The 1,153,433-nt window shown below is 38.0% G+C and overlaps 1 protein-coding gene, 1 non-coding gene and 1 pseudogene across 3 annotated transcripts; 1 reads left to right on the top strand and 2 right to left on the bottom strand.

Moving 5' to 3' along the window:
• Positions 1-271,124: 271,124 nt before the first annotated feature.
• UNC13C (unc-13 homolog C) lies at positions 271,125-937,885 on the bottom strand. Of its 2 annotated transcripts, XM_068963824.1 has the most exons (32): positions 934,891-937,885; positions 788,508-788,530; positions 787,867-787,931; positions 690,212-690,290; positions 689,177-689,182; positions 687,956-688,027; positions 672,489-672,708; positions 650,207-650,434; positions 649,091-649,232; positions 615,577-615,746; positions 612,765-612,880; positions 610,504-610,667; positions 587,509-587,665; positions 576,160-576,228; positions 574,459-574,548; positions 563,823-563,951; positions 513,813-513,946; positions 484,635-484,720; positions 411,697-411,823; positions 402,654-402,750; positions 401,726-401,869; positions 392,936-393,013; positions 388,853-388,930; positions 374,258-374,346; positions 359,180-359,329; positions 353,789-353,912; positions 351,958-352,014; positions 346,272-346,352; positions 330,936-331,083; positions 275,626-275,718; positions 273,970-274,129; positions 271,125-271,410 (listed from the first exon to the last, which is right to left on the bottom strand). In XM_068963824.1, the coding sequence occupies exons 1-32, from the start codon at positions 937,880-937,882 to the stop codon at positions 271,125-271,127; spliced, it is 6,654 nt and encodes a 2,217-aa protein (XP_068819925.1). In that variant the 5' UTR covers positions 937,883-937,885. The 2 variants fall into 2 exon arrangements, with proteins under 2 accessions (XP_068819925.1, XP_068819924.1); XM_068963823.1 differs by lacking the exon at positions 689,177-689,182 and having other exon boundaries at positions 934,891-937,882.
• On the top strand, positions 640,367-640,439 carry TRNAC-ACA (transfer RNA cysteine (anticodon ACA)). Its single transcript has one exon. It is a non-coding gene; the product is annotated as a tRNA-Cys (tRNA).
• On the bottom strand, positions 678,675-679,344 carry LOC138074160 (olfactory receptor 5H15-like; annotated as a pseudogene).
• Positions 937,886-1,153,433: the final 215,548 nt, after the last annotated feature.

The raw sequence follows: 1,153,433 nt of genomic DNA, 5'->3' as shown, positions 1-1,153,433 counted from the left end.
GGAGCCAGTGTTTGTTTCCACAAAGTTCTCCTGCTGAATTCCATCTTTCTGTGGTGTGTAGTTGCAGTTTCTTGCCAGTTGAGAGTAAGGTTCTTCAGAGTCAAAGAAACATGGTCAGTTATGAGGATGGTGGACACCTACCCCCAAACTCCCAGGGTGAAGGCTCTTTGCCATAAGCCAAGGAGTGTGATGTAGTGAGAAGGGTATAGGTCTCAAAGCTACATTCCTAGTACCACCACTTCCTAGGTGTGTCATTGAATGGGTTTTTTAATCCAAAACTCTAATTCTTTATGTGTAAAATGAGCTGATGTTAGCTTTCTTATAGGTGATTTTTTAGATGAAATGAATATAAGTAGAAACATGTCATAAATATAAATTAACATCTCTACCCCTTCCCCCTATAATCTTCAGCCATTGATTGAATGTGTGGTTCTGCTGAAGGTCTGTACTCCCCAGAGGCTCCTTGGGAGCCCGGTTGGTGGCAATGAGGAGTGTGGTTCTGCAGAGAGGACTTGGGAGTATTTCAGCATCAAAATTATTTCTTCAGTGGCTTAAGTTCCCTTTGGGTCTGGGATAGTTTGTGAAGAGGATCCTTGGGAATGAAATGCAATGGTCTCACTGGATTATTGTTTATAGAACCTTTTACTTTGCTTCCAGAATCTGTAACAAGATGCTCTCCATTAACTGTTTTCCTCAGTTGCCTCTGAGATATGGGAGTTCACCCCTGTGGCTCATTTCTCTATCAGCGTACCCTTGTCATGTAACAAATTCATTTGCAATCTGTTCTCTTTGATGTGTTAATTTGTTGGGGCTTAATTTTCTCAAGCTTTCTATGTTTCTGATGCTTTTCCAAACAGAACTGTAATGCTCTAGAGGAAACACAAGGCATCTTGTATATTTTAATTAGAAATATTCTCTATATAGCACCTAGTATAAGAGTATATGGTACTGTGGGTGCTAAGAAATGTCAAGAGAGTTCCTAGCTGTTCATTTAGAGTCATATTTGAGCTTTGGGCTAGGCTAGGTTTCTTTGAACACATTCATGGTGGAAATTTTCTGGGTGAAGAAATGAAAAGATGGCCATTGCAAAATGAGCAAGTCTTTTTAGTTTCTGTAACCACATAGTACAAATATATTGCCCAGACATGAGGAATACTCAATTTTGGCTTTTGGGTTTTTCATTATCTCAGTTACTTGTTCATTTTTCAAGTTTAATGACAACTTAGTGCCTTTATATTGAAAATACCTTTGTAGATCCTCTGGAAAACAAGGAGAAGTTAATTGTAAATACTGAGTGTGTTCTCATGATGTTGACAGTCTGATGAGTCCTGTATTTTTGTTGTATAAAAAATTAATAAATTGTACTTTTTCTTCAGAGTACTGTTTCCATACAGATCCACTAGGAAGAGAAGAGTATGTTTACTTGACAAAATGCAATCTTATCCCATTATGAAGTGACACATTATAGATATAGATTAAACAAACAATGATATTTTCTGGCCTTCCACTGTCAACTTGTATAAGGTACAGTGCTGAAGTTTGTTCTGATACAGTGGTCACAAGACATTGGTTTGGTTCATGTACAAGCTGTAGTTCCATTGGCAAGAAGAGCAGGGAGATAATACAGACAGAGGGAAGGGGTGTAAGAGTTTACTATCAATTTCTTAAAATGAGAGTATTTCAATTTTTGATGATGGTGATTTATAAAATGACCTAGTTTACAAGACTATAGGGAAAAATGTAAAGTAGGCAAACCAAAATAAAATAAGTTATTTAATTCATAGTCTAGAGATGAGTAAAAGTAATGGTTGATATAGCCTTTATAAAATTGTGTATGTACTCTACATATATCTATGTTCATAAATATGCAGAATCATTCTTTAAAATGATGACAGTTGACTCTTGAAAAGCAAAGGGTTAAACTGCCTGAGTTCCCTTACATGCAGAACTTTTTCACTAAACATGTCTGGGATCTGCAATTGGTTGAATCTGCAGATACATAATTGTGGATATGGAGGGTCAACCATAAACTTACATATAGATTTTCGCCTGTATAGGGTCTTGGTGCCCCTCACCTTTGTGTTGTTCAAGGGCTAGCTGTGTAAAAATAATCTAAATTCATGATAAAACAGTATTTAATGATAAATAAAAAGTGTTTTACCCAGTACCACCTCTTCATCAGTCTTACTATATGCAGGAGTATTTTTTTAAAAAATATTCATTTATTTATTTGGTTACACTGGGTCTTAGTTGTACCACGTGGGATCTGTAGTTGCAGTATATGGGATCTAGTTCCTGGACCAGGGATCAAACTCCAGCTTCCTCCATTGGGAGCAGAGAGTCTTAGGCAATGGATCACCAGGGAAGTCCCCATGTAGAAGTTTTTGACCAATTCTCTTCTTTATTCTTGTGAGATAGCTACTTTCATAACTCCAAATAATAACCAATAACTCTGTTATAGATTTATCAGTGGATCCCAACACTAGAAAATAAACTTAGCTCAAAGACAGTAAAGGCCATCTCTCCTCCAATTTACAAATTTTGGTAAAAAAGATATTGGCTTCTTTCACTTGCTTAATAGCTATAAATAGTAAACTGAAGTATAGTTTTATTGATCCAATAAACTTAAATATGTGTCTTGACTCGCTTGTAGGTAAAATATATAAATGTGCATTTCTAACAATCTTCCCTTTTTGGCTTTTACTCTCTGAATTGTGTTAATTTATCCAGGGCCACAGTTGATAGTTTTGTGGACAGTTCTGAGGGGCACTGTCTCTTTATCATGTTTCACATACTTTGTGCAGTAAAGTGTCTTACAGAGGGGATACTATTTTGTAATTCATATAAATACACCGTTTGGCCAAGAAAAGACAAGATACATTTTGTCCTTAACATTTTGCAACTATAATGAAGTGTTTGTCCATATGTTTATTCTAAAACCTGAAGATCAATAAACATAATATCTCTGTATAGTTATTCACTCTGAAGTTATACAAGTGTGATATGAGCCTTCTGAAAATATACTCTGAGGTGACTAAAGGTCTGCTGCTTATAGAAGAATCCTAAGCATACAGGTAGAAGAGTGATTTTGTTTTACATGCCTTTGCTCGATCTAAAGATCTTGTTACATTTCAGTTTGCTTTATAAGTTGACCACCATAAATTTTTTGTTTGGCTTTTTGTCCCCATTGAGGGTTTTTTTTTTAAGATTTATTTTATTTATTTTTTTTGGACTGTGAGTTTTCATTGCTATGTGTGGGATTTCTCTATTTGCAGTGAGTGGGGGCTACTCTTCATTGCTGTGCATGGACTTCTCATTGAGGTAGCTTCTCTTGTGAAGCACAGGCTCTAGACACACGGGCTTCAGTAGTTGCGGTGTGTGGGCTCAGTAGTGCGACTTCAGGGCTCTAGAGTACAGGCTCAATAGTTGTGGTACACACGCTTATTTGCTCCTGGGCATGTGGGATCTCCCTGGAACAGGGACTGAACCAGTGTCCCTTGCATTGCATGGCAGAGTCCTAACCACTGGACCACCAGGGAAGCCCCAACTTCAGTTTTTCATTTCAATTTTTGTGCCTTTTGAAAGGCTATTGTTAAATATTAAGTGAGATATTTGTTAAAGCTACTTTCTTAAAGACTTGATTTTAAGAGTGTTTTGACTTCTTCTAGGTCTGCAGTTCAGTTTTTTTCCTAAGATCTGTGATGTTTTCAGCCTTCTCCCTGCTTTTGGTTTGGTTCACAGCTTTTTGAATACCATGGTTTCCTTTGTTCTAAAATTCTCACTGTGTTGGCTGGAATGCATCCTCAAGTGATTTTGTTAGAAAATGTACATGGTAGATAACTTTGAGTCTTTGAATGTCTGAATTTCTTCCACTCCTATTCCAGAATAAGTAAAATTATACTCTGGAGTATGACCATCCATGCTGAGAGTCTGATTTTTCCCAGTTGGTCAATATACTTTTAAAGAGCACATCTTCCTTTATTGCTTTGATATGAACACCATGATGCCAGGCTTTCTTAAAGTGATATGGTTCTGCTTCTTCATTTTTAAGGATTTCTCAGTAGTATGCTATTGATTTAACTAATTGATAATCAATGGGAATCTAAATTGTTTTTAAAGAAATTTTGCTCTCAAATAATGATTTGAAGAATGTGTTATTAAAAAATAAATGTGTTATTAAAGAATAAATGTTAAAGAATAATGATTTGAAGAATGCAGTTATTAAATAACTGCACGCTCTTATCTACAGCATATTTGCCAATATCTGTCTACGTACTTTATATATACTAAATTATTAATTCCTATTGTAAATCTAGGAGGTAGTTATTACTATCATCTCCATTTTACTGATGCATAGAGAAGTTAAGTAAGTTATACAAAATCAAACATTTTGTAAATGACAAAGTTAAGATTTGAGGTCAAGTAGTTTGGCTTGAGCCCCTACTCTTAATCCATCTGCTCTTTCCCTTGTGTACATCCCTGGAGGTGGAATTGAGGGGTGACAAAGAGGGTACCATTCCATTTTTAATAAAGAGGAAAGCACTCCTGGCAATTATTTACTAGACACATAAGCAGTAGAATGTTAGGAGTGATGTCATCTGAAGTTTTGAGTTTCATAATGAAAGTTTCAAAGACTGGCTCAGGAGTAGCTCAGAGGGATTCTCAGTACTCCAGGAGCCGGCTGAGAGTTGAAGGAATCCTATTAATTTATAATGCTCTGGTGGAAAATTGCATTCTGAGCTAGCAAAAGTTGCTCGTATCAGCTTTGCCCTTTAGGGAGCTTTATGTTGTCCCATTTATTCCCTAGAAAGGGAGAAAAAAATAACTTGAATAGAAAATGAGGCTAGTTATGCCCTAACAATTGCACCATGATGTAAGTAGCATTTGAAACACCTTTTCAGAGCTCCTGCTTGTGTATGATGCTTTAAAAGTGTAATCCACAGTTTATATGGCTTTATTAAAATAAAGGGCTAATGTGTTTAGGGAAATAGAACCCAAGGCAGGGGAAGGGACATTAATGTATAAAAGCCAGAGGGCTGTCAAAATAACCTTGCAGTGATCTGATAGTTACTGAGATTGTACTGTCATTCAAGGAAAGTTTATTGTTGAACAGTGGCTGAATTTGCCCCTCACTTCACCTTTTCTAAAAGGGGAATAAAGGTTTTGAATGCCTGTAATTAATTCATCAGCTTCTGCTGCCAGACTTCTGCATGCCAAGAGAGGAGACTTTCAGAAGCTGATGCTACGAAGAATGTGGCAATTATTACAGCAATTTTTGTGTCTTTTTATTTCCTCTCAGGCAGTGGCATAGCATTGGAAGATTACTAGTGGTGAAGGATAAAAGAGTAGTTGGTGTAGTTTAATGAAAAAAACCTTTTGGAAGGGTTAGGTTTTTTTGTTGTTGTTGTTGTTTTGTTTTTAAATGGGCAACTTAGATGCTTGAGAGTGTATGTCTAAGGAAACAGTCACAATCTAGAATTCCTTCCCTAGCTCTAGTCTTCTCCTGAGTTGCTGAGTTTCAGTGATACATATTAAAGCCTTTTTCTTTCTTTATTTCTTTCTCTCTCTCTTTTTTTTAATTTTTTTGAGAGAATCTTTCCAAAAATGTGCACAGAAATACAGAAAAGAAAGAATTAGGTGTGCACTGAGCATGGAAAGATGGGAATATGCTGAAGGGCCTGGATCAGACTTGTTCAGTCAAGGGTCAGACTTGTCAATGTGTTGGTGTAGATGAGACGGACCATGGACATTCTCAGTATTTTTTCCTATTGTTCCACTCCTGTCCTCCATCACACTTGTACACATAGGACATTGTTCTCTACCAAAATAATTTTTGATAGAATTAAGTTCTCCAAAGTAGTGAAATAAATCTCAATGTGCTCTTGAAGTATTTTAAAGATAAGAACAAAGTAATCATCTAAAACACAGTTGAAGGCAAGAAAATTGGGAAGGGAAGGGAAGCTGGGAGCATTGACCTATGAGATATCAAGATTCATTTCAGCTTAAACCTTGTGATAAGTTTAAACCTTGGTGTAGGTAGAGAAAAATAGATTGATGGGGTTTAATAAATCAGTGAATAAACCTGCATGTGTGCTAAGTCGCTTTAGTTGTGTCCTACTCTTTGTGACCCTATGGACTGTTAGCCCATCAGGCTCCTCTGCTAGGGGATTCTCCAGGCAAGAATACTGGAGTGGGTTGCCATGCCCTTCTCCAGGGGATCTTCCTGACCCAAGGATTGAACCTGCAACTCTTGTCTCCTGCATTGGCAGGCTGGTTCTTTACCTCTAGCGCCACTGGAAATTTGTTCATTAACAAGTGGTATTCCAAAGGCATATATACCAGACATAATCAGTAGGTGATCTAAATTTGGAAAGCAGAATTTAGAGTAAAATAGATCATTTTTTATGACTTGAGGATAGGAGAGGGTGTCTTAACACACAAAAATAAAGTTCAGAGGGGAAAATATTGGATAACTTTAGCTATTAATTGGGCTTCCCTGATAGCTCAGTTGGTAAAGAATTCACCTGCAATGAAGGAGACCCCGGTTTAATTCCTGGGTTGAGAAGATCCACTGGAGAAGGGATAGGCTATCCACTCCAGTATTCTTGGGCTTCCCTTGTGGCTTAGCTGGTAAAGAATCTGCCTGTAATGTAGGAGATCTGGGTTCAATCCATGGGTTGGGAAGATCCCCTGGGGAAGAGAAAGGCACCCACTCCAGTATTCTGGCCTGGAGAATTCCATAGACTGTATAGTCCATGGGGTCACAAAGAGTCGGACATAACTGACCTTCACTTCACTTCACTTCAGCTATTACTACATCAAAATTGAAAACTACTTTTTATCAAAAGATTCTGTAAAGAAAATCAAAGGAGAAACCACAAGCTGAGAGATATGTAATATGCATAAACAGATTAAAGAATAGCATCCAGAATATATAAAGAACTCTTACAAATAATTAATACTAGCAGTTCAAGAAATAAAAGATTAATGGCACAAAATAAGAGCAGGCAATCCTCAGTCAGAAACTGAAGGGCTGGTAAACTCTGACCAAGACAGCTGTGATGTTTTCTTAGCTTGACTAAACTTAGGGTTCTGAAACTTCTCATTGTAAATTCTACCTCTGTGCCTTTGAGAAGTAAGTGTTCTTAAAAAGCCTCTTGGTGGTTTTGTAAGCTAAAGGTGTCTTTTCTTAAGGCCCTGGGGGGTCAGCCTTTGAAACAGAAGGATTAAGAGAGACAGTGTCCCTATCCCTCATCTCTGTGGAAGGGAAGCTCAGAATGGGCCAGTCATAGAGAAGACAATTGGAAACTCAGAGATAACTGAAAGTGTTGGACACATCCCATTGGTTGACCTCCTTCCTGATGTCCTCTGGTATTCTTCTGCTGGCTCACCTCAGGATTTAAAAACCTTCCTGCCCTTTGTTTCAGCAGGCTTGAGTTCACACTGCATTATTTCTATCATTGATATAGCCTTGAATGAAGTCTCCTTACCTGTTTAAGTTTGATCATGCAACTTCTGCTTTGATACCTCTGCTAAGTAGCTTCAGTCGTGTCTGACTCTGCGTGACCCCATAGACAGCAGCCCACCAGGCTCCCCCGTCCTTGGGATTCTCCAGGCAAGAACACTGGAGTGAGTTGCCATTTCCTTCTCCAATGCATAAAAGTGAAAGTGAAGCCACTCAGTCGTGTCTGACTCAGCGACCCCATGGACTGCAGCCTACCAGGCTCCTTTGATACCTCTAATCAGGAAAATTATGAAACTATGCATGCATACCATTTCATAGCCATCAGAATGGCAAATGTTAGACTAGAGAGCAATAGGAACTCTTCTGCAATCTTGGTATAAATATAAAATGGCAGAATCCTTTTGGGGTACAGTCTGATAATCTTGATAGGTTTAAAGTGTTTATCCTCTGATTCAGCAGCCCCGTTTTTAGATACTGTAGGAGAGGGAACATTTACCTCTCTCCTTTTAGGTTGTTTTGGCTGGTGTGATAATTGACATAAGACAAAGTATCAAGAGAAAGACAGTTTAATTTTGTATGTATGGGCACCCACATGGACAAAAGAGTGGCTCCTAGACAGTGAGACAGTTGAGACTTATATGCCATCCTGAGCTAAGGAGAGGAGGGTAGGTGTCTGGAACCACAAAGGGGAGGAAGATGGGAAGAGCAAACATTAGGTGAACAAATATTTTCCATGCCTTACAGGAACAATGGGGCACAGAAAGGACTTTGAACAAAGAAGTCCTATTGAGCTCCCCTACCTTACCATGGGGTTTCCCAAGTGACTCATTGGTAAAGAACCGCCCGCCAATGCAAGAGATGCTAGTTTGATCACTGGGCTGGGAAGATCCCCTGGAGAAGGAAATGGCAACCTACTCCAGTATTCTTGCCAGGATAATCCCATGGACAGAAGGAGCTTGGTGAGCGGTAGTCCATGGGGTCATGAAGAGTTGACATGACTGAGCAACTGAGCATGCATGCACAGCTTACCACACTATCCCATACTCTTTGTAGTTACCTCTGGTGGGAATTCTTTTCCTGAACCAGGCTCCTCATCTAAATTTTTAAAAGGGGGAGGTAAAGAGCTTTTCTTGAGTCCACTGGGTCTTGATTGATGTTAGCACAAAATAAGCCACATGCCAAAGTGGCACATTCTGGGATGGCTTTCCCTGGACTCCATCAATACATACCCTAAACAGACTCTTCCTCAGATATACAAGGAGATATGTAGAATAGGACTTACAGCAGCTATGTTTGTAATTAAAAAACAAAACTGGAAAGAACCTAGTTGTCTATCAGTAGGAGAATGAGTACAAAATTATGGTATAACCATAAAAGAGAATACTGTGTATAAGTCAGAAACTGGCCAAAGAATGAAGTTGGAGAAGACTATACACAGCATCACATCAAGAATGTAAAATTAAAAAACATACCAAACATACTGCCTAGTGATCCATACATATCACCATGCATTTCTTAATTTTTTTGCACTATGATAAACTTAAACTCTAAGAGTAATTATCTTTAAACTGCAGAAGATAGTGAAGGACATGACCAAAGAATGTGAAGAACAAAGAGTCAGACACAACTGAGTGCCTGAACAACAACAAACCTTTAAAGATAGGGGTGGGGAGGGGGAGAAGTCGATGGATCAGCGAGGAACACAGGGGAGATTTCAAATGGATAGATCGTGTTTTATTTTTTGAATTCAATGGTAGAAACACAGGAGATAAAATGTTCTTTGTACATTTAATTCCTAAAATTTTCTTTTACAATAAACCACAAAAAGTGATTTTGTAGTGAAGAATGGGGTACTTCTGTTTCATTATGTCAACCATCCAGGCATCACTTGAATTTTCTCTGTGTCCTTGAGGGAGAGCAGTCTTTGATCTGTAAATGGGATTCAGCCAAGTTTTGGCTGGTGATTGGATAGAACTCCCTTTCCACCTCTGGCTCTGAAATTCAGTGTGATCTGTGACTCATCAAAGTACTTTCTAGACACACAGGCCTCCTCAGGGAGAGAGGATAATGCCAATATTTGGCATGCAAGTCTTGGGAACAGTACTTGACTCTGTGATCCCATTAGGCCTCTTTCACCTCAAAGGCAGGATGGTGAGAGACAATCACACTGAAAATCTCAAGTAAGTATAATTGAGCTAAGGTGAATAGGGACCTGGGGTTGGAGATGGATTCCCTTTAAGATTTCTACCCTTGTTATTCCTCCTTACCTGGCTCAGTTTTCATGATGGGGGAATGCTTTTCCTGCAAGTTGGGAAGTTCCTAGGAACACTGAACTTAGGTAGCATTTCTACTGAAGTCCCTGGCTAGGCGTAAGGAGCCAGGATGGATGCTTGTGGTAAAGCATACCAGTGGAGGTTGGGGTGGTGGTGCTGAGGGATGCCACTGCTTAAATTATTTTCTAGTCACTGCTGCAAAATTTAGACAAACCATGTAGAGGAATTTCAGATGACGAGTGAGGTATTGCATCATTACCTCATTGGGAAACCTGTTAGAAAATGCTTTCAGTTTCATCCACCTCATTAGAACTAATTCAGATGTATTCTTTTTAATGGCTGAGTAATACTCCCTGGAGCTGATTATACAGAGTGAAGTAAGCCAGAAAGAAAAACACCAATACAGTATACTAACACATATATATGGAATTTAGAAAGATGGTAATAATAACCCTGTATGTGAGACAGCAAAAGAGACAGAGATGTATAGAACAGGATTTTGGACTCTGTGGGAGAGGTAGAGGGTGGGATGATTTGGGAGAATGGCATTGAAACATGTATAGTATCATGTAAGAAATGAATCACCAGTCTAGGTTTGATGCAGGATACAGGATGCTTGGGGCTGGTGCACTGGGATGACCCAGAGAGATGGTATGGGGAGGGAGGTGGGAGGGGGATTCAGGATTGGGAACTCATGTACACCCGTGGCAGATTCATGTTGATGTATGGCAAAACCAATACAGTATTGTAAAGTAAAATAAAGTAAAAAAAAGAAAGAAAATGCTTTTATATATGTAAGAAGACCTAATATAAGGGTCCTCATTTCAGGACAGCCATTTAAGTTCCCAAAGAAAAAGAAGCAATGTCTTCTAAGTGCTAAACAACAACAACCAAAATAGCTGTTACAAAATAGATTTTAATTACCAACAGAGATTAAAGAATGGCTTTTCCAGGTCTTCCATGGCCCAGTCATAACCTTTTAGACTGATTAGAGCAAAACAGCAAGCATTAAATGAGAGGAAAGAGTGCTACTTGGGGGTTCTGTGGATAATGTAGGTGAATGTAAAGTGGTGCCGACTCCCCTTCTTATCATTTTGTCACTGGCCTCGTGGGCCCAAGGCAGAACATGGATGTGTGTGGTGGTGATGTGTCTTCTTGCACCATGCCTTGGGTGATTGTTGTGGGAGAAATGATAGAAATACATTTGTTTTTAAAGATCATCCAAGCAAGTTAAGTTGTGCCCTCCAGGATTCCCATCCTCTGATTGGCCCTCTCCTAGAAGAACCAAAGAAGAGTTACAACACTTAGTGCTGGCAACATTGGGGAATGACTGAAAAAGTCTTGCAGGTTGCTGGTGGGCGTGCAAAATGGTGCAGCGACTCTAGAAAACTTTGGTAGTTTCTTGTGAAGTTAAATATACTTTTACCAAATGGCCCAGCAGTTTCACAACTAAAGGAATTAAAAACATATGTGCACATCAAGAATTATGTGAAAGTGTTATTAGCAGCTTTTTTTTTTTTTTTTCCTTTTTTTGGTGTTGGAGCATGTAGGATCTTATTTCCTCAGTCCAGGAATGGAAGCTGTGTCTCCTGCAGTAGAAGCAGAGTCTTAATTGCTGGACTGTTAGGGAAGTCTAGTTACTAGCTGATTTATTCATCATGACTATTCCACTCTTATGTGTTTACCCAAGAGAAATGAAAATGTGTGTGTATGTACACATACTGCTTCAGAGGATGGCAATGGGGCTGGCAATGCCAGTGATAAAAGAACTTACTGAACCAGAAGTGTGGGTAGAAAGTGAGATTTGTTGAGTTTGCTGCAAAGGAGCAGTGGGCAAAATCAAGAGGGGATCTGCCCCAGGGGAGAGAACCTGGGCTCCTTTTATGGTCTCTTCTGGTCATCCTTGGGTTAATGTTCTACCCATATGGTGATTAGGGTTTGGTGTGCCAAAGCTCAATTGTCGTGGAATGTCACTGCTTGTGACTGCTGGTTATTTCCATTGGGGGAGGGTGTCTTATCTTGAAAGGACCTTCCCAGCATAAGATGACTGTTCTGTTGTTAAGCTCCACACATGCTAACATGTGTTAGCAGATGTTAATGGCAGCTTTACTGGTGCTGTTAACCAAAACTGGAAACAACAAAAATGACCACTTATTAGTGAGTAATCACTTACGTGTGTATTCATAAAATGGAATATACTCTTCAGCAATAAAAAAGAATATTGATACATTCAACAACAGGTTAGCATCAGAAACTTTATCCTACAGGGAAAAGACAGATACAAAAAGCAATGTACTGCAGGTTTCCATTAAGCTAAAAAATATTGTGGCAGTGTGATGCAATTTATAATAAGAAACATACAGTTGATCTTTGAATAATGCAGTGACTAGGGTCACAAACCCCTGAACAGGTGATAATCCACACATGACTTTGTAGTCAGCCCTTCTTATCTGCAAGTCTGCATCTGTGGATTCAACCAACTGTGAGTTGTGTAGAACTGTAGTACATATTTACTGGTGGGGGGGCGGGGAGGGGGGAACCAAACTGTGTATAAATTGACTTTCACAGATCAAAACTGATTGTTCAAAGTTCAGCTGTACATCCCTTTGATATTCGTGGAGAATTTGTTCCAGGACCCCTGTGGGTACCAAAATGCAAGGATGCTTACATTTCTTACATGTAATGGCAAGGATTTGCCCACAAACTACACATATCCTCTATAGACCTTCTCTTGATTACCTATAATACTTAATATGATATAAACGTAACTGGTTGCTGGCGTGTGACAAATTAAAGTTTTGCTCTTTAGACTCCTGGAGTTTTTTTTCTGAATATTTTCCTTCTGAGATTAGTTGAATCCTCTATGTGGAACCCATGGATACAGAGCCAACTATATTCGATCTTTGTCTCCTTTCTGGCACAGAGCTCTCCAAACTCGAAATTTCCCCTATGAAGAGAGCAATTGAAGGTGTCTCTTGTTATGTTAGAGAAAGTAAAAGTGAAATCCTTCAATCATGTCCGACTCTTTGCGACCCTATGGACTGTGGCTATCAGACTCCTCCGTCCATGGGATTTTGCAACCAAGAGTACTGGAGGGGATTGCTATTTCCTTTCCCAGGGCATCTTTTGACACAGGGATCAAACCCAGGATTCCCACATTTCTGGCAGATGCTTTACCCTCTGATGGAATTCCAGTTGAGCTATTTCAAATCCTAAAAGATGGTGCTGTGAAAGTGCTGCACTCAATATGCCAGCAAATCTGGAAAACTCAGCAGTGGCCACAGGACTGGAAAAGGTCAATTTTCATTCTAATCCCAAAGAAATGCAATGCTAAAGGATGTTCAAACTACCACACAACTGCACACATCTCACATGCTAGCAAAGTAATGCTCAAAATTCTCTGAGCCAGGCTTCAACAGTACATGAATCATGGACTTCCAGATGTTCAAGCTGGATTTAGAAAAGGCAGAGGAACCAGAGATCAAATTGCCAACATTTGCTGGATCATTGAAAAAGCAAGAGAGTTCCAGAAAAATGTCTACTTTTTTAAATTGACTATGTCAAAGCCTTTGACTGTGTGGATCACAAGAAACTGTGGAAAATTCTTAGAGAGATAGGCATCCCAGACCTCCTGACCTGCCTTCTGAAAAATCTGTATGCAGGTCAAGAAGCAACAGTTAGAACTGGACATGGAACAACAGACTGGTTCCAAATAGGTAAAGGAGTATGTCAAGGCTGTATATTGTCACCCTGCTTATTTAACTGATATGCAGAGTACATCATGAGAAACGCTGGACTGGATGAAGCACAAGCTGGAATCAAGATTGCTGGGAGAAATATCAATAATCTTATATATGCAGATGACACTACCCTAATGGCAGAAAGTGAAGAAGAACTAAAGAGCCTCTTGATGAAAGTGAAAGAGGGGAGTGAAGAAGTAGGCTTAAAACTCAGCATTCAGAAAACTAAGATCATGGCATCTGGTCCCATCACTTCATGGCAAATAGATGGGGAAACAATGGAAACAGTGAGAGACTTTATTTTCTTGGTCTCCAAAATCACTGCGATGGTGACTGTAGCCATGAAATAAAAAGACTCTTACTCCTTGGAAGGAAAGTTATGACCAACCTTGATAGTATATTAACAAGCAGAGACATTACTTTGTCAACAAAGGTCCATCCACTCAAGGCTATGATTTTTCCAGTGGTCATGTGTGGAAGTGAGAGTTGGACTATAAAGAAAGCTGAAGGCCAAAGAATTGATGCTTTTGAACTGTGGTGTTGGAGAAGACTCTTGAGAGTCCCCTGGACTGCAAGGAGATCCAACCAGTCCATCCTAAAGGAAATCAGTGCTGAATATTCATTGGAAGGACTGATGAGGAAGCTGAAACTCTAATACTTTGGTCACCCGATGAGAAGAACCTACTCATTGGAAAAGACCCTGATGCTGGGAAAGATTGAAGGCAGGAGAAGAAGGGGACGACAGAGGATGAGATGGTTGGATGGCATCATTGACTCAATGGACATGAGTTTGGGTGGACTCCAGGAGTTGGTGATGGACAGGGAGGCCTGGCATGCTGTGGTTCATGGGGTCACAAAGAGTGGGACCTGACTGAAAGATGAACTGAACTTACCCTGTGAGCCACCAAGAAAGCCCTTTGTTATGTTAAGGAGGTAACCTTTAGAAAGCACCTGAGGATAGGACCTGTTGCCTGGTAAAAACCTTGTAATTAAAGGATTTACAACCCCACCTCCTGATGTCTGAGGAGGGGAAGGGGGCTGAAGGTTGCATAATCACCAACACTTAATGACTTAATCAATCATGCCTATATAATGAAGCTTCCGTTAAGCCTCCAAAGGGCAGGATTTGGATACTTTCCAGACTAGTTACCGCTGGTGAGTTGGGAAGGCTGTGCTCCCAGTGGACAAGGAAGCTTCACACCCCTTCTCACAGAATTTGCCCTGTGTATCTCTTGCATCCTTCCGTCTGGCTGTTCATCTCTCTTTTTATAATAAACTAGTGATCTAGTAAGTAAAATGTTTCTATGAGTCCTGTGAGCCACTCTAGCAAATTAATTGAACCCACAGAGGGGGTTGTAGGAACATTTGACTTGTAGCCAGTCAGTCAGTAGTACAGGAAACAGGCTGTTTCCAAGCAGGACCCTTGGGGCCTCCTGGGGGCTGGAGAGCGGAGGGGTGGGGTGTTGACAGGCCTTCCCCCATCCTCTGTTTTAGCTCCTCTCTGAAGTACCTAGATGACAGTATTTGATGCATATTTCCTGAGTTGTTTTGCAGATGTAAAAAACCTCTTCCTCTCTCCAACAAATGGAAGATATTAACTACTTGACAACCACGAGCACATAGCCCTAGGCCTGCAGAACCCTAAGGACTTATAATGTTAACCCCTCTGATACCACCCTGCTATCCCACCATCAGCCAATCAGGGAATTGTGCACAAGCTGATGGTATACCCTCTGATCCACCTGCCTCACCTGGCTTTTAAAAGTGCTTTGCAGAAACCCTTTCGGGAGTTTGGGGCTTTTCAGGGCATGAGCCACCTGTCTCCTTGCATGGCCTTGAGTAAACTTTTCTCTGCTCCAAATTCTGACATTTCAGTTTGCTTGACCTCACTGTGTATTGGGCACATGAATTTGCAGCTAGTGTCTGAAATCCAAGGAGGGGATTATAGAATTCTAATCAGAACAACTGAACAGCTTACTCATCTCACATAAATGATCACTTTCTACTCAGTGATCAGGAGCTCCCTGTTTCTCTTGTTGTCCAGTCCCTGGCAAGCCATAATCTAGTCTCTTCCTATGGGATTGACTAATTTAGGTAACTTATGTCAGCCGAATCATGTAATATTTGTCCATCTGTAACTGGCTTAATTTGCTTAGCACAGTGTCTTTTAGGTAACTGCTAACTTCCTGGAAAAAAAAAAATAGAGAGTTTTCCCATTGTCTCAATATATGCCTAAATAAATTGGAAAAATAAGTTTGGTATGAATAGAAAATACTCATTAAAAGCTATTAGAAAAACCAAGGTCCTGAGTAATTTGGGAAATGTAATGCTGTTTTGGTTTTAAAAAAGTCAGGAAATATCTAATAAGTTTTACAAATATGTGAACTTTTGAGTAAGGAGGAAAGTGCGGAGGGACACACTAGATCGTCTCTCTGGATTATCTCAGAACGTAGGACAGCTGGGTGGGGTGGAGTGTTTGTAGGATTGGACTTTTCTTTGTATGTGTTTCTAATGTTTCACATAATACTGATTTGTTGAAAATCATAAAGTAAAAAGTCTTACAATATTTAAAAATATAACGTATGTGAAGCTTTTGGTACTCCGCTTCATAGATTGTTTACCTTCATTCTCTATTCTTTGTTCTTCGGTGAAATTTCCAACTCTTTCCTTGCATTGTTGTGTTCCCTACCAGGGCTCTGCCAACTAGAAGGATATAATTAGCTGTTTGTTATATGGGGATTAGGGCTTCTCAGGTGGCTCAGTTGTAAGGAATCTGCCTACCAAAGCAGGAGACACAGAAGATGTGGGTTTAGTCCCTGGGCCAAGAAGATCCCCTGGAGAAGGAAATGACAACCCACTGCAGTATTCTTGCCTGGAGAACCCCATGGACAGAGGAGCCTGGTGGACTACAGTCCGTGGGGTTGCAAAGAGTCGGACCCAACTGAGCCAACACACACATACGGGTATTAGGGATTTTTAAATAGCTCCAGCCCAAGGCTTGAGATTTCATTCTTATTTATAATACAAATGTATATAATTTCCACTCAAGAAATCATTCCACTACACATTCTCATTCAAATATAGTGATTACTATATTCTAGATACTCTGCTAGGCCTTTGTGACAAAATAAGGGAATAAGGTTGGCACAATTCCTGCCCTTGAGGAGGTTACATTCTGGTGGATGTACCCAGAAGGGACAGGACTAGTTATAAGCAGAGATGTTCAAGTTATTATCTGAAAGGAAAACTGGGCTTAACTTGGACATTCTGAAAATATAAAAAAAAAACCAAAAACAAAAACAAAAACACTAGTCATTTAACAAAAGGCTTTATGCCAAAAAGAAAAAGATTTCCTAACTTAGAAACCTCTCTCATCCTAACTGATAATTAGGCAAAGCTCCATTCAGTAGTACCAAGGAGCTTTTTTTTTCTTTTAACAGAATAAATCAACCTTTTATTAGGTCCCATTATTTCCCTTTAAGAGATATTAATTGACTGAGATCAGTTGTCTAAGTACTAAAATATGTATATGTTGAAAATAGAAACCACACATACAAGATGTGATATTCAACTCCTATTTCCTATTCTTCACAAATATTTGAAATATATTAAAACATTTAATATACAATGACAATATAAAAAAGTTTTCTTTTTTTCTTCTTTTTTTCTTAGGAGTTTACTGCTTGGATTTAATTTTGTGAGAGTGAAGTTAGTATTTTATCACGAGTAACAAATGGCAGCCATCATTATTCCACTTGAGCGCTTTATTGTAGCTTGAAACACCCAGAGCTACGCATATGGGATTTCTGCTTCAGCTGAGCAGTAGGCAATACAGCATATGCAGTCTCCCCGGGATTCCCAAAACTGGCAAAAGAAGTGACAGTTGCTTTGTGAGATTTCTCCCATCTTTTCAAGTGTGTTCCACAGCAAGGACTTCATCTGCATCATGTTAGACCTTCTTCTGCTTCAGCAGATGTCTATAGCCCTAAAATTAAAAACAAAAACAAAAACAAAAAAACTCTATGTAATGCTTCTATTAAAAGTCCTTTGTGGCCACACACAGTAGTGATCTCCACATGACTGGGAACACTTCAGGGGAATCTGGTACCATTTGCAAATTTGGAACATGTTGAGATGTTCATCTCAAGTATCTGAAGTTACCCCGCTATCTCAGAGGATTTGGGGAAATAGTCATTTGGGGAGAAAAAGTTAAACTGCAGCCCTGAGCAAAGAGATTTGAATGAGTTGTACTATGTGGTCTATTTAAGAAGGCAGCGTGGAAATCCTATCTGCATCAGGGAAGTAAGCCATTCAGAAACTGTGGACGCTCGCTGCTTGGATGGTAGGACTTGAGGATGATCAGGACCCTGTATTTAAATCTTCTTTATTGCCTATGTGTGTTTCCTTGTTTTTGGTTTCTAGAAGTTATACATTAAAAATAAAATACTTGTCAGAAACTGTGAAAGATGTTGAAAAGATCAAAGGGAGATTCGTAGGTGTCTTGCCTAACTCTTTTACCCTGGGATATAGTTGTCTTTTCATGTTTTATTTTATGACCCTTAGAATTGTGGCAAACTGGGGATCATACAAATGATTATTGCCCATGGAAGTGGAAAGTACTAGTGTCCAGTGAAATGCAGTTATTTGTTGCCACATAGGATGCCCATTTTATATTATTTTAAAATTCATTTCAGAGTTCCTTCTTGTTTTGTGTGTCTACTCCCTTTGGATTTATTGTAACATCTTATTCACTCCCTTACTAATAAGTTAAATATAATATGTGATATATATATTTTGTATTTGTATGGAAGGCATGATTTAGTCTTAAAAACATCCTTTAACATACTTCTGGGGAAAAGGAATCATTATTACCTAAAGAATATTTCCTAAAGCATTTCCTAAAGAATGTTCTACAAAATGCTAGTTCCACTGAATGCTAACATGGATTTTTGTATGAGAATGGGTGACCAGTTCTATGATCAACTATATTTGGGAAGTATAGGATTAAAAAAAATCTTTACTATGGCTTTTCTGTCTTACATATGCCAAGGTTCAGTATTAATCTACAGGTAGAGTATGTAATTTTCTGAGTTTTGCCAAACCTGTTGGTCAAAGAATTCTCTGGGAAAGAAATGCTTTTGAGAAATCCTATTTCAGAAAAAAATGCTGAGGTAGAGTTGCACCCATATTAGTGCTGATTGGGAGATGTAGATAAAGTAGAAAATTCATAAGAAACTAAAGGAAAGGTGAGCAGGGGCCTAAATAAGCTTTACCTTTATGGAGTTTTCCATAGGATTGGCATTACTGAGTGATTGGCCACAAATGATGTACCTAGATCTTTGATACCATAGTGTTCAGGGAGATGTTGTGTGCCCTTTAGCACATCTCTTAGTACAGGGATTATAACCACACACAGAAAGTATCATGGTAGGTTTTCCTAGAGCCTCCCAGGACTACTGAAGCCATGCCCGAAGTTTGGGTTGATTTAGGATAGGTCTACATAGCTTGCAAGCAACCAGTTTGGGTAGATGAGGGTATTTGGAGGTATGGGAACGTCAGGTATGGTTAATGGAAAGAAGAGTTGTATCTTCCATATCTGGTCATTTCTAAATATCTGGAAGGTTCCTGGGTTCATCAGGTCATCATGCCTCAGTTCAGTTCAGTTGCTCAGTCATGTCCGACTCTGCAACCCCATGGACTGTAGCACACCAGGCCTCCCTGTCCATCGCCAACTCCAGGAGCTTGCTCAGACTCATGTCCATTGAGTTGGTGATGCCATCCAACCATCTCATCCTCTGTCGTCCCCTTCTCCTCCTGCCTTCAATCTTTCCCAGCATCAGGGTCTTTTCCAATGAGTAGGTTCTTCACATCAGGTGAACAAAGTATTGGAGTTTCACCTTCAGCATCAGTCCTTCCAATGAATATTCAGCACTGATTTCCTTTAGGATGGACTGGTTGGATCTCCTTACAGTCCAAGGGACTCTCAAGAGTCTTCTTCAGCACCACAGTTCAAAAGCATCAATTTCTCAGCGTTCAGCTTTCTTTATAGTCCAACTCTCACATCCATGACTACTGAAAAACCATAACTTTGGCTAGATGGACTTCTGTTGGCAGAGTAATGTCTCTGCTTTTTAATATGTTGTCTAGGTTGGTCATAACTTTTCTTCCAAGGAGCAAGCATCTTTTAATTTCATGGCTGCAGTCACCATTTGCAGTGATTTTGTACCTACCATTGCTGGAGTGGTGCTGGGGGGCTAGGTAATAAGGAACATGAGCTTGGAGAGTGTTTTCAACAGCACATGAAGGGAATTCTACTGGCTCTGATTTCATGGGCATGCCAGGAGTCTTCAGCACCAGCCTAGGTCTAGTGCAGACAGACATCCTAGTCTGATATGGATTTGTCCTTCTAAGCTTCCCAACACTTCTCTCTGGTCCTAGGGTTGGGCTAAGAACCCAGAAATCTAACTGGACAGCTATAATGTTGTTATGACAGGCAACTGAAAAATATCTTTGGAGCCAGAAGTGTATCTTGTGGTAGATGACTATCTTCTTGACACTCTCTTTGACTGTGTGAATGGAAAACTTGTATATCACCACTGAAGTCTGTTTCTATGTATATGCAATCTTGGATTTTCCTACAAAAGACAATTGCATTGCAATGATTAATGCTGTAATCTTAGCAGAAGTCTCCAGAAGAATTCTTGAATTCTGTTAAACTCCGAATGCATAGGCACTGGACCCAAGGCATTGGTGATGGAAGAAGAGCAGCATCTGCAGAGAGCAGGTGAAGGCTTGCCTGGGTAGTACTTGAAGAACCCACCCATCCTTTGCCCTGGCTTCTAGGTTTCCCCTTTGAATTTGGGAGGGTACTGCATCTAGCTCCAAATATACAAATCTTGTGGAGAAAGCATGACATTTTGGTCTCTGAATTTTTTCTGTTTTGAGAGTCATTTCTTATCCCTATTTAAAAACTATTTTCATTAAACAAACAATGAAAAAATAACGTGATAGTCATTAGTCATATTCATTTAAAATAGATTGGAAAATTCTGAAAAAATATTAATAGACACAAATCAATGATTAATTCTGTTATACAGAAGGTCCCAATACTAAATATTTTGTGTATGTGTTTATAGTCTTTTCCTTATGCACAAATGTATTTGAAATATGTATTTCTGAAAGAATTGAACTGTATTGAATTTTTGCTTCTGAGTTTTTTTGCTTGAATTATGAACATTTTCCCATGTGTTAACTATAGTTCAGAAGTATTTTAGTATTTTTTATGCTTAGTAATACTTAATTTTGTTGATTGTGTACAATTTTTTAAATCACTATTTTGTTTTCAAGTCTTTGCTCTCATAAATAACAATTTAATTAGCACTCTTTACATAGAGCTTCCATCAAATCTCCAATAATTGCCTTAGGGTAAGTTTTCTAGGACTTTTCTGGTGGCTCAGATGGTAAAGCGACTGCCTACAATGTGGGAGACCCAGGTTCAGTCCCTGGGTTGGAAAGATCTCCTGGAGAAGGAACTGGCAACTCACTCCAGTATTCTTGCCTGGAAAATCCCATGGACGGAGGAGCCTGGTAGGCTACAGTCCATGGGGTCACAAAGAGTCAGACATGACTGAGCAACTTCACTTTCACTTAAGTTTTTTAACATGAAATTAATATGTCAGCATGTATGCATCTCTTTCACCCTGAAAGATTGAGTCAAATTAAAATCTTACCAGCACACTATGAAAAAGCCTATTTCAGTGATAGTAGTTGTTGGACACGACTGAGCGACTAACACACAGTGTTTTTATGGCTTGCCTATAAGATATGAGATCACAGCTTTGGGAAAACTTTGAGTGAGAAGGCAGAGAGGACTTGATGAGTGGATTACCCTTTTCCCCCCTGTTGTATCTCCAGTCTCTGGGAGGGAATGTGATTGGAAAACTCAACTGTGGAGCCCTGTTCTCAGTAGCTGGTCCCCTGGGTCACAGTCAGCTGATTCTGGAGGATCTGGTGGGAGTCTGTGGGCTAAGAGACATCCTGCCCACGGATGCCTGAAACTGCTCATTCACTGGCCAAACTACTGGGATTTAGATCAGTACCAGTCTGTCCTTTGTTGTTGCTGTTCAGTTGCTAAGTTGTGTCTGACTGTTATGACCACATGGACTGTAGCCTGGCAGGCTCCTTTGCCCATGGGATTTCCCAGGCACTCCTGCTAAAGTGTGACTGAGGCCAGATTCCCACTGGCAGCTGTTCTGGTATTCAGACTAGTTGCAGACCATCACTGTCACACATCTTAATTTGTGCTGAGCCTTCAGGAATGTAGAAGAACCCATACTGGGAAACAGAGCAAAGTTAGCCAGTGGTTACTGATTTTAGTTTTCACATGTGCAGCATAGGCTATGCATTTGTCACCTCTGCTTTGATTCTGATGCTTTGGGCAGTGAAAATTCATAGCTTGTTCCTCTGTGTATTCAAGTATTGGTATTTGGTGTCACTTCTGCTTTATATTTATTTGGAGCAAATGCCTAAGTAAGCATAAAACCTGTACAGTATTAAGCAGTCAGTCAGCAGAAACCCATGAGAATCTTGTTCGGCAGATTTGATATAATGTGTTTTTCTGCATTATTTTATAAGGAATAATTATTTTATAAGGAACTCGCATCTCTTATGTGTCCTGCATTGGCATGCAGGTTCTTTACAATTAGCGCCACCTGTAAAAAAGTAAACCAAAGAGGACAAAACATGTATTGCCATCATTAAAAAAGACAAAAAAAAACAAAGAAAAACTTTAGTGGCATTGTATAATGACATTATAAACAAAAACTAAAATTGATAAAGTTAGCTTTATGTTTTGTCTCTAAGAACAGTTGAATTTATTTCTAATTCCCAAACAAGAAAATCAGAGGTAAAGAATAGTGCATAAACAATTATAGAACCAAAGAATATTTGGGGAGCCTTAGGAGCAACCTAGTTTAAACATTCATATTTTATAGCTATGTTTTTATTATGTATATGATCAAAGATTGTTTTCTAGATCACAGAACAAATATCTCAGATTCATTTTCACTCTCAAATTCTCTATGAAGCACTTTCAGGGTTTGCATTCAAACATTCTGTGTGTTTCACTAAGTGTTTTGGGGCTGTCAGTAGGAAGCTCAGTTTTATGCATTTAAAGCCAAGCATTTGTTTTGCAATTTTTCTTGGGCTGGAATACAGTGATGTTTGTTTTAAAGAATCTATAATTTTAAATATGTATATAGCCTGGCTTTCCAGGTGGCCATTTACAAAATAAAGACTTATTCCTCACTTAACACAAAAATCATATCAGGCCCTTAAGTTCTTACACCAGATTTTAGAGTATGGGCAGTAATATATCAAAGTGGCTCTTTGAAATAGTGGGTTTGTAGGTGGATTTTCTATGACAGATGCTAGAAATTGATTTTTCCTCCTTTACTCCAGGTCTAGCAGAGAAAATCATGGATCAGTTTTGAAGAAGCACATAAACAAAATAGTTGGAGCTTTTATTAACTAAGTACAGGTACATAAATCTACTTTATTGCACCTTTTGCAATATTGCAAAAATTGCACTCGTACAAACCTGAGTTTTGTGTGGAAAGGAAGTTGCATTCTTAATAGACATATGTTTTATTTCCTATAATTGTGGTTTTAGAAAAATAATTATCAGTTAATTATGTAGCCATTTTTATAAAGTATTATTTTGTGAAAAGGGGTTCTATGACCTTGTAATACATTATATATAAAGTCATTGATGAGTTTGTAAATTGTTAAAGAAAGCCTGTTTTCAAAATAACTGATCATTAAGTAAATAGAGAAGCAATCAGTTGAACTAAATATTAGAGTGTGAGAGTGAGAAAGTTTTGGGAGCCACATTCCAGTGCTAAGGAAAGTAGATGTTGGATTTATGAATTCTCTTTGTAAGACATGTATGTGAGTCTAATAATCACATACATGTGATTCCCTGGTGGCTCAGGAGTAGAGAATCCAGCTGCTAATGCAGGAGACACAGGTTTGATCCCTGGGTCAGGAAGATCCCGTGGAGAAGGAAATGGCAACCCACTCCAATGTTCTTGCCTGGGAATTCCCATGGACAGAGGAGACTGGCGGGCTACAGTCCATGGGGTAGCAGAAGAGTTGTGCAACTTAGCAACTAAACAAGAACAACAAGAATATCTGCCTCTGTACCTTCTAGTCAGCTTCCTCTTTTTCTGCCAGGCAATGGATGGAAAGATGCACAACTTTTTAGAATTCAAGAATCTAGAAAAAAACAAAACCAAACTCCCCAAATATTGCTCATTAAAAGCAATAAAGTAATGTATATATATTCAGGCTTTAATATTTTAATCTTTTTCTACATATGTATCAGCTGTGGCAGGGTGGCAAGGAAAATTCATGCTGATTGGTCAGTTAATCTCACTTGATTGTTCAGACACAACAGCCCTTATCTTAGGCAATTGTCCTGATGGCTTTCCCTCTTTCCAGCTTGTTTCTTCCTCCCTATCCTTTCGATGACACTTCCTCCCTTCCCTGTTCTGGTCATTTCAATCATAGTAAACTTGTAACTCCCTCCTCCTTAGACTGTGAGCTCTTAGAATATAACCTCAGAGCAGGCAGCAGCTATGTTCTCTGTCTGAGTGAAGGAGACCACTACTCAGAGGGAAGCTGAGCAGGAGATGAAGTCCTAGTACTCTTTGAGTCTATAAACCCAGCTGATCTGGAAGCAAACATTACCTGTGTTCTTAGGATTTGATTACTTGAACTGTTGTGCTTAAGCTAGTGGTCCTCTGCAAAAGAATACTGGTTAATACTCACTGACAGCTTACCCTATCTGCAACAGTTAGCACTTTAGAAAAAATACCAAGTGTAAACTGAAGGCAAAATTTTGAGAGAAAACATAACAAACTCTGCATAAAACTTTCAGTCTTAAAAGATGGCACTTATTTTAAGCAAGCTCAGTTGTTTCTATAAACTCTTTGTATACACAGATAGGTTTTGGGAAATGTGTTTTGACCAAACATATGTTTTAATCTATGCAATAAATGGTCTATATTTTAAGTGAGTTGGTGGGCTGGCCAGGGGAATAGAAGTCAATAAGAGACATGTGTTTTCAAGTGTATGAGAACTGTTTATCTGAGGAAGTAGAGCAGCTGTTTTCACCTTTTGCTCTTGATTTGTTCTTTTAGTCAGTGGCTTAGACAACCAGCTGGGAAGGCTCTGCTTCACTTTATTTCTTTTTGTCCTTAGAGTAAGAAAAGTTCCTTGTAAGGCTAAGATTGTTCAGGTGAACAAAAGAAAGGGATATATTAGATCAATGGCAGAAAATATAGAATCTCCAAAGATATAATATATGAGAGAGATTTCCAATATTTCAAAAATTGTAAGCCTAATACATATCAAAATCATTATATTTAGTAGGACAAAAACCTAGAGTATGTTCAGTTCGGTTCAGTCACTCAGTTGTGTCCCTCTCTTTGTGACCCCATGAATCGCAGCACACCAGGCCTCCCTATCCATCACCAACTCCTGGAGTTTACTCAAACTCATGTCCATAGAGCTGGTGATGCCATCCAGCCATCTCATCCTCTGTTGTCCCCTTCTCCTCCTGCCCCCAATCCCTCCCAGCATCAGGGTCTTTTAAAATGAGTCAACTCTGCATGAAGTGGCCAAAGTATCAGCATTTCAGCTTTAGTATCAGTCCTTCCAATAAACACCCAGGGCTGATCTCCTTTAGAATGGACTGGTTGGATCTCCTTGCAGTTCAAGGGACTCTCAAGAGTCTTCTCCAACACCACAGTTCAAAAGCATCAATTCTTCAGCTCTCAGCTTTCTTCACAGTCCAACTCTTACTTCCATACATGACCACAGGAAAAACCATAGCCTTGACTAGATGGACCTTAGTCAGCAAAATAATGTCTCTGCTTTTGAATATGCTATCTAGGTTGGTCACAACTTGTCAGCTTTATTGTTTTGTGCCTTCCAAGAATTGTTACCTTTTTTATCTATGTTAGTGAGTTTATTTGCATGAAAAATTTAGTGACCTTCTGCTAATATCTTTTAAATATCTGAATAATATGTAGTGGTGCCCTTTTAAATTCTTTATATTTGTAATTTGTTTTCTCTTCTTAGTTTAGCTGAAGTGTGTTTTCTCTTCTTAATTTAGCTTAGTTTAGCTGAAGTATGAAAGTGTTAGTCCCAGTCATGTCCAACTCTTTGTGACTCCATCGACTATATCCCACCAAGCTCCTCTGTCCAGACAAGAATACTGGAGTGGGTTGCCATGCCCTTCTCCAGAAGATCATCCTGATTTAGGGATTGAACCTGGGTCTCCTGTCTTGCAGGCAGATCTTTTACCATCTGAACCACTAAGGAAGCTCAAAGTTTTATCATTTTGGTCAATCTTTCCTAAAAAGCCGGCTTTTGATTTTGTTAATTTATATAATTTTTGTTTTCCATTTCATTGATTTCTGCTCTTTATTTTTTTTTTTTTATTAAATTTTAAAATCTTTAATTCTTACATGTGTTCCCAAACATGAAACCCCCTCCCACCTCCCTCCCCATAACATCTCTGTGGGTCATCCCCATGCACCAGCCCCAATCATGCTGTATCCTGTGTCAGACATAGACTGGCGATTCAATTCTTACATGATAGTATACATGATAGAATGCCATTCTCCCAAATCATCCCGCCCTCTCCCTCTCTCTCTGAGTCCAAAAGTCCGTTATACACAGCTGTGTCTTTTTTCCTGTCTTGCATACAGGGTCGTCATTGCCATCTTTCTAAATTCCATATATATGTGTTAGTATACTGTATTGGTGTTTTTCTTTCTGGCTTACTTCACTCTGTATAATCGGCTCCAGTTTCATCCATCTCATCAGAACTGATTCAAATGAATTCTTTTTAACGGCTGAGTAATACTCCATTGTGTACATGTACCAAAGCTTTCTTATCCATTCATCTGCTGATGGACATCTAGGTTGTTTCCATGTCCTGGCTATTATAAACAGTGCTGCGATGAACATTGGGGTACATGTGTCTCTTTCACTTCTGGTTTCCTCGGTGTGTATACCCAGCAGTGGGATTGCTGGGTCATAAGGTAGTTCTATTTGCAATTTTTTAAGGAATCTCCACACTGTTCTCCATAGTGGCTGTACTAGTTTGCATTCCCACCAACAGTGTAGGAGGGTTCCCTTTTCTCCACACCCTCTCCAGCATTTGTTGCTTGCAGATTTTTGGATCGCTGCCATTCTGACTGGTGTGAAGTGGTACCTCATTGTGGTTTTGATTTGCATTTCTCTGATAATGAGTGATGTTGAGCATCTTTTCATGTGTTTGTTAGCCATCCGTATGTCTTCTTTGGAGAAATGTCTATTTAGTTCTTTGGCCCATTTTTTGATTGGGTCGTTTATTTTTCTGGAATTGAGCTGCATAAGTTGCTTGTATATTTTTGAGATTAGTTGTTTGTCAGTTGCTTCATTTGCTATTATTTTCTCCCATTCAGAAGGCTGTCTTTTCACCTTGCTTATAGTTTCCTTTGTTGTGCAGAAGCTTTTAATTTTAATTAGATCCCATTTGTTTATTTTTGCTTTTATTTCCAGAATTCTGGGAGGTGGATCATAGAGGATCCTGCTGTGATTTATGTCTGAGAGTGTTTTGCCTATATTCTCCTCTAGGAGTTTTATAGTTTCTGGTCTTACATTTAGATCTTTAATCCATTTTGAGTTTATTTTTGTGTGCGGTGTTAGAAAGTGATCTAGTTTCATTCTTTTACAAGTGGTTGACCAGTTTTCCCAGCACCACTTGTTAAAGAGATTGTCTTTACTCCATTGTATATTCTTGCCTCCTTTGTCAAAGATAAGGTGTCCATATGTGTGTGGATTTATCTCTGGGCTTTCTATTTTGTTCCATTGATCAATATGTCTGTCTTTGTGCCAGTACCATACTGTTTTGATGACTGTGGCTTTGTAGTAGAGCCTGAAGTCAGGCAAGTTGATTCCTCCAGTTCCATTCTTCTTTCTCAAGATTGCTTTGGCTATTCGAGGTTTTTTGTATTTCCATACAAATCTTGAAATTATTTGTTCTAGTTCTGTGAAAAATATGGCTGGTAGCTTGATAGGGATTGCGTTGAATTTGTAAATTGCTTTGGGTAGTATACTCATTTTCACTATATTGATTCTTCCAATCCATGAACATGGTATATTTCTCCATCTATTAGTGTCCTCTTTGATTTCTTTCGTCAGTGTTTTATAGTTTTCTATATATAGGTCTTTAGTTTCTTTGGGTAGATATATTCCTAAGTATTTTATTCTTTTTGTTGCAATGGTGAATGGAATTGTTTCCTTAATTTCTTTTTCTACTTTCTCATTATTAGTGTATAGGAATGCAAGGGATTTCTGTGTGTTGATTTTATATCCTGCAACTTTACTATATTCATTGATGAGCTCTAGTAATTTTCTGGTGGAGTCTTTAGGGTTTTCCATGTAGAGGATCATGTCATCTGCAAACAGTGAGAGTTTTACTTCTTCTTTTCCAATTTGGATTCCTTTTATTTCTTTTTCTGCTCTGATTGCTGTGGCCAAAACTTCCAGAACTATGTTGAATAGTAGCGGTGAAAGTGGACACCCTTGTCTTGTTCCTGACTTTAGGGGAAATGCTTTCAATTTTTCACCATTAAGGATAATGTTTGCTGTGGGTTTGTCATATATAGCTTTTATTATGTTGAGGTATGTTCCTTCTATTCCTGCTTTCTGGAGAGTTTTTATCATAAATGGATGTTGAATTTTGTCAAAGGCCTTCTCTGCATCTATTGAGATAATCATATGGTTTTTATTTTTCAATTTGTTAATGTGGTGAATTACATTGATTGATTTGCGGATATTGAAGAATCCTTGCATCCCTGGGATAAAGCCCACTTGGTCATGGTGTATGATCTTTTTAATATGTTGTTGGATTCTGATTGCTAGAATTTTGTTGAGGATTTTTGCATCTATGTTCATCAGTGATATTGGCCTGTAGTTTTCTTTTTTTGTGACATCTTTGTCAGGTTTTGGTATTAGGGTGATGGTGGCCTCATAGAATGAGTTTGGAAGTTTACCTTCCTCTGCAATTTTCTGGAAGAGTTTGAGTAGGATAGGTGTTAGCTCTTCTCGAAATTTTTGGTAGAATTCAGCTGTGAATCCGTCTGGACCTGGGCTTTTGTTTGCTGGAAGATTTCTGATTACAGTTTCAATTTCCGTGCTGGTGATGGGTCTGTTAAGATTTTCTATTTCTTCCTGGTTCAGTTTTGGAAAATTGTACTTTTCTAAGAATTTGTCCATTTCTTCCACGTTGTCCATTTTATTGGCATACAACTGCTGATAGTAGTCTCTTATGATCTTTTGTATTTCTGTGTCGTCTGTTGTGATCTCTCCATTTTCATTTCTAATTTTATTGATTTGATTTTTCTCTCTTTGCTTCTTGATGAGTCTGGCTAGTGGTTTGTCAGTTTTATTTATCCTTTCAAAGAACCAGCTTTTGGCCTTGTTGATTTTTGCTATGGTCTCTTTTGTTTCTTTAGCATTTATTTCTGCCCTAATTTTTAAGATTTCTTTCCTTCTACTAACTCTGGGGTTCTCCAATTCTTCCTTTTCTAGTTGCTTTAGTTGTAGAGTTAGGTTATTTATTTGACTTTTTTCTTGTTGATTTCTGCTCTTTAATTTCTTCTACTTCTTTGGAATACAATTTGCTCTTGTGTTTCTATCTTATTAAGGCAGGAACTTAAAATTTTGACTTTAGAACTTTTATAAGTTATCTAAGTGTTTAAAGCTACAAATTTCTTTATAAACACTGATTTAACTGTGTTTCATGAATTTTGATACATTGTATTTTCATTTGAATTTGGTTGAAACTATTTCCTATTTCTCTTTTGAATTATTCTTTAGTTCATGTGTTATTTAATACTTTCTAAATAATTTTGAATTTTTCTATTTTAATGATTTCTGATTCAATGTTATTGTGAACAGAGAATATCTTCACAATTTTATTCCCTTTAAATTTCTTCATGCTTGTTTCATGTCCCAGAATATTTTATGTTCTGGTGTATGTTTCACGTACATCCCATTGTTGTTGGAGGGAGTGTCCTGTAAATGCCATTTAGGTCACAATTCATAATACTGTTCGTGTCTTATTTTTCTATGCTGACTTTCTGTTCATTTGATCTATTGGTTACTAAGAAGATGGTTGAATTTACAAAAATTTCTCTTTTAAGTTCTGTTAGTTTTGATTTATTGTGAAGCTCTGTTATTGAGTGCATGTATTTTAAGATTATTATGTCTTATGGATGAAATATTCTACTTTTTTTCTCTCAATATTTCTTGACCTGAAATCTAACTTTTATGATATACTCACTCCAGCTTTTTTATGATTAATTTTTGCAGAAAGCATATTTTCCCATCCTTTTACTTTTAAACTCTGTGTCTTTAAATTTGGTTTAGTGTAGATAGTTTATGATTGGGTCTTGCCTTTTCATCAAGTCTGACAATCTCTGCCTTCCAAATGGAGTGTTAAGCATGTTTATATTTTGTATATACTTACCTAAATGGTTAGGTTTAAATCTACTGTTAGTTTCTACCTTCTCATTTGTTCTGTGTCCTCCTTTCCCTCTTTGTCTATCATCATTTAGACTAGCTGAGCATTTTTTAGAATTCCACTTAAACTCCACTATTGAATTATTAATCATATCTCTTTGTTTAAAAGTATTTCAGTGGTTGCCATAGGTTTAGAATATTCAACTGTAACTTTTCAGTCTACCCTCAAATATTAAAATGTTTTCTGACTTCATGTATAAAAAACTTATAAAAGTATCCTTCCATTTCCTCTTTTTATTTTTTTTTCTACTTTTTGTCATACATTTTACTGCTACATGTTTTATAAACCTCACAATGTAATTTTTTCTCTAAACAGTCAATTCTCTCTCAAAGATATTAAACAATGTGATAATATTGTTTGTATTTAATTAATGGAACTATCATTCATTATTTCAGGTTCTGTTCTTTCTTTTCTGTCCATCTGTTTTAACTTTCTCTTTCATGGAGAAATTTTTGTACTATTTCTTGTACTGAATGTACACTTGTGAAAGAGTTTCTCAGAGATTATTTGTATAAAAGTGTTTTGCCTTTATTGTAAGAGAGTATCTTGTGTTAAGTGTGAAAGTCTAGGTGTATGGTTGTTTTTTATTTTAGAACCGTAGCATTGTTTCATTAGCTTCCTGCTGGAATAGCTTCTGTGTTGAAATATGTGATGTTTCTTTTTTACATATATCATAATGTGTTCAACCTTATCTGCTTTTATGGTTTTCCCTTTATTACTGGTTTTCATCAATTTGATTATGATATGCTTTGATATTGTGTGTGTGTGTGTGTGTGTTTATTCTGCTTGAGTTTCACTGAGCTACTTGGCTGTGTGATTTTATGGTTTTAATCCTATTTGGGGGAAAAAAAAAAAACTTGGCTGTTGAAAAATTGTTTTTCCCTCCTTTCCTTCTGGGACTTTAATCACATATATATTGCATTGCTTGAAATGTCACAGAAGTTACTGAGTGAACCTCCATTATTTTTCTCTTTTCCAGTTTTATTAAGATATTGACATGTATCATGTGTAAGTTTAAGGTTGCAATGTGATTTGATATGTGCATATACTGCAAATGATTACCACAACAAGGTTAGTTAATACCTGCATTCTCTAATATAGTTAGAGGATGTGTGTGTGTGTGTGTGTGTGTGTGTGTGTGTGTGTGTGTGTGTGTGTGTGTAACATTTAGGAGCTATTCTCCTAACTGTCAATTATACAATATAGTTTTGGTAACAACAGTCACCATGCTGTATACTAAATTCCCAGATCTTTTTCATCTTATCATGAGATTCCATTATTTTTTCAGTCTTTCTTTTCTCTGTGGCATGTTTTGGATGATTTCTACTGCTATATTTCCAAGTTTACTAATACTTTCTTCTGTAATCTTTAACCTGTTATCTGAACCTAATAACGCATTTAGGTATTGTAATTTTTATCTATTCATTTTGTGTCTTTCATAAATCTCCCATTTCTTTTCTTTCTGTGTTTGTTTTCTTTTCAATTCATGACCATCTTTTTGTCATATACACCCATGGTATTCTTTTCTTCCTTTTCTATGGTATCCACCACACTTTAAATGATTCTAATTAAAAACTTTGTATTTATCAATAGCTTTAGCCCTCTGAGGACAGTGGCAAAGTCTGTCTTACTCACCAAGATAGCCTCAGAATTTATTAGTGTCTGGAACCAAGAAAATTCAGTAAATATTCATTGAAAGGATTAATTAGCTAATGAATGACTTCAAAGAAGTTTCAATTTCTATTCCTTAAATCCTAACCATACTGTCAAATTGAAATTTTGATGATGGCATAAAGCTGCCAGAAGGTCTGAGAATAAGGGCCAAGGATGGATAAATGATTCATTCTAATGACGGTGAAAAAATTATTAACAGCTGGAGTGGAAATTGCTACTTTTGGAGAACAGGTTAGCAAGAGACAGGGCTATAAAGGAGAGAAAAATTTTTCTATTTAGAAATTAACTGGAGTCCAGGATTCTGAGAGCATAAAGGAGACGAAAGAGAGAAGACAAAGAAGCAACACTTCTGTTTGTTGAAGCCTGAACTGCAAAACAGGCCAAGGGACATTTTAAGCACAAAGATGGCTAATGCAGATTTTTAAAGTTCTATTTGCTACAGTATAAATCCAATCTGTTACTCACAGTAAAAAGACTTGTCTAAGTGATGGGTTCAGTGGCTCTGTGTGTGTGTGAAAAGAGATATAGAATGTAAAAAAAAAAAAAGATTGCTAATCAATTGCAAGAACTAGTCCCATGCCTGCATGCCTACTAAGTCACCTCAGTCATGTCTGACTCTTTGCGACCTATGGACCGTAGCCCGTCAGGCTCCTCTGTCCATGGGATTCTCCAGGCAAGAATACTGGAGTGGGTGGCTATGCCCTCCTCCAGGGGATCTTCCTGACCCAGGGATCGAACCCACATCTCTTAAGTCTCCTGCCTTGGCAGATGTGTTCTTCACCACTAGCACCACCTTGGGAAGCCCATGCCTAGTAGTTGAAATTGGGAATAGTCATAAAATGCCTGGGACACAAAACAACTCACAAACTGAGCTAGCTTGATAAGAATTTGGCAGACTTTCCTTGCCCTCCTAAGAGTCTGAAAAAATAATAGGAGGTCATGAGACTTGAGTAGGAAATCCCATAGGACAGAGGAGCCTGACAAGCCAACGTCCATGGGGTTGCAGAAGAGTCAGGCATGACTTAGCGACTAAACAACAACAATGTGAGACTTCTGCTATGAAAGGGTGAGTTTTTGTGAATCATACCTAGATTTTAAGAGACCTAGCAATTCCAGGCAACATTTGAGTAACAAGTAAGTTATTATTCTTTGGGAATGTATTATATGCTGATGAAATGTTTTACAAATATGTTATTATGTAACAGCCTTAAAACTTCTGTGAGGAAAATGCTGTTAGAATCCAATGTTAGTGATGAAGAGATGCAGTTTGGGAAGCCTGTCAACTTATTTAAGGTCACGCAGCTTGAAAAGAGAATGTTTTTACGAAATCTTCTGGCAAGTGGCTCAAGGACAGGTGGTTATATTTAAAAAAGAAAAAAAGGTAAAATGGAAAACTATAATTCCTTTTTCAGAGGAAAGACCCACTGAAGGGGACAATTTTATAAACCAGTTTTTCTACTTTAAAAATGTATGCACAGAAGAGTCCTAAGTTGCCATTGTTATTGTTTCTTTTGCACCTGCTTTGACGCGGATGAAGTTATCTTAGTGAGGCTGATGGTATGATTACTAAGAGTAAGGCCCTGAAGTTAAAGTCCTAGATCTGGATCTTGACTCCAAGGATAGGTATGCAACTTCATACTAACTACTTCTCTTCTGAGCCTGAGTTGCTTCATCTGTAAAAGACAGGACATTAATACTGCTGTTGGCTGATCTTGTGATGATTAAACAAAATCTTGAGTATAAAAGCTTAGCACTGTGACTAGCATGTAGTCAACAATTAACTTACAGCGTTGTTACATCTTCCCTATTACATTCCATCTTGATTGAGGGATTTAAAAAGATTGGGAAGAGAACAACACTTCCCCAGGACCTACAGTGGGTCCGGCGTTCTTTTAGATACTTCGTGTCCATCATTTGATACTCACAGAAGCCCTGTGCCATGCTCCCTGTAAACTGCAGTTGGCAGTGGAGAGAGCTTCAGACTCAAAGAGGTAAAGTGACTTATCCAAAATGAGTTGCCCATGTGAGGTTGCCTATTAATCCATTTTTTTAGATGAGAAAAGTAAGGCTGAGAGAGGTGAAATACTTTTGTATATTCATATGCTAATTCACCTAAGATGTGTTGACTGCATGTTTGTGCCAAAAGTTGTCTCATTCCAAAGCTTATCAAATCCCACCGTTGCATACTGGTTTCCCTAGGGGAAACGTCTGGGGCTAGGTAAGTCTGAGTACTTTTCAGAAATGAATAGGAAGCTGGTAAGAAATCTATTTGCATGAGATACTCTACACAAAGGCTTTGTATATGATGGAGCAAGAAGTTCAAACATAACTTTTTAGGAGACATGTTGAAGGAGGACAATATATTGTGTGTCCCCAAGTCTAGCCCAGATTGAATCCCCTGGGAGAGACCACCTTTGGGGATAAAAGTACTTCAGTTCCCAGTCTCAGCCCAGGGTTAAGGATATGCACCTGTTTGTTAATCCTATGTGTGGAATGTAGGAAATTTAGATGTAAAGATGACTGAAGAGGATACAAGCATTAACACCTACTTTAACAGAACCTGTTCTTCTGGAGACTATTGGTAGCTTTAGAATTAGTGCTGTACTCTACTACAGGGCTTTGTGGGCTATGAGCTTCAAGAGGAGAAAGGCAAGAACCTGGTGAGATTGAGGAAATCTTGTTCACCAAAGCTACAAGGGGTAGCTCCAGGCAGAATGCCTAAGTGTGTGAGAGAGTCGTTTGGTTGGTGTAATGGTCACTGTGTTTGAAAAATTGACAGCATTTCCATTTCATCCTAATGTGCTTTGGAAAATGGTCCTCAGCTCTAGTGGTGGACTTGACTCAAAAGTATTTTCATCCCTCTTGTCAATGACTGTCTCAGAAAAGGATATGTAATGTAATGATGCAAGGAAGAGTATACTGAGTCTTCTGGGAAAGTTTTCTTCAGAGAGTCTTGTGGGAAATTGGTCTTTCTTTTCCTTATACATAAATGCGGAACCTATAGCCCCAACTTGTTACTCACTATACCAGACCACCTGATCTGCCTCTTGAGAAACCTATATGCAGGTCAGGAAGCAACAGTTAGAACTGGACATGGAACAACAGACTGGTTCCAAATAGGAAACGGAGTATGTCAAGGCTGTATATTCTCCCCCTGCTTATTTAACTTATATGCAGAATACATCATGAGAAACGCTGGGCTGAAAGAAGCACAAGCTGGAATCAAGATTGCCAGGAGAAATATCAAAAACCTCAGATATGCAGATGACACCATCCTTATGGCAGGAAGTGAAGAGGAACTGAAAGGCCTCTTGATGGAAGTGAAAGAGGAGAGTGAAAAAGTTGGCTTAAAGCTCAACATTCAGAAAATGAAGATCATGGCATCCAGTTCTATCATCTCATGGCAAATAGATGGGGAAACAGTGGAAACAGTGGCTGACTTTATTTTCTTGGGCTCCAAAATCTCTGCAGATGGTGATTGCAGCCATGAAATTAAAAGACACTTATTCCTTTGAAGGAAAGTTATGACCAACCTAGATAGCATATTGAAAAGCAGAGACATTACTTTGCCAACAAAGGTCTGTCTAGTCAAGGCTATGGTTTTTCCTGTGGTCATGTATGGATGTGGGAGTTGGACTGGGAAGAAGGCTGAGTGCTGAAGAATTGATGCTTTTGAACTGTGGTGTTCGAGAAGACTCTTGAGAGTCCCTTGGACTGCAAGGAGATCCAACCAGTCCATTCTGAAGGAGATCAACCCTGGGATTTCTTTGGAAGGAATGGTGCTAAAGCTGAAACTCCAGTACTTTGGCCACCTCCTATGAAGAGTTGACTCATTGGAAAAGACTCTACTGCTGGGAGGGATTGGGGGCAGGAGAAGGGGATGGCAGAGGATGAGATGGCTGGATGGCATCACTGACTAGATGGACATGAGTTTGAGTGAACTCCGGGAGTTGGTAATGGACAGGGAGGCCTGGCGTGCTGTGATTCATGGGGTCGCAGAGTTGGACATGGCTGAGTGACTGAACTGAACTGAACTGAAGACTCTTGACAGTCCCTTGGACTGCAAGGAGATCCAACCAGTCCATCCTAAGGGAAATCAGTCCTAAATATTGGAAGGGCTGATGCTGAAGCTCCAATACTTTGGCCACCTGATTACCTGATTCGAAGAACTGACTCATTGGAAAAACCCTGATGCTGGGAAAGATTGAAGACAGGAGGAGAAGGGGATGACAGAGGATAAGATGGTTGAATGGCATCACCAACTCGATGGACATGAGTTTGAGCAAGCTCCAGGAGTTGGTGATGAACAGGGAAGCTGGCGTGCTGCAATCCTTGGGGTCATAAAGAGTCAGTCACAGTTGAGCAACTGAACTCACTGACTATTAAAAAGGAACTGACTAAATTTGACTAGATGTAGGTATTAAGAGAGGGAGGAGTTTGGTATGACCTGGAGTTATGAGATGAATTGCAGTGCTTACAGGTCAGGTTATGGGAAAAAATTTGGCAGCTGATAAGTATTTGCCCACTCCCTTCATGATACTCCACTTGATACCTTAAAGGCATCTTCATAGTGTGGCTATCCCCAGAGAAGCTACACTGATGATGTAATTAAAACTGGAGGAAAGAATCAGCTTTCATAAAGCCTGATATTATAAATGAAGATATATTAGTGCATGCAAGATTTTCAGTCCCTTTCAAAGTCAGCTTGGGACTTTTGAGAATTCCCTCATAACATCCTGTCAGCCATAATACCATGGAGACTTTTTTATTCTTGCTTTAGCATCCTGTGTCTCCTACCCTCAAATCCTCTGGAAAGGGTTTCAGTGTTGTTTGAGCTGGAACAAAAGGATGCTGTTTTCTGTGCTCAGGGTGCCTTCTCCTGGTATCCTCTGAGCCCTTGTTTTCTGTGGGTGGTGGAAGATAGGCTCTCCATGAAGTAGCTATGCTTGATCTTAGCCGAAAGGCTGAGAAACAGTCCATGATGTAGCTATATTCTCTGCTCTATGTGTCACTTTGTTATCTGGCCCCTCAACAGCAACAGAGCTAGTGCCAGCAACTCAAACAGTTCTTTATTCTATAGCCCTAAGCCTTGATATTGAACACCAACGTCAAGGGCTAGTTGGGAGAACATCTCCCTTTTTCTGGCCCACCCTAATTCTCCAAATTAGATAGCTTCCCCGGACTAAGCATCTCATCTCATGTAAAGAAATCCAATGAGGTCTTTAAGTCTCCATTAGTTTTATGAAAACTCAAGTTGTGTTTGGTTCCACGGATACATCCTGGTATATTTCACTTTCCTTTTTCATCTCCAACCAGCACCCGTTCGTGTTTGTTTCCACCTATCCACACTCTTCTGCTTCTGTCTTCTCCCCTTTAGAATCTACTTTTTTGTACTGAGAGCTGTTATTCCCTCAGGGGACATGCCTTCTCCACTGCAGATTCCTGGAAATGAGAGGATGTCCTTTGTAGGAGCCTCTGATTATTCAACATACATATCTTTTGCCTCCTGGGCAGTTGGTAAGAAGCTAGTTTTTCTAGCATATCCCTTTGCAGATTTGCTGTATTATTGTATGTCCAACTCATTTGTAATCCATACAGTACTCATGCTATAAGGAACCCTAGAGAGAGTACCCTATCCACTGCTTCTCTCCTTCCTTCCTCAGTTTATAGATAAGTGTCCCAGAGAGTTTTCTTGGCGTCAGAATCATGACTGGTGTGGACTCTCCTGATCCCCCTGCCAATAACTTCCAAGATATGAGAAGTAGATCAACTTAGATAATCAAAAATAGCACCCAAGTTAAGGTGCTTGTGAAATTCATTTCAAAAGTGAATAAAGGGAAACTCAGAGACTTAAATTCTACAAATTCATACTTCCAGCTAGCAGTGGAGCCATTTTGGATCTATATATTTCTTTTTTACAGTGGTTCCTTCTGACTCTGTGAAATTTGAGAAATTGTGTAACTTTAAATTAAACTTGTAACCTGAGATCCATTACTCTCCAGATGTGTTAAGGCAAATACACAATATATAACCACATTTTTCAGATCCATGTATTTCCTGAAATCTGGAGCTGTTCCTCTGAATTTGTTGAAAGAGAAATGAATGATTAATTTATCTTCAGCCTTAAAAATGCCACTGGAGAAAAACCTTAATAAAAATCCATCAACTTGGCAGGAAGATATTTTATTTCTGAGAGCTCACCTGTCTGTACTGGATGAGGCTTGAGACAGTATATTTCAAGTGTATCATTTACATTTTCTTGCCAAAACTGGAAAGTTGTCTCTGATTTGGGCTGGTTATATCTTCTATGATGGGCTGATTGACATGCCTACCTATAAGTAAGAATTTTTTATAGCTTTTCGTTTATGAGGAAAATTAGATCTGTTCCTCATAAGATGGGAATGTGTGAACATTTCTATCAGCCTCCCATGTAGTAAGGAAATACTGAGAAGTAGGTAGCTAGGTTGCTACTTGGAAATCCTAGTTTGAATTTTTCATTTTTGAAAAGTTTTGAGTGTCAGGCTTAGCACAATTTTGGAAATTAGTACAATTTATGGTAATTTAGTACAATTTATGGTAATTTATACTTGAACTTTTAATAATTTTGTCTTTTCTTTCTTCCTTTATGTAGGTAGAGTAAATATAAATAGAATTCAGATTGGAAATTAAACTTGAAAATTCAGACTAACAGGGACAGAGAACAAGAAAAGGGACTCAAGAGTTGTGGGAGAAAGGGAGATTGGGAATAGAAGGAGCAGGAGGAAAGCATGGAAGGAGGATGGCTTGCTGACTCACTGTGCCCCTTACCTGTCCTCCTCTGGTTTCAGCACTTAGGGCTGTGTTCCCGTATGATCTGACATTGCTTTCTCCCTTGATTTCTACTCCCTTTATTCAGAGCTCGGCTCTACTTTCATGCAGATGAAGTCCTGCTGGAAATTTGCCTATGAACTTAATTTGCCTAGTGCCTTATGGTACTCTATGGATAGAGTACCCTTTTGCTAAGACAGCCTCTGGAAATTCCAGATATATATTGTTTGTATCTTTCCATGTGCCTTGGTGGCACTTTAGGATGGGAATTGCTGCTTAGTCCTTGGAGTCCTCTTACTCTCCACTGAATTCTATAGTTGTAGCTTTGCTTCAACATACTTGTGCTTAGTCGCTCAGTCATGTCCTATTCTTTGCAACCCCATGGACTATAGCCCACCAGGCTCCACTGTCCATGGGGATTCTCCTGGCAAGAATACTGGTGTGAGTTGCCATGCCCTCCTCCAGGGGATTTTCCCAACCCAGGGATCGAACCCAGGTCTCCTGCATTGCAGGCAGATTCTTTACCGTCTGAACCACCAGGGAAGCCCAAGAATACTGGAGTGGGTAGCCTATCCCTTTTCCAAGGGATTTTCCCAGCCCAGGAATCGAACCAGGGTCTCCTGCATTGCAGGTAGATTCTTTATCAGCTGAGCTATCAGGGAAGACTGAACTGCCAGGGATGGCAATTTGACTACCCATTTTTAGGCTGTTCACCTTCATCTCAACATTATTTCATTTGTGTGAACTTGTTAATGAGTAATGGGTTCTTATGAGTGAACCTACTGAAGCTACTGCTCTGTGCGAGCAGTTATGATGAATATAGAGAAGAATTATGTACAGTTTATACCTGCAGAATTAGTATAAGATTTAAAGCATGCTCAGGCTTCCCTTGGTGGTTCAGATGGTAAAGAATCCGCCTGTAGTGTGGGAGACCTGGGTTCAATCCCTGGGTTGGGAAGACCCCCTGGAAGAGGGAACAGCTACCCACACCAGTATTCTTGCCAGGAAAATCCCCGTGGACAGAGGAGCCTGGTGGGTTACAGTCCATGGGGTTGCAAAGAGTTGGACATGTCTGAGTGACTTTCACTCACTTTAAAGCATACATGTTAAAAAAAAAATACAGTACAAAGCAGAAAGTACAGAAGAAAGGCTTTAATATTCTTTCCTCTTTAAATTTTTATGTCAAATTTATGGAAGGGAAGGATGGAGATTAGAGATGGTTTTGGGGAAGGAGACATCATCATTCCCATCTCTCCTTAGTCTTCTTTCTCTAGAAGATTCTCTTCCCTGACTCTAATCTGACTATTGCCTGACTGTGTCTTTGTTCTTTAAGTATTTCAGGTTTCTCTTACCCAAAACACTGAATGTTCCTGAATCATTCAAGCCTTTAATTCCCCATTTAACTCCCTTTGCTTCATTTGGCTGTCTGTACCTATTCTTTCAGAGAAGGCAATGGCAACCCACTTCAGTATTCTTGCCTGGAGAATCCCAGGGGCAGAGGAGCCTGATGGGCTGCCATCTATGGGGTCGCACAGAGACGGACACAACTGCAGTGACTTAGCAGCAACAGCAGCAGCAGCAGCAGCAGCAACAGCAGCACCAGCAGCAGCACCAGCAGCTATTCTTTATTCATGTTAGGAGGTGGAGGTGGAACTCTCAGCTCTGAGCAGGATATTTAACAAGCTGCTGGCCCTTCTGGGTTGTAAACCAATGGAGAGAAACTGAAGGAGCCTCATAAGACAAAAGGGTATTTCCCTTTGTGTCATTAAAAAAAAACCACATTTCTTATGGAAGGCTTCTTACAGAGTCTAAGGTGAGATCTTTTTTGCTCCTAAGTTTAGATATTAGGATCAGTCTTGGAGAAGGTCAGACATGAAAAGTAAGCTCCAAACACTTTCTCCTAGCCATGTAAAAACAGAGGTTTGAAGTCAGCTTTATTCCTCTTGAAGGACAAGAGAAAATAGATGGGACATTACTTTTCAGTGCTGTAGTCCTTGCTACTTAGATGGTGAGGCCCAGAGTGCCTTGGTTTGTTGCCATCCCCTCAGCCTGCATTGTTGTTTCCAGTGCTGCCTTGGTTGGGGAGTGGAATATGGAAAGAAGGAACCACATGGAAGCGTGAGGCTAGTGGGATACAGCTCTCAGCCTCGTGGAGCTCATCTAACTGTCTTCCATGCCCATGCCAAGTGCTGCCTCTGCGTCTCTGTCAGACAAGCATAGGTATGAAACCATACCTGTTAACCTTTCATCCTGGGCCAATATGCAACTTTAACTTTTATTCTCCATAATTCAGATATTAACTCTTTTCAGTGGTTTACCTAACCTGCCTCTTGAGAAATCTGTATGCAGGCCAGGAAGCAACAGTTAGAACTGGACATGGAACAACAGACTGGTTCCAAATAGGAAAAGGAGTACGTCAAGGCTGTATATTGTCACCCTGCTTATTTAACTGATATGCAGAGTATATTATGAGAAACGCTGGGCTGGAAGAAGCACAAGCTGGAATCAAGATTGCTGGGAGAAATATCAATAACCTCAGATATGCAGATGACACCACCCTTATGGCAGAAAGTGAAGAGGAACTAAAAAGCCTCTTGATGAAAGTGAAAGAGGAGAGTGCAAAAGTCGGCTTAAAGCTCAACATTCAGAAAACGAAGATCATGGCATCCGGTCCCATCACTCCATGGGAAATAGACGGGGAAACAGTGTCAGACTTTATTTCTTTGGGCTCCAGAATCACTGCAGATGGTGATTGCAGCCATGAAATTAAAAGACGCTTACTCCTTGGAAAAAAAGTTATGACCAACCTAGATAGCATATTCAAAAGCAGAGACATTACTTTGCCGACTAAGGTCCGTCTAGTCAAGGCTATGGTTTTTCCAGTAGTCATGTATGAATGTGAGAGTTGGACTGTGAAGAAGGCTGAGCGCCAAAGAATTGATGCTTTTGAAATGTGGTGTTGGAGAAGACTCTTGAGAGTCCCTTGGACTACAAGGAGATCCAACCAGTCCACTCTAAATGAGATCAACCCGGGGATTTATTTGGAAAGAATGATGCTGAAGCTGAAACTCCAGTACTTTGGTCCCCTCATGCGAAGAGTTGACTCATTGGGGAAGACTCTGATGCTGGGAGGGATTGGGGGCAGGAGAAGAAGGGGACGACCAAGGATGAGATGGCTGGATGGCATCACTCACTTGATGGATTCAACTCTGAGTGAACTCCGGGAGATGGTGATGGACAGGGAGGCCTGGTGTGCTGCGATTCATGGGGTCTCAAAGAGTTGGACACAGCAGCAACTGAACTGAACTGAACTGAACTGAACCTGGAAATTATTTATGGACCAGAACTTGACTAGCTTAATTATGAAACTGACATGTGTGTATGAGAATTTTTCCCTCGTAGTGGTTTGGAATGTAACAGAGCTTCAGAGAGGAAGCAACTGACAACATACTTACTTTAAAGATAACATTATCTCTGGAGATATCTTATGGAACTTGATGGAACTGTGTCAAGTCCCGTCCACTGGGTCTCATACCCTGATATCCTATGGAGTGAAGAGTCAGGGAGAATGGTCATCATTTCTCAGGCCTGTAGGGCCATTTCTGCACTACAGTCTTTGTCTCTCAGCCCACAAATTGCTGAGGCTAATAGGTGCCCAGTGTAAACGTTTACTTCTTTCTAACACTATCTCTAATTCTATCCACATTTCACTTTTCTCTGTTCTCCTGATTTTGTTATCTTTCCTGTAAAACATCTTCAGTGACCTTAGTCTTCACTTTCTGAATTACTTTTCTTTCTTTGTTCTTGGTTCTGTAAACTTTTCTTCTTTACACTTAAGGATGAGATCCATTCTTCTGCCACTTCTAGTACATTTGTCTTTAGCTAAGTGTTGAAAAGGGCTTTCCTCTGCCTTTCTTTCTTTCTTTTTTTTTAAATAAAATATCAAGGTATATAAACCTTGCTATAATGAGCATTAGTGTTTTTCCAGGGTACAGTATGTATGAGCAATGTATGTTTCTTTAGTTAATATGTCTCTGTGTGTGTGTGTATTAGTCACTCAGTTGTGTCCAACTCTTTGCAATCCCATGGACTATAGCCTAGCAGGCTCCTCTGTCTGTGGAATTCTCCAGGCAAGAATACTGGAGTGAATAGCAATTCCCTTCTCCAGGGGATCTTCCTAACCCAGGGATTGAACCCAGGTTTCCCACATTGCTGGCAGATTCTTTACCATCTGACACACCAGAGAAACCCTTAATTAATGTTTTCAGTAGTAGTAGTTACAAACTGGGATGACCACCCAAGCCTAAACATGCAGGCATCTTTAAATAAGGAAGAAATTTCAGGAACTAAATCTGTTGGGGGGCTGTGTTTAGGCTTGGGTAGTCATCCCAGTTTGTAAACCACTACTGCTGCTGCTGCTGCTAAGTCGCTTCAGTCGTGTCTGACTCTGTGTGACCCCATAGATGGCAGCCCACAAGACTCCCCCATCCCTGGGATTCTCCAGGCAAGAACACTGGAGTAGGTTGCCATTTCCTTCTCCAATGCATGAAAGTGAAAAGTGAAAGTGAAGTTGCCCAGTCGTGTCCGACTCCCAGCAACCCCATGGACTGCAGCCTACCAGGCTCCTCCATCCATGGGATTTGCCAGGCAAGAGTACTGGAGTGGGTTGCCATTGCCTTCTCCGAAACCACTACTACTAAGAACATATTACCCACATGAAGTTTGAATTACAAGGAAAAAGAGAAATTCTTAATCTTTGGAAACCCCTATAGTTTTGATAGAATGTTGATACCCACCAAGCATCCAGTAAACTCTACTTGATGGTGATTATCATGACTTGAAAGAATTGATTATTCATGTAAAACAAAGTAACTATAAAACATGCTATATAAATTATCTAGGAAAGCAGTGTTGCTAAGGACTGAGACATATTCTTAGATAATTTTCCTGGAAACTATTACACTCCATTGTTAAAGATATTTGTGCAGTGTGCAATCTTTTCACTAGAAATTTTGAAATATAAGGCATTAAGAGACTTGAAATAATATATTGGATACCTAGCTTATAGAGCACAAATTTCTGACTCATTTGGGAACAGTTTGAGTGATGGTGAAGCATTTAAACAGCTTTCAATGTATGATTAATTCTATCCCTCTATGCAAATAAAGATAATAAAAATGTTTCATAAGATGTATATGAGGTAAAAGGAACTTATTCTTACTCCTCATTGACAAACAAAGCAATGTTACATTGCTAGTAATGCAAATAGATATCTTGAATCCTAACTCTCAGTGCAAGAAGCTGTCATACATTTTATACCAAATATAGTTTTATAATGTCTGTGAAAGTTAACTTGGCAGGATATATTTCTTCCCTATTGAAAGTCTGAAAGATTTATGGTTCTTGCTTATTAGTCAGAATTAAGTAAAGTAAGAAAAAAAGAGTTTTCTGATGGAATCTTTCAATAAGCTTGTCAGGGAAACAGTAGTGTGCATGAGCAAGCAAGAAGTAGTTTGGCAATATGAACTTATTTAGTGAGGAGCCAAAAAAGACCCAGAAACAAATGGAAATGCAAACAGAAAGCACATTCAGCCTTTATAAAAGTCTTCACTGTTAGTACTACCACATAAAAAAGTCAGCATGATATAGTAGAAAAAACCCTGAATTGGTCACAGATCTTACAGGAATATCTAACCTTTCTGGGTCGATCTCACAAAAGATCGACCAACTCAGTGGTTCCAAAACATGTTTCTTAGTTAAGTACTAATTGATGACAACATTTTTGTGGATAGAAGGAGAAAAAAAATTAAGGACATTAGAAAAATATTTCATTCTAGGGACTTTTTCTTAATTTGATACTTTATTCTTTCTCTTTGGGAATTAAAATGTGATAGCTAATGGTTATGTTGAAATCCTAACTTGAAAAGTGTTGACAACTATGATAATAGCAAAGGCAATTGTTTTCTTTTAAACTCCATATTGTTTTCATAAATGAATAAAGTTTAGAAAACTCGATTGTGGGATTTCTATGTGGTTTCCTTTAACTTCTAACTTTTTATGTACTGTGAAATCTTATGACAGCAATTGCTATAAGCAATATCACCTACAATTTAAGCAATATTTTGGGCAATAATTCCCAGAAGTCATTGTAGGTAATGGAAATTATTGAAATCTGAAGTTCTCCCTAGCTGCCCACAATTAAATGGATCAATAAGAAGATAAGGGAAAACCACACAGCTCCAATAACTTCAGAGTACCTGGAATCCAAATACACTATAACTTCAGGTTACCTGTAAACAGAAAAATAAATGCTAATTTTCAATAGAATGGTGTCTTAAGTTTTTGCCCCAAGCCTTTGTAAAAAGCTCTCTGAGAAAACTGTGTGGAAGAAAGAAAGATAGTGCTATGAAATCCCTTCTAGAAAGATAATGTCCCATATTTTCATATGTAAAGTTGACAGTAATGAAAAGGAGTTACAGGAGATGAGTGCATTGACCTAGGGAAGGGACTCAAGCCAGTGCTCTGTGACAACCGAGAGGTGTGGGATGGGGTGGGAGACAGGAGTGGGGGGGTTCAGGAGGGAGGGACACACAGAGACCTGTGGCTGATTGATGTTGATGTATGGCAGAGGCCAGTAAATTTTGTAAAGCAATCATCGTCCAATTAAAAAAAAAAAAAAAAAAGAAACCAAAAATGTGTGAGCTGGGATTTAGAAATGTCTTTTTAAACTATTTTTTAATTTTTTAAATTGGAGGATAATTGCTTTACCATGTTGTGTTAGTTTCTGTTGTACAACAATGTGAATCACCTGTAAGTATATACATATACCCCTCCTTCCTTTTGAGCCTCCCCACCCCATTATACCCCACTAGGAAGCAGAAATTAAAAAGAGAAATACTTTAGGAGAAAAAGAGAATAAAAACGAGGAAATCATCCTTTGGGAACTGGCTAGAAAAAGAAAAAAGGGAAATTTCAAACCCTGCCGGACAACACTGAAAAATGGAATGACAAAATTGTTATTCTCCATGACCCCTGCAAAAAGGCCACATATTAAAGTGCTACACCAACTGAGGGAGAGCATTCTTGAGCTAGACATCTTGTAAACCATCCCAAATGCTCTGCCCATGCAATGCAGAGATGCAAGGCATCTTATCTATACAAAGCTATTTAAGAAAAAATAAAAAATGAGAATAAAAATGTTAACAATGGATAATTTTGGTAAAGGGTAAATAGAAATTCTGAGTTCTTAGAACTTTTATTCAAGTTATTTAAAAATACTTGAATAAAAGATATCCTAGTCATTTTCTATAAGCTCTTATGGAAAAACCTGAACAAACCTTTTGGGCTACCCAATAAAAAGTTTTAAAAAAAGAAACAGAAAAAAACTTTGCAGCAAAACGTCAGTGCATATATCTTTAGTACTTATGCTTACAAATTGCAATGTGTTTTACCATTTTAAGCTGCAATAGCCTTAAATAATTAGAAAATACCATATTAGTTATATACAAAATTATATATATATACACACACACACACACACACACACACACACACACGTATACATTATATGTGGGCTTCTCTGGTGGCTCAGTAGTAAAGAATCCTCCTGCCAATGCAGGAGACATGGGTTTAATCCTTTAGTCGAGAAGATCTCCAGGAGAAGGAAATGGCAAACCACTCCAGCGTTCTTGCCTGGGAAATCCCATGAACACAAGAGCCTAGTGGGCTACAGTTCTGTGGGGTTGCAAAGACTCAAATATGACTTAGAGACTAAACGACAACAATCTGTATTACACACCTACTGTCTTGCTCTTTTCTCCTACCTTATTTGATTATTGACCACTTTCCAATGGCTGTTAAAAAAATTTACAAAATAAAGTAATAATTTCATCTATTTACTTATGTGCCATCAAGTGCCAAAAGAGAACTCCAAACTTTATACTTCCAATTGAGAGAAATAAGATTCTGTGCATGTTATTTTTGGCTCATATTTTAATTTGTTTTCCTTTCTTGTCCAAGTTATGAAATTATTTTAAAATAAAGTTATTTACCTACAATCCATTTTTGTATGTTTATGACATTTTTGCTCATTATTTCTTATCCCATTTCAGTTCTTATTTTGGAGTTTAATAATTTTTTATTGAAATATATATTTAGCAATTCCCTTAAAATCTGCTACTAAACTCTTAAATTTTGTTTGTCTGAAAAATGTTAATTTTGCTCTCCTTCATTACTTATTAAGTAGTTATAGAATTTGTGGTAAACAGTAATTTTCTCTCAACTTTGAAAATATCCTTTTCTCTGTTTTACAAATAATATCTAGTATCTTCCTGTATTTTACTTAGTGCAATTACAGATTTTCTGTAGATTTACCATCTTTGTCTCTGCTTGCTTTTATGATACCTCTTTGTCTTTGGTGGTCTGCATTTTCAGTATGAGAGGTATAGCACGACGTAGATTTCTTGTTCATTTTGCTTGCGATTTGTGATTCGTATCAGAAAATTTGCAAGTTTCACTAAATGATAAACATTTCTCAGGTAGTCTCTCTTCAGATATTCTCTTTTCACTGTATTCTCTCTTGCAGGAGCTCTAACTAATGGTAATGTTTCTCATTCTGTCCACCATTGATTGTCTCCTATTTTTTTTTTTTTTCAAGATTTCAATCTCTATCTCATTATCCCTGTGCTAAATTCTAGGCAGTTTCTTCAACTATGTGTTAGTATAAGCCAGGTAATCAAAGTATGGTCTGTAGACCAATGCTGGATTATGGATTGTTTGTCCATCAGATAAGTGGAGAAAACAAGATTAAGCAACTGGAAAATTTTATAGCTATTTGACATTGTTGTGACATTGCTGTTGTTGTTATTTACTTTAAATAGGTATATCAGCCTGAAACAGTTTGCAAATTTAAAAAGTGCTCCTTTACTACAGTTTGAAATGCATACCTGCTTATATATATACACATATTTGTGTATATGCATTTTTTCCTGAACTGTCATTAGGATTATCTCCTTCAGAAAAAAGGATTTAGGTATTAAAACTTCTTTGTATTCATATCCAGTATTTTATCTATTTTTAGCTCTTTGTCACTTCATTTTGCTTATTTTTCTCGCCTCTCTCATCCTGTTTTTAATAGTCTCTGCTCTGCTTTATGTTCATTTCAATGTGATATTCATTTCTATAATGGTTTTGAGTTTTCCCTTCAGTCTGATTTCTGACCTTAGCATATGATTTTTACTTTTTTTTCTCTTTCTATGGTCTTTATTGCTTACTTCCATAGCTGTTATGCATCTGTTGAGCTATTTTTAAGGAGGTAGTTATTTCAGCACTTCTCATTAAGTTGGTCTCTTTGATTTTTTTTTCCTCTGTGGCAGTTTCTTTTTCTTTAATTTTCTTTTACTCATTTTTCTTATTCTTTGCCCCCAACATTAAAATAAAATTGTGACATTCTTGCATAGCTCTAGTGCTGGTTCTTTTTCACTTTTCTTTCTGTACTACCTATTTGCAAGAGATTCATATTGTGAAAGAACCATCTTGATGTTTTAGGCTGGCCCCCAGAAGTTTACTGGATTGTAATAGGAGTTTCTTATAATACGCAGTGCATGTAAGTGGGATTTTTTGGCCTTCACTTCTCTCTGATCATCAAGAATTGGAAGCTTTGGGATCTGACAGGCATGAAACAGATCAAAGCACTGCTGTTAAACTCCAGATACTATTGGTTTTGCCTTTTGGGTGTTCCATCTATTTGAACACTTGATCTCTGCCACCACTCTTTGAGATCACAGCCTGAACTGTTCTCTCCTAATTGTTTTTCATGGTTGCTTGACTTCAGGGCATTTGGAAGGTCTTTGATATATTTTGTCTTTGAGGTTATAGATGGGGAAACAGTGGAAACAGTGTCAGACTATATTTTTTTTAGGCTCCCAAATCACTGCAGATGATGACTGCAGCCATGAAATTAAAAGACGCTTACTCCTTGGAAGAAAAGTTATGACCAACCTAGATAGCATACTGAACAGCAGAGACATTACTTTGCAAACAAAGGTCTGTCCAGTCAAGGCTATGGTTTTTCCTGTGGTCATGTATGGATGTGAGAGTTGGACTATGAAGAAAGCTGAGCACCGAAGAATTGATGCTTTTGAACTGTGGTGTTGGAGAAGACTCTTGAGAGTCCCTTGGACTGCAAGGAGATCCAACCAGTCCATTCTGAAGATCAGCCCTGGGATTTCTTTGGAGGGAATGATGCTAAAGCTGAAACTCCAGTACTTTGGCCACTTCATGCGAAGAGTTGACTCATTGGAAAAGACTCTGATGGTGGGAGGGACTGGGGGCAGGAGGAGAAGGGGACAACAGAGGATGAGATGGCTGGATGGCATCACTGACTCAATGGATGTGAGTCTGAGTGAACTCTGGGAGTTGGTGATGGACAGGGAGGACTGGTGTGCTGCGATTCATGGGGTCACAAAGAGTCAGACACGACTGAGCAACTGAACTGACTGAGCCTAGCTTCATTAATAATTGTTTCCATTTATGTTTCTTGTTATACTTGTTTTGGGGTGATGTCTAAAAGGAAATCACCATTTTGCAAGTAGAAATAGTTTTTATTTTCTTTTAAATATGATTTTTATGATAACCTCAGATAAATAGAAAAGGATTTGTTTTGTAAAATTGTAGAGTGCATCATATTTGTTAAGACCTCAGTTGTATAATACAACATACCTACTGCTTTTTTTTTTTTAATGACTCCTTCTAAGTAGAAGTGTTATCTCTATTACATTTTTATGGATGTCTCATTTCCTAGTCATCTAGAAAATTATGCTTTTTACATTAAATTAGATTTGCCAGCAAAATCATACCTAAGAGGCAAATGATTTTGTTGGCTTGAATAGCTCATCACTTGTTAGCTCATTGTTTTGAGTAACAGAGTTCTGCAAGTTATCCCTTAAATACATTCATTCATTTCCTACATATATCACAAGTCTGTGCTCCAAGCATTGTGCTAACTAGGGCCTGTGAAAATTACAAAGAAATGAAGACTGATTGTCACCTAGTTTGGCAACTGGCATAATTATGGCAAAGACCTGAGAGGCTTTTCATTTTTTTCCCATATTTTAAAAAATATAAATGTATTTATTTTAATTGGAAGCTAATTACTTTACAATATTATATTGGTTTTGCCATACATTGACATGAACCCGCCATGGGTGTACATGTGTTCCCCATCCTGAACCGCCCTCCCACCTCCCTCCCCATGCCATCCCTCTGAGTCATCCTAGTGCACCAGCCCCGAGCATCCTATATCACGCATCAAACCAGGACTGGCAATTCATTTCACATATGATAATATACATGTTTCAAAGCCATTCTCCCAAATCATCCTGCCCTCGCCCTCTCTCACAGAGTTCAAAAGACTGTTCTATACATCTGTGTCTCTTTTGTCTCACATACAGGGTTATCATTACCCTCTTTCTAAATTCCATATATATGCATTATTATACTGTATTGGTGTTTTTCTTTCTGGCTTGCTTCACTCTGTATAATAGGCTCCAGTTTCATCCACCTCATTAGAACTGATTCAAATGTATTCTTTTTAATGGCCGAGTAATACTCCATTGTGTATATGTAAACACAGCTTTCTTATCCATTTGTCTGCTGATGGACATCTAGGTTGCTTCCATGTCCTGGCTATTATAAACAGTGCTGTGATGAACATTGGGGTACACGTGTCTCTTTCAATTCTGGTTTCCTTGGTGTGTATGCCCAGCAGTGGGATTGCTGGGTCATAAGGCAGTTCTATTACCAGTTTTTTAAGGAATCTCCACACTGTTCTCCATAGTGGCTGACTAGTTTGCATTCCCACCAACAGTGTAAGAGGGTTCCCTTTTCTCCACACCCTCTCCAGCATTTATTGCTTGTGGACTTTTGGATCGCAGCCATTCTCACTGGCATGAAATGGTACCTCATCGTGGTTTTGATTTGCATTTCTCTGATAATGAGTGATGTTGAGCATCATTTCACGTGTTTGTTAGCCACCTGTATGTCTTCTTTGGATAAATGTTTAGTTCTTTGGCCCATTTTTTGATTGGGTTGTTTATTTTTCTGGAATTGAGCTGCGGGAGTTGCTTGTATATTTCTGAGATTAGTTGTTTGTTAGTTGCTTCACTTGCTATTAGTTTCTCCCATTCAGAAGGCTGTCTTTTCACTTTGCTTATAGTTTCCTTTGTTGTGCAGATGCTTTTAATTTTAATTAGGTCCCATTTGTTTATTTTTGCTTTTATTTCAAATATTTTGGAAGGTGGATCATAGAGGATCCTGCTGTGATGTATGTCAGAGAGTGTTTTGCCTATGTTCTCCTCTAGGAGTTTTATAGTTTCTGGTCTTATGCTTAGATCTTTAATCCATTTTGAGTTTATTTTTGTGTATGGTGTTAGAAAGTGTTCCAGTTTCATTCTTTTACAAGTTTTTACTGGTTGACCAGTTTTCCCAGCACCACTTGTTAAAAAGATTGTCTTTTCTCCATTGTATATTCTTGCCTTCTTTGTCAAAGGTAAGGTGACCATAGGTGCATGGATTTATCTCTTGGGCTTTCCATTTTGTTCCATTGATCTATATTTCTGTCTTTGTGCCAGTACCATACTGTCTTGATGACTGTGGCTTTGTAGTAGAGCCTGAAGTCAGGCAGGTTGATTCCTCCAGTTCCTTTCTTCTTTCTCAAGATTGCTTTGGCTATTCGAGGTTTTTTGTATTTCCATACAAATTGTGAAATTATTTGTTCTAGCTCTGTGAAGAATACCGCTGGTAGCTTGATAGGGATTGCATTGAATCTATAGATTGCTTTGGGTAGTATACTCATGTTCCCTATATTGATTCTTCCGATCCACGAACATGGTATATTTTCTATCCATTCAGTTCAGTTCAGTCGCTCAGTCGTGTCTGACTCTTTGGGACCCCATGAATCACAGCGTGCCAGGCCTCCCTGTCCATCACCAACTCCCAGAGTTCACTCAAACTCATGTCCATAGAGTTGGTGATGCCATCCAGCCATCTCATCCTCTGCTGGCCCCTTCTCCTCCTGTCCCCAATCCCTCCCAGCATCAGAGTCTTTTCCAATGAGTCAACTCTTCACATGAGGTGGCCAAAGTACTGGAGTTTCAGCTTTAGTATCAGTTCTTACAAAGAACACCCAGGACCGATGTCCTTGAGAATGGACTGGTTGGATCTCCTTGCAGTCCAAGGAACTCTCAGGAGTCTTCTCCAACACCACAGTTCAAAAGCATCAATTTTTCAGTACTCAGCTTTTTTCACAGTCCAACTCTCACATCCATACATGACAATGTCCTCTTTGATTTCTTTCACCAATGTTTTATAGTTTTCTATATATAGGTCTTTTGTTTCTTTAGGTAGATATATTCCCCAGTATTTTATTCTTTTTGTTGCAATGGTGAATGGAATTGTTTCCTTAATTTCTCTTTCTGTTTTCTCATTGTGAGTGTATAGGAATGCAAGGGATTTCTGTGTGTTGATTTTATATCCTGCAACTTTACTATATTCACTGTTTAGCTCTAGTAATTTTCTGGTGGAGTCTTTAGGGTTTTCTATTTAGAGGATCTGTCATCTGTAAACAGTGAGAGTTTTACTTCTTCTTTTCCAATTTGGATTCCTTTTATTTCTTTTTCTGCTCTGATTGCTGTGACCAAAACTTCCAAAACTATGTTGAATAGTAGTAGTGAAAGTGGGCACCCTTGTCTTGTTCCTGACTTTAGGGGAAATGCCTCAGTTTTTCACCATTGAGGATGATGTTTGCTGTGGGTTTGTTATATATAGCTTTTATTATGTTGAGGTATGTTCCTTCTATTCCTGCTTTCTGGAGAGTTTTTATCATAAACAGATGTTGAATTTTGTCAAACACTTTCTCTGCATCTATTGAGATAATTATATGGCTTTTATTTTTTAATTTGTTAATGTGGTGTATTACATTAATTCCACCAAAAATTTAGAAAAGAGCTAACACCTCTCTTACTCAAACTCTTCCAGAAAATTGCAGAGGAAGGTAAACTTCCAATCTCATTCTATGAGACCACCATCACCCTAATACCAAAACCTGACAAAGATGCCACAAAAAAGAAAACTACAGGCCAATATCACTGATGAACATAGATGCAAAAATCCTTAACAAAGCTCTAGCAATCAGAATCGAACAACACATTAAAAAATCATAAATCATGACCAAGTGGGCTTTATCCCAAGGATACAACGATTCTTCAATATCTGCAAATCAATCAATGTAATACACCACATTAACAAATTGAGGCTTTTCAGATTAGCTAAGTGTGGTACAGGGTTTGAAAGATTCTCTAGGGTATGTGTGATACCTTTCTATGATACAAGATTCTGGTACCACAAAACTGGATAACAGAGGATTTAACCCTTAATTGAATAATTGGTGCATCATAGAAAAGGTATATCTAGATCCCAGGTATTTATTGGGTGTTTATCACATACTGAGGTTTTCACATCAGTAACCTTATTTAATATAGTAACCCTCAAGGTAAATGTTGTTACTCTGACTTCATGAATAAGAAAAAATGAAAGGCAAGGAAGTCATATGGTTTTTACAAAGTTACACTGGCCAGTGCTTGGAAGAGCTTGGTTTTTACCTAAAGTTTTAAACTTCTACTCCAGAGTTCCTTCCATTCTCTAATTCTGCTTCTAGGTGCATGGTTTTCTGCTATACAGTTTTTTCCTTTCTTTTTTTTTTAAATTTAAATTTATTTATTTTATTTGGAGGCTAATTACTTTACAATATTGTATTGGTTTTGCCATACATCAACATGAATCCGCCACGGCTGTACACATGTTTCCCAGCCTGAAACCCCCTCCCACCACCCTCCCTGTACCCTGGGTCATCCCAGTGCACCAGCCCCGAGCATCCTGTATCCTGCATCAAACCTAGACTGGCAATTCATTTCTTATACGATATTATACATGTTTCAATGCCACTTTTAATTGGATAAATTTGGTGTGTCACATTGTGTAAGTTTAAGGTATATAGCATTTCACTTTGATTCATTTATACCCACTCCAGTATTCTTGCCTGGAGAATCCCAGGGACGGCGGAGCCTGGTGGGCTGCTGTCTATGGGGTTGTGCAGAGTTGGACACGACTGAAGTGACTTAGCAGCAGCAGTGATTGCCAATATATGGGTATTATATTCTATTATAATATACTGTTCCATATTCATTGTACTGTGCGTTAGATCTCTATGGCTAATTTCCTACTATTACAAGTTTGTACCCTTGAACACCATCTCTCTTATCCCTCCTTGCCCCCAATAACTATTATCTTCCTTTGGTTTTGTCAAAGGAAGTTGACAGTAGATGCTAAAACTTAATTATGGGTTCTCAGCTGTGTACCATTGGTCTATATATTTACTTTTGTTGCCAGTACCATACCATATTGATTTGTATGGCTTTGTAGCATAGTTTGAAATCTGGAGGTGTGATATCTCTGGCTTTGTTCTTTCTTCTTAGTGTGGCTTTGGCTATCCAGCATCTTCTGTGATTTCACACAAATTTTAGAATTGTTTCTTTTACTTATGTGAAGAATGCCTTTGGTATTTTGATGCCAGTTGCATTGAATCTATAGATGACTTTGGTCGTATGACCATTTTGTGGTTAGTTGCTCAGTTGTGTCCAGTTCTCTGTGACGCCATGGACTTCAGCCCACCAAGCTCTCCTGTCCATGGGGATTCTCTGGGAAAGAATACTGGAGTGGGTTGCCATGTCTTCCACCAGGGGATCTTCCCAACCCAAGGACTGAACCCAGGTGTCCTTCATTGCAGGTAGATTCTTTATTGACTTAGCCACCAGAGAAGCCAAAGAATACTGGGGTGGGTAGCTTGTCCCTTCTCCAGAGGATCTTCCCAACCCAGAAATCAAGCCAGGGTCTCCTGCATTGCAGGTGGATTCTTTACCAGCTGAGCTAATAATATTAATTATTTTGATTATTCATGAAAGTGGTGTATCTTTCCATTTGTTTGTATCTTTTTCAATTTCTTTCAGCAAAGTTCTGTAGCTTTTAATCGTACAGATCTCTAATGCTTTCGTCTTACCCAATTGCTCTAGATAATACTTCTAGTACTATGTTGAATAGGAGTGGTGAGAGTGAACATTCTTGTGGTGTTCCTGATTGTTCTGTTAGGAACAGAATGATCTTTCTGTAATCAACGTTCTCTCTGTTGATTATAATGTTAGGTATGGATTTTTCATATATGGCCTTTATTATTTGAGGTATGTTCCTTCTATATCCAGTTTGTTAAGGACTTTTATCATGAGAAAAGGATTTTGTTTTTTCTCAGTTGCTTTTTCTGTATCTATTGAAATGATCATGTGCTTTAATAATTTATTTTATTGATTTGCTAAATTACATTTATTGTGCTTGTTATAGTCTGTTTAGATTTTCTATTTCTTCCTGATTCAGTCTTGGTAGGCTGTATAATTCTAGAAATGTATCCACTTCTTCTAGGCTATGTAATTTGTCAGCATATAATTTTTCTTCTTTTTTTTAGCATTTAATTTTTCATGTTAATCTCATAATTCTTTGTATCTTTGTAATTTTAGTTGTAGTGTCTCCTGTTCCTAATATTACTTCTTTGAGTCTTCCCTCTTTTTATCTCATTAAGCTAAAAGTTTGTCAATTTTTTTTTCTCTTTGAAGAACTATTTCTTAGCTTTGTTGATCCTTTCTATTGGTTTTCTGATCTTGATTTCATTTATTTCCATTCTGAATTTTACTGTTTAACTTCCTTCTGCTAACTGTGGGCTTAACTTGTTCATCTTTTTCTAGTTTCTTGAGGTGTAAAGTTAGGTTTTTTATTTGAGATGTTTCCAATTTCTTTTTTTATCTTATTTCTTAGCATAGGCATTTTATTACTGTAAACTTTCCTCTCTGAACTGCTTTTGCTGCATCCCACAATATTTGATAGTTGTGTTTTCATTTTCATCTGTTTTGAGATACTTTTTAATTTCCCTTCTGATTTATTCTTTGAGCCAGTGTGTTCTTTAGTTTCTAAATATTTATGTATTTTCTCACTTTCTTCTTGTTGATTTCTAGTTTCATACAGTTGTGGTTGGAAAAGATAGTTGCTATGCTTTCGGTCTTTTAAAATTAGCTATGGATTGTTTTGTGGCTTATATGTCCTGTACAATGTTCCATGTGAACTTGAATGTGTATTCTGCTACTGATAGATGAAATATTTTGTATATGTCTATTAAGATTATTTGTTCTTCAGTGTAGCTTGATTCTAACATTTTCTTGTTAATTTTGTCTGGATGAGTTATCAATAGATGATAATGAGATATTAAATTGTCCTATAATTATTATATTGTCTATTTCTCTTATGATCTGTTATTGATTCATATATTTCAGCACTCATGTATTAAAAGCATATATGTTTACGATTGTTATATCTTCTTAATATATCTACCCCTTTGTGTAGTGACCTTTTTTGTGTCATGTTATTCTTTTTGACTTGATGCCTGTGTCCGATACAAGTATGACTATACCTATTGCCTTTTCACTTCAATTTACTTGAAATGTCATCTTCCATCCTTTCGCTTGGAGCCTATGTGTGTCTTCAGAGCTTAATTGAATCTCCTGTGACAGCACATTGTTGGGTCTTATTTATTCATCTGTCCAGCCACTCTTTACCTTTTGATTGGTGCATTCAATTCATTTGCATTTTTGGTGATTATTGATACATAAAGGTTTGCTATTGCTATTTTGCCTTCTGGTTATTTTGTGTCTCCCTTTTCCCCCCTTAGTTGCCTACCTTTGTCAGTTGGTGGTTTTCATGGTGATCTGCTTAGTCTTTCCCTTTTTAATGTTTTGTTTTTGCTTTAGATTTTTGCTTGCATCAGGTTTACATAAAACTTTTCAGCTAAAAATAGTCTTTTTTCTGCTATTAGAAATATATTTTCATTTGCTTATGAAGGCTCAACCTTTTTATTCTTCTCTTTTTATATTTTTGATGTCACAGATTGTTATGTTGTGATTTTTCTTATCAAGTTATAGAATTATAGTTAATGATCTTTAAAAAAAGCTTTTATGCCATAATTAAGAGTTTAATATGCTATTTTTAAAAAGTTAAGAGTATTCTGAATGTTTTCCACCTCAGTCAGAATTTTGTGTACTTTCATCTTTCTGTTTCAACTTAACTCCCTTCAACACTTTTTGTAAGGCAGGTCTAGCAGTGGCAAACTTCCTCAGGTTTTGTCTTTCTGAGAAAGCCTGTGTTTCTCTTTTTGGCTGGCATTTGTTACCTTTCAATAGTTTGAATATGTCAATCCGTTCTCTCCTGGCTTATGGAAATTCTGCTGAGAAATGTGCTGATAGTTGAATGTGTGGTAACTTTGTAAGTTACTGTTTTGTTTTTCCCTCACTGCCCTTAAGAGTCTTTATCATTGACTTTTGGAAGTTTTAATATGTATCTTGGAGAAGATCTTTTTGTTGAAATAGAAAGGTCTTCTACTAGCTTTGTGGATGTATATACCCAGTTTAGTTCCTTAGGTTTTGGAAGTTCTCAGCTATTATTTCTTTGAGTATGCTGTTTGACCCATTCTCCTTCTCTTCTGAAATACCCATTATTCTTAAGCTGGCACTTATAATTGGCACAGATAGTTCTTAAAAGATTTCTTCACTTAAAAAAATAAAAGTGCAGTTCTCTCTTCTTCCACCTGAATCATTTCTATATGACTATCCTTGAGCTCACTAATTCTCTTTTCCACATAATCTGCTCTATTTCTAATGCATTCTTCATCTCATTTATTGAGTTCTTCAATTCCAGAACTTCTGTTAGGTTCTGTTTTAGAATTTCATTCTCTTTGGCAAAATATTCTTTTTGTTAACTTTATTTCTGAGATCTTTGTATTGACATACTGAGTTTTTTTGTAGGTTGTTGAATTTCTTCATGACAGCTATTTTAAGTTCTTTTTCACGTAGATCTCAATATTCCGTGAATTTGGGTTTGAGAAACTGTCATTTTGTTGGTGGTACTGTATTATCATGATTTTTTATTAATTTTTAATTGGAGGATAATTACTTTACCTATTGTGATGGTTTTTGCCATCCATTGACATGAATCAGCCTCAGGTCCACATGTGTCCCCCCATCTTGAACCCCCCCACCTCCCTCCCCATCCCATCCCTCAGGGTTCATGGTGTTTGATATAAGTGTCTCTGCCACCATGTTTGAAGTCTGCTGTTTGATTCTTATACCAAATGCACTTTTTGACTTAGTTCAGTTTCCATTCAGTTCAGTTCAGTCGCTCAGTCCTGTCTGACTCTTTGCGACCCCATGAATCGCAGCACGCCAGGCCTCCCTGTCCATCACCAACTCCCAGAGTTCACTCAGACTCACATCCATCGAGTCAGTGATGCCATCCAGCCATCTCATCCTCTGTCATCCCCTTCTCCTTCTGCCCCTAGTCCCTTGACTCCTGGCTTTGTCTGATCCCCAATGATGGCAGAGACCTCAACAGTGTGTTGAATTTAACTAATTGAACCTCTTCCAAGGAGGCTGTATAGGGTTAGGGAATGAGAATTTTTCCCTATTTAAAGTTGATGTGCCTGGGGCTGTCTAGATTATTGTTCTTTTATTCAGTCCCTTAATATCTTTTAAAAATTGTGTGCATGAACAAATAAACGTTTGAGGCACTCAGGACATTTTTTTTTTTTTTAACAAATAAAAACAATGTGAGGCTATCACAGCTTGAACATACAGGTATCACACAGGACCAAAAGATTGATAACTCAGGAGAGGGGCAGATAGGACAATTGTATGGTTTTCAGTAATAAAGTCCAGGGAAAAAAGATCCTGTTGAAGAAGGAAAAACACAAGTGATGGACCTTTGTGCTTTTTGTATCCTCTAGTTCTGGAATCTCAGAGGTTACTGTTAATTTTCATTGCCCTTACATAAGGAAGACTAATTAACAGGGAGAAAGTAATTTAAAAAAAAACAAAACCTCTTTTTTGACATAATAGATTGGAAGGACAAAGTAGGGATGTTAAGTGTATAGTGACAGAACTCTGTTTTTCCTCCTTCAGGCTCTTCCAGAAGGGTCACTGCCTCACCATGTTTGCCTCACATGGGTCATCAGCATTTAGAGAGTATGCTTGAGGATGTGAGAGGGAGGTAGTTGGTATAGGGAAGAAAAGCACATTGCTTGGTTGATTATATTGCACTATACCCTCTTCAGAGAAGGACAGGGCAACCCACTCCAGTACTCTTGCCTGGAAAATCCCATGGACAGAGGAGCCTGGTAGGCTACAGTCCATGGGGTTGTGAAGAGTCAAACACAACTGAGCTACTTCACTTTTCACTGTAATGCATTGGAGCAGTAAGTGGCAACCCACTCCAGTATTCTTGGCTGGAGAATCCCAGGGACAGAGGAGCCTGGTGGGCTGCCATCTATGGGGCCGCACAGAGTCAGACACGACTGAAGCGACTTGGCAGCAGCAGCAGCATACCCTCTTCATCCCAGAGGAAACCAAACTATTCTTCCACTTCATTTTGAGGAAACTTTCTAGGAGCTTGAAGTTCTCTCAATATGTTTTTAATTTTTGAGATGTAAGAGTTACCAACGAGGACACGTGTTTATAAACATAAGGCCAAGACTTTGATATAGTCTCTCTAGCTCAAGGAGAAAGTTATGGGAGAAAACAGAGAGACTTTGGGAATTGACTTGACTACAGCAAAGTTTTCTGGGTAGCATGGATGATATTTGTCAGATCCAGTTTTTGTCTTTAACAGGATACCCGATGTGTTCTGTTCTTTGATTTCCCTCTTACATTACACAGAGAGCCTTTAACTTGGGATTTTTGAAGCCACTAAAGTGATTTTAGGGCTATCTTTTTATGAGACCAAAGTCACCTATAGATTTTTTTATTGAACTTTGAATTATTTATTTACTTGCCCACATCACCCATCATGGATTATTGTGGATGAACTGCCATAGCCTTTTTATTGAACTTTGAATTATTTATTTACTTGCCCACATAACCAATCATGGATTATTGTGGATGAACTGCCAAAATTATGAGTGGCTATATCTTTTCCTGGTGGCTCAGACAGTAAAGCGTCTGCCTGCAATGTGGGAGACCTGGGTTCGATTCCTGGGTTGGGAAGATCCCCTGGAGAAGGAAATGGCAACCCACACCAGTACTTTTGCCTGGAAAATACCGTGGACAGAGGAGCCTGATAGGCTACAGTCCATGGGGTTGCAAAGAGTCGGATACGACTGAGTGACTTCACTTTCACTTCGCATCTTTTCAGGAATCCATAATACTGTTGAGTGACTATGACATCCTCTGGAGAACATCAGTTTCTGGTCATAGTTTAAGAGCTCCACCAGTCCACTTGGAAATGGGCATCATTTATAGTATTTAATTGACACCTACTTAAGACTATTGATACAAACATTGAATTCTCTTGCCAGATGCTGATAAGGTAGAGGTGACAAGGCATCTATTTCCTGAAACCCCAGTAGGCAGATTTTTTACCACAGAGCCACCAGGGCAGCCCTTTCCTTACAACACCACCTATCTATCTATCATCATGCTGTCATGTGTGACTAACCTTTAATGAAACTTTGGGAATGGAATCACTGATGAATGTACCATACTGATGAATGCATAATCATATAATAAGCTTGTCATCTGATTAACAGACATCAGATTAATATTAGACACTGTCCTAAACTTCATCTATCACTCCTCTTAGGAAGGGAGCCCTTGCAGGGGTTGGGGCTGGGTGTGGGTGGGAGGGGAGAAATACACATGTCTTCTAGATGTTTCTCTGTTTCTCTTGAGACATTCTTCCTCTTCTGATAAGCTTCCAGCCCACTCACTCCCTTGAGTTGTTGCTTTTCTCTGGTTTAGAGAAATTTAGAAAATTTAGAAATTTATTTCTTTTTCCCTAAACCATGTTCCAAGTTTGCTTCTGAATATTCAAAAATTGCTTTTATTGCCCTGTTTACCAAGTGATGTTTTCTATGGTGGCAGTATAAAACTTGGATATTAAAACTTTAACACATCCCTGAAGAAGTTCTTGGAGCACAAGCACTCTCAACCATGCAGAGAAAATCAGATAAATTTTGGGATATAGCTGTCATTTTTTGGATGTCATCATATTGTACATGTTATTGTACTTAACCTTCTTTTTTCTCTTTCATTATGAAATAAAACTTACTGAAAAGTGCAGAAACAGTGAGATGCACAGTCTAATGAAGTATTATAAAGCACACACCTATATAATCACTGCTCAGTTCAAAAAATAAAAGTGTCATTTCCCCCTGCCCCTAAACCTGCCGTCTGACAATTTGTGATTACTTTCTAATTCCCTTCTTCATTATCCTGATCTGTACAACCTTAACTACCACATATTAATGTTGACTGTTTTTGAACTTCATATAAGTGAAATCATACAGACCATATTCTGTGTAGAGTCTTTTTTTCTCAGCATTAATTTTTGTGAGACTCATCCATGTTGGTGCATGTAGCTACATCTTGTATATTTTCTGACTGTATAGTGTTCCTATTAATCCAAGCTCATGTTTCCAATGCATAGTGAGGTCAAACAAACTCCCTGAATGATTTCAGCAAACCATTTTTAAAGGTCAAGAGAGGGAGGGGGTTTGCAGAGTCTGTGTTTAACTTGTGCATGATTCTCTTATTGGCTGATGGAGGTAGCAGGGTAGTGTCACTGGGTTTAACATTATCAGTCATTAGTCTCCAGGAGGCCTGGGGCCATGTGATCATGGTTGTCAAGTAGTTAACATCTTCCATTTGTTGGGAAGGGGAGGTGTTTTACATTTATGAAACAACTCAGGAAATGTGCATCAAATACTATTATCTAGGCACTGCAGAGAGGAGCCAAAACAAAGTATTTGGGGGAAGGCCTGTCCTGGTAAGGCCCCATGGGGTCCTGCTGTGTTATATTCCAATGTGTAAGTATACCACAATTTATTCATTCTATTGTTAATTTATATATAATAATTAATAAGACTGGGGGAATTCTTATTTCCTGGAATGTATAATTCATTTTATTTTTATATATACTTAAGAGTAAAATTGCTCTTTATCCAATTTAGCCTTCTCAATAGCTTTCTGAGTTGAGTAGGAATTAAGAGAGAGATTATTAAAATGCAGGTTCTAACCTGCATTAGTAGGTCTGGGATAGGCCTGAGACTCTGTATTTGTATGAAGACTGTAGGTCATGCTGATGCTACCTGACAGTGGATTATGCCTTGAGTAGGAATGATTGTTGTTGTTCAGTCGATAAGTTGTGTCTGATTCTTTGTGACTCCATGGACTGCAGCATGCCAGTTCTCCACTCTCTCCCAGAATATGTTCAAATTCACATCTACTGAGTTGGTGATGCTATCTAACCATCTCATCCTCTGCTGCCCCATTCTCCTTTTGCCTTCAGTCTTTCCCAGCATCAAGGTCTTTTCCAATGAGTTGCTCTGTGTATTAGGTGACCAGAGTATTGGAGGTTCAGCTTCAGCATCAGTCCTTCCAATGAATGTTCAAGGTTGATTTCCTTTGAGATTGACTGGTTTGATCTGCTTGCAGTCCAGGGAACTCTCAAGAGTCTCTTCTGGCACCTCAATTCAATCATTCCTTTGGCACTCAGGCTTCTTTATGGTCCACCTCTCACTTCTGTATATGACTACCATAAAAACCATACCTTTGGCTATATGTGTCTGTGCTAAGATTGTCATAGCTTTCCTTCCAAGGAGCAAGCCTCTCTGAATTACATGGCTACTGTCACTATCCACAGTGATTTGGAGCCCAAGAAAATAAAATCTGCCACTGCTTCCACTTTTTCCCCATCTATTTTCCATGAAATGTTGGGACCAGAGGCCATGATCTTAGTTTTTTGAATGTTGAGTTTTAAGTCAGCTTTTTCATTCTCCTTTCACCCTCAAGAAGCTCTTTAGTTCCTTTTCACTATCTGCCATTAGAGTGTTGTCATCTGCATATCTGAGATTGTTGATACTTCTCCCTGCAATCTTGATTCCAACTTGTGATTCATCCAGTCAGGCATTTCACATGATATACTCTGCGTATAAGTTAAATAAGCTGGGTGACAAATAACAATCTTGATGTACTTCTTTCCCAATTTTGAACCAGTCAGTTGTTCCCTGTTCAGTTCTAACTGTTGTTTCTTGACTTATAATAGGTTTCTCAGGAGATAGATAAGGTGGTCTGGTATTCCCATCTCTTGAAGAATTTTCCACAGTTTGTTGTGATCCACACAGTCAAAAGCTTTAGCATATTCAATGAAGCAGAAGTAGATATTTTTCCAGAATGCCCTTGCTTTCTCCAGGATCCAGCAAATGTTGACAATTTGATCTCTGGTTCCTCTGCCTTTTCTAAATCCAGATTGTGTATCTGGAAGCTCTCAGTTCACATACCATGGAAGCCTATCTTGAAGAATTTTGAGCATAGCCTTGTTAGCATGTGCAATGAGTGCGATTTTTTTTTTTTTTTATAGTCTGGAAATTCTTTGGCATTGCCCCTCTTTGGGATTGGACATTTTCCAGTCCTGTGGCCTTTGCTGAGTTTTTCAAATTTGCTGACATATTGAGTGCAGCACTTTAACGACATCATCTTTTAGGATTTGAAATAGCTCAGCTAGAATTCCATCATCTCCACTAGCTTTGTTGTTAGCAATGCTTCCTAAGGCCCAACTGACTTCTCACTCCAGGATGTCTGGCTTTAGGTAAGTGACCACACTACCATGGTTATCTGGGTCATTAGGCCTTTTTTTGTACAGTTCTGTGTATTGTTGCCACCTCTTCTTAATCTCTTCTGCTTCTGTTATGAATGATTAACACAGTATTATTTATATAAATCTAAAATGTGTAATAGCAGCACACACTTTTTTGGAATCCATATGTCATAGTCTATTTTCTGTCACCTTGGCTATTGTACCTGATTGTTTGGTCAAATACTAGTCTAGATGTCTGTGTGAAGGTATTTGTGAATGTGATTAATGCTTAAGACCAGTTGACTGGAGGTAAATCAGATTCTCCTCTACAATGTGGGCAGGGCTCATCCAGTCTTGAAGATTTTAAGAGGAAAGACAGATTTCCTAAACAGGCAGTTCTTCCTTAGGCTTGGAATAGAAACTGTGCCTGACCTTTTAGTCTGTAGATTTTGGACTCAAGATTACAACATTGGCTGTTATCAGAGTTTCCAGCCTGTAGACTTGCCTACAGATTTCAGCTTTACCTGCTTCCACAGCTGTGTGAGCCGGTTCTATAAAATCTCAGCCTGTCAGACCTCCCCAGCAGTCCAGTGGTTAAGACTCAGTCTCCCTATGCAGGCGGCTAGGGTTTGATTTCTGCAGCCAAAAATCTAAAAACAAAAGGAAAGGAAACAAGCCTACAAAAGGCTTAAAAAACAGACTCAGCCTGCCCTTCATTGAGCGCGCGCACACTCTCTCTCTCTCTCTCTCTCTCTCTCTCTCTCTCTTTCTCTCTTTCTCTCCCCTCCTATTTGATTGTGTTTTCCTGAGGAAACTTGACTAATACACATATTGGCTGCTGGTAGTTTGGGGTGGGGAGGAGATGGAAACGTGAATGTGGTGAGAGAACACAAATAAATAGGAACTTAGCATGGATCAGTGACGAAAATGTGCCATAAAGGGAATCATTAACACGACTTCTAAAACTGAGGTTTAAGGAAAGAGAATCAATAGTGAACAGATCGTCAGAAGCAAAGGGGGACCTAATGCATAGGCAGAAGGCTTGTTTCAGGGGAAAGGGGCTGCTTATCTACTCTAATAGCTGAAAGAACAGGATGGATGATGCCCCATTTTGCTCCTGTGGCTCCCGTTTTCATAGTTTCTGTAGGTTGGAAGTTGGAAGCCTATTATTGTCTGGAGACCTGAACTACATAAAGAGGGGGAAGAAAGTCATTACTGGCATCTGTGCAGTCCTCGAAGCAGGAAATAGCAAACAGAAGCAAAGGAGGCTGGATACAGAAGGCGACTGAGGTTTTATGAGCTGAGATGCAACACTGGCCAAGAAAATATAAAGTGATGCAGGAGGAAAGGCTAAGCAACAAGTACTAAAGGAGTGGGGTCAGGAAGAACACTAATTTAGAAAGTGATTTTGTGTGGTGGTCCTGTATCCAAACCAAATACCTCTGTTATTGGAACAAAGTGATGTTGGCGAGGCTGCAGTGAGCAGTGGTGCCGAGCAAGATCTTAATTCCCTGACCAGGTTCTGAACCTAGGTAGCTTGGATGAAAACTAGGAATCCTAAACCACCAGACCAACAAGGATTAGGGGCTAGAGGCTCTTTTTCCCTGGATCTTTGCTCCCAGTGAAAAATGCATTTATCATGGAAGCAAAAACTATAAATGCAGGTACAAGGTTTGTTATTAGAGACAAAGCACAACAACAAGTAGGAGAGCACACAGGGTCATTTAGCTGTGATAGAAGCAAAGAAGAGACGCATACCCAGAGAAGGAGGGTGTGGGCATCCTCCCTAGTTAGGAGGAGAACAGTAAAGAGCGGTTAGGTCATTTATATAGGTCAGTTCTTCTGGGTCTTTGTTTATCTTTAGCCAATTATCTGGTTTCTTTTTCCACACCTGACCTACCCTGAGCCCCTCCCCTGGGTGTGCATACACCCCTCAGGCAAGATGGATTTCAAAGAGAAAGCTTCTGGAAGGAGAAAGACTCATTCAGTTCGGTAAAGTTCAGTGGAACAGTCGTGTCTGACTCTTTGCAGCTTACCAGGCCTTCCGATCCATCACCAACTGCCCGGAGTCTACCAAAACCCATGTCCATTGAGTTGGTGATGCCATCCAACCATCTCATCCTCTGTCAACCCCTTCTCCTCCTGTCCTCAATCTTTCCCAGGATCAGGGTCTTTTCGAATGAGTCAGCTCTTCGCATCAGAAGGCCAAAGTATTGGAGTTTCAGCTTCAACATCAGTCCTTCCACTGAACACCCAGGACTGATCTTTAGGATAGACTGTTTGGATCTCCTTGCAGTCCAAGGGACTCTCAAGAGTCTTCTCCAACACCACAATTTAAAAGCATCAATTCTTTGGTGCTCAGCTTTTTTTATAGTCCAACTCTCACATCCATCCATACATGACCACTGGAAAAGCCATAGCCTTGACTAGACAGACCTTTGTTGACAAAGTAATGTCTCTGCTTTTTAATAACCATCTAGGTTGGTCATAACTTTCCTTCCAAGGAGTAAATTGTCTTTTAACTTCATGGCTGCAATCACTATCTGCAGTGATTTTGGAGCCCCCAAAAATAAAGTCTGACACTGTTTCCCCATCTATTTCCCATGAGGAGATGGGACTAGATGCCATGATCCCAGTTTTCGGAATATTGAGCTTTAAGCCAACTTTTTCCCTCTCCTCTTTCACTTTCATCCAGAGGCTCTTTAGTTCTTCTTCACTTTCTGTCATAAGGGTGGTATCATCTGCACATCTCAGGTTACTGATATATCTCCTGGCAATCTTGATTCCAGCTTGTGCTTCCTCCAGCCCAGTGTTTCTCATGATGTACTCTGCATATAAGTTAAATAAGCAGGGTGACAATAAACAGCCTTGATGTACTCCTTTTCCTATTTGGAACCAGTCTGTTGTTCCATGTCCGGATCCAACTGTTGGTTCTTGACCTGCATACTGGTTTCTCAAGAGGCAGGTCAGGTGGTCTGGTAATCCCATCTCCTTCAGAATTTTCCAGTTGATTGTGATCCACACAGTCAAAGGCTTTGGCATAGTCAATAAAGCAGAAATAGATGTTTTTCTGAAACTTTCTTGCTTTTTCAATGATCCAGCAGATGTCAGCAGTTTGATCTCTGGTTCCTCTGCCTTTTCTAAAACCAGCTTGAACATCAGGAAGTTCACGGTTCACATATTGCTGAAGCCTGGCTTGGAGAATTTTGAGCATTACTTTACTAGCGAGTGAGATGAGTGCAATTGTGTGGTAGTTTGAGCATTCCTTGGCATTGCCTTTCTTTGGGATTGGAATGAAAACTGACCTTTTCCAGTCCTGTGACCCCTGCTGAGTTTTCCAAATTTGCTGGCATATTGAGTGTAGCACTTTCACAGCATCATCTTTCAGGATTTGAAACAGCTCAACTGGGATTCCATCACTTCCACTAGCTTTGTTCATAGTGATGCTTCCTAAGGCCCACTTGACTTCACATTCCAGGATGTCTGGCTCTAGGTGAGTGTGAGTGGTCACACCATCATGATTATCTGGGCCATGAAGGTCTTTTTTGTACAGTGCTTCTGTGTATTCTTGCCACCTCTTCTTAATATCTTCTGCTTCTGTTAGGTCCATACCATTTCTGTCCTTTATTGAGCCCATCTTTGCATGAAATGTTCCCTTGGTATCTCTGATTTTCTTGGAGAGATCTCTAGTCTTTCCCATTCTATTGTTTTCTTCTATTTATTTGCATTGATTACTGAGGAAGGCTTTCTTATCTCTCCTTGCTATTCTTTTGAACTCTGCATTCAGATGCATATGTTTTTCCTTTTCTCCTTTGCTTTTCACTTCTCTTCTTTTCACAGCTATTTGTAAGGCCTCCTCAGACAGCCATTTTGCTTTTTTTCCATTTCTTTTTTAGGGGGGTGATCTTGATTCCTGTCTCCTGTACAGTGTCATGAACCTCCATCCATAGTTCATCAGGCACTCTGTCTATCAGATCTAGTCCCTTAAATCTATTTCTCACTTCCACTGTATAATCATAAGGGATTTGATTTAGGTCATACCTGAATGGTCTAGTGGTTTTCCCCACTTTCTTCAATTTAAGTCTGAATTTGGCAATAAGGAGTTCATGATCTGAGCCACAGTCAGCTCCCAGTCTTGTTTTGCTGACTAGAAGGCAGTGGCACCCCACTCCAGCACTCTTGCCTGGAAAATCCCATAGACAGAGGAGCCTGGTTTGCAGTCCATGGGGTCGCTAAGAGTCGGGCACGACTGAGCGACTTCACTTTTGCTTTTTACTTTCGTGCATTGGAGAAGGAAATGGCAACCCACTCCAGTATTCTTGCCTGGAGAATCCCAGAGACAGAGGAGACTAGTAGGCTGCTGTCTATGGGGTTGCACAGAGTCGGACACGGCTGAAGCGACTTAGCAGCAGCATAGAGCTTCTTCATCTTTGGCTGCAAAGAATATTATCAGTCTAATTTTGGTTTCGACCATCTGGTGATCTCCATGTGTAGAGTCTTCTCTTGTGTTGTTGGAAGAGGGTGTTTACTATGACTAGTGTTTTCTCTTGGCAGAACTCTATTAGCCTTTGCCCTGCTTCATTCTGTACTCCAAGGCCAAATTTGACTGTTACTCCAGGTGTTTCTTGACTTCCTACTTTTGCATTCCAGTCCCCTATAATGAAAAGGACATCTTTTTTGGGTGTTAGTTCTAAAAGGTCTTGTAGGTTTTCATAGAACTGTTCAGCTTTAGCTTCTTCAGCATTACTGGTCAGGGCATAGACTTGGATTACCATGATATCAAATGGTTTGCCTTGGAAACAAACAGAGCTCATTCTGTCGTTTTTGAGATTGCATCCAAGTACTGTATTTTGGACTCTTTTGTTGACCATGATGGTTACTCCATTTCTTCTGAGGGCTTCCTGCCCACAGTAGTAGATATAATGGTCATCTGAGTTAAATTCACCCATTCTAGTCCATCTTAGCTCACTGATTCCTGGAATGTTGATGTTCACTTTTGCCATCTCCTGTTTGGCCACTTCCAATTTGCCTTGATTCATGGACCTAACATTCCAGGTTGCTATGCGATATTGTTCTTTACAGCATCGAACCTTGCTTCTATCACCAATCCCATCTACAACTGGGTGTTGTTTTTACTTTGGCTCCATCCCTTCATTCTTTCTGGAGTTATTTCTCCACTGATCTCCAGTAGCATATTGGACATCTACTGACCTAGGGAGTTCATCTTTCAGTGTTCTATCTTTTTGTCTTTTCATACTGTTCATGGGGTTCTCAAGGCAAGAAGACTGAAGTAGTTTGCCATTCCCTTCTCCAGTGGACCACATTCTGTCAGACCTCTCCACCATGACCCGTCTCATTAGGGCCTGGCATTATCCCCTGACTTTTGACCCACAAGGAGCCTTTTTGCACATGTGTTGGGTCTCCCTTGTCCCAAAAAGAGGGTTGAGGGGGAGCAGAGATCCCTTAATCCTTTACTCAAACAGGGTTTTACCCCTCTTTATCCTTGCCATGGTTATTACCTTAACTACTGCCACAACTGTTACCTTAAGGGGTTTACAAGAGATAGTCTGGCTCTTTACCCTGTTTCTGTTGTTAATTCCATTTCAAATGGGAAAGAGGAGGCTGACTGTAAAAGCCTTAATTGAAGCCCACCTATCTCTTGTCTCAGCTTCCTGGTGGCTCAGAGGTTAAAGCATCTGCCTGTGCCTGCCCACAATGTGGGAGACCTGGGTTTGATTCCTGGGTCCAGAAGATCCCCTGGAGAAGGAAATGGCAACCCACTCCCATATTCTTGCCTGGAAAATCCCATGGACAAAGGAGCCAGTGGGCTGAAGTCCACAGGGTTGCAAAGAGTCGGGCACAACTGAGCGACTTCACTCACTCACTTATCTCTTGTCTCAGGAAATGCAAACAGGAGCCTAGTTGTAGCTATCCAACCTGAAGCCCACTTCCTGCCGCATGAAATGCAAATATGAGGCCAGTTGTAAATGTCTGACTTGGAGCTCATCTATCTCCTGTCTCAAAGGACATATGTTTTTGATTCAAAGATGAGATGTCTAAGGGAAAATGTCAACTTTCCCATGATTGAGCTGGACAGTTTTATCCGTACTTTACAGATGAAGATTTCCTACCTTTATAAAACTAGTGACAAGACTAGTATCTGACATTTAGTCTGTTTCTCTGTTAAGTGTGTGAGTTCTGAAATTAAGCAGTTCAGTTCAGTCGCTCAGTTGTGTCTGACTCTTTGCGACCCCATGAATCGCAGCACGCCAGGCCTCCCTGTCCATCACCAACTCCCAGAGTTCACTCAGACTCACGTCCATCGAGTCCGTGATGCCATCCAGCCATCTCATCCTCTGTCATCCCCTTCTCCTGCCCCCAATCCCTCCCAGCATCAGAGTCTTTTCCAATGAGTCAACTCTTCGCATGAAGTGGCCAAAGTACTGGAGCTTCAGCTTTAGCATCAGTACTTCCAAAGAACACCCAGGACCGATCTCCTTCAGAATGGACTGCCTGGATCTCCTTGCAGTCCAAGAGACTCTCAAGAGTCTTCTCCAACCCCACACTTCAAAAGCATCAATTATTCAGCACTCAGCCTTCTTCACAGTCCAACTCTCACATCCATACATGACCAGTGGAAAAACCATAGCCTTGACTAGACAGACCTTAGTCGGCAAAGTAATGTCTCTGCTTTTGAATATACTATCTAGGTTGGTCATAACTTTTCTTCCAAGGAGTAAGCGTCTTTTAATTTCATGGCCGCAGTCACCATCTGCAGTGATTTTGGAGCCCCCAAAAATAAAGTCTGCCACTGTTTCCACTGTTTCCCCATCTATTTCCCATGAAGTGATGGTACTGGATGCCATGATCTTCGTTTTCTGAATGTTGATCTTTAAGCCAGCTTTTTCACTCTCCTCTTTCACTTTCATCAAAAGGCTTTTGAGTTCCTCTTCACTTTCTGCCATAAGGGTGGTGTCATCTGCATATCTGAGGTTATTGATAGTTCTCCCGGCAATCTTGATTCCAGCTTGTGTTTCTTCCAGTCCAGTGTTTCTCTTGATGTACTCTGCATAGAAGTTAAATAAGTAGGGTGACAATATACAGCCTTGACGTACTCCTTTTCCTATTTGGAACCAGTCTGTTGTTCCATGTCCAGTTCTAACTGTTGCTTCCTGACCTGCATACAGATTTCTCAAGAGGCAGGTCAGGTGGTCTGGTATTCCCATCTCTTTCAGAATTTTCCACAGTTTAATGTGATCCACATAGTCAAAGGCTTTGGCATAGTCAATGAAGCAGAAGTAGATGTTTTTCTGGAACTCTCTTGCTTTTTCCATGATCCAGTGGATGTTGGCAATTTGATCTCTGGTTCCTCTGCCTTTTCTAAAACCAGCTTGAACATTTGGAAGTTCACGGTTCGCGTATTGCTGAAGCCTGGCTTGGAGAATTTTGAGCATTACTTAACTAGCATGTGAGATGAGTGCAATTGTGTGGTAGTTTGAGCATTCTTTGGCATTGCCTTTCTTTGAGTTTGGAATGAAAACCGACCTTTTCCAGTCCTGTGGCCACTGCTGAGTTTTCCAAATTTGCTGGCATATTGAGTGCAGCACTTTCACAGCATCATCTTTCAGGATTTGAAACAGCTCCACTGGAATTCCATCACCTCCACTAGCTTTGTTCATAGTGTCACGCAAGTGTATGTTCCTCAGTTCTTTGTCTCATCACAACAAAGATTTGGAGTGATGCACATTAAAGTCCTTGGCACGTCACAGCTCTTGTGTCTTGGACAAACTGTGTTATAGCTCTTAGGCAAATCAGTGTTATAGCTCTATTTTATTTAGAAGATAGTGGGAGAATCCATCCTCAAAGCGTGAGGGCATGCCAACCCAAAGATCTGAAGGGAAGAGAGTGGAGGAGCACGTGGGAGAAGGGGAGAGAGAGAGTGGGAGAGAGAGAGAAAGAGTGCAGGCATGCAGGAGAGGAAGAGAGAGAGAGCGCGCACGCAACGCACGTGGGAGAGAAAGAGAGAGAGAGCGCTCTGGCTCCTCCTTTTATATGTTTTCCTCCCCCGGGCCTGCCCTGTGCAAATTGGGCTTAGCCAGGAGTGCTCTTTGTTCTACCTGAAGTCTTCACTCTGGTCCTTGGACCTTCTTTTGTTCTATTTTCGTGGGCTTTCCCCTTCCTTGTCTTTTAGCCACCGTCATTTTGGACGCCTTTTCCCTATTCTACCTACCTAACAATAGGGATGCTTTCCAAGGCCCACTTGACTTCACATTCCAGGATGTCTGGCTTTAGATTAGTGATCACACCATCATGATTATCTGGGTCGTGAAGGTCTTTTTTGTACAGTTCTCCACCTGGGTTCAAACCTTTGGCTTTGCCACTTACAAGGGATGGTCTTCAACAGTCTTTCTATGCTTTAGCCACTTTATCTACAGCAAGGGTATGGAAAAAGGGTATATGAAGGTATCCTCATAAAATGGTTTTTTGAGAAAAAAATAAATGCACCCTTGCAGAGTGTGTTGCTTTGCTTAGCCAGGTACATAACACACAGCGACTGCTTAATTCATGCTGCTTGTTATTATCAGCAGCTGTTAGAAACAGTGACCTCAAAATCCAAAAACATTAATTGTTTTTTCCAAGTGTGACCCTTTGAGTTCTTGCCTTGTCTGCTGGTGATGACAAGCTTTAGTTTGGTGAGATAAGTGACCCATGATAACAGTTAAGAACAAAAGCTCTTGTCCTTAATAGACTAAAATTTCGAAACCTTAAATACTTTAAATACTTGACCTCTTAGAAAATAAGGAAGATAAGACCTGGTCCACTTTTATTTCCCCTAAGGGTTTCAGCTAAAAGTACTTCCATAAGGCGAAACATTATTAGATTATGAATAATGCATTATCCCTTTTCAGAGGCAAGAAGCAATGGACCAAAAAGCCCACTTTTTGCCTCTCAAAGTCGTTATTATATGTTAAGGGAATATTTACTCTTGAGCTCAGTTAATCTATTGAGATATATATATATATTTTCCCCCCTGTGTTATGTTTGTGGATGTTTTTTTGTCTGAGCATTTTAAAATTCTCTATCAGCTGGATAAATAGAAAGATGTCATCCTCTCTCTTATTTTCTGCTAAGATTTTTGGTTTTCATTTAATATGGTTTCCACCTATGTTGTTATGGATTGAATTGTCACCCTCTCAAGTTGATTTGTTGAGATCCTAACACATAGTTCTTTACCAACCAAATTTGTGTCTGCTTGCCCGTGTGCAGTGAAGCCAATCTCCTGACACTGGGTTGTGGTGAAGCAAAGTGCAGTGTTTATTGTAAAGTGCCAGACAAGGAATCTGGGACAGCTAATTCTCAAAAAGCCTAAACTAGAGTTGGGTTTCAGGAAAGCACTTTCAAAAGCTAGGCTAGGTGAAGGCGGGGAGTTGCAGGGTATGTGGTCAGCTTATGTGCAGTTCTTTGATGGGCTGACGGTGAAGTAACAGGGTGGTGTCACAGGAGTTAGTATTATCCATCCACCAGCTCTAGTAGGTCTGGAGGCCAAGTGCTCATGGTCATCAAGTAGTTAACTTCTTCCAGTTGAAGGACTTTTAGCATCTGTTAAAGTAACATAGGAAATGTGTATTGGATTCTGTTCTCTAGGTACTTCAGAGAGGAGCTAAAGATGAATGACTGCCAAATGGCCTTTTTGAAGGTGATGGATATCTTTATTGCTTTGATTGTGGTGATATCACAGGTGTATGCATGTGTTAAACTGATCACATTGTATGCATTAAATGTGTGCAATTTTTATGTGTATATCAATTATATTTTGAAACTTAAAGTCAGTATAAATAGAGAATCAAAATAAAATGTCAGGGGAGAACTTACTTAAGTATTCTATAGGAGTTACAATCAAGTTTTCAATAGTTCAGTCTTTAACATAAAGGACTGTGGGGTATGTCTTAACCATACCAAGGCTGTGGTTTATTATTATTTGAAAGATTTTTCTTTTGGAAGGACATTAAGCAGTGCCCAGTGACATTTCATGAGATTTCTCAGCATGCCATGAAACCAGATATGGAGATGAGAATCACTTTGTGTGTATGTGTGTTTAAAAAGAAATGATGTAAGAATTTAAATGCATAATCAGTCTCCAGAAAGATATACAATACATAGGCACCTGATACCAACAATTCTTCAGGGGCTGGTAACTAGGTGACTGAGGGTAGTAGAGGATAAGTTTTCATTTGTGAAATTTACAGCTATATGACACAGGAGAGAGGGTCTTTATAAGGTAATCAAGTTAAAATGACATCATTAGGGTAGACTGTCATCTGATATGACTGACATTCTTACATCAAGGGGACCTTTAGAGACAGATACAGATGAGATCACTATATCAAGATGAAGTCAGGAATAAAAGGGATATTTCTACAAGCTACGGAATGCTAAGGGTTTCCAGCAAACCACCAGAAGCTAAGGGAGTGGCATGAAACAGGTTCTTCCTCAGAGCCCTCAGAAGAAACAGTCTGCTGATGTCTTGACCTTGGATGTCTAGCCTCCAAAACTGTGAAGCAGTCATCTTCTGTTGGCTTCGGTTCCTCCCCATATGTGATGCTTTGTCACGGTAGCCCTGGAAAGGCAGCGGTCTGTGTGCTGTGATCTGGGAGACGGCATCCCCAGCAGAAGGTCCAGGCTTGTTATGTTCCAGCTCTGCCAGAGACTGGCTGGGTGACCTTAAGCAACATAACAACTTTGAAAATTAGTTTCTGTACTTTGTTGCTGGCCTCACCAACAGTCATCTTCACTTTCGTAGCTTTTGTGCTGGCAGAAATTACACTAGAGTCTGGGAATACTGGCACTTGTTTTCACAGCCTCCGCTGTGGTCTGAGGAATAAAAGGACAAGTTGTCTGGGGATGGCTTTCTTCCTTCTTAAAATGAGAAGCAAGAGAGGAAACAGCTTTCTTCTTCCTTTGTTGTCAGAGGTTATTGTTATTTCTGCATGTGATGCCTGACACTGTGGCTGCCATCTTGTCCCATGAGGTTAAAAGCACAGTGAAAAAGACGGGACAGAAAAACAGGCAACTCTTCCTTCTCAGTGACCCCAACCCGGACTTACCTCACCTCAGACTTCCTGTATTTTCCAGGCTGTGTTCTAAGTGCTTGGCGTGCATTGTCCCTTTTTAACCTTGCAGCAAGCCTAGGGTGAAGATACCAGTATTCTCCCATCTTAAAACTGAGAAAGATGAAGCCTAAAATGCTTTAAGTAAATTACCCAAAGTTGCCCACACAGCTGACAATAGAGCAAGGATTTGAAAACCAGCATTCTGTCTCCAGAGCCTGCCCTTTTAACCAACAACACAATTATGTAAACCACTCTCATTGGAAATTCTTTAATGCAGGGCTGAAGGCATCTTGACCAACAGCCTTGCCTTTAATATGAGCACAAGAGCTCTACTCTGATTTACTGTGGGGCTTTAATGAGCTAATAGGCTAACTGCCTGGCAAAGTATTAATAACTTATCCACAGGAAGTGCTCAGTAAGTATTTAAATAGCCTTCCATACCAGGAGCAAGTGAAGTTGCGTAGACTGGAGGAACTCCCCATGCTCTCCTACCTCAGTGGCCAGGGCTGGAGCCTGGTCTTGGGTGGGACTTGTGCCTTTGAGAGGAAGTGGCTACTGGTGTAGAATTTGGGCAGCAACAGCATCTGCTCCTTGCAGGTGTGGCCCATTGAAAAGCCTCTGGTTACTTCATGCCCAGGAAAATAACTCAACGTCTGGAGTCACAGTATCAGTGACGGATGATTGCAAAGTGACCATTGGGGACAGAGGCAAAGGTGGCTGGGACATGGTGACTCAGAGACTTGGCTTTTGACTCCAACCCCCGCCGCCCTGCAACTCCCAATATGTGAACCCCAGAGCAGGCTGGAAACAAAGTGGTCTGGAGTAGCTTTAAGGTGGTTTCTGGAGAGAAGCTTTAGAATAGGTAAAGGCACCCTGTTCCCATATGTGGAATCCATTATCCTAAGAACTGGCTTGGAGGCCTTATGTACTGCTGAATTCCACAGTCAGCATAAAAGAGAATGCATGGAGAGGTCTTGATCTTCACATAACTTAGAAAACACAGAACCCTTACTGGGACTTCCCTGTGGTTAAGAATCCCGCTGCCAGTGCAGGGGACATGAATTCCATCCCTGGTCTGGGACGATTCCACAAGCCATGAGGCAACAAAGCCGCTGTGCCACAACTTCTGAGCCTGCACTCTGGAGCCCGTCCTCCACAGCAAGAGAAGACACCACAGCGAGAAGCCCACGCCCCACAATTAGAGTGTAGTCCCAGCTCAGTGCAGCGGCAGAAAGCCTGTATGCAGCAACGAAGACCCAGCAGAGCCAAAAATAAATAAATTAACAAAACAAAACATAGGACCCTTAACATGTACACAGCTCTGGTCCTAGTATGAGGTAGGATGTGGAACAAAGTCAGGTCTTATAAAGACTAAAAGGAACATTACACCCAGCAACTGCTACTCCGACCTAATGGGAACCTTCTCAGAAGAAGAAATTAATGTCTTAATTACTAGGCACTCACAGGATAGGAATTTTTCTTGTATATGTGATTTAACTCTTATGTGCCAACATGTTTTGAGAGGGATTTGAACAGTTTTACGGATACAGATCTACCGCACCTCTGTCACACATGGTATCTCAAATCATGTATTTGGAGAGTGACTTCCTGTTTGTTGAATTTAGTTGAAAGGTTAGTCCCACTCCTCTGTCCCTGCCTGGAGAATTCCATGGACAGAGGAGCCTGGCGGGCTACAGTTCATGGGGTCACAAAGAGTCGGACATGGCCGAGCGACTCTCACTCACTAAGGTTCATCTTCCAGTTTCAGAACTTGAAGCCTTTACCAGTTTCCAGAAGACATTCAGCTGCAGAACATGTCTGAATTTTCTGGACTTTACTGAATACTGAGACAGTCTCAGGAGAAGCTCCTCTCTGGTCCACCATCCTGTTCACTATTCTGTTTTCTTGCTCCTGTCACCAGCTGTCATCCCACTCACATCCTGATCCCAGCCAGGAGCAGCTTTCTCATTCTGTCATGGAGAGGAGGCTTGTTTGATTTGCTATTACTCTGGGGACCAGCTGAAACCCACGACCTATAGCAACTAAGCTACCTCTATTAGAATGATTTAAACATTTCCTCAGCAAACGGAAGTTTCTTCCTAAGGGATATTATTAACATAGTCACTCAAATACATATTTTAAAACTACTGTCATGCACACTTCCCTCTCTTTTCAAATAGTGTAAGCAGAATCCTAGATGTTCTGTCTTGTGCATTAATGAGGGCAGTAGTGTATACGCTGGTTGTAATTTTCTCAGCACTTCTAGGACTATGGATGAATGTGGATCTATACAGGACCACAATAAATAGGCTTTATGATGCTAGAAATTTCTTTTCTTTCCTTAGTGTTTGATTTATCTTACATATTTAGTCTTCTTCTGATATTCTGTTTTTGTTCTGCTGTGAGACAGAAAACCAGGAAACAATAGGAACAATAATAGTTGGTCTCATTGAAAAAGGTGTGAGGTTACCTATTCTAGGTACTTTGTCTACAGAATTGCCTAGCAGCCCTTGAGATAGATGCTCTGATTCTCATTTTTTTTCCCCCCACAGATGATTTAAAAAAGGGCAGAGCGAGTAAGTAGCTCCCTCCAAATAAGATGACCCAGTCAGTGGAGAAGCCAGGATTCAAAGTCAAATATTTGACTCTCGAACTCATCACTTTAGCTACTATACTGTACTGCTTACATTGTAAATAATATAAAATGAAACTTTTCAGAGTCTAGGTGGGGGTTCCGTTTTACTACGTGTCCCTAAAAGTACATTTATTATAGTCCATGAAATGTGTAATTTTTATATTATCCATAGAGGAATTCTTAGTTCATTCATAGGATCTCATTTTTGGGGTATTGGTGTGGATTGGGGATCAGGGAACACTTTTTTGAGAATCTGAGGCCTGTGGTGACTTTGTGGCTATAGTTAATTGGGCGTCATTATTGTAATTTACAATCATTCATTCACTAAGCACATACTACATGAGAGACACTGTCATAGATGTGGGAGATTTAGAGTCACATGGCTTGGTGATGGTCTTTAAGGATTATCTCACTCTCTTGACCACATTATACAATATTCTGTCTTAATTCAGTAAGATCAAGTAGGAGAGTGAAGGTAGAATGTGATCAAAAAATCAGGTAAGAATGGGAAATAAACCTTTATACCCCCAGTTTTGATTAGAAACTTAAGTGAGTTTGATAAAGAAGAGAAGGATGACTTGAGTTAAATCTTGTTAGGAGTTTAGAAAGATGAGGGCTGCTTCTAGTTACATTTCAGCAAAGAAGAAATCTAAACACTGACTTCATTTATTCTTTTTTTCCTGGACCAGACAGACCTCATGTTAGAGACCATGGATTCAGATTCCTTACCCTTGAAAAGCTCACGGTTTGGGGAAAAATGAAGGAGTGAATTGATTGTTATATAATGCAACGGGTTAAATGCCATATTAGAGAAATGAACATGGATTTGAGAGCTGAATATCTCTGATTAGAGATCTGTCAAAAAAGGCTTTGTAAATGAAATTACACATAAGCTGGGCTATTAAATAGGAAATTGCTGGGCACTAAGGGGGTAGAATTAGAGAATCAGATAAATGTTTCTGTTTGGTGAGTGTAGAAATGTTAATGTTTGTTCTTTTATTTTCTTTTTGATAATTTGTAGAAATTATTTTTAATTACAAAAGTAATACATGACTCCTGTGTCCTTGTGAAAATTTCGACTGGAACAGATAAAAAGGAATATTCCCTGTTACCAACCCTCCCTCCCTCCCAGATCCCTTTGACCTGAGTTATTTTGTCTGTCAAAAATCAGTGTCATCTTTGTCATTTCTCTATCTTTTTTAAAAAGCATAGAAAACCAAGTGCTATTTTCCACATTTAAATACAAAAGGCATCATGTCATATGGATTGTTCACAATTTTTTGAAGAACTCAACTTTGTCTCCTAGATCTAATTCCTTTTTCATCCTGTATACTGTTGGTTATGTATTTATTTAACCATTCCCCTGCTGAGGGGTATTTGTTACTGTTTTCTTTAGCTGTTACAAAGAATACTGAAATGAAGTCTCCTTGCAAATGTGTAAAGTATGTAAATAACAGTGCAATTCCTGGTCAGAATGAGTATACAATTAAAATATTAACAGATACTGACAAATCACATACAATTAAAATATTAATAGACACTGGCAAATTGCCTTTCAGAATGTTCTCATTTATACTGCCTCAACCAAAAAAAAAAAAAACCAACTTATTTTTCTACATCTATAGTAGGCCTCTGTATTGTGTATTTTTATATTTTTTCCCAAACTGGATGAAATTTGAATTACTTATTTTACATCTCCCTACATCAGAATATTGAGCACGTTTTCACATGTTTATTGGTCCTTTGGGCTTTTCTGTGAGTTTCCTGTGTTCTTGTTTTGCCCCTTTTTAATATTTTGTTATCATTTTTTAATTTGTAGTAATTAAAAATTGAACTCATGATAGTAAGTGTTTGTTATCTATGTTGTGAACATTTTCTCCCAATCTGCCACTTCTTTTTAAACTTTGTTTATACTGGGGTTTTGAAATATTCAATTATGATGTGTTAAGATGTATTGATATCTTTCATGATGACGGTCTTGTTCTAGGGTATGAAACTTTTCTTCTCTCAGATGTGTTTAGTGATATGATCATATGCTTTATTCCAACAGTTAAACTGGGGACAAATATGGAGAGACCAACCCATCTTGAAAGCTGTAGAATTCCTATTAGCACATACAAAAATAAAATAGAATGTGAGGGGAGAGGACATTAAAGAGAGTTAACAACTGTGTATTCTCCATCTGTTTCTAAGGACTAATTAAATGCCTTTGTATTAGTGAGTTGAATTGATGAATCTCAATGATGATTTGACCTACTTTTAAAAACTGTTAAAGTTGGTTGAGTAAACTATTGAATAAAAGAGAATTTCAGCGATCTGCAGAAGCAATTCATATTACTTTCAATATGAGTGGCTGTGAGCTTCCTTTCTTAGGTACTAATTTTTAACTGCTTGGCTTTCTGTTTGTATATTGATCAGTAAAGAAGATATATCATTTCCAGATTTTTCTAGAAGAGCTTTGGCTCACAGCTTTAGGTGTCAGTGCTGAACTGACTGTCAGTTCCTCTTGAAAGCTGCCTAGCCATAGGATATAAAATAAATAGCATTTCCCATCCCATCCTTTCACTATGAATGGGAACAGAACCTAACTAGACTCTGGCTAAAATTTTTAAAAATGAATTTTAAAAACTGTATCATCCAAGAAAAAGTCCTCATTCCTAGATTCATTATATATAAGGCAATTGTACAATTCTTAAAACAAACCAACAAAAAAAAATCATCCTTTAGTACTGATACAAGGAACATTCCAGCCAGGGTGTAGATTTTGTTACTCTGGCTTCCTGACTTCTTGATTCTTTTGGCTAAGCCATCAACACACAAACCAACCAACAAATAGCTAGAATAACATAAGGTGGGTTTATGCCCACCGTTGTTTCTTGGCCTTGAACACACCATGCCTTCTCCCTTTATGGTCTCTCCTCTGTCATAGTGTTCCAACTATGATATGTAGTTCAAGCCTGAGAACTACACTTGCTAGCATGGTAAAGACAGTTCCTATGTGATGTTTGGAAGAAAGAGATGTAAGCATTCTTCTCTGGCTGTGGTGGACGCTGGCCAGTGTGGGTACATGCAGTGGTCTTGGCAGTGGCTTTGCTGGGCTCCATAACCTGCTGTCCATCTCAGTTTGGGAGCTGCAGGCATCTGTGCTTTAGCTGCAGTTTCCTGACTTCTGGGTAGAGTGACTTTACCTCCCTGACTTAGGTTCCCCCAGCACGTGTAACAATTTACCACTGACTTATTTCAGTGTGTTGAAGCCTGCTCCGTTTGAAGTGTGACTGAGTTCTCACTGACTCAGAGGTTTCTGCTGCCTCTCCCTGCAGCCTGGCAAAGACTCCAACATTTTCATTCCCTTCCTCTGATCTCAACTGTGGATCTGCTTTAGTCTCCAAAGAGAAATGATCTGCAATGGAAGACAACTTCTACCCAAAATGAGGAGGAGGGAAGGAAAGGAAGTGATGCGAGGAAGCCTAGCTGTGGGCAAGCAGAGGGAGGTGAGAGAAAAGCAGTGAGAGACTGCAGAAATGGGAGGGAAAGGGAAAGCAGCCAACCTTTCCAAACTCGCCATAATTCTTAAACCCCTAGACGCTTGGCATCCTCAAAGCTTGTGATTCCAGAGTGGAAGGAAGAAAGAGTAGTCTCCTTTATCTATGGCTGTAATTTATTTTCTTTTGAACTCTCCCTGGCTCAGTGTTTTCTCATCCTTCTTCAGCCTGTTAAGATTTTTTGTTTGTTTGTTTTGTTTTGTCTTTTTTTTTTTTTTTTTCACAAGGGGTTGGGAGGAGGAGAGGATCAGGGACAACATACTGTATATGTATAAGAATAAACTTTTGTTTTCTCTTTTTAAAAATGTATTAAAATCATTGTAAATAGCATGAAAGGAAAATATTTAAAAAGTCTTATCTGTATATGTTAATACATATAATTGTCACAAGTACTAGGTTTTACTTTGTTTTCTATTTAACATAAAGAAAGCTCTATTAAAGAAAAATAGGGTTGAGGAAAGCTGAAGAACTTGTTTGGATTCACACAGGTAATAAAACCTAATGGAATGATTATGGTATAAAGATGATGGACCTAAGATCTGAGCCCAGATCACCATAACCCAAGACCAGGCTTCTTTCTATCAAGGCGGAGCTGCTTTATTGGCAGAAAGATAGATTTGGAATCAGGGCCAGCAGTGAATTGGGAGGAGTTTCTAGTATATTTTCTTACATTTTGTGCCTCAAGAAGAATAGCATAAATAATGTTCCAGAGGTGCCCTGGTAAAAGTCTTTGTCTGTAGAATTAAATTTAAAAAATCTAAAACCCCAAAAGATTAAAAGCCATATTGCATTAGTTAACATTCAGAAAGGTTGGCTTCAACATCTGTCTAAGTCTAGCCATGCCCTATGAACTGCAAGGAGATCCAACCAATCCATTCTGAAGGAGATCAGCCCTGGGATCTCTTTGGAAGGAATGATGCTAAAGCTGAAGCTCCAGTACTTTGGCCACTTCATGCGAAGAGTTGACTCATTGGAAAAGACTGATGCTGGGAGGGATTGGGGACAGGAGAAGGGGACGACAGAGGATGAGATTGCTGGATGGCATCACTGACTCAATGGATGTGAGTCTGAGTGAACTCTGGGAGATGGTGATGGACAGGGAGGCCTGGTGTGCTGTGATGCATGGGGTCGCAAAGAGGCGGACACGACTGAGTGACTGAACTGAACTGATTCATGAGTGTTGTTTTAAAAACCCTATTTTATTAGGAGATTGATGGTTAAAAATCTGTAGGAATTATGGACAAAATAAGATCAGGCACAAGTAATGAATAAACTTATGAAAACCATTATCAATATGGTTTCATGTGTTTACTAACCTAGAATACTTAGGACAGCAAACTAAACGAAATATTGTTTCACGTGTCTTAATTTAGTGATAATGGTTAATGTACAATTAAATTCTTCCTACTCTCCTTTACTTACTAGACTTTTTGAGGATTTCAGTAGGGTATTTATCAATTCATTTAGTTTTGCTGCAAATAATATGCCCCTTGGTGTTTTTCAAGTGTAGTCTGCTTTGTTTAATTGTTCAGACTATTATTTTGTGACAGTGTTGATCTGTCCCGTAGGTCCCACCCTAACCACAGAAACAAAAGCATTTTTGATGTTTGAGATGGAAAAAGCTTTGGAGACTCTTAATTTACTGATTTTAGTTATTTCTAAAGTTTTTTTGGTTTTGTTTTTAACAAGCCTAAATGCTTTGGGCATTTATTTTACTTACTGTGTACCAGGCACTGTTCTAAGCATTTTACCTGGACAGACTCATTCAGTCCTAGTAACAACCCTTTGACGTAGATGTAGTCATGAGCCCCATTTTACCAGTGAGGAAACAGGCATGAAGATATTAAGTGACTCAGCCAAGGTCAGACATCCAGTAAGGAGCAGACCCAGGGTTCGCTTCTCTGGAGCCTGACTGTGGCTCAGAGAACCTCTGTATGTTTGGGGGTGTGCGGGCCATAGTGCTGCCCAGAGACCTTCACGCACGACTCTAGGCCTCTCACTCGCACCCTTCTTGCCAAACTGGAGGGTCATCTGGGTCTGATGTGATAGTCTCTTAGCTTTCTGTCCTTCTCTTAAAGTTTCCTTGCAAAAGTTCTACTTTTGTCCTCTTTGCTCTTCCTGATTTCTGATTTGTACTTTCTCTCCCATCTCTCTCATCCCTGTCTACCTTTTTATATTGTCTCTTACAGATCCGATTTTAGGGTACTCTACCCTGTGAACGGAATTTTATTTCATGAAAAGTCTTAGAGGTAAAATGTCTGTGTTAAAAAAAACTTGATACAAGGGGTACTAAACTGAGAGAGAGGGGTTATTGTCCCTATAATCTTTCTAACTCAGACTTAACACTAAGAGAGTGCTTTATCCTCAAAATACTTAATTTTTAAACAAACTAAAATGAGTTTTTATCATAACAAAAATAACATAAGATTGTACAAATTCAGGCAATGCATAAAAGTATAAAGAATCACCCCATATGCCTACCCCCTGCTGATGAAGTCACAGGAAGTACTAATGATGACTAACCCAGCAGCTTCCCTTAGACATGTACTTCAGTGATGGGGAAATTAAGTCCATACTTTTGAATAGCTTCAGAAGTTAGAATTCTCCCTATGGAAAAAAGATGGAAATACTTGAGATGCATGCATCTATTTTTCTTTCTACACCTTGGCAGACATCACTATTGATCATGTTGCTTTATCACTGAACTGCTAGGCAGCCACTAACAAGCCTTGGAGATGGCATTCAAGATGAAATCTCTTTACCATCCATGCTTCAGGCTGACACTGAGCCATTTATCTGCTTTGAGGAATTTTATTGAATTTTCTGCTGATACCCAAGAGTTCAGGGAAAGCACTTTCAGGTGTACAGTGTGGTGCCTTGTATTTTCTTTTCTTTCTTTTTTTTCCCCCATAAGAACAGAGTCTTTAAAGATCTTTTTTATATAGCAAGATTCGTCACCTAGATTTGCATCTTTCTTTGGCTTTTGATAACACTGGAAACCAACAATTAACAAGACATCTTTGTATGACAAAGGGCTGTTTCCTGCTCGTCAGTGACTGATCCAGTGCTCGCAGGTGTGTACCTCTATTATACGTGGTTTTGATCGGTATGGCGGGGGGAGGCAGGGCCCTGCCCTGGAAGCTGCCAGTCAAGTCCTGTGTGTGTATAGAGTTCTGCAATGGAGACTGCCCATTGCAATGAAACTGAATCCCTTTCTAAGGTGGCAGCTGGTGTGACTACCCCTTTGTTACATGCCTAGTCGACTCTTTCTCACACTCACAAAGAACTGATTGCTTTCTCTCTTGTGAGTGTATCACCCCAAATAAGTGTTTGCACAAATAAGTGTTTGCAGGTTGGAGAAGACTGAGTCATTTCTTTATCCCACTCCCCATATCTAATCCCAGAGTAAGTCCTGTTAAAACTTTCTGCAAAATGTACCCTGCTTTTGAGCTCTTCTTACCTTGTGGCTCAGGTGGTAAAGAATCTGCCTGCAATATGGGAGACCTGGGTTCGATCCCTGGGTTAGGAAAATCCCCTGAAGAAGGGAAAGGCTACTCACCTCAGTATTCTGGCCTGGAAAATTCCCTGGACTGTATAGTCCATGGGGTTGCAAAGAGTTGAACACAACTGAGCGACTTTCACTTTCACTTTACCAGCCTTAGGCTGCCCCGTTCCATTGGCTCTTGCCTCCTCTACTCACTTGCAGTGTAACCTCGATCAAATTCCTTAATCTTTCTTCCTTGTTCATCTGTTAATTAAGTACCAACCTCACAGGGTTGTATGAGGATTAGATGAGTTAAGACAAGTACTAAAAGAGTGGCTGGCATATAAACTTATCATTTCTGTGCTTCTAGTTCAAACTACTGTCATTTCTTGCCTGTACTAGTAGCCTCCTAACTCCTCCCTCCACTTTTTTGCTCTTTGCACCAGCCACACCAGGCTAGAATATTCCAACTCGTCTTGTATGTTAGTTTTTGGCCACGTGATTCTTTCTCTCTTCTCAGAATTACCTTCCTTAAATGTTTGCATAGTTTGCTCCCTCACTTTATTCACATTTCTGCTAAAATGTTACCTTTCAAAGTGGCCTTCTTTGGCTGTTGAAACAAAAATAACCTATACCTTTCCCTGTTTTTTTATTTTTCTTCCTGGTATTTGTCACTACCTGGCATTACACTGTATATGTACTTATTCGTGTTTTTTTTTTTTGGAATAAAGGCTCCATGAGAGTAGGACCTTTGCCTGTTTGAACCATGGCTGTATCACCTGTGCCAGATTTCCAGGGCAGATTCTCAGAATATATTACTGACATCACTTTTCATGCTCTCACAAATATATGTATCAAGCACAGACCATAGGGTATCCCTGTTAGAAGGGACCTCAGGGATCAACAAGACTAGTATTCTTGTACAGATAAGCAACCTGAGGTCCAAAGGGGTGAGATGTTTTTGAGTTCATACAATGGCTTGGGGTGAGTTTGGGGTAGGATAAAGGTCTCATGATGTATTGGGAAGGACACTGAGAATCCCAAGTCCTCTCTCTGTATAAACTGTGCTGATTCTATGATCACCAGTTTGGGGTTTTGGCTTATGCAGTGAGCTTTTTGACTTTCAGTCATTAGTAAAGACATTTTGAGGATTGGCTAGTTCAGTTCCATAAGAGCTTGCTATTTTCCCCTTAGCCATTGAATTCCTTGGGGCTTACTGGCACACATTTTATGCTCATAAGTAAACTCCTGATCAGATGAACTCAATCCATACATTGTACCTCCCTTTCTCTATTTCTTTGATGACTGACCGTATTACCACCTCTCTATCACTGACAGCTGACGAGGCACAGCCCCTGAAGCCTCCCCTCACCTTCAGACAGCTGGGACTCTAGCCCTTAATGTGGTGTTTCTGGCCAACTTAACCCAAATTTGCATGTGGTATTCAGGCAGCCCCCTAAGTGTGCCCAGCACACTTAGATGCTGGCAGAGGCAAAAGTCCCAGGAAACCTCATCATAGCCTTTGATCAGCTGCCCTCAGAACAACACCAAATATTTTTCCATGGTTAAGATGAGCATGTCATGGTATTCCTTGAACAAATTCCTGTGGCTGCAAGTCCAGCACCACGGATGACATCACACTGTAGTCTTTCCCCTTTCGATACTTACATCTCCCTCTTCCAACAGTAAGAAAGTTCAGTTCAGTTGCTCAGTCATGTCCAACTCTTTGCGACCACATGAGTCATAGTATGCCAGGCCTCCCTGTCCATCACCAACTCCCAGAGTTCACTCAAACTCATGTCCATCGAGTTGGTGATGGCATCCAGCCATCTCATCCTCTGTCGTCCTCTTCTTCTCCTGCCCCCAATCCCTCCCAGCATCAGGGTCTTTTCCAATGAGTCAACTTTTCACAAGAGGTGGCCAAAGTATTGGAGTTTCAGCTTTAACATTAGTCCTTCCAATGAACACCCAGGACTGATCTCAGGATGGGCTGGTTGGACCTCCTTGCAGTCCAAGGGACTCTCAAGAGGCTTCTCCAAGACCACACTTCAAAAGCATCAATTCTTTGGCACTCAGCTTTCTTTACACTCCAACTCTCACATCCATACATGACCACTGGAAAAACCATAGCCTTGACTAGACAGACCTTTGTTGGCAAAGTAATGTCTCTGCTTTTTAATATGCTATCTAGGCTCCCTTAATTTTTGACATAATTTTAGACATACAGAAAAGTGGCACAGAGAGAACTGAGAGTTGCTATATACTTCTCATCCAGTTTCCCCTAACACTGTTGTCTTGAATAACAATGGTATGTTTGTGAGAAGTGAAAAATTAACTATAGTAGTCAGACTCCAGACTTTCTTCGTATTTTACTGCTTTTTCCATTGAGCCCTTTTTCTGTTCTAATATCCAATCTAGGATACTGCCTGGCATTTAGCCCTCAAGAAAATTTTAAACATACCGTTCAAATAGTCCTGGATCTGCAGCATGAATGTGAGGTATTAAAGCCCCCTTTGATGTAAAATTCCAACCTATGGCCTTTCTAAATGAAACTGAATTTTTGTCTCAGTTTGGAGGAGAAAGGTTTAGAGACATAAAGACATACTACTAGGAAAAGTCATTGTGAAGTAGTCATTTTCTTTCCCACAAGTAATAAAATTTCAGGATCACAACAGTTCTTTACAAGAATATGAACAACGTGGATGGTGATTTTATTATCACTGAGTGGGGTGGGCTGAGATGGACCAGGAGGACTTAACTCCCAGTAGATGGTAGTTTACTCTTCTTCCTGAAAGGAGACAGGCTGGGTATTGAAAACTTCTAAGTGTATTATTGTCATTGATGGACAGGGAAGCCTGCCATGCTGCAGTCCATGGGGTCACAAAGTTGGACATCACTGAGTGACTGCACTGAATTGTACAAAACTTGGTGCAGTCATTGTTCTCTTCATTTTGGAGTTGAGAAGAAAATGTAGTCATGAAATATTTTTAAAAGTTTTCAATGTTACATAGCAGTCAGCATCAAGGAGAAGAAGCATCAAACCTAACTTCCTGATTCCAAAGCTGTGCCCTGCAGCTGTGTCCCATGGCCACTGCCCCCCATGGGATCAGTCCGAATAGATGCGTGTATGTGGAAGTACTTGTAACTTTCAAAGTGGAATAAAAAATGAGGATTACAACCACTGCAATTTTTAATAATGTCCTAATTTGTTCTGTAGTCTTTTTTGATTCCTGCATGGGTGAATTTAAATACAGGTAAACCATATTTAGGTACCACATTTTGAAGGTAATTTGAGCGTATGCTTCATCCTAAAACATAAACTTCATTGTTTTATGTGTTAGGAGAGTAGAAAGTCTTTATTTTTACCTATTGTGGATCTCTAGAAACTTATGTAACTGCTAAAAATTGGACAGCAGACTTAATATTATAAGAGGATTTCTGCTCACAGAATGCCAGAAATATACTACAGAATCCCTAATTGCATTTTGACTTTTAGACGTCATGTTAGAGACTGTTAAAATAATTTTGCTTAATATCTTTAATTTGTGTGTGTGTGTGTGTGTGTGTGTGTGTGTGTGTGTGTGTAGAAAGAGACTTGACCTCTCTGGTTCCAGTTTACGTACCAGAGGTACACAACTAATGGTACAGTCTACTGAGCCTCTGGTTGAGGATAAAGATGCTTGCTTCTAACACATCTAGAAATAAACATTTTATCTAACTTGTATACCACCTATTACCTTCAGAAAGATACTTGACCTCTTTGGTCCAATGTACTCATCATTATAATGGAATCTAATAATCACACCTACCTGATAGGGTTGCTCTGATGATGCTTGTCAAGCATATTGTCAAGCCTGTTGAACAGTACTTGGCACGTATTAATAAATAGTAAGTGCTACATAAACTTTGTTAAATAAATAAGGCTAGAGCTTCATTACAGCAGCAATGTAATGATAATAAACCTTCATTGATTTCTTTCTATATTGCCATGCTTTACCTCAGTACAGTGGAGGAAAGTAACTTGTCTTATTTAAATGAATAGTAAGAGCCAGGGTCATATCACAACCCTGAATCTGAAGCCTACTCTCCTTCCCACTAAGCCTTCCACTCACCTAAGAAGATGAAGAGTTTAACCTTCCTCCAACTTCCCTCCTCCCTGTTGTGCCCTTTTTCTTCTCTCTCATCTCAGAGGTGTCGAACCCCCTCTCTTTTCCCGTGTTCACCTTGTAGATGATACCCTCCTCTGAGACTCTGCCTTTTCCAACTCTTTTTCTATCTCTAGTCTTTCTTTTCACCTGTGGCTTCGCCTCTTCTTCCACATTTAGTCTGCATCCTCAGCTTTGAGGTCAGCCTGGCATAGGAGTCACATTCTAACCCCAGGTCTGCCCCAGTTGTGTTCATTTAGATACAAGGGTCCAAAGGTTCTTAAGTCCTTCACATTGACAGCAAAAGACAACTCTGAGTTTCCAATTCATTTATCATGTCGAACAACTGAATGCATTGTCTGGACCTCTAGCATCTGAGCATTGCCTGAAAGTGGAGCCTCAGCATCCATAACCAGGCAGTTAGCTTTGTCAGTAGGCATTCTCTCCCTGAGTGCTATGACATCCTCTTTTCCCCAGCTGATTTAAACTTCCCCAGCTGGTTACAACCAGCTTATCATTGAAATGTTTTTCTTCCTCCACTTTTTGAGGGCACAAAGTAGCATGACTTAATGCTTTAGGGTGTACACAAGAATGTTATTAGATTTTAGAAGACTCACTATTCAAAACTGTGTTTTTTCTTGTTCACAGTAGCATTACCTGAAAGCATTTGTCAGCTGAATCTTTTTTTGCATTAAACTAAGATCATGGCATCTGGTCCCATCACTTAATCAGAAATAGATGGGGAAATGGTGGAAACAGTGTCAGACTCTATTTTTTGGGGCTCCAAAATCAGATGGTGATTGCAGCCATGAAATTAAAAGATGCTTACTCCTTGGAAGAAAAGTTATGACCAACATAGATAACATATTGAAAAGCAGAGACATTACTTTGCCAACTAAGGTCAGTCTAGTCAAGGCTATGGTTTTTCCAGTGGTCATGTATGGATGTGAGAGTTGGACTGTGAAGAAAGCTGAACACCGAAGAACTGATGCTTTTGAACTGTGGTGTTGGGGAAGGCTCTTGAGAGTCCCTTGGACTGCAAGGAGATCCAATCAGTCCATTCTAAAGGGGACCAGTCCTGGGTGTTCTTTGGAAGGACTGATGCTAAAGCTGAAACTCCAGTACTTTGCCCACTTCATGAGAAGAGTTGACTCATTGGAAAAGACTCTGATGCTGGGAGGGATTAGGGGCAGGAGGAGAAGGGGACAACAGAGGATGAGATGGCTGGATGGCATCACCGACTCTATGGACATGAGTTTGAGTGAACTCTGGGAGTTGGTGATGGACAGGGAGGCCTGGCATGTTGCAATTCATGGGGTTGCAAAGAGTTGGACACAACTGAGCAACTGAACTGAATACATAGTTCTCTGAGAAATGAAACCATTATGGTAAGAGGAGCAAAGAGAGAGACAGAGATTGTTTGATTTATTAAGGGATAATTTGACAACATTGTGGAGGCTGGAAAGTTCAAAATATATGAGGGAGGCTGGCAGGCTGTAGACCCAGGTAAGAGCTGCTGTATTGGAGCTTGAGATCAAAGGCAGTTTGCTGGCAGATTTTTTTTTTTTTTTTTTACTCTGGAAGGTCATTCTTATTCTCCTAAGGACTTCAACTGATGAAATGAGAACCACCAACATTATAGAGGATGGTCTGCTTTGCTCAAAGTCTGATTTAAATGTTAATACTTATTTTAAAAATACCTTCATAGAAAAATCCACAATCATGTTTGAACAAATATCTGGGTAACATGACCTAGCCAAAGTGACACATAAAATTAACTATGACAACTAATTAACCAAAAAATTGTATTTTATGGACAATATATTTTTAGAAATACAAGCCAACAGTGATTTAATGCTTGGCCAAGGTAATTTGGACTTTATACTGTAGCTAAGAGAATAATTCTAAGTTTCAAGTGTTATGCCCAAGTTGCAAAATCTCCCAGTGACCACCAGGGAGCCAATATCCGATGCGAAAGCAAGAGAGTTTTTATTACCAAGCTCAAGCTGGGGCTCCCACCGTTACCGACACAGCGGCTATAGGGAGGAGCCTCAGGTATGGGGTTACATTGCTTATATAGGGAGTGTTCATGAAAAACAGAATTTCTAGGTAGGGGGACGTCTAATTGGTCACTTTCTTTTGAAGGGTTATGTGTTGGTTTTTGATTGGTCCCTATTTCCTAGGTAGACCACAAGTTCCTGAACGTTAAGTCAGGAGATTCTGGTCTGGGGTCCGACTGGCTCATGGGTGGTGGGGTGAGGTCAGGGGATTTCCAAAGGCTCTTTTCCAGGAACCTTACAAAATGGAGTTTTTCTGTTAACAAAAGGGGGTAGCTTAGATTCTTCACAAGTAGAGCTGTGACAGGAAGTTCAAGAAGATTATTTCAAAGGAATATGGATCATGGAAAGGAGAGACTAAGTAGGGAGGGAAAAACACGCCTGGTCTAGACCAGGCGAAGTATAGGATGAACAGAAAAGTTAGCAGGAGTAGGGAAGATGGAGTGAATTCGAAAACATTTCAGACATATGACGGAGAGACTGGGTCAACTGACTAAATTTGGGGGTCAGAGAAGGGAAAGTTCAGTAATGGCGCTGAAGCTTTCAGCTTTTATAACTAAGGATATCAGTAGTCCTGGAAGAAACAGAAATACTGGGGGAGGAGCAGTCTGTCTTTATAGGTCCTGGGTGGGACCTCATGTTTGGATAATAACATGTCTGGCTTATTAATAAGTTAACATTTATTTGATATGTCAACTACAGATTGACACTTGCCTAAGAGCATTTGCCAGTGACAGGACAACAACAAGAAGGGCATTTGCCATCTGCCTGGGATGCTGCAGCTGCTGATCTTTGATACTCCCTGAGGGGAATTCAGGGTGGAGAGTGAGGCACTCTCTGCTCCAGGGAAACTGGCAGAACAGGTCTTTAGATAGCTAGATATTTTTAGGAACTGATCCCAATCCTTGCATGCCTCATATCAAGAAAAGCAATAAATCCCTTCATGGTGACATCAGTTCCTCATGACTAGCAGAAAACCTTTTGTAAAGTAAGTGCTTGAGTGCATTGAACTCACCCTCACCAAAATCTTGTATATTGACCTTCCCCAACTGCCTTTTTGGAGCAGTCTCTCAGAGCTATCTGAGGTGCTGTCTCCTGAGCTACAGTCCTCATTTTTCCCCAAATGAAGCTTAACTCACACCTCTCACACTGGGCGTCTTTTTTTAGTCAACAGATAGCTTATAAAGAAAAAGGAAAGCTGGGATTAATAACTTCTTGGGAGCTCCATGAGGGAGTACAGCCATTCATATCACTTGATTATTGTGTAAGGCCATTTTGTTTTTCCTTTTCTTTCTAAAGATGAGGAACAAAAGAGGTTGGCAAGAAAACTGAATGCTTTGAAGCCACTAGCTCTTTGCTTGAAAGTGGTGATAACTGACTAGTGAATATTCACAAAACCAAGCCAGGCTCACGGTTAACACATTTTGCTGCTGAGTTCAGCACAGGCAGCAAGGCTGCAGCAGGGAGAGTGAAGGTCAGGAGGCTTGTCAGGATTTGATACAGCCAGTGGCCCATGGTGATAGCAGGTTTTCTTTTTTTGTTGTTTTTTCTTTTCAATTGTTTCGCCTTCATTTACTCTCATACTCTGTTGCAATGAACAATTCCCCAAGCTTGGCTTAACCCACTGGCTTTGACAAGGGTATTATTCTCATTTTCTACACTGTTTACAGTTATTTTACTTTTGTAAGATATCTTTGACTGACTGTGAAGCCTACCGGCAGGCAGACTTACAAAAAGGAGCTCTGTCAACCCTGGAGTTTTAAGGAGAGGGTCAGGACATGATTTACAGAAGCCTATTACTATCATCCAGCATGGGTTGAAGGATCTCAGGAGAGTTCCAACAAGGTAGAGTTGGAAGAGGTCATCTAGGCCATTGCCCTCATGTCACAGATGAGCAGGTAGAGGTCGAGAGAAGTTATGATAAAAGACTGTATTAAGGTAAAGGCAGGGCTTGGAGCAAGAAGTGTGTGGTCTGACTTACAGTCCAGGATTCTCCCACTCAGCCATGATCTAAGCACTTGGGCTTATGATAGACCCTCTGCAGGATACAAGAGAAATCCAGGCATGAGTTCTGTGTTTGAACAACAACAACAAAAATTCTCCTAGAAGATAAAAGGCACTGGCTCATTATGCACTGGGAAAGCTTTAGGTTCATTTTGCCAGATCATCTCATTTGAGTTTTTCCATTAGACTTAAAAAACATTGGGGCAATTTAAAAATCTTTTCTTATTAAATCTCTAGATTAGGACCAAGGATAGTGACTATGATGACTTGGCTAGCAAAAAAAAGAATTGCTACATTGTCATGTGCTTTTTCCAATTTACCACATATATACTAATGGATCTTTTGACTGCTGTACTGGTTGGGATATATCTGGTCAAGAAGAATCACTTCAGTTAAGACAACATGTGTTGATGTCCCTCGTGCAGGTTGTTCCTGAATTGTGCATTTTTTGAGTGTAGGGGATGTTTACAGTTGTTGACTTGTTTCAATACACGCTTTTAAACTGAGGACTCATCTATAAAATACAGGTTGTCAAATGTGTTTGTGGGCTGCTGGGAGTCACTATGATCAGTTATGTGTGTGAGAGACCTAGAAACAAAGAAAGAAAATGCCATCCATCTAAGTGGGAAGAATAGACATAAGCATTTTTGTTAGTTCTGAATATATGTATATATAAAGAATGTGGAAAATGTGAAAATGAAAGCATACTGGATTCTCTACAAAGTATAGCACTTAGGGCTTTAGACAACATGGAAAGTCAAGGTCAGATGTGAGAGGGAAGGGACCAGGTTTGATGTCACTTGAAAAAGACATAAAACAGGTACTCAGGAGCATGTTGATGTCAAAGCGCAGATGGGATAGGCAGTGAAGGCTCTGTAGCTGGGGTTAGCAAGATCAGGAGGAGCAAGAACAACTTGATGGGCTGTCAGAAAGCACAGCTGCAGAGATGGTTGTTGTTGTTCAGTCACTAAATCATGTCCAACTTTTTGCAACCCCATGGACTACAGCACTCCAGGCTCCTGTCTTCCACTATCTCCCCAGATTTGCTCAATTTCATGTCCGTTAAGTCAGTGATGCTATCTAACCATGTCATCCTCTGCCACTCCCTTCTCCTTTTGCCTTTAGTCTTTCCCAGTATCAGGGCATCATGTGGCCAAAGTATTGGAGCCTCAGCAGCAGTCCTTCCAATGAATGTTCAGGGTTGATTTCCTTTAGGATTGACTGGTTGGATCTCCTTGCAGTCCAACAGACTCTCAAGAGTCTTCTCCAACACCACATTTCAAAAGTATCCATTCTCTGGCTCTCAGCCTTCTTTATGGTCCAATTCTCACATCCATACATGAGTACTGGAAAATAGCTTTGACTATATGGATCATTGTTGGCAAAGTGATGGCTCTGCTTTTTTTTTTTTTAAATTTTTTAATTTTAACTGAAGCAAAGATGAATATTTTTAATGATAAAAGCCACAATTCACAAAGACAGACATCATAAACCACTGGACACTATAACAACAAAGAAAGATACATAAAGCAAAAATCAGAAGAAATATAGGGAAAAGAAAAAATCTATAATCATAGTGAGACATATTCACATTTCTCTGAGAATTTTTTCAAGTGCAAAAAAAATAAGAATAGGAGCATCTTGAAATTAATGATGTAATTAGTAATTTAAGTATAATAGATTTATATTTAATTAATTTATATTAATACTATCCTACATAAAATATTTAAAATTTTGTGTCTCAATTGCTGTTATTAGATGTCCATAGTACATTTAGTAAAACTGGCAAAAAGATAAATATTACTAAATTTCAAAAAGTAGAATTTCTTTTTGTGTGTGTGTGATTCAGTTATACATATACACATATATTAGTCCTCGGATCATTTTCCATTATAGGTTATTATAAGATATTGACTATAGTTCCCAGTTCTATATAGTAAACCTTTGTTGCTTGTTGTATATCTATTGTTTTTAAAATTAGAAATCTAGCATTCTATACATACTAAGTCAAACAAGTGGAATCAAAATGTCATAAATTTTTTAGTTAGGCAGAAATTTATAAGTTTTCTAAAATATATATTCTATATATTATTTATATATATGTATACAATAACTTCTCTGCTACACTTTATAAAGACCTGAGAAAGAAACTAAAAAAAAAAAAAAGAGATGGAGAAATTGGAAAACATAAACTAAATGAAATGAGAGCACTGAATATGAACTAGAAAAAATGAAACAAACTAGATAAAAATAAAAGCTCCTCATATAGTCCAGTTGTTTTTAAACATGGCTGCTCATTAGAAACATATCTGCTGCTCTGCAAAAAAATAAAAATTGAAACAGTAACTGGGTATTCGTATTTTGAAAAACTTCCAAGATAATTCTGATATCCATCTGGATTAAAAAAAAATGATTATAGGTTTTTCTAATAAATGGTAATTTTGGTAATACTAAATTCTGTAATTTTTATGTTGACGAATCATGATACAATGGTATTAAGTATGTAATACTTAATCACAGTAGTAAAAGATGTTTATCTGTTTTCACAATCAATAACCAGACAAAAAATAAAAGACAATTATAGTTGCAGGCCATAATGGAAACATGATTAATCTACCAGTATAAAATAATTACATACAATTTGGGGGGTCAAGCAGAGTGATGTAAGTGAAAGTGCACACATGCACATGTTTACATCTGCTCAGCCACCCTATTCTGCCTCCATTCTTTTTCTGAGATCCTGAATCTTCTTTACTATCATTATTTGGAAATCTTTCTCTGGAAGTTTGCCTATCTCCACTTCATTTATATGTTTTTCTGGGGTTTTATCTTGTCCCTTCATCTGGAAGGGACATTTCTGCTTTTTCATGCTGATTAACTTTCTGTAATGTGGTTTTGTTTTAGTCTCTGTGGGGCTGTGGGATTGTAGTTCTTCTTGCCTCTTCTGTCTGTGCTCTGATGGAGTAGGCCTCTTGAGAAATCTGTATGCAGGTCAGGAAGCAACAGTTAGAACTGGACATGGAACAACAGACTGGTTCCAAATAGGAAAAGGAGTACATCAAGGCTATATATTGTCACCTTGCTTATTTAACTTCTATGCAGAGTACATCATGAGAAACGCTGGACTGGAAGAAACATAAGCTGGAATCAAGATTACCGGGAGAAATATCAATAACCTCAGATATGCAGATGATACCACCCTTATGGCAGAAAGTGAAGAGGAACTAAAAAGCCTCTTGATGAAAGTGAAAGAGGAGAGTGAAAAAGTTGGCTTAAAGCTCAACATTCAGAAAACGAAGATCATGGCATCCAGTCCCATCACTTCATGGGAAATAGATGGGGAAAAAGTGGAAACAGTGTCAGACTTTATTTTTTGGGGGGCTCCAAAATCATTGCAGATGGTGACTGCAGCCATGAAATTAAAAGACGCTTACTCCTTGGAAGAAAAGTTATGACCTAGATAGTATATTTAAAAGCAGAGACATTACTTTGCCGACTAAGGTCCATCTAGTCAAGGCTATGGTTTTTCCAGTGGTCATGTATGGATGTGAGAGTTGGACTGTGAAGAAGGCTGAGCGCTGAAGAATTGATGCTTTTGAACTATGGTGTTGGAGAAGACTCTTGAGAGTCCCTTGGACTGCAAAGAGATCCAACCAGTCCATTCTGAAGATCAGCCCTGGGATTTCTTTGGAGGGAATGATGCTAAAGCTGAAATTCCAGTACTTTGGCAACCTCATGCAAAGAGTTGACTCATTGGAAAAGACTCTGATGCTGGGAAGGATTGGGGGCAGGAGAAGGGGATGACAGAGGATGAGATGGCTGGATGGCATCACGGACTCAAACGTGAGTCTGAGTGAACTCTGAGAGCTGGTGATGGACAGGGAGGCCTGGTGTGCTGCGATTCATGGGGTCGCAAAGAGTCAGACATGACTGAGCGACTGAACTGAAAGAGGCTTGTGTAAGCTTCCTGATGGGATGGACTGGTGATGGGAAAAACTGGGTTTTACTCTGGGGGGCAGGGCCTTGCTCAGTAAAACTTTAGTCCAATTATCTGCTGATAGGTGGGGTTGCTCTCCCTCCCTGGTAGTTTTTTGGCCTGAGGTGACCCAGCCCTTGGGTCTACATGCTCTATGGTGGAGTTAATCAGTATTAGTATCAGTTCAGTCTTTGCAACCCCATAGACTGCAGCACACCAAGCTTCCCTATCCATCACCAACTGCCAGAGCTTGCTCAAACTCATGTCCACCTAATCAGTGATGCCATTCAACCATCTCATCCTCTGTCATGCCCTTCTCCTCCTGCCTTCAATCTTTTCCAACATCAGAGTCTTTTCACATGAGTCAGTTCTTTGCATCAGGTGGCCGAAGTACTGGAGTTTCAGCTCCTGCATCAGTCCTTCCAGTGAATATTCAGGACTAGTTTCCTTTAGGATTGACTGTTTTGATCTCCTTGCAGTCCAAGGGACTCTCAAGAGTCTTCTCCAGCACCACAGTTCAAAAGCATCAATACTTCAGCTCTCAGCTTTCTTTCTGGTCTAATTCTCACATCCATACATGACTACTGGAAAAAAATAACTTTGTCTAGATGGACCTTTGTGGGTAGAGTAATGTCTCTGCTTTTTAATATGCTGTCTGCTGCTGCTGCTCAGTCGCTTCAGTTGTGTCTGACTCTGTGTGACCCCATAGACAGCAGCCCACCAGGCTCCTCTGCCCACAGGATTCTCTAGGGAAGAATACTGGAGTGGGTTGCCATTTCCTTCTCCAAGTATGCTGTCTAGGTTGGTCATAACTTTCCTTCCAAGGAGCAAGCAAGTGACTTTTAATTTCATGGCTGCAGTCACCATCTGCATTGGTTTTGGAACCCCCCAAAATAGTCCCTCACTGTTTCCATTGTTTCCCCATCTGTTTGCCATGAAGTGATAGGACTAGATACCATGATCTTAGTTTTCTGAATGTTGAGCTTTAAGCCAACTTTTTCACTCTCCTCTTTCACTTTCATCAAGAGGCTTTTTAGTTCTTTGCTTTCTGCCATAAGCATGATATCATCTGCATATCTGAGGTTATTGATATTTCTCCTGGCAATTTTGATTCCAGCTTATGCTTCATCCAGCCCAGCATTTCTCATGATGTACTCTGCATGTAAGTTAAATAAGCAGGGTGATGATATACAGCCTTGACGTACTCCTTTTCCTATTTGGAACCAGTCTTTTGTTCCATGTCCAGTTCTAACTGTTGTTTCTTGATCTGCATACAGGTAGGGTTAATGGTGATCTCCAAGAGTGTTTAGGCAAAAAGGGACCTTCCCAGACAGCTGCTGCCAGTCCTCCCATCCCTATGTGGAGGCACTGTTCCTTTCTTCTGGGTCTTGGTGCATGCAAGGTTTTGTTTGTGCCCTCCAAGCCTGGAGTGTCTGTTTCCCCTATTCCTGTGGAAGTCTTGTGATCAAATCCAACTGTGCTTCAAGATCAGATTTCCTGGGGATTCCCAGTCCCTTTGCTGGGTCCCCAGGCTGGGAAGCCTGACATGGGGTTCCAAACCTTCACAACAGTGCGATAACTTTTTTTTATATTATTGTTCTCCAGTTTGTGGATCACCCATCTGGCGGGTATGGAATTTGATTTTATCATGATTGTGCCCCTCCTACAGTCTCACTGCAGCTTCTTCTTTGTCTTTGGACGTGGGGTATCTTTTTTTTTTTGGTAGGTTCCAGCATCCTCCTGTCAATGGCTGTTCAACAGCTAGCTGTGATTTTGGTGCTCTCACAGGAGGAGATAAGTGCATGTCCTTCTACTATGCCATCTTGAACCAGAAGCATCTCTTTTTAATATGCTGTCTTAGTTTGTCATGGGGCTTCCCAAGTGGCGCAAGCAGTCAAGAAAGGAAAGATAGTGCTAAGTCATGTCTGACTCTTGCAGTCCCATGAACTTTAGCCTGCCAGGCTCCTTTGTCCATGGGATTCTCCAGGCAAGAATGCTGGAATGGGTTACCATTTCCTTCTCTAAGAAAGAAAAGAACCTGCTTGACGAAGCAGGAGACTTAAGAGATGCTGGTTTGATCCCTGTGTTGGGAAGATCCCCTGGAGGAGGGCATGGAAATCCACTGAAGTATTCTTGCCTGGGTAAGCCCATGGACAATGGAGCCTGGTGGGCTACAGTCCATAGGGTTGCACAGAGTTGGACATGTTTGAAAAGACAGCATGCAGTGTACACTAGGTTTGTCATAACTTTCCTTCCAAGGAGCAAGCATAGAAACCGAGTGCAATGACACTGAGTTGTTAATAGAATTAAATGAGGTTATGTAGGTCAAAGCCCCAGCTAATAACAGCCTATATGAGAAGATACATTTTATTTACAACAGAGGAAAGGTGAATGATAGCTTTAGGATATATGTGGTCATTCCTTTGCCATAAAACTATTATAAAACAGTTGTAAATTGTACGCATTCCGTTAGAAGGCAAAAGTGGCTGTAAGAGGCTAGTTTCTTAACCGAAGGTTTCTTAATCAGAGAATAGTTTCTAAATTTGAAGAACAGCATTTCTCTCATAATATATTCATCTTACTCCCTAAATCAAGAGAATATAGGTATATGATGACAATTTAAAAGGCAGAATTTATGTGTTTCTTTAGTACAGAAATCATCATACACTCAGAGCATCAGGAGAATCTATCATCTATGTATTTTTTATAGACTCATTTGGGAAATGTCACAGTTTATCAGAGCCACATAAATCAGAGTTTGCTGGATTTAATTCAATCTTTAAATGTCACCTGGAGATGAGGGAATAATATCCAGTCAATTTTTTGTGTGTGTGAGATTAAATAAAAGCAGGTAGAGAAATCACTGAAAATTTGAAAAAAAATTACTTGAGCTAGTAATAGATATCACTGGGTAGAACTTGCAAATATTCTTAAAATGTAGATTCAAACACAGCAGGCTTCACTTTCTTCTTATAAGCCTTAAAGCTGTAGCACTTTTGAACTGTTGCTCTTCTTCATAAATGTTTTCAGAATTATCTTCATTTATCTGCCATGTCTCTCCTGCCACATATTCGAATCTTGCTAGATAAGCCAGGGTATAATAAATTATGCTGCAGTCATCAGTGCACTCCAAGTCTTAGTGACAACAAAGGACTTTTTTCTGTCCTGGTAGGACAGGTCTACCCATTGTTCTTTTCCAGTGGGCAGGGAACCCTCTTGGTGGCAGGTTGGGTTTGGAGTCAGCATATCACCTAAATCTGGCAAGTCTAGTCCTGAAAAAATGAAAATGTTGGCAAGTGAGTTAGCAAACATGGGGTGCTAGTGAGGAGGGAAAAATGACTATCTGTGGCCTTGGGAAATTTTCTCTACTTGGGCTGATGATCTTGGCAGTGGCTGAGAGGAGCCAGAGGGGAAAAGGAGAGGTTTTGAACAATACCTGGATTATTCAAAAAGATGCATGCATTCTAATGTGTAATCCTTTTGAACAATACCTGGATTATTTAAAAAGATGCATGCATTCTAATAGCAGCAATATTTACAATAGCTAAGACATGGAAGCAACCTAAGTGTCCGTTGACAGGAATGGATCAAGAACATGTGGTACATACACATAATGAAGTAAAACTTAGCCATAAAAAAGAATGAAGTAATGCCAGTTGCAGCAACATGCCTGGACCTAGAGATGATCAAACTAAGTGAAGTAAGCCAGGCAGGGAAGGGCGAATATCATACGATATTGCCTATACGTGGAATCTAAAAAAATGATACAAATGAACTTATTTACAGAACAAATAGACTTACAGATATAGAAAACAAACTTATGGTTATCAAAGGAAAAAGGGGGCAGGGATAAATTAGGAGTTTGGGATTAAAATATATACTACTATATACAAAATAGGTAACCAATAAGGATCTACTCATAGCACAGGGAAATATACTCAATATCTTATAATAACCTGCAATGGAAAAGTCTCTAACATATATATATATACATATATATATATATTAATCTGAGTCACTTTGCTCTACACATGAAACTAATACAGCATTGTGAATCAACAGTATTTCGGCAACAACAAAGGGCAAGGGTATATAATTCTCCCTCAACGTAGAAAACAGAAAATTGTGGACAATATCTGGATCTATCCTTCAAGTATTTTCTCAAAGGTTATTATATTCATGAAGTAGTTTCTGGCCCTCAGTGGAAGTTTCCCCTCTGTTCTCTAGACACCTGTGACATTTTTTCCCTTCTTCCATGCCACGTACCATTTTCATCTTTAATTATGGTTGTCTGTGAATGCCTTCTGTTTTGCCTGATAGGTGGTGGGTGAATTTTTTTGGGTATAGATCATACCTTACTCATTAACCTATATCTAGGAATAGACATTGTACTTAGAGCAGTGTTCAATTTTATGCTCAATTAATGAATCTGAGTAAGAAAATACTATTTTGCATTTCTACAAATGTATCAGAAAAGGCTTGATAGATAAGTCACTGCCAGGTATTCTGATTTGGGTAAGAGGGCAGTTTTTAACAAATATGCAACATAATCTCCCCCTCAGTTCATTTGCTCCACTTCCCAGCTTTATGACGATATAACTGAGAAACAAAATGGTAATACTTCAATGTACAACATGATTATTTGATAAACGTAAACACTGTGAAATGATTCCTACCATCCAGTTAATTAGCATATGTATTACTTCACATAGCTATTCTTGTGTGTGTGAAAATGCTTAAGATCTATCCTCTTAGCAAATTATAGTTATATAATATAGTATTATCAACTGAAGTCACCATGCTGTACATTCCTATGAAAAATTCTGTTGGCATTTTGATAAAAATTGCATTGACTTTGTAGATCTTTGGGTAGTATGGACATTTAAAAATATTTGTCCTTCTGACTCATGAATCCAGAAGTTATTTCCATTTATTTATGAGTTCTTCAATTTCTTTCATCCTTCTCTTACAGTTTTCAGTGTATAGATTTTTTTACTTCCTTGGTTAAATTTATTCCTATAATATTTTATTGTTTTCATTACTATTATAAATGCAGTTGTTTCTTTAATTTATCTTTCAGATAGTTGTTGGTATATAAAAATAAAACTGACTTTTGAATTCTTTATCTTGGAACTTATTAGTTATTTGATGGAGTCTTTAGCATTTTTTATATAAGATCCATCTGCAAAGAGAAACAGTTTTACTCCTTCCATTCCAGTTTGGGTGCTGTTTATTTCTTTTTCTTGCTTGATTTCGCTGGCTAGAACTTCTGGTACTATGCTGAATAGAGGTATGATGTTAGTTTTGAATTTGTCATATATGGCATTTACTGTGTTGAGGTACATTTCTTTTCTTCCTAACTTGTTGAGAGTTTTTACTATGGAAGGAGGACTGAATTTTGCTAATGCTTTTTCTATATATAGAGAGATGATCATATGATCTTCATCCTTCATTTTGTTAATGCTATGTATCACATTGCTTGATATGTGTATGCTGAATTATCTGATATCCCAGGAAAAAAAAATCCCATTTAATATAGCATATAATCCTTTTAATGAGATTTGAATTTGGTTTGCTAATATTCTGTTGAAAATTTTGTCTGAGTCTTCATCAGGGATATTGGCCAGTAATTTTCTTTTCATGTGGTGTCCTCATCTGGCTTTGTAATACTGTCCTTGTAAAGTGAATTTGGAAGTATTCTCTGCTTTCCAATTTTTTGGAAGAGTATGAGAAAGACTGGGGTTTGTTCTTCTTTAAATATTTAATAGAATTCACCAGTGAAGCCATCTCGGCCTTTCTATGTTGAAAGCCTTTGATTGCTGTTTAAATCTCTTTATTCATGGTTGGTCTGTTCAGATTTTCTATTTCTTCATGATTTAGTCTTGGTACATTGGTGTGTTTCTAGGAACTTGGCCATTTTTTCTAGGTTGTCTGATTTGTTGGCCTTCTATTGTTCATATTCATTTCTTATGATTCTTAGTATTTCTTTGTTATTGCTTTTAATGACTTTCATGTCTGATTTTGAGTACTCTATCTTGCTAGCCTTGCTAAAGTTTTGTCAATATCATTAGCTTTCAGTTTCATTGATCTTTTCTATTCTTATTTCTAGTCTCTATTTCATTTATTTCTGCTCTGATATTTCTTTCATTCCTTCTTTCTAGCTTCAAGCTTAGTTTGTTTTTCTTTTTCTTGTTACCTGAGGCTTAAAGTTAAATTAGCTATTTGAGACCTTTCCTTTATCATAACATAGGTGTTACCACTATAAACTTCCCTCTAGGAGTGCTTTTGCTGAATTCTATAAAATTTCGGTATGTTGTATTTCCATTCTCATTTGTCTTGAGGAACTTTTGGTTTCCATTTGGAATTTTTTTCTAACCCATTGATCAGAATTACCCCATATTGTTGCCTTTGTGTGTTAAATGGAAACTTAACTGAAATGGGTGGTAAATAGCAAATGAAGAATCAGTGGGGAGAGGAGATGTGCTATATTTTATTGTGTTTTCTTTGGCTTTAAGTTGTGCAAAATATGTAGGATCTGTACTTACAGCCAGTTAAGTATTTTCATGATCACAAATAGCAAAAAAAATATTCTATTAACTCAGGCATGAGCAAGCAAAGTTCTCCTTTACTTTCAGAATTGCTGCTATTTTGAGTGCTATCAATTTTTTTAATAGACAATTTTTTTAGAGTAGTTTTAGATTCACTGCAATATTGAGTAGAAAGTACTGAGAGTTCCCATATATTTTCTTTCCCAGTCTTATTGATTTTTACTCTCAGGCTTCTTCATACCTTTTCAATGAACAGTTGATCCCTTGGCAGCAGGCTGGGTCTGAGATTGGATGACCTTTTTACCCAGCTGGCCAAGCCTTGACAGGAAAGGACAAGAAAGCTTTTGTTAGCAAACATTGTTTGCTTATGAAGCAATAAAAAGAATAGGCAATATGGCTAGAGAGAGATAGGGGAAATTAGTAAGAAGAGTCTTGGGGAATTGCTGTCTGACTTTGGCAGTGGGTTTAAGGAGGTGAGGATGTAAGGGCTGAGTGACCTGGAGAGAAGGCTTAATTAACTTCAAAAAGACCAGAGATTTTTAAGCACACAATCTCATAACCTTCTTTTCTCCATATGTCATATTTGTCTTCATCCTAATCCTTTCTTTATACCTAGCTTTCTTGCCTTTTGTTTTGTTTTGTTTTTCCTCTTGGAAGCCAAAATCCCTCCCCACTAAATGGACACAAAAACTGCATTTGCCACTTTGAGGCTCTGGTGTTCTTCAGCAGGCTGTCTCTGTGCTCAAGCTCCATTAGCAGTCTAATACTGTCTTAAATGCCAAGTCCTCCAGTACAGAGACTGGAGTTGGTATTTAAATAACATTGTGCACATTTCTTTTGAGTTAATATGATTACAGGTGTGAAGGCTCAGAATAGTTCATTGAAAGTTGACTTAAATTGCATCATTAAAAGATTTCCTAATTATATCCTAACTCTTACCATTCTGTCATTAGTACTTCCAGGAATTATATGTTTATATTTTGAAACAGTATTTCCAGTTTTCAAAGTGCAAATAATTTTTCTGTTTTCACTTATCTACCAGCTCATTAGGAGTCAGTATCCAGTGTGCTTAACACAGAAAGAAGTATTTCATACAGGTTGAGAGCATTTGAAATAATTAAAATAATTGCTGACTTGATAACATATATGTATATAATATTAAATTTGGGAATAGTTAACAATAGTCAGAAGGCACAGTCAAAATCAGTTTCTTTGAATACAGTTGTTCAAAATGTTGTTTTAAGGGTTAAGAAACATCAAAAGACCATTCTGGATGAGCATGTGTGAAATTATTAATCAGCTGTCACATGTGGCTAGTTACATGTTGCTGCTGCTGCTAAGTCGCTTCAGTCATGTCTGATTCTGTGCAATTCCATAGATGGCAGCCCACCAGGCTCCCCTGTCCCTGGGATTCTCCAGGCAAGAACACTGGAGTGGATTACCATTTCCCTCTCCAATGCAGTTCAGTTTAGTTCAGTCGCTAAGTCATGTCTGACTCTTTGCAACCCCATGAACCACAGCACACCAGGTCTCCCTGTCCATCACCAACTCCCGGAGTCCACCCAAACCCATGTCCATTGAGTCGGTGATGCCATCAAACCATCTCATCCTCTGTCATGCCCTTCTCCTCCTGCCCTCAATTTCCCCCAGCATCAGGGTCTTTTCCAGTGAGTCAGCTCTTTGCATCAGGTGGCCAAAGTATTGGAGTTTCACCTTCAACATCAGTCCTTTCAATGAACACCCAGGACTGATCTCCTTTAGGGTGGACTGGTTGGATCTCCTTGCAGTCCAAGGGACTCTCAAGAGTCTTCTCCAACACCACAGTTCAAAAGCATCAATTCTTGGACACTCAGCTTTCTTTATAGTTCAACTCTCATAACATTGTTAAAGATTGTTTTAAGTAGATTGATTTCCATGGTTGTTTCCTCTCTCCTTTTGGTTTCACTTTAGGCTTTAGAATGTAGTTAAGAAATTCTCACTACACAGACTGCAGAACTTTGAAGTATAACAATGGGCTCTTCCTTTTCCCCTTGTCTTTTCCAGTAGTAGTTGCATCTAAGACAGGAATAGGTACGGATCTATCTTGGTTACTTGCAAGGAAATCTTTCTTGTTATTTTCTCAGTTTTATAAAATTTAACAACTGGGATAATCTCAGATCTGATTAATTACCTTGTAATTTTTCAATTTGTGAGGATTCATAGACTATGAAATTCTAAGTCCAAGTGGAGAATGATATATCAGGACCACGGTAGCCCTGAAGTGTTTAAATCATGCATTTCAGTGTATATGAACATTGGGATAGAAGGTAAACCAGGAGAGTGAAGATGAGGAAATAGATTGCTCTAGAAAAGGACAAGGGAAAATACTGCTGAGTGAGCCTTTGTGTAAGGCACTGTACTGTATGCTTTATCAGTAGTATCATATTTGCTCCTCCTACAACCTTTTGACATGGATGTGAGAGTTGGACTGTGAAGAAGGCTGAGCGCCGAAGAATTGATGCTTTTGAACTGTGGTGTTGGAGAAGACTCTTGAGAGTCCCTTGGACTGCAAGGAGATCCAACCAGTTCATTCTGAAGGAGATCAGCCCTGGGATTTCTTTGGAGGGAATCATGCTGAAGCTGAAACTCTAGTACTTTGGGCACCTCATGTGAAGAGTTGACTCTTTGGAAAAGACTGTGATGCTGGGAGGGATTGGGGGCAGGAGGAGAAGGGGACGACCGAGGATGAGATGGCTGGATGGCATCACTGCCTCAATGGTATGTTTGAGTGAACTCTGGGAGTTGGTGATGAACAGGGAGGCCTGGTGTGCTGCAATTCATGGGGTCGCAAAGAGTCGGACACAACTGAGTGACTGAACTGAACCGAACTGAACCATCATTCTTAAGAGAAGAGAAAGCTGAAGGAGGTTGGGTAAGATTAGGAAATGTGGCATGTGTTCAAACAGATCCAAGATTCAAAAGTTTTTCTGCCAGGACTCCAGAACTTACTCTTTTAATCCGTTTTGCTCTCTGTGGGGAAGATCTGAGATGAAGCAGAAGGATGCTGAGCCAGCACTTTAGAGTTTTAGGGTTTGGGCAAAGGGATTCCTGCATAAGCATCAAATCCTTGGACTTTGTTTTCAGGCACTCCTGAATTAGTCTTCTAGACTGGTCTATGTCTTAACCTATGAATCACAGTCAGTTAACCTACCTTTTACCCAGCATTTTACTAGGATCTTCAGAAGACATAGTACTCTCTAGAAGATCTCTAGAGGATTTTATTCTGAATCTGAGAATTATAATGGACCAAAAGGAAATGGTGTATTCACTGGCTGAATTGCATTACAAGCACTTTAGTTCCTGTCTTGTGGGCTATGGGCATGTGATGCAGAAAAGGGCATGTTCTTGTGCCTGGCAGGTTGTTTGTTTTTTATGGAATGCTGAGTGTGCTACTGCTCCAATGCAGAGTGAGATTGTGTTAATTCTGATGTTAAGTGGGGCTAGGGAAACATTAATTAGTATAGACAGGAACACATTTTATGGACAGAAAGGGCAGTAAGAGATTTGAAAGGCAAGAAGATAAATATAGTAAGCTTGGAGTCATGGGGGAATAGCTTCATAGAAGAAATGCTATTTATATTAGGTATGGAGGCTTAAGTAGGATTCAACAATGAGAGGGGTGAAAAGACTTATTAGAGGCATAACTTGAATTGCACTCATTTCACTCATAATATTTTCTATCTTACCCAATTTCCAAAAGAATTGAAACTGATTTAAAAAATCTACTAGTACAACTTAAAATAATGTTAAGCAGTCAAAGAGCAGTGAGGAATTGCATTTAAATTTAGCTCCGAGTTTCCTGGCAATGAAAAAATAAAACATGAGAGTAATTTGTACCTGAGTTTATGATTCACACCAAGTTTTCATCACATTTGCACAAACTTCATTTTTTAATGTGGATAAATGGAAGTATACTAATACTTTAGAAGAGGCATGCCTTCATCTTCTAAATTCTAAGTTGTCATGTGAAACATTGAGCAGAGGAACACATAATGTAATATTAGGTAATAATGTTAGGAAGGAATAAAATTCACCTTATGACCGTGTTTTCTGCTGATATGTGACCTCCTCTCCATTCAGCCAGTGGTGGAGAGGGAAACAGAGTTTGTAGCAGAGTTTATGGTTCACACCAAGTTTTCATCACATTTGCACAAACTTCATTTTTTAGTGTGGATTTACATGACTTGGGAGAGGCTCACAAATGTAAGTTACCTGTGAGTCTAGTGGGAAAGGAGAAGGTTTTGTGCGTTTTATAGAAATTAAGCTATAGTTAGCATAAGAGAAAGGTTTTTGATTTATTACAGACATTTTGTGCTAATATTTGAAGCAAGGTCTAGATAATTTTAATGTCAGTTATTTTCATGAAAATTAAGGAACTTGGTTTGTATTCCTTCCCCACAGAGAGCCATTCCACTTCTCTCTCATGGTGATATTGAGACAGTGGCATGGAAAGATAGGATGGATGCCTTCATTCCCTGTTAGCTCAGAGGGTAAAGCATCTGCCTGCAATGCAGGAGACCTGGGTTTGATCCCTGGGTCAGGAAGATCCCCAGAGAAGGAAATGTCAACCCAGTCCAGTACTCTTTCCTGGAAAATCCCATGGACAGAGAAACCTGGTAGACTACAGTCCATGGGATCACAGAGTCAGACACGACTGAGTGACTTCACTTCACTTGACTTTTTGTGTAATATACTGTCGTCTAGGCTGTAGTTCGATTCAGTTGGGAAATATTGCTAAAATGATAGTTTTCAATAGAAAGATTTGGAATGTCATATACCAGGAACTCTCGTATTAATATCTATTAAATGAGTAAAGACATCTTGGTTAATTGACCCCCAGAAGAGGGCAGCAGAGAGGAGATGGTTAGATGGCATCATTGACACAATGGACATGAGTCTGACTGAAGGACAGGGAAGCCTGGTGTGCTGTTGTCCGAGGGGTCACAAAACACTGGACATGACACATTCAGTCCATCCATCCATCCAGTTACCAGTTAGAGTCTAAGCATCATTAACCGAATGTCCTCACTGGCAAACACTCAGTTCAGTTCAATTTAGTTGCTCAGTCATGTCCAACTCTTTGTGACCACATGAATCACAGCAAGCCAGACCTCCCTGTCCATCACCAACTTCCAGAGTTCACCCAAACTCATGGGCATCGAGTCGGTGATGCCATTCAGCCATATCGTCCTCCATCGTCCCCTTTTCCTCCTGCCCGCAATCCCTCCCAGCATCAGAGTCTTTTCTAGTGAGTCAACTCTTCACATGAGGTGCCCAAAGTATTGTAGTTTCAGCCTCAGCATCAGTCCTTCCAATGAACACCCAGGACTGGTCTCCTTTAGGATGGACTGGTTGGATCTCCTTGCAGTCCAAGGGACTCTCAAGAGTCTTCTCCAGCACCTCAGTTCAAAAGCATCAATTCATCAGTGCTCAGCTTTCTTCTCAGTCCAACTCTCACATCCATACATGACCACAGGAAAAACCATAGCCTTGACTAGACGGAGCTTTGTTGGCAAAGTAATGTCTCTGCTTTTCAATATGCTATCTACGTTGGTCATAACTTTTCTTCCAAGGAGTAAGTGTCTTTTAATTTCATGGCTGCAGTCACCATCTGCAGTGATTTTGGAGCCCCAAAAAATAAAGTCTGACATTGTGTCCACTGTTTCCCCATCTATTTCCCATGAAGTGATGGGACTGGATGCCATGATCTTCGTTTTCTAAATGTTGAGCTTCAAGCCAACTTTTCCACTCTCCTCTTTCACTTTCATCAAGAGGCTCTTTAGTTCCTCTTCACTTTCTGCCATAAGGGCGGTGTCATCTGCATATCTGAGGTTATTGATATTTCTCCCGGCAATCTTGATTCCAGCTTGTGCTTCTTCCAGCCCAGCATTTCTCATGATGTACTCTGCATATAACTTAAATAAGCAAGGTGACAATATACAGCCTTGACGTACTCCTTTTCCTATTTGGAATCAGTCTGTTGTTCCATGTCCAGTTCTAACTGTTTCTTCCTGACCTGCATATAGGTTTCTCAAGAGGCAGGTCAGGTGGTCTGGTAATCCCATCTCTTTCAGAATTTTCCACAGTTTCTTGTGATCCACACAGTCAAAGGCTTTGGCATAGTCAATAAAGCAGAAATAGATGTTATCTGGAACTCTCTTGCTTTTTCGATGATCCAGCAGATGTTGGCAATTTGATCTCTGGTTCCTCTGCCTTTTCTAAAACCAGTTTGAACATCTGGAAGTTCATGGTTCATGTATTGCTGAAGCCTGGCTTGGAGAATTTTGAGCATTACTTTACTAGCATGTGAGATGAGTGCAATTGTGTGGTAGTTTGAGCATTCTTTGGCATTGCCTTTCTTTGGAATTGGAATGAAAACTGACCTTTTCCAGTCCTATGGCCACTGCTGAGTTTTCCAAATTTGCTGGCATATTGAGTGCAGCACTTTCACAGCATCATCTTTCAGGAGTTGAAATAGCTCCACTGGAATTCCATCACCTCCACTAGCTTTGTTCGTATGATGCTTTCTAAGGCCCACTTGAGTTCACATTCCAGGATATCTGGCTCTAGGTGAGTGATCACACCATCGTGATTATCTGGGTTGTGAAGATCTTTATTGTACAATTCTCCTGTGTATTCTCGCCACCTCTTCTTAATAGCCTCTGCTTCTGTTAGGTCCATACCATTTCTGTCCTTTATTGAGCCCATCTTTGCATGAAATGTTCCCTTGGTATCTCTAATTTTCTTGAAGAGATCTCCAGTCTTTCCCATTCTGTTGTTTTCCTCTGTTTCTTTGCACTGATCACTGAGCCAGGCTTTCCTATCTCTCCTTGCTATTCTTTGGAACTCTGCATTCAAATGGGAATATCTTTCCTTTTCCCCTTTGCTTTTCGCTTCTCTTCTTTTCACAGCTATGTGTAAGGCCTTCTCAGACAGCCATTTTGCTTTTTTTTTTCATTTCTTTTTCTTGGGGATGATCTTGATCCCTGTTTCTTGTACAGTGTCATGGACCTCTGTCCATATTTCATCAGGTACTCTGTCTATCAGATCTAGTCCCTTAAATCTGTTTCTCACTTTCACTGTAATCATAATGGATTTGATTTAGGTCATACCTGAATAGTCTAGTGGTTTTCCCTACTTTCTTCAACTTAAGTCTGAATTTGGCAATAAGGAGTTCATGATCTCAGCCACAGTCAGCTCCTGGTCTTGTTTTTGCTGACTGTATAGAGCTTCTCCATCTTTGGCTGCAAAGAATATAATCAGTCTGATTTCAGTGTTGACCATCTGGTAATGTCCATGTGTAGAGTCTTCTCTTGTGTTGTTGGAAGAGGGTTATTTGCTATGACCAGTGTGTTCTCTTGGCAAAACTCTATTAGCCTTTGCCCTGCTTCATTCCGTATTCCAAGGCCAAATTTGCCTGTTAATCCAGGTGTTTCTTGACTTCCTACTTCTGCATTCCAGTCCCCTATAATGAAAAGGACATCTTTTTTGGGTGTTAGTTTTAAAGAGTCTTGTAAGTCTTCATAGAACTGTTCAGCTTCAGCCTCTTCATTGTTACTGGTCAGGGCATAGGCTTGGATCACTGTGATATTGAATGGTTTGCCTTGGAAATGAACAGAGATCATTCTGTCATTTTTGAGATTGTATCCAAGTACTGTATTTTGGAGTCTTTTGTTGACCATGATGGCTACTCCATTTCTTCTAAGGGATTCCTGCCCACAGTAGTAGATATAATGGTCATCTGAGTTAAATTCACCCATTCCAGTCCATTTGAGTTCACTGATTCCTAAAATGTCAACATTTACTCTTGCCATCTCCTGTTTAACCACTTCCAATTTGCCTTGATTCATGGACCTAACATTCCAGTTTGCTATGCAATATTGCTCTTTACAGCATTAGACCTTGCTTCTATCACCAGTCTCTTCCACAACTGGGTATTGTTTTAGCTTTGGCTCCATCCCTTCATTCTTTCTGGAGTTATTTCTCCACTGATCTCCTGTAGCATGTTAGGCACCTACTGTCCTGGGGAGTTCCTCTTTCAATATCCTATCATTTTGTCTTTTCATACTGTTCATGGGGTTCTCAAGGCAAGAATACTGAAGCGGTTTGCCATTCCCTTCTCCAATGGACCACATTCTGTCAGACCTCTCCACTATGACCTGTTCTTCGGTGGCCCCACATGGCATGGCTTAGCTTCATTGAGTTAGACAAGGCTGTGGTCCATATGATCAGATTTGGCTAATTTTCTGTGATTATGGTTTCAGTGTGTCTGCCCTCTGATGCCCTCTCTCAACACCTACTATCTCACTTGGGTTTCTCGTACCTTGGACGGGGGGTATCACTTCACGGCTGCTCCAGTAAAGTGCAGCCAGTGCTCCTTACCTTGGGTGAGGTCGCCCCTTCTGCCCTTGAATGTGGAGCAGCTCCTCTCAGTCCTCCTGAGCCCAGGCAGCCACTGCTCCTTGGATGTGGGGTAGCTCCTCTCGGCCACTGCCCCTGACCTCACGCATGGGGTCGCTCCTCTCCGTAGTGCTTCTGCACGGTCTGTCACAGCTGGCACCCTTCTAGATCCTTTTAAAATTATTGATATCAAAAATAAGAAAATATTTTTATTTTCTCATCTAATTTCTTTCTTACCAGAAAGCAAATTGTATAATACTGACTTTGCTAGTCCTTGCTTTATAGTCTGCTAAATGATCTATATTTATAAATATTCTATGTGAATTTTTACTTGTGCCAACAAATCAAAAATGCTAAGTGTGTTGCTTAGGTGTTTTATTTATTCTTTAAATATTTGCCTGATTGATCTATCAGTTATGGAGAGATGTTGAATCTCATGCATTGAGGGTAGACTTATCCATCTCATCTCTAGTTATTAAGAACGCTTTAGTTTCATCAATTTTTTTTTTGACTCTAGATTCCTGACCACTTTTCTCTTAGCATACATTTTAGAAAACTACTGATAATTGTAAATCCTTTCTCTATCCCTTTGAAATGTAAATCTCTTAAAAATCTTCTTGCCAATTTAAAAAACCAGGGTGTCTTTCTCAAGTACCATCCTTTTGAAATGCCATCATCAAGGATGCTGGTCCACATGAAAGGGGAACTCTAACTCCTGGGACTGCCTTACTGCAAGTTGTGAAACTGCTTCCTGTCCTAAAGATACCAGAAAGTTTAGTTTTCCTCTGGGTAAACCCAATTAGCCAATCCAGATTGCCTACAATCCTCCCACCCCAGTTCCTAAAAACTTGCCCACCTTATGTTTCAACAGAGTTGAATTTGATCTGCATTCTGGTCTGTGTCCCTCAATTTAACCCTTCTGAACATAGTCATCCTTATTTATTTAACTTCACGGTTTTTGTTCTTATGAAATTTGCAGTCAAATTGTATTTCCTTGTACATTATCTGATGTTTCTTTCTAACACCTTCTGAGAGCTTTTAAGGATGACTTTATTGTTTGAATCAGACATTTTTCTACTGTGACGAAGTTACAGATTTTGATTTTGTATCCATGTGATGGTAGGCCCATGTTAACAATTTTGGGCAGCGGGGGAGGCTATTTTTATTGTTGTTACTTTTGATACAGCATTAGCAGAGATGAACAGGTTTCCATTACTGCAGGCAGGTAAGTTCTTTCCTACCATTCCTTGACGATATTGTCCTTTCTGGGTCTTGACTTTAGGTCTCAGATTCAGCTTTCCCTCACATATGCATATACTTTGGCAAACCCATGCCTACTATTCTTTTAAGCCCTAAGTCCCTAGAGCTCTGATTTCTAACAATATTGTTCCAAGATAGTCCTAGTTTCTGAGATCATGTATCATTCTTATTTCAAGTCTCTGCTTTTCTGTCTTCGTTATTTTTGTGTTTGGGGAAATTTCCTTTTTATTTTTAGGGACTCAGCAATGCATTTAAAGTATATTTGATATGATTTATATATTACCTAGGTGCTGAGCACAAATAGTAATGTACAGAAACTGGGCATGATGAATGAAAAGTTCAAATTCAATTCAGTAGATAATAGGAATAGTGTAATCATTTGAATGATTTTCTATTCAGAATGCCTTTCTGATAAATTACCATAAATGGTGTCAGATTCATGATCTTGAAGAAGATTTAACTTTGGGACCAGGGACCAGGCTTGGTCACTCAAGAGCTTTAGTATAGCAGTTTTATTAAAGTAAGAAAAGGGACAGAGAAAACTTCTGACATAGACATCAGAAAGGGGACGGAGAGTGCCCCTCTGCTAGTCTTTAGCGAGATGTTTTATGTCTATTAGAAAGCTATTAATCAGGCAGAGAGACATGTCAAGGCTGACAGTTTCACCAGGCCCTTCTCCCACAGTATGCACTTTTGAGATAGGATAGCATGAGGTGTGTCATCCCCCAACCATAAAACAATTGATATGAATACTGGTTCATTGAGCTATTTATCACCCCAAAGTTTGAGAAAAGAAAAAAAGTTAGTCTTAGGCAGAACCATTTTGAAGAAAGGCAAATTCCAAGGCAAATACATAGTTTCATTAACACAGCTTAAGAAACACATTTCCATAAGAAAAATGCATTGGTTAGCTCAAGGTTTGAGAAAAGTTACATTCTGGTGGAACCAGGTATTGTCATGGCAACACAGAATTTGAAGACACTTGCAGCCTGTTTCCTCCATTTGGAAACCCCTGACCTTCCTGCCTGTTACCCTCTCAATATTTTTGACAAGACTGTGGCCTGGATAGAGGTTTATGGAAATTGGAGGTAATGCATTTTGTAGTGGTAGGACTTGCCTGTGACTAGAAAAGAAACCATACAGGATGAAGGTGGCATGAGGTATTCGTTTTCCAAAGGACAGGAAAATGTATTGGTGGTATCCTTTCAGGGTCAGTAGGGACAGTTGGTGCCATTACTGTTTGATATTTAGCACACAAGTATAAGCTTTATATTTACTTTTCATTTTATTAGCATTAGATTCCAACTCAAAACCATGCCTATTGTTTCTATGGTTTAATTGCTGCCAAAACACAAAGGAAAACACTAAGCCTTTGGGCTATTTTGCCCCATTTCATGCACAGATCATCTCTGGGATTTGAATGGGCCTCTTCATGATGTGTCTTCTCCAATGGGGGCTGTTAATAGTAATAATTTTGTAGTTTCCAGGGACAGGACATGAGCCTCAGTTAACTAATTGGTAAATGGTTGACTATGCTGAAGGGATGTGTCTTCTTCAGTCTAAACACTGCTCCAGAAAATTATATGTCTATGGGAATAGCATTTTAGTATTGCTTCAGTCAGTCAGTCAATTCAGTCGCTCAGTCGTGTCTGACTCTTTGCGACCCCATGAATCGCAGCACGCCAGGCCTCCCTGTCCATCACCAGCTCCCGGAGTTCACTCAGACTCACGTCCATTGAGTCCGTGATGCCATCCAGCCATCTCATCCTCTGTCGTCCCCTTCTCCTCCTGCTCCCAATCCCTCCCAGCATCAGAGTCTTTTCCAATGAGTCAACTCTTAGCATGAGGTGGCCAGAGTACTGGAGTTTCAGCTTTAGCATCATTCCTTCCAAAGAAATCCCAGGACTGATATCCTTTAGAATGGACTGGTTGGATCTCTCTGCAGTCCAAGGGACTCTCAAGAGTCTTCTCCAGCACCGCAGTTCAAAAGTATCAATTCTTCAGCGCTCAGCTTTCTTCACAGTCCAACTCTCACATCCATATATGACTACTGGAAAAACCATAGCCTAGACTAGATGGAACTTTGTTGGCAAAGTAATGTCTCTGCTTTTCAATATGCTATCTAGGTTGGTCATAACTTTTCTTCCAAGGAGTAAGCGTCTTTTAATTTCATGGCTGCAGTCACCATCTGCAGTGATTTTGGAGCCCCCAAAATAAAGTCAGCCACTGTTTCCACTGTTTCCCCATCTATTTCCCATGAAGTGATGGGATCATGGGGTCCCAAAGAGTTGGACACTACTGAGCAACATTCACTTTCACTTTATAGGCAAGAAAGGTAGTGAATTTTTGTCAGAGAAAACGCTTACAAAGACTTGGAGGGACAGCATAGAATGACGCATTAATGAAAGTCCAAGTTCTTTGAAATTGTTAGAAATTTAAGTAATGGGGGAAATGAAAGGAGGTCATGTCACAGATGGCTCAGCTTGTCTTCTGTCTGGTGAAAGGATAATGTTTGTCACATCCTACTAGCCTTTTTCTTCAGGGTCCATGGAAGGAAAGGATATTACATCATCTGTGCCCTGAACATAATACACTTTCATAAAGATTTGCATTTCGGAACATTTGAAAGTTTTGACCAAATTAGGGAGCTAGTATTTACTAAGCACTTACTATGTGCCAAAATTATATAACTAATATGGAATATGTCATTTAGTACTTACGGTGAGTTTCACAGGTATCATGTTCACTTTACAGATGGGAACGTTAAAGCCTAGAAACAAAGTAATTTATCAAACATTATTTAGCAAGTAACAGAACTGAGATTCAAGTCTCTCTGTTTCCAGAGGTGAAGCTCTTCCCTGTTAAACAATTTAATTCACTTGTCTGACTGTCCATCTGTCTACATTTATCATCTCTCTATAAATCATCTCTCCATTTCAATAAAAGGGTATCATTTATTTGAATATCAGACCAATACGGGTGATTCTGCTGACAGTAAATTTATTATAAGAAATTCAAATATTTCAAAAGTAGATGAATGACCATCATTAATATATATAATATATACGCGCGTGTGTGTATGTGTCTATTATCTAATCACAGAAACCTGGACTTAGAAGGAACTTTAGAAAGGATTTTAGTAACTTTCTCAAACTTTAGAAAAATAATTAAGTGTTCCAAGGCTCTTTGACTTTCTGAATTTTTGACTCCTTGGAAACTGGCTTGCTATTAATAAATACCCAAGGAGAATTTCCCAGTTACAGACATGATTTATTGATTTATTGATGAAGGTAACTCAGAGCCATTTGAAATAGGAGGAAGCATTTATAAAGTCATAAATAATGCAGTCTAGTGAGCATGCCAACTGGATAATGACAATTGTTCCAAGCAATGAAAATGCACTGCTCATAAAAGGGTGTTTTGGCCTTGTCAGGAGACTTAGCTCCTAAACAGGTTCCCTGGGAATTTTGGACAGGCTGATTCTGGAATATGTTAGAATCATTTTGCAAAGGAGATGGGTCTATAATAAATAGGTGTGCGTGCGTGCATGCTCAGTTGTGTCTGATTTCGTGACCCCATGGGCTATAGCCCACCAGGCTCCTCTGTCCATGGGATTTTCCAGGCAGGAATACTGGAGTGTGTTGCCATTTCCTCCTTCAGGGCAGGGAATTTTCCTGACTCTGATCTAACCCATGTCTCCTACATTGTAGGTGGATTCTTTCCCACTGAGCCACCTGGCAAGCCCCATAATAAAAAGGTAGATGACTAAAACTATGAATCTGCTACAGAATTCTAGGTCTGACCCCTGTAATTTTGCATTTATATTGTTGAAGTGTAGTGCTCCTTTTTGCACTGTTTCCTAGTCTTCTCTAGGTAGTCTCTTGTGAATCTTATAATGCCTAAGGGATAATAACTTCTTTGAGGGCATTGATTGTACTTTTGCTTTGTTCTGTCTTTTTTTTTTTTTAATGTGTCCTCTTGCTGAGCTGAGCTAAGTATTAGTCAAATATTTTTTATTTAACTCCAACAACCCCATATACCCTCTCGAAAAAGAATTTACAGGAAAAGATTAAGGAAAATTGATTCTCTGTTTTCATACATTTAATCCACAAATATATAACGAAAACCTGATATGTAAAAAATACACTGCATTAAGCCCTGAGAGAGAGTCAGATAGCCTTTACTTAGGAACTATGAGGTCTAGTAGTAGAAATAAATCATATACATAAAAACTCCAGTACCACATAAAGAGAAGAAAGTGCTATGACAGGGCCTAGATAGGGTACTCAGGTTGGGGTGTACTGGTTTCAAAATAGTAATTTCTGTTCCTCTGTTTTCTTGAAAATTATTTTAAGTGAGCTGAATAAGAAACAGAAGTAAAATATCTGTTCCAATAAAAAAACAAGCTGGTATCTGTAAGCTTGCATTATGAAAACAGAGATGAGGAAAGTCAAATGTAAATTCCTGTAGGGTAGATGTCAATGAACATTCTGACCAGAAGCAAGACAGTATACACTCAGGATTGTGGAGAGAAACCATGGAGATCATGGAAAATCCGTGTAGGATGTGGTTAGGACCGCACCCTCCAATCCACACGGTTGTCTATCCCTCCTCCCACTCCCAGAAGAAACCGAAAAGCAGAGCCAGAAAGACTCTAAACACTAGAGACAGAGGAAAGGTTGCTAGATGCCTGGCTGAACATGGGCATTCAGTCTGCAAACCGAGTGAAAAAAATCCCGAGGCCATTTCTTTTGTCCATCTCCAGACTTTCAGCATCAAGTTTATTTACAGTCTCTTCCCTGTAAATTCTCCCCTGTATTCACCTAAGGTACAAGGGTGAGGCCTTACTGCTCTCATCTTGCTAACATGATCATTTTCCTGACCCTAGCAGCTAAAAAGATAATATGTGCACAGCAGTGGTCTGCTCAGACCTCTTGGCTGGTGGGTGTTTTGATTTGTTGCTTCCCAAATTGCGGTGGTAGTTAAATATTTTGAATATCTCCCTTCCTTCTTCATCCTTACTTCTTTACATGGGACTGGAAGGATTTTTCTCTGGAGATTCTTTTTTGCAGAAAATATTTATAGAACTTGATATTTGTTCATAATATTTCCAGTAAGAAGACTAGATGACAACATCATCACTCTTTAATTATGACTAGTCTAAAAGCTCCACCCACCCTAAATCAGAACTTTCAATTAGCTTTTCACTCCATGGCTTATTGGACAAACCTTTAATCTGAAAGAAAGAAATCAAATAAAAGGTGGGAAAGAACAGTGGAGGAAAAAGAAAAGAACCAGAAAAGTAATTAATGTAAAACTATAGAATTAGTATTTACTGAACTAGAATAGGATTTGTTCATTCACTGAGATGAATAGTATTCTACATAAAAGGAACAAGAAGGGACTCCTGGAAATTAAAAATATAGACTCTAAACCATAAAAATTCAGTAGACATTTTAGAAAATAGTATGTCTACTAGCTAAATGTTCATAAAAAATGTGATTAATAGGTTTTTAAACATAACTTTTTTTTGATAGACAATCAAATTTCCACCTAATGAAAGTTTCAGAAAGGGAGATCAGAAGAAATTCTAGAAAGGAAGTTGTCAAAGGAATATTGCTAGATGTTTTCTGGAATAAAAAGACATGAATTTTTACATTGCCGAGGCCCAGCAAATTCCCAGCCCAGTGACTGCTCTCATGTGTGAAATTTGAAATACCAAGAATAAAGACATAATTTTTTCTTGAGTTTTATTGAGATATAATTGGCACATGGCATTGTGTAAGTTTAGGTTTTACAGTAAAATGGTTTGTCTTACATGTATCGTGAAAGGTTATCACAATAAGCTTAGTTAACATCTGTCATCTCACCAAAACATTACACGTGTATATATTTATTTCTGATGATAAGAACACTTAGCACCAACTCTCAACAACTTTTATACACAGACATACCTTGTTCTGTAGCACTATATTGTGCTTTGTAGATGCTGCATTTTTTACAAATTGAGGGTTTGTGGCAATCCCTCATTGAGCAAGTCTATCATCACTTTTGTAAAAACATGAGTTCACTTTGTGTTTCTCTGTCATATTTTGGCTATTTTGGCAATATTTCAAAATTTATATTGTTTCTTATGGTCAACTTTGATGTTACTATTATTGTTTTAGGGTACCATAACCACGCCCATGTAAGACAGTGAACTTAATCCATTGTTGAAATGACAACAAAATATTTGGAATATTGCATAAACTTAGTTGATAAAGCAACAGCAGGTTTTACAAAGATTGACTCCAATTTTGAAAGTTCTACTATGTGTAAAATGCTAGCAAACAACATTGCATGCTACAGAGAAATTTTTCTGTACGGATGACTCAATCAGTGTGGCAAACTTCATTGTCATCTTATTTTATGAAATTGTCACAACATTTCCCAGCATCAGCAACCATTACCCTGATTGGTCAGCAGCCATCAACACTGAGGCAGTGTCTTCCACCAGCAAAAAGATGACAATTAGCTGAAGGCTCAGATGATAATTAACATTTTTAATAATAAAATATTTTAAAATTAAAGTATATACATTGTTAGACATAATGCTACTGCACATTTAATAGACTACAGTTTATTATAAACATAACTTTATATGCCCTGGGAAACCAGTAAACCTTGGTTAAATTTACTATTAAGTAGTTTATGGGTTTTATGCTATAGTGATGTGACTATTTTCCTTATTCTTTTCAGATAATGTTAGTGGACAGAAACACTACTAATTTGGAAATGTTAATTTTACTTAATTCTTTGATTACATCTAACAGCTTTTATTTTGTGGAGTCTTTGCTGCTGCTGCTTAGATGCTTCAGCCGTGTCCGACTCTGTGCGACCCCATAGACGGCAGCCCACCAGGCTCCCCTGTCCCTGGGATTCTCCAGGCAAGAACACTGGAGTGGGTTGCCATTTCCTTCTCCAATGCGTGAAAGTGAAGTAGCTCAGTCGTGTCCGACTTGTGGAGTCTTTAGGATATTCTATATACAAAATCACATATTCTGAGAGTAGATAATTTTACTTCTTCTTTTCCAATTCTGCCTTTTATTTCTTTTTCTTGACTGGCTTCTCTGAGTATAACTCTAAGTATTATTTTGAATAGGAGTGGTGAAAGTAGTCACCCTTTTCTTATTTCTGATCTTAGAGAAAAAGTTTTCAACCTTTCATTGTTGAATTTGATTTTAGCTGTGGTCTTCTCACATATAGCTTTTATTATGTTGAAATATGTTCCTTCTATGCCTAATTTGATTAGAATTCTTATTATAGATGAATATTGTGTTTTGTCAGGTGACTTTTCTGTGTTTATAGAAATGATCATATGATTTTTTATTTCATTATGTTACTGTGATATATTATATTGATTGATATGCATATGCTGAACTATTCTCGCTTCCTAGGGAAAAATCCCACTAGGTCATAGTGAGTAATCCTTTTAATATGCTACTAAATTTGGTTTACTAGTATTTTATTGAGAACTTTTGCATCTATGCTTATTAGAGATACTGACCTTAGTTTTATTTTCTGGTAGTGTACTTTTCTGGCATTGGTTATCAAGGTTATGTTGGGCTTATAAAGTGACTTTGGGAGTGTTTTCCTCTCCAGTTTTTTTTTTGGAAAACTTTGAGAAGGACTGACATTAATTTTTCTTTAAACGTTTGATAAAATGTACCCATGAAGCTGTCTGGTCCTGGACTTTTCTTCCTTGGAAGATTTCTGATTATTGATTTAATCTATGTCTGAGTGATTGGTCTGTTCATATATTCTATTTCTTTCTAATTCTGTTTTGGTAGCTGGTATGTGTCTCAGAAGTTTTCCAGTTTGTTCCAGTTTCCTAGTATATGGTTGTTCATAGTAGAGTTTTATGACCCTTTGAATTTTTGTGGTATCAATTTTAATGTCTCCTTTTGCACTTATAATTTTGTCAGTTTGGGTCTTCTCTTTTCTCCTGGGGTCGTCTAATTAAAGTTTTGTCAATTTCGTTTATCTTTTAAAAACCAGCTCTTTGATTGATTAGTCTTTTCTATTGCTTTGCTGTTCTCTATTTCGTTTATTTCTGTTTTACTCTTTATTATTTCCTTCTTTCTTCTAACTTTGGTCTCAGTTCTTTTTTGAGTTCCTGAAGGCAAACAGTTAGGTTGTTTATTTGAGTTCTTTCTTGCTTCTTAAGGTAAGCATTTATTGCTATGAACTTTCCTCTTAAAAATGCTTCTGAAGGATCACATAAGTTTTGGTACGTTGTATTTTCATCATTTGTCTCAAGATTTCTAATTTCTCTTCTGATTTATTGATTGTTTAGGAGCATGTTGTTTAATTTTCATGTATTCATGAATTTTCCAGCTTTTCTTCTATTACTGATTTCTAGTTTCATACCATAGTAGTTAAAGAAGATATTTGGTATGATTTCAATCTTCTTGAATTTTCTAGGGCTTTTTTTGTAGTCTAATGTGTAGTCTATCCTAGAAATTATTTCTTGTACATCTGAGAAGAATGTGTAATCTGCTATTGTCAGAATATTCCAGATATGTCTTTTATGTCCATTTGGTCTATAGTATTGTTCAGATCAACTTATTAGGACATGACACTATACTCAGCAGTAAGTAGGGTCTATGAATTAGCTTTCCTGCCTTGGTAGGGCAGGAGAAGGGGGTGCAGTGCCTGCACAGTTGTTTGCAGACTCAAATCAGTCAAGAGTGTTTACTGAATTCCCTGGCCAGGTAAGGCCACCAGTTTTGCTTTGGAGATGGGGATCGCCATAAAGGCTGTACTCTGTATTCAAGTGTCACTGTAAACAGGGCTATTGGATGGTCTATGCAGCTTCCCATGTACTTTGGTTAGGTTCCCTGGTTAGAATGGCTGAAGGTATTTTTTAGGCAATGAGTGTGGTTATGAATTTGTTCCCCTGCCCAGCACAAGCCAGGGAGCCAATAAGGCTTTTTGTGTCTTGTGATTCAAGCTAATCCAAGCCAACTTCCCTGGCTGAACAAGACTACTTGCTTTGCTCTGCATATCTGTATGCCATCCTCTCTGCTTGAGGATTTTGTGGCCTATGCAATTTCCAAATGCTCTTGTTAGCCTTTCTGGACAGAAGGGGCCTGGAGCTACCTTCAACAGTAGGAGGGGCTATTAATTAACTACCCTTCATGGGTATGGCAGGGGAATCTGTGGGCTCTGTGGGCAGTCAGCTCCATCTGTTGGTCTCTCTAATCTAGTGGACTTATGAGGCTTTCAGGTGCTCTTGGAAGTCTAACTGGTCAGATGCAAATAGGGGCCACACTGAGCAGTGATCCTGGCTATAGTTCTCTGGTCACAGTGCACCGTGAATTTGGTTCTGCAGATAAGCAAAGCTTGTGGTTGGGGTTTTTACTTGGGTTCTGCAGGTAGATCTGGGTCTGTCTAGATCTGAGTGCTGGCTGTTGCTAGCCCCTTCCTGCTTCCTCATTATGATCAGATTCCCAATGGTTAAGCCCTGCAGATTTCCCTTCAAACCCTATGGGATGAGACTCGAGCTTCCAAGAAGTGACCCAAAGTGATAGTGGAGCAGGGTGTCTCCCCAGGGCTCTCTTTTCTCAGTGGAGGAACTGTAGGCTTGGGGGAGATTTCTCTGTATGGTTCTGTGCCAACTTGGGGGGAGTGGCAATGCAATCAGCATGTAGCCATTTTTACTCTTCTAATGCAGTCTGTCTTGGTTACTATGGTGGTGGCAGGGTACTTCTGCCTCACTCTCCTGCTCTAGGATTCTCTCAGTGGTACCTTATTCTTGCATAGTTGCTAATGGTTCTCGTGAGATGATAGTGAAATCATAAATGATCTATTGAGTTGGCCAAAAGGTTCATTTGGGTTTTGCCACAACATCCTATGAAAAAATTGAATGATATTTTTGGCCAACCCAATATGTCACCATCTTGGTGACATTCCTTGCTGAAATACAATTCTTGAAGAATTCAGAGAAAGAAACTAGGACACATGAAAATAAATGACATTAAATTTGCCAGTAGCAACACTGTAATCCATGCCTTTAAAAATTCTGAATGAAAATATTTTCAACCTATGATTCTATATCCAGCTATCATTCAAGCATGACAGTAAAAGAAAGTCACTTTCAAACATAAAGTACTCAGAAAATATATTTCCCAAATATCCTTCTTAAGAAGCCACTGCAAAATGTGCCTCATTGAAGTCTGAGTACAGATCCCAGCTTTATGGCTTACTTGTACAAATTAAGACAATTTGCTTAATCTCCTAGTGTCTTGGCTTCTTCATCTATAAAATGGGTATAATAGCAGTTGTTGCCTCTTTGGGTTAGGTCAGGGTTAAATGAAAACTATATGTGAAGTGCTTAGAATAGCGTGTGGCATGTAGGTAGTTCAGTTCATTTCAGTCGCTCAGTCATGTCCAACTCTTTGTGACCCATGAACCGCAGCATGCCAGGCCTCCCTGTCCATCACCAATGCCCAGAGTTCACTCAAACTCATGTCCATCAAGTCGGTGATGCCATCCAGCCATCTCATCCTCTATTATCCCTTTCTCCTCCTGCACTCAATCTTTCCCAGCATACGGGTCTTTTCCAATGAGTTAGCTTTTCACATCATGTGGCCAAAGTATTGGAGTTTCGCTTTGACATCAGTCCTTCCACTGAACACCCAGGACTGATCTTTAGGATGGACTGGTTGGATCTCCTTGCAGTCCAAGGGCTCTCAAGAGTCTTCTCCAACACCACAGTTCAAAAGCATCATTCTTCAGTGCTCAGCTTTCTTTATAGCTCAACTCTTACATCCATACATGACTACTGGAAAAACCATAGCCTTGACTAGATGGAACTTTGTTGGCAAAGTAATGCCTCTGCTTTTCAATATGCTATCCAGGTTGGTCATAACTTTCCTTCCAAGGAGTAAGCATCTTTTAATTTCATGGCTGCAATCACCATCTGCAGTGATTTTGGAGCCCCCCAGAATAAAGTCTGACACTGTTTCCACTGTTTCCCCATCTATTTCCCATGAAGTGATGGGACTGGATGCCATGATCTTAGTTTTCTGAATGTTGAGCTTTAAACCAAGTTTTTTACTTTCTTCTTTCACTTGCATCAAGAGGCTCTTTAGTTCTTCTTCACTTTCTGCCATAAGGGTAGTGTCATCTGCATATCTGAGGTTATGATATTTCTCCTGGCAGTCCTGATTCCAGCTTGTGGTTCTTCCACCCCAATATTTCCCATGATGTACTCGGCATAGAAGTTAAATAAGCAGGGTGACAATATACAGCCTTGACATACTCCTTTCCCAATTTTGAACCAGTCTGTTGTTCCATGTCCAGTTCTAACTGTTGCTTCCTGACTTGCATACAGGTTTTTCAAGAGGCAGGTCAGGTGGTCTGGTATTCCCATCTCTTTCAGAATTTTCCACAGTTTATTGTGATCCATACAGTCAAAGGCTTTGGCAGAGTCAATAAAACAGAAATAGATGGTTTTCTGGAACTCTCTTGCTTTTTGCATAATCAAATGGATGTTGGCAATTTGATCTCTGGTTCCTCTGCCTTTTATAAAACCAGCTTGAACATCTGGAAGTTCACGGTTCACATATTGCTGAAGCCTGGCTTGGAGAATTTTAAGCATCACTTTACTAGTGTGTGAGATGAGTACAATTGTGCAGTAGTTTGAGCATTGTTTGGCATTGCCTTTCTTTGGGATTGGAATGAAAACTGACCTCTTCTAGTCCTGTGGCCACTGCTGAGTTTACCAAATTTGCTGGCATATTGAGTGCAACACTTTCACAGCATCATCTTTCAGGATTTGAAATAGCTCTACTGGAATTCCATCACCGCCACTAGCTTTGTTCATAGTGATGCTTTCTAAGGCCCACTTGACTTCACATTCCAGGATGTTTGGCTCTAGGTGAATGATCACACCATCGTGATTATCTGGGTCATGAAGATCTATTTTGTACAGTTCTCCTGTGTAATCTTGACACCTCTTCTTAATAGCCCCGGCTTCTGTTAGGTCCCTACCATTTCTGTCCTTTATTGAGCCCATCTTTGCATGAAATATTCCCTTGGCATATCTAATTTTCTTGGAGAGATCTTTAGTCTTTCCTGTTCTATTATTTTCCTCTATTTCTTTGCATTGATAGCTAAGGAAAGCTTTCTTATCTCTTCTTGCTATTCTTTGGAACTCTGCATTCAGATGCATGTATATTTCTGTTTTTCCTTTGCTTTTCACTTCTCTTCTTTTCACAGCTATGTGTAAGTCCTCCTCAGACAGCCATTTTGCCTTTTTGCATTTATTTTTCTTGGGGATGGTATTGATCCCTGTCTCCTGTACAATGTCACGAACCTCCATTCATAGTTCATCAGGCACCCTGTCTATCAGATCTAGTCCCTTAAATCTATTTCTCACTTCCACTGTATAATCATAAGGGATTTGATTTAGGTCATACCTGAATGGTCTAGTGGTTTTCCCCACTTTCTTCAATTTAAGTCTGAATCTGACAATAAGGAGTTCACGATCTCAGCCAGAGTCAGCTCCCGTCTTGTTTTTGTTGACTGTACAGAGCTTCTCCATCTCTATACAGTCATCATGTAGGTAAGCATTTAGTACTCTACCATAATAGGAAACCAATAATAACTGATAAAAATCTGTGGAGTATAGAAATAGCAATTTTTATACTATTTTAAATAGACATTTTTATGAAATTAAAATACAAATTTAAATATTAGAAGAAGTAGATAAATGATTTGAAGATGGTTGTTCTGTTGGACAAGTTTGGTGGACTATATATAAATGAAAAACAAAATCCTTCTCAAATTGTGTAAAAACTGTTTTCAAAAGGAAAAAGACTTATATTTTAATCTAAAACCCCAACGTGTAGCTCTACTTATCCAGTAAGAAATGATTCTGTCCATCATTATATATTATTTGCCTGAGTGTAAATTATTTGGTCATTTGAGTAGTATTGTCTTTTCACTCATCTTTAGAGAAAGATACAAGTTTACAAGGGGAGAAAGCGCAGATCCTCTTCTTTCTTTAGGATAAGTAAATGGTTTATTGGAAGAGAAACATGAGCTCATTTGTTATGTTTAAAATTTTGTGTGGCAACTGCTGTGGCATCCTTCTTTGTGATAGAAGAACAAACCCCTCTTAAACTGCCAAAAGCTACACCTTATTCTTCTCAGATATCAGACGTAGGTGATAGATGAAATTAAGAAATAGAATCTTACAATGTTAGGTCACTGAGTTAGCCTAGTGAAGAGGTGGTTTGAGAGTGTTGTATGTTTTATAAAATGTGCTGTTTATTTTTGTTGATAAACTTTACAGAAGTGTGATATTAATTCAGAACTTATTGTCCCTATTTCATTAACTTCCTTCTGCTTATACATATAAATTTACTCCATTTTGAGAACTCTTAGACTAGTATTAATATACTATAATTTGAACTATGAAAAAGTGGTTACATTTGAAATATAAGGTATATGGCTCATCTTTGTCACCTAGAGGAATGCATCTTTCACCCATCGCAATTCTAAAATAAATTATGAAAGTACATCTGTTCCTCCTGATCTCAGAACTTTAAAATTGCATTGCAAATTCCACTGATTACATTTTTATCTCTGCTAATTTTCTTTAACAAGTTTAGAGAATTGACTCAGGAGAAAAAGTATTTATACTACTCATAATATGAAAACTCCAGTAAATATCACTGCTTGGTATAATAATTTCCATAATGGCTATGGGCTGTGGACAATGGTAGATATGGACACTCTTGTTCATCCAACAATGTCATCTTTGAAGTTTCATGGAATTTCTAAAGTAAAGCATTTTAAGTTTCTGGTGTTTAGTTAATAGTTCTATATTTGCTTTATACATATAATGTCTTTTTCAACACATTACAGACAAATATCTGAGACTGAGAGGACCCCCAAACAACTTCCCCCAGGTTATCTAGTAGTAAAGAGTCAGTTTATTGATTTAAAACAACTTCTTTCCCTAATAAACAGCAGTAGCCTCCATTAAGGATCTTGTCACATTGTGCGTGGAGTTCTTGTTCTTAGGGTTTCACAAGACTGTCCACCTCCTCTAAGGGCAGGGGCATGTCATTATCTTCTTTGTATCTTTCTCTAGTATTGTGCATGACATGACAAGTTGCTTGGCATCAGAAAAGCACATGGTATGTTTCTATTGAAAGGATGAAAGAATGAGTAAACACATTTGTATATTTGACTCACAAAACACTTACTTGACCAATATTTGTTTTCGTTAAGTACATACTGTGTGTGCACACCAACGACTCCAGATTCCAGAGATTCAAAAATCTTCAGTTCTTGATCCCTGACTTACAGATACTTATAGTCCAAGTTGGAGGCATAAAAACAGATAAATGTGACAATACCTGGACATCTTCAAAGAAGATGCACTATTTGAGTTGGACCAAGATACCCAAACTGTGATTTGTTTATGTAGAGGAAAGAAAGACAGTGAGTTTAGGCAAAAGAAATGGTGAGAAAAGTATGTGTGAAAAAGGTGAGGAATTGAGTGTTACTGGTCCCATCACTTCATGGGAAATAGATGGGGAAACTATAGAAACAGTGGCTGATTTTATTTTATTAAAAGAAACTTACTTCTTGGAAAGAAAGTTATGACCAACCTAGACAACATATTAAAAAGAAGAGATATTACTTTGCCAACAAAGATCCGTCTAGTCAAGGATATGTTTTTTTCAGTGGTCATTTATGGATGTGAGAGTTGGACTGTGAAGAAAGCTGAGTACTGAAGAATTGATGCTTTTGAACTGTGGTGTTGGAGAAGACTCCTGAGAGTCCCTTGGACTGCAAGGAGATCCAACCAGTCCATCCTAAAGGAGATCAGCCCTGGGTGTTCTTTGGAAGGAATGATGCTGAAGTTGAAACTCCAGTACTTTGGCCACCTCATGTGAAGAGTTGACTCATTGGAAAGACTCTGATGCTGGGAGAGATTGAGGGCAGGAGGAAAAGGGGACGACCGAGGATGAGGTGGCTGGATGGCATCACCGACTCAATGGACGATAGTCTGAGTGAACTCCAGGAGTTGGTGATGGACAGGGAGGCCTGGTGTCCTGTGGTTCATGGGGTTGCAAAGAGTTGGACACAACTAAGCAACTGAACTGAACTGAACTGAATGTAGAATGACTGTTCAGTCACTAAGTCATGTCCAGTTCTTTGTGACCCCAAGGACTGCAGCACAGCAGGCTTCCCTGTCATTCACTATCTCCTAGAGTTTGCTCAAGTTCATGTCCATCGAGTCAGTGATGTCATTCAACCATCTCATTATTGCCCGCTTCTCCTCTGCCCTCCATCTTTCTTAGCATCAGGGTCTTTTCTAATAGCTCTTCGCTTCAGGTGGCCAAAGTATTGGAGTTTCAGCTTCCAATGAATATTCAGAGTTGATTTCCCTTAGGACTGAGTAGTTTGATCTCCTTACTGTCCTAGGGACTCTCAAGAGTCTTCTCGATCACCACAGTTCAAAAACATCAATTCTTCAGCACTTAGCCTTCTCTATGGTCCAACTCTCACATCCATACATGACTACTGGAAAAACCATAGATTGAACTATAAAGACCTTTGTTGGCAACATGATGTCTCTGCTTTTTAATATGCTCTCCAGGGTTGTCATAGCTTTTCTTCCAAAGAGAAAGCATCTTTTAATTTCTTGGCTGCAATCACTGTCCACAGTGATATTGGAGTCCAAGAAAAGAAAATCTGTCACTGTCTCCACTTTTTCCCCACCTATTTGCCATGAAGTAATGAGACCGGATGCTATTACCTTTTTTGAATGTTGAGTTTTAAGCCAGATTTTCACTCTCCTCCTTCAGTCTCATCAAGAGGCTCTTAGTTCTTCTTTGCTTTCTACCACTAGGTTGGTATCATCTGTATATCCAAGGTTGGTATCATCTGTATATCCAAGGTTGTCACTATTTCTCCTGACAATCTTGATTCCAGCTTGTGATTCATGCAGCTCAGCATTTTGCATGATGTACTATTCTGCATATAAGTTAAATAAGCAGGGTGACAATATGGAAATATACAGTCTTGATATATTCCTTTTCCAGTTTTGAACCAGTCTGTTGTTTGATGTTTGATTCCATCGTTGCTTTTTGGCCTGCATACGGGTTTCTCAGGAGATAGTTAAGGTGGTCTGGTATCCCATGTCTTTAAGAATTTTCCACAGTTTGTTGTGATCCACACAGTCAAAGGCTTTAGCATAGTCAATGAAGCAAAAAGTAGATGTTTTTCTAGAATTCCCTTGCTTTCTCTATGATCCAACAAATATTGGCAATTTGATTTCTGGTTCCTCTTCCTTTTCTAAACCCAATTTGCACATCTGTAAGTTCTTGGTTCATGAGAAAAATAGGGAATGATTAGGAGGGAGAATATTGGCAGAAAAATTTTGAAGGAAAGCACCCTTTTCGATAGTTAATGTTTGTATCTTGTCTTCACTCTAAGTGAGGTGGCAGACTTTTAAGTTGATTGTTTGTGTGTGTACATATACATAACTATCTCATCTTTAATTTTTTGATAAAAATGGCTTCAAGTTCATAATATAGTATATTAGAAATACCAAAGTCAAATGACAGCAGTATGAGAGCATTAAAAGAGCTTTTACAATTGGTATAATTTGAATGCATACCAATAAAATTATGTATTCATTTTCCATTCTATCCAGTTTCCATTTTAATATCTAAGTCTGAAGTAATAAAAATAATTTTGCCTGAAAGAATTCTTCGCTATGCCAGTTAACACCTTAAATTGTGATAAAACATTTACAAATTAAGTGTCTTTACAGGGAGTCTTACGTCTGGGGGACATATCTCTTCCATGGACATCTGTTACCATCTAAACATAACTCATTATTCAAATGCAAGGTGTTTTTTATAAAAGCATTCTCAAAAAGAAAAGAAACAGGGTTTAAAGAAGTCTCTTGCCTTTTAATTTTAATATGTTTTTCACCTGAGCTGAAAAGTATAACAATATTTGATTTAATTCTGCTGTCACAATAAATAATATCAAAGATTTATCTTAGCATCACTACATAAATCTGAAAAAAAATCAACTGCTCTTAAGCAAAACATGACAGCGGGAAATTAATTACAGTAATTGTCATCATGTTGATAGTTGGGCTAAATAGGTTAACATACATGAATGTTTAAAATAGTAGTAGTGAATAGTAAGTGTTTAATGAATTTTAGTTATTGTTCTTAAGTATGAGTTATTTTTAGCTGTATCACATATTTTATATAGTACATTTTCATTCATACTGCAAAGGTCAGAGATTTTAGATTCACTAGAGAGGAACTGAGACAGTAATGTAGATACAAAGTAATTTGCAAACTCAAGTGGTATATAAATCACATTAATACTTTTAGTGAGTAAGATGTAATGTAGAGAGGAAAAACTTCAGCCTTGGAGTCAGGTCAGGGAAAAGACTGAGTGATCTTGGACAACTTACCTTTAGCTTTACTTACCCCTTCTTAAAAATAGGAAAATTCAAAAAAAAAAAAAAAAAAAGGAAAATTCACATCAAATTCACAAGGTATTTGTGAGAATTAAATGAAATGATATGTGAAACATTGTGCTGCTGCTGCTGCTAAGTCACGTCAGTCATGTCTGAGTCTGTGCAACCCCATAGATGGCAGCCCACCAGGCTCCCCCATGCCTGGGATTTTCCAGGCAAGAACACTGGAGTGGGTTGCCATTTCCTTCTCCAATGCATGAAAGTGAAAAGTGAAAGTGAAGTCACTCAGTCATGTCTGACTCTTAGCGACCACATGGACTGCAGCCTACCAGGCTCCTCCATCCATGGGATTTTCCTGGCAAGAGTACTGGAGTGGGCTGCCATTGCCTTCTCCAATGTAAAACATTGTAGGTTTCCAATATTCCAGCACAGATCAGAATTATTTCTTTTTCTTTTATTCCTTATTATTGAGTATCTGCTAGGGGCCTGTGTATTAGTTTCCTACCACTGTCATGACAAAGTACCACAAACTTGGTGGCTTCAAACCACAGAAACCTCACTTATAGTCCTGGAGGTCAGAAGTCTGCTATAGTCTTGATGACTAAAATCAAGATGTCAGCTGGCTGTTTTTCTTTCTGATGGCTTCAGGGAAACTCCAGTTTCTGCTTATTAAAATTGTTGAGAGAATTATTTCCTTGAAGTCACTGGATTGAGAGAGCATTTCCTTGCTAGGTATCATGTGGAGGCTGTCCCCTTCCTTCTAGTGGTCACCTACTTTCCTTGGCTCATGGCCCCTTCTTTTATCTTCAAAGCCAGCAATGGCAGGTTGGATTGCTCTCATGCTCTCTCTTCCTTCCTACATTTGATTTCTTTAATCTATTCCCTCTGCCTTTAATGTCTCATGTGATTAGGCTGTCAGTCAGTTCAGTCACTCAGTTGTGCCTGGCTCTTTGTGACCCCATGAATCGCAGCACACCAGGCCTCCCTGTCCATCACCAACTCCCCAAGTTCACTCAGACTCATGTCCATCGAGTCAGTGATGGCATCCAGCCATCTCATCCTCTGTCATCCCCTTCTCCTGCCCCCAATCCTTCCCAGCATCAGAGTCTTTTCCAATGAGTTAACTCTTAGCATGAGGTAGCCAAAGTACTGGAGTTTCAGCTTCAACATCATTCCCTCCAAAGAAATCCCAGGGCTGATCTCCTTCAGAATGGACTGGTTAGGTCTCCTTGCAGTCCAAGGGACTCTCAAGAGTCTTCTCCAACACCCCAGTTCAAAAGCATCAATTCTTCAGCGCTCAGCCTTCTTCACAGTCCAACTCTCACATCCATACATGACCACTGGAAAAACCATAGCCTTGACTAGATGGACCTTTGTTGGCAAAGTAATGTCTCTGCTTTTCAATATGCTATCTATGTTGGTTATAACTTTTCTTCCAAGGAGTAAGCATCTTTTAATTTCATGGCTGCAATCACCATCTGCAGTGATTTTGGAGCCCCCCAAAATACTTGTATAATCTAACTTTTCTCCATTTGAAAGCCCATAATCTTAATCATATGTTCAAAGTCCTTTCTGTCATTTAAGGTAACATATTTACACGTTCCTAGAATTAGGGGCCAGTATTCTGTTTACCACAAATAGGTATTATGCCAAGCAATATGCAAAATAACAGTACTACTACTACTAGTAGTACTACTTATAATGCAGCCCCATGGACTGCAGCCTACCAGGCTCCTCTGCCCATGGGATTTTCCAGGCAAGAGTACTGGAGTGGGGTGCCATTGCCTTCTCCGATAATAAGACAAGCCCTGTGCTAAGCACTCTACATGTGAATTTAATAAACTAATGCAATTAGATAGATACGAGTATGGACCTTAGGCTTCCCAGATGCCACAAGTTTTAAAGACTATTACCACTCCACCTACCGATGCAGGAAATGCAAGAGACATGGGTTTGAACGCAGGCAGGCTGATCTTGGAGACCAAAAGTAACATGCCATTCTTAGGGAGTTCATTGTGAAACGGTCATTGGGAAGATGGCAGAAACAACTATGAAGTCACACATATAGATGCAGTGATGTGATTGCGACCAGTTCCGGAAAGCCTGAAGGTGAGAGATTTGACCTACTAGAGAAACGCTGGGACTTGGCTGTTGCCTGAGCTATGACAAACGCATAGGAAGTAACTGGGTAAAGTCAGGGTGGAAGAGCAGAGGGCTCAGCACCTGCAAATAGCCTTGACAGGAGGGTATTAGTCAGTGCGGAAACGCTGAAAGAAGGCTTTTATGGCCAGATGAGAGGGAATACAGGGGAATATAAGTCTAAAATGAGGCTGGAAAGGGAGCAGCTGTGTTAAAGATTTGTGTTGATCCTGAAAGCCTGAGTGACATGATAAGACTGGTGTTTCAAACAATAAGTTTGGCTCTAATGAGAAGAGGTTGGAGGAAGATGAGAAGCCAGATATTCCATGGGAAGATTTTGCCGTACCACTGAGGCTTAATATTAGGAGCTTGGACTCTAGGCAGTGGGGGGTGACGGAGATAAGTTGAGGTATTTCAAAGATATTTCTGTGTGTGTGTTAGTCGCTCAGTCATGTTTGACTGTAACCTCCTCTGTCCATGGAATTCTCCCAGCAGGAATACTGGGGTGATGAAGATAAGTTGAGATATTCCAAAGATATTTACCAGATGATTTCTTTCTTTCTTTTTTTAAAAGGTGATACTTTGGAAGTGGAAATGATGAGGTAGAAGATCATTTCCACTTCCAATGTATCACCTTTTAAAACAAGAAAGAAAGAAAGAAATCATCTGGTAAATAATTTATTATTAATAAATTTAGACATCTTAATTTACTTTTTCCTTTTTCTTTCTTAACCTTTTTGAGATTCATCATGATGTCACTGGCATCTTGTGAAACAGTGTTTCTCATTCTGGGCCTATTGATCCTCCTTCTTCCTTCCCTGAAACTCCTGATTCTGGAGGTCTGGTTTGAGGCTCTGGTATTCTGGAATTGAATTAAAAATACTTCATTTTTTGGGGTAGTTTCAGGTTGCCAGCAAAGAGTGGGAAGTACAGATATTTTACAGATTTTATCTCCTGTTTCAGTACACAAACAGGCACCCATGCACCCACCCATCCACCCTTCCACACCCACACACAAGCACCCACCCATCCAAACACAAACACACACAGCTTCTCATATTATCAACACTCTTCACTAGAGTGGTACATTTGTTATAATTGATGAACCTGCACTGATACATCATAATGATCCAAAGTTCATAGCTTACATTATGGTTTCATTCTGGGTATTGCACATTCTATGGATTTAGACAAATAATGACATGTCATCATATTATGTAGAGTAGTTGCACTGCCCTAAAATTCTTCTGTCCTCCACATTTTTACTTCTCTCTCCCCTGCCTAACTGTTGGCAACCACTGAGCTTCTTACTGTTCTCATAATTTTGCCTTTGCCAGAATGTCATATAGTTGGAATCATACAATATGTAGCCTTTTTACATTGGCTTCTTGCACTAGTAATTCATTTTCAAGATTCCTCCATGTCTCTTCATGGTTTCTTATCTCATTTCTCTTCAATGCCAAGTAATATTTAATCATCTAGATGTACTACAGTTTATTTACCTACTAAAGGACATCTTTGTTGCTTACAAGTTGTGCCTGTTATGAATAAAGATGCTGTATTTACACACATTACATACATAGTTACAGATATTCATGTGCAACTTCTTGTATAGATGTAAGTTTTTTTAGCTCTTTGGGATAAATATTGACTAATGTGTCCACTGTATCATATGATAAAGATTGTTTAGTTTTGTTAGAAACTTCCAAATGGTCTTTTAAAGTGGTTGTGCCATTTTGCATTTTCATCAACAGTGAATGCAAGTTTTCGTTGCTCCACATCCTCACCAGTGTTTGGTGTTGGCAGAATTCTTGATTTTTGCTCCTGTAATAGATGCTTGGTAATGTCTTGGTGTTGTAATTTGCATTTCCCTGATGACATATGATGTGGAGCATCTTTTCATATGCTTATTTGCCATCTGTGTATCTTCTTGGTGAGACGTCTGTTAAGGTCTTTGGTTTACTTTTCAATTGGGTTGTTTATTTTCTTATGACTGAATTTTAAGTGTTCTTTTTATATTTTAGATAACTATTCCTTATCAGATGTACACTTTGCAAATATTTTCTCCCAGTCGGTGCTCATCTTCTCATTCTTTTGAAAGTACATTTTTCTGTTTTTTTTCTTTTTTTTAATACCACGTTGGACATTCTTATGTTCAAACAAGTTTGAGAAACACTGACAGAGAATGTTAAGTCGGTGGTTCTTAGTAGTGGCTGCACATCAGAATCACCTGCTGCTGCTAAGTGGCTTCAGTCGTGTCCGACTCTGTGCGACCCCATAGACGCCAGCCCTCCAGGCTCCCCTGTCCCTGGGATTCTCCAGGCAAGAACACTGGAGTGGGGTGCCATTTCCTTCTCCAATGCATGAAAGTGGAAAGTGAAAGTGAAGTCGTTCAGTGATGTCCAACCCTTAGCGACCCCATGGACTGCAGGTTACCAGGCTCCTCCAGGCGATCACCTAAGGTGTTTTAAAAATATATACTTGTACTGGGATCTTGCCTGAGCCAGTTAAGTCATAGTCTCTGTGAGCTAGGTCTTGGAATTGGTGTATTAACAGGTGATTGTGATATGCAGCTGGTATTAACGCAGAAGGCAATGGCAACCCACTCCAGCGCTCTTGCCTGGAGAATCCCAGGGTCGGCAGAGCCTGGTGGGCTGCCGTCTATGGGTTCACACAGAGTTGGACACGACTGAAGCGACTTAGCAACAGCTGGTATTAAACTATGAATTAAATTGTGATCCTAGAGAGCATATAAAAAATAAACCTGGGGTAATGTGAAAATGCTGATATACTAAGCAATATGTTAAAGATGATTTATAAATCCAAGCAAAGATAAATTATTTAAAATAAAAGTGATAAAGTAGTAAAGGAACTGAATTATGCTGCATCTACTGGGATGTTTTCAACCTTTTCCTAAAGAATTTATAAAAATTATCTTCTTCTAGTAGCAGTGATTCACTAGTGTAACAAATACCACATACCTATATTTTCTTTCAATCAGATGTAAAACATAAATTTTAAGTACTTTTTCAAAAGAGGAATCACGGCATTCAAATGAAAGTAAAACACCTTTGGTCATAATCATTAGCATGCTATGGAGTTACCTATGTTGTAAAGTAAGGCAAAACCATTTCTGGATTTGTAAATTTTATATGTTGATTTCTCAAAGTTAATTTTAAAAAGCATTAAAAAATTGCAGTTCATTTTTGGATACAGTTGTCCACTGTTGTTGCAGTTTTACATTCAAGATGAAGCATGCAACAAATAATAGAATTTAAAAAAAAGATTTCTATGATAATTAAATTTAAAAATAATGCCAAAGACCTAAAAACCATCACATCATTCACTAAAAGAGGACAACCTTAGTCTGTAATAATTTGTAATAAATACTGCTCCAGATTTTAAAGACATGAAGGTCTAGGAGTATATCTGGCTTTCCACTCATTCTTAATTTTTATTTGAGCTATAATTATTATTTATTTGCATTATACTTGATATACCATAAGCTGTGTATGCTTAAAATGTATGATAAATGTATGCCTTTAAAATACACAAGTTAATGTTGCAATGTGCTCAAACAATGGTAACATCCGCATAACAAAGATAGTGAACATAAACATCACCTCGCAAGCTTCCTTATGCCCCTCTGCAATCTTTGCTCCTACCCCTCCCCACCGTTCTCCACCTCTGCACATACACTATGTGCTCCTTTTTTGTGTAGCTTTTTTGCACCTGACATAATTCTTTTATTTTTAATATACATTGCAGTTTAAAAAAATTTTTTTTTTAATTTTTCTTTTTACTTTATTTTACTTTACAATACTGTGTTGGTTTTGCCATGCATTGCAATTCATCTATGTTGTTGTATATACCAATAGTGCATTTCTGATCGCTGCTGAGTAGTAGTTTATCATATAGATCTGTCAGTTTATTTACTTCTGGATGGACATTCTGAGTGTTTACAGTTTTTGTCTATTACAGAGAAAGCTGTTATGAGCATAATGTACAAGTCTTTGAACAGATACATGCAGCTCCTAGGGGAGCAAAATGGCTATATCAAAAGATGAGTGTGTATTTGTCTTTTAAAAAAACTGTCAAATTATTTCACAAAGTGTTTGTATCATTTTATATTCCCACCAACATTTTCTCCAGAGATGAACCCTTCCAAAGGCCTGTCTGTGAATACGTCAGAATTTGGATGAGGGAAGGGGACTTGGATACAATACTTTCAACTGAATCTTCCTGTTTCTAATATGGCACTGCATCTGAACTTTTACTGTGCTTCACTGATCCTGAATTCTGAGATGCTTGGATTCAATTTCTCCAGAAAACAAGTTACCTCCTGGGGGAATTGAAGAAAGGGAGAATCACTTGGTTGTAAGAGACATAGGCTCTTGTACGTAGTGCCTCGTAAGCTCTCACTTTCCAGAGATACCAAACATCTGCAATATTTGAAATTTTTCATGGTTGTAAATGGGGCTTCCCAGGTGTTGCAGTGGTGAAGAACCCACCTGCCAATGCAAGAGACACAAGAGATGAGGGTTTGATCCCTGGGTCAAAAAAATCCCCTGGAGAAGGAAATAGCCACCCATTCTAGTATTGTTACCTGGGAAATCCCATGGGTGGAGGAGCCTGGCAGGCTACAGTCCATGGGGTTGCAAAAGAGTCAGACTGAGCCACTGAACGTACATATATGGTTGTAAAAGATGAACTAGGCTATTTCTCATTGGTATCTTCTTTAATTTCCACTTAGGCTACAATTATTTCTACAAAGTCAGCTATCACTTTAATCATAACTTGACAGTTGTAAAATTTAAAAAGAAACATAGAGCACCCTGTAGGACTTTAGAAAGAAGTAAAGTGAAGGCAGGCCTGATACTCAGCCAGAATGCATTGTTACGCTAGCCAAGTTAAAATACCAAAATATTCTCATATGGATTAGTTGTTGGTTGCTATCCCAAACCTCCTGTCCCTTCTGTGTACTTGGGGCTATCTCTCGTGGTTTAGTGACTGGGGAGGTCATGTCTTATATAGCAGGGGAAGCTTCTAGGACTGTCCTCTAGCACTCACTCTTGTCTGTTCTGATTGGTTGGCATGTATTCTGATTCATTTGTATCTTTTTTCTTTAGTTGGCACCTGGTTCTGATTGGTTCAGTTCAGTCACTCAGTCGTGTCTGACTCTTTGCGACCCCATGAATCGCAGCACGCCAGGCCTCCCTGTCCATCACCACTCTGATTGGTTAGTGTCCACAATATGCTGTGTTAAATGATTGTAATATTAACCCTGAGCAAAGAAACTCTAACCTATATTATCTAAGGAGGAGCTGAAAGAAATGAAGTATTAGTTTGAAGAGCAGATTCAGGAAGGATATTTTAATTATTTCTAAATACAGTAGGGCTTATTGATTTGTTTGAGATAAACTACAGATTGAGGTCTAGGATAGCTATAATCTCAATAAACATGAAACTTCTGAAGTGTAAACCTTTCAAAATTTGAAGTGAACTATTTATTTTGTAACCTTGGACATAGTATATATTTAAATTTAATATCTGTCTATAATGTTTTTATAACATAGATACATGACTTGTAAATATAAAAAAACACCCCTGTTGGGATAATTATTATCAAAACGATGAAGGATAACAAGCAGTTGTTAAGACTGCATAGAAAGGGAACCCTTGTATGTTATTTGTGGGAATATATATTGGTACAGCCATTATGGATAACACTATACCTCAGTACCTCAAAGAAATACCAGCATTCCCAAACTCATTGCATTATTCATATAGAAACAGCCTAAATGTATATTGATGGATCAATGGATAAAGAAATAGTGTTATATATACACAGCCTTTAAAAAGGAGATGCTGCCACTGGTGACAATATGAATGAATCTGGAGACATTATATTAAGTGAAATAAGCCAGACTCAGAAAGAGAAATACTACATAATCTCACTTATGTGTGGGATCTAAAGTTGAATGCATAGAAGCAGAGAGTAAAAAGATGGGTTACCAGGGGCAGGAGGGTGGGGGAAATGGGAGATGCTTATCAAATCATGCAAAGTTGAAGTTATGTAGGATGAGTAAGTATAGCGGTCTAATGTACAACATAGTGACTAGAGTCAATAATATTGTGTTGTATACTAGAAATTTGCTGACAGAGTAGATTTCCAGTGCTCACACCACACACATATCATCATTTTAGTTCGTATATGTGTATCAAAACATCATGATATACACCTTGAATGTATACAGTTTTAAAAGCAAATGAACACTTTACAACTATAAGAGCAATATATACTTTCATAGATACTAATGCTGGAACACTTGGAAAACAGCAAAGTATGAATAAAAAAAATAAACTCTATTTCACAATCCAGATGGAATCATAATTAATACTTTGGTATCAGTTCTGTGCTGTTTTTTCCCTAGTAAAGGAAGTAGATTTCTCTCTCCAGCCCTTCTTGTGTTGTAACTTTAATATTTGATCACTTTTAAAAAATGTGTAGCAATGGTTTCAGACCCTGTTTTGGATCACAAGAGGACATCCATTACTCTGTCCAAGAAATTTCCAAATGTTCCCCAAACATATGTGTAGAATATGTTCTGCAGATCTATCCTCTTGGTATAGTTGGGATTTTTTTGTTGCTGTTTTGAGTCTTGCTTTTGCTTTAAGTAATTAAAGGTTTAATTAAAGTGACCAGAGTTCTTAGGTCACTGCACACTATCTCCGGGGCATTCTCTGGGCTATATTGCTCTTCTTCCAGTTCATTCATTCACGTGATGAACAAAAGTCCTTTGCTTAATTTCCCCATGTCATAGCTATGATGAAGCTGTGGTGTTATAAAACTTTAATGAATGCAGGTACCTACCTACAACCCAGGAGGGGGAATATATTACTCCACTCATAGCACTAGTTTCTCTGAGTTACTCATGTGCAAACCCAACCTTAGGGTTTTTGCCAACCTCCTGGTCAGAAAAATCTCCATCAATGAGGAATATCTATGACCCAGATGATCACGATGGTGTGATCACTCATCTAGAGCCAGACATCCTGGAATGTGAAGTCAAGTGGGCCTTAGAAAGCATCACTATGAACAAAGCTAGTGGAGGTGGTGAAATTCCAGTTGAGCTATTGCAAATCCTGAAAGATGATGCTGTGAAAGTGCTGCACTTGGTATGCCAGCAAATTTGGAAAACTCAGCAGTGGCCACAGGACTGGAAGAGGTCAGTTTTCATTCCAATCCCACAGAAAGGCCATGCCAAAAAATGCTCAAACTACTGCACAATTGCACTCATCTCACACACTAGTAAAGTAATGCTCAAAATTCTCCAAGCCAGGCTTCAGCAATACATGAACCATGATCTCCTGGGATTTCTTTGGAAGGAATGATGCTAAAGCTGAAACTCCAGTACTTTGGCCACCTCATGTGAAGAGTTGACTCATTGGAAAAGACTTTAATGGTGGGAGGGATTGGGGGCAGGAGAAGAAGGCAACAACAGAGGATGAGATGGCTGGATGGCATCTCCGACTCGATGGACGTGAGTTTGAGTGAACTCCAGGAGATGGTGATAGACAGGGAGGCCTGGGGTGCTGCAATTCATGGGGTCACAAAGAGTTGGACATGACTGAGTGACTGAACTGAACTGAACTGAACTGACCACCTTATATCGTGGATACCAAGAAGCAAACTTTCTGGATGCTAAAGAGGAAAGCAGGTGCCCTCTCCTCTAGTCTAAGGGGGCTTTGCTCATTTCACGGTCTTAAACGTTTGACTATGGTAACATCCATTCCTTCTTGGAAACCCACAGTGGCATGGCTAGGTTTTCCAGGCACAAGAGACACACTAGTGATGTTGTCAGTATGTTTCTCAAAAGTTGACCTATTTAGTCCTAAATAACTTATTGTGGAATACCAACAGCTCAGGCTAAATATATATTCATATGGGGAAAAATAGGATCTAAGTTTGCAGATGGTGACTGCAGCCATGAAATTAAAAGACGCTTACTCCTTGGAAGAAAAGTTATGACCAACCTAGATAGCATATTCAAAAGCAGAGACATTACTCTGCCAACTAACGTCTGTCTAGTCAAGGCTATGGTTTTTCCTGTGGTCATGTATGGATGTGAGAGTTGGACTGTGAAGAAGGCTGAGCGCCGAAGAATTGATGCTTTTGAACTGTGGTGTTGGAGAAGACTCTTGAGAGTCCCTTGGACTGCAAGGAGATCCAACCAGTCCATTCTGAAGGAGATCAGCCCTGGGATTTCTTTGGAGGGAATGAGGCTAAAGCTGAAACTCCAGTACTTTGGCCACCTCATGCGAAGAGTTGACTCATTGGAAAAAACTCTGATGCTGGGGGGATATTGGGGGCAGGACGAGAAGGGGACAACTGAGGATGAGATGGCTAGATGGCATCATGGACTCGATGGATGTGAGTCTGAGTGAACTCCAGGAGATGGTGATGGACAGGGAGGCCTGGCGTGCTGCGATTCATGGGGTTGCAAAGAGTCGGACACGACTGAGCAACTGAACTGAACTGAAGTTCTAAGGGCAAGTGCTACTCAAATAAATCTACACACTTTACAGTCACACAGAAAACATATTTCTGTTTGCAATCTCTGTATTGAGATTTGTTAAGATCCCATAATTTTCCTAAAACAGAAGGCATGAACTTTATATTGGTGTCAGTAAATACCTAGTCTTGTTGTTTCCCCCACAGATACTGTTTCAGAGGTAAATTAAAGTTGTAAACAAAGGAAGCAAGACAAGTACCATTTTCTACCTCTTTTAAAAATAGCTTTATTGATACATAATTTATGTACCATGCATGTCAGCTGTGTAAAGCACACACTATTGGTTTTTAGTACATTCAGTAACATGTCGCAACCATCCCCACCAGCGATTTTAGTTTTCATTGCCTCAGAAAGAACCCATACCCTTGATCTATAGCTATCCCTAAGCTTTCATCTCTTCCAGTATATTTTGTCTATATAGATTTACCAATCCGAATTTAATATTATTATGGTCTTTCTGACTGGCTTATTTCACTTGGCATATTTTCAAGGTTTATTCCTGTTGTGGCATGTATCAGGACTTTTCCTTTTTATGACCCAATCATATTCCACTGGGATGAATGCCACACTTTGTTTATTCATTCTTCAGATGGACATGTGGGTTGTTTCTCCGTTTTGGCTATCATGAATAATAATGCCGTTATGATAATTTCTGTACTTAGTTTTTGTGTGGATACTTGTTTTTATTTCTCTTGGCTACAGACCTAAGAGTGGGAGTGGTGGGTCATATGTAAATAGTAATATGGTTCTATTTTTCTTACTTTAAAAGTAAAGTTATGGTGAGTACTCTGGTATAAATTATGTGTGTGTGTAGACCTATGTGTACATATGTGTATATGTATTTATAAATGTATACATGGTGTGTATATACATGCATATTTGTACATGTATCTCACATAAAGGATAAAAAGAGGAAGATAAAAAATAAAAAATCTATAAGCCTATCATGCAGTGATAGACACTTTTAGCCTTTTTGTAGCTTCCCAGGTGGCTCTAGGGGTAAAGAACCTGCCTGCTAATGCAGAAGACATAAGAGAAGTGGGTTTGATCCCTGGGTCAGGAAGAGCACCTGGAGGAGGAAATGGCAACCCACTCCATTATTCTTGCCTGGAAAATCCCATGGACAGAGGAGCGTGGTGGGCTACAGTCCATTGGGTTGAACATGACTGAAGCAACTGAGTAGTACATATCCACATACAAACATATCCAAGTTTATAAAAAAGTATATAATTTTTTATGTACTTCCTTTGGTCACTAACGTTGTTATAAGCATTGGATACATTACTCCATCAATAGAAAATAAGTCTACTCCTTCAGTTTATGGATAAAACACAGGAAAAGATATACTTAGGTACCAAGTAAATTGATGAGGAAGTTAAATAGTGATAATTTTTTTGCAAAGATGTGATACAAAACAAGAAGAAAATACTCATGTGAAAGAATTTAAAAGCAAGCTAGCACTGGTTCATATTTCTTTTAAAATAAACAAAATGTAATATTTGGAGAACAGAACTTAGGAGATACCAATATTATTGTAACACTTTCTATAGTTCTGAAGAAGGTGAATCTTGAGAAGGGAATATAATGAGAAAAATATTAAAATTAGTTGGATCTTTTTTATTTTGAAATTGGATAGTCTTCAGAATTTGTGTTTACATATCCATGTATCTATCATCTATCTGTCTTAACATGTGATTGTGTATATTCAATGTCTTTTAAATTTTTTTCCCTAACTACTGTTTATGATAAAATGAATTTGTCCAATCATGGTTTTCTTGCTTCTAAGAAATACAATCTGTGTTTGAAGGAGTATGTAGGAGAGATCATCCCAGAGAAGGGGAAGATTTATCTGGCCTTAAATAATGCATTTGCTTCCTCAGATTAAAATCCAACAGTATGTAAAACAAACCACAATTCTTTCTTAGATTTGGAACATAGTGCTTCCAAGGCAGTTATTTGGCAACTTGGGCAAGTATAAATAAGCAAAAATTACAAGTATCATGTGGAAGAAATTCTTAGTCACTGGTCAAAAAGCAGAAGGGGAAAGATGATCTGATGTAATTGATGACTGAGAAAGTACAGAGTCAGGGAAGGGGCTTGTGTGTCACCTGTGGGCAGTGACCTAAGAGATCGGTCAGGTGCTCTGTGCTCCTTTCCCAGAAAGCTCTGTGATAATACTTTGAAAGCCACAGAATGTCAACTAGCCCATATGGATGAGTAGAGGCCTTCTGGGTATCTTGGGGGCACATACATTTCCTGGGAGCATATGTCATGTTTTCTTGGGCTAGCACCACTTATATTTATTGCCTTCTCACTCAAAGTATGCATTTAGAAAAATCCTGCCAAAAGGATAGGGACATATTTTCTTTGAAAGATCACCAATTCATGGGGAACAAAATATCATTAACAGTGATAAAAAGGATCGTGTTCAGAAAGCAGCTTCTAGTTATTTCTCAGCCATGTGTAAAATGTTACCCTATCTTGATTTTTAAATTAATCCCAGAGGCAGATAGTGGGGTCCTTATTTCATATCCCAGTGTTTAATTCCTAAATTGAAGGTGTTTAACCAAGTGATTGATAACAGTCATTTTAGCTGTAACTTTTAATGGCCTGTGTGATTTCTTTGCCTAAAACAAGCAGAGGACTGTCCAAACAAGGATTGAATTCTGTGATCAGAAATGTTCAATGGCTTCGAATTGCCCCAGTTTTCAGCTTGCTTTTCAGATACCTTTGCTTAATATGTCCCCGGTCTACTGTCTTCAGCTTGCCTCTTAGCATCTCTCTGTAACATCCTCCACTGTTGCTGTTGCTCTCTTGTATTTCAAATATGACTTTTCTTTTTTCTGTTATGTTCTTTCCGCTTCCTTCTGTAACTTACTTTCCCTTAACCAAATGCTACTCAACATTCTCATTTCAAGGCCACTCAGATCTCTTCTCTGATTTATGCTAGCTTAGCAGTCTTGGACCAGTTACTTAATTTTCTTTTCTAAGCCTTAGTTTCTTCATCTGTGAAATGGAGTTCATGACAGTACCTGGCTCATACAAGTTTTGTGAGGATGCATCACTGTAACTATTGTTGGTACAGTGATGCATCCTCCAATACTTCAGTCACCTGATGTGAAGAGCCAACTCATTGGAAAAAGAGCCTGATGCTTGGAAAGATTGAGGGCAAGAGAAAAGGGGGAGACCATGAGATGGTTGGATGGCATCACCGACTCAATGGACATGAATTTGAGCAAACTCTGCAAGATAGTGAAGAACAAGAAAGCCTGGCGTGCTGCAGTCCATGGGGTTGCAAATAGTCTGACACAACTGAGCAGCTGAACAACAAATGTTCAGTATATGATGATATTGATAAGCATTCGTTATTATTGCTTATTTGTTGTTAGTCATGATGGGCCTGTCTTAAGGTTCTAATTTCACATCAGTTTGAAAAACATTTTTTTCCCTATCAGTGGTTTATATTTAAAAATATTTTACAAATGTCATTTGTTGCTAAAGTGATTCAAATAGTACAAAAGAGAAAAAGTCAAGATGAAAATCCTGTCATTTTCACCTTTGGCTCCCTCAGTCCTCCTCTGCAAAAACATTATTGTCTATACAACCTTCCAGACATATTTTGTATCAGGAAATATAACTATATACCTGTGCACTTTAATTTACATAAATCAGATCACATTACATAAACTGTTCTGCAGTTTGCTCTCCTTTCATCTAATGATATGTTTGTACACATTCCATATATGTTTATATCCTGTTTCTTTTTAAAATTTATTTTTTATTAAAGCATAATTGCTTCACAGAATTTTGTTATTTTCTGTCAAACTTCAACATGAATCAGCCATAGGTATACACATATCCCCTCCATTTTGAACCTCCCTCCCATCTCTTGCTCCATCCCACCCCTATAGATTAATACAGAGCCCCTGTTTGAGTTTCTTGAGCCATACAGCAAATTACCATTGGCTAGCTATTTTACATAGTGTCAGACTTTCCTTTTTTGGGCTCCAAAATCACTGCAGATGGTGATTGTAGCCATGAAATTAAAAGATGCTTACTCCTTGGAAGAAAAGTTATGACCAACCTAGATAGTATATTCAAAAGCAGAAACATTACTTTGCCGACTAAGGTCCATCTAGTCAAGGCTATGGTTTTTCCTGTGATCATGTATGGATGTAAGAGCTGGACTGTGAAGAAGGCTGAGTGCCGAAGAATTGATGGTTTTGAACTGTGGTGTTGGAGAAGACTCTTGAGAGTCCCTTGGACTGCAGGGAGATCCAACCAGTCCATTCTGAAGGAGATCAACCCTGGGATTTCTTTGGAAGGAATGAGGCTAAAGCTGAAACTCCAGTACTTTGGCCACCTCATGCGAAGAGTTGACTCATTGGAAAAGACTCTGATGCTGGGAAGAATTGGGGGCAGGAGGAGAAGGGGACGATCGAGGATGAGATGGCTGGATGGCATCACGGACTTGATGGACGTGAGTCTGAGTGAACTCCGGGAGATGGTAATGAATAGGGAGGCCTGGCGTGCTGTGATTCATGGGGTCGCAAATAGGTGGACACGACTGAGTGACTGAACTGAACTGAACTGTTTCCGTGTTACTCTTTCCATACATCTCACCCTCTATTCCCCTTTCCCCATGTCCATAAGTCTGTTTTCTATGTCTGTTTCTACATTGCTGCCCTATAAATAAATTCTTCAGTACCATTTTTCTAGATTCTGTATACTTTGTGACTCACTTCACTCTGTATAATACGCTCTCGGTTCATCTACCTCATCAGAACTGACTCAAATGCATTCCTTTTCTATGGCTGAGTAATATTCCATTGTACATATATACCACAACTTGTTTATCCATTCATCTGCCTGTGGACATCTAGGTTGCTTCCATGTTCTAGCTATTGTAAATAGTGCTACAGTGAACAATGGGATACATGCGTCTTTTTCAATTTTGGTTGAAGGGTATATGCCTAGGAGTGGGATTGCTGGGTCATATGATGATTTTATTCCTAGTTTTTAAAGGAATCTCCATACTGTCTTGCATAGTGGCTGTATCAATTTACATTCCCACCAACAGTACAAGAGTGTTCCCCTTTTCTACACCCTCCTCAGCATTTATTTTTTGTAGACATTTTAATGATGGCCTTCTGACTGGTGTGAGGTGATGTCTCATTGTAATTTTGATTTGCATTTCTCAAATAATGAGCAATATTGAGCATCTTTTCATGTGTTTGTTAGCCATCTTTATGTCTTCTTTGGCAAAATGTCTGTTTAGGTATTTTTCCCAATTTTTGATTGAGTTGTTTGTTTTTTGGGTATTGAGTTGTATGAGCTGCTTGTATATTTTGGAAATTAATTCATTGTCAGTTGTTTCATTTGCTATTATTTTCTCCCATTCTGAGGGTTGTCTTTTCACTTTGCTTATAGTTTCCTTTGCTGTGCAAAAGTTTTTGAGTTTAATCATTTCCCACTTGTTTACTTCTGTTTTTATTTCCATTACTCTAGGAGGTGGGTCATAGAGAATCTTGCTTTGCTTTATGTCATCAAGTGTTCTGCCTATGTTTTCCTCTAAGAGTTTTATAGTTTCTGGTCTTACATTTAGATCTTTAATCCATTTTGAATTTATCTTTGTGTACGGTGTTAGGAAGTGTTCTAATTTCATTTTTTTACATGCAGCTGTCCCATTTTCCCAGCACTATTTATTGAAAAGGCTGTCTTTGCCCCATTGTATATTCTTGCCTCCTTTGTCAAAAATAAAGTAGCCATAGGTGCATGGGTTTATTTCTGGGCTTTCTATCTTGTTCCATTCGTCTATATTTCTGTTTTTGTGCCAGTACCATACTGTCTTGATGACTATAGCTTTGTAGCATAATCTGAAATCAGGAAAGTTGATTCCTCCAGCTCCTCTCTTATTTCTCAAGACTGCTTTGGTTATTCAGGGTCTTTTTTGTTTCCATACGAATTGAGAAATTTTTTGTTCCAGTTCTGTGAAAAGTGCCATTGGTAATTTGATAGGGATTGCATTGAATCTGTAGATTGCATTTGGTGGTATAGTCATTTTTGTAATATTGATGCTTCCTACCCGGGAGCATGGAATATCTTTCCATCTATTTAATGTCATCTTTGATTTCTTTCATTAGTGTCTTATAATTTTCTGTGTACAGTTCCTTTGTCTCCTTGCTGCTGCTGCTGCGTCGCTTGTCATGTCCGACTCTGTGTGACCCCACAGATGGCAGCCCACCAGGCTCCTCTGTCCCTGGGATTCTCCAGGCAAGAATATTGGAGTGGGTTGCCATTTCCTTCTCCAATGCATTCATGCATGCTAAGTCACTTCAGTTGTATCTGACTCTGTGCGACCTTATGGACAGCAGCCCTTCAGGCTCCACTGTCCACAGGATTTTCCAGGCAAGAATATTGGAGTAGGTTGCCATTTCCTTCTCCCTTTGTCTCCTTAGGTAAGTTTATTCCTAGATATTTAATTCTTTTTGTTGCAATGGTGAATGAGATTGATTCCTTAATTTCTCTTTCTGATTTTTCATTGTTAGTATATAGAAATGTAAGTGATTTCTGGGTATTGATTTTGTATCCTACAACTTTGCTAAATTCACTGATTAGTGCTAATAATTTTTCTGATACTATCTTTAGGGTTTTCTATGTACAGTATCATGTCATCTGCAAACAGTGAGAGCTTTACTTCTTTTCCAATCTGGATTCCTTTTATTTCTTTTTCTTCTCTGATTGCTGTAGCTAGGACTTCCAGAACTTGTTGAATAGTAGTGGTGAAAGTTGACACCCTTGTCTTGTTCCTGACCTTCAGGGGGAATGTTTTCAGTTTTTCACCATTGGGAATAATGTTTGCTATAGGTTTATCATATATGGCCTTTACTATGATGAGGTAGGTTACTTCTATGCCAATTTTTTGAAGAGTTTTCATCATAAATGGGTGCTGAATTTTGTCAAAGGCTTTTTCTGCATCTATTAAGATTATTATATGGATTTTATCTTTCAATTTGTTAATATGGTGTTTCAAATGGATTGATTTGCATATATTGAAGAATCCTTGCATCCCAGGAATAAATCCAACTTGATCATAGTGTATGAGCTTTTTAATGTGTTGCTGAATTCTGTTTGCTAAAATTTTGTTGAGGATTTTAGCATCTATGTTCATCACTGATATTGGCCTATAGTTTTCTTTTTTGTGTGTTGTTTTTGTCTGGTCTTTGTGTCTGTCTGATAGTGGCCTCGTAGAATGAGTTTGGAAGTTTTCCCTCCCCTCCAAATTTTTGAAAGAGTTTTAGAAGGACAGGCATTAGCTCTTCTCTAAATGTTTGATAGAATTTTCATGTGTAGCCATCTTTTCCTGGGCTTTTATTTTCTGTGAGATTTTTTTAAATCACAGCTTCAATTTGAGTGCTTGTAATTGGATTGTTCATAATTTCTATTTCTTCCTGGTTCAGTCTTGGAAGATTGAACTTTTCTAAGAATCTGTCCATTTCTTCCAGGTTATCCATTTTATTGCCGTATAGTTGCTCATAATAGTCCCTTATAATCCTTTATATTTCTGCATTGTCTGTTGTAATCTCTCCTTTTCCATTTCTAATTTTGTTGATTTGATTCTTCTCTTTTTCTTGATGAATCTGGCTAAAGGCTTGTCAATTTTATCATCTCAAAGAACCAGCTTTTAGTTTTATTAATCTTTACTATTGTTTCTTTCATTTCTTTTTCATTTATTTCTTCTTGTATCTTTATGGTTTCTTTCCTTCTATTATTTTGGTGTTTTTTTGTTCTTTTTCCAGTTGTTTTAGGTGTAAAGTTAGGTTGTCTATTTGATGTTTTTCGTGTTTCTTGGGGTAGGATTGTATTGCTATAAACTTGCCTCTTAGAACTGCTTTTGCTGCATCCCATAGGTTTTGAGTTGTGTTTTCATTGTCATTTGTTTCTAGAAATTTTGTAATTTCCCTTCTGATTTTTTTCAGTAACCTGTTGGTTATTTAGAAATGTGTTGTTTAATCTCCATGTGTTTGTATTTCTTACAGTTTTTTTCTTATAATTGATATCTAGTCTCATAGTGTTGTGGTTGGAAAAGATGCTTGATATGATCTCAATTTTCTTAAATTTACTGAAGTTTGATTTGTGACTCAAGATGTGGTCTATCCTGGAGAATGTTGAATGTGCACTTGAGAGGATGGTGTATTCTTCTGCATTTGGGTGGAATGTCCTGAATATATCAATGAGATATATCTCATCTAATGTATCATTTAAGACTTGTGTTTCCTTATTAATTTTCTGTTTTGATGATCTGTCCATTGGTGTGATTGGGATGTTAAAGTCTCCTACTATTATTGTGTTACTGTCAGTTTCTCCTTTTATGTCTGTTAGTGTTTGTCTTAGGTATTGAGGTGCTTCTATGTTGGGTGCATAGATATTTAAAATTGTTATGTCTTCCTCTTGGATTGATCCCTTGATCATTATATAGTGTCCTTCCTTATCTCTTGTAATTTTCTTTATTTTAAGGTCTATTTTGTCTGATAGGATTGCTACTCCAGCTTTCTTTTGCTTCCAATTTGCATGGAATATATTTTTCCATCCTCTCACTTTTAGTCTATATGTGTCTATAGGTCTGAAGTGGGTTTCTTGTAGACAGCATATATATGGGTCTTGTTTTTGTATCCATTCAGCCAGTCTGTGTCTTTTGGTTGAAGCATTTAATCCAATTACATTTAAAGTAATTATTGATATATATGTTCCTATTATCATTTTCATAATATTTTGGGTTGATTTTGTAGATCTTTTTTCTTCTGTTGTATTTCTTGACTATATAATTCTGTTTAACATTTGTTGTAAAGATGATTTGGTGGTACTTAATTCTGTTAACTTTTGCTTGTCTGAAAAGCTTTTTATTTCTCCATCAATTTTGAATGAGATCCTTGCCATCTTGCATGTAGATTTTTCCCTTTCAGTACTTTAACTATATCCTCCCATTTGCTTCTGGCCTGAAGAGTTTCTGCTGAAATAGCAACCATTAAGCATATGAGGTTTCCCTTGTATGTTACTTGTTGCTTCTCCCTTGCTGCTTTTAATATTATTTCTTTGTGTTTAGTCTTTGTTAGTTTGATTAGTATATATGTTGGTGTGTTTCTCGTTGGGTTTATCCTGTATGGGACTCTTTGTGCCTCTTGGACTTGACTATTTCCTTTTCTATGTTGGGGAAATTTTCAACTATAACATCTTCAAAATTTTTCTCATACCCTTTCTTTTTCTCTTCTCCTGGGACCCCTGTAATTCAAGTGTTGGTTCGTTTGATATGCTCCCAGAGGACCCTGAGACTATCCTCAGTTCTTTTCATTCCTTTTACTTTATTCTGTTCTTCAGATGTTATTTCCACCATTTTATCATCCAGATCACTGATTCATTCCTCTGTTTCAGATATTCTGCTATTGATTCCTTCTAGAGTATTTTTAATTTCAACAATTGTGTTGTTTGTCTCTGTATGTTTATTCTTTAATTCTTTTAGGTCTTTGTTAATTGATTCTTGCATTTTCTCCATTTTGTTTTCAAGGTTTTTTTGTAATCATCTTTACTATCATTATTCTGAATTCTTTTTCAGGTAGTTTGCCTATTTCCTCTTCACTTATTTGGACTTCTGTGTTTCTAATTTGTTCCTTCCTTTGTGTAGTATTTCTCTGCCTTTGCATTTTATTTTAACTTATTGTGTTTGAAGTCTCCTTTTCCAAGCTTCAAAGCTGAATTCTTTTTTCCTTTTGGTTTCTGCTCTCCTAAGGTTGGTCCAGTAGTACATGTAAGCTTTGTATAGGGTGAGATTTGTGCGAATTTTTGTTTGTTTGTTTTTCTCCTGGTGGGCAAGGATGAGTGAGGTGGTAATCCTGTCTGCTGATGATTGGGTTTGCACTTTCATTTTGTTTGTTTTTTAGATGAGGTGTCAGGCACAGGGTGCTACTGGTGGCTGGGTGATGCTGGATCTTGTATTCAAGTGGTTTCCTTTGTGTGAGTTCTCACTATCTGATACTCCCTTTGGTTAGTTCCCTAGTAGTCTAGGGTCTTAGAGTCAGTGCTCCCACTCAAAGGCTCAGGGCTTCATCTTTGGTCAGGAATGAGGATTTCACAGGTGGTTTGTTATGGCTTTAAGTAAAATTAAAACAAATATCCAAAACTGAGAAGCCAAAGATGAACCCCAGACAAATGGCAGTTACAAAACCAGGCAAATATTAATTAAAATAATGGAATATACATATATACATCTACACAAACAAGTCCAATAAAAATAGAGTAGATTGACCTGGTGAACAAAGGAAATCAAAATTTATATTTCCAGTTAAGAACAAAACTAACTAAAGCACACATGGGAAAACAAAACTGAAACAAGGTGCCAACTGGGGAACAAAGCAATGAAAATAAAGCTAACAAAATGTTGAGAAGAAAAAAAGAAAAGAAAGAAAGAATAGATATGCAAAGTTAAATAGAGGTAGATGAAGATTTATATACATTAAAGATTAACTGCAAGGCAAAAAGAATAGTAGGAAAGGCAAACAAAGAATAAATGTAGAAAAATATGATAGGTTAAAAAAATTAAAAATTAAAATTATAAAAAAGAGAAAAGAAAAAAATGGAAGAAGAAAGAATAAAGGAAAATTCCACAGAACTGCAAAAGCCCAGTGTAGAGATAGAGTTTTATAACAACAATAAAAATTGTGACTGAATATACACATATACATATACACTCATAAGCAAAATCAAAACAGACCAACAAAAATAAAGTTCAATAGATTGATCTGGGGAACAAAGGAAACCAAAAATTATATCTACCAGAACACAGCTAACTAATGCACAAACTGGAAAACAAAACTAAAGCAAGGTGCCAATTGGGGAATAAAGCAATGAAAATAAAACTAACAAATATGTTGAGAGGAAAGGAAAGAGAGGAAAGAAAGAATAGATATGCAAAGTTAAATAGAGGTAGATAACAAAGATTTACCTACATTAGAGATTAACTGCAAGAAAAGAAAGTAGAAAAAAAGAAAGTAGAAAAAGCAAGCAAAGGAATAAATGTAGAAAAAATAATAATGGGTTTAAAAAATTAAAGAAAAAAGAAAAAAGGATAACTCCACAGAATTGCAGAAGCCCAATGTAGATGCAGAGGTTTATAACAACAATAAAAAATTTGACTGAGGGAAAAACAAGCTCAAAAGCTTAATTGGATTTCGTAGTGCCAATAAAAACAACAACTACAACAAAGGGGGGAAAAAGGAAAAAAAAAAATCAAAAAGAATCTACAGGACAAGTCAAAACATAAGAATAATAAATGTTTTTCTTGAGTCACTGCTGTCAGAGTCCTTTCCCTCATTGGGAGTCACAGTCCACCTTACCTCCCTAGGATGCCCTCCAACACTGTGCTGATCTCTGGACATGCTGTGGGGCAGCTCACATTCTCATATGGTCTTACTTCTGTGTGTTCTTGCCTATGATGTCCACAGCTATCAGAACTAGTGCATTTTATTTTGCAGGAGCTCTTAATGACCTTTTATATATTCCATCAATGGAGTCTGTCTAGTTGATCGTGTGGATTTAATCTGCAGCTTTTACAGCTGGTGAGAAGGTTTTGGGTCCTCTTCCTTAGCCACGCTGCCCCTGGGTTTCAATTATGGTTTTATTTCCACCTCTGAATGTGGGTGTCCACTGGGGTTTGCTTCCGAGGCTTTCCTGGAGGACTTGGGTCTCCTCCTGTGAGGGCCAGATGTGGAGGTGGTGCAGCTGCTTGGGTCTCAGGGGTTCTGGCAGCACCAGGTACTTGGGGGGTGGTGGGGTGGTGGTGGCTAGGGCAGTAGGAAACATAGTGCTCTAGAAGGGTATGGCAACCAGTATTAGCCAGTGTGCTCCAGTATTCTTGCCTGGAGAACCCCCCATCCCCCTTGCCCACCGCTCCCTGACAGGGAAGGCTGGCAGGCCATAGTCTACAGGGTCGCAGAGCTGGACACTACTGAAGCGACCCTGTGGGCATAGATGCAAGACTGTTTTTGCCTGTGGCAGCTCTTCCCCAGTTAGAGTTGAGCGTGAAGGTGGCGCAGCTGCTTGGCTTGCGAGTACCCTGGCAGCGCCAAGTGTGCAGGGACATGGACTGCTTCTGCCTCAGGAGTTATGGCCCTATCAGAGTCTTTTTTCAAGCCTCTTGTAGCTGTCAATCAGAAAGCCTGTTTTCCAGTCTTCCTCCGCAGCTCCACCTGTTCAGGAATTTAGAGGGCTCCCTTGCCTAGGGTTCTTCTTTGTTGTTCAGTGCATCAGGCACATACAGGGCCTGCCCCACCCCCAGCTGGGGTCCTACTCTGTAGATCGGTGCATCAGACACTTAAAGGGGCACCCTGGATGGAGTCCTACTCAGTAGTTCAGTGCATCAGGCTTTTGATAGGCCAGCCTCTCTATTGTTCAGCTGCCAGTGCTGGCCTGTGTGGAGAGAGGCTACCTCCTATGCATGACTCAGCAGTATTGCCTTGGCTCCATGGCTGCTGGGCTTTCCTCCACAGGCATTTTTCACTATAATCTCTTTCCTCACATCCCCTCCATCCATCCATCTCTCTGTAGTCAACAGCAGCCGTTGCCCTGGGATTGCGCTGCAATCCCTAAAATCCAGCTCCCAGCTGCTGTGCTTTCCAGGGGACCTGCATCCCTGTCTGGGGTATGTATGGCTGTGGCAAGGACTGTCTGATTCTCATTCCATTTAGGCTGCCACTGATCAGCTGTTTCACTCTCAGCCTTAAATGTTTCTCCTCTGACTCAGACAGTTGCCCCAGTGTGGGGATTGGACCCCTGCTTCATTTCCCCCACCCACCAATGGCAGGTCCCGTCCTACTAACACTCCTGTTTTCCCCCCTAGTTCCTTCATCCTATCGAGTTTTGTGTGGTCCTGTATATCCTTTTCCTCTGGTCAGGTACTCCTGTCTGCTCTCAGCTGGTGTTCTGCGTACACTTTTGTGTATGCAGGTGTATTCCTGATGTATCCATGGAGAGAGATGTACTCCACGTCCACGTACTGCTTTGCCATCTTCAACAAAAGCTTTTAAATTAGAACTTATTCTTTCTATACTAATCAGCACATGATTTTATCTCCAAATTCCCTCTTTCACCTCTGAAAGGAAAGTTGGCTGATATTTATAAGAAAGAAAGGATCTTAGTACCTAAAAAGAAAAGAAAAAGCAATTTGACAGCCTCACCTCTTCTGGCTATCTGCTGTAGCTGTGCCTTTTTTCTTGAGAGTTTTTAGCCCATCACACTTTCTCTCATCTCTTCCCTGACTCACAGTGGTAAACTAGAGTACATGGTGTAGAAGTGAGCAGGAATAACTCTACTATCCTCCTGATCCACACGCAGAGGAGTTCTGGCACATGTCATCAGGATACCTTTGACGGGTAGGCAATGGGTAGGCACTTGGCAGTCTTCTCACTCTGCCTTCTTAGATGGCATTTAAATAATCTCTTTCAGATAAGTCAGATGGAGAAAGATAAGGACCATATGATTTCACTCACATGTGGAATATAACAAACAAACAAAGGCAAAATAAATGAACCAACCAAACTAAATGAAAGCACATAGATACAGAGAATAGAGTAGTGGTCACCAGAGAGGAAAGAGGAAGAGTGAGTAGGAGGGTGAAATGATAAAGGGGATCAACTGCGTGGTAATGAATGGAAAATAAACTTTTGGTGGGAAGCAATTTGGTTGTAGTGTATATAGATGGAGAAATATAATGTTGTACACATGAAACATATAATCTTATAAATGAATGTCAACAATTAAAAAAATTCACTCAAATTCACATCACTGGAGAAGAGTATTTCTAGTGAGTTATTGAGTACTTACTTTACATTCTAATTTAATAATTAGATGGGCAGAAAAATTTTGAAACATTTTAATAAGACATACTAATGAATGTACTTTATGAGCACATAGAAATCATCGTTGTTTCTAAAAATTCCCGAACTTACTAGTGAACAAAAATACATTTGAGCGGATAAAATTTCAATTCCATTCCAAGTTTGCATTGGCATATTTTTAGAAATGCTGGTGACACAGAAATTGTTGACTCATTCAGTTCAGTTCAGTCACTCAGTCGTGTCTGACTCTTTGCGACCCCATGTACTGCAAAATGCCAGGACTACCTGTCCATCACCAACTCCCGGAGTCCACCCAAACCCATGTACATTGAGTCAGTGATGCTATCCAACCATCTCATCCTCTGTCGTCCCCTTCTCCTCCTGCCCTCAATCTTTTCCAGCATCAGGCAGGGTCTTTTCAAATGAGTCAGCTCTTCGCATCAGGTAGCCAAAGTATTGGAATTTCAGCTTCAACATCAGTCCTTCCAATGAACACCCAGGACTGATCTCCTTTAGGATGGACTGGTTGGATCTCCTTGCAGTCCTAGGGACTCTCAAGAGTCTTCTCCAATACCACACTTCAAAAGCATCAATTCTTTGGCGCTCAGTTTTCTTTATAGTTCAACTCTCATATCCATACGTGACCACTGGAAAAAAGATAACCTTGACTAGACAGACCTTTGTTGGCAAAGTAATGTCTCTGCTTTTTAATATGCTGTCTAAGTTGGTCATAACTTTCCTTCCAAGGAGTAAGTGTCTTTTAATTTCATGACTGTGATCACCATCTGCAGTGATTTTAGAGCCAGAAAAATAAAGTCAGCCACTGTTTCCACTGTTTCCCCATCTATTTGCCATGAAGTGATGGGACCGGATGCCATGATCCTAGTTTTCTAAAAGAAAGCTTTAAGAGCTTTAAGCCAACTTTTTCACTCTCCTCTTTCAATTTCATCAAGGGGCTCTTTAGTTTTTCTTCACTTTCTGGTGGTATCATCTGCATATCTGAGGTTATTGGTATTTCTCCCGGCAGTCTTGATTCCAGCTTGTGCTTTCTCCAGCCCAGTGTTTCTCATGATGTACTCTAGCATATCAGTTAAATAAGCGGGGGACAATATACAGCCTTGACATACTCCTTTTTGTATTTGGAACCAGTCTGTTGTTCCATGTCCAGTTCTGACTGTAGCTTCTTGACCTGCATATACTTTCTCAAGAGGCAGGTCAGGTGGTCTGGTATTCCCATCTGTTTCAGAATTTTCTACAGTTTATTGTGATCCACACAGTCAAAGGCTTTGGCATAGTCAATAAAGCAGAAATAGATGTTTTTCTGGAACTCTCTTGCTTTTTCCATGATCCAGCAGAAGTTGCAATTTGATCTCTGGTACCTCTGCCTTTTCTGAAACTAGCTTGAACATCTGGATGTTCATGGTTCACATATTACTGAAGCCTGGCTTGGAGAATTTTAAGCATCACTTTACTAGCGTGTGAGATGAGTGCAATTGTGTAGTAGTTTGAGCATTCTTTGGCATTGTCCTTCTTTGGGATTGAAATGAAAACAGACCTTTTCCAGTCCTGTGGCCACTGCTGAGTTTTCCAAATTTGCTGGCATATTGAGTGCAGCACTTTCACAGCATCATCCTTCAGGAGCTGAAATAGCTCCACTGGAATTCCATCACCTCCACTAGCTTTGTTCATAGTGATGCTTTCTTAGGCCCACTTGACTTCACATTCCAGGATGTCTGGCTCTAGGTGAGTGATCACCCCATCGTGATTATCTGATTCATGAAGATCTTTTTTGTTCAGTTCTGTGTATTCTTGCCACCTCTTCTTAATAGCCTCTGCATCTGTTAGGTCCCTACCATTTCTGTCCTTTTTTCAGCCCATCTTTGCATGAAATGTTCCCTTGGTATCTCTAATTTTCTTGGAGAGATCTTTAGTCTTTCCCATTTTATTTTTTCCCTCTATTTCTTTGCATTGATCACTGAAGAAGGCTCTCTTATCTCTTCTTGCTATTCTTTGGAACTCTGCATTCAGATGCTTATATCTCTCCTTTCCTCCTTTGCTTTTCACAGCTATTTGTAAAGCCTCCTCAGACAGCCATTTTTCTTTGTTGCATTTCTTTTCCATGGGGATGGTCTTGATCCCTGTCTCCTGTACAATGTCACAAACCTCCATCCATAGTTTTCAGGCACTCTGTCTATCAGATCTAGTCTCTTAAATCTATTTCTTACTTCCACTGTATAGTCATAAGGGATTTGATTTAGGTTATACCTGAATGGTCTAGTGGTTTTCTCCACTTTCTTCAATTTCACTGTGAATTTGGCAATAAGGAGTTCATAATCTGAGCTACAGTCAGATCCCAGTCTTGTTTTTGCTGACTGTATAGAGCTTCTCCATCTTTGGCTGCAAAGAATATAATCAATCTGATTTCGGTGTCAATCATCTGGTGATGTCCATGTGTAGAGTCTCTCTTGTGTTGTTGGAAGACAGTGTTTGCTATGACCAGTGCGTTCTCTTGGCAGAACTCTATTAGCCTTTGCCCTGCTTCATTCTGTACTCCAAGGCCAAATTTGCCTGTTACTCCAGGTGTTTCTTGACTTCCTACTTTTGCATTCCAGTCCCCTATAATGAAAAGGACATCTTTTTGGATGTTAGTTCTAGAATTTCTTGTAGGTTTTCATAGAGCTGTTCAACTTCAGCTTCTTCAGCGTTACTGGTTGGGGCATAGACTTGGATTACTGTGATATTGCATTGTTTGGCTTGGAAATGAACAGTGATCATTCTGTCATTTTTGAGGTTGTATCCAAATACTGCATTCAGACTATTTTGTTGACTATGATGGCTACTCCATTTTCTAAGGGATTCCTGCCCACAGTAGTAGATATAATGGTCATCTGAGTTAAATTCACCCATTCCAGTCCGTCTTAGTTCACTGATTCCTAGAATGTCGATGTTTACTCTTGTCATCTCCTGTTTGACCACTTCCAATTTGCTTTGATTCATGGACCTAACATTCCAGGTTCCTATGCAATATTGCTCTTTACGGCATTGGGCCTTGCTTTATCAGCAGTCCCCTTCACAACTGGGTGTTGTTGTTGACTCATAGGCAGATTATTTTTTACTTGATAATTATGTCAAGCCAAATCATAGTTTTTCTTCTCTGAATTTTTCCTGGATCACTAGGATAGGTTCCCTGAAGTCTTTTCAGTAAAATAGGAATGGCATTTTTAAATGGCCTTACAATTTGGTCCTTAGGTGTTCATGTTTTAGGAATCACATAAAGCTGATGAGCATACTAGAGTGCTGAGTGCCACTGCAATGAGGTGAAAGCAAACATTTCTTGCCAAAGAGCAGCCATGCCATCTTTCATTCTGTAGAACCCAGCAATCACTTAGGCACCTGGCCATTTCTCCAATCATTCGCCAACCATATGGTAAAATGCTGGGTGTCCAGCACTGTTCTATGACTTAGTGACACAAATTTAGAACAAGCTTGTTCTCTTCACTCCAGCATAGCAAAAGTGCTGTTATAAAAGCTGAAGAGAACACTGGAAGGTTTTCAGCATCATAACTGTCTGACCTTGGGCAAGTCTAAACCTCTCTAATATTTATTTCCTCAAATATAAAATTGGGAAAATAATATCTAGTAGCTAAATGGATCTGAGCCTCCTTTGCAGGGAGGTGGCTAATGCTTATCTAGAACAGAAAAGTTAAAAGCAAGATATAGGCTGAAGTAGAATTGGAATGGGTGGAATTATGTACCTTATATACACAGGTGGAGATTAGTGGGTAAGATACATAAGCTGAAATAATCTGGAAGAATTGAAACAGTCACATGAAAGAGGCTCAGGAATAAGGTTTCAGCAAGATGCTGGATTTGCACCAATGAGAGTCTGACAGCTGCTAGGGGAGTTCATCTCCTGGGTATTCTATCCATGTCAGATCTACTGATGTTTGCATTTCATTTACAAGAATTCAAGTATATATAAAATCATCAAAAATGATCCAAGAAATTTGCTGTATGACTCAGGGAACTCAACTTGGGGCTCTGTAACAACCTAGAGGGATGGGATGGGGAGGGATTGGGAAGGAGGTTCAAGAGGGAGGGGACATATGTATACCTATGGCTGATTCATGTTTGGCAGAAACAAACACAATTCTGTAAAGTAAGTATCATTCAGTTAAAAAACAAAAAATGAACCAAGAAAGAAAAATATATCAAAGAAAAATAACTATTTACATTGTGTGGTTGAGTACATGAGTTATTTCCCTCAATGAGCCAAAATGGCCTTTCAGTCAGTGAACCTTAGGTTTCTTATGCCTTTTAGAGTCTTAAGTTTCTTATGCCTTTAAGCTAACTGGAACTTTAGTGTTTAATCATGGTGTTGTTTTAAGGGGACAAAGTGTTTCCTTAAATGAATGCCCAACACTTCAGGATTATTGACTAGAATGTGGGAAGGAAAAACAATAGTGATACATTTGTTGAGATATTTTCCCCTCTGATTTCATGGGATTTTTGAGGGTAATAATAGCATATTTTCTACCTTACAGATGGATATTAGAACCTAACTTGGAGGAAACTATGACTCTTCTGTATTACAATAAGGAATAAAAATACTTGGCCAGGACAAAGTGTACAGTTAAGGCAGTTACTGGACACTGCTGGATACTGCATGTCTGAACAGCAGATACTTCAGGTCAACATATAGTGAATGCAGAAGTCTGGCAAGTCCAGAATGGTAATCAGTTTTCAGTAATAAAGAATGACAGGTAGGAGAGCAGAGTTACTAGGACTGCAGACTTGAAACAGATTCTAAAGATGGAAGATGAGCAAAAACAGGAGAAAACAAGAAAGGAGGTATATTAAAATTGCTGCCAGCATAAAATTCATTAGATTTCTGATATGTTGGATAAATTTAAGGTTATGTGCCAGTGATGCATCATAAACATTCCAGCAAATTCTTTGACACAAAATTCAAAACATTTTATTTTATCATCATTTAAAAAAAAATTCTATTTGTCTTCATTCTTTAGCCCCCTTAAGTATATGACTATATTGGTAGAATCAAGGGTTATTTAAAAAATAATTTTGTATAGTTCAGCTCTTTTTAGACTATAAATACACTTGAGGGGCAAGTTTTCTTTGCTCTTTAGAAGACCTTAAGAGAAGAAAGAAAAAATACTGCATGGATACAGGGGAAAAAAAAAAAAAAAGGCCTAAGTAAAATATTGAGATCTTTTTTTTTCCTCCTTTAAATCTGGCAAGTGTATATAACAGCTTCCTAAGGAAAAGGTTATTATTATAGATGGTTTACCCAAGGAAGCAGACTCTAAGATGGAAATAAGGGCACAGGAAGTTTATTAGGGAAGAGTCGTGGAGTCAACACCAGTTGAGGAAAGAAAGGAAGCAGGGACTAGGAAGATTTGGGCTGTGATGCAGTCACAACAAGGACTCAAGTCTGAATCCAAGAAAGCCCCTTTCAGTGCTGTTTCTTTCTGGGGAGAAGTGCTGGCCCTTATGTCCCTACGTCAACCGGTTCTCGGGTAGGGACTGACTAGGGAAGCAGGAAATCTCATTCTTTGAGGCCAGTGGGAGGAATAAATCTCTCAGTTATAAAGTGGGTGGGGGAAGTGTTGCATTCACAACAGTCCATGTCTTGCCCTTGGATTCAGTGTCTCCCATAAGTTTTGGGAACAGTCCTTCTCCTTCCGAACTCTGGTGGACCACTGTATTGGTGGAAACTTGTAAAGCAAAGATAATGGGAGAGATGGCACCTTTTGCTATAGTTGGGCTTGAAGTTAAACTGGCAGGATCTGTGCTAGACCCCTTACCCTTGGTTAGTCGCTTGGCTAGTTGAGGGGATTTCCTTGCAGGTGACCTTCGTTCCCAAGGGGACCCAATCCCTCAGCCATACCGTTCTAAGGTTTTGGCTGTGGTAGTGGATTTATGATCAAAACTAGATGGGGGAATGCTGTGATACAGCCTTCACCCGAGGGCTACATGCTTCTTCCTGTTGCAGTGCATAATAGCAGCTCTACCTCTTCTCTCTTCTTTTTTAATTGGAGAATAGTTGCTTTACAGTGTTGCGTTAGTTTCTGGTGGAAAGCAGTGAGATTCAGCCACAAGTATATTTCCCCTCTTTTTTCGGATTTCCTTCCCATTTAGGTCATCACAGAGCACTGTTTCCTTGGCTATACAGTCTGTTCTCACTTGTTACCTATTTTATACATAGTAGTGTAGCTGGAATCAAGATTGCTGGGAGAAATCTCAATAACCTCAGATATGCAGATGACACCACCCTTATGGCAGAAAGTGAAGAGGAACTCAAAAGCCTCTTGATGAGAGTGAAAGAGGAGAGTGAAAAAGTTGGCTTAAAGCTCAACATTCAGAAAACGAAGATCATGGCATCCGGTCCCATCACTTCATGGCAAATAGATGGGGAAACAGTGGAAACAGTGTCAGACTTTATTTTTTGGGGCTCCAAAATCACTGCAGATGGTGACTGCAGCCATGAAATTAAAAGATGCTTACTCCTTGGAAGAAAAGTTATGACCAACCTAGATAGCATATTGAAAATCTGAGACATTACTTTGCCCACAAAGGTCCATCTAATCAAGGCTATGGTTTTTCCTGTGGTCATGTGTGGATGTGAGAGTTGAACTGTGAAGAAGGCTGAGTGCCAAAGAATTGATGCTTTTGAACTGTGGTGTTGGAGAAGACTCTTGAGAGTCCCTTGGACTGCAAGGAGATCCAACCAGTCCATCCTAAAGGAGATCAGTCCTGGGAGTTCTTTGGAAGGAATGATGCTGAAGCTGAAACTCCAGTACTTTGGCCACCTCATGTGAAGAGATGACTCATTGGAAAAGACTCTGATGCTGGGAGGGATTGGGGGCAGGAGGAGAAGGGGACGACAGAGGATGAGATGGCTAGATGGCATCACCGACTCGATGGATGTGAGTCTGGGTGAACTCCAGGAGTTGGTGATGGACAGGAAAGCCTGGCATGCTGCAATTCATGGGGTCGCAAAGAGTAGGACACGACTGAGTGACTGAACTGAACTGAGTGTATGTATGTTAGTCCACGTCTCCAATCCATCCCATCCTCCATTCCCCCTTGGTCCATACGTTTGTTCTCCACATCTGTGTGTCTATTTCTGTTTTGCAAATAAATTCATCTATCTATGGTTATACCACTCTGTACGCACCCAATCTTGTACGTACCTCTTCTTAATAACTAAGTCAATAATCCTTGCCCCTCTGTTGGTGGTGGTGGTTTAGTCAGTAAGTCATGTCCAACTTTTGGGACCACATGGACTGTAGCCTGCCAGGCTCCTTTGTCCATAGGATTCTCCCGGCAACAATATTGGAGTGGGTTGCCATTTCCTTCTCCAGGGGATCTTCCCAACCCAGGAATCAAACCCAAGTCTCCTGCACTGCAGGCAGATTCTTTACTGACTGAGCTACAAGGGAAGCCAGGGTCAATTACCAAAAAAGATGGTAACTGCCTCTTTTGTTTTGTTGCTGGTGCTCACACATGGAACCCAAAGTGCCAGAGTGGCAGCCATATTTTATGACCACTGGGAGTTCTGTTATATCTACTGATGGAAGGTTCTTCCTCTAAATTTGCAGAACGCAGAGTTTGGGGAATGGTGAGCACACATTCCCCACGTGGGCCACGGGTGGAGATGGTGGAGGGGGCCATCACTGTTTTGGTGCCTTTATTCTGAAACATATAAGTTCTTTCTTATGGTGACAATGTACCATGTTATGGTCACTGATTTAGCATACTGGAGGATTTGGTTCCCCTTGCTGGCAGGATATAGTCCCTCCACAGGGCCTTGCAGCACCTTCAGTAGGCCATCCCATCATACTATTATGTCAGCAATTTCTGGGGAGTGAAGTAAGTACCCGAGGATTTCATGGCTGTGTACCTGCCCGCTGCATTATTTTCTTTGGTGTAAAGTGAGTTTTTTGCTCTCATGTGAGGGTGTGTAGTGTGCTCTGGGCAGTATATATGATGCTCTTTCCATAAGGTCTTGGGTAGCAGTGCATATTGAAGCTCTATCTGGGATGTGTGGTGATTCCTGTCAGTATTAATGACTATGCTGTGTGGGGGCAGAAGGAGTCCTGGGTGGACAGTTGGTTTCCAAGAGATAATGCTGTAGCAGGGCTCATTATTGAACTTCATTACCTCATTTGGCTGTGGAAGTAGTTAGATAACCCTTGTTGAGTGATATTTTATGCTACATTAGTTCCTCTTTTTCCACAGGGAATATGTTCCAAGACCCCCAGTAAATGCCTGAAACTGTAGGTAATACTGAACCCTATGTATACTGTGTATTTCTCCTATGCCAGTGGGTGGCAGTGTATGTAGTGTAGACATACTGTCATGTCCCAGGAGGGAAAGACCTGGGGGCTCAAGATGTCATCATGCTACTCAGCACATGATTTAAAACCTATGAGTTGTATATTTCTGAAATTTTCCACTTGATATTTTTGAACCTTGGTTGACAGTGAATAACTGAAACTGTGGAAAGGGAAAGCACACAGAAGGGGAGATCAGGACTACTGTACTTGGCTCACGCATGCCTCCTCTCTCCATAACAGGGTGTATCTTGAGCATAACCTTGAAAATTTTGATCTGCTTTCCTGCCTTAAGAACTGTGATCCGTGATCACCATGGATAGTGCTTCTGTGAGTCATCCCAGGACATGTACTCTGCTCTTGCCAGTTGGCTGTTCACATGCCATTTTCATTTTTTTTAAACAAAGAATTTGGGCAAGTTGGTATCTTACTTTCAAGAAAAGACTCAAACTCAGATACTAATTAAGAATCAAAATTTATTCTCAAACTGATAATTTTATATGCTTAGTTTAATTTGTTTCTCAAACCAGAAATTAATGTTGTTGCCATTGAAAATTTGTGGACACTGATCTATGAACAAATAATCCAGTGGCAGAATGCAAAGAAATGCTCCCAGGAGCATAAACATCTTAAAACTTGCTATTGTGTTTTAAAAACTCTGTTTATGAATAATTACCCAGCACAAATGGTATACTTTTCACCCTAAAATTTTCAGTGTAGGCTTGTTTCACAGTAGAATTAGAATTTGAAACACTGTGACTGCAAACTCAAGGAAGTTCAATTGTAAGTAGAATTTCTGCTTCCAAATTCTTAAGAGTTTAAAAACTGAACTGTCAGTTATAGGCTTCAGGAACTTTCTTGAAAATACATGAGCAAAGAGATGTTGCTCTAATTTCTCTGTTGAAAGAGTGCAGTCTTGGGAACTGAAACTAATCAAAAGCCTCAACTAACAAATTTTTATTTTTATTTTTTGGCCACATGTGTATTTCATGAAAAGGAGGCAAAGAGTAAGAAAATAGTTCATATTCAGGATTTATCTCCCTCCAGAAATGCATCTTCCAGGGATGCATGAGCCCAGATGGATTCAGCCCAGTGTTGGCACATCCATATCTTTAGTCCCTATGCAGAGCAATGATGTTGAAAATAATGACCTGGAGGGATTGAAGGATCTAAAAAGATCAAAGGAAGATTCAGTAATGTTCAACACTGTTCTTAATTAAGAAAGAAGAAACTTGCCTTTGCATTTTAAAAAAGTAAATAGTGAAGAGTTGAGAGACTGACAAGTTTTTGAAATTATTTAATCAGATAATCTATTTCCCAAGCATTCTGCTCAGCTATGGTCTTAACTGTGTTTGCCTTAACTAGCACCTCACTGAGGAGACAATATATCCTCAAAAGTTCAGGCAAAGTTTTCTTAAAACTCCAGTGTTTTTTTTTTCCCCCGACTTCACCTCTTCAGCATTACTGTTTTCCTCTTTGTGGGGTTTTGTGGAGGCCTTTTAAATTTTTGTTTCACTACGTTTTTTCAAAATATTGTTTCTTCCTAGAATTAATAATAAAAACATTTAACCACATCAAATTTACAAGGAGTTTTTGTGGCTCTGGATAAGAGATCATATTAAACAGTAGTCAGGCTGCCTTGCTGACTCAACCTAATTTCCAACCTTCATCTGGAGTTGTTCCTTGCCCAGAACTTTGACAGGGTGGTCTTTTGGCCAAGTGGTCCTCCCTGGAGAGTACAGCCTGTAGTCAAGAAGAGAGTGACTCCCTGAGGCTCAACAGTTTTATGGATATCCTGGCCTCCTCCTTTCTCTGCCTCATTGGGCCCTAAGGAATAATATCTACTTCAGACTGAGTTTTTATTTCTTAAAAAATGGTGACTTAAACTTGGCTCCTCACCACCTAGTCCTTGAAGAATAAATGGCCCTTGATTCTACAGTTTTAACCATCTTAATTCAGTTCAAGTGTCTCATTTTAAGAGGACACTGAAGCTCGGAGAAGGAAAGTGATTTACCTGCCAATATTGATCTATTTAGAAGCAGAGATAAAGCCATAACCTTGATTTTTCTGCCCCTTTCTACATGTGTCATTTTAGTTCCATTTGAGACTTGGGTGATTGTAATCATGAGGACTGATTTTATACCTTGTATAAGCTGTCTGTTAGACTTATCAACCCGAATATATGTTTCCTACAAAACTTAATCATGCAATAGAAGGAAATAATGTGCTCTCCTGTCTGTCTGGTAAATTATGAAAAAATACCTCCTGTATCTTCTTTTATTAATGTTTGACATATTGTTACTCTTAGAGTATAAAAAACTTGCCACAGTGTAATTGGGCATATATTCTGCCTGTTTGTCTTTCCCTTTTATTAGATGCTGACACAAAGCAATAAATGGTTACATTGTATTAGGAGAATAACAATTTATAAGAATATAACTTGCCAATAAGTTTAATGATGGTGATTTTTTTCCTACTCAGTGGCAAAGCTTTTTTGGCTTTTGTGTCATGTGAATAGCTTATTTTTCTTTAGTGGCTGAGTTTATTTTAGTCATATAGCAACCAGGTGGTATAAGAATGCAAAAAACTGCAGAAAATAAAAATTTAGCAGAAGAATTGAATTTGAAGGACATGTTCACTTAGCAAGCAAATGCCTTTAAAATTTTTCCAACTTTTAATAAAACTTGAATAGACAGAAAAGTTGAAAAAGTAGCACAATAAAGAGATATACTCTTTACCTATGTTCAGTAATTGTTAGCATTTTCTAGCTTTTGTTTTCTACTCTCTTTTCCTGGCCACACACACATGTTTTGGGGGGTCTGCACTACTTGAAAATAAATTGCAGACATCAATACACTTCACCCTGAAGGTCTTCAGATCTTTTTCCTAAGAACAAAGACATTTTCCTATGTACCTACAACAGCAATCACAGAAAAGACATTTGCCACTGATAATTGGTATTCTGCAATGTACATTTAAATTAAATGTCTCTTCCAAAATATTTATTCTTTATATCAATTGAGGATCCCTGTAGGACATTTGGTCTTGTCCCAAACATCTGATGAGACATTTGGTCCATACCAAATGGTCATTTGTATTTTGTCTTTCCAAAATGTTCTTTATTATATCTGTTGATGGGGTTTAGGGCAGGCCACCTCAAAATATGTAAAGATGGCATATTGAGCCACCTCAAAATATGGAAAGATGGCATATTGATTATTTTAAACTAAAGTTATTTGAGAAACAGCTGGTACAAAAAGAATACCCTGAGCCTCTCTTGTTTCCCTGGAAGTGGAAAATACAGCTCCTATGGGAAGGGATCCTTCCTGTGCCAGGAGGATGGAAGACTGGAGGTAGGGAACTTGACACTGAGAAACCTCTATAAATAAACAGACTTTGTTACTCTTCATTAATTTGCTGCTCCAAACAGAAACACCTTTGGTTTGCCAAATCTTCACAAATGATTCTTTATCTAAAAAGGTAGGTGAAGAGCATGCCTCAGTCACTTCTTAGGTCCCGTAGCTAAGGGGCCTCTTTATGTACAAAATTAGATTTGATTTTCTCTTATTAATCCATTTTATGTCAATTTGATTATTAGACCAAGCAAAAGAGTCTATGGGGATAGAATAAATTTTCCTCTTCTACATTGTTAACAGATTTGGTTATACTAATTTTTTCGTCAGTATTGTCCTGAGATTGATGGCCGTTTTTCAGTGTGATCATTAAAGACCCAGTGATAACTTATTCATTGCTTTGCTGCTCATACTTTAACACTTCAATAAATCTTCAAGGATGCTGCACTATCATCAGCTTTTGAAATTTCCCGTACCAGCCTTCCACTGTTAGTCCTGCGTTTGCTATCCAGTTCTACTTGACAGACATTGCAAGGTTCTGGTGGAAATCTTGTAGCCACTGGTTGTCTTCCATTTCTGCCCTGCATTCTACGAATATACACTCTCTTAACATAATCTGTTGTCATATAAATTTTATTCTCCCTTCTCCATAATACACTCAAAAGCTTCATGCAAATCTCCCAAATGACACAAATTAAAGTCCCTAAAACATGAATGCACGTTTATAGGTATTTTCCATCATCATATCAGTTCACTTCAGTTGCTCTGTTATATACGACTCTGCGATTCCGTGGACTGTGGCATGCCAGACTTCCCTGTCCATCACCAACCCCCAGAGCTTGCTCAAACTCATGTCCATTGAGTCAGTGATGCCAACCAACCATTTCATCCTCTGTTATCCCCCTTTCCTCCTGCCTTCAATCTTTCCCAGCATCAGGGTCTTTTCCAGTGACTCAGTTCTTTGCAACAGGTGGCCAAAGGATTGGAGCTTCAGCATTAGTCCTTCCAGTGAATATTCATGACTGATTTCCTTTATGATTCAGTAGTTTGATTTCCTTGCAGTTCAAGAGACTCTCAAGAGTCTTTTCCAACACCACAGTTCAAAAGTATCAATTCTTCGACTCTCAGCTCTCTTTATAGTCCAACTCTCACATCCATACATGACCAATGGAAAAATCATAGCTTTGACTAGATGGACCTTTGTTGGAGAAGTAATGTCTCTACTTTTCAATATACTGTCTAGGTTGGTCATAGCTTTTCTTCTGAGGAGAAAGCATCTTTTAATTTCATGGCTGCAGTCACCATCTGCAGTGATTTTGGAGGCCAAGAAAATAAAGTCTGTCACTGTTTCCATTGTTTCCCCATCTATTTGCCATGTAGTGATGGGTCAGATGCCATGATCTTAGTTTTCTGAATGTTGAGTTTTAAGCCATTTTTTTCGCTCTCCTCTTTCACTTTCATCAAGAGGCTCTTTAGTTCCTCTTTCTGCCATAGGGTGGTATCATCTGTATTTCTAAGGTTATTGATATTTCTTTGGCAATCTTGATACCAGCTTGTGCTTCATCCAGCCAGGCATCTCATGATGTACTCTGCATATAAATTAAATATGTAGGGTGACAATATACAGCCTTGATGCACTCCTTTCCCAATTTGGAACCAGTCTGTGTTCCATGTCTGGTTCTAACTGTTGCTTCTTGACCTGCATACAGATTTCTCAGGAGACAGGAAAGGTGGTCTGGTATTCCCATCTCTTTAAGAATTTCCCACAGTTTGTTGTGATCCACACAGTCAAAGGCTTTGGCATAGTCAACAAAGCAGAAATAGATGTTTTTCTGAAACTCTCTTACTTTTTCGATGATCCAGTGGATGTTGGCAATTTGATCTCTGGTTCTTCTTTTTGTAAATCTAGTTTGACCATCTGGAAGTTCTTGATTTATGTACTGTTGGAGCCTGGCTTGGAGAATTTTGAACATGGCTTTGCTTGCATGTGAGATGAGTGTAATTATGCGGTAGTTTGAACACTCTTTGGCATTGCCTTTTTTGGGGATTGAAATGAAAACTGACCTTTTCCAGTCCTGTGGTCACTGCTGAGATTTCCAAATTTGCTGGCATGTTGAGTGCAGCACTTTTACAGCATCATCCAGGTTACCCCACAGTCAGTCTCTCCCATCAGGAAGCTTCCATGAGCCTCTTATCCTTATCCATCAGGGGGCAGATAGAATGAAAACCACAGTCACAGAAAACTAACCAAATTGATCACATGGATCACAGCCTCGTCTAACTCAGTGAAACCATGAGCCGTGCCATGTAGGACCACCCAAGATGGATGGGTCATGGTAGAGAGTTTTGACAAATCGTGGTCCACTAGAGAAGGGAATGGCAAACCACTTCAGTAGTCTTGCCTCGAGAACCCCATGAACAGTATTGTCATACACTCACCTGTTAGACTCAAAGGAGACTGTTGCACCACAGTGACTGTGAAAAGTGAAACAAGCATCCTTTACTTCTGCATATGGCATTCACATTAGCAATCTCAAAATCCATCATGTGCAATAAAGAGTTAATGTAGAGATTTCATTCCCATGCGAATGCAAGTACTTTCTTCTATATGTAACTATATGTGTCTTCTAGCCTTTTCATACTTAATGTATAAATCAGTGGCATAGTATAAACCAATACTGTACAGTAAGTAGCTGAGTGAACTGTGTTGGTGTTGTCATTAAGGTACCATCACTGAATAATGTGTTGAGGTCAATGTGTTCATTGTCCATTTTATACACAGACTTGACCAAGCTCCTCCTTTCAAACTTCAGCTTTGTTGAATGTCTCAGCCACATCCCATTACATACCCAATCACATATTAATGCATCATGAGTTTCCATTTTTGACTTGTCTTCTGTCCCTTTCTCTAACTGTAGGACTCTTGCTTGGTATGTATAGGTATGTATAGTTAATATAAGTTCTATTCTTTTACTTTTTTTCCAGGAACTAATGTTTTGATGTATTATACTTTTTTTTTTAATTTTTATATCACATTTTCATTTCCTTATGCTTTCCTTTGATTGACTTTTTTTCTTCCTTTACCAGTTATTAGGTTGGCTGAAAATTTCATTCAGGTTTTTACTTAAGATGTTATTTTGAGTTGAGAATTTAACTTATTTTCATTTGAAATGTTTATTTAAGTGTATGAGATAATGCATTTTTCTTTGATTAGTTCTCATGTTTTGTCCCACATGTACTGATGCAAAGGGCTTTCATCATCATTAATCTTAGAAATTGTCTCTCTTGGTGTGCCTTTTCCTAGTCAACAAATTGTTTAACAGAGAGCTATTCAATTTTGAGATAGAACATTTAAAAATTTCCTACCAATTCCTAGTCTTACTGCATTTTGATGAGATAATGTTTCTATTATTTCTATTTTGTGGACCTATTTGAGACATATTGGGCATTCAGTTCAGTTCAGTTCAGTCACTCAGTTGTGTCCAACTCTTTGCGACGCCATGATTCGCAACACGCCAGGCCTCCCTGTCCATCACCATCTCCCGGAGTTCACTGAGACTCATGTCCATCGAGTCAGTGATGCCATCCAGCCATCTCATCCTCGGTCGTCCCCTTCTCCTCCTGGCCACAATCCCTCCTTGCATCAGAGTCTTTCCCAATGAGTCAACTCTTCGCATGAGGTGGACAAAGTACTGGAGCTTCAGCTTTAGCATTATTCCTTCCAAACAAATCCCAGGGTTGATCTCCTTCAGAATGGACTGGTTGGATCTCCCTGCGGTCCAAGGGACTCTCAAGAGTCTCCTCCAACACCACAGTTCAAAAGCATCAATTCTTTGGTGCTCAGCCTTCTTCACAGTCCAACTCTCACATCCATACATGACCACTGGAAAAACTATAGCCTTGACTAGACGGACCTTTGTTGGCAAAGTAATGTCTCTGCTTTTGAATATACTATCTAGGTTGGTCATAACTTTTCTTCCAAGGAGTAAGCGTCTTTTAATTTCATGGCTGCAGTCACCATCTGCAGTGATTTTGGAGCCCCCCAAAATAAAGTCTGACACTGTTTCCACTGTTTCCCCATCTATTTCTCATGAAGTGATGCCATGATTTTCGTTTTCTGAATGTTGAGCTTTAAGCCAACTTTTTCACTTTCCTCTTTCACTTTCATCAAGAGGCTTTTTAGTTCCTCTTCACTTTCTGCCATAGGGTGGTGTCATCTGCATATCTGAGGTTATTGATATTTCTCCAGGCAATCTTGATTCCAGCTTGTGTTTTTTCCAGTTCAGCGTTTCTCATGATGTACTCTGCATAGAAGTTAAATAAGCAGGGTGACAATATACCGCCTTGACATACTCCTTTTCCTATTTGGAACCAGTCTGTTGTTCCATGTCCAGTTCTAACTGTTGCTTCCTGACCTGCATACAGATTTCTCAAGAGGCAGGTTAGGTGGTCTGGTATTCCCATCTTTTGAAGAATTTTCCACAGTTTATTGTGATCCACACAGTCAAAGGATTTGGCCTAGTCAATAAAGCAGAAATAGATGTTTTTCTGGAACTCTCTTGCTTTTTCGATGATCCAGCGGATGTTGGCAATTTGATCTCTGGTTCCTCTGCCTTTTCTAAAACCAGCTTGAACATCAGGAAGTTCACGTTCACGTATTGCTGAAGTCTGGCTTGGAGAATTTTGAGCATTACTTTACTAGCATGTGAGATGAGTGCAATACTGGGGATTAGATTTTCATAAATGTTTCATGTATACTTCAGAAGATATACTTTTTTAAGGTTATAAAATTTGATATGTATATCCATGAGGTCTAACTTAACAGTAATTATTTACGTCTTTGATGTTTTCTCTGGGGTTCCCAGGTGGTGCTAGTGGTAAAGTGCCAGTGCCAGTGCAGGAGACATGAGACACAGGTTCGATCCCTGAGTGGGGAAGATGCCCTGGAGAAGGCATGGCAACCCACTCCAGTATTCTTGCCTGGAGAGGATCCTGGCAGGCTCTAGTCCATGGGGTTGCAAAGAGTTGGACATGCGAACAACTGAAGTGGCTTAACATACATATTTCTCTACTTAACCTACATTGGGCTAAGTATAGTCTATTAAAGTCTATGATGAGTGTGTTTCTGTTAGCTCTTTTTTGCATGGTTGTAGTTTCTATTTATAAATGCTATTGCTGTAGATTATTCTATTTATTAATTTTTGGTGTAGAGATTCATAACTATTATACATTTATTATAAATTATAGCTTTTTTATTATGAAATTTTATTTTTTGTTTCACTTGTCTGATATCAACAATGGCCCTATGTACGTTTGCCCATTTATTGCCCTTTATTCTCAGTATCTGTGTATCATTTTTGTAGTTATGTCTGTTGCTTAACATAGAACTTCATTTTGCTTTGAGAATCAACTTGAAATCCTTCTTTTAAAAAAATTAGGTGAGTTGAGTGTATTTACCATTACTGTGTTGGCTTAGAAATGTGATCCTGACTTTGTAATTTTTTTACCGTTTGTATTGATTTATACTATTTTATAATATTTCTTCTCCAAGACATATGCTTTTTAAAAAGTTCCTTCAAAAATTCTGTTTTGTATTGGCAAATTTGCATTTTTGCTCTTGTTCCTTTACACTAACATTTTTAATGGTCGCTTCGGTACTCTTTTCTTTATTTGATCTTTGGTTTGGGTTTGGTTTCTTTGTTTTGTCAACTTCAGAGGACTATATTCTGATTCCTGCTTCATACCTGTTGATGGGGATTGGGGGAAAGCACAACCTAAAGGTTGTGAGTTATGCTTCATTCAGGGATCTTACAAAGGACTATGGCATGAGAGACAGCATCTCAGATAGCTCTGGGGAGAGGCGGTAAAGGAGGAAGTTTTTTGCCAAAAACAAAGAACAAAAATAAAACCATTTGATCAAATACCAAAAGATTAATGCTAATCACAACCCCATCCCCAACATTTCAGGTTAATGATTTTACTGTTTTTCTATGCGTGGCAAGATACAAAAGTCTGGACTCATTGAAATTAATCCTTAGATATGCATCGTAACTATGTCCAGTATCCTGTTCATCTCCATCCTGATTTCCTTTGGAGCACATCGTCAGGGCAGCTGTAATGGGTGATAGCTTGATGGTGGGCAACATTTGTTGTATACTGGAATGGCAGGTGATGTTTTTTGTCCACATTCCTGTGGGCAGTCATTGTATTTATGTAACTTTCCTTTTTTTCTTTTCTGTCTCCTCTCCTGTGTGAATTATGATATTTGCATGTGTTTTCCAGCCATGTCTCTACTATTATTTTACATTTACTTTAAATATATTGAATACAATCCATCCTTTTCTCAATCATCTCTTGATGGCATGAGGCTTGTTTTACAGTAGATTTTACAGGGGTGTTTTATGAATACAGTATTCCACGAGGTCCTCAGTATTTAAACTGTTTCCTAAATCTTGATGCTTGATGGACAGCTTGGTTAGATTAAAAAGTCTTCAGCTTACCCTTTCTTTCCATGAGTTGCTTCAAAGCACTGCTGCACCATGATCTTGCTCTTTGTTGTCATTTGAATGTTTGATGGCAATTTTATTTTTTTTTCCCTTTTTAAATCACCTAATCCTTATGCCTGGAGGCTCAAAGGATTATATGTTTCATCTTTAAAGGTCATTTTGGCATGTAGATTTAAATTTCCTATTATTTCTGTAAAGATTCTTGAATTATGTTCTTAACTATTCTATTTCATTATGTTTTCTTCAGTGATTCCAATATTTTTAAGAAATTTGCTTATTTACCACATTTATCAGCATCTCTGTAATCTTTTTTAACTCCTCCCTTAATGTTATTTTAATTTTCTTGGATATTCTATTTCTTCTCAATTTTCCTTATTTATATTTCAGTTGTGCTTATTCTCTTGTAGAAGGCTTAGATTTTGTCTTTTTAAAGAGATAGTTTTGTGTTTTTCTTCTCTTTCTCTTCTGAGTTTAACTAATTATCATTCCATAGCTTCCCTGTTTTGTCTATTTACATTCAGAGATTTAAATGTTTAATTCAAAACTTTAAATATCTATGCAGATACTTCTTTTAAGATATTTAATTCAGCTTGGGATACTGTGTTTCAACCTTTTGGTGCTTTGTGTTTATGTATTTGTTGGAAATTTTTATCAGCTAAAATATTTTTTGCTTTTTCCTTAGAATAACTTTGTAGTGAGGACTTCTGCCATTTTTCATTTATTTTAAAGGTTTTACATTTTCCTCCATTAGCAATAAGAGATGATTCTCTCTGTTGCTTTTAAGTTTTGGTGGTTTCCTAGATGTGTTAGTTAAGGGCACTCTCTTCTTTTGATGTTGTAAAATCTTTAGTAGATATTTTGTTTCCAAGGGGAAGGGTGAGGAAGGAAGGGGAGGACGTGTCTTTTAATTTCATAGTTGTATTTTATTTCTATAAGAGTCATATTTCCATAGCTTGCTTCTTTACAAGCCTTAAAAAATATGTTTCCCCAAGATTGCTGCCATTAGTCCCATATGATGCAACTAGCATTCTGATCCTCAAAGTCTCAGCTTTGTTCTTAGTTTCCCTCATTCAATATGTGACTTCCTCTAGGGTTGATTGTATCTGTATTCCACCAGGGTTAGGGCCCCACTACTCTCTTCTCTATTCTGTTCAGTCTCTATCTGACTGAGTTCAAAACTGAGCACTAGTTTCAGATATTTGTCTTACTTACATGTATATTGAATTATATTATATTCTTCGTCTCCCAATTTCTGCCTTGACATGGCTTATGGACAATTTTATTCACTTTATTTCTCTCTGTGATAGTTGTATGATAGGTAATGACATTATATTTAGGAAGGTGCCATTATTCTATAGGTACCCTGTATTCTTTCAAATGAGTATGTTCACTGCCTTTACTTAAAGTACTGATAAGTAGTGTTTTTGTACAATTTCAGTGCCTGCATTTGTATTTTAGTATGCAAATGCTCTGGTGTCAGGAGAAGATCAAATGACCTGGGAGCACAGTATTTGGAATTGAGAATTTGTCAGTGAAATAAATCATTCATTCACTAAACTGTACCTGCACTCAGGTAGTCAGAGCCATATCTAAAAATAGTAAACCTATATCACCTTTATAAATATTATCTGAAAGTTGTTGTTAGTTGTTAGCATAGTAAGTACACAATGAAGTTCAGTTCAGTTCAGTTGCTCATTGTGTCTGACTCTTTGTGACCCCATGGACTGCAGCATGCCAGGCATCCCTGTCCATCGCCGACTCCTAGAGTTTACTCAAACTCATGTCCATTGAGTCAGTGATGCCATCCAACTATCTCATCCTCTATCGCCCACTTTTCCTCCCTCTTTCAATCTTTCCTGCATCAGGGTCTTTTCAAATGAGTCAGTTCTTTGCATCAGGTGGCCAAAGTATTGGAGTTTCACCCAAACTCCAATGAAGACACAATGAAGACAATTTTTTTCATATGATGAAGACATTTTCATTGATTATTTTCAGTATTGTATTTTTAAGTGTATTAGCGAAGAATTCAGTATTAAAAGTAATAATTGATTGTTAGAAATAAGTCCATCATGAGAAAGGAAAAATAATCATAATGATGGCAATTAAGTGGAGCATCGGAAGAGCAAGAGAGTTCCAGAAAAACATCTATTTCTGCTTTATTGACTATGCCAAAGCCTTTGACTGTGTGGATCACAAGAAACTGTGGGAAATTCTGAAAGAGATGGGAATACCAGACCACCTGACCTGCCTCTTGAGAAACCAAATGCAGGTGAGGAAGCAACAGTTAGAACTGGACATAGAACAACAGACTGGTTCCAAATAGGAAAAGGAGTATGTCAAGGCTGTGTATTGTCACCCTGCTTATTTAACTTCTATGCAGAGTACATCATGAGAAACCCTGGACTGGAAGAAACACAAGCTGGAATCAAGATTGCCTGGAGAAATATCAATAACCTCAGATATACAGATGACACCACCCTTATGGCAGAAAGTGAAGAGGAAATAAAAAGCTTCTTGATGAAAATGAAAGAGGAGAGTGAAAAAGTAGGCTTAAAGCTCAACATTCAGAAAACTAAGATCATGGCATCTGGTCCCATCACTTCATGTGAAATAGATGGGGAAACAGTGGAAACAGTGTCAGACTTTATTTTTGGGGGCTCCAAATCACTGCAGATGGTGACTGCAGCCATGAAATTAAAAGATGCTTACTCCTTGGAAGGAAAGTTAAGAACAACCCAGATAGCATATTCAAAAGCAGAGACATTACTTTGCCCACAAAGGTCCATCTAGTCAAGGCTATGGTTTTTCCTGTGGTCATGTATGGATGTTAGAGTTGAACTGTGAAGAAGGCTGAGCACCGAAGAATTGATGCTTTGAACTGTGGTGTTGGAGAAGACTCTCGTGAGTCCCTTGGACTGCAAGGAGATCCAACCAGTCCATTCTAAGGGAGATCAGTCCTGGATGTTCTTTGGAAGGAGTGATGCTAAAGCTGAAACTCCACTATTTTGGCCACCTCATGAGAAGAGTCGACTCATTGGAAAATATTCTGATGCAGGGAGGGATTGGGGGCAGGAGGAGAAGGGGATGACAGAGGATGAGATGGCTGGATGGCACCACCAACTCGATGGATGTGAGTCTGAGTGAACTCTGGGAGTTGGTGATGGACAGGGAGGCCTCGCGTGCTGCAATTCAATGGGTCGCAAAGAATTGGACACGACTGAGTGACTGAACTGAACTGAACTGAAGTGATAGTCTGTTGTGTTCAAAATATAAAGATTTATAAAAATTAAACATTGCATAAAACATTATTACTTTAACAGCCACTATGGAGAACAGTGTGGAGATTTCTTAAAAATACTGGAAATAGAACTGCCTTATGACCCAGCAATCCCACTGCTGGGCATACACACCGAGGAAACCAGAACTGAAAGAGACACATGTACCCCAGTGTTCATTGCAGCACTGTTTATAATAGCCAGGACATGGAAGCAACCTTGATGTCCATCAGCAGACGAATGGATAAGAAAGCTGTGGTACATATACACAATGGAGTATTACTCAGCCATTAAAAAGAATACATTTGAATCAGTTCTAATGAGGTGGATGAAACTGGAGCCGATTATACAGAGTGAAGTAAGCCAGAAAGAAAAACACCAATACAGTATACTAACACATATAAATTTAGAAAGATGGTAATGATAACTCTGTATGCAAGACAGCAAAAGATACACAGATGTATAGAAACAGTCTTTTGGACTGTGTGGGAGAGGGAGAGGGTGGGATGATTTGGGAGAATGGCATTGAAACATGTATAATATCATATATGAAATGAAATCACCAGTTAGGTTCGATGCATGATACTGGATGCTTGAGGCTGGTGCAGTGGGACAACCCAGAGGGATGGTATGGGGAGGGAAGCATGAGGGGGGTTCAGGATGGGGAACACGTGTATACCTGTGGTGGATTCATGTTGATGTATGGCAAAACCAATACAATATTGTAAAGTAATTAACCTCCAATGAAAATAAATAAATTTACATTAAAAATATTATTACTTTATGATATTTATAATAAATGAATCATTTTTTATAAGTATCACTTAATATACTGTTGATACTGAAATTTTATTGGTCTTACAGTTCTTGTTGGTAATTTATAAATTTTATATGACTTTCTAGTTATATAAGAATTATAAGTATAGCACCTGTTCTCATTTCTATGTTTATGCATATTTATTTATTTACTTTAAAATTTTTATTGGAGTATAGTTGACTTACAATGTTGTGTTAGTTTCAGGTGTACAGCAAAGTGAGTCAGTTATACATCTACATATATCTGCTCGTTTTTAGATTCTTTTCCCATATAGGTCATTACAGAGTATTGAATAGAGTTTCTTGTGCTATTTAGCAGTTCTTCATTAGTTATCTATTTTAAATATAGTAGTGTTTGTGTGACATTCTCAATGTCCCAGTTTTCTCTCTCCTGTTCCCCTTTCCCCTCAGTCACCATAGGTTTGTTTGCTACATATGCCACTCTATTTCTGTTTTGTAAATAAGGTCATTTGTACCATTTTTAGATCCTACATATAAGTAATATCATATGCTATTTGTCTTTCTCTCTCTGACTTATTTCACTCAGTATGGCAATCTCTAGGTCCATCCACGTTGTTGCAAATGGCATTATATCTTTCTTTTTAAAATAAAATAATTTAAGTAAGTGCTAGGAGTCTGGAGAATTGTTTCCCTTTATATTATATCTGCACTATTCAAGTCTGAGAAACACTGTTATGGTGTGATATAATTTACATTAAATAGAGCTGAATTCAGTTCACTTTCCTGTCATTTATAAGCTTTCTAAGCTTCAAATTCCTTACATCTGAAATATGGAAAATGATTTGAACATCACTAAGTTACTTAAAGTTTAAATGGAAAGAAATAATACCTGTGAATTGATAGTAGATGTTTACAAAATTGTAGCAGTTATTGTTATAGTTGTAATTTATAGGCAATTAAGGACTGAACTTCCAGATGTTCAAGCTGGTTTTAGAAAAGGCAGAGGAACCAGATATCGAATTGCCAACATCCGCTGGATCATGGAAAAAGCAAGAGAGTTCCAGAAAAACATCTATTTCTGCTTTATTGACTATGCCAAAGCATTTGACTATGTGGATCACAAGAAACTGTGGAAAATTCTGAAACAGATGGGAATACCAGACCACCTGACCTGCCTCTTGAGAAACCTATATGCAGGTCAGGAAGCAACAGTTAGAACTGGACATGGAACAACAGACTGGTTTCAAACAGGAAAAGGAGTACATCAAGGCTGTATATTGTCACCCTGCTTATTTAACTTCTATGCAGAGTATATCATGAGAAATGCTGGGCTGGAAGAAGCACAAGCTGGAATCAAGATTGCTGGGAGAAATATTAATAAGCTCAGATATGCAGATGACACCACCCTTATGGCAGAAAGTGAAGAGGAACTCAAAAGCCTCTTGATGAAAGTGAAAGAGGAGAGTGAAAAAGTTGGCTTAAAGCTCAACATTCAGAAAACGAAGATCATGGCATCCGGTCCCATCACTTCATGGGAAATAGATGGGGAAACAGTGGAAACAGTGTCAGACTTTATTTTTTTGGGCTCCAAAATCACTGCAGATGTTGACTGCAGCCATGAAATTAAAAGACGCTTACTCCTTGGAAGAAAAGTTATGACCAACCTAGATAGCATATTGAAAATCTGAGACATTACTTTGCTCACAAAGGTCCATCTAGTCAAGGCTATGGTTTTTCCTGTGGTCATGTATGGATGTGAGAGTTGGACTGTGAAGAAGGCTGAGCGCTGAAGAACTGATGCTTTTGAACTGTGGTGTTGGAGAAGACTCTTGAGAGTCCCTTGGACTGCAAGGAGATCCAACCAGTCCATCCTGAAGGGGATCAGTTCTGGGATTTCTTTGGAAGGAATGATGGTAAGGCTGAAACTCCAGTACTTTGGCCACCTCATGCGAAGAGTTGACTCATTGGAAAAAACTCTGATGCTGGGAGGGATTCTGTGCAGGAGGAGAAGGGGATGACAGAGGATGAGATGGCTGGATGGCATCACCAACTTGATGGATGTGAGTCTGAGTGAATTCCGGGAGTTGGTGATGGACAGGGAGGCCTGGCATGCTGCGATTCATGGGGTCGCAAAGAGTCGGACACAACTGAGCAACTGAACTGACTGAAGGACTGATTTAATTGAGAATCACTATTGAGATTTTACCATAACTTTCAAATGGGTTCTCTCTTCACTCTTCACGTGAACTCTTATATTACCCCTTTCTCCTCAAGCTCCTACTCTGAGTCATTACTGTTTGCCTCAACTTCAGTGGGGAAATAGGAATCATGAGAAAAGAATCTTCTCTTCCTCCTTATATCATCTAGAAAATTCCAGGATCCGCTCTTACTTTGAAAAAAATTTCTTCCTGTTACAAGGGTGATGAATTTCTGCTTTTTTTTCAAAGACCATTTTTTCCCCAAAAGTACTCTATTCCACCCAAGAAAGGACTTCTCTTTCTTAAAGATACCTTCTTTCTATTATATCATCAAGCTTACCCCTGTTAAACTATTTCTACCAGAATTTAGACAAGTTCCTTCCCTTAATTCTAGATTGCTGTCTAGTAACCTATTTTTCTGTTCCCCCTTTTCAGTAAAACTCTGAGGACCTTACATCTTCACACCCTTATGTATCACTTACTCTTCAGTTCACTTCAGTTGATTGCAGGCCTATTACTCCCTTTAACCTGTTTTTGCTGTATTAACCAATGATTTCCATATTACTTACTGCAGCTGGGTAATTTTTTTTTTTGATGAATAAAATCATGTATATTTAAGGCATACAACTTGCTGGGTTGATACACTGTGAAATAATTCCCACAGTCATGCTAATTAATTTATCTATCACCTCATATAGTTACCCTTTTTTTCTTTCTAGTGAGAATATCTAAGATCTACCTTTTTATCATATTTCAAACATACAGTGTGCAACATTGTTAACTGTAGGCAGACTATTGTACATTAGATCTCTAGAACTTAATCTTTTTGCATAACTAAAACTTTGTATTCCTTTCCCATTATCTCTGTTTTCTCCTACCCCACGCCCTGGAAACTACCAAGTTTGTAATACATATGGACTGTGTGTTGACTACTGTTTTATATTCCCTATATGAAATAAGGATTATTATTTTATTCATCACTGAGTCTATGTCCTACCACTGTTTTACATACAGTAGGGCTGTATGTAAATATCAAAGGAAAAAGCAATTTAGGTCAAATGTTTGGCAGTTTTTACATTTTTGTAAATATTTTTAGTGACAGCTTAATAGAGGAAAACTGAATTTTCCTGATTCTGCATTCAGTCTGTTGCCACCTCATACACCATATATCATATAGCCTGTAGAACACTACAGTATCTACTCAGGAGTGGATGAAACTGAAAAAGGCTAATACCATACTGGTGTTTGCCCTCATGGGCCCACTGAAAGGGTGACCGTGAACTGTTTAAGAATTATCATCTAGATCATCAACAGTTTGTTAGGTGGGAGTGGCATGTACTCTTCCTAGACATGTTCAGAAGTTTAGGTGATGAAAATGGGCCAGAATCAGAGAAGTAACAATCAGCAGAACTGGTTTCTAACCCAAGTCTTAAACACAGCATTATAGCATTAGATATGCCTATTTGTTTAACTTCTAATGGGAACTGGTTTCTTCCTCTATAAAATAAAGGTAATTGTACCTTTATCAATTCCTCTGTAACAAAGGTTCATGTGATATGGCAGACGTAAAGGGGCTAAAGGAAAAATTAGCGGAGGCAGACAAATGCACGAAGTTGCTGGCTCTCACCAGCCCTGCTTCAGAAAATGGAACACAGATGCAGGATTTTCTCTTCATGAGGTTTCTTTCCTGGTGGACTTAGTTTTTCATTGTGCCCTCAATACAAAAGAAAGTTTTGGAGTGAATATCGATAAAGAAAGCTGAGCACTGAAGAATTGATTCTTTCAAACTGTAGTGCTGGAGAAGACTCTTGAGAATCCCTTGAACAGTGAGGAGATCAAACCAGTCAATCCTAAAGGAAATCAGTCCTGGATATTCACTGGAAGGGCTGGTGCTGAAGGTGAAGCTCCAATACTTTGACCACCTGATGCGAAGAGCCAACTTGTTAGAAAAGACCCTGATGCTAAGAAAGACTGAAGGCAAGAGGAGAACGGGGTAATGGAGGATGAGATGGTTGGATGACATCACTGACTCAATGGACATGAGTTTGAGCAAACTCTGGGAGATGGGGAAGGACAGGGAAGCCTGGTATGTTGCAGTTCATGGTGTCACAACGAGTTGGACATGACTTAGTGACTGAACAACAATTGATTTTGTGATAGTCTCTATTTTGAGTGGAAGGTATGGAACTAGATGAGCAGAATCTTGCTGTGATTTTGTGAAAATTTATTATCTATGAAATTCATTTATTTATGTAATGCAAAAAAGTCAATTTTGCTCTATTTCATGTCGATTCTCTATTCATTGAAAGAGATTAAGTGGCTGTCTCAGCGGTTTAGCTGCCCCTAGCAACAGCTCTGTGGCAGCAAGAACATCTTTTCTAAGAAGGTGTTCTGCCTCTACAGAATCAGAGATGAATGTCTTGACAGTTTTCTTGTCTTAAACCCCACAATGTAACTGCCCTGTTTTGCAAAATCTTGCTTCTGGTAAAATCGAGAGGCTTATAATATGCAACACATCTTTAAAAGTCATCAGAGTTTTGTAGTGAGAATGAGAATTTAATGTGTCAAAGAGTAAGTTATTGTTTCTTCATCTGTTTAATAGACTAGAAAATAAGGACAACAGTTGTGCTAATGTTCAAATCCTCAAAATGTCCAAATGGTAAACTAGATGTGTTTCCAAATTGTTGGATTGTCACAGCCGTCTTCAATCAATTCTGAAGCTAAAGATAATCCTGAAGATTTTATGAAGGAGGGAGGTTAGCTAGTACTACAGCCCTATCCCAGCTCATCACACTCAGTGACACACACCACTACACAGACACACACACCACTACACACACAACACCCCACCAATACACATACACACACCACACACAATCACACACACCACCACCACACACACACACACACACACACCCCCCATCAATACACATACACACATCCCACCAGCACTACATACACACATCACACAATCACACACACCACCACCACACACACACACACACACACAGCCCTGTGAGAGAGTTTAAAGTATCTTAAATGACAGTAGTTATCCTGCACTTGATCATGCTCTCAATGATCTGATACTTAATTTCTACCTACTTTAGAACAGGGGTTCTCAAACGTCCATGTGCATCAAAATCACCTGGAACCGTTACTAAAATACAGCTGCCTGGACACCACCTCCTGCATTTCTGATTCGTAGGTTGGGGGTGGGTCCTCGAATTTGCACTTCTTACAGATTCACAGGCCTAGGGACTGCACTTTGAGAAATACTACAGAAGCCTATCACAGGTCTTGTTTTCAGATAGTATTCTCAGCTCAGACACTCCATCCTTCAATATTTGCTCACTGTGTGACCAAGGACAGCTTTTATTTCTCTATGCCTGAATTTCTTCCTCTGAAAAGTGGGTGTAACACATCTATTGCAAATGTCATATGAGATAAAGAGCTTAAGCCTAGTGTCTGGATTGGTGAGGGTTCTATAGTTCTTAATGTTTTTTAAGAATTAGCTTCAATTCAAAGTTGATTCTCTGTGTGTTTGCAGTGTGGATGTTTTATGCTGATGATTGAAAAAGCATTTGTTATATTTAGGTAACCAACCTGCAGGTGGAGAGTCTGACAATGAAATAAACATTGAAACTGTCTTATTTTCTTGATGGCAGGGAGGGCAAAATACCTTTTGTAATTTTTTTTTTTTTAACCAAAATCTTAATACTAGATTTTCCACAGTCCCTATGATATTTTGGCCTAAACTGAACTGTATAAGCGCCTTAACCCTTATTGGATAGACCATATTTTTTCTGTACATGCGTATTAGATTGTCTCATTGAATGTGATTTCTTCTCTGACTTTCACACTGTTATGTTAGGAATGAAGTGGGGATCCCAAGTCTTCAAATAGTCTTGCTAAGAACCATCCCCTCCCTTCTCACTGACACTCACTGTCTCTTTGTTGCATCCTGCTCAAGGATTTAGAACTAATCAGATTGTGCCCTTCTTTCTTGCTTATATCAGTTACTGTGAACCCCAACGTTTCCAAACCACCCCCCCCATCATCCATGCTCATCTCTTATTCCAATAAATCTCTTTACTTTTTATGAATCTCTCTCCTTTCTTATTCCCCTACCTATGCGTGGTAAGTCGCTTCAGTTGTGTCCGATTCTTTGCAACCCTATTTACTGTAGCCCACCAGGCTTCTCTATCCATGGGACTCTCCAGGCAAGAATACTGGAGTGGGTTGCCATTTCCATCTCCAGGGGATATTCCCAACCCAAGGACTGAAGCTGAGTGTCTTATGTCTCCTGCACTGGCAGGTGGGTTCTTTACCACTAGTACTTATTCCCCAAACCTTCCAATAAATAACTCTGGGACTCTATTATCAATAAACCCTCTGAATTTTTAACCTATTCACCTTGCTCTTTGGTTCTTGTCACTCTCTGAAGAACTCCTTCCCATGAAGCCTCTGAAGGAGGAGTTTTTTCCCTCTGTTCTTTTCTGCCACAAGGCCTGGAGATGGTTACATATTCTCTTGGTGCCTTTCAGACCATTCGCACTAAAAATACTCAGATTTGAGGTTCAAGCTATCAGATTATGCTGTTAATTACTATACTCTGCTGCAAGTTTCTATAGCACTCCATGTCTCTTTCTCTTCCATATATCTTCGAACTCCTACTGTTTAACAGATTTATTCTTTTTCATTCTCTTTCTCCCTCTCTCCTGTATGTATTTATGAACACACATAAATGTGTGGAATGTGTATGCATGTAATTATATACTGTACACACACACACATGCACACATTTGTATGTATAAAGACAGAGAGAGAATGAATTTGCTAGCTACTAAGTGGTTTCATTATCCACATGGCTACCATCGAAGTTCCTTGACTGTGATCTGGTGATCACGTTCTTAACCCTGTCTCAGGCCCTCAGGCGTTCACTTCTGTGGTCATAATGTAGACGTTGGCATTACCAGTGATTGCACTCCTCCATAATCTTAAGCATTATACTCTCCAGACACTGTTCCTCTTTTTCCAACCCACTCTCTCTCGTGCTCTGACCCCCCTAATTTTAAGCCTTGCTGGGATTTGTAGTCCATTGATTTTAGTACTTCTTCAATATTTCTACCCACTACTTCTCCTCACTTCCACTTCCACATAGAATTTATATTCATTAACATAATCACCATTTTGCAAATGCCTTCGTGGACTCTACCTTGTATGTTTCTTGAAAATTCTGAAAACTGGCTAAATCCAATTCTTTTCCTACTTTTCAGAGCTAAAACAATGTTGACTGCTTTTGTATACACATATGTTGCTTTTTATCTGTAATTGGTCAGTGTGTGTGCCTCTATTGAAAGCCAACTCTTTTTTTAAAAAATTGAGTTATAGTTGATTTACAATGTTGTGTTAATATCTGCTGTATAGCACAGTGACTTGTTATTTTTCATATTCTTTTCCATTATGATTTATCACAGGATGTTGAATATTGTTCCCTGTGCTATATAGTTGGACCTTGTTGTTTATCCATCCTGTATGTAATAGTTTGCATCTACCAAACCCAGACTCCCAATTCTTCTCTCCCCTGACCTTAGCAACCAAAAGTGTGTTCTCTATATATGTGAGTCTGTTTCTATTTCATGATATGTTCATTTGTATTGTATTTGAGATTTCACATATAAGTGATATCATGATAAAATATGGAGAAAAAGCTTATCTGTTAGAAGATTTATTCTCAGGAATTCCCTGGTGATCCTGTAGCCAGGACTTGGCATTCTCTCTGCTGAGGGCATGGGTTCAGTTCCTAGTCAGGGAACCAAGATCTCACAAACTGCACAGTGCAGTCAAAAAAAGAGAAAAATTTAATGTCTTTTGTAATAGTCATCACATATCTATATCTATATCTATCTCCCTGTATCTGTGTCTACTGGGGTCAACTCTTTACTTCTACACTGGTTCCCATCCCCTCTCAAGGATGTGACTCAAGTGATCATCCTGGCTGTCTCTTTGGCATCATTGATTTCTCCCCTTTACTGCTTTATTCAAATAAGCAATAATATTCTCAGTCTAAAGTATGTTTAGTCTCACATTCCTCCTCCATTCTTGTTCTATTTCTCTACGCTTCTTACAGAAAAATACTTAAAATAGTAGCCTGTACTTGTTGCTTCAATATGTATAGTCTCGTTTTCCTCATTATTTCTTGAACTCATTTTAATTAGGCCATATATACCACTCTGTAGAAGGTTTGAAAGTTACTACTATATTGTTAGACACAATGGTCAATTCCTAGTCTTTGTCTTCCTAATTCATCAGCATTATTTCATTATTTGATCACTTTATTTTCCTTTAAAAATATTTTTCACTTAGCTTTCTGGATACTTGACTGGTGGTTAAGCTTCAGTTTGATTTTCCTCATTTCCAAGACCTCTTCCAATATTCAGTTATGAGACCTCTACTATTTTCTTTTTGTACTCCCTAATGAGGTGATCTTATCCAACTGTAAAGACTTTACATCAGCTGGTGACTTCCAAATTTATATCTCAACCTCTCCTAGAATACAGATACATATATTTTATGACGTGCTCTGCATCACCCTACTGATAGCTCATAGCTAGTAAAATTTATCATTTCTAGAAATGAGCCAAGCTACACCATGCCTTGTCTTTAACATCTCAGTTGATAACACGTTCATCCTTCTTTCTCGCCTTAGCTGAAAACTGTGAATTCATCTATCATTACATTTGTCAGCAAAAGCTGTCAGCTATATCTTCAGAAAGCATTTAGAATCTGACCATGTCTCACCATTATTTTGTCAGCATTCCAATTCATCATCATCATTTCTTAGCTGGGCTATTGCAGTAGCCTCAAAGTTGATCTCTTGAGGCTTTCTTCTGCCTCACATCCTGCCTTTTACTTTCAACATGGAAATCTGAGTCGTCTTTTAACAGTGTAAGTCAGATCATGTCACTTACCTGCTGAAAACTTCTCCATGGCTTCCTATATTTCAGTCCAAAGTCCAAGTCTTTATAATAACCTCTAAAGCCCTAAACATTCTAACCTCAGTTAGAGCAAATGTGTTCTGGCTTCCATGCAGTTCCCTGAACAGACTAGGCATCCTTCCAACTCCGGAAACTCTTCCACCTTTGCACTTGCTCTTTCTCTGCCTTGAGTGCTCTTTCCTTGGATATTCGCATTGTTCACTTTCTCCATCCCTTCTGGTCGTTTTTACAATGTCACTCTATCATCTGGACAATAACATAGCACCCCTCCTCGCCCATTCCTCTGATTTCCTTTTACTTTAATTTTCGCCATAGCCTTAGTCATCTTCTCATAAAATGTGTCTGTACTTATCTTTGTGTTTTATTTGTTGTGTCTCAACAAGAATGTAAATTCTGTGAGGGCTGAAACTTTGAGTTTACCACTATGTACTCAGTACTGAACTGTCATTGCCACATGGTAAGTGCCTAATAAGTATTTGTTGAATGAATTGAATGGAATAGGTTGACTTCATATTAGCACTCAAAGACAGTGACTTGCATGCTAACTTAAATAGACCAGGTAAGCTGCAATTACTTTTTATTTTTGTCTGATTTTTAAAATAGGTTTTGCTTACAGAATCTTAATTTCCAGACTGTGGTTATATATTTAAAATTCTTTGTGTCAATAGTGATGATGAATATAATTATGATAATGCTTTAAGCAATGATAACAATAAAATCCCTTCCCTTTAAAGATTTTAGTTCAGTTAAATAGAAAAAAACACGAGAAAATTAAGTAGAACTTTTCTGTGTCCTTAATGATTTATTTCTCTGTTTCAGTGAAAAGAAGTTTAAAACCTTTGAATTATGAATCTGAAATTTCAGATAAAATGTAATATTTAAAATAAATTTTCGTATTGCTAACTGGATTATTCTCATCTAGTACATTGTAGTGAAAAAACTTCAGAATTTTACTGATCACACTTCTTATGAATAGTAGACTCATAATCTCCTATTTTCTGTGACATGCAAAGTAAATTTTAAGAAATATTGGATTTCCATATAACTATTCCATATAGATATTTTCTTTAGGGAGTAGAGGTTGGATATTGCTTGGACATAGAGGTTATTTGATAAATGTGTTCCTAGTGGGGGCCAGAAGTGATTTATTACCTTTTTTGAGAAAAAAATCAGCATATGATAGAGAAGACATGGTGGCAATAAGACTCAGAGAGGAAACATTATTAGTTTAGGGACTGACAAGGAGTGGTCTCTGGCAAATATCCCAGACTCCTAGGATTTCAGAATGTTATAGCATGGGAATAATAGTGAACAAGTAATAGCTCAGTCTACACCAGACTGAAACCTAGCTTTACATTCTTTCAATTTGTAATTAAATTAATATCATTTTGGATTATGCTGTCTCTAACAAAACTAAGGCCTCTCTGTAAGGAAGCAACTTACAGCATGTAGCATCTTAAATTATCTTTCCTGATCTTCATTTATAATGTGTAGGACTCAATAAAGAATGGATAGAACACAAGATTTTTTGAAATCCTTAAAGAGTTGGACACGACTGAGTAACTGAACTGAACTGAACTGAAGACATAATAGGTAACTGAAACAGACTCCATATAATGGAGTTATCAGACACAAATTTGAATATGATTTTGATTAATATGTTCAAGAAACAAAATATTTAATGAAGAGTTTAGTTGGATTATTTGTACAAAAGTGAAATACATGGCAAAGACTGACAGTCTAGAACTGAAAATATAACTGAAAGTAATAAGTCTATCAATGGGTTGCTCTGTAGATTAGGTACAGTTTATCTTATTTAAAAGATAAATCAACATTTAAAAATCCATAGATGGTTTTATCCAACTATAAAAATGCAAACAATTATGACATACATAATATAGTTAGAAGGTATAATATATATATATAAAATTGAAGTTATCAGAAATAGCAAAGAATTGGCAGAAGTAATTAATATATGAAGAAAAATATGATAGAATTGGGTAAAACTAAGTAAAGACACAAGAACATAGACTCAAGCCCCAAGTACATCACATAAGTATAAAATGTAGTTGTGGTTCAGTTCAGTCACTTAGTCGTGTCTCTTTGTGACCCTATGGACTGCAGCATGCCAGGCCTCCCTTTCCATCACCAACTCCTGGAGCTTGCTCAAACTTATGTCCGTCAAGTCAGTGATGCCATCCAACCATTTCATTTTCTGTCATCCCCTTCTCCTCCTGCCTTCAATCTTTTCCAGCATCAGGGTCTTTTCTAAGGAGTCAGTTTTTTGCATCAGGTACCTTATAGTAATATCTCTTTTCTGAAAAAGATAAAATATCTCTAAAGTTGCTAGAGAAACAGATGAAATAACAACAAAGGAGTAGCCGTAAGAATTATAGTAGATTTATGAACAGATAAAAGCCAGAGGAAAATAAAATCTTGAAATTACTGAGTTAGAATAACTTCCAAACTAGAGTTCTCAATTCAGTGCTCATTTCATTTTCAAAAATGACAAAAAGTAAACATATTATTAGACAAAAACTGAGAGCCATGTTTAATACAGCCACATTAAACTATATACTAATGGATTGTTATTCAGGCAGAAGAAATATGAGAACAGATTAAAGTTCCAAGATACAAGAAATAATAAAGGGAAATGATAAAAAGTAAATATGCTTGTTAATTTAATGTAAAGATGACTAAATATATGTAAGAATTATATTAAATGCTTAACATATTAAAAATTAAAATACATGACAACAATCACTAATAACACAGGAAGGAATATATAGGGTTAAAGAGTAATTAAACCAAGTATATTATATGCAAGGAGATCCAACCAGTCCATTCTGAAGGAGATCAACCCTGCAATTACTTTGGAAGGAATGATGCTAAAGCTGAAACTCCAGTACTTTGGCCACCTCATGCGAAGAGTTGACTTATTGGAAAAGACTCTGATGCTGGAAAGGATTGGGGGCAGGAGGAAAAGGGGATGACAGAGAATGAGATGGCTGGATGGCATCACTGACTCAATGGACGTGAGTCTGAGTGAACTCTGGGAGTTGGTGATGGACAGGGAGGCCTGGCATGCTGTGATTCATGGGGTTGCAAAGAGTTGGACACAACTGAGCGACTGAACTGAACTGAACTGAGGATGTTCTTCAAAGATCAAGACTACAGAAATTTAATTTTGACTGTTCCAGAACTCAAGAAATACTGTGCACATATGCCTTCTAGAAAAATATACTGGAGAGCTAGCTTCATCCAAACAGAAAAACTTTGGCAAAAAGACATAGTATTTCATATATTTAGTTGTAGAGCTAAAGTAGTGTGTGGATACATTAACATTTGCATAAACATAAACATGCATGTTACATAAACATTGCATGTTACGGGAAAATGAGGAAACAGTGAGCAAATAAGTGAGGAAATAAGAATAGGGTCACTGAATGTTTTATAGATGACAGATCAAGTCGTATGATACTGTCTGTAACTGACATACCAGATAGCAAAAGGGTAAGGAAAAACAGGTATTAAATAAGGTAACCAGAATAATAAAAATAGAATCTTTTCTGGGTAACACGTAAGTTTTTAAAAAGTAGAGAGCACAACAAATAGAGACAAAGCTCAGTAAACCGTACACAATACTCACAGTAATTACAACATATGATCTCATAGAACTGACACTAGCTATAAAAGTTAGAATTAACGGGTTTAACTTGCCTTTAACTTTCAAATTGGTTCATTAGGAAGAACTTAACTCTTTATCAGACATGAGCTATACCCAAGGAGCAGTGATTCATAAAGGCAATACAATTTTATGAGTGGACAAATATTTACCAGGTAAATGGAAAAAATGAGAAAACTGTTATTGTAATCCTGATCTGAGATAAGTGAGAAACAAGTCAAAACATTTAACGTGACAATATGAAAATAAAATTTAATCGCTATGAATATCTATGCATAAAATAATGCATGAACACCTGCATAAAACAGTCACATAAGATCCAAGGGGAAATAAATAGAAATATAGTAATAGTAGATACTAACATCACTTTGAGTAAGAGGCTAAACAGACAAATATGTAAGGATATAAAACATCTCAGTAACATAAGGTCTACTGAGTATGAATTGAACCCAATACTAAAAAATATTATTTCTTTTCTAACATATAGAACTTTAACAGAAATTATTCATACTAAAGCACAAAGAAACATTACTGGATTACATAAAATAGAAATATGTATTAAGTATAAATACTGCTAGTAACAGTTCAAAATACAGTGAAAGCAGAAATGAAAAATAGATCTCCAAACCAAAAGCCCTTTTTATATAGAGATAACAATTATTTACCTTTTTTAAATAAAAAGTAACAAACCAAAAATCTAAGAGAAAAATGGATAAAGACAATTCTCAACAAGAGAAAAATTAACCCATAAGCATATAAAAAGATAGTCAATTTCACTTACAGTAAAAGAAATGATAAACCTATGGAGGACTTTTGATGGGAGACAGCAAGTTTGTTTACTCTTTAATGTCCCCCACTAAGAGTGCTTATTGGTTCTAAGAGGAAAATAGTGATTTTACCAGGGTGAATCTGGCCAACCCCTTGATCAGGTGATCTAAAATTACTTATCACTAATAAAGGGCAGATGGACATGCTGAGTCCTCAGCTGTAAAACTTTCAGGACACACCACCTATATAATGTTCTGAGTTAGAATGCCTAATCTGAATGTAATCTTGGAGAAATATCAGCCAAACCAATAGTGAGAAACTTTCCATTAAAAGAAGGTGCTATATTACTTTAAAATGTTAATATTGTAAAAGACAAAATAACAAGAAAAGGCTGTGGAAATATTTCAGATTAATGGAGATTAATTGAGACGAAAAAGTATATTCAATACCTAACCCTAGACTCTATCCTTTCCTGGAGGGGAGAAAGAGGAGTCAGTGGACAAAATTGGAGTTTGAATGGTGAATTATCCTACCAGTATTAACGTTGATAACTGTACTGTAGCCATTTAATGTCTTTACTCTTAGGAAATGAATTTTAAGTTATTTGTGGATAAAAAGCCATAAAACATGTAACTTACCAACAAATGGTTCAAAAAATGCATATCTAGAGCACAGATGCACAAATAGTCAAATTGATGGAATAAACATTATCAATAGATAATCTGATAAATCTGAGTAAACAATTTACAGGAGTTTTTTTTTTTTGCAACTTTTTTCTATTTTGAAGCTATTTCCAAATAATAGATTAAAAACATAAAATAATTTGAGTTTAATTGTCAGGATATTATAAGAAAGGACTTTTGCCCATGTTTTTATTTATTCATCCATTCATTTCTAAATATTTATTGAGTGCTCACTGGAGACTGGTACTGAGCTTAGGCAGTAGAGATACTGTAATGAAAAGAAGGAATAATGTCATTATCCTATGGGAAAATGCATGGTAGGAAGCAGACATTAAACGAGTAATAACAGTAAAAACTGTATACATCAAATGGGGTAACTGCTATAAAGGATTGATAGATATATACTGCTACTGCTAAGCACTTCAGTTGTGTCCGACTCTGTGCGACCCCATAGACAGCAGCCCACCAGGCTCCCCCGTCCCTGGGATTCTCCAGGCAAGAACACTGGAGTGGGTTGCCAATTCCTTCTCCAATGCATGAAATATTAAACTGATGAACAAAGACCCACTGTACAGCACAGGAAACTATATTCAGTATCTATTCTGAATATAATAATAATCTATTATGGAAAAGAGTCTGAAAAGTGTGCATATATGTATAATGTATATATAACTGAATCACTTTGATGTACATCTGAAACTAACAAATCATTGTAAATCAACTGTACTTCAATTAAAAAAAAAAGTGCAGGTTGTTAGCACTCTTGAGTCACTCTTCAGTGATTTAACCTCTTGGTCAGAACTGTTGAATGAAAAGAAAGAAATCCACAGCAGCTAGATCAGTTAGAGTGTATACTGCTCATTTTTCTTTTGCCTCTTTCCCATCTCTTATCTTCCTACCCACAATTCTGTTCTTTTTTTTTTTTTTTTACTCTTTCTCTGGCCCACTCTATGCCCTTGGGGCTGGCCACTATAAACTAGTAGGATCCCTTCCAGTGGGTCTGGAGTATGGAGCACAGAGGTCTGGATGTTACCTGGCTCTCTTTCTGCCTCGTCGGTGGTTTCTACAGTGGATGAGTCTGTGTTTACAGCTCTTTTTGGGAAACCTGGTTCTCCAGTGCTCTCCTTCTTCTTGCTCCCTCAGACCTGGTGGTGATAAAATCCTCCTTCTGTTGCTAGATATCGGGTACCTTAACCTCCATTATTGGTCCTTTTAATTTTTCCTCAATCACTCTGAATATGCCCTTAATTAATTTCTGCTGAAAAATAACAGCCGAGTAAGCCTTCTGTTTTCTGTTGGGACTCTGGCTGATATAGAGCACTTCTCTATTAACTCCGAGTAGAACTAAGATTCAAACCTCAGTTCCTGACTTGGTTTCTTAAAATAGAGGTAATGAGAAAATGTCATTGTTAAGAAGTCACCTTACACTATGTGAATGAACCTAGAAGGAGAAAAAGTTGGTGTGTGTAATAGAGAAATAAAGCAGATGTGCAGAAACTAGAGATTGCAAGTGAAAGTCACATGGGTTCTGAGGGCCCTGTACTTTTTTATTTTTAATTGAAGTACAATTGATTTACAATGTTGTGTTGGTTTCAGATGTACATCAAAGCAATTCAGTTATATATACACTATATATATATAGAATTTCAGAATCTTTTCCATAAGATTATTATTATATTCAGTATAGACACTGAATATAGTCACCTGTGCCATACAGTAGGTCCTTATTTGTCTATCTTATATTTAGCAGCATATATCTGTTAATCTTTATAGCAGTTATCCCATTTGATGTATATGGTTCTTACTGTTATTGCTTGTTTAATGTCTGTTTCCCACCATTTTCCCATATATTAATGACCATATTCCTTCTTTTCATTACAGAAAAGGGTTCATTCCTGAATTTGTGTCCAGTGAAACACAGTATTATTGTCATAAATTACCCCATTATTTTCTGAGAACAGACCAAACCAGTATTATTTATACTGCTGTGAAATTTTCCTTTGTGCTTGAGTTTTTGCTTCCTCTTCATAACTTGTCAAAATTGTGTTGATAGAGTTCTCAATGTTTTTCTACTAGAATAGAAAACTAAAATCAAATAAAGTAACTTAAAAATACTCTGGGAGGGTATATAACATTTTTTTTCCTTTTTTCTACTGTGTATAAGGACTATGACAGGATTTATTTTTCTCTGCATTGTCTTAATTTATTGATAAGTACATCACAAAGTAGCACATAGAAAATATATTTTCACTTTAAAAGTTATTCAGATAATCTAAAACTGTATGTAAAGGTACTTTCAGTATTTTTCTTGAGTGATGATTGAGAAGGTGATATTAGACATAATTTTATTCTATCCATTCCATTTATAGTTGAGAAAACAATGAGCAGATTTAAGATCATGGCATCTGGTCCCATCACTTCATGGGAAATAGATGGGGAAACAGTGGAAACAGTGTCAGACTTTATTTTTGGGGGCTCCAAAATCACTGCAGATGGTGATTGCAGCCATGAAATTAAAAGACGCTTACTCCTTGGAAGAAAAGTTATGACCAACCCAAATAGCATATTGAAAAGCAGAGACATTACTTTGCCAACAAAGGTCTGTCTAGTCAAGGCTATAGTTTTTCCTGCGGTCATGTATGGATGTGAAAGTTGGACTGTGAAGAAAGCTGAACACTGAAGAATTGATGCTTTTGAACTGTGGTGTTGGAGAAGACTCTTGTGAGTCCCTTGGACTGCAGGGAGATCCAACCAGTCCATTCTAAAGGAGATCGGTCCAGGGTGTTCATTGGAAGGACTGATGCTAAAGCTGAAACTCCAATACCTTGGCCACCTCATGCGAAGAGTTGACTCATTGGAAAAGACTCTGATGCAGGGAGGTATTGGGGGCAGAAGGAGAAGGGGATGACAGAGGATGAGATGGCTGGATGGCATCACTGACTCAGTGAACGTGAATCTGAGTGAACTCTGGGAGTTGGTGATGGACAGGGAGGCCTGGAGTGCTGCAATTCATGGGGCCGCAAAGAGTCAGACATGACTGAGCAACTAATCTGAACTGAATTGAACAGAATCAATATTTTATATATAAAATGAATAAAAATATATAATAATCCATTATGCTGTTCAGTTCAGTTCACTGAAAAACCATAGCCTTGACTAGACGGACCTTTGTTGGCAAAGTAATGTCTCTGCTTTTCAATATGCTATCTAGGTTTGTCATAACTCTCCTTCCAAGGAGTATGTGTCTTTTAATTTCGTGGCTGCAGTTACTATCTGCAGTGATTTTGGAGCCCCCCAAAATAAAGTCTGACATTGTGTCCACTGTTTCCCCATCTATTTCCCATGAAGTGATGGGACCGGATGCCATGATCTTTGTTTTCTGAATGTTGAGCTTTAAGCCAACTTTTTCACTCTTCTCTTTCACTCTCATCAAGAGGCTTTTTTAGTTCCTCTTCACTTTCTGCCATAAGGGTGGTGTCATCTGCATATCTGAGGTTATTGATATTTCTCCCAGCAATCTTGATTCCAGCTGGTGCTTCTTCCAGCCCAGCATTTCGCATGATGTACTCTGCATAGAAGTTAAATAAGCAGGGTGACAATACACAGCCTTGACATACTCCTTTTCCTACTTGGAACCAGTCTGTTGTTCCATGTCCAGTTCTAACTGTTGCTTCCTGACCTGCATATAGGTTTCTCAAGAGGCAAGTCAGGTGGTCTGGTATTCCCATCTCTTTCAGAGTTTTCCACAGTTTCTTGTGATCCACACAGTCTATGGCTTTGACATAGTCAATAAAGCAGAAATAGATGTTTTTCTGGAACTCTTTTGCTTTTTCGATGATCCAGCAGATGTTGGCAATTTGATCTCTGGTTCCTCTGCCTTTTTCTAAAACCAGCTTGAACATCTGGAAGTTCACGGTTTATGTATTGCTGAAGCCTGGCTTGGAGAATGTTGAGCTTTACTTTACTAGCGTGTGCGATGTGTGCAATTGTGCGGTAGTTTGAGTATTCTTTGGCATTGCCTTTCTTTGGGATTGGAATGAAAACTGACCTTTTCCCATCCTGTGGCCACTGCTGAGTTTTCCAAATTTGCTGGCATATTGAGTGCAGCACTTTCACAGCATCATCTTTCAGGGTTTGAAATAGCTCAACTGGAATTCCATCACCTCCACTAGCTTTGTTCTTAGGGATGCTTCCTAAGGGCCACTTGACTTCACATTCCGGGATGTCTGGCTCTAGGTGAGTGATTATACCATTTTGATTATCAATATTGCATAGAGACCTGGAATCTTAGGTCCATGATTCAAGGCAAATTGGAAGTGGTCAAACAAGAGATGGCAAGAGTGAACGTTAACATTCTAGGAATCATCAAACTAAAATGGACTGGAATGGGTGAATTTAACTCAGATGACCATTATATCTACTACTGTGGGCAGGAATCCCTTAGAAAAAATGGAGTAAGCCATCACGGTCAACTAAATAGTCTGAAATGCAGTACTTGGATGCAATCTAAAAAATGACAGAATGATCTCTGTTTATTTCCAAGGCAAACCAATATCACTGTAATCTAAGTATATGCCCCAACCAGTAACACTGAAGAAGCTGAAGTTGAACGGTTCTGTGAAGACCTACAAGACCTTAAAGAACACTGAAGAAAGATGTCCTTTTCACTATAGAGGATGCAAAAGTAGGATGTCAGGAAACACCTGGAGTAACAGGCAAATTTGGCCTTGGAACACGGAATGAAGCAGGGCAAAGGTTCATACAGTTTTGCCCAGAGAACACATTGGTCATGGCAAACACCCTCTTCCAACAACACAAGAGAAGACTCTACACATGGACATCACCAGATGGTCAACACCAAAATCAGATTGATTATATTCTTTGCGGCCAAAGATGGAGAAGCTCTATACAGTCAGCACAAACAAGACCGGGAGCTGACTGTGGCTCAGATCATGAGCTCCTTATTGCCAAATTCAGACTTAAATTGAAGAAAGTAGGGAAAACCACTAGACCATTCAGGTATGACCTAAATCAAATCCCTTATGATTATACAGTGGAACTGAGAAATAGATTTAAGGGACTAGATCTGATAATTAGAGTGTCTGATGAACTATCGACTTAGGTTCATGACATTGTACAGGAGACAGGGATCAAGACCATCCCCATGGAAAGAAATGCAAAAAAAGCAAAATGGCTGTCTGGGGAGGCCTTACAAATATGCTGTAGTACGATATGTAAAATACTGTAATCACTCTCAGTTGAAATTTTCCCATGGATTCAGTATTGATGGGGATTTCTTATTGTTTTTGATGTGCTTTCAAGCCTTTTCTACCTAACTGGTCAACCCATAACAAGCATCATGAATCATAACTTAAAGAGCCAGGAGAAGAGTTTTCATCTATAATTATGGGGAGAGAATTAAGCAAATGTATTTTTAAAATTATGCATGCTTATAGAAAATTAGAAAATCTTAATGGGCTGTTATAATTCTGCCAGTGAGTGCCTGTAAATACTTTGTGGAAGTAAGTGTGGTGAAGGGAGATTGCGCTAAAATCAGAGAACTGGCTTTTCTTTGTGCATTTTGCTGTTGGTTGTGGCTTTAGTTTCTCTGTCAATGTATGTGGGAAAATGATTCCATTTATAAATCCCCTGCCTGTCTCATCCAGTGATTGTGAGACTTTTTGTGGTTAGGGGATGTGTGAGTACATTAACGTGTAAAGGTTCTTGCAGCCAAGTTGTAATTGTTATGTTTAGATTACAACACAAAAGGGATCATTTCCTCCCCCCTTTTTTAATATGGTGAAGCTGAGGTTCAGGGGTTTTTTGATTACTGCAGTAATGATACAAATTGATAGTGTTTTTGAGTATTTACCAGGTGCTAGTCATCGAAGAGTTGATTCATTGGAAAAGACCCTGATGCTGGGAGGGATTGGGGGCAGGAGGAGAAGGGGATGACAGAGGATGAGATGGCTAGATGGCATCACTGATCTGATGGACATGAGTTTGGGTGAACTCTGGGAGTTGGTGATGGACAGGGAGGCCTGGCGTGCTGTGATTCCTGGGGTCGCAAAGAGTCGAACATGGCTGAGTAACTGAACTGAACTGAACTGAGGCATTGTAGTGTGGTTAGATAATGTGCCAACAATTGGGTAGTCATCCAGAGGTGATGAGTGGATGTGTTAACAGCATCTTATGACAAGTTTCCTGTATTTTCCACTATTAATTGTGGGTTTCAGATTTATACTCTGATTATTTGCTAAATATATTTTATCTAAGTACGTTCAGATTCATATTTGAGTGCAATATGAGTTTTTTTCTTAAGCCTGTTGAAGAAGCAACAGTCATTTCTGGTGACGAGTGTGAAAGGAAGACTTGGAGAAATTGATCTCAGGACGGCAGATGTATGATGGGGAGGGTGTTGCTCCTTTGATGTGCTTAGTCAGGCTGTGAATGACATGGTTCCCTCAATGTAAGAGAACTGCAAAACTTGCATTATCCTTACCTACTTCTGTGATAACTTTTTTGATCAAGGGAAATTAATAATAACTTAATTCCTGGGAATAAATAGTTGTTTCCCAGACTTTCAGAAGAAAAGGAGTAGATACAAAATTTTGGGGTGCTTCAGGGTTTTGGGACACACAGTAAACACAGTTTAAGATAAATAGAGAAACTATTAATAGCTCATATTTGTGTCAGACTTGATAACATGCACAGTCATTTCATGTATGTGTGTGTATGAGTGTATGCGTGTGTGTGTATGTGTGCATGTGTGTATACATGTGTGTCTGTGTATATTTAATTGTGAGAGTTCTGAGATGTCAGTATGGTGAAAATCATTCTTTTCCATATGGTGGAAATGAAGTGTAGATGTTATTACTGTATCAGTAGTAATGCTAATAACTACTATAAATTCTACTGCTTTTTAATGAAATGAAAGGACAAAGTGGGATGGCAAAGTAAACGGAGTTGACTGGATCATTCCTGAGGAATGAAGAGGTAGGAGAGGTTATAACCGTTTGGCTCCAATTGCTTGCTCATGCAATAAAAGGGTATAATATTACCTTGGAATAAGTGAGTAGATCAATAACTGAATGAATTTGTATTACCTATCTAATCTATCATTTAAAGAGTCTAGTTAAAGTACAATTCTATCAGCGGTTCTACTGTGTTTTTTCATAAGGCCCTGTTTATTTTTAAATTAAAGAATATATTTACTGTTGAGAATGTGTGCATATATGTGTAGTTTTTCATTTAGTGTGTCACAAAAAAATAGCTCTTAATGCATTATTGAACAGAATCTAGCAAATATCATATGCTGAGATGTTAGAAACATCTGTTCTTTCATCCAACTGTATAATAAACCTCCCATGCTTATGAAATTTATTCTAATACTTGTGTCTTCAGAATTTCAGTGATGTATCTATGTATTCTCTGAAAACATCATAGCCTGAAATGCATTTTAGTCACTATCCCTTATTCAGTGAGTAATTTCAGCCATGTGTTTACTGCTTCAGGTAGATCAAGTGCTGACTGCGAAGTCATGACCATTTTTGGGCTTGCATTGGGGAATAAGGAATCCCAAAAGAGATTTTTCATTTTTTAAATTACATTTTATGAAATTTGTTGTATCTAGGATAAAGAATTACATGGCTCACTGTAACATTGTAGAGATTTGTTTTTAGATTATAGATGGTGACATTTTCAGGGTACTGACAACTATATAATTGATAGCTATTATCTCAAGTTATAGTGTATACTAGGACAATGTTCTTTGGTAAAAGTAGTGAATATAGATGTAGATCTATATTTAAAATCTTGACAAATCCACGTTTTTGGAGCCTGCTCTTGTTGGATGTGGACTGTTGTAAGTTTAATCTCAAAGCTGACAGAGAGCTTATACTTAGAATGGAAAGAATATTGGCTCTGCTTCTGTTTGCTGCCTACTTGTGTTTTCATATTAGTATTATATGTAAACTGATTTTTTTTTGCAGAAAATATTAAAGTATTTATTTAAAGTAAGTGTTAATTTGGTCAAATACAGGCAACACAACCAATTTTGGACATGCCTGGTCTAGACAAGTTGATAGAGGAAAAACCAGTGGCAAACACATTGAATTTCAATGAATCTGCTTCTGAATCTTGAGGTTCTAAGGCTGTTTGGTTTTTACTTTTTAGGTAAAAAAAATTTTTTCCCAGCTTTACTGAGATATAAATGTCAACATAAATGTAAGAGGTACAACACAATGATACAATACATGTATGTATACATTGTGAAATGGTTACAAGGCTTTACACTTCTCACTCTGCTTTAATTAAATGAATTTAGTTAGCAGGCTTCTGCTCACATATTTACACATTTTTTTCCCTTATGATGAGAACTTCTAGGATTTATTCTCTTGGTGGTGGTTTAGTCGCCAAGTTGTGTCTGACTTCTGCAACCCCAAGGGCTGTAGCCTGCCAGGCTCCTCTGTCCATGGGATTTCTCCAGGCAAGAATACTGGAATGGGTTGCCACTTCCTTCTCCATTTATTTTCTTAGCAGGTTTCAGATATACAATACAGTATGGCTAACTATGGTCACCACGCTGCACATTACACTCCTGGAATGTATTTATGTTATAGTTGTTAAGTTTGTACATTTTGACCATCTTTACCCCATTCCCTGCTTCTCGCCTTCTACCTGTGGTAACTATCATTCTGGTCTCTGCTCCTATGAGTTCTTTTTTCTTTTTTAAGATTCCACATATAAGTGATATCATATATTCTTATAATATACACCAACATATTCCTCAAAGCGCAGAGATTTTAGAAAACAGATAATATGCTTGTTACCAGTTATTAGTATTCTCTGATGGGGCTGGTGGGAAGATATGTGATTTACAGGAAATCCTTTGCCCCCAAATCTGTCATTCTGGCTTCAGTTTTATACTAGATTCACTCTTTTGCATCAGCAGGAGGCATGTATTGAATCATCCCTTACTCAAAACTACATTACTTTACTAACTCTATTATTGATATTCATGTATGGATATTTTCTATATCTTTTGTTTTCTATGTCAGATAGGATATAAAAATGAAGCTATCTATAACTAATATAAAACCATGTACTTCTTGGTTGAGTTTACCTAATCAGTATTAGATTGATTTTTCTTTCAAAAAATTCTGATCGTCTTCAGAAAATAAAACGTCACAACTACTTCTTAACCATAGTCATATTTGTTACTTCCTGGTTTCTTAGCTTTAATGATGACTATTCTTCCATGACACTGATGCCCTTCAAAGGCACTGCTATCAAAGCCTAAAGGTAGTTGCTTCTATCTGCCTGTCAAGGTTGTCTGTGTTCATGGTTCAGAGAGCTGGTATCTGAAATGAGGGCACTGAAGCTGCACATAACTCACTGCAAAGGGCATGACTTTGTGGCTGTTTCCACCTATTGGTGTCATCACTGAGGCTACAAAAGATTAGTGAAGGCAGGATGGTGATATCTCTTGTGAAGTCATTTTGTATTTCACTCAGCCCGAGGACTGGAGTAGCCCTGTGTTGAACCCAAGTAGGTGCTAATATTTATTGAGGAAATAATGAATCTTACAGCATGAAATTACATATTAATGACCCCATGCTACTATTTGTAGAACTTATCAAAATTGTAACTAATTGGGTTTTCTATGTAATTGTTTATTTACCCCCTAGTTTTAAAACTATCTCCCTACCAAGTAAGCATCATGAATTGAGAGCTCAAAGCATGTTTAATAGCATCATTCTATTTGCATCTTGGAAGATCATGGTTAAAACTGTAGGATAACCTGAATCTTTCTTCTCAGTCTGGTCTATTGTACTCAATCAAACATTTGTGCTTTAGCTTCTATTTCTTAGGATGGAATTTGCCTCCGTGATGCTCCTTTGTCCTTTAGGAACATAAACTCTTAACGTGCTTCTCTCAAATCTCTGCATATTTGCCTAGGCACCCTACATCCATGGCCTGGATATGAACTATAAATGTGAAAGCACAGACTTCTGTTATTACTGATGAGACTGGAAGAAGACAGGAGACAATGTGTCTTGTACCACTCTGAATAAAGCAGAGTGAGAAGTGCAAAGCCTTGTTCTGAGTGCTGGGTGACACATTAGAGCTGGGAGATTTGAGAAATTGTGGGTTTGACCTTTTTTTAAATAAATGATTACTAGTAATGATAATGCACTTTTTGTTACCCTTTGCATTTTCACATTTATTGCTTGGAGTAGATCTAGGCAGTTCTGCAAGAACTGCAAGAAAGGGACAAGACAAATGTGCCTTGTGAGCAGAAAAGTGACAAAACATCAATGGCCTAAATGAGAATATATGGGAGATCCAAGGGCAAAATTAATGGAAAAATACAGAATACTCATGATTCATGCTCCTAATTTTAATCTCTGAAATTTGAAATGTGTGGTACAGCTTTCTAATTTATACCAATTACTGGCTTCTACTGGCGTATTGGAAGTATCTGCTGAAGTCACATGAATTGAATTTGACCAACAGGACTTTATTCCAAAGTAAAAAGGTGGTGAATAAATTCAATTTGGGTTGGATTGGGTAAGTGAGAAGCTTAGTCATGGAGTAGCAGAGAAAGACATGATCAACAGCAACAGGAACTTAGATACAGGAAACAACTGGCTTGCAAAAAAAAGTGTCCATCACTCACTGCATGAAAATTGAGGTAGCCTCAGTTAGTGAGAATGAATGATCCAAGGTACAATGAAATTTTAAAGTGCCTCAGAATTGCCCCAAACAAGACCCCATGTCTCTCAATGTATCAGTTTCTGTGTGTGCTTTGAATGCATATTCAACAGATGGTGGAAACCTTTGGACTCTTTGGGAGAGATGACCAATCTCACAGTAGGGAAGGGGAGGATATCTTCTTTAGGCCCAAGAGGAAAGGACTGAGCTACTTTCTAAGCAGGCATCAGTCTATTCGGGAGATGTCTGCAGGACCTGAGTTACACTCTCCTTGTAACAGCTGTGTCTTGCCACAGTATCACTGATCAGAAGGGAGCTCCTCTAAGTGGTAAATACTATGCCATTTCTTTCAGAAATCATAACATCATGCCACAACTGGTGCATTTAAACAAGGTCTAAGAGAAGTGAAATGTGGATATATAATAAGACATTAGTGATTCCCAGACCTGAATTCAAAGAACCAGGGTAGGATCTGAAACTAAGAACTATGACTCAAAAGAAGGTATAATAGTTGAGGAACAGGAAGCTCTTTATTTCTTTATTAATTAGTAGTCTTTTGGGTTAGTTTAGTTGCTTAAGGTAAGTGTAAGCTTACTCTCTTGCAACATCTCAGTGAATGACTTTCACTCAGGCCACCAGGCTATCTGGGGCTTGCCAGTGTTGCTATAGGTAAAGAAGCTGCCTGCCAATGCAGAAGACTTAAGAGACGCAGTTCAATCCGTGGGTTGGAAAGATCGCCTGGAGAAGGAAATGGCAGCCCACTCCAGTGTTCTTGCCAGGAGAATCCCATAGGCAGAGGAGCCTGGTGGGCTCTGGTCCACTGGGTCACAGAGTCAGACATGACTGAAGTGACTTCACACGCACACGAGGCTATGTAGAAGATGGATCAAGCCAGAAGATATATGACCTCTTTGAAAGATGTGTGTTTCTTGTTTTTTGTTTTTGTTTTTTTTTTAGATTTATTTGTTCATTTATTGACTGTGGTGAGTCTTCCTTGCACAGAGGCTTTTCTATAGTTGGGGTGCACCAACTTCTCATTGTGTTGACTTCTCTTTTAGGGGATCATGGGCTCCAGGCACATGGGCTTCAGTAGTTGCAGCATACAGATCCAGTAGTTGGGGCTCTTGGACTCGAGAGCATTAGCTTAGTAGTTGCAGAACATGGGCTTAGTTGCCTGCAGCATGTGGGAAATTCCCAGATCAGGGATTGAGCTGGCATCCCCTGCACTGCCAGGTGGACTCTCAACCACCTGACCTCCAAAGAAGCCCCAAACCAGCTTATTTCTTAAGACTATAAAATCTGTAGCAAAAAGATTAACTTTTAAGTGAAAGCATTTTTTGTTGTGTGTTGTGTCAGCTATGTGTCAGTGTGGGCTGTAAGAAACATAAAAATTTGTTGGTACTGGTTGTAGGGGATCCAAGGGGACAGTTTTCATTCAGGGTCTGCCAGTGATCTAAAACAGATGGTTGACTTTTAGCTAGTAAAAGTTAGAGATTAAAAACAAATACAAATACAAATACTTAGGAGTATATCTACCTAAAGAAACTAAAGACCTATATATAGAAAACTATAAAACACTGATGAAAGAAATCAAAGAGGACACTAATAGATGGAGAAATATACCATGTTCATGGATCGGAAGAATCAATATAGTGAAAATGAGTATACTACCCAGAGCAATTTACAAATTCAATGCAATCCCTATCAAGCTACCAGCCATATTTTTCACAGAACTAGAACAAATAATTTCAAGATTTGTATGGAAATACAAAAAACATCGAATTGCCAAAGCAATCTTGAGAAAGAAGAATGGAACTGGAGGAATCAACTTGCCTGACTTCAGGCTCTACTACAAAGCCACAGTCATCAAAACAGTATGGTACTGGCACAAAGACAGACATATTGATCAATGGAACAAAATAGAAAGCCCAGAGATAAATCCACACACATATGGACACCTTATCTTTGACAAAGGAGGCAAGAATATACAATGGAGTAAAGACAATCTCTTTAACAAGTGGTGCTGGGAAAACTGGTCAACCACTTGTAAAAGAATGAAACTAGATCACTTTCTAACACCGCACACAAAAATAAACTCAAAATGGATTAAAGATCTAAATGTAAGACCAGAAACTATAAAACTCCTAGAGGAGAACATAGGCAAAACACTCTCAGACATAAATCACAGCAGGATCCTCTATGATCCACCTCCCAGAATTCTGGAAATAAAAGCAAAAATAAACAAATGGGATCTAATTAAAATTAAAAGCTTCTGCACAACAAAGGAAAATATAAGCAAGGTGAAAAGACAGCCTTCTGAATGGGAGAAAATAATAGCAAATGAAGCAACTGACAGACAACTAATCTCAAAAATATACAAGCAACTTATGCAGCTCAATTCCAGAAAAATAAATGACCCAATCAAAAAATGGGCCAAAGAACTAAATAGACATTTCTCCAAAGAAGACATACGGATGGGTAACAAACACATGAAAAGATGCTCAACATCACTCATTATCAGAGAAATGCAAATCAAAACCACCATGAGGTACCACTTCACACCAGTCAGAATGGCTGCGATCCAAAAATCTGCAAGCAATAAATGCTGGAGAGGGTGTGGAGAAAAGGGAACCCTCCTACACTGTTGGTGGGAATGCAAACTAGTACAGCCACTATGGAGAACAGTGTGGAGATTCCTTAAAAAATTGCAAATAGAACTGCCTTATGACCCAGCAATCCCACTGCTGGGCATACACACCGAGGAAACCAGAATTGAAAGAGACACATGTACCCCAATGTTCATTGCAGCACTGTTTATAATAGCCAGGACATGGAAACAACCTAGATGTCCATCAGCAGATGAATGGATAAGAAAGCTTTGGTACATGTACACAATGGAGTATTACTCAGCCGTTAAAAAGAATTCATTTGAATCAGTTCTGATGAGATGGATGAAACTGGAGCCGATTATACAGAGTGAAGTAAGCCAGAAAGAAAAACACCAATACAGTATACTAACACATATATATGGAATTTAGAAAGATGGCAATGACGACCCTGTATGCAAGACAGGAAAAAAGACACAGCAGTGTATAACGGACTTTTGGACTCAGAGGGAGAGGGAGAGGGTGGGATGATTTGGGAGAATGGCATTCTATCATGTATACTATCATGTAAGAATTGAATCGCCAGTCTATGTCTGATGCAGGATACAGCATGCTTGGGGCTGGTGCATGGGGATGACCCACAGAGATGTTATGGGGAGGGAGGTGGGAGGGGGGTTCATGTTTGGGAACACATGTAAGAATTAAAGATTTTAAAATTAAAAAAAAAAGGAAAAAAAATAAAAAAATAAAAACAAATACAAAATAATAGGAGAATAGAAGAAGAAAGGGGAAAAAGGGAAGGATGGAAGGAAGAGAACACAGAGAAAAATGACAAAGAAAAAGGCAGTAGGGGAAGAAAATATCACATATTCCCTTTGATCCTCATTTCCCTGTCTAGATATTTTCCAGATGTCTCAAAATTTTTAATTCATTTTTTTTTTTACTATCAGGGACAATCTTTAGTGTTTCTCATTGTATAGGTCTACAGTAAGAAAGTTCATATCTACTGAATATATAGTATAATTTATGTGATACTCCTTCTGTTATAGATTTTGAATTACTGAACATAGATCGATTACTCTCATTTCCAATGTCAGAAACTCTAGATTGAGGCAATTACTTTTGACTTCTCTGATCATTTCAGGATATTAATCCTCTTAACTCTGGAACCATAGGATATAGAACTGCTCAAGAGTTTTCTGGATCTGCCAGAGTTGGCTTTTGGCCACTGGGCACTGCCTCCCCCTGTTGCTCATCTGCATTTCTGGTTTGTCCTGTGCCAGTAGCCTCCAGTACCCTTCCTCAAGAAGTTCTCAGGGCACGATTTTTTGTGCTTTCTTCCCTTTGATTCCCTGAGAGTCTAAATATACTGTCTCTGGCTCTCAGATGTTCTTTCCTTAGCATTCAGCTTTGTGAAAGTAGGAATAAAGCAACTTAAAATAAAACAATTGTTGCGACATTATGCTATTTTAAGTACTTTTCGTAAGCCATCAAAAAAATATGGTATTTGACTCTTACTATATTTTTAAAATTTATAGTCTCTGGAAAACATGACTTCTTCTAATTTATGTATTTTATCATTGGGTCTATGAGATTATTCAGAATACTGATAAGATCCTGCATGAGGTATGAATTGGATGCTACTGCATTTTATCATAGGTCTCATAAACTAAGAGGAGAATGGCCTGAAATAAATTTTCTTCTGTAAAACTTTAAACCTCTCCTCACTTTCAACTTGTTTGATTTTATTAATTTCTGGGAATGTATTCTTTCCTTCTAGGTTGTCCAATTTGTTGGCATGTAATTGCTCAAAGTAGTATCTTATGATACTGATATCAGTTGGAACTTTCTGTGATATCAGTTGGAACTTCTTTCTTTTTTAAAAAATATTTATTAATCTGGCTGTCTCAGGTCTCAGTTGCAGCATGCAGGATATTTAGCTGAGGCGTGTGGAATCTAGTTCTCTGACCAGGGATCAAACCTGAGCCCCTTGCATTAGGAGCATTGAGTCTTAGCCACTGGACCACCAGGGAAGTCCTGAAACTTCTCTTTCATTTCTGAGTTTTGTCTTGGTGAGTCTAGCTAAAGGCTTGTCAGTTTTGTTTATCATTTTAAAGAACCAGTTCTTAGTTTTTATATTTATATATAGACATAAAATCTTAGTTCTTAAATATATATATAAGTATACATTTATAAATTTATACATGTTAGTAGAGTGTAAAAATCCCCTACCATTACTGTATTGCTGTCAATTTCTCCCTTTTTATGTCTATTAATACTTGCTTTAGATACTTATAGTCTCTTTATTGTATGCATATGTATTTATAAATGTTTTATCTTGTTGCTGAATTGGCCCCTATTTTATTATAATATCCTTCTTTGTCTTTTATTACACTTTCTGTTTTGGAATCTAATTTTTCTGATATGTGTAGTTGTACCAGTTTTATTTTCATTTCCATTTGCATGGAGTATCTTTTTTCATGTCTTTAATTTCAGATGCAGTCTATAGATGTGTCTTGTTTTTTTATCTATTCTCTGTCATTTGTATAATTTAGCCCATTTACATTTAAAGTAATTATTGGTAGGTATATATTTTGTTATTGCTTGCTATTTTTGTTTTCCTTTCTGTTCCTTTCTTCTTTCTCCTTTGCCTTGTATTTTGACACCTTTCTTTAGCTCTGTGTTTAGATTCCTTTCTTGTTTTCTTTTGTGTATTTACTGTAAGTTTTTGCTTTGTGATTACTGTGTGGTTCACATACCTTTTACTATGTATATAACAGTCTAAGCTGATAGCAACTTAAATTTGAACACATTCCAAAGCTACATTTTTATTGCCCCCTACATCTTACAGTTTTGCTACTTTACACACTTAAAAGTTTTATATATCTTTTAACTAATTATTGTAGCCTTAGTTAATTTTACTACTTCTGTCTTTTGGCCTTCTTAGTCACTTTATAAGTAATTAATCTACAGTGTTTGCTATAAACTTACCTTTTCCAGTGAGATTTTTACCTTTATGTTTTCTTGTTATTGTGCCATTTCTTTTCAGCTTTCCTTGTAAAATTTCTTATTAGACTGATTTAGTAGTGATAAATTACTTTAGTTTTTGTTTGTTTGAAAAGCTCTTTATCTTTTCTTCAAATCTAAATGGTAACTTTGCTGAATAGAGTATTTTTGGTTGGAGTTTTTTTCTTTCCCTTTATCATTTTAAATATGTCATGCTGCTTCCTTCTATCCTGCAAAGTTCCTGCTGAGAAATCTGCTGATAACTTTATAGAGTTTCCTTATAAATAGTAATTTGTTTTTCTCTTGCTGTTTTTAGAAATTTCTTTTTAACTTTAAAAATTTTAATTACAGTTTGTCTTGCTATGGAGATCCTTGGTTTCATCTTATTTGGAATCTTTGGCTCTTCCTGGACCTAGATGTCTCTTTTCTTCCCTAAGTTAGGTAAATTTTCAGGCATTTTTTTCGTTTCCTTTTTTCCTTTCTTTTCTGTTCTATCCCTCCTTCCCTTTGCTTTTTTTTTTTTAAACCGTATTTCTTCAAATAAGATTTCTGCCCTCTTTCCTCTTCTTCTTCTAGGACCTCTATAATGTGAATGTTATTCTGCTTGACATTGTCCAAGAGGTTCCTTAAGTTATCTTCATGTGTTAAATTCTTTTTTTCCCCCCTTTTGCTGCTTTGTGTGGGTGAGTTCCACTGCGCTATTCTGAAGCTTGCTGAACCATTCTTCTGCTTTATTTAGTCTGCTCTTGAGCCCCTCCAGTGCATTTATCTGTAGTATTCACCTCTGTGACTTCTGTTTGATACTTTCTTACGTTTTCTATCTCTTTGTAGAAGTTCTCGTTGTGTTCACCCATTCTTCTTAGTTCAGTGGGCATCTTGAGGATCTTTATTTCAAATTATTTTTTAAATCACTCTCTGTTACCTCATTTTGCTTGAGTCTCTGTGTCTGTTTCTCTGTATTTGATGAAACAGCTACCTCTTTGTCTTGAAGAAGTCACTTTGTGTATGATAATTCTCCTTGTTTAATCTTACCCTTGGTTGTCTCCAGACCTTTGAGATTGTATATACTGCCTGATTTATTCTTAAGAGGCTCCATTTGTTGACGGTATCCCAAGAGCTGTCAGCGTTCAACTGGAAGAATCTCATTTAGCACCTAGGCTTCCTAGGTGGTGGTGCAATTGGTAGAGAATCTGCCACAATGCAGGAGACCTGGGTTTGATCCCTGGGTCAAAAAGATCCCCGGGAGAAGGGAATCTTCCCCAGGTAAGAGTAGGTAATCATTGACTACAAGTAGGTAGTTATTCCTAGTCTAATATTCTTGCTGGAAAATTCCACGGATAGAGGAGCCTGGTGGGCTACAGTCCATGGGGTTGCAGAGTCTAACATGACTGAGTGACTATCACTTTCACTATAGTATCAGGCTGATTGGCCAGAACCCCAGGCAGCAGCTTTTAAACAACTTTTATACTGTATAAATACATGCTGTTCTGTGAGGCCTTCAGGTGTCAGGTCAAAATCTGGAGGTGTCTTCTGGGAGACAGTTGTGAAAATTGAGGTTCTAGAAGAGTATGTAAGCTCTTTTCTGGGAGATTTCATTGAGCCATAGTGAGACCTGGATATTTTTGAGGTTGATGTCTCCTTATGTTACCTGAGAGTGCTTCCTTAGTCTCTCGATGTGTGGGAAACTCAAAGTCTGTGCTTCTAGCAAAGAGACTATTTTCACAGGAAGAATGAGTTTGTGTTTTAGTCTGTTCTCTATGCAGTGCCCTGGGGGTGGTGGCTTGGCAAGAACAGTCTTTCCAGTTATTACTCCTGTGGAGTTCAGGAACGTCAGCTCCCTTGACCACCAGAGCGAGATGATGGAGTCATGTCCCTTGTAGGGACTGTACACACCTGCTGGCTTTAGCAAGGCAGTTGGAGAGGTGAAGGAACAAGATATGCTGTCTGCTTATGTTGTTTCATTAATTGTGACAAATATATTGTAGTTTGTTAATAATAGGGGAAACAGGTATATATAAGAACACTGTGTGCTATCTTCACATTGATTCTGTAATTATAATTTTTTCTAAAATTAAAACTTTATTTAAAAAAGAAAGGCAGTATGAAAATGTCTCGACTGTACACGTCTACAGGCTTCAGCAATGAAGGATAGAGTGCCTTGCTATGCACTTGTACTAGCCTCAGGTTGGAAACAGGAGAAAGCCTGATTTGTTGGTGTTCTCCAACCCCAGCCAGGGGGCAGGGGAGTTCCACAATCACTTCTGCTCACAGACTCTAGCCAGGAGGTTGTATAACACAGGAATAATCTTCCTGTGTTGTCATCTTGGACTTCTCGTCAAGTTACTTGATCTTGAAATGAATATTTTTTAATGCCTTTTTCCACACTTCAAACTAGTTTGTTGTATTTTAAATGTTCTTCAGTTCAGTTCAGTCACTCAGTTGTGTCTGACCCTTTGCAACCCCATGGACTGCAGGCACGACAGGCCTCCCAGACCATTACCAACTCCTGGGGCTTACTGAAACTCATGTCCATTGAGTCAGTGATGCCAAACAATCATCTCATCCTCTGTTGTCCCCTTCTCCTCCCACCTTCAATCTTTCCCAGCATCAGGGTCTTTCCCAAGGAGTCAGTTCTTCACATCAGTTGGCCAAAGTATTGGAGTTTCAGCTTCAGCATCAGTCCTTCCAATGAATATTCAGGACTGATTTCCTTTACGATGGACTGGTTGGATCTCCTTGCAGTTTAAGGGACTCTCAAGAGTCTTTGCCAACATAACAGTTCAAAAGCACCAATTCTTTGGTGCTCAGCTTTCTTTATAGTCCAACTCTCACATCCATCCATGACTACTAGAAAAACCATAGTTTGACTAGATGAACCTTTGTTGGTAAAGTAATGTCTCTGGTTTACAATATGCTGTCTAGGTTGGTCATAGCTTTTCTTGCAAGCAGTGAGTGTCTTTTATATTCCTGGCTGCAGTCACAATCTGCAGTGATTTTGGAGCCCCCCAAAATAAAGTCTCTCACTGTTTCCATTGTTTCCCCATCTATTGGCCATGAAGTGATGGGACCGGATGCCATGATCTTAGTTTTCTGAATGTTGAGCTTTAAGCCACCTTTTCCACTCTCTTCTTTCATGTTCATCAAGAGGCTCTTTAGTTCTTCTTTGCTTCTGCCATAAGGGTGGTATCATCTGCACATCTCAGGTTATTGATATTTCTCCTGGCAATCTTGATTCCAGCCTGTGCTTCATCCAGCCCAGCATTTCTCATATGTACTCTGCATTTCAGTTAAATAAGCAGGGTGACAATATACAGCCTTGATGTACTCCTTTCCCGATCTGGAACCAGTCTGTTGTTCCATGTCCAGTTCTAACTGTTGCTTCCTGACCTGAATAAGAAGCAGGTCTGCTGGTCTGGTATTCCTATCTCTTTAAGAATTTTCCACTCTTTATTGTGATCCACACAGTCAAAGGCTTTGGCATAGTCAATAAAGCAGAAGTAGATGTTTTTCTAGAACTCTCTTGCTTTTTCGATGATCCAACGGATGTTGGCAATTTGATCTCTGGTTCCTCTGCCTTTTCTAAAACCAGCTTGAACATCTGGAAGTTCATGGTTCACTTACTGTTGAAGGCTGGCTTGGCGGATTTTGAGCATTACTTTGCTAGTGTGTGAGATGAGTGCAATTGTGCAGTAGTTTGAGCACTCTTTGGCATTGCCTTTCTTTGGGACTGGAATGAAAACTGACCTTTTCCAGTCCTGTGGCCACTGCTGAGTTTCCAGATTTGCTGGCATATTGAGTGCAGCACTTTCACAGCTTCATCTTTTAGGATTTGAAATAGCTCAACTGGAATTCCATCACCTCCACTAGCTTTGTTCATAGCGATGCTTCCTAAGGCCCACTTTACTTCACATTCCAGGATGTCTGGCTCTAGGTGAGTGATCACACCATTGTGATTATCTAGGTCGTGAAGATCTTTTTTGTATAGTTCTTTTGTGTATTCTTGCTACCTCTTCTTAATATCTTTGCTTCTGTTAGGTCCATAACATTTCTATCCTTTATTGTGCCCATCTTTGCATGAAATATTCCCTTGATATCTCTAATTTTCTTGAAGAGATAAGGCTTTCTTATCTCTCCTTGCTATTCTTTGGAACTCTGCATTCAAGTAAGTATATCTTTCTTTTTCGCCTTTGCCTTTTGCTTCTCATCTTTTCACAGCTATTTGTAAGGCCTCCTCAGAAAACTATTTTGCATTTTTGCATTTCTTTTCCTTGGGGATGGTCTTGATCCTTGCCTCTTGTAGTGTCACAAACCTCTGTCCATAGTTCTTCAGGCACTCTATCAGATCTAGTCCGTTGAATCTACTTGTCATTTCCACTGTATAATTGTAAGGGATTTGATTTAGGTCATAACTGAATGGTCAAATGGTTTCCCCCACTTTCTTCAATTTAAGTCTGAATTTGGCAATAAGGAGTTCATAATCTGAGCTACAGTCAGCTCCTGGTCTTGTTTTTGCTGACTGTATAGAGCTTCTCCCTCTTTGGGTTCAAAGAATATAATTAATCTGATTTCGGTATTGACCATCTGGTGATGTCTATGTGTAGTCTTCTGTTGTGTTTTTGGAAGAGGGTGTTTGCTGTTACCAGTGTATTCTCTTGGCAAAGCTCTATTAGCCTTTTCCCTGCTTCATCTGTACTCCAGGGACAAATCTGACTATTACTCCAGGTGTTTCTTGACTTACTACTTTTGCATTCCAATCCCCTATAATGAAAAGGACGCCTTTTTTGGGTGTTAGTTCTAGAAGGTCTTGGAAGTCTTCATAGAACTGTTCAACTTCAGTTGCTTCAGCATTACTGGTTGGGGCATAGACTTGGATTACTGTGATATTGAACAGTTTGCCTTGGAAATGAACAGAGGTCATTCTGTTGTTTTCGAGATTACATCCAATTACTGCATTTTGGACTCTTTTGTTGACTATGGTGGCTATTCCATTTCTTCTTTCCCACAGTAGTAGATATAATGGTCATATGAGTTAAATTCACCCATTCCAATCCATTTTAGTTCACTAATTCCTAAAATGTCAATGTTCACTCTTGCTATCTCCTATTTGACCACTTCCAATTTGCCTTGATTCATGGAACTAACATTCCAGGTTCCTATACAATATTGCTCTTTATAGCATCAGACCTTTCTTCCATCACCAGTCCCATCCACAACTGGGTGTTGTTTTTCCTTTGGCTCCATCTCTTCATTTTTTCTGGAGTTATTTCCCAACTAATCTTCAGTAGCATATTGGGCACCTATTGACCTGGGGATTTCATCTTTCAGTGTCCTATCTTTTTGCCTTTTCATACTGTTCATGGGGTATCAAGGCAATAATACTGAAGTGGTTTGCCATTCATTTCTCCAGTGGACCACGTTTTGTCAGAACTCTCCGCCATGTGTCGTCCTTCTTGGGTGGCCCTACACGGCATGGCTCATAGTTTCATTGAGTAGACAAGGCTGTGGTCCATGTGATCAGATTGGTTAGTTTTCTATGATTGTGGTTTTCAGTCTGTCTGCCCTCTGATGGAGAAGGACAAGAGGCTTATGGAAGCTTCCTGATGGGAGAGACTCACTGAGGGCAAAAGTGTTGCTAGTGCTTATAATTTTCCTGGAGTTAGAGGCAGTTTTATCTCCTTGTTTTAATATCAAATTGTTTTCCCTGGTGGAATTGAGCTTACATGACATTTGAGTGAAATACAAACATTTTAGCTAAAACTAAGTTATTTCCAAATATTTTAATGTTGATCTTACAGAAAAGTCTGTGTGATATAAATGACTTAACCTTTCTTATAAAGTTACCTTTTCTGTAATTATTTGGAAATCCAGAGTGGCACTAGTCCAAAGTCTTTTGGTAGCCATAATGGTGAAGTTTTAAAAACTAAATATTCTGATACCACCCTTCTTTGGAATATCTTGCTTGTAATAATTTCAAACCCAGCGAGCCTTCTTGATGGCAACAACAAATGTTTTGTGTTAATCTATCATGTGATGTATATTAGTTTCATTAATGTTTCCACCTGTAGTTCAAGAATAAAGCCAGATGATGAAAAAATATTTTGTTCAAAGTATAAAAGTAAACAAAGTTTTACAGATGAAAATCTTTAGTGGAAATTCAGGGATATGCTAGGTGGTGATTGGTTAATGATCATGGTTCTTTGTTGAAGATCAAAATAAAAATTCACATCAGAAAAATAACACAGAATAAACTGAGATAGAACTCTGAGTGTGAAAGATAAAAGACAAGATAATATAGCTACCTGCTATGTGATAAAAATGAATGTATGTGAACACTAGATGCTTGCATAGGTGTATCATTTTTTCACTCATTCATCTGTAGATAGATACCAGATTTTAGCTTATCTCCTATAGATATCTCCTTTACATTGTATATTAACTCATGGTAGGAATAGTAAAGATTTTATCTGACTTACAAAGAGAAAGAGAACTCCTGCTGCTGCTGCTGCTAAGTCGCTTCAGTCGTGTCCGACTCTGTGCGACCCCATACACGGCAGCCCACCAGGCTCTGCCGTCCCTGGGACTCCTATATCTTATGAAAAATCGTGATTTAAGGATTTCCATGGGCTTGGAATTGTAGCATTTTAGAATTTGAAGAGATCTTGGAGATTTTTTGGCTCAGTCATTTTACATTTGAGGAAACTAGGGACCAGAAACCCAGTGTGATTCTTTTGATTATGTTGCCATGAATCCAGGGGAATTTAACTCTTATACTCATGACAGCGGCTTCCCAGATAGCTCAGTGGTAAAGAATCCACCTGCCAATGCAGGAGATGCAATAGACCCAGTTTCAATTCCTAGATCCAGAAGATCCCATGGAGTGGGGTTGCCATCCCTGGAGCAGGAACCTGGAGTGTTACAGTCCACGGGGTCACAAAGAGTCAGAAACGACTGAGTTACTGAGCATGCACACACTCATGACAAACATCCCTTGCTTCAGTTACAGATGATTATATGCTCTATAGACACCAGCTGAACTTTCCCCCCATATTCAAGTACAAGAACTACTGTAAACACAAGCACGAAGTTATAGTAATCATAGCTACCATTTATTGGGGGTTTTCTATATAAAATCCTTTGGACAATATTGTTTATTATTCTGACAACTTGTGAGCTGATAGTTATCTTTAATTATGCTGATAGGAAATTAAAACACAAAGGCAAATTACCATTTTCAAATCCATATACATAGTATGTAGCTGAGCTGAGACTTCATCTCTTTTTAACAGTTTCAGGAGAAGGAGCTAGGGGGAAGAGGAGACACAGATTATCTCATAACTGTGTAAAATATTCCCAGGGTGAGAATTCACATAATGGGAGATTTGGAGGGGCTTGCATGGGGTTGCGAAGAGTTGGAAACAACTGAGCAACTTCACTTTCACTTTTCACTTTTATGCATTGGAGAAGGAAATGGCAACCCACTCCAGTGTTCTTGCCTGGAGAATCCCAGGGACGGGGGAGCCTGGTGGGCTGCCATCTATGGCGTCGCACAGAGTCAGACACGACTGAAGTGACTTAGCAGCAGCAGCAGCAACATTTCTGGTGGTGACTGAGATACACAGCAATATCAGACACAAATTTTTGATTTTTAAGAGTTGGTTAAGTCTGAATGTAGGAAATGACATTTATTCTATATAAAGATATATAAAAACCAAGGTATACATATATGCCATTAAACTTTTCTACTAGCTAAAGAAAATTTAAAAGTGATGTATACTATAGGTATAATCTATTTACATTTCCAGCATTCCATTTTATTCTTTTTTCAAAGGTTTTATCTCTTCGATGAGATTTTTCATTTGTTCATGCATATTGCCAACTGTTTCTACTATATCATTTAGCATATTAATTATAGATATTTTAAAGTAGTTGTTGGAAACTTCCAACATCTGGGTCATCTCGATGTCTAGTACTAGTGACTGCTTGTTCACTTGACAATGGGTGATTTTTATTTTAACTTTTTTGTATGCCATACTTTCAATTAAATGCCAAGTGTTGTATAGCAGAAGGGTATAAACTGAAATAAATAATATTTATGCCTGGAAATGGGTTTTCCTTGTGACTCAGCTGGTAAAGAATCTTTCTGCAATGTGGGAGATCTGGGTTTGATCCCTAGATTGGAGATCCCCTGGAGAAGGGAATAGCTAGCTAGTCACTCCAGTATTCTGGTTTGGAGAATTCCATGGGCTATATAGCCCACGGGGTCACAAAGAGTTGGACACAACTGATGGAGGTGATGGAATTCCAGTTGAACTGTTTCAAATCCTAAAAGATGAAGCTGTGAAAGTGCTGCAGTCAATATGCCGGCAAATCTGGAAAACTCAGCAGTGGCCTGGACTGGAAAAGGTCAGTTTTCATTCCAATCCCAAAGAAAGGCAATGCCAAAGAATGTTCAAATTACTGCACAATTGCACTCATCTCACACACTAGCAAAGTAATGCTCAAAATCCGCCAAACCAGGCTTCAACAGTATGTGAACCATGAAATTCCAGATGTTCAAGCTGGATTTAGAAAAGGCAGAGGAACCAGGGATCAAATTGCCACTGGATCATCAAAAAAGGAAGAAAGTTCCAGAAAAACATCTACTTCTGCTTTATTGACTATGCCAAAGCCTTTGACTGTGTGGATCACAACAAACTGTGGAAAATGCTTCAAGAGACAGAAATACCAGAGCACCTGACCTGCCTCCTGAGAAATCTGTATGCAGGTCAAGAAGCAACATTTAGAACTGGACATGGAACAACAGACTGGTTTCAAATCAGGAAAGGAATATGTCAAGGCTGTATATTGTCACCCTGCTTATTTAACTTATATGCAGAATACATCATGAGAAATGCTGGGCTGGATGAAGCACAAGCTGGAATCAAGATTGCTGGGAGAAATATCGGTAACCTCAGATGTGCAGATGACACCACCCTTATGGCACAAAGGGAAGAAGAACTAAAGATCTTCTAGACGAAAGGAAAGAGGAGGGTGAAAAAATTGGCTTAAAGCTCAACATTCAGAAAATGAAGATCATGGCATCCAGTCTCATCATTTCATGGCAAATAGATGGGGAAACAATGGAAACAATAAGAGAATTTATTTTTTTGGGCTCCAAAATCACTGCAGCCATGAAATATAAAGATGCTTGCTCCTTGAAAGAAAAGCTATGACGAACCTAGACAGCATATTAAAAGGCAGAGACATTGCTTTGCCAACAAATGTTCATCTAGTCAAAGCTATGGTTTTTCCAGTAGTCATGTATGGATGTGAGAGTTGGACAACAAAGAAAGCTGAGCACTGAAGAATTGATGCTTTTGAACTGTGGTGTTGGGGAAGACTCTTGAGAGTCCCTTGGACTGCAAGGAGATTCAACCAGTCCATCCTAAAGGAAATCAGTCCTGAATATTCATTGGAAGGACTGATGCTGAAGCTGAAACTTCAATACTTTGGCCACCTAATGAGAAAAACTGATTCCTAGGAAAAGACCCTGATGCTGAGAAAGACTGAAGGTGGGAGGAGAAGGGGACAACAGAGGATAAGATGGTTGGATGGCATCACTGATGCGATAAACATGAGTTTGAGTAGGCTCCAGGAGTTGGTGTGAACAGGGAAGCCTGGTGTGCTGCAGTCAATGGGGTTGCAGAGTGGACATGACTGAGTGACTGGACTGAACTGAACTGATGGCTGGAAATGGGCTTGCTTCTTCCTCTGCCAGATCAAATCTGGGAAGTTGAGTGAATCTAGTCAGTAGTTGCACTGGGTTTGAGTTTTTGTTGTGATCGTTGCATTCAGTATACATTAGCTATTAAATACTTCTAACAGTGGGCTGCTACTGCCTTGGGTTTGGGGTGCCATGACGTTTTTCTCAGTGTTCGTGTTCCAATTTCATGAACACTTTGCATGTACGGGCCACATTAAGGATTTCTGTCTACACTCAGCTGCAGGCAACTTTTGTTCCTATCTTCCCTTGCTGCTAGGGACAGTAGGATTTCCTAAACCTGTTGCATTGCTGCATGCTTGTGTTTCACATAATGGTTCAGAGAATGGGCATATTTTGTGTCTGTGCTCCAGCAAGGTGGCTCATTTGGACATCCTGCTCTGACCCCCGTCTTCTTTTGTAAGCTTCTAGTGGAGGCTTATGAAAAAGAGCTTGTGAATGAGTACATTACTGATGGTAGAAGGTACCCCTTGTATCTGTGCTTCTAGGGATTATAAATTGTCACAGTAATCCACAGTCAGCCTTAAAGGGTTGTTTATTTTGCTGATTTCTTCTTTTCTTTCAGGCAGGTTGTTTTTTCTCTTGTGTTTAGTCAATGTGAATCAGTTCTTGTGTCCCATCTTTCCTTTGGAACTCAGCACACTCAATGTTTCTGAAATCTTAGCTTTAGGTAAGCTTAAGAAAATATATGATTCTGTGGATTTCCCAGCTTTTTTCTTGTTAGGATGGGACTTATACATCTCTTGAAATTTTCCATTAGTGACAGTAGTAGTCTCTGTCCCATTCATGGTTTAAAAAAAAAAAGGTGAGTATGCCTATCTACTTTTTCTTATGCTTAGCTCTAGATATTCATGCAATAATAGCTAGCTGAACAGTCTCAATTTGAGTACTTTTTAGCATTTTTCTTTGTCATGTAGAAAATGTGAGTCAGGCTTGCAATGAGACTGGGTGTTTCAGTGAACCTAGAAGCTTGTGCTTATGGCCAGACAGTGCTAGATGGAAATCACTTAAGTGCCGCTTTGAACACTAGTTTATTGTGTCTGTGCTTTGTAACATTATAAAAATGGCATCATTTTTTCATACTATTGTTTGAAAATTAGAATATAGTTTTTCATTCAACATACCTTTTTCAAGCATCTATTTTGTACTAGACACCATTGAAAGTGCTAGGAACACAGGAATTACAAGAGAGAAGCAATACTTTGCCCTTCCAAAGCTTGTATTCAACTGGGAGGAGATAGAGTCTAAACACACACAAAAAAGTTTATGTAGTGCTTCCCTAGTGGCTCAGACAGTAAAGAATCTGCCTGCAATGTAGAAGACCAGGGTTTGATCCCTGGATTAGGAAGATCTCCTGGAGGAGGGCATGGCAACCCACTCCAGTATTCTTGCCTAGAGAATCCCATGGACAGAGGAGCCTGGAGGGCTACCATCCATGATTTCACAAAGAGTCAGACACAACTGAGTGACTTAGCACAGCAAAAGTGCCTTGAAGAAGAAATCAAGTAGGGCAAAGTTTAGAGGGTGAAGGGGCCAGGTGGGAGCTGTGGATATTCGGTGGTCAACATAAATGAGTAGGTGGCTTTTGACTAGAAACTTAATGAACGGAAAGAAAAATCAAACTGGTAAAGTCAGGAAGCAGCAAGTGTGAGGCCCAGCCCTGAAGTGGAACAAGCTTAGTGTACTTGAGCAACAGGAAAGCCATTTGACTGCCGCAGAGTAAAAGAAAGGGCAAGTGAAATAGGGTCGTTTGGAAAGAGGCAGAGTTCAGATTATGAAGGCTTTGTCAGTCCAGATTAGAAAAATTGTATGTCTGCCTGATTCTAACTGCCAGATTGACAGATTTTGTTGTTGTTCAGTCACTAAGTCATGTCCAACTCTTTGGTAACCCCATGGACTGCAGCATGCCAGGCTTCCCTGTCCTTCACTATCTCCCAGAGTTTGCTTAAGTTCAGTTTCATTGAGTCACTGATATATCTAACCATCTGCTGCCCTCTTCTACTTTGCCTTCAATCTTTCCCAGCATCAGGGGCTTTTCCAAGGAGTCAGTTCTTCGCATCAGGTGGCCAAAGTATTGGAGCATCAGCTTCAGCATCAGTCCTTCCAAGGAATATTCAGGGTTGATTTCCTTTAGGATTGACTGGTTGGATCTCCTTGCAGTCCAAGGGACTCTCAAGAGTCTTCATTAGCACCAAAGTTCAAAAGGACCACAATTCTTTGACACTAGGTTTTTCAGTGGTTCCACTCTCACATATGTACATGACTACTGGAAAAAACGTGGCTTTAACTATGCAGACATTTGTTGGCAAAATGATGTCTCCGCTTTTTAATATACTGTCTAGGTTTGTCATAGCTTTCTTGCCAAGAAACAAGTGTCTTTAATCTCACAGCTGCAGTCTCCATCTGCAGTGATTTTTGAGCCCAAGAAAATAAAATTTGTCACTGCTTCTGCTTTTTCCCCTTCTCTTTGCCATGAGATGAGGGGACTGGATGCCATGATCTTAGTTTTTGAATGTTGAATTTTAAGCCAGCTTTTTCACTCTCCTTTTTAACCCTCATCAAGAAGGTTTTTAGTTCCTCTTCACTTTGTGCCATTAGGGTGTAATCATCTGCATATCTGAGGTTATTGATATTTCTTCTGACAGTCTTGATTCCAGCTTGTGAGTCATCCAGTCAAGCATTTCACATGATGTACTCTGCATATAAGGTAAATAAACAAGGTGACAATTTACAGCCTTGTCATACTCTTCTCCCAATTTTGAACAAGTCATTTGTTTCATGTAAGATTCTAACTGTTGCTTCATGACCCACAAAATAGTGCAATAGTGTGTATTTTAAAAAGTGTTAATTCCTTTATCATTTTTGGTCGCTCATCTCCATGGATGATTGTATTAATCCCACCCCAAGTGAGTGATAGGCAAAAAAGGGGTGTTAATACACTGCTTTAGAATTGTGAATTTTATTAAGACTAACACTAACATATATATAAAATAGTTAAACAAGCACCTACTGTGTAGTACAGTGAATTATATTCAATATTTTGTAATAACCTATAATGGAAAGAATTTGAAAAAGGATATATACATAGGAATCGCTGTTTATCTGAAATGAACACAGCCTTGCAAATCAGTTATATTTTAATTAAAAAAAAGAAGAAATAGATAAATATGTCTAAACTGAGACGACTGTGTGGAAATTAGGAAACTAGAAATTTTGTCCTCCAAACTGTATCAATATTCCACTGTGTGCTGACTGTAACTAGAATTCTAGGGAAAATCTCAGAGTGGTCAGAGTTTGTATTTTGATGTTCTAACTCCCTTAATTACTACATTTCTTCAAATGCTCTTCTGTCCTACAGATAGTGAGGATCTTTCTATCACCCTGTGAAAGCTCTTATTCCTAAAGCCAATATGCAAATTAGGGATTGAAATAAAATTTAGAGGTGAATGACTAATAGACTTTTAAACTCCTAAGCCCTGTCTGTATAAATGCATTCCTGCAGGGATATCTACATTTCAGACGAAAGTGGCTGATAAATGTGAGAAAAAGTATTTTTGAACAAAGACATCTTGCATATTCAGACTTACTATCTTCAATCCATGTGACTCTGGAACCACAATGCATTCACTACTGTCTATTAATAACCAGATACCTTATCGACTCTTCTCTCATTTTCACTGAAAAATCTGTGCATTAAAAGAATAGGCAAACTATGACTTTTATATCAAAATTGGCTCACCCTCCACAGAGACAGGATTCAAATCTACTTTCTCATATAATCCTTTTGTTCTTTGTTTTAACAGAGAAAAGCATAATACTTGGATTTAAGAACAGAGACAGAGCCGAGGCTGAAAGGTGGCATAGAGGTACTTTGTTCTACCACCCTCCGAAGTTTCTCTTCCTCCTACAGCCCTGCCACAACATCTCATGAGTTCATCATTGGCTGGACAAGTTCCTCTGGTCACTGGAGAATCCAGTGTCTCAAGACAAAAAAGATTCTCTTAAATCTTACGTTATTTATTTTACATTCTTCATTTAGCAGCTAGTCATAGACACATCTCTCATAATTCTCTTATCCTAAAGTATTCATAAATATTGCATGTTGGATTCTGATAAACTCAAAGCTCTCAAAATGCTGATGTTTTTCCTTTAATTTTATTTTATCTTCCTCTTTTGGGTATTGCCTCTTACCCTCATGATTTCTTCTCTGGTGTGTGCATGTGCCTGCGTGTTGAGTTGCTTCAGTTGTGTCTGACTCTTTACGACCCTATGGACTGTAGCCCACCTGACTCCTCTGTCCATGGGATTCTCCAGGCAAGAATGCTGGAGTGGGTTGCTATGCCCTCCTTCAGGGGATCTTCCCGACCCAGGGATTGAACATGCATCTCTTACGTCTCCTGCATTGGCAAGCAGATTCTTTACCATTAGTGCCACCTGGGAAGTCCTTCCTTTTATATTTATATTCTTCTGCATTTCTTTTGTGAACTTGTCAACTTTTTTTTTTGGTGATAAAAAAGCTTGACTTTTTTCTATTGCTAGGATTGTTATAAGAAAAGATAAGTTTACTTGTTCATTCATTCATTAAATAGTTATTCAGAGTGAGGCATTTATTTAGTACATTCACTGAAAGCACAGTAGTGAACAAAATGAAATTTTTTGATTTAGATGTTGTGACACCTAACCACACATGTTATCTATTTACTTTTCTATTCCCTGAAACTTGACACAGGTCCTCTATGTACATATGCATAACATATACATGTGTAATTCCTTTGGATGTCAAGAATGAGAAATTCTGGAGGTTCTCTAATTTATGGGATTTTAATTCTTGTAAAATCATAAATATCAGTGAGACTAAAGTAAGAGCTGCTCCACAGGCCCTTTGTTATTGCTGAGAATTGGGTACTTTCTCCTCTCCTTTAGTCTCTGGATTCATCCTGCTCTCTGGCGTCTTCAGAGTCTCAGCACTTTGGGACTCTGCCTTCTCAGTGGAGTTGTCTTGATGGTGCTCTCATTTCCTGTCCTCTCTGAAACACAGGACTTTGTTCTGGTTTGAAGTAGACTTTTCAAAGCAGTATACTCTAGGTGACAGTCCTGCTCTGAACTACCACTTAAACTTCCCTTAGTTCCTGAGAACATTACAATCTCTTTAGTTAGTTCTTTAGTTCAGTAACGCAGTTGTGTCCAGCTCTTTGTGACTGCATGGACTGTAGCACACCAGGCTTTCTTGTCCATCATCAACTCCTGGAGCTTACTCAAACTCAGTTCATCCCGTCAGTGATGCCATCCAGCCATCTCATCCTCTGTTGTCCATTCTCCTCCCACCTTCAATCTTTCCCAGCATCAGGGTCTTTTCCAAGAACTCAGTTTTTCACATCAGGTGGCCAAAATATGGGAGTTTCATCTTCAGCATCAGTTCTTGCAATGAATATTCAGGACTGATGTCCTTTAGGATGGACTGGTTGGATCCCCTTGCAGTCCAAGGGACTCTCTTCCCCAACACCACAGTTCAAAAGCATCAGTTCTTCGGCGCTCAGCTTTCTTTACAGTCCAACCCTCACATCCATACACGACTACTGGAAACACCATAGCTTTGACTAGATGGACCTTTGTTGGCAAGATAATGTCTCTGCCTTTTAATATGCTGTCTAGGTTGGTTATAGCTTTTCTTTCAAGGAGCAAGTGTCTTTTAACTTCATGGCTGCAATCACCATCTGCAGTGATTTTGGAGTCCCCCAAAATAAAGTTCCTCACTGTTTCCATTGTTTCCCCTTCTATTTGCCATGAAGTGATGGGATCAGATGCCATGATCTTAGTTTTCTGAATGTTGAGTTTTAAGCCAACTTCTTCACTCTTCTTTCACTTTCATCAAAGAGGCTCTTTAGTTCTTCTTCGCTTTGGGCCATAAGGGTGGTGTTATCTGCACATCTGAGGTTATTGATATTTCTCCCGGCAATCTTGATTTCAGCTTGTGCTTCATCCAGTCTGATATTTCTCATGATGTACTCTGCATGTAAGTTAAGTAAGTGGGGTGACAATATATAGCCTTGATGTACTCCTTTCCCAGTTTGGAACCAGTCTGTTGTTCCATGTCCAGTTCTAACTGTTGCTTCTTGACCTGCATACAGATTTCTCAAGAGGCAGATCAGGTAGTCTGATATTCCCAACTCTTGAAGAATTTTCCGCAGTTTGTTGTGATCCACATAGTCAAAGGCTTTGGAATAGTCAATAAAGCAAAGTAGATGTTTTTCTGGAACTCTCTTGCCTTTTCAATGATCCAGCGGATGTTGGCAATTTGATCTCTGGTTCCTCTGCCTTTTCTAAATCCAGCTTGAACATCTGGAATTTTGTGGTTCACTTATTGTTGAAGCCTGGCTTGGAGGATTTTGAGCATTACTTTGCTTGCCTGTGAGACGAGTGCAGTTGTGTGGTAGTTTGAACATTCTTTTGCATTGCCTTCAGTATCTCTTGAATGAGTTGAAAATCTTATATTGAAAACCTCCTTTGAGATTTCCTTGTATACTTTTGCTCTAAATTGCTCTAAAATTGCTCTCTCTAAATTCTCAGGCGGTATCTTCAACCATGTCGCCTTTTTTTACTTTTCTGTGTTGCCTTGTTTTTATGTGTAAAATGTTTCCTTTTAGTGAAAATTCTTTTTGCTGATCGTTCAAAACTGGCAAGTAGACTCTGACTATGAATCAGAATCTACAGTTGTTATCTTCTGGGTTTATTTATTTATTTTTTATCATGAAGAAACTCTGAGCTCCTCCATAGTGGTTTTGCTCAGCCTGCCATTCGCTATCCACCTTTCATCACATGTTTTGCCACCTAGCTCTTTTTCCCATAGTCAGATAAGCAGTCCTATTGGTAGGAGCTGTCCACAACTAGTATACATGAATGAAAGGGGCACTAGGGCCATGTTATCATTTTCTATCAGTTAGCAAATTCCCTATGAATAGATTTCTCTTGCTACTTCATGTACTTCTGTTTCTTTTCCACTATGAAAACAGCAAATTTTCTTTTTTAGCTCCTCCATCAATTTTGTTTCTTCAAGTCAATTGTTTGTAGTTCTGATTTTTGCCCCTTTATCCCTGTCTCTCTGACAGGCTTTTTATATCTTCTGGTTATTTCTTGAGAGAACCAACCACTGCATAAGCCATGGTTGGATTGGTGGGGCCTAGTTGCCTCCATTTATTATGCATATTTATGCTGTTTTCAGTTCTGATAAATATTTTTTCTGGAATGACCTTGAAGTTCCACAAATGTCCATACACTTCAAGGAGCTACTGTTCACTCTGACTTTAATTTTTTTCCCATATTCAACCTTGATATGTACAGAAGCTGACCTATTACATAAACACATCAACAGCCTTTTTGGTGAAGGTTATTTTGCAGGATCTTGAATAGGATACCACTTATTAGATCGATAGACATTCTCTTCACACTTCCCTCCTCTGTAACATTCTGCGATTTGTCTCAAGTTCAAACAGTCTAATGTATCTCCTCTAATTTTATACCTTGATTTATTCTTTATGTGCCACCTCTTAAATGGGTAGAAACTTAAAAATTTTCTTTTTAATCATAATATAGTTGCTTTTATAATGTGGTGTTAGTTTCTGCTGTATAGCAAATTGAATCAGCTACACACTCTCTCTCTTTCTCTCTCTCTCTCTCTCTCTCTCTCCCTGTGTTTTGGATTTCCTTCCCATTTAGACCACCACAGCCCTAAGTAGTGTTCCCTATGCTATACAGTAGATTCTCATTAGTTGTGTATTTTATACATAGTAGTGTATATATGTCAATCCCTATCTCCCAATTTATTCCACCCCTCTGTTTCTCCCTTCGTATTCAGATGTTTGTTCTCTATGTCTGTGTCTCTGTTTTGCAAATTAGATAGTCTATACCATTTTTTTGCAGATACAACATATATGCATTAATACCTGGTATTTGTTTTCCTCTTTCTGATTTAATTCATTCACTCTGTATGACAGTCTCTAGATCCTTCCACATCTCTACATATCACCCAATTTCATTCCTTTATATGGCTGACTGATATTCCATTGTATATATGTATGGCATCACTGACTCAATGGACGTGAGTTTGAGTAAGCTCCAGGAGTTGGTGATGGACAGGGAAGCCTGGCATGCTACAGTCCATGTGGTCACAAAGAGTTACACAACCAAGTGACTGAACTGACTGACTGACTACATCTTCTTTATCCATTCCTCTGTTGATGAACATTTAGGTTATGTCTATCTCCTGGCTAATGTAAGTAGTGCCTTATTGAACATTGGGGTGCATGTGTCTTTTTGAATTATGCTTCTCTCTGGGTATATGCCCAGTAGTAGTGCTTCTGGGTCACATGGTAGTTCTATTTTTATTTTTGGGTAGAAACCTATTTTTGTTCCTAAAGCCTTTGGATTTTATCCTTTAATTCAGTTTTCATAGATTTTTTGTTCTTCATGGTTTAAATTGTTCTCAAACCATAGAAATTTGTTTACTCTGTATACTATATATATCATCTTTTGGGAAGGGGAAAAAGAAAAGTCATTGCCACTGCAAGGTCAGCAAAGCAGTATTTTTCTCACTGTCTATTTTTCTCCAATTCATGCTTAGTATTACTGGGTCACTTTGCTTTTGAGTAAATATGTTCCGTTTCTTTGAGTTGATATAAACATTTGTATTATTTGGATCCCCATATAGCTACTTCTGTATTTTTTTCCCCTCCTGTTTTGAATTCTCCTCTCCCCCAACTACAGTATTTCTTATACTAGGTAGGAGCATGTTATATCCTTGAATCATTTTTCTTTTTCTTTCTCTTTTTTGAGAAATTAGACACATGATAAACTTCTAACCTAGGTATTGCTTATCTGTTGAAAATCCACAATGTGTGAAAAATAAAAAGTGCACCCTAGCCTGTCTTTCTGTGGGTCCCAGTGTGAAGTGCACCCAGTGGCCTGGTGTGTCTGCCAGTTGATAGGTACACGCCCATGTATTAGGATGACATGATGTTTTTGGTAGAAAGGAAAATCACTCTGCTTGGTTGTTTTTCTGCTTTATAATGGTTTTTAGTCCTTCAAGATTTTCTACAGATCCTCTCTTCTCCTTCCACCTGTGCTCGCCTCATGTTCTGTCTTTTGATTTCTTCCTGGAAGACGTCCTTCCTTTAAATCTTGCAGTACCACAGCTGCCTGTTCTTTACATGCGTTTGTCTCTATCTGAATACTTTGTGTCCACTTTCTTTCATTCCTAATTGATTTTAAAGTCAACCTTCTAGAGGTGTAATTTTCAGATACTAAAATTGTTCAATTTTAAGTGGAAAATTTGATGTTTTAAAATATACAGTTATATAGCTACAGCAAACATGAAAAAAAGAAAAGCATTTCCATCATTCTGAGAAAGCTGTCCAATTCTGCTAATCGACCAGTATATACATATTTATATACATTCTTTTTTTTCTAAAGGGATTACTGATTTCTCTTTTTCTCTTTATCAAATGGTCTTTATCTTCCTAGAGAAACTGCCTGTGTTCCTTCGTCTCTCCATCTCAGTGTTATAAACACATCTTCATTTTCAATTATTCCATCTGAGTTCCCTTGAGATTCTCTTTTCCCGCATGAGACTCTCCTGAGTTGATTGGGGTATATTTTACCTGTTCTGATTCTGCTTTCCTCTGCAGTGTTCTGAGCCCTGAACACATGTGCTTGCCTGTTCTAATCATTTCGCCGTCTTCAGGAGCTTGGTCTTCAACAGTTTTATGGTCTTTAGTAGTTTCTTAAAACACAAATTATACAAAATTTTGCTCCTTTTCCCTCTCAATAAGATCAGTGATTAACTTGTTTTATTTTTTTTCAGTTTTATTTATTTATTTTTTTACTTTATAATATTGTATTGGTTTTGCCATACATTGGCGTGAATCCGCCATGGGTGTACATGTGTTCCCCATCCTGAACCCCCCTCCCTCCTTCCACCCCATCCCATCCCTCTGCGTCATCTCAGTGCACCAGCCCCGAGTACCCTGTATCATGCATCAAACCTGGACTGGAATTTCGTTTCACATATGATAATATACATGTTTCAATGCCATTCTCCCATATCATCCTGCCCTGCCCTCTCCCACCGAGTCCAAAAGACTATTCTATACATCTGTGTCTTTAAAAAGAGGTTTTTTAAAAAAAATTTACTACATATTATATTCCTTTTATTTCCGTATCAATTTCCATTATGCACGGTTTTTGTAAATATTACCTGCCCCTGAGTGAAAAGTATCTGGCAGTAGTTAATCTCTGCCTCCCTCGTCAGAATTTTACTCCAACTTTGTATTTCTGGGTCCAGATCTTAAAATTTTACTCATTTTTTTTCTAAAATAATATTTTTATTTTTCTTACAGCGAGCTTTTTATTTTTAAAGAGAATTTAAAAAATCTTGAGTTCTTTTCTTCCTATTGTTGCAGTTCCCAAAGTATACATATTTATGTGTTTACCACTGACTCAATGTTGTGTCAAATGCTTTAATTCCTAAGCGTGATGAAGTGCTGAGGAAAGACAGTAGACACTGGGGCAAACAAATTCAAAATGTGGCAATTCAAATAACTTCCACCCTGAGTTCTGATCGTGAAGCCTTGATGTCTAATTTCCTTCAGTTCCAATTTCTTCTTTTATAAAATGCAAATGATACCTTTTAGGACATTGAAATAATAAAAACTAGAGCTAGTATATGTAAATGTTGATTATAAATAAATTTACCTATAAAAGATAAACTATATAAAACATTGAACAGCATATCTGGCCCATAGAAGGTGTTTGTTAAATGGTCACTTTTAATTATTTCAGCAAATTAGTTCTTTGGATTTAAGTTTATTTTCCAGTGAAAAATAACAATGATCATATACATAGTCTCTTGTACCTAGTGTCACAGCTGATTTTTGTCTAGATTTTCTTTATATTTATTTCTCGGGTTCATTTTTCACCAGAAATTCTAGGCTTCTAGAATGCAAAACAGCTTCACCAAATCTTTGCTTCAGATTTTCTCTTTCCTGCCTCCCTTGACTTCCATTTTTTCTTTCCTTTTGAAGGTTTCCAGCTTTGCACTGCCTTTTCTCTTTACCAAGTGGCCTTGATCCTTTGCCTTTCACTGGTGGAGGTCTGAGAGAATGCGAGGGAGAAACAGATAAACATGAAGTCTCAGCATATGCAGTCCTCCCCACTTTATGACTTTTCTTGTCACACTCAAGTTTTTCTGTCTTTGTATGAAAGCAAAATCACTAGGCTCTTTTCTCACACTGTTGCCTCCAAATCTTCCTCCTATCATTGACCATTTTGCCTTTTTCCCAGTTAAATTTCTTAGTTTAGAAAACCCACAGCAAACCGTGAGTGTTATCATTACTGTCTTATATTGAATAAACAAGACAATTAGGATTTGAAAGTGGCAAATAAAATGAACAAGCATATCTGGGTTTCACATGAGTCCTATTATAGGACTCATGCTTTTCCTACCTGGCCAGTAGGTGTATCTAATTCAGTTTTTCTCAAATCTGGCTAAGCATGATAATCACCGAGGGAGATTTTAAGCAGTAGTTAATGTCCAAGATAAGTCATATTAAGTGATTCAGAATCACTGAGACTCTGGCCCAGGTCTCAGTGCTTTTAAAGCCTCCCTCAGTGATTCTATTGTACAGACCAGGTTAAGAAACATTGCTGTATTGAACCAACTAGTCCTAAATTGCTTTTATTTTAAAATTCAATTTCTTGGTTTGAAACCAAAGAAATAGTTTTCAAAATTATATATATATATATATATATATATATATATATATATTCTGCAATGGAATTGTTTCTTTAACAGGACAAAAAACAAGTAAAAACATTGTTCCAGGTTGAGAGTATGGAGATCTACCTAGCCAGGATGGAGATCTACCTAAGCACTATCCTTTGGACTGTATATCAGCCCACAAGGCCATCATTTGAAAACCCTTAGCCTAGGAGTAGTAGACAGCAGTGCATGGTGTGCAGTGAACACATTACAGCAATGTTTGGACACTTATTTATCCCTACAGGTCACGGGTCATCTGGGCAGGATGCAGACAATAGCATTTCCTGGCCAATCGTCTCAATAATCTAGTACTGTATAAACATTTCCATTTTCAGTGTATGAATTCTTGTGAAAAATGTTGAGAAACATTGGACTAAGAATAAGAATTTAAGTTGGTTTTTCACCGTAGACATGACTACAGATTGTGCACACACACACACACACTGCAGTTGATAATCCACTGAACAATTTGCAGCACCTTTAAAATGTTTTTGCACGTTTATCCATTCATTGTTTTTGCATTCTTTTATTTCCCTTTCTTCCCAGTGTTTATTTGGTAATTCTTTCTGAAAAGGTATGTAATTAAAAATTAATCCACAACTGGTTGTAACAGGAGATACTAAACCAAGGAATCGTTTCTATCACTGTTACTCGGATTTCTCCTGTTTCTCGTGGGGTACTAGCCTTGCTGATATATACTTTGTACAATAGAAGCCTTTCTACCCAGAGTGGAATACATTTTCACATTCAGCTTGCCACCTGCTTGTAGCAGATTCCCAGGAGGAATGTGCACACCCGGGGTCAATAATTCTCACCTCATTTCATGCGTATAATGAATTGCTGTTGGGTGTAGTTTTGGGGTATGAGTGAATTTCAGCTGTGTTCTCTAGGGAAACTTACCTAGAACTAAATCCTGCCATTTCAAATGATATTTGTCTTCGTTAATCTTCACTCTTGCCCCATTTGTCCTAAACAGTTAACATGACCAGAATAGCTTAATGGTGCTTATTTGCTGGCAGGCTGGGTAAGACTGAAACGCACATATATTCTTCAGACAATTTTACCTATAAATCTAAGTAATATTAAATCTTTTCTCTTTGTAGATTTTTTTTTCTTTGCTTTTCTTTTATTATTATCTTTTTGGTAATTTGGTACCAAGACTGCTGCTGTCTTCCTGTTTTATTTTTATAAGACAAGAAAAGCATGTGTGAAAAAGAGCCATCAGACAGTCTCTTGAAATCTAAACCAGTCTGAAAATTTCTATTTTATTCAAGGAGGATTTAATGAGCTCCAGCTACCTTCTAGGTAGTTGTTTTACTAGATTAAAAGTTCTTGGGGTCAGGGAGAATGTGTTAATCACCTTCATAGTTCACCTCTAAAACAGTGCTTGAGATATAGTAGGCCTTAGAGTAGGTAGTTTAATGATAAACTGAAGAACTGGAGAATACAAAAGAAGTACATTAAGGTTAATTGTCCTTAAGGAGTACAGCAATCTCTTTGTAGAGAAGGTAACTCCCTGAACAGGAAACATTGCATACATTGTATATTTTAATGTTCTTAACTGTCACTGTGAGGTAAGTGGTATTATCTTCATCTAGAGACAAATAACAAGGTTCAGAGAGGTGAAGAAACTTATACAGGTCACAGGATACATTAGTGGAAGAGCATTTTAAAATTTCAACTACAGTTCATAGAGAAAGGCAGTATCAACATTTGATTTTTTTCCTTTAACTTCCCAGTTTTCAGATTAATAGGGTGATGTCCTGGCAACCTCCAATGGGAACCAATAGTTTGTTCGTAAAATAACACTGTTAATTCATTAATCCTAACAAATACATTTCTGTTTCAATCAGTCGTTGTTCTGTTGCTATGTCATGTCTGACTCTTGGCAACTCTATGAACTGCAGCACGCCAGAGTTCCCTGTCCTTAGCGATCTCCCAGAGTTTGCTTGAACTCACATCCATTGAGTTAGTGTTGTCATTCAACCATCCCATCCTCTGTCGCCTCCTTCTCCTATTGCCCTGACACTTTCCCAGCATCAGGGTCTTTTCCAATGAACCAGCTATTCATGTCAGGTGGCCGAAGTAATAGAGCTTCAGTATCAGTCCTTTCAATGAATATTCAGGATTGATTTGTTTTAGGATTGATTGGTTTGATCTCCTTGCTGTCCAAGGGACTCTCAAAGTCTTCATCAGCACCACAATTTGAAAGCATCAATTCTTCAGCACTCAGCCTTCTTTCTGGTCCAACTCTCATATCTGTAAATGACTACAGGAAAAACCACAGCTTTGACTATACAGACTTTGGTTGGCAATGCAGTGTCTCTGCTTTTTAATATACTTTCTAGGTTTATCATTGCTTTCCTTCCAAGGAGCAAGCATCTTTTAATTTCATAGCTGCAGTCACCATGCCCAGTGCTTTTGGAGCCCAAGAAAATAAAATGTCACTGGTCCTAATTTTTCCCCTTCTATTTGCCATGAAGTGATAGGACCAGATGCCATGATCTTAGTTTTGAGAATGTTGAGTTTTAAGCCAGCTTTTTCACTCTTCTCTTTCACCTTCATCAAGAGGCTCTTTAATTCCTCTTCTCTTTCTGCCATTAGCATGGTATCCTCTGCACATCTGAGGTTATTGATATTTCTCTGGGCAATCTTAATTCCAGCTTGTGCTTCATCCAGTCCAGCATTTCACATAATGTACGCTGCATAAAAATTAAATAAGCAGGGTGACAATATACAGCCTTGTCAGTCTCCTTTTCCAATTTTTAACCAGTCAGTTGTTCCATGTCCAGTTCTAACTGTTGCTTCTTGACCTGCATACAGGTTTCTCAGGACACAGGTAATGTGGTTTGATATTCACATCTCATTAAGAATTTTCCACAGTTTGTTGTGATTCACACAGTCAAAGCATTCTCATAGTCAATGAAGCAGAAATAGATTTTTTTTTTTCCTGGAACTCCCTTGCTTTCTCTATGATCCAACAGATGTTGGCAATTTGATCTCTGATATCTCTGCCTTTTCTAAACCCAGCTTGAACATCTGGAAGTTCTTGGTTCACATACTGTTGAAGTCTAACTTGGAGGATTTTGAGCATAACCTTGCTAGTATGTGAAGTGAGCAGTGTTGCACAGCAGTTTGAGCATTCTTTGGCATTGCCTTTCTTTGGGATTGGAGTGAAAACTGATCTTTTCCAGTCCTGTGGCCACTGCTAAGTTTTCCTGAGTGCAGCTCTTTAGCCACATCATCTTTTAGGATTTTAAATAGCTCAGCTAGAATTACATCACCTCCACTAACTTTGTTAATAATAATGTTTCCTAAGGGCCACACACTCCAGGATGAGTGTGAAGATCATTTCATCTAGATGAGTGACCATACCATCATGGTTGTCTGGGTCAATTGCAGATAACAATATAATCCCTGACCATAAAGCACACCATTCTTGCCCTTTACTTTTCACTGATATATATCCTGGAGATCTCCTGTACATAGAAATATTCCTCATTACTTTTTTCATAATTTTTTGAAAATCTTTTCAAACTTATGTTGAAGTTGTAATAACAGTAAAAGAAAAACAAGACAGAAAACCTCCGATATTCCCATATTTTCTTCACCCAAATGCCCCAATTATTACTTTAGCTCATATGCTTCAGCAACCATAGTGTCCATCATATCTTCCTTCCCTCCTCCTTTCCTTCCTTCCTTCTTTCCTTTCTCATTGAAGTATAGTTGCTGAACAATAGTATATGTTACAGGTATACAGTGTAATGATTCATAATTTTAAAGGTTATAGTACATTTATGGTTATTATAAAATGTTGACTATATCCTCTGTGTTGCACAATATATCCTTGTAGTTTATTTTATACCTAATAGTTTGTACCTCTAACTCCCCTACCCATTTACATTCCTCTCTGTTACCTTTTCCCTACTGGTAACCACTAGTTTGTTCTCTGTATCTATCTCCTTCTTATTTGTTACGTTCACTAACTTGCTGTATTTTTAAAATTCCACATATAAGTGATATCATATAGTAATTTGTCTTTCTTCGGCTGGCTTATTTCACTTAGCATAGTGCCCTCCAAGTCTATGTGAGGCATATTTTGCTCTAATGTTCGTCTTGAGGGAGACTTTTACAAGTCTTGGCATCTTTAGTGGTATCTGAGTGCTGACCATATAACTTTTTTTTTTTTTTTTGGAGATTCTAACTAATCAAGAAGTGTGTCCATGGCAGAGAAAGTAAGCATGGTATGAAGGATGCTTTCCTAGAGGAGTTTCTGAAGCAGTGGAAGTTAGTTTGCCTTTTTGAGTGTGTAATGGTGGACTTGTCATTCTCCCCTCTGTCTGCCTCTTGATCCACTCAGCCCTGGATCTGACATGAATTCTAGAGCTTTCGAACTTGGAGATTTCTGGAACGCTTTTGGCTTCCAGGATATTTCTGCAACATTCAAATGTCACATAAAATAATACAAATTCATTCCATACCTTAAGCTCTTCTTTAGAAATTAACCCAATACAATATTCTTCTACGTATGTAGTGTGATACCAATACAGCCTATAAATTTATACAACCTCTGTTGTCAGTGTCTGTTTTTGTTAGTTTTGTCATTTGGGCCACAGAGCCCTGAGGATCCCAGTGCTAATTAATAGTGTCTGAAACCAGTAGATCTTCTTCTTATCACTGTAACAGCCTTGCTCTTTAAAAAAATATTTTTTTTGGAGTATAGTTGCTTTCCAATGTTATGTTATTTTCTGCGGTATAGCAAAGTGGATCAGGCATACATATGTCCCCTCTTTTTTGGATTGCCCTTCCATTTAGGTCACCACAGAGCACTGAGTAGCATTCCCTGTGTTATATAGGAGGTTCTCACTAGTTATATGTTTTATACATGGTAGTGTGTATATGTCAATCCCAGTTTCCCAATTTATCCCACCCACCCTTCCCCACTTGGTGTCCATATGTTTTTCTCTGTGTTTGTGTCTCTCTCTCTCTGCTTTGCAAACAGGTTCATCTGTAACATTTTTCTAGAGTCCATCAGTTCAGTTCAGTCACTCAGTCATGTCCGACTCTTTGCACACCAGGCCTTCCTGTCTATCACCAACTCCTGGAGTCCACCCAAACCCATGTTCATTGAATCAGTGATGCCATCCAACCATCTCATCCTCTGTTGTCCCCTTCTCTTCCTGCCCTTAATCTTTCCCAGCATCAGGGTCTTTGTACATTTACATGCATTAATATACATTTTTTTTCTCCTTTTTGACTTCAGTCACTCAGTCGTGTCTGACTCTTTGTGACCCCATGAGCCACAGCATACCAGGCCTCCCTGTCCATCACCACCTCACAGAGTCCACCCAAACCCATGTCCATTGAGTCGGCGATGCCATCCAACCACCTCATCCTCTATCATCCCCTTCTCCTCCTGCCCTCAATCTTTCCCAGCATCAGGGTCTTTTCAAATGAGTCAGCTCTTCGCATCAGTTGGTCAAAGTATTGGAACTGCAGCTTCAAAATCAGTCCTACCAATGAACACCCAGGGCTGATCTCCTTTAGGATGGACTGGTTGGATCTCCTTGTAGTCCAAGGGACTCTCAAGAGTCTTCTCCAACACCACAGTTCAAAAGCATCAATTCTTTGGCGCTCAGCTTTCTTCACAGTCCAACTCTCACATCCATACATGACTACTGGAAAAACCATAGCCTTGACTAGATGGACCTTTGCTGGCAAAGTAATGTCTCTGTTTTTTAATATGCTGTCTAGGTTGCTAATAACTTTCCTTACAAGGAGAAAGCATCTTTTAATTTCATGGCTGCAATCACCATCTGCAGTGATTTTGGAGCCCAGAAAAATAAAGTCAGCCACTGTTTCCACTGTTTCCCCATCTATTTGCCATGAAGTGATGGGACTAGATGCCATGATCTTAGTTTTCTGAATGTTGAGCTTTCAGCCAACTTTTTCACCCTCCTCTTTCACTTTCATCAAGAGGCTCCTTGATTCTTTTTCACTTTCTGCCCTAAGCATGGCATTATCTGCATATCTGAGGTTATTGAGATTTCTCCTGGCAATCTTGATTCCAGCTTGTGTTTCATCCAGCCCAGCATTTCTCATGATGTACTCTGCATGTTGCTCTTAAATAATAATTTCAGTTTGACTCCATTCAGAACCTCCATACTTATTTTGGAAGGTTTGGTTAGCCACCTAGAAGTTGACTCTTCGTTTATGCCAGTATTTTTTCTAAAAGGAAATATATTGAGAGAAACATCATCTCTCTGCACCACTAGCAACCCCCTCCTGTCCTTCTCTAGCTAAGTGCCTGTCAATACTTGGGACATCCATAGTGAGGATGCATTATCCCCAAACTGGCCAAAGAAAACCCAAGGGATACCTCAAACAGACATGAAAAATTCAAATCCCACTATGAGCTCACAACTCTTTTGGAATTCAGGGTCACAAAAGGCTAATTAGGCTTTGTGGTAAAGAGAGAGTAACAACACCTAATGTGTGACTGGTGGGTTACTGTCTGCAAACAGTTAAATTCCCAGCGCACAATGAATCTGTTACCCAGTGCAAACTTCCTCTGCTCGCCGCATGATAGGCCAGTGAATCTGAGAGACCAGGTGTTGTGGCAAGGAAGAGACTTTAACTGCGGAGCTGGCAGCCCAATAAAATGGCAGGGCTCAAAAAATTACCATCTTATTGGGGTCTGGATGCCAGCTTCTTTTATAGATTAGAGATGAGGGGGTCTTGAGGAAAGCAAAGTAAAAAGCCCATTAATCTTGCAAACATCTCCTAGAATGGGAAGCCTCAGGCAAGGGATTTGTTAATTTCTTCCTTCCTGCCATCCACAGGTGGACAGGGTTCTGAACCAGGCACTTTAGTTTAACAGTCACGCAGAGGGGCAGGATTCTCTGAGGCAAACCGTTCTGTGTGATTATAATAACAGAAGCAATGAAAAACAAGTCAAAGAAACAGTTCCAACATGGAGGCAGAACTGGCTTCCACCCTGCAACAAATCCAGTCCTGAGAGGCTAATAAATTGGCACTCTGTTTTGTTAGGTGGACAAATAAACATGGCAGATAGGAATATGGGTGTCAGAACCAGACCAACTTGTGTTCATAGGCCTCTCGCATTGACTGAGTGTGTGACTTTACACAGTTTTACTAGATCTCAGATCCTCACCTGATGGAGTGGTCCATATGCAAGATCTTAGCCCCCTTCTCAGGAATCAAACCAGGTGACCTGGATGAAAACCAGGAATCCTAGTTGCTAGTCCACCAAGCACTAAGCCTAGCAGCAAAGCACTTTCCCCCACTTGAAAGCAAAGAATGCTTCAAGGAGGCAGAAACTGTAAAAATGGGTACAAATTTTATTTGGAAAGACATAGCACAATGAATGTGAGAGCACACAGGGAAAGAGTTTATTTATTCAAGTCAGATGCTAGGTAGGAATACACACCCAAGCATATGGAGGAAAGCATAGGGGCATCCTCTCTAGTGAAGAGAGCAGTAAAGAGGTGATTTTTAAGTCACTTATGTAGGACTGTCCTTCCAGATCTTTGTTTACATTTGGGCAATATCTTGGTGTTTTGTGCTTTTTTCCTTACATCTGACTGTTCCTAGGACCCTCCCCAACATGCCCCATGTGCAACTTTTTGCTAAGACGGATCCCACCGCAGAGGCCTGTGGGTGCGTATCCATGCTTATTATATGGTGGCACCCCTCCTTTTCTGACCCCCTAAGATGGTTGGATGGCATCACCGACTCAATGGACATGAGTTTAAGTAAACTCTGGGAGTTGGTGATGGACAGGAAGCCTGGTGTGCTGCAGTCCATGTGGTCACAAAGAGTCGAACGTGACTGAGCAATTGAACTGAACTGAACTGAAGAGCCTTCATGTACGTGTGCAGACAGGGAAGATTTCCGTGACCTTAGGAGTGGTCATCATATTTCTTATCTCTTAACTTCAGCAGAGCTCAGCTTTCCTCATTAGCTTTGTCCTTGGAGTGTCTGGGTGAGAACAAAGCTTCAATTTTACTCAACAGACACCAAGCGTCCAGTCCAAGGGCCTGTCTGTCTTTTACCTCAATAATGCTATTTATTCATGAGAATTAAAAATATAAAATACTTAATTACTTAGCCCAGTTTCTGGCATATGGTATGTGCTTTTTAAACAAGAGCAATTATTATTAGGAAAGAAAAAAGCTCAGTGGTCTAAAAGATTTCCCAGTTTCTGTGTTTACAGTAACCTGCAGATTAATCACACACTATCATCCACCACAGCAAATAACTTATGGCTTGTTTGTAGCTTATGGCTACAAAAAAAATATTTTCTTAATTCCAAGTGTACACTGCTGAGTCACTTCAGTCATGTCCAACTCTGTGTGACCCCAGAGACAGCGGCCTACCAGGCTCCGCCATCCCTGGGGTTCTCCAGGCAAGAACACTGGAGTGGGTTGCCATTGCCTTCTCCTCCAAGTGTGTGTGTGTATATGTGTGTGTGTGCATATATATATATATATATATATATATATATATATATATATATATATATATATATATAAAACAAACTACTAAGGCCAAAGGGAATAGTTAAATCTTGGAAAAGGGATGACCTCAAAGATAGAGATGGGTACTTTTGGTGGTCAATTATTACCTATTCATATTAAAGAGAAGTCAGAGTTGAGCAATACCCATTACTGGAAAAACTTGACTTTAGCAGTTACAAATAGACCTCTTCTAATTGCACAGGTACCCAGTGTCCCCAGAAAGGAATCTACTTGTCAGTAACTGGATTGGATTAGACCTAATACTAGACCAAACACTGCTCAGAAGATTTGATCCTAAAAGAAGTGCCAGGCCAGACCTCGAGCAAGTTTGTGCTGGGTGTGTGTGCTGGCATCTGCCTGATAATTCTAATTCATTTGAGGGATAAAAAAGCTATAGTAAAAGCCAAACGCCCACTGACATATTCAATCAAGGATTCCCTGTGTCCTGAAAAACACCCGGATATTAGTTATCCAACTGTTTCTAGGAGTTCAGGCATCATTGGCTTTTTTTTTCCCCCCCTGTGGTAAATGCAGGATGAACTAATAGCCCTGCAGACTGGTGCTAAGCAGCTTTTAAAGGGAGAGTAAATGTCACTTAGGATTACATTTCCAATCCTTGTGTCAATCAGCCAGACTTAACAGGACCCTGAGAGCAGGCAGGAAAAAATAGATGTCATTAGTGCTAGGGGAAACTCAGTATCTTTTGTTTGTATGTTTCATCTGTGGAAGCCATCTCATAATCTCATCTGTTCTTTCAGTGCTGGTGATTTCAATAATAAAGGTTGAAACTTGATGCATAGAAATTCATAGCATGATGTACTTGCTGAATATTCTTAATCTGCCCCTCAGTCTGCACTCTCAGCTTTACCTTATTCCTGTGTCCAGGTGGCTGACCTCCATGGATTATATAAACCAGGCTCTCTTGCCTTTCAGCTATTGATTGAAATGGCCCATGGGAGGAACCAAAAGGAGTTTGCTGCATGAGAAGAAAGAGAGGAGTGTTCATTTCTTTAGTCCAGTCTCTGTGTCTCTCTGCTTGAGGCCCCAACTCCTGTTGGATGGTCCTTGAAACTTTGAGTAACATCAAGTGACCATTCCCCATACTTGCTTCCTGGTATTGTCCCAGGATGCCTCAACATCCTTTTTGTTTTCTCTTAACTCTGGCTTTTGTGACTCTTTCTCTTATTGACTCTGTGCCATCATCCCCATTGAATGGGTTATTTCCTGCTGTGACACTATTTCCGAATGAGCCTAAAGGAGAAAGGATGGTTCAGTGTCCCCATGGATTTCTACTGGTTTTTGCTACATGCCTGTTAGGAATTAGAAAGTTTAGCAAACTTGGGTTCTCTATATTCCTGACTGTTGGCTCACAGCCTGAGGGGAATTGAGTACTTGGCAGTGTGGTGAAGTGAGCACAAAGCAGACTTGAGAAAAATAAGACATATGTGGAAATTAATATTTTTAAATAACCCATGGGGCAATAAAGATTCCATGAGGGAAATTGAAACTATTTTGAACTGAATTAAAATGAAAACAAAACATAAAATGTATGACATGAAACTTTTGTCAGGATGCGCATCTAACTTGTGCGTGAGCATGCTCAGTTGTGTCCAACTCTGAGACCCTGTGGATTGTAGCTCCTCTGTGCATGAGATTATCCTGGCCAGAATATTGGAGTGGTTTGCCATTTCCTCTTCCAGGGGATCTTCCTGACCAGGGAATGAACCTGTGTCTCCTGTATCGGTAGGTGGATTCTTTTACCACTGAGCCATCTGGGAAGCCTCTAAGTCTAACATATAAAAACAATTATTTAATATACTTATATAGTCTAGAAAAGAATAATTGGGAAATAAAAAATTTTAAATTGCCATTTAAAGTGGCATCAGAGAACAGGAAATCATCAGGGATTGTTAGCTGAAAAAACATGCACAGCCTGAGAGCTGTGAGTTAAGTTGGGGCAGAATGAAGCCCAGGACACAGCATTTCAGATAGCTCTGAGAAACTGCTCCAAAGAGGTAGGGGGATGGTCAGTATATATGTGATTTTGGTAAAGGGGGAGTACATGCAATTAAGCATATATTTTTTGCAGAAGGTTTCTGGAGCAGACATCACCATGAAGGATTTCAGTATCTTGCTATGTGTGAGGAGATACAAGAATTAGGCTCATAAAATTGTCCCCTGAAAATATCTAATTAATCTGAAGACCTGTTCTTCCAGTTTTTTTCCAGAGCACAGAGTGCTTCATCTGTGCTCTTTACCCTGGGAACTCCTTTCAGGGGGAACTGAAGATCAGCAGCTACAGCAGCTCATAACTTAATTCTTGTAGAGGTTAGATGGCAAGTGCCAATTTGTAGGTGACAGGATACATTTAACAAAATATGTGCTTGACCTATATCCTGAAAACTACAAAATACTGCTGAAAGAAATGAACACAAATATTCATGGATTGGAAGATGTCAGCTCCCCTCAAAATGCTGTGGCAGATTCACAGGAGTGCCATTTGGGATACTTGTAGTTTTTTGTTTTTTTTTTTAAGAAATTGAGCTGCTTCTAAAATTTACATGAGTATGTAAGAAAAGAGAGAAGATACAAGGGAATTAGAATATCCTAAATAATTTCTAAAAAGAGTAGGATGACATACTGATTTAAAGGATTTCTATAGTTATAACAATCAAGATAGTGTGGTATTAGTATAAGAAAAAATATAGATCAAGGGAACACAACAGAAACAGAATAGAAAATCCAGAAACAGACACATATTGTGTATGTATTTGTGCATAAGTTGAGAATGTATGTATTTTATTTTTATTTTATTATAATTTTTTAAAAGTACTGCAATCTTTATGCTATAAGCAAACATGACTTCAAAATGTGTCAAAGATGTAAAAGTTAAAACTAAAACAACTTATCAAAGAAACAGTAGGATAAAAGGATAAAATCTTCTTGACCTTGGTATAGAAGATCTGTTAGGACAGAAAATAAGCTTCACGAATGAAAAAAGTTGATAAATGGACTAAACTAAAATTTAGAACATATGCTCACCAAAAAATACCCTTGAAATGAATAGGCAAGAAGCAGAAGACAAAGATGCACGTATGTGTATGAATGTATGTGTGTATGTACCTGTATATGTGTGTGTATTCGACCTATTTACAAGACAAACATTAAAAATGAGCAAAAGATTTCAGCTCATCTTGCATTTATAGGAGCATACAAATATGCTTTTTTATCATTTACTATTAGGGAACTGCAAAGTAAATCTTCAATAAGATGTGAAGATTGCCCACCAATGGAATGACTTAAATTTAAAATGCTGATGATAATGTGTTGGCAAGGATATAGAGCAATTGGAACTTCATATATTGTTTTTAAAAATGTCAAATCATAACAACCACTTTGAGAAACATTGTAGAAATTTTTATACTATTAAAGAAATGTATGCTTAGAATAAACACAGGTGGCACAGTGCTAAAGAATTTGCCAGCCAATGTAGGAGACACAAGAGATGCGGGTTTGATTCTTGGGTTGAGAAGGAAATGGCAACCCACTCCAGTATTCTTGCCTGGGAAATCCCATAGTCAGAGATGCCTGCTGGACTGTAGTCCATGTGGTCACCAGAGTCTGACACAACTTAGTGACTAAATCACCACCAACATACTATATCTTAACAAAGCTGATTAAAAATATAATTAAGAATATATACATGTAGTTTTATGATTTGTTATGATAAAAATGTTGCTACAGAAGAATTTCTTTCTCCTTAAAATTTGACTAAGATAATTCTAAAAACTACAGATTCCCATTATCCTCAGAAATCCCTCTGCGTCTACAAACACACACTCAGAGTTTGATTTATAATAGCAAACAACTTTTGTGTAGTGCTCTGAGACATTTTTTACATTCTACAAAGCTATTGAGATGAGTTAATGAAGGATTCTTTGGTAAAGAAAGGGTAGAATGATCTATATAAACCTTCCATTAAAAAAATACAGTGTATCATGTTGGTGTCATTGAACTTTCACTGCTTTTAATTAGTTTGTCTTATCAATAGGTTGAATACATACACAGATACATACACACATACATACAATTTCATCTTCATCTTCTGTTTCTTGCCTATTCGCTTTCTCAAGGGTAGTTTTTGGTGAGCAGAAGTTTTAAATTTTAATTTAGTCCAATTATCAACTTTTTTCTTTTGTGAATCATGTTTCTGTGTCCTAACAGATATTCTCTACCAAAATCAATAAGATTTTATCCTTTTTATCCTTTCTTTGATAAGTTGTTTATCTTTAACTTTTACATCTTTGGTATATTTTGAAGTCATGTTTGCTTGTAGCATAAGGTAAAGATTGACATTATTTTTGTCTGGGCTGTTAAAACTTCCCCTACCACTATTAACAAAGGAAAATTAGTCCAAGAAGTATGCAAAGGTTTGCAAAGTTTTAGGTTTACTAGGTTATGATGGAGAACTTCATCTTTGCATCCATATTAACTTACTGTTTAGTTGGGCATTTAACTCTACACTCTAGGAGCTTCCTTGTGAAACAGTACTCTGTATAGTCATTCATTCAAGTTGTGAATACAATTGCATTGCTGGAAAATTGCTGGGATGATGAGTTCCCCAAATAGGAAGTTATAATTCAGCCTTAAGAATCTTCAGTTCAGTTCAGTTGCTCAGTCGTGTCTGATTCTCTGCAACCCCATGAATCGCAGCACGCCAGGCCTCCCTATCCATCACCAACTCTCAGAGCTTGCTCAAACTCATGTCCATCGAGTTGGTGATGCCATCCAACCATCTCATCATCTGCTGTCCCCTTCCCCTCCTGCCTTCAATCTTTTCCAGCATCAGAGTCTTTTCCAATGAGTCAGTTCTTCACATCAGGTGGCCAAAGTATTGGAGTTTCAGCTTCAGCATCAGTCCTTCCAATGAATATTCAGGACTGATTTCCTTTAGGATGGACTTGTTGAATTTCCTTGCAGTCCAAGGGACTCTCAAGAGTCTTCTCCAACACCACAGGTCAAAAGCATCAGTTCTTCACCATTGACTTTCTTTAGAGTCCAACTCTCACATCTATACATGACTACTGGAAAAACCACAGCTTTGACTAGATGGACCTTTGTTGGCAAAGTAATGTCTCTTCTTTAAGGGCTTTAGAGACAAACTCAACATAGAATTTCAGTGCACCAAATAGGTAGTATTGTACTGAAAGAGTAAAATAAACTAAGGCATTTTTCTTTGATTGTGGGGAAGTCAAGTTAATAAGTATGCTTTATCATAAAAAAGAAAGATAGCACTTTCAAAATATTAGCTCCTTCTAATAAAAAATTAGACAGAGGATTTTTTTTCATATTAACATGTTAAGGTTATGTTGTTACACTGAGTCAAAGTGGAATATTAAGGAATATCTTGATTAGGCAATTTTTATTTTCTCAGTCATTCTGAGTAATTGCGAGAATCTTTGGGAAGTTAAATATAGGTAGATTCCATCATGACTTATGTTTGGTTGTGATTTCATAGAACTGATGTGGGTTAATATAACAATCTAAGAAAAAAAGGAACAGCATTTTGCCCCTAAGGGGAATGTTCCCCATTACCACGTTTTTAATCTCAGAGTTGAAAGTAAAACTGATGCAGAGAGAAGGTTAATAACTTGCTCAAGGTATATAGCCACCTATAAGCAGAATCAGAACAAAGAGTGTCATTGATACAATAAAGAACTAAAATCCTGAAATTTCTGACTCTTATTACATTTAAAAATTGAAGTAGTTGCCAAATAATCTTCTAGCGTTTCTTTGGTGGAGAACATTACATTAGTCAGCTGCATGTTGTTTCCTATACACATTTCCGTGAGGAAGGTGAGCACATCTGGGCTCTATCTGACTCCTTAGATGTGTGTACATGTGCAGTCACTCAGGCATAGCTCACTCTTTGCACCTCCATGATCTGTAGCCTGCCAGGCTCCTCTGTCTGTGGGATTATCCTGGCAATAATACTGGAGAGGGTTGCCGTTTCCTTCTCCAGGGGATCTTCCTGACCCGGGGACTGAACCTGTGTCTCCCCTGATTTCCACAATGGCAGGTGGATTCTTACCACTGAGCTGCCTGGGAAGCAACCCTATAGATGTGATGGCCAGTTCATACACACAGGGCTGCCTCACATGTTTGTGGTACCCAACTGCCTGACCCACACTACCTCTTCTGAAACCTGATTTTATCAGGCTAAGTTTCTAGATTTGTATTTGTTTCAGACATTGAGTATTTTGCTCTTTGGCTGAAACTGTGAATGTTAGCAGTTTCCAACTCTTTATTATAATTTCACCAATGTGAGAAAATTTGACTTCTTGATTCAGATGCTAAAATGAATTCCCAAACCCATGATAGGCAAGCCTAGCAGTGTTCTTTGTGCAAACAGAATGTCCTCTGGGTCCTTTTGCAGTTTCTCAGAATGTTCTTACTTCTGGTTACCACTGCTGTGGTGTCTGTCTACTCAGTTTGAAAGTGGTTGGAGAAGATTGAGCCAAGTGGGTGGAAACTTGATCCAGATAAATGGATCATCTACCAGGATTAGATGGTGTTTGGTATAACCATCTGACAGGACACTTTGAACAAAGACTCAGAGGTGGAACTCAGTGTCATATGAGTGGTGGGAAATGAGTGAAGAATACAATGAGGAGATCAGCAACACTAAATGTATGGAAATTGGACTTATGCCCAATGTGGTGCCAAATTTCTGCCTGCATCGAATTCTAGATGAGAATTGTAGGTAGTTCCTTAGGATGGATTCAAAATAAAACAGAACAAATGGAGAACAATGTAGTAATCTTGTCAGGTTCTAGGCTAGGAGCAGAAAATGAGGCTTCAGAGGAAAAAGCAAATATCAAAGCCATTATTAACAAAAATAATAAGAGTTAGTAGTTCATATAACACCAAACTCATAATTAGTATTTATCATGTACCTTATTATACTTGTGGGAGCAAATTTGCCCATCAGTAAGATAGTTCTTATTGTAATTTGGAGATTAAAAATTAACTTGATAAATAAGCTGTTACTAGAGAAGTAGCTAGTCCATGGAGGATGTATTATTATGCCTAATGTAGAACAGACAGGACGGCCTACCTGGAACTTTGAAAAAAGAAAGGGAGGCAGGCAAGTTTTCCTTTCTCTTCCAACTCACTCCTTCACCCCAGCTGAACTTCAGATATTCCTAAAATCTTAGGCTTCTCTTGCTGGTGAGAGAGTCATCCTGAAGGACTATAGGTCACACAATTGGAATCAAAATGTTACTGCATTGGCAGCTGAGAATTTGAATAAACTAACTTGTCCAAAGAACCATGGAAATAAGAGATAAAACTCTTGAAACGTATAACTCGTATCAGAGATTTATAGCCCCTGCTGCTAAATAGTGAGCCTTAGGAGAGCTCTCAGAGGACATTTGTCAGCTCATCTTTGGATACTGTACTTAGATATGGGAAAGTGGGACTCTCTGGGGCTCTTTTAGTCCCGTCCTCTGTGCTGCTGTATCTAAGCGGAGCTTCTGATTTCTTCGTTTGATATGTATTTGCTCATACATTCAAGAAACTTTGAGCTTCCAATCCCTAAGGATACAGAAGTCAAGGTTTAATAATGGAAATAGATAAGTAAACATGGGCATAGGATAGGAAAGGGCCATTTGAGTGTGTTTGTGTTGGGGAGGATACTGAAGTTTCCTACAAAAATATGGACCTGAGTTAAAGGCAGGCTGCTGGGAGCTAACTAGATGAGAAAGGATGAGGACAAGGGCATTCTAGACTGAGGACAGAGCTGGAAGTCAGCTCCCACTTGGACATTTTGTTTAATCAGTTTGAGAAGATGTTTACAATTTCATGAGTACATTTGAAAGACGTTTATTCTCTAAAAGCTTTCTTTTCCCCTCATTCAAAAATAAGTAAGTTGTGCTTTGTATAGAGGCTGAGCATGGCAGAAAGTCTGAAGAAGAACTCCTTGAAACACTTTGTGTGACAGGTCTTAGGAAACTGAAGGAATTGGTGAATCTGAAGAGTGGATGGGTTTATTAATAGTGAAGGAAGGCTTTCGTGAAGGAGGTGGGGAGGGGCTTAAAGAGTGCCTTCTGTGGATTTCTTAAATCAGACTGGTTTTATCTGTTTCAAAGGAGACAGAGTTTATTTGATAAGAATATGTGGAATTCCTCATCCAGCAAGGAGGCTTGAGAATGTGGATAGGGAGCTGGCTGTCCAGTGGGAAATACATGCAGTTTTATGTTCAAAATTATGTGTTCACTGAACAACCATAGTGTCCAGAAAAAAAAGTGTTAAAAAAACAAAAAAAGACATTCATCTCCAGACCTCAAATTCTCTCCCTTGCATGGTGGCAGATTTCAGGACAACATCTTCTGTAAGTTATAAATATATATGAAAGTTTCTCAGAGCCACACAATGATAGAATGTACTAGGAGCCATTAAAAAATAAAAAACAGAACTTAATACTTACAGGATGAGGAAATAGGTATGTTTGTATTTGTTCAATGAGTAATTTAATTAGCTGTTAAAAGTCTTGTTAAATATTTATTTATCCTGTTTGTCCATGATTCTTCAGCAGTAAAACTCCAACTATCTGAGTGATATAAATGAAAAGCTAGCCTCAAAATGCTGGATGATATTTTTCTCCGAGATGACCTTTAGCAAGTGCCAGGCTCTGTTCTTTAGGAGTTGCAACACTCGTTACATACTTCACATACCCTCTGCCTCAAGCTTCTTATGTTATTTGAGACCTGTCTCAAATAGGAGACAAAATTAAATTAAAGAATGTTCTTTAAACAAGGTGCTGAAAATTTCTATTTTGCCATCTCTCTTTAGAGTTTGATTCAAACATTTTTTCATAAAACAAAAGACAAACTTATTTGCATCTCTATTTAAAAATCTCATCAAATCTTTTGTTTAAATGCTATTAAGAAAATGTAGTTTTCTGGGAAAGGGGGAAAGGAACTAATATTTGAGTGCCTAGATTGTACCAAGGACATGATGTATTTTTTCCTGATCCTCAAACTCAGGAGGTGGGTAGCAGGCTCTATTTACAAAGGAGGAAATGGAAAGTCAATGGTAAAAATGACTGTTCAAGGTCACATAGATAACGCTAAGTAAGGATTTGAACTTGAGTTTGCATAACATCAAACTTCTTCTTCCTTCTCTTAAACACTCTGTCAGAGGGAATCCCCAAACTTTAAGCTGCCATGGATTCTAGAACTGCAAAGAGAAGTGTTAACATATACTTATGTTTCAGGAAACAATTTAGCATCTAGCATCTCAAAACCGCTGAAATCTAGCAACAAAACAAAACAAACACCACCACCAACTTCAGTTTAAGATAAATCTTTGTACCTTCTGCCAAAGTATGAGAGTTGAGATGTTTTGTTCAGTTTGAAAATACCAACAAGAAGTGAAATGACCATCTAAATTCAGAAAAAGAAATTTTTTTAGACAAATAATATTCACTCTCATAACAATACCCAAAGAAAGAGATATATTTGAATAATTTAGTTTTCTCTACCAGGATTCTAAAATTATATAGCCTTTGATAACATTTTCAGTAACTTATATCCTGTTTAATAATAACAGTCACACATGCTGAAAATCCTTGAAGTAACTGTGGGCACATAAGAATAATAAGGGCTCTTATGGGATTTTTTTTTTCTTGAGTAGATGATATTAAATATTGTGCTAATGAGAGTGCAAAAAGCTTTTACTGAGTATCTGAGTTAGATGGTTTTTATGTCAAGAACACACTATACTTAATAAGAGGGAAAAGGATCAGGAGAGAAAAGCAAAGGTCAAAATCAGCAATAAAGTCTTAGCACAAAACCCCATATATGAAAAACAGAACAAGCTATAATATTTGAAATTAAATGCAAAGGAAAATGTAATGTAAAACAAGCAAATTCCCTGGGGAAGGGTTAATTAAAGGGGTATTTTAAACTGTGTGTATTCAGACAGGATCTCAGTCTCACTAAGCACTTTTTGAAGATTTACATGGTTCTTTTATTCTAGGAGTCCTTTTATTTTTTAATTTTTATAATGATTTTGGATAAAGATACATTTGTGGAACATGTACGAATACTGGAGGCTTTGCTTGAGAATACTTGAGTGGCTCAGAGGTTAAAGTGTCTGCCTGGAATGTGGGAGACCCAGGTTCAATCCCTGGGTCAGGAAGATCCCCTGGAGAAGGAAATAGCAACCCACTCCAGTACTCTTGCCTGGAGAATCCCATGGAGGGAGGAGCCAAGTTTCAGAATCAAGTTCAAGACTAGGCTAACAGATATTTATTTTCTCATGAAATTTAAGTTTTTGTGGACTTTTATGGCCATTCAATTTTTCTATAAATGCTTTAGCCTTTGCGAAGGCTACTGCTATCAAGAAATAAGAGATAGTGTTATTGGTTCAATTAAAACCTCTTACCTACCTGACAGAATTCAGTTGTCTGGTTTTCAAGATTTAAAAAGTATTTTTGAAAATTCTTATTAATTCTTATTAATCTCTATAGAGATTGAATTAGGGTCATGTTCCTAGGGTCATGATACACTGCTATTGTTAAGTCTTTGCTCTTATTCAGCTTTACCTGTTCATTTCTTCCAGTTCCTTTCCTGTTCTTCCCAAAGTAGCCAATTTAATGAAATAGATCTATGCAAATATGTGTATGTGCATATTTTAATGCAAGGGAAATATTTTCTCAAACAGATAACTTTGGGTCATGTTTTTTGGAATTTGAAATATTTACTGCATTTTAAAACTTGTCCAAATTTGTGAAATAAGCTTATTTAATTAAAAAAATATAAAAATTGTTATTAATGCTAATTGTGTGAAATATGAAATGCAGAACAGTGAAATAAGGAAAGTGTAATCCATGCTTCTATCACTTATTAATATTTTAGGATATTATATACTTGTTTGTTTATTATAGTTATTTAATCTGTCTCTACATATCACCTATATTAAGACCCCCTTTTTTAAAGAACAGCATAGGAATGAAATAATGAGCATAATATATAAAATTCATGCTCTTAGAGCATCTAGTGTGTGTTTTGGGAGAGGGTACAGGTAAATAACCAAATAACCACCCAAGTAGGTAACCACTGTGATTTGGTGCTATGAGGAAAAATATATGACACAAAGAGATATTAAGAGGAAATATCAGATGACTAGAAAGAGACAAGAATATATGATAATGAGATACTGAGGCAACTGGATCTTTATCAGATAAATTCCTTGATAAAAAAACATTTGAGATGCTTAAGAATGCTGAGACCAAATGATAAGTGTGGAATAAAGAGAAAAGGGAGGAAAAGGACTTCAGGGAAAAGGAACAGTCTCTTCCAAGACTCCAGAGGAAATGCAGAAGGTGCAATTGATGAGCACAAAGAAAGAGAATCTGGAGCACAGAATACAATGATGAAGAGGCACCAGACAACAGCTTTTCTTTTAGGTTGTTATCTATTTTGATCTTTATCATAAAAACAAAGGAAAATCATTAAACTGTTTTAAGCAAAGGAATTGTATGATGATACTGACTTTTTAAAATGTCGCACTGCCTGCAAAGCTACAGTGTAGCTTGAAGGAGAGGCCAAAATGGATTCGGGGAGAAAGGTTTGTAGGTTTTGATAGTAGTACATAAGGGCTGTGACAGTTGTATAGACCTTGCTGGTACTGGAGAGAAAAAAGGGATGGGAAAATTTTAGAGATACCCAGAAGCTTAAATAGATAATACTTGGTCATGGATTGGATGTAGGAGATTAGGGAGATTGCTTTATTTTGACCCCCAAGTTGTTGGCTGACCTATGTCAAAAGAAGATAAATACCGTGACAGAAAAGAGTTAAGGTTGTTGAGTTGGAAGGGGAGTTTCTAAATTTAGCTTTGGTCATAGCAAAGAGTCAGACATGACTGAGGAACTGAACTGAACTGAACTGATGCTGAGTTTAGTGCTTCAGACTTTTAGGAGGTTCAGTGCAGTTCAGTTCAGTTCAGTCGCTCAGTCATGTCTAACTCTGTGACTCCATGGACTCCAGCATGCCAGGCCTCCCTGTCCATCACCAACTCCCGGAGCTTGCTCAAACTCATGTCCATTGAGCTGGTGATGCCATCCAATCATCTCATCTTCTGTCATCCCCTTCTCCCACCTTCAATCTTTCCCAGCATCAGGGTCTTTTCCAGTGAGTCAACTCTTCGTATAAGGTGGCCAAAGTATTGGCGTTTCAGCTTCAGCATCAGTCCTTCCAATGAATATTCAGGACTGATATCCTATAGGATGGACTGGTTGGGTCTCCTTGCTGTCCAAGGGACTCAAGAGTCTTCTCCAACACCACAGTTCAAAAGCATTAATTCTTTGATGCTTAGTATCAATAAGCAATTGGATATGGATATTTAGGGTTCACAGAGTAGTCTATGCTGGTAAAATGTATTTGGGTGTCCTGGGCAAGATGGTAACCGACGTTATAGTTATGGCTGGCTGTGCACAGCTGAGATTTTCTTTCTTCCTGTCTTCCTTCCTCTTTCCCCTCTCCCTTTCTTTTTGCCTCTCCTTTTCTTCCTTCCTTTTGTCCATCTGTTTGTCTTGTCAGTTCCTCACTGAAAGTGATAGTGCCAAAAGAAGAATGTTTAATCAGACTGTGATCAAATGCAACTTTATTTTTTTCCATAGGAGCTATAACTCTTTCTCATGCACTAAAGGTTGGGTACAGGATGAAAGGAATTAGGTTGTTTTAAATATTTTTGTTACACTAACATTTATTACTTCTATTTATTACATATATGCTGTAGAGGAAATAGCATATAACCAGCTAGGATTTGGTTTCATTCAATATTGACTTGAGCACATAGGAAGTTATTTTTATTCATGTAAATGGAATCTAGAAATTGCTCTCTGGGGTCAGGGTATTGGTTCCACCATCTAAGGGTTCCAGGCTTAGAATATGGACCTTAAAGTTGTCTTATGGTCCAAAATGGCTGCTATACCTCCAGCCATCACACCTGTAATCCTAGAAGCAAATATAAAGCAGAAGAGGAGGGCACTGTTGACCCACAGCTACAAGGGAAGCTGGGAAATATCATCTTTTAAAAGGGCACTTTGCTATTTGAAATAATGTCTATTCTCCTTCTGTTAGTGAGGAAGAAGAGGACAGGGATAGACAGCTAGATCTCTTTGCCACTGAATATGTGAAGATTGGGTTTAATTCCAGATGCTTCTGTGAATGGGCTTTATTACCTTTTAAAAGCCCTCTGTGAAGAATAAATGACATAAAATATGTGAAAATGTTGTTTAGTAGGTGATCCATTGCAATATTAGCCACTGTTGTTATTTCCAAATTGACTAGCTCTATAGGCTTCCCTGGTAGCTCAGAGATTACAGCATCTCCCTGCAATGAGGGAGACCTGGGTTCGATCCCTGGGTTGGGAAGTTTCCCCTGGAGAAGGAAATGGCAACCCACTCCAGTATTCTTGCCTAGAGAATCCCATAGATAGAGGAGTCTGGTGGGCTACAGTCCACAGGCTCGCAAAGAGTCCGACACGACTGAGTGACTTCACTTTCACTTTCATTGTTATAGGTATTTGAAAAGTCATTCAGTTTTTGTTATAAATATTGAAAGACTACTTGGATTTCAAAACGAATGCTCTAGAAATAAAAGTTATTCATCTAAATGTGTATGTGTTCCATAGTTATACTAAATATAATTTTATATCTTGCTTTCCTGTTTAATATTACATTCTAGGCATTGTCTCATGTTTTTGCATAATGCCCATAGCCATCAACTTTAGTGGCTGTATAAAACAACAAAACCGTTATTTTTAAAATTTACTGCTACTTCAGTAATTTTTATGAATGAAGCAGAGAACCACACTTCCTTTTTCCTTTGATTCATGTATTATTGCAGTCTTTTAATATTCCAGAAAAGAAACTTTCATGGAGTATATTAACATTTTGAATCACTATGTTGTACACCTGAAACTAATATAATATTGAAAATTAACTATACCTCAATAAATCAATAGAAGAGCAAACAGGGAAAAAAAAATCCCAGAAAATTATTAAATACTGCAGATATTAAAAAAAATTAGTCTTTTCCCTCATTTTAAAGGGATAATTTCTTGTGGTAAGAGTGGTTTACTCCTATTTTCTCTAAACTTTTATCTAGTATATTTATTAAATTTCACAGTTTGTACCATTTAATGAGAGAATCATTTAAATTTTATGTATCAATGTGATGCATTTTATTAATGGATTTCCTGAATGTTGATCTTCAGTTTCTGAGGAGAAATCTATTCCATATATATATATATTTTTTTGCAATGATATTGAATAGTTTGAAATAATTTTAATTATTAAAATTAGATTACTAGTCTGTTACTTGTGACATGTAATAATTATAGGAACATATATATATATATATTTGCCGTGTGCTACTACTTCCATGACTGCCTTAAAATGCTCCATGTGACATCCATGATTATCTTCTGTTTTGTCTAGTTGACTGCAAGTGGAGGAAGTGTTCTAACATCACTGCTGAATAAGAAGTTGCCCAGGAGTCAAACAACTTGCATACAGTTTACAGTAAGAAATAAACCTTTATTGTTTTCACATTGCTTGCTACAGAAGCTAATGCTATTTATCCTAATATAGTAAAATCTTGCCAGAAAAGTGGACATTTCATCCATGCTTTCACGTTGAATACTATGGATTTATAAATTTCTTATAATTTTAAGCCTTTGTGCTGTTATTTTTCTTTCTTAAAAAGTTGTACCTTTTGCATTCATAATTTTGTTTATTATTTTGCCTATCTTTTCACTTTTCTAAAGAGTGAACATTGCAGTTTTATTTTATTAGCTTTTAGTGTAAGGCTACCATGGCCTATATATATTACCTCTTTGCTCCCTTCCTCCCTACCTAGTTAATGATATTTCCTTTTTGGTAGAATATTTGATTCATATTTTTTAAATATCCCATATAGGCTTGAGAGAATATATGTACTGTTTCTAATATTTTCAGGTTTCAAGAGTGACTTATCAATTCTTTCTAGTCTAAGTGTATTATTCAAATGTTATGTTTTTTTTTTTTTTTTACTCTTTTTAATTTCAAGCAACGTTTGATTTTAGTTCTTACTCTTGTGTCCTGGACTTGCTCAATTTCTTTCTTTTATTGTTAATTGAAACACTTGACATACAACACTGTGTAAGTTTAAGGTGTGCAGCATATTGATTTGATGCATTTGTGCCTTGCAGTATGATTGCAGTGTAGCTATCACCTTTATCACAGCATATAAGTATCATTTCTTTATTGTGGTGGGATAATTAAGATTTATTATAATACAATATTGTTGTCTATAATCACTAACTATGCATTAGATCTTTGGAACTTATTCAACTGCTAGTTGCTACTGTGTACCCTCCTACATCTTTCTTATCCCCCAGCACTTGGTAATCACCATTTTACTCTCTGTTTATGTTTGACTTTTTCAAGATTTCACATATAGTGGTATCATACAGTATTGGTTTTTCTGTCTGACTTACCTCAGTTAGCATAATTTCCTCAAGGTCCATCCTTGGCAGAAAGTCCTTCTCATGGTTGAATGATATATTATTGTGTCTGTGCTTATCGCATCTTATCCAGTCATCCTTTGAGAAACAGGTAAGTTGTTTCCATATCTCAGTTGTTGTGAATAATGTTTACACATGGAAATGTATATGTATTTTTGGTATCCTCTTTTTGTTTCCTTTGGGCATAAACCCAAAAGTGGGTTTGCTGAATCATATTGTAGTTCTATTACTTTTTTAAGGAAACTTCATATTGTTTTCCACGCGGCTGTATGAATTTACATTCCCACCAACAAGGCTTTCCGTTTCTCTACATCCTTGTCAACATTTGTTAACTCTTGTCGTCTTGATAAAAGTCATTTCACCAGTATGATGTCGTACCTCATTGTGATTTTGATTTGCATTTTCCTGATGATTAGTGATATTGAGCACCTTTTTATGTAATTGCTGGCCATTTGGACGTCTCATTTGAAAAATGTATACTTAGTTTCTCTGTAATTTTTCTTATTTACAATATTGTATTAGTTTCAGGTATACAGCATAGTGATTCAATATTTTTATAGCTTATACTCCATTTAAAGTTAATAAATAATAGCTGCATTTCCCTGTACTGTACAGTATATTCATGATACTTATTTAGTTTATGCATAGCATTTTATGTCTCATAATCCCATACTCCTATCCCCCCACAATTGGTAATCATTTGTTTTCTCTCTGTATCTGTGAGTCTGTTTCTGTTTTGTTACTTTATGTATTTGTTTAATGTTTTAGATTCTGCATAGAAGTGATTACATGCAATATTTGCTTTCCTCAGTTTGACTTATTTCACTAAGCATACTACCCTCTAGGTCCAACCATATTGTTGCATATGGCAGAATTTAATTTATTTAATGGCTGAGTAGTATTCCAGGGTGTGTGTGTGTGTGTACATGCGCAAGCATCATACCACATTTTCATCCATTCATTTGTTGATGGGCACTTAGTGTGCTTACTTCAGTTCAGTCAGTTCAGTTCAGTCACTCAGTCGTGTCCGACTCTTTGTTACCCCATGGACTGCAGCACGCCAGGCCTCCCTGTCCATCACCAACTCCTGGAGTTTACTCAAACTCAAGTCCATTGAGTTGGTGATGCCATCCAACCATCTCATCCTCTGTTATCCCCTCTCCTCCCTCCTTCAGTCCTTCCCAGCATCAGGGTCTTTTCTACGTCTTGGCTCTTATACATAATGCTGCTGCCAATATTCGTGTGCATGTATCTTTTAGTAGTTTTGTCTGGGTGTTTAACCAGGAGTGGAATTGCTGGATCACATGATATAATAGTTTTATTTTTAGCTTTTTGAGGAACCTCCATAGTGTTTTCCATGGTAGCTAAAACCAATTTACAATCCTGTCAACAAAATATTATTCTCTATATCCTTGCCAACATTTGTTATTTGAGACTTTTCAATGATAGCCATTTTGATGGGTGTGAGTGGATATCTCATTGTGGTTTTAATTTGCATTTCTCTGATGATTAGCAATATTAAGCATCATTTCATTGTACCCATTGGCTACCTGTATGTCTTGTATGTCTATTCAGGACTTCTGCCCATTTTTAATCTTTTTGAATTGATACTGAGTTGTATGAAATGTTTATATATTTTGAACATTAACCTCTTATCAGATACATGATTTGTAAATATTTTCTCCCATTAAGTAGGTTGGTTTTCCATTTTGTTTATTGTTTCTTTTGCAATGGAGAAGTTTTTTTTGTTCAATGTAGCCCCATTTGCTGATTTTTACTTTTTGTTGTTTTGTACTCTTGGTGGTATATCCAAAATATCATCACTGAGACCAGTATTAAGGGGCTGCTTCCCTATATTTTCATGTAAGACTTTTAAAGTACCATGTCTTATGTTTGAGACTTTGATCCATTTCAAGTTAATTTAGGGAAGTAGTGTAAGATAGAGATTCAATTTCATTTATTTTTTTGCATGTGTTTATCTAGTTTTTCCAGTACCATTTGTGAAGAGACCATCCTCTTCCCATTGAGTATTCTTGGCTTCATTTTCAGATATTAATTGTCCGTATATGTGGGTTTTTCATCCTAAGCGCTCTCTCCTGGTCCACTGATCTATGTGTCTATATTGATATCAGTCCCATACTGTTTTAATTACTTTGGCTTTGTAATATAGTTTGAAATCAGTAACTGTTGCTTCTAGTTTTGTACTTGTTTCTTATGGTTTCTTTGGCTAAACCCAAAGTTGGCAGAAGGAATTAATTAATGTTCAGGGTGGAAATTAATAGAGGACAGAAAAACAATAAAAACGATCAATTAAACTGAGTTTGAAAAACAGTTTTTCAAAAAAATAAACAAAATTGACAAATCAGTAGCTAGATTAAGAAAAAAATAGAAGACAAATAAATAAAATCAGAAATGAAAGATAATATGATTAATGATACAGAAATATATTGGATGCAATTCATATTACTCATATTACTTATATGTAGGATATAAAATTCTCTTCTTTATATGTGTTTAATATCTTGGATTTACTAATTGCATTGTTGAGATCATTAATGTCAATGACTATTCTGAAGGAATTTATAAATTTCTGAGATGGGTATAACATTAAATTCTCCAAGTTTATTTTCTGGTCTCAGTCTTTTTAATGATCTAGTTTATAGGCTGTTGCTTAAATATATTTTAATATAGTCTGTATTGTTAAGTGAATATTTGTTTATAATAGTTATATCATTGCCCCTCTTTTTTTCCCCTTAAACTTAAAATTGGAATCAAACAATCCTAGTTTAGATCTTGGTTTTCTTAATAGCTTCATGACATTAGGAAATTTACTTAAGCATTCCAAGCCATAATCTTCTTATCAAGAAAGCCATAACCTTTCTTTCAAAGGTTATTACACTATCAACCTCATAATGGTATTGTGAATATTAAATAAGTTGATGCATTTAAAGCATTTAGAATAGTGACTGGCATATTCTAGCTCTCAGTTAATGCCAGTAATTAGTTATTAAGCATTGAGACCAATAAAACTCAAAGGTCAACTGACTAAAAGAACTAACCACTCAAGGCAGAAATATTGATGAGGTAAACATAAATAATTTATTATATTAAAGAATGATTATAATAACAAATATGAAGTGAAAACAGCTTGATCTTAAAAATATTCATATTTTAAATAATAGAGTTAATTTCTCCAAAAAAAATGGAAGACTGCAAAAAGCCAGGAAACTGAAAAGTAGAACAAAACAAAAAAATCCAAATCCCCCAGAAATAAGTGTGTTAAATTTCTTGACTGGTAATTATGAGTTAAAAGTTATTTTGTGCATGTATGATAATAATGACTATAAATGACTATTTTGTTGTTCAGTTGCTAAGTCATGTTCGATTTTTGTGACCTCATGGACTGCAGCATGCCAGGCTTCCCTGTCCTTCACTATCTCTCTGAGCTTGCTCAAACTCATGTCGAGTCGGTGATGCCATCCAACCATCTCATCCTCTGTTGTCCCCTTCTGCTTTCAATTTTTCCCAGCATCAGGGTCTTTCCCAGAGAACTGGCTCTTTAAATCAGGTGGCCAAAGTATTGGAGCTTCAGGTTCAGCATCAGTTCTCCCAATTAATATTCAGGGTTGATTTCCTTTAGAATTGACTGGTTTGGTCTCCTTGTAGTCCAGGGGACTCTAAAGAGTCTTTCTCAGAATCACAATTCTTTTTTTTTTTTTTTTTAGTTTTTTATTTTTTTAATTTTAAAATCTTTAATTCTTACATGTGTTCCCAAACATGAACATCAATTCTTTGGTGCTCAGCCTTCTTTATGGTCCAACTCTCACATCTGTTCACAATTGGTGGAAAGCCCACAGCTTTGACTGTACAGACCTTTGTCATTAAAGTGATGTCTCTGCTTTTTAATACACTGTCTAGGTTTGTCATAGCTTTTCTTCCAAGAGGCAAGTGTCTTTTAATTTTGTGGCTGCAGTCACCATTCACAGTGATTTTGGAGCCCAAGAATATAAAATCTGTCTGTTTCCACTTTTTCCACATCTATTTGCCATGAAGCAATGGGACCAGATGCCATGATCTCAGTTTTTCAAATATTGAGTATTTAAGCCAGCTTTTTAACTCTCCTCTTTCATTCTCATCAAGAGGCTCTTTAGTTCCTCTTCACTTTCTGCCATTAGAGTGGTATCATCTGCATCTCTGAGGTTGTTGATATTTCTCCCAGCAATCTTATTATTAAAAAGCTATGTCATTCACATAATTTTAAATGGAGTATCTTTCTTACAAATTATCTCAGAAGAAAAACTTTAGTAAAACATAGTCAATTTCCCCCCCGACCCCCGACCCCCAATATGTTGAAGAATGGAGAGATGGAGCCCCAGGACAGAGTTTTTGGTACTAAAGGGCCACTATTACCAACTTTTATTTGGTGCTGCACCACCGGGAAACATCTAGTTGTCCGAAGGTTTTCTCTGAACTCTCAAAGAGAAGCAACACTGGATGGACACTATCTCTTTAAGCTGTAAAGTTTTAGCCTTGGGAGTTTAGAAGGGAGAGGAACAAAGGAGAGGATCATCAGGAATATGTTTACACCTACTTTCACGGTGTTTTCATAGTGCTGGGCCAGTTCAGTTCAGTTGTTCAGTCGTGTCTGACTCTTTGCAACCCCATAGACTGCAGCATGCCAGGCTTCCCTGTCCATGGGATTCTCCAGGCAAGAATACTGGAGTGGGTTGCCATTTCCTCCTCCAGGGGATCTTCCCAACCCAGGAATCAAACCTGAGTCCCCTGTGTCTCCTGCATTGCAGGTGGATTCTTTACCCACTGAGCCATCAGGGAAGCCATGGATGCAGTGTCTTCTTAGATCTTGTTAACGACATGGATGAGGGATTGTTTAAACTATCATGTTAATTCTCGATCAACTTTTTCATATTTTTTTTCCAGTCAGAAAGATGTTTTGCCTTTAAAAAAAAAATTATTTCTATTGAGAGAAAACATCTCTAAATATATTTATTGTCACTGGTGTTTCTCTTTTATGGATTGCTGAGTGAGAATTTCCTAACAGATTTCCTGCATTTTTCTAACAGATTTTAAGTAATTTTAAAAAATTTGTGCCATAATATAGTTGAGTTGATTAAGCTTAAAATATTTTTTATTTGACTTTCACCCAACTTTGTTCCTTTAGTCATTAAAACGTTTTAAATTTTAGTTATGTGTAAATTTATCTTTTCTTTTATGCTTGAAAGTTTGTTTTAAAAATTGTTCCTAATTTCTCTGTGGTGAAGTTAATATTTTTCTTCTAAAATATTAGTTTGACTATTAATTAATTACGAGGTGTGCAATTCATCTGGATTTCATTTTTAGTTTGGCATTGAGATCTAATCTATTTCTTTACAGATACAGAATATATACATTTGTTAAATATATATAATATATATATTTTAAAAAGTCTATACTATGCAACATGATATCAAGTTCCAGATATTCATAGATCTGTTTCTAGGGAATCTATTCTATTTCTTTGTCTATTTATCTACCTTTATGTAACTGCTGCTACTGCTAAGTCACTTCAGTCGTGTCCAGCTCTGTGCGACCCCACAGACGGCAGCCTACCAGGCTCCCTCGTCCTTGGGATTCTCCAGGTAAGAACACTGGAGTGGGTTGCCATTTCCTTCTCCAATGCATGAAAGAGAAAAGTGAAAGTGAAGTCGCTCAGTCTTGTCCGACTCTGTGCGACCCCATGGACTGCAGCCCACCAGGCTCCGCCGTCCATGGGATTTTCCAGGCAAGAATACTGGAGTGGGGTGCCATTGCCTTCTAAAAAACGTACATTATTTACTACAGCATTATGACAAATCATGAAACCTGTTAGACGTGCACAACTGGGTGGGTACTTGATCATTCTTCAAAATTGCCTTGGCTATTCTTTTGCTTTCATATGAATTTTTAAATTAGTTTGTAGTCAATTAGAAAAATATATTGGTTTTTTTAAGTTAAAATGTAATGATACTCATTGATAGATTAATTTAGAAGCAATACTATCTTTATAATATCGAGCCTTGTCTTTCATAAAGGAACCTATGTTTTCTTTTGTTTTCTGTTGTCATCTATGCCCTTTAATAGAGTTTGAATTTTCTTACACAAGTCTTTATACATGGTCAGATTTCTTCCTAAGCACCTTAAACTTTCTGTTGCTGCTGTGAATGGAACGTTTTTCTTTTTTAATACATTTTATAATTGCCTTGAATGTGTCCATATATTTATGTGAGCATAAACAGGTAAGCATGTATATGAATCTTGCCAAGTGATTTAAATTCTCCAACATTTAGTTTCCTCATATATAAAATTGAAATTAAAACCATGTTCACAGTATATGATTCATTAAAATTAAATCAAATCATCTAGGTATATATAAAAGTGAAAGATGATTAGTGTTTATCAATTATTTTAACCTCCCTTTTCTATAATGCTACATTTACAAGAGAGAATACCCAACCATCTAATGTTGCTGTTAAGTTGCTAAGTCGTGTCCAACTCTTTGCAACTCCATGAACTGCAGCACTCCAGGCTTCTCTGTCCATCACTGTCTCCCTGAGTTTGCTCAAGCTCATGTCCATTGAGTCAGTGATGCCATCCAAGCATCTCACCCTCTGTCATCCTCTTCTCCTTTTGCCTTTGTTTTTTCCCAGCATCAGGGTCTTTTCCAGTGAGTCAGCTCTTCACATCAGGTGGCCAAAGTATTGAAGCTTCGGCATCAGTCTTTCTAATGAATACTCAGGGCTGATTTCCTTTAGGACTGACCAGTTTGATCTCTGCCTAATATCATTGCTTTAAAAAATGTGAGAATTAACTGGCTAATTTAAATACCACTTTCGGGATAAAGTCACAGTTTGGCTGAACTTCATCCCTTTGCTTTCTGGAGGCAGCCCTGGAGGACTGATTTTAGAGTAAGCAGAAGTGCCCCAGACAAGGTATTGAGGTGAGGCACAGAAGATAAGTTTAGGAAAATTAGCTTAGAGGATTCCAGTATCATATTATGTTATTAACTAGTTGATAACTCTGGGTCTCAGTTTCTTAAGTGAATAATTTTGATTAAGCTATCTGCATGATTATTCTCTGCTCTTACATTTTATGATTCTATCAAATCTTTTTCAAGAAATACAAGTGTAGATGCTTAAAACTTGAGTCTGTAGAACCTTTCAAACTTGTAGCTTAAATGACTTTTAATTTTAAAAAGTAATTTTTATTGTAGTATAGTTGATTTACAATGTTGCATTTGTTTCTGCTGTACAGAAAAGTGAATCACTTATAGTACATATATCTACTCTTTTTTAGATTATTTTCCCATATAGGTCATTACAGAGTTTTGAGTAGAGTTCCCTGTTTTAGACAGTGGGTCATTATTATTTATTTATTTTCTATATAATAGTAAGTGTATGTCAACCCTAATCTTTCAATTTATCCCTCCCTGCCTTTCTCCCTTGGTAACCATAGTTTGTTTTCTATATCTGTGACTCTATTTCTGTTTTATAGATAAGTTTGTATCATTTTTTAAAAAAGATTTCACATATCAGCAATATCATACTTGTCTTTGTCTGATTTACTTCACTCTGTCTGACAATCTAAAGAAATCAAAAGACCAATACATTATGAGTCTTTTTATTTCAGCTATCTCATATCAGAGTTTTGGCAATTTAAAAAATCTAATTAATTAGCTTTGTTAAATGGTCAAAGTATACCACATAAAGACTGTCAAATTAGATTTTTTTAAAAAGACCCATGTATGTCATATAGGTGCTAGCTACTATTATCACACTTTCAATGTAGTGATACAGATAGTTTAAAGCAAAACAATGGAAGATGGTATACCACTCAAACCCTAAAGAAGACTATATATACTACTATCAGTTATTGCAGGCTTTAGAACAAGGAAAGTTACCAGCACAAAAGAGCAACATTACATAACCCAATGAGAAAAACATCATAATCCTAAATATATATGTACCTGAATGTATATATTCTCTTGCCTGGGGAATTCTATGGACAGAGGAACCTGGTGGGCTACTGTCCATGGTGTCCCATAGAGTTGGATGACTGAGGTACTAAACACACACACATACATGCACCTAACAACTGACCTTCAAAATAAAGCAGATAGGAATGAAAAGATAAATACATTCATAATTATATTTGGAGATTTCAACATTCTTCTCAAAGTGAAACAAAATCAGTAAAATATTGATGATCAGAAGAATACTTCCTATCAACTTGACTTTGTTAGATTTCTTCATGGATGCCTTAAAATTATAACTCTAAACTAAAATTATGATTATAAATTATAATAATAAAGTAGATTCTTTTCTGCATATGATATTCACCATGCATATCTTGGATCATAAAAGAAATCTTATCAAATTTAAAGAATTGATATCATATAAAGTATATTCTCCAAGTATAATGAAATCAAGCTAGAAATAAGTAAGAGAAAATATTTGTAAAATTCCCAAAATATTTGGAAATTTAACAAGACACAAAATTTGTAACCTATGGGTCAAAGAAGTCACAATGAAAATTGATAAATATTTTTAACTGAATAAAGACAAAATATAGCTTATCAAAATTTATGAGATGAAGCTAAAGCAGTGTTTAGAAGATTTGTGCCATTAAGTGCTTACATTTTAAAAGACAAAGGTAGATCAATAATCTAAGGTCCCACTTTAATAAATTGGATGAAAAAATTAAACCTATATCAAACAAATGGAAGAAAATAAAGATATAACAGAAGACAATGAAATTTAAAGCAGAAAAGAGAAAATCAATGAAATCAAAGTTAGTTCTTTTTAAAGATTAATAAAATAAATAAAAATGGAGGAAACAGTTTCCAACTTTTTAAGAGGCCAAAAATATCCTGATATCAAAATAAGACAAAAACATTACTAGAAAATAAAACTATAGAGCAATAGAATCCATGAATATAAATGTTAAATATTCAATAAAATATTACCAGATTGAATTCAGCAATATGCAGAAAGATAATACATCATGACCAAATGGGGTTCATCTTAGACATGCAAAGCTGTTTCAACAATTAAAATATCAGTCTAGGTAGTTTACCATATTCACAATCTATAGAACACAAATTATATGATTATCTGAATTGATGCAGAAAATCATTAGACAGAATTCAAAAATCATTTTTGATTAAAAACTCTCAGCAAAGTAGGACTAGGAAGGAACTTCATATTTGGGGTTTCCCTGGTAGGTCAGACAGTTAAGAATCTGCCAGCAATGAGGGAGACCTGGGTTCAGTCCCTGGGTCAGGAAGATACCCTGGATAAGGGAATGGCTACCCACTCCAGTTTTCTTGCCTGGAGAATTCCATGGATAGAAGAGCCTGGTGGACTACAGTTCATGGGGTCACAAAGAGTCAGACACGACTGAGTGATAAACACTTACTTACTAACATCATATTTAATGGTGAAGGGCTGAATGGTTTCTCCCTGAGATTGAGAAAAAGTCAAGCCCATCTTCTTCAACTCTAGCTATAATATTGTATGCTATGAGAACAGGTTAGAATAGGAAGCTAATGTATTAACAAATGGATAAAACTAATGTAAAAGATAAAAATTGTGCCTCTTCCTTATATATTGTGGTGTGAATACATTATAGAGGGATTTCAGTTATTATAAATAGTTTGAGACCACTGAAGTTTAATTCTTTCTAGGGTCATTAGCAGTGTTACAAGTTTGTATTGTATATGATATGATTAAATCTGCATAAACACTTCCTCCTTGTTCTAAAAAAAAAAAAGACCGTACTAGAAGCTATAGCCAGTGCATTAAAGAAAGAAAAGCAATAATATGTGTGCAAATGGGAAGAAACAAAAATGCCTCTCTGACATGATTGTCAATGTAGAAACTTCCAAGGAATCTACCAAACAGATCTTGCAAATAAGAAGGAAGATTAGTGAGGTTATGGGAACTGTGCTAATATATAAGAATCAATTTCTATACAAAAAATGAAGAATTGAAAATTGAATTTTATTCTCAAGTTCTTGTGTACACTATTATACATGCACACACAGAAGAAATACTTGGTAGCATCTTTATGCTGAAAACTAACACTGATGAAAGAAATCAATGAAGATCTAAATAAATGGAAACAAGTATTGTATTCATTAGATTGATGACAGTTCTCAGTTAAGATGTCAGCTGTCTTCAAAATGATTTGTGGGTTCAGTAAAGTCCCAATCAAAATTATAGTAGTGTTTTAATTTTTTAAAGAATGCAAAATTACTAGAACAGCTGACAATAATTAAAAAAAACAATACACACAACATGGAAAACTCATGGTTTAGTTTAAGACAATACAAAGCTAAAATAATTAAAACAGTGTCAAACTGGTGAAGAGGTAGGAATTTCTCTAGGGAAGGAAATAGAGATTTTAAAAATAGACCCACACACATTTGGTTAATTGATTTATGACAAAAGTACAAAGATAATTCACAGGAAAAAGTATAGTCTTTTCAATTAATGGTGTCTTGTGGTATTGGAACAATTTTATTTCCTATGCAAATTAACTAGTAAATTAGAAATAATCAAATAGATAAACCTCAACCTAAACCTCACATCCTATAATTGAACTAAATAACTAATTTCAAAATGGATCATGGATCATAGACCAAATAGTAAAATCTAAAACTATAAAACTTCTTTGATAAAACAGTGGAGAAAATGTTTGTGACTGAGTGAGGCAAAGAGTTTTTAAACAGCAAAGCCATGATCCATAAAAGAAAAACTATAAATGACTTTTTCAAAATTTGATACTTTTGCTCTCTGAGAGACACTGCTATGAGAATGGAATGAGTAGCCACAGACTGGGGTGAAATAGTTGTGAGTCTCATATCTGAAAAAGGACTTATATATCCAATACACAAAGATGTCTCCAAAGTCAACAATAATAAAACAAAATACCAGTTGAATAAATGGACAGAAGGTTTGCAGACACTCACCAAAGATGACATATGGATGAGAAATAAACAAATGTACTTTGCTTATACTCAACAGTGTTGATCATCAACAGACTGCAAACTAAAATAGAAACAACAACAAAAACCTGACAATATCAAGTGCTTCAGGGATTTGGAGCAACTGGAACTCTTACCCATTGCTGCTGGGAATATAAAATGATACAATCATTTGACACTTTTTCATAAAGTTAGCTGTATATGACCCAGAAATTCCATTACTATGTATTCCTTTAAGAGAAATAAACACCTACAAGTCATATAAAATCCTGTATAGAAATGTTTATAACAGCTTTTGTACATAATCACCCAAAAACCGAAAACAACCCAGATGTGTTTGAACTGGTAACTGAACAGATATTCTTGTATATCTATGTAATTGGGTACTACTCAGCAGTGAAAACAGTTGATAGATGCCATAACATAGATGACTCAAATGAATAATGCCTAATGAAAGAAATGAGGCTCAGAAGGATATCTACTATGATTCCATTTCTAAGACATTCTGGAGAACATAAAACCAGGGGGACTGAAAATAGATCAGGGCTGTCAGGAGCTAAACGTAGAGGGAGAGTTTGTTTAAAAAGCAGTTGGATAATGGAATTTTGGAGGATGATTGAGCTGTCCTGTATACTGCTGGCTGTGCTTGATACACGATTCTATGAAATGTCAAAACAGCAATGTATACCAACAGAGTTGTTTAGTTCATCACCAACTCCCAGAGCTTGCTCAAACTCATGTCTATGGAGTCAGTGATGCCATCCAACTATCTTATCCTCCGTTGTCCCCATTTCCTCCTGCCTTCAGTCATTCCCAGCATCCCACAGAGTCTTTTCTAAAGAGTTAGTTCTTTGCATCAGGTGGCCAAAGTATTGGAGTTTCAGCATTAGTCCTTCCAATGAATATTCAGGGTTGATTTCCTTTAGGATTGACTGGTTGGATCTCCTTGCAGTCCAAGGGACTCTCATGAGTCTTCTCCAACACCACAGTTCAAAAGCATCAGTTCTTCGGCCCTCAGCTTTCTTTTGGCTTCCCTGGTAGCTCAGTTGGTAAAGAATCTGTCTGCAATGCAGGGGACCCAGGGTTGATTCCTGGGTCTGGAAGATCCCTTGGAGAAGGGATAGGCTACCCCCTCCAGTATATTTGGGCTTCTCTTGTGGATCAGCAGGTAAAGAATCTGCACGCAATGTGGGAGACCTGGGTTTGATCCCTGGCTTGGGAAGATCCCCTGGAGAAGGGAAAGGCTACCCACTCCAATATCCTAGCCTAGAGAATTCCATGGACTATACAGTCCATGGGGTTGCAAAGAGTCAGACACAACTAAGCAACTTTCACTTTCAGTTCTCTTTATGGTCCAGCTCTCACATCCATACCTGACTAATGGAAAAACCATAGCTTTGACTAGATGGACCTTTGTCTGCAAAGTAATGTCAGTTCAGTTCAGTTCAGTCGCTCAGTCGTGTCTGACTCTTTGCGACCCCATGATTCGTAGCACGCCAGGCCTCCCTGTCCATCACCATCTCCCGGAGTTCACTGACTCACGTCCATCGAGTCCGTGATGCCATCCAGCCATCTCATCCTCGGTCGTCCCCTTCTCCTCCTGCCCCCAATCCCTCCCAGAATCAGAGTCTTTTCCAATGAGTCAACTCTCCGCATGAGGTGGTCAAAGTACTGGAGCTTCAGCTTTAGCATCATTCCTTCCGAAGAAATCCCAGGGTTGATCTCCTTCAGAGCGGACTGGTTGGATCTCCTTGCAGTCCAAGGGACTCTCAGGAGTCTTCTCCAACCCCACACTTCAAAAGCATCAATTCTTCCGCGCTCAGCCTTCTTCACAGTCCAACTCTCACATCCATACATGACCACTGGAAAAACCATAGCCTTGACTAGACGGACCTTAGTCGGCAAAGTAATGTCTCTGCTTTTGAATATACTATCTAGGTTGGTCATAACTTTTCTTCCAAGGAGTACGCGTCTTTTAATTTCATGGCTACAGTCACCATCTGCAGTGATTTTGGAGCCCCCCCAAATAAAGTCTGACACTGTTTCCACTGTTTCTCCATCTATTTCTCATGAAGTGATGGGACCAGATGCTATGATCTTTGTTTTCTGAACGTTGAGCTTTACGCCAACTTTTTCACTCTCCTCTTTCACTTTCATCAAGAGGCTTTTTAGCTCCTCTTCACTTTCTGCCATAAGGGTGGTGTCATCTGCATATCTGAGGTTATTGATATTTCTCCCAGCAATCTTAATTCCAGCTTGTGTTTCTTCCAGTCCAGCATTTCTCATGATGTACTCTGCATGTAAGTTAACTAAGCAGGGTAACAATATACAGCCTTGACATACTCCTTTTCCTATTTGGAACCAGTCTGTTCTTCCATGTCCAGTTCTAACTGTTGCTTCCTGACCTGCATACAGATTTCTCAAGAGGCAGGTCAGGTGGTCTGGTATTCCCATCTCTTTCAGAATTTTCCACAGTTTCTTGTGATCCACACAGTCAAAGGCTTTGGCATAGTCAATAAAGCAGAAATTGATGTTTTTTTGGAACTCTATTGCTTTTAACATGATCCAGCAGATGTTGGCAATTTGATCTCTGGTTCCTCTGCCTTTTCTAAAACCAGCTTGAACATCAGGGAGTTCACGGTTCACGTACTGCTGAAGCCTGGCTTGGAAAATTTTGAGCATTACTAGCATGTGAGATGAGTGCAACTGTGCAGTAGTTTGAGCATTGTTTGGCATTGCCTTTCTTAGGGACTGGAATGAAAACTGACCTTTTCCAGTCCTGTGGCCACTGCTGAGTTTTCCAAATTTGCTGTCATATTGAGTGCAGCACTTTCACAGCATCATCTTTCAGGATTTGAAACAGCTCAACTGGAATTCCATCACCTCCATTAGCTTTGTTCGTAGTGATGCTTTCTAAGGCCCACTTGAGTTCACATTCCAAGATGTTTGGCTCTAGATTAGTGATCACATCATCATGATTATCTGAGTCGTGAAGATCCTTTTTGTACAGTTCTTCCATGTATTCTTGCCACCTCTTCTTAATATCTTCTGCTTCTGTTTGCTTTTTAATATGCTGTCTAGGTTTGTCATAGCTTTTCTTCCAGGGAGCAAGCATTTATTAATTTCATGGCTGCAGTCACCATCTGCAATGATTTTGGAGCCCAAGAAAGTAAAGTCTGTCACTGTTTCCATTGTTTACCCATCTATTTGCCATCAAGTGATGGGACTAGATGCCATGATCTTAGTTTTCTGAATGTTCAGTTTTAAGCCAACTTTTTACGCTCCTCTTCACTGTCATCAATAGGCTCTTTAGTTCCTCTTCACTTTCAGTCATAAGGGTGGTGTCATCTGCATATCTGAGGTTATTCATATTTCTCTCGGCAATCTTGATTCCAGCATGTGCTTCATCCAAGCCTGGCATTTTGCATGATGTACTCTGCATAAAAGTTTAATAAGCAGGTGACAATATACAGCCTTGATGTGCTCCTTTCCCAATTTGGAACCAGTTCTTTGTTCCATGTCCGGTTCTAATTGTTGCTTCTTGACATAATAATTTTAGTGTATGCAGATTATAATATATATATGTTTTGTTAAAAAGATGAATACTACTATTTCTACATTTGCTTATAAGAAGTTTTTCATTGCAATATGAACCATTATTTACTATTTAAAAAGGGGGAAAAGCATTCATTAATGTATAGCATGACAATGACTATAAAATGTATCCTGATTTCAAAATTGTTATGTGAAAAATATATATTTTAAAATAAGTATCATATGATATTCACAAATTGGAGCTTAGTCTCCATCAAGTCATGTACCCTAGTTTTTTTATTTTGAAAAACAAATACCAGATACCTGAACAAGAGAGATCACCCATTTGTGGAGGTCTGGGACTGAGCGAGCAAGGAACCAGCTGTTTCAAACAAGGGACTGGAGTGCTTTTAACCACAGCAAACGCCAGGAAAGGCAGTCCCTTCCCTCTGCATCCCCATATTCTGCCAAGTGGTAACAGGGGAATCAGACTTCTATCCAGGGTTATTCTCTGAGTCCTGCATAAATATGATTACCTTTCATTGAGTATGAGATTGAAGCTATGTTAGTCCTTAAAAGTGCTTAGTGTAGCCATATCTTTATATAAGAGAAATTAAAAGGTGAAAATAAATCTCATTTCAAAATTTTTTTAAAAGACCAAATGCAAAATGTTAAGCTAGGATTGTCTTTTATAAATGTGCCTCCTTTAAGGGAAATTCAATATATGAATTATCCTAGAAGAAGATGAATTAGAGCAGGCTGTTATAAGGACATCTGATTGCTTACCTTAAATAATAATTCATGAAAACCCCTTTAAATAATAAATGTTTCATTGTGGTTTTAAATGCTTCCTTTTAGCAAAATTTGACTTTCACGTGTTTCTTTGAGAACTTCTACGTAATTTTCATCTGTAGATGAAAAGTCAAACTTTGTGCATTTTATCTAAAATAAATAAATAGCTTCACACTTTAATGGAGCCTATAGTTGGTGGAGGTTGCTGTGAACTTCAGAGTGATGACTAATTTGGTTATGTAAACACAACAGGCTTTATGCCAGAGACAACAAGTACTTATATCTTGGGAGAAACAACAAAGACTGTAGAATTTATAACTATCTCAAAATTAGTACTGGTACTTTATGATATTAATAAATAGACACAATTCACACCATCACCATTAGTGTTTGATAGATATTGTACACACACACAAAAACAGAATGAATAGATCCAATTAAACAAATACTGTAAATATACTTAGGTCATAATTTTTTGTGTGATCAATGCACACCCAAACTGCTATTTATTCAGTGGTGTTGTGCTTTATGACATTAATGTACTCCTCAAGTCAATGTTCTGTAAAGTCGTTTTAAATCTTGAATGAATCCTTCAATAAAATAATGAAACCTTTTGTTATGTACAATTTTATTAATGGGGTTGCTTGTTTATATCTTGAATGTTGAATTTTTTCATAGCTTAGCAGTATTCAGAGACATGCAGACAGGTAGATACATCAGTTTTTTTTTTCCTATTTTCAGGCTTATTATTTTGTAATATGCAACTTTTTCCAGGAACAGAATTGGTTTCTTTTTTCTTCAAATTCTAATGAGATACTAGAACCAAACATTGTGAAGAGTGTTCTATCCAGTAAAAAGGATCTGGATTTCTTATTCCTAAATAATGAAATGATGTTGCATATATGAAATAAAAAGGCAGAAGATACAATGAAGTATTACATGTGCTTAATATATATTCATTTATTAATGCATATGCCAGAGGATTGCATTGAACTATGCATTTGAAGACGTTATTAACAAAGCACTTGCCTATCAATTTAACATAAATTAGTGGATCTTGCTGTCTGTGGTTTCACACCCAGTAACAGCATGGTTCTGGGAGTCATGATACTTTTCACTTGTTCTTAACATATTGGACCAGCTTGTTCACAGAGCAGTCATTGTTAACAGGGTCTTTTTTCTGCACGTATATGTTGCCCACTAACAGTTATGACCATAAGTTACAAAGTACTGTTCTACAGCCAACTATTTAGGTACAGACTCTAAAAAGTCAAACCATAAAAATAGAGAAAGTGCAAATATTTATAAACTATTTCATATTCAAAATCCAACCTAGTTATATTTTTATCTACTGAGCTGTAATAAGTTGTTTTTCTATTGCATTGTATGCATCTTGGGCTTATAAATAACATAAATTACAAAATTGTAAGCAATTTGTTCAGACTTCATTTTACATTTTTCACTAAATAGCTGAAGACATGACTTTTTTCTCCAGTGCAATATATAATAATGCTGCATTCAGTACAAATTGTTGAATATTTCTAAAAAGGAAACATTTCACTGATTATAGCACTCAGTAAAGAAGGAGTTAGTCATAACTGTCAGAAGGAAAACACTAACAGTACAGTTAATTATCATAGGTAATTTTAAGAAACAATCCTTCCATTGTACTTCTAAACCAATAATCCTATGACTTTCTAAAGAATGAAATTTGGTAAAGCTAAGACATAATGCTAGATGGCAAATGCTTCAACTTACCTCTTTTTTTTTTTTTTTTTACAAATGTGATGTGACCTTGGCAGTTTTAAGGAACAAAATTTTGTTGATATATCAAACATGTTAACAAACTATTTAGCATTGCTTTGCATAAGTTTGCTTTAAGAGCATTTCTTCACAGTGATATTTCAGAAAGGTTGGAAACTGGTCAGCATAAAATATTTCCCACCTTTTCTATTTTATTTTGTATGCAAAAGTCATCACAATATATCTGCAACTATAAAATTACAAATGCTTTCTAGAAGTAACTGCATTTCTAGTCATGGTAGAAAAGGGTATTTGTAAGACATCTATTATGAGGTAAGTCTAAATAAAACAATTTGAGTAACAAATGCTTTCATATCTACCAGATATATAAACCAATGTAACAAGGATAACTAATGGACAAACTCAAAAGACTGTGTTTTAGTATGTTTAATGGATGAGAAATTGGTAATGAAATAAACATTTTAAAAGATAACTCTGGATATTTCACTTAACATCATGATTTTGGCACTTCATGGCACACTGATTTCTCAAAGACCAGAATTGGTATAAAAGTTCTGCAGTTTTCCCACATACCTTGGAGACACTGTACTGGAGCACTGGCAAACACTGAAATGTAGTAAAATAAACATTCCCCTGTATTTGCATATGCATGCAGTAGTCAAACAGAGTTGGTGAATTCTCAGAGATGCTGTCTTGGGGTATGGTATTGTTTCAAGCACTCTCTTCAGCAGATCTTGTTTCAGATTTAAGTCTTACAAATTCTTTAGCCACATCATCACTGGTCCTCTGAGAGAGGATTCTAAGGATAGTCAGACCGGTTGCATCCATAGAGACATTTTTCAAAAGGGGATACCACGCCCCGTGGCTCCCCTTTTCGGCTATATTCTGGAGCTGAATTACTGTCATTCCGATAATTCGATCTTCTCTGGCAAAGCAGTAATCTTTAACCGAAAGGTGAAGTTCATAGGCTCCTGGGCGGTTTTCTTTACTCAGAGTGCTGCGTGGATTAAAAACAGGGATTTTGAGCATTTTCAAATAGGGATCGATACGGTTCTAATAGACTGTGAAAAATTTTATACATTGTTTAGAATGTTGTATTGGCAAATAAAGTATCATGGCATTTTAACTCTGCAAATATTCTTTAAATTTTCCTTAGAATGTATTTACATTGCTATTACTCAGCAATCTAACTTAAAACTCCTTCTTTTCCTAGATAGAAAAAGGACATTAATTTAAAAATGCTTGACTGCCCCCTGATGTTAAGGATATTACTAGAAACTGGAATTAAAATACTATGTTGTCATTAATCATTGGAGGCAAGGTCTCCCCAGTGATATAGGGGTAGGAGGGGTTACTAAGGGTCATGGAAGCTAGGCTGGGGGGAAGGGTACCTTTTGGAAGAATTTCTGTGCCATTGTTTCAACATCCATTATTACCAATTCCTTTCTCTACCTCAGACTCCTGGATTAGCTATTATATGTAGGAGCCTTTTCTCAGGGAAATACACTGCTCAGACTATCAAGCACTATTCATAAGATGCTAAATGGGATACAAATCGCCAGAGTAAATCAGTTCCAGCAGTGCCTGGTGCTTCAATGCCAGTTCTTTCGTATGGCAACTGTTAGACATGTCAAGATTGGGGCTGAGGCTAGCCTCTTCTAATAACGACCCTAGACACCCTGTCAATGCAGAACTGAACCTAATGAAGACGGCTGAGCAGTGAAATGCTGAGGATAATACCCCTTGTCCCTTATTTTAATTCCTCCTCAGATAGTCCTGACTTTCTAATGAATGCGCTTCTATTCCTCAGTGGTACAAGCTTCTAGATTCCTTCCTTTTCTAAGTGACTTTTTTCTGATCAAATATTTTGCCAGGTGAGACTTGTTTCCAGGAGACAAACAACTGTGTACTTATTTTAGAGACAGCCTGAAATGACACTCAGGAAAATGGAATCCTGGAGGGGCGGTAAAGAATAGAATGGCAAAATATGACAGGCTCTGGGACTTCTTGTGAATTAAAATGAGTCAAATGCTGCCTTTTCCCCAGAATCATGGTCTTGGTAGCTCACCGCATTATATCTGAATTTTGCATTATTCAGGTATTCCTAGAACCTTTTGGAAGACTTTTTAATTGGATCAAAATTTTCTGTGTAAATTGGAGGAGTAGATAGGTGGACTCTTGTGAGCTGATTTGTTAGCAGGCATTATTAGAACCTTTTTAATAGATATAGTAGGATAGTTAAGTTTTAATGAGTGGTAAGAGTTAATTATTCAGAAAACAGCGCTGAAAGTTCTCTGGGAAACCAAGAATGTGAAATAACAAAGAATCAAAGCAGTAAGGGAAGCTTGTTAAGTGTGCGCATGTGCTTGTGTGTGTGTGTGTGTGTGTGTGTGTGTGTGTGTGTGTGTGTGTGTATGAAAGGCCCTAGGGCCTTGTCTTATGTTCCCTCACCCTTGGCTTCCTATCTGTCCCTAGGTCAGCTCATTTAGATTTGTAGAGTTAATTACATCTATATACAGAGAATTCTCAATTTATGTCTAACCATATATTTGATATGAGAAGGAAATGGCAACCCACTGCAGTGTTCTTGCCTTGAGAATCCCAAGGATGGGGGAGCCTGATGGGGTGCCGTGTATGGGGTCGCACAGAGTCGGATACGACTGAAGCAACTTAGCCTAGCCTAGCCTTGGATGTACAATACCTATCTCCAGATTAATAGATTTAAAAGAAAATCTTTGCTTTCCTCATGGCCTGTCCTTACTTTCCCATCTCAGCAAGTGAACATCTACCCAACTGTTTACGCCAAAAACTAGGAGTCATCCTTGACTTCATTTGGTGCCAGATAACTTCCATTTGCTCCACAGCATTCTTCTCCTTGTGCTTTGCAGGAGGATGCTGACCTGTAAGGACTGCACCCACTGAGTTTCTCTGTGCTCTGGCTTCCAGTGGGGTTTAGCCAAAAGAGAGCATCATTGGAAAGTCAGAGATAATGATGCAAGTGAGGGGAGACTTTATTTCTTTGGATTCTTGCCTGTGAGGCTCCTCAAGTAAGCTGTTTGTCTCCACAGACGGTCACTTTCCTAGGAAGTGAGTGACTACATATGAAGTTTTCACAGTCCCGATTTTAGTAACAGCTCTTCTCATTTAGGTGCAGTGGTGTAATAACCTGGCTACAAATAGCCCCATTATTTTCTCAGGTTCCTATTTAAAAGTCAGAGAGGCTTCCCTGAACACCTCATCTTAGCAGCCAACGGACCACCCTATCATGCTGTTTTGATACTATGCTTAGTATTCACTATCATATGACAGCTTTTTGTTTATGATTTTGTTTATCAAATTTTCTTAATATCTAGAGTGTGACTTCCATGAGAACAAAGCCCTCCTATTACAGTTTTCTTCATTTGCCCTGGATCCGTGGTGAACAGGAATCCTTAAACCTACAGGTTTTACTCTCCTTAGCAAAGCCCAGTGCCATTCCTACTCTATGAGTCCCTCGTAAGTGTAGCTGTACAAGGCCTATTGCCTGGTTGGAAAATGGAGCTGGGTTGTAACTTACAACTGAAATGTTTCATTATACTTGGGTGACCATGTGTTGCTTTTTGTTTTTGTGCCTTGTTTTCTCTTCTTGTCTCCGAGGTTGGGTCCCAGCATACAGACTTCCACAAAGGGGCGGAACATTGCCGTGGTCTGCCAGTTTAAGTCATTAATAGCAATCACTAAAAAATAGAAGGAAAACGAAAGGAATATAAAGTGTGAGCAAACCCATGTGTGGAATACTAGGCTTTCCCTTTGATCTTTAAAGTGGATATTTATTTTTTAAAATGATGTATGAAGCTGTAACTTGCGTTTAATAACACCCTAACCCCACTGACTAGGACTAGGAAAAACAATTTTCTCTCTGGACTGCATGCTTGAGAGGGCTTCCAGCTCTAAGCCACGTGGCGTTGGGATGGCGAAAAGCTGTAATTAAAATGACAATTGTTACTACTGAAAAGTTATGATTCTTGTTTAGGTGAAAACATGATGCTTTTCATATTAAAATTATGACATGTTCATGAAATATTTAGAAAATATACAGAAAGTAGATTAAAAGAAAAATTTATAATTTTATCACTCAGAATAAATGACTGTTAATATTTTGGTGTGATGCTTTCAATCCTTATATACAGAATAGGATCATAATGTGTTGCAGTCTTAAAAATATTTTCACTTTTTTAAGTCCATCATGGATAGCATTATAATTCATTATATATTTTCCAATTGCAAATATTTAATTGTGTGTAGATTTCATTCAATATTCAACAAATCACTTGTTGCATATTATGGCAGTTTCCTAATTTCAGGCATCATAAATAATACTTAAGTGAACATTCTTATACATACATCTTTGCTCATTCTTTGATGATGGTGATGGTATCCTTAAGGAGGTGTCTTATAATTAAACTTGTTAATTCAGAAGGTTCATAAAACTTCTAGCATTTGGTATACATTAGCAAAATATTTTTGAAAAATGTTTAACAACACTGGCATATATAGTCATGCCCACTTATCTGTATGCTTACCAATACTGTATATAATCTATTATATACCATAACAGTGTTAGTTTAGGTAGTGAAACTTTGAAATATATTAGAAGGCCATGCTTTTGACTAAAATAGATACTATTTAAAGTGGCTGTCCATGATAATATAAAAATAGAACATGGTTCTATTGAGAAAAGTATTAATCATTAAATTACATCTTCAAAATGACCCCTGAATTCAGATTTAATTTTTATAATATAAAGGCAATTGATTCAACCACCCATTTAAAAAAAAATCAAACCAGTGGTTGGAAATCACATAGAAAAAGTATGTAGATTATGTGGATAGCAAGAATGTACTGAGTTAATATCTAAAATGTCATTGGTAAGTTGGAGGCAACCACAGCCTCAACCATAGAGAACACAGTCGTACAGTTCTGAAATGTAATTATCAATGTATTTTAACCATTTAGACTTTTCAAGTAATATAGGTTAAATATCTATGCTATTAATTTGTTTTGTTTTAAATCAAAAGTTTTGGATTCATGAAGGTATTCTAAGCATGCCCTAAAATAATTTAATATAGATTTTAAAAAACAGGGTTTCCAGAAAAAACATTTTGGATATAATTATTTTTTTGAGAGGTTAAAGTCTTATAGGCTGTTTGATCTACCTGAACCCAAAATATACCTTTTACAGTGACTTTATGCTCTCCGGTTCCTGGAGTGGCGGTGATGTCCACGTGAACAGATATCTGACCCACTGAATCTTTGGAGGGGCGACCTGCAAATCAGCAAAAGTTTACTGGCCTGACCTTTCAGACCACTTAATAAGGGACATTGATATTCTGTGCATCAGGGACTTTAAAGTGTGATCGTGGAAACAAATGGTTCTCTTTGTTAACAGCACAAAATAGACACTGATACATGTTCACTAAGTTAGATTTTCTATGCAGGTTTCAGTCTTGGGTATAATCATATTTAGCCCATTTAGCTAAACTTTCACACAGTCCTCAGATACCGTAAGGCATCCTGTTAGTATTACTATTGTTAAAAAAAAAAAAAAAAAAAAACAACTTGAAGTTTCCTTATTCTAGGCACTTACTAAAGCCCTTCTTGTCACTTACGTATGAAGATGTATCACTGCCCTTCATTCCTTCCTGAAGTGCTCTTCCTGAGTGTGCCACACCAGAGATGGCTCTACAGAGCACCTATTCTCATGAGGCCCACACTCAGACCAGAGGAGAACAACACACACACACTGCTGCATATTGTGTGATATATTCTAAACAGGTACATTTATAATTTGATGATATAAAAAGGATTAATCAATTCCACCCTGATAAAGGTTAGTCAAGGGTTAAGAATGTTGTATTGAAAGGTGCCTGTGATTTGGGCACTTGGAATTTAAATCATAGTCATGCTACATCTGGTTCTGTGATCAGAATTTGCGATGTTCTCAAGTCTTGGTTTTCTTATTTGTAAAATAGGGATCACTGCATCAACCTCATATACACACATACACACACCTATTAACATATCATCTATAAACATATACATTTTTTTCTCAAATAGAAACACACACTCTAATTATCCTTTACCTTACCTTTGTCTTTTTACCTAAAAATGTATTAGGATCATTCCATTTCCACATATACAAAGCTATATCCCACTCTTTAATATGGTCTGGAATATCACAGCATTAACTGCAAAGTCAAGGTTTCCTGAATACTTGCTTAAAAAACAAATAATCTGCTTACAAATAAAGAAAACATTAAAATATTTAAAATAATATTTAGCCCTTATTCCATTATATGGACATACCATTATTTATTTAAGCACACTTTGGTGGTTTCTAGTCTCTTGCTCTTATGAACAAATAATAAGTTATTTTATTAATATTAATAATTAATAAAATAAATAACAAATAATTACTTTTACTGTTTACAAGTTTATAGTATAATTTCTAGAAATGGTATTTATCAAAGGTAGATAGAACCTCATTTTGCCCAATAGACATTTTAATCATTTGCAATATATATGAGATTAATAAGAATCTTATTTTCATGAAATAAATGGCTAATGACTAAGCTGAAAAGAAGAGATTCTAAGAGACTTCCAGTTTCTAACTTGAGAAAAAAATCACTGCATTTCAGCCAGAACCTCTTACCAGGATCTGCTGAGAAAACCTGGTTCACCACAAGCTCCACTCCCACCCCGACCCTGCCCCAACCATTTGTTAATAAAAGGACTGAAAGACAAAGTGATCACTTCGGGCATTAGCCAAGGAGCTGCTCATTGCTCTGTGAGAAGTGTTTCCTTTCCCTGAGGTGAAGGTGAAAGGTAAAGTTGCTCAGTCGTGTCCGACTCTCTGCGACCCCGTGGACTGTAACCTACTAGGCTTCTCCATCCATGGGATTCTCCAGGCAAGAATACTGGAGTGGGTTGCCATTTCCTTCTCCAGGGAATCTTCCTCACCCAGGGATCAAACCCGGGTCTCCCGCATTGGAGGCAGACGCTTTAACCTCTGAGCCACCAGGGAAGCCCTCCTTTCTCTGAAGTGAAGAAAATTCCAAGAGAAGTAGTCCAAGTACTTGCTGAAAGTGCCAGCTAGATGAGCATTTCATTTTTTTTTTTTTTTGGCTGCCTACTTAGCAGACAGTATGACCTGAGCATGGCCAAGTGTGTGCCGGGATCTCCTTCTCTGCTTAAGGTCACAGTTGCTGACAAATATGGGAGATGGTTCCTGAATGGGCTTGAAGTGCCAGCGATTGGGGACAAGAGAGGGTAAATGTGACCATAGGCTCTGGTTTTATCAGGGATTGTCAGCAACATGGTGAAGAGGCAAGCATCTGAAAGGAATGTATGTGCCCATACACCCAGGTGGGGTGCAGCAGGAAAAAGTGGCCAGCTCTTGAGTCTTGGAAGAGTTCATCAATGCCCTGGGGAACTATTTGAAAATCCATTTCACACCAGCCAGTTCTACCAAACTTGCACTTCCCCTAAGAGAAGGATCTGGAAAAGTTCTACTACTAACTGAGTAGACAGTGACCCTTAGATAGATAATGACTACTAATGGTCACCATTGCAGTTTTTTTTTTTTTTTTTACTTATTTTTAATTGAAGGATAATTGCCTTACAATATTGTATTGGCTTAGATAAAGATTCATCCGTCTCTTTTCTCTTTCTCTCTTCCTCAATATCATGGAAATTGCCTCCAGGAGAAAGAGGAATGGTGCAAATCAGAGAAGCCACGGCTTCCTCCTACTCCTTTCCTCCTTCTGCTACAGTCAGTATTTACCCCTGTTTGTAGAGAGAGAAAGAGAGCTTTTAATTCAATAACTAATTAAAACTTTAATGTGGGCAGAACAAGGTCTTAAAAACGTGAATAACCGTCTAACAGTGCAAGTAACTAACATGGTGGTACCCGGATGTTGATATCAGCAAGGGAGGTGTCTATGCAGCAGAAAGTAGGACACATAAGAGGCACTGATAATACTTTTTGGGAAAATAAAATAGTTTGACACCTAAACTGGTGACATCCTTGTGATTTGAAGAACAGAACATATCTATTCTTGCCATGATTTAAGTCTCCTTTTGTGTACTCTAATTATGCTCTACATTTTTCTTCATGTGAATCTTGAATGGTTAAAAAGCTTATTCCTAGTTATTACATCTCATTCTATTTTAAATGGGACCCCTTTTCCATTATATTGGATAACAGGAAGGCTAGTGATTTTTGTATATTTTTTTATTCAGCCAACTGAATTTTTAATGAAATATTTTCATTACTCATTTTGAGTTTTGTAAGTACACACATGAATTATTTTCAATGAATTACACTTCACCTTTCCAGTTTTTATACCTCTTGATATTTGCCTTGGCTAATTTTATTGGCTTATATTTGTAATACTACATGCCGTGACAGTGTTAAAAGTGGATATGCTGCTATCCTTCACTTGGCTCTCCAGATTCATTCTTCACCCTGCTCCACTCCGTCCTCTGCCCCTAGATGGACAAGTCAGTGGTCCCTATGCTCTATGGATGATAAGAAGTCCTGGCAAAATATGGGAAAGAGGGAGTAGACTCAGGTCAGATATTTCTTTAGTTTCCTTCCAATGGTGTCACCATTTTGCTGGAAGAATCCTGCAACCAAAAAGCCAACATTGCCCTCACCATCCCTCAGCAGGTGACAGTCTCATTCCTGGTTCTAGGAGCTTTTTCCTCCCTTGTTATCTGTTTCAGTGCAGTTAGTTTACTATTCTTTCTGGTCTCTTTTTATCCTGCCCATCTGTTGTCCATAGTTTCTCCACTGAATCTTTTTCAAATAATCTTAATTTGGGTGTGCCATCTGATTCCTTCTGTGATCTTGGCTAATAGAGTTAACATCTTTGATTTGCTCAGAACTTTAATGAAAGTGTCCCTAGTATTTTTGCAATATTCTTAGGTCTTGAATATTGAGACAATCTTTGTGGGGGATAAGATGTAAAATATGGACATTCACTGTTTAACGACTATTATCATGATGGATTTTTTTCAGGGGAGAAAATGCTTTAAGAGGTTCTTGAAGATTTAGTTGAAATTCCCCCCTTTTTTTTTAGACAGAGAAGCAAGAAATAGCATGTGCCCATATGCAGATGCGTAAAACAGAATGGTGTGTCCTGGAAACTGTGAGGAGTTCAGGATGTATGGAGCATAGATGAAGTAACAATAGGGAATGTTAGAGAAAATGTTGGTACTTTGAATGTCATTTAAAAATTGTTAGACTTTATCTTGGAGCTACTGAGAAATCTTTTAAGATTTTGGCTATGGGTGGCATAGTCAAATTTAGGTTTTGAAAGAATTTGTCTCATCTATGTAAAAGATCATTTTTTATCACTGCAATCCCTTTTGGAAAACCTCCTACTTGCATCCTATTATGAAAGTGAAAGTGAAAGTGAAGTCACTCAGTCCTGTCCAACTCTTTGGACCTCCTACTTGTATCCTATTATGAAAGTGAAAGTGAAAGTGAAGTCGCTTAGTTGTGTCCAACTCTTTGCGACCCCGTGGACTGTAGCCCATCAGGTTCCTCCGTCCATGGGATTCTCCAGGCAAGAATACTGGAGTGGGTTGCCATTTCCTTCTCCAGGGTAATTTTCCCGACCCAGGGATCGAACCCAGGTCTCCTGCATTGTGGGCAGACGCTTTAACCACTGAGCCACCAGGGAAGCCTATTATACCTTGAGTCAAATCCCAAAACCCAGCCCTTTGCTAGGATGCTTCTGATAACCTCTGTTCATCAGCACTTCTGGTCCATGCTGTCTTTGGCTTAATTTTTTCAAACCTTTCTTTATGTTTTCATCAACTCAAAACAAATGTTTAGAATATCCTTCCTCCATTATCCAATGAAGCTCTGTCCAAACACCTCTACACTAAAATATTTTCTTTCTTTCTTTCTTTTTTTTACTATTCTAGAAATAACCTGTGGTTATATTTTTGATCTCCTCAAACACTATTATACATAGACCATGATGTTTATGGTGCCCCTTGATTTATAAGACATGTGTAACAAAGTATAAAATCCCTGGGCAATGGAAACCAGACTTCCCTGATCATGAATCTGTCTGTCATACATTAACAGTTTAAAAATGTGAATTTGCATGTCCTTATCTGTAAAGTATTGATAATCCCATCTACCTGGCAATATTATAACGAGGCTAAAAAAGGACAATTTTGAAAAATATGTAAGATATTATGTGCCTTGCACATAAGAGCTGCTGGTAAATGGATCCAGGTTTATGATAATAATCATTCTTAAGAGTGTTCCAAAGTTATTAAATACCTTGAAGATTCATAGAAAATTAGAGAGAAAAATCCACTGCACTATAGTTATCTAAATCAAATACTGCTGTAAGACAAAAACAGAGTGACTAGAGTTTTCTTCAACAACTTTGGAATTCTTAGTTTCTTCAGTAAAATTTTCTGGGTTGAGTACACTAGAGATGGAAGATTTTTAAGAGCCCTCATGTTGAATGTCCATTAGGGAGTATTCTTTCCCACTATGATGTAAAACCTTCGTTAACCAAGAATTCCATGAAATAAGTTTTCTTGATTGCTAAAGGTTATATTGTTTGTTTAACTATTGTTGAAATCACAGTCAATGAGAGGCAGTGCAAATGCATTCAGGTTGCGTGTGCGTCTCTGTTGTTATCCTAAAGATCAGAGCCTGCTCAGTATGTGGGTTTGTGATCAAGACTCTTATGGGTGGTCATGTCAGTATTACCATGAGCAGTCATGTAGCAATGGCTGGTTTGTTTCCAGAGTAAACATCTAGAAGTGATGGTCAAGAAAGTTATTGATTCAGCAAGTTTGTAAATGAGAAAAGCTTTCCATCAAAGCGCTCACCAGGAGGTGCCATTTCTTCATCTGAGTTCCTAATCAGAAACTTTACCAAGGTAATTCAAAGGCTTTGTGTTGTTATAGAATCTGATCTTTATTAGCAAATATATAAAACTTGAATTTGGAAAATATGTGCTCTTAGTTATGGAGGAGACATTTTATGCTGTTTGAAAACAACTAACAGCTATAGAAATGTGCCTAAAACTTTTTAAAAGGTACTCTAAATGCACAGGTATGATTTTCCCTTTCCCAAATTGCTGCTCTCTCATCTTCCACTTGCATATCCTAACTCTGTGCCTGTGTGTGTTTTCTAAAAAACTTGAAGGATTCCACTGGTGGGAAAAAAAAAAAAAAAACATGTTGAAAACCAAACTTATATACTCAGCAATCCCCAAACAATTTTGAGGAAACCCTTGGGTGTAAAGATTTAGCAGAAAACACACATTTCCTTTTTTTAACAGAAAATGTGAAATTTACTGCTCAATCACGTCAAGCATAGTCTTGAGAGTTGCTTGTTTAATGTGGTACACCCCTAAGAAGTGGAATTAAAAATGTGACCGTTTTCTGACAGTTCTCAGTAGAAGCAACTAGTTTAAAAGGTTTTATTATTTTGCAAGTATTATTTAATAGGCTATTCCTAATTGTCACCTGAGAATTCCGGGTTTGTGCTTCCATGGCCTGCTGTTTATACCACTCCACAGCACCCATGTTATGCCTAGTATTGTAGGTAGTTAGGCAGATTTTTTCTTTCTAACTATATTCCATAATGGCAGGAAACCTCTATTAATATTAATAATCCATACTACTGATCTCTAATTCATATAATAAATAACATACTTTTGATATTTATTAAATGCCCAATTTATATTTATTCACTGATCAAATATGGGAGCAATCCTCATTTTGCACAATTTTATATTCTATGATATGTTCTTATAGTTTTCAGTTCTTATAGTTTAGTTAAATAACACCCATTTCCCAATGACACATTCAAATTTCAGTTATCATGGCCTGTTAAACACCTGTCATTGCCTAAAGTACAAACTTTGTTGCTAGTAGTTTAGTCCACACATCACCATATAAGTAAATGATAGGTATTATCATCACTGACCAATCACATCACTTCTTTTAAAGTCTGGGTATTGGTCACTGTGCCTCTGTTCAGTTCACACACAACAAAGTACGTAGTTGTGTAGCTGCCTTGTTTCCTAAACCCATGTGACATTTTAAAAACCTGGATAATCAAAAGAGGGAACCGCCAGCCAAGAAAAAAGTGGAACGAAGGAACAAAAAGTAATAACACTGGAGTGAAATTTGTATAGAATGTAAATGGATTAATAAAAAATAATTACTGACCTTGGGAATATTGACATTACTGCCAATGGAGGGACCCTAGAGAGGCAGACAAGAAACTTAATGAAAGTGACCTTATTGACATAAATGAGAAAGATGATGAAGATGTCCTGGTTGGAGGTGACGTTGAAGAAAAACTTCACATTAAAGGAACTCTGAGATATGTCGGTTACAGCATGGAAAGCAGGAAGGATAAATTGTCAGTGATTGATCCAAACTTTGGAACGATAAGTTGCCAAGGCACAGAAAAGAGGATTGTTCCTTATATTTATATGATGAGAAGAAAAGAGCAAGCACTGTTCACAATACTCTTGATAAGATTTTAAAAAGAAACGAAAAGCTTTAATTCTCAGTGTTTCTAATGTTTCCAATTACAGCATATTAAGTGAATGTTTTACTATTTTTTTTTCATTTCCTTATACATTTCATTTCCTTATTCCTATATTTATAGCTGACAGCAAAAGGTTTTGTTTCTTTTGATGAAATATTTTAAAAAATCTTCATACGATTATAATTTTCTCTATTATTAAGCAAGATTGCTTTGAACAGTTTCAGTTTACACAGTTATTCTTATGGCCCTACGTTACTGTGCAAGATTGTACATATCTGAGTTGATTCATTTAATATGCTTGCAGTTGCTAAAACTATGGAAGCTGCTTAACTCAGTCAGATGTGTTACATCTGTGTTGTACTGTGCAGTAGATATTTTTTCCCATTTGGTGGGGTTGGTTTGCTATTGCCTTGATCTGATCCATCTGACATCTGTGCATGGCAAGATCTGTTGGTTGCCCATCCCAGAATAAAAATGGAATTGAACAAAGCATCTTCAAACTGAAGAAAGCATATATCAATGAAGCAGTTATTTTCCAAAAAGAGAAAAAAAGGCTACATAAGAGATTTCCAATTTCGATGGGATGAAATATGAAAATAATCTAATATGGGGCATTTTATTCAGCTATTTAACAATTTTATGAGCAGTTAATGAAAATTTAATCAGAGGTTATGCCTGTTACATAATCTTGTCTACTCTGAACCCATAGAAATTAAACTATTGTGCCTCAAATCAATCAATGGGCTCCTAGAATGTGTCCTTTGTCACCAACATTATTGGATCATGAATACCAACCTCTATCTGGGAATGAGTCATGCTCTATGAGTAAACATTGGTAAAGGGAAGGAGAATGAAAGAACTAATTGCTTTATTTGAAGTTCTTAGAAGAGCAGCTTTTGATAAAAAACTTTTTGATTAGAGATCCTGATTACCATAAGATTATGATATAGTATTATATAATCTCCCTAATAAGATGAATCTCTCACTTAACGTAAGTTTAGTACATTCTGTGGAGGAGTGAATAATTTTAAAAGCAATTAGTAATTATTATGCCTGTAATGTTTTAAGTCGATAATTACCTCCAAGTCTAATATCCTGTAGGATATTAGATCGGAGAAGGCAATGGCAACCCACTCCAGTACTCTTGCCTGGAAACTCCCGTGGACGGAGGAGCCTGGTGGGCTGCAGTCCATGCAGTCACGAAGAGTCAGACACGAATGAGCGACTTCACTTTCACTTTTCACTTTCATGCATTGGAGAAGGAAATGGCAACCCACTCCAGCGTTCTTGCCTGGAGAATCCCAGTTACTGAGGAGCCTGGTAGGCTGCTGTCTCTGGGGTTGCACAGAGTCGGACACAACTGGAGCGACTTAGCAGCAGCAGCAGCAGCAGGATATTAGATGAAAAATATTGCAGCTGCTCCAGTCATTTAACTGCTTAAGCCCCTGACAAAGGGGTTTGAATCTGTCCTCATGGGACTCTGCTGGGAGCCTCATAAAAGGTGTGGAGAATTAAGGAGGAATGACCACTCTGGCAGTGTAGAATCAGTTTAGAATCAGCTGACCTGCTCCTCCCACCTTCAAGTCTAGGACTCCAGGTGGGACTAACTCACCTCTGTTCAGGCTTCTAGGTTGTTAGACATCATCCGAGGTGGTGGAAGTAGAAGAAACCAGGAAGTGGCTTGACTTAAACCCTGTTCCTCCTTGTATCCCTTCTTGTGCTTTCCTTCTCTGTTCTTTGCTCATTATCTCAATGTTATTTAACATTTATATTTGAAGTAATTTATAGTACTGATCGGAGAAGGCACTGGCGACCCACTCCAGTACTCTTGCCTGGAAAGTCCTGTGGACAGAGGAGCCTGGTAGGCTGCAGTCCATGGGGTCGCTAAGAGTCGGACACGACTGAGCAACTTCACTTTCACTTTTCACTTTCATCCATTGGAGAAGGAAATGGCAACCCACTCCAGTGTTCTTGCCAGGAGAATCCCAGGGACTGGGGAGCCTGGTGGGCTGCCATCTATGGGGTCGCACAGAGTCAGACACGACTGAAGCGACTTAGCAGTAGCAGCAACATAGTACTGATAACAATAACGGGTGCAATTTTTGACTACTTGTGTGTGCCAGGCATCGTGCTGAATACTTTAAGGATAAGATCTTGCTCTGATATCAGATAAACGTAGTGTGTACATTTTACACAATGGGTGAAACTGGGCACAGATGTTAGTTGCCTGTCAAAGTCAGTAAATGGAAAACTGAGATTTGACCTCAAATCTCTGACATGCTGTGATGTTCATGAAATAGCTTCTCTTCTACTCGTTCCCCTTCCCCCTTTCCTTTTTCACATCAAAGAGGAGAAAGTAAATTCTGTCTTGTTGTTATTATTATGTTGTTATTATTAATGGCATTTAAAGTCTTGCTGAACTAAAAGGCAGAAAGGCAGAAATTGAAGACAAGGAACATACAGAATATGTTCTGTAAACGTTCCTTTCAGGAACATACAGAAAATATCTATATATCTTAAGATTATGCTTTTTCTGTGATAATACTTGGCTTTCATTTGCAACTGTTTATATTAAATCCCACAGTAATCATTCAAATGTATGTTTGAATTAATACTGCCTTCAGGGACTCTTATGGTTTCATAGTTTTCTGTGTTTTATCCTTAAATTTACTATTGATTGAAACATTTTTATAGTGTTACTTTATATCAGTGAGTTTCCATGGCTATAGCATCCTTCAGTTCAGTTTAGTTCAGTCGCTCAGTCATGTCCAACTCTTTGTGACCCCATGAATCGCAGCATGCCAGGCCTCCCTGTCCATCACCATCTCCCAGAGTTCACTGAAACTCACATTCATCGAGTCGGTGATGCCATCCAGCCATCTCATCCTCGGTCGTCCCCTTCTCCTCCCTGCCCCCAATCCCTCCCAGCATCAGAGTCTTTACCAATGAGTCAACTCTTCTCATGAGGTGGCCAAAGTACTGGAGTTTCAGCTTTAGCATCATTTCTTCCAAAGAACACTCAGGACTGATCTCCTTCAGAATGGACTGGTTGGATCTCCCTGCAGTCCAAGGGACTCTCAAGAGTCTTCTCCAACACCACAGTTCAAAAGCATCAATTCTTTGGCGCTCAGCTTTCTTCACAGTCCAACTCTCACATCCATATATGACCACTGGAAAAACCATAGCCTTGACTAAATGGACCTTTGTTGGCAAGCATCAGTCTCTGCTTTTCAATATGCTATCTAGGTTGATCATAACTTTTCTTCCAAGGAATAAGCATCTTTTAATTTCATGGCTGCAGTCACCATCTGCAATGATTTTGGAGCCCCCAAAATTAAAGTCTGACACTGTTTCCACAGTTTCCCCATCTATTTCCCATGAAGTGATGGGACCAGATGCCATGATCTTCGTTTACTGAATGTTGAGCTTTAAGCCATCTTTTTCACTCTCCTCTTTCATTTCATCAAGAGGCTTTTGAGTTCCTCTTCACTTTCTGCCATAAGGGTGGTGTCATCTGCATAACTGAGGTTATTGAGATTTCTCCTGGCAATCTTGATTCCAGCTTGTGCTTCTTCCAACCCAGCGTTTCTCATGATGTACTCTGCATATAAGTTAAATAGGCAGGGTGACAATATACAGCCTTGACATACTCCTTTTTTGATTTGGAACCAGTCTGTTGTTCCATGTCCAGTTCTAACTGTTGCTTCCTGACCTGCATCCTTAAAGTGTTGCTAAAAAAATTAATCAGTGATTACTAAAATTTGAAATGTGTCAAATCATAGAAGTAGTTACTGAAAGTTTAGTTATCCTAAACTGAAATATTTTCGTATTGAAAAATATGTAGTTTTAATGTTAGAAACAATGTTGGTCTTGAAACTATTTGAGCCAATATCTTTGTTTCAGAGGTGAGGGAGTTGAGGCTAAGTGTCTCATACAAATTTCCATAGCTGGGCAGCATCGGTGGTTGGTCTCGTTATTTTCATTGAAGTTCTCTTTCCACTGACAAACGAGCTTGTCTCTAAAAAGGTCTTTTGGAATTCACACAGTGGGACAGACTGTCAATGAATAGTAAAATCTGGCAAGTAGGTAGGATATGTATATGACAATCAGTGCTTTTTTTTCTAAGTGGAAACTTAGAAGAGGCAAAAATCAGAAAACCAAACTTTCAGTTCTGACTAGTGACTAAGAATTATTACTAATCATTAAATGTGTCACTTGACCTGTTAGCATCTCTCTTTTAAGATCTATTCATTAGCACCATGACTGCTAGCAAACACTACTACCTGGGGAAGAATTGGATGAGAAAGCTTACTCCCATACAATAGTAGGCAGTGTGTATTCACACTATGGAAATCACTGTTGGTAAAAGAGTTGAAAATAAGATCCATTTTGAGGGGTGAGAGCTTCAGGCATATCTTTTCTTCTTGATAGTCACTGACAGCAATAAACATAATAGTAGAAACAGCTAGGTTAGATAAGGCTAGGGACTGGGCACTGCACCCCCAGGCCCCAGCTTCAAATGCTTGGATCTATCTGTAACCAAAGATTTTTGAAAAGTGGCCAAGGGTAATGCAGTTTACCTGAAATGTATGACCTGAATGGGTCTTCTTATTCGAAAATAAGCTGAAGAATTGATGCTTTTGAACTGTGGTGCTGGAGAAGACTCTTGAGATATTCTTGGATTGCAAGGAGATCAAACCAGTCACTCCTAAAGGAAATCAGTGCCGAATATTCATTGGAAGGACTGATATTGAAGCTGAAACTCCAATACTTTGGCCACCTGATATGAAGAGCTGACTCATTGGAAAAGACCCTGATGCTGGGAAAGATTGAAGGCAGGAGGAGAAGGGGACGACAGAGGATGGGATGGGTGGATGGCATCACCGACTCAATGGACATGAGTTTGAGCAAGCTTCTGGAGTTGGTGATGGACAGGGAAGCCTGGTGTGCAGCAGTCCATGGGGTTGCAAAGAGCTGGATACGACTGAGTGACTGAACTGAACTAGAACGAATAAAAGATTTCCCTGGTGGCTCAGATGGAAAGAATCTGTCTGCAATGCAGGGGACCCAGGCTTGACCCCTGGGTTGGAGAGATCCACTGGAAGAGGGTATGGCACCCACTCCAGTATTCTTGACTAGAGAATTCCATGGACTTAGGAGCCTGATGGGGTACCGTCCATGGGGTTGCAAAGAGTCAGACACATGCTAAGGGACTTCAGGAAAATAATTTCCACAACATGAGGTAACAATATCTCAAGGATTCAGGTGAAAGCATATTGCTGGAAATGATGCTCCTGAAGAAACAATGGATAATCAAATATTTCAGTTCAGTCACTCAGAGGTGTCCGACTCTTTGCTACCCCATGAATCGCAGCACGCCAGCCTCCCTGTCCATCACCAACTCCCGGAGAATCAAATATATAAGAAAAGCAAATTTCTTGAATTTAAAAACAGCTCTGAACTTTTAAAGAATTTGTTTTAGGAAAATTGAAAAGCACAGACTCTACACATATATATCCAGGTAGAAAGAGAAGAAATTGAGGAGGAGAGAAGGAGAAAAGAGGAGGAGCAGGAGGAGAAAAGAAGGAATCAGAGAAAGAAGAAATGTATCCAAGAAGAAAAATGCAAAGAATTTTGGCTGGCCTATATTTTTCCTCACAAAATAAACATCAGAAGGACAAAGGCAATGGCAATAAAGTTATGAGAGAGTGTGTCTATGCTTACAGAATTTTAAATCTAGGAGAGTTGTTTCTCATGTAAGAATGAAACAAAAAGTAATTTTCAAAACTTCAAGAGCTAAGAAAATTTATTTTACACACACACACAGTTTCCTCACAGAATATGACTTGGAGACATATTTCAGCCAAAAGAACCTCAGACTGGGGAAGCTGTGTTGTAGAAAGCATGTCACTGAGCAATAGCACCATTTAAGCTATCAGGTGGATATCAGATAGATACACCTCCTTTATTAGATTTGAATTTATTAGAATAAGCATAGTCTTAATTTTATATTCCCAGTGTCTAGCTCTGTGTGTGCATAGTGAAGGAGCTTCATGAGAGACTAAACAGGAATTTGGATAATGTGTGTATTGAACAGGAAGGTAAGTGTTAGGAAGGGATGAACTGTTTAATGGGAAAGTAATTTTGTTTTCTAGGTTTTAGTGTTGTGTAAGTGAATCAATGACAAAGTAATAAAATTATAGGCATACTTAATGTATTGGGTTGCAAAAAAAAATGTTTGTTCAGGTTTTCCATAACATCTTACGGAAAAGTCTGAGCAAACTTTGTAGTCAACCCAATAGATTTTCTTTATCCAATAAACGGGTATTGATCTATGTCTGGCTTCCGTTACACAGAAGTATTCTCTTTTGTAATATAGTAGCTACAGAGGCAAGTTACTCTCTTTGCAGGAAAAATGTGCAAATAGCTGAAAATAATTTATGTGAATAGATGACTGCTGCTGCTGCTGCTTTAGTCGCTTCAGCTGTGCCTGACTCTGTGCGACCCTATGGACTGTAGCCTGCCTGGCTCCTCTGTCCATGGAATTCTCCAGGCAGGAGTAGTGGAATGCGTTGCCATGCTCTCCTTCAGGCTTGGGAAGATCGAACCCAGGTCTCCTGCATTGCTGGCAGATTCTTTACCACTGAGTCACCAGGGAAGCCTGAATGGATGACTATGGAATTTAAATTTGCTTTGTAGCAGCTCATGGCAATCCCTTAATTATAGAGGTTCTAGGAGTTTGGGGTTGTGGGTCTTCAGCTCAGTTCAGTCGCTCAGTCGTGTCTGACTGTTTGCGATCCCATGGACTGCAGCATGCCAGGCTTCCCTGTCCATCACCAACTCCCGGAGCTTACTCAAACTCATGTCCATCGAGTCGGTGATACCATCCAAACATCTTATTGTCTGTAATCCCCTTCTCCTCACAAATATTACCTTGAGTAAAATTTAAAATACTTTTAGAGATTTTATACATATTTTGCAAAATTTACTTATAAGTATTCTACTGTTCTATTCCTATTTTAAATGGATTTCTATTTTATTTCATATTCTAGTTAGCTATTAATTGTGTAAAGTTATGCAGCTGACTTTGTATACTAATTTTATAGTGAACAATCTAATGGAAAATTCTTATTAGTTCCAGTAGTTTCTCTGTAGATTTCCCTATGCTTTCTATGGAAGTAATTGTGTTGTCTACATACAAGGACTTTGGTTTTTCAATTCTATTGCTTTTGAATAGAGCACAAGATAATAATCTCCATAGTTAGTTTTATATGTAACATTGAGACAAAACATGGATAGTATAAAAACAAAACCTAACTAAACCAATTTATACTTATAATTACAAAAATTCTCAAAGAAATATTGATAAAAATATAACCCTATCACAGAGAAGGGTTTATCTTAACCAGAAATGGTGTTTTAAGTATTCTAATAAATATCACTAATATCTAATAAATATCTAATATCTCATAAATTCTGAAAAAGCATTTGATAAACTTCAGTGCCCATTCATGATAAAATCTCTTATTCAGATTTGAAGGATGGTTCCTAGCTGTGATAAAGAACACATTAGAATCATTAGAAATGATTCATTAGAAATTCCCTTTCAAAACTGAAAACAGAATATGACTATACAAAATAAGAATAAACACAAGGTCTGAAAGTTTATACAAAGGCAATGATTAAAAACAGAAAATACAGTACAGTTTCTGGAAATGGTGACATTAATTTTTTTGGTAATAACTAAATTAACACTTGACAAATTGAAAAGAATGTTCTTTGCAAGATTAAAACATAATAGACAAAATTACATGATTTTGGATGGCAATAAATCATTCTCAAGGCAGCCAGATAAAACAAGAAAAAGGTATATACTGAAATAAAGTTAATTAAAATGTGATAAAACAATGAAATGTGATTTACGCACAAAACAATGAATAAAGTTTAAAGTTAAGATAAAATGCCTTAAGGATATCACTTATTTGGATATTTAGTTATAGATTTACTGCAATTTTCATCAGAAAAAGCTATACAACCAAAAGCTAAATCAAGAAGTAATGACAATAGAAACTAAGGACTTACTGAAAACAGAACTTATTAAAAGTTACTAAGAACTTTTAAAAATACTGAATAACTAAGGACTTATTTAAAAAGAGAAATGAAAATGTATTATTCTCATAAATATTAAAATACTTTATTAAGCAACAATAAATAAATTAGTCTAATCCTGGACTATAAATGGTCAGACAGAATAGGAGAAAAGGTCCAGAAACAGAATTCCAATAAATTTAAGATATAATGGCAAAAGAATTATCAGTGGGACAGGGCAGAATTATCTAATAATTGGTGGGAGAATCAGTTACTATTTGGAGAAAAGCTTTATAGCATTATATATCATATACTGAAAACAAATATTGATAAATTAAGTTTAAATTGAAAAATACAACTGAAAAAAGAAAATATAGATGAGTTTTATTTGATATTTACATGTGGAAGTCTCCACAGGCTTAAAATTAAGGATATAAATCACAAAGGCAAACATCTGAAAATATTTTTAGGTTAAAAAACATCCTATACATGTAATCAGTTGAGTGAAAAATATTTGCAATAAATGATATAGAGGGTTACTATCTTTACTATATAAACAAATTGATAAACTCAAAAGTGCCATTAAAAATGAATAAAGGTTATAGACAATTCACAAAAAGAGAAATTCAGCTAGTTAATAACTATTAGAAATATTTGTTTTTGTAATCAAATTAATTATATTACCTAATATATTAACAAACATTTTAAACAAAAACAACCACCTTGTACTAGAGATTTTGTGGAAAAGTCTAATATTCTAATCAACTTTTCATTGGAACAAATTTATAGTTGGAAAGCTACTTGGGTATTACATGCCTTCTAGATATTCAGAACTTTGGATTTAATAATTCTGTCTCTGGAATTCTAGTCTAAACATAATTCTAAATACAAAAGAAGTTTACCTGGAAATTTTTAGTAAATTTTTAGTATTTTAAATTTACTTAAAATATTGGCTTAAAATGAGAAATAAACAAGTATTTTGTCATTTTGAAATATATAAATTATGAATTATATGACTGGATATAAGCATGACATACTGACAAGAAGTTATATAAAATACTTATGTAGGAATGTGATATGAAAGGGATACATATTTCATATAAAGCTTCTGAAGTATTTAAAATAAGGATACAATGAAGTTGCAGGAAAATATATCAAAAGTTTAGTAAATTATAAATTTTTTCCTTTTTCATGTTCTATATTTTCTATTCTCCAATATGTATCTATTATTTTTATAATCAAAACAGAAAAAAACTAGTTAAAACGTTTTAAAACTTATATCAATAAATTTTTATTTCATATTGGCTAAAATACAAAATTTATCAATAAATAGGAATTTTTCACTTCTGATTATAGAGGTTGAAACAGTATATCCATATATTTTTGCAGAAGAGTTTGATAATGAGATTTAAAATAACTTAATCTTTCAGGATCCTACAAGTTCCCCCAGAGATTAACTCAGAAATACTTAAAAAAAAAACTTCAACCAGCCTATGCATCGACCTTCTGACGTCTTTAGATGCTATCTTATTCCTCATATTTAACTATGAAATTTCTTGAATGTACCATTCATATTTAATCACTTATTGCCAATCAAGTTTTAAATTGTCTCTTGTCATCTTACAGCAAACTTTACTGGAAATTTTGAGAGTCCCCAGTGATCTCTCTTTAAACTATATAAATATATATACTTTTCCAGTTCTGTGCCATTTTTCCACGTCTTTAGCTTTGACATGGTTGATTACCTCCTTGTAGTCTTATCCCCCTTGGCTTCCTTCATTGTCTACTTTCTGGATTCACTGTTTCCTTCTCTGGTTCAGTCCTTTTCTGCCATCTTTGTAGCCACCTTCTTCTTTCAGTTTTTTGTTATGTGCCATTCCCCAGTATCAACCCGTGGCTCTCTGCTCTCTTTTCTTATTACCCTTTCTATAGTTTTACAGTTTCAGCTTTCATCTTTATTAAACTTTAAATTATTTCTAGTCCTTATCCTCATCTTCCAAATGAACTCCATTTCTAATTGTCTAGATGAGATGGCTGAATGGCATCACGGACTCGATGGACATGAGTCTGAGTGAACTCCGGGAGATGGTGATGGACAGGGAGGCCTGGCGTGCTGCGATTCATGGGGTCGCAAAGAGTCGGACACGACTGAGCAACTGAACTGAACTGAACTGAACTGAACAGAACAGATATCTTCTCTAGATGTTTTCCCTTTTGTTTAATCTCATCAACTCTAAAAACTAAGATATTGTGTTCTCAACCTACTCCAGTTCTCAGCATCCCCATTTCCAGCCAGATGACACTATTCTTTCTGCTATCCAAGTTCAAATCATTGAAAACCTCATGGAACTTACCCTTTCTGCTTTGTTTGCTGATCCTAACCAATAAGTTCATCTTGTTCATCATTCATAACAGAGTTTATTTGATTCAATCTGTACTTCAGTATTCCAGTCCCTTATTCTGGAACCTCTTCACCAAATCTAGATATATCTGTCACCTTCCAAAAAACATTGTGCTTTCATACACTTCCATTATATTTTATATCACTTAGCAGGACTAAATTTTCCAGCATACAGATTTCATCTTACTACTCGTCTCCTAGAACCAAGGGTTCCTGTTGTTTTGATGGGAAATTCCAAATTCCCTAAGTAACTCTTGGCTTTAGAAATATTGCCTCCATCAATTATGATCAAATTCACCCCACACTAACTCAACAATATCCCTTTCTGCAAGCCTTCCATATACTTAAGTACTACCCTCCATCCAAGTTCCTACCCTCCATCCAAGCTCTGCCATCTCTCTATGGCTTTCCCAGGCATTCCAGCCTATGCTGTTGACTCTCACTTGCAGCCACTTCTCTGTTCTTATCCATACCACCCTTTTTGGCACTTAATATTCTGCCTCATTTTGTACCCTTGTGTTTATTCTACTGACTGAACTTTATTGCATTGTGAAATTACACCAAGATTTAGATAGTTTCAATGTTAAATTAAAAAAATCTGTAATTATCTAAAAATTTTAATAATATCCACACTTGGCAAAGCTGGCAGGATAACTAATATAAATATTAATTATAAATTAAAATTAAATTATAAAATTATAATTTATATAATAATAAAATATTAAATAATTAAAATATAAATATTAAATAATTAAAATTATTTAATATTAAAATATTGAATAATTAAAATTTATATTATAAATTAAAATATAAAAATTAAGTTCTGGAGATGATGTGCATAGAAAGAATCCAGGCCACATTCCTTGGATTTGATTTCAGGATCTACCACATATCAGCTGGGGACCTTGGTTAAGCTACTGAACCTCTTTGTGCTTCAGTTCCCTCATCTGGAAAACAAGAATAACAGTAGTACCTGCCTCACTCAATTGCTGTAAAGATTAAATGTTATTGCCTGTAAAGAATGTACAGAAGCACTTGGCATATAGAAAGCCCTCTGTATTATCATTGTGGTTGTTTATTAGAATATTAAATCACTTCTTTTGACCTAGCAATTTCTTTCCTATGAACCTATCACACAGAAATATTTGCATAAAGATACAAAGAAGTGCATGACAAAGATTCCATGGAAACATTTTTATAATGGCTAAAAAAATTAGAAGCAACCTATATGTTTATAAGTAATAAAATAGTACACCATCATATATCTTGTGGGATATTATTAATCCATTCTAAAGGAGGGAAATCTGTATATGAGACACGAAAAGATGTGTATGAAAAATCAAATAGCACAATAGTATGCACATCACCTAGTTTGGAGGGGGAGAAAGAAGAAGGTAAGTTTCACATGTGCATGATTAAAAGGTCTGGGAGAACAGACATAAAAGTGCACACAGGAGGGGTGAGGGTGGCTGAGTGTATATTCTCAATGAGAATCTATCACTTGCTAATTAAAGTGTTTAAATATATAAATAATAATCAGAAGAGTAGAACAGGAAAGTACAGATGGTGAGTTCAAGTCACTGATTTAAAACCCTGTGCTCTCCCTAAGTACTTCACTGATGTGGCTGCCATTTTGATCAGGATGTTATCCACCCCACCAAGCAGATATCATGAACAAATGGCTGAAGACAGCATGTGAGCAGGTAACGAAAGTGTTGAGAGGGAGACTGGTAATGTGCAATTGATGGGTAGATGGAGTGGTGTCCACAGTAATCTGCAAATAGGTACCTAGATGACAGCAGAAGACAGAACTGACTTATTTCAGGGTAATCAGTCAAGAATGCTCACCCAGCAGAATATTCTCAAGAAGCAGCAGTAAACAGCATTAAAAAAATATCAGTTTTGTTATGGACAAGGATGAAAACAGATCCAAGAGATAACCACAGTAGTAGCTCCTAGGTTCAGAGTATATAGCTGAGAGATCGTTTAATATAATAGACTTCATTGCTGGTCCAAAGGTTAAAGAACTGGAGGCCAGTGTTCTAATAGGGAAACATAACTCTCCCCATTACTTTGAGGAGGCTACTCTGCAGGGGGTGGGCATACACAAATCAGCTCCTCTGCAGAAAAGGCACCAGCGCTCAGTAATCTATTGCTCTGACCTTTTCTTCAAGAACTGGTCTAATCTAATGCAATGCAATGAGACAGTAAAAAAGATGGACAGAATTGTAATGGGCAGAATGAATAACATTTCGGAAAAGAAATAGAGAATAGATATGGTTCTACTTCCTAGCAAGTACAGTAAACGTAGAGTTCTTAAATTCAGGAAACCCTCTGCGTTTTATTTTTTCCTTTTATTTATTTATTTTAGTCTGTTTTGCTTACTAATCATTTTACAGTACTGAATAAGACTTTGAAATCTGGATATATAAATACTGAGTTACTGTATAGAATTTAAAAACAAATGAATTAAACAGGCTTCCCTGGTGGCTCAGAGGTTAAAGCGTCTGCCTCCAATGCGGGAGACCTGGGTTCAATCCCTGGGTTGGGAAGATCCCCTGGAGAAGGAAATGGCAATCCACTCCAGTATTCTTGCCTGGAGAATCCCATGGATGGAGAAGCCTAGTAGGTTACGGTCCACGGGGCTGCAAAGAGTCGGACACGACTGAGCAACTTCACGTTCACATTCACGTTCTTCATTTGGTCGGTAATTTATCAAACCTGCCTCTTTGCTAGGTGTTGGTGGGAGCAAAACCCAAGAAATAAGTGCATTGCATTTTCTAGTTGTAGAGAAGTGGAAAAAAATAGTTACCTAAAAAGTCTACTTGAAGATTCCTGTAATTTTTATTCTGAATTAGTAATTAGAAAGATTTAGATTTGACTTTGGGCTCCACTGTTTATTAGCTTTGGCACTGGGTGATCACTTTCGCATCTCTGAGACTTAGTTTCTTTATCTGTGGAGCTAAAATAATCACATCTCATTCGCCAGATAAAATGGACAAATGAGGTAACACTGGCCAAACTTACTGTCTAACACAAGTTAGGTGCTTATGAATGTTAATTTCTTTCTTTACATTTTTTCTATTTTAATTTGAGTAAGATCTACTTTATCTTTTTAAATCCATTTTATATTTATAGCAAATATCAATATATCTTGTTTTAAAGGAAATTATCTTGACTATATTAATTTGATTTTAGTTTTGACTAACCTAAGCCTTAGATTTAATTAAGAATAATTTACATATCTACTCTGTTAATGCTTATTTTCTTGGTAAACCCTGAACTGATTAATTTGACAACTGAAGAGATATTGGCATTTTTCCCCCTAGAGAATAAATGCTTTTGAGGAGATTTTATGTTTTGAAGTAAACATACATAAAAATACAAAATCAACTATTTGTCTGAAACCATCAGGAAAAAAGCAAAGGGGCTCAGAAGAAATTCCATGACTGTATTCTTTATAACTGCCACCACTCTAACAACTTCATAAGTTCCAACAATGCTGAGAAACTCCATGGTAGGGTAGAGCATGGCAAATTACTTTTCTTTTTAAAGGAAAGGTTGGATCCTGCTCTGAAAAGGGGCAAACATGCATCGAGAAACAGAGAAGAGACAGAGTTCTGAAGGAATTTAAATACTAGCTTCCAGTAATTTCCTTGGTCTGATACCTCCCTGAACTGTGTGACTCGGTTCTCACCAAAGAGCTGCCAGCATTTTTACAATTCATTTCCCTCTTTGTTTAAATTATTCAAAATTAGTCCTCTGTCAGCACTGAATTGAACTGAATTCACAGTGCAAAATTTGCCACAGAACTGAATACCACTGCCCTACAAAAAGTCAAGTTCCATGTATTATACTTCCAAGTTTAAAAAAAAAAAGGTAAATGCAGGATTTGAAGCTGAGGTCAAATGCCATTTCCTACAGGAAGCCCTCCACCAGCAAATAATCTCTCCTTTGATATAACTGTTTATAATCTACTTAAAGCTTTTAGTATTTTCTATTCTGATTACAGTTATTTGTATACAAAATGCATGTACTTCCAATTAAGTGAACTATAAACTTCTTTAGGATGGGGATTTTGATAGATTACTGAGTGTGACCACCATGCCTACCCCAGCACTGCAAACTACATGGGGCTTTAGTAATGGAGCACACGGAGGGCATGGGAATAGACTCTGGAGTATCTTATATAACCTAAAGTGGAAAATAATTTGAAATATATACACACACACACATATATAAACATATAACAGGGGTTGAACCCAAATCTCTTATGGGAATCAGGCATCTGTGTGCTGAGGGATCAAAGGACCTGTGAATATGTGGGAAAGAACACTTGGACTTTGGTAATAAAGACAGTCAGAACACGGTATTTAGGAAGTCAGGTAGAAAATAAAACCATGCTCAGGAGTGAGCTTTCAACAAAGTCTATTTAGACAGAGAATTTCTTTGTGTCATTACCATTTATGTGTGAAGGAGATTGGGGGTGAGAATGGTTATAGATCTGGACTGAAATATTAGCAAAAGTGACTTTGTGTGTATGGCTAAGAATGAGGTCAGAGCTACAAATAGGGTTCTGGCGGCAATTTAATTGTGGAATGACCAAAAAACAAACAAACAAAAAAAAACAGATAAAAATCTCTCAACATACAGAATAAGAATGTTTTCCCAAAGTTGCTAGTAAAGTGATTTTATGAATATCAAGTAGTATTCTAATTAAAACACAAGGATCTATTGTTTCAAAGATACATTCCATATGATACAAAATCATACTAGAATTCTGGAAAGATGGCTCAGAATAGTCAGCCTAATTTTTGAATCTTCCTATGTCCACAAAAGGACTTACAGAGAAACCATTTGGTGAAACCAGAAGATGAAGGAAAACATTTGCCACATAACCAGTGCTGAGGGAGCCCTGAACCCCTAACCATGAGTATGCGGGAGTGACCACCAACAGCCACCAGGCTTTTGTGTGATTGATGCCTGTTTGGAAGGGAAGCAGGGGGACATCTGACAGATTTGAGAACCAGAGAGCTCCAGAATACCCAGTCGGTACTCACTGGACAGTCTCAAGGGCCAATTTGAGATAGCAGCTGGAACTTGGGGTGGGCGAGTGCCCCAATCCAAGGACAGGGGAGTACACAGAGAACAGAGTGAGGACTGAAAGGGCAGGGGCGCCCCAACCTCTATGCAAAGACAGTCTACACTCATTCTATCTACTGCTTTGCCCAGGGTGTGGGACTTGAGTCCAGTTAAGCCTCGGGACCTAGTGGCTGATATACAGGAACACAGGAGAATATGCTGAATCACACTGTGCATCTTCAACTGGGAAAATCCAAACGGTGGGAGAATATAATCGAGCAACCCATGATCTTCAAAAGATAAATTGTAAAGAAACAAGATGGAGGAGCAATTTACAAATCAAAGGGACTTAAAAGTCATCCAAATTGAAAAGAATGGAGGAGATGAAACTCTCATGTCTAATGAAACATTCTTGGGTATAAAACTAGAAAGAGATGCTAACAACTAATTACTATAAAAGTCAAGATAGTGGTTACTTTTGGAGGAGGGGTCAGGGTGTGACTCGGGCAGGGAGTAAGGAGAAGCTTCTACGGGGGCTGGCGAAGTTGTCTTTGTTGACCTTTGTGGTTCTTACATGCATTTAATGTTGTTCTTTTCATTTATTTTACTAAAAATGTAACAAAAAACCCTTAAAAACATATTCTCAAAGTAAAAATACAGTTTCAAAACATGCTACCTACTTGATGGTGTAACAACAGGAGATACTTAAAAGCTATTCCTGGGTCTCATTTCTATGAGGTTGGCTGCAAGGGGGAGCATGCTCTTGCTACTCTCATCTGGCTTTAACCCCAACTCACTTGCAGCCCAGTGAAATTAATCTATTGTTTTCAGCGAAAGGTAGAAACAATTGTGTTCATTATTCTGAGTGGTGTGTTAAAGAGCTATTATGGTAATTAAGGTGTTTCCAGAAGTGAAGTTGTCCCCTCTACCTCCAGGCTGTAAAGCTCCATGGAAACCACCTCTGGCTTAGCTGCCTTTGGATGCTTCCTTGGTCCTCAGAGGCCAATAAGGAGCTAATCTCTTCTCAGTAGCTGTTAGCTGATGGAGAAAGAACGGCCTGTTGAGTGTGAACTCGGCTGAACCCGCCAAGAAAAGGGCTAGTGAGGAGAGCAGGCATAGCACCAGGGAGCCAGCTGTGGGATCATAGGAGAAGTAGGGTGGCAATGCAGGTCAGCCCTCTCACTGATGGCGGTGGGGAGGACTGGAAATCACGGCACTAGACTGCAAAGACCAGGCACTTCTCATCTACACTTTGTCTTATCTTTTGCTTCCATGTCTCCACTGTGAGGGGGAATGGTCTTAAATGGATGGTGGTAGCCCTGGAATGGCACCTGGGTGACTTTATTTCCTTCTGCCTGAGGTTATAATTGAACAGCACTGACAGAACTCTTTTAAGGTGGAGGTTGGGAGGAAGGGAGGTGTTTGGACTGTTCCACTGTATCCTCAAAATGAAAGGGCATAGTGATAATGATCAGGAAGTCTTATACTCTCTGTCATTACCAAAACTTTTACCATTGTTTTCTGCTGACAGTCAGTGAAAGCCAATTAATTTTTATTAGCTGTCTGTAGAAGACAGGGATACAAATAAGGCAATTGCTATACCACTTTGCTCAAGGTTTATGGTTTTTCTTTGATTCTCTGCTTGTTGGTGACTGTACAGTTCCTACCCATCCGTCAATGTCAAGCTAGGTCTTTGTTCCTCCAGTGTCTCCTCAGCTCATTCCTACCCTTAAGTGCTCTCTCCCTGCTCTAAACCCACAGCATTGTCCTGTGATGCTGATAGACCTGGTTTGGATTATTAAGTGATTTTGTTAGTGGCCTACTCCCCTAGGAGGTTTTCTTCTTAATTTTAGAAACCCTGTTACATTGCCCTCTGGATTCTCTGTAGCATCTAGCAGAGTTCCTGACATATAAACAACACAAATAAACTGTATTGTTTATTTGACTTATTTAACTCATATGCATTATATGACATGCCAAGCATTTCTTGAAACTAACGAATTAATTGCTAGGAGGAATGCAGTAGTTCACGCTAACCTTACCTAATCAGTTTAGATGACAGATGACCTGAGAGCAGGATTGACGTGTTCAGTGTTATGTTCCCAACATTTAGAATAGTGTTTGGTCCATGATAAACATTTAGCTAACATTAGCCACACGAATGAATAAATGATCAATCTATGGAGTTTAATTAACATATAAAAGAGGTGAAGTGTATTTTCTCAAGGAGAGAAAAAAAAAACACTTGTATAAGAAAAAAATTATTAAATGAGAAGGATGTTCCAGATTCTGAGCTGTTGTTTATCCAGAAACACTTGAAAAAATAAGGCACAGAAAAGTAAACTGCAGTGAGTACTGCAGTGTTACAGTTATTATGTATTTAGAAATATGAAAGTTCTCTATGGATGAAGAAATCTAAGAGTCATTTTACAATCGAATCTGCCTGAGCTCATCCTGTTCTCAAACTAGACTTTATGTTTCTGACCCTTTGGCCTGCTCTCCCCGTAACCTGAACACAGCCTAACTCTTTGCCTTCAGTGATACGATACTGTGATCATAGAAAGTCCCTGCCTCTCTGAAGCATATGTCTCTGTTGAGATCCATCTCTAGACTTCTCTTTTTCACACAGTTCTTAGATAACAACATTGTTCCTCTGGGATTTATGGAGGCCTGGCTCTAATGAGGTCAAGAAGCGGTCCAGACCATCTACATCTCCACACTAAGATGTGCTGCTTTGAAATGACCCTCTAATGGCCCCATGCTTACCTGTTATACTCTGGTGAATTAGACCAACACTTACTCTGGTAGGAATAGTGTCCATTATTCTCCTTGGCTCAAAGCATTTAATAGAACAAGGGGTTAGACAATGATTACACATCTGATAAGTTACACCTATGAAATCTCTCCCTAAAAACAAAAGTAATCAAAACACTCAATTGCTTTAAAAGCAAGAGAAGAAATTAATCATTTTAAAGTCTCTGATTTAAATAGTATATATATTTAATGTTCTCTTCAAGTTTATTTGCAATGGTTAAAGAGGGGTAGGAGAGAAAAAAGAGAGGTCCATTTATTCTTTAGGTTATAAGTAATATACAGGAAGGAAAAAAAAAAAACACAACAGATGTCCTTCATTTCCACTTGGAATAGAAACAGACAAAATAGGCTTAACACATATCCAGAGAAAAATGTGTCTAGATACGGGGAAGGATTTTTCACTGTACAAGAGATTAAACACTGATGTAGGCCACCTAAAGGAGATTCTTAAAAACAGTGTAGACAAAAATGTGTTTTGGTGATTTAACATTTGATTACTATAGGAATAATTGCTCCCTTGAAATTCTTCCAGGGCCCTGGATCCATAACGGTCTAATATTGTAGAAGAATCTAATTTTTCAAAACTTGGACTGTCTTACTAGGGTTAGAGTGTTGGTTTGTACCTGTTATACTACTGAAGATAAAAATAGTAACAATGGCTGAAAGAAGATACTAAAGAAATAGACATTACATGGGGAGTTTATAAAACATACAATGTCAAAGTAGAAGTAGGGAAAGGAGAAGGAGTCCAGTGCAGAGGAAATTGCTCAGCTTTGTCTCTTCCTAATCTGACCTCTGAAGCTGGCATAAATGGTGATGGATAGTAGAGAACTGACTGGCTATGGAAACCTGAAACAGGGATTTTTGTCCTAATAATTAGTGATGAGGCTTTGTGTGAGTTTTTCACCTCTTGGAACCTCAATTTTCTCCATTGATAAGATAAGAACAATAAGATATCTTTATCTGTGTTTTTGTGAGGATCAAGTAAGGCCATGAAAACTCTAAAATCTGCTAATACACTAGGGTCTTATTATTCTGAGAGGGGTTAAGTGGGAAGAAGAGAAATGGTGAGAAGAATAATAGAAGGGATTGTTTGGGGTTTTTTTTTTTTTGTATTAGCAAAAAAATTGCTTTTTTTTTTTTCATTCAGTAAATATTGAGCACCAGGCACCAGGGGTAAAAGAATGAACAGAAAAAATACCCATGCCATCATTTCTGAAAGAAAACAAACTCTAAAAATTCATGAGTATATGTGTATGCATATGTTTTAATCAATATTTATAAATGGCATTTTGATTCATCTATACCAAATGGGCTTTGTAAATAAGAGATTTCTATGAACAAATATATGTGGAAATATTGTACACTATGTCCTCTTCATAATGCATACTGAGAAATTTAAAATGAGGGAAAACTGCTTAATTTTTTAAAGTCAGAGGTTACAAAACTAAATTGATCACATAACCTATTTTTTGTTGCTGGATTTTTCCCCCTTGTATCTTCTATCATTATCCTAAGAAACAATTAGAAAACACTGAAATGGTCTTTATCTGGTAGCTCTTAAATAGAATGGTTCAAATAGCCATTCTTTGTAGTCTATCAGCCTGAGGAGGACCCATGTGTCCTCTCAAAGGCTAACCTCACTATGACACAGTGAACTTCTACTGTATGTCAGCTCAGCAATAAACGTCATAGATGTTTTGATGTAAACTTTAGAAGATGAATCTTTATGCTTAATGCTGTATGCTTCATGTCTTATAGAGAAGCAGCCAAGTCTTTCTAAAAATGGAAGGGACAATTTTGGAATCTAGTAAAAATTATAAGACCAAATTGAATTTTTACAATACTTGAGCTAAATCAGGATATATTAACTAAATTATTTTAGGAAAAAATTAATAAGTGTTTTCTAGGGCTGCTTCTTTGGCATGATTTAACAGAACTTCAATCCACCCAAATCACACATACAGTGCATGGAAATGTCTCTGGAGAATATAAAGCTGTATTTAGATAGCTTTTTACTCTGAATGTCTAAAATCCTGAAACAGTCTTACAGAATCTTAGAATTAAAAAAGGACCTTAGAGGTTAAAATCTTTCATTCATTACAGGAGTCCTTCCTATAACATGCCTGGAAAGTCTTGCCTGGTCTTAACTTGGTTATTTTCTGTCATGTAGACATTACTAAGAAGGCATCCCATTCTTTTACAGGCTAGTTTCAGTGGTTAGTAATTGTTTTTTAATGTTAAGCCAAATTCTACTTTGTGGGAATACACTGGATAACTCTATTCTAAAAAAATCATTATTTTGTTCCATAAAAATTAGATAAAATTGGAAAATGGCTTACATTATTGGCCAGACAACACTGTGTTGGCCAGCAAAGTTAGTCTGGATTTTTCCATAACATCTTACAGAGAAACCTGAAGAAACTTTTTGGCCAACTCAAGAGTATTTTTTGTACAGTCCGAATAAAATTTTTACATAATGTACTTGCTTTTCTAACACTTAGAATCATCATTAATGTAGGCAATTTCCTGTGATATTTCTGATATAATGTATTAACATGTCATTTTGTAATTTAGTTACTCAAATAACATTGAGGTTTTTCTATGTGTTAGGCAATAGATTGCAGTTTGGATTTTTCCATAACATCTTATAGAGAAACCCGAAGAAACTTTTTGGCCAACTCAAGAGTATTTTTTTGTACAGTCAGAATAAAATTTTTACATGATGTATTTGCTTTTCTAACACTTAGAATCATCATTAATGTAGGCAATTTCCTGTGATATTTCTGATACAATGTATTAACATGTCATTCTGTAATTTATTTACTTAAATAACACTGAGGTTTTTTTATGTGTTAGGCAACAGATTGCCAGTTCATCAGATCAAAATCCAATTCTCAAAAAAACAAATTATTACCTTTCACGTGGTCTAGGCTCTTTTGCCCCCTTCAGCAATTCCTTGGAGATACAATGATTCTCCCTGCCTCACAATTCTCCCTGCCTCACAATTCTGTCTCCTTCCATACGTCTTCCCCAGACAGATATGTGAGGTTCATAAACTGAGGGGCCCAAACCTTGGACTAGATGAACTCCTGGTGTGTAGATGGTCTGAAGCAGCAGGAACTCCAGCCTGGAGGTGTTATGTATGCTTTTCTACCAGAGGATACTGGTTTTAAAGGGTTTGTCCTCCAGTCTTTATCTCCTAGTGAACCTGGTAGGATTGCTCTAGCTCTTGCCTTTCTCTGAGCAACCAGTTCTGTCCAGTGCCTCATACATGATCATACCACATGTCACTAGAGACCTTTCTTGTTTGGCCTCTTGAGTTTCTATTGTGTATGTGTATGCATACATGCATAATAGCAGGCAGCTCCTCAGAGTAAGTGTGAACCCAAAGTCATTTGACATATTTTTTATTTAAACTCTAGGAAATATATGAAAAAAAACCCCAAAAAAGTAAAAACGTTATATTGGTTGGCCTCTGTAGTCAGCTGTTATATGGAGGCAAATTTTCTAAAAATAATAAGGAAGCATTGTTGCCATGTGTTAAGGGAAATATTCTTTTTAATATAGCATTTATAGGGGAAAGAATGCCCACAGTTGGAATTAGCACTATTTATATGCCATTAAAAGAAGCATTAAAAGAAGTAAAGTGGGTCTTAGGAAGCATCACTATGAACAAAGCTAGTGGAGGTGATGGAATTCTAGTGGAGCTATTTCAAAGCCTAAAGGATTATGCTGTGAAAGTGCTGCACTCAATATGCCAGCAAATTTGGAAAAATCAGCAGTGGCCACAGGATTGGAAAGGGTCAGTTTTCATTCCAATCCCAAAGAAAGACAATGCCAAAAAATGTTAAAACTACTGTACAATTGCACTCATCTCACATACTAGCAAAGTAATGCTCAAAATTCTCCAAGCCAGGCTTCAACAGTATGTGAATCGTGAACTTCCAGATGTTCAAGTTGGATTTAAAAAGGCAGAGGAACGAGAGATCAAATTGCCAACACTGGCTGGATCATCAAAAAAACAAGAGAGTTCCAGGAAAACATCTACTTCTGCTTTATTGTCTATGCCAAAGCCTTTGACTGTGTGGATCACAACACACTGTGGAAAATTCTTCAAGAGATGGGAATAACAGATCACCTGACCTGCCTCTTGAGAAATCTGTATGCAGGTCAGGATGCAACAGTTAGAACTGGACATGGAACAACAGACTGGTTCCAAATCAGGAAAGGAGTATGTCAAAGCTGTATATTGTCACCCTGCTTATTAAACTTATATGTAGAGTACATCATGAGAAATGCTGGACTGGAAGAAGCACAAGTTGGAATCAAGATTTCCAGAAGAAATATCAATAACCTCAGATATGTAGATGACACCAGCCTTATGGCAGAAAGTGAAGAAGAACTAAAGAGCCTCTTGATGAAAGTGAAAGAGGAGAGTGAAAATGTTGGCTTAAAACTGAACAGATAACTAGGATTATGGCATCAGTCCCATCACTTCATGGCAAATAGATGGGGAAACAATGGAAACAGTGACAGACTTTATTTTCTTGGGCTCCAAAATCACTGCAGATGGTGTCTACAGCCATGAAATTAAAAGATACTTGCTCCTTGGAAGAAAAGCTATGACCAACATAGAGAGCATATTAAAAAGCAGAGACTTGACTTTGCCAAGAAAGAAAGGTCCATCTAGTCAAGGCTATGGTTTTTCTAGTAGTCAGTACAGATGTGAGAAGTAAGACTATAAAGAAAGCTGAGCGCCAAAGAATTGATGCTTTTGAACTGTGGTGTTAGAGAATACTCTTGCAAGGAGATCCAACCAATCAATCCTAAAGGAAATCAGTCCTGAATATTCATTGGAAGGACTGATGCTGAAGCTGAAACTCCAATACGTTGGCCACCTGATGTGAAGAACTGACTCACTGGAAAAGACTCTGATGCTGGGAAAGATTGAAGGTGGGAGGAAAAGGGGATGACAGAGTATGAGATGGTTGGATGGCATCACTGACTCAATGGACATGAGTTTGAGTAACCTCTGGGAGTTGGTGATGGACAGGGAGGCCTGATGTGCTGCAGTCCATGGCCTTGTAAAGAGTTAGACACGACTGAGTAACTGAACTGAAAAGAAGCACTCTGGTAAATATAATCTCTTAAATGGAATTCATATTTCTGGTTTGAACTTTCACACTAAGTTATCTCAAACCCAGTCCAATTCAGCAAGACTCAGTCATATTGGATGTTTGACCAAAACTACCAGTTAGTTTAGTCAAAACACTAAAACACTCAATAGACAACTATCACTGCCAATGAAGACATTTTTTTCATGGAAAAAATGTTCTTAAATCCATTTTTATATTTAATATCTGTTCAGTCAGTTCAGTTCAGTTCAGTCGCTCAGTCATGTCCGACTCTGCGACCCCATGAATCACAGTACACCAGGCCTCCCTGTCCATCACCAACTCCCGGAGTTCACTCAGACTCATGTCCATAGAGTCAGTGATGCCATCCAGCCATCTCATCCTCTGTCGTCCCCTTCTCCTCCTGCCCCCAATCCCTCCCAGCATCAGAGTCTTTTCCAATGAGTCAACTCTTTGCATGAGGTGGCCAAAGTACTGGAGTTTCAGCTTTAGCATCATTCCTTCCAAAGAACACCCAGGGCTGATCTCCTTCAGAGCGGACTGGTTGGATCTCCTTGCAGTCCAAGGAACTCTAGAGTCTTTTCCAACACCGCAGTTCAAAAGCATCAATTCTTCAGCACTCAGCTTTCTTCACAGTCCAACTCTCACATCCATACATGACCACTGGAAAAACCATAGCCTTGACTAGACGGACCTTAGTCGGCAAAGTAATGTCTCTGCTTTTGAATATGCTATCTAGGTTGGTCATAACTTTTCTTCCAAGGAGTAAGCGTCTTTTAATTTCATGGCTGCAGTCACCATCTGCAGTGATTTTGGAGCCCCCCAAAATAAAGTCTGACACTGTTTCCACTGTTTCCCCATCTATTTCCCATCAAGTGATGCTGTAAGAAAAAAACTGTTAGCACTCTAACTGTTTTTTCATGAGATCAAGTGAATAATAAAATAGATGATTATTTTTCAATTTTTTTTGCTACATTTCTATACTATATCAAGTACAAGTCATTTGAAAATTGAGTCTGATTAAATGAACCAACAAATATAATGCTGTCCAAGAATTTTAAATATTTCTGGAGAAAAATGTTATACACTTAAGTGACGCACTTGCATCACTAAAACCAGTCTTAACATGAATGCTAGGAAGTGTATTTCCAGATAGTTTTCTTCGCAAAATAAAAGATGAAAACACAACTGAATTATTTTAAACAAAGCAATAAAATATCACTAGTTCTGTAATTAAGAATACAGTTATAAAATACTTATTAGGTATTAGGTATTGTTCTAAGAACTTTACATATATTAATCTTAATCTTCTCACCAACCGCAGCCCTTGGTACTATTCTTATCCTCATTTTATAGGTGACAGAATTGAGGCAAAGATAAATGAATGAAGTGCCCAATGTCATTAGATAGTTACGAAGTGACAGGGCCAGGATTTGAAGAAATTGATAATATGATCATACTTGCAGAGAAAAGTTCAATTTAGTTCAGAAAAAAAAACAAACAAACAGATTTTAAATATTAGTGTTTCCTTTGTATTTGAGCAGATAATGCTTTGGGTTCTAGGACTCTTCACTGCACCATCTTATCTAGGAAACTTCAGTCTTTGCCTTTTGATTCAGCCTGATCCAGGAATTAGACAAAATCCAACTTCCTGAGGCTAAAGTGTTTCACCTGTGGTCAGTGCCCAGGACCAATTTTATTATCTTCTGAAAGATAGTATAATACACACACAACTAATATCATCTCTGTTTTTTCTCCCCCATCTCTCTTTTTTAAGATGCCTCTCTTAGTCATTAAACAATGTCCAGTTAGATTCTCCTTCATGATTTTGTTGGGCTTCCCTGGTGGCTCAGATGGTAAAAAATCTGCCTGCAGTGCATGAGATCTGGATTTGATCCCTGGGTTGGGAAGATCCCCTGAAGAACGGAATGGCTACCCCCTCCAGTGTTCTTGCCTGGAGAATTCCATGGACAGAGGAGCTTGGGTGGACTACAGTCCATTGAGTTGGCAGTGACTGAACGACTAACACTTTCACTTTTGTTTTTCATGATTTTGTTATTGAATGTATCAATAATTTACATGAAGAGGTCTTTTTTTAACCTGACTAGAGTAAAAAGGTACTTCCTATCTGCATATACAGGGGATGTGCAGGGTGGAGAAACAGAAAGTGGGGAACTGGAAGGAGGAGGCTCAGAATCATCTTACCCTCCTTCAACCTCCCTGGAAGCTTGGTTGCCTGGGGAAAGGGACAGGGTACATCTGCCTCTAAGGTTGAACCCCATCCTAACAGAAATGCCTATACATCGAGAAACAACGGGAAGGTAGAGTGGCCTTAAAACCAATGCCAAACTTCTTTGTTGTCAGTTAAGTGTGGAAGTTATAAAACTACATGATCTTTTAAAATATTGCAAAGCCGTGTTCTGTTCAGATTGCCTTTTACAACTGCCATTTTGCATAAGTTGCATTAATTGCTAGCTGGTTTTAAGAACTGTAAAGAAATGTAGTTTCGCACAGTAGACTCTAAACACATAAAATCTCAGGCCATATAAACATTTCGTGGGTTTTCTGAATGGCGCTAGTAGGAGGTTCTGCCATCTGATAGCTGGACATGTCACTTCATGGCTATTGTATCAAATCAGAATGACACAAAAGTCAGAGACTGAAACCTAAGTTTGAACCCCAGTCAATAGACTTATACCATTTATAATCGTAGTAAATGATGGCTGGAAGGAAATAAATTATCTGGGTAGCGTTCAGCCATACGGTGTGTAAAGTGAATCTATGAATGATTATGTTGATTAAATGAATAAGTGAACTGATAAATAAGTGCCTTGCTGACAGTAAATTATTATTGATTGATGACTTTAACAATCTGCCCAACCTAGTTATATCCCTGAGTCAATAGTTGAGTCTTCTGTATATTTACCTTCCTAGTTCCTGTCTTCCCAAAGATTGAGAGGAAACACTGTTTTTAACTATAGCTCCCAAAGACTCCCCATGACCAGGGAAAATATTTAGGCAGACGTTGAATTAATGTCTATAGTTAACTATCTCTGTTCCCATTTATCCACACAAATAAAAAGAGGTTCTATTAGACTTTATTACATCTTAGTTCTGTTGCTTGTATAAGTAACTAACGGTCGGCTAATGACAAACAGAAATGACTATGGACCAAAATTAGTTTTACTCATTTGTCCAGAGCATTATTCTAAATGTTTGAAAAATCAACTTTTCAGTGAAAGCTTTGGTTAGTGAGTGGGGCAGTGGAAAATACCTTGTGTTTATATTTTGAAGAATCTGGATTTGAGACCATTTCTATACTTCATATCGATGTAACTCTTACAAATCACTCAATCTCAGCCCTGTCTTCTCCTCTGAGAATGGGTATAAGTCTCATGTTGCTTATAGGGTCACTGAGAGGATATTCAGGCGTGCTTTAAGTGATGGACATTTGGACCATGCTTTTCTAGGATTCGCTAGCCTTGCCATCTAAGTAACTGTAACATCTACCTGCTAATTTCCAAACTGTCTTACTCTAAAGGAAAAGAAAAACTGATCCTCATTTGTATTTCCAGTACATCTGTCTATTCTTCCATTCTTTTGAATTTCTTCATAGTGGCTTTCCTGCCTTTCAAGTCCATGTTCTTTCCTTTCTCAAATGATGTAGGACATGCTGTCTATAGTTTTGCTCTGTTTAGTTTGATCTACCTTGAGAGTTATTATTGCTAAGGCGGATGCTCTATCAAGTTACCTCATCTTTTCAGTTAAAGAGAATTCAAGGTTTTTGTAATCCAAAGGAATGAAATGACTTCAAGTGGAAAATGAAACGAGGTGTAACTGTATACTACAAGACAGCAAGGCAATTTAGAGCTAGAAGGATCTAATGTACTCTAAATCTATCACAGAAGTTTGTACCATAAACATATAGGTAAACAGAAGTTTTCCCACAAAAATTGGCTTTTAAGTCACATAACATTGTTCATAAACAAAACCAAACTGAAAATAATTGAAAATAACCCTTTTTATTTGGAATCACAGGCAGTAATCAAGTTTCTAGGTTCTCCTATTACACTAAAAAGGCAATGCCATTTAAACTGAAAGCTGAAATATGAGGAGAATGTAAGGAAAATATGCAGGGCTGAATGTCAACTCTGGCAAAGAGGAAAATATTTTTTCTGTATTTTACATTTTTGGGCCTGTGTGTGTGTGTAGTGTCTACCTGAGGATCTTCCTTTGAGGCTGTAAAACACATACTTTCATTTGGAAAAATAACATTTTTATTGACTCTATGCTTTCTTTCAATGCTTCTCATGTTCCTTTTATCTAGAGGTTTCACCCTGAAAACATTTAAAAAAAATTGCCTGCAGTTAAAGTTTGTAGTCAATGCCTTAAATGAGCTATAGGTGGCCTCATCATAGGGTTTGTTTCTGAGCAAGGCTTCAGAATGGTTCTCAAAGTGTGGTTCCTGGACCAGTAGCATCAGCAGCTCCTGGGAACCTGTTACAAATGCAAATTCTCAGACTTCACCTGGGACCTAATGAGTCAGAAATTCTAAGAGTGAGGTCCATCAGTCTGTGTTTTAACAAGCCCTGCAGGTAATTTTCATGTACACTAAAATGTGAGAACCACACATTTATTTTAAGAAAACCCAAAGTGAGGTAACACATTTCTTAAGTACATATAAATGGCCAACACCCTTATGTTCTTCCAATGGTACTGAAGGCCATTACACAGTTTAACACTAGGTAGGCTACACATTACTTTGCCAACAAAGGTCTGTCTAGTTAAGGCTATGGTTTTTCCAGTAGTCACGTATGGATGTGAGAGTTGGACTGTGAAGAAAGCTAAGCGCTCAAGAATTGATGCGTTTGAACTGTGGTGTTTGTTGGAGAAGACTCTTGAGAGTCCCTTGGACTGCAAGGAGATCCAACCTGCCCATTCTGAAGGAGATCAGCCCTGGGATTTCTTTGGAAGGAATGATGCTAAAGCTGAAACTCCAGTACTTTGGCCACCTCATGCGAAGAGTTGACTCATTGGAAAAGACTCTGATGCTGGGAGGGATTGGGGGCAGGAGGAAAAGAGGGCAACAGAGGATGAGATGGCTGGATAGTATCACCGACTTGATGGACCTGAGTTTGAGTGAACTCTGGGAGTTGGTGATGGACAGGGAGGCCTGGTGTGCTGCACTTCATGGGGTTGCAAAGAGCTGGACACGACTGAGCAACTGAGCTGAACTGAACTGAGGCTAATAGCAGTGATGGTCATAAAGAGTATTTTTTCCTAGTCGGCCTTCATCATAAGCATGATGATTTACCCACAGGACTCACAGAGCTACATACTTTTTCCTTCTCAAGTGCACGGACTCAATTAGAGACTTTAAGGCACTGGTAGCAAAAGTGGTGAAATGGCACTGCTATTCACCCTGCGCTGATCTCTATCTTGTTTCTGGCCACGCCTTTCCGCAAAGTGGCAGTTTCTCCATGATTTCAACTATCCTCCCTTCCTGTGTGACCCTTCTCAGTGCTTCCACCCCACTCCCGCTCCCCAAGATTCAGCCATCACCTCCTGAACGGAGCTGCAGGACTGACTGGTCTCACCATACTTCTTCCATCTCTCCAGTGGACATAGTTCCCTGTATGCTCCACTAGTAACACTGACAGAAATAAGTAAAATTGAGTTTATCACAGCTCCCTATCAATACTTGTACACTTTGCTCAGTGGTAGGTGTCACCAATCTACAAGTTGCCGAAATTTACCACTTTTTATCCTTTGCTTGCTCTGGTTTGTACTGACCTGTAGGATCTTATTCCTCCCTTCTTGTCTATTCCTGCTATTACTGTACTTAGACTGTAAACATTTAAAACTGTAAAATGTTTCTCTAAAAGTTTTCTCATATCTCCTCCCTCCCTCCCTCCTTCCTTCCCCTCTTCCCTCCTCTGCAAAAGCAGATGGCACACCATGAGTACTTTAGATTGATCTGTTGATCACCCCTTTCTTTGGGGCCTCACATTGACTACAAATCAATCTCTACACCCTTGAGCCTAACATTCAAAGCTCTTTAAGGCCTGATCAAAACCTACTTCTTGTGTCTCCCCTCCATTCACTCCTCCCTAAAGACTCTTTGGTGGTTCTCAAACTCAGTGGCCTGGAGGGCTGGTGATTTTTCCCTTTCATGCAGCTGTTTTTAGTTTCACTGTAAGCTTCCTGGAGCAGGAAATTTTCCACATGTGTCTCCCACCCAGCGTAGTGCTCTGTGCCTATAGCAAGGATTCAAAAAATATACAATTATTGGGAACCATGGCATATATGGAGGAGAAGTTCTTAGAAACTGCAGGTGTGACTCCTTCAGGTGGCAGTGTGGCAGGCTTCTCATCACTCAGACAGCATCTTGGTAACTTGGAGGTACAGCTCACAGAGGAGCACTTGACTGATCACTGGCTTCCCTGCTCAGATAGCTGCCTCCTAAGAGAGCTGAACAAGATAAACTTCAGACAGTGCATCCAACAATAACGATGCAGTAAGAATAGACATTCACTGAGAGACTGTGTGTCATGTGCATCACCACTGTGAGCCTCCCAGCAACCCAAAGACTGTGGAATGAATTATGTTATCCATTCTACAGATGGGAAAATTGAGGCTTAAGGAAGTTGAGTGACTTGTCTCAAGGTCATATAGCCAAGCAGATGTAGGACAAATGCCTGGGCCATGACCACTGTTCCCTACCCCTGGTGTCATCTAACACACTGACTTCTTGCCCCTTCTTCTCCATAAATAAGCAGTGACCTTTATGCCAGAGGTTTATACAAGCTTGACTTTAAACCTTTAAAGACTGAGATTTACTATTTCCATGCCACTTAACACAGTTGTTATTTCTTTTTCTAAGTTAAATCACACACTGAATAGTAAGGGTTAACTTCTGGTGCTAAGGAATAACTAAAGGAGGAAATATCCCATATCTTTTCTTGGAAGTTAGTTATAAAGGGCACATAGAGGTTGGGAAGCAATAGCCTACAATTTTCAATTAATGCCACTGACCCCATTGGTCACAAAAACTTGATCTTAGTGAATGAAAACAGAGGAATTGTACTGCATTTTGCTTTCTGAAATCTCAGTTTGTCAGTGTTTCCATAAAATTCCCAACATTCTAACCTATTTCACTTTCTAATCAGTCTTAAAAATAACAGCAGTAACAAAATCACTGAAGAATATCACAATTACCCATAATAAAAAAGTGTTAGATATTTTTAAGAATACCTGTTTTAACACTGACATAGCACTTGCTTAATTTTAATCAATGTATTACACATTTACTCTGCTTGATTTCTTCATAAAATAAGATTTACAAATCATTAAACTACATGTATACATATAATGTATATATGTTTGTAAATATAACATATATATTTACATGTTGCATTTTCCCTATAATTCTACCTTCAGAACAATTTTGAGAGCTTTAGAATCCTAAGGCAAAGGTTTAACTGGGCTGTTTATTTTAGCTCACAGATTTATAATCCAAGGCCCTGAAAGACATCAGAACCTACCACTTTGAACTGATTATACCTTGGTAGTCAAGGAAACTAATGTACTTTGCATATCAACATGTATTCTTCATGTATTTCTTTTTAAATTATGATTTAAAAAATCTGGACATTTTTGGATAATTTTAAAAGTACAGAAAATTATAAGCAGGCAGAAAATAACCATAATTTCACCACAGAGAATTAAAAGTTGCTTTACTTTGGTATCTTATAAATTTATTATCCTAAATTTTTATTAATTTGACAAGATTTATTTCACCAGATCATGCCTCTTATAGTGCTGAACTGCACCTGAAACCTACTCACATGTCTCCATCGCTATTCCCACCAGCCTAGCCTCCTCCAACCTGTCCGCCTGCTTTTGCCTTGTCTCCCTTCAGTTATTTTCTCCATGCCATATTCTTGCTCACATCACTTCAATGGCATCTATTGCTCTTGGGTGAAATGACCATCTCAAAAGAGCATCCAGTAACCGCAGGGCTGTTTTCAGACTCAAGTAAGAAAAAGTTATTTGAAGATGCCTATAAACTATAGTAAGGGCTTCCCAGGTGGTGCAGTTGGTAAAGAATCTGCCTGCCAATGTAGGAGATGCAAGAGATACAGCTTCAATCTCTGGGTCAGGAAGATCCCCGGAGAAGGAAATTGCAACCAACCCACTCCAGTAATCTTGCCTGGAGAACCATGAACAGAGGAACCCGGTGGGCTCCATGGGGTTGACGGAGCATGCACACACACACACACACATAAACTATAGTAAACTGCAGGTATGAGTGGTTATTAGCTAGATCTTTGACTGCAAGGCCAAATGTCAAGTGTTTTGTCGTTTTGTTTTAGAAAGAAAATAATTTTGATTTTGTGTAATTTTAGAAAAGTCTATATGTTACTATCAGAATTATTTAAATACAACTTAGCCTTTAAGAAACAACTAACAGAGAGTACTTTAAGTGAGAAAGCAGTGGTCTGATACCTCTGATATTCTGCATAGTCTTGGAATGAGATCTGGTTTTCACCGAATTGAGAAATGAAAAGATGCCCCTCCCCTACACACAGTTGTGTGGGTAGTGTTATAGCAAAATTAATCTTCCAACTATTTATGTAAAAAATGAATGCAGTAACAATGAAAGAACTCTTTTTCAGACCTAGAAATATATGTGTGTGTGTATATATATACACACACACATACATATGCACTTAGATGAATACACAAAGAATGATAATTTCCCCATTACATGACATATAACAAACACCTGCTTTGTGCTGTGAGGATGGTTAGATTTTGCAAATGATTTCACCAGAGGCTCCCAGCTGTCTCAATCTGATTTCTGGTTTTCAGAGATGAAACCCTGGGTCAGATAAACTGAGCTATGAGAAAGTGGGAGCTGGGATTTTGATGACTTGGCCACAGTATAATGGAAATATCCTTGTGAGTGAAAAGCTCTTTTATTCATTCTGGACAGCTCAGTCATCAAAATGCAATGTTTTTTTTTTTTTTCCTCAGTCCAAAGATGATTATTCTGATGCTTGACTTTTTATTTTAAAATGTTTATCTTTGATGATCTGAGTGAAAGACTTGGCATGGAAGAAAAACCTAGCAAAGCCATGAATTACCTTTGTTTCCATTGGGGTATCATTAGCAAACATATGGAAACTCAAATTAGGGTCATTTTGGAAGGTTTAAGAAAGAGGCTGTTTATGAAGGTTTAGGTGGGGGTTAAGGAAAACACAAGGAACAGCGGGGCTGTTAATACCGGTAGTCCCTGAAGCCTGAGGGGCAGAAGTAGTTGCTGGGATCCAAAGGGAGAGTTTTCTAGGGAAGGCAACTTCTAGAGACTTAGAGTCAAAGGACAAAGTCAGTCTGAATGAATGGATCATGCCCCGAGGAAGCAGAGAGAAGGAGTACCTGACCTCAGTCTTTCTTCCCAGGGAGCTTTGCATGGGCTCCCTACCGACTGAACCCAGTGGGAACCAAACAGTAAGAGAATGCATAGTTGTAATCCATACAGCCCAGCCTCCTAGGGAGAAAGGAGGGTAGCAAATGAAAGATATTCAGCACAGTCTTTCATTGGAGTTTAACTAGCATTTAGCACAAAGCCTGGCACATAGAAAATGCTCCTAAGGATGAGTTAGTTGTGACCTTAAGTCTCTCCATCTAACTTTATATAGCCCTTTGAGTTTCTCCAGGAGCACTTACTATCTTCTGCCTGTACAGAAACTACTGAACAGCATCAGCCATCAAACTGTGAGCTCCTCTCTTTCACCCTTTCTCTTTCTCTCCTTTTCTCTCCCTCTTCCTCTCTTTTTGGCTGTAAATACACTTGCTTTCAAGGACAATCTCAGAGACCTCCAGGACAACATGAAACGCTCCAACATTCGAATTATAGGAGTCCCAGAAGAAGAAGACAGAAAGAAAGATCGTGAGAAAATCCTTGAGGAGATAATAGTTGAAAACTTCCCTAAAATGGGGAAGGAAATAATCTCCCAAGTCCAAGAAACACAGAGAGTTCCAAACAGGATAAACCCAAGGCGAAACACCCCAAGACACATATTAATCAAATTAACAAAGATCAAACACAAAGAACAAATATTAAAAGCAGCAAGGGAAAAACAACATATAACACACAAGGGGATTCCCATAAGGATAACAGCTGATCTTTCAATAGAAACTCTTCAGGCCAGGAGGGAATGGCAAGACATACTTAAAGTGATGAAAGACAATAACCTACAGCCCAGATTACTGTACCCAGCAAGGATCTCATTCAAATATGAAGGAGAAATCAAAAGCTTTACAGACAAGCAAAAGCTGAGAGAATTCAGCAACACCAAACCAGCTCTCCAACAAATTCTAAAGGATATTCTCTAGACAGGAAACACGAAAAGGGTGTATAAACCCGAACCCAAAACAATAAAGTAAATGGTAACTGGATCATACTTATCAATAATTACCTTAAACGTAAATGGGTTGAACGCCCCAACCAAAAGGCAAAGACTGGCCGAATGGATACAAAAACAAGACCCCTCTATATGCTGCTTACAAGAGACCCACCTCAAAACAAGGGACACATACAGACTGAAAGTGAAGGGCTGGAAAAAGATATACCACGCAAATAGAGACCAAAAGAAAGCAGGAGTGGCAATACTCATATCCGATAAAATAGACTTTAAAACAAAGGCTGTGAAAAGAGACAAAGAAGGCCACTACATAATGATCAAAGGATCAATCCAAGAAGAAGATATAACAATTATAAATATATATGCACCCAATATAGGAGCACCGCAATATGTAAGACAAATGCTAACAAGTATGAAAGGGGAAATCAACAATAACACAATAATAGTGGGAGACTTTAATACCCCACTCACACCTATGGACAGATCAACTAAACAGAAAATTAACAAAGAAACGCAAACTTTAAATGATACATTAGATCAGTTAGACCTAATTGATATCTATAGGACATTTCACCCCAAAACAACGAATTTCACCTTTTTTTCAAGTGCTCATGGAACCTTCTCCAGGATAGATCACATCCTGGGCCACAAATCTAAACTTGATAAATTCAAAAAAATCGAAATCATTCCAAGCATCTTTTCTGACCATAATGCATTAAGATTAGATCTCAATTACAGGAGAAAAACTACTAAAAATTCCAACATATGGAGGTTGAACAACACACTTCTGAATAACCAACAAATCACAGAAGAAATCAAAAAAGAAATCAAAATATGCATAGAAACTAATGAAAATGAAAACACAACAACCCAAAACCTGTGGGACACTATAAAAGCAGTGCTAAGAGGAAAGTTCATAGCAATACAGGCATACCTCAAGAAACAAGAAAAAAGTCAAATAAATAACCTAACTCTACAACTAAAGCAACTAGAAAAGGAAGAATTGGAGAACCCCAGAGTTAGTAGAAGGAAAGAAATCTTAAAAATTAGGGCAGAAATAAATGCTAAAGAAACAAAAGAGACCATAGCAAAAATCAACAAAGCCAAAAGCTGGTTCTTTGAAAGGATAAATAAAATTGACAAACCACTAGCCAGACTCATCAAGAAGCAAAGAGAGAAAAATCAAATCAATAAAATTACAAATGAAAATGGAGAGATCACAACAGACAACACAGAAATACAAAGGATCATAAGAGACTACTATCAGCAGTTGTATGCCAATAAAATGGACAATGTGGAAGAAATGGACAAATTCTTAGAAAAGTACAATTTTCCAAAACTGAACCAGGAAGAAATAGAAAATCTTAACAGACCCATCACAAGCACGGAAATTGAAACTGTAATCAGAAATCTTCCAGCAAACAAAAGCCCAGGTCCAGACGGCTTCACAGCTGAATTCTACCAAAAATTTCGAGAAGAGCTAACACCTATCCTACTCAAACTCTTCCAGAAAATTGCAGAGGAAGGTAAACTTCCAAACTCATTCTATGAGGCCACCATCACCCTAATACCAAAACCTGACAAAGATGTCACAAAAAAAGAAAACTACAGGCCAATATCACTGATGAACATAGATGCAAAAATCCTCAACAAAATTCTAGCAATCAGAATCCAACAACACATTAAAAAGATCATACACCATGACCAAGTGGGCTTTATCCCAGGGATGCAAGGATTCTTCAATATCCGCAAATCAATCAATGTAATTCACCACATTAACAAATTGAAAAATAAAAACCACATGATTATCTCAATAGATGCAGAGAAGGCCTTTGACAAAATTCAACATCCATTTATGATAAAAACTCTCCAGAAAGCAGGAATAGAAGGAACATACCTCAACATAATAAAAGCTATATATGACAAACCCACAGCAAACATTATCCTCAATGGTGAAAAATTGAAAGCATTTCCCCTAAAGTCAGGAACAAGACAAGGGTGTCCACTTTCACCGCTACTATTCAACATAGTTCTGGAAGTTTTGGCCACAGCAATCAGAGCAGAAAAAGAAATCAAAGGAATCCAAATTGGAAAAGAAGAAGTAAAACTCTCACTGTTTGCAGACGACATGATCCTCTACATGGAAAACCCTAAAGACTCCACCAGAAAATTACTAGAGCTCATCAATGAATATAGTAAAGTTGCAGGATATAAAATCAACACACAGAAATCCCTTGCATTCCTATACACTAATAATGAGAAAGTAGAAAAAGAAATTAAGGAAACAATTCCATTCACCATTGCAATGAAAAGAATAAAATACTTAGGAATATATCTACCCAAAGAAACTAAAGACCTATATATAGAAAACTATAAAACACTGATGAAAGAAATCAAAGAGGACACTAATAGATGGAGAAATATACCATGCTCATGGATTGGAAGAATCAATATAGTGAAAATGAGTATACTACCCAAAGCAATTTACAAATTCAATGCAATCCCTATCAAGCTACCAGCCATATTTTTCACAGAACTAGAACAAATAATTTCAAGATTTGTATGGAAATACAAAAAACATCGAATTGCCAAAGCAATCTTGAGAAAGAAGAATGGAACTGGAGGAATCAACTTGCCTGACTTCAGGCTCTACTACAAAGCCACAGTCATCAAAACAGTATGGTACTGGCATAAAGACAGACATATAGATCAATGGAACAAAATAGAAAGCCCAGAGATAAATCCACACACATATGGACACCTTATCTTTGACAAAGGAGGCAAGAATATACAATGGAGTAAAGACAATCTCTTTAACAAGTGGTGCTGGGAAAACTGGTCAACCACTTGTAAAAGAATGAAACTAGATCACTTTCTAACACCGCACACAAAAATAAACTCAAAATGGATTAAAGATCTAAATGTAAGACCAGAAACTATAAAACTCCTAGAGGAGAACATAGGCAAAACACTCTCAGACATACATCACAGCAGGATCCTCTATGATCCACCTCCCAGAATTCTGGAAATAAAAGCAAAGATAAACAAATGGGATCTAATTAAAATTAAAAGCTTCTGCACAACAAAGGAAACTATAAGCAAGGTGAAAAGACAGCCTTCTGAATGGGAGAAAATAATAGCAAATGAAGCAACTGACAAACAACTAATCTCAAAAATATACAAGCAACTTATGCAGCTCAATTCCAGAAAAATAAACGACCCAATCAAAAAATGGGCCAAAGAACTAAATAGACATTTCTCCAAAGAAGACATACAGATGGCTAATAAACACATGAAAAGATGCTCAACATCACTCATTATCAGAGAAATGCAAATCAAAACCACAATGAGGTACCACTTCACACCAGTCAGAATGGCTGCGATCCAAAAATCTGCAAGCAACAAATGCTGGAGAGGGTGTGGAGAAAAGGGAACCCTCCTACACTGTTGGTGGGAATGCAAACTAGTACAGCCACTATGGAGAACAGTGTGGAGATTCCTTAAAAAATTGCAAATAGAACTACCTTATGACCCAGCAATCCCACTGCTGGGCATACACACCGAGGAAACCAGAATTGAAAGAGACACATGTACCCCAATGTTCATCGCAGCACTGTTTATAATAGCCAGGACATGGAAACAACCTAGATGTCCATCAGCAGATGAATGGATAAGAAAGCTTTGGTACATATACACAATGGAGTATTACTCAGCCATTAAAAAGAATACATTTGAATCAGTTCTGTTGAGATGGATGAAACTGGAGCCGATTATACAGAGTGAAGTAAGCCAGAAAGAAAAACACCAATACAGTATACTAACACATATATATGGAATTTAGAAAGATGGCAATGACGACCCTGTATGCAAGACAGGAAAAAAGACACAGCTGTGTATAACGGACTTTTGGACTCAGAGGGAGAGGGAGAGGGTGGGATGATTTTGGAGAATGGCATTCTATCATGTATACTATCATGTAAGAATTGAATTGCCAGTCTATGTCTGACGCAGGATACAGCATGCTTGGGGTTGGTGCATGGGGATGACTCACTGAGATGTTATGGGGAGGGAGGTGGGAGGGGGGTTCATGTTTGGGAACACATGTAAAAATTAAAGATTTTAAAATTAAAAAAAAAAGAAAAAAAAAAAAGATTTGTAATTGCATCAGTTCAAATATGAGGACTATGTCCTATCACATAATTCTAAATTTTCTGCATTTAACTTCCCAGCTTTTTTTTTTTTCTAAAATTCACTAAATTCACCTACTTTGTATCTAGCACTGTTCTGAGCATTTAGATTTGAAGGATGAGTAGGCAAGGTCCCATCTTCACAAGGTTTACATTGGGAGAGCAAAGAAATGTAGATAAGCAATCATGATATGACTCTATCTGCATGGGGAATGTTACAAAATGGCATTTTTGCTGGTGGGCCCAAGGGTGAGAAGAGTAGAAAAGAGAAGACCAAAGTAGCAACAGCTTTGTGCTTACACACACGCATGTGTACATGCACACATACACACACACAGAGTGGACTCTAGAGGTGAGAAATCAGGCTATATATTAATAGAAATGGCTTTCTGAAAGAAGAATGCATTTTCTTAATTTCAACCTAGATTCCTATAGTATAATTACTTCCAATTAACATTCAAAAGATTCTCTGGCCACTAAGTATGCCCAGTCCTGGGGGTCAGAATGAGAAGAAACTGGGGAAGTAAGGAAGATGTTCTTGGGGAGAGAGTTTCTTGCTGATATGAAAACAATAGCAACTGAACGATCATCTCCTGGGCAGCAGGGAGCTTTAGTCATAACAGAATAAGAAGTAAGGAGGATGAAGTAACTTCAATTATTCAAAACTATAGAAAAGAGAGCTTGAGTTGTAGAAAGTCATAATGACAGATTCTGCTTTCTTTGCTGATTAAGTGTGATATAGTGGGAAGGGCGTTGCCTCTGCCACTCACCTTCATGACTTCAGCAAGTTTCTTAATATATTTGTGATTCATTGCTTACCCTGACAAGTGTGGATGAAGTTACTCACCCAAGGACTGTTGGGAAGACTAGCACAGTGGTGGCCAACTTGCTTTTGGTGCCCAGGATTGCTCAGCATTACTGTCACCTTATCTAACACATTTCTACCCTGGGAAAAGATTTGGTGTTCTCAGAACCATATCATATCACCACTCCTGTTAAAGTTTTTTATGTACAGCTTTTTGATTGCACTGAAGAGCCTCATCTAGAGCTGAATGTCTTTAGACCAACTGCAGTGTTTGAAGAGCCAAATCACACAAACCAGCCTCTGTTTTTTCAACTGTATCCCCCAAGAAATGCTAACCCCTTATCTTGGAAGGCAGTACTAGCTAATGGAATCCCACTGTTCCAGGGGTAAGACGATGGCATAGGTCTGTTGGAGGGGATTCTGGTTAGCCGGTGATCTCTGACAGCCTGATTAACTAAAATGAGAAACCAGGTCTGACTATGGTTTCAAATCAGTATTAAATTGAAGATGGATGAATGGATTTTAATATTATTTCTCCACATACCCTGAAGACATTCTTCAGCATTTTCCATAGGTGGGATCAAGGTAAAATTCCAGCAGTGGCCCTTGACCTTAAAACTAATCTCTTTATTTCAATGCCAGCTCTTCTGCCAACTAAATACCGTTAATGTTAAGTTCTACATTTCTGATAAGAGGTCTTTTCTACAGTAAACCACAAAGAGTTTCTTTTCTTCTTATGAATGTATCTTTTATAATTTGAACATGATTAGAGATAATTAATCCTTATATATAATGAATATTGAAGCATTTTCAAAGATTCAAAATGTAGCTATCTGATGTACATTTTAGATGAAAATGTACTATACTTTAGCAGAAAACAGGTTATTATAATGACCAAGATGGTATTTAAATTTTAAGAAATTTCAAGTAAGCAAGGACTCAAAGATATTGCTCATAAAGAGTTAAGAGGATAGAGCATAGAATAAAAACATTTCATTTCATATATTTTAATTTATACCGTCATTTCTTTTTGCTTTATGAGCCAGTTGTAACTTAGACATAAAAAAATTCCCTTAGGAAATATTTTTAGATTTAAGTTCCTCAAACTGTGACAAATGCTCAGGTAAGGAAACAGAATATGACCTGGGATAGCCCAGAAATTAATCATTCTGTGCCTCATTCCAAATTGTTATCCACCGGAAAAAATTCTACTTAATATGTTAAAGTTTTGTACATTTTTCACTGTCTTCTACTGTATGAAATGTTCGAAGAGCCCTTGGTATAATGAAATAGCAGTTAGAGAAGCTTTTTTGTTAATGATGATGAATAATGTAATTAAGATGCAAGAAATGAATTCTGTACCAGCTTCTAAAACTGTAAGTAGCATATCTTTGAGAAACAACAAGGAGAAAGTATAAATTTTCAAGGAAACTACCCAATTTAAACCATAGGGTCAACTTCAAGAGGAAGAGTTTGGTAATTATTACAAATATTAATGTAAGTTCTACTAATGTTACACAAAATAGTGTTTAAAAGTGCCTTAGAGTTCCTTACATTATCATAAGTGTCAAACATAAGTAGTGATATGGTGAATTTTGCTTTAAAAACAAACATTGTTTCCTCATAAAAATATACTGAGGATATGCTTGACATACTGGGATTTTAAAATTAAGAATGCAAGTATATTCTTTCCTGGACAGTTTCTGCATCCAAAATACCTTTCTCTTTCTATTTTCAAGACTCAGTTTTTCCACTGGCTGTTCTACTTTTATTTGTCTTCCTGAGTCAAACTGTTCCCTCTTCTAACACGATTTATGTTACTTCACTTCTTACACTGTTTCAGACTAGTATTAGTGCAGGGTGTCCCAGCCTCAGCACTACTGCCATCTGGAGACTTAAAGATAACTTCCTATTGTAGGAAGCTGTCCGGTACCCTGTACAATGTTCAGCAACCTCCCTGGTCTCCATCCACTAGATACCAGTAACAAATGCCACTCCCAGATGGAAGGATCAAAGCTCCTCAGACATTGACAGATGCCCCAGGGGGACAAAATCACCTCTGCTCGAGAACCTCCATAGTAGAGCGCCTGGTGTACAGAGCACTAGGTTCAGCTTTGAATATATACCCTATGGTACGTGATCTCAGAGGTGATACTCAGTAAATATTTCTTAAGTGAATGCAGGGTATTTGTTGTCGTTCAGAGTGAATGCAGGGTATTTGTTGTTGCTCAGTCATGTCTGACGTTTTGCAACCCCATGGACTGCAGCATGCCAGGCTTCCCTGTCCTTCACCATGTCCCAGAGCTTGCTCAAATTCATGTACATTGTATCAGTGATGCCATCCAACCATCTCATCCTCTATCATCCCCTTCTCCTCCTGCCTTCAATCTTTGCCAGCATCAGGGCCCTTTCTAGTGAGTTGACTCTTTGCATCAGGTGGCCAAAGTATTGGAGCTTCAGCTTCAGCATCAGTCCTTCCAATGAATATTCAGGATTGATCTCCTTTAGGATTGACTGGTTTGATCTCCTTGCAGTTCAAGGGATTCTCAAGAGTCTTCTCCAATACCACAGCTCAAAAGCATCGGTTCTCAGCATTTAGCCTTCAGCCTTCTTTATGGTCCAACTCTCACATCCATACATGGCAACTGGAAAAACCATAGCTTTGACTAGACAGACTTCTGTCAGCAAAGTAATGTCTCTGCTTTTGAATATGCTATCTAGGTTTGTCATAGTTTTTTTCCCAAACAGCAAGCATCTTTTAATTTTGTGGCTGCAGTCCCCATCTGTAGTGATTTTGGAGCCCAAGAAAATGAAGTCTGTCGCTGTTTCCCCATCTATTTGCTATGAAGTGATGAGACTGAATGCCATGATCTTAGTTTTTTGAGTATTGAGTTTTAAGCCAGCTTTTTGACTCTCCTGTTTCACTTTCATCAAGAGGCTCTTTAGTTCCTCTTCACTTTCTGACAGGTGGTGTCATCTGCATATGTGAGGTTATTGATATTTCTCCTGGCGATCTTGATTCTATATAGCCTTGATGTATTCCTTTTCCAATTTCCAGTCCATTGTTTCATGTCTGGTTCTAACTGTTGCTTCTTGACCTGCATACAGGTTTCTCAAGAGGCAGGTCAGATGGTCTGGTATTCCCATCTCTAAGAATTTTCCATAGTTTATTGTGATCCACACAGTCAAAGGCTTTGGAGTAGTCAATGATGTAGAAGTTGATATTTTTCTGGAATTCTCTTGCTTTTTTGATGGCCCAATGGATGTTGGCAATTTGATCTTTGGTTCCTTTGCTTTTTCTAAATTCAGCTTGAACATCTGGATGGTCTTGATTCACATACTGTTGAAGCTTGGCTTGGAGAATTTTGAGCATTACTTTGCTGGCAAGTGAGATGAGTGTAATTGTGCAGTAGCTTGAATATTCTTTGGCATTGCCTTTCTTTGGGATTGGAATGAAAACTGACCTTTTCCAGTTCTTCCACTGCTGAGTTTTCCAAATTTGCTGACATATTGAGTGCAGCACTTTAACAGAGTATAGTGGTATTTCATTGCCGCAGTACATTGCTAGACTAATAAACGTGTTACTCTTATAAACTGATCTGTCAGCTTCACTTGAGGACTTAAGAATACTTATCTCTCCATTTTGAATTTCTTTATTTTCCAGTATTTGGAACAGAAAGAAGAGTGTTTTTCCAATTTGCCTCATAAATGTCTAATGAAACTATACCCCTTGTCATTTTTTCTTATTATTATTACTGGAAAAAGAGGACATCTAAATCTATTCTAAAAAGAGATCAAAGAAAGAGGAAGAGAAGGTGAAAACCGAGAGAATTGAAAAAGAAAAAATAAAGAATAAGTGAGCAAGATATAGAGTGTTTTTCTGTGCCATAAACCCATTTATGTAAAAGCTGAATTAAAAATATTTTCAAAGGAAAGTATATCTTCAGTTTAAAGACAGTGAAAAATATAACCCAATTAATTATTCATTTTTCCTTATATTTAATGTTACAATTAATTTTCTAACACAGACAAAGATAATGCAGAAAGGAGAAAGAGATGCAAAAGAACATTTTAACAAAAGAAAAGGAAAGAAGAAAATGGACTAAGGGAAGAGTTTATGAGAATATGAGAACAAAATATGGATACTTTAAAAAGCACAGTTACATTTCTAAAGGATTCCAATTTCTTTTACACAGCATGTTGATTAACACTTGAATGATAGTTCATTAATACTTGCACATGTATGAGTTAGAAATTAAGGAGACAAAAAATCAGTTTGCATTTTATCAATCATAGTGTAAAATATTTTTCAAATAATGTTCACTGGGTTATAAGTTGTTTCTCTAATTAGTTCTGTATTCCTAACTTGCGAATTTGTAAGAGAAAAAGTTCAAGTAAAGGGGAAAAATTCATTCAGGGTATTTGACCTTTATAATTTAATTATTATCAAGAAGTTGCAGGCATGGGGGTTAAGAGCACAGGCTATAGATCTAGAGTAGCTGAACTGGAACCTGGCTCCCTACTTCCTAGTAGTGTGACCCTGGATCTGGGTTTCCCTGGGAGTGAAAGCGGAGACAAGCATTCCACGGTAAAGGATCCACCTGGGAAGGCGAACTCTCAGAGAGGATGGAGCTTCACATCACAGGGGAGTTTTGGAGTTTGTGTAGAACTCATGTTAGAGTTTTCCCAACTGAGGAAGCTAAAGTTTTATTTGTTTTCTTATCTGCCAACTTCCTATCTTCCATTGGCCGAGGGCTGCTTCCTGGGATATTAACTGTCTGACACCCTAGCTTACCCTGGATGGGGAGCCTTGGGCAGAGGGTAGAAGGAGTTCTCAATGTGTAGCATTAGCTCCCATTTCATATCTTATATTTGAAAAACACCATAGCACCAGCATGGTCTTTCTAAACTGTATTAACAAAATATAAGATTGGCAAAAATTAAATGTAATAAATCTTCATGGGTATTTGATACTGTGCCAAATCCTAGAAAATTATCTGGATAATTGCAATAGTATTTAAACTGGAAACTGAGACCTCATCTGATCATTTTGGACTCTTCCTTGTACTAGGATAAGAAATACAAAAAGGGGGAGAATTGATCCTACTATAATTGTAAATATTCATCTGCAGGGATATAAGAGTGGCACCCAAGTTCCTCTCTTTTAGTACAGCCCAGGTCAAGCATCCATAGAACAGCAGACCAGTCCATTTAAATAGGACTCTTGAGAAGTCAACTTTTCCATGTTTGTCATTTAAAGAACCTGAGGAAGCTGAGGTTCTTTAGAAGACAAAGAGAACACGGACTGGCCCCAGGCATTTGGAAGTCATTTAGGGTCTGTTACAGAAAATGGAGACTGTGTCCTTTAATATGTTCTATTTTTGGTTGTGTTATAAATAATTCTAATATCCAGTGACTTTTCCTCTTATCTCTCCTTTCCATATTTTATGAAGGATATGGATTGTTGCTCACTTTATTATTCAGTCTGTGGCAATGAGTATTGAGATAGGATTGTGATAGAATTAGAGTAAAAGATGAATAGAGACTCAGAAACACTGCATCCATTAATTGGTGAGACTGGCTTGCCTCATTTTTGATTGAACAAGGGTTGAGCTATATTAGGCAGCAGTATTTCTTCCTTCCCCTTCTCCTCCAATTTAAAAGTATAAACAACTATCTGAGCAGGTAGAGAGGAGAGCTATGGAGAGATGGCAGGTGACAGTGAGGAAGTCCTCATGATCATCTAAAACGTGGAAAGAATATATGAGCTCCACTGGGCGCCATGGGCAGAAGCTGGTCATCAGTCTTCTTGCTGGGACCTCATTACAGAGGGCTGGACACTAGAAGAAGATATTCAAGGGGCAAGAAGCCATGGCATGTGCTGCAGGAGGCAGCAACTGAGGGGTCCCTATAGGGACCCGGGGCAGACTGCATTCATCATGGAAGTTCAGCGGACAGGAGGTTCCCTAGCATTGGGCCCCTGGGAAAGTCAGCATATGGACACAACTGTAGGGGGACTTTAAAGATATCTCCCCCTCCCCTTCAATTTCTGCCCCCAATACCCTGAAGCAGAGAGGTATCTAGAAGATGATGGGGAAGGGGAGCAGAGTGCACATCGAACTCCCCCCACACCTCAGGTCCTGTGGACCTGGTCATGGTGGGCTGGGACCAGCTGGAGGGATGCCAAGGGAGGGACGGAGGGGGAGATGGGAATAGTTTCCACGGAGCATGCTTGAAGGTACTATCAGAGAAAAGGCAAAGCCACTTCATATCTAAAGCTTGCCAATTTCAATTATGCAGAAAAAATTGTGTTACTTAGAAAAAGCCAGAAAAGGCAAGTAAAAAAGAAACCAAGACTAAAATAATTAATATAGTTAGGGAGTATTGGGATAATGAATCCTCTTATTCCCCCACTCCCCATATATTTTTAATGTTGTCATTCAATTCATACAAAACAAACACGTGTACCAAATTGCATACACCAAAGTGGAAATTCATATGTAGCTTTTTGGTTTGACATCTATGCTGAAACATGGGTTGCCGGGGTCCAGCCCCAGTGGATCCAGGGAATTTGAAGGGTGGACGGAGTTGGCGAGGAAAAAACTTATTTATTTATTAATATAAGATTAGATTAGGAAGAAATAGTGTAGTAGGAAAAATAAGTGGAGAAAGAAGGCTGAATAACTTGGCTTACGGGGAAGGCCAATAAAGTTCCAGACAAGGAGCTTGCACTATCTACGTTGGGCCACCGGTGCCCACTTGAATATCTAAGCGTGCCCCTCCTTAGGCTCCCTTTTGCGTGGATCTTAAAAGCCGGGACAAGTAAGTAGACTTAGTGAGCCGCCCTGCTCCAGATGGGAATTCAGCCTGAAATTAGAGTAAAGAGGAGACACAGGGGAAACCAGTCCAGCGACTGGCTCCAGCCTCTATTGTTCAGAAGGCCTTTTATACTTCTGATAAAACATGGAGATCAATGGGTAACACAAAGTTATGCAGCGTTAGCAGTCCAGACTCTTGTCAAAACCAGGCTTTTCTCTCCGCATACCTAATTGTATACACAAGTCTTAGGTAATTCATATCATCTTCCAGCCAAAAGGGCCAATTAACATTTTACAGCCTTTTTTTCTGATAAGGGTTTGTCAACCAGAAGACTTATTTGTGTTGATCTTCCCAAAGTCTGGTGCCATTCTCAGAAAGCACTAAATAAAGTTACATTCTTACATAGCAAGGACACAAGAGGAGTGCAGTGATATATAACAAAGAGAAAAGTAATTAACTCAAAAGTCTAGTGTTGCTAACATCAAAACTACTATATATCTTTTTCCATATCCCGTTTACATTGACTAACATCCGCCCAGGTGCCTAAAAGATAAAGAATATGGAGGTCTGGCGGCAATCATTGAGTCAACAGTGAAAACCCGTCACCAATATGATTTTTAACTCTTTAGAAAAGGCTCTGTATCTTTAAGATGCTTTAAGCTTTGTGCCTCTTGAGGCTGGGAGGCTGTAAGCAATTGGCAAGCTGCAAGAGGTCTGGGGGACCTGTTAGGCAAGCTAGAGAGCTATCAGAGCGGTTTAACTGAAACATCCCTTTCAAATGCAGAAGACTAAAGCCTTGAGTTGACTTTTTCCAGAGAATATCAGAAGAGTGGAAAAGCAGGCAGATTCTTATTTTTGCGCGGGGTGGATGCTCAAGAAATTCCAGGGGGAAAGCCTGAGGTCTGATTAGCCTTGCCATCAGAGCTCTGCCGCATGACCTTGTCATGGGTGGAATTCCTCACGCTGGCTCCCGGCATCGGGTTGTATGTATATACACATAATGTATACCTACGAAAGCAAAGCTAAGTTTTTAAACACTCACATTTTCTTGAGAATAAAGCAACAACACTATTATGATGAGTTGTGTTAGAATTGCATTCATATTTATAGTTTAGAAAACCTTGAGAGAGATCATGATTCAAGGAGTAATGTACCTCTTGACAAGGCCTTACACTCAACTCTCTTCTTTTTGGAACCATCCTAAGATGTAATCTAGGTTTGAAGATTGCATTAAAAGCAGTGTTTGTAGCAGTTATTGGACACTGTAAGAAAGCACAAAGTATTAGGTCAAGCAGCTACCTAGTACCTACCTTGGTATTATCTTCAAATGTAGTTAGAAAAGTGAAAATATCCATGATGAAACATAGATAAGTCTGAAGGATTTTTATCAAGAAAAAAAATTCTGTGTGTTTCCTTTGGAAGGATCTCTCATGAAAGAATTTGTGTCCTCCTCCTTATTTTGATTATAGTGGGTGCAATATATTATGTTCTAGAATTTGAGCCTGCATTTGATTTTTTTTTTTTTTACTTAGAGTGACATTTTCAGTAATCACTCAGAAATGCCAGATTTTAAGTGCATGTAATTACCAAAATATAATAAATCACAAAGCAACTTGAAGGAAAGGTTGTTTAACAGTAATATCCTAGAAGCTTATGAGGTGGGAACTTTGACATATGAAATAGACCTGAGTTTCCACTAACATACTTGGCTCTTTTCAAAGACTCAGAATTTTCTCCTATAAAATTAAGATTAAATGAGATTTCCCTCCTGAAAACCCAAGAGCAGGAGATTATTTTCATTTGAAGTTAGGATCTGAGGAATTATTATTGTACTTTAGAAGTTACTGAGACCAATAAACACTGATTACTTTGTACTAATCTGAGAATATCAGTTATGGTTATTCACAACTAGAGTTTACTAAATTTTATGAAATTAAAATCAATAGCAAAGGTTAACTATTCCAAACAATTTTAGTATCAAGCATATCTCAGTATTATTGAAATTATTTATAAAACAAGTTTCCAAAAATTGAATAATTTTTTTTACAAATCATAATCATCCATTCTTATTGATGCTTTATTACAGTCAAATTACAGATATTATTTATAGTGATTTCTGTGTTGAAGTTGAGTTGTATTCAGTTTACCTCTGTTCATGTCCAGTGTGTTACTTACTCTGTGAGGTTTGGGTGTCTATGAATTTCTTTATCAAGGCATCAGTCGTTTGGGTATAAAGACTGAGAGCATATCTCAGAGACTGAAGATCTGGGCTTTTCTCCAAGAAATTCTTCTTCAGGCCATTTCCTCCTGCATGAAAGTATTGCTAAAAAGAAAAGAAAAACAATGTAAGCAGAGGCATTTAGAAAAAAGTATTAGATGAGGGATTTTATGGCCATAGTCATGAGGTTCAGATGGAATAATACAGTATGATTAACATAAGATAGATACAAAGACATAGTACCATGTGGCCATTACCAAGTCATCGCCATGCAGTTCAGGTTACCTTAGTATCTCAAGTGTTGCTCTCATTTAAAACTTTAGTTAAATGGGATCATGAAGATGCAGAGGCTGAACGCTTACAGAATGCTAGGTTTAAGATAATGTGTTAACTCGATTGTTGACTTCTGTTTCCAGAGCATGAGAAAAATATCCAGGGTTGTCAGATTTCACAAATAAAGTATCTTCTGGTCACATGTTTTCCAGATACTGATTTGCAATTCTAGGCCAAGTGCCCACTGCTCCCACTTTCGCTGTGATCTAACCACACAGTGGTACACACACATAGGCCACCCTGAGGATGCAGAGTGGTCCTTAGAAACCCAACATCCCCTAAACTGTGTCTGAGAAATGTAATAAAGCAGTTTCTTTCTTCTTATTTTTCTTTGCTACAGTCATCCAACAACTCAAAACATCACCGTATTTATAGGTTAAATAATAGAGAAGATAGATATTTGACAATAAAAATGGTCATTGAGGGATGTTAGAGTTTCTAATGTTGCAAGTATTAAGCACAGACTTCACTTCAGAGGGCAGACTATCTATCTCAAGATATGTGATAGAGCTAAGGATGTTATTTCCCAGCAATTTATAGATGACATGTTCATTGTATTCTGTTAAGGTTAGATAAATGGGTCTGTCTTTCTCTTCCTGTACCAATGCTAAACTTCACCCGCACTGCAACCCAGCTCACTAGGATCTAGGATTCTCACAGGATGGCATGTTTTGAAAAAGCTCAACAAATGATTCTGATACACTCTCCTGTGTGTCATTGGTCTAGCCTACTTAAAGGTTTCCAAGGTAAAACATGTCAACTGAAAATTCAAAATTACTTCAGTTTTCTTTCCTCTGCAGAAACATATTCTGAGCATTCGTAGGCATTTGGTTGTAATTTTAGAGACTATACTATAGAGAAAATTCAAGGCACAGGCCTGAGAAAGTAGGCAATGGGGATATAAATTGAAGAGAGTGTGCTACAATCTCAAACTCCTTCCTCAAAAAGAAAAACCCACGGTCACTTACAATCCCATTCCATTGTAGCCGAGTGCACTGTGAAAACAAATTGCACCTAAATCCACCAATGTTTATGAAGAGAGAGCAGAGAAAAATGGGGAAAGCCCTTTCTTATTTTTGAAGGGATGACAAAGATATAATATTTAAACATTTTCTATACCTTGATCTTATATAAATATTAGATACTGTGACATATAGAAAGCATTTATTGTGGAGTTAAGAGTCCAGAATTGTTTCAGGTGCCTTGGGGGATGAAAAGATATCAGAATTCCTTTCTTCAGGAAATGTGATATGATACTTAAGTGGAAAAGTATTAATGAATGTATTGAGAGGGGAGTTTTGCCTGGAATTGACTGGGTGGGGTGAGCTCCGGAGCTCTGTTTACGTAATGAACCAGGGAAGCATCAGATGAAATAACACACCCTACTTGCAAAGAGATGCGGGATAGACTGAACCAGGACTTGGTGGCTTCTCAGGAGGGGAAAGCATTCTACCATTCATTGTTTCCCAGACAAGCTCCAATCTTATCATACCTGAGCATAAGTGCTGAAGGCTTAAGTTAGTAAAGTACAGGAAGAGTAATGAGCAGCAACTAAGATGATGTTTCATGATCTCTTGGGACTATATGTAGTTGTCAGAAAAAACTGAAACTTTGAAATGGGCAAAAGCGTTTAATGAGTGCTCATGAGACCTATCTGAGTTATCTTCACTCGGAGCTATGTGTGTGTACTCAGTTGTGTCTGACTCTCTGCACCCCCATGGACTGGAGCCTGCCAGGCTCCTCTGCCCATGGAATTTTCCAGGCAAGAGTACTGGAGTGGATTGCCATTTCCTCCTCCAGGGGATCTTCCTGACCGAGGGATTGCACCCGAGTCTCTGTATCTCTTGCCTTGCTGATGGACTCTTCACCGCTAGGGTCACCTGGGCTATGTAAAACTCTGTAAATTGTAGAAAATGGATAATAATGCCTATGACTCCTGTCCAAAGAGATGCAAATTATTTATTTCTGGTGGGATGCAACTGATCATTGTTTTGTGGCCAGATCTGTTTTGCCTCTATTCACATTTATTTCAGCTTTCCTCATTGCTTGTCTTTATGTGAAGTTCTTGGAATTCTTCTTTTAGCCAATTGTAAGATCTTACTGGTTGTCTCATTAGTTGATGAGTTAAATAATATTATTTGACAAGTTTTATAACTGCATGAATGTCACAGTTATACTCTTATTTTTTAAATTAATTTTTATTGGAGTATAGCTGATCTACAATGTTGCTAGTTTCTGCTGTATAGCAAAGTAAATCAATTATACATATATGCATATCCACTCTTTTATATTCTATTCCCATATAGGTCATTAATGAGTACTGAGTAGAGTTCTCTGTGCTATACAGTAGATTTTTATTAGTTATTTTATATATAGTAGTGTTTATATTGTCAATCCTGAACTCCCAATTTATCCCTTCCTCCCTTCTTCCTTTGTAACCATGTTTGTTTTCTACATCTGTGACTCTATTTCTCTATTTCTGTTTTGTAAATAGGTTCACTTTTACCATTTTCTTAGATTTCACATACAAGCAATATCATATGATATTTGTCTTTCTCTATCTAACTTACTTGACTCAGTATGACAATCTCCTAGGCCAGCTGTGTTGCTGCAAATGGCATTTTTCATTCTTTTTATGGCTGAGTATGATTTCATAGTGTGCATGTGTGTGTGTGTCTGTGTATATATATGTGTATATATATACATATACATATAACATCTTCTTTATTCATTCCTCTGTTGATGGACATTTAGGTTGCTTCCATGTCTTGGCTATTGTAAATAATGCTGCATTGAACACTGGGGTACATGTGTCTTTCCAAATTATGATTTTCTTCAGATATATGCCCAGGAATGGGATTTCTAGATCATATGGAAGATACATTTGTAGTTTTTTAAGGAACGTCCATACAATTCTCCAATTTACATTCCCAACAATTGTGTGTGGGGATTCCTTTTCTGTATTTTTTTTTAAAATCTCAGTTTCAATTTCATAACTTGTGTTTGGTCTGTTCATATTTTTTAATTTTATTCTTGGTTCAGTCTTGGAAGGTTGTGCCTTTCTAAGGATTTGTTCATTTTTTTTTCTAGGTTGTCCATTTTATTGGTTTATAGTTGTTTGTAGTATTTCATATTTCTGTGATGTCAGCTGTAACAGCTTCTCCTTTTTCATTTCTAACTTTATTGATCTGAGTCCTCTCTCTCTCTTCTTGGTGAGTCTGGCTAAAGGTTTATGCATTTTGTTTTTCTTTTCAAAGAACCAACTGTTAGGTTCATTGATTTTTGCCATTGTTTTCTTTGTCTCTATTTCACTTATATCTGCTCCAATCTTTATGATTTCTTCCTTTCTCCTAACTTTAGGTTTTATTCTTTTTTTTCTCTAGTTGCTGTAGGTGTAAGATTAGGTTTACTTGAGAGTTTTCTTTTTTCCTGAGGTAGAATTGTATTTCTATAAACTTCCCCCTTGAAACTGCTTTTGCTATCCCATAGGTTTTGGGTTATCATATTTTCACTGTCATTTTTTCTCTAGGCATTTAAAAAAAATTTCCCTTTCATTTCTTCAGTGATCATATACTCTTTTAAAACAAATGATCTTTCACAGTGTATGTAAAGTAGCATGGTGACAACCTTAATTTAGATTGGTCTAATTTTTGAGGAAGGGCCATCGCCTATGGCTTACCCTAAAGAGCATCAGTGATGGGGTGCCCTTCCTGGCCATTCTCTCTTCCTCTTCTCCCTTAACAAATATTTACTAAATCTGTGTTGAGAACCAGAACTTACACCAAGGATATGAAGCAAAAGAGGCCTAGAGATTGTTCCCAAAGGGACTGTGATCAAGTAGGAAATGTTATAGTCAGTGAATGACTCCAGTGATATGTTGGAGGCGTAATAAAAAGAATTTAAAAAGACAGACAACAGGACTGGGAAATAATGCTGTTGCTGAAGGAATCAATAAAGACTTTCAAAGAGGTGACACCTATGGTGTCTTGTTTATTAGCACTGCCATTTTCCACTTCAGCAGCCACCAGATAATTTACCACGATGGACTAAAGAAAGGGGAAAATCCCACAAGGTAACTGAGAGGAACTGCTTGAGAAGAAGTACATGTATTCCCCATTTGAAAATTGGCTTTATGCTACTTCACTTTTGTAGATGACCTACATTAGCACTGTTTTCGCTAACCAAAAAAGACATGAAAATGATTTTCACTTTTGTGAAAAAACAGATGTTAAAACAGCAGTGAGCTCTTACAGAGGCAGTGTATACCTTGAGTAGCAAGAGTGGTACCACCCAGCGCCTAACCCAGGAATTACACCCAGCATCTGAGCATCAAGCTGCCATGATTTTGGACTGTATTTGTGCTTGATCTCAATTTATTTTGTGCATCCCTGAGCAGAATGAGTCCTAAGGTAATTGCTTCTTGCCTATGTCATTTCAGCTAATAAAGGGTTTCATAGGAATGCTCTCCTTTCCTATAGTGGAGGAAACCTGCAGTTGTAGTTCTCATATTTCTTTGGTATAGTTTAAAATATACTGTTTTACTACTGTCACTACATTGTCATTACTAACCTTGTGCTTCCTGAAAGTTACAAGTTGCCTTTAGGAAGTAGAGAGCCTAGAGAAGTTAAGAGATTTCATATGCTCTTAAAGATTCACAATGCTTTTTAATACATTAAAGGCTGTGCAATTCACGGTGGTAGGGAAAACTGTTTGACCTTTCACTAACATACCTGTTCTTAAAATTATTAGGCTATAGGACACCTATCACACAGGACATCTACTAACTCTCAGGGACACACAAGTGTTCCATGGAATATTGTTTAGGAAACTCTAAAATAGAAGAATGCAACTGGACTTAATATAATTGAGGTAGCTGCAGTCCATGGGATCTCGAAGAGTCGGACACGACTGAGCGACTTCACTTTCACTTTTCATTTTCATGCATTGGAGAAGGAAATGGCAACCCACTCCAGTGTTCTTGCCTGGAGAATCCCAGGGATGGGGGAGCCTGGTTGGCTGCCGTCTATGGGGTCGCACGGAGTCAGACACGACTGAAGCGACTTAGTAGCAGCAGTAGCAGCAGACTTTATGTAAATGCTGAACTAGAGTTAGGCTATAAGAGCATAAACTATGTACAGTATTTGTCTTGAAACTCTCTAATAACTTTATAGGAAGACATGTTTTCATTAAAAAGGCATTATTTTGTAGGCTTTCGGTACATGGGGAACTAATCATATAGTGAAAACATAAATAAGGTATGAGCTTGTTCCTGAATAAAGTCTGAGGGTCTCTGTAGAGTTTCAGGTTATGATCCAGAGCGGACTTGTTCCTTTTGAGCCATGGAGCATTTTGAGTCATTTGGTAAAAGCTCTAGCAGGACAGTAAGTGAACAGTAGAAGATTTGTAAAGGCAGAAACTGTGCCTTTGTCTTTTAAGAGCATTGTATAATAGAAGATGTTGTAAGACAAACTCAGGCCAGAAGGTAGCAATGTTAGGAGAGAAAACAAGTTGCAGGAAGCTAAGCACCAAAGCCTCTGTTCAGTGGTTCAGTGAACACAGATAAATAACACATGCCATGGGCTCCTCATTCACAGAGAAAAGGAAATGATTTCTATGGTTATGCAAATGCCAACCTGACGACAAGGAGAAAAGGAAAAGGTCTGTATTCGCAATAAAATTTTTATTGCAAAGTAAAGAATGGGGGTGACATGGCTTAACATCAGTAAAATTAAAATTTTAGAGTCTTGAAGCTTTACTCATGCTCAAGTTTAACATGATTTAGCAAATGATAAGGCAGTGATCAAAGCTAATGAAATCTAATCATGTATTAATATCATAGATAGGTCAAGGCAAAGGGTGTGATAGAGCAACAGCATTTTCTGCTGATTTGAACATATCTGGAATATGAGGGTGGTTCCTTGGCATCACCATTTTATAAGAAATATAAAATGTAAATCACCTCAAGGTATATGACCAGAACTTTGTAAGCTCCAGAAGGCATGTTATTCAATAAACAGCTGCAGATAACTTGGGGCAGCATGATAGTTTTAATGTCTGAAAGGCACTGAAAAGGGGAAGACATAGAAAAGGAAACGGAACTATTTTATAGTAGTTTTAAAGGGTAGAAGGAGAACCAGTTTATAATTAGAAGCACTGGGAAAGCAGATACTAGTTTGATAAAAAGAAAATATTTTATAATAAGTGTACCTTAAAACCTGAAGCTGCTACATGTGAATTAGTAAGGTCCCATTACTAGCCATCATTAAGGGACGATCAGTTGACCAGAGGGCTACCCTGGTAGCTCAGGTGGTAAAGAATCAGCCTGCAACGCAGGAGACTCTGGTTTGATTCCTGGGTTGGGAAGATCCTCTGGAGAAAGGATATGATACCCACTCCAGTACTCTTGGGCTTCCCTGGTGGCTCAGATGGTATAGAATCTGCCTATAATGTGGCAGACCTGGGTTCAATCCCTGGTTTGGGAAGATCTCCTGGAGGAGTGCATGGCAACCCACTCCAGCATTCTTGCCTGGAGGATCCCATGCACAGAGGAGCCTGGCAGGTTTCCGCCCATAGGGTCACAAGAGTTGGACACAACTGAGGGGCTAAGCACAGTGCAGAGTAGCACAGCTGACCAACAACACCGGAGGTAACATGTTTCTGTGTCAGCAGGACATGTCAGTTTCTGTTTTCAGTTTCAAGATGTTAGAATCCTTTCACTTCTTTGACCTGTTCTTTAAAATGTGCTAGAAAACACTTTGTCTTTCCTCTATGCAGTGTGATTTGCACAGGTTATTTAACCTCACAGAGCATTGTTTAATTCCTCTGCAGAATGGGAACAGAAACAGCCATCTTGCCTGACTATGGTGTCGTAAAGAAGAAATTAATTACTCTGTCTGGAAGATTTTTGTGAACTATAGAGTTCTTTCTACTTATAAGATAAGCTTTATTGTGAGAATAATTCCCCAGATTCTAGGTGGAAAGAGGAAAATGACACTCCTGACTGATTTGCCATTTTTCTCTGTGGGACCAAGCTTCTCAACCACTTGGCTGAAACGCTGAGTCACCCCAGGCTCCTCCATCACTGCTGCCCCATTTTTTAGTTGCCAGGTTCCAGTGACTGGGCCTTTCTGTGTCACTCTTACCCATTTTTTCACTTTATACTCCTAAGATTACCCTCTTTGTGATAGTCCTTGTCATCTTATGCATTAAATAACCATAACTGATGTCTGTGACTAGTCTTGAACTAGTCAATCCATTCTGCACATTCCTATAAGATTTCCATTGCTGAAATGGTACTTTTAGCATGCCAGGTATTAATATTTTCAATATCATCTACTTGCAACCCCAACATTACCTGTAACCTCAATGTTACACTGCTTCACTATGCAAATTCCCAGTTAAATCCAGTCCAGTCCATTGAATGGTCTAATCATTGACTCCCAGCCTTCTGGTCTTGTGCTTTTTCATGGTCAAATTCTTTCTCCCTGAGTATGTTCAAGTCTTCCTCCAAAGAAAATGATTATCCTTCCTTTCCAGCCAGTGAGCTGTTATCTGTCCTTTGTGATCACTCTTCCATATTTCCCTGATTTCTGAAGTTCATGGTAGTTGCTAACTCCCCTAAATCCTTCCCACTTTTATATGTGTCCCCTCCTTAAGCCCAGTTGCATCTGTATCACCCTATTCCATCTCTGACATGATTGTTTTTTGTAAGTTAACACATATCATTACTTAATTTTCAACAAGACCTCCCTGCCTTTTAATCTAGAAACTCCTACAGAAAGAGAACAGCACTGCTTCCTAGAGGGGAGTCTCAGAAAGCACCAGAAATCTTAGGGGTTTTGTGCCCTTGTAGTGTGAAAATGCTGTGCACAGGGAACCAAAAGGATGGAGGACAGGACTTGGACTGTTACTTCGGGCAAAGAGTCAGATTTAACAGCGTCATTGAGAGAGAATGAGTGGTTTATTAGGAAAGGAGGAAAGCAAAAAAAAATCTAATTGTACTAGAATATGTAGGGTCTTGGGTTTACCAGTGGAAAGAAGTTCCTTCAAAATAACCAATTCTCAGGCAAAAGGAGATGCAAATTCGATTCCTGGGTGAGAAAGATCCCCTGGAGGAGGAAATGGCAACCCACCCCATTATTCCTGCCTGGAGAATCCCTGGACAGAGGAGCCTGGCAGGCTACAGGATCGCAAAGAGTCAGACATGACAGAGTACCCGTGCACACAGGTAGTATGCTGGTTACATTTATGAAGAGTTTTCTATATGGTAGGAACTGTTTTCTTTGTTTTATATGTGATAACTCATTTTGGTTTTTGACAATACATTCTTAAGTCCTAATTTTACTCCCACAAGAGAGGACAGTAACTTGTATACTGTAGTCTTTCTCTCTTCAGTTCAGTTCAGTCGCTCAGTCGTGTCTGACTCTTTGCGACCCCATGAATCACAGCACACCAGGCCTCCCTGTCCATCACCAACCCACGGAGTCCACCCAAACCCATGTCCATTGAGTTGGTGAGGCCATCCAACTATCTCATCCTGCCCTCAATCTTTGCCAGCATCAGGGTCTTTTCAAATGAGTCAGCTCTTCGCATCTGGTGGCCAAAGTATTAGAGTTTCAGCTTCAACATCAGTCCTTCCAATGAACACCCAGGACTGATCTCCTTTAGGATGGACTGGTTGGATCTTGCATACCAAGGGGCTCTCAAGAGTCTTCTCCAACACCACGCTCAAAAGCATCAATTCTTTGGTGCTCAGCTTTCTTCAAAGTCCAACTCTCACATCCATACATGACCACTGGGAAAACCATAGCCTTGACTAGATGGAACTTTGTTGAGAAAGTAATGTCTCTGCTTTTTAATATGCTGTCTAGGTTGGTCATAACTTTCCTTCCAAGGAGTAAGCATCTTTTAATTTCATGGCTGCAATCACCATCCGCAGTGATTCTGGGGCCCAGAAAAATAAAGTCAGCCACTGTTTCCCCATCTATTTCCCATGAAGTGATGGAACCAGATGCCATGATCTTAGTTTTCTGAATATTGAGCTTTAAGCCAACTTTTTCACTCTCCTCTTTCACACTCATCAAGAGGCTCTTTAGTTCTTCTTCACTTTCTGACATAAGGGTGGTGTCATCTGCATATCTGAGGTTATTGATATTTCTCCCGGCAATCTTGATTCCAGCTTATGCTTCCTCCAGGCCAGGGTTTCTCATGATGTACTCTGCATGAAAGTTAAATAAGCAGGGTGACAATATACAGCTTTGACGTACTCCTTTTCCTATTTGGAACCAGTCTGTTGTTCCATGTCCAGTTCTAACTGTTGCTTCCTGACCTGCATACAGGTTTCTCAAGAGGCAGGTCAGGTGGTCTGGTATTCCCGCCTCTTTCAGAATTTTCCAGTTTGTTGTGATCCACAGAGTCAAAGGCTTTGGCATTGTCAATAAAGCAGAAATAGATGTCACTCACTATTCTGATACTCTATTGGTGGTATTCCTCATGTAGTTTCAAATTTTTTTTTACATTTATATCCTCCTTCTGATGTTTGTAAAGATTTCCCACCCTCATACATACATTGCTTCACTAATATATGTGTGAGTGATGTGAGTGATGAGGGGCTCAAAAGAGCTTTGTATGAGGTATCATTTTCTTTATCTTAAAAAATAACCAGAGATATTTGTGTTTCTTATATTCTTCATGAGAGTGCAAAAAAAAAAAAAAAAAAACATTTCAGACCTTAATGTGATTTGTGATAAAAAAAAAAAAATAGAACTACTAACTAAAAAATCAGGATACTGTCTGCATGGTTAACAAGCCATCCCTTTTATAATTCCCATAAAAATGCTAAATTCTTCTAATTCTTCACATTTGCCAGATATTTGAAGATCTTTCACACTCTATTTTTACTGGCTCATGGAAATATGCTAATATTTCTTTACAAGTCTGCTGGGAGATTTTACTTCTTTCGTTACATGTACCATTTTGGTAGAAATTTCCCATCATCACTCTCTTTCCTTCCAATACCAGTATCAGACTTCTGGAAAATTCATGCTGATGATCTGTTTTGCAAATTTAGAAATAATCATCACTTGTTTTTAACAACTGAGGTTACTTTAAAGACTTACTTGATAGTTATTTAAGAAATTATTTTTTAAAACAGTAGGAGTCCTCTTTAATACACTGGATCATAATATGCTGCTGCTAAGTCACTTCAGTCGTGTCCGACTCTGTGCGACCCCATAGACAGCAGCCCACCAGGCTCCCCCGTCCCTGGGACTCTCCAGGCAAGAACACTGGAGTGGGTTGCCATTTCCTTCTCCAATGCATGAAAGTGAAAAGTGAAAGTGAAGCCACTCAGTCGTGTCCGACCCTCAGCGACCCCGTGGACTGCAGCCTTCCAGGCTCCTCTGTCCATAGGAGTTTCCAGGCAAGAGTACTGGAGTGGGGTGCCATTGCCTTCTCTGCATAATATGCTGCTTCCTCCCTTTTGCCAACAAACTCAAGTTCAGATTCTTGGTGTTTATGCCTCATCACTTTGGGTCCAAGTCAATGTGTCTCTTCTATTCTATATATTCCTTTTAATTCTCAACCAATCTTGATCTCCTTCTACATTAGCCTATTTGAAGTTTTTAGGCTACCCCATTCCTCAATCACATTTCACTCAAGCTTTTCTCTAAGCCTGTGCTGACTTTCCCGCTTGCTTTCCCATTTAATGATCTGAAACCTCCTTCACCAGGAAGCTTTCCCCTAGCCACTCACAGAGAATCTACTTCCCTCTCACTTCCCAGTACTTTGTCAGTAACTCTCATATTTTATGGATTGTAGATGTTTCTGTTCCTAAGTTAAAAGCAAGATATCTTTAATTTTCAGTCTCCTCTTTAGTGCTTATCATCTTTGTTACATATGGTAAGCTCTCAAATAATGACTTCTGAATTGCAGTACTCCAAACTAGATAGGTTGTTTTGTTCTTCCCATGAGCACCTGAAGTTTAAATAATGCAAAAACTATACTTACAAATGATAAAATACAACATGCTAAGTAAGAAACAGCTACCAAAACTGACTCTTGAATAATGGATATCAGCATTGTGTAGGACTTGGTCAAGGTGAGAGCCTGAGAGGCATAATATCCCATGTCCTGTTATTTGTCTGGAATCCTGAGTATCAGAAATGGTGTTATCTAGGATTTTTCAAGGCTGTATTTGAATAGATATTCATAGTTAGTCCACATTCTCCCCTGAACACCAAGAAATGCATATTTCTGGAGGGCCCTAATCCATGTGTTTATTTTCATTTTTTATTGGAGTGCTTTACAATGTTGTGTAAGTTTCTACTGTCCACCAAAGTGGACATATACATATATACCCCCTCTTTATTGGATTTCCTTCCCATTTAGGTCACCACATAGCACTGAGTAGAATTCCCTGTGCTATTTAGTAGGTTTTCAGTTATCTATTTTATACATATTATCAATAGTGCCAGTAAATATATATATATATATGTCAATCCCAATCTCCTAATTCATCCCACCCTCTCTTTCCCCCTTGGGATCCATATGTTGATTCTCTACCTCTGTGTCTCTACTGATTTTTCTAGAGTCCATACATTTGTGTTAATAAATGATACTTACTTTCTCTTAGTGACTTACTTCACTCTGTATGATAGTCTCCAGGTCCATCTACATCTCTACAAATGACCCAATTTTGTTCCTTTATGACTAAGTAATTATATATTATTTGTACTACATCTTCTTTATCCTTTCCTCTGCTGAGGACATTTAGGTTTCCATTATTTTTAGTCAAACCTCCGTGTTCCGTGGCATGATGTCAGACATTTGCCACATACATTTCAGAGTGTCATGTTTAGGTACAAATAACAAGTGTTCCAGGGTAATTTAGAATGTTGGGAAAAATACAACCAGCCAGGTTTTTTTCCCCTATGTTTTTTGAACTTCATCAAAAAATAACTAGAGGATAGTTCAAAGTTAAAAAAAAAATAATTCTTGAGATTCAAGATACAGTCAAGAGTACATGCTGTCAGGAAAAGCTCTTCTTTTTTTCTTGGAAAGAAACCCACATTTCAGGGACTCTCTTGTAAGTCCTGAATCTTCCTGAGCTATGAGTTTGAGACTCCAAAGCTCAGCTTTAAATAGGGTTTCTGCATGGGCCTCTGTAGCAGCTTTCACATGCTGATTAAGTTGTTGGCTGTTTCAGAGCTGTTGACTTGGCTCCGTGTTGGCAGGTAAATGTAATGCCTCCAAGGCCAACCGTGCGAGCTGCAGCAGATCACGGTAACTATTTCTTGTGCCATGTTCTATACTTTTGACTTATAGTTGAGCCTACCTGTGACTGGTATGACAAAATAACCCAGTCTAATTAGAATTTTAGTATTTAAGTTAATATTTTAATCAGTACCTGTATAGAGGTTGAATGAGTTCATATTATTTTAAATCATTAGAAAATAATCTAAGTAACTGAAACATGGTATTTTAATTTAGAACTAATCTATCTTTAGGAATATTACCCATTTTGGCTTGTGCCTTTTCCTACACCTTGTTAACAGTGAAATAAGATGTAGAAGCAAGGGCACTGATTTTAGAGTTTGGCATCTTTTCTCAACTCTGCCAATTACAAGTGACTCTGGACTTAGGCAAACAATTTAAACCTCCTTAGCCTCTGCTTTTCCGTCTGTAAAATGTGAATGATCATTCCTGGTGTCAACACCCAGGATGTTTATACGGATCAGGTGAGAGGATGTATGTATATGAAAGATGACTGAAAGAACGCACACTATTTCAGCTACAGTCTACAAACTCCATAGCATCCTCTTCCTTCAATTTTCACTTTCTCATGTTCAGCTTATTTGCTTAAATTCACCTAAAGAAGAATTAAGGATCATGTTGTTGGCAGCCTTTGGGAATTAGCCTGGATAGTGTCTACCACTTCAGTATAAGAATATCTTTCCCAGGAAGTCTCCACCTGACAGTATTCCCTTTGCTGAGCACCCAGCAGATTCTGAATCACTAGCTCTTGAGACTACAATTCTTTTAAGTAGTATTCCTCTTTCTCTTGAATTCCGTTGTAGTCACCATTAGAAGCAGTGCCTTGTAGTATAATCAGGGTAAATCTCAGAATCGGAAAAGATGAAAGGGAGTCCCAGCTTTGGCAAACTGACTTCAGGGCCATTGGAAGAAATATTAGGTGACTCTCCTTGGCAGAGGGGCAGAGGACAGGAATAAAAGGCTCTCAAAGCAGGTAAAGTGGGTGTAGCATGGAGACCCCAGAGGAGAAGCTGGGGAGTAGGGAGACTGAAGACCTGACCTCAGGTTCTGAGGTTCTGAAGGACCAAGGTCAGACTCCAGTCCTGGGAAACAAGATAATGACATGGACCCACTTACTGGATCTTAGATACCAGGCAGTAGTCTTTTTTTAAAAGGGCAAGGCAAGTGTCTGGTTACTGAGGCTGAACTAAAGTATTATCACCAATGACCTGGGCAGGAAGACAGTATAGTTGAGAGGTCAACATGTAGACCAGAGGGATTTGCTTGGGGATCGGGATTATCCCAGAGTTTGGGCAGAACTAATCTTGTAGGAAGTGGTCATCTGTCCCCATCAAGAAGAACTAGAGAAAAGCTGGAGTTAGGGGACATGGGCCAGGTCTGTCAGTACAATGAAGGTAATTATCTATTTTCACAAAACACATTTTTCTTACTCTCTTAGAGTGATCCACTGACCTAATAAAATCCATTAAGGGCTGAATTCTGATTCTATAACCATATTTTTCTAACTGTTTGTTTAGTGTGTGCCCCAGGGTTATTTTTTTTCTAGCACTTTCCTCTATAGCCATGAGTGCTGGTATAATTCCAAAGGGCAGTCATTTCTTACACATATTTTTGAAAATTATTCTTAAAAAGAGCTGGTTTTGTATTTTTCCTTTCATGTTTTCCATTTTAAAAAATAATTTTGCACAATATTTATATACTTCCAGCCCATACTCTAGCTGCATCTTTAGAAACTCCATCTCTGTCATCTCAATGCCAAAATTTACACACTCCATTTTCTACCAAGTGTCACAGAACTGTCACCTCACAACTTTTATTTTGCAGTTTTTGCCACTGAAGTAGCAAAAGATGTTCTCTTATTAAACGCTGAAACTGCAAAAATCATGAGGTAATAGCTTTGTGGAGTGTCATATAGAACTCTGTTTAATGACTCCTGTTGTAATATCTGTTTCTATCCAGTGAGATTATTCTGTGCTTGGAAAATGGCGTGTGGTAGCTCACAGGTCTCTGCCACGCTCTTTACACTTCCTTGATAATAGGTGCTTCCCCCTGTGAAGCGTTCAGACATTGGACACAGTCCAAATTTAGGAGATGGATTCATATTTCACTCTCTAATAAGCTTTCACATATAAAAATGTATGCATATACATCTGTAAGGGATCATATGAAAACAATTCCGACATTATGTTTTGAGATCTACCTATATTTAACCCTCACTACAGTAACTTTTAGGCTAAAATTTAGCTATGAACCATTCATGCACACAATGCAATGCCTTTGGATTTTCAGCAGAAAACTGAATTATTATCTTTACTAAAAGAAAAGAGAAAATTGATTTTCCAAAATCATTTCAACAAGCATTGAAAACACAAACAGAAATTCTATTAACCCTAAGTCCCCTGAAGCATCTATTGATATTTAACTGGACTTTGGAGGTACCTGTCTTTCTTTGAAAACATCTGTTACAACATAAGATTTCTTACCCATTTTCTAAAGGTAGACAAAGAAAGCAACTCTAAGGGTAAAGTAATATGGATATAATAATGACATAGTATGGGCTAAGTCTAACACACTCCCAGAATGTCTGTATACAACTGTCTACCATGTCTATGGATGTACAGCTCTACAGACATGCATCTGGGGTACACTTCTCTGAGGGTACACATCCAGGGACTCTAGAATCTTACCTTGATGGTAGCCAGGACCACCTCCATTATACCACACTGTCTTGGCGTCAGACCCTTGGCATCCTCTCGAATCATGTGCTCCTGGAAAAGAGGTGAACAATTTCTTATAAAATTACCAGTTCATTTGTTTAAAAACTGTTTTCAAACAAAATTTGTATAATCCTTGTACGCAGATATTTCCCATTTGAGACAACTTTTTCATATGAACACATTTAGTTGATGATAATGACAATTTTGTCAGATATTTAATAAAAATTCATCTTGTCCAAAGAAGAAATACTACATGTTAACTTAAAAAGCAGTGCTTTGATTCATATATGGCTTTATTTTTCACCTGCAAACTAATGTTATGGGGGGGAAAGGGAAGAGATAATCCTGGAAAATGTGTGTCCAAGATTTTCCACATTAATTTCCGCTTTCTGTTCTGTCACACTAAAGAAGGTCAACCTTAGAAAGGACTTAAGAGGTAAATTTTAGCCTCATTCAATTATTACTGATAAAATCTATTTTAAGTACAATGCTCCCACTTTACTCACTTTCTAGGATCTCCTTAATGCTCAGTCATTAACAGGGAAATTCCCAAAGAATTAACTGAATTCAGTTCTGGAGGTTTTTAATATTTTTATTTATTTATTTTTGTTGGTTTTTAATATTTTAAATTCAGTTATCAATATTTTAGAACTGATTTCCATAATAACAATGCATTTTCCTCATTGTTCACTATGAACTCTGTCTTCATCTAAAGTTATTTAGGGAAATGATGGTAGAAAGTTGAGGACAACAGTAAGGAAAACTTGTCTGGAGAAAAATTTTAAAATTCCTAACCCACAGACTGATACAATCTTCCCAGGGCATCCACTATTCTAGTCAACAGCATTCAACAAATATTTCCTGAGTGCTTACTATGTGCCAGTACTGTTCTAGGTGACTGAGAGAGATTGTTTCATAAAAGAAAGACTTTTGTCCTCCGGAGCTTAATTTCTAACTTAGATAAGTGTGTCTTTGTGAATCAGAAGGAAAGTCAATATGGGTGGACATAGCTCTGAGAATGCATGGCTTGGTCAAGGGATCAGTGTCTTTGTTCAGTAATGAAAAGTACCTCTTTTTCTATGGGGCACAGCAAGTGGATCATGGACCCCAATTCAGCTGTCATTCACTACCTTTGTGGGATACTTTGTGAAATGTACAAATTATACAGTCACACCCAGTGGCTCATCTTTCTATTCTAGTCCTTATGTTACTCTGTCATTTAGCAGGTGCCATGACTTTCTGAGGATAATCCCTATGTTTTACTCACTTCTGCGACTTTCAGTGCCTGTCTTAGCAATTATCACCTGCTAGGCACTCAATATGTTTTTGGTAAGTGAGTTGTACTTCTTCAGAATATCTTAAATGATTCCATATGCTTGAATGGAATCACAGTCCCTTGAATACTGTTCAAAACTTGGTATAATGCTAGATTCATGGTATATACTTCTACATCTCATTGCATCTTTCTCTGACGCGGGGATTGCACCACAAACATGAGTCCATTTAATATTTTAAAAATAAAGATATTAAATACCCATTGAGACTCAAAGAATAATGGAAAATTTTTGCCAATTATAGAGAGAAATGCTTGAAGGCAAGTAAATAAATCTCTGGCTTTGTCAATCTTGACTGGCTTTTCGGTGTGGTCATATTTTTTAATAAATGCTAATAAATAATAAATGTTGGTACTACAGAAAAATACAATTCTTATAAGAAATGATTAACAATAACTTATTCAAATCAGGTAGCCTCTGAAAAAGGCTGTCAATGTGTTACTGCTTGCTTTCAGGAAATTCATTGTCCCAGATGTATTTTTACTAACTGGTTTTGATATTGTATCACCTGTCCATAAAAATGTTATGCCAGATAAATCTGATCCCATAAAATAGTAATAAGTTGCACACACTTATAATAACTTACTTCATCCTCTGGAACTTTATAATGTAATATAGAATATATAAAAATCTAAATAAATCCTTGCTTAATTAATTCTAAATCATAGTCACATGCAGAAAAGAAATTAGTTTCCTTCATTGTTCTATGTTCCTTGATTCTATGTTCTTTTAAGTCATTTGTTAATATTTCTGTACAGGATTGCTGAATTTACTCATTAATACTATTATTTCATATGACACTTTACCTGTGGATCCAATCTGGTTTCAAACTAATACATGAAAAATGAAAAGACCCAGGATTTGAAATGAAAGCAAAACATTGGAAGCAACATTCTTATAAAACTTGCAGTTCTGCCTAGAAGAGAACATGGCCAATATTCTTTCACATAGACTGGACCAATGTTTTCTTAGGTCATTCTCCCGAGATAATAGAAATGAAAGCAAAATTCAACAAATGGGACCTAATCAAATGTACAAGCTTTTGGAAATCATAAACAAGACAAAAAGCCTACAGAGTGGGAGAAAATATTTGCAAGTGATGCAGCTGAGAAGAGTTTAATTTCGAAAATATACAAACAGCTCATACAACTCAACAACAAAAATTCCCAAACAACCCAATTGAAAAATGGGCAGAAGAAGCAGACTTTTATGGTTAGCAAAGGGGAAAGATGACAGGGATGGATAAACTGAGTCTGGGATTTTCATATGCACATTACTAAGATAACTGATAGGGACCTACCATATACCACAGGTAACTCTACTCAATAATCTAAATGGGAAAATAATTGGAAAAATATGGATATATGTATAACTGAATCACTTTGCTGTACACCTGAAACTAACACAACATTGTAAATCAACTATATTCCAGTATACTTTTTTTAATTTTAAAAAGATGTAGTACATGTACATAATGCAGCAACAGGGATAAACTTAGATATTATCTACTAAGTGAATAATCTGAGAGACAAAGACCATAACGTGTCCCTTATATGTAGAATTTAAAGTGTGGCATAAATGAACCTATCTACCAAAGAAACAGACTCACAGACACAGAGAACAGACTTGTGGTTGTCAAGGGGAAAGTGGGTAGAGGACAGATGGACAGAGGACAGAGAGTTTGGGGTTAGCACATTCAAACCATTACATATAGAATGGATAAATAAGGTCCTACTGTATATCACAAGGAACTCTGTTCAATATCTTTTGGTAAACACGAATGGTGAAGAATTTTAAAAACAATGTGTATATATATGTAAAAGGGAACCACTTTACTATACAGCAGAAATTAGCACAACATAGTAAACCAACTATACTTCAACTGAAAAATGGTAGTTCTCTATTTTGGCTACAATTTTAATCTTTTACATAACAATACAGAAGACTTATTGCTCAGTAATTCAAATAATAAGAACTAAATGGACCAATAACTTTAAAAACTCAAGGAACAATAATAGGAAAAATATGTTTTAAAACTAAGTTGTTTTTCTATCACCTATGAACAACAGGATTCTATTTTTAGTCCATGGGGTTGCAAAGAGTCGGGACATGACTGAGCGACTGAACTGAACTGAATGAATGAATGTTTTTAGAATATTTTTTTCATAATATGCTTTTAGTTTATTATAATCAAGATAATTCACTGAATTGAAGAAATTTTGAGGCCACTAAAGGGATATAAGTGCTGTGGTTTCTGTGGACTCTGATGTTTCCCAGGTAGCATACATATGCCCACTGAGGATCCAGTCTCTCTCTCACTTAGTGTTCATAAGATTTGAACGGGGTTGACAGCACTCCTCAGCTCAGGTGTGGGAATGTGAATTAAGTCCAGTGGCATATGTCATCCCCTAGGCCATGGTGGTTGGCTTGGGAATGGTGATAATATTGCATTAGCACTGATGATGTGCCTGTGGACTTTGCTAGAATTTCCTGCATCAAGGTGGGTGTTCTTTTCTATAAAATTTCAAGTTCAAAAATGTTAGATATAAGCAGAGAACTGTCTTACAAACAGGAAAGGAGGATTGTTAAGGCAGTAAGTCAAGGGAAGAACAGAATTGAAAGAGAGTAACTGGCTTCTGTAACATTGTTTGACTTCCTAATCAAGCAGTGATGGAAACCAGAGTTAGCCCAGAACTGTAAAATTTCATGGAGCTATAAATTCCTTCCTTGCTTTTGTTAGTCTGGCTTTCCATCACTTGAAACTGCAACAGTTATAGCTGATAAAGCATTCAACTCAGGAAGCTGAAGCTGGAGGAGATGCAGTATCTGTTTCCTGATGTCACACAGACCTACACACACTGCCAAGGCCATTTCTTTTGTAATAAGGGACTGTGATGTTTCACTTTTCCAGGTTTTCTATGAGAAACTTTCAAAAGAGGGGATAGAAATCTCAGGGAGGTAATAAGAGGGGTCAAGAAAATGATAGAGATCCAAGATCCAAAACAATAGTTTGACAATGGCATCTACTTTCTACTTTCCCTCTGAACCACCAACATCCCTGAATACTTGTGAGAAACAATCTCATGTGATGGTTCTGTCTTCTAAATGGATTATTGGCTTTTAACTGTTTTTCTGAAAATGGGACAAAGTAGGTGATATAACAAGGTACTGCCATTATAGGGCATCTATTTCAACTCAGTAAGCAAATATGCAGTCACATGGATGCTCTTTCCCCTGTTGTGTACACACAAAACAGCCCCGATGATATGTAACCCTGAGCTGCCAGCCTGGGAAGAGACAAGAGAATGCCCTCTGTGAGTGGAAAGAGGCATATTCTTTGCAGTTACCATGCAAAGATAATGACTACATTATCATCACAACAATCCTCTGGGCCAAGGGTTAACACTGTCGTGATTTTACAAATGGCAAATCTGAAAATTAGACATGTTCAGTTCTTTGGCCAGTGTCACATATTTGGAGGCAGCTGAGGTAGAACGTGGTCAGTATCTGGAACCTACCCCCATGCTACACCATATTCTCATGGGTAGAAATAGAGCAAGAACATACATTTCAACTACAGGTACAAGTTTGGCCTATATGTGGTCCATTGATAAATGAATGTATAATAAGAAGTGGTATGTACTTACAATATTATTCAGCCTCTAAAAGGAAGGAACTCTTGTTATATGTGACAATACTGAGGAAACTGCAGGACATTGTGCTAAGTGCAAAAAGTCCATTACAGAACAACAATATATATTTTAACCAGTCAAATTTCTACTCCAGAGGGGAAAAAAATATCTGAGGTTCTCTAAACAACTGCAAAGTCCTGTGACTCTCAAGCAATAATAAAGGGTAGGATTGTTTATACAGCAAATCCTTGTTATAGTGGGGTTGATTATCTTGACAAACTCAATGTCTGCTTTGATAAGTTTATTTTCCTGCATTAGGTTTCCTGCCTGAAGAGTTCTCTAGACTTTACTGGGTTTCTGTGGAGCACTCTTTGCCTTTCTTCATATAAAGCCAGTTCATGATAAAAATGAAAATATGCTAATTTATTTCAAAAGCAGTAATCCTGAATGCTTCAACACAGTCAAAAATTCCCAGCTGCCCTACGAATTGGAAAATAAAAAAAATTTATAGGGTGTGGGGAGAAGAAAGCACAATTCAGTCCCTCCATTTTACTCTAATTACTTCTTAGATTGTGAGATCTCAGACACACATCCTTAGTCCTTCTGTGTTGGATATCACTACTAATAGGAGGCTGGTTTCTCACAGAACTGTAGTCAGTGCACTACCTTTTACAGACATATTCTTATTACCTTCAGTTTGGAGAGTTGTCCCAGATCTTTAGCTGCAATGAAAATCATCTGGGGTCCCTAGGAACACACACATAGAAAAGGAGAAAGACAACTTGTAAGATCTTCAGTAACAAAGTAGAAATGTAGTCAACAGACAGTGTTCTCTATTTTACTGATTATGTTTGTGACTTTTATTTTATAGGCCCTAAATTGGTCTATTTTACAAATTGGATCTGGATACCTAGCAGATAGCTAGGGTTGTATCTGGCAATACAACTGTCCTCACAAGCATCCTACTTCTGGAAGTTTCAGTCTGAGTTACTGCTCTGGCAGCCAGTTTAGGGTACACTGCGGATTACATCAGTGAGCTTACCTTTTATTTATTTATTTGTAGCAGAGGCAACTCCTTCCCTCCACTCCCTACCCCTTAAAATAAATTACGTAAAATTTCAAGATCCAGAGCTGAAGAAGGTGGAGCTGGTCCTCCTGACATGCCATCCAAACTGTCAGAGCCCTGCCTTCTAACTCCTTCCTCAGCCAGAGGTTTTTCCCTAGCACCTCAAGGCCCTGGGGAAAGCTGAAAAAACATCAGAATAAACGTTGGAAGCACTACTAGAATACTCATTAGTAGCCTAGAATGTAAATAAAGTGTGTAAGTAAAGCGACCCAACTTGCAGGTTGCCCTGACAGCCTCCCCTATTGGCCAATTAAGTGAAAGCTAGCCGATGTTAAAGAAATGCATTATGTATTATAGGAGAATAAGAGACATAAGTGTGTATGTTTCTATGTGTGATTTGGCTACCCAGATGATTATACCACATACTCATGGCATGAAGTAAAACTCAAAGTCATTTATATTTAACACTCCCTGTCTGGTGGTAAATCAACAAACACATGAATCTTTGCACCTTGGAACAATTTGCAAGAAAATATTTTCTATATAATTTCACTGGCTAAATTTCACTGAGTGTGCATGATTAATGGTGTCAATATTTATTTTAATTTATAATTACTCATTATTTATATCAACTGGTCTTTCTCAGTCACCAGAGCAAGTGCTTGTTAGGGTTATTTCTTTCTTTGTTTGGCTCAGGATATGTGAACTGAGTTAGCTGGGGTATGCAGTTGATCACTGTCTGACTTTGCTGTCATTGATCTTTTTGGTTCCTTTTTATTTCACTGTGTCTGATACAATCATGTCCATCAAATCTACTAAAAGATATCACCTATATTTACATCCAAGTGCAAAGGTGATTGATAAAAGCAAAAGGTTAAAAAAGAGAGTCCAGAGAGCAGGGTTAGATTTATCTTTTTAAACTGTAAAATTGCAGGAAGAAACACAGCAAGCATATTCTAGCATATATCTGTTCTTCTGGGGTGAGGTTTCATAATAAAATTAAAGAAAAAATGATTTGTGTAGACGAGATAGCCCTATAAATTGGGCTTTGATACATTTTTTTAAGAGATAAAGTTTGAAATATCAAGCAAGTGTGAAGTTTGACTACTATTCCCACTATTTAAAAATGATTTGTAGTGGGGGTGGTGGAGAGTTGGATTGAGAGTTTGGGACTAGCAGATACAAACTACTATATATAGAATCGATTAACAAGGTCCTGTTGTATGAGACAGGGAAACTATATTCAACATCCTATAATAAGCCATAATGGAAAATAAAATTGATTCATATAAGGAAATGTCATTGGAATGATCCTTGCTAAGCCATTGTATACCAAACCCTTTTCCCCCAAATGAATTTAATTACTATTTCATATGGATCAAAACCATTCATTGAAACAAAAACCAATTAGATGGGTTATTGGAAGTATAATCAAACATGAGTTTGAATACTTACTGTTTGATCTGTCAGAGGAGGGAGAACGATTTGTTTTTCTATTTTGTTAAGAACTAGCTTCCATAACTCTTTTAATACTCGCTTCAGGACTGTTCTCTCACAGATCTTTGCTGAGAGACTTAATCTGAAATAAAATACATAATTGCTTAGGAGTCTCTCATTGAGGCATCACCTTATTTTACTGATCACGCATTCACATTTTTCAGGGCTAAGATTCAGATACCTCAATAGGCCTTTATAATTTTCAGATGCTAAATTTCATTTACTGAAAACAAAACACATAATGTAAAAAATCTGTTTCATCATATTTTATAAAATTCATTGTTTGGTAGAAAATGAATTCAGAGTATTTCTTTTCTTAAATTGCTTCCCAAATTGACATCAAGGCTCCCAAAGTACATGACTTTTCCTGCATTCCAGGGTTGCATGCCCATGTTCATGGTATAGGCCAAATACCAAAGAAACACATTTTCATCACTAACTGGCATTGGATCTGCACAACGACATGGCAAACATGCATATGATTCACTCAAAAGCAAAACTCATTGCTATTTTTCCCCAATTTTCTTGAGATACTGATATTTAACACTGTAAGTTTAAGGAGCACAAGACAATCACTTGATAAATGTACATGTTGTGAAATGGTCACTACAGTAAGTTTAGCTAACATCTATCACCTCACAGAGTTATATTGTTTGGCTTATAGTAAGAACTTTTAACATCTACCCTTAGCAATTTTCAAATACATGATACAGTATAGTATCCTATAAATACTATTCTCTCTCTCTCTCTCTCTCATATATATATATATATATATATATGCTATCCTATAAATACTATACTATATATATATGCTATCCTCAGTACTTATCTTACTGGAAGTTTGTATCCTTAGACTTTACTCATTCCCAACAGACACAAATTTGTTCTCTGAGTTCAGATTTTCTAGATTCCCAATTCACCAACTGTGATAGGCTTAAAGTATTTACCAATTCTTCTCATGGTGAGATAATGATGATAATGTCATTGAGCATTTTATATAACACTTTAGTTTAGAAACCTCTTCTGCAGATATTTCTGGGATTAGTATATCCATTTCAGAAATCAAACACCAGCTCAGAGAGGTTGGAGGGACTCATCTAAGGAAGTGAAGCTAGTGAGTGAGGGATGAGATTCAGTAGGTTGTCCAACAGCCCATGCTACCCTTGGTAAACGCACTTGTGCATGAAGGCCCAGCAGTATCTGAAGGCACAGTTCTGCACAAAGATTTATGGAAAGTGCCATAACTTCCATTACTTGACACTGAACTCTGAGACTCTTTTAATAAAAGTTTATCAAACCTGTTGTACAGAGTGATTTCAGGGTAGCCTAATGAACTTTCTATAGAGGCTACTAAGTACTTTGAATGGTTGGATGCAGAAATTACAAACTGGGATCTGATAGAGACAGAACTGACTTTTAAATATTTAAATATAAAATTAATACTAACACTTAAGGAGTTAATATCTAAAGGCATGTGATGTTTGAGAGTGAAAGAGGAGAGTGAAAAAGTTGGCTTAAAGCTCAACATTCAGAAAACGAAGATCATGGCATCTGGTCCCATCACTTCTTGAGAAATAGATGGGGAAACAGTGGAAACAGTGTCAGACTTTATTTTTTTCGGCTCCAAAATCATTGCAGATGGTGACTGCAGCCATGAAATTAAAAGACGCTTACTCCTTGGAAGGAAAGTTATGACCAACCTAGATAGCATATTCAAAAGCAGAGACATTACTTTGCCAACAAAGGTCCATCTAGTCAAGGCTATGGTTTTTCCAGTGGTCATGTATGGATGTGAGAGTTGGACTGTGAAGAAAGCTGAGCGCTGAAGAATTGATGCTTTTGAACTGTGGTCCTGGAGAAGACTCTTGGACTGCAAGAAGATCCAACTGGTCCATCCTAAAGGAGATCAGTCCTGGGTGTTCACTGGAAGGACTGATGTTGAAGCTGAAACTTCAATACTTTGGCCACCTCATGTGAAGAGTTGACTCATTGGAAAAGACTCTGATGCTGAGAGGGATTTGGGGGGGAGGAGGAGAAGGGGATGACAGAGGATGAGATGGCTAGATGGCATCACCAACTCAATGGACATGAGTTTGACTTGACTCTGGGAGTTGGTAATGGATAGGGAGGCCTGGCGTGCTGTGATTCATGGGGTTGCAAAGAGTTGGACACGACTGAGCAACTGAACTGGTGTTTGAAAAGCAAAGGAAGAAATTTCCCAAACTCATTTTCACATAGAAGTATCTCTTCTACACACAGCAGTGTTAGGACCTAGTATATAAAAATACATGACAGTGACCTACTCTGGAAGAAGGGGAGAGCTGGGGGGCCCTGGAGGCATAGCTGTGGAACTCTGTAGCCCCACAAGTTTGGAACCCATTGTTCAGAGGCAGTAGTTCTAGCTTGCTAGTAGATGGATATTCACTATATGGACACGGGGTAGAAACCAGATGATATGTCATGAAAAAAATAACAGAACCTATCCTCAGAGAAATTCTTTGGATGATTTGAGACACAACAAATCTGCCAATTTTGCAACAGCTGTGTCATTTCCATTTGCTAAAGGTCTGAGTTTAAAAACTGATCTTGTTTTTATGGTCAGCTCATGTACTTGGTGTGCTGTCTAACTCTGTTTAAACTGGACTTGAACCAATAGGAATAAAATTGCTGATATGTTTGCAGCTCTGCATGAGATTTCTATTAGCTGGAAATGGCCTTTATAGTTTGTTTTATAGAGTAGTGAGGTCTTGGTGGGGAAAATGAAGCATAAAGAAATAAAGTGTTGTATAATATTTAGGGAGGTTACACAAAGAGCCTGTACATTTATAATATAACACAGTTTTTAAGGGGATCATCTCAAAACCACCTTGAAGACTTTTGGCCTTAATAATTCATTTTAAATAACAAAAAACAGAGGGGAAATCTAGCAATTGCTTCCTTAATTTAGTCAGAGTTAACCAACTTGGTAATGTAAGCTGAACACATATATTTTGGAACCTGAATTGTCTGTTTTGACTGATCACAGAACCAATTAACCAGACAATTTTCAAAAGTTATATATACTTGCTGACAGGAGAGATATCTTGCCATACAGTTGACCACATTCTTATAAAAAGGTATCCACCTGTTTTTTCCTCCCTCTGGAATTCCCATCTCCCATTTTCATATATACAAACCCTATCCACCTTTAAAGAAGACTTAACACAAATGATAATTATGCTGATCATCTGAATAGGAGACTACTGTATTATCCCTTATTGCATTTATCTGCTATACTTTCCTTTTTTTTCTTTCTAAACTGTTAGTTCCTTGAGAACAGAATTGATATCTGACTTTTTAAAAGGTCCCCTAATAAGTATATTTATGGTTATACATTTTGTATTAGCCCCCAAATTTCCAAGCTCTCCATGCCTATCTCTTCCTCAAATTTTAAAATCTTACAGATTTTTAAAGTTCACTGATGTTTTTCTATTTTTATAATCTCTTTCTACTAAGAATGTGAGGAAGTTACATATGATGATATAATAAAGTATAATTAGATATAGAAGAGACTATTTTAAGACTGACTAAAACAATAATTGAAATATATTGAAAAGAAGGGCCAACCTAGTTTATGTATTAGCTCTGTTTTATGGATGCTTAAATGGAGTCAGAGTCCCTTAACTAGTAGAATACTGGAGTGGGTTGCCATTTCCTTCTCCAGGGGATCTTCCCTACTGAGGGATCAAAGCTGCAACTCTTGTGTCTCCTGTATGGACAGGCAGATTCCTCACCACTACAGCACCTAGGAAGCCCTAGCAGGTAACAGTACTGGGATAATTTAAAACTTTCTGTATGTTTCACAACTCTTGGTTACAGCATGTGCAAAAATAAATAGTTCTGCCAGTGATAAATGTGTACCTCTGAGCTGCTGACTGGAAATCTCTAAACAGAAGGCATTCTGGTAGGAGTTTTAAGAGGTTCAGGATTGTTTTATCCTGCTCTCCACTCACCATCACAGTCACAACTAAATGGTAGTTTCTGTGAATCAGTTGTCTCATCCATAGAAAAGAGTCATGACAAAAACGTCAAGGGGTTGTTAGGAAACTAGGTGATAAGAGCAAAAGTGTCTATTAAGAACCTAAAGATATGAAGATGGCTTTTCCTCTTTCTTCCTCTTCTCTCCCTCCTTTCTTCTAATTTTTTCTTCTACACCACCTGCCTATTTCTTGCTAAGCTACCTAATTACCTATTCACCTCTCTTCTATATATTTCTTCATAGCAAACAGAAAATAAGAATTTTTATAACAAATGCTAAAATTAAAGTGATAAGAACATTAGCATTACTTATGCAGTAAGGTTATAAGCAAAGGGAAATGAAATTAAAGGAGAAGTTATTAATATATAGGGAAGGTTCTTACTAATTCCTTCTTTGCTGTTCTTATCTTTAACAAAAGGTAATGTATCCTTCTTATTTATCTTGGTCTCATTGGTATTAATTAATTTGTCACAACAATATTAAATGAGGTAATATAAGTAAAGTAGTAGATATTACGCTGGTCCCTTCGTAGGCATTCAAAATTATGTTCTCCTTTTCTACTTTCAGTTCTGGTTTCAAGTATCACCGTTGAAGAAATCATACCTCTTGTTGTTTTGGATCAATGGTTTCCAATTTTGGACACATTTAAAAGTATAGGTGCCTACTCCAAACTTACAAAACTAGAACTTCTAAGAGGAAGGGACCAAATAGAAAGGGAAACAAGCCAAACTTTTTAGTTAAGAACACTATCTTGTTGGTCATGAAGGCCTCCTTTCCCACCCATTCCACCACTACTGAACTGAAATCTCAATGGAGTCAAGTACTTTGACTCTCCATCATCACTGTCCAGTGTCTAGATTATAGCATTTGATGCAAATGGACACTAAGTAAATAGCTGATGAAGGTGGGACAAGGCAGCAATTTACTTGTCTCTGGGCTGAATTGATTCTAGTCATATTTGTGCTATTAGCTTCTTCAGCAGGTTTCTGGCATGAACTTGGATATTCTGGACTCACTCCTATCTATCTCCACATCCAAATGTTATCTGAGAAGCATGAAAATCCTAATCTCTCTGTGCCTCAGAATAGCAGCCTCCTTAGTTACCAATACTTATTTCCTCTCCATTTTTCCTTTTCTGTCCATAGTCATTCCTTCTATTTTCCCATCTAGTAATGAATTAAGAGTTTTGTTTTTTTGTTAATGAACTGATCTATTTCTGTAAAAGCCCTTTAAAACTGTCCTACATAGAGGAAAACTATTTTTCCCCCCTCAAATGCCTATCTGCTGAACTTAAGGCAGTGTATAAAGAGAAAATTGAGCAGAATACTTACGTTTTGTCCAAGAAGTCCATGAGAGGTCTTAATACAATCTCTGCATCCATTGCTGCACTGTTCTTATTAGATGCAGTATTTCCATTTGCTCTCATTTGATTTAGTTCGAAACTCATTTGTTTTATACACCCTTCAATGATAAGCTGGAAACTGAAAATAGAGAATATAAATTATGGAATAAAGCAAATAATTATGGTTTCCTTTGCCTGTGTCTGTTAAATTCACCCCAGGGAGTTTGATTTGTTTCCAATGGCATGATTTCCTTTGCTCATTAGTTTTCAAACTTATTGTTCAGCTGCAAAATTTTTTGTTGCAATGAAAACTTACTTGGAACCCTTTTATGTAAAGAAGATAAGAAAGATGCTTTTTGGGTTGAATTAATTTGAGTGGGGGACCATTCGGTCCCCATCTCTCCCAGTAACAGCTGAATTTCTCAAAGCACTGTTTTAAATGACATTTTCTTACTGGTTTTTAACAGTTGGTCACTCCTTCTTCAGTTAGCCCCTGGGACTCAACACCTTCTTGGCTTTCCTCCAGCCTCACTGGCTGCTCCTCTTCCATTGTCTGGCCTCTACCTCTAGCCTGGCTTAGCATATTAAAACACAGAATGCCTGGGTAGTTTTAATTTCAGAAAGTGAATTTTTTTTTTTAGTGTAAGTATGCCCCATGTAATATTTGGGGCATATTTATACTAAAGATTGCCTATTTTTATATGGAGTTCAAATTTAATTTGACATATGCTATATTTTATCTGGCAACCCTATATTGGCAAGCCAACTTCTAGGCTCAGTCCAGTATTAACAAACACTAACTGTATGAGAGGAGACAAGTTGTAAAGGTAAGCACACTGGAAAGTGGGCTTGGATAAATCAAGGCATAGCTTAAATAAAACCACTTAGTTTACACCTAGGATATTTCATAATCTATGAACACTTTGAAGTAAAACTAGACAAAATCATCCCTTAAATTTTACTACCACAAGCAAATTAATAATTTGCTTAACATTTAAAGTATAGGAGATAGAAAATTAAAATTAAAAAATTAAAATTTTAATTACAATTTAAAAATTAAATTAATTAAAATTTCTCTTTAGCTCTATAGAGAAAGTACTGTACAGGAATGATGAAAGAAGCATTAAAAGTAATAAAAAGCAAAGTTTACCCCTTTTACCATTTGTATAATGATTTAACTAAACATTTAATGAAGAGAACTTAATCTAAATATACTGAAACCAGAAAAGCTCCTTATGAACAGTTTGTAGGACAAACTCATCTTTGTACCAAAATAAAAAATGTATAAGTAGAGGTGACAAGCCTAACAAGGCTGGTGGTAGCAGGTTGTCCAAGAAAAGAATGTTAGTTCAACTTTAAAAATTACATTAAAAGTTATAACTTTTGGGTATTTTTAAATGTTAATCTAAAAAGTTACAGCTTTTTAGAAACCTTATCAAAAGAGTAAATAAACACCTTGCTGCTAAATCACTTCAGTCGTGTCCGACTCTGTGTGACCCCATAGACGGCAGCCCACCAGGCTCCCCCGTCCCTGGGATTCTCCAGGCAAGAACGCTGGAGTGGGTTTCCATTTCCTTCTCCAAAATAAACACCTTAGTTAGCTTAAAAGCAGCCACTAAGTACAGGGAGCATAGAGAGTCTCAAACTCAAGGAGAAATATGCCAAGACACATACTAATCAAACTAACAAACATTATATTCAAAGAAAAAATATTAAAAGCAGCAAATGAAAAGCAAAAAATAATATACAAGCGAACCCCCATAAGGTTACCAACTTATTTTTCAGCAGAAACTCTACAGGCCTTAGGGAGTGGCAGAATATATTTGAACTGATGAAAGGGAAAAACCTACAACCTAGATTACTCTACCCAGAAAGTATCTCATTCAGATTCGATGGAGAAATTAGAAGCTTTAAAGAGAAGCAAGAGCTTAAAAGAATGCAATATCACCAAAACAGCCTTACAACAAATGTTGAAGGAACTTCTCTAGGTGGGAAACATAAGAGAAGAAAAGACCTACAAAAACAGACCCAAAACAATTAAGAAAATGGTAATAGGAACATATATATATAGCACATCCCTGGCAGCTCAGACAGTAAAGAATCTGCCTGCAATGAAGGAGACCTGAGTTCAATCCATGGGTTGGGAAGATCCCTTGGGAGGAGGGCATGAACCCACTCCATTCTACTTGCCTGGAGAATCCCCATGGACAGAGGAGCCTGGCAGGCTGCATCCATGCGGTTTCAAAGAGTTGGACACGACTAAGCATGCATATGAATAATTACCTGATATAAACCGATTAAATGTTCTAATCAAAAGACACAGACAGGCTGGATGGGTTAAAAAAACAAGACCTATATATAAATGCTGTCTATAAGACATCCACTTCAGACCTAGAGATACATAAAGACTGAAAGTGAGGGGTTGGAAAAAGATATTTCATATAAATGGAAATAAAAAGAAAGCAGAGTAGTAATACTTATATCAGACAAAATAGACCTTAAAATAAAGACTGTTATAAGGGACAAGGAAGGACACTACATAGTGGTCAAGGGATCAATCCAAGAAGAAGATATAACAATGATAAATATTTATGTACCTAACATAGGAGCACCGCAATACATTAAAAGAAATGCTAACAGCCATAAAAGGGGGACTCAACAGCAAACCAATAATAGTGGGGAAATTTAACACCCCACTTATACCAATGGGGACAGATCATCCAGACAGAAAATTAATAAGTAAACACAAGCTTTAAATGACACACTAGATCAGACAGACTCAACTGAAATATATAGGACACTCCACCTGAAAGCAGCAGAATACACTTTATTCTCAAGTGTACGTGGAACATTCTCCAGGATACATCACATCCTGAGTCACAAATCAAGTCTTGATAAATGTAAGAAATTTGAAGTCATAACAAGCATCTTTTCCAACCACAATGCTATGAGATTAGACATCGATTACAAGAAAAAAAGCTGTAAAAAGTACAAACACATGGAGGCTAAGTAATATGCTAATAAATAACCAAGAGCACTGAGGAAATCAAAAGATACATAGAAACAAATGACAATGAAAACATGGTGACTCAAAACCTATGGGATGCAGCAAATGCTTTTCTAAGAGGGAAGTTTATAGCAATATAATCCTACCTTAAGAAATGAGAAAAATCTCAAACAACCTAACCTTACACCTAAAGCAACTAGAAAAAGAACAAGCAGCAAAATGCTAAGTTAGCAGAAGGAAAGAATCATAAAATTTAGAACAGAAGTAAACTAGAAATGAAAACAATAGCAAAGATCAATAAAACTAAAAGCTGGTTCTTTGATAAACAAAATTGATAAAGCTTTAGCCAGACTATCAAAAAAAAGGAAGAGGCTTCAAAGCCATAAAATTATTGGGCTGGCCAAGAAGTTTGTTCCAGTTTTTCCATTACATCTTACAGAAAAAAACCCAAACAAATATTTTGGCCGACCCAATAGAAATGAAAAAGGAGAAATTACAAATTGATACCACAGAAATACAGAGGATAGTAAGACTATTACAAGCAATTGTATGCCAATAAAATGGAAGACATGGACCGATTTTTAGAAAGGCACAGCCTTCCAAGACTAAACCAGGAAGAAATAGAAAATGTGAACAGACCAATCACCAGTAATGAAATTGAAACTGATTAAAAATCTTCCAGCAAATAAAAGTTCAGGAACAGATAGCTTCACAGGTAAACTTTATCAAACATTTAGAGAAAAGCTAACAACCATCCTTCTCAAACTCTTCCAAAAAAAAACAAAAAACTTTTGAGGCAGGAACACTCCTAAGCTCATTCTATAAGGCCACCATCACCCTGATACCAAAACCAGACAAAGATATCACACATACACATCCACAAAAATGACAGACCAGTATCACTGATGAACACAGAAGCAAAAATCCCCAACAAAGTACTAGCAAATAGAATCCAACAACATATAAAAGTGTCATACACCATGATCAAGTGGGATTTATCCCAGGGATGCAAGGATTCTGCAACATACACAAACCAATCAGTGTAATACACCACACTAACCAACAGAGGAATAAAAACTCTATGATCATCTCAATAGATGCAGGAAAAGCTTTTGACAAAATTCAACACCCATTTACAATTAAAAAGCTCTTCAGAATGTAGGCATAGAGGGAACTTACCTTAATTAATAAAGGTCATATTTGACAAACCCACAGCTATTAATAACAATATGCCCAATGGTGAAAAACTGAAAGCATTTCCTCTAAGATCAGGAATAACACAAGGATGTCCATTCTTGCCACTATTATTCAACATAATTTTGGAAGTCCTAGCCATGGCAATCAGAGAGGAAAAAGAATCCAAACTGAAAGAGAAGTAAAACTGTCACTGTTTACACATGACATAATACTATATATAAGGAATGCTAAAGAGGCCACCAGAAATCTACTGGTACTAATCAATGAATTTGATTAAGTTGTATGATACAAAATTAAAACACAGAAATCTCTTGCATTCCTATACACTAGCAAAAAAGATCAGGGAAAGAAAATAAGGAAACAATCCAATTTACCATTGAAACAACAACAACAAAAAATACCTAGGAATAAACCTACCTAAGGAGGCAAAAGATCTGTACTGAGAAAACTATAAGATACTGATGAAAGAAAGAAAGACCACACAGACAGATGGAGAGATATACCATATTCTTGGATCAGAAGAATCAATATTGTGAAAACAACTATATTATCCAAAGCAATCTACAGATTCAAAGCAATCTCTATCAAGTTACCAATAACATTTTTCACAGAATTAGAACAAAAAATTTTACAGTTTGTATGGAAACACAGAAGACCCCAAATAGCCAAAAGTAATCGTAAGAAAGAAAAAAATGGAGTTGGAGGAATCAGGCTCCCTGACTTCAGACTGTACTACAAAGCTACAGTAATCAAGACAGTATGGACACACACGCACGCACGCGTGCACACACACACACACACACACACACACACACACACAAATACAGATCAATGGAACAGGACAGAAAGCCCAGAGATAAACCCTCCCACCTATGGTCACCTAATCTATGACAAAGTAGCCAAGAATATAAAATGGAGAAAAGTCTGTCTCTTCAATAAGTGGTACTAGGAAAACTGGAGAGCTAAAGCTAAAAGAATGAAATTAAAACACTCCCTAACACCATACACAAAAATAACCTCAAGTACATTAAAGACCTAAATGTAAAGCCAGACACTATAAGTCTCTAACAGGAAAACATAGGCAGAATACTCTTTGACATAAGTCACAACAAAATCTTTTTTGACCCACTTCTTAGAGTAATGAAAATAAAAACAAAAATAAACAAGTGGCATCTAAGTAAACTTAAAAGCTTTTGCACAGCAAAGAAAACAATAAACAAGACAAAAAGACACCCTCAGAATGGGAGAAAATATATGAAGCAACTGACAAGGATTAATCTCCAAAATATACAAACAGCTCTTGCAGCTCAATATAAAAACAAAGAACACCATCAAAAAATGGGTAGAAGACCTAAACAGGCATTTCTCCAAAGAAAGCATACAGATGGACCACAGGCATATGAAAAGATATCAGCATTACTAATTATCAGACAAGTGCAAATCAAAACTATCATCTCACACTGGTCAGAATGGCCATCAAAAAATTTACAAACAATAAATGCTGGAGAGGGTGTGGAGAAAAGGGAACCCTTCTAAACTATTGGTGGGAATGTAAACTGATACAACCATTATGGAGAACAGTATGGAGGTTCCTCAAAAAACGGAAAATAGAACACTATATGACCCAAAAATCCCTCTCCTGGGCATATACCCAGAGAAAACCATAATTTCAAAAGATACATGCACCCCAAAGTTCACTGCAGCACTACAATAGCCAGGACATGAAAGCAAGCTAAGTTTCCATCAACAGAAGAATATGCCATATATATATATATACACACACACACACACACACACATACACACACATATATACACATACAGACACATACACACATACATACATATAACTCAGCCATAAAAAGGAATGGAATTGTGTCATTTGTAGAGACATGGATGGACCTAGAGACTGCCATACAGAGTGAAGTCAGAAGGAGAAAAGGAAAAAAGGGAAATTTTATAGTAATGCATATATGTGGGATCTAGAAAAAGGGTACTGATGAAACTATTTGCAAAGCAGACATAGAGACACAGACCCAGAGAACAAACATATAGAAAACCAAAGGTGGCATGGAGGGGCTGGGCTGAATTGGGAGATTGAAATTGACATATACTCACTACCATGTATAAAATAGATAACTAATGAGAACCTACTGTATAGCATAGGGTACTCTACTCAATGCTCTGTGGTAACCCCAATGAGAAGGAACTCCAAAAAGGAAGGGATATATGTATACTTACAGCTGATTCACTTTGCTGTTTGGCATAAATTAGCACAACATTGTAAAGCAACTATAATAAATTTTTTTTATAAAAGCATTCAAGCTCAACAATTACATTATCTTAATATCAACAAAAGCAAAATCAACCCCAAGGTGTTACACTGGGCTAATCTATTAACCAATAGACACAATAATGTTAATATAAATAACAAGAAATACTTCTCCTTGCATAATCTATATAAGTAACTAATATCATACTGATAGTTAAAAGCAAGTAAGAGGTGGCAAGAATGCACAGAAGAACTATAGAAAAAAGGTCTTAATGATCTGGATGACCATGCTGGTATGATCACTCATCTAGAGCCAGACATCCTGGAGAGTGAAGTCAAGTGGGCCTAAGAAGCATTACTACAAAGCTAGTGGAGGTGATGGAATTCCAGCTGAGCTATTTTAAATCCTAAAAAGATGATGCTGTTAAAGTGCTGCACTCAATATGCCAACAGATTTGGAAACTCATCAATGGCTACAGGACTGGAAAAGATCAGTTTTCATTCCAAAAGAAAGACAATGCCAAAGAGCATTCAACTACTGTACAATTGCAGTCATTTTACATGCTAGCAAGGTTATGCTCAAAATCATTCAACCTAGGCTTCAACAGTACATGAACCAAGAACTTCTAGATGTACAAGCTGGATTTACAAAAGGCAAAGGAACAAGAGATCAAACTGGCAATATCTGTTGGATCACAGAAAAAGGAAGGGAATTCCAGAAAAACATGTGCTTCATTGACGGTACTAAAACCTTTGACTGTGTGGATCACAACAAACTGTGGAAAATTCATAAGGATGGGAATACCACACTACCTTACCTGCCTCCTGAGAAACTGGTATACAATTCAAGAAGCAACAATTAGAACCAGACATGGAACAATGGACTGTTTAAAAACTGGGAAAGGAGTATGTCAAGGCTGTATATTGTCACCCTGCTTATTTAAATAAGATGCAGAGTATATTATGCAAAATGCTGGTCTGGATGAAGCACAAGCTGGGATCAAGTTTGCTGGGAGAAATATCAATCACTTCAGATATGCAGATGATACCACTCTAATGGCAGAAAGCGAAGAGGAACTAAAGAGCCTCTTGATGAAGGTGAAAGAGGAAAGTGAAAAATCTGGCTTAAAATTCAACATTCAACAATTGAAGATCATGGCATCCAGTCCTATCACTTCATGGCAAACAGATGGGTAAAAATGGAAACAGTGACAGACTATTTTCTTGGGCTCCAAAATATCAATGGATGGTGATTGCAGCCATGAAATTAAAAGACACTTGCTCCTTGGAAGAAAACCTATGAAAAACCTGGACAGTGCATTCAAAAGCAGAGACATCACTTTGCCAACAAAGGTCTGTATAGTCAAAACTATGGTTTTTCCAGTAATCATTTATAGATATAAGAATTAGACCATAAAAAAGGCTGAGAGCTAAAATATTGATGATTTGAGCTGTGGTTTTGGAGAAGACTCTTGAGAGTCCCTTGGACTGCAAGGAGATCCAACTAGTCCATCCTAAAGGAAATCAGTCCTGAATATTCACTGCAAGGACTGATGCTGAAGCTGAAACTCCAATACTCTGGCCACCTGATGCAAAGAGCTGAATCACTGGGAAAGATACTGATGCTGGGAAAGACTGAAAGCAGGAGGAAAAGGGGGTGACAAAGGATGAGATGACTGGTTGGCATCACTGATTCATTGGCAATGAGTTTGAGCAAACTCCTGGAGATAGTGAAGGACAGGCAAGCCTGGGTGCTGCAGTCCAGGGGGTGGCAAAGAGTTGGACATGACTGAGTGACTGAACAACAACAGCAGCAAATAAATGCAATTAAACATTAAGTTACTTATTAAATACACTTTAACCCAACATAGGCAGGCCCTCAAGCAAGACTAAAAAAAGATTTAACTAAGTCTGTGAGGTGTAATCCTTAGTATTATAGTTTTCACTCTTTATATCCTCCTACACCAACTTTGGTGGTTCCTAACTAAACAGCCTTGAGTAACAGGCAAATCTGGCCTTGGAATACAAAATGCAGGGCAAAGACTAATAGAGTTTTGCCAAGAAAATGCACTGGTCATAGCAAACACCCTCTTCCAACAACACAAGAGAAGACTCTACACATGGACATCACCAGATGGTCAACACCGAAATCAGATTGATTATATTCTTTGCAGCCAAAGATGGAGAAGCTCTATACAGTCAACAAAAACAAGACCAGGAGCTGACTGTGGCTCAGATCATGAACTCCTTATTGCCAAATTCAGACTTAAATTGAAGAAAGTAGGGGAAACCACTAGACCATTCAGGTATGACATAAATCAAATCCCTTATGATTATACAGTGGAAGTGAGAAATAGATTTTAAGGGCCTAGGTCTGATAGAGTGCCTGATGAACTATGGAATGAGGTTCATGACATTGCACAGGAGACAGGGATCAAGACCATCCCCATGGAAAACAAATGCAAAAAAGCAAAATGGCTGTCTGGGGAGGCCTTACAAATAGCTGTGAAAAGAAGAGAAGCGAAAAGCAAAGGAGAAAAGGAAAGATATAAGCATATGAATGCAGAGTTCCAAAGAATACCAAGAAGAGATAAGAAAGCCTTCCTCAGCGATCAATGCAAAGAAATAGACGAAAAGAACAGAATGGGAAAGACTAGAGATCTCTTCAAGAAAATTAGAGATACCAAGGGAACATTTCATGCAAAGCTGGGCTCGATAAAGGACAGAAATGGTATGGACCTAACAGAAGCAGAAGATATTAAGAAGAGGTAGCAAGAATACACAGAAGAACTATACAAAAAGATCTTCATGACCTAGATAATCACAATGGTATGATCACTCACCTAGAGCCAGAAATCCTGGAATGTGAAGTCAAGTGGGCCTTAGGAAGCATCACTATGAACAAAGCAAGTGGAGGTGATGGCATTCCAGTGGAGCTATTTCAAATCCTGGAAGATGAGGCTGTGAAAGTGCTGCACTCAATATGCCAGCAAATTTGGAAAACTCAGCAGTGGCCACAGGACTGGAAAAGGTCAGTTTTCATCCCAATGGCAAAGAAAGCTCAAACTACCGCACAATTGCACTCATCTCACACGCTAGTAAAGTAATGCTCAAAATTCTCCAAGCCAGGCTTCAGCAATACGTGAACCATGAACTTCCACATGTTCAAGCTGGTTTTAGAAAAGGCAGAGGAACCAGAGATCAAATTGCCAACATCCGCTGGATCATGGAAAAAGCAAGAGAGTTCCAGAAAAACATCTATTTCTGCTTCATTGACTATGCCAAAGCCTTTGACTGTGTGGATCACAAGAAACTGTGGAAAATTCTGAAAGAGATGACAATACCAGACCACCTGATCTGCCTCTTGAGAAACCTATATGCAGGTCAGGAAGCAACAGTTAGAACTGGACATGGAACAACAGATTGGTTCCAAATAGGAAAAGGAGTATGTCAAAGCTGTATATTGTCACCCTGCTTGATTAACTTATATGCAGAGTACATCATGATAAATGCTGGGCTGGAAGAAGCACAAGCTGGAATCAAGATTGCCAGTAGAAATATCAATAACCTCAGATATGCAGATGACCCCACCCTATGGCAGAAAGTGAAGAGGAACTAAAAAGCCTCTTGATGAAAGTGAAAGAGGAGAGTGAAAAAGTTGGCTTAAAGCTCAACATTCAGAAAACAAAGATCATGGCATCTGGTCCCATCACTTCATGGGAAATAGATGGGGAAACAGTGGAAACAGTGTCAGACTTTATTTTTTGAGGTTCCAAAATCACTGCAGGTGGTGACTGCAGCCATGAAATTAAAAGACGCTTACTCTTTGGAAGAAAAGTTATGACCAACCTAGATAGCATATTCAAAAGCAGAGACATTACTTTGCCGACTAAGGTCCATCTAGTCAAGGCTATGGTTTTTCCAGTGGTCATGTATGGATGTGAGAGTTGGACTGTGAAGAAAGCTGAGCGTTGAAGAATTGATGCTTTTGAACTGTGGTGTTGCAGAAGACTCTTGTGAGTCCCTTGGACTACAAGGAGATCCAACAATTCCATTCTGAAGGAGATCAGCCCTGGGATTTCTTTGAAAGGAATGATGCTAAAGCTGAAACTCCAGTACTTTGGCCACCTCATGCAAAGAGTTGACTCATTGGAAAAGACTCTGATGCTGGGAGGGATTGTGGGCAGGAGGAGAAGGGGACGACAAAGGATGAGATGGCTGGATGGCATCACTGACTTGATGGACGCGAGTCTGAGTGAACTCCGGGAGTTGGTGATAGACAGGGAGGCCTGGCATGCTGCGATTCATGGGGTTGCAAAGAGTTGGACACGACTGAGTGACTGAACTGAAGTAAACAGCAGAAAATACTAAGAGATTAAATAGCGGAAACTCTGAGCATATCCAGTCATCCTCTGTATTGTCTGTTACTCTCAACTTCAACAATAAGTGTGATTATAATACACACACAAGCAGGCAAGAAAAAAGCCAGTTAGGATAATGAGGGTAAATTAATCACATCTTGGGAATGGTGTGAAGGAGTTACCAGGTAATAATAATAAGAAACCTGTACTGTATGCAGGTCAAGAAGCAACAGTTAGAAGCAGAAATGGGACAATGGACTGGCTCACATTGGGAAAGGAGTATATCAAGACTGTGTATTTTCATCCTATTTATTTAACTTAGATGCAGATACATCTGCATCTACATCTGCATCTGGGTAGATGAATCACAAGCTGGAATCAAAATTGTCAAGAGAAATCAACAACCTCAGATATGAAGATGATACCACTCTAATGGCAGAAAGTAAAGAGCAACTAAAAAGCCTCTTGATAAGGGTGAAAGAGAAGAGTGCAAAAGCTGGCTTAAAAATCTACATTCAAGAAATGAATATCATGGCATCTGGTCCCATCACTTCATGGCAAACAGATGGGGAAAAAGTGGAAACAGTGATAGATTTTCTTTTCTTAGCTCCAAAATCACTGTGGACAGTGACTGCAGCCATGAAATTAAAATACACTTACTCCTTGGGAGAAAAGCTATGACAGACCTAGATAGCATATTAAAAAGCAGAGACAATTATTTGCCAACAAAAGTCCACATGGTCAAAGCTATGGTTTTCCAGTAATTGTGCATGATGAGAAAGTAGGCTGAACACCAAAGAATTAATGCTTTCAGATGGCGGTGCTGGAGAAGACTCTTGAGAGTCCCTTGGACTTTATGGAGATCCAAGCAGTAGATCCTAAAGGAAATCAACCCTGAATATTCATTGGAAGGACTGATGCTGAAGCTTCAATACTTTGGCCACCTGATGCAAAGAACCAACTCACTGGAAAAGACCCTGATTCTGGGAAAGATTGAAGGGAATAGACAAAGGGGTGGCAGAGGATAAGATGGTTAGATTGCATCACTGACTCAATGGACATGAACCTGGGCAAACTCTGGGAGATAGTGGAGGACAGAGGAGCCTGGTGTGTTGTAGTCTATGAGGATGCAAAGAGTTGAACATGACTTAGTGACTGAACAGCAACAAGAAGTAGCAGTAGGTATTTGGAGCAATATATAGGAAAGGTAAATCATGTTGGAAAACATTTGACCTGGTTGATTTACCACTAGGTCATCAGTGATCCAGCTGACTGTAGTATTAAGCACCTTTGAAAGAGCTACTTTCTTAGAACTGATTCTTAAATCAGTGAATTGAGGTGGAGGCTTGACTGAGCAGAAGGTATGATACTCATGATCCCAAAATGTACAAACAGGCTCCTACAACAGACCCATATGGTAAACACCCACCAGAAGACAGCTCTGTGTGTGGGATCAGACATATGGAGGAAGGATTACCAGAGAATAAGAGAGAATGCTCTTCTACCCTACCATTAATCCAGGCTGAATCAACACTAGCATCTGACCTGAAAATCTTCTGTCTGTATCAACTTTTGTAAAGTCACCTAAAGAGTCTTTTTTTCTATCCATATTCTTCTTGAAAAGTTTTTATTAATCAGTAGGGCTTCAGGTGGCTCAGCAGTAAAGAATCCACCTGTGATGCAGAAGACACTGGTTTGAACCCTGGGTTGAGAAGGTCTCCTGGAATTTATTTAATCCAACTAGCCACTGGTACCCAAGATTGAAAGAAGTGTAATAAACCAAAGAACTAAACTGCAAGATATGTGCATAAGCAGAAACCTGAGTGGCAAAGGTTTAAAAAACATTAAGAACATCATTAAGATATCATTGAAATTTTATCTCACATAGTCTCAGTTCCCAGGTGGGTTTCCTATGTGCATATTATAGCCCAGAGACCCAGGCTTCAGATGTTTAGTTTGGCTTTGCCCTGGCTTTCCTGAAAAAAATAATCCTGCCAGCTACATAGAGTAAAATAATTTAATTGTGGGTTTTAATAACAGCAGATGAAATAGACTTGGGGCAATTAATTATGCACTTAATTTTAAAACTCACAACCACTAATTTACACTAAAAGAAAGGTGGATTCTGACTGAAATTATCCAGTTTGACTCTACTGCATGATCAGACTGATCCTTATGGACTTCTCACCTACCCTGAGTGTGAAATACAGACTTGGTTGGTAGTGTGGAAAATAAATCCATGGCAACAGAATATGATAACTAACTAATGGCAACTAATATGATAACTCAGCATCTAAACTGTGAAGGGGCTCTCCATGAAGATGATGAACACACCTCTGATACCAAAGAGGAGTCCAAGCATAGGACTTGACTTTGCTTCATTCCTACATTTGAGAAAAAGTATGATACTTTGTGTTTTTTTCTTTTTAGTCTTTCTGATTTAAGAGTGGCAAAACTAATCAGTAGATGTCTGTTAAGCATGTGTCTTTCCAAAATACACAAATAAGTCATGACTAGATTCCAAAGAGATAGCTAGCCCTCTCCTTAAGTATAAATTTCAATCTTATTTGAGAACTGAAGTCATAGGTTAAAATAATAAGTCAATATTTATTGAACTAATACTTAAAGCGAATTCTGTATGAAATTAATGAACTTCTTCAAAGATGTGTTTGATTTACCATTATATCCAAGAAAACAAACAAACCAGCCAAAGAATAAACCTACTCAAGAAGGCAAAAGACCTATACTTCAAAAACTATAAGATACTGATGAAATAAAATTGAGCATCACACAAATAGATGGAAAGATATACTATATTCTTAGATTGGAAGAATTAGTATTGTTCAAATGACTGTACTACCTAAGGCAATCTAAAGATTCAATGCAATTCCTATCAAATTAACAATGACATTTTTCACACTACTGAAACGAAGAAAAATTAAAATTTGTATGGGAACACAAAAGACCTCAAATAGCCAAAGTATCTTGAGAAAGAAGAACAGAGCTGGAGGACCCATGCTCCCTGACTTTTGACTATGCTACAGACTATATTAAAATACTACAGTAATCAAAACAGTATGGTACTGGCATGAAAACAGACACAGAGGTCAATGGAATAGGACAGAAAGCCCAGTGATAAACTCATGCACTTATGGTCAATTAATCTATGACAAATGAGGCAAGAATATACAATCGAGAAAAGATAGTCTCTTCAATAGATCATGCTGGGAAAACTGGACAGCTACATGCAAAAGAATGAAATTAGAACATTCTCTAACACCATATACAAAAATAAACTCAAAATGGGTTAAAGATCCCAAAACAGGGTACTATACATAAATCTCCTAGAGGAAAGGAAAGGCAGAACACTATCACAGTGGTATTTTTTGGATCTGTCTCCTGAAGTAAAGGAAATAAAAGCAAAAATAAACAAATGAGACCTAATTAAACTTAAAAGCTTCTGCCCAGCTAAAGAAACCATCAACAAAATGAAATCACAACTTACTGATTGGGAGAAAATATTGCAAATGATATTATTGATAAGTGATTAATTTCCTATTTTAAGATTTGCTGATGAGATGATGGCTTTTTCCTATAAGACCAAAATGAAGTTTATCTAGAATGAACTTCTCATTCTTTAAAACCACACCGTTAATAAGCAAAGTTAATTAATGGGAAAAAAAAGACATAACATAGATGTGTTAGTAGTTTCCCATGAGCTAATTGCATTAAAATTTCTAAAGCCTAAAACATAGCAGGCTGTCTTAATTCAATTATGGGGTTAAGAGTTCAGTTCTTTGGAACCACACTGATATGTATGGCATGAATACAACTCATCCCTGTCATGCATGTAAAGATTTTCTCCCTGCCTTTCTTCCTTCCTCTATTCCTTCAACAGCCAATTGCTAAGCTCTAAAAACTAGAATTTCAAAGAGCAATGAAATGTCATTTCTGCCCTTAAGAAACATGCAGTAATGAGAGGAAAACAGGCAAGTGAACCAGAACTTAGAGTGTAGTGTTGTCAGTGCTCCTCAACTGCAGGATACTCAGAGTTCTGGGGGGCAAACAGCAAGACATCACTATAAAATTGAAGGGTCATGGAAGATTTTCCAGAGGTGGTGATGCTTAAATTGAGTCTTCAAGTTAAATGGATTTAGACAGTCAGAGGAGAGAGACAGCACTAAAGACATGATTATAATACACTTGGATAATAATTACTTAGGCCACTTACCTTTCACCATAAGTGACACTGAGCTCATCCAGGACCCCACTGAGTTTAACCTGAAGTTCTTTTAGAACAGTACTAGCTTCAGGGTCTAACTGCAAAGAGATCATAAACAATATTACTTTGGAGTTCTGAGAAAGCATAGCTTTTATTTCTTAGAAGCATGAAGCATTTTGCTTATTATAAGGTAAACTTTAAACAATATGGCAGACATATCCTTTTTTCTTTCCTTCTTTAATCTTTGAAATCAAATGCAAAATTTAGAAAATTCTAATAAAATTAAAAGTTTTTACTATGAAAAAATTGATTAAAATGCATAGCATGCATACAAAAAAGAGCTATAGAGCAAAGCCTTTGTTGGTTATAGCAGTGGGATGCAAGGCATGACAAAATATATCACAGAACATGATAAGTTCATGACTTAGAAAACTGGTTATATGTTAGTGAACATGTGTGTTGCTTGAAAACATTTTCATCTGTAATATCCCTGTAACTAAATAGAACCATTGAAAATTTTTTAAATTGCTGAAAATTAATTTTTGCACACTATGGTGTGCCTTAGTTGAAGGAGTTTTCAAGTATAGAATTAAAAGTAATAGATAAACAATTACCCTATTGCTCCAATGTGCTTCTCTAGAGGTGATAGGCCTAAGTTTTCTTCCTAGATGCCGATTTTTAACTCAGAGTTCAAGTTTCCCATTTTATTATATATATATATTTTAAAGTTTTTCTTTTGTGTGGGGGGAGGGTAAAAATAATTAAATCAAGATGACATATTATGCTTATTCTTACAATGTAAAAGCCAAATTCTTTTTATCTTTCAGTTCTAAAATAATAATAATCAATATTAGAAAATAACTTACACTATAAGTAAACACAAACAAGTAAAACACCAAACTGTTAATGTGGCAGAATTTTTTATAATTAAAGTGATGGATGAACACAAACTTTACCAGCATTTTAGAAAATTTTATCCTTTGTTAATTATATTTTTGCAAGCTAGTTGTCAAAATAGAATGACATATAACAGATGTATTGTATCTAGCGGATAGAAATTCATGTAAAGGGAAACCTAGAATATTCTCTGAAATTTAAACCAATCTTCATTTGAGTCTTCAGAAATTCAGTTTCCTATCATTAGTACCTATGGTCCTTGCTCAAGTTGGTCTATTATTGAAGAGAGGGGCTTAGGATAAAGACAACCTTGGGGAGTAGAGCAAACGAAAGAAGGATGTACTATAAATAAGAGAACCTAAGAACACCAAATACATGTATGACACAAATCAATTTAAACCACTGGAAACTAACCCATCATCAAAAATTGTCCCTAATAGAATACACTGATCATAAATCCTACAATCCTCCAAGAAACTTTTCTAAAACTAAGAAACTATTAGGAAAAAGTATTATTTCTACACCTCAGCAGCTGCATTGCTCTATGTTATACTGACATGACTAAAAACAGAATAGAAACCAAAAATCCCATCTAACATCTGACACTTTACTGGTTATATCAAACCAATCCTTAATGTCAATTTTCACTCAAATCTAGGTGATTTTAGCATTAGTTAGTTTCTGCCCCTTTATCAGAGTCAATGCTGTTCTTCTGGCCTATATCATTTTCTGCTGCCATCATTACAGATTATTCACATGTGCATGAGCAAGCTTAACACTTACAGATTTCTCTAGAAGTTGGAAACTTATTGTAAGTAACCCTAAGCCTCATACTTTGAGAGTTCCACTCAGCTATAACCAGTCGCAAGGCAGTAATTCATAAAAAATAGATATTGCCTATTTTTATCTCTGATATTTGATATGCATTTAAACACAATTAGTGTAATAAACCATATCTCCCAACCCTTAACCAAGAAAACATATGTGGATTGTTCACCCCAATCCTAGGAACCATGAAAGCTGATTATTTTTTTGAATCACATGTTTTTGCTATTATCCTAAGATCAGTTTTAGCCCAACTTCACTTGGATAAAAACGTTCACAAACAGAAAATGAGAGAAGACCTCCCAAAGAATTTTCTCCAGGTCCACCACTCCTTGCTGAAGGGATAGGTGGTTGTTCTGCCCTCCTCCACAGAACTGCCACCTTCAATAGCATGGTTTTCTTCAGGAAATTGGGCTGCTTCTTATTTAAAGTATATATTTTGTTCTCATATTAGTTTGATATACACATTGAGTTACCTTATTCACCTGTTAATATAGTGACTTTAAAGTCATACAAAAATGGTTAAATAGCTCGGTTGGGTGAAATTATCCTATTTTCCTATGAATCATTTTAGTCTATCTTAGGTATTTTGGGAATGGAAATTTCCTATCAAATAATTGGTTATTACTTGAAAATCTGAAACTGTCAAACTATAGCAATTTAAACATTGGCTGACAGTTTTCATTTCTTGAGAGAAGCATGAGTTTTTAAGTGGGTGAAGCCAGAATGCCTCTGCCATATAAACAGGAAAAAAAAAAAGGTTTGATTTTAGTTAAGTATTTTGATATTTATTTAAAGCACACCAATAAACCACTAACTACAAACAGTAATTATGAGGGCAATATGTAAATTGAAGATCTTTTGTAATAATAGTGGGCACAAATATCATACTCATCTAATTATAAAACAATCTTTTTGGCCAGCAAATTTACCAGTTCTTGAGTTTTTCTGCATTTGTTTGAGTCCAAATTGAGAAAACTTTCCCTACAAACTCTCTAAATTTTATAAGAAATAATAATTTCTTATATTTATTAATTGATTATATATTGATTACTTATTGCCTAAATTCCCAATAGCACATTTTACAAATTACTGGCCACTTTGGAAAGATAAAAAGCTACCTAATTTTTTTAAAATAAATGTTTAAAACTTAACCTAGTTCCTTAAGAAATGTGACATCAAAAATAATTTGCACATTTATATATTGTCATTTATAATTATTAAAATCAAAAAGAGAAACCAAAAAAATAAAACATTTCAAGCATTCAAAAGCCACAATTAAAAAATTCTTAAATTAGAAACTGTATTAGCAGGTGTACGTGAACACCTTGGCTGGCAACAAAATAAAATAAAATATTAAGTGACTCCATGTAAAGAGGAACATACTCCATGAAAATTTAAGAATACTGGGTCAAAATCTGAATTTATAGTACAGCTTTCACAACTGATTTTATCCACTTTGAAAAGCTGGGGAACTCCAAAATTTAGGCCAGATAAAGGGCGGTTTTAAAGGTCTGATTGAACCTTAGTCATGTTTATATTGTATTTGAGTTTTCATACCACCAAGATAACTTATAGCATTGAGCTGTGGTGAGAATTCTCTGGAAGAGATAGCTAGTAGGCAAGGTATCTTTGAAGTTCTTTGTCCTCAAGGCTCACTTCCACTTTTCTTTAAAAGACAATTTACTTATCACCTTCTTTTGCAAATCTGACCCCAAGCGTCACTAACCCCGGGCAGTTAGTGACTTTCGTTTGTGCACTAATTGTGTTTTGCATTTTCACTGTCTATAGGACAGTCTCCTTAACTGTTCTATAAATCTCTCTCTTCCACTGAACTCTACCTGACTTAACTTTCTCTCCTGGGTATCTGTCCCTGGAAGCCTAAGAATTTACTGGCCTTTATTTTTACAGCGTCAAAGAGTCTGGTCATTAGTCTTGTGGGTGTCACATCCTCTTCAAGATTTTTTTGCAGAAAATCCTTTAGTAAATGCAAACTTCACTACTACTTGGGCAGCAAGAAGCATGAAAAAATGCCTTCAAAGGTAATTGTGATATGCAGAGTGCTCCTTCTTAGACTGATGCTTTGCACTGACTTATTAACAGAATAGTTTTGCATTTGAAATCTTTCATTCCTTAGCAACCACATGTTCTAGAGCTACCAAGGTTAATCCTAAATTCAAGTGTTTGAGTCATTGCCAGATCATGCCAGATTATATCCTGTTATTTTCTTGGTTCCAAAAATATGGTTACCATATCCCCACTAGATTTTCTTTCCCCAGCATAAATTCTTTCCCTCAGGGACCTAACAGTATGTTAGGTATGTTATTTCAACCTCTTGTATAATTGCTAAACCAACCATTAAGTTCTTACTAATATCAATAACCTCAGATATGCAGATGACACCACCCTTATGGCAGAAAGTGAAGAGGAACTAAAAAGCCTCTTGATGAAAGTGAAAGAGGAGAGTGAAAAAGTTGGCTTAAAGCTCAACATTCAGAAAACTAAGTCATGGCATCTGGTGCTATCACTTCATGGCAAATAGATGGGGAAACAGTGGAAACAGTGTCAGACTTTATTTTGGGGGGCTCCAAAATCACTGCAGATGGTGATTGCAACCATGGAATTAAAGGACGCTTACTCCTTGGAGAAGGAAATGTCAACCCACTCCAGTATTCTTGCCTGGAGAATCCCATGGATGGAGGAGCCTGGAGGGCTACAGTCCACGGGGTCACAAAGAGTCGGACACGACTGAGTGACTTCACTTTCACTTTCACTTCCACTTCACTTTACTCCTTGGAAGGAAAGTTTTGACCAACCTAGATAGCATATTGAAAAGCAGATACATTACTTTGCCAACAAAGGTTCATCTAGTCAAGGCTATGGTTTTTCCTGTAGTCATGTATGGATGTGAGAGTTGGACTCTGAAGAAAGTTGAGTGCTGAAGAATTGATGCTTTTGAACTGTGGTGTTGGAGAAGACTCTTGAGAGTCCCTTGGACTGCAAGGAGATCCAATCAGTCCATCCTAAAGGAGATCAATCCTGGGTGTTCACTGGAAGGACTGATGCTGATGCTGAAACTCCAATACTTGGGCCAGCTCATGTGAAGAGTTGACTCACTGGAAAAGACCCTGATGCTGGGAGGGATTGGAGACAGGAGCAGGGGATGACAGAGGATGAGATGGCTGGATGGTATCACCGACTCAATGGACATGAGTTTGACTTAACTCCGGGAGTTGGTGATGGACAGGGAGGCCTGGCATGCTGTGATTCATGGGGTCGCAAAGAGTCAGAGACTACTGAGCGACTGAACTGATACTGATACTGAAAGATACAACTAGTGGGTTTGAAAGGGTCTTTAGTGGAAATTTTATTCCTTTTCCACAGTGTTTATTACTATGTCATTTCCTTTCTCTTTTCTACAAGCTGCCAAACTGCTCTTTCCCATGTTCAGCTCATCAGCATTAGGGTTCTATTATTTGCTCATTGAAAGAAATGTAGATTAGGAAGGTCCCCTGGCCCTTATCTTTACAGTGTTCAAAATCTGGTCATTAGTCTTGTGGGTGTCACACCCTTGTCAAGAATTTGTTTTGCAGAAAATCCTTCAGTAAGTGTGAACTTCATCACTATTTCTATATAAAAAAAGGAAATGTAGAATGTTATTTAACTTGCATTTTTCGCATTTTATTTCCATCAAATATCCTGGTCTATCTTCAGTTCTTCCATTATTATTTTTATTACTCCAATATATAAATCATACTTAAATAGCATTTATAGTAACATAAAATGTAAACAAATATTAGAAGAAAAGCCCAACTTATTTGTAACTACGTTTTCATTGACATCTAGCTAGTATCTTTTTCTTTTCTTGACCTTCAAACTGTACAACATAAGTGTAAAATTAATTCTCTTTTTGTCTCTTAAATATTTATTAATCCTTTATAGTGTGGTTTTGGCTCTGGATACTCCACTGAAATATTCACGTATCACCAATGATCTCTTAATTGCTAAGACCAATTTATCCTATTATTTATCCTATTATTTATCCTATTCAGACTATATTCACACTGTTGTTTACTCTCTCTTTCAACCTCTTTATTTCCTTGCTTTTCCAGAGACTACCTTCTAGATTTCCTATTTTTCTGCCTATTTGTCTATCTCTTTGGTTGACTTCTCTTCTTCTGTATATTCATTATATATTAATGTCTTCAATTTTTCCTTCCTAGTCCTCTTTTTTTCACTCTGTATTCCCTTCTTAAGCCATCACATTTATGCCTATGATTTCAACTCCCATCTCCATGCTAATGATCTCCAAACCATCACCAACAGCTGTAACAGGATGCCTGAGCATATTCTCTCCTATTAACCTTTTCCACTTTGGTGACCTCAAGCTCAACCTATCAAAAAGAGAACTTGTTACCTGCCCAACCTTGGTTTCTTTCTCTTCTTATTGCCTCTGATTTGATTGATAGCATGCAAAAGTTTAAGGCAGAATTTTGAGAGCCATCTTTGACTCTTCTCTGCTTTCTTCCTTCCATATTTACTTGAATATCAAATATGACTGATAACGTTTATGAAATGTTTTCTCCACCTGTCCTATCCTCTTCATTTTCTGATGCAGAAATGATCTCATCCAAGCTATGTTGCAATCATCTCCAGGTTGTGTTTTCTGTTTTCTCACTTCTATTCCATCCTCCTAACTGTTCCTAGAGTTGTTTTAATAAAGCCAAAATCTGATCATGGCACCTGCTGACCCCTCTACTGACCTTCAACCAGGCAAGTGCTTCAAGGAATTTCTTACAGCCTTACCTGGACTCTTGCTATTTCTTTTATTTTGAAAATATCACTTTTCTCCAGTCCTTCTACTTGACCAGAATTTATCCATCCTAAAGTACCTAGGTCAACTGAAAATAGATGATTGAGAAATCAGTGAAAATTCCCTAGTGAATTCAGCAGGAAATTACTCTCCTTGAAATGCTCTAAATCACTGTCTAGAGCTATAATAGCATTCGGCATGGATACTACGGTATGTTGTAAGAAATAAAGAACACATGGTTCTCTCCATTGCAAAAAAAAAAAAAAAAATTATGCCCTAGATCTACCAATGCAACTCTGTCTTTACTTTCTTTTTTTATTCCTCATTTGAGAGAACCTCCCCAAGAACTTATAAGATTGTTTTCAGAAATAGACTATGACATTTTTGTGCCATTCAGATGTGAATGAACTGTTATGCTAGAGATATCAATTATATAAATTCATGCTCCTAACTTCTTGCTTTCAAAAAGTGGCAGAACATCAGTAGCTGTCTCACATCCTAATTAAGGAGAATATGCAGTAAAACCAACTGTCACTGTTTCAAACCAACTAAATATCTTTGAGATACGTTAAGTTAGGTTCTTCAGACTAAACAACTGAAGGGAAAAAATGCTTCATCTTGTATAGTTCATTCAATATAGTTTTGAGCTAGTGACTATATGGCAAATTGTTGTTTTTTTCTCTTTCTATTTCTCTGAACTTTTAAAAATACCTTCAAGCCTTATATGAGAGACATGACATTCTTTTCTTTAAAACTTTTTTTTTCCCTTCACCTACGATACATACAATAACCTTATACTCTATGGATTGCTAACAAGGTTTTTTCCCTTACAATTACACATTGTTAGACTAGAATGAACTTTCAGTTCATTTCCTTATAGTCCAGTTACTTCCTTCTTACGGATGGGGATAATCAAGGTCTAGATGACGTGTCATTCACTTGACACACTTGGAGGCCACGGGAGGATGAAAAAGCGATCTAAGAAGCTATGTTCTTTTAAGAAATTCTCTGACTGTGGTCATTAAAAAGACAAAGAAGCACGATAACTTGACTGGGAAGGAATATGGGGCTTATTAGCTCTACCTACTGGCTGACTATGAATCAGGACAGAGTAGGGATGTCAGGAATAGAAGAAATGAGACACAAACTTTATGTTCAGATATTTTTATGTAAAAACTGTTTGCCTGTCTCACTCCATCTTTGCCTTTCAGTTGTTCACATTATTGACTCTCACCACTGTTCAGCAGAGTGAATAGAGTCTGTTCAATCAACTGAACTGACGACCTGTCAGAGTCAGCAGAATGCCATTCTGCCAAGTAGAAGAGGGACAATTGGCTGGATTAGAGAAGTAATGTTTTACTAAGTTTCTGCATTGATTTATGGCTCGTTAATGCAGTCATAAACAATTGCAAGGGATCCACAATAAGACAATAAAATAGGTCTATTATAGAAAATGACAGTTGAAGTAAAACTCTGTTTCTCTCCCTTCTGGCTATGGATGGCTTGAATTCTCTCCCCTGAAGTTTTCTTAAAGTTCAGAGGAAGTTCAGCTAAAAGATGCTCAGTAGCATGGGGGTGACCCTGTGCTATCTGGAGAATGAGTTGGGAAATGAGGTTAACAAGAAGAACCTGCTTGGGTCTGGATTTTATTTTGACATGGATCTTCCACCCAGAAGCCTCTCAGCCTCCAAGAGAGCACCTTTCCTTAATATTGCCAGTTTAGCAGTTAGCTGAAATTTATGTAGTAGTAGTGCTAGAATCAATCATATTTATTAAATCGCCTCAATGTGATTTGCCCTTTTGGCACTCATTATTCTCTTAGTTTTCTATTAATTCCAATTTATTAACTCTAATTGCAGAGTGGTTAGGAGGAGAAAGAAACCAGGTATCTTCAGGCTGCCAAAATAAAGGGCCAGCACTTAAAATTCAAGTTTTCCATTCTTGAAGCTAGAAGTATCTGCTTACTTTTATTGAATTCAGCCAAATACATCTCACCTTTGAGTTTTATTTACACAATAATAAGCTAGTTTGAGTTGATTCTTTGAATTACTGTGGGATAAGATGTAACAATTACAACTCTCCCTTGAAACACCTATTTGCAAGTTTAGAAATGGGGATTCCCCTAATAAACCTTCTTTTTAGTTGTTCTGACTTCCCTAATAAACTCAAAGTTTTCTGAGCGTGGGGGTCTACATTTTATTAATTATTGTACCTCTGTAGTCTAGTAAAAATATACAGCTCATAATAGGTGTTCAGCAAATCAATAATTTGATGAATGAATTAATGAAGGAGTACATTTTTCTTCATGTTCAGCAAGCTCTTATCTCTATTTTTCTTGAAGCAGTCAGCCCCAAGGGTAAGTGGTTCAGGCAGAACAGGAGACATCTGTCTTCTAAGAATCCCTTTCACTGAGCCCAACAGGGAGCTCTGCTCTGACTGTTGTTTTACAAGGACTCACTCCTTCTTAAGATCCTTGACAGCAAGAGCAGTTATTTAAATATCTTTATTTCCTATCTCAACTCTTGTCATCCTACAGAAAATAGACACCAGTAGACACTTCAATTACATGGGAAGAACTTGGCAAATTTGCTTTAGGAAATAGTTTGGAACTAACAGGAAGACATAATATGACTAGTTAAAATTGACTACTTTATTATCTAATGACACCTAGTACCTACTTCGATAATTTTATTTTCTAATTTATTTTGTACTTCTGGGAAACAGAAATCACGGATGGCTTCTCATTTAACATATTAACTAGAGAGTTATATCTGTTTACACTGAGAAAAGTTGAGATAAGATCAGAAATCTGAACATAAAGTTTTTAGCCTTTTTACAACTATAACACCTCCTTTAATAAAATTATATATAAAATGTAAGCATAGAAGTCCAGAGTTTTAAAAATGCTGGATATTTGTATAAGACTGCAAGTTAGTCACCTATATTTTGAGATTATTACATTCTTTAATCCAAATACTTCCCTGTCTATTGCATGCTGTCTCACGATCTGTTCAAATACACCGAGTCCAATGTGTTCTCAAAATTCAAAATATTTTAAGTAGGTGGGTTAGGAGACAGGCACAGATAAGGCATAAGGGTATTCTGAGCCATGACCTAAGTATCTGGTAGCTTTCCTTAAAGCAAAGAGCATTATTTCTTAAAATGTGGTCTCCTAACCAGTACCATCAGCATCACATGGGAATCTGTTAGAAATACAAGTCAAGCAGCCCAACTCCAGATCTACTGAGTTGAATAGTCTAGGATGGAATTCAGCAATGTGTGTTATAATTAGCTCTCTGGGCATTTCTCATACCTGTTAAATGTTCAAAAACTACTGGCACAAAGTATTATTTCCCTTAAAGAAGTGGTCTTCAACCCCTGTAGCCCAGAAAGTATGAAATAATTTTGCTAATTGAAATAGAACAGAAGTCAATTTCTATCCTCCCTGATCAGAGGTTACTTAGCTGAAGGCTGTGTCTGTATGGCTAGTAAGTTTTACAATGAATTTCAATCAGCTACATGTGTTCACTTTTAGACAGATTCAGTTTCTAATTGACACATCAAATCCATCATTAAAAAATGAAGAGAAGTATAGTTTGCATCTCTGCAACAAAAGATAATTAAGTTGCTCATTAAAATATGTACATTTTTAGGATAGATGGATTATGTCCCTGATTCCCAGCCCTGTTCAGGAAAGTTTAACAAGGTAAGATGAGTCAAGAGATTTAATCCTTCTGAGACATATCAATAACAATAACGTTGCTGTAACCCCTACTTGGTCTGCTTTGTGGTCAGCAGAATGAGAGAATTTAGCTAAGTAAATACCTGCCCTCCATTTCTCCTAAATGTATTAATAATTGGCTAACTTCTAGAATTTGAAGTATGGTTAATAGGATAGCAGGCCTATGAATAATTATAGATTCTACTATTCAAGATTATTTTATTATCACAATATTGTGAAGGAGTAATGAAACCTCTGCTTACACAGCATGGTCATAATTCTTCTAAACCAATTACCAAAATGCAAGTTAATAGCGAATATCTCATAACTTTCTGGAAGAAAATTAAATTTGGGATTATCTGATTTTCTTTTTCATGTACTTGTGCAAATTAGATTGCAGATCAAGCAACTACAACTAAGGCCCTTCTGTAGACTGTAGCAATATGTGTTTATGAAAAATTGAATATAGGACTAAGTATTTATTTGCAGTTGATAAATACTCATGACAAAATTAAGCTATTAAAATTATATATACAAAAAATATCTGTTTTATTTTTGAGCTATTTGAACTATTATAGAAAGAAAGCCCCAGAAAGATAAAACCACTGTTAATGACCACATGAAAATTATTACCTGGCATTCTGATGATTGTTTTGCTGTTAGTGTTACAGAGGGACAAGTACTGCCATATGGGAACTGTGGTGTAAATGATTTAACTTCTAGCTCAAATCAGTCCCTACCACAGTTTGGTTATTTTATCTGTTTTACTGCAGTGATTCATAAAAGTGTATAAACATAAAAGATCACCTGGGATGCACTTAAAAAAAAAAAGACTCTGGGCCTCATTCCTAAAGGATATGTTTGCTTCATAGTTTATGTGAATTGTCAAAATTCCTATTTTCTAGAGTAATCAGAGAGTCATCAAGCCAAAACATGCTCTCTTAATTTGTAGGCAGACTATAAGAGAAGAAATTTAGTAGTTGTTCTTCTCTTTTGATTCTTTTTTCTAAACAGGGTTAGAAGAATGCGCCTACAGGACCCACAGGCCACTGAAGGACTGCTCAAGTGGCTGTATTTGGAGTTAGTGTCAACAGCATGACCCCCAAGACTGTCACAGCATTAGGCAATGTTTCCATCTTGGATTCCACACATAGAGTGAATTAAAAAAAAAAAAAGTTTTAAACACTCTTTCTGTTTCCAGGGGGAAAAGAGATTGACCCTGCAAAGAAAGAGCAACTGCCCCAACAGTGGTTGGGTCAAAGCAACAGAGAGCTACAGCATCATGCAAGCAGGCCTGCAAGTGGCCAGCACTTTACAGACGGTCCGAGAGGCCAGACACGCTATTGTTCAGAAGCCAACTAATGGACACTTGGCATCAAAAACTACCTTGAGCAAAATGCACAAGCAATCATTTGCTAATTAGTTTTCTGTAGCAAGAAGTGCACATTCTGGTAACAGACTGTGGGGCACAGAGTAACAAGAAACTCTTAGAGGAAGGATAAAATCTAGTTTAGAAAGTTTTCCTTAGCAAATAGTAGAGGTTTTATAACCAGTCCCACTGTGAGGAAACAACTGGGAATTGGCAATAGGACAAACACACTGTCTTATCATTAAAGGCCACCCAACATGGGAGTTGGTGATGGACAGGAGGCCTGGCATGCTGCAATTCATGGGGTTGCAAAGACTGGACATGACTGAGTGACTGAACTGAACTGAAACATGCCTATATTAAGTACTGTATATACTTTGCATATCAAAAGGCAGATTTGTTTTTCTCAATAAAATCCTTTTTCATCTTTATGAAAGACTCAAGTTAAGGAACCATTTAAATATTGCCATATAGATAACTAGAATGAAACAATTCTATTATATTGAGGTTCTGGAGGCTCATTGTAGCAATCAACAACTCTAACATCATTCTATATTAAGATAGATACTTTCTGGGAGGCTGCCTGTTATGCTCAGACCTGGGTTCAAGTCAAGCTTCTTCCTCACATTTCTTCAACCTCTACACAAAACTGGCATGGCCTGCGTGAAGATTTTTCTTGGCAGCACAAGATGAAAATAGAAAAGAAAAAGAGAAAAGAACTTCATAGAAAGGGAGACAGAAGAAACACAGAGGATTAAGAGAGGGAGGGAAGGGAGAAAAATATTTAAATTAGGAAAAGAAAGGAGCTAGGGTCAATGCTGTCCCTCTAACAAATTCCATTTTTAGGAGCTAGACATTCATTTAATTTAATGATTTTTGCTTGAAATTTTGCATGAGGAGTTTAACAATTGGCATTGCAAGAGTTATAAAGGGAGAAGGCACCCAGCTCAGCTCATCTTCCATCATTTTCTCCAATACAGTTCTGTAATATAGTCACAGATCTGCAACTCAATTTATCACATGAAAACCTGAACCTTTCAAATGGGCAATTTTATCTGAAACAAGCAGTCAATTTTGGTTGGTGAACAAACCGCCCCACAGCTTTTTTGGTTAGCAGGTGGCTTGGCCCACACAGTTTCCTTTAAATACAGGCATAATTTGTCTGGTTAACATTCAGCTCAGCAGTATATTTCTCATAGAGTTCAACCACAAAATAGTAATGACATAGTAGCAGCATTAGGAGAAATTTCTGGAAATGTGGCATTTCAAATATAACTCTATCCTCAGATGATTTGTGGTCTTTAAAATTCACTATAAGCGAGAGAGAATTTCCCACAAAAAAATTAGTATTTTCTTCACTACTGTTAAAAACAGTAAGTGGACTTAAAGTCTGAATATGAAACATCACTAAATTGAAAAGGGAATCTCCAGCTATGAGCCCCAGGTGCTCACCTGATTCAGCAAAAGAATTCTAAAAATGAGATTGATGCCCTCAAACCAGGCAAAAACGATTACCACACTTTGGGGCATGAAGCCTTATTTTATATAAACTAGACAGAGAGCAGTGACAGCTTAGCTCAGAAAAGTTCATTTTTGAAGTTTTGTACCTTCATCCATGTATCCTGGTGCTTCTTATCTGTAGAATGCTAAATAGTTCACTTCTCTAAAGACTGAGGCTCGAGAATAATGAAAAAGACATTGGGGTGAAAATGTATACATGTCTTTATGGGATTAAAACAAACATCATGTGTGAAGTGGGGGCAGTTGGATAAATTGGGAGATTGGGATGGACATATATACACTATTGATACTCTGTATAAAATAGATAGCTAATGAGAGCCTACAATATAAAACAGAACTTGGCTCAGTGCTCTGTGGTGACCTAAATGGGAAGAAATTCCAAAAAGGAGGGTATATATGTATAGGTATAGCTGATCACTTTGCTGTATAGCATAAGCTACCACAACATCATAAAGCAACTCTACTCCAATTTAAAAAAAGAAAAGCATCTTCAGACTTATCAATTTAGAAATGAGTGAGACCTTGGCTTTGAATTCAAACCTAGCTTTACATACATCTTACACGCTTAGCACAATAATTAGGAACCATTAAATAAAACTGTAAACAAAAATATCCCCTCATCCTAGCCGCCCTCGGAATTGATTTTCAGAGTAGGTGGTGGGAGAGTGACAGCTGCATGGCCTTCCCTTGCGGCACCGTCTCCAGTTCTCAAGCCCCCAGATGTTCATGTTGGTTTGTGAAATACAAGACTGTGGCAGCTCAAGGAGGCAGGTGCCCAGCTAATATTTCACGGTCTGCCTGATCCAAACAAGCAAATGAGAACAAGTAGGAAGTGCAATGGTCTTTGGATTTGGAGGGGAAACAGCCAGGTAAAGGATAAGATGCTTACTATCACAAACCTCATAAAAGAATCTTTCTCCTTCCTTCTTCTGCTCATGGAATTGCAAGTCAGAGATGTTAGACAAAGACACAACACATTACAGACACAGTACACAACACAGTTTTGGCAGATTTTTGAGATGCAAAAAATAAACCAGCGGTACATCAAAAACCACTAGTGCCACAAAGCACACTGCAGAAGAAAATCAGTATTAAGCTGACATTGCACAGAACAGTAAAAGGCATCTGCAATGGTGGAACTTTACAGATCGTTAGCATATACATAAATATAATTAATTGTGCATATATGATTAAATATATATATACACACACCCACTACAAAAAGTTATTGACCCATCTTCCTTCTCCTAGTCACACTTCTGATGTATTTACTGAATTATTGTATTGTGGATAATGATCACTTTAGCTGTTAACAGTATTTTAGATTGCTAGCATTTCCTGTTCTGTAGTGAACCCATGTAAAAACTTGATTGTGTCACTTTCCTTAGCAAAGAAATATATGCTGCTAATGATCTCTAAGGAGATATTTAGCAACTGTAGGCATACAAATGCACTCACCTCTCTTCCTCCCATGGATTCAAACACTTTTTCCAGCTGAACCCGCAATTGTTGAATATTATTCATCAATATACAGGGCTTTAAATAAAAGACACAAAACAAGAAATTCATTAAATTACTGAATGGGTTGGCCTTCAATGTAATAATATACAGCTATCACCAAAATCCTATTCTATTTGGCAAATAGAACAATTATGCCACTTTAAGATTATACTTTTTAAATAGTTAATCATAGAAGAGGGAATATATAGCCCCTTTGGGCAATGGAATTTAATACTGTACTTAGCAAACCATTGGAGACTTACTACTAGAACTGATTTACTCTGAGCAATGTGGCATTTTATACTTCAAAATTAACCAAATTCCGATTTTTTTTAAAGATTTACTTTAAGAAACACAAATTAGTTTAAACTATCCTGTTGTTTCATTGTTTCAAAAGCTAAAACATCATCTAAGTTTCAAAATTGAAAACAAAACAAAACCCTTTCAAAAACCTTGAATAAATTCTTACTATTGGTAAAGTCCACACTCTGGTATTGAAGGCCCTTAGTTATACAGCTCCAAACCATGCTTTTCTTCTCATCTCCCCCTACTATATTATGATGAACTCTCAGCTCCAAGAGGCTTATTCCCCACCTAACACCTATGCTTTCCAGGCTTGGTGGCTTGGCTTAGCTTGTGGGCCTTTCACTTGAACCTCTTCTCCTATTTGAGTCACATCCATCATTCAGGTTAGGGCCTTCATTTTCCCAGATTGTATCCTGTTGTCACTCACTTGACATTTGTTTTATTTAACTTCACAACTGAGTTGCTTTTGACAGTCTTGCCAGCTGACCTTAAAAGCACTGTATGTACCGCTGTGTCTTTCTCTGCTTTCTCTTCCAGAGTACTGCATAGAGCCTCACACATTATATATGCTTTAAAAATGTCCCTTGACTTCTTTTCAAGGAGGCAGAGATATAACAATAACATAAAGATGTAAAGCTTTGTGAAAGGGCTAGATGTATCCTCCGAATAGTTGAAATTAATTTATAACAATTCAGCATAGTTATGGAATAACTTAATATTTGCTACATGCCGATTCTGAAGAACCAGCATATCAGGGGAAGAAACGAGTCAAAGAAAGGAAAATGGATATGCCTTCCAAGGTGCTGGGAAATGAGCCAATAATGAATCAGAGAGAAACCTGCAAAGGACTTCCAGGACATCAGAGAGGTGTTAGTGCTCATCAGTGGAAAGATTTTATCATTGTTTTAACCACATTACACACCTTTGAAGAACTTTCTACTTGACTTTTAAAGTGACCACATCCTAACTTGAATTTACAAAAACAATTTAGAACTTCTATTCTCTTAATTTCAGGCACTTAAATATTTTATAACACAGATTTATCTCCTATAGATTCTGTTCAGTAAGCTGAATCATAGTATTCTACAAAGTGATTTGGATTGTCAGTTGAGAGTCTCTGGATCCAGGTCTAGCCCTTTCTGTAGCATATATGATCAGATTTTTAGGATTTCAGATTCTTGACCCAGCGTCAACAAACTGAATCAAAAGAGCTTTATCCACTAGGGGACGGGGTCATTGGGTTTTTTCTTTTTTTCTTCTTCTTTTTCATTGCAGAGGGGAAAGAATTAAGGAAGAGCACAGCTCTTAATAAGAAGCAGGAAGACTCCATGGGTAAAGGTTGTATCATCCTGCTTTCCATGGTTCTAAGTTATCTGGGTAGACTCTGATTATTTGATATTAGCATTCAAGCTTATCTCTTTTTTTGATACACATAATAGGACTTTAGTTCTAGCTTTACACATTAAACCAACTCCAAGCCTTTTTAATGAAATAATTTCCAATGGAAAAGAGCTACTGAGAAGCAAAATGAACAAAGACAATTGGGCTCACTTGGCATAGATTGCTATTGACCTGAGTAAGGCTACATATGAGAAAAGAGATGCAGTTATCCAGAGGGAGATAAAAAGAAATATGAGACATTCCTCTTTGATTAAGCTTCTGCTGACCTTGACATGTTCAAATTTCAATTTTATTGAATCAATTTATCAAATCACTACTGAGAATTGAATTATACAACTCTACCTTAATCGGGGAACAGCTTTTACTACTTCTCTAGTAAATGAACAACAAATAAACAACTAAAATACCCACAGTAAAGGGAACATTAACCTGATTTCACTAGTGGGTTGTATTTTTTAAGATCCCATCAAATTGTGTTTCTGAGTTGAAAAAGATTGTTAAAATAAATCAAGTAATTCTGATTTAGATAATATTGTTTTGCTATAATGTGGAATGTGGAAGACTGGATTAAAAACTTGTGACCCATTCCAAATTTAAAATGTCACAGAATAAAAGAAAAATTATTCTGTCACAGATGTTTTGTTTAACTGTCATCTTTAATTCTGAGCCCCTGGGAAAGCAAATATCACAGTCATCTCTTAGGAGACTCTCTTTAAAAGTTTCCAGTGCTATTTGCAGATAAAATGGGAATATTGTCATAAGTGTACAGAGAAAACAAAAAATAATTTTCAATGTTCTTGATATTTAAACATATTTAAAAATTTATATCTGAAACAACAGTGATACTTACACACACAAATGTGCAAAAGCACTTCTTAAATCTATCTTAGCTGAAAGCTTAAACTAAGTAGTTGACTGGTATCCTTTTATGGAAAAGCTAAAATAACACTTGGCATTTAAATGAAAGTCTAAGGCTGGTCAAGACATCAGTAATTAGGAAAGAAAAGCATTAAGGAAAGAAAAGTAAGCTTGTGTGCTATCATATTTCACTGATTTTTTTTCTTTATAAAAATTTCATTTTGAAAAGTATAAAATATAAAGAAAAATACAGAGGATAATATAATGCTGATTTATATTTTTCATATTAAAGATAAACTATAAATGTCAAAACATAAAGTAGAAGTCTGCAGGGGTTTTTTAAAGCTATTTTTCCTTTCTGAATGACAGGAATTGGCCTTGATAATTCATAGCCACCTTTCAAAATCTTCAATTTTTGATACCAAGGAAGTCAGAATCTTTTCTGAAATTATCTGGCACTGTTTTGATTTTCAACATATTATTTTTCAGCTGTATTATAAATTTAACTGTAACTAGATGCTTTCAATAAATAAATACTCCATCTTGTCTATTAGAATATTTGTAATCAATGGCAATTAGAAATCACTACTGAGACATCCAGGCATTTCAGTAAAATTTCTGGGCAGCATTTTCACTTAAGGGAAAGGAGAATCTTCTGGGACCCTCAAGAACTGTTAGGGCTGACTTATCTTAATGAGCTGTCAGCAAGAGGTCAATGAGGTTTCAGCAAGAATTCTCTTTAAGATTTGCTGGATAGTGGGAACTGATATTTTGACAGAGGAAAAAAACCCTGATTTTTCTCTTGAAACATCTAGTACTGACTTTTAAAATATTTTTCAATGTTTTAAAAAATTCTTATAATGTTACCAACATATTTCTCCTAAAATGTTTATGGTGAATAGAAAGATTTTACCTTCCACCATAAAATAACATTGATTGTATTCCAAATTACTTTTGGTTTATCTCACTTCTCTTTATTCCTTTCATTAATCTGTAATATTGGCTTAGATTTTATCAACATTTGTCAATCATCCAAAAAATAAGATGGTAAGTTAATAATTCAGAGTATAGATCAGTATCACTCCTTACTTTAACCATTCTTTTCAATTTATTTGAAAACTAAAAGAATAAATTATACTCATTTTGGTATTGATGCCAAAACTACACTATTTGGTGTGAACATTGAACTTTTTAACTCCTAGGTCCCAGATCCAGTGTTTACAATGATGTGGGTTTTCAATTGTTTTTATGAGTCTTACTCCTTATCATCATGGAAAACCACAAGCTGACTGGCACTGAGATGCTCTCAACCTTCCTCTGAATTCTATTTTATATCAGTTCAGGACTACTAGAAAGCTTTCTAACAGTCTCCTGAGATCTATATTTTCATCATCTATATGAAAACAGAAAGAAAATTGCTTACTTATATCAGTTCTCAATTGAGGACTATTTGAAAATAGAGACATTTTTACTTACCACATTTTCCTTATCACAGTATGAACCGAAATCACTTGATACAATTGCAGCATACTGAAGTAGTACTTTATTGATGGTCTAGGAAAAAAAATTGTGAAATTCATTCAGGTAAGTAAAACTTCATATGTACATATATCTCTACATATGTATCTATCCCCACAAACACACACAATCCGGGTTATGTTAATCAGAAAACAAGGGTCAACACGTGAGCTCAGCTGCTCAGTCATTTCTGACTCTCTGTGATCTCATGGACTGCAGCCCACCAGGCTCCTTTGTCCATGGGATTTTCCAGGCAAGAATACTGGAGTGGGTTGCCATTTCCTTCTCCAGGGGAATCTTCCCAACCCAGGGATGGAACTGGAGTCTCCTGCATTAGCAGGGAGATTCTTTTAACCACTGACCTGGGAAGCCAAACAAGGGCCATAGGGAAGTGAAGTTGCTCAGTCATGTCCGACTCTTTGTGACCCCATGGACTGTAGCCTGCCAGGCTCCTCCATCCATGGGATTTTCCAGGCAAGAATACTGGAGTGGGTTGCCATTCCCTTCTCCGGGAGATATTCCTGACCCAGGGATTGAACCCGGGTTTCCTGTACTGTAGGCAGATGCTTTACCATCTGAGCCACCAGGGAAGTCAACAAGGGCCATAGCAGTGACTAAATCTACACCTTTGCCAAAAGAAGGATTTCAAACTTATATTTAAATGACAATTTGTAATATTTCTGAGTACACTTGGAAGATAGTCCACATGCATCCACTGTATTTTAATACAACCAGCTCCTTCACAAAATGATTTATTTCTAACTTAAGATTCAGGAGGTATATTGTTTGGTGGTACCTCCTCTATGCCTGGATACTTATTACCTAATGCCCCCAATGACTTTTTTCTTTTCCTGAACGATTGACACTTTATGCTTTCATTCAGTTCAGTTCAGTTCAGTCGCTCAGCCGTGTCCAACTCTTTGTGACCCCATGAATCGCAGCACGCCAGGCCTCCCTGTCCATCACCATCTCCCGGAGTTCACTCAGACTCACGTCCGTCGAGTCTGTGATGCCATCCAGCCATTATCTGGCATGATTTCTAGTTGCCATCCCCTCTTCATCCCCCCGCCCCCCACACACATACACATAACTCTACCATGGCAAAATCCCTTTTGGTGGTTCTTTTTTCAACTTTCTACAATATTCCTGAATTATGAGTGGGGTCAGAACATACCCATATGTGTGACTTAGCAATGAATATTTTCAATGATACAGAGCCTTACTAATAACAAAGAACACCTCTTAAGACCTAAATTTCAGCTTTTGTTGCATCATAGTATCTATTAATTTACCATTAATACAGTAAGTTATTTATTGATGCAATATTTGCTAAAAATACTCCCTAATCTTCCCCTCCTTGGCATTTTTAATCCTAATTCCACAGTTTCCTTCTCTATCTAATAACTCTTACTGAGCCTAAGGAGGCCCTCTGCTTCCATTAACTATGCAAAAATAGGGAAAATGAACAAATTTCATTAGTTGCATTTTGTTTTAATTACTTAAACAGATATCGATGTGTTTGCAGGCTACTGCTATTTCTTACAGAGTTTGAATTATTTTAAGTCCAAAGTAGACATGATTTTCTTAGAAGAGAGAAAGCAACAAGAGCAATAAATAGAGATCATCTCTTTTCATAGAAAAGCAAAGACACAAAAGCTTTTTTATGTACATTCTTCTGAATTTTCTTTGTGACTCAAAATCAACTTGGGAAGATAGTCCAAGAAGTTAAGCTGAAGGAGAGATGTATAATTTGCAGACCTGAAATCACAGAACGTGACTATGAACTCATTTTATAGACTTTAAAAATCACAATGAAAACCTGAAACCTGAAATTAGGGCTAACAGGCAGAAAGAAAATCAATAGTTTGTGGAAAGAAAAAAAAAAGCATTGTTGCTTTGTCATGTCCAACTCTTTGCGACCCTATGGACAGTAGCCTGCCAGGGTCCGCTGTCCTTAGAATTCTCCAGGCAAGAATACTGGAGTGGATTGCCATTCCCTTCTTCAAGGGATCTTCCCAACCCAGGGATAGAATCCAGGTCTCCAGCACTTCAGGCAGATTCTTTACCAACTGAACCACCAAAAGTGAAAACAGGCATCAATTTAAATAGAAAAGTTGGCTTTGAAAAATATAACATCTTATCAAGAAGTAGACTAACAAATCTAGGAAAACAGGTGGTGGATCAGACTAAAGTATTTTCTAAACGCATCTGTTCAAATTTTATTTTAGACTTCATCTTACCTAATGAGTGCTGATTTACTCATACATATGAACACTACTCTCAGTTTATAGGTTCTTATGACAGTGTCAACTGCAGGAATCAATTCACTATATTCCAAAATTAAAAACCAACAGAAGCCTGACTTTAGGAGCTTGTTGCATCTCAGACTATCATGTGTTCAAGATTTAGTTTGGGCAGGAGAATCCGGACAACCATTTCTGATTATTCTCAGCGTCTCCACATGGTCTAATTCTTGCCTCTACTTCATAGGAATTATGAAGTGATTCACTTGAATTCCAGCTGGGAGGCAATTGATCCTAGGATCTCACATCTAATAACCTACAAATGCCAGAGGTTTGCAAGTCAGGATAGGTTGCATTTAAGGAAAAGGGCTTTGTCATGTACAATGTAGTTTAAGGCCTTGTGCTCAAAGAATAGTCAGTACACTGGCTATAACAATATCCATTTATTTGTGAGTATATAAAGTACACCTAAATGTGTTCATGTACATTTCAGGGGCAACTTCAATGTCATTCTAACTTATTCAACAAAGAAAAATCACTATTAGACATTTCTTAATTAATACTAGTGACTACAGCTGAAACTTGAACAACCAGAGGGTTAGGAACACCAACTCTCTGCACAGTGAACAACTGACTTGTAGCTTACAGTGAAAGCATTAGTAGCTCAGTCGTACCCAACTCCTTGACACCCCATGGACTATAACCTGCCAGGCTCCTCTGTCTATGAAATCTCCAGGCAAGAATACTAGAGTGGGTAGCCATTCCCTTCTCCAAGGGATCTTCTCAGCCCAGGGATCAAACCTGTCTGAGGGATCCTTGACTGTCTGAGCCACCTGTATTCACAGTTCATCCATATCCCTGGATTCAACTAACCACATATCATATAGTACTGTAAAACTTACTATTTAAAAACTTGACACCCAAAGTTCAAACCCATGTTGTTCAAGGGTCTTCTGTAGTTAGTTAAGACATATCTATCTGAAGCATTTTTCCAACATCATCATAAGCATCACCTAGGAACTTGTTGGAAATAAATAAATTCCTTGATCCAGGACTTCCCTGGTGGCACAGTGGGTAGGAGTCCACCTGACAATGTGGGGAACATGAGTTCAACCCCTGGTCTGGGAAGATTCCACGTGCAGCAAAGCAACTAAGACCATGTGCCACAACTACTGAAGCCCATGTACCCTAGAGCGTGTGCTCCACAACGAGAGAAGCCACTGCAGCAGAGAGTAGCCCCTTTGCTGAACTAGAGAAAGCCCTTGCGAAGCAACAAGGACCTAGTGAAGTCACAAAAATTAAATCAATTAAAAAAAATTCACTGGTCCGGTCCCAGGTCTATTGAGTCAGCAATTCTGGGGTTTGTTATTGCTTACTCACTAAGTCATGTCCGACGCTTTGTGACCCCATCAACTGTAGCCCACAAGGCTCCTCTGTCCCTGGGATTTCCCCGGCAAGAATACCGGAGTGGGTTGTAGAAGTAGACTAAGTATCTTATCAGTGCTACTGGGAGGGACATCGAGGAGTATACTCTTCCAATCAGGAAGAAAAGAACCCTGGACCAAATCCATCTCTGCAGCCACATTTTATGCATAGAGCTTTACAGTATCAGAGCAACAGAGGACAAGAAGACTGCAGTATTTGTTAAATGGCACTAGTGGTGCCACTTCAGTGCTTCACACATTGTATTTTAACATATCCAACATAAAGCAGAATTCCCTAGGGTTGCCTATGTTTGGCTTAAAGGATAAACATGAATGGTGAGATTTTTTTTTTTCTTCAACTTACTAACTGATTTCTGATAACACTGGAATGTGAAAGTAATATAGATTGGTGGATGAAAGTGTTCCATTCATATCATTTCTAGTCTTCTCTGCATTGTTTAAACCTTCTAAGCTTGTTTCGTCATATTAAAATTATGAAAAATAATTGTATGTATCTCTTGAGGTGGTTGTAAACAACAACTGAGACAATACAAGTAAAGTGATTAGCACATAGTGGTGCTCAATGAATTATCATTATTATTTTTGGATTAATTAGGATTAGGTTCCCAGATCACAAGGAATATGTGTTCTCATTCATCAGAATATTGACAACTCTTAGCTAGGAGTCAATTAACATTTGTTGATCTGTTTTTAAGTAGTACTGAAAATATTACTTCATTGTTCTTCTAACTGAAGCACCTATACTTGTCAAGAGCAATAAGACAGCCATAGGAATATTCTCCAACCAAATGCCCATTTTCCCACTCATCACAGCTCCTAAATGTACCTGCTATGGAATTTAAAGCATTTGCTTGGCACCTGATTCAGTCTTTTATAAGCTTTAGTGAAAATAAATCATGTTTTTAAGATCCAGTTGACAGTGCTAACTCCTCTTAAATGTCTGAAGACATCATTAATGTGTCTTTCCTCCAGGGGATGGTTTAAATCAGTCTATGTCCCAGATAGGATTTCAGTATCTCTTGATATAAGGATCCCAATCCTAAGAAGGGTAGGGTTTTCAAGACCAATGGTTACAGCTGATGAAATAAAATAAACTTCAGTAGTCTGCAGTTCCTCTGAAATAGCTAATTAGATTAACCACAAAGTCCCATTTTAAAAATAATCATGCTAATAAAAGTTTATTTTTCCATGAAGTTTGCCAATTTCTATTTTCCTAGAAAACGTTTTTCATTCCTTGTGATAATTCATCTCCCTATGATACTAATTGGTTCGTATTGAATGTCCATGGGTTAAAAGTACCTTTATTTCACTGAAATTATTTTATTGTGCCAATAAAAACTCACCTTTCCTCAGTGATACATGCAGCCTAATTCATTTCCTCTTGCTGCAGACAGTCCTTCCACTCTGGGCTTCTTTGCCCCCGCCTTACATAACCTGACTACTCTGTGAATTCTACTTTTGTAATATGTGCAATTCTTATCTGATCCTGCTTCCACTACAGAGTTTCAGAAATACCATGTGACATACTTTTAAAAACACTGTCCCTAGTGACCCTATTTCATTCTTTTCTTGGCAGTCATCCAAAACACAGCTGCTAGTCAAGAAAAGACTTCGAGAATTTTTTAGAATAATTCTCCTGCAGAATTCACTGCAGATTTCCCCATAGTGGGAAATTGGAATCAGCTACTCAAGAAAGTTGCGATAAATGATTTTTAACTATTATCTCTAAAAGTGGGAGTTACCTTAGTCTCCCTAGTTAGCAGATACAAAAACTGGAGTTCAAAGTATTTCATGGCAGACAAAATATTTTAAAACATTTTAGGCTGACAGCTGTTTGTCTGCCTAAAAGCCTTCATGGGCTCCTCATTTTTTACTAAAGAAATTCAGCCACTCTGCCTGCTCTTTAAGATTGTTTACGACAAGAGCCTGACATTCCAACTGTAGTTCCACCGCCCTCTATAAATCTCATGCTCTTTCCTTAGTGGGACCTCTCAAGCTAGAAGTCCTGAGTCACAGAACAGTGGAGGATGACAAAGATTCACTATTGAGCAAGCTCTGCCCAGGCTCCTGTGAGTCCCCTTCTCAACTGGGCCTTAACCTTGGCTTATAAAGACTTGAACAAAACAGTAGCAAAATTTCTAAGAGTTCAAAGACACACCTCTTGGATGATCCCACATCCCTTAAAGTGCCTGCCTGAAAAAACCCAAGGCTGCCAGAAGATTTACCGTTTATTCCAGCCAACACCTGAAGATAGGGTCCTGTCTTCCAGCCTCTGTGGAAGGGAAGAGGCCTAACTTCAATAAGTACCAGTTAGCAAACTAGGTGGGCTTCCCATGGATCAAGCCCCTCTCCTGCTCTTTAAGCTCTACTTGTGCTCTCCCTGTTCCTGCCTTCTGCCTCTGAAACAGCCAGTGATGGCTGTGCAAATCAAAACAGTCTTTCAGTCTGGACTCTCCCCCACTGCAGTAGTTTATTACTGATTAAAATCTGTCCTTACCACTTTGACTAGTATATCTGGCTTTGTTTATTTATTCATTTATTTATTTTTACCAAAGGCTGAAGTTTGCTGAGCAGGAAGTCAATCTTTGTTGTGTTAACTAGTTACCTCAGCATAAATTAACTGTCCTACTACAGTTAATAAAGATGCTGAAGTCCTTTCCTAATCCACTTGTCAGTGAACAAGACTTACACTTTTCTAAGAACCGGAGCCAAAGACAGGGTCTGCCTCATGCCTTGCATTCACAAAGGATCCCAAACTCAGACTGTGTGTGGTAGTGCAAATGAAGTAGCCTCCCTTTGTGTTTGTGTCTGTGGTTGAAAGCAGGGGCATGGTAAATATGTACATCCTTTATAGGCTGAATTGTGTCCCCTCAACATTTATTTGTTGAAACACTAACTCCCCGTATCTCAGAATATGAATGTATTTGGAGACAGGATCTTTCAAGAAGTGAGTTAGTTAAAATAAGGCCAATAAGGTGAGCTCTAATCCAATATGTTTGGTATCTTTCTAAAAAGAGAAAATTTAGACACACATAGAAACAAATGGTAACTCACTCCATATTCTTGCCCGGAAAATTCCATGTACAGAGGAGCCTGGAGGACTATCATCCATGGGGTCACAAAGAGTCAGACAGGACTGAGCAGCTGAGTGCACACAGAAACACAAGGGGTGTATGTACACAGAAGAGAGACTGTCCGGACACACTAAGGTAGTCAATTGCTAGATCAAGAGAGCGGCCTCAGAAGAAAGCAGACATTATGACACTCTGATCTTGAATGTATTACAGTAGTTTCCAGAACTGGGAGATCATTATTTTCTATTGTTTATATCACCATTCTGTGGTATTTTATTTAAGGCAATCCTGGCAAATTAATACATCTTAAATATTGTAAACAAGTTCACTGAGTTTTGGCCTTTGTTTTTTAACATTATACACACACACACTCACTCACATGGCCTGTTTCAACCTCTGAGATACCTTGATTATAGCATTTGACTTTTTCATAGCTGTCTACAGATTTGGCCATCTCAGGATAAGTTTTCTAAAGTCAGAGATTGTGCTTATTCATGACTACATCTCTGAAAGTGGCTGGTAAAGTGTGCAGGTGAGGCAATGAGTAAGGCCTTGCCAAATAAACAGCCAAGACCTCCACCATTATCCAACCACAGGGCCATCAGGCAGAGGATTGTGTAGTAGGTCCTTGCCTTCCATCCTTATATTTGTTGTATAATTACTCTGATTCAAAATCTCCAGATATTTACTATTTCTTAAATAGTTCAGACGATTAAGTCTAAACTTCTCAACCTGGGAAGCAGAGCTTTTCAAGATCTGGACACATCTTCACTTTCCCAACCTTTTCCTCTCCCAGAACAGATTTTTTTTTTTCTTTTTTGCCAGATTGTTTCTCCCTGTCCTTCACATGCCAAGTTCAGCTTTTCCTATCTGTTTGTTCCTGCTATTCCCCTGGCTTATGATACTTTTCTAACATTATCTTTTTAGGCTGAATGACCCCTCTTTTCCCAGGGAAACTTTGTCTATTTTAGTTCTCATTAGTTTTCCTTCTGCTCAACTTACTGTGGATTCCACTGTTCTTGAGATTGAAATGTCCCTCTTCATGAATATCCCTCTTCATGCCACCTTCCAATTAGCTCATGTCAAGTGGTCTTGATTATCCATCTATCTATCTATCTGTCTGTCTATCTTTAAGATCTGAAGGACAGAGACAGCATCTTTTAGTTCTTATATTTCCCTTGAAAATTTTGCAAAGTAGTAAGTACTTTATAAGCCTTCTTAGACAATAAGAGGAGGAAGAGGTCTTAAGAGAAGTCTGGTTGCTCAAAATCAACAAAAGCCTATTCATAAAAATCAAGGGAATTGCTCAGACTCACACTATAGTTATTGGCTGATTTGAAATTAGAACTCAATTTTCATTACTCCAAGTTCAACATATTTTGTGCTACAGTGTATTACTGCTAAAAAAAAATACTCACCATTTGAATATGAAATTTCAAGATTTATTTTCTGCTACAAAGCTGAAATGTAAATTAATTTGGCCACCCATAGTAGTCTTATCAATTACAAATGACTAAGTCATTCGTGTGAATAGTAACTTGATTTTTTTAGATGATAAATCTATATTTAAGAAAAAAGAAGGGCAAAAGACAGTCAGGTGACAAACTTGAAACAGTCTTTTTTTGCTGAGATTAGAAAACTAAATTGGGGTAGTGGTCAGACAAGACTAGTGCTATAAAATGACAGCATTTTCCAGATTCTGTGCAGGAAAATAATAACATACCATAGTCCCTGGTGGTTCAGTGGTAAAGAATCCACCTGTAATGCAGAAGACCTGGGTTTGATCCCTGGGTCAGGATGATGCCCTGGAGAAGGGAATGGCAACCCACTCCAGTACTCTTGCCTGGAGACTTTCATGGACAGAGGAGCCCGGTGGGCTACAGTCCATGGGGTCGCAAAGAGTTGGACATGACCCGAGTGACTAACACACACACACACACACACATATTGTCCCAGCAAAGAAAGGATTCAGTCCATTTAACCTACCTTTGCAAATCTTCTCATTAAGTGAGATAATGCTTCAGGATTGGGGCATTCCAGTTTCTTAATAATCTCAAAGCTCTGATTAAGCTGAGCAAAAACATCAACCACGGAGCAAGAGAACAGCGCATGATCAGATGTCTGTTGGAACTGAGGAAAGAGAAAATGAAACCATTCCCGAAGCATATTAGATGGACTGCAGAAAGAATTTTCATTATTTCTCAAAACAACTCAATCTCCTATATCATGTGCCTTCATTTCCCAGTAAGAAAATGCTTGTTCATTTTAAAATCATTCATCTCCTTTTCTGAAAAGTGTAGTAAAACTAGTATCATGAGGCAGGTTTACTATTAATTGAATTGGGGGAGTGGTTTTTTGGTTTTTTTTTTCAGTTTCTCATTCCCCACAGGCATTAGGATGGTTTAGCAAGCTGATTGTGGCTCGAGACATTTGATTTACTCTAGAGGGATTGGGAGGGTGTCTGTCTCTAATCTTGGAATCCTGGAAAGGTTCCAGAGCAATGGGGAAGCTTTGTATAAGCTTACTGAACTTGTTGGAGAAGGAAATGGCAACCCACTCCAGTATTCTTGCCTGGAGAATCCCATGGACGGAGGAGCTTGGTGGGCTACAGTCCATCAGTCGCAAAGAGTCAGACACGACTGAGCGACTTCACTTTCACTTTCACTGAACTTGTAGATTCAGGCCAATTCAAGGAGTAAAGAATATTGGGGCAAAAGGGTGATGGATATTTTTTTAAGCAATTCCCTCGGTGTCTTATCAGACTTTAAAATTGTGTTCTAATTATATTTTGGTAATTAGAGGATTAAAATAAACCTTAATTAATAGCAATAAACCTAACAATTCCCATTAGCTTAAAAGTGAGCAGCGTGAATAAATCTCAACAATAAGCAATATGAAAGTTATTTAAACTCACTCCATCTTTTTTGTCTCTTCCCAGGGCTCCATGTAGGAACTCCATTGACACATCTTCATTTTCATCTAGCCACTGCATGACAAAAGGTTCAAACCACCTGAAAAAAGTTAATATTATAACATACTATAAAAGATGTCATTCACACGTAATTAACAGTAAATGCAGTATTGCTCTTTTCTTATCTGAGGGTAATTCAGGACCGAAAACCTCTTTTCATTCTCTTTTCCTAGTTCTGCTACCTTGAAGACCTTTATCTTCACTTAAATGTATCCCCTTCTTGGAATTTCCTGGCAGTGCAGTGGTTAGGACTCTGAGCTACCACTGCTGGGGGCATGGGTTCAATCCCTGTTTGGGGATCTAAGATCCTACATGCTGTGCAGGGTAGCCAATATCTATCTATCTAACTTTCCCTTTTACCTTCAGTCCCTTCCTTTCTCTTGACCCTTCTCATGCTGTTTCATGATTAGTTCCCAATTCCCACTCTATGATTCTCTTTACAATTCAAAATCCTGTAAAATGTAGATCTTGTATGCTGTCTGCCCCATTGCGTCATTCTCTTATTTCTCAGGGCTTTGCCATCTGGCTTTCATCTACCATAACTCCTCTCCTGTAACTGATCCTGCAGGCTCACCTTTAAATTTTAATGATCTGCAGTCAACCTGCAATTGGGTTTTGTGAATGGTCTAAGTTTCAAAGTTCGTTTTTCTATATGGATGTACAGTTGTCTAGCACCGTTTATTTAGAAGGTCATCCTTACCCAGCACAAAAAGAGCTGCTGTGCTCCTTATGGGACTGTATTGAGTCAATGAAGGGAGAACCATCATCTTTGTAATAATGCATCTTGTAAGGAACATTGTATATTTTTATTGAGTACATCTTAAGTATCTCTCAGTAATATTTTATAGTTTCCTGAATAGAAGGCATGCACATCTTTCATCACAAGTCTTTACCACGGTTTTAATATCATTTTAAACGGTATTGTGTATATGTAATTTTCTAATTGTGGCTATCATACAGAAATTCAGTGAAGTTACTACATTCACATTTTAGATTCTATTAGTTTTCCCATAGTTTTTTTTTAATTTTCTAGATGTATAATTATGTCATAATAACATATAGACAGCATCATTATATGCTTTTACAATCATTAGACTTTTCTCTTGTCTTACTGCACCTGCCTGGGACTCCTAGCACAATGTTAAATAAAAGTCATTTTATCAGTTATCAGTTTTGTTCTTTTTTAAAAAATTCATTTTGTAGAAGTATAGTTGATGTACAATGTATTAATTTCTACTGTACAGTAAAGTGATTCAGGTATATACGTGTGTGTGTGTGTGTGTGTGTGTGTGTGTGTGTGTTCAGTTGTGTCTGACTCTTTGCAACTCCATGGACTGTGGCCTGTCAGGCTCCTCTGTCCATGGAATTTTCCAGGCAAGAATATTGGAGTGGGTAGCCATTTCCTCCTCCAGGGGATCTTCCCAACCCAGGGATTGAACCCACGTCTCTTGTGTCTCCTGCACTGGCAGGCGGATTCTTTACCACTGGGAAGTCCTACATATATATATGTATATATGTATATATATGTATGTGTGTGTATATATATATATATCAGTTCAGTTCAGTCGCTCAGTCGTGTCCAACTCTTTGTGACCCCATGAATCGCAGCACGCCAGGCCTCCCTGTCCATCACCAACTCCCGGAGTTCACTCAGACTCACATCCATCGAGTCAGTGATGCCATCCAGCCATCTCATCCTCGGTCGTCCCCTTCTCCTCCTGACCCCAATCCCTCCCAGCATCAGTCTTTTGCAATGAGTCAACTCTTCACATGAGGTGACCAAAGTACTTATATATATAAAATTGGTTATTCTTGATCTCATGGGGAAGTTTTCAAAATTTTATCTATGTTTGTATAGTTTATTTAAATGGGGGAGGGGGTTTCTTTTATTAGATTAAGAGAGTTTCCTTGATTTTTAATTAATGTTCTATTTTATCTAATTATTGCTATAAGTTTAGTGTAATGATTGTAGGAATTTTCTCCTTCATAATTTAAATACGGTGAATTGTGTTCATTGCTTTTAAAATGTTTAGTCTCATATCCCAGGAATAAATTCCCCTTTGTCATGTTTATATTACCCTTTTTATATTAGCTAATATTTCATTTATTTTTTTAAACTATGTTCAGAGAGAAATTGGCCTGTAATTATTCTTGTTTGCTGTGTTCTCAATGAGTTTTAGTAGTTGGGATATGCTGACCTTAAAAATGGTTTGAGAAGTATTCCTACCTTCTCTGGAACAGTTTGTGTTACATTGGTGATATTCTTTCTTAAACATTTGGAAGAATTCCATTTGGAGCCATCTGGGCATGGAGTTTTAATTATGACATGAGCTTTAATTAAGGATTCAGATTTTAAAATACTTACAGACCCATTCAGATTTTATGTTTTTTGTTATGCTAGCTTGGTTTGAGTTTTAAAGGAATTTATACATTTTGTCTAACTTTTAAATGGCCTACCATAAATGCTCTCTTAATAATTTTTTATCTTTGTAGGATCTTTTGTGATATCTTTTCTTGATAATGGTAATTGGTGACATTTTTTTTTCTTTGCACTGCCCTTGCTAAGGTTTCTTGGATTTTTATCATCTTCTCAAAAACACACTTGGCTTTTTAATTCCAGGTGGCACAGTGGTAAAGAATCTGCCTGCCAAAGCAGAAGACAGGAGAGATGCAGGTTTGATCCCTGGGTTAGGAAGATCCCGTGGAGTAAGAAATGGCAACCCACTCAAGTATTATTGCCTGGAAAATTCAATGGACAGAGCAATCTGACAGGCTTCATTCAGCCCATGGGGTTGCAAAGACTTGGACAGGACCGAGCACATAAAATTTTCTACTTTATTTTTATCCCAGGTCATGTTGATATTTTCTTTTTCTATTTTCTCTTGATTTTAAATATTTCTTCTGATAACTTACATCACTAATTTTATAGTTTTTCCTTTCTTTGTATACAATCAGAGCCATAAATTTCCCTCTATTTCCTGTTTTAGCTGTAATCCACAAGTTTTGACATGCTGTATTTTATCATTAGTTAAAAATACTGTGTAATTTACACTGTGGTTTATTTTTTGACATATGAATCATCTAGAGTATCTGCTTAATTTCCTATCTGTGATCCAAGAACATACATTATTATATTTTCTAAGCTTTTAAAATTCATTATATTTGCTTTGGGGTCTATCAGATAGTCTGTTTTAGTAAGTGCACCATATGTGTCTGTTAAAAATGTGTATTTTCTCACTGCTGGTTAATTATAAATTATAGATAGGTATTCTGTATGTGTGTGTAAATGATATCTATGAAAATTTGTGGAAACTCTGGGTGAACAGATAGATATATCTGGGTAGATAAGTGTTTTATTCATGCTTTTGAAATGTCTTCATTAATGACATTTTTGTCTGATTCTTCAGTTTCTGAAAGAATTGTAATCTTCAAATAGGATTGTAGATTTTATTTTTCATTTTATTTCTGACAATTTTTGCTTTATATATTTTGCTGACATGTCATTTAATACATACAAATTGAGAAATGATATATCTTTTTAAACTTTATTTTTGAAAAATTTTAACTGAAGTACAGTTGATTTACAATGTTGTGTTAGTTCCTGGTGTACAAGAAAGTGAGTTAGTTGTATATATTACATTATACATTCTTTTTGATGTTCTTTTCCACTTTGGTTTGTATGGGGTACTGATTATAGTTCCTGTGCTAAACAGTAGGACCTTGTTTATCTATTTTATATATAGTAGTTTGTATGTGTTAATCCCCAGTCTCCTAATTTATTCTACCCCACCTTACCCCTTTGGTAACCATAAGATTGCTTTCTGTGTCTATGAGTGAGTATTTGTTTTGTAAATCAGTTCATTTGTATCATATTTCTTATTTCATAAATATGATATCATATGGTATTTTTCTCTGACTTATTTAGTATGATAACCTCTAGGTCCATTCATGTTGCTGCAAATGGCAATATTCCATTCTTTTTATGGATAAGTAATATTCCATTGTATATTTGATCCACATTTTCTTTATCCATTTTCTTTATCAATGGATATTTAGGTTGCTTCCATGACTTGCCTATTGTAAATATTGTTGCTATAAATTTGAAGGTGCATGTATCTTTTCAAGTTAGTTTTTTCCAGATATATGCCTAGGAGTGAGATTGCTTTAGCTTTTTAGGGAACCCCCATACTGTTTTCCATAGTGGCTGAACCAGTGTACATTCCCACCAACTGTAGGAGGGACCCCTTTTCTCAACACCTTCTCAGCATTTGTTATTTGTAGACTTTTTGATGTTGGCCATTCTGACATGTGTGAGGTGATATCTCAATAGTTTTGATTTGCATTCCTCTAGTTAGTTTTGTTGAGCATCTTTCCATGTGCCTATTGACCATCTGTATGTCTCTGGGGAACTCTCTTGGTCTTCTGCCCAATTTTTTTAAGCTTGAACAAATAGAAAAATGATATTTACTTATTTGTTCTGCACATTTTTTGATTGGATTGTTCTTGCTGTTGTTGAGTCATGTGGACTGTTATTGTATTTTTGAATTTAATCCCTTGTTCGTCATGGTGTTTGCAAATATTCTCTCCCATTCCATAGGCTGTCTTTTCATTTTGTTTGTGGCTTCTTTTGCTGTGCAAAAGCTTGTTTGATTTGGTACCATTTGTTTATTTTTATTTTCAATTCTATTGCCTTAGGAGACTAACCTAATAAAAAACATTGATAGGATTTATGTCAGAGAATGTTTGCCTGTGTTCTCTTACAGGAGTTTTATGGTGTCATATTTGAACATACTGTGAGGGTATGTTCTAACTAACTTCATTGATACACATGTAGCTGTCCAGCTTTCTCAACATCACTTGCTAAAGAGACCGTATATTTTGTATATTTTTGCCACCTTTGTTGAAGATTAATTGACTATAGGGTGTGTGGGTTTATTTCTGGGCTCTCTATTCTGCTCCATTAATCCATATATCTGTTTTTGTGCCAGTAACATGCTGTTTTGATTGCTGTTACTTTGTAGTATTGTCTGTAGTCTGGGAAGGTTATTCCTCCAGTTTTGTTCTTCTTCCTCAGAATTGTTTTGGCAATTCGGGGTCTTTCATAGTGAGATATAAATTTTAGTATTGTTTGCTCTAGTTCTGTGAAAAATGTCATGGGTAATTTGATGGGGATCACATTAAATCTGTAGATTGCTTTGGATACTATGGCCATTTAACAATATTAATTCTTCCAAACCAAGAACATGCAATATCTTTCCACTGGCAATGAAACATCTTTTTGTTGAATTGTTCCCTAATTATCATGAAAAATTTATCTCAAAGTGTTTATCTTAAAATCTTTGTTTTTAATATTAATATAGCTGCATAATTTTGCTTTCAATTATTTTTTCATCCTTTAATGTTTCTAGACTCTCATGTTTTAGGTGAATAAATTATAAGAAAGATATTTTGGGTTTTACTATTTTATCTAATAGAACAATACTTGTTGGCTAGAATATTAATCTACTTGCACTTATAGTTTACACTTAATTTTCTGATACATTATATTTTAAATCTATCATCTTTCATCCCCAACCCCAGTTTCCTACTTGCTCTTCATTCCTTTCTTTCTTATTTTTTGCCTTTTAAGTAGTTTTGTTTTACTCTCTCTTCCTTCCCCATGATCTTATTTGATGCCAAGTATTATGACACACACACTCAAGACGTAGTAAAAGCTTTTTAAAATGAGTATTTACACCTTCTAAACAATTTGAGAACCTTATATTAACTCAGTCTATCACTCTTCTATATTTTCATGCTATTTTTGTCCTCTATTTTAATTCTATGCATATTTTATTCTACAGATTTTTAAAATTTTATATTACTAATGTGCTTTAAATGTACTAATTGGTTCATCTTCCCTAATACTTTTAATTCTTTATTAACTGTAATTCTTACCTTGAGTCATTTTCCTCTGTCTTGAAGGCTTAGAGTATATTTTTGATGAGAGTCTCCTGGAAATGAGTTTTCTTAGGTTTTCAGCTGGGCCTCCCTTGTAGCTCAGTTGGCAAAGATTCTGGCTACAGTACAGAAGACCTGGGTTCTATTCTTGGGTTGGGAAGATCCTGTTATATTGTATAAATGCGTTCATTTTCCTTTATTTTTGGAGTATATATTTGACGCCTGTAGAATTCTAACTGCTCTCTTTCAGCACTTGAACATATCATTGCATTGCATTCAGGTTTCAGTCACTTCTGTTGAATAATCAGTCAATTGTATTACTTCTGCTCTTTTGAAGGCAGTGTCTTCCCTTCCTCGACCCCAGTACACTTAAGTTTTACTTCTTTTTGATTTTAAGCAGTTTTCTATGATGTTCCTGCAGGTGGTTTTCCTTGCATTTATCCTTCTTAGGATTTATAGAAATTCTTGAACTTTAGTTTCAAACTTTTCATCAGTTTCGCAAAATCCACACCTAGTGTCTTTTCACACACTGCTCAAATACTATTTATTCTTTCTCTCTTCTTTTTTTGGGACCCAATTCATTGTGCACCAGACCTTTTTATAATTTGCCCCATATATCCCTGTTTTATTTTTTTTTCTATATTTGTATTTTTTGTTTCTATGGCTCAGTTATTTTAGGCCCTCTGCTATGTATATTCTGCCATTAGATCCATCTATTACATTCCTAACTTTTCCTTTTTCAGTTCTATGATGTCCAATTTATTCTTCTTATAGGTTCTTTTTTACTGTTGAAGTCCTCCCACAATTTGAAGGACATATCAAACTCTGTCTGATAAGGCTAATATCTGTTTTTCTCTTAGATTCTAGTCATTTGGTCCTATTGTCTGGCAATCTTTAACCTTTTAAATATTGTACATTGTCTATGAAATATTGTGGAACCTTTGATTTATCATTTCCTTCAGAGCGGGTCTAAGTTTCTGCTTGTAGATAGAATGTAGGAAGATCACCAAGATCCAGGAAAGGCTAGGTTTTAGGCTGGTCTATTTCCAGTTTGCCCTTATTTTTAGAACAGAGTCCTTCAGGGATCTCACCTGAAAAACTGGGATGTTTATAGTGCTTCTTCTTTCTTAGAAAGCCTTACCTTCTAATTTTTGTCTCCCCAACATTGTGAGAATGTTGAAGTCTCTACATAGTTTTTTAATCTCTTAGTGCTTGCATTCTACTCGATTTCTGCCTCACTCTCCACACAAGGGCAGATTAAGAATCAGAGAACACCTCAAAATGAAACTGCATACAACATGTTGTACTTACTTCTCTGTAGTCCCCTTTGTTCTGAGATCTTGGTCCCATAAGACCAAGCAGCCTTCATAGCCCTGAACACCAATGTTTGTTTCTCTAGCCCATGGAGATCACTGTAAACTCTGGGTTACTGTTCTCTGTTTGACCACCATGACTGGTATGACAAATTGGTAAATTCATGTAGCTGGAGAGGACTGGGGAGAAACTGCAACAAACACAGGGTTCACCTCAATGCATTTCTTTTCTCAGGGACCTTAGTAACTCAATCCTTAATTTGCCTTAGTGCCTCCATCCTTAGTGATGTGCCTTGATTGCTCTCTAATGCTGTTTAATTTATTCAGCTTTTATAGTTGGTCTTCAGTGAGCATGTCAGTCTGATTATAGTTAGTTCAGACAGAGCCAGAAGCAGAAGTCTCTGGCAAATGGCTCTCCTTTTTATTTCCCTATTCCCAGTCAATGATGTCACCAATACTTAGAGACACTTGTACTGCATCTTTAACTCTTTCTTCTATCTTCAAGTGTATTTAGCTGACAAATTCTGTAAATTCTATCTTTGAAATTTATCTCCCACACATCTTTCTCCTTTACACTTTTACTACAGTCACACTATTACGTGTAAACTTCTTACTTCTCTTGGTATCTCATTCTAGCTTATAAACTTCTGTGAGAAAAGTTATATAAATGGGTGTTCTAATCTTATCGTTACATTACTCACTACCTTCTAAATCTCTTCTCTACCCCTTCCATTCTTTGCCTCTTCCAACCTCCACAATGCCTAATGAAAGTAGCAAAAGCTTCACTGTATTTATATAATCTAGTCAAAAGCACTTTTCCTACGTTACTTTCTACTAATTTTGTTAAACTATTGTGTTCTTCACTGAAATTAAACTATTTCCCATGGGCCACAGCCCATGTGTTCCTTCTTCCATAATTACCCTCAGAACTTTTATTTCCTTTTCTTGTTATAACCTGACCAACCTTTCAAAGTCTATATTAAATGTTACCTTATTCATAAATACTGTGTAGAGTCACTGTAATAGATCACTTTTGTGAGACTGCACTGCATTTTGCTTATACTACTTGAATTAGTACTTATTTCAATTTGCCTTGTTTTATCATGATTTTTGTTCTTGTCCATGTCTCCTTGAGTATAAGCTCCTTTCAAGGTGAGGTCTTTATTTTTTTTCTCCATTTCCTACAACACTTGGCATAGTGCTTAGTATATGGCAGACCACTTTCAACAGAATAAAATGGAATTCTGACAAATATCAAATGCACAGTATTATAAATCTGACTGTGTGATTACAATTGTATTTGATAGAAATATGCTTATGACAATGTTACCTGTTTAATAGTGACTTCTATTTTAGAAATATAAATTTCTAAGACATGGTTAGGTTTGAAATAAAGAGAAATATGGATTATATAGATCAATATACAAGCCCCCTTCATTTTCCTAACAAAATCCAAGTTCAAGCACTTTTATAAGAAATCATTTCATCGTGTGAGCTGTTATGCATTATGTATTTCTTTCTCTTTGACTTGAATATACAAGTAAGACATACTTACAATTCAATTAAATATGCTTCCTAAAGATATGCAAATCATTTAACACTAATTTCATAACAGAAATGTCTGCATTCAAATGAAGATTATGAGAAGAGATTTTAGGGCCGCATAATTCAGGTGTAATTTTACAGGACTATGAATTGAGAATAAACTTGGGGGTGAAAAAATCACTACTTACAAGGAGTATTCAGGAACGGCATCCTTGAAGGCAGGAAGTTCCCGCACATATTCATTATAAAACCATTTCACTTTGAAATGCAAATTCATATAATCAGTGCTCTTGCATAACCTCTGCTTTTCATGTTCTGTAATAGATAAAATCAAACATTTAATAATGTGTGGTTTGCCAACAATGCTGTGTTCCAGTCTACTTTTATTATTCCTATTTCAGAAAGGAAGAAAATATTATATCTGAGGTTAAGGCAAAGTGAATTGCTAAAGACAAACCTGAAATTTTACAAAATGCAAAAATCATCTGTTTGGTTCTGTGTAGAAATGTGAATGTTCTAATGTGCTTTCCTGGAAAAGGTGAGCATTGTGCTGAGTTAAAGAGTGATAACATACCAACATTTTTCTATTTATCTGCAAGCTTTCATATTTTGACTACTTTTAGCTTGATACTAAAGTGTCAGAAAGAATTAAAACTTGTAAGTATGAATAAAACATGAACCAAAGTAGGAGGCATAATTCCTAATTAATACTGGAGATGTGAATGAGTAGATCACATTTCTGGCCTGGATATTTAATACTTAAAAAATTAAGGAGAAGAAATATATCTAACTTCTAAGATAGCTGATTTTTTCTTCACCTTTTAAGTTAAGCTAAAATTATTTTGTACTCTGTGACTTTTCTGACATTTCTGCAGGATTTTCTTTTCTTTTTAAAATTCTTATTGGAGTATAGTTGATTTACAATGTTGCATCGGTTTCAGGTATACAGCAGAGTGCATCAGTTATCATATACATATATCAACACTTTTAAAAGATTATTTTCCCATATAGCAATATTTTCTAAATGTAACTTTAAAAAATCTCTTGCTCAAAACTGTAGTTTTTAAACAGTTTCAATCTGGACATACAGTACTGGGAAATAGAGACAAAAGTAGTGTTACTGGACACGTTTATCTTTATTCAATATGAATTTTGGCCAATTCTGTCTTTAAGTATAGACACAACCAAACCCAAAATATCTCTAACTATATGGAGGTTGAAAGTGTCCTCTGAGAATTTCTAATTAAGGTTCTGTGAATCTCCTTCAAGCTAAGGGCTTTGATTTATAATAGGAACATGCTTTAATTAATATTCCAGGCTAAAAGCACTTGTGGAAGAAATTAGATTCTTATAAAGTAACTGAGGGCATCCCTGCTTTTCAAAACCTTACTCTAGAGGGACTTAAATCCCAATAATAAATGCAACAGGTAACACCACCCTAAACTGAACATTCTCAAATTATTTAAACAATAATTCAAGACAATTTGCAGAACCAAGAAAAATGCAGAGAGGGAGAACACATACATTTATACACAGAAATAAGAGTAATATATTAGTACCTATAGATCAAAGTCCTAGGCAAAATTATGAATTAGGTGATGTTTTGCTGTTTCCTCCAAATGTATTTCCCCCTTTCCCCCTTCATTGCTGGTTCTCTCCTTATCCTTCTCCCTTTGGATGTCTAGTATCCCTCCATACCATAAGAGGAAATGTATTTGATAAATTTATAGGTCGGAATTTAATGCACTACTACCCTGAAGCCCAGATAAGGGAAGACTCTTGCCCTAACAGCCTACACATAAAGAGGATTCTACTTATCCCAAATGTAAACTCAAAAATTAAATAGCTTGTAGCCTCCTCTATCACTGGTGATCCCACACTTGGCACTAGCACAGAACAAGCCATAACTCTAAACGTCTATCTTTGTGACTAATACCACTTGCTCTTATGATTAATACTCTCCAAAGCCCATAGAAACACTGGAATATATTTTGTTCTCTATTATAGAAACTATAGGTGATGGTGTCCAAATGCTACCAAGGTTTGCAGATTGCCATTGTCGACAACAGAAATAGTTACAGATTTGGAATATGGGAAGGAATTTAAGCTATGGAAGCATTTGTGTAAGAGAAAGGATAAACTAATCAACCCACCAGGTTCTTTCTCTGGGTGGCATATATGCAGTAGATTATTGCATATGAAACTATCATTAAGCACCCATTTTCTTTGGGTCCAATTCATGCATTTGAAGATGCTCATGAATCAGTGCAATATGCAAAGCAAATCTACTACTAGCTAGGGGGATATTTTGAATGATCAATGATTCATATTACTTGCAAAGTTTGTATATATGCAGTTTTCCGTATACATATAGGAAGCCTGATATTGGTTTTCTGCCAACTAGATGGTTTTGAATTCTAGAATTGTCAATATTTTTATGTCTGAAATTTAGATTTATGAGATTTAACTCATTAAATTTTAGCTTTATTCAAGTGATTTATGTAAAAATTTATATGAACTAATAACTTGCATTTGTCCTCATTTTAATACATATGTTTGTATATTTTAGAAGGAAATACTTTTCTGAAAACTATATTTGAATTACATCCCCCAAAACAGGAAAACAATTTAAATTTTTAATTTTAATTTTTATTATTTTATTTATTTATTTATTTATTTTATTATTTTAAAATCTTTAATTCTTACATGTGTTCCCAAACATGAACCCCCCTCCCACCTCCCTCCCCATAACATCTCTCTGGGTCATCCCCATGCACCAGCCCCAAGCATGCTGTATCCTGCATCAGACATAGACTGGCGATTCAATTCTTACATTATAGTATACATGATAGAATGCCATTCTCCAAAATCATCCCACCCTCTCCCTCTCCCTCTGAGTCCAAAAGTCCGTTATACAAAGCTGTGTCTTTTTTCCTGTCTTGCATACAGGGTCATCATTGCCATCTTTCTAAATTCCATATATACGTGTTAATATACTGTATTGGTGTTTTTCTTTCTGGCTTTCTTCACTCTGTATAATCGGCTCCAGTTTCATCCATCTCATCAGAACTGATTCAAATGAATTCTTTTTAACGGCTGAGTAATACTCCATTGTGTATATGTACCCAAGCTTTCTTATCCATTCATCTGCTGATGGACATCTAGGTTGTTTCCATGTCCTGGCTATTATAAACAGTGCTGCGATGAACATTGGGGTACATGTGTCTCTTTCAATTCTGGTTTCCTCAGTGTGTATGCCCAGCAGTGGGATTGCTGGATCATAAGGTAGTTCTATTTGCAATTTTTTAAGGAATCTCCATACTGTTCTCCATAGTGGCTGTACTAGTTTGCATTCCCACCAACAGTGTACGAGGGTTCCCTTTTCTCCACACCCTCTCCAGCATTTATTGCTGGCAGATTTTTGGATCGCAGCCATTCTGACTGGTGTTAAGTGGTACCTCATTGTGGTTTTGATTTGCATTTCTCTGATAATGAATGATGTTGAGCATCTTTTCATGTGTTTGTTAGCCATCTGTATGTCTTCTTTGGAGAAATGTCTACTTAGTTCTTTGGCCCATTTTTTGATTGGGTCATTTATTTTTCTGGAATTGAGCTGCATAAGTTGCTTGTATATTTTTGAGATTAGTTGTTTGTCAGTTGCTTCATTTGCTATTATTTTCTCCCATTCAGAAGGCTGTCTTTTCACCTTGCTTATAGTTTCCTTTGTTGTGCAGAAGCTTTTAATTTTAATTAGATCCCATTTGTTTATTTTTGCTTTTATTTCCAGAATTCTGGGAGGTGGATCATAGAGGATCCTGCTGTGATTTATGTCTGAGAGTGTTTTGCCTATGTTCTCCTCTAGAAGTTTTATAGTTTCTGGTCCTACATTTAGATCTTTAATCCATTTTGAGTTTATTTTTGTGTGCGGTGTTAGAAAGTGATCTAGTTTCATTCTTTTACAAGTGGTTGACTAGTTTTTCCAGCACCACTTGTTAAAGAGATTGTCTTTACTCCATTGTATATTCTTGCCTCCTTTGTCAAAGATAAGGTGTCCATATGTGTGTGGATTTATCTCTGGGCTTTCTATTTTGTTCCACTGATCTATATGTCTGTCTTTGTGCCAGTACCATACTGTCTTGATGACTGTGGCTTTGTAGTAGAGCCTGAAGTCAGGCAAGTTGATTCCTCCAGTTCCATTCTTATTTCTCAAGATTGCTTTGGCAATTCGAGGTTTTTTGTATTTCCATACAAATCTTGAAATTATTTGTTCTAGTTCTGTGAAAAATATGGCTGGTAGCTTGATAGGGATTGCATTGAATTTGTAAATTGCTTTGGGTAGTATACTCATTTTCACTATATTGATTCTTCCAATCCATGAACATGGTATATTTATCCATCTATTAGTGTCCTCTTTGATTTCTTTCATCAGTGTTTTATAGTTTTCTATATATAGGTCTTTAGTTTCTTTGGGTAGATATATTCCTAAGTATTTTATTCTTTTCTTTGCAATGGTGAATGGAATTGTTTCCTTAATTTCTTTTTCTACTTTCTCATTATTAGTGTATAGGAATGCAAGGGATTTCTGAGTGTTGATTTTATATCCTGCAACTTTACTATATTCACTGATGAGCTCTAGTAATTTTCTGGTGGAGTCTTTAGGGTTTTCCATGTAGAGGATCATGTCGTCTGCAAACAGTGAGAGTTTTACTTCTTCTTTTCCAATTTGGATTCCTTTGATTTCTTTTTCTGCTCTGATTGCTGTGGCCAAAACTTCCAGAACTATGTTGAATAGTAGCGGTGAAAGTGGACACCCTTGTCTTGTTCCTGACTTTAGGGGAAATGCTTTCAATTTTTCACCATTGAGGATAATGTTTGCTGTGGGTTTGTCATATATAGCTTTTATTATGTTGAGGTATGTTCCTTCTATTCCTGCTTTCTGGAGAGTTTTTATCATAAATGGATGTTGAATTTTGTCAAAGGCCTTCTCTGCATCTATTGAGATAATCATATGGTTTTTATTTTTGTTAATGTGGTGAATTACATTGATTGATTTGCGGATATTGAAGAATCCTTGCATCCCTGGGATAAAGCCCACTTGGGGCTAAATTTTTAATTTTTATAGTTTATTTTAAATTACATTTTTTAATAACATACATATTCAAATTATGTTCATTTTGAATGCATATTCAAAAAAGTTCATAACTTTATTTTTTAATCCTTTAAATATTAAGAACATATGTAGATGAGAGAGTTCCCGATATGACAAAGGAGGAACACCCTGAACTGAACTCTCATCAGCACAACAAAATCACAACTACTTACAGAATAATTATTTATGAAAAACACCCAGATCTATCATAAATGACCTTTTACAATTGAAGATATAAAGAAGGAACACAACCAGGAGGTAGGAGGGCAGAATCATGGTCCAGTCAAGCCTCATGCCCCTGAGTGGACAATGCACAAACAATAATTACAATTGCAGAGGTTCTCCCTGAGGAATGAGGGATCTGAGCCCCACATCAAGCTCCCCAGCCCAGGGATCCTGTGCCAGGATGAGCCCCTGAACATTGGGCTTTGAAGACCAGTGGGGCTAACTTTCGGAAGACCCAGAGGGTTATGAGAAATAGACTCCTCTCTTAAAGGGCACACACAAAATTTTACAGACTGAGGAAAGAAACTGAGATGTTAAAGGAGCCTGGGTAAGACCTACCAGCTGATCTTAGAGGGTCTCCAGTAGAAGCAGGGGGGCAACTGGAGCTCACCCTGGGGACAGAGACACTGGCTAAAGTCACTTTGGGGACCACCTTGTACCATGTGGACATTAGTGCTAGCAACCAATATTGTTGAACCCTCCCTTTAGCTTGCTAACCTGGGGAACCCAGCCCCACCCCACCCACTAGCCTAAGGGCACCAGTGCTGGGACTCACCAGTGCCAACTACAGCCCCACCCATCATCAGACAGGCTTCCTTAAGAGTCCCTGAGCCCAGAGCCACCCCTGGACATTGCCCTGCCCTGCCCCCACATACCAGCATGCTGGGACCCCCAGGGTCCTGCAGCTAGAGACCCCGAGACTCAGCTTCACCTTCCTGTGGGCAGGCACCAGCCCCAGAATCCCGGGTGCCCTGCCTCCCCCCACCCCTTCGTCAGCAAGCCTGCTCTAACCTTAGGATCAGAGCCTCACTCCATCTACCAGTGAGCAGACACCAGCCCAAGGTTAACTTGAGTCCTGCAGCCCACCATGGCAGGGTCAAACCCCCCCACCAGCAGTCCAGCACCAGCCCAGGACCAGTTGGCCCCTCACCCCAGCAGCAGGTAAACATCAGTTCTGAGAAATCTTGGGCTCTTCAGCCATTCTCCCCACCAGCCCCACTCACTAGAGAGCTCAGATAAGCTTCAGGACACTCAGGACCCCACAGCCAGCTGTATCAGGAACAGGCCACAACCATCAACAGTCTGACACCAATTCTGGACTGCTGAACCTTGCAACTAGACTGCTCTGCCCACCAGTCAGTCAGCACTAGCCCCAAGACCTGGTTTCACCTATGTGTGAGGTGGACAACCCAGGATATCCTGGACCCCAACTCCACCTACCAGTGAGACAGCTCTAGTACCAGGGACCCTATGAATTCTGAAAAACAGCCACCCCATGACCCAGCCCAACAATCAGCAGCTGGCAGCCTCAGTGCAAGGCTGGGCCTGGCAAACAGCTGGACCTGGAGCCAGTCATGCATGCCAGCCTGCCCCGGTAGTCTACCCTCCCCAACAGAAGGATCCACACACACAGCCCACACAGGGTACCCTAGAGCAGGCAGCTCTGGTGACCAATGGGGAGTGGGCTGATGGACGGGATGTCTCCTACAAAAGGCCATTTCTCCAAAGTCAGGAAACATAACCTCCTAGATACAGAGAAACAAAAACAGCAAATCAACAAAACGAGGTGCCAGAGAAACATGGGTTAAAACAAAGGAACATGATAAAACCCCAGAAAGAGAACTAAGTGGAGATAGGCAATCTACCTGCAAAAGAGTTCAAGCAATAATTGTAAAGATGATCAAAGAACTCAGGAGAAGAATGGAAAAACAGAGTGAGAAGTTAAAACTGTTTAACAGAGATGAAGAATACGCAAAGTAAATGAAAAATACACTGGAAGGAATCAATAGTAGATTAAATGATACAGAGAGACAGAACAGTGTAAATCACTGAAGCTCAACAGAAAAAAAAAAAAAGAATAAAAATAATGAGGGAGGTTTAATAAATCTCTAGAATAAAATCAAATGTACTAACACTCACATAACAGAGGGCCCAGAAGGAGAAGAGAGAGACTGGAGCAGAGAACATGTGTGACGATATCATATAATAGCTGAAAACTTCCCTAACCTGGAAAAGGAAACAGACCTCCGAGGGCAGAAAGTACAGAGAGTCCCAGACAGGATCTACCCAAAGAGGACCACCCCAAGACACACTGTAATTCAAACAGCAAAAATTGAATGTAAGAGAAAATATTAACAGTTGCAAGGTAAAAGAAATTAGGGAACTCTCATAAGGCAATGAACTGATTTTCAGTTGAAACTAGAGTAATAAAAGAGAAAAACCTACAACCAAGGATAATCTGTCACTGAGATTTGATGGAGGAATCAAGTTTTAGAGACAAGCTAAAATAGTTCAGTACCACCAAACCAGCTTTAGAAGAAATGTTAAAGTGACTTCTATAAGTGAAAAAGAAGGCCACAATGAGAAACATGAAAGATTACAGAAAAGAAAAAGCTCCTTGGTAAAGGCAGTGAGCGAATGAGTGAAAGTCGCTCAGTCGTGTCCAACTCTTTGTGAGCCCATAGACTATAGTCCATGGAATTCTCCAGGCCAGAAAACTAGAGTGGGTAGCCTTTCCTTTCTCCAAGGTATCTTTCCAACCCAGGCCTTGAACCCAGGTCTCCTGCACTGCAGGCGGATTCTTTACCCACTGTATACAGAAGCCCAAGTATACAGAAAAGGTAGTAAATCAACCATTCAAAGCTAGTGCGTGCTCAGTTGCTAAGTCGTGTCTGACTCTTTGCGACCCTGTGGACTGCAGCCCACCGGGCTCCTCTGTCTATGAGATTTCCCAGGAAAGAACACTGGAGTGGGCTGTCATTCCCTTCTCTGACAAAGCTAGTAAGAAGGTTAAAAGACAAAAGTAGTAAAATCATCTATATCCACAATCATCAGTAAAGGGAAAACTGGATGGCTACATCTAAAAGGATGAAATTATAACATTTCCCACACCATATATAAAAATGAACTCAAAATGAATTAAAGACTAAATGTAAGAGACTGGAAACCACACAACTAGAAGAAAATATAGGTAGAGCATTCTATAAGATAAATCAGTAATAATTTTTATGTATTATTCTCTTAAACCAAAGGAAACAAAAGCAAAAATTTAAAAATGAGTCCTAATGCAATTTCAAAGCTTTTGCACAGCAAAGGATATCATCGACAAAACAAAAAGATAGCCTACTGAATGGTGTGACTGATAACGGGTAATATCCAAAATACATAAACAGTTCATACAACTTAACATCAAAAAAAAAAGCCCAAACAACTCAATTAAGACATGAATAGACATTTTCCCAAAGAAGGCAGAGATAAAAATAGGCACAGAAAAAGATGCTCAACATCATTAATCATAAGATAAACGCAAATCAAATCCACAATGAGATGTCACCTCACACCTGTCAAAATGGCTATATTAAAAAAGACCACAAATAACAAATGTTGTCAAGGATGTGAAAGGGAACCTTAGTATATGGTTTGAGAGAATGTCAATTAGTGCAACTACTCAGGAAATAGAATGGAGTTTCCTCAAAAAAACTAAAATAGAACTACCATATGACCTAGCAATTCCACTTCTGTGTATACATCCAAAGAAAATGAAACTAGAACACTTTCTAACACCATACACAAAAATAAGCTCAAAATGGATTAAAGATCTAAACGGAAGACCAGAAACTATACAACTCCTAGAGGAGAACATAGGCAAAACACACTCTGACATACATCACAGCAGGATCCTCTATGACCCACCTCCCAGAATATTGGAAATAAAAGCAAAAATAAATAAATGGGATCTAATTAAACTTAAAAGGTTCTGCACAACAAAGGAAACTATAAGCAAGGTGAAAAGACAGCCTTCAGAATGGGAGAAAACATTAGCAAATGAAGAAACTGATAAACAACTAATCTCGAAAATATACAAGCAACTCCTACAGCTCATTTCCAGAAAAATAAATGACCCAATCAAAATATGGGCCAAAGAACTAAATAGACATTTCTCCAAAGAAGACATATAGATGGCTAACAAACACATGAAAAGATGCTCAACATCATTCATTATCAGAGAAATGCAAATCAAAACCACAATGAGGTACCATCTCACACCAGTCAGAATGGCTGCGATCCAAAAGTCTACAAGCAATAAATGCTGGAGAGGGTGTGGAGAAAAGGGAACCCTCGTACACTGTTGGTGGGAATGCAAACTAGTATAGCCACTATGGAGAACAGAGTGGAGATTCCTTAAAAAACTGGAAATAGAACTCCCTTATGACCCAGCAATCCCACTGCTGGGCATACACACCGAGGAACCCAGAATTGAAAGAGACATATGTATCCCAATGTTCATCACAGCACTGTTAATAATAGCCAGGACATGGAAACAACCTAGATGTCCATCAGCAGATGAATGGATAAGAAAGCTTTGGTACATATACACAATGGAGTATTACTCAGCCATGAAAAAGAATACATTTGAATCAGTTCTAATGAGGTAGATAAAACCAGAGCCTATTATACATAGTGAAGCAAGCCAGAAAGAAAAACACCAATACAGTATACTAATGCATATATATGGAATTTAGAAAGATGGTAATGATAACCCTGTATGAGAGACAACAGAAGAGACACAGATGTATAGAACAGTCTTTTGGACTCTGTGGGAGAGGGCGAGGGTGGGATGATTTGGCAGAATGGCATTGAAACATGTATAATATCATATATGAAATGAATTGCCAGTCCAGGTTTGATGCATGATACTGGATGCTTGGGGCTGGTGCACTGAGATGACCCAGAGGGATGGTGTGGGGAGGGAGGAGGGAGGGGGGTTCAGGATGGGGCACACATGTATACCTGTGGCGGATTTGTGTTGATGTATGGCAAAACCAATACAATATTGTAAAGTAATTAACCTCCAATTGAAAGAAATAAATTTAAATTTGTTTAAAAAAGACAATGAAAAGAGTAATTTGAAAAGATACATGCATCCCAGTGTTCACAGCAGCATTATTTATACTTGTCAAGATAAGCAAGTCACCTAAGTGCCCATCAACAGATGAATGGATAAAGAAGATGTGGTGTCTGTGTTGAATACAGTTGAATATTGAGTATTACTCAGCCATAAAAAGAATAAAATGTTGGCTTCTGCAAGAACATGGATGGACCTGGAAGGTTATTATGCTTAGGAAATAAGTCTGATGGAGAAAGACGAATACCATATGTTATTACTTACAGGTGGAATCTAAAGAATAAAACAAATGACTGCAACAGAGAAGCAGTAAACACGGAAGAGCAAGCTAGCTGTTACCAGTAGGGAGAGGGAGGTGGAGGGGAGCAAGACAGGAGGAGGGCTTTCAGAGGTACAGACTCCTAAGTGTAAATGAATAGACTTCAGTGATATACTGTACAGCACAGGGAATATAGCCAATATTTTATAAAAACTATAAATGGAATGTTATATATATATATATATATATATATAAAATCTATAAAGATTCTGAATCACTATGTGGTATACCTGAGACTAACATAATATTGTAAATCAACTATATCTCAATGAAAAAAAAGAATGCATATAAACTAAGTTTGGATAGAAAGAATGTAACTGCTAAAAGAAAAAAAAATGGCTCAACAGAAATTTTAAAAGGTCAAAGATAAGGTGTGCTTTGGTAAGCAGGTAAATGCCAGCTGTGGGCAGTGTCCTAGTCAGTTTTCCAGACAAGACCTTCAGTTTATTTGCTTAACCTATTTACACTTTGTTTCTCCATAACTGCAGCAGTTTTGCCTTTTTTCCCTACTTGGACACTCTGTTCAGAGCTTACAGCCCTCCTCAAACCCATTGTCTTGGACTCTGCAAACTCTCTACCCTCCCACATGCCCCTCATCCCTGCTGTTCCCACAGTTTCAGGAAAGGAATGCTTCTGCTTGTCTAACTTTTTGTAGCCACACATTAGCCATCACCCCTTTCCTTTTGCCCCCCCACCTACCATGTCTCTATTATAGAGAATGGATGCAGGAAAGAACATAGGAAAGCGACCAATTATCTTTTATCTTTTAAAAAGGTGAACTCTGGTTTTGTTCTAGTCTGGAGATCATCCATTCTAGTTCCTAAGAATGTATGTTATATGATAACTCAAACTATCAGGGGTTTACTTAGAAGAATTGCTAATAGTTTTCTCTTTACAGAATTGGTTTCATACTCAAAGGAGTTAGTTTCCATCCTCTTAAGCTGCATCTCTTTCATGCACCATCAACTAGTATTTACTGCTCTGTAGACAGAAACAGAAGACCAGTACCAGCTGTTTTCACATTCTGCCAATTCAACATAAGAGTAATTGACATCTTTACATGGATTATGCACTCCAGCTTATCCAGCAAGAGGTTTTCAGTTTACTGAATTAGTTGGTGAGGTGAGTTTGAGCTTAAGAAAAATGCAATTGATAATGGAAATGGTACACACCTATATAAATAAGGTCCACATGTGATGCTTGTCCTTAAGTAGAAAATATTAAGTAGAATTTAAATTTCTTTCAGCAGTGACTTATGGTGATGATCATCATGAAGCTCAAGATTTGTGGCAGGTTTAACTAATTAGTTGGTTATAGAACTAAGTCCTTTTCCTCCAAGGCACACAAACAGACTGTGTTTCCCAACCTTCCCTGCAATAGATTGGCCTATGACTGACTTGTGGGTCAAAGTAATAGATGCCATATTCAGTCTTGTCCTAAAACACCTCCTGTGAAATCTGCTTTGCTCTCTTTCCCCTCATTTGCTGGCCAGATGCAGAAGATCCCGCCAAGGATTCTGAGGTTCTTGGGGAGTGCAGAGCTGCTAAAGGGTAGAAGTCTGGATCCTTGAACCACTACTCAGAAGTCAGCTGTGCAATCAGAAACACCTTCTTTGACTTGTACAAGCAAGAAATAAATAAGCTGTCACTGTGTTAGTTTGTCATGGAGTTAGGCTATGTGAAGCTACGTTCTGTTGCATCACACAAAGGCTCTTCAAAGGTTAAGATGTGCGTATTAATTAACCCCCAAACTATTCTGCTTTCTAATTTGTTTCATATATGAATGCATACACACATACACACACACACAGTCACACCATCCCTTTGCTTTATATAACTGTATCAGCCTAAGAACTTCCAGCAGACCCCATTGTGAACTGATCCACCATCACACAGGGATCAGTTAATCAGACTGTTAAGTTCATATTAAGAAAACCGTGTATAGGCTCTGAGAGGGGAATAATCATAGAAATAAAAATACATGTATTTTGCAGTTGACTAACATTACCGTTTATTTTCCTATCACCCTTGTTTCATACTTCTAGGCTCTCAGTTATATTCTCAGTAGTGATTACCACTTGGATGATTCTATAAACAGTGAGCTGTTATTTTCCAAAATCTGTATGCCTGTTTTTCTCATGTCTTCATATATTCCTCCCATAATGTGTAATGATATAGTATAAGGAAATATTTCAAATAAACTACAGTTGCATCTGTTCATTTCCAAGGCAAACCATTCAATATCATGGTCATCCAAGTCTATGCCCCAATCAGTAATGATGAAGACGCTGAAGTTGAACAGTTCTGTGGGACCTACAAGACCTTTTAGACCTAACACCCAAAAAAGATGTCCTTTTTATTATAGGGGACTGGAATGCAAAAGTAGGAAGTCAAGAAACACCTGGAGTAACAGGCAAATTTGGCCTTGGAGTACAGAATGAAGCAGGGCAAAGGCTAATAGAGTTTTGTCAAGAGAACGCACTGGTCATAGCAAACACCCTCTTCCAACAACACAAGGGAAGACTCTACACATGGACATCACCAGATGGCCAACGCTGAAATCAGACTGATTGTATTCTTTGCAGCCAAAGATGGAGAAGCTCTATACAGTTGGCAAAAATGAGACTGGGAGCTGACTGTGGCTCAGATCATGAACTCCTTATTGCCAAATTCAGACTTTAATTGAACAAAGTAGGGAAAACCACTAGACCACTCAGGTATGACCTAGATCAAATCCCTTATGAATATACAGTGAAAGTGAGAAATAGATTTAAGGGACTGGATCTGATAGACAGAGTGCCTGATGAACTATGGATGGAGGTTCATGACATTGTACAGGAGACAGGGATCAGGACCATCTCAGAAAAAGAAATGCAAAAAAGCAAAATGGCTGTCTGAGGAGGCCTTACAAATAGCTGTGAAAAGAAGAGAAGCAAAAAAGCAAAGGAGAAAAGGAAAGATATACCCATTTGTATGCAGAGTTCCAGAGAATAGCAAGGAGAGATAAAAAAGCCTTCCTCAGCAATCAATGCAAAGAAATAGAGGAAAACAATATTATGGGAAAGACTAGAGATCTCTTCAAGAAAATTAGAGATACCAAGGGAACATTTCATGCAAAGATGGGCTCGATAAAGGCAAGAAATGGTATGGATCTAACAGAAACAGAAGATATTAAGAAGAGGTGGCAAGAATACACAGAACTATACAAAAAAGATCTTCATGACCTAGATAATCACAATGGTGTGATCATTCAACTAGAGCCAGATATCCTGGAATGTGAAGTCAAGTGGGTCTTAGAAAGCATCACTATGAACAAAGCTAGTGGATGTGTGGAATTCCAGTGGAGCTATTTCAAATCCTAAAAGATGATGCTGTAAAAGGACTGCATTCAATATTCCAGCAAATTTGGAAAACTCAGCAGTGGCCACAGGACTGGAAAAGGTGAGTGCTCATTCCAATCCCAAAGAAAGGCAATGCCAAAGAATGTTCAAACTACCACACAATTGCCTCGCCTCACATGCTAGTAAGGTAATGCTCAAAATTCTCCAAGCCAGGCTTCAGCAGTACAGAACCATTAACTTCCAGATGTTCAAGCTGGTTTTAGAAAAGGCAGAGGAACCAGAGATCAAATTGCCAACATCTGCTGGATCATGGAAAAAGCAAGAGAGTTCCAGAAAAACATCTATTTCTGCTTTATTGACTATGCCAAAGCCTTTGACTGTGTGGATCACAATAAATGGTGGAAAATTCTGAAAGAGATGGGAATATCACATCACTTGTTCTGCCTCTTGAGAAACCTGTGTGCAGGTCAGGAAGCAACAGTTAGAACTGGACATGGAACAATAGACTGGTTCCAAATAGGGAAAGGAGTACATCAAGGCTGTATATTGTCACTCTGCCTATTTAACTTATATGCAGAGTACATCATGACAAACTCTAGGCTGGAAGAAGCATAGGCTGGAATCAACACTGCCAGGAGAAATCTCAATAACCTCAGATATGCAGATGACACCACCCTTATGGCAGAAAGCATAGAACTAAAGAGCCTCTTGAGGAAAGTGAAAAAGTTGGCTTAAAGCTCAACATTCAGAAAATGAAGATCATGGCATCCGGTCCCATCACTTCATGGGAAATAGATGAGGAAACAGTGGAAATAGTGTCAGACTTTATTTTTTTTGGCTCCAAAATCACTGCAGATGGTGACTGCAGCCATGAAATTAAAAGAGGCTTACTCCTTGGAAGGAAAGTTATGACCAACCTAGATAGCATATTAAAAAGCAGAGACATTATTTTGTCAACAAAGGTCCATCTAGTCAAGTCTATGGTTTTTCCAGTAGTCCTGTGTGGATGTGAGAGTTGGACTATAAAGAAAGCTGAGCACAGAAGAATGGATGCTTTTGAACTGTGGTATTGGAGAAGACTCTTGAGAGTCCCTTGGACTGCAAGGAGATCCATCCAATCCTTCCTAAAGGAGATCAGTCTTGGGTGTTCATTGGAAGGACTGATGTTGATGTTGAAACTCCAATATTTGGCCACCTGATGTGAAGAACTGACTCATTTGAAAAGACCCTGATGCTGGGAATGATTGAGGGAAGGAGGAGAAGGGGATGACAGAAGATGAGATGGTTGGATGGCATCACTGATTTAATGGACATGAGTTTGGTTAAACTCCATGGGTTGGTGATGGACAGGGAATCCTGGCGTGCTGCGGTTCTTGGGGTCGCAAAGAGTCTGACATGACTGAGCGACTAAACTGAACAGCTGCATCATAATGACCACATACCAGACACTGATATAAGATATTATAATGTAAAATTCAAAGGTATACTTCAAATTATCTTTAATTTTCCCAAAGCATCTTCTGCTTAGTGGTAGACCACAGTCACCAAACTGCCTTTATCTCTTATGATGTGAACAACAACATTTGTTGCCAAAATTAAGAATGCTGAAGGACTGATCAGTCCTCTTACATTTTTAATTTTGGCAACAAATATTTAACACACTCATTATACTTGCAAAATAAAATGTTTAATTAGTTTTCTGAACTGCAATGTAATAATTTTATAAAAAACTTAATCTTTGAATTTCAATGAGATGAATATTTTACCACCGGAATAAAATTGCTTCATTAAAATTGTACAAGGAAAAAGCTTGGCAATTTTGAAGACTATATTTGCTTTTACTAGAATTTACTACTTAAAAGAATAGATTTTCCTTGAAAGTTAGTGGATGCATGGGATTTTATGTATAATCCAGAAATGTACAATTATTTATTTATCGGTGTGGTAGACAATCCATTCTCATGCCAAAAGCAAATTTGCTACCATCAATCTTCACAGTCTCATTTCCTGGTTCTTAGTTTGTGATGTCATTTTACTGCATAAACACTCTGTGTCGTCCCATGGTTGGTAGTTCAATTCTGTAGGGCTATCTTAAATATCCCTCTAAGTGTTTGGCAGGCTGCTCTGTCTCTAAGAGGTGATGATATAGAAGGTTTGGGAGGAATAGCAAATAAAAAGCCAGCATTAAGGACTCAATGCCTAAGATGTTTTGTGCAATACCATGTGCTCACAAAGCTCAAACCTTATCACCCAGAAACTCTGTAAATATAAATATGTATCAGACTTTTACAAACAGTACACACATATAAACGTCTATCAAAGATAAGCACAGATGCATATTAATGGTATACAGATGGAGATCATGAACTCTTTTTCATGCGCTGAGAATTCTAAACCATGTAACTAGAAGTAAAAAGAGAGAGAGAAAATAAGAATTATAATTTTCCATTTTAGAGCAGTTCTATAAAGATTTTGTAATATCAGCATATCTTTGTAGATGTGTAAATTCTGGCTGCTGAAATAAGCTGTCATATTAACAAAGTATAAAGCTTGGGATAATAAAAGAAAACTTGAAAAAAATAAATGACTAAATATAATAATAACACACTAGTTAAAAAAAAAAGAAAGAAAGCAATTGGGACCAATATGAAGCTTCCAGAGAAGGAGATCAGCAAACAAGAGAAAACAGTAGCCATAATAATCAATTACTATAGCAAAATTTCTGAAGAATCAATGACAAGGAAGGAACAAGTATCATTCATTTTTGTTGGGTAAGAAAGAAGATAGCAAACTTTTTAAAAAGCCAAGGAAAATTAATAAAATATTGCCCTCCTCCATGACCACTGAAACCTATGCCAGAAGCATGTTTACATGTGTAGCTGGTAGTCCTACTCACACTTAAAACCAGTATCTCAGCAGAATCCCAAAATGAAATGAGGTTCCCTGGGCAAATGAAGCTAGGAATGGTGTAATGTCAGACATACTTCACAGTCACTCTCTCTGATATATCCTCTTAAAATTCTGGTGTAGCTCTTACAACCCATAAATCTAAACCGGAGTGTTTCAAGTAAGACTGGCTCTCTCCAGCGGAACCAAAACGTCTCGAACTTCTTTTAGTACCATCTACAATTGGAAATTACTCTATTTCTGGAAAAGAAATCTGTTCACAGATGAGCTCTGCATTCAATCACCCTTTTAATTTCAAACGTTTCTTTGCCAAAGTTCAAGAGTACAACACCAACATTTCCTCTATAATCTTCTTCTATGACACAGACTCCTACCTCTGTGAAGTGCTTTGAAGGCAAGCTGGAGTGTGGAGCTACTCTTCCCAAACACCCATAAAGAAGAGCATAGCATTTTATGTACGCCCTGGAAGAATATTGCATGTTTTGTCTGGAGCCTTGGAAATTCAGGAAGCTGTATGAAGTCAGCAGCACATAATCTTACGCTAGGAAACCAGAGATGGATAGTTATAAGGAAAGAATGAGATGTGATGGGAAAGTATTTTTAAAAAGAAAGATGGCCAACAGGCTGAACCATAAATGATAAAATACAGGTACTCAAAGAAGCTATTGGCATTGACAAGTCATAGAGCAAGAATATGAAAAATAAACAAAAAACAAGCTTCACTTACATTGTACTTTTACCCACAGTCTTAGCAACAGAAGTAGTACAGAGTATTTCTATGGAAGTTAGTACTTGAGACCAAAATGCGGATTTCATTCATTTATGCAACATCTACTGATTATCTACTATGAACCAGACACTACCTACTGAGTACAGCAAAGAAGAAAACAGAGCGTTCCTGCAATTTTGGAATTTATAATATAGTGAGGAGAGGCAGACAATAAAAACCACTCAATACAATGTGAAGTAGTGCTAAGTGTTCTGGAAAAATAAAATGCAGAATAAGGGAGTATACGAACTGAATATACATTTTTTTTTTTTTTCCCCAGTAGGGTGCTAAGGGAAGATCTTTAATGAGGCACCATGAAAGTACAGCTCAATGAAGTCAGAGAGCAAACCATGCTGCCATCTCCTAGAAAAGCATTTCAGGTAGAAAACACATCAAGTAAGTGGTCCTTCAAGCCAAAGAGTGTGCTTGACAAGTTCAAAGAGATGCAAAGAAGCCAGTGTGGCTGAAGTAGAGTGATGGAGAGTGGTGTGAGAAGCCAGGGCTGGGTCACAGAGGATTGGAGCCTCTTATAAGGACCTCTCCTCCTAAGAGCTATGGAATAACACTGCAGGTTTTTGGTCTCATTTTACATTTGTAAAACATCACTTTGGTTGTTATCTGGAGAACAGCTTATAGGAAACCAAAAGTGGAAACAGGAGAGTACAGAGGAGCCACTGAAGTAGAATAAGCAATGGGCAGACCCAGCAGCTTGGACTTGGTGGCTACAGTGATGACTGTGGTAGAAGCAGTACAGTTCATTTCAGTTGCTCAGTCATGTCCAACTCCGCGACCCCATAGATTGCAGCATGCCAGGCCTTCCTGTCCATCACCAACTCCTGGAGCTAGCTCAAACTCTGCTCATTGAGTTAGTGACACCATCTAACCATCTCATCCTCTGTTGCCCCCTTGTCCTTCTGCCTTCAATCTTTCCCAGCATAAGAATCTTATCCAGTTCTTTGCATTTTTTTCAGTTCAGTTATTCGCATCAGGTGGCCAAAGTACTGGAGCGTCAGCTTTAGCCTCAGTCCTTCCAATGAATATTCAGGACTGATTTAGGATTGACTGGCTTGATCTCCTTGCAGTCCAAGGGACTCAAGAGAAGATCTCCAACACCACAGTTCAGCATAAAGTCTAATTTTGGTTCTGTGTCTTTCTAACATACAACCTTGGCTCTTACCTCTTCTCTGCTTAGATAAACTTTTTAAAAACAGATAAGACAGCAGATAAGATAAATGTTTGATTCCCACACTGCCTTGTCTGCTTAGAACCATAAATGGATAAACAGACAAAAGAATGTAAAGGTTGTATCCAGTTCTTTGGCCATGTCTATTCCTTCATTTTCTTCTCAGACACGCTCAGAACAGTGGGTCATCAATCAGACTGGTAGAGGACATGTTCAACACTGGATGTGATCTAAAAGTTTGCTGGTGTAAAGCTTCCCATGGGGGTGTGAAAGGATACATGTACCTCACTGTTCACTGCAGCACTGTACACAACAGCCAAGGCAGGGAAGCAATCTAAAGGTCATCAAGAGAGGAATGGATAAAGAGGATTCTGTGTGTGTGTGTATATAATACAATATTATTCAGCCATTAAAAATAATGAAATCGTGCCACTTTCAGCAACATGGATGGTCTTATAGATTACCATACTAAGTGAAGTAAATCAGACAGAGAAGGAGAAATATATGGCATTGCTTACATGTGGAATCTAAAAGAAATGATACAGATGAATTTATTTACAAAACAGAAAGAGATTCACAGACTTAGAAATGAATTTATAGTTAATGTGTGGGGAAGATGAGAGGGAGGGATAGTTAGGGAGTTTGGCGTCAACATTTACACACTGCTGTGTTTAAAATGGCTAACCAACAAGGTCCTACTGTATAGCACATGGAACTCGGTTCAATGTTATGTGGCAGCCTGGATGGGAGGGGAGTTTTGAGGGAGAATAGATACATGCATATGTATGGCTGAGTCCCTTTCCTGTACACATGAAAGTATCACAACATTGTTAATCAGCTATACTCCAATATAAAATAAAGTTTTTTAAAACTGAGATGATAATGTACCTGAGTAAATTTTACCTGAAATAACCTTCATAAAACAAAAAAGCTTCTAATGGGGAAAAGCCACTACTGTGTCTTAAAAGACCCAAATTTCTGCATGAAAATAAAAGGCTCCATGCATATCAATATGAGGGGCTTCCTTCTCAGTCAGTAAAGAATCTGCCTACAATGCAGGAGACCTGGGTTCAATTCCTGGGTCAGGAAGATCCCCTGGAGGATGAAATGGCAACCCACTCCAGTATTCTTGCCTGGAGAATCCCATGGACAGAGGGAGTCTAGCAGGCCTCAGGCCATGAAGTTGCAAGAGTCAGACATGACAGCGATGAAACCACCACCACCATGCATATTAATAATTTTTTAATAAGAATTGTCAATAAAATATGCACATAACTTTATTCCATATACATAGCTAATAAAAACCACTCATAATTAATCAGTTTCATGTATTTCTCAGTTTATAACTTATATTGCAAAGTCATTGCCTGTAGCTTTTTCTTAAAAGACTCATCTTTATGAACTTCATTTCTTATAGTTTCCTGTATATTTTCTCATTATTTATTTAAATTTAATCTGTATTTGAAGTTCTTTTTTAGGATAAAATTGATTTCTATCAATTATTTACAACTTATAAGATAAAAAGTAGGGATTTATCTTTTTGGTAGATTTCAACTAAGTTATTTTGTCTTTGCTTTCTGAGTTGCCATCATCTACTTATAAGGAAATGAAGCTAATAGATACACAGTTAAAAAATGCTTCACCTAATCTATATTTTAGCTGGAGGTGATCAAAACATCCTAAATATTTGATTACTTCTAATATTTTATTAGTGATAATGGTTATTTTTTTAACTTTATTGAAGATTTTATTGGGAATTCTTTTAAAAAAAGACAAGGGCATTCAACACTTGAAAAATGCATAATTTCATTTATATTTAAAGAAATGAAAATTAATGACATGGTATTTTTCTATCAGATTGCTAAAATAGAAAATGTACTGTCTTGCTTTTTAGGAAAAAATTAGAAAAATTTTAAATACACAAATCTTTTGGCAATTCAACTTTAAAGAATTTTCTGTTGAAATATATTTGCACATGTAGACAAAAAAGATATACTCCATTATTTATATTAGCAAAATATTTAAAATAGTCTAAATATTTATTGATATAAGAATTACGTCTGCTTTATACATCCATTGAAAATAATATATTAAAATATATTATTTATATATACAATATTTTATATTTTAATATTAAATATATTAAATATATTTATATATTTAGTATATTATATGATATATTTTATATTATATAATATATTATATAATATAAATAATATATTAAAATTATCATAGAGAATGAGGTAGATCTAAATGTGTTTATATAGTACAAACTCCAAGTTACATTGTTAAGTAAAATAGCAGGTTGCAGAAGAATATGGAAAATACATGATCATTTATGTAGAAAAGAGAAATGGTCCATTCATATATACATGTTTATGCTTAAAATGTTTCTGGAAATAGAGGATAAACTGGAAACAGTGGTAAACTTGTCAGGTATCAAACAGAAACTTTTCACAGAATATGTGTTTTTACTGCTTTAACCATGTACCCGTATATCCAAAAATTAATAACTTATTAAAGAATACAACTTGATAAAGGAAAGAGCAAAAAAGACAATTTGTGAAAATAATCAGTAATTTGAAGGCTAGCTTAGTAAAATTCTCTAGAATTCAGGAATAATTCTCAGAGCAGAAGATTAGAAAACGACTGATTCCGTAGTCAGAAACTATAGAAATCCATCCCCTCCCACAAAAAAAGTCAAACGAATGGAATGGAATCAATAATAAGATGCATATTTGAAGAGAATAAGCTTTTAGTGAGAAAGAGAGGGAAGCAAGTTAAGAAATTCTCTAGTAGTGAAAAGATATTCACATCTAAGTACTAGTAAATAGACACATCTGTGAAAACTGTTACAAGACCAAAATAAAGGAAAAACTTTTAGGCTCCTAAACAGAATAACAAATATATAAAATTACTTAAAATAGGCTGACCTGTGACTTTTCCATCCCCCAGAAGCTGTGGGATAACTAAACAACATCTACAGAATCATGAGAGGAAAATTTGCAGAAGACTGATGAATTGTATATACTGTCATGTTTTTGACGTGAAGGCAAAGTACATACAGCTGAACTGGCTCTACTAATAAACATGCAAAGATATGCAGGAATTGGTTCTTTCTTTCATAAAGCATGTAGATAAACCATAAAAGTGATACATTTGATCATGAATCATTTTTCATTATAAAAATAAACCTATTTATTGGCCACAAAGAGTTCCTTTGTTAAAGCCTCTCTCTCCCCCAGGCCAGACTTATATCAAGTTCAGAAGATTAATTAAAAATAATATTTATTAAAGGATAAAATAGCCACTATCTATGCCAAGAAAAATGATGGAAAGAAAATACCTAAAAAGTTACTGTGGGTATCTTTGGATAATTCTTCTCCCCTATGTACTTGCTTGCATTTAAATAAGAATGGTTTTTCATGTTTATTTTGGAAATGAGATATGTATTCATTGAAAAAGATTCAAAGAATACAGAAAAGCTCAAAGAAAAGTAAGGATTACCATAAGTCACATGATTCATAGATATGTTGTTACACTATGCCTGATTATCCTTCAGAATAACACTGTATGAATTGATTTATCTAAAATATATGTGTGCATGTAATTTGTATAAATGCTTTATGTTCTGTAACCTACTCCTTTCACTCAATATTTTTCCATGCCAATAAAATTAATATCTTCATTTAATACTGTTTTAAAAAGCTATGCTTAGTACACAACGAATAGTCTTATTGGGCATACTTCTGTTATTATTCTACATACTTATTCTACATACTTCTGTTATATTCTCCACATCTGTCTGACCTTAAGAGAGTATAAGATCTTTCTATTATATCATATAACTTCATCAAGTGTAGGTTGATACACAAAAAATGAATTTCAGATGGACTGTAGGTCTAAAATTGAAAGGTAAAAAAAATAAAGCTTTCAGGAAAAAAAAATGAGACTATTTTCATAATCTTGAGTTGGCAAAGATTAATAAAAGAGGACAAAAACAGTTCTAATAATAAAGGAGGTTACTTATAAATTGCACTGTTTATATTAAGAACTTCTATATCTTAAAAGAAATCATTCAGTGACATGTTAAAATGACCATACTATCCATAACAATCTACAGATTTAATGCACTCTCTATCAAAATACTATGACAGTTTTCACAGAACTAGAATAATCCTAAAATTCATATGAAACCACAGAAGACCCCAAATAGACAAAGAAATCTTGAGAAAAAAGAACAAAGCTGGAAGTATCACACACCCAGATTTCAGACTGTACCTAAAATCTATAGTAATCTGAATAGCAAAGTACTAGCATAAAATCAGACACATTTATCAATGGAACAGGATACAGAGTCCAGAAATAAACCCACAACCTATTAACCTATTTAACCTATTAACCTACAACAAAGGAGGTAATGATATATGATGTAGAAAAGACAGTCTCTTCAACAAGTGGCACTATGAAAACTGGACAGCTACATGTAAAAGAATGAGATTAGAATATTTCTTCACACCATAAAAGAAGATAAACTCAAAATGGATAAAAGATCTAAAGCAAAGGCCAGAAAATATAAAGCTCTTAGAAGAAAATATAGGTAGAACATGCTTTGACATAAATTGTAGCAGTATTTTACTGACTGTCTTCTAAGGCAAAAGAAATAAAAGTGAAGACAAATAAATGGGACCTAAGTAAACGTAAAAGCTTTTGTACAGCAAAGGGAAGCACTGACAAAATGGAAAGACAACTTACTGAATGGGAAAAAATGTTTGCAAATGATATGACCAACAAAGGGTTGATATCCAAAATATATAAACAGCTCATACGATTCAACATCAAAAAGCAAATCAAAAAAGCAGACAGAAGACCTTGAACAGACATTTTTCAAGGAGACATACAGATGGCCAATGGGCATTTGAAAAACTGCTCAACAAGGCTAATTATTATAGAAATAATTATAGAAATAAAAACAAGGTACAACCACACAGCTATCAGAATGGCTATCATCAAAATATACAAACAAAAAATGATGGTGAGGATGTGGAGAAAAGGGAACCCTGTACACTGTTGGTGGGAATGTAAATGAGTGCTGACACTGCGTAAAACAGTATGAAAGTTCCTTAAAAACTAAAAACAGAACTACCATATCATCTAGTAAGTCCACTCCTGGGCATATATCCAGAAAAAATGAAAACTCTGATTCAAAAAGAAACATGTACCCCATGTTCACGACATCATTTTTACAATAGCTAAGACACAGAAGCACCCCAAGAGCCCATCAACAAATGAACAGATGTAGATGTGGTATATACATACAATAGAATATTTCTCAGCTATAAAAGATTGGGCAATCCCATGGACAGAGGGGCCTGGTGGGCTACAGTCCATGGGATCACAAAGAGTTGGCCACAACTGAGCGACTGACCACACAAGAAGAATGGAATTCTGCCATTTGTAGCAATATAGGTGAACCTACAAAAACACTATGCTTCTTAAAATAAGCCAATGACTCAATGACAAATACTATAATGTTATCACTTACATGTGGGATCTAAAAAATAAGTGAATTTATACACAAAACAGAGAAAAAGACTCACAGATGTAGAAGACAAATTAGTGGTTACCCAGAGGAGGAGGGAAGAGGATTTGAGGCAAAATTTAAGGTAAGGGATTAAGAGATATGAACTACTAAAAACCAGATAAACCAAAAAGATAAATTGTATAGCACAGGAAATTATTGCCATTATTTTGTAATAACTTTTAATGATGTATAATCTGCAAAAGTACTGAATCTATAAACTATACACTTGAAACTAATATTGTATGATAAATCAACTATACTTCAATAAAGACAGTGTTAAGAGAGCAAGAAAGCCATTGACTGAGAGAACACATCTGCAATACAAATATCCAACAAAAGGCTAATATGTACAACATATGATGATGATGAGTTTTAAATTTTAAGACAATGTCAGCGACCTCGACTAAAAAATGGACAAAGGGCTTCCCTGCTGGCTCAGAGGGTAAAAAATGGACAAAAGATCAAAAAGATAGTTCACAAAAGAAATACCCAAATGATCAACAACCTTATGAAAAGGTATTTCACTTTTTTAGCCATCAGGAAAGCAAAAATTAAACTACCATTTTAATTATACCATGATTATATGCCTATCAAAATGGCTAGAATGAAAAAGACAGGCAATAGGAAGTTGGAGATATGGAGCGATTGGAACTTGTACACACTTTTGATGGGCCAGGTAACTGGTGTAACCACTTCGGAAAACTTGTTTGCAATATCTACTCAGCTGAAAATATGCATCCCTATGACTTAGTAAGTCCACTCCTTCGGTATATTCACGACAGAATACATGTACATATATAGACACTGAGACATGTATAAGAACATTCATACCAGCACTTGAATAGCTTCAAATCAGAAACTACCCAAATATATCACAACAGTAAAATGCATAAACAGTAGCATATTTGTACATTTGAGTATCATACTGTGTTGAGAATGAACAAGCTATCAAGGTAAAATCTCACAAAAAAATAATACTGGGTGAAAGAAATCCAGCATGAAATAGATGTATTCTAGGGTTTGATATGGAGAAGGCAATGGCAACCCACTCTAGTACTCTTGCCTGGAAAATCCCATAGATGGAGGAGCCTGGTAAGCTGCAGACCATGGGATCTCAAAGAGTCAGATACAACTGAGTAAGTTCATTTTCACTTTTCACTTTCATGCACTGGAGAAGGAAATGGCAACCCACTCCAGTGTTCTTGCCTGGAGAATCCCAGTGATGGGGGAGCCTGGTGGGCTGCCTTCTATGAGGTCGCACAGAATCGAACACAACTGAAGCGACTTAGCAGCAGCATGGTTTGATATAAATGAAGTTTCATAACAGGCAAAAGTCATATCATGTTAGATGTCAAAGTAGTGAACAACTATCAGAGGGATTAGGTGACTGGTGAACATGATCGGGATTTCTGAGGTTCTGTTAACATGTAACTGCATTGTGCGAAAATTTATCCAGCTGGACAACTGTGATTTGCATACTTTATATATGCTATAGTTCAATAAAATGTGTATGCAGGGAAAATATACCTTATCCTTTAGGCAATGGTCAGTGACTCCATGTACTGGAGGATTTATGAACACATAAATTATATGATGTCAGCTGCACTGTATCTAGGCCACATTCTTCAAAACAGAGTGTGAAAGACAAAACATCTTGTGTCTTTTCCCCCATATTTATTGAATTTACCATCAATAAAATTGCCACCTAAAAATCAAAATTCTTTAGTCAAATATTTTGTGTAACTACCTTTATATAATCAATCTTCTGCTCATATTAATTTATCTAAATTTTTCATTCTGTCAGCAAACAGATTTTACTCTTTGGGTGAAAGTGAAGACAAAGAGAATCAATATATCCAGGGAACTAAGTAAACACAGACTTATTTTTTTCTATTTATTCACATTACATTGTAATTTAACTCAAATCAATGCAAAATATACAGAAAGCTTGCAAGACTAGTATAATTATTTCTCATATATTCTATACTCAGACTCAACAATCATCAATATTTTGCCAAACTTGCATAAATTATGACTGTTTTTGATATATATATATACACACATATATATGATATATATGTACATATATCTAGATGTATAAACACATTTAATATATATACATGTATGCATCTAGATGTATAAACATATAATTATTTTTATGAAATTTGATAAGGAAATATCCATCAATTTCTATTTTTTGAACATTTTATTAGCAATGTGCACTGAATTTTGTCAAATGTTTTTTCAGCATCTATGGAGACTATCAAATTCTTTTTCTTCATGTATTTATTAATATGATATATGATATTAATGGATTTTCTAAATACATGATATTAATGGATTTTCAGCCTTTTGTCTTAGTCTGTCTGGGCTGCTACAAAGTAAAAGAAAGTGAAGTCGCTCAGTTGTGTCTGACTGTTTGTGACCCCATGAACTGTAGCCTGCCAGGCTTCTCCGTCCATGGGATTTTTCAGGCAAGAGTACTGGAGTGGGTTGCCATCTCCTTCTCCATGGGATGCTATAATCAAATGCCAAAGATGAGGTGGCTTATAAACAACAAACATTTATTTCTCATAGTTCTAGAGCTATGAAGTCCCAGATCAAGGCTCCAGCATGGTGGAGGCCCTTTCAGACTTGTAGAATGTGACTTCTGTTATCATAACTGTGTGGAAGGTGCTGGAGAGTTTTCTGGGGCTTTTAAAAATAAGGGTACTATTTACTTTTGGACTAGAACTCATAAGCTATTTCCTTTATCTTTAAAATCTAATAATTTTATCAGGATCTATTTCAAAGTTGACAGTTTCAAACTGATTTTCTAGTATTAAGTTATCTTTGTCAATTTGCATCCTGAGATCTTTTGTTTCTATAAAATTTTCTTTTATTAGTTCTTAAATATAAGTTCTACTATTTTTGTAAAGCCAGCTTAAAACTCAACATTCAAAAAACTAAGATCAGGGCATCCAGTCCCATCAATTCATGGCAAATAAATGGGGAAACAATGGAAATAGTGACAGACTTTATATTTTTGGGCTCCAAAATCACTGCAGATGATGACTGCAGACATGAAATTAAAAGATACTTGCTTCTTGGAAGAAAAACTATGACCAACCTATACAGCATATTAAAAAGCAGAGACATTACTTTGCTGACAAAGGTCCATTTGGTCAAAGCTATGGTTTTTCCAGCAGTCATGTATGGATGTGAGAGTTGGACTATAAAGAAAGCTGAGCGCTGAAGAACTGATGCTTTTGAACTGAAGTGTTGGAAAAGACTCTTGAGAGTCCCTTGGACTGCAAGGAGATTCAACCAGTTCATCCTAAAGGAAATCAGTCTGGAATATTCATTGGAAGGACTGATGCTGAAGCTATTGGCCACCTGATGCAAGGAATTGACACATTTGAAAATACCTTGATGCTGGGAAAGATTGAAGGTGGGAAGAGAAGGGGACAACAGAGGACAAGATGGTTGGATGGCATTACTGACTCTATGGACATGAGTTTGAGTAAGCTCCAGGAGTCGGTGATGGACAGGGAAGCCTGGCATATTGCAGTCCATGAGGTCGCAAAGAGTCAGACACAACCGAGCAACTGAACTGTTTTGTTTTTCCTTCTCTGTAAACTCTAATTCTGCATGTTAGATTTTTTTTTAACCTATCTTCCATTTCCACAACTGTCTCTGACTCTGTTTACTTCTTCAGAAACTCCAATTAAAAATATTAGAAGTTATCACTTGCTAGTATTATTCCATGCTGACCTCTTACTCAGCTTGGGAGTCATACTAATGACTCCTATTTTCTTATTAGCTCTTACTCAAATCAAGTATAATGCTGAGATCTCGCTCTTTCTTTTTTGTCATGTCAACCCAGTGTTTACATCTGTGTTTACAAAAAGCAGGAGTTAAAAAAGCTTTGAATAAATGAATTGGAGTTAATCATTCATTCAAGGACTAAAAAGATTCACTAAATAACTATGAAGACCACTATGTATAATTGGTTGTCTTCTGATGTATTCTTGGTGACCAAATATAAATAGGATAATTTGAGAATGACTGGAGTCATGGAATAGTACAGTTCATTTGAAATCTGGGAATTTATACTGTTCCCTTCACTGTTTCATTAGTTATCTTTTGGTGGGTGGGGGTGGGGGGGAGGGGCTTCATTTATTGCTTCTTTCAAGCTGAAGTACCTCACAGACATATACCAAAAGCAGATAACAATAGCATGAATATATGTTGAAATTGCATGACACTGAATGTTGCCACCAGATAAGTATTATCAATTTAATATATAGAGAAATTCTATGTATTGTATAGCAAATCAGCTTCCATTATTCTTTGAGCTAGACAATAAATGAAAATTTTAGTGAAGCATGTCATTATAGAAGTTTTAAGATATAGAGGAAATCAATGTGTGAAGATCTCTGAAATTATTTATCCTTTTAAAGCATTCCATTTGTGAGTTTTTAATACCTTTTCATCAGACAGGAAAATAGTCAATAAAGCTGCATTTCTCTTAGCATTACATTAATTTAATTCTCATTTTCTCCCGAAAAATCCAACAAATTTATCTGAAGCAGTATTGCCTATCTATGTGTGGGGTTGCTATTGAGGACCTAAGCTATTCAAATAAAGTCAAGTAAAGGCTTTTAAATTTAAACAATGTCTTTTTCCTTGTATTAACTATAGCCACTATAAAATTTAAAAAAAATATTTAACTTTTATACAATAAATTTCATTCTTTAGAATACAATCCAAATAAATAATACATTAATCTGATGCTTTATCCACATAATTAATTACTAAATATATACCTTAATTATCATGCTTATTTTTTTAAATAATGGAAACATCTTATTAATATTTCACTAAAGTATCAATATAAAATAACTGGTAAGTACTGCAAGGCAGTTGATAGCTCAGGAGGAGTTTTTCTATTCCAGGAAGATTTTTTTCAAGTAGCTAATAAAAGGTGAATACACATCAGCAGAAAAATGGCCAAGTTCACGAATGGGAAACAAATACAAATGACTAGACAGGAAAGATAATCAACTGTACTTATTGTTAAAAAAGGAAAATTCAATCCCAAGATATTTGCACCTAGTAGATTGATAATGATTAAGTATATTGACACTACCTGGTATTGGTAATACAGAAGCAGATACTTTCAAATATCATTAATGGGAATCCTTAAAAATACAAACTTACTGGAATTTACTATTAATACTGAATTTACATTTATTAGCCCACTGCTCTTTTCTTTTCACAATCATTACTGTCATCATTTTTTGGTGATCTTAGTAACTATGCAGATGGCCTAGTTAGGGTCCTCATTCTCAGCTCTTAGCTCCACTCTCCCTTGGGTCTGTCCTGTCTCCCACACATCCATCCTTTGGATTCTTTACCGCTGAGCCAACAGGGAAGCCCTATCCAGGGTCTTGCCTTAGATCATGTTACCAACAAGGGCATTCCTTTCAAATCTCAACTTTAAGCATTCTGCTCTTTGAAAGACATCATGCACCTTGACTGCTACCTTATCTCATTTTCTCTTACATGTATTGAGAGCGAAATTTTCTTTATAAATGACCTCATTTATAATTTTATTTTCTCTTTATCTACCTGAGTGTCTACGGTCCATGACTGCAATCTCTTTTTTACACATATTCTCAAGTATTAACACTTGGCCTCTCTTGTGATATTCTCCTGGTGAAGGACAAACTTTGGTAAATCTAGTTCTTTATCTATTCTGTGCCTGAATCCCAGTGTCTCAACAGGACTAGAAAAAACAAGACCACGCTGGCTGTTGTTCTCTAAAGTAACGGCCACGAATGTCAAAATAACAAGATGTCCATATATGGACAGCCATCTCTACAGTTCACTAAGTACTTTGTCCCTATGCTCTGAGAGTATTATTTTATATTCCTATTCTTTTCTTTCCACAAACATGCAAGAACCCTTGTCCTCTCCTCACTCTTTTTTGATCACTTAGGTTCCACTACACATTTACCATCCTGCCTTCTATAGCTGTGTACTTTTCCTCTTCTCCTGCTTCTATGGCTGAACTGTCTCTACTATGACCTGAAAGTAATCCGTTCACTTGTGTACTGGGTAATACCCAATTTCTCCCACTCAGAGACTTCAGCGTTGCAATCATATACTATCTCTTCTGCATCATCAATTATTCCTCTGTCCAAATGAATTATTCCTATAGCCACAAAATATATGACATTTTTCTATTATAAAATAGATTTTTAACACTAAAATGAAGACCTAAGGGATTAAAGAATTGATATATATACAGCAACATATTTTTCTGGATAGCAATGAAACTAAAAGAAACCACAAAGATAGATTATATGATATAAAACCCCCTTATAACAAAACTAATGCAACTTAGATGGAAAACACTCTGAAAAATATATGTAGCAACTATTTTAAAAATTAAAAGCTATATTTTATAAAGAAGCCACAGAGATTAAAAATTAAAACAGTATTCTTTGAATTAAAGACTAATATCTAAAAGGCACGCACATGAACTTTAAAAAATGAGTAAAATTAGTCACCATATGAAAAATGTTCAACTCCTTTGTCGTGGAAGAAATTCAAAGTATAAACAAACAGTGATGTACCACTTTGAAACTATTTTAGCATCAAACTTGAAGTCTTTCCAATAATCTGTATTGTCAAAGATGGGCTAAACAAGCATACCCAGACCCTGGTGACAATGCACTATGTTGAAAACTTTGGTACATGATTTGGCAATGCCCTTCAAGAAATATACACAGTATTAATTACAGTGTTGATACTCAATGATTCTACTGGAAATTTGCCTCAAGGATATAAACATAAGGCGGGAAAAGCATAATACAAAAACAATTTCACTGTAGCATTATTCATTGCAATTTAAAGAACACTATTAACTGATTATCCAAAAATCGGTTGATTAAAGTTGAGGTTTATGGATGTGGTAAAATATTATGTAACTACTGAAATGATTTTGAGACTCTATTAATATGACAAAACTCTAAAACAGCATGAAAAAATACAGAACTACATTTATGCTATCATTACAATTATACAAAATTCCGTGTGCATGTGTAGCAGTATAAAATGGAGATAAGGATCATGGCTAATTTAAAAATCCACTTCTGTTATGATTATTAAACAATAAAACATAAATTAACTCAAATTTCAAAATTATCAACAAAGGAACCAGTTTTCATGCACCATGAAGCAGAGAATTATTGTTCCTATTTTATATTTTAATTCAAACTTTAGATTACCTAGGCTAATGAAAAGTGATAAAAGCAGTGGTTGGATAGAATATTGTTATTAATGAAATTATATCAAAGTGTTTTACATTTAGAACAATTCCATGTAGAGGAGAGGGGGAGAGGAAGAGAGGGAGAAGTAGGGAGGGAGGAAAGAAGAGAGAGGCAGGGAGCAAGGGAAAGAGAATGAATTTAGACACATCTCCGGCAGCAGGAGAGAGGCAGTTTGAGAAGACTGGTATCTAGGAAGGAATCCATGGGGAAAATGACGTTGTCCTGAAACAGTGCAGCCATGAGTGAGAAGGGAGAAGACAGACAAAGGGAGAAAAGAAGACGGCACCCACAAGGGAAAACTGATAGAGCTTTGACCCTGCAGAGCAGGAGTAAGGGAAAGTAGATCACCTAGTCTGATCTGAGGATGTGGGCAGGGTTCCAGGGCTTGAGTGAGGCTGTCAAGTACAGTTTTGGAAAAAAGGTAAATCCTTGATTTGATTTCCCAACCATCAACTCTCTAGAAAGACTAATTGTAACTCACAGATAGGTAGGTGAAAGTAGTTCAAAAGATGGAGAAATTGTACCTAAATATCAAATCACTGTGCCTTTACTGCCAGGGTATAAACATTAAGGTGTGCTGGGTGCTATACTAAGTCACTTCAGTCATGTCTGACTCTGCGACCCCATGGACCATAGCCTACCAGGCTCCTCTGTCCATGGGGTTCTCTAGGCAAGAATACGTGAGTGGGTTGCAATGCCCTCCTCCAGGGGATCTTAAGGTATATTCTACATATTTTTTTAGAATTGAGAAGATTCTGAGTATATGAATCCAGGAATGCAGAAAAAGGATAGCTCATGTTGACTAGTAATGGGGGTTCAGTCACATTTAAATCTAAATTTAAAAAATGTTCACACTTATAACAAGGCCTTGGAAACAAGGGAACTGAAGGTTTAAAATACAATTCTTTTGTTGGCACAACATTTTCTACTAGAAGAAAAACCAACATATAGGCATCTTTACAGTGATCCCCTTCCATTCATATTTTAGTAGAAGAGTTGGGGCCATTAGGAGATACTCATAGGAAAATCAATTCAATGTTTAAGTATTTAGTCATAAGTTTTATGTAAGTTTAGCATTTGCTGGGTGATCATAGCTGCTGGTTTGGTGACTTGACCTGAAAATCTCATCTAGGCTGGCCAAAAATATGACTTTTTTTTGTGGCTGGGAAAGCCAAAAGCTTTTCCTTATGTGTAAATCCCATCATACACTTTGTTGAGGGATTAAGCTGATGATTGCTTGAAAATTATTTGCCCCATTTCTACTTATAGGCACACTCATCCTTGCTAACTAGACAAATTTCTGAGTTTTAGACAGTCAAATAATATAAGATAAAAACGGTAAAGACATAGGAGTAATTACTTTCATTTCATTATACCCAAATTGGACCAATACTAAACTATAGAGCTGATTGCTAGTAGCTTTGTTGTTGTCATTGAGTCACTAAGTTGTGTCTGACTCTTTTGTGACCCCGTGGACTATGGCCCACGAGGTTCTCTGTCTATGGGAATTCCCAGGCAAGAATACTGCAATGGGTTGCATTTCCTCCTCCAAAGGATCTTCCTGTCCCAGGGATTGTCTCCTGCCTCTCCTGCATTGCAGGTGAATTCCTTATCACTGAGCCACCTGCAAAGCCCAGTAGTTTAGTAAAAGAATGTTTTGAATTTCATGGATTTAAGGGATGATTTTTAATCAATATCCTATAAAATGTATTGTTGTTGTTCAGTCGATAAGTTGCATCTGACTCTTTGTGACCCCATGGATTGCAGTACGCTAGGCTTCCCTGTCCTTCACTATCTCCCGGAATTTGCTCAAACTCATGTCCATTGAGTCAGTTATGCTATCTAACTATCTCATCCTCTGTTGCCCACTTCTCTCCTGCCTTCAATTTTCCCCAGCATCAGGGTCTTTTCCAGTGAGTCAGTTCTTTCACCCAGTAACCAAAGTATTAGAGCTTCAGCATCAGTCCTTCCAATGAATATTCAGGGTTGATTTCCTTTAGGACTGACTGGTTTGATCTCCTTGCTGTCCAAGGGACTCTCTAGAGCCTTCTCCAGCACAATTCAAAAGCATCAATTTCATTGCACTCAGCCTTCTTTATGGTCCAACTCTCACATGTGTACACTACCACTGGAAAACCACAGTTTTGAACATAGGGACCTTTGCTGGCAAAGTGGTATCTCTGCTTTTTAACATGCTGCCTAGGTTGGTCACAGCTTTTCTTCCAAGGAGCAAGCATCTTCTAAATTCATGGCTGCAGTCATTGTTTGCAGTGATTTTGGAGCCCAAGAAAATAAAGTCTGTCACTGTTTCCACTTTTTTCCCTTCTATTTGCCATGAAGTGATAGGACCAGATGCCGTGATCTTCAGTTTTTGAATGATGAGTTTTAAGCCAGCTTTTCCACTCTTCTTTTTCACCCTCATCAAGAGGCTATTTAGTTCCTCTTCACTTTCTGCCTTTAGAATGGTATCATCTGCCTGTTGATAAAACGTGTAATACAAACTATACTGGACAGATTCTGGAGAAAGTGGTTCATGAGTCTCAGCTGTGTTCTAACCACCTGTGTGAACTTGAATGATCATTTGATGTTTCTTGTTACCAGTGTTCTTCTACAGTTGGGCAGTATTGGAAAAACTGACCTTCTTCTGGTAGGTCTTAAATTCCAACTGGTTTGATTTTCTTCATAAAAGCTTCCCTATCACTCAACTTCCTTCATGGCCTGACTTCTGGGAAAACGGCCCAACTCTGAAAATGGAACATATTGGGGCCTGGAAAATAAACTGTATAGATCTGGGGAAGGGAAGGGCTGCAATGTGAACAATCAAATCAATCATAAATGAGAGTCAGATTTTTATGAAAAACACCAAATGTTTTGAGAATTACAATTTTTATAAATTTTGGAGCATCTGTTGAGTTTCTTTGCAGCTTATGTAATAGATACAACAACAATATTTAGCTGCTATTGAATATGTATGTCAAGCTTGCCAGCTGGAAATTATTTCGTGATTAAAATACCACACATAGAATCCAAGAGCTAAAGAAGGACATACATTTCCTCTTTTGGAGCCTTTTGGGGACTTGCCAGCACAGAATATAGTGAGGCTTGGTGGTAACTCTTGAGAACAATTATCCAAAAAGAAACTCATATAATAATGGGGAATGCTGAACTGGTGAACACATCCACACATAAGCCAAATACTCTCCACTGCAGGAAGCCAACAAAGAAATGTAAATTCCTATTTCACAAGCTATAGACTTAGAGGGTCATTAATGATATTTAAAATCAGTAATTAAAAAGGAAGGATTTTGCTCCATATTTACTGGTTTAAATTTTTTTTTTTTTCATTAAAACTGGTCTTTCCATCCCTTTTCAACTGGATAACTCCTGCCTGTTCTTGAGTTGTCAGCTGGACTACCACTTCCTTAGGGAACATGTTTCTGAATTGCCTGACAAAATAAAATGCCCCTCTCAAATGTTCTTGAAAGTGAAAGTGTAGCCGCTCAGTTGTGTCTGACTATTTGCGACCCCATGGACTGTAGCCTACGAGGCTCCTCCCTCCGTGGGATTCTCCAGGCGAGAGTACTGGAGTGGGTTGCCATTTCCTTCTCCAGGGGATTTGCAGCGCAACATATATATATATATAATAGCAAATATCACAACTACTTTTCCCTAAAGAAGCATAAATATTTTTGCTTTGACAAGTGTCAAAGTGTCTTTGACAAGACTCTGAACTCATAAGAGCCAGGATTCCCTCTTTTGGTCTCAAGTACCTACCACAGTGCCTGGCACAGAAGAGACGTTTTAAATATTAGCTCACTAACAGAATGTATCATACAACACAGGGAATATAGTCCGTATTTTGTAGTGACTGTTAACGAAATATAACTCTAGAATTTGTGAGTCACTATGCTGTGCTCCTGTCACCTTTGTAATATTGTACATCAACTATACTTTAATTTTAAAATAAATATAGCTTATTAGGCAGTCAAATAAGTAATTTTGTGGATGGCAGAAATATGTGCTAAGTCACTTCTGTCGTGTCTGACTCTTTGTGACCCTGTGGACTGTAGCCTGTCAGTCTCCTCTGCCCATGAAATTCTCCAGGCAAGAATACTGGAGTGGGTTGCCATGCCCTTCTCCATGGGATCTTCCTGACCCAGGGATTGAACCCATATCTCCTGTGGCTCCTGACTTGCAGATGGATTTTTAACTGCTAAGCCACGCTTTTTAAATGCAAAGTATAGATCAATTTACATATTAAGAATATTTTTGCAGTAACCTTTCTTTAATCATCTTAACAAATGACTATCTGCTACTTCCTGGCATTACAGTTATGGAGACCACAAAGCCTGGATTCTCCAAGGCTATTCCAGTTTCAAATATGTTGTTCCACTTTACATGAAAATACTCTCTTACTTGTCAGACCATGTGTCCTGTTATTTTGTTAAGATATAATCAACATAACTACAAGATATTCTGAATTCCAGAAAATCCTACTTTACTAAAGAAAGTAATTTGCAAAATATAAAACCAACCATCTTCAGAACTACTTCCTCAGTTGAAATCAATTCATTCTACATAGATTGCAGCACATATTTTAAATAGATTTGTTTTACAGAATGTGGATCCTGCAAGAATTGTGAAACAAAAATTCATTTCATCAACTTTGGAGTTTAAATAAAGGAATGCAAAATAAATGAAACCAGATGGATGCATATTAGTGGCACATTCTGACAAGACGTGATATTGCATATTTGATATTCTATTAGATATTCCAAATACTCAGACATTATAGAAAGAGGAGGTAAGTTCTAAGAACCCATATAAAGACAGAGGACAATTCCTGGAAAAGTACTGTGATTCAAAGAAGTAAAATTGGCTCTTTAATATGGTTATATAATATTCAAAGAGATCTGAAATTTAAAAATTTTCATTGTATATTTTGGAAAGTTTGTTCATTTATAAAGCTGAATGGAGTTGGTGTCATACATTACTTTTCTTGAATATGTAATTTAACAAAACCAAATACATTCCTCAAAATAAAACCCCCAATATGATATTTTCTTAGGAATAATTACACTGAATATTCCTCCATGAGTAATAGGTTAATCCATTTGTTTGCAAGGGCAATGAGAGGCAAAAAATAAAATACTGTTTAGGGTGTTGCAGTCTTTTATCCAGGTTTTCTCTAAAGAGGATTTGCAGCATGCTTCATATGTGAAATTCCCCATGAAAAGACCTGGATCACTAAGTAGGAAAGAATCTGTCCAAACCCACATACCAACCATTCTCCCAGTTATACTAGCTACTGAATAGAGTTGCCAAGTTCCAGAGTCTCTCTGTAGAATAAGTGAATGAAAGACCTCTGTTACCCAGCAGGCTCATTCTCCTTCTTGAAATTCCTGAGACAGGATTTAGTGTAGTTATCAATCTTGCGGACTCATGGAGGGTAAGAAAATGCGATTTCAATTTCTTTACAAACAGTTGTATTCGGTTAATGTAAATTTAGGCAAGATAAGCAATGATATAGAAAATATGACTTGACAAATCATTGAACCTCTGTGTACCTCAATTTCTATTCATATTTAAGGCTGATTTACGTCATAGTATGTTGAGAAGCATAGCAGGATAATGAGTATGAGCAAGCAGCACATTTTTAGAAAGTTTAAACTTATAAATGAAAAGCAGAATTCAATATGAAAGGATAATGCAAAGACTAATAAATATAATTTTAAGACTTCTATACATTTTTATCCCAAATCATCTAAAAATTTTGATAGCTGATTCCAGTTGGGTTTGGCTACCAAGCACTAACCAAATGTTTAAGATATCATAATTTGAGGACTTTAAATGTAATATTCTTTATCACCCTGAGTGGAATAAGAATTTATAAATAATAACTTAAAAGGGGAGAGTGTACATAGTTTATTTTTCCTTATTCACCAAAAAAAGTGAATATAGAATTTGAGACTTTCACTCATCAAATATTCAACTTACTATTGAAGACTGTTTTATGGTTAAAGAAACTCCTGGGTACAAAGCATGTTATGACAGTTCATTATATACTTGTTCATGCTCTCAAATTACTTAATTGTTTTGGCAATAAAGTATTTTAATGACAAGTGTACATTTCAGTGTATCATATTCCTTTCTTTAATTATAAAAGATAAAATACCATTAAAATACAATTTTTACTATCTAAATAAAATCTCTTACATTTTATCCACAATTTTACTACTTTTCAGTGTCTAATTCTTACTTTTAAAGTGACATGACATATTTCTCTTTAGGCAAACAGAAGCAGATTAAAGGAACAGCAAAATGGCAATGCTACCATTAAACAGACTTCAAAGTTACAATATCAATTTCCCAAAGAGATAAAGAATAAGAATTAGTAGGTGATAAAATCTGAAGTAAGTGAACTTGGGTAGAATTTAACTAAGAGGAAAGCTAATTAAAATTACAAGTAAATAAACATTCATAAATTATAATGGCACCTATTTTGAGTAGAAATTACCTGTCTGCACATCTACATGAAAGAATTTGATAAAGAGGAATGATGCATACATCACTAGTTATAGTTAATATGCTAAGGCTACATGGAACTTTTTGTTTCCATATTTATTTACATGAAACCATTTTTTATGGGTCATAAGTAATAACTTATGACTTGAGAAAAATAATGGACAATGTGTTAAAGTTATAAACTGTTGCATTTTTTAAAAGGTAAAAAGATGGACCACATGGGAAGTTAATCTAAGAATAGTCTTGTACCCTGTTACCCTTGAGGCATCTCTATTTGTCTTTTCTGCCTAAAAATTAAAAACATCTATATGACGTTCCTGCTTATAAATCACTTTTTTAGAAGAGCATTATTGAGATGTAATTTACAGGCAAAGTTCATCTATTTAATGTGTATAAGTCAAAGAGTGTGGGCAGATAGGGAGTGCCTGATAAGGGGGTTCAAGCTTTCTTTTTGCTTGAAAATATGAAAATATTCTAAATTTAGATTATGATGATGGATATATGGCCTAGTAAATATATCAAAGCACTTTGAGCATTTTATTCTTATTTACAAAAGCATTAAAGAGCCAAGAGTCTAGGGAAGAATGGCTTCGTATGTAAGAACTTCAAGAAATGACATGACTTTGGAAACATGCAACCCCTTAAAAGGAAGGAGGCATAGGAGGGAAAAACCGGTAACAGTGAGGGAGTGACCCACCAGGACTTGATTCACCACCCTTTTGTAGCTGCTGGTGTTATAGCCGCTGACAAAACAGTAAGGCTTTTATGGAATTTATAATTTATAGGGGCAATGGCAAAAGACAAACAAGGATGCCTGAGGGTGACAGATTGGGGGTGGATCGATTCTCCTATTTTATAAGGTATCAAGGCTTTCCATTCTAGAGATCTGAAGCAGGTCGACTTCCAAGCACAAGGGACAGTACATGAAGAGAACCTAAGGGAGAAATGTGTTTGATATGATTGGAGAAAGGCAAGGGGCCAGAGTGGCTGCGTCAAAGTGACAAGCTAAGAGTGCTGAGATGAGTTCACAGGAAGATACCAGCTCCTGTGTAGAACTTTATGGTCCACGGTAGGGACTCTGTATGTCATTCGGAGTGTGATCAGGGTTTTAAGGATCCATTGAGTACCAGGCAGAATTAACAATGGGAGAGGCCCTTCCACATATTTTCAACATTTGAAATTTCAAGTATCCAATAAGTATCTCGGTGGAAGCAAAACGGAACATGGAAAAAAAGTCATTCTAGTCTTATATTCCTTTGTTATAACCCTGAACACCACAAGGCACTAGAGATGTTTAGTGTTCTGAGAGAAAACAAATATGACCCAACAATTACATACTCAGCCACTTAGTCATTCAAGTACAACAGAGGGATATTTTCAGATGCGCAGGGGCTCAGAATATATAACCATATACACTTTCCAGTAAGACTTGTAATATATGGTGGAAAAAGTCAGTATCACTTGACATTGTTTTAAAAAAAAAATCAAAGACTTCTCTGGTGGTTAAGAATTCACCTGCCAAGGCATGCACATGGGTTCAGTCCCTGGTCAGGAAAGATTCCACATGCTGAGGAGCAACCAAGACCATGTGCTACAATTACTGAAGCCTGCGAACGCTAGAGCCCATGCTTGGCAACACGCCACTGCAATAAGTCCATACGTGACAATTAGAGAGTAGCCCCCACTTGCCACAACTGGAGAAAACCCATGTGCAGCAAAGAAGACCCAGCATAGTCAATAAATAAGTAAGTCAAGAGAAAGCAAAAGTAAGATACAATGCAGAATCACATTTTCACATGAAAAGTATTTTGATTAATTATAATATAAAAATTAAAGTTATACAAGTATTATTTGTATGACAAATTTTTGAAAAACATTAACTTATTTCATTCTTTCTTCTTTTTGTGCTTCTCTTTATCTTTTAAATTTCCCATAATGCTTTTTCTCAATCAGAAAAATAACATATATTTTTCATAGAGAAAGAAGAAATCATCCTGTCTTTATCTTTTGGTGTTTAATAAAATGTTATGTTCCACATTTTCTATATATTCTAAGAGTTGGCAAAATAGACATTTTAGATCATAAATCTTTAATTTAGATAGGGTTTTAGAATCTATCTATTTCAATAGTTCTCAACTCATGTTTGATCACTGAGCACCATTCAAGTAAAGATTTAAATCATCACCACCACCAAAGCTAATATTTACTGGGTACTTACTCATAGATACCAGGTAATCTTCTAACCATCTTGCTTATATATCTCATTTAATCCTCACAACAGTATAATTATCAGACAAAGAAACTGAGGCACAGAGTTACTATGAAAAATTGCTGGATGTCACATAAATGATTAGTAGTGGAGACATATTTTGGATTCATCTCATCTGACTAAAGCCAGTGTACTTTGTTACTTAGCATTCTGTGGAAGACTTCCTCTAAACCCTCAAATGATCCCTACCTTCAGGTATTTACACCCTTGGGTAATCCCCTCCTCTTGAGTATAGGCTGGACCTAATGAATTATTCCTAATAAACAGAATAAAGCAGAAATTAAGAGATAGCACTTTTGTGGTTGGGTTATAAAAGACTACAAATTCCACTTGTTATAGACTAACTTACTGTTGCTTTCTGGGTTTGAGTGGTTTGATAAAATCACATGTTATGTTGGAGAGCCCAACCCTCTACCCATCCACCTAGCAAGCAACTACCAGGGAAGAAGTGAGGCAATCAGTCTAACAGCTTTTGAGAAAGTGAATTATGTCAACTACCTCATGATAGAGCTTGAAAGAAGATGCTTCATCAGTTGAGCCTCCAGATGAGCCCATAGTTTTGAATGAAACTTTCATTTCAGCCTTGTAAAAGGCCCTAAAGTGGAACACTCACAAACTATTGGTGGGAATGTAAATTGGTACAGCCACTATGGAGAACAGTATGGAAATTCCTTAGAAAACTAACAATAGAGCTACTATATGACCCTGAAATCCCACACCTGGGGCATACATCCAGAGAAAAACATGGCCCCAAAAGATACATGCACCCCAGTGTTCACTGCAGCACTGTTTATTTACGATGCCCAAGACATGGAAACAACCTAAGTGTCCATTGACAGAGGAATGGATGATGAAGATGTGGTGTTTCTACACAATGAAGTATTACTCAGCCGTTAAAAAAATGGAATAAGGCCATTTGCAGCAACATGGATGGACCTAGGGAGTGTCATATGGACAGAAGTAAGTCAGACAGAGAAGGAGAACTATCATATGACATCCCTTATATGTGGAATCTAAAAAGAAATGATACAAACGAACTTACAAAACAGAAAGAGACTCATAGACTTAGAAAATAAACTCATGGTTGCTGGGAGGGCAAGGGATAGTTAAAGACTTTAGGAAGGTCAAGTACACACTGCTATATTTAAAATGGATAACAACAAAAACCTATTGTATAGCATATGGAACTCTGCTCAATGTTATGTGCCAGCCTGTATGGGAGGGGGGTTTGGGAGAGAACGGATACATGTATATGTATGGCTGAGTCCCTTTACTGTTCACCTGAAACTATCACAACACTGCTAACTAGCTATTCCCCAATACAAAATGGTTTTGGTGTTAATAAATAAGGTAAATAATTTTTTTTAGAAAAGATCCTAGAGTAGAGGTCACAGACGAAACATGCTAAGACTAACAATGCAGCCCTCTAAATGTTCGGTTGCAATTAAGTATGACCTTAATAAGGTCTCATACTAATAAGACTTTAATAATAAGATGACCTTAAGATAGAGAAAGGAGCTTGAATTTCCAGATGGGCTTAATGTAATCCCTAGGGCACTTTAAAGAGAGAGGCAGAAGAGTCAGTATCAGAGTGAGGCAGTGTAAGACAGACTTGGATAAACATTGCTGACTTTGAAGACGAAAAGTGGTTATAAGCCAAGAAATGTGGGAAGTCTCTAGAAGCTATAAAAAAGCAAACAGATTTTCTCCTAGGGCCTCCAGAAAGCAACACCCCCAGCCAATACCGTGATTCATCCCGGAGACACTCTTTTCAGACGTGACCTACAGAACTGCCTGGAATAATAAATTTTCATCATTTTAAACACTAACTCTGGGAATCATTTGTTCCACAGCAACAAATACCTAAGAAACATACTACAGCACACAGGAGGAAAATTAGCTGCTTTGAAGTCTTTCTCTCCTAGCACCTTGCTTACTACCAAAGCAGTCGCTGATGTTTTGACCTAGTATTCCATAGAGCACAATACCAGGGTAACTGAAGTAGAATAACTTCTCAGGAGATGGAGAAATTCCTCTGGACAGTATCACTAAGAGAGACTACAGATATTGAGAAAAGGATAACTCAGTATTCTAGGTCTTGCTTGCCTTTGGGTCTTTTAATATGATCTTTCATGTCAGATAGTACCTGTAGGATTTTTTATGTTGGGTAAGAGATGATCCTTTTTTTTTTTGAGAAATCCAATTTTTTAAAAATTGTAGTTGATTTACAATATTAGTTTCATGTGGATAACACAGTGGTTTAATATTCTTATACTCATTTAGATTATAAAATATTAGTTATATTTCCCATGCTATACAATATATCTCTATTGTTTACTTTATACAAAGCAGATTGTACTTGTTAATATTCCCCCTTCTCCTTCTCCCCTGTGGTAACCACTAGTTGGCTCTCTTTATCTGTGAGTCTGTTTCTGTTCTATCTGTTCCTTTGTTCGATTTTTTAGATTTCACAGATACATGCTAACATAGAGTATTTGTCTTTCTCTGACTAATTTCACTAAGCAAAATATTCTCCAGATCCATTCATGTTGTTGCAAATGCTAGGATTTCATTCTTTTTAAATGTCAGAATAATATTCCAGTGTGTGTGTGTGTGTGTGTGTGTGTGTGTGTGTGTGTCTATGCTGCTGCTGCTAAGTCGCTTCAGTAGTGCCCGACTCTGCGACCCCAGAGATGGCAGCCCACCAGGCTCCCCCGTCCCTGGGATTCTCCAGGCAAGAACACTGGAGTGGGTTGTCTATATCTATATATAATTTTCTCCATTCATCTGTTGGACACTTAGGTTTCTTCCACATTATAGCTACTGTAAATAATGCTGCTATGAACACTGGGGCGCATGTGTGTTTTCAAGTTGCTGTTTTTGTTTTCTTTGGGAACATGTCAAGGATTGGAATAGCTGGATCATAAGATAGTTCTATTTTCAGATTTTTGAGAAATTTCGATCCTGTTTTCCATAGAATTTTACCAACTTGAGTGTGTGTGTGTTAGTTGCTTAGTCGTTTCCAACTCTCTGCAGCCCCATAGACCGCAGCCCACCAGGCCCCTCCGTCCGTGGGATTCTCCAGGCAAGAACACTGGAGTGGGTTACCATTTCCTTCTCCAAAATAAACTATAGAAAGAAAGAAAGTGAAGTTGCTCCGGCGTGTTTTGTGACCCCATAGACTGTAGCCTACCAGGCCCCCCATCACCAATTTATATTCTCACAAACAATCTACTAGGGCCTTTTCTTCACATCCTTGACATTTTTGTTCTTTTTGATGATAATCATTTTGACAGGTATGAGATAACATCTCATTGTGTTTTTTCTTTTTTTAAAAGTATTTTTGATTGAAAGGTAATTGCTTTACAGCATTGTATTTGTTTCTACCAAACATCAAAATGAGTCAGTTACAAGTTTACCCATGTCCCCTCTCACCTGAACATCCCTCCCACCTTCCTCCCACCCCTCTAGGCTGTTACCAAACCCCAGTTTGAGTTCTTATTGCTTGTGCTTCACCCAGCCCAGCATTTCGCATGATATAGTCTGCATGTAAGTTAAATAAGCAGGGTGACAATATATAGCATTGTGTACTCCTTTCCGAATTTGGAACCAGTCCGTTGTTCCATGTCTGGTTCTAACTGTTGCTTCTTGACCAGAATACCGATTTCTCAGGAGGCAAATAAGGTGGTCTGGTATTTCCATTTCTTTCTTTTCTACAGTTTGTTGTGATCCACACAGTCAAAGGCTTTAGCCTAGTCAATAAAGCAGAAGTAGATGTTTTTCTGGAATTCTGTTGCTTTTTCTATGATCCAACAGATGTTGGCAATTTGATCTCTGGTTCCTCTGCCTTTTCTAAATCCAGCTTGAACATCTGGAAGTTCATGGTTCACATACTGTTGAAGCCTGATTTGGAGAATTTTGAGCATTACTTTGCAAGTGTGTGAGATGAGTATAATTGTGCATTAGTTTGAACATTCTTCGGAATTGCCTTTCTTCAGGATTTGAATGAAAACTGACCTTTTCCAGTCCTGTGGCCACTACTGAGTTTTCCAAATTTGCTGGCAGGTTGAGTGCATCACATTAACAGCAACATCTTTTAGGATTTGAAATAGCTCGGCTGGAATTCCATCACATCCACTAGCTTTGTTCACAGTGATGACTCCTACAGTCCGCTTGACTTTGCATTCCAGAATGTCTGGGTCTACGTGAGTGATCACACCACTGTGGTTTTCTGGGTCTCTTTTGTATAGTCCTTCTGTGTATTCTTGCCACTTCTTTTTAATCTCTTCTGCTTCTGTTAGGTCCATAACATTTCTATCCTCTATTTTGCCCATCTTTGCATGAAATGTTCCCTTGGTATCTCAAATTTTCTTGAAGAGATCTCTAGTCTTTCCCATTCTATTGTTTTCCTCTATTTCTTTGCATTGATCACTTAGGAAGGTTTTCTTATCTCTCCTTACTATTCTTTGGAACTCTGCATTGAGATGTTGTTATTCTTTGGAACTCTGAATTCAGATGTTTGCTTGTCCAAGAAATTCTTTACCCTTGCTTCAATTCTGAATGATAATTGTGCTGGGTAGAGTATCCTAGGTTGCAGGTTTTCCCCTTTAAGCACTTTAATAATATCACACTGTCCCTTATAGCCTGCAAACTTTCTACAGCAAAATCAACTGGTAATCTTACCAGGGTTCCCCTGTATATGATTCTGTTTTTCTCTTTCTCTTGCTTCTTTTCAGTTCAGTCGCTCAGTCATGTCCAACTCTTTGCAACCCCCATGGACTGCAGCATGCCAGGCTTCCCTTAGAATTCTCTTTAACTTTTACATTGTAATTATAAGTGTTTGTGTGGGCCTCTTTAGATTCATGTTGTTTGGGATTCTATGTGTATCCTGTGCCTGATATCTTTCCTTCTTCAGGTTTGGGAAGGTTTCTGTCATAGTTTCATCAAATACATTTTGATCCTTCTCTCCCTCTTTTCTTCTGCAACCCCAATAACTTGAAATTTATACACTTAACATTGTCTCAGAGTCCCTTAACCTGTCCTTCTTTTATTTTATAATTTCTTTTCCTTTTGCTGTTCTGATTGAGTGATTTCCATTATCCTATCTTTCAGATCACTTATGCATTCTTCTGTATTACCTAGCCTGTCCTTAATCCCTTCTAGTGTGTTTTTCATTTCAAGTATTGTACTGTATGGCTTCCCTGGTGGCTCAGAGGATAAAGCGTCTGCCTGCAATGCAGGAGACCTGGGTTCGATCCCTGCATTGGGAAGATCCCCCGGAGAAGGAAATGACAACTCACTCCAGTATTCTTGCCTGAAGAATCCCATGAATAGAGGAGCCTGGCGGGCTATAGTCCACGGGGTCGCAAAGAGTTGGACATGACTGAGCGACTTCACACACACATTGTACTGTATGGTCAGATGGTTCTTTGGTAAGAACCACTAGTTCTTTGGAAAAATTATATTCACTAGTTATTTGGTAAAATTATCACAGTGTTCATCTACTCTTTTCCCCAGTTCAGTTAGCATTATTATTACTACTGTTTTGAAACCCTTTATCTGATAATTTATTTATCTCTGTTTCATTGTTTTTTTTTTTGTTTGTTTTTTTCTGGTTTATCGCTTTTCTTGTTCTTTCATTTAAAACAGATTTCTCTATCTTCCCATTTTCCCCCTAACTTTCTCTGTCTCTGTGAAATTAGGTTAAGCGATTACCTATTCCAGTCTTGAAGGAGTGTCCTTGTGTAGGAGTGTCCCTATGCTGTCTGTGTATGCCCTGTGGTTCTGATGGGAGGGCTGGATTAGACATGGATGCATGCCACATCTTTCCACCAAGCTGTCACCTTGGTGGGAGGTGGGGCTGAGCTAGAGTCAGATGTGAATCAGGGCCTCTTCTATGCTCAGTGGCCAACACTACTCTATCAGGAGTACAGGGGTGGTCCTAAGGTGCTGGAGCAGAAGCCCTGAGGTTTAGGGTCAAGCTGGTTCTGTTCCTTGTAAGTGTGCTAGCCTCCCTCCCAGCATTAGCACCTTTGTTCCAGAAAGGAGCAACACTAGAGTAAGGGGGGCCAAAGCAAATGCTTGGCATGGGCTGGGGTTCATGACTTGGTAGTCCTTCAGACCAGAGGTCAGTGTCCTCCTACTCCTCCAACTTCTCTGGATAGTACTTCTTTAGCCTTATACTTGGGTGGTGATTCTCCCATGTTTGGAGCTCTCCTGCTTGCCTGTGACTTATCACTGGTTCTCTTTTCACAAACACCTCCACCCTATCACCTTGGCTTCATCTTTCATTTTCCTTTCTGCCTTTGTATTTTTCTAAGCCAGAGCAGTGGTTCTTGGCAATAACGTTGCAGTACCCTTCTATCTACACATGGATTTTTGAGGTATGATATGCGAAGATTTTTTTTTATCATAGTGATGGTACTAACGTTTATAGACAAGTGACTTCACTCTTTTAAAAGAAGAAGCTATTATTTAAAATCTTATATTAATAGTAAATGATTATAATAATCAGTATTTATTTTAAAGTATATTAAAATAATTTCATTGATAATCTCTTAAAGCTAAAGTTGTTCCTACTGTGAGAGAAATGGCTGGAGCTTCCTGTATGTAGTACATACCGTTTGTGTAGTTTGTCAGCCTCAGCTCTATTTGGACCTATTTGGAAGTCAGGATTAGCCTTTTGGAACACTCCAAGGACAAGTAGTGTACAGTGCACTGAAGTCTTGTGGGGAGATGGAGGAGGGAGTTCCCAAAACAGAGCATAGCCCAGTGGGTTCACCTTCTACATGACACATCTCTGTTCTCTCTCCAAAGTCTCCCCGTGTTCCAACCTGCTGTGTTCTCTCTAGCATCACTGTCAATAGGTATAATCCCTGTCTTCTTCTCCCACTAAGCTAGCAGTGCTCTCCTCTTGTCCCTTATTTCAGCTCTTTTCCATCTTGAATAGTCTGTTGTTACGGGGTTGATAAAAGTCTGAGATTACAGCACCACAAGCCACTCACAGGTGGTTTCTGAATAGAGTGAAGAATATGTGCATCTTGTCTATTATGCTTTCAAGCTCTGCTCTAAGTGACAAAGGGACTTCACACAGGGCCTTTCCCCTTCTCATATCATAACCAGGCAAAATAGTCTGTAACTAGCAATTATCCCAGGAAAACCAACAGGTGATCATTCGTTCAGAGCGTCCCCTGGAAGGTCTCCAAATAACATACATGGCAAAAGCATGGTTTCCTGGGCTCCTTATCAGGAGAAAGGTTTTGGAAACTGGTTTTATACCAAATTGCATCACCTTCCCAGGTTTCCTTTGTTGCCAAAACATTTTCACTGGCTGGGCTTTGGGAATCTCCAAATAAAGACAAGGATTTGTGATCAAAATATTGCCTCAGAAGTTATAGATATTTGTATTCTGTGGCTGGATCTGTACATCTGCATGCGCTGCTGGACTTGTGACTGATTTGATTTGATTTAATGAGGAGATTAAACTTTACAAGTTCTACAAGTAAAAGTAGTTTAGATAATGTCCATGTATTGCTAAATAGTTTTGCTTCTTTAATATCCACCAGGGGCTGCAAGGCAGAAATTAGAATCTTATGGCCAAGATATTTAAATATTTATATTTCCTGTTTAAATTGACTTTCTAAACTAATTTTAAAAATTACTTTCAATTTGTTATTTCTCTGATTTTTTTTTTTAACAAAAACTGCTAAAAGGGAAGAAAAGTCTACTTGAGGCTTTATCATTTCTTCTTGTTCCTTATCTTTTCCTAGGTGGGGTGTGGTTGAATACTAATAGCAGGAAAACAACACGGGGTGGAAGGGGGGTGGGAATCAAGAGTTAAATACATACTTTTCATACAAATGATAGTTCACTATGTTTTTGACACATGCAAACCCACTTCTTTGTTTTCAGCAAACATCAACCTTATTTTCTTGACTGAACTCTTGACTACATTTTCCTCCTGGCAATTATGACCTACTACAGACTTCACATTCAAGTGCTCCATTTAAAAATACCTTGCCCAAAGGATATGGTAATTGACCACTTATATCTTAATTAGTTTTAGGAGAAATAAAATATGCTTAAATATAACATTCTCATTATAGATATTTAAAAATAAAGAGCTAGGCACCCAAAACCAAGACTAAAATTGTGTCAAGTTCCCAATTATTTTTGGAGAAATTATGTCTATGCTCTATTGGTATTTGAAAATTCACGAATATGGAAATAAATCCAGATGATCTTTTGTGGAATTCAAGTCTTACTGCAGTGTATTTTAAATGATTCAAAGATTCTGACTACCTACCATGTTCTAAGAGTGAGGATTCATTTACAACTGGAAGTATAAGGTATCCAAATCCATGACGCTTGTTTTTAAGTTTAAGAACAGTATTTTTAAACTGCTGGCTCAAGTCATCAATGGGTCATGAAGTCAATTTAGTGCATTATAAATAAATTATATGTATTATATGATTTATTTATTATACACATATGTATACATATGAAACTGAAAAAATAGAATAAGAAATAAATTTTGAGAGTTTGCATTACCTCTATCCTTGTCAAGACTCCATGGGCCATGGAACTTGTTTTGGTTGTATGTGTGTATCTGTGTGTGTGTGTGTGTGTATCTACTGTGTTATTATAAACATGTAGTTTTTACTTTGGATTATGACCCAAACACAAAAAGTTCCATAAGAGAAAGAGAAAAAATTAGTAAACAAATGAACAAATAACTAGATCAAATAAAATGATTGATACAATAAGTGTTTAAAGGAAAAAGGGGGTGGATTCCGAGGGAGTGGAGTGGAGGATGGGACGGTCAGGGCAGGTCATGAAGAGGAAAGAAATGTGAACTGAGGCGTGCAGAGAGGGGAAGACCTCGGGATACTGAGAGCAGGGAGGAGCTTTACATGTGAAAGGAAGAGCCAACGTGAGTGCTCTGCTAAAGAAGGAAATCTGGCCCAGCTGAAGAAGTGTGAGGACAGCGTGGTTACAGATGAATGAGAGGAAAAGAGAAAGAGATGTTGGAGGGTGAACAGACTCGAACTACACAGTGTGACATAAGCCATGATTTAAGGAAAAGGGTTTTGGTTTATTGAAAGGGGAAGATTTTTATATGCCAGAGAATGTCCAGATCGAATCTAACTGTGATGGGTCAGTCTGGATGCTATGAGCACAATGCAAAGCATGAGTGAAAATGTGCAAAATGCTTAGGGGTTATTGCAGCTGTCAAAGCAAAGGAGGTTTGTAGCTAGAACTAATTGGAGGTAGTGGAGATGGAGAGAAGTATACATAGCTAGATATGTTTTGGAAGTAGAAGAAGTATCATTTGTTTATTGATATCTGGGTGTTGTGTGTCTGTACATGGTGGTAGAGTGAAAACAATAAGGAAGTCTAAACACTGTACAAATGACGGCATCTTTTGCTGGAATCCATGTGCTGTGCTTAGGCACTCAGTCGTGTCCAAATTTTTACAATCCCATTGACTGAGCGTGCCAGGCTCCTCTGTCCCTGGGGATTCTCCAGGCAAGAATACTGGAGTGGGTAGTCATGCCCTCCTCCAGGGAATCTTTCCAACCCAGGGATCAAACCCAGGTCTCCTGCATTGCAGGCGGATTTTTTTTTACTGTCTGAGCCACCAGGGAAATCCAACAGAGTAAAGGGACAAAGCAGGTAATTAAATAGTTAATCCCACTACAGAACTGTAAGTAAAGAAAAAATTATGAGAGACCCCTGAAAGTTAATGATTACTCAAGAAAGCAGGCTTGGTTAGCAACAAAGCCATGCCTCAGAAGCATGAGACAGGCCCCCAAAGAGTAAAACAATGCATGAGACCCACACCCTGCCCAGTGAGCTCAATAATTTAATGACCTGTAGGAGGTGCTCTCAGGCTTCCATTGTGGGTTAGATGATAAAGAACCCGCCTGCAATGCAGGAGACTGTGGTTCGATCTCTGGCTTGGGAAGATATCCTCAAGAAGGGAATGGCTACCCACTCCAGTACTCTTGCCTGGAAAATTCCATGGACAGAAGAGCCTGGTAGGCTACAGTCCATGGGGTTGCAAAGAGTCAGACACAACTGGGCAACACACACACACATACCACACACAACACACACACACATAAGGAGATGTTCTCTGAACACATAAAAAATTATGAAAAGATATATAGAGTACAAAGTAAAGACCCTTATTGTACTGAGACCTGAAATAATTTTTCTATAGTGCTGTGACAGTCCCAGCTTGACCATATATGGAAAAGAAAACTCCCCTGCCCTACCTGCAGTAGAAGCTGAAGATGATGTAAATTCAAGAATGAGGAAGAGGGTGGTCTTTTCCTCTCCCCAGTTTTCCTTTGAACATAAAACCATAGTCCACTAAGTTCTCAGGACACAGCACCCTCTCCCCTGTCGCTTGTAAGCCCACTATGTGTTGTTCTAATAAATCACTTCTTATCTATCCCTTTTCCTCTCACTGAATTCTTTCTGTGCTGAGACCTAAAGGACTGCAGCTCTTTGGAGCTCCCCAAAATGCCACCAAAAGGTTTCAGAATGACAACAGCCAAGACATGAATAGAATTTAGGTGGGGAGGTTTTAATTCTAGAGGTTCATTTTTAACACATATCTTTGAGATCTAACAGATATAATTTTCATCCGTGATCCTGATTCAACTTTATAGTTATATATTTATTTGTATAATTATTAATGGACACTTTTAATAGCAGCCTACTCCAGTATTCTTGCTGAAAAAATCCCAAGTACAGAGGAGCCTGGTGAGTTACAGTCTGTGGGGTCACAGAAAGTCAGACACGACTGAGCACCTAGGTGCTGCATGTACTTTATGAATACCAGTAGTGGACTTTCCTTTGGTGATCACTGTTCTCAAAGAAATCAAGTTTTACAAGAAGAAAATTTCTATCTGCCTAATCATGAAGAAAAGACAGTAAGATGTCTTTACAGAACCATGAAGCTAGGGTCATTGATTAGTTAATCATTTGCTTTCACACACCAGCCTTCTAGAACAGTGTTTTCTCACACTTTAGCACACATGAGATTAATTTGGAAGTCTTGTTAAAATAGGGAATGCTGAACCTTATGCTCAGAGTTTCTTATTCAGTAGGTTCAGGGTTTGGGCCTAAGGATTTGCAGTTCTAAGCACTTGCCAGGTCATACTGGTCCAGGGAAAACAGGTGCTCTAACAAGAAAAGGTTCTTAAGTTCTTGGGCCCCTGGGAAAACTCTAACAAAAATACTGTGGGGGATTTACATATCCCTGAAAGGATATATGTGCATTTTTCATGTATATGTTATGGGCATATTTCTGATAATGGAGCTTGCATATTTCATCAGATTCTCAAAAGCCTTAAAAAATTTAGTTAAGAGTAGTGGTGTTCAATCCTGGGTATATATTAGAACTCCCTGAAGTTCTGGCTCCTCTACTCAATTGCTGTGTGACTTTGGGCAAAATAATTAACCTCTCTATGCCTCAATTTCTCCATGTATAAAATGTAGCTAAAGTAATAGTACTTTCCTTATGGGCTTGTTATGAATTCAAATAAGTTAACATTTGCATATATTTTAAAGAAGGGTCTGCTGCTGCTGCTGCTACGTCGCTTCAGTCATGTCCAACTCTGTGCGACCCCATAGAGGGCAGCCAACCAGGCTCCCCCATCCCTGGGATTCGCCAGGCAAGAACACTGGAGTGGGTTGCCATTTCCTTCTCCAATGCATGAAAGTGAAAAGTGAAAGTGAAGTCGCTCAGTCATGCCCGACTCTTAGCAACCCCATGGACTGTAGCCTACCAGGCTCCTCGGTCCATGGGATTTTCCAGGCAAGAGTACTGGAGTGGGGTGCCATTACCTTCTCCAGAAAGAAGGGCCTAATAAGTGCTAAATAGATGATTGCGAAATAAGATTATAAACTTGGGGTATTTTTTTTTCAATTCTAGGATCTAGTCCTCTGATGCCCTCTTGCAACACCTACCACCCTCTTCCAACAACACAAGAGAAGACTCTACACATGGACATCACCAGATGGTCAACACCAAAATCAGATTGATTATATTCTTTGCAGCCAAAGATGGAGAAGCTCTATACAGTCAGCAAAAACAAGACCAGGAGCTGACTGTGGCTCAGATCATGAACACCTTATTGCCAAATTCAGACTGAAATTGAAGAAAGTAGGGAAAACTGCTAGACCATTCAGGAATGACCTAAATCAAATTCCTTATGATTATACAGTGGAAGTGAGAAATAGATTTAAGGGCCTAGATCTGATAGAGTGCCTGATGAACTATGGAATGAGGTTCGTGACACTGTACAGGAGACAGGGATCAAGACCATCCCCATGGAAAAGAAATGCAAAAAAGCAAAATGGCTGTCTCAGGAGGCCTTACAAATAGCTGTGAAAAGAAGAGAGGCGAAAAGCAAAGAAGAAAAGGAAAGATATAACCATCTGAATGCGGAGTTCCAGAGAATAGCAAGAAGAGATAAGAAAGCCTTCTTCAGCGATCAATGCAAAGAAATAGAGGAAAACAATAGAATGGGAAAGACTAGAGAGCTCTTCAAGAAAATTAGAGATACCAAGGAAACACTTCATACAAAGATGGGCTTGATAAAAGACAGAAATGATCTGGACCTAACAGAAGCAGAAGATATTAAGAAGAGATGGCAAGAATACACAGAAGAACTGTACAAAAAAGATCTTCATGACCCAGATAATCATGATGATGTGATCACTAATTAGAGTCAGACATTTAGAATGTGAAGTCAAGCAGGCCTTAGAAAGCATCACTACGAACAAAGCTAGTGGATGTGATGGAATTCCAGTTGAGCTGTTTCAAATCCTGAAAGATAGGCTGTGAAAGTGCTGCACTCAATATGCCAGCAAATTTGGAAAACTCAGCAGTGGCCACAGGACTGGAAAAGATCAGTTTTCATTCCAATCCCAAAGAAAGGCAATGCCAAAGAATGCTCAAACTACCGCATAATTGCACTCATCTCACATGCTAGTAAAGTAATGCTCAAAATTCTCGAAGCCAGGCTTCAGAAATACATGAACTGTGAACTTCCTGATGTTCAAGCCGGTTTTAGAAAAGGCAGAGGAACCAGAGATCAAATTGCCAACATCCGGTGGATCATGGAAAAAGCAAGAGAGTTCCAGAAAAACATCTATTTCTGCTTTATTGACTATGCCAAAGCCTTTGACTGTGTGGATCACAAGAAACTGTGGAAAATTCTGAAAGAGATGACAATATCAGACCACCTAACCTGCTTCTTGAGAAATCTGTATGCAGGTCAGGAAGCAACAGTTAGAACTGGACATGGAACAACAGACTGGTTCCAAATAGGAAAAGGAATACGTCAAGGCTGTATATTGTCACCCTGCTTATTTAACTTATATGCAGAGTACATCGTGAGAAACGCTGGGCTGGAAGAAACACAAGCTGGAATCAAGATTGCTGGGAGAAATCTCAATAACCTCAGATATACAGATGACACCACCCTTATGGCAGAAAGTGAAGAGGAGCTAAAAAGCCTCTTGATGAAAGTGAAAGAGGAGAGTGAAAAAGTTGGCTTAAAGCTCAACATTCAGAAAATGAAGATCATGGTACCTGGTCCCATCACATCATGGGAAATAGATGGGGAAACAGTAGAAACAGTGTCAGACTTTATTTTGGGGGGCTCCAAAATCACTGCAGATGGTGACTGCAGCCATGAAATTAAAAGACACTTACTCCTTGGAAGAAGAGTTATGACCAACCTAGATAGTATATTCAAAAGCAGAGACATTACTTTGCCAACTAAGGTCCGTCTAGTCAAGGCTATGGTTTTTCCTGTGGTCATGTATGGATGTGAGAGTTGGTTGGACTGTGAAGAAGGCTGAGCGCCGAAGAATTGATGCATTTGAACTGTGGTGTTGGAGAAGACTCTTGAGAGTCCCTTGGACTGCAAGAAGATCCAACCAGTCCATTCTGAAGGAGATCAGTCCTGGGATTTCCTTGGAAGGAATGATGCTAAAGCTGAAGCTCCAGTACTTTGGCCACCTTATGTGAAGAATTGACTCATTGGAAAAGATTCTGATGCTGGGAGGGATTGAGGGCAGGAGGAGAAGGGGACGACAGAGGATGAGATGGCTGGATGGCATCACGGACTTGATGGACGTGAGTCTGAGTGAACTCCGGGAGATGGTAATGGACAGGGAGGCCTGGCGTGCTGCGATTCATGGGGTCGCAAAGAATCGGACATGACTGGGCGACTGAACTGAACTGAACTGAACTGAACTGAGGATCTAGTCCAGGTGATTCTAATTACAGTCAGAGATGAAAATCACTGCTCCGTAATGAAAAGAGAGCAAGAGATAGATGAGTGCCTGCCCTGAGAGTGTGGGGTTAATTTCATCTCAAGGAAACAGACTTCCCTCTCCTGAGGAGCTTAGCCTGGAAACTAGAGAGAGCTAACAAGAGCCTTAGCATCCTGGAAATGAATTTGTCCTCAAAAAACCTCAAGAAGTGGTTCATGCTGACCTTCTTTCTTGTGGTAGGGATAGGGGCTAAAGGAAAGCAGTAAAAGGAAGAAGTTGGTTTTATCCCCATTGATTGTAACTTTTGTTTAAAATCAATACAGGAAAAGCCTGTTCTAATGTGAAACAAAATCTAATATTATAAATAAATGATCAGAGTGGCAAATACTAACTCTGTGAGTAAGCCAGCCTTCAAAATGGCACCAGTGACCCTTAACTCCTGGAGTTCATGGCCTTGTACATCCCCTCCTACACTGAATATAGTTAAACTCTGTGATCAATAATATATTGCAGAAGGGACAAAGTCTAACTTCCCAGCTGAAGAATGGATGCTTTTGAACTGTGGTGTTGGAGAAGACTCTTGAGAGTCCCTTGGACTGCAAGCAGATCCACCCAGTCCATCCTAAAGGAAAGCAGTTCTGAATATCCATTGGAAGGACTGATGCTGAAGCTGAAACTCCAATACTTTGGACACCTGATTCGAAGAGCTGACTCATATTAAAAGACCCTGATGTTTGGAAAAATTGAAGGCAGGAAGAGAAGGGGACAACAGAGGATGAGATGGTTGGATGGCATTACCGACTTGATGGACATGAGTTTGAGTAAGCGCTGAGAGTTGGTGATGGAGAGGGAAGCCTGGCATGTTGCAGTCCACAGGGTTGTAAAGAGTCAGACATGACTGCGCATCCATCTGAACTGAACAACTATCTAATGAACACAATACAGTACTCAGATCAGCATATTTTAAATAATTTTTACTGAGATCAGTTATAAGACTAGTTAGTAGATGATTACAGGGTGAGATTAATAATAGCATTATAAACATTCCTGAATACTTATTTTTCCTTTCCTGTTATTTAGAGGCCAAATAGTTTAGACATGTTTTAGATTAATTACCCACATAGATTACCCTCTCTGTCTACTCTAGAAATATAAAACAAGCAGTTTCAGCCTAATGATCGGGGTATTGGGGGAACTTCCAGAGAGGAAGAAACTGCAAAATACATTTATTCTAAGTGTGCGCAGGGCTCAGAGTGCCCCAGTTTAGGTCATTTGAATGAACACTAATGCTTTCCTTCAAAGTAAAGATGAAAGGAGGCAAGAAACCCCTAAGTATCTGAGAAATGACATATTTGGAAGGTGAAAAGCAGAGTCAGGTAAGCTTCATGTCTAGTTTCCACTTTATTGCCTGTTGTTTGTACCCACTTCCAGCTCACCAGAGTAAGCATTTATTTTGCCAACCCTACCCCTCCCAGTTTTAAATTTTAATTCTTTTACTTCCTTATTCTGATTTCAGTTCTTTTGGAAGGGATAAGCAAGATGTCCCAAACATTTTAGTATATTTAATCTGCTGGAAAGTTCTGAGTGTACCAGATGTTTGAGAGGATAATAAAGATGGGGTCAAGACAGGTGGGGAGTAAGAGGAAAGAATAAGACAAGTGGAGGAAGGTGGAGCTGAAATACATCTGTCTACCTGGATCTTGCCCTGTTTTGTTTTTTTTTTAAACATTTATTCTCAATGATTTCTATTTACCCATTAAATTCCACAGGGGATGGCAGCTAAAGGTTTTAGACCTTAGAGAATAGCTTGACAGCTGATTTGTATTAACCAGCCTGTGAAATCTGTTTGATGGATAAAATTTGACTCTATCTCATAGAAGTAGAGTTTTACCATATGCTTTGTGTGCTGTGCTTGCTAATGTGAAATAGACTGTCATATGTTGGAAAGCCTTTGGCTAAGGGTTGAATCTCAAAGGCTTACATGATGAAAGAGATCTTGATGAACTGAAGTTTTACCATGCTGTTGTCCAAATATCAATAGGGACAATTCAAGTAATGAATAATGCACTTTAATACAGAATGCACTGGAAACATACAGAAAGTTTTACCAATGTGCAGTCCCTGGAACTAACATAGATGAAAATCACTTTGAATTATACAGTTAACCTACACAGATATTCATATGCACATTGTTTTCATGCACTTTGGATTTTCACTGAATGACTAATGAACCAGATATGTGTTGAAGACTGAATACAGTCAACATGGTCCCTTTCCCTAGAGAGCTCAGAATTTCACATAATTGAGACTGTCACTGGTAAGGTCATTCTACTTAATTAAAAATATTCTGTAAAATATATATGAAGCATGCTGTATAGTTAAATGTGGGAAATATGCAAAGCTTTACCAAAATCCCCAGTTAAAGTCACCCTGATAAGAAGAATAAAACATAAACAAATGGTAAAGCTATTAATAGTTTTCCACTTTCTATAACATTTGGCTTTTGCAGGATTATGGTACCAAAAAAAATTAAATGTTTCAAAATGCATTGGGTTTTTCTCTATTTAAGAAAGATGTAAACACAGTAGGAAATTTATTTGCCCCTGTCGAAATTTGACTCCAAGGCAAAAAAAATGAAAAATGACTTGACATAAATGGTATATATGTTTCTGGAAGACTTGATGCTTTTGAAATGCGGTGTTGGAGAAGACTCTTGAGAGTCCCTTGGACTGCAAGGAGATCCAACCAATCCATTCTAAAGGAGATCAGCCCTGGGTGTTCTTTGGAAGGAATGATGCTAAAGCTGAAATTCCAATACTTTGGCCTCCTCATGCAAAGAGTTGACTCATTGGAAAAGACTCTGATGCTGGGAGGGATTGTGGGCAGGAGGAGAAGGGGACGACAGAGGATGAGATGGCTGGATGGCATCACCAATGCGATGGATGTGAGTTTGAGTGAACTCTGGGAGTTGGTGATGGACAAGGAGGCCTGGCATGCTGTGATTCATGGGGTCGCAAAGAGTCGGACACAACTGAGTGACTGAACTGAACTGAAACATAAAAAGCAACTTTTTCATTCTTTTGTAATGGAGGTTCACTTCCTCTATGTTAGTGAATACTCCACGGACTTTTCTTAGGTTAACCTGAGAACTGAATGCCTACACTGCTGAGTCATCAATATCTTTCTTATCATGTTATTCCCACTGAGTTTCAAGCTAATGAATTTGGCCCAGTCCATTCCCTTTGTCCCTTCATTTTCTTGAAAATTACTATTAGATTATCTTCTTTTAAAATTTATTATTTTGAGTCTTTTCTCTCTCTTCACTTAAAAATATATTAAAAAAAAAGATATTAACAAATCAGTCTGCTCCTTGAACTTGTTTTTTTTCCCTAATCTGTTGTTATATAGTTGATGCAACCATACTAGTCCTCCATTTTATCTTTTCATTATAAGGCAAATTCTTCTGAGTTACTTAAATATCTTCAAAAATCACTGTGCATTCATCAGTCAGAATAGCCATCATGAAAATGTCTACAAATAGCAAGTACTAGAGAGAGGTGGAAAAAAGGGAATCTTTCTACACCTTCGGGGGGATGTCAATTGGTGCAGCCACTACGGAAAACAGTATTGAGGTTCCTTCAAAAAATCTAAAAATAGAGTTGCCATATAATCCACCAATCCCACTCCTGGGCATATGTCCAGAAAAGACAAAAACTTTAATTTGAAAAGATACACACACTCCAGTGTTCATAGCAGCATTATATAATTCAATAGCCAAGACATGGAAGCAACCTAAATGCTCATCAACAGACAAATGGATATAGATAATATCATATATCTAAGAAATTATCATATTAAGTGAGGTAAGTCAAAGACAAATATACAAAATCACACGTGGAATAAAAAAAAAAGATACAAATAAATATATTTACAAGATAGAAATAGACTCACAGACATAGAAAGCAAACCTATGGTTACCAAAGGGAAAACCAAATAGGCTGGGATTAGCAGATACATACTACAATATATAAAACAGATAAATAAAAGGACCTATATTGTATAGCACAAGAGCTATATTCAATAACTAGTAACAACTTATAATGGAAAAGAGTCTGAATACACACACATATATATATTCAAAGTAACTGAATCACTTTGCTGTATACCTGAAACTAATATAACATTGTAAATCAACTATAATTAAAAATATCATTGTGTGTTCAGGTCATCAATGGAATAAGGTGCTATGTTGATTATGCATTTCCTGGATTAGAAGTTCTTAAACTTTAGCATGCATCAGAATCACTTGGAGATCTTATTAAAAAAAAAAAACATACACACACACAAAAAACAGATTGCTGGGCTTCAATCTGAAACAACAGGTATGGGGCAGATCCAAGAATTTTCATTTCTAACATTTTTCCCAAATGACACTGATACTTGCTGGTCTGGGACCCACACTTTGAGAACTACTGGCCGAGGGAATCAGGAAAACTTAAAACGTACCAGCAAATACATTTTTTTCTTTTTTTTTTTAAATTTTGGGGGTGTGGGACAAATGTAATGTAATATACTATAATAGACTCTCTCAAATAAACTGCCACATCTAAGCTGATACATCTATCCAGAAAAATTTCAGTTCATGGTGAGACTCATGTGAACCATAATTTGAATGAAAAGAACTGATCTTTTTGCAATAATGAGCACTGAGAATTGGTAACTATTTGTTTTTGTTTTCATTTGTTGTCTAGTAATCTAGACTTGAAATTCTATGTGAAGATATGTCAAAACAAATTAGCAGGTTGTAGAAAACCATGTGGGGACTGATAAACAGAGTGTGATTGAAGAGGTATTTCATAATTTGTCAGGGAAGCAAAGCTGTACTTCACTGTAATCCTAACTTCTCTTACAACACACAAAGGCATGAGCAACACACACACAAAGAGACACAGTTTGTGTGGGTAAATGAAAGAGATTTAGGATTTTTTTCCACATGTGTGAGTATTAAACCTTTCCAGAACTATGGGGGAAATAATTATTGGGACTACATACTTAGATGGAAAAAATGAAAACAATCACAGACTATATTTTCTTAGGCTCCAAAATCACTGCAGATGGTGACTGCAGCCATGAAATTTAAAGGTCCTTAGAAGAAAAGCTATGTCCTTGGAAGAAAAGCTATGACAAACCTAGGCAGCATATTAAAAAGCAGAGATATTACTTTGTTGACAAAGATCCATATAGTCAAAGCTATGGTGTTTCCAGTAGTCCAGTGTGGATTTAAGAGTTGGACCATAAAGAATGCTGAGCACCAAAGAATTGATGCTTTTAAACTGTGATGATGGAGAAGACTCTTGAGAGTCCTTTGGACTACAAGGAGATCAAGGTGGTTAATCCTAAAGGAAATCAATCCTGAATATTCATTGGAAGGACTGATGTTGAAGCTTGAAGCTCCAATACTCTAACCACCTGATGCAAAGAACCAACTCATGGGAAAAGACCCAGGTGCTGAGAAAGATTGGAGGCAAGAAGAGAAGGGGACAACAGAGGACGAGAAGGTTGGATGGCATAACCGATCAGTGGACATGAGTTTAAGTAAGCTCTGGGAGAGGGTGAAGGATAGGGAGGCCTGGCATGCTGCAGTCCATGGGGTCGCAATGAGTCAGACATGACTAAGCGACTGAACAACAACAATATACTTAGAAAATATTTCTCCTTTATATGAGTGATTATATCAGGTTGTATGAGTGTGCTGAATTGTGACTGGAAATTAGAGTTTGGGAATGGAACCTATATCTTTGCTTTCATCTGTTTATAGCCATAGGCTTATATTCCTGCCTGCATTCATTGATTCATAACATTTGTATTAAGGGTCAGTGAATGGGAAGGAGAATAGGGACAGTCATACAAAGACAAATAAAAGCTCAGGGCATGGTGGGTGAAGTATTTGTAATATATAATACAAGGATAGATGGTAAAGTAGGAGGTATAATGGGAAAATAACTAAGGTGTACTTATCTCCAGTAATTTCAGGGAAAACTTGACAGAAGCAATGTTTGATTTGGACTTTTAAGAATGCATGAGTCTTTGCTGGGAATGGCAAGTAAGAACAAGCCTGAAAAGGGATGGGGGGGCAGGGGGTGCCATTATGCACATGTCCTAAAGCAGAAACATAGAAGGATTTCAGGGAAATTTTAAATAGTTGCATGTAGCTAAAGCATACAGTATGTGTACAGAGGAACGTATTAAGCATGAGGGCTGAAATCAGGTACAGAAAGGAGAGGAGGGAATGGGCATAAGCCATGCTAAGAAATGTGCACCTTTTCCAGCGGTCTGGGAGGCGTCTACAAAGAAAGAATCATAACCAAGAAAGTGGGAGCAGGGAAGATAATGTATCTGAACAAGAACAGAAGTAAGAATTTTAGAAAAATTTTAAAAAAACACTCATATATAGTGCTTTTATTATAAATTTGCTAATAGGATTCAGAGAAGAGGTCAGCTATGACGTCCTAGTTTTCGCTAGTCAATCCTAAAGAAAATCATTCCTGAATATTCATTGGAAGAATTGATGCTGAAACTGAAGCTCCAATACTTTGGCTACCTGATGTGAAGAGCTGACTCATTGGAAAAGACCCTAATGCTGGGAAGGACTTAAGGCAGGAGGGGAAGGGGATGACAAGGTATGAGATGGTTGGATGGCATCACTGACTCGGTGAACATGAGTTTGAGCAAGCTCCAGGAGTTGGTAATGGACAGAGAAGCCTTGCGTGCTGCAGTCCATGGGGCTGCATGACATGACTGAGCAACTGAACTGATCTGAATTTTCAGCTGAAGCAATTGTACTGTTTCAGTTCAGTTGCTTAGTTGTGTCCAACTCTTTAGGACCAGTACTGTTTATAAAGCTATTTAATAACATCAGGAATGTAGAAGTATCCTAAAGCAGTGTTGAACTGTAGCTATTGCCAAATTACCTAATGCTGGGGGCCAGCGTGAGGAACTCCGCCCATGGCAAAGGTCATGAGGAAAAAGGCTTGGCATACGCAAAGGCGTGATCAAGCCTCAGGAAACCCCCTGTTCCAGAGCATCTACCCCCAAAACCAGAGTCTATCTACTTTACTGTTTCATGCTCTCGCCTACACCTCTGACTTTACGGGGGGCTCTCCCCCATCACCATTTCTCTCAGAGAAGGAGTTAACGTGCAGCTCCAAGTCAATAAAAACTCCTGGGCGTGACAAAAGTGTTTCAGCTTACGGACTCCTCTGAAGGTTATCTAGCCCGCCTGTATAGGTTTGTCCAGCCACATGTGATTGTTTACAGCCTCCCAACCTGAGAGGCACGAGATGTTTTAGACTTACTAAAGGCAAATTCTTTTGGGAAATTATTAGTATAGTGGGTTGATTAGGAATTATATTGGTGAAAGGTTTTTTCACTTGTTGTGCCAATAATTGCTGCTAATTCCCTGCCCTGGGTGTGACAAAGGTGTCTCAGGTCAAACCTCTCTGCTGACACACTAGCTTGTGTGACAGGATTATCCATACTCCTGCCACTATGGCACATGATTGTTTACTACCTCTCAACCATAAACAGCACAAAGAGTTTAATTAGCATAGGGCTTTTCTCACTGTTGAGTCAATGATTGCTGCCAGGCCTCCATATCCTTAGGCACCTGGGAATATATTAATCAATGTATTTGGAATATAGAAAGGGAAATATAGTAGTTTTTTAGACTTTTTGAGTTAATGAATTTTCTCTTTTGTAATAGATCACTGTACTTTGTTATAAATCACTGTGTCCTTGCTATGTAAAAATGTAACTTTATCACTATCTTAAGACTAAATAGATCTTAAGGGGAACACTGGGGAAAGGATTTTCATTTGTTGGGCTGATGTTTGCTGCTAAATCACCATATTCCCTGCCCTTATAATGAATATAACTAACATATAGGAGGAGTAAGTATTAACCTTTAAGCATATAGGAGAAATAAGTATTAACCTTTAAGATTAATCATGTTAACCGTGGGTTAAATAAATTCCTTTCTTGATTGTAACTCACTACACCCTCACCCTATAGGAATGCAACTTTATTTGGAGGGTGGTGCCTGGTTTAAGAAAAAACACCCTTGGAAAAAATAAGTTTTTTGGTCATCAGAAAGAAAGGGTTGTAAAATGTCAGCAGGTCTCATGGCCAGAAGATGATGTAAAACCCCTAAGACCTTTTTTTTTATACATTTATGTGAAGCACCTGGTTTTGATAAAGGTCAGGACTGCTGACCCCCGCATGACTCTGTATTCATCCCTATGTGTAACAAAAGGTATATAAGCAAACTTAAAGAAATCGGGATCAGTTTCCGGAAAGACTGATTCCCCCATGTCACTTCTTTCTTGCTCTCCATTTTTGTGGCTGAATTCCCATCTGGAATGTGGGTACTCACCAAGCCTGCTTATTTTGCCTGGGCTTCTAAGATCGGACCAGGGAGGCCTCAGTGCCTCCTCTCCTTCGGGAGACGCCTGCGGCCTACGTAGGTAGTGATTGGTATCCCACATAAACCAAGTTATTCAGCCTCTTTTTCTCTGCTAATTTTCTAATCCCTCTCTATCTGTAATTAAATAAGTTATTTCCGAGGACACCGACTCCATCCCTACCTTCGAATCACCCTGGATCCACCGGGGCTGGACCCTGGCAACCTAATCTGAACAAAACAGTTTTCAGTACAGGAAAATAACTTATTAGTCATACAAAATATAGGATATAATTTATTCACATTTAAGGCATTATCCATTAAAAGCTAATATTTTATCAATAAATATTGTGCTACCTCTTTGAGTCATTCAACAGTTGTCTGTTTCTGGGCAAAAGTAATAGTGAAGAGTCTCAATAGGATAAGGGAAAGCCTCCTGTCATCTCTTAGTTGAGCAACATCAATATCTCTGATATTTATGGCAATTTCTGTACCTATGAGGAGTGTTGCAACAGCAAAGGACATAGAACAGGCTGAGATCTACTATGGTAATAAAAAGAGGCCTGGGAGAGCCTTTACAAAGTGCTACCAATCTCGGCTCCAATCAGAGTCTTTGAAGAATACAGAGGCATTGCTTTAATCTTTGTCATTCCAACACCATTAAGAAAGCTTAAGAGTAGGAAATAGGAGATGAAAGCAATCAGTTTTTTTCAGGGAAATTGTACTGACTGTGGAAATTAGTCAGAAGCTAATCTTTTCCACCAAAAAAAATGAAGATCAAGATACATTGACAACCAGTGATTTGTGAGAGTAAACTTGAAAATTAGAAGAAAATTGCTGATAGGAAGATAAGAAAGATGACAAGTATGAAATAATAGTTTGAGGTAGACTAGGTATGAGGTAAACCAGAAAGATGTTAAGGACAAGAATATTTTAAGGGAAGCTACAGAAATTCATGGAGAAGGCGATGGCACCCCACTCCAGTACTCTTGCCTGGAAAATCCCATGGACGGAGGAGCCTGGTAGGCTGCAGTTCATGGGGTCGCTAAGAATTGGACACGACTGAGCGACTTCAGTTTCACTTTTCACTTTCATGCATTGGAGAAGGAAATGGCAACCCACTCCAGTGTTCTTGCCTGGAGAATCCCAGGGACAGGGGAACCTGGTGGGCTTCTGTCTATGGGGTCGCACAGAGTTGGATACGACTGAAGTGACTTAGCAGCAACAGAAATTCAGGGGCCAACAGATCAGTTCTCTCAGTAGAACCACGGCCAGTGAGGCCAGGAGAGATGTGACTACAACTTTGTGTCCTCTTTGCTCTGTTCCTACAAGGACAAGGGCAATGTTATTCAATGTACAAGGTGGCCTGGGAACTGTACTGGGCTGAAGGGCAATAAAAATTTATACTTTTCGAGTGAAGGCCCCCCAAAAGAAGAGAGTAAGACATTCTAAAGATATTCAATATGCAAATACTCAAATTCACACATCAAGAGAAGATAGTACATGGAAACGGTGAGAGCAAAGTCTATAGCACAGTTGTACTTATTAAGATGATGAGAATCAGAGAAAAATTACAAAGGCAGTCTGATAATCTTCACCCATTGGTGAGGACCAACATGATAACTAAGCAGCAGGCAAGAAAAATTGGTGATAAAAAGATGTAACGTCCAGAACTAATAGCACCATCACCCCACCCCACCACCCAGTGTTGAAGCCTTGAAGCTACTAGGTGTGAGGTACACTAACCAGATGCCTGGGTATCACCTCAGATTTTGTTGGAAATGGAGAGAACTACCCACTCTGCCTTCCAAAAGGTCTGCTTAATCAGAACTTTCATTTTAACAGGATTCTCAGGGACTAGTGTACACATTAAAGTTTGAGGAGCTCTGAACTGGGAAACTTTACTAAGGCCAGGTGAAAGATGATTGTATTTTGTATATTATACTTAATTCCATCTCTGCCTGTTAATTAAGTAAAACAGTCATTGAAAATGTGACTTTAATAATTAGTTTTCTATTCAAAGATTCATCTGAGAAATTGGTAAATGACTTAGATACCCCTCTCCCATCCCATCCACTCACCCTTACATGTAGATGTAATTTCAGGATACAGTTTAAAGCCCAGCCACAAATCCCAATTTAAGAAGTAGTGCTTAAAGAATCCCAAGCACTCTTCTACAGAATTGCTAATTAGAAACCACCTGAATGTTTGTGGACCCAATCCGCCATCTGGCTTCTCTCTTGGGGGCTAGCAGGGTTTCTTTTAATAAAGACTTTGAAAACACCAACATATGTTTACACACTTTAGGGCCCTGAACTGGACTGCCCTACTACAAGAATTGCCAGGCAACCAAGTTCTACCCTTACCAAGATGACAAATACAATGTCAGCTGCCAACTGGAATTCCCAATTAAAGCTTTCAGTCACTTTTAGGCATCTAGACATTTTGGCGGTATTGTAAATTATCTGCAAGTTTTGGTTTATTAAATTCTAATCCTCAAGATTGTGATAATGGCTAATATTTGAATATTTATTATACACTGGGGAAGTAGCCCCTTCTCACCCCCAAATCTATCTCTCTTTCTTCCTTTCTCCTTAAAATAACTTTATAAGGTAGGTATTTTTGTCCCTAATGTTAAAATATGGAAACTGAGACTTACTATGATAAATTATCCAAAATTATAGATAATAAGTAAATAGAAACTAGTGGAGCCAAAATTCACATATAGATCTAACTTATTGCAATCTTAGAACTTTACCAGTCAAGCTAAAGACTACAAGAGTCTTTAGAATAACTTATTTAGAAAAAGAACTGAAAAACCAATGCATTTCATTATAAAATGAAATATTTCATCAAGTATTTCATTTGATGCAATATTTCTTCCATTTTTTCTTACTACACTACTTTTTTTCCCAGAAAGTACATCTTTTAAAAAATCTGTAAAATAATTTACTCTGATTTATTTAGCAAATTATCACCATAATGATCAATTTCTGCTTATCAAACTTATAAATGATTAATGTCAAATAGGAAAACAAAATGCCTCATATAGATTGTGTAAAATTGGGAGAAAACTCATTTCATTTTCAAATTAGATTATTCATTTTGTAGCAGCTGATGAGTTTATGAAGTTAAGCAAAAAGCAGCATCAAAAACCTGAAGTCTATAAATTTTAACTGACTCTTCTCTGTTGACCTAACTTAATTGAGGTTACTTACAACATGAGCTCAGATGCTTTAATCATAAAACAAACTATGTAGCTCAAATTATATAACAACATGGAATCTTTCTAGGTCAATAGCCTGAAACAGTTGTCCACAGTAAATTAATTTTATAACATTCTATAAGGCAAATAGGGAGAGTAAGATGTTACCACATAGAGAGAGCCTGGCAGAAGAATGTTTTTCAGTATATGCCCTCTACTCTGTGAGGTAGTCCTAGCCGTCATTTTCTCGAACAATAATTATTTATGTCACATTTTTTTAAAAGGGCACAATAAGAAGCTATCTATAGATGGAAATGGTGAAAGGGAAGGAGGGAGAGATAGGGAACAGATAAGCATGGATTTGTAAACACTCTGCCAGAAGTTTTAAACATTAAATGACCCCTAAAGAAGACTGTTTTGAGATTTTTACAAATTTTTATTCCTTATTATAATAATAATGGTATCCTCCTATTAGCATACTACTTTCCAGTTGGCAAAGAACATTTAAAGTATGATATAAACTTCACCCTATCCTAGGAACTCATATTACCTCTTTTAGAAAGGAAAATTCACGTTTGGAGAGGTTATACATTAATTGCCAAAGCTGATGTAGCTCTTGAGTGAGAAAACTTTTGGAAACTAGGTTTTCCAGGCTCAGATCTCTCTCTAACTATCAATACTACAAATATTAAATTTGAACCTAAGTATTCAGCCTTGTCTCCAAGGTTCTTTCGATAGGGTTGTTTTACCTGTAATTCAAGTAAGCTAACACAGACAGAGTTTCCATTAAGGTTCAGTGAATACAAAGATAACAAACACAATCTTTGCACTCAAAAGCCTTCTCATGCGGAATGGAAGAAGATATAATACATAAACCAGGAACTGCAATTCATCATGACTTTCTTAGAATATGTGTGAATGTGCAAACTAGTGAACTGGACACCTTAATCAGATGGACTGTATGGGATGTGAATTAAATCTCAATACAGCAGGTAATTAATAGAAAGTCAAACAAACAAAAAATATGTTAATAAAAAGATTTTTGTCTCCCAAAACCTAAGATAGCCACAGGATTACTAATTACCATGGACCTTGGATCTGACTTTCAATAATACAATCTCAGCATTTTGGGGTACTGTTTTTGTACAAAACTATTAACCTCTCCATCTAGTTAAGGCTATGGTTTCTCCAGTGGTCACGTATGGATGTGAGAGTTGGACTGTGAAGAAAGCTGAGTGCTGAAGAATTGATGCTTTTGAACTGTGGTGCTGGAGAAGACTCTTGAGAGTCCTTTGGACTGCAAGGAGATCCAACCAGTCCTTCCTAAAGGAGATCAGTCCTGGGTGTTCTTTGGAAGGAATGATGCTAAAGCTGAAACTCCAATACTTTGGCCACCTCATGCGAAGAGTTGACTCATTGGAAAAGACCCTTAATGCTGGGAGGGATTGGGGGCAGGAGGAGAAGGGGACGACAGAGGATGACATGGCTGGATGGGATAATCGACTCGATGGACATGAGTTTTAGTGAACTCCGGGAGATGGTGATGGACAGGGAGGCCTGGCATGCTGCGATTCATGGGGTGACAAAGAGTCGGACACGACTGAGTGACTGAACTGAACTGAACTGAACTGAACTGATTAACCTCTAGTCAATAAACATTTAAAGTTATGGTGCTTTATGTGTAGCATTCCTAATTTCATTGTTGTTTCAAGTAAACATTGAATTTTTGAGATTTACTTTCCTAACATAAATATTTTATTTCACTGACTAAAATTACTGCTTATTTTTTTAAAGCAAAGGTAACATAAAATAAAATATCCAATAGTTGCACTAATGCTGTTATGCAAGCAAAGATAGAGGCCCTGCCCGAACACAACATTCCCTGGTGGCAGAGCCACTGTGGAGCAGTTCCAAAGAGTCAAGTTCCTGTGAAGTGTGGGCTGGATTCCCCCTGCCCACTGCCCAGCTTCTGATTCAGTGTGAACTTTTCATTTTAGAACATACCCAACATCACACAGAAGATGATCACAAATGGAAGTTTCCCCTACCCACTACTCCACTGAGCTGGGATTACCTGATAAAGTCTTCATTGCCTCACAGATAAGGCACAGAGATTAAGTAGGTTCTATTTACTAGATATCATTCTAGGCAATATAGATATGTTGATAAAAATCACAGACAAAAAAAAATATACATAGTGGTATTGAAAACAGATAAGTAAGCCTAAGTAACTAAATAAATAGGATAGTAATTAGTTGCTAGGCAGAAGGTTAAAATAAGGCTATTCATGGAGGTGACTTTAGATTCTGAGCAAGTGCCATTAAATTGAGCCCCACAGGGCTGCTGGAGAAGAAGGTTGGGAAGAGAAATCCAGGCATTAGACCAGCTGGCAAAAAAAAAAAAAAAAAAAGAAAAAAAAGCCTGAAGGCAGGAATGAGCTTCAAGTGTGTGAGGAAAGTAAAGGAATCCATGATAATTCTTTGTGTTTGATTTAAGTAATTGAATGAATGGTGGTACCAGTAGTTGTAATCGGGAGGCAAGGGAAAGAACCAGGGGAGATTAAGAATTCTGCATTGAAGTGCTGCAGTCCATGGGGTCGCAAAGAGTCCAACACGACTGAGCAACTGAACTGAACTGACCAGGCAATCAGCAGGGTGGTGACGTGTCAGGGACAGGACTGGAGGAGTAAATGCTATCTGAAGAAACGTACTGGTCTAGTGGACTGGCGGTTACTGTCTGATTTAAGATGCTTAAGATGCACTTTGGGTCCCAAAGAGACAATCAAAACAGAGTGGTATAAAAGGATGTGTTTGAGAGGAGGCAGAGGTAAAGCAAGCAGGATTGATTAATACAATAGAGAAGGAATGCTTCACTGCAGAAAAAGGAGTTTGCATCTCTGAGCAACTTGTGGTATAAGTTTAAGGATAAACCCTAACTTATTTAATTAGATTTTACCAGAACACCAGGTATTAAAATCTATTGTGTACCTTCTTTTTTGAATAAGGAAAAGTACAGTATGTTTCCTCTGTGTGGCCTAGTAGCAAGCTTACATTTCAGTAACACTAAAAGACAAACAAACACCTACAACAATAAAAAAACAGTGGCACAGTGAGCACCAGCTCCACCAATCTATCTGCCATGCTGATGTCTATTCTTAGCTGCTTATGTGAACAGGACACGTCCCTCCTGAAATTCTCCATGGGCTCTTACTTCTGTCAGCAGAGAGTTAAACTCCTCACTGTGGCCCATAAGGCACATGCTCAGTTCAGTTCAGTCACTCAGTCATGTCTGACTCTTTGCGACCCCATGAATCACAGCACGCCAGGCCTCCCTGTTCATCACCAACTCCCAGAGTTCACTCAGACTCATGTCCATCGAGTCCGTGATGGCATCTAGCCATCTCATCCTCTGTCATCCCCTTCTCCTCCTGCCGCCAATCCCTCCCAGTATCAGAGTCTTCTCCAATGAGTCAACTCTTCTCATGAGGTGGCCAAAGTACTGGAGCTTCAGCTTCAGCATCATTCCTTCCAAAGAAATCCCAGGGCTGATCTCCTTCAGAATGGACTGGTTGGATCTCCTTGCAGTCCAAGGGACTCTCAAGAGTCTTCTCCAACACCACAGTTCAAAAGCATCAATTCTTGGGTGCTCAGCCTTCTTCACAGTCCAATTCTCACATCCATACATGAGCACAGGAAAAACCATAGCCTTGACTAGACAGACCTTAGCCGGCAAAGTAATGTCCCTGCTTTTGAATATACTATCTAAGTTGGTCATAACTTTTCTTCCAAGGAATAAGCGTCTTTTAATTTCATGGCTGCAATCACCATCTGCAGTGATTTTGGAGCCCCCAAAAATAAAGTCTGACACTGTTTCCACTGTTTCCCCATCTATTTCCCATGAAGTGATGGGACTGGATGCCATGATCTTCATTTTCTGAATGTTGAGCTTTAAGCCAACTTTTTCACTCTCCTCTTTCACTTTCATCAAGAGGCTTTTTAGCTCCTCTTCACTTTCTGCCATACGGATGGTGTCATCTGCATATCTGAGGTTATTGCTATTTCTCCCGGCAATCTTGATTCCAGCTTGTGTTTCTTCCAGTCCAGAGTTTCTCATGATGTACTCTACATATAAGTTAAATAAGCAGGGTGACAATATACAGTCTTGACGTACTCCTTTTCAGAATGAGGTTCGTGACATTGTACAGGAGACAGGGATCAAGACCATCCCCATGGAAAAGAAATGCAAAAAAGCAAAATGGCTGTCTCGGGAGGCCTTACAAATAGCTGTGAAAAGAAGAGAGGTGAAAAGCAAAGGAGAAAAGGAAAGATATAAGCATCTGAATGCAGAGTTCCAAAGAATAGCAAGAAGAGATAAGAAAGCCTTCTTTAGTGATCAATGCAAAGAAATAGAGGAAAACAATAGAATGGGAAAGACTAGAGATGTCTTCAAGAAAATTAGAGATACCAAGGGAACATTTCATGCAAAGATGGGTTTGATAAAGGACAGAAATGGTATGGACCTAACAGAAGCAGAAGATATTAAGAAGAGGTGGCAAGAATACACAGAAGAACTGTACAAAAAAGATCTTCACGACCCAGATAATCATGATGGTGTGATCACTAATCTAGAGCCAGACATCCTGGAATGTGAAGTCAAGTGGGCCTTAGAAAGCATCACTACTAACAAAGCCAGTGGATGTGATGCAATTCCAGTTGAGCTGTTTCAAATCCTGAAAGATGAGGCTGTGAAAGTGCTGCACTCAATATGCCAGCAAATTTGGAAAACTCAGCAGTGGCCACAGGACTGGAAAAGGTCAGTTTTCATTCCAATCCCAAAGAAAGGCAATCCCAAAGAATGCTCAATCTACCGCACAATTGCACTCATCTCACATGCTAGTAAAGTAATGCTCAAAATTCTCCAGGCCAGGCTTCAGAAATACATGAACTGTGAACTTCCTGATGTTCAAGCTGGTTTTAAAAAAGGCAGAGGAACCAGAGATCAAATTGCCAACATCCGGTGGATCATGGAAAAAGCAAGAGAGTTCCAGAAAAACATCCCTTTCTGCTTTACTGACTATGGCAAAGCCTTTGACTGTGTGGATCACAATAAACTGTGGAAAATTCTGAAAGAGATGGGAATACCAGACCACCTAACCTGCCTCTTGAGAAGTCTGTATGCAGGTCAAGAAGCAGCAGTTAGAACTGGACATGGAACAACAGACTGGTTCCAAATAGGAAAAGGAGTATGTCAAGGCACATGCTGGTCCCTGCCAATTCCTCCAGCCTCATTTTCTTGCTACTTCTTGCTCACAGAATCAGCTAAATTCTCTTCTCAAATATGCCTTGTGCTCACTCTACTTGCTAAGTAAGGCACTGTCCTCAACCAGAAAGAGACAGAGATGCTTCCTGTTCATCTCTTCCCAAAGTGAACTCCTACTTATAACTCCAGTTTTTTGTGAAGATAACACTTCCTCAGAGGAGGTTCCTCTAGAAAACCTGCCTTACTCTTTGTCCCAAGTCTGAATTCAGAGTTTCATCTCTAGATAGCCCATCATCTTTCAGTTCAGTTCAGTTGCTCAGTCATGTCCAACTCTTTGCAACCCAATGGACTGCAGCACACCAGGCTTCGCTGTCCATCACAAACTCCAGAGTTTATTCAAACTTATGTCATAGAGTTGGTGATGCCATCCAGCCATCTCATCCTCTGTCATCCTCTTCTTCTCCTGCCTTCAGTCTTTCCCAGCATCAGGTCTTTTCAAATGAGTCGGTTCTTCACATGAGGTAGCCAAAGTATTGGAGTTTCAGCTTCAGTATCAGTCCTTCCAATGAATATTCAGGACTGATTTCCTTTAGGATGGACTGGTTGGATCTCCTTGCAGTCCAAGGGACTCTCAAGAGTCTTCTCCAACACCTGACTATCCCACCTGGTGACCGTTTGCATATTTGCAGCTGTCCTCCGTAATATTGTCGAGGGCAGGGACCATGGCCAGCTTGTTCGCTGTTGTATCTTCCATACTGAGTGTAGTCTGGGTATTTAGCATCTAGGGCCTTAATATACATTGAATACGTGCAAAGAAAACTTTCTACAAGATTTTAAGTTCCTAGAGAGCAGGAACCCCAGGCTGCTTAAACATTCTATCTTCACCTCTAAACACAATGTTGGGTGCTCAAAGAACCTTATAGTTTTTCAGCTGAGAGATGTATCTTCCTCACTTTACATTCTGTGATTTGTGTATATTGAAAGTGGAATTTCTGGTGAAGTGTCCTGCCATTGTCCTTGTACCAGCTTTGGCCAGATTTTAACCTGCACATTCTAAGATACCATTTCTAAGTCTATGAAGACAAATATCTGAACAAATATCACTCATCCACCCTCTTGATGTAATCTAATTTATGCCATAAAATATTACTCATCTAAACCTTAATCTACAAAATCTCACTATTATCCTGCAACTTAAACCATTTTATTAAAAATATATGTATCTCTTGAGTAGTTTTAAATACTTTGTGATCATTATCTTTCTACAATGTGGAATTAAGTTTTAGAACTAAACTGATCACAACAGTCAATGTTTTGATGCATCAACTCTTCACATTTAAAACCAAGAACACAAAATCAGAATTTAACTAAAATGCATATTCTAATAAGTTTAAATATTTGTAATTACCTTCTAGTGCATACTTCATATCTTGAGCAAAAAGGGTCCACATAATTTCAGCACTTATTTTTCCCATGTTCAGCTCTTGAGGAAACCTAAAACCAAACACATACATTAGTAGATCAAAAAGAAAAAACATGTGACTGAAAAGAATACACTTTATATTGCAGATATATCACAATCATTATTACATAGTTTATAAATACTTTTACTTATGAGATTTCTCTTTATCAATTTCAATGGTATGGAAAAAAGCTATACATGAGTGTGGTTTTTATCACAACAGCGATTTTTCTTGAAGCAAACTTGAATGCTTCCATTCTGTGCTGTGCTTAGTCATTCAGTCATGTCCGAATCTTTGTGAACACATGGACTGTAGCTTCCAGTCTATATATGCTTAAAGTAAATTATTTCATCAAGATTCCTCACTCCTCTGGTGAAATGGTCCATGGTAGACCTCTTAGTCAGGATTTCAGAATTACCAGGCAGGCCGTGTTTTTTAGATCAAACAAGCTTAAGGCAAAGACAATATTCCTACTGCTGCTGAATACGAATTCTGTTTGTATGTATTTTCAATCTCATGATAAAGCTCAAAGTAATGTAAGCCAGTGGAAATAATTTCATTCATTATAAACACTCAGCGCTTGCTAGTACATAAGAAAGTATGTTCTGTTCTGACAAATATATATAATAAATTATATTCATATTTTTATAAAATGCATATATATCTATATATATATAAACAAACTATAATACATATATATTACATACACATATATACACATATATAATACATATATAATACATAATATTAATATATAGTACATATATAATCCATAATAATGTATGTATATGTATGGAACGATGTGTGTATGTACATATATATATATATATATATATATATATATACCCACACACACACATATATATGTAAAGTAACAAAAGCAGCTCTCACATTCATTTATGTCTTTGAGTTCAAATCAAAAAAAGAAAAAAATAAATAAATATGATCCTGAATGGGATATAAAGAGTTACTTAAATAAATATGACCTCAGGATAACCTCAACAAAGAAAAGACCACGGTTCCTACATACTACTTCACCAAAGCAAAGTGTGTTTTACCAAATGTTCTTTCTAATTTCCATCTATCAATTTATCTAATAATTTCAACTGATACTTTAAAACTTAAATGTGGATGCATATTTATTAAGTACTTAGAACACTTCCTATGATCAAAAAATTAATATAACCTACATATACACAAAATTAGTTTTCAACAATAAATTTTACTCTATTAATATAAAAATAACCTTAAACAAGTAATTTATTTCAAAAGGTTTCATTTGTGGATAGGAGATCAGCCCTGGGATTTCTTTGGAAGGAATGATGCTAAAGCTGAAAGTCCAGTACTTTGGCCACCTCATGCGAAGAGTTGACTCATTGGAAAAGACTTTGATGCTGGGAGGGATTGGGGGTAGGAGGAAAAGGGGACGGCAGAGGATGAGATGGCTGGATGGCATCACTGACTCAATGGACGTGAGTCTGAGTGAACTCCGGGAGTTGGTGATGGACAGGGAGGCCTGGCGTGCTGCGATTCATGGGGTCGCAGAGAGTCGGACACGACTGAGCGACTGAACTGAACTGATAGACATCCCACAATTTGTAGTATGTTAATTTTTATGTAATATATACAGAGCAACAAAACTATAAATGTATAATTAGAGTGATTAAGCTCATAAAATGAGAAAATTATGTTAATTTTTTGAATCCAGAAAAAAGAATGTATTAATTAAATGTATGGTGGGCTGATACAAAAAACAAAGACACTGTACAAAAAAGTAAACTAAACCACATTCTCTCTCATAAAATTGATGTGGAAATCCTCAAAAACAAGTGACAAATTTAATCTTGCAATATATACATGGATAATACATCATGACTGAGAAACATCGCAGAAGTGCAGCATGGGTTCAACACTGAAAAATGAATCAGTGTAATGTATCATATTAACAGACTAAAGAGAAAAACTTTATCATCTCAATAGATGAGTAAAACATATTTGGCAAACTTCAACATTTGTTCATGCTTAAAAACAAAACAAATACAACAAAAACTATGAAAACTAGGAATTAAAGAAAATTTCCTTAACCTTATAAAGAGAATCTGCAAAAAACCTCCAGCTAACATCTTATTAATAAAAAGATCAAGGCAATGGTTTTTACTCTCACTCTTCCTACTAAACATTGTACTGGAGCTCCTAAAGATTGCACACAGTCAAGAAAAAGAACAATAATAAAGAGGTATACAGATAGCAAAGGAAGAAACACTCTATTTGGAGGAAAACAATAATCTAAATCCTCAAAATACTACAAAATAGTTACTAAATAAGTTCAGCAAGGTTACAGAATACAAATTCAGATACAAAAATCACTGTATTTCTATATTCTACCAATGAACTATTGAAAATTGAAGTTAAAATAAGAGTATCATTTACAATAGCACCAAAGTATATTGAATACTTAGGCATAAATCTAAGGATATATATGTACAAGATTTATATAAAGAAAACTGCAAAGTACTGAAGAGAAACATCAAATAAGATATAAATAAATGGAGAAATATATTGTATTCATGAATTGATATACTTAACGTCATTAGAATATTAATTCTCCCAAGCTGATTTACAGATTCAATGCAATCTCACGCAGAATTCTAGCAGATTTTTTCCCATGGAAATTGACAAGTTCATTCTAAAATTTACATGGTAAAGCAAAAGAAATAGAAGAGCAAAAATGGTGTTTATTACAATAGCTGAAGGTTTTACATCACCTATCTTCATATCTTACAATGAAACTATAGTAATTAAGATATTATATCTTCAAGGTCAATTAATTTTCAATAAAATGTTATATTAATTCAATGGAGAAAAGGGAGTCTTTGCAATATGTCTGCTAGAGTAGTTAAATATCCCTATGCAAAAATAAAATAAGTAAACCTCGACCCAAACTTCACAACATATAAGAAAAAAAAAAAAGACTCAAAATGAATCACAGACCTAAATATAAAACCTAAACTAAAGATTTTCTAAAAGAAAACACAGAAAATCTTCTAATCTAAGATCAGGCAATGGTTACTTAGGTCTGTCACAAAAAGTACAAACCATAAAATACTGATATATTGGACTTTATGAAAATTAAAATCTGCTTTTCTAAAGATACTGTTGACAAAATAAAAAGAAAGGCAACTGACCTGCAGAACACATATCTGATAAAGGACATATCTGGAATATACGAAGTACTTACAAATCCCAATTAAAAAAAAATTACCCAATGAAAAATGGGCAAGTGATCTGAATGATAATTGAGCAAAGAATATAATTAGATGGAAAATATGCTCAACATAGTCACTGCTGGTGCTGCTGCTAAGTCGCTTCAGTCATGTCTGACTCTGTGCGACCCCACAGACGGCAGCCCATCAGGCTGCCCCGTCCCTGAGATTCTCCAGGCAAGAACACTGGAGTGGGTTGCCATTTCCTTCTCCAATGCATGAAAGTCACTAGGTACTTTCAAATTAAAATTATAATGTGATATCACTATATGTCTACTAAAACAGCTCAAAATAAAACAAAACAACACCTGATAATATCAAGGGCTGGTGAAAGTGTACAGATACAGAGAAGTTTGAATTCTGATATAATGCTGCTGAGAATGCAAAATATGACAGTGCCTTTGGAAAGCAGTTTGCCAATCAAGTTAAATATACATTTATTAACAATCCAACTCCAGGCATTTATCTAAGAGAAATGAAACATATTTTTACAAAAGCTATATATGTTGAAAGTTACTCTTTCAGTCGATGAATGGATAAATAAACTGAGCTAGATTCGTAAAACTGAATCCACAACCAGTCCATCCTAAAGGAGATCAGTCCTGGGTGTTCATTGGAAGGACTGATGCTGAATCTGAAACTCCAATACTTTGGCTACCTCATGTGAAGAGTTGACTCATTGGAAAAGACTCTGATGCTGGGAGGGATTGGGGGCAGGAGGAGAAGGGGATGACAGAGGATGAGATGGCTGGATGGCATCACTGACTCGATGCACATGAGTTCGAGTGAAGTCCAGGAGTTGGTGATGGACAGGGAGGCCTGGGATGCTGCAATTCATGGGGTCGCAAAGAGTCAGACAGAACTGAGTGACTGAACTGAACCGAAGCAAAAAGAAGGATAAAAAACTGATACATGTAACAATGTGCATGAATCTATCATAAAGATACAGAGAAATTCACAGGGATAAAAAGTTCTAATAGTAGGTTTGGGCAAGCAGAGAAGGGAATTGAATTCAAGGAGGCATATGTACAAATAAACCTTCAATCAAGTTTGTAATATCTTATTTTTGAAAAAAATATAAAAATTTTATACCAGTAAAATAAGAGGTAATATAATAAAAATGAGTGTTAACATGTTTAGCACTTAATAAGTAACATTAGTTAATAAGTCACTATTAATTGAAGGCTAAGTACTAAATAAAACACACACAATCCTTGCCCCTCAGAAGTTTACAACCTAGTAGTAGAGATGGCAGTAAAAACAAATATATATATTACATATATATATATATATACACATACATATCATGTTCATATATACACACACACACACACACACACACAGTGGCTCAGATAGTAAGGCGTCTGCCTGCAATATGGGAGACCCAGGTTCGATCCCTGGGTTGGGAAGATCTCCTGGAGAAGGAAATGGCAACCCACTCCAGTATTCCTGCCTGGAGAATCCCAGGGACAGAGGAGCCTGGTAGGCTACAGTCCATGGGGTCGCAAAGAGTCAGACAGGGCTGAGCGACTTCACTTCACTTCTTCACAAAGAAGCTAAAGCCTGAGAAGGTTGAGTTGGTTGTGGAAAAAAGTAGTTCTAAAAAACCAAGAGTTTGGAGAAAACTCCTCCTCCTCCTCACTGGTGCTTAGGGGCTGTGAGAGCAGCTTATTTTCAATGGAGAGTCACTCTGCAGCCTGTACGGAGACGGGAACCAGCAGTAAGAACAAGTTTGGCAGGAGAGGATTCAGAACTTCTGTTATCAAGCAGCAATAGTGCCAGGAAACTTGATGTATGCTGTGAGTGATGGTGACTGCCATGATATCAAAGAAGGGCAGCATGAGGAACAGGAAGACGGATCTTACATAGCAAAGGAGAATGCGGAACAGCAGCTGTAGCTGAAAGGAGGCAGAGGAGCTAGACCAGTGAGCCAGGGCAAGAAGAGCCAAAGATATCCTGAGTGGACTGGCTTTTATATTCTGCTGTCTACACTTGGGTTGATGTGATCTTAAGAAACAAGGATCACTCAGTTCAGTTCAGTTCAGTTGCTCAGTCATGTCTGACTCTCTGTGACCCCATGAATCGCAGCACGCCAGGCCTCCCCGTCCATCACCATCTCCTGGAGTTCACTCAGACTCACATCCATCGAGCCTGTGATGCCATCCAGTCATCCCATCCTTGGTCGTCCCCTTCTCCTCGTGCCCCCAATCCCTCCCAGCATCAGAATCTTTTCCAATGAGTCAACTCTTCGCATGAGGTGGCCAAAGTACTGGAGTTTCAGCTTCAGCATGGGAAACAGATGGGGAAACAGTGGAAACAGTGTCAGACTTTATTTTGGGGTGCTCCAAAATCATTGCAGATGGTGACTGCAGCCATGAAATTAAAAGACACTTACTCCTTGGAAGAAAAGCTATGACCAACCTAGATAGCATATTCAAAAGCAGGGACATTACTTTGCCGACTAAGGTCCGTCTAGTCAAGGCTATGGTTTTTCCTGTGGTCATGTATGGATGTGAGAGTTGGACTGTGAAGAAGGCTGAGCGCCCAAGAATTGATGCTTTTGAACTGTGGTGTTGGAGAAGACTCTTGAGAGTCCTTTGGACTGCAAGGAGATCCAACCAGTCCATTCTGAAGGAGATCAACCCTGGGATTAAGCAAGAGAGTTCCAGAAAAACATCTATTTCTGCTTTATTGACTATGCCAAAGCCTTTGACTGTGTGGATCACAAGAAAGTGTGGAAAATTCTGAAAGAGATAGGAATACCAGACCACCTAACCTGCCTCTTGAGAAATCTGTATGCAGGTCAGGAAGCAACAGTTAGACCTGGACATGGAACAACAGACTGGTTCCAAATAGGAAAAGGTATACGTCAAGCTGTATATTGTCACCCTGCTTATTGAACTTATATGCAGAGTACATCATGAGAAACGCTGGACTGGAAGAAACACAAGCTGGGATCAAGATTGCCGGGAGAAATCTCAATAAGCTCAGATATGCAGATGACACCACCCTTACGGCAGAAAGTGAAGAGGAGCTAAAAAGCCTCTTGATGAAAGTGAAAGAGGAGAGTGAAAAAGTTGGCTTAAAGCTCAACATTCAGAAAACGAAGATCATGGCATCCGGCCCCATCACTTCATGGGAAATAGACGGGGAAACAAGGATCACTACTATGCCTAAAATAAACATCAAGGACTACTACCATATAGCACAGGGAACTATATTCAACAAAGGAAAAGAATCTGAAAATTATATATATATATATATAACTGAAGTATTCTGCTGTATACCAGAAAGTAACACAATATTGTAAATTAACTATATTTTAGTTAAAGAAAAAAAAATGGATCACAATGGAAAGGCACATAGTATAGCACTAAGTAGAAATTACTCAACACAATAAAGCTGAGTATATGATGCAGAAGAATATCTAGTGTAACCATTCACAGAGGTTACTTGAAGAAAGTAAGATTTGTATGTACTTTTCAAGGAGGATAAAGATTAATTGGTGGAAGAGATAAGCTATGCAACCCCAGTAAATGGTTGTAATTACCATAAGAAAAGATTCTCAAAGCGACTTTTAAAATTTTTTCCTTTAATCTAGACTTTTTAATCAGATAACTTCCAAACAGAGAATCTAAAAATAAGCTATTTATGTCAGGATTTTCTCGGTTGCATAAGCAATGTCAAATTTGATTTTTATTCTTGTGAAACTAAGGTTTAAGGGTTCTCATTATTACTGTTGAGGATTTAACAAAAACGTAAACCAAAACCAAACTACCATTTAAAATAAAAACAACGTACTAGAAAAATATACACTCGATATATCAAAGGCAAAGGGATAATACTACTAATATAAGAAGAATTGTTATAAATCTGAGGAAAAAGAGAAATATTAGAAAAATGGCTGTGATTAATGGACAATCTAAAAAGAAAAAAAAAAAAAAAAACCCAAAAGACCTAGCAAACATAGATAAGAGATTCTTACCACTCTAATATTCAAAGAAATTTCAATTAAAATAATAGTAAAACTTTTTTTACTAAGTACATTTCAGGCTAGAAAACAAGCAAGAAAAAAAAAAAAAGAAAATTCAGGACCTGTCTGCATCTGATTTCCAAAAGCCCGACTCTCTACAAGTTTTCATGCTATTCCAATACCTGAGTTATTTACACTCCCTTCTCTCCTGTGGCTCAGGAATCCCCCTCCATGGATGCATCATCATGGTGTTATATGAAATTACAGAATAATATGCAACTTAAACAAAACGAGATAGGTCTGCCTGTACTGACATGAAAAGATAAATGTCAGGCAGTTTTAAGCAAACAAGGAAAATTATAGGTTAGTATACATATTATGAGCCTGTATTTTGTAAAAAAAAATTAAAAATAAATACTATTAAATGAATTTCTATGTTTATATGTGCAGAAAATAGTTAGAAAAAATACACCCAACTACAAAAAATTTGTAAGGCATGGGTAAAGGGAGTCTTATTTTGGTTTTACTTTTTTCTTTTCTTCACAAGAAATGATACATAAGCATTAGAACTTTCATTTTCTACTTCAAATAGGCCTGTGAAGTTGAATATGATTATTTTAGAAAATATGAACATTTACATGCATCCTGAAATAAAATCAAATGGAATTTTACTAAATACTATGTGATTATTTTAAAAAGTTAAATAACATTCATTTATTGCTCACAAAATTCATTTTGGTTGTTATTCTCATTTTACAAATGAAGAGCTGGTAGTCAGAGCCTTGAGCTGATTTTCCAAAGCTCATGAACTCTCCAATAAACAATCAGCAAATATTCAGTTTTTTTTTTCATACTTAGAAGAAAGACAAACATAACTTTGATTATACTCATTTTACACTTAGGGATATTAGGTATCAAGAGACATGTTCTAAAACATGAAATAAATCAATGACAGAATCAGATATAGAGCTTATGCTTCTTGACCATATTTTTTTCGTTCTTTTTCTTATGACAATAATAGAAATTCCCAAACATTTATGATGTCCTTACAGCTAGCTCTTTTGTTTTAACGTATTGATTTTGCTTTAAAATATTTACAGTTCAAATGATTAGCTTTATATTTTCTGCAACAGTCTAAATTTAAATCTCAAGATTTACTTGCCAAGCTCTGCTTCCATGCAGAAGATAATATTTGGGGTTTGAGATATCATTAGAAGTTTTGCTTATTGTGTATTATGACAGGGCAGCTTCAAACTTGGTTTTCTTACTATTACCAGTGGAAATAATAGATATCCTTGTGCTAAAAAAAATTACTCAACGATCCTTTATTTAATTAATAATTACACAGGTTCTTTCAAAGTCTATATTTTTATTTTACTTTACTACCCCTCTAGGGTATTTTTGGTGCATTTGGAAACACTTCTCTGGCTCCGTCTCACAGAAATCCTGGTTAAATAAAATACTTCATGAGTCAACCCTACCTGAATCCAGATAGCAAACTTGGTCATCAACCTCTGGCACAACCCACAGCATCTTCTTTCTGCTCTCCTGTGGATTCTTCCTTTGAAGTAGCTGTAGAATTTATCCTTGCCCTGCTCCTACCATCTTATCCCCAGTTCAAGTCACACTTGACTCAAAAGCTGAAGTAATCTGTTAGTATGTCTGTTATTTACCTCCATTTCTTACTCTTCAAATTCATACTGTATACTACCACCTAATTTGATGAACATAGGCTGTAATATTTCAAATCACTACTTTAAAACCATCAATTGCTTGTCACACATTCAGTAGCACAGAGAAATTTCAGCCCATTAAGGTGACTTGCCTGGCCAATGGCAACCTGACCCCCACTATAACTTCTGTCTGTACTCTCCAATGCCTTCCATGCTCTTGCCACCTACACTACTTTTAATTTCTAAACATATCTAATGTCCCATGTCTTCTGATCATTTTCTCCTACCTGTACTCTTCCTCAATTTCCATCTGATCATAAATACTCTCTCTGTTCTTTGAAAGCACAGTTCAGTATGTCTTCCAGCTGAAGTCTTTTGTAGTATTTGTTGTTGTTTTGTCACTAAGACAGGACCGACTCCTTGGCAACCCCATGGACTGTAGCCCACCAGGCTCTTTCTGTCCATGGGATTTCCCAGGCAAGAATACTGAAGTGGGTTGCCATTTCCTTCTCCAGGGGTTCTTCCAGACCCAGGGATTAAACCCCTGTCTCCTGAATGGGCAGGCAGATTCTTGGATTCTTTACCACTGAGTCACCAGGGAAGCCCCAAGGCAGAATTAGCAATGATTATAAGTGTGAATGATAAGGGCAAAGACAAGTTTACAGTGACTATAAACTGAATTGTAGCTCACAATATTAAGAGTTAGTGATAGTGTTGGTGCCTTTGCACTATGTAAAACTGTAAATTCTATCATTTTACCGTTGCCATAAAATTTAACTTATCTAATTTTATTGACATTTGCTTTATAGTTCAGTTCAGATGAAAATAACATGATTTTTTCTTTCTCCTTAAACAGTTTTGGCTGGCATTAGAAAACAATTCTCCATCTAGCATCTCTTCACTAACAAATAATATTAATTGTGCTTATACAGTCTTCTTACTGTATTTGTACATTTATATACACATACTTTTATGTATTTATTTATCTATTTATTTGTAAGTATGTAAATTTCCTCTCCAATTTAAACAATTCTACAAGCCAGGATGTAACCTGGTAAGAACGTCTCCAAAGCTAATAGTTTCTAAAACAACTTCTTTATTCCTACCTACTCGGTGAAAAGGGGAGAAAAATTCACAACTATATACAACCAATAAAAGAAGCAAATCAGAACTCAGAGGAAGAGGAGAGACATAGAGTATTTCTTATAAGAGATTTTTATCAATTTCTGAGTAACCACTGGCAGGATTTTATGTCTCTAATTTTTAAGGGGCCACAAAATACTATTTCCATAACTGTATTTTTGCACTGTGTTCAAATTTCCTTTATAGATATACAAATACACAATCTCACTATGGCATCAAATTGTATATGCTGTATCTGTGCTCTCTTCTCTGTATCAAATCAAATGGAAAAGTTGTTTTCTTCCAACACACTCCACAGTTGAAGATTTCTGCCTTTTCTTTGAGCTGGCTAAGAACTCTATACATTTGCATATTTGCTAGAAGCTTATTTTCTGTAATTTAACACAGTACTGGCTATTTCCTGTGCACAGTTCACAGAGGTATAATGTAGTGGTTAAGCCTCAATGCAATTCAAAAGACAGGGGCTTGATTTCTTCTGCTACTTAACTAATTTACCCAGTGGAGCACTGAGTAATCTCTTCAAAACTCAATTTCCTCATCTGTCAAATGGAGGTGATAATAACTGCAATTTGGGACTCTAGGGCTGTTATGAGGATTAAATGAAACTTTACATGTAAATACTTTGTACAGCCACTGGCCCACAGTGAGCACTTAATAAATGTTTACTGCTAATTATAATGAAAATTTTACCACAAATGAGACATGCAAGAAAATATTATTTAGATTTATTGATTTCTAATGTGAAAAAAAATTATCAAATGAATGCAAGTTTACATTTGTTTGCTAGTTATTAGTTTCCAGAAAAAAGAAAAGCTAACAAAATTAATAGCAATAAACTTGACTGAAGAGGGAAATTATTATACACTCAATAGGAGTTAACTGGTTTCCCAAACTTCAGCAGTCTCTAGCCATATATTAAAAATTTATATGCTGCTGCTGCTGCTGCTAAGTCGCTTCAGTCGTGTCTGACTCTATGCGACCCTGTAGACGGCAGCCCACCAGGCTCCCCCGTCCCTGGGATTCTCCAGGCAAGAACACTGGAGTGGGTTGCCACTTCCTTCTCTAATTATAAACAAATTCTAAACTATGATACAAGTTTGAGTGAAAGAGGTTTCAACTTTCCATGACCATTTCCTGGGCTTCTCAGGCGGCACTAGTGGTAAGGAATCCACCTCCCAATGCAGGAGACATAAGAGACAGTTCAATCCCTGGGTCAGGAAGATGCCCTCAAGGAGGGCATGGTAACCCACTCCAGTATTCTTGCCTGGAGAATCCCATAGACAGAGGAGACTGACGGTCACCAGTCCATAAGGCAACAAAGAGTTAGACACAACTAAAGTGACTTGGCATGCATGCATGCCATGACCATTTCCTAACATTTTAGGAATTATAATATATACTTAAAAGTTAAAACAAGTACATGTATAATACAGTATATTCAATATTCATATTTTATTATTTATATTTTAAAAATAAAATTGGTACAAATTGAACTTTAGAATGTATAGCTCCACCTCTTCATTTTCCATGCAATCATGACTTCACTTAGTCTATCATTTATAAAAAGAGGTTTAATGAAATAATTGACCCATTTCAACATTATTTGAATGTCTCCCATTTTTAATTTGCAGCAATTAATGCAAAGCATAAATGTTTTAAACCTTGAATCCTATGAGACACAACAATTTAACAATTCAATTTATTATCTTGCAAATCTCTTAGTGAAATAAGGAAAACACAGTCTTCCACTGTCAGATCTGATAATACTGATTCATTAGTCAAAACAGATAAAAATTAGAATTCATTATATGTGAAGTATTATTTTGATATGCAAAGTTTGCCTTTGAAGAAAAATGTATTCTTTGTTTCATGTGAGTAAGCAACGGTTCTGATATCTGTCCTGTCTGCAACTGAAACTTCACTGTCATAGCCAGAAGGTGAGACACTCAGTTTGCTCTGCTCTTTTAACATTATTATTTTTTAATTCAGCTTTGTTAATATGAAAATTTGACATGCCTTAGTGCAATTATCTGCCATTACCTTGAAGAGAGAGAACAGCCAAGAAGAATGAACAGGACTCTGCTAGTAAATTACAAAGTAGCCTTACAAACTAAAGGGCAACTGAAACACATTACACCATTGCAGTTAAAGGTGAAAGTCAGCTTAAGCATTTGTAATGTGAACTCAACTACTACTGGACATTTCCTGTGGTGATCATTTTTCCTCTTGTATTTAAGTTCTCTTGTAACAACAACAACAAAAGTGGGTTACTAATGTCATTTAAATACAACTAACGTTTTATCCTTCTGTTTTCTCTTTATATCTACAACCTAAGGTATTATTTTAATGAATTTGGATCTTTAAATACATATTTAATTTAAATATGAAAAGTAAAATTTGGGATGCATCTAGCTTAACTATTAAAATCAGCATTTTGTAAGACAATGAAGATGTTACTTGGTAGTAGTGAGGCAGGTAGAAATGGCCAGATAAAGCTTTAAAAAAATTGGGTAATGTCTTTGGGGCAGGGAATAGCAAATGGAATTTACTACCTTCAGATCACTGTTTCTCAAGCTACTTCAGTATGTCCAGATTACAGACTTGGGGAAAGCAAGTTCTGAAATTCATGTCAGGGTCAGGGAGCTTGAGCAGTGAAGGAGAGGTGGGAATTAACATTTGCTGAGTATCTAAGCAATACCAGGCACTGGGCTAGTGCTCTTAAGCTTCATTTCCTCGAATTCTGATAATGGTCCTATGTCTTCACTTTTACCTCCCAGTTTTTCACATGTGGAAAACAGTTTGAAAGATGTTACAAAACTTTTCTAAGGTCTGAGAGATCAGTCTCTCACTCAAAAATGTTAGATCACTAAGCCACTCTAGTCACATTTATCTTTGCATACTTGAAACATAGTCCTCTTTATTTTTACTTATTACTGGTGTATTCATCATATTCAAAAATACTAAGATGGCTTACAAAATAACTATAATAAAATGAGATTTGTAGTAAAAGTAAAGACCTTAATGTCAACTGGGTGATTCCCAACAAACATCTTGAGTGCCCAAACATCAGTGGAGGGAGACGCTTTTGTAAGTTGTTTCCCAAGTATAATGCATATTTATGAATGGATCTCTCATTGTCAAAGAATGAGGCATTGCTACAAAGACTGCTTAGAATAAGTTCCCTTAAATCCTTTCACTATGATTCAGCAGTCATTTTATCTGTCTGTATTGAGTGAAAAAGCACCTATTGTGTATGATCATTCCTATCTGATGCCAATAAAGTTACAATGGCAATTTTCTGCTTTTTCTCACAATAAGCTTTTAGATGGCCTGTTATGGTAAGGAGATTTTGGGTGTTACTTTACTAAACCAAAGTAATCATCTATTGTTTTGTTTCAATTACATGTTAGGATGGGAGAAGGGGGTATCACTTATCACTGAGAAAAATCTGAATAACGCTAAAGACAAACCAGAGGACAAGTATGGAATTGGCAAATTTTACTTACTCAGTAAACATGACTCTGGAACTGTGTAGAACCCTGCAGGTGCCAACCCCAAACACCAAACCAAACAATTAATGATTAGACAATAGAGAATTATTCTACAGATACTATAATTGCCACCAAAGGAGAAAAAAGCTAACTGCATGATGACCAGTCTGTAGCCATAATGTTAGATGCTCCTACTTGAGCAGTACTGAATCTATGGCTAGAACAACTTCAAGAACAAGCCTCAAGAGAATGGGATTAACTTTATTGCTCATGATAATCTACATCTCTGTAGGCATCAGAATAATTGTAGGTTTCTCTGCCTATATATTGGAGAAGGAAATGGCAACCCACTCCAGTATTCTTGCCTGGAAAATCCCATGGATGGAGGACCCTGATAGGCTACAGCCCACAGTAGCAAAGAGTCAGATGACTGAGCAACTTCACTTTCACTTTCAGGCTATATATATATATATATATATATACACATACACATATATATATATATAAGCAGACAAGTAAAATTGTCAGAAATGCTACAGACTCACATTGACACCTTCCACTCTGAGAATACAGCACCCTATATTACCATGAAGAAATTATAGAAGATAGACCTTTGCCCCTAATGTCATAGAATTAGAATCCTGTTCTGACAAGTGGGGATTTGTAAGCAGCTCTTTATAGGAAACTCATCTTAGCAGGAAGCCCCTTTTCTTGTCACTTTAAGAATTAACTTTTAAACCAGGCACCCCCATGCTCTGCTTATCTCTGGCTCAAGCACACCTCTTAAATCTTTTAATCACACAATACTTTGTCTAACTTGTCAGTTCTTTCTGTAGATCAAAGAAAAAGAAATGAAGAATAAATATCAATAAAGAACAGAGGACCAAATCTCTTACCTAGCTTCCCCTTCACTTTGGAAGCTTATAATCTTCCAAACAAACTGTGTGAACAAGATTACAACTAGAGGAAGATTACAAGAAGTCAATGAGTCTGCACACTAGGCGGGTGGGGGCGGTGGGCATGGTGACCACTCTGAATCCCTATCTCAGTGATTAACTAAGATTACTTTACTCTTTCTCTTTAAAATGTCATGGCCAAGCAGAATCTTCAGAATTGGTTTTGGGGGGATGTTGAGTCCATCATCTGCCCAGACTATTGGCATTCTAATTAAAGGTGCCTTTCCTTTGCTACCAATATTTGTGAGTATGTAATTGATTTTGTAAGCAGGGTGCAGTGGGACCTCCATTTGTTAACAAGTTGAACATCATCTCTTCATCTCACACTATGCTAAGGTTGTGAAGATAAAAGGATGACAAGAAATGGTCTTTTCCTTCAAAAACCTTTTAGAATACTGGAGAAAACAGAGTTACATACATATACTCATAATACCAAGTTATAAATGGAATGACAGAGTGCAAACTCATAGAAGAACCATAATGTGGTACTTATACATCCTGGACGAAATTAGGGAAGACTTGCCGGAAGAGGTAATGCTTTAGTTAAGTCTAAGATCATGGCGTCTGGTCCCATCACTTCATGGCAAATAGATGGGGAAACAGTAGAAACAGTGTCAGATTTTATTTTGGGGGGGCTCCAAAATCACTGCAGATGGTGACTGCAGCCATGAAATTAAAAGACGCTTATTCCTTGGAAGAAAAGTTATGACCAACTTAGATAGTATATTCGAAAGCAGAGACGTTACTTTGCTGACTAAGGTCCATCTAGTCAAGGCTATGGTTTTTCCTGTGGTCATGTATGGATGTGAGAGTTGGACTGTGAAGAAGGCTGAGCACCAAAGAATTGATGCGTTTGAAGTGTGGTGTTGGAGAAGACTCTTGAGAGTCCCTTGGACTGCAAGGAGATCCAACCAGTCCATTCTGAAGGAGATCAACCCTGGGATTTCCTTGGAAGGAATGATGCTAAAGCTGAAGCTCCAGTACTTTGGCCACCTCATGCGAAGAGTTGACTCATTGGAAAAGACTCTGATGCTGGGTGGGATTGGGGGCAGGAGGAGAAGGGGACAACCGAGGATGAGGTGGCTAGATGCCATCACGGACTCGATGGACGTGGGTCTGAGTGAACTCCGGGAGATGGTGATGGACATGGAGGCCTGGCGTGCTGCGATTCATGGGGTCACAAACAGTCGGATACGACTGAGCGACTGAACTGAACTGAACTGAACTGAACTGAACTGAAAGGAAAGTATGGGAGGAACTCAGAGCTGGATAGTAAGAAGTTCATTAAGGTTTTGTAAAACTAACTTTGCTAAAGAAAAGATAATAATTAGAAAAAAAATCTTGATTAACCAAATCACTACTTCTCATTCTCTCTAACCTGAGTAAATACTGACCGCATATCAGGTGCCTGCCTGCCTGCCTGCTAAGTTTCATAAGTCATGTCCTACTCTTTGCAACTCTATGGACTGTAGCCCACCAGGCTACTCTGTCCATGGGATTCTCCAGGCAAGAAAACTGGAGTGGGCTGCAGTGCCCTCCTGAAGGTCAGGGGATCCTGCTGACCTAGGGACGGAACCCATGTCTTATGTATCTTGCATTGGCAGTCAAGTTCTTTACCAGTAGCTCCACCTGGGAAGCCCACATATCAGGTAACAGCAACTGAAATAAGAACATGAAAGCAAAGTGTTGCCGTCTGCTTGCCTTGTCAACTATGGGAATCTGCAGCACCATCCAATAAATAAAAGTGCAACTTTTATGACATCTACTTTTCCTATGGCTTCTCCCATTGATTAACCCCTAGTCATATGGCCTTTCTTGCTGCTACTCCAACATGCCAGGCTTCAGCCCTGAAACTTTGTACTTGTTACTGATTCTCCTGGTTACAGTAACAGAGCTCTGTTTCTGTCTGCCTTTCTTTAATCATTCAGGCTTCAATTCAAATGTCACTTTCTCCAAGAGTATTTTCTTAGCCTTTGAAATTAACATATTAGCAACAGCCCTCACTTCTGCCAAAAGTCACTATTTTTCTATTTATCTTGCGTTACCTTCTTATCAACACCTGAAACACTGTATTATCTGTTCATTTATATGCCTTGTTATCTAACTCCTGTCCACTCCCTGCAAAAGTATTAAATAACTTTTTTGTCTTGTGTATTGCTAGGTTTCCAGTTTGTAGCATATTGCCCAGTAACTGACATTAAGTTAAATGAATGAAAACTTCTACCAATGGTAGCAATCACTATCTCCAAATAACAGTGCTGCAATAGACCTACAGAGCAACCAGTTCAGAATCCAGCAGCAGGACATAGAGGGCCTCCAGAGGAAAAATAAAAGAATATGTTTTTTTTAAAAAAAAAAAAAGGAAAATGAGGAAAAAAAATAAAAAAAAATAAAAAGGCATAGAAATGTATGAAGTTAGATTCAATAGAGTTATTAAATGTGGGCCTCGGTTGCACCTAATCCACAAGAGAAAATTGATCACCTTTTTGTATCCCAAATGTTGGGGAAGCAAAATTTTTTAATGCAGAGAATTTTAGGGAAAAAATATCTTTTTTGGTTTTTCCTGAGGGCCCCAGTGGGTACACACTTCAAATTTATATTTTTCCTACAGAAAATTAAAACTACATGCATTTTGTCTACTGGCTAATACACAACTACAAGTGGTGCCATCATATGGCATATCTTACACCTTTTGCAATTGTAATTATTGTTTCAGGTTTCTCATGACCAGATCCAGATTAATTTTGAGACATCAGAAGTGTTTGCACTGAGCTGAAGGATTAATGCCCTGCCCTTACTTATGGGATCTTTTCCCTACAATTAATCATTTTGTTAATGTAGAGGGTTGCTTAGATTCTGATTCTGCCACTTACTAAATGTGTGATCCTGGGAAATTTACTTGCCTCTTCTGTCATATGCAATTTGGGGATTTTAACAGCACTGATTCTATTGCAATTACATTTAGGATTCAATTAGACATTAAACTGTAAAAATGCTTAGTACAACACCTGGCTGTAATTAATTTCCCATAGTTCCCTAAATGCCGATGATAATATTCATAACACAGATATCTAGTTGTGCATAAATCATCTGGTGAGCATAGTAAAATGAAAATCCAAGAGGAACATTTTCTTTTCTATATGATATGTAGACAGGGAGACCGAAGTTAGTTCAGTCACTCAGTCGTGTTTGACTCTTTGCGACCCCATGAATCACAGCACGCCAGGCCTCCCTGTCCATCACCAACTCCCGGAGTTCACTCAGATTCACATCCATTGAGTCAGTGATGCCATCCAGCCATCTCATCCTCTGTCGTCCGCTTCTCCTCCTGCCCCCAATTCCTCCCAGCATAAGAGTCTTTTCCAATGAGACAGAAAGTTGACATCAAAAGTGATTGAATTAGTACAAGTCTTAGATAGCAATCTTATAACAGTACTCTTGTGCTCCTGGGGGGCGGGGGGGGAAACTTCTTATTCTGTCCAAGTAACATATTATTTTGGAAATTTTCAGAGAAATAACTATTTTAAATTTCAAGAAGGCTGTAATTAACATTCACAAAAACTTTAAAAATGATTTATTTTCTTTCTTTTTTTGTACTTTTAATACTTTTTGAATTTTCCGGCTATCCATTCTCCCCAGTGTAAACCCTCTCTTTGCTGAGAAAAGTTGAGCACTGAAGAATTGATGCTTTTGAACTGTAGTGTTGGAGAAGTCTCTTGAGAGTTCCTTGGACTGCAAGGAGATCAAACCAGTCCTGAATATTCATTGGAAGGACTGATGCTGAGGCTGAAGCTCCAATACTTTGGCCACCTGATGTAAAGAACTGACTCCCTGGAAAAGACTCTGATGCTAGGAAAGATTGCAGGCAGGATGACAGAGGATGAGATGGTTGGATGGCATCACTGACTCAATGGATATGAGTCTGAGCAAACTCCAGGAGTTGGTGATGGACAGGGAGGCCTGGCCTGCTGCAGTCCATGGGGGTCACAAAGAGCTGGACACGACTGAGCTATTGAACTGAACTGAAATGTATTAAGATTTTTTAAAAGAAAAAAGCATAATAGGGAAATGTCATGAACAATTATAAAACATCAAATTTGGCCACTTATACTGAATGGAAAAATTCCTTGAAAGACACAAATATCAAAAACACCATCAAGCACAAGTAGTTTTAGGAGGGACCAGGATGACAACAAAGGAACTCCTGAACTTCCCTGTACCCACAGACACACGGACTGTACAACTACATAGTCAGAAAATCCCACTGAGAGACATCCAGTGGCTCAAGGACTATGGCAAACAAAGAAGTACTTGGCAATGGGTGTACTTCACTTCCTGTGGCTACCCCTCAAGGCTCAGCCCAGAAATACCAGGCAAAATTTTCCATTGTCCAGACTTCCCTTGAGGGATTTGACTGCATACTTTACAAACTGAAGACTGAAGGTCTGGCTTCTTATTTAACATGCATCTAGGGGCTGACTGAGATCTCCCTAGAGTCTAGGGGAGCTGGTAGGCACTTCTCCTGCATTCCCTCTCTGGCTTGATCCAACAATAAAACCAAATTGCTAGTACCACCTTGAAAGCAGTTTGTCCACGTATTTAGTGACTCAGTTTTTAATGGCTGCCATACCAGGGATGGAATTCCCAAATCACTTAGCTCTGAAAGCTAATGGGGCTGCATTCACATGTTCCACAGGAGGACAGCAAACAAAGAAGCAGCTTTTCCCTAGGTGCAGGAGCACCCTTTCGTTCCTCCCCCACTCTCATGACTATCTGCCTGGGCTTCCTGTAGAGGAAGCAGGTAAAAATACCCATTTTCAAATTTCTCCTTGGAAGGAACTTAACTATATCTTTTCCCAGCTCTTCCATGAGGGTACAGTTTCTGGTTAGCCTGCATCTATGTGCTGACTGATATTTTCTTCCTTGGAACACTGACTAATCTTGGCACACCCTCAACTATGGGGGACAACCATAAAGGTTTGAAAGACAACCAGGAGCTTTATCTGGACTGATGATGAGACAATGCCAAGACTGCACATGTAATGTCCAGAAACCAACACAAAGATTGAAGGAAAATGAAAAAAAAAGTAACAACAACAAGGAAATATGTCTCAAACAGAGGAACAAGATAAATCATTAGAAGGTGATCTTAGTAAGATAGAGAATGTGACTTACCCAACAGAGAGTTCAAAATAATGGTCATAAAGATGGTCACTGAGGTCAGAGAGCAAGGCATAAACAAAGTGAGAATTTTAGCAAAGAAAATATAACAGACAAAGAATCTTAAAATCAATTTGTTACTTAGAAGGGGATCCTATTAAGACTATCAGTGAATTTTTCAGCATGAACTTTGCAAGCCAGGAGGGACTGTAATGATTTTTCAAAATGCTGAAAGAGAAAACCTGCCAACCAATAATACTCCATTCAGCAAAGCTGTCCTTCAGAATTGAAGGAGAGACAAAAAGTTTTCCAGACAAAAGGAGAGGAAGTTCATCATTACTAGACTGATAGATATATGGGTCAACAGAACAGAGGGTCCAGAATTAAATTCACACATTTAATTAACAGATTTTTGACAAAGCTGCAAAAGCAACTGGGTATAGGATAATTTTTCCAACAAATAGAGTTGGAAAGATAGATAAAAATATGAAAAAAAAAAAAAACCACCAGAAAATCTTACAAGTTTGTATCACACCAGACATCTAGAAGAAAACTGTGGTGTTGCAACTTGAATGTGGTGGATGCAAAGATTTCTTAAACACACACACAAAAACAAATTGTAAAAATGATAAATTGAACTGCTCCATCAATTTTTTTAAGATTGCTAAAGAGATGTAAAAAATGGAAAAGAAAGTCACAAAATAGCAGACAATATTGCAACATTCATATCTGACAGTAGACCTTAACCATTCAGTTCAGTTCAGTTCAGCCACTCAGTCATGTCCGACTCTTTGCGACCCCATGAATCACAGCACGCCAGGCCTCCCTGTCCATCACCAACTCCCGGAGTTCACCCAAACTCATGTGCATCGAGTCGGTGATGCCGTCCAGCCATCTCATCCTCTGTCGTCCCCTCCTCCTGCCCCCAATACCTCCCAGCATCAGGGTCTTTTCCAATGAGTCAACTCTTCGAATGGGGTGGCCAAAGTGTTGGAGTTTCAGCCTCAGCATCAGTCCTTCCAATGAACACCCAGGACTGGTCTCCTTTAGGATGGACTGGTTGGACTTCCTTGCAGTCCAAGGGACTCTCAAGAGTCTTCTCCAGCACCACAGTTCAAAAGCATCACTACTTTGGCGCTCAGCTTTCTTCACAGTCACAACCATTACAATTCTTTAATAAGAAGATAAACATTCCAATTTGGAAATGGCAAAAGGATTTGAACACACACGTCACCAAAGATATATGGATCACAAATAAACACATGTAAGACGGTCAATATCAGTTCTTAGGAAAGTGGTAAATAAAACCATAAGAAAATATCACTACACACCTAGTTGAATAGCTAAAAGCAAAATGTCCAATTGCACTGAATGTTGGCAATGTATAAACACTTTGGAAAGTATTTGGCAATTTTAAGACATATTAATTATGTACATATTACATGATCCAAGGAAAATAAAAATTCTACATAAATTATAAACAAATATTCACAGAAACCTAAAAATCCAAATGTTCACCTTGACCTTAAGCCTAATCATAACAGATGAATGGATAAACATTTTGTGTTGTATCTATACAGTGGAATATCACTTAGAAATATCTTCTTAGAAATAAGAAGAGATGAAGTACCGATACCCACAAACACCTGGATGAATCTCAAAATAGTAACTAGTGAAAGCAACTAAACAAAGGGATGTACATAATATATTATTCCTTTCACAAAAGGACACAATTTTCAAACTAATTAGTAGTCTTAGGCAGACCATTGGTTGCCTGGGATAGGTTACAAAAGACACATAGAAATTATGAATATCTTTATTGATTGTGGTGATGGTTAATGTTTCAAAACTAAACAAATTGTGCATGTTAAGTATTATTGTATTCAGTTATACCTCAACACTGTTCATACTGTTTATGGGGTTCACAAAGCAAGAATACTGAACTATGAACAAAGCTAGTGGAGGTGATGGAATCCCAGTTGAGCTATTTCAAATCCTAAAAGATGATGCTGTGAAAGTGCTGCACTCAATATGCCAGCAAATTTGGTAAACTCAGCAGTGGCCACAGGACTGGAAAAGGTCTGTTTTCATACCAATCCTAAAGAAAGGCAAAGAATCATCAAACTACAGCAAAATTGCACTCATCTCTCACACTAGCAAAGTAATGCTCAAGATTCTCCAAGCCAGGCTTCAACAGTATGTGAACGGTGAAATTCCAGATGTTCAAGCTGCATTTAGAAAAGGTAGAGGAACCTGAGATCAAATTGCCAACATCCGTTGGATTATCGAAAAAGCAAGAGAGTTCCAGAAAAACATCTATTTCTGCTTACTGACTATGCCAAAGCCTTTGACTCTATGGATCACAATAAACAGTGGAAAATACTTAAAGAGATGGGAATACCAGATCACCTGACCTGCCTCCTGAGAAATCTGTATGCAGGTCAAGAAGCAACAGTTAGAGCTGGATATGGAACAACATACTGGTTCCAAATTGGGAAAGGAGTACATCAAAGCTATATATTGTCACCCTGCTAATTTAACTTATATGAAGAATACATCATGAAAAATGCTGGGCTGGATGAAGCTTGCCAGGAAAAATATCAATAACCTCAGACATGTAGATGACACCACCCTTATGGAAGAAAGCAAAGAAGAACTAAAGAGCCTCTTGATGAAAGTGAAATAGGAGAGTGAAAAGTTGCCTTAAAACTCAACATTCAGAAAACTAAGATCATGGCAGCCAGTGCCATCACTTCATAGCAAATAATGGGGAAACAAAGGAAAGAGTGAGAGACTTAATTTTTTTGAGCTCCAAAATCACTGCAGATGGTGACTGCAACCATGAAATTAAAAGACGCTTGCTCTTTGGAAGGAAAGTTATGACCAAGCTAGACAGCATATTAAAAAGCAGAGACGTTACTTTGCCAACAAAGGTCTGTCTAGTCAAAGATATGGTTTTTCCAGTAGTCATGTATGGATGTGAGACTTGGACTATAAAGAAAGCTGGGCACTGAAGAACTGATGCTTTTGAACTGTGGTGTTGGAGAAGACTTTTGAAAGTCCCTCGGACTGCAAGGAGATCCAACCAGTTCATCTTAAAGGAAATCCGTCCTGAATATTCATTGGAAGGACTGATGCTGAAGTTGAAACTCCAGTACTTTGGTTACCTGATGCAAAGAACTGACTCATTTGAAAAGACCCTCATGCTAAGAAAGGTTGAAGGTAGGAGGAGAGGAGATGACAGAGGATGAGATGGTTGGATGGCATCACCAACTCTATGGACTTGAGTTTGAGTAAGCTTTGGGAGTTTGTGATGGACAGGGAAGCCTGGCATGCTGCAGTCCATGGGGTTGCAAAGAGTCAGACACGACTGAGTGACTGAAGTGATACCTCAATACATCTGTTTAAAAGGGAGAGATCCACACATGAAGTTCTAAAAATACTCTGCCTAATAGTTTTCAGTTTCATGGGATAGTGAGATTTCTATAGGCATCTGGAAAACTACTTCATAAAAAATAATTTTGAAAAGGTGAATACATATTCCTCAAAAAATAGTACCTTAATTAATCAGTAGAGTAGGAATGAAGAGAACAGACGCTGTGCCAAGTACACAGAGAGATTTCCTTTAATTTATTCACTCAATCAACTAATATATATGCCTTAATATATACTAGCATACAAAGTAAACAAATCTCTCCCTGTATGTTTACATTATACAACTACAAATTAGTATCAAATTAGAATAAGCAAAAGCCTGCAATGTTTTTATTCATAATAACCCTGAGTACTTCATTAAATGAATTATAGCCATACCTCTAAATTATATTGAAAAATATAAAAATAAGGCCTGTATTTTTAAATCATTCATTCTCTTGCTATAACCTTCAAAATAAAAACAAAACTTGTTTAAGCCAGACACGTTTTCTTCATAAACTGGCCTGTGCTTTTATACTTTGATGTATATAGAAGACACAAGAGTATTGTATTAATAATGCAGACCTCTGGGCCAAATTCACATTTTAACTCCGTAGATTTGAGATGGGGCTCAGAATCTGCATACACATCTAGCAGCCTATTTGATCCTAATGACAGTCATCTGGACTTCCTACCTGGTGAAACACTGTGCTTTTCTAACCAATAAGATAACTAATGATGCCTAAATGTGAAGATTGATGTGAAGCCATTCAACGTCACAACAATCTAAGTCCATGCCCCTACCACCGATGCCTAAGAAGCTGAAGTTAATCAGTTCTATGAAGACCTAGAAAATCTCCTAGAATTAACACCAAAAAAAAAAAAAAAAGATGGTCTATTCATCACTGGGGATTGAAATGCAAATTAGGAAGTCAAGAGATATCTGGAATAACAGGCAAGTTTGGCCTTTGGGAACAAAATGAAGCACAGCAAAGGTTAGCTGAATTCTGCCATGAGAATGCACTGGTCATAGTAAATCCCCTTTTTCAACAACACAAGAGATGACTTTACATATGGACATCACCAAATAATCAATACCCAAATCACACTGATTACATTCTTTGTAGTCAAAGATGGACAAGCTGTATACAGTCAGCGAAAACAATACCTGGAGCTGACTGTGGCTCAGATCATCAGCTTCTCATAGCAACATTCAGTTTAAACTAAAGAAAGCAGGGAAAACCATGAGGCCAGCCAGGTACAACTTGAATCAAATTCCCTATGAATATGCAGTGGAGGTAATGAATAGATTCAAGGGATTAGATCTGGTAGACAGAGTACCTGAAGAACTATGGACAGAGGTCTGTAGTGTTATACAAGAAGCAGTGAACAAAACCATCCCAAAGAAAAAGAAAAGCAAGAAGGCAAAGTGGTTATCTGAGGAGGCCTTACGAACGCAAAAGAAAGAAGAGAAGCGAAAAGCAAGGGAGAAAGGGAAAGGTATATCCAACTAAATGCACATTTCCAAAGAACAGCATGGAGACACAAGAAGGGCTTCTAAAATGAACAGTGTATAAAACAGAAGAAAACCACAGAAGGGGAAAGACTACAGATCTCTTCAGGAAAGTTGGAGATATCAAGAGAACATTTTGCCCAAAGATGGGCAAAATAAAGGACAAAAACGGTAGAGACCTAGTAGATGCTGAAGAGATCAAGAAGAGATGGAAATGCACATAAAAACTGTGCAAAAAAGATCCAAAGAACCAGATTGCTACGATGGTGTGGTCAGCCACCCAGAGCCAGACATTCTGGAGAACAGTCAAGTGGGCCTTAGGAAGCACTGCTGTTAATAAAGCTAGTGGATATTACAGAATTCCAGTAGAACTATTCAAAACCATAAAGGATGATGCCATCAAGGTGTTACATTAAATATGTCAGCAAATCTGGAAGACCTAGCAGTGGCCACAGGACTGGAAAAGGTCAATCCTCATCCCAATTCCCAAGAAGGGTAGTTACTAAAGAATGTGCTATCCATCGAATGATTGACCTCATCTCCCATGTTAGTAAGGTCATACTTAAAATCATGCATGCTAAGCTTCAGCATTATGCTAACCAAGAGCTTCCAGATGCCCAACCTGGATTTAGAAAAGGAAGAGGAACCAGAGATCAAATTGTCAACATTCTCTGGATCAGAGAGAAAGCTGGGGAATTCCAGAAAAACATCTATCTCTCTTTCATTGACTACGTATCAAAGCCTTTGACTGCATGGATCATAATAAACTGTAGAAAGCTCCTAAAGAGATGGGGATACCAGAACATCTTGCCTGTCTCCTGAGAACCCTGTATGCAGGCCAAGAAGTGGCAGTCAGAAACCTGCATGGAACAACTGATTGGTTCAAGACTGAGAAAGAAGTAAGACAGGGTTGTTTGCTGTCACCCTGTTTGTTTAATCTATAAGCTGAGCGCATCATGAGAAATGCTGGGTTGGATGAGTTACAAGCCAGAATCAAGATAGGCAGGAGAAACATCAATAACCTCAGATATGATGCTGATACCACTCTAATGGCAGAAAGTGAAGAGAAACTAAAGAGTTTCTTGATGAGGGTGAAGGAGGAGAGTGAAAGAGTCAGCTTGAAGCTAAATATTAAAAAAAAAAATAAGACCATAGCATCTGGCCCCATTACCTTATGGAAAATAGAGGGGTGGAAGTAGTGACAGATTTCCTCTTCTTGGGCTCTAAAGTCACTGCAGATGCTAACTGCAGCCGTGAAATCAGAAGACGCTTGCTTCTTGGCAGGAAAGCTATGTATGACAGTGTATTGAAAAGCAGAGACATTACTCTGCTGACAAAGATCCATATAATCAAGGCTATGGTCTTCCCAGTGGTCACACATGGCTGTGAGAGCTGGACTTTAAAGAAGGCAAAACGCCAAGGAACTGATGCCTTTGAACTATGGTGCTGGAGAAGACTCCTGAAAGTTGGTTGGACAGCAAGACGATCAAACCAGTCCATCTTAAGGGAAATCGAGCCTGAATACTTGTTGGAAGGACTGATACTGAAGCTGAAACCCAGATTTTGGTCATCTGATGTGAACAGATGACTCACTGAAAAGTCCCTCATACTGAGAAAGATCAAGGGCAGAAGATGAAGAGGGCATCAGAGAATGAGATAGCTGGATGGCATCACTGATGCAATGGAAATGAACTTGGGCAAACTTCGGGGAATGGTAAGGGACAGAGAGGCCTGGCATGCTGCAGTCTATGGGGTTGCAAAGAGTCAGACATGCCTGGGAGACTGAACAGCAACAAATGTGAAGATACACATGCAAATAAAGAAACACGCACCAGTGGAAATCTCATCAAATTAGACAACTGCAGACATTGGCCGACTCAATGGACATGAGCTTGAGCAGATTCCAGGAGACAGTGAAGGACAGGGAACCCTGGCGTGCCACAGTTCATGGGGTTGCAAAGAGTCGGACACGACTGAGTGACTACATAACAACAACATCAAACATCGGCCACTAAGGTCACACCTTGCTATCCAAGTGAGTTCACTTAAAACATTGACTCAGTGGTATGAGAAACAAATGCCTTCAGGAATTTTGGAATGATTTGGAATTTTGACTCCTGAAAAATCTTAGTAAGCAAAAAATCTTATCAAAATTATCAAAATCTGAGTAAATATAATCATAAAGGACAGATTCCGAAGAGAGGGATGACATTCAGGTTTACTCGAGCTAGGTTTTCATAGAAAAAAAAACTGACTCTAAACTCTGACACTATAAATAAATAAAAAGCAGAGCAAAGACATATCTTTCTTTGTGTCATGGCTCATTTTTATACTTAGAAGACTCAATTTAGCCCATAATTTAAAATTTATTTTTGGCATAAGTAAATCTATTCCATCTACTTCCTTTAATACTGTAACAAAAAAGGAACTAAAAATCTCTGTATATTTTTAATGGTATATAATTAAAGATGACTCTGGGAAACTTTGATTCCATGATTTTATAATGTATCTTTTAATACCATATTCTAATGTATGATATTTGGTAAATGTAAAAACATATTTTATTAAAAATAAATTCTTTCAAATAACTTTTAATTAGCATTTCTCAGCAGATATTTGTCTTCATTCCATGGTCATTTATCAAGTGGCCTACCCCAGCTCAAGGGCACAGTCTTGAAACAAGTTATTAATCTCCTTACCTTTAGGAAACCTACTCTGCCTTCAAGAAAAGTCCAAAGAATAAATAAGAAAACAGCTCAAAGCCACCCAAGATGAAATAAGGATTTTATATGGTAGAAGAGCAGATCGAGTACTGAGCTATCAGAAGAAACAAAAGAGCAAAGTCTCTACAGATGCTCACCATGATACACTCTGGCATCAGGCAGAAAAGGTGGATATAAGGGAAAGGGGAAAACAAAAGTGTAAAAGCAAACCTGATGGTGTTATCACTGCACAACAGAGAGAACCAGTTTCTCCACATTTAGGAGAAATTTGCGGCAGGTGAATATTGGTGGTAATGAAACATAAAAGGATAAAAATTAGAGTATTTACATGTATTTATTCTATAACTAGAATTTCAATTGGATTACACACAAGCTTTTTGACCTTGTCTTGACCAGTATGGAAAATGAGAAATAATAAAACCAGTGTTTCATATTAAGCCTGAATGTACTTCATGGTTTGTCTATTTCTGCTATTCCTACAGTATTTCAGGTATGACCAATAAGTCAAAATACTCTCTTCATTAAGCAGACTGCAAATGCCTGGTTGGCAGAGTCAGCTGTTATTTTGGTTGTATAGCTCATATGTAACAATATGCCCTTATTTTATATATGAGGAAACTTAGACCCAAGGAAATTAGATAATTTGCCCAAGGTCTCATAGCTAGTAGAATCTGGGTAAGTTGTTCATTTCAGACTCTTCTAGAACAGCCATGAATTTTAATTCATCTGTTTTACTACCTTTCCAGTTCCAGTTCAGTCGCTCAGTCGTGTCCGACTCTTTGTGACCCCATGAACGGCAGCACGCCAGGCCTCCCTGTCCATCACCAACTGCTGGAGTCCACCCAGACCCATGTCCATTGAGTTGGTGATGCCATCCAAACATCTCGTCCTCTATCATCCCCTTCTTCTCCTTCCCTCAATCTTTCCGAGCATCAGGGTCTTTTCAAATGAGTCAGCTCTTTGCATCAGGTGGCCAAATTATTGGAGTTTCAGCTTCAACATCAGTCCTTCCAATGAACATCCAGGACTGATCTCCTTTAGGATGGACTAGCTGGATCTCCTTGCAGTCCAAGGGACCCTGAAGAGCTTTCTCCAACACCACAGTTCAAAAGCATCAATTCTGCACTCAGCTTTCCTTATAGCCCAACTCTCACATCCATACACGACTACTAGAAAAACCATAGCCTTGACTAGACAGACCTTTGTTGACAAAGTTATGTCTCTGCTTTTTAATATGCTGTCTAGGTTGGTCATAACTTTCCTTTCAAGGAGTAAGCGTCTTAATTTCATGGCTGCAATCACCCTACCTGCCTTAATTCATCTGCATAGAATTTATAAATTCTATGCATGACAGCATAGGCTTAGGTTATTTAAGAAAATGGGCTTGTTCTCTTAAATGCTGCATTAAATTTGTTAAATATAGCATACACAACTATTTTGAAAGTATACTTTTGGGGCCAAATCCTTATAATTAAAAAGTCACAATGGAATATGTTTAATATGAGCTCTTTGACATTCTTTTAAGTTTGAGGGATGGCATTTTTCTAAGACAGTAGAAAGAGGAAATTTTTCTACATCAAATAAAAATAAATTTGAGGGAAATATTTGTTTCCATATTGAAATAATTACACTCTATGGGGCTGAAACTAAAAATTTATACTATCATTGAATTGATGTTTATCGAGAAAAGCAGAAAATACTTCTATAGCTTAAGTCTGTCATTGTCATGAGAGTATAAGCTGTGCTTCAAACAGTTTATGTTTCCTTAACTTTAGCTGCATAAAATCCATTTATTAACAAAAAAATGTACTTACTGATTCAGGACAGGAGTATAGGCAGTTTTATCCTCATCAATAATAGTGACCATCAGTGTAATAAGCTGGGGCCAAAAATCCAAATTCTTGGTGGTTGGTCCCTGATCTTCCCGAGGAATGTCCTGTTTCTTACTCTGCTCAGGTCAGGCAACATGCAAAATAAAAGGTTAAAGGGCATGACTTTAGTTAGAAATCACTGTCAAACAGGAGGATCAGATAAAGAGAGTTATGAACAACTCTCAGATCATGCGAGCCAAGGTTAGTACATTCAGGTTTTCTCCCTTCATTGAATGGCATCCCACAGGGTAAAGTCACAATGTCCAGGCTTGGATTTCTAAATGCTTTGGTTCTGGAATGAGGTTTATCTTCCTCTAATGCAGTTTATGATCTTGGGAATTATTATTATAGAATTTATACCTTTAATGTGACTTCTTCCAAGGCCAAAGTTTGAATTTTGTGTGTACAATGGTGTGTGTTTAAAATTTGTCCTGCCTAAGCAGTTTTTCAAAAGTCACACTGGTTTTGTGGGCAGAACTCAAGAAAGGCTGTCTGGTTATAAAGTCAGTACTGTTAAGTTCTACAGATATGAAGTTACATGAATGGACTAGAACCCTCTCATTCCACTCACAAATACATCTACGTTAACTCTAACTTTGTAAGTCTTTTTTTATGTGCATATAGGTATATTTAAGTCACATTGGAATCCTTCTGAATTTCTCACACTGAATGAATTCTCCACTGTCACCTCTAGAAGGAGTATCATCTTAATGATCTAAATTTACAGTGAGATCAAAATAGTATAATCCTCTTGAATGTTTCACATATAAACTTCATACTCAACACATGTAATTCTTTCGAACATATAGGTGAATTATTCTGGTTGTTTTGTTTCATTGGGTATTCTTCTTACAGCACTTCTTTTACATTTACTTTTTTAAATTAGGAAAAAAAAGATGAAGATGGAGACAATTTTCACTCAAGTATATAAGTAGGAAGCATATGGCTTCCTTGACTATTTTTGCTGAAGTATTTATAAGCTTGTAGGTCCAGGATATTTGAAAACTCCAATTGGTAGCTCAGGAAATTCATGGTCTTTCATACAAAAGGTGGATTAGATTTTATTTGGTCCAATCATTTGGCTTCCCTGATGGCTCAGTGGTAAAGTATTCACTTGTAATGCAGGAGATGTGGATTTAATCCCTGGGTCAGGAAGATCCCCTGGAGAAGGAAATGGCAACCCATTCCAGGATTCTTGCCTGGAAAATCCCATGACAGAGCAGCCTGGCAAGCTACAGTCCCTGGGTCACAAAAGAGTCGGACATGACTTAGCAACTAAACAACAAGAATCATTTGTCTTACTCAACTACTGTGTCTTTTCCAAAGATCAGCCAACCTCTGCTGAATGACTATATGCATATCTTTTAATGATGCCCAACATATGTAACCAGATTTAGATGAGTCATCACACTATTATTGTTCTTGCTGAAGTTAAATATAACCCTGTGTTGTTAGACTTCATACAAAGACTATAATGTACCTTCAGCGACTTAAATTTTCCGAAGGTACTTCCAAGTGCTATTAATTTACCTTTAAGCTCAAAATGTAACATATTAAAAGCTGAAGACTGAGATTAGTCAAAAGACTAGTGGGTAGCACATATTACTTCAAATTGCCAGAATGAACTAAAAGCAGTCTTCAAAGGATCTTAACAAACCTTATGCATCTGGCCCCTGAAAACCACTTGAAACTCTGCAGCCTTCCTCTTTTAATTCCTCAGGTACACCAAGGCACATCAGAAGACGTTTAAGAAGAAAAAGGCAGCAATACAGGCAAACAAATGTCTAATTTCTCCAATTGTTACGTTACATTGTCCATGGAAGCTTGTCTTTTATGAACAGGAATTTATTATGGCCACAGTAATGTACTTATTTATTCATTACATTAAACTCAATAGACTTCCCTCTCTATGATATAGTCAGAAATCCAGAGAACCTGGTGAGCCGTAAAGATTGTAAGTAAAATTAGTTCTGATGGCCATGGTGAACTATATGAGAACACTATCATTAATCATCTTGATGTGTATACAGCCAAACTATATGCCTAACTTGTTTCAAGTAATGTGATTAAATAAAAGTAAATGACTATGAAAGACATGTCTAACACCAGAGTCCCTTATCATCATTTTGAAAAGAGCAAACTGGGAAAGGGGAAAGACCAAAGTAGTTGAATACATGTTAATTCCAAAGTCCCTTAACTGTCACAAAATATATTTCCATTCTTTTTTTTTTTAATTTTTATTTTTACTTTATTTTACTTTACAATACTGTATTGGTTTTGCCATACATTAATATGAATCCACCACGGGTGTACATGCGTTCCCAAACATGAACCCCCCGCCCACCTCCCTCCCCATAACATCTCTCTGGATCATCCCCGTGCACCAGCCCCAAGCATGCTGTATCCTGCGTCGGACATAGACTGGCGATTCATTTCTTACATGACAGTATACATGTTAGAATGCCATTCTCCCAAATCATCCCACCCTCTCCCTCTCCCTCTGAGTCCAAAAGTCCATTCTATACATCTGTATCTCTTTTCCTGTCTTGCATACAGGGTCATCATTGCCATCTTTCTAAATTCCATATATATGTGTTAGTATACTGTATTGGTGTTTTTCTTTCTGGCTTACTTCACTCTGTATAATCAGCTCCAGTTTCATCCATCTCATCAGAACTGATTCAAATGTATTCTTTTTAATGGCTGAGTAATATTCCATTGTGTATATGTACCACAGCTTTCTTATCCATTCATCTGCTGATAGACATTTAGGTTTTTTCCATGTCCTGGCTATTATAAACAGTGCTGCGATGAACATTGGGGTACACGTGTCTCTTTCAATTCTGGTTTCCTCAGTGTGTATGCCCAGCAGTGGGATTGCTGGATCATAAGGCAGTTCTATTTGCAATTTTTTAAGGAATCTCCACACTGTTCTCCATAGTGGCTGTACTAGTTTGCATTCGTTTTTTAATACCACTAAAGGATTATAGCTGGTAACATTATTTTGCATAAAATTCTATATGATGCATCAGAATAAACCAAACGATGCTGTCATTAGTTTTTATGTATCACATACTGGTATCACAAACCACGCTTTATGTATTTTACTGGTGTATTTTAATAGATTGCATGTTTAAAAGGATGGAGTACAACCATGTGTTTGGTTGGCCAAAACATTCTTATGTCTTGTGGAAAAACGCAAACGAACCTTTTGACCAACCCAATACATAAGAATACTCACTTGACTGCTTAGGAATTCAGTTGTTCTAAGTTGTTGTTTAGTTGCTAAGTCATGTGCAACTCTTTGTGACCTCATGGACTGTGTTCTGCCAGGCTCCACTGCCCATGTGATTTCCCAGGCAAGAATACTGGAGTAGGCTGCCATTTTCCTCCTCCAGGGGATCTTCCTGACCCAGGGATCAAACCCACATCTCTTGCATTGGCCAGTGGATTCTTCCACTAAGCCACCATGGAACACTTTATTACTATTTGAGAATTTTACTAGAGCATTTGAAATTATGGTTAGAAAAATTAATATAATGGCAGTGGAAATTCTGAAAGCTAGTAACAAGTATATTAATTATTTACCAAAACCTCGATTAATTACTATTTATCATAAGAAAAATATTTAAAATACATAGTTTAATATATAATTTAACCTAAACAGCTAAAATATAATAGGTTTATAAAACTATGACTTAGTATGTCAATTTGAACTTTGCCATTAGTTTTATAGTGACTAAAAATTATCTTGTTAACAGATAATTGAGGAAAGATATGTGAAAGAAAGACTGTGAGAGCATAATGGGGAGATAATTTTTTAAAAGTAGAAAGTTACCAGAGTGTAGGATCAACTGAGAAAAGCTTCTAGTTGTTATGTTGATAAAGGATATTCCAATACAAGAAGGTTGTACAGACGAGCTGATAAGATGTACATTATACTTCACAATATCAAAGAAGAAAATATGAAGATACTCCAATAAGAAGAGATCGATAAACCAAGAAGAGAGAGAACCATTACATGAAAAAAATTTGAAATAACAGATGCTATCTTCACGGTGGTAGGAGGGAGCAACACTTCTAGGGTTGCTATGAAGTATTCCTGTGCCATCCCATGTACTTGTGCTATAAGCATATTTTGAAACACCTCTTCTAAGGAGTTGGCCAGACAAGGGTTGGGGGAAGATTTTAGTAAAATGATGCAAGGATAGGATATTTAAATACAAAAGCACACAAAGCTAAATAGAGAATTACTAGTAATGTAAGGCTTCAGGTTTTTGACAAGTTTCTCTAAGGATGTTAATGAGTATCTTATAAGTATACACACACACACACACACACACACACACACACACACACACACAGTCCATGCTCAAATTGAAGAAATGTCTGCTTAAACAAATAAATTATTTCCAGACTTCTTGTAGTAAGATGTTAATATGCATCTCTAAGACAGTGGTTTCCAAACCTTAGTGTGTCTGAGCATTACTGGGAAGGTGTGCCAAAACACAGACTAGTAGGCTCTACACCCAGAGTTCCTGATTCAGCAGGTCTAGGGTGACGCTTAAGACTTTGCATATATAATGAAGTCTCAAGAAATTCTGATGCTACTGAGAATCAGCACCAGTTGAGAATCAACTGGGACAGTTTGAGAATCAATACTCTGAGGAGTTATCAACTGACCATTACTCTCTCAAATGCATTTGAACTCGATAGAGCCCTTCACCCCTCTCCTATTCCCCACATTCAATCTTGTAAAACCTTCTACAGAAAAAGTGTTCCTCTGAGTATACTTTGGGAAACAAAAGGCTAGAGAGATGCAAGTATCAAATACTAAAGGACTTTTTTTTCATACAAAGGAATTTGCATTTAGACTAAATTTGATGAGGACTATTATACGATTTTAAACATGGGAATGCATCATTACCATTGTGTTTTTAAAAAATGATTTGGCAGTAGCAGGAAGTTTAATAAAGTTATACTTATGAAATAGCTAATAAATAAAATTGATAGGCTTATGAAAATACTTATGAAATAGTTAAATAAAATAAATATAATTCATTATATAAATAGTGAGAAAAAAGAGAGAGAGGGAGAAGTCAATGGAACCATCCAGAAGGTAACCAGGTAAACCAATCGGTAGTTTAGGAAGCACCCTGAACAACTGACACAGCTTGAGGACTTCCAGGATGTGTGTGGTAGCTAAAATTACGGAGTAAACAAGATTACTCAAAGAGAGCGAGAGAGGAGACTACACAGCCAGAGGCAAAACCTTGGGGAGAAAGTCTAAAAAAAGAATATCATTTTATGAAAGAGAAGCACAGATAGGGAAGTGAGGTCCTTACTGAAATGAGAGAAACTGGTAACCAGAGTTAACGTGGGAGGATTACCCTCAAATGTAAATGAAGAGCATGGTCAGGCGATAAAGATTCTTGCAGGTAAATCTCATTGATGATGAAGAAGGAGAGCAAGGAATTTTTATCTTGAGATAAGAGAAGTAAGGAGCAAATGTTCGAAACAGCTTTCGCAAGGAACAAGAGCAGACCTTGAGTTGGACTCAGAATGGACCTGCCAGGGAGCTTGGGAGCGCTGGTGAGGGTAGGTCCTTGAGCGTCTAGGACCATCATGAGTTCCCTCCAGGACTGGATTCAGAAATCAAGGAAACAGTGCTGGATTTACTGCTGGAGGGCCATGCAGTCAGAAAGGGATTTAAGTGTTTGACAAGAATGGCTGGAGCTCTGAAGCAAATATGTATTATGGTCCAGAGGAAGGAAGAAGAGAAACGAGAGGGATGGTGGAGGAGTAGATCTAGAAAGCAGAGGGAGGAGAAAGGAAGGGCAGCAGACTATGGGAGCAGGATGTTTGTGTCCAGGTGTTCAGGTCATGGAGGCAGGAACAGAGATCAGGTAAAGGGCTCCAGTTGCAGTTCATGGGGTTGCAAAGAGTCAGACACAACCGAGCAAAAGGGCTCCAGAGCGGAGGTTGAGAAGAGCTAAGAAAAGATTCCTCAGGTAACATAATGAAGTTGTGACATCTGCATGCATGCCGTGGCTGACTGCAGTAGTGTACAGATGAAGATGGTTTTTGCTCAAGGCAGCTAAGTGATGTCTTGAAAGTTTTGGCAACAAGGCTTACAGGCAATAGGAATTAGGAAAATCAGGACAGAGTGGATAAAAAGACACAAAAGAAAATGAAACAGTAGTGAGCCTGAGTATTAAAAAAAGAAATAAGCTTTAAAATATAACAAGAGGCTGGCAAACTGTTAATACTATTAAAACATGAACTAGATAGCTCTTATACAATAAGTTTGCAGTTTCCCCTGACTCTGAGTTGGCTGTTTATCTTCTCATATTTTGGAGACAAGGACATGTTAGCCCTAGTAGATGACAGGTTAGAAAAACTGGAACCTTTTAAATGTTTTTGGAAGCAGAACATAAAGCTACAAATGTTCAGGGGTTTTGAGATGTCCGTGACGCAATGTGGACAGTTTATCACCCAGCAAGAAGAACATTTATACTGGCCTACACTCAGGCAGTATGAGACATGATTACCCTAGGTACAGTTCCCGTAGCCCAGGGAAAGCAGGTGGAATGCTTTTCACATGAGTGGAGTCATCTTTCTTGCTTCTCTCCCCCAGATACTGTTCCCTCCCCTTTTGTTGTTTAGTCAGTAAGCCGTGTCTGACTCCTTTGCAACCCCATGGACTGTAGCCTGCCAGGGTCCTCTGTCCATGGGATTTCCCAGGTAATAATAATGGAGTGGGTTGCCATTTCCTTCTCCAAGGGATCTTTCCAACCCAGGGATCGAACCCAAGCCTTCTGTACTGGCAGGTGGATTCTTTACCACTGAGCCACCAGGAAAGCTCATACTTTCCTTCACTGTCTAATAATACTTATACCACCTCCAAAAGCAGCAACAGAGGCGTCTTTCCAATTCATTCCATGGTCAATCCTCACAACAAAACTGTCAGCCTTAAAGACTGAATATGGTCTTTAAGACTACACATGACAGAAATCTGACCCACAGTCTCCATAGCAACCAGTCTGGGAGTCAAACCACAACCTCTGCAACAGTCAGCCCAGAATGGTTAGGACTTGGTCAATGATCCCAGCTTCCTTACGTTTTATATTCACCTCAAACTTACACTGTCACAAGTCATTTTTGTTGTGGGCTTTAAAATCTATTTATACAATAAATTATAGCGGTAGGAATATAAACTCTGCTCCAGCTATCCCAGCAAGGCAAAAATGACAAGTCTTTGTCTGTGATGAAAGTAAACTCAAGTTGATGTAGATGTAGCCAGAATAGTCAGGGCTGTTCATTCTGTGTAGGATCGTGATCCAGTTCATCAGAGAATCCAGGCACTAAGTCTCATTCAGAGTAACTTCCCAGAGTCTCTCTCATTCACAACCAATATTTAAGTGACTTGCTATGTATTAGTAAAATTCCATGGTGAAGGAGGCATTTTTGACAGTGGCATTAAAAATTAATAGTGGAAAAACCTTTGAAGTAGGTAGATAAAAGGTGTTAAACTTGAAAATGGTCTGTGATGAACTAAACTTTGCCGTAGGCAAAAAAGGTTTTTTTTTTTTTAATAAGTAATGGGAAATGTTGGCACCATCTTAAAATAGATACCCTATTTATTTTAGATCTTAAGATATATAAGGAGACTTAGGTCATCAGTTATAAATACTAATGCTTCCATGTAACAATGACTTTCAAACTTTTTGACTAGACACAGGGATCATGAACCCTGTTTATCAATTTGTATCTTTATGCCTTAACAAAAAAATCTATTTTTTGCCATTTAACTGAGCTTCCTTCTAGTTAGGTGACTCCTACTTTCTTCAGGCCAACAAGCTCCAATCATATTAGACCTGAAACTTTCCTTGACTTTCACTATAAAGCTTTTCCACATTCCTGCCTGCCTTTGAGTCTCTGCCACATAAAAGTGATTTTGGCCGTCTTCCCTGTTTTAGCAAGATCTGAATAAACAGCCTCTGTTAGTTCTCATTTGGGTGATCTTCAATGATTTTCAAATATCAAAGCCAAACATTAAAACCCTCACTTCAGAGATGAAGAAACTGAGGGTTAACTTATTTCTGATCTTCTCTTTGTTACTGAAAACAGAACACATAGATCACATTTAAAACACATAGCTTTGGTTTGCTTTTTATATCCTGACTCCAAGACCTGGTTATGTAGTTAATAGACACAGACGACAAACATTACTTCCCACCAATGATAATGGGCTGATTTTTATTCTTAGTTCTCTATCTTGAATGAGAATGAACACTTTCAGAAAATAAAGTTATCAATGCTTATGTGAAATCCCTGCACATGCCCTGTGTTCTTGAGACTCTCACAACTGCTTAGCATTCATCTGCAGTTTGAGAGCTATAGGCACAAAGAAAGTTTGGTTCTAAGTTAATTGCCCATTGTTCTCCCCTCCATTTTAGAGCTTTCTTTTTTTAACCATGTTTAGTGAAGTAGAGTTAATTTACAATGTTGTGTTAGTTTGAGGTGTATGGGATTAATATTAAACAACAGATATAAATACAAATATAGATATCTATTCTTTTTCAGATTTTTTTTACATTATAGGTTATTACAAGATATTGAATATAGTTCCCTGTGATATATAATAGGTCCTTGTTGTTTATCTACTTCATATAGAACATTGTGTAAATGTTAATCCCAAACTCTTAACTTATAGAGCTTTCTTAATTGATATTGTTTTATTATTAGTATCCAATGTCCCAAAAGTTCTTACTAAACTTTCTATTTAGTCCCTACAGTTCATATGACTGCAATTCCTTTATTTATTTCTCCCAATTAGTATTGGTTTGCTGCTGCTGCTGCTGCTGCTAAGTCGTTTCAGTCGTGTCCGACTCTGTGCGACCCCATAGACAGCAGCCCACCAGGCTCTCCGGTCCCTGGGATTCTCCAGGCAAGAACACTGGAGTGGGTTGCCATTTCCTTCTCCAATGCATGAAAGTGAAAGTGAAAGTGAAGTCACTCACTCGTGGCCGGCTCTTAGCGATCCCAGGGACTGCAGCCTACCAGGCTCCTCTGTCCATGGGATTTTCCAGGCAAGAGTACTGGAGTGTGTTGCCATTGTAATTCCACTCAATTCTGGGCAGGATGGATGACCAGACATGGACATAATAGGAAATCCAGAAAATGCAGTTCCCAACACTTCATAGAATCTCACTCTGTTTGCTCGAATATAGGAAACCATCAAAATGATACATGGTATCCTGAATAACTTCACTAAAATTGCTTATCTTGGTAATTCTGGAAGGCTAAATTCTTATTTGATTACACTTAAGGAAAATGATGTGAATTTCTGATCATGGTGTAAAGGGGTAGATAGTAAAAAAAAAAAGAGAAGGTGTGAAAATATTTCATGGAGGCTTTCACCTTTTAGAAGAGGAAGAAAATAAAAGAGGAGAAAGACTGAGGATGTATTAACTGTTCACTGTATGAGAACCTTGGTTAGCACATCAGAGAATTCTACAATTATTTTTCAGTACAAAGGCATTCAACTGGATTCCAGGAGCCTGCATTTGGAGTAAAATCAACTAGACTCTCTACAGACAAGATAAAAGAGAACTCTTTCTTTAAAGAAGCTTAAATCAACACATAAGTAAATGCGTATCATTTTTGCTCACTTCTTAGTAGCCAAGAGCTCACAGACCTACCCACATTGCTGTACCTCTTTTCTTTGTTCTTGAGTCACACTGTCTTAATAGCACTGGAAAGGCTACAGAAACATCTACTGCATTTTATAGATGAGGAAACAGCCTAACAGATGAGGCAACTGAGCTTGACATAGTTTAAAGTGGTCCCAAGGTCACAGGGAAGACTCTTGAAAGTCCCTTGGACTGTAAGGAGATCAAACCAGTCAATCCTAAAGGAATCCACCCTAAATATTCATTGGAAGAACTGATGCTGAAGCTGAAGTTCCAATACCACCTGATGTGAAGAGCCGACACAGTGGAAAAGAAGCTGATGCTGGGAAAGACTGCGGGCAGGAGGAGAAGAGGAAACAGAGGGTGAGATGGTTGGATGGCACACTGACTCAATGGATATGAGTTTGTGCAAACTCCAGGAGACAGTGGAAGACAGAGGAGCCGGGCGTGCTGCAGTCCATGGGGTCACAAAGAGTCAGACACAACTTAGCCACTAAACAACAAGATCACAGAAGGTCACAAAATCAGAAAACTAAGACCTTGAAAAGAGAGACTACCTCATTCAACCTCTCTTCTAAAGTTAAAAATTACTCAGTTAAAAAGCAGAACACAGAGTTGGATTTTGTTTGTTAAGGCATAAAGACAAATTAAGTTATTGATCCACAGGGCTTATGACCCTTTTATCTAATTTAAAGCTTAAAAGTCACTGCTACATAGGAAATTCACATTTGTAACTGAAGACCTAAGTCTCCTTATACATCTTAAAATCTAATAAAAATGGGGCATTCATTTTAAGTGGTGCCAATATTTCCCATTACTTAATTTTTCTTTTTTTGCCTATGGCAGAGTTCAATTCATCCCTTACTTAGACCATTTCCAAGTTTAACACCTTTTATCTACCTACTTCAAAGGTTTATCCACTATTAATTTTTAATACCACTGTCAAAAATGCCTTCTTTACCACTGAATTTTACTGATATATAGTATGTCACTTAAATGTTGGTCGTGAATGGGAGCGACTCTAGAAATTACTCTGAATGAGACTGATGGCTTGGATTCTCTAATGAGCTGGATTGTGATCATACATGGAATGAATAGCCCTGAATATTCTGGCTAGGTGTGCATCAACTTGAGTTTACTTTCATCACAGATAAAGGTGTGCCATTTTTGCCCTTCTGAAATAGCTGGGGCAGAGTTTATATTCAAACTGCCATACTTTAGTATATAAATAGCTTTTAAAATCCATAGCAAAAATGCCTTGGGAAATTGTGAATTATAAGTTATGCAGAAAACAAAAGAATCACAGCAAGCAGTGAAATCTGAGACTATATGCAAAGCTGCCCCTGACATGTGCTTTTCTAAGTCTGATCCATGGGTTATCTACATCAAGATCATCTCAGTTGTTTATTAGAAATACACACATTTGATTTTAGAGTCCCTGTGCAGATCTACTAAGTCAAGATAACTAGAGCTCTGACCTGGGAGACTGGACTTAATACATACAGCTCTGCGCTCCTGAAATTCTCACACTCCTAGACAGAGTTCACTGCTAAACTGTCAGCAACTCAGGTAAAAATAGGCCTCATTTCTTTTTTTTTAAAGGAAGAATGATACAGTACCTCTCAGATGCTAATACTGGTCATAGGTTGCTAGATTTTGCATTCTGTGTGGTAAGAGAAGATTTCTGCTTTATCTTTATATATGACAAATTTCCAACTACACAGCTCTCTAATTTTAAGAGGAGGTGAAATAACTTCGAGGATATTCATGTGGTGCTCCTTCCAGGTGTTGATATGTTGCTATTTTAATCCTTTAGTAAACATTACTTTTTAAATTAACTCTCCCTAGAAAATTATTGTTGTATCCAAAAAACTTTATTTATGGTTGCTAATTGAAGAAAAAAGTAGAGCACCTGGTATTCTTAATAAGAGTAACTATAAACCTAAAAAATATGTTAACCTAGTTAGAAAAAAAAAAAAGGAATTTCCTTGTTTTCTAAAAATATTAGAAATTATTCAATTTCCTTGAATTCTAAAAATATTAGTATTTTTGTATTACAGTATAACAATAAAACAGAATTTTCACTGGGTCCTTTCAGCTTCAGTAAGTCTGAGATATACTGATAGTTAAACTGTCAAAAACACAGTTCAAAGTTTGGATACTCTAAGTGATTTTTAAAATCTCTAAATAGTTCCTTGAATTTCAAAGGACTATAAATGGCTAATGATCGACATATATAACTATAAACTGTCATAACTTTGAATGTAGACCTTAAATATACAAATTACTTACCAACATGAACTAATAGAAACTAATAAAAACATGAAGTCAGAAACTGATATTTTGTTATGAACTTGCATCAACTTGTCCACACTTGGGCAAGGAATTAATTTCCTCAAATTTGGATGCTTAAAATTGAAATCAGAGTATATCTATTTAATCCTGTTTTTCTGATCGTTCTAGTGAGTATACGAGTAGAACATCTTCAGTAAGAGACATCTACTACTGTAAGAAGTGAATACTCATCTTTAATTAAATTTATGGTAAATGCTCTGCTAATTGACAAGGTTCTTGTTCGAATCCCAAGAGAGATGCATAAGACAGTTTCATGAACATAAAATATTCCTACTTTAATGTATAAACTAATAGTTTTCCCTTTTCTCTTTACAGGAATTAAACTTGCATTAAGAAGGAAAAATGTAACTGGTCACATCTAGAAAGCACTTATTTTCAATCTAAGATAGAAACATTTAAAGAACTAATAGTCTAGAAGGCACTTATTTTCAATTTAAGATATCAATATTTACAAGGACTACTAGCAGTGAGATGACACTCAGGAGCACCATGATGGCTGACTTCAAATACATGGTGGGCTGTGGTATAGAAAGAGATTAGAGGAGAAACTGCATCTGTCTTATTTGGTCAAGAAATGAAACTAGGACTTGTGAGTAAAACTTTCAAGAGAAGATTTTAGTACAACATAAGGAAAAATGTCTAAATATCAGATCTCTACAAATGTTGTAAACCTCCAGTCATTTAAAGGGGTACAAGAAATCCTTTATTCATCTTGTATTTAAAAACTGACCACAATCTGAGTTTCATTTTAATAGACTTTCTATGATTACATGCCTGTAACTAAATTCATAGAGATGAACACTTAAATTTTGATCACTTGACAGTAAGTTGATTATAAATACTTGGAGCCTTTTTATTTATAGCTTTATTGATGTGCACAGTTTGATAAGTTTGAACATGTGTATATATCCATGATATGATCACTGAAAGCAAAGTTACAGAGCTAGTAATCACCTCCAAAAGTTTCCTTGTGTCCTTTTCTCCCACAGTAAGAACCCTTGACACTACATCTATCCTCTCAACAAGATTTTTAATGCCCAATACCATATTATTGGTATTAAAAAGCAGAGACATGGAATGGAAACAGTGAGACTATTTTCTTGGGCTCCAAAATCACTGTGGACAGTGACTACAGCCATGAAATTAAAAAGAGCCTTGCTTCTTAGAAGAAAAGCAATAACAAACTTAGCATATTAAAAAGCAGAGACATTACTTTCCCTACAAAGGTCCATACAGTCAAAGCTATGGTTTTTCCAGTAGTTATGTGTGGATGTGAGAACTTGACAATAAAAAAAGGCTGAACATCAAAGAATTGATGCCTTCAAACTGTGATATTGGAGAAGACTCTAGAGAGTCCACTGGATGGCAAAGAAATCAAACCAGTCAATCCTAAAGGAAATTAACCCTGAATATTTACTGAAGACTGATGCTGAAGCTCCAGCACTTTGGTCACTAGATGCAAAGAGGTGACTCATTGGAAAAGAGGAAAAGACACTGATGCTGAGAAAGACTGAAGGCAGGAGGAGAAGGGGATGACAGAGGATGAGATGGTTGGATGGCATCACTGACTCAATGGATGTGAGTTTGAGCAAACTCTGGGAGACAGTGAAGGACAAGGAAGCCTAGTGTGCTCCAGTCCATGGGGTTGCAAAGAGTTGGACACGACTTAGTGACTGAACAACCACCACCACATTATTGGGGCTTCCCAGGTGGCTCAATGGTAAAGAATCTGCCTTCACTGCAGGAGACTCAAGTTCGATCCCTGGGTCAGGAATATCCACTGGAGAAGGAAATGACAATCCACTCCAGTATTCTTGCCTGGAAAACCCCATGGACAGAGGAGCCTAGTGGGCTAGAGCCCATGGGGTCACAAAGAGTTAGACACGACTCAGTGACTAAACAACAACAAATAACTGCATTATTAACTCTAGGCACTGTGTTGTATGGCAGGTCTCTAAAACTTACCTTGTAATTGTAACTTCATACCCACCAAGGATATGACTACTGTTTAAAAAGGATAGAATACATTGTATCAGAAAAAAGACAACATTTCATCATATTTGTTTCCCCCTTTCCTTGAGTACACAGCTTAACTACTGTGGAGGGCTACAGATGCCTTTACATTCTTTGATAATCCTTTCATTAAAAATTATGCCTATATTGTCTTCCTTTGTATATGGGAAACTTTGACCAAAAGAATATGGCAGAAATGACCTATGCATGTGTCCAGACTGAGATGTGAAGAAACTAGCAACTCCCATTTCCTCTCTTTTGGACCAGCTCCTCTTATAATTTAGCAACTATGCTGTGAGGACACCCAGGTAGCCCCATGGAGAAGTCCATGTGGAAAAGAACAGGTCTGCAGTTCCCAGCTGACAGCAGCATATCTTGTTAGTTGTATGAGTATTGAAAGAAGATCCTCCAACTCCAGTCAGGCACGATCAGATGGAGCAGCATGGAGCAGAGATGATGCACTCAAACCTATGACCACGGCAGATTTGTGAGCAAACTAAGCTATTGTTAGTGTTTTAAACCATTAAGATTCATAGTGGTTTGTCAACTAGAATAGAATTTAATGCTGGAAGCAGGGTGTTAATGTTAACAATCTAAAACCTGTGGCATTGATTTGGGATTGAATGGTAGGCAGAAATTAGAAAGGCTTCAAGGAGATTATTAGTGAAATCAGAAGACTTGCCGGTGAGAACTTGAAGGACAGTGAGGAAATTGTTATTTTAGGCCAGATAAAGGGTGACTCCTGTTATTTAGCAAGGAAAATTTGTCAATGTTGTTACCTGCAATAACTACAGAAAGAAGAAGATATAATGTGAACTGGTAGATTCAGCAGAATAATGAGTATGTCAAGTGGTTTCTCAACATCACATAGAATAAGATGAAGCTGGAAGAGAGATGGACTAAAAAACAAATGAATCATTTTCCAAGCAGAAATCGGAGGCTATATAAAGGAACTAGGACTTCCTGGGTTCAAAACAAAAATGTTCTCATCCTTAATCTCTCCAGAGGACAAAACTTTCAATGTGAGAACGAGTTTCAGGGAATATATCAAATCCAGGGTACTTTATTAACGTGACTCTGTGGTTGCACAAGATATCTAAGTCTAAAGCAAAGTTTCTGAGAGGTTTATGAATATTTAAGATGTGTGCAGTAGACTTTCTGAGCACCTTAAGAAAGTTCCTCTGAGAATTTTTGTGCTAGAAAAAAAGGGGGCTTGTAAGAATCTTATAAGTGTGCTTTGTAGTTCCTTTTATTTAAACAAAACAACTTTTAAGAATATTAACTGTATTGTCCTTACAGCCCATGACTTTTACTCTAAGGTAAAGGTCTTAGAAGCATGGGTGTTGCTTTTGTTTAATAGAATTTCTACAGATACCTGAAGTAAATTATATCAGTTTGGACAAAAGATTGGCAGTGTGAAATGAAAAGAGGTCATTGGGTTCCAAACTTCTATAGGCAGGAAGCAAGCTAGAAGTTTCCTCAGAGTAATGATGAGCTAGTCCCTATGGAACAGGATAGATGACTCTAGGGTAAGGACAAGAGCTCAGAGCCAAAAGTCAGAGAGAATAACCCCTCGAAAGCAGGACTGGGCCCCATTAAGTTACTGGCACATGTTTTTCCCTAGATTTCTGTATTTTCATGAACAAATGACTCTCATCTCTCTCCTGTTTTTGAATAGAAGTATCTGTTGAATCTTACGCTCTATCTTAGTTTTGTCTACTGGCCATATGAGAGGGGGCAGACAATCTGACTCCAGTTCTGCAGGAACCACCCTTCAGAAACAGGACCCAAGGAGCTTCATCTCCATCCGGATGTGATTTAAAGGAATCCTGAATCTCAAGTATGAGCCTGATGCTGAAATAGTATAATTTTGCAAAGTGTTGGAAGTGAGTATGTGAGTGCAATTTGCACTTAGAGAAGTGTAAAGAATCCTTGGAGAGGCCCACACGGAAATGAATGAAGGCCCCAAGATAACAGCCTCTGCCAAACTTCCAGATGACAGTGTTACACACTTGCCAGCCACACGTGTAAGCCGTCTCGAAAGTAGACCCTCCAAGCCCCAGACAAACTACTTCAACTAGTGCTGTAAAGAGCAGACAGGAGCCCTCCCCAAGCTGCAGATTCATGAGCAAACTAAATGGTTTCCCCCAATAGTTGAGATTTGGTATTATTAATCGCAGAGCATCAGATAACCAGAACAACTATATTTCCTAGCCTCCTTTGCAGGTATTGGGGAAATATGACTGAGTTCTAGCCAACAGAAGCACTTAAGCCTTTAAACCACGCATGTACAACCCTCTGTGTTCCTCTCCTTTCCAGCTTTCTATGCAAAAGCACAGCCACTTTAGCACCACATTTAAGATGGTAGACTCACAGGACAGAAGGGATCAGGTTTTCTACATTTCTGCTTGGAAGAGTGAAGCAGATGCTTGTGGACGTCAGTGTCATGTCTTCTAAGCCCACCTGATTTCAATGCAAGTACAGTGAGTAATTTCACGTGTGTCACCAGGGTCCCACCTCAAACACTTTCTGCAACCTTTCTCTGACAAGATGCTTGGTGCTTTTTATAAAGTCACAGGAAGACATTCCATCACATTCAGATGTGGCCCACTGTGAGAGGTAAACAGCTCAGCCTCCCTGTATTAGTTTCCTGTGGCTCCTATCAAATTACTTCAGACTTAAAAGAAATATACTCTCACAGTTCTGGAACTGAGAAAGCCAAAATCAAATCCAACTGGATTAGTTCCTTCTGCAGGCTGCCAGGAAGAATTCCTTCCATGGCTCTCTCCTAGATTCTGATGACAGGGGGCAACCCTTGATGTTCTTCAGTTTGTGGATACAATGACTCCAATCTCTACTTCCATAGTCACATGACCTCTTCTATGTGTTACTGTGTCTTCTGTCTCTTACAAGAACACCTGTCACTGCATTTACACTAATCTCTAAATGCTTACCTTAGCTACACTGCAAAGGTCCTTATTCTAAGTAAATTCACATTCTGAGGTTCTGGGTGACACCATTTAACCCACCAAACTCCCCATCATCCCCTTGTACAATTGTGAGGTGCGTGCCCTGTAATTTCCTAATGGACTTCCAAAGGAACAGAGCCTCAGGTGATGAGAGATAATCAACTCATTATGTACCTTTATTGCTTCTCTGTCTTTTTTTTATCTCATTTTTCCTGCACACTCAACTTCTCTTTTCTGGTATCATGTCTCATATGAATTACCTACAAGTTCTGCTAACTTCTAGTTCCAGACAACCACAACTATGACAAGAGCATCCATTTTCATCAACTGCACGTGAGTATGAACAAAATATATCACTCCTATTTGAATTTAAGTTTGTCTTACCATTCTGCTTTGATCTGTGATAAGATAAGTCCATCATTCTCTATAAAATTTAAATTCTCCATTTTTTTCCCTTATGTTTCAGGCATCATCCAACATTTTTCTTTTGTTTCTGTTATTGTTACCTTCTCAAAACCTTTTCTGTCTTTAAAGGAGTCTGCAAAAGCTTTGTTTTCTCTTAAACTAAGTTATTCTTAGATGTTTCAGGAAAGCAATTTTTAGATATTTAGTCCTTGAAATTGACATGCATAATTTCTCTCAAACAGGTTCCTACAGGTACACTCATTCATGGAAAATGAACATAATTTCTTCAAAAGGAAGAAGTTACTACTGGATACAATATTACAATTGGAAGTATTCTCAGTGTCTCTTTTCAATGAATGAAGGATTCTCTTAAAGATGGAAATAATAAAGTCTTTCACTCCAAATACAAAAGACCCAAGAAATCGAATGGTCAGATGGGGAAAGTAAAGTGATATGGTTGAAAAAAAAAAAGAGAAGTTTTGCTGCTAAGCGGGTATATTTATTTTTTACTGCTTTGCAGCAAATTATCACAAGTCTAGCAACTTTAAACAACATACATTTATCGTCACACAGTGTCCATGGGTCAGGAGTTCAGGCACAGTGTAACTGTGTGCTCAGTATCCCACAGAGCTGCTATCCAGGTGCTGGCCAGGACTGGGAGCTCATCTGAGACTCAGAGTTCCCATGCAAGCATGCATGGCTGTTGGCAGAATTAATTTCCTTTTATCTATAGAATATATGGCACTTGATTTCTCAATCTCTCTGACCTCAGAAAAGGTCCAATCTTCCTTATAAAGGGCTTACCTGTCTAGGTCAGGTAATACCCAGTGTAATATTTCTTTTCATTAATTCAAAGTCAAACTGATTAGGAACCTTAATTACATCTGTAAAACCCTTTATCTTTAACATATAATCCAATCATAGGTTTAAGGTTTTATCTTAGGTTTATGGTTTTTGCCATATTCCACAGGCTAAAAGCAAGTCACAGGTTCTGCCCACAGTTAAGACAAAAATGTTATATAAGAGCACAACTCAATAGAGTTCTTAGAAGTCTGCTAACCTCTGCAGGGTAAAAATTATTTTAAGGGTGGTTTCCCTTGGCTGGATGTGCCCAGATGTTTAAAAAAGTTATTTTAATACTTTATTCAGGAAGGAAATGATATCAAAGATGGCTTGTTTCTGAATAGTAGAATAGATAATCTGAATAAACTTCAATTGACAGAACTGCACTATTGAATGAGAGGGCTATAATTTGTAAAATACATAACCATTTTGGAAAACAGCTTGGCATTTTCCAGTAAATTATGCACATATCCTAACTCTCTGCAATTCCACTTACAGGCATATATCCTAGAGAAATCCTTGCACTTATTCACCAAGAGGCATACACAGAACTGTTCAGAAAAAGTGTTTACAACAGCCACACTTTCCTAAACTGGAAATACCCTAACTCTCCATTACCTATTGAATGTACAAATTGATTTGTACAATGAGATTTCAATAGAGTACTGAAAATGAATGGCCAACTGCATAGTGGGTATTATGGTACTCTGCTTAGATTCCCTCTTTAGGGCCTGGCACTAAACCCTTTGCTACTGATAATATCGGCTGTTGAAGACTTCTAGTTGCACACTTCAGTGGGAATTGCCCGTAGAGGGAATGTCCTGCTGGATTTATCAATTCAGTGGGTAAACATAAAATTTGTGGTGCATATTTTTTAATTGTATGGCTTGTTTTTAACACTTGAGTCATTGCTTATAAGTTTAGTGTTACATGGGGAACAGTGATCTAAAAAGTCAATTAACAATTTAGTTGTAAATGTGGCTGTTAAGCTATATAAAAGAAGGAAGTGAAGAAAAGAAAGGGCTTAAGCCATGAGGGTACCTTTGCTGATGGAGAAAAATCTCCAAATTAACCTTATCCCAAGGTTAACACTGCTAAATACTAAAGTAAGAATGTAACACCCTACCATTCAACTGGTGAATACCAATATTCAAAATGCAACTCCTCTTTGGCTAAAAATCCTTTAATCCACAAAGTCTATTTCTGTAATTTGTGAATACAAAAACAAAAGATATTCAATTTTATCAAGTGTGGTGGCTAGACAAAATTAATTATTATTCTTCTTTTGCAGCTCTGGGAAGGCCTTATAAGTATACCTATGTGCTTAGTCATTCAGGCATGTCCAACTCTTTGCCACTCTGCGGACTGTAGCCTACCAGCCTCCTCTGTCCACAGGATTAGGTACATTAGATCAGCCATTCTTTTAGGGAGGGATGATTCTAATTGTCTTCTTTTATCAATAATACAGTGAAATGAATCTATAGTTGTTTAACACAGGAATGCCATATTAATTCATTCATGCTCTGGGTTTCACAAAATAGACTCCTTAGCCTGAATAATAATAGAAAAGATAATATTAAAACCTGTTATTTAATGAGTTCCTACTCTATTTCAGTTACCGAAACAGGAGCACTTCAGTCAAAATAGAAACTATCACACTTAATTACTTAAGTACTGACCTAGATCTATTCTGTGTAACAAAAGGTCAAATCTCCCATGTTGAATGAGTCACCTGTATTCAGTGCAGATGCCAGGCATACAGCAGGTTCTCATTGAACAGTTTATAATAAACATGACTTAGGTGTTAGCCTCATCATGTTGTGGGGGCTGGGAGAGGAAAGGAAGCTTAGAAAAGTTAGCTTGTTTACGTTTTACTGCTTTTCTACTGTTTGAACCCAATTTCATCAGGAGAAATGACTATTCAAAGCACTAAGAGCCACTTCACAGAGGAGACAATATATGATTTAATTATAGAAAGAAGAGGGCTTGCCAGGTAGCACACCAGTGACGAATCTGCCTGCCAACGGCAGAGACACGGGTTCAATGCCTGGGTCGGGAGATCCTCTGGAGGAGAAAATGGCAACCACTACAGTACTCTTGTCTGGAAAATTTCATGCACAGAGGCGCCTGGTGAGCTACGGTCCATGGGGTCGCGAAGAGTGAACACGACTGAGCAACTAAGCACACAGACACACAAACACACACACAGAAAGGAGGTCTGATATTTGAGAAGTTAACAAAGGAAAAAGATGGAGTTAAAGGAAACATATCTTGATTCCCACAACAGCAGAAACAATACTTTGTAGATTCGTGAATAATCTATTCTATGGATGATGCTGTGTTGTTCTCAAATAGTCAATAGTGTCACCCCAACACAATCAGTGGTTGTACAGGGGTGCAACAATACAAGATAAAGTGTCAGTGTTGAGAAATTTCTGCTAAGGTTCATTGAAATGCAGGGCTGGGACCAGAGCAAGGCAAGCGAGGTGTCTTCAGGAGAAAACTTCAGTGCTAACCCTATACTTGCACAATCTGGGGAGGTTTATCCTAGTGGACCCTGGCCCTGGTCAGGAGGGAAAGCTTTAGTGCAGTGTCAATTTCAATGGCCCAAGTCCCAGAGTTATGCTTTCTAATACAGTTGATCAAATATGGTTATTTAAATTCAGATGAAACTTAAAAACAATTGGTTCCTTAATTACTCCAGTCACAATAGCTATAACTTGCTGAATTATTTGCATTTTCCTTCTAGGAACTTTTAAGTATTTATTTTGAATTCATTTGTTCCATCACTATTTGTTGAGCAGATAACATAGGCAAGGCACAGTGTGTAGGCTGGGCAGTGGGGAAGAAAGGGATTCTCCAAATGAATCAAACCCTCTTTTCCAAAAGGCTATGGTATAACAGGGAGCTAAGACCTGCAAAAAATAATAATATAAAGTAAAACAAATATTATAGAACCAATATATCAAAACTAAACAACTACAGGTACCACATATAGATGTGAGAGCTGTATCATAAAGAAGGCTGAGTGCCAAAGAACTGATGCTTTCAAATTGTGGTGCTGGAGAAGACTCTCGAGAGTCCCTTGGACAGCAAGGAGATCAAACTAGTCAATCCTAAAGGAAACCAACCCTGAATATTCATTGGAAGGACTGATGCTGATGCTGAAGCTAAAGCTTGAATACTTTGCCCACCTGATGCAAAGAGCCAACTCAATGGAAAAGATCCTGAGGCTGGGAAAGACTGAAGGCAAGAGAAGGGGTGACAAAGAATGAGATGGTTGGATGGTATCATCGACTAAATGGACATGAATTTGAGCAAATGCTGGAGACAGTGAAGGACAAGGAAGCGTGGCGTGCTGCAGTCCATGGGGTCACGAAGAGTTGGACAAGACTTAGAGACTGAATTACAACAACAACAACCACATACGTGTGTGTGTCTGTGTGTGTCTTGTGCACATAAGTAAAACATAAAATGTTTTCAGACAAGAACATTTTTTATTCTGGGGATCTGACTTTGAGATGAAAAATGAATCCCAGGGAAAATACAAAGCAGGATTAAAATCTGCATCTGTAAAGCCATAAGGGAAATCTGGATGGGCTAAACATAAGTACCCTAAGCTGACAGCTTCATTATAACATTTTGCCATGTTACGGAAGAAAATCCATTGTACAGCAGGTAGAAAATGCATCAACAAAATTATATGTAGATAAAACATCAGTAATTAATTTAGAGTAACATAATAATCATAATAAAGATGCTTTTAAAATAAAAGCAAGGTCTTTATATCTGAGGGATAGATGATTTTAAAGGGAACCATTTATAAAAATAGCAACTAAAATAACACACATAGGTAATGTCTCAAATTGCTTTATCTGTATGGAACAACTATGTAATTCTCTTAGAACACCTTAAAGTGCTGCAAATGTTAGGGAAATTAACATGATTCTAAATATCTTCAAAATGTGGAAAGGAAACTAATAAATTCTTCTTTCCTTGTAAAAACCTATGATATGTGTATAACTGAATAAGATGAGTAGTCTTAAGTACTGAGTCTTCAGGAAGACAAATTCTAACTGAAGAAGTTCTACAGAATATTTCTACTGTGTTCAGAAAGGTATACACCACTTCTGGGGGTCATATGTTGGGGTAGGAGGCAGGGCAGGTGGGTGTCCTCAAAAACTGGTCACATAAGGACAGACCAGAAAGACTTGGACTCTTCTGTCAGAAAGCCTGGTCTCCCAGCATCCATAACCGGCATATATTGATTTGAAATTGCAAATCAAGATGAACATCTAGGCTTTCCCAAATTCCTAGGTCATACAAAGGGTATCTTATTATACAAGACTAAAATTTAGATAAATAAGAAGAAAAACTACTTCAATGCAGAGCCGTTGGGCCATTACCAGAGACTCAACCTACCCCGAGGTACTTTAAAGATGGAGGTGAGACTTCTGAGGACTCAGTGAGCTTAGCCTCTGAAGATCTGCCAACAAGACAGGGAAGGATGGTGCAGAACAAAGGAGCTCAGGGCAGTCCCTACATCCAGTGAGGTCAGGAATAAAGACAAGGAAGGACTGAGAGGACCTTTAGGACCATCCAAAGTTGCGGGCGCTTCTGCAGATCTGATGGGGAACAGTTTAACTCTCTGGATTAGATCTCCTCTGCTGGACAAAGAGGGGAAAAAAAAAAAAAAACCAACTGTCCAAATCAGAATGATGGTGGGGCTGCACTATTTCTGTGACTAGAGTCTTTGTAATTCAATCAGAGCTACTGCTCCAGGCACAGCGTTGGAGTCAGCCGCAATGTATGGAAACGCAGGACCCTGCATGGCAGTTGTGACCCAGTTAGCGTGTTCTCAAGTCCTAGTTAAAGTGGTTCACGTACACCACTATTACTCATTCATGGTATTTAGTCCACACGACTATTGCTCAGTGAGACTCAATCACTAGATAAGTGTGCTACCAGCACTTTCGAGACAAATTACATCTAATAAGGTCCATTAAGCCATTTAATGGGGAACACAATAAGCACGATCAGTGCCATATTACGCTTCTAGTGCCCCAAGGCGAACATTAGATATGGTGCCCCTGTTTTCATTATAGGTTTAAAACTTTTTATTTAGATTCATATGAGTTTGTTTCCACAAAATAATGTTACTAAACTGAATTAATACTGTCCCTCACTGAAAGTACAAACTATCATCTGCTCAATTCAATTACAAAACTACCCGCCACTCAGAAAATGAGAGGAACCAAATTTGAATGTGAACAAAAACGCATTCAAACCGCACTAGGCTGCTGGATACCAAGACAAATAAATGAACACTGAAATGGGCTCTGTTCAAATACTGGGAACTTCCATGGCTTTCAGGGAAGCTGCTGCCTTTCCCCCTCATAGTAACTCTGAATATACTTACTTACAAATAAAACATGATTTTTAATCTCAAAACCTGAACTATTTTCATGCAATGTAATTTTCTTCTTTTTGTCTCAGATCATTTTTTTGCCTAACGCTTGGCTAGCTCCCTAATTCCCTTAGGTCCAGTTACCACATAGATAACATGCCACAGTTTGTAATCTTTAAATAGCAAGATACATGCATTTAGTTTCTCCCACAGATTCTATTTCTTTTTCTTCCCTACTGTATCAGTTAAGCAAAAAGCTCATTTTCTCATGTTCTGTTTTCCAGTGATATGCCAAGGTTAAAATGGAGTTTCTAATAAGCATTAAATGACCACAGAACCTATACTGAGTTGACATCACTTCAGACCAAAAAGAAGGAAATATAAATTTTAATTTGCTTTCACACAAATGTATACTTCTTGCTGAACTTTATAATAACTGAAAATATCTTTGTTATCCTCCCTTATTTTCTATAAACACCTACTATGTCATTGATTCCCAAATTGGAAGCCATTATTTAAGAGGTAAGACTTTAATCTTTCAATATGCATTATTCTTACTCAACATCTGTCAAAGACCTAAGGCATATTTTGTAAATAATTTTAGCAAGAACATGTCAGATTCTATTAGAAAACTTAAGTCAGCCAGATTACTGAAATAGCCTCTCCTTGCTTCCAGTCTTCATCCCTCCATTAATTCTCCATTCTGCAGCCAGACACATTTTCATAAAGCATAAATCTGATGCTCCTACTTAAAATTCTTAGTGGCTTCACATGTCCTGCAGGATAAATCCAAACTTTCACAAAACATCTGTTTTTCTCTTCAGCCTTACTATCGCCAGAGCTACTTCCACTATTTTTAGAGTGAGTATTACTGTTATTAGTATTTGTGACACTCCTGACCCTTGATCAAGCCTTATAATCAGCTCTGCACTGTGGTCGGTAAAAGTTGCTCCAGCCTTCACTCCTGGGAGGGAGCAAACTCTCACACAGCTCTGAGGTTTTGCATGTGTGGGACCCTCCTTGCTTTGTAACACTCTCTCTTGCCTTCTTTCCCTCACCAGGCCATCCTTCTTTTACCTAATCCACCCTGCTTGCTCAGGTCCTATTTATTCTTTCTGTCTTCTTGGAAGTCACTTTTCCGGAAAGCCTTCCTTGATCTCCTCTTTCCCAGCCCAGGCCATTATCTGAGCTTCCTGTATGCTCATAGAAGTGAAGTGAAGTGAAGTGAAGTCACTCAGTCGTGTCCGACTCTTTTGCGACCCTGTGGACTGTAGCCCACCAGGTTCCTCCATCCATGGGATTCTCCAGGCAAGAATCCTGGAGCAGGTTGCCATTTCCTTCTCCAGGGCATCTTCCCGACCCAGGGATCGAACCCAGGTCTCCTGCATTGTGGGCAGATGCTTTAACCTCTGAGCCACCAGGGAAGCCCATGCTCATAGAACACCCCATCTTTTCCCTTTCAGCCTATTTGCCACATTACATTTTAATTCCCCCCTTACTTGTCCGAGCTATGTGGATCAGGGATTCTCAACCGGGTCTAAGCATCAGAATCACCTACAGGGCTTTTTAAAGCAGATTGCTGGACCCCACCCTCAGAGCTTCTGACTTAGTAACTCCTGGTCAGGGCCTGCGGATATGCATCTGTGACAAGCTCTCAGGTGATGTCGTTGCTTAGGTCTATGACTACGCTTTGGGAAACCTGCAGTAGAAAATAAACTTTGAAAGCAAAGCTTTGAGTTATGCACCCTGGCATAACTAGCATCTAGCCTAATGCTTTATATGCAACATGAAATATACAAGGATTTATTGCACTGACTGGCAAATTAAGGGGCTTAAAACTAGACTACATGTTGAGATAGTGGTAATGGAGATAAAAACTCACCTTTGGCATTTCCTTAGCTCAATACTGACCACATTTCCTGTTATTTCAATATCTACCACTACCCATCACACCACATTTTCACATGGTTAATTTTTCAACATTTGATTATCAGAATAATCTAGACTGAATACAGATTGAATATGGAATTCCCTCTATCTCTTATTTATATCCAATCAAAAAGAGGTATCTTTCAGAAAGACCATAGTTAGCATACCAAAGCCTACACGGCTTTTGATGATTAACTGAGTAAAGACTGAAATTATATATATATATATATTTGAAAGGAGAAGGAAATGGCAACCCACTGGTGTTCTTGCCTGGAGAATCCCAGGGACAGGGGAGCCTGGTGGGCTGCCGTCTGTGGGGTCGCACAGAGTCGGACACAACTGAAGCGACTTAGCAGCAGCAGCAGCATTTGAAAGGAAAGTGTGTTTAGTAAGAAAATGCTACTCTAAGAACAAAGTGAACTTACATGCAAACCATAGATTAATTTTTGTCTGTATTTCCCCTGACTCTCAGTGTTTATCTCCTCAAGTCACTTTCTCCTAAAAAGTTTAGACTTCCTAATTTATCTGTTTTTATAACTTTGGGAGCTTGAAGTTTTTCTTTTTCTTCCTATTTTAATGAACGTGCTTGATGAGATCTTTTAGTTTCTGCTTTGTCTTTTAAAATATTAATCACTGTACAAAGAACTATATAAAATATGCAGTACTAGTTTTTTTATTAGAATTTTAGATAAGATTAGAAGAAAAAAAATCACCTTATTCTTAAAGCTGATCTTGACAACTGATTTTTAAATATACAACTATTTTTCATTAAGACAATTTACAAAATGACATGTTATAGATACTATAAGAAAACAAGGATATTTTTATAATACTACAGGCTGTATTTTAGAATGAAATGGAATAGAAAGCAAATATATCACTGGTTGATTTGATTCTCCACTATAGTTCACATCTAACATTTATTTCCAAAGTTGTAGTAAAACATCAGTTTAAAACAGATTTTCTTCACACCTAATATCAAAATAAATTCCAGGTGAGTCACATATTTCAATATGAAGAAATTACAAAAATTCTGCTCAAAAAGATGAGATAATATATTTAACATAATCTTAAAGTAGGGGAAGTGCTGATGTTAAAAGATAGTTCATGGTTGCTTAAGGAAAAGAAGATATGTTTTCAGGAAAGTAGGTATGAGGAATGGAATTATACTTTATTCAGAAAAAAGAAATTATGTCTGTCTTAGAACTGATTATTTCTAAATGGATAAAGAAAGTGATGGAAGGTTTGTGGGAAGTGGATCCAGAGAAAGGAGTTTTGTGCATAGTCAGGATTGACTATAATAAACTGAGTGAACAAATTTTGAAAGTAAGCTGGTGCAAAACTTCAATTTGGCTTTTCTCTCTGTTAAAAAGAACAAGTTTGTTTGCTTGTTTGTTTTAATGCTGAAATGCCTCTGATAAAATGCAAAGAAACTTAAAATCTGTAAGTGATGAGTTATGTATTTGTTTTTGAAATCTTTATTGTCACTTTGGCTAAATGATGAACTATTGTTTCACTGTGACCTATGATCCTACCTGACCAAATGTTTTACATCCTTTTGGGTATTTTGATAAAACTTCTTAAATCAAATTCCTTTTGACCTCTAGTTAACTTTGTGATGCTTCAAAGGTCACTGAAACATTCCAAAGAGAGATATTAGACTAATTAGGTACCTCTAGTGTGTTAAATTACATGGAAAATATTGTTAAATGAGCAATAAATCTTCTTAGGTTATAGTGTATGATAAATGTTATTAATATAGATATTCTGGAAATTATATGGGGTTCCTAAAAATCTGATAAATCCTAGTAAAATATTATAGTTATTATCTAAAACTGTTGTATGTCACAGCAATAACTAAGTTTTTTTGTCAATTGCACTGTAATCAGATTTTAAACATGTCTCAAGTCTTTCAATTATAGACAGCTATGGTTTACTCTGATGGCTTTGAAAGAATGCTTGCTCTTCAAGAAGATTTATAGAAAGGATTTTTGTATAACTACAAGTTCCTGACTTTCAGATCATAATGCTGTAAATTAAAGAATTCTAAAGGGAAAGCTGATGGCTTCATAAGACTGAGTGAACTGGAGAATATGGTTATAGATTTATGGTTTCTATCTGAAAAAATTCAGTTCAGTTCAATGGCTCAGTCATGTCTGACTCTTTGTGACACCATGGACTGCTGCACACAAGGCTTCCCTGTCCATCATCAATTCCTGAAGCTTGCTCACACTCATATCCATTGGGTTGGTGATGCCATCCAACCATCTCATCCTCTGCCATCCCCTCTCCTCATGCCTTCAGTATTTCCCAGCATCAGGGTCTTTTCCAATGAGTCAGTTCTTTGCATCAGGTGGCCAATGTATTGGAATTTCAGTTTCAGCATCAATCCTTCCAATGAATATTCAGGACTGATTTCCTTTAGGATGGACTGGTTGTATCTATTTGCAATCTAAGGGACTCTCAAGAGTCTTCCCCAGCACCACAGTTCAAAAGCATTGATCCTTCAGCACTCAGCTTTCTTTACAGTCTAACTCTTACATCCATACATGACTACTGGGGAAACCACAGCTTTGACTAGACAGACCTTTTTCAGCAAAGTAATGTCTCTACTTTTCAATATGCTGTCTAGCTTTTCTTCCAAGGAGCAAGCATCCTTTAATTTCATGGCTGCAGTTACCATCTGCACTGATTTTGGAGCTCAAAATAATAAAGTCTCTCACTGTTTCCATTGTTTCCCCACCTATTTTCCATGAAGTGATGGGACCAGATGCTGTGATATTAGTTTTCTGAATGTTGACTTTTAGGCCAACTTTTTCACTCTCCTCTTTACCTTTCATCAAGTGGCTTTTTAGTTCTTCACTTTATGCCATAAGGGTGGTGTCATCTGCGTATCTGAGGTTATTGATATTTCTCCTTGCAATCTTGATTCCAGCTTATTCTTCATCCAGCCTGGCATTTTGCATGATGTATTCTGCATATAAGTTAAATAAGCAGGGTGACAATATACAGCCTTGATGTTTGCCTTTCCCGATTTGGAACCAGTCTGTTGTTCCATGTCTGGTTCTAACTGTTGTGTCTTGACCTTCATACAGATTTCTCAGGAGACAGGTCAGGTGGTCTGATATTCCTATCTCTTGAAGAATTTTCCACAGTCTATTGTGATCCACACAGTCAAAGGCTTTGGAATAAGCAGAAGTAGATGTTTTTCTGGAACTCTTGCTTTTTCAATGATTCAGCAGATGCTGGCAATTTGATCTCAGGTTCCTCTGCCTTTTCTAAATCCAGCTTGAACATCTGGAGGTTCATGGTTCACGTACTGTTGAGCATTATTTTGCTAGCGTGTGAGATAAGTGTGATTGTTTGATCTTTTTGTGTGATAGTTTCAACATTCTTTGGCATCACCTTTCTTTGGGATTGGAATGAAAACTGACATTTTCCAGTTCTGTGGCCACTGCTGAGATTTCCAGATGTGCTGGCATACTGACTGCAGCACTTTCACAGCATCATCTTTTAGGACTTGAAATAGCTCACCTGGAATTCCATCACCTCCACTTGTTCTTTCGTAGTGATGTTTCCTAAGTTCTACTTGATTTCACAATCCAGGATGCCTGGCTCTAGATGAGGGACCACACCATCGCAGTTATCTGGGTTATGAATATCTTTTTTGTACAGTTCTTCTGTGTATTCTTGCCACCTCGTCTTAATATCTTCTGCCTCTGTTAGGTCCATACCATTTCTGTCCTTTACAGTGTCCATCTTTGCATGAAATGTTTCCTTGGTATCACTAAATTTCTGGAAGAGATCTCTAGTCTTCCCCATTCTACAGTCTTCCTCCATATCTTTGCACTGATCACTGAAAAAATTCCTGGTTTAAAAATGTGTTTTCCAGATATAAGGAAACCCTTCCCCTCAGATTAAATAATTATGGCTTCTGTGGTTCAGATCATGAACTCCTTATTACCAAATTCAGACTTAAATTGAAGACAATAGGGAAAACAACTAGACCATTCAGGTATGACCTAAATCAAATCCCTTATATTATACAGTGGAAGTGAGAAATAGATTTAAGGGCCTAGATCTGATAGATAGAGTGCCTGATGAACTATGGAATGAGGTTCATGACATTGTACCAGACACAGGGATCAAGACCATCCCCATGGAAAAGAAATGCAAAAAAGCAAAATGGCTGTCTGGGGAGGCCTTACAAATAGCTGTGAAAAGAAGAGAGGTGAAAAGCAAAGGAGAAAAGGAAAGATATAAGGATCTGAATGCAGAGTTCCAGAGAATAGCAAGAAGAGATAAGAAAGACTTCTTCAGCGATCAATGCAAAGAAATAGAGGAAAAGAACAGAATGGGAAAGACTAGAGATCTCTTCCAGAAAACTGGACATACCAAGGGAATATTTCATACAAAGATGGGCTCGATAAAGGACAGAAATGGTCTGGACCTAACAGAAGCAGAAGATATTAAGAGGTGGCAAGAATACACAGAAGAACTGTGCAAAAAAGATCTTCATGACCCAGATAATCACGATGGTGTGATCACTCACCTAGAGCCAGACATCCTGGAATGTGAAGTCAAGTGGGCCTTAGAAAGCATCACTATTAACAAAGCTAGTGGAGGTGATGGGATTCCAGTTGAGCTGCTTCAAATCCTGAAAGATGATGCTGTGAAAGTGCTGCACTCAATATGCCAGCAAATTTGGAAAACTCAGCAGTGGCCATAGGACTGGAAAAGGTCAGTTTTCATTCCAATCCCAAAGAAAGGCAATGCCAAAGAATACTCAAACTACCGCACAATTACACTCATCTCACATGCTAGTAAAGTAAGGCTCAAAATTCTCCAAGCCCGACTTTAGCAATATGTGAACTGTGAACTTCCTGATGTTCAAGCTGGCTTTAGAAAAGGCAGAGGAACCAGAGATCAAATTGCCAACATCTGCTGGATCATGGAAAAAGCAAGAGAGTTCCAGAAAAACATCCCTTTCTGCTTTATTGACTATGCCAAAGCCTTTGACTGTCTGGATCACAATAAACTGTGGAAAATTCTGAAAGAGATGGGCATACCAGACCACCTGACCTGCCTCTTGAGAAATCTGTATGCAGGTCAGGAAGCAACAGTTAGAACTGGACATGGAACAACAGACTGGTTCCAAATAGGAAAAGGAGTACGACAAGGCTGTATATTGTCACCCTGCTTATTTAACTTACATGCAGAGTACATCATGAGAAATGCTGTGCTGGAAGAAGCACCAGCTGGAATCAAGATTGCCAGGAGAAATATCAATAACCTCAGATATGCAGATGATAGCACCCTTATGGCAGAAAGTGAAGAGGAGCTAAAAAGCCTCTTGATGAAAGTGAAAGTGGAGAGTGAAACAGTTGGCTTAAAGCTCAACATTCAGAAAACGAAGATCATGGCATCTGGTCCCATCACTTCATGGGAAATAGATGAGGAAACAGTAGAAACAGTGTCAGACTTTATTTTTTTGGGCTCCAAAATCACTGCAGATGGTGACTGCAGCCATGAAATTAAAAGACACTTACTCTTTGGAAGAAAAGTTATGACTAATCTAGATAGCATATTGAAAAGCAGAGACATTACTTTGCCAACAAAGGTCTGTCTAGTCAAGGCTATGGTTTTTCCTGTGGTCATGTATGGATGTGAGAGTTGGTTGGACTGTGAAGAAGGCAGAGCGCCGAAGAATTGATGCTTTTGAACTGTGGTGTTGGAGAAGACTCTTGAGAGTCCCTTGGACTACAAGGAGATCCAACCAGTCCATTCTGAAGGAGATCAACCCTGGGATTTCTTTGGAGGGAATGATGCTGAAGCTGAAACTCCAGTACTTTGGCCACCTCATGCGAAGAGTTGACTCATTGGAAAAGACTCTGATGCTGGGAGGGATTGGGGGCAGGAGGAGAAAGGGACGACTGAGGATGAGATGGCTGGATGGCATCATTGACTTGATGGATGTGAGTCGGAGTGAACTCTGGGAGTTGGTGATGGACAGGGAGGCCTGGTGCGCTGCTATTCATGGGGTCACAAAGAGTCAGACACGACTGAGCGACTGAACTGATAGTAATATGGTAAATTAAACCTTTGTACCAACTTAAGGAAAGAAATGAAAAAACAACTTTGGTAAAACAATGCATTAATAAGAATTTTGAAAAGGGCACTGTGGTATATTGTTGTTTCTATTCAGTTGCCCAGTCAAGTCTGGCTCTTCACAACTCCATGAACTGCAGCATGCCAGATCTCCCCGTACCTCACTGTCTCCAGGAGTTGGCCCAGGTTCATGTCCTTTGCATCAGTGATTCTTAGAGAGACTGACTTCAAATAAAACCTCTTTGGAAGATAATTTGGTATAGTCGGGCACAACTGAGGGACCAAGCATGCAGTAACACTAGAAACAACTTGAATTTCCACCAAAAGGGGCAGATTACATAAATTGGGAAATATATACTCAATAGAAAAAAGAATGGGAATATTTTAGTTACTGATATAAATCCATCTCAAAGACACATAAGTGAAACAAATGTAGTATACTATTTGTGTAAAATGAGGGGATGACCCTCCAATACTTTGGCCACCTGATGTGAAGGGTCGACTCACTAGAAACGAACCTGGTGCTAGGAAAGATTGAGGGCCAGAGAAGAAGGTGGTGATGGAGGATGGGCTGGTTGGATGACATCATCAACTCAGTGAACAAAGATTTGAGCAAAATCTGGGAGATAGTGAAAGATAGGGAATCTCGGGGTGCTGCAGTCCATGGGGTTGCAAAGAATCAGACAGGACTGAATGACTGAACAACAAAGGGGATGATGCACATATCTGTATACATGTATGTCTGTGTATCTATATCTAGAAAGCACATATTTATATCTAGAAAGCACATATGAAGACAACATCTTTAAAATGGTTTTGATGGGTTTCAGTGTCAAGCCTAATTACAGAGTATATCCCAGTGCTTCCAAATACCTGAAAGATGCTTTGTGCGCAGATAGAGAGAAATTGCATATACATTTCAGAGTAAGCCTGATGGGTCCAGCAAACTGGGTATTTTGTGTGCTATAATCTCCTCCTTCCTTATAGAGCAAGCAGTCAGACTGAGCAAAGGAGGCAATGAACCAACTACTGTGTCTTAGTGCATGCTACTATAGCACAAACTCCTGCTTCCATCAGTAAATTACGTACAAGCATAGTTGATCCTTGAACAATGCAGGGATTAGGGTCCCTGTCCCCTTCACAGTCAAAAAACCTCCTATAACTTTAATGTCAGCCCTCCTATTGGCAGTTTTACATTCATGGATTAAACAACTGCAGATCCTATAATACTAAATGGGACGCAATTGAACTTAAAAGTGTCTACACACACAAAAAAAGCTTCTACACAACAACAGAAACCACAAACATAACAAAAAGACAACCCTCAGAATGGGAAAAAATATATTGCAAATGAAGCAACTGACAAGGGATTAATCTTCAAATATACAAATAGCTTATGCAGCTTATTATAAAAAGCAAACAAACAATCCAACCAAAAAATGAGCAGAAGGTCTAAATAGACATTTCTCCAAAAAAGACACACAGATGGCCAAGAAACAAATGAAAAGATGTTTGCCTTCTTTAATTATGAGAAAAATGCAAATCAAAGCTAAAATGACATATCACCTCACATTATTCATAATGACCATCATCAAAACATTTACAAACAATAAATGCTGGAGAGGATGTGGAGGAAAGAGGACCCTCCTACATTGTTGGTGGGAATGTAAATTGATATAGCCACTGGGGATAATAGTATGGAGGTTCCTTTAAAAGCTAAAAACAGAGCTATCATATGACCTATGGAAGCAACCTAAATGTTCATTGACAAAGGATGGATAAAGAAGATGTGATAGATATATACCATGGAATATTACTTGGCCATAAAAAGGAATGAAATAGTGCCATTTGCAGAGACATGGATGGACCTAGAGATTATCATACAGAGTAAAGTAACTCAGAAAGAGAATAAAAATGTCATACAATATTTCTTATATGTAAAACTAGAAAAAAACAGTAGAGATAAATTTATTTGTAAAGCAGAAATAGAGTCACGGATGTAGAGAACAAAAATGGTTACAAAGAGGGGAAGAGAGGGTAGGATGAATCAGTAGATTAGGATTGATATATTTATGGTACTAGGTATAAAATAGATTACTAATGTGAACCTATTATATAGCACAGGGAACTCAATGCTTTGTGGTGACCTAAATGGGAAGGAAACTGAAAAAAACAGAGTGGATATATGTATACATACGACTGATTCATTTTGCTGTAGAGCAAGAAACTAACATAACCTTGTAATGTGACAGTACTACAATAAAAAATTCAATGAAAGAAAACAAATAAAGGAGTATGCATTTATTGAAAAAAAAATCTGTGCTTAAGAAGACCTATGCAGTTCAAACCTATGTTGTTCAAGGGCCAACTCTGCAGACAGAATTTTTTTAAAAAGGATGACCTAAGAGCAGTGCAAGTTGATGACGTAGGATGATCCTGAAATTACTTTTTCTCACTGACACACTGCATCAATAAGTTACATATGAAACAAATTTCTCTGAGAAAGACTCGAAAACTGCCAAAGTAGCTCTCTCACCTCCACAAAGGAGAAAAGGATCACACTGAGACAGATAGAGAGGCTAGGACACAATCTCACTAAACTGAGGGCAAACACTACCTGCCAGCCCAGTGACCCACAATCATCAGGGAACTCACAAACATGGAGCTTCTCTCTGAGGAATGAAGGGTTCATACCTCACATCATGCCCCACAACTTGAAGAGCTGCACCTGATAGGGGAGCCCCCGTAACATCTGGCTTTGAAAACAGATAGGACTCAAGTCCATGGGCTAAGCGAAGGGTTACAACAAACTGAGAAATGATTTTTGAAGGGTTTTTGTACAAACTCATTCATCCAAAGACCCAGCACAGAGGCAGCTTTTGAAAAACATCCAGACTTTATGTCAATGAGATCCACTTGCTAATCTCAGAGTGTTAGGAACTGTTTGGATACTATCTGGGAATGGAGGTGCTGGTGGGTGCCACTTGCATATTCTCACTTGCTAAAGCTGGTAGGTGCTATTTTTCCTCCAGTGGGTGCCATTTTTATCCTCTAAACAGTGGGGCACCACATTTGCGCTCTTCGTCTGCCTTGCTAAAGCTAGTGGTTACCATCTTTATTTTCTTACTAGAGACCTTTATTTTCTCTTACTCTGGCAGGTGCCACCCTCACGCTTTTCCTCTCCTATGTTCCACAGCTTTAATATCCCCCTGAGGGAACCTTTTATACATGTCTGGAACCCTGATTTTTAAGAAGTAGAATCAAATATGTCCCTGATCATCTGGCTCTGCAGGCCAATGAAAATGGCATTCCTGAGTCCCATGAGACTCTACCATTTGAAGAAACAGCTTCTGCAGGCTATCACCCTTGCACTTCACTGTATAGATAAAAGATGGAAACACACCCTCATTCTCTTACCATGAGAAAAGAAAATTACAGGCAAATATTCCTGAGGAACAAAAACAGAAACAAAAAATCCTCAAAAAATTATTGGCAAATGGAAGTCAACAATACATTAAAAGGATCATATACCAAAAGCAAGTAGAATATCCCAGGGGTGCAAGTATGGTTCAGTATCTGCAAGTCAATTAAAATGATACACCACATTAAAAAAACAAATGATAAAAATCACACAATCATCTCAACAGATCCAGAAGATGCATTTGACAAAATTCAACATGCATTTATGATAAAAGTTTCAATGAATTGGGTATAGAGGGAAGGTATATCAACATAATAAAGGTCATATATAACAAACCCACAACTAACATCATACTCAATGAAAGTTTTCCTCTAAGATCAGGAACAAGACAAAAATGCTTATACTCACCACTTTTATTCACCATAGTATTGGCAGTGCTAGCCAGAACAATTAGGCAATAAAAAGAAATAAAAGGCACACCCAAATTTGAAAGGAAGAAGTAACTGTCAATATTACCAATGACATTATATTATATTGGATTGGCCAAGAGATACAACTTAGCGACTGAACAACAACAACAAAAGAAAAGAAATCTTAAAGGTCCTCATCACCAGAAAAAAAAAATTTTGTAGCTCTTCAGAGTTACAGAGGTTAACTGGACTTACTGTAGTGATCATTTTGCAATATATACGAATATTAAATCAATATTTTATAAACAATGTTTATATGTATAATAATGTCATATGTCAATTATATTTCAATAAAAAAGTTATAATAAAAAAAGATCTTTTGAATACCTATGAGTAAGGTGATTCACAAGCACTATCACATTTAATCCTCACAGCAATCCTGTGAGATGTGTTATTATCCCCTTTTGCCAAATGAATAAATTGACACTTGGAGGAATTACATAACTTGCCCAAGACTAATATCTTTCTAAGTTGATGGTGGGGACAAGGTTTTATTTGAATACAGATGTATGTGATTTCAAAACTTTATTTCTTCCTAAGACAATCACTTAAATCAAAGCAAGATCCGTCGCTGATATAAGGCAGGCAGGAGCATCTATTCATCTCTACAAATTATGAGAACTATTTCCAGAACTGAAAAAGGATCTACCTCCTTCATCCTGGCCCACACACAAGCTGTTTTTCCCCAATAGGTTGATGTGATCCCAACAGGTTTTTTCCCCAACATATTTGTGATCACCAAACACAAAAACCTTGTGTTGGAAGCACTTGGCTGAATCATTAAGTGCAGCCAGAGAGAAAGAGTCAAGACCAGAGCCCTGGGATCTACAACGTTTAAAGACCTAGTAGACGAAGGGGTGTGCTAAAATGTTTGAAGCGGAGCAGCCCCTGAAGATGGAGGAAAAAAATATGGATGGTTATTAACCACTTAGAAAATAGCATTTCAGAAAAGATGGAGTAGCCAACAGTAACAAACGTTATTGAGAGGTCAAGGAAAATAAGAGTAGACAGTTTATCACTAGTTTAGGCAAAGTCTATATACTTGGTGACCTTGTCAAGATAATATCAGTAGATGCAGGTAACTGAAGCCCAACAAAAATGAGTCTATTTTATCTCTTTTGCTAAGATGAAAAACAGGAACATCTTACAGTACTCCAGATACTGCCTACTCTGTGTGATTTTGAACAAAAGTTAAGAGAATGCTTTATTAATTATTTTTTACCTTGAAATACTTCCCTGCTGTTTCTGGATACATACTTCTAGAATTAATACCTCCAGAGAATGATCTTCTGTGATGGGTATCCAGAAATCACATTATTATAAGCTGTATTCTTTTTGGCATCTAAGACTAGGATGGTTCTTTCTGTTTTATATTCCAACAGCACAATGTATATTCCCTTCAGAAAACCTGACACTTTAGTTATTGGTTTAGCTATTTTTTAATATCTCCCTCTCTGGCTAGACTGTGAACCCCATGAGAAGGATGGCTAGTCACTGTCCTTTTCCTTATTCTTGTTACTGCTCTTTTCCTTATTCTAACAGTGCCTGGAACATAACAACAATTCAACACATTTTAGTTACTGAATACTTGTGAATGAATGTATAACTTCTAAATCCTTTTCTCCATATGGGACAGAGAACTCAGAATCAATCTTCCATATAATATAGAATGCTTCCTTTTGGCTGCTTTCACCAGTGCCAGAATAAGCAAGCAACTAAAGTTTGATACTTTTATCCGATGAAATTTTAAAAGGAATAAAATGGAATAAAAACTGAATTTTTAATAAGATATTTTAAACATGGTAAAGAATCAAACCTCTCTGTGGAGAGCCATGTAGTTCATTTGAGGAAAATAAAATGCAGCAATTGCCGGGGGCCAGCGTGAGGAACTCCGCCCATGGCAAAGGTCATGAGGAAGGAGGCCTGGCATACGCGAAGGCATGATCAAGCCTCAGGAAAGCCCCTGTTCCCGAGCATCCAACCCCAAAACCAGAGTCTTGTTTCATGCTCTCACCTACACCTCTGACTTTACAGGGGGCTCTCCCCCATAACCATTTCTCTCAGAGAAGGAGTTAACTTGCAGCTCCAGTTAATAAAAATTCCTGGGCGTGACAAGAGTGTTTCAACTTAGAAATTCCTCTGGAGGTCCTCTAGCCTCCCTGATCAGGTTTGTCCGGCCACATGTGATTGTTTACAGCCTCCCAACCGTGAGAGGCACGAGATGCTTTAAACTTCCTATATACAGACTTTTTTGAAAAGTTAGAAAATTATTAGTATAGTATAGTGGGTTGATTAGGAATTATATTGGTGAAGGGTTTTTCATTTATTGTGCCATTAATTACTGCTAATTCCCTGCCCTGGGTGTGACAAGGGTGTCTCAGGTCAAACCTCTCTGCTGACAAACTAGCTTGTGTGACAACCTTTCAACCATAAACAGCACAGAGAGTTTGGAGTATTAGCATAGGGTTTTTCTCATTGTTGAGTCAGTGATTGCCGCCAGGCCTCCATATCCTTAGGCACCTGGGAATATATTAATCAATGTATTTGGAATATAGAAAAGGAAATATAGTAGTTTTTGATGTTAGCAATACTAGACTTTTTGAGTTAATGAATTTTCTCTTTTGTTATAGATCACTGTACTTTGTTATAAATCACTGTGTCCTTGCTATATAAAAATGTAACTTTATCACTATCTTAAGACTAAATAGATCTTAAGGGGAACAATGGTGAAGGGTTTTCATTTGTTGAGCCAATATTTGCTGCTAAATTTCCATATTACTTGCCCTTATAATAAATATAACTAGCATATAGGAGAAATAAGTATTAACCTTTAAGATTAATCATGTTAAACCTTAGGCTAAGTAAATTCCTTTCTTAGTTGTAATCCACTACACCCTCACCCTATAGGAATGCAACTTTATTTGGAGGGTGGCGCTTGGTTTAAGAAAAGATCACCCCTGGAAAAAATAAGTTTTCTGGTTAACTGACCATTATCAGAAAGCGCCATAAAATGTCAGCAGGCCTCATAGCCAGAAGATGAGGTAAAACCCATAAGACCTTTGTATAATTTTATATGAAGCACCTGATTGTGACAAGGGTCAGGTCTGCTCACCCCCGTGTGACTCTGTATTCATCCCTATGTATAACAAAAGGTATATAAACAAACCTGAAAAATAAAGAAATCGGATCAGTTTCTGAAAAGACTGACTCCCCCATGTCGTTTCTTTCTTGCTCCCCGTTTTTCTGGCTGAATTCCCATCTGGAGCATGGATGCTATTCCACATAAACCAAGTTATTCAGCCTCTTTTCTCCACTAATTTTCCTACACTATCCGTTTCTAATCTCTCTATATATCTGTAGTTAAGATTTTTCCTAGGACGCCGATTCCGTCCCCACCTTCGAATTACCCTGGATCCACCGGGCCTGGACCCCGGTAAGCAATGAAACGTAAAAAGGAACCAATTCATTTCTATGTGAGATTCCATTATCCTTTAACTTGCTCTGCATACAGTGAGGGAAATTGGATTACCAGATTCTAACAGCCTATTCTGCCTTTGCTGATTACATATGTAAACAGACATCAGTTACAGGTGATGGTTAAATTGCATTTGTATTATAAAGTTAGAACAATGGATAGTTTGTTGTATTTTGTTTCATGCCTTCCATTTGACACTGTTGTGAAGATTAGGAGCTTTAAAAGAAACTTGCTACTAAGTGTCAGCATCTCTTAATGGAGACTGTCTCATCAATATATTATATTTCATTTTATTAATGTAACATCATTTGATTTATGTGAGTTTATTGCTGCTTATGATGTTCCAAAACAATTAATATGATAAAAAGTATCAGGAGTGTATATCCTGGCTCTAAACATATGGATGGATGGATGGATATAGATATAAATATGTGTGTGTGTACACATGCACACGGGCACACACAAACCCTTTATTACAAAAAAAAATCATATAAATAAAATCAAAGCAATGTGGACAACAGTACCAATGTTTACTGGAAGGCTACACATAATGATTTTTTTTTAATACATCAAAGTGTTACCATGTAAAAGTCCTTTTAGATGGCCCAGAGTTCCTTTAGAATTTTGCCTTTCAAGCTAGTCTTCATTTCAGTAAAAATCACTCAGTAAATGATATCTTGACTTGAATTTTGTCTTCAGTATATTTGTCTCATTCGGTATATTTCTGCTTTGTTTTCTAATTTATTAGTCATGTGTGTGTATGCTAAGTCACTTCAGTCATGTCCAACTCTGCAACCCTATGGACATGTAGCCTGCCAGGCTCCTCTGTCCATGGGATTCTCCAGACAAGAATACTGGAGTGGGTTTCCATGCCCTTCTCCAGGAGATCTTCCCAACCCAGGGATTGAACCCACATCTCTTAAGTCTCCTGGCCTGGCAGGCAAGTTCTTTACCACTAGTGTCACCTGGGAAGCCCTAATTTATCAGATACTTCCAAACATATAACTTTCTGATTACGTCTTCATTACTCACTCATGTCCCACTCTTTGAGACCCCATGAACTGTAGCCTGTCAGGCTCCTCTGTCCATGGGATTCTCCAAGCAAGAATACTGGAGTGGGTTGCCATTTCCTTCTTCAGGGGATCTTCTTGACCCAGAGATTGAACCCAGGTCTCCTGCATTGTAGGCAGATTTGTTACCATCTGAGCCACCACAGAAGCCCTTTAAAGGACTTAAAAGTCACTCATTCATTCACAAAAATATAATAATGAAAGTTCACTGGGTTTTGGACTAGAGAGAAAAAATATCATTATGTTCATTTTAGAGATAGGAAAACTGGTTAATTACTGATTGCTTTGCTAAGTCTAGTGAGTAGCAGAGCCACAGTGTTTTTTTTTTTTCTTTTAAAGTCTTATAGTTTTAACTACATGTATTATAAACAAAAATCACAACTACTATATTCAGTATTTTGGGAGTATCTGTTATATGTGAATGCTATACCACATATGAAGAATTCATTGGCGGGCAATAACGACAAAACTGCTCCAAAGGGGTTCACAATCTGTTTCACCATATTGTCTCTTCTATGATCTTAACAGCTATATTATTTTACTAATGATTCAGTAACAGCACTAACATCTACTTATTTTTTTTTTCTCTTAAAAGGGAATTATATTAAGGATTCTATAAATTCTGGGCATCTAGGAAAGAGCAATCTAAGTCATGAAACACAACACAGACTATTAGGCAAAGATATCCCATAAGCAGATTTCTTACATACTATTACACTTTTTGCAATTTAATTTTTAATTGATGTTTACCTTATTTTCCTTCTCTCTAGATATTTACCAAAAAGGAAAAAACCTAAAGAAAAAATAAAATCAGGGCTAGTAACAAATAACATTTTATTTGATACTTGCCTAATGTCAAATCTCTTGAAGAACTTGTTGAAATATGGACTCCCAGGATTCTTCACAGATAACCTATTTCACTGGGTCTGAGGTGGTCAGACTTCCCATGTGATTCTTAGGATCAGGGCAGTTTGAGAAACACTGAACTAGAATCAAGCAAGTGTAAGAAAATGTATCCTTCTGTCTTTATGTTTACTGAACTTTTCATGAATTTCAAGTAATTTGACTTACTAAAATGACCCACCTGAATAAAAAATGAGTGTTAAAAATAAAAGATTCAAGACCCATTGATTTTCTGGGTAACTATAAAATCACAGAGTGAAAGAATAAATTCTAAGTTAGATAACTTGACTTCATGTCTAACCTTCCATGAAACATCATATTCCAAATACCTTAAAGGAGCGAAAAAAAAATACCAAGAAGCACGTCATGGAATGATTTCTTTCTGCCTATAATTATTTATGAATGGAGTTACACTTTTAAAGAATAAAGGTTTCTAAAATGGGAACACATTAAAACAAAAATCATATAATGCAATATAGATTCTAATAGGACAGCTTTATGGCTACAACATTATGCAGTGCCAGGGGTCATCATTTCTAGTTTTCTGTATAACTATATGAAGCAGGTAAGGTAAGGTGAAGTCGCTCAGTCGTGTCCAACTCTTTGCGACCCCGTGGACTGTAACCTACTAGGCTTCTCCATCCATGGGATTCTCCAGGCAAGAATACTGGAGTGGATTGCCATTTCCTTCGCCAGGGGATCTTCCCGACCCAGGGATCGAACCCGGGTCTCCTGCACTGGAGGCAGATGCTTTAACCTCTAGGGAAGCAGGGCAGTTTTGATAATAAATCTAATTCAGTTCTATACTTGTTAGATGCCAAATTCATATCAGTTAAAGGTTTTATGAAGATAGGTCCTAGATTCCAAATATATCACAAATAGATAATACTTTTCTTCAGAAATTTAAAGTCAACTTATTTTTTTGACTTGAGGTAAGGAATACATTGGAATCTCAAATACATATATTATGACCATGCATGATTCATATATCTGTCTGTCTTGTCTATCAATCCATCCATTCTTCCACCTATTCTTTTTTTTAAATCGCCATTTCAAAATCCTATCTTCTCCTGATCTATGTAAGATCATCTACTATGTTTGGTGTTTATTTCTCTGATCATTAGAATGTTTATTGATGTGGTGCGTCTTTACTTTATAACTAGTATTATGCTATATATCACCTTCTGTATCTTCTTTTTCACTCTGCACTGTTTTTAATTTCTCCATGTTACTATGTAAACACTTAACTCATTTCTTCTAACTGTCTCATGATATTTTATAGAGTAAATCCACTATGTTTTACTTATCTATTCTCCAATGAAGGATGTACAGATTATCTCCAACTTTTCAGTATCACAATCTTTGAATAAACATTCTATTAAATATCTTCTTAGGGTTCTCTGTGCAAGTATGTCTAACATATAGATATATCAGGATTGCTGGTTCCTAAATCCTAGTTTACATACTAACCAAAAGAGCATGGGGGCTCCAGTGTCTCCATTTCCTCATGAACATTGGCATTATCTATTTTCGTCAACCTTCTGGATATGATAGTAGTTCAATGTTGCTTTGACTAAATTAATAATGAGTTTAAGGAACTTCTCCAAGCTTATAAGCCTCTTGAGTAAGCATTTTTATAAATTCCCTGTTCATTTTTTGTGCCTATTTAATTGGAATCTCTATCTTTTCCTGGTTGTTATTTTGGAATTCCTTAGTCCTAGGTCAGCTTTTGACACTGCAAAGATCTTTCACTTTTTTCACAGTGTATATTTATAAGAAATTGCCAATTTTAAAATAATTAAATTGATCAATTTTTCTATTTAAAATTTGTGCTTTGGCACTGTTATATTTAAAATAGATAACCAACAAAAACCTGTTGTATACCACATGGAACTCTGCTCAATGTTATGTGCTAGCCTGGATGGGAGATGGGTTTAGGGGGGAATGGGTACATGTATATGTATGGCTGAGTCCCTTCACTGTTCACCTGAAACTACCACAACATTGCTAATTGGCTATACCCCAATACAAAATGTTTTTGGTGTTAAAAAAATTAATACAAATTAAAAAAAATAAAGAAGCTCAAAATTAAGAAAATTAAGATTTGTGCTTTGGAATTTTAAGAAGTCTCTTCTACATGTATCAGATATGTTAAAGAATGTGTGGCTCAGATGGTAAAGAATCCACCTGCAATGTGGCAGATCTGGCTTTGATCCCTGGGTTGGGAAGATACCCAGGAGGTGGGCATGGCAACCCACTCCAGTGTTCTTGCCTGGAGAATCCCCATGGACAGAGGAGCCTGGCTGACTACAGTCCATGGAGTTGCAAAGAGTTGGACACGACTAAGTGACTAAGCACACACATTGTTATTACTACCATTTACATTTGCCTCTTTCATCCTCTCAAGTTCACACTGGATATGGTGTTAACTAAGAAACCAGTCCTTCCCACAACTCCCCCACTCTCCTAGCTCCACATGATGAGACACTTTTCCTAACATTCTAAATTGTCTGTTCCTTTCCCTAGTAATACATGTAACACAACTTTTAGTGTAAAGAAATTCTATTGTTCTTGTATTTGTTAAGTATGATTTATTCTTATGTGAGCCAAGAGTGCTTGGTAGATTCTGTTAGTTTTCCTATCCATATGACTCATAAATTACAACAGTTCTTTTCCTTTCTAATTTATATTCTCTTATTTCTTCAAGAGTATGTTAACCAGCAGTATTAATAGGATACTTATTTCTTTCTTAAACAAATGTACCTAATTTCATGTTAACATTTGCCATAATTTTTTTTAATGTAAACTTAAATAAAAGAAAATCTGTTCCATTCCTAAATTTTCAAGAGTCTCTTCTTTGATCATAAAGAGGCATCAAATTTCACCATATGTTCATTCTACATATATTACATAAATATATGATCTTCTTCCTTCACTTAACTCTTAACTACTATAGTGATTCATATTGATAATTTTTTTTCCCTAATGTCAAATCATCCTTGCATTCCTGAGATAAAATTGCTTGATCTGGTTCTATTTTAAATATGCCATCTGATAATTTATTTGGAATGTTTAAATCACTGTTTATTTTCAAGATGTAATTATAACTTTCTTTTCAAATATTATCATAGTCCAATTTTAGAACCAAAATTATACTAGTCTTACTGGCAAAATCTACTCTGCATGTTGTTTATCCTTTTAGAATTTATTAAGGTTTCACTTGTCAATTAATTTATTGACCTACATCAGAAAAACTGAAATACACATTGATGGATATATAACTATTTAATAATTCTTTATGCTTTGGATTTCTTATGTTCCTGTTTTCCTCACCCAATAAATAGGATACCATTCATTTTGAAAAAATTATTTTATAAGAATTTATATATTGATTATGAAGTTTATACTTATGAAATTTCCTTTCATAAACTTTTAAATATATTTTATAATAATATTTGAAGAAAAATTAAGATTAAAATGTGTCTGTATTTACTTAGTTTTAGTGTGTAGATAATAATCACATGAGGTAGTGGAAAGTTACCTTCTTTTCAGAATGATCACCATTCCCCAAACTAATGCTACTGACTGCATAAGAAAAAGTTCATCGTGGGGGTGGGGGCTGGAAATATAATAAAAGTCAGGTACACTTTCTAGCTAATTCCTCAAGGATTATTATTTAAATAATATCTCAAATGAAGAATACATAATTGGAATTTTTCTACCTGCAAATTTCAAAGTTCCATTTTATTTTAAACTTTCCTTTTATTAATTATTTAGAGTTAATTACCTAGAGCAAAAAGAATAGGAAAACAAAAACATCTATGGTAAATATTTTGACTAAAAGAACTGAAGAAGTATATATCTACAAAACAAGGAAGACTCTCTTAAACTTGCTATGTATATATTCATATAAGTTTCCAATTAAGGTATCATGGGAGGATATTTTCTTTCTTCTGTGGAGTTTTCAGAAGACTTCTCCCCTGGAGAAGGAAATAGCAGTCTACTCCAGTATTCTTGCTTGGAAAATCCCATGGACAGCGAAGCCTCGCAGGCTACAGTTCATGGGGTCACAAAGAGTCGGACACAACTGAGCAATTTCACTTTTCAGAAGACATCTTGGTCAAAATTTTTAAATGAATAGCAGTATATTTCTGCTGCTGCTGCTGCTAAGTCGTTTCTGTCGTGTCTGACTCTGTGCGACCCTATAGACGGCAGCCCACCAGGCTCCCCGGTCCCTGGGATTCTCCAGGCAAGAACACTGGAGTGGGTTGCCATTTCCTTCTCCACATGCACAAATATTTTTGCATAGACTTTCTATTAAGTAAGCAGTTATTTACTAATTTCTGCTAATGTACTGTGCTGTAGTACTTAAGGCACAGTATTATGTACTATAAGTTCAATAATATTATAAGACAGCTTCTAGTGTCATTAAACTCAGTGTTTACTATGGAAATCAGGTAAGTTGTAGGACATTTTAAGATGTGAAAAAATAAGAGGGTGCTGTGACCACATGGTACAGTCAAGTCTGCATTATTTATAGTAGAAATGGAAAAGTAGAGGAAAGGGGTTCATTTCTCTGTTCTTTAAAAGCACAGTGATATTCATTGCACTATTATTTGTAAAAGTGAAACAATGAAGCTGATATTTAAATTATGGTGTATTTATGTGATAGGTAGCCATTAAAAAAATCAATAAATGTACTTAAAAGTATCAGTATGCATAGTTCTCAAAAAAGTGACACTAAGCCTTAAAAATTACAGATTTCCTCTCAAATATCTAAAGGTTGCTTAGTCCGGTATTGGAGTTAGTATGTGTAACCACACCACTGCACTGCTTGTTTGTACACTGGAGTATGTGAGAGAGACAGGTATCACAGATGGTTAATACATATGTATTATAAATGTTCATAAAGATCAACAAGAAAGCTAATAACAAATTCATAACAGAGATTGTCGCAAAGGTAAGAGGCAGGGAAATTTGATTTTGGAGGGAAACAAAGGGACTCTGCACTACTGCCTGATGTGTAGGTTCTGAGGACCCCTCAGGAACAAATGACAGTTTCTTTAAGAAAAAAAAGCAAAAACAAAGCAAAAAACAGATGCTTTAAGCAGACTTAATGATGTTTTGGCTTATCCTCTTCTGGAAGTTATCTATATGAAAAGAAAAGCTATGATCTGAAGGTTGCTTTAGGAGAAGCAGCAAGGGAACTAGCTGGATTTTAGTAACAATAACTACTACTAAGCTAGAACATATCCGTTTTGTTAAACTCCACATAAGGAGATCTTGTATTTGGGAGTGAGTGGGAAAGACTTTTTAATACTTCAAAGATCATATTTGAAATAGAAAAATTGGTCAATTTGATTACATTAAGATTGAGATTTAAAAAAAAAATAAACGTACACTGTGACAAAGATAAAGTTGAGGGATTGTGAAAAACTTTGCAACATCAAAAGCTGACAAAGAATAAAGTAACCCCAGAATAGCAACCAGGAAAAAAGTAGATTATATTTTTTAAAATAAGCATAAGCTACAAAGAGGTAATTTATCAAAATGGTTACTCAAAAGCTAATAAGCTTGTGAGAAGATTCTAAAACTCATTATTAATTAAAAAATAATTAGAATATTGGGCTAGTTTATAAATTGATCCCTCATGTATCTTTATGCAAGAGATCAATCCTCTATGTCCACATTGCCACACTTGAGTCCTTAGTTATGTTGAACTGAAGGACAAACGTGGGCCTGGTGATTAAGTCAAGGTAAACGCTGTTTGTTCCATGAGTGTGCAGCCAGCTGTTTCTAGCTATCTTGTCTAACTGCAACAATTTCAACTTTTCTCTTGTTTGTTTTCCATTTTTATTCTAAGTACTATTTGTATATGGTTCTTAAAAACCCCTCTGGAGAAAGAAAGTATGCTTCCACATTTAAATAAGCAGAATTATACTGTGCCTAACAACCCTGAAATTCTTGTTGTTGTTGTTTTTTGTTTCAGGCATGACATTATCTACAGAGAACTCAAACACAGAAGTGGAATAAATACTAAAAGTATATCTTGAAGAAACTGAGACTTGTAGAGGCTAGCCTATTTAAGGTGACCATGTTAATAAGCTTTACAGCCAGGATTTGAACTCAGGGGCTCTAATATCAGAGATTATGTTCTTGGTCACAGACTTACAGTGGAGTCATTGAAATAGAATATAAATAACTAAGAGTGTTTTTTTTCTTTTTTTTGTAAATTTATTTCTTATTAGTTTATCAGCTGTACTCTGTGTTAGGCACAGTGTTTAAACACTAGAGCTACAAAGATGAAACTCATGGCCTCAGGTCAGACAAATGCTTCATTATATGTCTAATACATACACCATCATAAGCATGGTGGTGGTGACATGTCAGGGTATACTATGAGACCAGAGAGCAGCAACTTCTAATTTAGCCAGGAGAGGTCCTAGAAGCTTTCTGACGAAAAGGTCAGTGAGCTCAAGTTAGCCAGGAAAGGGTTTGGGACGTGAAGCAAATCCAGGTAGGTAAAGACCATGGGGAATAAGGCATTGCGGACTTATGTTTAAAGGTTGGGACTAGATGGGACATCCATCAATTCCTTCCATATCCTGACATCTAGGACTCTGCAACATGACCCCAATACAATGGCAAGAGGTTTTAGGCAAGCACTGAAAGTCTCCTGTGATAGAGCATCTCTTTTGGTCTTGATTTTCAAATGCTATATGCATCTAACATGAATACAAGGTTAGAAAATCATGCAAACATCTTTTTAAAGCCAAGTCAGCAGATACTAAACTATATTAATTTTTATATGATAATTTATTTGCTTTTTGTTAGGGGTATGTTTGCTTTATGGGAATTGCACATATTTCTCTAAAGTGTGTTAGCCATTCAGCTATATCTGACCCTTTGGGACCCAGTGGACTGTAGCCCACCAGACTCCTCTGTCCATGGAATTCTTCAGGTAAGAATACTGGAGGAGATAGCCATTCCCTTCTCTAGGGGATCTTCACTGCCCAGGGATTGAATCCAGGTCTCTTGCATTGCAGGCAGATTCTTTACCATCTGGGACACCATATAAATAAAACTTGTTTATTATTATTATTAATATATTTGAAAGATATTAAGGCATGTCATGTGATTTTGATGATTTGATTCATCCATTGAGTGTGAACTAGTAGGAAAGGAGATCATATTTAAGTTGGATTTTGATGAAGACAGAGGATGGGGGATGAACATTTTAGGCAGATGGAACAGGATAAATACAGGGATGTAAAAGAAGATGATCAATTCACAGAAAAAATAGAATTTAAGGCTCAGGAGAAGGGGCCAGTTTGTGTTTGAAACTGTAGGAAGTAAGAAATCAAAGATAATAAAGTCTGGTAAGATTGCCTATGAAGTTACATATGGGTAACTTACATGGTATAATAAAAAGCCTAATTTTTATATTTTGCATGAAACAAAGACCTTGATATTGAAAATGTAGAGGAAGAATTGAAAGAGTTTTGCAGGAAGAAGATAAAGAACAGAGAGTAGAAAAAGGGAGGCCACTAGAAAGCCACCCAAGGAGAGATTTGAAGTCAGGGACAATTTAATCCCTCGAAATCCCAGGGAACCAAGTTTCCAAACTACTAATGCACACATTTAGCAGAAATGATAAAGTTAAGAACAATTATGCAGTTAAATGTTGTTTTGCTTATACAATGGCAGATTCCAGCTTTGCTTTGTTCTCCTATTAGGCTAAAGAGTTATTGACCCAAAAAGAGTAATACTATAAGAATCCTAGCATGAAACCTAGTTTGAAAGAATCCTCCTGGCCTTCATCCAACATATACTTTTTAGACTCTGCCCCACTCTAAGCAACCAAGAAGTTCCATGGGTAATGGTTTTCAATATCTACTGGAACAATGGCTTTCTTCAGGGAAGTGAATAGGCAATAGATTCATATTAAAAAGTCATCCCCAAACAATAGTTCTACAGAAGTAATAGCTATATATATATATATAAAACATAGTGTGTATTAAAAAAACTTTGATGCAACAAAAAGATATAATATATCTTGTATTTATATAATAAATGAATCACATAACCAACAAAGATTAGTATCCAAAACACATTTTAGAATTTTATGCAGATTAATGAGTAAAAGGCAAGCAAGCCAAGAGAAAAATCAGCAAGGAATTAATAGGCGACACACAGAAAATAGAACTGAATTGTTCACTGAGCATATATGAAAAGATGTTCCAACTCATTAACATTAAAATAGTGTTCATCTCTGTAAGAAGATGAAGGGAGGAGAATGAAATTTGAAGGAACTACAAAGTGAGATACCAATTTATGTCTATTATTTTAAAACTTTAAACAATAAAGAGCAGAACAAATATTACTAACCACTAACAACTGGTCATCTAAGCAGTAAGTATATGCATGTTTATTTTCTCTAGTTTCTTTTGTATTTAGAAATATTTCTTAATAATAAATTTACATATGTGAGTATGTTACCCTTGTGTTCTGTAAATATGTCCCCACCTATCATTTTTGTGAGATAGAATTGATAAGGGAGGCAGGATGAGTTAGGGGAAAGACACAGGAGCAGAAGTTTAAATCCTAAATTTTAGCACCAAATCTTCCACTTTCCTACTATGTGACTTTGAGACAATCACTTATTTGAAATTGACTCCTCATGTGAAACCTTGAATAATATCCACCATTAATATAAGAAGTTATTGCAAGGAGTGGATTGTTTCATGTACATTAAAGTGACATTCAAATGTGAAGAAACAATATGGAAATTCTAACAACCTACAGGTAACATAAGTTGAATGAACATACTTTCCCACTTACTTATGGAAGCAGACATTAGAACAGAAAATAGACACATATTTTTTCTTACCGGGTCTATTAGCTGGGAATAGAGTTCATGGCAGTTGTCAAAAATATATCTGTACGTAGAATCCAGGCAAGCCCTGACGCAGTCCTTCACCACCATGCTGGCCTTAGGGGGGCTTTGCAGTTCCAGAACCTGGTATACAAATTATTTTCTTAAATTTAAAAGTAGAACACTGTATTAACTATATAAAAATAGTCAAGCAATATTCTATAAACACTTTTAGTCGACTTTTCTGTATTCAGGAAAAATGTGGTCTGAAAAATGTTTTAAAGGTAAAAACACCCACCTTAAGTTCTTAATATAACAACTCAAGAAAATGAACATAGTTATAAATATTTAAATAGAAACATTTGAAGTTACCCATCACAATATCATTCATTCATTCCATCCAACCACTCAACAAATATTTATCACCTACTATACATCAGACTCTGATGCTGGGAGGGATTGGAGGCAGGAGGAGAAGGGGACGGCAGAGGATGAGCTGGCTGGATGGCATCACCAACTCGATGGACGTGAGTCTGAATGAACTCTGGGAGTTGGTGATGGACAGGGAGGCCTGGTGTACTGAAATCCATGGGGTTGCAAAGAGTCGGACATGGCTGAGCAACTGAACTGAACTGATACATCAGACTGCAGATGGTGACTGCAGCCATGAAATTAAAAGATGCTTACTCCTTGGAAGGAAAGTTATGACCAACCTAAACAGTATATTCAAAAGCAGAGACATTACTTTGTCAACAAAGGTCTGTCTAGTCAAGGCTATGTTTTCTCCAGTGGTCATGTATGGATGTGAGAGTTGGACTGTGAAGAAAGCTGAGCACTGAAGAAATAATACTTTTGAACTGTGGTGTTGGAGAAGACTCTTGAGAGTCCCTTGGACTGCAAGGAGATCCAACCAGTCCATCCTAAAGGAGATCAGTCCTGGGTGTTCATTGGAAGGATTGATGCCAAAGCTGAAACTCCAATACTTTGGCCACCTCATGTGAAGAGTTGACTCATTGGAAAAGACCCTGATGCTGGGAGGGATTGAGGGCAGGAGGAGAAGGGGATGACAGAGGACGAGATGGCTGGATGGCATCACTGACTCGATGGACATGAGTTTGAGTGAACCGCTGGTGATGGACAGGGAGGCCTTGCGTGCTGCGATTCATGGGGTCGGCAAAGCTTCAGACACGACTGAGCGACTGAACTGAACTGATACATCAGAAATGGCAATACTGCAGGGAACAGAAGAAACAGAAATCCTTTCTTCGTGAAACTAAATGTTAGTAGAAAATAAACAAAAATCAATAAGATATATTATATGGTATTGCATGCTGAAAGAAAAACAGACAAAGCGGGATAGAAACGGTTTCATTAGAACAGAATTTAATAAAAAGGACTTTAATAGTAGATGAATTCAGAGAAGAGGGTGGGACCAGTGGTAAAAAATCACAGACTACTCTAGAACTTAGCTGTAAGCAAGGTAGGAAGGAAGGGGACTATCTGAGCAGAAGAGCAACGTGACCTAATACACTTCTTAAAAAGGTTCCCATATGCTGCCTTAAGGCCGTCTATGGAAAAATTCAGAAAGGCCAGTGATGAGAATAGTGCAGTAATTGAGTTTTGAGAAGATAGTGCTCAAATTATGATCGTGCAAAGCTAGGAGGAGGTGTTAGAAGAAATTCTATTTTGGTTAATTTTTGAAGGAATGGGTAACAGGATTTTCTGACAAATTGGATGATTCGTGTCAGAGAAAGAGATGCGTCAGAACCGGAAGTGTATGATTAGGTCACCCAAGATGGCTGTCTTGCTTTCTATACATCCACTGCTCCACTAGTGTCTATTTCAGCTACACCCTACTACCTGTCTGATCTCCTGTATACTTGCCCCAGGCCCCATCTAATGATTCATCTAATTTTGAGTGAGTGAGTGAGTAAAATCGCTCAGTCATGTTTGATTCCTTGCAACCGCGTGGACTGTAGCCCACCAGGCTCCTCCATCCATGGGATTCTCCAGGCAAGAATACTGGAGTGGGTTGCCATTTCCTTCTCCAGGGGATCTTTCCAACCCAGGGATCGAACCCAGGTCTCCCGCATTCTAGGCACACGCTTTAACCTCGGAGCCACCAAGGAAGCCCATAATAACTTATCAAAGGGGTGGTGAAGACCATGCTCCTCTGCTGGGTTCTCTGGTAATGGAGGAGTCAACGGGACATCAATTCCCCGTTTATCTGGCAACGCCACTTTCTTCCCAGGATGAAGATGACCACCATATTCTGTCCACTGTCTGGGATATGCAGTGGGATGTCACTCCAAGGCCTTGTTTCAGACAAGTAAGATCCCCCTATCCATTAAACCACTGGTATCTGTTGCTGACTCCAGGCTTTCTTTGGTCTTGAAGCTGGGCAAGCTAGCCTGTGGGAGGCAGCACAACACCAAAATTTCAACCTAAGTAACTGGTACAATGGAAGTGGCTTTAACTTAGATGAGCAAGTCTGTGTTTGGATGATCAAAAGATCAGTTTCTGACAGGTTAATACTGATAAGCCTGTTACACATACAAGTAGATTTCAAATAGACATCTGAGTAGATGAGCCTGGAGTAGTGTAGATGCCTGGGCTAGTGGTAAAAATTTAAAGAAATGAAACTAGATGAGTACAGAGAAGAGAAGGGTTCCAAAAAGTAAACCCTGGGTAATTCTAGCCGTATGGCTTTAAATAAATGAAAAAGAACAAAACAACAAAGAAAAAAAAAAAAAAAACAGCCACTGAGATAGGAGGGAAAATAAATTTAAGAGGGGTGTCCTGGAATCTAGAGAAGAAAGACTTTCCTGGAGAAAGGATTGATAAGCTATATTAAGTGATACTGACACTGTAGGATGAAGACTGATGACTGATCACTAGATTTAGCAAAGTGATGGTCACTGGTGATCATTTTTGATGATCATTTTTGATGAAGTGATGGGGTAAAATCCTACTGGAGTTGGTTCCAAAGAAGAATAGATTGAAGATTTAGTATTTTAATTTTTTAAATTTTCTATAGATTGATCTATAGATTTAATGCAATCCCAACCAAAATCCTGGTGAGAACTAATATAATCTAAACAACTCTGAAAAATAACAAAAAAAGTGGAAGATGTATACTATCTAATATCAAGATTTGCTATAAGGCTTCAGCAAACAATATAACATGGTAATGATTAAAGTATAGACATTTGGAAATCATGGATTCCAGAAACAGACTCAAACAAATGTGACCAACTGAATTTTTGTATCGATACAACTGCAATTCAATGTATAAGGGATGAGCATATTAATAAATGGTATGAAATGGTATGAAAACTACAGAACATGCATATACAAAAAAAATGATCCTTGACTCATTCTTCACTTATTGAAAAAAAAAAAACCACTCTCAAAATGAAACACAGGACTAAACATACAGGTAAAATAAAACACTTAGAAGAAAAATAGAAAAATTTCATTGTGACCTTAGCTTCTTAGCCAGTAGCACTATCTCCAAATAGAAAAACTGGTAAAGTAGAGTTTATCAAAATTAAAAACTTTTGATATGCAAAGATAATGTTAGAGAATGAAAAGACAAGGCACAGACAGGAGGAAATTATCAGGAAATAAAGTACCTTACAAAAGATTCGTATCCAGAGTATATAAAGAACTTAATGCTCAACAGTAAGAATGAAAAGTGAGCAAAACATTTCAACAGGTTTTTCACAAAAGACACTCAATTGGCAAATCAGCCCAAGAAAGCACATCAACATTATTAATTATAATTGTATAGAAGGAAAAACATTAAGACAACAATATGAAACAACTCTATTCCTAGTAGAATGCCTAAAAATAAGATAAAATCATGGAAAATGACAAGAGCTTCACTAGAAAATGTAGAACTGCAACTGGCAATTCTTACCAATTCTTGGTAAAATTTAACATACATTTAACAGATTAGTAAAGAATCTCACTCCTTGTTATTTATCCAAGGAAAGTGAAAATGTATGTTTATACAAAAACATATATGAATATTTTTGACAGTTTTATTTGATATGACCTAAAACTAAAGACTACCCAAATGCATGTAGTACATACATAACAGAGGATTACTACTCAGCAAAAAAAAGAAAAAGAATGAACTTTAAATACACTCAACAAGATGGATGAATAGCCAATATGTTATACTACAAAGATTATTTCATTCATACAATATTCTAGTAAAGGTGAAACTACAGGGGAACAATCACAAATCAGGGTGTGGGAGAGAGGCTGACTGTAAAGGGGAAACATAAGGGAACCCTGGAGGGTTATGGACTTCTGTATCTCAATGACAGTGGTAGTTATGATAACCACACATGTCAAAACCAATAGAACTAGACAAGAGTGAAATTTACTGTCTACAATGAGGGGAAGAAATGACTAGAAGGAGAAAATGTGTTCACAAGATAATGGAAGAAAATACATTTGGAACAAATTTGTTAAAAGGACTATTTTGATGAGTCTTCGTATTAAAGGAAAAGAAGGATAAGGGTAGTAACTGTACCAGGGACCTCCCTGGTGGTTCAGATGGTAAAGAATCTGCCTGCAATGTGGGAGGACCCAGGTTCGATTCCTGGATTGGGAAGATCGCCTGGAGGAGGAAATGGCAACCCACTCCAGTAATGTTGCCTGGAAAATACAGTGGACAAAGGAGCCTAGTAGGCTACAATCTGTGGGGGTCACAAAGAGTTGGACATGACTAAAAGTTGGACATGAGCAACTAACACACACATACACACAGTAAATGAAAAAAAAAATGGAGTGAAGCAATATGTTTAAGGCTGGAAATGACAGTATGTTTGCTGAACAGGAATATCCAGTGGAGAGGGGAAGACTGATAATTCAGGTGAGTGAGGAAGATTGCTGGATGACTGTTTTTAGTAACTCAGGGGTAAAACTGAGCAGGACTCTGTGAGGATACTGGGCACTGGACCCTTTTTGTTCAGCCTCTATGACCTTGTCTGAGTTTCACAAGGCAGATTCAAACAGTTGCTAATCAGAGAAGTCAATCCCAAAGGAAATCAACCCTGAATATTCCTTGAAAGGAGTGATGCTGAGGCTGAAGCTCTGATACTTTGGCCACCTGATGTGAACAGCTGACTCACTGAAAAAGACTCTGATGCTGGGGAAGAAGGGGGCAGAAGAGGATGAGATGGTTGGATGGTGTCACCGACTCAATGGACATGAATTTGAGTGAACTCTGGGAGATAGTGTACTCCATGGGGTCACAAGAGTCTGACAGGACTTAGGGAAAGAACAAGAAATCAGTGAAGGGAGGGGGTGCAGAGATAAGGGCAGAATAGCCAAGAAACAATAGTGCAGCCTTGGCGCAGGGTGCTGGTAGCCTCAGTTCAGTTCATTTGCTCAGACATGTCTTGCTCTTGTGACCCTATGGACTGCAGCATGCCAGGCTTCCCTGACCATCACCAACTCCTGGAGCTTGCTCAAACTCATGTCCATAGAGTTGGTGATTCCATCCAACCATCTCATCCTCTGTTGTCCCCTTCTCCTCCTGCCCTCAGTCTTTCCCAGCATCAGGGTCTTTTCCAATAAGCTAGTTCTTCACATCATGTGGCCAAAGTACTGGAGTTTCAGCTTCAACGTCAGTCCTTCCAAAGAACAGCCAGGACTGATTTCCTTTAGGATTTATGGGTTTGATCTCCTTGCAGTCCAAGGGACTCTCAAGAGTCTTCTCCAACACCATAGTTCAAAAGCATCGATTCTTCAGCACTCAGTTTTCTTTATAGTTCAACTCTCACATTTATACATGACCACTGGAAAAACCAAAGCTTTGACTAGATGGACCTTTGTTGGCAAAGTAATGTCTCTGCTTTTTAATATACTGTCTAGGTTGGTCATAGCTTTCTTCAAAGGAGCAAGCCTCTTTTAATTTCATGGCTGCAATCACCATCTACAGTGATTTTGGAGCACAAAAAAAATAGTCACTCACTTTTTCCATTGCTTCCCCATCTATTTGCCATTTATTGATGGGACTAGATGCCATGATCTTAATTTTCTGAATGGTGAGTTTTAAGCCAGCTCTTTCACTCTCCTCTTTCCCTTTCATCAAGAGGCTCTTTAGTTCTTTTTTTCCCTTTCTGTCATAAGAGTGGTGTCATCTGCATATTTGAGGTTATTGATATTTCTCCCAGCAATCTTGATTCCAGCTTGTGCTTCATCCAGCCTAGCATTTTCCATGATTTACTCTGCATAACCATATGTTAAATAAGCAGGGTGACATTATATAGCCTTGATGTACTTTCCTGATTTGGAACCAGTCTGTTGTTCCATGCTCAGTTCTAACTGTTGCTTTTTGACCAGCATACAGGTTTCTCAGGAGACAAGTAAGGTGCTCTGGTATTCCCAGCTCTTTAATAATTTTCCACAGTCTGTTGTGGTGCACATAGTGAAAGGCTCTGGCATAGTCAATAAAGCAGAAGTAGACGTTTTTCTGGAATGCTCTTGATATTTCAATGATCCAATGGATGCTGGCAATCTGATTATTGTTTCATCTGTCTTTTCTAAAACCAGCTTGAACATCTGGAAATTCATGGTTCACATAGTGTTGCAGCCTGGCTTGGAGAATTTTGAGCATTATTTTGCTAGCGTGTGAGATGAGTGCAACTGTGTGGTAGTCTGAACATTCTTTGGCATTGCCTTTCTTTGGGATTGGAATGAAAACTGACTTCTTCCATTCCTGTGGCCACTGCTGAGTTTTCCAAATTTTCTGGCATATTGAGTGCAGCACTTTCACAGCATCATCTTTTAGGATTTGAAATACCTCACTGGGATTCCATCACCTTCACTAGCTTTGTTTGTAGTGATGCTTCCTAAGGCCCACTTGACTTTGCATTCCAGGATGTCTGACTCTAGGTGAGTGATCATATCATCATGGCTATCTGGGTAGTGAGATCTTTTATTGTTTAGTTCTTCTGTGTACTTTTCCTACCTCTTCTTAATATCTTCTGCTTCTGTTAAGTCCATACCATTTCTGTCCTTTATTACGTCCATCTTTGCATGAAATGTTCCCGTGGTATCTCTACTTTTCTTGAAGAAATCTCTAGTCTTGCCCATTGTATTGTTTGCTTCTATTTCTTTGCATTGATCACTGCAGAAGGCTTTCTTATCTCTCCTTGCTATTCTTTGGAACTCTGTATTTAAATGGGTATATCTTTCCTTTTCTGCTTTGCCTTTAGCTTCTCTTCTTATCTTAGCTATTTTTAAGGCAAGCTCAGATAACCATTTTGCCTTTTTGCATTTCTTTTTCTTGGGGATGGGCACTCATCTCACATGCTAGTAAAGTAATGCTCAAAATTCTCCAAGCCATGCTTCAGCAATACGTGAACTGTGAACTTCCTGATGTTCAAGCTGGTTTTAGAAAAGGCAGAGGAATCAGAGTTCAAATTGCCAACATCTGCTGGATCATGGAAAAAGCAAGAGAGTTCCAGAAAAACATCTATTTCTGTTTTATTGACTATGCCAAAGCCTTTGACTGTGTGGATCACAATCAACTGGGGAAAATTCTGAGAGAGATGGGAATACCAGACCATCTGACCTGCCTCTTGAGAAATCTGTATGAAGGTCAGGAAGAAACAGTTAGAACTGGACATGGAACAACAGACTGGTTCCAAATAGGAAAAGGTATACATCAAGGCTGTATATTGTCACCCTGCTTATTTAACTTATATGCAGAGTACATCATGAGAAACGCTAGACTGGAAGAAACACAAGCTGGAATCAAGATTGCCAGGAGAAATATCAATAAGCTCAGATATGCAGATGACACCACCCTTATGGCAGAAAGTGAAGAGGAGCTAAAAAGCCTCTTGATGAAAGTGAAAGAGGAGAGTGAAGAAGTTGGCTTAAAGCTCAACATTCAGAAAATGAAGATCATGGCATCTGGTCCCATCACTTCATGGGAAATAGATGAGAAAACAGTAAAAAGTGTCAGACTTTATTTTTTTGGGCTCCAAAATCACTGCAGATGGTGATTGCAGCCATGAAATTAAAAGACGCTTACTCCTTAGAAGAAAAGTCATGACCAACCTAGAGAGTATATTCAAAAGCAGAGACATTACTTTGCCGACTAAGGTCCGTCTAGTCAAGGCTATGGTTTTTCCTGTGGTCATGTATGGATGTGAGAGTTGGACTGTGAAGAAGGCTGAGCACCAAAGAATTGATGCTTTTGAACTGTGGTGTTGGAGAAGACTCTTGAGAATCCCTTGGACTGCAAGGAGATCCAACCAGTCCCTTCTGAAGGAGATCAACCCTGGGATTTCTTTGGAAGGAATGATGCTTAAGCTGAAGCTGCAGTACTTTGGCCACCTCATGCTAAGAGCTGACTCACTGGAAAAGACTTTGATGCTGGGAGGGATTGGGGGCAGGAGGAGAAGGGGATGACCGAGGATGAGATGGCCGTATGGCTCACGGACTCGAAGGATGTGAGTCTGAGTGAACTCCGGGAGATGGTGATGTACAGGGAGGCCTGGCATGCCGCGATTCATGGGGTTGCAAAGAGTCGGACACGACTGAGCGACTGAACTGAATTGAACTCGTCTTGATTACTGCTTCCTGTACAATGTCAGGAACCTCTGTCCACAGTTCTTCAGGCACTGTACCTATCAGATCTAATCCCTTGAATCTATGCTTCCATTGTATAATTGTAAGGGATTAACCTCAAGGGACACACATAACAAAATCAGTGAACTCTTTATAGAACTAAAGTCTAACACGTGGAAAATGTCAGCACTATTTATTCTAGAGAAGACCACCCGAGGCCAGATGAAAGGAACCAGAGAAACTCAAGAGATTACCTCAGACAAAATCAAAGAAGTACAGGCCCTGAGCATACCCTGATCAAATCAGCAACATTGGACCTACCTCTCCCCCACCCCCCACAGCACTCGATGAATTCTTCCTACGTCACCCAAAACTGTCTCAGAGATTTGATTAAGTACCAGTGCACAGAGGCCAAATTTTTGGCATCGGGAGGGGAGGAAATTAATTGCATGAGTAGAAGATATAGCTATTTTTTAGGAGAACAAATATCTAAGCAATAACAATGCAAAAAAAAATTAAAATATGGACACAGGTATAGCTAAGCAGGCAATGGCAGAGGTGGCGGATGTCTGTGGTCAGAGCTTGAGGAAACTCTCCAGTAGGTGCTCCTCATTCTGCAGTGAAATAGGAAGCAAGGTTATCAGTCATTAGTGAGGGTGGTGGAGGAGGAGCTGTAAGTTTAAGAAGATTTTGTTTCCTGAACAACACAAGGCTATTGACTGAAGAATGGAAGGTTTGGAGCACTGGGCTGGCACTCCCCGCCCTCATTTCCATTTCCTGGCCCACTCAATGTCAATGGCAGGCATCACTTGTCAATGAGCAAACATTCCTAGTGAGCCTGGATTGGGTATCACTTTAACTTTCCAGAAGCTAGAACAATGTGTAGACAAATATTTGTTGTTCAGTTGCTCAGTCATGTCCAACTCTTTGCAACCCCATGGACTATAGCACACCAGGCTTACCTATCCTTCACTATCTCCAAACTCATGTCCATTGAGTCAATGATGCCATCCAACCATCTCATCATCTGTTGACCCCTTCTCCCCCTGCCCTCCATTTTCCCCAGTATCAGGGTCTTTGCCAGGGTGTTGGGTGTTTGCATTAAGTGGCCAAAGTATTTGAGCTTCAGGTTCAGTATCAGTCCTTCCATTGAATATTCACGGTTGATTTCATTTAGGATCGACTGGTTTGATCTCCTTGCTGTCCAAAGGACTCTCCAGCATCACATTTTGAAACATCAATTCTTTGGTCCAGCTCTCACATCTGTACATGACTACTGGAAAAATTATAGCTTTGACTATGTGGAGATAAATAAATATATCATATATATATTATATATATGATATATTTATATATATATATAACAGGTTATCATATATAATATGATTATATATATATATAGTTAGTATACACACACACATATACACATATATGGACTTACATATCTCTGGATATAGATCGATCGATAGATAGATCGCCCACCAGTGCAGGAGACCCAGGTTCGATCTCTGGGTCGGGAGGATTCCCTAGAGGAGGAAATGGCAACCTGCTCCAAAATTCTTGTTAGGAAAATCCCATGGACAGAGGAGCCTGGCAGGCTGCAGGCCATAGGGTTGATAAAGAGTCAGACACAACTGAATGACTGAGCATGTATGTATACACACACACACACACACGCGCGAAAAAAGAAGTCCAGCAAAATAGCTGAGTTAAAGCTGAAATGCAAAGTGAACATCATTTCCATTTAATGTTCTCAGAGATTTTTTTTTTTTTTAAGTAAGTGCCATGTCAACTCTTTGGAGAGCTTTGTTTAAGATGGATTTAACTTAAAACTAAATTTGAGCCAAATGTATCAGAATATCCTAAGCATCTGGGATAATCCTTTTCTCAACATTTTATATTATAACATTCATTTAGCAAAGGCACCACATCTTATTCACCAGGGATGAATAATGCTTATCAAGAGACAGGTAAAACAAGACTTTACCAGGGAATAAATGTATGTCACATGGAGACAGTGACAAAAAAATAAATAAAATAAATGATGTACCTTCATCCTAAAAAAGGTGATACTTGTTAGCAGGTCAACAGTTGATTTCAGGTCTTGCAGTCTTTCCGCATTGCTGGCAGGAAAGTGTTCCTGGTTAATTAGAAAACAAGAAATGGGTAAATTACCAGCATTAAGCCTCCAGTGGGAAATAAACTAGCTTTCTGTGGGAAAAAGAAAAAAGGTAAGTAAATCATGAAATATTTAGAAAGTATCACCACAGTATTCTCACAACATTTTTACTATAAAATATTACAGAGGGTAAAAATGTTGGAGATAGTCTTGTCTTAGTCTTAGAAAGTCATTCTTCTATTTATTCCCACAATATAATAAAAATGTACAAAATAATATCATTAATGTGGCACCATTAGGTTACTCATCTTTGATTCATAAAATAGTATTCTTACTGAAAGAGGGAAGGTCAGTATCTATTTGAAAATTATTTTTTATAATTTTCTCAAGATAGGTTATTTTTTTTGAAAATACTTTTGGGAGCCTTGACATGTGCTATATTTACTTTTTTACATAAAGAAACTTTTAAAAGTTAAAAAGATAAAATATAGACTGCACTGTACTTCTCTACAAAAAGTATTTGGGATTTAAACAAAAAGTTTGGTGAGAAATGTCATATAAAAACAGATGTTCAGAATTCTGAAGAAAAAGAAAGGTATAATTATTAAAATATTAAAGAAACAATTTTAGCATTGAGAAATTTCCCATTTTAACATGCTTCCAGATAGGCTTTTTAAATAGTCATCAGAAAAAATACAGGTAACTTTTCTTAATAGATATTCAAGAACTCAAGCAAAGTTGGGGTGTCAAAGTGATGGTGAATGTGGTGGCCTCAAGGTCCTTCTTGTCCCCAAATGTCATTTTCACCGCCTGGCATAGCAGTTCCCTTCTCATAGTGTTGGCCCCAGTTCCAACATGATAGATGAGTCAGACAAAATCTGGTATTATAATTTCCAGAAATGTGCATTAAAGATATTCTTCAATAAAATACTAAAAAAAATGAATATTGAAGAGATACATATGTGGACATATGTAAACACGTTTAGAATAAACCATTAAGTAAAGATACAATAGCTATTAGTACAGATTTTTTGGTAAACAAAATATGCAATTAATTTTTTGTAATTAAGGTATTCTGTAACTAAAATTATATGTGTCTTTTTACACACATACATGAATATATTTGTGTGAGTTTGTGTGTGTTTCACCTGGAGGTAAAGTATAGAACTGTTCACAATGAACTCTGGGCAGCTTCACAAACACACATTGTATTGATCCAGGAGTGAACTAAACATTACTACCAGGAGTCTCAGAAGCTGAGGAAGTATCAGCAGAATGTCTCATGAGAAGGGGGAGATTTCAAGATGAGGCCTGGGCCACATACTTCTACTCCATGAAGTAGCAGTCGGCCACTCAATCTGATGACTATTAAAATATTTAAAGAATTATGTGTACATACACACAGACACAAACACACACACACACAGAGTATTGTTGTAGTCTGAAGTGGAGTGAGGTACCTGGACAAGGGATATCTATTTGATTATTTAGAAGACCTGCCTACTGTGACAGGACACAAGATCATTATCTTTACTTCTCTCTTACACAGTGGATAACTTTTTTACAATATGACAAGAAGTGATCTGAGCCAAGCACAGCATTTTACCTTTAGGCAAATAATTTTATACATACCCTATACTTTGACAGATCAATTCTTAAAGAGTTATGCAACTGGTCCAGTAGTTTTATGAATTTTTCCCTCTGTACAAAGAAAACACAAAATAGGAAAATGGAAATCAATGATCATTCTAAATGCAGTCCTCACAACAAAACTAGTCTGAGTTATGGTCCCCATTCTATAGAAGGTGTGGCGCTTAGTCTTCATGTCTTGTCTGTTTTGTGACCCTATGCACTGTAGCCCACCAGGATCCCCTGTCTGTGGGATTTTTCAGACAGGAATATTGGAGTGGGTTGCCATTTTCTTCTCCAGGGGATCTACCCAACCCAGGGATCAAACCCATGTCTCCTGCATCAGCAGGCGGATTCTTTACCACTGAGCCACCACAGAAAACCATTTTATAGGAAGGAAGGTCAAAAAGTGTCAGTTATTTCTCCCAGATCATACAGCTGGAATGTTCAATAGCTGTGATTCAAGCTCAGGTCTCTGACACCAAATCCACACTCTTTCTGTAAGTCACACTGCCTCTCTCTGATGAATGAGACAGTATCCAGAGAGTTGTGTTAGAAAGAGTCCAGACAACACAGTAGTATGAGTCAGGAAGAAAAATACAACCCAACCCCCTACAACCCTCACATGCCACACCATCTTTCCAAAATTAAACCATAGTTTTTTAAAGGTCTCCCATCTATGGAAGTGGGAATAACTACACTTTTTGTCAAAATCAATTTCAAAAAGCATTTCCCTTTTGGTAATAGACTTCATAATCTGAAAGGTTTGACTGCCTTTACAGTATAATTATGATTTAGTGCTTAAAAAAAAGTATAAAAATCAGGTGAACAAAAACTACTGATGCCTTCCTCTGATATTGTTCAGGGTTGGACTGACCTCTTCAGAGAAGGATTTGAAGATGATAGGTGATAAGCATTAAGTAGTTTTGCTAATAATCATAAAGATATAGGTGTGTGGATTAAATAAATTATACAAATTAGATACAGTGAAAACCATCAAAGTCACACAAAAAAGTTATAGGTCGACAAAAACCAGTCTGAGTCCCTGATTTCCAAACAAAAATGAAAAAAAAAAATAGGGAGATGGCTAGATGACATTAAAGGCTTATCCCTAGATTAATATTCTGTAAATATTACATTATACTGTATTAGCAAAAGTAGAAAATTTTCCCAGTAGTTTCACATATAAGGTAGATTTATGGGGTATATAATTCATATTCCTTAGAGTCACTGATCTTGATGAAATGAGCTGAATATTAACAGGAGTTGATAAATTGTTCCTAAGTTGAGACTTCAATTTTCTGAATAAACTGCCTTTTATCAGGTTTATACATCAGTGAACAAAGTTTGAGTATGGCTGCTGTGTGGTGGCAATGAAGGAGCCTAAGAAATGAAACTTGTCTTCCAGAAGCTTGTCATCTTATTAGGCAAGTAAGATTCTCCAGGAAAGCTGCCAAAAAACACAATGAATGTCTTGGATTTTTCTTTCTTATGCCCTATCATACCTTCCTAGGGGAGGAGGTGACCTATACTGCCCTTTATTAACCCCTCATCACCCAATGATGTGGGTCAGTGACTCTCAATCGAAACAGAAAAATAAAAGAGCCAGTACAATCATCAGTTTAGGTCACAGTAGTTAATCATTCAATGATCATAAAAATCACTGTGTTTGTGTCAGTCTCTGAATGCTCTATGCAACCTCTGTGATTGGTATGAATCATTAAGACAGCTGACATGACTCTAGTCAATCATGCTATGACCCAAACACACTGGGACCAACTCATCTGGCCATCTGCCCAATACCCATTCTTCTTTTCCTTACTAACAGAACCTCAAGAGTCAAATGTGTCCTTTATGAAACACTTACCTTCCCAGGCTTTTTTTTTTTTTTAACTCTTGGAATGACCATGTAGAAAAGTTTTGGCCAATAAGATGTATCTAGCTTATTAAAGGAGACAGAACTAGCCAAAATATTATCAGTGAATTATTATTTAGAAAGATTCTAAAAGAACGTTCTGCAGAGTTTGTTGTATAATATTAGTGTTTGCCATATAATTCTTTGTCAGGCCATTTTTCCTTTTGCCCTTTGTGTGTCCCTCCTTTTTCCACTTTAAACTCAGACTAGATAAGAGAAGGTCAAATATACTGAGGCTATAAGATAAAAGCTAAACAAATGGTAAGAAGGATGAGGTAGGAAGCTAGGAGCCCCCACATTTCACCCTTAATTCTGGCTGTCCATCCTTTCAAAACATTGCAATCCTAAGCAGCTGTATTAGCCCTGAAATCCTTACCACCTCTGGACTTAGGTTACATGGGAAAAAAAATACTGAGTTAACTTTGTTTAGTCTGTTTCATGCAGCTTAACAAAATTCTGACTGATACAGATTATGTATTTGGTCTTCCTACCTAGGTCTTCAGTGCCCAGCTGGACAATTTACATTCAAAGAAAATAGAAAACTGGAGAAAAAACCACCAGGCTTGTTGTTGCTAAATCCCAAACAATATCAGATGATATGAAATTAAAAGTGTTCTGCTGATTGAATTTTCATAGACATTTTTTAAACAGCAGGACAGCTTGAAATTTAATTTTATTTACCATGTTTCTATTTAACTAGAGTGAGATTGGCTTTGTGAGAGCAGAGGGGGCCTATTACCTACATGGTGTGATTTGAGAAATAAGAAAAGACTGTGTGATTAAAAAATGTTTCCCAAGGGGCATGCTGCATTCCTGAAACTGCCACATTATGCCTGGTATTTGGTAGGGACCTAATCTATAACATTAGCAGTAAGCATTATCTGTTATCAAAAATTAAGTTTTAATTAGTTGACAAGAATACTCTAGACCAGGGGTCCACAAACTGCCTATGAAGAGCCAGACAGTGAGTATTTGCAGCTCTGTGGTCTCTGTCACAACTACTAAACTCTGCCATTGCAGCACATGAGTTTCTACAGACAACATATAAATAAATGAGCATGGCTATTTCCCAGTAAAATTTTGCTTATGGATACTGAAATGTAGATTTCATATAATTTTCATGCATGAAAAATGGTAATCTTTTGATTTTTTAAAACTACTTAAAAATGTAAAAGTTATTCTTAACTATAAGCCATACAAAACCAGCTGGTGGGCCACTTTTGGCCCAAGGAAAGAGGGAGTATTTTGAGTAGGGGGAAGCAGTTGTTATCCCACAAGGACACTCTTCGTAAGTTTCCCTAGGATCCCGGGAATCGTGGAAGGATTATAAGGAAGGTGTGTAAAGGGTGATAAGGAACCTCTGCATCACCCCCAGCTTCTCTCTCAATCCGGTTGCTTCTCAGTATCTCACTCCAAAAGCAGTGGTAGATTTACCTGAGCTAATGGTGTTTAAGCTCTGGAGGATCTTCACTTGATTCAGCTTCCCAGGGATGAGCCCTAGCTGCATGTTCAACCTGCTCTTAGGTTTTTACAAAATTTACAATAGGATAAACGTATTCTGACCTGGACCAGAAAATTGTATTTTCTAGAGAGCATTTTCTAGATGATATCAAAAGCAGTCATTCTTTAGGCTGAACAGCAACATTTCAAGTAGAATTAATGAATAGGCTATTTTGATAATTTAATTAATGCTAACTGTATGAATATATTAGAAACATATTTGCATTCCTTATAGATTTGAGATTAATACTGATATTTGCAGGGATACCATAAAATTATAAAATGCTAATGAAACAATGTTATCAATGACACACTAATTAATAAATGACATAAATTCATGACATAAATTCAAAGAGTATATAGTCACTTAAATAAGCAAACTTGAAAAGCACTGAGATATTATCATCCACTGAGCAAGAAAGTTTAATGTTTTGCTCAGTTTGACTAAAGTTTAGATAGGCTTCTTCTTGACTCTGAGTCTTACTTCCAATTTTTTTTTTTTTTTATTTTTAAAGCACTTTTCTTTTTTAGGTTCCTTTTTTTTTCACAATAATAAAAGATGTTTATCAGTTTTCACAATCAATAGGCTGACAAAAAATAAAAGATAATTACAATCACAAGCCATAACAGGAACATTGATTAACTGAACAATATAAAATAGTTACATACAATTTGGGGGGTCAAGCAGAGTGATATGGTAAGTGGAAGTGCAGACATAAACAAGTGCACGTTTTCATCCACTCAGCCAGTCTATGTCTTTGGTTGGTGCATTTAATCCATTTACATTTAAGGAAATTATTGATATTTATGAGAAGGAAATGGCAACCCGTTTCAGTATTCTTGCCTGGAGAATCCCAGGGACGGAGGAGCCTAGTGGGCTGCTGTCCATGGGGTCGCACAGAGTCAGACATGACTGAAGCGACCTAGCATGCATGCATGCATTGGAGAAGGAAATGGCAATCCACTCCAGTATTCTTGCCTGGAGAATCCCAGGGATGGAGGAGCCTGGTGGGCTGCTGTCTATGCGGTCGCATAGAGTCGGACATGACTGAAGTGACTTAGCAGCAAGTAGCAGCAGCATGATCCTACTACCATTTTCTTAATTGTTCTGGGTTTATTTTCTGTAGATCTTTTCCTTCTTGTTTCCTGCCTAGAGAAGTTCCTTTAGCATTTGTTGTACAGCTGGTTTGGTGGTGTTGAATTCTCTTAACTTTTGCTTGTCTGGAAAGCTTTTGATTTCTTCATCAAATCTGAGCTAGAGTCTTGCTGGGTAGAGTACTCTTGGTTGTAGTTCTTCCCTTTCATCAATTTAAACATACCGTACGCTTCCATCAACATAAACATTCCCTCTGGTTTATAGAGTTTCTGTTGAGAAATCAGTTGATAGCCTGATGGGAGTTCTCTTGTATATTATTGATCATTTTTTCCCTTAATGCTTTTAATATTTTATCTTTGTTAACATTTGCCAGTTTGATTACTATGTATCTTGGTCTATTCCTCCTTGGGTTTATCCTGCCTGGGACTCTCTGGGTTTCCTAGATTCAGCTGACTATTTCCTTTTCCCATGTTGGGGAAGTTTTCAGCTATTACCTCTTCAAATATTTTCTCAGGTCCTTTCTCTCTCTCTCTCTCTCTTTTTTTTCTTTTTGCAATTTGTTTTAGACATCATGTTTTTTCTGTTTTTTTTTTTTTTTCTATGATTGCAAGCATTTCTTGTCATTTTATCAGAAATTTCAGGTTTCTCGGGGATTTGGAAAAGGAACACATATGTTGGAACATGGCTGTGTGATCAAGGGGAAGAGCTGACTTTTTAAATTATTACATAAGTTTCAGGTGAACAGTGTTATAGTTTGACACATCTATGCATTGCATAGGGATCACCACCACAAGTCTAGTTTCCATTCATCACCATAGAGCTGAATCCCTGCCTGATACAGATGCTCTCTTTCACCTCCAAACTTTCCTTTACAGAGTGAGCTTTCTAAGTCAGAAATTCGAACAGATTCTACATGATTCCTCAAGAATTAAGTCCAAATATCTTAGTGGGCATTAAAGGCCCTCAGTCATCTGATGTCAGTCCAGCAACACAATAATCTCTTATATTTCCATCTTTTAGTCTATATATTTCCATCTTTTAGTCTATCTGCCCTCCTCAGTAGGCACACTACACACCCTTTTAACTTACTTTTGCATCTTCTCCTTGCCTTTACTTCAAAGTCCCAGGTAGTTTTCGTATTATTTCTTGGACTTTGAAAAGTACTGCTCACCCCTAATAGTACTGTTCCTTTTGGCAAGCTTCCATGAGCCTCTGAAGAGTATCAATCACTTTCTCCTCCTCAATCTCAAAGCACATTTATAAATATGAGCTCCTTTGACACCCCATTTGGGGAGTGATTTATGGTTGTTGTCACACACAGTTATCTGACTATCCCATTAGTGCATAAGCCTCAGAGTACAGAGATCAACATCTCTCTTTCAGCCCCTCTACGACCATCATGCCTTACATGAAGTATCACATAAATATGCATTTGAATAAGTGAATAAGTAAAAGAATACATGTAATAATAAAGGATTGTTGTTGTTGTTTAGTTGCCCAGTTGTGCCGGTCTCTTTGCGACCCCATGAACTGCAGCACACCTGACCTCCCCGTCCCTCACCATCTGCCAGAGTTTGCCCAAGTTCATGTTCATTCCATGAGTGATGCAGGGATTTGTTTTGTGGGGCACTGGCTATGTCAAAGAAGGTGTCTATGCTGAAGAAAAAAAAATGGGGCTAGATAAACATAAATTTTACTAATAATTTATTTGCTATTTGTGTCTTAGGATAAGGCCACCCAGGCGACTCAGCGTTAAAGAATCTGCCTGCCAATGCAGGAGACATGGTTTTGATCCCTGGGTTGGGAAGATCCCCTGGAGAAAATGGCAAGCCATGCCAGTACTCTTGCCTGGGAAATCCCATGGACAGAGGAGCCTGGTGGGCTATAGTCTTAAAATACTCACTAAATAAAGTTCCTAAATTATTTTCTTCAGAGTTGAAAAACAGGCTCCCACCTAATGGAAATTCTTCTTTTTCAACTCTTGTTCTACCTATGGTGTTTTCAACACCAATGAAGATGTTTTTGTTGAATCAAATTCTTTGATCTTGACTCCCAGCAATCTTTGCACACAAGGGTGTGCTGAAAAACCATTTCTTCAAAAGAATAAAGCCTTGATTTTTAGCATTTACCAATTTTCATGATGTAAATACTCTCCATATTTCCAGTTTCAAAGATGGCTGTATTCAACAACCAGCTTGCAATATTCTTTAAAATTCAGCAATCATTGTCTGTCAGCAGGCACAAACTAGCTCTAGGACACCACTATTTTACACTTAATTTTCAACAATCTTCTCCTAGATATGGAAGATGGCTCTTCTCTAATGGCTCAGCAGGTAAGGAATGCAGGAGACAGGTTGGGAAGGTTCCCTGGAGGAAGGCATGGCAACCCCCTCCAGTATCCTTGCCTAGAGAACTCCCATGGACAGAGGAGCCTGGAGGGCTACCATCCAAGGGGTTGCAAAGAGTCAGACACAACTGAGAGACTAAGCACAGCAGCAGCATTATTTTTCTACCCAAATACTTTGTCTCTGTCACTATCATGATTCCATTTATCAAACCTAGATTCCACGGTGAGTCACTTCAACTTTTTTTGATTGCCTAAACCTTCCACTGCCTCTTTTTTTGGGGCAAAATTTCAGCCTTATGCTGAATCTGTTACTACATCAGAATCTGCATGCTGAGAAATTCTGAGGAAAATGCACAGCCACATGAATTATTATGACAACACAGTTATGCTTCCTGATGCCAAAGGAGACCTTGAGCTTTACTAGGAACTTGGCTTACGAGGCCCCGAGGCATTCATCTTTCTATTCCCTTCAGGAGCTTAACTAAACCTTTTCCAGCCACCTCCAGTTCGCACATCTCTATCATAGGCCTTATCTTATACCTGGACATTTCTTGACCTATAGACCATCAGAGAAGATTAGGAAATGCTCTAATGTAATGTAATTAGGGAAATGTTGACTTCATCAAATTTTCACTCCTATATCAAAAACTTAGCATTCTCTGCAAGGACTCACACAACATTCCCTCAAATTTCAGAGCAGAACTTATCCTGTTTTTCAATTTCAAAGAATGTTCCTCCTTCAGTCCTCTTGACCACGTTTACTTCTTTGTCCTCTGGAATGTGATGGAATCACTTATGCTCCATCCGATAAATTTGCAACATCACTTTTGCAGCTAGTTCCTGTCCTAACAATGTATAAATATGTTCAGTGTATCTCAGCAGTGAGTAGCAGTAGTGTAGTCGCTCAGTCATGTCTGACTCTTTGCGACCCCATGGACTATAGCCCACCAGGCTCCTCCATCCATGGGATTCTCCAGGCAAGAGTACTGCAGTGGGTTGCCATTTCCTTCTCCAGGGGATCTTCCTGACTCAGGGATCAAACCCAGGTCTCCCACATTGTAGGCATCTGAGCCACCAGGGACGTCAGTGTATCTTATTAAACATGAAAAACTCCTACTCTCCCAGACAGTAAAAATAACATGTTTTCTTAATGATAAAGCCTTTCAATCTTAACCAATCTCTCTTACCATTTCATTCAAGTTGCTTAACAGATTAGTCTCAATTTCCTCACACATTTTCTCTATTTTTTCATTATTATAAATTAAAAATATAATATAGAAAAATGTACAACTTTAATATAAAGATGAATACAACCCCCGCGGCCCTCCGCCAACCGCACACACACCAAAAAAAAAAAAAAAATTAGCTCTTTCCTACCAAGTGGTTGCACCATTGGCATTTTGGTACATTTTCTTTCAGGGTTGTTTCTAAACCAGTAACTATGTATGTACATGTACATACGTGTGTGTGTTTTCAGTGCTAGAATTAGAGTATATACAGAGTTTTGTATGCATATGTTTTGATTTGCAATTAGTTCATGGGCATTGCTCAGTTATATAAATGTTCCTTTAAAAACTTGATTTTTAAGTTACTGAAATTTAAAAAAAAAACTTGATTTTTAAAATGATTGCATTATATTTTAGGGACTAAACAAACCCTAATTTATACCACTATTCATACATGCCATTCACTGAGGATTTCTAAGAAATTAGGCTTTAATCTCAACCACTTCACTTAGCAATGACCTCCTAACTGCCAAACCTCATTTCTTTCTGGATCTTACTTGGACTTTTTGCAACAGTTGACAAAGCAATACACTCCTCTTTTCTTAAAGTATTTTTACCTTGTCTTTCATAATGTCAGGTTTTTATTATCTTTTTTACCCAATTTGTCTAACAATTTTTCTCAGTGAACTTTGCTTGCCCCTCCTCTTCACACACATGTGTTCTATAGTTTTCACTTAATTCATCTAAACCATGACTTTAACTAGCACTGCACACAAAAAATCTGGATTTGGAAGAGTAGTGATTTTCTTTTCTTAAATATATGTTTGCTTTACAATCTTTATAGGTAAGAAATCTTTACCACTCTTTTTTTCTTTAAGATTAAATGTGTCTAGATTACACCTTTGGGCAAGATAAAAAGGGGGCTCTATAATGGTGTTTCAATCTGAGTCACAACTGACAGTATCAGCTTCAGAAATCAGATTAATAAGAACTTCAGGCCAAGTGGATTCAGGGAATGTTATACTTTTGTATATGTATTCTCCTGAGCAAAGTGGATTCTTTTCAATAGGTAGAGAAAAATCTAGCCAAATCTATGTATTAAATCACCAAGTTATCAAGATGTAGTCTGAAAAAAGACTTCTTATTTGACCATCTTCTATAAATTATTTGATTTACAAAATGAACTTTTTAATAATTATGTTGCCAGAGAACACTACAAAGTAGTGAAATCAATTTGGCTCCTCTTTGGGTCAGCATGAAGCATGCTATCTCATTTTCCTCCAGGTAGCTTTTACAGTGGAAATTAATCATATAAACGCAGCTTTTTCTCAGAGGTAGATGGGCTCAGTGTTCCACAAGATTGGCTTATTCTCTACAGTATACCCAGGCATAATATTAAAAGCAAAACAATTTCATAACACCAAATGCTTTATGTTACAGGTGAAATCCCAAGACAATGAATATTGTTATCAAGATGAAGTTTTTTTATAACAAAAACTGTTCTGTGATGTGGTAATGGCCATAACAGTATTTTGTTGAGCTGGTTAGGGAATTTTCTTTGGTGCCAGCTCTTACAAGAGTCAATCTGTCTAACAAAAGTAGCTGATGTTGTATTGTATATACTGTAGGTAATCAGGAGAGATGAACTCTTCATACCTCATATTTAGAGAGAGCTTTGAAGTCTTAAAAACTAGTTTATCTTTTACTTCATTTGATTTCCATATTAAACTTGAGAAACATGTTAGAACAAAACTTTCTATCCTCACTGAATGTACTGAGATATTGAGGCTTAAATGACTGAACTGACTTGCTAAATTTGAATACATACTCAAACTCCATGACTCCTAACCCAGAAAGTGTCCTCTTCTATTAGTATTTATTTTTATTTGTCAATAAATAATAATTACCTTTTCCTTTAATTCATTCCAACTGATCTCACACATTTCCCACGCACTTTCTTTTAGATGTAAACGACAAGGAAAGAGTAGCCTTAGTAGTGCTTTACAACCTTTTATTTGTTAGGTCTCTTTTGTTCCTACTCTATGAGACATACCTCAAAATTTGACTTCTAACAACACAATCAATAATAAAAATCTATTCAGTGAACCAATTTGGAAGTACAGTGAGAAGAGAAACTATGGTGTCATGGAAACCACTTTCCTACAATGGATCTTAGTTTCCTCCACAAACAAATGTGTATAGAACTACTTGTCTTACATGGTTATTGAGAGAGAGCTACTGCCTACCAAAGGCCCTGGTGAAAATCTGGGGACTATTTCAGGCATCTTCCCCTTCCCCTCACTGTTCACATGCCTAAAGACACAAAGAACTGTTGATTCTATGCTCTGAAAAGCTCTGGAATTTTTCTTTCCAATCCCATCTCCACCAACTCTCAGTTTAGATCTTCATTACTTTACTGGGATTACCATAAATTTATATCTTATTTCTGATCCTGTCAATTTCAATTTCATTATGCTTATAGAGAATGGGTTCCAGCGTCAGATACAACAGATAAATACTTGAGACTCCTTAGGATCCTGCATTGTTACTCTTCAACATGTTATTAAATGCATTTGAATATATCAGGTGGACAGTCTTAATTAGGTACAGATAGTTTTCTCAGTCTCTTTATACACCTAACACTTTTTCATTTTCACTTAGATAATATGTCCTTATCCATTAGTACCAGTAGAAATCCATAAGAAGTGTAAATGGAGCCCAAAAGGCTCTAGAGAAGCCAACTGAGCTCACATTTACCAGGGAACACTATCTGAAAATTTGCATACATGGGGAAGTTTCCTATAAATTCTACTACTCTACTATAAAATATGTTTTCCTCCATTGGAAAAGCCATTACATATATGAAGATTTAATCTAATGAAGATGCCTACTGACTGTCAAACTTTAAACTTTAGTCTATTATACTAAGACACAAGGGCTTCCCGGTGACTCAGTGGTAAAGAATCCACCTCCCAATGCAGGAGACTCTGCTTCGATTCCTGGGTCAGGAACATCTCCTGGAGAAGGAAATGGCAAGCCACTCAAGTGTTCTTGTCTGGGAAATCCCATGGACAGAGGAACCTGGTGGGCTATAGTTCACGGGGTCACAAAGAATTGGATACAACTGAGCGAATGAGCATGCACTAAGAGATTCTTCCTAAGATGTATATTCTGCAGCAACATTCTAAGATATGTGGAATCCAAAACTCCTTGAAAATCTTACTCTAATAAGTTATGAGAAATTTTTAGTTCAAAAAATAATACTTACTCCGAAGTTGGTAGCAGCAAATCGATCTGAGGCAGAAACTTGCACATTTGTTGAAATGGTTGTGTGAGCATAGAAAGCGTTTATATTTGCCAGCAAGGTGCTCATTACAGCAGGGACACCAGGGCACATGTATTTAGAAGACAGACAGGAAAAATGCCTGTAAGGCAAAAAACATTAAGCACTTTAAAAACAGAACCTAATTAATTCACATAGAAACATGTCCTCTAACATCAGCAATTAAACAATTCCTCGACTATATCTGTGAAAAGGAGAGAAAACTCTTACAATCCATAAGTGAAAGATAATGCAATTCCAGCCTTTTAAAAATTTCTCATTCACAAATGTAAAGTGGTTTATTTAGAATGTGATTTGTCACAGGGACATGTGCATAATTTCTTTCAACTGGAGAGTGCTGTGTGTACACACAAAAATTGCTATTTCCAGTGGAATCTCACACTGTCGAAAAGCAATCATCCAGGAGCCTATCATCTCTGGCAACTCTGTCCTTAATGATTTTAGTTCCTGGAGTGCTGTATTACAACCAGAATGTTCTTCCACACTTGCATTCTTCTCACATCAATAAGGTAAACAGGAAGCCCTCCTTTCCCTCCTTTCATTGCACAATGATTAAACAAGTCAACTTAACATCTGACCTGAGTCCAGTCTGTGAGCTTTTGTCATTAAGGAGTAGTTTCCACAAGCAGTTTTATTTTCTGAGATTTTGCTAAATCCTGGATTTAATTAAGCAAACAAATGAACAGTGAAGACAAATTAAATTATGCCAGCTTTATGCTTAAAGATCATTTCTTTTAAACCTTGAATAATAGTATCATTTACAGACATCAGAAGCATCAAGTATTCAATTCTGTTACTTCTCTCAGGAAAACCTATTTCATTTGAATTCTAACAAAAGACTTAAAAATTGAAAGCACAGCTTGTGATAAGTGAAAAGATAAAACATCCATGGAATAAAGAAATTTTCAGTACATAATCTGATCCCATTTTGCCCTCATATCTTAGTAATTTGTCTACCACTTAGGCATCTCTGAATTTTGAGAGAAAAAACTGTTAGGACTCAGTTCTTGATGAATGAGAGAGAAGAAAGAGAAGCGGTTACATTCCAGGTCTTTAGTTTGGATGACTAGGTGAATGATGCTTCTGCCAAGTGGGCCTAGAACTAGAAAGAAGAAAGGGAATTAAGGTGGGGATTATGCATTCAGTTGAGTTTAAGGCACCTGTAGAGCTTTCATGTAAGAACGTCCACCAGGTTGTTGGAAACCTGGGCTGAATACTTCAATCTGGGGATCACTTCAAAACCATGAGAATGGATAAGGTTATCCAGGGAAATCAAGTAGAATGAACAGTGTCAGGAAATGGAACCTGGGAAATACCAACATAGAGTGAACCCTGGAGATTAGTAGTGAACCCAGAGAATAGTATACCCTAGAGATTAAATAGGAAGAAAAATAAGTGAATTCTAGGGCTGAGATAAAATTTAAAATGATAGGTTAAAGGAAAGCTAGGCCAGTGGAATTAGGGAACCCATGGAATAGGAGATTTGAAGGGTTAAGGATGACTGATGCTGATAGGTGCATTGAAAGAGTCTTTGGTTCAGTTCAGTCACTCAGTCGTGTCCGACTCTTTGCTAAGAATCTAAAATAACTATTGGACTTGACAAACAAACATCGTGTGACTGTAACAAAATCAGTGTTAGTGGAGTGACTGGGGGTTGCATCAAGAGGAAAGAGGGTGGAAAGCGAGAAAGTAGCAGAAAATGATCAAGGAAAAATGGATCGAGACCATATTTTGTTGATCTTTAGCTAAGGAGTTTATGGAGTTGGCTGAAATTCCTGCAGCGGGAAGTGATACCATCAGGTGACTCTGGGAAGATGACTCTGAAGTGTAAAGATGGATTGAGAAGAGTAGGTATTGGAAGCAGAAAAACAACGTAGGGGATGTAGAAGCAAAAAATGACCTTTCTGCCCTGAATTCAATATGACTAAGCACTTCACATACCACAGTTAGAAGGAACAAAATATTTTGCACCTTGAGATAATCTGAAAATCACAGGATCACACTGTTTCTTATCTCCCAAATGTAAAAACCTCAAATATTTCTCTAACATCTGAATTTCCTAACAAAACAACTGTGAACTGGAGTTTAGCCATGATATATCTGAAAATGTATAGTGACCTCTGGAAGTATGAATACCAGGTGGAAAGCTGCTGTTTCTGCCAAGAATAGCACAAGAACACCATGTAAACCAGGTAGCCTTAGGAATGCTATGTTTTGTTTTGTTTTTCCAGTGCTTCTAAAGTCTCATTCCCCCTCTGTACTTGTTGTAATCAAATAGATTTTCCTTTTCTGATTTTTTTTCTCCCTAAGGTCACAGAGCAAGTAAGATAATTAAGGATTAGAGTTCAGGCAATGCAAGTTCAGAAGCATCTCTCTTAACCACCAGGGTGACCTCTTAATTTATTCTCCCTCTCTAATATTGTATATTATATACTGTGTATGTATCTGTTGCTTCCAGAACACTTAGCTGTCATTTCATCCAGCTCACCTCTAGCATAGTGGTTTCTTGTACACAGGAGTTGGTCACTAAGTGTTTAATGAAACCAAGTGAAAGCAGTATGAGTTACCGGTATTTAAGGAGAGTTAGAGCATAGGATGTGTGCTTGGTTACTTTGAGTATGACAGTTTATTACAACATCCAACTGATCTGTGAACACTGAGTGGAAGCACATAGCAGTTAATGCCATAATGATCACAACTCTGAAGGTGAACTGTATTCTGCTTATAATTGGTACCCTGAGAGCAGTATTTTAAATTTTCCTGAGCATTAGGCATGCATTCATCTTAGTGACCTGACAGAAATATTTTACCTCCTGATTCAAATGTAACTGAGATGATTTGTGGGGTATGATGGGAAGTAGCCAGCTGTACATGATCTATTCTGATCTCCTGTAGAAATAGCCACAAAACCCAAAAAAGGATGTGAAATCATACCAGTGCTACAAATCAGGTGTGGCAATCAAAGCTCTTCCTATATCTGGGAGGGATTTTGCCTACGCTTACAGCAGTTGAATAGACTGAGAGATATTCAGTGAGTAACTAGTGGCTAAACTCTTAAACTGTTAACCTGACTAAGGAAGAAATGGGAGGGTATTTCTAGGAACCATACACTGTTACAACCCCCACATCAGAAATGTGAGTCCTAGGCTGCTGGCCAGCAAGGCTGTTATTCACTTTCCTATTCCATGGTAAATGGCCTCCCAAGGCAGTGAAGCTGACTCTTGTTTCCCACACCTTCTCAGTCTATACCATTAAAGTGTACACAACTCCCAAGACTGCAATACAGCCTGCACAACAGGGGACGGGCAATGAGATATGAAGCTACTTAGAAGAAAGGGCTGGAAAAACATGCAGAATAGTATACCCTGGAGATTAAATACAGCCTTTGATGTTATGCTCTAGCAAGACAAGAATTCACAGGTTGTTTACATTATCCAGAAAAGGCATCTGGCTCTTCCACAGAGCCCACCAATAGAAGCACGTAAAAATCTTTGCTCAATCTAAAAGCACAGGGCATTTGAATCAAGTCATAGCAGAGAGGGAACATTTTTGAAGAATCACTTACCATTATAGGATCTGCAGGTGAATATTGGTAACACCCTGGTGGTTTACAAATACGGATTTAGAGTCAAAGGATCCCGTAAGTTGCCAAACAAGCAGGATGCAAACATCCATGCATGTTATTATCACAACATACACACGTGAGCACACTCACTTAAACAGCCAAAATAACTAAGAACTTGGTAGGAAATACTATTAACTAAAATGGTCAAAATGTTGTCTCTGGGTGGCGCTACATATTTTTGTAATTAAAAAACATATCTTGTATTTTAAAAACACTTTACCATTAGCATGTTTTATTGCCCTAATTGGGAAAATATAATACATACATATTTTAAATGTTAATTCAACTTTTGCTCTATTGTTGATTTTTATAAGTCTTTATGTAACTTTTAGCACAAGCTGGAATCAAGATTGCTGGGAGAAATATCAATATCAGATATGCAGATGATACCACCCTTATGGCAGAAAGTGAAGAGGAGCTAAAAAGCCTCTTGATGAAAGTGAAAGAGGAGTGTAAAAAAGTTGGCTTAAAGCTCAACATTCAGAAAATGAAGATCATGGCATCTGGTCCCATCCCTCCATGGGAAATAGATGGGGAAACAATAGAAACAGTGTCAGACTTTATTTTTTGGGGCTCCAAAATCACTGCAGATGGTGACTGCAGCCATGAAATTAAAAGATGCTTACTCCTTGGAAGAAAAGTTATGACCAACCTAGATAGTATATTCAAGAGCAGAGACATTACTTTGCCAACTAAGGTCCGCCTAGTCAAGGCTATGGTTTTTCCTGTGGTCATGTATGGATGTGAGAGTTGGACTGTGAAGAAGGCTGAGCGCCGGAGAATTGATGCTTTTGAACTGTGGTGTTGGAGAAGACTCTTGAGGGTCCCTTGGACTGCAAGGAGATCCAACCAGTCCATTCTGAAGGAGATCAGCCCTGGGATTTCTTTGGAAGGAATGATGCTAAAGCTGAAGCTCCAGTACTTTGGATACCTCATGCGAAGATTTGACTCATTGGAAAAGACTCTGATGCTGGGAGATATTGGGGGGCAGGAGGAGAAGGGGACGACCCAGGATGAGATGGCTGGATGGCATCACGGACTGGATGGACGTGAGTCTGAGTGAACTCCGGGAGATGGTGATGGACAGGGAGGCCTGGCGTGATGCGATTCATGGGGTCGCAAAGAGTCGGACACGACTGAGTGACTGAACGGAACTGAACTTTTAGCACCAATAAGAAACAAAGTAATACAACTCCTTTTAAATTTTGTTTGACTAAGGTTAACTTTTCTTTATATTTTTCTTTTTTTAATAAAACAGTAAAACTTTTCAAGTATACAATGTAAAACTGCATAACCTATATTATACTTTACAGTATCATTAAATAAGGTTTTTATGGATGAAGTTAAACAAATCATCCATAAAACAATCTTTTGTTTCAAAATGTATCATAGACCTAATTTCTGATTGAGTAAATGCAAAAAAATACTATAAAATTATTAAGAAATAGAAGTCAGTTTTATAATAAAATATATTACTTGGAGAACAGGATTCACACACACAGTACAATGTATAATAATATAGATAACTAATAAGGACCTACTGTATAGCACAGTGAACTCTACTCAGTACTTGGAAAAGAATGTAAAAAAGAATAGATGCATGGATATGAGTAACAGATTCACTTTGTTGTACACCTGAAATTAACATCATTGTAAATTGTACCCCAATAAAAATTAAACATAAATATCAAGAATTAATTTTAAAGATAATAATAAAATGATGTCTCATAACTTTGAATGGAAAATATAGGGATGAAAATGGTAAAGATGTGAAAAATCAAAGGGCAAAGAGGAAAAGTTAACATTTCACTAAATAATACTGTTCGTCCTGTTAGATTTTTATACCAGTTTCAATATCAAATTAGCATTACTATGGTGCTCTTCTTGTCAGCTGGTTAAAATTACAAACAACAAAATTTTTGTTGTTTGTTATATGGAAAATAGATCAAAGTCATAAATATGACCCTCCTAAATTTGGTCAGAATTTCATTGAACATGTCTCAATATACCTAACAATTAAAGATACAACACTTAAAAAGAAGTTGTCACCTTTTGGAATTTATATTAAAATGTTCTTCAGAACTAGTGACTCAGGAATTAATCAGCTGGAATACCAGGATTAAAAGTTTAAGCATTTGATATTAACTAAAAATGAAATGCTGACACTGAAACCCAGAAAGAGAATTTCCAAGTCACTCTAAGAAATATAATATTTTACCTAGCTGGTAAAAATACCTGTACTTCTTTAGAAACTATGACTGTGAGTACAGTAAGTTAAAGACAGTAGCTGTTGGTATCAAAACAATAATCTATACTGAACTTTCGTTTTCACCTTCACTTTTAACCCTAATTGATAAATGGTTAGGCAGCCAATATCATATAGGTAGTAGTATGCATCAAAGTATAATTTTTAGATGAGTGAAAGACAAAAATAAAAAAGAGATGAACTTCAAAGAAGTAAAGATATTCATTAGGGTAATGGCTACCTTTCTAAGAAATCTTGCAGGAATAGTCAACAAAAAGCTTTTTATTTTTTATTTTTTTGATATGTGGAGGAAAGTGGTTGGGCTAGGGAGGGATAATCAGTGGCCAATTAAGAGTTATAGGTACCATGGTATAGAGATGATTCATTCTAAACCTAGTTCAGGCTGTGACCTCAGAAAAGTAACTTTCTCACTTGTAGATTCAGTCAATCCATCTGTAAAATCAAAAGGCTATGAGAAGATCTAATTCTTACAGTCTCTAATGTGCTATGAATCTCTGAATACAGAGAACACATCCAGCCAAGTCATACACATTATTTTCCCTACCAACAACATTTGATTCATCAGCACGAATGGATAGTTGAGATGGCCAGGAAGTAGAGGACAGGGGAGTTATACTGGGGCATCCTTTGCACTTGGAGAGTTTTCAGCTAACAGACTTCTACATGGTCTTCAATTTGGCAGTATTTGCCTCTCAGTTTGTGTGTGCCCATTCTTTATGCAGGGTTACTGACAAGGCAAACTTTCTTGCCTCTAATCATTGCCAAGTCTATGCCTCAACCACTAATGCCAAAGAAGATGAGGTTGAATGGTTCTGTGAAGACCTACAAGGTCTTCTAGGACTAATGCCAAAAGAAAAGAAAGAGATGTCCTTTCCATCATAGGGGACTGGAATGCAAAAGTAGGAAGTCAAGAGATACCTGGAAGAACAAGCAGTTTGGCCTTGGGTTTCAGAATGAAGCAGGGCAAAGATTAACAGAGTTGTGCCAAGAGAATGCACTGGTCATAGCAAACACCCTTCCAACAACACAAGAGATGACTGCACACATGGACATCACCAGATGGTCAATACTGAAATCAGACTGATGATATTCTTTACAAAGATGGGGAAGTTCCATATATTCAGCAAAAACAAGATGGGGAGCTGATGGTTTAGATCATGAGGTCCTTATTGCAAAATTCAGAATTAAATTAAAGAAAAGTAGGGAAAACCACTACGCTATTCAAGTATGACCTAAATCAAATCCCTCATATAGTGCAGGTGAAAAATAGATTCAAGAGATTAGATCTTATAGATAGAGTGCCTGAAGAACTATGGATGGAGATTCATAACATTGTATAAGAGGCAGTGATCAAAAACATCCCCAAGAAGAAACGAAACAAGGCAAAATAGTTGTCTGAGGAGGCCTTACAAAGAGCTGAGAAAAGAAGAGAAGCAAAAGGCAAAGGAGAAAATGAAATATATGCCCAGCTGAATGCAGAGTTCCAAGGAATAGCAAGGAGAGATAAGAAAACCTTCTTATGTGAACAATGTAATGAAATAAAGGAGAACAATAGAATGGGAAAGACTATAAACTTCTTTAAGAAAATTAGAGATATCAAGGGAGCATTTCATGAAAAAAATGGGCACAATAAAGGACAGAAATGGTATGGACCTAACGGAAGCAGGAGATATTAAGAAGAGGTGGCAAGAATATACAGGAAAACTGTACATAAAACGTCTTAATGACCTGGATAACCAAAACGGTGTGATCACTCATCTAGAGCCAGACATCTTTGAGTGTGAAGTCAAATGGGCCTTAGGAAGGATTACTAAGAACAAAGCTAGTGAAAGTGACGGAATTCCAGCTGAGTCATTTCAAATCCTAAATGATGATGCTGTTAAAGAGTTGCACTCAATATGCCAGCCAATTTGGAAAACTCAGCAATGGCCACAGGACTGGAAAAAGTCAGTTTTCATTCCAGTCTCAAAGATAGCAATGCAAAAGAACATTCAAACTACTGTACAATTGTGCTCATTTCACATGTTAGCAAGGTAATGCTCAAAATCCTCCAAGCTAGGCTTCAAAAGTATGTGAAGTGAGAATTTCCACATGTACAGCCTGAAGTAAGAAAAGGCAGAGGAACCTGAGATCAAATTGCCACCATCTCTTGGATCATAGAAAAAAGAAGGGAATTCCAGAAAAAAAAAATCTACTTTATTGACTACACTAAAGCCCTTTGACTGTGTGGATCATAACAAACTGTGGAAAATTAACCAAAAGATGGGAATACCAGATCACCTTACTTGGCTCCTGAGAAATCTGTATGCAGGTCAGGAAGCAACAGTTAGGACTGCATATGGAACAATGGATTGGTTCAAAACTGGGAGAGGAATAGGTTAAGGCTGTATATTGTCACCCTGCTTATTTAACTTACATGCAGAGTACATCATGCGAAATGCCAGGCTGGATGAAGCACAAGCTGGAGTCAAGATTTCTGGGAGAAATATCAATAATCTCAGATATGCAGATGACATCACCCTAATGCCTGAAAGCTAAAATTTTGTAACTAAAGAACCTCTTGATAAAGGTGAAAGAGGACAGTGAAAAAGCTGGCTTTAAACTTGACATTCAGAAAACTAAGATCATTGCATCAGGTCCCATCACTTCATGGCAAATAGATGGGGGAAAATGGAAACAGGGATAGACTTTATTTTTGTGGGCTCCAAAATCACTGTAGATGGTGACTGCAGCCATGAAATAAAAAGACACTTGCTTCTTGGAAGAAAAGCTATGACCAACCTAGACAGCATATTAAAAAGCAGAGGCATTACTTTGCCTACAAAGGTCCCTTTTGTCAAAGCCATATTTTTTCCAGTAGTCATGTATGGCTGTAAGGGTTGAACCATCAAGAAAACTGAGTGCTAAAGTTGATGCTTTTGAAATGTGGTGTTGGAGAAGATTCTTGAGAGTCCATTGGACAGCAAGGAAACCAAACCAGTCAACCCTAAAGGAAATCAGTCCTGAACATTCATTGGAAGGACTAAAACTGAAGCTCCAATACTTTGGCCACCTGATTTGAAGAGCCAACTCAAGACCCTGATGCTGGGAATGACTGAAGGCAGGAGAAGGAGGAGATGATAGAGGATGAGATGGTTCGATAGTATCACTAACTCAATGGACATTAGTTTGAGCAAACTCAGGGAGATAGTGAAGGACAGGGAAGCCCGGTATGCTGCAGGCCATGGGGTCCCAAAGAATCAGACAACTGAGTGATGGAACAACCACCAACATTGCCTTGAAAATCATTTCTTTTTAAGGCTGCCATTCTAATACTACATAAATTATTTCTAGGGGGAGGAGGAAGAGCGGGAACAGGATTATAGGCACAATTAGCAATTTAAAATGACAGTATAAACACTGCTGCGATGAACATTGGGGAACATGTGTATACCTGTGGCAGATTCATGTTGATGTATGGCAAAACGAATACAATAAAATAATTAACCTCTAATTAAAATAAATAAATTTATATTTATAAAAAGAAAAAATAAACAAAATAAAATGACAGTATATCTCTACAGCAAACCATTCCCTCAAACAGCCCATCTTCAAATAATATAGGTCAAAATTACTACTGAGTAATCTCTCAAAATGTTTAACATTTCCCCAGGAAGACATGATTTAGAAACAATGGATTAATAATGCTAAAAAGACTTCACTGCTTTTGTAAGAAAATGGGTTTAGTGTCAAACCAATTTAACAAATGGAATTTCAATACTGTGAGGAAAGTTAAAAGTCGCAAACTCCAAAACGATGTTTAAATTGCTTATAATGAGATAGTTACTGGTATTTTTTCAGTTGACACAACTGTTACAACACTATCAACCATTCAAAATACTACTGAGAAAATATTAGGAAATTGTTGTTGTTTAGTTGCTAAATCATGTGCAACCCTTTTGCAACCTCTTGGATTTGCAACAGTTGGTCCCTGTTTCCTTCTCCAGGGGATCTTCCTGACAGGGATTTCAAATAATAAATCTGGATTCAGCTCACTTGCTATTGTTTTGATGAAAATAAGACAATCATCTAACTCACCTGTCTTTTTATCAACAATTGTCCTTAATCACAGGCTTACTTGTTGACTCAGCAGTAAAGAAACTGCCTGTAATGCATTAGACCAGGGCTTGATCCCTGCGTCCTGAAGATGCCCTGGAGGAGGAAATGGCAACCCACTCCAGTATTCTTGCCTGGGAAATCCCATAGACAGATGAGCCTAGTGGGCTACAATCCATAGAGTCTCAAAGACTCAGACATGACTGAGCATGGACAAGGAGCATAGCATAGTCCCTAATCACACCCATCTTATGGTTTCAAAGAATGGGAAATGCTTTTGATAGAAAAGATTGAAAAATCAATTATGAAAATTAGAGCGGAATGATTGGAAAGAAGCACCAAAATGCAGTGATTCTTAGAGTCTTTGAAGAGATCTCAGAGGAGCAATATAAGACAAAAGGAATAGACAAAAGACAGACAAAAGGAAGTGTGTATCAGTCACTTAGTCACGTCCCACTCTTTGCAACACTATGGACTGTAGTCTGCCAGCTCCCCTAGCCATGGAATTCTCCAAGGATGAATACTGGTGTGGGTTGCCATTTCCTTCTCCAGGGGATTTTCCCAACCCAGGGATTGAATCCAAGTCTCCTGCATTGTAGGCAGATTGTTTACCATCTGAGGTACCAGGGAAGATGAAAGGAAAGACTACCTATATTCCTAATGTTAGAAATACACTGAAATACACTAAAATAATATTCATGGGCTCCCATGTGGTGCTAGTGGTAAAGAACCTTCCTGCCAATCCAGGAGATGTAAGAGATGTGTGTTTGATTCATGGGTTGGGAAGATTCCCTGGAGGAGGGCATGGCAACAACCCACTCCAGTATTTTTGCCTGGAGAATCTCAGAGAGAGAGAAGCCTGGTGCGCTATAGTCCATAAGGCTGCAAAAAGTCAGACACAACTGAAGCAACTTAGCATGCATGCAAAATAATACCTTTCACATTTGCTCTTAAAAATTCAGACTAGCATGCATTTCAATGATTTTACTCATCTTTATCAGTAATGAGGAACTCAAACCTTTAAAGATCACTTCTCCTTTGGCCAAAAGCATCATAGCTTTTCATAAATAGTATGGATTGCTTGAGCTCAATTATGGACAGTTTGAGTACCAGGCTAGTGGGGAGGGACAGGAAAGTATGAAATGCATACGGTTTAGAGGAATGATGGAAGTTGAAGAGTAAGTAAGCATGACAGCCTCATGCTGCCTGCCTCTCAGCTTTATCCGAAACCTTTCCTCATCTGTGCCTGGAATGGTCCCTCCATGTGTACACACCTGCAGCACACAATCATGCCTTCATTATACTGTCTTGTTATTAAGTAATTTATTCTTCCTCTTCTCCCTCACAGGGGATGAAGTGATATTGTCCTGTACAAGTCTTTGCACTTAGATGCTCAGAGAGTGTCTATCAGATAATGAATTACATCTTCTGGAAAGTGGCTTCATGAGAAACTGGACCTTAATTTCTTGCTTGCTGAAATATTCTCAGTGCCTAGAAAACTTTTGGCATATAACAGGCACTCAATAAATATTTTTTAAATGAATCGATGATTCAATTAAGAAGCACTCTCTTTAGAAAGCAGGCTCATAGCTCAAACAGCTATAATGACTAGTGACTTTAAAGTAAAGTGTATCTCAACAGCTCTGGTCCAAATATGAATTAGATTAGGATGACCAGTACCAAAGTACAGGTTGTTTGTTAAGCATACTAAGATTAAAAAGAACAAACTAGTGCTTTTCTCTTATCAGTACTATAGAGGCATGACTATAATCTAATAGAATCTAAAATTTTGGGAGACATAATGAGTTTCATTTTAAAATAAATGAAAGGCTCAAATTAAACACTCGGTTAAAATGTATTTGTTTGACAGAAATCACCGCTAGAGGACAATTTATTCCTTAATGCTTGACATGAAATTCTCTTAATTGTGTTCAGGGGTGAACAGTTGGTCTGCCAGAACATTAAAAACATATGTTTGAATGAATAAATGAAAAAAAAAATTCTAAAACTCCCCAAATGATGAAAACAGGTTTTATGTCTAGCCTCATGCTAAACATGTGGAATAGCGTGCCCCTTTGAAAAAGGGAACAGACTCTCATTCTTACTGTCACAAATTGGAAAATTGCTTTTACGTTAGATGGATGGCTGCATTTACCATGTGGGAACAAATCCTCCAGGTCCTTGATCAATCACTTGTCCAAATAGGAAAATTGTAATCCCTTTCCTCCTTCTCATGAGTGCTTCAAAACAAAAGATAGACTTTTTTGCAACAAATAGGTCTAACACACTGTGCCCTGATAGCTAATGTTCTGTGGTAAAAGGAAAGAACATTTACAGTAAGCAGGAGGTACCTTGGAGGACTGGAAAGTTTGGTATTAATGTTCAGGTTATTTACCAGCAAAATAGATTCAGGCTCCTTATTATGATGAGAAATATGTAAGAGGAAAATTTAATAATGTATAATCAGACTCTCTGACTTAATACATACTTCCTCTTTATTTGTTTGTGCTCCAAATCCATCTTCAAAGAAATGGGAGTATTCTTGAAAGAAACCAAACAAACTCTAATAAAACAGTAAGATTATGAAGTTACCTGGGGATCTGACTAAACATAGAGGGTCTTTAAATAGCAAGAGAAAATGTGATTAGATTTTTTTGATCCAATGGTGTCTAGGGAAGTGCAGAGAATTAAGCAGTTTTATCCTTTCCAAAATGCATAAGTATCCTGACTATATAGAGAGGTCATATGTTTTTTTCTTGAAGCTGAATTTCTTAATTTTGTGTTTTTAAAAATAAGAGGGTATTTTATATTAACGTATGGAATCTTGAAAGATGGTACTGATGATTTCATATGCATGAGTTAATACACAATATTTGGCTTTCTCTTTCTGACTTACTTCACTGTGTATAATAGGCTCTAGGTACATCTACCTCATTAGGGCTGACTCAAATGTGTGGGTTTTTTTTTTTTATATCTAAGTAATATGAAGACATTTTAAAGAGATGGCTCCCTAGTACATGAAAAAGTTGATTGTGGCTTGAAAAACTGGCAAGAGGCTTTAAATATTTTTATATCTTAAAGGGACAGAGGAAAAAAAATAGTAAGTTTTCTAAAATAAGTGCTCTGAGGAAAGGGAAGGCAAGGGTCTCTGAGGTTAGACTTTTTAGATTCTATAAGAGCCAAGGTAAGGGGGAGACCCTGGGCCTAAGGCATAAAGAAGCCTGTCTAAAGTTTTGTTAAGCCAAGAGAAATTTCATCTTGGTCAATCTTAAAAGAAACATTTAATAAATAAAAAATATCAATAATCAAATATGTAACCATCAATAGATATAATGTGCCACATTTTATTACTGTCAAAGTTCATTTGTCAATTTCTCCCACAAAAAGCAGGTATTCTTTTCCCTTATGTTTATCTACCTTACTCTTGCTCTTTCGATGAGAAGCTAGCAATTGGTAAAAGTACACAGTCAAACCCAGCTGATGGCTTTTGCTTTTAAAATAGAGTTTTATTGGAGCACAGCCATGCCATTTTGTTTACTTAGTATCTACACTGTTTCTGCACTAGGAATGCAAAATTGAGCAGCTGTCACAGACACTGTAGGATGCACAGAACTGAAAATATTTACTCTCTGGCCTTTCACACCCATACAAAAAAAACTGCCAACCTCTGCTTCAGAGTATTTCCAATGTAAGCAGAGACTTTGTCACACTGTCTTTTAAATATATTAAGATCCAAATTGACCTGCAAGTCACTAGATACCAAAAAGGCATTCAAAAATATTTTTATTGTTTACTTAAGTTAAAAAGGTAGTAGAAAAATAAAAGTGGTAAGTTGAACGATGGATGATTCTTCTCTTTTAAACTATCATACATTTATGTTTTTTCTCTGTAGTAACATGATTGTGCTTCTCAGAATATCAGAAACATAGCAATGAAGAAATCTGACATCAGCTTACAGAGATATTTGGAATAAATTAAACTTGATACTTTTCTTTACTGGCATTCTTTCCAAAAGATTTTTCTATGTTTTTGTTTTAAACATAGTTCTCTTGGCAGTGCAGTTCATTTACTTTAGACTATTAAATCATAGCTATATTTTAATTGAATTCAAATGTTACAGTAGCTGCTCTGATGAGTTCTTGCAGACACTGACATGGGACAGACTTCGTTGTGGCTGTCCAGTTTCAAAATAGGCTGCCTCAAAAGGAATAGCTCCTGGAGACTGGACCAAGATGGCAGAGGAGTAGGACATGGTGCTCACCTTCTCCCACAAATACATTCAAAAAAGTGAGAAAGGAACTGGGATGGGACCTGTGCCCCCGTGAAAGAGGGAAAGCTTCCACATCCTGCGAAGTCCCCTCCCTGGTGCAAAGACTAGCCAGGAGAGAAGGGAAGCGTCAGAGCCTTTGAAGAGAGCAGAACTAGTTTATGGAGAGCATAGCGGAGAGAGACTTGCACAGATGGTAGATATCACTGCCCTGCACTCCCCAGCCTGAGATGCTCATCTGCTGGGATGGGTAGGGGCTGGCGGCTGAGGCTTGAGTCTTGGATGTCAGACCCTAGAAGAAGACGGGGATTGGTGGTGTGGATACAGCCTGAAGGGGCTAGGGTATGGTGCACCACAACCAAGGAAGTGGCATGCCAGAAGAAGCCAGAGCCCACCCAGACAGGCAAGGCACCACTGTTTGGAGGTACACAAACATAGGAGCTTCCTTTTCTGGATGAGTACTCTTAGGCAGCAGGGCACCACCTGCATGAGCTCCAGGGTCAAGCACAGCCACCACTGGCATTTCAGACTCCAGAGGCAGGTACTGGTGCTGGGTGCCAACCACTCTCTCCACCTTCCCAGGAGTACACACAGGCCATGAACCTGCCCACCCTCTATCAATGGGATAATGGCCAGCACACACTGAGGAAAGAGACAGCAAGCATCCAAACCAAAACAGCACCCATGCCAAAAACAATTAAATCCATACAAGTGACACAGTAATCTTTCCACATATAAATTGTCCTCCAAAACTACAGTAGATGATTGTTTCTCTTAAACTCAGAGAGTAGGAGAAACACTTCCAGTTAAAAGACCAAGAGAATTCCTCTGAAGGGGCAAAAAGTGAAACAGACTTCTTCAGTCTAATAGACACAGAGTTCAAAAAACAAGTAATGAAAATACTGAAGTAATTAAGAAAGGTTATTGACAGAAATGCAGATTGCTATAAAAAAGTAACTAGAAACTATAAGGAGGAGCCAAGAAAAATTAGGAAATTCATTTGCCAAGATAAAAGCTGAGCTAAAGGTGATGAATAGCAAAATGAATAATGCAGAAAAAAGAATAGTGATACGGAAGACAGAATAATGGAAATTAGTCAATCAAAGCAGAAGACAGAAAACCATATAAAAAATAAAATGAAAGCAATTTAAGAAATCAATAGGGTAATATAAAGCATGCCATTTATACATAAGAGGGATTCCAGAAGAAGAAAGAGAAAAAGGAAGTAAAAGGTATTTGAAGTAATTAAGGTTGAAAACTTCCCAACCTAAAGAAGGAAACAAATATCCAGGTATAGAAAGCATAGAAAGTCCTAAACAAAATTAACCCAAACAAAATTAACCCAAATAACCCTATATCAAACTATATTATAAGAAAAATGGTAAAGTTAAAGATGAAAAGAGTATTCTAAAGTCAGCAAGAGAAAAACAGAGTGTTAATTAACAAGGGAACCGCCTTGTTAATTACAAGGGAACCCCCATAAGACTATCAGCTGATTTCTCTACAGAAACTCTGCAGGCTAGAAGGGAATGACAAAATATATTCAAAGTCTTGAAAGGAAAAAAATCTTCCACCTAGAATACTATACCCAGCATGATTATCATTTAGAATAGGAGAGAAAATAATTCTTCAGACAAGCAAAAACTAAAAGAATGCAGAAATACTATTAATAAACCTACCCTAAAAGAAATACTGAAAAGTCTTCTCTATGTAGAAAATTAGCAAGAAGGTATAGGATGGAGGAAATTATAAATAGAAATTGAGTAACTTAAATTAGCCAATATCCAGATTTAAGGGGGGGGGGGGGGACTATTGTGAAAACAAGGAACAGCAAAAGGATAAACATTAAGAAGTAAAAAAAAAAATCAAAATCATAAAATGTGTAGAAGGAGAGAAATAAACTGAAAAAAAGTAGATTCTTTTTTCAGAATGTGTAAATTCCTCTTTTTTCCTTTTTTTAGAATGTGAGCCTACTATGTGACTATCAGTCTAAACCAAACAGTTAGAGGAAGGGGCTACGTGCTCGTGCTCCATTGTGTTCGACTCTTTGCAACCCATGTACAGTAGCCCACCAGACTCCTCTGTCCATGGGATTTTTCAGGCAAGAATACTGGAGTGGGTTGTCATTTCCTTCCTTCTTGGGTCAGGAAGATCATGCCCCCTATGTCTCCTGCATTTGGCAGCAGAGTCTCTACCATAGTGCCACCTGGGTAGCCCAGGAAAGGGTTTGAACTCTTGTCTCCTGCATTGCAGGCAGATTCTTCACTGTCTGAGCTACCAAGGAAGCCACAGGAAGGGGTTAACATACTTATAAAGCAAGGCAACAAATCAAAACTACACAAAAGATTCAAAAACCAAAAATAAAAGAACAAAAGCATAAAGTAAAAGGAAATCACCAAACCACAAAAAGAAAAAGAAACAGAATCAACTGGAAATGGCAATAAATACAGATGTATCAATAATTATCTTAAATGTAAATGGACTGAAAGCTCCAATCAAAAGATACAAAGATGCAGATTGGATGAAAAAAACAGAAAATAACCAAGAGCATATAATATGCTGTCTACAAGACATGGACCTCAGGGCAAAGACATACATAGACTGGAAGTAAGAGGATGGAAAAAGATATTTCATGCAAATAGAAATGACAAGAAAGCAGCCACTGCAATACTCATTTCAGACAAAATAGACTTTAAAACAAAGGCCATAAAAAAAGATAAAGGAGAACACTATATAGTGATTAAAGGATCAATATAAGAAGATTTTACATTGTCAATATATTTACACCTAATATAGGAGCACTCAAATACATAAAACAAATACTAATTGACATAAAGGGAGAAATTGATGGAAATACAATAATAGTAGAAGACTTTTAACACCCCACTCACACCTACGGACAGATCTTCTAGGCAGAAAATCAATAAGGCACAGGAAATTTTAAGTGATACAACAGTTAGACTTGGCATTTTCAGGACATTACATCAGAAACAAAACAAAACAGAATATATACTCTTTCCAACTGTACACAGAACATTCTCTAGGACTGACTGCATTACTAGGGCATAAAACTAACCTCAACAAATTTAAGAGTACAGGCACTCTTTCAAGAATATTCTCTGACCACAACAGCATGAAACTAGAAATCAACCACAGGAAAAGAAATGAGAAAAAAAAAAAAAAGATTACGTGGAGTCTAAACAATATGCTGCTGAAAAACCAGTGGGTCAATGAGGAAATAAAAGAGGAAATTTAAAAATACCTTCAGACAAATGACAATGAAAATTCAACCATGCAAAATCTGGGATGCAGCAAAAGCAGAACTTACATGGAAGTCCATAGCAATATAGGCCTTCCTCAAAAAAAACAAGAAAAATCTTAAATAAACAACCTAACCTACCTACTTACCACCTAAAAAAATTGGAAAAAGAAGAACAAACAAAACCTAAAGTCAGCAGAAGAAAGGAAATAATCAGGGAGAAAATAAAATACAGAGATTAAAAAAAAAATCAATAAAACCAAGAGCTGGTTCTTAGAAACAATAAACAAAATTAACAAACCTCTGGCCAGGCTCACCATGAAGACAAGAGAGAGAATCCAAATAAAGTATGTAAGAAACAAAAAAGAAGAAAACTCAATCAATACTGAAGAAATACAAAATATCCTAAGAGAATACTATGAACAATTATATGCAAACAAATCTGACAACGTAGAAGAAATGGGCAACTTTCAAGAAACATACAGCTCACCAAAACTGAATCAAAAAAAACAGATCATCTGAACAGACCAATCATTAAAAATAAAATAGAATCTGTAAAAACAGAAAAAACTTCCTACAAACAAAAGATGGTTTATGAGAATTCTACCAAGCAGACAAAGAACTTACACTGATCCTTCTAAACCTCTTACAAAAGGTTGAAAAGAAGGGAATACTCTCAAGGAAGCCTATGAAGACCCCCATCATGCTGATCCCCAAACCAGACAAAGATACCACCAGAAAATACAATTCCAGGCCAATATCTCTGAACACTATATACATGAAAATTCTCAAAAAAAAAAAAAAAAATCAGCAAACCAAATTCAACACACAAAAAAGATTATACACCATGACCATCCCAGGTTCAAAAGAATGAGTCAACATGTACATGTCAATGTAATATATCACATTAAAAAGCAAAAGTCAAAACCCACACGATCATCTCAATATATTTAAAAAATAAAAGTGACAAAATTCAGCATCCATTCATGACAAAAACTCTTACCAAAGTGGGTGTAGAGGGAACATATCTCAACATAATAAAAGCCATTTATGACAAACCCACAGTCAATATAACACTCAATAGTTGAAAGTTGAAAACCTTCATGCTAAAATCTGGAACAGGCCAAGGATACCCACTCTCACCTCTTCTATTCAACATAATTCTGAAAGACCTAGTCACAGAAATCAGACAAGAAATATACATAAAATGTAACCAGATTGCAAGGAACAGGTAAAATTGTCACTATATTCAGATAACATGACACTATATACAGAAAACCCACGGAGTGCACACAACTACCAGATCTAATAAATGAATTCCGCAGAGAAGTACTACACAAGATAAACATCAGAAATCAGTTGCATTTCTTTACACTAACAAGGAAATATGAGAAAGGGAATGTAAAAAAAAAAAAAAACCCCAAAAACAAGCCTTTGAAAATTGCACCCCAAAATAAAATATGTAGGAATAAACATGACCATGGAGGTGAAAGACTTACAAGCTGAGAACATTAAAACATTATTAAAGGGGAAAAAAAGAGGATTCAAAGAAATGGAAATATATCTCTTGCTCTTGGATTGAAGGAATTAGTACTATGAAAATGGCAATACCACCCAAAGCAATCTACAGATTAATGCCATCACTATCAAAATACCCATGATATTTTTCACAGAACTGGAATAAATTACTCAAAAATGTATATGGAACTATAAGAGACACAGAATTTCCAAAGCAATCCTAATTTTTTTTTTTTTAAAAAAAGGAGGCATAACTCTTCTAGACTTCAGACAGTGCTACTAAGCCACAGTAATCAAATCAAAACAGTTTGGTATTAGTACAAAAACAGACATACGGATCAATGGGAAAAAAGCCCAGAAATAAATAAACCCACACATATGTTCAATTTATTTTCAACAAAGGAGGAAAAAATATAAAATGGGAAAAACACTGTCTCTCACCACATCAAGTGGTGCTGGGAAAGTTGAACAGCTGCATGTAAATCAATGAGGTTAGAACACACCCTCATGCCATGCTCAAAAATAAACTCAAAATGGCTTAAAGGCAAACATAAGACATGACACCAAAAACCTCCTAGAAGAGAGCACAGGCGAAATATTCTCTGAGATAAACTGTACCATGTTTTCTTGGGTCAGTTTCCCTAGGCAATAGCAATAAAAACAAAAATAAATGAATGGGACCTAATTAAACTTACAAGCTTTCATGCAGCAAAGGAGATCATATAAAAAAATGAAAAGACAACCTATGGAATGGGAGAAAATATTTGCAAACGATGCAAGCAACAAGGGCTTAATCTACAAAATATACAACTGATACTGTACGTAGCTCATACAACATAAAAAAGAACACTCAATGGAAAAATGGGCAAAAGACCTTAATAGACATTTTGCCAAAGAAGACCTACAAATAGCTATTAGGCACATGAAAAGATGCTCAAAATTACTAATTTTTAGAGAAATGAAAATAAAAACTACAATGAAGTACCACTTCACACCATTCAGAATGGCCATCATTAAGATTTATGGATAACAAATGTTGGAGAGAGCATGGAGAATATGGAACTTGACTACACTGTTGGTGGGCATATAAGTTGGTACAGTCACTATAAGAAACAGTATAGAGGCTCTTCAGAAAATCAAAGTTATAAATTACCATATGATCCAACAGTTCTACACCCAGGCATATACCAGACAAAACTACAATTCACAAATGATCCCTATATTTATAGCAGTAATAGTTACAATAGCTAAGGCTGGAAGAAGCACAAGCTGAAATCAAGATTGCCAGGAGAAATATCAATAACCTCAAGATATGCAGATGACACCACACTTATGGCAGAAAGTGAAGAGGAACTAAAAACCTCTTGATGAATGTGAAAGAGGAGAGTGAAAAAGTTGGCTTAAAAGCTCAACATTCAGAAAACGAAGATCATGGCATCTGGTCCCATCACTCCATGGGAAATAGATGGGGAAACAGTGGAAACAGTGTCAGACTTTATTTTGGGGGGCTCCAAAATCACGGCAGATGGTGACTGCAGCCATGAAATTAAAAGACGCTTACTCCTTGGAAGAAAAGTTATGACCAACCTAGATAGCATATTCAAAAGCAGAGACATTACTTTGTCAACGAAGTCCGTCTAGTCAAGGCTATGGTTTTTCCAGTGGTCATGTATGGATGTGAGAGTTGGACTGTGAAGAAGGCTGAGCGCCAAAGAATTGATGCTTTTGAACTGTGGTGTTGGAGAAGACTCTTGAGAGTCCCTTGGACTGCAAGGAGATTCAACCAGTCCATTCTAAAGGAGATCAACCCTGGGATTTCTTTGGAAGGAATGATGCTAAAGTTGAAATTCCAGTACTTTGGACACCTCATGCAAAGAGCTGACTCACTGGAAAAGACTCTGATGCTGGGAGGGATTGAGGGCAGGAGGAGAAGGGGATGACAGAGGATGAGATGGCTGGATGGCATCACCAACTCGATGGACGTGAGTTTGAGTGAACTCCGGGAGATGGTGATGGATAGGGAGGCCTGGCGTGCTGTGATTCATGGGGTCGCAAAGAGTCAGACACGACTGAGCGACTGAACTGAACTGAACTGAAGACATAAAAACAACGTCAATGTCCATCAACAGACGAATGGGTAAAGAAGATGTAGTACATACATACAATGGAATACTAAAAAAGAGTGAAATAATGCCATTTGCAGCAATATGGATGCCACTAGAGATGATCATCCTAACTGAAGTCACAAAGAAAAAGCCAAATACCATATGATAGCACTTATATTTTGAATCTAAAATATGGCACAAATGAAGCTATCTATCTACCAAACAGAAACACACTCTCATAGAAAACAGGCTTGTAATTACCAAAGGAGAGAGGGAGAGGGATGAACTGGGAGTCTGGGTTAGTAGAAACAGACTATCACAGTTAGAATGGATAAAGAACAAGGTCCTACTGTGTAGCACAGGGAACTATAGCCAATCTTCTTGGATAAACCATACTGGAAAAGAGTATTTTTTAAATGTTTACATGTGTATTACTGACTGGATGAAAAAAAAAACTTTGCCAGAGAGTAAAAATTAGCATAACATTGTAAATCAACTATACTTCAAATAAAAGAAAAAAAGAATTGAGTTCCCTATCACTGCGGGTGAGCAAAGAAAGAAATGATGACAACCAGTAAGGGATGCAGAAAGTTTCCTGATTCAAAGAGGGATTCAATCGGTTGGCCCCTAAGTACTTTTCATGCCTAAAAATCTATAAGCTTTTGATATTTAGCACTAGGACATTCTATAAACTGAAAAAGCATACACTATCAGAAAGTTTTAAAAAATCATTCTTATATGATGTTCTAGAAGTATGACTGTTCATTAAATTCTATGAGCAATAAACCTTGAAGATTTAATATGAAAGAACAGTCCTTTTATATATGTATAGCACATGCTATGTCACTTCAGTCACGTCTGACTCTTTGCGACCCAGTGGACTGACCCCACCCAGGCCCTTTGTCCACAGAATTCTCTAGGCAAGAATACTGGAGCGGTTTCTGTGCCTTCCTCCAGGGGATCTTCCCAACTCAGGAAATGAACCCATGTCTCCTGCAACTCCTGCATTACAGGATATTTACCGAAGCCCTATATATACATATATATAAATAGTTTACATATTACATATGGTTTATATATGAACAAAATGTACTTATAAAGTTAGACTAGGTTTCAAAAGATTAACTCTAGACAAGCAACAATTAAATTTTAAATTGTTACTGAAACTCATTAAAGGGTGTGTGTCTGTATGGATCACTTTTAAAGGACCTTATTTACTGTAGTGTTTGGGTTAACAAAATTAGCAGCACTGAAATAAATACAGGGAGGGAGGATATAATCTAAAGTTAGGGTTAAGACACCATAATGACTCTAGAAGTGTTTGTGATGTTAAACAGCTTTGAAACCTTGCACAACACATTTTAATCATCAGGTTCTAGTTTTCTCAAATATCAAATAAGGCTATGGTTCTCAAACTTTAGAGTACATGAGAACCACTTGTTGGGCATATTAAAAAGTTTCTGATTCAGAAGATATGACGTAGGGTAGAAAATTTACATTTCTAAGTTCCCAGATGCTGCTAATTTAGTCAAGGAACAGCACATGGGATGCTGCTAATTTAGTCAAGGAACAGCACATGGGAATGGAATAAGAATTGAGAAGATGATGGTAGTTACCAAATCCTTAATACTTCATAGCTGCAACAGAGAGGGTAGCCAGCATCTAATAAATTACATCCAAACTATAATTATCTACTAAATTAAAAATTCATTTGATTTGAAGAAAGAGTTCCCCTTTGGATTTCAACAGAGATTTTTGAACATGCAAAGATTCTGTAGTACTTACGTCATAGCTTGATAAATGGATTCAATCCCATAACGCATGGCAAATTCATCGACTATTTCTTGAGAGGCGTCATCAAAGAAAACCTTCCAGGCTTCATCCCCTTTGACCTCTGGGATTTTCACTCCACCATTAGCTTTCACTTCAGTCAAGTAATGGAATAAATTCTGAAAGTAAGTGTTTTTCAAATGTTCAGTTTTCTCAAACTAGGCCTGACATATTTAACTGTAACTTTCAGTAAATTATACTTATATTGTAATTGCATCTAATGTTTCATCAGAATCTATAAACAATAGCAATATCTCAGATTTTCATTTTACTGAATCTCATTCTAATGCAAATTATGATTTTGTTTCTGTCTAGGTCTATACAGAATCAATGATTTAAATGTTTCAGATACAGTGTATCATTTTAGAAGGAAGTAAATGGTTTTGTAAGTAAACATTTCTACATGCTAGCACAGATTTTGCATTCATGGGCTCTGAGTAAATTAAAAAGCTCTGGATGAATAATGTGTTTTGACTATGTTAATACAAAATCTAGATATGCAAATAAAACTAAAGCACTTCGGCTGCAAAATTGTACAAGTCCTGACAATGAATTCAGGCTGAAAATAAGTATTTTTACAATTTTGTAATGAAAAAAATTACTACATACAATTCCTTTTTCCTTTAAGAAGTTTAGAAACTGCTTCAGCACTTTCTGAAGTGGATTTCAGTTCTTTTAGGTTCTTGGACCCACAGAAAAGACTCTGAAAAGCAAAGCATGATGCTATTCCTGTCATTCCAAATCTCTGTCCACATTTTATGGCCAGAGTTGGCTCCCTATCCTGCCAGTTCAAGAGATTTATTGCTGTTGGTCTAAAAACTGAACCACTTTTCTTTTTTTAATAATTTTATTTGTAATTAAAGGATGTTTACTTTACAATATTGTGTTGGTTTCTGTCATACATCAAATGAATCAGCCATAGGTATGCAAATGTCTCCACCCTTTTGAGCTTCCCTCTACCGCCCACCCCATCCCACTCCCCTGGCTGTCACAGAGCATTGCATTTGGTGAACCACCTTCCTTGATGGATTATCACTGGCTAGTCTGTACTCAGGAGACTAAGTCTCGGTTCCATCTCTAAATACTGTGCAATGTGTAAATGACTTAAATACTGTTCCTTGTTTCCTTCTTTAGTGAAAAGGAGATGCAAATAATTACATATACGTTTTCATAGACATACTTAGGAAAAATAATGCACAAACAGCAATGATTCTCCCAGCTATCTTTCTGTTTCTTAGGAAGGACTTTCTCTGTATCTCTTTGAATAGGGGGAAAGGTATAGTCCTCAGCTTCGCCACATACTTTTTGATACATGGGATGTGTCATTTGCATCATGGAAAAGCTCCGGTGACATGTCAAACTAAGCTTTCAGTTGCAAAGCATCCAGTAGAACCCCAGGATTACTTGTCTGTGCATGGACCCTGAGGCACGAAAGGGAACTAGTGCATCTGCCTTTTTGATTCAGTCTGAGTGGTCTCTTCTTTTTTTTTTTCTCTACTTCTTTCTAAGCCAACCAAGCTCCTCTTTTTGGGTAGTATATTCTCTACTATTCATGGGTGCAAACCTACATTCTGATACTTGCTACCCAGATATGTTTGTGGAAAGGGTAGTTAAAATGGAGGAGGGTTCAGTATGTATGAAGTCCTCTGTTATACTCAGAAAAAGACAGACAAATTTACTGCTACTTACATTGGCTCCCCAAAGACATTTCTACAACATCAGATTTTTCATATTTAATAGACAATAGTCCTAATTAAATCTTCAACAAAACCTGAGCACTAACTCAGAGTTCTCAAAAATTGGCATGATTTGTATCTTCTCTTCCATTATTAAAGTATTGATACTATAGATTTAATGCTTCCAAAATATCATTACCCATTTCTTCAAGGAATGCTTTCTAACAGTCTTCTTCTTCCCTGGAAAGATGGGAATTTGCTCTACTTGTTCATTATCATCTCATTGCCTTGTTTATTAAAACTTGCCTCATATGCTTGCTCTAAACCTCATTCTAAGACAACCAGCCCTCTCTTTAGGGGGCAATATATAGGCTATGTGATACCTTAGCACATCACTTGCTATTGTAAAGAATAAGAACTTCAGGGACAATTTCACAAACCTAATTCAATTCTATTTTTAAAACAAATATTTTGTTGCATTATCTCTAATCAATGCAGTTTTTTCTAGGTCTTATTATTAATAGAATTCAAGTTACTTACCTCATGTAGACATGTATATTGTACGTGATATGGAGCAACTTTCTCCTCTCCTTTTATTTCCACATTAATTTTCAGTCGAATGGCCCCAGACACAGCTGATTTATCTGTCCGTTTCTCTGATAAAGCAGAAAGTAATTGGTCAGTCACTTTTGACAATGTCATTTTTCTTATACATGATCTCAAAAGCTTAAAAACAGGCTTATATTGCTAAAGTAATTTTTCTAGATCAGGTTTGATTAACAATAATGATTCTGCTAAATACAATTTAAAGTAATGCACCTATATGTCATTGAGATTGTCAAAATGTGATATAGGTATTTCAAATAAAAAAAGCTTAATTAGACGATTCTGATACAAATTTCCATGTACTAGATCAGTTAAGATGATAAAAATTAATTATTTGGGCAATTAAAAGAAAAATAACTAAAAGATAAATTAATCAGGAGAGCACTTTATTAAAAAGTCCCATTCTTTCTGTCCTTGAAAAAAATGAGTCAAAGCTCTAACAAAAACATCCGTTAATAGTCTTCTCTGTCAGTGATTCATGAAGACCTATAGTCTACAACCTGTGTTTGCTTATGAGTGTTAGATTCTTTCTTTGTTTGAATGGAGTCAATATGTAGTCAATTCAAATAATGTGTGTGTAATGTATGTGTATATATGCATCTAACATGAACTTAGGGGTAGCTTTGAGAGAAAGATAAATATAGCCACAAAATTTCTAGGGTGAATGTAGGTAGGGGACCTATGACTGATACCTGCTTCCCTGATGAAACACATAAAGAGCAAGCTGATCCATCTGAAAAACCAAAGATGAAAAGGGAGACCACACCAAGTCAGTGGTGAAGACTTCTTTAATTGCCCCTCTTTCTAACCATTACTATATTTTTAGCCAAATAAGATACAGTTAAATCATGAAGTCTACTTTCTTCTTGTGGAATGTCTGCTGATTTTTCATGGTTAATAGTTAATAGTCACTGTGTTGCTAAGAGCCTTCTCTTAATGCTGGGATTATGAGAGTTTCTCCTACTGGCCAGGAGAGAGTTGATTCTCAACAAATGCTTAAGCTGTCTGCTGCAGCCAAGAGAAACTCAAGTCTTCAGACCTCTTTGTCACAGACCTTTCCCCAGGATCACAAGGGAACATTTTAAGTACCATCATCATAATGGATTCAGGGGAAACAGGCTCTGGTTGGACACCCAGAACTTTTGGCTAACTTCTGCTCTGCATGGTGAAATGAATTCTGAGTGTTGAGGAAGGAGTAACACTGTACAGACAATGAAAATATGTTACTAATGGGGATTGAACCCATTGTGGATTTTATACAAAGCTAAAACCTGTTTTCCCTCTAAAGGTTAAACATCAGTAATGACAGCACAAAAGTGTGAATTGAGGATGAGCAGGCACAGGCATCCATGGTGGGCTGCATTGTATTTTTCTCTCCATACACTGAAGGACAGTTTCTGCAGGAGAGCTGGGTGGCTGATTTTATTAGAAGCACACTCAAATTATTTTGCAAACTGACTATACCCTTGTACATTTTGTCAAAAGAATAATTTGAGGAATTTCTCTTCTGAATTATAACTCAATTCAACAACATGCTAATTTATCACAGGAAAACAAAAGTACGTGTATAGTCAATTAAATTGCTCTCTAATTAAAACACAACTTGTGAGAATTGTGCAGAGTTAATGGTCTGAAATTTACTCTTTCCTAACATCTCTGTTTTCATGTATAAAATTATTTAATAGTATAAACAAGATACAGGAGGATTATCATTATAAGTGAAGCAAAAACTCTATGCCAGTAATGGAGAAGCATTAGTTTTAAGAAAGATTTCTTCAAAATAAAATATTTTTGATAATGAGTTTTTAGCCTAGCTTGAATCATTTGTGTTCAGTTATATATCTTCTTCTTAATTCAGATGGCCATTAATTCTGTAACCTCATTCCTTTACTTTGCAAAATGCTGTTTTACTTGAAGTATGTAGATTCTAAAAAGTGATAAGCAATCTTTAATCTGCTAAAATAAGTAGGTATCCTAAAATCAAACATTTCATAATCCTGGAAGTGTGTCAACTTTTCTTAGATTCACCACCTTATCTTAAAAATGTAATAAAAACATTTTCAATAATAAGTATATTTTTAGATCATGTCCTTTACAGAAAATGAGGTGATCCGTATCTTTTTACTGTTATTTAAGTCAGCACGAAAGATTCTAGGTTATTATTCAATTGTGGGAAAAGTCAAATTAAAACATCTTTATTTAATTCTTGGTACAATAATAAAATTCTATTTTAAAATTATACCAATTAAACATTCTCATATCTTCATCATCAGAACAAGCATATGGGTAACCAGCTTTGCCTTACTAAAGCCTACTCATATCATCTTGGAAAAATATCTAAAATATACTTTTTGTTTATTGCCAAAATTCATTAAGGGACTAAAAGGAAATAAGAAATAAGTCAGACATTATTAAGTTACAGATTATTTGTTTTCTATACATTTGGCAAAGTTTTTTGAAGCTATACTTTATGAATTAAAAATTCAGAATGGAATATTTTTCTCTTAAAAGACACCCATTTGATTCCTTGAAAGACTTTTTTTCATCTCGATTTGTCAGTATCTTTCAATAATATCGAGTTTAAATAATTATCACCTTATTTTCTAATGAAACTTACCTGCCTAAAGGCCAAGTAAATGTTCTAGAAAAACACTGGTTATTTTTTACCGATATGGGAATATAATACCTGTCACAGATATTCTGGAATTTTATTTAACATGTTTCAAGTAGATATAAAGATAGTCACCTAAATTGTACCAGACATCCATTTCTCCACTCAGGGTCCTCACTTCTACGATTGTTTGTCCCAGAAAATCATCTGACTCCTTTTTGAAATGTTGCTTCACTCTGGATTTGATGTCATCATCTTCATCCCACACTCTGACTTTGATTCGATCTGTGGAGTTATGGCACTCACTGAAAACAGATGTGGACAAGTTAATAACCATTGCTAACTTCTCTAAATGTCATTTGATGTTACCAATTTGTTTTAAATCTTATCTAATCCAGAAAGGCATACCACATTGCATAGTAAATAGGATTTCCCATGGACCATTCCATCAAAGGGATGGTGTAGATATCAGAGATATTGAAAAAAGGCTGCAATTGTTAAGTAATGTTAATAAGAGAAAGTCCTGCCCTATTCCATTCTATTTCTTTTCACTGAAATACAAATACCTGAATTTGTGTCAGAAATCTGTGGGATGCTTTCTCTATGATATATTTCCTGTTTGCAACAGTTATCTATGGCAACATGTCCATGCTCAGAAAAGTATGCATCATAAAGCTAATTTAATTACAATGGGTGTTGAGAAAGTGGACATTACATAGTCTGCCTAATAAGTTAAAATTCTCAGTTACGCATACAAGATATTGTTAAATGAAGTCATGACATATGGATGTCCAACATGTCTAAAAATTCTCCTTCTATTTTGGCTATATTTCTCCTTATGTTCCTCATCTTCTCAAAACTTAAGCTTGATAAATCACATTCTTAGATTCCTTTGTAGTTATGGTCCAGATGTTTGACCTGCATTCAAGCAATACCTGAACTCAAATTGAGCAAAGTGAGGCAGTGGTGGTACTGTGTGGGGTTTAATTTTTTGGCAACAAGGGTGGTGGTCTTTAGCACTTTGTCATAGAGTCTCTGGTATTTAGTACTGAGGGACAAATAACTGATCAATAGTGGCAAATGTATGTTTTGGTTTTTTTTTTGCAAACAAGCCTCATGATATAATTGGACATTGTTTTTGCACAGTTGATTTAGAGGCTGGCCTCTGGCCTCTCCAAAAATTCTTGAGCAATCTGAGTCTATGAAATAATTTTTTTTTTCTGCATAAACTAGAGTGGGCTCTGTTGGCTGCGATGAATAATAATGATTAATGTAATAGTTTTTAAAGAAAGAAGAGAGCTACAATAATAGAACTTAAAATGTGGAATTGACTTTGTGGAGGAGATGATGAGGGCAAGCATTGAAGGTTTAATTACCTCAGGCTTCAAAGCCACTGCATTTTGGAGAGCAATCGTGAAATAGCTGGTCAAACTGTTGCTTGCTATACTTTGAAATCGTGACCACATACCAATTCAAGCTTTTTTATTAGTGTGAATGGTATGAGTAAAATTCAGAATATTGGAATATGCTCATTAAGTCTTGCTGCTTTCAAAAATGTACTGTGGTAAACAGAGATGCACTCAAACTATAGCTCGACTATTTGAAAGAGGTCACTCTGCTTGTGTCCAACACAACTGAGAATATCACAATTTGGAACTAAACGGGGTTGAGGACTGCCAGCTGCCTTTGTATACAAAATGTATGTATACAAGCAGAGGTTTCTGACTGCAACTTCAAAAATAGATAAAACAGTTACCCCAGGGTGTTTCGAACACCTTTCTTTAGGAAGTCTCTAAGTGACAGTGAAAGGGAACTTAATGGCAAAGATCAGATCAATGGTGCTGCACCCCGGCATACAGTGTTACAGGGGAAGAGGCAGCAGCCATTAGGTTAAGAGAAAGGAATTGGTCAGAACAAAGGCGCCAGTGATAATGAGGTAAATTTTCCAGGGGTATGTGATTACTTAAAAATTGTCTTGAAGCTCACCTCCTGGAAGTCTGATAAAACTTCCAGGGCATGGTATTTTTAAGCGTGTCCCAAGGTTGCTACAGGCTTTATTTAAAGTAATTTCTGGGTCCTTGAACTCACAAGCAGTAGGAAGTGGACTCCAGTAGAACCTCTTCCCAGCTAGGAAGACCATAAACCTGGATTTCCTAGGATGGTCCCAATTTATGGTTTCGTAGATACACAATGCTGTTTAATTCTTTTTAGAGCCCTCTTTCATTTACTTTCATTTTACACAGCTTCTGCGTAGAATGTAGGCATTGGCACATTGGTCAAGGAAGCCCCACCCCCAACCCCAGATGTAGAAACAAGGACTTGGAGAAAATATATAAAAGAAATTCACCAAGAAGTGCTAAGGCCTGCCAGATTGGCTAGCCAAGTAATGACTTCTGTTGCTAGTATCACGAAGTGCTGAGTAACCTGCTAAGCAGGACTCTACATTTGCTATGTACCACTGACAGTCATATGCTTCCCTTGTTTCCTCTTACTGAATGAGACTTTTTTTTTTTTAGGATGAACTGCTTTTATCCTTATTTCTTTTCTCTTTACACTAATACACTGGGGATCTTAGAAGATGATTTATCTTTAATTTATAGACTTAGGAATGGCAAAGAACCAAGCCTGGAAGTGATAAAGAGATTACCCAAAGATCCTAGACTTCATACTAAACCCAGTAACTGTATATAATTTGGGGACCACCTACCTTGGAAGACAGAGGTTGGGTTCATTATGTTTAAAGTACATACAGAGATGGAAATACCATGAATAAATATTGAATGCTCAAAGAGGTGGAAGGTGCCAGATACCATAAGTTCATTAAGCCAATAATTTTTCAAGCACTCCTTCCCTTTCCTACTTCTGTGCAATAGCCTAGTCTCCCTTGAAACTAGAGATGACCACTTGACATAGTTCTACAATGAGATATAAGCAAAAGTGTTCTGGCTCTGTCTCTTCTATTTTCTTCTATTCCTCTGGAACATGGATGTAGCACATCTTCCACAGAAGATGATAAATGAGGAAAATAGATTAAGCTTTTCACTTTGAAGGGATAATAGAGTTACCATTGTTGTTATTTGGTTGCTCGGTTGTGTGTGATTCTTTGTGACCCCATGGACTGTAGCCCACCAGGATCCTCTGTCCATGAGATATCTCAGGCAATGCTGGAAAGGGTTGCTATTTCCTTCTCCATACTAGCCCTCAAACACCCATACCTGGAATTCTCGTTGAACGAAATCTCTTTTTGACTAAGCTACAAGCATGGCTTAATAAGAAGTTTAATGAAATTCTAACTGAATCAGTGGGAAAATAATTTAAAAATCTACCAAATTCATTTTGTTTGATTATATACAAAATGGTTTAAAATATTTAATTTATTAACTCTTACTATTTTTATACTTGCTGTGTTTTATGTCATCCCTTAACTAGTTACCATGTGTTTCACAAATTTTGACTTTTATGAAAATACAAAGGTTTATTATTTAGATGGGAAACTGTATGCTCATTTAGGAAAATCTTACAGAAAGATTTTTTACACACAAGAGAAAAATCTATCACACATAACTCCCATTAAATCTTACTCTATTAGATCATTTCCACCTTGATTAATTAGCTGACAAAGATTCCTGTTTTAGTTCACCAGCTTGTGATTTGCCTTTCCTATAAGAGGAGAATAAGATATTTTGCTGCACAAACTCTTGGTAAATAAAGTAAGCACTGTTAGGACAATTTGCATTGTACTTTTTTCTTAACTAAAAACAATGTGCATCTTAAAGAGTAGTTAATATTCTCAATTTTATGTTTTTTTCATTATTAAAGACGGGAATTGCTTTGTTTCCATGGGAGTAAGTTATTTTATTCATTCCCAAGTTAAAGCAAAGCATTTCACTCTTTAGAACTCAGGATTATTACGTGTGTTTATGTTCTGTTTTGCCTTTATTTCTGTTTTCAATTTGCAGGTACCCTAATCTCTGCACAGGCAATCACTATTTGGCCAATTTTCTTTTGGCAGCCATTCAAAAGGCTAATTTCTTTATAATTACTTATACCAAATTTTCAAATGGTCTCACTGCAATTTTTTTGTTTTTTTAGATTTAGTTTCCTGCATATAGTCCAAATACATATCTCCTACAATTTAAGGTAAAATAAAGACAAAAAGCAAATAAAAAACCAAACAAAAATAAACCCCAAACCCAAGTTATCGAAGTTTAACCTATTCTGAGAAGGGCTGTTTAGCCTAAAGAGATGCTCATGAATTTCATAAAGCCAATAAAGCGTGATTTCAATAGGACAACAATCTCTTGCTCAGTCATCCTCTGATGGGAAGTCATTACGAAAGTAGTATATAAGCAAAGAGTCATTCAAAAATAAGAATTGTATCTATAGTTGAACTAGTTATAATGAAGCAACTAAAATAATCTCACACAGCAACTATACCAAGAAAAAAACCAATAGTAAATGAAGTTGCAATTAAAATCATATTTTTTAAGAGTCTGTAAAATTCTAGCTATATATTTTAAGTATAGTAAATGAAATTTCTATAACATTTTAAATGTCATTGTGTCAGATTTTGTTAATTGATACATAAAATAGATATTTAATGTATATATAAATCTGAGTTTATATACATATATACACATATATATGCATTGAAACAATCTGTAAGGTTATATTCAAAATATAGGTGATAAGATTAGTGAAATTTTTTTAGTCTATTATCTTTTTCTGTTATAATCAACAAAATCTTGTATTTTTAAAAATCTAACAATTATAAATAATCTTTTTCAACTCAAGCTGGAAGGCAGGGAATTGATTGAAAAAGTCATCAGCCAGAAACTTGTAAGAGCCATCCAGAGGCAAAGTAGCAGCAGCCTTTCAAACAGTAATTAAATTCTCTAGTTAAAGCTTAATTCTTTAAACTCTGACCCACGAGATGGAAATATGTGAGACACTTGATGCATACATTTCCTCTCAATGATTTATTATGAATTATGTAACCTTCCAGCATAGGTGTCTTGTTATTGAATCAAGAGCCCTAACCCTATTATCTTTCAATTGTATTAGAGCAGATAGACAAACTCTAAGTTCAAAACCAGTGCCAATGCACGGTGAATTTTCCCACTACATTTATCAAGAGCATTCACTTATGGGAATTTGAACTGACCAAAAAAAAAAAAAAGAAAGAAAGAAAAAAACACCAGTGCTCAATACGTCCCTTTTGTTTAAGTTTTTCTGATGGTTTTCTACGTAGTAATCAGATGTTGTAGATCTGTTCTAGTACTGTGACAGATCAAAGAACCAAAGGACAAAGATACCCCAATCTTCTACGATACACCAGTTTTCCTGCCCCACCTTACAGCCCTACAATTGGATCATTAATACCTCAAAGCCCTTCATTCTCTTTTTATATCTAATGTTTCCTTCACAGGTACTCATTGCAGATAAACTTATTTTAATAGCTGTTTTAAGTATTATTTGACATTAAAGATGATAAAATATTAGTTATGTTAAAGTAATAAAAGTAAGAAATTTGCTCCTTTAGAAAAATTATTTGTGTCAGTTTTGCTATGAAAAGAGAGACAACTTACGGAGAGAAATCAGAAAATAGGAAGGTCTATATGATACCACTTATATGTGAAATCTAGAAAACAAACTAGAGAAGAACAAAATAGTGCTTACCAGGGACCTAGAAGGTGGGGAAATAGGAGAGATGATATTTAAAAGTACAAAATAGTAGTCCTAAAGATCTAATGCACAGTAAAATGAATACAAACAATGATATTATATTATACTCATCAAATCTGCCAAGAGACTAGATCTTAATAATACCCATGACAAGAAGGTAATGATAATCATCATATGTGATAGAGGAGCTAGTTAATGCTACGATGGCAACCACATTATAGTATACATGTATCAAATCAACCTGCTGTTCCTTAAATTTATATGCCAAATATAATTTTTAAAAAGCAACAGCATAAATAGAAAACAGAAGGATCAAATTACTGTCTCAAAAAATAGGAGAAACATAAATGAGTGTGAGTATAAGATTGTGTGTAATAAGGATAGTTTCTATTCACCAATTCCCTTGGTTCACCAAACATTTTTCCAGCTGAGACACTTTTTTCACTGTGTCTCTGAGGGCAAGGATGTCTTTTCCCTAGCCCTCTACCTGATGAACATCTACCTGCCTCTCAATACCTGATAAGATCACCTCTGTACGAAAATTCCCTAAGAAACATTTTTTCCAGTCCCTAGCACCTAGAGCAATTAGATATGAAAAAATTATTTACCAAAAATATAAGAAAATACCATTGGTCAGAGAATCATACTCTTCATATTATTGTTCTTTAACTATTACAAATGTGCATATTCCAATTAGTGGCTACTTGTATAGCTGAAAATTACCCATTTGCTTGAAGTCGGGAGAAAGATTCACTTTGGAAAAATGTTTGACATTTATTGGACATTGGATTCAAGGCATTATCTTTCTAAATCTGACTTTTCTTTAAGTGATGGCACGCATTTTCTTTTCTTAAACTAACTTGTCTGAAGATAAACTGCGTGTCAATGATCTGTAGGGCAGAAGATAGTCCAGTTCAGTGACTCAGTCATGTCTAACTCTTTGTGACTCCATGGACTGCAGCATGCCAGGCTTCCCTGTCCATAACCAACTCCCAGAGTTGAGTTGGTGATGCCATCCAACTATCTCATCCTCTGTCGTCCCCTTCTCCTCCCGCCCCCAATCCCTCCCAGCATCAGGGTCTTTCCAAGTGAGTTAGCTCTTCGCATCAGGTGGCCAAAGTATTGGAGTTTCAGCCTCAGCGTCAGTCCTTCCAATGAATATTCAGGACTGATTTCCTTTAGGATGGACTGGTGGATCTCCCTGCTGTCCAAGGGACTCTCAAGAGTCTTCTCCAACACCACAGTTCAAAAGCATCAATTATTTGCCGCTCAGCTTTCTTTATAGTCCAACTCTCACATCCATACATGACTACTGGAAAAACCAAAGCTTTGACTAGACGGACCTTTGTTGGCAAAGTAATGTCTCTGCTTTTGAATATGCTGTCTAGGTTAGTCATAAATTTTCTCCCAAGGAGCAAGTGTCTTTTAATTTCATGGCTGCAGTCACCATCTGCAGTGATTTTGGAGCCCAAAAAAGTAAAGTCTGACACTGTTTCTACTGTTTCCCCAACTATTTCCCATGAAGTGATGGGACCAGATGCCATGATCTTAGTTTTCTGAATGTTGAGTGTTAAACCAACTTTTTCTCTCTCCTCTTTCACTTTCATCAAGAGGCCCTTTAATTGTTTGCTTTATGTCATAAAGGTGGTGTCATCTGCATATCTGAGGTTATTATTATTTCTCCCAGCAATGTTGATTCCAGCTTGTGCTTCATCCAGCCCAGTGTTTCTCATGATATACTCTGCATATAAGTTAAATAAGCAGGGTGGCAATATACAGCCTTGACATACTCCTTTCCCTATCTGGACAGTCTGTTGTTCCATGTCCAGTTCTGTTGCTTCGTGACCTGCATACAGATTTCTCAGGAGGCAGTTCAGGTGGTTTGGTATTCCCATCTCTTGAAGAATTTTCCACAGTTTGTTGTGATGCACACAGTCAAAAGCTTTGGCATAGTCAATAAAGCAGAAATAGGTGTTTTTCTGGAATTCTCTTGCTTTTTCAATGATCCACCGGATGTTGGCAATTTGATCTCTGGTTCCTCTGTCTTTTCTAAATCCAGCTTGAACATCTGGAAGTTCACAGTTCACATATTGCTGAAGCCTGGGTTGGAGAATTTTGAGCATTACTTTACTAGCATGTGAGATGAGTGCAATTGTGCAGTAGTTTGAGCATTCTTTGGCATTGCCTTTCTTTGGGATTGGAACAAAAACTGACTTTTTCCAGTCCTGTGGCCGCTGCTGAGTTTTCCAAATTTGCTGGCATATTGAGTGCAGCACTTTCACAGCATCGTCTTTCAGGTTTTGAAATAGCTCAACTGGAATTCCATCACCTCCACTAGCTTTGTTCACAGTGATGCTTCTCCTTATTGCCAAATTCAGACTTAAATTGAAGAAAGTAGGGAAAACCTGAAGATCATTCAGGTATGACCTAAATCAATCCCTTACTATTACACAGTGGAAGTGACAAATAGATTCAAGGGATTAGATCTGATAGACAAAGTGTCTGAAGAACTATGGAGAGAGGTTCCTGACATTGTATAGAAGGCAGGGATCAACACCATCCCCAAGAAAAAGAAATGCAAAAAAGCAAAATGGCTGTCTGAGGAAGCCTTACAAATAGCTGTGAAAAGAAGGGAAGCAAAAAGCAAAGGAGAAAAGGAAAGATATACCCATTTGAATGCAGAGTTCCAAAGAATAGCAAGGAGAGATAAGAAAGCTTTCCTTAGTGATCAATGCAAAGAAATTGAGGAAAACAATAGAATGGGAAAGACTAGAGATCTCTTCAAGAAAATTAGAGATACTAAGGGAACATTTCATGCAAAGATGGACACAATAAAGGACAGAAATTGTATGGCCCTAACAGAAGCGGAAGATATTAAGAAGAAGCGGCAAGAATAAGAAGTACTATACAAAAAAGATCCCCATGACCCAGATAATGACAATGGTATGATCACTCACCTAGGGCAAAAGATAATGTAACTGTAACGAACCGGAACAGTATATGTTTCCATTGCTTTACTGTCTTATTCTACCTCTGATATCCCAAGGTCTATGCTTTATATGGTAAGTTGTCCTTTTTATCTTACTTTCAAGCCAGTGTTCATAGGCGTAATGGAGTAATAACAACCAACTTGAAAAAAAGATCTGCCTGATTTAAATTCCATTTGAGCCATTTACTAGCAATATGGTTTTAGGCAAGTTACATGATCCCATTGGGCTTTCAAGGCCAATCTATAAAACTATTATAGAACATCAATAATAATCTTTTAACATGATTAAATATATTAAAAAACACAGAATTATGCTTGGCACTTAGAAGGCTTTAACTATACTAGCTAACGAATACAGCTAACTACATAATTCAAACATATATTTTGCTTTAATAGCAAAGGACCAGTTACTGCAAATTTCTAAAATAGGGAAAATTTTAGTTAGCCTAATCATCAAAACACTGAAAATTAAATACTTGATGTATACTGATATAGTAAAATTTTATTCAACTGCTAAAACAATGTTTTAGATGAAAATTTTTATCAGAGGACTCTCTTCTTTTTCCATTGATCTATATGTCTGTCTTTATGAGAGTACCACAGTATTTCAATAACAGTAGCCACCCAGTCATGTCCAACTCTTTGGTGACTCCACGGACTGTAGCCCACCAGGATCCTCTGTCCATGAGATTACCAAGGCAAGAATACCAGAGTGAGTTGCTATTTCCTTCTCCAGGGGATCTTCCCAAACCAGGGAGTGAACCCATGTCTCCATGTCTTCTGCACTGAAGGTGGATTCTTTACCACTGAGCCACTAGGGAACTGAATTTTTTTTTTTCTCCTTAACAAAATTTTAAGTGTAAGGTACAGTATTGTTGGGTATAAATACACAGTTTATAGCAGATCCTCAAACTTCTCTTGCTTAATTGAAATTCTGTGCCTATTGATTAGTAAACTCCCATTTCTCACTCTCTCTAGCCTCCAAAACCATCATTTTGGTCTATGATTCTGTTACTATTACTATTTCAAACATCTCATAAAAGTAGAATAATGCAGTATTTGTCTTTTTGTAACTAGCATAACATCTTTAAAGTTCATCCTTATTAACACATATTGTCGAATTTCCTTCTTTTGTAAGGATGAATAATATCACATTGTATGTACATATCACATTTTCATTATTCATTCACCTGTTGTGGGACAGTGAGGTTGTTTCCACATCTTGGCTATTGTGAATAACACTGAACGTGGAAGTACTAATAATTCCTTGAGATTCTGATTTCAATTCTTTTGGATATATGCCCAGAAACCAGATTGCTGGATTATATGCTAGTTTTATTTTCAAATTTTTGAGTAAACTCCATACTGTTTTCCATAGCAGCTGCACCATTTTGCATTCCCACCAACAGTGGAAAGGTTCACACAAGGGGGAAAAGATGGATAGGAACTGAAACCACAGAGGAAAGTCCCATCCAGCAGGAGACTGAAACATGGAAGAGACCCCGGCATTATGCTGATGCTCTGTAAGGCAGAGAGGGAAGGAAAAAACATACTCTGGCTTCTCCCATTCTCCCACCTTTGATCTTACGGCAATGCTTTCTCATAGCGAAATCTACTCGGCAGGAAATCTGGCCTTCAGAGTTCAGTTCCCTGACATAAAGAGCATACCAAAGACATTTCAGGGAATAAAAGGTATAGCTAACAGGTAAATGACCAGCATATACGCCAAACTCATGTAGAAAACGCCATAAAGAAATATGTTACTTAATTCGAAGTATTTTTTTGCTTCTCTCTAGCACTGCTTTTAGCATTGGCTTGTCCTTCCCTGACAGCTCTTAACATTTGCACTGTCATAGATAAAACTCCTTAGTGCTAAAAGCATTTTTTTAAGAGTATTTCATTTAATTTCCTTATTTGAGGGAAGGAAACTGATAGAGAATAATACATATTTTTTGTAATAACACAATGAGTGATTTGGAAAGAAAATTATGAGTACAAAAGTGCTTTGAAAAGATAACAGTGCTTTAAAATATGAACCATTTTATTATCATTAATATTATATAGCCACTCTGTATACACATATGGATGCTTTAAAACTTTAAAAAAAATATTGTGTTTTCACAAAGATGGAACATCCCTCTACCAATTTCCACTGCAATAAGAACAATTTATATCACACTGTATTCAGGGCCCTACTTCACTCATTGAATGTTACTGTCAATATTTTAATGGAATTATATTGTTAATGTTAGTTTTTAACCTTTAAAAGGTTTGATACTTGATGTATATAATTGTATTTAATTTTACAAATGCTCCACACGCCATTTAGAATCTTTATAAATTATGTCCATCCTGACATATACACATGTACATCATTCTTTTTAATGATTATATGATATATTCAATTATATGATGTATCCTAGTTGAATTCATCCCCTATTGTAGATAGTAGGTGGCTATTTAGGTGGCTTCCAATATACTACCACAGTGCTACTGTAAAAATATTCTAATCTGAGAAATCAGTAAAAGTGGATTTTTTAGCTTGGAAATTATGTCACCTACACATATCTGTATATCTGCTTGCAAAACAGGAGACCCAGGTTCAATCCCTGGGTTGGGAAGAAGGCTCAGAGAAGGGAATGGCTATCCACTCCAGTATTCTTGCCTAGAGAATTCCACGGACAGAGGAGCCTGGTGGGCTACAGTCCATGCGGTTTCAAAGAGTTGGACATGACTGAGCAACTAACACATACACACATTACTAAAATATTCTGCAGAAAGCACATATGTGTTTATACTTATACCTGTTTCTCTATGTGATCATTAGTATTGAATACTATCACTTTTTAATCTTTGCTAATCAGAAAATTTAAATATACTCTCTCATAATGACTTTTAGGGAGCACATCTTTTATATATGAATGACATATGTATATACAACATGTGTACAATATTGTCCTCTTTCCCACACCAGTTCAATTAAAAAGGAGGAGAAAAAAAAAAAAAACTAATGAAAAATTCCCTCCTCCAAAGAGACCTTTAAAGAGCTTATGATTATTTTTTGCCAGAGACAAAGGGTTAAATTAAATAGCCAGAATTTGTCCCTGGCAAGAGAAAGAATCAGTCAGCATGAATTTTTATAGGCACTTAAGTAAACTTTTTCTTAAATTCTCCCCTTCACTCTTTGCTAGAAAAGAACAACTGTTATTCTCTAGAGGAACTCTGGAGCAATAACTGGAAAGTCAGCAGCAAACTGAAGTTATACCAACTGCCTGATCAGACCTTATCTAAATACCACACTTGAAGCAGAAGCAGTGATCATAAAGGTAAATACTATTAACTAATATCCCTCTCAATCCAAACATCAGCAACACAGCAAAAGTGCACAGGCCTGTGGAAGACCTGCAGGCCTGTGGAAGACTGCACAAATGACCAAGGCATTGCTTAAAAAAAGAAGAAGAAGAAGAAATTTAGGAAAGGCTGCCTTCCAATTGACTTTTCCACTTAAATCTAAGCTCAACCAATTATCGGGAATACGACATTCGAGCTTAAGAACTTGCAAATAGTAATGCTGGGAATCAGACCTCTCCTTCTTTTGCTGGATGTTATGGAAAATACAAAGAGATGCAATTCAAAGAGAAAAGAAATAGCACATTGCTGAAGCCACTCGACAGCACCTGTGTTATGTTGACTCTCGTCCTCATTATAATAACAACCTTTCATCATTAAAATATAAACTCAAATGTCTTGAAAATTAGATTTGGATCTACTTAATTATGAACATTTAGCCAAAAATTTACATTAAAAAACATACATTTGAATATTTTCAGACTCTCGAAAGGATCCAGTTAAATCAACCATGTGAGCGTGCATGCATGTGCATGCTCATGCTCAGTCATATCTGACTCTTTGTGACCCAGTGGACTGTGGCTTGCCAGGCACCTCAGTCCATGGAATTTTCCAAGCAAGAATAGTGGAGTGGATTGCCATTTCCTTCGCCAGGCGGGTCTCCCTGACCCAGGGATTGAACACATGTCTTCTGAGTCTCCTGCACTGGCAGGCAGATTCTTTACTACTGGGTCACCTGGGAAATGAATCAACTGCAAACATAGCTTAAGTCAAAAAAAAGTATAAAAAACACTATACTCCAGATGATATAAATGTATAACTTATTATTCAGATAGAATTAATTTCAAAAGAAGATATTACTGTAGGCTGAACCATATGAAATTATAATTTTTATAGGTCAAAAAAATTATCAGCAATTTAATGTGGCTTGATCTAGCCATAACTACTAGCACCATATAAAAAAATCTTGTTTATGTCCTAATTGAAAATCCAGTTTGTACTTGGCAAGTACAAGAAACTCTATGAGATTAAAAAATGAGTGCATTTATAAAACCTAGTCTGATCATTAATCAAGATACTGAAGAAATTAGTGATGGTGGTATGAAAAGGCAAATAAAGAAAAGCACTAAATAACAATGATATTGAAGATTTACTAAATTGAAGTCACTGGAGAATGGCACTGATCCTAAATAAAATATTTGAAGAGATAATAGCTGAAAGCTTCCTTAATATGGGAAAGGAAAGAGTCAACCAAGTCCAGGAAGTACAGAGAGTCCCAGGAAGGATAAACCCGAGGAGGAATGCCTCAAGACACACAGTAATCAAACTGACAAAAATTAAAGGCAGGGATAAAATATTAAAAGCAACAATGGAAAAATGACAAGTAACTTTCAAGGGAACTCCCATCAGGCTATCAGCTGATTTCTCTACAGATACTCTACAAGCCAGAAGGGAATGGCATGATCTATGTAAAGGGATGAAAGGGAAGAACCTACAACCAAGAATACTCTACCCAGCAAGACCTGCATTCAGAAATTATGGAAAAATCAAAAGCTTCTCAGACAAGCAAAAGTTAAGAGAATTCAGCACTACCAAACCAGCTTTACAGCAAATGTTAAAGGAACTTCTCAAAGCAGGAAACATAAGAGAAGGTAAAGACCTACAGAAAATAAACCTTAAACAATTAAGAAAACAGTGATAGGATCAAATGAACCAACTAAAAGACACAGACTAGCTAGGTGGATGAAAATATGTGCAATGCACACACTTCCAATGTCCACATAACTCTGCTTGACCCCCCTCCCCCAAATTGTATGTAGTCTATACTGTTATGGAAATCATGTTCCCATTATGGCTTGCAATTATAATTATTTTTTTATTTTTTGTCTGCCTACAGATTGTCAAAACTGATAAACATCTTTCACTATTGTGATTATGTAACTATGACTCACTTAATACCACTGTATCATGATTGGTCAACAGAAAAATAAGAGAACTCTATATCACAAAAATTACAATAGAAAAACCTGTAATCACTTTGTAAAATCCAGATGCATATCAGAATTATGCTGGAATGTTTTGAAAAATACAAAATACCCAGGTATTTCTTTTTCTCCAGAGTTCCAAATATGTTCCTAGTGAGTAGCTATCTTTAAAAACAACTGGACTAAACAATGGCCCTTTACTTTTATCTAGTTTGTTTCACTTTTTCTATTTCATATTCAGTGATCCCATTTAATTAGGTTTATGGTTACCACTTTCCCCACCTATTTTATTTTTTTTATTTAAATTTATTTATTTTAATTGGAGGCTAATTACTTTACAATATTGTATTGATTTTGCCATACATCAACATGAATCCGCCACGGGTATATACATGTTCCCCATCATGAACCCTCCTCCCACCTCCCTCCCCATACCATCCCTCTGGTTTATCCCAGTGCACCAGCCCCAAGCATCCTGTATCCTGCATCAAACCTGGACTGGTGATTCGTTTCTTATATGATATTATACATGTTTCAATGCCATTTTCCCAAATCATCCCACCCTCGCCCTCTCCCACAGAGTCCAAAAGACTGTTCTATACATCTGTGTCTCTTTTGCTGTCTCACATACAGGGTTCTCATTACCATCTTTCTAAATTCCATATATATGCATTAGTATACTGTATTGTGTTTTTCTTTCTGGCTTGCTTCACTCTGTATAATAGGCTCCAGTTTCATCCACCTCATTAGAACCGATTCAAATGTGTTCTTCTTAATGGATGAGTAATACTCCATTGTGTATATGTACCACAGCTTTCTTATCCATGCATCAGCTGATGGACATCTAGGTTGCTTCCAGGTCCTGGCTATTATAAACAGTGCTGCGATGAACATTGGGGTACATGTGTCTCTTTCAATTCTAGTTTCCTCAGTGTGTATGCCCAGCAGTGGGATTGTTGGGTCATAAGGCAGTTCTATTTCCAGTTTTTTAAGGAATCTCCACACTGTTCTCCATAGTGGCTGTACTAGTTTGCCTTCCACCAACAGTGTAAGAGGGTTCCCTTTTCTCCACAGCCTCTCCAGCATTTATTGCTTGTAGACTTTTGGATAGTAGCCATTCTGACTGGCATGAAATGGTACCTCATTGTGGTTTTGATTTGCATTTCTCTGATAATGAGTGATGTTGAGCATCTTTTCATGTGTTTGTTAGCCATCTGTACATCTTCTTTGGAGAAATGTCTATTTAGTTCTTTGGCCCATTTTTTGACTGGGTCGTTTATTTTTCTGAAATTGAGCTGCAGGAGTTGCTTGTATATTTTTGAGATTAGTCATTTGTCAGCTGCTTCATTTGCCATGATTTTCTCTCATTCTGAAGGCTGTCTTTTCACCTTGCTTATAGTTTCCTTTGTTGTGCAGAAGCTTTTAAGTTTAATTAGGTCCCATTTGTTTATTTTTGCTTTTATTTCCAATATTCTGGGAGGTGGGTCACAGAGGATCCTGCTGTGATTTATGTCAGAGTGTTTTGCCTATGTTCTCCTATAGGAGTTTTATAGTTTCTGGTCTTACATTTAGATCTTTAATCCATTTTGAGTTTATTTTTGAGTATGGTATTAGAAACTGTTCTAGTTTCATTCTTTTACAAGTGGTTGACCAATTTTCTCAGCACCACTTGTTAAAGAGATTGTCTTTAATCCACTGGATATTCTTGGCTCCTTTGTCAAAGATAAGGTGTCCATAGGTGCATGGATTTATCTCTGGGCTTTCTACTTTGTTCCATTGATCTATATCTCTATGTATTCTTGCCAGTACCATACTGCCTTGATGACTGTGCCTTTATAGTAGAGCCTGAAGTCAGGCAGGTTGATCCCTCCAGTTCCATTCTTCTTTCTCAAGATTGCTTTGGCTATTCGAGGTTTTTTGTATTTCCACACAAATTGTGAAATTATTTGCTCTAGCTCTGTGAAAAATACCGTTGGTAGCTTGCTAGGGATCACACTGAATCTGTAGATTGCTTTGGGTAGTATACTCATTTTCACTATTGATTCTTCCAATCCATGAACAGGATATATTTCTCCATCTATTAGTGTCCTCTTTGATTTCTTTCACCAGTTTTTTTATAGTTTTGTATATATAGGTCTTTTGTTTCTTTAGGTAGATATATTCCTAAGTATTTTATTCTTTTCATTGCAATGGTGAATGGAAATGTTTTCTTAATTTCTCTATTTTCTCATTAGTAGTGTATAGGAATGCAAGGGATTTCTGTGTGTTGATTTTAAATCCTGCAAGTTTACTATATTCATTGATTAACTCTAGTAATTTTATGGTGGAGTCTAGGGTTTTCTATGTAGAGGATCATTTCATCTGCAAACAGTGAGAATTTTACTTCTTTTCCAATCTGGATTCCTTTTATTTCTTTTTCTGCTCTGATTGCTGTGGTCAAAACTTCCAAAACTACGTTGAATAGTAGTGGTGAAACTGGGCACCCTTGTCTTATTCCTGACTTTAGGGGCAATGCTTTCAATGTTTCACCACTGAGGATAATGTTTGCTGTGGGTTTGTCATATATAGCTTTTATTATGTTGAGGTATGTTCCTTCTATTCCTGCTTGCTGGAGGGTTGTTTTTTTTTTTATCATAAATGGATGTTGAATTTTGTCAAAGGCTTTCCCTGCATCTATTGAGATAATCATATGGCTTTTATTTTTCAATCTGTTAATGTGGTGTATTACATTGATTGATTTGTAGATATTGAAGAATCCTTGCATCCCTGGGATAAAGCCCACTTGGTCATGGTGTATGATCTTTTTAATGTATTGTTGGATTCTGTTTGCTAGAATTTTGTTAAGGATTTTTGCATCTATGTTCATCAGTGATATTGGCCTGTAGTTTTCTTTTCTATTATATACATATTTTAGAAAACTTATGAATTTTTGCCTAACTAAAAAATTTGACATTTTTATTTCACTTGTTTTACTTAGTATGAATATAATGCTAGATTTTTAATTAAAAATATATATGCAACAAGCAATAAAGGTTTACTGTATAGCACATAGAAATATATTCAATTTCTTATAATAAGAAATAATAGAAAATAATTTCAAAAATAACATGTGTGTATATACAGCTGAATCACCTTGATGTGCATCTGAAACACTGTAAGTCAACTATACTTCAACAAAATATACATATTAAGAAAAAATATACAGTGTCTCATTTTTGAAGTAATTATCCCAATACATGAACTTAATTATTTTATTATATTAGTAAGGTTTCATAAAATAATAAATCTATAATATCAAAAAGGGTATTATATATCATTTTCTAATAAGAAATGCTAAATGTCCCCTCAGAGTTAGTGGCAATTTTCCATCCTGTTTTCTTAATTTTACCCTTACCCCTATCAAAACTGGGTCATAGTAAAAGCTCAAAATGTTATTCTACTGCTTATTTCAAGGCTTTAAATAAGTTAAAATACATCTGTCCCCTTTACTATCTCTTCAAATCCAACTGTAATCAAAAGTTACTAGGTAGAGACATAAAACTGAAAGTAAAAAACACATCATGAAGACAAGATGCATTGACAAGGGTTCCTTTGAAAGGAAAACACATACTGGTGATGCTAAAAAAGTAAATACCTGAATTCACCAAATAATGCTCAAGCTGCTGACACAGAGAAGAAAGACATATCTTTAGAATTTCTTGGGAAAATTAACATTGAAGGGAGAGGAAGGAGGGAAAATTAAGGGTGAAACAATAGTGCAAATAAACAATTATGTCTATAAATACTTAAAAGACATGTTATAAACATTTATAGACACACTCATTGGTAAGAAATTCACTGTAGAAGTTATCATTTGGAAATAACCATTAAGCAGATTTTTAGGCTTACTGTATACTCAACATTATTTTAGGAGATCCTCACAATCAAATAACTCAATACCTAGGTTGGAAAACAACACTGACATTTATATAAAACAGGCATGAAAATCATTAAAGACTGTATCAAAAGTGCTCTAAAGTGTAGTATAACTAACAAGGAAACCTGTCACTGCAAGTGGACTTGCTAAGATGGCACATTGCTTTAATTTTGAGTAATGACTTTTTATACAGAAATCAATGACTAGCTATGAAAATTTTATAACATTATTATGTACCAATTAGATCTTCTAGAAGGCCTGAGTAAGAGAGTCAAGCAATCAGGGGGCGAAAAAGGTAGAATCTCTGCTTTTGGCTCTACTACTTATAACTTCAAGAATACAAGCAAGAACTATACAAAAAAGATCTTAATGACCCAGATAACCACAATAGTGTGATCACTCACCACTTGAGAAAACTATTTCTTTCTTGAAAGTATATGCCCATTTGAGGAGTTACTCATAAGCTTTCATAGCTGCTCTGTTTATAGTAGCTAAAGACAGAAAAAAAACCTCAAGCATTCATCAATATGTGACTAGATATATGAGTTTCATATGCATAGACTGAGATACTCTTGTATGGAAAGAAATGTACTATACTGGTATATACATTGAACTTAGGTAGATCTCAAAATAATTAGGCTGAGTGAAAGAATTCAGGAAAAAATAAGAGCATTTGCAGTATAAATCCATTTATATAAAATTATAAAAATGAAAATGAATTATATAAGACATCAAATCATTGGTTGGCCAGGGGAGAAGGTTTCAATAAAGGGAAATAATAGGGGAAAGTTATGGGAAAGAAGTCCAGGAAAATTTTTGGAGGTGATGGATGTTTCAGTTATATTGATTGTGGTGGTGTGGTTACATGAATGAAAACAGATGCCAAAACCTAATAAATTATACATTTGAAATATATGCAGTTACTTGTATGTCAGTTATATCTCAAGGGGTTGTACCACTTTATTTTCTCAATGTCAATAAAGTAATTCCAGTTCCTCCACATCCTGGCTAATACTTGCCCATACTAGCATGAAGGTCTATAAGAAACAACAGGAAATGTACTTTTATAAAGTTCTTACACTGTGTGTGAACTGGTATATTATCACTGGTAGACTGACTGTAATAAAGATATATACTATATTCAATACCCATTTATGATTAAGAAAAAAAAAAAAACTCTCCAGAAAGTGGGCATAGAGGGAACATACCTCAACATAAGAAAGGCTATATAGGACAAACCCAAAGCAACATCATTCTCAATGATGAAACACTGAAAGCATTTCCTCTAAGATCAGGAATAAGATAAGGATGTTCATTCTCTCCACTTTTATTGAATGTAGCTTTGGAAGCCCTAGCCATAGCGATCACAGAAGAAAAATAAATTAAAGAAATCCAAATTGGAAAGGAAGTAGTAAAACTGCTGCTGTATGCAGTTTGAATTTTTATACATGATATGATACTACACATAGAAAATCCTAAAGACACTACCAGAAAACTACTAGAGCTCATCAGCAAATTTGGCAAAGTTTCAGGATACAAAATTAACACACAGGAATACCTTACATTTCTATACACTAACAACAAAGTATTAGAAACAGGAATTAAGGAACCAATTCCATTTGCCACTGCACCAGAAAGTATAAGATATTAGGGATAAACCTACATAAGGAGAGAAAAGACTTGTACTTAATGAAACAAAATACTGATGAAAGAAATCAAAGATGGCACAAACAGATGGAGAAATATACCATGTTCTTGGATTGAAAGAATCAGTATTGTTAAAATGACTGCACTACCCAAATGAATGCAATCCCTGTCAAATTGCCAACAGCATTTTTCACAGCATAAGAAAAAAAATTTATTTTGCATGGAAACACAAAATATCCTGAATAGCAAAAGCAATCTTGAGAAAGAAAAATGGAACTGGAAGAATCATGTGTTCTGACTTCAGACTATACTACAAAGCTACAGTAATCAAAACAGTATGATTCTGGTACAAAAACATACAGATAGATCAATGGAACAGGATACAAAAAGTCCAGAGATGAACCCACATATCTATGGTCACCTAATCTCTGACAAAGAAGGCAAGACTATACAATGAGGAACAGACAATCTCTTTAATAAGTGGTGCTGGGAAAATGAGACAGTTACAGGTAAAAGAATAAAATTAGAACTTTCTCAAACATCATACACAAAAATAGACTCAAAATTGGTTAACAATCTAAATGTAAGGCTATGACTGTAACCCAGCAGGCCGCTCTGTCCATGGAATTTTCCAGACAAGAAGAGTGGAGTTGCCATTTCCTCCTCCAGGAGATCTTCCTGACCCAGGGATCAAACCCACATCTCTTGTGTCTCCTGCATTAGCAGGTGGATTCTTAACCAACTGCACCACTTGGGAAACCTTAAGTCTAGATACTATACAACTCTTAAAGGAAAACAAAGGCAGAACACTCTCTGATAAAAATGGCAGGAAGACCTTTTTGATTCACCTACAGTAATGAAAATAAAACTAAAAATAAACAGATTGGACCTAATTAGATTTGTTGTTCATATTTATCTCAGTGTCTGTAGCACCTAAGAGAGCGACTCACACATAATGTTCATTGAATGAATTATTTTTCTAAAGATGGTTGGAGCTGATACTGACACACATAGAAATGCCTGAAAAGCTGGACTTAATATTGCAGGGTTCTAGGTCAGTAGAGAGCTACATGCTTCCAGTGTGGCTGCAGTTAGCCCAACCATGTGAATCTCATCTATCTGCCTTCAAAATTGTTGGTCCTCTTGTGGGACACATCCAAGGGATAAGCGGATGAATGAAATAGAGGTTGACTGGTTGTATTGCTTGAGTCTTGAAAATGGTATATAAATCCAGATGATTCCATCTGCCTTTAATAGATATATTCTATGTAGAGGGAATTGCTTCAATCCACAGGTTCAAATTAGTCACCAGGAGACCATGAAAAGGCAAAAAGACAGGAGACAGACAGATGAACTCCCCAGGTCAGGAGGTGCCCAATATGCTACTAGAGAAGAGTGGGAAAATAACTCCAGGAAGTATGAAAAGCTGGAGCGAAAGTGAAAACAAAGCCCAGTTGTGGATATGACTGGTGATGGAAGTAAAGTCTGATGTTGTAAAGAACAATATTGCATAGGAACCTGGAATGTTAGGTCCATGAATCAAGGTAAATTAGAAGTGGTCAAACAGGAGATGGCAAGAGTGAACGTCGATATTTCAGGAATCAGTGAACTAAAATGGACTGGAATGGGCGAATTTAATTCAGATAACCATTACATTTACTATTGTGGGCAAGAATCTGTTAGAAGAAATGGAATAGCCATCATAGTCAACAAGAGTCTGAAATGCAGTACTTCAGTGCAATCTCAAAAATGACAGAATGATCTCTGTTCATGTCCAAGACAAACCATTCAATCTCACAGTAATGCAAGTCTATGCCACAGCTAGTAATGCTGAAGAAGCTGAAGTTGGATTGTTCTATGAAGACCTACAAGAACTTTTAGAAGTAACAGCAAAAAAAGATGATGTTTTTATCAGAGGGGACTGTAATGCAAAAGCAGGAAGTCAAGAGGTACCTGGAGTAACAGGCAATATGGCCTTGGAGCACAAAATGAAGCAGGGAAAAGGCCAACAGAGTTTTGCCAAGAGAAAACACTGGTCATAGCAAACACCCTCTTCCAACAACACAAGAGAAGACTACACATGGATATCACCAGATGGTCAAAACCAAAACCAGATTAATTATATTCTTTGCAACCAAAGATGGAAAACCTCTATACAGTCAGCAAAAACAAGTCCAGGAGCTGACTGTGCTAAGATTATGAACTCCTTATTGCCAAATTTAGACTTATATTGAAGAAAATCGGGAAAAACACTAGAGCATTCAGGTATGACCTAAATCAAACCCTTATGATTATACAGTGGAAGTGAGAAATAGATTTAAGGAACTAGATCTGATAGACAGAGTGCCTGATGAACTACAGATGGAAGTTTATAACACTGTACAGGAGGTAGTGATCAAGACCTTTCCCAAGAAAAAGAAACTCAAGAAGGCAAAATGGTTGTCTGAGGAGGCCTTACAAAGAGCTGAGAAAAGAAGAGAAGCTAAAGACAACAGAGCAAAGGAAAGATATACTCATCTGAATGCAGAGTTCCAAAAATTAGCAAGGAGAGATAAGAAAGCCTTCCTCAGTTATCAATGCAAAGAAATAGAGGAAAACAATTGAATGGGAAAGACTAGAGATCTCTTCAAGAAAATCAGAGATACAAATGGAGCTTTTCATGCAAAAATGGGCACAATAAAGAACAGAAATGGTAAGGACATAAAACAAGCAGAAGCTATTAAGAAGAGGTGGCAAGAATACACAGTACAACTGTACAAAACAGATCTTCATGACCCAGACAATCATGATGGTGTGATCACTCACCTAGAGCCAGACATCCTGGGAATGTGAAATCAAGTGGGACTTGGGAAGTATCACTACAAACAAAGCTAGTGGAGGTAATGGAATTCCAGTTGAGCTATTTCAAGTCCTAAAAGATGATGTTGTGAAAATGATGCACTCAATAAGCCAGCAAATTTGGAAAACTCAGCAGTGGCCACAGCACTGGAAAAAGTCAGTTTTCATTCCAATCTCAAAAAAAGGCAATGCCAAAGATTGCTCAAACTACTGCACAATTGCACTCATCTCACATGCTAGCAAAGTAATGCTCAAAATTCTCCAAGCCAGGTTTCAACAGTACGTGAACCGTGAATTCTCAAATGTTCAAGCTTGGTTTAGAAAAGGCTGAGGAACCAGATATCAAATTGCTAACATTCACTGGATCATTGAAAAGGCAAGGAAGTTCCAGAAAAACATCTACTTATACTTTATTGACTATGCCAAAGCCTTTGACTGTGTGGATCAAAACTAACTGTGGAAAATTCTTAAAGAGATGGGAATACCAGACCTGCCTGCTGAGAAATCTGTATGCAGGTCAGGAAGCAACAGTTAGAACTAGACATGGAACAACAGACTGGTTCCAAATAGGAAAAGGAGTACGTCAAGGCTGTATATTGTCACCCTGCTTATTTAACTTATATGCAGAGTACATCATGAGAAACGCTAGGCTGGATGAAGCACAAGCTGGAATCAAGATTGCCAGAAGAAATATCAATGACCTCAGATACGCAGATGACACCACCCTTATGGCAGAAAGCAAAGAAGAATTAAGGAGCTTCTTGATGAAAGTGAAGCAGGAGAGTGAAAAAGCTGGCTTAAAACTCAACATTCTAAAAACAAAGATCATGGCATCTGGTCCCATCACTTCCTGGCAAATAGATGGGGAACCAGTGGAAAGAGTGACAGACTTTATTTTCTTGGGCTCCAAAATCACTGTAGATGGGGACTTCAGCCATGAAGTTAAAAGATGCTTGCTCCTTTGGAGAAAAGCTATGTATAATCTAGACAGTATATTAAAAACAGAGACGTTATTTGCCGACAAGGTCTGTCTAGTCAAAGCTATGGTTTTCCAGCAGTCATGTATGGATGTGAGAATTGGACTATAAAGAAAGCTGAGTGCTGAAGAATTGATGATTTTGAACTGTGGTGTTGGAGAAGACTTTTGAGAGCCCCTTGGACTGCAAGGAGATGAAATCAGTCAATCCTAAAGGAAATCAGTCCTGAACATTCATTGGAAGGACTGATGGACTGATGTTGAAGCTGAAGCTCGGATACTCTGGCCACCTGATGCGATAAACTGACTCATTGGAAAAGACCCTGATGTTGGGAAAGATTGAAGGCAGGAGGAGAAGGGGATGTCAAAATATGCGATGGTTGGATGGCATCACCGATTCCATGGACATGAGTTTTAGAAAGCTTCAGGAGTTGGTGATGGGCAGGGAAACCTGGTGTGCTGTAGTCCATGGGGTTGCAAAGAGTTGGACATGACTGAACTGACTGACTGAGTAGTGATCAGCAATGAGACCAGAGTACAGAGGAGTGAGAAAAGAAGGGAGAGAGGGCAAACAGACAGTAGGAGAACAGTGATAGACTGGGCAAAGCAAGACAGAGAGAGAGAAAGGGAAATAAGGGCAGAAATGGAGAGAGGGGGAAAATATACTAAAGGGCAGAGATGGAGAAAAACAGGCAAAGATGGACAAATGTCAGAGGAAGAAACAGAAAGAAACTAAGGTCACAATAATTTCTGTCCCTTTGGAGTTCTGCTGTTTGGCTTTTCTTGGATTCCTGCAAGGACACTCTGGGTCCATAATAACATTTGTTTCCTCCTGATCTCTTTTCTATGGGCCAGTTTAAATGTAGACCCTTTCTTCTCACCAAGAGGGATCTCTACAGAATAGCCCCCATTGTCCTGAGCTGGCTGTTTGCAATCCCCTACTCCCTAAATATTTGGGGCATTTTGTCTGAATTCTATTTGATCCTCACTATAAAACTAAATACTGCTGCTGCTACTGCTGCTAAGTCACTTCAGTCGTGTCCAACTCTGTGCAACCCCATAGACGGCAACCCACCAGGCTCCCCTGTCCCTGGGATTCTCCAGGCAAGAACACTGGAGTGGGTTGCCATTTCCTTCTCCAAGGCATGAAAGTGAAATTGAAAATGAAGTTGCTCAGTCGTGTTTAACACTCAGTGACCCCATGGACTGCAGCTTACCAGTCTCCTCCATAAATACATGGCCCCCTATATCTTAGCCTATAGAACATCACAGCAGTATCTCCAAGGATCTGTCCTGTTCTGAAATTTTACAGTTTGTTGACTATAAATCTATTCTTTTTGGTGGCTCTAAGCTCAATTCTAACCTCATTGAATTTCATCCAATCCTCTTTCTATACCTGCTCCTCGCCTTATTATCAAACCTCTAAGTTCTTGTACAAATCATTCAGGAAGTAGGTGCTATTCTATTGGCTCTGCTGTGTATAGATGGGTATTGGCTCAACCACATTTACCAAATGAAAGGAAATATTGGTTATAGGGCCTTCCCTGGTGGCTCAGACAGTAAAGCGTCTGCCTACAATGCAGGAGGACCCAGGTTCAATCCCTGGGTTGGGAAGATCTCCTGGAGAAGGAAATGGCAACCCACTCCAGTATTGTTGCCTGGAAAATTCCATGGACAGAGGAGCCTGGTAGGCTACAGTCCATGGAGTCACAAAAAGTCAGACACGACTGAGCAACTTCACTTTCTTTCTTTCTTTTCTATTGGTTATATATCCCCATGGTGCCACAATATAGACAATGATTAGTAAACAAATCTGTAACCCCATAAATTGTGACTAAGCTCCTTCTTGCTTTGGACAAATGTGGGACTATCTTTTTGACAAATGACTTTCTGATGCTGACACCATTGTTGCAAGCCAGCTCAGGAGACTGCAGAAATGCTCCCTTCCCACGTAGTCCAGAAGAGGCCTGCACTAGTAATCCAGGCAATACATCAAATCCCTGATTACATTCAGGCTGTCATTTTATAATATGAACCTACCATGCTCTAAAGACATTTTTTTTAATTGTAGTATTTAAATGCTATCTCCTATGGAGATTAGTTTATACTTAATTCATACTCAGCCCTGAGCTGAGCAGCACACGGCATGGTGGAGAGTCCTGGGCCTGAGGCACTCAGTGTGCCACTCCATCTGGGTTGCTGTTAATTGAACATAGGTGGCATGTGTTTTGAGGGCCAAGGCAATCATACCTCTATAAATAACAGCATTATGAGTTTCTGATACTTCTGGGTTAAAGGACCTTCTGTATAATGCTACTTCATAACAATAACTTTACTGAGTCAAGGAGGGGAATACTTTCTGTGCTCAATGGCCACTGTGAACAAACCTAGACACAATACAGAAACCTAGTGTATTGAAAAGCAGAGACATCACTTTGCCAACAAAGGTCTGTATAGTCAAAGCTATGGCTTTTCCAACTAGTCATGTATGAATGTAAGAGTTGGACCATAAAGAAAGCTGAGCGCCAAAGAATTGATGCTTTTGAATTGTGGGGCTGGAGAAGACTCTAGAGAGTCCACTGGACAGCAAGGAGATCAAACCAGTCCATCCTAAAGGAAATCAACTCTGAGTATTCATTGGAAGGATTGATATTGAAGCTAGAGCGCCAATACTTTGGCCACCTGATACAAAGAACAGACTCACTGGAAAAGACTCTGATGCTGGGAAAGACTGAAAGAAGAAGAAGGGGACAACAGAGAATGAGATGATTGAATGGCATCACAGATTCAATGGACATAAGTTTGAAAACCTCTGGGAGATAGTGAAGGACAAGGAAGCCTGGTGTGCTACAGTCCATGGGGTCATAAAGAGTCAGACATGACTGAGCGATTGAACAACAACAACCCACTGTGAACCTGAGATTCAAAGAGGTTGAGGCATTTCCTGGTGGTTAAGAAGCATGCTGAATCCAGAAGGGCTCTGGAACTTAGGTTTATAAACTTTAAGCCCAGAGAGGTTTCTTTTTTTTTAATATAATATGAAATTACTCAAGTCAGTACTTCCCATGGACCCAGTACAGTGCTTTGCATATAAGGAAATGGAAGTACAATTTAACTGATACCCCACTAAGCAAGTGGAGCTGATTGTTCAGACAATACATGAGTAGAATGTTTAAACACCACTGCCATGTCTATTCAACATCACCATGAATAAATGAGGGCATGTCCACACTCCTACCATAGGCATTGCATTGACTAGACTCTTTTTAAAATTAACTCTTTACTCTAGTGGTTAATACCAGCCAAAACAAGGTAGCCAATACATGCCTGCTACTGCCCCTCCAAGAGTGTGTCAGTGTGACATTTTGTTTTCATTTCCTATGTTAGCAAAAATGAGGCACCATGGATCAACTATAGGGTTCTCTAGAAATCACAGTATCAACATATAACATATAATCTAAGTCTCCTAACCACAAAATTTCTTATTCAGTAAAGGGGCAGACAGTACTGCCATTTTCTCGCTAGAATCCACTGGAGAGACTGACTGCTTTTCCTCTTGAGGGAATGGTTTATGATAAGCATAAACATTTCATTAACTGTAGCACAGCAAAATAAAATAAAATGTCATAATTAATTATGCAATGATCAAATACACAAATTACTAGGATCCAAGAGCAAAGATAATGAGCACCTTAGATTTACCTAACATTATCATTTTCAAAGTGTTTTTATATATATTAGCTTAATTAATGCTCATGTGATATTTTAAAAATTACACATTTACAACCCCTACTAACCCACATTTCTGCAAGGGCTTAATTGGTCATGCCTCTTTTCCCTGTAAACACTCTCCAGAGTGCCCCATTCTAGAATCACACATTCCATAGCTTTTGAAGATTAAAATTTCCAACTTCTCTTTTTAACCCACGGTAAGAGAGGTAGAATTAAAATTGAAATCACTTAGCATTAATCTCTTGAGGGCATCAAAGTGCCATTAGTGGGAGAACAATTAAGCTTTCAAGCAAAAAAAATTGAAAAATTACTTCATTTGCATTTTTGTCTTACCAGCTTGTGATTGCCTTGTTGGTTCAGGTCAACTGCATTTTTTCCAAAGGAAGAATTTAAATGTGGGTAAAAACAGACCTCTGTATTTCTACTTGTATCTTATTTTTTATTTCACAATAGGGGGCTCCTTTGTAGACTTGACTGTACTATAACCTGTCTAAGCTTTGATTTTTTCAACAATAAAATGAAGGAGTTGGATAAAACCATCTCTCAATATTTCATTCAATTTCAATTCTCAAAGTCTTATTTCAGCAGTACTTCCTTCCTACAGCACCTTGTTCATAAGACTAATCTTGGCCTCATTATTTAGACTGGAACTTTTTCAGTATTAAAGTATTACTGCTATGTTTGCTCCTTGGCACAAAGGATATGATGTCACTAATAATACAACTGCCATTTTGAATATGCTTAACAGGTAACAAAAGCTCTCTATACATTATCTCAAGAAATATATCAATCCTATGAAGTGTGTATTATCCCAGTTTTTCATACTAGAAAAGCTAAAGTTCAGAATTTAAACAAATTGCCCCAAATGCAAGCTAAAGTCACACCATTAATAAGCCATCCTATTTTCAGAACCTCAGGACACGTTTTTACACTCCAGTTCACAGGGCAGAACTGTCAGGTTGGCGGGAGGCATGGATGAGTTCATCTATGACATGTATGCATTTTTCAAAATCTGCACATAAATTCACCATGAACTCATTTCCTCCAGCCAAAGAAAGCCCCTTACAAAGAAAGATAAGTTTGTAATTTTCCATACCATTTTCATGGTAAATGAAAACATGCACAGGTAGATTCAAAATAGTATTTCTAGAACCAATGATACAGAACATCAATAATAAAAATGGAATCTTTGCGTTCAGGTAGCTGACAACAAAATTAATTACTGTTGAAAATTTAGACATTCATATTTTACATTCTAGAAGGAAAGAAACAAAATATTTGTGAGCACAGTTTCACTTACAGCTCATAAATATTAATGGAGAAGTGAAAATAAGCTAAATATGTATATATGTACAGCTGCTGCTAAGTCTCTTCAGTCGTGTCCGACTCTGCGACCCCATAGACGGCAGCCCACCAGGCTCCCCCGTCCCTGGGATTCTCCAGGCAAGAACACTGGAGTGGGTTGCCATTTCCTTCTCCAATATATGTACAACAGGGTACAATAAATTTAAATTTCCTCTTCCTTGAAAAGACGACTGCTTAAAAAATACATATATTGTTGTTGCCAGTATGTGGTGTCTCTTATCAAAAGGAAAACCAAGCATACAGTAAATTACATGAAAAACTGCCAATCAGCATATCAAAAACTCATATTTTAACTACCTACTTCAATATACTCAGCCCATGAACCATGAAGTTTTCTGACCTGTCCAGTGGGGACAAACACTATTCCTGACATGAATGAGCACTGGACGCTGTCATATCTAGTTCTTTTGGGTGGAACTGATCTTGATTTGGGGCAGTTTTCTCATTGCAGGTATGCATCATTACTCAGATGATTTGTCAAACGGGGCCCTTTGCAAGATCAGAAAACTAGACTATTTCGACTACAGCATTTCTGTAGTAATGTCTGTCTAATGCTGTCGACATAATACTACAGCATTAAGGATGCCTTATTTAAAAGGTTGGGGACTGCTGCTTTGTTTCATAGATTGCAATTAGCAACCTATGGATCACATATATCCAGATGCTGTACCCTGTTTCACATGTTCTGTGTTGGCTCTGACACTATCTTATTTTGTTCTGCTAACCAATTAAATTCAAAGTTCCAGACTTTCTATTCTAGTCAAGAAGGAGTAAGAGGGACTAGAGATACACTCTCATATTAAAAGTCAAAAAGTGAGCAAAATATTTGAAACATTATTTTTCAATATACTGAAGATTTGTCAACAGTGATTGCAACAAGACCAAAAAAAGAAAAAAATTAACAAGGTGAACCTCACCATTACTTCAGCTAACTTCCCTGAGGGAATTTCCAGGCCCCTGTGCAAAGACAGGAAAGCCAGGTGGAGTCCACTGGACTCTCTGAGTTAGAAAGACAGAGCTGAAAATCTGAGGAAACCAAAGCAGTTAGAAGTCACAGGGCATACTATCAAAAAGAAGAGAACTGAACTAAAAAAAAAACGAAAACAAAAACAACTTCCAATCTGCTACAGGCTCATCTTGAGCAATCAGTTGAGTAACAAGTGCATGCATGTGGTAAAACTACCCAAGGCCAGGTTAGAAGCCATCCTCAAAATGATTAGATGTCACAATGCCCAGCACTCACCAAGGCCAGAAGTAGTGCTTATGTCTACTGCACAGATAAGAAAAGTTTATCATTCATGAGTCAGTTGGCAGAGGATATGGCAAAGTCTTGCTTCAGCACTGAGGAGTAATTAGCCTGAAGTTGAGTGCTGTTTCATTTCCACTTAATAAATTTTGAAAGCAAGATCTGAAGAACTAAAGGGTTTCCATGTAACTTAACTACATCTAAGAACAGAGCTCAGGAATATTTAGAGGATGTTAAAAGTATTCAGCAACCAACAAGGTAATATTCACAAAGTCTGTTATTCAATTTAAACCATCAGGCACAGGAAATGGCAGAAAAACATGACACAAAACAAGGGGAAAACAATATCAATCAAAACTAACCAAGGATGGACACAGATGATAGAACTGGCAGTTAAGGGCATTAAAATAACTGTCATAATAAGTGCATGAATCAGAAAGTTAAGTACAGAAGGACAGTATCAGAGGAATGGGAAGACAAGCCACAGATAGGGAGAAAGTATTTTTAAGACATACATGTGATGAAAGTCTAGTATCCAAAATATTCAAGGAAATAATAAAATTCAATAATAATAAACAACTAGATTTAAAATTGGGCCAAAAACCTTGACACCTCATTAAAGAAAGTAACAAGGATGGCAAAAAAGCAAATTAAAAGATATCCCATAAAGTATGTCTTGAATGAAAATCATGGTATTAATCAAATAACAGCAAAGTATCACTACACACCCATCGGAACAACCAAAATTCAAAATGCAGAGAGGATATGGAGCAAGAACTATTACTGACTGCTGGTGAGAATGCAAAATGGTATATCCACTTTAGAAGACAGTTTGTCAGTTTTTTACTGAACTAAACATACTCTTATCATATGATCAAGCAATCATACTCCTTGGCATTTACTCTAAGGAGCAGAAAACTTATGACCACATAAAAACCTACATTATTTATAGCAGCTTTATTCACAATGGTTAAAACTTGGAAGTAACCAAGATTTTTCTTCAGTAGGTGAATGGATAAATTCAAGATAATATTATTCTAGTACATCAAGACAAATATTACTCAGTGCTAAAAAAGAAATGAGCTATCAAACCATGAAAAAAAAACACAGAACTTTAAATGTATATTAATAAATGAAAAAAAGTCAATCTGGAAAGGATACATATTGTATAACTCAAAATAATAGGACCTCCTAGAATAGGCAAAATTTTGGAGACAGTAAAAGATGACTGAGCGATTGAACTGAACTGAACTGAAAAGATCAGTAGTTGTCAAGAATTGGTGGAGTGAGGAGTAATGAACAGGCGATGAGCAGAGGATTTTTAAGGTGGTGAAAATAGTGTGTATGATACATAATGATGAATACTGTTATTATACATTCGTCCAAATATATAGAATATAAACACTATGAGAAATTTTATGTCTCCTATGAATTTTGAGTAATTATCTTCTGCTAACGTAGGTTTATCAATAGTAACAATACACCCACACTCTGTTGGGAGATGGTAATAATAGAGGGAGGCTATGCATGTGTAGGAGTAGAAGGCATTTTGGGAAATCCCTACATGGGCTCTTCAATTTTCCTATCAACTTCACCTCCTCCAAGTACATCTTAATTTTTAAAACAGTTAAGTAGAGTTGCTAAAGATGCAAAGACTCAATCTGAACTTCCTGATATGGAAACTAAAACATCTAAGATGAAAAATACAGTGGCTTGGATTAAGAGTAGATTAGACATTACAGAAGAAGTCACAGCAACAGAAATAATTCAAAGGAAAGCCAGAGAAAGGAAAGGGACTGGGCGGGGCGGGGGTTGGGTAGAGCATCCATGGTCTGTGGGACAACTTCAAGAGGCTTTATATATGTGTAAGTGAAACCTCCAGAAGACAGAAGCAGAAAGAATATTTGAAGAAATAATGGCCAAACTTTTTCCAAATTTAGAGTAAACTTCAGACTCATAGGCTCAAGTAGCTCAATAAACCCTAAGCACCAGAAAGACAAAGAAAATTAAACCATGGCACACCATAATCAATTGTACAGGTGAGTAAAGAAAACAAAACTTTAAAAGCAATCATGGGTGTGGGGGATAACATGTACAGAGGAACAAACAAGACAACAGATTTCTCATGAAAAATAAGAAAGCAGCAAAAACACAAAGACAATGGAACAATATTGTCCAAGTATATTTTTCAAAATGACATTTAGAATCAAACAATCATCTCAGTATGCAGTAAAAGCTTAGACAAAATGCAATACTGACTTCTGATCAAAACTCTTAGCCTACTGGAAGTAGAAGATTGCTGTCTTAAGTGGAAAAATGGCACCTACAAGTACACAGGTAATATCAGAGTTAATCAAGAAAGGAACTGCTTCCCTCTAATATCAAGAACAAAGCCAGGATGTCTGCTTTTATCATTTTTACTTGGCATTATACTGGAAATCTTAGCCAAGGGAATAAAGCAATCAAAACCATCCTAGGCTTCCCTTTTTATGGAAAAAGTGAAGTTGATTAAAACATACCCATGGAAATAATCAAAAGGTTCTAAAATATATAAAATAACTTTGAAAAAAGAAAAAGTTGGACAACTAGGACTACCTGATATTAAGACTTCACTTATTACAAAGTAAAGCTTTATGATATACTGTATGATATACTGTATATCAAGACTGTATGATATACTGTATAACATAGGAAACTCTACTTAATGCTAATGACTTACATGGGAAAAGAAGTGTTGATATATGTATATGTATATGTATAACTGATTCACTTTGCTGGTTTTGAACTTTCAGATTTTCAGTTTCTCCTACAAAATGAAGCTCTAGCTGCACTGCACCTACAAGACTGCATGGCAAGGAGATGTTTCTTGCTCGTGAGTTACTTGCTCTCAAGTTTGCAACAGTGCCTTTCCCTCTCCTTTATGGTCCTTACCCTGCTTTATTCACTTACTTGACTGCCTTAGGAATAAGAATTTTTGACTATGAATCAGTTTCTTATCTTCTGTTAACAAACAAAGAGATAGTAAAATTGTTTTTCTCAGTAGTTTGAAGGGAGAAGTCACAGAAAGCTTGTAACACTCTCACTGGTACCCTCTGTTATTGAGTCCCAACTCATTTTCCACACTCTTTTCTTAATACTTCCTAAGCCAATATACACATGAAACTCTTATTTCATACACACTATTTCCCACATTCCCAAACAATCTGTATATGTTGTGTTGCTTACTTAGCATGTAAAGGAGATCCATGTTTAAACCATTAACAAAGAAAGAAGGAAAGAGAAAAGCATCGTTTACTTTTAAACTCATAGATTGGGATTTTCATTTCCAACAAATGGTAACTGGAAGTCATCTTATCTCTCTCCAAGAAGGAATGACAGAAAGAAAAGAACCTTTGACAGAAAAATGATTCCTTGCTGTTTGGTACAGGATATAAAAGGTTTAAAAATAAATGACCCACAGAAAATGAGAGGTTCTAAAAGTTATCATCAACCATTTCATCAGTATAGGCTGGTATGGGTATGACAAGCCATGTGACGCTCAAAGTCTTTCTACTGTTTTCAGTCATAAATCTTCAGATGTCAAGATATTGCTCAATCAAGCCTATAAATTCCTCACTATACTGGGTCAACTCAAGTTACAGATCATGTTGTAATCATTTTTTTTTTTTCTCCTGCAAACTAACCCCGGCTGTGCCACCTTTTTTGTTTGTAATATTATTTTTATTCACTTGCTTCTCAAGATGAGGAACAAATAATATTATGAGTATTAAATAAGTTCACAATATCAGTTCACAACATCTTTTTATAATTCCTTCATAGATACAATTAAAACATGAGATAATTATTGCTTGTATATTTTGCATGCTTGTAAATTTATCCTCAAATATTTCAATATTTTAATAGTTTTCCATTATATACTTACAAATAAAACTTTTCATCCCATACTGGATTCAAGTTTCCAAAAATGGTTTTAGTCCTTCTTTTGTTCTTTCCGACTTGAACTGTAACATACGGATCACTAGACCCTGTTTTGTCTTTTGCCTGCAAGCCTTGTGCAGAAACCACTGAAACAAACCAAATTCAATCTTTTAGTATAAGTATTTTTGCAGAAACAAAAAACTGATAATGAAGGAAACGTTTTCTATTACTTTGTCCTTTGTGTTTGCAGACACATCCCCATGGCTTTCACTCTCATGAACAGCAGGATTTAACAAAATGTCTAATGAAAGAATGAATCATGCAACATTAAAATCTTTCTTTGACTAATATTTCCTTTTGCCTGTAATGAACAGTAGCTGCAGACATACATCTACATATATTTCTTATCTATATACTCATATGTCACTGCATGCATGTATAGACAAATGAGAATGCACAAACATTAAGCCGATTAATTCAGTAAATATTTTGAATTATCCAGTGTAGTTCAAAGTCTGTGATTTAAAATGTGTTTGTGTATATGAGTGTACTGTCAGTATTAAAGAAAAGCTTCTTAATTTTGCCTTTTGAATACAATATGAGTGAGTTAAGAGGCTTGGTAAATATTAACATGATAACCTATGCAGCTGCTGTTACTATAACGAGCAACTTCAGAAGTTCAAATTACTAGACATCACTATACTCAAATTGCATCGAGTCAAGGATCAAATGGATAAGGGCTATTGACCCAGGAGTAAGTAAAATGATAATTGTCTTCTCATTAAGAAAAACTGACTAAAGAGATTATTGGCTACTTTTGTCATTTATCAGTGTCAGGCAGCAACAAAACTAATATCTTGTAAACTGCAGGGTATTGACAAATATATTACAAAACAGAACTTTCTTCCTCTCGAAGAGCTTTTGATTAGAATGAGACATGGACTGAAATGACTTCAATTATCTACCATACCTTTTAGAAATTTGAAGTTTCAATTAAACTTCAAAGTTGACAAGACTGAAAAAATCTATTTATTTTGCCTATAACAATTATTAGCAGTGATTTCTAACATATATAAAATCTCAAAGCGGAATAAAATTTTTCAAAAAGACTTATTTTTACCTGTAATGGTTATTTTTGCTGACCACTTAGATGTCCCATCCAGTACACTCTGTTTGGCTGCCTTTGTGTACTGCACAAAATCTTCTTTAGAAATCTGAAACATTTCCTGAATTACTTCAAACACCTCTGGCCTGTTTGTCTCCCTGATCTTCATTCTTTCTTTCATGGCTGTAATAATGGTTTGAGTCTTATCTTCTGCACCATGCTTAGAACTCTTTTCTGCTGCTCCTATAACAGAAAAATTGATGATGATGTAAAGACACATGAGGCTCTTTTTCATAGACCAAGAGAAGGAGGGTCAGAAAAAAAGGAAGAACATGAGAGTGAATGAATGCTTTAATTCTCAGGAGTCAGGGTAGCTTTTTCAGAAAATATCGGGAGAATAAGCACCATGCTGAGATTCAGAATGACTAGCCCTTATGCTACTGTAGGTAATGGACATCCACGATCCCAGGCTTTTTTAGTTGTATTACTGAACTGAATCACAGCTGTGCAAATATTTGATTTGAATTTTTAAAAACAACTTTCGAAACCAAAGGAACACATACAATTAAATGTGTTACATACCACACATATTTACTCACTGGGTAACCAAGACAAAATTGAGACACAGATACATATGGCAAATGTCACTCAGAAATCAACATTTCAAATACTTGCATTCACCTAAAGTGCCTGATTATTTTTAATTCATGAAATTTATCATAATTAAAAGCTTACACTTTTCCTTGCAAAATGAAAACTACCACTATCCATTAGATTGAAACATAGGGTGAGATTTTACTTAGAATGAAGGTGATTCTATTTTAAAAGGATTCAGAAACCACTGGGCTGCACCATCCCCACATCATGGGCCACAGATGTGAACTCTCATTCTATGATACAGCCACAGTTTTAAACAGGCTGAATTTTCACTTTCTACTCAAAAAGTAATTTTTTTACTTTTAGGACATTATTTGTTATGATTGGTCTCAATCTGCTGGGCTATACACTGTCTTTGTGTTATAAATTCTTGTTAAAAAATCCTGACAGTGAAGAATTTCCAAAAGGCAATCTTTGAGTTCCTCAGCTTCTCCAACCACCAGCCTGATAGTCTCAATGCTCTGTGTGGCCTCTGGGTTGCTCTGTATTCCACGAGCAAACAGTGGACCTTGATTCTGACTCTCAAGGTTCCTTACTGAGTGTGAAGCAGGAAAGTAAAAGACCACATATCAGGGTCCAGAGGGACTGTCGCTGCTGAAACCAAACACTTTTTGGTACAGAAGTAACTGAGATATAACGAAAAGAATATTGTGGCTATAGGTAATTGACTTCAGTCGCTCAGTTGTGTCCAATTCTTTATGACCTCATGAATTGCAGCACACCAGGCCTCCCTGTCCATCACCAACTCCTGGAATTCAACCAAACTCATGTCCATCGAGTTGGTGATGCCATCCAGCCATCTCATCCTCTGTCGTCCCCTTTTCCTCCTGCCCCAAATCCCTCCCAGCATCAGGGTCTTTTCCAATGAGTCAACTCTTCTCATGAGGTGGCCAAAGTACTGGAGTTTCAGCTTTAGCATCAGTCCTTCCAAAGAACACCCAGGACTGATCTCCTTTAGGATGGACTGGTTGGATCTCCTTGCAGTCCAAGGGACTCTCAAGAGTCTTCTCCAACACCACACTTCAAAAGCATCAATTCTTCAGCACTCAGCTTTCTTCACAGTCCAGCTCTCACATCCATACATGACCACTGGGAAAACCATAGCCTTGACTAGACGGACGTTTGTTGGCAAAGTAATGTCTCTGCTTTTCAATATGCTATCTAGGTTGGTCATAACTTTCCTTCCAAGGAGTAAGCATCTTTTAACTTCATGGCTGGAATGACCATCTGCAGTGACCTTGGAGCCCCCAAAAATAATCATTCCAATTTTTATCTCCATGACTATAAATACTGCCAAACTTGTATTATATTTTTTGAAATACTGTATTTATGAAATAGGCATACTAATAGCTCATTAAATTATTTAGAGATTGAATGTGATGATTTATCTCCACAAGTCCAACCACAAAGGATAGCTTCATTAATGTTCTTTGAATCTACTTCTGTAAATGTTATGCACCTGATTTAAACATGGAAACTAAAACTAAAAGGTAAGGTCAACTATGAACTTTCCTTATAATAAAATCATACAAAATTTAACATGAGTATTTTAGTGAACATCCTCATTATTTGAAAATATAACTTTTGTTTCCTAAAGTGGAAAAAATGCATTCGTAGTAATCAACATGTAATTAAAGTATGGTAAAAGAGATGCATATTCTATTGGTAGAACAAGCAGTTTACCTTTCTTTATATATTTTTTAAACTTTGAGAATTTAAACCACATATTTAAAAAAGAATACTAAAAATTAACATATTCCATTTAAGATATAATTTGAAGGGACATTCTTAATGCCATAGTGATCTGTTAAGACATGCCCTAGAATAACTACACATTTGTGAATTATGTATCTTTAAGCATTCTTGTGATTTGTTAATAACGGCTTGGTTCCCCAGAGCATAATTCTCACAGAGCAAAATTAGCATAGGCTAGACTACATAGTTGCAACTCCCCGAAAGAGATATTTTACTTCAAGTATTAGAATAATCATTAAATAGAAAAAAAAACAATAGTGACTTGAAAAAGTCACCTGCAAGATTCAAAGTGCCTCAAAAGTTTGGTTTTAAAGGTGATTCGAAGAATGTCCAAAGGGTTAGAAGGATCATTAAAATATTAGCTTCCCCCAATATTTTATTTCTAAACAACTATGCTTTTTATGTCTATTAATGCCCTCAAAGCTCTAGAAAAGTATGTTAAAGTCCTCAAAAGTTAAATGCATTAACTTTCGGGTTATTTTTCTTATTCAGGCAGAGCCAATTGACCACCATCCACATAATAAATGTTCATCCCAATAATAATTACCAAATTCAAGGCTCGAATATCCAAAGAATTTTCTTCCTAAGAAATCAAACTTCTGTATTTAACAACCACTACTTAAATTCTCTTGAAGAATCAATTAGGAAATCTTGACAATTAACTTTGAAATAATTCACCAATGCTCTTGATGCTGGAGTAGAATATCTACTCTAATATGTACAGACAACAGACAGACCCATAAATTGCGAAATCACCAATCTGGGAGAGCAAATTAGTAGAGACTTATGTTTGAGCCTTTTATCTATTATTTCTAGAAAAGACACATAGCTTTTATGCTTTTGATCTGAAAAATGATTCAACTTCGATTTAGTTCAGGGATACAGACCAATTCATAATTTTTGTAACTCATCTACAATGACTTTTCATTGCCCCATCATTTATTGAACCCACATATCTCATCTTATTTTCCTAATGAAACTATTTCTTAAATAAATTTCCAGCTCTTTGGTTTATTGGTTTATTCTTTTCCTTTGGGCTTATTCTGTTTATCTCAAAGTCGTCAGAGATAAACAGATTTGTATTCATATGAGTCTTCCTTCAAAGGATGTGGTAGAAGATCCAGCAGCTTCACTGAAATACAGTAATAAATCAACCAGAGATCAACAATAAAGATCAAAAGAGATATTACCAACAAAAGCACTTTGTAAAGTGTAATACATTATCCAAATGGAACTCATCTTTGTTACTTTTAAAAACACTTAATTGACAGATCAGAAAATGCAATTATGCACAAGACTGCACAACCTTAGACAGAGGCAGGCTTATCTCACATGATGCCCTTACACCTAATTTAATGGAACAAAGCCAATTAGCTAGAAACCTTCATTTTTCTTTCATTTTTATTCATTATTCAAAGCATCTAAATTTCATATGAAAGTAACAGTTTCATCATTTTTATACGGTGATTTATAATTTCAGTTTTCCTTACAAATAATTACCTATATGTATGTGACAAATGCATCATCCCACCTTGGCCCCAGTCTCTTCTCTTTTCTATTTTTTTCAACAGCTGTTCTAAAACATTCTCCCTCTCCATTACTCTCTACTCTTAGCATATGATATTATCTTTTCTTTAAAAGAAATCTGGCTTTCTAAATTCAGTGGTCACATTTTCTTCCCTCCTCCATGGGGAAAAAAACAACAACAACAAAAGTCAAACTTGATTTATAGCATTTGCAGATTTCTGTGCTGTAAATATTCCTAACATGGCTGATTTCAAGCAACTGCCTCACAGAATTCTTCAATATTTATCAACCGACACTGATGCAACTACTTCCGTCAGTATTGGTTTTATCCTAGTCTTTAAGGCCAACTTCAGTTAAATGTGTATTCCAAGTATCTAGTACACTGCTTGGAAAATAAGATACACTCAATAAAGATGAAATGTTTATTGGGTGAATCTAAAAGAAAACGATTACTATATTTGACTATTCAATTTGGCCCTGGGTTTAATTTAATGTGCTATAAACTTTTTGCACACTGTGACCATAAGGCCAAAAATACTGGAAGAAACAAGAATGAGTTGCTATGTAAAACGTCAGACATTCTTTGTCATATCTTATAAAGAGACAAAATACGCTGGGTTCTTAGCTTCAGATTTGGGATTTTCAGAAGACAAATGTGTGCCCACCAATATAAAAGTAGAATTTGATTGGCATATGTACTTCATGCACTTAATAACATAAAGCAAGGGCATAAGTTTACTTTTTTGTAAATCAAGAAAACTACTTTTAAATACGACCAAAGAGCATAGCACTCATGGTGCTGTGGTTACAGGAGACAGCCTTCTGTTTAAATTCTGATTTGCCACTTATGATCTGAACTTGGGCTAGTTAATTCTTTCTGTAAGCATCTGAGAAAAAGAAGGAAATGATATCACTGTTTTCCTTTACAGGGTCATTGTAAGGATTAAACGAGATACTGATATAGTTTCAATACTAATAATTGAATAAGCATAGGGATTTCAGGACAAAGGTGAGGGTATAGCATTTATTAAAGAATTTCACATTAACAAGAAATTTTAGGGTTTTGCACTTCACCTGACCCATGAAGCAACTCCTTGAAAACTTTACCCTGGACAGTATCATGCTCAGCAAGGCTAAATTTTCTATAACTGTTCACTAGATTGGAGTCCAGAGACAACAGTGTTGAAAGAGACTGTAGAAAATAATGATGATAACAAGAATGTTAATAGTAATTTATTATTAACATCCATTAACCCTTTACCTGCATTTGAAGCTGATGAACCCAGAGGGTGCAAGTGGTTAACAACCCTGCACTCAGGATCTGATACTGAGCCATGTGTTTATCAGTGTCTAATCTGATAAACTTTACTGCTTTTACTGTCTTTACCAGTAAAATCATGTAGGTGGACCTGCTTTTGACGTCCCTGCTTTCCTCTCCCATGAAATCACATAGGTGGGCATGTATTGGCATTTCCTACCCTTTCCCTTTAGCTGCTTTAACAACCAAGATAATCTTAACCCTCCTCTTCTACCATGCCTTCAATCTTTCAAGGAACAGCCCTGCGACTCCCCCGTCTTTAAGTCAGGCACCTCCTTTTCCTTGTAAGATCAAAGCCACACACTCCGCATGATTTCTCCCACACAACAAGGACTGATGTTTAACAGGAGGGTAACTGGAGGAGCACAGATCCAGCCTAGCATCATCTCCCACCCCTGGAGGTGGGGAATGTGGGCTGGGAGCCCCCTTTCCAGGAACTGCCACCTTTTATAAAATGACTTCACTGTCATTAAACCTACAGCTCCAAACAAACAGAAGCAACCATTCCTGCTCTCTCCACTAGACAAACCCCACCAGATTCCACCATCCCATTTTTAGTAAATGCAATCTTTTAGAAGTTTAGAAACATTTGCATCTCAAAATCCTCCATAAAATCAGGAATGCACTCACAATTGTGTATCAAAACTGCATCTCATGAGCACTATTTACATATTTGCTTTCTCGAGATTTCCCAATCACTTCAGAGTCTAAAACTATTTATAGGGATTAAAGGAACAAATAAACTGTAAAACAAGAAAAAAGCGGGGAAACTTAAAAAACATTTTTACTGTGTAAGAGAAAAAGAAGGGAGCAAGGAAGAGAGAGGAAGAAGACAGAACTTTTTGGTCTCACCACTTAGCTACATAGATTACTTCAAATCCTTTTCAAAAAGAGAAAGAAAGAAAATGAATAGAAACAAAAAATTAAACAAGATTAAAAAAATTTCTTTTTCTCTTATTTTTAAATAGCCTCTGACATCTAGAAATTTGGCTAACACAACTGGTTCACACTGTGGCTGGAAGCTGTCCCAGTGCTCACCACTAGGCCATCTTGCTCTCCAGTTGGGTGTAAGGACTCTCACAGGTCACCAACCTTGCACATGGTCCCTCTTAAAACAAAACAAATAAGACCACTCTGTAAGTTTTTCTAAGCCCAGTTGAAAACCAGGTCACCATGTGACCACAAAATACCGAACATCCTCCTCCACATGTGAGTGACTACTGCTTCTTTACTAAACTCAGCTATTAGCCTCTGCTTTCTTACAGATAAGATTTCTTTCTTTTATGTACACAATAACAGGATTGTCCTCACTATAAGCCAACACCTGATCCAGAGAAATCCTCTCTTTTTAATACTCTCTTACTGAGATGCCCTGTGGTTCACCCTGGTGTGCATGCTCCATCGAAACCATGGGTAATAAACTGAACTTTTAAAACTACAGGAGTGTTCTCAGTGATCTTTAACTGGAGAGCATTGACAGGTATTATTAACCCTTTTCACATATATGGAAAATGGTACTCAGAGAGGTTTTAGAAAACTCTTACTAGTGACAGGATTAGAAGCCAGATCTTTCTCAAGTAGTTCAGGACTCCAAAAATATATATATATAGATTGATAGCCTTTTTTCTTAGGTTACATAGAATATTTCTGTCACATTGCTCATGCTGCTAAGTTGCTTCAGTCGTGTCCAACTCTGTGTGACCCCATAGACGGCAATCCACCAGGCTCTTCTGTCCCTGGGATTCCCTAAGCAAGAATACTGGAGTGGGTTACCATTTCCTTCTCCAATGCACGAAAGTGAAAAAGTGAAAGTGAAGGCACTCAGTTGTGTCCGACTCTTCGAGACCCCATGGACGGTAGCCTACCAGGCTCCTCTATCCATGGGATTTTCCAGGCAGGAGTACTGGAGTGGGCTCCCATTGCCTTCTCTATCTGTCACATTAAGTGAGGCATATTCACCCTTTTTGTACCCCCACGTACCCTGAAAATGATCCGTTATGAGGTTATTCCTTTGAATTAAGAAACTGTTCATTGTATTAGAGTAACTTAACTACTGATTCCACTTTTATCCAAATTATCTTATCAAATCATGTTCTATTTAGTATTGAAAAGTCAGTGTAGTGAGTATGTTGTGGCTGGAGATAGAGACGATGGAGAGTGGGTGAACCTCAAGCTCGGTGGGTTGGCCATAGAGGGAAGTCTTAGGGAGTCATCCTGAAGAGAAGGCCTAGGAAGCCAAGGTCTGGGCATCATAGATTGTCTACAAGATAGGGAGAGGAGGAAAGCACTAGAAATAAAATTCAACAACTTTCCATCTCCCCCTCTAGGGGTCCATTTTGCATGTTTCTTTATAATTAGGAAAGATCACTAGGCTAGAAGTTCAGAGACCTTAGTTGTAACCCTACCTATGTTATTCATTTGTTTTGTTTTGTTTTATAAGATACTGAGCTATCTGCACTAAGTAAAATCAGTAGCTTGGTTTCTTCCAATTCATGGATCTCAAAGGCTCCCCTAATGATCTATGGTTCTGTGGAAGAATGATCTCTAAACTATTTCATGCTATTTCTAAGTGTGCTCTCAGGTCTTTATTTGTTGCTTCCGAACATTTATTATGTAGTTAGCTGTGCTTACACGTGTGCTAAATTATAGGGAAACAAAGACTGGTCTCCACCCTAAAGAAGCAAATACAAAGCTTCCTGCTCCTGCTGCTGCTGCTGCTAAGTCGCTTCAATCGTGTCCGACTCTGTGTGACCCCATAGACAGCAGCCCGCCAGGCTCCACCGTCCCTGGGATTCTCCAGGCAAGAACACTGGAGTGGGTTGCCATTTCCTTCTCCAATGCATGAAAGTGAAAAGTGAAAGTGAAGTCGCTCAGTCGTGTCCAACTCTCAGCGATCCCATGGACTGCAGCCTACCAGGCTCCTCCGTCCATGGGATTTTCCAGGCAAGAGTACTGGAATGGGGTGCCATTGCCTTCTCCACAAAGCTTTCTAAGTACTGATTATGTAAACATACTTTGTATAATTGCTATTAACAAAGCAAAATGTCAAAAGTTTCCAAGATATGTGTTCACATTTATTTACCTAAGTTGTAGAAAATATGTCTGAGACCAGAGACAACACTGATAACATTTTTTTCTAGATCTGAAAGCCCAGAATAAAGCTCCCACCCACAGTAGCTGTTCATATGTTATACAAATAACATATGTCTTAAGATAGCATGGTTGCAATATGTGGTAACACAAGTACTAAAAAAAAAAAATCAGCAGTTTGCAGACAGGAATGCACTAGCCACATTTTGTGAATGTTATGAATTCACAATGGCTAAGCATTAGTGCACATAAGCTTAACATAACGTTAGTGGGAAACACTGAACAAAATAATACATCTCACAAGATGCTGCTTTTGTGAACTCTTGATGAAATGCTTTCTCTTTTTATGCAGATACTTGAAATTTCTAGTTAGGAACTAAAACTAGGTAGAATGTTTTTTTCAGTGGGACTCTGGGATTTCTTTTTTGGAGATGTGTAAGAAAGCGCTGGCCAACTGGGTTAGGCTTCATGGTTACTTGCATATTTTTCTGATTTTGAGGGTTTTTTTCCTACTTTAAAGAGATAATCAAAGGAAATTTTTTATGCATGATATCTCTTTTACATATGTCTCACTCTGCATACAACCTCATCCCAACCAACATACACTTCTTTATTTCACATATTCCTCGTTTAAAACTGCCACCATAACTATTTGGACTTGGTCCTTATGGGTTACGTTGCTATCCTTCAGGGTGACACCTCCTAGAATAATAGAAATAAAAACAAAAACAAACTAATGGGACCTAATTAAACTTAAAAGCTTTTGCAGAGCAAAGGAAATAATAGAAAAGATTAAGAGACAACACTCAGAATGGAAGCAAACAATTGCAAATGAAACAATTGACAAAGGATTAATCTACAGAATATATTAGTGGCTCATACATCTCAATATCAAGAAAAAAAAGCCCAATCAAAAAATGGGCAGAAAATCTAAACAGACATTTCTCCAAAGAAGATATACAGATGGCCAATAAACACATAAAAAAGAGGCTCAACATCACTAATTATTAGAGAAATGAAAATCAAAACTACAATAAGGTATCAGCTCATATCAGTCATAATCACCATCATCAAATAATGTACAAACAATAAATGCTGGAGAGGTTGCAGAGAAAAGGGAAACCTCCTACACCATTGGTGGGAATGTAAACTAATACAACCATTGTGGAGAACAGTATGGAGAGTCCTTAAAAAGCTAGGGAAAAAATCTAGCATATGACCCAGAAACTCCACTACTGGGCATATTGCATAAGAAAATCACAATCCAAATATACATATATATATACACACATACATAGACATATACTTATATGTATCCCAGTGTTCACTGCAGCACTATTTACAATAGCCAGCACATGGAAGCAACCCTGATGTCCACTGAAAGATGAATGGGTAAAGAAGATGTGGTACACATGCACAATGGAATATTACTCAGCCATGATAAAGAACTAATGTGAATCAGTTCTAGTGAGATGAATGAACCTAGAACCTGTTATACAGAGTGAAGAAAATCAGGAACAGAAAAACAAATAGAAAATTCCACAAAACAACTTCTGAATGCTGGCGGAAGACACCAGGCACCCAGAAAGGCAGCCCATTCTCTTTGAAAGGAGGTAGGACAAAAGATAAAAGATAAAAAGAGAGACAAAAGACTTAGGGACAGAGACCCATCCCAGGGAGGGAGTCGTGAAAGAGGATAAGTTTCCAAACACCAGGAAACTGGCGGGTCTGTGGGGAGTTTTGGAATCTCAGAGGGCAACATAACTGGGAGAAAAAAAAACAAAACAAAAAAAGCACAGATTATGCACCTAACCACAACTCCCAGTGGAGAAGTAGCAGCAAGCAGGGGCTGAAGAGGGAGACACAGGCTGCATGCTTAGGGTAAGGACCAGGGCTGAATGCCCTGAGGACAATCTGAGAGAGCTAACATGAGATAGCAACCCAAACTGGGATGGGCGGGGGGTGGGGGGGGTGGAGGGAGGGAGGGAGGGAGGGAGGGAGGGAGGGAGAGAGAGAGAGAGAACTTTCCCTAGAAAAGCTATAAGGCACAACCTGGCCTGCTCACAGAACAAAGGACCAAGTGAATACCAGAGGAGAGCTAGCCAGCTGCAGGCAGGCCCCTCCCCCTGCTGGAGGCAGAGAGGCAGGCAGGTGACAGCCAGAGCCGGAAAGAGGGGCAATCTCGGCCCCAGAGATGGCATCCTCCACCAAACTGTGAGCGGGTTCCCAGTTGCTAACCAAGTCTTCCTGGGATCCTGGACGGTTGACATGGGCCAGGAGGGTCTCAGTCAGAGATCAGCTCCCTAAAGGAGACACATGGCACACCTGAGATGGTGCTTCTGCTGTGCACCCAGGAAACCAAGCGGCTGGGACCAGGGAGGCAATAAGATGCACCACCCACCTGGTAAGAGTGTGCTAAACAAACACCTGGTCACCTGCGCTACTTGGACTTGGGAAGGGCACAAAACGCAGGCCCAACCAAGTCTGTGCCTTTGTGGAGTACCTGAGAACTTGAACCTGAGTGGCTTAGACTTGGGAAGTACATGAAACCCAAGGCCCACTTAGGACAGTTCCCCTGCAGAGCAACCTGGACCCTGAGCAGTGTAAACTGGGAAAGCACACACGCCATGAGTGGGGGCAAACCCAATGTGGCCCAGACACCTCAAGCACTCCCCACACACACCAGTGATACTTGTTTGCAGTGTTTCTCCCTTCACACAGCACAACTGAACAAGTGAGCCTAAATAAGTGACCACCTTCACCCCCTTGTGTCAGGGCATAAGTTAGATACTGAAGAGACTTGCAAACAGAAGAAGCCAAAATAAAGAGGGAACCGCTTTGGAAGTGACAGGTGCAACATATTAAAACCCTGTAGTTAGCACATTGGATGGGGCCTATAGACCTTGAGAAGAAGTGTAAGCTGGAAAAAGTAACTATCTGAAACTGAACTGACCCCACACTGCCCTCAGCAGCTCCAGAGAAATTCCTAGATGTGTTTTATTATTATCATTTTTAATTTAAAATTTTAAGCTATTTATTACTCCTTTAATTTTCATTTTTATAACCTACTATTACCTTGCAAAAAAAGACCCTATTTTAAAGCAATTTTCATATATATTCTTATAATCTTTGTGATTTTTTTTTTTATATTGTATTTTTGAGAGTCTAACCTCTACTCTAGATTTTTAATCTTTGCTTTTTGGTTCAGTTCAGTCGCTCAGTCGTGTCCGACTCTTTGCGACCCCATGAATTGCAGCACGCCAGGCCTCCCTGTCCATCACCAATTCCCGGAGTTCATTCAGACTCATGTCCATCGAGTCAGTGATGCCATCCAGCCATCTCATCCTCTGTCATCCCCTTCTCCTCCTGCCCCCAATCCCTCCCAGCATCAGAGTCTATGTGTTATCAATTTTGTACCTTTAAGAATCCAATCTTCAGTAGCCATTTTTACTGGCTTGATTGCTCTCTCCCCCTTTTGACTCTCCTTTTTCTCCCCCAGGTCACCTCTATCTCCTCCCTCCCCCTTCTCTTCTCTACTCAACTCTGTGAATCACTTTGGGTGTTCTGGGCTGTGGAGAACATTTAGGGAACTAATTACTGGCTAGATCTGTCTCTATCCCTTTGACTCCCCCTCTTCTCCTCCTGGTCACCTCTATCTTCTTCCTCCTTCTTCTCTTCTCTATGTAACTTCATGAACCTCTCTGAGTGTTCCAGACTGTGGAGAGCACATAGGGGATTGATTACTAGCTAGACTGCTCTCTCCCCTTTTGATTCCCCCTCTTCTCCTCCTGGTCACCTCTATCTCCCTCTTCCCTCCTCTCTTCTCCATGTAACTCTGTGAAACTCTCTGGGTGTCCCTCACTGTGGAGAATCTTTTCACCATTAACCTAGGTGTTTTATCATTGGTGCAGTATGGATGGAGAAGTCTTGAGGCTACTGTAAGAATAAGACTGAAAGCCTAAGGCAGGAGGCTTAAATCCAAAAGTCGAAAACACCAGAAAACTCCTGACACCAGGGAACATTAATCAACAAGAGCTCATACAAAAGCTTCCATACCTACAATGAAACCAAGCTCCACCCAAGAGCCAAAAGTTTCAGAGGAAGACATACCAAACTAATTCTCCAACAACACAAGAACATAACCCTGAGCATTAAAATACAGGCAGCCAAAACTCACACGAAACCCACAGACAACTCAAAACTCACTACAGGACATTTTATTGCACTCCAGAGAGAAGAGGCCAGCTCCACCCTCCAGAACATCAATGTAGGCCTCCCTAACCAGGAAACCTTGACTAGCCACTCATCCAACCCCACCCACAGGGAGGAATCTCCATAATAAAAAGGAATCACAAACTTTCAGCATACAGAAAGGCCACCCCCAAAATGGCAACCTAAACAAGATGACAAGGCAGAGAAATATTCAAAAGGTAAGGGAACGTGATAAATGCACACCAAACCAAACAAAAGAGGAGGAGATAGGGAGTCTACCTGAAAAAGAATTCAGAATAATGATGGTAAAAATGACCCAAAATCTTGAAAACAAAATGGAGTCATAAATAAATAGCCTGGAGACAATGACTGAGAAGATGCAAGAAATGCTTAACAAGGACCTAGAAGAAATAAAAGGAGTCAATCAATAATGAATAATGCAATAGCTGAGATCAAAAACACACTGGAGGGAACCAACAGTAGAATAACTGAGGCAGAAGATAGGACAAGTGAGGTGGAAGATAGAATGGTAGAAATAAATGAAGCAGAGAGGGAGAAAGAAGAATTAAAAGAAATGAGGACAACCTCAGATACCTCTGGGACAATGTTACATGCCCCAACATTTGAATCATAGGAGTGTCAGAAGAAGATGACAAAAAGAAAGACCATGAGAAAATACTTGAGGAGATAATAGTTGAAAATTTCCCTAAAATGTGGAAGGAAATAGCCAACCAAGTAAAAGAAACCCAGAGAGTCCCAAACAGGATAAACCCAAGGTTAAACAGCCCAAGACACATTAATCAAATTAACGAAGATCAAATATTAAAAGCAGCAAGAGAAAAACAACAAATAACACACAAGGGGATTCCCATAAGGATAACAGCTGATCTCTCAATAGAAACTCTTCAGGCCAGAAGGGAATGGCAGGACATACTTAAAGTGATGAAAGACAAAACCTACAACCCAGATTACTGTACCCAGCAAGGATCTCATCCAAATATGAAGGAGAAATCAAAAGATTTACAGACAAGCAAAAGCTGACAGAATTCAGCACCACCAAACCAGCTTTTCAACAAATGCTAAAAGATCTTCTCTAGACAGGAAAACAGAGAAAAGGTATAAACTCGAACCCCCCAAAATAACATAAATGGCAATGGGATTATAAGTTCAGTTCAGCTCAGTCGCTCAGTCGTATCCGACTCTTTGTGACCCCATTAATTGCAGGACACCAGGCCTCCCTGTTCATCATAAACTCCCAGAGTCCACTCAAACCCATACCCATTGGGTCGGGAATGCCAACCAACCATCTCATCCTCTGACGTCCCCTTCTCTTCCTGCCCTCAATCTTTCCCAGCATCAGGGTCTTTTCCAACGAGTCAGTTCTTCACATCAGGTGGCCAAAGTATTGGAGTTTCAGCTTCAACATCAGTCCTTCCAATGAACACCCAAGACTGATCTCCTTTAGGATGGACTGGTTGGATCTCCTTGCAGTCCAAGGGACTCTCAAGAGTCTTCTCCAACACCACAGTTCAAAACCATTAATTCTTCAGTGCTCAGCTTTCTTTATAGTCCAACTCTCACATCCATACATGACCAGTGGAAAAACCATAGCCTTGACTAGACGGACCTTTGTTGACAAAGTAATGTCTCTGCTTTTTAATATGCTATCTAGGTTGGTCATAACTTTCCTTCCAAGGGGGAAGCATCTTTTAATTTCATGGCTGCAATCACAATCTGCAGTGATTTTGGAGCCCAGAAAAATAAAGTCAGCCACTGTTTCCACTGTTTGCCCATCTATTTGCCATGAAGTGATGGGACCAGATGCCATGATCTTAGTTTTCTGAATGTTGAACCAAAACCTGATAAAGATGCCACAAAAAAGAAAACTACAGGTCAATATCACTGATGAACATAGATGCAAAAATCCTTAACAAAATTCTAGCAAACAGAATCCAACAACACATTAAAAAGATCATACATCATGATCAAGTGAGCTTTATCCCAGGGATGTAGGATTCTTCAATATTCACAAATCAATCAATGTGATACACTACATTAACAAATTGAAAGATAAAAACCATATGATTATCTCAATAGATGCAGAGAAGGCCTTTGACAAAATTCAACATCCATTTATGATAAAAACCCTCCAGAAAGCAGAAACAGAAGGAACATGTCTCAACATAATTAAAGCTATATATGACAAACCCACAGCAAACATTATCCTCAATGGTGAAACATTGAAAGCTTTTCCCCTAAAGTCAGGAACAAGACAAGGGTGCCCACTTTCACCACTACTATTCAACGTAGTTTTGGAAGTTTTGGCCACACCAATCAGAGCAGAAAAAGAAATAAAAGGAATCCAGATTGGAAAAGAAGAAGTAAAACTTTCACTGTTTGCAGATGACATGATCCTCTACATAGAAAACCCTACAGACTCCACCAGAAAATTACTAGAGCTAATCAATGAATATAGTAAAGTTGCAGGATATAAAATCAACACACAGAAATCCCTTGCATTCCTATACACTAACAATGAGAAAACAGAAACAGAAATTAAGGAAACATTCCATTCACCATTGCAATGAAAAGAATAAAATACTTAGGAATATGTCTACCTAAAGAAACAAAAGACCTATATATAGAAAACTATAAAACACTGGTGATTTAAGAAATCAAAAAGGACACAAAAGATGGAGAAATACACCATGTTCATGGATCGGAAGAATCAATATAGTGAAAATGAGTATACTACCCAAAGGAATCTACAGATTCAATGTGATCCCTATCAAGCTACCAACGTTATTTTTCAGAGAACTAGAACAAATAATTTCACAATTTGTATGGAAATACAAAAAACCTTGAATAGCCAAAGCAATCTTGAGAAAGAAGAATGGAACTGGAAGAATCAACCTGCCTGACTTCAGGCTCTACTACAAAGCCACAGTCATAAAGACAGTATGGTACTGGCACAAAGACAGAAACATAGATCAATGTAACAAAATAGAAAGCCCAGAGATAAATTCATGCACCTATGGACACCTTACCTTTGACAAAGGAGGCAAGAATATACAATGGAGAAAAGAGAATCTCTTTAACAAATGGTGCTGGGAAAACTGGTCAACCAGTTGTAAAAGAATGAAACTAGAACACTAACACCATACACAAAAATACACTCAAAATGGATTAAAGATCCAAACATAAGACCAGAAACTATAAATCTACTAGAGGAAAACAGGCAAAACACTCTCCGACATACATCACAGCAGGATCCTCTATGATCCACCTCCCAGAATATTGGAAATAAAAGCAAAAATAAACAAATGGGACCTAATTAAACTTAAAAGCTTCTGCACAACAAAGGAAACTATAAGCAAGGTGAAAAGACAGACTTTAGAATGAGAGAAAATCATAGCAAATGAAGCAAACAACTAATCTCAAAAATATACAAGCAACTCCTGCAGCTCAATTCCAGAAAAATAAATGACCCAGTCAAAAAATGGGCCAAAGAACTAGACAGATATTTCTCCAAAGAAGACATACAGATGGCTAACAAACACATGAAAAGATGCTCAACATCACTCATTATCGGAGAAATGCAAATCAAAACCACAATGAGGTACCATTTCATGCCAGTCAGAATGGCTCCAATCCAAAAGTCTACAAGCAACAAATGCTGGAGAGGGTGTGGAGAAAAGGGAACCCTCTTACACTGTTGGTGGGAAAGCAAACTAGTACAGCCACTATGGAGAACAAAGTGGAGATTCCTTAAAAAACTGGAAATAGAACTGCCATACGACCTAGCAATCCCACTTCTGGGCATACACACCGAGGACACTAGAATTGAAAGAGACACATGTACCCCAATGTTCATCGCAGCACTGTTTATAATAGCCAGGACATGGAAGCAACCTAGATGTCCATCAGCAGATGAATGGATAAGAAAGCCGTGATACAGATACACAATGGTGTATTACTCAGCCTTTAAAAAGAATACATTTGAATCAGTTCTAATGAGGTGGATGAAACTGGAGCCTATTATACAGAGTGAAGTAAGCCAGAAAAAAAACACCAATACAGTTTACTAACACATATATATGGAATTTAGAAAGATGGTAACAATAACCCTATATCCAAGATAGCAAAAGAGACACAGATGTGTAGAATAGACTTTTGGATTCTGTGGGAGAAGGCGAGGGTGAGATGATTTGAGAGAATATCACTGAAACATGTATATTATCATGTGTGAAACAGATCACGAGTCCAGGTTTGATGCACGAGACAGGGTGCTCAGGGTTGGTACACTGGGATGACCAGAAGGATAGGATGGGGAAGGAGGTGGGAGGGGGAGTCAGGATCAGGAACACATGTACACCCGTGGCTGATTAATGTCAATGTATGGCAAAAACACTACAATATTGTAAAGTAATTAGCCTCCAATTAAAGTAAATAAATTTTTTAAAATGTAAAAATGCAAAAAGTAAAAGTAAAAAATGAAAAAACAATAAATGCTGGAAAGGGTGCAGAGAAAAGGGAACCCTTTTACACTGTTGGTGGAATGCAAACTAGTACAGCCACTATGGAGAACAGTGCAGAGATTTCTTAAAAAAACTGGAAATAGAACCCAGCAATCCCACTGCTGGGCATACACACTGAGGAAACCAGAATTGAAAGAGACACATGTACACCAATGTTCATCCCAGCACTGTTTACAATAGCCAGGACATGGGAGCAACCTAGATGTCGATCAGCAGACAAATAGATAAGAAAGCTGTGGTACACATACACAATGGAATATTACTCAGCTATTAAAAAGAATGCACTTGAATCAGTTTAATAAGGTGGATGAAACTGGAGCCTATTATACAGAGCAAAGTAAGCCAGAAAGAAAAATACCAATACAGTATATTAACACATATATATGGAATTTAGAAAGATGGTAACAATGACCCTATATGCGAGACAGCAAGAGAGACACAGATGTAAGAGGGAGAAGGCAAGGGTGGAATGATTTGAGAGGATAGCATTGAAACATGTATATTATCCTATGTGAAATAGATCGCCAGTCTAGGTTTGATGCATGAGATAGCATGTTCAGGGCCGGTGCACTGGGATGATCCTGAAGGATGGGATGGGGAGGTGGGAGGGGGATTCAGGATGGGGATCACATACACCCATGGCTGATCCATGTCAATGTATGGCAAAAACCACTACAATACTGTAATTAGCCTCCAATTAAAATAAATTAAAAAAAGAAAAACAAATATTGTATATTTAATACATATATATGGAATCTAGAAAAGTGGTGTTGATGGACCTATTTGAAGGGAAGGAATGAAGATGCAGACATAGAGAACTGATTTGAGGATACAGTGGGGGAGAGAAAGAGGGAGACAAATGGAGAAAGTAGTATCAACATACATACACTACTGTGCGGAAAATAGATAGCTGGTGAGAAGTTACTGTATAACATAAGGAGCCCAGCTGGCACTCTGTGATGACCTAGAGAAGTGGGATGAGGGGAGGAGAGGCAGGCTCAAGAAGGAGATATATGTATAATTATGGCTGATTTGCATCATTGTATGGCAGAAACTAAAACAACATTGTGAAGTTTTTTTAAAAAAAAAATATCCTTCAGGGTGAGAAACTATTTCTCCATTAGATGTATGTCAATTCTTCCATTATCAAATGCTGTTTCCAAAAAAACAGTAAATGTATTTTCAAGTAACAGGACAGAAGTGAGTTAATTTAAGAAAAAGTAGATGAAATCTGGCCACTCCTACTGGCCTGGAGCAAAGAGGGTTGTGACAGGTCAGTGATCTTCTCTGAAGCTTCTCTGTTTCTCTTTGCTATTCTCCGTTTCTACCTTCTACTTCACATGGATGGTAGCCTTGGGCCAGGAAGGCAGTGAAGTGTAGAACCTCCAAATAAAATCAGCCAGACATGAACTGAGATGAGGCTGTTTGGGGAACTCATCTGACATTTCCATGAATCTCTGAACACGCATGGAGGTATTGCAATGGTGGGTGGGCTTATCACCTGCTCTAACTTCACTTGACTCCAAGTGTGTAAGTTACAGACCCACTATTCCATAAGACTGAAATCCCAAACTCAAATGAAGTAACTTTAAATATCCTTTATTGTGAATTGGTCATTGGTCAGACCCAAATATAGACTTTTTGCTTCCTTTTGTTTTATTCTGTGTGTGTATGTATATTGACAGATAGCAACATTTTCAGAAAAGAATTAGCAACATAATGAGGGTTCTAGAAATTTTAAAATGATTATTATCTTGTAAAACTATTAAACAAGATAGGAGACAATTTATTAAATATTTTCTTCAAAGGTAAGATTTGGCTTAAAACAATAGAAGTTACTAGAGGTTATTTTGAACCAGTTACTAAAATTGGTTCAAATTTTAGTTTATAAGCTAGAATTGTCTAATACAAATTGCCTGCCATACTGTTAAATTTTCTCTATGGGTTTTCAAACAGAAATTACATGATAATTTTGAGAAGGAAATTGAAGAACCTCCTATGTTTACAGGAGAATGCATTAGCTATGCTTTCCAACGCTCACTTCTTTAAATTTTTATTCCCTCCTTTTCTTTTGATTTTGGCACACATGGGGTTATTTCAAACAAGGTGCCACCATAAAAACTTTTTTGCTTAAAGCAATGAAAAGAGAAGTTTCCTAAGGAAACATCACTAATTCTATAGTTTAGTACATTTGCTCTGTCATGTCCTACTCTTTGCGACCCCATGGACTGCAGCACGCCAGGCTTCCCTGTCCATCAGCAACTTCCAGAACTCACTCAAACTGATGTCCATTGAGTCAGTGATGCCATTCAACCATCTCATCCTCCCTCATCTCCTTCTCCTCCTGCATTCAACCTTTTTTACCATCAGGGTCTTTTCTAGTTGCATCAGTTCTTCGCATCAGGTAGCCAAAGTATTGGAGCTTGAGCATCAGTCCTTACAATGAATATTCAGGGCTTTTTTCCTTTAGGGTTCACTGGTTTGATCTCCTTGCAGTCCAAGGGACTCTCAAGTGTCTTCTTCAATACCACAGTTCAAAAGCATCAATTCTTCAACACTCAGCTTTCTTTATGGTCCAACTCTCACATCCTTACATGACTACTGGAAAAAACATAGCTTTCACTAGACCGACCTTTGTAGGCAAAGTAAGGTCTCTGCTTTTTAATATGCTGTCTAGGCTTTTCATAGCTTTTCTTCCAAGGAGTAAGGGTCTTTTAATTTCATGGCTGAAGTCACCATCTACAGTGATTTTAGAGCCCAAGAAAATATAAAGTCTGTCACTGTTTATGTTGTTTCCCTGTCTATTTGCCATGAAGTGATGGGACTGAATCCCATGGTCTTAGTTTTTTGAATGTTGAGTTTTAAGCCAGATTTTTCACTATTCTGTTTCATTTTCATCGAGGCTCTTTAGTTCTTCTTTGCTTTCTGCCATAAGGGTGGTATCATCTACATATCTGAGGTTATGGATATTTCTCCCGGCAATCTAGATTCTACTTCATGCTTCATCCTGCCAGCATTTCGCATGATTTACCCTGCATATGAGTTAAATAAGCAGGGTGACAATATACAGCCTTGGCATACTCCTTTTCTAATTTGAAAGCAGTCCGTTGTTCCATGTCCAGTTCTAACTGTTGCTTCTCGACCTTCATATAGATTTCTCAGGAGGCAAGTAAGGTGGTCTGGTATTTCCATGTCTTTAAGAATTTTCCACAGTTTGTTGTGATCCACACAGTCAAAGGCTTTGGCATAGTCAATAAAGCAGAAGTAGATGTTTTTTTGGAATTCTCTTTCTTTTTCTATGATCCCACAGATGCTGACAATTTGATATCTGGTTCCTCTGCCTTTTCTAAATCCAGCTTAAACATCTGATAGTTCTCAGTTCATGTATTATTGAAGCCTAGCTTGGAGAATTTTGAACATTAGTTTGCTAGGACAACTTTAAATTTTATTGATAGTTATGTGGTAAGTGGTGAAGCTGAATTCATGTATCAGCAAAACCTCTTTCCATTCAGTGTGAGAATGTGAGTTTCAGGGAAATATAAGGAGTTATTAAGGAAAACATCCCTTTCCTGGGAGATACACATCTAATTTCATTTTTTTGTACTGTTTCTGATTTTTCCAGTTTACATACATTTTAATGAATAACTTCAAAGAAAAGCTTGCCACATGTATTTAACCATTACCAAATAAAGCATGCTATCTGAAGAGATGGAAACAGACTATGAAAATGCTTCCAAAGCTTATGAGTGGGTGGCATCTCTCTTCTCTGAAAGACCTGAAGAATGAGCTCATTTCTTAAGTATGACCTACATCATTTTTTTCTTTAAGAGATCTAAGCCATAGTTTCTTTATGGCAATATTTTTTCCTACCTATATTCTCAAAATATCACTGCCCTAATATGGTTGTTTCTTAAGACACTGGTTCAGAATTCACTTTTAAAAGAGGTAGACTAAAGTGTAATTGTAGGATGGGATGTTGCAGGTAACTTGGCTGGGTAATACAGTTTCCCTTCATTATAAGCATTCATTCCTAAGTATACATTTTATGTTTTAAAGGAGTACTATTTTGCTTTAAAAAACACATTCATTACCATTAACAGTCTCAATTGACCTGGTTGTATAGGGAGAATACTAATCAGGTAGAGGAAAGTGTACAATGTGTGTGAATCGTTACTACCACAGCCGGCCATACCAGCATTTGCGATTTAATCTCTATTTTGACATTTTCCTCTGTCCTCCCTCAATTTCAGGCAACCCATGCACCTTACACTGACCATATTCAAATAAATAACAAAGGGGACGCTATTAAATGTGAAAAACATATTTGGAAATGAAAGTCCATGTTTAAATAGAGTTCTTCAGCAGCACTTTTTTAGTTATTTAAGGTCAGCAGACAAATCAATTCAGCAGTGAAAAGTCAATAATATGTGTTTTAGAGTTTTGGCATTTCAGGACCTAATTTAAAGTACCAGTATGAAGGGTTTTCTTTTTTCAGAAATGAAAAATCTAAGGTAACCTGTCATAAAAGTCAAAGTGACATGTACTTATTCAGAAATGTAAAAGAATGAAAAAGGCCATTAACATTCACTGAGCATCTACTATGTGCCAGATTCTTTGCAGCAACTTTCCCATTTAGTCTTCAAAATAAACCACTAAGGTAAATTTTATTATTCCTATTTATTTGAAGGAAGAAAAATGAAGCCCTGAGAAGTTAGAAAAACTTTTTCCAGGTCACCTATCTGGTAAGTTAGATTTGCTTTGACATTCAGATACACGACCTCCCAATTTCAAGGTCTGCACCAGGGCTGCAGAAGAGCATGGGGCTTGCTTGCAGAAGGCAGATGTCAAGCAGGCTTGGAAAAGAATTCCAGTTACTGTCACCTCAGGGATGCGTCAACCCTGTTTGAGGAACATGACTTTACATGTTCCCACTGACCATGTGGGGCCATTATGAGATAAAAGTAAGAACACAGATTGGAAGTCACTTTGAAATTTTCTACTTGGGCCCAGTGCCATTGAACTCCAAGTAGTTATTCTGAGGAACCTGACAGTGCCAGGGTCAACCAAGTCAGTTAGGTGATTGATGGGCAGTGTGTATAACTTTATGTGACTGGATAGGATTTGTTGAGAATTAGCAAGGGCTAAAAATACATAGGATGAGACCAGCTCTGCACACCTGCTTCTTCACCTGAGTACTCACTTTGCAAACAGTCAGCATTCAGGAGGTCCTGACACTTTTCGTGGCACTTCACTCCACACTCCGAACACTTCATGCCTTGCCGGGCAATGCCCCATAGGAGCCCTTCACACTCGTAACAGTAGGTAGGTGTTGTAGCCGTCCAGACCTCAAAGTTGTGCGGGGTGGTGGAGGACATGGGGTAGATCAGTGCCTGTAGCGTCTTCTTGAAGACATGTATTTTCTGGGAAGGTGAGAGAAGTTACCAATGTAAGGTACATCAATGGATCTGGAGAAGGCCAACATAAGACAAACCACATTATCACTTTTTCCTGAAAATGCTATTTTGAGAGGACTCTTTAATTATTGATTTAAGTGATGATTGTCATCACAGCGAGTCTGCTCAAGTATTCTTCTTTCAATGCTCCAGGGCCCAATTCAGTAATTTGAAAACAGAAATTCCCTAATTTTCACATTGGACTGGGCTCCATTGCTGTGCGAGGTTCTTTCATGGCAGCACAGAGCTCTGGTTTCTTGATAGTAACTACATCTTCTATCCTGTTACTTCATGAGCACAAGGATGATGAACACCATGCTCACTGCTCGATCAATCCTAATCTAGTCTATGGCATGAGATAGATATTCAGGAAACATCAATTCAGAAGTCAAAAGTAATTTATATTACTACCCTTGGTCTAAGTTGGTTCTTGGTAAAATTATTAAGTCATGGAAAGTATTCTGAATGTTGATTTTAAACTTCTACAGACACCCCTCACTTCTCCTTTGTATCTTAACCAGGCCTCGCCTCCCTGATTCTAATATGACATTCTCTGTAACATGACACCCCTCCCCAATTCTGAAGTATAATTCTATAGATCTTTCTACAGGGAATTGCTTTCACTGCCTTAAAGGGATATATATATATATATTTAAATTTATTGAGATATAATTGCTTTGTGATGTTGTGTTAGTTTCTGCTGTATAGCAAAGTGAATAAGCTTTATGTATACATATATCCCCTGCCTCTGTGGTTTCCCTCACCACCCCATCCCACCCATCAAGTCATCACAGAGCTGACCTCCCTGTGTTACACAGCAGGTTCCCACTAGCTATCTATTTTACACATGGTAGTATATATATGTCAGTGCTAATCTCCCAATTAGTTCCACTCCTCTCCCCATCGTGTCCACTTGTTCATTCTGTATGTCTCCATCTCTACTCTTGCCCTGTAAATATGTTAATCTGTACCATTTTTCTAGATTCCATGTATATGCAGTAATATACAATATTTGTTTTCCTCTTTCTGTCTTACTCACTCTGTATGACAGACTCTAGTTCCATCCACGTCTTTACAGATGACTGAACGGAGATAATTTTTAACCGTACATGAAGCCATTGGTGAAGTGAGCACTGAACAAGGAGCCCAGATGCCTGAGTTCCTGAGCACAGGCTCTGTCGCATGACAGTTGAAATGGGCTTCAGAAGGCAGGAGCTGTCTTGTCTCTGATTGTTAGGGCACAACATCTTTTCATGGCATGAAATTAATGTTGTGCTACTTAAGAGTCTTATAATCTATGGAGAGACTTAAGTTCTCTAATCCTCAATTTCCTGCTCTACCTGTCTACTGTGTGTTGATGATCAGTGTGACAGTAACAAATACAGCCCATAGACTTCAAACACTGAATAAATGCTAAGTAAGAGTGCTCATACTGTAGATTTGTTTAGATGAGTCTCTTTGCTTCTCATTTCCCACTCTGCTGGTGACTTGCTGGGGAGAAAGACCAGCACTCTCTGAAGTTACATTTATAAATAATTCCCCACAGCCACCTGATGCCTGATGAATAGTTGTTTACATAAATCCTGTAGGAGTCTAGCTGATAAGCAACAATAGAAGGGAAGTGCTTGTGTTTTTCATTAATCATCCTTAAGTCTCATTTCAGAGTATCTTCCCACAGTGTTGAAATGGCTACCTTTCTATTATTCTTCAATTCCAAAGTAAGGAAACAGCACTTTTCCTTTTATCAGTAATTCGCCTCACCAGGCGTTTCCCTAGAATATGTCTGGTAATGGTACAAGCAGTTTCCGTACCAGGAAGCTAATCTTCACTAAAAATTTTTCTATCTTTTAAAAACCAAGATCCAGCCTTGCTACTCAGTGAGTGTCTGATCAAATTTCTTTACATTTCAAGTGAGTCTACACACCAAAAGTGTGTTCAACATATGGGAACTTCTCAAGCAGGGGAACCCTGTGTTAGCGTTTACATAGAACAAGTGGATCCATCACTTTTCAATAAAGATAATCTGAGTCAATAAATCTCTTGGTTTCATTCTGTAATGAAGATGTCATATCTTGAAAAGAACTGTTAAGAATTCTATTAGATTTAGAAGCATGTATTATTCATCTTTGCTTCCCCTTTACTGCCTTGCAGAGTGATATTCAATATCTTTGAAGTGAACTGAATGATTCTTGGCATAAGAGATATACCATTAGTTCTACATAGACAGTTTTATGTTCTGAGCTGAGGGCCTGGGGGACTGTGTGATGTGTGTGTGTGTGTGCATGGTACAGAATTGTTGGTTTAGCTAAAAAAAAAACCGAAACACCAAGATTGGAGTTCAGGTATATTTGCAATTGCATAATTTGTTATCTTAGTAGGGGGAAAGAACAACAATTCTAACTGGAACACTAGGTAGGAATAGAACAGAGTCTGCTACTGAACATAAGAAAAGAGAGAGATACATATTAACTTAGAAAGCAGAGTTGGGCAGATTCTTTACTAGCTGAACCACAAGGGAAGCCCAAGAATACTGGAGTGGGTAGCCTATTCCTTCTCCAGCAGATCTTCCTGACCCAGGGATAGAACCGGGGTATCCTGCATTGCAGATAGATTCTTTACCAATTGATCTATCAGAGAAGCCAGAGCTAGGCAAGCAGTTGCTTTCTAATATGAATTTATCCACACAATTTAAATTTAATGATTAACACATTTAATCTAATCCCTTATGTCCCTTTTCTTTTTATTGAATTCAAGTGATATACAATCAGTCCTCTAAATTTTTAGGCTATAGTATTAATATAAGGAACACTTGCTAAAATATTACACATGTTGAAGGAAAACAAGTGAAAGACGGTTTTGATAGACAGCTGAGAAGGTTTCATTGAAATTGAAATGTTTGTTTTGGTTAAAGAGTCATGGTCCATTTCATGAGAAGAGAAGCTAATTTCAAAAAAGAAGAAACATGGAAAATCTATCAGACAGCACATCAAAAATTAATTGAATAGGGCATGAAAATAAACCATAACATTTGAAAGCTATAGAAGCTGGACAAAAACATAAGATACTTCACTAGAGGGTATATGTCCCCAGTCTTAAGAAAATAAAAATATGAGTTTTACATTCTTGATTTTGGGGATATGGGCATGTGTTTACTAAAGCTGAAAATCACTCTAAAATAAATGGTTTATGAAAATATTTCTTATTCCAGCAAAGCATAAGATAGAATGATGGTCAGTATAGAAAGTCAGGAAATCAATAGCTAAGGAAAGCATGGAAAAATAAATCTGATATGATCATCTCAGGGGAATATGGTATACTGAGGGAAAGAGTGTATTTTTAGCAGCAAAATAACAGCAGATCAAATAAGATTACAACAACATAGCTTTTGTGGAGTAAGGTGAAAACCTAGGATATGGGGCACTGAATAAGAACAAAAGAAAAGAAAACCCTAAAATGAGCCATGGGAAATGGAAGTCTGCCACTTAGCTTGGATTAAGGAATGATTAACGAGAAGAGAAAAAATATACACATATATACCCACGCATACAAGCACTCAGAGTAGATAGAAAGATAACTTGTGCAGGTAATAGGATGCTAGCTGATGTGAAAGGATGGGGACTGGGAATTATGTTATCAAGAGAGGGTCTCTGGCCTAGGTAAACAAGGAACCAGACGTATGGAGAAGATGGTTCGAAGAACAAGCAGAATCCTAATTACTGGAATTAGGACTGATAGAGTGGATTCAGAGATTTGGGAGACTTGCCACTAATCTATTTTAAATGTTTCTAAACTTTTCAAATCTTGTACAGTCAATGTATTATTATTAGCTAAAATGTATGTTGGGATAATAATAAAATCTATGCTCACTGCAGAAGTAATTTATAAACCGAAAAAGCACTAAAATAAAAAATAGCTTAATCTTTCAAATTTAGGCATAGCTTGACCCATATTCTTCCCGTAATTTTTATATTTATAGTCAGGACATCAGGCTTTTGCAGAGAAGTAAAAAATAATAACAATTACTTTTATACTACTGAAGTGATTTCAGAAAATATGGCAATTTTATTGTGTTTCAACAGTGCCTTGACCTGTAGAAATGAGAACAAGGAACACCATCACTCAGATAAGACTTAGTAACCAAGTATGACCTATGGACTACAAAGGGGAAGATGCGCGTATTTTATACATAGATTTTGTTTAAAATTCCTGCTCTGAGAAACTGGAATTTAAAGCAAGTTGCTCTACTAAATGACTTCCTGAACAATTAGGACTCTGGAATTGCCTTTCCTATTGACAGGTATATGGGGAAATTAGAATGAGTCCAAGAAATAAAGCAGTCAAGCCTCCTGCCGAGAACAATTACCAGTGTTTTGGGGCCACCAAAATTCCAATCTACCAACTGTTGACACTTAAACCAGGAACAAAGCTTGGCTGCCTCCATTTGCCTCATACCTTTTCTCTCCCCCCAGCCCCATGTTAACCAATGACTTAACTAATAAAGTTCTATTTTTCTTCTCATACTCCCTCATAGGAATATGCAAACCATCATTTTCTTATACTTAAAAACAATCACATTTTGATAATTCTAGGGAAAAAGTATGCTTTCTGTTTTGAAGTGTATTTCATGTGCTTAATGGATGCTTTTTAGAAAAGAATCAATTTACTACCCTCTATGGTTTTTCCTTTGGTCATGTATGGATGTGAGAGTTGGACTGTGAAGAAGGCTGAGCGCCGAGGAATTGATGCTTTTGAACTGTGGTGTTGGAGAAGACTCTTGAGAATTCCTTGGACTGCAGGGAGATCCAACCAGTCCATTCTGAAGGAGATCAGCCCTGGGATTTCTTTTGAAGGAATGATGCTGAAGCTGAAACTCCAGTACTTTGGGCACCTCATGCAAAGAATTGACTCATTGGAAAAGACTCTGATGCTGGGAGGGATTGGGGGCAGGAGGAGAAGGGGACGACCAAGGATGAGATGGCTGGATGGCATCACGGACTCGATGGACATGAGTCTGAGTGAACTCCGGGAGATGGTGATGGACAGGGAGGCCTGGCGTGCTGTGATTCATGGGGTTGTAAAGAGTCAGACACAACTGAGCGACTGAACTGAACTGAACTGACTGATGCATCATTTGCTATTTCTGGACAAAAGCATCAGAAAGATTTGCAGAGCAAAGGTTAGATAAATATGCCCTTTGAAATTTGTTATGAGGACAGAACAATGGTAGAATAAGATCCTGAGCATAAAAACAGACATAATTTCATGACTGATTTTTTAATCAGACTAATCATTACATAAGATTGACACCAGAAGGTAAAATTACTCAGGCAAAATTTAACAGCAGAATGTACAGAGACTAAAAGTTATGTGCCTCTACATGGAATACTTTATGTAATTTGTTCTTTCTCACATTGTTTTAGTCACATTACCACTGACTTAAGTAACTAATAGATTGAGTCCAAATAAAGAGTGTAGAACAGTGATAAAATAGATGATTCAATAATTTAAGAAGAGGACAATACAGGATATACACTTTAAAAGATAATTTTTTGCTGTCTGGCATACAGGGTTATCCTTACCATCTTTCTAAATTCTCTATATATGTGTTAGTATACTGTATTGGTGTTTTTCTTTCTGGCTTACTTCACTCTGCATAATCGGCTCCAGTGATATTGAAACATGTATACTATCATGTAAGAAACGAATCGCCAGTCTATGTTCGATACAGGATACAGGATGCTTGGGGCTGGTGCACGGGGATGACCCAGAGAGATGATATGGGGTGGGAGGTGGGAAGGGGGTTCAGGATTGGGAACTCATGTACACCCGTGGCGGATTCATGTCAATGTATGGCAAAACCAATACAGTATTGTAAAGTAAAATAAAGTAAAAAAATAAAATAAAATAAAATAAATTAAAAAATAAAATAAAATTGTAAAGAGAACAAGTGAATAAGACACAAGAACAATGAGAAAGGTGAACACCTGTAATGATCCAGAGAAAATAACTACTATCAGAAAATTAATGGAAGGGTCAGTACAGGACATCTTAAACAATGGTATAATATCACAGTAAAAGTGCTATACTATGATGGAATCACAAAAGGTTAATTTGAATAAAAAAGTGTTATGAAGTATGGCATGAGAAAGACCACCTAAAAATGACAAAGCTAGTAGCCAGATGCACAGTCTATTTGTCATAATCACTGGATAGTATCACTGGTTTGCCTATGGCCACATAGCAATCGTATGCCACTGTTGCCAGCAAAAAGCATTCTGTGGTTATATTGATTGCAAGGGGAAAAATGTGTAACTTGCATTCAGTGAGAGAGATAATTTTGCTCTTGCCACAGAAGTTGACCAGCATCTTTGGAGTCACTATGGAGGATATCCAGGCATCAACAAAGGCCAATTTTCCAAGGATTAAGATGAGAATGTGAAGGTGAGGGTCATTGCAGAAGAGAACAATCAGACCAAGGTTTCCCACAGTGGTGATGAGGTATATCACCAAGAACAACAAGAACAAGGGGATTTGCCACTGTGGTTAATACTTCAGTCCTGTGAGAAAAAACTCCATCAGCAATGTTGCTCTTTTCATTTCTGTATCCTTAATAGATGGTCTAGAAAACAATGCAGTAAATGTGAAAAGAATATATATCAGAAGATTAAAGAAAAAGATTTAGGCTAATATAAATAAAACCATAAACTAACAAAAAAAAAGATAATTTTGTTTCATGGCAATACATGACAAGGAACTTGATCTGATAACAAATTAGGACAAATCTGTCATGTACTATAAGTATTGGTTTTTCTCCAATCCAAGCTTTCAATGAATATATATACATAAAGAAAGTGGTATAAGATGAGTAACTTATTAAATATAAGAGGCCAAAAATAATGTGAAATTCTCCACTGGGGGAAAGTTTGGACATTTTATTGTGGAAAGGTCTAGTTCTCATCAGTTGGGGCAGAGACTGAGTTTTTATAAATCTTCTGATAGAGGTCATGAAAGAGGATTCGGATACTATAAAAGAAAATGAGGGAAAGGGGTGAGCATCTCTCCTAAAGGGAACCTATTCTACTGTTCTCTTTTGTAACTAAGAAAGTCACTCATGCATCTATGGAAAGCTGTGTGGTAAAAGCAGACAATCATAAAAATAATAACTAATATTTACTACATATTTATGTGTGCAAGGGGCTCCCCTGGGGGCTCAAACAGTAAAGAATTTGCCTGTAATGGGGGAGACCCAGGTTCGATCCTTGGGTCAGGAAGAGCCCCAGGAGAAGGCAGTGGCAACCCACTCCAGTATTCTTGCCTGGAGAATTCCACGGACAGAGAAGCCTGGTTGGCTAGTCTATGAGGTAGAAAGAGTTGGACATGACTGAGCAAGCAACATTCACTTTTCACCATGTGTCCAAAATGGTTGACGTGCTCTCAATTTATCTCATTTGATTTTCCCAACAATCATCTAGAAATATTAGCATATTCATTTTGTATATTGAAAAACTAATCAGGCAACCTAGCCAGAAAAAACAAAAAATATTTTACTGTTTTTTGTGGGAAAAAATAAAACATTTTACTATATAGAAGGGGCTCAAAAGAAACAGATTCCCCAGTTATCTCAGAAAGTTTTTTAAAAGGATCTTAATGACAAAATTACAAAAGTGGAATCTCTGGAAACCTAGGAGATATGTTTGGAATCCAGTTAAAGTCCATGGGCTTTGACCTTGGGCTTTTCATATCAGTTTCAGACATGACATTAAGACTTGCCTCCTACCTAATGTGGGCACTGAGGGTAGTAATCAAAGCCTAAGCACTTTCAGATCTCTCTCTCTATATGTGTGTGTCTGTGCCTGTGTGTGTGTGTGTGTGTGCACGTGTGTGTGTGTGTGTGTATTTAAGACAGCATTATTGATCAACTTTAAAATTTGAAAAGTATTTAACTTAAACATTTAAAAATTATCTACTTTATTAAAATAAATAGTATAGACAACTTCAATCTATTTAATGGAAAACAGGGAAAGTAAAGAAAACTCAATCTACAGAAAATAAACCTAGAAAGGAAACAGAGTAAAATGAAGAGAAATAGTAAATTTAAAAAAGTAATAGAACTAATTCACCCACAAAATAGAATTCACCCATAAAAAGGAAAATTCTGAAACTACATTTTAAAATCAAGTTGTTTTTCTATACAATATGAATAAAGACACAATAAAATGTAAATAAAGGGCTAGAAAAGGTTCTGTCAAGGAGGATACAAACCTAATTTAGTGAAAGTGAAAATCACTCAGTTATCTCCAACTCTTTGTGACCCAGAATCCTGGAGTGGGTAGCCTTTCCCTTCTCCAGGGGATCTTTCCAAGCCCGGGATCGAACCCAGGTCTCCTGCATTGCAGGTGGATTCTTTACCAGCTGAGCCACAAGGGAAGCCCAAGAATATTGAAGTGGGTAGCCTATCCCTTCTCCACAGATCTTCCTGACCCAGGAATTGAACTGGGGTCTCCTGTATTGCAAGTGGATTCTTTACCAACTGAATTAATCAAAATTTAGTGTAGCTGTATTAATATCACATAGAATATTTTTAAGGAAAAAACATTTAAAAGATTATTAGGGTCAACTAGCAAAAGTTGAAAGAAATTATTAGAGATATAGAAGCCCCCAAACTTATGTACTAAAACAGAAAAGCTCAGATGTGATATCTATAATGCTGATCATGTATTAAGCTATTAAGCAAAAGTGAAAGTGAAGTCGCTCAGTCATGTCTGACTCTTTGAGACCCCATGGACTGTAGCCTATCAGACTCGTCAGTTCATGGAATTTTCCAGGCAAGAGTACTGTGGGTTGTCATCTCCTTTTCCACAGGATCTTCCTGACCCAGGGATTGAACCCAGGTCTCCCACATTGTGGGCAGACACTTTCCTGTCTGAGCCACCAGGGAAGTCCAGCAATCCTCAATTAAACAAGAAAGACTGAAGTACAGTCCTTCTCCTTTGAATACAAGGCAGTAACAAAATAAAGCCCTTATCTTCGGAATATTAATGAACACACTTTCCATATAACAGATGGGTCAAAATACTAATCACTGGACCATTTACGAAACAATTCTATCTAAACAATAGAAGTACTATATATCAAAATTTGTACAATGCAGCTAAAGTGTGCTAAGAGGAAAATGGATAGTTTTAAATGCATATGTTAGGAAAGACAAAAAGAAAATTAAGTTATACACATGTGGTTAAAAATATAAACAAAAGCAAGAAAATGATAGATATAAAATCTTTGAAGTTTGGAAGGAGGAAGAAATTGAGAAAGGAATACACAGAGGGTGGAAATATTCTCTTTTCAAAGCTAAGTGATGGATATACAGGTGTTTGTACTGTTTTTCACTTCGTTGATGCTATATGTATTTTGTATGTATGCAATAGTTAAAGATCCTGATGCTGGGAAAGATTGAGGGCAAGAGGATCAAGGTGCAACAGAGGATGAAATGGTTGGAAGGCATCGCTGACTCAATGGACATGAGTTTGAGCAAACTCTGGGAGATACTGAAGGACAGGGAAGATTGACATGCTGTGGTTCATGGGGTTGCAAAGAGTCAAATAGGACTTAGTGACTGAACAACAATAGTTAACAGCAACAATAAAAATTAACAAACTACACAGTCAACTTAATAAGTTAGAAAAGTAGTTTCAGGATAAATACAAACAGCAGAAGATGAATTCAAATAAGACAAGAGCAGAAATAAATGAAGCAGAAAGCAAATCAACAATATGGAGTCAACAAATGCCAGAGAATCTCTTGTATACTGATTTACAAAAGAGAAAAAAGTACAAATAAATAAGATAAAAACAGCTCAAGCTTTTATGAATGATACAGTTATATGGACAATTTGATGGCATTCAATCTGAAAATTTAGAAAAAAAGACAACCTTTGGGAAAATATAAATTATCAAAATTGACTCAAGAACAAATATTTAACAGGAATAGAACTGTTATATTAAATAAATTGATTCAGTAGTCAAATAACTACCCTCAAATAAAACAAACAAAACCCCCTCCCAAAACAAAACTACAAGATGGTTTTAAGAGGCAAATTTTGTCAGTCTTTCAAGGTATAGCAACACTCATTTCACATAGATCATCCCAGAGAAGTGATATAAAGGAAAGCTCTCTAGCTTATTTAACAAAATTAATTTATTATTGATGCCATGATTGTTCAAAGACATGGTAAACCATAAGCCATTTTACTAATGAATATGGATGCAAACATTTTACATAATTAGCAAACATATGAGAAAATTGAAGCCAAAAAAATTTCAGTAACTTGCCCAAGTTCCCTCACTTAATAAATGGTGGACTTGGACCAACACTTTTCTCAAGCCTAGGACCATGCTCTTGAAGAAGGCAAGAAGCAAGACCAATAGCAACACTACTTGTAATGAAGCCCGTGTCAATAATCCCTGCAACCTGCCGCTCAGTTGCAAAGGCGACAGGGATGCACTGGGCTCAGCATGTACTCTGCATTTTTCACCTTAAGTTCCTACCTCACCATCCTGATGGCCATTGCTGTGCCTGGCAAGACATTTCCTTAATTCTCACTCATTGTGAAATAAGTATTATTGCATTAATTTAAGGATGAGTCTGAGAGAGATAAAAATGAGTTCTGAAAAGCAGTAAGATGTGGAGCTGAGATTCAAACTCAGATCACATCACTTCAACAATCATTTATGTGGTTTGAAAGGATTCCTGTTTCTGAGCAGGACCCCAGACTCCTTGGGTGAACTGTGAGCCTTCAACTTCCAGACTGAATCCCAGATACTAGGCAGGGGGTTCTAAACTGTTTCCTTCTCCCATGTATTCTTACAGTGTCATGCTAGGAATAGGACCCAGGTCTGACTTCCTGATCACTCTCACACCTAGTTCTTGCCAGTCCCTTTACTTTTGCCTGAACCCTGTATTGGAAGAAGGACCTCTATATCCCTAGACAAATCAACCCTTAGTGAGAATTCACACACTCTACAAGCATGCCCTTAGGCCAGTCTCCTAAACATGGTCATCGACCCAGATAGAACAAACCATGTTTGAGAATCTCTTTTAGCCTTGGTGATTTGGGTTCTTCACTCTGAGTTTCCCATAATCATCATGTAAACCTGTCTTAATTTAAATACCCCACCAACTAAGAGCTTCTATTAAGAACGGTGGCAACAGTCCTTGGGTGACTGTTATCTCAGCTCTCCTTTCACCTCATTATAAGCATCATGGTGGCAGGGATTTTTAGATGAATTGTTCTCTGTCTTATTTCCAAAATCTGAAACAATACCTGAAACATAGTAGACAGTCCATATTTGTTGAAATGTTGAGTGGATTTACTTTTATTGTGCTACTATTGGGTCCAAACCTAGGAAATTATCACTGGGAAAGCAAGCACAAAGCTAAGCAAAATAGCGCCAGGCAGATTACTGTGTATGAATACCAGATTGTTATTCTGTCTTGTGTTATTCAACCAGATTGGACTATTTAGAAATTTCAGACCTCAAGGGTCAATTAGACTGAGATTCCCAATCAACCCAGTAGCTCCTCATGGTGAGTAGGAATTGGTGATGGATGGAGCACTCAGCAGTGATTTGCCCACTGCCAACTGTGTGTCAATGGTGCTGGCCTACCCACTGTAGACTTGTCTCAGATTTTATAGCACATTCCTTCCTTGGAAGAGATGACTGAGATTTTTACTGTATATCTCTTTAATTCAAATAGAATAGGGCTATTAAAACAGAAGGGCTACCATTTTCCACATGGCCAAGTCATTTTTCTTCATGTAAAGGCAAATATTTCATGCTTCACATTGAGGGTACCTGGGACTTGCAGCACCAGGAACTAGAAATTACTCACTCCAGCATTTATATTAGTTGCCCATGTAATGACTTGATGTGACAGCTTGTCAAGAATGACATTTAATATGCCTGTTGTATGGAAGTCATATTTCATTTGCTTTTTGAGACACCGGCCCCAGGGAAATGGGCTTTATGAGTTTTAGCAGGAACTGTTGGGCTTGGTTCATCCAGCCAACACTCACACAGAAAAATCTTTTACAGAGGCCTTCTGAAACTAAATACTAAAACTAAAATGAATACTTTTAAGTAAAGGAACAGTTGACCACTAGCTATTTTAACCATACAGTGAGGGTGTGCTCTCTGTCAGAGCTTCAGAAAATGTACTGGTATTCCTCGAATTTCTATTGCTTTCCTCTTAACTTTCATAGGGATGAGTATTTGTGCTTTAAACCAAAGACAATATTTTCAAACATAAAAAAAAACAGTCTAGAAGTCTATCAATAAAAACTTTCCATTTTGATTATTTCCTCTAAAGCAAAAGACTGGATACTCTGAGATTCAGTAAGCAATAGGAGGCTTTTTCATGTATCAGAGAATGTATATTTTCTCTTGTATCCAAACTACACTGGAAGTATTACATGGCATAATAAACCCAACAGATAAAAATAAGCCCCTGGAAAAGCAGTCATGTTTTAAAAATATCATGGCACAATACAAAATGTTCTGAACGTGCTGTAGCACCCAGATATTCAAACAGACATGTACTACTGCTGATATGTATTGGGCTGAGGGGATTTGCTGATGGAGACCTAGGAAAGGTTGGCTTTGGGTGGAAGATGACAATGAAAGAAGAATAAAATGAGAAATAACAATGTAAATAATGGTGTTTACGTGTCAAATATATAGAAATTTAAAAGAAGCAATGACAGTGGCCATGTTTTTATTCTCTAAGAAAGACAAACTCTCTAAAATTGAGGGAAGTAGTACACAGTTGCAATAATCTGTGCACAGGGGCACAGATAAATTTTCTTGGATACAAGCCCCATAGTGGCTGGCAGGATGCAGTTACCATGGCACAACATCCACCTGGTCATTGGAATTGGAATTACCTGGTTTTTTTTTTTTTTCTTTTTTAACCCAAAGCTTTTGACTGTGTGGATCACAATAAACTGTGGAAAATTCTGAAAGAGATGGGAATATCAGACCATCTGACCTGCCCCTTGAAAAATCTATATGCAGGTCAGGAAGCAACAGTTAGAACTGAACATGGAACAACAGACTGGTTCCAAATAGGAAAAGGAGTACGTCAAGGCTGTCTACTGTCATCCTGATTATTTAACTTATATGCAGAGTACATCATGAGAAACGCTGGACTGGAAGAAACGCAAGCTGAAATCAAGATTGCCAGGAGAAATACCAATAACCTCAGATATGCAAATGATACCACCTTTATGGCAGAAAGTGAAGAGGAACTAAAAAGCCTCTTGATGAAAGTGAAAGAGGAGAGTGAAAAAGTTGGCTTAAAGCTCAACATTCAGAAAATGAAGATCATGGCATCTGGTCCCATCACTTTATGGGAAATAGATGGTAAAACAGTGGAAACAGTGGCTGACTTTATTTTTTGGGGCTCCAAAATCACTGCAGATGGTGACTGCAGCCATGAAATTAAAAGGCACTTACTCCTTGGAAGAAAAGTTATGACCAACCTAGATAGCATATTGAAAAGCAGAGACATTACTTTCCCAACAAAGGTCCGTCTAGTCAAGGCTATGGTTTTTCCAGTGGTCATGTATGGATGCGTGAGTTGGACTGTGAAGAAAGCTGAGCGCCAAAGAATTGATGTGTTTGAACTGTGGTGTTGGAGAAGACTCTTGAGAGTCCCTTGGACTGCAAGGAGATCCAACCAGTCCATTCTGGGGGAGATCAGTCCTGGGTGTTCTTTGGAAGGAATGATGCTAAAGCTGAAACTCCAGTACTTTGGCCACCTCATGCAAAGAATTGACTCATTGGAAAAGACTCTGATGCTGGGAAGGATTGGGAGCAGGAGCAGAAGGGGACGACAGAGGATGAGATGGCTGGATGGCATCACCGACTCGAAGGACATGAGTTTGAGTGAACTCCGGGAGACGGTGATGGACCTGGAGGCCTGGCGTGTTGTGATTCATGAGGTCACAAAGAGTCAGACATGACTGAGCAACTGAAGTGAACTGATCCATGTTACACTTGAAGCCAGTTAAATCATTCATGAGTGTGAGACCCAGGCATCAGGGTTTGAAAGCTCCTCTAGGTGATTCTAGATGGCTCAGATGGTAAAGAATCTGCCTGCAGTGCAGGAGAAACCTGAGTTTGATCTCTGGGTCAGGAAGATCCCCTGGAGAAGGCAATCACAATCCACTCCAGTATTCTTGCCTGGAGAATTCCATGGAGAGAGGAGCCTGGCAGGCTACAGTCCAGGGGTTGCATACAGTAGGCCACGACTGAGCAACACACACATACACATAAACACACACACACACCTACAGGCAATTTTAATGAGCCAAATTCAAGAATCCCTGATCTAGATATTTGCAATCTATTTCTACCTTCTAATCATGTTGGTTCTTTCATTCTATAAGGAATTGACAAAGCATCTATCTCATGCCAGACTATGTAGTAAGCAATAGGGATGAATACATTTACAAGGACATCAAACAAGATGGAGTTCTTACCCTCATGGAGTCAAAAGGGAAGGTTTATGTAAAATAATCAAATTGTACTAAGAGAAATAATAAAAGCACCAGCTCATATTTATTGTATACTGTACCCTAGGCTGCGCAAGCATGTTAAACACTTATCCACTCCTTTCATCTACTGTATTATTATCACATCACTATACATATGAGAGAACTCAGGCCCAGAGAAGTTACATAACTTGCCAGATATAATAAGCTAATTTAGCAGTCCAAATGGGATTCACCCCAAGCAGCCTTCACTCTTAACCATACTCTGGAGTTTGTGATTAAATGCTAGAAAGGCCCAGAGGAAGAAACAAATAATTGAACCAAAAGGGGAGGGAGGTGTTTGGGAAAGCCTCAAAAATGAGGCAACATGTGGACTATGTAGAAATTTAGCAGGAATTTTCAGGTGGATTACAACAAGCAAAGTGTGTTTGGATGGAATAGCATTTGTAAAGATATGAAGGTACATGAATATTTGAGCAACACAGGATAATTTGTATGATAGTGCAGCTGAGGCTTTGAGGAAATTTGTTCAGGGTGAGACTTTCTGCATGTTCCCAGTTATTCCTAGAACTTTGGAATAAACATAACAAACAAGCAGCCCAAGCAGAATGCTTTTCCCCAGACTATGATCCATGCATAGTTAGTAGCTGACTCTGCACCTACCAATTCCTCATTGTTTAAAGATGTCCTAATCACCATAGCCAGGGAGAGTCCAGATTTCCGGGCAGCCAAGGTCTTAAAAAATTAAAACAAACAAACAAAACAATCGTGAGTTACTGATACATGAGGTGACTGTTATTTACCTATTACTCAGCAGAAGATGAAAATGTAAGAGTATAGACTATCACTGTTCACACTTTAGGTAACAGGGACCTACTATATTCGGTAGTCAGCCAATTCATCTAGAATGTGGAATCACAGAACATTAAAGCTAAAAACGTCCCTTTTAGATCATCAAACCTAGACGCTACATTTTACAGATGATAAAACTGAGGCCCAGTAAGAAAGACTCTGTAACCCAAGGTTTCCAGGCTAGCATGAGACTTCTAAAACATTGTTTTTCTCCAAGATGACCATAATCACATGCCTTCATAAAACAGGACCACTGATACAGAGCCAGCTCACCTTTCTGATAGCCCTGAATCACAACAGGTATTAGGTGATTCTTGAGTTGTCTATAGTTTCCTGGAATATGCTTCGATATCTAGCCAATGTATTTTCTTACCAAGTATGCATTTTATCAAGTGAGAATCATCATTCCCAGATTTGTTCTCTTCACTCAATGCTGGTAACTTAGGTGATTTTAAGTAATAGTTACATTCCTTTAGTTTCCCCTGTAAAATAGAACCATTATACGGCTCCCACTAGAAACATACACGATATAAGATTAATGTACTCAATGGTACTATAGAGAACTGTTGAAATCAGTTCTACATGGGAATATTAACTATTCTCCCCCATTAGGAACAAAGGGAAGTCACAGTGGAATAATTCATCTGGTCAGAAATATATCTACTTGCAGCCACAAAGACACTGTGCTAGTTAAGTTCAGTATAGTCCTAAGTGGGGAGGTGACTTTCCATCTTTCTCTACCCCTACCATGTAAACTTATAGGGCACTTATCTCCAAAGATAGTCTTTTATCTCTGACAACTACTGTCCCTCAAATTATATTTTTAGTCTATTTTAGTCCATATTTGCACTTGCTATTTACATAAGTTGTTCTATCTTTCAGAATGGAGATGTTAAATTCTTATAGAACCCAAACTTCTTATTCTTATATGTTTCTGTCTTTTTATTTTCCCACCATGTTCTCTTGGATCGCATGAATAAGAGCAGTATTTGAGAAGACTGCCAAATATTAAATAAATTTAAAATCACTTACCATGGCCTGAAGAGTCCAAGTGATAGAGAAAATAAAATATAAATAATTAGACATATGAGAAAAGAACAGAATAAAGTTAAATAAGCCTAATGCTAAAAAATGATGTCACAGTACAACAGCAGGAATCTGAGATAACTGTACAGACATATCATGCTTTCCAGCATGAGATTTTTCCAGGAAAGACTTTGTCTTTTCTAATTTAAAGCAAAAGTGATGACCTTCAGATAAAGGTTTTCACAGCAAAATTTTAAATTGCCAGTATCAAGAATCTGTGTACATTGCTGTACAAGGGAAACTTCAGTTTCTCTGGGGGAAATATATTTTCATGCAATAAACCATTAAGAATATGGCTCTAAAACATGAAAACACTGTGAATGATAGAAAACATTTCTTTTTCCTGTTGATGGGCTATTTTTTAGACTTTAATACAGACTATTATTAATTCTTTTCATTTCTCAGCAGTCTCCAGCATATTTCCTTATAGGAGAGTTTGTTATTCAGAGTTATATTCAGGGCTTATATAGGCTTTAATGACCTGGAAGCTATGGTTTTCTTTGGAGAGTGAAACAGCTTATTAATTTGGAGATGTGATCTTACTACAAAAGAATAAAGAACTGATTAACATTGTCTGCTTGCTTTATAAAATGCTAAAAGATTATAGGGTTAAGGTGAAGACTTCAAATCCAGCCTTCCACTGCAAATTAAACTCATGGTCATTTATAAAATTGAGCACATCAAAGCCCAATTGTAGAAGACCACTCGGCATGTTGTATGACTTCCTTTTTGCTCAATTATAGCACTATTTTAACTCAATCTGTAATTTCACCTAATATCAAAAGCTGTCAAAAGGTTAGAGCTATTTCCTCCATCTAATCGACTTTAAAGAGAAAGTAAGCCTAATGCTGCTAGCATCCAGCTTCTTCTGTGTTTTACGCTATGAAATATTTACAGGCTAGGCATTTAATGAGAAGGACAATATGACATCTAATAAAGACAACACATGCAGTCAAAATGAACTGAACAGGAGTGACTCACCACATCTCGTACAATAGGCAGAGTTTTCTTTTTGCGGAGATCTGGCATACTGTCAATACCATAAAGTCCCCGACCAGCTCTGCAAGAGGGGGAAAGGAATGATTTCAATGGGGAACAGAGTTCCTATTAAAAAAATTCCACTGTCTGTAGTAAAAAGTCTGTGAAAGAAAGGTTAAGGGATTACCATAGTGGTTAAGATAGCAGCAAAGATCTAAGACTCATGGACCTTGCCCCCAAATAAGAGACCAACTATCACACATAGTGATCACTCTACATCTTAGATAGTTTCCTATTTTGTAGAATTATATATGGTCTGGTTTGACACATTGTTTTATTGTACCACAGAGAGGATAATTAAAATCATTAAGTATATGGAACTTTGCACCTAGAGGAAGAAACAGATTCAAACCAGTTTTGGTAAAAGTTTCATCTGTCTGCAATGATAAAAAAAAAAATACTTTTATTGTAAAAATACTATTTTTGTGTGTATGTACATTGTGTCTTCACAGATTGAACTCCAAGCAGCATCTTAAGAATTTATTAACATATTTAAAATACTAGTGATTATCCCAGTACCATAATTTCCACTTATCTGAATTATCCAAAGATAAATGCACAAGATTAAATGTTGTGTAAGCATGTTCACTGCAACTTTCTCTACCAACAACAAAAGCTAGGTGACCTAAATATTCAGTAACAGTATACTGATCGAATGAATTGTAGAATACTACACAGTGGAAGTGATGCAATCATTAAAGTAAATAAGTTAAATACCCATGTGCATATATAAAAAAATATAGTATGTTAAGAAAGCACATTTCCATATTATTAAGATTCCTATTGACCCTCATATGCATGGGTGCTTATATACGCATGGAAAATGTCTAGAAATATATTCACCAAATTGATAACCGTAATTACCTCCGTGGAATAAGATCAGATGAGAGAAAGAGAGAAGACTCCCTATGTTATAAATTTAGTAATGTTCAACACTTTTATAATACACATGTGTTATATCTGCCATTTAAAATAATTTTAAATATATTAATATTTGTTTATTACAATAAATTTAATACATTGAATTTGATTTTTCTTGCATCGAAGCCAGTCTTTTTATACAACCAAAAAGGTGCTATCATCATCATTCCCTTCTCATTTGAACTGCACAACTCCTGCTAACCTCTAGCTGAGAGCCAGCTTTTGCACCAGAAATATAACAATGCAGGTACAATGTTTTAGCTGGGCAGCTCTGCCATTGAAACAGGCTGCAACAGTCAATTAAAGGTTATCAGCATTTTAATATTCAGTTTTCACTGACACAAAGATTGTCTTTTCATTCCTGCTGCTTAATTTAACAAAGGCGAACCTTTGTCTTATTGCATCTCTTAGTAGCCAACAGTCTGCACTCTAATACTTCCAGTTTGGTGATCTTGGACAATTTATAAAAATCCATCATCCGACTCATACAAAATAGTAGTCAGAGCAAAATATTAATGATGGTAATAAACAGTAATAATGCCATAACTTACATGTTTGAAAATAAGGACCAAATCCAGTAATACATGTGAAATATTAAAACCATTGCACATGGTTGTGTTACTGCCAGTGATGAACAGAGTATACTTACGGTCATGCACTTGAAATTAAAGTTACTTATAGGTCACAGAATACAGGACAAGAGTAATTATGGGGCAGAGACTAAGGAAGAGGAAAGAAAGAATGGGAAGGAATAAAAGATGGGAGGGGAAACAGGGTGTGGTAGCTGGAGATGACATTTAACAGTTAAGCAGTCCACCACTGAACCTGTGAAAAAAGGAGTTAATACAGCTTCTGTTGTCTGGCACTCTAGAGCAGCTGACTGGTGGCTCAGCAGTAATGAATCTGCCTGCAACGCGGGAGACCTGGGTTCGATCCCTGGATTGGGACGATCCCCTGGAGAAGGGCATAGCAACCCACTCCAGTATTCTCTCCTGGAATATCCCCATGGACTGAGGAGCCTGGCAGCTACAGTCCATGGGTTCACAAAGAGTCAGAAATGACTGAGTACATAAGACACTCTCTAGGTCAAGGGCTGTGATAGTCACAGTGACAAAGAGCAAGAATTAAGATCACAAAAGACACATTGGCAACATTCTCTCATGAACTCCAAGAAACTGCAGAGTACAGAAGGGCAGTATATTTTTTTTTCTTCTCAACACTCATCTTCAGAAAGACTGGCTTCCCTGGTGGTGCAGAGGTTAAAGCGTCTGCCTGCAATGTGGGAGACCTGGGTTCGACCCCTGGGTCGGGAAGATCCCCTGGAGAAGGAAATGGCAACCCACTCCAGTATTCTTGCCTGGAGAATCCCATGGATGGAGGAGCTTGGTGGGCTACAGTCCACGAGTCCCAAAGAGTCGGACACGACTGAGCGACTTCACTTTCACTTTCACTTTCACTGCTATCTCAGTGTGACATCCTGTTTTCCCTCCTATTCTCTTTCCATATTCTTCTCTCCCTGCTTGTTCATGCTTGAACCTCCCCCACCATACACACATCTCAAACACTAAATATATGTGAAAATAAATAAATAGATGGGAAAGGATTATGTAAGTAGGTTTCCAAAGCATTTTTCCAGTTTCATTTGCTCCAATCTAAGACTCTGATTCCTTGCAGTTTCTACTTTCACTCCTCTGTGAACAGAATAATAATGGCATAAAATGTTCATCAATAAATGTCTTTCCATCACATTACATAGCAATCACACTAACTCACTGCCTCCAAGTGTTATGAAATGTTTTGACTCCTAAATAATGTGACTTTAATAACTTTGTAGAGAAACATATCCAATTGTGATAATGGTTGAGAAAGTGATTTATAAACTGCCAAGTGTTCCTATCAATAACAGATTATTTATTTTCTTTGTGTTTTCCTTCTCATGGAACTTAAATTCCAAAGCCCATCTAGAATTTGGAATAACTGTATATATTCACAAATTCAGGAATAAATAATGCACATATATGTTCTTGAATCATACTTCACCCTTATGCTTGTCTCATCAGAAGAGAGATACACAAGGAATGAGGCCAAACTTGAGCCAAAGCTAGAACACATGGAACCAAAATTCATCTGTCTCATCTGAGATTGTTAATTTAATTAAACCTATATTTTATAATTTTTAAAAATGCAATGCAGTAAAATATATTTTCTTAAGCTTCATAGGTAGTGCCCAAAGTGTTCTTCATCAGGTTGTGTTTTCTTATTTTACATTTTTACCATTACTCTAAGAAGTCTGGATAAACATATACATTAAAGAGCTTATCCATCAAGTAATAATAAAGCTTTTATTTCAAACTTAAAAAAAAGATCCTGCCCTAATAGCCTCACTTTTTGAATAGAGAAGTGCTTGGTAAATACTGTGAAGTGCTATACAAATGTCAATTATTTGTGTAATAGTTACTGAGAGGCTTCCTAAAGAGGAGAGGTCTGGGAGTGATTAAATAACAACAACCAAAAAAAAGTGACTCATGGAAAGAACACAGTAGGTAAGGAAATAATTGACTTTTTGGCAAGAGGTCAGGCTCATGGATATCAGTTAAAATCCAGAAGAAACTAGTTAGGCTGGATGAGGAGGAGGTCAGAGACAGTCATCAACAGGGGCAACAGCAGGCAGGTAATTCTGAAGGGAAATCTAATTTTAGGGAAGAGCTGTTTGATTTCACCCCTTTCTGTAACAGCTGATTGGATTATGCTGTCTCTAATGTAGCCAGCAAACTAGCTAATTCTAGCTGACATTTAAATGTGCTTACCAGGAGCCAGATATAATACTAATCATCAGATTCAATCTTTACATGTATTATGTCATTTTATTCTCAAAAAAATCCACTGAGGAATAGGTACAATTATTTCTCCCATTTTATAGATGAAGAAACGAAGGCACAGAATAGTTCAGAATCATCCCAAAGACCATGATCTAAGTCAGAGTTAGCACTATCATACTCTACTGCTTTTATGATCACACAATTCCACATTTACAACAATATGAGTTGAGGTTTCCCATTAATCCCATTTTACCCTTATTAAGTCTTAAGGACAGCAACTTCCCCAGGCCTAGAAATACCTGGAGAGCTTGATATCCATTGTGGGAGTGTCTTGCCTTGACTATCATGTTCTTAATAATGTATATATAAATATATATATATAACTATATTAATATATATAATATAATATATATTAATAACATATATATAATGTATATATTTTCTAGATTTCAGAGGCCTGTCCCAGTTGATTTAGAGGTGCTTCTAGTATTTGAATTAAAAAAATGTATTCAAAGGCTATTATCTTCAGTACAGAAGCCCTGTATCACTGTATAAAATAGTCCCAATCCTCCCCAAGTGGCTCCTCTCCAGCTATTCAAGTGTTCCCCTGATGAAAAAGGAGTCTTTAGACTACAGGCATTACAAATGAGACAAAGGCATCAGGAGATCCACAGAAATGTCTGGAATGTCAATGACCACATATAATTGACAATGGATATAATTTTATAGGCTAAATTAAGTGAGATGTATTCTAATTCAACATTTGTTCTCTTAAAAAGTTTTCATATTTTTCATGGTTTTATTTCTTACTTCTTCACCTAATTATACTAAAAGGAGTTTATTGATTTTAATAAAATCTGTGTATAAAAATGTATGGCTACATACCTTGAGTCAGGTTCAGTTAATTATTTCATTACAGAAAAAAAAATACAAATTTTCTAAAAGATATATATGGTATTCAGTAATTTCAAGAAATCTGACACACAGGTAGGAGGGGTAAAGCTGATTTTACTAAATACATAGCAGTTATTTTTACTCTAAAATTGACCTGATAACATACTGAGTCTATTCAGACTGAAAAAGAACTCTGAGAAGACACAAGAGGAGTAATGCATGAAAACTATAAGCAGGTTTCCTGAAAGTAGCGCTTTCTGATTATGGGACCAAGATGTGCTGTTTCCACATGTGGAAGCTTGATGCTTAATTGGTAATATTTGAAGACTTGCTGATTTTCATTAGAAATCAGAAAACTGGTAGACTCTGCTTATATCCAAAGGAGTTGTTAAATTAATTGAAGACTATAAGCCTGAAAAAAAACATAATACTTCTGTTTATTTCTATGTTTCCAAGGCAATTATTGGGCAGGGTTATATAATCAATCTTTTTTAGCATTATGGAATATTAAGGCAATGTAAAAGTTTAACTAACTCATTTTAACTCCCTCTCCTCCAGTACAGCTGTACACCCTTTCAGACTTTAAAAAACAACTCTTTGCATTTATTACCTTACTTAATGATAAACATACAATGACCAATATTGCTTTTTCTGATTAATGTGATGTATTTTACACCCATTTTAACACTTTTCTTGATGACTATGAAACACTTTATTCACCTGCAGCATATTAGGATATGTCATTCAGTATATTTTCTTTCCTTTTCTTCATTTTCTGGAAAAGATTTCCATTATTGTCAACAATGAATGAGTATTCGTGTAGTTGACGACTCACTCCCCGTAGGCAATTAATTAGGAATTCCTAAAGATTTATTGATTCTTTACCTCACCAAAACTAAGATATTATCTGTCATAAGATGAAATGTTATTTTCTATACCATTGGGGAAAAATCAAATTAATCTCTGACACCATGCTTTCCTTGAAATTAGAATTTAAATTTTATACTTATTGAAGGGCCCTCTTTAAGTGACTCTGTGGCATAGATTTCTGTCATATGTCATATATATTTTTGTTACATATGAAAAGGAAAATATAAACAAATTATTACTCAGAATCCAGCTTTTCAGAATTACTCTTCAACTCAGAACTGTCATTATCTGGAGCTTTTTCCAAATTATTGTCCTTTAAGCCATCAACTTTGGCCACCAGGTGCAAAGAGCTGATTCATTTGAAAAGACCCTAATGCTGGGAAAGATTGAGGGTGGGAGGAAAAGGGGATGACAGAGGAAGAGATGGTTGGATGGCATCACTGACTCGATGGACATGAGTTTGGGTAAACTTTGGGAATTGGTGATGGACAGGGAGGCCTGGGGTGCTGCAGTTCATGGGGTCACAAAGAGTCAGACACGATTGAGGGACTGAACTGAAGCCATCAAGAGCAACAGTGATTGGGTATTATGAATAACTGTGCTTCATTACTATTTCTTGTGTGATCCTTCCTCAAATCATCCTTATGTTTCTAAACTGGAGCAACTGTCCAGTCATATCACTAGCAATAAGAATAAAATGACTTTGTTTTCCCAGGGCAATTTTTAACTAAGTTTAACAAGCATTCAGGCTTATAATCTCTTACAACTGCTGCTTGGCTACCAATGTTTCTGAAACACCATCAATTATTAACATGCTTCTCCATTTGTTCTAAAGTATAAAAGCATAAAAATGCACAGTTGCCTCTCTCCTGAACTTTCCCATTGACGGTCACTAGCCCAGGCTTCACTATCTTAACTAATCTCTTAAAAATTTTCCCATCCACTTGTTTTGTTTTTAAATATCATTAACAGAGTGATTTTTCTAGAACACAAGCTTGAAAATGTCACCTTTTACACTCAATATGCCTCAATGCCCACAAGACACCAGAATTCAGTAAGGTATGATTTCTCCTCCAGTCTCATCTTTTTGGACTTGTCCCTATACTTCCTTGTTCTAGTCATCTTGAACTCCTTATAGATCCTTGGAGACATTACACGATTCCCTCCTTGTCTAATTTTACTCTGTTATTTCCTCTACTGGTACTGGTCTCCTCACTCAGTGGCATAAGCTAACACTGACTGACCTCTCAAATGAAACGTGAATGTAACAGTCATCAGCCCATAAGGCAGGTGTAAGCGCATCTTCCCCATCTCTACCAACTCTACTTGACTGCAACCTCAACATCAGTGATGCTCAGTGGGAGAGACTTGGGAGTAAGGGAATGAAGAAGGGGTAGGATCATGACTCCTGCTTTTCAGATGGACTTCTCAGCAGCTGTATGGATTAAAATTAAATATTTGTTACTGAGAGAATGGTATCCTACTCTTTGGTTGAACTGAGGCTGAAAAATATTTGAGAACAGTTGTTCTAAGTCTTTCCCCATAGTCCCTGTAAAACAGAATTTTGTTTGTTCATGTGGATGTCCCTGATAGAATATAGGTTTCAAAAAAGTGAGAAATAAAACTCAGTAACCTTTACTTCCCTATAGCCAACTCTGGCATGTAACAGAGAAGACTGAAATATGGAAGGTCAAGTGAGCAAGCCTGGCCACTGGGGAGATGAGATATTAAGTTATCCATGGTCTTGGTTTGGAATGAAAGATTCTTATCTGTGAAACAGCACATGGAAAGTATGAGACAGAAGCCTGAGGACCAGGGGGAAACTTAAGGACCACACACTAAAGTGGGTTAGCAGGCAAAGACTTAGTCACTGAAAGAAGGTAAGAGCCTAGTGACTCAACCAGTAAATATTTTTTAAAACTCTAGACATACGGATGGCTAACAAACACATGAAAAGATGCTCAACATCACTCATTATCAGAGAAATGCAAATCAAAACCACAATGAGGTACCACTTCACACCAGTCAGAATGTCTGCGATCCAAAAATCTGCAAGCAATAAATGCTGGAGAGGGTGTGGAGAAAAGGGAACCTTCCTACACTCTTGGTGGGAATGCAAACTAGTACAACCACTATGGAAAACAGTGTGGAGCTTCCTTAAAAAATTGCAAATAGAACTGCCATATGACCCAGCAATCCCACTGCTGGGCATACACACTGAGGAAACCAGAATTGAAAGAGACACATGTACCTCAATGTTCATCACAGCACTGTTTATAATAGCCAGGGCATGGAAACAACCTAGATGTCCATCAGCAGATGAATGGATAAGAAAGCTGTGGTACATATACACAATGGAGTATTACTCAGCCATTAAAAAGAATACATTTGAATCAGTTCTGATGAGATGGATGAAACTGGAGCTGATTATACAGAGTGAAGTAAGCCAGAAAGAAAAACACCAATACAGTATACTAACACATATATATGGAATTTAGAAAGATGGCAATGGTGACCCTGTATTCAAGACAGCAAAAAAGACACAGATGTGTATAATGGACTTTTGGACTCAGAGGGAGAGGGAGAGGGTGGGATGATTTGGGAGAATGGCACTGAAACAGGTATACTATCATGTAAGAATCGAATTGCCAGTCTATGTCCGATGCAGGATACAGCATGCTTGGGGCTGGTGCACGGGGATGACCCAGAGGGATGTTGTGGGGAGGGAGATGGGAGGGGGGTTCATGTTTGGGAACGCATGTACACCCATGGTGGATTCATGTCAATGTATGGCAAAACCAATACAGTATTGTAAAGTAAAATAAAGTAAAAATTAAAAAACAAAAACAAAAACTAAAAAAACTCTATGAACCTCGATTATCTATAGAAAATTCAAAAATTACCTTCACAGTGGCTTTGTTGTGAGCACCAATTGAGAAAATATGTGTAAGTAGATTATGTATTATTGGTAACAATTATTTCATTATAGACTTTTCTAAATAGGAACATCATTGAAATTGATTGAATGTATGCTGGCCCACTGCTGCCCTATGGCTAAGCTACATTCCTCCAACTAGGGAACATACTAGTAACAGAGTCTCTGGCAGACACACACTTGTGGGTAGCTATCTACTTAAAGAATTAAAGAAAAAGGCAGCAAGACAAAGTTGCAATTGCACCAAGTGTGGTATTCTGAGCACCATTAACTTCCTCTTCTGACTCAGCTTTGGTCTAGGCTTCTTTCCTCTGATCTTATTTTGGTTAGTGCCTCAGCCCTGATGAGCATGTGTCTTGGCTGGGTTTATTCCTTGCCTAACCCTCATATATAATCCTGCTTCCAGTTATTTATGTTAGACAAAGGTCTCATAGATGCTCGAACCAAGTTCATTTTTTCTGCTAGTCCTAATTTTGAAAAACACTGCTTTTATCCTCTCAATTATTTAAGCTCTGACTTAGAAATAAAATTCAAAGCATAAAGCTTCTCCCTAGTACTAATCATTCCAGACTCCTCTTCATTATTTCCTGGATTCTGTGAACTGTAGGCATAAAGTAGGATGGTTGTCTTTATGGAAAGCCATATCTAGTCCTCTAAACTACCACTGATGATCCCGGTGGAGGGAGCTACATTAGAGACCAACACGATATCTCAATAAAACAGGTACAGCCATATTTCCTTTTACCTTGCAGTATCATTAGGTCCTTGATGGAGAATGAGATGAGCTAACCCTAGGGATCTACTGGTTCCATATCCCTAGGTTCAATCAACTGCAGATTGAAAATATTTAGGAAAAGAAATTCAGAAATTCCCCAAGGTGAAAACTGAATTTTCTGTGTGCTGGAAACTATCTGCATAGCATTTACAACTATCTAGCATTTGGGAACCTCAAGTCGGACACAACTGAAGTGACTTAGCAGCAGCAGCAGCAGATGGCTCAGCGGGTAAAGAATCAGCCTGCAATGCATGAAACACAGGAGACTCGAGTTCAATCCCCAGGTCAGGAATATCCTCTGGAGAAGGAAATCTATATTCTACTTGTTATTGTAAGTAATCTAGAGGTGATTAAAAGTATACAGCAGGATGTACATACATTATGCTCAAATACTAACCCTTTTTTTATATAAAGGACATGAGCATCTTCAAATTTTGGTAACTGTGAGGGCCCTGGAACCAATCTCCTACAAATAGCAAAGGGTTGACTGCACTTGGTTTGAGTTTAGATGCCATGGTTGTATGAAAAATACAGAAAATAATGTGCAGTGGGACAATACTGTTCTCAACTGAGAGATCAGAGGAAGATGAAACTATGAGTTACAGTATATTCTTATCTTCCAACTCTTACTCATTCTGGGCATGTGTTAATAAGAGAGTGCACTGGCATGTTGAATTGCCATCACTTCTAAATGGTGTCCTTTCTCACTTTTGCTTTCACTCTTTCACTTTTTCTCTAATTCATACTAAACATGTATATGAATTAACCTCACCAAAGGAGGCAAGGAGCATGTTTGTTCTGGAGCACAGTGATACCAATAAATAGTTTTTAAGTGTTCTTGAATATTTCCACAAACTTAGCAGCACTCTTATGTAAAGACTCCATTTTAGAACCAATTATCTTTCCTGCAGATTTTTTTTGGATGTCTCCTTTTAATTTTTCTGCTTTTTGTACTATCACCATTTGCTCAATTGCAGAGGCTTAAAATCCTTTATAACAGCTAACCCAAGTTGTAAAACTTGAACAACCTAAGAAATTAAACATTCCATCATTCTTGTATTTAGGCCTGCAGAAACTGAGCTGCAAGACATGTAAATGCTCGTTCAGGATAAACAGCTTGTGGTACCAAGCTAGACATTCTCAGGTCTCCAGACCATCACTGATGCCCTTCTGTCTTCTTTGCTTCTCATATCCAAGAGGTACCAAGCCTTGTCCACTTCCATTTGTCACGGTCTCTTTTCCTTCTTCACATCCCCTCTCATTTCTTTCTTTCTTTACATCAGGATCACCACAATTTTTTGGGAATTTTACCCTGTTACACCTGGCATGCTTTCTGTTGACTTCCTAATTACTAACTTCCTTATCTGTAGTTCATATGGACAGAACTGTCACATCCATCTTGCAATGAGTATGTAGCCACGAGACTAACACGACAAAAGCAATGTTTTAAGAAGACTGGTCTGGCAGTGCAGTTCGTGATAGATTAGAGGACGGATCAAGGAGACAGAGATGGTCTGAAAGGCTTTTGAAGTAATTCTGGATTCCTTAACAAGGGTCTTGACCGAGGTGGTTTTTACCACTTTCTTTGGCAACCCCTTCATTCGACTTTGTGAACGCTGGTAAAGCTCCCAATTCAAACTGCTATAATATTTTAAAGAGTAAATGGTCTCGTTGTCAAGGAGAGCCTTTGTATTCTACTAAATTACTCTCTCCTTTCCTAGGCATTGACCTCTTGCCACGCTGCAATGCTCCTTAGCACTTTAAAGCAGGCTTTTTCTTTCAAATCTCTGTTCTTTTGAAACATGGTTTCAGAAGTGCTGACTACCTCATTATTCATTTTTACATTATTTTTCAAAAGCTAATGTCATTTTTAAGTTTTTAAATACATAAAGGGGATGTGAAAGAGTCACCATTCTGGTAGTAAAGGGGATTAGTAAAGGTTATAGTTTCAATTTTAAAACTATTTTTCATAGCAAAACAACCAAACGGTCCTAGATTTTAGTATAATGAGATGGAGAAGTGAAAAGCGACATGCAGCTGTTAAATGAACTTCTGAAAATTTCTCAACGTTAGTCTTATGAGGACAATGCCAGGTGTTGGGGATTAATTTCTAACAAGTCAGTTATTATCTGAGAAGGCAATGGCACCCCCACTCCAGTACCCTTGCCTGGACAATCCTATGGATGGAGGAGCCTGGGAGGCTGCAGTCCATGGGGTCATAGGGAGTCGGATATGACTGAGTGACTTCACTTTCACGCATTGGAGAAGGAAATGGCAACCCACTCCTGTGTTCTTGCCTGGAGAATCCCAGGGACAGGGGAGCCCGATGGGCTGCCATCTATGGGGTTGCACAGAGTCGGAAATGACTGAAGTGACTTAGCAGCAGCAGCAGCAGCAGCACCGAGATTAAACTCATAACATCACATGCTACACAACAAGAAACAAGTAAAATATATAGCCCCCAAACTTACTTGTAACTAAGCAATTGTTATGATATGAAAATAATGTTCATTTAATTAATTCATACCACATAGGGTTTCAATTTCAGTTAGTTTTAAACTCCTAAACCAGGGTTCTGTGGCTCAAAGCTATAGTAAATATGAAATTGTATGTATTAACGTTCTTTGGTTTAAAGCTAATTTTCTAAGTAAGCTCTCTGGAAAGACTCAACATTCACTTATACATAGTTTATGAAGTACAATCATTTGTAAGTTAATGAAACACCAAGTTCTTGTAATATACTTTACTTGAAGGCCATTAAATACAATCAAATATCCAATAGCAAAGAACTACATTTCTCAAAGCTAAAGCCTCATAGCCTCATGTTCCTTTTAATCATACTGTTCTTTAGAAATATGCTGCATATTTAATCTCTTAAAATTTTTAATAATCTGTCTCCTGTCAATAAGGAAAATTAGCTTTTTTTTTTTTTTTTTTTTTTTTAACAATCTCTCTCCCATCACTAATGAAAACTGATAGTGCCTGAAGGCAGAAACTAAGCCATTAGGTTGCTGCCCGGCTTTTGCAGCCCAAGTTCCCTCTTATTCTCAATGTTTTTGAATCCTTTTTACAGTTTACCTTATGCTAAAAGATACACAAAGCATGACTCAGCATTTAGCTCAGAATAAAGACACATCTTATGTAGTGGTCTAACTTTGATAGGTAATACCAAGAAAGAACAAGGGGAAAATTTAAAAAAAAGAAGAAAACTCAAGCTCTGTGTATCTAAGGAAGTACCCCATTCACAGAAAACATAACCGAATCAAGCCCTGAGGATGTTATCCCATGGTTATCTCACTATTTTAAGAGATATTACAGAATCCTTTCAATACGATTAAAATATACTTTTAGAAAGATAATAAATATATATCAAGTACTGGTTTGGCTTTCCCAGGTGGAACAGTGGTAAAGAATCTGCCTGCCAATGCAGGAGACACAAGAGACTCTGGTTTGATTCATGAGTTGAGAAGATCCCCTAGAATAGAATTGGCAACCTGCTCTGATATTCTTGCCTGGGAAATCCCATGGCCAGAGAAGCCTGGTGGGCAACAGTCTATGGGATCACAAAGAGTCAGACATGACTGAGGGCATGCATATATGCATACACACAAGTACTGGTTTAATGAACTGCCAACCAGGGAGTGGGTGTTGGAGAGATTCCAACTGAAACAAAAATGCAGGGATAGAATATTGTGGTATCAATCACTTATTTTAAAAAATGTTTCCCTGGTCACTGATTCCAAGTCTGTTACTTTTCTCCCTCAGTGGCTTCGTCTGTGCTCTGACTCCCTTGATATATAATCTCATGTTATGGGTGGAAAACTCCTGGCACCATTAGGCTCAGCAACATTCTCATATCTAGGAAAGTTTCAAGCATAATCCCTTTATGCTTAGCAAGTTCAGAAGCGGCTTCCCTAACCTATCTATCCATCTGCTGAAAAGTCCTCTTCAGCTCATGAAGGTACTCAGAGGAGTGATGGCCCAGGGTTGTACAAGAAATCAGAAGTCTATAGGGTTAAAGAAACTCAACTTTGTGATCTTTAACAATTTTAATAGCCAAGAACCATTTGACTATGCTACCAAGGTACTGAATTTACTCCTCTTATAATAATAATCATTTGATCATATCTGATTTTCACTCAGATTGCAGACCTCTCAAAAATTTCATTTTCATCTATAATAGTTAAGATTTGACACATATTAGTATTGGTACATATTCTACTTCCTCCAGTGTCTCAGATAGTAAAAAAAAAAAAATATACACACACACACACACACACACATATATATATATGCCTGCAATGCTGGAGACCTGGGTTTGATGCCTGGGTCAGGAAGTTCCCCTGGAGGAGGAAATTGTAACCTACTCCAGTATTCTTGCCCAAGAAATCCCACGGACATCAGGGCCTGGTGGGCTACAGTCCAGGGGATTGCAAAGAGTTTGACATGACTGAGTGGCTATCACTTTCATACATACTATCAAGCAAAAACAGTAAAATCAGTGATTGGAAGTATTCTTTTCAGTTATTTTTTAGGTATTCCTTTTAAGGCAAATGAACATAAACTGAGAATCTGGAGTAATTAGAAATTAAACTACTGTCCCAGTTCTCTTGTCTGCCTCAGGATTTGAAACAAATATTGTTATTCTAGCAACTATGCTTCTCTGAAAATTGAAAAAAAAAATGATTATTTTTCTAATCAAAAACTTTACTCTTATTGTTCTTATCATAGGAACATTTCACCTACCCAATGCAATCAGAGGTTAAATAGAAAGTAAGCATTGTTTGGTCCTGATGGATATACCTTGCATTTTCAGGTATAGTTACTGGAATTGAAATGGAACTTTAAAAAGCACACATGCAACTAAAAAGGTGCTATTTAGAAAAGAAAAATCCATCTATGTTTAACCTAATGTGTCATCAACTCTGCTAGCAGGCTTTCAAACTAGTATTACAGAAACACTTTTTAAATCTAGTATTTAAAACAAACAAACACAGGTATAATTAGAATGGAAGGAAGAAGGAGGAAATCAAACTATATAGATTTGAGGAGGGGTTCACTGTGCTGAGTGGAGAAGCAGAAAGTGGTAAGACCTTTTTGAATCTGCCTGGCTCCTTTGAGGAGCACCTTCAGTTCAGTTGCTCAGTCGTGTCCGACTCTTTGCGATCCCATGAATCGCAGCACGCCAGGCCTCCCTGTCCATCACCATCTTCCGGAGCTCACTCAGACCCACGTCCATCAAGTCCGTGATGCCATCCAGCCATCTCATCCTCGGTCGACCCCTTCTCCTCCTGCCCTCAATCCATCCCAGCATCAGAGTCTTTTCCAATGAGTCAACTCTTCGCATGAGGTGGCCAAAGTACTGTGCATAATCAATGCTCTTCTCTCAATATATGTTGATATACTGGAGCTGATTTTCAATTACTGTATGTGAGTCTCTGGATTTGGACAGGAAACATCTGGCCAGTGATGCTTACATACAGTTAGTTGAAAATGGACATGTTTCTTACTATGGTCATTAACACAAAAATGATATAGAGATCCACCTGGATTTTTCCTTTAGATTCATATGTGGCTGTCTATGCATCCATCACATATATGTCTCCTTAGAAGTCTGGTATCCTCAGCATCCTTTAATGAATAGGCAACAGCTGGTCACAGGATATATTAATTCCTGTAATCACAACTTGGTCATTTTACCTCGCTATGCAAGATAAATCAATTGAGACATTGACAATTAGACTCCCATACAAAATACATGGGTCTTAAGAGTAAGCGACTAAGTCAGCGAGAAGTAGTCTACTATAAACTCTTACCTTATAACCTGAGAGCAATGTATCAGGGAAAACAGACTTTTGCACCCATCAAAATACTACTATACAGGATGCAAGCTGAGTAGCATTCTGATCTGAGTCCTGCTCACAGGCTAGGTGGCTATCTTGTAAACTTAATCCCTTTGATTTTCTCTAGAAAAAACAACTAGGACCAGATTTATAAAATATGATATATCCCTACAAGTTTCATTCGGAGAAGGCAATGGCGCCCTACTCCAGTACCCTTGCCTGGAAAATCCCATGGACGGAGGAGCCTGGTGGGCTGCAGTCCATGAGGTTGCTAAGAGTCAGACATGACTGAGTGACTTCACTTTCACTTTTCACTCTCATGCACTGGAGAAGGAAATGGCAACCCACTCCAGTATTCTTGCCTGGAGAATCCCAGGGACGGGGGAGCCTGGTGGGCTGCCGTCTATGGGGTCTCACAGAGTCGGACATGACTGAAGTGACTTAGCAGCTTAGCAGCTACAAGTTTCATTACACTTTTTATATTGAGAGAGAACACTGAGGGGAAAAAAAATTGAGAGCTGGGAGAAAGGGCATTTGGTTCTATTAGTTTCATTTTATCCAATACAACCAGTGGTGAAATGGAGCTGGTCCAGATTGTATACATCTTTCCCCAACTCCACGTTCAGCACTGTCACTTTAATAGCTTGACGCTGTCTATGTAGGATAACTTAGACCAGGAAAATAGGCAAACAATACAAATTAGAGCCTTGGGAGACATCATTTTTATACAAATATTTGAGTTCTTAGTGTCTTCCTCAGAAACTCAAGTGACAGGGAAATCAGCACAGAGGACACATAAATAACTGGTGATGTCAATTTTAGCAATGACTTCATGATTCTCTGGTCAGATTCATTCATTTCCACATTTATTGAATTCCTACTGTGTATCTAGACTAAGTGCTGTGGAGTGCTGGGAGACAGTTTTTGATGGGTTTCTTGCATTTCTGTACACTCTGGAAGTGGAGGCACTGGCTTCTGAGTTAACCTTTTACAGAGTTTGTGGAGTATATAGAGAGATACTGCACTCCTCTGAAGTAGAAAACAGATTTGTGTGCCGACCAGTATAGTAAATAACATGTCTCTCTCTGGGGCAAAATTTGGCTTCTTTTCTCCTTTCAAAAGATTGGGGATTCCTAAGCTCAAAACGGACACAAATCTACCGTGTACCTTGCATCCACCTAGGTCTGTCCCCCTTTTGCCCCTGTGGGCTTAGGGGACAAGAGAACCGGATGCAAACATGAAGCTCATGCTATCTGCTCTGCCTTGAGCTATGTTCATATCTCTGATCCAGGAGTTTCGTGTCCTCTGCCAGCAAGTGCGAAATTATGGTGGGCTAACGTCAGCTAGTAAGTAAGGTAAAGTATCAGGCTCTTCACAGTTCCTGACACGAGGACCTAAAGTAAGGTTATTCTTAGTCTTAAGGAGACATATCGCTTCCCAGCTAGTGCAGAGGTAAAGAATCTGCCAGCCAATGCAGGAGACTTAAGAGATGCGGGTTCAATCCCTGGGTCAGGAAGATCCCCTGGAGTAGGAAGTGGCAACCCACTCCAGTATTCTTGCCTGGGAAATCCCATGGACAGAGAAATCTGGCAGACTATAGTCCATGGGTTTGCAAAGACTCGGACACAACTGACCATGAGTGTGCACACACACATGTGAAGAGACATGTAAACTTGTTGAGATGTGATGATGTATGAACATGTGTAATTATAAAACACTGATTTATATACAACCAAAATATATAAAGCTGCACCAAGTAGTATGAAGGGGGAAATATTTATATCATAGATGCATGAATCTGTCATCATGAAAAAAATTATGGAACATCACTGCATTTTATTATAAAAGCAAATATTTTATGCCACACAATCTTCATTCATGATCATGCTCATAGATGAAGCATTAATCATCTAACTAGCGACAAAGCAACCAATTTAAAGAACCAAGATAAAAAATACTTTCAACAAAATTGCTGATTAGAAAACTTAACACTTGTTTTGCTAGACTAAAAAAAAAAATGCAATCTAGTGAATTTTTGTTTAATAGCAGTTCAGTTCAGTGGCTCAGTCGTGTCCAACTCTTTGTGACCCCAAGAACTGCAGAACACCAGGCCTCCCTGTCCATCACCAACTCCCAGAGTCCACCCAAACCCATGTCCAATGAATCGGTGATGCCATCCAACCATCTCATCCTCTGCCATCCCCTTCTCCTCCTGCCCTCAATCTTTCCCAGCATCAGGGTCTTTTCAAATGAGTCAGCTCTTTGCATCAGGTGGCCAAAATATTGGAGTTTCAGCTTCAACGTCAATCCTTCCAATGAACACCCAGGACTGATCTCCTTTAAGATGGACTGGTTGGATCTCCTTGCAGCCAAGAGACTCTCAAGAGTCTTCTCCAACACCACAATTCAAAAGCATCAATTCTTCGGTGCTCAGCTTTCTTCAATTTGTTGAATACCAGCTATAGGGCAGGTTTTGCACTAGACTCATTTTAAGTAGTCTTTGTAATACAGTAATTTTTAAAGTAGGAGTTATTATTTTTATTTTATAGAAGATGAAACTGTGGTTCAGAGAAGTTAAATGATTTGTTCAAAAGTAATACAGCTAATCAATAGCAGGGAATTGCTTTCGATAATATTAGTCTAGTTATAAAACCAGTTACTTAGACTTTTAATAAAATAAACATGTACTGATTACATGTGACAGATTCTTCACTCTATCTTGGAACTATTTAGGAGAGTTTATAACTGGAATATAGAATTAGGACACCCAAGGACCTATAATCTCCTCTAATGTCAAAGTAATAAGAGAGCTAGGAAATACCAGTTTTTTCCTCTTTGGTTTCTAGGACTTTTACCCCATTAAACCTCTAGTTCTACCCTTAAACCCTCTTTTCTCAAGCAACTAGACCTCCATACAGCTAAACATTTAGAGCGGAGTGAGACAAGGGCAGAGTGGGTTCAAGACAAGGGTTGAAGACAGGTGTGCAGTATCCCAGGGATGCTTGCTTTCAGCTTAGGAGTCCCTGGAGCCCTGAGTCCTGAGGCGGGGGAGGGCAGGTTCTCACGGTCCGGGGACTTGCCTTTTAACCATGGAATCACTCTGCATAAACAGGCATCTGCTTCTCTGTTGGAGACCTTGAATCACACAAAGTAAGACTTCTTGCTCCAATTTTGTTTGACCATGTAGACAAACACTGATAGGCATAAATACATTGCACCCAAAATAACACATACGTAGAGAATGAAAAAAAGAAAAAAAAACTTTACTTTTTCCTTGAGTGTGTGTGTTCTCAGTTGTATCCAACTCTTTGCAACCCCTTGGGTGGTAGCCTGCCAGGTTCCTCTGTCCATGGAGTTTTCCAGGCAAGAATACTGGAGTGGGTTGCCATTTCCTCCTCCAGGAGATATTCCTCACCCAGGGACAGAATCCAAGTCTCCTACATTGGAAGGTGGGTTCTTTACCACTGAGCCATGTGGGAAGCCCTTGAGAAGCAAATACAAGAACTCAAAATATTATAACTTAGGGCTATTTACTGCATGGGATATGTTTTTGTTTAAATCTCATCTTTTCAACGAGACTTATTTAGCCTTGCTGTATTTAATACTGCAACATGCAAACTGCCTCTACTCCCCTGCCAAAATTCACCTCCACCTCAGCACTCTCAATTCCCTTTATCCAGCTTTATTTTTTTCTATGTCCATAGTTATTATGACCATCTTCCACATTACTTGCTTATGTTTGATTTTTATTATCATGCCTACAAGAATTCAGGCTACACAAGAAGCAAGACCTTGTTTTGTCTCCAAGTACCTTGAACAATGCCTGGCACATAGTTGTTCAATAAATAAATATTGTGGGAATGAATGAATGGATGAGTAAATAACAATTTATTGTTCAATAACTGCAATTATTTCTTGGGTTCTTACTATGTGCCAGGTACTGTTATAGCTGCTTTACACACATTAACTCATCCAATGTATCCAATAAATCTATGAGATAGTATTACTATTATCCTTATAAATTAGCACACTGGAATACAATGATGTTAATTATATTGCTCTAAAATCACATGATTATCAGTCGCAGAACTGAGTTTTGAACTTGAGAGTCTGATTTCAGAGTCAGTTTTCCTAAACACTGCATCCACTAACCACTTCAGTGGTTGATATTCATAATGGTGACCTGAGCCATTTCAAGAAAAGAAAAATATTATGTACTGGTTATTTTAAGAAGGCAGAGAAGTACATGATATTTTTAGATAGTTAATATAAATTATTCAAAGAAAATATTAATTATTTAGGTATCCTTAATGGACATTTCAGTTATCTTGATAATTACATGAATTACCCCATTTCCTCAAACACTTGGTTAATCATAGAATTCCAATGGGTATATTTGTTTCTGTAACTTCTTCTCTTCTATCCCTCCCCAATCCTTCTCTCTCTTCTGCTTCACTCCTGTCCTTTCTCTTTTCTAATTCTTGATGATCCCCATCATCACCAACAACATCACAAGGTGTCACTGCTACTTTAAATTGGCTTACTATATTGTATGAAAGTAAGAAGTCTCACATTGTGAGAACCAAAATTTTAGTCATAACTTTTATTTAGGGCTCAAGTTATTCTTGCTACTTCAGATACCTTGGGTTTTACTTTCTATTAGAAGTGGGTTATATTTTAACAGCCCCAGCAGAATGCTTTATACTGGGAGTTATAAACATAACTGAAGGTCACCATACCATAGACTTCTGAGATTCATGAACTGTTCTCTTGCCAGAGCAAATTTCATAAGCCAAGAGCCCTTGCCTTGCAGTTTCGCTCTGCTGTAATTTTCCAGGTCGTTTCATTGACCACACTAAGAGCTGACTCCTTATCTTCACTATATGCATTAGAAGCACCACTGCTCCCATGGAGCCTTCCATTTTTATATTACACCTGCTGAAAAGTGCCACAAATGACTTTAACACAATTTACTGTCTGGTCTAGACAGACTCATATGTCACAGGAACTTCCTTCACCTCATCCTGGTTTACGTCCCAACTATGGGGTTGATCTGCTCTGCCTTAGGAAGTAGGAGCAAAGTGATAGAGTCCTTAAATATTGTGAGTATTGATTCAAGGTCCAAGATGTAATAACCATCAACATTCAAATGTCTAAACAGAGACAGTTTATTATTGCAAGTGGTTAGCCATTTTCTGTGAGGGATGCTAGCCTACACTGAACTGCTTCAAGAAGGTGGAAGTGAGTCTATAATAATCCTAAAGAGAAAAAAAGGCAAACCTTTGCTGTTATGGAAAATAACGTCTACTTATATAAATGAGAACTTAATGTTATTAGAGGATTAGGGGTAAGAGTCTTATAAAGATCAATTTAGGCACAACAAGAGGGTGATAAATAAAGAGCCCAAAGAGAAGGTGAGACACTATTACAGAATAAAAAATCAGAAAAATAATTATTGATAATATTTTTAGGAAGGTAATTTTTTTAGTTTTCTATAGAGCCTAACATCAGGAATGATGGTGTGTTAGTCAGTCACTCATGTCCGACTCTTTGCGACTCTGTGGACTGTAGGCTGCCAGGCTCCTCTGTCCATGGAATTCTCCAGGCAAGAATACTGGAGTGCGTAGCCATTTCCTTCTCTAGGGGATCTTCCTGACCCAAGAATCAAATTCGTGTATCCTCACTGGCAGGCAGATTCTTTACCACTTAGATGACAGCAAATGCTTGGTTCAAAATTAAAGTATACCCCTGATTCTTCAAAGTTAGAACTTAATAGTTCAGCTAGAAAAATTTGTCTTTAAGATATGCCTGGTTTTATCTTACACCAGTCATATATTCTCAGAAACACAGTGGTAACTTAAACTGATTTGACAAAATTTTAAAGGAATGCTACAGTACATTTCCTCCCTGTGTTGCTCTGTCCCACAATACATTCACACTCAGAGAAAAGGGCTTGGAAAGGAGGGCGGTCTGCCTGCCAAATTGCACTCTAAATGGTTGTAAGTGAGGTGTCTGGCTCCTAGTTAAACACCCATGTGTGTTCTTTAGGCCTTATCACAGACAATTATGAAGGCTCTAAGTGGCAGCTCTTATAAGGGGAAGCTGCTCTCCCCAAACAAGACTTGGTGCAGGGCCAATGTACTGCTGTCTCTGGAGAGAGGTGGAGTCAAGGACTCAGGTCCCCAGTGGGTCACGACCTTTCACATATTGACACTCATAGACCTGGGGACTTCATTCCTAGGTCTCTCTCTCTCTTTTAATTTTTTAATTGGAATATAATTGTTTTACAATGTTGCATTAGTTTCTGCTGTACAACAATGTGAATCAGCTTTGAATGTGTGTGTGTGTGTGTGTGTGTGTGTGTGTGTGTGTCTTGAGCCTCCCTCCCACTCCTCCACCATCCCAGCCATCTTGGTCATCACAGAGCACTAAGCTGAGTTTCCCGTGCTATATGACAGCTTCCCACAAGCTATCTATTTCACACATGTAACTTTGTGTACATCAGTCCTACTCTCTCAGTTCATCCTAACTTTCCCTTTCCCAAACTATATCCACAAATCTGTTCTCTCTGTCCTTCAGTTTCCTCTCAAGTTCTCCTTATAGGGAGAGGGAAACTTTAAAGATACTTCTTTTCCTACTCTGACTCAGTGCTTTATCACATCTAACCCTTTTCCCTTTTCCTCCTGCTGAACCCACACTCCAGGGTCAACAAAACTGTTGGAACCTTTCATACTGGACTCCCTCAGCAGTGAGGACTCTCATCTCTGCACTCATCCCCATGGCCCTAGATCAGTGTTCCACAGGGAAGATGGGACAGGGAGAATCATCCCTTTCTCTGGTTTTCAACTTCTGCTTAAACCATCAACTCCTTCATTTCTGGCTTGCTCCTTAAATTGGCTGTTCTGGAGACCTGGCAACTCCCCATGTCCCTGCCTCTGCTCCAGGTCACCTGAGTTCCTGACAGTAAGCACTACAGATATTTTGCAAAAAGCAGAGAAAATTCAAAGGTGATATGACCAGGGACAGGTTTTATGACAGAGAAGAGAGACCCATTCTCTATTGCTCTGGGAAGCAAACAAGGAAAAATTGGTGGAAATGACAGTAACTGAATCACACCATTCACTGGAACAACAATATATGGCATCACCCTAATGGTAGAAAGTGAAAGGGAACTAAAGAGCCTCTTTTTGAAGGTGAAAGAGGAGAGTGAAAAAGCTGGCTTAAAACTCAACATTCAAAAAATGAAGATCATGACATCTGGTCCCATCACATCATGGCAAATAGATGGGGAAACAAAGGAAACAGTGATAGTCTTCATTTTATTGGGCTCTAAAATCACTGTAGACAGTGACTGTAGCCATGAAATTAAAAGATGCATGTTCCTTGGAAGAAAAGCTATGATGAACCTAGAAAGCAGAGACATCACTTTGCTGACAAAGGTCTATCTAGTCAAAGCTATGGTTTTTCCAGTAGTCATGTATGGATGTGAGAGTTGGACCATAAAGAAAGCTGATCTCTGAAGAATTGATGCTTTCAAATTGTGGTGCTGGAGAAGACTCTTGAAAGTTCTTTAGACAACAAGGAGGTGAAATCAGTCAATCCTAAAGGAAATCAACCCTGAATATTTATTGGAAGAACTGATGCTGAAGCTCCAATACTTTGGCCACCTGATGCAAAGGGCCAACTCATTGGAAAAGACCCTGATGCTGGGACAGATTGAAGGCAGGAGGAGAAGGAGGTAACAGAGGATGAGATGGTTGGGTGGCATCATCAATTCAATGGACATGAGTTTGACTAAACTCTGGGAGATAGTGAAGGACAGGAAAGCCTGGCATGCTGTAGTCCATGGAGTTGCAAAGAGTTGGACACAACTGTCTGTACAAAACAAACAAACAAAAAGGAATAATCTACAACTTCAGTATTCTTGCCTTTAGCATCCAAGATAGTATGAAAAGGCACGAATATATGACACTGAAAGATGAACTCCACAAGTTGATAGGTGCCCAATATGTTACTGGAAAAGAATGGAGAAATAACTCCAGAAAGAATGAAAATGAAGAGACAAAGCCAAAGTGAAAACAATGCCCAGTTACAGATGTGACTAGTGATGAAAGTACAGTCCAATGCTGTAAAGAACAATATTGCATAGGAACCTGGAATGTTAGGTCCATGAATCAAGGTAAACTGGAAGTGGTCAAGTAGGAGATGGCAAGAGTGAACATCGACATTTTAGGAATCAGTGAACTAAAATGGACTGGAGTGGTCAAATTTAATTCAGATGGCCATTACATCTATTACTGTGGGCAAGAATCTAGAGAAGAAATGTAGTAGCCTTCATAGTCAAAAAAAGAGTCTGAAATGCAGTACTTCGGTGCAATCTCAAAAATGACAGAATGACCTCTGCTTGTTTCCAAGGAAAACCATTCAATATCACAGTAATCTAAGACTATGTCCCAGTCAGTAATGCTGAAGAAGCTGAAGTTGAATGGCTCTATGAAGACCTATAAGACCTTCTAGAACTAATACCTGAAAAGATGTCCTTTTCATTAAAGGGGACTGGAATGCAAAATAAGGAAGTTGAGAGATGCCTGGAGTAACAGGCAAACTTGGCTTTGGAGTACAAAATGAAGGAGGAGAAAGGCTAACAGAGTTTTGCCAGGAGAACACACTGGTCATAGCAAACATCTTGTTCCAACAACACAAGAATCAACTCTACACATGGATATCACCAGATGGTCAATACTTAAATGAGACTGATTATATTCTTTGCAGCCAAAGATGGAGAAGCTCTATACAGTCAATAAAAACAAGACCAAGAGCTGACCAGTGGCTCAGATCATGAACTTTTTGTTGCAAAATTCAGACTTAAAGTTAAGAAAGCAGGGAAAAGCAGTAGACCATTCAGGTATGACCTAAACCAAATCCTTTAAGATTATAGAGTGGAAGTGACAAATAGATTCAAGGGATTAGATCTGATAAACAGAGTACCTGAAGAACTATGGACAGAGGTTCGTAACATTCTACAAGAGGCAGTGGTCAAGACAATCCCCAAGAAAAAGGAATGCAAAAAGGCAAAATGGTTGTCTGAGGAGCCCTTACAAGTCGCTGAGAAAAGAAGAGAAGCTAGAGGCAAAGGAGAGAAGGAAAGATCTGAATCTTTCTATATGAATGCAGATCTGAATCTTTCCATCTGAATGCCGAGTTCCAAAGAATAGGCAGGAGAGATAAGGAAGCCTTCCTCAGTGATCAATAAAAAGAAATAGAAGAAAACAATAGAATGGGAAAGACTGGAGATATCTTCAAGAAAAATAGAGATACCATGGGAGCATTTCGTACAAAGATGGGCACAATAAAGGACAGAAATGGTATGGACCTAACAGAAGCAGAAGATATTAAGAAGAGGTGGCAAGAATACACAGAAGAACTGTACAAAAAAGATATTAATTACCCAGATAACCATGATGGTGTGATCACTCAACTAAAGCCAGACATCCTGGAATGCAGTCAAGCACACCTTAGGAAGCATCACTATGGACAAACCTAGTGGAGGTTATGGAATTCCACTTGAACTATTTCAAATTCTAAAAGATGATACTGTTAAAGTGCTGCATTCAATATGCCAGGAAATTTGGAAAAATCAGCAGTGGCCACAGGACTGGAAAAGGTCAGTTTTCATTCCAATCCCAAAGAAAGGCAATGCCAAAGAATGTTCACATTACCGCACAACTGTATTCATCTCACACGCTAGCAAGTTAATGCTCAAAACTCTCCAAGCCAGGCTTCAACAGTACCTGAACCATGAACTTCCAGATATTCAAGCTGGATTTAGAAAAGGCTGAGGAACCAGAGATCAAATTGCCAACATCTGTTGGATCACCAAAATAGCAAGAGAATTCCAGAAAAACATCTACTTCTGCTTCATTGACTATACCAAAGCCTTTCACTGTGTGCATCACAACAAACTATGGAAAATTCTTCAAGAGATGGGAATACCAGACCACCTGACGTGCCTCCTGAGAAATCTGTATGCCAGTCAAGAAGTAAGAGCTAGAACTGGACATGGAGCACAGATTGGTTCCAAACGGGGAAAGGAGTATGTCAAGGCTGTATACTGCTACCCTGCTTACTAAACTTATATGCAGAGTATATCATTCAAAATGCTGGGTTGGATAAAGCACAAGCTGGAATCAAGATTTTCAGGATAAATATCAATAACCACAGATATGCAGATGACACCACCCTTATGGCAGAAAGAGAAGAGAAAGTGAAGAGCCTCTCTGTGAAAGTGAAAGGAGAAAGAAAAAGTTGGCTTAAAATTCAACATTCAAAAAACTAAGATCACAGGATCTGGTCCCATCACTTCATGGCAAACAGATGGGGAAACAATGGAAACAACGAGAGATATTTTTTAGCCAGGGTCGGAGGGAGGGGGGAGCTCCAAAATCACTGCAGATGGTGACTGCAGCCATGAAATTAAAAGATGCTTGCTCCTTGGAAGAAAAGCTATGACTAACCTAGACAGCATATTGAAAAGACAGCAGAGATATTACTTTGCCAACAGAAGTCTGTCTAGTCAAAGCTTTGGTTTTTCCAGTAGTCATGTGTGGATGTGAGATTTGGACTACAAAGAAAGCTGAGTGTTGAAGAATTGATGCTTTTGAACAGTGGTGTTGGAGAAGACTCTTGAGAGTCCCTTGGACTGCAAGGAGATGAAACCAGTCAATCCTAAAGGAAATCAGTCCTGAATATTCATTGGAAGGACTGATACTGAAGCTGAAACTCCAATACTTTGGCCACCAGATTTGAAGAACTGATTCATAGGAAAATGCCTGATGCTGGGAAATATTGAAGGCAGGAGGAGAAGGGGACAACAGAGGATGAGATAGTTGTATGGCATGACCGAATCAATGGACATGAGTTTGAGCAAGCTCTGGGAGCTGCTGATTGACAGGGAAGCCTGGCGTGCTGTGGTCCATGAGGTCACAAAGAGTCGGACATGACTGAGCAACTGAACTGAACTGAATAATGTAGCTGACTATACATGATAAATAAAAATAAACATTTGTGTATTTACTTAGTTCAAAAAATGTTTCCAAAATTATTTGCCTTTCACAACCTTATCCTCTCCTCCAGAGACAACGATCCTAAATTTTCTGATAATAATTCCCTTGCTTTCTACAACACTATTCTATTTTTATTATTAGATTTTAAATTAAGTTATTTAACTGGCAGGATAAGTCTCTCTACCTTGTTTACTTTCTTAAATTACTGTGTGAACGTATTTTTCTTTCTTTCATGACTGTTTTAAATCACCTTTTCAACTAAATTTCAAAACGAGGTGAGATTTTAATTATGTTAACTTGGTCAATTTACAGAGAATTGATAACTTCCATTGGATCACCTAAGTATGAACATGGTATGTCTCTCTTTATACCCTTTTCGAGCACTTTCAGTTAAGTTTTGTGTTTTCCAGTAAATGGCACAAATATTATCCTTTACATCATCCCTATGGTCCTTATACTCTTATTAGTATTGTAAATTCTTCCTTTTTATTGACTTGATTTCTCACTCTTTGTTGCCAATAAATATTATAGAAATGCAGTCGACTTTTAAATATTAAGCCAATCCAATATTATTTCCCAACAGGCTTATAAAACTTAATATTTTATACTTGAATTTATATGTAGACCACTGTATAATCTGCTAATAATGTAAGCTTTGTTTTCTATGTCCAAATATTATAGCTTTTATTTCTTTTTCTTTTATGGTCTATTTAGAATCTTCAAAACAATGCTGAGTAGAGGTGGTGCTGTAATAAACTCATTTCCTCATTACTGGCCTAGAGAAAATTTTTTTTACCATTAAGCAAGGTAATGGCAGCCTGCTCCAGTATTTTTACCTGGGAAATCCCTTGGACAGAGGAGCATGGTGGATAACAGTCTACTGGGTCACAAAGAGTTGGACATGACTTAGCACATGCAGGCACGTATGCATGCACGCGCGCACACACACACATTTCCTACAGGTTTCTGTTATATAAGTTCATCAGGTTAAGAAACTTTTCTTTTTAATTGAATAGGACTTTTTTTTCAAAACCACTAATGGGTTTTTGATGTCATTGAATGACCATTCACCATCTATTAAAATGGTCATAAAATTTTTCTACCTGAATCAGCATGTGTAGGTTATATTGTTTACTGTTCAATTTGCACTCCTGGGTAAACCTAACCTGATAATGATACATTATCTTTTTATCAAAATGGTTGATGCTGTAGTTAGTAATTTTCTATGTACACACATGAGTCTGCATGGCCTGTAACTTTTCTGCTTCTTATTTTCCTGGCATGATTTGGCCAATACAATTACATTAGTAAATAAGTTGGAGACTGTATCTTCTTTTTCTATTATCTGCAAAATTGAGTGTAAGAAGATTCCTGCCAGGTCTGCTTTCTGTTTATGTGGATCTCCACTACAAAGTCTCACTAATGGAGGTCCATTTCTTCTATGGTTTTTTCTCCTATGGCCTGTCAAAGCTAAAGCTCTAGGCTTCCAGGATTAGCAGATACCCCCAGGGCAGGCGATACTTTTTGTCTGCTTGTTGCTCTGGATTTGCAGTTCCACATCAAACTTATGAGGGTTTTATTTACTTTCCTACAAGTTCATGATACATTTAAGAGGATGATTTTTATATTTTACTTAGAAATGAGTGTGGGTCATACCTTGGGTGGGGAGAAAGATAAACCTCGTCTTTAATTTATAGGAGTGCTTTCCTACCATAATGAATCATCATCTGCTTGAATGACTACAGGCAAGGGTGCTTAGAGTTGGTAAATCTGGGATGAAACCAAGAAGATGGTCATGACCACGCAGTACCGTAAGGAAAGGGGAGAACACAGGCATTTGCAAATGGTATCAGTGAGACAAAATAAGGTGCATTTGGAGAACAAGCTATGTAGCTTGCTTTCAATTAATTCAGCTTCAGTGTATTATAAAGCAGGTTAATTTGAGCAATTTCAAGCAACTGCAATAAAATGCCCTCTCTATAGTCATTAGCACTCTCTACTTTGACTTCACTTTCCTGTAATACTTCTCATACCCTGCCACTCAAAACAAAAGAGACATCAATAAACATTCTTGAAAAGAGTATGAAAAGAATGGCTATGATGTTGATTTGCTAAGAATATGAAGACTGAAGAGCAAGTAGAAGAGGATTTGGAATATTCAGAGAAGTTTGAATTATATAAAGTTTGACTCACTTTGTACATGGGAACCTTCATGATATTAATGGTATATTAATTGATCCATCTGGGGTACACAAGGGGCTACTTCTGTCCTCCTCACAATACTCTACCTATGTGGTCAACACAGAGTTGGCTACTCAAAATTTACTGGATGAAGAAAGAAAGGATTGGTATGCCCATGGCTTTCTTCAAAACCTCTGTTGGTATACACCAGTTTAATATCAAAGTTACAATTAAATGGTACCTTGGAACAGTAGCGTTTGTATTATTAAATGATCAACTGAAATTCACACCTACATTTTTTTCTACCAGACAAGCTTCTACTTAGTGATGTAGAATATAAACATCCTGTTGAGGGCATATGCTTTTTCCTTTTCCTGAAGAGTTATTTATAGCATAGTAACAGACTGGAGAATAATCAAGACTGAAATTTTACTTTCCTTACATGTGCAATAGAGGATGAATTGGGAGATTAGGATTGACATATATACACTATCACGTGTAAAATAGATAGCTAGTGGCAATCTGCTCTATAGCTCAGGGGGCTCAGCTTGGTGCTCTGTGATGACCTAGATGGATGGGCTGGGGGATGGGCTGGGAGGGAAGGGATATGTGTTTACATAAAATTAACAAGTGGTGCTGGGAAAACTGGTCAACCGCTTGTAAAGGAATGAAACTAGAACACTTTCTAACACCATACACAAAAATAAACTCAAAATGGATTAAAGATCTAAATGTAAGACCAGAAACTATAAAACTCTTAGAGGAGAACACAGGCAAAACACTCTCCGACATACATCACAGCAGGATTCTCTGTGACCTACCTCCCAGAATATTGGAAATAAAAGCAAAAATAAACAAATGGGACCTAATTAAAATTAAAAGCTTCCGCACAACAAAGGAAACTATAAACAAGGTGGAAAGACAGCCTTCAGAATGGGAGAAAATAATAGCAAATGACAAAGAATTAATCTCAAAAATATACAAGCAACACCTGCAGCTCAATTCCAGAAGAATAAACGACCCAATCAAAAAATGGGCCAAAGAACTAAACAGACATTTCTCCAAAGAAGATGTACAGATGGCTAACAAACACATGAAAAGATGCTCAACATCACTCATTGTCAGAGAAATGCAAATCAAAACCACAATGAGGTACCATTTCACGACAGTCAGAATGGCTGCTATCCAAAATTCTATAAGCAATAAATGCTGGAGAGGGTGTGGAGAAAAGGGAACCCTCTTACACTGTTGGTGGGAATGCAAACTAGTACAGCCACTATGGAGAACAAAGTGGAGATTCCTTAAAAAACTGGAAAGAGAACTGCCATACAACCCAGCAATCCCACTGCTGGGCATACACAAAAGGAAACCAGAAATGAAAGAGACATCTGTACCCCAATGTTCATCACAGCACTGTTTATAATAGCTAGGACATGGAAGCAACCTAGATGTCCATCAGCAGATGTTTGGATAAGAAAGCTGTGGTACATATACACAATGGAGTATTACTCAGCCATTAAAAAGAATACATTTGAATCGGTTCTAATGAGGTGGATGAAACTGGAGCCTATTATACAGAGTGAAGTAAACCAGAAAGAAAAACACCAATACAGTTTACTAATGTATATATATGGAATTTAGAAAGATGGTAACGATAACCCTGTATGCAAGATAGCAAAAGAGACACAGATGTATAGAACAGTCTTTAGGACTCTGTGGGAGAGGGAGAGGGTGGGACCATTTGGGAGAATGGCACTGAAACCTGTATACTATCATATGTGAATCGAATCACCAGTCCAGGTTCGATGCATGATGCAGTGTGCTCGGGGCTGGTGCACTGGGATGACCCAGAGGGATGGGATGGGGAGGGAGGAGGGAGGGGGGTTCAGGATGGGGAACACATGTACACCCATGGCGGATTCATGCTGATGTATGGCAAAACCAATACAATATTGTAAAGTAAAAAATAAATAAATAATAAATAAAAATAAAAAGAGACCAGCAGGCAAGTAAATAAATAAATAAAATAAAATTCATGTTGTATAGCAGAAACTAAACAACACTGTAAACATTTAAAAAAATTGTTTTAATTAAAAAAAAACTGAAGCAACATTGACAACAAAGATTTGTGGGCAAGAATAAAAAAATATCATAAACACACACCAAAACTCTCATACTGAAAGTTTAACTGAACTCAATGCATGGAGTACCTTAAGGAAATCATTACATAGGGAGGGACTTTAAATTACGGAATGTATCATAATTTCCTATTTGTCTTTTACTGAAGATTTTTGTTTGATGGTGTTTTTTAACCTTTCTCCAATAAATATATTCACTGTTTAAAGTTGCTTTAAAATACATATTTATGTTTGTATTAATAATTTTCAACCCCATTTCATCTCTTTACCCTACACTTAACTCATAGTATAGTAGTAAATGAACCTCATAGCATTTTATCCAGAGTTCAAAAAGTAGCTTTGACGTAATTTGATTTCAAGAGAGAGTTGCATCATTTTGCCTAAATCTGTAGAACTACTCAATTTTGATAAGCAAAATTATCAAATTCTCACATGGAAGTCAATGTAGAAAAGTACCTTAAAGCTTCAATTTTCATTATGTGTTTATCTAAGAGCTTCAGCTTCAAAACTTCTGTCTTTTATTTGACACTAGAAAATATCTTATGAATAAATTATAGACCAGTATTATTCTTGCTACTGAAAATGAAAGAACATTGGTAATAAAAAAGAAATTGACAAACAGAATATGATGTTATTATCCTAAGTGATAAATCATCCCTCTGCAAAGTATGACAATTAAGAGCATGTATCAGGAAAAACAAGAAGTGAGTTTAATAAAGCAACAGCATCCTCAGTTGCTGCCCTGCCCCAAGACCGGATTACTGCATAGTCTCCTAACTTTTACACAGAGCTCCAACGTGATCTCTATGCATGTAAGTGAGATTCCCTAATTAAAATTCCCTCAGGGTGTCCCACTACACTTATTAGGTTGGTGCCAAAGTAATTATGGTTTTGGACTTGATTTTAAATCATTATAACTACACTCAAACACATCTTTATTAATCAAAACAGGAATCATTACAATCAGCACATTTTTGTCAATAAGTTTGTTTTTTCCAACAGCATAAAAATTCATGCTTTGGGATTTGGCAAGCCCTCAGAAAGCATTCTGCTGGTTGTGGAAACATTTTCCCTGCAAAAAGCTGTCAGGAGAGGTCGGTGAATATGGCAGATGAGGCAAAACTTTGTAACCCAATTCATTCCATTTTTGAAGCATTGGTTGTGCAGCAAGCAGTCAGGCATTGTTCTGGAGAAGAACCGGGCCTTTTCTGTTGATCAATGCTAGTTGCAGGCGTTGCAGTTTTCAGTGCATCTCATCAATTTACTGAATCTACTTCTCAGTTGTAATGGTTTCACTGGGATTCAGAAAGCTGTAGTGCATCAGACCAGCAGCAGATCACCAAACAGTGACCATAAGCCTTTTTTGGGTACAAGTTTGGCTTTGGGAAATGCTTTGGAGCTTCTTCTTGGTCAAACCACTGACTTAGTTGCCACTGATTGTCATATAAAATGCACTTTTCATTGTACATCACAATTTGAGAAATGGTTTGTTGTTGCATAGAATAAGAGAAGACGACATTTCAAAACAACATTTTTAAAAAAAATTTCTGTCAGCTCATGAGGCACTCACTTCTCGAGTTTTTCCCCTTTCCAATTTGCTTCAAATGCCAAATGACCATAGAATGATTGATGTTTGAGTTCCTGGGCAACTTTTAATGTAGTTGTAAGAGGATTAGCTTTGATGATGCTCTCAGTTGGTCATTGCCAACCTCTGATGGCCGACCACTGGGCTCCTCTTCCTCAAAACTCTTGTCTCTTGCAAAACTTACTGAACCACCACTACAATGTTTGTTCATTAGCAGTTCCTGGGCCAAATGTGTTGTTGACGTTGCGAGTTGACTCTGCTACTTTATGACCCATTTTGAATTTGAATAAGAAAACTGCTCGAATTTGCTTTTTCTCTAACATTATTTCCATAGTCTAAAATACATATAAAATAAACAGAAAGTAATAATTCATTGGGTTTCCTGATGGTTCCTTGCGTAAAGAATCTGTTGGGAATGCAGGAGACACAGGAGATGCAGGTTTGATCCCTGGGTCAGAAGATCCCCTGGTGGAGGAAATGACAACCCACTCCAGTACTCTTGCCTGGAAAATCCCATGGACAGAGGAGCCAGGTGGCTACAGTCCACGGGGCTGCAAAGAGTTGGACATGACTGAGTGACCACGCATGCACAGTAATTCATTAGCAAAAAAACATAAAGCAAGAAATGTGCATTAAAATGATGTATAACATAACCACATTTATTAAAAAATATATTCTAAGATCACATGGCAAAGTTCAACAATGCAAAGCTGAAATTACTTCTGCACCAACCTAATAGAATATACTTGACACCTTGTTGGAAGGTCTGCTTGGCCCTCAGTTTTCTAGCCTTTACTTCTTCAAACTCATCTTCAACCAGTCTCGCTCTTGGTTTATTGTATTTGAGCCACATTTGCCTGTTTTCTATTCCCCTATTGGATTAGGCTCCTCTCCTCCTCTATTCCACTTGCTATGCTAGGTCTCAATAACCAAGTATTAATTCAAGTGTTATGTTGAGAAACAATCCAAAATGCTTCACCACGGTCAAACTAAAAGGACAGCTGCGGCTTGGGATAGAGCAGAGTCCAGCAGGATAGAGTCACAGAGCCTGAGCTAGGAGATGGACAACCTGGACTCCCAGGCTTACTGAATCATGGCAACCTGGTTGTGTGTGCAAAGGAAACTCTTTCAGTGAACACTTCTGTTGTGCTATTTCCTCGGCTTCCATTTGCCTGGGCATCATGCAGTATGATGGTTCTATATAGCAAAGCAATTTAAAACAGTGCACTCAGACGGATGGTACGAGGAGGGAGGGGGGTTCAGGATGGGGAACACATGTATACCTGTGGCAGATTCATGTTGATGTATGGCAAACCAATACAATATTGTAAAGTAATTAACCTCCAATTAAAATAAATAAATTTATATTAAAAAAATGCTATGCTGTCACAATCCAGCATATTATCTTGTTTTCCATAGCACTTTACATTATCTGATAATCCCTGACTTCTCTCTTTATATTGGAAGTATATATTTATATATATATATTAGATATATATCTGTTTCTCTCTATGACAGTGAGATCTTGTTTGTCTTGTGACAGTTACACCAGTGCCTGAAACACTGTAAGAGGTCAATAACTATGTGTTGAATGAATGATTAAAGAATATTCTCCAATATTCATAGAGAACTACTACAACTTCTGAGCAAAAGAGTGACAAGACAAATTGTTTATACATGTTTGTAGCAGTTGTATGAAAATATGATTAGACTTAGAAGAGGCTGCAAATAAGATGGCTAGCAGCAGTCCATGGTGAGTTGTATCATTAAACTGATTTTAAATGAAGATCGCTCAGAGAATTTACACTCTGGTAGCAAATATGGAAGAATTTACCAGGAGTAGCAGGATCTTAACACTTAGGAAGGCTTCCCTGGTGGCTCAGTGGTAAAGAATTTGCCTGCTAATGCAGGGCATGCAGGTTGGAATCCTGGGTGGCAAAGATTCCCTGGAGAAGGAAATGACAACCCACTCCAGTATTCTTGCCTGGAAAATCCCATGGATGGAGGAGCCTGGAAGGCTACAGTTCATGGAGTCAGAAAAGAGGTGGATATGACTTAGCAACTAAACAATACAACAACAACTAACATTTAGGAAACAGGTAAGCAAGACTATAACTGCTAGAGAAAAACTGTAAATAAATAAATATATATATATATACACACACACACATATGTATACTGAAAAGTGTGAAGAAAAATTAATGTAGTTTTAAATATCATTTTCATTTGTGTAAGATACTCATTTTTAATTCATTAATAATAAAGGAGACCTAAGTGAGAATCAGAAATCAAGTCCAGATATGCTTTTAGGAATCAATACCATACAAGTAAATGGAGAAGTCTTCACAGGAAGATGAAATTCCCTTGAGAGAAGGCCTTATATTGAGATAAGAGTCAATCACTTGACCTCTTCCTTGCCTTGGTTTCCTTATCACTAAAATGGAGATAATGGTAGGCACCAATAGAGTATCTAGCTCTTCAACTGGTTTATTTGTAAAGGGTAAAATAAAAGTGGGAAAGTGAAAGCGAAGTCGCTCAGTCGTGTCCAACTCTTTGCGACCCCATGGACTGTAGTCTACCAGACTCCTCCCTCCATGGGATTCTCCAGGCAAGAGTACTGGAGTGGGGAATGGTCAGAGGATGTGAGTGTAGTTTTTCTGGTAGATGGACAGGAGGAAACAATGAAAAGCAGTAAGACTGACAGTTGACTCAACACAGATGGAAATGTCTAGGATAGAAGCAGACAAGGGGAAGAGAAAGAAGATGATTAAATGGTGGAAAGTGATGGGCTATAAGGAAAAAGCAAAAAAGGTAAGCCCTTGAAACCAAGACATTACTTCCTCAATGAGGAGGTGTCAACATGTACAAGTATGGTAGGAAACTTGTGTCTTATCTACTCACACTAATGGCAACTCACTCCAGTATTCCTTGAGAATCCCATGGACAGAGGAGCCTGGTGGGCAATAGTCCTTGGGGTAGCAATAGTTGGACATAGCAACTAAGCATGCACACACGTAGAAAAGGGAGTCGTGATGTATGGTTATCATGGCAAGCATATCATGTGGTCATTACTTACCAACAGTGAGTAATAGAGGCTGAATTTCTGATTCCTAAGGAGATATGTGCTCTTGCCTGCAAAATCGCATGGATGGAGGAGCCTGGTAGGCTGCAGTCCATGGGGTTGTGAAGAGTTGGATACGACTGAGCGACTTCACTTTGACTTTTCACTTTCATGCATTGGAGAAGGAAATGGCAACCCACTCCAGTGTTCTTGCCTAGTGAATCCCAGGGATGGGGGAGCCTGGTGAGCTGCCATCTATGGGGTCGCACAGAGTCGGACACGACTCAAGCGACTTAGCAGCAGCAGCAGCAGCAGCATCAGGAAATATGTGAAGACTCTGATCATAACTTTTACAAAAATGATTGCTCCTAAAAAAAACAAAACTAACTTTTTTCTCATTTGTCACATATTAAAATGTTAAATATCACCTCACTTAGCATTCACAAAGCAGAAGAATAAAACAACTTTGTAAATACCCAAAGCCCCAGTTGTAATTATCAAGAACCTAAGATAATAGGTTATTTAGAAAAATAGTAGTGGGGCATTGAGAATGTAATGTATTAGTATAGCAGAGTAATTTAGAGTGAGCTTTGAGTTGCTTAGGTTTCTATTTTGAAAACAGATAAATAACACTGCCTCCTTTCCCTTTTCACTTGAAATTAATGAGACAGAGAGAGAGAAGCAAATCTGGTATTAGGTAAAACCAGGAGACATTTCTAATTCAAACCACAGCATATGAGAAAGGGCTGCCAAATGAAGTGAAGGTTGAATAAGGTACTAAAGGAAACAGAATATTTCCCTAGAGTTACAGCTCTCAGATGCAACTAATAGGCACAATGGTCAAAATTACATAAGCCACTGTAAGTAATAGAGCCAATAATTCTTTGTAGTGGTGAAAAGATATGCCATTGACACTACACTGTGATAAAGTAAAACAAGGAAGAACCAACAAGAGGAAATACACAGATATAATAAAGAATAAAATGTTGAAGAAGAAAGGGTACACTGTGAGCAGTCTGGTAGTAAAAGCTAAAGGAATTCACATATGCACAGCTCTGTCATCAGGTAGCAACTGTGAATTAAGGAGAATCTACTGTTGCCTGTGACATACCACTATTTGTAGATACCGAAAACAGACTAATTCTTTTTTTAATGAATGGATACTAATAATAATGGAACACTAATAGGATATTGAAACAAAGACACTACAAAAATAAAGGTGAAAAAGAACAGGAAAAATAAGTGACAAGAAAGAATGTTACCAAGGTATAAAAAATTTCCTGTGAAGAAATTAAAATTGTGACAAGCACACTATCTTGTATTTCAGAAGTAGTGTAAAACAACTACCTCTATAAAACAAGACTTCATGGGACATAAGCATAAACTCAGAGAAAATGCAATTAGATAGATATGGAGATAAATCATTGGAAGTAGTGTTAAAGAAAGATGGAAACCAAGAAGAAAAATAATTATAGATATGACTAATTAGGGGGGCGGTTATAAGATTGCAGAGAAATAGGACAGGGAGACCACTTTCTCCCCCACATATTCATCAAAAGAACATCTGAACGCTGAGTTCAGTTCAGTTGCTTAGTCGTGTCCGACTCTCTGTGACCCCATGAACTGCAGCACGCCAGGCCTCCCTATCCATCACCAACTCCCAGAGTTCACTCAAACTCATGTCTATCAAGTCAGTGATGCCATCTAGCCATCTCATCCTCTGTTGTCCATTTCTCCTCCTGTCCTCAATCCCTCCCAGCATCAGAGTCTTTTCCAATGAGTCAACTCTTCGCATCAGGTGGCCAAAATATTGGAGTTTCAGCTTTAGCATCAGTCCTTCCAAAGAAATCCCAGAACTGATCTCCTTCAGAATGGACTGGTTGGATCTGCTTGCAGTCCAAGGGACTCTCAAGAGTCTTCTCCAACACTACAGTTCAAAAGCATCAATTCTTCAGCACTCAGCTTTCTTCACAGTCCAACTCACACATCCATACATGACCACTGGAAAAACCATAGCCTTGACTAGACAGACCTTTGTGGGCAAAGTAATGTCTCTGCTTTTCAATATGCTATCTAGGTTGGTCATAACTTTTCTTCCAAGGAGTAAGTGTCTTTTAATTTCATGGCTGCAGTCACCATCTGCAGTGATTTTGGAGCCCCCAAAAATAAAGTCTCACACTATTTCCACTGTTTCCCCATCTATTTCCCATGAAGTGATGGGGCCAAATGCCATGATCTTCTTTTTCTGAATATTGAGCTTTAAGCCAACTTTTTCACTCTCCTCTTTCACTTTTATCAAAAGGCTTTTTAGTTCCTCTTCACTCTCTGCCATAAGGATGGTGTTATCTGCATATCTGAGGTGACTGATATTTCTCCTGGCAATCTTGATGCCAGCTTGTGCTTCTTCCAGCCCAGTGTTTCTCATGAACGCTGAGCAAGTTCCACAAAACAACTTCTGAATGCCGGCAGAGGACATCAGGCACCCAGAAAAGCAGCCCACTGTCTTTGAAAGGAGGTAGGAAAAAATATAAAAGATAAAAAGAGAGACAAAAGAGGTAGGGACAGAGCTCCATCCCAGGAAGGGAGTCTTAAAAAAGAGACGTTTCCAAATACCAGGAAACACTCTCAATGCCGAGTCTGTGGCGAGCCTTGGAACTACAGAGGGCAACATAAACAGGAGGAAAAATAAATAAATAATTAAAACCCACAGGTTGCATGCCCAACGGTAACTCCCCCAGGGGAGAAGCAGCACAGACACCTGCATCAGCCACTAGCAAGCGGGGGCTGGGCAGGGAGGCAAGGGCTGCATTGCCTCGAGTAAGGACCAGGCCTGATTCTCCAAGGGCTATCCCAGGGAACTAACTTGGGATAGCAAACCAGACTGTGGGATAACTACCACACGAAAAGCTCTAACCTAAGACACTGCCAGGCCCACTCACAGAACAAAGAACTGAGCAGAGCTAGCCAGCTGCAGACCGGCCCATCCTCCTCCGGTGACAGGCAGGCAAGGGGCAGCCAGAGCCAGAAGGGAGCAATCACAGCCCCAGAGAGGCATTATCTACCAAACTGCAAGCAGGCTTCATTGCTAACCAAGACTTCTTGGGATTCTGGATGGTCAACATCCACCTGAGAAGGTGCACCGGTTGTACACCCAGAAAACTAAGTGGCAGGGACAGGGGAGGCAATAAATCACAGCGACCGTGCTCACCAAACACCTGGTCACCTGAGCTGCTCGGACCTGGGAAGGGCACAAAACACAGGGGCAACTGAGTCTGCGCCTCTGAGGACTACCTGAGTGCCTGAACCTGAGTGGCTTAGATCTGGGAGGTACATACAACCCAGGGCCAGCCTCAGACAGTTCCTAGCAGAGCAACGTAGAGCCTAAGCAGTGTAGACAGGGAAAGCACACATTCTGTGAGCGGGGGCAAACCCAGTGTGGCCGAGACACTGCGAGCACACACCAGTGTTGTTTTCAGCGTCCCTCCCTCCCCACAGCACAACTGAACAAGTGAGCCTAAAAGTGTCCATCACCACCCCTTTGTGTCAGGGTGGAAATTAGACACTGAAGAGACCAGCAAACAGCAGACGCTAAAACAGAGGGACCCTCCTTGGAAGTGACAGGTGCAATAGATTAAAACCCTGTAGTTAGTACCGACTACATAGGATGGGGCCTATAAATCTTGAGAAATATAAGCCAGATCAAGGAATTATCCGAAAATGAACTGACGCCACACTGTCCACTACAACACCAGAGAAAGTCCTAGATATATTTTTACTACCATTCAATTTTAATTTTTTTAAAATTTTTGAGTCCTCTATTACTCCTTTAATTTTAATTTTTATAACCTACTATTACTTTGCAAAAAAAAAGAAAGACCCTATTTCTCAAAGCAAACTTCATATATATATATTTTATAATTTTATGAGTTATTTTTTTCTTTAATATTGTATTTTTGAAAATCCAACCTCTATTCTAGATTTTTAATCTTTGCTTTTTGGTATTTGTTATCAACTTTGTACCTTTAAGAACCCAATCTTCAGTACCCATTTTTTACTTGGGAACAAGATTACTGGCTTGACTGCTCTCTCCCCCTTTGGACTCTTTTTCTCCACCAGGTCGCCTCTATCTCCTCCCTCCCCCTTCTCTTCTCTACCTAACTCTGTGAATCTCTTTGTGTGTTCGGACAGTGGAGAACACTTAGGGAACTGATTACTGGCTGGATCTGTCTCTCTCCTTTTGATTTCCCCTTTATCCTCCTGGCCACCTCTGTCTCCTTCCTCCCTCTTCTCTTCTCTGTATAACTCCATGAACATCTCTGAGTGGTCCAGACTGTGGAGCGCACATAAGGAAGGGATTACTGGCTAGCTTGCTCACTCTTTTGATTCCACCTCATCTCATCCTGGTCACCTCTATCTCCCTCTTCCCTCTTCTCTTCTTCATGTAACTCTGTGAACCTCTTTGGGTGTCCCTCACTGTGAAGGAACTTTTCATCTTTAACCTAGATGTTGTATCAATGGCGCTATATAGATAGAGAAGTCTTGAGGCTACTGTAAAAATAAGACTGAAAACCAGAAGCAGGAGGCTTAAGTCCAAATCCTGAGAACTCCAGAGAACTCCTGACTCCAGGGAACATTAATCGACAGGAGCTCATCAAATGCCTCCACACATACACTGAAACCAAGCAGCACCCAAGGACCAACAAGTTCCAGAGCAAAATAACATGCAAATTCTCCAGCAACACAGCCCTGAGCTTCAATATACAGACTGCCAAAAATCACTCCAAAGCCACTGACATCTCATAACATATTACTGGACACTTCATTGCACTCCAGAGAGATGAAATCCAGCTCCATACACCAAAACACTGACACAAGCCTCCCTAACCAGGAAACCTTGACAAGCCACCTGTCCAACCCCACCCATAGTGAGGAAACTCCACAATAAAGAGAACTCCACAAACTGCCAGAATACAGAAAGGCAACCCCAAACACAGCAATATAAACAAGATGAAGAGACAGAGGAATACCCAGCAGGTAAAGGAACAGGATAAATGCCCACCAAAACAAACAAAAGAGGAAGAGATAGGGAATCTACCTGATAAAGAATTCCAAATAATGATAGTGAAAATAATCCAAAATCTTGAAAATAAAATGGAATCACAGAGAAATAGCCTGGAGACAAGGATTGAGAAGATGCAAGAAAGGTTTAACAAGGACCTAGAAGAAATAAAAAAAGAGTCAATCAATAATGAATAATGCAATAAATGATATCAAAAACACTCTGGAGGGAACCAACAGTAGAATAACAGAGGCAGAAGATAGGATAAGTGAGATAGAAGATAGAATGGTAGAAATAAATGAATCAGAGAGGAAAAAAGAAAAACGAATTAAAAGAAATGAAGACAATCTCTGAGACCTCTGGGACAATGTTAAATGCCCCAATATTCGATTCATAGGAGTCCCAGAAGAAGACAACAAAAAGAAAGACCATGAGAAAATACTTGAGGAGATAATAGTTGAAAACTTCCCTAAAATGGGGGAGGAAATAATCACCCAAGTCCAAGAAACCCAGAGAGTTCCAAACAGTTAAACCCAAGGCAAAACACTGCAAGACACATATTAATCAAATTAACACAGGTCAAACATGAATAAATATTAAAAGCAGCAAGGGAAAAACAACAAATAACACACAAGAGGATTCCCATAAGGATAACAGCTGATCTTTCAATAGAAACTCTTCAGGCTAGGAGGGAATGGCAGGGCATACTTAAAGTGATGAAAGAAAATAACCTACAGCCCAGATTACTATACCCAGTAAGGATCTCATTTAAATATGAAGGATAAATCAAAAGCTTTACAGACAAGCAAAAGCTGAGAGAATTCAGCACAACCAAACCAGCTCTCCAATAAATGCTAATGGATCTTCTCTAGACAGGAAACACAAAAAGGGTGTATAAACTCGAACCCAAAACAATAAAGTAAATGACAACAGGATCATACTTATCAATAATTATCTTAAATGTAAATGGGTTGAATGCCCCAATCAAAAGACAAAGACTGGCTGAATGGATACAAAAACAAGACCCCTATATATGTTGTCTACAAAGACCGACCTCATAATAAGGGACACATACAGACTGAAAGTGAAGGGCTGGAAAAAGATATTCCATACAAACAGAGACCAAAAGAAAGCAGGAGTAGCAATACTCATATCAGATAAAATAGACTTTGAAATGAAGGTTGAGAAAAGAGACAAAGAAGGACACTACACAACGATCAAAGGATCAATCCATGAAGATATAACAATTATCAATATATATGCACCCAACATAGGAGCACCACAATATGTAAGACAAATGCTAATGTAAGACAAATGCTAACCAGTATGAAAGGGGAAATTAACAATAACACAATAATAGTGGGAGACTTTAATACCCCACTCACACCTATGGATAGATCAATTAAACAGAAAATTAACAAAGAAACACTAATTCTAAATGATACAATAGACCAATTAGACCTAATTGATATCTATAGGACATTTCACCCCAAAACAATGAATTTCACCTTTTTCTCAAGCACATACGGAAACTTCTCCAGGATAGATCACATCCTGGGCCATAAATCTAGCCATGGTAAATTTTAAAAAAAAAATGGAAATCATTCTAAGCATCTTTTCTGACCATAATGCATTAAGATTAGATCTCAATTACAGGAGAAAAACTATTACAAATACCAACATATGGAGGCTGAACAACACGCTTCTAAATAATCAACAAATCACAGAAGAAATCAAAAAAGAAATCAAAATATTCATAGAAATGAACTGAAATAAAAATACAACAGCCCAAAACCTGTGGGACACTGTAAAAGCAGTGCTATGGGGAAGGTCCATAGCAATACAGGCATACCTCAAGAAACAAGAAAAAAGTCAAATAAATAACCTAACTCTACACCTAAAGCAACTAGAAAAGGAAGAAATGAAGAACTCTGGGGTTAGGAGAAGGAAAGAAATCTTAAAAATTAGGGCAGAAATAAATGCAAAAGAAACAAAAGAGACCATAGCAAAAATCAACAAAGCCAAAGCTGGTTCTTTGAGAAGATAAATGAAATTGACAAACCATTAGCCAGATTCATTGAGAAACAAAGGGAGAAAAATCAAATCAATAAAATTAGAAATGAAAATGGAGAGATCACAACAGACAACATAGGAATATAAAGGATCATAAGAGACTACTATCAGCAATTATATGCCAATAAAATGGACAACGTGGAAGAAATAGACAAATTCTTAGAAAAGTACAATTTTCCAAAACTAAACCAGGAAGAAATAGAAAATCTTAACAGACCCATCACACGCACGGAAATTGAAACTGTAATCAGAAATCTTCCAGCAAACAAAAGCCCAGGTCCAGACGGCTTCACAGCTGAATTCTACCAAAAATTTTGAGAAGAGCTAACACCTATCCTACTCAAACTCTTCCAGAAAATTGCAGAGGAAGGTAAACTTCCAAACTCATTCTATGAGGCCACCATCACCCTAATACCAAAACCTGATAAAGATTCCACAAAAAAAGAAAACTACAGGCCAATATCACTGATGAACATAGATGCAAAACTTCTTAACAAAAATTCTAGCAATCAGAATCCAGCAACATATTAAAAAGATCATACACCATGACCAAGTGGGCTTTATCCCAGGGATGCAAGGATTGATCAATATCTGCAAATCAATCAATGTAATACACCACATTAACAAATTGAAAAATAAAAGCCATATGATTATCTCAATAGATGCAGAGAAAACATTTGACAAAATTCAACATCCATTTATGATAAAAACTCTCCAGAAGGCAGGAATAGGAGGAACATACCTCAACATAATAAAAACTATATATGACAAACCCACAGCAAACATTATCCTCAATGGTGAAACATTGAAAGCATTTCCCCTAAAGTCAGGAATAACACAAGGGTGCCCACTTTCACCACCACCACTATTCAACACAGTTTTGGAAGTTTGGGCCACAGCAATCAGAGCAGAAAAAGAAATAAAAGGAATCCAGATTGGAAAAGAAGTAAAACTCTCACTGTTTGCAGATAACAAGATCCTCTACATAGAAAACCCTAAAGACTCCACCAGAAAATTACTAGAGTTAATCAATGAATATAGTAAAGTTGCAGGATATAAAATTAACACACAGAAATCCCTTGCATTCCTATACACTAATAATGAGAAAATAGAGAAATTAAGGAAACAATCCCATTCACCATTGCAATGAAAAGAATAAAATACTTAGGAATATATCTACCTAAAGAAACTAAAGACCTATATATAGCAAACTATATAACACTGGTGAAAGAAATCAAAGAGGACACCAATAGATGGAGAAATACACCGTGTTCATGCATCAGAAGAATCAATATAGTGAAAATGAGTATACTACCCAAAGCAATCTACAGATTCAGTTAAATCCCTATCAAGCTACCAATGGTATTTTTCAGAGAACTAGAACAAAAAATTTCACAATTTGTATAGAAATACAAAAAACCTCGAATAGCCAAAGCAAGCTTGAGAAAGAAGAATGGACCTGGAGGAATCAACCTGCCTGACTCCAGGCTCTACTACAAAGCCACAGTCATCAAGACAGTATGGTACTGGCACAAAGACAGAAATATAGATCAATGGAACAAAATAGAAAGCCCAGAGATAAATCCACACACCTATGGACACCTTATCTTTGACAAAGGCATGAATATACAATGGAGAAAAGACAATATTTTTAATAAGTCTTGCTGGGAAAACTGGTCAACCACTTGTAAAAAAATGAAACTAAAACACTTTCTAATACCATACATAAAAATAAACTCAAAATGGACTAAAGATCTAAACGTAAGTCCAGAAACTGTAAAACTCCTAGAGGAGAACATAGGCAAAACACTCTCCAACATACATCACAGCAGGCTCACTATGACCCACCTCCCAGAATATTGGAAATAAAAGCAAAAACAAACAAATGGGACCTAATTAAACTTAAAAGCTTCTGCACAACAAAGGAAACTATAAGCAAGGTGAAAAGACAGCCTTCAGAATGGGAGAAAATAATAGCAAATGAAGCAACTGACAAAGAATTAATCTCAAAAATATACAAGCAACTCCTATAGCTCAATTCCAGAAAAATAAATGACCCAATCAAAAAATGGGCCAAAGAACTAAACAGACATTTCTCCAAAGAAGACATACAGATGACTAACAAACACATGAAAAGATGCTCAATATCACTCATTGTCAGAGAAATGCAAATCAAAACCACAATGAGGTACCATTTCATGCCAGTCAGAATGGCTGCTATCCAAAAGTCTACAAGCAATAAATGCTGGAGAGGGTGTGGAGAAAAGGGAACCTTCTCACACTGCTGGTGGGAATGCAAACTAGTACAGCCACTATGGAGAACAGTGTGGAGATTCCTTTAAAAGCTAGAAATAGAACTGCCATACAACCCAGCAATCCAACTTCTGGGCATACACACCAAGGAAACCAGAATTGAAAGAGACACGTGTACCCCAATGTTCATCGCAGCCCTGTTTATAATAGCCAGGACATGGAAGCAACCTAGATGTCCATCAGCAGATGAACGGATAAGAATGCTGTGGTACAGATACACAATGGAGTATTACTCAACCATTAAAAAGAATACATTTGAATCGGTTCTAATGAGGTGGATGAAACTGGAGCCTATTATACAGAGTGAAGTAAGCCAGAAAGAAAAACACCAATACAGTATACTAATGCATATATATGGAGTTTAGAAAGATGGTAATGAGAACCCTGTATGTGAGACAGCAAATGAGACACAGATGTATAGAACAATCTTTAGGACTCTGTGGGAGAGGGTGAGGGTGGGATGATTTGGGAGAATGGCATTGAAACATGTATAATATCATATGTGAAACGAATCACCAGTCCAGGTTCGATGCATAATACAGGACACTCGGGGCTGGTGCAGTGGGATGACCCAGAGGGATCGTATGGGGAGGGAGGTGGGAAGGGGGTTCAGGATGGGGAACATGTGTACACCCATGGTGGTTTCATGTTGATATATGACAAAACCAATACAATGTTGTAAAGTAATTAGCATCCAATTAAAATAAATTGATATTAAAAAATAAGAAATGACTAACTAGAGTCAAAAGAGAACAGGCACTACTGAAAATACAGAAAGAGTAAAACAGGGTAAGATTGAGATAAGATAGCAAATTACAGTGGAAATAATTTCAGCACATAATAAATTACGAATAAAAAGGTAGGTAGGAAGGCCAACAAAAAAATGATCCCACCCATACGTGTTCAATACTCCAAAGGTAAAGGAGGAATAATACAGTAGTTCCAGCTTATCCATGGGAGGTACATTCCAAGATCCTCCACGGATACCTAAAACTGAGAACAATATCAAACACTACATATATATGTTTGTTTATTGTCTTGTAATAAAGTTTAATTTATAACTTATGTACAGTAATAACAATCAAATAGAAAAATTATAACAATATATTGTAATAAAAGTTACAGGAATGTAGACTCTCTCTCAAAATATCTTACTGTACTTATGCTTCTTGCTGTGTTGATCTGAGGAGATAAAATGCCTATGTGATGAGATGAAGAGAGGTGAATGACACAGTCATAAGCTACTATGACCTTCTGATATGTCAGAAGGAGACCATCTACGCCAGGTTATCCTTAAGCCATGATGACGTCCATGGGTGGGTATCAGGGACAGGTATTACCCACAGTGAGGGACCCCAGTGGGATGGAGTGGCAAAGCACAAGATTTCATCATGCTACTCAGAACGGTGCATAATTTAAAACTTTTAAATTGGTTACTTCTGGAATCTTCCATTTAACATTTCTGGACCATAGTTGACTCCTGGTAGCTGAAACTATGGAAAGTAAAACCACAAATAAGAGGGGAAAACTGTAGTAATAATAATTATAATGTATTGTAAGATATAATATTCCATAAATATTGTGTTCCAAAATATGTTGAATATACATTATTCTCCAGAATGAAGACAACTCAGAAGTAATAAGTTTAGAAGTATATCTTAATATTACTGAACCTTAAAGAACACATAGAGTAAGTAGGCAAAGATGGGGGAGAAGTTATACTAAGATTCCTTTACAACAGAATATAGAATTGCTTATAAGTTTCTCAAGAAAAGAAAAAAGACACATATTATTTTAACCCAGATAATGGGTACTATGAGCTGGTTAATTTGATTTTCATACCATTTTCCATTTAGTGTATATTATAGGACAGCAGATAAGGGAAGGTAAAAACTCCACTCCCCAGACTCTCATGCAGATATGTCTATTATTATTTCAAATTAGGATCCACCAATCAAATGAACTCCAGTGAGATTTAGAGGGAAGAACTGCTGAATTCATTTTCTGTCTCTTTTTAGCAAGCATGGTAACAGTTTTTCTGCTGCAGTGTTTCATTTTTTTAATCCTTTAGGTTTCTAAGACAGGTATGATGTTATCAGCAGCAGTAGCAACTTAATTCCAGCTTCGTAAGCTCTAAATTGCCTTCCAAATTGAAGGCAGGAGGAGACGGGGACAGCAGAGGATGAGATGGCTGGATGGCATCACTGACCCAATGGACATGAGTCTGAGCAAGCTACGAGAGTCGGTGATGGACAGGGAAGCCTGACGTGCTGCAGTCCATAGGGTCGCAAAGAGTTAGACACGACTGAGTGACTGAACTAAACTGAAGCTCTAAATTGCAGCTCTAGGTTTACAGATTTAATTCAGCATTTGCAGTGGTTGCCTCCGAGGTAATAACTCTGCTGTTGGGTATGTTCTGTATTATTCTGCAAGATATTTCTGAAGGCTGCTTAAAATGGCTTTTGTTTCTTGCATTGAGTTCTGATTAATAAACAAGTCAAATTATTGTTCAATGATAAAGGCAATAAACTCTTCTTGAATATTGAGAATTTATAATACAGTTACAAGAGCCCTTCATGGAAACAGTAGATGAATCTCAACTGAGAGGTGAATGGAGAAACTATAGCAAAAGGAGCAGGAGGGAACACTGAGTCTTTTTACCTGTTACACAAAGACAATGAGTATTAACACCACAACTGCAGAAAGAAATACAAATATAAGCCCAGATGAGGCAAAAATGATGTAACTTACAAAAATTGGGATAAGAGAAAACTGAGGTGAGAAGTGGTTCAAGCTGGCTGAAATCATTATTTTTATAGTCATGGGCCAGGATACCATTTACACCTAAGTATAAGTTCAAAAGTTATTAATATTTCAAAGAAATAAGTAATAAAATCACACTTGAGTGGTAGAGAAGAGAAAATTAAAGGATTAAACTCATGTGTACTAAGCTAATTCTATCAGTGTTTATCATAGGAAATACTTAAAATACTGTCACAAATTCTAGAACCAATTATAGATAAAAAGATAAACTTTACTGATTACTAGAGAACTACAGACAGACTACAAACAGAAAGAAATCACAGGTTATAAAGAGAAAATGTAAAAATGAAAAACATCATAGAACTAAGCCAGCTTATCAATAAATGTAAATGGTTTAAATATTCTAACATTATGTCAAAAAGCAGAATTCAACTCCAGTATAAGAGACACCTGAAACAAAATTACTAAATGGTATATATAAGAGTCTTTGTGGCAATGCTGGTAATAAAACAAGACTGGAAGCAACCTAAATGTCCCTCAAGAATATTATAATACATAATATCATAGGTGTGATATGATACCTTCTACAATATATGAGGTAGCTATATCTGTTAGAATGGAAGAAACTGCTACTTAAAGTTTAAAAATGCAGGATAGCATATTTGATGTGGTTTCACACACATAGTGACATACATTAAAAAGCCTGCAGAAATAGAATAAATCACTAGTAAATGGGTAACTGTGGTTGTCTCTTAGAAATGGGTGACTGGAATTATAGGCTTGGGAGATTTTCTTATCGTGGTGTACTTTTGGTGCTATTTGCAGATTTGTGTATCTGTATTGCCTGCTATTCAAATACACTTTTGTAGAAGGTACAGCTTTCAAGTGAGTAGGTCTTGGGTAGGAGTCTCAGCTCTGTCACTTGCTGTGCAGCAGCTGATCACTGCAAGAGCCCATTTAATAAGCTTGGGCTACTGTAACACCACACCACAGACTGGGTGGCTTATAAGCCAAAGAAAAGTTTATTTCTTATAGTTTCAGAGGCTGGGAAGTCCAAGATAAGGAAGGTGGTAGAACTTTAATTCATGGACCGCTTTTTACTCTGCTGTAACTTCACACGGTGAGGGTTGCCTTTGGGGGTCTCTTTTACAAAGACAACTATCTGCTTTCATGACCTAGTCCCTTCCCAAAGTTCACACATCCAAAAGTGCTCACATTGGGGATAAGGTTCAACACATGAATTTTGGGGGGACACAGACATTAAACTTATAGTGGGAAGTAACATTATTAATCAATTCACATGGTTAATTATCTACGCTTAATGGTTATATAAATATATATTCATAAATAGTTATTTTTGCCACCTGTATAGACCAGAATACAGATTCTTTGACCTCATTGTACTTAAACATTACCCTGTAACCCTAAGGAGTGAGTCATTGCCACATTGGACATTTTCATAAAATTCTGTGAAGTGACTTCTGGCCCCTAAGCCTTCTTACAAATGCAAAAACATTACCTAAAAAGACTATTTATTTGAAATGCTACCATATTTTTATGATTTTCCCAAATTATCTAAATCATGTCTACCTTTGCAATAGTATCCTTTTCAAAACGACTTTCTAAACTATGTATAATACATCAGTTCAGTTGAGTCACTCAGTAGTGTCCGACTCTTTGCAACGCCATGAATTGCAGCATGCCAGGCCTCCCTGTCCATCACCAACTCCCAGAGTTCACTCAAACGCATGTCCATAGAGTCGGTGATGCCATCTAGCCATCTCATCCTCTGTTGTCCCTTTCTCATACTGCCCTCAATCCCTCCCAGCATCAGAGTCTTTTTCAATGAGTTAACTCTTCACATGAGGTGGTCAAAGTACTGGAGTTTCAGCTTTAGCATCAGTCCTTCCAAAGAAATCCCAGGACTGATCTCCTTCAGAATGGACTGGTTGGATCTCCTTGCAGTCCAAGGGACTCTCAAGAGTCTTCTCCAACACCACAGTTCAAAAGCATCAATTCTTCAGCACTCAGCTTTCTTCATAGTCCAACTCTCACATCCATACATGACCATAGAAAAAAGGATAGCCTTGACTAGACGGACCTTTGTGGGCAAAGTAATGTCTCTGCTTTTCAATGCTATCTAGGTTGGTCATAACTTTCCTTCCAAGGAGTAGGCATCTTTTAATTTCATGGCTGCAGTCACCATCTGCAGTGATTTTGGAGCCCCAAAAAATAAAGTCTGACACTGTTTCCACTATTTCCCCATCTATTTCCCATGAAATGATGGGGCCAGATGCCATGATCTTCGTTTTCTGAATGTTGAGCTTTAAGCCAACGTTTTCACTCTCCCCTTTCACTTTCATCAAGAGGCTTTTTAGTTCCTCTTCACTTTCTGCCATAAAGGTGGTGTCATCTGCATATCTGAGGTTATTGATATTTCTCCTGGCAATCTTGATTCCAGCTTGTGCTTCTTCCAGCCCAGCGTTTCTCATGATGTACTCTGCATATAAGTTAAATAAGCAGGGTGACAATATACAGCCTTGACGTACTCGTATGTTTTATTACATACATATGGAAATACGTATCTAGTGGAATTAAAAATGCAGATGCCACAACAAAGCAATGGATGGCACTGAAAAATTCATCTGCACATAGTCTGATCAGCACTTTGCTACAACTAATATTGACTCATGACCAGAAAACCTCTTGAGTTAGATAATTCAATTTTTCTCTTAATTATCTTGCTTCTATTTGCCCAAAATACCAAAAAAAAAAAAAATTGCCTCAATTGCTGCCTTCATTCTGCCTCTGTTGACATAGCTCCCCACCTTAATATACTCTCTTGAAATTTCCTAATAACTTCTATTGAAGTAGTTACTACTTATGGAGCTCATTTTCCTAATAGTTACAAAAAATTCAGTAGGCAACTGATGCTACGAAGGTGTTTTTCTTCAAAGAGCTATTAAAATAAATTGAATTTTTTAAAATGGTAACAGCAAAGAGCTCAGTTTATAAGAAAAGAAACTCTAATTAGAATATGAGCAGGCAAGCTGCACACCCACATCCTCCCAACTCACTTCTCCCTTGTGTGCTGAGGCAATGTTTATTTTCTGGGTGAGGAAAAGAAAATTTTTCCTACGCCACTTTTATACATTCTACCCTCAATCCAGACATTGATCCATGGGACAAAGAAAATGAGTTTCTCGTTTGTAGAGAACAGATGACCAGTACTCATAGTAATCAATGGGATGTCTGCGATATTTTATTTATTTTTGGGTGAAGATATTACTAAGGTTTCTAATGATAATGTTTTAATACATTTTAGTTAAAACAATCTTTCAAATCAGTAACAGTCCTGACCTTTAATGTAGTTTTACTGAGTAAGTATTATGTAAATACATGCCCTGTTGGTAGAGAATCTGCAAACTGCAACAGTGTAAGAGAGAAGACATGCACTGCTTCCTGATAAAAATTCCTATTTACAAAAATAACATTTAAGAATTTTTAAGCATTAGTACCACACCTTCTTTTTCCAATCCTCTGCTGATGGACATTTAGGTTGCTTCCATGTCCTGGACATTATATATACTATGGCTACTACGTATAAAATAGGTAACTAATGAGAACCTACCGTATAGCTTAGGGAACTCTGCTCAGTGCTCTGTAGTAACTTAAATGAGAAGGAAATCCAAAAAAAGAGGAGATATCTGTATATACATAACTGATTCACTTTGCTTTACAGTAGAAACTAATAAAACATTGTAGTTACTATAATTCAATAATTAAAATATTTAAGCATTAGTGATTTCCCCTATTTGTGATAATCAATTTCAAATTTCTAATACATGCAGCTACACAGAGTATATCTAACAAATGGAGATAATAATACAAACCTACCCAGCAATGAGGCTCAAGAGAGATCATACATATAAAGCTCATAGCAGAGAGCCGGGCACATGACAGATGTTTGACAAATGACAGCCAATATTATACACACAAAATTGCTACAGCAAAGCACCACTATAATAATAGCTTAAGCTCTGGAACCAAGCAACCTGTTTTCAAATTCCATTCACATTTGCACTTATGAAAAGTAAATAATATTTGAAAGTTGTTTAGTAAATTACACTCACAAAAAGAAGACAAATGTAGTTCACTGTATTCCATTATCATTGTAACAGTCTATCAAATTCTCCTATTATAATTACATAGATTGAGAATGACAAAATCTCCTCCTATATAATTACTCTTTGCCTACTTTTATTTTGTGGGTGAGATAATAGTTCATCAAGCACTTTGCTTGCTTTTATACACATCACAACTGGAAAATTACTTAAATTTGGGCTTTATCCAAAGCGAGGTGTTTATGTTTTCTTATGCTATTGAAATTAATTTCCATCATAATGACTTTTAACTTAGTTTAAAAATGATATCTGAAAATTAAACAGTTGTTCACTGAGCAGGCATATCCTGGTCACTGTACCAGGTGTATCCTGCTAGATAACGGAGAACCACTGATAAGCAGAAACATACAATCTGCACCCTGGTACCCCTAAGTACCTAGTGGACAGAGGAAAAGTGAAAGTGAAGTCTCAGTCATCTCCGACTCTTTGCAACCCCATGGACTGCAGCCTCCCAGGCTTCTCCACCCATGGGATTTTCCAGGCAAGGGTACTGGAGTTGGTTGCCATTCCCTTCTCCAGGGGATCTTCCCCGGTCTCCCACATTGCAGACAGACACTTTACCCTCTAAGCCACTAGGGAAGCCCTCCTCCAGGGAAGTATGAGAGAGAGGACGGATCAAATCATTATACTGATAGTGTAAATAAAGCTGGCTGAGTGATGTAAAACAGACATACATGATGCCAGGAGAACTTATTATAGAAGAGTCACACCATTACAGAGGTCAGAAAAGTCTTTCCTTGAGAACACGTTGACTAAGAATAGAAGTGACCTTTGTAGACAAAGACAAGCAGGCTACTCTAAGCATAGAAGGCATCAGAGACAAAAGACTGAGAGTAAAGAGAACTAGACACACTTCAGAAACTGAATATTCAGTGCAACTGGAATGCAAAAAGCAGGACTTAGCATTATGGAGAAGGGTCAGGCCACTTTATGGATGGCCTTGATCTTCATTTTAAGAGCAACAGAAGCCATTAAAGAATTTTAAACAATTCACAATGTATTTTTAAATAGTCCATGGTATGGAGAACATCTTGGTGTGGTCAAGAATGAATGTAGCGATGGATATCGCATGGGAGACTATGGTAGATGTCCAGGTCAGGGCAAGAAGCAGTGATGGAGAGAAAAAGAAAAATTCCAGAGATAATCAGAACTCTGCTTTAATTTAAAAAATACTCTCAGAAATGATTATGTACCCCTTTTCATACATGGTTTGTTGTTTTAGTTGCTAAATCATGGCTGACTCCCTGCGACCCCATGGACTGTAGCCTGCAAGCCTCCTCTGTACACGGGCTTTCCCAGGCAAGAATACTGGAATGGGTTTCACTTCTCTCTCCAGGTGGTCTTCCAGACTTAGGGATCAAACTCTTGTTTCCTGTATTGGCAGGTGGGTTCTTTACTATTGAGCCACTTGGAAATTATATAAACACCATACCAACACTGTTCATGTAAAAATGATACTGTTCCTAGTGTGTGCCTTAGATCACAGTAGTTTGTGATTAAGAGCGATGTGCATTAAATACTTTAAAAGACAAAGACACTCTTTTTGAACAAAATAATAGATGTTTTCTTTAAAATCTTAAAGGTATTAAGTTATTCTTATGTGAAATTGACCTGTCCTTACTCCCAATCCATAATGGCTTTTCCCACACTGTGGGTTTATTCTCACTTAATATAAATATCATAATACAAATTACTCCCCTTGAGAAATGTTATATTCCATGATATAAATAGATAAATTTGCTTTTAGAATCCTGAAATTGAGGAGAAAGTGTTTCAGTATTGCTATACTTGACTGATTCTATACAATTATTCTGTGTAAGACATAAATTTTCAAATGTCAAATATTTAAAAAACCTTTTAAAAATTTCTCCATCTGCTTTGAGTGAAATAAATTCAAACTGGATGGAAAATGGATAATGAAACAAGGAGAAAACTTGAAAATTCAACATAGGAAAACACTTTGACTTGCTTTCTTATTAACTTTATTTATTAGCATCTGATATTTCAGATGCTAATTATGCTAAAAATTGTCATATATTTTAAGACGATACTTTTTCAAGTTACAAATATTCTTGCAATATTTTTCTAAATAAATATTAATTTCCAAGCCAAATCATTTAATATACTATAGCTAATGTGTCTTGTCCTTTGTGAAGACTTCCATGTCTCACTTGAATGAAACCAACCAATCCTCCCTTTGTGCCCCTGCTCTATATACAATTTACCTCTACTCTAATACTGCAATGATGGCTCTCTAGTAATAGGCTGAAATGCTTCTCATCTCACTACATTTGGATCGAAGCACAAAGAGTAGCAAACATTATGTTCTCAATAAATATTCATAGTGTGAATAACTGAATTTTAAAACACAATTCATTGCTCATATTCTCTATGATGTTTTAATAATTCACATCTCTTAACTTGATAAATTCTCTAAATATTGATAAATTGCTTTTTGATTTTTAGCACAAACCAGCAATATACTGGCCATTAATAACCTTAATATTATATATGTAAATATTCAGGCAAGACAAATAATGGTACTCATTTTTTCAGAAAGAAATGATTGAAGAATCATAATGTATTAAAGAACATTTCTTAAAAATCATGTTTTGTTTTATAAAGACAAGTTGCTATCACCTGATTATATAGACCAATAAGAGCATAGTCATTACTGGATCCAGTTAGCCATGCCCTTCTCTGGGGAAATCTTCCCAACCCATGGACACAGGGATCAAAATCATGTCTCTTAGTCTCCTGCACTGGCAGGTGGATTCTTTACCACTAGCATCAGCTGGGAAGCCCATTAGCCTCTTTGTATTGTATGTTACATTCTATTATAGTGGTAACTCTAGATTATTAAAGCTGTAAACTTGCTTATTAAAGTCAACTTCAAATTAGGACTTATATCACTTACTTAATGATGAATGAAACATGACACTGTAACTAAATAAATTGAACACTATATCATTGGCATTTATTTTATTGCTATATATGTTATGGACCACACATGGTATTATTTATACTTAAACCAGCAATATTCTTTCCTAACTATGTATAACATATTTTCCTTTTCTTGTACTCTTTGGTTTTTCCTAAAGTCAATGCTTCGATTTGGAATTATTTTCCTTCAGTCTAAAGAACTTCTTTCAACATTGCTTGTAGTAAAGATATACCACTGCATTTTTTCAGTTTATGTTAAAGGATAATTTCTCTGGTTATACAGTTTTACAGGATAGACTTCTATGTGGACTTTTTAAAAATAATTAGTATTTAAAGATGTTATTTTCTGCTGGCACCCATTGTTTCTTTTGAAAAATTAGCTGTAAATCACATTCTCTTTTTTAAAAGTTTATACACATGATGCTTAAATAAAAATTTAGAGTTAACTTATCAGGAAACAGAACCATAGAACAGAGTACACTCTGGAGTAAAAGTGGAAAAGTCAAGTACTGCTTGTCTCTGCTTTTCCTCTGAATTAGCTTAGGACTGCTCTTTAATCTCTAAGCGAGAGATACTGGTGATTCACAACATAAATATAATATGGTTATCTCTGTATTTATTATATATAAGCTCATATTAATATAAGTAGCAATATGCAGTCCTTTCTCAAGAGGATGGGAAGTTGCCTTAGCCCCTATGTGTGTGTGTGGTGGGGGGTGCTTATGAAATTCTGAAATGTAAAAATTCTGTTTGAGTACCAAGGTAGAACTCAATCAACTGATGTAGTCATCATCCCAGTCTCTTCATATGGTACCTCTGCTAACTGTTATATTACCATCACCATAATTTTTGTCACTATATTAGTTAGGCCAGTAGTGGCACTATCTTATGAAACAGTACCTGTATAGCATCAGTTCTCTTTACTATATTAACCCTGAGACAAATGCATAGTATTATCCAAAAATACTCATTCTTACTTTTATATAGATATAGTTTTGCAGATCTTCATTAAGAACTATCTTATGACCCAGCAATCCCACTGCTGGGCATACACACCGAGGAAACCAGAATTGAAAGAGACACATGTACCCCAATGTTCATCGCAGCACTGTTTATAATAGCCAGGACATGGAAACAACCTAGATGTCCATCAGCAGATGAATGGATAAGAAAGCTTTGGTACATATACACAATGGAGTATTACTCAGCCATTAAAAAGAATTCATTTGAATCAGTTCTGATGAGATGGATGAAACTGGAGCCGATTATACAGAGTGAAGTAAGCCAGAAAGAAAAACACCAATACAGTATACTAACACATATATATGGAATTTAGAAAGATGGCAATGACGACCCTGTATGCAAGACAGGAAAAAAGACACAGCTGTGTATAATGGACTTTTGGACTCAGAGGGAGAGGGAGAGGGTGGGATGATTTGGGAGAATGGCATTCTATCATGTATACTATCATGTAAGAATTGAATTGCCAGTCTATGTCTGACGCAGGATACAGCATGCTTGGGGCTGGTGCATGGGGATGACCCACAGAGATGTTATGGGGAGGGAGATGGGAGGGGGGTTCATGTTTGGGAACACATGTAAGAATAAAAAAAAAAGAATGCCTTTGAAACATTCTAGGTTTTCAGATTCCTAGAATATAACCACAGAAAAGTATTCATTTGAGATGTTAAGAGTTAAGCAATCTAATCATATACCCAGTTTGCCAATTTAAAGATAGCTTAGGAGTATCTGTCAGAATTATTGGTATTCATTTGATAAAGACTGTTAAACTCTCTTCTCCTTAATTTGATGATTCTTCATGGGTAGCATCACTGCTTCTTTTACTATAAAACATATCCCATAAAACATCTATCTTCTTACTCCAAATAACAAGGTGGAGATCTTGACTGCATGGTGAACCAAAATTTTAACTCTAGATATGATGTCTTAGTTCTCAAATATTAAATCTATACCATACTTGTGGTTTAAGATATTAATTGGTAATGTGAAATCTATTCTTCAATGCAAACTTTTATGAACTATAGCCCAATAGACCTAATTTTTTCATTCTTAGTGTGAATAAGAATTATTAGAATTATAATTTTTCCTTAAGAACTTTTTGATACAGGGATACATCTTTCAACAATTGTCCCAATCCTATTTATATATATATATATATATATATATATATAAAATATCTGCAGAAATATTATAAAATGTGAATGAGTTAAAGAAGATATTATAAAATGTGACTGCAGACTATAGGGCCAAAGTAAGCAAGAAACCAAAACTCAAAATGATTAAAAACCAGAATGGATAACCCAAGTAAAAAGGCATATAGTCTCTGATGGAAGATAATAATCCCAGTACCTTCAGTGAAACTGGCTCTTATTTTCCAAAAGATGCAAATCTACAGTGTGATCTAGATATGCTACTAAAAAGTGGGAAATACATGGTTATACATCATGAGAAACACCTACTGTGAAGTTCTATTTACTGTAAAGAGAAAAAAATAAACAGTTTGAAGACTCTGGCTAAAAAAGGATGTCGGACTGTCTGCCCCTTATGATTCTTTTCAGGATGTTAAAATCTATGATTCTGTGAGGTTTAACTGAAGGCTATTACAAAAACATAATGGCAATCCACTCCAGTATTCTTGCCTGGAGAATCTCATGGATGGAGGAGCCTGGTGGGCTACAGTCCACGGGGTCACAAAGAGTCGGACACGACTGAGCGACTTAACTTTCAACTTTCAAGTGAAATGAAGAGCAAACACCTACATTGAGTAAAGGGCAGTTTGTCTAAGGGGTAGAGGAACAGAAACCCTAAATATGGCAGACATTATTTTAGGCACTAAAAATATGTTCTGTACTACTGCAGAAGGCAAAGAAGTTTGCCTACTTCTTAGGCAAACTATTGTGATGGCAAGATTTAGTTTTTAAAAATCCTATCCATGATAAACCACTCTATGGTCTTCCTACTCCTAACTAGTATGCAGTTTGCACTAAATGCTTCATACCCCTACTTACTCAGATGGGCCCCTGGTCATGGATCTGAATGTTGGTAAATCACTTTAACATTTTTCTAAATGCTTACTCTCAGTTCTATTTATCTCCTTGGGAATGGTAAGAGCTCTTGGACAACAACAGGGTTTTGGGGGACTGGTGCCTCTTCTCTTCTGACAGCCTCCCTGTTCAAACACATCCTCATTTCTTGACAAGCAAAGAATTTTAATTGGCGAAGTTCTAAATGTCAGGTCAGCTATAATAGCCTAGGATCATTGTGCAATAAAATATGACTGCCATGTCCTGTTTATACATTAAGGTAATGATCTCACTCTCCCTTTTCTTCTCTCTTAATTTCCCCCAGATTTCTTCTCCTTGAAAGTTGGTGGTTTGGTAGGCTTACATCCTAGCCTGCTGTTTTTTACCACTCTCTCTTCAATTAACACCCAAGTTGGCTGTCTGCCAAAGCCAATAAAATAATGGTATGATTCGCCAATATTTATATTCAGGCTTAGCAGGAATGTTGAGATTCACTTCTATCTCTGGTCTAAGCTATGTGCTCTATACCAGATTTACGAGAGAACCCTACATTAAGGTATCAAACACTCATCCATATACTAAGAAATGTTTGTACTGGCAACTTGGAATTCAACATAAAAAAAAAAGCTTATGGAGTGATGGAATTTCAAAGATTACTGGTCATTTATTGTTGCTATTCAGTCACTAAGTTGTGCCCAACTTTTTGTGACTCCATGAACTGTAGCCCGCCAGGTTCCACTGTCCATGGGGTTTTCCAGGCAAGAATACTGGAGTGGGTTGCCATTTCCTTCTCCAGGGGTTCTCCCCAACCCAGGATTGAACCTGCATCTTCTGCCTGGCAGGCAGATTCTTTACCACTCAACCACCCGGGAAGCCCTACTGGTCATTATGCCACTGAATATAATTTTAAACAACATAAAGAAGCTTAGTTGATGAACTAGCATTTGAGAGGTGAAGTGTTTTACTGAGAGAAGCAGGCTCTAAGTAATGTGACTATTACTGATATTCGGTGCACAGCAAAGAAGATTCTTTCAGCATCAGGAGATACTCATCTCAAAACCATGGATTTTGGTTTACTGTTTTTATGGGTAATTTCAGGGCAAATAAGATATTGCTACTAATGCTTGATTGGCTTTCATGGGTTCTGTTCCTCTTGTGGTTGTTTCCAAATTTTCACTCTTTAGTCTGTTTCTCATCCAGGACTAATCAATAGTTTCTTTGTCCATGGTAAGTTATTTTCAGCTGCAGCAAGAAAATAAGTGATGCAAAGGAAATATTTTGGCTCCATGGGAATCATGAAGATTAGCCAAGGCCTGGGGAACTGAGGAAGTGAGCAGAAATAAAGGTGTACATCATTTTGCTTCTCATTGCTTCTGGAATCACAAACTTGGGAAGTGCAAGTAGAAACATGTGGGGTCAGTAGGCTTGAGCCTGACAAAAGGATTTTGCAACATCTGGTAAAAGCAAAATTTAACCTCATGTGAGGATTCCTCTAAATCAGTGGAGAGTAAAAGTCTGTGAACTTTGGCTATTTAGAATCTTAGTGAAACTCTCGTTTGCTTTACTACATGTACAAGAAGTTGTTTGTGACTAGAAAATATAAGAGAATATACTTTTGATAAAGAAATGAATTTACTTCAGAGGAAATAACAGCTTCTGAATTGTGTGGTTCTGGAAGGCTGGTGCCATGATTCCCACATGTACCCTGTTGGCTCGTTAGTGCTTTGGACAAACAGAACTCGGGAAAGACTGAGTCCTAGATTAACGGAATGCTGGAGATATTAAAGGAGCTAATCCATTCCAGTCAACTGTGTCTTGGGCTACTGATGCTGAAGAAAGAAACCAGATTCTGAAGTCAGGCTTCCTGGATTCAAATCTCTGATTCTGACACATTACCTGTTAAGCCTGGGCAACATGTTTAACTTCACTGTGGCACATTTTGCTCATCTGTAAAATTACATTACTCACAGTATTTCTCTTACAGGGTTTCTGTGAGGATTAAACATATGACTTGTCATATTTTAGCTCTTATAATAGCCCTTTTATAAATATAAATGTTAATCTTTGCTGTTATGACAGCAGTTGGGCATCAAAGCTTAAGCACTTGAGCACTTAATTAAGGTCTAATTAAGCTTTTAACTATAAGTTCTGCATGGGGGTTACTAGGCACTAGACAGTTCTTTCTACAATTAAATTAAATGTTGTTTTAACATGTAAATAGACGAAGAAATAAAGAGGGATGACTAGCAAGGTAGGACTGCAACCAACACTTATATACCCATCAGTTCAGTTCAGTCACTCAGTTGGGTCTGACTCTTTGAGACCCCATGAATCATAGCACGCCAGGCCTTCCTGTCCATCACCAACTCCCGGAGTTCACTCAAACTATGTCCAAGTCAGTGATGTCATCCAGCCATCTCATCTTCTGTTGTCCCCTTCACCTCCTGTCCCCAAAACCTCCCAGCATCAGGGTCTTTTCCAATGAGTCAAATCTTCACATCAGGTGGCCAAAGTACTGGAGTTTCAGCTTCAGCATCAGTCCTTCCAATGAACACACAGGACTGATCTCCTATAGAATAGACTGGTTGGATCTCCTTCAAGTCCAAGGGACTCTCAAAAGTCTTCTCCAACACCACAGTTCAAAAGCAGCAATTCCTCGATGCTCAGCTTTCTTCACAGTCCAACTCTCACATCCATACATGACCACTGGAAAAACCATAGCCTTGACTAGATAGACCTTTGTTGGCAAAGTAATGTCTCTGCTTTTGAATATGCTATCTAGGTTGGTCATAACTTTCCTTCCAAGGAGTAAGTGTCTTTTAATTTCATGGCTGCAATCACAGATCTACAGTGATTTCGGAGCCCCCCAAAATAAAGTCTGACACTGTTTCTACTGTTTCCCATTCTATTTCCCATGAAGTGATGGGACCAGATGCCATGATCTTTGTTTTCTGAATGTTGAGCTTTAAGCCAAATTTTTCACTCTCCTCTTTCACTTTCATCAAGAGGCTTTTTAGTTCCTCTTCACTTTCTGCCATAAGGGTGGTGTCATCTGCATATCTGAGGTTATTGATATTTCTCCCGGCAATCTTGATTCCAGCTTGTGCCTCTTCCAGGCCAGCATTTCTCATGATGTACTCTGCATAGAAGTTAAGTAAGCAGTGGGACAATATACACCCTTGACGTACTCCTTTTCCTATTTGGAACCAGTCTGTTGTTCCGTGTCCTGTTCTAACTGTTGCTTCCTGACCTGCATACAGATTTCTCAAGAGGCAGGTTAGGTGATCTGGTATTCCCATCTCTTTCAGAATTTTCCAGTTTATTGTGATCCACACAGTCAAAGGCTTTGGCATAGTCAATAAAGCAGAAGTAGATGTTTTTCTGGAACTCTCTTGCTTTTTCCATGATCCACCGGATGTTGGCAATTTGATCTCTGATTCCTCTGGCTTTTCTAAAACCAGCTTGAACATCTGGAAGTTTGTGGTTCACATATTGCTGAAGCCTGGCTTGGAGAATTTTGAGCATTACTCTACTAGCATGTGAGAGAGTGCAATTGTGCAGTAGTTTGAGCATTCTTTGGCATTGCCTTTCTTTGGGATTGCAGTGAAAACTGACCTCTTCCAGTCCTGTGGCCACTGCTGAGTTTTCCAAAGTTGTTGGCATATTGAGTGCAGCACTTTCACAGCATCATCTTTCAGGATTTGAAATAGCTCAACTGGAATTCCATCACCTCCACTAGCTTTGTTCATAGTGATGCTTTCTAAGGCCCACTTGACTTCACATTCCAGGATGTCTGGCTCTAGGTGAGTGATCACACCATTGTGAATATCTTGGTCATGAAGCTCTTTTTCGTACAGTTCTCCTGTGTATTCTTGCCACCTCTTCTTAATATCTTCTGCTTCTGTTAGGTCCATACCATTTCTGTCGTTTATCGAGCCCAGCTTTGCATGAAACGTCCCTTGGTATCTCTAATTTTCCTGAAGAGATCTCTAGTCTTTCCCATTCTGTTCTTTTCCTCTATTTCTTTGCATTGATTGCTGAGGAAGGCTTTCTTATCTCTTCTTGCTATTCTTTGGAACTCTGCACTCAGATGCTTATATCTTTTATTTTCTCCTTTGCTTTTCGCCTCTCTTCTTTTCACAGCTATTTGTAAGGCCTCCTCAGACAGCCATTTTGCTTTTTTGCATTTCTTTTCCATGCGGATGGTCTTGATCTCTGTCTCCTGTACAATGTCACAAACCTCTGTCCATAGTTCATCAGGCACTCTGTCTATCAGATCTAGTCCGTTAAATCTATTTCTCACTTCTACTGTATAATCATAAGGGATTTGATTTAGGTCATTCCTGAATGGTCTAGTGGTTTTCCCCCACTTTCTTCAATTTCTGTCGAATTTGGCAATAAGGAGTTCATGATCTAAGTCACATCAGATCCCAGTCTTGTTTTTGCTGACTGTATAGAGCTTCTCCATCTTTGACTGCAGAGAATATAATCAATCTATTTTGGCGTTGACCATCTGGTGACGTCCATGTGTAGAGTCTTCTCTTCTATTGTTGGAAGAGGGTGTTTGCTATGACCAGTGCATTCTCTTGGCAAAACTCTATTAGCCTTTGCCCTGCTTCATTCTGCATTCCAAGGCCAAATTTGCCTGTTACTCCAGGTGTTTCTTGACTTCCTACTTTTGCATTCCAGTCGCCTATAATGAAAAGGACATCTCTTTTGGGTATTAGTTCTAAAAGGTCTTGTATGTCTTGATAGAACCATTCAGCTTCTTCAGCATTACTGGTTGGGGCATAGGCTTGGATTACCATGATATTGAATGGTTTGCCTTGGGAACGAACAGAGATCATTCTGTCATTTTTGAGATTGCATCACAGTACTGCATTTCAGACTCTTCTGTTGACCATGATGGCTACTCCATTTCTTCTAAGGGATTCCTGCCCACAGTAGTAGATATAATCATCATCTGAGTTAAATTCACCCATTCCAGTCCATTTTAGTTTGCTGATTCCTAGAATACCTAGAATATACACATAGAAATCAACAAAATCTCACTCCAACTTGGCAGAGGAGAGATAATGCACCAGGCTTTACATAAGGTAATGATGCTGTCTCTAGACCTCAGCATCATCCAAAAGAAAGATAATGCAGTAGTTATACTAAACAAAGTGAAACGTGTTTTATTAGACTAATATATTCAAATTTTTATTTTTACATGTAATCAATAAAAAATTAAGATATTTTGCATTTTATATCCTGTAAATTATTTACAATCCAGTATGTATTTTATACTTACAGAACATTTCAATTTGTACTAGCTGTATTTCAAGCACTTGATATTATGGTCTGTGGTAAGGGGCTACCATATTGGACAGCAGAGTCTAGCCACCCACCCCACTTTGCTCTAGTTTCATGCTTTACAACTGATCTTTTGACTATCAACTCAGTGTTTTGTATTACACAGTGTGAGAAAGTAGATGTCCTCAGTAATTTAACAAAAAATTGTGAGAAAGTTAGATGCCCTCAGTAATTTAATAAAAAGTATGTTTTAGAAAAGATCAGTTTCAAATGAATTTGGAAACAGCGATCCAGTTACTATAGGAACTGAGCTTCCCTATCTAAGTTCACCTTAACTGGCAAACTCTTCTGAAAGTGAATGGGGCATGCTGTTGATAACAATGTAAAAATTACAATAGTTAATAATGTCCCTCACAACTGATACATATGACAAGCTTATAAAACATGATGTACATCATGCTGTTGCATGAATTTTTTTTTTTTTTTAATGAAGATAACCTTTAAGGACAGAGGTTTATATCACTGACTTCTTGGGAAAATTCTAGATCTAGTTTGGGGTGATGGATTATACTCAAGGAAAATGCTGGAGGACAGAATCAGAAACCAGATGATCTCAAGGCATTCTTTCAACCTAACATCATAAGCTCAATACAGTTGTTATTTTCTCCCTCCACTGAATTCTGATAACATTTTCTCTTAAAATCCTGGAAATTAAATGGATTTCAGCACACTCAGTTTCAAATTTTAGTTCTGCTACTTAGTAACTTTGGGTAGATAATCTCTCTGAGAAGATCCTTTCAGATGTGAATGATAACATTTATCTCACAGGACATGTTAGTGACAGGGGATTATACATCCTACAGGCACTGTAAAATGAGATACAATTGACTTCTGCAGATGCCTAGCTGCCTTCACCATTATAAAGACCTTTTATTTAAATTTTCACATACCTACTATCCCTGCTGCTAAGTCACTTCAGTCGTGTCTGACTCTGTGTGACCCCATAGACGGCAGCCCACCAGGCTCTGCCGTCCCTGGGATTCTCCAGGCAGGAATACTGGAGTGGGTTGCTATTTCCTTCTCCAATGCATGAAAATGAAAAGTGAAAGTGAAGTCGCTCAGTTTTGTCCAACTCTTAGCGACCCCATGGACTGCAGCCCACCAGGCTCCTCCATCCGCGGGATTTCCCAGGCAAACAGAGATGCAAGTAATTGCATTATATCGTCCCAAGTTGGTCTATGAGTGCGGAAAATAATCTCCATTAGTCTAGTCATGTCCTGGGGTTCCACCGAGTAAGAGGGGGTATGTTTTTGCGAGTTCAGTATATCAGTTGATGAAAAGGGCTGATAGTAATAGGTTACAGGAGCTTTGTGATAATTACCGTCCTCCCCATCATTGGGGGTTGCCAAGCTTCTCTGAGGGTCATCTGCAAGGGTATTCTTTCCTCTGGCTCTTTGGCAGAGTGGAGCGTTTGTTTAATTCCAGTGGTTTCTCCCCCTTCTCCAGGAGTACTTACTTGGAGTGGATCCCTGAGTGATATACTAAGTTCAAGGTATTTGATTGTAACTTTAGGGGCTGATACCCTTCCTAACATATGTTAACAGTTCTCTTCCTTTTTACACAGATTTACATGCAATTTAAATCAAGGTTTGTTCTCCTCCCTTTCAATGGCATAGGCCTCCAACATATTTAATTAGCCCCAAGTCCTTTAAATTTTACCACCTAAATAACTTCAGAATATATGCTCTTCTCTTCATTACCACTGCTTTGTTTCTTTAGAGCTTGTATTTTTTTTAATCCTGATTTTTACAGTTTTCTAACTGGCCTCCCTCCTTCATTCTCAGAAATCAACAATACATTTTCTGCAGTATGCTAGATTGATTTCCCTAAAAGCTAGAGGTACTTTGTCAATGCTTCTGATTGAAATCTCACAGGAGTTTCAAAAATGTCCTATAAAATACCATGCACTTCAATATACTATGCGGTCCTTCATAATGTGGACTTTGCCTATATCTTTTCCTTGCCTTTGTGCAAGTTCCACCTTACCTTGATTTTCTCCATACTGAATTCTTGATGTTTCCCAGACTCTTTGTCTTTGTTTAAACCTCATTTCTTTGGAGTGTTTCTGGCAGTGAAAACATATACCTCTGTCCAGTCTTAAGTGCAAAGAAAGAGAGGAAAACAACACAATGGGAAAGACTAGAGATCTCGTCAAGAAAATTAGAGATACCAAGGGAACATTTCATGCAAAGATGGGCTCGATAAAGGACAGAAATGGTATAGACCTAACAGAAGCAGAAGATATTAAGAAGAGGTGGCAAGAATACACAGGAGAACTGTACAAAAAAGAACTTCACGACCAAGATAATCATGATGGTGTGATCACTCACCTAGAGCCAGACATCCTGGAGGGTGAAGTCAAGTGGGCCTTAGGAAGCATCACTATGAACAAAGCAAGTGGAGGTGATGGAATTCCAGCTGAGCTATTTCAAATCCTGAAAGATGATGCCGTGAAAGCGCTACATTCAATATGCCAACAACTTTGGAAAACTCAGCAGTGGCCACAGGACTGGAAAAGGTCAGTTTTCACTGCAATCCCAAAGAAAGGCAATGCCAAGGAATGCTCAAACTACCGCACAATTGCACTCTCTCACATGCTAGTAGAGTAATGCTCAAAATTCTTCAAGCCAGGCTACAGCAATACATGAACCGTGAACTTCCTGATGTTCAAGCTGGTTTTAGAAAAGGCAGAGGAATCAGAGATCAAATTGCCAACATCCGTTGGATCATGGAAAAAGCAAGAGAGTTCCAGAAAAACATCTACTTCTGCTTTATTGACTATGCCAAAGCCTTTGACTGTGTGGATCACAATAAACTGTGGAAAATTCTGAAAGAGATGGGAATACCAGACCACCTAACCTGCCTCTTGAGAAATTTGTATGCAGGTCAGGAAGCAACAGTTAGAACTGGACATGGAACAACAGACTGGTTCCAAATAGGAAAAGGAGTACGTCAAGGGTGTATATTGTCCCACTGCTTATTTAACTTCTATGCAGAGTACATCATGAGAAATGCTGGACTGGAAGAAACACAAGCTGGAATCAAGATTGCTGGGAGAAATATCAATAACCTCAGATATGCAGATGACACTACCCTTATGGCAGAAAGTGAAGAGGAACTCAAAAGCCTCTTGATGAAAGTAAAAGAGGGGAGTGAAAAATTTGGCTTAAAGCTCAACATTCAGAAAATGAAGATCATGGCATCTTGTCCCATCACCTCATGGGAAATAGATGTGGAAACAGTGGAAACAGTGTCAGACTTTATTTTGGGGGGCTCCGAAATCACTGCAGATGGTGATTGCAGCCATGAAATTAAAAGATGCTTACTCCTTGGAAGAAAAGTTATGACCAACTTAGATAGCATATTCAAAATCAGAGACATTACTTTGCCAACAAAGGTCCATATAGTCAAGGCTATGGTTTTTCCAGTGGTCATGTATGGATGTGAGAGTTGGACTGTGAAGAAAGCTGAGTGCCGAAGAATTGATGCTTTTGAACTGTGGTGTTGGAGAAGACTTTTGAGAGTCCCTTGGACTTCAAGGAGATCCAACCAGTCCATTCTAAAGGAGATCAGTCCTGTGTGTTCATTGGAAAGACTGATGCTGAAGCTGAAACTCCAATACTTTGGCCACCTGATGTGAAGAGTTGACTCATTGGAAAAGACTCTGATGCTCGGAGGTTTGGGGGACAGGAGGAGAAAGGGACGACAGAGGATGAGATGCCTGAATGGCATCACTGAGTCGATGGACATGAGTTTGAGTGAACTCCTGATTTTGTTGATGAATAGGGAGGCCTAGCGTGCTGCAATTCATGGGGTCACAGAGAGTCGGACACCACTGAGTGACTGAACTGAGCTGATCTGAATCTTAACTGGAAATCCCTATTCATTTCTCTAGACTTAGCTCAGGAGGTCAGAGCTTTTTTACCACTTTCCTGATATATCCTTCTTCTCCCATTTTCCTTAGTTCACTTCCACTAAAATTTTTATTGATTGTTGTAATTACTTTTCTGTATATCTACCTTAAATAGTACTCTTGCCTGGAAAATCCCATGGATGGAGGAGCCTGGTAGGCTACAGTCCATGGGGTTGCAAAGAGTCGGAGATGACTGAGCAACTTCACTTTCACTTTTACTTAAATAGTTAATACTAACTTTTTGAGAGCAAAGTCAAAAAATAATTATGGAATTGAGGTATGATCCAGGCTTCATTTTATTTACCTTAAGAATCTTAGACTAAAACATAATCATATGCTATTTCTATATTTTCAGTTGTTTTAAGTGCAAGTTGGCTTTAATCTTAGCATTTTAGTTTTATCTCTTGACGTTATACTATGTCACAGTCAACAACACAATGATGATATCACACCTGAACCAAACCTGTTGAATTTGGCATGGATTAAAATGACAAAGGTATGATTAAAAATTGACAGTAAAAGATTAAATATAAAAGATTATGCCATGAGTAATCTCTCCACAAATAAGTGAGAGTTGATTGTGTAAATGAGGCAGCTTACTAGTTATAGGAACACTCCTATTTCTGGAGAAACTGTAATTTGTATAAAAGCAAATTGTTTTGTTTTACATTTATTTTCTACTTTATCATTTATTTTTTTAAATATGACAACCTAAATATCTAAAATAAAGTCACAGAAATAGAGACAGTATTTTACCATTCTCTATGTAACAACTTCACCTCAAATTATCTCTAGAAAATAGGGTGAAGTTCTGGTGTTACTGTATTGCTCTTACTCTTAATTTTAATAACATTTTGAATAAGTATGAAAGAGAATATTAAAAAGTATCATGACCCATGTAACGTGACATTAAGAACATGAAACCATAGGAACCAATAGGAAGTAATAACATCTAAATGTATGCACACACACATACACATTGAATCAGCCACTGTGTCTAAACTGACCCTCAAAGATACTCCACTCAGTGTCACTGAAGCCACGTTTCTCTTCTGACACACATTTGACACTGTGGTGAAATACTGCTTCTCAAAAAGCAGTAAGAATGGAGGTTTACTCACCTTATTTTACTGCAGGACTTTGGAAGAGGCATTTGACAAAATTTAACATACATTTAGCAATTAAAAGCTCTTAGCATAGAGAAGAACTTAATAATGGGCAATTGTGAGAAACCTACTGTTCACCTGTTTAATGGTGAAAGCCAGAATGCCTCCCCTCAAGACTGAGAACAAGAGGAGGATGATGATTCTGTCACTACTACCTAGCACTGCACCGCACATCCTAGTCATTGCATTATGGCAGGAAGAACAAACAAAATCCATTTTAGAAAGGAAGCAATAAAACTATATATGCAGAAAACAGGCTTGTATACACAGATAATCCTAAGCAAGCTGCAAAAGTGAAACCTAATCAGTGATTTTGGCAAGGTTGCAGAATATAAGATTAGTATTACAAAAATAAATTCTACCTCTAATTCTGAGAAACAAAAAAGAGGAAAGTAAAAATTTTAAAGTATAATTTATAGCAGCACTCAAAACCATGAAATATTTAAGAGGTGAATGTGGCAAATACTTGCAAAAACTGTACACAAATAAGTGTCAAGATAAATTGAAGAAAACCTAAATAAATGGAGAGACATTTTATGTTCTTTGATCAGAACATTCATTATTTTAAGATGACAACCAATCAGCAATTGGACAAGAGATTTAATGTGTTATCAGTTATAATCCTGGCAATTTTTTTGAAGAACTTATAAAAATTTAAATTGGAAGGAACTATACTAAATGAAAAAATATTGAAAAAATAAAACAAAATTGAAAAAATACACTACTGGTTTTCAAGGACTAGATAGCTGAAGCAATTATAATGGTATGATACTGGCATTAAAAAAATTCAAGTATCAATAGATCAGTGGTCAGAATAGAGAGTCCAGAAATTGATTCACCCATATAAGACCAACTCATTCTCAGCAAAATCACCAAGAAAATTCCTCGGATATAGTATTTTCAATAAATGATCTTAGAACAACTATATCTTCATATATAGTAAATTTTATCTCTTACCTTTATAATATACATAAAAATTAACTATAAATGGATCACAGGCATCAACGTAAAAGCTAAAGCTACAAAATTTCTAAAGAACACTGCAGAAGAAAATCTTGATAATTTCAAAGTGGTAAAATATTTCTTAGATAGGACATAAAATACCCTACACAGAAAATTTTAAAATATATAAAATGATTGGAAAAAATTAAAACTTGTACAAGGATAGTTATAACAGAGGATTTAATAAAAATGGCAAATAAAGATCCCCAAACCTCCAAACATTCTTGGTATGTTTCAGTTGAAAACCAATAATCTGTGGTATATTCATACAGTAGAACAATACATAGCCAAAGAAACAAATGTCTATTAATATAATCAACCACTTAGGAGCTAAAGAATCTGAGGTCAACAAGTACTAACTGTATTACTGCACTTATATAATTTAAGAACAGGTACAGTTAATCTATAGTGACAAAGTTGCTCAGTGACTGCCCATAGCCTAGGATTAGAGATTGAGTATAAAGGGACAAGAGAGAATGTTTTGCAACAGAAATATTTAGAATTTTGTTTGCTGTTTAAATGAGCATGTGTCCATTTGACAAAAGTCACTGAATTATACACTTAAAATGGGTTTGTTTTACTGTATATCATGCATATTCCCATCCTTGTGGGCTTCCCCTATCCGCACTTTGAACGTGGTGCCTTTGTAAGCAAACCTCGTCAGTTCTGTTTTGCAATGCCATCTTCCTGTTGAGACTCTAACTGAAACAGGGGCTTTTACCTCCAGACATCGGAGTATCGAGTATCATCTGTAAGGCTAAGCCAATTTACTCATTAAGTATTTGTGAAAGTATGGGAATTCCTGAAGGAGGTATCTTTGCTGTCAGGAAAACAAACAAACAAAAAAATCTAGTATAAAGGGGTCGTCTGAGGAGTATTCATTGCAGAGCTCTCTCCAGCAGGGTTACCGCTCCTCTTGAGCACCATTGCTTATCTAAGATCTGACGAGCTTCAAGTACAGGTTACACATTATCACAGACAAAATCCTGTAACTTGTTCAAGTGAAATGGCCCTCTCTCTCTGAAAAATTAGCCATTTTAGGGAAAAGGGCAATGAAAAACTGTTTCCAATGTTTTCAATCTTACAAAGGTCTCACAGCACCATATATAATTATAATAGCCTTTGTTTGAAATGCACTTTGTTTGTATAGATCATTTCCTTTTCTACATTTATATTCCCTCCATACCATTTATATTTTAGGAGATCTTGTCTTTTGTCAAATGTGGAACTTGAAATAGACAGTCACCTGTGCAACTCTGAGTTAAATGATTGCTTTTCTCATTTTTTTTCTCCTCTAAGTACCCGGGAGTTTTATGTCTGAGAATTCTATCATTAGCCAAAATCTCTATTTCATTAACATGTGTACTTCTCAAATACAAATGCCTCTCAAGTGGAAGCCTATTTAGTCACTATCAGACATGAATATCATGATAGAGACAAGCTTTTCTTCCTTCCTCCTAAACAGACAGGTGACAGCAGGGTCTTATCTGAAAAAAACAGGAACTCATTTTGATAGCATTCAATTTTTTAGGAAGTATTTATGGCACTGCTACTGTACCATACACTCTGTGCTAGATGTAGGAATACAGTGATTGACAAAAAAAGGTATCCTTCTTGCTGATATGACATTTACAGCATTGTGGGAAAGCAGATAGATATCAAACACATCATCACAAAGAGGATACGGTTTCACACAAACTGTGAAATGCTCCCTGAGGGAAAAGTTCTGGCCATTATGTGAGAGAACAGGGGTACCTAATATAAACTCTAGGGCCAGGGAGAGCGTCTTGGAAGAAGGGTCTCATACAGAGATCTAAGTTACAGACAGGAGTTGGTAAGGAGAGGTGAAAAGTGCACAAAGAGCAGTTCTGGCAATGCAAATATCAAGTTTAAAGCCCTCACGCTGGAAAGTGGAACTGTCATATTTGAGGAAAGAAAACAGGCCATAACAGTGAGTGGAGGGGTGAAGGGGGAGGCGGGCATGAGACGAGTCTAGGGAGGCAGCCTAGGACACTTTTAGGTCATGTTAAGTGTACTGAGTTTTTTAAGTGCAATGAATGCCATTACTTACAGAGAATGCTTCTAGAAATACCAGAAGTCAATTGAATAATTATTGGAATTGATAGGAGAGCTTAGTAAGATGGCTAGTAATGCTAAAATACTGAAGAACAAAAGAAAAAAAAACACAATAGTTTTTCTACCTAGAGAAAAATCCCATTCTCAGGGTGGATTCTAAAATGTTGTTCATAATTCCATTAGCGTGTAAAATCAAAATGACCAAGAGAAATTTAAGCTTATGAATCAGATGCATTTCAACAAAATAAGCTTGTGAATTAGTCCACCAAATACAGTTCACCCTTGAACAAGATGGGAATTAATCTGCATATAATTTATAGCTGGCCCTGCACATCCAGGGGTCTTTCATATCTGCACATTCAACCAACTGCTGTCCCTAGAGTACTGCAGTATTTACTACTGAAAAATACCTGTGTATAAATGGTCCCAAATAGTACAAACGTCTGATGTTCAAGGACCAACTGTTTATCTTACCCAGACAAACATTCTCTCAGATTAGGCTATTTTAAAAGGACAATTTTTATCTATATGGAAAAAAAATGTAAGTAATGCCTACAGTCTTTGATGGTATCTGTCAGATTCTACTTCTTTGATAGGAATAACATCAAAACAAATGGCAAGGAAATCCTCCAAGTAACCTATCAAGATGGGCCTTCAATCTATCATCAGGATCTATCATGCTTACCCTTCTTCTGAATTAACATTAGATTCACAGGTGACCTGAAGGCTAATGAGGCTAATGATGTTGCCCACTTTTCCATGTGTATATAGACTATCCCTATATGTTCTTTTGTTAAGTATTTGTTGAAATATTTTTCTCATTTTTTATTGGGTTAACTTACTAGTATCAAGTTGTAGGATTTCTTTGTATCACCTGGATGCAGTCCTTTGTCAGATGTGTCAAACGTGTGATTCCTCCTAAAACATGGCTTGTCTATTTTTTTTCTTTAAAAAATTTTTTATTTGTGTGGATCTCTAAACAGGAAACTGGAGCAAGCATTTCTGGTATAAAATTCAAACTCTTGGACTCAATACCTACTAAGTTCCACCACCTTTTGTTTTAAAAATATAATTGTATAGTAGCAGAGGAAAATCAATTTTTTAACCATCATTCACAATCTAGTCTTTCCAAGACTAGATTTTTTAACTTTTTATATTTTTTTACCTTATTTGTACCAATGTATGCCACACACAGAGATATTTTAAAAGTAAATGAAATGATACATACACTGTTATATACCTATATAATGTATATGCACATATAATATGTATATTATGAAGATGCATGCATGCATGCTAAGTCACTTCAGTTATGTCCGACTCTTTGCAACCCCATGGACCATACCCAACCAGGCTACTCCGTCCATGGGACTCTCCATGCAAGAATACTGGAGTGGTTTGCCATTTCCCCCTCCAGAGCATCTTCCTATTTTCTTAATGGTATCATTTCATGAGCAGAATTTTGTTGAAGACTAATTGGGCTTCCTTTGTAGCTCAGCTGGTTAAGAATCTGTCTGCAATGCAGGAGACCTGGGTTCGATCTCTGGGTTGGGAAGATCCTCTGAAGAAGGGAAACGCTACCCACTCCAGTATTCTGGTCTAGAGAATTCCGTGGACTATATAGTCCATGAGGTCATAGAGAGTCAGACACGACTGAACAACTTTCACTTCACTACACTTTAATGTCTTAACTTCTTAAATAGTTATCCCTTTCTGTGACCTAAAGAAATAAATATATTCTTCCATGACTCCATCTAAAAGCTTTTCTTTAAATTTTTAATGTTTCAGTATATGACATTCTTAAAACTTCTGTTAAGGCATGAGTTAGAAGTTGAAGTTCCATGACCCCCTATATGGATAAACAATTGTTTCAGCACCATTTGTTGAAAAGACTTTTTTCCATTGGACTACTTTGTCTCCTTTGTTGAAAATCAGACAAGCACATTAATGTGGGTGTATTTCTGGACCCTATGCTATTCCATCGATATATTTTTCATTTTTATGCCAGTTCCCATTGTTTGATTATTACAGCTTTCTACTATATCTTGAATACAAGTACCATATATGCTTAAACTTGTTCTTTGTTAAGACTGCTTTGACTATCAACTACTTCACATAATATCTGTAAATTTTAGAATCATTTGTCAATTTCTTTTTTTAAAAGTTAGATTCCTGGGATTATAACTGAAGTTGAAGCAGAATCAGATTGGAGAACACTGACTTTTTTTTTTTTTTTTTTTACAGTTTTTTAGTTTCCAATTCATGAACATGATATGTCAATTTATTTACCTTCTCTCAACCATGTTAGAAATTTTTTGGCCACAAGTCATGCATATCATTTAAATTTTATATTCCTATGTATATGTTTTGACAATTTGATGACATTTTAAAACTTCCATTTTTAATAGTTTGCTTATAGCATATAAATATGACTATGGATATATTAACTTTTAATCTCTACTACCTTGATAATTGTTCCAGTAATTTAGTAGACACCTTAGGCTTTTCTACATAATCATTCCCTCAACAGATAATTTTAGTTCTTAATTTCCAATCTTTAAGGTACATTTTTTTCTTGCATAATTGCCTATACTTAATTTAAGAAGCTGCGGAATTAGCCCTAAAACTGATAGAAAATGGAAAGTCTGGAAACAACCAAAGTGATTTGGTTACAAATACATATTATTTTGCATAAATATTCAAATTTCAAATATCTGCAAAAAATAATGTGTTCTTCAATAAATGTTATTTATAGACAAACAGTTGGGAAAAATTTCTTTCATCTCATACCATACATTCAAATAAACTGATATACACTAAAGATACAAATGGTTGTTTAAGAAGATTGGAAGAAAATTATTTTATAATTTTGATATAGGGAATAGTTTTATAATTTTATCCAAAGAAAAAAATCAGGAGAATGTTGATAAATAAGAACAAAATGTATTCAAAATGACATCATAAATAGTATTTAAAATACTATAAGCTGTAAAATATGATATATAGTCAAAAATACTCTCAATATATAGATAATCCCCATAAACTTTAAGAGAAAAGACAGTTTACTCTGAAAGATAAAGGGAAAGTAAAAAACAGAAAAATCACACAATAAAAAGTGCAAATGGCAAGAAACAAGAAAATGTTTGACTTCACTGGTAATAAATTTTTTTTAAAATGAGGTATACTTGTGACCTTTCAGATTGACAAGGGAGAAAATTATAATATAAATAATATATAACAGTTCATGAAGAAAATAATAAAATCCTCCTTGAGGGTGATTTAGTAATCCAGTAATTATAGTTCCAGTAAATTATCTTTGTGAAATAATTTTTAAAGCACATTATTTATAACAATGAGAAAGAAATAACTTAATATTTAATGATAAAATTTACTTAAATTATGTGTCATTATATTTGAATGATATGCAATATTACATTAAAGATGATAACCTTTTATTTGGTGAGAAAATGTCTGCAATTTCTAAGTTCTGAAATAAGACAGGGCTAAAATTAGGATACAGTTCTGTCATTTACTCATTGTGTGCCTTGGATTTAATATCTACCCTTCAGTTTCCTTACCTGTAAAATGACAATAATGGGAATTACCTAATACAGTTGTGAGAATTAAATGACATAATGGGATTAAAAATAGCAGTACCTGGCACAGAGTTAACACTTACTACAGCTTTTTATGCACACCCTCCCAGAAACACTGATAATGTATGCAAATAATTATGTATTGTTGCTAACACATTTAAGTGAAAATACTTGATTTATAAATATTACACAAAATAATTTCAGCTTATTTTATATATAGGAGGGGGAGAGGAGGGAGAGAAAAATACATTTCTAGAAGAATATGCAATAAATTGTAAACAGTGGCTAATCCTGAAAAGTGGGAAACGAGATACTGAGAAAGAAGGTATGTGAATTTGGACTTTTTATTCCACTTTTGAAGCTCAAAATTATGAAATGGGTATGGATTATTTAAAAATACAGAGACAAAAAACACACATAAAATATTCACTCTATCTCCGAATAAGTAAAATTTTTGTTTTCCATTTTTAAATAAATTATTTTAACAATAGTACATGATGTACAAAAAACCGAAAGGTAGATATATTGGTATCTCACCACTTAAAACACCAATTTGTAAAATATTATGATGAAACCATTCTAAACTAGAGCTACCTGAATTTTTTTCTGTCTGAAAATCACAGTTATCATTGTTTCTAGTACTTCAGTGCCAATTGGATTGGTTGCTAAGAAAAATCAAATCCAAGTAGTGTACAACAATCCAGACCACTTGAAACTGTACTTCAAATTTGACAACACACATACATAACTGTTAGTGAAAGTGGCCCCTCTGGGTGACAGTTCTGGAACTCTGCTGGACTGACAGAAGAAAGGCTGCTTCCACTTCTAATACTTGTTTTCATCTAGATCTCAGATGTTGACTCAGTGTCCACCTGATATATTAAGGAAGCAAATAACTTTATGAATAATAACTTACCAAATAAACTGGTCTTATAATTTACATTTGAGAATATAATTCTCCAGCTAGGAAAATAAATTCCTTTCCTGTGCTAGTTAATGAACAAGAAAATAATTGATTTTTCAGGTTGCAAGTAACTTCACTCTCCAAGTTTATTACTCAACACATGATTGCAAAAGACACTGCAACCTGTTAGATAAAAAAGGATACAGTAGATTAAGACAATACCTAGCACAGCACTGAGCACCTAGCCTATACTGGATGAATAGCTTCTGTTAGATTGATACCAGAAGCAACCTCAATCCTCAAACAGTCATAGTGGTACATTTGCACAAGAGGTTCTGTTACAGAAGTACAAATTTGCAGAAGTTCTGGATAAGACTGAAGACAGGAGGCTGAAAAGAACAACAGCAGGTGTTCCAGAAGATGCAAAGTACTCTGGTGATAAAGTTTAATAATTATTTAGACCATCTTAAAAAACAGAGGGACAGGGTACTAGCTTCCTATATGCTGCTATAACAAAGTAGTACAAATTTTTGTTGGTGGTAGTAGTGTTGTTTATTTGCTAACTTGTGTCTGACCCTTCGCAATTCCTGGAGAAGGAAATGGCAACCCATGCCAGTATTCTTGCCTAGAGAATCCTGTGGATGGAGGAGCCTGCTGGGTTGCTGTCTATAGGGTCGCACAGACTCAGACATGACTAAAGTGACTTAGCATGCATACATGCATTGGAAAAGGAAATGGCAACCCACTCCAGTATTCTTGCCTGGAGAATCCCAAGGACAGAGGAGCCTGGTGGGCTGCCATCTATAGGGTTGCAGAGTCAGACACAACTGAAGAGACTTAGCAGCAGCAACAGCTTCACAATTCCATGGACTGCCCAACAGAGCAGCCCACCAGGTTCCTCTGTGCATGGGATTTCCTAGGCAAGAATACTGGAGTAGGTTTCCACTTCCTTCTCTAGGAGATCTTCCCAATCTAGGGGTTGAACCTGTGTCTCCTTCATCTCCTGCATTGGCAGGCAGATTCTTTACCACTCAGCCACCTAGGAAGCCCTTTACTATACATTTAGTGGCTTAAAATAACACAAATGCATTATTTTAGTTTTGATCAAAAGTTCTAAAACCAAGATATCAGCAGAGTGTGACCCTACTGTTTGCTTTTGGGGAGAATCAATTTCCATGCCTTTTCCAGTTTCTAGAGGCTGAAGCTTCCTGATTCCTTAGCTTGTGGCCCCTTCCTTACATGACTCTGACCTCTGCTTCCTTTCTTCTCATCACATCTTTTTTTGAATCTAACCCTTCTGTTTCCCTTAAAAGGACTTTTATAATTACACTGGTTCCACCCAGATAATTCAGGATAATCTCATTTTAAGATCCTTAATTCAATCACATCCATAGATTTCCTTTTGTCAAGTAAGTTAGGAATTCTCCAGGCAAGAATACTGCCCTGGGTAGCCATTCCCTTCTCCAAGGGATCTTCCTGACCCAGGGATTGAACCTGGATCTCCTACTTTGCAGACAGATTCTTTACTGTCTTAGCTACTATGCTGTACTTATTCACTCAGTCATGTCTGACTCTTTGCCACCCAATGGACTGTAGCCCAAGAGGCTCCTCTGTCCATGGGGATTCTCCAGGCAAGAATACTGGAGGGGTTGTCATGCCCTCCTCCAGGGGATCTTCCCAACACAGGGATCTAACTCAGGTCTTCCACACTGCAGGGTGATTCGTTACCTTCTGAACCACCAGAGAAGCCCAAGAATACTGGAATGGATAGCCTATCCTTTCTCCAGAAGATCTTCCTGATCCAGGAATCAAACCGGGGTCTCCTGCATTGCAGATGGATTCTTTACCAGCTGAGTTACCAGAGAAGCCCAGTATCTTCACAGGTTTCATGAATTAGAATGTGTAGATTTTTGCAGGGTCATTATTCTGACTACTTTGGAGAGAGACGGAGAAAGAGAAACAAATCTGAAAATATGGCATAACTGTTCAAGTAACAAAGGTTGAAAAGTTAAAATTAAACATAGTGACTTGAATTGTTCAACATCTGTTTTCTCTAGATTTCCCCTTCATGTTTAATCTAGTTGAATTTCAATAAAGGGTAATTTAGGAGATTATTTTAAACCTGGAGTACAATTTTTAAGAATATAGCTCTGTAAGAGATTAGAAAACTAATGAATTAAGTGGAAACTAAAAAGCATGTTAACCAGAATTAACTAGTTTGCATTAGATGCAGGAAGGAGGTAGGAGATGATCTCTGAGTCTAGAGACCCCAGGAGATCTTTCACAGTAACATCCAGGAACTGTCTATTTTCTGGAACTGACCTAAATATCCTTGCCAGAAGATCTGGCACAAGGCGACAACAGTTCAAATGTCTCTCTCACTACAAAGACTGGCACAGGCAATCTCTTGAATGCCTTTTGTTTTGTCCATTCATGATTTCAGAGAGGCACAAGCCAACACAATTTGATCTCTAGATTCTGCAATCACAGATGACGAGCCCCGCAGTGAACTAAACACTTGGGTTCACCTTAGCCCTTTGAGTAATATATTGTTATCTGTTATTGTGACTGGCTGTGGTGGCTCAGACGGTAAAGAATCTGCCTGCAATGCAGAAGACCCAGGTTCAATCCCTGGGTCTCAAAGATCCCCTGCAGAAGGAAATGGCAACCCAGACCAGTATTCTTGCCTGGAGAATTCCATGGACAGAAGATTCTGGTGGGCTACCATCCATGGGGTCACAAAGAGTCAGACACAACTAAGCAACCAACACTTTCACTTTCACGGTTATATGGAAAAAATATTAAAAGCATCTTTTCACACACACAAACAAATTTACAAATGACAACAACATGACTGTATTATATGTCACTTTCTAATAACTAAAGAACATGGAGCTGAGAATTTTTGTTCGCCAACATAAAATGTATGCTTCAAGAAAAACACCAATCTCTCTATGACAGAGATGTGGAAGTGTGTGAAAAAGTCAAACTCTTAGCGATAATCAGCAAAATACCTACTGTATCCAATAGAAAACAAAACATTAAAATACAAAAACAGAACTTTTTCAATCTATAAAAAATATTAAGATATGTATTCCCATTGTAAAGAGAAATTGTGACAGTATTATTAATTTTACAAGTTAACTGAAATATTTAATAAATATTTAAATTTAGATTATCTGCAGTTTCCCTGGATAATAAAATCATTAGCCTCAGGAAGTTGTTCACCAGTGTCACTCTAGGCATATATGCCAGGTACCAAGTCATGGCTTTATGACTAATGCCAGGATAAGACCTCATTTTCTTTGCCCAACTTCACCAGCTTATTTGTTATGATTTAATTTATTGAATGACTCTGAAATTAAATATAGACAAAAGACTTATTTATAATAACCCATCAAGTGTAGGCTAGCAAAGCCTTTTTAAATTTGGGGTGTGTCCTGTTACCCACACTGGCTTTTCTTAGACTGTATGAAACTGACATATCACAGTCAGCAATCTGAATCCACTCATGTTACAAAGGGTATTCACGGATGTGAGCACTTCAGTTCTCATTAAAACAGTTTGATGTTTAAAATCTAAACTATAATGAAGCCTTCAAAGACAGAGATTTTGAAGCATATTTGAAATCATGGAATGATTATTAATGACTAACATGTAAGGAACATTTGTTTTCTGTATGTTATATATTGTATGAAATGCTTACATACACTAATTCACTGAATACACATAACACTGAAATGAGGTGGAAATTGTAATTATTCATTCACATGAATGAAAAAAATTTATAGATATTAATAAACCTGCCCATAGAGATACTGCTGAATACCTATTTAGCTAGAATTCTGGACATCAGAATCTTACACCAGACTTACAGTTCATGAATTTCAATTCTAAATTTAAAAAGAAGATGAATGACTCCTGATCTCTGCAAGATCTCAGAACACATCAATCAAGGATATCCTGGAGTGATCAACCACTTAACACGAGACTGTACTTTAACATTCTATTATTTGAAAGAAGGAAAAAAGTAGTAGCATGCATTGCCATGAGGATTTAACAACATTCTTCTTAGTCATTCTTCATAGGTTTCTATATTCTATCTGTGCCATTTCCATTTAGCAATCAACTTGTGCAGTGTTTAATCTCTAATCTATATACCAGTCTCAAACTTTCACTGACGATCTAGTCCCTCATTCCTAGAAGACTCTCCAACATTATATTTGACTATCCACTTCATATTTTCCCCCAGCTAAATATGCCGTGAGCAAAACTCATCGTTTATTTTCTCATAAAATAGTCCTTATGCTTTTTATCCATAATATTTCAAGTCTTCCAATTGCCTGGTTTCCAGTATATACTGTACACAACTTCAAATCCAATCTTCATACAAATTAAAAAAAATGTTCAAATGCCCTCCCTGACTCCTGATTGTCTAAAACTTTCTCTAAGGACAAGCTATGCAGATAACATAATATACTAGGGAAGAGGAAGATGCATTTGGCATTTCCCCTGATTCTGGTGAACCAGCACATCCTTGGAGTATTTGGAGTTAGAAAAGTAGTTCAGGAAACAAAAACCCCAAGCTTCGCAGCTGATGTTCAAGGTCCTTCCCAATCTGGCACTGGATGATCTGATGTCCCAATATCACCTCTCAAGACCAGCCTATTCATCTACCAAAACAGATGCCTAATTCCCATGTCCAAGTCACTAAGTAGAACCTTAAATACCAAGAGATCATTCATGTATATTTTAGCCACAAGACCACCTGTTTTTTCTTTCCTGTTTTCAATGATCACTTATAATTCACATGCCAGTGTTATCCCCTCAACTAATTTCTCAGCTAAATGCAACATGCATAGAGAGAAGGCCTTACGTTTTACATCCTCTAATCATAAACAGTGTTTTTGCACTTGGTGTAAAATGTGCTGACTTTTCTTTGAAATTATACAGTCCTCCTTCTAAGTCTTTCCTCTACTCAAATCTATTGATATTTATATTGTGTCAAATTTTTACTGTGTTTACATTATCTGGTCCAACAATCTCCATACAATTTCAATGCTAGAGGAACTTAGAAATTATTATATCAGAATGCTTATTAGACAGTTCTATTGTAGCCTGCTCAGTTGTGAGCATGAAATAACTAAAGTATATTAATAAGACACATTGCCATTAGGGAGATGTTCAATGGTGTGATGCAGGAAGTGTTGAGTTTTAAACCATGGTAAGATCTGTTTTCACTTCTGACTCCAAGAGGTTCATCATTTCTGCTCATGGCCCAGCTTTCAACATGAGGAAAAAATAAACTTATCTCAGTTGAGATGATAAGCCTAGTATCTAGAGAATAAAATTAGAGACCTGGACTATAATACATGCTAAAAGGGAGGAAGTATCTACCACCTCTTCAGTCAAATATCAAAAATTTTTAGAAAAGAGATGTAGGCCTGCTGAGTTCTACTTACTCTAGCTTCCTTAAAGGGGCAAGAGAAAACATTTCTGTTCTACCCAAGCTTCTCCTCACTCTCAGTTCAGATCAGAAATGGATGCTCCATTCTCTGTTAAGGCTCCTCATTTCCCTTTTCCTTTGTTATTCTTGAGATGTGACCTTTGTGTCTTCCAGAGGCAAACATGTCTAATGAAAAATGCTGAGCAGAGAGCTGAAGTAGATAACTACTTCTCCAAGTATGAATCTGTGCATTTTCTCAGGCAGAGCCTAGAGGAGTAGAGTTGCATAGATACAAGTATATTGGCTAATTTAATTCTCTTAACGAACCTTCTAGTGAGCAACACATGCATTACAGGTACACTAATCTTAGTGGGCACCTGGGGCAGCCAGAGTCCCTCAGCCCCACTAGGGTGGCCACCTCATCCCAGTTTGCCCAGGGCTTTCCCGGGGTTAGCATGAAAGCTCTGTGTCCTACAAAACTCTGCAGTCCCAGGAGACACCATCTCTGGCTATCATGAGCAAAGCTTTTATTTTTCCTTTAATGTATCATAAAATGATCATGTTTGCATGTGCTAGGTAAAAGAGTTGAGATGTATTAAATGATCTTGTGAGCTACATGTTATGGCTACAATCTGCACTTTTCAAATGACCCACAAATTAACTGACTCATCCAAGCTCACCCTGGTAATAAGTGGTGTGGTCAAGATTTAAAACTAGGACTGCTAATTCCAAATCCTGTGTATTCACTGTCACACCATATCAGCCTATAGCTCAGAGATGATGCAGGATTTTGCCTTCCTCAAGTCCCAGTGGCTAAACAGGAGAACTGAAAATATTATACCCTTACTTACTGCTCTGTCTCTAAATTTGTACCCTTGGAGCTGTCTGTACCCAGTTGCTGAGGGAGTAGGACGGTTCAGCAGTTTTTCTTGGATACCAAAGTCACACATACCCTTTTACCTCCTTCCGAGCTACTTATACAACTTTTAAGACTGGATAAGGACAAACACACACAGACATACACCTTTCCCTGCTGTTCAGATCTCAGTCTGAATTGCCATGTGAGGCTACTTTTTTTCACTTTTGATAAAACTTTTCACATAAACCTCCCTGTGTTTCTCTGAACTGTGCTGCAGATCACTTTCATTACTGCTAACCCAATCTTCCCATCAAATATATCTAAGTCTAAATCCTCAATTACAAGTACTCCCCTCAAACTCTGCATAAATCAATGAAGGCAAATGCATACATTAGCCAGAGTTTTCACAGATTTTACCACATCGGTCAAATCTGACTCTCAGCTCTGACCCAGACAATATACTCTATTGTATATAATCTGTGGTTTCATTCATTGCTTTGGTACTTCCTGTACTTTTAAATGTAGAATTAATATATATATTATAGAAAAATAAAAAATGTATAGAACATATAGAGAAAAGGAAATACATAAACCAAAAAACCCCAAATCCCCATATCCAGCAAAAGATAGCTATAGCAAATATTTTCAGCCCACTTTTTTTTTTTTTTAACTCCTAAGCACTTACATTTCCAATGAAACAAACTCAAAGGCCAACTATATTTCCTCACTTCTGACATTTCTGTTTTTTACCTATGTGAAGCTTATAAAGAACACTGTACTTCTCCCATGGTATACTTGGATTAATTTGCATTTTCAGAAGGAATTTTATGTCTCCATTTTTTTTTTTAACTTTCTATACAGTAAGTCCCCTACATACGAAACTTTAAGTTGTGAACTTTCAAAGATGTGAGACTGTGTTCACAGGCCCAATCATGCAAGTTAGTTTATTTGAGGAAGCACTGTTTTCGAGGAATCCAAATGTAGAGTGGTACAAGAAGGTTGCAGCAGCCATTCAGAATGCAATCCAGTGCTACTGTGTCATCTATGAAGAGGAATAAAGGGCTACTACCCAGACATCAATGGATCATTTTTTCCAAGAGGGTAGATAGAATTGAATCCAGCAAGGAATCAGAACCTGTGCCATCAACATCAGACTAGAGTGAATGCAGCTTGTCCTCCATCTCCTATTGCTGATGATCCCTCTGCTCTACTATCCCCCACCTTCTCTCCCTCCTCCAATCAGTAATTCTTCTTACCCATTCCCTCTGTGCCAACCCCTGTGTGCTGGTCTCTGCACTGCACTACTGTGCCTTTCCAGGTCCTGTACTGTGAGATTAAAAATGTTTTATTTTGTGTGTGTGTGTTATGCATTAGTTGTATGAGAAGTACTAGAAACCTATTACAGTAAAGTGCAATATAGCTGACTGTGTTGGTTGGGCTCCTAGGCTAACTTTGTTGGACTTACAAAAAAATTGGACTTAGGAATTCACTCTCAGAATGGAACTCGTTCATATGTAGGGGACTTACTGTACGTGATACAAATACATGCATCTTATTAAACTTGGGGATTCCTCTGAAACATGAGATTCTGTAGTTGTCACCTGGAACAAGTATTTCAAGTGCTGCTTCCTGAAGGAATATTTCTACGTTAAGTTGGTAAGGGGGATGATGGGACACTACGTGAAAAGACTTACACTCAGACCATTCTGAGCAGCAGAGGCTTCTATCCATCTCTGCTTTGGCCTTTCCTACCTGGGACCTAATCATCAAGATAACGAGCAGGATTTGCAGTGATGTTTATCATGGCTGACAGAGTTATGTAAAAGCACTCCAAGCAAAAGACAGGTCTGCCATGCCTGAGTGCACTTGCTTCTAAAGACTAACATACATCTAAAAGTTAAGTTTCTTGTACTTTTGGCAGATGAGTCTGCGATGTTAATGAAAACTGTAAAGGCTTCTGAATATAAACTCATAGTTTCTTCCCCTCATTGTCATCACCTAGTAGTTATTGTTCAACCGCTATGTTCCCAGAACAACTGAGTCGTTTTCACAAGACACAGAAACTCAAAGTTACAGATATATTATTCAAAAGATTAATATATTTAATATCTGTAGTCAGGCATTCAGTTTCAACTTGCCTGTTCAAACCCATCTTCCACTTTTCTCCTGCATATACTATGACATGTTATTGTCCCATACACTTTCTTGCCTGTGATGCTATTTAAGTTTTTGAACTGCTTTCTGCTCTGATGTTTCTATATGCACATATTGAAATTCTACCAAACTTCATATCCCAATTCAACACCATCTCCTCATTAAATCTTTCCTGGTAACTCCAAATCAGAAATATTTTCCTTTAATAAAATTTCAGAGAACTTTATCCACTGGAAAAGTGAAGTCACCCTTAACCTTGTATTATAGCTGAGGTAATTGGTTTAATGCCAAAAATTAGATTCTGCTATTTTCATGGTAATTTTTATTATTCCAAGTACAGAGAATATCATTTTATAAGTGAAGGTAAACACATGAAATAACATTCTATTTTCTTCAAATTCTAAGTATGTAATTTTGAATAATACTTAATTATAGGCATACATAAATATGGTAGATCAGATAAATGTCCTGAATTCTTTCCTCCCATAAAGAGTCAGGGTCTTTTTCCATTGAGTCTGAGCTGACTATTACTTTTTCTGGACAAAAGAATGTAGCAAAAGTGCAGGCTTGTCAGTTTCAATCCTGGCCTAAGGTTGCCTTGCTGCTTCCACTTGTTTTCTTAGAATCCTGTCTTTGCCATATGAACAACTTTCGCCTGGCCAGCTGGATGAAAAGTGACATATAGCCCACTCCTCTCTGTTGCCCAGATAATAGTCAGACACCCATGGACATGTGAGAACCAGCCCCTGTCCAGCAGACTGTACATGCATAAGTGAATGCAGACAAGATCAGTTAATCATTGTTTTAAGCTACTGAATTGCAGGGTGGCTCATTACACAGAAACATCTGTCTGATACCAAGATTATATTAGGATCTTAGGATAAGAGGTAATAGAATCTTGAAACTGGAAGACATTTTAAAGAATCAAGCATCTCATACCTACATTTCCTTTGCAACATTTCTAACAAGTGATCACTCAAACTATTTAAGTATCTTTGGAAACAGAGAATTTGGTTCTTCACAAAATCTTACTGTTGGAAATTTCTCCTCATATTAAGAAGACTACCTACTCATAATTTCACCAGTGATCCATGTTTTTCCCTCTGGGAAGCTTGGGACAATTTAATCACTTTCCCACATCTAATCTTTTAAATTGGAGAAGGAAATGGCAACCCACTCCAGTACTCTTGCCTGGAGAATCCCATGGACGGAGGAGCCTGGTAGGCTACAGTCCATGGGGTCGCAAAGAGTCGGACACGACTGAGTGATATCTGAAGACCTTGAATACATTCTTTCCAGAACCTTCCCTTTTTCAGGTTCAGTGTCCCTGGCTCACTCTTGGTTTTTCATATGGTGTGATGTGAGGTCCCTTTTCAACACACTTGTTTGATCTACAAACCTTCTCTTTTATCTACACCCTGTGCAGGTGTTGGTCCCTGAACTGAGTGCACAGTCCTGAGAGGCAGGGAGCTGGACATGTCTCAAGGCCTTCCATCTTATTTGGATCCTGCACTTCTTTCCCTGTGCTCTATGGGGACTTTCCCTGCAGGCTCACCATGCTAGCATCACAATCTGACTTAATTTGCCACTAGATTCAATGAACACTTTGAATCTCTTCATGTGTCAATATTAAACTGTCTTTCCTCTCTTCTACAGAGTCTGAGTTCAAGGCCCTCACCTATCCCTAATTGTGACAATTAGGCTGCTGAGAAACACTCTAAGTCTTTTCTCCTTTCAGATATATGATAATAGCACAACAACCCTCCCCTTAAACTAGTCATTGCCACATGATTTGCTTTGTTCATTGTAGTATAAACAGAAAGGAAACATGTTTTAAGAGTAGGAGCCCACTTTGTCACTACCTACTTCCCTTACAGTAAAACCATGAAAACGTGTGTTGAGAATTTGCCAGCCTGGTTCCCTGGGCAGCTATCAAGTCAATCCTCCTTCCTTGTTTTATATGCATCGAAAATGTACTACAGGTAAGAAATAAACCTTTATTTGATTAATACAAAAAAACTGAGAAGGATGGTGAGTTATTGCATAGTAACCTGGTTTATCCTGACTCATACACTATTTATACTTCATCTTACTATATTCAGTTGTAATATGCTAAAATCTTAGATATTAATTCCATTACCTAATAACACTATTTTACCAACAATGTCACCCACATATCCTACAATCAGATCTTTTACATTTCCATTTAGCTCAACTAAAAATAATCACAGTGCTGGTGCTCAGTCATGTCCGACTCTTTGTGACTCTATGGACTGTAGCCCACCAGGCTCCTCTGTCCTTGGAGTTCACAGGCAAGAATATTGAATTAGGCTGCCATTCTTCCTTCAGGGGATCTTCCTAACCCAGAGATCAAAACTGTGTCTCCCGTTTCCTGCACAGCAGGCAGATTCTTTACTGCTTGAGCCACCAGGGAAGCCTAAAGTCAATTCTTAAAGCACCCCACTAAGATATTCCACCTGATTCATTAGTTATCATACTTTGGGTTTTGTCATTCAATTCATCATTAATTTATCTTAGTGATATTATGAAATATTATATATTCCTAGGGGATATTATAGAAAACCTTAGCAAATACTTACCCGGAATCTTGAAATGTATCTACAAGTTTTATCTGATACACCTACTTAGAAAACATATCAGACCAATACATAATGTAACATTAAGTTCAACATATATAATTACAAAGAACTGATGTAGACTCAAGGATCATTTATTTGCAAATTACATTAGTTTGGCATACAAGTAAACTGGTCAAGTCCTGGAATAACATACACCTAGTTCAAATCTCAGCTCTAATGATCATTATTTCACCTTGAACATGTTAAATATCTCTAAGGCTCAGTAACCTCATTTGAAAAATAATTGTAACATCTACCTCAAAAAGTTGTGATGAGGTTTAAAGAAAATCACACATAATGCTTAGATATGGGTCTGTTATACATTAACACTAGGGAAAGTATTTGTTGTTATAATGAATTTGAAACATCAGCCCTATTTTTTAAATATCTAAAATGTTTCCTTATATTTATCCTATATTTACATTGTTTTTAAATGTTAAGAAAGAATAAAGACCAGTATCTACCTCAGTTCAGTTCAATCACTCAGTCGTGTCCGACTCTTTACAACCCCATGAACCACACCACGCCAGGCCTCCCTGTCCATCACCAACTCCCAGAGTCCACCCAAACCCATGTACATCGAGTTGGTGATGCTATCCAAACATCTCATCCTCTGTCATCTCCTCCGCCTCCTGCCCTCAATCTTTCCCAGCATCAGGGTCTTTTCAAATGAGTCAGCTCTTCACATCAGGTGGCCAAAGTACTGGAGTTTCAGCTTCAACATCTGTCCTTCCAATGAACACCCAGGACTGATCTCCATTAGGATGGACTGATTGGATCTCCTTGCAGTCCAAGGGACTATCAAGAGTCTTCTCCAACACCACAGTTCAAAAACAGCAATTCTTTGGCACTCAGCTTTCTTTATAGTCCAACTCTCACATCCATACATGACCACTGGAAAACCATAGCCTTGACTAGATGGACCTTTGTTGGCAAAGTAATGTCTCTGTTTTTTAATATGCTGTCTAGGTTGGTCATGACTTTCCTTTCAAAGAGTAAGCCTCTTTTAATTTCATGGCTGCAATCACCATCTGCAGTGATTTTGGAGCCCCAAAAAATAAAGTCAGCCACTGTTTCCCCATCTATTTCCCATGAAGTGATGGGACCAGATGCCATGATCTTAGTTTTTTAAATGTTGAGCTTTAAGCCAACTTTTTCACTCTCCTCTTTCACTTTCCTCAAGAGGCTCTTTAGTTCTTCATTTTCTGCCATAAGGGTGGTGTCATCTGCGTATCTGAGGTTATTGATATTTCTCCCAGCAATCTTGATTCCAGTTTGTGCTTCCTCCAGCCCAGTGTTTCTCATGATGTACTCTGCATATAAATTAAATAAGTAGGGTGACAATATATAGCCTTGAAGTACTCCTGCTGCTGCTGCTGCTGCTGCTGCTGCTAAGTCGCTTCAGTCATGTCCGACTCTGTGCAATTCCATAGACGGCAGCCCACTAGGCTCCCCCGTCCCTGGAATTCTCCAGGCAAGAATACTGGAGTGGGTTGCCATTTCCTTCTCCAATGCATGAAAGTGAAAAGTGAAAGTGAAGTTGCTCAGTAGTGCCAAACTCTTAGTGACCCCATGGACTGCAGCCTACCAGGCTCCTCCGTCCATGGGATTTTCCAGGCAAGAGTACTGGAGTGGGTTGCCTTTGCCTTCTCCTCCTACTAGTCTTCAATTTAGAATTGGTCATATCTGAGGATTATGGCTCAATTAACAAGCTGCTCAATATTTAAGAACATATGGTGGATTAAGCAGACTTGTTACTTCAAATGAGATTATGGAAGCAAACCATTTTGGTTAGCAGTGACTATTACTGTGTTTTTCTTTCCTTTTTTTTTTTTTTTTTGCTCTCCTCTATTGTCTGCCTTTGGGCTTCCCTGGTGGCTCAGCAGTAAAGAATCCTACTGCCAATGCACGAGCCACAGGTTTGATCCCTGGGTTGGGAATATCCCCTGGAGAAGGAAATGACAACCCACTCCAGTATCCTTGCCTCGGAAATCCCATAGACAGAAGAGCCTGGTGGGCTATAATCCATAGGGTCCCAAAGGTTGGATATGACTTAGAGACTAAACAACAACAAATATTTGTCTGTAAGAGGAAATCTATGGTATCTACCTTCATAGAATAAGGTATTCATTTATTAAGAGATACTTAAAACACCATTCAATATAAGCTTTATTGGGATATAAAATGATCAAGCTCATTTTTTTTCCCTAAGATAGTTTATGTATGTTAGATATAGTCAATAGTCAAATCAATTAAGGTCTGGAAAGAATCCTCAGGTTAAGGCTGCATGGTAATCATAACTGCCATGTTACCTAGAGGCATTATTTTCAATGCTTTTTGACTAATAACTGGTAATTTTCTAACACAAGCCATTTTTTCTGCTCAATGTAACAGATGATATTTTCCATAGTTACTGAACTAGCACTGTTTTAAAACTGACTACCCAATTACTATATTCATAAAGGATTATCAGTGATTTTAATTTGCTACTTTTCAAACACATAAAATAACTGGAAGGCATTTGAACATTAAATTTGATTCTATTTAATGTATCTTTAAAGATTCATTGATTTTCTAATGAATTTAAGCCAAGTCAGAGACTTAACTCAAGAGTAAAGATCTGTTCTAAAGAACTGAAAATGACAGTAATACACAAATGTTCAATAAGCAAATTAAATACAAATCAAGCTTTACAAAAATATGTTTCTACACAGCAATTTTTTTCTCCAACATATATGCTCTTCTAAGGTTTCTTAACTAGGAATTTCCTTCTGAGGCTAGATTATCTCTAGGAACTGCTACATTAATGAGGTGGGTCCTTCTGTAATACTTGAGGTTAGAAGAGAGGATGGCAAGTACCAGTTTGAAAGATATTTTGGTTTTCAGATGAGGAGCCTGGAAGAAGGAAAGCATTTCTGAGTGGGAGTCATAAAGGTGAGAAAAGACATGGCCTCAGGGGCTGGGGGTTGTAGGCTGCAACTTCAATCCCTAAAGCTGAAGTGGCTTTACCAAAAGCTAGTCTTTGGAAAGTGCATTATCTGGGATTTATTTAAAAACCATCTCAAGTACAGTGAGATGGGATTGGGCTTTCAGAAACTAGGGAAAGACAGACTTCTTGTTGGGTATGTTTTTGACTGGCAGTCACTGAAAGATAAAAGGGAAAGCAGACCCTTTCTGAGGAGCCGACCAGTGCTGTGTGAAACAATTATGGAAACGAAGATTTCAGAGTTGGTAGCGGCTATGGTTTCCTTCCCTTGAATGAAGGGCTGCATCCAGGGCTGATATGGATGAAGGATCATAAGCATATTCTCAATCAGAAATGTAAACCTATCTTTCTTAAGAAGCAGAGAGAGTGGACTTTATGTGATGAGTATATATTCTAATATTATTGCTCAGTTTTGTCTGATTCTTTGCGACTCCATGGATTGTAAACCAGCAGGCTCCTCTATCCATGGGATTCCCCAGGCAAGAATACTTGAGGGGGTTGTCATTTCCTCCTCCAGGGGATCTTCCTGACCCAGGGACTGAACCCTTGTCTCCTGTGTCTCCTGAATTGCAGGTGACTTCTTTACCCGTTGAGCCATAGAGAAAGCTATGTGATGAGTGAAAACCTGCAACCCAGAATGATCCTGAAGTTGGATATTCTTATGAACAACTTAATACTACAAGTGTAATCTGGCTGAGGAATACTCTCTGCACTGCTTTATCAGCACAGAAAATGGTCTCATTTAGAGTGGACATCAGGTCTTTTGTGGATGGAGGAATCTTTTCACTAAAATCATTATCAGATTTGAGAGTCTTACACAGTATCCCTGGATTGAGTGTCCTTCTGCATTTGTAGTCTACTACTGAGTCAGAAAAAATGTTAAGCTACAAACTAGGCCAGATGAAAAAGGTATCAATCTCTAACTTTGTGAACTATAAGCTAGTAGTAATGAGGTAACAATTTCATTTTCTTAATCCTATGAATGAGTTCTATGAATTATTTGCCAACATCTAAGTAGGAAAAAATATACCTGGAAGAAAATTATTTATAACTTACTCCAAGAAAACTATGGTGTCTATAAATCTGGTTCAGACTGCAGTCAATAACAAATCTTCCTTCCACAGATGTTATGTTAACATATATTTCCTATTAACAGAGTCTAAGGATGTGGTCCTGGTGTTTTGTAGTTAAACCTGGTGGTTTTCCATACATTGAAGGAGTCAGCCTAGTGGCTGGGCTTTCTGGCTAACATAAAAATGGACTCTCTAATAACCAAGATTTTCTCAATGGTGATATTAAGGAATTTACGAGTCTAATGAAGCATTTCAGCTCAACATAAACTAGGAAACTGACAGCTGGTGGTAGGCCAAAGTTAGATAGGCAGAGGGTTTTTTTGGTGTTTTTTGTTTTGCTTTGTTTTTGCCACAGGAAACTAATGGCTTAGTAATCATTTTTTGATAAATGAGTTTTAGAAAGTTGATAGCCTTACTGATGTCAGCTTTCCTAGCTAAGAGGTTCTCTGTCTAGGCTAGATCTTGCTTGTAAAATATAATGTGTCTCCTTGGCAGGAGGACTGCAGGCAGACTGCTGAGCACTAGAGGACCCCAGACTCACATGAGATTATTTTCTAGCTGATATAACTATGTACTGTCATGACTATGTCTGACATTAGTTATGAGATGCCAGGTTTCATTCATTCTATAATGGATTAAGCAAGATGACTCCCTTTATTACTTTTATAAAGAACAGGGTGAAAAAGATCATTCAATGATTAATCAGAAAAATTCTCCTTTCAAGTATGGAGTTTACTAGAGGAAATCTTTAATACAGTGTGAATTTCTATCTAGAGTGTTCTAAAGAGGTGAGGTTTTTTGATAGAAAGGATAAAATTTATCTTAGCATAATTAGAGTAGTAATATTTTATAAATTTTCTCAGCAGAATCTTTAAACATTACTCCAAAATAGAAAAGAAGATTCATAATTCAAAGCAAAGCAGCCTCCTAATCAACGGATTATATCTTCTATGAGAAAAATCACCTGGTGATTTTTTTTTTTCCTGTTAAGAGCTCAGTAACATCAAGTTTGAGAGATGTTTAAGTTTCTTTTAAAACTCAGTACTTCTCATATGTGTCTCCTCCTCAATCCACAGTTATTTCAAGAATTCTTTTCCTTAAAATATGGTAGACCCGAGTCTCTTAAAAAATAATTCTAACCAATGATCTAAGAGACTGTCATTCTAAACCAAAATGAACTTATGAATGAGGCCCTAAATGGGCAAGACACTATCATAAACTTTATAAAAGGAAACCCAAATAACAAACGACCAACTCTGTGCCTTCAGAGAGCTTAAAATCAAATCGTCAAGGATATGAATCTTGTGAAGGTTATGTAACTTAAGAAATTAATATATGTCATAGGAATGACATGTAAGAACATAGAAAAGGGAGTAATACTACTTTGTTGTAAAAAGAGAGAAACAGAAATCAGGAAGGACACTCAAAGCCATGTACAAACAGCCAACTTTATATTGCAGAAATGAGGACCCATTAGACATATTTCAGTAGAAAAGGACTGTGCTTTAAGGAGATGGGCTTCCCTTGTGGCTCAGCTGGTAAAGAATCCACTTGCAATGTGGGAGACCTGGGTTTGATCCCTGAGTTGGGAAGATCCCATGGACAAGGGGAAGGCTACCCACTTCAGTATTCTGGCCTGGAGAATTCGATGGACTAACAGTCCACAGGGTCGCAAAGAGTCGGACATGACTGAGCTACTTTCACTTTAAGATTAGTCTTTAACCACATACAGACTGGAATTAATGTGGAAAAATAAATTGATGCAGGAAGATGAGTTAGAAGATAACCTTGTAATTGCCTAGATAAAATGTATTGAAAACCAAAATGAGGCTGATGGCAATCCAAGTTGAAACACGTATAGGCATGGTGATTGAATTGCTGCTGTACAACTATGAATTATGGAAGTAGATATGTTTGCATCTGATAACCCATATAACAATTAACAGTCCCTAATCTTAACTCAGTTCTCCCTAAATCTATAGTGCTCGCCTCTACCAAATCCCCTGGGAGGAAAATGAGTTCTTGCATGAAAACAAATAATTGGAAAGTGAAAAAAAAAAAGGCTTCTATTTTGCCCCAAAGAATAATTTGCTATTGTGAGTGAAGCAAAGTTATGTGAAGGCTGTCATTTTCTTGGTACTTGACAAACCTGGTTGAGAGCGTGCAAAGATGTTTATGCATGATGAACCACTGACCCAGCAAAGGGTTTATAGCAGTAGAAAGAACTGTTGTCTAGGCTTAGGAGAATTTCTGGCCTTTTCCTTTAGCAGAAAGGAAATTACCTAAGGGGGCACAGAAGAATTTAATTTATGGGCTAGATAGGAAAAAAAAAAATTATCAGTTACCAGGGTAAAGACTGCTGCTATGAGACAAGATGGGTTAAGAGCTCCTTAAGAGTAAGAACAATCTTAGCTTCTGTGTTAAGTGACTGATTTCACACCAGACAAAACATGGAGGTCAAGACTAGCAGTGGGGAAGAAGGCATGAGGACAGAACATAGGATCCTAAACTTTATAGAGAATATAAAAGCAATGTGAGAACTATGACAAACATGAAACAGTATATTAAACCTGTTATATCCATATATTTTACAACCTATTTGTGTCTGCTGTAACAGCTACAACAAAAATCATGACTTTAATCAAAGTAAACTTAAATACAAAAGAACTGTTCAGAATTCTGACTAATGATTGACCTGTTCACATTCACTAAGTTCATGACAATAACTGAACCTTGGAAATCTCTGCACTTATTTCATATATATATATAGCAATTTTATCTGTTTGAAAAGGAGGTCAACACAGAAGCTAATCTTTTTCTATTTGACATATAGAGATGATACTGCTCTTCAATAATATGTCTCCATTTTCTCTTTTTCTTACTTCTTGCAACATCACCTCTTTTCTAACAGGTTCAATAATCCTAGTAGTGGTTGGAAAGCAATCACCAGTTTCCTGGGGTTAAGGAGAGTGGCTATAGCATAGCTCAGAAGCACAGACAGAATATAAATCTTTCTTACCATAGATTCAGAGAACTTATTTCCATGAGAACTATCATGATAACTTTGGTGACTGAAAAAGGAAGGGAACAAAATTTATGAGTCTCTCTTCTCTCAAACTATATGTTTTCCCACTACTCTCATCACCGTTTTATAGACTTTCCTGAATTTTGGTGGAGACACGACTGGTACCTCTAGACTAGGAAGAAAAAATTATAGAGAGAGGCCTTGAAATGCTCCCCAGTATGCAATGAATAAAACTACTACATGCATATGCTTAACTGATTCACTTTGCTGTGCACCTGAAACACACACATTGTAAATCGACTAAACTTCAAAAAAACTAAAAATAAAACTGGCTACAAACATCGAGGGAAAAGCGAACTTAAGTAATGCAGTTAAAGCCCCAAGGGAGTGGCAGTCGAACTCGGAAAGTGATTCATGAAGGTACTTATGTACCTTCACTGTCACTGACTAAAGAAGTGGCATCAAACTGACATTCAAATAATGTCAAATTATCAGATGCCAGGCAGCCACGGGCATGTATCACTCAGATATTCCTCAGAGAAATCTTTTAGGAGTAGCTGGATGACAGCCTTCAGTTAGCACACCTCCAGAACCAACTGCAGCATTTATTCACCCAGGCCACTCTCTCCCCAAGCTGCTGCCACCCAAGGAATGGGCATAACAGACCAGCCACGGATGCTCAAGGTGGGACTTCTATCACAGCCAGCCTGTTCTTTGGGACTCCCCACTGACTGACACTTCACTGTAGTCTCATGTGGTTTTACTGCAGTCAGTTTAAGGCTTCTCATGCCTAGTTTTCCTTCCTTCTTCTCTTTCCCCAGGGTACCAGACCTGCATCATGGTTCAAGGCACTTCCTGCCTACCCCTGTTGTTTCTCCACTTTACCTGAGATGGTTTTTTCCCAATAGGTCTTGTATTTTTGCATCTTGTTAAGACCCTTAGCTTACATTATGACAAAAGCTACCCGACTCACAAAAGTACTATAATGTAAAATGTTAAATGTATGATTTCACTGAAACAAGCATCTTTACATCCTTCTCTCTTTTTCTGTCCATCTTTTCTCTCTCCCAATTTTTCTCCCAGAACCTGTCTGAAATATACTGTGACAGATAGGAAAAATAAAACTTTGGCATGTTTTTTCCAGCAACACTTATAGGAACTGTACAGAGAGATGAGTATAAATTAGCAGTATTGTTAACTACGTTACCTGGTTTCACTGTATATAGACTGTGCTTTTTATTGACACTTGAGATGTGAGAGGGAAGGAAGGCTATGGTCTGGCTCTAAACTGACTAGGAATGCTGAAGGCAGAGGGGTGAAGGATGTAGCACCCTTGTCATGAAACAGCAAGGACTCCTTGTTTTCAAAGTCTGCTCCAGTCTCAGTTTTCCAGGACAATAGAAATTTTAATATTGAGAATTATAGCTACAATTTGCTTTATTAAAATATATATTTAAATACTTATAGGGAAAGTAAATTGGAGAAGGAAATGGCAGCCCACTCCAGTGTTCTTGCCTGGAGAATCCCAGGGACGGGGGAGCCTGGTGGGCTGCCGTCTATGGGGTCACACAGAGTCAGACACGACTGAAGTGACTTAGCAGCAGCAGGGAAAGTAAAATAAGAAACAAATATTTCTGGAAGACAATTTGACTGAAAATTTGCATTTAAACATATTCTTCAAGTTCTTCAGGAGGAATCTACTTTCAGGTAACAGAAAATTCTCTTTCTGATGATTAAAAATTATCACCCCTTTCCCATACCACCATAATTCCAAAATCCCTTGCTAAGTGCATGAAGGAGAAAGTTTCTGGAAAAATAATGTGGAAAGGATCAAAATGCAAACATGACCTATTGTAACTAGACATTCACACAGCATAAACTTAACAAAACATTTAGGTAGATTAACTCTTTTGCACTGACAATGATAAAAGTGGATATTCAGACATGAGATAGGAAAGCAAGTTGTTATTAAGTGATGAATGCCACAGGAAGGTAGGAACTGCAAGAACTGTAATATCATAAACTCAGATAAGCCTCTAAGACCACAACATCCATTTTTTTCCCAAAATTAAATTGAAATTCAACTTATTTTCTAATATAAATACTTCTACTTGATGTGTCATACCGTCACTTTTCAGTAATTAAAGAAAGTGTATATGATTTAGTGAGGAGACGATAATCCATTTACTACCTGAATTTTCTATAACTAATCCATAGTGGGCTTTTGCCACAGTTGGTTTTCATAATATATTTAAACTACTGTGATATTCCAATATAAATGCAATTCCTCATGTATTTAAAGGGCATCAAAAAGTCTGTATACATAACAAATATCTTAGTTACTTATTTGAAAAATCCAAATAAAAATGATTTTACTATGTAGGAGCTTTAAAATTGAAACAAAAATTGTCATATGGGTTACAGTAAATAGCATGTGAATGTTATTTAATAAGATTCATTTTAAACGAATGAAAATACTATAAAACATAACCGAGACTATTTCTTTGCCCCAACCTAAAACATATATCTAAATTTTGCTTCTATTTCTATTATACACAGATGTGTTCAAATTGCAATAAATTAAAAAACAATTTATCTATACTCTGCATAAGCTTTGGTCCACACACTACACTTTGAAAACTGATTATATGTCTGTTCTAGTATCATTTACAATAATGATGCTTAGAAATATCCTGGAAAAATTAATTAATAGAAGAATGAACAAATATTACACAAACGTTTTGAAATATTTCCATTACATATAAATAATGAAGTGGAAAGTTTTCCAAAGTACTAATGTGTTGTCAAGTAGTTAAAAAGAAAAGGTAAGGAAAAAGAAACCCACAAGTTGAAGATGAAGGATAGTATTACTGATTAAGATCACAGACTCTGGAACTAACTGGGTTTGAACACTCACTTGGCTACTTTACTAGCTGTAAGGAGAGAAAGGTTTTTTTTTTTTTTTTAACTGATATATATATATATATCAGTTTCCTCATGTATAAAATGGTGGTCAAAATAGTACTTACCTCATAGAGCCATTGTAAGGAACAAATGAGTCATTATTTATGAAATAACTACAATGATACCCACTATTAAATCAACACTAAATTACTGCTTATTTATAGAATGGCCATATGTTGGCATTTATGTTCAATGCACAGGGATATACAAAACTATTTATTCTATAGAAACATATACAACATATATATATAGATATAGATATGCATGTATATGCAAGCACACAGAAAAAGGCCTAACAACACATGAGCCAAATTGTATCTTTAGGGGCATTAAAGCAGATCTTTGTTGTTTAAGTGTTTTATATAGAAAATATAATTAATATAACTAAATAGAAAATATAATTAACACATTATTTTGTGGTCACATTTTGAATACTTTTATACGCCCATAAAATGCAATTGCAGAAAATGATTAGATTGATTGACTTATTGAAATAGAAAGATATTGTCATGCAAACATCAGTAAGTGCAAACAAGCAGATCAAAACACTGTTTAACTGTACTAATAATTTTTTTTCCAACTTTCCACTATAATTCACTAATTTTTATTTTTATTTATTTTTTTACCTTTCTTTTATTTATTTTTTTTTAATTTTAATTTTAAAATCTTTAATTCTTACATGTGTTCTACTAATAATTAAAAGTATATGGTTATGTATTGTCTATGGAATGATCAATTCTGGCTAGGTGATTTCAATTTTCTTCTTTATATACAGATATATTTATTCATAATTAAACTTAAATATACACAAATCTATATACTTTTTAAAAAGCACTATAAAACTTTTTTACTGCAAGAAGAAAGCAACAGCAAGGCAAGCTAATTATATCATCATGAAAGATTCTTCACTCAAAATCCCTATGTTGAGAGCACATTGATGAATGGAATGAATTAGGAAGGTTATGAATGTACTCACCCACCAAATGCCTGTAGTGCAGAGAATTTGGAAGCATCCAAATCATTGCCACTTACTATCCGAGCCTTAAATGAAAATGGAGAGAAACAAAAGAAACAGACTTTTAGCATTCTATAGCTATGTACACATGAATTTGGAACACGCGTCAACTGCACTAGACACGTAACACCTAGTATGACAGATGCTAAGCAGGGTCAGCTCCAAGTCAAAGCTACTGTGGTTTTATGGGTGGAGGTTTTGAAATTAGCTGTCAGCATTCAAACAAAAGCACTGGCAGAGTCAAGGAAAATATCATATTCCAATACCATTTCCCCTTAAAACTTGGTATGTGCAGTGAAGATCATGAATCAGTCAGAGAGATCATGATTTGCCAGACTTAACAACAGATGCTGCATTTGACCGTAGCAGACCCCTAGGTTGGCAAGTGTAAGCTATAGTAAGCAAAGCTGGCAAGGTGTAATCTCTTCATAAAAGCAACAGATTGGGGCACACTTAAAGGACAACCAATGAATGGAAAGCTGGGATAACATGCACAGTTCACAACTAAAACAGAAGAACCAAAACAGGTCTAATATGTCACAAACAAACATGTACAAAAAGACAAGATCCCTCAGGAGGGAAGAAAAAGTATGATTTAAAACCTTTTCATCCACAGAACTGCTATCTGAAAGAGAATCAGGAAAAGAAGGAATAAATGTTAGATGGCTTTTCAAGAAATCATTTAAACATATACATGAACAAAGTGTTAATGTTATATAGTTTAAAATTATAAATGAACCCCAAGGGAAGAAGGATAGCTGGTCCCTGCAATTTAAAGAGTTGGAAAATGTGCCAGAATGCTTGAAAAGTATAAAAGGGTGATTACAGAGCTTAACGAAAGACAATATGTCATAAAAAGAAAAGAACAGTTGAAGTATCAGAATGCCTAGGCTCCAGCTGGGACTCCGCCACTTGCTAAGCACACTGGGCAAACTACAAATGGTCTGGAGTCGAGACCTAACTCTGAAATAAAGTCACTAATACTTTGCTTTTTTGCCTCCAAACTTTGTGAAGAGGCTCAATTAAGATCAATATATGTGAAAGGAAACCCCAAGTGACTATATAAATTAAAGAATTTTTATTATGGGATTATTTATTGCTTCTCATATCATAGAACTTTAGAACTAAAAGATTAAGTATATTTCACCTTGCAACTAAGAAATCTGATGCCTGAAGGTGTTAAATTACTTAAGATCCCCAAACCACCAAGTGACAGAGTGGTATAAATCCAGGGCTTCTGATTCCCCATCTGCTGCCCTTTGGCTTCAACGTTTCAAGTAAGTTGAACAAAACAGTGAGGGATGGTTGGTTGGTCCATGGTTCTCCAGTATAACAGGATAAAATCACAAAGTCAGTATTTCTCAGTTTCAACTGCTCATGGGCCCAAGTAGATAACAATGGACTTGTGATTTTTCAAATTTTTTGTTTCTTTTTGAAACTCAAGTCTAAATTTTCAAGGGTCATAGCATGGACCATAGCATGGTCCATTTCTAACTTACACAGTGTTACTGTTTTTTTAGCATAAAGCCAAAGGGATTTCCATATGAATACAAGTTTTCAGAAAGCTAGAACTGGAGTGACCTTACAATTCTTGTATCTCAGACCCCTTATTTTCACAGATGAGTCCCAGAGAGAGAAAGATTTGCTTGAGGACATGTAATTCAATGATGATTTTTATTGATAATAATCTGAAATTATTTGTTTTCTTGACCCATTAAATATGAACCAGTTAACATAACTAAATAGTTTTGTATAACATTTTGAAGATTTTACACTATCCTATGGTTATATCTTTGAATACAAAGCACAGTAGGCACAATATAAAGTAATAAAGCAATATGGCCATAAATATTTTAAATACCTCACAAAATATAGAAAATAAAATTCAGTACTGTATCAGAAGAATAATATATTATAGCCATGATGATTTTTTAAAGCATGATTTAAAAAACATTGACTACTATAAAATAACATCAACTGATCATAAAATATACATCTGCATTTAAGTAGGAGCATACCAGCTATTTGATAAAATTTCAAAACCTTCCAAATAGTTTTTAACCTACTTAGCCTGGAATGAGTTATTTTCATATGCTGAAAAATGTCTTTCAGAATCAACTTAAGTGTAAAATATTAGGGCATCCCTGTTATTAAAAGGCAAAAATGTCCACTACAATATTTTAATTCATTTCCATAAATCCTAACCAATAGAGTAAAACAGAAATAAAGAACATAAACGCTGAAAGATAAAATACAAAGTTTTTATTTTTCAGAATTATAGTATTATACCCTGAAAACAAGTCAAACCACGTGGAAAACTATTATGATTAATCAAATAGAGAGCAAATGAATAAATAACCAACACATCAAATAACAACATTAAGGTATTTCCTACTAACTAGCAATAGCTAGTTTGGGAAACAATGACATTAAGCCTGATTTCAAATATCCAGTATTTTGAAATAGTCCCCCATTCTCACTGGCTTCTATATTGATCATCTGACTGAATAAGGGTAATCTTACCAAAGTTATTATTTTTCAGCTGCTAACTGTAGTAATTCATTAACTTTTCATTCAGTGTTTCATTCAGTGTTCATTCATATTTTCACTGAATACATATTTTTATTAATTATCAATTAACCAATTTTGTTCACTTTGACTCCTTTCTTATCCCTTTAAAACCTTTCTAAAATACAAATATGATTCTCTCCATTCTCTTTTAAAAACCCACCAATTTCACCCATTGCCCACTTGAGAAAATGAGATCTTTGTCTACTGCAAATTCATGGCTCACCAGTCCTGATTCACACCCTATACTTTGGCCACAAGTAAATTTTTGCCATTTAGTTTTCATCCCATGCTCTTTTAAATGTGAGTCTTTGCATTTTCAGTTTCTTTCCCCTAAAACAAGTTATCACTTTCTTTATCCAGCTAACTGCCTCTCAGTCTCCAAAACTCAGTTGAAACATAACCCCTTTCCTGGAAACTTAACACTTTTCAGGGATTCATTTATACATAAGTACTGATGTGGAGTCATACAGTCGTGTCTGACTCTTTGAGACCCCATGGACTGTAGGCTACAAGGCTCCTCTGTCCATTGAATTTTGCAGGCAAGAGTACTGGATTGGTTGCCATTGCCTTCTCCAGGGGATCTTCCTGACCCAGGGATTGAACCCGGGTCTCCCGCATTGCAAGCAGACGCTTTACTGTCTGAGCCACCAGGGAAGATATACATAAGTACTACACAGTGCATATTCCCCTTGGCTAATCCTCAACTTTTTTCAGTTTCTTTACATGAAATCCTAGACAATACCTCAGTGATAGTTTAACTTTTTAAACTCCCATTACACTCCTGAAACACAAGAGATGTCTAATAAACATTTGCACAACCTTACATAAGCTATACCACTTTACTGAAATATTTAAAAATCTGTTTTAAAACTATTATTTCATTTTTTGGTATAAGGAGGATGAATTATTTTCTAACAGATTTACAGATTTAATAGTTAAATCCTAATCGCAAGTTGTTGTAACTTGAAATTACCCTATTTTAAGTGTAACTAGGTTAACAAACAAGTAAAAACATGAAAGTTTTTTGTTTGTTTGTTTGACATATAAGTTTTTTTAAAGGCTATTAATGAGGATGGATTACACACATATTAAAGTCTATAACAGCTAAAATATTATCCTGGCAAAAATAGAATAAAAGATTAGTAAAACATAAAGTATAGCTAAGTAATATACCCTTATATGTAAGAATTTAGTGAATAAGAGAGGGCATATTGCTATCAAGGAAATAAAAAACACCAGTTACTAAAATGGAGGTGTAAACATGATGGCAGAGTAGAAAGACTTGAGTTCTCCCCCTCTCACCAGAATACCAAAACTACAAAGAACTGCTGAGAAGAAAACATATATATATATATATATCTCCCCTGTATCCAATAATAAAGAAAAAGCCACAATAAGGTGATAGAAGGGGTGCAATCACAACAAAGTCAAACCTCACACGTGCCGGGTGGGAGACCCACAAACTAGAAAATAGCTATATCACAGAGGTTCTCCCACAGGATTGAAATTTCCAACACCCACATCAGGCACCCTAGCCTGGAGGCCTTGATCAGAAAGAAGAATCGTCAGAATATCTGGCTTTGGAGAACAGTAAGATTTGATCAAAGGAATTCCACAGGTCTGAGAGAAACAGAAACTCTACTCTTGGAAGGCATGCACAAGATTTCATGTGCACCAGGCCCCGGGAGAAAAGGTAGTGAGTTCATAAAAGCCTGAGACAGATTTACCTGCTGGAATTGAAGGGTCTCCAGCAGAGGTTCGGGGGTGGGATGGGGTGAGGCTTTCTGCAGTGAGAAAGATACTGGTGGCAGTAGTTCTGAAGAGTACTCATTGACAAGAGCCCTCCAGAAGGTCACCATTTTCTCACCAAAACCTGGCCCATCCATTAGGCTGAAATGATTCAGACCAAACAGCCAATAGGGTGGGAAAACAGCCCCACTCCTCAGAAGGGAGGCTGACTAAAGTCTTCCTGAGCCCACAGCTGCTCAATAAACATAGCCCTTGACATGGCCCTGTCCACCAGAAGGCCCAGGCCAAGCTCTGATTACCAGTGGGCAGGACCCAGTTCCTCCCACCAGAAGCCAGCACAGGCCCCATGGACCAGCCTTATCCACCAAGAGGCAGGCAGGAGAAGCAAGAACAGCTATAACCTTACAGCCTGAGGAATGAGCACTACAATCACAGAAAGTTACACACAATGAGACAGCAGAAGAAATGCGTCCAAGATGAAGGAACAAGAGGAAACTCCAGAAAAGCAACCAAGTGAACTGAATGCAGGCTATCTACCTGGGGGGGAATCAGAGTAATGATAGGAAAGATGATCCCAAATATTGAGGAAAAAAGGCACATATTGAGAAGATACAAGAAATGTTTAACAAAGAGCTAGAAGATCTAAAGAACAAACAAATGGAGATGAATAATAACTGACATGAAAAACACTATAAGGAATCAATAGCAGAATACACAAAGCAGAAAAACGAGTGAGCTAGAGTAAATGGCGGAAACCACTGCTGCAGAACACAATCAATAAAAAAGAATTTACAGAAATAAGGACAGTCTCAGAGACCTCTGGGACAACATTAAGTGCACCACTATTCTCAGTATGGCAGGGTCAAAATGAGAAAAGAGACAGAAAGGACCTGAGAAAACACTTGAAGAGATGACAGCTGAAAACTTTCCTAACATAGGAAAGGAAACATAAACCAAAGTCCAGGAAGCACAGAGTTTCAGGCAGGAAAAACCCAAAGAGAAACATGTTGAGAGACATGGTAATCAAGTCGACAAAAATTAAAACCAAAGAGAAAATAATAAAATTAACAAGGGAAAGCAACATAACATACAAGGGAATTTCCAAAATGATATAACCTGATTTTTTTCAGCAGAAACTCTACAGACCAGAAGGGATTGGCACAATATATTTAAAGTGATGAAAGGGAAGAACCTAAAAACAAAAATACTCTACCAAGGAAGGCTCTAATTTGGATTCACAGAGAAATCAAAAGCTTTACAGAAAAATAAAAGAAACGAAACTTCAGAACCACCAGGCCAGTTTTGCAACAAATGCTAACGGACATTCTCCAGTTAGAAAAGAAAGGCCACAACCAAAAACAAGAAAATAATGAATAGAAAATCTCACCAGTAAATGTAAACATAAAGGCAGAAAATCATCCAAACACAAATATGATAACATAATCAGTATTAATGAGAAGAGTACAAATGCAGAATATTGAAAATGCATTTGAAATTAAGAGAACAGCAACTTAAAAAGCAATTTTGTTTATATATAGATTGCTATATCAAAACCTCATGGTAACTTCAAACCAAAAAGCTACATTAGATATACAAAACAAAAATGAAAAAGAAATCCAAATACGATGCTAAAGTCAGTCATCAAATCACAAAAGAATAAAAGAGGAAGGGAAGAAAAAGGACCTACAAAATAAATCCAGAAGAATGAACAAAACGGCAATAATAACACAAGTATCTATAATTACCTTAAATGTAAATGCTCCAACCAAAAGACAGATCGGCTGAGTGGATACAAAAACGAGACCTGCACCTATGCTGTCTACAAGAAACCCACTTCAATTCTAGGGACAGATACTGACTGAAAGTGGGGTATGTAAAAATATATTCCATGCAAATGGAAATCAAAAGAAACCTGGAGTGGCAATATTCGTATGAAACAAAATAGACTTTACAGACTGTTTACAAGAAACAAAGAAGGATATCACATGATGATCAAATGATCAATCTAAGATATAACAATTGCAAATATACATACACCCAATATAGGAGCACCCCAAAATATAAGGCAAAAACTAATAGCCATAAAAGAAGAAGTCTACTGACTTCTTACTTCTACACAGTAATAGTGGGAATTTTATAAATAACAACCCACTTTCATCAATGAACAGATCATCCAGAAAGAAAATCAATAAGGAAACCCAGGCCTTAAATGACAGATGAGACAACATCGACAACTGATATTTATAAAGAATTCCATACAAGAGCAACAGAATATACTAAGTGTACTAGAATGTTCTTCAGAATTAATCACATGCTGGGCCACAAAGTAAGCCTCATTCAATTTAAGAAAATTTAAATCATATCAAGCATCTTTTCTGACCACAATGTTAAGAGATTTGAAATCAACTCTATGAAAAATCTATAAAAAAAAAAAAACACCCGGAGGCTACACAATATGCTACTAAACAATCAATGGATCACTGAAGAAATTAAAATATAAAATACCTTGAGATATATAAAAATGAAACCACGACAATCCGAAACCTAAGGAATCCAGCAAAAACAGTTTGAAAGGGGAAGTTTACAGCAATACATTCTTACCCCAGGAAATAAGAAAAATTACAAATAAACAATTTACACCTAAAGCAACTAGAGAAGGAATAACAAACCAAAGCCAAAGATAGTAGAACAAAAGAAATCATAAAGATCAGAGCAGAAAAAATTGAAACAGTGATGATGAAAACAATAAGAAAGGTAAATTAAAACTTGGTTCTTAGAAAAGATAAACAAAATTGATAAACTTTTAGCTAGCCTAATCAAGAAAAAAAGGAGAGAGCTCAAATTAATAAAATTAGAAATTAGAAAGGAAAAGTTACAACTGACACCACAGAAATACAAAGGATTAAAAGAGAATACTACAAGCAACTATATGCTAATGAAAGGGATGACCTAGAAGAAATGAACAAATTCTTAGAAAGATACAATGTTCCAAGACTGAACCAGGAAGAAATAGAAAATATTAATAGACAATCCAAGGATAGAAATTGAAACTGTGATTTAAAAATTCACACTAAAGTTCAAAACCAGATGGACTCAAAGAAAAATTCTATAAAATGTTTCCAGAAGAGTTAACACCTATCCTTTTCAAAATATTACAAAAAAGATCACTCCCAAACTCATTCTATGAGGCCATCATTACCTTGATACCAAAGACAAAGACACTACAAAAAAGAAAACTACAGGTCAATATCACTGATGAATATAGATTCAAAAATTCTCAACAAAATACTAGCAAACCAAAGGCAACAATACATTAGAAGGATCATACACCACAAAGAAGTGGGATTTATCCCAGGGATGCAAGGATTTTTTAGTATCTGCAAATCAGTAAGTGTGATACACCACATTAACAAATTAAAGACTAAAAACCATATAACCATCTCAATAGATGAAGAAAAAAAAAAAAAACCTGACAAAATTCAGCACCCATTTATGCTGAAAACTCTCCAGAAAGTAAGCATAGAGGGACTATACCTCAATATAACAAAGACCATGTATAACAAACTTACACCCAATGTCAAAGTCAAAGGTGAAAAGGTGAAAACATTTCCTCTAAGATCAGGGACAAGACAAGGATGTCCACTCTTGCTACTTTTTTCCAACATAGTTTTGGAAGTCCTAGCCATGGCAATGAGAGAAGGAAAAGAAAGAAAGGAATACAAATTGGAAAAGTAGTAAAACTGTCACTGTTTGCAGATGACATGACATTATACTTAGAAAATCCTAAGGATGCTACCAGAAAAGTACTAGAGCTCATCAATGAATTAAGTGAACTTGCAGGATACAAAACAAAGAAATCTGTTGCATTTCTAACATGAATAACGAAAGGTCAAAAACAGAAATTAAAGAAATAATTCCATTCACAAATGCATCAAAAAGAATAAAATACCTAAGGATAAACCTACCTAAGGAGGCAAAAGACCTATACTTCAAAAGCTACAAAACAATGATGAAATAAATAAGAAATGACACAAACAGATGAAAAGATATACCATGTTGTTGGATTTGACGAATCAATATTGTCAAAATGACCATAGTACCCAAGGTAATCTAAAGATTCAGTGCAATCCCTATCAAATTACCAATGGCATTTTTCACAAAATTAGGACAAAAAAGTTTTAAATTTATAGCGTTAGTCATTCAGTTGTGTCTGACTCTTTGTGACCCCATGGACTGCAGCCCATCAGGTTCCTCCGTTGGTGAGATTCTCCAGGCAAGATTATTGGAGTGGGCTGCCATTTCCTTCTTCAGGGGAGTTTCCTGACTCAGGCACTGAACCTGGGTCTCCTGTATTGCAGGTAGATTCTTTACCTTCTGAGCTACCAGAGAAGCCCAAAATTTATATGAACACATGAAAAACTCCAAATATCCAAAGCAATCTTGTGAAAGAAAAATGGAGCTGGAGATATCAGGTGCCCTGACTTCAGACTACACTATAAGCTGTAGTCATCTAAACACTGGTAATGACATAAAAACAGAAATACAGATCAGTGGAACAGGACAGAAAGCCCAAAGATAAACCCATGTACTTACAGTCACCTAAACTATGAACAAAAGAGGCAAGAATATACAATGGAGAGAGAATAGTCTTTCAATAAATGGTTCTGGGAAAGCTGGAGAGCTACATATAGAAGAATGAAATTACAACATTCTCTATTCTCACACACAAAAATAAACTCAAAATGGGTTTAAGTCCTAAGTATAAGACTGGAGAATATAGAACACTCGGAGAAAAAGAGGCAGAACACTCTTAGACATAAATCATGGCAAAACGTTTTTTGACCCACCTCCTAGACGAATGGAAATAAAAACAAAATAAACAAATGGGACCTAATTAAAGATAAAAGCTTTTGCACAGCAAAGAAAACTATAAACCAAAGGAAAAGAAAACCCACAGAATGGGAGAAAATACTTGCAAATGATGTGACCAACAAGGGAATAATTTTCAAAAGTTATAAACAGCTCATGTGACTCAATATCAAAAAGAAAACAAAACAACAAAAACAATCCAACCAAAAATGGGCAGAGGATTTGGACTTAGAGATTGTCATACCCAGTGAAGTAGGTCAAACAGAGGAGGAGAAACATGTTCTGACATCTCCTATATGTGGAATTTAGAAAGAAATGATACAAATGAAGTTACTTTAACAGAAAGAAGAGAACAAGATGGCAGAGGAGTAGGTGGACATGGAGTACATCTCTTTACATGGATACAATGGGAATACACCTTCACACACAGAAGTATATGCAGAATACCAGCTGAGAGTGGACAGGAGTACCTGACCAGTGGAAAAGAATATATAGAACCATGCAAAACTCAGTAGGATGAGGAACTGGGTTGGGTCGGGGGGGACCAGGAGTGTTAGTAGGACAGGACCTTCCCCACCTGCGGGTGGGGAAACTGAAGCAGGGGTCCAATCCCCACATCAGGGAAACTATCTGAGGCAGAGGAGAAACATTGAAGGCTGAGGGTGAAACAGCTGATCTGTGGCAGCCTAAATGGAATGAGAATCAGACAGTCCTTGCCGTAGCCATACACAATCCAGACAGGAACACTGGACCCCTGGAAGGTGCAGCGGCTGGGAGCTGGAGTTTAGGGGTTGTGGAGCAATCCCAGGGCAAGGGCTGCTGCTGAATGCAGAGGAGCGGATTGAGGAAATGTGAGGGAGGAGATCCTGGTGGAAAATGCTGGTGGAGGAAAGCCAGGCAGCCTTGGAAGCAAAGCAATACTGCTAAGTCACGTATAGGGGGTGGAGCCATCACCGTAGCCTCTCTCTCCCCACATCCCAGCTGAACAATATAGAGGCTGGCGCATAAAATGCCTGACACACTGAACAACAGAGTAGGACCCCACCCAGGGTGCTCCTTCAAGTAACTGATGTGCTGAAATACAGAGTAGGACCCCAACCAGGGGGGCCCCTCTATGTGCCTGACATGCTGAACAACAGAGAAGGATCCCAGGCAAGGGAACCCTCTAAGTTCCCTTGAACTTTAGTTCAAGTGCCTGAATGGGAGGAACTATGGAGAAAGACTGGCAAAAGAAGCCTTGATTGCCAGCTACAAGAGGCTCAAAAAAAGACTCAGATAGGGCCACATCTTCTGTGGCAGAGGCAGTCCATGTCCCTGCACACTTGGCACCAATAGGGTCTCCACAAGCTAAGCAACTGTGCCACCTTCACTCTCAAATCTCACTGGGGCAGAGCTGCCACAGGTCAAAAAAGTCTTGCGTCTATGCGTGCAGGGTCGCTTTGGTCCTGTCCGACCCTTTGCAACCCTGTAGAGTGGCCTGCCAGGCTTCTCTGTCAGGGAGGGGGTTTCTCCAGGCAAGAATTCTGGAGCATATTGGCCAATACTGGTTGTCATACCCTTCTAGAGCACTATATTTCCTGCTGCCCTAGCCGCCAACGCCCCTGAGTACCTGGTGCTGTCAGAACCCCTGCGACCCAAGCAGCTGCACCACCTCCATAACTGGCCCTCACAGGAGCAAACCCAAGTCCTCCAGGGCAGCCTCAGGAGCAAACCAACATGTAGAGGTGGAAATAAAATCACAATTGAAACCCAGGGGCAGTGTGGCTAAGCAAGATGACCCAAAACCTTCCCAGCAGCTGTACAAGCTGCAGATTAAATACACACGATCAACTAGGCAGACTCTGTGTCTGTGGAATATATAAAAGTCCATTGAGAGCTCCCACAAAAGAAAATGCACTAGCTCTGAGAGCTGTGGACCTTGGAGGCAAGACATACAGGAGTGAGAGCAGATTAGAATCTGAGCTGCCCCAACAGCAGGTAAACTGCCTCCTCCTAGGGAGGTAAGGCGGACTGTGATTCTCAGTGAGGGAAAGGACTCTCATAGTAGTGACTCAAGAAAAACATTCATTATTTTTTGACTTGTTCTGTAGATTCTTTTGGATTTTTTCTTTTTCCTCCCCTTCCCCATCCCCTCTGTTGTAGTTGTCTATTTTATTAGCACTAAGAAATCCAATTAAGCTTTTGAGCTTTATTTTTTTCTCAGTCACATGTTATAAACCTCTGCCTCTATTTGAGCTTTTGCAGTTCTATGGAGTTTTCCTTTTTTTCTTTTCTTTTTTATAATTTTAATTTTTAATTTTTTAAACCTACTATATTTTTTCTACATTTATTCCTTTGTTTGCCTTTCCTACTGTTCTTTTCCAATTGCAGTTAACCTTTAAGGGATATAAATCTTATCTACCCCTATTTAACTTTGCATATCTATTCTTTCTTTCTTTCTTTCTTTTCTCTCAACATATCTGTTTTGTTTTCATTGCTTTATTCTCCACTTGGCATCTTGCTTTAGTTTACTTTCCAGTTTATGATTTAGTTAGTTTTGTTCTTAACTGGTAAATGTAATTTTTTATTTCCTTCATTTGCTGGGTTAATCTACTGTCAGAGAAGGCAATGGCACCCCACTCCAGTACTCCTGCCTGGAAAATCCCATGGAGGAGGAGCCTGATAGGCTGCAGTCCATGGGGTCGCCAAGAGTCGGACATGACTGAGCGACTTCACTTTCACTTTTCACTTTCACGCATTGGAGAAGGAAATGGCAACCCACTCCAGTGTACTTTATTCATGCTGGACTACTTTCACTTTGCTGATGAGTGTATATGTATATATTCCATTATTTTAATTACTATTTACCTGATTTTTAACTGCCATTTGTCAAGTTCATCTTTGGTTTCTTGTTTTTGGATATTCATTTTAATCTCACTTAATGCCATTGGAATCTTTGTTCCTGACCAGAGATCAAGCCCTGAGCCTTTGGAGTGGGAGCACTGACTCCAAGACCCTAGACTACTTAGAGAACTAACCCTAGGGAGTATCAAATAGTGAAAACTCACAGAAAGGAAACTACTGGAATACAAGACTGGGTATCACCCAACCACCAGTAGGACCCTGTGCAGGATGCCTCATCTAAACAACAAAAATACAAACCCAATCATTAGCAGACAGGATTATCACCTCACTCAGCCTTGCCCACCAGAGGAAAACAAATAAAAACTCAGCACAAATCTCACTCTATACAAAGCTTACAGAAACCACTAGACCAACCTTAGGAGGGCAGAAACCAAAATGAAGAAAGAATTCAACCTTCTTCAAGGAAAGAATTCAACTTTCCCTGAAGCCTAGGAAAAGGGGACCTCAAACATAATAAGTTAAAAAAAATGAAAAGGCAGAGAAATAATACACAAATGGAGGAACAAACTAGAAACACAAAAGTCCAAATAAACGAAGAGGAAACAGGCAAACTACCTGAAAAAGAATTCAGAATAATGATAGTAAAGATGATCAAAAACCTTGAAAACAAAATGGAGAAAAGGCGAGAATCAATTAACAAAGACCTAGAAGAATTAAAGAATAAGCATGCAGAGACAAACAATACAATTACTGAAATTAAAAATACTCTAGAAGGAATCAATAGCAGAATATCTGAAGCAGAAGAATGAAGGAATGAGCTGGAAGATAAAATGGTGGAAATAACTTCTGAAGAGTAGACTAAAGTAAAAAGAATGAAAAGAACTGAGGACAGTCTCAGAGACCTCTGGGACAAGATCAGATGCACCCACATTTGAATCATAGGGGTCCCAGAGGAAGAAGAGAAAAAGAAAGGGTATGAGAAAATTTTTGAAGGGATTATCATTGAAAATTTCCCCAACACTGAAAAGGAAATAGTCAACCAAGTCCAAGAGGCAAAAACAGTCCCATACACGATAATCCCAAGGAGAAAAACATCAAGATACATACTAACCAAACTCACAAAGACTAAACAGAAAGAATATTAAAAGCATCATAGAAGAAGCAACAAGTAACATACAAGGGAAACCTCCACACGCTTAACAGCTGATCTTTCAGCAGAAACTCTGCAGACCAGAAGGGAATGACAGGATATATTTAAAGTACTGAAAGGGAAAAATCTACAACCAAGATTACTGTGCCCAGGAAGGATCGCATTCAAAATTGATGGAGAAATAAATAAAAAGCTTTTCAGACAAGCAAAAGTTAAGAGAATTGAGTACCACCAAATGAGCTTTAAAGGGACTTGTGTAGTTAAGACATACAAGAGAAAAAAAAAATCTTCAAAATCAACCCCAAACAATTAAGAAAATGGCAATAAGAACATATGTGTATATATATACATATCTATATATATCTATATATATCTATATATATATATATATATCTCAACAATTACTCTAAATGTAAATAGATTAAAGGCTCCAAACAAAAGACACAGACTGGCTGAATGGATACCAAAATAAGACCCATATATATGCTGTATACAAGAAAGCCACTTCAGACCTAAGATACATATAAAGAGAAAGCGAGAGGATGGAAAAATATATTCCATGTAAATGGGAAGCAAAAGAAAGGTGGAGTAGCAATCCTTATATCAGACAAAATAGACCTAAAAATAAAGAAGATTACAAGAGATAAGGAAAGACACTACATAATGATCAAGGGATCAATCCAAGAGGAAGACATAACAATTATAAATATCTATGCACCCAACATAGGAGCACCTCAATACCTAGGACAAACACTAATAGACACAAAAGGAGAAATTGACAGTAACACAATAATAGTAGGAGACTTTAACACCCCACTCATACTACTGGACAGATCATCAAAACAAAAAATTAATAAGGAAATAGAAGTCTTAAATGATACATTAGATGAGATGGATCTCATGGATATCTTCAGGACATTCCATCCAATACAGAAGAATACACTTTCTCAAGTGCACATGGAATATTCTCCAGGATAGAACACATCTTGCGTCAAAAATATAATCTCAGTAAATTCAAGAAAACTGAAATCATAGCAAACATCTTCTCCAACCACAACACTATGAGACTAGATATCAATTAAAAGAAAATAAACTGTAAGAAACACAAACACATGGAGATGAAACAACATGTTTCTAAATAATCAACAGGTTACTGAAGAGATCAAAAGAGAATTCAAAAAATTTCAAGAAACAAATGACAGTGAAAACACGACAACTCAAAACTCATGGGATGTAGCAAAAGCAGTTATAAGAGGGAAGTTTATAGCAATATAATCCCACCTCAAGAAAAAAGAAAAACATCAAATAGACAACCTAACTTTACATCTAAAACAAGTGGGAAAAGAAGAACACAAAAAACAAAAACTAGTTCAGTTCAGTTGATCAGTTGTGTCCGAATATTTGCAACCCCATTAACTGCAGCACACAGGCCTCCCTGTCCACCAGCAACTCCCAGAGTTTACCCAAACTCATGTCCATTGAGTCAGTGATGCCATCCAAATATCTCATCCTCTCTCATCCCCTTCTCCTCCTGCCCTCAATTGTTCCCAAAATCAGGTTCTTTTCAAATGAGTCAGCTCTTTGCATCAGGTGGCCAAAGTATTGGAGTTTCAGCTTCAACATCAGTCCCTCCAATGAACACCCAGGACTGATCTCCTTTAGGATGGGCTGGTTGGATCTCCTTGCAGTTCAAGGGACTCTCAAGAGTCTTCTCCAACACCACAGTTCAAAAGCATCAATTATTTGGTGCTCAGCTTTCTTTATAGTCCAACTCTCACATTCATACATGACCACTGGAAAAACCATAGCCTTGACTAGATGGACCTTTGTTGACAAAGTAATGTCTCTGTATTTTAATATGCTATCTAGGTTGGTCATCACTTTTCTTCCAAGAAGTAAGCATCTTTTAATTTCATGGCTGCAATCACCATCTGCAGTGATTTTGGAGCCCAGAAAAATAAAGTAAGCCACTGTTTCCAGTGTTTGCCATCTCTTTCCCATGAAGTGATAGGACCACATGCCATGATCCTCGTTTTCTGAATGTTGAGCTTTAAGCCAACTGTTTCACTCTTCTCTTTCACTTTCATCAAGAGGCTCTTTAGTTCCTCTTCACTTTCTGCCATAAGGCTGGTGTCATCTGCATATCTGAGGTTATTGAGATTTCTCCCAGCAATCTTGATTCCAGCTTGTGCTTCTTCCACTCCAGCGTTTCTCATGATGTACTCTGCATAGAAGTTAAATAAGCAGGGTGAAGTATACAGCCTTGATGTACTCCTTTTCCTATTTGGAACCAGTCTGTTGTTCCATGTCCCGTTCTAACTGTTGCTTCCTGAACTGCATATAGGTTTCTCAAAAGGCAGGTCAGGTGCTCTGGTATTCCCATCTCTTTCAGAATTTTCCAGTTTGTGGTGATCCACACAGTCAAAGGCTTTGGCATAGTCAATAAAGCAGAAATAGATGTTTTTCTGGAACTCTCTTTTTTTTTCCATGATCCAGTGGATGTTGGCCATTTGATCTCTGGTTCCTCTGCCTTTTCTAAAAGCAGCTTGAACATCTGGAAGTTCGCAGTTCACGTATTGCTGAAGCCTGGCTTGGAGAATTTTGAGCATTACTTTACTAGTGTGCGAGATGATTGCGATTGTGTGGTAGTTTGAGCATTCTTTAGCATTGCCTTTCTTTGAGACTGGAATGAAAACTGACCTTTTCCAGTCCTGTGGCCACTGCTGAGTTTTCCAAATTTGCCAGCATATTGAGTGCAGCACTTTCACAATATCATCTTTTAGGATCTGAAGTAGCTCAACTGGAATTCCATCACCTCCATTAGCTTTGTTCGTAGTGATGCTTTCTAAGGCCCACTTGACTTCACATTCCAGGATGTCTGGCTCTAGGTGAGTGACCACACCATCATGATTTTCTAGGCCATGAAGATCTTTTTTGTACTGTTCTCCTGTGTATTCTTTCCACCTCTTCTTAATATCTTCTGCTTCTGTTAGGTCCATACCATTTCTGTCCTTTACTGAGCCCATCTTTGCATGAAATCAGTAGAAGGAAAGAAATCATAAAGATATGAGCAGAGGAGAAGGAAATGGCAACCCACTCCAGTACTCTTGCCTGGAGAATCCCATGGAAGGAGGAGCCTGGTAGGCTACAGTCCATGGGTTCGCAAAGAGTCGGACACGATTGAGCAACTTCACTTCACTTCACTTTGAATGTCCTTAATGGGGCTAACTCTTGTTGAGACTCTATCCCTTTTATTCTTCTAAGTTTTTCAGACAATACAATGATAATTTGCTGTTTCATGCTATAGAGATCTTGCATAAAAATGAAGTTTCTCACAAAAAACTTCAAAATTCATAAAACAAACATTTTACATATTTGACCAAATTTTTATATTTCTGTGTTTTAAAAGATATTGTGGCCAAAGACAGAAAGCAAGGCACAAACCAGAAAAACAATTTTCAACACATACAGGAGTCAAAATATTTATAATCAAAATACATCAAAAAGAAAAATACAATGCAATGGAAAAACAAGAAAAGAATAAGAAAAAAGTAACTCAAGGAAGAAATATAATCAGCCAGTAAATACAAGAACATGTTTCAACTTAAGAATCAGGCTAAGACAACTTGAAAATAAGACTTTTTTTTCTCATTTTTAGCAAAAAATGAGAAAGGCCATTTTCTAAATATTAATAACAAGTTTTGATAAAGGTGAAAAAATAGACAAGTTCCTCTACTTTTAGTAAAGCCATTTTGGAGATAATTTCTTTTAAATTTCCACTTTTTGGAAAACTCTACCTCTGCTCTACTTTGCAGAAGTGCAAGCATGTGTGAATAAAGACTATGTAAGGATAAAAAATTAAACAATTTTTAAAAAAGAAACAAACTGATTATAATGGAATTAACCAAAAATGAGTAACAGAGACAGGAGAAATGACTAGATATTTAGAATCCTAAAAAATAATTCAGAAAAGAACTCATAAGGAAAATTATAAAATATTTTACTAGAATAAAAAATGGCTTTAATCATAATCATCAAAAATTTAAAAAGGTTCAAATGTTCTTCAACTATGATACATCCTTAACATGGAATACTACCTATCCATAAAAACAATGATCTCCTGATAGATACAACTTCTGAGACACACAACAACATGCTAACTGTCAAGAGCTAAGTGAAAGATGCCAGACTGAAAAGAACTCATACTGTATAATTCCATTTATATGACATTATGGAAAAGGTAAATGTAGAAACAAAATATTTAAAAATTCAAAGTTTTCCAGGGGCTGGAAGGGAACTGATTTTAAATGGGCAGCACAAGGGAAATTGTTTGGCTGATAAAAGTCTTGTTTTTATTTTATTTCTGGTGATTGTTATTTAACTGTATACATTTGTCAAATTCCTAGAAATGCACAGGTATGATTTTTTACTGTCTATAAATTTGGAAAGTAAATAAAATGGAAAAAAATAAAAAAAAAGATATGAGCAGAAATAAATGAAAGAAACAATAATAAAGATTAATAAAACTAAAAGCTGGCTCTTTGAGAAGTTAAACAAAAATGACAAACTTTCAGCCAGATCCATCAAGAAAAAAAGAGAAAAGAATCAAATCAACAAAATTAGAAATGAAAAAGGAGAGGTTACAACAATGTAGAAATTCAAATGATTGTAAGAGACTATTATGAACTATATGGCAATAAAATTGATAACCTGGAAAAATGGACAGATTCTTAGAAAAAAAATAAAAATTATGAACAATCCAATTACAAGCACTGAAATTCAAGCTGTGATCAAAAATCTCCTAAAAAACAAAAGCCCAGGACCAGATGGCTTCAAAGGAGAATTCTATCAAACATTTAGAAGAGAGTTAATACCTACCTTTCTAAAACTCTTTCCAAAAATTGCATAGGAAGGAACACTTCAAAACTCATTCTACGAGGCCACCATCACCCTGATACCAAAACCAGACAAAGACAACATACACAAAAAAAGAAAACTATAGGCCAATATCACTGATGAACACAGATGACAAAATCATCAAGAAAAGTTTAGGAAAACAAAATTCAGCAACACATTAAAAAGCTCATACACCATGATCAAGTTGCATTCATTCCAGGATTCAAGGATTCTTCAATATATGCCAATCAATCCATGTGCTATACCATATCAACAAATTGAAAGATTAAAAACCATATGATAATCTCAATAGATGCAGAAAAAGCCTTTGGCAAAATTCAGCACCCCTTTATTATTAAAACTCTTCAAAAAATGGGCATAGAAGGCACCTACCTCAACATAGTAAATGCCATAATGATAAGCCTACAGCAAACATTATTTTCAATGGTGAAAAACTGAAAGCTTTCCCCCTAAGATCAGGAACAACACAAGGGTGTCCACTTTCACCACTATTATTCAACACAGTTCTGGAAGTCCTAGCTACAGCAATCAGAAAAGAAAATAAATAAATAAATAAAAGGAATCCAGATCGGAAAAGAAGTAAAGCTCACTGTTTGCAGATGACATGATACTGTACATAGAAAACCCTAAAGATAGTATCAGAAAACTTCTAGAGTAATCAGTCTATTTAGCAAAGTTGCAGGATTGAAAATCAATACACAGAAATCACTTGCATTTCTATATATTAACAATGAAAAATCAGAAAGATACGTTAAGGAATCAATCCCATTCACTATTGCAACAAAAAGAATTAAATATCTAGGAATAATCTTACCTAAGGAGACAAAAGAACTGTACACAGAAAATCATAAGACATGAAAGAAATCAAAGATGATATAAACAGATGGAGAGATATTATATGTTCATCGGTAGGAAGAATCAATATTGTGAAAGTGACTATACTACCAAATGCATCTACAGATTCAATGCAATCCCCATCAAATTACCAATGGCATTTTTCACAGAACTAGAACAAAAAATTTCACAATTCATATGGAAACACAAAAGACTCGAAATAGCCAAAACAGTCTTGAGAAAGAATGGAGCTGGAGGAATCAACCTTCCTGACTTCAGATTATACTACAAAGCTACAGTCATCAAGACAGTATAGTACTGGCACAAAAACAGTTATATAGATCAATGGAACAAGATAGAAAGCCCAGAAATAAACTCATGCACCTATGGGTACCTTATTTTTGACAAAGGAGGCAAGAATATACAACGGGGCAAAGACAGCCTCTTCAATAAAACGTGCTGGGGAAACTGGACAGCTTCATGTGAAAGAATGAAATTAGAACACTTCCTAACACATACACAAAGATAAACTCAAAATGGATTAAAGACCTAAATGTAAGACCAGAAACTATAAAACTCTTAGAGGAAAATATAGGCAGAACACTCAGTGATATAAATCAAAGCAAGATCCTCTATGACCCACCTCCTAGAGTAATGGAAACAAAAACAAAAGTAAACAAGTGGGACCTGATTAAACTTAGCTTTTGCACAGCAAAGGAAACTATAAACAAGGTAAAAGATAACCCTCAGAATGGGAGGAAATAATAGCAAATGAAACAACTGACAAAGGATTAATTTCCAAAATATACAAGCAGCTCATACAACTCAATACCCAAAAAACAAAACCCAATCAAAAAGTGGGAAAAAGACCTAAACAGACATTTCTCCAAAGAAGACATACAGATGGCTAACAAACACAGGAAGTGATGCTCAGTATAGCTCATTATATGAGAAATGCAAATCAAAACTACAATAAGATATTACCTCATACTGGTCAGAATGGCCATCATCAAAAACTCTACAAACAATAAATACTGGAGAGGACATGGAGAAAAGGGAACGCTCTTGCACTGTTAGTGGGAATGTAAATTGATACAGCCTCTATGGAAGATGGTATGGAGATTCCTTAAAAAACTAGGAATAAAACTACCACATGACTCAGCAATCCCACTCATAGGCCTATACCCTGAGGAAACCAAAATTGAAAGAGACACATATATCCCATTGTTCATTGCAGCACTATTTGCAATAGCTAGAACATGAAAGCAACCTAGATGCCCACTGACAGATGAATGGATAAAGAAGTTGTGGTACATACACACAATGGAATATTACTCAGCCATAAAACGGAACACATCTGAGTCAGTTCTAATGAGGTGGATAAACCTAGAACGTATTATACAGAGTGAAGTCAGAAAGAGAAAGATAAACATCATATTCTAACACATATATATGGAATCTAGAAAAATGGTACTGAAGAATTTATTTACAGGGCAGCAATGGAGGAACAGACAGAGAATAAACTTATGGAAATGGGGAAAGGGGAGGAGAGGGTGAGATGTATGGAAAGAGTAACATGGATGCTTACATTACTACATGTAAGATAGCCAATGGGAATTTGCTGTATGGCTCAGGAAACTCAAACAGGGGCTCTGTATCAACCTAGAGGGGTGGGACAGGGAGGGAGATTGGATGGAGGTTCAAAAGGGAGGGGATATATGTATACCTATGACTGATTCATGTTGAGGTTTGACAGAAAACAGCAAAATTCTATAGAGAAATTATCCTTCAATAAAACAAATTTTAATGAAAACAGAAAGAAACTCATGGACAGAGAATGTAATTACAGTTGGGGAGCAAAGGATGGGGGGAAGGAAAGTTAGGGAGTTAGGGATGGACATGTACACACTGGTATATTTAAAATGGATAACCAACAGAGACCTACTGTACAACACACGGAGCTCTGCTCTGTGGTAGCCTAGATGGGAGGGGAGTTTGGGGGAGATGGATACATGAATATGTATGGCTGAGTCCCTTTGTTGTTCACCTGAAATGATTGCAACATTGTCAACTGGCTATATTTCAATACAAAATAAAAAGTTCAAAATGAAAAAAAAAAGAATAAATGTTAAGTAAAAAATAAAATATTTTAAAAATTGTTAAGACTTCAGAAAGAATAGATATTTAAGAAAAGATCTGGTTCACTTACACTACATACAGTGTATAATCCTTAAATAGCATTAGGTGCGTTGTACTTTAAATCTATGACAAACTATGACAAATTTTTAAAGAAGGAGCATTATTGTAAAATGAAGAATTATGCATTTCAAAAGGCTATATTGCTATACACTTAAATGATATAGTCCTACTTAGAGTTTTGAAAAAATACCCTCTTTTCAATTAAACATTCTCATAATGGAATGATGCAAAACAGTGGACAGAGGACATAAATAGACATTTCTCTAAAGAAGACATACAGATGGCCAAGAGGCAGATGAAAAGATGCTCAACATTACTAATTAGAGAAATGCAAATCAAAATTACAGCAAGATATTACCTCACAGCAGTCTGAATGGCCATCATTAAGAAATGTACAAACAATAAATGCTGGAAAGTGTATGGAAGAAAGAGAACCCTCCTACATTGCTGGCGGGAATGTAAATTGGTACAAATACTATGGAGAAGGGTATGGAGGTTCCTTGAAAAATTAAAAATAGAAGTACCACATGACCCAGAAATCCCACTCCTGGGCAATATCCAGAGAAAAATATGCTTTGAAAGGATACATGCACAACAGTATCCACTGCAGTGCTATTTACAATAGACAAGACATGAAATAAACCTAACTGTCCATTGATAGATGAAGGCACATATATACAATGGAATATTCTACATCCATAAGAAGAATGAAATAATGCCATTTACAGCAACATGCATGCATCTAGAGATTAGCATATGAAGCCAACAGTCAGATAAAGAAATGTATGACAGCCCTTATGTGCAGAAAATTTTAAAATGATACAAATGAACTTACAAAATAGAAACACACTCACACTTAGAAAACAAACTTATGGTTACCAAATGAAAAAGGTGGGGTAGGGATAAATTGGGAGTCTGAGATTCTTATATACACACTACTATACTTAAAATAAATAACAAAAAATAAGTAAGTAAGTAAATAAAATAAAACAAATAAATAACAAGGATCTAGTGTATAGCACAAGGAACTTGGCTTAATATCCTGTAATAACATAAATGGGAAAAGAATTTGGAAAAGAATAGATATATGAATAAATGAATCACTTTGCTGTACACCTAAAACACTACATTGAAATCAACTATAGTCCAATAAAAATTATAAATAAATAAATGTTTCTTAGGACATAGGGTAAATATTTATAATACTTATTTGTATCTCATACATATATCATGAAGTTTCAGATGAATAAAATAATAAATATAAAGTAAATCAAATTCAAGTATGAAAAAGTAAAAAATATATATTTTTAAAAAAACATTTATCAGGTGAACATGATTATTCTAGCCAACATGCTGCATGGGAACCTAAGCAACTAAGACTTTTAGCATATAAGAACACACATGATGTAAGTTTAAGCCCATCAGAAGTTCCTCTGTGAGCATCTGAGAAGGAAATCTGAATGTGACTTAGGCAACATGTGACCTCCACTGCCCTCAATTTTCCCTCTCATAGGTGAAGTAAGGTTTGACTAGCATGTATCTGAAGCCTCTAACTCTAAATTCCAGGCTTTTGGTTTCTTATGTATAATAAATTTTCACTATAACAAAGTGTATTTTCTCACAAGCTACCACAAAAACATTTAAAATTAGTATCTACAGCTTAAATGAGCTATTTATTATTTCACAATCTCCTAAGAGAAAATCAAAAATTGTTGTTTCCTATTTCGATATTTTACCCCATAATTCCACACTTTGGGGAGGAAATTTGAAGAGACCTCTAAATCTGTAAAGAGTCTGAGTTCTAGAATCACATCTGGCTTAGGAATTTCCTTCAACTTCTTTGCTCTAAAGTTCTTCAATGATAATATAAATTTTCCACTGGTGGCAATATTTCACTATTTGCTTTGGAAATATGTTTTAATTACCAACATATCAAAATATTTATCTCTTTTACAACATATACAGCATGTGCCTGAGAATCATGAAATGGGATATGAAAACAGTTCAGAGAAAACCCTATAATGTTATCAGAGTTGAGTTGCCATTAACTTTTACAAAGTACCTGCCATGGACTAAAAAATCTGTAAAGCACATTATCTGCTCTTTTACTAAATGTTTTCAACTCTCATATAAGGTACTGATATTCCTTAGATGCTGCCAGGGCAGACTTTCAGTCCTAATTCTAGATGCAATAGGGTGGGTGCTAAGTGAAATATTAATGTTTATTAACTAATCTTACACTTTTGTTCAAGGGGGTAAGTTGAAAAAGTGAGCCAAAATGACAATACAATATGATAAGGATATGTGAAATATTAACGATGTGGTATACGAGCACAAAGAAGAAACCTCCTAACTCTCCAAACAGAGAAGATATTGGAAAGAATTCACAGGGGAGATGATTTATAAGTGGGTGTTTGTCAGATGAAGGCATTCTTGGCAGAGGGAAAAGAATTTTAATAGGCGTTGTGAAAGAATATAGAGCTATAGGAACTGAAACATGGTAATATGAGAGTGAAGAATTCTAAGAAATAAAAGGTAGATGAAAATAGAGTCATAGTATGAAAGTCTTCATATATCTTATTAGGGAATTTATACCCTAATTGCAATGTGGAATCACAGGTGGTTTCTGAGAAAGACACTGATATATAACATGACCAGAATTTAATTTTCTCTTTTAAAAAATCCAAACTAGTCCTCTGGACAAGGCATAACAAAATGATATGGAAGGGGACTCCTATCTGACCCACATATACCACAATTCCACATGCATACACAAATGCTAAGTAACAATTTTTAAAACTGTAATGCATATCTAAACTCAGAACAATTTCTAATAACTACAAATGAAGAAGCTATTCAACCGTAACTGTGAATGGAATAAAAGCCAAAATACCTTACTGGGGCATCATAACACTTCATTCATTCATTCAGCAAATATTGACAGAGTGCCCCCTAAGTGCTAAGCATTGTGCTAGGGACTCAGGACACCAAAATTGAAAATAAAGATAAAATTCCATGAGCGGTAGTGATGTATAACCTTAAGCCCACATCAGAGAATCTGTGCACAAGCATAGCTAAAAAACAATGTTTTTGGAGCTTTCTGGATAAAGTAGGAAGTCAATTCAGTATGAATACACTCATATAATATAAATGCATGAGATAAAAATTATCTAATGGAATGGAGTTTTCAATCTATCTAGAGACATAAAAAACTTACCCATGAAACATGGAATCTCAGGCCTATACCAAATGTGGTTTCACAATTCACATCAAATTAAATGTTTATTGTTTTCACATAAAATACTATTAAAAATTGATGATGTACCTTGCCACAAAAGAAATCTCAACACATTCCATGAAAATGTTATCATAAATTCTGACTGCATAAGAAATCAACAATGGGTTAGCAATTTAAAAAATGAAAAACCTACACTTGGAAGCTCATTCAACATTTCCTCATAAGATTTACAGAGGTGAAAAGAATGGTGGAAATCATTAAATATGCATAACTATTTAAAATATACAAAGATACATATGTATTTGTGTGATAAATCTGGTATGATAAGATTACAGAATTAAATGTAATAAATAAATAAATAAAAATAATGCAAAAATGCAACTCAAGAAGCTAAAAAGAATCAGAGCATAAGCCCAAAGAAAGTAAGTCAGAATAGCAAAGATTGGAAATAATGATGTAAAATTATTTTCTGAAAGAGTAGGTATGAAAAAGATGTTTTAAAAGCTTTTTAATAAAATTATAAACCTTGAGCAAGACCGATTAAGGGTAATGTACATTTGAACAATATTATGTAAAAGAGATATAGCCAAAGATGAAGTAGACATTTAAAAAGCTAGAGTATATGATACATCTTTGTCAATCAATGCTAAAACTTGAATAAATGTGTAATTTTCTAAAGACACTAAATTAGTAAAATATGAATTTCTAAAAGATAAATTACCAATATTTATACAAAATGTAAAAACTAAACAAACCAATAGTTACTAAAAAATACTTGAATCAGTAAGAAAATCTCCCCAAAAAAGAATACCAGGTTTTACAGTCTGTGTAAAACAGGTAAAACAAACCTAATTACAGAAGTAAGATGGACTTCTTTAATCACATAGAATATGCAGAATGGAAACAGAAGGAAGTTAATTTTCTGAGGTTTGATCTTGTCATCAGAAAAGATGTTCAACATTACTAAAGAATAGAGAAATGCAGATCAAAACTACAATGAGGTGTCATCACACCAGTCAAAATGACCATCATCAAAAGTCCACAAATAATAAATGCTGGAGAGGGTGTGCAGAAAAGGAAACGCTCCTACAATGTTGGTGGGAATGTAAACTGATACAACCACTATTAAGAACAGTATGGAAGTTTCTGATAAATCTAAAAGTAGGGCTACCACATGATCTAGCAATCCCACTCCTGGGCAAATATCCACAGAAAAACAATTTGAGAAGACACATGCACCCTAATCTTCATTGCAGCACTATTTACAATAGCCAGGACATGGAAGCAATCTACATGTCAACAGAAGAACGGATAAAGGAGATAACACTGTCCTATTACTCAGTGATAAAAAAGAACAAAATAATGCCTTTTGCAGCAACATGGATAGTCCCAGAGACTGTCATAATAAGTGAAATAAGTCAGACACAGAAAGACAAATACCATGTTCTATCTCTTACATGTAGATTCTAAATAAAGGGTACAGATGAACTTATTTACAAAATAGAAGTACAAAACAAACTTATGGTTATGAGAGGATAAGGGGAAGGGAATGTAAAATAGGAGATGAAGACTGACATGTACCCCAACTATACATTAAACAGATAGCTACTAAAAATCTGCTATATAGCATGAGAAACTCTATTCAGTACTCTGTAATGTCCAATATGGGAAAATAATTGGAAAAGTGTGTGTGTGTGTGTGTGTGTGTGTGTGTGTGTGTCTATATAACTGAATCACTTTGCTGTATAATTAAAACTGACACAACATTGCAAATCAACTATACTCCAATAAAAAGAAAAAGATAGTACATGAGACTATACACAAGTATCACATATGAGTTCATAAAGTTCTCAATAGATTTTTGTATTCTATAAAGCAATGTGCATGGGGCATGGGTGCATACACTTATCCAAGTCGTGCTTATCCCCAAGGTAACACAGTGCTTGAACAATGTAAAATCAATTGAACAACTGCTTCCAGAAAAAAAAAAAAAAGATAGCCTCACTTTCCCTATTACTCTCATTAAATATAGCAAAAACTTTGGGCATTATCTATAAAATAAATATACATATAAAATACTGAAAGTTGGAGACAAAGCATATAGGCTAGAAACTCTGGCGTCAAAGTACTATATGGTGATAAGTTCTCTCAGTGTTCTTTCTGACTCAAATATCCCAAACTAAACATTGGAGAAGCCAGTATCCCAGAAAGGTTAATTTTATCAAGAAGGAAAGGCTCCTCTCTTTAGCAGAATGACCAAGAAAGAAACAGGCTAGCAAAACAGCAAACATTTCACAGACTAGTTAACCCACTTGAGCTAAATATCACAGAAGAACCTGTGGCCCTATTTCCACTCCAGTCAGGAAAGGCCAAAAGGTATGCCTAGACATCTACCCCCTGTCATGCTGTGATGAGACTGCTCCAACTCTCCACACCATCTGGAGAGCTGTCATAGAAAGGAGCTGGAAACCACACAAGAAGCCTGAACTTCTCCCCAAAAGAAGTGGTAGTAAGTGGAGAGTGAGGATTTTCACCACTTGACCAACAATAACAACGTCACCCCACAATGTCAATGGTGGCCACACAGGAAGCAACAATTAGGCACCAATTTCCAAGCCAAGGTGGTGTAAGAAACTGACAGTCTTGCCCAGGAGTAACAAGAAATCTCTCCACTTCAGTGTCCATAGAAACTGAAAGAACTTGGACTTCCACTTTCACCTGGCAGAAATAAGGCATAACCCACACACAACTACTGAAGCAGTGTCAGACAACATTTGCTAAAACACAAGATTTAAGCAAGATCCGTTTCCTATTTTACCAAGAGCCTTACACTGAATGAATAAGGACAACAGATGCCAATGTGGTGACACTGGTTTTAAAATTTATAGACAAGGATTTTAAAGTTGTCAACAGAACATGTTTCATCATATAAATTTCTGAAACAAATTAAAATATAGACAGTTTTATTAAAGTAGACAGTTTCAGCAGGAAACTGAAAATATAAAAAAGAAACAAATGAATATTTTAGAATTAAAATGTAACAACAAATAAAATATGAAGCAGAAAGGTTTAACATTAATTTGAGAGAAAAAACACATCAGTGAACTTGAAGATGGAACAGGAGAAACTGAATTATCACACCACCATTCTTTGACACCATACATAAAAATAAACTCATAATGGATTAAAGACCTAAGTGTAAGACCAGATACTATAAAAGTCTCTTAGATGAAAACATAGGCAGAATACTCTTTGTTATAAGTCACTGCAATATATTTTTTATCCATCTCCTAGAATAATGGAAATAGAAAAAAAAGTCGGGAGGGGGGACCTAATTAAACTTAAAAGCTTTTGCACAGCAAAAGAAACCATAAGCAAAATTAAAAGACAACCCAGAGAATGGGAGAAAACATTTGCAAATAGTGTGAATGACAAGGAATTAATCTCTAAAGTTTACAAATGGTTCATACAACTCAATATTAAGACAAAACAAAAATACAACCCAATCAAAAATTGGGCAGAAGACCTAAACAGACATTTCTCCAAAGAAGACCAAATTATAATGACAGTGAGATATCACCTCACTCTGATCAGAATGGCCATCACCAAAAAGTCTTACAAACAATAAATACTGGAGAGGATGTGGGGGAAAAGGAACCCTCCTAAACTGTTGGTGGGAATGTAAACTGGTACAGCTGCAATGGAGAATAGTATGGAGGTTCCTTAAAAATTAAAAATAGAACTATCATATGATCTAGGAACCCCACTCCTGGGCATATATACAGAAAAAATACATGGTTGGAAAGCATACATGCACGCCAATGTTCAAAGCAGTGCTATTTACAATTTACACTCTATTTCCATATCAAAGCAGTGCCAAGGCATGGAAGCAATCTAAATGTCCATCAGGAGATGAATGGATAAAGATGTGGTACATATATACAATGAAATATTACTCAGTCATTATTGAAAAGAATGAAATAATTCTATTTGCAGCAACATGGATGGACCTGGAGATTACCATACTAATGAAGACAGTCAGTCAAGAGAAAGACAAAATATCATTTATATGTGGAATCTAAAAGTTCATACAAATGAACTTATTTATCAAATTATAAAACAACTCACCAACTAAGACAACAAACATACAGTGACCAAGGAGGAAAGGTGGAAGGGAGGGATAGACTCAAAGTTTGTGACTGGCATGTACACATACATGTTATATTTAAAATAGATAAGGACCTACTGTATAGTACAGGGAACTCTGCTCAATAATCTGTAATGACCTAAATGGGAAAAGAATTTGAAAAAGAATAGATAAAAATGTACGTATAACTGAATCACTTTGCTATACACCTGAAACTAACACAATATTGTTAATCAACTATACTCCATTATTAAATAAAATTTTAAAATAAAAAATTAATTTTTGAATGAAAATGTATTTATCAGAAACCAGAGAGGCAAAAGAGAATGGCACAACACTTTCTAAGTGCTGAAAGAAGAAAATTATTAACTCAAGTTTCCAAATCCAGTGAAAATACATCCTCAGGAATAAAGAGTAAAGCAAGACATTCTCAGATGAAGGAAAACAGTGAAACTTTTTAACCAGCCAACTTACTCTAGACGAATGGCTAAAGAAAACTCTTCAAACAGAAAGTAAATGACAAAAAGAATCCTGGACCATCTAGAAAAAAAGAGAATATGTTAACAGCAAACTATGGGTTTTTACAATATACTTTTCTCCTTTTGAGTTTTCTGTATTTTATTTGATGGTTGAAATAAAATGAATATCTAATGTGATTCTCAGTATATATAGAAGAAATATTTAAGACATTTTAAATGTGTGAGAGTAAAGCAACAGAGGGAGATAAGATTACTACATTTAACTTGAATTGGTTAAATGAATGCACCAGCAGGCTTTAATAAATTATGTATGTATAATATGTGGTAGGCAAAATAAGGGCCCCCAAGATGATCATGTAATGAAATTTGGAATCCAAATATTTTATGTAACTTAGAAAACAGGAAATAAAGTTTCACATGGATTTAGACTACTCATAGCTAACCTTAACCTAGATATTATCCAGGGTTATCTGGTGGGTTCAATGTAATCACAAAGGTAGGACCTGTTAGAAATGGAAGAGGGAAGTAGAAGAACAAAGTCACAGTGACGCAGTATGAAAAAGTTCACCACACAGCTGCTAGTTTGAAGATGGAGGAAAATGGTCATGAGCCAAAAAATATGAGTGGCATCTAGAATCTGGAAAAATCCATGAAAAAGATTCTTCCCTAAGCCTCCAGAAAGGAATACAGCTGTGCTGATAACTTTTCTTTAGCCCAGTGCTACCTGTATCAAAGTTTCACTTCAGAATTCAGATGTTCACTTTCAAAAGTCTAAATTTGTATTAGGTTTGTGGTAATTTTAAGGCATCAGCTGAAAACATATGCATAAATCGACAATTAGAATATCTACTTAAAATCTCTGCGAGATACACTCCAAAACTAAAAAAGGATACAAGTAATCTATAACAAGGCAGGAAAAAAAATGAAATCTGGGATGAACAAACAAAAGACAAAGAACAAATAAAAGATTTAGCTTTAACATATCAATAATTGCATTAAATACAAATAGTTTAAATATGTCACATAAAAGAGCTTAACAGAGTGCATCAAATATCATGACCTAACTAATGTTGTCTACAAGGAACTCAATTCAAATATGATATAAGCAGATTGAAGGTTAACAGATGGAAAGACATACCATACAAACACTAATCAAAAGAAAGCAAGAGTAACTATGTTTATATCAAATAAAATAGACTTCAGAGCAAAGAAAACAGAAGCAGAAGGATACAGTATGGTATAAAGGTCAATCCACCAAGATGCTGTAGCAATGCAAAATAACTATGCACTAAATAGAGAGCTGCAAACCATGTGAAGTAAAAACTTACATAACTGAAAGGAAAAGTAGATAAGTCTATAATTATTGTTAGAGACTTAAAACCTCTATCCTACAGTGATTAAAGTAATCTAAGAATATGTTAATACATACAAAGATATACCATGTTCATGGATTGAAAGTATTTTCCTTTTTTAATCGAAGTATAGTTGACATACAACACTGTATATTTTCAGCTGTACAACATAGTGATTTGAGACATTTATGAATTGATCACCATCATTAAGTCTCGTAACCTCTGTCACCATACAAAGTTGTAATATCACTGACTGTATTCTCTATGCTGTATATTACATTTGCATCACTTATTTCATACTTGGAAGCTTATACCTCTTAATTCCTTGTACTTGTTTTGCCCAGCCACCTACCTCTCTCCCTCTGGGGGCCATCGGTTTGTTCTCTGTGTCTATGAATCCATTGGTTTTGTTTTTTACATTCCACATATAAATGAAATACAGTATTTGCCTTTCTCTGACATTTCATTTGTATAATAATCTTTCAGATTGACCTATCCTGTTGTAAATGGCAAGACTAGATGCTTGTTTGTGGCTGAGTAATATGCTATCAGTCACATACATACACACACAAAATACATATATTGTTTATATATAATATGGGGCTTCCCATGTGGCTCAGTGGTAAAGCATCTGCCTGTCAATGCAGGAGACTCAGGAAACATGGGTTTGATCTCTGGATCAGGAAGACCCCCCAGAGTATTCTTGCCTGGAAAATTCCATGAAGAAAGAAGTCTGGCAGGCTGCAGTCCCATGGGGTCACAAAGAATCACACACAACTGAGTATGCATGCATACACGTAATACATAACAAAAGTCACAGGGGACCTTAAAAGATTAAAAAAAAAAAAAGACCTATATATGCTGTTTATAAAAGACTCACTTCAGACTGAAAGACAGTGACAGAGGAATGGATAAAGATGTGATAATACATATATATATATATATATATAATATTATGCCTTAATTGGAGCATTTAATCCCATTACATTAACTACTGATATTTAAGTACTTATTGTCAGTTTGTTCATTGTTTTTCAATTGTTTTTATAATTGTTTTTCTTCACTTTTCTCTTCCTTTGTGATTTGATGTTTTTCTTTAATGTTACATTTGTGTTCCTTTCTATTTTTTGTGTACCTGTTATAGGTATTTGGTTTGTAGTTACCAGTAAGGGTCATATATAACAACCTATGTATATACCAGTCTATTTCAATTCGATAGGGGAATTCCCTAGTGGTCCAGTGATTAGGACACCATGCTTTCACTGTGGAGGGCATAGGTTCAATCTCTTGTTGGGGAACTAAGATCTTACAAGCTGTAAAGCATGGCCAAAAACAAACAAAATAAAATTTTAAAAAATTCCACCTAAAGAAAAAGTTGATGACACCTTAAATTTGAGTATATGCTAAAAGCACTACTTTTGTACCCTCACATTTTATGTTTTTGATATTTTATATCTTAGTAGTTTGTATATCTAAGGTAAAATTTTACTACTTTTGTCTTTAAACCTTCATATTTGATTTATATGTGCCTTTCCAAAGTCTGCTTTGATCACTGAGACTTTTCTTAATTTTGGTTCTAGTTGCCTTTTCCACTTGAAGAAATTCTTTTTACATTTTTTGTAAGGCCAGTTTAGCTTTTACTTTAGCTTTTACTTATCTATGAAATGATTTCTCCTTCTCTCTGAACAATAACCTTGCCAGGTAGAGTATTTATGGTTTTCTTTTTTTTTTTTTTTTCCTTTTACTACTTTGAATATATTGTCATTCCCTTCTGGTCTGCAAGGTTTCTTCTGAAAAATCAGCTAATGGCTTATGAGGGGTCTTTTGTATATAACTAGTTTTTCTCTTGCAACTAAACAGTCTCTAACTATTGACATTTAATTGTAGGGTGTATTAATGTGGGTCTTTGGATTCATCTTGCTTGAGACTCTCATCTTCTAGAACTTGTATGTGTTTTCTATTCCAGGTTAAGAAGGTTTTGGGGCTTCCCTTGTAGCTCAGTCCTTAAAGAATCTGCCTGCAATGCAGGAGACCTGGATTCAATTCCTGGGTCAAGAAGATCCCCTGGAGAAGGAAATGGCAACCCACTCCAGTTTTCTTGGCTGAAGAATCCCTATGGACAGAGGAGCCTGGCAGTCTACAGTGCAAGGGGTCACAAGAGCCGAACAGGACTTAGCGACTAAACCACCAGCCACCACGAAGGAGGTTTCCAGCCATTATTTCTTCAAGCAGGTTTTCTTCTTCTCCTGGGAAGCATACAATGCAAATATTAGTATTCTTGTTGCCCCAGAGCTCCCCTAAATTTTCTCTTTTTCCTCCTTGCTGTTCCAATTGTGTCATTTCTACAACTCTGTATTCCAAATTGCTGTTCATTCTTTTGCATCCTCTTGTCTGCTGTCGATTCCCTGTGGTGTACTTTTCATTTCCGTTATTGTATTCTTCAGTTCTAACTTATTCTTTATATTTTGTTTGTTCCAAGTAATTACTTAGTTTATCCATTCTTCTCCAAGTTTGGTGAACTCCAAGTTTGATGAACAAGTTTGATGACTAACACTTTGAACACTTTCTTCTTGGTATATTGCTTCTCTTTCATTTAGTTCTTTTTCTGTGGTTTTGTCCTGTTCTTTGGTTTGAAATATATTCCTACTCATTTTGCAAAATTCTGTGTGTGCTTCTATGTATTAAGTTTATAAGCTATGTCTCCAGATCTTGAAAGAGTGGCTTTATGTAGAACATGTCCCATGGAGCCTAGTGGCACAATTCCCCCAGGTCACCAGAGCCATGTGCTCCAGGAGTATCCCCTGTATTGGCTATAAGTGCCCTCTAGTTGTGGTTGAGCCATAATTTTTGCGAATGTGCTGGTGGATGGGATTGGATAGTCGTCTTAAAGGCTTGGCAGCAACTGCTGCGGACACCCTTGTGGGTGGGCCTGTCACTCCACACAGCTGTCCAAAGAGGCCTGGCAGTGAATCCTGCAAGCATACCGATGTGTGTCCCCCAGCATTACTGGATGCAAAGCCTGGTCACAACTCCTGAAGGCATGCTGGGATATGCAGCAGGTGTCCCAGAACAGGAACCACTTTAGAAGTTTACCAGGACTGCCCAAAGTGGCCCACCAGGTAGAATAAGGCAAAAGCCTTGTGGAGAGGCCAGCTGCAGGGAGGTGGAGCAGCGGTTGGTCCTCAAGGGAATGCTGTGGCAGGGCTCACAGCACTAGCTAGTTAAACAGAGAGTGACAGAAATGGCACCTTGCAGTGTCAGGCCAGCTAGCTGAAAGAGTAGAGAAAAGAATGGTGCCCACCAGTATTTCTTTTCCTATAGAAAGTTCTACCACATATCTGCCCCTTTGGCAGATACCTTAAAGTTAGTCAACACTGCTCCTGTCACATGCTCAATTCCATCTGATTTTTTGTGATTCTGTGGACTGTAGCCCTCCATGAGATTCTCCAGGCAAGAATACTGGAGTGGGTTGCCATTTCCTCCTTTAGGGGATCTTCCCAACCCAGGTATCGAACCTGCATCTCCTGTGTCTACTGCATTGGCAGGCGGGTTCTCTACCACTGAGCCACCTGGGAAGCCCCCTTCTCAATTATCCAGCTTCTTTTTAAGCTGCTTCTTTTGTGCTGGGGCTCAGAATGAGCAAGTCTGTGTACAAGCCCTTCAACAGCAGAGTCTTCCAGCTCTCTAGCTTTCCTGGAAAATCTAACTGATTTTTTAAAACCAGACATCATGGGAGCTCATCTTTCCAATGCAGGTCCCCAGGCTGGGAGGCCTGATGAGGACTTCTATCCCTTGCGTCCTGTGGAAGGACCGCTGTGGTTGTGATATCTCCTCCTGTTTGTGGGTTGTTCCATCAGGGTGCAGTTTCTGACTAGACTGCATACCTACCCTTCCTATCTGTCACAATGTGGCCTTCATATCCTTAGTTGTAGAAAATTTGTTCTATTGATCTTCAGGTCATTCTTAGGGGTAGTTATTCTATATGCAGTTGTAGTTTTGATGTCCATGAGCTCATCTAGAAGATGAGCTCAGGATCTTCCTACTTTGCCACTTTGATTTCTGTCCCCTAAATCGGAAGTTTTAAGACAAGATGACAGGTCTTTACACATATATATATATACAATTTTATAAAGTTATATATATATATATATTTTTGATAAGAACTGAGTATATATTTCAATGCATATTTAATTCAATCCTTAAAATTCCATAAAGTTTTTGTAGGTGCACAGAAAATTTCTCTAAAAATTATATGGAAAGCAAAGAACTAGAATAGCTAAACCAAAGTAGACCAGGAAGAAAATTCTACTACTCAAATTCAAGACTTATTTTATAGTTATAATAACCAAGACTATGTGTTATCAGTGAATAGAATGAAACATATCAATGCAACAGAACACAAAAATCAGAAATATACCTACACAACTGATTTTTTGCAAAGACGCAAAAGAAATTCAGTGGAGGATAGACTTTTCAACAACTGGTGCTTAAACAATTTTGCATTCATAAGCAAAACCACTACCTCAGCCTTAACCTCACATCTTAGGAAAACATTATCTCAAGAAAAATCACACATTTAAGTTGTGGGGGCGTGTGTAATACTCAGTTGTGTCCAACTCTCAAATTACAAAAATCTTAGTTAACTTAGGAAAAAATATTAAAAAGCATAGGACTCTGTGAATAGCTCTTAATCATGATACCAAAAGTATGATACAAAAAATAATAACTTTCCTCTATTCAAAATTTACAACTTTGTTATTGGAAAGACCCTGTTAAAAGCATGAAAAAACAAGCTATGAACTGGAAGAACATATATGCAAACTACATATTTAAGAAATGATTAGTACCTGAAATAACATCAAGAACTTTCCAAATCCAATGGTTAAAAAACTCCAAAACAAAGACCAAACACCCTTATAAAAGCCACACATAAGAACTAGAAAATGGAAAAAAAGATATAAAGAGACATTTCACTCAAGAGAACCCATGACAAAAAACAAATACGTGAAAAGATGGTTTCACTAGATATTCAGGAAATGCACATTAAAGACATGACAAAATGCTTCTGCACTCCCATCAGAATAGCCAAAATAAAAAACACTGACAATACCAAATGCTAGAAAGGATGCAGTGAAACTCGATCTCTCGTACATTGTCAGTGGGAATCTAAATGATATGGTAACTCTGGAAAACAGTTAGACAGTTTCTTATAAAACTAAATATACAGTTATAACCTGCAATTGCACCCCTGGGCATTTATCCTAGCAAAATGAAACATGTCCACATAGAAACTTACAAATGGTTGTTCCTAATAGCTTTATATTAATAGCCCAAATCTGGAAAGAACCAAAATGTCCCTCAAGAGCTGACTAGTTAAACTGATAAATCTTTATCATACAGTATTACTCTGGGAATAAAAACAAACTTGATACACAACAGCTTAAATAGATCAAGCCCATTATGCTCAGTGGGGGCGGGGGGGACACTATTATCCAAACATAATTTAAGAATTAAGATTTTATTTATATAATATTCTTGAAATGACAAAATTATATGGATGGAAAACAGATTAGTTGTTGCCAGGGGTTGTAAATAGTTGAGGAGGGGAGGGATGGATAAGAATATCTGTAAACTAACTATGAAGGGAAAGCATGAGAGATAAATCTTGGTGATGGCATAGCTCCATATCTTGGTTACAGTTGTGGCTATATGATCTACAAAATGTGATAAAGTGACATATATCTATATGTAGATGTGTGTATATGTATCTAGATAGATAGACAGACAGACAGTACCAATGCTAAAATTCTGGTTTTGATGATATACTCTAAGATAACCACTGGAGGAAAATGAAGGAAGGATACATGTGACCTCTACATTATCTTTTCAATATGTCCTACAAATCTATTTTTTAAGCAATTTTTAAACATAAATGTCAAAAGAAAACTAAAAGAGGTATATTTCATCAAAATCTAAAAGTTCTGTTCTTTGAAATACTCAATAAAAGTGAAAGAAAAAGCTACGACTGAGGAAAAATATGAATTTGTGTCTAAAACACTAAGAAAATCCAATTTAAAACTGGACAAAATAGCTGACAGATACTTCACAAAAGAAAATATATGAATGACCAAAAAGCACACAAAAAGATGATCATTAATCACTGGGGAAATCAAATTTAAAACCATAATGAGATACTATGACACATCCTGTAGAAAGACTAAAAATCAAAAAGAATGACGAAGGTTGACAACTTTGTGAAGCAACTTAAACTTGCTTATACTGCAGGTGACAATGTAAAATGCTACAAATCACTTTGGAAAACAGGTTACTCCCAAAATATTCAAATATACCATATGACCCAGGCATTTTGCTACTTGAAAAAAAAAAAAATGAAAACATGTGTCCACACAAAGACTTAAACATAAAAATTCACAGAAGCCTTATTAATAGCTGAGCACAAGAAACAACACAAATGTCAATCAATAGAACAAGTAATCAAATTTTGCTATATCCATAAAACAATCAATACATTGTTGTTACATACAAGCACATAGATGGATCTCAATAATACTGTGCTAAGTGAAAGAAACCAGTACAAAAATATGTATACTGTATTATTCCATTCCTCTCTAGTTCAAGAGGAAATGAGATGAATTTATAGTAATTAGGATCAGATATGGAGAAGGCAATGGCACCCCACTCCAGTACTCTTGCCTGGAAAATCCCATGGACAGAGAAGCCTGGTAGGCTGCAGTCCATGAGGTCGCTAAGAGTCTAAGAGTCGGACACGACCTCACTTTCACTTTCACTTTTATGCATTGGAGAAGGAAATGGCAACCCACTCCAGTGTTCTTGTCCGGAGAATCCCAGGGACAGAGGAGCGTGGTAGGAGGCCGTCTATGGGGTCACACAGAGTTGGACACGACTGAAGTGACTTTAGTAGCAGCAGCAGCAGGATCAGATAGGCAGTTGCCTAGTATAGCAGGCTGGAGGAATTGACTGTAAAGGGCATGAGAGAACTTTCTAGGTTGCTGGAAATTTTCTCTATCTTGATTGTGAAGTGAGTTACATGATGTAAACAGTCAAAACACATCAAATTACACACTTAAAATGGATATGTTTTATGTTTCCCAGGAGGCCATGTGCTATGACATGAGATTTTATTTCTGAGAAGTCAGGAACAGGACAGCTGGAATATATAAGACCTCCCAAAGCAGAGCTAGCATTCAGTAATACTAATTTGTCATTTTATGTTACGTATGCATTAACAGGAAGTATACATTTTCTATTTGCAGTTGTGACAAATTTTCTTTTTAAAATAAATGAAAATATATCTTAAAAATGGTTGTGTTTTACAGAGAAAGCTTATAACTCAACTTAGTTGATGTAAAAAACCCATCAGTATAACTGACCACATTAAAGTATTGAAGGAAAAAAGAAAAATCTCACTACATACATTAAACTAATAAAATTAAAGATTCATCAATTACCAAAAACAAAAGAAAGTAAAACCATATTAAACTAACTCTTCAGCAATTTCCTTACCTTGATAAAAGACATTTACTAAAACACAACACACTATACATAAGTGATGAAACTTGAAGTCAGGAGTCAGATACATATTCCTGCTACAATTTCTACAATTTAGCACAGTATTCCAATGACCACACTTAAGCTAGAAAGGCAAAAAGTCTGTTTGAAGACACTACTACTAACTGCATGAAAGTCCAAAAGAACCTACAGACAAACTATTAAAACTAGCAAGAGTGTCCATTCTAGTCACTCTATATAAAAATTAACATAAAAATGAAATGCTATGCTTACATTTTAATGAGAACCAACTAACCATACAGAAGGCTGAGTACTGAAGAATTGATGCTTTTGAACTGTGGTGTTGGGAAAGACTCTTGAAAGTCCCTTGGACTCTGAAGAGTTCAAACCAGTAAATTCTAAAGGGAATCAATCCTGAATATTTATTAGAAGGACTAATGCTGAAGCTCTAATACTTTGGCCACATGACGCGAAAAGCCGACTCATTGGAAAAGATCCAGATACAGGGAAAGATTAAAGGCAGAAGGAGTATAGGACAACAGAGGATGAGATGGTTGGATGGCATCACTGACTCAATGCACATGAGTTTGAGAAAGCCCTGGGAGATGATGAAGGACAGGGAAGCCTGGCCTGTTACAGTCCATGGGGTTGCAAAGAGTCGGACATGACGGAGCGACTAAACAATAGCAAGGGAAAATATACCAAAATTTTTTATTCACAGTAGTGTAAGAATAATACAATGTCCACAGGAAGTATCTAACAAACAAGTTCAAGATAACTACAAAGGAAATTATAAAATCATTTTTGAAAGAGATAAAAGGCACGGAGAAATACAAAACTATATAATTTTATGGGTAAGAAAACTCAGTATCTAAAGATATAATCTCCTAAAATTAACATGTAAAGACTGTGCAATGGAATCAATACCACAATAAGATACTTTCACAGACTTCTATAAAACACATCTCAAATTTACGTTTAAAAAAAAGTCTAAGAGTAGCCAACAGTGTGAAAAAGAGTAGACAATACTATTGCCCTGCCAAATATCAAGGGTAATTTTAAAGCTATGAAAATTGGTATAGTGTAATATTGTCACAAAACAGATTTATAAAACAGAGAGTCCCCAAATATACGAACACACACATATACATGGGTACTTACATATAGGGAAACAGCAGTACAAAACCATGAGGAATTAATAAAGTTGGCATAATAAAGTTGGTTTTCCCCAAAGAGGAATTATATTCCTAGACTTCAGACTATACTACGAAGCTACAATAAGCAAAACAGCATGATACTGGTACAAAAACAGATACATAAATCAATGGAATAAGATACAGAGTTGAGAAATAAACCCATGAACTTATGGTCAATTAATCTATTTCAAAGGAGGCGATGAGAAGACAGTCTCAATAAGTGGTGCTGGGAAAATTGGACAGCTACATTTAAAAGAATAAAATTAGAATATTCTCTAATATCATACACAAAAATAAACTCAAAATGTAGTGAAGAGCTGAATGCTAAACTGGATGCTATAAAGCTCCTAGAGGAAAGCAGACCGAACACTCTTTGACCCAAATAACAGCAATATGTTTTAGGATTCACCTTTTAGAGAAATAAAAGCAAAAAATAAATGGGACCTAATTAAACTTGGTCTCCTTTGCAGTATAAAAGCTTTCCATCAACAAAACGAAAATATTTTAGAGCAACTGTCCTCCAATAATTGTATTTTGTTCTATACTTCTCAATATTATACAACTATAATCTTTGATAACTATTAGTTGCTCAAGAAGTTATGTTCTATGAATATTGTTCAACTGCCATCACCAATGGAATGACACTCAGATATGTTCTTTCTATAAAACTATGTAATAAAAAGAAACAAAAAAGAAAATATTTACAACTAATATGATCAATAAAGGATTAATATCCAACATATATAAAAAGTTCATACAACTTAACACCAAAAAATAAGCAACCTGATTAACAAATGGACAGAAGAACTGAATAGATATTTCTCCAAAGAAGACATTTCTCTAGAAAAGACACACAGCCAACAGGCATATGAAAAGATGCTCAATATTGCCCCTCATCAGGGTAATGCAAATTTAAATCAGAATAGATTCATACTGGTCAGAATCGCTATCATCAAAAAGTCTATAAATAACAAATGCCAAAAAGGATGTGGAGAAAGGGAAACCCTCTATCCTATTGGTAGGAATGTAAATTGGTGCAACCACTAAGGAAAACAGTATGGAAGTTTCATAAGAAACTAAAAATAGAACTACCATATGATCCTGCGATTCAACTCTTGAGTCTATATCTGGAAAAAAATTAAAAATACTAATTCAAAGAGGTACATGTATGCCAAAGTTTATGACAGCACTATTTACAATACCTAAGATATAGAAGCAACCCAAGTGACCATCTACAGATGACTAGATTAATAAAATGTGATACATATACACACGATAGACTATTACTCAGGCATACAGAAAAAATACTATTTGAAGCAACATAGATGGACCTAAAGAGTATTATGCTTTGTGAAATATATCAGAGAAAGACAAATACTGTATGATATCAGTTACATATGGAATCTAAAAAATGAAACAACATGAATATACATAGCAAAATAAAAACAAACTAATGATGCAGAAAGAAAAAACCACTAGTGGTTACCAGTGGGGAAAGGGAAGCAAGTGGCAGACAAAGGTGTGAGATTAAGAGATACAAATTACTAAGTATAAATCAGATAAGCAACAAGGATATATTGTTTAGCACAGGAAATTATAGTCATTATTTTGTAATAATCTTTAATGAAGTATATAAAAATGCTGAATCACTATGCTGTATACTGGAAACTAATAATATTTTAAGTCCACTATAGTTCAATTAAAGAAAATTAGATTCACTTTTCAAAACATGTATGAACACATTTAAACTTAAATGTGAATAAAATCTTCTATAATACAGAATATGTTTAATGTAGATTCCTATAAGAAAAATTTTAGATAAGACACAGGAAGCATAAGTCATAAAGGAAAGGAATGCTAAATGTATCACCTGAAAAGTAAAAGAGACAATAACAAAAATATCACAAAAGATCTGGAGAAGATATCTGCAATACACAAAACATCTTGGCATCCTTAATAAAAGAACTTGAACAACCCAGTAGAAAAATAGAAAACTCATTCCAAAATACAATTCATTAAGAGGAAATCTAAATTAACACTAAACATAGGAAAAGATGCTCAAAGTCATCAGCTATGAAGACAGTTTAAATTAATATGGCAGTGCTGTATTATTTCCCAACCCCTGAAATGGAAAAAAAAATTTAGCATCTAAGACTGCTTTGTTATTATGGATGGACACTTTCATGAGGTGCTGTTGGTAGTAAAAATTTATATTATCACTTTGGAAAACAAAATATCAGTAATGGTAACATTTGCTTACCCTTTTGCTTAACAATTCTGATTCTAGGTATGTGAAGTGAAGAAATTCTTGCACATATGCACCAAATTACATGTAGAAAGACTATTATTACAAAATTATTTGTAATAGCAAAAAAGATACATTATAAATACTAATATGAAATGAATACTTTTGTATATATTCATATGACAAAATACATTAAAATAAATGACTTAGACCAGTAGTCATCAATATGAATAGGTTATGAGCTAAAAAAACAAGTTGCAGAATTATCTCGTATGGCATCATTCATGTTAAAATGTTCAGATAACAAAGCTCCACTTTTGTAGTATCTGTGGATAGTAAAAATATGACAACATAGCCTAAATGGACACATATGAAAGTTTTTATAGTGACTGTCCATAGAGAAGGAAGGGAATGAGACTGGAAAGCCAAATAATCTTTAAGGAAAAGCAATTTCTCCCCTCATGTCTCACTATTTACCACCAAACAGAACTCTCCTCTCTGCTTCCCATGGCTGGCTCCCACATAACTTCCATTATTTTTTGGCTTCCTATCTACTGAAATCATACCGTCTTTTGATGACAGGAACCTCTCCCATCAATTACTGGTATAGCAAAGTACAGAGAAAATCACATGGAAACAATAATTACTTTTTAAAATCCTATCATCTCAGAACCAGAGAGAGGACTTTTAGAGCTCATACTGCCTGCTGATTTTCCAATTGTGTAACCAGAAGCCTTTGGGTTCCCAAGAGACTTCAAGCAGTGAGAAAGGGGCTTGGTATCTGGCACACCCACCGCACCTGATTAAACTACAGCATTTCTGATATTATCTACTTTGTAACCAGGGTTCCAAGTAAAACTTTGTCCACAAAAACAGTTCTTTTCAAAAGGAGGATGAAAATCACTGGGTTTAGACATTATATTTTACAAGGAAATAAAAAGTGAAGTTAAAGTCATTTTCTAGCAAGGTCACATAGTTCTATGTTTAACTGATTTTATGCCTACAAAATTCTCAGCAAAATGATAAGTTATTAAGGAAGATCTGTAAGAGCCTTTAGTTTCTACATCCATCTCAGCATACCATACAGACAGAAGGATATTCCGCCAAGTATCAAATCAGAAGTAAAAATATATTTAATTTGCCAACACAGGAATTCTGGTAGGGAAAAGAGAAGGTAGAACGTTGTCTCTCAAATTCTGGGGCATGCATCGCACTCTGCTCCAACAGTTGGAAGGTAAAGAGGCATCACCAACTGGAATGGGCATGAACTTTTGGATTCCCTACACCATATGGACTATACAATCCATGGAATTCTCCAGGCCAGAATACTGGAGTGAGTAGCCATTCCCTCCTCCAGGGGAATCGTCCCAACCCAGGGATCAAACCCAGGGTTCCCACATTGCAGGAGGATTCTTTACCAGCTGAGCCACCAGGAAAGCCCACATCTCGCAACCTAGCCAAAACTCTGTAAATAGGAATTATGCATTAAAGATAGTGCACTGGTGTGCAAGTTTTCAGAAAGCAACTGATTACTTTTGTCTGAAGTTTCAGGTCTTAAGTCAACTTTCCATTTCTGCCTGTCAGCCTGGTAATCTCTAATGGAAGTCACTCATGAAGCTAATCAGTTATAGGAAATCACGACAAGGGGGGATAATAATATTAGGCACTAAAGCTCATGAGGAAGAAAATTCACAAAAATACAACTTTGATCTTTACTCCAGGCTTTGCTTAATGGTGTGGAAAACTAATAATCATTAATTTTCACAAAAATATGTCATATGGCTAGAGCTATAATGTTCAAATAACATTCAATTATAGCTTTCCTAATGAATGGAAGCCTCTTTTGATCACCTTGAAACCAACTACCACACAAAATACATTTTTAATTCCTTGTAGTATCTCCACCCTAAATCTTCAAAACACAGAAAGCAATCTCACCTCCCAGGCTAAAGACACAGAACTTGATTTTGCATTCAGACCTCATTCAACCTAACCAACTAAGGACAGCATTTTTCTGCATTGTCCCTAGTATAAAATCTTTGAAAATAGACGGTTGTCTTTTGTAACGTTGTCCATGTTAGGAATTGTTTGTTAATATTTCTACTTTAAAAAGAAGGCACTGCAATCATACTTGAAGATGTTTAGAGTATCCTTTTTCCCCCTGCTAATGCCCAAGGAAATGGTGTAGCCACCAAAGTGACTTGATGAGGAATGAACTGTCACCATTTGTCTTGACTGATTCTGCAGGGGGAAGGGGAATAGTCAACAGTAATACCACAACCCCCACTTGTGCAACTCAGAAAGCACACTGTTCCATACTGATTCCACATCTTACCAAGAAGTGCATACACCTAGAGCTTATGAGGTGTGGACTATTCTAAAGATTATTAAGTACAAATTTATTTGTTTTGGCCAGAAAATATAGTTCGTTTAAAGGGAAGCTGCTATTTCTAGCTTTTGCTTTTGTAAACCGTTAGTTGGAGGCTGAGATGCACAGGTAAGAAATGTTTTTAATCTTAAGTAGGAAACACCTGTTAATGCAAACAGGGGATGCACAAGATAAAGGTGAGTAGGGTATCCCCATGTGGAGGTAGAAAGTATTATCATACCACTCTCGATAAAGGACCTGAAAGTCTGCACCCATGTTCCAGGTTCTGGATCTATCTACATCTATCAGAATTCCTCACAGCTGAATGGACCAGCTACATAGGATGCTTTCTCCTTTGAGTTGCTGAGTGCCTCTGTATTGTTTGAACCTGCGGTACCCCCCATAGTAGACTCCTCCTTTTGTTATTGCTAAATCAATCAATGGAAAGAAATTCAGCTAACTGAATAAATTTACCTCTTTTAATCTGAAGTTTCTATTTTTCAGACAAAAGAGTAGAAATGGAAAGAAAACATCAAGTTACAACTTAAAAAAAGGACAAGCTTGTTCCTTTGACCACTGATTTTCCAGCTTTGGAGGTGAATCTGTATGCTATGGGGAAACAATGTAAAGGGAACTTGGTATAAACTGAGACTTTGGGAAAAAACCAATTATAGTACTATGATTGCTATAGCAGATAATTTTTTCTTGACCTATCTTGTTTGAGATTTTAAATAAAAGGATTACTTAGTAAAATGCTTTTCTGTTGAAATACCAAAACTACTGTCAAATTACTAACTCCAAAAATTTGCTATAGAACCAAAATGAAAAGTCATTCTTACACAGCAGGTAAAAAACTAGATAATTGCCTGACTTCAGGATCTACTACAAAGCCACAGTCATCAAGACAGTATGGTACTGGCACAAAGACAGACATATAGATCAATGGAACAAAATAGAAAGCCCAGAGATAAATCCATGCACCTATGGACACCTTACCTTTGACAAAGGAGGCAAGAATATACAATAGATTAAAGACAATCTCTTTAACAAGTGGTGCTGGGAAAACTGGTCAACCACTTGTAAAAGAATGAAACTAGAACACTTTCTAATACCATACACAAAAATAAACTCAAAATGGATTAAAGATCTAAACGTAAGACCAGAAACTATAAACTCCTAGAGGAGAACATAGGCAAAACACTCTTCAACATACATCACAGCAGGATCCTCTATGACCCACCTCCCAGAATACTGGAAATAAAAGCAAAAATAAACAAATGGGACCTAATTAAACTTAAAAGCTTCTGCACAACAAAGGAAACTATAAGCAAGGTGAAAAGACAGCCTTCAGAATGAGAGAAAATGATGGCAAATGAAGGAACTGACTAACAACTAATCTCAAAAATATACAAGCAACTCCTACAGCTCAATTCCAGAAAAATAAATGACCCAATCAAAAAATGGGCCAAAGAACTAAATAGACATTTCTCCAAAGAAGACATACAGATGGCCAACAAACACATGAAAAGATGCTCAACATCACTCATTATCAGAGAAATGCAAATGAAAACCACAATGAGGTACCATTTCAGGACAGTCAGAATGGCTGCGATCCAAAAGTCTACAAGCAATAAATGCTGGAGAGGGTGTGGAGAAAAGGGAACTCTCTTACACTGTTGGTGGGAATGCAAACTAGTACAGCCACTATGGAGAACAGTGTGGAGATTCCTTAAAAAATTGCAAATAGAACTGCCATATGACCCAGCAATCCCACTGCGGGGCATACACACCAAGGAAACCAGAGTTGAAAGATACACATGTACCCCAATGTTCATTGGAGCACGGTTTATAATAGCCAGGACATGGAAGCAACCTAGATGTCCATCAGCAGACGAATGGATAAGAAAGCTGTGGTACATATACACAATGGAGTATTACTCAGTCATTAAAAAGAATACATTTGAATCAGTTCTAAGGAGGTGGATGAAACTGGAGCTGATTATACAGAGTGGAGTAAGCCAGAAAGAAAAACACCAATACAGTATACTAACGCATATATATGGAATTTAGAAAGATGGTAACGATAACCCTGTATGCAAGACAGCAAAAGAGACACAGATGTATAGAACAGTCTTTTGGACTCTGTGGGAGAGGGCGAGGGTGGGATGATTTGGGAGAATGGCATTGAAACATGTATAATATCATATATGAAACGAATTGTCAGTCCAGGTTTGATGCATGATACTGGATGCTTGCGGCTGGTGCACTGAGACGACCCAGAGAGATAGTACGGGGAGGGAGAAGGAAGGGGGGTTCAGGATGGGGAACACGTGTATACCTGTGGCGGATTCATGTTGATGTATGGCAAAACCAATACAATATTGTAAAGTAATTAACCTCCAATTAAAATAAATATATATATTTTTTAAAAACTAGATAATCCTTGTATTTGACTCTTCAAAAATTTCCTCTGACATCTGGTTTTTTCCTGTTTTACAATGTGTGGCATCAAAGTTCCAGAATCCACCTTTCCCTCATCTCCACTCACATCAATTGTTAGTAACTTCTAGCATAATATATTAGCATTTCTATCCTCTCAAGACTCAACTCAACCCTTCTAATGGGAAGTTTCACTTCCCCAGATGCTTTTTCCCTTTTTAATGTAATCATAGACTGAAAATAAGGAGACCTGAAGAGATGAACTAATCTGTTCTCATGTTTCCTTAAAAGAGAACCAAACCATGGCAGAGTAATGGGAATAATGCTCTTTAATATAAAAGCCTGAGAGAAGACTCTATTTCCCTCAAGTATTATAGATCACATTAATTCCCTTTCAACAGATATAGCTGCGTTCTCATTTGGTAAGAAAGCAGCAGTACCTCTGGAAAGCCAATGCTGCTCCTGTTCTCAGCTGGGTTCCAGGGTTGAATTAATATCATAAATTTTAAAGACTGCAGGAGACAGTGGAAGAAGGCAGATTCTGTGCTCCTTCAAAAAATGGGAACCAGGTGGTCCCCTTTATAGGGGACTCCACATTCCACCTCCATGCCTGGCACATACTTGTGTCTATCAAGCAGTGCATTACAGTACTACCAGTGCATGAGAAACTACAGTAAACTGGCTTGAAAATGTTCATATTGATGTGATTATCATTTAAGATACAAATATAAATCCTTTTTTTGATTACAGCCTTTTTTCCCCCTGTGCCTAGGGTAGTCTTTATTTTCAGCCTTGTTCTATTCAACTATTAGTATATTAAACATTAAAAATCCAGGCAATGGCTCATGTCTATAACTGCAATAAGGGTTAAGAATTGAAGTAAAGAAAACTGTCTAAAGTATTAGTCACAATTTTTTTCACATCAATGAAAATAGGTGTTGTAACTCATGTGCTAATTTTCAGATATCCTTCTACACAAGAATCTATTTGATGTCAGTGTGGTCAGATGCTGCTGCTGCATAGGAACCTGCGTAACAAAATTTGGAGAATTTGCATTTCCAGGAATGTAGCTTCACTCTAAGAGTAGTTTTCATTATACACAATTGTGTTGTGTGTGTGCTCAGTAGTGTCCGATTCTTTGCTACCACATGATCTGTAGCCTGCCAGGCTCCTCTCTGTCCATGGGGTTTTCTAGGCAAGAATACTGGAGCGGGTTACCATTTCCTTCTCCAAAGTACACAGAGTAGAGGAACATAAATGAGTGAGAGTTCCCTGGAAATCAGTATGCTGCTGTGTGGCGCTTAGTCTGAAAGCTCAAAAAAACAAGGCAGGTGCTTTTTCCATCTTGCCTGCCTACCAACTGCCAGTGCACCCTCAGTCAACTTTGACTATTGTCCAACTGGCTTTAGTATTTTTTAACTATAGTTGATTTAGAATAGTTTGTTAGTTTCAGGTATACAGCTTCAGATTCTTTTCCATTACAGGTTATTACAAGGTATTGAATCTAGTTCCTGTGTTTCACAGTAAATTCTTAAGTATTTTATACATAGTTATCTGTTAAGCTCATAGTCATAATTTATCTCTCCCTACCCCTTTTCCCTTTTAATGACCATAAGTTTGTTTTCTATGTCTGTGAACCTGTTTATGCTTTGCAAATAAGTTGATTTGTATTATATTTTATATTCCACATATAAAAGATATCATAGGATATTTGTCTTCTGTCTGACTTACTTCACTTACTATGATAATTTCTAGGTATACCCATGTTACTACTTTTGATATTTTGGCCAATTTAAGCCTTAGTCTTATGGTAGATTATCTATTGAATGTCTTTTTGGAAGATGAACGGAAGAAAAGAAGCCTGCAGAAAGAAATTCAGTGGGTAAGATGAGATAGAAATATCACATGGAATGTAAAATAAGGGACTGACTCGATCTGAAGAAAGGAGGATAACTTTTCAGCTGAAACTAAAGAGAAAAGTAAGAGAACAAGACTGTATGCGAAATGATTATATGCTACTTTTATTCCGATCTAGTCCATCACACGGAAAAGGCAATGGCAACCCACTCCAGTACTCTCGCCTAGAAAATCCCATGGATGGAGGGGCCTGGTAGGCTGCAGTCCATGGGGTTGCTGAGTCAGACACAACTGAGCAACTTCACTTTCACACGTTGGAGAAGGAAATGGAAACCCACTCCAGTGTTCTTGCCTGGAGAATCCCAGGGACGGGGGAGCCTGGTGGGCTGCTGTCTATGGGGTCGCACAGAGTCAGACACGACTGAAGCGACTTAGCAGCAGCAGTCTATCACAAGTTATTCTGTGCAAACTCTCAAATCAGAATCACTTTTTAACAGCACATCTGAATATCCTCACTTGATATTTTTAAGGTTTAGAGGAATTTAGGTGGTCACTGGGGTATTTCAAGTTCTTGTCTCAATATTTATTCTCTTCAACTTGGAATTAGGATCAGTAATGGTTCACTTTTGTAAGAAAGGAAATTATCCACTCTGACAAGCCCAAATTTTGGCCTTCAAATTCTGCTCTATATATCATTTTCTATTTCTAAAAGCATGAGTCTCAAAGGTCTTATAATTCTTCCTCATTTTAAACAAAGGCAGATGCTTCTCAGATGGAATCACTCTGTTACTTATATTTGCTCAAGGAGTCAAAGGATCAAGAAATACTGCTATACCAACAAATAAAATTATTGGAGCTCATTACAAGTACTTTATTCAGGATAACACTAGCATAATTGGCAATCACTGCATTTCAAACTTCAAGAACAAAGTATCTACCTAGTGACCATCTCTGCCTGAGTGAGCCCCAGGCATCTCTAATTAAAATAATAATAATAATAATAAAATAGAGCTGACCTTTTCCTCTGCCTATCTTCCTCCTGGATTCTCTCTGTTTAAAGGAAGAAAATGGCTTCCACTGAGTCATCAAGTCAAAAGTCTTAGAGTCATCCTACCCTTTTTATTCTATTCATTCATTATATTTATCCCCATACTCAGTAAGTCACTTGAATTGGTTGAAACAACTTCCTAAACTCTTCTTGCATTCACACTCTCCTGCTGAGTGTGATCACTGCCGCGATTCAGATTTTCATGATTTCTACAACAGTCAGTATGATTTTCCTCTCTGTATTTTTCATTACAAACTGGTAGGGTTTTTTTGTTTGTTTGTTTGTCATCTGTAGTAGAGGGTGTTATTTTATTTAAACTCTTCACCCAAGGGCTTTAAAATACAACATGGAACCTGTGTTTAAACTTGATGAATTGGCCCAAAGCAAGTATATCTTCTCTTTCTTGTGACGGCACTAAAGTGTAAGAAGTTAAAATGCAGCAAGACCTTCAGAATGAAAGAAGCAATAGGAAAGAACCTTAAGTGAGTAGTTACTACAAGAAAGAAACATGTTTTAGTCATAACAACCTTTGACATATCCCAGACTCTGAGACACTAGGTAATAATGAGTGTGCACCAGAAGAAAGAGGGAGAAAGCAAGAGAATGGCTGACCATCTACATATAGTATTTGAACCTCAGGATCCTGTTCACCATAATGCAGAGTCCAATGGTTATGCTTCAGGAAGGAGAGCCAAGGTTTGTTCTTGTGATAAATTGAATCTGAGAGTCTATGGACCCAGAAAATCCAGGCAAATGCTGGGAATGAGATAAGAACAAAGTTAAATAAATCCTATATATGAACCCTGAACTTTAAGAACCCTTTCCCCAGCCGCTCCCAGAACTACAGAGGTCTTGTAGTTCTGAGAACTTGAGACTTTCCTACATAAAGTGAAGAGCCTCAGAGACAAGATTCTCAGAAAGTGACATCTGAGACTCTTTTGGATATAAACCAAAGAAAATTCAAGCTTGCCACCAGATCACCTTACAAAGGATGATTAATACCAAGAACCGATAGCAGTATAAGCACGTTATTTGGACATGGAGAAGAAAACAAACATTTTGAGAGGTGGCTATGAGGCAAAGCTCTGAGAAATGAGAGAGGTATAACCTACTCATTTCATTCAGTCTTTCAGATCTCTATTTAAAAACAATACATTATTTTAACCCCTAAACAAATTCAATAATTTCATCAGGCAGGTTTTGTTGAAAGATAAATTGTTCTACCCAGCTTCTTACTTTCCTAGTAGATTTGAACCATTTATGAGCAGTCAGTATCTTACATATAGTTCACGCTAGCAGTTTTCTTCAATCTTTGTCTGAACTAAAGGATTCTGCAGAGCAACAGAAATAAATCAGCAAAATGAAAAGACAATCTACAGAATGGGGGAATATATTTGCAAATCATATATGAAACAAGAAATTTTAATAATTTTAAATTTTAATTTCAATAAATTTTCCAAAATATAAAATCAACTCAATTAGCAAAAACCCAAATAATCCAATTAAAAAAAAAAAAAGGCAAAGCACCTGAAAAGACATTTTCCAAGGAAGTTATACACAAATGGTTAACAGATTAAAATGGTTAAAAGATGCTTAACACTAATCATTAGGAAAATGCAAATCAAAACTACAGTGAGTCTTTTCCTCACACTTGTCAGAATAGCTATTATCAAAAGCACAAGCAGTAACAAACGCTGGCAAGGCTGTAGAGAAAAGAGAATACTTATGCATTGTTGGGGGCCTTCCTGGTGGCTCAGCTGGCAAAGAAATCAGCCTGCAATGTGGGAGACTGGGATTCCATCCATGGGTTGGGAAGATCCCCTGATGAAAGGAACAACTACCCACTCCAGTATTCTGGCCTAGAGAATTCCATAGACTATATAGTCCACGGAGTCACAAAGAGTCAGACATGACTGAGTAACATTCACTTTCATGCATTGTTGGGATGACTATAAATTGGTGCTGCCACTATGGAAAATAGCACGGAGGTTCCTCAAAAAATTAATAGTAGAACTACCATATGAGTTCGCAACACCACTTCTGGGAATACATCTAAAGGAAACAAAAGCACTATGTCAGAGAGACATCTGTACCACCATGTTCTTAGCCACATTATTTACAATAGCAAAGAAATGGAAACAACATAAGGGTCCATCAACCCCCGAGGGTGGTATACACACAATGGAATACTGAAAAGTGAAAGTCGCTCATCGGGTCCAACTCTTTGTGACCCCATGGACTGCATAGTCCATGGAATTCTCCAGGCCAGAATACTGGAGTGGATAGCCTTTCCCTTCTCCAGGGGATCTTCCCAACCCAGGGATTGAACCCAGGTCTCCTGCATTGCAGGCAGATTCTTTACCAGCTGAGCCACAAGGAGCCCAAGAATACTGGAGTGGGTGGCCTACCCCTTCTCCAGCAGATCTTCCCAATCCAGGAATCGAACCAGGGTCTCCTGCATTGCAGGCGGATTCTTTACTAACTGAGCTATGAGGAAGCCCCCATCAGCCATAAAAAGGAAATCCTGCCATGTACGAAAACACAGATGCCTATTGAAGGCATTATGCTAAGTGAAATAAAACAGAGAAAGACATACAATGTACGCTCTCATATGTGAAATCCAACAGAAAACAAAATCAGACAACCCATAGGAGAAGTATGGTATGTTTGAATTTAATAAACCTAAGAATTCTCACCACAAGGAAGAAAAACTTTTTTTTAGTAGCTACAGGGAATGATGGATGCTAACTAAATTTACTGAGGTATTTCACATTATATGTAAGTCAAATCATATGCTGTACAGATGTAAACTTACACAGTGCTATATATGTCAATCATATCTCAAGAAAACTGGATAATTTTAAAATAAAAAATTAATCAGGGAAAATGAAATCTTTATAATATTCAGTCATTCTGTGCAAGAACAAGAAGTATCTTTCCACTTGTTCAGGAACACTTGTGTCTGTCAGGAGTGTCAAGCTATTAATACATTTTAAAATTGCTTTCCAATAAATTTAAGTGGTGAACTGAGTTATTAGAAATGTGATAACATGTAAAATGAGTATATGTCATACTCTATGCAGAAAAAATAACCAATATCTTAAATGCTAACATGTTTCACACTATAAGTGATATATTAAAAATCTGTATCCTTTGAGAAATTATGTCAGCTGTAGAGAGATGCTTTGGGCAGCTAGGAAATGTCAGAAATACAGGGTTATTTTATTTCCTGGATCTTCCTCTCAGGGCTCCACAGTAAACCAGATCTTTTCCACCTAAACCATAATATTTCTTAAAAACAAACAACTTCTCCCTCCTGGAAAAGCAGAGAGGGAGGCTAATAATTAATGGAGTCAATGGTCTAAGACAGAACTTGCTGCATAGAGTGGAGGAAAGAAAGTGTGTAGGGATTTGTGGGCAGGATATCAAAGACTGCATAACAGATCAATCAGGCACAGTGTATACTGCAGTACATTTATACGTATCTATCCACCCTTTCTGAATGTTGAGCTTTAAGCCAACTGTTTCACTCTCCTCTTTCACTTTCATCAAGAGGCTTTTTAGTTCCTCTTCACTTTCTGCCATAAGGGTGGTGTCATCTGCATGTCTGAGGTTATTGATATTTCTCCTGGCAATCTTGATTCCAGCTTGTGTTTCTTCCAGTCCAGCATTTCTCATGATGTACTCTGCATGTAAGTTAAATAAGCAGGGTGACAATATACAGCCTTGACAGACTCCTTTTCCTATTTGGAACCAGTCTGTTTTTCCATGTCCTGTTCTAATTGTTGCTTCCTGACCTGCATATAGGTTTCTCAAGAGGCAGGTCAGGTGGTCTGGTATTCCCATCTCTTTCAGAATTTTCCACAGTTTATTGTGATCCACACAGTCAAAGGCTTTGGCATAGTTAATAAAGCAGAAATAGATGTTTTTCTGGAACTCTCTTGCTTTTTCCATGATCCAGCGGATGTTGGCAATTTGATCTCTGGTGCTTCTGCCTTTTCTAAAACCAGCTTGAACATCTGGAAGTTCGCAGTTCACGTATTGCTGAAGCCTGGCTTGGAGAATTTTGAGCATTACTTTACTAGCATGTGAGATGAGTGTAATTGTGCAGTAGTTTGAGCATTCCTTGGCATTGTCTTTCTTTGGGATTGGAATGAAAACTGACCTTTTCCAGTCCTGTGGTCACTGCTGAGTTTTCCAAATTTGCTGGCATATTGAGTGCAGCACTTTCACAGCATCATCTTTCAGGATTTGAAATAGCTCAACTGGAATTCCATCACCTCCACTAGCTTTGCTCGTAGTGATGTTTTCTAAGGCCCACTTGAGTTCACATTCCAGGGGGAAATAGATGGGGAAACAGTGGAAATAGTGTCAGACTTTCTTTTGGGGGGCTCCAAAATCACAGCAGATGGTGATTGCAGCCATGAAATTAAAAGAGGCTTACTCCTTGGAAGGAAAGTTATGACCAACCTAGATATCATATTGAAAAACAGAGACATTACTTTGCCAACAAAGGTCCATCTAGTCATGGCTATGGTTTTTCCAGTGGTCATGCATGGATGTGAGAGTTGGACTGTGAAGAAGGCTGAGTGCCGAAGAACTGATGCTTTTGAACTGTGGTGTTGGAGAAGACTCTTGAGAGTCCCTTGGACTGCAAGGAGATTCAACCAGTCCATTCTGAAGGAGATCAGCCCTGGGATTTCTTTGGAGGGAATGATGCTGAAGCTGAAACTCCAGTACTTTGGCCACCTCATGTGAAGAGTTGACTCATTGGAAAAGACTCTGATGCTGGGAGGGATTGGGGGCAGGAGGAGAAGGGGATGACAGAGGATGAGATGGCTGGACGGCATCACCGACTCGATGGGCGTGAGTCTGAATGAACTCCGGGAGTTGGTGATGGACAGCGAGGTCTGGCATGCTGCGATTCACAAGGTCGCAAAGAGTCGGATATGACTGAGCGACTGAGCTGAACTGATCCACCCTTTCTATCCTCATGCACAAACATACCCACAGAGGACAGAGAATGACAGAATTGATCAAGACACAGAAGAAAGGTCTCAGAGGGACAGAACAGATACCCTGACTCTGCCACCATGACCACAGGATGGTTAGCAAACCCCTGTGTGAGTGAAGTGTCATGTTCTAAGTCTGAAGCACCTTGACACATTAATTTCTAATTAACAGTATGATTTACTATTTAGAAAATTTTGTCTATCACTGACATATTGTTTGGAGAATACTGCTCACTACAAGCTCCACTTTAAGAACCTTACCTGAACAAATGCAAAGTTCCTCCTGCCATAATCCCTGGCTCAGGGTTGATGCCTCCATCCTATCTGGATGGAGGAGGGTGCTGGCTGGATGACTGAATCTAGTGGAGGGGATACCTCCACAGCTCACCTGATTCAGGCCTAGTGAGATTCAGGTGAGCTCATGAGTCCTGGATACAAGGGTCTGAAGTTGTGTGAAGCTGGAGTCAGGAGACCACCCAACGTGGCCGACCTCACTTCGAGATCCGGGTCTGCTCCTAATTTACTCTGGGAGGAAAGCAAACCCTTGCCCTGTTGTGTTTTATCTTTCTGGTCTGTCAAGTGAGCAGAATGACACGTGCCCTGCCTACTTTACTAGCGTTGAATCAAAGCAGACAATGAACATGGAAATACTTTAAAGATAAAAGTGCTGTCTGAATGGAAGGGCCTCCCTAGACTGCTCCAGTGGATTCTGTTTCACAATTTAGGGAATGAGGAAATAATTACATAATTTTCAAACATGTTTGTCATGGATTAAAAAAAAAAAATCCACTCACTTAGTGGCTGAGTCACTATTTTAACCATGACTGTATGTACCTTAGATTATTTTTAAAGGGCTGAGGAATCTGTGTCCCACAGCTGAAAAGACTTCCAAGCCCCATAATCCACCCGGCAGCCAGACCTGGGAATGAGGCCATTCCGGCACTCCTGGCAGGAGACTACAAGGAGACGGAGAAAGAGATTTAAGTCAAAGGGAAAAAATAGCTATTGCCACCCTGGAACATAGTCTCTAGACACTCAAAGAAGCAGTGTCTGTTATATTTAACAAGGAACCAATATAATTAAAGAAAACCCCCACATTTACGTCTGTCCCTTTTGGCCTGAGCATATTTGTTCTCTAAGTTCATGCTCATGAACAGTAACTCAATGCTTGAAATTACTTTTGTGGCGCAGCGATTTGTGAAATGTTTCTCCTACACCGTCGTCCTGAACTTGATCTCATGCACATGAAATAACTCAAGCAGCGACCCTATCACAGCTGACGTCACAGCCGCCCACCGCGGAGGCTCTGCGCCCCAACACCCACCCCGTTTCTCCCCGACTCAGATTTCAGGTTAACAGCCCAAGGGAACAGGCGAGACTCCAAGCATTGGTCTTTTGCGACCCGTATACTTTACTACGAACTCACTGGGTCAGGAAATATTTGTCTTCTGTATTATAATTCAGTCTTTTAAGTATGGAAATAAAAGGCCTTATTTGTTATTAAAATAATTTCAGGCATCAGGTGTGGGGGTTGGGGGGATGGGAGGCTCATCCAATTGCCTTGACTCTCACCCCGCCAGTGAAGGAGGCCAGTCCCAAGGGAACTAAGTTTACTCATTCGGGGTGCTGTGGGCTCACTTGAGTCACGGGGTAAAAGGGGAAGAGGAGGGGCTTTCTTTGTCCTCCAGGGCTGCCTTCTTACCTACTCTCCGTCCACGAGCTGCTGCGGCCTCGTCCAGGCCGTCTTGTGACCACACCGCCTGCTCTGGGGCCCCTTGAGCTGCCCCAGACTCTCTCCTCCAGGCTCGCCTTCCTCCCTGACACCGCCCACGGGTGCTCCCAGGGCGCATGCTCACTGCTCGCCCCGCCTCAGGCCCACCTGGCCTGTTTCAGGGGCTCTCCTGCCCACGCTTTACCCGGGAGGTCCCAGGTGGCCCCCATCAGGGTCGTTAGCCACAGGTGCCCGGGCTTCAGGGAAGAGGGCGCAGCAGGGTCTGAGAAGGAAGCGAGCAAAGAGAAATGGGGTCTGGCTAGGGGACAATTGGGAGCCCAGGTCATAAACAGGCATCAGGTTCAGGTGGGCAGACCTGCCCAGCCTCCGGCAGGGAGGTCAACACCAAGTGGGAAAAACGGATGGCACTGATTACAGGTCTTGGAATACCTAACAAAGGAGCCTGGCAGGCTACAGTCCATGCGGCCACAAAGAGTCAGACATGACTGAGTTACTAAATAAATCAGCTGAGCTACTAAATAAACCACATACAGCTGATTCACTTTGCTGTACAGCAGACACTAACACAGCATTGTAAAACAACTACACTTCAATAAAAATTAATCAAAAAATAAAGTATGGTGGCAGTGATCATTTTACTCAAATCCATACTCTCTACCATGAGGCAGTTACCCGTGGCCTTAAAACTTACTAGATACATTACAAAGCCATAAATTCAGATCCAAAATGGACCTCCTTGAGGTGACCAAAATCATATAGTCATAAACTGAGAAAAAAAAATAGATTAAAAAAAATGAAGTTCTATTGTACAAAAAGGGCAATATAGAGTAATGGTAATAATGTGACAATCAAAATGTCCACCGAGGCTTTTTTTAATCAAATTTGAGCAGGTTCTTAAATTTCTATGAAACAACAAATGGCTGAAAATATCCAAGACAGCAATAAAAGCTATGATAAATATTACTTTATGTAATCCTTAATATAAAGTAATTAACTGTGACAACCTGGAGTGTCGGGGTGGGGAGTGGGGCTTCAGGATGGAGGGGACGCATGTATACCTGTGGCCGAGTCATACTGATGTATGGCAAAAACTATCACAATATTGTAAAGTAATTATCTTCCAATTAAAATAAATAAATTGCTTTTTTAAAAATAAGTAATTAAGATTGAGGATTTGCTTTAGAAACAACAAGCAATAAAAACTATAATATTACTTCATGTTATACTTAAAGTAATCAAGATTGAGGATTTGGTTTAGAAAACAAATGTACTAATGGAACACAAGCTAGAATCTCCAAGTGATCCTAGATGTATTAATATCTATAGATAGATATAGATACATACATATATAATATGTACTAGGTACAAGACAGAGCACTGCAGATCAATGAGAAAAATGGGAGACTGAGTGAATTATGCTGAGATAATTATACACACATATGAAAAAATAAAATTAGATTTCTATCTCATGCTATTCCTTTTAAATGTCAAAATTAGAGAACTATCTATAAAAATTTCTAGGACTTTTAGAAGAAAATTTAAGAGAGTATATGACCTCAGAGTATGGAAAAATTTTTTAAAAATCCCAAAAGACACATCTCATAAAGAAAGAACATGTCAAGTTTTACTGCACTAAATATAAAACTTAACCAAAAGTCACTCTAAATGGGTGAAAAAAAGGTCATCGGTTATGATAAACCACAATTAACTGATTTAAATAGGGATTATGAAGAATCCTACAACTGAGAGATAAGAGGACAGTCAACCAGAAAAATGACAAAACATATGAATTAACAATTCCTTTAGATAGGCAGAAATTAATAAATTATATAAAAAGTTGGCAGGGATATGGCATTTTCATACACTGCCAGTGGGAATGTAACTGGGCACAGCTTCTGGAAGCAATTTGGTAATATCCAGATGGGCCAAAGACATGCATTTCCATGACTGGGCAATTCACTAATTCTATATATTCTTAGAGGCTCTCTTCCATGGCTACATGTGTAAGAATGTTTATAGGAGCATTATTTTAAATTTTTAAAAGGTATTTTTAAAACACTACTGTGATTATAATAAAAAAATTACCATTTTTTTCATTTCACACATGACAAAACTTAGACAACAAAAAGTTATAAAACTTGTAAGAAAATTCACTAGAATTGTTTAAAAATACATTCATATGCAGTAAAAATGTAAAGAAATGTAAAAAAATAATAAACACCAGATACAAAATACTGGTAACTTACCAGGAAGAAAGAAAGGGGGATAAAGAGACACACACACGGTTAAATTCTATTTGCAATATTTCATTTCTTTTCAACTAGGTGGTTGGTGCATGGGTACATTGTTGTTTTTTTTCCTTGCATTTTTCTGAATAATTTTCATGTCAGAATAATTTTTATTATTTTTTAAATAAAGCACCCGAGATTGAGAAAAATAGAAGACACAGAGAGAATGAGAGAATCGTCTTGTAAAAGCTCTGTGAACTGGAGCATGTCAATGAATGCAGGAACTTTATTTTCTTTTTAATTTCTAAAAGGAACATAATACAATTGTGTTTTCATATGAGATAATTTATTTCTACACACTTCAGTTCAGTTCAGTCGCTCAGTCGTGTCCAACTCTTTGAGACCCCATGAATCGCAGCACGCCAGGCCTCCCTGTCCATCACCATCTCCCGGAGTTCACTCAGACTCATGTCCATCGAGTCAGTGATGCCATCCAGCCATTTCATTCTCCGCCATCCCATTTTCCTCTTGCCCTGAATCCCTCCCAGCATCAGAGTCTTTTTCAATGAGTCAACTCTTCTCATGAGGTGGCCAAAGTACTGGAGTTTCAGCTTTAGCATCATTCCTTCCAAAGAAATCCCAGGGCTGATCTCTTTCAGAATGGACTGGCTGAATCTCCTTGCACTCCAAGGGACTCTCAAGAGTCTTCTCCAACACCACAGCTCAAAAGCATCAATTCTTCTGCACTCAGCTTTCTTCACAGTCCAAATCTCACATCCATACATGACTACTGGAAAAAAAATAGCCTTGACTAGACGGACCTTAGTTGGCAAAGTAATGTCTCTGCTTTTCAATATGTTATCTAGGTTGATCATAACTTTCCTTTGAAGGAATAAGTGTCTTTTAATTTCATGGCTGCAGATACCATCTGCAGTGACTTTGGAGCCCAAAGAGATAAAGTCTGACACTGTTTCCACTGTTTCCCCATCTATTTGCCATGAAGTGATGGGACCAGATGCCATGATCTTCGTTTTCTGAATGTTGAGCTTTAAGCCAACTTTTTCACTCTCCTCTTTCACTTTCATCAAGAGGCTTTTGAGTTCCTCTTCACTTTCTGCCATAAGGGTGGTGTCATCTGCATATCTGAGGTTATTGAGATTTCTCCAGGCAATCTTGATTCCAGCTTGTGCTTCTTCCAGTCCAGCGTTTCTCATGATGTACTCTGCATAGAAGTTAAATAAGCAGGGTGACAATATATAGCCTTGACGTACTCCTTTTCCTATTTGGAACCAGTCTGTTGTTCCATGTCCAGTTCTAACTGTTGCTTCCTGACCTGCATACAGATTTCTCAAGAGGCAGGTTAGGTGGTCTGGTATTCCCATCACTTTCAGAATTTTCCACAGTTTATTGTGATCCACATAGTCAAAGGCTTTGGCATAGTCAATAAAGCAGAAATAGATATTTTTCTGGAACTCTCTTGCTTTTTCGATGATCCAGCAGATGTTGGCAATTTGATCTCTGGTTGCTCTGCCTTTTCCAAAACCAGCTTGAACATCTGGAATTTCATGGTTCACATATTGCTGAAGCCTGGCTTGGAGAATTTTGAGCATTACTTTACAAGCGTGTGAGATGAGTGCAATTGCACAGTAGTTTGAGCATTCTTTGGCATTGCCTTTCTTTGGGATTGGAATGAAAACTGACCTTTTCCAGTCCTGTGGCCACTGCTGAGTTTTCCAAATTTGCTGGCATATTGAGTACAGCACTTTCACAGCATCATCTTTCAGGATTTGAAACAGCTCAACTGGAATTCCATCACCTCCACTAGCTTTGTTCATAGTGATGCTTTCTATGTCCCACTTGACTTCACATTCCAGGATGTCTGTCTCTAGGTGAGTGATCATACCATCGTGATTATCTTGCTCGTGAAGAGTTTTTTGTAGAGTTCTTCTGTGTATTCTTGCCACCTCTTAATATCTTCTGCTTCTGTTATGTCCATACCATTTCTGTCCTTTATCGAGCCTATCTTTGCATGAAATGTTCCCTTGGTATCTCTAATGTTCTTGAGGAGATCTCTAGTCTTTCCCATTCTGTTGTTTTCCTCTATTTCTTTGCATGATCGCTGAGGAAGGCTTTCTTATCTCTTCTTGCTATTCTTTGGAACTCTGCATTCAGATGCTTATATCTTTCCTTTTCTCCTTTGCTCTTCTTTTCACAGGTATTTGTAAGGCCTCCCCCAACAGCCATTTTGCTTTTTTGCATTTCTTTTTCATGGGGATGGTCTTGATCCCTGTCTCCTGTATAATGTCATGAACCTCAGTCCATAGTTCATCAGGCAGTCTATCTATCAGATCTAGTCCCTTAAATCTATTTCTCACTTTCAACTGTATAATCATAAGGGATTTGATTTAGGTTATACCTGAATGGTCTAGTGGTTTTCCCTACTTTCTTTAATTTAAGTCTGAATTTGGCAATAAGGAACTCATGATCTGAGCTACAGTCAGCTCCTGGTCTTGTTTTTGCTGACTGTATAGAGCTTCTCCATCTTTGACTGCAAAGAATCTAATCAATCTATTTTGGTGTTGACCATCTGGTGACGTCCATGTGTAGAGTCTTCTCTTATGTTGTTGGAAGAGGGTGTTTGCTATGACCAGTGCATTTTCTTGGCAAAACTCTATTAGCCTTTGCCCTGCTTCATTCTGCATTCCAAGGCCAAATTTGCCTGTTACTCCAGGTGTTTCTTGACTTCCTACTTTTGCATTCCAGTCCCCTATAATGAAAAGGACATCTTTTTGGGGTGTTAGTTCTAAAAGGTCTTGTAGGTCTTCATAGAACCATTCAACTGCAGCTTCTTCAGCTGGGGTTGGGGGATAGACTTGGATTATTGTGATATTGAATGGTTTGCCTTGGAGATGAACAGAGATCATTCTGTTGTTTTTGAGATTGCATCCAAGTACTGCTTTTCAGAATCTTTTGTTGACCATGATGGCTACTCCATTTCTTCTAAGGGATTCCTGCCCACAGTAGTAAATATAATGGTCATCTGAGTTAAATTCACCCATTCCAGTCCATTTTAGTTTGCTGACTCCTAGAATGTTGACATTCACTCTTGCCATCTCCTGTTTGACCACTTTCAATTTGCCTTGATTCATGGACCTGACATTCCAGGTTCCTAGGCAATATTGCTCTTTACAGCATCGGACCTTGCTTCTATCACCAGTCACATCCACAACTGGGTATTGTTTTTGCTTTGGCTCCATCCCTTCATTCTTTCTGGAGTTATTTCTCCACTGATCTCCAGTAGCATATTGGGCACCTACTGACCTGGGGAGTTCCTCTTTCAGTATCCCATCATTTTACCTTTTCATACTGTTCATGGGGTTCTCAAGGCAAGAACACTGAAGTGTTCCACATACTTGGTAAACTATAAAATGTCCTATACACACCATCAGGTATGGCTTTTGCTTGGAAGAAATAGTGTTCGTGTTGTGTCAGGAAATAGAGTGTCTTTGTGTCTGAAAAGGTATGGTTTCCAATCTCAGAGCACCAATATGAAGGTGATGAAGGTGAATTGTGCCCGGTCACCTGGCACACGCCCCTCAGGGAAAGGGTGAGTATAGGTATTTATATGTGGCTGGAGAAAGGAATGGAACTCATTCCAGTATTCTTGCCTGGAGAATTCCATGGACAGAGGAGCCTGGCGAGTCCATGGGGTCCCAAGGAGTTGGACACAACCAAGGGACTAACACAGCATGTGTGCATGAGACTACACAAGTGCATGTGTATGCCTCTGTGTATGTGAGCATATGGGTAAATGTGTGAGGAGAGTGTGAGTCTAGGTGTGTATGTGTTTGTGAAGGAGTCATCAAATAGCCACAATTGACAGACCCCAGGCCTGTAATGGTGTGCAACACCACCACAGAGCAAAGAACTGTGGAAATGTTTCACTTTCTCAGATATGCACCCTGAGCAACTCTCAGACTATGAACTTCAGTGACAGAGGACAGAAACTGCCTTCCTTCCAGAACAACAGGAGTATTCATCTGCTAAAGCCATCTACAGGCTTCCAGCAAAGAGACATAGACTGCCTCTGGCCAAGGGATCTCTTATTGTCAACACAACACCAGTGCAATGGCAACCACAGAGGCAGAGAATACTGCTCTCCAAAAGAACTCATAAGATTTTCTTCTTTTTTATTCCATGAAACAAGAGCCATCAGGATTAAGTGAACACCCTCAGGGTTTCTGTTTTTAAAATACGAGGACAGTACGGATAAACAAAGATGCTGAGCAGGAAAGACAGATGCCTCCTCAAGAGTAGAATGGGCACTCAGAAACATTTAATTTAATCGTGTAAAAGTCTGTGGCTTTTTAAAAATACTCTGAGAAATAAAAAAATATTCAGACATATACATAAAAGGGTTTCCTCATCATTTTAAAATATTTATTTTGCTCTTACACTCCCCAAAAGGAGACCAGAATACTTCCCTATGGACAGCATATTCCCAGTTGTGCAGACACATGCTTCAAGAATTAAAAGGATGAGCAATCAGTCTGGGAATCATGACACAGATACACAGGAGCAAGTTCTACAAAAGCAGTGAAATTTTCAACTTGAAAATTCTTTAGCCAGAACAGGAGGCTCTCAAGGCTCTGGATGCCCTATAACATTTTTTTGAAATTTGGAAAACTGAATTTTAATGAAAATACTCTATAATGGCACAAACACTTTTACGTTACACTGGGCCTCCAGTTCCCAAAGTAATTATATTAAGAAGGATCTGGTAAAAGTTTATACACATTGCCCCTAAATGTGGGAGAAAGAATACTGGACTCTAAGACATAATACTTTGGTGTCACTGTGTTCATTTTAAAAAATTTTTATGATTTATTGAAGATTACTTAGCCTGAGTCTTGACTTTCTCATCTGTAATATCAGTAGATCTCAGCATATCTCAGTATATCTCAGATGCTTCACAGAGGATGCCATGGGTATTAAATGTGATAATATATGTCCCAAAACTGTTATGCAAAAAACACTAAACAAAGGTAGCTGGTTTGGTAATTTGAACTGATTCACCTGACCGGTGTTTTCAAAATTCTGTTCTTTGGTTCTCTTGTTCCCCAAGGGAGAGTGAATAGTGGGGAGAGAATGAGGAAGACAAATGGTATGAGCTCCAAGTCCCACAGCCCTTGATCTACATAAACTCCACTTATCTTGTCTACATATGGGAATGCAATTTTGTTTAGTATAAAAATGTAAGATTTTCAGCTTTAAAAATATTTGTAAAGAAAAACTATAATCAACAGGGGAAATAACCACAGATCAAAGGGGGAAATCTCTATTAATATATCAACATGGCAAAGACTGGCTATAAAAATAATCACAAGCTGTGAATCAGAAAACTGGCATTTTGCTGTCTTCCTGTGCTCAAGTCAAGTCAATGACCTTAAGCAAGTCATTTAACCTGCACAAACTTCAGTTTCCTTACATGTAGCACGAAGGTAGTGCTCTCAAGTCACAGAATTATGAAACTTAGTCCTGGAAACATTTGATTTAAGGACTTTCAATATACCTATAAATTTCTCTTTGAATAATAATTAACTGCTAATGAAAAGGGCTAGGAGAAAGGGGAGAATTTTTTTAAAAAAGGAAAGTGTGTATGTGTACATGTGTGTGTGTTGGTGTGTATGTGTGTGTGCACTGGAAGGAAGATGGCAAGAGACTGAGATTTAAATCTCTCACTATACACTGCTAGATTCAAATAGTCTAAAGACTTTTTAAATAATTTTGGCAGTGATACAAACTTTGGGGAAACATGAAAAGTTTCTTAGTTCAGTTTCATATACACTGAAGGGCTTCTATGATGCAGGCTCCATGATAGGTTCCAGAAATAGAAATAACACACAAATAACTAAGTCTTACATTACTTTAACCAGGAGGTAGGAAGAATCCCTGTCAACGCATCAAAATGCAAATTATGCTTTTCACATGGCAAATCACCCTCATGAGACACGATTGTTGCAGTCCTGGACTGGGAGTCAAAAGATCCTAGTTTTATATCCAATTCTGTTACTCAATGCAGATTGTTTGCACTATTTTAGATCACAGAGTAGAGTTTGTATTTTACACTACTTGCAATGGACACTTGTTGGAGAGTTTCAACCAAAGGAGTGATATGATTTGACTTCTGTATTTAAAATAGAGGAGAATTTTAATATTAAACTAACTCCCATACCAGGAAGAAATATAAACTGTTAGAAAAAATAATAAAGAACTGTATGAAGGCACTGAATAATTACCAAAATACTGGTAACTGGGGTGACAAGATTACAGATCATAACAAAAAAAATTACATGAAGAATGAAATTTTATAGGCTATTTCCCCAGAAGTATCTGCTAATCTCTAAATTGCACAAATGCAAGTGAGACACCAAGGAACGAAACAGAAAGTGATTGCTAAGAGACTGAAATGCTAAGCAGATATTTCAGTGCTGAGAAGGTAAAAATTAAAACTCAGGAGCCTTCAAGGAAAGGGAACACTACTGTTGTGGACTGACAATTTGTGTCCTCAAAATTCATAAGTTAAACCCCTACCCATGAATGTGATGGTATTAGGAAGTAGGGTCTTTGAAAGGTAATTAGGATTAGGTGAGGTTATGAGTGGAGTGATCATGAAAAGGATTACTGACCTCACAAGGGTCAAGAAATAGCTTTCTTCTGTTTTCTGCTCTCCAGCATTTTTGGACATTACAAAAAAGACAGCCATCTGTAAACCCGGAAATGCACCCCCTCACACACCAGATCTGCCAGCAGCGTGTTTTGGATTTCCACCCTCCAGGACTGTGAGAAATAAATGTTTGTTTGTTTATTTGTTTGTTTAATCACCCAGTTCATGGTTATAGCAGCCTGACAAGCCAAAACAAGTGCTAGAGGCCTCAAGATTCCTACTGAAATCCCCGAATAAATCTACTGTAGGAGTAGGATAAAATTTGGAAATAAACCAGTCTCTAATGCGGCAAAGCAACTTGAACCTATTCCATCTGGACTCTGGAAAAGAGATGAATTCTTAATAGACAAAGATAAAATCATTTTAAAACTATACACTTTTTTACACATAATAATGATTCAATAATAATAACAATTAAAAAAAAGAAAATACTACCAAGCATGTCAGGAGATAGAACCAAATAACTAAAAAATGAATAAAACAAAAGGACAATGAAAACTGGATAACACAGTTTATCCAGATATTAGAATTATGAAAGATAGATTTTTAAGACACATATTATATACGTACTGGCAAAAATTCATAAGATGTAGAATTTTACCATAAAACAGAAATATACATAAAACAAATGAAATTCTAGGATTAAAAATTACAAAAAAACTGAAACAGATTTAAGAACCAATATTCATCTTGGAATGCTAATAACATCCTATTTTATCTGGATGCTAATTATTTGGGTGTAATGCTTAACATCCATGCATTTTACTATATGTGAATTTTTACACATATAGTAAATACATAATACAAAGTGTACTGAAGTATACATTATACCTCAATAAATGTATTTTTAAATTAATTGCTCCCACTGTATGGAAAAGGGGCTGGCGGGAAGATGTTGATGAAGGGTAGGCAAAAATGAAAGCAGGGAGACCAGTTTAAAAGCCATGTGGTTGAAAAGATATATAGTTAGCATTACCAATTCAATGGACCTGAATTTGAGGAAACTCTGGCAGACAGTGAAAGACAGAGGAGCCTGGTGTGCTCTGTCCATGGGGCTGCAAACAGTCATACCTGACTTAGTAAATGAACAACAGATGGTCCCCAAAGAGATAATGAGGCAGATCATGAGCTAGTGATAGAGGAAGTGACACATTCCAAGTAACGGCAATCGGCTTGCCAATAAACCTTTACATTTTGAGGGTTTTTTTAACATGTTAATTTGAGATATGTATGAAAGAGCTGATATATAGGTAACTGGATGCATAGGTACTCAAAGTGAAGAACTGAGCTAAAGATAAATTGTCCGTATAAAACCTGCATTTAAAGAAAACTGTAAGAAGGGATGAAATCACATAGGGAGAGAGTGTAAATGAAGAGGAGATTCATGTGTGAGCCCTGAAATGCACCAACATTTCAGGCCATAGATTTACAGTGATGCCACCAATCAGGTCTGGTTTCTTTTCATGCAGATTTCAGTAGCAAGGCGTAGAAGATAGTGTAGGAGCAGGGAGGTTGTTAGTTTAACCAGTTTAGATTTTTCCACAGGAAGCCTATACAAGGAAAGGGACATTCTACCCTTTTTTAGATGTTGCAGCCTTTTAGCACTGAAATACCCCAGAAAATGCTGGCACCCAAATCACAGAGAAGCTAGGTTTGGAAATTTGAGTTTGTGGTCATTTCTCATGGTTCTACTCAGACAAAACTGCTCTTTTCCAAGTAAAATCTTCAGCCAGTTCATCAAGTGCTATCAAATTCTTTGGACATCTTTGGTCAAAGAAAAAGAGACTGCTGAGCTTTGATAAGTCCTCTCAGAGTGATCCAGGTCAATAAAACACAAAAGGCAGTCACAAACTGCAAAGTTACAGAAATGACAACTCATTTTCTAGCTCTAAATTAAAGAGGCAATGGCAAACAGATCTAAATCTTCAGCTATTTCAAACTTTGCTAATCTTCTCTGGCAGTGTATTGCAAAATTAAAATGACCTTTAAGGGGTTCACTGATGTTTGATGAAAAAGATGGAAATCTCTTGTAGGAAGTTCATTATTTGCCAATGATCAAAAAGTAAACATTAAAGTGCTTGGTTAAAAGTGTCTCCTGGTAAGACAGTTTTAAAATGTGCCTATGGAAAGGTTAAACTGTGTGTGTGTGTGTGTGTGTGTGTGTGTGTGTGTGTGTGTATTATCACTGGCCTTATGATTTTCCAATAAAATTGGAAAAGTGCAATTCTTTGTGACATATATATCTATCTTATGCTGGTATGCATTATTTTCTTTCTAATCTTGAACAAAACCCATGCAAAAATGGGAATGTGCACATTAATGAAGATTTGGGGATCTGATGATTGTTACAGTACCAGGAAGATAAAGGGAAGGAAGTTGTAGAGGCAATCACCAGACCCAGCTATCTCAGAAGAACTATCCCAGGCTACTCTGCTTGACTAAGATCACTGAATCTGCCATGGCTTGTTATTGATCTTTGTACTGGTAAAAATGTATATCAATAACATCAGATATGCAGAGGACACCATGATTAAGGCAGAAAGCAAAGAGGAACTAAAGAGCCTCTTGATGAAAGTGAAACAGGAGAGGGAAAATGCTGGTTTAAAACTCAACATTCAAAAAATTAAGATCATGGCATCCAGTCTCATCACTTCCTGGCAAATAGATAGGGAAACAATGGAAACAGTGGCAGATTTTATTTTCTTGGGCTCCAAAATCACTGCAGATGGGGACTGAAACCATGAAATTAAAAGATGCTTGCTCCTTGGAAGAGAAGCTATGACCAACCTAGACAGCATATTAGAAAGCAGAGACATTACTTTGCCAACAAAGGTCCATCTAGTCAAAGCTATAGTTTCTCCAGTAGTCATGTATGGATGTGGGAGTTGGACTATAAAGAAAGCTGAGTGCCGAAGAATTGATGCTTTTGAATTGCGGTGTTGGAGAAGACTCTTGAGAGTCCCTTGGCCTGCAAGGAGATCCAACCAGTCCATCCTAAAGGAGATCAGTCCTGAATATTCACTGGAAGGATGGATGCTGAAGCTGAAGCTCCACTACTTTGGCCACCTGGTGAGAAGAACTGACTCATTAGAAAAAGACCCTGATGCTAGGAAAGACTGAAGGCAGGAGGAGAAGGGGATGACAGAGGATGAGATGGTTGGATGGCATCACCAACTAAATGGACATGAGTTTGAGCAAGCTCCAGGAGTTGGTGATGGACATGGAAGCCTGGTGTGCTGTAGTCCATGGAGCTGAAAATAGTTGGACACAACTGAGCAACTGAACTGAACTGGTGAAAACACTTGATTCTATATTTTTCTGTAACAGAGAGTACAATTTAAACCAGTATGGCAGAGAAACTTTCATAGTCATTTAGCATACATGAAATGTAGCTCTACAGGAGGGAGACTTTGTTTTTGTTTTTAATTCCAATGACCCTACATACAAATGAGTATTGTTGCCATCACAACACTCATTTTGCAAGTAAGTTATTCCAACAATGATCTCAGTGTTATTTTGATGAATTCCTCTTAGAGATGGCATATCAGTCATTTTAGAATAGCAGTCTCTTTACTAGATAAAATTAATCATTTCAAATCCATTATGAACCAAAAAGGATGATCAGGTGAACAGACAGATAAATCACTAGATGAATTACAGATAGACTTGAAGCCATAGCTCCCTCTGGGTCTACTCCTAGAATCTGCTATGAAGAGCAAGTTACTGGAATTTCAGGGTCTCTGAGATTTTCTTCCTAAAAAACAGTACATTACTCTGGGCTCTGGATTCCTTTACAAGTTAAAGGAATTTAGAAAATAATGTTTGAAAATTCATAAAAGCAGATACACTTCAGAAAAAAATGACTGAAAGTCATAAAACTATACACAATCCCATGCACAGTCATCTACCAGAATCTCAGAATCTTCTTACAAAGACCTGTCCCAAGTTCCCCATGAAAACAACCATTTTCTTACACATTTGATAAGAATCTCCTATCATAGGAAAACCTCTTAGATATATGGTTAAAGTGGGAAAAAAGCAAACTAACAAATAGTACATGTGGCAAACAGGTTATTTTAAAAGAGAAATGGTCACCATAACAATCAGACAGAATGAACTCCTTTAGGGAATGTGACTACCTTTGTAAACTACATTTTAGGGATCCTCCATAATATGTGTAGGATACATGCAGTGCTAGAAGAGGGCTATACTGTGAAACATGGAAGGGTCTAATTGCCTCTATTTAGGACATTTGAAGAAGGGAAACACTATGTTAACTAAACTTTTTTAAAAATCTGACTTAATTTTCCAGGTGATATATCAATTTATTTTTAAGGTAGTATGGAAAATAGAAAACACTTACATTGGTCTCTGCCCCTGGTTTCGGGCACAAAGCTCCTAAAACTCTCATAATTTCCTCAGTGATGTGAGTGTCTTGTGTTCTAATGAGCTGACTTTTGGTGGGCTTCTGCGTAGCTTCAGGATGCTGCATGGTCACCAGAAAGACCAAGCCATGATTAGAAACTTGGATTTTTCATCCCTTGGAAGGGAAAGAGGCTGGAGATTGAGTTAATGATCAATCTTGCCTAAGTGATGAAGCCTCCATAAAAATCCCAATTATATAGGGTTCAGAGAGCCTCCAGGTCGATGACCACAGTTACATGTCAGGAGGGTGGTGGATCCCAACTCCACCAAGACAGGAAGACAGAAACTCCTACACTCAGGACCCTTCTGGACTTTCCCTATATGCCTCTTCATTTGGCTCTTCATTCATGTCCTTTATAACAAGCCAGGAAACAGGTTTCACTGAGTTCTGTGTCATTCTAGCAAATTATTGAACACAAAAAAGTGTTGGGTTCTGTAACTATGAATCCCAATTTCCAGTTGGTATGTCAGAAGAGCAGATGACAACCTGAGACTTGCAACTGGTGTCTGAAGTGGGGACTGAGCCTTCACTTGTGAGATCTGATACCAGCTCCATGTAGTCAGTGTCAGAACGGAATTGAACTCTGGGACAGCTGCTTCCCTGGTATCTCTGCAGTAAAGAATCCTCCTGCAATGCAGGAGATGCGGGTTCAATTCCTGGGTTGGGAAGATCCCCTGGGAAAGATAATGGCAATTCACTCCAGAGTTCTTACCTGGAAAACCCCAAGGACAGAGGAGCCTAGCAGGCTGCACAAAGAGTCAGGCTCAGCTGAGCAACTGAGCATGTGTGCTCACACGCGCACACACACACACACACACACACACAGCTGGTGTCATAGAGAATTGCTTGATATGTGGAAAAATACCCCACACACTTGGTGATCAGATATGAAGTGTGGTAGGGTGAGAAGAAGCACAGGAGTGCATTTTTCCTGTATAGGTAGAGAACTGGATTCAACATTACCAATAAAGGAGGTAAAAAATTTTCCCCTCAATCCAAACCTCCCCCCACCAAAAAACATATACATAATAATTCATCATATATACTTCTAGATACTTAAAATATATTTATATACATATATGTACATAGAGAAATACATAGGGCCTTTTCTTCTTTTATTTTACATCTCCTTTACCAAGGGTTTCATCATACCTCTGTCTGTGAGACTGGAGGAGTGAACAAGGGCTGGAAGAGCATGAGGTAAGGTTGAAGAGGAAGGCAGGAACTAGACCACCTTAAATTTTAGACAATGGTAAGGAACTGTTGCTTAGACTATGTCATTTTTAAATGCTTAAAGCAGGAAATTGTCACAATATGACTATTTCTAAAGACCACTTGGGAAACTGAGTGGAGATTGCATCAGAATGGAGCTTGATCCACATTTTAATAACAATTTGTTTAATATCAAAGCAGATAAAAACTTCCAATTGTCTCAAGTATCATCACTTTGAAAAGTCATTTTAACAATAACTTAAAAAACTATGTTTGTTTGAATCAGGATTCAAATTAAGTCCACACACTGTGATTGACTTGTTGTCTCCTAACCTATTGGTTTTTCTTCCCCCACCTCCTCTTTCTCTTCTTGCAAGTATTTATTTTTAATAGATGAAGATGATGAGGAGACAATCTGTTCTATAACTTTAGAGTTTCCCACAGTCTGGAGTTTTGCTGATTCTATTCCTGCAGTGTTGTTTTTTCATGGAACTCTATTTCACTGTATTTTCAGTAGATTGGTATTTGGGTTTAGAGCCTTGATCGGGTTCAGGGACAATTAATTTGGTAAGATTACCTCATGAGTAGTGATAAGATCTCCCATTAGGAGGCATATATCTAGTTGTCTTTTTGGAAAGACCCTGAGAAGGGGTTTCCTCCACACTGAGGAGAGAATGAGGCTGAAATACCAGGAGACAGTAAATATTATCGCCAGGAAAGTTTTCCTGGACAGCAGAGCAGAAAATCAGCTCTTCTCCAAAGCAGGCTCCCAAATACTGCACTGACACGTCCCCTTTTGATAGTTCCCTGGGAGTCATTTAGACCACAGTTACTTGATCTATCACAGATTATTATTTTTTTCAAACAGACAAACGAGCAGATTCAAGGATCACGGAACCTAGCACAGTCATCTCCAGATATAGACTTCACCTCAGCCAGATTTTAAATTCAGAAGCCATTAAAGTCTCAAGCTATTTCTCTAACACACTTGGAGTTGCTGAGGAAAAGCATTTGCTCTATCACCAGAGGAAGTCCTTCACTTCATTTCTAAATGAAGTATAAACTCTGACTCTGCATTCAAGGCCCTGATATATCTTCTTTAGTGTGGCTCCCAGGATCGCCTCCACTTATACACTCTTCCAGTCAAACAGAGCTGGTCTCTGTATATGTGCTTATGAATTGCCCCTCTGTGCTTTTATATACTCTAATTTTCCCGTATCAAAGGATCAATTCTTCAACCATACATGACCAAGCGCTATGTGTTTTTCAAGGATCAATTCACAACATAATCTTTTCTCATCTAAAATTCCGCATGCATGCATACTTGGTCATTTCAGTTGTGGCTGATTCTTTGTGACCCCATGGACTGTAGCCTACTAGGCTCCTCTGTCCCTGGGATTCTCCAGGCAAGAATACTGGAGTGGGTTGCCATTTCCTTCTCCAGGGGATCTTCCTGACCCAGGGATTGAACCTGAGTCTCCTGCATTGGCACGTGGGTTCTTTACCACTGAGTCACCTGGGAAGTCCTTTTATACCTAACATAGTCAATATATATATATTGAATAAACAGAAACTACAGTTGTGGCAGAATATTAAAATAGGATACTTCTCACTTGTTTCAGCTGCGTTCTCTAGGATAGTGCTTCTCAAAGTCACTGTGAATACAGATCACCTAGGAATCATGTTAAAAGGCAGGTTCTGATTCAGTAGCTAGGACTGGGATCTGAAAGTCAATATTTTTACCAACTCCCAGGTGAGGATGCTACTGGTACTTGTTGTACTATCATTTGAATATCAATCTATTGAATGGGTGCCAACTATTGCCATACTCCAAAGTAGAACCACAAAACCAGGAAAGGTTACTAACACTACGAAAGCTTTCTTAATACTAGCTTAGTGATATGAAGCATAATATGCATCTCTAGCTCATGAGAAAGATTGGAGGGGCTAAGAGGAAGGCTTAGAATTTAGAGGGATTTGGGAGAAAATGTTGCTTCACACCCCATCATGCTACAATCTATGTGAAATATAAAGGAGATTCTTTTTCATCTCTCAGCCTTGGAAAAAGGTCTTAAATGGGACTGATAGCTTGATTTGTATCCCCCAGAGTTTAAGAGACAAGATGCCTCAGAAATCTATAGTAAAAGACTATGGTGGTCTGTCTGTTGAAGTGGATGGTGTACTTCAGTGAGCCTGAAGTACTGGGGCAGCTTGGATGCCAAGAGTTTGCTGAACAAAGGATATGTGAGCATTTCCTATGGAGCAGATGTGGATACACCTGTGAAAGAGTCACTGTTCAGAATGTTATTTAAGACAGCCATCAGAAAGTATTTAAGACTTCACCAGAAATATGCTGAAGCTCTCTGGGTAGATTCTCAAAGAGGAAGGAGAATTTAAGCAGATAACTGAAAGTTTTGTATTTGGCCATATTAAGAGACCAAGAGTGAGAATCCCCCAGTAATGAAGGGTTTACTTGCCAAAACTCAGATATAGATCCATAGGCCTAAACGAAAGAAGAGGAAGTATTTTAATAAAACTTTCAGGGACCTTTTGATTGTTACACGGGAGTGGGCACTTCAACTGATAAACTGAGATGTTTGATAAACTAAAATGTTCAGAAAAACGTTTTTGTTAACTGAGAATAACATAAAAGTTAATGGTATCTACTGAAGTTTTCATCTAAGAGGACAGGAAGAGAAAGTTCCATCAAACAAATTTGAAGAAAGAGTAGGAGACAAAAATAAAATTGTTTTAAAGTTTCACTCTATGGGTCTAGCTTATTTAAAGACACAAGTACACAGTTGCTTCAAAATTTGATATAAAATACACAACTTCAGACAGGGATCAAGACCATCCCCATGGAAAAGAAATGCAAAAAAGCAAAATGGCTGTTGGGGGAGGCCTTACAAATACCTGTGAAAAGAAGAGAGGAGAAAAGCAAAGGAGAAAAGGAAAGATATAAGCATCTGAATGCAGAGTTCCAAAAAATAGCAAGAAGAGATAAGAAAGCCTTCCTCAGCAATCATGCAAAGAAATAGAGGAAAACAACAGAATGGGAAAGACTAGAGATCTCCTCAAGAACATTAGAGATACCAAGGGAACAATTCATGCAAAGATGGGCTCGATAAAGGACAGAAATGGTATGGACCTAACAGAAGCAGAAGATATTAAGAGGTGGCAAGAATACACAGAAGAACTCTACAAAAAACTCTTCACAAGCAAGATAATCACGATGGTATGATCACTCACCTAGAGACAGACATCCTGGAATGTGAAGTCAAGTGGGACGTAGAAAGCATCACTATGAACAAAGCTAGTGGAGGTGATGGAATTCTACTTGAGCTGTTTCAAATCCTGAAAGATGAGGCTGTGAAAGTGCTGCACTCAATATGCCAGCAAATTTGGAAAACTCAGCAGTGGCCACAGGACTGGAAAAGGTCAGTTTTCATTCCAATCCCAAAGAAAGGCAATGCCAAAGAATGCTCAAACTACTGCACAATTGCACTCATCTCACACGCTAGTAAAGTAATGCTCAAAATTCTCCAAGCCAGGCTTCAGCAATACGTGAACCATGAAATTCCAGATGTTCAAGCTGGTTTTGGAAAATGCAGAGGAACCAGAGATCAAATTGCCAACATCCGCTGGATCATCAGAAAAGCAAGAGAGTTCCAGAAAAACATCTACTTCTGCTTTATTGACTATGCCAAAGCCTTTGACTGTGTGGATCACAATAAACTGTGGAAAATTCTGAAAGAGATGGGAATACCAGACCACCTAACCTGCCTCTTGAGAAATCTGTATGCAGGTCAGGAAGCAACAGTTAGAACTGGACATGGAACAACAGACTGGTTCCAAATAGGAAAAGGAGTACGTCAAGGCTGTATGTTGTCACCCTGCTTATTTAACTTATATGCAGAGTACATCATGAGAAACGCTGGACTGGAAGAAACACAAGCTGGAATCAAGATTGCCTGGAGAAATCTCAATAACCTCAGATATGCAGATGACACCACCCTTATGGCAGAAAGTGAAGAGGAACTCAAAAGCCTCTTGATGAAAGTGAAAGAGGAGAGTGAAAAAGTTGGCTTAAGGCTCAACGTTCAGAAAACGAAGATCATGGCATCCAGTCCCATCACTTCATGGGAAATAGATGGGGAAACAGTGGGAACAGTGTCAGACTTTATTTTGGGGGGGCTCAAAAATCACTGCAGATGGTGATTGCAGCCATGAAATTAAAAGACGCTTACTCCTTGGAAGGAAAGTTATGACCAACCTAGATAGTATATTCAAAAGCAGAGACATTACTTTGCTGACTAAGGTCCGTCTAGTCAAGGCTATGGTTTTTCCTGTGGTCATGTATGGATGTGAGAGTTGGACTGTGAAGAAGGCTGAGCACCGAAGAACTGATGCTTTTGAACTGTGGTGTTGGAGAAGACTCTTGAGAGTTCCTTGGACTGCAGGAGATCCAACCAGTCCATTCTGAAGGAGATCAACCCTGGGATTTCTTTGGAAGGAATGATGCTCAAGCTGAAACTCCAGTACTTTGGCCACCTCATGCAAAGAGTTGACTCATTGGAAAAGACTTTGATGCTGGGAGGGATTGTGGGCAGGAGGAGAAGGGGATGACCGAGGATGAGATGGCTGGATGGCATCACGGACTCGATGGACATGAGTCTAAGTGAACTCCGGGAGATGGTGATGGACAGGGAGGCCTGCATGCTGGGATTCATAGGGATGCAAAGAGTCGGACACGACTGAGTGACTGAACTGAATTGACACAACTTCCTGAGTTCTAATTGGTCTTAAACCTATAAATCTAAGCTCGTAATATTGTCTCAGCGTGAAAGGTTAGGTGCTCATCAGGTCCTTCTAGAAGCAGATGTCCAGGTGGGATTGATTAGCTGCATAAATATTTATTGAGGTTGACATCTATAGAGGGAAATAAGGAGGAAGATGGAAGAGGCTGAGAGACCTGTCAAGCAGAGATGCAGAACATATCTGGAGCCCAGGTGAAAGAGAGAGAAGGAAGGTTGGGTAGAAGTGTGTTAGACAGCCGTGTGGTTTTAAGAGAGTCTGGCAAAGACTTTGGAGAATCCTTATTTCAAAAATCACCTGTTAGAGGAGCTCCACCCCAACACCCAGAAAGCAGGTCTACCTTTGCAGCTCTGCCCTGCTCAGGCATTGGCCTGGGGAAGTCTGACCTCAGTGGAAACACAGTAACGGCTCTCAGAGTCCAGCAGCTGGGGCTCCTCACAGTCAGAGATCCAAGAGATGTATTCTTACAACTTCTACGGTGGTTAAGCATATTTTTAAATTTTATTTACTTATTTTTGCCATAGGACCTTGAACTAAGAAAACATCATTTTGAGGATGAACCTTGGCTGGTTTATTTTCAGAAGGTGTTAGTTATCGAAATATTCTTGGACAATGTCAATGTATTTATAAAGCTGAATGCAACTACTTTCCTTCCTGAGAACAGAAAAGGTTGTACTAATATGAGCATATATGTTCAATAGCAGCAAGAGGCAGTCATGTCAAGTCTAGAATGTACCCACATTATAGCAGGAAGAATCTGAATACAGCTTTGCAAGGTCTCTCAGATCATGCTATTCAGACATTGCAGCATCCACAGCATTGCTAATTATCCACCAATAGGAACAAGATCTTAAAATAAAAACTCATTTAAAATTAAAAGATGTTCTCCCGAAGCTTTTCGTTTTATGAGAACATCAGTAATAACCAGCTTGACAAAGGTTATAACCCATGTGCTTTATTAATTGCTAATCATCAAATTATACCTTTACATAAAAGTAAAGGACAATTTAAGGAGTAACACTGATGCAAAGCAAACACAACTAGCTTAACTATTTAGCTGTATCGACAAATAGATATGAAACTAAAGGGCCCTGGGGAAAGTGAAAAACTAATTCAGTCATTTTATCTATGCAATAAGAAATAAACATATTAAACATACTTGAATGACTCAACTACTTGTTTGGAAAGTTTTTGACTGTATTGTCAAAACAGCCAAGATTGACATTTAAAAAAAAAACATTTTACTCATAATTTGCAGTATTCTATAAAAATAGCCTTAGGGATGAATTATAGAAGCATAAATATTAAGTTGGAGTAGGACTGATAATCAAGAATTGATGCCAAATAAGGATAGCACTCTAAAGAAGCTAGCATCATTGAGCATAAATGAATGGATACCAAAGGGAATTGAAATTTTAGAAGCTAGGAGAGTTCTTCCAAGATCATTTCATTTTCCCTGAGAGGAAGATACAATCAGATACTTAATTTCTAAACAAAGAGAACTTTTTCCTATCTTTGTCATAGAATAGCTGGAAATTAAAAAAAAAAAAAACATTTTCCAGTGAGGTCTCCAATGAATTAATGTCAAAATTCATGTTAAAAAAACAAATCTGTGATGACATCATATGTAACTATGTCCCCTATAATCCCATTACACCTAGTATATATTTTCATTTACAGTCTCCTTCAGTTTACATATTATATATTAATTATCCAAATGGCTATCTCCCTCAATATTGAAGGTGCTGAGCACTTCTTTTCAACTTTCACATCACTTGCAACAAGCAATGTTCTAGATTATTAAGGGATTTTCCAGGGTTACAACTTGGCTCCAACACTAAATGTGCTTCCTTGAGCAAATCTGTAAACCTCTTCAAGAGACAGTTTAAAAGAGGAATTATAACACTACCTAACTGTGTCGGCATGAGTGTAAATGGAATAATGTATGTAAGCATTTAGATTGTATCAGATATTTTTCTGTGCTAAGTAGCTTCAGTCATGTCTGACTCTGCAATCCTATGGACTGTAACCCACCAGACTCCTCTGTCCACAGGATTCTCCAGGCAAGAGTACTGGACCGGGTTGCCATTTCCTACTCCAGGGGATCTTCCCAACAATAATGTATGTAAAGATTTAGATTGTATCAGATATAGTTATTATAAAATACTGATGGTTTATTTACTATCATTACTTTTCAAATTATAGCAGATACTCTGTCAATATTTGTTGAAAAGTGTTTTGTGACCCTAATGATCAGCCCAATAGTAGCCCCTATTGTTTTGTTTATTAATTCTTGAACTACTTTCAGCCATTTATGTCATTCCTCTCTTTTTTCCTTCCAGTCGTACTGAGATATAATTGACATACTGTATGAGCTGATAGCACAGCATAATGATTTGATTACCACGATCAGTTTAGTAAACACCAATAATATCAAATAGAAACAAAAACATATTTTACTTGTGATGAGAACTCTTAGGATTTACCCTCTTAATTACTTTCATATATAACACACAGCAGTATTAATTAAATAAATCATGTGTACATTACATCCCTAGTACTGATTTATAACCGGAAGTTTATACCTTTCAATCATCTTCATCCAATTCTCTCTGCCTGACTCCCTGCCTCTGGTAACCGCAAAGCTCATCTGTTTATCTATGAGTGTTATTTGTTGGCTTGTTTTTGAAGTACAATTGACCTGCATCACTATGTTAGTTCCTGGTACATAACACAATGATTCTATATTTCTATGCATAACACAATTATCACCAATGATAAGTCTAGCTATCATCTGTTACCATACAAAGACATTTGTTGTTTAGTCACTAAGCAATGTCCAAGTCTCTGTGAGCCCATGGACTGTAGCCTGCCAGGCTCCTCTGTTCATGGGATCTTGCAGGCAAGAATGTTGAAGTGGGTTACCATTTCCTCCTCCAGGAGATCTTCCCAACCCAGGGATCAAACCCATGCCTCCTGCATTAGCAGGAGGATTCTTTACTGCTGAGCCACCAGGGAATCACAATACAAAGATAATACACACATAATTATTGATTATATTCCCCATGCTGTAATTTCATCCCTGTGACCCATTTATTTTGTTACTGAACATGTGTACCTCTTAATTTCCTTCATTTATTTCACTCATCCCCTCACCCCCATGCTGCTGCTACTGCTGTTGCTAATTCGCTTCAGTCATGTCTGACTCTGTGCGACGCTATAGACGGCAGCCCACCAGGCTCCTCCTTCCCTGGGATTCTCCAGGCAAGAACACTGGAGTGGGTTGCCATTTCCTTCTCCAATGCATGAAAGTGAAAAGTGAAAGTGAAAGTGAAGTCGTGTCCTACTCTTAGCAACCCCATGGACTGCAGCCTACCAGGCTCCTCCGTCCATGGGATTTTCCAGGCAAGAGTACTGGAGTGGGGTGCCATTGTCTTCTCCCATACAAACCCCTAATTTTTAAGATTATGGAGGTTCACAGTAAAAATAAGTCAGGTTAAGTGCTTGACTTCATGATACCACACTCTGTCATCCTTAAGCTGTTTGTTTAGGTAGTATCCTAAACTGCACAGCTCAGAGAAGAGGCTTTCTGAGATCTCACACACTGGCAGTGGGGTGGGAATATCACAGCCAAAGCCTCGAAGAGTGGCAATGTGGGAAGCAGAAATTAAAAAGACACAACTCTCACCCTGGCTCCTAGGAAAGAGATTTCACATCAAAATCCACAAATCTAAGTACAGTAAATCAGATTTTAATTCAAACCAATATTGATATTAAATGCCTGATATGTAAGGAAAGAACATGTTTTGGAGTATAATAAGTAAAGCTTTCCAGTGATGAGAACACTAAAAATTAAGGAATATATCTCAACAGGAAAATGCCAATAGCAGAAACAAAGCCAAGTGGAAAATTTTAAGACCTATGCAACAAAGTGATGTCTCCTGAAAAGTCTACCAACTTAAAAAAAAAAGCAAACACACATTTTGAAATCTAATAAAGTTTTCATGGAAGAGGACAAGTTACAAAATAAATGTCTAGACACTGATAGCTTCTATACTACCAAAATCCAGAAAAGATACTGAAAACATTCCCAATTCAAAGGAGCAATAAAAACGCAAATCCTATAAAAATAAACATATCAGTATATATAAGAACCTACATTCAAAGCTTACAAAAACTTACAAAGACCAAAAATAAACCTCAAATAAATGTAGAAATATAGAATAGTGAAGATAGAAGGATTCATCATTACAAGTGTATCAAGTCTTCCCCAAATAATGCATAAGTTTAAAGCAACTCCAATATAAACAGGTGATTTAGAACCTATGAACAAACTGTAAAATCCATCTGGAAGAATAAATGGGAAAAATAACCAAAAACAAAAAAACAAAACAAAACAAAAAACTGTGCTCTATAAGGGTAGAACTAGGGAGGGGATGTTACCTGAGTACAAAGTAAGAAGGCTGGAGGGACACGTCAAGGGAGAGTCCTGGAAGGAAAGAGGAAATTCTAAGTGCAGGAGAGACAAATGCAAATACTACACTGAAGATAAGAGGCAGGACCAAACCAGTGCCACAAAGCAAGAGTTCAGAGCTGGCCAGGCAAGTCAGAAGAGACCCAGGGAGGAGGGCCGTGGGAGGCTGCTGGAGTAACCCCGGATGCCCTTGGTAGAAAGCAGGTGATTCCTAGCCATCTGGGGATGATCCTTAGAGCTTACAGAACAGAAGCTAATGCGGCCACCAACTGCACTCTCACTCCTGTGCACGCAAGCTCCCAATTCCCCTTAGTGCTCCTAGGGCACCATCATCAGGTCCCTACTGACATGCACCAGTCACATTATGCATGTGCCATCGTGGAGGGACAGAACCAATCCGGCTCTTCTCAGAGCTGAAGCACTTGCCCAAGTATCAGACAGCTTAGTCCAGTGATGGGAGCTTCCAGGCTGAAGCTTCCACCTTTTCCACAAGGAGCGGTCAAATATTTTGTGTTACCCACCATCTCTACGTACTATCAACATCCAGGTGGAAGAGTGGGGAGGATAACCCTTATCCTTCAGATTTATCAAGCATTTCAAAGTTGGACAGTGTGCAGAACAAACTTCTTGATAACTGGTTAAATATAATTGATAAGAGTATGAACTTGAGCCAGAGAAATGTGAGCTTCAATCCTGACTCAGCCACTTTCAAAATGTGGATGGTCATGTAATTTCTCTAGGCCTATCTTGGGGAAACTGGGGTTAATATCTCGAAAGATCGCTGTGAGTATTATAAGCAAATATAAAAAGCATTGTCATATGGTATTATAATCGCATTTGCTCTTACTTTCGTAAGTAGGACACTCAGTATCCAGTAGACAGAGCTTCTTAACCCTTCATTCTTAAGCCTTTTACAAATGCTGTTTTGTTTTGTTTTTTTTCCTACAAAAACAGCAGGGTCTTAACTGACAATTCTTTTTTTTTTTTTTTTTAAGAACAGTATCTAAAGAAACCCTCTAGAATAGCCTACAAGGCAAGAAGAGAAGGCCCATAGAATGTATTGTCATCCCGCAGGGGTGAAGTGGTTCCATTTTTCAGTGAGCCACTTCCCTTTGGCTAGCATAAAATTATCACTTGACATTTGCAGGTGATACATATCCTCAGAGAAAGAACTTTAACCAATGTCAGAGTTCTTCTGTACAAAGGAAACACATGTGCGCCTCAGGCAGTTGTGTCTGGGCCAAAGTCCTTCCCAGCAATACGGGTCAGAGCTCTGCTGCCATCCTCAGACATTCCACTCAGGATCAAAACATTGCATGTGGAAGTCTCACTGCCTGTTGTGGCCCTGATCCCACATGGGCAGGAAGGCGGTGGGAAGGCGAGACATAGGAGAACGGTCAAGAGTACGGAGGTACAGTGTAGGATGGGACCATAATATTGCCAATTTCAGCATCAAGTTTCTGGAACTTTCATGATGTTTCTTTCCTAGTTGTCTGGTCCCAAAGCCAGGTGGGTTAATCCCAAAATTTCTCCTGTCTCACTGGTATGAAATTAGTTTCTTGTTTTCCTCGCCACAGCAGTGGAAGAAGGAAGAATGATTTACTCATGAAAAGAAGAAAATGTGTAAATCTTCATTATTGTTTGCAATATGAGTGCTGAGTCACTACACATGATATTGTCCCCATTCTTTATATGCTTAGAAGTTAAGAATTAAAAGATACAGAGGGAGTTCACTCTCTTCTTGAATAACAATCCCAATTCCCATGTCAAAATTTAAACTTCAGAGAATATTTTGAGGAAAGGAAGTACCATGCAATGATAAAAGTTACAGCCTAGGGGTAGGTAAACCTCATAGTTGCTGAACTCTGATTAAGCAACAGTATTAACAACATATAACAACAAGAATCAGAGAAGGCAATGGCACCCCACTCCAGTACTCTTGCCTGGAAAATCCTATGAACGAAGGAGCCTGGTAGGCTGCAGTCCATGGGGTCGCTAAGAGTCGGATACGACTGAGCGACTTCCCTTTCACTTTTCACTTTCATGCATTGGAGAAGGAAATGGCAACCCACTCCAGTGTTCTTGCCTGGAGAATCCCAGAGACAGGGGAGCCTGGTGGGCTGCTGTCTATGGGGTCGCACAGAGTCGGACACAACTGAAGCGACTTAGCAACAACAAGAATAATGTCCTATGAGAAAAAAAAAAAATGTTTGTATGAATCAGCAAAACTCCCTACCCATATAAAAGCATTTATTGTTTGGAACTACATAGACAATTGTATTTTGACGATGCTGTCTAAGAATGCTGCCCTCTTTTCATAGACTAGGATGTCTTCCCTCTGCCCAACTCTTCCTAAAAATGAAAAAGTAACCTCAAACTGAAGGCGACTGATACAGACAAAGATGTGTGTGCAGTCAAATGCTCTACCACCATGTGTGTAAGTGTGTGTGTGTGTGCATGCTAGGGTAGGGAGTGATCCCTGGGAACTGAATCTGAAGAATTAAGGCTATGAAAGCAGACAATTTTGGAGACTGAATAAAGAAAATAAAGAAAAGAAGGAACTCATACTTGCTTCTGGGCTTGCCAGGTGGCTCTGTCGGTAAAGAATCTGCCTGTTCAATGTGGGATATTCAAGAGACATGGGTTCCATCCCTGGCTTGGGAAGATCCCCTGGAGTGGGCAATGGCATCCCACTCTGGTACTCTCGCCTGGAAAATCCCATGGACAGAGGAGCCTGGCAGGCTATAGTGCATGGGGTCAAAACAGTCAGACACTACTGCCTGCTACTCCAGGTACATGTCGCGTCCACACCTGCTTCTACATCTCTGCCTAGTGTGCTTTTTAAAAAGGGAAATTCACCCGATGCAAACACGATAGGATCCCATTTTAAGGTCATTTAAAAATCAAACGATACATGTAATAGTCTGGATTCCTAAACTACATGGGTATCATTTGTATACATTTTAATAGCTGGATGTTTTCTTAAATACTGGATGCAATTTTAAGTAAATGAAATCACATTCTTTCCATGTGGTTTATATTTTGACTAGAGACAACACTAGAAATTGTCTGTGTTTCCCTCCCAATATCCGAGTTAACCAGAATTGCTTATAGTTGGAAATTATTTGATTATTTCCTCAGTCAGGGAAGTTTCTAGCAGAGATAAAAGCTTTGGTCAGTGGAGAAAGTGAGCTTGAAGAGTATGAAACAGAAAGTTGTTTTAATTCAGCTTCTTAGGTGCCAGGGCTAATCTGTAATAATTCTCTTTTGTGCCAAAACAAGATTCTGCCTAAAGGAGCCGCTCTGTAGGCATCTGTCGGTGGTAACTATGGCAGTTTGGGCACAGGAAATCCACCAGTGGTAGTAACATTCTTCAGACTGATTTAAGTCTGTAACCTGCACAGCTGTGGACTTTAGGGACTCTGACAATGTCTATACGCTAGTTAAGAGATGTTCATTACTGAGAAAAAGGGAGATAAAAATAAAATTAAAATGGAAAAAATGCAAATAAAAGAATAAGACAATGGAAGTAAGAATGAGTGGAATATTCAAGGTTGTATATCTCAACCTAATACAGAGTATAACTTTCTCATATAGAGTTTTGCAAAAGTGCAAATAGTTTCATAGATAATGAGCCCTCAGACATCAATAGTATTAAAGTACATGGTAAAATCCATCATATCTGATGAACTAGAGGATTTCCCTGGGCTCTCTAAAATTTAAGATACTTTGATTCTACAAAAAATAAACAAAGTTTTCTTGCTGTCTCCCAAAAGCAAAGCACATGCTAAAACTTCACCTCTGGAAGTTAGAATTAATATTACAATATTTAACATAGAAACAATCAGACTTTAAGCCTGTACCACTGTGTAGAGCAGCATTTATAAAAATAGTGCTTGGCATGGGAACGATAAGAAAAATATGTGAGAGGAGGTGAATGACACTTGTCTGAATCAGATAAGTTCAATTTACATTGCTAGGAGAAAAGGAAACAGTGCTTCCAGAAACTGACAAGCACTGAGCTAGAAAATCAGCAGCACCTATAGTGCATGTGAAGTCAATGGCAGTTTTTCAGACCTATGAAAACAAGACAATTTCCACGGCAGCACAGAGCTGCCTTTCAGTGGATTTATGATTCCTTTCTTCATCACCCCAACTCTCCCTCCTTTAAACTCACATTTTAGGGAGGTTACAGAACAAACATAAGAGCCAAGCAGAGATTTATATTCTTACTTTGTTAGGGGAGTATCAAACCCATCTAATCTTCAGGCCCTTTAATTAGCATTTTATTTCAAGTGGACTACCAGCCGTGATTTTATCATTTTGTTGGTAGAGTTTTGGTTATTCCACGTGACTCTTAAGGGGATAGGAAACATCAATTCTGCGAATTTTAGAAACGCATCTTCTAAAAAGATTGTTTTGGATGTTCCATACTACTAACATGTCTCTCTTCATGCAGATTCTATTAAAATGTGCCATCCTATTTGGGATGTAAATAAAGAAGCAGCTAAACAACTCTTCAGAGTTCTCCACTAATAGCTTCATAATTATTATTTTTTAATTCCACTTTGTTTTAAAGCATTTTTAATTGTGCAGACAGAAATCGGACTACACAAAATACAAAGATGACCATACTGTGAATGCCCACGTAACCCCCACACAGGCAAGAATGTAGAATATTTCCAGGACCCTTGAAATTTATCTTGTGCTTCCTCCAAATTACTATCTCCTCCTACTTCGTCAAAAACTATAGTACTGACTTCTAAGTTAATCACTTCCTTGACCATTGGTTTTGTGCAGTGCCTGTTCATCTCTCCTGCTCATGTTTCTATTAGGTTGCCTAATTTGTAGGAATTCATCATATACTTTGGATACAAGCTCTTTGTCAAATATATGCTCTAGCAGTGTTCTAGGGCTGCCATAACAGAATACCATAGACTGGGTGGCTTAAACAACAGAATTTTATTTTTTACAGTTATGGAGGCTGGAAGTCCAATTTTGAGGTGCTGGCTGGGTTTGTTTCTGGTGAGACATCTTTTCCTGACTTGCACACAGATATCTTCTTACTATGTCCTCAAGTGGTCTCCTTGTTCATACTCCTAGTAGCCCTTCTTCTTATAAGAACACCAGTCCTATTGGACTAGAGTCCATCTTTATGACCTCATTTAACTTCAGTTACCTCCTTAGAGGTCCTATTTCTAAATACGGTCACATTGCGGGTTAAAGCTTCAACATATGGATTTGGGGTGAACACCATTCAGTCCATAATGAACACGTAGCAAGTATTTTCTGTCACTTTGTGACCTCCTGTTTTACCCCTTTAATGCTATCTTTTGTTTTCTTCACAGATTTAATTTTTATTTTATATTTTTATTTACATTTATCAAACAGAATGTCTTCACTTTAGTCACAGTCCCATTTATCAATTTTTCTCTTTATAATTAGTGCCTCTTTGTATTTTAAGAGATCTTTTCATAACCCAAAGTCAAAAAGATAATGTTCTATATAATCTTTTAGAGCTTTATTATTTTGCCTAATAATTTTATTTTTGTATGTGACATGAGGATGGGATGGAATCGAGATTTATTTTTCCCACATAATCATTTACCCAGCAGCATTTATTGAAAATATCATCCTTTTCCCACTGCTCTGTGGGAACTACTTTGTGGTTAATCAAGTGTCTATTGATCAACTTCTAAGTTCTTCAGTCCCAACCTTCGGTCTATATTTTTAATCCCAGGATCAATACCACTCTGACTTTATTATTATAACTTCGTTATATGTATTAATATTCAAATAGCAAATTCTCTCACTTTGTTTTTCTTTATGAAGAATGTCTTGGAAAACTTTATATATTTAGGGATACAAATTAGTGTTTAAAAGTGAAATTATCTGGTACCAGGAAACTGTTTTAAAATATATCAACTAAATGATGAGAATAGATGGAATAAAATTGACAAAGTAGGTATATAGCATTTTTAACAATTCTTTTCATACTGTTCATGGGGTTCTCAAGGCAAGAATACTGAAGTGGTTTGCTATTTCCTTTTCCAGTGGACCACATTCTGTCAGACCTCTCCATCATGTCCTGTCCGTCTTGGGTGGTCCCACATGGCATAGTTTCTTTGAGTAAGACGAGGCTCTGGTCCATGTGATAGACTGAGAAACAGTGGAAACAGTGGCTGACTTTATTTTTCTGGGATCCAAAATCACTGCAGATGGTGACTGCAGCCATGAAATTAAAAGATGCTTACTCCTTGGAAGAAAAGTTATGACCAACCTAGATAGCATATTCAAAAGCAGAGACATTACTTTGCCAACAAAGGTCCGTCTAGTCAAGGCTATGGTTTTTCCAGTGGTCATGTATGGATGTGAGAGTTGGACTATAAAGAAAGCTGAGTGCCAAAGAATTGATGCTTTTGAACTGTGATGTTGGAGAAGACTCTTGAGAGTCCCTTGGACTGCAAGGAGATCCCACCAGTCCATCATAAAGGAGATCAGTCCTGAGTGTTCATTGGAAGGATTGATGTTGAGGCTGAAACTCTAATACTTTGGCCACCTGATGCAAAGAACTGACTCATTTGAAAAGACCCTGATGCTGGGAAAGATTGAGGGCAGGAGGAGAAGGGGTCGACAGAGGATGAGATGGTTGGATGGCATCACCAACTCAATGGACATGGGTTTGGGTGGACTCCGGGAGTTGGTGATGGACAGGGAGGCTTGGCGTGCTGTGGTTCATGGGGTCACAAAGAGTCGGACACAACTGAGCAACTGAACTGAACTGGACTGAACTGAAATTTACTTCCATGAATTCTTAAACAAATTTAATCAAAAATTTAAAAAAATCTATCATCTGAATCACCAAAAGAATATATTAAATAATCTTTGTCCTTGGATTTTAAAACAGTTGTTAACCAAAATTCACTGAATTGTATACCTTAAACAGGAGAATTGTATGGTGTGTTTTGTATTTTTTACATTATTCACTATATCCCCTGTGAATGATAACAGAATTATTTTATTTATTTTTTCTTACTTAAACATGCAGGATCTTTTTAAAAAAAAATGTCCAATTGGAGAAGCGATATCCGATGTCCTTGCCTTGTTCTTGACCTAGGAGAATTTTCAACATTTCACTCCTACAAATGACTGACATGCTGTATCACTTTATACATACTCTTCAGACCGAGGAAGTTCATTTTTTACCATTTTGCTAAAGATTAGTCAATAATAGTTGTTGGTAGTTATCTAATACTTTCAAAACTTTATCTAATGAGGTGATCATATGACTTTTCCCATCATTCTGATAATGTTGAATGCTATGACTTCCTATTTGAATGTTATGAAATCTCGGTTCTTAGAAGAAATTCACCTGGCTTATGTTATCTTTCTTATTTATTGTTAGACTTCGTTTACTAATATCTCTTGGAATATTTGTATTTATATTCATGAATGCTATTATTCTGCATTTTTTTCTTATAATGCCCTTGTAAGGTTTTAGTGTCAAAGATGTGCTGCCCTAATGAAATTAGCTGGAGTGCTTCCTTTTTTTCTCAAGACTTGAGAGGAGTTTGTGAAAATTTTGCATTATGTTTTCTTTGAAAGTTAGGTATACTTTTCCAGTGATGCTATCTGAGCCTGGGGTTTTTCTTGTGAGAAGATTTTAAAATATAGATTTAATTGCTTTCATTGTTACCCAGCTATTCAGACTTCCTGTTTCTTATTGTGCCAGTTATAATAATTGTATTTTCCTAAGTATTTGTCTATTTCATTTACATTTTCAATTTCTAAGATTCATAATGTCTTGCTATGATCTTTTAAATGTTTGAAAAACTCATGGCAATGCTTCTAATTTCTCACTTTGTTTTTGTTTTTTTTTCTGTTTTTGATCTGTTTCACCAGGTGTTCAGCAGTTTTCTTAATCTTTCCAGAGAACTAACTTTTGGCTTTCTTAATTCTAACTTTATATTTATTCTCTTGCCATTAATTTGTACACTTTTCTTTATTTCTATTTTTTGTGGAGATTTTGTTAATATCTCAAAATGAATGTTTATATTAGTAATTTTCAGCCAATCTTCTGGTCTAACATATTCATTAAAGATTATAAATGCCTTTCAAAACCTAGCTTCACTACATCCTGCAGTGATTATATAGCATTTTAAATTATCATTCTGTTTAAAATATTTGCTAATTTTCACTGGAATTTATTCTTTGATTTAGAGGTTATTTCTAAATGCATTTTTTAAATTTTTAATTGTGGAAAATTTATAACACATATAAAGACTGAGATAATAGTTTAATGAATCCACCAAGGGCTCATAAATCAGAGTCAATAATTATCAGCTCATGTGCATATTATTTTCATCTTTATTCCCAGTTTACTTCTCTGTTCTCAGGACTTTTTTGAAGCAAATCATTGGTAAATATGTCATCTGTAAATAGCTTAAAAATATAAGGACTGTGTTTCAAAACATAACCATATTATTCCTTAATATACCCAATGTTGAATCAGTTTAAATTTTCCTAATTCTCATAACCTAATTTTTATAGTTTATTAACCAAATAAGCCATGATATCTTCATTTCACAATTGTTGGGTATATCACAAGTATACTTCTTAATTTCTAAACATATGTGGATTTTAAAGGGTCTTTTCAATGCTTATTTCTTTGTGAATTTCATGTGGTCTAAGAACATACTTTAATTTGTATGTGTATTCTGTATTTTGGGGTTTAAGTGCTATAAATACATCCATCAGACCTAAAGTGTGACAGGGTTTCTCAAATCTTTAAGGTCCTTACTAATTATTTTCTGCTAGTTCTACCAGTTACAGAGAGAGATATAGTCAACATCTATCATTCTAATAGTAAGTTTATACATTTTTTTCTATTCCTGTTGATTTTGCTTATATACTTTAAAACTAAATTATTAGATACATATAAATTTAAAATTATTTATCTGGTGAATGAACTTTATACCATTATGAACTCTCTTTAATATTCATTTTTGCCTGAATATCTTCTTTATCTTGATATTAATATAACCACAATAGCTATCATTTGTAAAGAATTTGTATGATGCTTCTTTTTCCATCCTTTTACTTTCAAACTTTCTAAAGCATCATATTTTATATGTGTCTCTTTATATGCCTAAAAAATGTCAATGGCAGTACAGAGTACAGGTTCAGATTCTGGAATTTAGAAAAATAGGTGGAAATAATCCAGACATGAGGCTGGGAATTTGCAAAGCCAGAAATCAGTAGTTTAAATAAAACAATTAATTTCAGAAGAAAAGAAGGTGGGTCTGCCTGCACATTCACTACTCCTGAGTTATAAAGACAATATATAAGCTCATAAAATGCAATTACAAAAAGGGATCTTTGAGGAAATCAAATCTTTACCCCCTTTCTGTTATACATAAAGAACTTAGACAGAAATGATCAAAAGGGATAGACTGACAGAATAGAAAAAGAACAGAGGCAGTAATGTCTTATTTAGCAAGCTGGACTATAATTATTGTTATTAAGTTAAATTACATATTATGGGACAAATAAAGCAGCTACTATTGGTGCCAATTACAAAATTAGTATTTTAAGAATGAATATTGCTGAAAAAAATGTGAAAATAAGATGATGCATTAAAATATTTAATAATTTAACATTTAGTAATGCATATTAAACCTGAGTGCTGAAGAACTGATGCTTTTGAACTGTGGTGTTGGAAAAGACTCTTGAGAGTCCCTTGAGATGCAAGGAGATCCAACCAGTCCATTCTAAAGGAGATCAGCCCTGGGTGTTCTTTGGAAGGAATGATGCTAAAGCTGAAACTCCAGTACTTTGACCACCTCATGCAAAATGTTGACTCATTGGAAAAGACTGTGATGCTGGGAGGAATTGGGGGCAGGAAGAAAAGGGGACGACAGAGGATGAGATGGCTGGATGGCATCACTGACTCGATGGATGTGAGTTTGAGTGAACTCCGGGAGCTGGTGATGGACAGGGAGGCCTGGCGTGCTGCGATTCATGGGGTCGCAAAGAGTCGGACACGACTGAGCGACTGAACTGAACTGAACTGAGTGCATATTAATAAAGCATATTTAGCATTTTCTAAAAAAGATAACCCATGAGAAATAGCATATGCATGCTGGACATTCTGTCCTCTTTTTTTTTTTTTTTTTTCCTTTACTTCCAATGCTATTTGAGACCCATGGATAAAGGGATAAAAAACTCATGGTTTTCTCTGAAGAACCCTGGGTTTATTGCCCAAAAACCAAAATCTGAAATCCAGTTTAGCCACTGACTAACCATGTGCCCTTGAAAAATCACTCATCTCTCAAATTATCATAATATGGGAATAAAATGTCCATTCTATAGATTAGGAAAATATATTGAAAACACAAGATGACTATCCAAAATGAGCTTTTATAATCATTTATCTAAATGAGTATATAACATTAAGTTAAACTTTCATGAAAAGAAAGCAGGTAGAAATATTTGTTCAGCTATATCCATGTCTTTCCCTTTCATCCCTCCTCTACAGCCAAGAATATCCTCACAAGGATTAGACCTAAAACAGAACATGGTAGTAAAGCTAAAGATGAGTGTGCATGTCTGTGTGTTGGAGGGAGGTGCTAATGACAGAAATTCCTAGCTTTTTTCCTACACTGACACAAACTCATTATGAAGTAAAAGTACAGACTTTTTCTTCTTTTCTGGAAGCCTTCTGGACACCTGATAGAAAACAGAACTACTTCTATTTCACTACCCAATAAATTTGGTGTTTTCCTCAGAACTATAAGCATTAAAAAAAAAAAACCCACAATTTTCCTATACATGAATATGTATGGCTGAGTCCTTCTGCTGTCCATCTGGAACTATTACAACATTGTTAATCAGCTACACCCCAATACAAAATAGGAAGTTAAAAAAAATTCCTAAATGCTTTCCATGTTTACAGATGAAAGGGGAGGACACATTTTAAAGGCAATTAAATATAAGATTCTGAGTGAGTAAAGGAAAAAGGTGGCCTAGAACTGTAGGAAAGAATGTTCATGGACTCTACCATGAACTAGCTGTGTGATTTCAAGAAAATTACTAAGCACCCTCATCTATACTATGAGGCCAATAAACTAGATGGTCGTTAAGATCTTAAGACTTGGTTTTCATTTTAACAAACCATGATTTTCTTGTTTATGTATTTAATATTTGAAAATTATTCTCTGACACTATTATATCTCTAGAGACAGCAGTTATACAGACACACATTGATGCTTTTTTAAATATGTGCACATACTGATGCTTTTTAAAATTCATCTAAATTGCACATTAATTCTTTGAATTAATAAACAGCAGTAAAACTGGCCAGATTGATATTTTACAATGGCTGTTCAATACTTCTAATAGTACCAACAACCATCATATATGAAAAGTTCATACATTAGTCTGAGTTGCAAATGAAACACTATGTATACTGTCTTCCTTAGTGCTTTCATCATTCTATGAGTAATATTAAGTCATTGACCATCATATGATACCACTTATATGTGGAATCCAGAAAAAAATGACACAAATGAACTTATTTACAAAACAGACATAGGAAAGAAAATACGGTTACTAAAGGGGTTGAGCAGAGGGGAGGAGGGAAGTTACATTTGGAAGTTTGGGATTAACAGATAAACACTATTATATATAAAATAGGTAAACAATAACCTACAATGGAAAAGAATCTGAAAAAGAATATATACATATATATGTATAACTGACTAATGTTGCTGATACACTTGAAATTAGCACAACACTGTAAATTAACTATTGTGTGTGTGTGTATGTTGCTCGGTCATGTCCAATCTTTCTGACCCCATGGACTCTGTCCACAGGATTCTACAGGCAAAAATACTGGAGTGGATTGCCATTTCCTTCTCCAGGAGATCTTTCCAACCCAGGGATCCAACTCCAACATGGGATGGAATCCATGTCTCTTCAGTTTCCTGCATCTGAACTACCAGGGAAGCACCTATACTTCAACCAAAAAAGAAAAAAAAAAAAGACATTTGAGGAAATTGAGACTCATGTCATAAACAAATGTCAGAGAACAGGTCTGCTTGGCCCCTGACTAAACAATATTGATGATACTAAAAAGCTGCTAAAAGATACTAAAAATCACCAATAAGTCCTTCATAGTGACTGATTCTTAAAGAACCGTCAATAGGAAGACACTGTAGATCTATGGCTATTTAAATTGTTGGCAAGCTCTAAAGAGTTGGTTGGTAAATTCATCATTCAGTTACATAATTACACCTACAAACAGTAAAATGTTCTTTTACACAGATCAACGTGAAAGACCCAAAAATGCACATTACCCAAGAGAAATGAGAGCAAAGCTCTGTTGTTGAGTTCCTAGATAATTCAAATCCCTTTCTCAATTTACCTCCGCCTACCCCAGGTTGAACTCTCCATTAAAATCACCTCAGTATGAAAAAGAACATGTAATGGCTAGAAAGAAAGGGTGGGATAAAAAGTTCCCCCATATTATCTATGCAAATCAAGTCCCATGCAACAGTGGCATGGCAAACTGCCAGACTGTTTGGGGGGACAATTTTCACCCTCTCATGCCCTAGTGATTCCATTTAAGTAAGAAGTTGATGTAAAGTACAGGCTCAACAGTTATCAGGGCTTTTTCTAGACACTGTGATGGAGATTCTGGGTTGCCCTAGATTTTGGTTTATCACCAATTTTATCTATAGATAAACTCAAGGGCAAATACCTACAGCATGGAAAAGATAGATTTTCAACAAAGAATCTAGTAGGCTCATTTGGGGTGGGGTTTTAGCAGCAGAGGCCTGCTTGAAATGACAAATAAAATTGTAGACTGCATTGTGCCGGAGCAAATACCCTATAGTTCCCCACTCTTCTTCCATGGATCTGCCAGAGATGAGCTACAGATCGGACTCCTGGCTTTCACTCCTGCAGCTGGGAAAAAATGGGGATATAAAGTTCCTGGTAGAAATGATAACAGAAGAAAGAAGGCTGATCTGAGTCACAGAGAAGTGGAATACCCTCAACTGCAACAGAAGCAAATCCAAGGTCATCTTAGGATACCAGGTAGAGTGAAATGGGTTTTCTTCACAAGGCAAGATGTGGATGGGGATGGGCAACCAAGTCAGGAGTCAGAGAAACTGAGAGCAGCAGAAGTATGCGACCAGAGCTAATTCAGAGCAGAGATTGGGAATCCTTTTCTGTAATGGGTTATACTATAAATAGCTTAGGCTTTGCAGGACATACAGCATCTGCTGCATCTCCTCAATTCTACCGTTCAGTGGCTCCAGGAAACATGACATTAAAGCATATGGCTGTGTTTCTACTAAACTTGGTGTTTGGACACTGAAATTTGAATGGTATATGATTTTTCACATTACAAACCATTGCTCTTCTTGACCTTTGTTTTTATCCATTTTAAAATGTAAAAACACATTCTTGGGCCAAAGCCCTACAAAGACATGGCAGGTCACATGTAGCCTATAGGTCACTGTTTCCTGTCCACTGGGTCAGCGTGAGCCATTCACAACTGATTATACAGAGTGCTTTCACATGCTTAGAAGTGGACACTTAGGAAGTGGTTTCAGAAAAACAAATCGTGAATCTGATTTAGGAAATTAATATTTTAGACAAAAATAAGAATAAAGAATATAACGATAATCATTCAGTTCAGTTCAGTCGCTCAGTCGTGTCCGACTCTTTGCGACCCCATGAATCGCAGCACGCCAGGCCTCCCTGTCCATCACCAGCTCCCAGAGTTCACTCAGACTCACGTCCATCGAGTCAGTGATGCCATCCAGCCATCTCATCCTCGGTCATCCCCTTCTCCTCCTGCCCCCAATCCCTCCCAGCAGCAGAGTCTTTTCCAATGAGTCAACTCTTCACATGAGGTGGCCAAAGTACTGGAGTTTCAGTTTTAGCATCATTCCTTCCAAAGAAATCCCAGGGCTGATCTCCTTCAGAATGGACTGGTTGGATCTCCTTGCATCTCAAGGGACTCTCAAGAGTCTTCTCCAACAGTTCAAAAGCATCAATTCTTCAGCGCTCAGCCTTCTTCACAGTCCAATTCTCACATCCATACACGACCACAGGAAAAACCATAGCCTTGACTAGACGGACCTTAGTCGGCAAAGTAATGTCTCTGCTTTCGAATATGCTATCTAGGTTGGTCATAACTTTTCTTCCAAGGAGTAAGCGTCTTTTAATTTCATGGCTGCAGGCACCATCTGCAGTGATTTTGGAGCCCCCCAAAATAAAGTCTGACACTGTTTCCACTGTTTCCCCATCTATTTCCCATGAAGTGATGGGACAGGATGCCATGATCTTCGTTTTCTGAATGTTGAGCTTTAAGCCAATTTTTTCACTCTCTACTTTCACTTTCATCCAGAGGCTTTTTAGCTCCTCTTCACTTTCTGTCATAAGGCTGGTATCATCTGCATATCTGAGGTGATTGATTTTTCTCCCGGCAATCTTGATTCCATCTTGTGTTTCTTCCAGTCCAGCGTTTCTCATGATGTACTCTACATATAAATTAAATAAGCAGGGTGACAACATACAGCACAGGCAGCTGCGACTGGCGCACAAGAGGAGCTACTCCACGACCAAGGTCAGGGGCAGAAGCCAGGATGACCCCATGCCTGAAGGGTAGCAGCCAAGAGGAGTCACCCCACATCCGAGGTCAGAGGCAGCAGGCGAGAGTGCCAGGCTGCGATGGCGCAGGAATGGCTGAGAGGAGCTACCCCGCATCTGAGGTTAGGGGCGGTGGCCGGGAGGAGCCACCCCGTGTCCAAGGCCAGGGGCAACGGCCAAGAGGAGCCACCATGCTCCCAAGGCCAGGGGTGGCGGCCGGGAGGAGCAACCCCTTGTCCAAGGAGCAGTGGAAGGGCGGCAGTGAGGAGATACCCCTCATCCAAGGTAAGGAGCAGTGGCTGTGCTTTGCTGGAGCAGCCCTGAAGACATACCCCACGCCCAAGGTAAGAGAAACCCAAGTAAGACGGTAGGTGTTGCAAGAGGGCATCAGAGGGCAGACACACTGAAACCATACTCACAGAAAACTAGTCAATCTAATCACACTAGGACCACAGCCTTGTCTAACTCATTGACACTAAGCCATGCCTGTGGGGCAACCCAAGACGGGTGGGTCATGGTGGAGAGGTCTGACAGAATGTAGTCCACTGGAGAAGGGAATGGCAAACCACTTCAGTGTTCTTACCTTGAGAACCCTATGAACAGTATGAAAAGGCAAAATGATAGGATACTGAAAGGAGAACTCCCCAGGTCAGTAGGTGCCCAATATGCTACTGGAGATCAGTGGAGAAATAACTCCAGAAAGAATGAAGGGATGGAGCCAAAGCAAAAAACAATAATCATTACTTACATACATCTTACTATGTTCTAGCCACTGTTCTTTATATTAAACTTTGATTAAGTAGAAACTATTATTATCTTCATTTTATACATGGGAGAACTGAGACAACAAACTCGAGAGTATTAAGATAGCTGTAGCTATCTATGCACCTTTATCTATAATTCTGAAATCCCAAAAGTTTAGAAACGGAACAAATTTATTCCAAGATCTGACCTGACCTGACCTGATTTGATAGTAAAATCTGACTGAATTTCACAGTTTTTCACTTCTATCACTTAGGTTTAATAATCATACAGTTCATGGTAGAAATATTAGTTTAATTTAGGAAGCTGCCCCAGACCGTGCTGAACTTGTTTCATAATAGTTGATCATTGATAGATTAATAGCATTACCTTTCTAATATTTAAAACATTCTGACTTTCTAGACACACCTATTTCCACAAATGCTACATAATTAATTGTGTACCTGTTTTAAGTCCATCTTCTCTACTAAAGTATGAAATGACTCTCACATATGATAATGGGGCCTAGTACAGTAAAAAGAAAACTAGACTAATAGTTAGAAGTTTGGGGGTATAATTCATCCTATGAATAATTAGTTGGATTTTTAGAAAACGTTCCATACTCTGGGTCTAACTTTCCTCATGTTGATCAGGGGTTATTAAGTCAAATACCTATCAGACCAGGCAAGACATATATGTGGGAAAAGCAGAACATTTATAACTCCTGGGAAAGCAATGGCCAGAAAACTGGGAGACAAACCATCTAACTTTTGTCGTGTGTACATGTATGGCCCACATCTTCCAAAAATTTCTTTTGAGAAATACCAAAAACCAGATTTGTATATGAACGGATATAAATTAAAAATAACACAAAACTGCAAACTATGCAAGCCATCAAAATAGGTCTGTAGGCTAAATGTGATGTTAATGCTGCAACCTCACCTGGCTGGTGGCTGTAACAATGTCTTACACCACTTTCAGACTCAAATTCCTTTTCCTGGGGTTTTCACCTACATCTGAAAGGGTCTTGACTTCTCTAACCCCTGCAACACTAACATATTTCACTTAGTCAGCTCTTGGCATGGGTTGCCTTCCATTTTTAGTTATCTTTTTATATTGTCAAGTCTTTTATCCTTAACTAGATTCTGAGATCCTTGAGTCCTTGAGGGTGGTCTTGTATCTCTGAATTTTTGTAACAATTGGCTCAGTGCCTTGAACACAGCAAGGGCTTAATGAAAACATTTGGATTGATGTCAAAAGAGGCTATAAATAGTCATAGCTAAATCAGAACAGCACCAAGTCTGAATTACTTGGACTCCTCATTGCTGGTGGGAGATCCTATAGCAAAACGATCCAACAGGAGCTTTAGAATCCAGCAGACCTAAACCACAATGCCAGCAACTCAAGCTATACAATCTTAAAATTATCATATAATCTCCCTGATATTTAATTTCTTCATTTGTAAATTAGTTAGAACGGGACATGGAACAACAGACTGGTTCCAAATAGGAAAAGGAGTTTGGCAAGGCTGTATATTGTCACCTTGCGTATTTAAATTATATGCAGAGTACATCATGAGAAACGCTGGGCTGGAGGAAGCACAAGCTGGAATCAAGATTGCCAGGAGAAATCTCAATAACCTCAGAGATGCAGATGACACCACCCTTATGGTAGAGAGTGAAGAACTAAAGAGCCTCTTGATGAAAGTGAAAGAGGAGAGTGGAAAAAGTTGGCTTAAAGCTCAACATTCAGAAAACTAAGGTCATGGCATCTGGTCCCATCACTTCAAGGCAAATAGATGGGGAAACAGTGGAAACAGTGTCAGACTTTATTTTTCAGGGCTCCAAAATCACTGCAGATGGTGACTGCAGCCATGAAATTAAAGGATGCTTACTCCTTGGAAGGAAAATTATGACCAACCTAGATAGCATATGAAAAAGCAGAGACCTTACTTGGCCAACAAAGGTCCATCTAGTCAAAGCTTTGGTTTTTCCAGTGGTCATGTATGGATGTGAGAGTTGGACTATAAAGAAAGCTGAGCGCCAAAGAATTGATGCTTTTGAACTGCGGTGTTGGAGAAGACTCTTCAGAGCCCCCTGGACTGCAAGGGAGATCCAATCAGTCCATCCTAAAGGAAATCAGTCCTGAATAGTCATTGCAAAGACTGATACTGAAGCTGAAACTCCAATACTTTGGCCACCTGATGCAAAGAACTGACTCATTTGAAAAGACCCTGATGCTGGGAAAGATTGACGGAGAGAGAGAAGGGGATGACAGAGGATGAGACGCTTGGATGGCATCACTTACTCGATGGACGTGAGTCTGAGTGAACTCTGGGAGTTGGTGATGGACAAGGAGGCCTAGCATGCTGTGGTTCAAAGAGTTGACATGACTGACTGAACTGAACTCAAATCATAAGGTGAACAATAGTTAGCTCATTCTTCAGATTAAATGAAATAATATATAAAGTATGTGACAGGAAACAGATGTCAATCACCGCTGACTCTCTTCCTTGCTTGTGAGGCCAAGAAAAGGGAAAGGTTTTTACAGAAGATTGAAGGCTATTTCTTCTCCACCCTGTATGACTCCTCCTCATCTACAGAAATAAGGTCCAAGTGCCACAGAATCCCCAGGGAAAGGTACACCTCATGAGGGCTCAAAACATCAGACTTCACGGTGTACCTTGCGTGATTTTAAATCATCTATGATTTTCTGACTTGTCTTGAAAAAAATCATGATTTTCTGTTGAAATATCTCTGTGGATGCAAGACTTGTGGCAAGAAGATAGTTGTAGTTTCAAAAAACTATTTGAAGCAAACTTGGCAAAGCATCAAGCCATATGTAATTTTCAACAGAAGCATCAGAGAATTTAGTCAAGGCTGTGATGCCCAGGATTATTTTTATGCAGAAAGTAATAAATTTGAAAAATAAAGTCTCCTCAGGAAATGTGTACAGCACTTCAGTATTCATAGACACACTGAGATGCTAGTCATGTCTGTCCACATGGACTGCACCAGTGGATGACTACCAATGACCGCAATCAAAAGCAGACTGTAAAAGGGCTCCTGAAAGGCCATAGGCTGCTAATCATAGAATCTCAGCATAGAAAGGGATACTCATAGCCTCTGCATCCAGCTCTTATTTCCATGCCTTTCTGATGTTCATTCTTCAGCTGCTTAAACACTTTCAACCTAATGGAGAACTTGCTCTTTCCCATGATGGCCTTCATCTTATTGAGAAATGAAACAGTGACAAGACCAGCTTCCTTAGGGCTGCCTCCTGTTTTCCCTTAGGCTGGAATCTGCAGAGTGACTGTAATGTGCAAGCAACCACATGCATATGCATGTATAGCATATCCCACTGTGTTCCTAGCATCATTTAAGATGTGATAGATAATAGAGAATAAATCAAGTGCCCCCTTTTTAACATGTTGTCACCTTAATGGCAAAACCCATGCATTGTGCTTTAGTTTAGAACTTGTAAAACAGGCATAATGCTCTGTGTACAAAGACATCTCAAACACTATTATTCACTAATAATATAACTTGCTCTCATTATGGGATCTAAAATGAAGAGAGAAAGCAGTTCCTTTCTGACAATTCTAGCGCACCTTAAAGAAATTCAGTGACTACTACAGTTAGAGCAATTCATGGATTCAATCATGGTATGTGCAGCTTATGTTTTAGCTTATGTTTTGAAAAGGAAATTTTACATTTAGTATGGTCTGCCTGCAATAATTAGAAGAGCAAACCCCTTGTCTCCTTATAACCATGAGGTGATGACAAACCTTTCTCCTTCAAAAGCTACCAAGACTATTTTTATAAAAAGCCAGATAATAAACATCAGGCTTTGCCAGCCATACAGTCTCTGCTGCAATTACACAGCTCTGCCATTGTAGAGTGAAAGCAGTCTTGGACAATACATAAACAAATGGCCCCGGTCATTTGGCCCTGAGCTCCAAATAAAACTTTGCTTATAAAAGCGGGTGGTTGCTGGATTTAGCCCCTCAACACAGCATGGTTGGGGGTTGGGGGAGAACAGTGGCCTAGGAGTCAGGGGAAGGGAGTTCTAGCTGTGGTTCATACTCTAGCTAGCTATCTGTATGATGGCAAGCAATCCACTCCCAACTTCGGGCTTGAGTGTTCATCTCTAAGAGGAGTTTTTACAGTTTTTAACTGCACTGCAATTTCAAAATATCTGAGTCATTTCTAAAACTTTTTCAAGCAGTTGAGTCTATTGAATTACCCATGTTGCACTGCAGCAACATTCAGAACAGTTTATCAAGGCTTGCCTTAAGACTGAAGAAAGGATTCCTAAAGGGCCCTCCAGAAATTCAGTCACCAATATTGGAGTCAAGAAGGGACAGAAAATTTCCTTCCTTTGGAAAGTGATGGAAACTGCCTTTTGCAGCTTCTCAAACTCTAATCTAGAGTTACTATATAAGCAAGTATAAATTATTTCTTGTTTTATCTCAAATTTACATTTAACTGGACCTCCTGCATTTCATCTGACAATACTCCAATTCCTTAACTTGGGAAAACAGACTGTAAGCACTTTTACAAGTGTATTTTCACATGCATTGATCCCACGTGATTCATAGCACTCTACCTGTTGGGCACAGGAAGCCTTATCTTCATTCTAATCCAGGAAAAGCTGAGGCCCAAGGACTTGAGAACTATCCAAAAGCTGAGGATTAGTGACACATAAGTCAAAACATCCCCTACTAACTCCAGATAGATAAAAGCAATTCATTATGGACTTACTATCTACTTCACACCATCGACACTCATATTTATCTGTGAAAAGTATAAACCTTCCATTCCCTTTTAGTTTTGTCTATGCAGTGCCAACATTTACAACTATTTCCTAGAGCAGTATTCAAACACAGCATCACTGGGACAACCTTTACAACTGTCACAGTATGACTTATAGGCTGAAACAAAGAATTCTCCTTCTCTAGGAGAAAGGGCCTTTTTAAAAATCAATTGAAGAAAATCAAATATTTCAACAGTTTTTCAATATAAGACATTAATTAACTCTGACAATAGAGAATCCAAAATTAGGTGGGGGAATGTGTAACCCTAAAAGATAATTGAATAGATACATTTATTCTCTCAGAAGTTAAGTAAATGATTAAAAGGCAATTTAAATATGGCATTGATCTAAATATTCATTAATGTTATGTAGATACTCCAGTTTTCCTTGAGATAAAAGTAATTACTTGAGACAACATGATCTTAAGGAATACTCAACCACAATTAAGAAAATAGTCATCAAATTAAACTAAACAGAGTATGGGGAAGAACTACTCTTAATTATATTAGAAAGTCATTTACCTTGAGCGCTATCAGCATTGGCCAGGACTATAAGCTAAAAGATTGTCAAAGGAAGCAAGCCTGAGATGGAGTGAGTATGGTAATGCCTTGAATGAGCATAGCAAAATCTATCTTAGGTAGGTCTGAAACAACCAAATGCAAATGTCTGTATTTCTCTTCAACATTAATGTCTAGATGCCAGTGATCAGAAAGAGAATTCTTGAGAGAAGCTCTGTTTTTTGGAATACTGTGCCAGAAAAAATTTGGTGGCCATCCCAATCCTACCTTACCAAGGACTTCTCACTATTCCTTAATTTCAAGCGCTGAAACACTCCCAATTGATGCTATTTCTAGTTTCCACTTCTCGGAGAAAAGAAATGCTCTGTCAGTTTGGTCATTAACTTCTTGGACAGGTCACCTGTATGCCCATAGTGTGATCTCTCAGCATCACAAACCTCCTTCTGCAGCTCTTGGTTTCCTCAAGCGAGAAACTCTGAGGATTCCTCCAGCTACCTTGCGTCAAGGCTGAGTGCCAGAGGTTGAATGAAATCCCTGGCTCTTAGCACTTCTCTCCATGTCTATTTAATATAAGTGTGCAGACACACTGAATTTAAACATAAGCTTTCAAACCTTGGGGAAAAAAAGTTTGAAAACAGTGGAGACAAGATGGGTTTGCTCTAAAGTCTCAGACCGTAAAGAATCTGCCTACAATGCAGGAGACCTGGGTTCAATTCCTGGGTCAGGAAGATGCCCTGGAGAACGGAATGGCAACCCATTCCAGTATTCTTGCCTGGTGCATTCCATAGACAGAGGAACCTGCCGGGCTACAGTCCATGGTGTTGCAAAGAGTCCAAAATGACTGAGCAACTAACACTTTCACTTTTCAAACAAATATAAGCCCCAACTCTACTAGAAAAGTTTTAAAATGATGATGCATATTCACTGGAGAAATCAGTCTTTAGGTGACAGAAAAGAAATTAATCTTTATCCAGTATCTATTTTGTATTAAGCTGTTGACCATCATGATACATACAGGAAAAGCCTTAGACCTAGCCTTAACGAATCTACAACTGCTTACTTATTAAATTAGATGATCTATCTTTTATTGACACTGACCATAAAAGTGAATTAAATTATTCCCAGAAGCTTCTCTGGGCTTGATTTTGGTTACTGGTTTAAGTACACTTTGGCCTTTTTAATTTTTCTATTTAACACTGGCTCAAATATTGTGAAAGCCATAATTAGAGATAAGGTAATTCAGATCTCCAGAACTTTACCTGGATGTTCATGCAAATAGTAAAAATTTGTGGGTATAGTTAATTAATCACTCAGAAGAAAATAATTAAATTCAAACTATGCTTGTTCTTCCCCATGAGACAGTATTATAATCACTTAATATTACCTCCTTTACTGGAAGTTAATAAGTCATTTAGTGACAGGAGGTAGAGGGAGGCTAGATATTCACCAACAGCATTCCCTCTTTCCGTCTGCAGAAGAATACACTTCCCAGGTCACTTGCAGTTATACTGGGGCCTAGGACTAGCTCTGGCTCATGCAATGACCTGGTCCCTAAAAGCTTCTGTGAGGTTCTGGATTTTCTCCCACTAACTGGAAATTGTAAAGTCACCCTAAAAGAGGTGTCCAGACATGTGCCTTCCTACTTGGAACATAGCCTCTTAATCTTCATTGAGCTGTCCTGTGAACAAGGGATGAATCATATTAAGCCATGAGATTTTGTTGTTTAATACAGCAACCAGCATTATCCCAACATTGAAGAGGGGGCTCACTCAGACTGAATATTCTGAGTTCTCTTCACAGGGCTCACCATTAAGGAAAAATATTCTTGGAAGCAAAAATGAGCACTGAGAAAATAATGAACAGTTAAGGTTGGCACCAGAAATCCTGGCATGCAGGGAAAAAAATAATAGAAGAATGGAGTTGGGGACCTAAGGGATTTGAGACTGTTGGTAAATCAGAGATAGCAGGTGTCAGTGCAGATCTGAAGAATGGATCTTGGAGCTGGCCCCCTTGTCAGGACTGGGAAAGCAGGCCAGCAACAGGGAGGAGCAGCCCTGTAGGCTTTCCTGACTGACCCGGTATTTCTTTCTCTGATCCAAGCTAGAAGGTGAGCTGCTGTACAGCCAGACCAATCGCCATTCATGATGCAGTCCAGAGGCTGGAGAAAGACACTGTGGTTTGCATATTTAATTTGGAGGCCTAGATACTAGTTCAGAATTCCAAAGGCACCATGAAATTGGAATGAATGAATCTTAAACCTAAGTAGTTTCCTATTATAAAATTATTATTCAGTTCAGTTCAGTCACTCAGTCATGTCCAACTCTTCACGACCCCATGAACCACAGCACACCAGGCCTCCCTGTCCATCACCAACTCTGGGAATTCACCCAAATCCATGTCCATCAAGTTGGTGATGCCATCCAACCATCTCATCCTCTGTCATCCCCTTCTCCTCCTGCCATCAATCTTTCCTCAGCTTCAGGGTCCTTTCCAATGAGTCAGCTTTCGCATGAAGTGGCCAAAGTATTAGAATTTCAGCTTCAGCATCAGTCCTTCCAATGAACACTCAAGACTGATCTTTAGGATGGACTGGTTGGATCTCCTTACAGTCCAAGGGACTCTCAAGAGTCTTCAACACCACAGTTCAAAAGCATCAATTCTTCAGCACTCAGATTTCTTCATAGTCCAACTCTCACATCCATACATGACCACTGGAAAAAGCATAGCCTTGACTAGATGGATCTTTGTTGGCAAAGTAATGTCTCTGCTTTTCAATATGCTATCTAGGTTGGTCATAACTTTCCTTCCAAGGAGTAAGCGTCAATTTCATGGCTGCAATCACCATCTGCAGTGATTTTGGAGCCCCCCAAAATAAAGTCTGACACTGTTTCCACTGTTTCCCCATCTATTTCCCATGAAGTGATGGGACCAGATGCCATGATCTTAGTTTTCTAGCTTTAAGCCAACTTTTTCACTCTCTTCTTTCGCTTTCATCAAGTTTTTCTTCACTTTCTGCCATAGGGGTGGTGTAATCTGCTTATCTGAGGTTATTGATACTTCTTCTGGCAAACCTGATTCCAGTTTGTGCTTCCTCCAGCCCAGTATTTCTCATGATGTACTCTGCATATAAGTTAAATAAGCAGGTTGACAATATACAGCTTTGACGTACTCCTTTTCTTATTTGGAACCAGTCTGTAGTTCCATGTCCAGTTCTAACTGTTGCTTCCTGACATACAGGTTTCTCAAGAGGCAGGTCAGGTGGTCTAGTATTCCCATCTCTTTCTGAATTTTCCACAGTTTATTGTGATCCACACAGTCAAAGGCTTTGGCAGAGTCAAAATTATTATTAGTCAGCTAGAAATCCCTGCAGAATGAATTTGTTTGTTTATATATTCCACTTCTCAATATTCTCATTTCTCTTCAATTTTGATAACTAAATTCAAAGCTTTCTTCATTGCAAGCTTTCTCACCTAGTGATGGTCAACAACAGCAAATTAAAACCTCTAAGCTTTTGGCCATTGCATCCAAAGATATGGGAACTCTCCAATGAAAGCCTGTTTCCCTAAAGTAGATTAAACAGTACCTTGAGTGGTTCCTGTGTAACTGCTCTTAACAAGATTTTTAGGTGTTGGCACCCACTGACAGATTGAGTGCAGAGGAGCGAGAAGCATAGGAAATGGGCGGCGGGGCGGGTGGGGGGAGTGACAGATGTGAGTAAATATGTATTGGGAAGGTTTCCGTTTAATTCTTCTGAATGAGTTCCTGGCTTATGTTAGCATCATCTCTTGGGAAATCAGCCACTTTGCATTTGTTTCACTGCTCCTACCTGCAGTGAAAAGGAACATACTGAATGGAACAGTGCAGTCTCACTATGAATTTATTCTCTGCTGATCCTAATGAAGGAGAGCATAATGGAAATTTAAGACACTGACCTGCCAGACCCCTTACCCTAAATGCTAATGTGAGGAGAGATCTCCTCATCAGTTCAGTTCAGTCACTCAGTCGTGCCCAACTCTTTGCGACCCCATGAATTGCAGCACACCAGGCCTCTCTGTCCATCACTAACTCCCAGAGTTCACTCAGACTCACGTCCATCGAGTCAGTGATGCCATCCAGCCATCTCATCCTCTGTCGTCCCCTTCTCCTCCTGCCCCCAACCCCTCCCAGCATCAGAGTCTTTTCCAATGAGTCAACTCTTCGCATGAGGTGGCCAAAGTACTGGAGTTTCAGCTTTAGCATCATTCCTTCCAAAGAAATCCCGGGGCTGATCTCCTTCAGAATGGACTGGTTGGATCTCCTCATACCCCCTTCTATTTTCTCAAGTTTCAAGGATGTGATCCTTGCTTCATTATCTTCTTAGCAACAAACTGGCCACATTTAGATAAAGCCTGTAGAGCTATTTGGTTGACCAAAAAGTCCATTCATATTTTTCTATAGCATCTGCAGAAAAACTCAAATGAACTTTCTAGCCAATCCAATATCCATAGGCATAAATAACAGAAATGAAATCATGGCAAGATTTTGGAACCATGGATCTCTCTGTCACCATGAACTGGCCCTATGACCTTGCGGTAGAGTCTCCAAATAATTCTCTGTACCTCACCTTTGTAGGCAAAGCTTCTTTCATGAGAACAATTTTGCCAAAAATTGCACACAAAAGCCATATAATTAAAGAATATAAAGGAAGGAAAGAAAATTTAAGGAAGAAAGATGCTGAGAAGTTAGATATAAAAAGCAACTGACTCTTATCCATCCAGCAACTTTTGTACTTGACTATGAGTCAGATCTCAGAAATTCATGGGTGGCCAGGTGCTCACAGCCCCAGGTCATTCCAAGGTTGAGGTAGGATGCCATCAGAGGAGAGGGAATGAAAATTGACATCCTCATGATAGCTCAGTTGGTAAAGAATCTGCCTGAATACAGAAAACTCTGGTTCAATTCCTGAGTCAGGAAGATCCGCTGGAGAAGGGATAGACTACTCACTCCAGTATTCTTGGGCATCCCTTGTGGCTCAACTGGTAGAGAATCCTCCTGTAATGGGGAATACCTGGGTTTTATCCCTGAGTTGGGAAAATCCCCTGGAGAAGGGAAAGGCTACCCACTCCAGTATTCTGGCTTGGAGAATGCCATGGACTATGGGGTCGCAAAGAGTTGGACATGACTGAGCAACTTTCACTTTCACTTTCATACACCCCCAGAGCCAGTGGGAACTGGTATAATCATTGTGGAAAACAATCTAGCATCGTATCTAGAGAGCCATCAAAGTGCTCATACCTGCTGGCTCATGCTCACTTCTGGGAGTTTATTCCAAGATAATAATCAAAAAGAAGGAAAATTTATTCATGTAGGTCTCATGAGAGTATTGTTTTCAAATGGTGAAAATTTGGAACTGTATAGAACAGAGGTTGGTGATCTTTTTCTATAAAGGGCTGGATGGTAATTTTGTGTGTGTTTGTGAACCATGCAGTATCTGCCTCTCATATTTAACTTCTCCTTGGACAAAGTTGTGAATACATGGGTGTAGCTGGGTTCCAATAAAACATTATTTATGAAAATTTTAACAAAAAAAGAAATTCATGGGTGGAAACAGTGATTTTTCTATCCATAAAACACCTATCATCCTTTGTTCATCAAAAAATTCCTTATTTCCAAGTAGTAGTACAATTGTTTACATACTGCCCCCACCCTGCTCCATGACAGCCTCTTTAGGGCAGCCTATGTGTCTCTCATCTTGGGATCCCCTACATTATCTGTGTGGATCCATTGTTACCTTTATGCTCACATACACAAAATGTTTGTGCATTTAATGGAAGCACAGCATTTCTTCCACACACAATACAAAGAATGGTCATCTTTTGAAGGTCAAGTTACTCTTGTGGCATTTCCTGAGTACCTAGAATTCATTCATCAGAGAATCCCCTTTAAAGGTTTTTGTTCCAATATGCCATAGCCAAAAAAATACTAGTCTGCTTTCTTACACTACTATCTCCTGAACCCAGGAGTTGAAAATGAGTGAGAGAGAAGCAGAAATGCTAAAAGAAAGAAAAAGAAAAAAAAAACGAAACAAAGAAGCATGAAGCTATCCTTGACTGATTACCAATAACTTCTATGAGGAATCTAAAATGAAAGTGCAGAGGATGAGACTGTTGAATGGTTGGATGGCATCACTGACTCAATGAACATGACTTTGAGTAAACTCCGGCAGTTGGTGATAGACAGCAAGGCCTGGCATACTGCAGTCCATGGGGTCGCAAACAGTCGGCCACGACTGAGTGACTGAACTGAACTGAACTGGAAATAAAAGTGAGAAACAGGTAGTATTCCTTTGGCTTCTATCTTTAGCACCTCTTTCATCCTCCTTGGTGCCCTGTGAAAACTCACTAAGGCCCTTTTTGCCTAAATCTTTACCCATCACTCACCCCTTCCCACTGTAAAGTCCCACAGCTCCTATTCAACTTCGCATATGCCTGGCTTTGAAATTACCCTTCCCCTAAATCAAAACTCTTATTTTCTCTAGGCATCTCAACCAGGTCAGAATGAAAGCTAATTAAGCTAGTTCATATTAAGCTTATGACAAATCATCTGCCCACACACTCTTTAACCTACTCAGGAATATTTTCTTGTTAACTCAAGCTGGTGAAATTTCAGTCAGTGTGGAAGAGATAGTTTGGAATAGGAAGATATCCTCTCTCTTCCAGGAGGGAGAAAACCAAAAACCACAGATTTTCTCTTCATCCATTCCTAAGATTCCCAGGGCCTATCCTTGATAGGAAGCATGGGTCTTTCTCTCCCCTCTCAACATCTTCCTGAAGCAAAACCAATGAGTCTTCCTAATTACAATTTTGTCTCTTGGCAAAAGGAATTGGGATGGAATACCTGGGATGCCAGCTTTACTCCAAGCTATAGAAGGACCTCCTTGTCTCAGGTCTCAGTATTTGCAACCAATCATTATATAAAGTTTTATTGTTCTTAAAACTTATGGTGGATCAGAATTACCCCAAGGGCTTGTTAAACTCAACTGCTAGGCTCTATGTGCGAAGTTTCTAATTCAGTATATTTGGGTGGGGCCAACATTTTTCATTTCTAACAAGCTCCTTGGCCATGCTGATGCTGCTGGCCCAAAGTACCACCTTGTGGTAAACTTCCCTTTCAGATGGAAGATAAAGCACATTTCAAAAGGAGGAAGGGCACACACAATAGCATAGAGGTGTGAAAGGGCATTTCACATGCAGTGACAAGGGCAGTTTTCTTTCCCTAGAGACTGAATTTTATGGAAAGTAGGAGAAGGAAAATGAAGTGGCAGAAGTTTAGGGCTGAAGTGAAGAACCATAACAATTTAGAATGTGTTGCTCAGGTCACCTTCTTCAGGAAACTGTAACCTCTAAATTGTTAAGAGAGTAACAGAGAATGGGAATTGTTAAAAGATGTATGTGATCACCTTGAGTCATTCCCCATCTTGGCATAAACTAAGAATCCAGTTGCCAGTGTGTTACAGAGGAGGCCTAAATTATAAGATGTATTTTTAATATTTATAAACATCAATAACCCTGATTTAACTGATATACCTGTGGTAAGAGGACAGGGTGAGAAGATCTCGGCCTCATTCACTTCCCACTCCCTTCTCCTTCTTTCCTCCTTGACACTTCCTGCCTCTAAATCATTCTAGAAACTTAATTTGGTCTGTATTGATACTGAGCAGGGGCTTCCCAGATGGCTCAGTGGGAAAGAATCCATCTGCCAATGCAGGAGACACAGGTTCAATCCCTGGGTCGGGAAGATCCCCTGGAGAAGGAAATGGCAACCCACTCCAGTATTCTTGCCTGGGAAATCCCATGGACAGAAGAGCAAGGTGGGCTACAGTCCATGCAATTGCAAAAAAGTCGGACACGACTTCGCAACTAAACAACAATATTGATACTGAGCATGGCCACTGAGTATGAAAAGATATTGTGGAACCAGATTTTCCTCTTCTATGTTCTCTTGTCCCCATGTTGGGGTACTAATACCTTCTTCTCTTCACCATCTTTCTCCCTTTTTTCAATCTCTCTTTGGCATACCCAAGGGATTTCTATATTATATTCCTAAAAGAGAGGTAAGATTTTAAGATCTGGCCTTGGACATGAGGAAGTAGATAATCCATAAAGCCTTTATGCTTGTCTTTGTGCTCCAACCCAACTTTAACAGAGAGAAATATGGCATTAAGAGAGATGAAGATTGTCCAATTAATTAGCAGGGAAAATCTCTGATCCAGGGCAAAATGTAGGCAAGCTTCCAAGAGCAGAAAGAAAGAGTTTCTTCTGTTTGTGCAACCAAAGTATACTGAGTAGAGCTGATGTGTCTCCCAAGAACCTGAATCCTAAGGAAACAATCATTGTTCACCACCTTAGATTGTGTTCTTCCAGAATCAGAGGCTGAAGTAGGATGTAAGTGCAAGCAGTTTACTTGGGAGACAATGTTAACAAGCAATGGTAGAGAATTGGGAAGTGAGAGAGGTCAAGGAAGAAAGCCAACGCAAAAAAGCTAACTTCAAAAGGAGCTGGAGCTTATTCCTGTTGAGCATAGAAAGTGGTATGGAGCACACTTCATAGCTGGCACATGTAAGTTTAAGGAAGCTGGGGCTATGTCTACCATCTCCCTCTAGCTGTTAGTTAATTGCTCCTCTAAGATGTGAACACCCTGTCTCCAGATGGTTCATGCATGCTCCTGCAGTCAAGGAAATCATACAGAGACTAACAGATGCTAGTGGAGAACATCCAACAGATGTGGGGAGACAACCCATAACTCTCCTGTGATAACTTGGCGGAGTTCTCCTCTTCCATCATTCAGTTGTCCTAAAATTCCTTGTTGTAAAGCATGAGGTATAACCCTCCCAGACTATAGACAATACTACAAAGGTAGAGTAATCAAAGTGGCATGGTATTGGCACAAAAACAGACATATGGAACAATGAATGAGAAGCCAGAATAAACCCACATACCTGTGGTCAATTAATCTTTGACAAAGGAAGCAAGGATATGCAATGGGAAAGTCTCTTCAGAAAGTAGTTGGGAAAGCTGGACAGCCACATGTAAATCAACAGTTACAATGCACTCTTATACCACATACAAAAATAAATTGAAAATGGTTTGAAGACTTAAACATAAGACATGGCACCATAAAATTCCTAGAAGAGAACATATACAAAACATTATCTGACATAAATTTTATCAGTGTTTCCTTAGGTCAGTCTCCCAAGGCAATAGAAATAAAAGTAAAAATACAGAAATGAGACCTAATGAAACGTCCAAGCTTTTGCACAGCAAAGGAAACCATAAACAAAATGAAAAGACAAACTATGGGATGGGAGAAGATATTTGCAAACAATGCAACTGACAAGGGGTTAATTTCCAAAATATGCAATGACTCATACAAGTCAACAATAACAAAAATAGACAACCTAGTAGAAAAATGGGCAGAAAAACTAAATAGACATTTCTCCAAAGAAAACATATAGATGACCAATAAGCACATGAAAAGATGCTCAACATTGATAATTATTAAAGAATTACAAGTCAAAACTATAATGAGGTATCATCTCACACCAGTCAGAATAGCCATCATTAAAAAGTCTACAGATAACAAATGCTAGAGAGGGTATGGAGAAAAGGGAATCCTCCTACACCATTGGTGGGAATGTAAGTTGATGCAGCCACTATGAAAAACAGTATGGAGGTTTATATGAAAACTAAAAATAGAACTACCATATAAATCAGCAATCTTATTTCTGGGGATACAGCCAGACAAAACTGCAATTTAAAAAGATACATGCACCCCTATGTTCATTGCAGCACTACTCACAATAGCCAAAATGGAAACAACCTAAAAGTTCAACAGATGAATGGATAAAGAAGATATAGTACATACACACTATGGAATACTACTCAGCCATAAAAAGAACAAAATAATGCCATTTGCAGCAACAGGGATGGAACGAGAGATTATCATACTAAGTGAAATAAGTCAGAAAGAGAAAGACAAATACCATATAATATCCACTTACATGTGGAGCCTAAAAATATGACACAAATGAATTTATCTATGAAAGAGAAACAGATTCATAGGCATAGAGAACCCTTGTAGTTGCCAATGGGGAGAGGTAGAGTGGAAGTTTAGAGTTGGCAGATGCAAACTATTATTATATTTTATTCTATACTATTATATATAGGATGGATAAACAAGGTCCTACTGCATAGCACAGGGAACTACATCCATTATCCTGTAATGAACTACAAGTGAAAATAATATAAAAATGAATATAAATATATGCATAACTGAATCACTATGCTGTATGGCAGAAATTAACACAATATTCTAAATCAACTGCACTTTAATTTTAAAAATTCCTTGTTACTTATAAATTTTATTCATTGGAAGCGAAATAGATATTTCAGTTTCATGATTCAGTTTGTATCAGTGTCACTGTAACTCTGTTCCATTCTCTTATTTGACCATTAACATTTTCCTAGAAAATGTACATAGGAATAAAATTATTCCCCCAAACCAAATAACACCTATGCAAAGATATCATAAACCCATGAAAATTAATTCTATAAAACAGCTCAGAAAAGTATGTTCAACACTTTTCAAATGCATATGACAGTAAGAAAGAAAAATCAAATACCTACATTTGCATTTTGTCTAGACATGGTTATAGACTAAAATCTTCAGTTGATCAGTTTGAAGAACCAAGCAAATTCATCATCAATACAACAATAGCACTTGCTTGTGTGTTCTGTAGCAGTGCATATCAAAATCAAAAGAAGAAATTTACAAAAAAGAATCTCAAAAAATGCATTTCCCCAAGATAAAAAATAACCAAAGTATAAACAAAAGGTCAGTTTGGTATAACTTTACTAGAGAAATTACAGAAAGAAGATAGGACAAAATATAACAATAAAATTGGTAAGGAACAACTCCCAAACAGCTACTTTAGTATTCAAGGAAACCAAAGTATACACAAGTGTGATCCTTCCACTTATATTTTGTTTATATACTACCAATGAGTTGTTTTAACCAATGTATAAGTGATGTATGAGTGTTTTGTTAAAATGAATTAATTACATGGTATCATGTCTTAATGAATTTAATCATATCAATTTGCCTCTGTAGACAAAGAATGACTTTTATAATGTAGCATGACCAAGTTCAACTCCTAAAATAATGTCTATTAATCTACAACTACAAAACAAGAAAATAAATAAAACAATTTAGCAACCTTGATCAAACAATACAGGCCACTCTTGGTTCAGACATCGCAACAGATTATCCAACTTGTTGCGTAGTGAACTTCATGGGCATTAATAAAAGCAATAATCAACTATGTAAAACTCAATATGCCTGCTGCTGTTGCTGCTGCTGCTGCTGCTGCTGCTGCTGAGTCGCTTCAGTCATGTCCAGCTCTGTGTGACCCCATAGACAGCAGCCCACCAGGCTCCCCTGTCCCTGGGATTCTCCAGGCAAGAACACTGGAGTGGGTTGCCATTTCCTTCTCCAATGCATGAAAGTGAAAAGTGAAAGTGAATCACTCAGTTGTGTCCGACTCTTCACAACCCCATGGACTGCAGCCCACCAGGCTCCTCCATCCATGGGGTTTTCCAGGCAAGTTTATGCCTAGCCTTCATTAAAAACCAACAAGATAGAGTAATAACCAAACAAAAAATCTTGGTAAAAATCTCATTTGGACTCTCATCTAGATGGCAGGGTATTGAAGGAAAATACATATTTCAGGTAAATAATTGCTATTGTGATATGCCTTTATGTTGGCAAATTGCTGACTTAGTATATTGTAGAATATTGTAGAACTATATAGAAATATGTAGAAATATATATTGTAGAATATATTGTAGTATATTGTAGAACTGACAGAAAATGTAGTTATAAGGAGTGAAAAAAGTATCAAATTCGGTTCACATGTTCAAATTTAAATTATAAACAATGGATGATGCTTAATATCCAGTTTAATGATCCCAACTTCTTGATTTTGCAAAAGTATAAGAACTTTTAAAATACAAAGTCTTAGATTCACCACATTTAAATACATTCACAAAATTACCTTTGAACAAAATTATGCAATTAATATTTAACAGAGTATGACCTTAATACAGGCATTTTAATAGGAAGATGTAAGATAAATCAGTCACGGTCAATGACATCAGGAGTTTACAGCCTAAGAAGAGATTAACAGAAGCAAAAGAGTAGATGGATACTCTGATGGACGTATCTTTTGGATATGTGGAGATCTAGAGAATAGAGTAGTCAAATCATAGGTGAGCAGGAAACCATATACCCCAGAAAGTTTTATTTAAAAAAAGAAGTGACTAACTATTGTTGAGCTAAAGTTGAGCTAACTATTCATTGTGGGGTTTATTTTTACCTTTTTGTATCAATCAGTCCAATGTTCCTAGAATATAGTCCAGGTTAAGGATGGCAAAGTTTTAAGAGTCATTTGGATTTCAATTTTTTTTTAATATATCCTTTTATTTGGACAGTAACCACTTCACTGAGCATCCTATTTCTATTACTAGATAGCTATAAGATGAAATAAGCAATTATGTTGAAGACATTGTCTTAGATGGTAAATGAAAGCAAACCAAAAAGAAAATAGTGGGGTAGGGGAGTGGTGAAGCACAAACTGTACAATCTAAGAAGGGGGGAAAAAACATCAAATAAACTTTAGCATGTAAAGAGCTATCTACTAAAATGCAAAATAGAGTTTGACAAATAGAAAGGTATTCCTGGATAATACATCTCCACGCTATGAACATATCATGGTCATTTATCATTCAAATATGTTATAGTATATGTAATAGATTTAAATCTCCAAGAAAATATCAACAAGATTTTTGAGTTCAACAAGTTGGATTTTTTCATGTGGAAAAAAAAAAAAAAACAGAATAGAAAGCCAAAAAGAGAGAAACCATGGATTATGCAGCTGTCTGGTTATCAGCAGATCTTTCCAGATACTGAAATATATACTAAAGCCTCTATCATTGAAAGACTATACTTGTACTATAGCACAATGAATGGAGAGATGGAACAATGGGGGAAGAAAACAGAAAGTTCAGGGGAAGAAAAGCCCAAGTACCTATAAAATTTTAATACAGATCTTCCTCATCTTACAATGGGATTTTTGATCCTGACTACTCCATGGTAAACAGAAAATATCTTAAGTCAAAAATGCATTTAATATACCACTCCTGCTGAACATCATAGCCTAGCCTGGCTACTTCAAACATGATCTGAACAGTTACATTTGCTTATAGTTGGGTAGAATCATTAACACCCAAAATTTTATGAAGTCTTGAATGCCTCATGTCATATACTGAATACTGTATTAAAAGTGAAAAGCAGAATGGTTGTGTGGGTATAGTATGGTTAAAAGTCTATTGGTTGTCCACGCTCATGATTACATGGCTGCCTGGGAGCTGCAGCTTGCTACCATTGCCCAGTATGGTGAGAGAGTACACCATATTGCTAGCGTCAGAAAAAATCAAAATTCAAAACTGGAGTTACAGTTTCTACTGAATGTGTATCACTTTTGAACCATCATAAAGTTGAAATCCTTTAAGTCAAACCATCATAAATTGGAGAACATCTGTATAGTATATAGGCATACCACATTTTATTGTGTTTTGTACAGTTGTACTTCATAGGATATGGCTTTTTTTTTTTAAATTGAAGATTTGTGGCAACACTAGGTTGAACAAGTCTAATCAGTGCCATTTTTACAACAGCATTTTCTCTCTTCATGTCTCTATGTCACATTTCGGTAAATCTAAAAAAAAAATGTCAAACTTTTTCTCTATTATTTCACTTGTTTTGGTGATCTGTGAACAGTAATCTTTGGTGTTACTATTGTAATGGTTTTAAGTCTCCATGAATTATGCCCATGTAAGATGGTGAAATTAATCACTAAATGTTGTGTGTGTGTTTTTACTGCTTCAACAACCAGCAGTTCTTCCATGTCTCTCCCTCTCCCCAGGCCTCCCTATTCTGTAAGAAACAATATTGGACCAGACCAGACCAGATCAAAACCCTACGATGGCCACTAAGTGTTCAAGTGAAAGGAAGAGTTTCACATCTCTCACTTACATCAAAGGAGAAGGCAAAGGCACCCCACTCAAGTACTCTTGCCTGGAAATTCCCATGGATGGAGGAGCCTGGTGGGCTGCCGTCCATGGGGTCGCGAAGAGTCAGACATGACTGAGCAACTTCACTTTCACTTTTCACTTTCATGCATTGGAGAAGGAAATGGCAACCCACTCCAGTGTTCTTGCCTGGAGAATCCCAGGGACAGTGGAGCCTGGTGGGCTGCCGTCGATGGGGTCGCACAGAGTCGGACACGACTGAAGCGACTTAGCAGCAGCAGCAGCAGCAGCAGCAGCAGCAACCTTTGTTAAGTAGGCACGTCCACAGCCAAGACAGGGTATAAGTCAGGCCTCTTGCCTCAAACAGCTACACTGTGAACGCAAGGGAAAAGTTCTTAAAGGAAATTGAAAGTACTACTTCTGTGAACACACAAATGATAAGAGTAAAACAGCCTTATTGCTGATACAGAGAAAGTTTGGGTGGTGTGGATAGAAGATCAAACCAGTGGCAACATTCCCTTAAGCCATGGGGTAATACAGAGCAAGCCCTAATTCTTCAATACTTTAAAGGCTGGAAGAAGTGAGAAAACTGCAGAAGAAAAGTTTAAAGCTAACAGAGGTTGGTTCATGAGGTTAAAGAAAAGAAGGCATCTCCATACCACCAAAGTGCAAGATGCAATTGCAAATACTGATACAGAAACTGCAGCAAGTTATCCAGAAGATCTAGCTAAGCTCATCAAGGAAGATGGCTGCACTAAACAACAGATTTTCAGTGTAGATGAAACAGAACAGCCTTATGTTGGAAGAAGACACCCTCTAAAACTTTCATAGCTGGAGAGGCCAAGTCAACACTTGGCTTCAAAGAACAGAATGATTCTCTTGTTAGGAGCGAACACAGCTGGTGATCAGAAGTTGAAATCAATGCTCATTTACCATTCTGAAAATCCTAGGACCCTTAAAAGTTATTTTGAATCTATTATGCATGTGCTTTATAAATGGAATAACAAGGCCTGATTGACAGCATATCTGTTTACAATATGATTTACTGAATATTGTAAGCCTACTGTTGAGACCCACTGCTAAGAAAAAATCGCTTTAAAATATTATTGCTTATGAACAATGTACCTGGTCACCCAAGAGCTCTGATAGAGATGTACAACGTTGACTAATGTGATTTTCAAGCCTGCTAACATAACTCTATTATGCAGTCCATGAATCAAGGAATAATTTTGACTTTCAAATCATTCTTTAAGAAATATATTTTGTAAGACTATGGTTGCCATAAATTTCTTCTGATGTAATTTGAAAGTAAATTGAAACACTCTGGAAAGGATTTACCACTCTAGATGCCATTAAGAATATTGTTATTCATGGGAAGAGGTCAAAATATCTACATTAACAGGAGTTTGAAGGAAGTTGATTCTAACACACATGGATAACTTTAGGGGTTTAAAACTTCAGTAGAGGAAATAACTGCAGAGGTGATGGAAACAGCAAGAAACCAGAAATAGAAGCGTCGCCTGAAGATGTGACTGAATTGCACAGATCTCATGACAAAATCTGAAGGGATAAGGAGTAGCTTTTTATAGATGAGCAAGGAAAATGGTTTCTCAAGATGGAATCTACTCCTGATGAAGATACTGAGAAGACTGTTGAAATGACAACAAAGGATCTAGGATGTTATACAAACTTAGTTGATAAAGCAGTAATAAGGCTTTAGAAGACTGAGTCCAGTTTTGAAAGAAGTTCTACTATAAGTAAAATGCAATCAAATAGCATTATATGCTACTGAGAAGGCATTCATAAAAGAAAGAGTCAACTGATGTGGCAAACTTTATTTTTGTCTTATATTAAGCAATTGCCACAGCCACCCCAGCCTTCAGCAACCATTACCCCGATCTGTCAGTAGCCATCAACATCAAGGCAAACCCTCCACCAGCAAAAAGCATTATCACTCTCACAGGTTCAGATTATGGTTAGCATATTTTAGCAATAAAGTATTTTTCAATTCAGGTATGTACACTTTTTAGACATAATGCTATTGCAGACTTAATAGGTTAACTTTCATATGCACTGGGAAACCAGAAAACATGTATGACTTCCTTTATTGTAATATTCACTTTCGAAATGGCAACCCACTCCAGTATTCTTGCCTGGAGAATCCCAGGTACAGAGGAGCCTAGTGGGCTGCCGTCTATGGGGTCGCACAGAGTCGGACAAGACTGAAGCGACTTAGCAGCAGCTGTGCTTTGGAACCAAACCCACAATATCTCAGAGGTATGTCTGTATTATAAAAGTGTTAACTCAATCCACTAGGTTAAAAAACAGACTTTTAAATAGTTAGTACTGGGACACTGAATAGTGATTTGTAAAATGATGAAATTGGATTTATTCCTTAAACCACATGCAAGAATAAATTCCAAATGGATCAAGGATATGAATGAAATAGGTGAAATCATAAAACTACTAGAAGAAATAGGCCCATTCCCTTAGAATCTGAGTATAAGGAAAACCATTCTAACTATAACTGAGATCCACATGCAATAAAAGATTAGTAAATGTGACAAAATGAAATTTTGATATGGCAAAAATTCACAATAAGCAAAATAAAGACAAGTATAAAACTAGGAGAAAATATTTGCAATATAATCGCAGCTAAAGAAGTAACAATCAACATAAAAATATTTTAAAAGTTGAACACTTAACAGGTTTTAATTTATTACCTAAAAAAACTAACAAAAATATATTAATAGAAGTAGTTTACAGAAACATATATATAAATAACTCTGTGAAAGAAAGATGCTTGATTTCATTCATTGCAAGAGAAAAGCAAAACAAAATTAATTAAAATATATCATAACTATTGACTGGCAAAAATATGTTTGACAGCATATGTTGGTGAGGCTCTGACAAAACAAGCCTGCTCATATTCTACTGGTTTTTAAAAAATCACTATTAAAGTTATAACTACAAACTTGCATTTTCAACGATACAGTCACATTTATCAATGGTAAGTTCCAATTGCTTTTATTTGACTATAAAAAATGAAACTAACTGAAAATAAGAAAAAATGTTCTGGCAATCATTTGGATCTAAGAGTTCTAACACCTGAAACCACACAACTCTTATAATACCAAGCCCCAACTCCACCGTGCTAAATTAGAAGTAAAAGGCCAAGTTTTTAAATATTGCAGTCTTCCTAAATCTTATGTACAATCCTCTTCACCACTGAGAGCACTGTACTACCAGGACAGATAAGCTTCAATTGGGATGAAGTGCTAAAAATGTTCCCTTACCAGAACCGTGCCCAGCAACAGCCTCTGTGACAGATGGCATCAAATTATTCATATAAAGCCAGATGTTTTGTGTCCATGTGAGAACATTTATTCCATAGCCTCTCAGAATCTTCCCCCAGGTTAAAACTCTCTGGGCATCACTGTCTCAACTCGGCTATAAAGGAGTTAGAGTCAATGCCCCTGCCAATTAGAAAGAGTACGGGGGAGTTTACACTGAAGCCCTGAGGAGCTTCATGGGACTCCTGTGAAAATGTTGAGAACGAGCTCTCCCATGAAAGTTTTCACCACAGCTTCTGATGACTGAGTAAGAGAATCTGTCCAGTTTCTTCTCTGTTCTTATCCAAATTCCCTCAAAAATGACAGGCTAATTTAAGTGATCGGAAATAAAAGCCAAGTTAGAACTTAGTTCCTAAAATACAGTACAGTGCATTTTAAGGAGATAAAGGAAAAAAAATAAACCACTAACAATAAAAATTAAATCTAAAATATAGGTGTATCTCTCTCTCATTTCTGAATGAGAAAAATCTTCTAAACTTAAAAAAAATGAAGACATGATATAGGAAAATGTTAATATACTATCATAATATACACAATTCATAGATATCAAAGATAGATTATTAAAGAGAAAATATTTAGTTAGAAAAAATATTCACTCCAAATATAAGAAATTAATATCCCTACTATGTAAACCAATCAAAAAAAAAAAAAAACACTGAGAGCATAAAATTCTCAAATACAAAACATAAATGCCAAACATAAAGGGAAATTTTCAACTTCCACAAGACCCAACTTCAAAATGCATATAAAGCATAAGCAAAGTGTCCTTTATTCACTCATTACTGTATTATATTGAAAAGGTATAATATAATAATAGATAATAGTTACATACTGCTTATCATGTTCAAGTCACTCATCTAAGTGCTTTACCTGTATTAAGTAATTTAATCTTTACAACAGCCCTGTTTGGTAAGCAACATTATTTGCAACATTCCCATTTAACAGATAAAGAAAGTGAGGCACAGGTATGTGAAATAACTTGTCCACAATCACACAATTCATAAGTCAGAGAAGTGGTTTCAATCCAAACCAGTTTGTCTCCAGAAACCTGCTCTTAACTACTGTCTCCAGATACCTGCTTTTAACCACTGTACTATCCTGCCTCAGGTTGATGGAAAGTAGGTGGTGATTCAGGCATATTCATTCATTACTGAGTAGAGGCATCTGGGGACAGAAATAAAGAAAACTTTCTATGTTCATATCAAGAGTCTTGATAATTTTTAGCTTCTGTCTAATATTTTGACTTCTAGGAATCCATTCTGAAGAAATTATATTTAAAATGAAACAGATTTATGCACAGAGACGCTCATGCCAGCATTATTTATAATTGCCAAGAGAAAACAGGGAAGAAATGCCAAACATTATAAGAATGTTTAATTATAATTTATAGAGATGATAGAATCTCTGGCAGCCAATAAAAATGACATTTATTATGGGTTTTCATCATATGGGAAATATTTATGATAAGCAAAATACAGGACAGAAAATTTTATATATACTATGTTATTTATATTCAAAAATAGGAAAATTTACTTATTCAAGTTAGTAAGCAAAATAAAGTTTCCTGTTGTAATAGAGGAAAGGCATTTCCCAGTGGAAAGGCAAACAATAAACATAATAAATAAATGAATTATTCAGTGAGTTAGAGTAGGTACAATTGAAAAACAGGGAAATGCAGTATGATGGGAATTGGGAATTCTGGGTTCCTACATGCAGGTAGCAAAACTAAAAAGAGGAAAGCCTCAGTGAGACAGTAAAATTTGAGCAAAGACTTAGAGGAGGAGGAGGATTTAGCCATGTGAATACCTGACGGAAGAGCATTTCAGGCTGAGATAATAGCTAGAGTGAAGTCTTGGTAGCAGATGCTGTTGGTACCTTACCCATAATCTGGGTGTGTACCTCTGCACATCTGGAGACAGTATACTGCAAACAACTGTGATTCACTGCCTGCAAGTCCCTATTTTCAGGCCATAGAGCATGCTCGGCCAGTATATGAGACAATCCAGAAATGAATGGCCCTGAAATCAGGACTCAGCCAATGATAGCTAAGGAAGTGATGACAACCTCCTCCCAGGTCCCCTGCCCTTAGGTAGGCTCAGAGACATGCTGTACACGATCCCCTAGAGCAGTGTTTCTCAAACATCTGTTAGGACATATGAACCACCTGAGCTCCTTGTTAAAATGTAGATTCTGATTCAGCTGGTCTAGGGTGGGATCTAACTGTCTCATTTTAACAAATTCTCAAATGATGCCAATGCTGCTGGTTCACAGACTATATCTAAAGCAGAGAGGTCCTAGAGTTATTCAGTGGGTCTAGGCCCACACGATCACAGCAGTCAGGGACCCTCAACTGGCTTCTTACCCATCAGATTCATCTCTTCTCTCCCAAACAGTGTTAACTTGGCTTCATCTTTAGAATAAACTAGCTGTGTTCACTTGTCTTAGTGTCTGCTAAGACAAGCTTCTACCCTAGCCTGAAGCAGGATGCTCTGGTGAACTAGAGGAACATAAAGAATTCAGTGTGGCTGAAGCAGAGTGAATGAGAGGCTCAGGAGCAGGAAAAAGAAAAGAGTTCACAGAGGTTATGGGCAGAAGATGACATAGGACCGAGGTAAGGGTTCTGGCTCTGACTCAGAGTAAACTGATGTGCCATTAGTACAGTTTTTAGCAGAGGATGACATGATAACATGCATTACCATTATCAGCCTCACCCTGGCTACTGGCAAGAGTCTAGCGGAGAAAGGCAGATGCAGGTAGGTTAATTTGGAGGCCACTGCAGGAACCCAGGGCAGAGATGACGGAGGTATACCATAGAGTCACAGATGAGAGGTAATGAACATGTGAGAAGAAATCAGATTCTGGACATCGAAGTATAAAGTCATCATGTAAACGCTGGATCATAATGCTCTAGAGTTTGGGAAAGAGGTCTGTAGAAAGAAATATAACAGTGGCTGTTGTCAGCATATATGTAGCATTTAAAATCATGGGACTGAATGAAATCACTCAGAAAGAAAGTGTAAGTAGAAAAAAGGAGAGTCCAAGAACAGAGACCTGGAGCACTTTAACCTTGGGAGACTGAAAGCTCATATGCTCAAAGTGAACAGAAGCCATGCTGTGTGGAGGGGTTCTGGGTGGTGGTCGTTTCCCTTACTGTCATTAGCCTGACTTCAGTGTAATGTTGTGGAACCAGAGATCTGAAGGACACACGGAATCCAGTGCTATGTCATTCTATCTCACTGTGGCTCTGCCTGTCAGGAACAGCATGAAGCACGAAAAGAATACAGAATTTCAGGAACACAAATCAGGCAACAAGGCTGAATGAGATTGTACAAATGCTACACACGTGTGTGAAGTATCCAATGGCAGAGAAAGAAAATACGTTTTGAGCCAGATGGGAAAACATTAAAAGGAATTAAGACAATCAAATAAGTGCCAAACCTAATCAAGTTGTGAAGAGAATTACAATCTCAATGTAGGGAATGGATGGAGGTTGGACAGAAATGTTAACGATAGTCTGAACCCAGGAGAGAACAACGTCCTCGAAAGGACAGGAAGTCTCTGTTGTCATAGCAACTATAAAAAGCAGGTCAAGTTGTAGGTAAGTGACACAGGGAGAATCAAAAGCTTCATCTAGGCCCAAATTGCTCACTAATGTGTAACTTTAACTGGCATTAAACAGGAATTTTAGAATTTAGCACAGAGATGATAAAACTATAACCAGAAAATAGTTGTAAGTTCAGGAAACTGGTTTTTTAAAACTAGAAATAGTCTTCACTTAGTGATTAAAGTATTACAAAATATGGTATTTAAGACAATTTAATTTATTAAGCTAACTTAGAAGCCAGAGTATTCTAAATTTAATCAAAATTAATTGGTTGGAACTGTGGTCTAGTTACTCAAAGATAATTTATTCAAGTTTCTAAACAGAGTTGGGATGTTTAAGAGAACTTGATATTCATCTTATTTATAATTTCACTTATTATATGTACAGAATCATATAAATACCTGTTCTGTTTTTCAAAGTGCTCAAGAAGGAACCCAAATATTTTAATGTATAAATGCAATTTAAAAAAACTCAAAACTTAAAAAAAAACATAAATCACAGAAAGATCTTTTTTGATCCACCTCCTAGAATAATGAAAATAAAAACAGAGATAAACGAATAGGGCCTAATTAAACTTAAAAGCTTTCGCACAGCAAACGAAACCATAAACTAGATGAAAAGACAACCCTCAGAATGGGAGAAAATATTTGCAAACAAAGCATCTGACAAGGGATTAATCTCAGTTAAGTTCAGTTGGTCAGTCATGTCCAACTCTTTGCGACCCCATGAACAGCAGCATGCCAGGCCTCCCGGTCCATCACCAACGCCCAGAGTCCACCCAAACCCATGTCCATTGATTTGGTGATGCCATCCAACCATCTCATCCTCTGTTGTCCCCTTCTCCTCCTGCCACCAATCTTTCCCAGCATCAGGGTCTTTTCAAATGAGTCAGCTCTTTACATCAGGTGGCCAAAGTATTAGAGTTTCAGCTTCAGCATCAGTTCTTCCAATGAATATCCAGGACTGATTTCCTTCAGGATGGACTGGCTGGATCTCCTTGCAGTCCAAAGGACTCTCAAGAGTCTTCTCCAACACCACAGTTCAAAAGCATCAATTCTTCGATACTCAGTTTTCTTTATAGTCCAACTCTCATATCCATACATGACTACTGGAAAAACCATAGTCTTGACTAGACAGACCTTTGTTGACAAAGTAATGTACTCTGCTTTTGAATACGCTGTCTAGGTTGGTCATACTTTCCTTCCAAGGAGTAAGCGTCTTTTAATTTCATGGCTGCAATCACCATCCACACTTTGCCTTGAAGTGAGGGACCGGATGCCATGATCTTAGTTTTCTGAATGTTGAGCTTTAAGCCAACTTTTTCACTCTTCTCTTTCAAATTCATCAGGAGTCTTTAGTTCTTCTTCACTTTCGCCATGAGGGTGGTGTCATCTGCATATCTGAGGTTACTGATATTTCTCCCGGCAATCTTGATTCCAGCTTGTGCTTCCTCCAGCCCAGCGTTCCTCATGATGTTCTCTGCATATAAGTTAAATAAGCAGGGTGACAATATACAGCCTTGACGTACTCCTTTTCCTGTTTTGAACAGTCTGTTGTTCCATGTCCAGTTTTAACTGTTGCTTCCTGATCAGCATACAGGTTTCTCAAGAAGCAGATCAGGTGGTCTGGTATTCCCATCTCTTTCAGAGTTTTCCAGTTTCTTGTGATCCACACAGTCAAAGGTTTGGCGTAGTCAATAAAGCATTTCAGAAATCGATGTTCTTCTGGAACTCTCTTGCTTTTTCAATGATCCAGAGGATGTTGGCAATTTGATCTCTGGTTCCTCTGCCTTTTCTAAATCCAGCTTGAACATCTGGAAGTTCACGTATTGCTGAAGCCTGGCTTGGAGAATTTTGAGCATTACTTTACTAGTGTGTGAGATGTGTGCAATTGTGCGGTAGTTTGAGCATTCTTTGACGTTGCATTTCTTTCAGATTGCAATAAAACCTGACCTTTTCCAGTCCTGTGGCCACTGCTGAGTTTTCCAAATTTGCTGACATATTGAATGCAGCACTTTCACAGCATCATCTTTCAGGATTTGAAATAGCTCAACTGGAATTCCATCACCTCCTCTAGCTTTGTTCATAGTGATGCTCCCTAAGGCCCACTTGACTTCACATTCCAGGATGTCTGGCTCTAGGTGAGTGTGAGTGATCATACCATTGTGATTATGTGGGTCATGAAGATCTTTTTTGTATAATTCTTCTCTGTATTCTTGCCACCTCTTCTTAATATCTTCTGCTTCTGTTAGGTCCATACCATTTCTGTCCTTTATTGAGCCTATCTTTGCATGAAATGTCCCCTTGGTATCTCTAATTTTCTTGAAGAGATCTCTAGTCTTTCCCATTACATTGTTTTCCTCTGTTTCTTTGTATTGATCACTGAGGAAGGCTTTCTTATCTCTCTTTGCTATTCTTTGGAATGCTGCATTCAAATGGGTGTATCTTTCCTTTTCTCCTTTGCTTTAATCTCAAACATATGCAAACAGTTCAGGTAGCTCAATATATGTATGAAAAAAAACTAATTAAAAAATGAGCAGAAGACTTAAGTAAACATTTCTCTAAAGAAGACATACAGATGGCCAAGAGGCACATGAAAAGATGCAAAAAATTCATCTTTTGCTCTTTTAGGCACCACAGTGAAATGTTTAAAAGTAAGTGCTTTCTAGACAGAAAGACCTAAGTTTTCTACTCTGAGTTTCTCTATACAACATACTTTGGGCAAGTAGATCAAGCTGTCTATTATCTGCCTTCCTAAGCTATGAAATTGGGATAATAGTATTTTCCTTATCTGTCATTTTGCATAAATAAAAAATATATAAAAGGCTCAGCTTGTCATTGGATAAGCAATTAGAAAGCATTCATAGTTACTTTGCTATTTTAGTATCTTTGCTATACTGTGCTCATTTGTGTATGACTCTTTGCAACTCCATGGACTGTAGCCCACCAGGCTCCTCTATCCATGGAATTTTCCAGGTAAGAATACTGGACTGGCTTACAGTTTCTTCCTGCAGTGGATCTTCCTGACTCAGGGACCAAACCCGCGTCTCCTGCATTGCAGATGGATTCTTTACCACTAAGCCACAGGGGAAGCCCCATTTTAGCATCTACTAGTTAGCAAAAGCAGCTTTTAGTTCATGTATGCATTGAAATGAGTGTATAATTTGATAGTTATACAAGCATCGATAGCATATAGTATGCATGTTCAGTTGTGTCTGACTCTTTGCAATCCCATGGACTGTAGCCTGCCAAACTTCTCTATCCATGGAATTTTCCAGGCAAGAATACTGGAGAGCATTGCCATTTTCCACTTCAGGGGATCTTCCCAGACAAGAATAAAACCAGCATCTCCTGTGTCTCCTGCAATAGCAGACAGATTCTTTACCACTGTGCAACCTGGGAAACCCATTTGAAATATAGTAGCAGATTATTTTATAATATTTTATAGGAGATTATTTTATAATATAGCAGATTATAGTAGCTGGCTTAAAACTCAACATTCAAAAAACTAAGAACATGGCATCCAGTCCCATCATTTCATGGCAAATAGATGGAAAAACAATGGAAACAGTGACTGACTCCAAAATCACTGTAGATGGTAACTGCAGCCATGAAATTAACAGACACTTGCTCCCTGGAAGAAAAGCTGTGACAAACCTAGACAGCATATTAAAAAACAGACATTACTTTGCTAACATTACTTTAATATGCTAACAGCATGTTAAAAACCATATACTCAAAACTGTGGTTTTTCCAGTAGTATGGATGGGAGAGTTGGACCATAAGGAAGGCTGAATACCAAAGAATTAATGCTTTTGTATTGGGAAAGACTCTTGAGAGTCCCTTGGATTGCAAGAAGGTCAAACCAATCAATTCTATAGGAAATCAGTCCTGAATTTCATTGGAAGGACTGATGCTGAAGCTGAAATGCCAATACTTTGGCCACCTGATGCAAAGAGCCAACTCATTAGAAAAGACCCTGATACTGGGAATGATTGAAGGCAGGAAGAGAAGGGGATAACAGAGGATGAGATGGTTGGATAGGATCACCGACTCAACGGACATGAGTTTGAGCAAGCTCCAGGAGATGGAGAAGGACAGGGAAGTCTGGTGTTCTGCAGTCCATGGAGTTGCAAAAAGTCAGACATGACTGAGTGACTGAATGATGAAAACAAATTATCTGGGATTCTCTGGTGGCTCAGATGGTAAAGAATCTTCCTGTTATGTGGGAGACCTGAGTTTGATTTGCTAGAATAAGCACTAATCTGATTTCTAACATTAGAGACTAGCTTGGCCTGTTTGGGGATGCAGTGTTCTCTTTAAGAAAAATAATCATCCAATTCATATGAGGCATTGCCATGACTTCAGCAAGTGTTCTAACACTATCGATGTAGCATCTAGATATAAAATAGTTGAGTTTCTAAGTTTCATTGGGAGTGAATACAAGACCAAAGGTAGGTAGAGACAAACGTCCCTGGAAAGAAGGGGTTATGGTCTAGAGACCAACCTCCTACCTTGGCTTTCAAGTCCCTAGGACAACAATAATTCTCTGTAACTCAAGCCCCATAAGGCCAGCCTACAAAACTACTCAAGTATTACTACCTGACCTGCCTTTTAAGACAGAGGAATTTCTAACCACATCTTCATCTTTTCTATCTTTGCCTGGCAGCCAATAACTTCATCTAAGAATGTAAATCCTGCTTTCTTTGATTTAATACCTTCCTTCTGTGTGAAACCTCTCTGTGAGTTGCCCAGGCTTTTGGAGTCTTATCCTGAGCTGTCTCTGCTTCCTGGCATCATGCTTTCATTCAATCTTATGTGAATCACTGACATCTTAGATGACAAAAGCTTTCTTATCACCGACAGAAATCAGCTTCCGCGTTCCCCTCTGAGTGATGATGCACATAGATATTTCTCTGTAAACAAAGTCAGAGCTTGCTACCTCCCTAGTGACAAAGGTGCACACACCCAGAAATAGGTTTTAAATTTCAAGCAGTTAGTATAAGAGCAAAGAATTTGAAGGGAGCTCCCTATTCAAGTCTCTCTGAATTGGTCATGATAATTTCCTGTGAAGTCAGTTATCAGTATGTGAATTAGCAGTAAGTGTTCTCACCATCACCATTAAGGAATTATGACTTGTTTTCATTATAAAAATAATACATGTTTATGATTTAAAGCCAAGAAATAGAAAAACATAGGGAAATATTTCACAAATAGGGTCATATAGCACATGCTGTTCTACATCTTGGAATTTTTTCAGCTTACTATATGCAAGCATTTATATATACCTCATTCTTTATAATGACAACAGAGTAATCCATTGTCTGGATACATTATACGCTTTTAACAAGTCTTCTTTGGTGGATATTTATGTGGTGTACTGCATTTCATTTGACAAACAATGTTTAGGTTGTGTATTGTGCTGCGTATGTTCAAGTGCAAAGCCTTACATTTGTGTAGCTAAAGGTTCATTCATAAAGGAAGAAATAACAAAAGAAAGGGTGTATTTACTGAAAATGTTGGTAAATATTGTTAAATTGTCCTTGAAAATGGTTGCTCCAGTTTATATTATTATTTATAAATATTTATGTTTACATTAGTCTGGGGCATTTTGAAGTGTTTGTTTCAGTTTCTGGGGTACACTAACCTATACATCATGAGAATTAGATAAATTATTTCTAGCCTGGCTTTCTCACTCTATGGTCTCACTCCCAACTTTAAAATTTTTTATGATATATACAGTGAAGTTGCACTTAACCATGGAAGGAGATTCTGAAGTCAATTTCTAAGGAGGAAATTCTATGTAATCTAAAGTGCTTTTGAAAACATCTTAGATAGCTCATAAAGCACATAGTTTTGTGTTAACAAATTTATATATTAATATATATTCAAAAATGATAAAATATACAGTGATGTACAATGTAAATCAAGTAAATATGGAAAGTGAAATTTCACACCATTATATTCTTAAAGATAAATCCATTTTAGTTCAAGGAGATACTGACACCATAAAGGAATTCAAGAATTACTCAGGGAAACAATTTTATTTTCCATCAATCTAGCTAATTGTATAAAGCAGAATTAATGCCAATGGGTCAAAGGAATGTCTTTAAGAAAGGGACAAGATAACAGAGTTATAAGCTGAGTTAAAGGAGCAAAAAGGGATGGTAAGGTCTCCAGGGACTATATACAGTAGGAAATGGTTACTGTGCCAGGGCTTAAGGACAAAGGGAACGTAATAGTGTATCCAATGCCCAGAGACCAGTTTGAGCTGCTATGGTGTCTGACAAAAGCTATGAACTGGGGAGATGCAACTACAACCAGAGAAGCAACTACAACCACATTGAGACACAGCAGCAGAAAGTGAGGATAGATACCCTGGCCTCCTTCTGCAAACTTGACCAGAAGCCTTCTTGGAAAAGGAGATTGGATGCAATAGATGGGGATCAGCCTCCCGGAGCAGAGAGTAAGCCAGAGAAGTCAACTCAGGGGCAAAAGATCATTGAATGAATAGGCAGGAAAAACCACTTGTGGTATTTAAATTATTTTCTCTCTGTCTTTCTCTCCATCTCTGTCTCTATTTTTCAAAAATTTCTCTCTGTCCATGGAATTGAACTAGGTTAATGACCCTATAATGACACTCCACCATGTATGATAGCAAGCTTTAACAGTGAGCTTGTTCCTGTTGGATGTTTCTCCCAGCTCACAAAAATGATCAGTAAAATGCCAGATAGGTCACATATACCAAAGAAGCTTAAAAAATAAAAGAAAGAAATATAAAATTACCTAGGTACATAATGGGCTTCCCTGATGGCTCAGAGGTTAAACCATCTGCCTGAAATGCGTGAGACCTGGGTTTGATTCCTGGGTTGGGAAGATCCCCTGGAGAAGGAAATGGCAACCCACTCCAGTATTCTTGCCTGGAGAATTCCATGGAAGAGCCTGGTGGGCTACAGTCCATGGGGTCTCAGAGAGTCGGACATGACTGAGCGACTTCACTCACTCAGGTACATAATATCTGGGTCTCAACTTTTCTCATCTGTGAAATAAGGGGACTGGATTAGAAAGGGCCATTCTGTGACCACACACATTCCCAGATCCTTCTTCAGACCCACTGAATCAAAATCCTTGAGAGACATCAGAATTTTTATATATAAAATTCACCAAAGTGTTGCTGGCATGCATCTAGGCTTCTGAGCAACTGTATTCAAGAGTTACAAGACCCAAAATTTCATGGCACTATCATAAAGTTAGAAAGGTGATCAAAAGAATCATTTTTCTTATGACCCAATAGACAATGTTAGAATATTAGAAGTTAAGATATATACATATATATGCTTCTCTAACCTATTCAAAAATTTTTAGTATTTTTTCTTTTTTGCATTGTCAGATTTTCATTCTAATGTTGGCAAACAATTTCACTGAGTATTTTGCATTTGTGTTTCTTTCTATAATTTAGGCATTGGGGTCTGACTCAAACTTATGTTAATTGAATCTATGCCGTCACTAAGAGAGTAGCTTTTTTAATTGTGGCATCCTTTTGTGACATTCACCTAGAGCCAGAAATCCTGGAATGCAAAGTCAAGTGGGCTTTAGGAAGCATCACTATGAACAAACCTAGTGGAGGTGATGGAATACTACTTGAGCTATTTCAAATCCTAAAAGATGGTGTTGGTAAAGTGCTGCCCTCAATATGCCAACAAATTTGGAAAACTCAGCAGTGGCCACGGGACTGGAAAAGGTCAGTTTTGATTCCAACCACAAAGAAAGGCAATGTCAAAGAATGCTCAAACTGTAGCACAACTGCACTCATCTCACATGTTAGAAAAGTAATGCTCAAAATTCTCCAAGTAAGGCTTCAACAGTAACTGAACCAAGAACTTCCAGATGTTCAAGCTGGATTTAGAAAAGGCAGAGGAACTAGAGATCAAATTCCCAACATCTGTTGGATCACAGAGAAAGCAAAAGCATTCCAGAAAAATTATCTACTTCTGCTTTACTGACTATACTGAAGCCTCTGACTGTGTAGATCACAACAAACTGTGGAAATTCTTAAAGAGATGGGAATACCAGACCACCTGACCTGCCTCCTGAGAGATCTCTACACAGGCCAAGAAGCAAAAGTTAGAATCAGACATGGAACAATGGACTGGTTCCAAATTAGGAAAGGAGTATGTCAAGGTTGTATATTGTCGCCCTGCTTATTTAACTTATATGCAGAGTACATCATGGGAAATGCTGAGCTGGATGAAGCATAAACTGGAATCAAGATTGCCAGGAGGAATATCAATAACCTCAGATATGCAGATGACACTACCCTTACAGCAGAAAGTGAAGAAGAACTAAAGAGCCTCTTGATGAAAGTGAAAGAGGAGAGTGAAAAAGTTGGCTTAATACTCAACATTTAAAAAGGTAAGATCATGGCATCTGGCCCTATCACTTCATGGCAAATAGGTGGGGAAACAATGGAAACAGTGACAGACTTTATTTTGGGGGACTCCAAAATCACTCCAAATGGTGACTGCAGCCATGAAATTAAAAGATGCTTGCTCCTTGGAGAAAAGCTATGACAAACCTAGATAGCATATTAAAAAGAAGAGACATTACTGGGCCAACAAAGGTTCATCTGGTCAAAACTATGGTTTTTCCAGTAGTCATATATGGGTATGAGATTTGGACTATAAAGAAAACTGAAGGCCATAGAATTGATGCTTTTGAACTCTCGTGTTGGAGAAGACTCTTGAGAGTCCTTTGGACTGCAAGGAGACCCAACCAGTCCATCCTAAAGGAGATCAGTCCTGGGTGTTTGTTGGAAGGACTGATGCTGAAGCTGAAACTCCAATACTTTAGTCACCTGATGTGAAGAACTGACTCATTGGAAAAGAGCCTGATGCTGGAAAGATTGAAGGTGGGAGGAGTAGGGGTCGACAGAGGATGAGATGGTTGGATGGCATCACCAACTTGACGGACATGAGTCTGAGCAAGCTCTGGGTGTTGGTGATGAACAGGGAAGTCTGGTGTGCTGCAGTCCATGGGTTGCAAAGAGTCGGACATGACTGAAGGACGGAACTGAACTGAACATGAGGCGAATCAGTTTGTAGTAAGCTCTTGAGCACCATCACTGTGTGATCTTAGACAAAACATCTAACCTCCAGGTCCTCATTTTCCTCTACTCTCAAATGACAGAATTGGGCTAAATCATTGAGAATGTTCCTTAAAGCCTAAGACCCATTAGTCTAAGAAATGCTACATTAAATCTACCTGTCTTCTTTGTTTTCTGCTGTTTCATTTTAAAAGAAGTCTGAATAAAAATAATTGTATAGGTAGTCCATGTTCATGGATTGCAGTAATTAAGTTTCTGTTCAGTTCAGTCACTCAATCATGTCCGACTCTTTCTGACTGAATGGACTGCAGTGCACCAGGCTTCCCTGTCCTTCATCAACTCCTGGAGCTTGCTCAAACTCATGTCCATTGAGTTGGTGATGCCATCCAACCATCTCATTCTCTGTTGACCCCTTCTCCTCCCACCTTCAATCCTTCCAGCATCAGGGTCTTTTCCAATGTGTCAGTTCTTCACATAAGGTAGCCAAAGTATTGAAGCTTCAGCTTTAGCATCAGTCCTCCCAAAGAATATTCAGGACTGATTTCCTTTAGGATTGACTGGTTTCATCTCCTTGCAGTCCAAGGGACTCTCAAGAGTCTTCTCCAACATGAGAGTTCAAAAGCATCAATTCTATGGCCTTCAGTTTTCTTTATAGTCCAAATCTCATACCCATACATGACTACTGGAAAAACCATAGCTTTGACTAGACAGGCCTTTCCTGGCAGAGTAATATCCCTGCTTTTTTATATTCTGTCTAGGTTTGTCATAGCCTTTCTTCCAAGGAGCAAGCATCTTTTAATTTCATGGCTGCAATTACCATCTTCAGTGATTTTGGAGCCGCCCTCCCCCAAATAGTCTCACTCTTTTCATTGTTTCCCTATCTGTTTGCTGTGAAGTGATGGGATCAGATGCCATAATCTTAGTTTTCTGAATGTTGAGTTTTAAGCCAACTTTTTCACTCTCCTCTTTTACTTTCCTAAAGAGGCTTTTTAGGTCTTCTTCACTTTCTGCCATAAGGGTGGTGTCAGCTGGATATCTGAGGTTATTGATATTTCTCCCTACAATCTTGATTTCAGCTTGGGCTTCATCAAGCCCAACATTTCACATGATGGAATAATTAATCTTATTAATATTAAAATGTCCATACTACACAGAGAAATCTACAAATTAAATGCAATCCCTATCAAACCGCCATGACAGTTTTCACAGAATTAGAACAAATAATAACCTTAAAATTTGTATAAAACCACATAAGACCTGAAATAGGCAAAGAAAACTTAAGAAATAAAATAAAGCAGGAAGCATCATACTTCTTGATTTCCAGCTATATGTCAGACACAGCTATGTGTGTTAACACACATTGTGTCATACACAATGGTATAAATAGAGATCCCGGAAATAAACCCATACATATATGACAAAGGAGGGAAGAATACACAATAGAGAAAAGACAGTCTCTCCAGAGAAATTACGTGTAAAAGAATAAAATTAGAATACTTTTTCTCACCATATACAAAAATAAACTCAAGATGGATTAAAGATCTAAATATACGACCAGGAACCATAAAGCTCCCAGATGAAAATAAACACGGGCCATACACTTTTTGACATAGAACTTAATATTTTTTTGATCTGTTTCATCACACAAAGGAAACAAAAGCAAAAGTAAACAAACGGGACCTCATTAAACTTATAAGATATTGCACAGCAAAGGAAGCCATTGACAAAAAGACAGCATACTCTCTTTCCACTTATATGTAGAATCTAAAAAATAAAACAAATGCCTGAATATAACAAAATAGAAACAGACAGATAACAAACCAGTGATTATCAGTGGGGAAAGGGGTGGGGGGATAGGCAAGATAGGTGTAGGGTATTAAGAGGAACAAATGACTAGGTATAAAATTAGACACAAGGATATAATGTACAGCACAAGGAATATAGCCAGTACTTTATAGTAACTCTTTATGGAGTATAACTATATCAATATTGAATAACTGTGATGTTTACTTAAAATAATACAATATTGTAAGTCAACTATATTTCAATAAAAATAAATAAATAAGAGAGTCAGAGTTTTCCAAAAACTGGGTACCTGTGCTAAAGAGAGTATGATAAATAAGCAATTGTTGGAAAGTTATTTACACTTGAAACCTGAGTTATCAACAGGAAAGTCTAAGAGGTTGGACAAAGTTTCCAAGCATCCCTCATGTTTATTCAGTCTTGTAATCAGAAGAGTGTTTTCTTGTCCACCTGATTTGATTTACCTTGACATGGAAATAACTTTTTTATCCACAAACTGCTTCTTTCTAAATAATTTATACTCACACTGAGCAATGCCAGAGAAACAAAAGCCACCAACAGAAACAAATTATAGTAATAAATACAGTAATAAATATAGTAATAAATGAATATATTCATAGCTCAATAATACTACTCAGCACTTCTATAATGTTTCTCAGCCTGGAAGATGCATAGAGCCATGTCTTTTTCATGAGAAAAGGAGATCCTTCTAATTAATACTCCATTGACTAGTTAAGTTTTGGGAAGAAAAATGAGTTACTTAAGCAACTGACCATAAGAATCAAGGACCTGTGAAACAATTTAGAGTTGTAACAAAGGAATGATGCTAAAGCTGAAACTCCAGTACTTTGGCCACTTCATGCAAAGAGTTGACTCATTGGAGAAGACTGATGCTGGGAGGGATTGGGGGCAGGAGGAGTAGAGGAAGACAGAGGATGAGATGGCAGGATGGCATCACTGACTTGATGGACGTGAGTCTGAGTGAACTCTGGGAGTTGGTGATGGACAGGGAGGCCTGGCGTGCTGCGATTCATGGGGTCACAAAGAGTCGGACACGACTGAGCACCTGAACTGAACTAACAAAATGTATGACAAAGTTCATCAGTGATTTGCAAAAAATTGTTTTAATAATTGGTTTTAATAATAATGTATGACAAACCTAGACAGCATATTAAAAAGCAGAGATATTACTTTGCCAACAAAGGTCCATCTGGTCAAGGCTATGGTTTTTCAGTAGTCATGTATGGATGTGAGAGTTGGACTATAAAGAAAGCTGAGCACCAAAAAGTTGATGCTTTTGAACTGTGGTGTTGGAGGAGACTCTTGAGAGTCCCGTAGACTGAAAGGAGATCCAACAAGTCCATCATAAAGGAGACCAATCCTGAGTGTTCATTGGAAGGACTGATGTTGAAGCTGAAACTCCAATACTTTGGCCACCTGATGCGAAGAACTGACTCATTTGAAAAGACCCTGATGCTGGGAAAGATTGAAGGCAGGAGGAGAAGGGGACGACAGAGGATGAGATGGTTGGATGGATTCACCAACTTAATGGACATGAGTTTGGGTAAACTCTGGGAGTAGGTGATGGACAGGGAGGCCTGGTGTGCTGCAGTCCATGGGGTTGCAAAGAGTCGGACACGACTGAGTGACTAAACTGAACTGAACTGAATAATAATGTATCCACATTATTTTATAACATACTTGACTGGGACTGTGGTTAAATTTATGGAGCCAGATCAAAGATTTACTCTATCTGGTTTTTATTCTTGTATTGACTATAAAAGGGATCAGTGAAAATCATTTGTTACCTGCCCAATTGAGTCATTATGCATGTATACACACTCAGTCAGGCAAACACATACTTGTGTTCCTTCCAAAATATTTGCACAGAAATAACACTCTGATTCTTTTCATATATGTCAGTCCTGTTAACCCCATATCAAAAATGTAGAAACTTCAAATTGTTTAAAGACAGTTTCATTCAAGCCTGGCCTTATGTGTGCTGTTACTGAAATGGTGATATTTCAGGATATCTGGACAAACTCACCTATCCAGAAACTATATAGTTCACCTGTTTGCCAATTCCTTAAATGGCTTTATCAGCAAGAAAACCTGTCATTGTATCACAGAAGAGAAGAGGCATAAAAATGCCAACATCCCCAGGAGATGCAGTTAATGAACTGAAAATCAATTACAATAAATATTAGAGTCATTCTACAAAGGAGTGTTGGGAAGGGAAGGGGATGATAAGGCAGGGAGCAGTGGACACAGAACTTGCCAGCCCAGGATACTGGGAGCCAGGGGCTGGTGGGGGGCAGTAATAAGAAGCATGCAGTGATAAGAAGCATGTAAGCCCCATTCACTTCTAGACAATCTAGCCCTGATAGTCTTCAATATACACAGAAGTGTGTTTACTCATTCAGTGCTGTCACTAACACTAATCTCTAACCCATTCACATCACTGTCTAAAATCATTTCTCAGGTCTCTCAAACCTAGGCATTCTGATTACAATTAGTGAGGCCTTTTTCATAAATATCAGTATCTTCCTATTGTTCACAAGAGGTGGTATAATAAAGAGTGAGCATTCAAACCCTGGCTCAGCTTAAGGCGACTCAGCTAGGTAAATGACACTAAACTTAATGGCCTGAGTCTCTGTTACCCTTCAGTAAAGTGAGGGCATTAATAGTCATGACTATTAATGTGATGAGTCAAGCTCATCACACTTCTAGTACTCAAAAAATGCTGTTGGATTTCCTTGGTTCTCTGTGCTGAAATTGCCCTGAGGCAAAACAGTTAACTAGCCAGAAGTTGCATGTTTTTGTGTTCCATGAAAACATCAGGGCATGTCTTAGTTTGGGTTTCCACAAAAGTAGAGGTTAGGACGAAGACATGAGAGTACAAGTAGCTTCTTTGGGAGGTGATCCCTGGAAGCAGAAAGGAGAAGCAGCAAGAACGAGGTAGAGAAGTAGGGTCTAGTCTAAGGGTGCATCACTGGGGCTGCTGCTGTAGACAACAGGGGCTTGATTCAGCAAGGCCCTCCGGAGCTGTGGTCTCCTGAAGGGTAGGTAGAAGGCTGATGCATTTTTCTAATAACCCCACAACACCTTTGCATGAAGGCTGCTGATGGGAATCCCTGAACATCAGGGAGACTCCAAAGCAGAAATCCAAAAGAATGAAGGCAGCTGTTTGAGTTGTGAGGCTGGCAGTGAAAGATGAGGCTGAGCACCCATGCTGTGGTCCATGACAGCTGCAGCCAAGACCAGAGGAAGGCTCAGATGTATGACCTGACGCTCCAGAAACACTGCTGCACTCAGTGGTTTGTGGAGACTTCAGCTGAAAATTGAATGCAAAGGATTCACTTCTGTCATATAGTTTGAAATGAATAAATGTTAGTTGCTATCTTTAATGTGATGATTCCTTTTTATTTTCTAGGCTTACTAGTAGTAATAACAGCTACAAGTTAAATGAGAATTAACAATTAAATAGTAATTGTCATTAGCTATCTGGTGATTTATCTTTTCTATGTCCTCTCCTAATTATGATGTCCTTCACTGTATACATTCAGGTAAGTGCTAATGAATATTTTTATAATAAACAATTGAATAATAATGTTTGATTACAAGCCACAGTGTCTCTTAAAACAGTTAGCTTAAGAAACGATTTTATTGTTTTTTTTTTTAATTGCTGAATAGTTGGCTTACAATGTTAATTTCTGCTGTATGGAAAAATAATGCAGTTATACAAATACACATATATTTTTTCATATTTTTTCATTAGAGTTTATCACAGGATATTAAATATAGTGCACTGTGCTAAACAGTAGGAACTTATTATTTATTCATCCTATATATACTAATTTGCATCTGCTATCCCTAAAAGAAATAATTTTGAATTAACCTGAATTAGACTGTAACCTTATCAAGGAGCGAATCTAAGCCTTTGTGTCTTGTGTTTTCTCCCATCCCAAAGCCCTAATTCTGAGCTCATCACACTTCTAGTACTCAAAAAATGCTGTTGGATTTCCTTGGTTCTCTGTGCTGAAATTGCCCTGAGGCAAAACAGTTAACCAGCCAGAAGTTGCATGTTTTCATGTTCCATGAAAACATCAATAACTGTAGTTATTAATACTGTGTCGAGCACTTGGTGCCAAGTTGCCGAGGCTCAGTCTTTCAAGAAGTCAAACCACAAAAATAATCATATAATTGATCACTTCCTAAAATGCATTCTAAATGGTTTAGTTCAGTTAGGAAACATATAGGAAGGTAATAGTACTTGGGGCTTCCTTTGCGGTTCAGTGGAAAAGAATCTGTCTGCCAATGCAGGAGACCCAGGCTCAATCCCTGGGTGGGGAAGATCCCACATGCCGTGGAGCAACTAGGCCTGTGCACCATAACTACTGAGCCCATGCTCTAGAACCCAGGAGCTGCAACTACTAAAGCCTGCATGCCCTTGAACCCATGCTCCTCAACAAGAGAAGCCACTGCAATGAGAAGCCTGCACACTGCAATGAAGAATAGACCCCACTGGCCGCAACTAGAGACAACCTGCAAAGCAACAAAGACCCAGCACAGCCAAAAATAAATAAAGAAAGAAAGATAATAGTACGATTTGATTTCTGGCTAAAATTTCTCAGAAACAGTTTAAGATCGAAGTAAGAAATCTCTTTGCTTTTTGGATAGATTGGCTCCCTACTGATACTTATTGGTTTGGCTGAAAGCCTACTTTATTTTTATTTATTTATTTTTGTACATGGAGGTACAATTATTATTTGCTGAGGTTGAGGAAACTCAGCCACAGAGAAATTAAACAACTTGCCTGAGATTAGACAAGTTGGAGGCTGACTCCAGGGCCCATGTGTTTAACCCTCTGCTGGCTACCTCATTGGTGGTCATTGGTGGATATTGTGAGAGATGCCTGGCACACAGCACAGCTTTTAATGACCAGCAACTCACTGCCTTTGAGGGAGGCAGCAACAAGCACTTTCAGCACAATGAGCCCACTGCTTGCTGGACCTCATCCTCAAAGTACTACAAAGATGTTCTTCATAGATTTGTGGATTTGTATGTATCTCTGGATACACAAAGGTGATAGACTGTGGGGGCCACAGTGGAACTAGGGCAAAAAGATAGTTAGGAGATTCTAGTAATACTCCAGGCAAGAGATGATGGTTTCTAGAACTAGGGTAGAGACAAGGAGTTGGAAAGAATTTGCTATGGTTGAGAGATAATTAGAAGGTCAAATGGTCAGGGCTTGTCAAATGACTGATTCAAATTCAGAATCCTTGGTGGAAGCTTTCAGTTAATCAAGCCTTAAGTCCTGTGCTCAAGTTTGGGCTGCTAAGTGAAGGGATGATGCATTTCCAGTTACCTCCAGCTTCAGAAGCAGGACACAAGGCACTACCTCCCTCCAAGGACTTATACATCAGGAATATCAGAAAGAAAGGAATTCAGATGCTGAGCAGCCAAAAAGACGACAAGTGTCTACTAAAGAGTGACAAGGAAGGGTCTAAGAACGATGGTTCTCTGACCTGAGCAAACAAAGGTGCCAGGTACTGAGAGAGGGAATCCAGGAGGAGAAGCAGGATTAGGAGACAGAGGATGAAAAACGTTTGCTGTTAGGCATGATGAGTTTGAGACCTATGGAATATCCCATTTGAATCAAGTCCTTCACTCATTTTGGTCAATCCATGGTAACTAGGAGAAAAGAAAACGTCCCAATGAGACTCAGTGAAATCTGGGCTCTGGATATTTCACCAGATTTGTCTCATACCATTCTCTGCCTTGCTTGATAGACTCCAGCCACATCAGGCTTTCCTTAATTTTCTTAAATATATCATGCCACTGTCTGCCTTAAGATTCTGGCTCAATCCACTTCCTCTGCCTGGAATGCTTTTTTTATTTCCTTTAGCCTAGTTCAAGGTATTCATTCTTTCAACTTCAGGGCAGATGTCATTTCCTCAGTGAAGACTTTTCTAAATTTCAAATAAGATGTTGTCTTAGCACTTTCTACTTACTTCTCCCACAAAGTTTAAAATGACACATCTGTATGCTTTTGAAATTTAAATTCATCATATATACCTCACAAGGACAAGAGCAAATAAGATTTGTCACTACTATAACCCAGATGCCTAGCCAGGCAATTAGATACTCATTAAGGAATGAGGGAACTAGAGGCTGAACTAATGACCAAAAGAATGAATGTCTAGGTTTGGGGAAGGAAGAGTTAGCCCAAAGACACTGATTTAGGGCCATCAACACAAAAATGACAACTCAAGCCAATGGAACAGAAATCACTCAACAAAAAACAAGCAACAAAAGGACAAAAGCAGTATTATTAACTATTAACTGATATGCATTTCTTTTTTTTTTACTGATATGCATTTCTTAATGTGATCCATGACTCATCTTGTATTAACTAAAGATTTGATCAAAGAATTTATATTTTCACCAAGTGCTTCCAAGTGATCCTTATGTATTCTAAAATCTGAGAAACCTTAACTTTAAGATTCAGCAGAGAGATACTCTTGACACAGCTCCAGAAGTTTGTATTGCAGACTAGGTGTTCTCAAGTCCAGAAGAAAGAAGCATAAGGCTATATAAGTAGCTAAGGGCATGCTGTGTGTACAGGGCATCAGAACAGGATTCAGAAGTCCTGGAGTTGATCCTTGGTCCCATCACTTGCCAGTGTTACAACCTACATAACTACTAGTAATGAACTTGAGGGAACAGATACTTGAAGAGGTTGGCTATCTCACTGATGTTTTACGAGAGTTAAATCTGTGAGAGTTAATTCTTAAAAAAAAAAAAAAAGAAGAAGAAGAAAGTTGTTTTATGTGTTTAGAAACTGCAAAGAGAATGTTGATCAACTTGGGAATCATCCTATTGATCTTCCTCAGATAGTAAAATACGACCCTGTTAACACTGAGTGAATTCACATCTTCTGTGTATGTGCATGCCCATAAGAGTGTGTATGTCTTTAACTGTAATCACTAAAGAACAGAAATAGAAAATGAAAGCCATGGACTTTCCACAAGACATCATTAAGCATCAGAAAAGGCATTAAGGAAAGGCAAAGCTTAACCTACATCTCTGGGAAGTAAGATCATATTCAACCTGTCATTTCTTGTTGCCACTATTACTTGCAACCAACAAGTTTATCACGAGTTTCACAGAAATGATACTCGGATAATCATCTTGCCTGTAATAATGTCATGTAAAATGGAAGAACAGTCTGATAGCTTGAGTGCTCGCTTATGATTTGGGAGAACAGCTGGTAATTGCAGACCTGCTGACAAACCCATGCTGTCAGGTAAATCAACATTTTGCCAGCTCACATCTCCATCTTATAAAGCTGAATAGCAATACTTAATTTCTGAAATCTTAAACTCAGCAGCAGTGAGTAAGCACATAGAATCTGGAAAAGAAATGCTAACTCTAAATCCTGGTTCTTGTACTTCTTAGTTTCTTTTTTTCTCCTCTCCTTAGGTAAATTTATCGCTGTTTCTTATCTATAAAATGGAGATAATAGCAGTATCCATCTCATAGGATTATCGTGAGGATTACATGACTTAACATAGTGTAAAATATGTAGAAAAGTGTCTGACACATAACAAAGCACTCAGTAAATGTTATCTATTATCAAGCTACTTATCTTACAGGGTTCTTAAGAAAATTAATGTATGTGTTTGCATGTGTCAACACTACAATAAAAAATACCCACATAAACATCAAGTTTAATACTTGGAGATTAGTTCTATCCTTTTTAAAGTAGTAATGATGGTTGAATTGGAGAAGTAAGGGATAAGTTGGGGCAGTGAAGATGGCTGGAGGGAGTAGAGAAAGACATTTATTTTAAGTAACACTGCTCAAAGTATCCTTGGGATTGGCTACAGAGTCATATCATAGTTGTTAGAATCTGCTGAATGTTATTCATTTTTATCCTCTAAGGGTTTCTTTTATTTTGGAAGTAGCTGAGACCCAGATTGATGAATGAGATAGTTAACAAGATTCCATAAAACAATTTCCTTTTAAAAAGAATAAGAAAATGCATTCCATAGGTTGGAATAAACCATGGTGAAGAAGACTATTAATGCATTTAGTTCCTTCTGGTCTTGTAGTCTATGAAGGCAACTTAAGCTATTAATAATACCTTATCTTGGAGACCAGTTTTATTTGGGGTCAGAGTAACCCAACAAACTGAAACTCAGCATCAGGTCACTCTGCCTGCAAATTGGGCTCAGTCCTTGGATGCCAGGGGAACAATCAAGCTATTTTTTTAACCTGTATTAGAGACTCATTACTGACTACAGACTCAGGTTCAGATATTTGGGTCACTCTCTAGATAACCAATCTAGTATATCAATCCCTCTGGGATTTGCTTTCCTCTGAATAGTTCCTATTCTGGGATGTTCAGATCCTTTCCTAATCCCTAAAAAAGTAACAAAGGCTCAATCAAAAAAATGCCTTCCTGGGGAAAATTTTTGCCCACCTCACATCCCCAGTTCTCTCTGTTCTTTGCTGCTCTCTACCTCCCCAACTGATGCCCAGAGTTAGACTCTAGGTGCCTTAGTAGTCACTTGTAGTCTGAGGTATATTTTCCAATTAGGAGATTTTCTTCTAATGCATTGGGCTTTCGTTCTTCACTTCCTCCTGAGATTTATCCCAGAGACTGAGTTACCCCAGTGGGTATATCTAGTCAGATCCCAGGACTTCAAACTCTAACCTAATCAATATCAATTGACTAGGCCATACTTCCCTGTGTCTTACACCAGACTCCAGAGTTTCTTTATTTTATCCCACACTGCACAGAAAAGTCTCACATGATTCACAATTTCTATAGAAGCTCTCTATTTGAACTTGCAAAAAGTATATGAACAATGACATTAGCAAAAAAAAAACCCTATCTATCTGAGATTTTGGCATAATACCCTTCCTTGAATTCCTGGAGTTTGAAATCTATACTGCAGACTCTGAAGCAATATTCTTAGTATAATCTGGAAATCATCATCTTTCATCATCAGTTAATATTTCCTTGGAGAATGTGTTGTATTTTAGTTTCCCTACAAAGACAAATGTTATAGGAATACAGTTTGGAGTCATTAGTAATTATAAATAAACAAAATCTTTGAACCCTAGAAATTCATTGTTCCTGTTAAAAGCTGACCTTTGTGTATCCTTGTGAATTTCTTCTCTACCTCCTGTAAAATGCTTTTATTCCTCAAAAACTCTGATTACTGGCACTCCTTCATTTCTAATAAACTCTTTTAATGTGAGAAGTGTCACCCTTCCAGATTTTCTAAACTTTTAAAAATATGACGCTATCTCATCCCAAACTATTATCACTCACTTTGTGTTAACAGAGATCAATATTTACTACAGCAGCCAACACAAAACTGGCTGGTCTTAAAAGCACAACTTATTCATATGCTTAAAAATATAAGCTAGTTCCTTCATGAAAAGACTCACCCACACCTGCAATGGGATATCATGGAAAGAGGATCAGATGCTGAATTCTGTTATATGTACATCAATTTCCATCAATCCTCTTATTAGCTGTGTAGCCTCAGACCTGCCTTTGCCTCTTTAAGACTCAGTCACCTCATTTGCAAAGTGGGGCTAACACTATACAACAAAGATTAAATATGTACTTAAAGATTCTAGAGGTGAATAGAATTGGAAGGTGTTATGCATGTGTTGATTCTGTTCCTATCCCCTAGTTCCAAACCACATCAGAGTAATAGCTTTGGGTCTACTTGGAACTATCTTCTTGTACACACCAGCATTACCTGTCTCCCCACTCAAGTGATTTATAAACACATGTGTTCTTTTGAGCACCAATCCTATCTCCTAGAAAAATTACTCCCTTGGGCATTTTGGGCTTTCTGTCTAGCAAGAAGCAGAGATGCTAGCTGTTTCCACTGCCTGTAAGGATCCTTGGCCCCTTCACTCCTCACACAGATCATAGCCTGTCTCAGAAACCAAGACAATCACTTGATATTTTAGGTAATTATCAAGTATTTGGAAGCAAACAATACTAAACCAAAACTGTATTGCTATGCACTGATTTTAAACAGAACATTCTACAAACGGGCTGTCTTCTGTTATTACTAGTACTGTTATACGTGCCTTGAAGAAGAATGTTTACATTTGAAGGACTATATATATATTGCTTCTCTATATTTTAATGTGTAGAAATTATCAAAACCTCCTCATAAGCGTAATAACCTGCTGCGCTGGAGAATTATAAATAATTCTTCATTTTAAGCAAATTATTCACACATTTTCTTAGACTGATTCTATCTCTTCCAATTAGAAAAGAGACGAAACAATCCTACGTGGGCAGGTATAATATTTGCTACACAGTACTTAGCAGCACTCTTCAATTGTGCTATGATGCTCACTTGCATCAGAGAACATGCTAAAAAGGCAGACTTCAGAGCTCCTGAGCTGGACTCTCCACAGCGGAGGCCCAGAGATGTTCAAAAGTTTAAGAAGCACCTCTTGATAGATGAACTTGGACCAACAAACCTCCAAAGCTTAGTTGAAATATTAAACCTGGAATTTAAGTAAATTCAGGTAAGTTTTTAGAGATGTATAAGTCAACATCATCATAGAAAGAAAGATGTGATTAACTGAGCCAAAGGTGACAAGAGTCAAGTTTTCACTCTCCATCACATTCTCCCCTTTGTCCTATATTAAAATATATCTAATTTTAAAAGTCTTTTTAGTAGAAAGAAAGAAATTTAAAGTTTATCTGAATTCTAAGAATTCTCCACAGAACTAGAGAGGAGTCTAGTATTTATTTATCCAGTCCACAAATATATATTTATTTGTGGACTAGATAAATATGCCAGAGACTGCGGCAGGCTCTGGCATTACGGTAGCAATGGAAAGGGCAATTCACTCATGGACTTTACAATTCTGTCTAGCAGCAGCCTCTTCCAGAAACTACAGGCAGCCTGGAAATGACATTTCAAAACAAAACACTTTTTACTATTCTCCTTGAAAAACTTACTTCAAACTGACTTTAGAATCTAATTCCTGATAAAGTGTACTCAGACTTTAGAACATCTTCCTTCAAACATCTGTTGTACAGTATTTTTTGGGCTCTACGAGCCTTGGTTTATAAGATGAACCACGCATTTGGACTAGAAAAACTGAGAATGAACTATTTCACTATAAAACCTCAGTGCTTTTCATAGTATTTCTATTTTCTTGTGAAAATCCTTTAGTTGGAATGAGCCCTGCCTGTGGCCAAGGTTACCTCCATCTTTCATCACGTCTCTCCACCTAAAAACATGAACAAAACAATCTTTGAGGTGAGTAAGCACATGGCTGCTCTCAAAAAAACAAATTAACCATCTATTTAATTCTGTATTCACCATCTTACTACCCGTATGACACCGAACGAGTTATGTAAGCTTTCCGCATCTCAGTTTCCTCACCTGTAAAATAAGATAATAATGGAATCAAATTTATAGTGATGCTGTAAGAGACAAAGGAATAAAAAGATAGATAAACTGCTGGGGAAATGCCTGGTATATAACAGTGCTCAATTATAAGGTTGCATCTCTAATCATACTTCTGAACCCCTAGGAAATAAAGGCACAGTTTAGCAATTAAAGGCCACAGTTTGGATTTGGACTTTACTTAAAAGCTCATGTTTTTTATTCAGTATCCTGCTTCCTTTGATGTAGCCATTCATCCAACATATTCAGTGCCATCTTTGTATAAAGCACTGGTCTAAGCACAGTGCAAATGAGAGGATGAAAAGACAAGACTTCTGACCCTCAGATTACAGCTTAGAAGGGAACATAAGGAACACAGATAAATTGTCATTATAAAGGTGGACACCAGAGCTCCAAGAAATAGGTATAGGGAAATTCAGAGGAGATATTAATTAATTCCAGTTGATGGGTGGTGAAAGGCTAAGGGAAGGGGATCAGATATTCACCATCATGGTGTGTTTCAGACCAGTTACACACATAGGGTCCAGCAGCAAGGGAAGAATATGGCCTCGTGGAGGTTCTGGCTACACATAGACTATAATCTCTCTCCTGATTGGCCGGCTGTTCAAAGTTAAGATTCTCATATAAACTGGCATCAAACATCCATGTACACTGGGGTCTTTAAAAAGTCCCTCTTTACCAGGACCTTGAAGATAAAAGTTGAAATTATTGATTCAAATTCATAAGCCAACAGTTCCATCAAGCTCTGTCAGGAGAACCACCTCCCACACTGTTTACAGCGAGAGATCTAAGTTCCAACCTTGCCAGGTCAGTAATGGAGAGAAGACAGCACTGCTACCTAATGGCGACTGCATCGTCATGAAGAGAAAAATATGCTGGCTTCCGCCCAAAGCCCAGTAAGCAGATGGCCATGGGCACAGAAGCCATCATGACGATTGGCACCTCATTGGGATGCTCTGAACTGGGAAGGGGCCTGAAAAACACCCTCTCTTGGCTGCCCTTCCTCATGAGGCATATTGGTGTCACAGGAGGGGGACAACTGCCTGACTGCTGCCAAAGAGAGAAGAGATGGCCTTTAAAATCTAGGCTACTGCAACCTCCTGGGTAGTCAATCTGGTGCCTTTCAAGCCATCAGAGAGCATCTTAAAGATGTATGTATGATTTCCTGTAGGATAAATGATATCCAACAGATTCCATTCAAAGTTGGCTCATAGGACAATAAGCCAAGTTCCAAGATGGTAGAGTGGTTTGAGTCCTCTGGAGTCAGTGAGCCAGGTATGACACACCTGGTGTGTTAGGTATGTGGCACACAATTGTTTTTCCTATCTTAGGATTCCGAAGTGGGTGCTGTGTGAATAACCAAATGAATTTATGTTTTCTGAGGATAAGTACCACTGAAAGACTAGGATTTTAGCTATGTAAATAGTCATATTGCTAATTTGGGGTTTTTTTTATGAGTTGATGAAGATCCACTTTCTTTTTTGAAACATATAGTTTCATTGTATTTATAATATTGCCTAACATTTGGATACCTTAACCAACTGGCATGAAAACACTCATGTGTTACACCACAACAAACACACACACCTACACACTCTGCTTATTCTTAATATGCTTTTGAGTAGATCTCTCTGAATCCATAGTAAGTAAAATATGGTGTCAAAAGCCTGACCTGTATTTCAGGCTTTGAATTATGAACTGAGTTTCAGTAATAAGAGTATCTAATATTAAAAGTCACTCCAAAATAAAATATTCCAGTATGCATTACATTTACATAAAATTTTGACTACTGCCGTTTCAAATCAATTTTAAAAATAGTTGAGAATGCTTCCCTTTAAAAATAACAACCAAAAAACACAGCCAATGTACCCAAGATGCCCTTGACTTATGTTTTTTTAAAAAATTACATAAGATATGCTGTTTTATATGAACAGAATTTTAGAGCAGAGAACCCTAATAGTTATTTCAATTGTTTTAGGGTCTAAATTAGTTTAATCATGAAGGTATCTGTTTAGTCAATGACCCACCATGTCAGCCAGAACATGACCAGTTTGAAGTAGTATCTGATTACAGAAAATAAAGCCATAATCAGCTACCAGATAAATAAATTATTATATTATTTTATAATAGCAAGTAATGTTTGACCATATAAATATATAACTTTATGAAGTATTATGTAGAGTATTTTAAAGATGACATTTCAATAGTCAAAGAAACCATTAACAGTATATGATCAATTAAAGCTGAGATTATATCAAACTATCCTAAAACTATAAAGAGATAAGCATGCAAATAAAGTGAATGTTAAGGGATTGAGACAAAGTTTGGTTGAGAAATTAAAAGTCAACAAAACTTTTACTTATATGCAGCTACTTTTCAAAAGTATGAGATCCAAAATTGTTCCCCTAGGAGGTCAAGGAAAATTATTAGGTAAGGTACTGTTTACATTTCCATAATGGTCAAGAGACTTCTACTCCACTCTTTAGGAGGAAGATACTTGTCTCTATCCCCTTACTGACTCCTTCAAAAGAGTGTCTTGTGACCATTCAGGCACAGCCTAGGACTTTAATGTCCTCCCTTAGCTGCATCAGTAGGTAGTGAATGAAGTTGTGGTCCTCCACGGTGCAGGATGGGGTTGGCTGTGTAGACCTAGTTCTTCCTGCTGGCATGCTCCAAAGTACCAAATTGATGGGGAAAGGAGTGGTAAATCTATGAATCTATCTTTCTTAATTCTTTTAAGATTAAGTTTATCTTTCTCCCAATCCCTATACAGAACCAAAATGTAGACCCCAGGCTGCTCTTTGATTTCACCCACCCTTCCTTTGATACCTGATGCCATTAAGTTGGAAATATGAAGGGTGTTTTCTGACTAATCCTAGCACAGAAATCGTGATCCATGGAGTATAGTGCTTATTTTAGTATGACCTATTTGAAAGCACCTTGATTTTAAATTGTCAAGCCCAGCTTGTTGGGGGAGCCAAGTAAAATAAGATTCTTCTCAGAATAAACATGCAAATTCCTTGAAACTAAATTCCTTCTCCCAAGAGTAAACACAGAACATGTTCTAAAGAACACAACCCAATGAGCTCATAATATAGCGGTTAAACATAAATACCTCCAGCCAGGATCTTCTCTTCCAATTCTGCCATTTGCTTCTTATAGGCTTTCAAAGCTGCTTCTTTGAAAGAGGGACGAATCCTCTTTGGCTTTGCGACTTCCACTGGTTGTTCAGGGATGTTTTGGTTTTCATCTTCTTTCATTTCCATTTCAGTCGGTGCTTCATTTAAGGGTTCCAATGCCCTTTCACTAACCACATCATCTGCCTGTCCATCATAACCCTCATCTTGTGGGGTTTCATAAGGGGTTTCATATGAAGGGTGATCATACTCCAGCATTTGTTCATCTGTTTCAATAACACTAGTCCTGTTTTCTAGCTTAGCAAGGACTTGTTCCATTACTTCAACATAATCTGTTTCATTATCAGCCACTGGTTCACTATAGTCCTCTTCATCCTCTGCTTTGTAATAATAAGGTTCTGTGTAGACATCAGAGTCAAGCGTTGTACTCGATTCATTTGCAGTTGATTGGGATAATGTCCGAAATCTCCCCATTAAGGAAGAGCCACTGTCCTCATACCCACTGAGACTCTGTGTGCTTTTGTTCCATACTACTTCCAAGGCTGACTTAGCTCTCTGTAGTGTAGATCCAAATTTTGGGAAGCTGAAAGCCTTATCGGAAAGGTCAATGCTTAATCGACTATGCCAAGATTTGGGTGGGGCATCCTCTGAATCATCACTTTGCAATTCACTTTGACTTCGATACATCATGGACAACTGGTTTTGGTTTTGGTACAGCTCATTAGAATTAGGTTCCTGATAAGAATTATACTGGCCAACCCACTGTCCCTGTGGCTCATTATCCAGCCCAGGGCATGGAGATGAGTTGTCATCTTGGGTTAAATCATAGCTCTCAGAGTCATCCTGAAGGTCACTGTGGCCCTTTCCCAAGTCTTCTAGATCTTTATGGTAAACATCAAGTTGTTGATCAGATAGACTGTTTGTGTCATAGTCAAAAGCTTCCTGGGTAGATGAATCTAAACCTAAATCAGCTCCTTGCTCTTCTTGATTCCATTCTTTCCATGGAGAAAGATCTTCATGTAAAGAGAGCTGAGAATCACTGTAGTGGCTCCGGTCTCCAGATGCACACACCATGCCATTACTCACTCCACTGTCCACGGTTTCTGTGTTCTCAATTTCACTCTGCACTTGGACACCCTGAGGAGCCCCATTCAAACCCTGATCCTGAGGGCTGTCATACATGGTAGGGGTGCCCTCCTGTTTCCTTTGCCAAAGTTCCCGGTCTGAAGAAGACAGGAGGGAGCTTTCATTAGTTCTAGTGAAAAATTGATTTTCTGAAAAATCCTCTGAATAAGATTGACACAATTTGGAAAAATCAGATTCAGAACGGCTAAGTTTAGCAGTGAAAAAATCACTCTGTGAGTGCCAGAGAGGTGTCACATCTGCATAATAGGTTGTGGTTTGTTTGGCCAAGTTATCCGATTCTGGCAAATGTGAAGAAATTTTATCATATTCTGATTTATTTGCAATTTTGCTGCTACTAGCAGTTTTATTCTTGGCTCTAGCATTGTGTGATTTTGAACTTGACTTGGAAGCACTTCCTTTTGTTGGAAACTCTGACTTGGAAAGCACAGCATAACTGTTTCTATTGAGGTCAGATGCCAGCTCTCCATCACTGTCATCAGGAGAGTGCCAACTGTTTTTCTTAAGTCTGGGCTCTGGAGTAGACAGCTTTATGTCCATGCTCTCATATGTCTGGGAGGATGGTAGCCCTCTTTCTTTTCTTTCTTTGATGTCATGAGTAAGAATATCTGTTGAGATTCCGATGCCTGTTCCTTTGAGTTTATAGGATTTTTTTAAGACTAAATCCCTTTGCTGAGGGGTTTCAAAGTACACAAGGATGGGTCGAGGCTTTGCATTGGGGCAATCCCTTTGGTGTCCTATCCTCTGAGCAAAGTCAATTTTAATAGCATTTGGTGCATCGGAAAAACCCATTTTATCTATTAGAATTTGGTACACCACACTTTCAATATATTCAAATCTTTCTTCGGGCACATTTAAAAATCTCAGGCTTGCCTTGCTTCCCACATGACCTAAGTGTTTAATATAATCATGGATGTCTCTAGTTTCCCGCCGAGACTGGACGAATCCTGTCCGCAGCTGCTCAATTTCATTTTGCACAACCTCCACGCTGCTGGAGATCTCATCAATGGAATGCTTGAGGGCATTGACATGCCCTCGGAGTTCAGAAAGTTCTGTTTCGATCTGACTTATTCCCTGAAGTTCCTTAAAGATCATTTCCATGACATCCTGCGTCTGGCTAATGCAGACAGAGGAACTGAATCCAGGCTCCAGGGCGTTGGTCTTTGGGTTTCGGGCAGTTCTGTCCAAAGATTTGCTTCTGATTCCCCAGGTTTTCTTCACTGTGCTCAACTCTGAGTCTGAGGAGACACACTCTTGACTCTTTTTCCATTTCCTCAGTTTGCGTAAAGCTCCTAGCTTTAAGCTGTGCAGAGTGCGTTCCCCGTCGGAACTCCCCTCCGAGGGTGCCAGGCTGCTGGAGCTCTTCCTGTTGCGTCTGACGGGCATCGTGCGTGTTGATTGCGCCTGGTTTTCTGTACTGCTCCTTAGTTCACTGAGTGATTCTGAGTAGGAACTCTCAATGGAAGATAACTCCTGAAGGAGCTCCTCATGATCACCGTTGGTTACATGAATATTCTTCTGGAGGCCGTTGGCAATAGCTACTCGGTAACTGAATGTGGGGGAGAGAGAAAATTCTTTGTTAGCCTCCTTTTCTTCAGTGGATAAGTTGCGAGTAGATGAACACTTTGCAAGCTTCTTTACTCTGCTTTTCAAGGTGTTAGAAAATTTGGGGGTTTTGGTCTGGCCAGCAACAGGAAGGTCTTGATCTTTTTCTGGCTGATGATTCTCTTTTTTTTTGGTTGTATTTCCCAGTTTTTTTGTAAACATTCCTTTGCAAAGCTTATGGATGTAAGGTAAAATCAGGCTCTTGAAAAGATTAGCCACCATGGAGAGCAATTAGTGCAAGCTTTTCTGTCCCAGGGAAGTAAATAATGTATCAGGATGGAACTCTGTAAATCCAAGGCCAGCATCACTATTCAGATGTTCTGTGAATCAGTGAAAATAGCAGGAAGGGCCGCTGTGGCTGCCACAGTGTCACTGTCCTGGGAAAACCAGAAGCCAGGCTCCGTTTATGAAAGACATTCATTCTCTCTTGGAGGAGGGGTTTCATGAGTCTCTCTCATTTCCATGTAACTTCAGGCAGTTCCTGAAAAAAGGAATTGCAAAGTGAATATCAGAATTCCATCCTAGATTTAGCCCATGGCTAACAGCTTTTAAACTATTCAAGATACACAGTGTGTGAAAAATTTTCAGAGGGGACACAGAAATATCTGAGTTTCAACACACACTTTTAAAACAACTAGGTAAGGAAAGCAGAACCGATAACTGTGTTTAAATTATCCTTTCCTTTTCCTAAATCACTTATGGGTAGACACAGTTAAAATATTAGTAAAGCTAACAGTAATTATTTAGAAAAGTTTGTATAAGATGACAGGCAAATTTTAATAACTATTATGTATTCACTATATGAGCTTATCATTTCCACTTTATATCTTTTCCTAAAATTACATTTACTTATACAAATATTACATTTCAATTTAAATATATTTGCCCCCACCTCAAACATTTAAAATTCACTGAATTAATATTATTCATGTATGTAAGATTTTTTTCTTATTCAAATAGTCTTACTTTTCTAGGTATTCAATGATTGATAATTTCTTAAATAATTATTAAAGAAATCCAAGTAAGAAAATATTTCATAGGATAATGTAAATACCAAGAGAAAATGCATCCTGTATAGACATCAAATTTGTCAGTGGAGTATCATGAATGGAAAAAAATAGACAATTATATAATATTTAGGCATATAATAACAACAAAAACACAATAGGAAAAACTTATATTTGAAAATAAGGATAATACATCTAAGTTCTTAGAGAATGTGGGTTGGAAAAGCAAAGCCACCCTAACCAACCAGTGCAGACTTGTGGCAGGTGGCAGGAAACCCACCCCTAGGGTTAAGATCATAACTGAAGATAGAGTGCCAAATCACAAAAAGAGATTGTACCACAAATAGAACATGTCTAAATATAATAAAAAATTGGTTGGATATATAATTCATCCTATGATTTTATGTTTTATAATGTAAATGACCACATAACTAGGTCATATTTGTGATAGTTAGCTTCTTGAATTATGTGAAGATGATGACAGTTTACATCAATTTTGCTCGTTTACCAGCACTGTGCCTTGTATGTAATAGGTATTCACATATAATTTTGTTGACTTGAACTATTTCATCACTGAAATATATCACAGAATAATAGTAATGACCAAAAATCTTTGTTGATATCAAACTATGGATTTGAGTAGATAAATGTTCTAATTCTTTAAAGAATACATCATAAACTGCACATTGTTTTAGGAGCCTAACGGCTCTTTATCAGCTCCCTCCATTTGGAAATCTGCCAATTTCACTTTGCTAGGATTCTGCAGGGACTTGGGGAATACATTCTCTGGGCAGGAGCCAAGTTTCATAAGAGACAGTGCACTGCAATGTAAGAAGGAAGCAAAAAGATGGAAGAGAGAGACTGTAAATCCATGTCTTCTGGACTTTATAAACAGTCAAAGTCAATTTTGCTTGTCTGAAACAATTTGTCATTCATTCAGAATTAGATGCCAGGACCTGTTTTCTACTAATAAAAATGTCAAGAAATTAATTTCTGAATTCGATTCAAAAAACATTTATTGTACCCCTATGCAACCTCTCCTGTGGGGACAAAAAAAGACATATGAGAAAGTTAAGTAGCAGTAGAGTAGATAAATTATTTTAAAGCCAACTTCAGTAAAATAAATTGTTCTACTAATCACTCTGCTGAAGATCCTGGGTTTCCCAAACCTTGAAACAAATACCTGATTTTTGTTTAGATGAAAGCAGCAATTTTGTCAATGCCTCTAATATTTTCATGAAATTGTGTTTAGACTTCCTGACCTGTGTTACTAGTTCAGAGCTATTGTTCTAGACAATAATGGTTGGAACAATTTTGAACAGGAAAATGTAACCTGCAATGATGCCCTGCTTCAAAATGCAAACCTGAGGGTATGTGGACACAGTTACACAGATGAACTCACTTGTTCTGTATTCTAACCACATGGAATAACTTGTTATTCACTACAGGCTCTACTCTCTTTCACACTTCAATAACTTTTCTGTTGTCTCGACCTAGAATATCATTCATGTCTAGCCCTCCTTGTCTGTAAAAATTGTGTTTCAGCTTCAGAATCATTTGTTCAGTGAAGACTTCACTGACCACCCACACCGAGCTCTTCTCTCTCTTTGCCACACTCTCCCGCAAGCCAGTGCATAAGCAATACATATTCTTCCCTACTGTACTCTCATTCCTGTTTCCATCCCCTGGACTATGTCCTATTTAATGATAAGAATATGACTTGTCCAGTTTCAAATATCCTGAACCCAGCATACATAAAAACATTGAATAAATAGTTATTGAAGAATTGGTCCAAAAGGTACAATGTCTCAGCCATGCAAGCTGAATAAGCCCTGAAGACCTACTGTACATCACAGTGTCTTTAGTTAATAATACTGCATACCCAAAATTTTGCTAAGAGGGTAGATCTTGTTTTCATAACACAATCTTGGTGATGGTTTCACAGAGGCTTACTTACCTCCAAACTCACAGAAAGTTAGAAATTAACCTGCATTTCAGTCACTTATTAAACATCATCAGCTGGTTGTCCAAATATAAACTCCATCCAACACCTAGTCATTTTCTTGAATGATTAGTCTCAATTTAATATCATATCCTAATTATTGACTTCCCCAAGACATATACCCAGGAATCATTCTAGATTCAATATGATCCCTCCTATTTCCATACCCTATATATGTTCACTCACGCCACTAGTGATGCCTCAGTGCTGAACTCCACAATTTCTCATCTGGACTACTGCGATTGTATCCTGTATGGTCTTCCTAACTCTAAGTTGGCTCTTCTCTCAAAGCAACCTTTCTTAAAACTAATACACTTAAAAGATATAAATCCTTCCACTTAAATCACTGTCTCAGTAGTTTCATGCCCTGTCACTTCCAGAGCACGTCTGCCTAAGACACACTGAAATAGTAACAGTTCTGTGATCGTTGTATTGTTGCCTCACCAATGTGCCTTTGTCCATGCTGTTCCTATTGGCTTCATTTTTTTCCCATCCCCTCTATCCCTACATCTTATTCATGAATGTCTCTAAGGCAACTAAACATCTTAGATCCAGCAGGGGTTAGCATTACCTTGTTTGACCTCCTTTAGACTCCACCACTTCCTCCTCTGTGCTCCCACAATGCTTTGAAAACACATTTGTTATGGTAATTCTTAGAATATAACAGCTATTTGTGTGAAATATTTATGTGTCTATATCTAAAATGTGATTTGAGGGGGCAGGGGCTGTGATTTATTTAACTTTAAATATTCAAATTGCTTGATATATATTAGACTTACAATATTTGTTGGGCAAATAAATATATACATGCACAAATGAATGACTGAACAAGTAACAAGCCCATAAATTTGAAGATGGATTATAAAGACTCCAAGAAGGCTGAACTAGCTAAACTTGGCCTTAAATGATCTAGATAAAGAAAATCAGCATCTGCAGAAGGTAGGTATCATAAACATTCACATCATGTTAAAAATGAAGAAGCACTCACCTTGGAGAGAGATGGGAACTAAAGGAGGATGGGTCTGCATGGACAAAATGTGAACAGAATGTGGAAATCTCTGAAACTTGGGTGCAGAAGCTCCATTTGATGAGGGGGCACTAATGGTTTTTGGTTTTCAGCACAGCTTCTGGATGAGGCATATTATCCATATAAGCATGAGAAAGTCACTTCTATACTGCCTTCACTTGTACATTTTTTCTCTTTTTTTAAATTCCATATTATCTTTTATTTTTTATTGGAGTATAGTTGCTTTACAATATTGTTAGTTTCTCCAAAATATACACAGTTCATGCAGTGCAATATAAAAAAAATAAAATAAAACAACAAACAACCCAACCAAAAAATGGATGGAAGACTTAAACAGACATTTGTCCAAGGAAGACATACAGATGGCCAAGAAGCACATGAAAAGATGCTCAACATCACTAATTTTAAGAGAAATACAAATCAATACTACAATGAGGTATTACCTCACATCAGAGTAGCCATCATCAAAAAGTCTACAAACAATAATTGCTGGAGAGGACGTGAAGAAAAGGGAACCACTTGTACACTGATTAAACTGGGACAAAAATAGTATCTCCTCATGGGATAATTGTAATGAGTTAACACATGTAAAGTTCTTAGAAGGTGCAGAGCCCAGTACCTATAAGTTACCATTAGAACTAAGAAGTATGTTGAAAAGATGAAAGAAGTATTCACAGAAGATTCATCATGTGGTATCTGTTGTGAAAATTAAGGTAGATAGAAGTGGGAGGCAACCTAGGAATCCTACTCAGTTGGAAGATGACATGAAAAACAAACAAAGGAAAAAATACTATAAAGAAGCAATTGGAGGGGAAATAGAGAATGCTTTATACCTACATGGTCCAGAGGCAAATTTCCAATACAGAAATCTTACCTCCCCAGTTACTGGGTTCTCAGTCTCTTACAATTTCATTTCAAAGCCATAGCCACCTTAACAAGGTTTGTCATTGTTGTTTTGTCACTAAGTCACATTTAACACTTTTTGTGACCCCGTGGACTGTAACCCACTAGGCTCCTCTGTCCATGGGATTTCCCAGGCAAGAATACTGGAGTGGGTTGCCATTTCCTTCTCCAGGGGATCTTCTTGACCCAGAAATCCACCTCACATCTCCTGTATTGCAGACAGATACTTTATCACTGGGAAGCCTCTAATGAGGCTGATGAGTCTCAAATCTCACCTGCAGAACTTCCTTCAGGCAAGTGGCCAGGTAGAGAAGGAGGCTAATATTTAATGAGCACCTATTATGTTTTAGAAACTTGTGTGTGTGTGTTAGTTGCTCATTCATGTCCAACTCTTTGAGACCACAAGGACTGTAGTTTACCAGGCTATAGTCTGTCTATGGAATTCTCCAGGTAAGAATACTGGTAGTGGGTTGCTATTCTTTTCTCCAGGGGGCCTTTGCAACCCAGGGATCAAACCTGGGTCTCCTGCATTGCAGGCAGATTCTTTACCATCTGAGCTTCCAGGGAAGCCCTCCAGAAACTTAAACTATCCCAAATAATCCTCAAAGAAACTCTCTAAAGACATTATTATGCCCATTTTAGAGATGAGGAAACAAGAGGTTCAAAGAGATTAAGAGACACAGCCAAAATTACACAGCTAGTGAGCAGCACCATGTTATCCTCTCTGTCAATAGCTTCCACCAGAGCTTTATGAAAAACAACTAAGGCAAAAAGATATTTTGGTCTTTAGACCTGGGGTCAGTGAAGCTATCAGCTGCATACAAAGTGAATGTTACCAGTGGTAATGGTCACAAGTCCTAAAACGCACCACATACAAACCCACAGATCTACTCTCTTCTGTAAAGTTCTATTAAAAAAAATGTTAGTAGCCCAGATTAGGACAAAATCAAAGTCAGTAAAAGATATGTGGGAGGAGAAGGGGTTGAGGAGGGGCGGAGAGACCAGTCTATCATCATATGCCTCATATGATACTTAACTACCTGAATTCAAAATCTCATATTTACCCCCCAGTTGTATTACCTTTCGGAGAAGGCAATGGCACCCCACTCCAGTACTCTTTAATTACGTACATGTGTGCCTGCTAAGTCACTTCAGTCATGTATGACTCTGTGCAACCCTATACACTGTAGCCTGCCAGATTCTTCTGTCCAAGGCATTCTCCAAGCAAGAATATTAGAGCGGGTTGCCATGCAACCCTCCTGCAGGGGATCTTTCCGGCCCGGTGACTGAACCGTGTCTCCTGAGGCTCCTGCATTGGCAGGCAGGTTTCTTACCACTAGCACCACCTGGGAAACGCTTTCACTATACACTCACACAAGTGGTGCTACTGGGAAAGAACCTGCCTGCCAATGCAGGAGAGATAAGAGATACAGGTTCGACCCCTAGGTCGGAAAAATACCCTGGAGGAGGAAAAGGCAACTTTCTCCAGTATTCTTGCCTGGAGAATCCCCTGGACAGAGGATCCTGATGGGCTACAGTCCATAGAGTTGCACAGAGTCAGACACGACTGAAGAGGCTTAGCATGCATGCACATTGCTCTCATTAATGATGTTTGGGGGTAGGTGTAAAGTTTTTGGCAGGAAATCTTTGAGAGAGATTAAAATGCTAGACTATCTTATGAGACACTTTAGTAATAATATTTATTACTTTTACTATGTGCCAAGCACTGTGTATATAATTTTCTAAAATTTACCTCACTTCATTTTAATCCCATAATAATTGGGTAAAATTAGTATTATTATTTTCCAGAAAAGGAAGCTGAGGTTTAGAGTTTTCAAGGAAACCTGACTTAGTACATGCAATTAATAAACAACACAGACTTGACTCCAGGCCTCAGATTTGGACTGAGAATGTATGGACTGGACTCCAAACTGAATATTAGGGTCTGATGGGGATTAAAATATTTTTGCCAGTGTGTTAACAAGTCCATTTTGTGAAAAGACTATTTAGCATGACCTCAACTGTAGGTATCCTTGTGGGCTAAAAGGGCTAATGAACCTTTGAACAGTCAGCGATTTATTGCTAAATCATTACCAAAATTAAGTTAAAGTCTTTTCAGATCAATAAACAATTCTAAGTTCCTTATCAAATGCAATAAAATAGGTGACCTGGGTATCTGAATGCTAACTTGCAAGGGAGAGAAGAGAAAGAGGATGATCTGAGAAAGAGGCCCTACCAGGTTGCCTCCCCAAGTTCTGCCCTTTCTATTTCAGCATGACTCCTCTCTCAGTCCCTGACTCTGAATTGAATCCCCACCTTTGGCCTAGGAACCTCATGGCTTGCCAGTTGAGTTTCTGACCTTGTGTTTATTACTATCTGCTTAATCCCTGCTACCAGCCCAATAGGGAAATCTCTTCACTGCTCCTTTGTTGGCATTGATTTTGTGTTAAGCACACAGGACCCTGTTAGGATGATCATTAATCCCGCACCAGAAGAGAGCAAGAAAGCCTCTGTTTCTCATTACAGCACCTCAACAGTAAATATCCTGTACTGTCTGATTGCTGGTTTAAACAACATTTTCCAAGAATAAGTCAAAGAGAAATATATGAACACAGTTCACCAAATATCTGTTCAACAGTAAATTCTTGGCGATTTGAAAACCAGCTGGCTGGAAGTTACTTCCTATGAAGTGGGAAGGAAGACGGGCTGTTGCAGAGACAGAGCAAAACCTAACCATGTGCAGGGGCAGGTCATCAGAGCCAGAAGGCCCAGTGGAAAGTAGCTCTGACCTGTGTGCTGACCACACAACTTAAAGCACGGCAAAGTAACAAGCCAGGGTAGCTGGAGGTGGAAGGGAAAGCTAGTCACACCGTTAGCCACAAGGAGCTGATGGGAGGGAACAGCAGTGTAGCTGGGACAAGGCAGGTGATAAGAAAATAAAAAGATCAGGCTTTAAAAAGCCTCCCTTAGAATGTCTTTACTGGATTTACACCTGTCTTATATATCTTTCATTTTTGTTGTTTTTGTTAATTTTTAAACTTGGCTTATAGTTGCTTTACAATGTTGTGTTAGTTTCTGCTGCACAATGAAGTGAATCAGCTATACATACATCCCCTCCCTCCTGGACTTCCCTGCTCCCTATCTCACTCATCTAGGTCACCATAGAGCACTAAGCTGGGCTTCCTGTGCCAAAGAAGTCATACAGATGACCAGGAGGCACATGAAAAGGTGCTCAACATAACTAATCATTCAGTTCAGTTCAGTTACTCAGTCAGGTCTGACTCTCTGCAACACCATGAATCACAGCATGCCAGGCCACCCTGTCTATCACCAACTCCCAGAGTTCACTCAAACTCATGTCCATCGAGTCAGTGATGCCATCCAGCCATCTCATCCTCTGTTGTCCCCTTTTCCTCCTGCCCCCAATCCCTCCCAGCATCAGAGTCATTTCCAATGAGTCAACTCTTTGCATGAGGTGGCCAAAGTACTTGAGTTTCAGCTTCAGCATCAGCCCTTCCAATGAACACTGAGGACTGATCTCCTTTAGGATGGACTGGTTGGATCTCCTTGCAGTCCAAGGGACTCTCAAGAGTCTTCTCCAACATCACAGCTCAAAAGCATCAATTCTCCGGCGCTCAGCTTTCTTTACAGTCCAACCCTCACATCCATATATGACCACAGGAAAAACCATAGCCTTGCCTAGACGGACCTTTGTTGGCAAAGTAATGGCTCTGCTTTTTAATATGCTATCTAGGTTGGTCATAACTTTCCTTCCAAGGAGTGTCTTTTAATTTCATGGCTGCAATCACCATCTGCAGTGATTTTGGAGCCCCCCAAAATAAAGTTTGACACTGTTTCCACTGTTTCCTCATTTATTTCCCATGAAGTGATGGGGCCAGATGCCATGATCTTAGTTTTCTGAATGTTAAGGTTTTTTTAATATAAATTTATTTATTTTAATTGGAGGTCAATTACAATATTGTATTGGTTTTGCCATACATCAACATGAATCTGCCACAGGTAGAGTTTTAAGCCAGCTTTTTCACTCTCCTCTTTCACTTTCATTAAGAGGCTTTTTAGTTCCTCTTCACTTTCTGCCATAAGGGTGGTATCATCTGCATATCTGAGGTTATTGATATTTCTCCTGGCAATCCTGATTCCAGTTTGTGCTTCTTCCAGCTCAGCGTTTCTCATGATGTACTCTGCATATAATTTAAATAAGCAGGGTGACAATATACAGCCTTGACGTACTCCTTTTCCTATTTGGAACCAGTCTGTTGTTCCATGTCCAGTTCTAACTGTTGCTTAGAGAAATGCAGATCCAAATGATAAAGAAGCAACACTTCACACCAGTCAGAATGGCCATCAAAAAATCTACAAACAATAAATGCTGGAGAGGGTGTGGGAAAAAGGGAACATTTTTGCACTGTTGGTAGGAATGGACTAATAAATTGATACAGCCACTATGGAGAACAATATGGAGATGCCTTAAAAAGCTAAAATTAGAACCATCATATGTATCTTTGTTATGTGAGGGAATAAAATAATTTTGTATATATATATATAACTTATGATCACATGTCTTACTATGACAATGAAAATTGCTGAAACACAATAATGCATGTGAAATGATGTCCCTGAGAACTATTCATTCTTGTGTCTTATATTAAGATACAAATATATATAGAAAATGTTTTCAACAAAAATGAGCAAACTCGAAAGTGATTAAGAGGTTTATCTGAAGCTAATAAATCATTTTTAATAAACAGAAAGACCCATTTTTCTAAGGATGAATGCCAAATGATTCATATCCTCTTTATTCTAGCTAATAAGGTATTTTGTGAGTTTTTTTTTAAGCAAACAATAGCCCATCTACAATTTTTCACTCACCTCCATTGCTGCTACTTTGCTTTCAGTTCAGTTCAGTTCAGTCGCTCAGTCATGTCCGACTCTTCGTGACCCCATGAATCGCAGCATGCCAGGCCTCCCTGTCCATCACCAGCTCCCGGAGTTCACTCAGACTCACGTCCATCAAGTCAGTGATGCCATCCAGCCATCTCATCCTTGGTCGTTCCCTTCTCCTCCTGCCCCCAATCCCTCCCAGCAGCAGAGTCTTTTCCAATGAGTCAACTCTTCACATGAGGTGGCCAAAGTACTGGAGCTTCAGCTTTAGCATCATTCCTTCCAAAGAAATCCCAGGGCTGATCTCCTTCAGAATCGACTGGTTGGATCTCCTTGCAGTCCAAGGGACTCTCAAGAGTCTTCTCCAACACCACAGTTCAAAAGCATCAATTCTTCAGTGCTCAGCCTTCTTCACAGTCCAACTCTCACAGCCATACATGACCACAGGAAAAACCATAGCCTTTACTAGACGGACCTTATTCAGCAAAGTAATGTCTCTGCTTTTGAATATACTATCTAGGTTGGTCATAACTTTTCTTCCAAGGAGTAAGCGTCTTTTAACTTCATGGCTGCAGTCACTTTGGTTTAGAAGTCCACAATGACATCTAGTACCAATCATTCTATAAGCAGTTTGGAATCTATGAAATACTTTTGTGTGTATCAACTCATAATCTTTTTGATGACCTTGTGAGGATATTATCCACAGTGTACGGGTATGGATAGTGAGTCTCATAGATGCCAAAGTATTGCCTGCATCTCTAGACTCCAAACTTGGTCCCTTCACTATAAAAATGTACATTATCCTTACTCCAGACATTTAATATTATGATAGCTTACAGGCCTCCTAACGTAATATCATCTACCACTCCAAACCATCCCTTGAACTAATTTCCGTCTTATCTTCCTTAAATATAGGTTTCCCTCTTATTCTCTGGGTACAGATTATTTCATATCCTCTACTCCAGGCCTCTTCATGGTGCCATAGATACACTAGTTTATTCCTCCATTGTCTCTCTTTTTTTAAAATCTTTATTGGAGTATAGTTGCTGTATAATGTTGTGTTAGTTTCTGCAATATAGCAAAGTGAAATCAGCTTTATGTATACATATATCCCCTGTTTTTTATTTCCTTCCCCTTTAGGTGACCACAGAGAATTGAGCAGAGTTCCCTGTGCTATACGCTTGGTTCTCAGCCATCTATTTTATAACATAGTAACAATCGTGTATGTTTGTTACTCAATCTCTCAATTCATCACACCTCCCCCCTTTAGTATCCATTATGTTTGTTCTCTACATCTGTGTCTCTAATTTTGCTTTGTAAGTAAAATCTTCTGGATTATTCTGGTCCTCCAGCTAATCTGGCCTTAATCATTTGAAAGACAGATCAAGAACTAATTATTTTCATAATTGTTTTTTTTATCTTCTCTTTTTCATATATTCTGAATCATGATCTTTAGTCTTTCATTATTCTTCTAAACTATTTATCAAATACCTCTTGTACATGTTTTTTCCATTTTCAAAATCCTTATTAAATGCCATACTCTGTCAACTCCTTTGTAGAGATTACTACATTAATGTTTGTTTATAATATCTGCATTGGGTACTGTTATTGATCCCCATTTTACAGATGAAGAAACTGAGAACCCAAGTAACTGGCCCAAGGACACACAGCTGGGAAATGACACAGGTAGAAATGCAGTCCACACTGACTGGCTTCAGAGTCCTTTCTCATAAAACTCTAAAATCTACTTCCCATGAGAACCAACCCTAAGGAAAAAAGTGGTCACCTATGTAATACATTTGAAGAACTCTTGCCTCAAGAAGCTATGTTACTTTTATTTTAGATGTGGTCCTTGTTGAAATGCAAATCTCACCAAGGGGCTCTTAGGTTTTAAGGCATGTAAGTCACTTTGTGTCTTGGTATAAAAGGTTTATGAATACATTCCTCAAGAGCAGGAGGGAAAAGCAGAGAGTACACATGAGATTGGGGAGAATTTCCCACCAAAGGAGACAAGTAGCAGAAAAGGGCAGATATGAGCCACTAGGCAGCCTTGAATAAGCCTGGCCCACTGACTGTCTTGGCCATGGTCTGGCCCTGTTCTCAGCTACAGAATTCTCCTCTGGAGAGTAAGTCTTTGCAACTTTTTTTTTTTTTTTTTGCTAGTCTTTGTAACTTCTGCCCACTGATGTGAACAGTAGGCAGAGCACAGATACACGGGCTACAGATGAGCAACTTAGAATGATGTCCTTCCAGAGACATATTGCTTTAGTTTACCTGGATTGTATCCTCTGATTCCACCACCACCTCTTTTTTCCCCCAACTAAAGCAGACATAGAAACTCAATGAATGTAACTGACCAAAGCCGAGCCTCTTTGGTTGAATTAAAGAAGCAGTGCTGGAGGCTCACTTTACCTGCTGCTTCCACACTAGCTACCGCCCGTTACAGACCCTCTACAGGCACAGGGCTTGGGGAGTACAGTTCAAACAGCACTAATCCTCAAATTGTGCACAACATGAAATGAAAACATAAAAGGGTCAAAACCCTTGCCTGAGTTCAAACAGCAGAGCTGGAACAAAAATACAGGTCTCCTGCCCCAGCTTCAATGCTGTTCCTGCCTGTGCTGCACTGCCTTCTTCTAAGGCAATCCATCCAAGGATTTGGCATCTTCCTACCATGGCAACATTCTCAGAAGCAGCAATCCAAATCCATCTTTAAGTGATTTGACTTTGACCTTGATTCTCTATGGTCAACATCAGTAATTTTCTGGAGCTAGAAAGTCTTTTGATATTAAGAGAGCTTTCTGTAAGAAAATCTTATGAGCACTGTCATCATGTGCTGGAATTCTTACTAGACCCCTAAGCTGCATAAAGGAAGATCACTGAGAAAAACACCAGCCTGGAGCAAAAGTTGCCGCTAATTCTAATGTTTCCATGTCTCTGTCCTACTAGGTTGCTTGGAGACACATTACCAGCCTAGTGACCTGTGATAAGGCAGGAGCCCAAGTCCCTGTGAGAACAAATTACATGCCCCCACCTGAGCTTCCCAAGCACTTTTTTGCGGTTTTCATCCTAATAGAAAATGATTACTCTGTCTTCAATATTTTAAAATGATTAATCCTTAAATCCTCATAAGGTAAAATATTATTCTTATTCTAAAAACAGGCTTCCCTGGCAGTTCAATCAGTAAAGAATCTTCCTGCAATGCAGGAGACCTGGGTTTAATCCCTAGGTTGGGAAGATCTCCTGGAGGAGGACATGGCAATCCACTCCAATGTTCTTGCCTAGAGAATCCCCATGGACAGAGGAGCCTGGCAGGCTGCAGTCCATGGAGTAGCAAAGAGTCGGACACAACAGAGCAACTAAGCACACACATTCTAAAAAGAAGAAAACTGAGACTCAGAGACCCTATGTAAGTTACTTATGACTTACTCAAGTGATGGGAGTAAAATTTAAATATTAGTGTGGCTCCCAAACCGTACACAGCACACTGTTCACATAAGATGACCACAGTTCTATCAGGGAGCACTTCCATCTTTGGAGAATAGAAGGCATATTCCATTTGGTGCCCAGCTGAGCTCCAACATATACTATTTGTTACATTAGGGGAGGGGCATGGGATGGAGGCTTAAGCCAGACCAGATGGTCTACTGTGAATCCTGGCTCTCTGTATACAGGGAGCAAACTGCTTAACCTCTCTGTTCCTAAGTTTCCTTGTCTGACAAACGAGATAATAACAGTACCAACTCCTTCATATTGCTGTAAGGATTAAATAAGAGATCATGAGAGGAGTGCCTGGAACCACAGAAGTACTCAAAAATGTTAGATATTATTTATGTTTTTAATAAATAATAATAAGCTTGTGATCTGATCAGATCTTTCTCCTATTCCTACACCCTTCCTGACTATAAGACAAAAAAGAGAGTCCTAATGTAACATGGCTCCTCTTTTGCATCCATTTAGACTAGAGAAAACTGCCGAATGTTTTTCAAGAGAGTAAGAATCATACCAATTCTGAGGCCTTGTGAGGAAGATAAAAATGTGTAGTGTTATATATAGTTTAAAATTATTTCTTTTAAAATGTTACATACTCTAAAGGAGTGGATAAGAACTTATAATAATAATTTTATTATATTTTATTGATTTTAAGACAAACATATTTTAACATTTCTGGAACTGGGATTGGGACCACAGAGATTTCGCATTCCTTGCATATAAACCAGGAATTATACTACCTATGTGCTAGGGGTGTTTGCAAGATGTGTGAGATGATGCGATAATGAGAGTGAACACATCTGTCACATTCCTTGGTGGGACATAGTGTCTGGTTTCATTAATATCCACTTTCTTGCTTATCATTCCCTCCCTTACTCCAACAAAATGTTCTTTAAGCCAAAACTCATGAAGCCAGCCAGAGTTTCTTAAATTCCCTACTTGGCAAGTTGGATTCTAGGTCCAGGTCAAGCAGTAATAGTCTGCAGAAGTCTCTCTGATGACCCAGGTAGGAATTAATGTGCCCCTTCATCTGTGTCATGGGCTCACATGAACACCATTGATACACTACACTACACTGTGTTACATGTATTATTGCGATAGCATGAAGTAATACAACCTCTCATTTTTGCGTCTATCTTCTCTAATGGAATGTATCAGGGTACCCAATATTTAATAGTTGTTTAATTTTTACTGGGAATAAAAGCAATAAAAAATGTACCAATATCTTATGAACTATTACTAATCTGTTCAACCATAAACAGAATTTGACCTAAATGTTAGTAGGGTGGCAGGGAAACGGATTTATCCTGTTCTTAATACAAATTTAATACCCTCCTGGCTGAAGTAATTATTACACGTTCTAAAAAAGCAAGGCTCAAATTTATTAGATATTATTGTATTTCTACAAGAGTTGCGTATACAATTAAATATTTCAGCCACAAATATCCCTCATGCTAAAATTACATTGAATATATCTATAACAAGAAATTATGAGTATTGCTGGCAAATTGGTACATTGATTAGATGTCCACATGTCTAATTAATGAAATCTAAATAGCTCTTCACCTTAGGTGTCTCATTAAAAACATCTGTTCACAAAGTATTCTCTATAGATGATTAGGCACTTGCTAGCTTATTTTGCTCATTTTACCGCTTTTGATCTATAATGGCAAAAGCATATCCTTAAAAGCAACACAAAGGGTTAGTAATCAGTGATGATTTCAGAATGATTTCTAACTGGTTAATGTGTGCGTGCCTGCGTGCTAAGTTGCTTCAGTTGTGTCCGACTCTTTGTGACCCTATGGACTATAGCCCACCAGGTTCCTCTGTCCATGGGATTCTCCAGGAAAGTAAGCTGGCCAATAGGTGTAAGGGAATGTGTTCTATAACATTAAATATCAGGAAATGCAAATTAAAAACCAAAAATGAGATACCATTTCATACAGATGAGAATGGATAAAATTTTAAAAGACTGGTTACATACCAAATTCAAGATAACATGAAAAGTAACTAGAATTTTTATGCATTAAAGAAGATGATGTTAAAGAATATAATCACTTTAAGAACTATCTGATAGTTTCTGGCAGACTTAAACCGACACTTATACTAAGGTCCAGCAATTACATTCCTAAATATTTATGCAGGACAAATTAAGATATATTTTTTCAAACTAACTTGTATAAGAATTTCTGTGCAGCCTTATTGATAACGACAAAAAGGTGGGAAAATATCCATCAGGAGGAGAAAGTATATACAAATTATAGTATATTGAAACAGCAGAGCACTAAACAATAAAAAATGAACCACTATTACATACGAATCTTAAAATATGATGAGCAAGGAAGGCAGACACAAAAGAGTAAACGCTCTCTGATTCCATTCATATCAAGTTCAAAGCAAGACTAATCTATGACAACATAAATCTGAAAACTTGTTGCCTGTGAAGCATGGGAATTGACTTGAAAGTGACATAATAAAACTTTTGGGGTGATGGAAATGTTCTGTATCTTACTTGGGATAGTATGTATGTTCACTTTTTTTTGTATGTGTGTGTGTTTTGTTGCTCATTCATGTCTGACTCTTTGCAGCCCCATAGACTGTAGCCCGCCAGTCTCCTCTGCCCATGGAACTTTCCGGGCAAGAATACTGGAACAGGTTGCCATTTCCTTCTCCAGGGGATCTTCCCACCCAAGGATTGAACATGTGTCTCCTGCATCTCCTGCATTGCAGGCAGATTCTATACCACTGTACTACTAGCGCCACCTGGGAAGTCCAAATTATAAACCTGAAATCTATGTATTTTACTGCTTACAAATCTCATTCTAGGAAAAAATATAGCAGGTACTTTGATGATGGAAATTAAACTTGAGAGTCAATTTCCTGGAATGGTGAAAACCTGTTTAATTGATTTTAGTATGAAAATTAGCATTTTTTTAGTTGCCCCAGTTAGAGTGTGCAATGCTGAAAAAGGCAGTTGGGCTGTGTACTCAAAGACATAAATGTATAAACAGAAAGACACCCTGTTTAGGGAAGAAAAGGTTCTTTGACATCCAGTCTCATCACAAAGGCCAGACCTCGATTCTCATCTGCTTAGAAATCTAGCAGACACAGAACGCCTCCTTGACTGAAGGCAGGCTGAAGTTATCCACAGGTTTAATGTCACCCAATTAGAACAACTACAGTAAGTATTGAGAGAGAGATTTATTTCAGCGTTGTATTTTCACTGCACATCTTGTGGATATGAGAATGTCTTCTTTGCAAAGGTCACATCTCCTCCTGTGCTCCTGATTGCATCGTCTCTCACCACCTCTAGAATCATGCTCCAGCAATTACCTCTTCCCTGGCTTCTATCTTAATTCTCTTTCTCTCTACTGGGTTTATTCAACCTAAGCAATAAGCATGTTTATATCCTACCCGATTGTAAATAAAAAAACAAAAGAGACTTCAGCTTTCCTTCAGTGTTGTTACCTCCTCAAGCTACTGCACCTTTCACCTAACTCAGAGGAGTCCTGATCTTTACTTCCCTATGAATCAGTCATCTTCAACCTCTTGCTGTCCCAATTTCAGCCTCAGAACTCTATTAAAATTTCTCTTTAATTGGGCACGTTTGTACCAAATGTTAATATTCCCTAACCTATCTGCTGCATCTGAAACCAATAACCACTCAGCTTTTCTTTCATCATTCTCTACACCTCCATGACAACACAGCCTCTCTCTGGACATGGTTATTTTGGCCAGAGTGGTTACATGATGGAAACTGGGCCAATTAGTTTTTATATCTTGGGAACTGGGAGTTGGAACATGGAGATTTTGTAAGATCCTTTCAGGCATTTCAACAAGAAAGTGACAATGTTGTGACCTGAGCAATCAACTTTTGATCTTTGGGAAAACTAAGCAGTGAAAACATACTTTCAGAAGAAGAAAAGCATGAGCACAGGGTGTCAAAAGCAGAAATAACAGACCACAGGGCCACAGAAGAAGCAGATCCTGTTTCTGATTACTCTCTAGGCCTGGGTCTGCGGCCACAATGAGTTTTGTCTAAGGGATGATGAGACACCAGCAGAGGGGCAAGTGTCAGTGTTCTTGCTCACAAAGAGGCCCTAACAAGGTCCTTTGCTGGCTTCTCATTCTCTTTTCAGATTTCTTTTATTCCCTTTTCTCTAACTTTCTCTAACCAAATCAGTATGTCTGCACTTAGCTTCTCATCTTTGCATTAATTCCTATTTGCTAATTCCATTCAGTTTGGTCTGAATAACTATTAATATCTCCCATTCAGTATTTGAATTTAGTAGTCAATATATTCAAATTTGTATTCATTCATGAAATACAAAGTTCTTTAAATTTCTCATACAATACTAATTAGCAAAACCAACATTCTCTTAGATATATGACATAGAACTCTAGGTTCATCTTTAATCCCTCTATTTAATTGCTCCAAACTTCTACCTGGTTCTAAATTTCATGGTCCTAAACTTGACTGTTTCTCTCATTTGCCAGGCCGCCTTTCATTCCAGGACTTAACTGCCTTGGTTCAGGCCCTCATGCATATTCACTTGAGGTCATTACCTTTTTTAGAAAACAAAAATCCACAAAAAATTAAACATTTCCATAGAGGTAGTAAAATTTCTCTTCACTGTACTCTACACATTAAAGAACATATATAAACATATGTTTGCATAATCCTCACCACAGACTTTTGCACTTAACTACTGATAAGACTTCTCAGCTGTTCCTCTCACCTCACTGATTATACACAACTCTAGATGTGTCCTTATCCCGTAGTAAAACTGAGAACTTAAAATTTTAATGAATGCTGTCCAATGTGCCAACAGACCAAAACTTAGATGCTTACATAATTAATGTCCTCCCTCCCTTCCCTTTTGAGAGTGTTAGGTCCAGTGCAATTCTCCTCATTCAGTGGAACTTGATTTGATTTTAACTCTTGGGTGAAAGTCAATTATTTATGCTTTAGAGCATGGAAGCAAAATGGGTGTGGCACTTAAAAGTAAAGTTAAAATTAGTGTCTCATAAATAGAGCTGAAATTTCATTCTTTTTCTATATCTCAGGGTACTTTTAAAGTAAACCTATAAAGAAATTATTTTAAACTACCTAAGAGCAAGACATCTTTCAACTTTTTCGGCAAAAATAGAGCACATCCCATATAAGGATTATGGTCCCAATAAAGGATTTAACGTAAGTTCAGTTCTTTAAAAGTTTCTTATATTTTGTATTATGGAATACTAAATTATACATGGAAAGTCTCTTTAGTTTAAAATTAAAACATGCTTAGCATCAGCCAGCTCTTACCTCAAAGACCATCTGGGAATAAATCATCGCCCAAGAAGCAGTTGGTAACTTGAACTATGGCAAGCCTAGGTGCTGGTGGAATTGAAATAAGAAAATAGGAAGAAATTACAAAGGAAATACAAACCTTTTCTTGTATCTCAAATAACCATAGACATAACAATATACAATGCCTCTCCAATTCAAGTTTTCAAAAGCCCCTGCTCACAAATGATGGTCAGCCTTCCTCCCTCCCATAAAATTACACTAAGATTCAGTCTCTGGTTGTATCCTGTGTTTATCTGGCCCCCTAACTCGATCTGGACCCTTCACTTAGGACTTGATAACAGCCAGAAAGAAAATTAGAGAGACAATCTTTGACACCCAGGAACCACAATCTGCTGATTTTTAATACATTTAAAAATATTATCTAAAATAATTTAAATAAAATTAGTAGTGAGAAAGCCTTCTGAGTAAACTTCTGTGTCATAGAAGAAAGAAGGACATAGAAGGGGTTTCCCAGAGTGCTTACATGGCCTTGATATTAAAATCAAAGTAACTGCGACCATAACATTTGCATTCCAACCTCCCATCCAACTCCTCTCTCAGCATTAAAGGAAAGATTCTGTATGGCATAGCTGTGGTGTGCCACACAAACACCCGCTCCAAGGCAAAGTCACTCATTCATGCAACTGACAAAGGCACAATAGCTGAGTCACTCTCTGAGAATGGCGGAGGCCAAGGGGTTATTCTCCCTTATCTGGGTCAGCCCACATACAATAACTCATTGATGGGGGTTCCCAAATGCCTAGCCCTCTTGCTTTAACACACTAGTATCAGAGGCCTAGGATTGGCTGAGGTTCTGTTGCAAATACATTATGGCTCAGCTTCTTCCAAAAGAAGCTCTGCACATATATCTCTGTTTCATAATGTGTTTCCCATAAAACTTGACTTAAGAAAGTTGTTATCAAGGGAGCACGGAGGAAGTGACTCTAAAATGAGATCTTTTATCTAAATCCTCTCTGTTGGACCGGCAATGAGGACCCAATCACTGATGCCATGTCAAAAATTGATGGCCTGTGGTATACTGTAACAGAACAATTGTTAACACATTCACTTTTAGTGGGGGAGCTGATGCTGGGAGGGATTGGGGGCAGGAGAAGAAGGGGACGACAGAGGATGAGATGGCTGGATGGCATTACTGACTCGATGGACATGAGTTTGAGTGAACTCTGGGAGTTGGTGATGGACAAGGAGGCCTGGCGTGCTGCGATTCATGGGGTAGCAAAGAGTCGGACACGAATGACCGACTGAACTGAACTGAATGTGTGAATACCAGTGGATGGGAAAGAACTGGCAAGTACTACATTGAGGTATTAGAGGTTGAGAGAGGAAGTGATTAGTGCCATGGAATGGAAGCCTCTTAATGCAATGGAGAAAGACATTGAAAGGCTTAAAGTGATGCCACCAATTTAAAACTAAAGGTAACAACAGCAGACATCTATGTCATTAGATAAAGAAATTCTCACCTCTTGCAGCAAATGCAGAAAAAATTGAGCATCAGACCAAGGAATTGATCATAAGTGTGGCAGAGCTCCAGAGAAGGTTTAACTCTCAATTTAGACAGGTTGGCTGTGCCAAGATGGGGGCCTTAACTGGGAAAGAAAATGGGACTGTGAGTCATGTGAAAAAAATGGGACTGGGGACATCTGGGTTAATTCACTGGAAACTCTTCAATCCTCAGATTTCCCTGAATCCGCTGACAAGAAGTGGCTCTCCCCTGTAGGTAGCTAGTGCTCCACTCTTGCTTGAAAACTTGCAAGAAAATGTGTGCACCCTCCAACAAGACCTACCGAAAATATTCCCATGGACCCCCAGACCAATAACTAGGAAAAAGAAACAACATAAGCCAGCTAAACGAAAGAGCCTGTAAAGAGAGGAAAAAGACTATGCGTTGAAGGAACTGAAGAACCTCAGCAACATGCATGCACCAACTGGAGCATATAGGAACTGACAGAGTACTTATGAACTGGCTTCTATGAGTACTAGATCGACGTGGATGTATCTAAAGTTAGACAGGAAAGACTTGATTGCTATTGAAGCAGTCTTCCTTAGTGCACGGACAGTTTGTCTACTGTGTGGGTATCTCAACATGTGAGTATTCCATGAAAATGGACTGTTGGTACACCATCTCACTCAATATAGCACTGAAAGACATCAGAGAGGGAAAAATCTTTCCAATGGGTAGAATTTGGGGTAGGTTACCTGATCATTCACTTTGCACACAAAGAGAAGTGGCCCATGGTAAAAACATATGTGGACTCATGAGCAGTGGTGAACCACTTGCCAAATTTCTCAGGAGCCTGCAAGAAGAAAAATTAGAACACCGGGGTCAAAGAGACCATAGAGGAGAAATATGGATGGTTTAAAAGAAAGAGTTCAAAGTGTGAAATACTGTGTGTTGCATGTTAAGTTCCACCAGATAGTATGCACCATGGAAGTAGCAATGAATAACCAAGCAAACAACGATGATCGGTTGTGGCTGAAATAGAGATTATGTATGAATTCAACAGCCTGGGCTCCTATTGATCAAGGCTGAGCTGGGTACTGCTGCTACTGAATGCCCAACACACTACCAACAGAGATCAATGCTGAGAACCTAATAACATCTTTCAAGAGGATCGACTAGCCACTTGGTAGCAATTGATTACACTGAACCTCTACTCTGGAAAGGGCACTGCTTCAGTTTAACTGGAATCAACACAACTCCAGATATAAATGTGCCTTTTCCACACACATAATTTCATCTTAGACCAAGGGCATTACCTTACAGTAGTGTTTGTGCAGCAGCAGGGTCCTCACCAAGGATTCTGTTGTTCCATGACATACCACATCCAAACCCAGAAACTTCCAGATTAATAATTTTAATAATAAGAGCCTTTGAAAACACATTTGAAATGCCAACCTAGAAATGATACCCTGCTGGGATGGGATGCCGTACTGCAGAATGTAGTATACATTCTAAATCCATGACCATCACACGGCATTGTGTCCCCAGTAGATAGAACACAGTGGTCTGGAAACCAAGGAGAGTCCCTGCTTATTACCTCTCTCAATGTCCCAGATGGAACATCTGTACTTTGCATCCCCACAACTTTAGCTTTTCCTGCTTACAGAGTATCTGACTCCCAGGGGGGCACTGCTACTACTGGGACACAGTGAAGAAATAAGCCTTAAGATATGGTTTCAATTCCAACTCTTAAACCTATGGCAGGAAGAACTGACTCTGATCATGAGGAGAACGTAGGGCTGAAATTGCACTATGTGGACAAGGAGGAACATATCTGGCACCCATAAGTGACTGAGGAAAATCTTCACAACTACCTGCCAGATTTGATGGTGAATGGATAAGAATGGCAAAATGACTGAGATCTCAGGTCACTCAGGGATGTAATCTGGGTCACTGCAGGAGGCAAGCGAGCTAGACCAGGAGAAGTGCTAGCCATCAGGTAGGAGACATATCAAATGCTACATATAGGAGGAAGGTGATATGTTTTGGTCTTGAGAGCAGTTGCGATCACAAGGGCTCCAGCTCATTCCAATAACTTTCATCATGTAAGTTTCCCCAGGAAGAGATCAGCAAGCTCTCCCAGGTGGTGAACTTGACAAATGAAGCAAGAGTGTTTGAGCGGCTCACAGGGCAGACTATAATGTATGTCAGAGTGTGATGACTTCAGGATCAAGGGACAAATCCAGAGTCAAGCCCTGGAATGGCCCTTAGTTCCTGGACTGACACAGATATCAGTTCACAGATTCCCACATTGTCCCAGAATATGCCCTAATTTTGATCTTCAGGTTAAGTGTCTCCAGGTCTACAAAATATATTATCTTTATTGTCACAATATGATATCATATGTAGCACAGACAGGTAACAGGTAGCAAATATCAATAATAGTATTGCAGTTGCCATTTTATATTTGCTTGCTCTGTTCTAGGCATTATGTTGAGTATTTTTAAAAGTACCGGGCTAAATCATCGAAACAATTTTCTAAAAATATATTAACTATTCCTGCTATAGAGAGGAGAAAACCATGGCCTGGCACAATTCAGCATCCTGCCTAACACCACAAGGCTAAAAAGTGGTAGTGCCTACATTTGAGTACAAAATATGAAATGCCAAAGCTTTCCCGTTGCAACCTGTTGTTATATAGATAACTGGAAAATATAAAAAGTACATACTTACGTTAGGGAAAACATAACTTGAATTTAAACTGTCTGATTGTCTATTTATATATACTACTGAATACACTAAATACAAATGTAATAAATATTCTACTGAAAAGGCCCTGTAATGAGATATTGTACAGAATTTAAGGAATTAATTCTTGCTGGATCTTTATTAGAAACTGCATCTCCAAGGCAGATTCTTCAAGTCCCAGCTGTGTCCAAATATGGAACACTATTCTAAATCAAATATTTCCTATCAGCTGATGAAGTTCTCAGTCAGTTGGTCTGAGCCTTGGAACTGAGGGGCATAGAAAAGCCTAGCCCGACGTACACAAAGCTTGTGAAGTGTACGTATTCAGTTACCAGCTATTTGGCCTCATCTTTATTTACCTTTTCTGCTGCATTTTCTCAAGGCCTCCTTCAAGTATTCAATTACTCAGGTCTTACCTGACCCAGTACAATTTTCAGGAAAGAATCTAATGACTACAGATGTTAATAACTGATGCTATGTAAATGATTTACTTTTCTTAGCTATTTGGGAGAATTTTAGACTAACAAAACATCAGCATCCTGGAGTAGAAGGATAAGGGTTATATTGTTTTCATTCCTCAAACATAAAACTTCGTGGCCCTGAAATCTTACCAAATAAATAGAAAATCATTTACTACTTCTAACATATCTAGTATTTTTTCCTTTTAAATATTTGTTTATTGGTCATGTTCAACTTGAATCATTTACACAATAAAAAGAAAACTATGAAAAAAACATAATTTTTGGAAGAGGGTATGAGATAAGAAAGATATGTGCATATATCAATATTGAAAGATTTTAAAAATAAAAGATTTAAAATTTTATTACATAACACTTAGGTGGGACTCCAATAAATCCTTTATAAACAAATACTGAATATCTCACTGAAGCTAGAGTTCTGTCACCAAATTTTTGGCCAGCAGAAGGCTTGGAAGTCCCTGCCCTCTTGCTCTATATTTAATCTTCCTAATCTTTTGTTGGGTTCTCCTGAAAGCTGTATCATTCTTTATTTATTCTTGGTCTTTCACATATGATTCTGTGGGTTCATGAAATAATTATCTGCTTATTTGGGATAAGTTAAAACATTCCAAACATGTAAGGAAATGAGAAACAAAATAGGTATGCTTTAATAGACAGATGGAAAAAACATTTTTTTTCTAAAGAAAAGAATGGAGGGAAGGCAAGAAGGGGAATAGGGTTAAGGTGAGGAGGTGGAGATACTTTGTATTTGTGATTTGTTTGCCTTTGGACAAGCTGGTCTGTTCTTCCTTTCTGTGTCCTTCCCCAATTAAGTAATCCCTACCTCAAAACCCTGCTTAGGGATAGCAGTCAGAATCACATAAAGAAATGTGAATGTGGTCTTAGACTCCGGCCCAATGTTTCCCCTGATTTCCATATTGTAACAATTCTGGAGATCTCCACCAAAACAGAGGTGCTGGGCTATTACAGTGTTACATCTTCTTACCTAGGACAGCTCCTTTTAAAAACAGAGGATATATATAGCTTTTATTATGTTGAGGTATGTTCCTTCTATTCCTGCTTTCTGGAGAGTTTTTATCATAAATGGACGTTGAATTTTGTCGAAGGCTTTCTCTGCATCTATTGAGATAATCATCAGTTCAGTTCAGTTCAGTTCAGTCACTCAGTGGTGTCCGACTCTTTGTGACCCCATGAATCGCAGCATGCCAGGCCTCCCTGTCCATCACCAACTCCTGAAGTTCACTCAGACTCGCGTCCATCGAGTCAGTGATGGCCATCCAGCCATCTCATCCTCTGTCGTCCCCTTCTCCTCCTGCCCTCAATCCCTCCCAGCATCAGAGTCTTTTCCAATGAGTCAACTCTTCTCATGAGGTGGCCAAAGTACTGGAGTTTCAGCTTTAGCATCATTCCTTCCAAAGAAATCCCAGGGTTGATCTCCTTCAGAATGGACTGGTTGAATCTCCTTGCAGTCCAAGGGACTCTCAAGAGTCTTCCCCAACACCACAGTTCAAAAGCATCAATTCTTCGGCACTCAGCCTTCTTCACAGTCCAACTCTCACATCCATACATGACTACTGGAATAACCATAGCCTTGACTAGATGGATATGGCTTTTATTTTTCAATTTGTTAATGTGGTGAATTACATTGATCTGCGGATATTGAAGAATCCTTGCATCCCTGGGATAAAGCCCACTTGGTCATGGTGTATGATCTTTTTAATGTGCTGCTGGATTCTGATTGCTAGAATTTTATTAAGGATTTTTGCATCTATGTTCATCAGCCTGATATCGACCTGTAGTTTTCTTTTCTTGTGGCATCTTTGTCAGGTTTTGGTATTAGGGTGATGGTGGCCTCATAGAATGAGTTTGGAAGTTTACTTTCCTCTGCAATTTTCTGGAAGAGTTTGAGTAGGATAGGTGTTAGCTCGTCTCGAAATTTTTGGTAGAATTCAGCTGTGAAGCCATCTAGACCTGGGCTTTTGTTTGCTGGAAGATTTCTGATTACAGTTTCTATTTCTGTGCTTGTGATGGGTCTATTAAGATTTTCTATTTCTTCCTGATTCAGGTTTGGAAAGTTGTACTTTTCTAAGAATTTGTCCATTTCTTCCAAGTTGTCCTTTTTATTGGCATATAATTGCTGATCGTAGTTTCTTATGATCCTTTGTATTTCTGTGTTGTCTGTTGTGATCTCTCCATTTTCATTTCTAATTTTATTGATATGATTTTTCTCCCTTTGTTTCTTGATGAGTCTGGCTAATGGTTTGTCAATTTTATTTATCCTTTCAAAGAACGAGCTTTTGGCTTTGTTGATTTTTGCTATGGTCTCTTTTGTTTCTTTTGCATTTATTTCTGCCCTAATTTTCAAGATTTCTTTCCTTCTACTAACCCGGGGGTTCTCCATTTCTTCCTTTTCTAGTTGCTTTAGGTGTAGAATTAGGTTATGTATTTGACTTTTTTCTTGTTTCTTGAGGTATGCCTGTATTGCTATGAACTTTCCCCTTAGCACTGCTTTTATAGTGTCCCACAGGTTTTGGGTTGTTGTGTTTTCATTTTCATTCATTTCTATGCATATTTTGATTTCTTTTTTGATTTCTTCTGTGATTTATTGGTTATTCAGAAGCGTGTTGTTCAGCCTCCATATGTTGGAATTTTTAATAGTTTTTCTCCTGTAATTGAGATCTAATCTTAAGAAAGCTGTGGTACATATACACAATGGAGTATTACTCAGCCATTAAAAAGAATACATTTGAATCAGTTCTAATGAGGTGGATGAAACTGGAGCCGATTATACAGAGTGAAGTAATCCAGAAAGAAAAACACCAATACAGTATACTAACACATATATATGGAATTTAGAAAGATGGTAATGATAACCCTGTATGCGAGATAGCAAAAGAGACACAGATGTAAAGAACAGACTTTTGGACTCTGTGGGAGAGGAAGAGGGTAGGATGATTTGGGAGAATGGCATTGAAACATGTATACTATCATGTAAGAAACGAATCACTAGTCTAGGTTCGATACAGGATACAGGATGCTTGGGACTGGTGCACTGGGATGACCCAGAGAGATGATATGGGGAGGGAGGTGGGAGGGGGGTTCAGGGTTGGGAACTCATGTACACCTGTGGTGGATTCATGTCAATGTATGGCAAAACCAATACAGTATTGTAAAGTAAAAAAAAAAAAAAAGAAAAAAAAGAGGACACAGCAACCATGCTGTCACTGTTTAAAAAAAAAAGTCCAGTTATGTGTCAAAATAAGCAATTTAATACTTAAAAAGCAAGTAAGTCAGTCGATTGATACGTGCTTTACAAAGGTACTTTGCACAGTTTTCCAGAAAACAAAAAGCTAGCTCCCTAGAAAATTTAACATTGATATTAACTTGCAGATAATTTAAAAATCCATATGGTATATAAATTAAGGGACCTCTGAACATAAATAATCCTCCCCGTAGTTGTATTTGGGTTGTGTTTGTATTCAACAGTTAAAAAAAGAAAAAGAAACAGGTTTTATATTCCATAATAAACAAAGCACAAATCCTGTGTTTGCCAAAGAAGAAATCTATAGATTTAATGGCAAAACAGGGGAAGCATGAGGAGTTACAGTTTTAATTTAAGACTACTTCCCTGCCTTGATGTCTTTAGGAATTGTTTAGGCTAATGATTAACTGATTTATCATTTTTTTATTTATATCCATGAATTTCTTACCAGGATATTATTTCAGGCGGAAACCAAGAAAGACTATGTAATCTTTCTGTAACAATTAAGCAATACTTGTTAATTGGAATTTGCTGACAGTTTCCCAAGACTGTAATTAAGGTTGCATAACTTTGCCTTCACTGATAAATGCAGACTGAACCAAAATGTGCAGGTGAGATATATCTGATCACAGTTTGGAGAGAAGGTACTTATTCAACAGACTCCAAAATACTGAACAATATGCTGACACTAAAGGAACAGCTCAACCGATCCTCTAATGTTCTATTCTCACCAAGATGATACCTGCCTATATCCTCTCTCTCTAATGAAGCTCTAGGCTTCTTCTTTGAAAGACAATTCTTTACAACACCAGTTCCTGCATGGTGCATGGTGCTCTATGCAGATTAAAAACTAAAAGATATATTCAAAAGGAATCTAACTATTTACAAATTTGGAGTCAAAACTTTTAAAAATACCAATAGTGTGAAGATAACAGCACTTTATTCATTCACCAACAAATTTTTATTGAACACTAGCTTTGGTTGTGATCTGCACTGTTTGGGAACACAATGGTGGGCAAAACAAAAACAACCCCTGCCTGCATGCTCAGTGGTGTCTGAGTCCTTGCGACCCCATGGACTTTAGTCTGCCAGGCTTCTCTGTCCATAGGATTCTCCAGGCAAGAATACTAGAGTGGTTTGCCATGCTCTCCTCTGGGGAATCACCCGACCCAGAGATCAAACCCGAGTCTCCTGCACCTGCTGTAATGACACATGAAATCTTTACCACTGAGCCACTAGGACTTCTGTATAATCAGAATTAGTAAATTATTTATTAATAAGTTGATAATAATAAATACATTAACAAGGAGGATTAATTAAGCAAGCAATTTTAATAACAGTATTTTCTATCCAACCTATTTCACCAAAAAGTGATGCCTACTCCATGAAATTCAGACCTCCCAACAGCCCTACTCATTACTGAATACTCTCTCCCAAGATATTTCTTTACCTCTTTGCTTGAATAGACTGAACTTGCATTTCCTCCTCATCAGACCATTACTGTTGCAATGGGAGTCTTAGAATTCATTCCTTCCATTTGTAGTTTATGCTTAGCCCACATTCACATTCACCTCTTTGGCAGCCTACCCTTAATTCATTCCCTGTATAATAATTTGTATTTATTTTTCGCTCCCCCAAGAGATGTAAGAGCTTTTGATGGCAGATCCTCTATTTATTCATTTGTACACTCCTTCTGCAGAGCCTACCAAAGCGACCAAAGTCTTCTTAAATAGCAACACAACAGCTTGCTGCCCTCCATTCATGACTTTGTTTTCTCCTCTTGACCTACAACATTCACTGCCTGGAATATTCTCTCTGATCAACTATCACAATCTACGTCATCCCCTCTTTTTGAAATGAGCTACCAAGAAAGAATCCTTTAAGCATTTTCTTTTATTGTTAATAATCTCAAACACCGAAAACTGCTATTTTCATACCCCATGTGAACCCTTTCCATTTCCTAGTTCTTTCTTTCCTTTGCAACTAATGTCTGTAAGCATTCTACCAATTTTGCAGTAAGGATAAAAATGACACCAGCCTTGTCCTCAAGGAGCTCACCAGCCTGTGAAGAGAAAGGCACTGGAAATTCAGACCCAACTTGATGGTGAGGGAGAGAGGTGCTGGGAAAGCCAAGTCCTTTGTTCTCTGCACAGGTCACTACATGGTAAAACCACCAAGACACCTCTTGTCTGAAACTGAACTTGCTTCACTTCCGCAAAACCTGTTCACAGCTCTGTAATCAACCCAGAAGGAATTCCCTAGACTACAAGTTTTGTGTAGTTTGTCTAGTTTAAGACAAGGGCAGCAGTTCAAGAGGCAGGATATACACCTCTCAATCAGAGAGGGACAGGAGCTGTCCCTCAGGCAGCCTAAGGCACACAGCAAGAAAAAGAAACATAAACACAGTCACCTTGCTGTCCTGGGATTTCTGAAATGTGTGTTCTGTGGACATGTTTTAAACCCAAGTTTGGCTTTCTCCTGTTGTCTGCGACACTCCTGCCCCAGCTTTTTCCTGAGTTACCTGCTGAGTCTTCAGGACCCACAGACTAATTTCTTAGTTGTGATCTAAGCAACGTGTAATTAAGAGAAGCCTGCTGGTACTCAGAAATATGAAAAATGTACTGTCTTTCATTCATGGAGTTGATGTTTTATTTTCCCTTCAGGAGGATACTGGCTTTGAATTGCTTTCTTGAGAAAATAGACAGCTTTTGTACAATAATTTTTTTATATCTCTCTTTATGACTGATTGTTTTCCACATGAAGATAATATGTTAAGATCTAGGTCTGTGATCTTGGGACATAACAGTTCCCTTAGTGCTGATAATCAGCCTATAAAGGAATTAAATTATGTTCCAAAGTCATTTTTACTACCTCTCATCAAATAAATAGGATTCTAATCATCCCTCATCATTGAGACTATGCTATTTAACTAAATAGAAAATGACAATTCATCCAACATATCTAATTGATTTCAAATAATTAAAATGTATTAAATAAAAATCAATCATAATAAGCATAAATTAATATTTTATAATGTGGAAAGCACTGGGGGAAAACTTGAGTATCTATCATGTCATCTTAATGATATCATTATTGTACAATATTGCAAACATAAGATATATTAATGTGTGAATAGCATTAGAACCTATATCTATTATATCTATCCTGATTCTAAAGATATTATCACAAATTAGTTAATTGTTCACTAGTGTTTGGATTCTTGATCAAAAGGAGTTCATAGTATCTTTCCATTAGTTTCAAGATAGTTTGGTTTTATCACGCATTAATATTCACAGACATATAGTAACACATTTTTTGCAAGAAAATATGAACAGGAATTATTTTTTGGTCCATTTTCATTTATTATTTAGCACTACAATAAATCTGTCCTTGAGATATTTTAGATAACTGAGCTGAGAGCCAGAGTTGACAATGAAAAGTGAGACAATATGTGGATTAACTGAGAAACAATTTAAAAAATAGGCATCCAGAAATTTTAAGTATTTTCACAAGTACTTTCTTGGTATTCCTATAATTTTTTTTTAAAACCACATCTAGAGTTTTATAATTATAATTACACTTTGAGATTTGAAATTTGTGTTATGTCTTATGGACTTTTAATATTTTCTGCATTCTAAGAAATATCTTTTCCTTTCTCACAGAGGAAAGCTTTATATTCCAAATTCAAATCAGCAATTAATTGCTTGGGGTGGAGCCTGTACTGCAGACAACTGGAACCAACTATGAGAGAAATTAATCAAGGCTTATGGTCAAGCAATAAACCATGTAAAATTCTGAAAGAGATTGGAATACCAGACCATCTGACCTGCCTCTTGAGAAACCTGCATGCAGGTCAGGAAGCAACAGTTAGAACTGGACATGGAACAACAGACTGGTAACAAATTGGGAAAGGAGTACGTCAAGGCTGTATATTGTCACCCTGCTTATTTAACTTATATGCAGAATACATCATGAGAAACACTGGGCTGGAAGAAGTACAAGCTGGAATCAAGATTGTCGGGAGAAATATCAATAACCTCAGATATGCAGATGACACCACCCTTATGGCAGAAAGTGAAGAGGAGCTAAAAAGCCTCTTGATGAAAATGAAAGAGGAGAGTGAAAAATTTGTCTTAAAACTCAACATTCAGAAAACTAAGATCATGGCATCTGGTCCCATCACTTCATGGGAAATAGATGGGAAACAGTGGAAACAGTGGCTGACTTTATTTTTTTGGGCTCCAAAATCACTGCAGATGGTGACTGCAGCCATGAAATTAAAACACGCATACTCCTTGGAAGGGAAGTTATGACCAACCTAGACAGCATACTAAAAAGCAGAGACATTACTTTATCAACAATGGCCCATCTTGTCAAGGCTATGGTTTTTCCAGTAGTCATGTATGGATGTGAGAGTTGGACTCTAAAGAAAGTCGACCGCTGAAGAATTGATGCCTTTGAACTGTGGTGTTGGAGAAGACTCTTGAGAGTCCCTTGGACTGCAAGGAGATCCAACCAGTCCATCCCAAAGGAGATCAATCCTGAGTGTTCACTGGAAGGGCTGATGTTGAAGCTGAGACTCCAATACTTTGGCCACCTGATGTGAACAACTGACTCATTTGAAAGGACCCTGATGCTGGGAAAGATTGAGGGCAGGAGGAGAAGGGGACAATAAAGGTTGAGATGGTTGAATGGCATCACTAACTTGATGAACATGAGTCTGGGTAAACTCTGGGAGTTGGTGATGGACAGGGAGGCCTGGTGTGCTGTGGTCCATGGGTTCGCAAGTAGTCGGACACAACTGAGCAACTGAACTAAACTGAACTATGGTGTCAAGTGTCTGAAGAGAAATATAACATAACACCTGGCTTCCCAGGTGGCCCTAGTTTTAAAGAATCTGCCTGCCAATGCAAGAGACTGTGGGTTAAATCCCTGGGTCTAGAAGATCCCCTAGAGGACGAAATAGCAATGTACCCCAGTATTCTTGCCTGGAGATCCCATGGACTAGACCCTCATGGGCTACAGTCCACAGGGTGGCAAAGAATCAGATACGACTGAGAGACTGAGCATGCATGCAATATAAAAGTAAGTAACTCATGGATTTCTCTCATGGTGCTGCTGCTGCTGCTGCTAAGTCACTTCAGTCGTGTCCAGCTCTGTGTGACCCCATAGACGGCAGCCCACCAGGCTCTGCCATCCTTGGATTCTCCATGGGCTTCTTCCATATGCCACAAAGCAACTAAGTTCATGTGCCAGAACTGCTAGGCTCACACGGGTAATGAGTCTGCAAGCTGCAACTACTGAACCTCATGTTCCTACAGCCCAAGCATCACAACAAAGAGTAGCCCCAGACTGTCCCAACCTGAGAAAGACCACGTGCAGCAAAAGAGACCCAGTACAACCAAAAAGAAAAAAATAAATAAATGTATATACATATGGGCATACATATATATATATACATATATATATCTATATGCTTATATGTGGGAGACTTGGGTTTGATCTCTGCATTGGAAAGATCTCCTGGAGAAGGGAAGGGAACAGCTACCCACTCCAGTATTCTGGCCTAGAGAATTCCATGGACCGAATAGTCCATGGGGTCACAAAGAGTCAGACACAACTGAATGACTTTCACTTCACTTCACTTCATATATATATTTATATAGGTCATAACTCACAAAGAAAACTTTCAAAGCTAGGCTCAAGTTTTCTCTCCATAGATTCTAAAGTTGGCTATTCTTTGCCCCTCCTAATTGACATCCCTTCCTTTCACCGTCATTATTGAGAAATTTAGAGATTTCAAGATCAACCAAAGAATTCAATGCAGGTTTTGCTCAGACTCTTCATGTGCTCTTTTTTGGGGTGGAAATTTTTCTCTAACAAATTGTCACAAGTAAAAACAGCTGTCTATAATCAACTATACTGCCTCCCATCTTGGAATAAACAAATGCTCTAAGAATTCCTTCTAGAAAACTAAAAAGGACCATTGGGAATTCTCTGGATTTCTTCACATAACTGTGGCTATTGCTAAATCCAATGGGAGCTGGATGTCATAAAAGCAGAAGCCAGGATGGTAAAGACCAGTAACGTGGACACAAATTGGGTGTCCCACTGGCCTAAATAGGAGAGAGGAGAACATATCCTGGATTATTAGCTGAAATTAAAAGGGGAAGACTTAGATCAAGCGATTTTCCACATATATGCATTAATATATGATATTTGTACACATACAGCTGATTCAGTTTACTGTACAGCAGAAACTAACACATTATAATACACTCCAATTAAAAAAAAATGATGAAAGGAAGTGAAGGAGGATATGGGACTTAGAGACAATGAGGAAAGCACTGTGACTAGAAACATCAAACTGAAAAAGCAGTACTTAGTCCCTGAACCCCTGATTAAGAACAGGAAGACAAACATCACGGGGAGTTGACAAAGACCTATACTATGACATGCTTCTGACCTAGATAAAGTCAGGCAGGCAGCTCCCCTGTTTTTAACTGTTCATCTGCCATCTCTCTTGAAGATACATGTCTTCTGCCTTTCAGGGCTTGTGCTCGTGAGCTGCTAGGATACTAGATCCTGACATTCACCATAGATTTACAGAGTTCCTCCTGAAGTCAGACCTTTGAAAAATGAGAAGAAAATAGGGTCAGTGATCATATTCTAATCTGTCTTCTTGTTCTTGGTACCTTTTTACAGTGTTAGACTCTTCATGAAACCCTTCTCTGCTCTAACATATAAAATAATTAGTATTTGCTCCCTCTTGTATCATGGAAAACACACATAAGAATGTTAGAATCTCAGGGCCCTTGATTTAAAAAAATTGGAGTATCCAAAGCCATTCTAGTTTACTCTAAATGTAAGTGCTAGGAAATTACTATCTTAAGTCACCGTGGAAGTATGAATTTTTCCTTCTGACTTTAGTCTTTTGCTGTTGTTATATTCTATTTTGTATGCCACCCTCTCTCCTCCCCTTACTAGTCTTTCCCTTTAGTAACTGATAATATTATAGAATTCAAATTAAGCACAATAGCAAACAAATTTACTAAGCACATACATTTTATATACAAGGTAGTTAGGAGTATGAACATAACTACAATTAAGAATAGCCAGTATTCTTTGGACATTTAATCTATATTATCTCATTTAATCTTCCTGAAAACTCTATGAAGCAATACACTTTACAGTGCCATTAGTTTCTGGTTGTAAAGTTAAGAAGCAGAAATTTAAGTAATTTGTCAAAGTTTACACACTTAATGTGTTTATAGTCTTGCTAGAATTTTTTTAAGTTGTGTGCAAGAATAAAGGTTTAAACTACAGGTCAAGACCAAAGGTGAAATCTCATGAGAAAGTATATGATGCATTAGTAAATGAATGATACAAATAACTTAGTACTATGGAATTGTATAAAATTTCAGTATTTGGAAACTGTGAGCAATCTATTTTTTTTTTCATTTTTATTGGAACATAGTTGCTTTACAATGTTGTGTTTCTACTGCACTGCAAAGTGAATCAGCTATACATAAACATATTCTCCTTTGTTTTTGGATTCCCTCCCCATTCAGGTCACCACAATGCTTTGAGTAGAGTTCCCTGTGCTATACAGTAGGTTCTCATTAGTTATTTACTTTATACATAGTTTCAATAGGATATATGCTAAACCCAATCTCCTGATTAGTGATCTGTTTAATTAGGGCAGAGACTGATCAGGAGCTAAAAGGTAAAGCTGAAAAGGCATTCTGGCATGTGGTTGTTAAACGTGTACTTTTTCCACACTACATACTTGAGGTTTCCTTTCATATACAATGTGATGTCCTTGAAAGTTTCTGAGCAGAAAGTGGCATGTGCCATGGTCCAGGCATTTTTTAGGACAACGAATCTGGCAGTGGTAGGCAGAACAGATGCTCAGAGGAGAGGCTCATGACAAAACAATCAGAAGATTAGTGCAGCATTCTGATTGTAAAGTGACAGGAACTTGAACTAAGGTGGTGCCAACAGGGCAAGGAAAGAACCCATGGCTAGAAATGATATAGAGAAAACATGTGATTAGCAACTGAATATAGGACATGAGGGAGCATAAGGCAGTGATGATCATATGAGATTCGAGCCTGAGAGGTTGAGGAAATCAGGAAAAGGAGCTCTTTGGGAGAAACTGGAAGAGCTGATTCTCTCATTTTTGGTGGGAACACCTTAGTGTAATTCCCCTCAATGAGGTAGTAGATGCCACTAAATAAATTCAGCTCACCAAAATAGTGAATAGACAGAGAGGATCAAGGGAACACTCCCTCCTAAGGCTAAAAGGAGGAAGACAGCAACCGATGTATGTGTTTACTGTAACTTGTACTTATCCATCAAACATTATATGTCTTATCACTCACTATATCAAAAAGATGTTCTTCACCTATTGTCCAAGAATATTTTGACACTCTGTTGGGAATCCTATGGATCACTTTCTAAGAATCAACTAGAACTAAATTTTTACTTTTACATATATGAAATTAATTTACATATTTTGCCTCTTACCAATCAATCTTTTTGGAAATTAAGAAGGAAATATAAAATCTCCTATGCTCTCCCTTCAGCCATGAGAGAGCGCCCCTCAATCCCCTTTTTTCTAGCATGTTCTCATGAGTGTGCCCATACAGAAGAAGACAGCTGGAAGGAGAGTAAATCTATTCAAATGACTAAGGAGGGTATTTGCACTCACTTTATTTTTAAAACCTCTTAACAAAACTGTTCTATGAATGATTCAAAGTCATTCTAAGTATCCAAATGCCATATTTCTTGTTAATGTGGCAGGATTTCAACATCTATCAAAGCTGCAGCAAATATTTTATGACTCTCAAATACAGGGCCTTATACAAAATATGAGGTCATATGGAATATTAACAGAACAATACTTATCATAACCTAGTTGTGTGAAGGAAAACAAGCTATCAGATTTCCCAAAAGTGCAAAAAAGATCCATACAAGTTCAACTTATCAAGCAGGTAAATGATATTTATAAGCCTTGGGAAAAATGAATTGGAGTCAGGTAATTCTGTAGCTACATTTCAAATGGAGTTGACCATATGGAGTCTGCATTACATAGATTTTATAGAATTTCAGAGTCTGAGAACTGAGTCTCCAGGAGCATCAGTTAAGTTTCCCATGACATAGGAGAAAATCAACACTAGGAAATGATAGCCTGAGTTTACCCAGCCAGATAGAGACTGAACTTGGATTTGACCAACTCCAGTATTTTCTACTAGAAAGCAAAGCAATGGACTCTTATTAGAATGTGTGCTTCAGTTCTCTATCTGAGTAGCAATTTTTACTAAGTAGTTCCCATAAATAAAGCAATTGTTTAGGTTTTTCACCGTTACGTACCACTTCACAATGACATGATTCATTTGTTCTTCCCTCAGTTTTTCTAGGATCAAATTTACAGTTCCTGTCTCAGAAACCCAACTTAGTGATCACGCCTAAGTCATCAGGCACGTACAACAGAAACATCTGTACAATAGAAATAGTTATCCCTAGCTTGCTCTTTTTCTTTTCTTCCCTATCCTTAAGAATAAAAAGCCTGAGAAAATATGGCAAAACCAACACGCTATGGTAAAGTAATTAGCCTCCAATCAAAATAAATAAATTTAAATTAAAAAAAAAAAAGCCTGGGAAAGTTACTTCTAGAGTAGGCTATTTCAACTTTAACAATACGTGAAACAAAGTATATCCACCCAAAACACTTTTTGTCTACCAAGAAGACATACTGCACCCAGATATTCAAAAGCCAGAATATGCAGGGGAAAAAAGGCATTTTACATAGGACTTGGGCCGTGAAGATTGTTGAGAAAAGAAACAGGACATAGATGAGGTTGTGAAAGTGTAAGAGAGACAAGAAACTATTTGAGAGAGAAACCCATCTTCTCTGATTACTTCTTTTATATTTCACTTTTTAAAATACTTTGAGAATCCTGAGTATAATTTTTCAAATTGAGTTTATATCTTGCTAACCAACATTTATTTCCACAAAATAGTTTCTTAATACTCTAAATAGACAAAATAATGCAAAATATTCTCCCATATCAAAATTATAGTAGTTTCTATATGCTGAGGCTAAACTAGACAATGTAATGAGGATATGTGAAATACACATGCCTCTGGATCATTTTCACAAGAGAATGAGAAGTGACTGTGTGTCTTCATTTCTACTTCTCCTCTGGAGGACTTTCAATCTCCAGGCTACAATGCCACCTGTCCTCCTAACTACGCTTTAAAAGACAAATGGTGCAAACACTGCTGTGGCATCATTATCTCCATAGAGATTACAGAAGTGGGAGCTCAGTCTTCTGCATGCTCAAAAGCTACAGACTGAGAGGGCTATTAATAAATCCCCCCTTTTTTAAGCTAGAAGGGAATTGGAGCTTCGCCATCCAAGCACAGAAAACTTAAGAGACAGAAGGATTTGTAACAACAGCAACTCAACAGATGCAAAGTTAATGCCTTGAACTTAAAATTGTTGCTGAATGATGTTTTAAATGTGTGGTTTCAAGCAAACTGATATTAGGCTTTAAGTCATAATACAGTTAGAAAGTGAGTTTCTACCTGTAAAAGTGTGTTTTAGAAATAAATTTGGCATATATATTTCTAAAATCTCAAAATTTCTAGCTGAAAGACAATTCTTTTTTCAGGTGGGAAGATGATTCTCACATTTCAGAGATTCTAGAGAAAGTTCTTCCATAGTAGACAGAATGGAATGGAAAGAAGGAATAATAGAAATTGATGGCATTAAAAGTAGAAGATATTGTACAGGGAACAGAATGCCCAAGGAAACTCACGGTGGGTGTATGTGTTGCATTAACTGAGTAGGTCAACAGAAATAAAAGTAAATTGAGTACTGGCAAAAAGATATTCAAGATCACAGATTTGTCCTAAATCATCCAAGACACAAAAGCTATTTCCTTCTCAACTGACCCCTACACACACACACACACGCACACACACACACACACACACTCACACACATACTTCATATAATTTGTTTTTGAAAAAGGCATCACCACAGTTGCCATCTGTTTACAATGTTCCATGTGCTCTTAAACAAGTAGATCTATGCATCACACATTTACTTCACTATTTAAGACTAACAACCACAGAAAGGGGTAGATGGCCTAGAAATGGAAATAATTGTTAATAACAGGCATATGAAAAGTGGATTCTCTAGGCTTATCTAACATGTTTACCTCATATTTCATGGAGGCACGGATTTATTGAATCACATGTTGATGACAATTTCTGGAAGAAGTTACCACATTCTATAATGGAAGCCTAACAATGAATAATCAAATACTAGGAAATAAACTATACCTGTTTATCCTCTTTCAGAACCTAGAGGGATGGGATGGGGTGGCAGATGAGAGGAGAGAAATGTATACCTGTGGTTGATTCATGTTGATGTATGGCAGAGACCAACAAAATATTGCAATGCAATTATCCTCCAATAAAATAATTCATAAAAATTATTTTTGCAACAGAACTCCATTGTAGTATGAAAAGGAAACTTTGTAAATGAGAGTTCTAATATTCTTTTAAATTATCTTAGCTCGGTTTACTCACTTCTTTGAAAAATAATCATTTAATGGACTCAGTAAAACTACTGTTGTATTGCTGCTATAGTGTCTCATCTATAGATATTATAACATTCCCCATAAGATGTCAACATAGAAGAAATACACAATTTTTTCCACTCATAAATTCAACTCATTGTCCACCTTCCAAATCACTTCTCTGACCCAGGAACTGATGGCAATTGCTTACCATATTTTGATGATGTTATTATAGTAATGTGTGGAATTTTGAAACAACTGATTTCCTCATTCTGCTAGGTGGCCCAAATCAGCACTCCAGATGGTTACCATTTGGCAAAAATGAGGTTTTAGTTTTAAAAGAGCAGGGTGGTGATTTACTTTACAGTACGCATAAATTGTAATTTAAATCCCATTTACTTCTATTTCATTTGTACTTTTAAACCTTAATAAAGTAGGACCAATAATTAAAAAACAGTGTCCTACAGCTTGGGCATGAACTCTCTGTATTAACAAAACACTTAAAAATAAAATACTTTGATATATTAAAAAGTAGCAAACTTTATCATTCTCTTGTTTCTCTCTCCTAGTAAAGCTCATTGAATTAAAATACATATATGTTTAACGTACTACTAATTTTACCCTCTTTCATGATAACACCGTATTTAAGTGTAAAAGATGTCGACTATTTTTAAACCACTGCATTTATTATTAATTAAAAATGAGATAAACTTATAGTCTTAGGTTTTTAAAGAAATACAAGTTATTTTCAAAAATTCATTTTATGTGTGCTACTCACCCACAACTTTCCTTTCTTCCTTTAAAAGCCTAATAAGGAAAAGTGACTTTGAGCTTTGTCATCTCAGCCCAGGTGCTAAAAGCAGTCAACATTACTATTGTTACCATAATCTGTTTTTCTCTTTATTATACAAGTGTATCGATGATGTAATTGCAGAAGTTCAGGTTTACTCAAGCTGTTGGAGCAGAGCGATTTTTTTTTTTTTTAGACTGCCTCCTTCGGCAGGGTAGAACAATTGTAAAACAGAACCAAGTACACAATTAAAGCATTTCATCTTTTGAAAGCCAATCTGCAGGATCTTGATCTGGAAGGACTGATCAAGAGCTGGAAATGCAGAACCACTGGTAAAGCTCAGTTTGCTCCAGACTGAATGCTGAGCTGGAAAAACACCTGCGTGACAACAATACTAGTCTATGACATCTTGGCTTTTAACCCCTTCCTAGAAGCCCTCAACTTTTCTTTACTGTTTAGCCCTCATACTTCCCCTGAATCCCAAGGGTTTAGAGAATGCCCTAGCCTTTTATCTCAGTTTTGTTTTTCCCTGAGCAGGTCTTCCCCTGAAAGTTGCGCGGAAACTAAGCAATCATTTATCATTCTGCATTTAAAATAAAGCAATGCCTGAGAAGTCTATAATCCTCAACAGAACCAACCATATTATAAACACAGGAGAGCTGACCATTGATAAATTCATCTACTACACTAGGAGAACCCCCTGGTTGTGAATTAAAGTGCAGACACAAAGAGTCGAACAGGAAACACACACACATAATCCCATGCAGATGAGGCAGCGCTGATGGAGAAAAAGAGAACATACCTGAGGGATTCTCCTTTAAAAAAAAATGCACACACCAGCTGGGCTGTTCCCCCCTCCCCTCCTTCTCGAGTGTCTGTGTTTTCCTTTCAGGAATATCACTTTGCAATCCCGTTTCTAGTCTCCTTCCCTTTATTCGGCCACAGACAGTTGGAGCGAAGGCTGCGTCCCAGCGATCTGACTCAAGTGCAATCAGGCACGCCTGGGGTCTGCAACGGTGTCTGTTCTTGTCAAATTCTCTTGTGCTCCCGGGGCAGCCTCCAAAGCAATTCTACAACTTAGCTGCTGGCACCAAACTGCCTTTCACTCTCCTCCTTGCCAGATCCCTTCGGCAGCTCATTTCTCATCTCTGTCTCTAAGAAAGCAGAAAGGGTTGTCTCCCCGCGCGTTGAGGAGCGCCCAGGCTCATCAACAACTGAGGGTGAGGAACGGCGCAGCTGAGTGCGTGCTGGGAACTTCCCAAGCGCTGCCGCGGCCGCTCTGGGGAATGCAGCACAGACGCTGCGATCCCCAGGCTCCTCTACCCAGAGCGCCTCGGCTCCTTCTGCCGCCGCCGCTGCACCCAGCAGCGACTCTGGGCCGAGCCACAGCCCCTGCTCTCAAGAGATGCGCTGTGGCCTCTGCCAGGTGTGGCCGTCACCACCGCACTGACAACTAACTGTGTGGGGCGCAGATTCATCTCTAGGGAAGACGCCTCTAATGCTGGCGCTTCCTCTGCCCAATTTTCTCGGTATCGCTGAGTGATGACCTAGGAGCCAGTCCTAGTTGGGCTGGCCGCGTTTGCAGCCTCTTTGGTAACAGATAATGTAGTAATCACTGGTGTAGATGTAGTTGGCTCTGCTTGGGATTATGAGAAGTATACTGCACACAGTATAATTCCCAATTAGCCACCAAGAGGCAGCTAAACAGAACCCCCTATTTACAGGGAGGAAATGCTGAGATCTCAGTTGGGGTGGTTTTCCTCTTTTTTAATATGTGAAAATCCATCTGAAGGTGATTGCTCAAAAATCTGAATTAAACACACACACACATGCACACACACATCAAAGTGGGAAATGGTAGAAAACTTAGAGTGATACAGAGGTTTTGCTTCTCACTTAGAAATAATGTCTTCCCATTTGATATGAGCTTTTTACAGATCTGGCAAGGAACTGAATGGCCTTGCTTTCTTTTTTAGTTTTGAGGAGTGGAGGAGGTGGGGGGAGCAACAGCTCCCACTTTCTATCAATAAAGCATTTTCTATCCTCTAACCCTCCTGTTGAAACAAACACAAAAAATGTACTGGATCTTAAAATAGAGCCTTCAAGAATCTTAAGTCCTGGAATAATTTGTAGGTTTTAGACTGCATCTGGTCTGCTGGCTTTCTCCTAGTTACTTTTCTCAGCTTTTTGGAAAAATAGGAGGATGGTTCCAGAACTGAACACTCAACTATCAGCTGAGATAAACAATATAAGAAGCATAGACAGACACAGACTTGTATGCCACTTTTCAGTGCATTTAAGGATAGCTATTCCATTAAGGATGGCTATTCTAAAGTGATCAACTTTAGAAAGGACTATTTTGCCTACGTATTTACTATACAATGAATAGCTGCTAGCAAAATGAAGAGTTACACTTGATATCACATTTTGGGCAAAACTTATGGCAAAAATCATTCAATCTTCGGTATATGACAACCAAATAATATCTCTACAATTGTTTTTAAAAAACTGTCTAAAAACTGTCTAAATTTAACACCGTGTGTGTGTGTGTATCAGGTGCTGGTAACCAAGCCCTTCCCAGTTCTCAGTCCCACGTTTAATTCATAGCAGCACAGCTTTCTCCACCTGCTGCTTAAGTGACTGTTAATGGATGCAAGCAGCTGCTCAAAGTCTAAGGAGCTGCATCAGGGGCCAAACACTAGGGCAGTGTGATCCCCACCTTTAGCAGCAACAGAGTGGCTGCCAGGACAAAGCTCTGCTGCCCCCGGCTGTTAGCACTCAATAGTAGCAAAGGAAAACTCTAAGACCTGAAAGTGGATTGTAGGGCAAAACCTGACTTTTTATACAGAAAAATTCAGGCTAGCCAGTACACAGTTTTGAAGAGTGTCCTTTAATACATAGAGGAAAGAACGCCTGCTTGCAGAGTCCTTTTTCTTCTTGTTCTGGTGTGCATTACTCAGAACAAAGCGCTGAGGCCATCACCAGTGGGGAGCCTCCAGCACCCAGCCTAGTGCAATATATATATATATAAGTCCTCAATAAACTGGGATATAATGTCAGTAGTAAAGAATCTACCTGCCAATGCAGGAGATGTGAGAGACAAGGGATCAATCCCTGGGTTGGGAGATCCTCTGAAGGAGGAAATAGCAACCCACTCTAGTATTCTAGCTTTGATAATCCCATGGACAGAGGACTCTGCCAGGCTATAGTCCATGGGGTAGCAAAGAATCAGACATGACCAAGTGACCACATATGCATGTACAAACAAACACACACACACACACACACCAGGGGTTTAAATGTTTAAACCTACAGAAGAAAATACAAGTAAGAGGATCTTAACTCTGAGTAGTGTCCAGAACGTATTATGTAGTGTAATGAAAAGAGGTGTGAAAAATACTGTCCTAATTCAAATATACTCATAGAGAAAACAATAACAGGGTTAATAATTGTCAGTCTGTTTTTAAGAGGAATGCTCCAAAGCCAGTGTGTGTGTGTTCTGATAAATGCATTGCTTAACTTTAATCATCAACATTTTGGTTATATATTTCAAAACAGAAATGGTTTACATCTCTGAAAGTGGCAGGAATCATGTACCTGAGGGACACCAGCTGCTAGTAAAATATGTCACAACTGCAAAGAATGGCAGACCTTGATGACTTCATTGACCTGAAAGGATACCACATTCCCTAAGATAATTTCCTTGGCACTTGATGGGTAGTTTTCCTGCTGAGTATCTGATTTGAATAATATATAATCACTATGATATAAATGCAGCATTGAGTTAGAGTCCTGCATATGCTTATCAATAAGACACATTAGTTTCTGCAAAGAGCTTTTGGAATTCTTGGATTAGTGACAGTAAACACAGGAGAGTAAACGATTGATTTCCATGTAATACCTACAATTCCCCATATAGTGTCCCAAAACTTACTCACAGATTGACAGTAAAATCATTTTCTTCTAATTCTTTCAGCTGTAATTTCAGAATGGATAAAACCTCGAGGGTACTATTCATCTCCCATATCCCAGGACATAAGCTGGGCCAGATCATTTGTCTCATTTATGGCTCAGGTGGGAGAAAAGCAAGCTGTCTGGATCATCGGTCATTTTATATAGGTAGTAAAGCTTGACTAAACCAAAAAGATCCAGTAAAAGGGCCATTTTTGTATAATTCTGTTATTGCCAGTGCACTTGGCTTTAAGCAACAAAAGAATTCTTGAAAAAGCATAAATCAGCTTGTGTGAACTGAATTGTACTTTCAGCTTTCCAGAAGTCTTCACTCTTTGTTTCAGGGAACTGGGAGCCAATCACTGGACCTCAATATTAAAAAAAAAAAACAAACTGTGACCAATCATTGGCTCTCTGTATCAATTCAAATGAATTGGTAACACTGATGATCTGTCAAGATGCCTGAGGACATAAACTTGATTACACCTAAAACAGCAAGCTGATGTTTCTAGCTCTGTATAACTGCATGATATATAGGGAAACGAATATTTTGGAATAAGCCATCCATTGCAACTTGCAAAGATTTGCAAAATGTTGATTTCATGATAGTAAAGTATACACTAAGTTGATTTGCAGAATCAAAATGTTGATTTCATGATGGAAAAGCACACGTTAAGTTCTATTCTTAAACTTTTCCATTAAATTATGAGTCACTTAAAAACCGTACCTTAGAGCTGCAGTATCAGTGCACAACTTTGGAGGCTAGGTCACACAGAGTACCACAGCCTTCCTTCACCCACTCTGTTGCTCACTTTGGGAGACGCCAGCTAACATGTCACGAGAATACTGAAGCAGCCTAGGAGAAAGTCAACATGGCCAAGAACTAAGGTCTCTTGCCAAAAGCTGGATAAGAAACAAAACACCCTGCCAAATGTCATGTGCACAAGCCATTTTGAAAGCTGAAAGTGAAAGCCACATTCAAGTTTTGACATGACCACAGCCCCTGCTGACATGCTGAATGAAGCCACCTGCGAAACCCTAAGGCAGAAACACCCAGCTAAGATATTCCTGAATTTCTGAGCCACAGACGCTGTAATATATTAAATGTTTACTGTTAAGGAAAAAGAAGAGAGAGAGGGATGGAGGGAGGAAGGGAAAAGTGGGAAGAAAGAAAGGAAAATGTATCTTTGAAATTTCCAAATTAGGAAATTATTTAACATATAGATTTAAGTGCACTTAAGTGTTTTAAGATGTAAAAATGTTGGGTTCTACAAATTCAATAACAAGATGAGAATACCGTACTTCCTTTGCCAACGTTGGTGGTTTTCTTCTCTGGGCCTTCTTAACATTTTTATAAATCTCTACTATGGCATTAGTTTATTATAAAGTATGTTACCTATTTATTTATGCATCTGCCTGACACTGCATGCTAGAATGTCCCTTGAGGACCAAGATCAGGGTCACTCATCTTTATGTCATCAACACCCAGATGAAATCCAGGCTCCTGAAAGGTAGGTTGTGTAAGTAGCAGTGTGCTTAGTTAGTAGAGCACAGAGTTAATGAGGCTAAGGACATGGGTTGAGTTCCTGTGTAGCCAATTAGCTTTGTTCTGTTTCTTGGTCCAACTGGCATCCTTAGTTCACACCAGCTGTCTCATGTTTATGTGCCAGATTAAACCTTCTAACTGCATATTACAACAGTGGGGAGTACATAACACCATAAAAATATCTGAAGTTTAACACCCTTACAAAGTCTTTTTACATATTTTGTCATTTGATACTCATCTTTTAAAAACCTGCAAGACATAGTGGTCTTGTTACTGGCCTCACACTAAAATGATGAAACAGAAACTCAAAAAGACTGTTTTTCTGACTTACCTGATTGTACAGAACTTGGAAATGATGGCGACTAGATTACAAGTCAGCCATTCAACTCCTATTTTAAGACTGGTTTCAAGGCAAGGAGCTGACAGGTATTTGTTTAAACTAACACCATAATCGACGACAAACTTTGTAAATTTTTTTAATAAATAAAGGGAGTAAAATTATTGAAATAGCTACTCTCTTAGAATATTTCTGTTTGGGTAATGATCATTAGATTTTGAGTAATGATCATTCAATATTGAATGCTATTTGGCATGATAGCATTTATATTTTCATTCTGATGTACTGTTTTTTTTTTTCTTCTGTAAAATTAGTGTCAGCACTGTACTCAAGCAAATAAGTCATCAGATGAAGGTCTCTTTGAAGGTGTTCTAATCTGCTATAAAGACAGAGTATTTGGATGAATAGAAAGTTTTTCATTTCCTTATTTCTTTGATTTTTGTTGATTTCAGGGAACTAGGATTTAATGATACAATACAACATCAAAAAGTTCTGAGTCTGGAATCACAGTGCTAGGTTTCTAATATTAGCCCTAACATGTATTAATACTTACCTTCCTGACTTTGGTCAAGTTTCCTAACCTCTTTTAAGTTTTAGTTACTTGATCTGTAAAATTGTATAAAAATAACCCCTATTCATACTCTTGCTGATGAATCAAGTGAGAGAGTCCATGTAAGGCAGTTTGGTAAACACAATACATGTGGTAGGGACTTCATAAATATTAGCTAGTAATAATTAACATGTTTAATTAGAAAAACCCTGATGATGCTGGGAAGGATTGAAGGCAGGAGGAGAAGGGGACAACAGAGGATAAGATGGTTGGATGGCATCACCAACTCGATGGACATGAGTCTGAGCAAGCTCCAGGAGTTGGTGATGGGCAGGGAAGCCTAGTGTGCTGCAGGCCATGGAGTCTCAAAGAGTCGAACATGACTGAGTGACTGAACTGAATTAATATGTTATCAAACTTCTTAACAGATATTGTCATCATTTTCTGCTGTTACTAGCCTGCTTTACATACATCATGGTGTAGTTTTCAGAGAAGTATTTTTTTATTTTAATTTTTTTAATATAAGTTTTAGAATACAAAAACTCTGACTCATAGCTCTGGTGCTTTCTTCCTGTATGATCTTATATCAATTTTGTTACCCTACCTAAGCTTCAGTTTCCTGTGTTTATATATACTATATTCTCAATATCTGTATCCCTTTTTTTCTTCAATTGTTTTGTGGGACTAATAAACCATGTGGTCAGAATTATAAACTCAGAGAAAGTTAAAACAGAGAAGAACATATCAGTTAATTAGTACTTTTCCCTTTCATTTTATATATGAGAATGATAGACATACTTAACTTTACCAAGAGAAAATCAATGAAGACTAACTAATAAGCTACATACATATGTCATAGATAAGTCAAGATAATGTAAGACTACTTTTTCTATTCTTTATTGATATCCATCTGCAAATTTCAACTTCCTTTTAATAAAATAAAAATTATCATTTTGATGGGTTATATTTGCTTACTAAACATTTTATACCCGTTAGACATTTTTACATGCTTGATAATAAAGCTCTTATATAAATTAAGATATCTTGTTCAATACTAGGAGAAATAAATGTCTCAGATAAAATATTTATGTATAATCATGATAAATAAATGATTCTTGGGTTTTCCTTTATTCAAAAAACAGCAATGATTTCTTTCTGTCTATTGCAAAGATTAAGAAGTAAAATTTTAAATTATATTACTTGCCAGCATTTCAGGAGTTATTTAACATATGCTGATGACTCCAAGGACGGTGAAAATTACCTCAGTAGAAGCTTCAGTAAGGATGGGAAACATTACTGATCAATTCTGCATTGATTCTAAATTTCTGAAGATATGTCCTTTTTCTAACCATATTTGATACTAAACCATATTTGGTATTAAAGAGATTTTAATTGCCCATCTTCTGGTTATAAGTAATGGTCCATGTCTTATACTAAAAGCCCTTTCCACTTAGCTTAAACAACAACTGTGTATTACATATGCTAACCATATACAATAAAATATTTCCTTGAAGCGGTCTTAAGGCGAGGGCTGAAAATAATGGAAATACTATGAAAAGATTAAGGAGAAGGACATGGCCCCCATGGAAGACATCAGCTACCTCTGACAACCTAAGTGAGAGGGAAATATCTGGATTTTAATTTTAAAGGAGAACAAATTGTGGAGAATTTGATGAAGCATAACACATACATAGTGCTGCCTCAAGAAGTGTGGATATAAAATAAATTTTTAGTACTTAGCAGCAACAGCAGAGCAAAATAGGGAATTGTGTGTATATGTGTAAGACCAGGAAAGGGAAACAGGTGTCCGGAGACTGGGAACTGGTGCACATTTTAAACACAAGAGAATGCACTAATAATCAAAGTCCCAAAACAAAATAATTTAATTGGCTAAAAAAAACCACATTTCTTTGAAATGGTCAAAAATACTTGTATTAAAAATAGGTCCACATAGAGCATTTCATTTAGTATGACTGGACTCATAGCCTGCCTCTTCATGCCATTTCATATTCTGCAGTTTCCTGGTTATTATCTCCAGAGAGCACATTTAGGTACTCTGCAGAGCCTGAAAGGAAAAGAGCGAAAACAAAACCCTGCTCGCTGATTTTGAGCCAGGGAGAAAGGCTCTCTTATCAGAAGGACTAACTGTGTCAGCTGTGAACTTCGTGAAGTTTCTCATCAGAGCTTTTCACTTTTGCCCTTTTTCACCTCTCCTTCAGCAACTCTGTGGTTACTTTGGCACCTCAACTGAGAAAAGGCTCCCAGGTAACCAATGCTATCTTCTAAATTAATAAAGTGTATCACTTGAGAGAAACAGGAAGTAGAGACAAAGAACCCACAGTCTTTTTATAATAATTCTGACATCTTAACACTGAAGTACAACTGATAGTTTTGATTTTAGGACATTTATGAAATGAGGGAAAATAAAGAGCAGTTACCTATTTGTGTGTTTGTTGTGAAACTGCATGAAAAATATAAAAATTCTTGATAGAATATTAGCCAATATTGTTATCAACATCTTCATTATCCTTTTTGTGGATTCTGGAGAAGGAGATGCTATACTTCTGGAAGTTGTAGAAGGAAGAAATACCTTGCTGTATCATAGAAGGTTTGAAAGGGGGATAATAAGTCTTTCTCATACAGATAGATTTTTCCAGTTTCCAAATATATATCTTGGGGGGAAAAAAAAAACAAATTTTTAAAGAAGGCCAGGAAGATCTTCAGTTAAAAAGATCACCATCTTATAATACCTGAAATTCTAATAGCCAGTGGAGACTTTTTATATTGATAAATGATCCCATATTAAGTTAAGTACATGGACTTTTTACATGTTTACCTGCAAATACTTTCTGCAAACATACAACATTGAATGTTGATTTTCTTTGATGTATAGAAGATTTTTAAGCTTGGTTTAGTCTCATTGGTCTATTTTTGCTTTTGTTGACTGTTTTTATATTGTCATATCCAAGAAATCACTGCCAAAGTCAAGGTCCTGAAGCTTTCCCCCTACATTTTCTTCTCGAATGTATATAGTTTTAGGTCTCATGTTTAGGTTTTTAATCAATTCTGAGTTAAAGTTTGTATATGGTATAAGGTAAAGTCCAGCTTCATTCTTCTGCATCTGGACATTTAGTTTTCCCAACATACAACAGGATATCATTCAACCTTAAAAAGGAAGGAAACCCTGCCACTTACTACAACATGGATAAACCTGGAGGACTTTAGGCTAAGTGATATAAGCCAGTCTTAAAAAGACAAATACTGTATGATTCCACTTGCATGATGCATCTAAAGTAATCAAAGTCACAGAAATGAAAAGTAGACTGTTGATTGCCAAGGCCTGGGAGAGAAGAAAATGAAGTATATTCCATGGGTATAGAGTTTCAGTTCTGCAAGATAAAATGTTCTAAATATCTGCTGTACTATGATATGTATATATTTAACACTCCTGAATGGTATGCCTAAAAAAATGGTTAACATCAGAAATTTTACAATATGTTCTATTTTCAGCTTTCAAAAATACTGCTACTTGAAGTGAGTATTATGTTTAACTATGTATTAAATTTGGAAAATTCTTTATCAAGTTGCCGCTTGAGGTACAAGTTACAATGCTGGAAATGCCTCCAGTTTGAGCTCCTAAGAGCGTGACCAGGGGTTGCCCTGAGGTACCTCGTATCTCTCAAGTGCTCTCCCTCTCTGCTCTTATCTTTTATAGGCATATTCCCAATGATCAGTTGTCCTGCTCTGACTCTTCATCATTTCTTCTTGATCAGTTTGCAAGCATTTTCCCTTGCCTTCTACTGAGATCTCTTAATAAATTATTCTGGTAAACTCTTTTCCTGTAGAACAGAGGTGGCAAACACAAATAATTCCAATCGTTAAGAAGGTCATGTTGATGTTTCACATCAGTTGAGTGTGATAAAATTTGGAGAAATTGGGACTGTAGGAAATGGCAGTGTACAAGCCCTATAAAAGGAATAATGAGAGGTACACCAGACAATAATATCTGCTCTTTTTTAAAAAGATGGGCCAGAAATCTGGAACTGTGTGTAAAAACTTGCAATTTTAAGACAATTTCCCTGCAGAAACAAAACAGAACTGTGGGTTCTTTGTAGTCTATTGGCCTTCACGTTTTGATTCTTGCTACAAGGCTCAAAGAGATAAGAAATGTGGATCTTCTCTCAATCTCCAATTACATACAAAAAGAGGACCGATTCCTCTTTTCTCAGGGAGAGACCCAAATACGATACCTAATAAAACCCTGGGACTTAGGATCTTTTGTTAGTCCAACATCCTTCACAGTGCTGCTTGCTGCTTTTTGGTGTCAATGACTTCCACAGGCTATTGTTAGTTTTAAACTTGATTTCAAAAGCTCCCCCCATAGGGTTTCGGTGACTTTACAGACCCACTTGCCTCTGTCTGTCACTGTCCCAGGTGTATCTGCTTTCTCCACCACCTTCCCTGGATTCTTCCTCATCCTGAGAAGTAGTCACTATTTTTCATGTTTCTACTGTTCTTACTGGTGTCAAACTCTCACTGATAGACGACTTCCAATGACAAAGACCCTTGCCAAATTCACTAAAGGCAACTGGGAGCTCAATTTCCAAACTCATTTAGGAACCAGCTCTCACAGAAATAATCAGAAGCCACTGAGGTTGCCTAGAGAAATAACTGTCTAGAATACAGCCTAAGCAGTCACTTCGGCTCTCTCTAAATCACCCTCTGGGATGTGCTGAGTTAGATGATGTTCTCCTCTGGCCCAAAGTGCAAGGACATTTTTTCTCTGTATTCAGACACAGGGCTTTGCTGGTGGCACAGTGGTAAAGAAGCCACCTCCCCAATGCAGGAGATGCAGGTTTGGTCCCTAGTCCTGGAAGATCCCCTGGAGAAAGAAATGGCAACCCATTCCAGTATTCTTGCCTGGAAAATCCCACAGACAGAGGAGCCTGGCAGGCTACACAGTCCATGAGGTCGCAGAGCAGGACATGACTTAGCAACTGAACAATAACAACAATCCAGAGGCAAGTCTCCAAAGCCACAAGGACAATCTCATTTAATCATCAGAAACATTACCATTGTCCCTGGGTACAACTAATCAAAAGCCAGATATAATTATTAATTCTCAGTAGTTTCTCCAAATTACATACCAAAATATTTTGAGATACAGAAGCTATAGGGGGAAAAAAATGAAGCTACCTATTTAAGAACAAAGATTCTATAGAGACTACAGATTGATTTTTTTGGAAACAACCCATGACGGTTGATACTGTTCCATATTATGATTATCTCCATGAAGCCACTAAAACAATCCTAACAAATTAGCTTATGTCAAATATAGTTTATATTCAAGAAGAGAAAATATTTCATTAAAGCAAAGAAAGCATAATTTTTGCTTCTCAATCCTAAAGTAAATCAACCCTGAATATTCATTGAAGGACTGATACTGAAGCTGAAACTCCAATACTTTGGCCTCCTGATGCAAAGCGCTGACTCATTGGAAAAGACCCTGATGCTGGGAAAGATTGAGGGCAGGAGAAGACGGTAACAGAGGATGAGACTGTAGGATGGCATCACCAACTCAATGAACACGAGTATGAGCAAACTCTAGGAGATAGTGAAGGACCTGGAAGCCTGGCACGCTGCAGTCCATGGGGCTGTAAAGAGTTAGGTACAACTTTAGCGACTGAACAACAACCATGCTTCTTTCCTTCTGCTTCCACCTTAATCTGCATGATAAACTGTCCTTTCAGTTTAGCTCAAGGGAACACCACTTAAAATTAGAATAGCTAGGATAGGAAAACCAAAACCCACAGACAGGAACTTCCCTGGTGGTCCAATGGCTAAGACTCCACACTCCCAGTGCAGGGGAGCCAGATTCAATCCCTGACCAGGGACCTAGAACCCACGTGCTGCATCTGAGATCTTGTGGGCCACAACTAAGACCCAGTGCAGCCAGATAAATAATTAAATATAAAACATTTTAGAATAAACCCACAGACAACCAATAAAGAAGAATAGTTGACAAAATATACTCATTCGAAAATATAAATGGCTGTAAGAGCCTTCCAGTATCATCTTTTATATAGGAAGAAACAGAAGCCACAAGGAGTGTGAAAAACTTGAGAACAGGTGAACCCCAAAATAAAGGCGTTCACTTGAAAGTACAGTGGGCCACTTGAAAACAGCAACTGCATACTCCAACTCAAGATGAACTTTTTAAAATACATTCTTGAAAACTACTTTTGTAAAAAAACGAAGAATAGAAAAGGAACACATTCAAACTCCATACAAATTTGTTATAAGAAAAAACAGCGTGTATATGAGGCAGACTGATAACCCCCCAGAAGTAAAAACATGACATAAGAACAAGCCCACAAAACAGATTTTAAAAAGTAAATTAGCATTTCAAATAAGCTCAAATAAATTTTAAGAAAATGATACGATATGAAAGAATAAAAAATTAGAATTAGAAAAATCATAGTAAATTTATAGAACTCAGAAAAGAATCAGAACTATATTTTCTTTTTTTTTATTTTAATTGGATGCTAATTACTTTACAATATTGTGATGGTTTTTGCCATACATTCATATGAATCCGCCATGGGTGTACATGTGTTCTCCATCCTGACCCTCCTTCCCACCTCCCTATGGCCATACCACCCTGAACGCACCCAATTTTGTCTGATCTCAGAAGTTAAGCAGGGTCGGCCTGGTTAGTACTTGGATGGGAGAACTATATTTTCTTAAATTATTTTTTAAAAGAAAACTTCAAAACTGAAAAAGCAGAGTTTAGATATACAACTCACTACCTTAAGAGAAATACAAGTAAAAGGAGTAAAAATTTTTAATAAAAAATATGTAAAACAGTAAAAGGAATGAAAGATAAGATAGCTGCTGCTGCTGCTAAGTCACTTCAGTCGTGTCCAACTCTGTGCCACCCCAGAGACGGCAGCCCACCAGGCTCCTCCGTCCCTGGGATTCTCCAGGCAAGAACACTGGAGTAGTTCTTGGCCAACAAATGGGTTGCCATTTCCTTCTCCAATGCATGAAAGTGAAAAGTGAAAGTGAAATCACTCAGTATTGTCTGACTCTTTGTGACCCCATGGACTCCCCAGGCTCCTCAGCCCGAGGGATTTTCCAGGCAAGAACACTGGAGTGGGGTGCCATTTCCTTCTTCAGGGGATCTTCCTGACCGAGGGATCGAACCCAGGTCTCCCAGAATTGTAGGCAGATGCTTTACCGTCTGAGCTACCAGGGATAGGCACATGGGAGTTTATAATAATCTGCCAACTTACTGTAGATTTAACATTAGTGACCACATTGTAAAAGAACTAGTTTATTTGGCTGTGAAGAAGGCTGAGCGCCGAAGAATTGATGCGTTTGAACTGTGGTGTTGGAGAAGACTCTTGAGAGTCCCTTGGACTGCAAGGAGATCCAACCAGTCCATTCTGAAGGAGATCAGCCCTGGGATTTCTTTGGAGAGAGTGATGCTGAACCTGAAACTCCAGTACTTTGGCCACCTCATGTGAAGAGTTGACTCATTGGAAAAGACTCTGATGCTGGGAGGGATTGGGGGCAGGAGGAGAAGGGGACGACAGAGGATGAGATGGCTGGATGACATCATTGACTCGATGGATGTGAGTCTGAGTGAACTCCGGGAGTCGGTGATGGACAGGGAGGCCTGGCGTGCTGCAGTTCATGGGGTCGCAAAGAGTCGGACACGACTGAGTGACTAAACTGAACTGAACTGATTGCCTGTGTGAATGTAATATACCAAATATTTATATACCTTCATGAATAAGAATAAAAATTATTTGTGCTTTGTTAGAACCATCAGAGAGAAAACATAAGGTCATTAGCTACACTTTCTTGAACAATTGCATTTTCTTGCTTAAAAAAACAAGCATTTGGGGGCAGGACATATCCCAAACTATGCCAGTCTTAAGATTAGAAACCAAATTTTTCCCTAAATGGGAATTTATTTGTATCAGACTCTTCACTTCAACAACATCACAGATTTCTAATGAAAACTGTCATTAAAATATCAAGCTATGTTAATTACAACATTTAGGTACATCAGGTGTGGTTTGAACACTGTGCTATTGCAGAAGTGAGTATCAGTTTATTTATGAGAATTGAAAGTTATGATGCTAGAACTGCCTTTAGGATGACCATGAAGGCATAAGTAATCTTTAAATGCTGTGAGACATGACTTTTGGGGGTCCTGATGTGATATTTAACAAGCTTCACATAGAAAAATCTTAATGATAACTGTATTATGACGATGGTACCGTGAATGACAAATGCATCTCCACCATTCATTGGAAGGGGTATGTCTTTTCCAAGTTGTTGTCTCCACAGAGAGGGTAGAAATCCAGAAATCATCTTCGCTTGTAATACACGTGTGTGATTACAGCTGACAACATGGCTTTAAGCTGCACTACCTTCTTTTCCCAGTGACACTGGCACCTGTCAGAAACTGTGAGGTACCCAAGGGTTGTAAATTTGTTACTTGTCAAAACTTCACCTGGTGCTGACTCAAGATAAGATGTTATTTCTAAAACACTATTTGGTGGTGTAGAAAAGTATGGCATTTCATACTTGTAATAATGAAAGTGAAGTCCTTGTTTAATGTGATAGATTTCCAGTTCGCATTAAGTATTCAAGCCTGTTTTATTAAGTTTCACTTCTAAGTACCTCAGAAGGATACCTGAGCATCCCTTCAGAATTTATTTTGCTTGATTGTGATGCCTTACATGTCCTCAGAGGACAGAGAAATATGGGAGACTTGGTAATTATTCAAAGAATCTTTTATCTATTTTTCTTAGATACCTATAGGGACAACTCTGTACAAATTGCTGTTAAAAAATAGTGTTTGTACTAAATAAAATACTTGGACATAAAATATTACTTCCACAGAGTGTTCAGGATTTACGAACACAGATCAACCATATCGACTCTCTTCAGCCAGTGAATGAACATTTCTGCAAAACTGTTAGCTTGCTTCCAAACCCTTTTCATCAAGCTGTTTGATTTAGCAGTTTCCTGAATACCTAGTTCAGGATGAGGAGGCAGACTGTCTTCCTCAGGGGGATTTCTCAGTGCTCATTCTACTCCATAAATACGTTGGTTCTTTCTGATTTTATTTCCTGCAATTGTAACCCATTTTTGCTCCCCCAAGCTCACATCTTTCATTTTTCAATTCTCCAAAGTGTAAAAGAGCAATGGATAAAGAAGATTTCCTTCCAGAACAGATGGGTCTGGGTCTGCTTGTGATTTGCCAAACTCCAAAAGATATGTTCTTCCCTAAATCCTGCCAGCAAGAACTTGGGTGCTAAAATAGATGCATAAAATCCCTCTGTCCTGACACAATTGCTTGACTGTAAATTATGTTTCTGGGTATAAAACCATCCAGACTGTTTTATTTCCATTTCCATGTGCAGCACTCAATTCCCCTGACAGTTTCTTAGTCATTTTAGGTTTGTGAACCGTGAAACTTCAGTCATTGGCTTCATATTCCTGTAGCTCCACCTTTGCTAACTGAAATATTAATATGCATCAGACTTACTTGAGCATCTCATTTGTCCTTCAGTTCTGCAGACTCATCTTGTCATAAACCTTCCCAAATCCATTCTTAGCAGGCTTTCCTAAAGGGTTATTATCACTATTCGTGTGTGTCTAACTCTTTCCCAGGGTCTGTACTCATTGCAAATGAAAGATAATATTTACCAGGATTTTATGATGTGACTTACAGAGCTAAACTCCTTACATATGTCACTTCATACAGTCGTCTCAACAATGAGGTCAGGTAGGTACACTTATCATCCCCATTTCACCGAGGAAAAAGACTGAAGCCCAAAGAAGTCACAAAATTTGCTTCGGGTCACTTAGGGATTCAAATTCAGGCAGGCTTCACATAATTCCCAGCTTCATGTATTCTGTTATGCCAAGCTGCTTACCCCCAAACTAAAGCATTTTTACAACAGAAGTCTTGGGTATAATTTTGGTGACTCTGGAGACACAAGTTGAGTGTCTATATATAGTGCAAAAATTTAAAAATTGAAACCTTTAATTCACAGAATAATTAGATACAAGTGTGTGAGTGCCTGTAAGGGAGAGTGTGTGAGCACTTGCCCTGTGAAAAATAAAGCCTCTCTGAGCCTTTCTCACAGCTAATGCTCGCCCCCTGCTGGCATATCTAACCTGTTTCAAAAGCATTCTCTGCAAGCCCAGAACCCTTCTGTAGGGTCATTAAAACATAATCCAGCTTCTGTCATTTTAGAATGAGGACAATAACATCAGCCTTCTGACCCCCATAAGCCAATATGGAAAATCAGGCAATGGAAAGGACTACTTGAATGTGCTCTATTATGATTTCTTTGCTGGTGGAGATAACCCGCTCCCTTTGATTTCTAGGCAGTCTGAATTTTGTCATGTGCAAAAGACAGCAGATGAATTCTTATTAGTTATTCCCTTCAGGTGGTTCTGATGAGGGCAGCAGAGAAGAAAAATGTTGATATTCTAACCAAGGGAAGAATTAACTAAAGCAGAAGCTCTGTGATTCCATTTTATGTCTGGGGAAAAAATAAGACACTAAAAACTCCGTCATTTGCTCCAATCTATTCCTCTCTTCTCTTTAATAATGCAGGATTCTTTTTTTGCAGCCAGCGGTTAATGAACACTGCAACACTGGAATGGAACAGTCAGCATCTTGTAAGTTTGTCTGCTTCATGAGACACATGACTGTCAATCAGTTTGCTAAGGTAACATACAGTTGAGGGAATTAGACACGTGCTTGCAGAAAACTGGAGTAGGTTTGGAGTGTAACAAACTCACATTCAAGCAATACACACATATGAAAATAAAATTTTAAATATCAACTGATTTACTTGAAATAAGTTGTAAATTTATAATGAGACTGTGACTATATCAAAATATTAACTTGCTCAAATATCATCAGGATACTAAAAGGTCAATATCTAAAAATAATTAGCAAATTATTTATTAAAAATAATTAGCAAATTAGTAGCTTTCTATTCTATTTTTCATGTAATGCTTTATACATTTGTCTGATTTCCTCATTAAAGTTGCTAATATGGAAAATGATATTTCATAATCCAGCAGAATGCTTAGAACTGTGCAATCAGCGAAAGCTTTGACGAAATACAGAGATCAAAGATTACTCCTAAAGCTTGATAATATAAACAGAAAATTTTGATAATATAAACAAAAGTGAAGAAATAAGAAAGGTATTAAAAATAAGAAAGAGGGAAAATGAAGAGTTTGTAATTTCTATGACCTCCTACTTTCTCCCAAATTCTTGACACTGTGAGGCTGGTTTATAGATTCCAGGCTGATGTATCATCTAAAACACAATTTATTCTGTTACACTACCTGCTTGCATAAGTTTTGGTGTATATATTTGTGGTAAATAAGACACTAGCTACAAGGTTTTTAGCTTTTACAATGCCTGTTTTGTTATAGGAGTAAATTACCCAAAGATAAAAACAGTGTTTTATGCTAGGCAGTGACATACATTAACCAATTTAATACTCTCAATAATCTTATTTTTTCTTTATTTTACTATTAGGGAAATGAAGGGTTAGCAGTGTCACACAGCAACAAAATCAAGATTCAAATACAGTTTGTAAACCTGTTCTTAACCACTGTGTGCCCATGATAAAAGCATCCCCTACCCACTTATTAATTTACCTTCATCATGAAGAACTTAAGGGCACTGCTTTTCAGACAAAAGAGCTGCAACTGTGGCGACTTTTTGCAAGCTGTCAATTTCCTAGGAGGTTGAACAATGTGGAAAGGAGGACTGCCAGAGTCGAGTCCTCTGGGGAGGAAGGACATCACCGAGGCCTCAATGGATTGATGCCCAGGACCTGGGAGGAACAGGTATTCCCTGCACGGGGCTGTGCTCCATTCTCAGGGGTGCCTCAGAGAGATCCAGGGAATTGTTCACTGCCCACTGGCTACAGCAAAACCCCAGGGATTAAGGAAAGCTTGAGGGCAAGAGACACAGGGGCCATTAGAAAGTAGCAGTCACTCAAGAGATGAATTTTACTTTTCTATGCATCTTAGGCAGAGAAGGCAATGGCACCCCACTCCAGTACTCTTGCCTGGAAAATCCCATGGGCGGAGGAGCCTGGTAGGCTGCAGTCCATGGGGTCACAAAGAGTCAGACACGAGTGAGCGACTTCACTTTCATTTTTCACTTTCATACACTGGAGAAGGAAATGGCAACCCACTCCAGTGTTCTTGCCTGAAGAATCCCAGGGACGGGGGAGCCTGGTGGGCTTCCGCCTACGGGGTCGCACAGAGTCAGACACGACTGAAGCGACTCAGCAGCAGCAGCAGCAGCAGCAGCATACATCTTAGGCAAAGGAATACATACACAGAGAAACTTTTGAACTTTTCAAAATAAGTTTGTGATTTATCCATCACAAAGGATAATTTAAAATACCTACATCACATTCTTTACCTATTGTGTAAGAAATTACATACATGGAATCTTAAAAAGCTGAGCTCACTGAAATAGAGAATACAATGCTGGTTGCCACGGGGATGGGGGTGAGAGAAATGGGGAGATGTTGGTCAAAGGGTACAAAGTTTCACTTATGCAAGATGAATAGTTCTGGAGATACAATGTGTAGCGTGGTAAGTACAGTTATCAGTGTTGTATTACATACTTGAATGTTGTTAAGAGAACGGATCTTAAGTGTTATCACCACACACAGACACACACAAAATGATAATTATGTGAGGCAATGGAAGTGTTAACTAACCTTACTGTGGTCATCTTTTCGCAATGTATAGGTATATCAAATCATATTTTACACTTCAAACTTACATGTGCCATGTGTCATGTGTCAAATAATATCTTAATAAAGCTGGAGGTGAAAACTGCAAGAGAAACAAAAACACTAGGGAAGATGTGAGGGTGAGAACTTGGCTGCAGAGAAGATCAGTGTGTCTATGGCATGTGACTCAATGGACAAACTTGATTTGGTGTTAGTACCAGTTTAAATAGGTATGAAGGGTGGACTATTAAAGTGATAAAACTGGACAAATTATGCCCCATTCTCTCAAAATAAACTATTTCAGAATCTAAATTGTTTGCATCGTTAGTGACTAGTAACCTTTTAAGCTAAGTCAGTTCGAGACCACATCCTTTCTTCACATTGTACTGACACACGTTCCTAATAATCTCAACTGTATTTTCATCACAGACTATGTGGACATTCCAGTGTATGGTTCCTGGATCTTTTATTTAGATAGGCTTTCCTTAAATGGTACACTAATGGCCTAGAAGATTTAATTAAACTCTGAACATGACAGAGTACAAAACAACCTTTTAAAGAATAAGGAACACTGGTGTTATATTCCTGTGATCCTGTGAAACCCAAGCTACCATCTAGAGCAGAGAGAGGCAAAGGGATGGGTTCTGTATTTGAAACTCTGCTATAGGATCCTAAACACTTCTCAGTACAGCCCCCTGAGATAGTTGTCACCATATGGAACAGATAAAGACAGAGGTTATTATCTGTCTGAGGTGACAAGTGCAGCATGAGGATCCTTACCTAGATCTGATTCTACTCAAAAGCAAATGGCCCTTGGGTAACTGCACAAAATTGGTGAAAATAGTACACCTACTTAGGGACAGTACATTGCCTTAGAGCCTGCAGTTAGCCAGGGCAAAAAGGTGATCTCAAAAGTCTCTTTAAGTATAAACTATTTTTTAAAACGGAAAATGCAATGCTTATCCAGAGAGTTTTAAATGCTGCCTTCTAACTACTTCACCACATTTATTAAAACGTCCTAATTTTTTCTCTTCTAAAATGTGATCTCTAAAGATTTGCTTCTTCGATTTAATTTTATTACAGTGATACCCAGCTCAGATTGTGTAATGAAGTCCATGGAAAAATGTAAATGGAAATTCACTCTATGAAAAACTTGGCTATAAGATTTATTCTGAGCAACACCAATCTTTTGTACCATATTGAGTTTCTATTTTACTATTCCGGCTTGAATCTGTTTTCTGTTATCAGACTTTAATACACAGAACATTGCTGTAAAATCTCTCAAGTAACACAGCATACAAAAACTTATCAAACTGGGTTAGAAAGCCTTTTTTTGAGCCCTGAAACCCAAAGAGGGCTGCCTCATCCTTACACAACTGAGGGGAAGCTGCTAGGTGTGGATGGAAAATCAATAGTGACAGTTAACTGATGAAGCCACCAGCATGAAGACAAGCTAGAGAAAGAAAGAAAGCAGGAGGGGGTGGCAGGAGAACCCTGTGACGGGGATCAAAGAGCTCAGGTCTTACTAGAGCTCATCAAAAGATCAGGCAAGCCAAGAACTCTGCTTCCTCGCCAGTAAGGTGAGGGATATACATCAGAGGCATTCTACTCCTCCAGAGTATGAGCTCTTTCTCTGACAGGCAGCCCAAAGCCTCAAAGACCAGGTGAAAATTCAACAATAGAAAACAGGCATTCTGACCTTGACAGTGAAAGAAATAGGAGACAAAGAATTCTGTAAATTAGGCAGTCATGTAGAACCATGAGGCTGAATTCATCTGAAATTTAGAGTTAATTTTTCTTTTAACTGAAGTATAGTTGATTTCCAATATTGTGTTAGTCTCAAGTATATAGGAAAGGGATTCAGATATATGTGTGTGTATCTATATTCATTTTTATTTATTTCCATTATAGCCTGTTATAAGATATTACATATAATTCCCTGTGATATACAGTGAATCCTTATAGCTTATTTATTTTATATATGGTATTGTGCATCTGTTAATTCCATACTCCCAATTTATTTCTCCTCCATTTTAGTAGCTTTAAGTTTGTTTTCTATGTCTCTGAGTCTGTTTTGTAAGTAAGTTCATTTGTACTATTTTTAGATTCTACACATAAGTGATATGATGTAATATTTGCATTTCTCTGACTGACCTACTTCACTTAACGTGATAATCTCTAGGTCCAATAACATAGACAAAACATTCTCTTACATAAATTGTAGCAACGTTTCCTTAGGTCAGTCTGCCAAGGTGATAGAAATAAAAGAAAAATAAACAAATGGGACCCAAGCAAACTTATAAGTTTTTGTACAATAAAGAAATTCATAAACAAAATGAAAAGAAAATCTTTCGGCTGGGAGAAAATATTTGCAAACAATGTAACCGACAAAGGCTTAATTTCCAAAGCAGAAAAACAGCTCATACAACTCAATACCCCCCCCAAAACAACAACAACTCAATCAAAAATTGGAGAGAACATCTAAATAGACATTCCTCCAAGAAGACATATAGATGGCTAACAGGCAGAAGAAAGGGTGCTAAACAATGTGAATTATTAGAGAAGTGCAAAGCAAAACTACAGTGAGACATCACCTCACACCAATCAGAATGACATTCTTATAAAAAATTCTACATATAATGAATGCTGAAGCATGTGTTGAAAAGAGAACCCTGCTACACTGTTAGTGGGAATGTAAACTTGTGCAGCCACTATGGAAAACTGTACGGAGATTCTTTAAAACACTAAAAATAGAGTTTCTACATAATCCTGCAATCCCACTCTTGGGCATATATCCAAAAAAGACAAAAGCTCTAATTTGAAAAGATACATGCACCCCAGTGTTCCTAGGGGGACTATTTACAACAGCCAAGACATGGAAGCTACTTAAGTGTCCATCAACAGATGAATAGATAAAGAAAATATACCATATATATAGAGAGAGAGAGGGAGAGAGAATAGAATAGAATATTATTCAGCCATAAAAAAGGGATGAAATAATGTCATTTGTAGAGTTAACTTTTGAGTAGAAAGATCATTATATGTCTCCAGAGCTGTCCATGCTTGAGGAGGTTCTGACTCTAGAAACATAACCCCAATCCTTTAAACACTGTGTAACAGAGAAGAACTAACCTGACTCCATATTGGATCAGTTCCTTTAGCTCTAACCCTTGTGTTCTGTTGCCTGTGCTTAATTATGCTGGCTTTGCACCTTTGTCTAAAAGAATGTGGACTATAACCTTAAATATACATGATAGGTCTTTCTCAAGACTCTGCCTCTAGGACTTGACCTTTAAAGCCATAACACTTTTCAGTCATATGGAGATAAAAAGTTGCAGAACAGAAAATAATCCCTGCAGATGGTGACTGCAGCCATGAAATTAAAAGATGCTTGTTCCTTGGAAAGAAAGCAATGACAAACTTAGACAGCATATTAAAAAACAGAGACATCACTTTGCCAACAAAGGTCCATGTAGTTAAAGCTATGGTTTTTCCAGTCACATATGGATGTGAGAGTTTTACCATAAATAAAGGGAAACGGAAAGGGAAGTTGCTCAGTCGTGTCTGACTCTTTGCAACCCCATGGACTGTAGCCTACCAGGCTCCTCTGTCCATGGGATTTTCCAGGCAATAGTCCTGAAGTGGATTGCCATTTCCTTCTTCAAGGGATCTTCCCAACCCAGGGATCAAACTCGGGTCTCCCGCATTGTAGACAGATGCTTTACCGTCTGAGCCACCAGGGAAGTCAACCATAAAGAAAGCTGAGCACCAAAGAATTGATGCTTTCAAATTGAAGTGCTGGGAAAGACTCTCTAGAGTCCCTTGGACTGCAAGGAGATGAAACCAGTCAATCCTAAAGGAAATTAACCCTGAATGTTCATTGGAAGTACTGATACTGAAGCTGAAGCTCCAATACTCTGGCCACCTGATGTGCAGAGCCAACTCACTGGAAAAGACTTTGATGCTGGGAAAGATTGAGGGGAGGAGGAGAAGGGGGCGTTAGAGGATGAGATGGTTAGATAGCATCACTGACTCAGTGGACATGAATTTGAGAAAACTCCAAGGGATAACGAAGGACAGGGAAGTCTGGAGTGCTGCAGTCCATGGGGTCGCAAAGAATGGTACGTGATTTAGTGACTGAACAATAACAACTAAACTATGTGGGAAGCACAACGTAAGCACTGTCTGGCTACCTTTAAAAGTACTCTGAAAACAGAGAACAAGATCACCCTCAGTCGCTGTCTTTTCCACCCACCAAAACAAGCTGTTTAGCCTGAGACTGTAATAGTGAACCATAGTTAGCTACCTGAGCAATCTGTTGATGCATGCCTACTGCTTTCCCACTTAGCTTCCAGGGGTCAGGGACTGTTTGGTGTTTGCTGCTACCTTCGGACAAGGCTTCTCACCGTTTCTGCAACCTTCTAAGGAAGAGATATAAAATGTACTGACTTGAACCAAAGGTAAAATAAGGCAAATTCCTCTCTTTCTTTTATTCATTTAATATGCCACTATAACTGAAAGTTAAACAATAACCACAAGAAAGGAATTAGTGTTTATATCAAGCTACTGAGAATTTCTGAGGTATAAAATGAAATGATTTGCCTGGAGTATGGGAGAATTTTCTATTGTAGTACAATCAATATATCATAAAATGAATTACATTCAGGGCATTCACAATGTTGTAAGAATTTCTTAAAGTCTAACAAGCAAAGTATGTACATTATCTTCACAAACACTACCTTAAGAACATTCGCATTCCTGTAAATTCTCATTTTTCTTGTGTTAGAACTTCAGAGTAAGGATGTCATAATTAACATACGTGTAGTAATAGTGCAATAGCATATATTCTTTGGCATTTATTTTAGTGATAAAATATTCTATGAAGGCAATACCAGTGTGTTTGAAGCCTTACAGATAGTGCTCAGAGCTCCTCGAGTATTTTATAAGCCTGGAGTGCAGAGTGTTCTTGTTTACAGAAGCACACTCTGTAGCCCATGAACAACCCAGCCAAAAAGGCTGCCTCTCAGCTCTCGAACACCCTCAGTTTGGATGATCCTGTCTTCCATCCTGCTAGAGGACAATACTTCCACCATCCAGTCCCTGAACCATCTCATGACACTGCCAATACCTATAATTCTTCAAACTACACACTCTCTGCTCATTTTCATTAGTTGTATGGTTCAACCGCCCTACTGTGACCAGACGGCAAACTCAATGAATTATCCCTTTGAGTTCCCAGTTTTGCCCCAATCCTTAAGCTTTTTTTACTTGTCAACTTACACAGTGTAAGACCTGTCATGTCAATAACACCCTTGTCAGTCCCATAAACTTTCTTAACCCTCCATTTTGTTTTAGAGGCAAACTCCAAGACAGGATCACGTAACAGAAACAGTAGTCTGGACCAAGATGGTATTTTGATCACTGAACATTCTGAGCACCCAGCACAGTGCCTACAAATTGCAGGCAGTAAATATATATTTGCTGTGTGAACACCCCATCCCTTAATATTCTTAATTGGGTGAAAACTGATTAAAATGACCCAGGACTAGAAGGCAGCAAAAGGGGACAAGTAGGTGACTGTAGTATTGCCACCCAGCTGACTGTACAAAGCCTCAGGATTTTCTGTACCAACCTCTTCTCCCTCTCACAGTGCCCTCCACCCTCCCTGTATTCTTGAGTGGCTGCCATCATTCCCTTATACACCAGCACATCACAACTGCCCCCAAATTTCGATAGAGAATACTCTACAGCATTTAAACGTTTAGGAGATGGAATTTCAACAGCCCTGTCACCTTGATTGTGCTTCAGCCAAATGGAGATTGCTCTAATTACCCACATCACTTTGGCTACAGCAGTTTCAACTTTTCTCATTTCCTAGTCTCTCTCATTCTAATGAAATAACAGGAATACAGCAACTGGAAAAGCATGTTTCTTACTAAGCCTGTCTCTCACAATTTTGTATTCCTTAATTCAGCATGTTCAATATTAAAAACAATTTCTACTTTGCTCTTTTCCTGTTATGACTCTTTTGCTAGCTGAGTCAATACATGGGACTCTTTGGGAAAAACATAACTTCGATTCCATCATATAAAAGAGGCAGAGGGACTTCCCTGGTGGTCCAGTGGCTAAGATTCCATGCTCCCAATGTAGGGGCCCGGGTTCGATCCCTGGTGGGCTAAATAGACCCCACATGCTGCAACTAAGACCTAAAGCAGCCAAATAATTACTTTCTTTAAAAAAAAAAAAAAAGGCAGAAATCTTCACAGAGAAGTCCAGCACCTCTGTCTACACAGGTGAAATACTCTACTTAAAGATATTATCTAGATAATTCCTGCTCAAAATATATATTCACCTGAAATTACCTTCTACACCATAAATAAAAGTAAAGTGTTAGTCACTCAGTCCTGTCCAACTCTTTGCAAACCCACGGACTGTAGACCTCCAGACTCCTAGGTCCATGGGATTCTCTTGGGAGGAATACTTGAGTGGGTCGCCATTCCCTTCTCCAGGGGATCTTCTCAACCCAGGGAAAAAACCCGGGGATCCTGCACTGCAGGCAGATTCTTTACTGTCTGAGCCAACAGGGAAGCCCTCCCACATCATAGCACTGATATTTGGTGCTTCTGTGGCTGAACATATCATATTCCAATTCTCTTCTGACATTTTCCAAAATATCAAAATTAGAACCAAAAAGCTGAATTTCAGATGTCCTAGCCAGCTCACCTTACTGGTATAACTGGACTATGAAAATATGCTGATATCTTGATTATTTTGACCTTAGACATTAACCATTGATTTTGACTTTGATATCACCATAAATAACAAGAGCTGTCATTAAAGTAACAAGAAAACAGTACCCTGACAGTCCAAGTAAGGCTAGAAGCACATCATTTATCATACTTTTAAAAATATAAGCTCAGTCATAGCATTTTGTAATTCATACACATTTTATCCCTTAGGCTTGAGTGACAACTACCTATCCCTAAACATAAACCAAATCACTGAAAAGAAGTCTGACTGTTCTTTTCTAAGCTGATCCTGGCTGCCATCTAAATGTTTTTTGTTCTATAACAAATTTTGCACCAAATTTGTTCTGTAACAAATCTATCTCATAACTTCCACCTGAAGTGCACAGTTAGAAGACAAAACCTGAAAAGTTCACTCAAGAGCAAGTTGTAAAAACATATGAGGACATCTAACTTTGGATTTCATCATCCTTAAAAGAGGCTGTTTGTTAGCAGGAAAAGCCCTGTGGCCTGAAGTTAAAGCTTTGGTATCTGAAACCCAGGTTAATCAATGTATAATTCTGTAATAACAAATAAATATCAATAAATAATTAATTTATACCTTGCAAAAATTACTTTTAAACTTCCATACTTTCTTTGCAACTATCAGTCACTAATTTAAAACAGACTTACATGTATTTAAACCCCTGTGTGTGTTTGTGACCCCATGGACTGTAGCATGCCAGGCTCCTCTGTCCATGGGATTCTCCAGGCAAGAATACTGGAGTGGGTTGCCATTTCCTTCTCTAGGGGATCTTCCCAACTCAGGGATCTGTGAAATACTATGCTAAGTAGCAAGACTTCAAAGAGAAACATTGCCTCCACCCTCAAGAAGCACACAGTCTAGCGAGACAAAGAAAAAAAAACACTATCAGCACAGATTCAGACATGAAGCATGCTTGAGAACACAGCAGAGAAACACCTGAGGCAGCCTTAGGCTAAGGAGGTGATGATAATAGCTTCCGACAGGTGACTGAGATAAATGAGATGGTGTATATAAAACTGACAGGCACATGGTAGTTATTCCTCCTACAAACCATCACTACAAGAAAGTCAGGCTCTTTAAGGGATGGATGGGAAAGGATGAATGAGAAAGGAGATAATGGCAGGGGATGAGGACAGCTGTGCTGCCCTGCTGCTCCTTTGGGTCTAAGCTGGAGCTCTGCATACTTACCTGGCCTGCTGTGCATGCCTTCAGAGTCACAGCACGTTTCTGTTTCCAGCCAAAGGCTTATGGCATCTGAAGTCTCGTTAACAAGAAACTCTGGACCCTCCTCTGACATTGCTTCTAAGGGATATAAGAGCAAGGAGGGATTTGTGATGAGGAAACCTATCATCACTAGATGTCTTAGACATCATTTAGCAGGAGACCAGAAAGCATGGCAAAAATGAGTATATAATGTGTTGGCAAGTGTTAACAAATGCTATGGGACAGGTAGACCATACCTAAATATCTACTGTGCCTCTGAGTCATGGCCTCCAGTTCCTTCCAGAGAGCAACTAACTGCCCCCAATTTGTGATACATCCATTTTTAGAGGAAACTTGTTCAAGCTTTAGCCAAGTCCAAAAAGGAGAACCTTTATTCTACTTGTACTGTAATACTCTAGGACAATGCTATAATTTTGCTATTCCAGAAATATCTCTGAGTCTAAAGTTTCCTTAGGGTTGAACTGGACAGAATTGGGAGACTCATTGCTAATGTAACTTGACTTTTGGCCCTCCTAAGGGGAAATCCCTAGAGCACCACCCAGCAGCCACCTGTCAGCACAGCCTAGGTCCCCGCCTCCTCATCATGCTCTTAGAAAGAAAGCTATCAGTTTCTCTTTTCCCTCAGGATTCAAGAGTGCCTGCTTTGCATCAAATTAATAGAGGCTTTCCACAGAGAAATTAAATGTGATCTCTGATCATTTAACTGTGTGAATCTGAGGGAGAAAAGGAATTCTCAAAGTGAATTTCAAAATCCTCTCATCACATCAAAGTTTGAGCCATGATATAAAAAGAAGCCTAAATTACCCCCAGAGAGGAGCTGTTGTGAGGTGCTAAATTCAGTGACAATTTGCTCTATCGCATCTTTTATTTTGCTTAATGTTTTGAACATAGAAATGACACGTATTTCACATTTTGCACTTGGCATAAATACAAGGCACTCCAAAAATCTTACTTTCATTTTCCTATGTTCCTTGCCAAACCTCTCCCCCCACCCAAAAAAAAAAAAAAAATCAGGCATTTTGAGAGACCATAAAATTTTGCAGTGTTTTATTATCCATACCCTGGATGCTATGAACTGCATGGGTCTCTGTGTTTTAATGGTTTCTTGGAATAAGAAGGATAGGCTTTGAATCCCCTATTTTGTTGCAATGCTTCAGGTCATCTCTAATTCCTAGTTTCTAACCAAGTGCCTAGCTCAGTGGATTCCTGATTTGATTACACACTAGAATCTACTGGGAGGCTTTTAAAAATTCTGATGCCCAGGTCACAACCCAGCAACTAAATCAGAGTGCCTATATTGGCATACACAGGAATCAGTGTTTTCCAAAGATTCCCAAGGTGTTTCAGTTCAGTCACTCAGTCGTGTCCGACTCTTTGCGACCCCATGAATTGCAGCACACCAGACCTCCCTGTCCATCACCAACTCCTGGAGTTCACTCAGACTCGCGTCCATCGAGTCAGTGATGCCATCCAGTCATCTCATCCTCTGTCGTCCCCTCCTCCTCCTGCCCCCAGTCCCTCCCAGCATCAGAGTCTTTTCTAGTGAGTCAACTCTTCACATGAGGTGGCCAAAGTACTGGAGTTTCAGCTTTAGCATCATTCCTTCCAAAGAAATCCCAGGGCTGATCTCCTTCAGAATGGACTGGTTGGATCTCCTTGCAGTCCAAGGGACTCTCAAGAGTCTTCTCTAACACCACAGTTCAAAAGCATCGATTCTTCGGCGCTCAGCCTTCTTCACAGTCCACCTCTCACATCCATACATGATCAGTGGAAAAACCATAGCCTTGACTAGACGGACCTTTGTTGGCAAAGTAATGTCTCTGCTTTTGAATATGCTGTCTAGGTTTCATAACTTTTCTTCCAAGGAGTAAGCGTCTTTTAATTTCATGGCTGCAGTCACCATCTGCAGTGATTTTGGAGCCCCAAAAAATAAAGTCTGACACTCTTTCCACTGTTTCCCCATCTATTTCCCATGAAGTGATAGGACCAGATGCCATGATCTTCGTTTTCTGAATGTTGAGCTTTAGGCCAACTTTTTCACTCTCCACTTTCACCTTCGAAACAGGCATTAATATTTGGAACTGCTGTTCAAGCGTGTAGTTGGTACTCAGTGCATTTTTTCTGATAACTGATAATGTAAATGAGTCGATGAATGGGAGGGTGAATTGATGAGGAAAGAGAGAATGCATAGGAGAATGATTTAGAGTTAGAAGATCTGAGTTCAAGCTCTAGCTTATTAATTTCTGTGTAAATTTGGGAAGGTAAATCATAAGCCATAAGAATCTGTTTCCTTTTTCATCTGATCGAGACAATGATACTGTCCTAACAAGTGACACCATCATCCTCTTAATGACCATCACCACCTTTACTTCTTAACTATTTTATGAAACTACCACTTTAATTCACATCCGCACAACTTTAGGACATAGGACACAGTCTTCCAGGCCATGTGACCAAGGTCTTCAGAGTCGATACTTTTTAGAAAGGATTCTTCACTTCTCAGAGTAGTGACTGGTCAAGGAATGATGTACTGATGTACCAATGATGTACAATCATTTGCCATCAGAATATGACCTTGGCCCACCACTTCAAGCCTCCACATTGCCCAAGCCCTCACGCTGCTCTAGAGTAGATATGTGAACAGAAGGGACACATCATCCCTTGAAACCTCCATCCTTTGTTCTTTGCAACAAAGTGTTACATTTACAGTGACTTGAGGGATAAATTAACACCTTGAACAAAGACAAAATCTTCCTGACCAGCTGGTCTGTAGCTCTGCTGGGACATAAGCCAAAACTGATTCCTCCAGCCAAAGGAATCACTTGAACTTGCAACATGATTTGAGTTTAATATCAGGAAAAATGTCCTAGGTATAAAGGCTATTTGTACTTATAAAAAATAAAGGATGTGAAACCCTTTTCTATATCCCATTTTTATGTAATTTTTTTCTAGCATTTAGTGGGGAAAGGTGTCCTTGAAGTGTAACGGCTAAGAACATTAGTTTTGGCATCAGACAGACCTGAATTTTATCCTGGCTCCATGGCTTGCAAGCTTAAACTCTCAAAGCCAGCTACCATTACCTGACCTCTGAGATTAGGAGGCCAATATATACTTCACAAAGTTGTGGTGAGAAATACAGTGACCATATAATTTACCACTTAAATCAAGGTACTCTGGAGAGGGAAAAGGGGTCATCTCATTAATTAGTGAGTTTTAATTAATCTACCTAGAGTTAAACAATGTCTCTCCCTGGCCCAACCTGAAGATATGGTCAACCCACGCAGTGGGCATCCCCCAAAACATATGGTTATTCACATTACTGCATTAAAATATAACAGAAAGCCTTCACAGAGAAGACACATGTGAAATCAGGGTAAATGTTGAAAGGAATCAAGATGGAACTGAACCCCTCCAATTCAGCTTGTATACTGACCTCCTGGGAGGCATTTCTTCTGCCAAGTCACTCATCAATGCAGGTTTATTGAGCTGAATGAGGTTTAAGAGAAAAGGTAGAGAGTTTCACACTTGTTAAATACATATATAAAAAATCATTAAATAAAGTTTGACAAAAGGGACCTTAGATATTCAGTCTATTTCTCATATCTTACAGTTTAGGAAACAGATTCAGAGAAAAGGCATCATCTTCTCATATTCTCCTCATAGAGAGAATCAGAGAATGGAGAAAACTCTGGGGTTCTTTCCATCAAATTATTATAATAAATTTCATTGTAATATACCAAAAAGTATTGCTACATAAAGACATAAAACTTTGGGGAATATGACTATGAAAGAAATGCACTTGCCTTAGCTGGTCTCCTAAAAGCCTCTTGGAACACAAATGTGTCATTTGTAAGCATAACGAAGTGCTATAGACTAATGCCACCCCTGAGCTGCTCTCTCCCCTGAAATAGAAAAGGCCATCTCTTCATTTTCCTATTTTGTTCATATCCTCTAGAGTCATTTCAGTCTTCCTCCCTCTTTTTTTTTAGACCCCATAAAATAAAAGGACTGTGGCCCTAGATTGCTGTAGAATATAATAAATCTACTTCTGTTGGTCTTTAATACCTATAATAACTCTTCCTTCAGTAAAGGTTTCACAATACTTTCTTTTGATAGTATCATTTTTTTCTATCTTTAAATGGAAACTTCAAAAAATTACATTCAGTAAACTGGTAATTTAAAAAGTTAAAACTAAAAAGAGTAAGCAAGCAAGAATTATGTTAGCCTAGCTAGATCTCACCTGGGTAGTTTTCAAGAGATAAAATGTTTTTAAATCAATATTTTGGTTTTCGTCTGTACCCTCCTTCTGTTACTTTTAGTTCTTGTCCATTTAACTTTAGAACATATTCAGGTACTTTCACTACTGAGTTGCACAGCAAATCAATTCCACTGACAAAGTTAAAACTACAGCTGACTTTTTATTCAGAAGGTACTAGCTATCACTTCCCAAAATCTGTATCTTGATATAATTCTGAAGACAAAGTTATTGTGATACTAAGCACAAGTTCTGGTTCTGTATATTTTTCTGCCTGTTTGTTCTTTGTGGTAAAACCTGAAAAGTCATGTAACCTTGACCATTCCTTACCATCATCATGGAACAATTCCAGACAATAGCAACAACCACCTCACGTGGTCACACTTTTCTGCAGTAGACACTCAACAAGAACCCCTGAGGTTCACAAAACACTAACAAGAGCTCTCTTTCACTTTCTACGTCATTGGTTCATGAAGTAGAAAGTGAAAGAAAGAAAGAATTAGCCAGAGAAAGCAAAAGTGATAGTGAAGTCTCTCAGTCGTGTCTGACTCTTTGTGACCTTGTGGACTGTAGCCTACCACACTCCTCCCTCCATGGGATTTTCCAGGCAAGAGTACTGGAGTGGATCACCATTTCCTTCTCCAGAGGATCTTCTGGACCCAGGGATCGAACCCAGGTCTCCCACATTGTAGGCAGATGCTTTGCCATCTGAGCCACAAGGGATGTCCTAATGAAGTAGAGGGTTGATTTATTAACCATCAACTCAATAATAGTCCTCGGTTGTTGGAAAATCCTTTCTTGCATCTTTTGTCTATACCAAATACCCATCCTTCAAGGCATAATTCAAAGTCCAATTCTTTCTCAATGTTTTCTGAATCTTCTCATCCTTTCCCAGAAGTAGATAGTCTCTTCCTTTCCTGAAATCTTACAGTTTAAAATTCCACTGATAACTTTTTACTTCTTGTTGGAGATATTGATTCACGTGCTTTCTTAGGATCTTGCATATTTCTTCATTTCTTAAAAAGGACATCTATGTCCCTTTGATCTTGTCACCACAGCTCTTATTAGTGTTTTATGTGCCAGCTTCCCTGGTGGCTCAGATGGTAAAGCATCTGCCTGCAATGCAGGAGACCTGGGTTCGATCCCTGGGTTGGGAAGATCCCCTGGAGAAGGAAATGGCAACCCACTCCAGTACTCTTGCCTGGAAAATCCCATGGACAGAGGAGCCTAGTAGGCTACAGTTCATGGGGTCGCAAAGAGTCAGACATGACTGAGCAACTTTACTTTTTCTCTTTCTTTCACTTTCTACTTCATTGGTTCATTCACTTATTTGACAAATATTAATCAAACATCTCTTATGGCCTATACAATGTTATGCTTTAGTATAAAGCGGGGAGGGGAAAAAAAGATACAGCCTCTGCCTTAGAGTCTAAAATCCTCTATCTACGTCCTTTCCACGTTTTCACTTTGCAAGCCTGGGACAATGTACAAACCTGGAACTAATTATAGATTAAAGAGTTCAGAGAAGGCAGTATAGTTGTTGATTACATGGAAGTGATCACTGAAAACCTGAGACCAAGTTTTATATTTGCATTTGTAACGATAAGATACAAAGGAGAAAAGATTAACTTTTCTATTTGTTCACTCACAATCCAAATATAAGCTAGAATTTTCATTATAAATGAGTAGGCTCTGTGTAATGACTTTATAAAAATTGAGTAAACAAATTAAATTATCCAAATAATAAAATAACTAAAAATAACTAAAACATTTTTTCTTCTTTTGACAATTATAAAAATATATTTATTGAATATATCCTGTCCTTGGGTTCTGGAGTGTGAATTATTTGAGGTTAAGTTTGGAGCTTTTTGTATTTTTCATTATTTAGAGGTTTAATTCCACCTGAAGATACAGCAGAAAATGTACTAGGCTTCGTTTTAAAAAATAATTCTCAAAGAATAGTAAGCATTTTTACCTTTTAAGAGCTTTAAGAAAGAACAACCATTAGGAAGCCTGATGCCATCTTAGGATGAGCCATTTATAGTAAATATAAATGTTATATTAAATGTAGGTTATCTAACTATAACAATTAAATGACTCATACTGACAGAGAATTAAAATAATATGACCTCATTATATGATATCTATGAGAAATTTATTTCAAATATAACAACATAGGCAGGTTGAAGTAAAAGTATAGACAAGATAATTATAAACATCCTCAGTTGTCCGCTTTTCCTCCTGCCTTCAATCTTTCCCAGCATCAGGGTCTTTTTCAAATGAGTCAGTTCTTCATATCAGGTGGCCAAAGTATTGGGAGTTTCAGCTTCAACATCAGTCCTTCCAATGAATATTCAGGACTGATTTCCTTTAGGATGGACTGGTTGGATCTCCTTGAAGGGGACAACAGAGGATGGATGGTTGGATGGCATCACCAACTCAATGGACATGAGTTTGAGTAAACACAGGAGTTGGTGATGGACAGGGAGGCCTGATGTGCAGGAGTCCATGGGGTCACAAACAGTCAGACTCTACTGACAGACTGAACTGAACTGAATTATAAACATTAATCAAAACAAAGTAAAAGTGGCTATATTAATATCATATAAGACCATAGACTTCTGAGCAAATAAAACTATCAGACACTGAGAAAACCATTACTTAAATATAAAAGAGTCAATCAACCAAGAAGATATATCCGTCCCAAATATACACACCAAATACAGTTCTGCAAAATAAGTCATGTAAAAATTAACAGAAATGAAGACAGAAGTAGACAAATCCAATAATTGTAGACTTTAATCTGCCCTCCATTAATAGGGCAACTAAATTAGAAAATAGCAAATATACATAATTCAATGACAGCAACAACCAAGAGAACCTAATTAACATTTGTAGAACAATCCCCCAATAGTAGAAACCACATTCTTCTCAAGAACCCATAGAACATATATCAAAATTGGCTATATTATGACTGATGAGTAAATCTCAACAAATTTAAAAGAATTAAAGTTATATATATGTATTTTCCATCAACAAGGAACTCAAACTAGAAATCAATAACAGAAAGACAACAAGAAAATCTTCAAAAACTTGGAGATTGAACAACACAATTTAGTCAATGAGTCAAAAAAAGAAATCTTAAAGGAAATTTTAAAACTACATTGAAGTGAGTAAAAGGAAAAGTATAAAATAACAAAATTTGCAGGAAAATGCTAAAGCAGCATTAAGATTGAAATTTAAAGCACTAAATGCATGCAATCAAAAACAAGTTTCAGGTTAATAATATAAGTTCCCATCTAGAATAGGAAGAGCAATATAAGCCCACAGTCAGTAGAAAGACTGGAATAATAAAGAGCAGAAATCAATGAAATTTTAAAAAGAAAAATGATAGAAACAATTAAATGAAGTACTTAGTCTTTGGAAATATCAGTAAAATTGACAAACCTGTAGCAAGACAATTTAGTCAAAATTTAGACAAAAAAAGGGAGAATATGCAAATTACCAACATCAAAACTAAAACAGAGGATATTACTACAGACTCTACAGACATCAAAATAAATAATAATTAAAGTATACTCTGAACAACTTTTCACCATAAATTTGGCAACTTTGATGAAATATACCTATCCTTTCAAAAATACAAAGTACCACAACTCTTCAAATATGAAATAAACTATTTTAATATCCCTGTACTATTAAAGAAACTGAATTTATTAATTAAAATATTTGCAAAGATTTAATTACAAAAATATATATAGTTTCACTGGAGAATTTTGCCACACCTCTGAAGAATTAACACCAATTCTACATAACTTCTGCCAGAAATCCCTTCTCAAATCACCTTAAAAAGTTGAGATTACCTTGACATCAAAATCAAACAAAAAATAGTACCATAAAGGAAAACTACAATATGCCTCAGGAATTTAGATGTAAAAATTGTTAACAAAATATAGGCAAACAGAACTTGGCAATACATAAAAATAATTACATGCTTTGACCAACTAGTATTTATTTTAGGGGTCCAGACTGGTTCAGTATTTGAAAATGTAATCAACTACATTAATAGTCAAAGGAAAAAAATCATATCATTGTATCAATAGATGCAGAAAAAGGCATTTGCCAAATTTAATGTTTATTCATAGTAAAAATTCAGAAAAGCAGAAAGAGAGAGGAACTTCCCCACCTGATAAAGATTATCTTAAAAAACTTATAGCAAACACTATATTTAGTGGTTAAAGATTGGTAGTTCTTTCCTTATGATGGGGAACAAGGCAAAAGTATTTGCTTTCACTACTCTTATTCAACATGGTATTAGAAGTTGTAACCAGTGGAATAAGGTAAAAAAAAAAAAAAAGAAAGAAAGAAAGTAATTCAAAGACATACAGATTTACCAGAAAAAGTTAAATTGTTCCTATTTACAAAGGACGTGATTGTCTATATAGAAAATCTCAAAGACTCTACCAAATTAAAGCATCTTCTAGAAATAATAAGTAAATCAAGGTTGCAGAATACAAGATGAACACACACAAAAAATCAGTCTCCTATAAAGCAGTGTTTTTATGTGCTAGCAATATATATACAACATCAAAATTTAAAATACAATACCATTTATAGTTGCTCAAAACTTTAATGCTGCACTGTGCTTAGTCATGCCCAATTCTTTGTGACCTCATAGACTATAGCCCACCAGACTTCTCTGTCCATGGGGATTCTCCAGGCAAGAATACTGGAGTGGGTTGCCATGCCCTCCTCCAGGAGATCTTCTCAACCCAGGGATCAAACCCAGGTCTCCCACATTGCAGGTGGATTCTTTACCAGCTGAGCCACCAGGGAAGCCCAAGAATACTGGAGTGGGTAGCCTATCGCTTCTCCAGGGGATCTTCCTGACCCAGAAATTGAACTGGGGTCTCCTGCATTGCAGATGGATTCTTTACCAGTTGAGCTACCAGGGAAGCCCAAAACTTTAATATTTAGGTGTAAATCCAAAAACTTCTATAAAATTTTATGCTGAAGACCATAGAAATACTGATACAACAAATCAAAGATCTAAATAAACGGAGTGATATGCCATGTTCACAGATTAGATGATGTAACACAAAAAAGATACCAATTCTCCCCAAATTGATACTCAGTTTTAACACAATTGCTATCAAAATTGCAGCAAGAATTTTTACAGATAGAGATTAGATTATTCTAAAATGTACATAGAAAAGCACAGGAACTAGAATAGCTAAAACAATTTTGAAAAAAAATCAACCCAATTTCAAGAGTTCAATAACTTGAGTCAAGACATTTCTGCAAGGAACATTGCCCTTAAAGGAACCAATAGCAGTCAAACCTCTGTCATGGTCCAATGGGATAATTCCCCAAATGATAACTGAGAAAAACTGGTTAGGGAAGACCAAAAACTGGCTTTAGAAAATAAGGAACAAGACTGAAAATTCATCAGTTTTTTTGATAAAAAGAGAAAACTCTTGTTTGGACCAAATAATAACCCAGCTCTAGTGGAGACTCCACCACTCCCAGTCCTAATCATTGTACAGGCATTAAATAATTGGTTTATTGATAAGTGATAGCATTCATGAATCAATATCAATGGGGAAACAAACCTTATCAATGCCACAAAATATGCCTACCTCACTCATCCCACTTATTCAAAACGCAATCCAGGGAAGCCTGCTCCCAGACACATTAAACAGTTTAATGAACTATTCAAGGTCTGGCAAATGGATATCATACAATTTTCTCCATTTCAAGAATAGAAATATGTTTTAGTTCTGGTCTGTATGTTTTCACACTGGATGGAAGCCTTACCTGGCAAACAGGATACTGCCTTCACAGTGGGTAAAGTCCTTTCGGAAAAGATTATCCCTATTTGGGGAATTCCTCTCAAACTCCACAGTGATCAAGGACCTGATTTGACAGGCCAGGTACTTCAGAAAGTCTGAATTCTCTGGCCAGTTTTATAATACTTCCACTGTGCTTACCACCCTCAGTCCTCTGAACACAGTAATGGCTTTAATAAGACTCAGTTGACAAAATTTAGAGGCCCTCCAATTACCTTGGCCATTGGTTCCTCTGAATCTCAGATCTACCGCTTTCGGAACTCATACATTCTTACCCTTTGAAATAGTTACAGGACACCCAATGTATTCGACCCCTTCCTCTTTTGACCCTCAACTAATAAAAAGAGAAATGGTTCAATATTTGAGAGGCCCGATTGTCTTTACTAAAAATTCTACATGCTTTGGTAGAGTCATCTTTTCACAGTGTATTCTTGGGAGATGAAGACCTTAAGGATCATACTTCAAAACCTGGAGACTTTGTCTATTGAAAAAGATACCCCTGGAAAGACTCTCCAATGCTGCTAGAAAGGTCCCTATCTGGTACTGCTAACTGACATTTGTGCTGCCAAATTCCAGGAAATAGACTCTTGGATTCACATCACACACCTAAAGAAAGAACCCCGAGTGGACCTGCATGTCATCCACTGACTGAAAGTGAAGATATCCCAGAACAGAAGCAGATGACATCCAATGAGATAGTTTTCCCAAGATATCCAAACTAGGCCTATTAGAACCTTTGTGTTCTCCTCTGTTTATATCCTGATAATATCTGGACTTTAGATAAAATGTGCCTGAGAGATCTCCCTCCTATACCTCCTTGTTACACAAATGTGACCTCAATAGGTTTGAGTCTGCACACTTTCCCTTAAACATGGGGTATTATGCCCAGGAAAGTTCCTTCTGGCCTTGAGGAACAAAAAGTCATTGAAACCTGAAAACCTAACTTTTAACCAGAGATGCTTTCAAAGGAAGTTATTGACCAAAAGTGGTAAATATAAAAATTAATAAACAGAAACCTCAATTAAAATAGTCAGGAGGCCAGAAGATGGTTCTCATGCCTTAAACCAATAGCAGCATCCAACAGAAAGAAGAAAGACTTCCTCTTCTTGCTTGTCAAGAGCTCTACCAATGAGAGACAGTCACAACTTAGCCAATGAAAAGCTATTATATTTTGAACTCTCAATTCCTCCAATTCCTCTTTGTTTACTCTAGCCTCCCAACTTCCTTTCCCCCTCTTTAAGTGGGTTCTTTTCACCTTGTTGTGTGAGGAGTTACATGTGGCTCACCATCACTGCAGACTCTGAATTGCAATTCTTCATTGAACCCAAACAAACCCTTTTTTTGCTAGAGAAATAACTGTCAGTCTATTCATTTTGGCAACCCACTCCAGTACTCTTGCCTGGAAAATTCCATGGATGGAGGAGCCTGGTGGGCTGCAGTCCATGGGGTCGCTAAGAGTCGGACACGACTGAGTGACTTCACTTTCACTTTTCACTTTCATGCATTGGAGAAGGAAATGGCAACCCACTCCAGTGTTCTTGCCTGGAGAATCCCAGGAACGGGGGAGCCTGGTGGGCTGCTGTCTCTGGGGTCACACAGAATCGGACACAACTGAAGCGACTTAGCAGCAGCATTCATTTTAGGTCAGCAGAGAAAAGGGTTCTGCTACAAGAATGGAAGGTCAAGTATCAGTAGACTATTATAGATACAAGCAAGTGCAGTGAGATTGTGTAGATGATGTTCTTGGTGAGGTTCTGTACAGAGTATTGTTGGGTAAAATTGCAGGAAAGAAAGACTTCAATGATGAAAAGATTTAGGAAATGTGCCATGAGTGTTCGATAAATGGTCACCAAGTAGACAAGGTTGGGAAAGGTAGTCCAAGCTGGGATAGCAGAGGGAGCAAGGATACAGAGGCATGTATCAGCATGGTGCTGCCAGGGAGATGTAGGGGTTCAGCATGACTAACACACCGTGTGCTCAGTGGGTTAAGGCAAATGGCCGAAGGAGCAGTGAGGTATCAGACCAGGTAAGACCAGGGGAACTTGCTCCACCTCGGTATGATCATCCTTAGGTCCATTCGTGTTGCTGCAAGTGGCATTATTTCATTCATTTGAAGACAAAGACAAACATTCAATATCATATGACACTGATTACATGTGGGCTCTAAAAATATATATACAAATGAACTTATTTATAAAACAGAAATAGACCCGCAAACATGGAAAACAAACTTATGGTGACCAAAGTGGAAATGTGGTGGAAGGATAAATTAAGACTTTGGGATTAACAGATACACACTACTATATGTAAAATAGGTAAACAACAAGAATCTACCATATAGTGAAAGGAATTAAACTCAGTATTTGGTAATAATCTATAAAATAAAAGAATCTGTAAAGGAATCACTGTGCTAAACACCTGAAACTAACACAACATCATAAATTGATGATACTTCAATTAAAACAATTTTAAAACAACTTTGGAACTATCCAATAGTTCAGAGGTCTAGCTGTGGGATGTGTCTACCACCAGTGCTAATACATTCCACGCTGGAGCATAGGAAGTAAACATTAGAATGTGTACTTACAGTTACTTTAATCTCATGCTAAAATTCATATTTTTGTGTATGCTTTACCGTGAAATATATTTCTGTAGTAATGCATGTTGATATGTTATAACTGAATAAATATACATATATTAGGAATAGATGTTTATCATCAGGTCAGATCTCTTTTCAGAAGTTTGAAACCGAAGTATCTATCCTAAGCCTTTCCATCCAATTGTTAAAGAAGAGTCTCACAATATTTAAAGGGGAGTGATAGGAAGAAAAGACAGAAAAAAGCAACTCAGAAGATAAGCTTAGACTGCTAGGAAGAGTATGCGCAGAGATGGGAGTCAGGGCAACCCAGGTAGGGGAGAGTTTCTGTCTTAGGTAAACAGCACTTCCATGTTCATCTTCGTATTACAACTGCCAAGTCTTTACTGAGTACCTGTAGTTACACAGATTGCATTAATTTTAAATCAGAAGTATAGACACAGACTAGTTTAGTACAGAGCACTTGTGAATAGTATTTTCAACATGAAACATTTTTGTCTGCCATTTAACTCTCTGAGGTCAGCACTGTTAATTCAGCGCTTAGTGTATGAGCACCACAAAGTGCATGTTGTGGATCGTTAAAAATACTGATGGTGCTCCAGTTCAAGTTAATGATCTTGTTACTCATCTTGATTTTAGTCAGTGACTTGGTTCTACTACTACGTGAATCAGTGACAACATCATAATGCCAGGGACCTGACTCTACAGGTACTGTATGTGTCAGATGTGGCATTAGACATACTTCTTACAAGCAAAGTAAGAAATGGTGTTAACCAAAACAACTCAACCGATTTCATTGTTCTTAAGCAGAGAATTCTAAAATCTTTCACACAACTCACTTTGGTTTATTTGTCTCAACAATGTGCTTTAAAGCTTAGGCTAGACATTATTAGCTGGAAGTTGAGTGACCTGTAAATCAACTCCTCACCTTAAGTCACACAGGAAAGCATGCATGATTAAGGGCAAGGCATCAAAGACAGTTTACACACACAGGCATATACCTTGTGATACACGGGTTCTGATTAATGAACAAAAGAAGGAAAAAAACAACTTCCTTCCTGACACGGCAAGCTCAGCTCACTTAATCAGAAGTCATTGTTATTGAGTGCCATTAGACAGTTGGCACCTGCTGGTTTTTTCTCCAGGAAACCTCTTAATTAAGTGTCCTTTCCAATTAGGCACATTCAATGTAAAAATAACCCATTATACAATGACTAGATAGTATTTTTTATTCACCATGACAAAGTGTTCTCTGCAGAGGTTGACAATAACTTTATTGGGGTTTAAATCTTACTTTCAGTTCACTGCTTGAGAAATCTTAACACTGGAAAAGCGTCTTAAGATCTCAGAAGTAAAATGCACAAGGGCAGCATTATGTTTGCATCATCCCTGTGCTTTCCAGCACTGACCTAACAGTGAGTGGATCCTCGGTAGCTGTCAATGAAGACATTAGAAAAACCTATACATTATATTGGTTCTGTCAGGTAATAAATATAATGTATGAATTCAGAAGCCAAAGATAAAGAGAAAATCCAACAAAGCTACTGAGCAGCACTCTTTTCTGTACAGATGAACCAATACAGTTCTTCTTTAGCACCAGTATTCCAGACACTTAGTTCAGCACTGCCTTGAGAGGAACCATAGTAGCCCTCATCTCTGAAAATCTATTTTTAATGATGTGGTTGATTGTCTTCAGAAATTCCACCCATCCTTATAGCAACCAGCTCCTCCTCCCATCAAAAGTGATGATTACTTCCCCTCTCTTTGAATTTCAGCTGACCTTGTGGTTGGCTTTGACTGATAAAATGCAATGCCAGGGACATGTATGAGTTTAGAGCCTGGCCATTAAGATGACTGGTAGCATCTGCTTTTGCTCTCTTGGGACTCAAGTGCCATGTTATAAGGAAGCCCACACTCTCCTGCTGGGAAGATCAGTCTTATGGAAAAATCTTGGATGATAAGACACTATGTGGAAAAAGAAGCCATATAAAACCCTGGAGAACAGCTTAGCCCAGCTGACAGTCAGCATCAAGGCTCCAGACATGTGAGACAGGCAGCCTTGGATAATCTAGCACAGCCCATTTGCCAACTGAATGCAGCCAAGTGAGTAGTGCTAGCTGGAGCAGAAGAATCACCGGCCCACCCACAGAATGAGAAGAAATAAACCTATTATTGTTTTAAGCCTCTATAATTTGGCTAGCTTGTTACACAGTAATAGATAACTAAAACAAATGACATTACACTTCTCCCCTTCTATGTCACCATTAGCCTCTCTCTCTCTCTCTTTTGTACTTTTCTCCTAGAAATTCTACTCTGTTCCCTTTAGCTGTAGTGTTAAAGCCAGTTTTTAGAATGTAGAGCTATAGCTGGAAAATGCTGGTTTATAAAACTTTCCAATGGGTACAATGTCAGAAAACTTATTATAATGGAGACAGTCTCTAAAGTGTTTATAATCAAATGTGCTGTACTTGAAATACTCAAAACGCATAGAACTTTTAACATTCCTATAATTCTTAAGTAGTTAGTACAAGGAGAGCAAAGCCCCAATTTCATGTAGTCTGTCCCCACTACATGAACCTGCAAGAATCGTTTGGGTTTAAGTTGCTCCATTACATAGTTAACTATATATCTAAATATTTAAATTTTTCTAATCAGAAATGGTTTCTCCCTCTGTCATTTTACATCAGTATCAGATGTTTTAATATCACTTAGGGCAGGTACACTCAGCCAAAATCTCTGGCAACATCATTTTACTTAATGGCATTTCAAAACAATGTGGCACAATGTTGGAAACTCTGAATAAAGCCTCCTGCCTGGTCAAGAGAAAAACAAACATTGTAGATTAACATTAGCTGTACATTTTCTAGACTTCCTCATACATGAAATCTAGAAAATGCTACAGACGAGCCCATGTGCAGTGCAGGAACAGAGATGCAGACAGAGAAAATGGGCATGTGGGCACTGTGGGGACATGAACTGGGAGACTGGGATCGGCATCTATACGCTGTCATATGTAAGATAGACAGCCAGTGGGAACCTGCCGTATAGCACAAGGAGCTCAGCTCAGTGCTTTGGGGGGACCTAGGGGGGTGGGATGGGGACGTCGAATTGGAGGGAAGTCCAGGAGAGAAGGGATTTCTGTATACATATAGCTGATTCGCTGGTGGCTCAGATAGTTAAGAATCTGTCTGGAGTGCAGGAGATAAAGGTTCAATCCCCAGGTCAGGAAGATCCCCTGGAAAAAGGAATGGCAACTCACTCTAGTATTCTTGCCTGATTTGCTTTGACAGATAAAATGCAATGGCAGGGACATGTACGAGTTTAGAGCCTGACCATTAAGATGACTGGTAGCATCTGCTTTTGCTCCCTTGGGACTCGAGTGGACAGAGGAGCCTGGCAGATAACAGTCCATGGGGTTGCAGAGAGTTGGACACGACTGAGCAACTATCACATTGCTGATTCACTTCACTGTACAGCAGAAACTGACACAATATTGTAAAGCAACTATACACCAATTAAAAAAAAAAATAGCGTGTGATTCTTCTCTTTAATGACTCCTGCCATAAAGTAATCCTTGTCCTTTTCATCCAGGCTGAATTTTAGCGTTAAGTCCTCTCAAACAGAACATAAAGGGCATGACCTCTTCCTGAAATCCACTGACATAAAGGATCTTTTGTACGTTAAGATTACTTATACAATGGATAAAACAGAAAGTTCAACCTCCCGGGTACTCTGTAAAAACAGCAGTGCCTCCAGTAATGGACCACAGCCTGCCCCGAGAAAGCTATTCCCTGAAAACCACCTTATATTATAAAGCCCAACTGCAAGCGCCTACAGTGACAGCTTTCTCATAACAAAACTAAAAGCAGATGTAATCAAGTATCTGCCCAAGGGAGTCTACAAGAACTTTCCTTTTGAATAGTCAGATATTCTGTCTCAGTGAGAAAATACTCAGCATGCAGACATGCTTTATCTTTTCTTTCTTATAAACTATTATTTCTGCAGTTGTTAAGCTCTAAATGAGGAGTTATATATGCCTAATTTCAAGTAACTACTGGCAGAAAACATTGACAGGATTTAAAGACACCACAAGAATTGGCTTTCCTTAGCGTTCTATTTGGAGAAGGCAATGGCACTCCACTCCAGTACTCACCTGGAAAATCCCATGGACGGAGGAGCCTGGTAGGCTGCAGTCCATGGGGTCACTAGGAGCTGGACATGACTGAGTGACTTCACTTTCACTTTTCACTTTCATGCATTGGAGAAGGAAATGGCAACCCACTCCAGTGTTCTTGCCTGGAGAATCCCAGGGATGGGGGAGCCTGGTGCGCTGCCATCTCAAGGGTCGCACAGAGTTGGACATGACTGAAGTGACTTAGCAGTAGCAGCAGCGTTCTATTCCAAAACCTTTGCTCACATCACTTGATGCCCACAGCCAAACTCAACCATCTAAGCTGGATCAAGTCAGTAGGGATCCATTAGAAATGTCCCTGGGCATTCACATATATACCCATAGCTTCAGTGATGACTCCCAAATCTAAAAATTCAGACTTAGACCTTTCTTTTGAATGCCTGCCCCTATAGCCATTTGTGTTCTCTACCTGGCCACCTGCATTTTCCACAGTTGCTTCAAAATTCACACTATCAGTTTTCTTTCTCCTCCTAGTCTTCGTCTAGTTCTTCCTGTCTTATTAGTGGAATCATCACTTTCCCTGAAACTTGAGATCCTCGACTCCCTCTTCCTTATACTCCACAGTCAGCCACACCAATTACTATTAGTTGAATCACAAATGCACCCTTTGAACTCATCCATTCCCTCTCTCTGAAACATAATTTCTTGTCTCCATTCTTATATCTCCATCCCCACTGATCTCCTTGCCTGTAGCCTTGCCTCCTCCCCAATCCATTCCCTGCCCAGAAGCCAGGGTGATCTTTCTAAAACAGGGAAGTAATCCTGAGTGACAGCAGACTGGAGTGGTTAAGTCTGTGGACTTCAGAACCTGGGTTGAATCGTGGTTCCATCACTTATGAGCTGTGTCATCTTAGGAACGTTACTTACCCTGTTTTTGCCTCACTCTCCTCAGAAGTTAAATGGGAATGAAACAGTTTCTACTTCACTTGATAGTTATAAAGATGAAATAAATTAACACATAAACTCTTAGAACAATGCCCAGAACACAAAAAGTGCAACAGAAATATTCACTTAAATAAATGGATGCCACTTACGGGCTTAAAGCCCTTATCTAGAGGGAAGTACTTACCACTGAGGGAAAGAGACCCTCCACAATCTGCCACCTTTTTCCCTGTCTGGCCTCAGCTCACTCTGTTTACCCCACAGAGAAGCAGAGCTCCAGACATAGCAAACTAGTGGCAGATCCTAAAACTGTTCTTACAGTCCTCCAACGCTCTTCTCTCTGAATACCTTCTTCCCCACAGGAGGGAGAAGGAAACTCTTACTAATCCTTCAAGCTTCAAATGATGCTTTCAAGTGTCCTTTTCCTTTGAAAGTCCTTCCAGACTCACTTAAATCAAACTACTCCCTTACAGTTTGGTTTCATCCTAGAATCCAGTAGCTGTTCCTATTATTCTGTCTACCACATTGCCTTGCAATTATATTTTTACAAGGCCACTTTCCCTACCAGGAGTGCTTGTTCAGGTCAAGGACTGTATCATATGTCCTTATATTTTTAGCTGATAGCATAATATCTAGTATGGGACTTAGAATACAACAAATATTTACATTTTTCTCTATGTGTCTTCCTTCCTCTCCCAATAGGCTTAGTATTAATCATAATAATAGTAATATCCTATTGCCGTGATATTCATAAAACACTTTAAAATACATTATGTCATTTTATTTTGATACACAGAATAAAATACAAAAAAAAAACAAAAACAAAAAAAAACCTCACTCTACTGCTGAGAAAACCAAGGTCCCAGGAGTAATGTGAAATAATCATGGGCTTGTGATTTAAAATCTTATGCTTTTGGCTATTTTGTTGTTGTTTTGTTTTTTTCACAATCCCAGAACCTCCCTTCAAGATGATCAGTCTGTACTGTACATACTAGTTATACTCTGGGAAATTAATGATATGGTTCCCTCTACGTCCAAATACCTCTACTTTAACATCTGTAAGATTCATATGTTTCTATCAAAAAAAAGAAAAGACAACTAAACTATCTCTGAAAGAGATGGGAATACCAGACCACCTGACCTGCCTCTTGAGAAACCTATATGCAGGTCAGGAAGCAACAGTTAGAACTGGACATGGAACAGACTGGTTCCAAAGAGGAAAAGGAGTACGTCAAGGCTGTATATTGTCACCCTGCTTATTTAACTTATGTGCAAAGTACATCATGAGAAACACTGGGCTGGAAGAAACACAAACTGGAATCAAGATTGCCAGGAGAAATATCAATAACCTCAGATATGCAGATGACACCACCATTATGGCAAAAAGTGAAGAAGAACTAAAAAGCCTCTTGATGAAAGTGAAAGAGGAGAGTGAAAAAGTTGGCTTAAGCTCAACATTCAGAAAACTAAGATCATGGCATCTGGTCCCATCACTTCATGGGAAATAGATGGGCAAACAGTGACAGACTTCTTTTTGGGGGGTTCCAAAATCACTGGAGATGGTGACTGCTGCCATTAAATTAAAAGACACTTTCTCCTTGGAAGAAAAGTTATGACCAACCTAGACAGCATATTCAAAAGCAGAGACATTACTTTGCCAACAAAGGTCCATCTAGTCAAGGCTATGGTTTTTCCAGTAGTCATGTATGGATGTGAGAGTTAGACTATAAAGAAAACTGAGTGCTGAAGAATTGATGCTTTTGAACTGTGATGTTGGAGAAGACTCTTGAGAGTCCCTTGGACTGCAAGGAGATCCAACCAGTCCATCATAAAGGAGATCCGTTCTGGGTGTTCATTGCAAGGACTGATGCTGAAGCTGAAACTCCAGTATTTTGGCCACCTGATACAAAGAGCTGACTCACTGGAAAGACCCTGATGCTGGGAAAGGTTGAGGGCAGGAGGAGAAGGGGACAACAGAGGATGAGATAGTTTGATGGCATCAAGGACTCAATGGACTTGGGTTTGGGTGGACTCTGGGAGTTGGTGATGGACAGGGAGGCCTGGCGTGCTGCGGTTTATGGGGTTGCAAAGAATCGGACATGACTGAGCAACTGAACTGAACTGCAACTGTCTCATCTGAATCAGTATTGTTCCTGGTCAAATGCATTTGTTCTCACAAATATGTCTTCAAAGCTCCCAGATAGGTGTCATTTTAAAGTACTTTGTGTTCCCATGGCGATGAGTCCATGGTGTCTGTGGGTTCTAGTCCAGGGTACCAAGTCCTTGGTTCCAGGTAAGGAAGCCTGATCTATGAAACCGTGTCATATTTGACAGACCCAGGCAGGAATGTTTACAAAAACAAAGCATCTAGACATGGAGATTTTTTCATCAGATCTAAACAAGGAAGATCATTCTTGAAAAAAAAAAAGTTTTTGGAGACACCTGAAGATTAGGCTCAGAGCCAGTGTCTCTGGTAAATAATAGTCTGGTGTTTATGTTTTCACTGGGGATTGTTTCCCCTGATGCCACAAATTAAATGAGGCAGCCAGACTCTCAGAGCTTGTAATTTTACCAGGCAAGCTGTATGTTTAAAACCCAAACAAAAGAGCTAGTCTGCCTTTACAGGGAGTTTAAGAAAAGCCAGAATTTAGAATGCAAGAACACTCTGCCCTGCTTGGCTGAGGGACTTTGTTTTTTTTGGGGTGGGGGGACTTTATATCAAAGCTCTCAAATGAGTTTTTTCTCCTCACCTCAGAAGTCCTTCCAATTTCTGGTGTGTGGCAAATGCTTATAGCCACCAAGAAAACAAGCTTTTCCCTTGTGAAGGAGAGGCTGTATTGCCAAACACAGACCGTCTGGGATTTGAAATCTTGACAGGCCCCAAACAAAAGTGTCTTGTTTTTGTCTCCTCTTTATAGATTTGGTTTAACTTGTGTAAGGTAAAAAGACATAATTACTATTTTTGCAAGTTTTATACCCTACAAGAGGCTGTCTGAAATAAAAATCTAATGTAAATGCTAAAGTTCATTACTACCTAATCAAATCACTGGATGACATTTATCCCTTCATTGAAAAAGAAGAATAATGTAAATAAATTCCACTTATTCTGGGACATTCCCCATGAAACTAAGTGCTACTTTCTCTTTATAAAAACCAGTGACTGAAATAATACTCTGGTTCAATATTTGGCCTAGAACAGCTGTGAAAGTTGAGTTTTCTACTGAAAGCTCAATTCTTGTATCAATGTTTAGTTATAAGCAGGCTCCCAAATACATATAGCCATGTACCCTTAACATAGTTTATAAATAGCATTCCATCTTCAAGAGGAAACATTAATTTGCTTTAGAATCAAAGAGTCTATTAACTTGTGTCTAAAGAAGTCATATTTTGATTGTTATCATATTCAGATGATTCAATATTCTAAAGCCTATGACTTAGTCAAATTAATCATAGGCTTTCTTTAAGAGTAGGAAAGAAGAGCTTTTGCTTTTTAATATGCTGTATGTATGGCAATCATCTTCTAAATTTGCAGTGAAAATTAAATAATTGTTTAGGTTAAGCTAAGCACAAGATCACAGACCAGTGTTATTGCACAAATTAATCCAACTAAACATTGTCCCGACCACAAGCTAAAATTATAGTACAGTCTGTCATCATTTTCTTCATTTATGAAGGTAAAATATAAAAAGGAGAGGTAAATAATAGCATCCTACATTTTTGAAACACATCTGTCTTCTAAATTGAGCCTCACAACAATTCCATGAAACAGAAAGGAAGAGATCATTAGTTCTGTTTAATAAATGACAAGCTGAGCCTCCAAACTATCACATGGCTTCTGCAAGTTCCCCCAGCTAGTAAATTACTGAACCAGAAAAAGTGTAGTCTATTGTCATTGAGGGCTTCCCTGGTGGCTCAGATGGTAAAGCGTCTACCTGCAATGCGGGAGACTATGCCATGCTACCTCTGTTGAATATACTTTACTGTAGTTCCCTATAATAATCTACTTAGTGCCAAAACTGCTATTGGTTACCAGTCTGTTGTAAATTAACTCTAGCACAATAGTTCTTATGGATCTGGTCAGCATGCAGAGAGGGTTCTTGAGAAGCAGCTGTTGAGGACTTATAAACCAAGGGAAGAGTCTCAAGGTGATAGTTCCAAGGAAAAACCACACTGTCCCTTCATATGCCTTGGGCTTTCTGTGGGCTCATCTCTTTCACAAAATCCTACTCTCTGCATTTTGATAGTTTCCACCAGGAAACAAATTAAACAACATGAGTTCTGTCATGACAGCCAACACTGAAGGAAAATGCAAAGCATGGGATTGCACAGTTACTTTTTGAGTGTCAGTTGAAGGTCACAGGGGCAGGGTCCTGCAAGTCATCAAGGTTACCCAGGTTGTCACAAGCTTTTCATTATTGTTTCCACCATAAACATCACACACAGTCAAACATGCAATGAAGACAATCCTGGGATAATCTGAAAATTGTTCTGTTTTAGCACATTCAGTGACAGACACATGCAGCCTTACTAAATCATTCTTCATCCATTCAGCAAATAATTATTAAGACTGTATTTTATGCCAGGCTCTAGATTACATTCTGAGAATACATCAGTCTTGCATAGGAGACAGACACATAAACAACTTGGTAGGTAGTAATTAGTGCTTTTGGTGTGATTATTTCCACTTGGATGAGTTGTAACGCATCACAGAAATGATGTCATTTGATTTGATTGTTATAGGTTAATAGTAGTTCAGTAAAGATGGAGTTGAAAGAGCAGGGTTTGGTGGCACCAGTGGTAAGGATCCCACCTGCCAATGCAGGAGACATAAGAGAGGCAGGTTCAATCCCTGGGTTGGGAAGATCTTCTGGAGGAGGTCATGGTAACCCACTCCAGTATTCTTGCCTGGAGAATCCCCATGGACAGAGAAGCCTGGAGGGCTACAGTCCATAGGGTCACAAAGAGTCTGACATAACTGAAGTGGCTGGGCACATAATTCACAAATGTATAAATACAAATAATCAACTCCCATAGGAAGTCCCAACAAATCTAAAGTTGAAATATTTTAATAAAAGGAGAAAAAATCTCCAGAACAATGTATAGAATGGCCTAGTATATCACAGCTGCATAGATGCACCTCATGCATTTCACTATTGATAATGGCTTCTGGTAAGTAACAAGCACTTTAATTATTACATCTGTGCATAAAATTTCAAAATATTAAGGGTAGAAAAGTTCTAGCTATATCCCAGTCCAATATCATCTTTTTGATAAAGCATAGAATGGTTAAGTATCTTATTAAAAATCATACAGTTAATCACTGAAATTGAAAGACTAAAACTTAAATTCCCTGATGTCCAATTTAGTTTTTTTCCCTTGCAACATTGCATGCTCTATTATTGTAAGCTGATAGTTTCTGATTAGAGATATCTTTTGTAAGACATAAGAGTGGTAGCTTGAAGTCAGAGGGTCTTATTAATAAAACTCATGGATGCTATTTATTTTATGCTAAGTCTCTGAAGAAGTGAACATGGGCAGGCAAAGAAATTCCAAAGGAGAAGGACAGGAATTGAGATAAATATGAAAGACCAAGATCAGGAGACCTTGTTTTTACTGGAAAGTGGTCTTAAACAAGTGGCTTGCCCCCATTCTCTTCCATCCCATCACCTGTCAACATGAACCAGTAATACCTGGGTGGGAACTTTTTTCAAGTTTTCAAGTCTTTTTGTGTAAACAAGTGTGGCATTTTAAAAAATATTTGTAAAGATTAAACATCTTCTGGGAAAACTTTTCATATGTGCCCTCAATAATTACTCAAGCCAGCCTCACACATTTGGTACTAGTTACGGAGAAGGCAATGGCACCCCACTCCAGTACTCTTGCCTGGAAAATCCCATGGGCGGAGGAGCCTGGTAGGCTTCAGTCCATGGGATCGCAAAGAGTCAGACACGACTGAGTGACTTCACTTTCACTTTTCACTTTCATGCATTGAAGAAGGAAATGGCAACCCACTCCAGTGTTCTTTGCCTGGAGAATCCCAGGGACGGCGGAGCCTGGTGGGCTACCGTCTATGGGGTCGCACAGAGTCGGACACGACTGAAGCGACTTAGCAGCAGCAGCAGCAACCTCTATAAAGGGGCTTCCTCCGTGGCTCAGCGGTAAAGAGTCTGCCTGCAAAGCAGGAGACACATGAGATGCTGGTTTGATCCCTGGGCTGAGAAGAGCCCCTGGAAGAGGGCATGGCAACCCACATGGACATGACTGCAATGACAGAGCACTCACGCACACACCCCCATATGGAAATGGGGAGGCTGTGTTATAGAGTTTATATGACTTGCCCAAAGCCACTAATCTAATACAATACATTACAGAGCTTGAATTTGAACACAGTTCATTGCTTTTTCTGTTAAAAAAACACCTTTAAATAACCATTAAAGTCTGATTATTTAAACCACAAATATATTCTGGTTCTAAAACTGTACTTTTAACACAATAAGAAATATGGAAATGTTGTAGAAAATTTTAAATGAAATGAAAATATGAGGTTTTAACTATAACATTCTCATTAATCATACATATCCATTTATATGGACCCAAATTCAGACTTAAATTGAAGAAAGTAGGGAAAACCACTAGACAATTCAGGTATGACCTAAATCAAATCCCTTATGATTATACAGTGGAAGTGAGAAATAATAGACTTAAGGGCCTAGATCTGATAGACAGAGTGCGTGATGAATTATGGAATGAGGTTCCTGACATTGTACAGGAGACAGGGATCAAGACCATCCCCACGGAAAAGAAATGCAAAAAAGCAAACTGGCTGTCTGGGGAGGCCTTACAAATAGCTGTGAAAAGAAGAGAGGCAAAAAACAAAGGAGAAAAAGAAAGATATAAGCATCTGAATGCAGAGTTCCAAAGAACAGCAAGAAGAGATAAGAAAGCCTTCTTCAGCGATCAATGCAAAGAAATAGAGGAAAAGAACAGAATGGGAAAGACTAGAGATCTCTTCAAGAAAATTAGACCAAGGGACCATTTCATGCAAAGATGGGCTTGATAAAGGACAGAAATGGTATGGACCTAACAGAAGCAGAAGATATTAAGAAGAGGTGGCAAGAATACACAGAACAACTGCACAAAAAAGATCTTCATGACCCAGATAATCACGATGGTGTGATCACTCACCTAGAGATAGACATCCTGGAATGTGAAGTCAAGTGGGCCTTAGAAAGCATCACTACGAACAAAGCTAGAGGAGGTGATGGAATTCCAGTTGAGCTGTTTCAAAACCTGAACGATGATGCTGTGAAAGTGCTGCACTCAATATGCCAGCAAATTTGGAAAACTCAGCAGTGGCCACAGGACTGGAAAAGGTCCGTTTTCATTCCAATTCCAAAGAAAGGCAATGCCAAAGAATGCTCAAACAACTGCACAATAGCACTCATCTCACATGCTAGTATAGTAAGGCTCAAAATTCTCCAAGCCAGGCTTCAGCAATACGTGAACCATGAACTCCCTGATGTTCAAGCTGGTTTTAGAAAAGGCAGAGGAACCAGAGATCAAATTGCCAACATCTTCTGGATCATGGAAAAAGCAAAAGAGTTCCAGAAAAACATCTATTTCTGCTTTATTGACTAGGCCAAAGCCTTTGACTGTGTGGATCACAATAAACTGTGGAAATTTCTGAAAGAGATGGGAATACCAGACCGCCTGACCTGCCTCTTGAGAAACCTATAAGCAGGTCAGGAAGCAACAGTTAGAACTGGACATGGAACAACAGACTGGTTCCAAATAGGAAAAGGAGTACGTCAAGGCTGTATATTGTCACCCTGCTTATTTAACTTATATGCAGAGTACATCATGAGAAACGCTGGACTGGAAGAAACACAAGCTGGAATCAAGATTGCCGGGAGAAATATCAATAACCTCACATATGCAGATGACACCACCCTTATGGCAGAAAGTGAAGAGGAACTAAAAAGCCTCTTGATGAAAGTAAAAGAGGAGAGTGAAAATGTTGGCCTAAAGCTCAACATTGAGAAAATGAAGATCATGGCATCCGGTCCCATCACTTCATGGGAAATAGATGGGGAAACAGCGGAAACAGGGTCAGACTTTATTTTTGGGGGCTCCAAAATCACTGCAGATGGTGATTGCAGCCATGAAATTAAAAGATGCTTACTCCTTGGAAGAAAAGTTATGACCAACCTAGATAGCATATTCAAAAGCAGAGACATTACTTTGCCAACAAAGGTCTGTCTAGTCAAGGCTATGGTTTTTCCTGTGGTCATGTATGGATGCGAGAGTTGGACTGTGAAGAAAGCTGAGTGCTGAAGAATTGATGCTTTTGAACTGTGGTGTTGGAGAAGCCTCTTGAGAGTCCCTTGGACTGCAAGGAGATCCAACCAGTCCATTCTAAAGGAGATCAGCCCTGGGATTTCTTTGGAAGGAATGATGCTAAAACTGAAGCTCCAGTACTTTGTCCACCTCATGTGAAGAGTTGACTCATTGGAAAAGACTCTGATGCTGGGAGGGATTGGGGGCAGGAACAGAAGGGGACGACAGAGGATGAGATGGCTGGATGGCATCACTGACTCTATGGACGTGAGTCTGAGTGAACTCTGGGAATTGCTGATGGACAGGGAGGCCTGGCGTGCTGCGATTCATAGGGTTGCAGAGTCAGACATGACTGAGTGACTGAACTAAACTGATATGGACCTAAAGCACTATATTTCCACCCATTGACTACATGTCAGAGTGAGAGAGCAAGCATTTTGAGTCCTTTATAGCCCAGAGAATCTTAAGTCATAAATAGCTGTAATTTGTCCTGGCATTTAGAAAGTTGATATCCCACTGAAGAACTTATTAGATTGGAGAGCTCTGAGATAACAGATGTTTAAGTAAGTTGACTTCCTTTCATAGGAAATATATAGCCTCTGCAGAGATTTGGCCAACTTTAATGCTAACCAGAATATTTATATTTGCTTTGCTTGGCTCAGAGTCATTTTGAAAATGAAATGTCTTTTACTGACATAAAATTATGGATATAAATTTCCTCTCTTAAAGAGAGTTAGATAAATAATATGGTAACTCATTTTACCTTTTGACTATAAATGGAGCACTATTTCTAATATGCATAAAGAGACCACCAAGTCACTTTGAAAGCTTTTACCAATATCAGAACCAATTTTTACAGTAGCAATATGAAGTTGCAGAATAAACGGTTATAAAAGCATCAACTCCATTCTCCCATTCACATTTAGAGTAAATATTCTAAAACAATGTGCCTCTTGTCCCAGGAAACAGAAGATGTCTTATTATCTGTGCTCCAGTGACCCATTAATGACTTTCTGACCCCAGGGAGTCTTTCCCCTCCTGCCATAGGGCCAGTTCAAATGTTCTTCTCCCTGTTAGAAGAAACCTCAGCCCCTTAATCTACTTTGTATTCATCCTTCACAACTAAACTAAATAATACTTCTTTAGAAAAATTTCCCAACCCAGGGATTGAACCCTGGTCGCCCTCATTGCAGGCAGATTCTTTACCACTGAGCTATTAGGGAAGCCCCAGATTACCCCTGAGCCTCTTACCTTAAACACTCCCCACAGTTAAGCCGCAGGGCATAACACATTTAACTGCTGTACAATGTTGTGAGTTGCTAGTCATTTATGCAATTATTTGATTAGCAATGATTCCCCCACTAGACTCAAGTTCTAAAAGGGTGGGAACTATGTCATTTTGCTCATCATCACACCCTTGGGGCCTAGCAGAGTACCTGGAATATGCAAAATACTCAGTTATTTTTCCTTTGGTGACCTCCTGAAAATGACTTATGCCAAGATGCTATGCCTCCCAGGACTGGTGCAGTCAGGGTCTCTGACCCCAAGGCAGGCCACTGTCGACCCATGCCTCTGCTGGATAATCCTGAACACACATAGGAGAAGACGAGTGCACATCCTTCTGCTTCGCCTTCTTGACTCACTCACCAAACTGATCACATAGATCAAAGCCTTGTCTAACTCAATGAAACTCTGAGCCATACCATCTAGGGCCCATACCATCTGACAGACAGGTCAAGGTGCAGAGTTCTGACAAAATGCGGTCCACTGGAGAAGGGAATGGCAAACCACATCAACACTGAAAGATGAACTCTGAACTCCCCAGGTCAGTAGGTGGCCAATATGCTTGGAGAAGAGTGGAGAAACAGCTTCAGAAGGAATGAAAAGGCTGAACCAAAGCAGAAACAATCCCCAGTTGTGATGTGTCTGGTGGTGAAAGTAAAGTCCGACGTAGTACAGAACAATATCGCATAGGAACCTGGAATGTTAGGTTCATGAATCAAGGTAAACTGGAAGTGTCAAACAGAAGATGGCAAGAGTGAACGTCGACACTTTAGGAATCAGTGAGGTAAAATGGACAGGAACGTGCAAATTTAATTCAGATGACCATTATATCTACCACTTTGGGAAATAATCCTTTAGAAGAAATGGAAAAGCCCACATAGTCAACCAAAGAGTCTGAAATGCAGTACTTGGGTGCAATCTCAAAAACAATGGAAGGATCTTGGTTCATTTCCAAGGCAAGCCATTCAATACCACAGTAATCCAAGTATATGCCCCAATCAGTAATGCTGAAGAAGCTGAAGCTGAAGAGTTCTATGAAGACTTATAAGACCTTCTAGAACTAACACTAAAAAAGATGTCCTTCCCATCATAGAGGACTGGAATGCAAAAGTAGGAAGTCAAGAGATACCTGGTGTAACAGGCAAGCTTAGATTTCGAGTACAAAATGAAGTAGGGCAAAGGCTGACATAATTTTGCCAAGAGAATGCACTGATCAAAGCAAACACTCTCTTCCAACAACACAAGGACATCTACACATGGACATCACCAGATGGTCAACACCAAAATCAGATTGATTATATTATTTGCAACCAAAGATGGAGAAGTTCTATACAGTCAGCAAAAACAAGACCAGGATCTGACTGTGGCTCAGATCATGAACTCCTTGTTGGAAAATTCAGAGTTAAATTGAAGAAAGTAGGGAAAACCACTAGACCATTCAGGTATGACCTAAATCAAATCCCTTATGATTATATAGCAAAAGTGACAGATAGATTCAAGGGATGAAATCTGATAGACAGAGTGCCTGAAGAACTATGGACAGAAGTTTGTAATACTGTAGAGAAGGCAGTGATCAAAGCCATGCCCAAGAAAAAGAAATGCAAAAAGGCAAATTGGCTATCTGAGGAGGACTTACAAATAGATGAGAAAAGAAGAGCAGTGAAAAGCAAAGGAGAAAAGGAAAGATATACTCATCTGAATGCAGAGTTCCAAAGAATAGAAAGGAGACAATAAACTCTTCCTAAGTGATCCATGCAAAGAAATACAGAAAAACAATAGAATGGGAAAGACTAGAGATCTCTTCGAGAAACATTTCATGCAAAGATGGGCTCAATAAAGGACAGAAACAATATGGACCTAAAAGAAGCAGAAGAACTGTACCAAAAAATATCTCAATGACCCAGATAACCACGATAGTGTGATTACTCATCTAGAGCCAGACATCCTGGAATGTGCAGTCATGTGAGGTTTAGAAAGCGTTACTATGAAAATAGCTAGTGGAGGTGATGGAATTCTAGCTGAGCTATTTCAAGTCCTGAAAGATGATGCTGTTAAAGTGCTACACTCAATATATCAACAAATTTGGAAAACTCAGCAGTGGCCACAGGATTGAAAAAGGTCAGTTTTCATTCAAAGGTCAGTTTTCATTTCATAACAAAGAAGGGCAGTGTCAAAGAATGTTCAAACTACCACACAGTTGAACACATTTCACATGCTAGCAAGGTTATGCTCAAAATCCTCCAAGCTAGGCTTCAACAGTATGTGAACCGAGAACTTCAAGATGCACAGGCCGGATTTAGAAAAGGCAGAGGAACCAGAGATCAAGTTGCCAACATCTGTTGGATCATAGAAAAAGCAAGAGAATTCCAGAAAAAATTGTCTACTTCTACTTCATTGACTATGCTAAAGCCTTTGACTGTGTGGCTCACAACAAACTGGAAAATTCTTAACAAGACAGGAAAACTAGACCACCTTAACTGCCTCCTGTGAAACCTGTATTCAGGTCAAGAAGCAAGTTAGAACCAAAAATGGAACAGCAGACTGAAAATTGGGAAAGGAGTGTGTCAAGGCTGAATATTGCCACTTTGTTTATTTAACTTATATGCAGAGTACATCATGCAAAGTGTTGGGCTGGATGAAGCACTAGGTGGAATCAAGATTGCTGGAAGAAATATGAATAACCTCAGAGATGCAGATGATACCACCCTTGTGGCAGAAAGCAAAACAGAACTAAAGAGCTTCCTGATGAAAGTGGAAGAGGAGAGTGAAAAAGCTGGCTTAAAACTCAACTTTCAAAAAACTAAGATCATGGCATCTGGTCCCATCACTTTATGGCATATAGATGGGGAACCAGTGAAAACAATGAAAGACTTTATTTTCTTGGGCTCCAAAATCACAGCAGACTATGTCCATAGCCATGAAATTAAAAGACACTTGCTCCTTGGAAGAAAAGCTATGACCAACCTAAATAGCATATTAAAAAAGCAGAGACATCACTGTCGACAAAGGTCCATCTAGTCAAAGCTACGGTTTTTCCAGTAGTCATGTATGGATGTGAGAATTGGACCATAAAGAAAGCTGGGTGCCAAAGAATTGATGACTATGTCATCTTCATGGGATATTACAATGTGTTCCATCACAGAATGGCATTAGAAATGGACATGTGCTGGCCTAGAACATTGATGATTTTGCATTGTTTTCAATTGCCTTCTGCTTAGAAATAAGCATCCAAGAGCTACAAGGATCCATCCTCTGAGAATCTCTCTTTAATTCCTATCAGGGAGTTAATTCATTACCCAACCAGGAAAGCTCTACCCTAAGAGAACTGGTTCACTGAGGCATGCGCGGTCTCTTAGGAAAATAAGCAGGTCCTTCTACGTGCTTACCAAGTGCAAATATGTTTGTTTATGATGTGCCAGACTCATCTCTGAGCAAGACAGTCCTGCTACTCCATTCACTCACACAACTCCATAGATGAGGCATTACTATTATACTCCACTTTTTAATGGAAGGGAGTGAAATATCACAATGGTACATAACATGCCCAAGGTCATAAAGCCATAAAGTGTCCAAGTCAAGAACAGAACCCAGAGCACCCACACTTAACGATTAGACTGTGCTGCCATGAAAATATGAGATTTGCTAAACTCTAGGGAAAAAATGGCAAGTTCAAAAATACCTTCAACTCTATAGCATAAAATTCACACAAATGCTAGAGTTCTGATATTCTCACACAGGCTAGGAATCAAAGACTGGAAAGAAAAAAAAAGAAATCCATTGTTTATCTCTCCCTCCTGTGGAGCCAGGGAAGTACATATGCTGTGACTGTAGAAAATCCCCTTGTGTCCCCATCTTTCTAAAAGTACTCTGTGCAATGGCCCTCAAAGAACCCAGAAACCCGTGACTTCTATGACCAGACAGATTCCATGGAGTGGAGGGTGGAGGGTCTCTGATGGCAGGCACTTGCAGGAAGAAGCATCTGGCTTCATGGCCCTTCTCCTATCACTAGTGTTTGTCTTGGGATACAGCCAGTTTTTCAGTCCCTGCAGACTCAGTAGTCACCAGGCGATTGGAGTGTTCGGTCTCCAGTAACCTCAGATAGTGCGCAATATCAGCTACAAGGGCTGGGACAGTCCCTGTGCTCAGCACTGACTGGCTATCATAACTGGGAACAGACAGAAACAAGACTCTCTAGCCAGGGACACAGATATCAATGTCACAGACTGGTGCTCCTCTGAGGGGAGGGGAGAATCATTTACACCCCCTAAAACGTTGAAGGTTGAGGTACTATTTTTACCTCTGTCTCAACCACAAAGACTGTTAACAAGCTACTAATAAGTGTGACTTGTGACAAGAAGGTGAGGAAAAAAAAGAATCTTAGTCAGGAGATAAAAAGTTGTTGACAACAGGAGGAAGGCAACTGGGCCTGAGGCCAAAAACCTGCTCATCTCCCTTGAGCTGCAGCTTCACTGGTGAGAGGTACAGGAGCAGAGCCTCCATACACCACTGATTTGAGTCCCTGCCGCGTCTACAACTAAGTGTTTTTCATAAGCAAGCAAAATATCCCAATAAGCCAGAGTTGAAAAGGAATAATCATTCATCCTCATTAAAAAACAATTTTAAAAACCTTTGCTGCAAGCAAGTAGAATTTATTGTAACCATATTCACATTTTTCTCCCCCCTCCCCAAGAGTCTCACTTTCCAGCTAGGTTCTTTTCTTCTGATTCTGCGCCTAGCACCACACCCAGCCCAAGGAATATTTCACTCTTCTCAAAACGTGCTAAAGTGAACAATACTGAACAAAAGTCCTCTTACTCTTCCTCTTCTCTCAGTTATGACAGGTCACTGGGTTTTAAGTCAGTAAAACTTTAGAAAGGGCAAAAAAGGAAATAGCAGCCAAATTAAAAAAAGAAAAAGACAAAAACTCTCCAAATCAATGAAAGCAGCCAAAAACAAATGATTAAAAAATATAATTTCGCAAGCAAAGTTAGTGAAAGTAGCCAAGAATTTTACATAGCCCCAAATCCTTTATTTCCTAAGCCTAAAAAGCTGGTTCCCTTTGTATATATTGCCCATCCTATTTTCCTATTTGCTAGAGAAAAACTTGAGTCCATGAGGTGAGGAGTAAGGTGAGGAAAAGGGCAGGAGATGGAGAAGAGGCCCTTCCTATCCTGTGTGTGATATTTCTGTCCACGGTCTGAATTACCACTGAGTTACGTTTCCTTAAATACAAAAATTCTCACCAACTTTAAGCCTACATTCAGACAAAGGACAATTAATGACCACTTGCTATCTAAGAGCTGATACACTTACAAGTTCCATCCTGGGGACTGTAAGAGAACTCAACTTCTATTTCTCTTTTCTCTCTTCATTGTATTTTCTTATTGAAATATCTGGTAGTTGAGTGCCTTCTCACTTTGTTCTTTCTTCTCACTTTGTTTGAAGGCAGAGCCAGCTGGAGGGTGTTTGACGCTGCTGGGCCAGCTGCTTCTCACTCAGACGTAAACTGCAGACACCTGTTAAAGAATTCCAGAAGGTACAATTGGATGAAACCACTTTTTACTCAAGAAGTAAGTTCACAGGTCACTTCTTTGCATGTTTACAACCTACATGATAACCAGTGATGATGGTGTGGAGATAAGAGAGGACAAGATTCTCTCACAAAGTTCTCATATTTATTTAAATGTTAAACAGATTCACCAGAACTAGAGTATCATATAAGTAAATAAGTAAACAAATACATAAGGAATTAGGACATCATCATGATACTCCACTTAATATCTAATCATGACTTTGTTTCCCCACTAATTTTTAACTTTATTCAAAGAAACTTTAACCTGATTTCCCGAAGTGCAATCTGTAAACCACCTGCTTCCAAGCCTAAAGGTGCCTGTTAAAAATGCAGACACCTAGACAACACCCCAGCTGCAGTGAGTCAGAATCTCCAGTCCTGGAATCCAGGAATCCATCATTTCTTTGTAAACTTCCTGCTGATTCTTAAGCATGCTGATGTTTGTTAAAGTGCATGAGAATCATTTTGAGAAGATGCATAAAATGCCTACCCTGGGGGACAAGGATTCAACACTTCTGAATTAAGCTGAGCAATCTGCATTTTCAGAAGGCAAGCCCAGTAACTGAAATAGAAGCACACTTTTCACAACACCATGTAGAGTTTCTGAACACTTGCCCACACAGGCAGCTCTGCCTCCCAACTCTCTGACTGCTGATAGGCCTCAGTTTACTCTGCAAGTCCTGGCAGTTTCCATTCTCTCTGATTCCTTCTGAGACAGGAGAGAAAGAGGCAGGCCACAACCTTTAAAACAATGACATAGCCATTGAGGATATGACAAATTGCTGCTGCTGCTAAGTCGCTTCAGTCCTGTCCGACTCTGTGCGACCTCATAGACGGCAGCCCACCAGGCTCCCCTGTCCCTGGGATTCTCCAAGCAAGAACACTGGAGTGGGTTGCCATTGCCTTCTCCATATGACAAACTAGTTAGAAGCAATTAGGCCCAAGATAGCAGAAGACTTGATTTCCAGTAGACCTTGAGCCTCACTTTACACTCATTGTAATACATTAGCTGAACGACATACCCACAGGTGCCATGACAGTTCCAAGGCTAAACATAAAATGCCAAAAAGTGGGCAATGGCCCAATCTCTGAAAATATCCACCCTTTCACAAAACAGTTGGATAATCTTCCCACTCACTAGCCTGTGAAAGTACCCAGCCCATAGAAACTAACCACCCCATTTCAGACCTCTCTCACCTTGTGAGTATGGCCCACATTCTGTCTATGGAATTCGTATCTCTCTAAAGAAACCTTCTTTCACTTTACTGTGCATGGACGCATGCTCAGTCATGTCCTCCTCTTTGAGACTCCGTGGACTGCAGCCCACCAGGCTCCTCTGTCCATGGTATTTTCCAGGCAAGAATACTGGAGTGAGTTGCCATTTCCCATTCCAGGGGATCTTTCCAACCCAGGGATCGAACCCATGTCTCTGCATTAGCAGGGAGGTTCTTTACCAACTATGCCACCTGGGAAGCCTGCACTTTATGATGATTGGCTCTTAAATTCTTTCCTGTGCAAAGCCAAGGACCCTCACTGGGTGGCTCATCCCAGCAACCCTCTGGAAACCTGGGACATGACCATCCTCTCATTCTCCTGAAACACTTTCTCACTGCTACTTACTCTCCATCCTTTCTATTTCAGGTCAGCTGACTCTTTAGATTCTAGTACAGAAAGTGTCATAACTGGATTCTCATCGTTCAAGTTGTCCTTTTCAGACATATCATTTTGTCCCACCTTCAGCTGACCTGATCTCCTAGTCATCAGGCTGTGACTTGGGTTGTATTCTTAAGGTGGGCTTCCCTAGTCCACCCTCCAACCCCAGGCATGGACAATGACTTGAGCTATTCTTCAGGTCTCTGTCCTCAGCTGCCAGCTCATCCACTGTTCCCTGAATGGTAACTAGTCCTGACCTCAGGCTACCCCACTCTACTGCCTCTTTCTTACATCTAATTTATAAGTTGTTTATTCTGAAGCCCTTAGGTTTCAGAGGTTTTTATTTATAAAGACTTTTATTTTATAGGTTTTTATTTTACAAACATTTTTAGGTTTTTATTTTAAAAGTATAAGTAATACTGAAATTTGGGGGCAAAAGTAAACTTGGAAAGATAATTTCAATAAAAGGAAGGAATACTGAAATTAATGCATTCTTTTTTCTTAGTGTTACAGATAAGGAAATTGAGATGAAGAGCCATGGATATTGTTCCATCAGTATTTTTCAGAGATATGCTTTTATTTGTATGTGTAGATTTCAAACATAGTAAAAAAAGAATTTGCATCTTGTATTTCCTCTAATATTCATCAGTCCATCCCTTAATTTATCTATTCATTCAAAAATAGTTAATATGTTACAGTGTGAAACTATTGATTTCAGTTCAGTTCAGCCACTCAGTCGTGTCCCACTCTGCGCCCCTATGGATTGCAGCACGCCAGGCTTTCCTGTCCATCACCAACTCCCATAGCTTGCTCAAACTCATGTTCATTGAGTCAGTGATGCCATCCAACCATCTCATCCTCTGTTGTCCCCATCTCCTCCTGCCTTCAATCTTTCCCTGCATCGGAGTCTTCCAATGAGTCAGTCCTTTGCATCAGGTGGCCAAAGTATTGGAGCTTCAGCTTCAGCATCAGTCCTTTCAATGAACATTCAGCACTGATTTCCTTTCAGATGGACTGGTTGGATCTCCTTGGAGTCCAAGGACTCTCAAGAGTCTTCTCCAACATCGCAGTTCAAAAGCATCAATACTTCAGAGTTCAGCTTTTTTATGGTCCAACTCTCACATCCACACATGACTACTGGAAAAATCTTAACTTTGACTAGATGGACCTTTGTCGGCAAATTCTGGTTTTTAATATGCTGTCTAGGTTGGTCATAGTTTTTCTTCCAAGGAGCAAGTGTCTTTTCATTTCACAACTGCAGTCACCATCTGAAGTGATTTTGGAGCCAAAGAAGATAAAGTCTGTCACTGTTTCCACTGTTTCTCCATCTATTTGCCATGAAGTGATGGGACCAGATGCCATGATCTTAGTTTTCTGAATGTTGAGTTTTAAGCCACCTTTTTCACTCTCCTCTTTCACTTCATCAAGAGACTCTTTAGTTCCTCCTTGCTTTCTGCCATAAGGGTGGTATCATCTGCGTATCTGAGGTTATTGATATTTCTCCCGGCAAACCTGATTTCAGCTTGTGCTTCATCCAGCCCAGCATTTTGCATGATATACTGTGCATCTAAGTTAAATAAGCAGGGTGACAATATATAGCCTTGATGTACTCATTTCCCAATATGGAACCGGTTTGTTATTTCATGTCCATTTCTAAATATTGCTTCTTGACCTGCATACAGGTTTCTCAGAAAGCAGATGAAGTGGTCTGGTATTCCCATCTCTTGGAGAATTTTCCACAGTTTGTTGTGATCCACACAGTCAGAGGTTTTAGTGTAGACAATGAAGCAGAAGTAGATGTTTTTCTGGAATTCCCTTGCTTTTTCTATGATGCAACAGTTGTTAGCAATTTGATCTCTGGTTCCTCTGCCTTTTCTAAATCCAACTTGAACATGTGGAAGTTCTTGGTTCATGTACTGTTGAAGCCTACCTTGGAGAATTTTGAGGATTACTTTGCTCGAGTGTGAGATGAATGCAATTGTATGGTAGTTTGAACACTGATTTATATTATTTTAAAATTTTTGCTGATATAATAAGAAAGTTATGATTTAACCTTGTTGTTCAATTTGTATTACTTTGCTTGCTAGTGAAATTTAACATGGTTTTCAAATATTGTTTTTAATTATATCCTCATTTCTGAAATATTCACTTAAATCTGTTGTCCATTTGTCATTCAAGTTATGGCTTTTTATTTATATGAATACCTTAAGAAATATTAAAAACTGTGTTGCTCATAGTTGCTACAATATTTTCCCAGTGTTTAGTCTGTATTCTTCTTTGTTTGAAAATTTTATATATGTAAGTGAAAACTTTAAAAAATTATGGTTAGCAGTTTCATTTGTAAATGTTTTCAACTATTATGTGCTTTTCATTACTTGATATAAAAATGTATTTCTTCTCCACTTGTTTAATAAATGTGCTGCTCTATTTCCCTCTGATTTTCCTTTAATCTACTAGATTTTGGGATAAGGCTCACATATGCCTCAGAATTTCTCTTTAGGCCTCTATAATCTCTGAGACCTGTCTCCTTTATTGTATGGTTATTGTACTCTTCTTTTAAAACCCAGTAAGCTTAAGAAATAACGGGTGTTCTCTTTGTATTATAGGTTATTATTCATGGGTTGAAATCTTTGCTTTAGTGTGTGCTCCTTGGGGTAGAAACTGCATTATACTAATCATTCACTCTACCCAACCTCCCTGACTATCCTAATCCCAGCACAGAGACTGATGCCAACTATTAATATATTTACAGAATTAATCCAAAGTCAGGATCCATTGTCTTCATCAAATATGTTCAATATATTAAAATCCTAGCTATAATAAACTATAGCACTCTATTGGAAAGACACTGTCCCTCCAAGTTCAGAATTATATGTAAACTTAAATGGTGCTTTGCTAAAGATACCAAGAAAAGTTCACATAGAGAAGTATGGTTACTTTGTTAGAAGCAGTTAGATGGTTAGCTAATTCTATCTAAAAGCTAGAAATTACAACATAGATCAGGATGAGTTGATTTGCCCCAGGAGAAAGTCAGGTGTTAAAAATGTAAATATAGAAAATTATTGTCTCTTCAATGTGTTTGATAAAGCAATATCCCCACAGATTTTTTAGTTTGTAAAATATTTTGCCTAATTAGGTAGAACATTTCTGTGAAAACTGCCCCAGGAGCTCAGACTGGTGCACTGGGCTGAACTGGGCCCCAGGGCTCAGGCTCAGAACTGAACAAGCCTCTGTGGAATGGGCCTGGGTTCACTTGGGCTCAGTCCCCTGTGGGGCTAGAGGAGGGGGAGGGGGAGCCCTCTCCCTTTTGCTGGCAGACAGAAAGCTAGTGATCTAATTTCCAAGGACTCTACATATCTGCCCCAGGTTTCTAATCAGTAACTGAATCAGAACTAAAAATTGCTTCAGCCCAAACTTTTAGCAAAGGGCCTCTAAACCCCACTGACTGACTCACCACAATTACTATTTTGTAATTTTTTTCCTCTTTCTTTCAATATTTCACCTAAAAGGAAATCTAGGACTTCTGTGAACTTTCCAAGCCTACCACTTTTCAGTGGTAAAGAATCCACCTGTCAATGCAGGAGATGTGGTTTAAATACTTGGGTCAGGAAGATCCCTCAGAGAAGGAGATGGCTACCCACTCCAGTATTCTTGCCTGGGAAACACAAGAACAGAGGAGCCTGGTGGGCCACAGTCCACTGGGTGGCAGAGACATGACTTAGCAATTAAGCAACAACCACCACCCCTAGGGTATAACACAGAGTGACAGGATTGAGAAAGAGCTTCCCTTCCCTGTCACAGTCTCATTTTCACATTACCTCCTTGAATCTGTCTTCCCACCACAAAATGGGGGAGTTAGACTCTATCAGCACTAAAATCAGGAGAAGGCAATGGCAACCCACTCCAGTGTTCTTGCCTGGAGAATCCCAGGGATGGGGGAGCCTGGTGGGCTGCTGTCTGTGGGGTCGCACAGAGTCGTACACGACTGAAGTGACTTAGCAGCAGTGGCAGCACTAACATCATGTCCTGGAGCTGCAGGGTTTCCACTAAATTTGGATTCATATTTCAGGGCTAGATATATAATTTAATATGTGCTGATAGAGAATAAGATTTCCAAGATAAAGTGGTTTTAAAAAAATAAGGACAGTGCAGAAAATGTTCTCATATACAATTTTGAAAAGATATACACATAAATATGCTTATATTCATTAGGTATTTCTATAAGAATGCAAATAGTACTAGTAACGGCAGTTTCCTCTGAGGAGTGCGATTTGGCCAGGAAGCAAGAATACTTTACAATGAATTCTTGTTGAGTGTTTGAATTTTCACACACCTTATGAGTTTTCAATAAAGCATTTATGTATGGATACAAACATGTTTCCCATGGATTAAACCTATTATTAGCACTGTTTGGTTAATGATAAAATCGTCTAATATTTTCCTATTTTGCTACTGTATTTTTACTGTTCTAAAATCAACATGCATGATTTGTATTATAATGCTTTAAAAAGTATTAAGTATTTTAAAATAGGGATTTTTTAAAACATGTATAAAATCAAATGTTTTATTCTACATTTGTAACACAGTGGATATGCCCCACTGGGTCATGCACTGCTAACCTGACCACTTTTTGTTGTGACCCCTAGAATCAAATTTCTACTATTAAGTGCATATTGGAACTTCTGTGTGTACCATTATCTAGAAGCTTTCCAATACTGCCAAACTCTCTTTTAAATGCAGGGCAGGTCTCTGCAAGCTTGGCAGGGTACAAAGAAGGCAGACAAGGGCACTCGGACAAAAAACTCCAGCAACAAGGATACAAGAGTGTCCTTGATACAAGGCTCGTCAATGATGAGTGCACAGCTGACACTGACCACAGAGTATGTGGCAAGGACCTATTCCTGTTTTTACCCTATGATAAGAAATGCCATCAGGTAAGAGAACAGTCAGCTACACAAAGGAAAAGCATCCTCCTATTTGGGCTTCAGATATTTCAGTCTAATTGAAACAAACCCTAAAACTTCACGATACCGATATTTTTAAAAATGTTACCAGACTTCCCTGGTGGTCCAGTTGATAGGAATCCAACTGTCAATGCAGAGGACAGGGGTTCGACCCCCGGTCAGGCAATATTTCACATGTCACAGAGCAACTCAGTCCAGGCGCCACAACTTCAGAGTCCATGCTCCAGAGCCCACGAGCCACAACTGCTGAGCCCGTGTGCTGTGACTACTGAAGTCCTTGTGCCTAGAGCTCACGCTCCACAAGAAGCTACTGCAATGAGAACCCTGAGCGCTGCAATGAAGAGCAGTCCCAGCTTACTGCAACCAGAGAACCCCACATACAGCAACGATGACCCAACAGGCCCCAGAATAAGTAAATAAACAACGAAAAACGTTATCTATGAAAATTAGAAATTTCTTAGTTCTGATGAAACAGAACAAAATCAGAAACAAACTGAATGATAAGGGTGATATAATCTCTAACGGCTCCATTTATCATTTTGCTTTTATTTTACCCATGTATTCAACAAGTATTTATTGAGCATCATTTATGTGAGCATCATGCTTAGGACTAGAGATTCAGGGGTAAAGAAGATAGATATAATCTCTGCTCTTTGGTAAAGGAGAAAGACCTGGTCGCTTATTTGGATAATAATAAATGATGAGTACTTACAGAATTCCAACCACGAGCAAAGCTGTGTGCCAAACACTTTCCCATGCATTACCTCAGTTAATGATTACAGTTACTTTTGCCAGAGCTATTATTATCCCCATGTAATGGATGAGAAAACTGGTCCAGATAAAGAGATTAAGTAACTTGATCAAGATCCCCAACAAGTTCTGAGGCAAATTTGAAGTAGAAGTAATCCTACACAGCTTTCTCCCCCATTTTAGGTGTTATCTACTCTATTAGTCTGCTCAATGCTGATCTTTTATTACAAACATTTGAAAGCATTATGTGTGTGTATATGTATATATATACACACACACATATACCAACCATCAATAAATAGGCAAAATCATGTACTGTTCAAGCTAGTAAATAGATACTGCCCAATCTCAGGAGTTCTTTCATTGCAAAAACAGAAATATACCCTAAGTTAAAAATAATGACATTAATGAAGTATGTTGATTAGTTCATATACTTGATTAGAAGTTCAGAAACAGGCTTTGAATAAAAGAGAAGACATATCAGCTCTGAGTTTCTTGGTTGAAAAAGAGCAACTCTGGGGTTCTTGGTTGAAAAAAAGAAAAACAGACAAAAATCCAGTCTCTCCTGAGTTCCAGGTGCTGCCACCTGTAAGAAGCAGTGATGACCATTTAAGTTGACTCAGGATTCAATGTCATGGAGTAAAAGTTTAATTGTCCTGCTTAATTCCCCAACCAAAGGTCTCTTGATTAGGTCTTTAAGATTTAAAAATCGCTATTCTCTGGCTTTCATTAGTCAAATAAATCAATCAGCCAGCCAACCAATTAAGAATTCTTAGGTATGTAGATATTCATGTGAATGAACCACCGAGATTCATTTTTAACCTTTTTATGTCCTAGCGCAATCAGTTCAGTTCAGTTGCTCAGTCATGTCCAAGTCTTTGCAACCCAATGAATCGCAGCACGCCAGGCCTCCCCGTCCATCACCATCTCCCGGAGTTCACTCAGACTCACGTCCATCGAGTCAGTGATGCCATCCAGCCATCTCATCCTCGGTCATCCCCTTCTCCTCTTGCCCCCAATCCCTCCCAGCATCAGAGTCTTTTCCAATGAGTCAACTCTTCACATGAGGTGGCCAAAGTACTGGAGCTTCAGCTTTAGCATCATTCCTTCCAAAGAACACCCAGGGCTGATGTCCTTCAGAATGGACTGGTTGGATCTCCTTGCAGTCCAAGGGACTCTCAAGAGTCTTCTCCAACACCATAGTTCAAAAGCATCAATTCTTTGGCACTCAGCCTTCTGCATAGTCCAACTCTCACATCCATAAATGACCACAGGAAAAACCATAGCCTTGACTAGATGGACCTTAGTCGGCAAAGTAATGTCTCTGCTTTTGAATATGCTATCTAGGTTGATCATAACTTTTCTTCCAAGGAGTAAGCGTCTTTTAATTTCATGGCTGCAATCACCATCTGCAGTGATTTTGGAGCCCAAAAAAATAAAGTCTGACACTGTTTCCACTGTTTCTCCATCTGTTTCCCATGAAGTGATGGGACCAGATGCCATGATCTTCATTTTCTGAATGTTGAGATTTAAGCCAACTTTTTCACTCTCCTCTTTCACTTTCATCAAGAGGCTTTTTAGTTCCTCTTCACTTTCTGCCATAAGGGTGGTGTCATCTGCATATCTGAGGTTATTGATATTTCTCCCGGCAATCTTGATTCCAGCTTGTGTTTCTTCCAGTCCAGCATTTCTCATGATGTACTCTGCATAGAAGTTAAATAACCAGGGTGACAACATACAGCCTTGACGTACTCCTTTTCCTATTTGCAACCAGTCTGTTGTTCCATGTCCAGTTCTAAGTGTTGCTTCCTGACCTGTATACAGATTTCTCAAGAGGCAGGTCAGGTGGTCTGGTATTCCCATCTCTCTCAGAATTTTCCACAGTTTATTGTGATCCACACAGTCAAGGCTTTGGCATAGTCAATAAAGCAGAAATAGATGTTTTCTGGAACTCTCTTGCTTTTTCCATGATCCAGTGAATGTTGGCAATTTGATCTCTGGTTCTTCTGCCTTTTCTAAAACCAGCTTGAACATCAGGGAGTTCACGGTTCACGCATTGCTGAAGCCTGGCTTGGAATATTTGGGCATTACTTTACTAGCATGTGAGGTGAATGCAATTGTGCAGTAGTTTGAGCATTCCTTGGCATTGCCTTTCTTTGGGATTGGAATGAACACTGACCTTTTGCAGTCCTGTGGCCACTGCTGAGTTTTCCAAATTTGCTGGCATATTGAGTGCAACACTTTCATAGCATCATCTTTCAGGTTTTGAAACAGCTCAACTGGAATTCCATCACCTCCACTAGCTTTGTTCGTAGTGATGCTTTCTAAGGCGTCAGAGGGCAGACACACTGAAATCACACTCACAGAAAACTAGTCAATCTAATCACACTAGGACCACAGCCTTGTCTAACTCAATGAAACCAAGCCATGCCTGCGGGGCAACCTAAGACGGGTGGGGCATGGTGGAGAGATCAGACAGAATGTGGTCCACTGGAGAAGGGAATGGCAAGCCACTTCAATATTCTTGCCTTGAGAAGCCCATGAACAGTACGAAAAGGCAAAATGATAGGATACCAAAAGAGGAACTCCCCAGGTCATTAGGTGCCCAGTATGTTACTGGAGATCAGTGGAGAAATAACTCCAGAAAGAATGAAGGGATGGAGCCAAAGCAAAAACAATACCCAGTTGTGGATGTGAATGGTGATAGAAGCAAGATCCGATGCTATAAAGAGTAATATTGCATAGGAACCTGGAATGTCAGGTCCATGAATCAAGGCAAATTGGAAGTGGTCAAACAAGAGATGGCAAGGGTGAACGTCGACATTCTAGGAATCAGCAAACTAAAATGGACTGGAATGGGTGAATTTAACTCAGATGACCATTATTTCTATTACTGCGGGCAGGAATCCCTCAGAAGAAATGGAGTAGCCATCGTGGTCAACAAAAGAGTCCAAAATGCAGTACTTGGATGCAATCTCAAAAATGACAGAATGATCTCAATATCACAGTTATCCAAGTCTATGCCCCAACCAGTAACGCTGAAGAAACTGAAGTTGAACGGTTTTATGAAGACCTACAAGACCTTTTAGAACTAACACTCAAAAAAGATGTCCTTTTCATTATAGGGGACTGGAATGCAAAAGTAGGAAGTCAAGAAACACCTGGAGTAACAGGCAAATTTGGCCTTGGAGTACAGAATGAAGCAGGGCAAAGACTAATAGAGTTTTGCCAAGAAAATGCACTGGTCATAGCAAACACCCTCTTCCAATAACACAAGAGAAGACTCTACACATGGACATCACCAGATGGTCAACACCGAAATCAGATTGATTATATTCTTTGCAGCCAAAGATGGAGAAGCTCTATACAGTCAGCAAAAAAAAACCAGGAGCTGACTGTGGCTCAGATCATGAACTCCTTATTACCAAATTCAGACTTAAATTGAAGAAAGTAGGGAGAATCGCTAGACAATTCAGGTATGATCTCAATCAAATCCCTTATGATTATACAGTGGAAGTGAGAAATAGATTTAAGGGCCTAGATCTGATAGATAGAGTGCCTGATGAACTATGGAATGAGGTTCCTGACATTGTACAGGAGACAGGGATCAAGACCAACCCATGGAAAAGAAATGCAAAAAAGCAAAATGGCTGTCTGGGGAGGCCTTACAAATAGCTGTGGAGAGAGGTGAAAAACAAAGGAGAAAAAGAAAAATGTAAGCACTGAATGCAGAGTTCCAAAGAATAGCAAGAGATAAGAAAGCCTTCTTCAGGGATCAATGCAAAGAAATAGAGGAAAACAACAGAATGGGAAAGACTAGAGATCTCTTCAAGAAAATTGGAGATACCAAGGGAACATTTCATGCAAAGATGGGCTTGATAAAGGACAGAAATGGTATGGACCTAACAGAAGCAGAAGATATTAAGAAGAGGTGGCAAGAATACATGGAAGAACTGTACAAAAAACATCTTCATGACCCATATAAGCATGATGATGTGATCACTAATCTAGAGCCAGACATCCTGGAATGTGAAGTCAAGTGGGCCCAGCACAATACTGTCTCTATTTTGTATTATCTTTCTTTTTTTATGTGCTTCCAAGATCTTAGTATAGCACTCCCTATCTCAGTTGGAAACTTCGTTATCTCCCCTTTCTTTCATGACCATGACCACCAAGACAGCTCTCAGTGAGATCTTAGGTCTCTAAACACCAGCCCATTCGCAGTCAGTTAGGCTGCACATATGATTTTGTGTGCCCCAGCCATGACACAGCTCCCCCACTTCCAGTTTTCTAATACCAGATCAGCCTACAGCCTGTTTTCCTTTGCCTGCCCTCAGGCTATGGAACATTGCTAGAGAAAGTCCCTGGGCAATAGTGTGGACTGATCATGGTAGACAAGATTGGAGATTGATAAGGATTGCCATACAATTGATTTGGCTGAGGGTGACAGGATTGAAGAAAGGCAAATTTATCTGGTCAGCCTTGTGCTTATCCAGTTTCACATGGAGGTATCATCACAGTGACTAGGATCGAAATGGTCTTGCTCTGGCTGGATTTCAAATTCTTGGAAACTTAATTAGAATGGAAATTATGTTCTCTTGAGAGATTGTACTGTGAAATATTCCAAGTGACATGTGATGGATGTGCTTTTGATTTATCTCAATAGGCACCAGGAAAAAATCCGGTGATGTAGAACAATATGTCTGGACCCTTTTATTTACACCAGGAAATTCTAACATCTTAGATCTGCTGAGGTCAAGGCAATCTTGAAGTCTGAGTTGATCTGATGTCATGCAATTTGCATTAGCTTTAGAGTTTTAAAATAGAGACTAATATCTATATATCAACATAACATTTGAATTTCTTATGAAGACTTTATCTTCTGTATTAGAGAATATTTTTAGGCAAACAATTGATTGCATCAGCATTATCTTCTATTTATTTCAAAAAGAGTAAAACTTTGGATTAACTATGTGATTCCATTGGCATCTTTCAAAGATACTCTTATTAGGACACTTGTCCCACCAGTCTAGCTTCATCACTGCCACCTCCTTCGAAGCTTCTGCTGCTTCTGAATTTCTCTCCTATCTCTCCTAGTATACCTTTTACACCATTATTTCCTTCCTTCATATTTGTATTATTCCAAAATGAGTTTCAGTTGCCTTCCTGCTGCTGTTGATACTGGGATGCATTTAGGCTATAGTCAACATGCATCCCTGTCCCCCTAAATTACCTGGAGACCCTTGACCATTCTGTTTCTGCATTGGTTTCTATAACTACAAACTTTTTGTTTCTTCCAGTACTGACAATGAATTATCTACACCTACACCTTGAGACACTGTATTGCCTGTGCTTAGCATGTAGGAAGTATTTGATATAAGTTGAATAAATAAATCATACTTGTGAGTTTCAACTACTTTCTGGTCCTCATCTGTCATTGCATTTGGTCTCTTGGTCCCATCACTTCATGGCAAATAGATGGGGAAGAATGGAAAGAGTGACAGACTTTATTTTCTTGTGCTCCAAAATCACTGTGGATGATGACTGCCGCCATGAAATTAAAAGACACTTGCACCTTGGAAGACAAGCTATGACAAACCTAGACCATGTATTAAAAAGGAGAGACACCACTTTGCTGACAAAGGTCCAAATAGTCAAAGCTATGGTCTTTCCAGCTGTCATGTACGGATGTGAGAGTTGGACCAGAAGGAAGGCTGAGTGCCAAATAACTGATGCTTTCAAACTGTGGTGCTGGAGAATCCTAAAGGCAATCAACCCTGACTATTCTTTGGAAGGACTGATGCTGAAGCTGAAGCTCCAATGGTCTGGCCACTTGATGTGAAGAACCAACTCACTGGAAAAGACTCTGATGCTGGGAAAGATCAGTGCCCAAGAGAAGGCGGGAAGTGGAGAAAGTTAAGTTTGGGCACTAAGACCACTCTTTCAAAGGAACTTGGATATAAAAGGAAGTAGAGAAATAAGAGTACAACTAAAAGGAAAAACTAAAATGAAGAATATTTAAGAAAACAAAATTAATAACTGTTATAAGTGAAAAGCAAAGAACCAAAAGAGAGAGATTGAATATACTGATTTTTTTTTTTTTTTAAGATATTGCAAATATTGAAGACAGGACTGTGGCTAAGAGAGTTTGATCTTGGAGGATATAGAAAGAGGTGAGAAATAAAGGACAAGTGGAGGTATTCAACTAAATTAAAAAGGTAATTTCTTTTATTGAGGCAAGTGGGAAGGATTAAGAATGAGCCTGGTTATTGATAATTTTGTAGGTAGATGGACAGACATCCCAATTTTCACTTTAAAAAGGAACAAAGATCATATGTGGAGATAAGTCAGTGGCAAGAGAGAAGACCTGAGAGGAGAGAAACATAGAATTACCAAGTACCTTAAAATATTTTTTAATGAGACTATCCAAATGTTCTGGATGCAATAAAACATATACTTTCATATTGCTGGCAGCATTATAATTTGGCAAAGTATTTTTAGAAATCAATGTGGCCTTAAAAATATTTATATATATTTGAATCTATTGACTTCATTTCTAAGAAAATAATTCAAAGATATAGATGAACCTTTATGTACAAAACTGTTCCCTGCAACATTATTCATTATGGGGGAAACACTGCAAACAACATAATTGTCCAACAATAGAGTAGTGGCTAAATAAATTATGGTGAATCCAAGCAATAGAAACTTGTACACATATTAGAATAATGCTTACCAAGAATTTTTAATTTTATGGAGAATTTCTTTTATGAAAACTAAACCCAATGACTTTATTATGTTAACTGAATATACCATAGACTAATTAAAGAAAATACATAAAAATGATAGCACTGTATAGAAGAATTATTCTTACATTCTTATGTAAAGAAAATTTCCAGTATTTTCCAAGTTTGTTTTAAGGGTATACATTACTTTTGTCATCAGAAGACACATACTAAATGTTTAAAATATCTTTGGTAAATTATTAAGACTAATGTTAGAAAGGAGAAAAAAAATATTTGTCAAGTGCAAATGAATGAAGATAAAATTGGGGGAATGAAGTGCAGATTCCTGGAACTCATTTATTGACAACACAGAACATTTTTTGAGTCAACATTGCAAAATTACAAAATAAAGTTTATAGATTTGGGCCTCAGATATGTCGAACTTTTAAGAATCTGTTATTTCAACATAAAAGATATATATTTCTGGTCCTCCTTGGAAAAAGGAAAATCAGGTCCAATGAACAGTGGACTTCCACTGTTAAGCCATGATAATTCCCTGGACATGTGCTGTGGTCTCCCTCCTTAGGTGAGTTATGTGACTGCAGTTATGCATAACCCTCACCACCATCCCTATTATTTTCCTAACAATGAAATCAAATATTAGTTGCCTTTTGTTATCACTCTTGCTTTTTTATACTTTTTGCAATAAGTAGGAATTAACAGTAAATAAATGTTTTTCTGATACCATGTGTAGTAAAATCAGAATTAAATAGATAAACTATTTGTGGAACATCATGCTAGGAGATAGATGCTCAGTCATGTCCAACTCTTTGTGACCCCATGGATTGTAGTCCACCAGGCTACTCTGGGCATGGGATTTTCCAGGCATGAATACTAAAGTGAGTTGCCGTTTCCTCTTCCAGTGAATCTTCTGACTCATGGATTGAACCTGTATCTCCTACGGCTCCTGCATTGGCGGGCAGATTCCTTACCACTGAGCCACATGGAGAAGGCTCCCTTATGTTCAAATTCAGTCTTTCAGGGGGTTAATTTACACATAAATAAAACAGTATAAGGATATATTATGTAATCTGATAACAATATAAAAATAAGAGATATATGTATCAGAAGAGCTTTCTATAGGCTGGAATAGTGCTCAGTATGGGAGGGGAAATTGAACCCCTGTGGAACTAGGTGAGAATTTATAGTTGGATAGATACAGCAAAGATGGGAGACAAGAAAGAGAGTTTCTCAGGGACATGGAACTCAGTCTTCCAGCCCAGGGTTCATTTGGGATAAAAAGTTTAAAAATTCATGGGTGAAAATGTTCATAAAGCATAGGTTAAGAAAATTAGTGTCTTGAAATTTCAGGAAGAGGAGTTTGGAAATTTATTCTCTGAGAAATCTATTATATGCTCTTGAACACAAGAAGTTAATGTTTTATGAAGCTTAATTTTGAAGGAATGTGATTTGAAGGAAGAGATTAGAGACAAAGATGACAATAAAGTGTTTGTAAGGATTCATATTATTCAGACAGTCAACAGGTTCTTACAGAGCACTTATTATGAGAGGTTCTTTCTTAGGCATGGTAATCAAATTCCTTGACCTCAAAGGTATGTACAGTGGATATAGGCAGGCAGGCAGCAAATATGTGTAGAAGTGAGTACAGAAATGCAAAAGAGTGGAGTGATTTTGTATACATAAAATCCTACTGGTGTTAAGATGATCAGAAGAGAACTCTCTGAGAAGTGACATTGATCTGAGTAGTCTGTGATGAAAATAAGACTGTTACAGAGGAAATAAGAAGAGCAAAGGCCCCGAGAGGAAATAAGCGTGGTGTATTTTAAGGACCAAAAACAAAAGAAGCCAAGGTTGCAGAAATGTAGTGAGCAACAGGAATAATGATAGGAGATATGGTCAGAGAATCATGTAGAGACGTAGAAACCGTGGTGAGAACTTGGACATTCTACTCACTGACCTGTGAAGCCCCTGCAGAGTCTTAGGCTGGAGAGTGATATAATGGCATTCACACATCTGGCTATTTGGAAAATGTACCATGGGAGGACAAAGATGGACCAAGGAGACCCATATAAAGATCGTTGTAATAGTCCAGAAGAGAAACAAAAGTGACTTAGATTGGGACTTATCAGTGCAAATGGTTTTAGGTGTCAGATTTGAACATATTTTGGAAGAAGTATCAATAAGATTCATTGATGAATTGCATATGGAACAGAAGGAAAATAAGGAAGTCAAAATTTTGATTGGTTGATCTCCTGAGCAACTGGGTTTGGCCCCTCCTGACATGGTGAAAGTTAGGAGAAAGCAGGTCATAGATATTAAGACTTCTGTTTAGAAAACCTTAAATTAGACTTGTCTATTAGATTTCCAAAGAGAGGTGTAAGGGTGAAGAGGCACTTGGATTTGTAACTCAGGAGATGCTTAGAGACGTTCACCTAAGAGTCATCAGGTGATGTTTAAATGTGCTGTTCTAGGAAAGAACAAAGTAAAGTCAAGAGTGGAGCCTTGAGATAATCAACATTTTGAAGTTGGGAAAGTAGTAGATTAAAACTCAGATGTGTCTAACTAAATCAGAGTCTGTTAACAATATTCTAGAAAATGGCTCAGGCAGTAAAGTGTCTGCCTGCAATGCGGGAGACCTGGGTTCGATCCCTGGGTTGGGAAGATCCCCTGGAGAAGGAAATAACAACCCATTCCAGTACTCTTGCCTGGAGAATCCCATGGACGAAGGAGCCTGGTACGCTACAGACCATGGGATCACAGAGTTGGACACGACTGAGCAACTTCACTTTCTTTCTTTCTTTCTTTCAATCCCTGGATATTCTTGCCTAACTGCTCATCTAAAGATTAACAAAATTCTCTCTCAAGTCATTATTGGTCTACAAAAAAAAAAATGCTTCTCCATTCTCTTAAGATACATGGACTGTCTATTCCTGAAACCTGCTAACTTAAAAACAGCCCAGTCAACACTCTGCTCCTTCAGTAAGCTGATGCTTTTTTATTCTTTTCCCCTTCACTAGGGGATCAGAAGAGGCCATGGTGACCTCCCTCTTTAGGTTGCCATGGAGCAAGCCAATTTAGGAAAGTGTTATTTTGAAGAAGACACGAAGATGCAGCTGCTGGGGTGGGGGGGTAGTGCATGTGTGTCTGTGTGTGCATTTGTGTCTGTGGGCAAGAATCATTTAAAATAATTTTATTATGGTCACATTTAAAAGATAAACAAGACTGATCTAAAAATAATACTGCAGTTTTAATATTAGAAGAAGATGGTAATGATGACAGTAATAATGATCATCAGCTTTGTGTAAAAGAATAGGTTACATTTTTAGGATTGTTAAGAGCCAGCAGGAGAAAATAATCTAGAAATTCTCATATTGAACTGACCAGCATGAATCTCACAGCTGGAAATGTTGTCTCCAAAAAAGAACACTTGTGAAGAGCAGGGTTTTCATCATCAGACCAACGTTCATCAAGGCTTTTATCATAAGAAATTGAAGAACATAAAATACCCAATAAGAACTACAATGGTCAAGACTCATAGTTTTTCAAAGTACAACATTAATTCCTTGGGATTTTAGTAGTAGTCAGCCACAGAAGGAAGACAGACAGGATATTGAGAAAGAAAATAAATTTAAGTGTGCTAAGTTGCTTTAGTCATAGGTCTGACTCTTTGTGATCCCATGGACTGTAGCCTGCCAGGCTCCTCTGCCCATGAGATTCTCCAGGCAAGGCTACTGATCTCCCTCCTAGGGATCTTCTTAATCCAGGTGTTAAACCTGCATCTCTTATGTCTCCTGCATTGACAGGCAGGCTCTTTACCACTAGCACCACCTGGGAAGCCCCAAAATAAATTTGGAAAGTGTTAAAGTTAAATTGATTTTTTAAATTATTGTGCATATTATTAATAGAATAATATGTGAAGGTGTCTTGTGATTTTCCAAGAAACAGATCATGTATAGAGACCTTTAAGGGAGAGTTTCTAGTCATGGCAATTCATGAAAAGTGTCAAAGATTATATTAGATGAGTGACAAGCTTGAAGAGGCAATACTATAAGAGTTTGATGACATAGTGAGTATATTCAATTGGATTGAAATGTGTTGCTCTTTTAATGTGTGTACAGAATTATCATGGTTATCCAAGGACTTAAAAGAGCACCCAAGGCAATAGTGCAATGAAGGGTTACCGAGCTGGTTATCAGACAACTGGATTTTAATCCCTATTTTGGACTTCCCTGGTGGCTCAGACGGTAAAGCATCTGTCTACAATGCGGGAGACCTGGGTTCGATCCCTGGGTTGGGGAGATTCCCTGGAGAAGGAAATGGCAACCCACTCCAGTACTCCTGCCTGGAAAATCCCATGGACGGAGGAGCTTGGTGCAAGCCACTGTCCATGGGGTCACAAAGAGTCGAGCATGACTGAGCAACTTCACTTTCACTTTCTTTACATTTTCTTAATCTAGTTATTGGACTCCTGTGAGAGCTCATTGATTCATGCATTTATTCAAAGGACACCAAGTGTGTCTGCTAGGTGCCAGGAATGTAGCAATGGACAAGAACTATCTAGTTCTTACCCTTGGGGAACTTACATTCTAGTGTGGAAGATGGACAGTAAATAAATACACAGATTTACCATGAAGGAGAATAAAGTTAGATATAGTGTTGTAAAGTGAAGGAGGAAAATTAAGTCTCAGTTACTTATACAAAAACAGAGGAGGCTGAACTCCATTAGCAATTTTCAGTTTTTAAGCAATTACATGTAACAAAAACCAAAGCAAATTAATTATTTGGCTTTCCTAAATAAAAGTTTATTTTCTCATTTAACGAAAACGTAGGAGGTAGGCATTATAGGACTGGTAGAGTAGCTTTATGATGTCACGGGTACCCCGAGTGCCTTCAGTGTTTCCTAGGGTGCAGTTTTATGCTTATGGCCATGCTGCAAGATAGCTGTCTCACATTCACATTCCAGGTATGGGAAAGAAAGAAATGCAAAGGAACACTGAATAGGAAAATATTAGGAAAACCAGACTTCCTAGAAGTCCCCAGCAGATACCCCTCACTAGGGTGGCTGGGAAATGAGTATTTTTCAGATGACTGTCATCCCTGAAAAATATTCAGTTGCCCTGAAACTGGTTCACTTAAGAAGGGAGGCTAGAGTAGAAATTTAGGAAGGAATTAGTCTGCTAAATTGCTTGAGGATACAACTGGACATCTACTTCAGCTCCCAAAGTATTACTGTAATACTGGTATCCAGCATTAGGAAGAAAATACTGATTCATATACAAGTATCTCTAAGTGGTATTTTTGGAAAACAAATCCATGAAAGCTCAGAGAAATCTGCTAAACTAAACCAGAAGCACAAAATAGCACCCAACTAATAGAGTACTAAAACTATGATGAAATATTGGCACAGTTCACTATTAGATCTAGACTTACTGTCACTTAATTGGGTTTGGCACGTATGGACTATACTATACAGGTAGAGGTTATACTGCTCACATTTAAGTAAAAATATATAACACCAAATGAAGCAATGGTAATTACACTCTTCGGTCAACAACTTTTTCATAAGATACTCAATAAAGTTGTTGTTCTCGGGACTGCTCAAAAGAGTATCACATTGGCAATTCCAATTAACTTGATGGTGGTAACTAATATGTCATATTTGACATTAGAATATTCAGGTTCATATGTTGCTTTTCTCACTAAAATTTTAATTTGTTCAGATGTATTTTTAAATACGGGGAGGGAAGTGGGTGGGGGGTTCAAGATGGGGAACACATGTACACCCGTGGCGGATTCCTGTTGATGTATGGCAAAACCAATACAATATTGTAAAGTAATTAGCCTCCAATTAAAATAAATAAATTTAAATTATAAAAAAAACAAATAAAATATTTGCAGAGCTCTGAAGAACTTCAAAGAAATACTAAAAATTGAAAAACACAGCACTAAATAGCTTCAACTTCACCTTCAGATTCAGACATTCTTAATTTTTTGTCTTACTAGAATTCTGTCTTTGTTAAGGACAGTAAGTATAAGCAATAGATTGATTAAAAGTCTTAGTTGATGCTTTCAGTGCTCATAAAAGAACAGTGACTTCTCAAACCTTTGAAGAATTCAAAGGAGGAATCAACTTGCCTGACTTCAGGCTCTACTACAAAGCCACAGTCATCAAAACAGTATGGTACTGGCACAAAGACAGACATATAGATCAATGGAACAAAATAGAAAGCCCAGAGATAAATCCACACACATATGGACACCTTATCTTTGACAAAGGAGGCAAGAATATACAATGGAGTAAAGACAATCTCTTTAACAAGTGGTGCTGGGAAAACTGGTCAACCACTTGTAAAAGAATGAAACTAGATCACTTTCTAACACCGCACACAAAAATAAACTCAAAATGGATTAAAGATCTAAATGTAAGACCAGAAACTATAAAACTCCTAGAGGAGAATATAGGCAAAACACTCTCAGACATAAATCACAGCAGGATCCTCTATGATCCACCTCCCAGAATTCTGGAAATAAAAGCAAAAATAAACAAATGGGATCTAATTAAAATTAAAAGCTTCTGCACAACAAAGGAAAATATACACAAGGTGAAAAGACAGCCTTCTGAATGGGAGAAAATAATAGCAAATGAAGCAACTGACAAACAACTAATCTCAAAAATATACAAGCAACTTATGCAGCTCAATTCCAGAAAAATAAACGACCCAATCAAAAAATGGGCCAAAGAACTAAATAGACATTTCTCCAAAGAAGACATACAGATGGCTAACAAACACATGAAAAGATGCTCAACACCACTCATTATCAGAGAAATGCAAATCAAAACCACAATGAGGTACCACTTCACACCAGTCAGAATGGCTGCGATCCAAAAATCTGCAAGCAATAAATGCTGGAGAGGGTGTGGAGAAAAGGGAACCCTCCTACACTGTTGGTGGGAATGCAAACTAGTACAGCCACTATGGAGAACAGTGTGGAGATTCCTTAAAAAATTGCAAATAGAACTACCTTATGACCCAGCAATCCCACTGCTGGGTATACACACCGAGGAAACCAGAATTGAAAGAGACACATGTACCCCAATGTTCATCGCAGCACTGTTTATAATAGCCAGGACATGGAAACAACCTAGATGTCCATCAGCAGATGAATGAATAAGAAAGCTGTGGTACATGTACACAATGGAGTATTACTCAGCCGTTAAAAAGAATTCATTTGAATCAGTTCTGATGAGATGGATGAAACTGGAGCTGATTATACAGAGTGAAGTAAGCCAGAAAGAAAAACACCAATACAGTATACTAACACATATATATGGAATTTAGAAAGATGGCAATGACGACCCTGTATGCAAGACAGGAAAAAAGACACAGCGGTGTATAACGGACTTTTGGACTCAGAGAGAGAGGGAGAGGGTGGGATGATTTGGGAGAATGGCATTCTATCATGTATACTATCATGTAAGAATTGAATCGCCACTCTATGTCTGACGCAGGATACAGCATGCTTGGGGCTGGTGCATGGGGATGACCCACAGAGATGTTATGGGGAGGGAGGTGGGAGGGGGTTTCATGTTTGGGAACACATGTAAGAATTAAAGATTTTAAAATTAAAAAAAAAAAAAGTCTTAGTTGATGCTTTCAGTGCTCATAAAAGAACAGTGACTTCTCAAACCTTTGAAGAATTCATAGTAGACCCTACAAAACTGGTAGAAATATTAATAATATAATGAATTCAGAGATGGATTAAGGCTTCTTATCGATAATTCCTAAGAATCACAAAAAAACAGTATTCATTCTTTAGTTATCTGTACATATTCTAATCTCACAGACAGCTGGAGAGTATAAACCTCATCAGCAAAGGATTATATGTATTATTAGTTATATATGCAGCTTACTTAGGCTGGGATACATTTTAATTATGTTTCTAGAAGAATTCTGAGATATATTTTATGAAAACTATTTTTATTTTGTCAATATATGAGCATTCAGTGATATCAACTGAGAGTTAAATGATATCAGATCATACCTGAATCTTCTACATTTATCTATCAAAAGTCAAAAAGCTACTGACCCAATAATTTCATTTCTAGGGAAACACGTTAAAGAAATAATCCTAACAATAATTTTAAAAAAAAGCTTTATCCGTGAAAATGTTCACTGGGCAATTACACATAATTGAATTTGGAAGCATTTTAATTATCAATTTAATACCGTTCAGAGCAGAATGAAAAATAAACATACTAAATAAGAAAGGATTATACGGCTGTGGACGATAATGAACATTTTTAATGTAGTCAAGTTTTTAAATAAACTTTCTTTCATAACAGGTTTATATTTACAAAATTGAGAAGATGGTACATAAAACTCCTACAATGCAATTTGTTTGATGTTTTTATCATGATCAGACTAGAGTTATGGGTTTAGGGGGGAAAATCAGAGGTAAAGTATCAATTTCATTACATCATACCAACAGTAAAGACTGTCAGACTGACATATCTGGTGGTATTGACTGTGATCATCTGGCTTGAATAGCATTTTATTATTTTTCTCCACTGTAAAGTTAACTCCTCATCTTTTAAATAATGTATTCTTTGAAAGAAGTCATTAAGTGCATCTGTACTTAAGGAATAGAGACTTATACTCCCCACTCCTTCAGGGTGGAGTACCTTCATAAATTATTTATAAAATTTCTGCATGGAGATTTGTCTCCCACCAACCACCACACTTATAATTCAATTATTTCCTTTTGTCAGTATAAACTCATAGACATTTGCTTTATACTTTGGGTTATAGTCAAATACTGCTTTTTTAAGGGGAGGGGAACTCAAATTTTTGTAGTTTTGTAGGCTCTTTCAGTTGGCACCTGTGTCCTTTGGAATAATCTTATCTTCTTAGCTTCTCACAGAACTGCTTTCACTGAGTTGTGCCTTTGCCTTTTGTTTAAATAAAGGCACTCTATAGGTAAAGATGTGGAAAAAAGGGAACACTTGTGCTCTGTTGATAGGAATATCAATTGGTACAGCCACTATGGAAAACAGTATGAAAGCTTCTCAAAAAATTAAAAATAGATGATCCAGAAATTCCAATTCTGGGTATTTAACCAAAGAGAAAAAACCACTAACTCTGAAAGATATATGCTCTCCAATATTCCTTGCAGCATTATTTATAATAGCAAAATATGGAAACAAGCTAAGTGTCTATAAATAGATAAATGGATAAAGAAGATGTGATATACATATACAATGTAATATTACTCAGCCATTATAAAGGAAAAGTTTTGCCATTTATTATATAGATGGACCTTGAGGGTATTACGCTAAATGAAATAAGTCTGATAAAAGTGGTTGAAAGTGAAAGTCACTCAGTCATGCCCAACTCTTTGCAACTCCATGGACTATACAGTCCATGCAATTCTCCAGGCCAGAATACTGAAGTGGGTAGCTGTTCCCTTCTCCAGGATTCATGGAATTCTCCAGGCCAGGATACTGGAGTGGGTAGCTGTTCCCTTCTCCAGGATTCATGGAATTCTCCAGGCCAGGATACTGGAACAGGCAGCCAATCCCTTCTCCTGGGGATCTTCCCAACCCAGGGATTGAACCCAGGTCCCCTTCTTAACCAGCTGAGCCACCAGGGAAGCCCCAAAATACTGGAGTGGGTAGCCTATCCCTTCTCCAGCAGATCTTCCTGACCCAGGAATCAAACCGGGTCTCTTGCATTGCAGGTGGATTCTTTACCAGCTGAGCCATCAGGGAACCCCAATAAAAGTGGTCGGAAGAGGACATATAGGTGAAGAGGATCAAAAGTTACAGACTCTCAGTTATAAAATAAATCATGGGGGTGAAATTTACAGCATGGGGAATGCAGTCAATAATATTATATTGACTCTTGTGTGGTAACTTAATAGCAACCATACTTACTGTTGTGATCATTTCACAATGTATACAAATGTCCAATCACTATGTTGCACACAAGAAACAAACAGAATATTGTATGTACTTCAATTAAGAAATATAAATTTTGCTCAAGCCTTATACAAATCCTATTTATTTAATTTTTTGGTTGAAGGATCTTTATTTCTAAAATGTATACCCAGTAAACTAATAAGGAGAAGCTAGTAACTTGCAACACTGTTTGAACCTTTGTAGTTTTATCACTTATATAAAAGGAATAGAACCATGCATAGTGGAAATGTTGGGGGGGGGGGTGCAGGTGCTGCCTTTCAGTCTTTGAGTTGATGTTAGCCTGTGGATCTTGTTTAAAAAAAAATTTTAGGCTATACATAAAATTTTTAATCAAAAATTCAATATTCATCTTAATTGGAAGATATACTAATGATTAAATCACAGTTGTTATTAACAAATCACTGGTCAACAATAATATAAAACCTTTAAATGCAATATGTTTCATATTGTCTCCTGGGAAATATCAGCTTCATAAATTAAGAAGTTATCCCCATATATGAAGTACTTCTAGCATAGGCAAAAATAAACATAGATTTTTACACTGACCATCAAAGAAGCCAAGATAATGTTGTGCTCTATAATCCTTTTTGAAAAAACAAATGTACTTGCTATTGCTATGAAATATCATTTGTAAAAACACAGTAAACCTTTCACAAGCTTTTGCAGATGGTGTTCTAATCTATTTACCCGTGCTCAAAAATAAAGGTCTTAACATTTAGGCTGCTTGTCAATATTACCATGGTTATAAATGAAATACAAAATTAAAAACTTGTAGCTATGCATTTATCTCATAATTTACCTTTTAAATTTAAAATCAAGTAAGCAGTATCTTGGAGATAACTGTAAATAAATTTATCCTTATAAAGCTCTAATTTGATCATGGACAATTCTTCCAAATCATTTTACAGAATTAAGAAACTCATCCTACACTGGTCAATTCCCCAAACAACGTGCTTGCCTGTAATTCTAATAATTAGGATATTTATGCTGTTCCAAATCTTATTTATTGTTTAAAACATATCATGGAAGGCCTCCCAAGTCCACATTATCAACTGGAAAAAAAAAACAAAACAAAAAAACAGACATTTGAACGAAGGAAGGAATTTGTGTACTGATAGATGCTATGAGATAAAAATTCCAGCAAAAGAGACTGGCATTCCCACCCAAGTCCTCAATCTTAACACGGAAGTGAGAGTAAAGTCTTTCAGTTATATCTGACTCTTTGCAACCCTATGGACTGAAGCCAGCCAGGCTCCTCCATCCATGGGATTTTCCAGGCAAGAATATTGGAGTGGTTTGCCATGTCTTTCTCCAGGGGATCTTCCAGAACCAGGGATTGAACCTGGGTCTCCCACACTGCAGGCAGACTCTTTACTGTTTGAGCCAACAGGGAAGCCCCTAACTCTTATCATCAGTTCAGTTCAGTCGCTCAGTAGTGTCCGACTCTTTGCGACCCATGAATCGCAGCACGCCAGGGCTCCCTGTCCATCACCAACTCCCGGAGTTCACTTAGACTCACGTCCATCGAGTCTGTGATGCCATCCAGCCATCTCATCCTCTGTCATCCCCTTTTCCTCCTGCCCTCAATCCCTCCCAGCATCAGAGTCTTTTCCAATGAGTCAACTCTTCACATGAGGTGGACAAAGAACTGGAGTTTCAGCTTTAGCACCATTCCTTCCAAAGAACACCCAGGACTGATCTCCTTTAGGATGGACTGGTTGGATCTCCTTGCAGTCCAAGGGACTCTCAAGAGTCTTCTCCAACACCACAGTTCAAAAGAATCAATTCTTTGGTGCTCAGCTTTCTTCACAGTCCAACTCTCACATCCATACATGACTACTGGATAAACCATAGCCTTGACTAGATGGACCTTTGTTGGCAAAGTAATGTCTCTGCTTTTGAATATGCTATCTAGGTTGGTTATAACTTTCCTTCCAAATCTTATCATAATAGCTACAACCCACTCTGGTACTCTTGCCTGGAGAATACCATGGAGAGAGGAGCCTGGTAGGCTACAGTCCATGGGGTGGCAAAGAGTCGGACATGACTGAGCGACTTCACTTTCACTTCACTTTTCAACTCAACTTCAGTTCAGTTCAGTCACTCAGTCGTGTCCGACTCTTTGCAACCCCGTGAATCGCAGCACGCCAGGCCTCCCTGTCCATCACCAACTCCTGGAGTTCACTCAGACTTATGTCCATCGAGTCAGTGATGCCATCCAGTCATCTCATCCTCTGTCGTCCCCTTCTCCTCCTGCCCCCAATCCCTCCCAGCATCAAAGTCTTCTCCAATGAGTCAACTCTTCACATGAGGTAGCCAAAGTACTGGAGTTTCAGTTTTAGCATCATTCCTTCCAAAGAAATCCCAGGGTTGATCTCCTTCAGAATGGACTGGTTGGATCTCCTTGCAGTCCAAGGGATTCTCAAGAGTCTTCTCCAACACCACGGTTCAAAAGCATCAATTCTTTGGCGCTCAGCCTTCTTCACAGTCCAACTCTCACATCCATACATGACCACAGGAAAAACGATAGCCTTGACTAGATGGACCTTAGTCAGCAAAGTAATGTCTCTGCTTTTGAATATGCTATCTGGGTTGGTCATATCTTTTCTTCCAAGGAGTAAGCATCTTTTAATTTCATGGCTGCAATCACCATCTGCAGTGATTTTGGAGCCCCCCAAAATAAAGTCTGACAATGTTTCCACTGTTTCCCCATCTATTTCCCATGGAGTGATGGGACTGGATGCCATGATCTTCGTTTTCTGAATGTTGAGCTTTAAGCCAACTTTTTCACTGTCCTCTTTTACTTTCATCAAGAGGCTTTTTAGTTCCTCTTCACTTTCTACCATAAGGGTGGTGTCATCTGCATATGTGAGGTTATTGATATTTCTCCCGGCAATCTTGATTCCAGCTTGTGTTTCTTCCAGTCCAGCGTTTCTCATGATGTTCTCTGCATATAAGTTAAATAAGCAGGGTGACAATAAATAGCCTTGACGTACTCCTTTTCCTCTTTGGAAACAGTCTGTTGTTCCATGTCCAGTTCTAACTGTTGCTTCCTGACCTGCACATAGGTTTCTCAAGAGGCAGTTCAGGTGGTCTGGTATTCCCATATCTTTCAGAATTTTCCACAGTTTCTTGTGATCCACACAGTCAAAGGCTTTGGCATAGTCAATAAAGCAGAAGTAGATGTTTTTCTGGAACTCTCTTGCTTTTCCCATGATCCAGTGAATGTTGGCAATTTGATCTCTGGTTCCTCTGCCTTTTCTAAAACCAGCTTGAACATCAGGAAGTTCACGGTTTACATATTGCTGAAGCCTGGCTTGGAGAATTTTGAGCATTACTTTACTAGCGTGTGAGATGAGTGCAATTGTGCGGCAGTTTGAGCATTCTTTGGCGTTGCCCCTCTTTGGGATTGGAATGAAAACAGACCTTTTCCAGTCCTGTGGCCACTGCTGAGTTTTCCAAATTTGCTGGCATATTGAGTGCAGCACTTTCACAGCATCATCTTTCAGGATTTGAAACAGCTCAACTGGAATTCCATCACCTCCACTAGCTTTGTTCGTAGTGATGCTTTCTAAGGCCCACTTGACTTCACATTCCAAGATGTCTGGCTCTAGATGAGTGGTCACACCATTGTGATTATCCAGGTCCTGCTTCTGTGTGGAGAACTTGTTTGGATTTTTGTCGTCAGTGGAAGAGTGCCTGACATGTTCACGTTATGACAGGAAGGCTGAGTGGCTGAAAGCGAATGAAATAGCAGAACTCAGAGCGGGCTGTAGAGGGAGGAACTATATCATTGTAAGGCCTCTGGCTTTCACTCTGCAGGAAATGCAGAGCGATTTTAAGGTTTTGAGCAAAGGAGTAACATGATCTAACTCATGTTTTAAATCATTATTTTGGCTACATTTTGAGAATAAGAAATAAGTGAACAAGAATATTAACAAGGGGATTTTTTTTGGAGGCCACTGCAGTAATGAGAGGAGAAATAATGATAGAGAGAGCCAGGATGGCAGAAGTAGAAGTGAAGGCTGAGTCAAAGGGGAATTTCTGCTTGATAGGATGTGGAAAGTGAACAAAGGAGGATCCAGTAATGACTGTGATAGTTAACCCGGCCACTAGAAAAAATGAACTTGCCATTAGTTGAGATAAGGAAGGTTTGCAGGAGTAGATCAGTGACTCAGGTTTAAACACATGAAGCTTAAGATTGGAAAAATAGATTGAATGTCAAACTGGATAGGCACAAAACCCAATATCTGTATATTTTTCCCCAAACAAATCTCCATTGTAGGAAAAAGGGGAAAAAATATAACTGAATGACAACAAATCCATTCCTTCTATATATCCTGAACAATTTTTAAATGAACAAAAATAAAATAAAGATCACTGATTTTGAAGCTCTTCAGAAACGGAAAATGTTTATATTCACATAATATCCCATATACTTTTAAAATTGTGAGGACAAATAAACTTCATCACAATAGAGACAGCTTATTTGGAAAAAAATCAAAAGAAAAATATATAAAATATTTAAGTACAATGGTTTGAATGATCACAAATGAGGTTCTCTACTATAAAAAAAACTTCTTGGAATCTGGAAAATTAATAGTTGCCATCTCAGTGTCCAAAAGTTATGCAAAAGCCTATAAAACACTGAAAAAAGAAATACAAGTAATAACATAAGTTGAATTACATGAAATTGTCAATATTTTCAATTTTTAAACTGCAAAAATGGCAAGAGAATATGGTTCAATCTAATATATTATGAAATTGAAAAGAAACAATCATGCATGAGACAAATGGCAGGCTTTGGTCATTACTTTTTGAACAATAAATATTGACTTTTCCATTGCTATCACAGTAGTGTCAATCAGCAGCTCAAGGATTCTTTTCAGCCAATGTTGCTTAAATAGCCACTGTCTACAACATCTCTGATAGATGCTGCTGGATAAACAAAGTTGAGGGAGTAGAGTATTTGAAAAACTTATAATAAAGATGAACAGGGTAACCGCCAGGGTGATCCCACCTGAAGTTAGAATAAGATAAGTGGGATTCCAAGCAGGAAGTTACAAAATTTAATGGGTACTTCAAGAATGTGTTCACGCAGGAAGGGACATTGAACTGGAGGTGGAGATGTACTGTAATGGTGCCAATGAGACATAAAGAAATCTAAGGGACAGTAATCCTGAGCTTTAAAACTGTATTTCAGGGTCTTTTAGGAGAGAAGGAAGAGGGGCCTTATGAAAGAAGAGCTTCTAGGATGTGCCTTGGCCCAAAATGTTCATGGAAACAACTAAGAGTGAATAATCCAACAAGGCTGAAAGATGTGTCTACATAGCTGTGCTGAAGACTTTCCACTGCTTTATTTGTTTCATCTTAGTCATTTATGACTGTGCCTTTGGAATCACTGTGGGACCTAGAAGGCAAGAATCAATAATTCTATTCCACTGCTTTTGTACTAATACAGGAGGAGAATAGCATATAATACACAATAAAGCTAAATAAGTTAGTAAGTATCTCATTAAAACTCTCCATGTAGCTCAATTGGTAAAGAATTTGCCTGCTGTGCAGGAGACCCAGGTTCGATCCCTGGTTTGGGAAAATCCCCTGGAGAAGGAAATGGCAACCCACTCTAGTATCCTTGCCTGGAAAATCACATGGACAGAGGAGCCTGGTGAGTCCATGGGGTCGCAAAGAGTCAGGCACGGCTAAGCAACTAACACTTACTTACTTACATCAAAACTGAGAAAAAGTAAAATCCTATAACAGGTTTCTTTGAGCAAGGAATGGTACATTACCCAACTACTACTGACTTTCTTTTTACTTGATATGCTGGCTTTAATGTATTATTTTAATGAGCATAAAGTATATGAATAAATCTGTTCATAATTCATGTGCAACTTTAATCATCCAACCCTACTTTTTGTTATATCTTATCAAATTTCTTAAATGCAAAATGGAGATTTTTAGAATTCTAAACCTCATGCCTAAGACATGAATACATTTGAAATAATATATAAAATATAAAACCTACTAGATAAGTATATTATTCTTCTCTTTTGGAAGCCTTAAATTATTAAGTATATAAAGATGTAATATATATATTTTCTTATCAAGATGTTTATTAATATAGAAAAAGCTTATTTTTAAAAATTATTTTTTGGATATTGAGAAAAATGCAAAAGTCCTTCAAAAGGAGAGAAGGATAAATAAAAGTACTCTAGGCTTTTCTTTCTATAAAGCTTTCTCCTTAGTGAGGTTGTATTCCTAGAATGGAAACACAGCAAGCATCACAGGTTTACACATGGTTGCACAAAACAAACATTTGTTGAATTGAATATCATCTAGTGAAATTGGTAACAAGTTCGAACAAACCTCAGTCAGGGGGTCAGGAGAAAGTCTGGGGCAGAAGCTTCTGCCTGGTCAGCAAAGAGAACTAGTGGGTGACTGAGAAGCAAGTGAGAGGACTATAGAGAGAATGGGATGGCCATGAAGAGGAAATAGAAAGAGGAGGGTGCACACTGATAAAACTGAGAGAAATGGCAACCTATCCCTGCCTCACTCTGGTGGACAGAGGTGGTACACCTTGTGGCTGGTGAGGGCACTGCTGAAATTTTATGCAGAGTAAAGAATAAAATTTGTTCCTTAAGGTTCAACTCTTTTAACCAGTTTGAGAGACATATTGAATCATATAATATTTTCAGTTTAATGTTCTTGTTTTTCAGAAAAAGAAATTCAAGTTTACCAAGATGACCTGAATTGCTAAGTCACTTCAGTCATGTCTGACTCTGTGCAACCCCATAGACGGCAGCCCACCAGGCTCCCCCATCCCTGGGATTCTCCAAGCAAGAACACTGGAGTGGGCTGCCATTTCCTTCTCCAATGTATGAAAGTGAAAAGTGAAAGTGAAGTCGCTCAGTCATGTCCGACTCTTGGTGACCCCATGGACTGCAGCCTACCAGGCTCCTCCATCCATGGGATTTTCCAGGCAAAAGTACTGGAGTGGGGTACCATTGCCTTCTCCAGATGACCTGAATTACTAAAAAAAAAAAAAAAAAAAGGGTAATTTATCATCAGCTTCTTAGAAAAGCATATCTTTAAAAGAAGACTGATGCATACTGGCAGTTTGGGCTTACAGTATTGGGTTGGGCTGGCCACAGGGCATAAAAGCAGAAGAGCATAGGGATGGGAAGAGAGAAAGAGGCTGAAAGAGAATAATTATTCGAATGAAATTCTCCTTCAAGTCAGGTTTGGAGCTATCAATTCAGAGAAAGAAGAATTAGTTAGCTACTCTAGTCAGCTGGATTTCTTTTTTTCGCTTGAGACTTAACACATATACAAAACCATTAGGTAGAAGAATATACTGACTGTGTGCCAAAGGAAAGAGTGCCAGCCTCCCCAGCTACCAGGGCACACTGCAACAAGGAGCGTCATCTTCACCGATGCCCAGCCACTGTGTAGACGAGGAGACGAGGGAAACTACAGGAAGCTACAGGCTCCCCATGTAGTCTCTGTGTAGCAATGTAAATCACACTCTTTGTTAAATGGAGACAGATAGAATTTTCAAAGCTTAGGGAAGATTCTTATTAGAATTTCTGAAACCAGGGTCCTGTCTAAGCCTTGTAGGATGAGAGTAATGATGGATGAAATGACGGAGGCTTGGACCCCAGGACCTTGGAGTATTCAGAGGTAGCCTGGTAATACATATAGTCAGTCTCACCTAGAGTCAAACATCAGCCATACCCATTAATTGTGTGATCCTGAATAAGTGATTTAACCTCTCTCTAACATGAGCATAAAATTCCATACTTCATACAATTATGAGAGTCAGTTGAGGTAATGTATGTGAAGAACTGTAGTATATTTTTCTGCACATAATAAACACTCAATGACTATTTTCCCCTCCTTTTCCATTCTTGCAGTGAAGAATCCTGCCAGAAAATATATAATATTAAGACTGTCACACAAGAGCCTTCTAAGTATGTTTATATCTAAGCAGCTGCCAATAAGGTAGAGCAAAGTAAGTAGATGCAACTTACTTTAGCTAACAAGAGAGCAGCTGTCCTTCAGCAGCTATTGGAACAAAGGCTACCACTGACCTCTCCTGACCATGATAGTGACTGTGAAATGCTTTAAAAGGGAATTTACTTGTTCCTTGAGCTGCAGAAGTAGGAGTAGGGTAGACTACAGACATATTCAACAGTGTTACATTAAACATTCAGTCGTGTTACATCAATCAGCTCAGGGCATTCTATGATCTTGCCATTTGGAGAGTCCGTTTTCAGCTGGAGTTTCAATCAGGACGTTAGTATTTCACCCAGACAGAGTAACTGTTTCAGCCAATAGCATGACATTTAACTGTCCCCATTCCCACATCCAGAACACATAATAGGGCAGAATATTGAACACAGAGCCGTAAGGACATAAAGCAGGGTAGTCCTAGTATTGGAAAAGCCCAAAGAGGAAAGCCTCGCATTTTAACACATCATCAAGTATATTTTACAGAGCAGATTAATGGGAACTAGAGTGCTCTAAGTAGAGTAATTTGCAATGATTTGACACTAAAATCTGAGCTGTAAGCAGTTCAGACTGGGACTGAGGGGTGTCATGGAAAGAGAATGGCATTTGGACATTCCTAGGTTTCAATTTTGACTTACACTCACCAGCATGAGATGATGTGGACAAGAGTTAACCTCTCTGAGCATTGATTTCCTCAAAAGCAAGGTGGTAAAATACCCATCTTAAAGAGCTGTCATGTGGAGTACATGAGGTTGTTTTTAGCAAGTGCAAAGTATTGCCTGGCAGGAAGTCATAACTGGATAAATCATGGTGTGGTAGAGCATGACCACAGCAGGTTAAAGGCCAGCAGGTGGAGTGGAAGTTCCAAGGTCATCCGCAAACAGAACCTCTGGAGGTACATCTGAATCAAAACCATCCAGAGAATGCCAAGACTCGAGGTGGGGAAATCCCACTCAGTACAACCAAGCAACAGGACTGAAACTAAAACAATGACGTGAGCAAGATCGGGGGCCAGTGGAGGAAATGGAACGGAAACAAACCAAAGATGAAGTAAAAAGGATCCAGGAAGATTACTGAGAGAATGGCTGAATGGGGAGTAAATCTTCTTGGATCACAGTTCTGACACTAGCTGATCATGACCTTGACAGGTCCCTTCATCTCTCTGTACCTCAGCTTCCAATTTGGAAAATGACAGGATTATACAGTTGATTTGAACCATTGCTTCCAGCCTTAAGCACTGTGTGAAGCTCTTTTACTGACAGTGATGATGGTCTCAGTTGGTCTCGTGGTTCCTAGCCCCTGTGTACTCAAGACCTGAAGCATTTCCCCTGACTTCTAAGTCAAGGCAACTTGGAAAATTGGAAACAAGAGAGAGAAAATGGAAGAAGACTATCCTCAGACTTTCTCTAGGATTTTTTTTTTGTTCAGAATTATTTATCAATAATTATATCAATATCAATACCTTGAAATATTTTATATATTTACAAAATATCAATGCCTTGAAATATTTTATATATTTATTCCAAATATTACAATGCTTTATGGAAGTCTGAGGCTTTCAAAGTCAAAAACAAAACCTATTTGGAAAGAAAATAAAATTACTCTTCAGGTTTATGTACTTCTTAAAAGTAAAATTCTGCCTCTGAGATTTCTGCAACAGCCAAAACCAAATATATCTTCTTTGACCAAAAAAACAGTTTTGTGTTATGACTTAAAGAAAAAAAATCTTGTCATAAAAATCTAATCTTGGGAAAACACATACTCTGTCTGCATAAAATAGCAACAATGGGACCAGCATCCATCATCTCTGCCATTTGTGCCTTTAACTGCTTTAGCAACAACTCTGAGAGAGGACATACGATAGACCTGAATCAGTATTTTACTCTTTCCTTCTGGGATAAGAAAATTAAAGCGACTCTTAAATCTGATACAACAAAAACAGTTATCTTTTGCTTGTGACTCCATCCAAAACCCTGAGAAATGTGCTCTGTTTGTTCAGCTCTTGAACCTTCCCCACCTCGTAGGCTTGTTTTTGGCCTTTCTTTTCCTTCAAAGCTGACCTGTGCTGCTTTTGGGTGTGTGTAACGTGGATCATTTTTTAAAAGCCTTTATTGAATTTGTTACGATATCGCATCTGTTTTTATGTTTTGGTTCCTTGGGCACCAGGCATGTGGAATCTTAGTTCCCTGACCAGGGATTGAACCCATACCACCTGAATTGGAAGGTAAAGTCTTAGCCACTGGACCACCAAGGAAGTCCCTGTGCTGACTTTTGAATCAAGACTTCAAAAGGTTCCTGACTAGATAACAGAAAGATAATTAGTGTTAAAGTAATCACAGAGGTTAGGGGCTAGGTATACAGTTCTTCTGGATATATTCATATTTTAACAAGATCCTTTATAATTTTATATAGTGAAAAATCCATTCTAATTATTATTGTTATATAGATATAATCCACTTATTGGAAGCCACTGAAAGATTTTTGAGAACATAAGCCCTCTAGAAAGAAAGAAAAGAAAGTGAAGTCACTCAGTCGTGTCAGACTCTTTGCGACCCCGTGGACTGTAGCCCACCAGGCTCCTCTGTCCATGGGATTCTCCAGGCAAGAATACTGGAGTGGGTTGCCATTTCCTTCTCCAGGGGGATCTTCCCGACCCAGGGATCAAACCAAGGTCTCCTGCATTGCAGGCAGACGCTTTACCCTCTGAGCTACCAGGGAAGCCCTAAGCCCTCTAAATACTTCCCAAATGAATAAATGCATTGGTCAGGAATTTGATTGCAAGTGACAAATCAACTCAAATCTCACAATTTCCATAGCAAGAGAAAAATGACAAAGAGGCTTCGTAATCAGGTGGTTAAAAGCTGATTGTCAGTTTACGTCAGATACCCACTAATGGATAATTAAACTGTGACCTAGGAAGGGGATCTAGAGCTTAACAGCCCCAAATTTGGAAAACTCAGCAGTGGCCACAGGACTGGAAAAGGTCAGTGTTCATTCCAATCCCAAAGAAAGGCAATGCCAAAGAATGCTCAAACAACTGCACAATTGCACTCATCTCACACGCTAGTAAAGTAATGCTCAAAATTCTCCAAGCCAGGCTTCAGCACTATGTGAACCGTGAATGTCCAGATGTTCAAGCTGGTTTTAGAAAAGGCAGAGGAACCAGAGATCAAATTGCCAACATCCACTGGATCATGGAAAAAGGAAGAGAGTTCCAGAAAAACATCTATTTCTGCTTTACTGACTATGCCAAAGCCTTTGACTGTGTAGATCACAATAAACTGTGGAAAATTCTGAGAGAGATGAGAATACCAGACCACCTGACCTGCCTCTTGAGAAACCTATAAGCAGGTCAGGAAGCAACAGTTAGAACTGGACATGGAACAACAGACTGGTTCCAAATAGGAAAAGGAGTACGTCAAGGCTGTATATTGTCACCCTGCTTATTTAACTTCTATGCAGAGTACATCATGAGAAACGCTGGACTGGAAGAAACACAAGCTGGAATCAAGATTGCCGGGAGAAATATCAATAACCTCAGATATGCAGATGACACCACCCTTATGGCAGAAAGTGAAGAGGAACTAAAAAGCCTCTTGATGAAAGAGGAGAGTAAAAAAGTTGGCTTAAAGCTCAACATTCAGAAAACGAAGATCATGGCATCTGGTCCTACACTTCGTGGGAAATAGATGGGGAAACAGTGGAAATAGATGGGGAAACAGTGGAAACAGTGTCAGACTTTATTTTGGGGGGCTCCAAAAACATTGCAGATGGTGACTGCGGCCATGAAATTAAAAGATACTTACTCCTTGGAAGGAAAGTTATGACCAACCTAGATAGCATATTGAAAACCAGAGACATTACTTTGCCAACAAAGGTCTGTCTAGTCAAGGCTATGGTTTTTTCAGTGTTCATGCATGGATGTGAGAGATGGACTGTGAAGAAAGCTGAGCACCGAAGAATTGATGTTTTGAACTGTGGTGTTGGAGAAGACTCTTGAGAGTCCCTTGGACTGCAAGGAGATTCAACCAGTCCATTCTGAGGGCGATCAGTCCTGGGTGTTCATGGAGGGACTGATGTTGAAGCTGAAACTCCAGTACCTTGGCCACCTCATGCGAAGTGTTGACTTATTGGAAAAGACTCTGATGCTGGGAGGAATTGGGGGCAGGAGGAAAAGGGGACGACAGAGGATGAGATGGCTGGATGACATCACTGACTCAATGGACGTGAGTCTGAATGAACTCTGGGAGTTGGTGATGGACAGGGAGGCCTGGCGTGCTGTGATTCATGGGGTTGCAAAGAGTCGGACACAACTGAGTGACTGAACTGAACTGAACTTATTCTCCCAAGGATATTCTTTAGAGTATTTCTCATTCATGTCAATCTGGTTTAAAGTAGCTGCAAGTGGCTGAGCAAAACTTTTTAACAATTACATTAATTTGATTTCAAATGTCTTCAAATCAGAAGTTATGGTCAATACAAGGCAAAGCTTTTTAACTTTAAGATAATTAAAATGATTATTTTAGCAATGGGGTAGGATAATTTCCCACAGGCTTAAACACAATTTCAACCCTAGCGTTGCCTAACCATGGACACTTAGGTAAGCAGCTATCTCTTCAATCAGCATGCAATTCATGGCAACCTTGAGACTCTAGAAGAACTTAGACACTTAAATAAGTTTCATTTCTTCTTCATAGAACAAAGCAAACACAAAATATAGATTTAAATCCCCGCCCCCCCCACCACCACCACCACACACACACACACAACTTCTCCAGCTGACTTAGGGAGTCAATTCTGCCTGTAATGGATGGGCTTCTTCCTTGCTATAGCCCAGACACTACTGAAACTTGACTCAAGCTGTGATGCATTTGACAAGGCCAACATTACTTGGGGTGATACAGAAGAAGGATTGATTCTTTTCTATTCCACCTCCAAATCAGTCCCAAGTTCCTTTTCTCTCTTGATATGCTTCTTTATTGCCTTCCAAACTAAGACATTTACTTACAGGCTCCTTCTTTTATTCATGAACATTCAAAGCAAGCCATTGTTATCCTAAAATTCCCTTGAGTGTTCTCTAAAAGAGAGTGAGAAGCAATGGTGTTGGGACCTGCATGTTATTTTATGTATTATCTACTGCAATGTCTTAAGCAGAACCACTCTCTTTCAAGCCCCTCTTTTGAGATAATTTCCATAAAGAAAGGATGACAGTGCAGTTTGCTTTTAAAAAGAAGAAAAAGAGGCCCTGGTTAATTCCTGTTAGAAATCTCATTTCAAGAGAAGACTGGGTTATTCTGATCATAGGTCAGGATTTGGTCCCAGGAGAGCCCTCCACTGACCTCACAAAAGCTTCCTGAAACTCAAGTCCTTTCAGTCTGTCACGGAAATGCTGACCCATGGTCCTACTCTAAGGCCCTGCACACAACCCTCTCTTAAAACCAAGTGTGCAGTTCAAACACTACAGGGCTAGCCCTTCAGCTCTTCAGAAAATAACTGCAAAGCTGCTGCAACACAAATTAACCTCTTTGAAATTTAAGTAATTAGTCAATAAAGTTTCTTCTGGATGAATATTGATTTGCCATCTAGTTTTTTCCAACTTTCATAATTCATCCAGCTTTTTCATCCAGATTTTTTATTTTTATTTTTAAATTAACTCATTTTTATTAAAGTATACTTGATTTACAGCATTTTTAAGAAAAAACTCATACAATCAATGTTAAAAACAAACAACCCTATTAAAAATGGGCAGAAGACCTGAATAGATATTTTCCAAAGAAGACATGTAAATGGCCAATAGACATATGAAGCTCAACATCACTAATTATTAGAGAAGTACTAATCAAAACTACAGTGACATATCACTGCATACCTGTCAGAATGGCTAATATCAAAAAGCCTAAAAGTACCTAATGGTGAGAATGTGGAGAAAAGGAAACCCTCCTGCCTGCATTATTGGTTTTAATATAAACTGGTACAGTCACTACTGGAGAACAATATCAAGGTTTCTCAAAAAACTAAAAATAGAATTACCATATGATCCACCCATTCCACTCCTGGGCATGAATCTAAAAAAAAATTAAAATACTAACTCAAAAAGAGACATGCACACCAACATTCATAGCAGCATTATTTACAACTGCCAAGAAATGGAAGCAACCCAAGTGTCCATCAACAGATGAATGGATAGAGATTTGGCATATATATATACACACACATACTTCCCAGGTGGCACTCAGTAGTAAAGAACCCACCTGCATATGCAGGAGATATAGGAGATGTGGGTTCAATCCCTGGGTCAGGAAGATTCCCTGGAGAAAGAAATGGCAACCCACTCCAGTATTCTTGCCTGGAGAATCCCATGGACAGGTGTCTGGCTAGCTACAGCCCATGGGGTCCCAAAGAGTAGGACTCGACTGAAGTAACTTGGTGCACGTGCATACACACACACAAACATAATGAAATGTTTTACAGAAATAAAAAGAATGAAAGTCTGCAATTTGCAACAATATTGGTGGATCTAGAGGGTATCATGCTTAGTGAAATAAGTCAAACGGAGAAATTCCTTGCTTTTAAAAAGCAATGTGTAAAACATTTTCTCCAAGATGGTGAAGTAGAAGGATGTGCACTCATCTTCTCCTGCAAGAACTCCAAAATTACAACTTGCTGCTGAACAACCATCAGCAGGAGAATGTTGGATCACACCAAAAAAAGATACCCTACATCCAAGGGCAAAGGGAAACCCCAGCAAGACGGCAGGAGGTGCAAAATTGTGTTTAGAATCAAACCCCATACCCATCAGAGATGCTCAAAAAAACCTTGTGCACACCAGGACCTAGAGACCCCACAGAGACTGAGCCAACTGTGTTTGAGTGTCTCCCGCAGAGGTATGGGTCAGCAGTGGCCTGCTGCGGGGCAGGGGCTCTGGGTGCCATAGACCTGGGTATGGCATAAGCCCTCTCAGAGGAGGTCACCATCAACCCCCCATAGAGCTACCAGAACTTACACAGGACTGAGGAAACAGACTCTTGGAGGGCACAAACAGAACCTTGTGTGTACCAGGACCCAGGAGAAAGGAGCAGTGACCCCACAAGAGACTGACCCAGACTTGCCTGTGAGTGTCCAGGAGTTTCCGGTGGAGGTGTGGGTCAGCGGTGGCCTGCTGCAGGGTTGGGGGCATTCATGCAGCAGTGCTTGCATGGGACCTTTGGAGGGAGCCATTATCTTCATTACCTCCACCATAGCTTGGCCTCAGGTCAAACAACAGGGAGGGAACACAACCCTGCCCATCAATAGAAAATTGGATTAAAGATTTACTGAGCATGAGGAGAAGGGGACAACAGAGGATGAGATGGTTGGATGGCATCAACGACTCAATGGACAGGAGTTTGAGTAAGCTCTGGAAACTGGTGATGAACAGGGAAGCCTGGTGTGCTGCAGTCCGTGGGGTCACAAAGAGTTGGACATGACTGAGAGACTGAACTGAACTGAACTGAAAAGACCAACCAACAGTGAACAAAGATCAGCACCGAAAAGAAGCACACAGATAAAAACAGACATGTCCAGCAGGGCAGTAGAGTTGGCTGCCCTGAAACCCTGGCCTGGTCCTTATGGACAGGAATCAGAATGAGAATTAGTAACTCTTATCACAGTCCCAGAGAAGTCCAATAGAGTAAAACATCACAAAGTTAGAACTTGGGATCTTCCCAACCCAGGAATCAAACTGGGGTCTCCTGCATTGCAGGCAGATTCTTTACCAGCTGAGCTGCCAGGGAAGCCCATAAGCCATAGTTCAGTTCAATTCAGTCGCTCAGTCGTGTCCAACTCTTTGCAACTCCATGAATCTCAGCACACCAGGCCTCCCTGTCCATCACCAACTCCCGGAGTTCACTCAGACTCACGTCCTTCGAGTCAGTGATAAGCCATAGAGTCCTATGCAAATGTGAAGCAGTAATACCAAGTAGATTTGGGTACTTTAGAGGTCATTAGTTTTGGTTAAAATTTGGTAATAAGAAGCTGATAATAAAGGGCACAGATGAAGTTTCCAAGTTGACTGCACATTTCAATTATCATTTGTTTCCAAATGATATGGTCCCTCATCATTTGTAAGCACATGTATGCTCAGTTCAGATATTGAAATTGCAGTTATCAGAACACAAAATGAAAAATCAAATATCACATAACGAAACAAGAAGACAAGTTTCATGGGTAAACAAATGTGGCATATTCATAAGGTACAATCATACCGAGCATTATAGATGAATACCACAAACTTTATATGAAGCAAAAGAAATCAGATACAAAAGAGAATAGCCCATATGATTCTATTTGCATACAGCTAACAATCAAACTAATCTACAGTGACAGAAATCATCAGATTGGTACAGAGGGTGGAACATTTAACTGGAGCTTAAGTAAAAGAGACTCTCTGAGGGAAAGAAAATGTTCTGTGTCTTTACTGGGAATCATTTATACAGGTACACATGTTGTAACCTTCATCTGATTCTACATCTATGTACATTACTTCTCACACATTTTTAACCTTATACAGTTTTAAAAGGTGAGCATTCCTGTCTTCTCTCTCCATTTCTCTTCCATTTTCTTCTCCTTCATCTGGGTCCCTCTCTCCTTCCTTCCCATCCCCTCGTCCTCCCCTGGTTTCTCTCTCTCCTTCTCTCCCTGGCCCCAACTCCTCCTCCCTTCTTTCCTCTTCCTTTTTTCCTTCTCACCTCCCTTCTCTGTCCCTCTTATCTCCTTCTCTCTCTCTACCATCCCAGCAAAACACACTAGCCTTTCTATTTAACTAGGTCTCTCTCCATCCTAGTCCTGGAGGAAGCGAAGTCCTTTCTCTTTTTAATTTCTATGAGCATTGACCCAAGTTGAAGCTGGATAAGCCTAAGCAATCCTCTGACACTCAGAGCCTCCTTGAAGTAGGTTGGGACCGTGTGATCCTAAGAGCTTCTGCTCACCTTAGAGAAGGAACGTGGCACTGAAGGGATGGAAGAGGCAGCAGACCTTGGAGAGGGCTAGGTCAAGGGGAGCAGGGGTCTTTCCCAGTTCCGCTAGACACTAACATGGAAGGATGAAAGGTGTTTGCATGAGTCATCTAATCAAATTCAACAATCACCTTAAAATGAATTATTTAACCTGGAGTTTTTGGTATGCTACCATATTACCCCAGGGGGAATTTATCTTGACAATCTCTTAAATTATCCAGGAAAACCAGCTCCAGAATCTCCAGGACCCAGTTAGTTATCTACCAGGTTAACTCAACCACTGATTTAAATTATTGCACAGAATGGTTTAACAGCTAGACAGTGAGTAGTGATTTAACAGCCCCAGTTAAGAAATATACCCTAATGAAGCTGTTGAATTTTAAACCAAGATAAAGTCCAAAAGTGAAATAAACTGCCTCAATGATTCCTGAAGAATATATATGCTACAGTTGGGACTGATAGAAACACCATTGTTTACTCTTTTGTTCAAAGCATCAAGAATCCTGTGTATCTAATCGATCTATCCAGCCATCCAGCCATCCCATGGACCAACAAATGGCGAATCAGCTAACACTGATTATCTCTTCTTAATCATAGGAAGCCTTTGTTGTCTTACCTCTGAATTTGTTTGTTGTTTTGTTTTTACAATTAGTATATTGTCTTTCTAATCACAAAAAGACAAGATATAATAAGAAGTATTTCTAGCATGAAACAGAGATGAATACTGTAAGAGTCTATACTCACTTTGTTGCCCATACTTTGTAAAAAAATATAAGCCTGGACAGACCTGCCATTTGGGGCAAAAAACGATTTGAGCCAGAAAGCCCTGATAGACAACAGTCTCTGCTCCTGTCATTTGATTTCCAAGAAAACATGTGTGAGCACCACGAAATATGAGCTTTTTCTATAGAAAAAAATCAATCCATGTCTATAGCCTTTTCTTAATTATCATTCTTGTTTTATGTGATAGATAGCACGGGCAACTGAGTTGCCAGGCCTGTTCACTATTTCTGTGAGGAGCAACATAACCACTGAGTCGATCCTTCAAGCCTTCAGCATAATATTGAAATCAAAAGTTTCAATTTTGAGGACGGCCCAATTAAGAAGGTACCTCCTTGAAGCTCAGTGGAAGTTTTAGTACTTGAACTTAAAGGTTTAACTTTCCATTGAATCAGGAAAACAGATTCCAACGTATTAGTGAGTGAGCTTAGTACTGCATTATACTAAGGTGTCTATGCACATTGAACTTCAGAACGCAACATAAGCAAAAGCTGAAAACACTCATGAATAATTCGGATCACATCATGTATGCCAGACTAGAGAAAAGAAAGGTATTTTATCTCAAACATAAAAGATTATTTAGCATAAAAGGTCATTATGTGGGCCCAGCACTGAACAAAAGCATTTTAGAACACAACCCCTGTGCTCAGACACCTGAAAGAAGTCCTTTAATAATTTAAATGGACATGGCCTGTGAATTAATGTCCCTTGCTCACTCCTTCTTGTTCAAGAGAAGTAACACTGAGTCTCCAATAAAACAATTGCACCAGACTTGGCTGCATGTGTCAGACACACAAATGATACAAAGCTTGACCCCAGATCTCCAGTGTTTGAAAAACGGTACAGATGAGCCAGTTTTCAGAGTGGCAACAGAGACACAGATGTACAGAACAGACATGCGGGCGCAGCAGGGGAGCAGGTGGGGAAGGGGCACGCTAAGTCGCCTCGGTCGTGTCCGACTCTTTGTGACCCATGGACTTTAGCCCACCAGGCTCCTCTGTCCATGGGATGCTCTAGGCAAGAATACTGGAGTGCGTTGCCATGCCCTCCTCCAGGGGATCTTCCCAACCCAGGGATCAAACCTACCTCTTTTGTGACTCCTGCTCTGGCAGGTGGTGTCTTTACCACTAGCGCCACCTGGGAAGGGGATGGTGGGACAAACCGGGAGATTAGGATTGACACAGATACATCACCATGTGTGAAATAGATAGCCAGTGGGAACATGCTGTACAGCTCAGGGAGCTCAGCTCAGTGCTTGTGATGACCTAGAGGTGTGGGATGGAAGGAGGCAAGAGGGAGGTCCAAGAGGAAAGGGATATGCATACACATAGAGCTGATTCATGCTTCCCTGGTAGCTCAGCTGGTAAAGAATCCGCCTGCAATGCAGGAGACTCCAGTTTGATTCCTGGATCAGAAAGATCTTCTGGAGAGGGGATAGGCTACTCACTCCAGTATTCTTGGGTTTCCCTGGTGGCTCAGATGATAAAGAATCTGCCCGCATGCAATGCAGGAGACCTGGGTTCTATCCCTGGGTTTGGAAGATCCCCTGGAGGAGGGCATGGCAACCCGCTCCAGTATTCTTGCCTGGAGAATCCCCACGGACAGAGGAGCCTGGTGACTTGCAGTTCATGAGGTCGCAAAGAGTCAGACATGACTGAGAGACTAAGCACAGCACAGCACATAACTGAGTTACTTCCTTGTACAGCAGAGACTAACACAACAATGTAAAGCAAGTATACTCCAATTTAGAACAAAACGGAGAACACAAGATGCCGCTGAATTCTGTAGTGCAGGCCACAGGAACTATTGGAGATGGAGAATTTCCTGTGCCTGCAAGGGACCTGAGGAATGCTGACTTCTTGACTCTCACTTCTTTATGCTTCAATAAGTCTTCCTGCCAGATGCATTGTCCCAAATTACAGCTCCAAGCACATCACTCTTTCAAAAACTTGAGTCTCTCCTGCATGACTTGTTTGTTTGAAAATCTTTACCCTGACATAACACTGGGCTCCCAGCCACCTTACCAGCATACTCCCATTGCTCAGCTTACTCAGATGCCTTCATGGTCTAGGGAGGCAAGGAGAAATGATATCTAGGCAAGATCCATCTATAAGCATTCAGATTATTACTGGAAAAAAATAATCTTATGCTGGTCAAACAAATTAAAACTGTGAGCCACAGTCAACCTGCTGGGTCACATACTACACCCAAGGGAGATCATAGTAAGCTCTGCACCCAAGTGCTATTTGCCTTTCTCTTTGCTGTTTCTTGCTTTTCCCTCTTTTCCCATGGCCTTCATGCTCATAAATCCCCATCTTCACCTTCAAGGCCGATCTTAAGTATGCTTCCTCTAAGAAGTCTCCCAAATCCCCTCAAACCAGATACAATCTGTGCTTTTAAATCGCACAACTATAGCATTTGTACAACTTGTTCTCCTAACAATAAAATCTGTGCACTTAAATAATGTTCTTTACTAAAGGAGATCAGCCCTGGGATTTCTTTGGAAGGAATGAGGCTAAAGCTGAAACTCCAGTACTTTGGCCACCTCATGCGAAGAGTTGACTCATTGGAAAAGACTCTGATGCTGGGAGGGATTGGGGGCAGGAGGAGAAGGGGACCTCAGAGGATGAGATGGCTGGATGGCATCACGGACTCGATGGACGTGAGTCTGACTGAACTCTAGGAGGTGGTGATGGACAGGGAGGCCTGGCGTGCTGCGATTCATGGGGTCACAAAGAGTCGGACACGACTGAGTGACTGAACGGAACTGAACTGAACTAAGTAGAAATAAAGTTCCTTGAGATTAGGAATTGTTTTACTCATCCCTAGGTACATCATGTTAGGTGCTCAACACAATTTTTAAGCCATTTTTATTATTCTTTTCAAGTATATACCACTTTTTTGGAAAGTAAGTACAAAGATCAGCCATGTCCGTGCTGCCAACATGGCTGCAGAGAGGGATGTCAGGCAGTTTTGTTTTGGTGACTAGGATGGCTGCATCTACACATAGAATATTATTAGGCCAACTCTTTAAAACTGAGTTAGAGTAAAGAAAACAAGAAATTGTACGATCTTCATCAAGACTCCATTGGCGTGTCTGAGCCCCTGCTCTCAAAAGGGCCACTAATAGATAACTGGCAACTGAATTAAATTGCAACACAAGAGAAAACTTTTTTAATTAATACCCATGTCAGTATTGTCACTAATTATGCAAAGGAGAAAGTCATGTGTGTATGAAATGATCCTTTAAATTAGTTACATGGCAACTAAGGAAATGCTAAAACTGTGTATGCAGAAGTGTTGAGTGTGTGGTATCCACAGAAAGTGGTTCAAGTTTCACCATTGAGGCTGGGCTGGACAGGAAAGGCTTTGGGAGGTGGGATGGGTCGGATTGGAGGTAGCTGTTAAAGCCACATAGGGTTTGGATGTGGCTATCGTGGTTTAGTTGCTAAGTTGTGTATGACTCTCGCAACCCCATGGACTGCAGCCCACCAGGCTCCTCTGTCCATGGAATTCTCCAGGCAAGAATACTGGAGAGGGTTGCCATTTCCTTCTCCAGGGGAATCTTCTCGACCCAGGGATAGAACCTGCATATCCTGCATTGTAGATGGATTCTTTACTGATTGAGACACCAGGGAAGCCAGGGTTTAGATACAGAGAGTGTGACCTTGACAAATTTGCCTGCCCTCTAGGGGAAGGTTCTCCTCTGCATGATGGAAATGTCTACTTAGATACTGTCTCAAGTCCAAATTCAACAACAGGAGTAAAGGCATAGTTCATGGTACTACGTGGTTGGATCAGAATGTCATACAGGTTAGAGTCAGAAGGTCCTGTTTCCCAGTCCTGTTACTGCCGCTTCCCATACATGTGACCCAAGAAGAACTAAAACTGACTGAAGCCTCAGCTGCTTTCATCTGTAAAATGACTATAATACTAACAATGCATCCTCCACGGGTGGTCAGAGAAGTGAATGAGATAATGCATTAAAGTGCTTGGTACAGTACTGCTGCTGCTGCTAAGTCACTTCAGTCGTGTCTGACTCTGTGCGACCCCAGAGACAGCAGCCCACCAGGCTCCACTGTCCCTGGGATTCTCCAGGCAAGAACACTGGAGTGGGTTGCCATTTCCTTCTCCAATGCATGAAAGTGAAAAGTGAAAGTGAAGTTGCTCAGTCGTGTCCGACTCTTCGTGACCCCATGGACTGCAGCCTACCCGGCTCCTCCGTCCATGGGATTTTCCAGGCAAGAGTACTGGAGTGGGGTGCCATTGCCTTCTCCTTGGTACAGTACATAGGATCTTAAATGTTCATTATATTTAGCTATTTTTATTAGAAGAAATATGCCTATCTGAGAATTTGTGAGAAAATAAGACTTCCTGTTTTCCCAGACTTGGAACTAGAACTTAAAAGTTAAGGACCAAGAGCTGATAAGAATATTCTGAAAATTCTTGGAAGAGCTGATACCTCTTTAAAGCTTTTTGGAGGTATGTGATAACTCAGTCATCTCATCTACCCTACAGCTGGTACCTCATAACAGCTGTCCCATCAACCTACACAAGTGGTGGAGAGTGCAACGTGGTGAAGGGTAACCGAGAACATGTCAGACATGTGAGTTATGGGCCAGGGTTTGTACAGACTTTGACCTGAGGATAAAAAGAGAGCTTGGGAACAGAGAAGGGATGTGGTTGTGGAACAGTTCAGATAGTGATAATGTGACAAGGAAAAGCTGCTGCATGAGGTTCCTGTGGGTCAGATGGACCTTAGGGAAAAGGAACCAAGTGTAGCCATTCTGCAGGCAACACGGGAGGGCACTCCAGCCCCAAAGGCTACAGGGATGCTGCTTCATCAGAGACTGAGACACAGTGGCCAGAGGAAGATTCAGAATGGACTTCCCAAGAACCCCACCTCCACAGAGAAGCCCCAACACTCACCAGAGTGAGTTAGCTCCCTCTCCCCAGAGCTAACACTAAGTGGCCTGGAACAGACAGTGTTGGTGGTGAGTTGGTGTTATAGTAACAGGAATGACCCAGAGGGAAGGCCACACACAGGAAAAGGGGACTCATCCTTGACCCTCTCCCTGCTCCTTAACACCAGAGGATTCCAAGTCAGGGGAGAAAGGGAAAGGGGACAGCAGGAACAGGCAGCATCCCACCCTCCTCAAGGTCTTGCAGGACAGAAATGGAGCCTGTGTCATGTGGAAGGGAGGACTCGATAAGACGAGACCGTAAATTTGCACTAGATGGGACTTTTTGAGAACTAGAGTGAACAAGAAGTCATGGGACTTGATGGAACTGCCATTTACAGAGCTTTAGCTTGCTGAGGAAAGTGACCGAAGAACAAATTAGGATTTCACATGTGTGCTCTCAACAAGGTCATTTACAGGTATAGTCAGCCTAGAGGAATAATGAGAAAAGACATCAGAAAGGTAAACTGCATCGAGATTATGAGAATTTTGACTCATTTGCATTTGAAATTTATCTTGAAGGTAACAGGGACCATTCGGTGTTTGGGACCAGGTCTATACAGCCCTTTATGAGGAATGAACGAGCTGTGGTGTGTAGTGTAGCTTAGAAGATGCTGCACCTAGAGATGTGGAGACTGGAGAGGAAGTTGTTATAATAATCCTGATGACTCTTGAGTCTCTGGAGCCTGCACCAGTGATGCCTGTAAAAATGGAATATAAGAGCCAGACAGCAATGGTGTTTTACATACAGAACTTAAAGATCTTAGCAGCCATCTAAATCTAAGGGGCAAGAATAAAGGATAACTAACCTGATTTGAAGTTCTGGAACCTAGATCATGGTTACCATTGGCCACTACTCTCTCACACCAAACTTTATTGAAAACAAAGAATAAGCTATGAATGGTGGTCACTGTAAGAGAAAATATTGGGTTGGCCAAAAAGTTCACTCAAGTTTTCCATAAGATGTTACAGAAAAACCCAAACAAACTTTTTGGCCAACTTAATATGAAGCACTCAGTGTGGCCTAGAGTCATTTCCCCTTCCAACTCATCAAAAGCTTCCCTCCTTATCCCACCTCTTCCTCCGCAAAATGCTGCTCCTATCACCACCGGTCTTCGCCTCCTCTGAGAAGGGAGCTGGTGCACCGTGGCCAGTCCTACTGAATGTTGAGGCAGATGCCTGGCTCTCTGAGAGATCTGGCTGTGAGTCTAGAAGCATAAACAATAATCCAGATTTCCCAACTCCTAGATTAGAGGACACTGGAGCATATTCCAATAGCTGCTCTGTGGACTCACCCTGAAAGTGGAATGTTTGGGTCTCATCCACCCCACACACCCACTGCATGAACACTCCCAATATCACCAGCTGCAGAAACCAGCATGAGGGAAATTTGTTTCCTTCATATTTTTTTTTGGTGGGGGGTGTCGGGAGAGGAGGGGAGGCAAGTTGAAGAGCTAAAGTAGAAGCACTCATAACCCTAACAATCACTGTCCCAACCTGAATGCTTTCCACTGGTAACAGGCTTGATGTATCATCTTGTTTCAATCAAGACGCTAGGTGAGCATGAAGAAGCCACAAGTCATCAATATTTCCAATTTCTGAAGTTCAAAACTTCAGACCTGAACCAAAGCCACAGGCTCAGCCCTAGAGACTCATCAACACCTGCTGCCCCTCCCAATTTCATCCACAGATTTAGCCATTCAAAATATATGTATTAAAGACCTCCTCGGTGCTCTTAACTGGCATACAGCCATAAACAACATAGACCTGCCTTCAAGGAGCTCACAGCCTTGTCAGGAATACATAAAAGACGTAAAAGAAGAACGTTACGGTGCATGTAAATGAGCAGAGGTTGCCATGGAACTGATCAGCCAGCACAGACTTGGAGAGTCAGGGCACGCGTCCCAAAATTCAGACACTGAAGCTGAAGAAGTCAACTAGCGGATACCAAGAAGTAAGATTCCCAGCAAGGAAAAAAGCTCCAGAGCAATAATAAGCATGGCTAAGCGCAGCATCAGCATGGAAAGTCAATTAAGTGTCACTGGAACCTAGAGAATGGAGGGAAGGAAGGGGCTGGCAGGAGCAGTGGGGCGAAAAACAAATAATACAAATGAATGTATGTGCATAACAGAAACAGACTCACCAAGAAAACAAGCTAGTGGTTAACAGTGAGGACAGGACATATGGGAGGGGCACGTAGGGGTAGGAGATACAAACTGCTATGTGTAAAACAGACAAGTAACAAGGATGGACTGTACAGCACACAGAACTATAGCCATTCTCTTAGGATCACTTTTAATGGAGTAAACTCTGTAAAAATATTGAATCACTACGCTGTATGCCTGAAACAAAAATAATACTGTAACTCAACTGCTGCTGCTACTGCTAAGTTGCTTCAGTCGTGTCCTACTCTGTGCGACCCCATAGATGGCAGCCCACCAGGCTCCCCCGTCCCTAGGATTCTCCAGGCAAGAACACTGGAGTGGGGTGTCATATACCTCAATTAAAAAATAAGTAAATAACTGATTGTAAAATTATATTTTGTGTGTGTGTGTTAGTCACTCAGTCATGTCTGACTCTTTGAAATCCCATGGACTGTAGTTCCACAGGCTTCCCGTCCATGTAATTCTCCAGGCAAGAATACTGGAGTAGGTTGCCATTCCCATCTCCAGGGGATCTTCCCAACCAAGGGATCAAACCCAGGTCTTCTGCACTGCAGGCAGATTCTTTCCTATCTGAGCCATCTGGGAAGCTATATTTACTTTACCAGGGAAATTATATTTTACAACTGTACAAAGAAAAAAGAAAAGATATTCCAGGACCCATATCACAAATGAAGGCTTTTGTAAAATAATTTGAGAAAGAATTCAAAGGCAACACACGACAGTCAAATTTATTTGGGGTCAGGTAACTTTGTAGGTGAAATGAGAATGAATCAGAATTAGAGGAGAATATGACTGGCAGCTGGGAAAAAAACAAGGGGAATAAGGATGGTTGGTGGTAGTAGGAATGAAGAGAAAGGAAAGGAACAGATTATGAAATTATTGTCAAGAGTGATTCTCAGGCCCTGGCCTTAATTATAGGTGAGGAATGAAAGAAGGGATGGAGCTACGGCATGCCAGTTCAGAGCAGAGGCTTTAGTTCTCTCACCCATTAGCTATGCAACCATGGCCAAACTTCTTAATCCTCTGTCCCTTAGTTTACTCATTCGCAAAATAGAAATAGGGATAAGACCCACCTTATAGAGTGATTGTGCAAATTAACTGTGATGCATATAAAGTGTTCAACTATTACCAGGCACATATCAGATGCTTGTGTTAATTCAACACAGGCTCCCTCACTATAACAGAATCCCCAAATTACAGTGTCTTAAATAAGGTGGGGTATATTTTCTTTTAAATATCCAGATGCAAGCATTCCAATAAAGCAAACTAGATGGCCCAGGACTCTTTAAACTTGTTGCCCTACCGTCAGTGAGATAATATATTTATCCACATGGCTCAGGCCATCTCCATTAAAGCTACTGGGGAAAAGAAGAGAGGTGAAAGCATGCAGAGCTAAAACTCAGGAGCTGTCATTACAGAAAAGGAGAGGATGCATGTCAGCAGTCAGCAGCTAGCAACATTTGATGTATGTTAGGATTATATAGAGATAGCAATTAGCTGCTTGAATGAGAGAAGAAAAGCAGGAAACAAATATTTTTGGTGGGTGAGACTTGGTAAACTTAAAATATAAAATATTTCCATTGTTTTACTGAGGGAGAAGAATTTAGATGAAACTATATTATGAAATTAAAAGACGTTTGCTCCTTGGAAGGAAAGCTATGACAAATCTAGACAGTTTATTAGAAAGCAAAGACATCACTTTGCAGAAAAAGATCCATTTAGTCAGAGCTACAGTTTTTCTAGGAGTCATATATGGATGTCAGAGTTGGAACATAAAGAAGGCTGAGCACTGAAGAATTGATGCATTAGAACTGTGGTATTGCAAAAGACTCTTGAGAGTGCCTTGGACTGCAAGGATATTAAACCAGTCGATCCTAAAGGAAATTAGCCCTGAATACTCATTGGAAAGACTGATACTGAAGCTGAAGCTCCAATGCTTTGGCCACCTGATGTGGCCACCTGATGTGAAGAGCTGACTCAATGGAAAAGACCCTAATGCTGGCAAAGATTGAAGTCAAAAGGAGAATGCTGCAGCAGAAGATGAGATGGTTAGATAGCATCACCGACTCAATGGATATGAATTTGAGTTAACTCTGGGAAATAGTAAAGGACAGGGAAGGCTGGTGTGCCACAGTCCAGTCCATGGGGCTGCAAAATGTTAGACACAACTTAGCGACTAAACAACAATAACAAAAATGAAGAACCCAAAGGATCTGGTCTCCACTTAATAGGGATATTGAGAGAATTAAAGTATTTGGAACAAAGCTACAATAACCCCCAAACATTATTAATGAGCTGTTTTCAAGGAGAGAGGAAAGTGAAAATGAAAGTCGCTCCATTGTGTCTGACTCTTTGTGACCCCATGGACTGTAGCCCGCCAGGCTCCTCTGTTCATGGAATTCTCCAGGCAAGAATACTGAAGTGGGTTGCCATTTCCTTCTCCAGGGTATATTCCCAACCCAGGGATTGAACCCAGGTCTCCTGCATTGCAGGTGGATTCTTTACTGTCTGAGTCACTAGGGAAGCCCTTTGAGCCACCAGGAAGCCCTGCAAGAGAGGAGACATATATTCTAATATTGAGAGAAACTGAGAAACTCACAATGGAGTTTCAGTGGAAGATGCTTGCTCCTTAGAAGAAAAGTTATGACAAACCTAGACAGCACATTAAAAACCAGAGACATTACTTTGCCAACAAAGGTCCATCTAATCAAAGCTATGGTCTTTCCAGTAGTCATGTATGGATGTGAGAGTTGGACCACAAAGAAGGCTGAGCACCAAAGAACTGATGAACCATGGTGTTGGAAAAGACTGTTGAGAGTCACTTGGATTGCAAGGAGATCAAACGAGACTATCCTAAAGGAAATCAACCCTGAATATTCATTGGAAGGACTGATGCTGAAGCTCCAACACTTTGGCCACCTGATGTGAAGAGCTGACTCATTAGAAAAGACCCTGATGCTGGGCAAGATTGAAGGCAGAAGGAGAAGGGGACAACAGAGGATGAGATGGTTGGATGGTGTCACTGACTCAATGGACTTGAGTGAACAGGCTCCAGGAGTTGGTAATGGACAGGGAAGCCTGGCATGCTGCAGTCCATGGGGTCGCAAAGAGTCAGATGTGGGTGAGTAACTGAAAAAGAATAAATGTGTGAAATTGTGGAGGGAAACAGTAATGATTTTCTTCTGCTCCTAGGATGTCATCTAAAGAAAAAATTCACGAATGTTCATGCCAGTGTAGGAACACTTGCTTTTAGGTAGTTTATTAGATATGCTGCTATCTGGCACCCCATTCCAGTACTCTTGCTTGGAAAATCCCATGGACGGAGGAGCCTGGTGGGCCACAGTCCACGGGGTCGCAAAGAGTCGGACACGACTGAGCGACTTCACTTTCACTTATCTCATCTGAGAGTCACAGGCCCCTGAAGCAAGTAGCACCTGCCACTTCATGATAGCAAAGGTTTGCTGCCCCCATGTGGCAGTGCTTTGTAACTGCAGGGGTCGCTGGTCAGTTCACTTCAGTTGCTCCCGTGTGAGACTCTGTGACCCCATGGCCTGTGGCACGCCAGGCTTCCCTGTCCTTCAGGCTTCGCTGGTTTTACACTGCCCTAAACTTTGCATCTTCAAATCCAAGACCCTGATCCAAGATCTCTGCCCATTTCTCATCCAAAATGGTGGACCATCAGTTTAGCTTTCTGACCTTACGGTTATTGTTTTTAAATCTGGCCCTCAGTGAAGTCTCTGCAGAAAACCTCAGAAAAGATTTTCCACTCCTCTGAGTAATGGAATGGAGTCTCTAGCTCAGAATGTAACTAATTTTCATCCCTCCACACCACATGGGTCACTTTTAGCTCTTTACGTTTGGCCAAAAGCAGAGTCAACAGTGCTAACTTCCTATGGTTTAAACAGTAGGAGATGTATGGCTTTTTGTGGACTGGGCACTTTCCCAAGCAAGAATACTTTGCATATTAAGCACAGATAAAAATCCTGCTGGAGCAGGGTATGCAGGCTATTCCAACCCCTGCAGCATGGTTAACACAAGCCCAGCATTCAGGCTTCAGATCTAAGAAAGATAAACCAGGAGCTGATTTTCAGGTGGATTTTTGTACCTACTTTCTTTCTTTTTTAAAAAATAACAAGTCCTCTTGTTATTAAAGAACCATAGACTACCAGTTCCAGTGGACCCTGGCTTCAGTTTTCTGATGATCAGTTCAAGCACATGATACAATTGTGTTTCCAATGGATCCTGAGGTGGGGGTGCATTGACATGTCCTCCACACGACCCTGCCTGCCTGCAAATACAGTCAGGTGGTCAGTGGAAACCTCTGGGTATCAGAGAGTAGCAACTCGGTCATTTTCTATTCATAGACAGATTAATGTGATAAAGATGTGCAATTTAACCTTCAACAGGGAGGGAAAGAGTGCACCTTCACAAAATAATGTAAGGGCTATTATTTTACAGGAAATAGGATACACATCATGTTAATGGGCAGAAAGGAAATCAATCTCCACAGTGGCAAGGTGTGTTTCTTCTCAAGATATTTCAGGGAAAAAACAACCATTATCCACAGGACCAGAGTGCTCTCCCACCCCAACTCAGTTACTCAGACTCATCTGAGAGTTTTTTCCAAAAGATAAATCCACTGACTTTCAGCAGATGTCTTGAGGCTTTGAAATTATAAAGAATTAGTTCTAAAGTCCTTTTCACTAATCCATAGAGAAGTGGGGGCACAAAGAAAGAGAGGGCAGGATATGGTCACCTCTGAAGATGTAGGAAGGGCATAGGTAATGGGAGCAATTTCATCAAAATAAAACATCATTCATGTTCTACCTAATATGTAAAAATTGTATTTTATGGAAGCTTTAGCTTTCATTCCTATTAGTATGAGAGACAAGCACGTTTTCTCATGTTTACTGTTAATTGTTAATTTGAGTTTCCTCTTCTGTAACTCCACATATTGCTGAAGCCTGGCTTGAGAATTTTGAGCATTACTTTACTAGCATGTGAGATGAGTGCAATTGTGTGATAGTGTGAGCATTCTTTGGCATTACTTTTCTTTGGGATTGGAATGAAAACTGCCCTTTTCCAGTCCTGTGGCCACTGCTGAGTTTTCCAAATTTGCTGACATATTGAGTGCAGTACTTTCATAGCATCATCTTTTAGAATTTGAAATAGCTCAACTGGAATTCCATCACCTCCACTAGCTTTGTTCATAGTAATGCTTCCTAAGGCCCGCTTGACTTCACACTTCAGGATGTCCAGCTCTAGGTGAGTGGGAGTGATAACACCTTCATGATTATCTGGGTCGTGAAGCTCTTTTTTCTACAGTTCTTCTGTGTATTCTTGCCACCTCTTCTTAACAGCTTCTGCTTCTCTTAGGTCCATACCATTTCTGCCCTTTATTGAGCCCATCTTTGCATGAAATATACCCTTGTAATCTCTAATTTTCTTGAAGAGATCTCTAGTCTTTCCCATTCTATTGTTTTCTTCTATTTCTCTGCATTTAGAAAAGGCAGAGGAACCAGAGATCAAATTGCCAACATCCTCTGGATCATCCAACAATCAACAGAGTTCCAGAAAAGCATCTATTTCTGCTTTATTGACTATGCCAAAGCCTTTGACCGGATCACAATAAACTGTGGAAAATTCTGAAAGTGATGGGAATACCAGACCACCTGACCTGCCTCTTGAGAAACTTGTATACAGGTCAGGAAGCAACAGTTAGAACTGGACATGGAACAACAGACTGGTTCCAAATAGGATAAGGAGTACATCAAGGCTGTATATTGTCACCCTGCTTATTTAACTTCTATGCAGAGTACATCATGAGAAATGCTAGGCTGGAAGAAGCACAAGCTGAAATCAAGATTGCTGGGAGAAATATCAATAACCTCAGATATGCACCACCCTTATGGCAGAAATCGAAGAACAACTAAAGAGCCTTTTGATGAAAGTGAAAGAGGAGAGTGAAAAAGTTGGCTTAAAACTCAACATTCAGAAAACTAAGATCATGGCATCTGGTCCCATCACTTCATGGGAAATAGATGGGGAAACAGCGGCTGACTATTTTCTGGGCTCCAAAATCACTGTGGATGGTGATTGTAGCCATGAAATTAAAAGACACTTACTCCTTGGAAGGAAAGTTATGACCAAACTAGACAGCATATTAAAAAGCAGAGACATTAATTTGCCAACAAAGGTCCATCCAGTCAAGGCTATGGTTTTTCCAGTAGTCATGTATGGATGTGAGAGTTGGACTATAAAGAAAGCTAAGAGCCGAAGAATTGATGCCTTTGAATTGTGGTGTTGGAGAAGACTCTTGAGAGTCCCTTGGACTGCAAGGAGATACAACCAGTCTATCCTAAAGGAGATCAGTCCTGGGTGTTCATTGGAAGGAATGATGTTGAAGCTGCAACTCCAATACTTTGGCCACCTGATGCGGAGAGCTGGCTCATTTGAAAAGACCCTGAAGCTGGGAAAGATTGAGGGCAGGAGGAGAAGGGGACAACAGAGGATGAGATGGTTGGATGGCATCACTGACACAATGGACGTGGGTTTGGGTAGACTCCGGGAGTTGGTGATGGACAGGGAGGCCTGGTGTGCTGCGGTTCATGAGGTCGCAACGAGTCGGACACAACTGAGCGACTGATCTGAACTGAACTTCTGTAACTCCAGTCTGAAGTTAAATAATAGTAATAAGAGTGTACACCTTTCTCTTTTTCCTAAACTTACTGGGAATTCCTCCAGCATTTCTCCACGAGTATGGTTTCTACTGTTAACTGCTATAAAAGAAAGTGAAAGTCACTCAGTAGTGTCCACTGGACAGTCCATGGACTTCTCCATGCCAGAATACTGGAGTGGGTAGACTTTCCCTTCTCCAGGGATCTTCCCAACCCAAGGATCGAACCCAGGTCTCCTGCATTGCAGGCAGATTCTCCAGCTGAGTCACAAGGGAAGCCCAAGAATACTGGAGTGGGTAGCCTATCCCTTCTCCAGAGAATCTTCCCGACCTGGGAATTGAACCGGCGTCTCCTGTATTGCAGATGGATTCTTTACCAACTGAGCTAACAGGGAATTCTAATAGCTATAAAAACTAACACCTTTCAAATTAAGCATATTTCCTTTAATTTCAAAGTTACTAAAGATATTCCCCAGAAATGGATGTTGAACTTCATCAAATGCCTTCTAGCATCTATCATATACTTTCTCTCGTTAATGACTGATGCAGTGAATTACCAATAGATTTCTTAATGTTAAACCACCTCTGCATTTATGAAATGTGGTATAGCATTATTTTAATATTCCTCTAGATTAGATGCTCATTTTTAATATTTTTGCTTCTATGTTCATTTATGAAATAAGTTTGCAGTTTTTTGTGGAACTACTAGCATACCACTTTCATAGCATGAATTGCTAATTTGTGTATCTTTATCTATGCTTTACAATAGCTTAAAAATCTCAGTTTCTTATGCTTTGAAGTTTGTTTTGGATTTACTGTCTGAACATTTGAATCTTGTGCCTACAAATCAGAGTGGAGGTGGGGGAGAAAGCGCTTTGACTATTTTCTTTATAGTTCTTGACTCCAAACTGCTATCTTCTCAGGAAGTTTATTTATATCTTTTATATTTTCAAATTCATTGGTACAAATGTATAGCTAGTATTCATTTAAAATGGTGAAATTATTATCTCAGTAAATACCTCATTACTGAGGTTGCATATTTGTATTGTCTTATACAGTCTTTTCAAATAAGCTCTGATGACAGTATTTTTTATTTCCAATTCATTAATTTCTGCTCTTACCTTAATTTCTTTATTCTTACTTTAGTATTTCAATTTATCTGCCCTCTCAGAATGTACAGCTTGTATATTTTGATTTTTCTTTTGTCTTTACTATCATTTATTAGTAAATAATAATCTACTATTATCACTGTAATATCCTAATTTCAGAATAAATAAGAATGGCAACTGAAAAGCTTTTTTTTTTTAAATTCCCCTTGTCTGCTGCTGCTGCTGCTGCTGCTAAGTCGCTTTAGTCATGTCAGACTCTGTGCGACCACATGGACGGCAGCCCACCAAGCTCCCCCGTCCCTGGAATTACACTGGAGTGGGTTGCCATTTCCTTCTCCAGTGTATGAAAGTGAAAAGTGAAAGTGAAGTTGCTCAGTCATGTCCGACTCTTAGTGACTCCATGGACTGCAGCCCACCAGGCTCCTCCACCCATGGGATTTTCCAGGCAGATTCCCCTTGTCTACCGCATAGATTTTAACTTGCCGTTTTAACCTGAGTTTTTAGAAGAGCTTCTTTTAAAAAATGGTTTCCTGTCCTCCTGTGCTTTGTTGTTTCATTTTTACCATCTTTCAGTTATTGATTTTTGCCCTATTGCTTTGTAGGTTCAGGATTTACACTTTGGGGAATTTACTTACATTTTTCTTTTGCCCTAATATGTAAACAGTTTCCTTATGTGAGTGTTTCATAGTCAACTTACTTTTAAGTGGATCCAGTTTTTAGCAAATTTCTATATTTACAATTCAAAAGAAAATAGACAGGTAAATAGAAACATAATGTTAGATACATATTTTTAAAGCTATATCAAGAAAACCACGAAGTAAGATTCAAAATAGATTTTGATGGATCATTAAATTACAGAGTTCAGTGTTTCTCAAAACCTGAGACTTAATTGTTCCTTGACTTTCCTCTAGAAGAAGGAGAGACACCAGGGGCCTGTGCACAGAGAAGCAGTGAGGAGGTGGCCATCTGCTAGACAAGGCACACCTGCCAAAGCCCTGATCTTGGACTTCCAGCCGGAAGAACTGGGAGAAAATAGTTCCTGTTGTTTCAGTCTGTGATATTTTATTGTGCAACCCTAGCAAACTATTGACATTAATAGTACAATCACCCATAGCCCACAGTTCCCACCACACCTTCATAACTGAGGCCAAATGCCTTTGTTACTCATCAGTTACACCTCCACCACCGCTTTTCTGAGGTAAAGACATATTTCTCAATATCCATGTCTTTTTTAAATGTGGAAAAACAAAAAGTCCAAGTCTGACCACTTCACTTGTTATGTAACTTGTCTGTTCCCAGTAAACATGAATTCATTTCTTTAATTTACTTAACATTTTCTCTCTGCTTGAAGTTTACCACACTCATGTCTGAACACATAGGTAGCTGGTCCAAGGTTATGAAATCAGGTCTCCTGATTCTTGGGTCAATGACTTTTCCTACTCTTTCAGTTCAGTTCAGTTCAGTTCAGTCACTCAGTCGTGTCCGACTCTTTGCAACCCCATGAATCGCAGCACACCAGGCCTCCCTGTCCATCACCAACTCCCGGAGTTCACTCAGACTCGCGTCCATCGAGTCAGTGATGCCATCCAGCCATCTCATCCTCGGTCGTCCCCTTCTCCTCCTGCCCCCAATCCCTCCAAGCATCAGAGTCTTTTCCAATGAGTCAACTCTTCTCATGAGGTAGCCAAAGTACTGGAGTTTCAGCTTTAGCATCATTCCTTCCAAAGAAATCCCAGGGCTGATCTCCTTCAGAATGGACTGGTTGGATCTCCTTGCAGTCCAAAGGACTCTCAAGAGTCTTCTCCAACACCACAGTTCAAAAGCATCAATTCTTTGGTGCTCAGCCTTCTTCACAGTCCAACTCTCACATCCATACACGACTACTGGGAAAACCATAGCCTTGACTAGATGGACCTTAGTTGGCAAAGTAATGTCTCTGCTTTTGAATATGCTATCTAGCTTGGTCATAACTTTTCTTCCAAGGAGTAAGTGTCTTTTAATTTCATGGCTGCAATCACCATCTGCAGTGATTTTGGAGCCCAAAAAAATAAAGTCTGACACTGTTTCCACTGTTTCCTCATCTATTTCCCATGAAGTGATGGGACCGGATGCCATGATCTTCATTTTCTGAATGTTGAGCTTTAGGCCAACTTTTTCACTCTCCTCTTTCACTTTCATCAAGAGGCTTTTTAGCTCCTCTTCACTTTCTGTCATAAGGGTGGTGTCATCTGCATATCTGAGGTTATTGATATTTCTCCCGGTAATCTTGATTCCAGCTTGTGTTTCTTCCAGTCCAGCGTTTCTCATGATGTACTCTGCATAGAAGTTAAATAAGCAGGGTGACAATATACAGCCTTGACATACTCCTTTTCCTCTTTGGAACCAGTCTGTTGTTCCATGTCCAGTTCTAACTGTTGCTTCCTGATCTGCATACAGATTTCTCAAGAGGCAGGTTAGGTGGTCTGGTATTCCCATCTCTTTCAGAATTTTCCACAGTTGATTGTGATCCACACAGTCAAAGGCTTTGGCCTAGTCAATAAAGCAGAAATAGATGTTTTTCTGGAACTCTCTTGCTTTTTCCATGATCCAGCGGATGTTGGCAATTCCTACTCTTTACACTACTCATTCTCTCCATCTCTACAAATAGAATTACATGATGGTTAAACAACTGCCCTTCAGCTTTTGCAAATATGGCCATTTCTGAAGTTCATCATAAGGGCTGATACCTTTTAATTGGAAGGAATTAGGATTTCTTCATGGTAAATAATATAATCTAGGAGGAAAGTATTCTTCATGGTTATCTATACCTAAAATTCTGCAGGTCAAACCCTCTTTTGGTGAAAAAGAGAATTTCTTAGCTCTGAAATATTTAAAGAAGTAGTCAAGGCAGAGAGAATATTGAAAGTTTAAAACTGAAACTGACTTGCTGAAGGAACTGCTTGAAGCCTGTATTACCTTTAATATTCCTTTGAGTGAAAACCATTATATAATTATGAAGTAAGTCTTTGCGCTATGCATCAGTGAAACTCATATTAAGAGCTTTCCTTCAAAAGGACTGAAATGAGGATGGGACCAAGAAAAAGTGAACAAAGGAGAAAGTATTTGTTAATTTTTCTTCTTTAAAATAACTTTTATCTTTTCCCTTCTTCTAGGTTCATTAAAGATAGTATAAAAAAGGAAAAAGGAAAAAAAATCCACTTATCTGTCTCACCATCCCAAGAAATAATATTGCTAATTCAATCTACATATTTCCAATCAGATTTACACAGACATACTATTTTCAATTTAAATTCTGTTTGAATTTGTGTTTTAGGTTGGATTTCTCTACAAGAAGACCTTCAGATAAGGATTTGAGTGGTAGTGGTTCATTTGAATGATGTCAGGAAACCCATGCAGGAGCGTAAAAGAGTGAGACAGAAAAGGGAAAGCAGCCAGTTCAGAGGATGTTACCAGGAAGTGACCATTGTGGGCAACAGGAGCTGATTCCAAGAAGGAACTCTAACTCCCACAGTCAGTATATATAGGACAAGGGTCTCAAAGTTATCTCAACAAAGGGGTGTGGACTTGGCTATTTATACATGAACTCCATCAATTAGTGTGCCAGCACTCACCCAGGGGCATAATTCTTTAGCACTCTGGCCTGATAAGCACATGGAAGAAGAAACTAGAGCAAAGAGAAGTAGATGCTGGCAACTGGAAGTATATCAAGCATACACCTAAAATAGTGAGGGCAAACTTATACAGCTGTGGTGCTCATAGCATCCACCATAACTGGAATATTGTTTGGTAACTGCCTCATTCACTTATTTTGCGCTGACTCTTTTTCAGGGTATTACATGACCTAAGTATGCTACTGTCACTCCTTTTGGCCGCATTCTAATCTACTGAACGACTACATCAATCTTGGGTTTTGGGGGGTTTATACTTTTTTTCACTATAATTTATAAACTGTGATAAACATTCTTATATTGAAATATTTTGCACAATTAAAGTAAAAGTCACTCAGTTATCTTCAAAGTCTTGCGACCGCATAGACTATACAGTTCATGGAATTCTCCAGGCCAGAATACTGGAGTGTGTAGCCTTTCCCTTCTCCAGGGGAATCTTCCCAAACCAGGAATCAAACTCAGGTCTCCCACTTTGCAGGTGGATTCTTCAGGCTCCTCCGCCCGTGGGGTTCTCCAGGCAAGAATACTGGATTGGGCTGCCATTTCCTTCTCCAGGCAATCTTCCCAACCCAGGGATCGAACCTGGGTCTCCCGCATTGCAGGCAGATGCTTTTACCATCTGAGCCACCAGGGAAGCTCACTGAGCCACAAGGGAAGCCCAAAGGAGTATCATTATTAAAAATAGCCAGAATTTGAATTACTGAATCAAAGGATGCAAAGTTGTATGGCTTTTGATTTGCATTGCAAAGTGGCTTTTCCAAAAGACTGCACTGATTACACAATTAAGCAATGTGTATTATTTTTATTGTTTCCTGCTGAATTTTGAGTCAGAGGGACAGGGCTGCCCCAAAGAGCCACGGGGGTGATGTTGCCACCTCAGCGGGCTTAATGGGCAGAGCATCAAACCACAGAGAATTATTCTTGAGACTTATAATCTAAAGGAATTCACCTTGCTAGATTTGGGACTTGGTTGGGACCTGTCACCTCATTCTTTCTTCCAATTTTTTCATTTTTGGATGAGAATATTTATCCTATTCCTGTCCATCATTTTATTTTGGGTGCGCATAACTTGTCTGATTTCACAGGTTCATAGTTGGAGAAGAATTTTGCCTCAGGACGAATTGTATATTGATTCTCATCCCTATCTGATTTAGATGATATTCAGATGAAACTCTGAATCTGACTTTAGAGTAGATTGCTAGAACAAGTTAAAAGTTTGGGGGATGTTGGGATGAAATGGAAGCATCTTACATGAGAGAAGAACATGAACTTGGGTGGTGGGCAGGTGTGGATGGGGTAAAATGAACTGTGTTCCCCCCAAACTCATATGCTGAAGCCTTAAGCCCTGATGTAACTGGAGATGGGGCTTTGAGAGGTAATTAGATATAGATAGGGTGCTGAAGGTGGCCCTTCACAATGGGATTATTGCCCTTAACAGAAGAGACACCAGAGACTTAGCTCAAACTCTCTATCTGCTAGGTAAAGACACAGCAAGAAGGCAGCCATCTGTAATCCATAGAGAGAGCTCTCACCAGAACACAACCATGCTGGTACCCTGACCCTGGAACTCCCAGCCTTCAGAACTGTGAGAAACAAATTTCTCTTCTTTAACCCACTCTCAGGCTTCGCCTGTCTCTGCTGCTGCGGTAAGTCGCTTCAGTCGTGTCCGACTCTGTGCGACCCCGTAGACGGCAGCTCACCAGGCTCCCGTCCCTGGGATTCTCCAGGCAAGAACACTGGAGTGGGTTGCCATTTCCTGCTCCAATGCACGAGTGGAAAGTGAAAGTGAAAGTGAAGTCGCGTCCGACTCTTGGCGATCCCACGGACTTGCAGCCCACCAGGTTTCTCTGTCCACGGATTTTGCGGGCAAGAGTACTGGAGTGGAGTGCCATTGCCTTCCCCAGTCTCTAGTGGTAAATAATCTCTCCGCCAATGCAGGAGATGCAAGAGACACATGTTTGATCCCTGGTCTAGGATGATCCCCTGGAGTAGAAAGTGCCAGCCCACTCCAGTGTTCTTGCCTGGAAAATTCCATGGACAGAGGAGCCTGGCAGGCTACAGTCTGTGGGGCCGCAAAGAGTCAGGACATGATCGAGCACAAGCCACACAGTCTACAATGTTTTGTTACAGCAGTCTGAGCAGACTAATCCCTGGTTTATTTCCAAGTTTGAGACTTGATGCCATGTACCTGCTAGTGCAGATATGCCAGGTGAGAATTAAGCTAGAGGCGCATGGTAGCTGAGCTGGCAGGAATGTAGCACTTAGTGTTGCTAAACCTTAAGAAACACAAAGCAGAACACTGAGCTAGCATCTCCCCCTGTTAACTCTCTTCTGTGGACTGCACTGAAACGTGATTCCTCTTTATGATCCTCTGAGAAGTGCTGAGCACCAAGCAAACATGCCCGCTGAGCAACCTGCTGGATCTGTTTCCAGCTCACTGTGTTGCAAGTCTTTCTTCGCCTCTCTCCTCTTTTTCCCTCTGTCATACCACATGTGTATTTGTATCTCGTTAGGCAGCGTCGTTTTATTGCCTGGGGCTCTCTTTTCTAGAGAACCCATAATAAAAACACAATATTAAAAGATATTATATTTTGATTATAATAGAAAACAAGTCTAATGAACTTACAGAAAATAAAAATGTATGCAATATATAATATATACAAAAGTACTGAATTGAGTCATTTTATATTTGAGATGACTATTGGACACCATTATCTTTAGACTACAAGCAATAAAGTTTCCAAGTATATCCTTGTATAAAAGCATGGTCTGAATAATAAAATATACTTCATTGGATTCATGACTTTCAGACAACTATACCCAAATTATATGAATTAATGACAAAGTGTAAACTTGGTGGGAGGGCTCAAATATATAGGACTTGAACACATTCATTTTAATGTTTAACACGTTTATTTTAAAAGCTAAGTTGAATGTATAAGTAATAGAAAATAGAAATATATAATATCATAAAAAATAAAATTAAAAATGATCATTTAAGGAACTCTTCTACACTGTTGGTGGGAATGTAAACCGATACAGCCACTATTGAGAACGATCTAGACTTCCCTGATGGCTCAGACAGTAAAGTGTCTGCCTACAGTGCAGGAGACCCAGGTTCAATTCCTGGGTTGGGAAGATCCTCTGGAGAAGGCAATGGCAACCCACTCCAGTACTCTTGCCTGGAAAATCCCATGGACGGAGGAGCATGGTAGGCTACAGTCCATGGGGTCGCAAAGAGTCAGACATGACCGAGTGACTTCACTTTCATTTTTGTTTCACTATGGGGAACAATATGGAGGTTCCTTAAAAAACTAAAAACAGAGCTACAAAATGGCTCTGCAATCCCACTGCCAGCCGTATATCTAGAGGAAAACATGGTATGAAAGGATACGTGCACCCCAATGCTCACTGCAGCACTGTTTGCAACAGTCAAGACATGGCAGCCACCTAAGTGTCCACTGACAGAGGAATGGATAAAGATGAAGTGGCACACGTATATACAACGGAATATCACTCAGCCGTCACAATGAAAGTAACGCCATCTGCAGCAGCATGGTGGACTCAGAGTGTCCTACTGAGTGAAGAAAGTCAGAGAAAGAGAGGTATCTTATGATATCCCTTATATGCTGAATCTCAAAAGAAATGATACAAGTGGACTTATTTACAAAATAGACTCACAGACTTAGAGAAGAAATTTAAGTTATGTGGGGGGTGGGGGAGGTGAGAAGGGATAGTTAGGGAGTTTGACATTGTTATGTACACACTGCTGTATTTAAAATGGATAACCAGCAAGGACCTACTGTATAGCACGTGGAACTCTGCTCAGTGTTATGTTGCACCTGAGTGGGAGGCGAGTTTGTGGAGAATGGATACATGTATGTGTATGGCTGAGTTACTCTGCTGAGCACCTGAAACTATCACACTGCTAATTAGATACTCCAATATTAAATAAATCATTTTTTAAAAAGAAAGGGTGCTATATTGATAATTTTTTGCCTGTTCAACGTGGAAATGAACAATCAGGAAGGCAAAGGCAATAAGCTATTTTTATTTTTCCTACACAAAAGTGCTCAGTAGATCTCTTCTCAGTATAACTATGGTCAATTCAATCAATTTCTACACAGAGCATGTGTTTAAAGTTTTTATTATTATCATTACCATTGTCATTACTATCTTATTTTTTCTCAACAATAGATGGTAATTCTCTTCCTCAATTTACCCCTTTTTTACCAAACAAATTAAAAAAATCAAATGTAAAAAAATGTAAAAAAAGAGGGTGGGATGATTTGGGAGAATGACATTGAAACATGTATAATATCATGTAAGAAATGAATCGCCAGTCTAGGTTCGATGCAGGATACAAGATGCTTGGGGCTGGTGCACTGGGATGACCCAGAGAGATGGTAAGGGGAGGGAGAGGGGAGGGGCGTTCAGGATTGGGAGCACGTGTACACCCATGGCGGAGTCATGTTGATGTATGGTAAAAAATATAAAAATAAAAATAAAGTGATCTCATTCTACAATGTGACACATTTTACAGTGAATGCAAAATGTATTCTCAAGGTCAATTTTAACAAAGATAAGTCTAAAACCTCAAATTTTGCTTCAGAAATTCAAAGTGACAAGAACTGGTTAGAAATAACAGCAAAGATCAAATCTGAAGATTAAATTAACTAAGTCTTTAATTGATTAAGAAAATTCATGTGAACACCTTAAAGAATCTAATCCTACCTCAATTCTGTTAACAGGATTACTCTGTCCAGATGACCCAAAGGAAATAGTCCATCACTCTCTGTTTTGTAAGGCTGTTTTTTCAGGACTATGTATCCAGCTCTGGGAGTCGATGAGAATTGCGACACTGTCCCAATAGTCAACATATATAGGAAAATTAAGTCTGAGAGATTAAAGATTTGAAAAATATGTCATATGAAATGTAAATGCTTGAAGGGATTAGGGATATTTAACATAAAGGAGCAAAGACTCCTGAAGAATTTAACAGCTATAATCAAATTATTCAAGGGCTATTACTAAGAAACGATACAGACTTACAGGCTTTAACCCATTGTAAGAAAGAAATTTCCAATGATGATGTCCATTCTTATGCAGTGATGACATCTCTATGATTAGAACTATCCAGATAGAGGTTGGGTAGCCATTTAATTCAGCTGTTATCACTGTGCATTGTGAGTAGAATAGTGGAACAATGTCCTCTAAGGTTCTCTTTAACTCCAAGTGACCAGCTGGAGGATCCTCAAAATATCCTCCTGTAATTTTGAAACTTCATGAGGTTTACCTCAGTAAATTACTTTTTAGGTAATCAAAAAAGTCCTACACATCTTCAAAACTCAAGACAACTAGCGAAGTATTTCATAGAATTGAACAAAATATATTCTTTTTAAGAAAATGTCATGGGCAACAAGGAAGCATTAATATTCAGGAAGAGAATATGCACAGTGCTATGTAACCAGCAGAACTGAAATTTGTCCCAGGTGGGGAAAATCATGTCTGAATTTCTAATTAGTTGGAAACATCAGGGTTAGGGTAAGGATTTCAAGGGGCAAGGGGACAGCATAGGTATTCCTCACCCTAAACAATAGAGAATGACAGAGAATGACAAAGCCAAGGGCACGTGCATAACCCAAAACCTTTGTATCAATATAAAACCAACCGAGGAGTGGAATCAGAAGGATTATGCAATAGAAAGACATCACAAACAGCTATCAGCAATGAAATATGATGCCAAGACTCTGGCCAGGGAGATAGAAACAGGGTCTGGGTAACAGCCAAGAATCATATTCCCTGGATGCCCATTTAGATGAAGCTTTCTGAACATGAGACTGGAAGTTCATACCATGAAAAATGAAAAACATCAATATGAGAGCAAGAAAGATAATTTGTTTTATAAACTGTTCTTCTCAAAGATGTGTCCTATATGAGATTATAACTTTTTGCCTTTTTGGGGGGAAGTGGGGTTGGGTATTTATATATCCTCTCTTTTATAACATAATGATAACTGCAAATTTTGTTTTATTTAATGCTCTCACTGGCAATAGGAAATACTAACAGACCTGTGCCAACCTCTTGATTTGTTTTCCTTTTAATTTCACCAGTCTGTGAAATTTAAAAAATCTGGAAATAACTGGCTCAGAACATCAATTTGTGTTTGTAATTTGATGTGAGGCACTCAGGGTGATATGTTAAGTTTAGACGAAAAAATAATTAATTCATCTAGTAAGTGAAATCAATAACTGTACAAATTATTTGCGGTATGTCACAACTTTATTAATTTTAAATATTCAGATTTTTAAAATAACATCAAAATATTATGAAGACTATATAGGGTTCTTTATTTTATTCAGTTGTACTGTGTTCATTAACTACTTTGATGAATGCATGGTGACTAGTGTTATTGTTCTGTGAGTAGTACATGTTTATTTACAGCATTCAAGTGAGGGAAAAAAATTAAAGCTAATAATTTTCAGTACTTAAATTTAGCAGACAAACTATTAAACATCATTACCCACATATATTTCTAAATGCATATAAGAACTTCTTAATACTTCAGTCTCAAATAAAATGTATTTATGGCATAAAATTATACTTTGGATCATACAACTATGACTGATTTCTGCTAGGTACTTATTCCAACCTATGTATCAAATCTTTAAAAGATTAAAATAAATCATGAATAGTATGCATACTTACACTTGTAAAATTTAAGAGGCAGTATGTTAGCCATTAGGCCACAGACCAAAAAAGAAGCATTATTTTTCTGAGCTTGTTTCCAAATCTCATTATGAAGAAAAAAAATGAGATAATGTACAATACACAACTGTGAGTTATTTTTATCACTGAAAGTTATAAATTTTCATATCATGTCACAAAGCTAAAGTAAAATCAAGCATAGTTTAACTTATAATATTCCTAAGCAAATAATTCAAAATGCATGCCAAAGTCTTATAGTATTTTACATTGTTACCTTCTGTCCTCACTGTGTGTAAATATGCTGTAAAACAGAGTTGCAATTGATAGAATACTAGATAACACATTGCCTACTCTTATTTCTCTCTAATCATCAATATTATAGATGTACATATCAAAGATAAAAAAATTAAAATGACATACAACATTCATATGGACATAAAAATACCATTTCTGCAAGAGCTAATTTAGAAACCCCAAAATAATGTGTCATTTTCTTATACTAATGTGTTCCAAATTAAGAAAGCAGCATGTTAAGTATAAATCTTAATTTATGAACTGCCTTGGGAATAAAATAAATTCTGGGTGACTAAGTTACTTTAAAAATAACTTTGAATTTATTATTCTAAGAAATATTGAAGAAAACTTTCATACCAGCTCAACACCCTGTACTTTCACCCTGACAATGCAAGTGTCATCCAAAAAAAGCCAAAAAAAGAGTTACTTCTTCATATAACATTTATATTAAATCATTTCATTTTTCACATAATTTTCCTACTAGTCTTCTGCCAAAATATGAGGAAGAAATAGGATCTTTTCTCTAGATAATTTTCCCCAGCAGACTGCCATTGCCAGCAGCAGTAGATTAATAATAGATGCTCAGTGACTCTTGGAGTCTTACTGGTTTTAGGCAGCACAAAGCCTGGGGTTAACACAAAGGTCACTTGGGGTTTTTCTGTTCTAGTAAAAATATTTTACTATATCTCCCTTCCAAGAAACTTAAAAAAATATATTGTCTTCTCTTAGATTTATGAAAATTCCCGGGAATGTATGTTTGCAAATCTGACTTCAAGCTTTTTCTCCCAATATTAAATCAGTTTAGAGAAGCCCTTCCATCTCCTGCATGTTGTTTTCATGTTGCCTGGTGCCAGTCCAAATAGGGAAACCAATAGTCATCCTTAATTTCTACAAAATTCATTCACTCAGTTTTTTGTGTATCTAGCAAATTCTGCTAAACATGTGAGATAGCAGAAATATTTATATCACATGTTGTTGTTTTGTTTATAACACAAACAATAACATTTATCAGGCAGTCTCTTTTTCTCAAGCACCTTCACCTTCCTTAGTCTTTTTGTCTTCCTTCCCCTTCTTCTTATTACCAATTCCCAATTAAAAAAAAAAAAAGTATAATCTGGGCTCTAGTCTCCTACGTTACTATTTTTCCTCCATTCTAGCTTCCTTTTCCCCCCTTCTATGCTATTTCCCAATCTTTTTTGTCTCTCAGGGGAGTAAAACAGAAATAGGTCATTTTTTTAATGGAAATTAGTTCAAATTCCTCTTAACAATACTGCCTATTACAGTGACTATAAAAGCAACATGAAAGTAATTCTTTTAGAATTCTAAAGTGTTTCTTAGTTTCAAGGCTCCCATCTAAAATTCAAAATTACTTGGAATAATGAAACCTTAAGTTGCTCTGATTCAAATATCCCCTGCTAAATGACCTCGATGGGGAATAAATTCTCTGTAGATGACTTCAGGCAAGTAGTTCCTACCAAAAAATGAACATCTCGGAGAGTCAGTCTGAGGCATAAGCCAGTGAGAGGCACAGCATTTAAACAGAAATCAAGGTTCATGAGCCCTGGATGTGCTTGCACGTGTGTTTATCTGAATCAGATCTTACTTTTCCTTTACATGTGCAAGCCTGGGTGGTAGGGAAAATTAGTTACTAAGACTGTCCTTGAAAGTTCCAATGAGTTCTTTGGCAATTTACTCAGATTTACCTAAAAATGTCTTAAAGAAATACTATCCCTATATTAGTACATGTATGTGCCTGGCTTTGACTGTGTGAACAACCTGAAACACAATTTCATTTAATCTCCATGCCACTCAGCAAGCTAAATACTAAAACTCTTTCTTTTAATGTGTAAATTAAGTAACTTAACCAAGTTCATAGACTGCTGAAATTCAAGCTAAGTTTATAACATCAGTGATTTCATGGAATAATTAGTAATTGTAAAAATTGTTAAATAAGTATAAACAGACAAACAAAAAGTGTCCACCATAAATTTTTAATTGTGTTTAAACAAATGAAGAGCATCACAAAATGCTATGGACTGAATGCTTATAGCCCAAATTTAATATTGAAATCCTAACCCCAAAGGTGATGGTGTTAGGAGGCGGGACCTTTTAGGTATGATTAGGGCTTGAGGGCAGAGCCCTCGCAAATGGAATCAGTGCCCTTAGAAAAGGGACCCCAGAGAGATACCTTGTTCTTATGCCAGGAAGGACACAACAAAAAGACGGCTGTCTATATGAACCAAAAAGACGGCTGTCTATGAACCAAAAAGCCAACCATCATCAGGCAGTGAATCAGCCAAGACTGATTTTGAACTCCCCAGCTTCTAGAACTGTAAGAAATAAATTTCTATTGTTTATAAGCCACAGAGTCTATGGTATTTTGTTACAGGAGCCCAAATGAGCTAAAATGACTGACTTTATAAATTCATTAGTTACATGTTCTAAACCTCATCATAAAGCAAAGATTTTATGAAATCATTTCCATATAAGGATTCTGCCCAATAAAGGAATGATGGGGCTGCCTATAAATGTCAGTTGGATCTGCTCCATTTCAAATATGTCTCATTAACAGTACCTAAAAGATCTCCTTGAATTCAGGACTTTATGGGAAATAAAAATACTTATTAATATAGCTTCACAACTTCAGGGATGGAATCACATATAGTTTACTGACAGTTATATTAAACATTAATGTATACAGCACACAATTAATAGTTACAACTACTTATACTGAGTTTTTCATCCTCAGACCAGTGCTTGGCATATAGTAGGCATTTAATAAATCTCATGGATGATTAAAACACTAAATGCATGATGAAATAACATGCTCTGGTATTAAAAACCAATTCTGTATTATGAGACTTTGTTGAAGGCTGCAGGTAAAGTGTGAGAGTCATGCCTGACTTGCAGCTCTGTTCTACCTTCTCTTTTTTTAGGATTCTAGTCATGTAGGTGTGTACTTTTTTACCTATTTGCTTCATTTTTCCATATTGCTCTAAACTGAACATTCTGTCAATTTTTATATGATGAGTCAGTTTTATATGATCAGTCTAGAGAGCTTTCTACAAAATTTCTTAAACTTGTTTGTGCATCACTCTTGCTACTTTATCACCTGGATGCACACCTGAATCATGCAAGTCAATATGACCTTGAGAAAGTCAAATACCAATGTGGTGACAAGCACTCTATTCTTGGCTAAATTCTAGCAAGGCTCCTATCAGCTCAAGGTCATGTCCCTTGGTTAATGAGTCCAGCTCCCTTGAAATGCCTGCCTAAGAAAGCTCAATGCTCCAAAAGAATTTGCTGGCAGTTTCAGTCAGGTTCTTACTATGAGCTTCTTATCTCCTTTTTCTTAGAGAATTTACTAGACAATTCACAATTATAAATCTTCATTCTATCCTTTTGAGACAGATCTTCTACAACCCAGGAATGTCTTTCTCAAGGACCTGGGAGCCATCTCTTTGAAATGTGATCATCAAAAAAGATAAGGCCCCTATCTTCTAATTTCAGTGCAGGGTAGGAGCCTAACTCCTTTAGGTGCCAGTTAGCAACTAGCCTAATCACATTGACCAGTCCACCCCCTTACATTCCATTAGCACACTCCAGGATTTTAAAAGCCGCTTGCATTTTGTTTCAGCGAAGATACCTCAGTTTACACTGAAGTCTCTCCACTGCTGCAGTAGCCTGAATAAAATCTGTCTTGCCATCTTTAAAAAACATCCAGCTCTGTTTCTCTTTTATCACAGCCAAATGTCCTTCTCTCATAAACAATCTTGCTTCTTACTTTACTCATAAAATTTACATTAACAGTAGTAATCAGCCCCAGCTTTCTGATTTATAATCAACATACTGGTGCACACTAAGACACACTTTTGGCCTTCTTTCTCCTGATTTCAGAGGTGGCATCTTGCCAGTTCAAGGCTGACATTTACATATGCTCTCTGGCATTTACCCATTTTTCTCTCAGCTGGGAACTAACTTTATCAAGTCCCTGTTTTATATATTCAGTTCAGTTCCTCTCCTTTAAACTGGCTTCTTCTCCTTCTTTACTTATCAGTATATGTAGCGTCTTTCATTCTGAAAAGATTTTAAACTCTCCCTGATCCTAGGGTCTCCTATTTTCACTGTATTTCTTCTCTTCTTATTCATGATTCTTCAGTGAGTCATCTCTGCTTTTCAACTCCCATTTTTTAATATCTACCCCTTTATCATTTCACTGATATAGAGCTTCTCAATAAATATCATGGAATTGCTCTCACCAATTACTAAAAGCCTTGTAAATGCTGATCTCAAGGGAAAATTTTCAGGCCCCATTTATTGGGTCTCTGTATTGCATTTAAATAGGCAGAACATTAACACATTCATGACATGTTTCATTTACTTCCCTGACTCTGTGAAGTTATACACTTAGCCTTCACTCTCATTTGCTTTCAAGGACTCTTCTTTCTGCACATACATGTAACATATAACCTTTAAACTTCTAACTTCAGTCCAGTTCTCATCCATTGACTCCTCTGTGAACAATATCACTAGTCTTGTGGTTCTGTTACTTATTGTAAAAACATAAAATGCAAGCAGATAAGCCCCACCAAAAAATTAAAGAGAAAGAGTCCTTTAAAAGTCAATTATATTTACCAAATAACTGACCTCATATATTATTCAGAAACAGAAATATTAAAATAGTAACAAAAAATTCAACTGAGAAACGTCTAAACAGCATGTGACATAAAAGTCAGTGACAGCTAATCTTTGATCATTCTAGTTATGAGAAAGATTTTAGTTATTTAGCAGGTTTTAATTTAAAATAACATATATGTAAGTATATTGATGGTTCTGGCATTCAGAATTATTTTTAGTTTTGAGCTATAGAAGCCCAACTGACATTGGTTTAATCAATATTTCAGCTCACATAATTTTTGAAAAGATAAAGATCAGATGCTGCTGAGTTCAGGTTGTCAAAGTGTACCATGTTTCTTTCTCAGATCACTTTCCCTATGTGATAGGGACAGAGTAAAGGGACAAAGTAGGAAATTAAATAGTAAATATCTCTAGGGGATTATAAGTAAAGAGAAAAGTACAGGAGACCCCTGTAAGTTGATGATTACTCAAGAAAGCTCAACCACAAAACTGTGAAGGCTTGCTTAGCAATAAAACTATGCAACAGAAGCATCAGATATGCCCCAAAACAATAAAACAATAGTGACGTGAGACCCTCACCCACCCAGTGAGCTCGGTAAGTTAACGATCGCTAGGGCATGCTCTCTTCACACATAAAAAACAATAATTTATGGAAAGGTGGCATTTCAGAGTGAAAGACCCTCGTTGTATTTAGACCTGAAATAATGTTTCCATAGTGCCATGATAGTCCTTGACTTGGCTTGACCATGTAGGGACAAGAAAACCCCTCTCCTGATGGAGGAAGAGCTGATGATGAAACTTGATGTCCGTTTAAATGAGGAAGAAGGCAGTCTTTTCTCCCTTTTCACTTTTCTTTTGATTATAAAACTCAAGACATGGCATCCTTTCACCCCTCTCCTGTAGGATGTCTCACAAGCATCCTATTCTAATATTACTTCTTATCTATCACTTTGCCTCTCACTGAATTCTGTTTTGTGCTAAGACATAAAGAACCAGAGCTTCTCAGCTGCTGCTGCTGCTAAGTCGCTTCAGTCGTGTCCGACTCTGTGCGACCCCAGAGATGGCAGCCCACCAGGCTCTTCTGTCCCTGGGATTCTCCAGGCAAGAACACCAGAGTGGAATACTACCTAGTGGTTTCATATGCATAAACTTCATTTTCAGGCTGAATATCCTCAACTGGTAATCAAGACATGGTCAACTCAAAGTTTATATCTTACCAGCTAAGTATCTATACCTGGTAACAGTACAGTTCTCTCAATATATTTGACAGAAGTTTCAAGAAGGATTCTCAACAGCCTGGCCTATGTCATAAATCCACTCAGGATCATTTGCTATGACCAAGAGTCACAGTTATGAGTCACAATCTCAGTCAAGGTCTGAGAAAATTGTTTGCATGGATTAAGGATAGTGGAGAATAGTTTCCCCAGAGGTAAATCAGGGTGGTGTGTTACCAGAAAACTGATATTTAAAGTCTTTTTTTTTAATCATCTCAACAAAAGAAATTATTCACATTATTCACATTTTTTGAAGGATAAACCAAAATTCAGAGGTATTAAATTCAGTCACATAATAACAAGTGGGATTGGACTTTAATTTCTATTTTTCATTCTAAAGTCAGTATCCTTTCCACATTCCAATGCTTCCAATTTTCCTGCTCATCAGGAAAGAGATTACAGTTTTAGTGAAAGTACTTTACTGAAACCTTCAATTAATGAAAATGCAAGTATACAGTTCTCAATTCTCATGTTCTCACTTATGATCAGATTATTACAATGTACATCAAAATAGAAACAGGAACTAAGATACTCACAGTCACTATCTTAAAGAACAGCTTTATACACTCATCCTGGCTTTAACATATATATATATATATATATATATATATATATATATATATACATACACACACACACACACACACACACACACATCTTCCTCAAATGGTTCTAAAATTGCTTTTATGCAGCTCATGCCATAAACTATAGGTAAAAAGCAGCAGCACCCTCTGTGCAAAGCTTGATGTCATAATATCACCATGGCAACAATATCTCTGCAATGTGGAGATGCAATTCTTTCCTGAAAATTAATCAGCTGCAGTGACAATCATAGTTACTATCTCAGGCAAGTAGTATAGATACACCTAAGACCCCAGAGAATCTTCCAGTGTCTGTATCCATTAAATAAGACGACAAGGTTTTATTAAGAAAATAACTGTCTGAAATCAAAATCCTAAAACTTCTATTCCTAAAGCATCTCACAGGATATACTCATTTATCACATGTACTCTAAACTTCTTAAAAATTGCATTTAAAAGATATTTCCACATATCGACACTTTAATTTTTAACTGATTTCTTTAAAGGTTATTAGTTGCCTAAAAATTTATGCTTAATAAAAATGTCTTGAGAAAAAGGATGTGAAATAAGAAATTAGAAAAATCCATCCTAATTATATTTTGAAAAAGCAAAAATGCCTATTTTTCAGCCAAACCTGTGGCTGGAGCTCTCAGGACACAGTTAAAAGGAAGAGTTGATTTTATTGAGAGATGCAAAAGTGCAGTGGAAAAAACACAACTCTGGAGTGAAATAAACTGCTGTTTAAATCCTAGAGATAGTATAGTGGTTTAATGGTTTAATATATAAAATCACTAGCAAAACCTTCCACATAAAGTTAGAAGAAGAAAGTGATAATACTGTGTCATCAGATAAGCTAGACCATGCAATAAAATCTAACATCTATTCAGTAAAAATAAATTCTAGACGAGAACTTACTCAAACCTGATTTTAAAAAACATATTTAGAAAAACCTACACTAAGCATTACAATAATAATTTTTTTTATTCCTTTAAAATCAAGAATGAGACAAGCACACTGGCAAATTTGCTGGTTTGAAAAGTAAGTCTTCCAAGAAAATAATCAATGAATGAATCAATGAATGGCATAATCTGTGATAATTTTATAGAAAAATGATAACACTTTAGTGAAGTACTGGGCTTTCTAGATGACTCAACAGGTAAAGAATAGCAGGGCAGTGCAGGAGACACAGAAGATGCAGGTTTGATCCCTCAGTCAGGACGATTCCCTGGAGAAGGATATGGCAACCCACTCCAGCATTCTTGCCTGGAAAATCCCATGGACAGAGGAGCCTGGTGGGCTAGAGTCCATAGGGTTGCAAACAGCTGGACATGACTGAACAGCTAACATTTTCTTTTTTAGTGAAGTACTAAAGAAGACATATGGAGAAGGCAGTGGCACCCCACTCCAGTACTCTTGCCTGGAAAATGCTATGGATGGAGGAGCCTGGTGGGCTGCAGTCCATGGGATCGCTGAGAGTCGGGCATGACTGGGCGACTTCACTTTCACTTTTCATTTTCATGCACTGGAGAAGGAAATGGCAACCCACTCCAGTGTTCTTGCCTGGAGAATCCCAGGAATGGGGGAGCCTGGTGGGCTGCCGTCTATGGGGTCGCACAGAGTCAGATATTACGGAAGCGACTTAGCAGCAGCAGCAGCAGCAAAGAAGACATATAAGGGGTAAACATATTCTGCTTATAGACAGGAAGGTAATATTTACAGATATTTATCCTTTCCAAACTGATCTATAAATTTATGTAATTCCAATCAAAATCCTAACAAGGTATTTTCATAAAAAATAAGCTAACTTAAATGTTTCATAAAACAGCAAAAAACAAAAACAGAAAAATATTCCATAAAACTGATGATTAATGAAAATATTACCCAACAAAATAGTAAGATTAGAGATCTGATAGCAATCACTGATATAAATGTTATACATCGATTAAAAAGAAAAGCAAAGCAGACAAATAGAACACAATCTAGAAATCAGAATTTGACCAACACTCATTAAAAAACGTGATTTCTAACAAAGACGGTGTTGCAAATCAGCAGGGAAAGGGCAAACTATTCAGTAAAGGGTGCTGGGGGAACATTCCATATAAAAAAGTGACTCTGGATCCCTACCTCACACTACTCGTAAAAACCAATGCCAACTATATTCAAATATGTAAATACAAAAGCGAAACATTCTGACTTTCAGAAGAGACTGTCATCTCCCTCTCCTGCTGTCTCCGAGTGCCATCTGTATGCTAGCTCGGTGCTGCCTCGCATCTCTTTGGAAAAGGGCAGCTAAAGCTACTCCAGCATTCACTTGGCCAATAAAAAGCCCATGTGTGGAGTCAGGACTGAGAATGAGGATCAAGTTAATTTGAAGTGGCAGGGCAGACACTACAATGCAGTTTAAAATCAAAATGTTTAGAGCACTTAATAAACTAATGAAAACATATTGTGAACAACAGGACTTTTCAATAAGGCAGATCAGCTCCTGATTTGGTGGGCAGCCAATCAATAAAACAGACAACCTGCAGAGCTGGAAATGGAGAATGCAGATGTTCTCAGTGTGTTCTAGCAGCAGATAGAGGTGTCTAGTAAACAGAGAAAGTACTTGCTACTTTTCTCTACCTGTGCTCGCAAGTAAGGCAATGTATTCTAAATGAAAACAAACAAACAAACAAAAAAAAACCCACCCTGATTTGGTTTCAACACACTCTGACCACTGTGGTAGGTTTCTTTGGTCTTTATTTCCCCCCTTCTTGATTTACTTTACTTGTACATAAATAAGTGATGTAAGCAAGCAGGTACACTGTTATTTTATTTTCCAAATAGACAATGAAATGCAAAGCTGGGAATGAAAGGGGTTACTCAGCTCTCATAAATTCTGATATGACCCTTACTCCTTTAAGCTTTTGTAATTAGTCCCTTGCAAATAAACTATCCTAATTTGAGTGAGACATTTATTTTCTTGGACTCTGATTCATACACCTATTTTCCGCAAGCTTGGCACCAAATCAGAACGCTTGGTGGCAAAATCCATATGACTGTCCATTGGTTGGTGTGATCTGTTCTGACTGAGGTCGGCATCTGAATTCTTAATCTTCAGAGAAGAGACCAAAATTAGATACAAGGTCCTAAGTGTGTTTCTAGGAATTAGGAAGAGAAATAATGAAGTGAGTCTGGGGGAACCTCAGTTCTAAACATTGGAAAATAGTCACACAAAAACTATATGTAATCCATATGTAACAGAATGGAAGCAAGCGTATTGAACACCTATTTATTTAGGTAATAAATTTCTTTCTTGCATACACTTGAAATTTTATACAAATATATTTTTAATCTGCTTGTATATGAAGACATTTGTTAACAACAGGAATTTATTTATGGTGTAAAGTATAAAATCTTATTGCTTATATATTTTAATACAAAAATATGAGAACAAACCAAAAATTAAAAAAAATAAGATGATGCTGTATTTCTCTGGTCTCAAGGCCCCTTTAATTTCAAGCATTAAAGTTATTAGCTCTGCAATTACAAGGTCACAAGCAAGGATGTCAGACCGAGGAAGTTTTATTTCTGAATGGCTTGTAAAGTTAAAGATCCTTAAGCATGCTGATCACATCTGGGAGGATCTGTTTTGCTGTACTATTTTTCTTTGCTGTCAGATCATTAGAAGTATTTAAATTGTATTTTTTAAGCCTTCTGCTCTTCTCCAGTCTCTGTGTGTGTGTTTTTAATTTGTTTCTAACATAAATGACAGAAGACATTTCACAACCCAGCTCTAACTACTTTCCCAGTGTCACCTCCTATTTATCCACCTAACAGCCCTTCCCCTACCTCTCGCTACTACTGGCACAGCCATACCTCAGTACTTCTATCTCAGGCCATGTCACTCATCCTCTCTTACCTGTGCAGTACATCATGTCTCCTCGTCTAGAAAGCCCTCTTCCTCTTTTTCACTGAACCCTTTCTAGCAGCTGCCCCTTGATGTTTTCTCCCCACTCCTTTTCACACGAAATTGACTTCAGGTCAGTTCAGTTCAGTCGCTCAGTCATGTTTGACTCTTTGTGACCCCATGGACTGCAGCACGCCAGGCTTCCCTGTCCATCACCAGCTCCTGGAGTTCACTCAAACTCACGTCCATCGAGTCGGTGATGCCATCCAGCCATCTCATCCTCTGTCATCACCTTTCCTCCTGCCTTCAATCTTTTCCATCATCAGGGTCTTTTCCAATGAGTCAGTTCTTCACATCAGGTGGCCAAAGTATTGGAGTTTCAGCTTCAGCATCAGTTCTTCCAATGAATATTCAGGACTGATTTCCTTTAAGATTGACAGGTTTGATCTCCTTGCAGTCCAAGGGACTCTCAAGAGTCCCTTGAAGCTAAAGGCAAAGGAACTGTGTTAGGGCTTTGGTGTATGCAGGGACCAGAAACTCCTTCCTTCTTCCCTACATTGTCCTAGGCAAGTGTTGTCAACTCTGCCCTGAGATATTATATTGCCCCTAAGTCAACCTGCCATGCGTGTTGTGAGAATCAACCATAAGCCAGGTACCCTGCTAAGCTCTGGCAATATCAAGATTGCCAGGGAGGCAGAGCAAACGGGGTGGAAGACAACAGGCATCCGGCAAAGAAGCACATTACAAAGGCCTCTCCTAGAGGCACATGTCAAAGGCTATGAGCACACAGATGCTGCCATCAAAGGCCACGGCACGTGGGCAGGAAAGAGTTAAAGACATTTCCTGCTGGCTGCCGTCTGTACCCTACCACAGCAAAGTCACATTCATACAGTTTCTGTTGGTTTGGGAGAGAAGACAAAAAGAGGTATCTTAGAGCAAGTAGAATATTTTCTGGTGGATACCAATCTTTCTGCAGCCCTTTTCAGAACACACAAGAGCCCCTGTGGCTATAACAAATTCTGGATGACAGAGCTCATGACAACCAGGTCTCTCTCCTTCCTAGCATGTGGTATGGCTGCAATTTTGATTTTTTTTAACACTTCATTGTTTGATGATTTCCTATAATGCTGAACTGTTACAGCCACAAAGCGAGATCTATGCTTATTTTTCCCATTTTTGTATCTTCAAAACCTACCACAATGTCTGCCCCATTAAAATGCTCAACAGATATGTCTCAAAGAAGAGTCAATAAGTAATACTATTATCAGCTCAACAGCTACATAAATTTGGATACACTGTCTCATATAATTCTTATAATAATTCAATTTTAAATAATAGGTAATTCAGTCTTTGACAGCTGGCAAATGGCAGGTTAAGATTTAAATTCAGATGGGAGGGAGGTTCAAGAGGAAGGGGATATATGTATACCTGTAGCTGATTCATGCTGATGTTTGGCAGAAAACAACAAAACTCTGTAAAGCAATTATCCTTCAAGTAAAAGTAAGTAAAAATTTTAAAGACATTTAAATTTGAGTTTGTCTGGCCTTGTTGCAACCACACTCTTAGTTCTACCGTAAGAGGATAAGATTCATGTCCCTAACGAAAAAAGGAAAGATGGTTGATACAGCAAGTTTCCAGAAACAGCAGGAGGTGGAAGCAACAGACAGAACGAAGAGTCATTTTTAGAAAGTCCATCTGATACCACATGCAGAAAAGCTGAATTCCTGCCACCTCCTATTCTACAATGATGAAACCACTTAAATATTCAAAATAGGAAAACCGTTCAGTCAATTATGGTACATCTATATGATGGAACACTATTTAATCATTAAAAGTCATATTTTACAAGAATATGGGAAAGTGTTCAAGATAATCATTAGGTAGAAAAGGCAGATTATAAAATAGACTGTATACTGTGACTCCCCCAATTTTATTAAAGTATATATAGCACATGCTTTAACAGATGGTACACACACACATACACACATTTTAGAACAATACACATCAAATGCCAAAGTGTTATGAGTAAAACTACAAATTATTTAAATTTTGTCTATTTTTTATTTTTCCATAGTTTCTATAAAGATCAAACACTTGCAATTCAAGCACAGTTCAGTTCATTCGCTCAGTCGTGTCCGACTCCTTGCGACCCCATGAATCGCAGCACACCAGGCCTCCCTGTCCATCACCAACTCCCGGAGTTCACTCAGACTCACATCCATCGAGTCAGTGACAATTTATGATAAATATACAGATAAAAGAAACTAAGCCAAAATGTTGTGATTTTTCTGTGTATGGGTAAAATAATTATTTTACTTATAACCTTCCTATATTTAAAAAATTAAAGCAACAGAAAAGGTTTGTAAGACTGAAACAAATCCCCCTTCGATATGCTTTGACGATGCTCAAGATGCAAATACAAGTACTCTCTGTTCCCTCTCACTCCTTTCTGCGTGATTCCACTGCCCACACTGATGTTCTCAGCAACTTCTGTATGTTCACAGTTGCATTACTTTTGGAGCTCCAATCATTTGTCTAACATGTTTATATATCTCAATAACATGGACCCTAAAATGAACAAATGGTTTGCCTCCAGAACATTGCTAACACCCCAGAGTCCCTGAGGAAGTCCTAGGTTTATTTTCACAGCCAATTTTTGTCTTTTGACTGCCCTGGGTCCTGGCTTCATTCCCAGATCAGGTCTTGGCTCCTGCTAGGAGTCAACCAACTACTGAAAATGCAGAGACTTAGGAACCAAAAGACCAGAAAAGAAGAGCTTGAAGAGCCAGCCCACCAACAGGCTGTATCTGGTTGGGGAAGCAGAACAGAGGCTCCTGCCAACCATCAGAGGGATTCCAGGACAGGCCTCAGAGCCCCTGAGACAAGCTACAGGAAGGTCAGAGGTGGAAATGCTCTGAACTGAATCCTGACTATAACCTAACAGCAATTTTTCTCATTTGATATGTTCCAGGAGGTCCTAGCTTTAGTGATAACTCCTGCCATCATCAGGTAATGAAAGTCCTTTCTGCCTTGTTAACTGCCCCAGTAGAATGTAAGTTGGCCTAGTTGCCTAAAAGTCTGTACCCAGTGTAGAGGTTACCCTGAGATATGTATAGGTTCCTAATAAGATAGCAGGATGGTCCTCAACCCTCCTACACACTCTGAAAACCAGGCCTTTTAGAAAGCCCAAGAGCTTTGCTAAACTAAGAGGGTTGCCCCAGGGTCAGCTTTCTTATGTTCACAGACGCAGAGTATTAAGCAATAAAAGAATAAGAGGCGTGTTGGGCAAATAACATAGAGATGTAGCTGTCATTTAGTCACCAAGTAATGTCAGATTCTTTGGTGACCCCATGGACTGTGGCCTGCCAGGCTCTTCTGTCCATGGAATTTTCAGGCAGGAATACTGGAGTGGGTTGCTGTTTCCTTCTCCAGGGGATCTTCCTGACCCAGGGACTGAACCCATGATTCCTGCCTTGGCAGGCAGGTTCTTCACTGAGCCACCAGGAAAGTCCCATATAGATATGGAGTATTGAGCAATAAAGGACAGAAAACCAGCCTGTCCCAGAAATTGGAGGCTGTGGTTTCAGGTACAGCCTCCCCCCAGCCCCCATCTGTAAGTGCAAGAGGGAAGAAAACCTTTCCCAGCAGAATTACTGGGTTAATACAAACATTTTGTTTCAAGAAGAGTTTTCCCTTTCAGAAGTATCCTCCATTTTGATGTATCAATATTACTTTACTCTAAATTTAACCTAGGCCAAACATTTAATATTACTCCCCCTCACTTGCTGGAAATGTTCTATATATTTAAAAGTAAGAAATCCACAAGGAATTTTTGGGATATTACAAGGATTGTAATAGCAAATACATGACTGTAATAGCAAATACATGAACTGACACAGATGATAAAATGTATAGAACTTAATACACACTTATATACCAACAATTCCAAGTAAAATTGGGGAAATCAGAATATCTTTGGACTGTATATATGTCAATATCCTGGTAGTGATACTATGCTGTAGTTTTGCAAAATGTCATCATTGGGAGAAACAAGGCAAAATGTACAAGACATACCTTTACATTATTTCTTAAAAGTGTATGTTAATCTGCAATTACCTCACATTACAAATAAGCTTTAAAAATAAAAGTAAATCAAGCAAACAGTCTGCTAAATAAAATATATTCCATCACTCCAACCTGACTTTGAAAAAATGTACATAACTACCAGAATTCCAGGTTCAAATTTCAAGTCCTCTCATTCTTGGACTTTTACACAGGTGTGTGGCTGCCCCAGGATCCCCAGGGATCCCCGGGGTCCCCATTCCAGGTCACCCCTTCTCTCACCTTCTTACCAGCACTGCACAAGAGGTCTGAAATGCACATTTGTGGCCAGCCTTCTAGAGGATCACGTTATCTGTTTACACACCCCTCCTCAAGCAGGACCTCTTGGCCACCTCAGGCAGGCTCTGAAAGCAGGCTCGGAGTCCTGTGAATGGGAAATTCTGGGGTTCTACATGTTCGGAGCTCGTCTTTGGGGTGGAGGGGGGGTGCTGCAGGTCCTACATGGAGACATCTCCTTGGCCCTACCAACTTTTCACACCTTGCCAAGAAGCATAGTCAGAAAGGGCAGGGGGCTGCTCCCAGGGCATCGACCTCTCGTCAAAGTTTAAGCACATGCTAATCATTATTACCATTTATAAATAAGAAAATTGAGACTTACAGGAATTATGCCTCTTGCAGCTGAAAACTGCCGCTTTTTCAGCCAGTTGCCAGCTAGATTTGTCGGACTCCAGAGACTTGTTGAAAATCTGAGTGTGACGTCCATTTTACTATCTTTAAGGCATCCACCAAGGGCCTTCCTATCCTTTCACAGCTGTTGTAGTCATGAGCCAGACATATAAGCTGCCTTTCTCAGGACTTGTGTCATTCAATTAATGGGACAATTATTGAAATTGAATTCAACTGGCATTCATTGAGAGCCTACACCATAGTCCTTCAGATGCTGTCACTATTCACAGGGCCAGTTCATTAATCTTGATTAATTCAAGGTGCCAAGGCTACAACATTAAAAATAGACGCTAGACTTAAATAAATGTTATGCTGTCACCAATATAAAGACTAATGCTTTAGCAGGCATTTGTAAGACACTTTGAAGCAGTTTTCTCTCTTTTTTTTTTTTTTTATTATTTCCACAAATTCGTCTCTAATTCCTAAAGAATAAACAGGATGATACAAAACACATGTCCTCCTTTCCCCACATAGCCAGACAGAAAAGGGACACAGAGGAAGGTGGCCAGTGGAAAGAAAGAGGAGTAGAGAAAAATAACAGCAAGCTTAAGAGTTTGAAGTGCTTTCTAATTTGTCAACCCCAGCCATTCCAGGACCTCTTTATACTTTAAAAAATGTCAGAGATACCCCTACTCCCTCAGGTGGCCTCAATATTTCCTGCTGATAAAGCAGTTTTCACACTGTGATACTGACTTCACCCTACATCAAATTGAGTGAGATGAGAGGCCCATTCTACCAGCTAGGGAAAGATAAATTCTTCTTCTAGCTCAGAGGCAAAATAAGGGAGACCTCCAGAAACAAAAAAGGCGGGGGGAACTCCCTGCCACGGAGCACCATGCTTGACTGAGCAGTACCCTATGGAGCCTTCCTGGGACAGACCCCCGCCCCTGCACCTCCCCATGTCCTCCACCTGCCTCTTGTTTGTCGAGCAACTTTATCCTCCTAAAGCCTTCCCTGGGTTGCAAAGAACAAATTTAATCAGGGAAGTGAGAAAATACAGAAATGAAAACAATGAAACAAGAAAAAATAATAATTTTTATTATTATTTAGTTTAGCCATTAAACAACATCAAAAACTTTGAGTTCCTCCCCAAGGAGGAAGGCATGGCAACCTACTCCAGTACTGTTGCCCAGAGTCTGTGGACAGAGGAGCCTAGCAGGCTGTATACAGTCCACGGCACTGCAAAGAGTCAGACACGACTGAAGCAGCTGAGCATGCACGCACAGAAGGGCTTCAGATAACATTCTGAGTCATATCATTTGAGTTGTTTTGCAGATCCTAAAACCCCCACCAGGCAGAGGAAGTTAACTGTATGCTGCCCACAAGCACAGCATGCAGACCCAGACCAGCTGGAACTAGAAGGTTGATGATGTTGACTCCTGATTACCTTATCACCAACCAATCAGAAAAGTGTCCATGAACTGATCATATACCCCACAACCCTTTCCCTTACCCTCACACTGTTAACACTTTTCCCTGGAAAATCATAAGCAAATTCAGGTCTTTTGAGCATTAGCCACTCATAATCTTTTGTCTTGCACCTTGCGACAAATGCTGCCCTTTCCTTCATCACAATCTGGTTTCTGTAGATAGATCTTACTGTGCATGTCCAAGGGGACCCAAGTTTGGTTCAGTGACACATGGACATATATCACCTATCTCTTTTAATGGTCATTTGCGGAGATGAGATGGTAAGAAGAAAAAATGTGGACTTTAGGGCATGAATTGTAGTTCCTTTTCTGGCAGCCCACAGGCATTTTTATTTTTTCTGGATTCTCTTCTGCATTCCATTTATAGGTGGCTTTGGAGTCAGAATCTCCAGGTAAGAAAAGTGTTACTTTAGTAAGGTCGAATCATACACATCTAGCAAATTAGACTTAGAATAACTTATTTAGTTGGAAGAATCCAGGAGTGTTAAAACTATATGAAAGATGTAAAGAGAGGTCACCTGTAATGTTTTTCTGAGTATAAAATATGCTGGATGAAATCAGTCAATGACAGAAGCTGGACCACAAAAGATTAAATGAGTGGAGAGAGGAATGGTACAATGTCTAGCGAGACATCAGAGCAAAGGTCAGGAGCCAGGGGGGATGTGAGTGATGAGTAAGAGTGAGGCAGAGATGAGTCTTCTAGACTGGATGGATAACTGCTATAGCCAACAGTGCTATATAGCCTCTTGTCTCCCCAGCTGCCGGCTACCTCCTACTCTCAAACCAGTCATCAACCCCCAACCCCTAAGGGCTTTTTCCTACCTACTGAAAGGAAGCTCTAAGATATCATGCCCTACAACCTTGTATGATCTGGCCTCTGGCTCTCTCTTCAATTACATTTTCCATCATTCTTTCCCTAGTTTATCCAATCACCCAGTTTGACCAGCTTGCTATTCCACAAATATTCCACAAATACTTCAAGCATGCTCCCACTTTCAGAACCCCACAGTCACTCTACCACTTGCCTAGAATGCCCTTTCCCTATATAGGTACACAATTCCCTCCCTCAGATTCAAGTCCCTATTCAAATGTCTCCTCATCCAGGGAAAATGTCCTTAACCTCTCTATCCTAAATGGCATGTATATTCATCTAAATTGCTCTCTTTCCTCCTACCCTTATTATTTCTCCACAGCCAGGGTTGCTAATGATACCATGTTGTTCTGTTTGTTTATTGTCTGAGCCCATAATCGCTTTAAAATGCATGAAAGCATGGACTGTTTAGGTTGCCTCTGAACCCACAATGCCTACAGCAATCCCAACATATGGTATGTTGAGGCCCTTCATATGTTGGTATTCCTAACCTCAATTTAATTATATCTGGAGATATGGTCTTTAGGAGATAATTAAGGTTAAATGAGACCATAAGGGTGGAGCCTTAATCCAATAGGAACATAGTCTTATAAGACAAGAAAAATCTTTCTTTCTCTCTCTCTCCTTCCCCTCCCTCTGTGCCCTTCTCCCTCTTCTCCCCTTCTCTTTCCCACCCTCTCCCTCTCCTCCGTCCTCTTCCCCTCCATGCTCTGCTCCTTACCCCCACCCATTACCCTCCCCCCTCTTCCCTTTTCCCAGTCCTGCCTGCTCTCTTTACCTTGTGAGGACACAGCAAGGTGGCCATTTGCCACCAGGAAGAGAGCTCTCACCAGAAACTAAATTGATCAATAGCACATTGATCTTGGATTTCTCAGCCTCCAAAACTGTAAGAAATAAGTGTGTATTGCTTAAGCCACCCAGCATGTAGTATTTTGCTATGGCAATGACTAACGGAAAAATAAACAAGAGTTTCCGCACTTCTTGTTTGTCATGTAGAAAAATAAAATAGTATTTTTTTTAGTATTATAAACATATTATATAAATATAAATAGTATTATTTATGTTTTAGTATACTTAGGATCAATACACTAAATTCTGGGTGATATACTAAGTATAACCTAAAACAAGCTGTTGTACTGAATTCTGCCTTGAATGAATAAAACTCCATTGGCCATTTCTTGCTGAGACTTTTTCTGAAAACAGACAACTGCATATGTCCTGGTGGATTGACCCATATCTTGGAAAGAGAGCCTGCTGTGACTGCATCTGCAGTTTGAATCACGATTTTCAAAAGAATTAAACCAGAAAAAGAAAACTACACTGGCATGATATATGATTTGAAAAAAAAAAAAAAATTGTTGAAACCATTTTAGCTTTTCAGAATCATTATCCAATTCTATTTAACTTATTCTGGGAAAAATACATTATTTAAAAAATATGTATTTTTAATCGTTAAAATTTTCTAAAAGAGATATTGACTTTTAAGTAGGGAAAATTATACAAGATAACTTGGTATCAACTGAAAATAACTATCAGCCCTTCTAGGAAGAAACCTGCAGAGAAATAAGAGAGAGGAATACATTCTAATTGACCAAAGTTGATTTTCTATAGTTCAGAACACTTAGTTTGGGAACATTTTGTTTCATACTCATAATTAAGTGGATACTAGGAATGCAATTTAATCAACCTGTAGAAATTAACAGCAAAAAAAGAAAATATTAATCGTTATCAAGTACAGTATGTGTTTGTAAAAGGTATACTACTTACAGGAGATTCTATAACATATTCTTGTTAATTTAAATCTTATAGATGAATCAAGAAAATATATTTCATATACATTGAAATCTGTATATGAAGTATACTCAAAGAATCAGTGTATGCTCCATTTTACAGAAGACCCAGTTTGGATAAAGATCTAAGGAGGGCCGTATTTTGGCTAAGCACCAGTCATACAGCCAAAAGGACACACACAGCTGCCTGTCCATGAGGCAGTCTGTGTCTCCATGGCATGTTGTGCATGGTCTTAAGGAAAAGGTCAATGATTTTCTTAAAAAATTTGCTTCTGATCAACATTGCTTTATAAAGAAAAATATTCATATATTGGAAATAAGATACAAACTTTTAAAATTCTTAACTATTTATTCAGAGTTGGAAAATATAATATCTGATGGACTGCTGCTGCAACATCACTGAGTATGTAAAGCCACATTTAATAGTTTACTTGGAGGAAGTCTCCTGCTTAATATTGTTGCTATTGTTATTTAGTCACTCAGTCACATTCGATTCTTTGACACCCCACGGACTGTAGCTCACCAGGTCCCTCTGTCCACGGGATTTTCCAGGCAAGAATACTGGTGTGGGTAGTTATTTCCTCCTGCAGGGGATCTTCCAGGTCCAGGGATCAAACCCACATCGCCTCCATTGCCATGTGGATTCTTTACCAGGCAAATCTCCTGCTTATTGTTATGCAACTGCATATTCACTATTTTACATATTTTCATGATTCATCTATAAGATTTAAATTAACAAGAATATGTTATAGAGTCTCCTGTAACTAGTATACCTTTTACAAGCACATACTATACTTAATAATGATTAATTTTTTTTTTTGCTGTTAATTTCTACAGGTTGATTAAATTGCATTCCTAGCATCTACTTAATTATGAGTGTGAAACAAAATGTTCCCAAATTACATGTTCTGAACTATAGAAAATCAACTTTGGTCTATTAGGATGGATTCCTCTCTCTTAGTTGTTGACAGGATATGCTTCTTCCATCAAATGCATAATGATAAGTTAATACTTTCAATCATGAAATGAAAGTACAAATACAGCCATAGATGATAATTCTTAAGGGTTCATCTCTCTATTATGCTTATCAAGGCATATCTGAATAACCTGTGAAATTTGGCTATGCAAAAAAAAAAATCCACCTTAGGAATGGACTTAATGTTAAACTGTGACCTGCATCTACTCTAGCTATAAAAAGTGTTATTCTACAGAAATATTTAATTGAATTTAAAAAGTCCTGTGCATTTCACTAAGGGATGATTTTACAAAGTGATTTTTTGGTTATATTTAATAGTTAATATATTTAAGATAATTTTGTGATCTTTTTATTTTAAAATAGTGATATTTTTAAATGAAAAGGATTTTTCTCCAAAATTTAAGTTGTCCGTTTTTAAATACCTAGGGGCATTGGAACCAAAAGTATAAAAAACATTCCTATAGAGATTTTTAATTTAATTTTAAATGCAATTTACAATTCTTAAAGATTTATCAAGAAATTATAGAATAAGATTCCCATTCTTAAAAAATTATGGTAGTTGACATACGGTGGAAGAGGTTAAAGGATGAAAGCAGGGAGACTGGTTGAAAGGCAGTTTCTCATCCTTTCCTGAGAAAGGATGGTGGTATGGACAAGCCTGGGGTGGTGACTATAAGAATTGAAAGAGGAAGTGGATAAAAAACACATTTTAGAAGTAATTGCTAATGGGCTTGATGTGGACCATGCACATCAGTTGAATGACTCTTCAGTTCAGTTCAGCTCAGTTCAGTCTCTCAGTCGTGTCCGACTCTTTGCAACCCCATGAATCGCAGCACACCAGGCCTCCCTGTCCATCACCATCTCCTGGAGTTCACCCAGACTCACGTCCATCGAGTCAGTGATGCCATCCAGCCATCTCATCCTGGGTCGTCCCCTTCTCCTCCTGCCCCCAATCCCTCCCAGCATCAGAGTCTTTTCCAGTGAGTCAACTCTTCGCATGAGGTGGCCAAAGTACTGGAGTTTCAGCTTTAGCATCATTCCTTCCAAAGAAATCCCAGGGTTGATCTCCTTCAGAATGGATTGATTGGATCTCCTTGCAGTCCAAGGGACCCTCAAGTGTCTTCTCCAACACCACAGTTCAAACGCATCAATTCTTCAATGCTCAGCCTTCTTCACAGTCCAACTCTCACCTCCATACATGACCACAGGAAAAACCATAGCCTTGACTAGACGGAACTTAGTCGGCAAAGTAGTGTCTCTGTTTTTGAATATACTCTTAGATTTTTATATTCTTTTGTGTTTTGATTGGACCATTGAATGCACAATGGTGTTGTTAAATTAAGAAGCCTGGTAAGAGGGTAGAACTGAGAGACTTCAAGAATTCTATTTCTACATATTGTGTGAGTTGCTTATGAACTCCTTAGCTGAGCTTCAAGTAAGCTATTGGATGTAAAATTTGGAACTCATAGGAGAGATCAGAGCTGAAATATAAATTTAGATTCATCAATATCAGTATTGATTAATACTGATTAAATGCATGGAATTAGAAGAAACCATCTATGAAGTGATAATGAATAAAGAGAAAACTTTTAACTTCACAGAGATACTCTCCTTAATGTGAGAGTCAGGTAGAAGAGGAACAGCCTGTAAGGAGACCAAGAATTGGTAGCCAGTGAAGCAGGAGGAAAATCAGGAAAGTGCAAGCACCCCAGGGAGCAAGAGAAGAACGCTTTTCCAGAAACATTCACTAATGTGATTATCCAAACCATGCCTTGTTTTGGCCCATACCTGAAATGAGCTCTGTATAGCAAAACAGTTTTAAATAAAACCTATAACAGAATAATTTTGTAAAGGGAGGACAAAAAAGAAATAATTCAGATAATTATTAGAGGAACATTCTATTCCTTTATTAACCTGGTATTCATTAACCAGACGTTAACCTGGAGCTTGTAAACTTGGGATCAAGGAAGAGGAAGCTGAGAAAGCTGTTCCAGGATCTCTGAGCAAGTCAGGATCCTGAAGAAGAGAATCTTGCCGAGTAGCAGTCACTTCAGATCACGGCTTGGCCACTGAGTGCCAAGTTAAACATTCAGACACTTGAGAAAATGGCAAACTGGGGAGAAAAAAGAGGCCAGGGTTGGGAGACAGGAGTAGAGAGGAATGTCCCCTCTCTCTTCACGACCCCTGCATGAACAGCTGCATGAAGTCACCAGACTGTAAACACTGTAAGGACAAACAGAAATTAAGTAAAAGAGGCTTATTTCCCCCTGTTAAAAATAAAGAAATTTCCCATTTCTCCTTTTTCTTTGATCTACTTTATAAATCTAAGTATTTTCTCCTCTCTTTGAAATGTACATGAGTCTTTGAAGACTAGAATGACATTTTGTCAGCTTTATGATCTAGGAATGTCTTTCTCAAGGACCTCAAGCCATCTTCTGAGATACTAACATCAAGGGAGATAGCCCCCTTGATCTCCCCCTTCTGGGAGAGATTAGGAGCCCAACTTCCTTATGCACCTGCCTCAACTCGCAAAATTACCTCCTGTCATAACGAGAGGACATTTGGTTTTCCCCCGGATAAAGCTAATTCAATAGCACAAATGGTCACCTCACAAACGATGCTGTCAACTCCTTTTACTTGAGGCTTAAGTTGTATGTAAAGGGGGAGATTTCTTTCATCTTTGCAATCTCTCAGTGGATTTGAGGACAACATAGAATCTTTGTTTATATGAGTTATATTTATTAATAGTTAACCATATTAGGTAATAAACTGAGGATTTTAAAACATTTATTATTTACTTTAAAATAATGATAATAAATCAATATGTTTTAACATTAAACTTAGAACATTTTCAATAACTTGTAGAAAACTGTGACACTGTTTTACAATTTTGAAAAATCCCTTAGTGTCAGGCTTAATAGAAAACACCTACACTCTGATTTCCGCTTCTGCATCCAATCTGCTTTAATAAAGTTTTTGTTGAAGTATATAAAAAAATACCTAGCCTCACACAGAAATGTAGTTGGAAAAGAGAATAGCGCATTAATAGCCTTTCAGATAATTATGGATAGTCTTCTTTGACACTATACCAAAACTCAGAGATGGGAGATTTTTAGACTGGTTGCAATGAGAAATATGAAGCTGTATCATTGAACTTTCATACTCTATTGTGTTAAAATCCACTGTTCTCTCTTACATTTTAAACAGGTCCTTTACTCATGCATGATTCTGTAATGTCATACTATTGCTGTTGCTAAGTCAGTTCAGTTGTGTCCGACTCTGTGTGACTCCATAGACGGCAGCCCGCCAGGCTCCCCCATCTCTGGGATTCTCCAGGCAAGAATGCTGGAGTGGGTTGCCATTTCCTTCTCCAATGCATGTCATTTGTAAAATATTGGTTCATGAAGCTATGCAAATATTCCAAATTGACACATTTTATTATACAATTAAAAAATCATATTAGTTATTATAGCCAAGGGTTTCATCAGGAAAACAGGTTTTGGGTAGCTGTCAAATTCATGTGATGATATGCCACAAGGTACTAGTAAGGTTTGATCAACTAAGTGAAAGTGAACTCGCTCAGTTGTGTCCTACTCTTAGTGATCCCATGGACTGCAGCCTACCAGGCTCCTCCATCCATGGGATTTTCCAGGCAAGAGTACTGGAGCGGGGTGCCATTGCCTTCTCCAGTTAATAGATATATGGCATTAAATGTCGCTGATCCAAAGCCAAAGATTTAAATAGTAGGCTTCTTACATAATTGATCTCTTCCTAATTTCAAATTATTTCTTCCCATGCCAACTTCCTGTCATCTATGCCGGTGTTCCCCAGATCTGGCTGATCAGAACAGCCAGGATGTTTATAAAAACACAGGTCTCTGCTCCCCTAGAACTGATAATTCAGAATCACAAAACCTAGCCAGGCCTAATTCTGTGGCCCCAGCCCTTGCCCTTGGCAATCGTTCACACCCTGAAGAGTGGCTTCTCTCTGGATCCTAACAAATCCACCTCTTATCACTTTGTCTCTCAATGAATTTTTGCAATGAGACATCAGGGCCTGAGTTTCATTAGTTTTGGCCGAGCTTGAGTCCTGGGAGAGAGCTGAAGGACAGGAGGAAAAAGCAAGTGGGAAAAACATGCCAAGGAATCCCCTTCATAGCCCGCCGGAAAATTTGCTAAATATCTGACTGGTGCTCACAATTTCATTGGTCTGATCCTTGGCACAGAGAAGAGAAAGGATAGAAGAACCCCCACCAGCTTGTGTAACAGCTACTGGGGCTCAGCAGATAGTGCCTTTGGGACATCCTGAGGAGTAGCCTCTCCAGAGTCCTTCAGTTGTGCCCCCTGCCGCCCGCCTGTTTGCGGGAGGTTCGAGGGAACAAGAACCAAGAGATTGTAAAGGAATTAAGATTTCATTAGGCATGTTCCTCCAGCCATAGGAGCGAGGACCTCTTCCCTTAACCGGAGGTCTTCTGGGATCTGAGACTGGGCCGCGTGATCTGTCTGTTGAGTTTGTTTTTCGCTGTCCCAGTTTCCAGCATGATGGGCCTTCCCCTGCTCTGGGTTTCTTCACCTTCTGCTTCTAGCGTGGGAGCTTCACTGAGTTGGCTCCTGCAGTGCTTGGCCTCTTCCGCGTGGAGGTTGTTTCAGCCAGGTTAAATCTGAGTCACGGCACCATAGATGTCACACGAGTGTATGTTTCTCGGTTCTTTGTCTCGTCACAACAAAGATTTGGAGCGACGGACATTAAAGCCCTCAGTGCGTCACAGCTCTCGGGTCTTGGACAAACTGTGTTATAGCTCTAAGGCAAATCAGTGTTACAGCTCTATTTTATTTAGAAGATAGCAGGAGAGTCCATCCTCAAAGCATGCTGCTGCTAAGTTGCTTCAGTCGTGCTCAACTCTGTGCGACCCCATAGACGGCAGCCCACCAGGCTCCACCATCCCTGGGATTCTCCAGGCAGAACACTGGAGGGGGTTGCCATTTCCTTCTCCAAAGCATGAAAGTGAAAAGTGAAAAGTGAAAGTGAAGGCGCTGAGTCATGTCTGACTCTTCGCGACCCCATGGACTGCTGCCTACCAGGCTCCTCTGCCCATGGGATTTTCCAGGCAAGCGTACTGGAGTGGCACATGTATATAAATACACACACACACACACAAGTAGACATCTATTTGAGGAAGGCACGGCAACCCACTCCAGTATTCTTGCATGGAGAATCCCATGGATAGAGCAGCCTGGCAGGCTGCAGTCCACAGGGTCACAGAGAGTGGGACACGACTGAAGTGACTTAGCACGCACAAGCACATACATCTATTTATCTATCCATTCTATCTAAACACAGAAAACAACAAGAAATTCTAGGACTCATTGAAAATACAACAGTTGCCATATATAAAGAATTGACTTTATGCTAGCTATCATTCTAAGAATTTAGCCACAATGGTGTGCTCACTAACATAGAGCTGACATCCTGCAGTGTGACCTGAAGTGGGCCTTAGGAAGGATTACTACAAACAAAGCTAGCGGAGGTGATGGAATTCCAGTTGATATTTAATATCCTAAAAGATGATGCTGTTAAAGTGCTGCACTCAGTATGTCAGCAAATTTGGAAAACTCACGTCAGTTTTCATTCCAATCCCAAAGAAGGGCAATGCCAAAGAATGCTGAAACTACCATACAACTGCGCTCATTTCACATGCTAGCAAGATTATGCTCAAAATCCTTCAAGACAGCCTTCAGCAGTACGTGAACTGAGAACTTCCAGATGTACAAGCTGGGTTTAGAAAAGGCAGAGGAATCTCATCCTGCGAGAGCACCAAGACTACACCTAGCTGTTGAACAACCATCGACAGGAAGACACTGGAACTCACCAAAAAAAAAAAAAAAAAGATAATCCACATCTAAAGAAAGAAGAAGCCACAGCGGGATGGCAGGAGGGGCACATTCACAGTAAAATCAAATCCCTTATCCACCAGGTGGATGACCCACAGCCTGGACAACAGTATTACAAAAGAAGTTCCCACACTGCTGTGCTTCCCAGTCTGGGGATCTGACAAACGGACAAGGAATTTTGAGGGAATTTGGCCTTGAGGGCCTGTGGGATTTGATTAAAGGACTTCCAGAGGACTGGGAGAAACAGATACTCCAGTCTTGGAGTGCACAAACAAAATTTAGCATGCACCAAGACCCAAAGGAGAGGAGCAGTGACCCCACAGGAGATGGACTCAAAACTACATGCTAGTTCTGGAGGGTCACCTGTGGAGGTGTGGGTTGGCAGGGGCTCACCACAGGGGCAGGGGCACTGGAAGCTCCCCTTTGGCATAAACCCTCCTGGAGTTCACTATTAACCCTAACATAGAGCCCTTAGACCCCAGGGCTGGGTCCCCTCAGGCCAAACAACTACCAGGGAGGGAGTGCAATCCCAGCCATCAGCAGATAATTGGATTAAAGCCTTACTGAACAAGGCCCTGCCCACCAAAGCAAGACCCAGTTTTTCTCATAGCCAGTCCCTCCCATCAAGAAGCTTACACAAGCCTCTTAGCCTCAGCCATCAGAAGGCAGAGAGAAGAACAGTCTCACAGTGGCTAACGCAAAAATCCTATTTCAGAAAGATAATCGTGATGAAAAAGTAGAGTTATGTCCCAGATGAAGGGACATGATAAAACCTCAGAAAAAAAAACTAAATGGAGACAGGCAACCTTCCAGAAAAAGAATTCAGAATAATGATAGTGAAGATGATCAGAATCTTGGGAAAAGAATGGAGGTAAAAATTGAGAAGATGCAAGAAATGTTTACAAAAGACCTACAAGAACTAAAGAACAAACAGACAGAGATGAATACTAGAAGGAATCAATAGCAGAATAACTGAGGCAGAAGAACAGATAAATAACCTGGAAGACAGAATGGTGGAAATCATTGCCACAGATCAGAATACAGAAAAAGAATGAAAAGAAATGAAGTCAGCCTAAGAGACCTCTGGGACAACATTAAACACACCATTTGCAGTATCGGGGTCCTGGAAGGAGAAGAGAGAGAGAAAGGACCTGAGAAAATATTTGAAGAGGTAACAGCTGAAAACTTCCTTAACATGGGAAAGTCAAGTCCATGAAGCACAACCAAGTCCATGAAGCAAATCCATGAAGTCAACCAAGTCCAGGAAGCACAGAGAGTCCCAGGGAGGATAAACCCAAGGAGGAACACACCGAGACACATAGTAATCAAACTGACAAAAATTAAAGACAGAGATAAAATACTAAAAGCAACAAGGAAAAAATGACAAATAACATACAAGGGAACTCCCATCAGGCTATCAGCTGATTTCTCAACAGAAACTCTACAAGCCAGAAGGGAATGGCATGACATATTTAAAGTGATGAAAGGAAAGAACTTAAAACCAAGAATACTCTACCCAGCAAGACTCTCTTAGATTTGATGGAAAAATCAAAAGCTTTCCAGACAGACAAAAGTTAAGAGAATTCAGCACCACCAAACCAGCTTTACAACAAATGCTAAAGAAATGTCCCTACGCAGGAAACATAAGACAAAGAAAGACCTACAGAAAATAAACCCAAAACCAGAAAACGGTGATAGGATCATACATATCAATCATTACCTTAAATGTAAATGGATTAAATGCACCAACCAAAGACACAGACTGGCTAGGTGGATGAAAACATGTGCATGTATGCACTTCCACTTACCACATCATTCTGGCTGACCCCACTGTCTGGCTATTGATTGTGAAAACTGATAAACATCTTTTCACAATCTTGATTTAGTTCAGTTCACTCGCTCAGTCCTTAAAGCGTGAGGGCATGCCAACCCAAAGACTTAAAGAGAAGAGTGGAGGAGCGTGTTGGGCAGGGAGAGAGGGAGACAGAGAAAGAGCGCACGCATGCGGGAGAGAAAGACTAAAGATCAACTAAAGACCTGTTAAAGTGCAGTATGTTATCTCATTGTGCTGAGATCTACTAATGCTAATATGTTAAGGTACACCCAGGTTATAAAGGCTTCCAAGGGGGCACTAGTGGTAAAGAACCTGCTTCCGAATGGAAGAGATATGAGACACAAATTTGATCCCTGGGTCGGGAAGATCCCCTGGAGGAGGGCACGGCAACCCACTCCAGTATTCTTGCCTGGAGAATCCCATAGACAGAGGAGCCTGGTGGATTACAAGTCCATTGGCTACAGTCCACAGAGTTGCAAAGAGTCAGACACGACAAGCAACCTAGCACACAGCCCATGTTGCAATAAGGAATAAGTTTAAGGATCTTAATAATGTATAACCTAATCTTGATATCAGCAAATGTCTGTGTTTTGCATTATTATAATCCAGTGGAGGGGATACACTGGTCAGTATAGACAAAACAGAAAACAAAAACAAACAGTACAGACAAAACAAAAAACGACTATCATGGCATCCAGCCCCATCACTCCATGGGAAATAGATGGGGAAACAGTGGAAACAGTGTCGGACTTTATTTTTGGGGCTCCAAAATCACTGCAGATGGTGACTGCAGCCATGAAATTAAAAGACGCTTACTCCTTGGAAGAAAAGTTATGACCAACCTAGACAGCATATTCAAAAGCAGAGACATTACTTTGCCGACTAAGGTCTGTCTAGTCAAGGCTATGGTTTTTCCAGTAGTCATGTATGGATGTGAGAATTGGACTGTGAAGAAGGCTGAGTGCCGAAGAATTGATGCGTTTGAAGTGTGGTGTTGGAGAAGACTCTTGAGAGTCCCTTGGACTGCAAGGAGATCCAACCAGTCCATTCTGAAGGAGATCAGCCCTGGGATTTCTTTGGAAGGAATGATGCTAAAGCTGAAACTCCAGTACTTTGGCCACCTCATGCGAAGAGTTGACTCATTGGAAAAGACTTTGATGTTGGGAGGGATTGAGGGGAGGAGAAGAAGGGAACGACAGAGGATGAGATGGCTGGATGGCATCACTGATTCGATGGACGCGAGTCTGAGTGAACTCCGGGAGTTGGTGATGGACAGGGAGGCCTGGAGTGCTGCAATTCATGGGGTCGCAAAGAGTCAGACACGACTGAGCAACTGAACTGAACTGATAGACAAAACAAGATTATTCACGTAAGTTGAAAATTATTATCACTGGGTGAGTGGTTCTTATAGATTAATTATATTAATCTCTACTTGTATTATTTACTTTGTGTACATATTTGAAAGTTACCACAATAAATATTAATATATAGTTTAAATTCTTCAGTGGAGTTATGGTTTTTCTTTTAAGACGTAATTAAGAGCAAAAATTTTCTTTAATTTGATGGATTAGACAACTGAAAACTAAAAAGAAGATTTATCTTATAGTTGTTATGAATTGTTCTGGGTCTTAATACGTTTATTTGTCATACTCTTCTAAAGTAGAAAATTTATTTTGCAAATATCACCAAATAAGCTTTGTCTTTACCTTAAGCCAGAGCTCAGACATGGGGGAGGAATCAGGCAATAGTACTGTAGTTTATCAAACTCTCATACACTCAAATTTTTTCCAGCAATGGATTTAATTTCAAACTTTATACAATATATTTTTTTTTTCACTTGAGGAAAGTCAGACATTTTCTCAAGCCCTTTCATTGAACTAATGTGTTCTTTCCTACAACTCAAACACCACTTCTGTTCTCAATTTAAGCAATAATTTCAACATGGTTACTATGTACAAATGAAGTCATTTGCCTTTTAAAAAATGGGTTAATTTATCTACAATAGTACCTCTTTTATTTGAGATTTGCTTTCCACGGCTTCAGACCCAAGGCAGCCTGAAAATGTTTAATGAAAAATGCCAGAAATCAGCCATTTGTAAGCTTTAAATTGTGTGTCCTTCTGGGCAGTAGTGAAACCTCGTGAAGAAGCTGCTGTCACATTTCTGGCAGAGTTGAAGTTGAGAGATACTATCTTCACATAACTTTTTACTACAATATATTGTTATAATGTTTCTATTATTAGTTAGAGTTGTTAATATATTACTGTGTGTGATTTATAAATTACTCTTTATCATAGGTATGTTTATATAGGAACAACACAGTGTTATATAGGGTTTGGCACTATCAACAGTTTCAGGCATCTACTGGTCTTGGGTAAGGGGGGACTACTATACTGAATTTCAAATACTTGAGAGCAAACTTGAAAAGAGGACATCTCACTGACAAAACAGCAAAGCTTCTATTTTTGTCTTATTGGAAGACTATTCCCCATGCCTTCTAACATTAATATAGAATTGATAACTACTCAAGAGGATCAGTAAAATGAAGTGGGATAGAGAAAGGTTACTGATGCTCTTTAAACATGTTCTCTGGAGGCACTGTAAAGAGCTTATACTTTTATACCTTTTAAAGTTCAAGTTTCACTGAAGTGCATCAAACAAAATTGAAGAGCTCTTCTTTATAATTTATGCGCTCTTGTTTTTAAAAAAATGCTCTTTTGTCTCCCTTAAGCTGGAATAATTTGCCAGCATGTTCATCTTTCATAACATTAATATTTTTAGAATCAAGATCAGTTGTTTTGCAAAACTTTGGTCAAAAGGCTAAAACAAAATGAAAACAGAAATAAGAGAAGTTTCCTTTTCATCACGTTCCCACTGTTTCCATTTATGTAACCATTCTTAGCTTTTATAATTCCTGTATTTCTTTTTAATTTTACAAAAGTAAGTATATTTATCTTTATTTTCTATTCTTTCTTATATAAAGGTTAACATTCTATATCTACTCCTCAATATTTATTTTTTTAATTTACATCTGGAGCCATTTCATAACAGATTCTTGAACTCTTTTTCCTTTTACTTTTTGGCTACAAATAATCCTTGAAGTGCCAATATCCATTGGATTATCAAAAAAGCAAGAGAGTTCCAGAAAAATATATACTTCTATTTTATTGATTATGTCAAAGCCTTTGTCTGTGTGGATCACAAACTCTGGAAAATTCCAAAAGAGATGGGAATACCAGACCACCTGACCTACCTCCTGAGAAATCTGTATGCAGGTCAAGAAGCAACAGTTAGAACTGGACATGGAACAACAGACTGGTTGCAAATAGAAAAAGGAGTACGTCAAGGCTGTATTGTCAACCTGCCTATTTAACTTATATGCAGAGTACATCATGAGAAACGCTGGGCTGGAGGAAGCACAAGCTGGAATCAAGATTGCCGGGAGAAATATCAATAACCTCAGATATGCAGATGACACCACCCTTATGGCAGAAAGTGAAGGAGGTAAAGAGCCTCTTGATGAAGGTGAAAGAGGAGAGTAAAAAAGTTGGCTTAAAACTCTACATTCAGAAAATGAAGATCATGGCATCTAGTCCCATCACTTCATGGAAAATAGATGGGGAAACAATGGGAACAGTGACAGACTATTTTTTGGGCTCCCAAATCACTGCAGATCATGACTGCAGCCATGAAATTAAAAGACGCCTACTCCTTTTAAGGAAAGTTATGACCAACCTAGACAGCATATTAAAAAGCAGAGACATTACTTTGCCGACAAATGTCCATCTAGTCAAAGCTATGGTTTTTCCAGTAGTCATGTATGGATGTGAAAGTTGGACTATAAAGAAAGCTGAGCACCGAAGAATTGATGCTTTTGAACTGTGGTGTTGGAGAAGACGCTTGAGAGTCCCTTGGACTGCAAGGAGATCTAACCAGCCCATCCTAAAGAAAATCACCCCTGAATATTCATTGGGAGGGCTGATGCTGAAGTTGAAACTCCAATACTTTGGCCACCTAATGTGAAGAGCTGACTCATTTGAAAAGACCCTGATGCTGGGAAAGATTGAAGGCAGTAGGAGAAGGGGATGACAGAGGATGAGATGATTGGATGGCATCATGACTCAGTGGATTTCTCAGGAGGCAGGTCAGGTGGTCTGGTATGCCCATCTCTTTCAGAATTTTCCAGTTTATTGTGATCCACACAGTCAAAGGCTTTGGCATAGTCAATAAAGCAGAAGTAGATGTCTTTCTTGGAACTCTCTTGCTTTTTCGATGATCCAGCAGATGTTGGCAATTTGATCTCTGCTTCTTCTGTCTTTTTTAAATCCAGCTTGAACAGCTGGAAGTTCACAGTTCATGTATTATTGAAGCGTGGTTTGGAGAATTTGGAACATTACTTTATTAGCATGTGAGATAAGTGCAATTGTATGGTAGTTTGAGCATTCTTTGCTCAATCTATGAAGAGCACTGCCTTTCATAGGAACTGGAATGAAAACTGCCCTTTTCCAGTCCTGTGGCCACTGCTGAGTTTTCCAAATTTGCTGTCATACTGAGTGTAGCACTTTCACAGCATCATCTTTCAGGATTTGAAATAGCTCAACTGGAATTTCATCACCTCCACTAGCTTTGTTCGTAGTGATGCTTCCTAAGACCCACTTGACTTCACATTCCAGGATGTCTGGCTCTCGGTGAGTGATCACACCATCGTGATTATCTGGGTCATGAAGATCTTTTTTGTACAGTTCTTCTGTGTATTCTTGCCACCTCTTCTGAATATCTTCTGCTTCTGTTAGGTCCATACCATTTCTGTCCTTTATTGAGTCAATCTTTGCATGAAATATTCCCTTGGTATCTCTAATTTTCTTGAAGAGATCTCTAGTCTTTCCCATTCCATTGTTTTCCTCTATTTCTTTGCACTGATCACTGAGGAAGGCTTTCTTATCTCTCCTTGCTATTTTTTGGAACTCTGCATTCAAATGGGTATATCTTTCCTTTTCTCCTCTGCTTTTGGGTTCTCTTCTTTTCACATCTATTTGTAAGGCCTCCTCAGACAGCCATTTTGCTTTTTTGCTTTCCTTTTTCTTGGGGATGGTCTTGCTCCCTGTCTCCTGTACAATGTCATGAACCTCTGTCTATAGTTCATCAGGCACTCTGTCTATCAGATCCAGTCCCTTAAATCTATTTCTCACTTACATTGTATAATCGTTAAGGATTTGATTTAGGTCATACCTGAATGGTCTAGTGGTTTTCCCTACTTCTTCATTTTAAGTCTGAATTTAGCAATAAGGAGTTCATGAGCTGAGCCACAGTCAGCTCCCAGTCTTGTTTTTGCTGACTGTGTAGAGCTTCTCTATTTTTGGCTGCAAAGAATATAATCAATCTGATTTTGGTGTTGGCCATCTGGTGATGTCCATGTATAGCGTCTTCTCTTATGCTGTTGGAAGAGGGTGTTTGCTATTACCAGTGCATTCTCTTGGCAGAACTCTATTAGCCTTTGCCCTGCTTCATTCTGTACTCCAAGGCCAAATTTGCCTGTTACTCCAGGTGTTTCTTGACTTCCTACTTTTGCATTCCAGTCCCCTATAATGAAAAGGACATCTTTGGGGGGTGTTAATTCTAGATCTTGTAGGTCTTGATAGAACCATTCAACTTCAGCTTCTTCAGCATTACTGGTTGAGGCATAGACTTGGATTACAGTGATATTGAATGGTTTGCCTTGGAAATGAACAGAGATCATTCTGTTGTTTTTGAGACTGCATCCAAACATTGCCAAGTTCCTCTTTATAAGGGTTCCACTACTTTTATACAGTTCCACCATTAATACCAGCAATATGAGTGTTTCTCTACACCCTTGCTAGCAAAGTGCACAAATTTTTTACTTCTTGATATTTGAAAATAATACATTGGTATTGTTTTAATTTGCCTCTCCTTTGTTATGAAATTTAAAATATTTTATGTATTTAAGGACTATTTGCTAATATTTTTGCATGAACTTTGTGCTATATTTTTTGTCCAGCATTACACAGGAAAGTTTGGTCTTTAAAATTTTTCTAAATAGAATTTATACCTTAAAATATATACATAATTATCCTTTTACAATTATTTTGTTCCAGTGTGTTATCTGCCACTTGGTTTTACCTATGATTTCTTTTTGACATGAAAGGCATACTTTGGGATCACACTCATCTATCTTCTATTTTATCTGAATTTTTAATCATAGGCAAGAATTCATATTTAGGAGTTTATCTTAATTATAAAGTTTAAGAAGAATCACTAGGGTGTTCTTGATTTCTATGATATTTTTTCACTGATACATTTGATCCACTGGAGTTTATTCTTGTTCATGAAATTAGGCATGATCCAATGACCGTCACGTTGTCACAATGCCATTTATTTAAAAGCCCAACTTTTTCTCCGAGTTTGAGCGATCGCATATATAATGTGCAAACTTTGGTCTTTTTCCGGATTTGATATCTGACATTCTCCCCATCAGTCTATCTACCATCCGCAACACCATGACACTTTAAGTATAGAGCCCTTATGTGTGCTAGTGGCTCAGTCATGTCCAGCTCTTTGCAGCACCATGGACTGTAGTCCACCAGGCTCCTCTGTCCAAGGGGATTCTCCAGGCAAGAATATTGGAGTAGGTTGCCATGCTCTCCTTCAGGGCATCTTCCTAACCCATGAGAAAGAGGCTTTATAGTATGCTTTAATATCTGATGGGGTTTCCTTAATGGCTCAGTGGGTAAAGAATCCGTTGCAAGGCAGGAGACACAGGAGACTCGATTTTGATCCCTGGGTCAGAAGATGCCCTGAAGGAGGAAATGGCAACACACTCTAGTATTCTTGTCTAAATTCCCATGGACAGAGGAGCCTGGCCAGGGGTCACAAAGAGTTGGACATGACTGAGTGCCTAAGCACAGCATTAGGCCACCTCATTATTCTTTCCTTTTATAAAATAAACAAACAAAAGAATTTTCATGTTTTTTTCTTGTAAATTTATTTTTTATATGAATCTTAGAATTCATCTATCTTGCTCTAAAAATACTTGAAGTATTTCAGCTGGTATGATATTAAATGCATGTGTTGACATCCACATTTCACTGATACATCACATCCAAAAAGGGCTTTTAACTTGCTGAAGTTCATTGCTATATCTTTCAAGACTATTATAAAGTTTCCTTCATATGTGTTCTGCATAGTTTTGTTACACCTAAGGATTTTCTTTTTATCGCTGTTCTAAAAAAATTGATTTTTGTATTAAATCTGTAAGAAATAAAATAACCCTACTTTGGATATCAAAACATTCATTACATTTCTCTTGGTGGTAAAATAATTTTACTTCGGTAAGATAATTGTAGTATTTCCCCAGGCAGATGGATAACAAAGAGCTGAGTAAACAGAAGATTCACCTACATACTGGAGAAGGCAAAAGAGAGCATGTTTCTACCTTGACAGTTAGCTCACTTATTTTCTAAGGGCCTTTTTAGATAATTTCTGTGTCAGATTGACACCTAGTGGCCCACTCTGATACTGTAATCTAAAGAGAGGTAATAAATTCTATTAGAGAATTACGGACTGCATAGTTACTTTGTTCAGCTTTGTTAGATAATTTTCTATATAATTAACTGTTTTATAATCTATGGTAAGAACTGTTACTGCTACTGCTGCTAAGTCTCTTCAGTCGTGTCCAACTCTGTGCGACCCCATAGATGGCAGCCCAACCCCAATTAATGGATATCAATTTAAGTATCATTGCTCTACACAATACAAAGTGAAAGTGAAAGTGTTAGCCACTTAGTCATATCAAACGCTTTGCAACCCCATGGACTGGAGCCTGCCAGGCTTCTCTGTCCATGGAATTCTCCAAGCAAGAATACTGGAGTGGGTAGCCATTCCCCTCTCCAGAGAATCTTCCCAACCCAGGGACTGAACCCAGGTTTCCCGCACTGCAGGCAGATTCTTTACCATCTGAGCCACCAGGGAAGCCCAAATAATACAAGTGAAAATGTCAGTCCCTCAGTCATGTCTGACTCTGTGCGACCCCATGGACTGTAGCCCTCCAGTCTTTGTCCATGAAATTTTCCAGGCAAGAATACTGGAGTGGGTAGCCATCCCCTTCTCCGGGGGATCTTCCTGACCCAGGCATCAAACCTGGGTCTCCCACATTGCAGGCAGATTCTTTACTATCTGAGCCACCAAACAATACAAGTGTTCCCTCTAAAATAAAGATTTGTAAAGTTTCCATTTCAGATGTTTCACTAAATTGCAATAAGGCAGAGTCAGTTTACTTTAGTTCCCTGCCCACTGTGTGCAGCTGGCAAAAAGAAAAGTGAATATTACAGCTCAGGTTTTGGAGAGAGACAAACGAAGTTCCTACTTCATCAAATTACCTAAACTTTCTTAAACTTTGATGGATTGGGGTTTCTATGGACCTGAAGCAAATGTCAAAAAACTCAAGAGAATTCAACAAACATCTAAACCAGGCATCTAAATTACCTGATACAGTAGATGTTATAGACACTGTAGTTCTCTACCCATATGTGCTGCCTTCTTTTCTTTTTTGTTTTTGTTTTTTACTTCCTTTTTTCTAAATGAATGAACTGTAATAAACAAATGAATTACATGTTATCTTTGGTATCATCTGCCTCAAAGTACAAATTTTGGAATGTGGTGAAAACCTCTGATGAGGAAGCCCATCCTAATTTCTCATTATAGAGGATACACACAAACACACATACACACACACATACACACCCCAGTTAAAGCTTCAGACAAATGAATCCTTAAGGGAAGAGGAAACTGGAGCATAAGGAAAGGTTGTTAATTGTTGACAACAGAAAACACTGTCAGTATTAACATAATGCAAAGTACCTATTGTTTTATTTGTGAGATCACCCTGTACTGGGATTTGATGTGAAATTCTATCTATAATTGTTAAAGAAAAAAGTGTTAAAGTGTTAGTCTGACACTTCTTAGAATGGTAAGGAAGTCCTGAACCATTTATTAGAATGGTTGAGGACTACTGCAATAGCTGTCAAGACTATCACAAAATGGGAGACAGTTTGGGCTCAACTCCAAATATACCAAAAGAACTGAAAATTTATAGCCAAGGAGCAGAATGAAAGGGTCAGTGGATGGAAAATTAACCAAAGGAATAAAGCGTAGGGGAACTCTTGCAAAATCAATTTAATAGGATTCTTGCTGAAGGAAAGTTAGGGTATCAGATATCAAGGGATGAGATTCCCTCTAAACTGAGTTAGTAGGTTCCTTGCTACAACTGAACTAAACAGGCAAGAGACAAGCCCCAAGGAAAAGGCCTAGCTTGCTCCTCTAGTCAAACTAGAAGAGAGGGACTAAGATTTGATCCAGGAGAAAGTCTTTGTCCGCAATCAATGACTGTCACCATGGATGTCAGAGATGCTGCTCCAGAATTACGAGGACCCTTACATGATCCAGCATGTGACAAACATTTAGGCTTGTTTGTGAATTAACATCTTTTTTATTTTAATTTAAAGAATGTTTTCTTTAAAAAAAGGCATATTTTAACTCTAGGAAGGAGAAATATTCAGTGTTGTGTGGAAAAGTGCCTTAAGCAGGAACGTGGACAAACATCAAGTCTTGAGTTTTGTTTTGAATCTTGCCTGCCTCAGCCCCTATATTAAGGCATAAAATATCAACCGTTTGTATCAGTTCAGTTCAGTCGCTCAGTCGTGTCCAACTCTTTGCGACCCAGGGACTGCAGCATGCCAAGCCTCCCTGTCCATCACAAACTCCTGGAGTTCACGCAAACTCATGTCCATCAAGTCGGTGATGTCATCCAACCATCTCATCCTCTGTCGTCCCCTTCTCCTCCCTCCTTCTATCTTTCCCAGCATCGGGCTCTTTTCAAATGAGTCAGTTCTTCACATCACGTGCCCAAAGTATTGGAGTTTCAGCTTCAACATCAGTCCTTCCAATGAACACACAGGATTGACCTTGTTTAGGATGGACTGGTTGGATCTCCTTGCAGTCCAAGGGAACTCTCAAGAGTCTTCTCCCAACACCACAGTTCAAAGGCATCAATTCGTTGGCGCTCAGCTTTCTTCACAGTCCAACTCTCATATCCATACATGACTACTGGAAAAACCATAGCCTTGACTAGACGGACCTTTGTTGGCAAAGTAATGTCTCTGTTCTTTTAATATGCTCTCTAGGTTGGTCATAACTTTCCTTCCAAGGAGTAAGCGTCTTTTAATTTCATGGCTGCAATCACCATCTGCAGTGATTTTGGAGCCCCAAAACATAAAGTCTGCCACTGTTTCCACTGTTTCCTCATCTATTTGCCAAGAAGTGATGGGACCGTTTATATATCCACTACCAAAAATAACCTACTTAGAAAAGAAAGATTACTCTTTTCTTTGCATCCTAAGGTGTTAGGGTGACACCTCGTGGACAGATAGGCCCAATACATCTAGCAAGATAGTAATTACCTGCTGCTGCTGCTGCTAAGTCACTTCAGTCGTGTCCGACTTTGTGCGACCCCACAGACGGCAGCACTCCAGGCTCCTCTGTCCCTGGGATTCTCCAGGCAAGAACACTGGAGTAGGTTGCCATTTCCTCCTCCAACGTATGAAAGTGAAAATTGAAAGTGAAGTCGCTCAGTTGTGTCCAACTCTTAGCCACCCCATAGACTGCAGCGCATCAGGCTCCTCTGTCCATGGGATTTTTCAGGCAAGAGTACTGGAGTGGGGTGCCATTGCCTTCTCCGAGTAATTACCTAACTCTCACTTATTTAAAAGTTGCGTAAGAGTAGAAACTTTAAAGAGGTTGGGCCTCAACTGGGAAGACAACACAATGCTTAAACCCAAACACAACTATTCACAGTGGATCCTCATAATTGAATGACTGGATCTAGAGATACCACAAATTCCACTAATGTTCATTTCTAAGAAGCAACGTGATTATGAATGAAAAGAAATATATATTTTTCATCTTGTCAAAGGACAGTTTTTAAAAGAGGGTATATTCATGACTCTCATATAGATATAAAAATATCCTTTATCAAATATTTTATTTAGCTCAGTTTTAAAAAATTTTAAAATTGAGGTATAGTTGATGTACAACTCATATACATGAAGTTTCCTTGGCAGCTTAGCAGTAAAGAACTCACCTGCAATGAAGAAGATGTAAGTTAAGTTCCTGCGGTGGGAAGATCCTGTGGAGGAAGAAATAGCAACCCACTCCAGTATTCTTGCCTGGGAATCCTATGGACAGATGAGCCTGGTGGGCTACAATCCATGGGGTTGCAAAAAGAGATGGACAGGGCCTAGCAACTAAACAACAACTATATACATAGTTTCAGGTGTACAACATAGTGATTCACAGTTTTTAAAGGTTATACTCCATTTATTCATTATAAAATATTGGCTATATTCCCTGGGCTGTATAATACATCCATGTAGCTAATTTACTTTGCATGTAGCAGTCTGTACCTCTTCATTCCCTATCCCTGTCTCGCCCCTCCTCTCTTCTCTCCCCACACTGGTAACCACCAGTTTGTTTTCTACATCTACATCGTGAATCGTTTTCTGCTTTGTTTTATTCACTAGTTTATTTACTTTCTAGATTCCATGTATAAGTGATACCATGCAGTATTTGTTTCTCTCTCTCCGATTTATTTCACTTACCATAACACCTTCCAAGTCCACTCATATTGCAGATGGCAAATTTCATTCTTTTACATGGCTGAATAATATTCCAATTAATGTGGGAACCAGTATGTTTTCATAACCTGTTCAAAAAAGAATTCAAAGAACACATATATATAGTCAGATAAGGAATGCTAAAATAGAATTGATTAATAATCAGTTACATTCCACCAGACACAACTAATTTGCACTTCTATGGCCAAAATAGTTTGTACTATTATTAATTTTATTAAACTAATTAAGTTGTAAAGTTGCCCAAAATGCTGAAAAGCAGAGATAACCTGAAAAGGTTCTCACTTCCAAGTCTTTCATTAAGTGTCTCATTAATTTTTCTGCCACTCTTCACTCAATCAATAATTACTTATTAAACAACTACTATGCATAATGCCAGGCTAACTGATGGGAAAAGCAAAAAATATTACATACACTTAAGGAACTTAAAATACATTTGGTAAAACAAGGGTAGTGCCTCAAACAGATCTTTTGTAATTTTAACAGATCGTTTGTAATCCTTTTCTTCCTTACTTCCTTCCTTAAATATTTATGAAATGCCTACTATACATACTAAACACTTTCTAGAGACTTGGTATTCAATGTGAAAGAGAGACAAGTTCCTTTTCCCCTAAGGCGTTTTCTTTCTAGTAGGGGAGTGTAGACAATTAACAAGTAATTTTTTAAAAATCCAGATTAGTATTTAAACCTTGACATTACAATTCCTCAAAATTTTCAAAACAAATGACCTTTTCTTTTATGTCACAGAAGTTATCCAGAATTTCTTTTATGTCACAGAACTGAAAGTATGCTCCAAAGTAGTATAATGTTCAGGTTCTGGTGTTAGTTTCATTGTATTCAAATTTTGTCTCCATCTTTGGCAGGCCAGATAAATTTAAGCAAGTTACTTAACTACACTTAACTACACAGATTTTTTTTTCCTGTTTAATGGGTATTGTAGTAGTTACTTCACAGGACTGTGGTTAGAACTAAAGGGATATTACAATTTATCTTATGGCAAGAGTGTCTGATTACTAGACAGTGTTCAATACATGCTAGCTATTGTTACTAATTGTCAGTAATAATGTTACTATCATTATTAGTATTATTATAACCTTGAATTTCATCACCTCTTGGATATGCTTGAGTCTTGCAAATTCTTTTCATCTTGATTCAATATCAGAGAACATGTAAACACGCACTGTTCACTTATTCAATAAATATTTGTAAATGCTTATCACGTACATTGTACATGACACTGTGGATCTAAAGATAAGGGATATGTTTAAAAGCACAATAACAAAATGCATGATCAGTTTGTGTTAAATGTGATTAGAGCATAAAGTGCAAGATGGGAAGGCTGAACGAAAGGTCTATGCAGAGCCAGCAAAGAGACAGATGTAAAGAACAGACTTTTGGACTATGCGGGAGAAGGCGAGGGTGGGATGATCTGAGAGAATAGCACTGAAAGGCGTATATTCAGTTCAGTTCAGTTCAGTCGCGTCCGACTCTTTGCGACCCCATGACCAGGGCAACTTCAAGGCCTGAAGCAGGGCACACAAAGCCAATGCTCTGGTACAACCCAGAAGGATGGGCGGGGGAGGGTGGTGGGAGGGGACTCAGGATGGGGGGACACATGAGCACCTGTGGTTGATTCATGTTGATGTATGGCAAAAACCACCACAACACTGTAAAGTAATTAGCCTACAATTAAATAAATTAATTCAAGTGAAAAAAAAGAAAGGTCTATTCAGTTTGGCTGAAGTCAAATCATGAAAACATTTTCCAAATCACACTGAAGATGGGACATTTTTCCAAAGAAAATCAGGAATCATTGAGAATTTTAAGCACAAGAGTGAGATAATCTAATCTGTGCCATGGAAAATCAGTCTGGCATTCATAGAAACTTGGAGAAAGAAGACTAGATCCAGAGAGAAATGGAGCATTTCCTGACATATCAATAAACAAGGATGTCACAGTCATCAGTGATTCTGGCCCTCCAAATGTGAATTTCTGAGCCAGGCAGGCAGCCAGGAAGAACAATGTCTATTATACAGCAGCCATCGAGCTGCAGCCACTTCCTCCTGTAAGCACTGAGGAGCCGGGGAGGGGGCCAGGGATGTAATAAAATGCAGGATACTGACCCCAGATAACCAAGAAGCACATGAAAGGAATGATCTCAGTAAGCCCAGACTCTTGCATCTTCCATACATAGAAAAGCACTAAATTCCTTAACTTGAGATATCTGGTTTTCCTAAATTAACAATAATCTTTGATGTTCAGACTATCCGCCCCTTGTTGCAAACTTCTATATAACCTGACTCCTGCCCCCACTTCCTTGGAGCAGCTCTCTCAGGGTCACTCACGATGCCGTCTCCTGGGCTTGAGGTCCTAAAGATTTCCACCAAATAAAACATAACTCTCAATTTTTAGGTTGTGACTAGTTTTTAAGTTGATGCAGATTAAGAAGCTGGCACAGTAGTGCAGGTGAGAAGGGAAGTCAGCAGTGGCATGGGGAGGAAACAGAAGGAGACAAATCTGAGCGGCATCTAGGAAGACAGATAAGTCGAAGCCTCACAAGCCTCCATGCCTCCCCTGCTTAACAGGATCTTCCTTTCTCCGTACAATCTCTCTAAAATATTTCTGCACGTGCTTTTCTTTGCCTTCAGATCCCAGCCAGGAGAAAAGCTTCTGCCCTCCGCCCACACCCCAGCTGAAAGTAATGTTGGGAAACCAACATTTCTACATATACAGCGAAGGAGGGTCACAAGTTAGGCAGCTAAAAGGAATGAAAATATTTACAACAGTGATATTTCTCTTCTTATTTATGCTGTTCCACATACCCTACTTTATATAATAACTAGTATTACATTATATAAAATATATATATATATATTTTTTTTTTTTTTTTTAATCAACTTTTTACACTGGAGTTTCTTTTTCAGGTCTTTTAACCAGGACTGTCTGGCATCACTTCCCCCTCTAGTGGACACAAAGAGGAAATACACAGGTGGATGAGACTCCTGATCTTTCTGGACTATACTGTTAAATGTAATTCTTCCACTCATTTCACAGGTGAGTAAACTGGGGCTGAGAGATAAGAAACATGATATACCAAAACCAGGTGTAAAATTAATAAGGATATCTTGGTGTTGTCTTCCCTTTTGTTACTCCCATAGACTATAAAGGGCAGCATTATGGTATGATCTGAGGGATAGAATTCCTGCATCAAATCTTGCTATTTTTTTTTTTTTTAATAAAAGAAGATGCATGGGCTACATACTAAGCTGGGCTCAGCATTTACCCTATTACCTGGTTGTGTGAACTTTGGCAAGTAACTTAACCTCTCTTGAACTCAATTTGTCTGTTGGCAAATAGGAGTAATAACAACAGTTCTCACAGGGGCTGTTTCCAAGGAATAAATGAGTTAGCATTCACAAAGAACTTAGAAAAGTTCACGGCACTTCATAAGCACTAAATGAATATTTGTGCAATAGAATGAGCAAGAAACAGGACAGACTTCTGATTTTAAACTGGGTCAGACTTTGCTGGCCCTCCAAAAAGAGCTCCATCTGATAATGGTAGAGTAAGTAGCTTGAACAGACCAACAACCCAAAGATTAAAGTTTTAAATTTGGAGCAGAATTATTTCAAAGAAGAAAACCCTTCTGGAGACACTGGAGGAAAACCAAAAACAGGAAGAAATTGGAAGGACATCTTCTCTGGAAAAACAGAAATTACAGCTGGTGAGATTAAGGAATTTCTAACTTCTTGCCTGAGGACAACCCCAATCTGCATAGCAGCTTGGGACAGCAGAACACGAATGCCTTACTGCTCTGAAGCCTAAGAGGCCAGTGTTCAGGGTTTGGAGAGTAAAGAGAAAACTTCTGAGAAGAGCTTGGAAGGGAAGAGCCACCTAGGGCCCTAAATATGCCAAGTCCTAAAATATGCAACCAGTGTGTGCCAGCTCGCTTCAGTTGTGTCTAATTCTGTGTGGCCCAGGACTGCAGCCTGCCGGGCTCCTTTGTCCATGGGATTCTCCAGGCAAGAATACTGGAGTGGGTAGTCATGCTTTTCTCCAGGGGATCATCCCGATCCAGAGATCGAACCCAGGACTCCTATATTGTAGGCATATTCTTTATCACCTGAGCCACCAGGGAAGCCGTGTGTGTGTGTGTGCGTGCGTGTGCATATATATATGTGTGTGTGTGTATACATATTTCAGATTATTTTCCATTCAGTTCAGTTCAGTTCAGTCACTCAGTCGTGTCCGACTCTTTGCGACCCCATGAATCACAGCACGCTAGGCCTCCCTGTCCATCATCCACTCCCGGAGTTCACTCAGACTCACATCCATCGACTCAGTGATGCCATCCTGCCATCTCATCCTCTGTCGTCCCCTTCTCCTCCTGCCCTCAATCTCTCCCAGCATCAGAGTCTTTTCCAATGAGTCAACTCTTCGCATGAGGTGGCCAAAGTACTGGAGTTTCAGCTTTAGCATCATTTCTTCCAAAGAAATCCCAGGGCTGATCTCCTTCAGAATGGACTGGCTGGATCTCCTTGCAGTCCAAGGGATTCTTAAGAGTGTTCTCCAACACCACAGCTCAAAAACATCAATTCTTCAGTGCTCAGCTTTCTTCACAATCCAACTCTCACATCCATACATGACCACAGAAAAACCATAGCCTTGACTAGATGGACCTTTGTTGGCAAAGTAATGTTTCTGCTTTTCAATATGCTATCTAGGTTGGTCATAACTTTTCTTTCAAGGAGTAAGTGTCTTTTAAGATGGTGGCTGCAGTTACCATCTGCAGTGATTTTGGAGCCCCCAAAAATAAAGTCTGACACTGTTTCCACTATTTCCCCATCTATTTCCCAAGTTATTATAAGATATTGAATACAATTACCTGTGCTAGACAGTACATCCTTGTTGCCTATTTTATATGTAGTAATTTATATTGTTAATCCCATAGTCCTAATTTCTCCCTTCCCCCTTCCTTTCCCCCTTTGTTAACCATAAGCTTGTTTTGCATGTCCATGGTTCTATTTCTGTTTTGTATACAGATTCATTTGTATTATTTTTTAGACTCCACATATAAGTGATATCATATAATGATTTTCTTTCTCTGTCTGACTTGCTTCACTAAATAGAATATTCTTCAGGTATTGCTGCAAATGGTAATATTTTGTTCCTTTCTATGGCCGAGTAATATTCCATGGTATATATATATACCCCATCTTCTTAAGCCAATCTTTTGTGGGTGGCTACTTAGGTTGTTTCATGTCTTGATTATTTCAAATAGTTCTGCCATGAACAAAGGGGTGCATCAGTCTTTTGAAATAACAGTTTTCATCTTTTCCAAATATATACCCAAGAGTGGGACTTTAAATCATATGGTAGCCTAGTTTTAGTCCTCTAAGGAATCAAATTGCCAACATCTGCTGGATCATTGCAAAAGCAAGAGAGTTCCAGAAAAACATCTATTTCTGCTTTACTGACTATGCCAAAGCCTTTGACTGTGTGGATCACAATCAACTGTGGAAAATTCTTCAAGAGATGGTCATACCAGACCACCTGACCTGCCTTTCGAGAAACCTATATGCAGGTCAGGAAGCAACAGTTACAACTGGACATGGAACAACAGACTGGTTCCAAATAGGAAAAGGAGTACATCAAGGCTGTATATTGTCACCCTGCTTATTGAACTTATATGCAGAGTACATCATGAGAAATGCTGGGCTGGAGGAAGCACAAACTGGAATCAAGATTTCTGGGAGAAATATCAATAACCTCAGATATGCAGATGACACCACCCTTATGGCAGAAAGTGAAGAACTAAAGAGCCTCTTGATGAAGGTGAAAGAGGAGAGTGAAAAAGATGGCTTAAAGCTCAACATTCAGAAAACTAAGATCATGGCATCTGGTCCCATCACTTCATGGCAGATAGATGAGGAAACAGTGGAAGCAGTGTCAGACTTTATTTTTCTGTGCTCCAAAATCACTGCAGATGGTGACTGCAGCCATGAAATTAAAAGATGTTTACTCCTTGGAGGGAAAGTTATGACCAACCTAGACAGCATATTAAAAAGCAGAGACATTACTTTGCCAACAAAGGTCTGTCTAGTTAAGGCTATGGTTTTTCCAGTAATCATGTATGGATGTGAGAGTTGGACTATAAAGAAAGCTGAGAACCATTGAATTGGTGATTTTGAACTGTGGTGTTGGAGAAGACTCTTGAGAGTACCTTGGACTGTAAGCAGATCCAACCAGTCCATTCTAAAGGAGATCAGTCCTGGGTGTTCATTGGAAATACTGATACTGAAGCTGAAACTCCAGTACTTTGGCCACCTGACGTGAAGAGCTGACTCTTTCGAAAAGACCCTGATACTGGGAAAGATTGAGGGCAGAAGGAGAAGGGGATGACAGAGGATGAGATGGTTGGATGGCATCACCGACTCAATGGGCATGGGTTTGGGTGGACTCCGGGAGTTGGTGATGGACAGGGAGGCCCGGCGTGCTGTGGTTCATAGAGTCACAAAGAGTCGGACATGACTGAGTGACTGAATGGAACTGAAGGAACCTCCACACTGTTTTCCATATTAGCTACACCAATTTACATTCCCACAGTTTTAGTTATTAATATGGCTGCTAAAAACACGTACACGTAGGTTTCTGCATGAATACACATTTTTAACTCAATTGGGTAAACACCTAGGACCTATAATTAAAATTTCTCAATCTTGTCAGAAGACTGTTAAGGGCTAGAGCAAACAGCCAAAGTATTTCTAAAGTTTCTCTTTTTTGCACTGTTGCAAACAATGAATGAGAGCTGTCCTTGATCCATATTCCTAACAGTTTTTGCAGGGCAGGTCTACTAGTGATAAATCTCTTTATTTTTCATTGTTCTGAGAAAGTGTTTCTTCTTCACTTTGGAAGGATATATTTACTGAATATAGAATTTTAGCTACACCAATTTACATTCCCACAGTTTTAGTTATTAATACGCTGCTAAAAACATGTACACATAGGTTTCTGCATGAATACACATTTTTAACTCAATTGGGTAAACACCTAGGACCTATAATTAAAATTTCTCAATCTTGTCAGAAGACTGTTAAGGGCTAGAGCAAACAGCCAAAGTATTTCTAAAGTTTCTCTTTTTTGCACTGTTGCAAACAATGAATGAGAGCTCTCCTTGATCCACATTCTTAACAGTTTTTGCAGGGCAGGTCTACTAGTGATAAATTCCTTTATTTTTCATTGTTCTGAGAAAGTATTTCTTCTTCACTTTGGAAGGATATATTTACTGAATATAGAATTTTAGGTTAGTGGTTCTTTGCTCAGTTAACACTTTTCATGACTTCCCAGGTGGCTCAGTGGTAAAGAATTCACCTACCATACAGGAAGAGCTTGTTCAATTCCTGGATCAGGAAGATCCCCTGGAGAAGGAAACAGCAACCCACTCCAGTATTCTTGCCTGGAAAATTCCATGGACAGAAGGAGCCTGGCGGGCTACAGTCCATGGAGTCACAAGAGTTAGAGACGAGTGAGCAACTAAACAACGATGACACTTTGAATATTTTATTCCAGTTTCTGTTTGCATACTTTCTGGCAAGATGTCACTGTAATTCTTATTGTATCTTTAGTGGTAAGGTGTTTTATGCTTTGACTTCTTTCAAAAACTTGTCTTTAATTTTATACCATTTGAATATGTTTATTTTTTTTATATTTATCCTATTCAGCATTCTCTATATTTACTGAATCTGTGGTGGCTTGTTTTCCGTCATTAATTTTGGACAACTCTCAACCATTTTATGTCCTTTTCTCTCTTTCTTCTCTTTCTAGTGTTTCTAATATTCCCAATTATGCACATATTACATGTTTTGCAACTGTGTCATAGTTCTTGGAGACGTATATAAATATATTTACGTGTTGTGCAATATTGTATGTTAATCATTCAGTCGTGTCTGACTCTGTGACTCTTTGAGCCCGCCAGGCTCCTCTGTCTACAGAATTCTTCAGGCAAGAATACCGAAGTGGGTATCATTCCCTTCTCCAGAGGATCTTCCTGACCCAGGGATGGAACGCACGTCTCCCACATTGCAGGCAGATTCTTTACCATCTAGGTCACCAGGGAAACCCATATCTCTATCAATATATCTCTAACTATCTATCTAATTCTTCTTCTTTTCTTTGAATTTCAGTTTGGGAAATTTTATTGATTTATCTTGAGCTCATGTATTCTCTCCTTGGCAATGTCTAGTCTGATGATTCCATGAAAGGTACTCTTCATTTCTGTTACAGTAATTTTGATTTCCAGCATTCTTTTTTTGATTTTTACCTAGAGTCTCCATATCTCTAACATTACACATTGCATGTTTTCATGCATGTTGTCTTCTCTTTCCACTGGAGCTCTTCACATATTAATCAATTGATCATTATCATTTGAAATTCCCTATGTCATGTATGAGCCTGGTTCTGATGTTTGCTGTTTCTTCAGATTGTTCTTTTTTTGGTCTTGTAAGCATACCTTGCAGCTTCTTACTGAAAGTAAAACAGGATATATTGAGTAATGGGAATGAAAATAAATAGGCTTTAGTATGAGATTTGACGTTGACTTAGTGAGGAGTTGAGCTCTTTTTAAAGAGCTGTGGTAGCCATAGATGTCAAAGGCTTTGGTTTCCTCTGTTGTTCAGCCACTCAGTCATGTCCAACTCTTGGCAACCCCATGGACTGCCAGGCTGCCCTGTCCTTCACCATCTCCCAAAGCTTGCTCAAACCCATGTCCTTTGAGTCAGTGATGCCATCCAACCATCTCGTCCTCTGTCATCCTCTTCTCCTGTCCTCAATCTTTCCCAGCATCAGGGTCTTTTCCAATAAGTCAGCTCTTTGCATCAGGTGGCCAAAGTATTGGAGCTTCATTTTCAGCATCAGTTCTTCCAATGTATATTCAGGGTTTATTTTCTTCAGGATTGACTAATCTGATCTTCTTGCAGTCCAAGGGTTTCCTCTAGTGTTCTTGGTTTCCACCACCCCCACCCCCACTTCTCTTGTTTTTTCAGTTTAAGTACAGCTTCTAAAATTTAGTCTGTATCTTGCAGCTCTCAATTACAACCCACCGTTATTATACTGAAGCCCTGTTGATGCAGTGGTAAGGTGTGGAGGGTGAAGTGTGCTGTAACCTTATAATTATATCTTAGGGTTTTAGTGGGCCTACAAACCTTGGTTGTGACCTTCACGAAAACTTCTTTGCCTTTTTTTTTTTTCTTCTTTTAGACGAGAGAGAAAAGCTAGAGGGGCTAGAGTTGCTTTATCACCTTGCCCCTGGCTCAGATAAGGCTCAGATAAAAGGATTTTCCCTTGCTTAAATTAAGGCAGGTAGATCTTTGTCATGGAGCCCATTCTCTGGGTATTTCAAATGGTTTTCCCTCTCCCTGACCAAAGTGAAATTTTTCTCAGATCTATAGACCTTGAAAACTAGTAGGTTTCTGGAGGTAAACTCCTCTTCCCCAATATA

This window comes from Capricornis sumatraensis, chromosome 2, assembly GCF_032405125.1.
Source record: "Capricornis sumatraensis isolate serow.1 chromosome 2, serow.2, whole genome shotgun sequence".
Taxonomy (NCBI): Eukaryota; Metazoa; Chordata; class Mammalia; order Artiodactyla; family Bovidae; genus Capricornis; species Capricornis sumatraensis.
This window is presented reverse-complemented; position numbering and strand designations above follow the sequence as displayed.

Bases quoted from the DNA above. Each gene is read 5' to 3' on its own strand.
- UNC13C (XM_068963824.1), bottom strand. From the start codon at position 937,882: ATGGTGGCTAATCTTTTCAAGAGCCTGATTTTACCTTACATCCATAAG. The intron at 574,549-576,159 runs GTATGTATAAAA...CTAATTAACCAG, and splicing joins TTGATCTGTCAAAGTATAGG to GAACACTTTCCTGCCAGCAA. The intron at 388,931-392,935 runs GTAAGTAAAAAT...TTTTATTTAAAG, and splicing joins ACTGTGATAAGGAAAATGTG to CCCTGTATATTGATGAATAA.